This window comes from Hypanus sabinus, chromosome 30 (assembly GCF_030144855.1).
Source record: "Hypanus sabinus isolate sHypSab1 chromosome 30, sHypSab1.hap1, whole genome shotgun sequence".
Classification (NCBI taxonomy): domain Eukaryota; kingdom Metazoa; phylum Chordata; class Chondrichthyes; order Myliobatiformes; family Dasyatidae; genus Hypanus; species Hypanus sabinus.
Window position 1 is genome coordinate 20488053 of NC_082735.1, and position 1153433 is coordinate 21641485.

A 1153433-nucleotide genomic window follows, 5' to 3' on the forward strand; every position below is an offset into this window, starting at 1 on the left:
TGGAAGAAATGGGAAGATGGCATGTCCCAAAATACTGGAGGAACTCAGCAAGTCAGGCAGCATCTATGGACATGAATTGATAGTTGAGATTTCATGCCAAGACTCTTCTTCAGGACCTGGAGAAAGGACTCAGGCCAAAACATCGGCTGTCCATTCATTTCCACAGATGCAGCATGACCAGCTGTGTTCTTCCACCACTTTGTGTATGTTTGTTTGGATTTCCTGCATCTGCAGAGTTTCTCATGTTTATGAGCAGGCAAGTCCCGGGTGGTAAGGGAACTGCCTCTTAAGGATGTCCTTGATGGTGGGGAGTATTGTGTTGTTGAGTCAACAATTCTCTATATCCTCTTTTGATCCTATGCATTGGAGCCTCCATACCAGGCAGTGTCGAACCTGTAGAAATTTGCTGGTCTTGGTGGCATACCAAATCTCTTCAGACTTTTTCTCCTGTTCTCCCTCACTAGTTCATTTGCTCTGGATAGTTTGTTATTTGTATTAGCTGAGTAAATATTTCATTATATACCCATAACATCCTCTTTCCTCATCCATTCAGCTATTGTCATAGATTTATGGCAACAATCAGACATCTCCTCCATTTCAAGTTACCCTGTCATCCTTATATCTACTGTTATATACAGTCTTCAATTAACTGAAGTAAGCTGGAAGCAGACTATAATGAATGTGCAGACTATAATTGAAGAGGTCATTTTTTTGAGTAACTGTAGGCATTTGTCTTCAATTATATAAATATCACAATATAACATTTTCAATTACCATCATAGCAAAGCAATACTTGAATAATTTATGAATTATCAATATTATCAATTACTTTCATTCACGCTATACATAACACATATTATGTATTGTTTTCCATGTATGCGACAGCATTGTCTCGTCAGTTATGAACTTGTAAATCAATTCTTCCTAAATGTGTGTTCTCTCCTTGAAACATTCAGAATATTCATCAGTTGGGGGAATGGTATTTGCAGAAGTAATTAACTTCCATTCTTGTGGTTATAAACAGCTCACTTAACTTTTAGAGTGAACTTCTATAATACGATTGAACTATATAAACTAATTAGATGCATACTTATCAGCTCCACAGGGTTATATTTGCTGTTCTAAATTTCAACACCCTATTACTATCAATTTCACTGTGTGCCATTTACTCAGCAGCCGCCGATATCTCAATCTGGTCATGTTGATAGGGAAGTATGGAAGAAACATTATCTTGTATAATTTAAAGAGTAGTTATTCAACGACATTTGATTTTCTTATCAGAAATGCACATTTTGTTTTCTGCTGTCAGTGCACACTTCATTTTCTTATGGAATAACTTCCTGGGTTTCTACTTGTTTTGTGCAGTTATTTTCCATTGTCAACGGCAACAATGGAAGAGTTATGCGCATAACAGGCCGGGTGCAGTTGGTTAGGGCTGGGACAAGTGTTATTTGTAGGGGTTAACAATGCCTTATTGCTGGAAATCTAACATGATTACATAAGATACAGGAAATACACAACAGGTCAGGCACTGATGAGCGGAGAAACAGGGTTGAGATTCAGGGTTAGAGTTCCTTCATCAACAATGGAAAAGTGAGAAAGCAAGCAGGTTTCACATTTGCCACTCAGTTATTGTTTTATTTGACCTTCCTAGCATGCCTTGACTACTATGCCATAGGATGAATCTAAAATATTCAGGAGGTCTAAGTAAATTTTATTATCCAAGCACATAAATGTCACCATATGCAACCCTGAGATTCATTTTCTTTCGGGCATGCTCAGCAAATCTGGAGAATGGTAGCTACAACAGGGTCAGTGGAAGATCAAACAGAGTGCAGAAGACAACAAAATATGCAAATTCAAATATAAATAAATAGCAATAAGTAAAGGGGACATGAGATAAAGAGTCCATAAAAATGAGATCATTGGTTGTTGGAACATTTCTGTGATAACCATATAACCTGATAACAATTACAGCACGGAAGCTGGCCTCGGCCCTTCTAGTCTGTGCTGAATGCTTACTTTCACCTAGTCCCACTGACCTGCACTCAGCCCATAACCCTCCATTCCTTTCCTGTCCATATACCTATCCAATTTTACTTTAAATAACAATACCAATCCTGCCACTACCACTTCCACTGGAAGCTTGTTCCACACAGCTACTACTCTCTGAGTAAAGAAATTCCCCCTCGTGTTCCCCTTAAACTTTAGCCCCCTAACTCTCAACTCATGTCCTCTTGTTTGAATTTCCTCTACTCTTAACGGAAAAAGCCTATCCACGTCAACTCTATCTATCCCCCTCATAATTTTAAATACCTCTATCAAGTCCCCCCTCAACCTCCTATGCTCCAAAGAATAAAGACCTAACTTGTTCAACCTTTCCCAGTAACTTAGGTGCTGAAACCCAGGTAACATTCTAGCAAATCTTCTCTGTACTCTATCTCTATGATGGGGCAAGTGAGTGTAGCTATCCCCTTTTAATTAAAGCCTGATGGTTTAAGGGTAGCAACTGTTCTTGAATCTGGTTGTGTGAGTCCTGAGACTTGTGTTTTTTCTACCTGGGGGCAGAAGCAAGAAAAGAGCATGACCTGAGTGATGGGGATCTCTGATGATGGATGCTGCTTTCCAAAGACAGAGTTTCGTGTAGATGTGCTCAATGGTTTGTGGGGGGGGGGGGGTGCTTCATCCTTGATGTATTGGCTGAATCAACAACTTCTTGTAGGATTCAAAGGCATTGTCTCTTCCATACCAGCTGTGAAGCAGTCAGTCAATGTATTCTCCACACACATCTATAGAAGTGTATCAGCACAGTTAGGCCATTCAGCTCATCGAGTCTGTTCCACTATTTCATCATATCTAATCCCATACACCTGCCTTCTTGCCATGACCTTTGACCGCCTGATCAATCAGGAAACTATCAACTTTCATTTTAAATATACCCATGTTCTTGGCTTCCACAGCTGTCTGTGGCACAGCATTCCACGAATTCACTGCCTCTGGCTCAAAAAGTTCCTCCTTATCTCTGTTCTATAGGGTCGCTTCTCAAATTTGAGCCTGTGCCCTCTAGTTCTGGACACCCCCACCGTAGAAAACATCCTCTTCACATCTACCTTATCTAGTCCTTTCAACAGCTGATAGATTTCAATGAGATTCCCAGGCATTCTTCTAAATTCCAGTGAGTCCAAGCCCAAAGCTGCCAAACATTCCCTTCATTCCCAGCATCATCCTTGTAATATTCCTCTAGACTTTCTCCAATGACAACTCATCCCTTCTGAGTTACGGGGGCCAAAACTATTGGCAATACTCCAAGTGCAGCCTGACTAGTGTCTTATAAAGCCTTAGCATTATCTCCTTGTTTTTATATCCTATTCTCCTTGGAATGAATGCCGACACTGTAGTTGCTTTCTTTACCACACATTGAACCTGTAATTCAACCTTCTGTGAGTCTTGCACGACGACTTCTAAGTCCTTTGCACCTCTGATGTTTGAATTCTCTCCCTATTTAGATAATAGTTTGCACTTTTTTTCTTTCACCAAAATGCATTATCATACATTTTCTAGCACTGTATTCCATCTGCCACTTTTTTACCCATTCTTCCAATTTGTCGAAGTCTTTCTGCAATCATATTGCTTCCTCAGCACTAACTACCCCTCCACCTATCTTCATATAATCTGAAAACCACCACAAAGCCATCAATAATATTATCTAAATCAATGGCAAACAATGTGATAAGTAGCAATCCCAAGACTGACCCATGAGGAACACCATTTGTCACTGGCAACATCGTGGAAAGGAAAGCCTTTAGTGTGGGGAAAATAGGAGAGGGAGAGCAGCAATAATGACATGTTATGAAATAGATAGGGGATCAGAGAGACATTTCCATGGTTTGAGTCACATTTCTGGGTTTGCCTCCTTAGTTCCAGGTTTAAGAATATCATTGAATGCTGATCAGTTTTCTGAAAGGTGTGGGTGAAAAGCTAAAGTTTGAGGTCTTCATAGGTAGAAAGAGAGATGATTTGAAGCAGGTGGAGTTTAGGAAGATTTGAAGAGGCCAGCAGGTAGGGTCTCAGAGAGAATATCTCTGGATGATCAATGCCACATACTGACAAATGCAGAATGAAGAAAAGTTAAACAGGCAGGGCCTAAAATCATTAGAATTTAGGATTTAGAGATGATCTTATAAATACATGTACTTTTGAGGGGGATTGACAGGGTAACTGATAAGATGATGGTTTTCTTTGAGTGGTACAGGAAATCTAGGATACATAATGTCAGAATGAGTAACTTTTTTCAGATGGAGCTGAGAGATTATTTTTCCCTCTCAAAAAGACATGAATCTTTGGAAATTTCTACCCTGGTGATCTGTAAGCTAGATTCAATAAATATATTGAAGGTGGGAATTGGCAGTTAGTTGAACTCTGAGGGAGTCAAGGAATAAGTGGAAAGAGTGGGAGAATGATGCTGAGGACACATGATCATGCCGAATTAGCCATGATCTTTATTCAGTGGAAAAGTAGGCTTGACACACTGATTCTCATGCTGTTATACCTGTTTTTTAAGCTCTTATGTTCCAAATGCACTCTTATGTACACTTTATTTTAAACTCAAACGATTCAACAGATGCTGGAAATCCAGAGTAACACACACAAAATGCTGGAGGAGCTCAGTAGGTCAGGCAGCATCTATGGAGAGGAATGAAGAGTCGATGATTTGGGCTGAGACCCTTCATCAGTATATGTAATGAAGGGGTAGACAGAGTAAGAAAGTGAGGGGAGGGGAAGAAACACAATTTAGATGGTGATGGGTGAAACCAGATGAGGGGAAAGTTAGGTAGGTGGGGAGGCGGTTGAAGCGGGAAGCTGGGAGGTGATAGGTGGAAAAAGTTGTTGTTGGTGATTTTCTCTTCACACATCTAATTTGTTTTTGTTAAGCCACTCCTCCAGCTTTCGGCTACATTGATGGATTGCAGCAAAGCTGTCTGGGATATAGGTGAGAGGGCATGTTTGGACCAGGTAGAGGATCTCCTGTGTTGGGACACCACAGGGACTAGCTGAGGTTAATATCTTGAAAAGTTGGCTTGATTTATGATGAAGTGTGGCCTAGGAGGGGCAGACATGAATTCGTCTGTTCAGGAGCCGGGGTTGGACCAATCTTTGTCTGGCATCTCGTCCACAGCTGCTCCAACACAGGTTACCCTGAGTTGGCATTGCCAAATGGAATCCTTGAAACACACAAGCCTCCACACGACATCAACATTTTGATCCGGGTCGTGGAGAATGAAAAGGTATAGAGCTGAATAAAAAGGAATTTGATACAAGAGGAGAGTAGACTATGGGAGAAAGAGAAGGAGTGAGATGGAAGGCAGGAGATGAGAAGGGGTAAGAGGGGAGCCAGAATAGTGTATGGTAAAAGAGAGAAGGAAAAAGGAAGGAGAAATTATTGCAAGTTAGAGAAACTGATGTTAATGCCATCAGATTGGAGGTTACACAGATGGAAGATGGGGTATTGGTCCTTCAGTCTTAAGGTGGCCTCATTGTTCATTTGTTGTGCTTGTGTGATTTAATAATTGTTGCTGTGCTGATGTTGTTGTTTAACACATATGAGAGTGTGAAAGGAGATAAAGAAATGATGGCTGGCCTATTTTTTGAGCAATGTAAAATAGATTCAAATTAAATCAATAGATTCTAAATACAGATCCTGTAATTTTTTAAGTGTACTCTGTCGTGTCCAGTGCAGCACGCTCTTTTGAAAAAATGATTAGGGTACATTTATTATGATATCTAAGCAAAGAGATGTGGTGTTCAAATAGGAAATAAAACATTCAGCAAGTCAGAATGAACTTGCACAAGAGAAACAGAGTTAACATTTCTGGTTGAAGACCATTTTATTTTGAAGCAGTTCACAGATTGTTGTTATGATATTGGTTCAGTCAACAATCCTTACATTTTTTCTGGTGTTTAAAAGAATTTTGTACATAATAGATATTTCATCTATTAGTGGGAAAAGATCATGTCCTCATTAACCTACCAGTACCACACAGTCCTTGTGGAACCTCATCTTCACAACAAGGATACCCACTAGCCTGTTGTGTGGCATAGAATCCTACTAAAATGGGTTGGTGTAATAACAGAGCTTGGAACTTAAAGCTGAATTTCTGTCAGGCACTGTGGGTGATTAACAGCAGGAAAAAAAGTAACCATGAAGTCCACCTATTAATAGCCAAACAATCATCTCAGGTTCAGTGAGGAGTGGAGAACTATATGCTGAATGCAGCAGCAGGTGAAGCTGCAACTCATTTAAACAGCATGCACTAGGCATACCTAGGTCACATGACAACTCTCCGCAGTCCTGCCACATATTAAAGTAAGTCCCATTGTGACAAACGTGAAAGTTGAGATTTGATATTCACCGTCAGGCCTTCACAGGCAGGCACCTCCCAGCCTCAACCCAGCTAACAAGAATCACTTGCCACTCATTCACAATTCGTCACCTGCAACCTATTTGAACCCACCTGTCATCTACACTCCTTGTTCACCCATCAAACCAGCCAGCCTCAACCAGTTGCCCCGAGTCAACAGTTACTTTTTGCCTTGTTGTGTTCCCTCTTGCTTTCTGGTCCCTTGTGGCTTGTTTTTTTTTTGCAGTTTATTATTAAAGTGATTGTTCACTGCTAAATTGACTTTGCTGCTCTGTGTCTATCCTGATAATCACAATGATAATTAAGAAAAAACACTAATCTGCAGTTTACTACTTCTGAAAGCTATATTTTTGGAGGTCTGCACCTATGTGGTTGTTGTGATGTTAAACCAATTTTCAGAATATTAACTATTGATAAATTCCCTGTGTTCAGTTTTGATCATCAAACTGAATATGGTCTGTAGTTAAAACTCTGCAGAAGAAACCATAAATCTACAGTTCCCAAAATTGGCCAAATCAAAACAATACACAGAGACATTTCAAAAGCAATGGTAACCTAACACAAATGCCCCTGTGAATGTATTGGTTGCAAATTATTTTTATTGAAAACTGAAATTTGTCACTCTTGTGGGTTTTCCAAGTAACGCCTTTCACATTAAATCAAACTTTTTTTGAGTATGTGCAGAAATACCTGTAAAGATGGTTTATAAATATTAAGTGTGTTAACAAAGTGACTCCAGTAACATCCTGTGCATAGATATTCAAAATCAGGTTGCTCACTTTTGATGGATGGGACAGTAATGAAAGTTTATTCTTATTTACAAGGTGATCAGAGGCATTGATCGTGTGGATAGTCAGGGGCTTTTTCTCAGGGCTGAAAAGGTTGCCACAAGAGGACACAGGTTTATGGTGCTGGGGAGTAGGGACAGAGGAGATGTCAGGGGTAAGTTTTTTACTCAGAGAGTGGTGAGTGCGTGGAATGGGCTACCTGCAATGGTGGTGTAGGCGGATACGATAGGGTATTTTAAGAAGATTTTAGATAGGTACATGGAGTTTAGTAAAATAGAGGTCTATAGGTAAGCCTAGTAATTTCTAAGGTAGGGACATGTTCCGCACAACTTTGTGGGCCGAAGGGCCTGTATTGTGCTGTAGGTTTTCTCTGTTTCTATGTTTGTTTATTTATCTATCTAAAATAAATTTCTATCTACCTGTCTATTTATTTATGTAACTACAGCGGAGAATAGGCCTGTTTCAGTCCTTTGAGCCACACCGCCCAACAATCCCCCAATTTAACCCTAGTCTAATCATGGGAAAATTTACAATGACCAATTAAGCTACTAATCGGTACATCTTTGAACTGTGGGAGGAAACCGGAGCACCCAGAGGAAACCCACGCAGTCACGGGGAAAACATACAAACTCCTTACAGGCAGCAGCTGAAATCGAACCCGCATCACCAGTATTCTAAAGTGTCTTGCTAACCACTACACTACCATGTTGCCCCAAAGATGTTCACAATACAGTTTTATGACTAACTGCATTAATAAAAATTTACTGTATGAAATGTATCATCGGTCTTTTTCAAAATTTATGTCCCAAACTACTGCCTAATCACACTACGATATTACATTTGGTGACGTGCAAATGAAATTGAATGGAAATAAGCAAAGTTAATCGCTTGGGGAATACAGTGCAATTTGAACATTATATGAAACTGCATTTCCAAATGCACCAAAAGCAAAGAGTCTAAGAGATAATGTATTAAATCCAAGACCTTGATCTCTAAGAATTATGTTTTAGACTGTAGTTTAATGCTGTATGCTCCAAATTTGATTGGTCTTAGCCTCTGGACCTCAACTGCTTAATGAAGGATAACACTGAACTGAAAAAAGACAAATAATCTTTGTGAGAAGATAATTAAGCAGATTATAATGTGCTTTCATTCTACCAACAAGTTATTAGATTGTGATTCATTTCGACAAACTGAAATCAAAATTTCAAAACAAGTCACTAAAATGTAATTTGTCATCTGTAAAGATTAGTGAATCAGATTTTCATTATACACTCTGTCAGTTGGAGGCTGAAGGCTGAAATTCATTAGCAGTTAACCCATGCTTCAGTAGTCATGAAAGTTCGCTTTGGTATACATTACCTCGAAGATAATTGAAGAAAAATCTCATCACACTTATTTCATGTTTGTTACTTGGCTACATTTGGACAAGCTTCTTATGTTTAAGGTTTCACCAGTGCATGAGAGAAAACAAGTCTTATACATTATTGATAAAACACACTGAGAGTTATCCCCAAGTCCAGGCTCTTAATTTCAGCAGCAGATACAGAAGAGGTTTAGATTTTTTCTGTATGGTCTGGAATGCCACATAATTCATTACTTAAGAATGTATGACGAACTGGGGTAGCACAAATATCTACAAGAGTTGAGCTTGAATGAGCAACCTGCATTATGGAACATCTTGGTACGATTCTGAGAAAATATCTCTCTGACCTAAAGCAAATTTGTACATTTCTACTAACTTAGGACAGACTCTGACATTTATATAAAAGATTCCTTTTATATAAATGCCAATTTTTGCTTTCAATACAACCAATTACATTTAGATGACATATTTTAAAGTGATTTCAAAGGGTCAGGAGGGCAAAGCACAGTAAAGCTCTTCCTCGATGGAAGAATATTTTAACAAAGACTAGAAAAAGAAGTATTTCATCAAAGGATTTTTTAACCAAAATTCTTGATTAATTTGATGTCCAATAGAATTTTTACTTCTCTTGGACACCTCCATTAGTAATGAGAGGGTGTATAAAGAGAAAGCTGATGCAAAGTGATCCATTGTATATTGTATTTGAGCAATTTAACCTTACTCACAATGTACCATTACAATGTAGTACTGCTTTGTTTGCCAGAAGCAATCACTTATGAGGGAGATAATCTAGAAGATGGAATATACCTTCGCAGACAGGACACATAAGACTTGTTGAACAAATACCATAGGAAGAGTAAATTGTATCAAAGAAATTAAAAGTTCTAGACTTTTCCTTTCAGACAAAGTTTAGAGACAAACGATGGCAGGTAGTCAGGGGAAGTATGAAGTCAAGCACTTCATTTCCAAAGAAAAAAATGAAATCAGGTTACTTTCCAGATGATGAGAAGTTAAGAACTATGATCCATCAATGTTGTGAACATGACTAAAATCTAATACATACAAACAAAAAGAAATCAAATGGTAAATAGAATATTGGTTTTTATCTCAAGGAAGTTAAAATATACAAAGAATGAATTATAGCTTAAATCAGGTCAAGCTATATTATATCTTGGAATGAGATGCAAAAGAATACAGTGCAGGCTCACCAGAATAATGTCAAGGTCTAAGAGATTAAGCTATATGGACAATTTGTATAAATTAGGTTAATCTTGCTCTGAGTTCAGAAAATTGTAATTAAGTTGATTAAAATCATCAACAGAAGATTGAATGAAATTATTTGTTGGGAAAATGTCGGCAAACCATCTTAAAATCAGAATTGGATTACAGAAGCATAAATCATGTTTTCAAAATTGCCATTGAGAGGAGTTTATTCAGTTAGTGTATTGAGAGGTTATGGATAAGAGGTATGGAAACCAGAATGGAGGAACTCATCAGGAGGCTAAATTCAATGGTGGGCGGGTTGGTGCACTTGAAAGGACTGTTTATGTTCTAAGTAATTTAGTGCCATTTCTTGCCAAAATGTAAGTGACTTTAGAACTATTGTGGTTTGTGTAATGGAGGCAGTTTTGAATTTGTTTAAGTTTCTTCTGAATCAGCAAAATTCAGCTACCCGTTTCAAACTGAATAAGAGCTCAGATTGTGGGGATTTAGCAATGTATAAAAAATATTATCATCACCAACGACAGTGAAAACAGGTGCATATCTGACATAAAATCAACTTTCACTTCCTGGCAACACACACAAAATGCTGGAGGAAATCAATAGGTCAGGCAGCATCTATGGTAAAAGTACAATTGATGTTTTGGGCCCAGACCCTTCAGCAAGAGTGTTCTGCTGAAGGGTCTTGGCCCAAGACGTCAACTGTGCTTTTTTTCCATAGGTGCTGTCTGGCCTGCTGGCTTCCTCCAGTATTTTGTGTATGTTACTTGGATTTCCAATATCTGCAGATTTTCTCTTGTTTGTGATTGGATTTCACTTCTTAGCTCAGCTGTCCTTCTTCAATGAGACTGAATATAAGCGGGGTAGTAAACTTCGGCTGTTAGTTTTCATTCAAAAAGAAAAGAAATAATGCAAACTTGTCCATGAGTCACTTTAACTTGGAGGGCTACTCTCTTGCTGGTTGAAGTACTGTTAATAGTATTGACTGACAATGAAACAGAATATTTCAAAACTGCACAATTAAATTGCGTTTAGTCATTGACACCTTTGCATATATTTTCAGTCATAATAAGCATCAAGACAGAAGGCTTCAAAATGTAATTGCTTCATCTCCTAAAAATTCATAATAACACTATTTAGCAATTTTATTTTGCATTATGAATTAAATATTGATTCATCAGTAAAGTGATGAGATTTGTTGAATTATTTTGCAAGTTAGGAAATCTCAATATACATTTTAATTCTATAAAATACACTTAATATGTGGTTTATAATAATATTTCCATAGCGTCAAGTTTGTTGTAGATAACTTGGTACTATTAGTAAGGCATTCAGTCTTTCCTAATTGGGATTAATGTGATTAACTGACATTAAAAGGAGGTATTAAAAAGAATTAAAAATATTTCTCTTTAAAGACCAGTTAAAGGACAATAAATAGATATTTGGAAAATAGGGTATTAAGAATGCAGAGTATGAGAGGATAATTGAATAGACTGCCAAGTGAAAATGGCACACTGGGCTTAATAGACCAAATGCTTTTTTGTGATGTTGTGACTATCATCAGGAGATTTGAGTTTGATTTACAATACAGCCTTGCTCCAATCTCATCGAGGTTAAACTTATTCTCCATCACTAGGGTAATCTACCTATTTGTTTTACTTGCTTGGGCATCAATGTTCTCAAACTGTTGTTTTTCTTAAAGAATCTGGGTGTATTTTTCACATGGTATGAAATTCAATCATTTTTGGTAACATAAACCACTAATCACAGAATACTCTTCAGCAGCTGCTGATCTCACTCATTCTTTAATTCAGCAGTTTAGCAGCTCAGAGTAAAAATCCCTGCATTGATCAGTTTTTTGCAGTTTGTGCTTAATGAAAGCACATTCAAGGATTCCGTTTGTGTTTGGGAATAGTAGGAAGTGATGTTATATTGCACGTCAGAGTTGTTTCCTTTATCCTCAATTGGGTAGGTGATAACACCAAAGTAGCTAACAAAGAATTATTCTCCTATCGCCCCGAGTTCATCTAAAAGCAACAAATCAAGGTTACAAAAGCAAAATAATATGAATGAATGCCGGAATTCTGAGATTTCATGCTGAAATACTCAGCAGGTGAGGAAGTAACAGTGGGGAAAGAGATGCGTTTAGTAAAAGTGAATTCAGCTCTGGTCACTAGCAGTAAAGGCATTGCCCATTGGTTGTTCCTGTCTCTGCACACCCTGTTACACTGGTCATGAGACTTTGCACAGTTCAAACATGCAAAATGAGCCGGCACTGAAAGACCAGCTGGGTTCTCAGGTACAGCAGCAGGAATATGTTGGCTTGTAATCTTTGGAGGAGACAAAGAGAAGAGGAAGTCCGTAGCCAATAAAGCGAAAAAGTACTCTTGATGATACCTCTCCCACATTCACATCTAGGTTGGTAGAGTAATTTTCCTCAATAAGTTGGTCCTAAGATAGAATTCAGTGGGAGAAGGGAATTTCGGGAGAATAGAGAATTGAGACTAGTGTTGATGGGTGTTTGGCACTCAATGAGGACTTGACAGACTGAAGACCTTGTTTTGTCTGTGTCAACAATCAATACAGTCTGAGGATGTGCTGGGGCACCCCTCAAATTTTGCCACGCTTCTGACACCAACATAGCATGCCCACAGCTGAAGACTTTATATCATCTATAACTCTCAATCAATCAAAGCCAGTCCACAATCAATGAAGTCCTGCATATGTATATATCTACTCTACCTTGAAGTTTATTTATTCATTGCCTTGACAAAATCTGTGTAGTCAAATGTTTCCTCTTGAATATCTCATCATCTCTCCTCGTCTGCACCACATAGAATCACTCTTGTCCTCAACTGGGAGCTTCCTCTCTCATTATTTCTTAGGAGGCGCCTCTAAGCACAACTCACTCCCCTCATTCTCCCTCATTTCCATCCAAGTCCCTCATAAACCTACCAGTACTGAAGATTTCCTCTACTAAAGATAATTTCTTTCTCACTCTCTAAACACTTTCCTTCCCTCTCTGTGGACCTCAATACAGCTGAATCTCTGTTCATCATAAATGAGGGGGCTTATTCTAATTGCAGCAAGGCTACAAAGGGCTAAGTGAGTGGGCAAAGATCTGACAGAAGTATAACAAAAGCAAATATGAAATTCTCCATTAGGCAGGGAAAATTAAAAAGCAAGTGTATTATCTAACCAGCGAGAGAATGTAAAATGATGCAATGTTGATAGAACTTAGGTGTCCTTGTGTATAACTCATATGGCTGGTATCCAGGTACAGCAATCAGTTCGGAAAGCTAATAGAATATTCCCATTCATTGTCATAGAACAGAATAAAGAATGGGAATCATATGCACCATTTATATAAGGCGTTCATGAGATTACACCCAGAGTATTATGTACAATACGGATCACAGTTTTTCAGGAAAGATGCATCCTCTGCCACCTGATTTCTGCATGGACAATTGAACCCATGAACGCTAACTCACTACATTTTATTTCTTTGTTTTTTGCGCTACTTATTTAATTTAACTATTTAATACATACTTTCATGCTTTAATTCGTATTTTTTCTGTATTATTATGTATTGCATTTTACAGCTGCTTCAAAGTTAACAAATTCCTGGACATACGCAGGTGATATTAAACTTGATTCTGATTCTGAAGCAGTTCGGTGATCTGTTGGATTAATACCTGGAGCTGACAGATTTTCTAATGCGGAAATTATGGACAGGCTAAGTTGGTATCCACAGAAGTTCAGAAAAAGTGTAAGAAATCTTCTTTAAAATATAGATTCCTGAAGGATCTTGACAGGTTCAGTATGGGGTGGGTGATTCCTCTTGTGAGTATACCTAGACTTAGTGCAACACAGACAAAATGCTGAAGGAACTCAGCAGGTCAGACAACATCTATGGCGAGGAATAAGCAGTGGACGCTTTGAGCCCAGACCTTCGTTGGGACCAAAAAGGAAGGGGAGAAGAAGCCAGAATAAGAAAGTGGGGAGGGGAAGGAGTACAATCTAGAAGGTGATAGTTGAACTCTGGTGGGAGGAGAAGGGGGAGGGGTGAAGTAAGAAGCTGGAAGGTGATAGATCGAAAAGGTAAAGGGTTAGAGAAGAAGGAATCTGATTGGAGAGGAGAGTGGAGTATGGGAGAAAGGGGAGGAAGAGGGACACCAGTGGGAGGTGATAGGCAGGTGAGGAGAAGAGAAGAGGTAAGAATAAAGCCAGAGTAGGGTAATGAAGAAGAGGGAAGGGGGAGGATGTAAAACTAAGGGAAGCTGAAGAAATCAACGTTCATGCCATCAAGCAGGAAGCTACAGGCACAGAATATTTGGTGGTACCCCTCCAATGTGAGGGTGGCCTCATTGTGGCACTGGAGGAGGCCATAGGCTGATATATCAGAATATAAATGAATACTTGTATTAAAATATTTGGAAAATCCACCTTTGTGCGATGGAGCAAAGTCACTTGACAAAGTGGTTCCCCCAGGTTATGTTGTGTCCCAACAATCTAGAGAAAATCACAGTGGGAGCACCAGATGCAGTAGACGACCCCAACATATTCGCAGGTGAAGTGTTGCCTCACCTGGAAGGACAGTTAGCGGACCTGAATGGAGGTGTAGGAAGAGGTGAATGGCAGGGATTAAGTGCAGGGGAGAAGTTACAAGGGAATCACTGAGTGAACCCTGTGGAAAGCAGAGTGTGTTGGGGGATGGGGAGGTAAAGGTTGTTTGGTAGTAAAGGGTTACTGAAGATGGTGGAAGTTGCAGAGAATGATGTGTTGGATGCAGGCTCATGGTGTGGTAGGTGGAGACGAGAGGAGCTCTATCCCTTTTAAGGTGGGGTGAAGATGGGGTGACAGCAGATGTCCGGGAAATGGGAGAGTTGTGGGTGAAGGCAGCATCAATGGTGGAGGAAGGAGAATGCTGTTCTTTGAAGAAGGATGAGGACATGGAAAGGACAGGTTCATCCTGGGAACAGATGTGGCAGATTTTTGCAGGAGACAGGGTGGGACGAAGTATAGTCAAGATAAACTTAGGAGTTGTTAAGTTTATAAAAGATATCGGTATACAGAGATGGAGACAAAGAGGTCAAGAAAGGGGAGGGTGATGTCAGAAATTGACCAAATGAATTTAAGGGCAGGGTGGACGATGAAATTAAAATTGAAGAAATTGATGAGCTCAGCATGGGTGTATGAAGCGGCACCAGTGGTTTGGGGAACATTACCAGGGACGGCTTAGAACATGGACTACTCAACATAGCCAACAAAGAGGCAGGCATTGCTTGGGCTCACGCAGGTGCACATGGCATATTGAGTTTGGAGAATGTGTGAGGAGCCAAAAGAAAAAATATTGACTGTGAGGAGCAGTTCTGCCAAACAGAAAGGGGTGGTGGTGGAAGGGAAATGGTTGGGTCTGTTGTAGAGAGGGAAATGGAGAGCTTTACGGCCTTCTTGATAGGATAGGAGTATACATAATCTAAAGTTAGTGGTATTTGTAAAATAATGGTGGCCCAATTACAGTAGAGAGTGGACAATAATATTTCCCTTGGAGGGGTATGAAGATTTGAAACTTCCTGTTACAAGAAAGTGATGGAAGCAGGGTTTTTTTTAAATTACAATGGATTCCAGTTAATAAGACCACCAGTTAATCTGGCAGCTGCTTATTTGGGTAATCTCTTAAAAATTGCTCAATTCCTCTCACTGTCTGTAAAGAGATTGTATGTCCTTCCTGTGACTGGATAGATTTCCCTCAGGTGCTCCAGTTAACTCCCACATTCTGGAGACAGATGGGTTAAGTTAATAAGTTGTGAGCCTGCTATGTTGGCGATGCTTGTGGGCTGACCCCAGCACATTCTTGGACTGTGTTCATTGTTGATGCAAAACAAGCATTTCACTGCATGTTTCAAAGTTAAGGGTAAATTCACTATTGAAGTATATGTTATGTTATGTTATGTATATGTATATGTTACCATACACAACCCTGAGATTCAAGTTTTTGGGGGCATTCACAGTAAATACAGGAAACACAGTAGTATCAATGAAAGACTGTCCCCAACAGGACAAACTATCAATCTGCAAATGACAACAAACCGTGCAAAGGCTAAAAGAAAACAATACTAATAGTAACAATAATAATAATAATAATAATACTAAAGGCTAAACACAACAAGAATAGTCTGAAAGTTCCTAGCAATTGAGAAATGAGTGTACTTGGCTCTGCCCGTACCTCAGGTTTTACCAGCTTGATGCTGAAAACAAAATTAAATAATCATAATAACTATTGAGAGCATGAGATGAAAAGTACTTGAATGTGTGTCCATGAGCTGTAAGAACAGTTCAGAGTGGGGACAAGTGAAGTTATCGCTCCTGATGGTTGAATGGTCGAGGGGAAATAACTGTTCCTGAACCTGGTGGTGTGGGTCCTGAGGCTCTGGTACCAACTTCCTGATGGCAGCAATGTACATGTAACTAACAAAACTAACCTTGCTGTTGCAGTTAGGTTAACGGTAGTCATATTAAATGGCAGAGCTGGGTGGAACAAGGAGATGGCCTGTTCCTGTGCATAATTCATTTGCTCATAACTCATTACGTGGTTCATGTATGGTCTTTCTCTTCCTTCATTTCAAATACAGTGTACCTCACTCACTTCCTCTCTTCAATTTTTTCCCATCCAAGTTGCTGTTATTTTCATTTACATTTTACCTCTGCCTTTTATCTTACTAAATTTCAATCCTTTACTCCCAGAGAGGACTTTTGAGTCTCTGACAAATGGCATTTAAGCCAATGGTAGGATCACATGTGCATTTGGGAAAATCCAACATAGATATTGCAGGAAAGAGGCAAGAAGTAAACGATAAATTACATTTCCAATCAATTCCATTTTTTTTTGGTTCTAGCTAATTGCACAAAATTAACAGTGATATGATTGTAACTAATTAAGACAAACTTCCGAACTGGAAGTCTCACTAACGAACAGTTCAATGATTTATCTTATTGATTTCCCACCTCCATCAGGAGGCATGAGTCGAAGCCCCATTTAAAGGACAAGATCCAGACTGACACGTTAAGGAAGATGGGAATGAGTTCTGCAGAGCCCATGGTCTATCTTTCAGATGAGGTGTTAAAGGAAGGCCATGCCTGTCAGTGAGGTGAATCCAAATTATTCTATGCCAGTCATGAAGAAAGTTTGAGCTGATGTCCTGACCAATAGAAGTCTCTCAACCACATCCCAACAAGTCTTCCTGATGAAGATTTCTCTGAATCTGTGGTATCAGGTGATTAGATTTTCTAAACTATTAATTATTACTCCTTTTATTAAAAAAAACATAGAATGCTCATTTTAAGCTGCTGCACAGTAGTGTTATAAACTTGGTAAGTTTAAAAGAAGCATAGTGATTTGGGCCCCAGTGAATTTAAAGACAGCATGAGATAGGAGTCCCCGTTAAGTTTTAATTCAGTATGGGTATCAGGCTTTCAGTGAGTCAGGAGCAAGGTAAATTGGTCCCAAGCTATCAGGATTTTGAAACAATGAAATTTTGGATTATCACAATATTAGACTACATGGTCAGTTATCTTGTGGCTTTGCTGTGCTGATTTTTTTCTTTGCATAAAATTGCAATCGCACTAAATCATTGTCTTTAAGGAATGATTCTTCATCCTTTCCCATCATTAGTGTGTGTACAGTTTGCAAATTTTCCCTGTGATTGCATGATTTTCCACAAATGCTCTGTGTCAATTGATAAGTTGCCCTAAATTGCATGAGAGTGGTAGAATGTAGCAGATGCTGATGGGGAAGGTGGGGGAATAGCTTAAGTGAATGGGTGAATGAGACTAATCTTATAAGAGCTGGCATTGTTTTGATGAGCCAAAAATCTTATGTCAAGGATGCAAGAAAATGTGAGATATGATATAGGAAATTCCTAGGTCTAGTCAGTCACAAACATGAGAAAGTCTGCAGATGCTGGAAATCCAAAGGCACACGCACAAGTGCTGGAAGAACTCAGCAGATCTGACAGCACCTATGCAGAAGAATAAACAGTCGACATTTTGGGATGAGATCCTTCTTCAGGACTGAGAAGGAAGGGGGAAGACCAAAGTCTAGTAACGTGTTATTATTACCGCAGTAAGTTCTTCCCTTGGTAAGTCAATGGTTTGCTCTCAGAATGACCCAACTCTCTCCTAATTTCAATTCAAATGGCAAAATTTATTCTGGTATTTTCTTCTGATTTTTGCAATCCCATTGTCCGTTATGAATGAATTAATAGGGGTAAATGTTATCACTGTTAAACACACACGTTGAAAATTTTCAGTTTTCCATGAAATCCTTTTCACAGGCAAGAAATTCTGAAAAATAATCATTTTCTGTGCCTCCTCGTGCATCATCGCTTTGCTAAAAATACTCAATATTCCAAACCTCCAGGTATTTCTATCATATTTTAGCATTTTAAGCATTCAAGGATTGCTTTAGGCTATCAATTCTTGTCTTAAGTACCTTGAACCATGTAATAGGTGCCACAAATTTTAAGTCAACACATGATATTCAGTCGGACTCAGCATCACAGGTCTCTGTCATAATCGAACATCTACTGGCTGGATTTCAAAATTTTAGCATACTTAATAGGAATTGAGGTGGGTGAATTGGGCTTGATGAGAAATGTGAGTAGATTGGCATTGAATGCTGCACAGTACTGCTTGGAAATTGAAGGTTCTGCTGCTTTTAAGCCAGCCACGATGTTAGTGTATTATTTCCACGTGCCTGTTTGCCACATCTCATAATTTGGTTCTCAATGCTGCATTATGTTCTTCATGGTATATCATTTTGTCAGGTTTATCAGGTTTTCTTCCAATCTAGAGGAGCAAGCAGAATAGGCACGAGAATCTCCTCCAGTGCACAATCAAAATCTGCCTAACATATTTCACTTTCCTGGAGACCTCCCTAGCATACTCCTGCTAGGAACACCTCACTGTAGGTCTGGAGGTTTCTGTAGTTCCATTATAAGAGCAACATGCCACCTTTAAGCAATATCCTAAACTGACTAATCCCTCTAAAAGCTTGAAAGCATTCTCCCACCTGCCCTCTGCTTTCACTGAAACATTCATTCATTCAAATGTAGGAACTCTTCCCAGTAACTAGAAGAACGTTGCACACATTGTAGAAGACTGAAGATTAGCTTTATTCATCAGATGTGCATTGAACTGTAGAGTGACATCCTTTGTTTGCCTCAAGCAAAATCAGCGAGAACTGTGCTGAACAGCCTGTAAGTGTTAGCACAGTTCTGGCACCAACATAGTCCACCCACAACTCACTGACTCTAACCCGTACATTTCAAGAATGTGCGAGGAAACTGGAGCACCCAGAGAAAATGCACACAGTCACAGGGAGAACAAGAAAACTCCTTAGACTGGGTATTTGAATTCCAATCTTAGAGTTGGCACTGTAAACCTTTGCGCTAACTATTACACCACCATGCCACCCTAGATGTCTCTTTCAGAGTTGGCTGTAGAGATTCTGTCTATTAGGTACAATATTCATAACAGGAAAAGCTTACAATCTCTCAGTGGAATAAACCTCACTAAAATTGATTCAGTTCTGCTAACCTCACAATTGAAGGTCTCAACGGGACCTTCACAGACAATCTGATAGAGACGCCAAAGCTACGTTAACGTGACTAAGTGGCAGTAGATAAATTTCCAGGCTGATTTCTCTTTCTCATACACATTTCTTAATTTGGCCTGCAGTATCAAAAAGTGTGATATGTAAGCTAAAAAAAAAACCTTGTGTATATTTAATATTTAAGTAATACATGAGTAATCTTGTATGTGTGTGTGTGTGTATATATATATATATATATATATATATATATATATATATAGAGAGAGAGAGAGAGAGAGACATACACATATGATTCTTGTTCATTAGTGTTATATGTAAAAAAGTATTAATTGCACACAGTTTCACTCTGCCAGGTGACAAAACTTAAAAGAGAAAGAGGAGGGCACAAAGAGAGCAGGAGGTCATTTTAAGAAAAATCCCATGAGGTTCTATAATTGTATTTCACGTGCCCCCGCAGAAGCATTTGAACCATGCTTAGCCTGGAGGGAGGCACTGGAGACTGGAAGATGGCTAATGTTATGCTTTTGTTTAAGAAGGGCTGCAAGGGCGAGCCAGAGAGAGACAGGTCAATGGTGGGAAAGTTACTGGAGGGGTTCACAGGGACAGAATCTACCAGCACTTAAAAGGCAAGGATAGTCACTATGACTTTGTGTGTGACAATTCATGCCTCAAAAGTTTGATTGAATTTTTTGAAGAGGTAATAACGTATTTAGACAATATTAGGAAAGTTGGCATTATTCTGGGTCCATTTTGTTTGTTATCTATATTAATACATTTGTTATCAAAATTGTTAGTCGAGTTAGTAAATTTGTAGATGACACTATAAATAGTGGTGTAGTGGACTGTGAAAGTTACCTAGATCCAGATCAATGGGCCAATGAATGCAGCTGTGTGGAATTTATTTTGGACAGCTACAAGGTATTGCATTTTGAACAGTTAACTGAACATAGCACTTGTGCAATAAATGTCAGGATTCAGAAAGTGCTGTTGAACAGAGATACCCAGGGATACAGGCATTTTGTTCCCCGAAATTGGTGACAGAGGTAGGGTGGAGAAGAAGGTATTAGGTGTAAATGGACAATGCCCCTCATTGAGCGGGGCGCTGAGTACGGGAAATGGCCAGTGTATATATTATTGGTGAAACCACAACTGGAGTATTGACCGCACTTCTGGTTGCCCTGCTGTAAGAAAGACGTCATCAAACTGGAAAGGTGTAGAAGAGACTCACGGGGCTGTTGGATTTGTGTGTGTGTGTCTGGATTGAAAAAAAAGAGAGGAATGTGGGGCAAACACAGCAAAATGGGAATTAGCTCAAACAAACATCTTGCCAGCTTGAGACAAGTTGGTCCATGATACCTGATTCTGTGCTATATAGCACCGTTATTCTTTTGGATAACTTATGAAGAGTAATGACATTAGTTCATAGAATTTGTACCCTTCATTTCTGTAGGCTTTATTTGAAGAAAGCTGGTGACAAATGTGTTCTACTCAGTAATTAAGTAATCTATTATTATTTTTTTAATTGAGTTACGATGGTTTTGGCCCTTCAAGCCACACCAGCCAGCAACCTGATTTAATCCTAGCCTGATCACTGGAAAGTTTACAATGACCAATTAAGCCACCAACCAGCATGTGTGGAGGAAATCCACACTGAGAAGGTACAAACTCCTTAACAGACAGCATCGGGAATTGAACCCGGATCGTGGGGACTGTAAAGAGTTGTGCTAAGCACTATGCTATCATGCCGCCACAATAATGTGAATTCCAATTGTTTCAACAAGAGCAGAGCAATGTTTAGACTAGAGGCGCTGGTGAATGGGTAATAATCTAAATGTTACTAAAGAGCACATGCACTGTGTCCTCCCAGTAGAACGTGTCAGGAAAGGACAACAGGCTGCATACTGTCAACCTATTGCTTCAGTGGTGCTCCAAACCATCTCTAAGATCCTGGTTTGAGAATCCTGAATATTGAACAATCAGAGCAGATATATTATGTTGTAACTCTACAGCAAGACTTCAGTTTGAAGGCTGAAAACCAATTCTGTATTCCTAAGCAAAAGATATCTGCGGATGCTGGAAATCAAAGTAACACACACCAAATGCTTGGAGGAACTCAGCAGGCCCGGCAGCATCTATGAAAAAGAGTAAAAAATAGACGTTTTGGACCAAGACCCTTCATCAGGACAACTCAGCTTAACCATGAAGGTTCTTGGCTTGAAACATCGACTGTCTATTCTTTACCTGCTGCCTGGACTGCTGATCTCCTCCACCATTGTGTGTGTATTACTTCTGTTTATCCAGCTCATTTGCCTGTTATATGAAAGGCCCTATTATTACTAAGAGTTTTTCAGATGGAAATGAACTCATTCTGTGTAATTTGATCTCAAGAGTATGTCAGTGTATCTGACATAACTGTAAACGTAGTTTAGATGCAGATAACTTGGAAAGTGTATAGCTCAGGTAGTTGAGGGTGGGGTTGACTTGTTCTCTGATCTTGGCAATTTATTTGCAAATGTTTCATCACTATACAAAGTTACATCATCAGTGCGCTGTTAATTTGTGGTGTTTCCTCCAAATGTCTGTCCTTTATATATTTACCAGTCAGCTGATTGGTTGTCATTACAGAAACTCAGTTGTAATGCAGGGAAGGGGTCTCATCACAAATTGGTTGTGCGACAAACTCTTTGCGTTGTGCTCTGGAACTTAGCCCGCATTGGCTTGTAAATAGGATTGAGGTCTACATGCCTGTTTACAGAATTTTTTGCAGAAAACCACTTGTCTAGGAATTCTCTTGCATGCCGCGTGTTCGTTTGTGCCAAGACTGAGCATCAGGGATGAAATGTTTGCAAATCAATTACCAAGATTGGGGGACAACTCAACCCAGCCATAGTTTTAGATGTCTATTCTTCAGACTGTAACAAAACTTCATTCTTCCAAGCAACACGCACTCTTTTCCATAGATGCTGCCTGGCCTGTGGAGTTCCTCCTGCACTTTATGTGTGTTGCTCAGATTTCCAGCATCTGCAGCTTTTCTCTTGTTCGTTCTTCCAAATTCCATTTGTGTGCTTGTCTGCAACTTTTTCTACGGACTGGTATTTTATAAGTTTCTGTTTGAAGTGGTACTCTAAATAGATTTGGAAAGTTGTTTCAACAACTCAATCCCATTTCCTTCCTTGAAAAATATAATTGGTTAATGCATAATCATTCTCAAATCAGATTAGTGGTTCTGTCAGTCCCTAACTGGAGCTCTTACCTTGGATCAACTAATGCATTTTTAATTACGCAACAAGTCATGACTAAATATTCTTTTTATTTTGCTTTAAAATAACTGTTGGGGAACTGAGCCTTTGAAGGATTTTTGCTTGTCTTCTTTCTCCATTTCTACTCACTGCCAAACAATAACAAATCAAAACTGAAATATAATCACAGAAATGTTGTCCTCTCTTTCATTAATATATTTACTTATGAATAAAATATAATAGCATTGACTCTGAATTGGAAGGGCTATTGGCCAAATTGGGTGTAGGACTAGAATACTAATGCACTGAAATAATTCCTCTAGGTAGAGAGTGCAGAGGCACAAACAGTTGGAAAGTTTATGTCATTATCTATAAAAAGCACAGGTCCTTGCTGTGGTATGTCGAATGAGGGGGTGAACAAGTAGTTTTAGGAGTTTTGCAAGTCTGTGTCTTTATTGATGTTTTGCTGCATGCTTGAGTGCTCGGTGGAGGGTGCTGATGCTTTTTTTTGCTGGTGGGGGTTGGGGGGGGTTGTTGCCTTGCTCCTACTTGTGTGTGAGATGAGGTAGCTCTGGGGGACTTCAGAGTTATAACGTTTTAAATGTCATTCATGCTCTGGGCACTCCTCTGTTTTCGTGGATGTTTGCTAAGAAAATGAATTTCAGTATGTGTAGTGTATGCATTTCTCTGACAGTAAATATACCTATTGACCTACAGAGGGAAAGAAAGGTAATTTCATTTACATCTCTTTGAAGAAGCTGAGCAATAATTGGGTGTGTTTGATCACATGTATACTGATAAAGGTCAAGGGTTAAAAATAAACAAGGCATTAGCAGAAATAATACTAATTAAATCATTCTATTTGTGTTCCCAGTTGAAACAGTAAAACCAGAAATAACATTTATAATGAAGAAATAAATTGAAAATATTGCATTATTCTGTAAACAATGTAATTTTTTATTGAAGACTCTTTGCGAGTTTTCTTCATGCGATTCTTCTGCTGTAGCTGTAATAAAGATACTACATCAGCTACAGGTTTCAATGCCAAAATGCTAGGAGTATGCAGTATTAAAAATTATTCTAGTGCTGCAACTTTGTTTATCTGACAACTAAATGTATACCGATTGCATTTTTTAATAGGATAGAGCTCCAGGTATTAAATGGAATCACACTAAATCTTGCAAAGGTTACAAAACCATTCACCCCAATGCACCCCTTTTCATTTTACTCCATTCACCTCTCTTCGTGCTGTTAGGCAATTCCCCCTTAAATGCAGTTGGGTCTCTTTTTGTTGCCACATGTCTAAAACAGTATCACCTGATCCATCTGAAAAATGTCCTGGGAGACCTGCCGCATTTTAGGCAGCGCACATGAAAACTTTTATAAATGCAAAATATCAAACTCTAATGTTAAATTTTCCCCTTCCCCTAACATTAGGATTTGGAAAGAACTCGTTGCATTCAAGTGGCCTGCCAAGGGACAGGCTCCTATTAAAATCACTCGCCTCTCATGATCTTCAGTAGGTTTAGATACTGTGCACTGGCAGGTATCATGCTTTTGCCCTTCAAATCAGGATATCATTTGTGCAGCATGGAAGCTTAGCTAAATTGTTACAAGGAGAAGTGACAACCCAATGCACACTCCCGTACAGCCACGCACGAATGATAACCAACAGATGTCCAGCTCCTTTTTCCCTCTCGCTTACCCAGCTGTGCTAAAAGTGCTAAAACTTATTCAAATACATTGAAATACATTCAGCTCACTCAGCAGAGTATGGACTCACTGTCGGGGACTTCTGAATGCAATTGTTCCACACAGGGTGATGCCACTAATCACTCATTAAATAACAGATGGAGTTCAGTACTCCCTTTAAATAGTGACCCGGGATCATTATTAAAATCTTTGCAAACTCAGTTATTCCAAACATTGTTGTCAAAAAGAAAGTGAAGATATAGCCGTAAGCATAATGAGGCCTGCATTGATCAGTGAACAAGCATGGGTGATGCAGACATCCCACCTCTCCCGGAAGTTCCGGGGTCTCCTGCATATTGATAGCAGCTCCCTGACACCCGCAAATTATATAGAATATCCCGGAAATCTATTTTTTTGAGAGCGAGCGAGTGAGAGAGAAAGAGAGAGAGAGAGTGTGAGAGAGAACAAGAGAGAGCGAGAGAGAGGGAGACAGAGAGTGAGAGAGTGTGAGAAAGAGCAAGAGAGAAATAGCATGAGAGAGCGCAAGAGAGAGAACGAGAGAGAAAGCGAGAGAGCGCGCCATGGCAGCGTGTTCCAAAAAAGAAAATATAAAACGTACCTCACCCCAGACTACCCTAAAGTGTACCCCTGCCTAATAGGGGTCAAAAATAATGAGAGTGTTGCTCACTGCACTGTTTGCAACAGTGACTTTTCCATTGCCCATGGTGGGTTAAATGACTGTTGAGGTGAGTTTAACAGGTGTCATTCATTCAATAGCATAGCTAACGTTATTTAAACTAGCTGGCTAGCTGCTCAGGAGCTACTCTATTACAGACATCCCACTTCTCCCGGAAGTTCTGGGAGTCTCCAGCAAAATGATGGTGCTACCTCCCTGAATTGAGTTTTTGCAGGGCGGGATGTCTGGTGATGCGTCAAAGCTGTTTACATGCACCCGATACCCAAGCCAGAGCATTACGATATGGTGAACGACCGGTTAACCATGAAGCAGGTTCCCCTTCTCCGTGCAGCTGAATGGCAGAAGACCGACACAGTTTGGCACCAGTGGCGCTGTTGCAGTTGCCAGTCAGGATTGAACTCAAAGTAGGACTGCCTTCGGGACTCCAGCTCTGGATTTTCCCTTGGCATTTACTCGCAAAGCCTTTCCCACAAGTGGGTATAGCCACAGGACAGCAGACGTTTGAAATCAGAGTTTACCTTCTAGATGAGCTCTGACCGCCGCTGGCGAGTCCCATCTGACTGAAGCAACTGGTTTTAAGGCACCAGTAACCTGCCTTTGCCACTTCTTCTGACAGCAGAAACAGTTCCACTGGGCTTAGTAGCTAAGCTACATTGAAGACTAGGAGGTGGACTTGGTTGACAGAAGCTAATTGAGTTGCATGTCATTGGCAGCGTTTAGTAGAAAGTGAGAGTCTACCACCACTACTCCCCCCACCTGGCTATGACAACCTATCATAACTATACATACTTTAAATTAAATTTTATTTTTGTTTTTATGAACGTGTGGGACAGAATGAATAAGTCACAATGATGGAAACAAGGTGGTGTTTCTATATTGTTGCCAGTTACAATTACCACTAGGCCTGCATCCTTGCAATCTACAAATTGTAGAGATCTAAACCTTAAATCAATAGCCTTAACTTTTTCTGTAATCCTTCCTCTTTTATGAAGCATCAAAAGCATAATATGGAGGGAGGAAGTTAGTGTTCTTAGCACAGGGAAGAAGATTAAATAAAAGCTAGGAAAGGTGAGTGTTATAGATTGGAAAGTACTGCAGAGTTAACTGAATTTTAGTAGATGCACGTTACCTAAATCAACAATACCCTTTCTGTTGAAGTTTGCTTGGAACAATAACAAAATTAAAAGTTTTGTCTGTGAAGCATATCATTTAATTCACAATTGGCACTATGTAGTGTAATCGAAGATACAATGATGTAATCGAAGATGTAATATCTAGACACCCATGATTTCTAAAGCAGGATGAACAATAATAAATTTCATATTTTTTTAGTTTAGTAGTTTTTGTAAGAAATGCTACTAGTTTTGTACCTGATTTGATACTATTGATCTTTCTTTTTTCTCTGTCATCTATATTGGTGCTTGATCTCCATCCCCATATATAAACTGGAATCTAGTGTAATTCTACAATAATCTACTCATGTGGAAATGAAAGAGCTTAACTATCAAATGATAACTCTTCAGCTGTGGATTCAGTGAATTTGCTTATCTGTCATGGAGTCATAGAAAAGTACAGCACAGAAACAGGCTGTTCAGCCCATCTAATCCATGCTGAACCATTTTGACTGCCTACTCCTATCAACCTGCACCAGCACCGTAGCCCTCCATACCCCACCATCCGTGTGCCCATCCAAATGCCTCTTAAATGTCGAAATCGAGCTCACATGCACCGCTTGTGCTAGCAGCCCATTCCATACTCTCACGAACCACTAAGTGAAGAAGTTTCCGCTCATGTTCCCCTTAAACTTTACACCTTTCACCTTAACCCATGATTTCTAGTCTCACCCAACCTCAATGGAAAAAATCCTGCTTGCATATACCCTGTCAATACACCTCATGATTTTGTATACCTCCATCAAATTTCCTCTCAATCTTCTACATTCCAAGGAATAAAGTCCTAACCTAATCATTCTTTCCTTATAAGTCAGGCCTTCAAGTGCCAGCAACAGCCTTGAAAATTTTCTTTATACTCTTTCAATCTTATTTATATCTTTCCTGTAGGCAATTGAGCAAAACTGCACACAATTCTCCAAATTAGGCCTTACCAATGTCGAGTACAACTTCAACATAACATACCGTTCAGTACTTTGATTTGTGAAGGCCAATGCACTAAAAGCATTTTTTACAACCTTATCTAATTGTGCCACCACTTTCAATGAATTATGGACCTGTATTCCCAGATCCCTTTGTTCTACCACACTCCTCAGTGCCTACCGTTCACTGTGGAAGACCTACCCTGGTTGATTCTGCTGAAGTGCAACACCATGCACTTCTCTGCATTAAATTCCACCTGCTATTTTTCAGCTAATTTTTCCAGCTGGTCCCGATGCCACTGTAAGTCGTGATAGCCTTCCTCACTGTCCACTACACCCATAATTTTGGTGTCATCTGCAGATTTGTCCATGCAGACACCATTCTTGCCTTCAACGACTTGCCTGCTAACTTCCTCGAAAAACTCTATGAGATTGGTTAGACGTGACCTACAATCCACAAAGCCATGCTGACTATCCTTATTCCATTCATGTGTATCCAAATATTCATATAGCTGTCTCTTGGAATACCTTCTAATAAATTTCCTATTACTGATGTCAGGCTCTCCAGCCTACAACTTCCTGGTTTATTTTTAGAGTATTTCTTAAACAGCAGAAGAACATTGGATATCCTCCAATCCCCTGGTACCAGTCGGTAAGGATGATTTAAATATCTCTTTAAGGGCCCTGGCAATTTCTGCACTTGCCTCCCCCTGGGTCTGAGGGAACACCTGATCAGTCAAAGAAAAGACTTTGATTTATGAATCCAAATTCTAACTTGGAAATTAGATTCTCACCTTTATTTTATCACAATGACTGACATGGACATTTAGTTTCCTTAAGCAAGGAACCTGGTCCGTGCATTGTTCTGTGACAAAAGATATTCCTTTCATTAACTCAAAATTAGAGAAAGCGATATTGAAAATGTTCAGAGCTGGGCAATTTAAGAAGTAATTAGTAGTCAGTTACACATGGTAGTTAGGTAGGACAGACAGAAGGAAGATTAAGAAGAGACTGGCTGGCATTTTTAAAACCTGTAGCTAAGTTAGAGGCCAACTCTGTCGGCCTCACTGTTGCAAAATAATATGTGGCCAAAGCAAATTAATCATAAATTCGTATCTGCAACACGTGCAGCATTTTAAAGTGATCCACTGCAGTTTATTGTGTTCAGTTTGAAGTTCAACTTCAATTATCATTCAACCATACACGCGAATACAGCCAAATGAAACACACTTCCCCTGGGGCCAAGGTGCAGAAGCACAATGTCAACAATTACACACAGCACATATAAAGGACGAACAATCACACCTTTTTGTTTGGACCCAGAAGGGCTGCTGCAACAAAGCACGCCACAATCAAACTCTCCAATCAAACTTTAATTTTCTGAGGTTAAGTCGACAGAGTCATGTGCTAAGCACTCCTGTATGCTTCTTTTTGAAGGAAAACTGGAATCTGAGATCTGACTTTAGATCCTCTCTCTATTGTGGTTCTGCAAAAGGTCTTGCAAAGGGATTTTAATAATCTAGTTAACCAATTCCATAGTTACAGCAACAGGGAATTTACCCATAAATTAGCTTGGATATGTTCAACAAACTTATTTAATTTCCCTGGAATGAAAAGCTGTACTAACAGCTTCAGTGAAGCCAAATGGACTGAGCTAGATACTTGAATTATTTATTTATGTATTTATTGAGGTACAGCACAATATAAGCTCTACTGGCTGCCGATGTATGCTGCCCAGCAACCCCCAATTTAACCTAATCATGAGACAACTAACAATGACCAATTAACTTACCAAAAGCTTTTGGACTGTGGGAGGAAACTAGAGGGCCTGGTGTGGGAAACCCAAGCTGTCACGGGGAGACCGTACAAACTCCTTATAGACAGCAGTGGGAATTGAACCTGGGTCGCTGGAACTGACTCAACCCACTGATTTCCTGCACCAACATGCATGTTCCACCAAATTAGAACATGGAACTTGGAACAATACAGCATAGTGCAGGCCTTTTGGCCCGTGATGCTGTGCTAACCTATATACAAGACAGCATGGTATTGTTGTGACTAGCATAATGCTTTACAGTGCTAGTGATTGAGATTGGGGTTCAATTTGCATTGCTGTCTCTAAGGACTTTGCAGGTTCCCCCCTTGACAGTGTGGGTTTCCTCCAGGTCCTCCTCACAATCCAAAGATCTGCTGGTTAGGGTAAGTAAATTGTGTGCATGCTGTGTTGGCACTGGAAGCAAGATGACATTTGTGGGCTGCCCCCAGTATATATTCAGACAGTGTTGGTCTCTTACATAAATGGCACATTTCACTGTATGCTTTGATGTTTCAATGTACATGTGACAAATAAAGGTAATCTTTATCTTTATAAACCTACTCAATGATCAATCTAACCCTTTCCTCCTACACAGCAGATAATTCTCCAATTTTCTTACATCCATGCCTATCTAATAATCTTCTAAAAGCTCCTATTTTATCAGCTTCTGCCACCACCACCCACAGTGCACTCCAGACATCTATAATCTGACATCTCCCATAAACTCTTCTCCACCTTCTCTGGTATTATCCACTTCCACCCAGGGATAAAGGTGTTGGTTGGCCATTCTATGCCTTTCATGATCTTAAGCACCTCACAGTCAGGTCACTTCTCATCCTCTGTCCCTGCAAGGGGAAAGCCCTAACTCACTCAACTTTTCCTCCTGAGGCAGGTTCTCTAATCCAGGCAGCACCTGGTAAATCTCCTCTGCACCCTCTCTAAAGTTTCCACATCTTTAATGAGGTTACCAGGAATGACTGCAATACTCGTGATCTAACTAGTTCTTTACAGCTGCTGAAGTTCTCTCAGTCATATGAAATCATTCTCTTTAAATGAGTCAATGTGAACAATGTATTGAAAGGAATCCATCATCTTCAGTCCATGTCCAAATATTGATTGGTGTGCAGCTGCTTATTTTGAAGACATGCAAAGGTCATTCAAAAGCGTATGGAGTAAAACCAACAAGAAAGGGACAGTGGTTATTGCCTAAGCAGCTGCTACCTTTTAATGAAATGATTTTGTCATATCAGTGAAATATTCTTACTTAGCCATTTTTAAATACTTTGGCTCCTCAGAAGGAATTGACCATTGAAGAATGGAAAATAATTCTGTGTGCCAAAAAAATTGTTCAGTCTACACTGAGTTTCATTTGTCAAATTCTTCTGACAAGTACAGCACAGTAACAGGCCAGTTGGCCGGTCAAGTTTGTGCCAAACCATTTAAATTGCCTACTTCCATCCACCTGCACATGGAATATCGACCTCCATACCATCCATGTACGTATTGAAACATCTCTTAAACATTGAAATTGAGTTTGTATGCAGCACTTATGTTGGCAGATCATCCCACACTCTCACCACCTTCTGAGAAAAGAATTTTCCCCTCATATTCCCCTTGAACTTTTCACCTTACATGCTTAATCCATGACCTCTGGTTGTTGTCCCTCCCAACCTCAGTGGGAAAAGACTGCTTGCATTTACCCTATCTATACCCCTCTGAATTTTGTGAATCAAATCTCCTCTCAATCTTCTGTGTTCCAAGGAACAAAGTCCTAACCTATTTAATCTTTCCATGTACCTCAGGTCCTTCCAACCCGGCAAAATCCTTGTAAATTTTCTATGAAAAAGAGAACATTTAAATGCTCCTTATGTATTCACTTCAAAGACTGGTCCAGACTTTTGCTTTGTTTTTTGTTCCCTGTGGTTTCATTGAGGGTCTCACTACAAATGTAATAACTGTTTCTGAACCTGCTACTGGAGAACCAAAGGTACTGTACCTCCTGCCTGATGGTAATAGCCAGAAGAGGGCATGGCCTGGATGGTGGGGATCTTTGATGATGGATGTTGCTTTCTTGTGGTAGCATTCCATTTAAATGTATTCATTTATCAGTAGGGCTTTGCCTGTGTGTGCACCGGGCTGTATCCGTCACTTTCTGTAACCTTTCCCATTTCTGGGCAAATGTGTTTTAACATCAGGTCTGAGTCAACCAGGATACTCTCTACTGTTTATCCAACTCTTTGTAGACACACAAAATCTACCCATTATTTTGAATGAGCTGGAAGAGCATAAAGTGATCAATTTAAAATCATGTTTGACGTACTTGCTCAAGTCCATGTTTTGTAGAATAGATAAGGAAGTGTGATGCATTTTGGTTTTTGCAATGTGTTCATTAGGTACTGTGTGGGAGGTTAATCATCAGGGTTATAACATGTGGATTTGGGGTAATATACTAACCAGTAGTGAGTGTTTTTATTTGGACATAAGGAAGAGTGAAGTAAACATATCCTTCTGCAACAAATGATATGCTGTATGGATCCCTGCTTTGGTCATAGTTTTTATGATTATATTGGTGATTGACTTGAGGGGACTAATGTCACATTTGTGCTCTTGCTGTTGATGGGATTTGTGAGGATCCCATATGGATATATGGAGAAGATATCTCCAAGAGATATGGAGAAGATGTGATAGTCAGGTGAATGCCTGGCAAGTGGAAAAAGTATAAGGTGCTCCACTTTGAACAGGAAAGCAAAGCCTTTGTTAAATCCAGATTCAGATTCAGATTCAGTTTATTGTCATTTAGAAACCACAAATGCAATGCAGTTAAAAAATGAGACAACGTTCCCCCAGAATGATATCACAAAAGCATATGACAAAACAGACTACACCAGAAAATCCACGTAACATTTGGCAATCTCCAGTCCAGAGTCCGGAGAGGCTGCTGCGCATTAATATCGTGCTACCATCTTAGCGCATTTCCCGGAAAGGAGCTCCAAATCCACCAGACAAAAACAAGACCAAAAACTAAAACTACAAGACCTGCACAAAACCACATAATTACAACATATAGTTACAACAGTGTAAACAATAGCATAAATGGTTAAAAAAAAAGCACCAGTCTATGGGCACAGTAAAAAATAGTCCAAGATTTTAAAGAACTGTAAGTTCAAAAGAAATCACCACAGTTTCTACAAGTCCCCAGGATCCCGACAGACTTGCCATCCCACGCTGGCGGCAGAAGGGAGTAACCCCGCTAAGGATTTCCAAAGTGTTGCCCGACTCAGTCTCGCAGACGCAGCACACAATGGAAGCTTCGTTGAAACTATCCTCACAGATGCAGCACACACCGAAAGCAACCTGAGTCCGTCGAAACTCTGAGCCGACGACCATCCCCTCCAGCACAGCTTCTCTGAGAGTATCAAGACGGCCCCGCCAACGGCCATCAGCAACGCGACCCCAAGGACTGGGGCCCTGTTCCTCCTAGCAGAGTCCCGGACCTCACAGCAGCAGCAGCAACGAAGAAGGTCTTCCTGGAGATTTCCAGATGTTCCTCCATGCTCCCACGTCCATTTTCAATCGATTATGAATGCGCACGGCACCCCACTTCACAAATAACAGATAATCAGTTCCGGAGTGGCCTCTGCAAGCTGCGTCGCGCCGCCATCTTGGATCAATACAAATGGTGAAAGATGTGAAAGACAAGGTAGTGTTGATATTTCATGGGTCTTAGGTATATTTGTGTGTAAATCACTGAAAGCCAAAATGCAGATGCAACAGATGATTAATAGGGCAAATGATAAGGCATTTATTAGGAGATGATTTGAATATGGGATGAAGAAAGTCTTATTGTAAATTTGAAATGTGCGCTTCTACTCAAAGGGCTTTTTAATGTGCTGATGCCAATATTTTTGGTGCTGTTGATAGGCACAAAACATAAAAAATAAAATAGCTCTTTGGAATGCATATCATCTATGCTACTTAAATATTATCTGCATGATAAAGAACGTGTGCAGGCAGAGATCAGAGCCATTTGACCCAATACAGCCACACTCACATTCTGATAGAATTGTTTACTTTGTTCTCAAGCTCTTCCATCATGCAATGATATTCCACCATTTGTATTATCTGGAAAGTAAGAAAGCAACTGGTTGTAGTGTGGGGTGATGTTGTTTAGAGGGGGAATTACACACACACACACACTCTCTCTCTCTCTCTCTCTCTCTCAACTGAATACCAATCCACTCCCTTTGCAATTTTTGCTCATTTCTTCCTCAATTCCTGATAAAACATTATTTACATTTACATCATTTATTATTATATTGTAATTTGCCCTTTATTGTGTCTATTGTCTTGTTTATTAATTATTATACCATCTTGCACTGGTTTGTGCACTTTACGTAGTCTCGTGTAGGTCTGAAGTTGAATGTAGTTTTGTGTTGTTTCATGTAGCACCATGATCCTGGAGGAATGTTGTTTCGCTTTTACTGTGTACTGTACCAGCAGTTATGGTTGAAGTGACAATAGAAGCGACTTGACTTGAATAGTTAGAAGTTTATACACTGAAATATTAAAACCTACTCCCGGTGTACAGTGCTCTGCTCAATTCATTTCCTCCACGTCTTGCTTTCAAAATATCAAATCTTCTGTGGAAATGTCCTGCCTCAGGCAGAACTCTGATTTAATACTTAGTGGAATTCTCAATTTCCAATAAAATGATAAATATTAAGAGTCAAATCACAAACATTACAGGAAACTCTAGATCTAGATTCGAAAGACCTCCGCCTAATCAGAAATCTGTACTGGGAACATACTGCGACTATAAGAATAGATGGAGAAGTGAGTCAGTTTATAGAAATCAAGACAGGCTTTAGACAAGAGTGTGTTTTCTCCCCTGACTTGTTTAATGTGTACAGTGAAACAATATTACAAAAAATAAGAGACATCTTGGGAATCAAAGTTGGTGGTGAAAACATCAATAATTTCAGATATCCGGCTGATACTTGAAGAACAACAAAACTTAGTTGATATAGTTGTTGAAGAAAGTGCAAAAATAGGTCTATCTATCAATTGCAAAAAGACAGAATGTGTTGTGATATCCAAAAAGAAGGAGAATCCTATCTGCAGGCTGAGAATAAACAGGGAAGACATAAAACAAATACAGAACTTTTGCTACTGAGGAAGCTGGGTGACGTCAGATGGCAGGTGTGACATGGACATCAAAAGAAGAATAGGGATGGCAAAAGACACCTTTACGAGAATGAAGAGTATACTGACCAACACTAAACTAGGCATGACAGCCCACCTCAGACTACTGAAATGTTATGTTTATCCAGTTATGGTTCAGAATGTTGGACAATATCTAGTAACATGAGGAAACGAATTGAAGCAGCAGAGACGTGGTTTTTGAGGAGGATGCAACGAATATCATGGGTGAAATGAATATTTAGTGAGGATGTCATGAACAGAGCAAGCACAAAAAGAGAAATAATGTATGAAATCATGAAAAGGCAATGTGACTTCATTGGGCATGTGATTAGGAAAGAGGAGTTAGAATGCACGGTAATTATGGGAAAGATTGAAGCGACGAAAGCAAGAGGAAGGCAAAGACAAATGATGATGGAGACAGCAGCCAGAGAACTGGAAATGAATACCAATGAATTGATCCACTTGACCCGAAACAGGAGTGTGTGGGCCATGGCACTCAAAGCTCATACTGGGCACGGCACCTGATGATGATGATGAATCACAAACAAGAGAATATCTGCAGAAACTGGAATCCCGAACAGCACACACAAAATGCTGGAGGAACTCAGCCAGCCAGGCAGCATCTGTGGAAAAGAGTACAGTCGACTTTTCAAGCCAAAACCCTTCAGTAGGAATTTTAAGAGTCATATTTTGGTGGTATTCTTCATTGATGTAATGAGCTTTTCATTACTTTGAGTCTTCAACAGGCAGAACTTTTTTTTGAATTTTGATATTAACAGGGTTGAAGGTCATGAATCTAGTTTCCTTATCACACAGATGATAATTGGCATGAATCTGAGTTTCATTTTTGGAAGAGCTAAATAACATATCAAGCCATTGTTATGGTCCCTTGCCAACATAACCTGAGAGTTACTTTCAGATTCGTTCAGCAAGAAACAAAGACATTGCACATTAATGTGATGTTGTTTCATTGAGTTTTTTTTCAAAAAATGCCTCAGGCTCCAGGATCAAGGTTTGTTGTAGGCCTTGATTTGCTCTCTGCATAGAGTTTACAACTTCTGCCCATGACTGTGTGGGTTTTATTGTGTAATCTGGTTTCACTTGACATCCCATATATGGGCTGGTTGGTAGAATAGTTGGCTACCATAAAATGCACCTTGAAAAGGCTTCAAATGAATCAAAGGGGGATGAAAGAGTGTGATTTATAGGGGTACAGGTAAAATAAGAATAGGAGTGAGATTAATGAGAATGCTCCTTAAGAGCGAAGATGATTCCAATAGGTTAAATGGCCTTCTTCGTCATTGTAATAAATGAGAAAGATCTCAATGGTTAGGCAGAGCTACAGATTTGTATTCATTATTACTTTCCACATAAGTAAATGGCCTAAAATGCTTTCATGACAAATAAATCTCACAGAATTTAGTATAGACTTGAGATAATTCAGTTGACTGCATTGAACTATTTGTGGCCTAAAGTCTGGGTTAAATGGGATCACAAGTGAAGTACCCATCAATAACGTTGTGGGAAATTGTTATCCTCTGATGAGTTGTCAAGAGGCCGGGGGGGCGGGGGGGGAGTGAGCTACCACTGGAACAAGATGCAAGATAGGACACAGCTAGCTGCTCAGATGAAAAGTGGGATTAATAGTTTGGATAAGTGCACAACTTTGAAAATATCATTGGCTTATCGAGAAAGAGCCTCATGTTAATTGAGCTGTGTTCAAAGAAATTTCAAAGATTACTGCCTCAGGCATACCACCTCTCTAGATGCAATCTATTTAGTACCATCTTTGTCCATTACTCTGCTCTGTATACTTTCTGCTGCCCCCATCAAGTATTTACCATCATGTATTAAAGTTCATTTATTATCAAAGGATATATGCAGTCTACAATCCTGAGATTAGTCTTTTCCAGACAGCCACGAAAGAAAGAAAACCATGGAACCCATTCAAGAAAAATATTAGCCCCCACCGCCCCCACACATGCAAACCGCAACGAGAACATCAACCCCCGTGCGCACAAAAAAACAAAGGAATCACGAAAATGGCTACAAGAAAGTATAAGAGACAAAAGAGAATATAAAACGCAAAGTCGAAAGAGTCCAATCAGACGACAGTCCTGTCCAAAAACCGCAGGGCCGGTACTATTCTCCGACATCATCGAGCGAGAGAGTGGGAGAGATCATTCAAATGTAGGGGCAATGAATGAGAGGGAGAGAGAGATCATCTCACGAGGAAGAGGGAAATACTAAACTGCAATTGTGTTTATTAAACATGGTGATCAATTGGGAATAGTTACTTGCTAAACTCCTGATAGATGTTTGTAATGGTTTCCTTCTCATTTTCAGTTTTGCTGTTGTTATTCGTGTGAAGTTCACTGCTGGGCAAGTTCTATAGTCGTTTTGATATTGCACATGTAACACCCTGGTTCACAATTTTACTGCTAGGCTGTAGGTATTTCATTTTAGCAGTTCTGTAAGAGCAATCTGTTCTGCTTTCAGCATGGCTGGGTTACTGTTAAAGATAAGAGATGCTTAGGAATCTGTGCCATCCAATTAGGATGGTGGAACTGCGAGAAAGTTCTAGAGAATGCTGGGGAGAGAGGTTTTGTGAGGAACACTAACGTTGGTCGTTGTCTTTGTTTGGCGGGAGATGGGGAGGGAAGATGATGGAGAGAACCAGCCAGTAAGGTTTGATCTGGTGGGAAACGCAATTTGCAGGAGCAGAGGCCTACAGAAGATTGGTGAATATGGCTTTTGGAAGATTTGAGCTGCAACCTGTGTGCACTTGACTGTTGAATTATAATGGGGCCTTTTTTTTTCTTTTCTTTACTAACTCTTCGGTTAAGTTAACATTCATAAATATACTTTATAATTGTATCCATCATACGATCTGTTATTTCATGTCAGGTGGTTGCAAGGGGCAGTAAATCACACTGCATTCACACAAACCGGGGTTTGGGTGGGCGAGATCCCCCAACCTCATGGATCACAATTGTCTACACCCTAGATGTACAAAGCCTGAGAAAGGTGGATATCACAGCTCAGAGTCCAGAGGCTGTTAGTGAGGGGCTAATGAGTCACATTTCCAGAGACATTCGATAAAAAAGGGTTTCACACAGAAGCAGATTACCTTCCTCCAGGCTTCTGCCTAGGCCCAGAAGCCCTGAAGTTAACTGGCCTGTGCAATTGACAAAATCTCAAGAGCACAGTTGACAGGATCTGTAACAGTCAGAAAGAGCAATTTAATCACAAACTGGTTGGGTTACAGGAATAGCATTCAGACTGTTGACCTGGTAACAAATTAAAATCTGACCATGCCAGCTGAAGAATTCAGCAATTAGATAACTCTGGAATAGAAAAGCAAGGACTAAAAATTTGTTTGCAAAGTTCTAAACTAAGTTATGCTGAGTTGGAAACTGGCTTAAACCAGAGTAATACAACTTTGGATATGTTTTTGAATATTTTTTTAAATTATTTGGAAATTAATCTTATTATTGTGGGCAGTATTTTGGTTTTTGAATGAACACTCAACTTTTGGGCTGAGACCCTTCATCAGAATTGAAAAGGAAGGATGGAGGAGGCAGGGGAAGAAGGAAGATGTAAGTGAAGGAGTATAAACTGACAGGTAATAGGTGAAACCAGGAGAAAGGGATAATAGGTGCGTGAGGGAGGGGGAATAAAGTGGGAAGCTGGGAGGTGAAAGGACAAGGGTTCCTAACCTTGGTTATGCCATGGATCCTTACCGTTACCAAGCGGGTCCATGGGAACCTCTGTGATCGATGGAAGAAGTAATTTTCTGGAAAAGAAGAAATCCGATAGGAAAGGCCAATGGACCATGGGAGAAAGGGGAGGATGAAGGGTACCAAAGAGAGGTGATGGGAAGGTGAGAAGAGAAGTGCTAAGAGGAGAGCTAGAATGGCAGCAGAATCTCTTGTGTTTAAGAAAATGCAAAGTTTATTTTTCAGTATGATTTTCATTTATGCTGGTGTGAAACATGAGAGTTCTCACTGTTACACAGAACATCTCTGCTTTCCTTGCCCACTTCTGAAACTATGCAGGATAAAGATTCAGCTACGTTCTTTGTCCTGACCAAGATCTGTGAATTGTTATGACCTTGTCCCAATGCACCATCAGTCGTGTGCCTTGACTGCTTTGCCCCACGGAGGTCAGGGTTACAGGTGCCATCTCCTTCTAAATATCAGGATCATTTCAGGCCACCACATCAACACAATGTGTTGATTTCTGCCACAGCTATCAGTCTACTGCGTAGGGAGTTCAGGGAGTTAGGTGTGAAACTGAAGAGCAGGACCTAGAGGGTAACAATCTCAGGATTGCTCCCTGTGCCACGTGCGAGTGAGGCAAGGAACAAAAAGATTATACAGATTAATACGTGGCTGAGAGGATGGTGCAGGAGGGAGGGCTTCAGATTTTTAGATAATTGGGCTTTGTTCCAGGGAAAGTGGGATCTGTTCCAAAGGGACGGTTTACACCTGAACTGGAGCGGTACTAACATTCTTGCAGGGAAGTTTGCTAGTGCTTCTTGTGGGGGGTTAAACTAAATTTGCAGGGGGCGGGGATCCAGAATGCGAGAGAGGATAGCGAGAGGAAGAATAAAGGACAGGTGGGGAGTACACGGTTCCGGAATATTAAGTGAAAGGTGAGGCAGAACAAGTGATAAGGAGGACACATGTACAGAGGGATGGTCTGACGGAACATGGAGTTAAATGTGCAGAAAGAATAAGTAAATTTAGGAAGGACAAACAAAATTTAAGGGGCGTATAGCCCGATGGGAGTTCCGGGAGCTGGGTTAAGCACAATGGGCAGTGATTCAAACAGAGAGCGGAGAAATGGGCTAAAAATTCTATATCTAAATGCACGAAGTGTCAGAAATAAGGCAGATGAGCTTGAAGCTCAGGTGCGAATGGGTAACTATGATGTTGTTGGGATAACGGAGACATGGCTGCAGGGAGATCAGACCTGGGAAATGAATGTACAAGGGTATACGTGCTATCATAGGGCCAGAAATGTGGGCACAGGGGGTGGGGTGGCCCTGTTGGTGAGGAATGAGATTCAGTCCTTTGCAAGGGCGGACATAAGATCAGGAGAAGTAGAGTCTGTGTGGATAGAACTGAGGAACAGTAAGGGCAAAAGGACCCTAATGGGTGTTGTCTACAGGCCACCAAACAGTAGCATGGATATTGGGTGCAAGTTGAATAGGGATTTAACATTGGCACGTGGCAAAGGTAATGTTGCAGTAATTATGGGGGATTTCAGCATGCAGGTGAACTGGGAGAATCAGGTTGGTGCTGGACCCCAGGATAGGGAGTTTATAGAGTGCCTACGGGATGCATTCTTGGAACAGCTTGTATGAGAGCCGACCAGGGACAAGGCTATTCAGGATTTAGTGTTATGTAATGAACAGGATTTGATAAGCGATCTTGAGGTAAAGGAGCCATTAGGAGGTAGTGACCATAATGTGATAAGTTTTTATTTGCAATTTGAGAAGGATAAGGGCAGCTCGGAGGTGTCAGTGTTGCAGTTGAACAGGTGAAACTATGGAGCCATGAGGGAGGAGCTGGCCAAAGTTAACTGGACGGATATCCTAGCAGAACAGGCAGTAGAACAGCAATGGCAGGTATTCTTGGGAATAATGCACAAGGTGCAAAATCAGTTCATCCCCCAGAGAAGGAAGGATTCAAAGGGGGGAAAGGGGCCACAGTGGTTGACAAAGGAAGTCAGAGATTGCATAGCATTAAAAAAAAGGAATTATGACAGAGCTAAGGTGAGTGGGAGGACAGATGATTGGGAAGTTTTTAAGGAACAACAGAACTTAACTAAAAAGGCAATACAGGGAGAAAAAATGAGGTACAAACGCAAGCTGGCCAGGAATATAAAGGAGGATAGCAAAAGCTTTTTTAGGTATGTGAAGAGAAAGAAGATAGTTAAGAACAATGTTGGGCCCTTGAAGAATGAATTGGGTGAAACTGTTATGGGAAACAGAGAAATGGCAGAAGAATTTAATAAGTACTTTAGATCTATCTTCACTAAGGAAGACACAAGCAATCTCCCAGATGTATGGATGGGCCAAGGACATAAGGTAACATTGGAAATGAAACAGGTTGACGCTAGGAAGGAAATGGTGATGAGTAGACTGATGGGACTGAAGGCTGACAAATCCCCAGGTCCAGATGGTCTGCATCCTAGGGTACTAAAGGAGGTGGCCCTGGAAATTGTGGATGCATTGGTAATCATTTTCTAATGTTCCTTAGATTCAGGATCAGTTCCTGAGGATTGGAGAATGGCTACTGTTATCCCACCTTTTAAGAAAGGAGGGAGGGAGAAAACAGAGAACTATCGACCTGTCAGCCTGACATCGGTGGTGGGGAAGATGCTAGAGTCCATTATTAAAGATGAAATAGTGGCATATCTAGATAGCAGTGATAGGATTGGGCTGAGCCAGCATGGATTTACCAAGGGTAAATCATGCTTGACTAATCTGTTGGAGTTTTTCGAGGATGTAACCAGGAAGTTAGACATGGGAGATCCAGTGGATGTAGTGTACCTCGATTTTCAGAAGGCATCAGAAGGTCCCACGTAGGAGATTGGTGGGTAAAATCAAAGCTCATGGCATTGGGGGGAAGACATTGACATGGATAGAAAACTGGTTGGCAGATAGAAAGCAAAGGGTAGCGGTGAATGGGTGTTTCTCGAAATGGCAGGTGGTGACTAGTGGGGTGCCACAGGGTTCAGTATTGGGACCACAGTTGTTTACAATTTACATCAACGATTTAGATGAAGGCATTGAGAATAACATCAGCAAATTTGCTGATGATACTAAGCTGGGTGGCAGTGTGACATGTGATGAGGATGTTTGGAGAATTCAAGGTGACTTGGATAGGCTGGGTGAGTGGGTAGATACTTGGCAGATGACGTTTAATGTTAATAAGTGTGAGGTTATCCACTTTGGGAGTAAAAACAGGAAGGCAGATTATTATCTGAACGGTGTAGAGTTAGGTAAGGGAGAAATACAAAGAGATCTAGGAGTCCTTGTTCATCAGTCACTGAAGGTGAATGAGCAAGTGCAGCAGGCAGTGAAGAAGGCTAATGGAATGTTGGCCTTTATTACAAAGGGAACTGAGTACAAGAGCAAGGAAATCCTCTTGCATTTGTACAGAGCCCTGGTGAAACCACACCTGGAGTATTGTGTACAGTTTTGGTCTCCAGGGTTAAGGAAGGACATCCTGGCTGTAGAGGAAGTGCAGCGTAGATTCACAAGGTTAATTCCTGGGATGTCTGGACTGTCTTACGCAGAGAGGTTAGAAAGACTGGGCATGTACACACTGGAATTAAGGAGATTGAGAGAGGATCTGATTGAAACATAAGATTATTAAGGGATTGGACAAGATAGAGGCAGGAAATATGTTCCAGATGCTGGGAGAGTCCAGTACCAGAGGGCATGGTTTGAGAATAAGGGGTAGGTCATTTAGGACAGAGTTAAGGAAAACCTTCTTCTCCCAGAGGGTTGTGGGGGTCTGGAGTGCACTGCCTCGGAAGGTAGTGGAGGCCAATTCTCTGGATGCTTTCAAGAAGGAGCTAGATAGGTATCTTATGGATAGGGGAATCAAGGGATATGGGGACAAGGCCGGAACCGGGTATTGATAGTAGATGATCAGCCGTGATCTCAAAATGGCAGTGCAGGCTCGAAGGGCCGAATGGTCTACTTCTGCACTTATTGTCTATTGTCTACTGCTCTCCACTGTGTTAGGTAGATCATCCAGGGTGGTAGAGGTTTCACGTACCTTTTCTCTGGCCTATGGGAGCAAGCAAGGTAGGCAGGGGATTTTCCTGCCATAAATCTCTCCAAATTGTTTATTTCCCTCCATAGATGCTTCCTGACTGTTGAGTCCCTCCAGCATTTTGTGCCTGTTGTCTCAATTTTCATCATCTACAGAATCTCTTGTGTTCATGTAGCATTTAACTTGCCATATCTGAAAAGTTGCCAGACAAGAGAATCTTCATGCTGCCTATCATCCTTCCTCATTCCTCCCCACCCACTACTACAACCACTCCGACTGACAGAGAGACATACTTTATTGATCCCGAGGGAAACTAGGTTTCGTTACAGCCGCACCAACCAAGAATAGTGTAGAAATATAGCAATATAAAAACATAAATAATTAAATAATAATAAGTTAATCATGCCAAGTGGAAATAAGTCCAGGACCAGCCTGTTGGCTCAGGGTGTCTGACACACCGAGGGAGGAGTTGTGAAGTTTGATGGCCACAGGCAGGAATGACTTCCTATGACGCTCAGTGTTACATCTCAGTGGAATGAGTCTCTGGCTGAATGTACTCCTGTGCCTAACCAGCACATTATGGAGTGGATGGGTCTAAGATAGCATGCAACTTGGACAGCATCCTCTTTTCAGACACCACCGTCAGAGAGTCCAGTTCCACCCCAACAACATCACTGGCCTTACGAATGAGTTTGTTGATTCTGTTGGTGTCTGCTACCCTCAGCCTGCTGCCCCAGCACACAACAGCAAACATGATAGCACTGGCCACCACAGACTCATAGAACATCCTCAGCATCATCCAGCAGATGTTAAAGGCCCTCAGGAAATAGAGATGGCTCTGACCCTTCTTGTAAACAGCCTCAGTGTTCTTTGACCAGTCCAGTTTATTGTCAATTCGTATCTGGAGGTATTTGTAATCCTCCACCATGTCCACACTGGACCCTTGGATGGAAACAGAGGTCACCGGTGCCTTAGCCCTCCTCAGGTCCACCACCAGCTCCTTAGTCTTTTTCACATTAAGCTGCAGATGATTCTGCTTGCACCATGTGACAAAGTTTCCCACCGTAGCCCTGTACTCAGCCTCATCTCCCTTGCTGATGCATCCAACTATGTCAGAGTCATATGAAAACTTCTGAAGATGGCAAGACTCTGTGCAGTAGTTGAAGTCCTAGGTGTAGATGGTGATGAGAAAGGGAGACAGGACAGTCCGCTGTGAAGCCCCCGTGCTGCTGACCAGTCTGTCTGACACACAGTATTACAAGCGCACGTACTGTGGTCTGCCAGTCAGGTAATCAATAATCCATGACACCAGGGAAGCATCCACCTGCATCACTGTCAGCTTCTCACCCAGCAGAGCAGGGCAGATGGTTTTGAACGCACTGGAGAAGTCAAAAAACATGACCCTCGCAGTGCTCGCCGGCTTGTCCAGGTGGGCGTAGACACGTTTCAGCAGGTAGACGATGGCATCCTCAACTCCCAGTCGGGGCTGATAGGCGATCTGGAGGGGGTCTAATTGTGGCCTAACCATAGGCCGGAGCTGCTCTAGAACAAGTCTCTCCTGGCTCTCCTCTCTCTTTCCTCACAATCCTTCTGCCTCCACTCTTCCACCTCCCTTTTCAGCCCTTTTCCAGGTTCCAGTGATTCCCACAATATCCCTCCTACCCTACTCGCATCACTTCAGCATAAATTCATTTAGTAACAGCACTCTTTTGCAGCTGGAGGAGTTCTCTGTACAAAACTAAGATGAAAAACAGCAAACACTAGAAATTTGAGATATAAAAAGAATAAATTCTGAGAAAACTTGCAGACAAGGCACATCTGTGGAAAATGAACAGAGAAACTTTTGAGTCTGTCTTATCTTGTCGGAATTTCTAATAAAGGGTCGCAGACCTGAAATATTGACTCTTTCATTTTCCACAGATGCTCTCTGATTTGGTAAGCGTTTTGAGCATTTTCTGTTTATATTTCAGTGTGTCATCTGTACGGTGGTGCCTATTTGAGAGTTGTTCACAAAGATGTCATGTCCAGAAATTTGTTGTTTTTCAAAGGCAGTACTTTGCATTACGTAATACTAACAAATAAACTATAAATTACAGCACGAAATACATTTTTTTAAATAAATTAATTAATTAAAAAAGAGAGCAAAAATGTATTAAGATTGCGTACACAGGTTCATTGCCTGCACAGAAATCTGACGGTAGAAGGGAAGAAGTTGTTCCTAAACTGTTGGGCGTGGGTCATCAGGTTGATCTACCTCCTCCTTGATGGTAGCAAAGAGAAGAAAGCATATCCTGAATGATAGAGGTCTTTAATGTTGGGTGAACAGAAATCTGATGGTAGAAGGGAAGAAGCTGTTCCTAAAATGTTGAGTGTGATTTATCAGGTTGATAAAGCTGGGGAGGCTAGCGACTATAATGGAGCTAGCTAAGTTCGCTATTTTCTGTAGTTTTTTTTTCCAATCCTGCACATTCACCCCCTCCATGTCAGTTAGAACGCTCTCCATGGATTATCTGTCAAATTATGTGACAGTCTCTGGTGTCATACCAAGTTTCCTCAAGCACTTAATGAAATATAGCTGTGCTGTTGTGCCGTCTTTGTAAATGTGTCAACATGTTCAGCCCAGGATACGTGTTCCAATATGTTAACGCTCAGAAACACAAACACACACACCAGTTATGCTCTCACACACTATGCACTATGTTTGCCACTGAATGAATTGGATGCCTCACATGAGTAGCTGTTCTGTAATTTAATCTGTTTGACTTCGCTGTAAACTTTTGAACAAATTTTTGCAAAGGATGCATTAATTTAATTACAAGTGCACTGCAGTGTTTTTTGTTGGCTGAAATACCATCCTTGCTAATGATTAGATATTGGCCTGTGATATTAGCAATGATGCTTTTGTCCACTTCCAAAGGAACTGAATAAGATGGTTATTAAATAAGCAATGGGGAAGTTGGACAGCTCCCTTTTCAAAATAGACCTAATTGACCATGACCAGAAATAGTTCTGTCAATTAATTAGCAATATCTCAGTAATTTATTTTTTGTTTCAGATGCCAGAGGATTGCACACAGTTGTATTGTTTTCTACAGGCAATCTGACACAAAAAAAAACATAGTTTAATTTTGTGTAAAAATCACCATCTTACACTTGACTAAAAAGAAATGTGATGGAACAGTACTATTCCCCTCTGACTCCTGTTCTACTCCTACAATACTGTTGTGATTACTGTTGTAATCACCACTGGCAAATATCTGCTGAATGTATTCCTATGCAGATCAATACAGATACTTCAAAATAAAAGAGAAATCTGCTTTTGATTGCTGGTTCTAAATGTATAAAAATGTAAAGGCCATAAGCTGTAGAGCATTCAGTTTATTGAAGTCAGCGAAACATGGATGAATATTACCACAGGACTAAATTGAATTGGCATTTACCCCAAAGGATAGGAACAAGTTCCCGCTCTCTCCTCCAGACATTTTAATTTGGCCACATAGATGCCAATATACTCATTTTAAAACCTTTTTAAACGTAATTTTCTTCTTAATTTGTGAAGGAACAGACCACAGTTCTACTACTATTCTGTGTAAAAAGTAAATCTCAGGTGAGCTGGAGCACTAATGGAAATAAAGTTCAAAGTAAATTTATTATTAAAGTACATATATTCCAAGTACATTCATTAACAAAGAATGCATAAATTATACAACCTTGAGATTTGTTTGCTTACAGGCAGCTACAAAAGCAAGAAATGTGAAAGAACCCATCTAAAAAAAAAGACTAATCCCCACCCCCCAAATGCAAACAGAGAAAGAGAAAAAACAGCTCAAATCATTCAAACAATGGAAGCGAGCGACAACAACAGCATTCTAAACCAAATTAACTCCTCATACCTAAATCTCTGGAGCAGCCCGGAGTAGGCCCAAAGCGTTGGTTCAACATATTAGCGGGAAAAATCACCACAAAGTTCGCAGTCACCAGCCAGGGGCAGTCCCACAGCCTCAGCATCGCAGGGAGGGAGGACACACTGCAGTTCAGGTCCTAATTTCACTTACAGGCTGGGCCCAGGACAGGTCCTCTGAAATAATAACACCAAGGACTTTAAAGTTGTTGTACCTCTCTAACTCTGATCCTCCAATGAAGACAGGGTCACAGACCTCTGGTTTCCTTCTCCAGAGGTCAATAATCAGCTCCTTGGTCTTGCTGACATTGAGAAAGAGGTTGTTGTTATCGAATTACTCAGTCAGATTTTCAATCTCCCTCCTATATATTGATTCATCAGCACTGATTTGGCCAAAGACAGTGGCGTCATCAGCAAACTTGAATATGGCATTGGAGCTCTGCTTGGTCACACAGTCTTAAGTGTAAAGCGAGTAGGGCAGGGAGCTAAGCACAAAGCCTTGTGGCGCACCTGTGCTGATGGAGATTGTGGAGGAGATGTTGTTGCCAACCCAAACTGACTGGGGTCTGCAAGTGAGGAAATCAAGGATCCAGTTGCAGAAGGAGTTACTGAAGCCATGGCATTGGAGATTATTAATTAGTTCTGATGGGATGATGATATTGAATGCTGTAGTCAATAAAGAACATCCTGATATATCCATATTTGATATTCAGGTGTTCCAAGGTTGAGTGAAGAGCCAATGAGATGATATCTGCTGCGAACCTGTGGTCCAGAGCAGGTTCACATGGATGATTTCTGGAATGAAGGGGTTAACATATGAGGAGTGTTTGGCAGCTTTGGGCCTGCACTCACTGAAACTTAAAAAGAATATGAGGGGATCTTAATGAAACATACGGAATGTTGAAAGGACTAGATAGGGTGGATGTGGAGAAGATGTTTCCTATGATGTTTAATGTGGATAAATATGAGGTTATCCACTTTAGTGGCAAGAACAGGAAGGCAGATTACTATCTAAATGAAGTCAAGTTAGGAAAAGGGGAAGTACAACGAGATCTAGGTGTTCTTGTACATCAGTCAATGAAAGCAAGCATGCAGGTACAGCAGGCAGTAAAGAAAGCTAATGGCATGCTGGCTTTTATAACAAGAGGAATTGAGTATAGGAGTAAAGAGGTCCTTCTGCGGCTGTACAGGGCCCTGGTGAGACCCCACCTGGAGTATTGTGTGCAGTTTTGGTCTCCAAATTTGAGGAAGGACATTCTTGCTATTGAGGGAGTACAACGTAGGTTCACAAGATTAATTCCCAGAATGGCGGGACTCTCATATGTTGAAAGATTGAAGTGACTGGGCTTGTATACACTGGAATTTAGAAGGATGAGAGGGGATCTGATTGAAACATATAAGATTATTAAGGGATTGGACACACTGGAGGCAGGAAGCATGTTCCCGCTGATGGATGAGTCCAGAACTAGAGGCCACAGTTTAAGAATAAGTGGTAGGCCAATTAGAACAGAGATGCGGACAAACTTTTTCACCCAGAGAGTGGTGGATATGTGGAATGCTCTGCCCCAGAAGGCAGTGGAGGCCAAGTCTCTGCATACATTCAAGAGAGAGTTAGATAGAGCTCTTATAGATAGTGGGGTCAAGGGATATGGGGAGAGGGCAGGAACGGGGTACTGATTGTATATGATCAGCCATTATCACAGTGAATGGTGGTGCTGGCTAGAAGGGCCAAATGGCCTACTCCTGTACCTACTGTCTATTGTCTATTGTCTATGGTGAGGGTGTCCAGGACTACAGAACAGGCTGAAAATTGAGGGGCGACCTTTTAGAAGAGAGGTAAGGAGGATTTTATTTTAGGCCAGAGAGTAGTGAATCTGTGGAATGCTCTGCCACAGACTGTGGTGGAGGCCAAATCCGTGGGTGTATTTAAGGCAGAAGTTGATTTTTTCCTGACCGGTCAGGGCATCAAAAGATATGGAGAGAAGGCAGGTGTATCAGGTTGAGCGGGATCCGGGTTCAGCCATAATGGAATGGTAAAGAAGATGATGGGTTGAATGGCCTAATTCTGCTCCTATGTCTTATGGTCTTATGGTTCCATGGACCTGTTGCTCCAGTAGCCAAATTGGAATGGATCTAAGTCACTTCTCAGGCAGAGTTACTATGTTACAACACTAAACTCTCAAATCACTTCATCACTGTGGATGTAAGTGCTACCTTGTGATTGTTATTAAGGCAGATCACCACACTCTTCTTAGGCACTGGTATAACTGAAGCCTGCTTGAAGTAAGTGGACACCTCTGACTACCAAAGTGAGAGGTTAACTGTCAAGCAGCCTTAGTTGATTTAAGTTTAATCTGGAATTGCCACTTGGCCAGTGAGATGGATTTCCAGAGATTTTACCTGGATCTTTTGCGGCTTCCTTGGTCACCAGACTTGAATGCCTTTGATCTGGCTCTCAGCAGATTGTGGATCTCATGGTTCATCCATGGCACCTAGCTGGGGAAAACGCTGAATGATTTTGTAGGGACACATGTATCTACAACAGTCTTCATGAAGTCCATGTCGACCATGGTGTATTTATTCAGATCCACAAATGAGTCTTCGAATATGGCCCAATCCAGAGATTCAAAGCAACCCATATGAGCTTCTCTGCCTCCTGCAACCCTCTCTTTGTTTTCCTAATCTCTAGAGCTTTGCTCTTTAGCCTGTGCCTGTATGCAGGCAGGAGAAGGACTGCCAAGTGATCCAGTTTACTGAAATGAAGTCTGGGCAAGGAAAGCCAGGCATTCCTTATATTAATATAATATTGGTCTAATGCATTGGGACCTCCAGTGCTACAGGTTATACGCTGATGGGAACTAGGCTGGGTACTCCTCAAACAAGCCCAGGTGAAGGCTCTGACTATGATTTGAAATGTGTCAGGATGAACCGTTTCTTGTTCGTAGATGGCATCATGTAGTATCTCAAGCACTTGATTGTAGTCAGCTGCTGGTGGTATATAACATTCATTAGTTTGGAAAATCTGTCGAAGTTGTTAGAGAAGTCTTGAAATTCCTGAACATCCTGCTGCATCCACTTTAAAGGTACTTCAGTTAAAATCTTAGAGCTGGAGTATGATGCACTGACACAACTATTTTGTGGATTTGCATAGTGACTATGGATGAATTTCTTAGCACATGCTTTTTATAAGTTAGTTCTGATCTGTTGCACACAATACTGCATGCTCTGACCCAAATGCATTTCTGTACTAAACCAATTTAAAATTGCACTAAGCATACAGCACTTCACTTTGGAATCATGAAGAATACTTTAAAATACAAAACACTTTATTTGATTAGCAAGACTAAATGTTGCTTCACTGAATCAGTACATTTTGAATCTACCAATATCCAGATGAGCTGCGGAGTCTTGAGAGGAAAGAATGGACTTCTCAAGATTTGTGCAGTACGCACATGGCTTGTCAATCTTCCGAGCAGAAATTTGACCTCAGGACTTTCCTAAATATAACTTTGTGCTGGTTGTAGTCTGAGGTAACAGAGGCAACAAGAGCATGAAAGAAGCAACGGTTTTGAACCTAGCTTTGTGTGAGATGAGAACCTTTCTAAAATGCTGGCTATAGTGGGCCTAATAGAAGTGAATTTGAAGCAGAGTATATCATATATGTATGCAGCATCCAAAAAATGTATTCATTATGCAAAATCTCCATGATATATTTTAGTATAGGCAAAAACTTTCAGACGTCTGAAAATACATTAAACACCATTTATTGTGTTTTTGTTTCCAAAGATCTGACATTCAAAATTCTTCTCTTTTATGTTAGGAAGTAGGCCTTATACTGATCTTCCAATATTCAAGTGAGTTTGAGTGGAGAATTCTTTCTCTTCTTCCAGTTAATGGTCATGAGCTTTGTATTTCAAGCTGAGGAAGGTAGAGTTCTCATAGTGATTGAGGGAGGATAATGATGGGAAAATATGGAGAATGAGGACCTCCAGAGTTGGGTTGGAGCCATAAGCAAGGAAATTGCAATGAGCTGTTGGTGGTCATGATCATGCTTGAAGGGCAGTGATGGTCTTGTGAGGTTCAAGCTTATGATTTGGTTCGAATTCATTATTGAGGAGATGGTTGAGATCAGGTAAACTGAAGAGTTCCTAATTGATGTTGGTTCCTATTGTCAGACATGATGACCTGACTCCTGCTGATGGAGTTTTCTTTTAATTCAGAATGAAACAGACCTCATACTACTGAAGACAAGTGAATGTACTGCACATGTATGGGCTCTCCTGTATGATAACAATTTGGACTGACACGGCATCCTGATTTAAAATCGCAGATTCTGTCATTCCTGCCAGCAGCGCTCTAATTTCCTGTAGCAAACAAATTTTTCACAAAAGTTTAGTTGCAAGTCGAATTGATGTTAAGAGGGGAAGGGGACTTAACCCACTTCTAAAGTATAGATCAAATTAACATCAAACTGAAAGGTTAAAAAAATGCTGCTAATGTTGATAAACAGAGTAAGTCTCTGATAATCCAGAGTCCAACAGTTTGACATCTCACTTACCAAGTGCTGATGCCCGAGTATCGTCTAAAATGCCAGGACCCTAGTCCCAGTACTCCCACAAGCCTTGCCTTCTCCTGTTTCTTTCTTTCCCTTCAAAGTTAACAAGCTCACTGAAAAGGTCATTATCATTATTCTGTGTACTGTCTTAAAAGAAGTGAATTCAATGTGTGTAGGTGTGTTAATTAGATTAACATCCAGTACTCTGGTAAACCTGTAAGTCTGGCAGCACTTAAGTCCCGTGTGTGCTGGATTAATGGAGTTCTGCTCATTCTGCCGTTAATCTACTCCTGATAGTTAATAACCAGATTTGACGCTGCCTGCTTATTGTTTTTTCATGATTTGTTTCTACCTGATCTTTTATGAATGTCTCAACTTCATCCCCAACAGGTCATCAGGCTTACTTTTGATGAATTTGAATTGGAAAGAGGTTATGATACACTAACCATCGGCGATGGCGGGCAGCCTGGAGAACCAAAAACAGTGCTCCATGTGTAAGTATGGGTCCATCCTCTCCGAGAGTGTCTTCAGATGTGGTGTTTTTATTATGCAGTATTCCCATCACATAACACAGAACAAATTGGCCGAAACAGCATGAAGTAGGGAGGAATTTCAAACTAAGTTGGACTCAAGTGTTTCTTTACTGTACATAATTCAAAACGTTGCATTAGAAATCCACCCTGCTCTGAAAGAGGTGGTCTTTCCCTGCTCAGGTGAATCATCATGAGATTCTGCTAAGTTGCTGCTGCACCCTTTCATTGGAGACATTTAAGGGAAGAGTTGTTTGAGGAATACTTATTACAAGTAGATTTTTCAGATTTTTTTTTGTATTTGATTGTGCTTGTTCATTTAAAATTTAATGCAAGGCAATATACAAATAGGTTCAATTGAAAATGAGGAAAAATGTACTGCCAGGTACAAAAAGAAATGGGTTGTTACCTCCTTCTGGATCATTACTTTCTGCTTAATTAGAAAATTGGAACTTTATGTGTAGATGTGTTTCCAACATCAATTATATAGTAACAGATGTCAAATAATATTTGTGAGGTCACAATAGCAACACTCTGAGACCAAAATAACTGCAGGCTGAAGTTGTTAAACTTTATTCTACCAAGTGCATTAATGTGAAAATAACACCAAATCAACTTTAGTAATTATGGAGATAATTCTAGCTAGTTATCTGGGGGAACACATGGGCAAATCAGTGCAAGCTCAGTCCAGTTGAAAGGAACTGCGTCAATTGGCCATCCAGAGCTGAGAATGTTCTGAGTGTGTTATAGGGATGAGGAGGGATTGGGCAAGATCATAGGGCTAGTGGAGAGTGGACAGATTACTGAAGTGACCAAACTACTTTTATGAAGTATTTTTCCACACATGAAAATGCCTTCCTGGAAATTATTGGGTGCATTTAAAGTGCATGAAGGAGTGGTACAGGAAGACTGTGTTGGCAAACGTTTCACGATTGACCCACCCAGGACAAGTTGCATAATTCCAGACTGAAGGATGGACTCAAGGTGACTGACCACATTGGACCAGTGCCATGGTGTGTGTCAGATGGAGGGTGGATATCAGAGCTTAGCATGGGGAAGGGGATTGGTTTGGTTGTGTTGATGACAGTCACATGTGTGAAGGACGTCAAGGACAGAACACTGAAGTTTGTGAAGGAGATCATTGGGGTAGAGTTGCAGTTATGACCAACATTTTGAGGTGTTATGTGGTGGGAAGAGCTGTCACGTATTTAGAATTCAATGGGGAAGACCGAAGGCAACAGGGGTGGAAAAATTGGAACCAGGAACGGTAGCATGGTAACATAGTAGCACAATGCTTTTCAATACCAGCGACCTGGGTTCAATTCTCACCACAGCCTATAAGGAGCTTGTAGGTCCCCACCCATGACCACATGGATTTCTTCCAGGTGCTCTGGATTCCTCCCACTGTCCAAAGATGTACTGTTGGGTAGGTTATTGGCTTATTGTAAATTGTTCTGTGATTGGGCGAGAGTTGCCGGGCAGCACAGCTTGAAGAACTGGAAGGGCCTATTCCATGCTTTATCTCAATAAATAAAATAACTAGCTGATTGGGAGGGTGTGGAGGGAGCCTGCTAAGCAGATAGTTATGAGAGGAGCAAAGATGTTGTTAAGTCAATTAGGTACAGAGCTGGCAGCCTAGTCAGTAAGTCCAATATTTTTCTGGCACTCCTCCATGACAATGTAATCTAGGTTCACCCACCATCCTCCAATAAGAAAGCTGCACAAAACATAATACCGTCCCTTGGGGGCCTGACCTAGAAACCACATCAGGTTTACCAGAACGTGCCCAGCTAAATTTTTGAAGTGTTGTGAAATTAACCAAAAATCATCATTATCATGTTTCAGTTTGCAAAAAAAAAAATCAATTTCTTCACATTGGAAAAAGAAATGCAACTGAATTTCTAGTTTCTGCATTTTGATTTACATCGAGGGGCCTTTGTGTCTGTTCCAGCGTCTCCTGCAGAGTGGCGTGTTCACTGTCAGCAAGCAGTCAGTTAGCTGTAAAAATTACTTTTATTTAATGCAGCTCCAATTAGTGGAAGAGAATGAGGCTCCCGTTGCTTGCCCAGCTGTCTGGTTCTGAGATCACCATTGAAGTGAAATTGATTGTTTTGGTTTCCAGTTTTCATAGTGTGTCACTGGAGCAGCAAGTTGTACTGAAGATAATGTGCACATAACATTCTCAGTTATGTCACACATCCTCAAGATTAATGTTGTTATTTTTATACTGGTGAACTCAGGAGGTGTACTGAGCACTAATTTTATGTAAAGCAACATACACAAGACACCAGTTTATTCTCTCATCGCTTTTTAGTATCTCAGCTGCACCATTTTCAGAATCAGAATCAGGTTTAATATCACTGGCAAATGTTGTGGAATTTGTCAGCAGTACATGGTAAATACAGAAAAATAAACTATACATGTGTAAGTATCTTAAATAGTTAAGTTAAAATAAGTAGTGCAAAAACAGAAATAAGTAAAAATTAGTGAGGTTATGTTCATGGGTTTGATGTCCATTTAGAAACCAGATGGCAAAGGGGAAGAAGCTGTTTGTGAATTGCTGAGAGTGTGCCTTCAGGGTCCTGTATCTCCTTCCTGATGGTAACAAGGAGGAGAGGGCATGTCCTGAGTGGACTGTTGGGGGTGGGGGCTCCTTAATGATGGATGCTGCCTTCCTGAGGTACCACTCCTTGGATACACCATTTCCAATACAGGGCCATGTGCAATTCCATGTCACTGAAATTCATTCACTTACTTTTCTTTAAGATGCTGAGGTAGGCCAAGCCAACATGAACAAAATTCGAAAGAAAAGAAACTGCAGAAATTCCCCTCAGCCGTTGAAATCTTCTGCTTTGTAACTGTGAATATTTGGTTGAGAACTTTGGGGACATTGCATTCAGAGGCAACTAAAGGCAGCTGCTGAATTATTCACCTTTGGATAATTGGATTAATTAATTCTTCACATCATCATCAGCTTCACTTTTCAATTATACTTCACTTTCTGTGACATCTGAGAGTCTTTCATCATGTGAATTCTGTTTAATTTTCTGACATTTGAAATGAAGTCAGATTGTACTAATCAGGTTTTCTGATTTTCTGCCTGGCAGGTTGACAGGCACAAATGTTCCTGACCTCATTGTGAGTACGAGCAATCAGATGTGGCTGAAATTCCAGACTGATGAGACCAACAGTATGTTAGGATTCAAGGCTATCTTCACAGGTATTGTGCACAACGGCAGAAAATAAGAAAGAGTATTGCAAGGGTAGAAAATTGTACCTTCTGCTGCCAGTTATTTCAAGAGTCTCTAATATAGATTTACCTGTGTCATTGGAAAGCTCACTAACTGGGTGTTCTTCTGTGCTCCTTTATAGAACTGATGTTAGGAGGGGATTAGTGTGATCAATTGTTTTGGTCCTTCCAACCAGGACGCACGCAGCGCTAATCTGTGTGCTTTCAGATGAGTTCAATTATCGCAATCCACCTGATCCGTCAAATTCTTGCTGCTCGTAAACACTTCCTGCAGTTTATTGGGGATTGAGTTATAAATCTGGTGAAGTTATAGAGACATTTATATAAACATGCCTGGCCTAGGTCGTGGTTATCCTTATAAAACTGATAAATTACCAAGAATGTGAAGAATAAATAAATAAGCAAATTTTTAAAAATTGCTTTCAGAGTTTCATGGATTACCCAAAACTAAAGAAGGGTTTTGGGAAATAATTAGCTGTTGAGCCTCAAGTGTTTACCAAAAGACAATACAACAATTAATAGTAGATTCTGAGTCATTTACTTGGGGCAAGTCTTAAAGAACAAAAGGCAGTTCAACAATTGATAGTAGAATCTGAGCTGTTGGAGGAAGTCAGTGGGTCGAGCAGATTCTGCAAAGGGAAATGGATTGTCAATGTTTCGGGTCGAGAACTTTCCTCTGGGCTGAAAGAATAGAGGCGAGATAGCCAGTATAAAGGGAAGATAGGGAAGGCTGGAGCAAGAACTGGCAAGTGATAGGTGGAAGGGTGACAGGAGGGAAGAGTGGAGATAACAACAGACTGGGAGGTGAAAGACAAAAGTTACAAAGGGCTGCAGGTGATGGAATCTAGTAGGAAAAGAAAGTGCTACATGGAACCAAATAAAGGAAGTTGTTGCTGCGAACAGAATAAGGGGAGGATCCAGTGGTAGTGTTTTGGCTGATGACCAGATGGAGCAGGTGAGGGAGGAGAAAGAAATTGTGTGGTGGGGGTGGGGTGGGGGTTGTGTTATCTCAATTGCATTGTGACACAGAAATTGGTGGTTACCCCCCCAGTGAAAATCCAATGTCCAAAGTGGTGCCCATTGCAGAATAATCATATTTCATATGGTCTAAAGTTCTGAAACAGTGAATGCAAAGGAAAGTTGGTACATAATTTCAAGAGCACTGACTTCAAAGAATTGGGAATTGCTTAACCAAATTGATTTAAACGTCTAAGATTATTGTAAGACTTTTTAATGGAAGGCACATAGGAACTCTTTAAAGAAGTATCAGTGAATTTTCAGGATCAGAGAGTGTGACCCCATATTGCTCAATGTATTCATTAAAAAAACATAAAGTGAAAGTAAGTCCCTGCTTAAGCATGAAGATGAAGGCTGCAGGAGGGCAGTGATATTTTGAAAAATGTATCAAAGGGAGGGGCAGAGGCAAAGAGACTGGGATTTGTATCACACCTTCCATTTTAAGGACTTTTTTAAAGTCTTTGGAGCAATGAAATATTGTTGCTGTTAGAAAGGAATCACTGTGAGCTTCATTGCACACTGCAAACTCCCACAAATAACACACCTATTTTTGTTTTGGTAATTGTGTGAGAGAAAAGAATTTGACTGAAATCAAGAATTTTTGCTTCACTACAGTCTCATAAGAACTAGGAGAACAGATAGTTTATGACATTCTGTTTACGATGTCATCTGAAAGAGAACGTCTCTGAAAGGCTGTTGTGATCGAGTCTCTACGGTAACATTTGAGTTTGAAATATCCTGCCTTAGAGTATGAGCAACCAACTAGACCATCGTTGCCAATGTATCCCTTTGGATAATACAGAGCTATTTGTTTTCTGGATGATGACAGGAACGGACAGTGGGGGAAAAGGTTAAGCTTTTAAAGTATGCAAATTAAGCCGAAGTTGAAAACCAATATTCTAGTTTATTCTTTATTTCTTCTAACAAATATACTAGTTTAATTTTTCTTCCAGTCCAGTTATTCAGTACAGAAAATTTAAAAAATGTTTATTTGTTTTGATGTTGTGATAGTCCACTATTACAAGAAGAGAGTTATTTTTTCAGTTTGCAAGATTATGTCCTCCTTTGCCTCAAAGACCAAAATATTAGTTTACCCAGCTGTTCATCTCGGATTTCACTCAGTGTAATTGACTGTCATGTTTGTCTGCATGACAATTATTCTGCTTTAGAACTAAAGACATGCATGTCAGAAAAAATCTGATGTTTTCAAGAGATGTGAAAATGCAACTTCTTCTTTCTTTTATGATTCTTCACGCTAACGCACTCTCATAAGGACCAGCTCCTGTTTTGTTTTAACTCTTCAGTTGGTTTTCATGACTTCAAGAATATGCCAGTTCTACTTGCAAAATTTACATTGTGCATCTTACAAAGGAAAATTAAGTCGTTTTTTTTAAAAGCAAGAATTGAAATTGTGCTTGTTTTACTTATGCTTGGTAGTTTGTCCTTAGTATTTTGTACTGCTTGCTAGATGGAAGTTAATATTGATGACTTATTTGTCCCACTATTGTTGTGATATTATGATAAGATACTTTAATACCTTGAAGTCACAAACTAGATACCAGGGGAAAACAATGGAATAAAATTCTCATATATGCTTTGCCAAACTGATCACTAAAGATGCAAATTCCAATTTTGCATTATTTCCATGGGAAATTGACATTTTATTTGCAAGTTATAGTACCAAAGTTATTTTAGTGACCCATAGAGAGAGGAAATGCTTTTGGTCAAATAATGTATTAAATTCTCATTTAACATTTGTTTATTCATTGTATTTTCCACTGAGGTTGAATGGGGCAACAGCTCGAGGTCAAAGGTTAAGGGTGAAGGGTGAAAAGTTTAAGGAGAACATGAAGGGAGATTGCCTCAGAGGGTCGTGAGATTGTGGAACGAGCTGCCAGCACAAATGGTGCATGGAAGCTTAATTTCATGGCCTAGGAGGAGTTTGGATAGATAATGGATGGTAAGGGTATGGAAGGCTGTGGTCCTAGTGCAGGTCGATGGGAGTAGGCAGTTTAAATGCCTCTGCACAAACCAGATGGGCTGAAAGGCCTGTTTCTATGTTGCACTTTTCTATGACTCTATGACAAAGGTCCTTTTATATCAACTGCCTCTATTTATTCAAATTCTTGTCTTATTCTTCAGACTGCAGAATTAAAATCAGTTTTATTATAATTGGTATATGGGTTCTGGTTTATTAGTGAAGATATTTTTAAAACGTTACCATTTTTCTCCCTTGATCCATAATAAATATGTCATAAAATATCTGACTGATGGGAAATTAAAGACATCTTAAAATGTCATTGGGGTTGGATCCTGGTCTTGAACCTGCATTCCAAGCTTATTGGCCACACTGACTGCCCATTTCCACTAACCTGATATGGAGGTCTGGCTGAGCTGAGCTTTCAAAACCAGGAATTATACTGCAAAGCAGAGTGAGTGACAAGTGGCAACTAGGCCTCAAGTACCATATCCTGAGCCCTGCCTCCAGATACCTAGCAACATTTTCGACAGCTCACAGCACACAAAATAGTGAACTAGTTTTAAATGTCCCCAGTGGAAGCTGATTAACAGCACAATGTAAAGTAAAATTGGAGACCAAATCCATCAGCACCTAGTCTCCAGTTTGTCACCACCTTAGACATTCCACTCTGATAGAGAAATTGAAGAGTCAATAACAGATATCCTGATGGCTCTCCCCGGCAATGTCAGTTACAGGTAAACTCAACCAGGCCCATCTTTCCTTCTGACACCAATTTTCATTTGTTCTGCCTAATTTTTAGGTATTGAATTTTTCATGAGAATGGCATATTTGAAAAGCCCTTTAGCTGGGATTTCATCCTTTCTCCTTGGGCATTTAAAGGGCAGATTAAAAAAAATAGTTTACCAAAGCAACACACAAAATGATAGGGGAGCTCAGCAGGCCAGGCAGTAGCAATGGAGATGAATAAACAGTCGACGTTTTAGGCTGAGACCTTTCTACAGGACTGGAAAGTAAGGGAAAAGAAGTCAGAATGGAAAGGTGGGGGAAGGGAAGGAGGATAGCTAGAAGGTAATAGGTGAAGCCAGTTGAATAGGACGAGTAAAAGGCTGAAAAGAAAGAAATCTGAAATGAGAGGTAAGTGGACCATGGGAGAAAAGAGAGTTATGGATCTAGAGGAGGTGATAGGCAGGTAAAGAGAAGAGGTAAGAGGCCAGAGAGCTGAATAGAAAATGAGGGGAGAGGGAAGGAATTTTTCTACTGAAAGGAGAAATTGACGTTCCTACCATCAGGTTGGAGGCTACCAGATAGGATATAATATGCTGCTCTTCCACCCTGAGGGTGACCTCATCGTGGCACAAAAGGTGGCCATGGACTGACGTGTCGGAACAGAAATGAGAATCGGAATTAAGATGTTTTGCCGCTAGGAAGTTGCGCTTTTGGCAGATGGAGTGGAAGTGCTCAACAAAATGGTCGCCCAGTGTGGAGGAGGCCACATCGGGAACACTGGACACAATAGATAACCCCAGGAGATTAGCAGGTAAGATGTTGCCTCACCTGGAAGGACTGACTGGGGCCCTGCGTGATGGTAAGGGTGAAGGTGAAAGGGCAGGTGTAGCTCTTTGGCCACATGCAGGGATAGATAGTTGAATGGGCAAGAGTAGCACGTCAGCTGCTTGCAGGGGTAAGTGCTGGAAGGGATGAATGGACAAGGGAATCACAGAGGGAGTGATTCCATGGAAAGTTTGCTAAGCGTGAATAACAATAGTGGACGATGCCTAAGACCACCTTGTAAACAGGTAGCCTTCCAACAATGAAGGCTTCTGAAAGTTAAATACAGAACAGGAGAGACAAAACGGCATATCACATTGTTTCAAAGTATTTACAGGTCTTCTGCTCTTGGTAATTAATACATTAATTTGCAAGTTTCTTAGTTATCAAACATCAAATGGTTTTTTTGTTTGATTGACATTATTTGACACGATTTGCTGGAATAAATCCTCCTTGCTTTAACACTGATTTGCTCAGTTACTCTGCTTATGAATCCCTAAATCAAATAAACATTCCTAAAGCAACGTGAAGAAGTGAAGAAATTCAAGAGAACCAATTAATGCTTCGATAATTTTGCATGAACAAGATTTCACCACTAACAGCCTTCAGCAGGATTTGACTTTGTGCAACATTAATCTGCTCATACTAAGATCCAGAACTCAAGCTGCTGCCTAGGTTTACCAGCTGAAGCAAGTCTGTGCTCTTCCAGGCTGACTGCTTCCAAATTTTAAGGTCTCTGTCCACTGAGCCCCAATCCCTCATTGAACAGGTTAGGTGAACAAGTCTCAAACCCTTTCAGGTTGATTTAAAGGGCATAAAACTATAGATAAAAGCAGTTAAACAAAATAAATTTCATTTACCGCACATTAACAACCTTTACATAATTACAAGCATTAAAGAGGCTGTGATCCCTGGTTCGAGTTCACTATCATTAGAACAACAATGAGCAGGGTGGGTGTTGTACCATTAACAAAGTCGCCAAAAAGATGCTGAAACTAATGGATATAGAAATGTTTCATTCAACAAAAACAAGCAGCAGGAATCATATTGAGACACTTCCAGAGGAAGAGGCCTGCCTGCTCCAATATTACATTCCATTTTATGTGCAAAAAAATCAAAGGAAATATCTATATTTAGAATGTATCTACAATGCTTCCTTTGAATTACATATAATGTTCACACCCTTCTCACCCATATTCCAGACACACAAAATGTACGTTAATCAGCATTGTCTGTTTTTTTTTTCAATTTACTCCCATCCACAGCACCAGGGAGCAGGGCTGCATTTTAAATTTAATCTACAATCCACGTTCAGGTCTAAAGATTGGCTGCTGAAGTTAGTGGCAGAAGTTACTATTTGCTATTTACCCTAATTCCGGAATATGCCCTAACAGCTGGAACTGTTAGAACAATGGTTAGATAGATGCTGGCATGGCAGGAGGTGATCAAAATATATTTTAAGGGGGGGCATGTCATTGGACGAGAGACCTGGATCATCGATATGAGATGTGGAGACTTGGTATGCACAAGCTCAGTTAGGTTGGGTTGGTGCATTTGCATAGCCCTAGAGGACATGGATGCTTGTAGAGCTTTGATAAGAAGGCTGCTGGTTAGATTGTCTTTAGGTCCATGCTTTCTATGACATGAAATCACATGGAGAAGGGTGATTCTGTGAGCTCTCATATGAAGCAATGTGGAGACCATGACCACTATTCTGGTGTTTGCATGGATTTCATTTCCAGGACACTGGGGCAGTTCTGTCATCAATCACCAAATGGTTCAGGCAGTGGTTTCACAGAGATGCCACACAATGTGCTTCAACTTCTGCACAGTTAGTGCCAGGTGGGACCAGTTTGAGCTTCTTGACATCTCCACTTCAGCAGAGAGATACTGACAGTGAGCAGATAAATGCTGTCATTTGGTATAGGGCTGTTATGCACAAACAACTAATGCCTGCATATTCAAGATACCAAATGTTAGCAGGTTCTGTCAGTAGGAGGATAACTCATATTAGCTGATCAATTTGGCATGAGTGAACTTATTACTCTGCTGTATAAGGGAGGTCCTGACCATCCCCCTAGTCCTCACATCCTTATCCCTACCTAAGTCTTAGTTGCAAGCAAACTCCAACTCAGGTTAGGCAAAGAGCTGACTGAGAGGAGATAAATGAAAATGTCACCTGTGTACAGGCAGGGTGCTGGAGGAACTCAATATGTCTAAAAGCATCATTGGGGTGAAACGGGAAGTTGATGCTTTGTGACGAGACTCTTCATCTGAACTGAAAGATAGTGGTGAGGTCACCAGTTTAAAATGTGAAAAGGGTAGAGGGTGGGTCGGAGGGGGAGGGTAGATCAAGAGCCTGCAAGCAACAGGTTGATCCAAGTGAAGGAAGTCAATGCTTCATGCAGAAGGTCTTCATCTGGACTGAAAGAGAACGGTGAGTTCACCAGTCTGAATGCTGAAGGGAAGAGGGTGGGTGGGAGATCAAGAGCTAGCAAGCAATAGGTTGATTCAAGTGAAGGGATGGAGGAGACGAGAATGGGAATAGCAAAAGAAACTGGGAGGTGACAAAGGGCTGCAGGTAATGGAATCTCTTAGGAGAGGAAAGTGAAGTATGTTTCAAATAAGGGAAGATGAAGCCTATTACTCATGTCTGGCTCAGGAGGCTGAAACCAAGTAGCAATACTTGCCTGCCAATGGCATCTTGTCCCCTGAGAGGTCATCCTATGTGCTGGTTTCAGGACACTGAGGGCATCATCACAAAGGCATTAATTCACTTTCCACCATGGCTCTGGGGTCAGAATGGTAGTATAGCAGTTACTACAACATACAGTGTAGTACTACCTTTTTTGTTGAGGCATTGGAAGTGTTGTTACTTCGATGTACCTGTGTTATTTTTGAATAATTATAATAAAAAGATTTGAAAAAGTTGGGCTCAATTCCCACCACTCTCTGTAAGGAGTTGGTATTTTCTCCCGGTGACCATGTTGATTTTTTTCCAGTGCTCTGTTTTCCTCCCACATTCCAGAGGTGTACGGTTAGGGTTAGTGAGTTGTGGATATGTTGCACTGGTGCTGAAAATGCAGCAACACTTGTGGGCACAATCTTTGCTGATTCGATTTGAAGAAAACAAATTAAATTTCCCTGACTGTTTTGATGCACATGTGACAAATAAAGCTAATCCTTAAATCTTTGGTTTATTTTTAACCTGTACCTCAGTGCCAGTTAGAACAGTGGTTCTTCATTTGGCCCTGGGCAGCTGTCTGAAGCTAGTACGTCAAAAGCAAGAACTTTTCCCAGGCAACCAAGGATGTGCAAAAGGGCTGAAAGTAAAAGAAGACTCACAGTCAGACTGGGCTGATTGAGAGATACTCCACATAATGGTGCTCAGACATTAATAATCACTTACGAGGTTTCCAGACAGGGCATCCAAGAAGATATCAAAAATTGCTCAGTATATCAGTATATCTTGTTTACGTCTGTACAAATTGTACATATGATTTCTCTTCGTTATAATATTCAGATATTGAGAACGTTCATGCAAATTGATGGTGTTGTTGACGCTGAGGAGAATAGTCAGGCTCTGGATTGACATTGTTCAGCTGGGAAGTTAGTGGAGCAGTGGCGGATGGAACTTCCAAAAACTCCCTGAAGGTGGCAGCACAGGGGAATGGGATGGTAAATACATATGGGAGACAACATGAAAACTCTGAGGTCTTGGGACAACATCTTAAAACATCAAACAACACACACAAAATAATATGTTTATAGATATTACTACACAGGTTTAGCATTGAGGATATTTTCAAGGAGCAACAGCTCAAAAAGGCAGATTCCGTCATTAAGGACCCCATCAACCAGGACATACCATCTTCTGATTGCTACCATCAGGAAGGAGATACAAGAGCCTAAAAGCACACACTTACTGATTCAGGAATAACTTCTTCCTCTCTGTCTGAGTGGACATTGAACCCTATGTCCCTATGTCATATTACCTCGTTTTTCTCTTTTTGCACTTTTTATTTAATTTCATTCATTTATTTGGTGCTGTGTTGTATGACATAGGTGATCATGGTCTTTCCATGACCATGATAGTTCTTGGGAAACTTTTCTACAGAAATGGTTTGCCATTGCCTTCTTCTGGGCAGTGTCTTTACAAGGTGGGTGACTCCAGCCATTTTCAGTACACTTCAGAGATCGTCTGCCTGACCTCAGTGGTGGCGGAACCAGGACTTGTGATGTGCGCCAGCTGCTCTACGGCCGTGCACCACCTGCTCCCAAGGATTCATGTGACTTTGATTGGAGAGGTTAAGCAAGTGCTACACCTTCCCCAAGGGTGACCTGCAGGCCAGTAGAGGGAAGAAGCGCCTTACACCTCCGTTGGTAGAGATATACCTCCACCCACCACCCATTATTTAATGTAACTTTTAATACTCATGTCCTTCCAGTGAACAAAATTCCCCTCTTCCTCTATCACCCACTCTGACCTTTTACTTCTTCTCACCTGGCTATTACTTCCCTCTGGGTCCCCTCCATCTTCCCTTCCTCCTATTGTCCACTCTGCTCTGCTATTAGATTCTTTCATTCTCCAGTCCTTGTCCTTTCCCACCCTCCTGTCTTCACCAATCATCTTCCAGCTAGCCTCCTTACCCCATCCCCACACCTTTTTATTCTGGCATCTTCCCCCTACCCTCTCATTGCTGAGGAAGGATCTCAGCCCAAAAGGTCGCCCGCCTACTATTTTCCAGTGACAAAGCCATATCAAGCAGCAAATGGGAAATGCAGCCCAAACCTCTAAACTCATGCCTGCCTTTGCTCTTCGAGCAGATACATTAAGTATACGGTGTCTCTGAAGACATTCTGGGAACTGACACTCAAATGGAAATGTTTGTCCCATTTTGCGCCAGTACTCCCTGTGTATTGTCAGTCATCCCTACCATCAAAAAGCTGCCAGTCACGTCTCTGCTGACTCATTTCTTCAGGTAGTAGCTCAGCAGCTCACTGCTGAAAGAAAGAAGCCAACACTCCATGTCATCTTAAGCAACTGAAGGGTACTGGAGAAACCTGCAAGCAGTTCTGGGGCATCCCAGTTAGGACTCTCAATAAATATCCATTCATAAAGCGAGAAACAAAATAATGCATGTCAACGTGCTCCAGATGTTTATGTAGCTGTACCGCAAGAGACATTTTGTGGATCTTTGAGATCCAAGTTCCAAAATTAGTTGCCTTTGGGAGAAATTCATACAGGCTGCCATCATCACCTTAACGTTGCAGACTGAACATACCATATATAAGTCGCGTGCCAAAATTAGGTAAAGGTTAAATATGCTGGGCCCCCTCCCCCTCCCCCCCCCCCCCATCTTCTCATCTGGCTCTTTCCGCTTCCAGTCATGGTGAAGGGTCTCAGCCAGAAATGCCAACTGTTTGTTCATTTCCGTAGATGCTGTCTGACCTGCTGAGTTCCTCCAGCATTTTGCGTGTGTTGCTCTAGATATGCTAAAGCAACATTTGACAGAACATAGACAATCCAGTTCTATAATCGTCATGATTCTGCCTGTAGGTCTCACTAATGAAGAGATTCTACTCTGGGAAAAATCAATTTTTGATCATGTAAGGTTAAAAATAAAGCAGTGTTACACAATGCAAAATGTCCAGCTTAATCATTGCCTGCAATTACAACCTATCATCTTTTTAAATGTCCGGAGAACATTAGTATTATCAAAATCAAATTGAGCTAGATGTAACATAGAACTTTTCAAAAAATGTTTTTCATGAAAAGCTGTAATATTACATTAACCTGGCTGTATTTATCATATGGACAAAAAGCATAATGAAGTGTATTGTGGCCAATAAGCCATACCTGAGGAAACCAGCATGACTTGATGTAGATACTCAGAAGATGAAGGCTGGATGTTACTCAGTGATTTGTTTCTTACTGAGCATGACTATCTATGAGTTTTCACTGGGGATATTAATTAACCAGATAATTCCAGGGCAGTGCATTCTTAGAAGTAAATATGGCTGGCAAGGAGTATCATATTTGGGCTGCTGTAAAGTAACTGAAGCTCTAATCTGCATTATCTCAATGCAGGATTTCCAAATCAACCAAATGCTTTGAAGCCATCGAATTATGTTTGAGCAGCAGAGGGAAACGTGACAAGAGTTTTAACTTCTTGAAAGATTCCCCCTGTGGCTATTAATCTCTTTCCTGAAATTAAATAAATTTAAAGGTCATATCCCATTGTTAACCAACAATTGAGCTCTGGTTTAGTAAGGCTATGATTTTAACAGTAAAACAAAAGGAAGATTTGAAATAATAAAACAAGAATGCTGGGAATCTGCAGCAGACCAGATAATATGCATGTGAGAGAGAAGTTAACTTTTTAAGCCAATCACCATTGATTTTTTTTAATGATTGCGCTCTAACTGTTGGAAGAAAATAAAATCTGTGGAAGCTAAATGAATGATAAAGCTCTAATTTTACAGACAAATTCGGGTAACGTTTAAACACCAAGAAATAAGTCTTACTGGCTTTATGAGCATTCTTTAAACTCTTCATTTGAAATACAGCCTTTGATGTCCATTCTACAATTTTTCATGCAAATTTTATAGGAAAGTTCCTTCAGCTGGGGACAGGGAGAGGTTATAGTGTAGATGTACTGTAATTGCAGAATAAAAATACAGTATATGAAGTACATAGCTACATAATAAGAGAATTATTTGCACTTCTATGATATTTTAAAGGTATTAAAAGCTTAGTGTTAATTGATGATTTCAATTAAAGATACAGAGTGAAAAGGAGAATTGATCTTATCTTTGAAATTGAAAAGAATCTGATATTTTGTAAAGGACTATTGCCTTTGTATAATTACTTAAAATACATCCTTATTCTGATATTGCTTTGCTGCCTGATGTATGCCATTTAGTTTTACAATTTGCAGAGTTTAATGGAATCACATTACAAAAACATTTATTGCTGCATGAACAGAGTTAGCTGGCATTACAAAAAAAACAGCCATTATTTTTCTGGAAAAGATAATTTAATTTGGAAATATTTTCTGTTTTGATGTCTGTAATGGGATGGAGAAATATTTTCGCACTGAGTTAGTGCTATGGAAAAAATATCAAAGGAGGGAGCAATATAATTCCTAGAATAGACTGCTTTTGATCCCCCTGTGGTGGCACTAGCTTTTTACAGATCCCAGATATGATGGTACTCCAAAAATAGCTGCTTTTATTTACGTCAAGGTGTAGCCTGTATGTGAATTAATGTGAGAAGAACAGCTAAAATTCTAAATTGTTGTCTGTTAGTTGATATCTGAGAGGTACTTGTTTCAATAGTATGGTGAAGAATTGAGGATAAAGTTCAGTTCTTTATTCTGAATATAATTTTGCACTGTGGCCAATGGTTTCTAATTGTGCAAAATGAAACATAATAATCAGATCACGAGACCTTGAAATTGTAAGATCAGTTCAGGTTTGCAGTTTAGCAAAGTTTCCATGCCCATACAGGAGCCAGTTGGATGAAGGGTATTAACTACTCCTGAACATATTGGTCTGGACCTTAGTCTTCTGTAATTCCTGCCACTACTAAGAGCTTTTAGAGTGCATTGGCCAGATGGTAGCGGTACCCAATGGCGGATGCTGCTTTCCTGTGTTAGCACTCACTGGTAGGGAGGGTTTTGCCTGTGATGGACTAGGCTGTATCCACCACTTCCTGCCTTTTCCATTCCTAGGCATTGGTGTTTCCACACCAGGTCGTGATGTAGCCTGTTAGGATACACTCCACTCCACTGTGTATCTATGGAAGTTTGTCAAAGTCTTTGGTGACATGCTCAGTCTACACAAACTTCTGAGTGAGTGGAGGCTCTGCCGTGCCTTCTTTGTGATGATGCTTGTGTGTTGGGTCTAGGACAGAAACTGTGATAGGTTGCTGTCAAGGAACGTAAACCAACAGTGTTTTCTTAAAATCATTAAAGACCCATCCCATTGTAGATACTGTCTGTTCAATTTCCTGCCATCTGGTAGGAGAACAGGAACATCTCAGCCAAGACAATAAGGCTGAAAAACAGATTCTTCCCAAGGGCTGTTGTACAGTCAAATAATGCTATACCCCAGCTTGCCAATGGCCTTTGCATTTTATGGACTATTGAAGTCACTTATTGCATGTAAATATGGGTTTAAAAAAAATTAACCCATATCACATGCATTGTAAATATTGGTTTCACATGGACTGGAGTAGTGCTGTAATCTCGTTGTCTTGAGCAATGACACTAAAATTCTACTCTATTCTACTGATCCTCTCCACTTCTGTTCTCCTAACGAAAACTGGCTGATGAACCTCCAGTTTCTTCCTCTGGTGGTTAAAATCTATAATGTTGAGTGAGAGGCTTTTATTGTGGCATAACTCGACCAGATTTTCACTCTCCTTCCTATATGCCAGCTCATCATCACCCTTGATTTAACCAAGAACAGTGGCGTCAGCCACACAGTCATAAGAGTAAACAGTCGAGCAGGGGGCTCAGCACACAGCCTTGTGGCCAGTGAAGAAACTGAAAATCCATTTTTACAGGGATGTACCGAGGCCCAAGTCTTCAAGCATATAGTTTGGTTGAACCCTTCTGCAACAATGGAAACAATTGTGTATTATACACTGGGCAGTGCAGGAAAATACTAAGAAGAAATTATTGAACTTTGTTCAAAATAAGTCCACCTTTGTAAATCTTTTACATTTTGAGAAGGTTAATTTAAATACGAAAGAACGCATAATTGTCAGTGTATCAGTTCAATGCCTTTTCATTCTTTGGATAAAGCACTTCAGACCAGTTGGTGACCAAGCAGCATGTACATTTGACATAGATTCACATTGAAAACATAATTCAAATAGTGATATTTTTTTTCCTGGATATTTAAACATGACATTTAAACCCATCGTGATTTTGCTTTTACAACAGCCTTTGCAATCAATTATGTCCTCTATTCCTACATCACTTTTTGAATCTTTGTTCACATCAGTACTTTGCTATAATAATCAAAGCTATCTCCTAGATGTTGTATATCATCTTGGTCCATTTTCCAATAGCTTACTTAAAATATAAGTCAAGCTCTTGTGACTGTTGCTCATGAACCATAATGTTATTATGAATTCAGTTCCATTGTAGTAATATTTTTCTTCAGTGTATTAAGCATAAGACTTCTTTCAACCAGCGGTTTCTCCAAATAGATGTATCCTTAGACACATTTGCAAAATAGGTTAGAATTTTCACGGTGCAAAAATGTAACCAGAACAAACTAATGTGCTCAGGCAATAACAGCTCTGAAATTGTTACAATGCAAATATCAACCCAGGATGATCCAGAAAAGGCAAAATAATATCACTGTGTTATTTGATCTAATTCTCCAGGTTATTTTGCGAATGCACCTTCTGCTGGCATTATAATGCAGTGCACAACCAGTGTGTGTCAATGTTCTTTGCATCTCTCGTTAAGTGGTTGAAAATAATTAAGTATTCAAAATTCAAAGTAAATTTTATAATCCAAGTACATATATGTTGTCATGTACAACCCTAAGTTACATTTTTGTGTGGTCATACTCAACAAATCTAGAGAATAATAACTATAACAGATTCAATGAAAGACCTCCCAACTAGGGTGTTCAACTGGAGTGCAGATGACAACAACCTGTGCAAGGGCAAAAAGAAGAAACAACAATAATAAATAAATAAGCAATAAATATTGAAAACATGAGATGAAGAGACCTTGAAAGTGAGTCCATTGGTTGGAGGAACATTTCAATGAAGGGGCAACAGAAGTTAAATACATCATCCCCTTTTGTTCAAGAGTCTGATTGTTGAAGGGTACAGTAACCTCATCATCAGGTTCAGGAAAAGTTATTACCTCTCAACCATCAGATTCCCTCAGTAAATGATCCCTCAGTGCAGGTAAGCAGCAAAATTGTCATGTTATGAGTGATGAACAGACCTGATGGAAATGGGGTGTGGAGTTAACCATTCCCCCCCCCCCAAGAACTATGAACTATTGCTTTTGCTATGCTGCTAATGAGAGAGAGAGATGAAGCACAGATGCAGGAACATCTGCTACAGATAAGAGGGAGAGAGAGACTGTTGATTTATTGTATTTTGACTCTTCCTGGATTATTTACCTTCCACTACAAGGACTTTACTTTGATTGTTAACATTCCTTAAGAGACAGCAGGAGTGGCCTGATTTGATGGACATTGCCATTTAGAGTTGATGGATAGCTGAGACCCAGTTTGTAGGGATAAAAGACAGGTCTGGGGAGACACCCCTCAGACACACCAGTGGACACTAACTGAGTGTTGTGAACCCACAGGAAGGAGGGGGCTTCGAGGACCGAATCAGGAGATCGGTCAGTAAAGCTCACAGTGTGACAGCAGGGCTGGTGGGGACTTGTGTGTGTGTCCACTCATGCCAGAGTGATGAGTCCTCCACAGGAGAACAGTCTAGCTGAAGAACAGAGGGGTCATAGCTGAATGACCACAACGATACGACGGAATAAGAAAGCAACAGAAGGTTTGCCTGCTGCAGCTGCCTAACCTCTTACGCGCTCTCTCGCTCTCTCCAACGATTACAACACAACAACCATAACTACCTCAGCACGTATGAACTGAACTTTATACTCTTCTATAACAATTCATTTACCCTAGACATCGATAGAGCTTGTTTATTATTGCTTATTATTATTCCTACACTTTTAGGTTTATTATTGCTAATCTGTTTTATATGTATATTTGCATTTTTGATACTGTATTGTGTAGTTTGCTAATAAACACCTTTAGTTTTGGTACCACTAGACTCCAACGGATACTTCTATCTTTGCTGGTCTGTAAACCCAGTTATGGGGTACGTAACAGTCAAAAGAATTTGATGGACATTTGGGGTAAAGATATGCTGCTAGAAGAAAAGACAAGAATGGGACTGATGGGATTGCTATTCTGGGAGGCAGCACAGGCTTAATAGGTTGCATTCTCCTTCTTGGAAAATTCTAAATAATATACTCAGCAGATCAGACAGCATTTGTGGAGAGAGATATAGAGTTAATTTTTCAGTTCAGCAACCTTTCTCCATTGTTTGTTCATTATGTGCCATGCTGTATGATGGAGATTATCAGAGTCTTCCATCTGTCTTTCTTCTCTTATTCTTTTCTTCGTCTATGACAATGATTGTTTTGGCAATTTTTTTTATGAAAGTGGTTTGCCATTGCCTTCTTCTGGGCAGTGTATTTACAAGACGGGTGACCGCAGCCTTTATCAGTACTTTTCAGAGATCGTCTGCTTTGCGCTAGTGGTCACAAAACCAGGACTTGTAATATGCACCAGTTGCAGATAATGACCATCCACAACTTGCTCCCACAGCTTCAAGTAACCCTGATTGGGGGTTGGGTGAAGCAGGCGCTACACCTTGCTCAATGGTGACCTACAGGCTAGCAGAGGGAAGGGGCTTTTTACATTTCCTTTGGTAGAGACATGTCACCACCCCGTCACCAACCCATTGTTAGTATCAGTCGTTACAATGATAAGAAGAAAATGCCAGTTCGGCAAGGTAAATATGAATAAAATAAACCTCTAGAACTTTACCATTGTACTTTTCAAAGCTAGAAGAGAGTGGAATGAGTTCAGGAATAGTTTTGAACTAATGCATGTGTGCAGTTTTGGCCTCCTTATTTTAGAAAGGATGTACTGACATTGGAAAGGGTTCAGACAAGATTCACAAGAATGATTCCAGGAACGAAAAGCTTACCGTATGAGGAACATCTGGCAGCTCTTGGACTGTATTTCCTGGAGTTCAGGAGGATGAGAGGGGGGCCTCATAGAAACATACCGAATGTTAAAAGGTCTGAATGGATAAGAAATGGCAAAGTTCTTTCCCATGGTAGGGGATTCCACAACAACAGGGCACAACTTCAGGATTGAAGAATGTCCATTTAGAACTGAGATGTGGAGAAATTACTTTAGTCAGCGGGTGGTAAATCTGTGGAATTTGTTGCCAAGAGTGGCTGTGGAGGTCAAATCATTGGGTGTATTTAAAGCAGAGTAAGTTCTTGATTAGCCAGGACATCAAAGGGAATGGGGAGAAGGCAGGAGAGTGGGGATGACTGGAAGATTTGGATTAGCCCATGATTGAATGGCGGAGCCAAATGGATGGGCCAGATTGCCTACTTCTGCTCCTATATCTTATAGTCTTAAGGTTTTATTTAAGGATAAGAGTTGGTGAACTAATAATCCAATCCATACCTGATTAACAAAAAATGAGATTTTAGAAGTTTATTTTATTGAGATACAGCATTGAGTGGGCATTTTGGTTGTTCGAGCCATTCTATCCAGCAAACCACAATTTAGTCCTAGCCTAATCATGAGACACTTTACAATGACCAATTAACCTACCAAACGGTACATCTTTGGACAGTGGGAGGAAACCGGAGTACCCAGAGCAAAGCCATGCACTCACAGGGAGAATGTACAAATTCCTTCCAGGCAGTGGTATGAATTGATCCCGGGTTGCTAGTACTGTAAAGCACTGTGATCTCCACTATGCTACTGTGTCACCCCAACAAGCAAATTGTGCGCCACAGCATACAATTGGTATTTAAAAAATAAATATTCAACAGTTATGGGCTTTGCAAGTGAGCCAGCATCTAATTCCCTTTTCCTCTTCTTTCTCTCATGTCACTCCCATTGCCCCTCCTCCTCCTTCCTACCTTCCTGCCTCACCTGGATTCAAGTGTTACACACCACCAGCTCATGCTTTCCCCCTCCCTCCACTTTTTTAATCTGGCTTTTGCCCTCTTCCTTTACAGTCCTTATAAAGGGTCTCAGCTGAAAATATCAACCCTTCATTTCCCGCACCCCCCGCCCTCCATAGATGCTGTCTAATCTGCTGAGTACCTCCAGCATTTTGTGTGTCATATTTAGTTCCTTATCCTGAATTGTGAAGGTGGAGGATGCCTGCCTCCTTGAACCTTTGAAGTCCTTGAAGTTGGGTTTACCCACAATGTTGTTAAAGGAGAAATGTTCCAGGATATTGATTCAGTGATGGTGAAAGAATAGCGACTCTTTCCAAATCAATATGATGTGTGGGTTGCAGGGCAAATTCCATGTGGTGGTGTTCCATTGCTTTTCCTGTCCTTGTCCTTCTAGAGCTGGGTTTGGAAGGTGCTATCTAAGGGAGCTTGTTTATTTGCTGCAGTGCAGACTGCAGCTACCTTGTGTGAGTGATGGAGTAAATGAATAGTTATGGATAGGATACCTATCAAGTAGGCGACTATGCCCTATATGGTGTTGACTTCTGCAACTTCTGGAAGAAGGTGGTGCCAACGAACAAGGCGGCCAAGGGCGACATCCTCCAGGCGGTTCACAAAGCCAGTTCTTTCACTTCTTTTATGCCTTCCTTCTTTTTCAAGCGTGGTTCTGCTACTGTTGTTGCCTGTGATCTATATTTTTGGGCCGTTTGCTGTCTCTGAGGGTGCTCTGTGAGGCTTGGAGATGAGTGTGATCCCACGATCAAATCCATTTCTTGCTGACCTCACCAATTAAAGCGCCGAGGAAGACTGACATCATCGAGACAAGTACAGAGGATGGGCAAGTGTTCAGTGCCATCCACCAGCCTCTCGCTCGCTGCTGCCAGAGGAAGGTGTTTGCATGTGGCAGTGTCTGTTTCCCTCTCGCTTGCTGCTCCAGTAAGAAGGCCCCTGCATCCAAATGGTTCCTCTCTCACTTGGTGCTGTTGGAGGATGGCACCAGAGTCCTGGGTGTTGAGCAAAGTTTGTGGATTGGACGCTGCAGTTCACCTTATGATGTGCTTCTGGTTTCAAGTCACTCCTTTTCTTGTTGCCATTTTGGGTGATTTTGAATTGAGGCAGCCTGCAGATACAAACTCTCAGCTTAACCGAAAAAGCCTGGACTCTTACATTTTTGTGTTTTCTACTCTGTGTTTTGCGCTCAGCTTTTTGTTTCCGTTTGCACAAGTTGTTTCTTTCCACCAGTGGGGAGACTTGATGATTTCCTTTGAACAGGTTCCACGGTTTTCGTTGTTTCATGGCTGTCTGTGGGGAAGTCGAATCTCAGGGTTGTACATTGCATCCATGCTTTGATAATAAATGTACTTTGAAACTTTGTAACTTTGACTTTCTTGAGAGTTGAAGCTGAATTTACCAATGTTGAGTTTGAAATGAAGTATCTGCCTTTTGAGTGATGAGTGCAGGAAATTCCCATTTTCTGGCAGTCCTGGCGAAGGGTCTCGGCCCGAAACGTCAACAGTGCTTCTCCTTATAGATGCTGCCTGGCCTGCTGTGTTCCACCAGCATTTTGTGTGTGTTGTTTGAATTCCCATTTTCATTGGGTTTTTTTTATGATGCATTTGTGAGATTGCCCAGAATTTAATGAAATATAAAAGGCAAAAACTGCAGAAAAGTGAAATCTGAAGGAAGACCAGAAAATGCTAGAAATATTCAGCAGGACAGTTCATGAGGAGTAGTTGTTAGTTGAAAATAAATTTATTGTCGAAGTACAATCTTGAGATGTATTTTTCTTGTGTGCGTACTCAGAAAATCTAAAAAAACATAATAGAATCAATGAAAGATAGCACCCAACAGGACAAACAATCAATGTGAAAAAGACAGTACAAATATGCAAGAAATAATAATACAAATAAATAAGCACTAAATAGTGAGAACATGATATGAAGAGTCCTTAAAAGCGAGTCCATAAATTGCGGGAACAGTTTAGCGATAGGGTGAGTGAAGCTATCCCCATTGGTTCAAGAGTTGATGGGTAATAGCTGTTGCAGAACCTGATGGTGTGGGTCCTGAGGCTCCTGGACATTCTTCCTGATGGTAGCAGTGAGAAGAGAGCACAGCCAGAGTGGAAGGAGTCCTTGATGATGGATGTTGCTTTCCTGTGTCCGCAATCTGCATGGTAGGGAGGGCTTTACCCAAGATGGACTGGGCCGTATCCACTACTTTTTGCAGGATTTTCTATTCAAGGGCATTGATGGCTCCATAGCAGGCTATAATGCTTCTAGTCATCAATACGCTCTCCACCACACATCTATAGAAGTTTGTCAGTGTTTTTGATGTCGTACCAAATCTTTGCAAACTTCTAAGGAAGTAGAGATTCTGCCGTGCTTTCTTCATAATTGTACTTCCACGCTAGGCCCTCAGAAATGATAAACTGAAGAACTTAACCTTTCTAATCCTCTCTACCTCTGATCTCCTGATGAGGACTGTTTCATGGACCTCCAGTTTTCTGCTCCTGAATTCAATAATCAGCTCCTTGGTCTTGCTGACATTAAGAGAGAGGTTATTGTTGTGGCACCACTCAGCCAGTTTGTCAGTCTCCTGATTCCTCCTTTGGTTCGGCCAACCACAGTGGTGACATCAGCAAACTTAAATTTGGCATTGGAGCTGTGCTTAGCCTTACAGTCATAAGTGTAAAGGGTAACATAGAAACATAGAAAATAGGTGCAGGAGTAGGCCATTTGGCCCTTTGAGCCTGCACCGCCATTCAGTATGATCATGGCTGATCATCCGACTCAGAACATTGTACCTGCTTTCTCTCCATACCCCCTGATCCCTTTAGCCACAAGGGCCATATCTAACTTCCTCTTAAATATAGCCAATGAACCGACCTCAACTGTTTCCTGTGGCAGGGAATTCCACAGATTCACCACTCTCTGTGTGAAGAAGTAGTTTCTCATCTCGATCCTAAAAGGCTTCCTCTTTATCCTTAAACTGTGACCCCTCGTTCTGGACTTCCCCAACATAGGAAACAATCTTCCTGCATCTAGCCTGTCCAATCCCTTTAGAATTTTATACATTTCAATAAGATCCCCCCTCAATCTTCTAAATTCCAGTGAGTATAAGCCTAGTCGATCCAGTCTTTCTTCATATGAAAGTCCTGCCATCCCAGGAATCAATCTGGTGAACCTTCTTTGTACTCCCTCTATGGCAAGAATGTCTTTCCTCAGATTAGGGGACCAAAACTGCACACATTACTCTCGGTGTTGTCTCACCACGGCCTTGTACAACTGTAGTAGAACCTCCCTGCTCCTGTACTCGAATCCTTTTGCTATGAATGCCAACATACCATTTACCTTTTTCACTGCCTGCTGTACCTGCATGCCCACTTTCAATGACTGGTGTACAATGAAACCCAGGTCTCGTTGCACCTCCCCTTTTCCTAATCGGCCACCATTCAGATAATAATCTGTTTTCCTGTTCTTGCAACCAAAGTGGATAACCTCACAATTATCCACATTAAATTGCATCTGCCATGAATTTGCCCACTCACCTAACCCATCCAAGTCCCCCTACATCCTCTTAGCATCCTCCTCACAGCTAACACTGCCACCCAGCTTGGTGTCATCTGCAAACTTGGAGATGCTGCATTTAATTCCCTCGTCTAAATCATTAATATATATTGTAAACAACTGGGGTCCCAGCATGAGTAAGGGTTAATGTTTCTTGTCAGTAATCTTTAATCAAAATGGGTATTAGGTCATTGACCTGAAACATTAATTGATGTTCTCTGTCCACAGATCCTGCCTGCGTTAAAAAGTATTTCCAGCATCTTTATTGTTTAAACAGAGCTCAAAGCCTTCCCATTAATTGTCCCTTCCCAGTTTTGGATTCAGAAAATATAGTTATTGGTATCCAGACCAGTGTCCCTTCAGCCTACCAGACTAAGCCAGATTAACTACTTGAACTTTGTGTTCCTTTTGTGGTCCACCTAACTGCTGTGCCACTCAAATGACAGTGTGTTCACTTGAAAAGTAATCTGTGGTCCTTTTAAGTATATCGAGCATAGCATGAAATGCATTTTATAACGGTAAGATCATTCCCTTGAGACCAGTAAAAGAAGCCAGGTCACATTTCTTTTCAAATCACAACACAAAATAATAAAAATTTAGGGTATTAATTCGACTTTCAAATGTGAATAGATTCTATCAAATAACGTATTGATTGAATTACTACTTACGGATTAACAGGCAGAGATGTTCGTAAATTTGCTGACAGCCAGCTGCCTAGTTAGTAACAACTCTTGCTAAAATTCACTCAGCCTTGTTCTTCCTTACATAGCATATCCCTGGTCCCATCAGTGTCTGATTAACATAGTCCTATTATGCATTTGAGTTCCTGTTCAGTTTATTTTCTTTTACAGCCCTTAATAGAAAGGTTTAAGAATAAGTTAAAGCAATTCAATGAGCCATAATTTGCTTCTCAGTATTATAAGGTGTGGGTTTCCTCATTTCCTCATTTTGCTGGTTTGAGAATTATATCAAAATATAGAAGAAAGAATGTCTCCCCTAATATTTCTGCCTTAATGGTCCATTGTCCCACTTTAGGCTGATGGAATGTTGGGGAAACGGTAAAAAAATATCTTACCGCGTGCAGCTTCCTAAAGCAGGTGAGGTATGGCGACATCACTGACCTGCATGGTAGCTGACACTCAATACATTGGAGAAGTCACCAGAGGATTTATGAGGATGGAGAATTATCGAAATCTTAGCACAGCTGAAGAAATACTCCAATCCAGTTAAATTAAACTTCTTTGCCCCTCTGATCTTTCTTAGGTGGTGTCCAATCATATCAGACTATCTCTGATGTCTGCATCTCCCATCATGCCCTGGAGATTCACTCAAAAGAACCCCCCGCTCACTGGAGACTAAAGTTCCTTTTGATATCTGCTGTAAATTTATTTTTAGTCAATTCATCCATCTGGCTGCTTGTTCAGAGTTGATCTTTTTTTATGTTCTTTGATATTTTATGTATCTTCGTGAGATACACTTTAAACGTCTTGTGTGTCTGAGGCACTACTTTACTTACACACCGGAGTTTACAATTGGAAATATTTCTGGTTCTCTCCTCTGCCGCTTGTCAGTATCTGCTCCTTCTGTTAACCTTTGCTCTGCACACCGACCGTGCCTGTGCAGGATGCGTGGGTGAGGATTGAAGGGGGAGCTTTTTGATCTTCCATCCTACTTGATTTCAGATTTTTCATTCATGTCCTTACATAACAAGAAGTTTGCAAATGTTTTACCCAGCCACTTGGTAAATAGCAGTGTCGACCAAACTGGTCAAAATGGATGAAGAAAAGAAATTTGGAACATATTTTAAGAACGGTTTATTCAGATACAAAACAGAAATACTGCAGATACCGTGAGTCTAAGTTGAAAGCAGTAAATATTGGAAATGCTCTATAAGTCATGTTGGAAGAACAGAGAGTTAAAGTATTTTTATCATTTTGGATTGCTAATTGTTCATTAGAACTATTAGAACAATAATGGATCCAAAAGAGTCAGGGTCATCCATGTGTATCACAATCAGGTTAATTATCACCAGCTTATGTGTGAAATTTGTTGTCATTGTAACAGCAGTGCAATGCAATACATAATAATCAAAGTATGAGTGCAGAAAAGGTTTACTGGGAAATTGCCTAGATTAGAGGACATGCAATTTGAACATAAGAACCAGGAGCAGGAGTAGGCCATCTGGCCTGTCGCGCCTCCTCCACCATTCAATAAGATCTTGGCTGATCTGACCGTGGACTCATCTCCACCTACCTGCCTTTTCCCCATAACCCCAACTATGCAAAAATCTCTCCAACCTTATCTTACATATATTTACTGGGGTAGCTTCCACTGCTTCACTGGGCAGAGAATTCCACAGATTCACCACTCTTTGGGAAAAGCAGTTCCTCCTCATCTCCATCCTAAATTTACTCCCCCAAATCTTCATGCTATGTCCCCTAGTTCTAATCTCACCTACCAGTAGAAACAACTTTCCTGCCTCTATCGTATCAATCCCTTGCATAATTTTAAATGCTTCTGTAAGACCTTCTCTCATCCTTCTGAATTCCAGCAAGCACAGTCCCAGGCGACTCAACCTTTTCTCAGAGACTAACCCCCTCATCTCTGGAATTAACCTGGTGAACCTCCTCTGCACCACCGCCAAAGCCAGCATATCCTTCCTCAGTAAGGAGATCAGAACCACATGCTGTACACCATTTGCGGCCTGACCAGTACCCTGTTAAGTTGAAGCATAAACTCCCTGCTCTTAAATGTTACCCCTCTAACAATGAGGAGAGGTTGGAAAAACTTGGAGAGGCAGAGGCTGAGGAAAACCTGATAGAAGTTTATAAGATTATGAGGAGCTTAGATAGACAGCCAGTATCTTTTTCCCCTAGGATTAACACTAGAGGGCATGCACTTAAGGTGAAATAGTAAATTGTATTATTGTCACAAGTGAAAACTTTGTTTTGCATGCCACTATACAGATCATTTAATGACATCAGTGATTTGAAGCAGGTAGATAGGGAAAGTTCAACAGTGGCATGTAAGGTTATTACAGGGAGTGGTGAGAGCCCAGAGCTCGCGGTATTGGAAGATAATACAACAGGTGTACAATAGATGTGAAAACACAGTAACTACTTTCTAAGCACCAGGTTCACACAGATTCCAGCATGGTAGTCACCAAGAAGTCTGATTTTACATTTGTGTGTTGGTGAAGGGCTTTTTGCACATTATGTAGTCTGAGAGGAACAAAGAACAATACAGCACAGTACAGGCCATTCCGCCCACAATGTTGTGCCGACCCTTATATCCTGCCCACCCCACCCCCCCCCCCCATATAAACCTCCACCTTAAATTCCTCCATATATCTGTCTAGTAGTCTCTTAAATTTCACTGGTGTATCTAAAAGCAAGGATGCCCCTGCTTTTCTTTAATGACCACCTGAGAAGGCAGAAAGGGCATCAGGTTAACCAAGCAGCTCCAAAATTGTATTGTTCCCTCTGTTTGACTGTGCAACCTCTACCCAGATGATGTACTTCTCAGCAGTCTCAACTCACAGTCAGGGGATCCAGTTACACTGGTTTAATGCAGTTGAAGGATACTCTGTTCCTGCTGTTGATGGGGAGTTAATTGTCAGGATATTGCAAATTACACTTAAGTGATTTCCCCATCTTCTTGTAAACTTAACCTTGAATCTGTTTCTTAGTGTATTGCACATTAATTCTTAGACAGGGAAAAAAAGCAATGAGTCATTTTTAAATCAATTTATTTATTAGCAATAATTAACCAACATTCCTGAAGAGTTTGTATTTTATGAACATGTTGCATTATAAAATAATTTGCATATTTCAATACAGGCACCTCAGTGGATATTTCAATGTCTCTATTGCAAGAGCGAGAGGCCATTAAATCCAAGCATCGGTCCTAATCTGATTGTCACGTTGATGTGTTCAGCTTCCTGATCTCAACAGCTCTCCCGAGCCTGTCTTCAATAATTATGCCTTTGCTGAAACTTGACGAGTGAAGACAAAAACTGATTTTAAGATTTCCAAGACATTAAAACAGTGAGAAAGAAACAAGGGTTTTCAGAATGATTCTTTAATCTTGAAACAGAGTATTGAGGACAGTGATTTTTAATAGAAAATGTAATGAGTTAGAGGTGTGCCCTTTCTGGCTATTCTACTGAAGAAATCTTTTGTAGAACAGGTATTCCTGTGAGGTAAATTTAATATGTGTGCACTTTTTGAACGGTCATTTGATAACAGATAATTTTATTTGTTTAATTTCTGATTATGAGATGGTAGGGATCAATGAAGAAAATAATGTAAATTCAATGTTCAAAATACACTTATTATCAAAGTACATCTATATCACTATATACAACCGTAAGATTAGTTTTCTTGCGGGCATACTCAAAAAATCCGTAATGGATAATAACCATAATAGAATCAATTAAAGACCACAACAATTATGCATAAATAGTATTTTTTCTATTCACTTATGGGATGTGGGTATTGGTAGCTAAGCCAGCATTTATTGCCCATTCCAAGTTGCCCTTAAGAAGGTGGTGATGAGCTGCCTTCTTGAACCACTGCAGTCCTTGAGGTGTCGGTATACCCACAGTGCTGTTAGGAAGGGAATTCCATGATTTTGACTCAGCAGCAATGAAATTAATAAACAATAAATATTGAGAACATGAAATGAAGAGTCCTTGAGAACGAATCTATAGGTTCTGAGAACATTTCAGTGATGGGGCAAGTGAAGTTGACTGAAGTTATCCCCTTCGGTTCAAGACCCTGATAGTTGAGGGGTAATAATTGGTTCTGAAGCTAGTAGCGTGAACTCTGAGACTCCCCCCGATGGCGGTAGTGAGAAGAGAGCATGACCCGGGTGACGGGGGTCCCAGATGATTTCCTGCAACAACACTCTGTGTAGATGTGCTCGATAATAGGGAGGACTTTACCCATGATAGACTGGGCCATATCCACTGCTTTTTGTAGGATTTTCCATTCAGGGGCATTGGGATTTCCATACCAGGCTGTGATGCAGCCATTCAATATACTATCCACTTCACATCTATGGAAGTTGGTCTAAGTTTTTAAGTGTCATGCCAGATCTTTGTAAACTCCTGAGAAAGTAAGGGTGTTGCAGTGCTTTCTTCACAATTGCAATTATATGCTGAGCCCAGGACAGGTCCTCTAAAATGATAACACTGAGGAATTTAAATTTGCTGAGTCTCTTCACCGCTGACCCTCTGTTAAGAACTGGCTCATGGACCTCTGGTTTTCTCCTCCTAAGGTCAATAATCAGCTCCTTGGTCTTGCTGCCATTGAGTGAGAGGTTGCTGTTGTGTTATCTACTGTTGCGATGAGGCCACATTTGGGTTGGAGGAGCAACACCTTATATTCTGTCTGGGTAGCCTCCAACCCAATGATATGAAAATCGATTTCTCAAACTTCCGGTAATCCCCCCCCCCCCCACCTTCACAATTCCCCATTCCCGTTTCCCTCTCTCACCTTATCTCCTTAACTGCCCATCATATCCATCTGGTGCTCCTCCCCTTTCTCTTTCTTTTTACTTCACCACTCTGCCATTCTCAGTTTCACAAATCACCTTGTGTTTCTTTCTCCCCTCCCCGACCTTCTTACTCTGACTCCTCATCCTTTTCTCCTGAAGTCGCGATGAAGGCCTGAAACATCGGCTGTACTCTTTTCCATTGATGCTGCCTGGCCTGCTGAGTTCCTCCAGCATTTTGTGTGTGTGTGTTGTTGTGGTATCATTCAGCCCGATTTTCAATTTCCCTCCTATGTTTTTGTTCCATTAAATATGTTGGGACGGAGTCCCCACTTTCTCCATTATCAGTGACTTTGGTACAAACTGTGGGCAAAGTCACCATTTTGAAAAGTATTTCATTTTTCAAGTTTCTGCTTTGTATTCCACCAATCTTTGACATACCTCAAAAGGGAAGTTTTATAAGTTGATTTTTTTTTCTTTTTGTCTTTAAGACATTTTTATTTTGGATTGGGGTCAAAGAAGCTTCAGAATCAGGCATGTATAGACCATCCAATGAGGAATGGATCCAATCTAGTCCACGTATCGGGGGAATCAATCTGGCCAGGTGATAGAAATTTCAGCAGGGAAGTATTTCAGGAACTGAAACCACAATTCAATAAGGTTTTAGATAGTTATGGACAAGGATATGACTGGTCCTTGGGAGAAAATGCAAGATTAGGGGAAGGTTAATTGCAGAACTATTACTGATGATGTGGATAGGAGCAGCTATTTGAAGGCAAGACCACCTCTGACGTGTGGGACCCTTTTAAAGTTCAGTTTCTCGGAGTTCTAGACCAGCATGTTCCTGTGAAAAATAATGATAGCTAAACTTAGGAATCTTGGCTGATGAGATACAGGTCCACAATCCCTTATCCGAAATTCTGAAATCCTAAAACCTCCGAAAACCGAAGTTTTTTCACCAATAGTTGACGTCACTCAGGTGTGACACGGTAGCACTAGCAGAGGCCGCCAGACGTCAGTTGTGGCTCAGCACTCGTACTGGTTACACGTACATTTGCTGTTCGCTGGTATTTTGTGTTCACTGTTGACTTTGAGTTTAACTTCACTGTGAAAATGTCAAAAAGAGCTGCAGATACCCCTATGGATAACAATGAGAAAAAGAGGAGGAAGCATCTATCATTATCAATAACACAGAAAGTGGAGTTATTGCAGAAACTTGATTGTGGTATGTCTGTGCGGCATCTTACTGAAGAATATGGTGTCAGAACTACCACTGTAAATGATTTAAAGAAACAGAAAAACAAGTTACTGAAGTTTTATAGTGACAGTGACGTTCTACATTTATTCCAATGAGTCATTTACCATGTGTTTGATTCGGTTCGTTTGAAGCTGTATATTTTTATTTTTTATTGAATGTTTTTGTTGGAAATAAAATATTTATCTTGTCATTATTCCCTAAACAATACAGTATAACAACAGCTTACATAGTATTTACATTGTATTGGGTATTATAAGTAATCTAGAGATGATTTAAAGTATACGGGAGGATGTGCGTAGGTCTGGAGCTCCACCGGGTCCTAAAGTCCACCCGCACTGAGATAGGTTATATAAGAGACCTGAGCATACATGTTTTTTGGTATCCACCGGGGGGTCCCGGAACCAATAAGGAAGGATTCTGAAATCTGAAAAATTCCAAGTTCCAAAATGCAACGGGCTCCAAGGATTTCGGATGAGGGACTGTGGACCTGTATTTTAAATTTAGCCATAAAGAAGAAAGGAAGCTGGTATCAGGCACTACCCTACAAGAATATAAGGAAGCAAAAAAGAACTTGAGCTAAAGATTGGGAAGGCAAAAAGTGGCCGTGAAATATCTTTGACAGGTAGGATTAAGGAGAATTACAAAGCATGTTTAATCTCTATTGGGAATGAAAATAGAGCTGGCGAAAGGGTCGGTCTACCCATTAACAATGGAAGGAATTTATGTGTGGAGCCAGAGGAAGTAGTTGAGTTTCTTAATGGGTAGTTTCATTTAAAAGGGACCAGAGAGAGGAAGTTCAGAGAGTGGCAAGAACATGCATGATCTGCCAAAGGAAGTGGTTGAGGCAGGCACAATAGTATCATTTATGAAAGTGTTGGATAGGTACATAGAAGGGCAGAGTTTAGACTCCAAGCCTTAGAGGGAAACAGGCCGAATAAAGGAAAATGGGCCTGGCAGGATGGGTACTGTGGTCGGCACGGACTTATTGGTTGAAGAACCTGCATCTATATCCATACTGTATTGATCTAAGTCTCCATAACTATGAAGGATGAGACTGTTTTGGAAAGAGAGCAGAAATGTTCACCAGCATACCGCCTGGACTGTGATATCTTAGCAATAAAGAGAAGTTGACCTCCCTTTCTTCAAAAGGAAGCTTGGATTGTTTTCTCAGGAGTGCTGGAGGTTGAAGAATGATCGGTTAGTAGGTGGAGACGGGGTAGAGAGTCAGCGTTTTTTCCCGTGGTGGAAATACAGAATACGGGAGGGCATAGGTTTAAGACACGTGTGGGGAGGGGGAGTCTGGAGTAGATTTGCAAAGTTATTTTGTTTTTGCACAAGGAATGGTAAGTGCCTGGAATACATTGCCAAGGAATGTTGTAGAAGCAGATATAATGGCAATGATCAGGAGGCATTTAGGCTAGTGGTCACCAACCTTTTTAAGCCCAAGATCCCCTACCTTAGCCTTGGTGAAAGGCAAGATCGACCCCAGATCGATTAGTTACACGCATTCGCACCGGGGCAGAAAAGACCGGAAGTAAAACCTCACAACCCGGAATTAGAAATAATGTATGAACACCAGGGGTACCCACCCTTTTTTGCATCGCAGACTGGTTTAATATTGACAATATTCTTGCAGACCAGCCGGTGGGGTGTTAAACACGATGGGAATACAGCGATACTCGAAGCAAGTTCCTTATGTCCAGTCTATTCTGCAATTTCGTTTTCGCGGCTCTCAGCGCTTAGCTTCTTTCCCGCTTGCTGACGTTTTTTCTGCTCAGAAAGCTCAATGGGTTTGTCTTTAAGTGCAGGGTGCTTGGACTCAGGGTACCGAAGCGGCTTTGAGGGCTTCATTGCCTCGTTAGACAGCCTCCCGACCCGAACTGCAGCTCCCTGCCTGCCCACCATCAGCTGCTTTGGCCAGGTGCAGCTGGTCGTGGGTGGGGTGAGAGGACGAGATAAGGGCCAGAGGTCTCTGGGCCGGTGCCGTGGCGGTTGCAGTCCGGAGAGAGCGACTGACCGAGCGAGGAGTGCAACAGGGCGTGGTCATGCCCCCCCCCCCAGGATCTATCGGCTGACAAAAGTTTGTTTCAGAAGATCGCAGCGAGGTAGCTGCTCTGCTACTTAAAAATTGAGCCCGAATTAGGTCGTCTGCAGATATTTTAGCACTGGGTTCCCCACGAACATTCAGTGTGCTAAACAGGTTCTGAGGTGGCATCCATCCGTCCGCGCTCCAGACTGGTAGCAACTGCACTTCCCGCCGGCCCCACGAGGCCAACCAGTGATCCCTGGCGTGAGGATATCACTGCGCTTAGGTGACTGATGACCTCACGTGCATTCAAGTTCAACAGTGGGCGTGACAGCGAATGAGGAAAGGTGCAGCTGACTCATATAGTTTCCTCACGGCCCAGTGGGTGGGGACCACTGAATTACACTGTGTAGTGCTGGGGAGCTACACGCATGCGCACTGGGCAGAAAGAACGGAACTAAAACCTAAAACCCCACAACCTGAAAACAATCTCTCAACAGTATTTGTGTATGTATTTTTCTTTTTTTATTGAGATCTACTGGGAAAGTCTCAAAGATCGAGCAATTGATCACGATCGAAGGGTTGGTGTTCACTAGTTTAGACGAACACATGGACATACAGGGAATATGGAGTTCAGGCCATATTGCTAGAAGACGGGACTAAATTATTTTTTCATCATGGGTGGTGCAGAAATGGTGGCTGAACACTTCTCCCTGTACTTTTCAACATTCTATGAGTGGACTCTCATCGATTGATCCAGTTTGAAATTGCCCATTACTGATAAGAAATTTAAATTCAAGTAATTAAGTAAATCCAGAAATTAAAATGTTTAAAACTACTGAAAATTTGATTGTAGGAAAAAACTGTTAGATTCACTAATGTTCTTCAGGGAAGAAAATATATCTGTTCTTAGACAGTTTTAATCTAATATGAGATCTTTACTGCTCAGTAGCAATTAGGGATGAATGATAAATGCCTGTATTGTTAGTGTAGGAAGAGACGACAGTTCTACTGGCTTTAACAAATGTAATTGAACATTACTTTACACGTTGTCAACAAATGTAAGGATGAAAGGCCATTGCATAATTTATTCTTGTGAATATTTTTTATTCTGAATAAAGTAAACTTTATTTAAAATAATTAGGTGAACAAGTAAATTTTTGAAAATAGTTACGAGAAATTAATTTAATAGTCTATTTTCTGAATGGTAGAGGTAGCATAGTCAGGTCCTAAATAAAGTATATTTAACAAAATAATTTGTGGATAGCAATCAGCAACTTTGTCGAGGTTAATTTTCATAAATTCCTTGATGGTTTGCAAAACATTGTAATTAGCAGAATGTCTCAATCTGGCTGGGGCTGTGACATTCTGTCCTGGTAATTATTTTAAAGCCAATGCAGATGATCACAAGCACTTGAACTGTATAGAATGTCATTTGAGCTTGAAATTCTGCAATCATTAACATTAGTTATGTTGACGATATTATGGAAAACTTGAACTAAAATAAATCAGAGTCACAGAGAGGTTTCTTACCACCAACTTTCACAACAGGTTGTACTATCAGAAGTATCATCCTCCCGATATGTGGTAGGTGGTGCAAGGGGAACACTGAGGGGAGAAATAAGTCACTTGCCAGTTCTGTACATTTGAAGAGCTGGAAACCAGAGATGAATTTCTCCATAGGAAGCTGCTAGATCACTAAATAGTGATCTTAATTACACAGGCTTCACTCTTCTGAAATTTTCTTTAGGAAGGATACACAAATCTGACAGCAAGCCTCAGAGGATTTCTGTTACTGATGTTGTGCCAGGCGTAGGAATCTTCTTTTAACCTCCAGTGTTGTCTCAGACTACATTTGTAGTACATCAAAGAATGCTCTGTTTGGTTTCTCCTTCAAATGCAAATAATGTGACTGCATTACTCAAGCAGAAAGAAGGGATTGCCTTGCACTCGATGTGCAGGATACGTTACCCAAGTAATTAACATTAAACCATTGAGACTGCAGGCCAGTGAAAAAATTGCAGGACTGGGAAGATTTTATTCATTGTAGTGTTTAGTGATTCTTGATGTTGCAGATGGAATTTTAGTTATGGTCTTTATGTAGGTATCCAATCAATTCATAACATCATTAACATATTTACCATTAATACAATAGTTTAATTAACTGTTATCCAGCAAGTAAAATATTGAACAGTGACTGCATGTGTCTAATTTGGATACCATAGTAAATCTGTACACTGTAACCCGATTACCCTCTACAATTCTGTTCACAAAGATATAATGAGAACAGTGATATCATCAAGTTAGAGGAGAATGACACTAGCATCAAATGAGGAAACGAGGTAATCTAAAAGGAAAGCATGGGAGAGGGCCTTGGTGAAATACACAAGATTTTTGTGGCATTGGTAACATTAATAATCAATACTACATTAAGAGATGACAGACCAAGGAAGTGTAAATCTTTAGAACAAGACACACAAAATGCTGGAGGAACTCAGTAGGTCAGGCAGCATCTATGGAAATAAATAAACAGTTGAGACCCTTCTTTAAAACTGGAACGTCTTCATTTGCAAACCATAGTAACCCAATGAAATAGTTGAAGCACTGCACCTGATAGTTTAACATAATATCCAAAGGGAGCTTCTCTGGCATATCCCAGTACGATAAGATAGCATGAGATGATTGGTCTTCCTCACTTGTGGAATTATGCATTTGAAAAATGTGGAACAAAGTCACGTAAAAAGGTGTTGAGTAGTGATTGCAAGGTTTTGTTCTTTATTATTCAAATAGCAAAAGTTTACAGTGCAGGGGTTCCCAATCTGGGGTCCAAAGATCCCTTGGTTAATGGAAAGACTCCATGCACGAAAAAGTTTGGAAGCCCCTGCTACAGTGCCTAGTGGATGCCTGAATCCAATTTGACTTGCTATTTTATGATAAATACACATGAGCCTGAAGTGGGCAAGTGATAACTAAGTATAAAATTACTTCAGTGTCAGAAGCAACTTGGGGGACTGCAGGGGCAAGCTCATTAAATGTAATGTATTTTACAAATGATAAGCATTAATTATCATTTTGTGACCCAGAAGCAAAGGAATGTGTGGAATTCCTGTTCATGCACTTCACCTTTCTCACCTTCGGCTTGCAGAGTCCATAAATAGAATTCCTAATTCCACTTAATTATAACTGATCTGCAGTCACTGATGTCATTGTCTCCCCAATGAACTGGAGTACATTAAGTGAGATTGTTCACCACTCATAGTTTGCACACTGGGCTTGAGGTACATGATCTTCTGTCAGCAAACTTTTGAAGCATCTCATTAAAACTTCACAAACTATGCACTCTGCATCATTTAAGTATCTTACTTTTGCTGATTCTTTAAATTTATTTTGTAAGTAATTTCAGTGGCTGGAAATATTTAAAAATATATTTATAAATAGTAAATAATCATATTACAAACCTCAAAATATCTTCATCACACAGCAATTTGATTTTGCAAAAAAAGTAATGACGGATATATTTTATGATTTCATCAATTAACTCAGATAGGTAAGACACTAAAATATACATACTAATGGCTTTTAAAGTTCTACTTATTGACTGTTTGAAGTCTTGTTATTTTTTCCTCTTAAAATTTGCCTTGTGAAGTTAGCATTAAATCAGTACTTCAATTAGCAACTGGAGAGCAAAGTTTTTAGATAAAATGGTAAAAGAACCTGTGATAAGATGGGATAAAGCATTTATGATATGGAAATAGAGGCCTCAAAAAGCAGGGAGAGCAAGTTGGATCTTAACAATGACTATTGGGTATACTGAACCTTCGGTCAAGGAAGCTGAATTTGGAAAGGACTTTAGAGGAACATGAAAGAAGTTAAAGAGAACTTAAATGGGGAATTAGGTGTGCTAAAAAGTAAAATTAAAGAGTATCTCAAAACATTTACATACATTAAACTAAGAGCATTAACTAGGGAGAGAGTAGGACACTCAAAGCCAAAAGAAGGAACTTCTGACTGAAACTAGAGGAAATTAGCATTCAGAATCACTAAGGGGAAAGACATGGTTGGTAGCGAGATCAGACAGGGGTATGCTGATATTAAATTGATATTGTGAAGGAGGTTGTATTGAGTCTCTTTAAAAACATTATAACAAATAGGTCCCCAAACCCTGATGCAATCTATTACACGTCATTGAGATAGGCAAAAGAGGGGATTACTGGGGTCCTGACAGAACCTTTGTATCTTCTTCAGCCGCAGATGTGATCCCAGAGGTTTGAAGAATATCAAATGCCTTAGAAGGGCAGTAGACAGACCAGGGAATTATCGGCTGGTGAGTCTAAAGGGACCAGGAGGATGAGAGACCTCATGACCATGGGTTGGGTTGGTCCTTCAGTTAGGAACTTGGGGTTAACTCAATACCAGTTGGAGTTCAAGAGCTGAGCCAAGGTTAGGACAAGTATCAGGGGTCAGTGTTGGGGCCATTCAAAGAGTTGAGCATGGAGTTGAGGGAAGTGCTATTGTGAGATTAGTGGGCGGAATAAATAGAAAGTTTAAAATGGTAGTGCTTAGACGACAGGGAATAAGGAAAGGAACCTCCCAGACTAGGGTTCCTGGTTCTTCGAAAAGAGCAGCTCAGAGAGCAGATAATAGAAAAAGCATTGTTCTGAAAGTACCTAATTAAAGATACAATTGCAAATACATTCCTGGAAAATACTCTAAAGCAGTATAATAAGGAAAATTATAACATTATTTGTTGCAGAAACAGCACCATCCTTAAAAGCTCAATATATGATCTGATGTTCATAGTCAGATTTGAGAAGAGGGACATTTCAGTTTCGAAGCTACAGGAACCCTAATCTATTCTGAATAATCAGCATTCAAACAGAGGGCTATTAAAAATAACAATACACAAGTTATTTATTAGATAGTTAGCCAGTTAGTTTTCATTGTTGTCATACATATGTATGCACGTGAATTCCATTGTTTTGAGTTTATATGAATTGCCCAATTGTTTTTCAGTAGTCACTCTGTTCACTCAAAAAGCCAGGCAAAGTAATTATAGCATTTGAAAGCTGACATGTTCAATTTGAGAAACGCTTACTGCTAATGTAGGTCATTGAAAAATTAGTGTATGAATATGCTTTAAAATATAGCCAGAAAACAACCAATATCGCAATTGCTGCAGCCAAATTAGTTAATACATAATAAACTACAAAGATGTCAATTCTCCTAAATCAGCTTCAGAATCAAACGCCTGCAAAGCCAAAGTCACTTAGTGTGAGAGCGCAAGGAAATCTGCACAGCTATCTCCTGTTGTGCTGTGTTCACATATTGCAGGTCACAGGGGTTGACTGATTTAGACTCTGTTGCCAGAGAACACACTGAAGAATTATTTAAATAAGCATTAAATTGAACCTCATAGCAGTGTGCGCTATCAAGAATCACGTCCTTCATTCTGATTTGCCTTTTCCACCAATTGGAAGATTATGTATGAAATACTCTTTACACAGCCATCTTTCCCCTATTTTCATAATTTCCACTCAGATTTTTTCCATGTAAGATCTACTTAGGAACTGAGTGTTCATGATATCAAGACTGGCTTTGACATCAGACCAGTGCATTGCCTGACAGCAGCAATAATCAGGAGTCAAATTGCAAGGAACTGAGTTATTAATCCAATGTTCCATCTGGTTCAGCTCTTGCTGTTAATTTTGCTGCCTTAGTATTATCCAAAAGCTAGTGTAACAACTGAACAAGAAATTCATGGGCGCCGAGGAAGGTACATATAACAAGCTATGCACAATGCTCTAAATCACTGTAAGCAATAGAACAATCATTGCACACTTTGTGGTTATGGAGGCTTTTCATATCTTTTGAAAGCAGGTAAGATACAGATTGTGGAAGTTGACTGAGTTGGGTCCACTGGTTGTGAAAAATGGGCAGGTAGATCAGAACGTAAGGTATTGACCCTTACCTAGGTCAACTTACTTAGGTTTGGCGAATGACCCAAAAAATCCTAATTAATTCAAAATACTCTCAACTTTATTGTATCAACTTATTATGTCAAAAGCAAATATCCACATAATTCTTGAATTCTCTGGTACTTCCAAACTGCATGTCAAATGGTTCAAATGGTTCCGTTTATTGTTAGAGAATGTATGCAGATTACAACATCTGAGTTACAATAGTGAAATAGGGGATTTCCTGTTGGCCAAACAAATGATCCTGCTTCTCCCTATCTCACAAATTGGGGTCTTCCTTCAAGTAGATTGTCTCCCTGGAGTTCCTGTTCAACAGTCTCCTGAATTCTCACTGGTCGACTTCCAAAAGCCTTCATTATTGTTAATTTTCCCTTATCACTTCTGCAGCACTATGCCTTCATTCTTATGGGCTCTGACTCATTGGGCCATCTAAAGAACAGTCCTTGGTTCTGGCCCACCTCACCACATGTGTAGAATATCACTCCCGTGTTTTGTTTTTGCTGAACCATTTCACACCAGTTGTAGCCAGTTCAAGTCCATCACTGGTCTCAGGCCACTCCAGTTCCCAGACATAGACCACTCCTCATATACCCCATCTCTAATCTTCTGCCTTATCAAAGAGCGTCCTACAAGTGGCTTCTTAATTGTAAATTAACTTAAATTAGCCTATTATCAGTGGGGCATTTCAATTACTTCAAACCAGAAAGAGTCAATTCTGAAAATGAGAGCATCCACTTCCACAACTTGTCAAGAACTAAGACACCAAATATTCTGCAGGAAATGCAGAGGAACAAAAACAGAATGCTGGAGGGACTCACATGGGAGAGGAATGAACAGTAGACATTTCAGCCATGATCCTTCGTCAAGTTCAAAGACATTGGTTTTGTCTACTCCTAACGTGTTCCAGCTAGCTTTTCCACAGATCTTAAATTTTTTCAGGCCACACAGATACTGATGGGGGATTAAGACCTTGGGTCAGGCTGAGGTCATGATCATGGTGTTATACAGTGGAGGAAACCTCAGAAGAAAGCTGCAGTGTCTTAAAGGGTACCTACCTGTAGCTGATCTCCACAGCGCTGAACCTGGTTCGATGGGTCACCTTCAAGTTTCATTCAGATAAACTTCACATTCACTGTGATGGTCTATTTGTGCATGAACATCCTTGTCCATACATAGGGCACACTTGTTGAAATCAGTTTCATGGGAATCACAACCAAACTTGCATGTCATAGATAAACTGCTTGAAATTTGTTGCTGTTGCTTGAAATGCAAAGTAAGCATCAAGACAATAAGTTTTCCATTACATTTTATCTCATTGTGGACATAAATATGGTGTTGTATGGTAGAACTTCTAAACTGACATCTTTTCACCAAATCATTCAGTCAGAAACAACTAGATCCTGGTGGTCGCTTTTGGGTTTTTCAAAGACCATTCCATAGGTAAAAAAGGAATAAAAGTAGATGTAGGACATTCAGACCTAAACTTGTTCTGTCATTAGATGAGTTCATGGCTGATTATTTACTTTAGCATCATTTGCATACTACAACCGACATTTCTCAATTCCCTAATTATCCAAAACTCTGCTAGGCTTAATCATTTTCAGATGCTTTATCATGGACATCCCCTCAGCAGATTCTGACTTTTGAGAAGTACCAAGACAACCAGTTGAATCCTAAGTTTTAGAAGGCTATAGATCAAATACAGGTAAATAGGATTAAAAACAACACTAACAAAAAACTGGAGGAACTCAACAAACAGCTCAGGCAGCATGTATGGAAATGAATAAACGGCCGACGTTTCAGGCAGAGATCCTTCCTCAGCACTGGAAAGGAAGGGGAAAGATGTCAAAATAAAAAGGAAGGAGGAGGGGAAGGAGGCTAGCTGGAAGGTGATGGGTAAAGCCAGGTGGGTAGGAAATATAAAGGGCTGGAGAGGAAGGAATCTGATAGGGGAGGAGAGTGGACCAAAGGAAACAAGGGATGGAGGCAGACACCCAGGGAGAGGTGATAGGCCAGTGAGAAGAGGTAAGAGGCCAGAGAGGGGAATAGAAGAAGAGGGGAGGGATTAATACAGATAACTGCAGTGGTCAACAGAGACATGGTGGGCCAGAAGACTGGCTTCTATGCTGTGTAACTCCATGCTGCCTCGAGAAATTGTGATACCTGCAGGATGTTCAGTTAATCTATGAACATCTAGTGATAAGGCAGTCCAAATTCACCCACAGAGCCAAACCTGACCAAAGTTAGCTATGGGCAAACAGGTAAACTTAAACAAAAATGCATACCCTCACTGACAGCCTAACTCGCTTGCTCAGAGAGAACAGCAGTCCAAAGGACTCTGTGTGTGTTTATATTCAGGCAGACTTTATCTTGCATAGAGCACATGGTAGCATCAAGGTTAGCACAACGCTTTACATTACCAGTGACCCAGGTTCATTTCCCACCACTATCAGTTGGGAATTTCTACGTTCTTGCTGTGACCACATGGTTTTCTTCTGGGTGCTCTGGTTTCTTCCAAAGACGTACCGATTGATAGGTTAATTGGTCATTGTAAATGGTCCTGTGGTTAGGATTAATTAGATCCCTAGGATTAAATCGAGGGTTGTTGAGCGGCGTGGCTCACGGGGCTTATTCTATGCTGTAGCTGAATCTCAGTAAGTAAAAATACTTTATCTTGTGTGTTTAGAAACTCATTGCTGGGGTCCCCACTCTCTATACATTGGTGCTTTACTGTATCTTTTCAGGTGCTTCCTGTGTATGTGTGCTTTGGTATTTCTTTTTATTTTTTACAACTGTCCTAAATAAACATTAGGATTTTTCCTAATTCCCATCATTTGGGAAGCTTCTGATGCAATGGATCTGAACCAGTTATTGCCGTAAACAGAAAACAATGATACAGGTGAAAAAAAAGTGTATGGAATAATGCATCAATATTTCATTGGATCAGTGCGACGGCTTTGCCTGGTGATCATAGGAACTGAGAAAGTTATTGTTCTACAGAACCTGATTTGCATTGGATAGTTCATTCATTTGTACACAGCATGAGGCTTTCTTTCCAATAGTAAACAAGGTAATCAGTGCACAGCTTGGTGCATGGCCTGTGAAATATATACCAATCAGTGTTACGTGCCTGCTCTTCAACATCTGACAGCTTGGTATAAATCTTTATTAAAGAGAACCTTCTGTACCAGGAAATTATTAGTTTCAGGCGACATCTCTATCACTGTGCATATATGTCATACTCTATTTGGAATTCAGTGGAGATCATGCTATCACAATGGACCTAAACTACAAAGCAGGAGGGTTATGTTTCTTTGTGGTAAAGTAGCAAGAATTGAATATTTCAATGCTCTCATGTTTTTTTTTTACATCGTGCAGTTGTGGCTGCCTCTTTTCACTTGGAACACACCAGTTGGGTGGGAAGATTGATGGAAGTTACTGTGGATGGATGTCTGTTTGCTGCTGTTGGATGATCCCGCCACCAACTACTTGCATTTAGGTCTACTTGTTTTCTCCAGTAACTGAGGCTAACCAGTGGGCTCATTTTCACCATCAAACTCATCCCAGATCCCCATTCCAAACATGGCACAGAGCCCAGGACTCTTACAGTACGGACACTGTAAGCTGTTAGTTTCAATGAGGCACTGCTAATGAAGAAATTGTGCCTGACACTGAGATCTATGGACACAAGGATTTCTCAAAACACAGAGGCCAAATTGAAATCACAGCAAACAAACAAAAGCTAATCAAGAAAATAGCTGAGATTCCCTTCAATTATATGGGACACTATGCCATTTAATTGTGGCAGCAGACTGTTCCTAACTAGCATCAGTTGCGGCACATGTGTAGCCATTAGACAGTACACCATGCTTAGAGCAATCAGTTTTAAAATAGCATCTATTACGCGTGCTTGTGCTTAGAAAGAAGTGATTTTTGTCACTGATAGTTGGCAAAAAAAAGCAGTATTTCAAAATAAGTCATTTCGGAACTGTTTTGCTGGTTACAATTTCAAGCATTCAGGCTTCGGAATGCCAGAACCAGCTGGGAGTGAAAATAAAATGATTTTACTACTTCCACAAGTTAGGAATTACAAAGAGCTTGAAGGTATCAGCAATCATTTTGAATGTTACAATGAAAGTTAAGATTTGGAGGATGCTGCTGAAGCATTGTATGAAGGCAGTTCATTATCTGCACTAGGTGTTTGCGCTGATCTTGTTAATTTACAGTCAGTCAAAAGAACACAATACACTAATTCCCCCATCAATAACTATCAGGAACAAAGCCACAATTTTATAGTACTGTAGAGGTATCGATAATATTCTAATTTGTTCTGCATTGCATTTAAATACATAAACTGTTGCTGAGTTAAACGGTAGTTTCGTAGCGGTGTGCTACACACCGTGTTAAAATAACGACACGGAGTCGGTAAACTGCAGTTAAAGAAGATTTTATTCGAACTTCACAGCCTTGCTTTAAAGCCTCCCTGATCCCGCCCTCCCCGGGCGCGGATGCTGTAGGGGGCACGGACTCACAATCCCGCGCAGGCTTTTCCCTTTGGTGGTGAAGCAGACCTGGCGCCCTTTTGGGACTGGCTTTTATGCCGGCGCGCTGGCTACTTGTGAGCAGGTTCGAGTGCGCTAGGAAGTGGGTCGCCACAGTTCATCTTTTATCATACTTTGTATTTCCATGAGACTTCAGCTAATTGTGGCAGCTGCTCGAGTGGGCAAAAATGTATTGGTCCTGGTGTGTCGCGGTTAACCTGAATCCATTCTGTCTGCAATGCCATGCTAGCATTATGGGTAAGGTAGAAATTAAATCCTCTGGACCAGTTTTCTGTTGCTGAGCTGAACTGACCCAATGCCATGAGTAAGGAGAACTTCTGCCCTTCAACATTTCGACTTGTTTTAGGTCAGAATTGTGAATGTTGTAGCTCAGAGGAGGTCATCCACATTTGCATTGTTGCCTTTCTCCCCCGCTTGCTACATTCTGACATTCAAGAGAACCTTGTTCCTTTCAGGATATGCGATACAAATGCTCTCTCTCATTGGATTGCAACTTAGTGGCAGGTAGAGTTCACCACTCAGCTTGCAAGTATTGCCCTCTTTGTCTTCAGAAGATTGAATAATCGTCCAAACTTTAAAAACTTTATTTCTTTTTCTGCAGCCAATATTGTTGCAACAGCTTTAGTCGTAGGAGAAAAAAAAATAGAAATAGAGTTGCATTTGAGGGAATTTCCTGGAATAGTTACTTGGCCAGTTGGAATAGATTATTCCTCTTGATTCTTGAGGACAAGTAGCATTTCTATTCAGTTCTTATAAAACCAATTGGTTTGTCGGCTTATCTCATATGCTTATATTTATTATTTATTGCCATATTTTTATGTTCCGTAGAGTGAACTAATCACAAGGCGCCACATTAAATTCATTTATTCGGAGCAGTTTGATCCATTTTCTTGTATGCCAATAGTATCACAACACATCATTTTAATGCACTCTCCAGCAATGTACAAATGATCTCAGATATTAAACTGGTGTTTATTCTTATTTATGGCATGTTTTATTAATAGCTGCTCTTCGACAGCATTAAACCAGTCACAGCCAAAGTCAAAAACCATTAAGTTCTCTCTAGCCGTGTCCAGGATGCATGATTCTCATCTCTTTTCTGTCAGCTCTGTGCAGAGTCTGACATGGTCATCTTACTCTCTTTAGATTTATTACCATGAGGCTAAGTGCCGCAACAAGCCCATATTTCAGTTTTCTAACGACACCGCTGTTATTAGTCAAATCAAAGGTGGTGACAAATCAACATATATAGGAGAGAGATTGAAAATCTGGCTGAGTGGTGCCACAATAACAAGCTGACACTCAATATCAGCAAAACCAAACAGCTGATTATTGACTACATGCGGAAGAAACTGAGGGGAAACCAGTCTTCATCAGGCGATCAGAGGTGGAGAGTTTCAGCAACTTGAAACCTATCAGCATTATCATTTCAGGGGATCTGTCCTGGATCCAGCATATAAGTACCATTTTAACAATGCATGGCAACCACTCAACTTTCTTAGAAGTATGCGAAGATTCGGCATGTCATCTAAAACTTTGAGAAACTTCTATAGATACGCAGTGGAGAGTACACTTACTGGTTGACTACAGACTAGTAGGGAAATACCAATGCCTTTGAATGGTAAAGGCTACAAAAATTAGTTGTTGGTAGCCCAGTCCATCACAGGTAAAGTGTTCCCCACTATTGAGTACATCTACAAGGAGAGCTGTCGCAGGAAAACAGCATCAATCATCAAGGACCCCACTTCCCCCACTGCCCCACCATCCAGCCCATGCTGTCTTCTCACTGATGCCATAAAGAGGGAGGTACAGGAGCCTCAGGCTATGGTGAAAACCCTTGGAACTGAAACCACCTCTCAGTCATAACAACAATTACTAAACAAAAGTATCATCAGAGTCATCAAGTCAAATTAAGTCACTTCTTATTGTCATTTCGACCATAACTGCTGGTACAGTACACAGTAAAAATGAGACAACATTTTTCAGGACCATGGTGCTACATGAAACAGTACAAAAACTACACTGAACTACGTAAAAACTACACTAAAAACTGCCCAGGACTGCATAAGGTGCACAAAACAGTGCAGGCATTACAATAAATAATAAACAAGACAATACGCATGGGAGAGGGCAGTAAGTTGGTGTCAGTCCAGGCTCTGGGTATTGAGAAGTCTGATGGCTTGGGGGAAGAAACTGTTACATAGTCTGGTCATGAGACCCTGAATGCTCCGGAGCCTTTTCCCAGATGGCAGGAGGGAGAAGAGTTTGAATGAGGGGTGCATGGGGTCCTCCGTAATGCTGTTTGCTTTGTGGATGCAGCGTGTGGTGTAAATGTCTGTAATGGCGGGAAGAGAGAATGATCTTCTCAGCTGACCTCACTATCCACTGCAGGGTCTTGCGATCCGAGATGGTGCAATTTCTGAACCAGGCAGTGATACAGCTGCTCAGGCTACTCTCAGTACAACCCCTGTAGAATGTGATAAGCATGGAGGGTGGGAGATGGATTTTCCTTAGCCTTCACAGAAAGTAGAGACGCCACTGGGCTTTCTTTGTTATGGAGCTGGTGTTGAGGGACCAGGTGATATTCTCCGCCAGGTGAACACCAAGAAATTTGATGCTCTTAACAATCTCTACTGAGGAGCCCAACACAGAAACAGACCCTTCGGCCCAACTGGTCCATCCTGACCAAGATTTCTATCCAGGCTAGTCCCATTTGCCTCATAACCCTTTAAACCTTACACATCCATGTGCCCATCCAAGTAAATATTGTTAGAGTACCTATTGCCTGTATTTTATAAAATCAGATAAACTGTTGGATATTGTGACACATTTTGTTTTGAGAAAAAATATGACGCTCAATGGAAAAACATTGAGGAGCGGGTACTTCCCATCCCCATACAAGTAATTTTGGCTGATAACAACCTGCAAAGGTACATAAATACCATTGATAACCCATGGGTGAAATTGACTCTTAATACATGGAAAACTACTATAAAAGAATATAATCTCGAGGGAGATATTGCAATTCTTAAATGGTGTGCATATGACTCTGATTTTACATCAAATAAATTGGATGCTAGATTTAAGGACTGGACAGCTAAAGGAATAACAGTTATTTGCAACATAATGAAAGAAAGAACACTGTTCAGTTTTGAAATGCTTAAAGAGAAACACTTATTAGAAAAACAAGATTTTTATCGGTATTTATGGATGCGACAATATGTTAATAAGATGCTTAAAAATGTAAACAAGGCAAATACGTGCTTGATAGAGCTCTTTAGAAAAGCATATAGCTCAGATAATGGTAGTAGAATAATTTCAAGCATCTATAAGGGGTTATCAAATCTTAAAACACATTCGACTTCATACATTAAAACAAAATGGGAGAAGGAAGGAGGGATAATTATATCTGAGGAAGAATGGACAACAATATGGAGATATAAATGGAAGTGTACCAATTCACAGAAAAGGAAGGAGTTTGGATGGAAAAGATATTTTATTGCACCCTCTCAGAAATCCCATTATGATAGTAACCTCCCTGTTTGCTGGAGAAATCGTGGAAATCAAAATGCAAATCATTATCATATTTTTTGGGACTCCTGTTATCAAAAACTATTGGATTGGGATACACAATGCCCTACAAAACATCCTTAAATGTGAAATACCCTTGGAGAGTAAGACCATATATTTTGGATATATACCTCAAGAATGGTTGAAAAGAGATAAATATTTAATGAATATACTGTTGGTAAAAAGACTCTTACTAGGAAATGGTTATCACAGGAGAGCTCTACTTTAAATACATGGATAGAAATTACAATGGACGTTTACAAAATGGAGAAGATAACAGCATCTGTTAATCATAAGCTGGAACAATTTGATTCATACTGGGAAAAATGGTTTAACTACATAATGCCTCATAGGCCTGATTTTATTCTCACAAATCAATGAATCTGTTGTAAAAAAAAGATCCCTCCCTGCTTGTACATAGTCCTTTTCTTTTGCTTGTTTTTTTTTCTTTCCACTCTTTTCTACAAGTGTATGCTCCAGATAAATACTTTGTGGAGATTTTGTGATATATATGATCATATGATATATATGTACAATGTCTGAAATACATCTTATGGAAATGTTTGTCTGATGAACTTCAATAAAAAAATAAATTACAGAGAAAAAACACACGGCAAGAGAAATTAGCAAAGGCGATGATATTAAGTATACCTTGAAGTTTAAAATTTACTAAACATTGACCAAACTTAGTAGCCATAAATGCCAACTTTTTTTTTGTTATGCTTCAAAAGAATTTGATTGATAAATGGCAAGGGAATTTGGAAAACAAGGACCGAGTAGAAAATGGCTAATAAATTTCTTGAAAAAAATTACAATGATTAGGCCACCTGATGCTCTTTGCAGAAATTTTTCTTGCAGTGTAATTTCTATTCTGCTCAGACATGAGGTGATGACAATATAACTAGCTCTGTGAATAACTGAACAATGTGAACAGGATCTTACTCTAGGTCTAAATCTTTTATTTCTGCATGAACCCTCAATCCCTTCATCAATAGTAGTGCACTGGATTGGGACGAGAGGGAAAACACCTTTTAGGTTGCTGCCTGAGGAATGGTGTACTTTAATGCTCAGATTCAAGCATTGTTTGTTTCTTCAGTAATTTTTCTCTCTATTAGTGACAGCTCATTATTTGCTGCATTATTGTTTACTTCTAATGTCTGCCTAATCTCAGTACATCTGCATTCAATATTAATGTTAAGCAATTGCCCAGTTTAACCTCACGGCTATTTATCATTAGAAATCTTAATATATGCTCAGCCAACTGGCTGCCTTCTGTGCTGTAAGATTCTAAACTTAAATCCATACATATTTGCAGAAGTAAAGTGCAAATTTATCTCTCAAGGTTTTGTCATTGCACTCACGATTTCTGTTTATTGTCTATTGAGGGACAGTATTCATTATGGGATGATCTGTTTTTTTTAATCAATCACTGAAGCCATTTTCTGTACTCAAATTATTTTGTTCAATTCACTAATTAGTTACTGTACTTGAATATATCAACACCGGCATTAATTATTCTTTTCAGCATTATCAACCAAAGCAAATACTAAATGACTGATAAAAGGCTTCGGGTTTTAATCCTGATCACAATAAGACAAAACTGCAGAAATGTAAGCTTTTTATGGATGGTCCCAAGAATATTAATGTATTTTATATGAGAAATGAAGAAAATAGGACTAGGGTTATGTACAGTGGTATGCAAAAGTTTGGGCACCCCTGGTAAAAATTTCTGTTATCGTGAATAGTTAAGTGAGTAGAAGATGAACTGATCTCCAAAAGTCATAAAGTTAAAGATGAAACATACGTTTCAATATTTTAAGCAAGATTAGTGTGTTATTTTTATTTTATACGATTTAGAGTGTAAAAAAAGGAAAGGAGCACCAAGCAAAAGTTTGGGCACCCCAAGAGATTTGAGCTCTCAGATAACTTTTACCAAGGTCTCAAACCTTAATTAACTTGTTAGGGCTATGGCTTGTTCACATTCATTGCTAGGAAAGTCCAGGTGATGCAAAATTCAAAGCTTTATAAATACCCTGACTCCTCAAACCTTGTCCCAACAACCAGCAGCCATGGGCTCCTCTAAGCAGCTGCCTAGCACTCTGAAAGTTAAAATAAATGATGCCAACAAAGCAGGAGAAGGCTATAAGAAGATAGCAAAGTGTTTTCAGGCAGCGGTTTCCTCAGTTTGTAATGTAATTAAGAAATGGCAGTTAACAGGAATGGTGGAGGTCAAGTTGAGATCTGGAAGATCAAGAAAACTTTCCGAGAGAACTGCTCATAGGATTGCTAGAACGGCAAAGCAAAACCCTCATTTGACTGCAAAAGACCTTCAGGAAGATTTAGCTGACTCTGGAGTGGTGGTGCACTGTTCTACTGTGCAGTGACACCTGCACAAATATGACCTTCAAGTAAGAGTCATCAGAAGAAAACCTTTCCTGTTTCCGCACCACAAAATTCAGCGTCATAAGTTTGCAAAGGAACATCTAAACAAGCCTGATGCAATTTGGAAACAAATCCTGTGGACCGATGAAGTTAAAATAGAACTTATTGCGCAATGAGCAAAGGTATGTTTGGAGAAAAAAGGGTGCAGAATTTAATGAAAAGAACACCTCTCCACCAGTTAAACACGGGGGTGGATCGATCATGCTTTGGGCTTGTGTTGCAGCCAGTGGCATGGGGAACATTTCACTGGTAGAGGGAAGAAAAAATTCAATTAAATACCAGCAAATTCTGGAAGCTATCATCACACCATCTGTAAAAAAGATGAAGATGTAAACAGGATTCCTTCTGCAACAGGATAATGATCCTAAACACACCTCAAAATCCACAATGGACTACCTCAAGATGTGCAAGCTGAAGGTTTTGCCATGGCCCTCACAGTTGCCCTGACCTAAACGTCATTGAAAATCTTTGGATAGACCTCAAAAGAGCAATGCATGCAAGACGGCCCAAGAACCTCACAGAACTAGAAGCCTTTTGCAAGGAAGAATCCCCAAACAAGAATTGAAATACTCTTAGCTGGCTACAGAAAGCATTTACAAGCTGTGATACTTGCCAAAGGGGGTGTTACTAAGTACTGACCATGCAGGGTGCTCAAATTTTGCTTTAGACACTTTTCCTTTTTTGTTATTTTGAAACTGTAAAAGATGGAAATTTTTTTAAAAAGTTATCTTGCTTAAAATATTCAGGAAATGTGACATCTTTAACTTTATGCCTTTTGGAAATCAGGTCATCTTTTACTCACTTAGCTATTCACAATAACAGAAATTTTGACCAGGGGTGCCCAAACTTTTGCTGTATATAGAGATTTTGAGGTCCAGTTATACAGGAAGATATTAACTCACACAAAATCAAAATGATGACTATTGCGCCAAAGTTACGTAGTGTGTGCTGCCGAAAGGTTTTGGCCCGAAACGTCGACTGTACTCTTTTTCCCTAGGTGCTGCCTAACCTGCTGAGTTCCTCCAACATTTTGTGTGTGTTGCTTGGATTTCCAGCATCTGCAGATTTTCTCTTGTTGGTATGTCAACTGTTATTTGGGGTACTGTTATTGTACCTACCTCCTTTGAACTGTAAGCTTTTTCACTATGATCAACTACTATTAAATTGGTGCCTTCAATGCACCATTATGGCCCAAGGTGCTTCACAGGAAAATTATCAAACAGAACGGAACTAATGCTTTCCTGGTGTATATGATGAATAAACTCTTCTCAGGCTTCCTGCTGGGTATAGCCGAAGTTTCAATGACAAACTCTGTCATCCTCATCAGGATGATGCCTGGGCAAGCTTCGTCCGGTCGTATTTATAACCCTGTAGTCCATCCCTCCTGATTGGTTAGTCCTCATCCAATCAGGTTTCCACACTCCCACCTTGTTTACATTCAAATTGCAGTTCATTAAAATTCTGTTCCTCTAGTTTTATCTCAATGGTGCCTATTGGAAACACACTCACATGGACTTATACCTCAATAACAACAGCCACCATCATGCTTTCCAATACGGAACAGTGCTTTCTACTTCGGTTAACCGTGCAAAAACTATTTCAGACCCAGAGATCCTCCCTGAGGAAATAAGATGATTACGCATGGCATTCCTACACAATTGCTACAAGGTGAGGGAAATCAATCGGGCCCTTAAAAAGGCTAACAGAATAACCAGGAAAACCTAACAACAAGGTGGAACCTGTTGCTACAGTCTGTTCTCATGGTTTTTGAAAGGATTGCCAGGATCCTGAAGAAATAGCAGATTAAAACCATCTACAAACCCATAGGGAAGCTCAAATCACAGATTATGTAGATCAAAGATGACCTGGGACTCAGGTCGCCTGCCAATTACAGGATTCCCCTTGAATGCAGAGCAACATATATCGGCCAGACAAACCCACATCAAGGAGCACAGGAAGTGTATCTGTTTGGATTACCTGGAGAAATCAGTGGTTGCAGAACACTGGATTCGCAATGGCTATAGCATTGGCTTCGATGGCACAAAACTACTGTGCCAAGCCAATGACTTTTGAGACCGTCTGGTAAAGAAGCCATTAAATTAAAACTAGAGGAAAAGAATTCTAACAAAGATGAAGGTTCGCTCTAAGAAAGAACTAGAATTTGATTGTAAACAAGGTGGGAGGGCAGAAATTTGATTGGATGAGTACTAACCAATCGGGGGGATGGCCTTCGGGGATATAAATAGCACTGTACTAGACATGTCCTGACATCATCCCTGATGAAGATAGCAGAGTTTGTCATTGAATCATCAGTTATAATCAATACCTGTATCAAGCTGGAAGCCTGAGAAGAGTTTCTTCATTATCCAACAAAATTTAACATAAAGTCACATGAGGTTATAATTGTTTAGGTGATAAAGTGTGAATTAAAGGAAACTGGTGAAGAGAATAAAGAGCCAGAAGTGAATGGACTAAAATGGGAGATGATCAAAAAGCTAAGAGTGAAGGTTGGAATTAATAAAGGCATAGAGTGGTACAGTACAGAAACAGACCCTTCAGCCCATTTTGTTTGTGCTGTTGGCTGTGTTTGACCTATATCCCTCTAAACCAATGGTTCTCAACCTGGGGTCCATGGTGCCCTTGCTTAACAGTATTGGTCCATAGCATAAAAAAGGTTGGGAACCCCTGCTCTAAACCTTTCCAATCCAAGTACTTGTCCAAATGTCTTTTAACTATTGTTATCATAGGTGCCTGAACCACTCTCTCTGGCGCATGTTCCATGTATGTACTAGCGTCTATGAAAAAGTTGCCTATCACATCCCCATTAATTCTTTCTTCTCCCACCCTTTAGTTCTTGATTCCCCAGCCCAGGGAAAAACATTGTGTGCATTCATCCTATTTATGTCCTCCACTATTTTATGTGCCTCTGTAAGATTGCCCATCTGTCTCCTAGGCATCAGGAAAGAAAGTCCTAGCCTGTCTAATCTCTTCTTATGACAGTCCCTTGAGTCCTGGCAACATCCTTATATTTTTTTCTGCACTCTTTCCAGCTTAATGACATTGTTCCTATAACAGCATGACTAAAACTGAAACACACAAAATGCTGGTGAAACACAGCAGGCCAGGCAGCATCTATAAGGAGAAGAACTGTTGACGGTTCAGGCCAAGACCCTTCGTCAGGACCTCCACTCTTAGCTTTTTGATCATCTCCCATTTTAGTCCGTTCACTTCGTCAGTCCTGACGATGGGTCTCAGCCTGAAACGTCAACAGTGCTTCTCTTTATAGATGCTGCCTGGCCTGCTGTGTTCCACCAGCATTTTGTGTGTGTTGTTTGAATTTCCAGCATCTGCAGATTTCCTTGTGTTGACTAAAACTGAGCAGGATATTCCAAGTACAGCCTCACCAACATCTTATGTAACATCCTAACTTCTATACTCAGTGCCCTTTGACGAAGGCCAATGTACCAATAGCCTTCTTCATTACCCTGCCTACTAGTGCATCGTGCTGCATCAAGGAACTATGAACAACACATTCTGAGGTTCTTGTGTTCTATGAAATGCTCCAGGGCCCTACAGTTCACTGTGAAAGTCCTTCCCTGAGTTCATTATAGAGTCAAAGGATATAAGAGGGGTGGGAAAGTGAAGACCATGAATAGGCTTGAAAGTTGAAATGGAGATTTTCAAACTAAAGTGTTGTTTAGCTAAGGGCCAGTGTTAGTCAGTAGCCAAAGGATGAATCCAGGTCACTTTAATGTGGGAAATTTGCACAGAATAAACTTCTAACTTAATGTGAGAAAAACAATGCAAGAAAAACAATAGAATCAGTGAACAACCACACCCAACAGGGCAGACAACAACCAATGTGAAAAAAACCAACATATGCAAATACAAAAAGAAAGAGAAAAAAAAGTAATACTAATTAATAAGTCAGCATTAGTATCAAGTGTCCTTGAAAGTGAGTCCAGAGGTTGTGAGAAGAGTTCAGTGATGGGGTGCATGAAGATGAATGAAGTTATCCTCTTTGGTTCAAGAGCCACCAGACTGAAGGGTAATAACTGTTCCTAATCCTGATGGTACATGTCCTGAGGCTCAAGTACCTTCTTCCTGGCCTGGATAATGGGGGTTCATGATGGATGCTGCTTTCCTGTGATAGCACTCCATGTAAATGTGCTCAATGCTATGGAGGGCTTTACTCATGATGGACTGGGCCATATCCAGTACTTTTTGTAAGCTTTTCCATACAAGGGCTTTGGTGTTTCCATACGAGGCCATAATGCTATGGCATATTAGATTTTGTAAAGCAATAAATGAATGCCTGTCAGGTCAAATGACAACTTTACTCTTTCTGATCTCGTAGCATGTCGGGTCTGTTTATGTATGTAGAGTAAACACCGTAGGCCTGTTAATGACTAAATGCCTGTTGGATTATTTCTTGTGCTTATAACTTATATGTGTGAACATTATTACCCTTTGTAAGTCCAAGGAATGTTGAGTCTGGACATTGGGGTCTAAAACATGAGGAGTGACCATTAAAATATCTCATTGATTTATGAGGGAATGGATGTGTGTGTTGCTTGAATGAAAGAAACCAAACTGAGTTAAAGGCATGAGAACAAAAAACTCAGACATTGTTTCTTGGTTGTTCAACATTTGCAAGGCTCATGCATATATTAGGCTACCTTTTGGATTTTATTTGGACTTCAACTAGGGCTGAAAATCATGATTTGTACCTCTAACCAGGGGATAGTTTCATGAGTGAGTCAGAAATTGGAGTTCCCCTGACAACAGTGATAATCAAGTGGTGTCTGAGAATCGCAAGCCCAGAAATCTTTGTGCTTTGCTGGTAGTAATTTGTGTGGGTTATTTGTGTTTTCTGTTTTATGAAAATAAGCTGGGCTTTCATTACTTTGTTTTGCTTATACATTTATTACCACATCACCTGGAAATTTGAAACGGTGGGTTTTATCAACCTAACCTGTTACAGATACCACAGATCCACCACACACCTAAAGAAGTCTGTCAAATTTTAGATGACTAGCTGAATCTCAGCAAACTTCTAAGAAAGTGGAGGTGTTCTCATGCTCTCTTCATAATGGCACTTACATGCTGAACCAAGAAGAGATAGTTTGAAATGATAATGCTGAGGAATTTAACCCTCTGCTCCTCTGATCCCCCAATGACGACTGGCTCAGTGACCTCTTGCTTCCTTCTCCTGAAATTAGTCATCATCTCCTTGGTCTTGTTGACACTGACTGAGAGGTTGTCGTGGCACCAGTCAGCCAGAGTTTCAATCTCCCTCCTATATTGCTGAAAAAATAATATGAAAGAACATGGCCAGATAGCAGTAGAATCAGTGGAATGACTTGGGTACATATTCGGTGAACTAAAAAGTGGTGTCAGTGCTGCAGCTTTATCGTAGCAAACCAGTACCTTTCACAACTAACAGATTTAAGACTGAAAAGTCAGATTACTTGAATTGGATAATTTCTTAGATTCATCCCACCAAATTTCTAGTCATCAGGATAGTGTGTCAATGTGTCAGTTAGTTGGAAACCCAGCCAGAAATTTTGTCATCTCAATATTTTTTACTCACTAAGCCCATACTGACTCATTTAAAAAAATAAAACATTCTTATTAAATGGCAAAGATACAAATGTGCATTCAGATTTTCTCTTAAGAACAGAGTTGGATTATTTTTCTATTATTCAATGGTGGGATACCTCTAGTGATCACATAAGAACTGAGGAAATTAATTGAAAGGATGATAGACAGTATTCAAGATTTTTCAGTGCTCCATTAAAACTAATATTCTGGTGTCAGCTTAGCATTCCCTTTTGATCCTGATTCTGACTTCAAAGTAAATTTATTATCAAAGTACCTATGTGTTACCATACACTACCTTGAGATTTTCTTGCATATGTTTACAGGAAAAAAGAAATACAATAGAATGTTTTGAAAAATTGTGCACACATTCATAATGTATATACAATACTTATAATTTATAATATTTAATAAAAATTTAATAGTAATATCAATAATACTTAGTGAGTTATAATATTTATAATGGAACCATTCAATTCGATGTTCAATCCCTCACCTATTCCCCAATCCATCAATACCTTTGTTTCAGTCAACTTAAATTAATTCTTGAATTGCTGAATTTTCAGCAGCCAACTCTTAAATACAAAATCAAAAAATACAAGCAATGCTAATGTAATTTCTTGAATCTCATGCTATTACATGAAATGCTGCTGCAGAGCTTGAGGGGCAATGAGTGGGAGAGTGCTCTCAAGATCATTAATGATCTGGACGATGGGGTGGTAAATTGGATTAGTAAGTATGCAGATGATACTAAGGTAGGTGGCATTGTGGATAATGAAGTAGGTTTTCAAAGTTTGCAGAGAGAAGAGTGTTAGAAGAGTGGGCTGAATGATGGCAGATGGAGTTTAATGCTGATACATGTGAGGTGCTACATTTTGGTAGGAATAATCCAAATAGGACATACATGGTAGGGCATTGAAGAATGCAGTAGAACAGAGTGATCTAGGAATAATGGTGCATAGTTCCCTGAAGGTGGAATCTCATGTGGATAGGGTGGTGAAGAAAGCTTTTGGTATGCTGGCCTTTATAAATCAGAGCATTGAGTATAGGAGTTGGGATGTAATGTTAAAATTGTACAAGGCATTGGTAAGGCCAAATTTGGAGTATTGTGTACAGTTCTGGTCACCGAATTATAGGAAAGATGTCAACAAAATAGAGAGAGTACAGAGGACATTTACTAGAATGTTACCTGGCTTTCAGCACTTAAGTTACAGAGAAAGGCTGAACAAGTTAGGTCTTTATTCCTAGGGGGGACTTGATAGAGATATTTAAAATTATGAAGGGGATAGATAGAGTTGACATGGATAGGCTTTTTCCATTGAGAGTAGGGGAGATTCAAACAAGAGGACATGAGTTGAGAGTTAGGGGGCAAAAGTTTAAGGGTAACACGAGGGGGAATTTCTTTACTCAGAAAGTGGTAGCTGTGTGGAACGAGCTTCCAGTAGAAGTGGTAGAGGCAGGTTCGCTATTGTCATTTGAAGTAAAATTGGATAGGTATATGGACAGGAAAGGAATTGAGGGTTATGGGCTGAGTGCGTGCCGGTGGGACTAGATGAGAACAAGCGCTCGGCACGGACTAGAACGGCCGAGATGGCCTGTCTCCATGCTGTAATTGTTATATGGTTATAAGCAGTTATAAAGACCTGGAAAGTTGATGGAAGGACAGTGTTTTCAGAAGCCATGCTCTTTGCAGAAGGTAAACAGGGAAACTGTCCAGGGAAAGAAACAGGTAACGTAGCAGGATGCTGCCAGAGATGTGAGCTCAATCCCTGAATGCTTGCATTAGGTGGGGACCACAATCCCAGGCAAGGCTGTACCTTTTCTGTTCCTCTGTAAAAAGGATGTATTCTATACTTAATCAGAGTTTGGTTGCTTCCCTAGAATGGTAATAAATAGCAAATTCCGAAGCATAGGAGCAATGAAAAAGAACAGTTCGGAATATGTCCGTGGCAAAAGAATCCTCAGAATGCCCTTGACTTTTTTTCTCCATAGGCACTGCAGTATTGTCACATTTCAGAAACTTGAGCTTGGCCACAGATTGCAATAAGGGTTGTGTAGGAGTCATGCATCTGTTTTCTATCTGTATTGTATTCTGTGTTGCTATTTATTATGTTTATTGCAGTAACTAATTGTGTGAGTGAGGGCATGGTAAAAGTGAAGGGAATAAGTTATGTATCCATGCTTTGCTCTGGGCAGTTTAATTTGGCTCTGGGGCCGCTGGGTGTCATATCTTTTATTGACCACTTAAGCTCTGCTTAAGTCTCATTAATTTAGGCTTAATTATGATTAACTGCATTGCTTCAAAATTGTTTGTTTTTCTAGTTTGTAATAAAGAATTGAATACATTAACTCGACTTTTGGAACATTATTTCTGGAGTGATGGGGGGGGGGAGGTGGCGAGTCATGCAAGTATCACATTCCACAGCAGCCTCCAGCAGTGGCATTGGCTTGTTAGAAAAGCCACTAGAAATAGCAAGTGCAAGTTTTTTAACGTAACATAGTTTAAGTGGAGGTGAACATAGTAAAACTTTTTTTTTCTGTCAGCAATTAAGAATTATTTTGTTTCAGAGTGTGAGATTAAAAATTCCACAGCAGGTGAATTCTGTGTTATACCACTTGTAATGCCATTTCAGGGAGTCTTATACTGGAAAAAAAGATGCTGGCACAAAGAACTAAATTGCTGACGATCAGGTGTCTAATTTTCCAATGGATAATAAAAAAATCTAGCAATGTGGAAATGTATGCCAAATTGCTCAGCCTCCTACTATGGCAGCTCAGCTCCATGATACTCTAATTCATTGAGTTGTACAAATGAAATTCTAGCCCTGGATCCATGGGACTGAGTAATATTGAAGTATAAAAGCTTATTGTAATTGACATGTTGTTTCACATCTTTTCATCAACGAATTGAAATCAGGCCAATTCTTTATGAAGGCAGATGTAATATATTCAGATGGACAGACGTTTTGGGTAATAAGGACAAACCAGATGTAAAAGTTTCATTTTAGTGTTCTGACCAAATGTTTCTGCTCCATTGAGAATGTTTGTTTGCAAAACAAAGTAAAGACTCTTATCCTAACAGATTGTAATCACATTTTGCTTTTAGAGATTGCATTTTTATCAATAGAAAGCTGATAAGATTTTGAAAAATCTCTGTTTTGTATTGAACTTAAGTGAAGGTGCAAAGTTCAGGCCATCTTAAGTCTGAGTGATTCTATTTCTTGTATATAAATTTATATACATATCCTTTCCCAAAAATTTTCTTTCAGAGATTGAACAGGGGACCTGCAGTGATCCTGGAACACCTGCCTACGGAAAGCGACAGGGAAACAGCTTCCTTCATGGTGACACTCTGAGATTTGAATGTTTGCCTGCTTTTGAACTTGTTGGTCAAAAATCTATTACATGCCAGAAGAATAACCAATGGTCATCTAAGAAGCCAAGCTGTGTCTGTAAGTAGTTTAAAACCATCATTCTATCTTTATAAATATTATAGCTTTTCTATTTTTCCCCAACTAAAACTGCAAAATATAGTCCTCTCCTACTGCTTTACAAAATTTAATCTTGCAATCGAATTGAATTGACTTTATTTTATACATCCTTCACATACATGAGGAGTAACAATTTTACGTTATGTCGCCATCTAAATGTGCAATTGTAGTAATTTATTATAATTTATAATCTTGAATTTGTCAGAGGGAACAGAGAAGTCGGTCCTATACGATTGAAAGATGGCAACGAATTGAATTGGCAGCTAAGTAATTGACAGTTTCTTCAACAATGTATGCTACTGTTTCCAATGATCATCTTGAAGCTCTGCATAGTTTGAGTGTAGCTTTCTTTACTGTCCTTGTTGAGATGCTGTAACTTCAATTAGACAGTCAGCCAAACTCCTTTCAAAAATTATTTAAGAGTCAGTGTGTAGCCTCCTAGCTCCCGGGTTTATTGCAGACTCAATGGCATGATATAGTGAATGCTTCTACTGGGGAAACAGGATGGCTTTAGATAGAAACTTCTGTCGCTCCTAATAGAAATCTCTTTCCTTCTGACCTTCTGCTAGCCAATGTGCTTTTATACTTATTTCTTCCTGGTTGTACAGGAAGTGACCTAATACAGAGCAGAAACTACTCAAAAGAGCTGAAAGAGTTTTACATAAATTAATTGCCTGAAAGGCGAACACCTACCTAGAAGGATTACTCTGCTGCTTTTCTTTAAAGATAAAACTGATATATTTGACAATGTATCTTTTTCAGTTTGAAACAGACCCCAAAATGTCATTGATGTTCAATGGATTTTAATGAACTTTGGTGTACAGTTATTGATGTGGGATAATAGGAAATATTGACACAACAAGAAATTAATATTTCAGAGGAACAATGATAAGACAATTCAATAATTAGACTAAGTGGTAAATGGTAGGGAGTGGAACTGGCTGATGTGAGCTGACAATAGTTACTGAGGGATAATCAAGAGGCCTTACACTAAGAGTCGATCAAGGCCTTCCAAAGGGAACTAACTGAAAGTTCAACCAGTCATAATTGTTCAAATATTGCTTTACCATTGAGTGCATGATTTTGAGGCTGTTGTGTCAATGTGTAAGACTGAGTAGGGTAAATGTGTTATGAGTTGTTGTCAACGCTCTCACTAAACAGATCAACGAATTGAAAAAGTAGTTTAAGATCAGTCAGTAGGGGAGCAATCCAGTTACTGCTGGCACTTATAAAGTCACAGAACAAATGGACATTTAGGCAGTTTATCCTGTGTAGTGGGCTCTGGTGCAACTAAATAAAGCTATAATTGTCATGACACATTTACTTTTATTTTCTTTGTTCAAACATGACTGACTGCAAGCTGTCAACTCATTTCAGCTGACTGAACATGCTGGTGTACATGACAATAATAATTTTAGACCACTGGATTGTTATCTTAGTAATTTTCTGGTTAGCCAAGGCAGCTGAGATCCTTGACTGTTGAATGAAAGTATGTGTGCATTCTCTAAAGTGACATTATAATTCTTTTAGGTGACTTCTGCAATTCACTGTCAAATTACTGCAATATATTATTCTATTTTCAGTTTCGTGCTTCTTCAATTTTACAACTCCATCTGGTGTTCTGCTATCCCCCAACTACCCGGATGATTATGGCAACCATATGCATTGTGTATGGCTGATTATTGCAAAGCCAGAAAGCAGGATTCACCTGGCCTTTAACGATTTTGACGTTGAGCCACAATTTGACTTTGTGTCTGTGAAGGACGGGTTAAATCCTGAATCACCTGTCTTGGGAACGTTCTCTGGAAACAAAATTCCTTCTCCTTTGACCAGCAGTGGGCACGTAGCACGCCTGGAGTTCCTGACGGACCACTCCACAGCTGCCCGAGGATTTAACATCACATTTACCAGTAAGTAGCAGTGAATCTATTCTTCTCTTGCAGAAAGGAGGTTTTAACATATCACGTGAAACTCTTGTTTGAGAAATCCATCATGGCAAATAACAGAGTTCATCAAAATAAAACAATTGCTGCTTTTGTATTTTGGATGTTGACAGGACTCACTACAGTTTGCCTTGCAAGCACATGCCAATGCTACAGCAGAGAGATGGGGAGAGAGAGGAATGCCCAAATCCTGGTGAATTTGAAGACACAAACTCACTCTTAAGTTTTGGACATTTCGATGAGATTATCACTCGGGACGATTTGGAAATTGGTCCTAATGATCAGGAAGCATTCAGAATATAAATTAGAGGCGTGTTGGGGGAAGAGTTAAGGTTGGAAATCTCAGTGGAAAGTAGTGACAGGCTATTGCAGCACACGGGATGCCATGAGCATGCGTGAGGGTCAGGGAAAGCTTAAAATGCTCAAATACACAATTAAGAGGATAAAAGAAAATGAATATGTGGCTGCACACATGATGCAGGATTTGACCCTTTATGACTATTCATAGGACAGGAGTGCCCAGTTCTATTTGGACAGATCATATCTCATCTGGAACGAGACCAATTGGTCAGGCAGTTTAAAATAGTTGGACATCGGCGTAGAAACCTGAGATAAACGTCAAGAGAGAGAGAACAAAGCTGTGAAAAGTAGAAATATTACAATCAAAATGTGTCCATGTATTCCATCTGTTCACAATCATATCAACAACTTAGCTGAGGGATCAAATTCTGAGTTTGTAGACAACATAAAACTTGGTGGAAATGTTAGTTCTGATGAAAACACAAGAAGTAGCTATAGATTACTGTGTGCATGTATATAAGCTGTGTTAAAGGGTTACACCATGACAGAGTACAATATGGAAAAATCATAAGGTTATGTGGTCTTGATGTTCAAAGGGATTTGAAATTGAATGGGAGAAAATAAATAAAGAGTTATTGGAAAGGTCAAACATTTGGATGAAGAAGGTTGGTCAGCGTTGATCTTATTGAATCAAATCTTACTGATTTGGTGGAACAGAATCAGGGGGATAAATTGCCCTCTTCTCTTTTTGCTGCTTGTCTCCCCTAGCATGGACTGGTCAGGATGATTGATCTGATTCTGGACAATGTATTGGTATTGATTTTATCATTGTCACATGTACCAAAATACTGTATAGTAAAAAGCTTGCCTTGCATGCTGTTTACACAGATCAAATCATTACACCATGTGTTGAGCTTGAATAAAGTAAAACAAGAATACTATAGAATAAAGTGTAATAGCTACCATAAAGATACAATGCAGGTAAACGATAAAGTGCAAGATCATAAGAAGATAGATTGTAAGGCCATGAGCCCATCTTATCATACAAAAGTTCTATTCAAGAGTCTGTTAACAATAGGATAGAAGCTCTTTTTCAACATGTTAATATATGTGTTCAGGCTTTTGATTTTCTGCCTGATGAGAGAGGGAAGAAGAGAAAATGCCTGTGGTGAGTAGTGTCTTTGATTATGCTGGCTGCTTTACTAAGACAGAAGTAGAGACAGAGTCCAAAGGGTGACTTTTCTTTGCTCTGTAATAAATGCATTATTTGTGTAGGGGAAATTCAAGTGATGGGCAAAAACCTTTCAGTTTCAGATTATCTCTTTCTGATTCCATAAACGATCAATGTGAAGATGAAAATGAAAAACGAAAATGTGAAACAGTGGTGGGATTTTTGCTACAGATGTTGCCACCTGCAGAGAAATGGCAAATAAGACAAAAAACCTCTTCTTCAGTATGTGCTCCTTGTTAAATATTAAGCTGATGTGATCCTTCCAGTATTGAATGGGCCAAATTTTCCTTTGAGTGAAAAATTTAAATTTCAGCGGAATTCAATATCCTGTTATTACAGGAAGATACTTACTGCATGTGTAATTTTTGCATTGAATAAGAATAAAAAGTGAAATGACACAGAAAGAACTCATCAGAGGAGGAGTTTATAGCACTGCCAAATCTATCGTTGAGGGTTCTTCTGGGAAAAAAAATCTATACCATAATTTGAATATAAAATTGCAAGGCTTGACAATGAAATTATTTGTTTTTTGCTTTGGAAGATTGTGCAGAGCTTGATTAACCAAAGTTGAACACTTTTGTAATTTGTTGAATGTCTCCTTGCCACGTATCGGTCTGGATATTGTGGTGACTTGCCATAGTTGCTATAAATTTACCTTGGAAAGCACTTAAAATTGCAATCACTGAATGTGGTACTTGCTTCTTAATAGTCCGCGACTGGAACACAACACATGATGTTTGCTTGTTTGCTGCTTTTGTTGGAAGTTGTTCACTTGCTAAAAGTTAACCTTAGAGATCGAAGGCAATCTGTTGAATTTATGCTCATAAATAGCACGGAATGAGGCTCTTCAGCCCTTTGGACTATGCCACCAATCAATTGAGGGAAACACAGTCCCATTCATTTCTTGCTTCTTCTGTCAATTCTCCTTTGATTCTTTTATTTTTCATTAATCTATAGTAGGTGATAATTTACAGTAACCATTTAACATATCAGTGTGACGAGGTGGGGGCAAGGGTGCTGAGAGAGGACCCATACACAGGACACAAATACGTCTTTCTTAGGTATGATAAAATAGCGTTTATTACTCGCTACACAGAAGATCGGGAAATCAAGGAGGACAAAGAGGAACACGAACCTCAGACTAGGGGGCTAAGGACTAGGATCGCCGCGGACGTGGGACTTGGAAACAGGGAACTGGGATTGCCGCGGCCATGACTGGACAGCGGGAACATGGACAGTTGCGGACCTTAGACTTGGACCCTGGGACTGGGACCGCCACAACCCTTGGACTTGGAGACTGGGACCTTGATTCACCTCTGCCAAACACTTGGATACCATGGATCGCTGCAGCCAGAAACGTGGACACCAAAACACAGGACAAGGAATCTTGAACTAGGACTCCTGCAGATCAGGCACCAAGCAGGGACTCTTCTTCGGGGGTAGACACAAACAATGGTCATGACATTGAGCAGGAACTCCACCTTCAACTCAGGCACTGAGCTGGGACTCTTATTCGGGGGTAGACACAGACACTGGGCATGACATCGAGCCAGAACCCCGCCATCAACTCAGGCACCGAGCCGGGACGCTTCGGGGGGTAGACACAGACAAGGGGCATAAACGTCGAGTCAGGACACCACCCTCAACTCATCCCTGGCAGATTGACCTTGCCCGAACCCACTCTGGTGACGGAAGGTGAATTGCTGGTACTCTGATGTGGGCTGGATCACTCTGGCTTGTCATAGCTGCGGTGGTGACTTGCGAAGGCTTCTTAACACTCTCACCATGAATGGCTAAAGCCAGGGGCTTATAGGCTGCCGGTTTGGGTCGAGGGTAAATTACCTTGATTGCCAAGCTCAAGGGACGTGTGAAATAGAATTAGAAGGGAACAAGGAGTCAATGGTCCGGATCATAACGCAGGCTAACTAAATTTAAAGGGGAACCGATCCAGACCATGACTATGAGTATGTCTTTTTTTTAACTTTATTTTATTGCATTTTTAAGTAATTACAGAGTGAAATATGAAAAAAAGATATGTATATAACCCTTCCCCTTCCCCTTAACCCCTCCCCCCAACTATCCTATAGAAAAAAAGAGATAAAAAAAGAAAGAAAGAAAGAGTGCCTGGTTGTTGGTAGATCTCCACATGCTCCATGGAGTTCGTAATAACTTTAATATATATATATTTATTTCTTTCCCCAAATAACCAATTGTTTCACCTTCAGAGCATCTATATATTTAGTCCTGTCTTTTGTAAATAAGGGCTCCAAATTTTCAGAAATGTTTCATATTTATCTCTTAAATTATAAGTAGTTTTTTCTAATGGTATACAGTCATAGATTTCTTTCTTCCAAGAGTCTATACTTAAATATGTATCCGATTTCCAAGTAACTGCAATAGCTTTTTTGGCTACTGCCAGTGCAATTTTTATGAATTCTTTCTGGTATTTATTTAGTTTGAGTTTCGGTTTTATCCCTTCAATATCACCTAATAAGAGTAGTATTGGATTATGAGGAAGTTGTGTTCCTGTAATTTGTTCCAGAAATCTAATGAAATAGAAATTTTAATTCAAAAAGGAAATATTAAAAAATTTATATCTTGTATGTATAATTTGATTCAAAAACAGGCAATTAAACAAGGAGTCCATAAGTCAAGACAAAAATGGGAAAGTGATTTGAATATTAAAATCGAAGAAATAAATTGGTCAAGATTATGTCTTGATAGTATGACAAATACAATAAATATTTGGTTAAGATTAGTGCAGTATAATTTTCTACATCAATTATATATTACCCCACAAAAAATAAATAAATTAAATCCAAATTTATCGGACCAGTGTTTCCGATGTAACCAAGAAACTGGTACTTTTTTACATTCTACATGGTCTTGTTCTAAAATTCAACCTTTTTGGACAAATTTAAGACTTTTATGAGTATGTCTTTGAGATATGAAATGAAGCCCACAGGATCGCATATGGAATATGCTCAGGGACCAGCAGCGAACCTGGGTCTCGAGACCTGTGAGCCAGCATTGGAGGCTGTACTGCCCCAATCATCAACCATTATATCTAAAACCGACCAAAATTGGTGAAGTTTGATGATAGTGAAACTCCCTGGATGGTAATAGATAGATATTCTATGCTAACTGATACTGTGTTAGGCAGAGCAGAGGAACAGTTGTCTACAAAAAGGTGACTAAATTCAGGGAGGCCTTTGCAACCATTCTACCTGGGCCATATTTCCATTTCTGGGTTTCAGTATCTTCTGTGAGAGACACTTTAAAACACATATATTAGTTGCAAGTGATTTTGTTCCATGTGCAAATGATGCAAGGGTGATTGATAACCAGAAGAGCTTTTAGAGTAAGAATGTTCTGCTGGAAAATTATCGCAATTGCTTTCTACTCCAGAAGCTATATTTAGATATGTAGGATTATAAAATACAGATCAAAATACTCGACCATAGCTTGGAAGATTAAATTTATGCAACACACACAAAATACTGAAGGAACTCAGCAAGTGAGGCAGCATCTATGGAGGGGAATAAATAGTCAATGCTTTGAGCTGAGACCCTTCTTCAGGACTGAGAAAGAATGGAGAAGATGCTGGAATTAAAAGGTGGGAACAAGGCAAGCTGAAAGATGATAGGTGAAGCCATGTGGGTGGGAAAGATAAAGGGCTGGAGAAGAAAAAATCTAATTGGAGAGGAGAGTGGATCATAGGAGAAATGGGAAGAGGAGGGGGCCCAGGGGAAAGTAATAGGCAGGTGAGAAGAAATAAAAAGTCATTGTGGGAGATAGAGGAAAGATGGGGGAAAATTTGAATACCAGAAGGAGAAATCAGGATTCATGCCATTGGGTTGTAGTGCACCCAGATGGAATATTAGGAGTCTTCTTGAGTCTTTATGCCTATCTGCTGTTGCATTTACAGGAACAGTGTGCTCCACTTTGTATGCATCTTCATGTGCGGCAATAGCTGTGCAATAACAAACCATTGATTCTTTTCAATATTGTAGGTTGTATTACATATAGTCATCCTGTCGTCATGAAAGCAAAAAAAAGTGCCTGTTCAATTTTGTATATGATTGAAATAAATCACACACTACCCTTTTATAACTGAGAACACAGAGTAAACATAGCTGTGACAAATGGATTCTGCAAATAAGCGAGAAAGGAAATAAAACCCCAAATTGAACAAAATTGGCCAAAGTCACCAAAATTATTTTGTAGTCCTTCCTACAGAAATATTTTCAAAAGGAAATGCAGGCTTTTGTTGAGTTGACTTATTTCAGAAAATCCTTTAATAATTCTGTCAATATAAACCTGTGATGTGTAATCAAGTGGCTGTCAGCTTCAAATCAGAGGTGTTGTTATTATATTACATTATATACACAGAGTTGGAACTGGGTAATGGAAGCACTAGTTTCAGGAGACTATTTTTGCAATGACACCTCCATCGACTCTTAATTTTTGTTAAGTCCTGATGTAGGCCTTTGACATGGAATGTCAAAAATTCCTTCCCTCCCATAGATACTGCTCAACTTGCTGAGTCCGTCCAGCAAATTGTACATACTTCAGCAACTGCAGTCTGTTGTGTCTCTTAAAAATTCTCGTCAATATTTTGTCTGAGAAATAATAACTGCTGGTCCTCAAAAGACAACACTTTTTTTCTAGGCAGCTTGCATATCGTTCTATGTTATTTGAAACAAGGCCTTAAAGCCTCCATGAGGCACGCTCAGACTTTGCAACCTTACACTATAAACTCCATTTCCTTGCTGTATTTCTCTATGAATCAATCATTTTATAATTGTATAGGGAAGAAAGGAATGATCAGGCTAGCTACAGAACTGTAAGAGGAAGCATTTTAGAATGAAAGCTCCAGAACGATGCTGTAACACTTCATAATATGGTGCAGATTTTCCCCACTATCTATTTTCAGTTCTACACACTTTTCACACCTACCACGCTACTTCCTCAGAAGGCTAAGGAAATTTGGCCCATGCCTGTCGGCGCTCTCCAATTTTATTGATCTGCCATCGAAAGCATCCTATCTAGATACAGCACAGCTCAGTATGTTAACTGCTCTGCACATGACCACAAAACATTGCAGAGTGTTGTGTGCACAGCTCAGCCTATAACAAAATCAAAATGGCCGCCCCTTCGTAGGCTCATACCATCTTGGAAAAGCAGGCAGGATAATCAAAAATCTCTCTCACCCCAGACATTCTCTCTCCTCCCTTCTTTCATTAGGCAAGAGATACATAAACTTAAAAACACGTACTCCAAGATTCAAGGACTGCTTTTACCCCATTGTTAGGAGACACTTGATTGGACCTCTTATACGGTGAAGGTGAAACCTTGACCTCACAATTTACCTTATCATGGCCCTTGCACCACCTTGTCTACCTACAGTGTACTTTCTCTGTGACTGTAATTGTTATATTCTCTATTCTGTGATTGCTTATCCCAAGTTCTACTTGAATGTATTTGTTTTGATATGCTCAATATGGATGGCTTGCAAACCAGGTTTTTCACTGCTTTCGGTACATTTGCATTAATAAACCAAATTAGTCACTTTTCTCTCTTCCTCCCTCTCTATTACTCAACTTCTCCCTCCCCCATCTTCTCTTCTCCCTCCTTCCCCTTCCTCTGTTTACCTCCTGAGATCCTCAAGTAGCCCATTACGACTAGAAGATTTTTTTGTAAACCAAAGGAACCAATTTTGGCTCTTTTTGAAATTTAAAATACACTCTAAAAGCTTTTGTGGAGGAATAATGTTAACTTTAAATGATCCAGAGGGAAAAATGAATGACATTGTATGGATATAGCTTTTCTTTTCATACAAAGTACCAGATCTCCATTATTAGTATGTTGGGCAAGAGGAAGAAGTTAATAATGGAAAAATTGTAATGTAATGGTTATGAAATTCAAGTAAGAAACGATAAAATTATAAAAGTAGGAACCGTAGCATGAATAATTCAAGGCAAAATAGAAAATGAGGTGAATGGATATAGTTTAAGAAATTGCCCCGAGCCACCGCTGAAGTTATCTACTTCTGGGAATATCCTTTCCTTGAACTGAAATTATAAAAAGACAAATGTAACTGAATATGTGTTTATTTAGAACACCTGGAACTTAGGGAAAAAAAAACATTGATAAAAATCACTGGAGAACTTTGTAAACACATAAATTGGATTTGATGGATCTAAAGAACTTTTGTTGTTTATTCATGGCAATTGACAATTAAGGGTTGATTACAGAATCATTGATAGTGGCGATTTTGTGCAAAATCAAGAATAAATCGGCAGAAATGATTGAATTTTTTTGGACTTTGAATAATCCTAAACTTCGGGAGTTTGGGAAATTCATGTTAGGCAGTGCACAGGTGAAATGTCGTATTCTTGTTATTTTCTGTCATTAATAATGGGGTGTGTGGTACAGTAAATGTAGGCTTTTTCCACTGAGATTGGGTGAGATTAGAACTGCTGGTCATGGGTGAAAGGTGAAATGATTAAAAGGAACTCTTTCACTCACAGGGTGGTGAGAGTGTGGAATGAGCTGCCAGAGAGAGTGGTGGATATGGGTTCAATTTCAATGCTTAAGAGAAGTTTCTCTTAACATACTTGTTCCAGAGCAGCTCCGGCCTAAGGTTAGTCCACACTTAGACCCCCTCCAGTTCGCCTACCAGCCCCGACTAGGAGTTGAGGATGCCATCGTCTACCTGCTGAACCGTGTCTACGCCCACCTGGACAAGCCAGCGAGCACTGTGAGGGTCATGATTTTTGACTTCTCCAGTGCGTTCAACACCATCTGCCCTGCTCTGCTGGGTGAGAAGCTGACAGTGATGCAGGTGGATGCTTCCCTGGTGTCATGGATTATTGATTACCTGACTGGCAGACCACAGCACGTGCGCTTGCAACACTGTGTGTCAGACAGAGTGGTCAGCAGCACTGGGGCTCCACAGGGGACTGTCCTGTCTCCCTTTCTCTTCACCATCTACACCTCGGACTTCAACTACTGCACAGAGTCTTGCCATCTTCAGAAGTTTTCTGATGACTCTGCCATAGTTGGATGCATCAGCAAGGGAGATGAGGCGGAGTATAGGGCTATGGTGAGAAACTTTGTCACATGGTGCAAGCAGAATCATCTGCAGCTTAATGTGAAAAAGACTAAGGAGCTGGTGGTGGACCTGAGGAGGGCTAAGGCATCGATGACCCCTGTTTCCATCCAAGGGGTCAGTGTGGACATGATGGAGGATTACAAATACCTGGGGATACGAATTGACAATAAACTGGACTGGTCAAAGAACACTGAGGTTGTCTACAAGAAGGGTCAGAGCCGTCTCTATCTCCTGAGAAGACTGAGGTCCTTTAACATCTGCTGGATGATGCTGAGGATGTTCTACGAGGCTGTGGTGGCCAGTGCTATCATGTTTGCTGTTGTGTGCTGGGGCAGCAGGCTGAGGGTAGCAGACACCAAAAGAATCAGCAAACTCATTCATAAGGCCAGTGATGTTGTGGGGGTGGAACTGGACTTCCTGACAGTGATGTCTGAAAAGAGGATGCTGTCCAAGTTGCATGCCATCTTGGACAATGTCTCACATCCACTCCATAATGTACTGGTTAGGCACAGGAGTACATTCAGCCAGAGACTCATTCCACTGAGATAAAACACTGAGCGTCATAGGAAGTCATTCCTACCTGTGGCCATCAAACTTTACAACTCCTCCCTCAGAGTGTCAGACACCCTGAGCCAATAGGCTGGTCCTGGACTTATTTCCACTTGGCATTATTTACTTATTATTATTTAATTATTTATGGTTTTATATTGCTATATTTCTACACTATTCTTGGTTGGTGCAACTGTAACGAAACCCAGTTTCCTTCGGGATGAATAAAGTATGTCTGTCTGTCTGATACGTACATGGATAACAGGGGTATGGAGGGTGATGGTCCAGTGCAGGTCAGTGGGACTAAGCAGAATAATAGTTCAGCATGGACTAGATGGTCCAAAACATCTGCATATGTGTTGTAGCATTTTATGACTCTATTACTACGGCCTTGGTAATGATACATTTAAAATGAGGCCGTACTCACTCATGTTGACTTAATGTTTACAATTTCAAGGTAATTGCTTAGGATGAATCTTTCAGCTGGACATTTTGAGGGCAACAAACGGGGTTGTGATTCTCAGCATTTGTAGCGGAGAGGGTGGGGATTAGTGGGGTAAGCTCTCACTACCTATTAAATGTTCCTAATCCCGTGAATTCCAAATAACCTCTGACAACCAAGTCCAGCTCCTGGCCTTCTCATACAGCTTAGCTACTGAGCCCGGCAGAATGGTTTCTACTGACAGGATGAGGGGCAAAGGTGGCTTAGAGGCTCCTTAAAACCAGTTGCTTTGGGCAGATTTAGTTTGCCAGTCGTAGTTAGCAGCTCATTACGAAGAAAGAAAACGCAGATTTCCAAACTCTCCTGTTTTCTGGCAATAATCACTCATGGGGAATACTTTAGAAATAAACCCCAAGGTAAATATCGAGAACTGGAGTCCCTAAGGCAGTCCTATGGAGAGCTCAACACTGGCTGGCAACTCCTGTGACGCCACTGGTGCTAAACTCCATTGGTCTATGCTGTTCCTTTGGATTCATCAGCTGCATGGAGAGGGACAACCTGCTACACCGGCAGCAGCTTGCTCTTCATATCATACTATCCTGGCTTGGGGACTGGCTTGTGTATCAAATGTACGAGGGGTGATGGATAAGTTTGTGGCCTAAGCTAGAAGGAGCCAACTGTAGAAAACCTAGCACATTCATTTTTCAACATAGTCCCCTCCTACATTTACACACTTAGTCCAGCAGTTATGGAGCATATGGATCTTGCACCTCCAGAACGTCCACAGCAGGGGTGATCAATAAGTTTATGGCCTAAAGTGGAAGGAGATGAGCTACACAGCTCTCGTTACATCCACGTGCAGTTCAACTCTTTGAATGATTATGCAGAAAGTTTGAAGTTAATAACTCATCAGGGTGATTGATAAGGTCGTGGACTAAGGTAGAAGGAGATGAGTTATTGACTTCAAACTTTCTGCCAAATCACTCAGAGATTTGACCTGCATGTACATGTAATGAGAGCTGTATAACTCATCTCCTTCTACCTTAGACCATGAACTTAGCAATCCCCCATCTGTGAACACTTTCTGGAGGTCCAAGATCCACTGCCAAGAAGGCCCGCCAGCACCTTTACTTCCTGAGAAAGCTGAAGAAATTTGACCTGTCCCCTAAAACCCTCACCAATTTTTGTAGATGCACCGTAGAAAGCATTCTTCTCGGGTGCATCACAACCTGGTATGGAAGTTGTCCTGTCTAAGACTGGAAGAAGCTGCAGAAGACAGTGAACATAGCCCAGCACATCACACAAACCAATCTTCCATCCTTGTACTCACTTTACACCGCACGCTGTCAGAGCAGTGCTGCCAGGATAAGCAAGGGCACGACCCACCCAGCCAACACACTTTTTGTCCCTCTTCCCTCCGGGAGAAGGTTCAGGAGCATGAAGATATGTACAGCCAGATTTGGGAACAGCTTCTTTCCAACTGTAATAAGACTGCTGAATGGATCCTGACCAGGATCTGGGCCGTTCCTTCCATATATAACCATATAACAATTACAGCACGGAAACAGGCCATCTCGGCCCTTCTAGTCCGTCTTGATGCTTACACTCACCTAGTCCCCCCGGCCTGCACTCAGCCCATAACGTTCCATTCCTTTCCTGTCCATATACCAATCCAATTTTACTTTAAATGACAATACCGAACCTGCCTCTACCGCTTCTACTGGAAGCTCGTTCCACACAGCTACCACTGTCTGAGTAAAGAAATACCCCCTCGTGTTACCCTTAAACTTTTGCCCCCTAATTCTCAAATCATGTCTTGAAATCTGGACCTGACTTACACTACCTTACTTTCCCTTTTCTATTTTCAAATTATGATTTATAATTTTTTATTATATTTACTTGCATTTGTACTTCAGGGAGCGCGAAGCGCAGAATCAAATATCGCTGTGATGATTTACGCTCTAGTATCAATTGTTTGGTGACAATAAAGTAAAATATGCTCCATGGCCACTGGACTAAGTGTGTAAATGTAGGAGTGGACTAGGTTGAAAAATAAATGTGCTAGGTTTTCTAAAATTGACTCCTTCTTTCTTAGGCCATGAACTTATCAATCACCCCGCGTACAGCTAGGATGTGACACCCATAATCAACCCAGGCCAATGGAGAATATCCAAAGGTCCAATTGATGTCTTGTGCTTGAAAACGTTTAGAGGGATGACATTCGTAATAAGTTATCAAAGATGGCTTTGTAAAGACAAAGAAAATGCCAGATTATGCACAGAAGATGTTGAGGAACTCTGCAGGTCTGGTAGCATCCAAAGAAATGAATAAACAGTTAGCATTTCAGGCTGAGACCCTTCATCAGGACGGGTCTTTCTGATATGTCAGACTGATTTGAATAAAATTTTGAATGGATATTTTGCATGGACTTCAATAAGGCCTCTGAGAAAAACCCACATGGAATATGGGTCAATGGCAATTTGGGTCAAATTGTCAGATTGGTACCTGAAATTGGTTGGGTTATAGAAAACAAAGGGTGAGATTTGAAGGTGGTCTTTTATATTTGGATCCTGCACTAGTTGTGTACTGTGGGGGACAGTTGTTGTTTATTAGCTACATGAATGATCCATAATATAGTATGTTTTAAAAAATATGGTTTTGTTGATATGAGGAAGATAATTTTTATCTATAGAATTATATTGATGAGGTAATATGATGTGCAGATGGAAAAATATGAGGTGTTACATTTTGGAAGATGTAGCAAAGCCACTACAGACATAATAGATCATAGGACTCAAGGAAGTGTTGAAAAATAGAGAGACCTTTTCATGTGTAGCAAAGGATACCTGAAAACATTAGTACAGGCAATTTTATGGCATACTAGATACATCATCAGAGATCCCCACCATCCAGATCTTGCTCTCTTCCTGCTGCTACTATCATCCAGATGTTAGAAGAGCCTCAGGACTCACACCACCAGGTTCAAGGAAAGTTACCACCTCTCAACCATCAGGCTCTTGAGTAAAAGGGGAAACTTACACTCATTTGCCCCATCATTGGAATGTTCTTACAACTAATGATCTCACTTTAAGGACTCTTTATCTCACTATCTCGTGTCCTCATTATTTATTGCTACTTAGCTATATTTGCATTTGCACAGTTGTCTTCTGCACTGTGGTTGACTGTTCCCTGATCTTGCTAAGGTTACTATTTTCCAGATTTTCTGACTATCTCCAGAAGAAAATGGAATCTCAGGGTTGTATATAGAGACATATATGTCCTTCGATAATAAAATTTTCTTGAAACTTTTGATCCTTGAACTTGCTTCATTGGCTTGGAGAGCAAATATAGCAAAAAGAATGTTCAGGCAACTTGGCACTCTGGATTCTAAAGTATATCATTTATGCTTAATCAGATACTGTGATGAGCCAGGTTGTCACTAAAGTAGGATTAAACACATGGAAAAAAAAATGACCAAAGGTTTGTAAATAATTTTCAGACACATGCAGTTAAAATGCATTTTTTTTCTGTTAGGATGTTAAGATCAGGACTTCAGTGAATAAAAGTAAGATAAGCAATAATCTAAACCAAAGGGTAAACATTTTTCTAAATGGTGAAGAATAAAGCACTAAGACTCAGAATCGTGTTAGTTTCAATTGAGTATGACTTAAATAGGTCTTAGGAGTTATTAAAAGATAAATGGAAGGTAGATTACCATCTGTAAAGACTATTGAGAAATGGGTATTATATCATTGAATTCAGATATGATATTATGTATACAGTTGAAAAGAGTCAGGTGCCCTGAAAATAGTACTATAAAAATATTAAGATTGTATGGATTAAATGTAAAGCAGAATACACCTTGCCCAATATTTTTAATGTTTCCTTAAATACAGGAGTTCATAGCAGGAAGGAAGTTAATACAAATCAGGGAATGTGTGCCTCACAAGCAGAACCAGTGTTCATTTTCCCATCCTTAATTGCCTGTTGACTGGTAGTGAACTATCTTTTTGAATCACTGCAATCCTTGATGTGTGGGTGTGGGCACGATGCTCTTAAGGAGGGAGTTCTTGGATTTTGACCCAATGACTGTGAAGAAATAGCGTTATTTCCAAATCATGAAGGTGTGTGGCTCGGAGGGCAACTTCCCAGAGATGGTTGTTCCATGTCTTTGCTGCTCTTGCCATTCCAGTTGGTAAAGCTTCGAAAGTGTTACTAAGTGAGCTGCTGCAATGCATACCATAGATGCTCAAGCGCTGCTCCAGTGCATCAGTGGTGTTGTGAGTGATTGGTTCTGGATCTAGTATTAAGCAAAAGGATATGATTCAAATAATTATAAGCCAATTATTTTTATGCTAGGAGTTAGAAAATACTCATGGATATTTACAGAATGCTATCAATTTTCATCTAAGCAGCAAAGAAGCTACAAGGAACATACTTTAATTTTTCAAACCAATTGGATATGTCCAATTAGTTTGCTGAAACTCTTTGAGAGGGTTATTACATTACAAGACAAATGACTACTTGGTGATCATCGTGAGGAGATAGAATGGTGCTCAAGTGAAATGAAATCTTGACTGTCACTAGAACACTTGAATAAATGGTGAAGCTGCTCAGACTTTGGAACTGTTCATGTCTCTTTTGGTATGTACTGTTCATAAATCTTTGGTCAAGATATTTCCAATGATCTCTTATTTGAAAAAAAAAGTACCAAGTGGAATTTAATGCAGAAAACCTTCATGCAGAAAAACTCAACAGATAATTATTTACTGGAGAACCTGTACTTCCAGTGTTTAATCTTGATGTTTTTTTTTGTAAATTTTCAGCATTCAGGCACAATGAATGCCCAGATCCAGGAGTACCAGTGAATGGAAGAAGATTTGGGGAAAGTCTTCAGCTCGGCAGTACTGTATCTTTTTTATGCGAGGAAGGATTTCTTAAGACCCATGGATCAGAAACTATTTCTTGTATCTTCAAAGATGGAAACGTGGTCTGGAACAATGCTGTACCACGATGTGAAGGTATTCACTTCAGGAAAAAATTATTTAGAAAGCCAAGGACTGTGGAGCTGTGGGATTTTGACTTATTTTGTTGTATTTTGTTCATGAGATATAAACTCCATAGTAAAGTCATACAGCACTCATTTCAATAAAGGAAACATAGAATTTTTGTACAGGCATGCTCAAGTATAAATTGTGGTAATCCATGCTAGTTTATAAAGGAGGTTATAGACTAGCAATAAAATATGTAAAATTAAAGCTTTGTTTCAGTTAGTTCAATCCTTGGTAAAATATTTTAAACAAATGAGCTAAGAACAGGAAAAAATGGAGATTTACAATTTGTCCAACTTTCTAATCTAACCATTTCTTTTCTCACAAGAAATAAAGGCATTAGGTAAATTCAGTTTCGTAAGAATTCCTAAGGAAATATCTTTACAGCTTGCAAAATGTAATGTGGAGAGAATGCCATTATCTTTGATGTAGAAGTCAACTATGAATTCTAGATTTGTACCCCTAACATCATAATACCTATTATAAGTCTGCATAGTGGTGAATCGGTTAACGGGGTACTATGACAGTTCTGGGCATCTGAGTTCAAAGTTCAATTCTGGCACTGTCTGTAAGAAGCCAGTACGTTTTCCCTGTGAACCATGTGGGCATTGTAAATTGTCCTGTGATTAGGCTAGTGTTACATAGATGGGTTGCTAGGCAGTCAGCTCGCTTTGGACAGAAGGTCCTGCTCTATGCTGTACCTCAAAATAATAAGTTTTAAAAAAATATTATGAATAACCAGTTCAGATGCACAGTTGTTCTTGGCCTGTTGTCAGGCTGATAATGTATAAAAATTGTGGGACGGGTAAGGAACAATGTGTTCATGGAGTGGAATCCTTTTTATGTTTAAGTCTTTAAAGGATGTAAGTACATCAGGAGGAGTTGACTAATTGAATAATAAAGGACTGTTTGATTGAATGGAGGATAGGCTGATGTATAAGTAACCATGCTATGGTGCACGTGCTTTGACCAAAAGATCGCGATCATAGAATAGTTTTCAGAGCTGTGCTGAAGCCTAATGTCAGGACCATGAGGGTAACTTGAGACTGCATGCACAAAAAATACTTGGCAGACTTGACACAGCTTGCTTCCTGTGGATAAACTTCAATGGTTTTTTTTTATATAAGCTAAATTAATGCACTGAACAATATTAAGCAAATGAGATAAACACATTTCAAAGTGACACAACGCTGTTCTTTTTGAGATGAATAGCAGAAAATAAGAATTCAGATTTTCACGGCAGGATTTATCTTTTCATAAGCACAGTAAACTTGAGATAATGAAAGACTGTGATTAGTGGGATTCACTGTAAATGAGATTTATTTCTACCAATGAGTAGTTGCAGCTCATGAAGGAATTTGTGAAGGTGGCTTACACAAACTTGAGTTCAATATTCTGCTGAAAAATGGTCCCTATGTGGTTTATGCACAAAAGAGTGACCCTAAAACTGATTTGATTCAAAAATAATAATCTGACCATTGTGTTATGTTGCTGAGAAACACAACCATCTCAACAAGTTCCAAGTTAATGGTTAAATGCTGTCCATCTGCACTTCCTGTTGGGTCGAATGGATCAATGGTATTTACAGTTTGCATATCTAGAACTGGAACTCAGTAGTTCAATGGTTGATGTCATTGGGAAATGTGGAATCTACAAATGTTCCTTGAGAGCTCATTGGGTTCAGATAGTTATTTCAGTTCAATTATAATCAGGGTCAGAGCTACCAGCCATTTGGGCAAGCGTAGCTTGATTAGTGAAATACAAAGCCTTGTTAAAGGAAGATCATGTTTGACCAATGTTAGAAGTTTTTTAATGACATAACAGAAAAGGTTGAGGAGGGAAATTCAGTTTGTGTGTATATACATCTTCAATAGATGTTTTATAAAGTGATTGTATTAAAAATTTTTGTTCATGAAAATTGGATTAGTGACAGGATAGTGTTCTATCCATGAGGAAACTGTACAGTGGAATTTCCTGGGGGATAGTACCTGGACCATTCAAACTTGAATATACAAAGAGAAACTGGGTAATGGTTAGAATGCAGATAAGGGTTCAGGGTTCTGGGGTAAAGTTGGGTGAGTGGAAGAAGCTAACCTCTTCTTGGGATTGAAATAATGAGCCTAATATAGCCCTTTCTCATATTAAACTTCCTCTAACTCAATGAGAAAATGCTCTGGTTTATTCAAATCAGTTTAATAAAACAGTGATGGACAAATGCATCAGTAAAAGAAACCAATGTATATGTTTAGTCTTTTTGGTATGAAAATGGCTGCAAACACGATATATACTAAAGACTGACAGTGTACAAGAGAGCTGGTGTGAATGTGTTTACTTATTAAATATGCTCAGTGGAGTTTCAATTGCATGTGTGCATTTGTCTATGAATTTAAATAGCCTGTCAGAGCTCATTTTAAAGTGAGATTTCATGCTCCAGCATTGCTCATATATTAGTTCCATGTATAATATTACAATTATATTTATTACTATGGTTTCTACAGATTGTATAACTCCAGATTATGAAATATTATTAGAGCATAGAGTACGAATGTAAGGTTTTTGTAATCTACATATTAGAAAGACTTAATGGTTGCATCAGTGTCAGCACCTCATTTTACCATTTATCCCTACTCATTGCCAATGATAGAAAGAAGTAGAAGATTGCTACTTAGCAGTCAGGCATATGTTGCAGACTGTTTTGGGAAGACTGGTTAGGGAATTGCTCTGTTCATTTAAGATTTTTTTGTGCACTATACAGAGTAGTAAATTATTTTGGAGCTGAACGAGACCACTAGGCCTATTATATCCAGTCTGTTCAATGGTTCAGCTTAATATCAAAGAATAAATACTGTATCCGACCTAAAATCCCTAAACAAAGAAAAAAGAAACAAAGAAGGGATGACAGAAAAACAGAACCCCAAAGCCCCACTCCCCCCTCCGACATGCCAAGCAGTAGCAAAAGTATCAACCTTCCCCCCCACCTCCGCTTGCTTCAGCAGAATCATCAGCCACCCACCATCCGCCAGATAGCAAGGCCACAGAGACCATGATCTACAGTCCTTCAAAAATTAGTGTCCATCCCAACACTTCGACATCTCAACAGGCCCTCTCCCTTGCTAACGTGGGAAAGAGAGATATCGCTCCTGGCATAGCAAGAGAGGAGCCCAACAGCTCACTGTTGCGATGTTACAATGCGCAGTGTCGCTTACTTATTCCCCAACTCGAGAATCAGCAAGTTCTCTCTCACCATCGAGGGAGAGAGAGAGACAGAGATCGGCTGAGTACAGAGGCCTCCAACAGCTGTGCCTGCTGTTGCGATGTTTCGATCTCCTGCAACATTCAGTTTAAGCTTATACCACAGTCTACTTTGTCGCGATGTTTCGATCTCCTGCAACATTCAGTTTAAGCTTATACCACAGTCTACTTTGACTTTATGGTTGAATATATTGCCTGGAACAAATTCAAACATGGTTTGCACTTGTTCCTTTGTTCAACGTGCAACTTGCTCTGTATTGTCTTTTGAACCGTAAAACAAAATAAAAATGAAATCCAATCCCTACTGAGTGACTATGCTGCCTCATCCTGACTTCACTTTGTCTGTATTCTTCCACAGCACCTTGTGGAGGTCACCTGACTGCTCCAAGTGGAATGATATTATCTCCAGGCTGGCCAGGGTTTTACAAGGATTCCTTGAACTGTGTGTGGGTTATTGAAGCCGAACCAGGATACCCAATCAAAATAACCTTTGACAGGTAGTTTTTCAGCAATTATCTAACAACAGCACTTCTATGCAACAAGTTATCCACAGGAGGAACTCAAGAGGTCTTGTGTGAAAGAATTGTTGACACCTTGGATCAAAATCTGCATCAGGACTCAGAGTGGAGGAGGTTCACATGCACCTCCTTCAACCTTCTCCACTGCAACTAGTGCTCCCGATGCGGCCAACTGTACATCAGCAAGACCAGGTGCAGGCCGGGCAAATGTTCCACAAAACTCCGTGGTCCATTCTTGGATTTCTCAACTGCAAAGATGAAGCCCAACACAAATTAGTCTCGACCTCCAGTCCTGATTCAGGATTTTGACCCGAAATGTCAACAATTCCTTTCACCCACAGATGCAGCGTGACCTGCTGAGGTCAACTAGCAGACTGTTTCACCAGATTCCACATCTGCAGTCGCTTGTGTCTCTTAACAGTTCATCTGAATATGTGGCTATGTTATGGGCTATAACAGTCACAAGATTACTAGGCCATTTTTAAAGCATGTCACTGTATGAATCTTGGACTCCCACCTAGTGAAGCATTTCAGTCTCTCGAACTACTCCCCCCATGTTTTGTCTTTGTCCGTGTCCTTTGCATTACTTTATTGAAAAACTGTTCAAGGTGGCTCACCTCCACTTTCTGAGGATGATTTGGGATGGACATTAAGTGCCAACAATACCCAGGTATCAACAATGAAGTTAAAATAAAAGCTGAGACATGAGATTTGTTTCAATATCAAAGCTATAGGGAGATTAGAACATTAGGTCATGTTTTCTCCCTGATTATTACCAGTTCGTGCAAATGACAAAGATGTTGAAATATTTAGATATTACTGTGTCAAAGTCAGCCTGTAAAAGGAAATACTTAATTTAATTGTATTATTAATTCTATACAATGAATTGGGAAAAAAAATCTCAGCAAAAGTAGCCTGTATCTGCAAGTGATTGTGCAACTCGTTTCCAAATCTACAGGCAGAAGATTTATTTTGCTCCCACTAAATTTCCTAGATAACTGAAAGATAAAAGACTCTTTTAATAGGACTTGCAGACAAGTTATCAATTGAGTTTGATAGGATTCAGAACCAGCACCTAATTAGTCCTGCACTGTCATGTTCAACGTGCATCAGTCTTTTCTGCCCTCCGTTTTTATGCAGTGAGAATCCTAACATCCAAATTCAGCACTGTGATATTCCCAGCAAAAGTATGTTAACTTGCACTCCAGTGTGTCCTACAGGTATTTCTAAAAAAAAACTTTTATTTATTTTTACCTTTTCAATAATTTGAACATGCCCCTGAATGTTAAGTGCATTATGCCCCTGCCATATTGTTAACAAATATAGAGTGGAGTTTTGGATGCTGTCAAAGCATTTTTGCCAGCATTTGGGGATTTGCTTTCCAAATCACTACCAGATTCTGTTGCCATCCAGAGCCGTGTTGTGGGAATTAGGGGAAGTTTTGATCTGTGAGATTGTCCCTCTACGTCCAGACCGTGGAACAGAAGCATAGTGAGTAGAGTTTCCCTGACTGTGTGGGTTTCTTCCAACTGCTGCAGTTCCTTCTCACATCTCAAAGGCATTCCATTTGGTGTGCTAATTGGACTCAATAAATTGCTTCCAATTTGTAGGTAAGTGGTAGAATTGAGACTAGCTGATCAGAATGTGGGGAGAATAATTTAAAAGGTGAGATTAATGTTGGGTTAGTCTAAATGGGTAGCTAATGGTTGGCATGGTCTGAAAGGCCATTTTCCGAACTGGATTTCTCCATGACTAGGAGGACCATGGTTGGATATTTCATGCAGGGAGACCATATCAGCAAGACCTTTGTCTTGCTAATATTTATTTACAAATGTTTGTAGATGCAATTAATAAATAGATTTGAACAACCAGTATGATGATTGAGAAACAATGAAAGAAACAGGTGTTATTTAATTAGAAGTAGGCATATCTGATTGATATTAATTTCGAGTTAAAGTTTATTACTCTGAGAAATTTGTTTATTTGTTATGTATGATGTGAATGGTCATGTTCTATCCATGACCGTGATTGTTCTTGGCAAATTTTTCTGCAGAAGTGGCTTGTCATTGCCTTCTTCTGGACAGTGTTTTTACGGGATGGGCGACCCCAGCCATTATCAGTATTCTTCAGAGATTGTCTACCTGGCAACAGTGGCCACATAACCAGGACTAGTGAAATGCACCAGCTGCTCGTACAACCATCCACCACATGCTCCTATGGCTTTAAGTGACCCTGGACAGGAAGGGCTAAGCAGGTTCTACACCTTGCTCAATGGTGACCTGCAGGCTTGGAGAGGGAAGGAGCTCCTCTGTTAGAGACATATCTCTGTCCTACCACCCAACTAAGAAATAAGAGATTGCTATTGATGGATCCTTCAGAGGATGCCAAATATTGATGTATTCAAAAAGGAAGAGAAAACATTTCATGCACTCCCTTGATCTACCTGAATTGTTGATGAAAGGGGAGAAACATTTAGAGATTAATGAATGATGAAAAGGTTCTTTTAATATGCAAGTCTCTCATTCTTCCCATGTAACACCATAAACCATTGGAAATGCTCTGGGAATGAGTTACAAGTACCTGGGGATACGAATTTACAATAAACTGGACTGGTCAAAGAACACTGAGGCTGTCTACAAGAAGGGTCAGAGCCGTCTCTATTTCCTGAGGAGACTGAAGTCCTTTAACATCTGCCGGATGATGCGGGGATGTTCTATGAGTCTGTGCTGGCCAGTGCTATCATCTTTGCTGTTGTGTACTGGGGCAGCAGGCTGAGGGTAGCAGACACCAACAGAATTAACAAACTCATTCGCAAGGCCAGTGATGTTGTGGGGTTGGAATTGGACTCTCTGACGGTGGTGTCTGAAAAGAGGATGCTGTCCAAGTTGCATAATGTACTGGTTAGGCACAGGAGTACTTTCAGCCAGAGACTCATTCCACCGAGATGCAACACTGAGCGTCATTGGAACACATGTCATTGGACATGTCATTCCTGACATGTGGCTGTTGTGTTTTACTGTTTATTGTTATGTTTATTATTTAGTGTTGCATTTGTTATGTTATGATTGCACTGCTCCTGGGAAATGCTGTCTCATTCTGCCCTGCAGAGCTGGTGTATGGTTAGAATGACAATAAAGTTTTTGAATCTTGAATCTTGAATCTTGAAACTCTACAACTCCTCCCTCGGAGTGTCAGACACTCTGAGCCAATAGGCTCACTTGGCATAATTTACTTATTATTTAATTAGTTCAGGTTTTATTTTGCTATATTTCTACTCTATTCTTAGTTGATTCAACTGAAACGAGACCCAATTTCCCTCGGGATCAATAATATGTCTAATCTAATCTAATCTAGAACCAGCCAGCATCAGTGGAAAGAGAAACAGTTTCAGGATGAGGACCTTCTATTAGTATTGTGTAATGTTGTTGGCAAATGATGCTGCCGTGCCTGAGGTTTCAGACAGGCTGAGGAAGATAAGGAGGGATATATTTTTTTTGGAACATTGTGCAATTTGTGTAATTGCCTCTCTCACCCTATCTCCTTGCCCACCAAACACCCAGAAAGAATATAAGGTGTTGTTCCTTCCAACTTAAGAGTGCCCTCATCACAGACTTCAGCTGTGAGTCATTTGGGGTCACATACTTTGTCCGGTGCTCCTAGTCCTCCTCTAACTGGTGAGACTTGACGTAGATTGGAAGACCACTTTGCCGAGCACCTATGCTCTGTTCACCAGAAAGAGCAGGATCTCCCAGTCGCCACACTTCTTAATTCTGCTTCCCATTCCCATTCAGATATTTCTATCACACTTATGTTGGAGGAAAAACACCTTATATTCTTTCTGGGCAGCCTCCAACCTGATGGCATGAACATTGATTTCTCAAACTTCTGGTAATGCCTCCCTGACAGTTCACCTTTCCCGATCCACTTTTCACTTCTCTCAGCTTATCTCCTTGCCCACCTATCACCTCCCTCTGGTGCTCCTTCCCCTTGGCTTTCTTCCATGGCTCTCTGACCTCTTCTATCAGACTTGCTGTTCTCCAGCCCTGTATCTCTTTCAGCAATCAACTTCCCAGTTATATACTTTATTCCTCCCCCTTCAGGTTTCACCTGTCACCTGTTGTTTCTCTCTCCCCTCCCTCCCAAACTTTTAAATCTACTCCTTAGGTTTTTATTTTCTCCTGTCCTGCCGAGTCTCGGCCCAAAACGTCAACTGTACCTTTTTCCATAGATGCTGCCTATTCTGCTGAATTCCTCCAGCATTTTGTGTGTGTGCTGCCCAGCTTCTACCACTTGCCTGCATGTTATGGGCAACTTTCAAGAGTCAGTTAACCTAACAGCCAGCGTATCCTATCAATGGAAGTTGGAGGACCCAGAGGAACCAATGTACACAAAAAGAGAGCGCTAAAAGCTGCAGCAATATACTACTTGAAAAGTTGTCTTTGAAGAACAAATCAATGATGCATTATCCAGCATCAGTATGTTGCTTGAAGTGGTGATTAGTTAACAAGCTGCATTTCTGATTTATCTCAGAAGAAGGGAATATATTTCTTGACCAATTATTAAGAAGACATAAAACTTTATAGGTCATAAAACTCTTCTCATATACCTATCTGCTTCCAGTAGCCACAGTGGAGTCAATTTCAGTACTGGACTCAAATTCCAGGTTGCCTTACCTATCTCCTCTTACCAGGATATTAACAGTCAAGTCCACACACCTTTATCAATTCCAAAACACATTCCCACACATTATTCCTTATCTCAACCATTGAACCCGACCTTAACCTGACACCTTCTCCCCAACTGTTCTTCGATTTCATCCCTAATACCATGTGGCTCTTCACTGCCTTGATACAACCCATTCAAGGCTTTAACAAGTTGTTCACGGCTACACTATTGATTCCCATGTATTAATGCTGGGTTTCACTGAGACTTTCCATTGAATGCCCTGCATGCAATAGGTACAGCACAAGAGCCATTCAGTACAGCTGTTGAATGTTGCAGTGATAGACCTGTAATCACAATGATCACCCTTCTATGGAGTCTCTTCCTACGCCAGTGAATCTCCGGCCCAAAGTTTGTTTCAAATACAAAGTGTTACCTTCAGTAAATGTGTGAGAGCCGATAAACAGAACTGCACAGGAACGATAAAGCCTTTAATTCATCAGTCCTGCTTATGCCCATTTTGATTTTGTATACTGTGTAGATCACACACTGTTCTAAAAGCACTGGTGGTTTGAAATTTCACAGTAGTGTTGCTATTATAGAATACCAACTTCATCGCTGAATGTTTCTCTGCTCAGTATGATATACCTACTCTTCTTCCAGATTTAAAACTGAAGTAAACTATGACACCTTAGAGGTACGCGATGGAAGATCGTACTCTTCACCACTCATAGGAGTATACCACGGTACACAGGTACCTCAGTTTCTGATCAGCACCAGCAACTATCTTTACCTCCTATTCTCTACTGACAAGAGCCACGCGGATGTTGGGTTCCAGATCCGGTTTGAAAGTAAGTTGGTTATCACTGATAGATGGATGTGGGACCTGGATGAAGGAATGATGACATACAGCAGTACTTCATTAAAAGATGGTGTTCTCAGGTGTAGTCCCAGCAGTCAATAATGCCTTAATGATCAACTGATGCTTTGCTTTAATTGCTGTAGCTTGATAGTATCCCATGGTTATCCACCCTGGTGTGATTTGCAAACTTACAATATGATCTGTAGGTTTCTTTATTTTTCTGAATACAGACAAAATATTCAGCTGTCCCTGTCCAGATGCTCTATAATTGCTTGGCTGTGGGCACTGATTATAATAATCCTTGTTAAATCCTTTCACACACAGTTCTGATGAAAGGGAAATAACTGTTGAGAATCAAGAGCCTATTAAAAGGAAGACGCTACAGATTTGGAAGGATTTCTGGTGCATTCAGTTCCTGGCAGAACTTGGAATTCTGAGGGAAAATCACTGAATTGGATTCGAGAAGGTGGTGGGGGAGGGGAGCAGGATGGTGCCAAAAATTATCTCATTCTGATTATAATACATTGAAGCATTACATATTGAAAGCTATTCAACCTGAGCAATGAGGCAAACTTAGTATCCTATGAGCTAAATCTTAAGTTTGTTAACCGTGGTGGAATCATGCCACAGGACCTTTGTATTATAAATTCCTGCTGAAAGTGTCCTATTAAATCCCCCTGTGTTTCTCCCAACACTATTGAGATTTAGCAATTAGTATAAGATTAACAGGTCTTGTTAGCTTAAACTTCAATTATAACAGACTAATTATTTGAAATGGTATCGTGCAAGTAGATTGTTATTAAATGTATTAATTGCACCATAATAAAAAGTCAGCTTGATTGTAGACAAATCAGCCTGCTGAAATTTTAATCTAATGACAATTGTGCACAATTATTATTGTCTGATCTGAGGCAACACTGTTGGTGTCATATTTACACTCTCCGTGTGCCCTGAGAAAAGATGGCTGGCTGTCTAGTAACAACTGGTTTTTACAGCTTAAAATGACTTGAAAAGTCAATACTGTGTTGGGGCGGTCACTGTTAAGCCAGCCGAGCAAAGTTTAAATGGTGAGCTGAATTCCCTGATGGTTTTCAGTGAAGCAGTTTAGCTCTTACAATTGTCTCACTGGTATCGCTCATGACCATTTATTTCTGGTGCTTCTTGCACCTCACAAAATTTAAAACGTATCATTTAGCCATTTGCAATGGTGAGAATTAATGTTGGCAATTTGTGACTGTGGGTTATGTGTCAAACTCAGCTTCAGTAACAACCTTTATGTACATTTTCAAACTGCCACTCAAAGCCACCTCTCGGGTGAATGTTGTCAATCTGAGACAGTGACCTCTCACCCGTATACTGAGTGAGCTGTAGAGATGATCAAATTGTCTGTTCCTCAGTCAGTGTACTCCAACGTACCGAGATTTCAGAATGAGCCTCCGCATCATCAGGGAATCTAGACTCCGTGTACAAGCCACAGTATGTAACCTGCCAAACTCAGTGGAAGTATGGATAGGGCCATAAGACCATAAGAGATGGGAGCAGAATTAGGCCATTCAGCCCACTGAGTCTGCACTGTCAATTAATCAAGGCTGATCCATTTTCTCTCTGAACCTCATTCTCTTACCTTCTTCCCGTAACCTTTCATGCCCTGACTAATCAAGAACCTAGCAAACTCTACCTTAAGTGCACCCAATGACCTGGCCTCCACACCTTCCTGTGCCAATGAATTCCACAGATGCACCACCCTCTGGCTAAATAAATTCCTCTTTATCTCTGTTCTAAATGGACATCCCTCTATTCTGAGTCTGTCCTCTCTGGTCCTAGACCCTCCACATCCGCTTCACATCCACTCTATCTAGGCCTTTCAGCATTTGATAGATTTCAATGAGATCCCCTTCATTCTTCTAAACTCCATCAAGTACAGGCCCAGAGCCATCAAACGCTCCTCATATGTTAACCTTTTCATTACCAAAATCATTCTTGTGAACTGCCTCTGAACTCTGTCCAATGTCAGCACAACCTTTTTTAAATAAGGGGCCCAAAGCTGCTCACAGTACTTCAAGTGAAGCCTCACTAACACCTTATAAAGCTGCTTGTTATATTCTAACTTTTATATTCTAGTCCTCACAAAATCAACTCTAACATTGCATTTGCCCACCTCTCTACTGACTCAACCTGCAAGTTAACCTTTAGGGAATCCTGCACAAGGACTCCCAAGTCCCTTTGCACTTCAGATTTATGAATTTTCTCTCCATTTTGAAAACAGTCTACCCTTCTATTTCTTCTACAAAGTGCATGACCATACACTTCCCAACATTGTATTCCATCAGCCACTCCTTTGTCTATTATTCTGATCTATCTGAGTCCTTCTTCAGCCTCTCTGCTTCCTCAACACTACCTGCCCCTCCACCTATCTTGGTATCATTCGCAAACTTGGTCACAAAGCTATCAATTTCATCATACAAATCTCTTTCACTTCTGGACTCTCCTCTGGACAATATCCTAAGGCATTTTGAAGACCTGGCTATCCACTATATATAAGAAGTGCAACACACAGTACTTTTTATTTGATGCAACACGATGAAGGTTATTTTTTGCAGTATCTGATTATACCCCCCAGCACCCTACCATCCCCGCAGCTCTCTCCCCACTATTCCACCAGTTATAATATACAAGAGAGAACGAATGGCAGCTTCTTGCCTCAGTGAACCCTCCTTGCTCACTGTCAAATCACTTTTGTTCATTTAAGCTGCTACCTGAGACATGAATCAACTTCCCTGTCATGGTGTCTCTGCAGCTGTCTCCTTTGTTACCTGGTATCTGTAGTGAACTTCATATGCAGCATGACAAGAGATGAGCGTCATTTGATCTCTGCCTATCCTTCAGAGGAACTGCTTCAGTAAAACAAAAATATAATGGACAGAAGCAGATTTCATAACCTCATATCAATCATTCGGATTCCCTTTGCTATCACGACAATCCCACAATGTTTGAGAAGCCAATTTCAATCCTGGATTCAACATACATTTTTTAAATGACTCATATTAATGAAACAATTCACTTCAAGCCCAAAACACATCTTTCAGTGTTGTGAATTCTGTACTTGTTCTCTTTGAAATAAGGATGCTAATCGCTGTTTCCTAGTCACTATGAAAATTTGACTGGGTGCATAATAGTTTCCAGGTATCAATCACGGTTACCATTCTAACACTATTGTAAAACCTGTCAGGCACAAGATGATGTTTTTCCTCATGCAATGCTCCCTGTCAAGGAAAAGGGAATGTACTGAGGGCACCCGTGGTGGATGATACACGTGTCATTTTGGCCCTCCCAATGCAGTGCCAGGCTGGGAGTGATGTTGATTAATAATCACTTACCTTTATCCTGTTTCCAAATCATAATCAACCAGCTGTCCCCTTCATTAATCCAGTCCTAGCCTGCAACAAGCCCGGTCAATGGTCCTGGGCCCCACATCTCAACTTCGGAATCAGAGTCAGGTTTAATATTGCTGCCATATGCCGTGAAATTTGTTAACTTCTTGTCCAGACCCGAGGTAATTCTAATCCTAATTCTGTATCCAATCTGAGAAGCAACAGATTTTGTTTCTTTGCCCGTTACTCCTAAACCCCAGGAAACACTGAGTGCCAACCTTCCTGTGCTTGATCCTGCTTCAAACCAAATATAGGGCACTGATGCCACTACTCACCACCTTAACACTGGTTCTAATCAGGTCCGTGATTCCCAATGTCTGGAGCTTGGCCCGAGGAAAAGACTATTGGGCAGGATAATCTTGGTGATAAGAAGTGTAACCTAAGCTTTCCACCAAACTGTAAAATCCAGTATTTGCCAGCAACATGTAAATTCTGACTCATCCTTTGATAATGGTTGTTCTGCAAATTCTAGGCAGCAACTTCCATCCATTAGTAAGAAACAACAATTTTGTTTAATGTACAAAATGTAATGTCGCAGTGCAGAAGCCATCTCCTGCACAATTTTGCCTGAACGATCAGGGAAGACCAATTTTTGGATCAAAAATTGTGTTTTAATAAAGAAATCTATTTTTTTTTTAAATTTAAAAAAGCGAAGATTTAAAGAATATTTATTATTGAAGTAGTGTATGTATGCAGGATACAACCCTAAGATTCATCTTCCCACAGACAGCCATGAAACAGAGAAAACCATAAAATCTGTTCAAAGAGAAATGTCAAACCCCTGATGCACGTAAAAGAGAACAAATCATGCATATGTTCTCCTAACCTGGCAGCATCCTGATATACCTGCATAATGAGGTGATCAGAATTGAATGTTGTTAGTCAATAGTTTGATGTCCTTCTTATTGAAATAATCTTTAAATAGTTTAATTCAACAATTGTGTTTGTTGATAATAAAACCACTTTTAATGATAGAAACATCAAATTAATTGGACAGTTTGCTTATATTATACCTCCTCCAATCATTACATTTTCAGGTGTTAAACTGCAATCTGATTCTTGTTTGGATCCTGGAATTCCCGTAAATGGCCTGCGCTATGGAAATAGATTTTATATTGGATCTTCTGTGACCTTTGGCTGCGACCCAGGGTATACCCTAAGTGATGACGAAGCCCTTGTTTGTGAACCCAATTACCAATGGAGTCGTGCTTTACCCAGCTGCGAAGGTATTCCTTCAATTTTTAGAGCTGTAGTGGACAATGTGGGTTCAGATCGCAGCAAACGCTTCCAGACAGGGCAGGGTCTCATTGTCATTTTTGGCTGGTTGCTTTGGAAAAGAAAAGGAAGTGAACTGAGGAGAGAGTTCTTGAGCTGTAAATCTCACCATCTACAAAAAAAGTCATGAAGTTGATGGCGTGAACATCACTACTTGATCTTTTTTGGCTGGTCAAATATTTGCAGGTAACACTCCTCCTTCTACGTATTGGATGAGATCTGTAGTCACCTGGGGACATAAGTTTGAGAGGGGGTAAAGAGTGGGTGGGGTAGAGAATGGAAGGTGTGAATATCGGAATTCAGGTGACTCTAAAAAACAAACTTTGTATTTTCTAGTTAAAAGTTCTATCGTATAGTGTAACCAAAAATATGTAAAGTGAACATGCCGCAATGTCATTTAGAACTTATGTTCTGTATTTTTTTCAACTGATATGCAGACTTATCCCAAAGTAAGGAGAGGACTTTCTTTGAAAGACATTTTCCACATCTCTGGTGCATCCTCTGGGAGTTATTTATGACTCTGGCATTATCAGAGACATTGCATTCATTTTTGGTTTTAGTGAAGTAGCTTTCCTAGCGAGTGGGGGGGGGGGGGGATTGCATAACTTTGTTCTGTGCACTATTGAGATTGTTACATTGAAATCGGTTCCATTCAAACTAAGCACTCTTCATAAATTATTCATCAGTGACTGCATTGATTCTTCTATTAGTTTTATTACCACAAAGTTCTGAAAAGAGCCTTTTAAATAATATATGAAGATTAACTATGAACAGAAGAGCGGGTGAGCTGGTAATGTCAAAAATATTAAGTATGTTTTGAATGTTTGTTATTGAACAAATAATTTATGCTCATTGGCTCAGTCATTTTACTCACTTTATGTCTTTATACCCAAAGTAGCAATAACTTAGGTTTGATCCACCAACAAGCCTTTCTCTCAGAAAAACCTTTCCCATCACAAGTGTTAATTTGCACATAATTGAAGATCTGATCAGTTTTAAACTGACAAATTAGTCCACTGAAGTTATTGTATAAATGCATTAAAGCATAGCCTGCTGGATATCATTTCCATAGTTCAAAGCATCTGCGAAGAAGTAAGTTGTTAATTAAGGAGCTCTGTGAACTCTGTGTTTCTCTGTATGGTTTAGCTTTGTGTGGAGGCTACATTCGTGGACCAAGTGGAACCATCCTGTCTCCTGGCTTTCCCGATTTTTATAGGAATTCTCTGAATTGTACCTGGACAATAGAGACATCACATGGCAAAGGTAACATTTATACACTTAAGTTTCCTCAGAAAAATGTTAGGGTGTTGAGACCTTTGTCCATTTTTAAAAGCATCATTCTGCAGGATACTAGAAATGACCATTGTTGTTACTTCATTTTAAATGATAACTTTGTTTCAATATCTTTGCTGTTTTATTTTATCAGAATGATTATTGACAATATTATTATGGAGTCTGGTCGTTACGAAACAGTCTATAAGGTAGTAAAGTATGCTAAAAAACCACCACACCTGAGACTTTGATGTTACTAGACTAGCAGATTTACCAGGGCATTGGACACATGTCTTTTTATCGATTCGTCACACAGTATGAAATTTTTATTTTCCAGCAAATCAAGTAAGTTGAAAGGGAGCGTGAGGTGATTTGGGAAATGGGGCTTGGTGGGAGTGTGGATAGCAGGGCCCGATTAACGTGAAATAGCCATAGAAACAGCAGTCCTGCTGAGCAAAGAGGAGCATAGGAATCTGAAACCCAGCTAGTCGGAAGAACTGTGAGAACCATGGGCCCAATGAGTCAGCAGGGAAGGCAGCGACCATTTCCTGACGACCCCGATGTTGAGCAGTAGGGATTGCTCAATAGGGTTCATCAAGAATCAGTGCTGCGACCTCAGTTCTAAATGGACGGAAATGTAGGTGGGCTAAGTGGTATATCTGCAGATGACAGGGGAATTGGTGGAGTTGTGGATAGTGAAGAAGGTTATCAAAGGGTTCACCGGGATAGAGAGCAGTGAGAAATGTGGGAAGAGAGATAGCAGATGGAGTTTAATCCATAGAACTATGAGATGTTACACTTTAGGAAGTCAAATGCAAGAAGAAAATATAGAGTAAAAACTTGTAAGTTTTATCAGTGAAAGAGATAAAGGGTTGGATGAGGGGATATCTAATAAGAGGGGGTAGAAGACCAGGGAAGAAAGGAGATAGGGAGGAGCATCAGTGGGAGGTGATGGACAGGTAGGGAGATGAGGTGAGAGAGGGAATCAAGAATGCCTCTCATACACCTCTCCTCAGATTATCTCTCATCCTCCACCGCTCCAAGTAGGCCAAGTATGCATAGATGGGACAGAGAGAGAGAGAGAGAGAGAGAGATTCTTTTTCATAGGGTGGAAATTTCAAATGCTATTAGAGATTAAATTAATGTATACATTTGTTCCTCTGACGGAGCTGTAGTTGATTTCTTTACTTTTCCCATGAATGCTGTCAAGTGCATATCTGCAAAGTAAATGTGGCCTTAGATCCTGCTCTGATAGAGTGCAAGAACAAGTCCTGTGAGGTTCGCAGTACATTTTAGCAATCAATAATATTCAGTTACATTGGTTTGCAGTGGAGAATTTCTTGACTTGATCCTATTTTTAAATCCTCTCCATTTGCATCAGAACTTCAGCCTTAGGGAAAGGATGTTTTTTACATTTTAGAGTTGCTCTTCATGAATATGTTAATTGACAAGGAGACTACTTAAATTAGTTTGCTTCTGTCTCAAAGCCCTTCGCAGCCAATGATGTTCCTTTAAAATCACTGCTCTAATGCAGGAAACAAGTTCAAAAGTTCAAAGTAAATTTATTGCGAAGTGTGTATGCCATATACAACCTCGAGATTCGTTTTCTTCAAGGCACTCTCAGTAAAATAAAGAAATACAATTGAATCCATGAAAAAACATACAAAACAAAAACAGAGTTCCTGAAATTGAGTCTTCAGGCTGCCTATTACTTTCCTCTGGGTACCCTCCTCCTTCCTTTTCATCTATTGTTGTGGTGAACTATGTGCCTGTCTGGACACGCCCCCTGCTGAATGCTCCTGTGGCTCCTCCCACAGGCCCCTGTATAAAGGTGATCTGAGGCCTGACGCTCGGCCTCAGTCTCCAGGACATAGTATGATGGACACTCACTCCTGGTTCCTTATTCCAGTCAATAAAAGCCAATATCTCGCCTTACGTCTCAGTGTGAGTTATTGATGGTGCATCAATTGTGCACTCTCCTCTCCTATTAGATTCTTTATTCTCCAGCCCTTGACCTTTCCCACCCACTTGGCTTCATATATCGTCTTCCTGCTAGCCTCCTTCCCTTCTTTTAATTCAGGTATCTTCCATCTTCCTTCTCAGTCCTGAAGAAGGGTCTCGGCCCAAAACATCGACTGTTCACTCCTTTCCAAAGATGCTGTCTGACCGTGTGGTGCTGGAGGCTGTATGGTCAGTTCAGTGCTGAGGCGAAGGTAACCATCCACGCTGGTCCAGGAGGCCGCTTACGTTAGGGCAACAACTGTTCCTGAACCAGGAGGCATGAGACCCAAGACTCTTGCATCTCTTGCCCAATGGTGGGAGCGAGAAGAGAGGGAGTTGGGTCAAATGCAGGCAGGCGAGATGGGCTCAGACAGACAATGCCAAGATTTTTCAACACAGTCAAGTTCTTCAAATTAATATTGCTTAACAACCATGTAATCTTTCTTAAACATGAGGATAAATACTGCAAGGCACCATAGAGAATCTGCTTGCTCTTTTTCACAATTCTGTACACATCAGGCATACAGGAATGTCTTTTCACGCTGGTGCACACCCTTAATCACTTTAAGCTGCCTTCTTATATTGCACAGGCAAATCAGTTGTCAATAAAACAGTAAATTTAGGTAGTTTAGAAAGGACCATTAAAAATTAACCTGATGCTCTTAGTCATGATTGAATTGCTGCTGGCAATGCAAAACCCATGCATCACTCACGTAAATCATCGTGCAGATTCAAACTGCAATCCTGATCCAACTGGTAGAGCTTGGTTGAATAATGTGTTCTTATCTGAGATTTAAACTTAAGCCCTTTGAATGAGAATCTAACACTTGACTGCTGGGGTCACTGGACCATTCAGATTTATTGACATTGAGGTCTATTGTTCTGCACCTAGAGATAAAAACAGAAGTTCTATCAATGTTACCATCTGTGCCAGCTGTCATAAAGAATATCACATGTACATGCTCAAAGGCCCATTTTACAGAGTGCTGCCTTCTTCTTAAGAGTCCCTGATGCTCAGCAACAGCTATTACAGCACAATCACTTCTCATAATGCCTCTGGGTGAGCAAAGCATATAATTAAGAATTTATTTTGTTGTTAAATGAATACGTTATAAAGCTCCCTTGTGCTGCCCGGGAATTTGTGCATAAGAGTCAAATGTCTCAGAAATGTCCCAGAAAGAAGCTACAACACCTTAAGATGAACACCGCAGACTGATCCACTAATGGTACCACATCAGAATCTAGTTTCTACAAAGAGGGAAATACGTCAATGTGACTAAAATTGTACTCAATGGCCACTTTATTAGATACACCCATACACCTGCTCATTAATACACATATCTAATTAGCCAATCATGTGGCAGCAACTCAATGTATAAAAGAATGTCAAGAGGTCCAGTTGTTTAGACCAAACATCAGAATCAGGAAGAAATGTGGTCTTAGTGTCATTGACAGTGGAATGATTGTTGGTGCCAGAAGGGGTGTTTTGAATATCTCAGAAACTCTTGATCTCTTGGGATTTCCATACACAACAGTCTTTAGAATTGCATCCAGTGAGTGGCAGTTCTGTGGGCAAAAGCACCTTGTTAATGAGAGAGGTCAGAGGAGAAAGGCCAGATTTGTTCAAGCTGACAGGAAGATGACAGTAACTCAAGCAACTATGTGTTGCAGTAGTGGTATGCTGAACAGCATCTCTGAATGCAGAACATGTCAAACCTTGAAACGGCAGACCTCAAATGTAATCTCAGTGGCCTCTTTATTAGGTACAGCAGGTATTAATAAATCAGCCACTGAGTTTATACTGTGCATTTTCATTAGTTAGGCATTAAAGGTCAGCACAGAACCAAAAATATATAGCATCAGTTGTAGAATCTTTTCAATTCTTTGAACCTATTCCACATTTAATTGGATCATAACTGATACTTGATACCTGTTCTGTCTCTTGGGTCAACACTTCTAAAAACTTGCCAAGCAAATGATCATCCTTGAAATAAGGAAATAGAGGAAGTGAATTGACTGATCTTGTCAAACTTGGTTCATTTTAGTGAGGGGAAAGATCCAGTGACTAGCAATGGAATTATTTGCATTGCCCAAGGGTAAAATGCAATTGTAGTCACATTAAAACTTTCTCCTTCTCTCTCAGTTCTGAAGAAGAGTCTCAGCCCAAAACATTGACTGTTTATTATTTTCAATAGACGCTGCCTGACTTGCCGAGTTCCTCCAGCATTCTGAGTGTGTTGCTTTTGATACAAAGATGATATGCTTCATATTCATATTTCGTTCTGACATTGGAGGACATTCAACCCTGCAGATCTACACCAGCTCTCCAAGTAATCCTGTCAATGTAATTGCCCCACTTATTTCCCAGTAACTAACTTTCTTTTATACTGTATCTCCATAAAGACTCTCCAGATACTCTTTACACCCACCTCTTCCTGGGATAATTTACAATCTGTCACTCTTTTGCAGAATCTTCTCCTGATTTAATAATAATTCGGCTCTGGCTTCCACTAACATTTGTGATCTGCTTCAAATTTCCTCTTGTGAATACTGGTGGAATTAAAGATATTCCATCAAAGTAATAGCTTTGGTTCAAAGGGAAGGAGCTGCCTGGTCCGTCGATACTGGGTTTGCATCCTGTCAGAGGTGCACAATTGTAAACTTTCAAAGGCTGCTTCAGGGTGCATCATAGCAGCAGAGCAGTTAGCACAATACTTTACCGTGGTTCAATTAAAATCAAATGATCTCTGTAGTTTATTTTCCTGGTCTCACAATCGAATTGCAGAGTAAAGCAACTAATTGAGTTGCTGCCTCATATCTTCAGCAACTCGATTCAGATTTAGACTTATTGGTCACATTTACATTGAAACACACAGTGAAATGTGCCATTTGTGTTAACAGCCAACACAGCCTAGGGATGCTCTGAAGGCAGCCCGCAAATGTTGCCTCACATTCTGGCGTCTCCTTAGCATGACCACAACGCTCAGCAGAGTAACACGGAACACAACAATCAATAAAGGAACAAAACAAGCCCCTGTTCCTCCATCCCACCCTATCACATAGTCAGTCCCCCAATTCCAGGATGGGCCTCCAGCTTTCAGTACAGAGCCTGGATTATGTAGATATACAGTCAGTATAAACCCTCATCATAGGGATCAATCATGATCTCTGGCGTTCTCTGTTTGGGGTTTGCTTGCTTGTCCTATGAATGTATTAGTTTCTTCCCACTTCACAAAGATGTGCTCATCTTTTTCCTTAGCGCTTGTCCACTGGTCACGGTACCCTCTGCTCTGACATGGACCCATGCTGGGATGCTGACCTCTGCCAGGAATTCTGCCGACTCTGCCCAGTGTACATTAAGTAGCAGTTCACCTGTGTGCAACATGGCTGGTGGTAGAATTGGGAGGAATTGATGGATATAAGCAGAGAATCAGGAGTTTCTGGGGCATGTATTGAGGAAAGAGAAGCTCAAACATCTTGCAGTGACAGGAAAAACTAATGAAGAGAACATCGCAGTCGACAGTGCATGAGTTACATCAAGCAACGGACAAGCAAAAGTTTTGCAGAGTTTATTAGAACTTCTCAGCCTAAAGACTGCACAACACATAATGGTGATGATGATGATGTGGATGATTTGTGTAAAAGAGAATGGAGAAAATTTCCAAGATTGTTGGCAGGATTTGAGTTATAGGGAAAGGTTGAATGGGCTAGGGCTTTATTCCCTGCAGTGTAGGAGAACGAGGGGAGAGTTGAGAGATGTATACAAAATTATGAGGGGTGTAAATGGGGTAAATGCAAGCAGGCCTTTTCCAATGAGGTTAGTTGAGATTAGAGCCACAGGTCATAGGTTAAAGGTGAAAGATGAAAAGTTTAAAGGGAACATGAGGGGGAACTTCACTTAGAGCATGGTGTTGGTGGAATGAGCTGCCAGTGGAAATGGTGGATTTGGGCTCAATTTCAACATTTAAGAGAAGTTTGGACAGGTACATGGATGGGAGGTGAATGGAGAGCTATGATCTGGCTGCAGGATGATGGGTCTAGACAGCTTAGTACTTTGGCAAGGACTAGATGGGTCAAAGGCCTATTTCTGTGCTATAGTGTTCTATGACTCTATGATGTTCAGGGCAGGTTTAGTAGATCAATGAACCTGTCCCAAGCTGTATCACTCTGTAAATAATATATCAGTGTCCAGGGGTTACATTCCAGAAAAAGGTTAATTATTGATTCCTGATTTACAGTGCAAATAATTACAGGTTAGCACAGGCACTAAAAATACAAAGCTAATTAATTCCAATGATTTAGCTGCCGTATTATTACAGACTAATAGTCTAATTTACATTTTCCCAAAATAGCACAATTAGTTTTTTGTGAACCAAATAACAATATTAACTTGCAAGCACGAGGAAATCTGCAGATGCTGGAAATTCAAGCAACACACACAAAATGCTGGTGGAACGCAGCAGGCCAGGTAGCATCTATCGGGAGAAGCGCTGTCAACATCTCGGCCCGAGACCCTTCATCAGGATTAACTGAAAGGAAAGATAGTAAGAGATTTGCAAGTAGGAGGGGGAGGGGAAAATGCGAAATGATAGGAGAAGACCGGAGGGGGTGGGGTGAAGCTGAGAGCCAGACAGGTGATTGGCAAAAGGGATACAGAGCTGGAGAAGGGAAAGGATCTTGGGACGAGAGGCCTAGGGAGAAAGAAAGGGGGAGGGGAGCACCAGAGGGAGATGGAGACCTGGCAGAGTGATGGGCAGAGAGAGAGAAAAAAAAGGAGGGGGAAAATCTAAATATATTGGGGATGGGGTAAGAAGAGGAGGGGCATTAACGGAAGTTAGAGAAGTCAATCTTCATGCCATCAGGTTGGAGGCTATCCAGCCGGTATATAAGATGTAGTTCCTCCAACCTGAATGTGGCTTCATCTTGACAGTAGAGGAGACCATGGATAGACATATCAGAATGGGAATGGGACGTGGAATTAAAATGTGTGGGCACTGGAAGATCCTGTTTTCTCTGGCGGACAGAGTGTAGGTGTTCAGCAAAACGGTCTCCCAGTCTGCATTGGGTCTCACCAATATATAAAAGGCCACACCGGGAGCACCGGACGCAGTATACCACACCAGCCGACTCACAGGTGAAGTGTTGCCTCACCTGGAAGGACTGTCTGGGGCCCTGAATGGTGGTGAAGGAGGAGGTGTAAGGGCAGGTGTAACACTTGTTCCGCTTGCAAGAATAAGTGCTTGGAGGGAGATCGATGGGAAGATCCTTTACCTCCCCCCCCCCTTTATGCTTTCCACAGGGATCGCTCCCTACGCGACTCCCTTGTTCATTCATTCCCCCCATCCCTTCCCACCGATCTCCCTCCAGGCACTTATCCTTGCAAGCAGAACAAGTGCTACACCTGCCCTTACACTTCCTCCCTCACCACCATTCAGGGCCCCAGACAGTCCTTCCAGGTGAGGCGACACTTCACCTGTGAGTCGGCTGGTGTGGTATACTGCGCCCGGTGCTCCCGGTGTGGCCTTTTATATATTGGTGAGACCCGACGCAGACTGGGAGACCGTTTTGCTGAACACCTACACTCTGTCCACCAGAGAAAGCAGGATCTCCCAGTGGCCACACATTTTAATTCCACGTCCCATTCCCATTCTGATATGTCTATCCATGGCCTCCTCTACTGTCAAGATGAAGCCACACTCAGGTTGGAGAAACAACACCTTATATACCGGCTGGATAGCCTCCAACCTGATGGCATGAACATTGACTTCTCTAACTTCCGTTAATGCCCCTCCCCTTCTTACCACATCCCTGACATATTTAGTTTTCTTTTTCTCTCTCTGCCCATCACGCTGCCTGTTCTCCATCTCCCTCTGGTGCTCCCCTCCACCTTTCTTTCTCCCTAGGCCTCCCGTCCCATGATCCTTTCCCTTCTCCAGCTCTGTATCCCTTTTGCCAATCACCTATCCGGCTCTCAGCGTCACCCCACCCCCTCCGGTCTTCTCCTATCATTTCGCATTTCTCCTCCCCCTCCTACTTTCAAATCTCTTATTATCTTTCCTTTCAGTTAGTCCTGACGAAGGGTCTCGGCCCGAAACATCGACAACACTTCTCCCTATAGATGCTGCCTGGCCTACTGTGTCCACCAGCATTTTGTGTGTGTTGTAGCAATATTAACTTTTTGATTATTTGGTGTCCATTGCAAGCACCTTCCCTGTGAATCATAAGTCAGCTGAGAGAAGATAAAAGCATGATAAAACACAACTGCAAAGGGACTATTTGTCACCATAATGTCTTTGCTTCATTAGACTATTCACAGCATAGGCTGCTATTGATCTCTTTTGAGCTAACATGCTGCTTGTTTCATTCTGATCCCCAAGGGTCAGGAAAAGGTCCTGCATTTTATCCGTCTCACATCTTTTCTATCTGAACCCTTTGCCAGCTATTCTCTATAGACACGGTTCTCTCATTGCTGGAACCATTTGTGTCTTGTGAACTCTTTGATTAACTGACGGTATGTCCTCATAATCTCTTGTCTCATTCACAGTCTGGTATCGATCCAGCTCCTTTCCAAAAGAACAGGATGTTTAGCTTTTTGTTCGTGAGACTCCTCTCTGTGCTTAATCTTCCTATCAACATGCTCATCGTCCTTCTCCTACTGAATGGTAGGAACGAGCGCTGCACTGACCAAACCCCCCTGCACCATTTTCCAATCTTTAATATAGGTATGCTATTTTAGCTGCGCTGACATGAAGACAGGTGATTTTATCTATATGCTATCTTTGTATTTCTGGATATACTCTACCTGATATCATTATGGTACTGGTCTGTAGTCCTGGGGATAAGAGATCAGTCATGCAGTCTTACTGTCGCATGGGACTGGCCCCTATTTACAGATTTCTTGGCAGAGGTACTGGCTTTCTTACATTCAATCTTTAAGGCTGCCTTTTTAATAGTTATCAAAAGTCCTGGTTATACAACCACTGACACCAGGAAGATAATCTCTGTAGAATATTGATTATGGCTGGGGACACCCGGTTTGTAAAGACACTGCCCAGAAGAAGGCAATGGCAAACCACTTCTGTAGAAAAATTTGCCAAAAGCATTCATGGTCAAGATCAGGGGCGCCCACGACACACAGCATGGCACATGAACAATGAATGAATGAATTTGTAACAGTGTGGCATTTTCTTCACTGCTCTGCTTCTCCTTGATAGATCTGTTAACTGTTCGGGTAAAGATAACCAAAACTAGTCAAACAACTTACAGTTAAGTGGCAGAGCCATGCATTGACCTTTGTTCCTCTAGGTAATTGTTTACAGCCTTCAGACGGAGTCTACTTCTCTGAGACTATATAGTAAGGATTACTATTCACTCCAGCAACATACTCCCTGGTGACATGGAGTCGGTATTAATCACCACTCTGATAGGTATGCCAATGAATTGACCATATCTATTCTTCTGGACTCAACTTCTCACACCTTGTGCTGTGGTGGTGAGTTTTGTTGGCCAATCCACATTTGTTTGTTCATTCATTATGTGCCATATCATATGACATAGGTGATCATGGTCTTTCCATGACCATGATAGTTCTTGGCATAATTTTTCTACAGAAGTGGTTTGCCATTGCCTTTTTCTTAGCATTGTCTTTACAAAGGTGGGTGAACCTAGCCATTATCAATACTCTCGATGTTCGCCTGGCATCGATGGTCGGATAACCAGGACTTTTGATATGCACCAGCTGCTTGTACAACCATCCACCACTTGCTTCCATCACTTCGCTTGACCCTAATCAGGAGGTTAAGCCGATGCTACACCTTGCCCAAGGGTGACCTGCAGGCTAGCAGAGGGAAGGAGTGCCTTATACTTCCTTTGGTACAGACATATCTCCACCTTGCCACCAGCAATACATATTATTTAAAGAAGATTGGATAGTCTAAAAAGTACATTGCTTATGCCACCCTTGACCGCAGTCAGTGAAATTACTTCTATTTAACAGGTGTATAGAGATGTACACCATACAGAATACATTAAAAATTAAGCGCTTCAACGATCTGCTAACGATTATGTTTATTATTTTGACACATCAGCTAAGAAAAATGGCAAAAATAACTGTTATTGCCAAGTAATCCCTGATTGAAGCATAGCTTCTTTTCTGATTGACAATCTAGTTAATGAGGAAATCAAGGACAGCAGAGTAACAGTTACGGGCTCCATAAACAACTCATTGTATATTTTGCATGTACATTTATTATAATTCAAAACATTTTACAGACAGAAACAATTTGCTTCAACAGCCTCCAGTTCTGGTAAATCTCTAGGATATCAATAACATCCAAATATGTGGAGATACAATTCTCTGCTGTGGGGAAATCATGTTTATTTTCCAACTTATATGCAAAGCTTTGAAATAAAGCAAGTACTTTTAAATGACTTCCAAAGAATTAAATGACTCTGTACATTAGATTATCTTTAGATAGTTCCCGATCATCTTTAAAACAAAACTTGCCCAAATCTTGCATCTTAAAGTGACTTACTTCATTTTATATTGCACTTTAGCAACTGGATAAATATTTTAAAGTAAGTTGCATTCAGTTCTGGCATTTAGGTGTTACAGAAGTATCTTTGGGAAAGGGCTGAGGAAGATCGATGCGATTGCATTTGAAGGGATACAGAGCAGATTCAAAGGATGTTGGCTAGTTTTGGGTATGTCAGTTATAAGGGGTAATTAGACGTTTTATTTAGTGACATTCTGCGCGGAATAGGCCTTCCAGCCTTTCCAGCCACACTACTCCAGCAACCACTGACAAACCCGGTTAACCCTGACCTAATCCAGGGATAATTTATAGAGATCATTTAACCTACCCTTTGTAGGAGGAAACCGGAGCACCCAGGGAAAACCCATACAGTCCACAGGGAGGATGTACAAACTACTTACAGAACTCTGAATCATCCCAAGCTGTAACAGCGTCACACAAAGCCAATGAAGGAGCATAATTAGGCCAGTCAGCTCATCCAGTCTACACTGCCATTCGATCACTGCCCTTTCAATCCGTTCCTCCTGCATTCTCCCAGAAAGCCTTTATGAATCAAGAACCTATCAAACTACACTAAATATACCCAGTGAAATATTCAAGCTCACCAGCACAGAAATGCCAGGGATCGAACCCAGGACTTCTTACATGCAAAGCGTGCAATTTTCCACTGAGCTACAACCCCATTGTGTAAGGTTGCGGTTGTTTTCCTGGAGTGAAAGAGATTGAAGCGTGACTAGTACAATTATCCAAAATCATGAGGGGGTAAGATTTTTTCCTTGGTGAGTATGCCTAAAGCAAAGGCTAGAAGATGAAAGTTAGAAGGATTCGAGGGAGTCTGAGTGAATTTTTTCCACACGAGAGTGGGTGGAATCTAGAATGTGCTGAGGTAGGTACTTTCACAGCATTTTGGAAGTTTCTAGCCAAGCATTAGAAATGTTAAGACTTGGAATGCTATGAATGAATTGAAGGTAAGTGGGATGATTATAGATAGGTACAATGGTCAGCTATATGATAACATGATAAACTGAAGAGCCTGTTTCTGTGTTGAATTGCCTATAAACCTATGACAATATGGCCGTATACTAAGGCCTGGCTGTTCCATCCTTTACACTCTGCTAGATAAAAGATGCCAATCTAGGACAAATTATTTTAAAATATGATCCAGTAAACTGGCATTGAAATATTCTCCACAAGTTCATTTATAGTGTAATGCAAACAGGGATAGAACTGACCCTATTAACTAAAATGCAATTGTAGCTTATTGATGTGTTGGCTGCATATCAGGACTTCATCACTCATCCACTGTCGGGAATGAATTAAATTAATAAATAAGATGAATGTCCTTTGTACCAGCACACAATGAGAAATAATTAAAAATATTTGCAAGAGCCTGAAATATATCAGCGGCCTCATCCAATATCGCAAGCATTCAGGAATGTGATCATTTTTTCATAGTACAGATAACTTGTAAAGGTCCCCTGATTAGATGATGCTTAGAAAGCATGAACCCAAAGTCCACAATCCTTATTCACTTCTGCTTTCTGAGCTGTGCTGCATAATTTACTTTGATTAAGTTGTTTATTCATTGAACTGTTTATCAGTTGAGGAAAATGGATTCTAAGTTATGACTTTAATTGCCTGGCAGTTGAGAAAAGAGTCAGGAAAGAGATCTGCATTTTGTTATGGACAGGATCATTGTCACCATTTGGGTGTCATTTTGACCATCAGCCTTCTCGTGTTTGTGAGAATCTCTGTTATTTTTGAACGTCAACCCGTCTGAAACAGTTTGAGGCTGTGATTATTTTAGAAAGGAAGCTGCCTGCCGCCATTGATAACACCCAAAGGAGTGTGCTTGGTTAACATTTAAAAATTCTTTGAATGGCTTATTAATCATCCTGGATGGTGCTGCACTGTGTGTGATAATACAGGATTCATACATCAGTAAACTTCAGCATTATAACTATATATGAGTGTATCAAATATATTCACATGTTTAATATTTCTCACACTCATTATTATCTACTAATTCAGCTTTGAACATTGAAAAGCAATTCTCATTATTCTCATCTTCTGTCGGCATTATTTCATATTAATTGGCTATCATAATTTGACAGACGATGTGTTAATCATTACACCTTCAGTGCAACTAAAAGGCATTGTACATCAGTGATGTGAAGGAGTAATCGATATCTGCCAGTTGCAAAAGATCAAAGAAATTGCTTCAAAACAGACTAAATGCACAGACTATGAGATTGAGAGTAATTTTAAGGATTTTCTCATGAATTTCGGGTTCTATGATCCCTTCTACCTGATGATGTAGCCTTATAATCAGTTCACCTTTAATATTCTGCAACAAATGCTCTGGTAAATTTCAGTCAACCAATGTATTATCAGTATTCATCGTAATTGTTAGAATTAAACTCCCTTTTTTAATACACTGTGACTGAGAACCAAATTCTAAAATGGCTGACTGTTTGTCACATGGGTTCTGATCTCCATTGTGTGAAGATTTATTAGCCATTTTCATTCATACTTCTGTAGGATTTGGTGGAAAGTAAGCATTTTAATATTCAAATCTGATCTTATATTTGACTACCAGTCTATCAGTGTTTGCCACTGCATATTTTGTTCAATATTTTATGTGAATTAAATGCCTAACATGACCTTTGCTTTTAACTGGGAAATATGTTTCCAGGAATCCAGTTCACATTCCATACATTTCACTTGGAGAGTCCACATGATTATTTGCTGATCACTGAGAATGGAAGTTTTGCCCAACCTTTGAAAAGAATCTCGGGATCTAACCTGCCAACGTCAGTCAGTGCTGGACTCTTTGGGAATTACACAACACAGATCCGATTCATTTCAGATTTCTCCATGTCGTACGAGGGGTTCAACATAACCTTTACAGGTACAATGTACTTTTCTTTCCTTCATGTGAATACGTTGAAGTTTGCTGGGACAAACCAATGCAAAGTTCAAAGTAATTTATTATCAAAGTACGTATATGTCACCATTGACAACCATGGGACTTGTTTTCTTGTGGGCATACACAGTAAACCTAAGAAACACAATAGAATAAATGAAAGACTGCACCCAACAGGACAGGCGAACAACCAATGTGCAAAAGACAACAAACTGTGCAGATACAAAAGAAAAAAATAATAAATAAGCAATAAATATTGAGGAAATGAGAAGAAGAGTCCTTGAAAGTGAGTCCATCGGTTGTGAGAACAGTTCAGTGATGGGCCAAGTGAAGCTGAGTGAAGTTTTCCACTCTGGTTCAAGAGCCTGATGGCTGAGAGGGAATAACTGTTCCTGAACCTGGGGGTGAGGTTCCTGTACCTTGTTTTCATGGCAGTATCAAGAAGAGAGCATGACTGGAAGCTGTCAGTCCTTTGTGACAAATGCTGTTTTCCTGTGACTGCACTCCAAGTAGATGTGCTCAAAGGTGGGAAGGACTTTATCCGTAATGGACTGGGCTGTATGCACTACTAATTGTAGGATTTCCCATTGAAGGGCATTGGTGTTTCCATAGCAGGCATACTAGTTTTTTCAGAAGTTCAGGCAGTGCCTGTTTATTGAATCCCACTACTTGTTGGACTCATACCTATAAATTGAAACTGTTTGCATTTATTTTGAATGTGCAAATTATGGAAAAAATTAATATGATAGGTATCATTCCTCTGACGTACGAAAGGTACATGAAAAATATATAAGAACATTGTAAGTCCTGCTCCTCAGGAAACTCGACAGATTATTTCATGGTACGATTCACCTCAACACAGCTAACGTTTTTTCTAGTTCCATTTGTACAAATGATAGAATCTTCTTCTCACATGGCCTTCAATGTCTTACTGACAGAAATTGAAAGAATAGCAAGCTATGCCTGTAAATCCAAGTGAAGCATGTGAGTTGTAGTTTTCCAAATGGATATCATTGTGTTCCTGTCTGCACCTGAATTCCTGAGCTTTCATTGCTGTATACACTGTGTAGCGGCAAAACTAATCCAAAATCAAAACAAGACAATTGCCACTAGCCTGTGACTGTATGGACTGTTACACTTGCGTGATGCACCCATATCTCCAATGATTGCTCCAAAAGTCAAGCCCTTTATTTGATCCTTTATTACAATTAGCAAACATTATTAAGCATTATCTCAGCAATCAGCAGAAGATGTAACCTCCACTTGCCCCAAGCTACAAAATGCAATGAAATAAGCAAGAATATGTAACATTCCCGTTACGTGATTAGTTACCGTAGTAAATACACTACACAGAATACAATGCAGATGGAGAACAGATACATGGTGGCTCTTACACATTGACAACATTATTGTTAGAGCTCTGCTGTTCATTGAAGAATAGCTGTATCATGCTTGAACAATGCAATTATGCTTGGTGTCAGGAGGAGCCACTCAGTTTATAAGCTTGATCATGGGTGTGTCACCACTCTTGATAAAAATGTATGACCCCTTCTCTGTGTTTCACTTCTCTTCTGCTGAAGGCTTTTAAAGCTGTAGTACTCTTTCTGCTGTGGAGAAAGTTCTTTAGGAGCAGGATTTGCTTTCCATCACTGCAGATGAGTGGTGCAATAGCAGAAATTGTTTTGACACAGCTGTGGTAAATGGGATTTGGTTCTGCCATTGGATACGCTCGGTGTGCATTTTGCTCACTCTCCCTGAGACCAGTCGGGCATCCCTTCTATGCTGCACTCTCTTCCCGCTTCCCAAAGATGTGCCAGTAGGTTGGTTAGTTGCCCATTATAGATTGCCCTTGGGGCAGATGGGTTGCAAAAGAAGTGGGAAAGTTGATGGGTATATAAAAGAAAACAGACTGCAGGGGAAATGAGTGGGATCATGAAACTACTTGAGAATGCTGTGTGTGCTGCTATAGACTCAATGAGTAGATGGCTTCCTTTCATGTCATAAAAAAAATATGAGAAATAGGAGGGTGACACTATCTGTAATCTCTGTAGACAGCTAGCAACAGGAAACTTGCAGTCCCCATATGAATGCAGTGATCAAGATGAAAAAACAAATGCAACAGTTTTTAACATTAACTTGGTAGTTTTGTGATATTTTTAGGGATTCTTAAATTGCAGCACTCATTAGGAACATGATATAAGTGAGAATATCTACATACATTTTCTGCATTTATGACAACATTTCTGTGCATTATTTTAATTATAAGTGAACAAATTTTGGAGATATCTATTTTCAAGAACCCTTCAGGAGCCTTTCTTTTAAAACATCATTGCAGTCAGATCTGTGCCCAGCCACAGAACAAAGCTCTCTCTGGCTTTTCAAAAATGTTTTCAAAACCAATGTCAGAAGAACTTTCAAACTTGCTCCAGAATGTGCTGTTACTCCTGCCCTGTTTCTCTGAACATTTTAAGCATTCAGTCTTCAGAGTAAGATTGTGTCATGGTCCTTTCTGGCAATCGCCCACCTGGTTATTTTCATCAGGAATTGGGCCTCAATCATCTCGGTTAGTTCCAATTGTTCTCAGGTTCCACTAACTACAAACACCTGCTTTCCATCAGCAAGTGCAGTATAAGAACCCCATGACCACAAAAAGGAGCTGCCAGTTTGTTTGGTTGACTCGTGTATGAGTAACCTTGTTCCATGATTCTTAGGACTATGAGTTCTAAATCTAGCATCATTCCTGAATTCTCCATTAAGACCAAGACTCTGGGTAAAGACTCCCTTGGCACCAATTCCACACTCGCTACTACCGTAATACCTCCAGACTCAGCCTCTGTGCCCGTGTTCAGCACTTGGGTTCGTTCCACTGTCACGTCCCTGTGACAGATTGCTAATCTGGACTAAGTTATGCAGCTCTGTTTTAGGGTTAGCGATCCATAGAACACTATAACATAGAACCAGACATTTTGGCCCACCTAGTCCATGCTGATCTGTTAATCTGTCTGGTCCCATCATCCGCACCTGAACCGTACCTCACTCACTCATGTATTTACCCAAACTTCTCTTCTATATTACAGTCTAACCCACACCCACCACTTCTGCTGGCAGCTCATTTCACACTTGCACTGCCCTCTGAGTGAAGAAGCTCCTCCCCTCAGGTTCCCCTTAAAGTTTTACCTTTGACCCTTAGCCTATGACCTTTAGTTCTAGTCTTCTCCCACCTCAGTGCAAAAAGTTTGCTTGCATTTTCTAAACCCTATCCTATTTAAACCTCTCATTTAATTTTGTATACCTCTATCAGATTTCCCTCCGTGTCCTGTGCATCAGGTTAAAACAAAATGTCCAGAATTACTCATCCTTTCCTTGTAACTCAAGTCCTTCTGTTCCAGGAACAGCCTTGTAAATTTTCTCTGTACTCTTTCAAGCTGATTTTGTGGGCCCTTTGCCAAAGGGTTCAACTGATACTCATTTCATGCAGTATTCTTTGAAGATCCTGAATGCAAATACTAAAAGTGGAAAGATAAGATGAGAATTTCCTGTTAATGTCAGCTTTCTTTTGTAAACATAGAACATAGAATAGTAGAGCACATTACAGGTCCTTCAGCCCACAATGCTGTGCCGATCCTCAAACCCTGCCTCCCATATAACCCCCACCTTAAATTCCTCCACATACCTGTCTAGTAGTCTCTTAAATTTCACTAGTGTATCTGCCTCCACCACTGACTCAGGCAGTGCATTCCACACACCAACCACTCTCTGAGTGAAAAACCTTCCTCTAAGATCCCCCTTGAACTTCCCTCCCCTTACCTTAAAGCCATGTCCTCTTGTACTGAGCAGTTTTGCCCTGGGGAAGAGGCGCTGGCTGTCCACTTTGTCTATTCCTCTTAATATCTTGTACACCTCTATCATGTCTCCTCTCATCCTCCTTCTCTCCAAAGAGTAAAACCTCAGCTCCCTTAATCTCTGATCAAACATGTTGAACTCTGTTTTTTTCTTTCTTCCCTAGAATAACTTGATGTTAAAATTAAAGGATAACACTTACCCATGTATAACCTCCCATTATTGTTCCCATTTCTAGTTTATTAATGAGCATTCGCCATTAGCAATAGAGTCAGAAGTGGTTTGCCATCGCTTTCTTCTGGGCAGTGTCTTTACAAGATGGGTGACCCCAGCCATGATCAGCTCTTCAAAGGTTGTCTGCCTGGGATCACTGGTCGCATAACCAGGACTTATGATATAAACCAGAAGGGTAAGACGAAGGAACACATACCAATCCTCATAGAAGGATCAGAAGTAGAGAGAGTGAGCAGCTTCAAGTCTCTGGGAGTCGAGATCGCTGAGGATCTATCCTGGTCCCAACATATCCATGTAGTAATAAAGAAGGCAAGACAACAGCTATACTTTATTAGGAGTTTGAAGAGATTTGGCATTTTAACTAACACACTCAAAAACTTCTATAGTTGTACCATGGAGAGCATTCTGACAGGCTGCATCACAGTTTAGTATGGGGGGGTGGGGAGCTGCTACTGCACGGGACTGAAAGAAGCTGCAGAAGGTTGTAAATTGAGTCAGCTCCATCTTGGGTGCTAGCTACAAAGTACCCAGGACATCTTCAGGGAGTGGTGTCTCAGAAAGTCAGCATCTATTATTAAGGACCGCCAGCACCCAGGGCATGCCCCTTTCTCACTGTTACCATCAGGTAGGAGGTACAGAAGCCTGAAGGCACACACTCAGTGATTCAGGAACAGCTTCTTCCCCTCTGCCATCTGATTCCTAAATGGAGATTGAACCCTTGGACACTACCTCACTTTTTAAAATTTACAGTATTTCTGTTTTTTTTTTGCACATTTTTAAATCTATTCAATATACATAATTGATTTACTTGTTTGTTTATTATGGGTTTTTTTTCTCTCTCTGCTAAATTATGTTTTGCATTGAATTACTGCTGCTAAGTTAACAAATTTCACGTCACATGCCGGTGATAATAAACCTGATTCTGATCATATGTCCATCCACCACCTGATCCCATGGCTACACAGGGCTAAGCAGGTGCTTACACCTTGCCCAAGGGTGACCTGCAGACTAGCACAGGGAAGGAACATCTTACACATCCTTTGATAGAGATATAGCTCCACCCTGCCACTCACTGTCCGACATCAATCCCACTTTTATTCTTCCCAATTCTCACCAACTCTCTCCCAGAACCCAACACTACGTACTTGGCAGTTTACAGCAGTAAAATTGCTGCCTAACCTATATGTCCACGGGGTGAAGTTTTTCAGCTAGTGGATCTGTGGAATGCTCTGCCACAGACAGCTGCGGAGGCAGAGACCGTGAGTACACATAAAGCGAGAGCTGATAGTTTCCTGATCGGTCAGGGCTTCAAAGGTTATGGTGAGAAGGCAGGTATATGGGGTTGAGTGGGATTCGGGAACAGCCATGATGGAATGGCAGAGCAGACTCAATGGGCTGAATGGCCTAATTAAGCTCCTATATCTTATGGTTTTCTGATGAAGGAATATGGTCAAAGAGAAACAGTAAATTTCATGCAGATAGTACCCAGAGCTGGGTTTGCTCTGGTGCTATGCGATAGTATCTATGCCAGCTGTGATATTGTGCCAACCAATGTTTTACTTTGCTCACTCTCTTTCATGCGCTATAAGACCAGCATTCTTGCTCTTCCTTAACACAATCACTATGCTCTGTTTTATCTAGAACATGATTTGGAGCCTTGCGATGATCCTGGTATCCCACCTTTCAGCAGCAGAAGCGGTCTTCGGTTTGGTGTTGGAGATACTCTTGCTTTCTCCTGCTTCCCAGGATACAGACTGGAAGGCGTATCTCGGATTACCTGCCTTGGAGGTAGACGGCGTGTCTGGAGTTCGCCTCTTCCAAGGTGTGTTGGTAGGTGGTCGTGTGCTTTCATTTCACTTGGGTTGGAACTATTTTTTAGTGATATACAGTGCGGAATAGACCTTTATAGCACTTCGTGCCACGGCATCCTGTAATCCCCCAATTTAATCTGAGCCTAATCACGGGACAATTTACAATGATCAATTAACCTACCATTCGGTACACCTTTGGACTGTGGAGTACCTGGAGGAGTACAGGGAGAAAGTACAAGCTCCTTACAGGCAGCGGTGGGAATTGAACCGGGGTCTCCTGTATGGTAAGGTGTTGTGCTAACTACTACGCTACCGTGCCACCCCACTTCTACGTGGGTTATGAGCTGTGCAAAGACTTGACATAATGGATGTTGGCCAATTTGCCTTTCAGAGGAAGGGAAGTTAAAATTTGTTATAAGTTAAATTAATAGCCTGTGCAATTGATTATAATATGTGGCTCTTTATTCTACAACTGATTACTGAAATTGACCCTAATGGTGATATCTTGTTGCACCATGAACATAGATTACTAGAACACAGTTGTTAGCCCCTAACTCCCTCACGTTTGTCTGGGCTTGCCATCCATTTCTGGCTGTGAAGGAGCTGGTAGAGTTGAGGAAGAGACATCAAATGAATGGTAGTTATCAAATTATTGTGACTAAAAGTGGAAAATAATCCAAATGGCAGTTCATGAACACAGTGGCCTCATAATTAAGCCAAGCAGCTAGAATTGTTGAATGTTGCTCCAAGAACATGAGATTGAATCAACCATGTCTGCTGGGGAATTTAAGTTCAAGTAATTAAACAAAAGTCGAGTTGGAAAAAAAGGTTTTGGTAACAAGTCGTGAAACATGTTGCACAAACTCATTTGGTTCACTATTGCCCTTCAGGGAAGGAAATCTTCTCCCCTCATCTGGTCTGAACTGTCACTGAAAGCAGATTACTATGGTTGACCCCGACATGTCTCCTTAGTTCTAGGGGAATTAGCGATAGTAGTAAATGCTGGTGTTAGTGCTGACATTCACATTTTGTGAACAGATTTAGCTTTTGATGCCAATGCTTACTATTGTTAGAATCGGAACTAGGGATTATGATCATGAAGCTTGTATTTTTGGCAGCAGTCCAGTGCAATGCATAAAAAAAGTTACTGTAAGTTACAATGGAAATACATATTTAAAAAATAAATAAATAAGCAGTGCTAAAATAGAGCATGTTCATGTGTTCAGCATCATTTATCTGCTTTGTCTCAAGCTAGGATTGCATTGCTTAGAAAGATATGAAAATGAGGGAGAAAGATTGTGGAAAGAGTTAAAATAATTTGAGGTTAGTTTCATCTTTGCGTATTCCGATTTGAAGCTAATCTTTGTGTAGTTTTTATTTGGGATGATAGTGAGAGCAAAATAATCATCAAAATGGAAGCTGTGAGATTGTAATGAATGTTTATTGCCATAAATAGCAATCCCGCTGACTCTCTGGTTAGTAATTAAATTTGGATAAAAGAAACTCATTAAGACCCAATTGACGATTTTGAGGACTGAGTTAAGAATTATGGTCAATTTTAACTGGAGAACACTAAAGCAAAAATATAGGGTGAATTAAGAGTGAGAGAAGGAAAAATAAATGGACATGTGCAACAGTAATCAAAATATTTCAGGAGCTGAAAAAAACAATGAAAAGAAGTGCTGCAATCATTCAGCAAGCAAGACCTAGATCAGTTTTACTGAAGTACAATATGAATTGTTGAGATCCATTTAATCTCCATTATAATAAGTCATTGGTTCACAAGTATTTTAAAATTGTTGGATAGTGCTTGCAAAGGATGCCCAACCAAAATGAGGGAAAATTAAAACCTCTAACATAAGGGTTCCAACCCAAGGTCCAAGGACCCCTCGGTTAATGGTGGGAGAGTGGTAGCATTAAAAAAGTTGGAAACCTTTGCTCTGACATAGCCTTTTGTCACAGATTGGACAAAAATGTGAAAAAATAACTTTACCAATATATTTGCAGGGATGAGCAGATTTAGCAAAAAGGTTAGAAGATATGTTCAAAGTTTAAGAGGTGTGAGGGAGATTACATCTGCTTTAGAAATGTTGCATTGAGAGCAGCTGTCAGAATACTTTGATAGCTTGATGGTTCAAGGACCAGGAGACACCAGTTCCCAATTTTAATTAAGAAATGCAAGGGGGATGAAAGCAAATTTTTGTGCCCAGATTGTTCTGTTCAGAAATGTACTGCCTGAAGGGGTAATAGAAATAACTAATGTTATCAAAAGGAATTTGAATAGCCAATAAGAAAGAATAGCTTGCAAGGCTATGGAGAAAAAGGAAGTGGAAAACAGTAAACACAAAAGATTCTGCAGATCAACACACACACAAATTGCTGGAGGAACTTCACAGGTCAGCCAAGATCCCTAGAAATAAGTAAGTAGTCAAAACGTCAGGGTGATTCCTTTCATCAGGACTGGATGTGATTATTCTACCAAGATACACCATAGACTAGATGGATCAAATTGTCTCCTCTGGTGCTTTAATGGCTTTGATGTTCAGAATAGATAAGATGTTTCAGATTTTCAGTTTGGATTATACAGGAGACGTTGATTTTCAACAAGATGAATGGAAAAGGATAATGTTGGAAGTAGAATTTGAGGCTTAAGTTTATTCCCATTGAAAGTAATTGCAATAGCATCAAGGGAAGCAATAAACAAAGGCAAGTGGAAATAAAAAATAATAAATAATAAGATTGAACAATATGATCTGTCAAGGAGAGAGATAAAGGAAATATTAATGAGGCTATGGGAAGGATCACTGACAAATGAATAAACTGATTCACATTAATCTAACAAATCAGTGTTGGTTACCCAAGCTTGAAGCTTCATATTGGAAGAAACCCACAATGAGGATATGCTTAAAGGCTGAGATCAGGGTGCTACTTCAAGGTTCAAAGGTTCAAAGTACATTTATTATCAAAGTATGTATGCAGTACACATGCCAGAGATTTGTCTACCCCACAGACAACCACGAAACAAAGAATGAAAACCGTGAAACACTTTCAAAGAAAGACATCAAACCTCGAGCACAGAAAAGAAGGAACAAATCAGGCAGGTGGCAAAAAAAGAGCGAAAATCACCGAATATAAAATACCAGACCACGAGTCATTGAGACGGTGCAGTCATGTTCAGTTAACATTGATAGATACAAGATATTTAAATTAAATTCATAATTGTTACTAAAAGATAGTAAAATAAAATATTTAAAAGGAGCAGGGCTGAGGATTAACTGCTGTTCCTTGAAAATTAGCTCTCAGTAAATATTATTGGTGAGAGAACAAACAAAATGAAACTCTGCATTTCAGTAGAAACATTAAAAGATCTATCCTTCATCAATAATTCACTATTCAAACACAACACAGGGTGTAAAAGCAAATAATCTTTCCATTGCTTAATAATGACAGCCTTGCAGAAGTGGAATACAGTGGAACATGGTCAAAATAATCCATGTTGTGAGCAGCCCCCAGCACATGCTTGGGTGTGTTGCACGTTAGCACAAGTGATACATTTCACTGTATGTTTTGTTGTAGACATGATAAATAAATATAAATTTGAATCTGAATCTGAGATATTAAATTGGACTGCTTTACTGTAAGTTAAAGTCTGTCCTGAGCATTATAGGCTCATCAGGCCAGTACTTAAGCCAGTTTCCGTGGCATGAAGCCACTGAAAATACGAGACCCCCCCACCCCCAATAGGATACCAGTCTATCACGAGGTTAACCCGTGGCATTTTGCCAGTACCCGTTTTCAGCTGGGTGGACTGGAGCAATGTGTAGTTAAGTGCCTGGCTCAAGGACACTACATACTGCCTTGGCTGGGGCTCAAACTCACAACCTTCAGGTCGCTAGTCCAACACCTTAACCACTTGGCCAGCTGCCACAGTATGAGTAGGAAATTAAGATCTTTGGCTTGAACAGCAGATGTGCTGATTTTTAATGATGAATTCATAGGCTGGACAGATCATTGGTGTTCTTTATGTGGTTATTGATCATTGAGAAAATGATGAGCCACCTTCTCGAACTTCTACAGTCTTTTTGTTGAAAGTACTGCAAAGGGAGTTCCATGGAAGACAATAGACAGTAGGTGCAGGAGTAGGCCATTTGGCCTTTCGAGCCAGCACCGCCATTCAATGTGATCATGGCTGATCATCCACAATTAGTACCCCATTCCTGTCTCCTCCCCGTATCCCTCGACTCTGCTATCTTTAAGAGCTCTATCTAACAATTTCTGAAAAGTATCCAGAGAATTGTCCTCCACTGCATTCTGAGGCAGAAGAGGCAGGTGATCCATTTCCAGGTCTAGTTTGTCTGACTTTGAAAGGAACCTGGAGCTGGTCAGATTCTCTTGTGCCTTCTGCTCCTGACAGACCAGGTAGCACAGACTCAATATCTGGGAGGTCCATTTGGAACACTCATGATGTGTAATTGCAGTGCATTTTATGAGCTCTCAATACTATTGCAATGGTGCACAGGTTATAGGAGGATGCATAATTTCACTTGAAATGTGCGCATCTGCTGCATGAAATGGACATTGGTACAGATTCCACTGAATGCTGCAAAACCACTTGCCAGTTCAGGATGACCAGTATGTGGCAAAGCTGATCATTAAGTCACTCTGCTGGAGGATCTGATTGGGCTGAACAGCATCTGTGGAAGGAAAGGAATTGTCATTTGCATTAGTGCTGTGCCAGACTCCAACTACAGCAGAATCTGTTGTCTCTAGTACACAAATCACACTGGAGATGGCCAGGAGGTCTGTGGGCATTCAACACTGTTCATCTATCTAGTTTTAATTCATGTACTTCCTTACACTCACTGAGAGATTGGGGCCTCTGTGTGATGGTGCTACTCCTCTCACAGGGGGCACATGAAGCCCATTGGTAGAGCTCAGTCTGGTTGGGATCCCTTAACATTGCAATGGGGGAATTGCCTCTCAGATCCTAAAACCAGCCAGACTGGTTCTGGCACTGAGATCCGAACGATTTTCTTAAGAATTTTCGATCTGAAAGTTAAGAAGCAAAGCAGAAGACAAATTTAAGATATTTTTACATTGTATTTTCATTTTATTTTTTTTGTGTTTCAATTAATTTTGAGGATTTTTTCCTTAATTCAAATTTTGAAAATTATTATTCAAACTTTGATACATGTTGAATGCCTCGAGATACTGGGGAAACTTGAAAGCAGGTGACAGCACTGACTGCTCTCAAGGATGTTTTAAATGTGAAGCCATTGTCATGTAAGGACAAACACCAATTGAATCTTTATGTTTTACTTGGTGCACAGGTTCAGTGAGTGTTCTTTTCATGCGCAGTCTAACTCAGAACCATGGACAGTGATCCAGCAAATCAGGAACTGAAAAATTAAGACTAATATTTTGCTTCAAATTCCATAAATGCCAATCTATTCCAGCTTTCTTCATAGCACTGAAGGTTGTTTGTTATTCTACTTTCAAGGTAATAAATAAATTCAATTCTAACTGAATTGATCCATTAGTAAGCAACGTCAGTAGCCTGTGTGAGTCTTACATAAACTTGTCTCTAAGCTACAATTGATATATCCTACAAAGAGAATAGGTCTATTTTGACTGATAGCAATTAAGGTGTTGCATTTTCTTTTAAATTCTGAAAGCTATTTCTTCTTGCTAAAGTTGTTTGGAGGAAGAATTGTATTCTGTTTGACTGACAATCACAGTTACATGTCTCTCAATGTAGATCAGAATGTTGATGCATATTACATTCAATAACCCTACCAATCAGCAATTACCAGTTAGGGTAGGAATGGGATGACATGGCAGATGAATGTGTGCCTGAAAAATCGGTAGAGCAGGCAATGTTTCAGATTTGTGGATCATTGGGAGCACTTGTGGGGAAGGTATGATGTTGAACAAAAAGAATGAGTTACATCTGAACTCGAGAGGGACCAATATCCTCACTGTGAAGTTTGTGATAACTGTTGGGGAGGGTTTAAATCAGGTTGGCAAGGGAATGGAAACCAGAGTGATTGATAAGAAGATGGAACGATTTGTGTATCGTTAATGCAATATGTAGAGCGACTGTGAGGCAGTGGAGAAGGCATAAATGCAGTCAGTTGAATAGATTGCAATGTGTCTACTTTAATGTGAGAAGTATTAGGAATAATGGTAATGAATCTAGAGCATAGATCAGTACGTGGAACTGTAATGTTGTGATCATTACAGAGACTTGGCTGTCACAAGGGTAGAAATGGCTGCTGGGTGTTCTGGGGTTTAAATGTTTCTAAAGTGGCAGTGAAAAATTTGGGGTGGATTAGTGAATCAGGACAGTATCACAGCTGCAGAAAGGGAGGATGTCATGGAGGGATCATCTACTGAGCCAATATGGGTGGAAGTCAGAAACAGGAAGTGAACAATCACTCTATTGGATTAATCTATAAACACCCTCCCCACAGCAGCAAAAGCACTAAGGAGCAGATTGGTTGGCAGATTTTCAAAATTGTTTGAAAACTATTCTCATGCGTGACTTCAACTTGAGTGGAAAAATACATATGATTTACATATAGCTCGCAATCATGTGATAAGTGCACGCCTGGCTTGTAGTAACAAAACAAAGTTAGACCTACATTTTGGTCTCCTGTCATTTCCTTTCAATTAGTGTAATGCTTTGGAGATACAAAACTTAAGAGGAGGGGTACTGAGTTTGCAGATGACATGAAGATTGTTGGCATTGTACATGGTGTAGAAGGTTGTCATAGGTGATAATGAGACATTGACAGAATGCAGGCCAGGGCTGAGGAGTAGCAGATGGAGCTCAATGTGGGAAAAATGTAATGTTGTACACCTTAGAAGATCAAACCTGAAGGCAGAGTAAAGAGTTAAAGGCAAGATTCCTAGTGTGGAAGAGCAGAAGGATTTTGTGGTCTATGTCCATAGATCCTTCAGTGTTGCTGCATAAGTTGATTGGGTTGTTAAGGCATATGGTTTATAGGTCTTCATTAGTCAGGAGGTTGAGTTCAAGAGCCACAAGGTAATGATGCAGCTCTGTAAAACTCTCATTAGACCGTAATTGGAACATTGTGTCTAGTTCTAGTGGCCTAATTTTTGGAGAGGTGTAGAAGCTTTAATGAGGGTGCAGAGGTGACTTACAGGATGCTGCCTAGTTTATACAGCATGTATCATGATGAAAAAATGTGTTGGCGCATGCCCTAGTGGGCAAGGCATCAGACTTGTAACCTGAAGGTCACTGGTTCGAGCCTCAGGTGAGGCAGCGTGTTTGTGTCCTTGAGCAAGGCACTTAACAACACATTGCTCTGCGACGACACCGGTGCCAAGCTGCATGGGTCCTAGTGCCCTCCCCTTGGACAACATCGGTGGTGTGGAGAGGGGAAGGCCTGCAGCTTGTGCAACTGCCAGTCTCCCATACAACCCTGCCCAGGCCTGCGCCCTAGAAACTCCAGGCGCAGATCAATGGTCTCTCGTGACCGACGGATGCCACCACCACCATGATGCTAGATGGAGCAAGCTAGGGTTTTTCTCTTTAGATTGAAGGAGGATGAGAGGAGACTTGATAGAAGTTTATAAGATGATAAGAGGCATAGACGAAGAAGGCAACCAGTGCCATTTTTCAGGGCAGAAATGAGTAATATGAGGGAGCATATGAGGGTGATTGGAGGAATGTTAAGGGGACAATGTCAAAGGTGGGCTTTCTATGCAGAGAATGGTGTGTGCAACGTGCTCTTAAGGGTGGGAGTAGAGGTAGATACATTAAGGACATTTAAGAGATTCTGAGATGAGCATATGGATGAAACAATATGGAAGGCTATGTGAGAAAAGCATTGATTTTAAGATAAATGTCTGGCACAATGTTATGGGTTGAAGGGCCTTTACTGTGCTGTAGTGTTCTATGTTCCATTTTATTTCCATTTCCAATTTATTTTTTAATGACAATTTTGTATAAATTAGCATCTACCTAATTGTGAAAGTAAGACATAGAGTCATAGAACACAACAGTACAGAAACACGCCCTTCGGTCCATCTAGTCCATGTTGAACTATAAGTGTAATGAAAATATCTATGTCTTTTTCTGCAAGGAACCTTAATACATTGCACATACTTATTTCTTTAGCTTGTGGTATTTTCCAGTGTGAAATTTAGAAGATTCCTTCAAAGAATAGAAATTTATATTTGTCTTCAGAGACTTGAGGTAGCTTTTTTCCAACATTATTTGTTTTAATCATCTTTAGTAGTAAAATGGCTGAAATGTCATGATTATGTCAATAGCAGAGAGAAACAGGTGTTGAGATGTAATCTGCTCTAATTTATTAGAATTCAAGATATTCAGAATCAGAATCAGAATCAGACTTTAGTCGCCAAGTACCTGTACACATACAAGGAATTTACTTCTGGCAGATGTTGTCTCTCTGCTCATAACAGATGATAAATATAAATGAAAATATAGATTATACATACAAATTGTGCAATCCAAGTAATAGTTGGCCGACAGTTAACCGGCAGTTAACTGTTCAGCAAAGTGACCGCAGTAGGGAAAAAACTTCTCCAGTGCCTATTAGTCTTAGTCTGGAGGGATCTGAAGCGCCTACCAGTCGGAAGCATTTCAAACAGTCCGTGCGCAGGATGGGAGGAGTCCTTTATGATGTTCCCCGCCCTCTTCTTCAACCTGGAAGAGTACAGGTCCACAATCGAGGGCAGGGAGGCTCCAATGATGCACTCGGCAGTCCTCACTGTGCGCTGTAGTCTGGTTCTATCCTGCTTGGTGGCGGCTCCAAACCACACAGTGATGGAGGTGCACAGGACAGACTCAAAACTGCCATTCAGTATGCCCCATATCCAGAAACTTGCAAAAATCTAAGTGTTACTCTATGTTCATCCAACCTTCCCTTCAAGGCAGAACCTTAAACCAGATTAATTTTTGTTTTCAATGTGGTTTTCTGTGTCAACTGTCAATGTGGATAATTATCAAGCATGTGGTTTGGAATCACCCTAGGCGGAATCATACATTAAATATTACTGGACTTCAATAACATTATTTTCTAATTGATTAATTAGATGCCCTGTGATTCTAATTATTTACACATAGTAGAAGAAATAAGTTTGTTAGCATTACAGATGTCCAATAAATTGAAAATCCTTAATATATTTTAAATTAATGTATTTCTTCAAAGTCATACTCCCCATTTTTAGGTGCATTTCATGCTTTTGTTTTTGTGATTCCCATTTGAAATTCCTAAATGGACATTTATAATGAAAGTAGACTGATAAACTCATTAGACATTCACATCAGTAATGTCCCTGTAGCAATTCCATTATGCATTATCCAGCTCTTTGGCCCAAATCAGAACAATACTTCAGTGCTCTAAGCAGTTCTTTTTTTTTGTTTTCAAAACTGGCTTGTGTTTTGTTTCTTAACAACAAAGAAGTCATAAAAATGAGACTATTACACAAGTATGTATATTGAATGTACTGAGCAAAAATTAATCTTTTGTTGCCAGTGCTGAACATGTATGTGGATGCTGTCTGTGAGCTGTATTCATCTTCTAATGATTGGTCATTTGAAGTCAAATGAATTTAATTATTTTTGAGTACCTCAGTAAAATTATTACCAACTGCATCTTGACTGAAGACTAATGTCCTTCTTAATTTACAAGGTAACATTCCAGTAACCTATCGAACAATTCTGTTGTGTTGTTCACAAAGGCTTGCTTCATCTCAGAAATCTAAAAAGTTTTAAGTTCTTTTTGAGGCTTCTTCTGTTATGTGTGTGTTATGTTCACTTTATCATGAAATAGATAAATGATCATTATGCTCCTTGAATTTTTTATTCTCTTTCCAAAATAAGTGTTTAAAATTACCTAATAAAACATGGAGTCACTGGGAGGTAGGAAGCAAGGTAGGTAATGGCAGTTGTGGGGGGCAGGGAGCCTCTTAAAGCATTTTGTCATCTGGAACGTATCTTTAAAGCTAAGTGAAATGTTGAACAACAAACCAATATTTCTGAAATAGTTTGAGGCTTTCAGGCAAAAGCAGTAATGAAGATAAGGGACAAAGATAAACAAACTTGAGGTACTGACTTTTCAACATAAATGTGATTATTTCCCTTTTGACAAATTGATTTTTTTTTCATTTTGGAAAATTTTAATTGCTGAAATAATTACAGGCAGAATTATATTACAATAATTTGATTGGTCTGCCATGATTGGTGATTCAGGAGATGTTGTTCATATTATTCACTGTTTTATCATAATTTTCCAAGTGCTCTGCATTCTTTCATTGGCATAGTTCTCATAATATGACCTCAGTTTACTGTTCTGTTACTTCTGAATAAAGCAACAAAAACAAAACCAGATCGGAAGTCAATGCTGTATAAGTAACTTTGGTCTGGAAATTAGACATTAGTTATTTATTGTGCATGGAAGCACATACCTTTCAAACGAATTGAGATATTGGTTATTTCAAACCCTTTTACAATTTACATTCAGAAGCAATTAGAGTCTCGAGGGGACCAAGTTAAAATAAATGTAGGTTAACAATACTTATTGAAGGGTGTCAGTTCTTGAATCAATATTTCCCACAGCAGCCAGACAATGATCATGTATAATAGCAGCTATGGAGGAGAAGGCGAATTCCCACATTCATAACTGTGACCCCAAAGTGCTAGCTCAGGATTTACATGTCAGAAGGGTCTTCTGCACTGACAAACTAATATTCCTAACAAAGTCATCAGAAGTATTTGCAATCATAAACAAGAGAAAATCTGCTGATGCTGGAAACACAAAATACTGGAGGAGCTCAGCAGGCCAGGCAGCATCTATGAAAAAGAGTACAGTCGACGTTTCAAGCCGACACCCTTCTTCAGGATTGGGAAAAAAATTGATGAGGAGTCAGAGTAAGAAAGTGGGGAGGGGGGAAGGGGAGGGAGATCCACGAAGTGATAGGTGAAACTGGGAGGGGTGAAGTAAAGAGCTGGGAAGTTGATTGGTGAAAAAGATACAGAGCTGGAAAAGGGGGAATCTGATAGGAGAGGGCAGAAGGCCATGGAAGAAAGAAAGAAAGAGGGGAGGAGCACCAGAGGGAGGTGATAGGCAGGTAAGGAGATAGGGTGAGAGGGAGAAATGGGAATGGTGAATGGTGAAGGCGGGGTGGGGGGGGGAGTGGGCATTACCAGAAGTTTGAGAAGTCAATGTTCATGCCTTCAGGTTGGAGGCTACCCAGGTTGCTTCTCCAACCTGAGTATGTCTCATTGCGACAGTAGAGGAGGCCATGGACTGACAAGGTGGAATGGGAATGGGAAGTGGAATTAAAATGGGTGACCACTGGGAGATCCTGCTTTTTTCTGGTGGAATGTGCACACGCACACACAGCAATACACGTTACTCCATCCACAGGTTATTAATGTAACATGTTACTCCAACCATCTGCTTCCATCTATCCTCCTCTGTCACATACCAAACTTTATCTACAGGCCACCATAGATAGCCCACCTCCTTATTCACCCCACTCAGATCCTAAGCTTCCAATTGTTGGTAATTGGTATTACAGTGTGCTGAGTGAAGCTTCAGTGAACAGCTAGATGCTCCCACTGTGGCATGTTCTATGATCATTGCAGCTGATATTATGCATTTCTGGTCGCAAGGTCAGATTTGTTTGATCCTGAAGAACGAGGATAAAAAAGGTTGCCTTGCTACAGCGGAATGAATGAATGACAGTGATGCTGGAATTACCATACTGATCTTCCATTTTGAATTTGATTCCTTAGTCAGGAATGTTCCGTCCTGTTTGTTCTGCTCTTAAAACGGCATGGAATTAGCTAGTTCTGTAAGAATTGGCCCCCATGTATGACTGAGGGACTGCTAGATTTTGTCCATCTTCTGGGAGCACCCTTTTGCACAAGCGATTGAAACAGGCAGGTGTAAATGATGGTGCATTAGCAGCAGGGATTGCTTGACTGGGAAATCATAACACCATCGGAATCAGAGTAATTAAAACACAAAAGGATTCCTGCAGATTCTGGAAATCAGAATAACAAAGCCAGGCCAGTGTTCTCCCACTATAAATGATGAAAATACTGCGCAGGTCACATCACATTTATAGAAAGTGAACAAGAGTCAACATTCCAGATCTATGCATGCTGAACATTCAATATGCATGCAATATAGTTAATAATTTAGTATTGCCACAAGTGCTAAGATTCAGTGAGAAGCCTTTCTGTTTCCTTGACATTGGGGAACCAGATACAGATAGGGTGGCCACTTGGCAGAGCACCATCATTCAGTTGTCAAGGACAAGCCTGAGCTTTCAGTTACTGGTCAGTTTAATTATACAGTACACCCCATTCTCATCCATTTGTGGTCGCCTACACTCTTCTGACAGGCCCAGTGTAAACCTGTGTATTTCATCTGGGGAAGTTGTATCCCCCTGGACTTGATATCAGATTCAGCAATTTCCGATCACATACCTTCTGTGGATAGACCGATTCTGCTGTACTATTTGAAATATTAACTCAGTTTTTCTCTCTCCACAGATACTGCCTGATCTGCTGGGCAGTTCTAGCATTCTCTGATTTGTTTTAGTGCCCAAAATCATCTTTGACATTCATTTCACGTGTTTCACATGCTCCTTTGTTTTTTTTTGCTCTATTAACCCTTATTAATCTACTAAATGTCTTTTTAAACTGCTTATCACCATAGCCTTACGTAATCAGAGATAGAGATTTTCTCTTTGTAGTTTCTATCTGTTCTCTGTTATGTTTTGTAACTCCAAAGCATAAAACTAATTGTTTAACACGGGAGCCCGGATGAATGTGTACGCATCATTAACAATTTAGTGAGGTATGCACTTATGGCGTGGTGTTGTAATGACATATACCATTCACATACATTTACATTCTGTACAATCCATACTGGACAATGTAAACATCAAACAACAAATGCTTAATCAAGCAATATGTTTACAATACTACTCAAATATAAGTGAAATATTAAATACACAACACTCCTCCCTGCTTAGTCATACACACACATACACAGTATGCAGTATTATACAACTATTATATTGACTGTTCCATTCAGGCCAAAGATTTAATCACCATTGATTGCTTGTCTAGGAGAGAAGCATTCTTTCGCCACCTCCGTCTCCAAGCCTCTTTCTTCGGCAAGGACCCTCCACCCAACACTGATGACCCCTTCTCCCTTCTTCAGCCCTGCTCCTCTTTCTGGATGCCCCTTCCTGGTCTTCTGCCTGCTCTAGGCCTTTTCATTGCCAACTTCTGACAGGAACTTAACCATCCAGAATTTAACACTCCTCTCTCCTATTCCAACCTCACTCCTTCCAAACTTGGCTCTCCATTCTCTCTGCACTAATCCTAACTTCAAGTCAAGTCAAGTCGCTTTTTATTGTCATTTCAACCATAAACTGCTGATACAGTACACAATAAAAATGAAACAATGTTCCTCCAGGACCATGGTGCTTCATGAAACAACACAAAACTACACTAGACCAAGTGAGACAACTCAAGGCTACACTAGACTACGTAAAACAGCACAAAAACTACATTAGACTACAGACCTACATAGGACTACATAAAGTACTCAAAACAGTGCAGGGCAGTACAATAATTAATTCATAAATAAATAAATAAATAATAAACAAGGCAATAGGCACAGTAGAGGACAAGTTTCAATATAATAATAAATGATGTAGATGTCAGTCTAGACTTTGGGTATTGTACCCACTATCAAACCCACAAATAAGGGAGGTACTATAGCAGTCTGGCGTACTGACCTCTACCTTGTGCCCAGCGCCTCTTACTTACTCCTCAAACAGGACCCCACTGAGGAACACCAGGCCATTGCCTCCCACACTATCGCTAAACTTTTTGAATTTGTGGATTTCCCACCTGCCGCCACCAACCTCATAGTTCCCGCACTCCGAACCTCCCGCTTCTACCTCCTACCCAAGATTCGCAAACTGACTTGTCCAGGTAGACCCATTTTTCTCAGCTTGTTGCTGCCAATCTGAACTCATATTGTCATAACTGGTATGTTTTTATCCCCTCTAGTTCAGTCCTTTCCTATTTACATCCATGCCACCTCACACACTTCTGATCTTTTCAAGGATTTCAAGTTCCCTGACCCCCATCAACTCATTTTTGCTATGGTTGTCCAGTCCCTAAACACCTCCATCCCCCACCAGGAAGGCCTCAATGCTCTTTGTTTTTTTCTAGACAGGTGACCCAACCAGTTGCCTTTCAACACCGCTCTCCTCTGCCTAGTGGAACTTGTCTTCACTCTCAGTAATTTCCCCTTTGGCTCCTCCCACTTCCTTCAAACAAAAGAGCTAGCCATGGGCACTCATGGGTCCCAGCTATGCCTGCCTGTTTGTCGGCTATGTGGAGCAGTCTATGTTTCAAGCCTACACTGGGGACCATCCTGCACCGTTCCTATGCTACATCAACGATTGCATTGGTGCTGCTTCCTGCACCCGTGCTGAACTTGTCAATTTCATCCACTTTGTCTCCAACTTCCACCGTCCTCAAATTCACCTGGTCCACTTCCGGCACCTCCCTTCCCTTTCTCGATTGCACTGCCTCTTAGAATCAGCTTATCCATTGATGTCTATTACAAACCCACGGATTCTCACAGCGACCTGGTCGACACCTCATCCCACCCTGCTATTTGTAAAAACGCAATCCCCTTTTCCCTATTCCTCCATTTCTGCTACATCTGCTCTCAGGATGAGGCTTTCCATTCCAGAATGAAAGAGATGTCCAGCTCTTTCAAAGAAAGGTGCTTCCCTTCCTCCACCATCAACACTGCCCTCAACTGCATCTCTTCCATTTCACGCACATCCGCTGTTACCTCATCCTCCCACCATCCTACCAGGGATAGGGTTCCTCTTGTCCTCACCTACCACCCCGCCAGCCTCCGCGTCCAGCACATAATTCTCTGAAACCTCCATCACCTCTAATCTGATCCCACCACTAAGCACATCTTTCTCTCTCCGCCCCCCTCCCCCGCCCCAGCTTTCTGGGATCACTCCCTACACAACTCCTTGTCCATCTGTCCTTCCCCACTTATCTCCCTCCTGGCACTTATTCTTGTAAGAGGAACAATTGCTACACCTGCCCCTACAACTCCTCCCTCACTACCATTCAGGAGCCTTAACAGTCCCTCCAGGTGAGGCGACACTTCATCTGCGAGTCTTTTGGGATCATTTACTGTGCTTTGTGCTCCCTGTACATCAGTTGGACCCAGCGTAGATTGGGTGACTGCTGCGCCGAGCATCTATGCTCCATCCGCCTTAACAAGTGGGATCTCCAGTGGCCACCCATTTTAATTCCACTTCCCATTCCCATTCTGCTTTGTCACTCCATGGCCTCCTCCACTGTCACAATGAGGCCATACTCATCTTGGAGGACCAACACCTTATGTTCCATTTGGGCAGCCTCCAACCTGATGGCGTGAACATTGTTCTTTCAAACTTCTGGTAATGCCCCCCCCAACCCCACCCTTCTCCATTTCCCATCTCCTATTCCCTCTCTCACCTTATCTCCTTGCCCACCCATCGCCTCCCTCTGGTGCTCCTCCCCCTTTTTTCTTTCTTCCCTGGCCTTCTGTCTCTTTCAACAATCAACTTCTCAGTTCTCTACTTCATCTCTCCTCCTTCAGGTTTCGCCTACTACCTGGTGGTTCTCTCTCCCCTCCCCCCACCTTTGAAATCTTCTCCTCAGCCTTTTTTATTCCAGTCCTGCCAAAGGGTTTCAACCCAAAATATCAACTGTATTTTCCCGTAGATGCTGCCTGGTCTCCTGAGTTCCTCCAGCATTTTGTGTGTGTTGCTTGAATTTCCAGTAGCTGCAGATTTTCTCTTGTTTTTGAAACATTAAGCCTTCTTTGTTTGAGAAACCCTCAATTTGTCTCAGCTGTTTGTCCTGCATACCCTTTCCAAGATTGGGCTTGAGGAGTTCCAAGTATAGGCTCAAGGGCTGACCCAGGAACAGCATAGCCGGTGAGTTGTTGATTGTGGAGTGTGCTGCATTGGATTACGCAAGGAGGAAATTGGCAAGCTTCTGATTCAGTGTTCTCACAGTGAATTCTTTAGTCTGAATAAACCTACCATGTGGAACCTTATCAAATGCCTTACTAAAACCCATATAGATCACATCCACTGCACTACCCTCATCTATATGCCTGGTCACCTCCTCAAAGAACTCTAACAGGCTTGTTAGACACGATCTGCCCTTCACAAAGCCATGCTGACTGTCCCTGATCAGACCATGATTCTCTAATTACCCATAGATCCTATCTCTAAGAATCTTTTCCAACAGCTTTCCCACCACAGACATAAGGCTTCAGTGTTCTTTACCAGTTCTGAGAAAGAATCTTCAAACTGAAACGTTCGTTCTGTTTCTCCTCCACAGATACTTCTTCACTTGCTGAATTTTTCTGGCATTTTGTGTTCTTTTATGATAATCATATCCAAGTATTGCGCACAGAGTAGAACTTCAGCAGCTCCTCGCTAGTACAGACCTTACAATGGTCATTTGTTTACCATAGATTAAAATAAACTCTCTCCTTTAAGTTTCATGAGAATTGTCTCATTACTGAATGAATGGTGTTTATTAGCTTGAAACATTAGCCCTTCAATGGATCTGCCTCTTACTGCATGCCAAGCCACTTAATGTAATGTGTTGTGCATCACTTATGTGATAATGTTTATACAACTGTTACTGGGCTGCATCTAAAGCTCTCAAGTTTTCCACTGTTCACATTTGCAGAGTGGAGATCCCTGAAGGAACGTGTGCCTAGTATAGAAATCTGAGTTCCTTACATGAGGTGCCACTCATCAGGTAACACAGATGTTGCGGCAAGCTATTTCAGATCGTGAATCAGGGATTCACATTCATGTGTTCTAATCAGTCCAGGTTGACTTCCCAATGAGGATGTGCAAGTATAATATGTCACCTGCACTCCCTGCTTGACTACTGGAGTATTAGGTTGGTAGTGATGATTAGAGTGTAGAAAGAAATGCTTAGATTGCATTGGGGAAGATAATTCTGCATGTTCCTGTTGAAAACTTTCTTTACCAATAGTCTCTTTTTTTTCCTGACTGACCAATGCCTGTCTCCAGGGCTCAGCTGGGAGCTGTAGTTGTGAATGCTGAACAGAAACATCTCTCTTCTAAACCTTCCCAAGCTGCACTAAAGATTGTATCCTTGATCTCCTCATCTTCTTGCTTCTTTCCTTGTCTTGCCACATGCCCTCATGCTCCAGGTTTCTTTATGCCCCATACAAGCAGCACACAATCACAAAATCTTAAGAACTTTTTGGCACTACTATGAGATGATCCTCCAACATATTAAAACAACTGAACCTTAAGATCAGAAAATTGTTTTTGTTTTCCAATACTTCTCTGATGTCCTTGTGGCTTCTGTGTTCTGAAACAGAGGTTGGGTAGTGCAATGCTGTGGGAAGCCACAGAAGTTGGGGATAACCAAGTACAGAGCTCAACTGACTGAGGGAAGCAAGTGTACTTCCCTGAAACGTGCTATTTACCACCTTGAAATTCTTAAACTCGGCAACCACGTATACGCTGTGACTAGAATCTTTCTGTTCATGTAAAGGTGCAGATTATTGAGAACAATTGATGGTTGTCTACACTTGTGGAGAGAAGCTGACAAATCCAATATCTAAGATGGCATCTCACTGAAATCTCAATGGCTAAAATCATGTTTTGCGCAGATGTATGGGTGATGTCTGTAGTGTGTAGTGACCAGGAAAGTAGGAGACATAACAGAGGTCACCTTTTCGCATTTGGAAAAATCATGTGTCAGGGAAACTGGTACCACCTCCTCCCCCATACCAGACAGTGATGCAGCCAGTAAGGATGCTCTCTACAGTGTGATTGTAAGCTTTGGAGTGTTTTAGTTGACAAAGCAAATCTCTTCAAACTTCTCATGAAATATAGCCACTGTCTTGCCTTCCTTAAGGCTGCATCAATATGTTGCGTCCAGGTTAGGTCCTCAGAGATATTGACATGCATGAACTTGAAATGTGTCACTCTCTCTGCTTCTGATCCCTCTATGAAGTTTGGTTTGTGTTCCCTTGTATTATCCTTTCTGAAATACACAATCAGCTCTTTGGTTTTGCTGACATTGAGTGCAAGATTGCTGTTGTTACACCGCTCAACTAACTGGTACATCTCGCTTCTGTACACCTTTTCACCACCATCTGAAATTCTGCCAGGAACAGTTGATTAATCAGCAAATTTATAGATGGCATTTAAACTATACCTAGTCACACAGTCATGGGTGTACAGAGAGTAGAACAGTGGGCTATGTTCACATCTCTGAGGTGCGCCAATGTTGATCCTTATCAAGGAGATATTAAAACTGTCTGCACAGATTGTGGTCTTCTGGTTAGGAACTCAAGGATCCAGTTGCAGAGGAAGGTACAGAGGCCAAGGTTCTGTAGCTGTTCAAACGGGACTGTGGGAATGATGGTGTTAAATGCTGAGCTATAGTCAATAAACAGCGTCCTGACATAGATAATTGCATTGTACAGGTGGTCCAAGGATGTGTGGAGAGCCATTGAGAGCCGTTTGCTGTAGACATATTGTGGCGATAGGCAAATTGCAGTGGGTCCAGCTCATTCCTGAGACAGGTGTTGATTCTAGCCATGATCAACAACTCAAAGCATTCCATCACAGTAGATGTGAGTGCTGCTGGACCATTATTACTGGGGCAGCTCATGCTGCTCTTCTTGGGTACCGGTATAATTGTTGCTCTTTTGAAGCAAGTGGGAACTTCCAACTGTAGCAATGACAGATTGGAAATGTCTTTAAATACTCCCGCCAGTTGGTTGGCATAGGTTTTTAGAGCCTTACCAGGTATTCCATCAGGTCATGTTGTCTTGTGAGTGTTCACCCTCTTGAAAGACGGCGCAACTTTGTTTGAAATATGCAATATGTCTTATTCTATTCATTTTCAGGAATGACTGAATTTGTTCCAGAACAAGCTGTAGTCCATTATCAATGACTAAGTGTTCTGGAACACCAGTCCTTGAGAAGAGACTTCTCCACATCAACAGTGTACATGGCTATGTGGGGGCTATTAGGAAAAACTCTGGCCACTTTTTTAAATTTGCTTCTGCTACCAAGTCATTTCTGCCCATGAGTGGTCTGATGGAATTCACATAAACCCTCTGCCAGGCCAATGCAAGCTATTCCCAGGGATTGAGAGGTGCTGCTCTTGACATCTTCTGGATGTGCTGGCATCCCAAGCAGTTCATGGCAAACTTCTTGATCTGCTGATTTATCCAGTGCCACCAGATAAGGCTTTGAGCCAGTGCTTTCATTTTGACAACACCTACATGACAGGCATGTCACTCCTCCAACACTTTAGCTGTCAGCTTGGATGATACAGAATCCCCACGTAAGGCAAACCCTGTCAAGGGGAAATACATCCGCTGGTACAAATGGGGTAACTGGAATTTCTGCTGCACATTCCAGCTATTTTGATTTGCCATGTCAACCTGAGACAGTGTGGGATCTTTTCTGGTTTCCTTTGGATCATCTTTGCTGTAACAGGGAGACTTTTGATTTGCATTAAGGAGAGTATGTCACGAGGAGTGTTCTCTGTTGTAGATTTTTCTGGTATTTCTTTTTCCAAAGGCAAACAAGACAATCCATCACCGTTTCCATGATTAGTTCTGCTCTTGAATTCAATCTTGTTTGGTATGTCTGCCAATAAACAGAGCCCATTTCTGTATTTGTGCTGCTACTGTTCGTGGAACACACTTCTGTAGATTGAAAATGGACGCTAGTGGTCGATGATCGGTAATGAGAGTAAAGTCTCTTCCATACAGGTACTGGTTGAAATATTTTACAGTCCAAACCAGACCCAAGGCCTCTCTGTCAATCTGTGCACTATTTTTCTCTGCAACGCTAAGGGAAGGTAATGCAAAGGCAATGGGTGTTCACTTCCATTGCTTATAACGTGTGATGTGATTGCACCTCTATCATAAGGCGACCATCACAGGCAAGCTTCATTGGAGTGATGTGGATCATAACGTCTGAGTGCAGTGTCTGACGTCACCATATACTTTGTCTTTTGGAAAACCACCTTACACTGCTTTGTCCATTGGCCTTTCTTCCTGATCTGTAGTAATGAGTTCAAGGGGTAAAGCACAGTAGCCAGGTTTGGCGGGAACCAGTTAGAGTAATTGACAATTACTAAAAAGGTCTGTCACTGTGACTTGTCCTTTGGCCTTGGGGCATGCACTATTGCTTTCTCTTCTCAGCACATTTGTGTAAACCTTGTGCACCAAGTGATCCTTGTTTCAAAGAATTGCATCATGCTCAGAGCACATAATCTTCTAAATTTTTTAACACTGTCTTGAAGTTTCAGAGATACTTGTTACTGTCATCCTCACCAGTAACAATGATGACATCTAAGTACTATTGAGTGACCTGGTCTGTAGCTTTCTGCTAGGGTACAGGTGCAGATTGTTATCCAAATATAAGCAATTTTGCCATTTAAAGCTCTTTGCGAGTGTTTATAGTGAGAAGCACTATGGACTCCTTTTTCCATTTCTATCTGTAAGTAAGCCTCAGCTAAGTCCTCTTTGCTGAAGTGTTATCCTCAAGAAAGGTTTGGAAATATATCCTGGTCTAAGGTTATTGATCTCCTTTCAGTACTGGATTGATGGTGATTTTAAAATAATTGCTGTTCCTGACGTACCCTCCTTCTCGAATACTGAGGCAATTAGCATTGTCCATGGGTTCCACTCAACACTGGAAAGAATTCCTTCAGCTTCCATTTGATCTAACTCAATGGATATTTTACCATGGATGTAATACTTGGGGTTGGCATTTTTATTTAACACCATTTTACCCTTGATATGTTTGAGTTTCCAAAGCCATCATTGAATGTGGTACTTTCCTTATTCACTTCCATTTGGCTCCATTCCAGGGGACGTGTCATGAAAATGATGGCTGGATCTCCAATCAAGTTGTAGTTGTCTCAGCCAGTCAAGCTCCACAATGCTTGCCCTCATGTTTTTACCACTTACAAGCCCAATGTGGCTTATTGGTTGTTGTATGTCACTTACAAATGTCACTCCCACAGGATCTATCCTTTCTCCAGTATACATTCTTAGCTGGATATCTGTGGGCTTCAGTTCTTCATTTCAGTGTCTTTGGAATGCTGCTCAAACTCATTTTGCAGAATGGCTGTATAGCCGATCCAGTGTCCAAGTCCATTTTAATTAATTTGCCATTCACTTCTGGTGTAAGCCATATTGCTTGTCTCATGTTAGTTTTCACTCTGTAAATCTCAAGGCTACCCATTCCAGTGTCACTTTCATCATTATACAGATGAGTGCTCTTATTCAGACTGCAACTTTACTTCTTCTCTTTTTCTCTTACCTGTCCAATCCATTTATTTTTATCTGTCCAACATGCTCTTTGTATATGTCCTATTTTGTTGCATTTTCTGTTGCAAGTTTTACCCTTAAACCTGCTTTGATATGATGTATGTGACCCTCTGACATAATGGTGCCACAGTTTGTTCGGCCAGCCAGTTTTCTGTTAGGACCTCACAATTTTGTTCACGTTCACTTTCATTGCTGACCGCAACTCAATGGTGTCTCTGGCTGCTGCTTCTATTGATACAGTGATTTCAACTGTTCTTAGATATGAGGTGTGGTTCAATTAGGACCCATTTCTGAATGTTTTCTTGTAAGATTCCACAAGTTAAACTCTCTTCCAGTGTCTCATTAAACCCATCATTGAATTAACAATGCTCAGACAATTTCTTCAAAACTGAGCCATATAAGCTGAAATAGACTCCTCTTCATTTTGTTTCCACTTATGAAACCTAAAGTGTTCTACAATTAACAATGGTTTTAGTTCTGAATGTCCAATATTATGTTCATGATATAAGCAAAGCTCATTTCAGCTGGTTTGATTGGAGCAGTTAAAGTTCTAAGTAAACTGGATGTTTTTCTCCTTCTTACACTCCATAACATTGTCTCTCCCTTTTCATTGGCTATTTCAATTAATTTAAAATATTGCTCAATTTGTTCAGTATACATCGTCCAGTTATCTGTTATGCACTTGAATACCTCTTTTTTTTCTGATGTAGCCAGCATTTCATCATTTTTTTAAAAAATTGTTTATTATTATCAACTGGTACTCAGTTTTTCTGAACCTGTTAATTTTGTACATTTTCTGCCGTTTTTTTAAACTGGACTATCTCTCACCTCTTGCGAAGAAAAAAAATGTTGTGCTTCAACATGTAGGTAGCCATTTTGGGTTTGTTTTAAAATATCCTTATTGACACTGTTGCATTTTATAACTTCAGAAACTAATCAAAAGTAGAACACAAAATCTCAGGATAACGTGTGAGCCCAGGATCACTTTTCTTTAGTGAGGTATGCACAGACAGTATATGAGGGGTGACTGATAAGTTCATGGCCTAGGGCAGGGGTCAGCAACCTTTACCACTGAAAGAGCCATATGGACCCATTTCCCACAGAAAAGGAAACACTGGGAGCCACAAAACCCGTTTGACATTTAAAATGAAATAACACTGCATACAACGGTTTTTTTGCTTTTATGCTATGTATAAACAAACTATAATGTGTTGCATTTATGAAATTGATGAACTCCTGCAGAGAAAACGAAATTACATTTCTGCATGCAACAAAAACATTTTGAACTCCGAGGAAAAGACATTGGGTTGAAGGTTACTCCATAGTTAGCCTACCTTGGATCGAAAAATTAAAAGAAATCACGCACTGGCGGGTGTCAGGCATTGGCAGTGGTGACGTATATTAATAGCGATAAAAAACACATCACGGTGTGCTACACGCAGCACTAAAATAACGACACTGCAGTCAAAGATAACTTTATTCGAACTAAACAGCCTTGCTTTAAAGCCTCCCTCAACCCGTCCCCGTGGGCGCGGATGCTCCAAAAGACACGTGCTCACAAACCCCCGTAGGCTATCTCCCTTAGCCGGAACGGTGGCTAATTGTGAGCCGGTTCGGATGTGCCAGGAAATGGGGTCGCCACAACGTTTTATTTAGATTGTACAAGATCACCATAATCTTCAAATTTCGAATTACATTTCAAAATCTAACAAACCACGGGGAGCCGCAGCACAGAGATGAAAGAGTCGCATGCAGCTCTGGAGCCGCGGATTGCCAACCCCTGGCCTAGGATAAAAGGAGTCAATTTTAGAAAACCTAGCACATTTATTTTTCAACATAGTCCCCTCCTACATGTACATACTTAGTCCAGCGGTCGTGGAGCATACGGACCCCTTCTTTGTCGAAGTTGGCATCTTGGACCTCCAGAAGTGTTCCACAGCAGGGGTGATTCATTAGTTCCTGTCCTAATGTAGAAGGAGATGAGTTTTACAGCTCTCGTTACATGCATGTGCAGTTCAACCCTTTGAGTGATTATGCTGAAAGTTTCAATTTAATAACTCATCTGATGTGATGGCGTTATGGTCTAAGCCATTCAGGTAAACTGATAACCTGAAATGAATTATGTAAACAAACTCTATTGCTTACTGGAACAATATATTTACAATATTACAATATTACTGAAAGTTCACTGAAGTATTAAATACACTGCTTTATGATTATTGAGCTCTCATCAAATATATATTGCCACAACTAAATACTAAAGAAAGTGCTCACTTCATAAACTTTGGAATATGTTTAAGTAGCCTGTAGCCACATCTGAAGTCCCTAGTTTAGACAGCTAGTATTGGCACCATGGTTCTATAAACAATGAAAATGTAATAAGGTGGCATGGTGCATCTTGTTTGACTTAGATGGCCCATGTGAGCAAAGGCATAGGACATTTCTAATCTTATTAAGAAGAAATGTGGGGCCCATGATATGCTGCATGGACAATTGCATAATTTGATCCACTCCAGATGCAAAGAAAATGTCATGCACTCCAGTATGAATTATATTTGGAACGGTCTGAATTAGTTTTGTAATTTGCATAATTTCACTCAGAATTCATCTCTGGAATGACCTCATTCAAGTAAAATTATTTTGTGAGTGAATATCTCCTTTAAAAACAGTGATAAGCAATTTAATTTTGCAGCTTCGTACCATTAATGTTTTTCATGCTTTTGATAGACTAACATTAACAAAAATCTGAGTTAACTTATTAAAAAGGAATAATTATCTTGACAAAACAATGTGTGTCAAAATCACATAAGGGTCAATTTACTGTAAATAGAATTACGGATTGAAAGCAGGATGGTGAAGCAATAGGTGGTGTCTCCTTAAATTAACACTCATTATGTTGATGTCCTAATAATAATGTAAAGTTCTACAAAGGCTGCTCACTTTTCTCTTTGCTTCAATTTTTCTGCTCTTAATCTATGCAGTTCATCCATTGACTTTAGATGTAGCCTTAAACAGCAGATGTTTATCCTGAATCGGTTGAAAGAATCAATGTCCCTTGCTTTAGATGACAAATTATTCTACAAGTCAGCTAACCCTGTGAGAGGAGAACCCCTTCTAAAGTTGAAAGCATCTCCTATGAATATCCTGTCCTCTTTTAGATCAGAGATTTACAGCATAATCTATTCACTCATTATTTTGAATTGAATAAATCACATCTCCACTCATGTTTTATAAATTTATTTCCATCCCCTCAGTCTCTAAGGAACAAGATATTAAACTCTTTGATACAAAAGTGATTTTATTAAATTTACACAAAGAATTTTTATATGATTACTGTACATAATGTTCTCTGTATATCGTAAGTATCTTCTTAAATGGAACAGCTCCAGAAAGAATTCACATTAAAGATAAGTAGACGCTATCTGTAAATGTTTGGTTGAATTGAAAGGATTTTCTAAGACAAAGTAATACAAAGTATGTCGGCAACATTTAACTTATTGAAGGGAAAGAGATTTTTAATTAGTATGAACACATAACTCTATTAATGAAGCCTTGAATTGCCTAAATGATGGGCAATAATATAACAAATTTTCTTGTGTCAGTAATTTAGACTGCACCACTCTTTGGTGTTAACTATTTTGTCCAATTATAAGTAAGCATTCTGCTGCACTACTAGACATTTTTGGAAAAAAAGTGCCTATTTAATGTTTACCATAATTGCAGAATTAAGTGTTCAGACCATTATTATTAAATGCATTTAATTTCTCACAAAATGTTATCATCCTTAAACTCTTAACCGTATTTCTGTCTCCACATACATACCTGAGCTACTGAGTATTTCTTAGATTGTTTATTCATACTTCATATTTCCAATTTAAGACCATAAGATATAGGAGCAAAAGTAGACCATGTGGCCCATTGAGTCTGTTCCACCATTTCATCATGGCCAATTCTGTTTCCCTCTCAGCCTCCATCTGCTGCCTTCTCCTTGTATCCCTTCATGCCCCGACTGATCAAAAATCTATCAACCTCTGCCTCAAGTATACCAAATGATTTGTCCTCCACAGCTGCTTGTGGCAACAGATTCCACAGATTCACTACTCTCTGGCTGAAGAAATTCCTCCTCGTCTATAATATTCTATATGCTGTAGTAACTCTGTTGTGCTGGAACTGAAATGAGATTACTGCCAATAGTTAGCTACTAGGTTTTGGCGGAAACGAAAGCCAGCCATGGCCACTCAGACTTAAACTCCTGCAATTGCTTCATCATTTAATATGTATGTGACATTTTGTTAAACTGGCACCATATCCCTTGATTTTCTTGATATCCAAAAATTTATCCGTCACAGTCACAGCTTGTTGAGTTTGTGTCCATAGTCCTCTGGAGTAGAAGGGTACTAAAAGTTCATGACCCTTGAGTGAATAAATCTCTTCTCATCTCTATCCTAAATAGTCAACTTGTTTTTCTTTTTGAAGGTTTGATTGCTGGTTCCAGACACTCCAGCCTGGGGAAATATCTTCCCTGCATCTACCCTGTCAAGCCCTATTATAAAATTGCTGGAAATGTTTATAGCACATTAAAGTTTTGATGAAAGGAAAGTAAATTTACTGCTCTCTCCGGTGCTCAAAAAATTTTGTACTGCTTGGAATATAATCACTGTAGGGTTGCAGTCCAGTCAACTTAAACTAAATGCAGTGTTCTGCTGTTGAATATATGTTTAACCTGGCAAAGAGCAATTTCTGATACTCCTGGTGCCTGTTCAGAAACTTTTGCTCTATTTTGGTTAGGACATTCATTCTCCCAAGATGATCTTCTCCAGCATAAAACTGTCCAAATGTAGCACAGCATGCAAACTTTATCTGGATGGGAAACTTCAAACCCACTAATCTACACAACGACTGTTGTTATTTCCCATTTTTTCCAATGACCAGATCTGCTAACCTGCTTACCCCGAACGTCAGCAATCAAACCTCGTTATTTTACTTACGTGAGCTCTGTAAGCTCGAATGAAGCATAATAAACGCCTTTGAAAGGGAATAAACAGTCAACGTTTTAGGCTGAGATACTTCATCAGGACTGGAAGGGAAGGAAAGCAGAGCCAGGATAAGAAGGTTGGGGTGGAGGGAGTGGAGGAAATTCAAGCCGGTAGCTGACAGGTGAGACCCTGTGAGTGGGAAGCTGGGTGGGGGGGGGAAGGGTGACAAAATAAAAAGCTGGGAGGGATAGGTAGAAGAGATAAAGGACTAAAGGAGGAATCTGATATAAGAGGACAGTGATCCATGGGAAAAACAGACGGAGAAGGGAACCAGACAGAAGTGACGGGCAGGTAAGGAGAAGAGAAGGGGTGAGAGGATAACCAGAATGGTTATTTGAAGAAATTGATGTCCATACCATCAAAGTGGAGGCTGCCCAGATGGAATATGAGGTGTTTATTCCCCTCCACAGATGCTGCCTGGCTTGCTGAGTTCCTCCAGCATTCCGTGTGTGTCTGTGTGTTGCTTTGAATTTTTTGCAGCTGTTGAATCTCTTGTGCTCGTGTTTGAGTGTCTTGACTCTGTTTAAGCATAGAGATTAGGGTCATATGACTTAGCTTCAGGTAAATATATGCTACCTCCTTTGATCTCTGCCATATCACGCAGTTGGCCGGGGGGGGGGGGGGGGGGGTCACATAAATTCTATTCTCAAGAAGAGGAGTCAATATGTACTATTTCAGACAACAGGAGCAAGTGGAGTGGTCATGGGCATTTTCCTGCAATGCAGTTCCTAAATAACTTGCCATCAGGAGGTTACACTTACGTATCACTGGCAGCTTTCCGACAAGAGTATCTACATGTAGTCTTGCAAGTTTTTTCTAACACTCTTGAACAAAATATATTCCTCTTTCAGGCACTGTTCTTCACCAGCATGCTTTAGCTCCCTGGGAGAACAGTCCCACCTCTTCCCGAGCCTTCTTATAAAAAGGAAGGACTCCACTTAGCCCATCATGTCTCTGTTGTTTTGCACAGCAACCCTGTTCACACACTAATATCCCCTAATTCTGCCAGCTAAATACAACTGGCAGTGGTCAATTAAACTACCAACCCACATGTCTATAGTATTTAGGTAGAATCCAGAGCACTCAAAAGAAACCCATGTGGTGACAGAGAGAGAAAGTGAAAACTCCACATAGAGAACACTGCACCTCAGGACTGAACCCAGCTCTACTGGCTGCACCACCATAATGCCCATCATTGTGGGTTCCAACAATACAGTAGGAATACGCCCCTCTCCCTAAAGAGTGTCACTTGTGTCATAGTATTGCCTTTTGGGGCTGCTGTTGCTGCTTGTAACAGCTTAACATTATACTGAAAACTGACAATATGCATTTTAATACGGCAAACTCAATGATGCTCATCTGTAGACTTCACCATTGAACAGTTTTTTTTTGCCGATAATGCCACTTGCATAACCTATGTCAGGATGACCAGCAGTTTATTGTCATACCTAAGAATAGCACAAAACAATTCAAGTTCTTCTCCGGACAGCCACAAATCAAAAAAAACCTGGGAAACCATTCAATGAAAAAGATCAACCCCCCCCCCCCCGTGCAAAAAAACTAATTGCGTGAAAGGCAACAAGAACATCAACCCCCTCCACGCGCAAAAGAACAATTTGTGCAAATGGCAGCAAGAACAGTAACACCCCATGCAAAAAACAAACAAATCAGCAACAAGAAAGAATGAGCGAAAAGACAGAATATAAAAAAACATCAAATTGAAAGAGTCCAATTGAACTACAGTCCAGTCATAAACCGCAGACCCAGAAATTCAGTACCATCCTCTGAAAGCAGCAAGCGAGAGGCTGGTAGATGGTGCTGAACTCTCGCCTGCCTTATGCACGTGCCTCAATATTTCAATCTTCCTGTATGCTTTAATTGCCAAGGTCAGAGAGAAATGGAGTCGATAATGGGCTTGTGCCCTATCTCTAGTCTTCTTGGACTCGAGGCCACTCGCCGCTGGGAATCGTCTCCAAAGGAATAGAACACTCATTCGGCCTGAAAGCACAACTTCAAACTGTAGATTTCAGGCTATAACAGTAGCAGAGCCACATTTAAAAGAAAAAGCAGATATTGGAGAAGTGAACAAAGCATTTCCATAGACCATCAGGAAGATATCACCTGAGGTAACATTGTTCGCTGTTGCCATTGTGACATCTCAAAGATGATGACTTTTGGGTTATGCTTCAATGCAAAGTGTATTAATAGAAGTTTTGTATGGACTGCTCATTTACGGTATTTGCAGCTCTCTGCTCTTCTAAATATGTACGTTGATGGAAGCCAGTCAGTCCACCTGTCAATGCGTTATCATTAACGGAACAGTCAATGGCACTTTAAGTCACTGTAGGTTAGCAGTGGAAAGGATGACGAGCTTCAGGTTCCTGTATGACAACACCTCAGAGGGTCGATCCTGTGTTCAGCACTTTGACGTTTGTGAAGAAGGCACACCAGTGGCTCTACTTCGTCAGGAGTTTGAGTAGATTTGGTAGGTCACCAAAGATCCTTGCAAAACTTCCGGAGACCGTTCCGACTGGTATGAAGGCTCCAGTGTGCAGATGGTTGTAGACTCAGCCATATCCATCCCAGGTAAATCTTCCCCACTATTGAGGACAACATTAAGAGAAGCTGCTTCAGGAAGGTAGCATCTTCCATTAAGGATCTTCATCATTCAGGACATACTTCTTCTTGTTACTAAGATCAGGGAGGAGGTGCAGGTGCCTGATGACCCACACTCAACATTTTAGGAACAGTTTTTTCCTTTCAACCATCAAAGTTTTGAATGGCGCATGAACATTTTATTGTTTTGTATAATTTATTTATGTTTGTAACTTAAAGTAATTTTTAAGTCTTGCAGTTGCCACGGAAAAACAAATTTCACAACACATGTCAGCTATAATAAACCTGATTCTAATTTGTATTCATGATCTAATGCATAGAGTCCAATATCATTTTGGGAAATCTGAACTGCAAGCAAAAACACTCGAAAACCTCTTGATGTACTGTGGAGAGCATTCTGACAGGCTGTATCACTGTCTGGTATGGAGGGGACCGAAAGAAGCTGCAGAGAGTCGTAAATTTAGTCGGCTTCATCTTGGATACCAGCCTACAAAGTACCCTGGATATCTTTAAGGAGCAGTGTCTGAGAAAGGCAGCGTCCATGATTAAGGACCCCCAGCACCCAGGGCATACTCTTTTCTCACTGTTTCTCAAATAGGAGGCACAGAGTCCTGAAGGCACACACTTGGCAATTCAGGAACAGCTTCTTCCCCTCTGCTATCTGATTCCCAAATGGACATTGAACCCATGAACATGGCCTCACTTTTTTAAAACTGTTTGTGCACAATTTTTAATCTATTCAATATACATATACTGTAATTGATTTACTTATTTAGTTTTACTTTTTTTCTTATATATTATGCATTGCATTGAACTCCTCCTGCTAAGTTAACGCATTTCATGACACATGCCAGTGATAATAGCTCTTTTTGATTCAAGTGCTCCAAGCCAATCTATGCTTCTTAAGGTACAAAGACTGGAACTGAGTTATTAAGTACAGGGTATTATTGAATCAGGGTTTTGTACACCTCTGGCATGAATTTTACTGTTTGTATTTTACATATAAAGGCCATAATTCTATTAGCTTATTTGATTACCTGACATTAGCATTTCAAAGATCTTTGTACCTGGGCTTTCAAGTTCTAACTTCTCACTATCTAAAGGCTGATTTATACTTGTGTGTATGGGCCACGTCACACCCTACCCCGTAACCCTGATTTTCACTTCTGCGTCGCTCTTTGCTGTAACGTTGGTGGGTGTCAGAACGCTAGTTGGCAGTGGGGGCGTTGAGTTTCTTCATGAGAGACGAGGACAAGGAAATGCATTTCAAACATTTTTTGCAGATAGATTTGACGATTTGGTTTATCTATTTCGCATCGGTGTACACACAGCCTACAGACATGGCGGAGAAAAAGCAATCGGAAATGCGATGCTAACTAGCGGACCTATCACAGTTGTTGTGGTTTGTGTCGCCACGACGCATGAGTTAATTTTCTGGGGAGGTGCACGTCACCCTACTGCGTAGGGTACAGTGTAGGTACAGCATATGGTATACAATACCTATGGCGTTGATGTGATGTACAAGTATAAATCAGCCTTAAGATGGTTCACTGATATTCTTTTAAGATAACCTCTTAGTTAATTAGTCTAAAACCAAGTTGTCAGACTTTCAACATTATCATGCCCTTGAAACTCATCACTAAGCTCTAAGACCAGGGTGGTATCTCCCTGTGTAAGTGAATTCTCAATTTCCTCACTGGCAAATCCCATTTCGTATGGAATAGCCACAACATCAACACAGGTCCACCACAGGGCTGTATGCTTAAAAGAAGCTCTACTCAATTTATGCTTATGGTTACGTGTCCAGCAATAGCTCCAATGCCACATTTACTGCTGACGACACCACTGTTGTTGGCCGAACCAAATGCGGGGATAAATTGGCAGAAGTGGTGAATGCAGGATTGATTTCAACAGTTAAGAGAAATTGGTATTAATAAATGGATGGACAGGGTATGGAATGCTATGGTCCAGCTGTAGGTTAATGAGACTAGGCAGAATAGTAGTTCAACATAGACTAGATGGGCTGAAAGGCCTGGTTCTCTGTGTAGTGGTCTATGACTATGACTGCTTACAACTAATGTTCTCAGTATTATTTTTATTTCCGCAATATGCCTTGCACCTTGGTTATTTATCAAGTTTTGACAGTTTCTGCATAGCTTTTCCTAAAATTCTATTGTATTTCTTTTCTCATGTAAAGGCCTGCAAGAAAATGAATCTCAAAGTAGCATAGTAATTTGATAATAAATTTATATTGAACTTTGAACCTTTAGACATTAATCTTCTGAACATCTTTTAGTTTCATGTTTAAGCTACACTGACTAAAATATGTCCTAATGTTCCATTCATGAATTTGTATACTTGAAATTTTATCTGGTCAGCTGTGGCTTTATAAAAAACCTGCAACCGAACACAAATCTTTCACTACCTGTCCATTACCTCTCCTCTGTTTCTCCTACCTATTGGTCAATTTGCTGCACAGTTCAATAATTTGTTCATTAACCTATAAGGCTCAGCCCTTGCAAATATTCTCGGATGAGGGACTTCACCAAATGCTCCTTAGCTTCCCTTTAACTAGCAGTCATAGTTGTTCCTGCGTCCTTGACATTGGATGTCTCTTTAAAAGAAGTTGTCAGTTTTGTTGTGCATTAAAAGTTGGCTGTCACTAAATAACAGCACATTTTTAAGATGCTCGATCACTCATTCCTTTCCTATAGACTCCAGCAATTTCTAGACAAACAGTTCATTATTCATTTTCTTACTTAAATGGATGAGTTCCGTGTAAAATTTTATAATGTAAATGCTAGTATTCAGTGCAAGTTCACTATTGGACAAATGTAATGCTTGCAACAATGATGGATGAAAATCTAAGATCCTTGATATTTGTTACTCTTTTGGTGGCCTTATAGTTTTCTTTGATTCAATCTGCTTGCATTGATTTGGAGGAGACCTTATTGAAGGTGCAAAATTTGACTTTGAAACCAAATTCTTAGAACCATAGAACGTTACAGCACAGAAACAGGCCTTTTGGCCTTAGATGTGCCGAACCATTTTTCTGCCTAGTCCCACTGACCTGCCCCTGGACCATATCCCTCCATACACCTCTCATCCATGTACCTGCCCAAGTTTTTCTTAAATGTAAAAGCAATTACCCCTTCATCTGTCAGCTCATTCCACACTCCCACCACTCTCTGTGTGAAGAAGCCCCCACTAATGTTCCCTTTAAACTTTTCCCCCTTCACTCTTAACCCATGTCCGCTTTGTTCCTTTCTGAGGTGAAAGGGTGAACAGGCTTTATACCACAGGCTACTTGGAAGGATGGCTTGTGTTGATGTCCCCATGGAAAGGAAGGAATCATTTTGAATGGGGAACAATAATGAGTCTTGATTCCAACACAATGTAGTCTGAAAAGCTGCTGATGGCTGCTAATTATTCATTCATTACAGTACTGTCAGAGCCACTCAATCGAATTACTGCTTTGTATTCTCTAGAATCTGTTATCTTATATTCAGTGTTAGAAAACAGTTGAGATTAAAAGTGCAAGCTAAAGCAAAGATAAAACAGGAAATAGATTTGCCTTTTGCTAATATAGGTTTCACAAACAGTCGGTGAGGCCCCAGTCAGTCAGCGGTGACAATAGATGTTGTGTCCCAGATATGCAAGCCTGGGCAATACAATATGGAGAGCAAGATGTTACCCACATAGCAAGCCGTCCCTCTCCATGCATGTGATGAACCCAAAGGAGCGGTAGAGCCTTGATACCATTTGACACCGGTGGCGACGCAGGAGTTGCCAGTCGGCGTGGAACTCAATGCAGGACTGCTGTGGAGACTCCAGCTCTGGATTTTTCCCTCGGAGTTTATTCCCGAAGACTACCCTCTGAGTGGGTGTAGCCACAAGGCAGCTGAAGATTGGCGGTCAGAGTTCTCCTTATCCTGCATGAGCTGCCAACCACAGCTGATGAGCTCCATCTGCCCGAAGCGGCAAGTCACCAGTAACCCGCCTTTGCCCCTTACCCAGTCAGTGGAAATGGTTCTGCCAGGCTTAGTAGCTGAGCCACACATGAAGGCCAGGAGCTGGACTTAGTTGTCAGAGGTTACTTGAGGCACACGGCATTGGGAGCATTTAACAGGAGTTTGTCCCCATTACCACTCCTGGTTGTAACAACAGACACCAGGTACAGGTTCTGTGCGCCATTTCAATGGAATCTTGCATTCAGCCCTGACCATCCTGCGGTTGATTCAAAGATGAGACAGGAGTCAGTGGAGCCAATTGCGGCCAGTGGATCCAGGGAAATTTCAGATTCTGGTGTGCTTTCAAATAATTGCAGTCAGGAAGTACAGCACAGTTCTAGGCTGTGTTTAACTTGTTAGCCATTTAATACCATATCCATATTCCAAAAACAAGGGGAGCGAAATCGAGGCAGTATATGCTAGATTGTTTCTAGCATTCAAATGTTCTGTAGGAAATAGATAACAGCAATGATTTTGCTTCTTAATTGATAAGAAGCACATGAAAAATAGTGGTGATATCAAATTATTTATTAAAGAGTTCAACCCTTACTCAACTTTTACAACATCAAGAGCTGTATGTATGTCAAATTTATGAGGTCTCATGGTGACACATGCCACAATGTAGATGGATATGGCACACTACTAAACTATGGAGAAATTTCTGACAATTTTCTTTTAGGGCCTTAGAAGTAAATTGACTTTTCAAATCTGTGATAGCCATTTACTCTAAAGTGGTGGTCACTAATATTTTGATTCTTCATTAGGTGTACTAATGTTTTATTACATACTTAAATAGCTCATATTGTCATAGTTTCCTTTCAATATTGGTTAACCCATTTGGCATATTTGGAATTTATTTATTTAATTATCTATCTATCTATTTATTTATGTATGTATTAATTAATTGATTGATTGATTCATTATTCAGATACAGCATGAAATAGGCCTTTCCGGTCCCTCAAGCTGCAATGCCCAGCAATCCTCCAATTTAATCGTAACTAATCACGGTGCAATTTACAATAACCAATTAACCTACCAAATGGTACATCTTTGGATTGTGGGAGGAAACTTGAGCACCTGCAGGAAACCCACGTAGTCACAAGGAGCAAGTACAAACTCCTTCCAGTGGCAGGAATTGAACTCGGTTTGCTGGTATCGTAAAGCATTGTGCTCGCCGCTACGCGAGCCAGGTATTGACGTGGAATTAAAGATTTAGGCCACCAAGAATGTATCAGGGAAATGCTGCTTGATCCAAGCTTGATAGTGCGCACTATCCCCAAGAAATAAAAATAAAAATCTTTAAAAGTCCACCAATCTTTGTGTCATCTGCAAACGTACTCACCCACTTCTCTGGTATCTTATCCAAGTCGAGTTGGATAAAAAGGTCAGCATTACATGGTGGATGTTTCAGTGCTCCAGAACTGTACACCTTTGAGAGTTCATGAGGAGGGTTGAGGTGTACTAATACAGGAAACATGCAAGGGGAACTTACTTACTGCCCATAATGCCACTGGCATTTAGGAAAGCAATTAAGGTCCTCCATCGCAGGCGGTGCTCAGGGCTTCCTTCACCATGTCAGAAGCTTCCTCTAAATTCTCGCTACAGTCAGTCATGCAAGACCCAGCTGGGGAACCATAGAACACTATGGCACAGTACAGGCCCTTCAGCCCTCCTTGTTGTGCCGACCCATATAACCCTTAAAAAAAGTACGAAACCCACACTACCCCATAACCCTCCATTTTTCTTTCATCCATCTGCCTGTCCAAGGGGCTCTTAAATACCCCTAAAGTTTTAGCCTCCACCACCATCCCTGGCAAGTCATTCCAGGCACTCACAACCCTCTGTGTAAAAAAACTTACCCCTGATGTCTCCCCGAAACCTCCCTCCCTTAATTTTGTACCCATGCTCTCTGGTGTTTGCTATTGGTGCCCTGGGAAACAGGTACTGACTATCCACCCTATCTATGCCTCTTATAATCTTGTAGACCTCTATCAAGTCCCCTCAGATTCTTCTACGCTCCAAAGAGAAAAGTCCCAGCTCTGCTAACCTTGCTTCATATGACTTGTTCTCCAAACCAGGCAACATCCTGGTAAATCTCCTCTGCACCCTCTCCATAGCTTCCACATCCTTTGTATAATGAGGTGACCAGTATTGAACACAATATTCTAAGTGTGGTCTTACCAAAGATTTGTAGAGTTACTAATTCAGGAATACCGTTACACTCAGATGTGGAAGTATTCGTCAATGCTGTTTCTGTAATAATTTTATTTTGCTAGTCAAGGTTGTTAGCCCTGAGCTGAACCTTCAAACCTGGACAGCTGGTGGATGACTCTTCGTCTGGCCTCTACCCTTTGATCTGATTGGCATAGGTGATTCTACCAAGAGCCAAAGCATAAAAGTTTGACTCCAGACAGCATAGCTCTCTGGGTCATTGAGGCATGAGGCTGTGGTCCTCTTGGAGGATGCAAGAAGGATATTAGCATATATTAGCATATATTTTAAATGCATGAAGATGCTCATCAACTAGCATATTAGGTTCAATCCTTGGCAGGGAATATATTAAAATATGCATTGATGTGGTTAGTGTAGAAGGTATATCTGAGCTTCTTGATTGCAATACCATTTGCAAAATCCTGTCAGCAGCTTGTGGCTTTGCTCTATCTTCACCACTGTCAGTTCTCATATACCTCTTTCACTAATGCAGACTGCCTCACTGTGAAATATAATCTCTGACTGCCTGAAGACAGATTGCTGAATTAGACCAGCTCCTGCACTCCCAAAATTGTCTTTGCCATTATAACATTTCACCCCTTTCATCAACGGGCAGCACAGCACTATCAAATTATTTTATTCCTGACTGTTGTCAAACTTATTCTTCTCCCACTTCACTATCATCTATCTTCCCGCCAGCTAGCTTCTCCTCTATCAATCAGCTGACACTTTCAGTTACTGTCTCTTCCATCTTCAAGATGACCTGTTTCCACCATTACCTACCATATGTCCCATCAGTAAATACAGCCTTCTGCGCACACGCACATCTATTCTCACTTCATACCCAGAGGTAATCAATACACAAACTCAACACAGCCAAAACGCTGGAAACTCAGACAAGTCATGAAATAGATGTAACCAAATTGCACACAGTTGAAGATTGCTAACTGTTGTTTGACACATGTTAAGTATCTCTCTCCATTTTTCATTCATGTCAAACAACTCTCCTGCAGAGAATGAAGTTATAGATCACAGAACAGAATAAATAGCCGCACTACTGAAGGCATATTGATAACCCCTTTGAATGTTGTGAGATACTGCATCACGGTTTTTTAGTCCCAATCTCTCAATTCGCTTTGTTCCTTTTGACTGGCTCACTTGTCATAAAACAAGACATTTTAAAACTTTGTTAAAAGAGTTACTACTTATAAACTATAATAATAACATTGAATAAAAACAGAAAATTCTGGAAGTATGCATGAGTTAGTATTTCAGCTGGCAGATTTTCACTGGAAGGAAATTAAGGTGATTACAAACTGTGCAACCATATCTATGTACAGTAATTTTACACTTGGTAGGAACGGTAGTCATTAACTTGAATTGATTGAAAATATCATATTCCTTGTTGCTTCCAACTGGTTTTCTTAGCTATTTTACATGCTTGAATTTCAATACAGCCTTCACAGAGCATGGCAAAACAGTCAATGTGCAACCTTAAACATAGCCTGACAGAATCTCTTATGACGACAGGGCAGTTAAGTAGTCACGTTGTGGGTCTGGTTTCTGACTTTTCTCACAGAACTTTGCAGTAATGCATCTTACTTAGATTTATTTAAAGTTAACATCAGTTAGACTCAAGAAATAGATAAAGTGGCTGGAACCTAGTTACTGACACATATACTGTACTTACATCAGAGATGCATTTGAGAATCCACTCAAGAAGCATTTCATGTAGGTTAATTCTGTTTTTCCGTTAAGTAGGCCAAGTCAAGTTAATTCTAAGTTCCACAATCAACCCTGATGTTGTACTTTCCTTTAATGGATTCTACTTTTCTGACAACTTCATAAATGCAATGGTGGCATTTCAGGTTATCGACCTGCAGTGCAATGTAAAAGTCTTAGGCAGATATATATGTAGCTAGGGTGCCTAAGAGTTTTGCACAGTACTGTAGTAATTTTATTTATTGCACTGTACTGCTGTTGTAATAAAAATCAAATTGCATGACATGTGTGAGTGACGATAAACCTGATCCTGATATGGGTCTCTATTGTGGGCTGAGAGTGGGAAGGGGATAGGGAGAAGTGAATCATGGTTGGGAAAAGGGAAAGGGAGCTGGAAGCGCAAGAGAGACATTCTGTAATGATCAACAAAGCAATTGCTTAGATTCAAATGACCTTGCCTGGTGTCTCAGGTCTGGGTGTGTCTGCACCCACACCACAATCCCTAATCACCCGCAACCCTGGCACTCCTCCTCTGCCACCTGTCAGACATCCCTTCCGTAGCACTCTACCTTCGCAATTCCCGTCATCCTTTCTCCCCGCCAGATTGGCAAACACATTCTCCACTCCACGTTGATGTCTTAGATGACCTAGCTGTATATACATATGCCTAAGGCTTTTGCATATTACTGCAGATAAGGGAAAAAGGTATCTTAATAATAGTGGAATAGTTACTCATTGTTTTCCTGTTTCTTTCGTATCAATTCAAAGATAATAGATTAAAATCTCAGATCTTAAGTTCCAAAATTGCTTCTTTTGATTTTTTGTTTTAGCTGAATGTGGAGCCACTGTGACTGGAAATGAAGGCATTCTTCTTTCACCCAATTACCCAGCTAATTACAGCAACAACCACGAATGTATTTATTCCATCCAAACACAACCAGGTAAAGGAATACGATTGAAAGCCCGGACATTCAAGCTCCAGCAGGGAGATGTTCTAAAAGTAAGTGCAACACCGTGCTCCAGAATGTTACAACCTCAGCACTCTCTATAAAGTTCCAAAATAACAGTTCAGAGCTTCATTTCATTATTGTGTTTATGTACAGAGACAGCTGATATTTTTTGCTGGCTATTGTCATTTATTGCTTTGTAGTCTGACATTCCCTGTGAAGAATGGACCTTTTTTGAGGAGACACACTAAGATTACCAGCTTATGTCGGAGTTTTTATTTCAGAATGACTTGACTCCTTTAAACTGGGATTGTCTGAAGCATTTAGACCGAAACATGTGGAGTTCATATTAAAATGTTATCAGATTTCAAGTTGAATCAAAATATCAGGGAGCCCAATGGAGAAAAGCCTTATGATTCTTAAGTTGCCAAATGTAAGGAAACTATATGGAGGTAGGAGTGATGTACTTCAATAAGTAGCAGCTGGGCAATGGGTTGCAGAGAACCAGCTGGTAGTAATTTGGGGAAAAAAATTCAACTTGTTATGTTCAGCCACAGAAGAAGAAAAAAAACAGTGGGTGATTTGGCAGAAACCAGAGGCAGTGAGCAAACATTTTTACTAATTATGAACTAGATTCTCTTGAAACCTTGCAGATGGGGAAGATCGTAAGGAATTAGCTCAGGCTTCTCAATGGTAGGGACAACAAAAAAAAAAGTCAGCAATCACCTTCACTTTACATATCTGACAACACTTACTGCATCTGCTCTTGTGAAGTGAAGGTGGGAATCTGGACCATGCCTGTTAATGAATCTCTCCCTTCCCATTAGCTGTACTCTTGAAGGCTTGAAAGTGCAAACAACAGCAGCAGAAACTTGGCATGAACTCCTAACTTTTACACATTATTCTTTGAAAGTGGTTAAATGATGCATAGTTGAATTTTTAAGTCTTCAGAGATAGAATTACACCTGAACAACATCAAAAGTTATGAAGTATAATTGTATATGTTTGAATTGTCATTTCCTTAAAGATGCATTTACAAATTATTTAAAATAGTAAAAATAATCAATCTATATGATCTTGACTTTTTAGTTGTTCTTAATGGGCTGTGACCATTCAATCTGACAGTCTGTTCAGTAATTGTGTTACCATCGCTATTCTCAGATACACAAATTTCCAATTGCCTCCTTAAACACTTCAGAAGAGGGGAGATTCATCCCACACAGTCCTTTCATTATTTTAAACAGATTTCTTCTGAAGTCTGGACTGATTACAATCCTGTCACTAAGGGCTAGGAAATCTAGATCATTATATCTTAAAACATATTTTTCCTGGGTTATTATGGTTACCTGTTAGGGTAACGTACAGTGCATTTTGCATTAAAGGTTCCAGTTGACAACGGATGTAAGTTGTTTACACAGTGGATGCAAGTGCACTGAAGCTGTGGAAAGTGTTAACCCCAATTAAAGTTCATGGGTTACTGAAGTGCGGGTATTTTTTGTTTTTAATTCAAGGGGTCATTGGAAACTGATAATGCATGTATTTTGTATTCTGGGTTGATAGCAAACATTTTATTTATGAGAAGGAAAGGTTAACAGTCATTTTGCACCCGGTCTTAGAAGGTATATGTCTTTCACAGGTTATGTCCAATACAAAATTCCAACTGTTCCATTCCAACAGCGTGACATAGAACATAAGAACCCAAAAATATAAGAACAGGTTAGGCCATCTGGTCCTTTAAGCTTGCCTTGCCATTCAATATGATAATGGCTAACCTATGGAAGGTCTCATCTCCTCTTTGATGCCAGAAAATGCTCTAGATCTTTTATTTTGGAGGATCTTCCCGCTTTGAAATATAATGAACAGCAACTTGGGATTACTGGGCAAAGGCTGAAACCTAGACTTCCACTAAGTACTGCAACAACTGTGGATATCTCAGAGTCTAATGGTACTGTGCAGATTTCTACCCAATTCCCAGCTCTCAGGTTGAGATATCCCTGGACTAAGGTTACAGAAATCTGTTATAAATAGATTGGCTGTATTACAATCCAATGGGTTAAAACAAAAAAAAACTAGTCAGGGTACTATGTTATATGACTTAAAGCAACAAACACCAAACACTGGAGAAACTCAGCAAGTCAGTTATCTATGGAGAGGAATAAACAGTTGCTGTTTCAGGCCAAGACTCTTCATCAAGGCTGGAAAGGAAGATGGAAGAAGCTACAAAGAGAAGGAGGGAAGAGGGGATGGAGAACAAGCTGGCAGGTGATAGGTGAAACCAGGTGAGGGGGGGGAAGGTGGGTGAGTGGGCAAGGGGTGGTGAAGTAAAAGGCTGGGAAGTGATAGATGTAAGAGATGAAGGGCTGAAGAAGGAATCTGATAGAAGAGGACAGTGGACCATGCCGGAAAGGAAAGGAGGAGGGACATCAGAGGGAGGTGATGATGAGAAGAGAAGGCGAGAAGAGGGAAAACAGAATGGGGATGGACAAAGTGAAAAGGGTACGGGAGAGAAGTTACTGGAGCTTGGAGAAATCAGTTCATGCCATCGGGTTGGAAGTTACTCAAATGGAACATGAGATGTTTCTCCTGCAACTTGAGAGTAGCTCCATCAAGACAGTAGAGGAAGCTATGGCCTGACATGTCGGAATAGGAAGGCAAATTGAAATGGGTGGATATCAGGAAATCCTGCTGTTAGTGCGGATGGAACAAAAGTTTTCAACAAAGTGGTCGCCTTATCAATGTTGGGTCGACATCATCTAACACATGCCAGATTCCAATCCCCCCACCTTCTTATTCTAGTTTCTTCCCAATTTGGTTGCAGTACTGATGAAGGGGTTTGACCTGAAATGTCTATTTATTTCCATCCATAGTTGCTGCCATCTTGCTGAGTTCCTCCAGCACTTAAGTGTGTGTAGCTCAAGATTTTGAGCATCTCCAGAATCTCTAAGATTGATGTCAGTTGGTTTGAATAAATGTGTCGCTTTAATGTTTTATTTTATAAACGTCAATTTTTATGCTTTAATCTCTCTTTTACTTTTTTTTACATGTCCTAGGTTTTGTGACTGAGTGCAAATAACTTAATAGTTGGTACAATGATAGGATAGAGATTAAATTGCCACATTGGTAATCCTGATGTGGAATTTGAATTCAGCTATTTATCTGGATTTCTTTTAAAGAGTGCTCATTGGATTGATAGATACTTTATTTATCCTAAAGGAAATTACAGTGTCACAGTAGCATTACAAGTACACAGATATATTAATATACAAATATTAGAAGAGAAGTAAGAAAAGAATTTAAAAAAATGTTACCTCAAACAGTCTAACAGGAGGAGATCATCACTTCACCGGCAAAAGATTGACTCATTATGGAGCCTAATGGTGATGAAGAGAGTAATGCTAATCAAACAATTGTGTGTTCACCTATTTCATCTACCAACATACTTAAGAAGAAGTCTGTGTCATAACCCTGCATGTTAAAACACATATGTCAGTTGTCAAGGTTTCTTTTTATTTCCATAGTAGCTTGTTGTCTAATTCAGGGGGAAGAAATCTGTTCTTTATGTCAAAGCAAACATTAGAAATGTTCAGTTAGCTATTTATCCAATTCTGTGATCAAAGAAAAAAAATATTTCAACCTAAAGAAGTGTAATATTTTCATCCTTTTATTATCACCAATAGTATTCAAAATATTTTTTTCACAAACTGTCTGTCATTTGATCGGTTCATGGCCAGAAACAGTTCGTTGAAAAAGTCAAAATCAAATTAATTGATCTGATTTTTGTAATGAATGAAGTAATTCAGAAAGGTGTAGCATTAAAATTGATGGAAACTATAACGTGAAATGAAGTTTCTTTTCTTTTAATCAATATTTTTAGAAATTTTGTATTGCCCAGAAATTGGATGCATTTGCAACTTTTCATTTCTAAAACGTGCACATAAATTGTAGTCCATATTTTTAAGACAACTTTGCCCACATCCAGCTCAATTCCCATAAGTGAGTATATTGGACAAGCCACATATGATTGTTTTTCACCTTAGTGTGCATGTGTGAGATGCTCATTTTTTTTTTCATTTATGACTGAAATTGGTAGAAAAAGGTGAAGCTATTACCTGCATTTTTCAACTTACTGTCAACCAAGGCCAATCTTCACGTAAAGTTGTCAACCACAAGTGAATTAAAATGTGCCTGCCAGCGAAGCAACGTTTCACTCTGTCATTGTGCTTGCTGGAATGATCACTGATCAACTTGAACAAGGGAAAGTTCTGTGTGTCAGACAAATGACAGCAGTTTTGCATCCCCGTCAGAATTAAGTTTAATGTCACTGGCATATGCCGTGAAATTTATTTATGTAGGGCAAAAAGGGAGCAAAATATGAAAACAAAAGAAGTAGTGTTCATGGGTTGGTTGTCCATGCAGAAATCTGATGGTGGAGGGAAGAAGCTATTCATGAAACGGAGTTTCTGTCTTCAAGCTCCTTAGTCATCCTTAGTGGCAGAGTGAGAAGAGGGCATGCCCTGGGTGAGGGGGGGGGGTCTTTAAAGATGGATACCGCCTTTTTGAGGCATCGCCTTTTGAAGATGTTCTCAGTGCTGGGGAGGCAGGGTGGAGCACAGTGGCCACAGTGATTACAATTTCAATCTTTTACCACATTGTCACCAGTGCTTCACTGCTTGTGGCCTCTCGGGGCACGGGAGTGATTACCTTGGTGTGATCATGGAGAGGACAACTGAGGTTTGTGGAATGTATGTCAATCCCCCCCCTGCAGAATTCTCCCCACTCTTCGCAGCCGACATTTGCATGGGTGCAATGGTTGGCATGGAGAGTGCCCAAGTTTCTGACACACCTGCCATGATCCCGAGTGGCAAGGACAAGACGGCTGCAATCTCTGCACGTAACATTGTCAGGATTGCCCACAATGTGCTGAAGGGTCCAGCTGTTCAATTCTGGGAATCACACTGGTCCCAAAAGTGCAACAAAATGGGGAAAAAAGTTAAAGGTAGATTTTTCCAATTTACTGATTTCCTGGGGCCCTCTGGTCAGCTTAGGGCTTGTTCAGTTTACTTATACAGACACCGATATTACATCTGCAGCATACAGTAGCAAAGTACCTAATCATAATAATAAGGAATTTATTATTAATCCAAATAGGAACTGCTTTTGTTACATTAGCAACGTTTAAAAACACACTTGGCAGTGTGCCGACTTAACTAATAATAATGTACAGAATAATAATATACACAATAGTAGTGTACCAATGTACAAAATAACAAAACAGACTATTGTAATATGATGTGTGTTCTCCTGTCGCACAGAAATGAACTGTGGTATATGCTCATTGCATTTGGTAGGAAAGATTTTCTGTAACGATCCTTGTGACAGTGGAGCTGAATGAGCCTGTTTGAAGGGTGCTCTGCTGTTTATTCAGTAGGTCGTAGAGAGGATGTGCCAGATTGTCAGTAATGAATACAGTTTGTTTTGTGACCTCCTCTCCAGCACTAACTCCAAAGAGTCCAGATTGTGGTCAAGGATGGATCCGGACTTTTTGATGAGTTTGTTTAGTCTTTTTGCATCAGCACCAATGTTGCCACCCCTCCCCCCCCCCCCCCCCAACATGAAGTAGCGAGGAAGACTGCACTCACTACAACAGACTGGTAAAAGATCTCCTGCTGCACACATTGAAGGATCTCAGCTTCCTTAGAAAACAGAGGCTGCCTATCCCCATCTTGTAAACAGCCATGATGATGGCTTTCTAATCAAGTTACTGTCGAGGTGAACACCCAAGTACTTGCACTTCTCCACCTATCTCCTCTCCTGAAATGTATACAGGACACACCTGGAATGATGGGAGGTTGATGAGTCATTTCTCTGTCAGCTGATATCAGCAGTAAATGGGAAACTGCAGGCATACAGTGATATTACTACAGGTGTTGTCTTCTCAAAGTGGTCAAAGCTCATTTTTATGAGACTATCTTTTGTTTTCTTACCTCTTCTTCTGCCCATTTTACAACATCAAAGTGCAAAGTAAATTTATTATCAACATATATTATGTCACCATATATAACCCTGAGATTCATTTTCTTGTGGTCCTACTCAATAAATCTATAGAATAATAACCATAACATAATCAATGAAAGACCGCCCCAATTTGAATATCCAACCAATGTTTAAGAGGCAACAGACTATGCAAATACAAAATATTAATAATAAATAGATAGATAGATAGATAAATAGATAGATAGATAGATAAATAAGCAAGCAAGCAATAAGTATTGAGAACACAAAAACCGGAATCAGAATTATAATCAGGTTTATTATCACCAGAATGTGTTGTGAAATTTGTTAACTTAGTAGCAGCAATTCAATGCAATATATAATATAGAAGTAAATAAATAAACAACAGTATATACAGTGTGTGTGTGTGTGTGTATATATATATATACATATACGTATACACACACACACACACACATATATATATATATATATATATATATATATATATAAATATAGAATAGATTAAAAATCATGCAAAACCCAGAAATAATGTATGTTTTAAAAGTGAGGTACTGTTCACGGGTTCAATGTTCATTTACGAATCGGATGGCAGAGGAGAACAAGCTGTTCCTGAATCACTCAGTGTGTGCCTTTAGGGCTCTGTACCACCTACCTGACGGCAACAAAGAGAAACGGCATGCCCTAGGTATTGGGGGCTGGGAGTACTTAATAATGGACACTGCCTTTTAGAGACACTGCTCCTTGAAGATATCCTAGGTACTTTGTAGGATAGTGCCCAAGATGGAGCTGACTAAATTTATGAACCTCTGCAGACCCTTTTGGTCCTATACAGCAGCCACCCCCTCCCCTGTACCAAACAGTGATGCAGCTTGTCAGAATGCTCTCCACAGTATATCTGTAGAAGTTTTTGAGTGTTTTTGTTGACATATCAAATGTCTTCAAACTCCTAATGAAATATAGTCACTGACTTGCCTTCTTTATGGCTACATCAATATGTTGGGAGATCTTGACACCCAGGAACTTGAAATTACTCTCTCTCTCCACTTCTCATTCATCTATGAGGATTGGTATGTGTTCCTTCATCTTACCCTTCCTCTTTAGTCAGCTCTTTTGTCTTACTGACGTTGAGTGCGATGCTCTTGCTGCGACCCCACTCTACTAGTTCGTAAATCTCACTCCTGTAAATCTCTTCTCCATCTGAGATTCTACCAACAATGTTGAATCATCAGCAAAATTAATGGATGTTATTTGAGCTATACCTAAGTGCACAGTCATGGATATAGAGATAGTAGAGCAGTGGGCTAACCACACACCCCTGAGGTGCACCAGTGTTGATCGTTAGTGAGGAGGAGTTATTATCACCAATCCGCACAGATAGTGGTCTTCTGGTTAGTAAGTCGAGGATCCAATTGAGGTATAGAGGCCCAGGTTCTGCAACTTATCAAACAGGATTGTGGGAATGATGGTGTTAATGCTGAGCTATAGTTGATGAACAGCGCCTTGACATAGGTCTTTGTATTGCCCAGGAGTTCTTTAAATGAAGAGTCCTTGAAAGTGAGTCAATTGGTTGTAGGAACATTTCAGTAAAGGGGCAAGTGAAGTTATCACCTTTGTTTCAAGAGTCTAATGGTTGAGGGGCAGTGACTGTCACATAAAATTAACAAAAAAACATTTTAGTCTTCAATATGAGATCTTCTTTAAGCTGCCCCAAAAAATTGGTGCTCAAAGTTTAATAGTTTGGTTTCCAGTATTCATAATCATCAAAGTTAAAATAAGTCTTTTCTGAAGATGTTAAAATACCCAGACTGGGGAATAAACACCAATATGTTGTTTTACTAAGGTAAATAGAAAATCAGATGTCAAATATCATTATTAAAGCATTGTTACTCAAAATGCACTTGACAAAGATCTAATTTGTAATCTTGAAGCATAAGTTTTGGTTTAAATTTTAGTTTCAAGGATTATTTTATTTTATTATTAATGTAACAGTTTATGTGCTGTTTCCATGAATCATGAATCATTGTGGCATTTACCACTGTGACATCAGAGCCACTGCAGAATACAGTATGTGTACCACAGAATACAATTTATGAGGTTGCAGTAAAACTTCCATCAGTTAATACCAATTGGCTTTTAATTTCTGCATTTTTAATAAGGAGTTTGATAATGCAAGAGGAAGATTTGTTCCATGTATTATCTGTAATAAAATGACAAACCCATTTTAAAATAATAGGTTCACAGCTTGCAGTCAGGACTAAATTATGCCAGTGATCTACTCTTTGCAATGTTTAATAATATTTTATTTCTTTTTCATAGATTTTTGATGGCAAGGATAGCTCCTCCCGGGTACTTGGTATTTTCACAGGGTCAGAGATGCTTGGAATCATTTTGAACAGTACATCAAGCAGCCTGTGGCTTGAGTTCATCACAAATGCGGAGAATACAAGCAAAGGATTTGAGCTCCTCTTTTCAAGTAAGTGTCTGATTACGATAGATCATAAAGTACATTAGATTACTCCAGTGTACTAAAGTGAATTTCAGGATACTTTGTCTGTTTCACTCTGATAATGGTATGCTCACATTTCTCAAATGCTGTTGGTTCTCCGATGCAACACACCAAATCTTCAGGGTTTTCTTCTTCTGCTGATTTTCAAGATGAAGATTATTGCTGTTAACACATGTTTCCTTACACTTTCCAATCACATAATATGTGTGGAGTGAGGGCATTTTTGTTGCACTTCAACAGAATCCTCCACATATTTCTAATACGCATGTCAACATTAATAGAAATGTATTATGGAACATGAGGGGTGCTTATAAAGTTAATATAAGGTGGCTGCTGCATGTTGTTCCCACGTGACTGAGCAGAGACTTGATCCAGTATCGTAGAGGCCACAGGTGACTGGAAACAGGATTCGTTCTCAGGCACAATCTGATCGCACCTATTACATATTCCTGATCCCACTGTCTTGATCAGTTGCTTTACCTCCATCTTTGTTCTGTTTCCATCTTCTAACCCTCAGCCGCATTTCTTCCTAACCCCCATGACTTGCTCATCCACTCTTTACACAAAGTCCTTCTCCCATTTCCTCTCTTTTCCTCTCCATTGTCTGCAGTCCTTCTGAAGTCCACCCCAATCTGCCGCTACTCATTCAAATCCAAGCCACTTCCATCTCTGGTCCCAGTCACAGCAGCAGCAAGACTTTCAGTCAGGTGAGCAAAAATGTCCACTTCTCTCAATCTGAAGATCAGACAATTTCATAACCATGCTACCACTGAACCTTTTGTTCCAGGGTCTTCAAATTTGCCACAATCCTGGTTGCTTAACCGTTAACTTGCTGCTGCTCTGCTGAGACCAACACCACAATGAGAAAATTTGTGGTACATCACACCAAAGAACAAGAAAGAAAAGGGCTCTACAATTGGTTGTCATGCCTTTAGCTACATTGAGTAACAGTAAAGTGATGGAAGAAGGTAGAAGTACTCACAAATACCTTGCCCATCCAGATTCCACAATGCTTAATTGACTCATGACCTTTCCTAACCAACGGTTTGCACTCAGACATGAGTCAAATTTTATAGGAAAGCAACAGTGAATGCCTTTATCATCAAAGCAACAGCTGCCAGAGTGGGATTCACTGATATCTTTGTTAAATTGAAGACAATGAAGATAGGAAGGAAATCTCTTCACTAAACACGCATTGCAAGTTAGATCGGTGGTCTGCACTTGTCCAGATTAAACATTCAAGATATTTGACAAAATATAGGAGAGCACAGTTCATTGATTGCACCTCATTCACCAGTTCAAACCTCCATGCCGCTACTTCAAATGTACGATGGTGATTGTGATGTCATCAAGGATCCCTTGGCACCATATCTCAAGCAAGATCGGAAGCCCCCAAGAAGGGCAATGGCAGCTGATGAATAGCAACACAGTCATTCGCAAGTTTCCCCCAATGTAGTGTTTGCCAAATGGCTAAGATAGACTTCCATATTGGTTATTCAAATCACTTAATTTTCTTTAACTCCCTTTCTTTTTGGATGCTTGGATTCCCAGTGTTAAGTAAAAATTAGCTCAACTAGACTCCCATCATTAAATACTTTGCATATTGTGTAAAATTGATTTAAAATTGTGAGGAATACACCAAAATATGAAATATGTATTGGTAAGGTCAATACCTTCTGCTGCTGAAGGACTCGATGTTATTTAAGCTTGTGAGATCCTACTGTCCATGTCAGGACAATATTAAACACCTACTGGAAATGAGAACCTCGGGAGAAAACAAGGCTCTGTCCATTTTGCAAGCAGCTTTGTGGTCTGTAGTTTCTTGAACTCTATACATCTGAATACGGAATCTAGTTTAGCAAAGCTAATTCATAGTCCAGTGAAGAATTTCAAAAGAATCAGAACCGGATTCAGGTTTTATATCATTGGCATATGGCATGAAATGTGTTATTTTGCGGCAGCAGTACATTGTAATATGTAAAAATAAAAACACTATAAATTTCAATAAGATAAATATATAAAATTAAGTAGAGCAAAATGAGAACAAATTAAATAGTGATATTGTAGCGATGTGCTACACACAGCGCTGAAATAATGACACGCAGTCGGTAAGTCATTTCGAGATTAGTTTATTCAAACTTCGCGGCGCTGGCATTTAATCCCTAGCGCCCACCCTCTCCGGGCAGAAATAACGTCAGAGGTGCATTACCAAAGTCACCCCAGCACACTGGCTATTTGTCAGCCGGTTCATCTGCGCAGAAAGTGGGTCGCCACATTATATTGCTTATGGGTTCATTGTCCATTCAGAAATCTGATGATGGAAGGGGGAAAGATGGTTCTGAAATGTTAAGTGTGAATCATCAAGATCCTGTACCTCCTCTTTGATGGTAGCAATGAGAAAATGGTATGCTCTGGTTGATGGGAGTCCTTAATAATGGATGCCTCCTTTTTGAGGCATTGCCTTTTGGAGGTGTCGCTGATGCTGAGCAGACTAGTGCCCATGGTGGAGCTGGCTGAGTTTACAACTTTCTGTAGCTGTTTCTAATCGTGTGCAGTGGCGCCTTCATACCAGGCAGTGATGCAACTGGTTAGGATGCTCTCCGCGGTACCTCTGTAGAAATTAATGAGTCTTTTGGTGACGTACCAAGTCTCCTCTAACTCCGAATGAAATTTAGCAACTGTTATGCCTTCTTTGTAATTGCATCAATGTGTTGGACCTAGGATAAATCTTCAGAGATGCTGACCCCAGCAACCTGAAGCTGCACCCTCTTTCCACTGCAGATCCCTCGATGAGGATTGATATGTGTTCTATCAACTTCCTCTTCCAGAAGTCCATACTGAATTTCAATATATACAAGCTTTCAATATATTTATATATAAAGTGCACAATCTCTTCTGGGTCCTGTGAAACTCTAATTGAACACATTGGGTGATGTTAAACAGGTGATTTTTAGGATTATTTTTATGCACTCCTTTTGATGCCCAGTGCACTTTTACTTCACATGTTACATAGTTCTGCAGTAAATTTCCCAGTGAACCAAATAGTTCTAGAGGGAGTGTAGGAAACAGAACTCAGAGTTTAAAGAGAATGTGAGAATGTGGTCCATTTGAATTTAAAAGGAGTGTGAGAAAATGGTGTATGTGAACTAGATGCTGAAGAATGAGTTTTTCAAACTATTGGTTAGCAGGTTTACTGTGTTTTATTTGTAACCATGTTACAAATGTAACATGTAACCATGTTCCTATCAGTTCTTATGGAAGTACTTCTTTGAAACCCTTGAAATTTAATCCTTCCTTTTAAGATTTGGTGTCAAATTTTATTTGATGATAGACCAGTGAAGTGCCTTGCAATGTTTTGCTTCAGTACAGATTTGGTATAAGTTCAAGTAGTTGTTGGTAGAAATAACACAAGATGACTTATAATGGAATGGGTTTGATCTGGCTCAACTTTTCTCCAAACAAGCCATATTACGAAAAACTATTCACCAACAGCAGTTTTGATTCATTAACTGATGCTCAATTGACATTCTGACCCTACCTCTCTGTAATTATGACTGTTGTGCAAATGAGAGGATTAAACTAGACGTGGGTGCTTCTTGGAGACCAACGTCAAAGCTCTTGATTGTGGGGAAACTGGCTTCAATGAACACTTGACATTCTGATTGGAACAACATGTTATTGATACCAGCAACAAGAGTATTTTAAGAAAGCTACAAGTTCCTTCCAGTGGCACTTCATTCACATTAGCAGTCAATTCCCAGTTAGTTGTTGTGTAACCAGAAAACCTACATATTCGTTGACATGTTTTGATATTAGAAGTTGAGATATAATCAATAGATGTTATTGTAGTCATATTACAAACTTTGCATTTTTCGTTGCTCTTGATATTTTTTAATTATTTATTTTCAGTGGTCACCTTATTTTGTACAACTATACACTTGCTCACTAAGGCAAATATCTAATCAGCCAATCATGTGGCAACAACTCAATGCGTAAAAGCATGCAGACATGGTCAGGAGTTTAATTTGTTGTTCAGACCAAACATCAGAATGTGGAAGAAATGTAATCTAAACGACTTAATGATTGTTGGTGCCAGTCGGAGTGGTTTAAATACCTCAAGAGCTGCTGATCTCCTGGGATTCTCTCACACATCTGTCCCTAGAGTTAACAGGGAATGGTGTTAAAAAAAAAATCAGTTCTGTGAGCAAAAGTACCTTGTTAATGAGAGTGATCAGAGGAAAATGGACAGTCTGATTCAAGTTAACAGGAAGGTGACAGTAACTTAAATATCCATGAGTTACAACAATAGTACCCAATAAAGTCACCACTGAGTTTATGCTGTGCAGGACACCAGGTATTATAGCTAATGCAGTAGCTAGAAGCATCATGTTGCTTAAACAATTCTACGAAACTGGCTGATCATTTTGTGGAGCACTTGCACTTAATTTACAGGAATGGTCCTGAACTTCCAGTTGCCTGCCACTTTAATTCCCCATTGCACTCCACTCTCCGTTCACAGTCTCCAGCACCGTTTCTACATGGCCTAATATATGCCTGAGGAACAACATCTTATCTTTCATCCTGGCATGTGGCAGCCTGCAGAATTCAATAATGTATTTCCCAACTTTAGATAGCTTGCTGTCTCTTTCTCTTTGTATCAGCCCTGGCCATGTTTGCTCGTTCTGAATCTCTTACTTACGTTTTAATTTGTGCAGTCTGACCTGCAAGCCATATCCCAAGAGACCACATGATGTTACTCAAACTTTAGAACGTCAGCAGCACACCACACAGACAAAAGAGCTTCATGCTCCCTTCACTCTAGCTCAGAAATACCTCATCTTCTCATTTTTCAGAAGTTTTTCTCAACCTTTAAATTCTGATGAAGCATATTTGACTTAGAAGATTAATTGTTTCTCTTTCCGCAGTACCACTGAGCTTTTATCCAGAATTTTCAGTTTTTATTTATGATGTTTAATCCATTTTCCCTGTTTCTTCCAGAATATTATATAATGCATATACATGTGAAATTATATATTATATAATAGCATTCATTATTAAGGACCTCCAGCACCCAGGGCATGCCCTTTTCTCACTGCTACCATCAGGTATGATGTACTGAAGCCTGAAGTCTGAAGGCATAAACTCAGTGATTCAGGAACAGCTTCTTCCCCTCTGCCATCCGATTCCTAAATGGCCATTGAACCTGTGAATACTACCTCACTTTTTAAACATATATCATTTCTGATTTTTGCATGATTTTTAATCTATTCACTATACATTAATATACTGTAATTTGATTATTTTTGTTGTTCTTCTTCTATATTATGTTTTGCACTGAACTGCTGCTGCAAAGGTAACAAATTTCACGACACGTGCCGGTGATAATAAACCTGATTCATGTTTCTGATTCTGACATACAGTGGCATGCAAAAGTTTGGGCATCCTGGTCAAAATTTCTGTTACTGTGAATAGTTAAGTGAGTAGAAGGTGAACTGATCTCCAAAAGTCATAAAGTTAAAGATGAAACAGTCTTTTCAACATTTTAAGCAAGATCAGTGTTTTTTTTTGTTTTGTACAATTTTAGAGTGAAAGAAAAGAAAGGAGCACCATGCAAAAGTTTGGGCACCCCAAGAGATTTGAGCTCTCAGATAACTTTTACCAAGGTCTCAGACCTTAATTAGCTTTTTAGGGCTATGGCTTGTGGACAATCATCATTAGGAAAGGCCTGGTGATGCAAATTTCAAAGCTTTATAAATACCCTGACTCCTCAAACCTTCTCCCAACAATCAGCAGCCATGGGCTCCTCTAAGCTGCTGCCTATCACTCTGAAAATTAAAATAAATGATGCCCACAAAGCAGGGGAAGGCTATGAGAAGATAGCAAAGCATTTTCAGGTAGCCGTTTCCTCAGTTTGTAATGTAATTAAGAAATGGCAGTTAACAGGAATGGTGGAGGTCAGGTTGAGATCTGGAAGACCAAGAAAATTTTCCGGGAGAACCGCTCATAGGGTTGCTAGAAAGGCAAATCAAAATCCCAGTTTGAGTGCAAAAGACCTTCAGGAAGATTTAACAGACTCTGGAGTGGTGGTGCACTGTTCTACTTCCATGACCTTCATGAAGGAGTCATCAGAAGAAAACCTTTCCTGCGTCCTCACCACAAAATTTAGCATCAGAAGTTTGCCAAGGAACATCTGAACAAGCCTGATGCATTTTGAAAACAATTCCTGTGGACTGATGAAATTAAAATAGAACTTTTTGGCCACAATGAGCAAGGGTATGTTTGGAGAAAAAAGGTGCAGAATTTCATGAAAAGAACACATCTCCAACTGTTAAACACGGGGTTGGATTGATCATGTTTTGGGCTTGTGTTGCAGCCAGTGGCATGGGGAACATTTCACTGGTAGAGGGAAGAATGAATTCAATTAAATATCAGCAAATTCTGGAAGCAAACATCACACTGTCTGTAAAAAAGCTGAAGATGAAAAGAGATATCGATCTACAACAGGATAATGATCCTAAACACACTTCAAAATCCACAATGGACTACCTCAAGAGGTGCAAGCTGAAGGTTTTGCCATGGCCCTCACAGTCCCACGACCTAAAGCATCATCGAAAATCTTTGGATCTCAAAAGAGCAGTGCATGCAAGACGGCCCAAGAATCTCACAGAACTAGAAGCCTTTTGCAAGGAATAATGGATGAAAATCCCCCAAACAAGAATTGAAAGACTCTTAGCTGGCTACAGAAAGCATTTATAAGCTGTGATACTTGCCAAAGAGGGTGTTACTAAGTACTGACCATACAGGGTGCCCAAACTGTTGCTTCAGGCCCTTTTCCTTTTTTGTTATTTTGAAACTGTATAAGATGGAAATAAAGTAATCTTGATTAAAATCTTAAAGAAATGTGTCATCTTTAACTTTATGCCTTTTTGAAATCAGGCCATCTTTTACTTACTTAGCTATTCACAGTAACAGAATTTTTGACCAGGGGTGTCCAAACTTTTGCATGCCACTGTATGGATATTGAAAAACATCTCCTAATTATTTGTTGTACTACATTATATAGCAAACTCAGTTTCTTTTGATCACCCTGAAAATAAACAATTTATGTATCCACTTATTTTAAAAAATGAATAATTTAAGCAAAAGCTGAATAATTAGGTTTTTTAACTAATGGTGTGTTTTTAATTCAATGCCTTTGGATCTTCTTTGGCAGGCTTTGAACTGATAAAGTGTGAAGATCCAGGTACTCCACAGTACGGTCATCGGTATAAGAATGAAGAGCATTTTGCAGGGACGACTGTTGTTTTTCGTTGTGATCAAGGATACACTTTGCGTGGGATGCCAGTTCTTACCTGTTTAACTGGTGATCGTAGAGCCTGGGATAACCCATTGCCTTCCTGCGTAGGTAGGAAATCAGATATTCACAATACATTTGCTAAAAATAAGAAATGTTTCAAAATATTGCTTGATTCTTTTGCTTTTCCCTTCACCAACCTGGTATTTTATCACCTTGCAAGTAGCAAATTCTATTTGGACAATCAAACATGTTTTTTAAAATACCAGTATATTGGCCTAAATGTAATTACCTTTTGCCAGCAGATTCACTGAGACTGCACAATAACATTTTGCCAGAAAAAATACAAAGCAATAGGGATACCCGCAAGTGTAAGGGCAATAGGAAAAAAAATGCAGGAGGAACTCAGCAGGTCAGGCAGCATCTATGGAAAGGAATATTCCTTTCTGTCTATTTTTCTCCATAGATGCCACCTGACTTTCTGAGTTCCTCCAGCATTTTGTACATGCAACTCTGGATTTCCAGCATCAGCATAATCTCTTTTTACGAAATACAGTATAACGGCAGCAGTTAATGTGATTGAACTTGGAATTCATTGCCTCACTCAACATCAAGTTAGCTAAATGACTAGAAACATTAAATGAAATGCTATCAAGTTCTATCAAATTGTGATACTACTACAGGCTTTTCAACGAATTGAATCCTTGCCAACTAGAAGACCAACTTTATCAGTTCATGCTCCAGATTCTCTCCAGAGGCCTGGGGAAGACTGTTCTTAACCATCAATGCAATTCCCATTTGCAGATGATTATTTCTTTTTCTATTATTCCCCTGGAAGTGATAACTTTACTGAAGAAAGGCAGTGCTAATTATGGGCCTATGAGTCTGATGTCAGAGTTACAGAGGTTTAAAGAAAATTTCTGAGGAAACGGCCTGATCTGCAGTCAGAAGAGCAGGGATTAATCAAAGGCAGCTGGTCTGGTATCATGAGAGATATATCCTGACTGACCAAGTTTAAATCGTCAAAAGCCTGTAGCACAGTTATTAGCACAACGCTTTACAGTACCAGTGACATGGGTCACTGCTTGTAGGGAGTTTGTACATTCTCCCCATGAACGTGTGTGTTTCCTGCAGGAGCTCCAGTTTCCTCCCACAGTCCAAAGACATACCAGTTGGTAGGTTAATTGGTTATTGTCAATTGTCCCGTGACTTGTCTGTAGACCTACCCAGGATTGCATAAAGTACATAGAACAGTACAAGCATTACAATAAATAATAAAGAAGACAACAGGCACAGCAGAGGGCAGTAGGTTGGTAGTCCGATGGCTTGGGGGAAAATCTGTTCCATAAATAATCAGCTGAATGGCAGCGTCCGGGATTCCAGCCGTTACTGTACTCCCACCGAGTATTTTGTTGCCACAGATGTAGTCCAATTTAATGTCCATTGGAGAGCAGAATGGACGGGAGAGGCGTCCGGCTAGGGCTTGCATTTTTCTTGGCATGGACCCCTGCCCGCCCGCCTCACTGCTTCTGCTTCCTCGCACACCTCTTACGACGTCCCTACCTCCGACTGCTGGCATCACGCAACTCCGAGGACTGCAGGCCTGATTCCCTCAGCAAGCAGACATTGAAGGGCGGAATGGACGGGAGAGCCAGCTGGTTGGGGCTTGCTTTTTCCCTGGCACGGACTCCTGCCCGCTCGCCTCGCTTCCGCTTCCTCGCACACTGCTTATGATGTCCTCAACTCCGGCCACCGGCATCAGGCGACTCTGAGGACTGCAGGCCTGATTCCCTCAGCAAGCTAAGGTCGCACAATCTAACCAGCAGATTTTCATGAAGATTTGTTTTTGGGCGATCTCTGTATTGTAGTAGTATCTGGTGACGGTAGATAGTTGCTCTGTTATCCATTGCCCTACACCTTAACTGTGCCTTAAAATTAAATTAAAAAACTAAATTAAATTAGCACCAGATCCGAAAGGCCACTGCTGCTGTGTGCCATGCCACCTGTACTTATCCAAATTTCTCTTAAATGTTGAAATCAAACCTGTGTCCACCACTTCTGTTAACAGCTCATTCGGCACTCTCACCACCTTCTGATTTAAGAAGACCCCCCTCATATTCTGCTTAAACACTTCACCTTCCACTCTTCATCCGAGGGTGTAGGCTGGCCATTGTAAATACTGTCAAGTTGTATGGTAGAATCTGAAGAAATTTGAGGAGAATCTGGGGAGAATAAACTTGACATTAGTTATGGTAAATGGAATTAGTTTAGATTTCTAGTTGATGGTCAGCATCATCATGGTGGGCTAAATATCTACGTTGATTTGCTCCATGACTTTCAGATTGTAACTACCCTTTGCATTAAAAAGGATTGTCCAAAGTTTTACATCGCTATCCCCTGGCACTTGTACCATCCACAAATGGTATGACTTTCCCTCTGTTCTCTTGTAAATCTGTGTTCAAACTCCTTTGCTCCAAGGAGGCTTGCCCTAGTTTTTCCAGGTTGGCATAGCTGAATTCCCTTTTTCCCAAAACTGCTCTTGTAAATCTATTCTGCACCCTCTACTGGACATCTATGCCCTTCTTAAAAATTAAGTGTTCTGAAATGAACCAGTTCGAGCAGGGAGCATAATAATCAAATATGATCTGCTCTACAAAAGTGTTTCATTATTTATTTATTTATTGCATGAAACCATTCAGAGCAGCTTCAGCTTATTATTGAACTAGTCATTAACCAAGGTACCTGGTATTGTTTTAGGCCCAAATAGTTACTGAATTTCAGTATTAAAAATCTGAATTTAGTTGGCGATATCCACGGCTTAGGATGTTTTGCTCTCTTGGTTCAAATAAGTTATCTCTCCAAAGGAATTCCATCCCATATTATAAAGAGGAGACATAGTGTCCCTCTTGTTTAATTTTTTGACTACAGTCTCCTATCTTGTATAGAAAGCCTGGTTTGCAGCCTTTCAGAAATCAAAAATTTCTTTCAGAAGTTTGATGAAATGACCCAGCATTGCATAGGTGATGAGAGCTTGGTGAACAATTTGTGAAGACCGGATCTTTCTATCATTTAAGGAAATCGAGTACTTTGGAGGTTGCTAAGTTTTGATATGGAGGCTGAAATGAAGGGTCTTCCATCCTGTAAAATAGTTTCAGGTCTTCCATGCCTTCCTATTTTTTATTGAATCGGTCATTGTTCTCACCTTTTTTTGAATTTTCTGCATGAATGTGTCAACGTAATATACAGTGTGAAATTGGAATAAAGGAACAGATTACTCTCACTGGCTAATTTTTCCTTTGACTTTGCATTCCACTTCTCCCCTTAGTTTATAAACTCAAATTGTGAAAAAAATTTTGAGCCTTGTGGAATGATTAGACTGGGACTGTTTGCTTTGGAGCAAGAGAGCCTGGAAGAAGACTTAAATAAAGAATATAAATTCATGTCAGGCATGAGGCCTAGATATTGTAAATCAGAAGTACCTAAGGAGTAGAGACCAGGGGTTTAAAGTAATTGATAGAAAGGTTAGGAAGAAGTTGAGGAGAACCATGTTCACATCGAGGAAGGCTGAGAGGGATCTGAATACCACCCACATTTTAAAATGCCTTGATATTCCTTTGACCTGTGACTTGCAGAGTTATGCACAAAATGGAAAATGGGAACAGGCCGGGCATCTGGTCTTGACCAGCAAGAGCATAATTTATTAAACATACTCCTGTGTCAATGAATCCAACATTATTTCATGGCTTTCTGTATTTTAGAAACAAATAGTGCTCTCAAGCTGAGTTTGAAGACTAACTTATCATAACTATCATAAGACTAATAATGATCTATCATAATTAGAGGCTACAATACCAACATGTAAATTCTTTATAATTAGTTCATGATGGTTTTATGTCAAAAAGCAGAATTTTAAGAGGTTAGAAACTGTATTGCATAAGATCCTAAGGTCATAGATGGACAATCATCAAAAAAGATGGAGAGCATATCTTCATTTTGTGAAGTCATCTTAACATGATTTAAAAATGCAGGTTATATTTTAACAAAACATCACCCTCTGACATAAACAGACTGCCTATCAAATCAATGGAAAAGAGAAATCTTATTTGATCCAATGAATGTTAAAGTACAAGCCAGGGTAACTGCCTGGGAAATCCAATTAATTTCTTCCTTTGTAGTTTAAAAATTATAAATGTGGTGTTATTAATTTAGTCTAACATCTCTCTATAGAGCATTGTTTTACATTGACATTTCAATTTGACCAAATCAATAGAAACTGTTTTTTGTAATAGTGCCTCCTGCAGCCCCAGGTAATATCATTAATTACTAGATTTTTCTTTTGTGTGGAACATTCAAATGTTGCTTTCTTGTTTCATAAACGTCTTCAGCTGAGTGTGGAGGTCGTATCGTTGGTGAGACTTTGGGACTGATCTTATCACCTGGGTACCCAGCACCATATGATCACAATCTCCACTGCACTTGGACTGTTGAAGCAGATCCCGGCAGCATGATCAGGTAAAAGAAATACTGTTCTATCTGGTGACAAATAAATTATAATTAATAACTACTTTTTGGGTACACGATTAAGAGGTTTTGTCTGTGTTCTGCATATTTCACCTTTTAAAGCTACAATTGGGAGAAAATTAAACCATGAGCCCTCGTTTTGATGATATTAAATGAGATTTGCATGTAAATTATAATTAAACAGATGTGATTTTATTGGACATTTTTGATTAATTAAGTTGAGACCCTCGGAGAAAACTCATTTAAAAGGCATCTCTAGGAATAGCGTTGGGAATGTGTTCCTTCACTACACTTCCCTCCTGCCCATTCACACCACACAGTATTTTTTTTATAAATTTGATGTATACCTGCAATACATATTCTATCCACATCATGAATATATGTAAAATCACAAACAAGGGAATATCTGCAGATGCTGGAAATCAAAATAATACATAAGAAGTACTGGAGGAACTCAGCAGGCCAGGCAGAACCAATGGAAAAATGTGAACAGCCAATATTTTTGGGCTGAGAAATGAAGGTGTCATCAGGTCTCAGCCTGAAAGGTCAACTCTTTACCCTTTTCCGCAGACGCTGCCTGGCCATTTGAGATCCTCCAACATTTTATGTGCATTGCAATATCTGTAAAGTAGTCAGTTTCAGATTATATATTTCTAGAACTTCAAGAGGTAATAGAGGCATAGTTGAGTGGGCAGCCAGAGACATTTTTCACAGGTTGGAAATGGTTAATCCACAGGGGTTTAATTTTAAGAATCCCCACCATCTAGGACATGCTCTTTTCTCACTGCTGCCATCAGGAAGGAGGTATAGGAGCCTTACGGCCCATGTAGTAAGGTTCAGGAACAGATGTTCAAAATTCAAACATCAAAGTAAATTTATTATCAAAGTACATATCACCATATACAACCCTGAGATTCATTTCTTGTGGGCATTCGCTGTAACCACAAGAAGCACAATAGAGACCGTACCCAACAAGATGGAAGCAAACCAATGTACAAAAAGATGACAACTGTGCAAATACAGAAAGAAAAATAAAAGAAATAATATTAAGTTAATTATAAGTACATAAATAAGCAATAATTATCAAGAACGTGATATGAAGAGGCATTGAAAGCGAGTCCATAGGTTATGGGAACAGGTCAGTGTTGGGACGAGTGAAGTTATCCTGATTGGTTCAAGAGGAGATCATAATGATTGAGGGGTAATAATATTCCTGAACCTGGTAGTGAGGATCCTGAGGCTCCTATACTTTCTTCCTAATGGCAGCAGAGGGAAGTGAGCATAGCCTGGATGGTGGGGCCCTTGATAACGGATGCTGCTTTCCTGCGATAACGCTCTGTGTGCTCAATGGTGGGGTACAGGGTTCAATACCCTTTAAGCATGGGGCTCCTGAGCCATCGTGGACAATTGTACTCACTCACCTCAGTTTTGAACTGATTCCACAATCTATGGACTCGCTTTAGGATTCTACTATTATTAATTTCCTTATTTATTTATTATCTTTTTTTTTGCATTTTTCACAGATTGTCTTCTATTGCACATTGGTCATTTGTCAGTCTTTGAATGTGTGTAGTTTCTCATTGAATCTATTGTATTTTCTTGTTCCACTGTGAATGCCTGCAAGAAAATGAATCTCAGGTTAGTATTTGGTGACATATACATACTTTAATGATAAGTTTACATTGATCTTTTAAGGTGATTATATGAAAGTATTGGAGGATCTTAGAGGTAAGTTTTTTACACAAAGTAAATGCCTCTACCACCACTGCCAGGTGTGGTGCTAGAGGCATATACATTAGGATATTTCAAGTCAAGTCAAGTCACTTTTTATTGTCATTTCAACCATAACTGCTGGTACAGTACACAGTAAAAATGAGACAATGTTTTTCAGGACCATGGTGCTACATGAAACAGTACAAAAACTACACTGAACTACGTAAAAACAACATGGAAAAAAAACTACACTAGACTACAGACCTACCCAGGACTGCATAAAGTGCAGAAAACAGTGCAGGCATTGCAATAAATAATAAACAAGACACTAGGCACAGTAGAGGGTAGTAAGTTGGTGTCAGTCCATTCCCTGGGTATTGAGGAGTCTGATAGCTTGGGGGAAGAAACTGTTACATAGACTGGTCATGAGAGCACAAATGCTTCAGTGCCTTTTCCCAGACGGCAGGAGGGAAAAGAGTTTGTATGAGGGGTGCGTGGGATCCTTCATAATGCTGTTTGCTTTGCGGATGCAGTGTGTGGTGTAAATGTCTGTAATGGCAAGAAGAGAGACCCCAGTGATCTTCTCAGCTGACCTCCCTATCTGCTGCAGGGCCTTGTGATCCGAGACCGTGCAATTTCCGAACCAGGCAGTGATGCAGCTGCTCAGGGTGCTCTCGATACAACCCCTGTAGAATGTGATGAGGATATCCAAGAAACTCTTGGGTAGGAACATGGACGAAGGAGAAACAGAGGGCTATTTGGGAAGGAATGGCTATTTTTCCTGAAGAGCCTTCATGGTCTGAGGCAGTCAGACATAAAGACAGGACATAGCTTACATGCTCTCAGTCCAGTGAAGACCTCATTGTCCCAGGAATACAGAACACAGAGCATGTCCACTCCCTTGACAGTGGTCTAATTTAATCTCAAATGTTTGAAACAGATTATTGACCAAGAATAACTTCCCACAGAGTGCAGCTGATGAGGAGATCTGGCAGGTACATGCAGGCCAATCTTAGGAAGAAGCTCTTGGCTGGATTTCTGCGGCTCAGTCCGTGTAAAAGTTATTTTTAGGCATATAACCCTGAGAAGAACATTGCTTCACACTTCAATTTCTCAGTCCATATGTTTTTTTTTTCTGTACTTTGATAGGCTGAGCAATGTCATCTTGTTTTAGTGGACCGCAGAACAGGGGTGACGGATTGGGAAATGGCAGAGAAGGGGTGATTGCAAATTATGAAAGCAATCTCTGTCAACTCTGTGGAAAACTTTTGGAGAAGGTTGCTTCCATTTCAAAGGGCAGAATGATGCCGCTAATCCTAATGGCAGAGAGCCAATAAAGTAACTTCTAAATCTTTGTTTGCTCATATTAGTTTGCAGAGCTGGCTAGGTTTTGCTGTCCAAGGAATTAATGTTCTTTGAACTGAACAAGGACAAAACTTCAGCTTATTTTTGTAACACAGTCTGGAATTCTTCGGCATGTTGCAACATTTTTATGTGAGTGAGTTTTATATTAAATATGTGTACATTCACACTTGGCAAATTCTGTCTGGTTCCTTTATGCCCTATGAGGTGTAGGCACATGGCATCAGTGGGGGAACGTGCAATAATGTCATGTAATGTGGGATTCTACTGTGTGTGCAAAGGTCTTTTCTCTCTTATAGGGAAGTCCTTTGCATAATTCATCACTCTCCCATCCTATCTACCATGATCATCTATCTGGCTGAATCTTGGGTAGAGTATGAGAGAGTTGAAAGCTGCATGGTCATTAATCCAAGATGACTCTACCTTTCCTTCCTTCCTTCTAGAATATAAAGACTTCAAAGCATCTTGCTTGGAAGTCCTCTGCATAGTCCAACTTGCTCCCATTATATGTCTGGCTGAAGTCAACCCTCCCTCCCTTGGGCCCAGCCAAATTACACCTTTGCCTTAGTGACTCAACTTATTTATTCCTGATCTGATTGACTCAACCGGTTGACAGTCTCTCCTACTTGCAACGCTACTAACACTCCTACAAACAAAGGTCCATTCTTCCCCTCCCCACTGCTGTTGGCAATTTACTCAATTTCCAATGTTTGTTCTGTAATGGTCGAGATCTTTATGAGGCCCAAGTAGTGACTTGCAACGTGTTGAGCTCTACACTACCCAAGTTCATTGCTTTGTGATAGGGTGAAGCTACTTAGGATGTGTTGCAGAGGTGCGTGATAACATCATTGCTAAAGAATGCTGAAAAATGAACTTTAGTGTGAAAAAAATATTTTTAAAAATATGTAGAACAAGTATACTGGCATTAGGGAGGAACAGTTGTTCGATAGCGATTAATTATTGTGAGGAAAATTGAGAGCAGGAGAAGCCAACTGACTCGAGAGCAAATAGCAACAAACAATCTACTAGAGGAACTGATGTACACTTCAAATCCTTTCCTCCCTTTTAACTAAATATCTCTCAATGCACAGTCACGTGACTCTTTATTCCTCTCCAGGAATGCTGCCTGACTTGCTGAGTTACTCCAGCCTTTACTGTACATAACTCTGGATTAGCAGCATTTGCAGAATCTCTTGTGTTTATCACTTGGTGGGTGGTAGGGTGGAGATACATCTCCACTTAAGGTGGTATAAGACGCTCGTTCCCTCCACTTGCTTGCAGGTTACCCTTGGGCAAAACGTAGCACCTGATTAGCCCCCCCATTCATGGTCATGAGGGGCCATGGGAGCAGGTGGTGGATGGACATTTGAGCTGCTGGTGCATATCCCAAGTCCTTGTTATGCAACCACTAATGCCAGGCAGACAATCTCTGATGAGTGTTGACAATGGCTGGTGTCATTGTAAAGACACTGCCCTGCAGAAGGCAATGGCAAACCACTTCTATAGAAAAAATTGTCAAGAATTGTCATAGAAAGACCACGATCACCAGCATTATATGTCACAGCACATAATGAAAGAACAATCTCGTGATGCACTTTCCATTTTGAAAGCTTCAGATGTTCCACCATCTTTTGGTGAGCACACTGTGAAATTCTACTGACAGAAGAAAGGATTTATTTAAGGGAAAATAACTTGTAAATAGAAAAAAAAACTATCAAGAAGGTAAGAGAGTTCTGAAATAAATTAAAATCAAGAATGTGTGCAGTCTTTCCATTAAATATAAATTGAATTTTAGACCGAGAGGCTCAAATGTTACTTTGCAGCATACATGATATGGGTAATGAATAATCTGGTTATATTAGCCACCTGATATCTCAATTGATCAATTTGTTTTTCTGAATGTGAATGAATATAATTTTTATCATTTTGTCCTCTAACATAGTAAATGTCCCAAGGCACCACACTAGAGTGTGTCAGGTCAAAATGTAATAACATAACAGCATAGGAATTTAATAAATAGGAACTAGTGTGCCATGTGGCCCCCTGAGCCTGCCATGACATTAAGTAAGGAAATGATTTATCTGGCCATAGATTTCCATCATCTTGACTCCCTTACAGAACAGATATCAAAGTCTGTGTCCTTGAGCAGTCTTAAAGCTGTGCAAAGTTATTCTATTCTTTGCTTGTTCCATGTACGAATCCTACAAAATCAGCCAACAATGTCTCCTCCTTTGGCTGTAGGAGAAAAGTAAAATCAGCAAAACATTAACGTGCGTTCAGGAACATGTTAGTGTAAAATTAATTTTGCTCAATACAACGTTAAAGGAAATGGCCTTTTTGGAAAACCAGCTCTTAGAAACATACATTTGAGCCAAATGACTTAAAATTTCATGCTTATAAGTTTACAAGCCAAATTGTTTTGCAGCTGACTTCATATTGGAGTGACAATTATAATTTTCAACTTACATGTTTTGAGTTCTTGTCTGTTACTTACACAAAAACATCAAAATTTCTCTGTACAATAGTGCTCTGTCCTCTCCTCTTTCAATATTTTTATTAATTTCTACATAGAATACAGAGTACAAGATATATTATAAGTCAAAAAAGATAAAATGATACCAAATATATTATATTTGAATCGCATTTGCAATCTCATTACCCTATATTCATGTAAATTAAATTGAATTGTAATATTGAAATGTGATAATTTATTATACAAAAACGAAGAATCTAATCCCACTACCAAGATCAAAGCTGTTTGGTAATGAAAGAAAAAAGGAAAAAAAAATTCTTATCATATAGTGAAATATATTATTAGCCAATATCTGTACTTTAAGAGCAAATGGAAGGCTTTGAAAATAGTTAAAAAATGGTCCCCAAAATGTTTGAAAGTCTTGACTAGATTCAGAAATTGAACAACGGATCTTCTCTAAATTTAAGCATGACGTAACATTATGTAACCATTGGGCGTGAGTAGGTGGAACAACATCGTTCCATTTAAGCAAGAGCACTCTCCTAGCTATAAGAGAAATAAAAGCCAAAATGTGCAAATCAGATGTCTCCAAAACAAAATCTTTTCCTCCAACAATACCGAATAAGACAGTCAAAGGGTTTGGCTTAAAATTTACTTTGAAAAGTACAGAGAAAGTTTAGAATACTTCCTTCCAGTATTTTTTAAGACTCGGGCATATCCGAAACATATGAATTAGTGAAGCTTCGCCATTGTTACATCTATCACAATAGGGAGATATATCTGAATAAAAACAAGATAGCTTATCCTTGGTCATGTGAGCCCTATGGTGTCTCTCCTTCTAATCAAAATTATTTTCTAATCTTCCTCACATTTCTCGATATTTTACACTATCTAAGAAATATATGATCACACTCTTAACTATGTATATCCCATTCTAGATACATATAGGTTGTATCCATCTGTAGACTCATTGCATCCTTCTTAATGCAGCTTTCCCACATAGCTTTCAGTTATCAGAAAGACTACATAATAGTATATCTTGAGGCCCTCTGTTGGACAGGGTTGACCATGGATGTTGTGTTCCAGCTGTCCATATGATACATGAACTAGGACTGTATGATGTGAAGAGCAAGCTGTTGTCCATATAGCAGGCTACACCCCCCCCCCCCCCCATATAGCTGATGAACCCAAAGGAATGGCAGAGACCGATGGACTTTGGCACTAGCAGTGTCGCAGGAGTTGCCGGTCAGCGTTAAACTCAACGTGGGACTGTCTTAGGGACTCAGTCTCTGGAACTTACCAGGGTTTACTCTTGAAACCTTCGCCATGAGAGGGTATAGCCACAAGGCAGCAGAGGTTCAAGATCAGAGTTTTCCTTCTAGATAGGAGCCACCCTGGGCCGATGAGCCCCATCTACCCAATGCAACTGGTTTTATAAGGCACCTTTGCTCCTTCTTCTGTTAGTAGAAATGGTTCCGCCAGACTTAGTAGCTAAACTACACGTGAAGGCCAGGAGCTGGATTTGGTTGTCAGAAGCTATTCGAGATTCATACCATTGGGAGCCTTTAATGAGTAGTGGGTAGCTATCCCCGCTACCACTCTTGGTCATAACAAACTTAAGGAACTAACAGTATACCCAGTACTATGAATTCTTACCTTGTGCAGTGAGCATTTAGGTTCCACCACGTAAGGCCGTGTCGGGAGAATAATGGTGGATAACTGATCTAAGAGTAGATTTTAATGAAGGGGAAATGTAGTAAGTTCAATTGATTGGAAAGGCAATTCCATAGAAGTTATTTGCGGGGGGGGGGGGGGCATGAGAGAAAGGGAGTTTGAGAGGCAGAGGCAGACACCATGGCTGAAATCGATGGTTGACAGTATTGTGACTGTGAACAAAGCTGAGAGAGAGAGAGGGGGAAGAGGGAGGGAGCGGGGGGGGGGGGGAGAGAGAGAAAACATTTTTAAATGTTAAAGAAGAGAACAATTTCTATAGGTACAAGGCCTCTATAATGCTTCCTTTGAAGCTACATGTAATTTTTGAAATACCTGATTCTTCCCACCAACACAACCAAAATGAGTGTTTATTATCATTGTCTTCAAGGCATATTTCATGTCTATGTAGAATCTTAGGTTAGTGGGGTGTTAATTGCATTCATGCAAATACAGACATACCAGTCATTTTACTCTTAAAATGCAGTTTCAGGAAGACCATTATTCTGAACTGCATTTAAAATTCAACCTACAATCCATATTCAGATCTGAAGGCTGGTTGATGTTGAAATTAATATTTGCTATGTCATCTAACTCCAGAAAATGCCCTAACAGCAGGACTTGACTCAGATGATGGGCAGTAGCATTTTGGGTAACCTCAATTTTACAAAGGATGAACAAAGGTATTAGCTAGAAGCTGTTGCATTGTCAAGTGGATGTGTAGGTTCCTAGTAAAATATTGCCTATTTTTGTTCTGGCTTTGTATATGTTTCTCTCCCTTCCAGAAATATCAAAGATTTGGATAGGGAGTTCTGCATAGGAAGAGCAGAGGCAGGGGCAGAGCTAGGCTGAGGTGAAAATAGTGGTCTTAATTGTTTAAGTTAATTGCTCCAAACTTAATCTTTGCAAAAAAGTAACACTAAGGCTCCAAATAACCTGGCTCAGCCCCACACATTGCCTGCAAAAAAAGATGGAGTTAGTTGCTAGGGAACAGAGTTCCCGTGGGGACTGAAGATCTGGTTTTTGTTTTTCGGTACTTAATGGCAGAAAACTTCTGTACATTTAGTACGGGGCATCAGACAAGTATGCTGGCAGTTTGGAGATGGTGGAATGATGACAGAAGTGATAGCTTATTGAGGTACCAGATGTGGTGCCATGAGACTAGGAGTAAGCAGGGTGTATGATTCTGTGGGTAATCCATAGATGTGCCAGGAGCATGGCATAGTCAACCATACTGATGACTGGTGCCCTGAGTTTGTAAGTCCTCTGAGGAAATCGAAGGCTCAGTGTCTGTGAGTTCTGGAGTCTGGGATTGGGGAGCTATGTAAGTTTTTTGGGGGATAGAAAGGAAAGAGGAATGGGGCTTGTTTTGCTGTTGTTGTTTTGTCCCTTGTTCTGCGTTGATCTGCCAACCAAGCATGGGGGGCATATTATGTTGACACCGGAATGTGTGGCTCAACTTGTGGGTGACACCCAGCACATCCTTGGGTGTACAGTACTGGTTGCTAATGCAAATGGTGCATTTCACTGTATATTGCAATGTACTGTACATATGATAAATAAATCTGAGTCCGACACCTGAAATGAAGAAAGAATAAGAGATTGCTATTCATTAACCATAATTAATCAGGATTTATTTGTGATTTTAGCAAAAGCAGTTGATGCACAGATGTGCAGAGACAAAAGCCTGATTAGACATGTTACTCCAGGAAAGGTGGGCACTGGGTTGGGCCGTGGAAAAAACAGTCAAGGCCTCTGAAGAGAAGAGAAAATCAAACATGGGGCAACTATTAATAAGGAGGTCACCGGGTCATGGAACGCCCTGCCAGGTATGTTGGTACAGGCAGATATATTAGGGGCATTTAGGAAACTCTTAGATAGGTATGTGGATCGAAAAATGGAGGATATGTAGGAGGGAAGGGTTAGATTGAAATTAGTATAGTTTAAAAGCTCGCACAACATCATGGGCCTGACAGTTTGTACTGTGCTGCAGTGTTACATGTTTATTTTCTAAGGAGGAGCAGATAACACCAGCTTTGGGGAAAAGTACAGTAGCTGAGGAGAGAGAACTGTTTATAATGTCGCCCAATATGGGAGCTAAAAAGAGAAGCGACCAGCTGTTTAAGGGAAAAGGGTTGTAGGCCTGGAGTAGATAATAGAGGAGCTAGGAAGAAACATTGGAGCATATAGGTTCAAGCAGAAAATGTGGTTGCTCTTGGAAAAAATTGGGAGGATTGGCTGGATGATAACAAGGAATTTTGACAGTTGCAGTTTCTTTCAAAGTAACACAGGCGTTGGTGAGTTCCTTGCTATGACTGTTGGAGTTGAGGAAGGAAGAAGGAAGAATGTTTGGAGTAGCAAAAAGAATTTGGGTTTGGTAATGCATTATAGAAGGCATCAGGATCGCGGAGAGTTGGCAGGTGAGATTAAACCGAGAATTGCTTTATTTTGGCCTGCAGTTCCATCAAAAATGATAACAGATTAAGAGCGTGTGGGAGGAAGGGAGAATGTGATGGTTTCAACGGGAGCCAATGTAGTCAAAATGACATTTTGGATATGGTTGAATAGATCAACAGTTATAGAAAAGTTATTGTGAATAGCCATGCAAGACCAATTGAGATTTTGAGATTTCTTTTCAAAGAATAATCCCTTCACACAAAGAATGGATGAAATGATTCATTTTATTGTCTGTTAATATTCTGTGATGTACACCAGAAAGGTTGATCACGGCCATTGCAAATCACTGGATAAACGTGATGCGCAGATAAATAATCCTGTGGAGGGTAAGTCTGAGATTGGTCCTCTGAAAGGGATTAATTAAAGCAATTTTCTCTTCGCACATGTACATTGAAAGTCTTTGTGGGCTTAGTGCAGTGAAAATTAATTTAAAAAATTAATGAGGAACATACAACTGAGTCTGCAGACATGCTTAGAAGCAGATTGCAAATCCTGACGCAGACACAATGAAACTCTTCTCGACAAGTGTGGTCCTTTTCAAAGCTGAGATGTAGATTTATTTAAAAAAATAATGGTAGCAGAATGTCTCCAAGATACAAATGGGAGTGGGATCATTAGTAAGGCTGCTCGTACACAAATACGATTTTTCCCAGAGTTTAAATAATTTCTATTTTCCTCTTTTACGTCAATCAGCCCAAGAAAACAGACTCCATGTTCCAGCTCAGAGAGTTAAGAATTGAGCATGCGACTGAAAAAACTTTGAGGCCACCAACTAATTTCCATTGATAAGCTACTGCACACACTGAAAACAGGCTTCAGCCAGTCAGTCTCTCAAATCCATTTGCCAACCTTTATCTCCAGCCTTAGTTATCCTTACAATAAAAAATAATGATAAATTACCACAATGTAAGCTAATCATTCAGGCTGGAGGTTTTGGATTGAAAGTGCCTGCAGATATATTGAATACAACATTGGCTAAATAACAGGACATAAAGAGAATATTGTTTCTTTGGACTGGAGGACATTATGGAAAGGATTTCTTCAGGGACTAAAATTAGGGCCAAGGCCTTTTAAATATATAACAATGATTTAGGCAAAGGCACAATTTTGGTATTTGCAGATGATGCAAAGCTTGGAGGTGCCGTTAACAGTGGGCAAGGTAAAAAGAGACTTCAAGGGTGCGTAACGGAATGGTGAAGAAGGCTGATGAGTGAGAGATGAAATATTACTATTTTTCGAAGGAAGTAAGAAAAGAGGCAATGTAAACTAATGGGCAAAATTTTATAAGTGATTCGAAAGTGGAGAGATTTAGCAGGAGAGACTGATGGTGAGTGGAATATACGTGCCATAATGGTGAGCTTGTAAATTGATTAAAACATATATGAGATGCTGGGTTTTACAAACAGAGACACAGAGTACAAGAGAAAAGGAGGCACAATGAACCGTTATCAAACTTCTGCAGCTGGACTATAGCGTCCATTCAGGTACCACCCACCAGGAAGGATATAAAGACTTTGGTGAAACAATTTCTAAGGGTGAGGTATTTCAGTTACATGAACAGAAAGAAGGTGGACTTATTCAACTTTGAACAACAGAGGTTATAAGCAGAGCTGATAGAGATGTTTAAGATCATAAAGGGTACATGTTGAACAGATAGAGGGAACTGTTTCCATCGATAAAAGATTAAGAACTTAGGAACAAACACAAGTTAATGAAGACCAACATGTAGATGCAGCAAATGGCTCACGGCAAATTGTGCACCTACTTGTATCACAAGAGAATATGTGCAGGAAATGAAAGATGACTGACTGAAATTCTGCAGGGATCCTTCTGACTTTAAGTATAGTGCATAATTTTGCTTTCCTAACCTAAAAAAAAGGCATCCATTTGCCATAAAGGGAGCGCAGCAACAATTCAGCAGCTTTATGAGTTGAGATTGAGTCAACTCAGTCTATATTCTCTGGATTTTTGAAGAAAGGGTGTAGTATTTACTGAAACATAAAGGGTTGGCAGGATACTTACCCAGCGGAAAACTTTAGAAGTGAGAATCACAGAATCCGGAAATGATAGGTCACTGAGGACTGAAATTTAGGGAGAGGGTGGTGTATTTTTGGATTTTTGTACCTGGATGCATATTTATTGAGTTCCTTTAAAATATGGACTGATAATTAGTGGGTAATATCATAGTCAGAGATAGGGACATGGTAGACTGAAATAGCACTGCAGTACAGCATATCATCAGTGAGTTTTATCAATGGTAGAACATACTCAAGAGGTCAAATGGTCTAATCCTACTCTTACTGGGTAAAATTTCCAGTTTAAGATAGCACTGGTGAAGCATAGCATTGACTTGCTGGTGGCAAATAAAACAAATTACTGCATTAATCTTACTTTTTCTTGGATATGGTCGTCGCAATCAATACCCTGTAACTTCCCGTTTTGGAGTCGAGCTTTGGAACCGCATCGTACAACCTGCCATTTTTGCGAGACAACTGTGGCGTGGCACGTATGGGCCAAATTGACGCAGTGGGGCCCAGGTCTGAGAGTGGGGAATGAGCCAGTGCTCGCCATTGCTGGAGCAGACTTGGTTGTGATTCGATGCAGCAAAACTGAGGCAGAGCTTGACAGAGTCGAGGTGGTGGGGCCATGACTCGAGAGTGTAACTATAGTCAATCTTCTTCACTGTGCACTAAACCCACCAATTTAGGTCTCGTATGCTACCTACATTTTAATCTAAATTATTACTCTATAAAACAACAGAACACCACCCCCAAAAAGCACCTTCATCACAACCTTTTTTCTCCTACCAGAAGGCCCATTTTGCACACATTTGGTGGGCTCACCTTGAATTCTATGTCCTTCTACCTTTCAGAGCAGACTACCAATTGACTTGTCAAATTTTTTTCTAACAACACTGTTGACAACACTGACTATGCCTAAATAGACCTTCTCCTTACAAATGCACAAACCCTGTCTCTCAGAATCCCTTCCAATCATTTTACTACCACTGACATAATGCTAACTTGCCTGTTGTTTCTTGACTATTTGCGGATAAACGCTTTAAACTAAAGTACATTTGTTATCCATGAGTCTTCTGGTGTGTCAACTGCGGATATTGAAGTTGGAAAAATCCCTGCCAGTACTCAAGCAATCTCCTTAATTTCTTCCCTTCACATCCTAGGAAACAGCTGGTCAGCCCCCAAAGATTTATCAACCATTAGTGCATTATCGAGCCTCCTTCACCTCCTCCTTGGTAATGCTGATGTCCTGCAGGGTATCATTGTTTCTGCCTCTGAGCTCACTTACTTCAGGTTCTTTCCATGGTGAAAGCAACTAGGAAGAATTAATTTAAAAGCAGAGCTCCTCACAGAAACAGAGTAAACATTTCAAGTCAGTCTGACGCATGTTTTTTGACCTGAAAATTTTAACTCCGTTTCACTTCCTATAAATGCTGACTTGCTGAATATTTCCAAAGTTTCCTGCATTTGTTTGCGGTGCAATGAATTTATAGGTGCAGAGGTTTGGAAGTGCATTGCAAGCACTTTTTCCGCAGTGAGCATAACTAATATACTTGGTTCACCATACTGCATGCTTCATGGTTAAGTGCATTAAGGCAGAGACTGAGTAGTGTACCTAAGAAAAGTGCTAAACCAGCAAACTTTACACACCCATCCCACACCTCCCCTTCACCCTTATATTGGCTGCCTGGGAAAAAACTTGACAACCTCCCTGCGCACTTTGAGCTGTGAGGTGCTATGAAGCACAGGGAGATTGAAAATAGACCAGACTCAAATTGAAGGATTAGTGAATTAATCCTCACAGATGATTTCTGCTTTGAATATGCCTGAGAGCATCAGAGGAACGATGCAAAATATGAAATGGATTTAGAATTATAAAGATGTATTGAACTTTCTTAACACTTCAGACAGTTCCACTGACAGACATGGGAGCCTGCGCGTAGGTAGAAAACTAATGACTGGAGAGTACGGTGACCCCATTTCATGAAAGTCACAGTACAGCAAGGTAAGGTAGTGATTAGCACATCTCTTTATGGTGTCAGTTGTGAGATTGGGGTTCAATTCCAATCATTATATGTAAGGAGTTAGTACATTCAACCTGTGGCTACTCGGGTTTCCTCTGGGTGATCTGGTTTCCTCCCACATTCTAAAGATGTATGGTTAGGGCATGCTATGTTGGCAGCAAAAGTGTGGCAATGTCTGTGGGCAGCACAGCACAACCCTTGCATGCCAAAGTGAAAACAGATCCAAAGAGTTTTCAAATTAATTGAAAAGTGTACCAAATTAATTACAAATATAAAACGCAAAATACTTGATTGCATAAGTATTCACCGCCTTCAAATCGGTATTTTGTCGATCCACCTTTGGCAGCAATTACAGACTGCCCCCCCCCCCCCCCCCCATGTGGATAGGTCTCTGTCACGTTTGCATATCTGGACACTGGAATGTTTCCCCATTCTTCTTTACAGAACTGCTCAAGCTCTGTCAGATTGCATTGTGATTGTGAGTGAACAGCCCCCTTCAAGTCTAGCCACAAATTCTCAATTGGATTTTGGTCTGAACTTTGACTTGGTCACTCCAGGACATTAACTTTGTTGTTTTTAATGACTATTTGTGTCGGTCTTCACAGTGGAGGACATGTCTAATATGCCAAAGAATGATGTTATCGATGAAATGGGAGGTGAGGTCACTGTCACTAAAGAGATAGTGATGAGAAAACTAGAAGGCCTGCAGGAACAAGTCCCCTCGTACTGATGGGATGCATCCCTGGGTGCTGAGGGAATTGGCGGAGGTTATAGTAGACATGTTGGTAATCATTCACCAACATTCTGCAGACTCTGGGCAGGTCCCAGAGAATTGGAAGACAGCAAATGTCATGCCACTTTTTAAAAAAGGATTTATGCAAAAGACAGGCAACTATAGGCAAGTTAGTTTAACATCTGTAGACGGGAAAATGTTTGAAGCTGTCATTAAGGAAGAAATAGTGAAACATTTTGAAAGGAGTGGTTCCATTAGACATACGCAGCATGGACTCAGAAAGGGCGGGTCCTGTTTGACAAACTTACTGAAGTTCTTTGAGGACAGAATTAGTGCAGTGGATGGAGGGGAACAGGTGGATGTCATATACTTGGTTTTCCAGAAGGTATTCGATAAGGTGCCGCACAAGAGACTTATAAATAAGATATGGATGTATGGAGTCAGAGGAAGTGTATTGGCATGGATAGTGGATTGGTTAACCAGTAGAAGGCAGAGAGTTGCTATTAATGGGTGATTCTCCAGTTGGCAGTTGGTGGTGAGTGGGGTGCCGCAGAGGTCGGTGCTGGGCCGTAGCTGTTTACCATTTACATTGATGATTTGGAAGAGGGGACTGAGTGTAGCATAGCAAAATTTGCTGATGACACTAAACTGACTGGAAAAACAAATTGTACAGAGGATGTGGAGAGGGATATAGACAGGTTAATTGAGAGGCCAAGGTCTGGCAGATGGAATGCAACATTGGTAAGTGTGAGATCATCCACTTCAGAAGGAATAAGAGAAGAGCAGATTATTATTTAAATGGTGAAAGATTGCAGCATGCTGTTGTGCAGAGGGACTTGTGAGTGCTTGTTCATGAATCGCAAAAAGTTGGCTTGCAGGTACAACAGGATATTAAGAAGGCAAATGGAATGTTGACCTTCATTGCTAGAGGGATTGAGTTCAAGAGCAGGGAGGTCATGCTGCCAATATGCAGGGTGCTGGTGAGGCCACACCTGGAGTACTGTGTGCAGTTCTGGTCTTCATACTTGAGGAAGAGTATACTGGCTTTGGAGGCAGTGCAGAGGAGGTTCACCAGGTTGATTCCAGAGATGAAGGGGTTAACCTATGAGGACTATACTTAAGAGTGTGGATGAACAAAGGGGCCTTGGGGTTCAAATCCACACATCCCTCAGGTCGCTGCACAGGTTGATAGGGTAGTTAAGAAGGCCTATGGGATGCTAGCCTTCATTAATAGGGGGATTGAGTTCAAGAGTAGAGAGGTCATGTTGTAACTCTACAAATCTCTGGTGAGACCGCACTTAGAGTATTGTGTTCAATTCTGGTCACCTCATTATACAAAGGATGTGGAAGCTATGGAGAGAGTGTAGAGGAGATTTACCAGGTTTGGAGAACAAGTGTTATGAAGCAAGGTTAGCAGAGCTGGGACTTTTCTCTTTGGAGCATAGAAGAATGAGAGGGAACTTGATAGAGGTCTACAAGATTATGAGAGGCATAGATAGGGTGGATAGTCAGTACCCGTTTCCCAGGGCACCAATAGCAAACACCAGAGGGCATATGTACAAAATTAAGGGAGGGATTTTAGGGGAGACATCAGGGGTAATTTTTTTTACACTGACGGTTGTGAGTGCCTGGAATGACTTGCCAGGGATGGTGCTGGAGGCTAAAACATTAGGGGTATTTAAGAGCCTCTTGGACAGGTACATGGATGAAAGAAAACTGGAGGGTTATGGGGTAGTGTGGGTTTAGTACTTTTTTAAGGATTATATGGGTTAGCACAGCACAGAGGGCTGGTAGTGTTCTATTGTTCTATGGTTATACTCTCTGGAATTCAGAGGAATGAAGGGGGATCTTATAGAAACATACAAAATTTTGAAAGGGATGGATAAGACAGAAGGAGGAAAGTTGTTTCCATTGGTGGGTGAGACTAGAACTAGGGGACATTGCCTCAAGATTCAGGGGAAAAGATTTAGGATGGAGATGAGGAGAAACTGTTTTTCCCAGAGAGTGGTGAATCTGTGGAATTCTCTGCCCAGAGAAGCAGTTGAGGCTTCTTCACTAAATATATTTAAGATACAGTTAGGTAGGTTTTTACATAATATGGGAATTGAGGATTATGGGGAAAAGGCAGGTAGATGGAGCTGAGCTTACGGACAGATCAGCCACGATCTTGTTGTATGGTGGAGCAGGCTTGATGGTCTGGATGGCATACTCCTGTTTCTATTTCTTATGTTCTTTAAGACATTCCTGTGTAGATTTGGCTTTATGCTTGAGATAATTGTCTTGCTGGAAAACAAATCTTCTCTCGAGTTGCATTTCTCGTGCAGACTGCATCAAGTTTTCCTCCTGGATTATCCAGAATGTTGCTGCATTTATTCTACCTTCTATCCTTACAAGCCCTCCAGGTCCTGCTGCAGTGAAGCATCCCCACAGCCACCACCACGTGTCATGGTAGGGATGGTGTGTTTTTGATGATGTGTGGTGTTTGGCCTACATCAGATGTAATGTTTAGTCTGATGTCCAAAAAGCTCAATTTTGGTTTCATCAGACCATAGTGCCTTCTTCCAGCTGACTTCAGAGTCTCCCACATGCCTTCTGGCAAATTCTAGCCAAGATTTTGTGTGTGATTTTTTTTTTCCAACAGTGGCTTTCTCTTTGCCACTCTTCCATAAAGCTGCGACTGGTGAAGCGCCCGGCCAACCTTTGTTGTATGCGCAGTCTCTCCCATCTCAGCCACTGAAGCTTGTAACTCCTTCAGAGTTGTCATGGGTCTCATGGTGGCCTCCCTCACTAGTCCCCTTCTTGCACGGTCACTCAGTTTTTGAGGACAGACTGCTGTGGGTTGACTTATAGCTGTGCCATATTCTTTCTATTTTTTGATGATTGACTTAAGTGTACTCCAAGGGATATACAGTGACTTAGAAATTTTCTCATATCCATCTCCTGGCTTGTGGTTTTCAATAACTTTTTTTGCATAGTTAGTTGCTTATTCATTTTCTTTTGTCTTCATGGTGTAGTTTTTGCCAGGATACTGACTCACAGCAGTTGGGAATTCCAGTTACAGGTGTATTTTTACTGCAATCTGTTGAAACACCTTCACTGCACATACGTGATCTCCATTCAACTAATTATGTGACTTCTAAAATCAATTGGCTGCAGCAGTGATGATTTGATGTGTCATATTAAAGGGGTGAATACTTGTGTAATCAATTATTTTGTGTCTTATCTTTGTAATTAATGTTGATCACATTATAGAAATTTGTTTTCACCCTGACACAAAAGAGTATTTTTCTGTTGATCAGTGTCAAAAATGCCACATTAAATCCACTGAGATTCAATGTTGTAGAACAATAAAGCATGAAAACTTCCGGGGGGGGGGGGGGGGGTGAGGAGGGTGAATGCTTTTTATAGGCACTGTAGATGTGACAAATAATATTGATCTAATCTATTCCATTCATAACAGTATGCAAACCCATGTCACATGTGATGACATGCAGTGCTTTAATGCTCCACTGCTTCATAGGAAAATAGGAGCAAGAATAGGCCACTCGACCCCTCAATTCTGCTCTTCCTTTTTAATATGCTCATGCTGATTCAGCTTTCATCTTCTCCTTTGTGTCAGTTCACATAGTGTTCCCCCACTCTCAAATATTTATCAACTTTCTCTGGAAATGTCCTCAGTGTTCCAATCTTCCCAGCCCTCCAGAGTAAAAGAATTCAATTAAGTGCAGAAGGGGCATCGATAGCAGTCACTTGTTTCCTCAGTGTAAGGACATCAGAGACATCTTCAGCATAACTAGCTTTGGAGCATGATTTCCAATGCAAAATATTAACCACTAAGATCAAGACACTTTCTTGCATTATCTTAATGGTGTGCGGCTGACGATTCTTTTAACATAATAATGGATAATCACAGCCACTGCCGACAGCTCCCGTAATCCAGTCTTTCTTTTCCATTATTTCTCTCTGCGCTCAATATCACTCTGAAGTTATTCACTCAAACATACATTTCCTTCTCACCCCCCGTGCTGTTTGCTTTACAGGGCTGAAATCTGATTGCTGAGATTCCCAGTTTGTTTTTTTTTATTTTTCATTTAAAGCCCAGATGCCCGTTCTCACTCTCAGCTCCCACTTCCAGCAACTTGCCATACAAAATATGTAAAACCCACTAAACTGAAGAGCAAGTCCTCCAGTTAGAAAATTATGACCTATTGTGTTTTATGCTTGAGGTGTGCTGAGTCATGGCAAGGAAACAAAGTGATGTGGAAGAACAGCTTAGGTGCTTGATTGGCCAGGGAAAGGGATGGGGAGGAGGCAGGGGAGTGAGGATGACTGGAAGAATTAGATCAGTTTATGATTGAATAGCGGGACAGACCCAATGGGCCAAATGGCCTACTTCTGCTCCAAAGCCTTATGGTCGCATAGTCTAAATGAGGTGATAAATCAGAGGACGTAACATGCAGAAAATGCTGGAGGAACTTAGTGTTACGAACCCCGTAACTGGGTCACTTACCAGCAAAGATAGAGAGGCCCGTTGAAGTCTGATGGTACTATTTTTAAAAGTCTTTATTTATAAAGGGGCACAAAAATAAGATTAATACAGACATTCAGATAAAATACGTCGTCAATACTCAATCGAAAAAACGCGGGTATAATAATAATCATCAATTAAGCAATAGCTCTATCGTTTGTCTAGGGGATATTGTATTGTCCGATGGAAAGATAAAAGTCACTGTCCTTTCAAGCTGCAGCTTTTGGGTTTAAGAGAGAGACGGTTTTAAACTTGCCCGGGACTTTTATGAGGCCGATCCGTTACGTCGGGGGAGTTGGTTCCCCGTTGTTAGTTCCAAGTCGTTTTCTGTGGTACCAGCCACCAGCCCCCAGGCAAGGGAACCGAATGCACATGGCTTCCTTCAAATGGCTTCCCGCTATTGCGGGATCGCTAGCGTTTCTTCTGGTGCGTCTGAGGGGCTGTCCCTACAACCCCCCCTTTTATCTTTTATCAGGTTGGGGTGATGCAATCTCTCTCTCAACCAGCCCATTTTGCCCGAGGGCTTGCACGTAGCATAGTCCCCAATCCACAAACGTTGTCTCCAGGAGACAATGGCCAGGTCCCTCTCATTTCCTGGGTCCTCTGAACCAACCCAATAATGCTCTTGCAATTCTCACAAAGGAGGGGGCTCCCCCACCCCTTCGGCCCCTCAGAGCTGTGGTGCATTCGTAACATTAGTATCTATGGAAATAAATATAGTTGACATTTCGGGGCGAGGCCCTTCTTCAGGACCAAAAAGGAAGGGGGAAGATGCCAGAATTAAAAAGCTGGGTGGAGAGTGATGCACCATCAATAACTCTCTCTGAGACGTGAAGGCGAGATATTGGCTTTTATTGACTGGAAGAAGGAACAAGCAGTAGTTGACCACCATACTACATCCTGGAGACTGAGGTCCGGGCTCAGGCATCAATCGCCTTTAGACCGGGGTTTGTGGGAGGAGCCATGGTCAGTGGGCGGGGCCACAGGAGCAGTCAGCAGGGGGGCGTGTCCAGATATGTATATGTAGTTCACCACAGAGGGGAATGAGGCTTGGTGGAAGGTGATAGGTGAAGCCATGTGGGTGGGAAAGGTCTGGGGCTGGAGAAGAAGGAATCTGATAGGAGAGGAGAATGGACCATGGGAGAAAGGGAAGGAGGAGAGGAACCCAGTGGAAGTAATAGGCGAGTAAGAAGAGGTAAAAGGTCAGGGTGGAAAATAAAGGAAGAGGGGAGGAAAATTTGTTCACCGGTTGGAGAAATTGATATTCATGCTATCAGATTGGAGTCTACCCAGATGCAATATAAGGTGGTGCTCCTCCACTCTGAGGGTGGCTTCATCTTAGCACAAACAGAGACCATGGACTGACACATCAAAATGGGAATAGGAATCAGAAATAAACTGTTTGGCCACCAGGAAGTTCCGCTTGTGGCTGATGGTGCAGAGGTATCAGAGGAGGTATTTCCCTTTTAAAATCAGCTTAAGGAAAAGAATGTTTCCTAAAACTGATATTAGCAACATACAAGTTTGGCAAAAGACATTATCAATCCGATGTGAGCAATGAGCTTGTTGAAAATAATATTCCAGACTTTTAAATAGCTTGCCACTTGGTTGTGTTTAATTCTATTCCCAGGTGGGAGCAGAACTAGTCAGGAAACCACTACCTTTTCTGGGTTCATCTTAGAAATGTGGTTAATACTTTTGCAAGATGGTCCTCAGAGGGGTAGTTTGCAAGTAAATCTAGATGTGATCCTGCTAGAGCCAACTCATCTCCACCCATGCAATTCCAATGAAGCTGCACTAATCTTTTGCAAAACGGACACGTCGCATCAAGTTCAAGTTGTCACTACTGTAGTTGTCTATCGAAGTGAAGTGTTCACAAGGGCTGATCAATGAAACAGCCAGTGGAGATGCTGCTTCACAGCTCCAATGCCTAACCTTGACTGATGCCTGTTCAATTCCCGCCTTCTCCCTATGACTACGTGTGTTTCCTCTGGCTCCTCCCACGTTCCAAACAGATCCAGATCGGTGAACTAATTTGCCATTATAAACTGCTCTATATGTGCATTTAAGTGATAGAATCTGTGAGACTGGGAGTAAGTATAATAGAAATAGTGCAGGATTAGGATTAGTGTAAATGTGTGCTTGGTAATGCTGGATTCAACAGGTTAGCTTTAATTATCTGCTAGTATTTTAAGTAGCCTTTGCATGCCTCTAGTGGCTATACATAGTATAATTCTGGAAGCTTCTTTGTTCTAAATAAGTATTTTCTCATTGGCTGATTTTATTATTGTATTTTTAAAGTATTTTCTAATTGGATTAATCTTGTCTCTGGAATTTTCTTAGTTTTGGATATAAAAGTAGCTGTATTGTTAGGCTCCAGCTTTTTCTTTAGCTTTTATTCAAATAGTAAGACTCCTTTCTGTTTTCATTGTTCTATTAATTAATTAATGATCATTAAGTGATAAGTTTTAAGCCTCATCCCTGACTCATAAAAGAACCTGGGATTTAAAATACATCAGCATTTTGTGGTAGTCAGAAAGGACTTGGAGGAGCATCTGTGAATGAGCATCAAATGGTGCCCAGGTCACTTGTAGTAGACCACCCCGATAGTCCAAGGTTGTTAAGCCTAAACACCTCTGATAATTAGAAATATTTATAAATAGTTGCAATAGGAATAAACGTTTTCTGGAACACTAAATAATAAATTTGAATTTGAGGGCAGAATACGGGTTTAATGGCTGGGTTCTTAGCAGTATGGAGGAACAGGTGGATCTTGTGGTCAACGTCCATAGTTCCCTCAGTGTTACCATGCAGGTTGATGAGGTTGTTAAGAAGACTTTCAACGTTGTCCTTCATTTAGTTTGGAGATTGAGTTCAAGGTCATGTTGCAGCTCCATAAAATCTTTAGAATGTTGTGCTCGGTGCCGGCCACAAGGAAGGAAGTGGGAGTTTTAGGGAAGCACAGAGGAGGTTTACCAGTGTGCTTCCTGCATGAGAGCATGCCTTATGAGGAGAGGTTGAGCGAGCTAGGACTTTTCTCTTTGGAACAAAAGAGCGTGAGCGGTGAATTGATAGAGGTGCACAAGATGATATTTCAAGCATAACCAGAGATGTTTTCTGAGGACCCAAGTCACTAATTTTAAGACGATTGGAAGAAAGTGTTGGGGGGACGTCAGAGCTAAGTTTTTTTTAAAATGCAGAGAGCAGTGGGTGTATGAAACGCTCGGCCAGAGGTGGTAGTAGAGGCAGATAAATGAGGGACACTTAAAAAAATTAGATAAGCACATGGATGATGGAAAAATGTGGGGCTGTGTAGGAGGGAAGGGTTAGTTTGATCTTGGGATAGTTTATAAACTCTGTACTATTCTATGTTCTATTTAATAAATTGCATAAACATGTTTCTGTTTTGAAATTAATTGAGAAATTAATCAACAGAAATTCATTAAAATGCTAAGATTGAGAAAAATAAAGAATAAACTGAAAGCAAAACTTAAACTGCTTCATTCTGGTTTGTGAGTGCTTAGAAATTTTAGTTTGAAGCTGAGAGTGTGCACACTTAGGATAACCTCACTATGTCTGAGGTCTGGCCCTGGAGATGTCACAGATTGCAATGGTGGAACAGGAGGAATGATGTACCAACTCTTGATCTTCAGGGCATTCCTGAAATGCACAGTCTATTGCTTGGTTGCAGAATTTAGCCAGGCTCAGCTGCCATCCGGTACTCTCTGTGGGACCAAGAGCTCACGAGCATCAAAATCCACGCTCTTCCTTCCAGTGGAAAGGTAGTTCTCTTTCTTTGGATCATCCCTAAGGATTGCACCAATGCACGACCTTCACTACAGCATCTCCTGAGAGCTAACTTTGAGCCATGGTAGCGTAATGGTTAATGCAATGCTATTCCTGCTCGGGGCATCAGAGTTCGGAGTTCAAATCCAGAGTTTCCTGTAAGGAGTACATGCTCCCCATGGAACGCATGGGTTTCCTCCGAGTGCTCAGGTTTCCTCCCACATTCTAAAGAACTGCCAGTCAGTAGAATAATTGATCATTGTAAATTCTTCCATGATTAGGCTAGGGTTAAATCAGGGGAAGCTGGGCGACATCCCCTGATTTAACCCTAGTATCTTTAGCAAGGATGTAATGCTGAAGCTTTATAAGGCACTGGTGAGGCCTCACCTTGAGTATTGTGAACAGTTTTGGGCCCCTCATCTTAGAAAAGATGTGCTGGCATTGGAGAGGGTCCAGAGGAGGTTCATAAGGATGATTCCAGGAATGAAAGGGTTTGATGGCTCTGGGTCTGTACTTGCTGGACTTCAGAAGGATGAGGGAGGATGTCATTGAAACCTTTCGAATGTTGAAAGGCCTAGACCGGGGGTCGGCAACCCGCGGCTCCGGAGCCACATGTGGCTCTTTTACGTCTGTGCTGTGGCTCCCTGTTGCTTTGGGAAATAATTGGTTGTGGCGACCCTTTTCCTGGCACATCCGAACCGACTCACAATAAGATAGCCTACGGGGGTTTGCGAGCACAGAGCTTTGGAGCCTCTGCGCCATGGGGGGGGGGGGGGGGCAGGTTGAGGGAGGCTTAAAAGTGAGGCTGAAGATTTCGAATAAAGTTTTTTTCCTTCGACTGCAGTTACCGACTCCGTGTCGTAATTTTAGCGCTGTGTGTAGCACACCGCTACATGGTCAGTATTTAATTAATATGTATTTTATGTTAGTTTGTTAGTTTTTGAAATGTAAATCTAAATTTGAAGATTATGGTGATCTTGTACAATCTAAATAAGACGTTGTGGCGACCCATTTCCTGACACATCCGAACCGGCTCACAATTAGCCAGCGTTCAGGCTAAGGGAGATAGCCTACGGGGGTTTGTGAGTACGTGTCTTTTGCAGCATCCGCGCCCATGGGGGGCGGGTTGAGGGAGGCTTAAAAGCAAGGCTGTTTAGTTCGAATAAAGCTATCTTTGACTGCAGTTTACTGACTGCGTGTAGCAACCGCTACAACGTGTTTTTATCGCTGGCTGTCCAGAGGGGAGGTGCTGAAACGCTTTGTCGCGCGTCTGGAAGAAGTGAAAACTTTCCTGGGCAGCAAAGGGCTCAACTTTCCTGAGCTGGAACAGCCAGAGTGGCTGGAAAAGCTACACTTCATGGTAGACATGACAGCGCACCTGAACACGCTGAACACAGCTCTTCAACGGGGTAAGGACGTACAGCCCTGCACATGTTGGAGGATGTTTTGCATTCGAGCGCAAGTTGACGTTGCTTGCCAGGGATTTACAGAAAGGCACATTGTCTCACTTCCCCAATTTGAGAGAGTTCAAACAATGTCACGACATGATAAATTCGGAGTATTTACATTCTGCAATCATCGCAATGCAAACATCATTTGAGAAACGCTTCTGTGAGTTCAGAGAGGAAAAAAACACATTATCCTTCCCGGTCACTCCCCTAAGCATCGATCCATCCCTACTGAATACGACTGCATTGTCAGGTGTGAGTCAACCTGAAGAAGTATGATAAATATTTTAATTGCGTATTATTTTACGTATATTCATATGTTTTCATTGTTCAGTGAAATAGTCCTTTTATTTTTCAGGTTGACAGCTGGCTGACGTTATTTTTGGTTTGCTGCTGGCGGCAAATTTAAGTTTGGCGTTTTTCATAAATACAAGAAGGACTCAAATAGACGTTGAGTATTTTACTTAAAAGTAACCTTCAACCCAACGTCTTTTTTTCGGAGTTCAAAATGTTTTTGTTGCATGCAGAAATGTAATTTCGTTTTCTCTGCAGGAGTTCATCAATTTCATAAATGCAAGACATTATAGTTTATTTATACATAGCATAAAGGCAAAACAAAACGTTGTATGCAGTGTTATTTCATTTTAAATGTCAAACGGGTTTTGCGGCTCCCAGTGTTTTCTTTTCTGTGGGAAACGGGTCCAAGTGGCTCTTTCAGTGGTAAAGGTTGCTGACCCCTGGCCTAGACAGATGTGGAAAGGATGTCTCCCATGGTGGGAGATTCCAGGTCAAGAGGGCACAGCCTCAGAATACAGGAGCACCCTTTCAAAACAGAGATGCAGAGAAATTTCTTTAGCCAAATGGTGGAGAATTTGTGGAATTTGTTGTCACATGCAGCTGTGGAGGTCAGGTCGTTGGGTGTATTTTAAGGCAGAGATTAATAGGTTCCTAATTGGACATGGTATCAAAGATTACAGGGAGAAGGCTGGGAACTGGGGTTGAGGAGGAGAAAAAAAAGGATCAGCCATGGTTAAATGGTGGAGCAGACTCGGTGGGCCAGATGGCCTAATTTTGCTCCTATGTCTTCAGGCACGGCTCAAAGGGCCAGAAAGGCATACTCTGCTTTCTTTGTAAATGAGTACAAAATAGTGAGAAACTCAAATAATAGCTGGCAGTGCTTCACAGGTAGACAGCGTTACATCCCATGAAACACAGCTTCTTCCTCACGTTTCAATTCATGATATACCAAGTATTTAAGAAGCACATCAGCGTGAGTGAAAGTGTGTTTTGTTTTTGAAACTACTTAATGAATAGCGACTAAAAGGGAAGGTCGCCTGTGGTTGCCTTGTCATGCTAATAGTCTTTTCAGTAGTTCACGAATTCTAATTCAGAGCACCAAAAATAAAAGGTCGTTAAAACAAATTATTAGTTGAATCTCGTTCTGCTGGCAACTCAGTTTATCACCATGTCCGTGATTTCCATGCAAATTCCCAACCTGATGAATCATAAATAACCAGTGTTTTTTTAATGAAATTTTCAGGACAGCATAAAGTGGTAGTGGGCATGAACTTAATTAAGTGAATACTGTAATAGGCTGAAGGAAGCATCTCCTGATCATTGTTTCCTGTAGCTGACAGCAAAACATATTGCCACCACCTATCCAAATTGCTTTTTAAAGTTGCTGCGATGGTGTGCTGGGATTCAGCTCACACATCTTCTTTCAGTCATTCTGCTTTGCAGGTCTGTTTCTTCTTGTCCATGTGTCATTGTGTTCTCCTGCCTTTTCAGCTGGTGCTCTATTAATGTGGCTGGGTTCCCCAATCCAGCACTGAATGCTACAATGACAAAGGTCATAGTTAGAAACAGTGTCATATTGCATGTTGTTATATTTGTGTTGTAGTTTGCCCCATTCTTACAGAGTAGGTCTAATGATATAACTAAACGTGTTTAAGTTTATATAATAGATACAACAGTGTGAGAGATTGTTTAATAGAATATGCCCTGTACAAGGAATGAACTTAGATGGGAAACTACTTCTTGACTTTTGGCTTTACGTTGAACTTTAAGAAAGGACCAGGGACATTCCAGTTGAAAGCTGTGATTGACCTTTACTCCTTCCTAGTATTTATTGGTGAGGCAAATAACTGAAAATTCAATTATCCTATAGAGGCATGACAGGTACTGGCTAATCAACCGGAATACTCTGACGAACCTGAATCCAGATGCTGGCTAGCCTTAGACCCAGTTGTCCAGGATTTGAAATCAAATCCCTCCCAGCCCTCCCTCACAAGACACATATGTAACAATTGCATTTACGGATTATTTTTTGCAAATGAACTTCATTTATCACTTTGCATTAATATGGATGTTGTGCATTAATCTTTGATCGAACTCTGGTAAGCACAGCTGTTCGAAAGGTCAGGGTTGTCCTTGTGCACAAAACACTGAAAGCTTCCAGTCTTGCTGAAGGGTCACGGTCCAAAACGTCGACTACTTTTTTCCACAGATGCTGCCTGGCCTGCTGAGTTCCTCCAGCATTTTGTGTGTGTCACTTGGATTTCCAGCATCTGCAGATTGTCTTTTGTTTTGACTGAAAGCTACCGTGCAGGTGCACTGGCAGTTAGGAAGTTAAAAGATATATTGGCTGTTATCATTCGAGGATATAGCACAGTATATTGCATCTTTTCCTTGGAGAACACCCCAGGAGGACCTGCTTCTACTCCAGTTTTGTAGGTTCTGAGATGCAAAATGTTGGAACCACAAATTCTTCTACTTGGAGGGCGAAGGTGACTGATAGGTGCGAGGTTGTGAGGTGGTCCATGCTTTCTGCCATTTGCAATGATGCAGGACCATGGTAAAACTGAACTTTAATGTGTTGTATGCAATTACATTTGCCATAATTAAAGAAGGGTACGCTTGCTACAGAGTGGGAGTAGCAAAGATTCATCAGGCTGATTCTTGGTCTGTTAGATCAAAGTTCAAAGTAAATTTTATTATTAAAATACATTTATATGTCAGCTCATTCAACCCTGAGATGTATTTTCTTGTAGGAATACTCAGTAAATCTATAGAATAGTAACTACAATGGAATCAATGAATGAACTGGCTTTCAACCAGAGTGCAGAAGACAACAAACTATGCAAATACAAAAAGAAAAAAAAATAACATAAATAAATAAACAATAAATATAGAGAACATTAGATAAAGAGTCTTGAAAGTAAGTCTTTAGGTTGATGGGAACATTTCAATGATGAGACAAGTGAAGTCAAGTGACGTTATCCCCTTTGTTCAAGTGTCTGATGGTCGAGGGGTAGTAACAGTTTCTGAAACTGGAGGTGTGAATCCTTTGGCTCTTGTACCTTCTTCCTGATGGCAGCAGCAAAGAGGAGAGCATATCCTGGGTGGTGGGAGTCCCTGATGGTAGATGCTGCTTTCCTGTGATAGCATTCCATGTAGATGTGCTCAGTGGTTGGGAGGGCTCTATTCATGATGGACTGGGCCATATCACTACTTTTTGTAGAATTTTCCTGTCAATCTATGAGGGGATATTAGAATTCAAAGGAAGTAGAGGTGCAGTACAAAATCCTAGAGCAGTTTGATAGTCAGTTCTGGGATGGTATTTCCCTTAGCCAAGGAATCTAGAACTGAAGATCAAAACAGAGGGGAGGCCATAGAAGACTGAAATGAAGAGAAGCTTCTTCAAGAAATAATTGGTGAACCTTTGTAATTCTGGACCCCCGAGTGTAAAGGAAGCTCCATTATCAATTGCAGTCAAAACAGAAGTAGTAGAGTCCATGTACCAAAGGATTAATTGATACAGGGAAAGAGCAGAAAAGTGGAAATGGGAAAGGTCAGCTGTGATTTTGTAGAGGGAAGAGCAGACTTGGGGGGAAGAGGTTAGGATGTCTAATGGCCAACTTGTGCTCTTAGTGGTTGCATTCATAAATACTATTACTTATTTTCTGTAGTTAGCATTTTAATCAAAAAAACTTAACATACACTCCAAATCAATGTTGAGTCTAGTTCACTGCAATCATCCCCTCTTTACCCTGAATATTTTCAGGAGTATGTAACACAGAACTGTTTTTTAAGGAATTACGAAAGCAATCACTGTTTGAAAATGTGATTTTTGAGGGTAATTGCAATTTTTGCAGCTACTAAAGCAGATATTTGCAGGCTTAGTTTACAGATTCAGTTTAGGATAAAATTTCAAGCATAGTTGGGGGGAAGCAGATAGGGAATTACAGTGGGGGGTGAGTCTGAAGGCGAATTAATAAACTACAATGGATGCACCTTGTGTCATTTGTAACGGAAGTCTTGGTGACTTGCTGACTTCTCCTCTAAGCCAGTCAGAAGCCAGCTTTGTAGGTACATTGAAGACTGCTGGCCGTTCCTGCCTGACAGCCAAATTCGGACAACTAGTATGTCACTGAACAAACATTGCAGTGATGAACAAGTGTGCACTGCGTATGACAAGGCATCACCGCTCATGGCCAGGATCCGCTGTGCATTACAAGTGGTGGACCGTGGAATGCAAAATGAAATTTGACTGCTTGATTCAGTGTAATATAATCCCTGTCATTCAGGAACACTCTTTGTGGGGTAATTGTCTATCTTCCTTTAGTGGAAAAGTTTGATTTTGATTTGTACAGTTTGTTGGATTACAGCTTCCATGAGAAAAGTAATCGTGCATACATTTTGAAGCATTCAAGGACACTTGACATAGCTGATATATTCGAGGTACCATTGAGATTAGAATCTCACAGTGGAAGCACGTTACTATTTACCCACTTAATTGTGTGAGGGAGCCATGGTAATTATGAAGTCCATTGCAATTGTGCATAAGCAGAATCCATTGAAAGCCTTCTATTTCTGTGTGCCGCACTCATGTTTAATGGATAGACTTAGAGTGTGCTTGATGGGCCTTTCATGGTCCAATAGAAATGGTCTTTTCAAGTGAATAGACATGAGAGTAGTGTGAGAACATTTAATGCAGTCATGATTAGAATTAATTTGTCATATTTTTGATGGCAGTATGCTGTAATGTAAGTCATATTTAGAGTCATAGAGAAGGATAGCTCAGAATCAGGCCCTTTGGTCCATCTAATCCATGCTGAAACCATTTAAACGACCTACTCCCATTGACCTGCGCCAGGACCGTAGCCCTCCATATCCCTACTCTCCATGCACTATCCAAACTTCTCTTAAATGTTGAAATCAAGCTTGAATGGACCATTTGTCCGAGCAGCTCCTTCCACTCACTCATGACCATCTGAGTGAAAAAGTTTCCCTTCATGTTCCTCGTAAACTTCTCACCTTTCACCCTTAACCCATGACCTCTGGTTGTAGTCCCACCTAACCTCTGTGGAAGAAGCTTACTTCAATTTACTCTATCTATACCCCTCATAGTTTTGAATACCTCTATCAAATCTACTCTCAATCTTCTAAATTCTAAAGGATATGGTACTAACCTATTCAATCTTTCCTTATAACTCAGGTCCTGCAGACCTGGCACTTTGTTGTATCTTTCCTGTAGTTAGGTGACCAAAACTGCACACAATACTTCAAATTAGGTCTCAGCAGCATCTCATACAACTTCAACATAACATTTCCATTATTTAGTCAGCAGCAGTTAATTGCTGGTGGAAACAATAACAGTGTTGTTTGTGAATTGCTGGAAATATGTTCATATTTATTGTATATTTGATATGTCAATAAATTAATTGTATTCTAGTTTCTTCATGTTAACTTTGTGTTTTTCACTCACAACTCTCTTGTGCTTAAAATCTAATGCACCATCTCTCTTTTGAAGGATATTGTGCAACAATAGATAAGGTTAGAAGTTCTGTGGAAGAAACACTGAAAGTTTAAAGGATCTGAAGACTGTCAAGATTATAATTTTTAATTAAATAAAGAATGCAAATGAGCATAATAGGAATGAACATGAATCCATGTTACAGTAAAACAAAAGAGATGGTGTAATTATCTTTGCAATGCAGTGAAGCAAATTATTAAAATTATGATTTCTATTAGATGTATGATTTGATATCCATGCATCCAATTTCACGATTCAAGATTGTTTATTTTCATTCTTCAATACATGAGAATAAAGATCAAAATTACTGATACTCTGGGTCCAGTACAGCATAAAAAAATAATAAGAATAACATAATTTTTTAAAAACACAGAAAAATCTTCTCTCCCTCCCCTCCCCTATCCCTTCTCCCCCTCTCTCCCTCCCCCTCTCTCCCTCTCCCCCTCCCCCTCTCCCCCTCTCTCCCTCTCTCCCCCTCTCCTCCCCTCTCTCTCTCTCCCTCCCCCTCTCTCTCTCCTCCTCCCCCCTCTCTCCCTCTCCCCCTCTCTCCCTCTCTCCCCCTCTCCTCCCCTCTCTCTCTCTCCCTCCCCCTCTCTCTCTCCTCCTCCCCCTCTCTCCCTCTCCCCCTCTCTCCCCTCTCCTCCCCTCTCTTTCTCCCTCTCTCCCTCTCTCATATATATATATATATATATATATATATATATATATATATATATATAAAATATATGTATATATTATCCAATGAACACATAACTGTATGAATATGGCTGAAGGAGCTGCCAGAAGGATATTCAATGATCTCCAGCCGCCGCCTGAGGGGCTCCACACCGGACTTGCTGTCTGGGTTTCTCCTGTAGCCTTCGTCTCTTCCGAGACTGCCCACAAGGTAGTGGGGCTGTTTACCCATATCTGGGGATATAAAAGATCAGCTTCTATGCATAGTCCAATTGTATGTACATGAAGGTGTAGGAGTATCTGTACACAACTGACAAGAAATGATAAAGTGACTTGTGGGAAGAGGAACTCTACTAAGTTGCAGCAAGGCATATGATTGACCGTCGGTGTAGGTATGAGGTGCGGAGTGTGTGATTTGAGGTGCCTGGAGGGAGAAATCAAAGGTGCTGAGGGGCTGTGGACAGGAATAGCTGATGTGTACTGGTGGTGGGTGGAGCGGGTTAATGGGCATGGCGGTGTTGATCAGCTTGACAGTTTGAGCTTTAATTTGGGTTTTATATGAAATTTATGAATTAAAAAATTTTAACTATAGATATAAAAAGTAATCACAGCTGAGATATCTATGAGTCCTGAATGTCTTGAAAGAAGCCAGACAGGGGGGGAAAAAAGCCACCTCAGAGGTCTAATTGGGAAAGTGAAAATACTTCTCGCAGAGGTGGAGAGCCAATCTCAAATGCTGTAAAGATTAATGCTTTTGAGGGAAAAGAAAATGCAATATAATGATTTGGAGTATTATGAAAGAATAAAATTTTATTGATAGTTTCCATATGGGATTTTGCACTAGAATAATCTTAACATGAAAATGTATGGTAGAATAACAAAGTGTGAAGAATATGAATATTACAAGTGAAAATGGACTTTGGAAAGAAGCAGAGAAGATTTCAGTTTGCTTTGGTGAGATTGAACCTCAAAGGCAACTGTGAAGGAAATATTATCTCAATGGGGATATTTTCATATTATCTGGATTGTGAGCATATACTGCATATAGCAAATTATTGATTAAAGCTATTCTAATTACATAATTAAAATGCAGTCTTAATTAATTAGCCATATACAACATGTTGATAGGCATGCCATGTAAAGTTAATTCATCTTTGGACCTGTGAAGGTTAATGGATGGGAAACTGCAGTTGCAGGTCTAACAGCCAGAACCTACTCAGTTGAAAATAGGGGCTTCTACCAGTAATAATGAGCGATGATGCCTAAATAAGTAATGTGTGATACACTTGACAAAGTCGATGCATTGCCAATTTGACACAGTACTGTATGTACCCTGGAAGTTGAAATGGAATGCATTCTTAAGATGAAGTGGGGTAAGATTTTTGATTTGCCAAGGTATTTCAAACTATTTTAGTCATGTATAATGCTTTTTTTTATTTGCAGACAGTATTATTGCACATTTTTATTATTTTCTAAATAGTGAAATATTCATTGGTTCTGGAAACAAGGAGGTTGAATTGGTTGAGGGGTTACATTTTCTCTGAAGCACGACCTACAATGGTAGAGCATCATCACTGACTATGGAAGCATTGACTGGGGACAGTAATTACAATGTGACAAGGTTGAAGAAGGAATTTCCAGCAGAAACATGAAATTTTAAGTAAATGGTGACAGCAGGAGGTTTGTTCAGGAGTGACATTTCTAATATATTTCAGAAGTAATCCATATTTAGCCATATAACATTATAGGCTTTATCAAGGCATACACATAGAAAATGGCAGATTTCTCATATCTACAGATGTCACAGATAAGCTAATCATCACTTCTTGCAGTGGGAAATATTATAGGCGAGAAATCATACGAAACAACAATTAAGCTGGATTGAGTAATCTATTGGAAACCACACTGAATGCAGAGTTTCATTTCAATAGCCCTGGAAAATATTAATGTAACATTCTTTCTTCTCTATTTGTACTGGGGTTGTCTTTTGTTAGCTATATCACTGGGCAAGAAGTACCCAATACGTCCGCTGTAAAGCAGCTTCAATAAACTCCTAAAGAGCAAGAGATTCTTCTGTACCGGTGAAGTTGCCCTGCAATATTTCATGTAAATGAAGAAGACTTTTGCATAGAAAGCCTATCTCCTGTTCCGGCTATCTAAGTAGTGAGCAGAACTATCATTTAACTAGGGAGTGTTGTTGTGGAGAAAGCAGAAGAAACTCAGTGTTGGGGAGACATTATTCATAGAGTTAGATCAAGGCATTAAGAGCTGGCACTGAGTCACAATCGGCCACTCTACAAACTTTGAAAAGTGATTATTTTCCCAGTGAAATGTTATTGTATAGTAGACGCAAAGATAGTTCTGTGAGGTAGAATATCAATGCCCAAATATAATAGAGTAAAAAAACAGCTATGATCAAAGTGAAATCAATTATAAATCAGGAGGAATAGAATCTTTGCTGCCAATGAAAGTGGGCATTGGTAAGCAGGAATGCAAGTTCAAAGTCTGAACAAGTAGCTGGCAGTAGAAATGTGCTACCATACCAGAAAGTTATTTGCATAAAGCATCACTCAGTGGGAAGGCACTTCAAGAGCAAACAGAGCATTAGACAAAACATCAGACAAGACGATGGGCTAGCGTTGGCAGTCAGGGTAGGTCCTTCAAAGGAACCTGGACTCCAACAGTGAGCTATGAGTGGTGGCAGGATCTTGAACATACACAGGAGAAGTTATGCACCCAAAGCACCTTTGAAGGAGTTTGCTGTCAGCGGAATCAGAAATCATCCACTTAGTGTGGAGAAATGCATAAAGCTGTAAAAGCAGGCAGTTCTTAGCAAGATGGAGTTTATTGAAACGTGTAGGATAATGACTATTTCCAAGTATAGAATGTTAATTTTGACTGCTGATGGAGTTCCCATACTTACTGCTAAGTAAACTGGTCGTGTTGCATGTTCAGTACAGACCTACTAGCAGTTGCAGGTAAAAGCCGGATTATTATGTAATCCTCCAGTGATGCAACCCTCCTCCTCCGCACCCACGTACTCCCACCATGGTAGGGAAATAACTCCAGAACAAATCCTGCATGAATTTAACAGAAGTGATGGCTCATTTTCCTCAGGAATTAAAGGGCTACTACCTGAATAGACTGTTAAAATAAATATTGAGCTGATAAATAAGTTTTTTTATTCAAACAAATAAACAGAACAATAGTCCTTCCAAAGCAGTTCTTCAAAGAAATAAAAAGGCTGTAAAAATGCAGGATGCACTGACCAGGAGTGTGATTGCAATGTTTGAAGAAGGTGAATATGTTTGAAAAGTAAGAGGCTGAAAAAAGATAACAGCTGGTGCAGCTGGAAGACTGACAGAGCAGCCTTGATGATCCAAGTGACCTCATTCTGTTCCTTTGATTAACTAACCGAGTTAATAATTAAGCCTTACGACCCATTTTAAACAAAAGATTGAATTTGGGTCCATTTATAAGATGAAGTCGGTGTAGTGCTCCAAATCAAAGGGAAGCTTCTTCATTAAAATCTCCTTTATGTATGAGAGAGCGCAATTATTTTGGCAGCATCATTTTTGGAATTGTCACAGAACAGTATTTATTAAGAGATGTGCATTGCTCTCTTAATTTAACATATAATCCACATCACTTGTACTGTCACACCTCGTTGCCAGTATTTTAAGTGTCTGTTATCAAATGCCTGCAAGAAAATGAATCTCAAGTGGTATATGGTGACTTCGATAATAAATTTGCTTTGAACCTTTAAGCTTTGAAGTAAAAACTTTACTTCACCAATGCTCCCCCCAATTCCTTTCATATATTTCTGCACCCCATGTTCATTCCATCCCCTTAAGCTGCAGTATCACAGACTCTCCACTATCCCTTCCAATCTGTTTGTGCAGGTATCCCAACCTTCTTTACCCAACTGCTCCCTCACAATACGCAGCTGGTCTCGCAGTTCACCCCACCACTCCTGATGAAGGGTTTCATCCCAAAATATCGACTGCCTACTCCCTTCTATAGATGCTGCATGGCCAGCAGAGTTTCTCCAGTATTTTATGTGTATTACTCAAAACTTCCAACATTTGCTGAATCTAAATATGTGTTTACCATATCCCTTGTGTTGGTCCAATCCTTTCACCTCTTCCCATGATCCAACTCTTACACCTACACTCAATGACTGTCCTACTTCATTACCATTGGTGCCAGTGAGCCCCATCCAAAAACCCTTTCCACCTACACATCCCCATTGCAAGCGAAGGCCAAATTGGACCAGTCTGGGGATGAAGGACCAGACAGTGTATTTTTTTAGTGCGAACCATTCCAGATCTTGAACTTGCTCTGAACTGAACACAATGAACATTTCAGCACACTCTTTAAGTAGAGTTGGATTTGTATGCCAGGATTTCTTTAAAAAAACTGATGACCCATATGTTTTAATGAAGTCAGATTTCCAGCATCTTGTCCAGCAATCTTATTTTTACAATCAGGAAATTGGTGGTGTATAAATGCAATTGAAGGTATCAAATGATTGCTGCTGGGAGAAAGTAGATGATACCATCCACTGGAGATGGAAATACTCCAAGAATATCTTGATACTATTTTTGTTTATCAGTATAAAGGAAACAAACTTTGTCATTCAATCAAGTTTGTAGATTAAGATAAAATTTTAGCAGATAACTTGTTATTTCCAGCAGGTGGAATTCCTTTAAAATCTCACATCCATTTTTTGTACCTCAATGACCAGCATTATTTTGGAATCAAAAGATAAATTATTATTGTGGTATGTTGCTAACTTGGATAAAAATATAGTGGAGCCTGCATAATAGTACAAAACGAAGCCAACAATTTTCACCCTGAAAATTGTGCACCATATTCAAATCAAAAGTCAGTGACTTCCCTCATTAGGATCTTGTTTTTTTGTTTGCTTCCTCTCTTAGCATCCACTTTAAAGTTTTCCACACTGAAGCTGTCCATGATGTTCTGAAGGTTTGGGATGGACCGCTGGAGAGTGGCATTCTTCTGCGGGAGATGAGTGGATCCGCAATGCCTCCAGACATCCAAAGCACGTTCAATTCCATCACGCTGCAGTTTGACACAGACTTCTTCACCAGCAAGCAGGGCTTTTCCATTGCTTTTCAAGGTATGTGAGAATTAGAATGAAGTTATCAATCTAAGCTGCTGTATGACTTTATGACCATCAGTGTCCCCAGTGGTGGATACTTACTGACCGGTACACCACTGGTGTTTATGACAGCAATGAAGGCCCCCTATCTTTGGTGTCTAGGGCTTCCTGCATCATGTCAGTTGCTTCCTCTTGATTTTCACTACTGTCAGTCATCCAAGTCCTGATCGAGACTCAGGAATACTGTTGCATTCAGTTGTACTGTCTTCATTGCAGTTTCTGTAACAATTTTATTTTACCTGCCAGAGTTGTTAGTTCTGAGCTGAATCCCCCGAACCTGGAGGACTCTCAGTCTGGCTTCTGCCCTTTGACCTGTTTGGCATGGATGACCCTAACAAGACTCGAAGCCTAAATCTCTGAATCCAGCCAACACAGCTCTATAGGTCATTGAGGTACACAATCCTCCAAATCCAATGACAAGGTTGTGGTCCTCTTGTCAACAGTGTTTACTTTATTTTAAATGTATTAATCTCTCTAGTTATGTACACCATGGTTGAGAGGCAGCATTTCTTTTGTGTTCCTAAGCTGTTCTTGGGAAGGTACTGGTGAGCTGCCTTTTGAACTATTTCAAAACTTTTATTCCTCCAATGGCTTTGAGGTAGGATCCTCCAAGATTTAGATCTATTTGGTGCCAGTGAATTTAAGGCTACCTCTCTTTGAAGTGGTGGTCGTCCGCCGTGTCCATCAATGACAGGAAACCTGTGTGGGTGAGTTTTTAAAATGGAAGAACTGTTTCACTGTGGCAATGCCACTCTCTCAACCTCAGAAGTCCTGGTCCAGTGGTATGAACAAAGGTTACAAGCCAGGATCTTCCTCGGTTGCAGAGGATAACCATGATGTCTTCTGTGCCTGGTCATGACCTCCTTTCTCCATGCCTTCAGAGCCATTGAATCTCACTGTAGATCTCATCCACCAAGTCTGCTGGAGATAACTTCACATGCTAGTACAGGCATGTCTCTATCTCACCAGGGTATGATGCCCACCAGCTACCCCCACCTGGTTTAGCCCGCCTGTCAAACGGTGTACTAGGGTGTGGTTGCTGTCACATGCAAACAACTCCTTGAAGCTACAGTTGAGAACTGAGCATCTGGTCAGTGAAGTACATCCTGTCAAAACATTGATTCCCATCTTGTTGACTGACTATATTTGGAATTTCTTTGCACTGCTAACATACAAATCTGAATCTTGAAGATATTTAAGATGTCTTTTTGAATGTTCTCTTTGATTTTTGTTTTACATTAATAAGCCTGATGAAGGCAGTGATGGTACTGTGATCAAGTTTGCAGATGATACAAAGAGAGGTAAAGGGACAGGTAGAGTTGGCGGAGGGAAGAAGTCTACACGACAGACTTGAGCAGGTTATGAAAATGGGCAAAGTGGTGGTAGATGGAATGCAGTAAGGTGAAGTGTGGACTTTACAGTTAGGTAGAAAGTGTTGTTGTGGAGAGAGCAGAAGGACTCAGCGTTGAGGAGACATTCTTCATAGAATTAGATCAAAGCGTTAAGAGCTGGCACTGAGTCACAATCAGCCACTCTACAAAATTTGAGAAGTGATTATTTTCCAAATAAAATGTTATTATATAGTAGACACAAAGATAGTTCTGTGAGGTAGAACGTCTGGGCCCAAATATAATAGAGTGTAAAATGTGAAATCAATTATAAGTTAGGAGGAATGGAATCTTTGCTGCCAATAAAAGAAGTAAAGATGGGCATTGGTAAGCAGGAATGGAAGTTCATAGTCTGAACGAGTAGCTGACAGTAGAAATGTGCTACCATACCAGAAAATTATTTGCATAAAGCATCACCCAGTGGGAAGGCTCTGCAAGAGCAAATGGAGCCCTAGCCAAGACATCAGACAAGACTAGATGGACTTACACAGATTGGGAGAGAGAATAAACGTGAGATTTATAAATGGGGATAAGATACAGAAATCAGAGATACAAAGGGATTTGGAAGTCATAATTCAGGATTCCCTTAAGGTTAATTTGTAGGTTGACAAATGACAAAGCAGATAATGGGTTTATTCTTTTTTATGGTGGGAATATATTCTCCATTAAAGTATAAAATAAAGGTCTTAGCGGCAATGTAGAAAACATAAACATATTTGTATAATATGAAATACTGTATGTGATTTTGATTTTAACACAGTCTTGAAAACCGAATGATGAATTTGTGACCTTAAATTAGTAAACATTGGGTTGAATTGCAATCTCTCAGAACTGAGGAACAGAAGCAATTTGGGAATCAAAGTTTATGATCAAGACAGCTCATTTTGTCAAATTTCACAGTAATTTCAAATCTCAGTTAATCTTCATTACAGTAATACTCATTAACAAAATGGGAAAATGATTGGATGTGAAATCTTTATTCAGTTTGTGTCAGCAGGTTGGGTGAATGGTAAACTGCTAATGCTGCTCTGTTCAAGTTTGAAACAAAATCTGCTAAAATGCTTACTGGTCAACCATTGTTTTTTACTTTATGGAGCATTGAAAGAATCAGACATAGACAGAGGTATTTATTATTTGGTTTCAATATTGTTTCAAAATGGAAGTTTTTGTTTTACAGTGATGTGTCTCCCTTCGAGCCAGACTGTAAACTTAGAATCTTTCATTGCTCCATACGTCAACTGTGATGTTATCAATTGCATGCTTTTTTTTCCAATTTGGTGACCATGTCCTAGAGATACCTGTGTCCTTAATACATGTGAGATCTTGAATCATTTGTGTCCCCCGGTATTCAGTTCTCAAATTGTTCAGAGTTATAGGAAATTCCGAGGCTTAAGCCTACCTCAGTACCCTTAACCTTGCGCAATCCATTCCTCTATTCTTGGGTCGCCCCCCCCCCCCCAAACTTCGGGGTTCCATACTTTCTAGATTACTGCAGCTGTTCCAACAACATGAGGCGGCACAATAGAGTAGCAATTACAGCACTAGCAGCCTGGGTTCAGTTCTCGTCACTGCCCATAAGGAGCTTGTATATTCTCCTTATGACTGCTGGGTTTCCTCTGGGTTCTCCAGTTTCCTCCCACGTTCCAAAGATGTATGCATTATTAGGTTAATTGGTTACAAAGGTGTATTAGGGCAGCATGCATTTCCTGAACCAATCATTCCTCCATATTCATTGAAGTATTTCTCGCATCCTTACATATATTGTGTTTATCTAGGCAAATATATTATATTGTATTTCAAACTATGACTTGTTCTCTCATGGCTTCCTCAGTCATTAGTACCTACAGCACTAAGCTTTGCATGTGCACAAAGAATGTTCTTTGACAGCTGCCAAATCCAAGAAAATGCCGAGACAAGAAATAAACTGCAGATGTTGAAACCGAGAGCAACAGACAAGCTTCTGCAGGAATTCAATGGATTAGGCAGTATCTGTGGCGAGAAAGAGACACCTAATGTTTTGAGTCAAAATCTTTCATCTGAACTTGTCTTTCACCAATACAGATAAAGGCTCTTGACCTGAAATGTTGACTGTCTATTTACCTCCACAATATAAACTGAGTTTCTCTAACATATATTTTGCTCTGAATACCAGTCTCACTGGGTCAGCTCGTTCTTTACAAATCCTCAACTGACCATTTATCAGCAGTTCAGGCTATAGTGATTTAAGAAATCAGTCAATCATTAATTTCTCAAGAGCAATCAATTTTAGATTTCCCAGCCAATACTACTTATGATTTTCTTCTTGAAATGCAAGCTTTAGCGTCGCGACTACATACGCAAGTAGCCACTTGCTGCTCACCAACTATGTCTAAAATTAAAATTCAAAATGCAGACTTTCTGAAGTGGAGTTGCAATGAATATATGATTATTATTTTATTCAGTGTTTTGCAAGTCCTCATGGAAGAACTGATAATTATGGTAATGTCCTTGTGCTTGAGCTGGATAACCTAATTTTACAGTGTAGCAATAATTTAATATTCTGAGAAATATTAACTTGCTAGTGCAGTGGATTAGAATATAGGTAGGTGGAATGCATTAACAAATACTTGCGTTTGTCAGAAGTACTTAATTTATATGATTACCAAAAGAATAAATTAATTACTGCACTTTCAAAGAAAGCTTTTTTTTTCCTATTTGTATCTGAACCTGTAGTTAGAATCTATATAATTATTTAAAAGTTGTAGCTCATGCCCGGGCACAGAAAGGATTATGAAATCAAAAGAATGACAGAAAATTTAAGAGGATTTAATTTTCCTCACCTATTCTATTACAGATTTCATTCAGCACAATTGTGTCTATTCATTTCAACCTGAATTTGCCTAAGTAAGTCACAAGGGAAATACAAAATGAATAACTTTTAAATTGAAACATGAGAAATGAAATACAGTTTAATCTGAATTGATGCACCTTTTTATGAAAGAGCACATATCTGTATTCCAGGGATTCACTGATGCTGAAAGAACGTCCCATTTTTGAGTATATCGAAAGAGAGTATTGTGATATTGTAAAAGGTGCTCCATTCTGCCATTTGAGAGCACAGTGCACCTTTCTGTTTCTTTGGAGCTGAAGTATTACTTTTGCAGCAGCAATATCTATAATCAAGGGAGTCTGCTTGGCAAAAATGATTTTTTACTGAGGTATCACCCACAATAGAAGGTCCAATAAAGCACAGATCAGGGCGGGGAAGTTCTTTCATCTCGCTTGTTTTCTTTATGCTACACAAAGGAATATATTCACAGACCTTTTGTGCATAAGTGACCAAGATCATTGGGATTGTTCGGATCCTCTGAGCATATAAATTGCTAACACACAAAGGTAGCTATAGTTCTGCAGAGACAGCAAACAGGGTATGATGCATATTTTGACCATGTGTAAAATGAATTTGCTGGTAAATGGGAGTAGAGCAGATGGAAAATAGATGGCCAGCATGAATGGGCCTGTTTCGGTTTTGTAGGGCTCTATGACAGCGTTTTGCAGGATGAGGTTCTGTAAGACTAAGTTTCTCTGCCAGTTAAAGTAGATTAACCTTTGTTTCTTCGTTTGTCATGTGCCATGTCATATGATGTAGGCAATCATGATTGTTCTTACCAAATTTTTCTACAGAAGTGGCTCACCATTGAATTGACATTATTTCATACATCCTTCACATACATGAGGAGTAAAAATTTTCACATTATGTTTCTGTCTGAATGTGCAATGTCTAAATTATAGTAATTTGTAATAAATAGTATGTACAGTAAGATGTACAACAGAACTGTTAATATAGCTTAGAAATACAATTGTGCCAGTGTGAATTAATCAGTCTGATGGCCTGGTGGAAGAAGCTGTCCCAGAGCCTGTTGGTCCTGGCTTTAATGCTGCAGTACCATTTCCTGATTGGCAGTAGCTGGAACAGTTTGTGGTCGGGGTGACTTGAGTCCCCAGTGATTCTTTGGGCCCTTTTTATGCACCTGTTGCTGCAGAAGTCCTGAGGAGTGGGAAGTTCACATCCACAGCTGCATTGGACCGTCCGCACCACTCTCTGCAGAGCCCTGTGTTTGAGGGAAGTACAGATCCCATACCAGGCAGTGATACAGCCAGTCAGGATGCTCTCAATTGTGCCCCTGTAGGATTTGCATCTGGGGACTCATGCTGAACTTCTTCAACCGTCTGAGGTGAAAGAGACTCTGTTGTGTTTTTTTCACCACACAGCCGGTATGTACAGACCAAGTTAGGTCCTCAGCAATGTGTATACCAAGGAACTTAAAGCTGTTCATCCTCACAACCCCAGATCCATTGACGTCAATAGGGGTAAACCTGTCTCTATTCCTCCTGTAGTCCACAACCAGCTCCTTTGTTTTTATGACATTGAGGGAGAGGTTGTTTTCTTGACGTAACGGTATCAGGGTGATGACTTCTTCTCTGAAGGCTGCCTAGTTATTATTTGAGATTAGGCCAATCAATGTAGCAACATCTGCAAATTTAGTTAGCAGATTGGAGCGGTGTGGCGACACAGTCATGGGTGTACAGAGAGTAAAGGAGGGGGCTTAAAACACAGATGAGGGGGAGCCTCCTGTGTTGAGGGGCAGAGGTGAGGGAGGCCACTCTTACCACCTGTCGGCGATCTGACAGGAAGTCCAGGATCTAGCTGCACAAGGCAGGGCGAAAGCTGAGGTCTCTGAGCTTCTTGTCGAGTCTGGAGGGATCTGTGGTGTTGAATGCGGAACTGTAGTCCACGAACAGCATTCTCGCATGTATCCCTTCTCTCCAGGTGCATTAGGACTGTGCGTAGAGCTGTGGCAGTGTCTTTACTAGATGGGTGACCCCCAACCATTACCAATACTTCTCAGATTGTCTACCTGGCGTCAGTAGTTGCATAGCTTAGATTTGTGATATGCACCAGTTGCTTATACAACCATCCACCACCTACTCCCATGGCTCTGATCAGGGGACTAAGCAGGGGCTCCACCTTGCCCAATGGTGACTTGCAGGCTAGCAGAGCTTTACACCTCCTTTGGTAAAGACGTATCTCCATCCTGCCACCCAAGACCAATCTTACTTGGATTAAAATATGATGCATGTATCCGCAGGTAGAAGATCTTTTGAGTCCCACTCCATCTGACTAAAGGCTGATCATCTTCCAAACAAACCTCTCACTCAACCTTAACCTCAATGCCTCACTGCAAACTTCTTACCCATGCAAACGCCTGCAGCAAAAATCTGCTGCGCACACATCACAAAGCATTGTCCTTGCAGAGTATTATTTCAATGGACTGAACTCAGAACTTGTTTAGGATACCTGAGGGACTTCAGTTGAGTATGTCTCCAGAGACCAATTTCTCGGCACATGTCTCTGCATCATTAGGAGACGTTAGAGTGTGCATAGTGAGAGGGAGATTTCAAAAGACGTGTGCTGGGCGCTCAGGACATCCTGTAAGCCACAGTTCTGGAGAGGACATTGGATTGCATAACAGCAGAGAGAGTTCAAAAAAAGCAAGTGGGGAGGGTGGGGTGGTCAGGGCATTCTGTGTGCCGCAGTTCCTGAGGAAATGTTTGATTGCATTCTGTGCATCACAATGACATTGGATTATGCATAATTAAGTACTTGTCAAGTACCAATAAAAAGGAGTTAATTTTAAGCAAAGTGGCCATTGTGTTAGAGAGGTGAGCTCAGGCTTTAACTCATTAAGACTTCAGTGAGGAGAGACAAAGGTCCAGGTAGATTTATTTGACAATAGACAGTTGGTGCAGGAGTAGGCCATTCGGCCCTTCTAGCCAGCACCACCATTCACTGTGATCATGGCTGATCATACACAATCAGTACCCCGTTCCTGCCCTCTCCCCATATCCCTTGACCCCGCTATCTATAAGAGCTCTATCTAACTCTCTCTTGAATGCATCCAGAGACTTGGCCTCCACTGCCTTCTGGGGCAGAACATTCCACATATCCACCACTCTCTGGGTGAAAAAGTTTTTCCGCATCTCTGTTCTAAATGGCCTACCCCTTAATCTTAAACTGTGGCCTCTAGTTCTGGATTCACCCATCAGCGGGAACATGCTTCCTGCCTCCAGCGTGTCCAATCCCTTAATAATCTTATATGTTTCAATCAGATCCCCTCTCATCCTTCTAAATTCCAGTGCATACAAGCCTAGTCGCTCCAAGTCGGTCATTTGTTCTTTCTTGGCAGAATAATGGAATGCTGCTGTTGCGGGATGTGGGAAGGCAGGGGGACATCCAGTATCCCTGACAACTACCACTGTAAGAAGCACTTCCAGCTGCAGCTTCTTTCAGATCATGTTAAGGAATTGGAGCTGGAATGGATGAAGTCCGGATCATTCAGGAGGCTGTGGGTTTGATCAACAGGACATACAAGGAGGTAGTTACACCCAAGGTGTAGGGCACAGGTAAACTGGGTGATTGTCAGGTAACGGAAAGAGGATAGGCAGCCAGTGCAGAGTACCCTTGTGGTCATTCCCCTTAACAACAGGTATACCACTTTGATACTGCTGGGGGCAATGAACTAACAGAGGAAAGCAACAGCAGTCAGGTCTCTGGCACTGAGATTCTGAAGGAGAGGAGGGAGAAGACGAGCGCAGTACTGACAGGGGACTGCATAGTTCAAAGAGCAGACAGGAGATTCTGTGAATGTGAAGGAGACACCCAGATAGTATGTTGCCAGGGTCAGGGATGTCTCAGATCAGGTCCACAGCATTCAAAGGGGGGAGGGTGAGCAGTTGGAAGTTGTGGTACATATTGGTATCAACAACGTAGATAGAAAAAGGGAGGCAATCCTGAAGAGGCAATATAGGGAGTTCGGTAGAAAGCTGAAAAGCTGGGCTTTCAGGGTAGTAGTCTGGGTAACAATGAGAATAAGAATAGCATGCTTTGGCAGATGACTGTGTGGCTGAGGAATTGGTGCAGTGGGTAGGGTTTCAGATTTCTAGATCATTGGGATCTCTTCTGGGAAACGTATAACCCAAACAAAAAAGGAAGGGTTATGCTTGAGCCCAAAGGGCACCAATATCCTTGTGGGCAGATTTGTTGGAACTGTTAGGGTGACTATAAACTGATTTGGCAGGGGGATGGGAACCAGAGTGATAGGGCTGAGGATAGGGCAGTTGCAGTATCTAGTGAGATTGTGAGGAAGGACTGGCAGATGACAGGCCAAAATTGAAGAGCAACATGAGGGCAAAATTAAAAATCGTCTTACAGGGACTGAAGGCGTTATGTATTAATACACATGGTATACAGAATGTGGTAGATTATCATGTTGGGCAGTCCGAAATTGACAGATATGTGGGCACCTCTGATTTGTGTCTGAAAGAAGATCATAGTTGAGAGCTTAACATCCAAATCTACACATTGTATCAAAAGTACAGGCAAGTAGGCAAAATGGGTTGGGTGGCACTGTTGGCAAAAAATTAAATCAAAACTTTGGAAGGGGGTGACATAGAATAGTAAGGTATAGAATCCTGTAGGTAGAGCTGAAAAACTGCAAGGGTAAGAAGAGCCTGATGGGAGTTATTTTCAGGCCTCCAAAGAGGAGCCAGGATATGGAGTACAAATTACAATATGAGATAGAAACGGCAAGTAAAAAGGGCAATGTTACGATAGTCATGGGGGATTTTGATATGCAGGTAGATCGAGAAAATCAGGTTGGTGCTGGATCCCAAGTGACAGAACTTGTAGAATGTCTATGGATACTTGTATATGGCTTTTTAGAGCAGCTTGTGGTTGAGCCCACGAGGAGAAAGGCAATTCTGAGTTACGTGTTGTGCAATGACCCTGATTTTATTATGGAGATAAAGGTAAGGGAATTCTGAGGAACAGTGGCCATAATATGATTAATTTAACCCTGCAGTTGGAGAAAGAGAAGATAAAGTCAGATGCATCAGTATTACAGTGGAGTAAAGGGTATTGCTGGCTGATGGTGTAGTGGTATCAGCACGGGACTTCAAGGCAGATGGTCCTGAGTTCAAACCCAGCTGGGTCCCAACCTGGGCAACAGCAGTATCTGTACTGAAGAAAGGCCTAGTGATCTACTTCCGTATCTCGCCATGAAAATCCTATGGTTCATGAGGTCATGAAGAGTCATGACCTGTTGACTGAACAACAAAAGGGAATTACAGAGGCATGAGAGAGGAGCTGACCAAAGTTGATTGGAAGCAGACACTAGCATTGACGATCAATAATATGAAAGAGGATGTAGGGTGATAGCAGGAGAATGGGATTGAAAGGGATAATAAATCAACCGTGATTGAATGCAGAGCAGATACGACATGCTGAATAGTCTAATGCTCCAATACCTTTTGGTCTTAGGGTCTTATTTATTTGTGTGAGCAATTTCAATGCAAAAAAAAACCTTTAAAAGAGACTAAAAGAACATAGAATTGGGATGTCCTTTTGCATTTTGCATTGAAGTCCCTTAATTTTCTTTCTTCTAAAATGTATTAGACCGCCCCATCTTCTTTCAAAAATTGATATCTATATTTTAAGAAGTAACGCACCATAAAATAGCATTGGCTCAGAATTTCTGCTGACCAACAAGATGTCCAACCTGACTATTCATCAGACCACAAAGCCTATCTGTTACAAATTCAGGTACGGTTTTTCTCCAGGACGCTCGATGTGGCAGGAACTTGTGTAGCACAGGCTCCCTAAGTGACACTAGGAAGCCTGGCTATAGATACGCCTTGAGAGTTTGTTGGCCTGCAATCTTGTTTTATTGGCTGTCAATGATTTTTGAAAATCACAAGAGCTAGGCAATGACCATCTCCAACAAGAGAGGCTCTAACCATCACACGTTGATGTTCAGTACCATCACCATCACTGAATCCTCTATTATAATATCCTGGGGGACATCATTACCATTGACAGGAAACTGAACTGGTCTAACCATATAAACATAGTGGCTGCTGCCAGAGCAGTTAAAAAGGCTGGGAATTCTGTGGTGTGTAACTCACCTCCTGACTCCCCAAAGCCTGTCCATCATCTACAAGGCTCAGGTCAGGAGTGTAATGGAATACTCACCACTCGCCTGGATGAGTGCAACTCCATCAACACACAAGAAGATTGACACCATCCAGTACAAGGCAGCCCACTTAATTAATACCCCTTCCACAAGTATAATCCCTCCACCGTCACCGAACAGCAATGTACTATCCACAAGATGTACTGCAATAACACATCAAAGTTCCTAAAGCAGCAGCTTCCAGACCCATGGCCACTGCCATCTAGAAGGACATGAACAGCAGATACCCGGGAACACCACTACTTGGAAATCCCCTTCTCAGTTACTCACCATCCTGACTTGGAAAAATATTGCTGTTCCTTCATTGTCACTGGGTCAAACTCATGGAATTCCCTCCCTAACAGCACTGCGTGTACCTATACCTCAGGAACTGCAGAAGTTCAAGAAGGCAGTTCATCACTACCTTCTCAATGGCAACCACTGATTGAGCAATAACTGCTAGCTTAGCTGGCGACACCCACATCCCGTAAAGGAATGAATAAAAAAAACATGACATCGACAGAGCTTGGGAGAATGTTATTTTACTATTGTCACAGAGAGTGTTAGTAGGCAATAGGAAGAGAAATCAAGGTTAAGTTTTATGGTGAAAAATGGAGATTATTAAATAAAGGGATAATTTGGCTATAAGAGTCATTCACCAAGAAATTCCATTTCATTGTAAAAGGACTCATGGATCATTGTTCCTGACGTAAGAAGTTGTGACCAATAATGATGAACGCTGATCTGCTTGATCCTCCTGTCCACAGACTCCCAGGTGGTTGGCCTTAGGCCTAGTCAGGCTTTGCAGTGAGTTACCTACCAGAGGAGTAAGGAAAGGAACCTCTCTTTCCTGCTGTAATGGAAAGATTTGAAGAGATTGCCTGTGATTAGGAGGAAAGAAAGAGTCTGGAAGGTAACACCATTTGTGGTTGGAAGTGGGAGGAAAGCAGTTCAGAATTTAGAGGAGGAACTAATTGCACAGATGGAGAGGATGTTTAGCACATGGAGGTATCATGTTTGGCTCGAGTTTCAGAGGGCCTTGGGGAAAAGAAGAGGGTGGTGGCTATTGGCCTGAGGGTTTGGGTAATTTTCTCACCGAACTGCAAATCTTTGAAGGCCGGAATAAAGCCGATTTGGCTTGAGAGTGTCAAATAACCATGCTTGTCTTGGCAGCATGGTTCAAAATACCGAGATGCTAAATATGACTGGTTCAAGGGGAATGACATTCTTAAATTTTCCTGTGATGCAGAAAACATGTCAAGGTCACATACTGGAATAACTGGTATAATATAATCTTTAAATAATTATGAACATGATTTATTCTTGGCCAAGTCAGTTTAAGATCACAGAACTGAAGGAAACATCTATGCAGAGGTACATTGAATGCTATTCATTTATCCTGTTTTTACAGTTCATTTGGTGTTTAGCATCTACACTCCTATTGCCTGTCTTATTTCCCTGTGATACTTTCTCCCTCACATGCTCATTAACTGCCCTGATTCTTCTCCAATCCACCTACAACAGAGGTTATTTTATGCTACCTAATTAACCTTCCAATCTTTCAACCAGCACATCTTTGGGATGTGGAAGGAAATAGAAATGCCCAGATGAAACCCATGTAGTCACCAAGAGACTGTGAAAACAATGCAGTCAGAATTGAATCAGACATTCTGGAACTGAGAGGCAGCTTTCTGCCATGCCATTATTCTGCAGGGAAATCTGAAGGAAGTTTCTGAGGTCGATTCATCAGGAGCACTAACTTGGAGAGGTACTACATCAGATTCTGCAGTAATGAAACCAAAAGTTAAAGTTAGCTGTCTGAATATTCTTTAAATTGCTTTCTCGCTGCAAACTCAGTCTTGCTTCAAGCTGGAGAAAGCAAAGGAAAGCAGTAATTAAGCTCACAGCAGGATGATGAGTAGGACACCATCCTGACCAAAAAAATTGTGTACAAAATCAGTTGTATTGTGTTCTCAACAATGGTGTGCTTGCAGAAGGTATGCCAGATGTAGCTGATTAACTGGAAGTTGGACCATCCCTGGTTCTGGGATTTATCTCCCCATGAGGCCTCCTTATAAAAACAAGCTTAAACATCCACCAGGGATTCTGGCAAAAACAGACTTGGAAGGAACCAACAACTGTGCTAAACTGTGCATGCAGTGTAGCAAAAACAGAATTCATGCAGGGAAAGAATAAATCCAATTAAAGGAATTGTATCAAATTTCAGTCAAAACTTACCTTTTGAGAACAGATGTATATTTTTTCCCCAAAGAATTCTATTCTTGACCATCTTGACCCAACAGCATTGCCATGCAAATTCAGGAAATATATTATTGCAGATTAAAAAGTTGAAATCACCAATAGCCCGGAAATTTAATTGTTTCATTTGTTATAAATCCTACATGACAGGAAATTGGCCTAATTGTCCAATGATTCAATGGTTCCATTTAATATCAGAGGATGCATACAGTATACATCCTGAAATTCTTACTCTTTGAAGACATCCTCGAAAAACAAGAGTACCCCAAAGAATAAATGACAGCAAAATGTTAGAATTCCAAAGTTCCCTCTTCCCCTCCCATGCACAAGTAGCAGCAAAGATTCAACACTTACCCCACACCCAATTATTTCAAAAGAAAGCTTTAGCACCAACCACCCACCAAGCAAGCAATAGCAAAGCACCCCAAAGAGAGACCATGATCTGCAGTCCAACAAAAACTAATTCTTCACCCGACAAGTCAAAATTCCACAGGCTCTCTCTCTCACTAGCAAGGGACAGGGAGGTGTTACCCTTCCCACAACAGGAGGGGAGACCAACAAAATGAAACAACTCACAGATTACGATGTTAAAGTCTGCCATGTCATTTTTATCCTGAGCTCTCTGACTAAGCGTCAGCAGCAAACTCTCCCCTACCATCAAGAGGAAGAGTGATTGCCTGAGTGCAGAAACCCACAACAGCCAATTAGCTGTTTGCAATGTTCCATTTCTCCCACTGTATCTCAGTTGGTGACACTGGCACGATAGCCACCCGTCCGCAGGGCCTCGCCTCGATTGTGCGTGTGTCTTCCAAGCTGCATTTTTGGGATATCGAAAAACAACTGAGCAGTGAGCTGTCTATCTCTGTAAGGAACCGTAGTTTTAGCGTAGCTGTGGATCATGGACTTCGACAGAACCCCATCCACCTTGAAAAGCAAATAAGAGACATTAAAAAACTTAAGCTGTTTTTGCAGTTGAGCCCGAAGAAGTCACCTTGTGGCGACATCTCAGCTCTGCTGGAATAATCCAGAATAAACTTTTTTTTTGTAACCATCTCCTTGTTGAATTATATCAATTGAAATTCAACTGGACATGTCCTGTTGTGAGCTCAACTCAGGTTTCATTTGAGATATACTTGAGAAAAAGCTTTTCTGATACATTATTCCTTTTAGAAGATTGCAGAGCAATCTGACATTTAGAAATGCCCACCAGTAGCTGTTCATCGGGTCCATTGATAACAACATGTTCTTACCAGTATAATATGAGACTAGACACTATTCAGTGGGTAAAAATCTTATGGATTGAATTGAAATGGAGAAAAATGTACTGGAACTGGTTATCACATAGAAGAAAATGAAAAATTGGTATAACTGGGTCCTATTTCGGGTAGAAAAGAATACACTGGGGATTAGTTCTTGGCCATTAGTTATAGACTATATTAATGACCTGGCTAGAAAGTAAAGGGTGTCTAAGTAGAAATATCTAAGTTTGTTCAGACAACATGAAAATAGGTGGGTCAAGTTGCCATGAGTATTGTGGTTGCAATAGAACATAAATGGACTGAGTAAGTTGTCAAAAATGTGAGAAATGAAATTTAATGTGGGAAGATGGTGTTCTTTGGTAAGAAGAATCACAAGGCAAATTGACATCTGGATGGAAAAACACTGTCGATGAGCGAAATACAGGGGAAGGGTTCTGTGTGTGTTTCTGTGTATAAGTTAAAGAAGCTCATAGACAAGAAATTAAGAAGATAAATGGCATATTGGTCTTTATTGCAAATGGGTTGGAGCTTAAAAATATATAAGTTTTATTATAACTGTACATAATTTTGGTTTCTTACCAAAGCAAGAATACAGTGGTATCAGAGGCAGTCCAAATCAGATCTACCAGGCTAATTCCTGGGCTGAAAGATTTATCGTCTCAGGAGAGGTTACAGAGTTAGGGTTTGTGATCTTGTTGAAGCATGTATATTATTAAGTGTCATGACATGATAGATGCTCAGATGTGTTCACGAGTGCAAGAGTCTTGAAGAAAGGTATTAGTTACAAAATTGGAGACAGCTCACAAAATAGATACATAGAAATTTCTTTTCACAGAGAATGGTGACTCTCTGTAATTCTCCATTCCAGAAGCATTGTGGAGGTTAGATTATTAGAAGTATTTAAAGTGGAGTTAGATGTGTTCTTGAATGTGAGATATAAAGTTCTAGTGCAGAGGAGTAGTTCAGATCTGAGGTAGATCACTGATCATCTTAATATATGGCAGGGTGGGCTTGAGGTGCCAGGTGGCCCAATCCTACTCTTATGTTCTTGTGGTCTGATGCACCATCAATAACTCTCAGAGATGTGAGTTGAGTTAAGGTAGGCTTTTATTGGCTGGAAGAAAGCACAAGCAGCAAGTGACCACCACACAACATCCTGGAGACTGAGGGAGGAGCAGTGCCTCCAATCGCCTTTATACCGGGGTCTGTGGGAGGAGCCACAGGAGCAGTCAGCAGGGGGTGTGTCCAGACAGGTATATGTAGTTCACCACATGGTCTTCTAGATATAAATTTAAATATCAAGCCACGCCTCCCCAACCCACCAAATGTTTAACCCTCAATGTGCACCAACCCTCACCTCAGTATTCTAATACCTTTGTTGCCAGCATTCTGGTTCCTAATTCCATCCAGAGTCTCTGCACTTTAATCATGATACTGGCATCCCAAATGCTCCACTCTGGATGTTGGTGCCCAGCACCTCTGAATCTCAGTGCCAGGCTGATCTCATCATAAGTGCCAGCATCAATACAGCAATCCGTTATCACCTCATCGCCATTGAATTCTGGGTCAAGTAATCCCCCTCCCCTCCACCCCAGAAGTACACAGTATTGTCAACCTTGGAAAGTAAATCCAGAATCTCTTGCCTCCAGTTTCAGGCCTGAATAGACTGTGGCTGAATTTTGAAGAAGGAGAGTCAGGAATGTCAACTTTAAATGTTAAAATGTGCAATGCCTGCACAATTGCAACCAAGGCATCAGAACCCTGTCACCAATCAATTTCGTGGTGAGGCAATAAGCAATGAAATCAGGGTTCATTGGAATTTATAGCCACATGTTAAGAACTACAGGATAAAGTACACAGGAAAAACTGCTTTAAGGTATATTTCAAATATAAAACATTACAGTAACCTGTTAGAAATTTCCAAACCCCAATTAGAAAAAGCCTGCAAGCTCATCATCTCTCACCATATGATTTGTGCGTCTTACGTATTTTTCTCCTTCCTACTGATTCAATATTCTGAAACAATGAAGTCCCTGGTTGCACAAACTTATCAATTCAAGAAAGCAGATCTACACCATCTTCTTCATGGAAATTACTGATGGGTAAGACAATGGACTTCCGAGTGGCATCCAAATGAGTGTACAAACAATTACATATGACAACTGCTTTGAAAAATGCTCATGTTCCTAATTTTAAATGCTGTTTCACATTAATTTCAATATTTAATAAATTGCATTCCAGAGCAATGGTAACCACAGAGGATATAAGTGCTTCAGCCTACCTCAGAATAGTTGAAACTACCTGCACCACAGTTGTCAAGTTCAACAAGTTGTGGTGTAACTTTGCTATAATTAATAGCTATGTGTGTTAAGCATTATTTACAATAAGTTTGTTGTTATTTTGGCTTGAAATCTTTAACCAGTGCAATCTGTTGTAGTTTCCACAGCTACGTCATGTAATGACCCTGGATCTCCTCAAAATGGCAGTCGAAGTGGAGACAGCAGGGAGCCTAGAGATTCCATTGTATTTCAGTGTGATCCTGGCTACGTGTTGCAAGGAGAGGCAGCCATCATGTGCGTGCAGATTGACAATAGATTCTTCTGGCAGCCTGATCCTCCAACATGTATAGGTATTGATTTTTATCAGTCTGTTCATGGAATCTTTTTTTATTGCTAACAGATTTTTTCCAATAGGCCTGAAATTGAAAACTAAGGATTGCAACATTAAAGTGTTTTATTCTCAACTACTGCTGCTTCTTTTTTAAGAAGATCAACCTAATAATAAAATTAACGAGTTGGAATAATTGATAAAAATTCAGCACGAATGCCTTGAAGGAAACCAGCTGAAAAAAAATGTGCCTATTAGCTAATTGTTAATGCTAAGGAAGCTGAGTAATATACATAATGAGAAAATCAAGTGTTTGATCTCTTTTAGTGAAGTTCGTTGTTAATAGCATCCTAATTAAATGGCATGTATCAAATCATGAATCAAACATGAATGAAACCAAAAATAGCCTAACCCTTTCTACTTTAATTATTTCCTGTCTTTATTACTGCTCTGAACTAAGTGTAGGCTATATGTCCAATCCACCCTACGTCCAGATCTGTGCAATGCAAAGTCATACATTGCCCGTTCCCTGTTAGACTAATCTCAGAGTTATATGCTGCATACTTACCTTGATAATCAATGTTCCTTGGACCTTGAATTAGAAGGGAATAGTTCCTTCACCCAGGAAATTTGTTTTCCAATCCTCCATGCTTTGGATATGTTAATTTGTTTAGTTGTATCCATAAGGTCATGAAGTTGCATTCTTAAATCCGGAACTCTGAATTTTATAATCTTTTAGATGCACAAAGATTGATTCATTGAATATATTCTTCCATCTAAGTTCGCTATTCCTTGCCAGTTGCATAAATGTATGTATGTCAGTATTTATTTATTGAGAACCGGCCCTTTTGTGCCACACCACCCAGCAATTCCCCAACCTAACCCTAGTCTAATCTCAGGGCATTTTTGGACAAGGGAGGAAGCCCTTGCGGTCACAGAGATAACATACTAACTCCTTATGGGCACAGGCGGGAACTGAACCTGGGTCACCTGTCCTATAGAGTGTTGTGCTAACTACTAAGCTACCGTACGCTCCACGTCTTGAGTTCATCTTCCGAAACATACCTGGAATATTGTCCTAGGCATTAGTCACACTTTTTTGGCATTGAGTACTACTGATAATTTTTAGCTACTTCAGAATGATCGCACTGTGTGCCATAGGTTTAAATAAACACCATTAGCTGGTTATCCACTAATTGGTCAAGTATCAGAGTGGTTCAGCTAGCAGAGCTGCTGCCTCGTATTTTTGGTTTTGATCCTAAAGACGTGCAGGTTAATAGGTTAATTGGCCATTCTAAATTTCAACAAGTATGTATGTGGGCAGAATGGGATTCAGGGAAGAATAAAAATGCAGTTACTGTAGGATTAATGTAAATAGCTGTTTAATGATTGGCCTGATCGAAGGGCTTATATCCACAATGTTGGACTCTACTTAGAGGCCAATTTGAAGGCCTATTTCCAACAGTCACACTTGAAATAATGCATAACATGCCTGCAACAGATGGAGGTGTTATCTCTCACTGCATCAAGACCCAATGTGCCAGGCAATGCCACTTGGGTGTGCTGCTTCTCCCCTTAAACCATTTATTGGTTACTTGACAGAATCTGATTCAAGTGCCCTGTCAGATTCACTATCCAGCTTTTTCTTTTGTTCTGAATGAGATGTAGACGGCACTGGCAGTTCCAGCATTTATTATCCGTTTCTGACTGCTCCGGACCAAGGTGGCAGCCTATTCAAACATTTTGGTAGTGCTGCTGACACATTTAGAGCAGTCTGGGTAATAATAGTAGATGTGTATTTGTTATAATAACAGAATAGAAAGTAAGACCAGACAGATTTCTTAGCTGGTATTAAATTATCTTCTCACCAGCTGTGTAAGGATATTTCAAGTCCAAAAGAAGAGGTGTTTGGATTTGCACTAGTTCTGCTAATTTATTAAGTAGGCAAAATGTGTACATTTAAACATAAAGTTCTCATCTGATGAGAAATTCATCAATTCACACTTCTTTTCAAATATATCATCCCATTATGCAAGGCTGTACAACCTAGACAGTCCAACATTCAATTGATCATAAAGTCAGTTGAATGAGAATTTGGCCCATGATATACATTGTATAAGTTCAAGCCTGTGCTCTCTTTTAGATTCTGCTTTTAAATAAAATGTGAAACACCATTTATCTCTAATTCCTTTGTACAGATTGTCCTACTATTTGGATGTAGAATCTCCTTCATCATGCAGCTAATAATTTACGAAGAATGCAAATATTGAAGCTGGAATTTTTTCATAAAAGTTTTAACCTTTTTTCCTGGAAATACCTATATTGTTTAACAAGCTCTCAAGTTTGTCTTTGGTAATCAAAAGAGTAAAGGTTTAATTAAAGAAGCACACAAAAGATTTCCAAAATTATTTGCATAAGACCATGGTTTCCTTTTCATTAAATCAGGGAAATCGAGGTTTTTTCCTCAGAATGAAGGCAGTTTCAAATGGAGCTTCTAGGACCTTCCGAGATAACAGTCAGGATGTTTGTGGCTCTTGGGTGAAATTGGTCGTCTTTTTAGTGTATTGCCATGGCAAAATGGAAATGCTTTGGTAATCTTAATGCTCTCACCAGGATCTCAACACATCAAACCTTAGAAACCATGTAATAGTTAAACTAATAGTAGAGAAATACAGAAATTTTCAAAGATTTTCACCCTGTTAACTAGGGTTTGGATTAAATGACTATTAAAGATGTCTTAAGCATTTCTGTGGGCATGGCTAGTTGTGGCTATATGGCTATATCACATAGTAGGATTCACCTCTGAAAAGCCCTGTTCTATGCACACATTTGTACGATTAAGGTAGCTCCACAAGTAAGTGCAAACTGAACTGATCCCTATCAAAGTGACAATGTGGAATTAGTTGGCATGAATAGGCTGATGACGCCTTGGCTAACCTCAGTTCCCTACTAACACAAGTTTAGGCCTTTTTAATACACAATGACCATTTTTGGAGGAGGAACTCATTTTCAAGAATGAATTAACCTGCCTGAAAGTATTATTACACAGTGTCATACAACACATAGACAGGGCTTTTGGCAAACTGAGTCCACACTGACCATTAATAACCCATTTTGCATTCATACTGCATTAATTCCATTTTTTTAAATCTCTTCTCATTCTCAGCAAATCTCCCTTCACATATTAAGTGGCATGGTAGCCTAGTGGTTAGCAAAGCATTGCAGTACCGGTGACCTTGGTTCAATCCCCAGAGCTGCCTGTAAGGAATTTGTATGTTCTCCCCATAATTGCACAGGTTTCTTCTGCATGCTCTAATTTCCTCCCATAGTCCAAAGTCATACCTTAGGCTCAGATTAAGGGATCTAGGGCTTTACTGTCTGGAGAGAAGAGGATGAGAGGAGACATGATAGAGGTATACAATATATTAAGAGGAATAGATAGAGTGGACAGCCAACGCCTCTTCCCCAGGGCACCACTGCTCAGTACAAGAGGACATGGCTAGAAAGTCCAAGGGGAATATTAGAGGAAGGTTTTTACTCAGAGAGTGGTTGGTGTGTGGAATGCACTGCCTGAGTCAGTGGCGGAGGCAGATACACTAGTGAAAATTAAGAGACTATGTATGTGGAGGAATTTAAGGTGGAGGGGGAGGCAGGGTTTAAAGGTCGGCACAGCATTGTGGGCTGAAGGGCCTGTACTGTGCTGTATTGTTCTATGTTCTAAATCAGGGAGGTTGCTGGGTGGTGTGGCATTGAAATGCCAGAAGAACTTACTCCGTGCTGTATCTCAATAAATAAAGGAACATTAGTGGCCAGTTAACTTTTCAGTCCCTATACTGTTGAGATGTGGGAAAACATGGAGCACTCATAAGAAACACACGTCATCACAGAGAAAATGTGCAAACTCCTCACAGACAACAGACAAGGTCAGGATCAAACCCAGGTCACTGGAACTGTGAGGCAACAGCTCTATCAGCAGCACCAGTGTGCTGGAGGTTGTTTGATATTTGACTAGCTTCAAATCATCATAAGTACTTTGGTGACTGAGTCACAAGCTTTACCTCAAGATTCAAGATAGATTAGTCATGTTCTTCCATCTAGCTTGTTGAAGGTGCATTTTCTTCTGATCTGAGCCACTGTGAGTAAATTGCTTGTTCGAAATTCTGGACAATAGTTCGTCAAAACCAAACAACGATTATAAACATGCGAAATTTTGCAGTTGCAGCAAATCTAAAACAACTCACACAAAATGCTGGAGGAACTCAGCAGGTGCACAATTTGCTAACTGCTAAGTTAACAAATTTCACATCACATGCCAGTGATAATAAACCTGATTCTGAGGTCAGGTAGCAGATGACATCGTGGGCTGAGACCCTTCTTCAGATCAACAATTATATTTTTATGTTAGGCCTTGATTCCAAATGCATCATTGTTTTGGTGAGTGACTACAAATACTATCTAATAATTTTACTACTCTGTGGATTGCCCAAGCATAATGAAGTATTAAAGGGAATTTAGGGTAGTGCTATTATGAAGTACAAAATACAAAGAACAAAGTAAATTTAATATCGGAGTACATATTTGTCACCATATTACTACCATAAGATTCACTTCCAGCAGGCATTTACAGTAAATACAAAGAAGCACATTTGAACCAAAGAAAAACTGCACTCAACAAAAACAGACAAACAACCAATGTGTTACATGGTTACCACGGTTGACAGAGTGATTAGCGCAATGATAATACACCTCGTCATTCCAATGCTGTTCTGTCAGGAGTTTCTGTATGTCCTCCCTGTGGAATGCATGAGATTTCCCTGGGTAATGCCGTTTCCTCGATCCAAAGTCATGCAGGTTAGGTTAGTTGATCATTGTAAAATTGTCCCATGATTAGGTTAATATTAATCAGGGTTGTAGGCTTACTTAGGAGTATTTAGCTCGAAGGGCTTATTCTGTGCTGTATCGCTAAATATAAATAAACAAAACACAAGTAATTAGTGAAAATACAAAATCAAAAAGAAACAAAATAATAAAAATAAATAAATCATAAATATTGAGAGTATGATTCGTAGGATCCTTGAAAGTGAGTCCATAAGTTGTGAAGTCTGTTGACGAGAGTGAAGTTATTCCTTCTGGTTCAAGAGCCTGGTGGTTGAGGGATAATAACAGTTCCTGAACCTGGTGATTTGGAACCTGAGGCTCTTTTACCTCCTTCCTGACAGCAGCAGCAAAAAGAGAGCAAGACCTGGATGGTAGTGACACATTCGGAACGAATTGTTTCTGCTGAGGTGGTGCTTGCATGGATCAGTTATTGCTCAGCAGGTTATAGCAGGACAGAACTTTTTTGGTTAGTGATATAAACCTACTTATGAAAATGATCGTTTACAAATCATCCTCTTTGAGAATAATCACCTGTCATTTAATGGGCTTGATCTTATTATTATTGGTGTAATCTGTAACATATAACTAAATTGTTCTGTTTTCCATAATTTTGACTTTCATGAAGGTATTTTAGGGGAATTTTAAGCAACGTCCTGCCCCATCTGCCCTTTCTATTTCTAGTCACTCTGTCCACACTGTTGCCAGCAAGTAAGACAAGAAGGCTTCTGGTGTTAAACTGCAATTTTTCTTCATCATCTTCTACACTATAATTTGTATAAGAGTAGGGTTTCTACAATTCTAGAACAATCTTTAAGTATTCACTTCTTTTGAAGATGTTTTCCTAAATGTCTCAGGAATCTAATTCTAAACACGATCACATCTGAGCTGAGGCTGAAAGTTGTCCATTGTTAGCGGATTAAAAAAAAAATCACCATACCGGTTGCTGTTATTAGCTAACGGTGTTCAGCGGAAAAAGGTAATGATTAGCAAGCACAACAAATGCTCCCTTTAAAAACATTCTGAGAGAGAAAAAAAACTGGTGCTCGAAAGTCCAAGGGTGCTGAGTTTGTTAGATTACCTTACATCCGTATGTCAAGGGTATGGGTCATGACTGGTAAGTAAAGTGAACAAGCAGATTATCCATGATCTGTCTGAGTTCTGGAACAAGCTATGATGAGGTTGGGGGAGCTGAGCTTGCTTAATCTCTGTTCCTCTCCTGTTCTTCTGTCTCCATTTCCATGACAAACTTCTATAGATGTGTAGTGGAGAGTGTACTGATGGGCTGCATCATGGCCTGGTAGGGAAACACCAAAGCCTTTGAACAGAAAATCCCACAAAAGGTAGTGGATTCAGCTCAGTACATCATGGGTAAACCCCTCCCGGCCACTGAGCACAATCTACATGAAATACTGCCATAGGAAGGCAGCATCGATCATCAGCGATTCTCATCACCTAGACCAAGCTCTTTTCTTGCTGCTGCCATCAGGTAGAAAGTACACGAGCTTCAGGACTCGCACCACCAGCTTCAAGAACAGTTACTACCGCTCAATAATCAGGCACTTGAACAAAGGGGGATAACTACACTCACTTGCCCCATCCGTTGAGATGATCCCACAATCAATGTTCTCACTTTAAGATCTCTTTGTCTTGTTATCTCATGTTCTTATTATTTATTGCTATTTATTTATATTTGCATTTGCACAGTTTGCTGTCTTCTGCACTCTGGTTGATCGTTCATTAATGTAGATAAAGTTACTATTCTATAGATTTGCTGAGTATGCCCACAAGAAAAAAGATTCTCAGGATTGTATGTGGTGACGTATTTTATTCTGATAATAAAATTTATTTTGATCTTTGAACTTTGATAAGAAACTGTGAAGGTTATAATTTGACCGTCTATACTAGATGCAATTCAAATTTAAAGAAACAAGGTTTATTTATTTTCTCAACCTCACTTACTATTCCGCATAAAATTTTGCTTCTAGGCCTGTGAAAAAGCATTTGTTTGAATTCTCATCACTCTTGCGCTTTCACCTACTCTGTTGCTGCACTGTTCTGCTACTTATAATGCTCTTCACAATCTGCTTTTTAATTCCACTAGACATCAGAGATATTTCAGAAGTAATACTAGTCACAGCTTTCAGACTTGAAAGCAAAATTTCTTTACTTCACGTCAATTTCATGTCTTACTATTTAGTTTTTTTTATACATCAGATTTTCCGTAGTACCTGATTCTTTTTATACTCAAGGAAAAGCTTGATTTTGTGTTTTAAAATGAGACATTTTGAAGAGATTTGCTGCCATGAGCATTGCTATCAAGCTCTCCCAATGATTACTGTTATACACATGCCTGGATACATTCAGTTTTGACATCCAAACTGTTGGACTAGCAGCAACTGTTAGATTAGCCATTTGCAAAATCTGACTTTTTACTATACGTGAAACCCAAGGTTGGGCGGTCTTTCAGTGATTCTATCACAGTTTCTATTCTATAGATTTCTTAAATATGGCCACAAGGGTACATGGTAGCATATATGTACTTTACTTTGAACTTCGAACTTTGAAAGTCGTGCATGAGATAGAATAAGCATTCTACTACAATCCTGTGATTGCAAAGATAAGAAGGGAGTTGGAAGGAGGATCAAACAGGGTGGGTAATTTTGGAGGTAGCATTGTGCATGGATGATCCAGAAAAGGATTGTATGAAGGGTGGGAAGAGCGTGAATCTGCCAGAGTTGGGAGTACCTGACCTGTGTAGGCAAAGGTTTGTCGTGGAGTAGACGTTGCGGTGGTTCCACCAGATGAATAGGGGGTTTGAGTTAATGATCAGTGGTTCAGGCTGACGTTTATGGGGAAGGATTCAGGACATCAGCAGGGATGGAGGTAATCTCTAACTGTTGGGAAGTTAAGGAATGCAGAGACAAAAAAGATTCTGCCTCAAAATCTCATGCAATAGTGTCCAATCAGGCATCAAGCTTCCAGTGCTTCAGGACTCTCATTGGATCCCATCAAGATCTATAATCAGATACAAATGACTTCAAATGAGTTCTGTGTTCTACTTTTTCTAAAAGCTGTGTATAGGTGTTCTGGCAGCACTGTTAACTCATGATGATTATCTCCTCTAACTTGAAAGTATTCCTGAAAACTGGACAATGTAGTCTCTTTTGTTATATCATATGGCCCTCTTTTAAAGTCAGTGAAATGGAGACTCGTCTTTCTCCCTGATTAGGGAGAGAGAGAGCCTGTGATATGTCAAATGCCGGGTGAACAAGTAGTCTTTGCAGCACTGCAAGTCTGTGACTTTGCTGTTGCCTTGTTCACGCTTGAGTGATTGGTGGTGGGTTGCCAGTGCTTTTCTTTCCAGTGGGGGAGAGAGGATCCTTGCTTGCTGCTGCTTACGCACAGGAGGGAGGGGAGCTGGGGGGGGGGGTACTTTGGAGTTCTAATATTTAACTGTCGGTCACTCTTTGGGAGCACTCCTCTGTTTTCGTGAATGGTTGCAAAGAAAAAGCATTTCAGGATGTATATTGTATACATTTCTCTGACGTTAAGTGTACCTTTAAAACCTTTGAGAATAGTTATCAGAGTCATAGCAAAGTACAGTACAGAAACAGCCCTTCAGCCCATCTAGTCCATGCCAAAACCATTTAAACTGCCGGCTCCCATCGACCAGTACCATATCCCTCCATACCCCTACCATCCTTGTATCTATTCAAACTTGGCTTCAACATCAAAATTGAGCTTGCATGCACCATTTGTTCTCGCAGCTTGTTTCACATTCTCAAGACCCTCTGAGTGAAGAAGTTTCCCTTCCTGTTCCCTTAAACTTTTCACCGTTCATCCTTAACTCATGACCTCTGGTTGCAGTCCAAATCAACCTCAGTGAAAAGAGCCGCCTTGTATTTACCCTGTCTATACCCCACCTAATTTTAATACCTCCATCAAATCTCCTCTCAATCTTCAACATTTTAAGAATGAAGTCCTAACCTTTTCAGCCTTTCGTTTTTGTCTTTTCATGCCCTCCAGACCCAGCAACATCCTTGTAAATTTTCTTTATACTCTTTCAACCTTATCAGTTGCTTTAATGCAACAATTTATTCAACAATGTGGGTGCTATAGAGGGAGTGCAGAAGAGATTTACAAGGATGTTGCCTGGATTGGAAAGTATGCCTTATGAGAACAGGTGACTGAATTTGGCCTTTTCTCCTTGGAGTGATGGAGGAAGAGAGGTTACCTGATAGAGCTGTATAAGATGACGAGAGGCAGCATTGATCGTGTGAATAGCCAGAGGCTTTTCCCCAAGGCTAAAATAGCTAACATGAGGGGGCATAGTTTTAAGGTCCTTAGAAGTCGGTACAAGGGGGATGTCGGAGGTAAGTTTTTCACATAGTGAGTGGTGGGTGCATGGAATACACTGCAAGTGATGGCAGATATAATAGGGTCTTTTAAGAGACTCTTAGATAGGTACATGGAGCTTAGAAAAATAAAGGGCTATGCAGTAGGGAGATTCTAGGCATTAGGTTAAATGGTTGGCACAACATTGTGGGTTGAAGGATCTGTAATGTGCTGCAGATTTCTATGTTCTATGTAGTGGTCGGAATTAAGCTCAGCTCAGTGACTTTCAGCCCTTTGTGACATTCTAACTCTCCGGCCCACAACGTTGTGAGATACCTTAAGTACACATCAAAACTGTCTTTACCCTGCCAGCCAGCTTTAAGGAGCTCTTCATGTGATATGGAGTGCTCGGTGGCATTTAGAGAAAAATTTATGAGTGGGTCTGTGCCACAGACTCAAATCATATATTCACAGATTGGAGTTGCTTGCTAACATTTACGGTCTCTGGGCATAGATTTCTATCCAATAAATATCTGGGCTGGAATTGAAACCAGCAATCAATTACAAAGTGGACAGTAACTCTATTTGAATCTGTAATCTTCAGTGCAGATGGTTGTCAACTTGTCTATGTGGTCATGTCAGACTGAATTGCAGAACATCATAAATTTGAACACGTTGATTGAAATTGAATGATGATTGCACAGGCATATGTGCAGTAGATGATCTTTCTGAGTAATTTGGCAAGTGAAATTATCATTGGGAGATATCTTAATGTAATTTTGAGTGTTGGTAAAGTAATTTACAATGATGCCTGTATTCACTGATTATATTTTGTAATATCTTACTGGAATGATTTCAAGATAAACAGGATTGAAAGAATTATTTTACTCTCCAAACACACAGAATGCTGTTATATTTAAAATGTACCTTAAATAACTTAAAATTAATTTTAATTTTTAAGTTTCAATTTGGAAAACTTAATGATTATTTAATTTAAACTGAAGTATGTCAAGCATTTAAATTTATACAGATGTTGCAGATATACTTGTTCTGTACTTCAGTCAATAGTAGGTCAAATGTACTTTTGTAATGCAAGTTAACTAGTTTAGGCGAAACTTTAGGGAGACTTCAGTTCTAAACTGATTTTGAGCACTTCATTTATTGGTAAATTGGTTTATTATTGCCATATGTACTAAAGTGCAGTGAAGATCTGTTTTGCATGTCGCTTATACAGATCATTTCATTAAGGTGTACCGAATAAAAAAAGGAAAAAGAGGAGCAGAATGCAGAATGAAGTGTTACAGTTATAGAAAAGTGCAGTGCAGGCAGACAATAAGGTTCAATGCCAATTATGAGATCAAAAGTCTATCTAATCATACTAGGGAATCATTCATTAGTCATATAACAGTGGAACAGAAGCTGTCTGAGCCTGGAGGAGCATCCTTTCAGACTTTTGTAATTTCTGGAATTATTTTGGGTGACAGAGTAATCATTAGCATTGCTCCCTCACAACTTCAGCAACATGGCTTTGATCCTGACCTTGGGTGCTGTCTGAGCGAAGTTGCCAATGACCATATATGTTTCTGCTCTGGATTCCTCTCACATCCCATGGATAAGCTTATAGATTAACCTGCTGTGGTAGACAGGAGACAAAATACTAAAAGCAGAGTTGAGAGACATTGGATATCATGCTAAAGGGGAGGATGCTTCGAAGCTCTGTGAGGAGCTAGCACGGTCTCAGTGGGTTGAATGGCTTCCAACTGTATAAATCTGCTCAACTGTTCCTCAAATGCTTTTGGCTCAATTTCATCCATCCCTATGAATTTGTTCATAAATCTGCAATTCGACCATGTTGATTTTGTATTTTTGTTAATAATTTACCATGCATTGTGCTTGATTGACTTGGCCTTGACTGTTGGCCATATGGTGAGTAGATCGCAATTCCACCATATTTAGGTTAGCCGCTAGAAAAGAGGTTAATTTTATTTTAATAGAAGCCATTTGTAACAACTGGTGTCACCCAGGTGTCAATCCATTGTCCTTAATGTGGATTAACTTGACCTAGAGCCCTCTTTATAGCTTAAGAGACTGTAGTACACAGCTTGATAGGCACTCTATCAACAACAATTCACTCACTCCACCATTGACAAAGTAGCAGCAGTTTGTAACATCTACAGGATGCACTATAACGAGCCAGTCTTTAGACAACTCCTTTAAAACTCACAACCACTTCCTGCAAGAAATATAAGGGCAGCAAATTGAATGGGAAGACCCGACCATCTGGAAGTTGTCCTCCAAGCCAAGTGCCATCCTGATTTGAAACATATTGCAGCTCCTCCACCATTGCTGGTTCAAAATCCATGAACACTCTCCCAAAAGTCATTGTGGGTCGACCCATGCCTCAAGGCAAGGTGGCTCACCTCCACAGCAACTTGACATGGTCAACTAAGTGCTGGCTCCGCTTGCAAATCCCATATCCCTTGAATGGATGAAAAGAAATGAGCTGCAGAGACACACTGAGCAGAAAGGCCACCATAATAGTTCCATCCTGTGCTGACAGTCAAACACCCACGGGTTCAGGAAGCTGAAAGAAAAGAGAAACTGCCTCACTATTCAGGCAGCATCTGTAGAAGGAGAAACTGGGTTAACATTTCAGGCTGAAGACTCTTAATGTTTTATCCTCGACTTGAAATGTGAACCCTATTACCCTATTTCTCCTGCAAATGATTCTGCCTGACCTGCTTTGTGCTTCCAGCATTTTTCGTCTTTATCTCAGTGAGTAAAAGAGACATTTCTATTCTGTGTGACTCTCTGTCTTTATCTGATTTCAGATGTACTGGTGGTACAGGTTTTATCATCACTGAAGAATTAACTAAGGTTTCTCCCTTAAGTCTGATTTTGCCTAGGCCACAAAAATCAATTAACCAGGCAACACTATCTGCACTCTTTTAAAAAGAATACTTACTATCTTTGAGACTGAAAGGCAATAAGGATATTAGAGATTCAATATAGAAAAGGGAGGGTAAAAAATGTATTGAATAGTGCATGCAACACATACAAAATGCTGGTGGAAGGCAGCAGGCCAGGCAGCATCAACAGGAAGACGCACTGTTATTCCTGACGAAGGGTCTCGGCCTGAAATGTCGACAGTGCTTCTTCCTGTAGATGCTGCCTGGCCTGCTGAGTTCCACCAGCATTTTGTGTGTGTGTTGCTTGAATTTCCAGCATCTGCAGATTTCCTCGTGATTGAATAGTCCATGATCAGTTTGGGTGCTAGTGTACTGGATAATCTCTCTATATTTTAGTTGAGATACTGAAAGCTTAGAATGCATCTTTGCATTCTTTGAATGCAAGTTTAGAATGACTTTTGAGTTGGAATATAAACTAAGGTGAAAGAGTGGGTTTAAAGCGAAAATATTTCAAGAGTACAACTTTGTTAGCATCATTTTGTATACCATTGTCCTCCGCTGCTCTTCATTTTCAGTGAAGCATTACACTTCTGTTCTTTGATTCTTTCTGACAGACCCGAAGAATCACAGAAGATTATGTTTACTCTTACACAGTGGTAATCTATGCTAGTTGTCTTCTTTTTGTGTAACTGTTGCTATAGTTTTCTTAGAATCAGAGAGCAATACAGCATGGATCCAGGCCCTTCAGTCTGAGTCCCAATTTGCTCAGCATGTGTCCATGGCAACCACTGTTTCCACCCAGCTAGGTCCAAATTCCTCAGCCGTATCCATATTGACCACGCTCCCCACCCAACTAGTCCCAATTTTCTCCGTCTGTGCCCATGTCAACCACGCTGCCCATCCAGCTAGTCCAAATTCCTCAGCTTGTGTGCAGTCGAACACTGTGCCCACCCAGCTAGGCCCAAATTTCTCAGGCCATGTCCATATCAACAACATTGCCCACCCAATTAGTCCCAGTTTCCTCAGTGCGTATCCATGTTGACCACAGTGCCCACCACCTAGTCCCAATTTCCTGTGTTTGGCCCATATCACTTTCAGCTGCGGTCCTCCTGTACCTATCCAAGTGCTTCTTAAATGGCGCCAGAGGCATCGCAACAACTATGGGATGTCCCAGCACATCCTTGGACTGTGTCAGTCATTGATGTAAACAATGCATTTCACTGTATATTCTCATGTACGCATGAAAATAAAACTGATCCTCTTTTACCTTCAATTGATACTATAGTACCTGGTTCAACTCCTTCTTCCGGCACCCCTTTCCATATACTCACCACCCTCTGTGTGGAAAAAGGTCCCTTTAAAATCTTTTCCCTCTCTCCCTAAATCTGTGTCTCCCAGTTGTGATCTCCTCTACCCTGAGGAAAAGCTGTCACTTCCCACCTTATCGATTCCTCTCATGATTTTAAACATTTTGTCCTCATAAAACCCAGGTTTAACACCAATTTATTTTAAAGAGCTATTGTTCTGACTAGAGTATTTCTAACAAAGGCATGGACATGAAACAAAACCTCTTCAAGTTCCATATGCCACTTCTTTCTCCCATATTTCTTACCTGTAACTGTTTACCAAGGAATTCTTGGAAGGAAACAGATGTGCAAAGAGATTCAGATTCATTAATCACATGTTCATCAAAACATACAGTGAAACGCATCATTTAAATTAGCAAACAATACAACCACATAGTGTCGCCACACATTCCGTTACCAAATGATGGATGTCTTCGTGTAAACGGCATGGCGATGTCTGACATATACCAACACACAGCAGATGGTTGTTGAGCTGACTGCTGAGATTCGTAGCGGGAGCATTATTTTAGAACCTGTGAACTGTGGGAAATGCATCTGTACCATCATGCAATGTAAATATTGAAAGCTATGATTGAACGAGAGAGGTAGAGACAGAGAGATATGTAAAAGGCATCATTAAATATAAGGTTCTACCAACCAATACACACTACTCTGGGAGGCCAATGAAATGTAATAGCTGTGGTGGGCACCTACTTCTTATGGCCTATCAGTGCTTTCAAGAGGCTAGTTCTTTAACACCTCCCTGCAAGTGCATGTTGTCAAAGGGATTCCTCACTTGTGTGCATTTGACAAATCTTTATACACTAGTGAGTAAGAGGGGTTGAAGTGTGTAAGTGGATCAAAATGGCCTGCAGATATTGGGACCAAATCTTGTTGGACATCCAGAATCTTCTCCAAAAAAGAAGTTTTTTTTTTGACAAAACAACTTATGTGACTGACACCCTGAAGAGCTGGTGGACAATATCTCCAGAGTTGACATACTGAGGTTGCTCAACAATTCTGGGAAGCAGTCTTCAATAGTCGCAGGCCCTACATTTACATATAATGTGCCAGATGTTGCTAGATGCCTTAAACAATACAGTTTGTTGTCCATGCTCGTCTCAGAGTGCATAAAGTGCACACACAGACTCCTGCAATGTGCTGAAGGTAATTAGTGCCTGTGGAATTAATTGTGGCAAGCATAGAGAATTTGCCTTTAAGAATTGTTGGAGAAGCAGTTGACAAAGGAAAGTAATCCTGGCAAAGGCCTTGCAAACTGCTGAACAAACCTACATGAACATCATTTGCCCTAAAAGGGGGAGCTCCCTGACGTAAAAGATTGAGATGAAACATTGCTTGAAACAACTTACTTTTCATACAGCACATCTATTATATTTTTATACTTCCTTATTAACTAAGTTAAGGTCGATCTAATTCATACTTACTTTTCATTTTCCCAGCTCCTTGTGGAGGGAATCTAACTGGGCCCTCAGGAATTATCCTCTCTCCATTTTATCCAGAACCCTATCCTCACAGCAAGGAGTGCGATTGGAAAGTGACGGTTTCACCTGATTATGTTATTGCCCTGACATTTCAGAGGTAAGTTTTTCGTCAATGTGAGGTAACTAAAAGTGAATTGTTCGAGGTGTACCAAACGATGAGATGTCAATAGAATGGACAGCCAAAGACATTTGTCCCAGGCAGAAATGTCTACTACATGGAGGCTAATGAAGGTATTGGGATGAAAATGTAGTGGCGATGTCAAAGGCAATTCTTTTTACAAAGAGAGTAGGAGGTGAATGGGGTTGTGATAGATAAGATACTGTACATTAGGGACATTTAAAAGCTCTTAGATAGGATAACAGGAAAATGGAGGGCTATGTGGGGTGGAAGGTTTAGACTGGTCTCAGAGTAGGTTAAAGGTTAGCGCAAGATCTTGGGCTGAAGACCCTGTACTGTGCTGTACCGTTCTATGTTCTAAATGAGAATTGGACAAGTGATTGAAATTGAGGAACTTACAGGAAAATGGAGACCAAGCCATTCCTTTTCCAAAGACCTGTGTGAACACAATGAACCAAATAACCGTTTTTTTTTTGCAATAATTTCTATTATTATTGAAACATTAGTCTTGTGTTGTGACAAGTCCATAAGATGAAATTCTAAATATTAGACGGTACACCATTATTTTTCTTCAGAACTAGAAAGCGAGCAAGCCATTGCAGGAATTACATGATGCACTTTAGCTCCGGAGCTCAAATTGCCATGGTAGTGTTTTGTCTGTTCTGTTCAAGTTAAGCAAATCAGATTTTAGATGCAGAGTTCATGCACGTACATCAGTTCAATATAAGTGCACAACCTATCATTTGTTTCACATGTATAACAGAGGAGAGGTTTCTTTTTCACTGTGTATACAGTCAATATAGAAGGCAAAAATGAATAATTCTAAGATCTGCTGAATGTCACGTTTTACCCATTTAAAAAAAATTATAATGAATTCAAATGTAAAGGTGTAAATTGCACATACAATTTCTAAATCTGTAAATTCCTCAGAAATACAGAAGTGTGTTTCTATTTTTAATGATTACAGTTTTATCACGCTGGTTTTGCAACATACTAATTAGGAAGTGCCAGAGTAATAGTTCGATAGGCAGCTGGAGGATGGCATTGTGACCTTTCCTCAACAGGAGTTTGCATCCTGGAATGATGTAGATGTCACAGGCATTATCTCCTGCTGAAACCTTGATAAACAACTGTGGTCTGTTGACTTGAACAGTATTGCGTAACGCCAATTATTACTGTCTTGTTAGACCTGGGCAAAGTGGAAAAATATCAGGTGCGAATAATCAATATTTTACTTCTGTTCCACAAAAATCATTGAAATTGAAATACTAGTGAATTTGCATACTTCACTTCATTGAATTCCTTGTGGATTGAAAATAGGACTTCATTTCAAGTGAAGAAAAAAATCTTTGATTGTAGTCAGATATTCTCATGTTGAATGGGTCCTTTCTAATTATTCCTTGTTATATACTTTGCTCAACAAAAATGCTTACTGAGAGGTAGTAAAGACTTCCCTGCAACAAAGTTATAAAAATCAAGACAAATGTGTAAATGTTTCCTGCATAAGCTCAATTCATATAATCTATTCTTAAAGACAAAGAACATAAGTAAAAGTTTTAGATTTTATTTTCAAAACTTTTGACATACCCAGTTCCTCCATAATTATCGCTTAATAATGTGGCTAGGCAGAACTTTCCACCTTCTTTCTTTACTTTTCTTCTTTTTTCTTCTTTCTCTCTCTTCTGAATTCTTTTGCACACCTATTTTGTTTCCGAACACTCCTTGTTTCTTTCCCTTAACTTCATTTTTTTTCATTTCTCCTTTCAGTTGTTTATTCCTTTGATACACCCTCACGCTGTAGTATTTCAGGGCTCTCCATATTCTACAACAACAGCAGCCAATTGGCCTCTATCATTTTAGAGTTCCTTGATAACTTGAAGAAACAATGCAGCACTGAAGGAGAGGATTCAGCCCATCAAGTCTGCACTGGCTCTTTTGTAAGCTGACATTTATATTAGATAGCCATATTATCCATTTCAGGAGTACCATGTTCAAGCTATAATCAATGTCATATGCTAATATCACTCCAGATTTTGCTCCAAAATGGAGGAGGATTTAGGAATACGCCTCTGAATGTGAAAAAAAAAAGATTCAGAGCCTCCCTTATCATATAAAAAATACTTAGAGAATGTAACTTTCCTTTCTATTCTTCACACATACTTTTACATTTTTACTGAGTGTCAATATCTCTGAGGATCTACCCTAGGTCAAACATATTGATGCAGTTCACAAAGAAACTGCTATATTTCATTTTTAGTTTGAGGAGGTCTGTTATGTCACCAAAGTCATGTGCAAATTTCTACATTTGTACTGTGGAGAGCATTCCAACTGGCTGCACCACCGTCTGGTATTGGGGGAGGGAGGTGCTACTGCACCGGATTGAAATAAACTGCAGAGAGTTATAAACGTAATCACCCTCCATCATGGGCAATAACCTCCTTGGTCTCCAGGATATCTTCAGGAGAAATGCTTTAAAAAGGTAGTATCCATCACAAAGGACCCTCTTCACCCGGGACATGCCCTGTTCTCACTAGTACCATCAGGAAGGAGGTACATCAACATAAAGGCATATACTCAACGATTCAAGAGCAACTTCTTCACCTCTGCCATCAGACTTCTGAATGGACATTGAACCCATGAACACTACATCACTACTTTTTGATTTCGATTTTTGCATTACTTACTAAATTTAACTATATAGTACTTATATACAAACAGTAATTCACAGTTTTCTCTTTTATTATGTATTGCATTGTATTGCTTCCTCAAAGACAACAAATTTCATGACATTTGCCAGTGATATTAAACCTGTCTCCAATTCTGATTCTGTATGTCAATGTAAAAAGGCTAGGTTTTTTTTGCAATGGAGGCAAAATAGTTCAACCATGGTGAGTGGAAGAATTAATAAAGACAAACATAAAAATTGTTTTTTGCAAAATAATAAAAGTAACTTATTTGTGGTAATCCTGACAATTAAACAAGGCAAAATATTTCTTTTAATGTGATTTCTTTCAGAAGTATTTCTTTTAATGTGTTTTGATACCTAAGCACTAAGACCTCTGCTGCTCTTGGTAAATAGAAACTGGGTCGTGAAGCATACTTCAAAAATATCCCAGCAACACACACAAAATGCTGGAGGAACTCATCAAGCCAGCCAGGATCTATGGAAAAGAGTAAACAGTCAACATTTTAGGCTGAGACCCTTCATCAGGGCTGATGCTGGCCTGCAGAGTTCCTCCAGCAGTTTTGGTGTGTTGCTTGGATTTCCAGTGTCTGCAAATGTTCTCGTCATCAAAAGTATCCCCATTGTACTTGACAAAGTCTTCAACATTATGTTGAATCTAATTCCTTCTCTTTTCTTTCAGCTTCAATGTAGAACCAGGCTATGACTTCCTTCATATCTATGATGGACCAGACTCTCTCAGTCCACTGATTGGTAGCTTCCAAGGCTTGCAGGTGCCTGACAGAATAGAAAGCAGCAGCAACAGCCTCTTTCTGGCCTTTCGGAGTGATGCCTCTGTCAGCATGATGGGATTTGTCCTTAAATATAAGGGTAACACATTTTCCTTTAAACAGTAAAATAATTAATTTGTACTACTTTTACCAATACCCAAGGTAGAGTGCTAATGGACAAACCTTGCATGCAAAAATATATTGACACACCTAAACTCATTATTTTCTTTAAATTTTGTGCAGAGTTTTAAAGAATAATTACTTTTTTTCTGGGCTGTGGATAGTACCAGTTAATTAGCTCCAAAAGAAAGGTGGTGGTGGTGAATGCTTCTGATGTGCTCCTAAAAAAGAAGCTAGTCAGTATCATCTATGAATGGAATTGGGGAGATTGTTGGGCAGGTATTGGATGCCAATCTGCAGTGGACAGGGGGAAAGGAAAGAATCTAAGAAAGTTGATGATACTACTTTAAAATATAAAATATAATCAAATATGATTGAAACATTGCTATTCTTGCAATTTCTTAGTAAGTTAAACATACATCTGATAGTAATGCCTCCTACTACAAGGAAAAGAGGCAAAAGGGAACAATACAGATGCTGAGCTGTGATGTCCATATTTTCACAAGAATGTTTCAGAAGTGGGATTGGTCCATTTATACCATCCTGGTCCACATGCTTTGCTTCAAATTTCTGGATTAGTGGAGTCAAGAGTTTTATGAATGATATAGTATGTTTTCCATTTGGAAGGCAAAGGCTTGAATGACATTGGACAAGATTGCAGTGAACCCATCCTGCACCTTGCACTCACCTGTCTTGTGATGCCCACAGCTGCATTTCCCAGTTTAGGCCATGTGGTTCCCAGCACACTGATAGCCTCATAACTGTGGTCATTCTGAGAGAGATTAGTGAGCGGCAACAAGATTTCAGACAGAAGAAACTAAGACCCCTTTCACTGTTCATAGGAGTTAGAACCAAAACTGAACCTCTTGACCATATCTGCATGCATTGAGTTGCTGTCACATGATTGGCTGATTAGATACTTGCATTATCAAGCAGGTGTATAGGTGAACTTAATAATGTTGCCATTAAATGTATGTATATATCTACATACCTTAATATATTTATCTATATTGATATCTTTCTATCTATGCATGTATATATCTACATAAATAAGTAACATATATGCATAAATTTTTATAGATATATACATGTATAGATAGATACTGTATACATTGATAGATCTAGATACATATGTCTTACATATACAGTATATATTTTTTAATTAAACCTCCAATTTAGTGAAGGGAGGTAATTTCACTGAAATGAATGAGACAGTGCTGGATTAGTATAAATAGGAGGGATCAGCTGCGAAGTATTACAAACTCTTTAGCACAGTTTGTTACTGGATTGTGCCTGAATACCATGATCACTTTGGGAATAAGTGGGAGGTCAGCTCTTTGTCAACTAACCCCCATTGTGCTCCACACTTCAGTCGCACTGTGCCCAGGTTCAGAAAGGTGGAACACACTGAAATGCACTGTGCAGTCACTGTAGTCGTCGGAGCCCCCAGGCTAACTGTCAGAGAGACTGAGCTCATTTAAAGAGAAATTAACTTGACACTGAAACCAACTGATACCCGTGAGACATAGCAGAGGCCAATTAAAAGACAGCAAAGTCAATTCTTATTTCAGATTAATGCACATCTATTGTAACTGATTCAGGCATCACACAAAACCTTACCCTGCCAGCTTATTAACATGATAGTAACAGGCTGTGCTGGTTGGCTGGAGATATACGCCACACCTTGAATTTATGAATGGCAAGCGTGAAGTAAAATATATCCAGTGGTGCTTTAATCCATTCAACATCCCAGAGAGCAGGTGACTGCAGCAGACACAAAAACTCATTGTACAATTGCATCTCAAATTTGACTTCTCAATGGTGTGAAGGGAATTGCTCTTTGAAATTATGACCGTCAATATACCTTGGCCAAAGATTTTATCACTGTGTAAACCTTCCTGCCCTATCTTCATCATCACCATCTAATACTTTCTTCTGATTGGTGTGGCATCTTGCTCAGTTTCTGAGTTGTACAAATATCCTAAAATGTATGCCCATCCGTGCAAGCATGTGTACAATTGTCATACAGTCATAGAATACTTAAGCACAGAAACAGACCCTTCAATCCATCTAGTCCATGATGAACCATTAGTCTGCACCAGGACCATAGCCCTCTATAACCCTCCCATCCATATAACCCTCCCATCCATATAACCCTCCCATCCATCTTATCTAAATTTCTCTTAAATGATTAAATTAGACCCATAAGAGAGTCAATAAGGCACAGGAACAGAATTAGATCATTTGGCATATCAAGTCTGCTCCACCATTTCATCACGGCTTATCCAATCTTTCTCTCAGCCCCAATCTCCTGCCTTCTCCCCGTATCCCTTCATGCCCTGAGCAATCAAGAAACTATCAACTTCTGTCTTAAATATACACAAAGACTTGACCTCTACAGCTGCTTGTGGCAAAGAATTCTACAGATTCACCACTCTGGTGAAAGAAATTCCTCCCCATCTCTGTACTAAAAGGACACTTCTCTATTCTGTGGCTATGTTCTCTGATCTTAGACTCTCCCACCATAAGAAACATCTTCTCCACATCCACTCTATCAAGATCTTTTACCATTCGATAGGATTCAATGACGCCATCACTCATTTTTCTGAATTCTAGTGAATACAGTCCTAGAACCATCTGGCACTCTTTATATGACAAGCCATTCAAACCTGGAATCATTTTTGTGAACTTCCTTTGAACCCTGTAACACCATTGTCTCATAACTTGTTAAGCTGCTTCGTGTGGCAACTTTTCAAAGGTCTTCTGAAAATCTATGTACACAACATCAACTGACTTTTCTTTGTCTATCCTGCTTGCTATTTCTTCAAAGAATTTTAACATATTTGTCAAGTAAAATTTTCCCTTGAGTAAATCATGCTGATTATGGCCTATTTTATTACTGCCTCCAAGTACACTGAGGCCTCATCCTTAATAATCAACTCCAACAACTTCCCAACCACTGAGGTCAGACTAACTGGCCTATAATTTCTTCTCTTTGCTTCTCTCCCTTCCTGAAGAGTGGAGTGACATTTGCAAATTTCCAGTCTTCTGGAACGATTACAGAATGTAGTGATTCTTGAAAGATCATTAGTGATGCCTCCACAATCGCTTCAGCCACCTTTTTCAGAACTCTGGGGTGTGCACCATCTAGTCCAGGTGAGTTATCTACCTTCAGATCTTTCAATTTCCCAAGAACCTTCTCTCTAGTAATCGTAACTTCATACACTTTATGCCCCGTAACACCTGGAACTTCCACGATTCTGCTAGTATCTTTAGTAATGGACTAGGACAACTGTGCCTCTCCAAAGAGTGCTATAACAGGTCATACTTACCCTTACCCATTAGGTTCTATATTGAGTCAACCTATAGCTCTCTCATGCCTCTGTAATTCCCTTTACTGCACTGCAGCACTGATACATATGATTTTAGCTTCTCCTTTTCAAATTTCAGAATGAAATCGATCATATTATGATTACTTTCCCCTAGGGGCTCTTTTACCTTAAACTCTCTGTTTTATTACATATCTACCATTTGCACTTTCTTTTCATTCTATACACTCAGCACACTCTGACTGAAGAAGTTTCCCTCATTTTCCTGTTAAGCATTTCACCTTTCACTCTTAACCCTTGACATCTAGCTGTTGTTTCACCCAATTTCAGTGGAACAAAACTTGCTCGTATTTACCCTATCTATGCCCCTCATAATTTTGTATACCTCTATCAAATCTCTCCTCAATCTTCTACATTCTAGGGAATACAGTCCTAACCTATTCAACCTTTCCCTGTAACTCTGATCCTCAAGTTCCAGGAAAATTTTCTAAATTTTCTCTACATTTTTTCAGTCTTATTTATATCTTTCCTGTAGGTAGGTAACCAAAATTGCACACAATATTCCAAACTAGGCCTCACCAACATCTTATACAATTTCAACATAATATCTCAACTCCTGTACTCATTACTTTGATTTCTGAAGGTCAATGTGCCGAAAACTTTCTTTACCACCCTATCTATCTGTAATGCCACTTTCAAGTAATTACAGATCTGTATTCCCAGAAACTCCACCACTCTCCTCAATGCCCTACTGCTCACTGTGTAATACCTTCGCTATTTTGACCTTCCAAGTTGTAACACCTCATAATTGTGTGTGTATGTGTGTGTGCGCGTGCGCCCTTAACTCCCACCATCATGACAAGCTTTTTGGTTGACTGCTCATCATACTCATCTTGGGCATCTGAAACCTGGCGGAGCCCATGCCCCGCCAGGTATTTTTTGAGGTCGAGTTGCTAGCTCAACAGTCAACCCAGGCACGGATGGAGAGCGTGCAAGGGAGCCAGCCGGATTCGAACTCGGGACCTCTCAACTCAAAGTCCAGTGCTGATGCCACTATGCCACCAGCCGGCATAAACACCTCATAATTATCTGCATTAAATTCCATCTACCATTTTTCAGCCCAGTTTTCTAGCTGGTCCATATCCTACGGCAATAGTAGGATAGTCTTCCAGTCTTCCTTGCTGTCCACTGCAACTTAATCTTGGTGTCATTAACAAATTTGTTGATCATCATCCAGATCATTGATATAGATGACAAGTAACAATGGACCCAGCGCTGATCCCTGTGGCACACCACTAATAATACACCTCCAGTCAGAGAGGCAACCATCTATGACCACTCTCTAACTTCTCCTACAAAGCCACTGTCTAATCCAATTACCTCATCTTGAATTCAAAGTGTCTGAACCTTCTTGACCAACTTCCTATGCCGGATCATTTCAAAGGCCCTGCGAAAGTCCTTGTAGACTACATCCACTGCTTTTACCTTCATTAATTTTTCTGGTAACATCCTTGAAAAACTATAGAATTGATTAGACACAGCCTAACACACATAAAGACATGTCGACTATCCTCAACCAGTCCTTGTCTATCCAGATACTTACATATCCCGTCCCTTAGACACCTTCCAATAGCGTTCCCACTGCTGATGTCAAGCTCACTAGCCTGTAATTTCCTGGCTTACTCTTAGAGCCTATCTTAAACAATGGAACAACATTACTAATCCTCCAATCCCCTGGCACTTCACCCGTGGCGAAGGATGCTTTAAATATCTCTGCTAGGGCCCCTGCTATTTCTGCACTTATCTCCCACAGAGTCTGACAGAGCAACGTGTCAGGCCCTGAGGATTTATCCACCCTAATTTCCCCCAAGACAGAAAACACCTCCTCCTCTGTAGTCTGAATAGGGTCCATGACCTCGCTGTTGTTTGGCCTCAATTCTATAGACTCTGTGTCTGTCTCCTAAGTAAATACAGATGCAAAAAAAATCCATTTCAGATCTCCGCCAACTCCTTCAGCTCCATGCATAGATTACCTTTCTGATCTTCCAGAGGACCAATTTTTTTCTCTTTCTTTTTATCCTTTTGCTCTTAGTATATCTGTAAATGTCCTTAGGATTCTCCTTCACCTTGTCTGCGAGAGCTATCTCATCTTTAATTAGCCCTCTTGATTTCCTTCATAAGTGTTCTCTTGCCTTTCTTATACTTCAAGTACTTCAGTTGTTTTTACTTGCCTATACCTGCTATTCACCTCCTTCTTTTTCTTAATCAGTGCCTCAATATCTCTTGGCAACAGGGTTCTCTACACCTTGTGCATTGCAACCAGAATATTGTCCCTAAGCTTCTGTGGTGTTGTCCATCTTCATTGTCCATGTACTTGTTACCTGACAATATCAGCTGAAGAAAGACAATGGACAACTAACCAGAAAGAAAGGTGATCCAGTTGAGGAGAGGGGTTTTGCAGATGGAGACATGTTATTGGCTGTACATTCTTTGACCTCTTTTGATCAGGGTTGACAACGGATATTGCATCCTAGCTGCCTAGCTACACAAACAGTATAATGTTGAAAGTAAGCTGTTACCCATTTGAAAGCTCCCCCACCATGCATCTGATGACCCAAAAAGAACGGCCAGTGAAGAGACTGATACAATTTGGCACCAGCAATGTCACAGGAGTTGCCAGTCAGCAATGAACTCAATGAAGGACTGCGTTAGGGAATCCAGCTCTAGATTTTTCCCTGCAAACACGAGGAAACCTGCAGATGCTGGAAATTCGAACAACACACAAAAGATGCTGGCGGAACACAGCAGGCCAGGCAGCATCTATAGGGAGAAGCGCTGTTGACGTTTCGGGCCAAGACCCTTCGTCCTGATGAAGGGTCTTGGCCCGAAACATCGACAGCGCTTCTCCCTATAAATGCTGCCTGGCCTGCTGTGTTCCACCAGCATTTTGTGTGTGTTGTTCTAGACTTTTCCCTCAAAGTTTACTCCCAAAGCCTTCTCCATGTGTGGATATAGCTGCAAGGCAGCGGAGGTTTGAGATCAGGGTTTTCCTCCTCCTAAATGAGTTGACCAAAGCTGACGAATCCCTTCTGCCTGAAAGAACTGGTTTTAAGGTGTCAGTAACCACAGTAGGAACAATTCCACTGGGCTTAATAGCTAAGCCATACGTGAAGACTTGGAGCTGAACTTGGTTGTCAGTGGCTATTTGAGGCGCACAACATTGGGATCATTTAATAGGTGGTGGGAGCTTATCCCTATTACCACCCCTGGATAATTGTACATTAAGAAAGGGATTTGGCCAGTTCCAAATTGATAGTATAATGCTGATGGTGTGAATGATCTGCTATTTCTGGTAGGCATCAGATATGCACGTGCCAATGCCCTACTGGACACAGGATCAAGTGAGCTATATCTAAAGCAGTTATTGGAACTGTTGGGATAAATAATGGAGATGAAGTGACTTAGGTGGAGTTAAAAGGACACTGATCTGACCAAGGTGAAGCTTTCCTCTGATTCTATATTGCAACTTCGAAGAACAGCAGGAGACTGATTATCGTTGGCACCTTGGTCAAATTAATACTCCAACTGAGCTCAACAAACTAATTAGCATAATTAATCTGTTTTTTTATCGAATTTGATTTACACAAATTAGTTACCACGTTTTCATTTGTAGAAGTAGTTGTATTTCAAAAATCATTTAGTTGATGGTAAAGAGTTTTGAGCAGTCCCGAGGTTATCTACAGTTGAAGTCAGAAGTTTACACACACCTTAGCCAAATACATTTAAACTCAGTTTTTCACAATTCCTGACATTTAATCCTAGAAAACATTCCCTGTTTTAGGTCAGTTAGGATCACTACTTTATTTTAAGAATGTGAAATGTCAAAATAATAGTAGAGAGAATAGTTTTTCAGCTTTTATTTCTTTTATCACATTCCCAGTAGGTTAGAAGTTTACAAATACTTTGTTAGTATTCGGTAGCATTGCCTTTAAATTGTTTAACTTGAGTCAAACGTTTTGGGTAGCCTTCCACAAGCTTCTCACAATAAGCTGCTGAAATTTTGTTCCATTCCTCCAGACAGAACTGGTATAACTGAGTCAGGGTTGTAGACCACCTTGCTAGCACAGCTCTGTCCACAAATTTTCCATCGGATTGAGGTCAGGGCTTTGTGATGGCCACTCCAATACCTTGTCTTTGTTGTCTTTAAGCAATTTTGCTACAACTTTGGAGGTATGCTTGGGGTCATTGTCCATTTGGAAGACCCATTTGAGACCAAGCTTTGACTTCCTGACTGATGTCTTGAGATGTTGCTTCAATATGTCCACATAATTTTCCTTCCTCATGATGCCATATATTTTGTAAAGTGCACCAGTCCCCCCTGCAGCAAAGCACCCCCACAGCATGATGCTGCCGACCCCATGCTTCACGGCTGGGATGGTATTCTTTGGCTTGCAAGTCTCATCCTTTTTCCTCCAAACATTACGATGGCCATAATGGCCAAACAGTTCAATTTTTGTTTCATCAGACCAGAGGACATCTCCCCAAAAAGTAAGATCTTTGTCCCCATGTGCACTTGCAATCTGTAGTCTGGCTTTTTTAGGCAGTTTTGGAGCAGTGGCTTCTTCCTTGCTGAGCAGCCTTTCAGGTTATGTTGATATAGGACTTGCTTTACTGTAGACAAGTACCTGTTTCCTCCAGCATCTTCACAAGGTCCTTTTGTCTTGTTCTGGGATTGATTTGCACTTTTTGCACCAAAGTACGTTCATCTGTAGGAGGCAGAATGCGTCTCCTTCCTGAGCAGTATAGTCCCATGGTCCCATGGTGTTTGTACTTGTGTATTATTGTTTGTACAGATTAACATGGTACCTTCAGGCATTTGGACATTGCTCCCAAGAATGAACCAAACTTGTGGAGGTCCACAAATTTTTTCTTTGAGGTCTTGGCTGATTTCTTTTGATTTTGTTTGTAAACTTCTGACCCACTGGAATTGTGATATAGTCAATTAAAAGTGAAATAATCTGTCTGTAAATAATTGTTGGAAAAATTACTCATGTCATGCACAAAGTAGATGTCCTCAACGTATTGCCAAAACTATAGTTTCCTAATATGAAATCTGTGGAGTGGTTAAACAATGAGTTTTAATGACTTCAACCTAAATGTATGTAAACTTCTGACTTCAAATGTAAATATCTAAATAAATGCTACTCTTTTTATCTCTCTAATGTGGAGGAGGTAGCTGAGATAAAGGGAAGTTGTTGGAACTGTAGGGGATGTTTCTAAAATTGCTCTGAGCTTTGCTTTAATTGTCACGCAAGTAAGTGCCACAGTAGTGAATACTAGAGGAACTCTTGAAATGTAGGAATATACGTGAAGATTTTTTTATAAAGCAATTTGATTGAACTCTCGTACTGTTTCATGCTTGCATTGATTACCCTAAAATTGCCCTGCAGATGATCTCTGCCTTCACATAGGTCGTGTCTGTAGTTTTAAATTGGTAGCTGCCCCAGATTTTAGGCTTTGTATGAAGAGAGAAAGAGAAAGAGAAGGAGGGAATGAGTTGGGAGGAAATATGGGATTGATTAAAATGAAAGTAGGATGAGATTTGAACTAGGTAGCTTCTGGGATTAAATTTGTGTATTACAATCTAGTTCTGAATAAATGAGAGATTCTTATTTTTGGCAGCATCTTTGCCATCATATGAAAGCAAAATTCAGCAGCTGCCGAAAATCTGAAATAAAACTAAGAAATACTGAAGTAAATACTTTGTAGGACAGGTATGATCATAGGGCAGTGTGCAAACATAGTGTTCTGGGCCATAAACCTTTGTCCGAGTGATAGAAGATCAATACTAAGCATTAACACTGGCCTGCTGAACATTTCCAGCATTTTCTGTTATCCTGTCTGGGGAAGTCTCAAACTCTTGAATTATTCCAAATGTAAGATTTTCTAGTGTTCTGTACCCAGAAATAGTTAATAACAAAAGAGGTCATTTCAGTAGAATCAAATTTGATGTATTCTGCTTCATCAAATTGGCACTAGTCTGGCACTTTCCCTCAAAGGGTGGAAATATCTGCAGTAGGTCAAAGACAGGTATGTTGGGAGTAACTATCTTGTTCTCAATATCCAGTGAGAAAATTACACTTTTTTTCATAAATCCTTCCAGTCAATTTCAGATTGAATGAAACAGGCAATACCTGTGGTTTTAACATAATAATTGATATCTAGTTACTTTTAAGTTTTAGATTGAAGCATCAATTTCCTTCCTTGCTGTCCTAATTCATTTTAGAGATGTTCTCTTAGTATTATGTAATGTTATAGAACACAAACTGTCAGCAATGATATTACGTCCTTCAAAGTGGGTGATTTTTCATCTCTGCTTTGGGTTAGTTCAGCTCTCTATGCTTCATCTACAAGAGCAGTAAAACTCTGAATGTCGCCCCTTTTGTTGCAGTCCTCTGGTATTATATGCCGCCTGTGTATCAGGTTGATAATTAGCATCTCAAAAGTTCAGAGTCATTTCAATAAGTAAACATAGAGACTGTTTGCATGCTTCCAAATATAACTTGAACTATTCTTGCATTACTGGCAGTAAACAGTTTTAGTTGGGCATATTACTCACATACAATAAACAATTGAACAAGTTTGTTAGAGAGCAGCATTCCACAGGGACAAAAAGCTCTCAGCTGCAGTACCCAACTACCTTGGCTGGAATTCAGGAATAATCAAAATACACTATTGGAGAGTAGATTAAGTGGCTGCATCATGGCCTGGTTTGGAAACGCCAATGCCCTTGACTTGAAAATCCTATAAAAAATAATGGATAATGCCCTGTCCATCACAAATAAAGCCCTCCCCACCACAGAGCACATCCCCACCATTAAGGCAGCACAGTAGCATAATGGTTAGCACAATGCTTGACCCAGGTTCAATTCCCGCTGCTGTCTCTAAAGAATTTGTATGTGCTCCTCGCGTGGGTTTCCCCTGAAGCTCTGATTTCCTCCCACAGTCCAAAGACGTACTAGTTGATAAGTCATTTGGTCATTGTAAACTGTCCTATGATTAGGTTAAGGTTAAATCGGGGGTTGTTAGGCCACATAGTTCAAAGGGCCGGTCTGCACAGTATCTCAATAAATAAGTAAATAGAAATAAATCCTCACGGAATGCTGTGATGGGAAAGCAACATCCATCATTGGGGTATCCCACTACATAGGACATTCTTGCTTCTCAATGCTGCCATCAGGAAGAAGGTACAGGAACCTCAGGCCTCATACCACCAAGTTCAGGAACAGTTATTACCTCTTCAACCAAAGAGGATTCTAAGGTCACTTAATCTCATATTCTCAATATTTATTTATTTATTTATTATTTTTTTTTTCTTTCTATTTGTATTTGCAATTTGTTGTCTTTTGCACTCTGGTTGATTGCGCACTGGTTGAATGCCCAGGTTGGTATGATCTTTCATTGTTTCTGTTTTGATTATTCTTTTATTATGGATTTATTGAGTACGCCCTGAAGAAAATGATTCTCGAGGTTGTACATGATACAGATGGGTACAGTACTTTGATAATATATTTACTTTGAGCTGGTAATCAGAGTGGTGGAGCAAATGAACAAAGTAACAAGCTTAGACTGCAGTGTGCCTAAGGATTTTTGCATAGGGCATTCTTAAAACATTGAGTTTCCTATTTTTTATTGATTATTTAAATAAATTAAATGATAGTCACATTTTGGAGATGCTCCTTATGGCTTGAACTTCCAACATAGAGCAACTTCAGTTTTGAGGTCTTTGTTCAACTCTGAGCATCCCAGGTTCCAGATAAAATGGATAAGTCACAAAGCAGTGTCGCAGCAGAAATAATGTCTAGGATAATGCTGAAACAATTGAGGTTTTTTTTTAGTCAACGTCAAGGCTGAGTTTACAGACATATTCACAGCTGTAGTGAAAAATGTACTTGCAGTAACATCACAGGTACATAGCATCATATATGCAGTATTTACAAGAAAAGCATAAATATAAATTATATCCAAGTTTTACAAGAAATTGAAGTTTTTATTCACATTTAGCTGCATACAATTTAAGTCTATTAATACACTCAACTTTTCTGAAAAAAATTGAAGTCAAAAAGAGGGCACTAATTTCTGACCTCAATGACTAAATTCATATAAACCACTTAAAAATGTAGCCTGCCACCTCCACCTCCACCACCGCCACAAACAACCATAAGCCTGAACCCTATAGTACCCTGCATCATGAAGTACACAATTTTGATGCTAAGGACATCGTTACAGAGTCCAGAAATGTGTTTCTGGACTGAACTTTAAAAGAAAACCACAAAACAATGTAATGGATTTTAGGATAATCTCAGAGCTACACATAGATTTAAATAGTATCCCGTTTCCAGACTAGGATCTCAAAAGTTCAAAGTAAAATTTATTATCAGAGTACATACATGTCACCACATACAACCCTGAGATTCTTTGTCCTGCAGGCATATTCAGCAAATCTATAGAATAGCAACTGTAACCATTGTCAATGAAAAAGCGGGAGAAGAGAAACAACAAATTGTGCAAATGCAAATATAAATAAATAGCAATACATAATGACAGCAGGAAGTAACAAGATCGGGAGTCCTTAAGGTGAGAAAATTGGTTGTGGGAACAACTCAATAGATGAGCATCATTATCCTCCTTTGTTCAAGAGCTTGTTGGTTGAGAGTAGTAAGTAACTGTTCTTGAATCTGGTGGTGCAAGTCGTGAGGCGCTTGTACCTTCTATCAGATGGCAGCAGTGAGAAAAGAGCATGGCCTGGGTGGTGAGGATCTTTAAGGATGGATGCTGCGTTTCTACAACGTTTCACGTAGATGTGCTCAATGTTTGGGAAAACGTCACTTTTGATATGCTGTGCCAAATCCACAATCTTTTGTAGGATATTCTGTTCAAAGTCATTGGTGTTCCCATAATACCAGGCAATAATGCAGCCGGCCTGTACACTTTCCACTTTTCATTTATAGAAGTATGTCAAGGTTTTTGATGTCATGCCGAATCTCCGCAGACTCCTACGGAAAACAACAGTATATTACAGTCTTTCTCAGAGCTCTCACTGTGAGAGCCTCTTATGAGCTTAATTGTCAAAAATCCTGCAAAGGAACAAATCTATTTGCCAGAATTCCATTTTACAAATCAACTGGAAATAAAAATTGAGATTTACATCAATCATCCTTTCCAATTTCTATTTACTCTTCATTACCTAGAATTTTTTTCACAGAAAGGTGAGAATGATTGACAGTGAAAATTTCTAACAGCATTTACATTATATAAAATAAAGACAGAAACTAATGGGAAATATTCCCAGTGACACATTAGTTGTCAGGCTCTCTGCAATCCAGTATTCAGTTCTTCCTCCTCAATGACAACAGTGACTCAGAATTTTGTAACATTTTTATTGTAGAAAAATCATCTAAGTTCTTTAGAGCAATGAGGCACATGCCATTTGGTGGTGGAAGAATTAGGGAAAATGGCCCAGTTTTGGATTTTAGGGGAAGTTCTTTTCTCCTGGGAAAGAGAAATAGAGTGTCTTAATCAAGCGGCTCTAGAGAGTAGGTTTTAAACATATGAATGCTCTACCTTATGTTGTAGATCAGAAAAAGGATCAAAAGTTCATAGTAGGAAGCCTGTAAACACAGGTGAGTAACAAGAAAAAGATGGAGGAAGTTGAACGTAAAGACTGAGAGAATTGATTGATAATAAAAGCAATATTTGAATTGGTGAATCTTATATTACCTATATATCTAATATTTATACGCAGTCCAAAATGTATTTTGCAATCTATAAAGTACTTGAGACTTCCTAAAGTCATAAACAGAGTAAATAATAAATACTAATATTTCTTTTGCTGCTCTTTCTGAAGGCCTTCTTTTCTCTCTAATTAGTCCCTACCGCTATTTCTCTATATCTGACCTGGTGATGTTTTAGTAAACTACATTTCCTTGCAGTTCAGAATATTGACAAGTTGTACTGTATTTTCTAGAGCTATGGGTCGTACGATATAACAAATTGCTTTTGTCATTGCAGTTACACATTCTACATATTAATATAAAATCCTGTCATCATTCAAACTAGCAAATAAATAGCATGGTGATTCATAATTATTTTGTTTTTAAAGAGAACCCCAGAGAATCTTGTTTCGATCCTGGAACAATCAAGAATGGCACACGGGTGGGTACGAACATGAAGCTTGGATCTACAGTGACCTTTTACTGCGACAGTGGCTATGAGATAGTTGGTTATTCGACTCTTACCTGCATCATGGGAGGAGATGGGAATCCAACCTGGAATAAGCCTGTTCCATCTTGTTCAGGTAATGACCACTCAAATAGAAAAGTCATGCCCAGCTATGTTTGCATACACCGTAACCTCTTTTGCAATGACCTTCATGTCCATAACAAAAAGTATCAAAACTTCCATCCTCTGGTCTCTGTACCTCCAATGTTTAATTTAACAATATATTTTGAACACTTTAACATATTGTTGACCATTAAGTGTCCAAGAAATAGGGTAGCTTATTTATTCGAAGGTCTTTCAGGATATATACTAGATGGCACAATGGAATTTCGTCAGAGCTAGGCTATTGCTTTTGAGACCATTTCACCATGTGTACCTCCCTGTTCCCTCTCCCTATTCCTGCCCCCATACCAATGAAATTATTTGAGATATGAACCGTATTGTAATGATTCATAGAATAATCTTGTGCTATAATTTTGTCTTCACCATATCAGTGGAAAATGTGTTGATACAAGGATTTGCACAAGTTTGCACAACCTCTTGGATTGTATTTTGGGCAGGAGATTGATCCTGCCAGACTCCTGCCATTTGATGGACAAAAAGCCTTATCATCCATCTGTACCTCATCAGAGAACCAGGTCGAGTTCACTCATGAATGATATGTAGTTATAGTACTTCTCAGCTGCAAAGTTTAGAAGTTGAAAACATGCTCGGAAAGCACATCAGATAACAGTCAAAATATCAGAAATGTTTCTTAGTATGTAAATAATATTGATCAGCAACTTTAGGCATGAGGAATTAACAGTGAGCCCTGAGGCAAAAAAACCCAGGAAACCCACCTATTACTATTTCCTTTGGTGAAAAAGAAATCATGCTGTAAGTGTGGCCAGTAAGTCAATAGAACAGGCAGGCAATCATTCAGAATTACAAAATTGATTACAAACTGCAATCGACTATCTCCTGTTTTCTCAGTACTTAATTAGGGATGTGGATAAGAATTTCAATTTGACTCTTTTTGAAAGGGCACTTACACACCATAATACAGGTACAAATTCACCCTTAATGTACATTGATTTTTGAGTAATGAGGGTGCTTTAAAATCCTCTAATATCCCTGCTATCCTCTATACCACTGTGCTTTTCTTTATAAGATCATAAAATATAAAAGTTATCAGATTGATTAAGTCTGTTTGTCTCTATGGGATTAAATGCCTTGGTAATGTAGTCCATCTGAGGCTGACTAATTGCTTTGCAAAGCACAACTTCATTTCAATGAACTCCAGTTTTCAGTTAAGATGTTGTGGTCTCCTTTTCTTTCTCAAGAGATTTAATGTTCATGTGCAAAGAAAAAAGTTTTGCTTTGAGTTATTTGCCTTTTGTTTCAACTTTGCTGGAAATTTTATTAAGTATTTTCTTTTTTTCAAACTGAGTTGCAAGAACTCTCCTCTTCTAAGTAGGCATTATTTTGACCCGCAGTTATGTAATGTACATTTTAGAACGTTTGTAAGGATAAAACATTTTGACTCATTACATAAAGCATTATATAAAAGTCAGTTATTACACCATCCCCAGACTAAAATAAGTTGGAAATATTAATAGTACAAGAATGAACATGATACATCACTCTTTAATAATTTTAACCTGTCACAACCCTTGTTTATTATACAATGATTAATTTGAAGGTTTAAGTAATTAGAATTTTACACTGTGCACTCTGCACTCTGCCTTATTGGAAGATAAATATTCAATGTTGCTTTCTTGTCCAATATTTTTATTAGTTTCTACATAGAAGAATACAGAGTACAAGAAAATGTATATAAAAGGTCAAAAAAGATTAAAAACACTACCAGTTAAATTATACCTGTTCATAATAACAATTATATTACCCAGTATTCTTATAAGTTAGTCAATAGTTATATTGAACTATACTAATTTATTACCAAAAAAAGAATCTAACACTTACCAAGACTGAAGCTGTTCATTAAGGAGAAAAGAAGGTAAAATACATTCTCATATAATAAAAATTAATAATATCCAACATCTGAGTTGCTTAATAATGTTATATTTTGATGCGTAATTGTCATAAAGATTGGGAGTCCTAGACAATTATGTTTGATTATGGATATCTCAAACTTCCTGTGAGGTTTTTGCTATTGTGATTTCTGGCTAAACTTCAGGAGTGGGCACCCTGTGGCAGCCCGCAGTGAGCGCCAAGTTCTTGCACTTTCTTTGCAGTGACATTGTCCAGCTTTAAACTGAGAGTAGTATGCCAACTCCATTCTTCTTAAAGGAAATGATGGGGAGCAATGGAGGTAATACACTCTCCAGTAATTCATATGATTTTTGATTCATTAGATTAGCCATATTTCATTGATGTTATGTGCCTCTGGTGTATTAAGTTATTTCCTTTTTAAAAATATATGAAATAAGAGCAGAGTAGACTATGTGGCCATTCAACTTTTGTGCTTTTTTTGAGACTATCACATATCTATTGATTACCTAGATATCCAGAAATCCAACATGAATGAACACAGTAATTGAGTTTTTACATCCCTCTGGGGTGTGTTATTCTGAAGGTTCATCACACTCTGATAGAAGAAGCTTTACCTCATCCCAATACTAAACAGATAAACATCATTCTCCTGCCCCTAGCTTCCTCAGTCAAGGAAAGCCCTTCCACTTTACAAGTTAAAATTTTTTTAACAAACTTGAAAAGTTTCAGTTAAGTTCCTTCTCATTCTTCTGAACTCCTCAGAGTACAATCCGAACCCAAGCTTCTCAATCTCTCCTGTAATCACAACCCCACTGCTGCTGGAACAAGTCCACTGAACTGTTGTACCACTCCCACTGTGACAACCTGCTGTAGCTGAAGAGATTGAAACTTCACTTCTGTATCACACATCCATAATGCTGGAAGAACTCAGCAGGTCAGACAGCATCTGCAGAGAGGAATAAGGGGCTGACCCTTCCTCAGAACTTACCTCGGCCTGAAACGTCGGCTGTATTCCTCTCCATAGATGTTGACTCACCTCCTGACTTCCTCCATCTTTCTACATGGGTTGCTCTGGATTCCCAGCATCTGCAAAAATTTCTTGAACGGTACTTCTGGTTTGGTCTCAATAAAACCCAATAAAATTGCATCAAGTCTTCCTTTCTCTTGAAAGCAAAATATGTTGTCATAAAGGTACCTCTTGTTATTTGTCCCACCTTGATATTGGTCTTCAGTACCTGTGTTCAAGCACGCCCAGGTCCCTTTGTCCATGAGCACCACCCATACATTTTTAAGATAATTTTTAAGCATGCTCATCGGTCCTTTTTTTAAAGTATTTTCTTTAACAGATGTTTCAGACTTGAGTTTTCTTAGCTGGTTATCAAAGTGTTTCAGAGATCAGTTTTATCATGTAAGATCAGAAGGTCTCACACCATACAGGGCTCACCAATCAGATGAGAGCAATCTTCAGGGATCAGTTTGCTGCTAGAAAATCTGCTTCTAGCAAACATGAACCTGGCAAGTAGCACAACGGTGATGATATTCTAAACCATTACTTAAATGTGCTTTGTCATCCGCACATTTGTGTTAACGAGAATTGTAAAGTTATTATGACACATTTTAAAAATTGTGACAATTAATGATTGATAACAATAATTTGAGGAAAATTGTTATCTTTTCGTGTATTATTTTGTCTTCTGTTTTAGCATCAGGTTAAACAGCACCTATCTTCAAAAGAGAAACCAACGAATATTGGGCTAACATTTTGAGAAATTAGCACAAATGCCTCTTGTCCTGGAGGGATAAACATTCTCCATTTACTCTCTGCTGTAACGCACTATGAAATAAAGGGGTAGGAAGAATTAGGGGTATCAGACTTGAGACAAGAGAGTGAACTTTCCATTAGCCTTTCCTTGTTATGGTTTTGAGTGTGAATGAATAATTTTTCATTCCTGTATGTCCAGGAATATTGTAGAGTTGAGTAGATAACACTACATAAGAGTAGAGTTGTAGCTAAAGTGCTTTGTTTAAAACAAGTTTGGTATTGATTTTATGCAACATTTTGTATAACGAAAGACAAGTGCTGGCTGCATTTTATATATATACTGTAGTTATTAATGAGGTACTTTTCTTTCTTTCTTTTTCAATCTTTTTATTAAATTTCATATATAAAAAAAAACAGCACATAATAATGAATAGATTACAGATTCAATAAACTTGAGATTACATTAGTAATAGGATAATAATATCCTATTAAAACATCCATCAACAAAAGGTACATAAATCAATCAAGTCTATATAAATATGTATGAAAAAAAAACAAAAATAATCGTCGAAAAAAGAAGAAAAAAAAATTGAAATTATATATGAGAAAAAATATATATTGAAAAAAAATACTAAACTAAAACTAACATGGGCAATAATAGCACTTTATAAATATATAAAGGTGTCAAGAAAAGAACTCCGGAACTCCATACCTGAACAAGTATAAGTAGAGAAAAGGATCTGAAATAGGCCAAATTAATTCATATGAAAGTGTCGAATAAATGGTCCCCAGGTTTCTTCAAATTTAATTGAAGAATCAAAGATAGTGCTTCTGATTTTTTCCAAACTCAAATAAGAAATAGTTTGGGAGAACCACTGAAATGTAGTAGGAGGATTTACTTCTTTCCAGTTTTGTAATATAGACCTTCTGGCAATTAATGTTACAAAGGCAATCATTCGTCTGATTGAAGGGGAAAGCTGATTGCCATCTTCATTTGGTATACCGAAAATTGCAGTAATAAAATGGGGTTGTAAATCGATATTCCATACTGAGGAAATGACATCAAAAATGTCCTTCCAATAGTTATGTAAAGTGGGACATGTCCAAAACATGTGAGTCAATGAAGCCACTTCTAAGTGACATCTGTCACATTGAGGATTAATATGCGAATAAAATCGGGCAAGCTTATCTTTAGACATATAAGCTCTATGTACAATTTTAAATTGTATTAAAGCATGTTTAGCACAAATAGAGGAGGAATTAACCATTTGTAAAATTTTTTCCCATTTATCTATTGATATATTACATCGAAGTTCTTTTTCCCATTCTTGTCTAATTCTATCCGATATTTCTGGCTGTATCTTCATAATCATGTTATAAATAAAAGCTACTAATCCCTTCTGACAAGGATTAAAAGTAAAAATCAAATCTGAAAAATCCGATGGAGTTGAGTTAGGAAAAGATGGAAGAATTTTATGTAAGAAATTTCTAATTTGTAAGTATCTAAAAAAATTAGATTTAGGTAATTCAAATTTGTTGGATAGTTGATCAAAAGACATCAAAGTACCTTCAAAAAAAAGATCACGAAAACATTTTATACCTTTCCTTTTCCATATACTAAAAGCTTGATCTGTCAATGAAGGTTTAAAAAAAAAATTACATAAAATAGGGCTGTCCAGAGCAAAGTTTTTCAGATTAAAGAATTTGCGAAATTGAAACCAAATTCGTAGTGTATGTTTAACAACAGGGTTAGATATCTGTTTATTGAATTTGGCTAAATCAATAGGAAGAAAAGAACCAAGAACGGAAAATATAGAATATCCCTTAACCTCACTACATTCTAAATTTACCCACTGTGGGCACACAGGTGAATCCAAATCTAGTTTCCAGTACATTAGGTTACGAATATTATTCGCCCAATAATAAAATCTAAAGTTAGGTAAAGCTAGACCACCATCTTTTTTAGACTTTTGTAATTGCCTTTTGCTTAACCTAGGATTTTTATTTTGCCACACAAATGAGGAAATTTTTGAATCAATATTATCAAAAAAAGATTTAGGAATAAAAATTGGTAAAGCTTGGAATAAATATAAAAATTTCGGTAAAATCATCATTTTAATAGCATTAATCCGACCAACTAATGATAAAAATAAGGGAGACCATCTAGTAGTAAGTTGCTGAATTTGATGAAGCATAGGTAAAAAATTCAGTCCAAATAAATCTTTATATTTCTTGGTGATATTTATACCTAAATAGATAAAGTTATCAGTAACAACTTTAAATGGCATCCTATCACTCAATAAAGTTTGCGCGTTTAAAGGGAATAACTCACTCTTATCTAAGTTTAACTTATAACCAGAAAAGCTACCAAATTGAGCCAACAAGGATAAAATAGCAGGAATAGACCTACTAGGATTAGAAATATATAACAACAAATCATCAGCATAAAGCGATAATTTGTATAACTTCTCATTACGGGTAATACCAAAAATATTAGGAGACTCACGAATAGCAATAGCTAAAGGTTCTAATGCAATATTAAATAATAAAGGACTTAAAGGACAATCTTGTCTCGTACCACGAGATAATTGAAAAAAAGAGGATCTATAATTATTTGTAAGAACAGAAGCAACAGGTTTATAATATATTAATTTAATCCATGATATAAAATTAGGACTAAAATTAAAGTTTCTCAATGCATTAAATAAATATGTCCATTCAACTCTATCAAAGGCTTTTTCAGCATCTAATGAGATAACACATTCTGGGGTTGTAGGTGATGAAGTATAAATTATGTTAATCAATTTTCTAATATTAAAAAAGGAATATCGATTCCTAATAAAACCAGTTTGATCTTCTGAAATAATCTGTGGTAATACCTTTTCTAATCTAATGGCTAAAATTTTTGTAAGAATCTTAGAGTCTACATTTAATAATGATATAGGGCGATAAGATGCACATAAAGTAGGATCTTTATCTTTTTTAAGAATTAAAGAGATAGTAGCTTCATAAAACGATTGAGGTAGTCTCTTCTTAACAAACGCATCATTAAAGATTTCACATAGCCAAGGAGAAAGCAATAAAGAAAAAGTTTTAAAAAATTCTACAATAAAACCATCAGGACCAGGAGCTTTCCCTGAATTCATTGATGAGATAGCCTCTCTTATTTCATCCATAGAAATAGGAGCATCAAGCAAGCTACAATCTTCATCTATCAGTTTAGGAATATTCAAATTATTAAAAAAATTATCCATCGTAAACCGGTCACCGTCAAATTCTGATTGATATAAAGATTTATAAAAATCTTGAAAAGTGTTATTGATTTCTTTATAATCAGTAGTTAAATTACCGTCTTGTTTACGAATTTTAATAATTTGTCGCTTAGTCGAAATAGCTTTTAATTGATTAGCTAACAATTTACCAGTTCGATCACTATGAATATAAAATTGAGCCCTAGTCTTAATTAATTGATTCTCAATTGAAGAAGATAATAATAAACTATGTTCCATTTGAAGCTCAACTCTCTTCTTATAAAGTTCTTTGGTAGGAGTAACGGAATAAATCTTATCAATTTCTTTAATTTTATCCACCAATAAAGCTATATCTGAATATCTTTGTTTTCTTTTACCAGCGGAATATGAAATAATTTGTCCACGAATAAAAGCCTTGAAAGAGTCCCAAAGTATTCCTTTATCAATCTCTTCATTATAGTTTGTTGAAAAAAATAAGTCAATTTGTTGCTTAATGAAGGTAATAAATTCTGGATCTTGAAGTAAAGTAGCATTAAGTCTCCAGGATCTAGTATTGATAGAAGAGTCCGAAATCTTGATAGATAACTTCAAAGGCGCATGATCCGAAATAGCAATAGAATCGTATTTACAATCAATAACATCTGTTAATAAACGATGATCAATAAGAAAGTAATCAATTCTAGAATAACTATGATATACATGTGAAAAAAATGAAAATTCTTTATCTTTAGGGTTCAAAAACCGCCATATTTCAGTAATTCCAGAATCAACCATAAAAGAATTAATAAGTAAAGCTGATCTATTCGGAAGAGTTCGAATAGGTTTAGATCTATCCATCGAAGGATTCAAACAACAATTAAAGTCTCCACCCATAATCAACATATATTCATTCAAATTAGGAAGAGAAGTAAATAAACGTTTAAAAAATTCAGGACAATCAAAGTTTGGAGCATAAATATTAACTAAAACAACTTTCCGATTAAAAAGTGAACCAGTTATCAACAAAAATCTACCCTGTGGATCAGAAATAATTTCATAATGTGTAAACTAAATTGAGGCGTCTATAAAAATAGACACACCCCTAATTTTAGCGGTACAATTTGAGTGAAATTGTTGACCTTTCCAGAACCTAAAAAAACGTTGATTATCCTCCCTCCTAATATGGGTCTCCTGTGCAAAAATAATATTAGCGTTCAATCTATGGAATACTTTAAATATTTTTTTACGTTTAATCGGATGATTTAAACCATTAGTATTCCACGAGATAAAGTTAATAGATTTATCCATCATACCAATATTAATTGTGTGTATCATAAAAGGTTAAAAAGACACATAACCCACAATTTAGGAAGAAGGAAAATTGATTCAGGAGCAAACGGAGATCCTGACACCTCAACAATATTAACAATTTAAAGTCAGCCCATAAACTAAAAGCAAAAAAATAATAAGCAAAAGCATGAAAAAAGATCCCTCCCCCCTCCCCCCACCCTTTGAAAGAAAGCCAAGCGGCAGGCGCATAAACTAATACTAATATTACCCCCATTTCAAGATGGCAGCTCCATAAGAAAATTTTTTAAGAAAAAACTATATAACACCCTAATTAAAATATAGAGTTGCAAAAAAAAAATATATATATATATATATACCTACATATATATATATACACATACACATACACACACATATCAGACAAATCAAAAAAAAACTAAAATAGTAAAACCAGAAAAATCATTAATAAAAAAAAATGAACATTAAAGTTTAAAAATGTAATACATCTTTAAAAAAGAAATTCCATATTCAGATACAAAGATGACGTTTCACAAGCCAAGACTTATGGGAAGAAGAAACGACATTTTGAGAAAGCCATATTACAAAATATGAATATAAATTCAGCAATCTAATAAGAAAATTTAGTAAAAAAGTTATCAAAATAGAATTTTTAAAAAAAAAGATTTAATAGACACTACAACATATATTAAAAAAAACTAAAAAAAAAGAATTCAAAACCTTTGTTCCATTTCTAAATACAGGCAAGCAAATAAACGCTTATAAAAAGTAAAGACTTATGGGAAGAAGAAACGACATTTTGAAAAAATAATTCATTATTACAAAATACAAACGTGTATAAAAAAGGATATTATAAAAATTAAAACAGCATCTATAAGCAATAATAATAGTAGTAAAAAAAAAAGACCCAGACCCATAGTTCAAAATAAAAAGTTATAACCCAACTTCCAGGGTTAAAACTTAAAATGAAATGACATCCTCTCTCCAAAAAAAAATCTTCAATGTAACTCATAGTTCAAGTTGCACTAGAGGATCGATATTCTTCAACAAATTTCTTCGCTTCTTCAGGAGTATTAAAAAAGTGTAGACTGTTGTCGGGCAGCACCATTCTAAGCTTCGCTGGATACATTAAAGCTTGTTTAAATCCAATCGAATGAATCTCTGCCATCACTGGTTTAAAAGCGATCCTGGCTTTCATTACTTCATACGAATAGTCCTCAACTATTCGAAATGAGTAATTTCTGTAGGAGATCATACCTTTTTTACGAGCTAATCGAATTAGAAGCTCTTTCTCACGAGGATAATGAAGGCGAACAATCACTGCTCGTGGTTTATCAGGCACAGACGAAAGCCTCGCAACTCTATGAGCACGGTCAATAACAGGTTCATTTTTCAAACCTTCACCACCGAAAATTTCCCACAGTAATTTAGAGAAAAATTCAGTTAAATCACCGGACTCAACTTTTTCGGGAATTCCGATGATGCGCAAATTCTGTCTGCGAGAACGATTTTCAAGATCAGTAATTTTAAACTTGTACTGATCTAAAGTTTTAGCAGTCGACTCTATCTTCTTCTCTAACACTTCAATTGTACGTGCTTTTTCACAAATTGATTGTTCAAGAGTCGTGATCTTATTTCCATGCTGTTGAACCTCTAACGCCTGCGACTGAAACTTAGTTTCAAGCGATTTAACAACTCCTTCAAGATCGGATATTTTCGAAGTAATCCTCCTTTCCAAACTTAACAGTTTACTGTCCAATTTACCTTCGAGTCTGCCTTCCAGACCCGCAAATTTAGCATCCAGTTTATTGTCCAATTTACCTTCCATACCCGCAAATTTAACATCCAGTTTAATGTCCAAAAGACCAGAAATTGCGTCGATGGATACAGGATCCTTAGCCGATTTCTTACTTGTAGCCATTTTAAGTTTGACAAGATTAGATCAACTATTATTTTAGGAAAAAAGGGTCAATCAAAGGTAGCAACTCATATGATTAAGTTCGAAAAGATCTAATTAAAGGGTGATTATAGTTAAAAAAATAAAGAGCGCCTAAAAGGCAGATGCTTACGTCGCCATCTTGAAACTCCACCCCCTATTAATGAGGTACTTTTGAAGTAAATAATACATGATTGGGTTGAGTGCTTGGTGGAGGGCGCTAATGCTTTTTTGCTGGTGGGTGAGGGGGATCATTGCTTTGCTGCTGCTTACATGTGGGGGGGGGGGGACCTGGCGGGGTCTTTAGGGTTCTAACATTTAACTGTCATTCATTCTTTGGGACACTCCTTTGTTTTCGTGGATGTCTGCAAAGAAAAAGAATTTCGGGATGTACATTGTATACATTTCTCTGACATTAAATGTAATTTTGAAACCTTTAAAATTAAATATACCATAATACAGTACAGCACAGTACAAGCCATTTAGCCCATGGAATTGAGCTAAACATTTAACCTACTCCAAGAGTAATGTAACCCTTCCCTTCCACAAAGCCCTTCATTTTTCTCTCATTCATGTGCCTATCTAAGAGTCTCTTAAAAGTCCCTAATGTTACTGCCTCTACCACCTCTCATGGCATTGTGTTCTAAGCACTCTGTAAAGAAACCTCTGATATCCCATCTATACTTTCTTCCAATCACCTTTAAAGAATGTCCTCTTGATTTGTCTTGCCACCCAGGGAAAAAGGTGTTGGCTATTCACTCTGTCTATGCCTCTTGTCAAGATGTCTCTCATCCTTATTTGATCGAAAGGGAAAGCCCTAGCTCTCTTAAATTTTCCTCATAAAACATGCTCTCTAGTCCAGGCAACATCCTAATAAATACCCTCTGGAACCTCTCAAAAGCTTTCTCATACTTCCTATAATGAGGCAACCAGAACTGAACACAATATTCCAATTCTAACCAGAGTATCGTAGAGCTGGTTCTTGATCTCTTGGTACTTGATCTCAATTCCTGCCCCAACTAATGGCCAGCACACTAACACACCAGCAATTTATGCGGCAACTTTGAGGGATCTATGGACATGGATTTGAAGATCCCTCCACATTGCTAAGAATCCTATTATTGACTTTGTAGTCCTGCCTTCAAATTTAGCCTTCCAAGGTGAAACATTTCACTATTTTCCTGGTATAACTTCATCTGCCACTTCTCAGCCCAGCTCTTCATTCTATCAATCTCCTGGTGTAACCTATGACAACTTTCTACACTCTAAACACCACCACCAACCTTTGTGCCATCTGCAAACTTACTAACTCACCCTTACACACCCTCATCTAAGTAGTTTATGAAAATAACACAAACAGATCCCTGAAAAGATTTACTTCCTTGATAATGTCAATCAGGCTCATGAGGCCTGGCCTAACCCTCATAAAGCAATGTTGTCTCTGTTCAGAGCACACTTCCCCAAATGCTCCTAAATCTTGTCTCTAAGAATCCTCCCCAATTGTTCGCCCATCACTGATGTAAGACTCACTGGTCCACAATCCCCAGGATTAACTCCATTACTTTTTGTGAACAAAGGAATAACATTTGCATCCCTCCAGTTTTCTGGTACCACTCTAGCTGCCAGTGAGGATAAAGAGATCATCATCAGCAAAACAGCAATATCTTCTCTGGATTCCCACAGTAGCCTGGGGTATATCTGGTATACATCATAATTTAACTTTCAAGCATTGTTGGTGCTTTTTGAAAATCTCCAGGGAAGGTCTGGAGGTCAAGCAGACTCAAAGATATTAGTTAGGCAGAGACACATTGGGCAAGAGTGTGAATGACCTCACAAGGAATAACACGATCAATTCCTTTGCTATCATGGTGATGAGTCTAAGGCGAGACGTACAGAAAGCAACATATTGTGACTGTGAGTTACCCCGCTGAAAGTATGAATGTTTACTGACTAATACAGAGTGGTAAATTTTACATTAGGTAAAGAAACAGCATTAGGATGTTCTAAATTTACTATATGCTGCCAATTAAAAAGGAGCTCTCCTGCCCTTCATCAGACAACATGAGTGTTGCATTAACTTTCCAAAAAATGCTTTTTGCTTTATTTTCCAGCACCATGTGGAGGCCAGTACATGGGATCCGAAGGTGTAATTTTGTCTCCAAACTACCCTAAGAACTACACTGGTGGACAGACCTGTTTATATTCCATTATTGTGGCTAAAGATTACGGTATGGAACTCTGAATGAAACAATAATACCTGCAGCAATTGACTTCTGACCATGTTTGTTGGAATACAATTTGATTTCTTATTTCCAATTCAACTGGATAAATAAATTGATCAAAGGCTATATTTTTAGACCGGTAGTTCTGTTATTTGTGGTTGCAAAGAACAGGAAGTATTTGCAGGTCCCTTTTTCCTCAGTGTTATGAATTATTAAGTTAATTTGTGGTTATGAAAAGCTCATCCATAGCTCAGTAACATATTCTAATCCTATCAATTATGTATTTCAGACCACTACATCTGTCTTTTCTTAGTTCTTGCACAGAACCCAGTCACAAGATGATTTTCCATTTGAATTATTTGTTGGTTGATTTATTTCTAAATCAGTCTGATTATGAAATATCACTAAGAAGTCTATTTGTGTATTGGACATAAAACTGCTAATTAATTTTCAAAGTTCATTCCACTGATGTCTTTCTAACGAATGGATATTTTATGTCTCCCTCATGCAGTGGTATTTGGCCAATTTACATACTTTCAGACGGCACTGAATGATGTGGTGGAAGTGCATGACGGCCCAACCCAACATTCAAGGCTTCTCAGCTCACTGTCTGGTTCCCACACAGGTACTGTCAAACTATGTACTAACCAAGTGTTCTCTGGTCATCATTTGGGGCCTACCATACACCAGACCGCTTTGAAGAGTTTAACGTGGATTGTGACGAGTGTGATTTGTCCAGTGGAATGAAATATTTACAAGTGAGTTATTGAGAGTGTGTCAGTCCAGTATGAGTGGCAGGAAAAATATTGGAGAATTTTATTTTACATTATATAATGTGAATAATGGGATGAACCATGCTGATGGTCAACAATCAGTTCGTCTGTAATGATTGCACTTCAGAATTAAGCCACCTCAATCTTGATAGTCAAACTGCAGTATTTAGACAATACTTGCATTTAGACATGTTTGAAGAACAAAGTCTGAGCCATCATAGTCACTAAAGAAAAGAGAGGATTGTCCTTCTTCTTAACACCGTCAGGACAAATGTCTTCTGCCAACCTGGCTCAGCTTCACTGTCCTGCCATTTGATCGTGAAGGTTCATGGTGAAATACCAGTCATGTGGACCAATCACCTATGCATAGCTTATGGTCAACTGACGTAAAGGTATTTAAAATGAAGATCTCAGATCTGGTGTTATTATTTTATCAATATAAGACATAGGAGTAGAATTAGGCGATTCAGCCCATCGACTCTGCTCTGCCATTCTACCACGGTTGACTTATTATCCCTCTCAAACCCATTCTACCGTCTTTGATTCCCCATAACTTTTGTTGTCCTGGCTAAAAGTATCGATCAACCTCTGATTTAAATGTGCTCAACGTCTTGATCTCCACAGCCTTCCATGGCAAAGAATTCCATAGATTCACCAACCTCTGGTAAGAAATTCATCCCCATCTCTATTTTAAATGGATGTCCCACTATCTGAGGTTGTGCCCTCTTCTATACATGCTGTTATCTTTCCTGTAATACCATAATCTCTTAACTTGTTATGCAGCCTCATATCTGGCACCTTGTCAAAGGCCTTCTGAAAATCCAATTAAACACCATACACTGACTCTACTTTGTCTATGCTGCCTGTTATTTCATCGAAGACTTCCACCTGATCTGTCAGGCAAGATTTTCCCCTAAAGAAATAGCCTATTTTAGCAAGTACCCTGAAACCACAATCTTAGTAATGGACCTTACAGATTCTCAAACAACTTCTCTTTAGTGATCACAGCTACACACTTCTGGCCCTGACACTCTCAAATTTCTGGCATACTGCTGGAGTCTTCCACACTGAAGGATGACACAACATACTTATTAAGTTAATCCATCATTTCTTTGTACCCCAATACCTCCTCTCCATTATCATTTTCAAGCAGTCTGGTATCCATTTTCACCTCTCTTTTACTTTCTATATATCTGGAAAATATTTTGATATCCTCTTTGATATTATTGACTATCTTACCTTCATATTTCATCTTTTCTGTCCTTCTGGCTTTCTTAGTTCCCTTCTTTTGGTTTTTAAAAGCTTCCAAATCCTCTACCTTCCCATTAACTTTTACTATATTGTATGCCCGCTTTTTTGATTTTATGCTATCGTTGACTTCCCTTGTCAGCTTTGGTGTGCATTATCCCCCATTTAGAATACTTATTCATCTTTGGAATGTATCTATCCTGTGCTTTTCAAACTGCCCCCAGAAACTCCACCCAATGCTGTTCTTCCATAGTCTCTGATAGCGACATCTTGCAGTTAACTTTGCCAGATTCTCTCTCATGTCTCTGTGATTCCCTTTACTCCACCGTAATATTGATATATCTGACTTTCTCTTCTCCTTCTCAAACTGCAAGGTGAATCCTATCATATTATGATCATTACCTCCAAAGGGCTCCTTCACCTTAAATTGCCTAATCAAATCTTCTTAATTGCACAACATCCAATCCAGAATTGGCTTCCCCTATTGGGATCAACCACAATCTGTCCTAAAAAGCCATTTTATAGGTATTCTTGGTATCCAGCACCAACCCAAATTTCTCAAAGTACCTGCATATTGAAATGCCCCCCATATTATCATAACATTGCTCTGTTACATGCCTTTTCAATTTCCCATTGTAATTTATATCCCACATCCAGACTACTGTTTAGGGCTCTGTTGAGCCCAAGCCTTACCACTCTGACACTGGCTTATTCCAACCATGGCCTCTCTGACAGTGGCTGTTCCACTTCATTCATTAATGCATTGGGTTTGTAACTCTTTTCCTTAAATGCTTCCATGGTATCACCACTATTTTAATGATCTTTCCTTGAATGGCACACACACATTACACAGTCAAGGCAAGTCCCAGATTAACAGCAAAACAGTAAAATGATCTTTTCCTTATTTATCAGATCAATCTACAGTACTTGGCAGTTTCCTCACATATTGAGATTGAAATAGCTCAAGTTGTGTTGGATTGTCATTGATAGATGGTAACATCTTATCTTGTGGCATGTCTTGAATGTGTCCTCATGCGCTATCTTGGTTTGAGAAAGATTCAAATGGTGACCATGAGTTCTGGTATTATCTTATTGCTTTTGCTTCACATGGAGAGTATTACATGCATGGAATAAGCTGCCAGAATTAGTTGAAGCAGGTACCAAACAAAATTTAGAAGCTATTTGGACAAGTATATAAACAGGAAAGACTTACAGGGATATAATGTCAAATGGTACTAGTGTAGATGAGCATCTGGTTGGCATGGATGAGTTGGGCTGAAAGGCTTGTTTCCATGCTGTACTGTTCTATGATTTCACTGCACAGATGGATGGAGCCAGGTATATGAAAATCGTGCCATACCATCCAATCTTCAATGGTTGGATGAAAGGACATTTAAAACTGTTAAAGAGAAACAATAAAAACAATACGATGTCCTAAAGTTGAGATGAAAACACAACTTTCCTATCTGACCGCCAGATACACTAACCTCAATGTTCGATGGATACCTGTTAAGACAGGGGTAAAGAAGATTACTTTGGATTTGCCATAGCCTGAGCTTAACAGTGATTCAATGTTTATTTTATGTGGCCAGTTCAGCTGCTTCGAATTGCCTGGGTGAATCTAAGCTTTAGATCACTCATCTGCTGACTTATTGTGTGGACAATGACCCAAATCAGGGCAACCGGAAAGGACAGATTCTGTGCTCCAAGGACACAGATGCTGGCAGCTTTGTTGGAAGGCTTGCTTTGAATGGGAACTGACAATGACATGGTGGAAAGCTACTAAAGCCAGCAAATAGCAAAAACAAATGAGATTAATGATCATAAGATCATTTTGCAAAGGTAATAATCAGTGTACTGAAGTATAGGGAAAAGTTAAGTGATCAGTTTAGTAGGATAGACATTTTTGCCGGAATTCAACAAAATTTGGCCCAAAACATCCTCCGTTCATTCCCCCCATAGGTGCTGTCTGACTTTCTGAGTTCCTCCAGCATTTTGCGTATATTGCTCATTATGTGAAGCCTTTGTGAAATGTTTTGACATGGTGGGCTTGGCCTGTCTGTTTATTTTGTCCATATCAAAAGTGACCTAGCATACAAGCAAAAGTTCAGATTTTAGGATTGATGCCAGAAAGCTAACTGCTAGCAAAGGTAGAAAAACAGGAGCTCGTAGTGTCTGAAAGGCAATATGGGTGCTGAGATTCTTCTTCTGTGACCTCCCAAACCAGAATACTTGACCACCTGATCTGATGTACAATACCGTGCAAAAGCCTTAGGCAAATATAAAAGAAAAATCTGTAAAGTGAAGATGTATTCAAAAATAATAAAATGGAAAGTTTCTAAGTATCAAAAAAAAACATAGAGAGCAGTAATAAGTTAAAACAACCTAAATCAAATCAATATTTGTTGTGACCACCCTCTACCTTTAAAATGAGATCAATCCTCTTAGATACACTGTTGTGCAGCTTTATAAAAATATTCAGCTGGTATTTTTTCAATCATCTTGGAGAACTTGCCACAGTTGCAAACATGCAGACTTTGGCTGACTCACTTCTGTCTCCTAGTAATCCCAGTGTTCTGGAGGCTATACTATCTGAAACAACATTAAAATAATCTAGGGTGCCTAAAACTTTTGCACAATACTTTAAACCACAGGATACTGTATTTATCTGTATGACACAGTATGTGTATTCTTTCATTAAATGTCCATCATTTCAATTTTACAAATTAATTTCATGACTGTACTAATTCATCAAAGGCAGAGAGCAGAATTATCAAAACAAGCCAATTAATGAACTTTCATTAATCCTATTTAATAGCAACTGGCAAGTCTTTTTGGAGAATGTAAGGCACAATTTGCTTTTATATTTTCCTGCCTCATTGTGTGCACAAAAGAAACAAAAAGAAAAAGTGCCATTTGATTGATTTATATTCTGCCTTTCAACTAACATGGTGTCAGACTTTGGTTCTGCTATCAAATAATCTCATTGCTTGATGCTGACATCAAATCCCAGTAGAACAAAGCTGATGTTTTATGTGAAATGCTGGCAGGCAGACACACTTGTTAATGATTGGCAAGTCCACCTCATTGGATAATTGATGCATTATTTCAATTTTCTCAAATAACATTGGAAGCACTTACCTACAAATGGAAAACTCCTTTACCCCTACTAGCAGAATATTAATATTTGTCTGAGCCAGTGTAGCACTACTGTCCTGGAAATAAAAGATGCCAAGTTTCATATAAAATCTAAAAAAATGTTTAATTCAATTGCAATAACATCCTTCATCTTGATGAATGCAAATTCCCAGGGCATCTACAAAAATAAACTTGTCACTCAAACATTAATAAATTCCAGAAGAATTCTCATAAGAGTGTCAAAGAGTAATTACATTTCTGAACAATATCCAAAATAACGTGTGTGAAATGCAAAGGTCAGGAAAGGTGAAGTGAGTGGTCTTTATGGTCATTGAGTAGCCAATGCTAATTGCATCCAATTTCACAATAACATGAGTAGCATTCAAACAGGTGATAACACTTAAAGTGATTACTTTGTCCTGACCTTGGTGTGTCAATGTTTAAAATCATAGAGTCACAATGAAATGCAAAAAAAGGTCCTTCAGCACACTGAACCTGTTCTGACCACTTACAATAATTCTACATTAACTCCTTTTATTATTCTTTGCTTACAGGCCAGCCCTGGATTAGGAATGCCTTCCATTTTTATAGCTGCCTATAAATAGATTTTGTCCATTTATCTGAAAATGCACAAAAATGCTTGTTATTATACCTCCACAGTATTATAATCAATGGCATCCAAAATACATGACAAAAAATAAAAAAAACAATTACTGGAGAGGGAGAGGGAAACATATATGGAGTTTTAAATTAATATTATGGGAGTTTATTCATATGTAAGGATATCCATGAATCATAACCCACAGACAGTCTGTATTCTCATCAAAGTCTCCCAGATTCTACCACTCTCTGATTACTAAGGACAAAGTACAGTGGCCAACTAGCCTACCAAAGTGCACTCGCAAGTTCACTAAGAGAACATGCAAACTCCACATGGACAGTGTCCAAGGTTATGGATCCACCTGAACATCTGGCACTGTGAACAATTCCAGCTGTTCCACTCCACCACATGTCACACGCTAGTGTGAGGAACAGTGTTAACTTTGCTAATCAAGTAGTCAATCACAGTGAAGTGAGTGGCTGAAAAAGATTTAAATTAAGTTTCCAAGCTGCTTGTAATGCTCTCAGGAAAAAAAAGGAAATTGGCTGCATCAAGTAAGTTAGTAGTGGCAGTTAGGAGGAAAAATATGAATGCAGGGATCTAATAAATTTGAAAAGATGCAGGTCAGAAAGCAGCTATGACTCCTTCATATGCCAGATAATTGTTAGACAGGTGAAGCTGCCATGGCAAGTTATAGCAGGTGACGTTATTTAATGACTAAAGGAAGTTTACACAACCAGGGACTCTGGAAGATACCATGCAATGACAGAAAGAAGATGAATCTACATTCACCAAGGGAGGGGAGCTACGAAGGATCCTTTGGCTTTAGAATGTCTGATATAGTTTGCATGAGACAATTCCAACCAGCAGTTGGCAGATATATCTTTCAAAGGGCTAATAGAGCTTGCCACTCCCTAATTACATGTGAATGGGAAAAAAATGTAGAACTACTGATTGTTTCACCTCTCTTAACCTTTCCATCTTACATATTTTACGTCAGTGAATGTTCAGCAAAGTAATTGACCTCTGACATTCATGAAAAAATGCCATTAATCATTTGAACGTGAGAAACAAACTGGTTTCCAAGTGGGAAATTGTCAACATTCGCCTCACAAAACTGTTTTAAGGTTTTGCATTATGCCATTTAACTGCTAAGACTCAGGTGCCTCTCCTCTGTAGTTTATTATAAAGTTTAACAGAACATTTGGTAATAAAAGTTGTTTTTCTACGCAATTACTTTTTTTTATCTGTTCCTCAATCTACTTTTATATTCAAAAAATGGTTGAAACAGGGGAAAACAGAAATAAAATTTGGTTTGATGAATACTGTTTCCTCCTGTGTCAGGATTCACACCTGCTGTGTTGATCTTAGTACTTAGCAAATTATTTTCTCTCTTATTACAGGGGAATCGTTGCCCCTGGCCACCTCCAATCAAGTGCTGATGAAGTTCAGTGCTAAGAGTCATGCCAGTGCCAGAGGGTTTCATTTTGTCTATCAAGGTAGGCGATCAGTTTGATTATATGGAACATAGAAATCTACAGCACATTACAGGCCCTTTGGCCCACAATGTTGTGCCAGCTGTGTAACCTACTCTAGAAACTGCCTAGAATTTCCCTAACGCATAGCCCTCTATTTTTCTACGCTCCATGTACCTATCTAAGAGTCTCTTAAAAGACCCTTTGGTATCTGCCTCTACCACCATCATTGCATTACATGCACCCACCACTCTCTGTGTGAAAAATTTACATCTGACATCCTCCCTGTACCTACCTCTAAGCACCTTAAAACTACGTCCCCTCATGTTAGCCATTTCAGCCCCGGGAAATGTATCCAAATAATCAATGCCTCTCATCATCGTCTTATACACTTCTGTCAGGTCACCTTTCATCCTATATTGCTCCAAGGAGAAAAGGCCAAGTTCACTTAGCCTATTCTCATAAGACATACTCTCCAATCTAGGCAACATCCTTGTAGATCTCCTCTGAACTCTCTCCATAGTACAGTACCTACCTCCTTCCTGTACTGTGGTAAACAGAACTGAACACAATACTCCAAGTGGGGTCTAAGGTCTTTTTATAGCTGTACCATTACATTATAACTCTTGAACAATCCCATGGTTGATGAAGGCCATCACACCATACACCTTCTTAACAACAATGTCAACCTGCACAGCAGCTTTGACTATCCTATGGACACAGACCCCAGGATCTCGCTGAGCCTCCACACTGACATAGTCTTACCATTAATACAATATTCTGTCTTATTTCAGGTACAATTTTGTTTCTAAAACTGTATGATTGCAGCAGAACTTCAAATATTCTTTGTGGTTACCTTGGTGAATCATTTCCGGGTGGAGAGGGCCAGGGCGGAATTTGTCTGGGTGGAGAAGTAGAGCCGAGGTTGGTGTCAGGATGGAGGCCACTTTAAGAAGGCAGGAAAGATAACATAACATGGGATTGATGAGGGTCCCAATAAACAATAGCAGGGAGATTAATCAGTGGTCTTCTTGATGACCTGGATTGCTTGGTCAGGGAGATGTTTGGGATGGTTAAGACAGGATCTGGGAATGTTAATGTTGGTATATGGGATCAGGAAGCTGGGATCTAGTGACTACTTTGGAGATGAGGGGGAAAGTACGAAAAATTAATGTGATATATTCCAAGTCCACATTGCTGAATGGAAGCCTAGTTATCCCAGCTATGGTTGCTCCCAAGACATGATCAGATTTCTCTCTTAATGCTGCAAAAGGAGTCTTATAAGGGGGAATGATATGATTTGGTGCATGCTTGATGTAGAAGCAATACTGGATGCGCAAGTGATGCTGGCAGACCCCAGATAAATGATCTGAAGATATTTGAGAGCAGTGTTTTCAATCACTTGCCTTAACTGAGGCATTAGACAGATAGAATTTATTTTGACCTATTAAAAATTTGCAGATCAGCTCATCTCGTGTAGGACGGGTATCAGCACATGAGAGCGCAGGAAACCAAGAAAGAAAATTTATGGGCACCAAGAAACGAGTTTTAAAAACAGTCTTTTTAAGTTGAGCTACTTTCTGTTTGGGCATTAATTGAAATACTTAAGTGTGGGGATATGAATCAGTAAATGTTCAGGGGTTTGGAACACCCAAAGAATAGAGGGCAAAACTTCAAAAACATGGGTAGTAAAGTAGGGTGAGTGTCTTTGACTCTAGTATAGTTACAGAGTAATTTATAACAAAATGCCTTTGAAAAAGGTACAATATGAACTCTTGAGGCAATTAAGACAGTGGATTCAGGAGCAAAGTTGGAAAAAGGGAAAATGTGTTTAATCTAAGATCCAGCAATTCTGAATAAAAAATTCTTTTTATCAAGATATTTTGAATTATTGGCCTAAATTCAATTTCTATTCAGTTGTAAATTATGCCAATTCTTTCACTGCTGTGTTGTGCTGTGTTTTAACATTGAACCAGTCTCCAGCTATCAGAGAGGAAGAAATGCATTGTCTGTCCAGCTGCTGATCACTCACTAATATCTTTGTGTTACCCAAAAAAACAAAGAACATTTGACATTAATTTGTCCACTGAAGGGTCACATTCATTTGAATAAATCTGATGATATCATGTGCTCCACCAGTCAGGCCCATTTCCAACCTGAGTTTGATGTTTCTTGCCCTCATACTAAGGTCTCTGAACCTGGAGTGGACCTAGATTTGGACAAGCCCGGAAGATTGGACCCAGATATTCTGTCCTTCGTCCCTTGTACTAGTGTCACTCAGATTTCTGCTTGGAGAGCCCCAGCTTCAGATCCTCTCCAAAATCTGTAACCGGTATTAAGGAGGGCCCAAGACAAGTGTTGGTTTCATGTCAGGTAGGCAGGCATGACTGAGTAGCTCTGGTGACAGACTCTTGAGGGCTCACCCAGTGCCAGGCCTTCCCAGAACTTACTCATTGTTATGCAAGGACTTCCCACCATTCTTTGCAGATGCTTCAGGCCGGTCTGTTGTGTACATGCCTAGGTGAGGTGGGATTACAGAATGTGGGCCAGATTTGTTGATCATGAGGTCACTCAATTTTGTGTATCACATATTCCTTTGCTGCATTCACACATGTTGCTGTTTCACCACACTTTTCATCTTGTTGTGCTCCCGAGTGCATTCCTGTTGTCATTCTTAAACCAAGGGTTGATAGAAATAGAAGCATAAGGATGTGTGAGATTATGACATTAAAGCTTATGAAGGTGAACCTTTCTGTTGATACTGATGTGCCTCGTGGTTGCCCATGTCAGCACTAATATGGTGCCACACAATATAATGGAGTGTTTCCTTTGGGTGAACCAGAGTCTCCACAAGGATGGAGCAGCAGTTGCTTCCACCAATATAATCATCAAATGATATGCCAAGAAGTTTTTAGGTTTGTGAGGATAAGAGCAAAGGGGTTTTTCTTTCCTCTTGGTTCAATTCAAGGTTTCCCAGGGCTACTCCCTCTCACCTCTGCTGGGTTTAACCTATTGCTGTGATGGGATGGAGCCAGGGATTGTGATGGAGAAGTCTGGAACATTATGCCAGGCTTCCATTGGGCGAGACTGAAACCAGGAGTCATAGTTTTATGGAGAAATGCGAAGTATTTAAAGAGAATCTGCGGGGGAGCTTCTTCACTCAGAGGCTGGCATGAGTGTGGAATAAGCTGTCAGCAGAAGTGGTAGATCTGGGTTCAACCCTAACATTAAAGGGAAGTTTGGATAGGTACATGTTTGAAAGGGGTATGGAGGAGGTAGGTAGATGGGACCAGACAGAAGAGCAGGTCAGCCCAGACCAGATGGGCCAAAGGGCCTCCTTTTCTGTAGTCTTTATGATTTCATGACTATTGTTCATAAGTAAGGCCACTTTGGTCTGTTGTTCGTCTGGTCTGTGGAACAACCCTTCCAATTTAAACACTAGCCCTCTGATGTTTGCAAGGAAAACTTATATTAGTGACTGGCCTGGGAGCAAATTTACTATGTCCATATTTGATGCCAGGTAGTTCATTGATTTTAGAATCATGCTATAAATCAGATAGCCTCTTTGTGACTCTGACAAGGCTGTCGACTCCTCAGTGTTCTTTCACATGACTTAGAAAGTAGCTTACGGTGACAGATGTCCTCGACCAAAAGACACAAGAAACCAGGTAGATTTTTACAACCACCCAGTAACTTTGCATTCATCATTACTCATGATCAGTATTTTTTTTAATACAGTTCCAGATAATGACTGAATTTGAATTCCTTAGCCGCCAGAGGGAATTGTTAATTCAAAGCCTCTGAACTACTCGCCACTAAATTAATTGCTGCTCCACAGCCCTCTAAAAGCCATTCGAATTCCAGGCACATTCCTCGCTGTGACCCAGCACGAATTCTTCCATGTCCTATACGGTCATCCTGTCGGAAGGTTCGCTTTCAGGTTGAGCTTCTCCCACAGTGTTAATTTGTGCTGAGTTGCATGTCCTCTCCTTTAGCAATTTGATTCTTAAAATGAATTCCTGCCAGGCTTGGCCCAAGCTTTACTCAGACAAAATCCCCAGAGGTGACAAAGGGCAAGATCATGAACCTAGAATGGCCAGCTGCAGGCTCCAGAGGGATAACAGCAATTTTCTCAACTGACTGTGATTTCTTTTACCTGCTTGAGCACAGTGTCTGTATCGGGCTGCAGAAACATCCACATATACTTTTTGTGTTGTGGGCTGAAGCTATGAGCAATGAAATACATAATTTGCACAGTGTATGTGTGATTTTTGTGTAAAATTCAAAAATGATTTATTGATTACATTCAGTGTTTGGGTTGCTTATTTGCATATAAATAGCTTGTCAGGTTATTTGAAAGATTTTTCTTTGTTACTTCTGGATTCTGCTGAAATCCTTTCTATTTGTTGATGAAATTGGGAACTGAATTTGAGTTATTTCATTCAATCATCTTCAGCTGTGCCCCGCACAAGTGCCACTCAATGCAGCTCTGTGCCAGAACCAAGGTTTGGCAGAAGAATTGGAAATGACTTTGCCGTGGGGGCCATTATCCGCTTTGAATGCAACCCAGGTTATGCCCTTCAGGGCTCTGAGAACATAAGATGCCTGGCTGTGCCTGATGCCTTAGCACAGTGGAATGACTCTGCACCAAGTTGTTCGGGTAAGTGAACCAAAACCGGACAATTCCTTAACGTTCACTTGTGATAGCCAGTGATTAAACATAGAGATCCTGTCATAAGCCAACCAAATAAATTTTTGCTAGAATTTAAAAATTGATTAATATAAAGTCATTAGAGAATAGTTGGCAGATTATTAACTGATGCATTTAATCAGTGCAACCAAAGGCTCTGAAATGTTTAATACAGTTTGAAACTGAATGAAGTTTTGCTATTCACCAATTCTGACTCCATCAGCTGTGGCTAAATCTGTCCAAAGCTATACAGTATAGGTTTGATCCTCAGTCACTCATGAAGATATATGTGCTTCTCTGGACCCAAGTGCTCTTGCTTTTACTGTTTGTGCACATCAGTGGAAGCTGCATTTTGACGTGGCTGTGGCATCCTGTGTTATTAACCAGTCTGCCAATGCTCATGATCCAGCTTCCTACAATTATTGTCGGTGATTGGAATTGGATATCAGACAGTGGTCAGTTGCTGTGGAATTAACTACCTACAGTATATCTGAGGAATTGCATTTAAGCAGCATGTGACGATTCGCAGAAGAGTGTAAAATATACTAAGAAGAAAAACACTCCTTTAATTCAATTCAAGTTTAATTGTCATTCAACCATGCACGAATATTCATGAATACAGCCAAATGAGGCAGCGTTACTCCGAAGCCAAGGTGTAAGACACATTGCCAACAGACACGCACAACACAAATGGCATGTTTAGGTTAGAAAAATGCAGCCACTCAATAAAAGAGACCAAATTCAAGCCATCCAATACCGCTAAAATCTGCAGGGCTTGTTTTCTGCTGAGCAAACACTGGGGGGGGGGGGAGACGACAGCGCCAACTCCACCCTGGACACCTTATCCCACCGTTCCTGGTGCAGTAATTTGTATTAAATGAAGAATAGTACTTACTTTCTGGTTTTTTTTTTATGAGACACTGAAAAAGGTTGTCAAAGTTTACAACAGGATATTGACCAACTTGGAAAGAGGCGGAGGTGGGGAATTTCATTTGGAAAAGTATGAAGTGATGCATTTTGCAAGTTAGACCAAGCCAGGATATACTCAGTGAATGGCAAGGCCCAGAATATGTTATTGAACAGAGAGAGCCAGAGGTACCAGTACATAGCTCCTGAAAGAGGCGGCACAGATAGCCAGGGTGGTAAAGGGGTCGTATGGGATACCTGCTTTCATTTGCCTTAGCATTGAATAAAAGATTTGGGGACATCATGTTGCAGTTATGCAAAACAATAATTTGGCCACAGTTGGAGAATTGTGTGTAGCTCTGGTCACCATACACTAGGAAGGGTGTAATTGAATGAAAGATGGACAATGATGTTGTTTGGACTCAGGGGCTTAAATTATAAAGAGAGATTAGTTAGATTGTTTTCTCTGGAATGAAAGGGATTGAGGGTTATAATATAACGAGGGGCATTGATTGGGCAGATAGTCGCAATATTTCACCCTTAATAGAACATAGCGCAGTCCAGCACAGGTACAGATCCTTTGACCCACATTATTGTGCTGAACTAGCTAAAAACCAAATCAAAAGCACCCAGACATTAATTCCTCCTACCTGCACCATGTCTGTATCCCTCCATCTTCCTTACATCCTTGTGCCTATCCAAACATCTCTTAAAAGTCTCTATTTGTCTCTACCAGCATACCAGGTGGTGCACACCAGGCATCCATGACTCTGGGTCAAAAACTTACCCCTTGCATCCCACTTGAACCTACCCCCTCTCAACTTCAATGCATGCCCTCTGGTATTAGATATTTCATTCCTGGTAAACACATACTCTCTGTCCACTCTGGTCTATGCCTCTCATAATCTGGTAAACAACAGATCTCCCCTCGCCTCCAACTCTCCAGAAAAAGCATCTCAAGTATATCCAGCCTCCCGTGATAGCACGTACCCTCTAATATCATGGTAAACATCTACTACACATTCTCCAACGCCTCAACATTCCTCCTGTAGTGGGCAAACAAATCTGTAAGCAATACTTCAGATGAGGCCTAGCCAGAACCTTATAAAGTTGCAACACGACCCCTTGACTTTTGATCTTGCCCTTAACAGTGCACTGCCTCCTTGCATTTGTGGAGTTCAAAATCAGAGGGCATACAGTCGGTTTAAGGTGAAAAGGGAAAGATTTCAAGGGGATTTGAGGAGGATGTTTTTCGCACGGAATCTGGTGGGCATATGGAATAAGCTGCCAAAAGGGGCTTGTTGAAAACAACTTTAAAAAAAACATTTGGGCAGGTATCTGGGGAAAAAAAAGATTCAGAATGATATGTACTAACTGCTGTCACTTGGGATGAGCTTAGATAGGCATCTTGTTTGCTATGGACAGGTTGGGTTGACAGGTTTTCATGCTGTATAATTCTATGATTTTTTTCTCTTGATTCTGCAATGTGCCAATCTCAATCATGTGTCAATATTTTCACGAAATCTCCTTTCCCTCCCAACAGGTCTTTTTAAGGTTCTCATCGTCCTGTGAGCCATTGCAATATTCCCTGCTCCCTGCATTACAGGGCTGTAATTATGCCCCCAGCAGCTGGCATCCCAGGTTTTCCCTGAACCCACCTCTACATTTCCCTTTGTGTATTCTGCACTGCGTGAAGGAAAATGGGCAATGCCAACTGAAGAGCTCCCAGTGTTATAGACATTTTGCTCACTGAAGCAAAATGATCATTCACACATTGTGCATAAATGGCTTAGCTGGATGTAGAGTATATACCTGCTTTGGAGTCAGTGAAATGTTAGATTGATTCCAGCAATAGGGAGTTTGTCCAATGAGGAATGAATAATCTAAAGTCACTGAAGTTCAAAGAATGAGAAGTGATCTCATTTAAATATACATACTTCTGAGAGAGACAGACAGAATTGAAAGGAAATCCCCGTCTTCTCAGGACAGAAAATCTCAACTGGTGAATGTATTCGTGGGAGAAAGGACTAACTATTTAGAAATGAGATGAGGAGAAGATTCTTTATGTAGAGGAGTGTACTATAAATCTTTGAAAATCTACTCCACAGAGTTGTGAATTCTTAAATGTTCAATACATTCATTGATGTGATTTGCCAGATGTTTTGTCACTGAGGGAATTGTTGAATGTGGGGATCAGGCAAGAAAGTGCATTTGAGATAAAGACATGTTTTGAATTAGACTGTGGAAAAGATACCAGGAGTTGAATAGACTGTTGCTACTTTGTATGTTTTTAAATGGAAATAAATCATAAAGCACAAAATCATATGAGAATCCTGCCTTTCAAGGTGACATGTTTGAAGTCCTGTTTAAAATGCAAAAATATTGTCATTATTATTGTTTCACACTAGTCGTATGGAATGTTTCCATTCCCTAAGAAATACCAAAATAAGAGCCAAGAGATTCTGTTGAATACTGCAACATCAGGACGGGATTATCTACTTCCTGATATGAGGTTTTGCTTCTCCTAGCATTTGTACAAAAGCACCTGAAGAACATTGTACTGAGCACATGGCACCCATAAACAATGTAGAGTCATGCACATTGGAGCAGGTCTGTACCGGAGACTTAGAACACCCTTCAATGGCATTTAAAGAGACCAATACTTTCTGTGCTGCTGTCAGGAAGTCTAAGGCACACACCTTCCTTTTTCAGGTATCCACCTTAGTGACTGCACTTCAACCCTTGACAGTGATCTAGTTAGCCCATCTCCCCAAACTGTTGACCTTTTCATTGAAACCCACACTCTTCGACTACCTACTTAAGCATCTTCTCTCCATTTCACTAATGTAGAACCTAATATAGTAGGAAGTATTTCAGATGAAGGACTCACCCAACAGAACATTTATAGAACTATAGTGACATGAAGTATGACTGCACTTTGGAAGAAAATTGTATAATCTTGTGAATGCTGTTTTCTCATCTGGTGTTAATTTATTAAACTAGGTTTCTTGTTCTTGACACAGACTTGCAAAACATTATTTGTCCAGTAGTTGGACAGACCTGATCTATAAATAATTCTTATTATCTCAGTAGGTATTATCTGCAATGAAAGGGCTTATTGCTCAGCTCTGACAGATTATTTTGTGTAAAATGTCATGGGGAGTGTAGGCTGTTCTTTACATGGAAACAAAAACATAATTGAAGGCCACTCAGTGAAAAAAGGTAATTATATATTAATATATATACTTGTAACAATATGATCTCATTATTTTGGATCTTTGATTTGATAAGCCGTAAAACACTTAATAGCAATATCACCTGGTTCTGGGATTTATGATCAAAACTGAATTACGTCTATATAAAAACACATTAACTGTCTGTGCATGAGAGACATATTTGACTTCATTGTCAATCCTAATAAAAACTGTTAATCTTCTTCTTTCCAGTTCCCTGTGGAGGAAACCTCACTGAACGAAAGGGCACAATTCTATCACCAGGGTTTCCTGCTCCTTATAATAACAGCCTGAACTGCCTTTGGAAAATCACAGTCCCCGAAGGAGCTGGCATACAGGTATTTATTAATATTGTATGAAGGACAAATGACAATTGATTTGAAATGCATGAGCATGAATCTGTCCACTGTTTATAAATCAGCACACTTTGGGTTCTGTCCTAACATGTTCACTAAAATGTTTACAACTCTTTACAGCCTCCAAAAAAAATACTGCTTGCCCTTAACAAGATATTCCATACTTAAGTACTGCAAGGATTTTACGTCCATTTTTATCCATCAGTCCTATCTTGTGCCGGCTTTATTTTTGAATGTCTCCATGCACGTTGCCACTGTTATACTTGCAACAGTTTTCAGATTCTACCACGTTAAATGTTACATTCCTCTTAAATTTTTTTGCTTGTTTTATTAATGGCTAATATAGTCTCTAGTTTTAATAGCATCTAAATTGCAACTTAAAAACTTTATGCTCACCCTATCAACTCTTTTCAGAAACTTAAAGACTTTTATCTGTCCATCCCTCAGGTCTTACACTTTCACAGCATATTTGTTATGTCTCAGTTCTTTAATCATTCTAGCAAAACTGTTTTATATCTTCTTCAGAGCATCAGGCCTCCTATTCATATACTGTAAACCTGAACTATCCTCAGAGTCCAACAGCGAGCTAGTTTCAGGTACTCAAAGCTTCCAATTTGTATCAGCAATCCCCAAGATAAGCTCAATGTTTTTTTTTGTTTCTGCCAATGTTGACTGCATACTGAATATATTCCAATGTTATCCTTTGTCCCATATTTCTAGCAAATGTAACATTTTATACCTCTTTTTTCTCTCTCTCTCTCTTTTGTTTACACCTTCTCCAGACACCTCACTATGGTGACAAGTCTTCAGCATTCTTTTTCAGCTGGATATCTGCGAAAGAAAAAGAATATCTCTTGCTTCAGTTTCTCTTGCCATCTGTTCACCACAATCATTTCTTTCATCCTTTCCACTATTCGGTAGGTTTTTACAAATTAAAATGGTGGAGTCATTTTACAAATTAAAAACTGGACCCCAACTCACTTGAAGATTTTTACTCCTCCTCTATCTGAGGGATGTAAGAAATAAAGTTAATTCAATTCAATGTTGGTGGCTGTGAATTATGTACATTTCCACCACTTACATTACCCTACAATTCCTCCTCCTCTGCAACTTAAGATACACTTGATATTTAAGCTCTCTGAGTAGAAATGAAGTACAATCTACTTGAAGTAGTTAGTTTCTCTTTGTCTTTCAACAATGTCACACCAACTGAGTATTTTCACGTATTCCTATTATTATTGTTCAGATTTCTGGCATTTGCAGGCTTTTATTCTTTGATTACTATGCATTGTGTGCCAAGAAGAGTCTAACCAAATGATTTCTATATGTTCATCATTTCTTCTGCTTTTCAGTTCTACTCTTCAAGAAATAAATTCCACTATTTTTCCTGGCCATTGATCTTTTTTTTATTATTCACTTCTAGATTGACACTTGTATATATAGGTTACCAAGATCTCTTTGTTCCTCGATTTCTATTTAGCCCTTATATGTTTGCTTGTTAATGTTTCCCTAACATTCCTCAGAGTACTACCCTAACTTGGCATTTTTCACTGATTTCACAATTTTATTTTTAATTTCTCCCAGCGTGACTGGTCACTGACTGATCCCAGCCCTATCACCATTTCTCAGACTATGAAAACATTTATCCATTTGATCAATTTTACAATTTGTTTCTATGCGTTGTTGTGCACTATTATGTTTGTCTTGTGACTAAATATATTGACAAGGGACATTATTGAAATAAGTAGTAACCCAGGAGGCATTTTTTGAAAATCCTGAAATGAGTCCCAATGCATTATCCCATTCTGCCACTTGTCTGAAGAACTCATTGGCCAACATGACATTCCTGGAAATTGTCCTTTCTCGTCTTTTCAATTATATCCTTTCTATGTTTTTTTTTTGTGTATTATCCTTGTCCTTTCTAAATCTTTTCAATTCCTGATTTTTGTGTTCTATTAGGATATATTTAACAACCTTAAATTTTTACTTTAAAAAATCGAAATTATATTTTGTAACAAGTATGAGAAAAAAAATCTAAAAAAGTGTAAACAAAGAAAACATTAAATTAAACTGAAATAATTTTAAAACTCCCTTCCTCTTATTCTCTGATTTGTACACCTCAGTCCCCATTGACATGAGTGGTGGGATGAATAAATTTACCCAGAGACCTTATCACTAAAATCTCTGTTGTACTTCATACCTCTGAACTCACCGTAGAGGCTCAGAGCATTGTGTAGGTTGTTGAGCCCAAGTATCTTGATGCTCTTTGTATCTGGCTCCTCCTCTTCCCCAGCCAGAATGGAAGCATTTAATGTAACTCTCTTCATTTGATTGGACTATCAATTTTCATAAAAAAGTTTGATAGATTTGTTGCTTATTTTTCATCAGTTTAGAGTAAATTTCTATTTTAATTAATATATAATTATTTATTTTTTAAATAAAAATGCTTATTTTTCATAGATATATTTTGTTTCATTATTTTCCACTGCATCCAAATTTCTTTGATCATTAGAGATGTTTACTGTGTTTTCTCCTCAAGAGTTGCACAGTAGCATAGCAATTAGCATAACATTATTACAGTGCCAGTGACCTGGGTTCACTTCCCACTGCTCTCTGTAAAGAGCTTGTTCATTGTCCCTGTGACCACATGGGTTTCTTTTGGGTGCTCTGGATTTCTTTCACATTCTGAAAATCTACAGGTTAGCAGGTTAGTTGGTCATATGGGTGTAATTGTAAATGGGCCTATTACTTTGAAGTTCCTCTGAATAAAAATAATAAAAGAACCCAGAAATAGAACAGTATAGCACAGTAAAAGGCCCTTCAGTCCTCATTATCTATGCTGACTGTGATGCCAATTTATCAAGTTCACACCCAATATGGTGCTGAATTAAACTAAATCTCTTCTGCCTGTTCGTGATCCACATCACTCCGTTCCTGTACAATCATGTTTCTAATAGCCTGCCGAATATCTCTCCGCGAAGTCTCACAAAACACTGTACATATACCGAATGGATCTTTATCAAATGGATCTTTATCAAACATCTTTATTGCTTGCCAAAGGACTTCCAACACACTCATTACAAAGCATTCTTTTTACACATAAGAACGAGACAAGGTTATGGAGCCTCCGTGCCCCCAGTTGACCCCCGTTCCCCTAGGGTGAACTGCCATTGCCCCACCAGTAGTGCAATACTTCGGTGTAAATACGGTGTAATACCCTCCCCCAGTACACGCTCACAATACAAATACCAGACAATACCCAAAAGTGAGTAAATAATTGCAACTTTATAGTGATGGGTTAGTAGAAACAGATAACCTAAAGGCACCAAAGTAATAATAAGTTTGTCAGTATATGCACATATTTTAATATGTTGGAGCTCACGCCTTCGGTTCCTTCCACAACAACCTTCCGAACCTTCAACCACCATCCGAACCGCCGACGTCCAGTATCCGTTGCTCTGGAACTGCTGCCCGCTCCACACACGTCCGTCCTCCTCACTCTCCTCACGAAAAAGACCACAAACTCCGGCTCAGCTTACACAGACAAGATAGCATAACAATTCTCCATTGGTTATTTTCCCACTTATCAATGCCCATAACCCAAACATACCAGACACAGGATCCCATTACACCATTACAGAGAAGCCATCTCATCATAACAATACAGAGAAGCCATTTTGTTAGCTTGAACAGTTAACACCATGGTTACTGGTACTGAGAATCCTACAGTTACTATTTCCAATGAGCTCAGTCCTTCCAACACATTTGTTGTAGTCTAGCATCTGCAGTTGACTCGTCTCTGCTACTTCCTTATTCTTGCCCAATGTTCAGTACATTACTTGCTTGCAGTCAACGTATTCCTTTATTAAGCACATTTCTGGATGTTTCTTGTTACTTTAGTCACAGACACATATTGCAACATATTAGCTTAGCTTAGCACTCTGGAACTTGTACAACTCCATTTTGTCACATCAAATGGTTACAAAAACCCCCCCCCCCCACAAAATTCAATACAAATTACCACAAGTTGTGGTGACCCACTTTCTGTGCAGGTGAACCGGCTCACAAATAGCCAGCGCACGGGGGGAGACTTTGGTAATGCACCCCTGATGTCATTTCCACCTGGAGAGGGCGGGTACTAGGGATTAAATGCCAGCGCTGCCAAGTTTGAATAAACTAGTCTCGAAACGACTTACCAACTGCGTGTCGTTATTTCAGTGCTGTGTGTAGCACATTGCAACATTGGTGACCCCGACGGTCCAAACGTGATTTGGACCAAAGATGACCGACTCTTCATCTGTTCACGCAGTCTCGCTCAAACTGCTGACTTTCTAGACACTGCGACCACGTGTGTGGTTTAGCCAAGCAGAAGCCCAGTTCCAGATTCAGCAGATATCTTCTGATTCCATGTGTTACTACCACGTGGTGAGCGCCCTTGACCAGGATACGGCCGCCCAGGATGCGGATTTCATACAGTCACCCCCGGAAGTAGGCAAATATGAAGGATTCAAAGTGCTGCTCATTGAGACCTTTGGCCTATCATGGCATGAGCAGGGTGCCCGCCTGCTTCACCTGGACGGTTTGAGAGACAAACTGCCATCAGTGTTGTTGAACGAGATGCTGGGCCTGGCTGACAGACACAAGCCCTGCCTCATGTTCGAGCAAGCACTCCTAGAGCAACTGCCCGAGGACATACATCTGCTGCTGGCCGACGCAGATTTCAGCAACCCCCGGAAGGTGGCGGCCCGGGTAGACGTGCTGTGGAAAGCCAAGAGGGAGAGCGTGGCGTCCGTTGGTCAGATTACCAGGCCACGCGCCCAACAGCGGACCAGACCAGGCCCAGCAGGGGGCGCACACAACACAGAGGCAGGAGTGAGGAGGCCAGTGAACAGTGGTGTTTCTACCACTAGCGGCGGGGCACAAAAGCCCGCCGTTGTCGCCCGCCCTGCAAGGGCCAGCTGCCACTAATGACTATGGCGGCTGGCCACAAGGACAGCCTCTTGTTCATCTGGGACAAACAGTCGGGACGCTGCTTCTTAGTCGACAATGGAGCGGAAATCAGCGTCTTGCCCCCGACAGGGTACGACACCCGCAACAGGAAGCCAGGACCCACCCTGAGGGCCGCAAACAGCAGCACGATACGGACCTACGGCACCCGCACAGTGCAGCTGCAATTCAGCGCCAGCCAGTTCATGTGGGGCTTCACACTGGCCGCCGTGGCCCAACCACTCCTGGGGGCAGACATCTTGCGTGCTCACAGCCTGCTGGTCGACTTGCACGGGAAAAGACTGGTACATGCCGAGACTTTCCAGATGTTCTCCCTGGATGAAGCCAAGTTGCCGGCCCCACACCTGGACTCCATCACGCTCTTGCACAGCGAATTCACCAGAATCCTGGTGGACTTTCCATCGATTCTGGCACCGCAGTTCATGGCAGCCATGCCGAGACACGGGGTTCAGCACCACATCCCGACCAAGGGACCACCCCTCCACGCGCGCACGAAGTCTCCCCCCCGGAAAAGATCCACCTGGCGAAGGAGGAGTTCAAGAAGATGGAGGAATTGGGGATCATATGGAGGTCCGACAGTCCATGGGCCTCCCCCCTGCACATAGTGTCCAAAGCAGCAGAGGGTTGAAGACCATGCGGCAACTACCGCAGACTGAACGGGGCTACCACTCCAGACCGCTACCCCGTGCTGCACATACAGGACTTCGCAGCAAACCTGCACGGGGCAAGAATATTTTCCAAAGTAGACCTCGTCCGGGGATACCGTCAAATCCCGGTGCACTCTGAAGACATCCCCAAAACAGCACTTATCACCCCGTTCGGCCTGTTCGAGTTCCAGTGAATGCCATTCAGCCTGAAGAATGCTGCACAGACATTCCAGCGGCTAATGGACAAACCTGGACTTTGCGTTCACCTATTGGGACGGCATCCTTATAGCCAGTAGTTGTCGTCAGGAGCATCTGCCCCACCTCCGCCAGCTCTACTCCCGCCTGAGTGATTTCGGCCTCACATCAACCCGGCCAAATGCCAGTTCGGTCTCGATACCATCGACTTCCTGGGCCACAGGATTACCAAAGACGGAGCAACACCTCTGCCCACCAAGGTAGACGCGATCTGCCACTTTGCCCGGCCCAACACGGTCAAAGGCCTACAGGAGTTCGTTTGTATGGTGAACTTCTACCACCGTTTCCTCCCCTCAGCAGCCCGTATCATGCACCCTTTGTACACCCTGATGTCGGGTAAAGGCAAGGACATTACTTGGGATGAGGAGGCCGCAGCCGCTTTCGTCAAAGCCAAGGAAGCCTTGGCAGATGTCATGATGCTGGTGCACCCCAGAACGGACATTCCGACCGCACTCACGGTGGACACATCCGACACTGCAGTCGGTGGGGTGCTGGAGCAGCTCATCGAGGGGCGCTGGCATCCCCTGGCGTTCTTCAGCAAACACCTACGACCACCCGAACTTAAGTACAGTGCTTTCGACCGGGAGCTGTTGACACTGTATCTGGCAATCCGGCATTTCAGGTACTTCTTAGAAGGAGGGCCATTCACCGCATTCACAGACCACAAACCATTGCCCTTTGCGTTCACAAAGGTGTCCGATCCCCGGTCGGCTCACCAGCAGCGACATCTGTCCTACATCTCCGAGTACACAACGGACATCCAGCATGTCTCGGGAAAGGACAACGTCGTGGGGGACGCACTCTCCAGACCAGCTGTCCAGGCCCTGTCCCTGGGGGTGGACTATGCAGCAGTGGCGGAGGCACAGCAGGCAAACAATGAGATGCCCAGCGACAGGACCGCAGTCTCGGGTTTGCAGCTGCAGGACTTTCTCGTAGGCCCAGGTGAGAGGACCCTCCTGTGCGACGTGACTACCGGCCAACCTCGCCCCAGCAGCCTGGAGGCGGTGAATTTTCGACTCCATACATGGTTTGGCACACCCATCTTTCAGGACAACTGTCCAGCTGGTCTCCAGCAGGTTTGCGTGGTACGGACTTCGCAAGCAGGTCAGTGAATGGGCCAGGACATGTGCGCAGTGCCAAACAGCCAAGGTGCAGCGGCACACTAAAGCCACCGGAGGTTCGACCACATTCATGTGGATATCGTGGGCCCCCTACCAGTGTCCCGAGGAGCGTGGTACCTCCTAACTATGGTAGACCGTTTCACGAGGTGGCCAGAGGCGGTCCCACTCACTGACACATCTGCCGATTCCTGTGCCCGAGCACTGATTGCAACCTGGCTAGCACACTTAAGGGTACCGGCCCACATTACCTCCGACAGAGAGCCCAGTTCACCGCCAACCTGTTGGGAACGCAACTACACCATACAACTGTCTACCACCCACAGTCAAGCGGACTAGTGGAACGCTTCCTCCGTCACTTGAAGTCGGCTCTCATGGCTTGCCTGAGGACCTAACTGGGTGGACGAGCTTCCCTGGGTCCTGCTTGGAATTCACTCACACAGCGCCCAAAGAGGATCTGCACGCCTCGTTGGCCGAGTTGGTGTACGGCGCACCCCTGGCTGTCCCAGGAGTGTTCTTACCAGCCCCAAGGGGGCAAGAGGAGGAACCCGCAGCAGTCCTGGACAGACTATGCAAAAGGCTCAGCAACCTGGCCCCCATATGGACTTCACAGCACAGACGAGCCCCGACCCATGTACCCAAAGACCTGCAGAACTGTAGGTTTGTGTTTGTACGAAGGGGTGGACACCGGGCACCACTACACCGGCTGTACGAGGGGCCGTTCAAGGTGATCAACAACAATGGGTCCATGTACGTTCTGGACATTGGGGGAAAGAGAAGGTTTTCATGGTGGACCGACTCAAACCAGCCCATGTGGACTTGGCGCAGCCGGTCGAGGTTCAGGCACCACAGCGCAGAGGCAGACCTCCCAAATAGGGGCTGATCCAGACTGTGGACATTGGGGGGTGTATCGCCTGTTCTGGGGGAGGGGGTTTATGTGGTGACTCACTTTCTGCACAGGCGAACCAGCTCACAAACAGCCAGCGTGCGGGGAGAGACTTTGGTAATGCATCCCTGATGTCATTTCCGCCTGGAGAGGGCGGGCGCTGGGGATTAAATGCCAGCGCCGCGAAGTTTGAATAAACTAGTCTCGAAACGACTTACTGACTGCGTGTCGTTATTTCAGCGCTGTGTGTAGCACATCGCTGCAAAATTTCTGAAACACTACTATTGACCATCAGGTGGGCATCTTTCACTCTCTGTGTATGTAAAAAAAAAACTTGCCCTGAACATTTCCTTTGAATCTACCCCTCTCACCTTCAATACATGTCCTCCTGGTTTTGACATACCTTCCTTGAGAAATGTCAGTAAGAGGTGGTGAGGTGGAGATAGGTCTCTACCAAAGGAGATGTTTGGCACTCCTTCCCTCTGCTCATCTGCTGGTCACCCTTAGGCATTGTGTAGCACCTGCTTAGCCCCTCAATCAATGTCACATGACATCACGAGTGCACAAGAGCAGATAGTGCATATTACAAGTCCTGGTTGTGCAACCACTGATGCCAGACAATTTCTGAAGAGTATTGATAAAGGCTGGAGTCACCCGCTTTGTAAATGCACTGCCCAGAAGGGAATGGGAAAACTCTTCTGTATACGAATTTGCGTAGAAAGATCATGATCACCTAGGTCATATGACATGGCATAATATTATAAACTTCTATCAGGTCATCACCTCATCTTTCAATATTCCAGACTAAGTGACTCATGATCTGCTTTATCCTATTAGTGTTGATATTTAGTGATTTGTATCTCTGTATCCAAGATCCCCTGGTTCTTCCTCAGTGTGTGTTATACCACCCGTGCCATCAATGTCCACTCAGAACAGTCTTTAGGCACTTTGATTCCTGTCTCTCACAGCTCTATGATTAATCATAACCTTCTGCACATACAACGCAACTGACCAACAAAAGCAAGTATGTGTTACACCTTCTTTGCCACCAAGTACACTTGTGCTTGCACCTTCAAAGAGCTATGGACTTGCACCCGAAGATCCCTCATAGGCACCCTCCCACTTACTATGCACTTTCCTCTTGTATTTCATCTCCAATATGAAACATCTCACACTTGTCTGGTTTAAATTTCATCTACCACTTCTTGCCCATATTTCCAATTGATCTACATTGCGCTGTATCCTTTGGCAGCCTTCTTTACTGTCCACATCTTCACCAAATCTTGATGTTTTCTGCAAACTTTCCTTTGTTGCTCCTTTATGCTTTGCAAGAAGAGCACATTTTTCGAGGATTATTAGAGAATAGCAACGAGTCAAGAATGTTCTCGTCAGCTATAAACCGATTGTTGAACATTGCGCTAACCTATAACGTCTTCAGCTAAGCATCTGCCACAAAAAGCAAGGAATTTGCAATATTTTTAACAAAGGTAATACTTCCATTAGTGATAGTATAGCTTCAGATACTGATAACCTCAATAGCCAAATTGTAGAAAAAGGTCAAACATGTCAAGATTTACAAGCTTTTCTAATTCAGAAGTCAGTAAGATTGAAACAAATGTTTATTTGCTGTCTCATCACTGTCCCTATCACACTTCTTAAAAATATTGCAAAGGTATTGTACATCTGTTTCTGTCATGTAATGATTATGAAAAATTAATTCACTCCTTTATATCAAATAGACTAGATTATTGCAATGCACTTTTTAACCGGTCTTCCAAAGCAATCTATTTACACACATCACTTCATATCACTTCCACTGCTACTACATTTTTTAACAGTAACCAGGATGAAGGAGCATTTTCCTCATGTCCAAACTACTCTGCATTGACTTGCTGTATCTTTTGGGATTGTTTTTAAAGTTCCCTTACTTGTTTTTAAATCTCTCAGGGTCTCAGACCAGTGAACATCACAGTCCCATTTATGTTTTATGAGCTCTCAGGTCTTCTTAAATTTAAACTGGTCTCTTAAATTTGAGCTATCTCCCTGAACGATAATTGGCAGGTCAGCTTTTTTTTTAAACTATGTTCCTAAATTGTGGAAGTCAGTGCCTAAAACTATAAACACAAAACCTATTTAAACTTGCATTTAAGTAACATCTGTTTGTTTATCAAGCAATAGTAAATCAAGGCAACTGGATTTATTGTGTTGTCCTGAAGTCGTTTCACCACTCATCCAAGAGGCTTCATCTGATCCATGGTGGGCAGTTTTCCAGATTATAAACTCTGTGAGTTGCTTAAAGATGTAGCAATCACATGAGTGTCATTAAGAGTCATAGAGGTAATGAAGGGACATTAGTCTTACCTTTGCATGAATGGAGGTGTGAACTGTTATGGAGATGCCAGGGTAGAGATGTTAGGACTGGATTGTAAGTATGCGATTAACCATATAACCATATAGCAATCACAGCACGGAAACAGGCCATCTTGGCCCTCCTAGTCCGTGCCGAACCCTTAATCTCACCTAGTCCCACCTACCCGCACTCAGCCCATAACCCTCCACTCCTTTCCTGTCCATATACCTATCCAATTTTACCTTAAATGACACAACTGAACTGGCCTCCACTACTTCTACAGGAAGCACATTCCACTGTTACGTATTCAGGCAACAATAAATATATGAGATCGGCAAGGGTTTCTTATAACAAACAACACGTTTATTAAAAACAGAAAACAAACCCCCCAAAAGTAAACAAACACTACCGTAACCGGAAACAGCTGCTGAGCGGCTGTTCAAACAGTTCGTAAAGTGATATTCCAAAACAGTTCTTTAAAGTGGTATTGCCAAAAGTTCAATATGCTCACAGTCCATTTAAAAGGAGAGACTTTATAGGACGATTTAGGTTCTCTTTCACGTCGCTTGCTTCGATCCCCGACGTCGAACTTCCCACGAAGAATTTACGAAACAGAACGGCTTAAAGGCACTGACCTTTCCTTCCACACTACCTTCAATCCTTTCTAGGTAAACCTAGGGATTAGCACGAAGATAGTCAACGAAATCCTTCCAAATAAGGATCAAACAAAGGTCGCCCCTGTTTCACCGTAGAAAGCGATTCTCCTCGATCTTTAACTTCCAACTTTGAATCTTCACTCTCCTCTAATTCTCAAACTAACAGAATCATAAAGAACCTGCTGGCAATGACCTTTTAAACTTTAGGCATTAAATAAAAACTTCATCCTTCAACTAAACTGCGTCATCACTTCAAACACGCAGTGGCATGAAGTCAACTTGGCAAATCCAGCCACGAACTGCCCCTCCTCACAGGGTGGGGTCTACCTTTTATAACCTGTTAAAAAAACCCGTCACATGATCTCTACTGGCGGGAAAATGACGTCATTCCACCATCACAAGACCATAACCTCATGTCCAGTATAGCTTCAACCCCAGTCACATGACAAGGGCTCCACTGTCATGTATCACGAGTACGTAACACCTCCCTCCAAAAAAAACATTTTTGGTCTGACAAGAACAAAAATTTTTAACAATTGCTTACAAGAAAAACAAAGGTATAAATTTTATAACATATACAATACACAACACCATCATATAACAGCTTATAAGTCACAATACAGTAGGAGTGTTACAATTGAAAAAAAACCACTCCAAAAAAAAATTACAGTGTACATTCAATATCGATAGACAATCAGCAACCACATTATCTTTACCTTTAATATGAGTCATCACAATAACATCAAACTCCAATCTAATAACCTTCTGTTTTTGTTTTTCATCTTACTCAGAAAAACTAACGGATTATGATCAGTGTAAACAATAAGTGGTTTCTGATTTGTACTAACATATACCTCAAAATATTCCAAAGCTAAAACAAGAGATAACAATTCTTTCTCTATTGTCAAATAATTTCTTTGATGCTTATTAAATTTCTTAGAAAAGTAAGCTACTGGATGATCAACCTCATCACCCTCATTCCTTTGCATTAATACTGCTCCTGCAGCCTCATCACTAGCATCCACAGCCAATGAAAAAGGTTTTCCAAAGTCAGGTGCCTTAAGCACAGGTTGTTGACATATCATTGTTTTCAATTTTTCAAATGCTTCTTGACAAGGCACCGTCCATACAAACTTCTCATTCTTCCGCAGAAGGTTAGTTAATGGAAGGGCAACATTAGCAAAATTCTTACAAAATTTCCGATAATATCCTACCATTCCCAAAACCTTCTGAGAGTTTTTTTTCCCCGTTGGAGTGGGAATCTCTAAAATTGCCTGAACTTTTGCCTGAACAGGAGCTACCTTACCTTGACCCACAACATAACCAAGGTAAGTCACAGTGGCATGTCCAAATTCACTCTTAGCTAAATTAATAGTTAAGTTAGCTTTTGAAAGCCTTTCAAACAATTTTTCCATTGCAATAATGTGTGCTTCCCAAGTATCATTTCCTGTCACTAAATCATCAATATAAGCATCAGTATCTTTCAATCCCTGCATCACAAAGTTTATCATCCTCTGGAAAGTACCTGGGGCATTCTTCATCCCAAATGGAAGAACATTATACTCATATAACCCAGATGGAGTTACAAATGCAGAAATCTCTCTACCTCTGTCCGTTAATGGAACACACCAATACCCTTTCAATAAATCAATCTTTGTAAGGAACTTTGCCTTTCCAACTTTATCTACACAATCATTTACTCTAGGAATTGGATATGCATCTGTTTTCGTTGCAGCATTCACCTTCCTATAATCCGTACAAAACCTAATACTACCATCTGGCTTTGGCACCATAACACATGGCGAACTCCAATTCGAGTTAGAATGTCTAATGATATTATTCTCTAACATATATTCAATTTCTTTCTCAGCAAGTTCACATTTTTCCATGTTCATCCTATATGGATGTTGTTTAATAGGTTTGGCATCCCCAACATCTACATCATGTGAAGCTATAGTAGTCCTTCTCGGAACATCTGGAAACAACTCCCTATATTTAAAAATCAACTCCTTCATCTGTTGTCTCTGCTCTAACTGTAAATGTGCTAATTTTTCATCAATATTTTCCAGAATGGTTGAATTTGGTAACTTAACAGAAACAATGTTGGATTTAGAATGAAAGTCAGATGAATCATCTATCATGTTCCTAGTTAAATCAAACTCATTCTCACTAACCACAACAGTCACAGAATCAGATTGTTTCTCAAAATATGGTTTCAACATATTTATATGGCAAAGTTGTGTTGACCTTCTACGATCTGGAGTTTTTACCACGTAATCCACATCATTGATTTTAGACACAATTTCATAAGGACCATGAAATCTAGCTTGTAAAGGATTTGTCTGCACTGGGAAAAGAACCAACACCTTATCTCCAGGCTTAAACATCCTCATCCTAGCGTCTTTATCATACCAAGTCTTCATTTTCTCCTGAGCCAACTTTAAATTTTCCTTAGCTAAGCTACAAGCTTTATGTAACCTGTCCTTAAATTTCAACACATAGTCCAACAAATTAGTGTGTACTTCCTTATTAATCCACTGTTCTTTCAACAAAGCTAAAGGTCCTCTAACTCTATGCCCAAACACAAGTTCAAATGGACTAAAACCTAAAGATTCCTGTACCGATTCCCTTACTACAAATAAAAGTAAGTTTATACCCTCATTCCAGTCACTTTCATTTTCCACACAAAATGTCCTAATCATATTCTTGAGGGTAGAATGAAACCTCTCCAAGGCACCCTACGATTCTGGATGGTATGCAGACGAAGTGATTTGCTTAGCTCCCAATTTATAAACTATCTGTTGAAACAATCCAGACATAAAATTACTGCCTTGATCAGTTTGCATCTCCTTAGGTAATCCAAAATAAGTAAAAAAATTTATAAGGGCCTTTGTCACAGTCTTAGCTTTTATATTCCTAAGTGGTACTGCCTCTGGAAACCTAGAAGAAGTACACATGATAGTCAACAAATACTGATAACCAGTTTTTGTCTTTGGTAATGGACCAACACAATCTACAATAACTTTCGAAAATGGTTCACCAAATGCTGGGATAGGTTGTAATGGAGCTACTGGTGTAACCTGATTTGGTTTACCCACAATTTGACAAGTATGGCACGTTTTACAAAACATCGCCACATCTTTTCTTAGACCAGGCCAGTAAAAATGTTTTAAAATCTGGTCCACAGTTTTCCTTACCCCTTGATGTCCACCTAAAGGCACACTATGAGCTAAAGTCAAAATCTCATTTTGATAAGCTTTTGGAACAACTACCTGATAAACAACATTCCAATCCTCACTTGCAGGAATTGTAGGCAATCTCCACTTCCTCATCAACACTCCTTTTTCCAAGTAATATCCTACTGGCACCTTATCAATTTCACTATCTAATAAAACCTGCTCTCTTAATTTTATAATCTCAGAGTCTCTATTCTGCTCTGCTATCATCTCCTTCCTAGACAAAGATAAATCTTTATAGTCAGACTTACTCCCAGAATCTTGTTCAAACAACGAAGATAAGAAAGTCTCTGACACATCCTCAAAACTCGAATCCTGAGTTGAACAGTCCTGAATAACAACCTCATTCTGCGCATCAATCTTTTTAGCCATAGCTCTAGTCACAACACAGGAAGAATCTGTGTTAGAATTCAACTCTGGTTCCTCTGACTCCATTGTCAAATGCACTTCAGGAAAAACTTGTCCACCTGCCAAGTCATTACCTAACAATAAAGAAATACCCTTCACAAGTAAGCTATGCTGTATTCCTACTTTAACAAATCCTGTAACTAACCCTGACTTTAAATTTACTTTATGTAAATGTACAAGCATAAAATCACTTCCAACACCTCTTATGTAATTTACCACACCAGTATCAGACTCTTCATCAAACTTCAACACACTGTCTAACATCAATGACTGAGAAGCACCAGTATCCCTAAGGATTTTTATTGGCACCAGAGTAGATCCTTCCTTCAAGGATACAAACCCTTCAGTTACAAAATGATCATATCCCTTTCTAACTTGGTCAGACTCTAACAAAGCCTCATTTGTTTTTATCAAACCCTGTAACTTTACAAGTGCTTCAGTATGTTGCACACAAGCATCTGGAACTGCTTCCTTCTCTTTCTTTTTCAATTTGTAACAGTTAGCTATTACATGGCCAGGCTTCTTACAATAGATACAAGTAAGACCAAACTGTCTTTCCTTCACAGGCTTTCCTTTCTCATCAACTTTCTCATTAACATCCGATTTAATTTCAAATTTACCTGGAGTCTCTGTGTTATTTTTCCTCTTAAAAATTCTGCCCTGAGGAAATTTGTTCTTATGGATCAAAACATACTCATCAGCTAATTTAGCACAGTCCTGCAATTTATCAGTATCCTTCTCATTTAAGTAGGTCCTTACTTCAACAGGAATGCTTCTTTTAAATTCCTCCATTAAAATCATAGTCCCCATTTACATTTTTAGAAGAAACCCATCTCACAAAACACATAGCTTTATCATAGGCAAATTCCACATAAGTTTTTTCCACAGACTTTTTCAAACTTCTGAATCTTTCCCTATATGCTTCTGGGACTAACTCATATGCGTTTAAAATATGCCTCTTTACAATATCATAATCAAGAGCTTGCGCAGCTGTTAAATCTGTGTAAACTTGTTGTGCTTTGCCTTTAATTACACTCTGTAACAACACTGACCATTTATCTTTCGGCCACTCTGACATCCGAGCAATAGTTTCAAAATGTTGAAAATACCTTTCCACTTCTGTTTCACTAAATGGAGGGACCAATTTAATTTCTTGACTAGCAACAAACGTTTTTTTAGAACCAGAAGACTGATTCCCAGACTTTAATTCCTCATTGCATATGCAAATTCTCTCTGCTTTTGTTCCATCTCCAATTTACACCTCTCCAAATCAGCTTTACTTTGTTCCAATTTCATTTGTTCGATTTGCAACTGCATCTCCAGATTACTTATTGGAAACGACTCTAAAATCGATTCATCAAAAACACCCGAATCCACATAGTGTGACGCGATTTTCCTCTGTATTACAGCCTTAGAAGTAGTCTGCAAAATACCTTTAAGACGCAATCTACTAGCTATCTCAAACACCTCAGTTTTTCTCGCCTTCGCCAACACCTCCGCAGCTGGCGAAGCCAGAAACTCATCAATATTCATTGCTGCCGAATACCACAACAAGCCAAACAAAAGAACCGAGTAATCCCCGTTTCCAAAACACCGATTTAAAAGTCAGCAAGCATTCAAACTCAAAAGTTTCAATCCAGACGCAGCCCCCATATTTAATGTTACGTATTCAGGCAACAATAAATATATGAGATCGGCAAGGGTTTCTTATAACAAACAACACGTTTATTAAACACAGAAAACAAACCCCCCAAAAGTAAACAAACACTACCGTAACCAGAAACAGCTGCTGAGCGGCTGTTCAAACAGTTCGTAAAGTGATATTCCAAAACAGTTCATAAAGTGGTATTGCCAAAAGTTCGATATGCTCACAGTCCATTTAAAAGGAGAGACTTTACAGGACGATTTAGGTTCTCTTTCACGTCGCTTGCTTCGATCCCCGACGTCGAACTTCCCACGAAGAATTTACGAAACAGAATAGCTTAAAGGCACTGACCTTTCCTTCTCCACGACCTTCAATCCTTTCTAGGTAAACCCAGGGATTAGCACGAAGATAGTCAACGAAATCCTTCCAAATAAGGATCAAACAAAGGTCGCCCCCGTTTCACCGTAGAAAGCGATTCTCCTCGATCTTTAACTTCCAACCTTGAATCTTCACTCTCCTCTAATTCTCAAACTAACAGAATCATAAAGAACCTGCTGGCAATGACCTTTTAAACTTTAGGCATTAAATAAAAACTTCATCCTTCAGCTAAACTGCGTCATCACTTCAAACACGCAGTGGCATGAAGTCAACTTGGCAAATCCAGCCACGAACTGCCCCTCCTCACAGGGTGGGGTCTACCTTTTATAACCTGTTAAAAAAACCGTCACATGATCTCTACTGGCGGGAAAATGACGTCATTCCACCATCACAAGACCATCACCTCAAGTCCAGTACAGCTTCAACCCCAGTCACGTGACAAGGGCTCCACTGTCATGTGTCACGAGTAGGTAACACCACAGATTGCTTTACCTTTAAACAACTCAGTGTTTATAAACCGGAAAACTACCTACCATGGATTAGAACTGAAGAAGCCTCTCAGCTGAGTGGAGAATTGTCTTCCAGACAATGCAACAAGTCCAGTTAAATTGATTTACTACTGCTTGATATACAATGACCTGGATGACTGAGAACCTTCATAGAAACATCTGCTTGTCTTTTATTTTTGTATTTGCACATAATCATTTTGTAAAGGACTTTGAACTACATTGCTTGTATGAAAAGTGTTCTATAAATATGTTTTTGATATTATTATTAAATTTACTTATCAGCATGTCGACATTTTTGTTCAAATCATTTATGTACATCACTAACAATAGAGACCTTAGCACTGAAATCCGTAGAATATCACTGGCTATAGACCAAGAATCAAATTAACATTCTCTACAACTACACTGTTCCCAAGAAGCTCTCCCACTGGAACTCACATCAGCTAACCAGGTTCATTCCCGATACAAGGTCTTGAATGCCCCTTTGGTTGGATCATCCACACATTCTTTCAAGAAACCATCCTGGTTCTACCTAATACATCCTGCCTAGACATCCTCTGGCACTGTCATTATTGGGGAAGTTAAAGTGGTCGTATGAGCACCTGGTGCTTATCCTAAATCCTGAATATGTGACCACTGATGTCAAGCAGACAATCTCAAAAGAGTATTGATAATGGTTGTGATCACTCATCTAGTAAAGGCACTGCTCAGAAAAAGGCAATGGCAACCCACTTCTGGAGAAAAATTTGTCAAGACAATCATGGTCATGGAAAGACCAGGATTGCCTATGTGATGACATGGTACATACTGATAATGATGAAAATAACCCACTGTGTAAACACTGTTGCTTTTACATCTTTCCATGATCTACCGACCCTCTAAACTTATCTGTTCCTCTCTCTCTGCTGGTTACCAGGACACCTGTAGTACAACCCATCCTAGTAATTGCTGATTGTGCTGGAAGGATTATTCTGTAATTTGTTTTACTTGGCAGTTTGCTGCAGATTTTATATTAGCTGAAATTTCATAGATTATTGAAACAGTACAATTTACATACTGCTGTTTCAACTCATTGAACAAGCATGACCAGAATTGGATTGTGATTTCCATTGGCTGAAGCATCCAACATCATTTTGATCCTTTTCAAGGATGGCGTATCATTGAAACTGTCAGCACGTTTTTGTTAGATTTTCTCTGTCACAAACACTAAAACTGCAGTGAAACAAGCCTCATCATAAACATGTTGAAAGAGGAATTTTTCATTTTAAAATCGGTAGGAACTAAATTTGGCACCTTTGAAAATGGACTGTGGATTCTGATCCACAGTTAACTGCCAGTATTGACTAGGAGTGATGCCTATTCATCAGTGTATACAGTGATTGATTTCATGATCTGCCTGCTTTGTGTACTTACTGGAAATGATCAGTGCATCCATAGCCACATGAGACATCTAACTTGATAGTTTCTCACCAATCATTTCCTCTCATTTGTTCTCACTTTTGGAGTAGAAATTCATCCTTAGTGTCCTGCTGCAAACGTGCAATGTGGTGCGGCTATTCGATGTACTCTTTGCTGTTGGTCTGTCTACCATGCAAGCTTAGGGTTCAGTTTAGCCTTGTGTCAATAGCCTTGTTGCTTGCTTTTGGGCACTGTGCCATTTAATCCCACTGTGGGGTTAATCTGCTGGTGGGACTTTGAGGACAAAAATTCTAGAGAAGTCAAATGCCTTGATGAAGGTGTAACTGCTTCTTTATCATAGGGTCATAGAATGTAGATGGGTAGTCAAGTTGCGACATCAATTTTCCTTATTAAATGTGGGACCTGAGTCAATGGTATGCTCTTCTGCTATTGGAATTGAAACTTCTGTGAGCAGTAAAGTACTTTACAAGCCTTTGAATATATTGTACAGCGACCATTGAGCCCTAACAGTCTGTGACAGCATTTATCTCTACACGTGACCATGCTAACTTTCCTTCACTAAATTCATCAACATAGCTCTCTACTGCATCTCCCTCCTGTGGTGTTCAGCACCTTGTCAATCACATTGCTACAATTTGTCTCTAATATCCCATATGGTTGTGTGTTCCACATTCTTACCAGTCCTCTGGGGAAGAGATTTTATTTGAAGTCCCTATTCACTTGTTTGGTGGGTTATATTAAAATAATGACATTGTTGTCACTTATCATGGCTCTTCCTCACAAGTGGGAACATTCTTCTTGTACCTGCTCTGACAAAATCTTTTGTCAATTTAAAGACATTTTTATCAGATCATGCTCAGCTGCCTTTCCTCAATCGAAAGGAGGTAGTTGGCTTAATTTTTCCTGATAAATATACTCCTATCATCATCCTTGTTAATTTCTTCATCCTATCTCTCAGCTCTACATTTTTATAATATGGTGACTTGAAATTCACTCTCTCCGACATTGACAGACAGAAGACAGAAGAGCATCCTTATTTTAGTTCTAACACCCTAGGCCTCTGTTAGTCTTGATAGACCATGGATTTGCCCCTTGGAAAGTTTCCAGGGTGCAAGCCTGGGCAAGGTTTTATTTATGGAAGACCAGCAGTTACCCAAGCTGCAAGTCTCCCCTGTCCATGCCACCAAAGTTGTCCAAGGGAAGGGCATTAGGACCCATACAGCTCGGCACCGGTGTCAGAGCAATGTGTGGTTAAGTGCCTTGCTCAAGGACGCACACACAAGCCTCAGCCAAGGCTCGAACTAGCGACCTTCAGATCACTAGACGAACGCCTTAACCACTTGGCCACGCACCAACACAACCCCCCCAGTAATAATGGTAGCAGAGCATATGTGTGTTTATAAACAGAAAATTAGCAAAAACTTCATTTCAGCTTCTCTATTCATTCATCAAGGAATTAGTTGAAAAAATTAATTAGATTTTGCGCTTTCAGCGGTATTCTTTCATAGAACTTCAACATCAATTGACATCTGAGGTTCTCCAAACCTGTCAGATTTACCCTTCACCCTAACAGGAACATGATCCTCCTGGACACTTGCTATGTCACACTTAAAAGCCCCCCATTAGCATTTCTTCCTTTCCTTTCAAACGGGCTCGCCCAATCAACCTTAGGTAGATCCTGTCTAATTTCCAAAAATTTAGTCCTGCTCTTGTTTAGGCCCATAACCTGTGGATCTGACTATCTTCTCCTGTCACTGTCTCAAAGCTAATAGAATTATGGTCTCTTGAGCCAAAATGCTCCTTGACTACCACATCAGTTACTCACCCTACCTCAATCCCTAAGACCTATATTGTACCCTCCTGATAAGGACCATTAATATATAGACTCAGAAACCTTTCTCAAATCCCATCTTGCCTAGATCCTAAACTCTTTGGGTAGCTGGGCCAATAATGGGACAATTAAGTTCTTCTACTAATACAACCCTATTATAAAATGACCAGTTTATTTACACACCTGCTGATTCCTGCTGATTATTAGGTGTCTATAATACAGCCCCACTGGAGTGACCCTCCCTTCTTGTTTCTAGGTTTTATCCAAATGACCTCAGTCATTTTTTTTATTGCTATTTTATATGATTTTGATCAGGACAGACTAGCTTTGCAGCCTGCAGTTAAAGAATTGAAATGAACTGAACTTAACTGAACATTTTTGGACTGTTTCAATGACTCTGGTTTGATGTTTAACATTTTGTGTTGTGGTTGGTCACTAGTTCGAGCCTTGGCTGAGGCTTGCGTGTGTGTCCTTGAGCAAGGCCCTTAACCACACATCGCCCTTCCCTTGGACAACATTGGTGATGTGGAGAGGGGAGGCTTGGGCAACTGCCTGTCTTCCATTAAAAAAACCTTGCCCTGGAAACTTTCCAAATCCATGGTCTATCGAGACTAACGGAGGCCCACCTATCATGCCTGTAGCGTCTGTGTTCTAGAATATTGGGCTGCCAGTCCTGCCTTTCTCTCAACCATGTTTCTGTTATAGCTATTGTATAACATCCAAAGTCACAGGGCCAATACACTTTCTGAGTTCATCTACTTTACCTGTCAAACCTTGAGCTTTGAAATAAATGCAGTTTAATTAATTACTCTTTTCCCTATCTTTACTGTATCCCTGGTTATCCTGATTGCTAGAATTGCTCTTGGTGCCTATTGCTTTATCCCATGACTTCCTTCTGTTCAGTTCCAACCTCACTTTCCCCACTCCCGCCAATCTAATTTAACCCCCTCCCCCTTCCCTATGTAGCACTAGCAAACTTCCCAACAAGGATATGGCTCCCTCTCTAGTTCAAGTGCAAAACATCCCTTTTTGCAGGTCACCTCAACCCCAAAAGAGATCCTAATGATCAAGAACCTGTATCCCTGAATCCTACACATGGCCAAGTGGTTAAGGCTTTGGGCTGGCGAACTGAAGGTCGTTAGTTCGAGCCTCACCCAAGGCAGTGTGTGTGTCCTTGAGCGAGGCACTTAACCACACACTGCTCTTGCACGTTTATAGCCCAGTGGCGGTGGTTGGTGCAGTATGGACAAGACAAGACACCAGCTCCTCTGGTCTGTTCTTCTAGTTCTTCTCATTAACACATGGCACCAGGAGTAATGTCAAGATCACTACTTCTGAGGCTTTGCTTCTAAACTTCTGTCCTTGTTATAGACCCTATACTCATTCTGTGGGACCTTATCCTCATGCTGCCTGTGTCAATAATATACCAATATGTACCAATATTTACAATGACCTCTGGGAGTTCTCCATCTGTCTCAGGTATTTTCTACACCCTGGCAACTGGAATGTCATGCACCCATCATGGCATCTATCCTATTGCCAATTGCCCTGTCTGACTGTACCCTCCGATCCATAGTGCCAGTCACAGTGCCAATGAGTTGGCTACTGCTGCTAGACCCTGGAAGACCATCTCTCCCAACAGCATCCAAGAGAGTATACCTGCAGCTGAGGGAAATGGTCACAGGGGAATCCTATTCGGATGGCCCGCTCCGTTTACATTTCCTACTGTTCGTGTTGAAGTTAAAAAAGTACGTTCATTGTAATCCAGCTGAAAGTATAACCCACAGTGTGATGGTGCACAACAATAGGCCATGTGCATGTGAGTGCACTGCAGAGAATGTTTTGATGAAAGGCTGTTGTAAGGGTGATTGCTGTGCTATGTGAAAATATTGCTCAGGACTGGCAGGTCACCAGTCCCACTCATGTGCTATGTTGAAGAGTTGGTGTAATGGGCTGGGTTGATCAGCCCCAAACAATTTGAGTGGCCCAGAAGAAGTGGTAATAAGTGTACAAGCACACCAAAGTAGCTTAAGCCTAATTTATTATCATAAAATAGAAAGCATGAATAAACCACACAATATACCATGTAGCAGGTCACAAAGATTTCCATTAAAATTTTCAGGGCTCTCCATTCTTAGTCACTGTGCGATTGTCACTGTTATTTGGGGGGGGGGGCTCCAAATTTTGACTCACTCATGAAACCACCTCTGGATCCTGGGCATCCATCATGATTTCCAGCCCAGGTGAAGTCCTAAGAATCCAGGGAAAGGTACCCCAATAAATAAGAGTTCCACAAGGGTAAAGAGACACGCAGAGAAAGACAAACTCTTTGATCTTTTGTTCTCATGCCATTAACTCAGCCTGGTTTCTTTCATTCAAACAATACATATGTTCATTAACACAGTGTTCAGCATACACTGACTGTAAAATTAATTAGACACTTTAACGGTCACTCCTTATCCATCAATCCACCAATGTTTTTGATTTAACATTCCAAAAAGACATGAATATTACATATAAGTGATCGGCCCAAATGCAAAAAAGAAACTATTGAGCCAAATTGACAAACACTAAGAAAGAATCCATCGATCCAGCTCACAAAGTGACTGACAGACATTTAATCATTAATGGATATCCTCATGTCTATGGTGCCTGAGACTTAGAAAGAATACAGCTGCTTTCAACAAACATTAGACATTAACAAATTTAGTATTTATCTTATACAGACACTTCACAAAGAGTTAAATTGTCATTTTGAACTGTTCAAACATTCATTGAATGCTTTACAAAATTTAATACAAACAGTTGGCTACAGTTAATGGCCACTTCCAGAATAATATTGAGCAACTGTAGCAGAACATAAGAGATTCTTCCCTGATACTGTAGAGAATTACACTTAGGCTGTTGATGTTTTATAAACATCTGGTTGCTCAGGAATCTGGCATTTAACTGTTAATGATATTAATGAAAGAATAAGATAAGGTGTTAAAATACACTAATCTGTTTGCAATTATTCTGGTAATATATTGTATCTAATTTTAATAATCGTTGGCCTCTCTCCTCTTGAGAAGTTTGTGAGGTAATTGCAGATTCATTATGTGCTGCAGAATTTTTAAGTATGCTGAATTTTTAATGACATAATGTAGGCAGACAGATTATATTATCATTTTATTTACTTGTGTGGAGGCCAAATACAGTTGCTTCACCTAAATTAATTATTCACTATTCATAAGATAAATGAATTAATTTAAATAAAGAACTATCAAATGCCGTCGTCTCAAGCACAGCATGGTGCATCCTCAACACGACAAAGTAGAAGTTGTTTTGTTTATAGAAGTGACTTACTTACATCTGAATTATGATCTAGTTATCTACCTTTTCTAAAAATAAATGCAAGTCGGCTCATGTTTTATCTCTTTGGTAATACCCTGACAGTATAGCTGAAGGCATTCTCTTCCTTGCAGAGGAGAGAAGTAATCCACTTTGCTCCAGCAGTCCACTGAAGCAAATGAACTCTGCTTTTTAAACTCCATAGGCATTCATGAATGCACAGAGTAACTGGGCCTGTGTAACAGACTCTCAAATACTTCACAACTGCATTGTATAAAGAGAAAACACAGACATCTTTGACACATAGTAAGAAAGTGTATTGAATGACAGAATGATGTTGAGAAACATGCGCCAATAGCATTTACTGAATAAGTTATAAATAAAGCATATTTTGATATATAAAAAGGTCCCCCCACAACTTTTCCATGAATACATACAGATACGATATGTGTTTGATCTGTGAATAAGTGATGGCAAAATATTTATCCTCATAGCCATCGTTTTTAGACTGTTCACGTTCTTTCCTAGTTTCTGCTTCCTAAGGGAAAATATTGGATAGTAAATGGATCATACACTTGGTTGACCTTCCCCCTGCTATATTCCCAACCAGAGTATAATAGTTAAATGCACCTTGTAACAACATTTGTGCACCTGAAACTGAATACTTAACTCTGCCTTGTCCCTTATTGTGACTTCAGCATTTCTTTTCTCACTATCTCACCCTCACCGCTATTCTTTGCATTATTCTGTTGTGATTGCAGTCATCGTTGTATTTAATGTTGTCTTTGCTATTTCCATCTTCACTCTACAAGCTTCACGCATGCAAGGAATTTCATTCCACCCTGTTGTATAGAACAATAAATTCAACCGATCTGGCCGCTAACTCACCTCAGAACTTGAGATTTCCAATATCTCTGGAGCTTAAGGAGACTGCCTGAAGAAAACACACTCAGCTCACCTGGCCCTCTTTGCTTAAAATCCAAAGTAATGAGAATTCATCAACTGAACATGATTGTGCTGATTCAGACCTACTACCCAGAGTTCTCACCTCATTTACTGCATCTAAGTTGGGAATGAATAAATGAATATATATGTTACTTAATCAGGAAGCAAAATCAAAATAATTTAATAAAATTTTATTCTTTGCCTCATAATCCATGTCTATGATGTAATGACTGATTCTGGAAAATTCCACAGCTGGAAACCCAACGGTGAGCCAAGTAACAGATGCAACGCCATCTGCCACTAATTCAGTTCTGGAATTCAGCATTGGAAACCCACGTGTGGAATTCCAGGATTTAGTGCCATTCGAACAGCTGAGCACAATCAGCTCCAGCCAGAATTGCTGGCAAAACTGAATGAGATTTTGTCTGCTCTATCGCTTAACCCCTAGGAAACAAGGCAAGGTTACTGTTGGAAACTCACTTCTCTGGTCAGGAAGTCTGAAGTCAAATCAATCTGAGTTTATTGTCTTGTGAACAAGTGCAGTGTGATACTGTACAATTAAAAAAAACGCAGCATCATCACAGGCAAGTAGCTATTGAAAATACTGAATATTCACTTAGTGGCCACTTTATTAGGTACACCTGTTTGTTAATGCAAATACCTTATCAGTCAATCATGTGGCAGCAACTCAGTGCTTAAAAGCATGCAGCCATGATCAAAAGGTTCAGTTATTGTTGAGACCAAGCATCAGAATGGAGAAGAAATGTGATCTAAGTGGCTTTGGTCGTGGAATGATTGATGGTGTCAGACAAGGAGGTTTGGGTATCTCAGAAGCTGCTGATCTCCTGCGATTTTCACACTTAACAGTCTCTAGATTTTCCAGAGAATGGTGAGAAAGTACAACTTTGTAAAAATACATCTAGTAAGTGGCAGTTCTGTGGGTGAAAATGCCTTGTTGATGAGAGAGACCAGAGGAGAATGGGTAGACTGGTTCAAGGTGACTGTAACTCAATTGACCATGCATTACAACAGTGAAGAGCATTTCTGAACGTACAACACATTGAACTTTGAAATGCATGGTCTACAGCAGCAGAAGACCACATACATAAGCTCAGTGACCACTTTATTACATACAGGAGGTACCTAATAAAGTGGACATTGAGTGGAAGTTATACATAATATTCTATCATACAGTAGGAAAAAAATTGTAAAAGCAAGAACTCAGAGCAAAGTAAAACCAGCTGACACTGAAGGCATGTGACAGGTAGTGTAAGAGCTGGTCCACAGTGTCCAACTTTTGAGGTTGGGAGAGGGTTCTGCAGGTAGAGGTAGGGTTCTAGAAGAACCTGATGGTGTCAGGAAAGTAGCTGTTCATGAACATAGTGGTGTGGAGCATAAGGTGTCTGTATCTTGGATCTTTGGCATAGTTTGAGAATAATGATTATAGTTTCAGGAATGAAATAAGATCAGATTCCTTAATTCAAAAGGATATGAAATTCTCTAACCCAGGTACAGATGCTCAATTACAGTATATCTGAGTGAAAGTTCAGAAAATATTTTGAGATAAAGGCCCTCCGGGGAAACAATGGGAGTCTGAGAAGCTGAGTACACCTGACCTGATCTAACTGAATGGTGGAACAGGATCTACAAACCAAATCATGTTCTGCTGTTACAATTCATCTGGTCTGCTTCCAGCCTAAGAGAACAAATAAAATGACAATGAAACATTACCTGCAACTGAAGGTTGATGAGGTGGGTTCGTAGTCTGAAAGGCAAGGCATGAACAATAAGGAATTGTCAGTTCTAGAATGAGCCTCCTGTTGGAGATATTGGGCCAGAATTGTGATTATTATCACTGGCTTCTTTGTCATGACATCTGTCATTTTGGAACAACAGTACAGTGCAAAGAAGAGCAAAGCGCTAGTTCACTCATTATAAGAATTACACTAAATTGCAAAATAAATATATATTGCAAAGAAGGAATAATAAGATAGTTCCCATAGACCATTCAAGCGGCAGAGGGGAAAAAGTTGTTCCTATATTATTGAGAATGGGTCTGTGGGTTGCTGTACCTCTCCCTAATGGTGGTAATGAAAAGAGGACATGTCGCAGATGGTGAGGGTCCTTAGTTATGGATGCTGCCTTCTTGAGGTCGTGCCTCTTGAAGATATAGGTGAATCTATTGATTTGTAATTATCCTTTATTTAAGTATTGGTGGGACCTAAGGAAATCACATTAAGTAATAGTAATTGAATGGAGTTTCTTTTCATTTCCTCCGTATTAGACATTTATTATTTAGTAGTCTACTATTCGGGAGATAAGTGGATCATAAAGGCTGTGGATCAGTTTTCTGAAAACTTCATTAAAATATGTCACATGAAGGGTCTGTCCATTGAACCAAGGCAAATTCAAAGAAAATACTGCAGCTTATAGTGTTCTAAAGGATATGCATTGATTTAAACTAAATGGTGTTACTTAGTCATTCATTGTTTGAATTTCTACCTGCAGGAGCCACCTTTTCCCTCCAATAAGCTTTCTTTAAAAAATATTTGTTGGCTTTCTTTGTGTCAATAACACAAGATTAAGAGTCAATCAGACTCTAAGCACGACTTAAAAAATGACTTTTACATTTTGTGTGCTTTTCGCAGCCTCAGGATGTCCTACAGAACTTTATAGCCAACATTGTACCTCCATTGGGATGTGGCCTCATCCTCATTTGCTCCAAAGAGTTAAGCGCTAGTTCACTCGTTATCCCTTCATAAAACATGTATCCTGGTACATCTCCTCTGTGACATCTAAAACTTCCATATCCTTCCTATAATTAGATGACCAGAACTAGACACAATATTCCAAGTGTGGTTGAATCACTTACATAAAGCTGCAACATTACCTTGCCCATTTTGAACTCAGTCTTCCGAATAATGAAGGTAAAAACACCATATGCCTTCTTAACCACCCGATCAACTTGCATGGCAAAATTAAAGGATCTATAGATGTGGGTCCCCAAGATCATGTTGTTCCTTCATACTGCCAAGAATCTTGCCATTAACTTTATATTCTGCCTTTTTAAGTTCAACCTTCCAGAGTGAATCACTTCATATTTTTTCCTGATTTAACTCCATCTGTCACTCCTTATCCCATCATTGCATCTAATCAATGTCCCAGTGTAACATGACAATCTTCCACTCTGTTCACAACACCACCAACCTTGGTGTCATTGCAGCCTTACTAAGCCGCCGTTCTTCATCTTCATCCAAGTCATTTATAAAAACCATAAAGTGCAGGAGTCCCAGAATAGGTAGATCCTTGTGGAGCATCACTGGTTACTTATGATGTTCCATATGGTCACCAAACTGTGAAACCTCCTTGCGGTCACCAACCTCAAGGCAAAATCTGCTTGATTTATTGTTGCCCTCTGCCTTCTGTGGGAAAGCCGATTCTGAGTCCACATAACCATGTTTCCCTGTATCCCATGCCTCCTGACTTTCTGGATGATCTTACTGTGGGGAACCTTTTCAAATGCCTTACTAAAATCTATGTTCACCAAAACCACTGCTCTATTGCCATCAGTTTGGTTTGTCACTACCACGAAAAACTCAGTCAGACTTCTGAGGCATGACCTGCCCTTTACAAAGCCGGGTTGACTATTTGTGTTATGACTATGGTTCTCCGGAAGTTCATAAACCCTATCTCTAAGAATCCTCTCCACTGGTTTTACCACCACAGATGTAAGACTCACTGGTGCATGATTCCGGGGATAATCAATATTACCTTTGAAAATTCAAGATTCAAGATTGTTTAATGCTATTTCCAGTAAACAAGTGTAAGGGCGAATGAAATAATTGTTACTCCCGATCTGATGCAGCACCACAAAACCACAATAATAATAATAAGAGGTATGATAGCTTAAATTCATTGACGGATTATATGTACATGAAGTGACGCCAGGCACAGGAGTATCTGCACAAAATTTGACATTGACAGGAATTTGATAAAGTATTGCTGGAAGGGATGTGGTGGGATGGGTTAGTAGTAGGAGGTGTCTTACTGCTTGAGAAAAGTAACTGTCCTTGAGTCTGGAAGTCCTGGCATAGATACTATGTAGCCTCTTCCCTGATAGGAGTGGGACAAATAGTTCATGAGCAGGGTGGATGGGATCCTTTATGACATTGCTGGCCTTTTTTCAAAACCTCTCTGTATAAATAATTCCTTGATGGCGGGTAGGCTTTGGGAAGTTTTGACTGCCTTTCTGTTGAGCCTTTCTGTTCACCAGAGTGCAATTTCCATGCCATGCAGTGATGCAGCATGTTAGGATGCTCTCTTCAGCATATCAGTAGCTCCTTTTTTCGGCCTCCTCAGAAAATAGAGGTGTTTATGATCTTTTTTTGATTGTGTATAATGCGTGCTGTGACCATGAGAGGCTGTGTGAGATGTGCACTGCCAGGAGTTTGAAAGTGCTTGAGGTTCCACCGCTGAGAGGGCTGAGATTGCTGTGAGTTCTTGAACAAAGGGATAACCTTTACCATCCTCCAATCTTCTGGTGCTTTTTCTGTGGCCAGTGAAGATGCAAGATCATTGCATAAGTGCAGCAATTTCTTCCCTCGTTTACCAATATAACCTACGGTATACCCCTCCATACCCAGAGACTTATTCTAATGTTTTACAAATTTCCAGCACATCCTTTTTCTTACTGTTGACATATTCCAGTGTATTAGTCTGTTCTATGCTGTCTCTGAGTCCAGACTTGTTTCCTCTTTTGGCCATGATTGGTCTCACCCTCAATCTAGTCATCATCCTGCTCTTCATATGCATATAGAATATTTTCCTTAATCTTGCTTGCCAATAAGACCTCCTCTGGTCCCCTTATAGCCCTCCTACATCCCTTATAACATATAACAATTACAGCACAGAAAAAGGCCATCTCGATCTTTCCAGTCCATGCCGAAAGATCTTCTTAAGATCCTTCCTGGCTACTTATCATTCTCAAAAGCTCTGTCTGATTCTTATTTTCTGAACCTTGGGTATATATCCTTCCTCCTCTTAACTAGAAGTTCCACTTCTCTATCCACTGTGATTCCTTCACCCTACCATTCTTTCCCTGTCTCAATGTGACAGATCTATCCTGAACCCCTTACATGTACTCCCTAAGCACCAGATGGAAAATCATTCCCACATCTGCACAAATGCATTACCATCTGTCTTGTAAATGTGAATGAACGGCTACTTTCCAGCACATGCTTCTCATCAAGTGTAGCTGGGAAACTGGTGGTGACTCACTCTACTTGTTATTTTGGTGTATGTCCTACTCCTTGAGTGAAGTTAGCAGGCAGTTAAGTGCTGAGCTAAATTACTCCCACAATTACCTGTTTAAGTTCAACTTCAAAGTTCAAGTTTATTATCAAAGTACATGTACATCAACCCTGAGATTCATTTTCATTTATTGAATATCACCTATATGAAGAATGTTTGGCCATTCTAAATTCTACCAGGTGTCTAACTGGATCACTTGGTGAGTTTGTGGTAAGGAAATCTTTTTTATTGGATTAGCGTAAATGTATGCCTGATGATTGATCCAGACCCATTAGTGCAAAGGACCTTTGACTTACGATATGACTCTGGAAAGAATCTCACAGTGGAAACTGATTGTGCATGGTTACGAAAACGAATGAACCTTCCATTGCCCTAAAACGCCCTAAAATGTTTACAGCCAATGAAATACACCGGAAATGCAATCACTGTTCTTAATTCAATAAGCCATGCAGCTAATCCTTGCAAGTACCTACAAGCAACAATGTGATAATGACGATAGAATCTGTTGTTGTGTGTAGTTTAAGGGACGTATAGAATCAGATACTAGGTATATCACCTCTACTCTTCCAACTATTTCTGGCCAGCAGTGCAATGGAATCTGCACTGGACTTCAAAGCGAGTGGCATCGGGTTTGAATCTCGCCGGCTCCTTGCATACTCCATGCTGGGTTGAGCATCGAGCTAGCAACTCAGCCTAGTAAAAAACAGACAAATGCTGAAGAAACGGCAATGTTGCCACCCGATGCACCACAAGGCACAGAGAGAAACTCAATTCTTCAAATTAGTTCAGTTTATACTCTAAATCCATCTAATAATATGAATGTGACCTTGGTTTAACATTCAATCTAAAAGGCAGTATCTTCAACCACAATGCATTTTCACATCATTGCACTGGAATGTCACTAGAGATATTCATATTCAAGTCCCTCAAGCAATCTTGGACCCCAAATCTTCTGATTCACATGCAATGGTTTGCATAGACATATATCAGGACTGGCTCTGGTCGAGTCACATGGTACTTCCTACCAGAATTGTTCCCATTATTCCATGCTGTAATCAGCCAAGGTATTCCAATGTCAGTCTCAACCATGCTATACTTTGTTATTTTAATTTATCGTAAGTAATATTTTAGAAGCCCTTCTATTAATTTAGGAATTCTTTTCATGTCACATTCATCCCGTGGTTCTTTTGAAAGAGGCAATTTAATACCATTTAGTAGAGAGTATTGATCAGCTTTATTCTGTGGCTTTCTATATGCTGAGGGCACAAGTTGCAATTGTCCAAATCCCTCTGCACAATTCACTTTCCTTCATTGTATACATTGTCTGACAGACTGATGTGCTTAATGTACTTATAGTAATCAAATATTGAAGGGCAGTTTTTAATTAGCTTTTAATTGTGGTTTCAGATTCAAGTTATCAGATTTGCCACAGAACATAACTGGGACTCCCTGGAGGTCTTTGATGGAGGTGATATTACTGCAACAATGCTTGGCAGTTTTTCAGGTAATATGGTCTTATCATTCAAGTTAACGTATTAGCAGCAAATTTGTTTGAATTTTGAAACAGATCTAATATACTTTATTTTTTTGGATGATATAATCAGGAATGCTAAAATATGGAAACCAATTCTTTATGTCCACCACCTTTTCTACTGGGCCAATTTTCTATTTCCTTGCCCAGTATACTAGCTCCTCACTGTAACAGTGGGTAAAGAGAATAGAACTAGAAGTCACTGTCTAAAATGAATAGTAAGCCTTTTAGGACTGAAAAAAGAAGAAATTTCTTCCCTCAAAGAGCAGGGCATCTTTGGAATTCTCTACTCCTAGTGGGCTAGGGAGGCACAGTAATTGATTACACTCTCAACACTGGATTTCTTTGACATAAAGGAATAAGGACAGGGCTGGAAAATGTTATTGAACCTCAGCTATGATCTTGTAAAAGACTGAAGTGGGGTAGAATTACCTTTTCTTGCTCTTATTGCTTATATTTTTAATTCATTTAAAGTTACTCTACTATTTTTATGTTCCTGTAGTTCTCAGTTCTGGAAGGCTCAGGGTGACGTATTTAGATTCAGCTTAGGTTGACTGTCCTCATAATACGTTTGAGATTCCTCATTAACAAAGAACAATGAGGTTCCTTTGCAGCACTACAATTGATTACAGTCTCTTCCTTTGTGAGATACAGAGAAAACTGTTCAACATACTTGTAAGGTGAAAATGTGAGATTCCACCAGCATTTTGTGTGTGTTAATGTGAGATTCCACTCTTCTTTCCCTCATTGTCTGTATTTTGCTGAGGAACTGACATTATCCAGCTACAAAGCAAAATATCTATGCTAATTTTGGGCTGATCACAAATTCACATAGGTGGAAATTTGCATATTCTGCTTGGAAAGCGACATTTGAAAGAACTCGATGGAGAACAGCAAATTGTAATTGGAGACACATAGGTCTAAAGTGGTTTTCAAAGGACACAAGAATATTTTTATGATCAACGATGTCAAATTACTATTACAAATATAAATAGTTTGGGTGTTTACACAATATTTAATCCAGACCATGACCATTGATGAGAAGATTAATCTGGATCATTTTAGGCTGTGAAATTTACTATCCTGAATAGGCCTGTTTATGACTCTGATTCTAGCAATGTGGTTGACACTTTACTTCTCAGTCCAGGATAACTTAGGATTGGTCGGTAAATGTCAGTATAGCTGGCAAAGTTTAGTTGATGATGTCCAACTAGTGTTGATAAATATCCAATTGATTATGGAGTTAGAAAACATTTTATAAAATATTGAGCAGAAGGGACAATGGCGTCAGAACAGATGAAACACCCATAGAACTATTATTTAAGAATCATAAAGATTAAAAATGCTTTCCAGAGTGCAATTAAGGCTAATTTTAACTGCTCTGGTGAAGGATAAATGGGCTGGATATGGATTGTACAAGCCGCTGTACTTTTGCTAAGTATTCTGCTCCAGTGTTTTGGGTTCTAATGTGCAAACCTTCTGTTTTGCTGTCATACTTACGGTTGATTCCACTTACAATTTTTTCTCCACTGGTGGTGGTGTAAGTCAAACTTCATCTCTCTGTCTCATATTATGTGTTTTAAAGCAGTAATGCTACTACTATGCTGTTGTGAGAGACATTAGCTCCTGAGATTACAAAAATGCCTGTGATAGTCTTTGACATTGAGTGCTTTAAGTATTCAAAGCATTCTGAAAATCCACAAATACAGTTTTAGCGCATTCAGTGTTGTAGTGTTACTCCAGACCCATATGAAATAAACGCATTCGGTTGCACATAAATTATTGATTATTTGAAGAATATGTTTTCATTTTTGCATGGAAATGTACAAAACTAACTAATTTTTGCCCGAGAGAATAATCTGCAGCTCAGTACAAACTTAAGATAACTTTAAAGATGACTCTTGTAGATATCCTGTAATAGAAAATGTTTACAAAGCTAACTGCTCGGAATTTTAATGTTCTTTGGACCAATAATGCACATCAGCATACAGCAAGGAAAACAAACCACTGCAAATATTTAAAAGTGAAAATCCAATCACTTTGTGAAATCAATGTTTTTGCTATTATAAGATTAAGGAAGATGCTTTTTGAACATGTGCTGTTTAGTTATTAGTTCAATTCGTCCATACAGGCAGTTGTTAGCTTCCTTCTGATGTGAATACAGGATCATGGCAAATGTTTTTCGAGGGGATAACGTTAAGGAGATGTTTGCTTCTCCCACTCCATAAAAAGAAGTGCATTTAAGCAAACATTTCATAAAAACTGAACAGATTTGTTCTAACTAACAGTATCAAGGGTGATAGCAGAAATCATCCTGGATACCAGGTTGATACTGGGGAACATCTTCTTTCCTGTTGAATAAAAAACAGAAATAAATTGTAAGAACAAGGCATGTAAATTTATAAAAGAATATGCTTAAAGTTAAATAATTATATCCTTTTAATTTAGTTGTCTATTCCTGGCTAAATTTTTTTATATATTTAACTGTCTTATGCTCTCAATATTTATTACATATATATTTATTTTTTCTTTTTGTTGATCTTTGCGCATTAGTGTTGGTCTGTCTTTGTTGTGTACATTTTTATTGATTCTATTGTGTTTCTATTCTGAGTGTATTTACTGTAAACCACAACAAGGAAATGAATCTCAGAGTTGTAAATGGTATACGTGTTCTTTGATAATAAATTTACTTTGAGCTTTGAGAAATGAACAAACCCTTCTTTTAGAACCTGCATTAGTAAATTCTGAATATATTTGGTTCTAATTTTTGCGTATTTAATATTTTGGTTCTATTTGAGTAATATTGTAAATATATTTTTTGATTAAGCATTCTTGTTCATTTAAATAATTCATTTTGGATTATCTGTAAATATTAGTGAATTGCATACGCCATGATACTACCACTTGATACATGCGCATGTCACATGAAGTAAAACTGAAGTTAGACTAATATCCCTATTTCTGGTTCTTCCTTTAAATTAGCTTAATATTTCAGAGTTACAAAACATAACAGTGGTGATGAGGAAGTTTTAAACAAGTCCAAGATGTCTATCTACCCGTTGAAGCACAGTGATATATTCAAGTTAACAAAAAAAAGCAAGAAACATTCAAGTAACAAGAAAAGACAGTACAACGCATGCTTCTATCGAGAAGGAAATATGACCTAGTAAAAAAAAGGCAGTAAATGGACAAATTCACAGGTTATAAACAGCGTGCACCTGGTGATAATAATCATAACTGTAAAAAAGTACAGAAATGGTTGGCTACATCAGAAAGGTAGATGCATTCAGTTGTATAAAAGATAATGGGGTCACGTACACAGAATGAATTGAGATGTTATTTTGAATCAAATGGAATTGGCAATGAGAAATGAGTATCAGTTTTGCTGAGTGTATTGGGTTTGAAGACCTACAGTTTATTTAAGCCTATAATTGCTCCAACCAAACTAATTGAAATGACTTTCTGAACATAATGGAGGTACATTTAGAAACTATGGTTGATTGTAGAATACTTTAAGTTTCATGCGCAGAATCAAAAGGAAGGGGAGACCATTTCAGCATACCTGGCCGAATTGAAGAGATTATCTAAGCATTGCCTGCTCAGTGATGGGCTTAATAGCACTGAAAGATTGTTTCACTTGTGGAATCTTACCAGAAAGCATTCAGAAACAGTTGCTAACTGAAGCACAACTTATATTTAGAAGAGCAGTTGAAATAGGTGTATCAAAGGAAACAGCAGACAAAGATGCAATTGAGTTGCAGTCAATTGAAAGTGACCATGATCAAAATTGCACCAGAAAGCAGCCTGGCTGAACAACATGTGTTACTATTGAGTCAGGGTCTCACATACACTGGACCAAAGCAGATTTAAAGGCAAAGCTTACAGAATATGCAGCAAAGTAGGACACGTTCAAAAAGCATGTTGGGCGGACAAAAATAAATGGACTACACAGCAAAGAGCAAAAGATAGAGCAGTCAAAATGCAGTTTCCAAAAGAGCATGCTGTTGGTGGAAAATATGAACATGATGAGAGTGACGAATGACTATGTAGCCTTGAAATTTACAATGTGAAAACTAACAATAGACAAGCAATACAGCTTACACCAGACTTGAATAATTCAATTAATTAAAATGGAACTGGTCACTCACTCGGCTGTTTCAGTCACTTCACAAAGTGAGTTTGAATGGCATTTAAAAGATACTAATCTGAAGCCTGCAGATATCCAGCTAAGAACTTATACTGGAGGAAAGATAATTCCTGTCAGAATGACATTCGTAACAGTGAAATACAGCAACTAACAGGCCACATTGACCTTGTGTGTGGTAAAAATAGGAGGACCTGCATTGTGGGGTTGTGATTGGCTGAGAAAGCTACAACTTGATTGGAGATCCATCCATCATTTGCATACCACATCCCCTGCAAAGAGTAAACTGAAAATGAATTAAGGAAGGTACTGGATGATGCCACAGCAGTGCTCATGGATGGCATTGGAAAACTCAAACATATCAAGAGTAAATTATAGTAAATAAAATAAAATGGCATGCCCAAGTTTTACAAAGCCTATCCAGTGTCTTATACCATTTGTGATAAAGCAGCCAGTCAGCTAGATCACATGAAGGCTAAAGGATTACTTTCCAAGGTTGAGTGGAGCCCATGGACATGCCAGTGGTCCCAGTAGCCAAGAAGAATGGGTCTGTCAGGCATTGTGTTAATTGAAAGTTACCGTCAACCCAGTACAGAAAGTAGATCCTTTGCCCAGGATAGAGGAAATATCTGCAAACCTTTCTGGAGGAAAACTCTTCAGCAAAGTGGACTTAGCTGAAGCGTCCCTAAACATGAAGATGGAAGAAGAGTCCAAAATGTTTCTGACCATCAACACTCACAAAATGCTTTATCACTATAATAGGCATATTTTTGGAGTAGCATCCACACCTGTACTCTGGCAGAATGCTATGGTTCTGGTGCTGCAAGGCTGTCCAGGTATTCAGTGTTACCTGTATGATGTCATTTTTAACAGTAATGATGACGAGGAACATCTCTAAGATCTCAATACAATGTTAAAAAGATTAGAAGATTATGATCTCAGAGCACATTGCAACAAGCATGAATTCTTGAAATCAAGCATCATTTACTGTGATCGCACCATCTGTGCACAAGAATTTCACAAGTATGCTGAGATTTCAAGCAGTCTTAGATGCCCTCAAGGCCGAAGGATGTATCACAGTTGTGGTCCTTTTTAGCATTTGCCAACTAATATAACGAAGTTCCTGCTAAACCTGCCTACTGCGCTCCACCCCTTGAACTCATTGCTACAGATTGTGAAGAAATGGCAATGGACAAAGCTGTGGGAGGTGACTTCTAATAAGGTAAAGGATGTGGTGATGTCAGACACTGTACTTGCACAGCATCCAACGAAGCTTGTCATGCACTGTTTGGGGCACCTACGTGTCCAGACAAAATGAATCCAGGGCTGTCAGAACCACTTTGTGCATTCCCAGAGTCAACTCCTACAACCACCACAGAGGAGGCTCCAGACCATGAAATTGTTTTACAGCCACAAGCCTCACCTGCCAAACAGAGTGAGCCCCCTTGTCAGGAAAGATGGTGTCCCACAAGATAAAGAAAGCCTCCACAGCAATTAAATCTTTAAGCCTGAATTGGACAATTTAAAAATTACTCTGCTGTATACATTATACTTTATAATACAGCTACTAAGGAGTGTTATGTATTTAATATTTGAGTAATATTGTGAATGTTTTATTTGATCAAATATTCTTGTTCATTTAAATAATATATGATGAGTTATACATAAAAATACGTGTATTGCATAGGTCATTATGCTACCACGTGGTATGTGCAGACCTCGCTTAAAGTAAAAATTAAGTTAAACTTGCAGCTCTAGTCCTGTGCCTTTTTTTAAATTAGTTTAATGTTTTTGAGTTACAAAACATAACACTAATCAATTGTGATGTGTTTTTGCATCCTTCTCCTCTATCAAGGCTCTAAGCTGAATTCATTTATTTCAAGTCAATTTGAAACAGCAGATCATTTATTCAAAAGAATCTGAAGCTGAGGCAATACAGGTTGGCTTGGGATCTGTTATCCTTTTTATCCCAGCACCTCTGCCCAGCGAACATGATCTATGACTGATGCACAAAGTTTAATCGATGCAAACCTTTGCTGCATTGGAGTGCAATGGCTTTCTGCCAAAATATTATTCTATGCTTCCTGAAAGTGACCATAATTTTTACAGTGAAAGCCTTTATTCTTTTAATTGAATGTTCAGGCTGCTTTGTGCTGCTGCTTACAAAGGAAAATAAGGGGCAGAGCTTCAAAAATAAAACATCCTTTATTTGAAGGTAGTAAACTCAACTGACGATAATATATGGAACAATGTGTAGATGTCAAGCAGTACACTCAGTTCTTATCATCTAGTAACACATACTGACATTGCTTTCTCTTATAATACAAAACTAATAAAAACTTACAGAATATTAAATTATTGCCATCTTAAATTAACTATTTCCAGACAATATATGCAGTTTATAATTTGACCAATTATAACATAACTCAATCTCTTCTTCTGGTCTGCAGAATTCTTTACTGCAAGCTATACTTAACATGTCTAAATCTTGTGCTCATCTAGTCCAGCATTCTGTTCTGCAGTTGTTGCTTCAACATTATTGTCTTCATGTTGTGAATACAGTATTATCCATAATATTATCCTCCTGCTTCTTGGTGCTGCCTGAGTGCATGAAAATGTTCATTTAAAATATAACACTGTGGGAACTATTCATATCCAGAATTACTTGGGATCAAAAGAATTGAATTCAAATCTGACTGAAAGGCAGGAAGTATAGGTAATGATTGTTCAATGGTTCCATTTAATCTGAGAATGTTTACAGAATACAACCTGAAATTCTTACTCTTCGCAGACATCCACAAAAATAGAAGAGAACTCCAAAGAATGAATGGCAGAAAGACGTTAGAACGCCAAAGCACAGCACTCCCCCTCCTACGCACAAGCATCAGCTCTTCCCCTGCCCCCCCCCACTTATTTTAGCAGAAAGCATCAGCACCTACCACCCACCAAACAAGTAATAGCAAACCTCCCAATGAGAGATCATGATTTGCAGTCTAACAAAAACTATTGTTCACCTGACAAATTCCAGTTGCTACAAGCTCGCTCTCTCACGAACAAGGGACACCCTTTCACAGCGAGAGGGCAGACCAACAAAGCAACAGATGGCTGAATATGACGTTACAGTCTGCCACGCCACCTTTAATCTGAGTTTCTCCAACTTGTAAATCAGTAGCAAACTCTCCCCCCCCCACCGCCATCGAGAGAAAAAGAGAGGGCAAGCACAATACTGGAGCACAGAGGCCTCCAACACCGTCATCTGCTGTCACCAGGCAATATTCCATTCTCCTGTGACACCTTGGTCAGCGAGATCGACATGGAATCAATTAGTCCACAGGGCCCTGAAGACACACAACTTCCAAATGGCTTCCTAGGGATATCAAAATCAGCTGGTTGGTGTTCTCTAGAAGCAGGGACCATTGCCATAAAGAATATACAGCCTGAGATGGATCCAGGCTCTAAAGGAATTCCATCCACCTCGTAAAAGAGAAGAGAGACATTAAGGAAGAGAAATTAAGCTGCGTTTGATACTTCAGCCTTTCATACTTGCACCTGAGGCAAGAGATCATGGTTTTCACCAACAGTTACTTTTTGTTAGAGAAGTTTATCCCAAAATAAATATCCCTAGTCCTAATAAAGTCCATCTGGAATGAACACTCTGAACTCAGGTTCCGATGGGATATTCATGGAAAGGCTTTTTCACCTTTTGCATCTGCATGACTATCAGTTTTGTTACGTCTTGCGCTCTAACTATCCACTAGTTTTCTGTCTGCCACATCTGGGATAAAGTAGACCATAGTCTCATTGCAATTTCTGTGGACTTTACTTTTGCACCTCGAAATAATGTTCTGAGGGAAATTGCCTTTTACTAATGCTTATGGCTCTGAATGAATTCTGCGAGGTCCAGATTAAAATGTCCATTCTGGATTTTCATCACGTCCACTAATCAGATCTCTTCAGTAGCTCACAGTCATACAGTGTCATGAATGTAACGTACATCTCCATCCCAACCAACAGTAATACAATCATCCTGATCTTACACAATCCCTGTGCTTCTCTCTTCTCTGTCCTCTCCATGGTTTTCCCAATGCTGTTTGACCTCAACAACGTTTCTACTCATTCCCTGTACAATATGAATAGCTGTGACCAATCAGATCACTCAATCTCACTAAACTATCCACCACATCCACGCCTACTATCGTTACTATTTCACCTCATGAACAGGATCACTGGTCTTGGTCAAGCAACAAATATAAAATGCCAATTTGCTGCCATTGGCACTTTGGGTTGCTGACAGAGATGGAGCTTTTTATAAAACATCTTTTTATTGAAGTCTGTAAACTCACAGCTGATGGTAGTGTTTGGAACAATAACATAACAAAATTCATACTGCAGTATACACACAGTTCTCAAAAGCACACATATACCTGGAAACTGCAGACTCCATAGGTTTTTAAATGTTGGGACCTGATTGCTCAATCTTTACAGTAGAGTGCAAACTTCGTAGTTATTTAGTTACTGCCTGTTATGCCACTGGTGTTTAGGCAGGAATGAAGGGCCTCCATCTCTCACTGTCCTTGGCCATCTTCTCTACTGTGACCCTGCTGTGGTTCATGATCCTCATTTCTGCCTCCATGGTACAACGCTAAATTGTCTTTTGTCCCCTACGTTTCCGCTGGCATTCAGGGGTCCAATGAAGGGCTGTCTTGATGGTGGAGTTGGCCCCTCTCCTCATCATATGCCCAATCCATCTCCAATGTATCCTCATGATGATTTTGGCCACGTCCTCTTGGTGACACTGAAGGAGCAGGGCGTGTCTGGGGATCTTTCCTGGAGATCTTTCTAGGTCAGGAGCTATGGAGGATCATCCGGAGGCTCATGGTATGGAATGCTGACAACCTGGCAAGGTTGTCCTCTGTCATGCCTCAACATTCTGACCCATATAAGAATGTGGACAGAATACAACGCTGGTACAGCTTCACCTTGGTGTGGACATCCTAAACACATGTATATAGTTCGGGTGCCTAAAACTTTTGCACAGTATATATTATATCTTTCCAGTTACCAAAAAATGCTTAATACTACTGACTAATACAAAACTAAGTATTTATTCCTTTTCCCAGCCACCTTTCTATTTTAACCAATATACAGGACTGTGCAAAAGTCCTAGGTGCCTTATATGTCTGTATGTCCTTAAGACCTTGACACAGCACAGTACATGTAGCAGAAGCCTATTAAATCATAAATATAAAAGCATGACTTATGCCCTTACATAATGCTGAAGGAAGGATATTAAATGTATTCATTAATTCCAGGTAAATTACAAGTAACCAACAAATTAACTCTGCAGCAGAGCCATTGCATTTACTACAGTGTTGGTTATTTTTTTTAGAGTTCACTGTGGGTTGTATAAGTGAAGGAGGTGCTGTATGTACTGTTTTGGCGATTTCTTGCAATTATTTTTTGTTTGATGTCTTACAGGTACTACAGTACCCGCATTGTTGAACAGTAGCTCCAATCAACTTTATTTACATTTTTACTCTGACATCAGCGTTTCTGCAAATGGATTTCATTTGGAATATAAAAGTAAGAACTTTCAGTGGATGTTAAAAGCCAAGCAAAAAAAAAAATATACACACACATATAGACAAGACAAGTTCGATACAGTAGATTCTGGGTAATTGGGACACATTGAGACCAGTAAATTATTGACTCATTTAAGTGGCTATCCCAATTATCTGAAGTTTTGTGGAAACAGTTAAAAAGGTATAAAAAGGCAAACTGTAGAGTAACAAATTCTTCATTTAAATGAAAAACAGAACAAATTACAATACTACTACAGTACTATAAAATTGTGCATTAGTTCCTCATAGTTGTAGATGGAAAAATTAATCCAGCATAAGCTGCCTTGTTCGTATGATTGACTGTAAATAAACAAAATCAGTGCACAAACCTGATACAGATAACGGACTGCCTTAATATAAGGCATTGAGTATAGGAGTTGGGATGTAATGTTAAAATTGTACAAGGCATTGGTGAAGCCAAATTTGGAGTATCGTGTACAGTTCTGGTCACCAAATTTTAGGAATGATGTCAACAAATTAGAGGGAGTACAGAGGAGATTTATTTGAAATCTACCTGGGTTTCAGCACCTAAGTTACAGAGAAAGGTTGAACAAGTTAAGTCTTTATTCTTTGGAGCATAGAATGTTGGGGGGGGGGGACTTGATAGAGATATTTAAAATTATGAGGGAGATAGATAGATTTGATGTGGATAGGCTTTTTCTATTGAGAGTAGGGGAGATTCAAACAAGAGGACATGAGTTGAGAGTTAAGGGGCAAAAGTTTAGGGGTAACACGAAGGGGAACTTCTTTACTCAGAGAGTGTTAGCTGTGTGGAATGAGCTTCCAGTAGAAGTGGTAGAGGCAGGTTCGATTTTGTCATTTAAAACAAATTGGATAGGTATATGGACAGGAAAGGAATGAAGGGTTATGGGCTGAGTGCAGGTAGGTGGGACTAGGTGAGAGTAAGCATTTGGCATGGACTAGAAGGGCCAAGATAGCCTGTTTCTGTGCTGTCATTGTTATATGGTTATATGACCTTTTTAATGATTGCATCTTCCATATCTTCATTTTCATTGCAACATTCAAGATGATTGTTGATACCTTCAAATTCTTTATTGTTCCTGACTTGTTGAGGTAGTGAAATCATTTCATTTTCCCTTCCTGCCATTTCTGGCATCTCAAAGCTTGATGCTTGAAACCACAGGACTGGCACTAGTTAGAAACTGTTCAGCAACAGTATGTCCCAAATAAACAAATAGAATACCAACTATTTTCCAGAAACGTTTTTGATATTTAAGAGTTGTCCCAAATAAGCAGCTTCCCTGATAAACCTGTCCAATTAATAGAATCTGCTGTGCTTACTTTTTGTTTTGACCTTAAATGTTTTGTCTCTTCTTTTGTAATTCTTTATCTACTTTATGAGGTGACCATTAATTTATCCCATGCAACAGTAACATTCTATGCCTTCACACCTTGGAATTACCTTTCATCTTCTTGGTAAATTGTGCCTTGAGGCCATCTGACACCTGGCTTGGTGGGTTTATGCTATCTGATTGTGAGATTATGCTAATATAACAAACACTGGCTCATGGACCAAACATGGACTTTCAGGGATACTGGCCTTAAAGTGCTTCATTTGAGAAAATGTCTGTTAAGTAGTGTTTGCACTATCTCTGCATTGTTTTGGAGCAAGGGCACAGGAATCTTTTATTTTAATGCATATGTTATGTAAAGTGTCAAGAGCATTAGGATTAGCAGCTGTGTGTACTAATCATGTAGTAAGTTCTAAGTCACATGCAAAAGTACAGACCAGTCCTCATTGAGGTGTCAGCAGTGGAAAGAGTCAGCAGCTTCAAGTTCCAGGGTGCCAGCATCTCTGAAGATCTATCCTGGGTCCAACACATTGATGCAATTACAAAGAAGGCACGTCAGCAGCTACATTTCATTATGAGTCTGAGGAGACTTCTACAAATTTCTACAGATGCACTGTGCAGGGCATTCAAACTGGCTGCGTCACCATCTGATATCGAGGGCCCACTGTAAGGGATCAGAAAAATGAGCAGGAAGTTGTAAGCTCAACCAGTCCCATCATGGGCTTGAGGTTCCCCAGCTTCGAGGACACCATCAATAGGCAGTAGCATCCATCATTAAGGACCCCATCACCCAGCTCATGCCCTCTTTTCATTGCTGCCATCAAGGAGTAGGTACAGGAGCCTGAAGGCACACACTAAACATTTCAGGGTCTGTTTTTTCCCCTCTGTAATCAGATTTTTGAATGGAAATGAACACAAGAACACTACCTCACTATTTTTTTAATACATTTTTGCTCTCTTTCTGCACTAATGTACTGCTGCTGCAAAACAACAAATTTCATGACATATGCCAGTGATGTTTAATCTGATTCTGATTCACAGCAGAATCTTCTAAAATGGTGGCTCCTGTCGAAAGTCAGAACTTGAATTTATAGGACTGCATTGGGAAAGACTAACACTTGAGTGGTCGGCTTGGAGGAAATGATGGGATATGTTATGTTCAATACCTCTGATAGCAATGAAACAGCATTCTATCCAAAGGTGGTCACAGCTGCCAGGAATGAGAGGGAGAAAAATGAAAACAGGAATTTAAGGAAAATGGCCTCTTGGTTCACTGCCAGCTTCTTAGGCAATAAACCAGATTGGTTCAGGCCTGTAATTAATGCAGGAAATTAGTTTTTATCTTCTGGACAAAACCTAGTCATACAGACAATGCATAAGTAATATATCATTCTATATATATATATATATATATATATATATATATAGATATGTATTTATTTGTATAATACATTAAGCCGCAGACTATCCACTGGGATATCTAACCCATTATTACCCGCAATTGTTTGTGAGCTTGTCAGATTTATTGTGCTGCCTTTGGTTTTTCCTTATTGAGTCCGATGCCAAAAATCTTGAAACTGTCTTAAGACCGGATTGCATTCAGAAAAAAAATAAAAATAGATATCTTCAATACATTTTACTCAGACAAATTTGAAAGCCCAGGTTCCTTTGCGATTACTGGCAGTAGTATTTATTATGCACATAAAATAAATCGAATGGCTTTGTTGACAATTGTAGGAGATTGTCATCCTTATTCACAAATTATGGGATCACATTGGATTTAAATGACCTTTAAATAAGTATTCAGGAATTATTGCTGACTGGTGTAAACATCTTATAATCAATGTACTGTTGGAGTTTCATTACCATTCATATTTGAATCGGACAGCTTTTATAAGTGTGTTATCTTTATTATTCAATAGTGATGAAAATGGTTTTGGAAATGCAGAGGCTTTAAATTGCTCAAGTTGTTAAAGGGAGAACTGGCAAAGACTGGGATGGATATGACAGATGCTGCTTCAGTTCTCTCATAGATCAATGGTTAAGCGCAAATTATTGAAGTTCAGGTTTGCATTAATGTCTGAATCCGAGTTGACACAGTTTTTGATACCCCAAATTGAAAAATGGATACAGGCAGTCCCCGAGTTACGTATGAGTTCAGTTCCTGAGTCCGTATTTAAGTCGGATTTGTACATACGTCGGAACAAATACATCCGGTATTATTTGGCGTCAGTCAAACGTTTGTCTTAGTATATAGTATATATTTTACCTCTCTATGCATATAAAACACTTAAGAAATGTATGTATTCCAATAATTAAACCACTGCATTGCTTAGTAATAATTGTAGCTTTCATCGGGGCAGGGCCTTTCAAATGCTCCATTATTCTCACTTTATCCGTTATCCTTTAAAATTGTTCCGATCGTTGACTGACTGTGCCCTAACGCTTTTCTAATGACCAATGGCGTTTCACCTCTTTCCAAACGCTTTATTATTTCCACTTTATTTTTAATCGCGATCGCTTCCCATCAATGGAACAGAAACACCACGGGCAATGGGTACCGACCTCCGCCGGTTCTCGAGGTCCGCTGGGTCCTAAGGACCACCGCACTGAGACAGGCTGAATGGCACAAGTGGGGGCTGTGCTGGGTTTGCGTATTTGATCATCCACAATATTCCATGTGGGAATTTAAACTGGAGGTGGCAGTGTTTTTTTTTATGAGGTTGAGTTGCGAGCTCAATATCAACCCGACACGGATGGTACGGGAGTCACTGGATTGCCATCAACCTGGCACAGAAGAACTTCGTTCTCCAGCCCGGCGCTGATCTCACTGCGTGACCAGCTGACCGGAATGGGGGGGTGGGGTGGGGGCGGGGACGGGGTCAGGCTGAATCTTACTAAGAAAATTTTAAGCCAAATACAAAGTTAAACACTTAACACAGTGTCAATGGCAACAACTTAAAATGGCGGACGGTGTTCTCCTTCCTCGGTTCGTAAGTACGAATTGTCCATAAGTCGGACGTTCGTAACTCAGGGACTACCTGTAATTCAAAAATTGATTGAATTCTTAAATTAGCATAAGTTATTCAGCTTCACAAACAGAAACAACACAAATAAGACAATAATTAGTTCGGTTTTTGAAATAACCCTATCAATAACTTCATGGAGGAACCAGCCAGTATGTTTAGAACATCATCCCATTTTAGAGTTTGTACTGCAATGGAATGAACATTTATGAATGAAAATTCTTATCACTGATGAGGGCTTTAATAACTAAGTATTCATTAATACTCAGTTTAATGTATGAAAATTATAAAAAAATAAGCTACAGTTAAAACCAGAAGAATTTGCTGGGGTAAATACTTAATTACTTAACTATAAACAGCCAACAGCAAATCAAAATGACAAAATGTGTGTTTTTTTATTGAGTAATTAGCAGAAAGCATTCAATATGCCTCTGGCCCTTTATTTGCCTCGTTGTCCTAAAATGACAGCTAGGCAAATAAAACTGGCTCAAAATCCAAATTTAAACCCTTGATAAATAGCTGAATACAGGACTTTAAAACCCAAGAAATGATTATTATGTACCTTTCCACCTTAGCCATTTTGGAGTGGGATGGAAGCTGAATTGGAAATATTATTATTGATGTGGGCATGAAAGGAGGGTTGAATATATTCACTGTGAGGAGGAAAAGTTGTTCTACTCCAGGTTGTGGTGGTCAGGATCAATGTGTCTGCAATTGTTCAGTTTACCTATTGGAGGCACCATTGCATCATTCTTGACAATAGATGCTGACATACGTTTATTGGTCTGTAGGTTTTCTGCTGGATATGGGAACAGATGTAGGAAATAACAGCTCTTTCAAGAATTTATCAGACAAAGACTGACACAGTGCCATGCAGTAGATAGACAGTCACAGATCACAAAGTGATCCATGCCCATTTTACAACTTGTTGTTTACTTACTTTTCCCCCATTGCATATGACATATACATGCACAGGAGGAGATTATATTTTCAAAGAGGTGGTGTATTGTTCCAAACCATGCTTTCCAACATCTGCATAGGCCATTATGCTCTTTATTGTAATAGAGCCCAGCTTGAACGTGACTGCAGATGCTGGGCAAAGTGAAAGAGCTGAAAACAGGTAGTAGGGCAGTCTAAGTGGTAATAGGGATAAGATAATCTCAAAATATCTCATTGTTAAAGTGGCACTGAGGTTACAGACATCCTAGTCTGTCCATCAGTTGTTAGGGAGAGGCTTGGCTTTGTGACTAAGGTTGGTTGCTTAAGGTGCTTGTAATCTTGCTATCATTTTGTCACTGAGGTAAGCTTTGGACCATATCACCCAGACTGCCTGACTGCCAGTTTCCAGTGTTGTAACATAGTCCAGTTTTGTCTGACTTTACTGATCTACAGTCCAATTCCTTACCCATGCTTTTATCTTTGTCGCCAGACTGATCTCCCCACCTATCTCCTGTCTGCAAAAAAGTGATCAGTTCTGCTGTCTGCACCTTATCCTGTACCAAATCCTACCCATTCATCATGTACAAAAAGCTGGTGGAACACAGCAGGCTAGGCAGCATCTATAGGGCGAAGCGCTGTCGACTTTTCGGGCCAAGACCCGAAGGGTCGACAGCGCTTCTCTCTATAGATGCTGCCTGGCCTGCTGTGTTCCACCAGCATTTTGTGTGTGTTGCTGTTTGAATCTCCAGCATCTGCAGATTTCCTCATGTTTGTCATTCATCATGGCATGGCTTAGAGCTCCCTTTTGTGTTCTTGAAAGAAATCTTTATTCATTCTTTATTAATAGTTGCTACATAACAATTCAGAAGTTTAAGGTGATGTGCAGGTGTCGAGGTAGAGATTAGTCTCTACCAAAGGAGGCATAAGGTGCTCCTTCACTCCACTAGCCTCCGGGTCACCCTTGGGCAAGGTGTAGCACCTACTCAGCCCCATGATCAGGGTCACATGAAGCCACGGGAGCAGGTAGTGGATGGTCGTATGAGCAGCTGGTGCGTATTACATGTCCTGGTTGTGTGCCAACTGACACCAAGCAGACAATCTCTGAAGAGTATTGATAATGCGGGGTCACCTGTCTGGCGAAGGCAATGACAGACACCCCTGTATCAAAATCTGCCAAAAACAATCATGGTGATGGGACCATGATCGCCCACATCATAAAACACGGCACAAAAGGACGATGATGATTCTTGGCTTTTGCACATATTAAGAAGCTGGTAGTGTGACTCCCGATGATGTCACAGAGAGGCTGCAGATGGAGGGATCCCTGAGGGGCAGGGAAGAGAGCACATGAGGTTCCCTGCAAGTGAATGAATCCATGGTGAATATCACATTAAAAAGCACGGAACCTGTTGAGTTCTGTCCACCCACATGAACAACAGTAGCCAACATTGAAAGCAAAGTGGGAGGAAGGAAAGGTGAGTGCTCAGCAGTTTCATGAGGAGCATAAAATAAGCTTCATGGATGAGGTGAACACAAAGTGAGCATAAGGTCAGAGAGAAGAGGGACATAAAAAAGATGTTGGCTAGCAATAAGTGCACTCAGCCTGCTCAGATTCCCTTTTGGCCCGGTATTTTGTTTTCCTCCGCATCATCAACTTTGGCTGCTCTCCATTTTTGTTCCATGCTGATTATAGTTTCTGTATCCTTAAAGGGGCCAGTGCAAATATTCTGTTAAACATTAAGCCAGGTTCCCATGCATTATTAAAATAGACAAGGTTTTGAATTACAATAGGACCAAAATCAAGGAAGTTTTGTACAAAATGAAGAAAGAGAAATGTTTTCCATTAGTGTAAGGATGTGGATATTGATTGGAATTTTGATGCAGGGTTTCAAACCAAAACATCGATAATTCTGTCCCTACCCTCTCAGATGCTGCTTGAGTTCCTCCAGCAGATTGTTTGTTGATCCAGATTCCTGTATCTGCAGTATCTGTTGTTTGACTCGATCCAGTTCCAGTATTGCATTTTATTTTTGTCACTGAGCATGGGAAATCAATGAAAGAAAATCTGAAACCTCCTCTTCCTTACATTTACCAAAAACGTTATCTGTCAGTGGGACTCGCGGCTTCTTGTTATTCTTTACGTGCAATGTATGCCATCTGCTATGCCCATATCTTATTCAAGAAATGATTTGTACCCTAATTCCAAATGGAGAAGCTGTCTCTGATCCAGCTCTTTCCCCTAACAACATGAGGTGGAGGATGAGGGGGAACAAATTAAGTAAGACTTTTTTTGAAAATGTTGTGCCGTTTTATTACATTATTCTGCTCGACATTATTCTTTTGCTGAGTGTGTGTTTGTTCTGACACTTCATTCTTTCCTTTGAAGGTTATTCTTCGTAAATTTCACTCTGTCATTCTCTAAAGATCTACATGAGGAAAAGCATGCCTGTGAAGTACATATTTTCATTGGGAGAGTAAAAGCAAGACATGTTAGTTTCTGATGTTTTGAATCAAGGTTCTTTTGGAAGTCAAGGAAGAGTCATTAAACTTGTTGCTTTTCAAACGTTTTATTAAGCGCTAATGAGAATAAAGAGAATTGGAAACAGCATTAATAAAGGTCTAGTACAGAAGGGAAAGGGGAAGCAAAGACTAAAAGAATAAAGCTGGTGAGTTTAAGTGTTCAGCTCTTTGCATATCATAAGAAACATTCCTTTCAAATTTGTAGATAAGGATTAACCAATCCGATTGCCCCTATCCAAATAATGTGATACCAGAGAACTTTCTGGAACTTTCCAGGATGATTCCAAGAACTGTAAGTACCAGGGTCACATTGAACAATTGTGTACACATGCTGTCACCACTAGGAAGCATACTGAACAGTTATATACATGTAAGTATATAAAATACAAGCATGCAATAAAAGTTAAAACTATAAAGAAAATAAAAATTAAATGGTCTAATTTAACTTTCACTCTAACTGGGAGAAGATATTGCTGCTGCTTTGTAGGGTAGATTTTAGGTGATGGTCACTCACTGGCATCATGTTTTGCCCCCATTTGTTTGCAATATAAGTCACTCATAAGCACAACTTCCACAGAAATTACAAATCCTTTCAAAAAGGATTGATGTTTTCATAGTTGCTTTCTAAGTATGTATTGTCAACATGGGTAAATAGCCCCACTGCCTAGTGTGCAGCCTCGGGAGAGATGAAGGCTACGGGAGTAAATCCAGACAGCAAATCCGGAGTGGAGCTCCTGAGGCGCTTGGATGTCATTGATCATCCTTCCGGCAGCTCCTGCAGCCAAGCTGGTGCCAAAAATGTTGCTTCATAAACTTTCCTTTGGGCTACACTGGTGAGGCGAAGAGGGGGATCTTGATGACTAGGCATCTCAGGACCTCCATACCTTCCACCCAGGCTTGTGATGATGTTCATCATCACCCATTGTCCTTTGAGACAGACGGACGCCAACCATTGTGGAACAAGAATTGAAGATACAGGAAAATAGTGCAGAAGAATTTAATGACCTCCACCCAAAACATTGTGGCATTTCTATAGATGCTGCCTGACCTGCCGAATTCCTCCAGCATTTTGTGTGTTTTCAAGTAAGTTATTTTAACATGGATCAAACACATTTCCCTAAACTGAGGGCCTGCATTTAAGACAAGCCTTTTATTTTTCCCAGTGTTATTCCACTCCGGTCTGTCAGCTGAATTGTATTTTTTCTTATAAATTCATCAAACTTATTTATGTTTGTATTAATCTAAGACAGAGGTTCCAAACCTGAGGTCCCTGGACTCCTCAGTTAATGGCAAGGCTCCATGGCATAATAAGGTTGGGGAACCCCTGATAAATGAGTAGTGGGAACCAAATTGATTTCCACGTGCTTCCTGAAAATAATTCCACACTAGCAGGGTGAAACAAGGTGCAAATGATGGGAATGGCAATAATGGCCAAATGCATCTTGTCAATATGCTAACATTAAAGAGTGCATCACCCTGAACATCATGCTTGTTACACTACCAAAATGCTTCAGGGGCTGCAGCAATCACAATGACGAGGAATCCCTGTATTTTAGTTGGAGTTATGGTTCTGAAAATGCACAGGAACCTCGCGAATGTCAGCACTTAGTAACTGCTTTCATATTCTCCTTCTTGTAGCTGTGGGGCTGACAAGCTGTCCAGAGCCATTGATCCCTGCCAACAGTGTGAAGATTGGTGAGAGATACTTAATCAATGATGTTGTGACTTTTCAGTGTGAACCAGGATACCAACTGCAGGTAACTAAGTAATGTAATAATGCATTAAAATGTAGACCATTACAGAACTTTGCTTTTGGATATCTCAGATGAAAATTGATGATGGTAGATCAATCATTCCTGTTTATTCCCCCAGGGGCACTCCCATATATCTTGTATGCCTGGAACTGTCCGCCGGTGGAACTACCCTCCTCCCCTTTGTATTGGTATGTATACAAAAACAAGTGTACCTTGAGTACGGTCCAACGAGTGGAAAGCAGGGTTTATGTTTATTATTTGCACTCTGCCTCTTTTAATCCATTTGTTCGCATAAAAACACCTTTGGTACAAGTGTTAGATCGAATTATTTGAAAGCACCTTTGCCCCTAGTTCAGTACGTTGAGGGTTAAACTCAAATAGGCAAATGAGTGCACAGTTGATGCTGGATTTCAAGTATTGTAATCACAGAGGCATTTGATATTGGTGAAGCACAGATTACTTTTTTATATTTACGTTTTTCTCATAGTGACTTGCTTTGTCTACTTATCCCTCCCCACTGCCCCTCCTTGCACCTATCCCTTTAGGCATGCCTAGTGCCATACCTACCCCTATACCTCCTCCCTCAGTACCTCTCAGAGTCCCAAACTGTCCTTCCAAGTGAAGCAACATTTCATCTGAGACTGTTGGGGTCATATATTGTATCCAGTGATTCTGATGCTGCCTCCTCCATATTGATGAAATCTGACATAGATTGGGTGATTGCTTTGTCGAGGACTTTGCCACCAACCTGATGGCATGAATATCAGTTTATCCAATATTTGGCAATTTCTTCCACCGCACTCCTTCCTACTTATTCCCTTCCCCATTCTGTTTATCCTCTCATCCTTCTCTTCTGGCCTTTACTCTCTTCCTTTCCAGTCCTGATACAGGGTCTTGACTGAAGACATTGATTGTTTATTTCCCTCTATAGATGATACCTGACCTGCAGAGTTCCGGCTGCCTTTTCTGTCATATTCCCTTTGAGGTTTTTGAATTGAATGCTGCCTATTCACAGAAGTGGACTTAATTGGAGCCAAGAGAGGGATTGTGAGGTTAGGAATAAGCTGGAAAGCTCCAGAGCATTTTAGATCATGGTTATAAGCTCAAACTTAATTGCTTTGAAGAAGTCACCAATATTTAATTTATTTTTGCAATGCCAGTTTCATTGGCAGAGTAAAACAAGCAGTTGGCAGCAGTCACCTAAGGAAAGCTAGCAGGGCATGTCCAGGAAATATGAGAGTGCTGCTTTTCAGCAGAAAACAATGAGTAGCAACCCAAGACAGATAGAGAAAGTGAGATGTTTTAGAGCACACTGTATACATTCTATGTACATAGTCTTATGAAATAGATGGCATACGACTAATGCATCAGAACTATGTCAATAGCACATAACTTTCATTGTCGAAACAATCCTGCTTGGTACTCAAATTCTGAAGTTTGGTCAATTGATTTTAGTGGAATGGGTTTATAGACATGAAATATGATCTGCAATCATTTGGTATTAAATCTTATCCTTCTCCATAATTACAGTGTCTTGAAATTATTGGAATTATGATCATTAATTCTGAAATGCCCCCTACACAAACACCTTTTTCTTTCCCTAATAGGAGATCCAGTACCAGGCTCACTCTAGTTGGGACCTCTATATATTGATTAATGAAACCTTCCTAACACATTTGACAAACTGAATTCCACCCAGCCCCTTTCCAATAAGGGAGTCTCAGTCAATAGACAGAAATTTAAAATAACGTACTATCACAACCCTATTTCTCCTGCAACTGTCTTCTGCCTCTCTTCAAATTTGCTCCCGTAAATCACACAAACAATTAGGATTTCTTGACTTTATTCTTGATTCCCATATCCTGGGAACAAAAGGCGTGTGCAATCTCCCTATCAATTCCCCTCCTTATTTTTTACACCCTTCAGTCTCCTGCACTGAAATTGATTTAGTTGAACCATTTGACAGCAATGCTGGAGCACAGTAGTGAATGAAAGGTATTAGGCCATTAAGCTCATTGATTCTGCTCCACTATTGTATCAGGGCTGATTTTTTAAATCAACCCTTTCTCCAGCTTTATCCCCAAAACCTTTGATACCCTTACCTGAGCTCCCCAATGCTACACCACCAGAATCTCAATCTTTAGCTTTTTTACCCAACCTGCCCACTTCCTAAGCCTGGTAGGCACCTCAAAAACTAGCCCCCTCTCACGCTTGGACTTGGCACCAGTCCCAGGCAATGCATTTCCTTTTTATGCTTTGTTGCACGAGGGAAAGTGTGTAGCTGTGAACCAATGGCCCGCAGTGTGCTTTCCCAGGTGCACTTTATGTTCTAAGATCAACGATCATTAACTTTGTTTCTCCCTGTATAGATGGCCCCTGACCCGTGGAGTGTTTCTTGCAGATCCACGTTCTTATTTCAGCTTAACTGCTCTTTCCCAGAGGAATCAGACTGATTTAGTAGTCCGTTGATAGAATTGCTTCATGTAACTACACCTGTTTAAATACAGAGCAGACATAAGGGACAAAATGGCCTGCTTCTATTTCATATGTTGAAATGTAACATCATTGCAAGATTAACGGGTGACTGAGGAGTTATCCTGAATCCCTCCATGTGGTTTGCTGCTTCATCCACTGAGATTGTGGATCAAAGACTCATGGCAATGGCACAACTTGGACAGCAACTGCAAGACAAAATTCTCTTGTTTGCTTATGCAGTTTGTATTGGACTACACGTGTTATTTGCAGCAGATGGTCTGACCGCATTAAGGAGCAGCCACCTTGTCCCAGTGGGCACTGTCAGCCTGATTGTGTTCATGTGTATCCAGGGCAGAAACTCCTGAAATTCTTATTGGACATTTAATTCTAGCTCATGGCTTATGTAATGAATTCCGGATACCCCAAAATGCATTTCGCATTGCTATTTGCTTACTGATGCCAAAGGGAAAAAAAAATCCTAGGTGTCGTGAATAGCACTTCATTATATTGACTTTGATGTTTCGATAAAAATCAGCCAGGACACCAGAGGTACCTCCCTTTCTTTTCAACATGGTGTCATGAGATCGGTTGCAGCCATTATTTATTTAGTCCTGTGTTTTCTTTTAGGACTTTCTCCCCACTTTATTTAATTCACACACTCTGCCAAATTCAGGTCTGGTTAAGAAGAAAACAGACAATGGTTTTGGTTTATTGGGTGAAAGTAAACGGATGAAAATCATTTTCCACTTGCACTGATCTCCATTCATTTGGTTCCTTTGAAGGCAGTAGAACCATAGTTCAGTAGGTGCTTATAACTGGTGGCCAGTGCTGTAGATGAGAATATTCACAGACAGATCTCTCCCTCAGAGCTTCTCCCGACAGCTCTCTACAATCCGTTAGCGTTAACACTCGGTATATGTTTTATCCATAAAACGGTGCAAGGTGCAGGATTAAGCAGCAGAAGGACAACCATTTCAAAGGATGTGATGGTATTAGGTTTGCTGACTGCAAAAGACTTAAACTTAAATGAAGACCTTAAGCCCTACTGGATATAAATAGTCACAAGTACTCTCACTAAAGGAAGGCTATACTGTAACTATCCAATCTTCAAAGACTAGTTCATTTAATAAGCTGGTTCTGTTTATTCACCAAAGTGAGCTTAGCTTCCAATACCCACTATTTGAGTTGTGATTTTACCTCAGCAATAGAAAATCAAAATTTCTTATTTGTAATACGATATACTCACTGCAGGAGTGAAGGATTGAATCTAAAATAAGTTGAAAGATGTCAATACAAAACAAGGCAGAATTTCCCTCCCTTTTAGAAACTTGTTCAGAAAAGAATGAGAATAATGCAGAAAAGATGCCATTGTTTCATGAGCGTCTTCTTCTGAAGATGAGGTTAATGGGTGTAGTTGAATTGGAGAGCGAGGAACCTTTACTGTCACTTAACTAAAACCAGAACTGATCTGGTTACCAGAAGGCAACAAATCACACTGCAGACGTGAAATGCACAATAGCTGTGAGACTAAATCTGTAGGCGATGGAATTTTGTTTGGACTGAGGAAATTGTGAATGGCAGAACATTCTCTCTTTCTCACTGAAGCAATATGTTATGCATCTGAACTGAGGTCAAGCTGGCAATCTAAAATGTCAACCACAATCTGTCCACCATAACAATGATAAAGAACTGTGTCTTGCAGTCAATGCACTCTTCAGCCCCAATTCATATTCATGCTATAGATTTCCTTCGCAGCCCTGACGCTCTGTATAAATTTTTAACAATGTTTCTCTTTGGAGCAAATGCAACAGCTGAGGAGGGTGGTGTGCTTCTCTTTCCCCCCTCACCACCAACCCCTCCCCGAAGGCAAACTGTACTGTTGCTGATGTAAACAACACAACCAACAGTTACTGCATACACTGCAGATACATTTATATATGCTACAGCTGGGCAGAAAGATACAGAATCTGTCTTCCTGTTTCAAATACACACAAATACCGTGATTTTCTACAAATAATTATGTTTCTGGTTTCTGTAAGGCGCTGCAGGGGCTATGTTTGCAGAAACCTTATCAACCAAATATAATGACTTGCAGATTAATATTTGCTGCTGTAAAATTGATTTTCTAACTCAATTGTGAAGTCTGGCATATTTTAAATACATTTTTGATTCCTGCAGTGAAATGCCTGAATTCCACTCACTGTCTCCTCACACCCTGTTCCACCTTCCTGTTTCAAAGCAAATTCTGCAAACATTTAAGTGAAGAAACCAGGGACAATAAGTTATGAATTTGATATATTAAAATCATAAAACTACAATTATGGGCATTTGGAATTTTACAGCAATGTCAATAATTACAACAAGTTTTGTACCCATTCACTTACTTAACTCAAATTGAAGGACTAATTCACAAAGCCTAATTGTTGTATTTATTGTATTGATTAGTTTCACAGGCTTTCTCACCAGATGGGTAAGTTTCATTTGTCAGTTGACCCACTCAACCACTCAGTGAAGACAAAAGTGCCCTGAAGAAGGTCCTCAGCCCAGAATATTGACCGTTTGCTCATTTCCATGGATGCAGTCTGACCTACTGAGTTACTCCAGCATTTTGTGTGTGTTGCATTCAGCGAAGAATCATTCAAGAATAAAGCATTAACACTGTCTGGCTAAAAAGAAAACTCTCTCCTTTGTTGTTTACCATGGTTTATAACTATTTGTCTGCAGTTCATTGTTCACAATGGAAAGAATTTGACGATTTGGTCTTTTCAATCTTTACACACCTGCTCTACAAGGCACTGTTGACAATTGTAATATATTGGAATATTTCATTTGACTGATTTTGGGGACTAATGTTTTAAATTGGACAGTGATGCATGACAAAGTCCTCTGACTAAATCATGGTGGTATTGAATTTATATATAAAAAGAGAACTGAATAAACTTTGTTTAAGGAATGCAAAACATGGAGAGGTTCACATTTTGTAAAGAGAATTGCTGAAATATTCTCTGCTCTTTGAATTTAATGCAGAGATCAGAATGATTACTTGTGTAAAATAAATTGACCGATTGTATCAAAAGGTGGCTTTGAGTTCCTGAAAAGTACTTTTCAGTCCATTGACAAGCCTGAGATCTCGATTAAATGTGCGGAGAATTGAAACGCTGGTATAATTATTCTAATAAATTATTATACACTGGTCTCCGGCCTGAAAATGGAACAATAATTCCACCTGCCCAAGGCCTCGAGAATTTTCTTAAAATGGAAAGTAGATATGTAATAACTTACTTCCTTCGCGGATGTGTCTGATAAAAAGCAGGACAGGATATAAATGTGGAAAGGGTCCATTTAGAGTCTGCTAATCAGTTGTGCATTCAATGTAGGTTAGTACCCAAGCTGGTGTAATGATCAATTTCAGTTTATCCAAAGAAGCAAATGCCTAATATCACACACAAAGTGCTGGTGGAACACAGCAGGCCAGGCAGCATCTATAAGGAGAAGCACTGTCGACGTTTCGGGCCGAGACCCTTCATCAGGACTAACTGAAGGGAAAGATAGTAAGAGTTTTGAAAGTAGTGGGGGGAGGGGGAAATGCAAAATGATAGGAGAAAACTGGAGGGGGTGGGATGAAGCTGAGAGCTGGAAAGGCGATTGGCAAAAGAGATACCAAGCTGGAGAAGGGAAAGGATCATGGGACGGGAGGCCTAGGGGGAAAGAAAGGGGGGGGAAGCACCAGAGGGAGGTGGAGAACAGGCAAACAACTAAATATGTCAGGGATGGGGTAAGAAGGGGAGGAGGGGCATTAACAGAAGTTAGAGAAGTCAATGTTCATGCCATCAGGTTGGAGGCTACCCAGCCAGTATATAAGGTGTTGTTCCTCCAACCTGAGTGTGGCTTCATCTTGATAGTAGAGGAGGCCATGGATAGACATATCAGAATGGGAATGGGATGTGGAATTAAAATGTGTGGCCACTGGGAGATCCTGCTTTCTCTGGCGGACCGAGCGTAGGTGTTCAGCGAAATGGTCTCCCAGTCTGCGTCAGGTCTCACCAATATATAAAAGACCACTCTGGGAGCACCGGACGCAGTATACCACACCAGCTGACTCACAGGTGAAGTGTCGCCTCACTTGGAAGGACTGTCTGGGGCCCTGAATGGTGGTGAGGGAGGAAGTGTAAAGGCAGGTGTAGCACTTGTTCCGCTTACAAGGATAAGTGCCAGGAGGGAGATCGGTGGGAAGGGATGGGGGGACGAGTGGACAAGGGAGTCGCATAGGGAGCAATCCCTGCGGAAAGCAGAAAGATGCCTAATATTTTCATTTTGTTTGTACACCGTTATTTTTTTTCAACATTTAAGCTATTTGAAAAGTGCAGAGTGCTTCTCATGTTAAGTTGTGTATTTTGTACTGTGTTATCTCTCTGTTTAATATTACAATGAAATTACAGTGAAATTTATATACATACTCCCAACATATTGGGAAGTATAGGTACAAGCTGCCAATCATTTGACCCTGGGTGAAAAATAGGAGGTAAATCCTACCATTGTTAATTTTAGTTGATGGAAGAAACTTGCTCAAAAATGAAACTTGTGCTGCCACTTAGAATGACCAGAAATAAGATTCTTTGTACTTCTTCTGATTATTTCTTTTGAACTTATTAATTGAATATAAATTCAATAACTTTCTAGATATCAGTTAACTAGTTTCTGGTGTGAAGGTGTTGATGAAAAAAAAATGTTTGATCTGCAGCCTTAGGACCATTCTGAAATTAAGCCCCAATCCTCACAAGAAATAGGCCCCTGGCTTGAAGTTAAGATTTGCAAAGAAGACTGGTGTGGCATCAGCATAAAGGGAATAGAATGATGTCAGTGAACATTGGCAATCCTGTAACATTACATCTGCACTTTTGTATAACCTGTTTTGAAGTGTTAAGGAAATGTTCCTGTTTGTGATGCAGTTCTTCAAGAATCTTGTGCAGAGTACATCGTCATGATATCTTTGATGGTGAATTTAAAAGACTCCTAATCTAAGGGCATATTTACAGAGATTAGAAGACTTCATTTTAACATAACCTTAAAGCCTGTTGCACCACTTGATTCAACTTCTGGGATATTGTACTATCTAGGAACACCAATCCTGAAAATTAATCTTTCTTTCAAGTTGGCGAGATGAATGTAATAAGATCAACTTTTGCCCTTACCTTTCCTCATTCTAAAGTTTAAGCAAACGTTTCTTAATTCCTGATCTGCAGAAATAAATACTTTTCTTCTTTTCTCATTCAAGCAAAATGCGGAGGGACGTCCATGGATTCCAGTGATGTCATCCTGAGTCCAGGTTTCCCAGGAAATTATCCTAGTAACATGGATTGTGTTTGGAGGATTTCACTTGAAGTTGGATATGGTAAGTTGAGAAAGGTAGAAACTATGCTCATCTGTAGTTATTTGCCATCTTTTTTAGTGAACACTACAGCTTTGAGCAAAGTGCCACTTCAACCAACAAGGTTATGTCTTGCTATGGTTTTTCAAACCAGTCCAACGTGAAAACCAAAACTGTACATTGACATTCTGCTACTTTATCTTTATATTTCTAGATCACAGGTAACTTTCTTTCTCTGCAAATAATGGGTTCAGAAAAAAACAAAAGAAATACAGTTTGATTTTTAAATGAAAACCTTCCGGCAATCAAACAATTTGTCAAATTGTCAACAGGACAGCTCAATATTCTACTATCAATGCTGGCAGAAACTGATGCACTCTTCATAGTGCTTGAGGATATTTATTTAGCAAAATCATAGTTGTGCATAAGTTAGGGAAGTCATGATATTACTCTGTCAATCATTATATCAATTTTATGAAAATTTGCATTATAGCGATTCAAAAACAGTCAATGCAATTTACTTTTTCGTGCAAAGTATTAGTAATATTTATACATCTTTGATAGAGTTAGATGGATTACTGGACATTCCATGGATAAGAATTTGCATTTGTGATTATGTTCTCTACAAGAGTATAAAATTAACACATTCCTTTAGGGAACATGATCCTGTTGTGGAACACAGTCGGTTAAATAAATTTCCTGCTGTTTACATTGAATTCCTGTGAGAGTTCAGAGGGCATTTAGTCCACATGAATTACTTGATGCTACTGGAAGATTAAATTGAATAATAGAATGTTACAGCATAACGATAGGCCCTTTGGCCAATCTAGTCAATACCAAACTGTTGTTCTGCCATTTTTCATCAGCCAACTCCTGGACCATAGTCTTCCAGATCCATCCTATCCATATACTTATCCAAACTGCTCTAAATGGTGCATTCAAACCCACATTCCCTACTTCTGCTTGCAGCTTATTCCACACTTGCACCACCCACTGTCTGGAAGTTCCCCTTAATTATTTCATCTTTTCCCTTTAACCTCTGACCTATAGATCTAGTCTCCCCTCAGAAGACAAGCCCTCTAGTCTGTCCTGTCTGAGCACAGCTGTGACATTTTCCCTGACGAGCAATGCCACATGTCCTTTTTTAATACTCCTCTTCCTGTCATGTCTAAAACAGCGGAACAATGGAACACTGACCTCCCAGTCCTGCCCCTCCAGCAACCAGGTGTTTCTGCTTGACCTCAACAGTTAATTGGTGAAGCACAAGTTGATAGATGGTGATGATGTGCATTTGTTAGGCTAAGTTAATGATATCTATTGACACAGCTTCTCTTTAAGCTCATATCACCACTGTTTATGGTGTAGACACACACCCAGCTCTTTATACAATGGCATGTTCCAATAATGCTCTGATTTCAGATGAAGAAAGCGAGCCACTTGTGGCCTTTGCTGTAGTTGATGTTTCTCTCTCAGTCAGTATACCGGCAATAGAACAATTACAAAACCTAATCATCAAATAGAGATGGGCTCAAATTTTATTTTTGCTAACTTTGAAACAGGTAATGGCCACTTGTACTAGGGCACAGAATCAACACATTCTGTGTTGATTCTACCCCCAACCCCAGACAACATGAACAGTTTTGTTTTACATAGTATCCCTAATCTGAAGACCATTTGCCCACTGTGGATGTTGTTCTTATATTTATAGATCATCTTTTATAATACAGAACCTCACATCACAGCATTTAATGGCTATGTACTCCTACACAAATAATCAAAATATTTTGATTTAACTGCTTCATGGAGTATATGTTTTCTTTAATATGCAGTTGGGTGTTTCATAAATGAATGTCCTGATATCAATTGTTTATATTTTATTACCATATTGGGTGCTCTTGTAAAGTTTCAAATTTTCAATTTCTTAACCCCAATCATATGGCAGAGCACTGTCTCCGTCAACAATGTATACTACACATACATGTTAATTAACCTAATCTATCACTATTGGTTTACTGCCTATAGATTGAAATGAGATTATTTACAGTTTATTGTTTTGATCCGGATTATTTAGTCCAATTGTACTTATATTTCAACAATAGTGATTGCATGAAAATTAATTCCACTCATCTTTCCTATTTGGAAAAAAAGTAGCACCTTAAATGTGCATTGAATTAACTGAATCAGTACAAACATTATCTCTGACAGGCTAACACACTAATTGGTTTGTGGGAACTGTCAAAAAACCACATGTTACTGATTCAAGGATGAAATAGTCAGATTCAGAATTTTATTCCATTTTTGAGATGACGAACTGGCCACAGTGGATTTTTTCTTCTTATGTTCTAAGGTTAAATTTATATCTCTGACCTGACTTATAAGTTGATTTTAACTGTGAGTAACACGTGTGACATGTAAATGGATATAATCTATTTGTGTATATTGGCAAGCCAATTCTCACTCCAAGCAGCCATGCTTCCCTGAACCCCATGCCTCCTGAGTTTCTGAATGAACCTATCACGAGGAACCTCGTCAAATGTCTTACTGTCTTTCTGCACCACATCCACTTCTCTACCTTTATCAATTTGTTTTTTCACTTCCTCAAGCGATTCAATCACACTTATAAAAAATGACATGCCCTCACAAGGTCATGCTGACTATTCCTAATCAGGTTATGCTCTTAGAATCTTCTCCAAAAGTTTGCTCGCCATTGACCAAAGACTCACTAGTCACCACTCACTAAGACCATCCCTACTACATTTCTTGAACAAAGGAAGAACATTTATCACCCTCCAATCTTTTGGTATTATTCCTGTGACCAGACAGGATGCAAAGATCATTGCCAAAAGTGTAAAACTCATTTCTCATGCCTCCTGCAGTAGCCTGGGGTATATCCCATTTGACCCTGGGGACTTATCTATCCTAACCATTAGGAGAAGCTGAAGTGTTTGTCATTAAGCACTTGGCAAGGTCTAATAAAAAGGAAGTTAGGTTTAAGCAGAACAGCTACTGTGCAAATGGCCATTGTCTGGTGGGCCAATGTTAGATCAGTGAGCTCAGTCTTTGACTTGTAGAAGTTTCAGTGAAGACAGGAAGAGGCTGTAGGTAGATTGCTTCTTTTCTTTCTTTCTTCAGTATTACACAGAACAGTGAGGATGCCAGGAAGGATAGTGGGATGCTCCTGTTGCGGGATGCAGGAAGCCAAGGAGAGCTCTTGTGTCCCTAATGACTACACCTGCAAGAAGTGCATCTAGCTGCAGCTCCTTACAAACCGTGTAAAGCCATTGGAGCTGGAGCTGGATGAACTCCAGATCATTTGCAAGGCTGAGCGGTTGATTGGCAAGTGATACAGGGAGGTAGTTACAGGTAAGTTGCGGGATTTAAGTAACTGGGTGACCTTCAAGGGTGGGAAGGAGATAGGCAGCCAGTGCAGAGTATCACTATAGCCATTCCAGCCAAACATGGGTATACCACTTTGGAAACTTATGCGGGGAGAGACTTAGAGGAAAGCCTTCTCTCACACTGAGTCTGGTTCTACAGCTCAGAAGGGCAAGAGGAAAAAGAGGTGAACTGTGGTGATAGGAGTTCAATAGGGACAAGAACAAAATTCCCGGATGGTATGTTGTCTGCCAGGTACCAGGGTCCAGGACATCTCGGATTGTATCCACAGCATTCTTCAGAGGGAGGGTGAGCAGCCAAAGGTCATGGTCCACGTCAGTACCAATGGCATAGATAGAAAAGATGACAAGGTCCTGCAAAATAAGTTCAGGGATTTCAGTTCAAAAACATAGAAAAGCATAGAAAACATAAAGCACAATACAGGCCCTTCGGCCCACAAAGCTGTGCCGAACATGTCCTTACCTTAGAAATTACCTAGGTTACCCATAGCCCTCTATTTTTCTAAGCTCCATGTTCCTATCCAGGAGTCTCTTAAAAGACCCTATCGTATTCACCTCCACCACCATTGCTGGCAGCCCATTCCATGCACTCACCACTCTCTGAGTAAAAAAAACTTATCCCTGACATCTCCTCTGTGCCTACTTCCAAGCACCTTAAAACTGTGCCCCCTCGTGTTAGCCATTTCAGCCCTAGGAAAATGCCTCTGACTATCCACATAATCATTATCTTATACACCTCTATCAGGTCACCTCTCATTCTGTGTCGCTCCAAGTAGAAAAGGCCGAGTTCACTCGTAGGACATGCTCCCCAACCCAGGCAACATCCTTGTAAATCTCCTCTGCATCCTTTCTATGGTTTCCACATCCTTCCTGTAGTGAGACGACCAGACTGAGCACAGTACTCCAAGTGGGGACTGCAACATTACCTCTTGGCTCCTAAACTCAATCCCATAATTGATGAAGGTCAATGCACCGTATGCCTTCTTAACCACAAAGTTAAAAGACAAGATCTCCAAGGTGGTGATCTCAGGATAGCTACTTGTACCACATGCTAGTGAGCTGAGAAATAGGAAATAATACAGATTAACATGTGGTTAAGGAGATGGTGCAGGAGGGTGGATTTCAGATTTTTGGATCAATGGGCTCTCTTCGAGGGAAGGTGAGACCTGTCCAAGCATAATGGGTAGCAACTGAACTACAAGGGAACTAATATCCTCATAGAAAGTTTTGCTGGTGCTGTACGAGTGGCAGGTGTTGTGGAGGGAGATGGTTGTTAAAAAGTAGAGTAATAGGGAGATGGGAGCCAAAGTGCCATAGAAGATTGTACAGTGGTTGATGGAAAAGATGTTCTTTAGCCTACATATAAGGCCAGGAATTGAAAGGTTAAACATAGTGGAACCCTGTACTTGCTGAGGAGATGGACACAGAGAATATAGAAGTGAGGCAAAGAAGCAGTGAGGTGATGGGTTGTATGCAGATTACAGAGGAGGAGGTGTTTGTTATTTTGAGGCACATCAGGATGGATAAATGCCTAGGGCCTGACTAGGTGTTCCTCGAACAATAAGACTATGAGATAAGATTATAAGATATAGGAGCAGAATTAGGCCATTTGGCCCATCGAGTCCACTTCATCATTTCGTCATGGCTGATCCAATTTTCCTCTCAACCCCAATGACCTGCCTTCTCCCCACATCACTTCATGCCCTGACCAATCAAGAATCTATCAACCTCTGCCTTAAATATGCATAAAGACTTGGACTCCACAAGTGCCTGTGGCAAAGAATTCCACAGATTCACCACTCTCTGGCTATTAAAATTCCTCCTGATCTCCATTCTAAAAGGACACTCCTCCATTTTGAGGCAGTGTCCTTTCCTCTTAGACTCTCTCACTACAGGACCTTGTGGTAGGCGAGTGTAGAAATTGCAAGGCCCCAGCAGAGATATTTAAAACATCCTTAGCAATGTGTGAGGTTCTGCAGGAGTGGAGAATAGCTAGGTTGATCCATTTTTTAACAAAAGCTTTATAAGTAAACTTGGAAATTATAGGCCAGTGAGCCTGACATCAGTTGTGGTAAATAAAGATCCATAGTTCCTTGAAAGTGGTGTAACAAGTAGATAGGATCATAACGAGAACTTTTGGCACATTGACCTTCATAAATCAAAGTATCAAATACATGTTGAAGTTTATAAGATATTTGTGACTCCTAGTTTGGAGTATTATGTGCAGTTCTGGTCACCATCCCGGAGGAAAGATATCAGTAAGATTGAGAAAATACAGAAAAAATTAACAAAGATTCTGCCCAGACTTGAGGACCTGAGTTATGGGGAAAGATTGAATAGGTTCAGAGTTTATTCCCTCAAATGTAGACGATTAAGGGGAGATTTGACTGTGGTATACAAGATTAAGAGGGATATAGATAGGGTAAGTGCAAGCAAGCTTTTTTCTAGACTAGAACAAGAGGTCATGGGTTGAGGGTGAAAGGTTAAGTGGGTAAGGAGAACATGAGGGGGAACTTCTTCGCTCAGAGGATTGTGATAGTATGGAATAAACTGCCAGAAAAGTTTTAAGAGAAATTTGAATTGGTATATAGATGGGAGTGATATGGAGGGCTATGATCCGGGTGCAGGATAATGAAACTAGATAGGTTAATATTTTGGTGTGAACTAAATGGGCTGAAGGGCCTGTTTCTATGTTGTTTTATGACTCTATGACTATACTCTTATGTTTTACATCTGCTGCAGCACCTCTTGTTTCTGGTTCTTATTGTCGACAGGTTTTAGCATATCAGTTTGTTTTATGCTGTCTGAAAAGTCATCGCTATCCCTCTCACTGGTGAATACTCATTCATTAAGGAGCTCCACTAACTCCTCAATCACCATGAATATGTTTCCTCAACTATCACTGTTTAGTCCTGTCCTCACTTGACTCATCCTTCTATTCTTCATGTACATGTAGAATGTCTTAGCCTTTTCCATATCCAATTCACCAAGACATTCTCATGTTCCATTCTATCTCTCCTAAGACCATTCATAAACTCTTTCCAGGCTACCTGATAACTCTGTAGAGCCCTGTCTGAGTTTGACTTCCTAAATGTTAAATATACTTCTTTCTTCCTCTGTACTAGATGTTCCACATTTGTTGTCAACTATGGATGACAAAGGATGTGGAACCATTCTTTCCCTGCCTCAGAGAATCAAACCTATCCAGCAGCCCACACGATTGCTCTCCAAACAACCTCTACAATTCCATTGTGTACAATTCCGAATACAATTGTTCCCAATTTACATTCACATGTCCCAACTTAATAGCATCATAATTCACTTGCTTATTCATTAAAGTATTCTTCATCCAATGGTATGAAGTCTTCTCTGCCTCTACTATATCAACAGAGCTGAAACATTAATTGAATGCTCAATGCTGCCTTTTTGATGGGTCCATTAAACCTAACTCCCATCCTACCCCTGTGGACAAAAACATCTTTAAAGCACCGATAATATATGAACAGAAATATTTTCTAGTTTATTCTTCAATATTCTTAGAACAGCCAGCAACATTAACGTAAACTAATTGCTTGTTTGCCTTATTTATTATTTGTAGAATGTTGCCGTAGAAATTCACTCTCCTCCTCAGGTTTGTTGGGCTTTGATGAATAGGCATAGTTTCACATCCTGCACATTTCTGCAGATAACAGCTTGCAAATATTTAAGTCTCAGGGTAAATCTCGCTTTGGTTGTACTTGGTTTAATTGCTCTCAGATCCAACAGCTTAACGTCCAACAAAAAAAAAAAATCACTGATGGACTAATAGGGGGACAATCACTATAGTGTCACGGCCCTGACTGAACAGTGGCAGGCATGCAAGTTCCAGCATTCCAAACTCCCCAGATTATGCTTAGCGGCTGTTGTCCCTTTAATACTCAGACTGTCAATTATTTCCTGCCATATTCCTTCATGAAAAGACTATTTAATGAGCTTGTGCTGAGCACTCAGAGCTCATTCATAGGAGTTTTGTTTCTTACTATGATTTATGATTTTACCTTTGGATTTTATTTGTGTTCATTTGTTTATTTTGACTCTGAGTTAATTCTGTATCTTAGTCTGCACCTGGGTTTATCACCAACCATAGCTCTCTCATTATACTATAGTATAGGGTTTAGCTGTTTATACAGTGAGATAATATATGGGGAATAAAAAACTAGCCGGCTGGTTGATGTGATTGATTTGACTGTGGAATTCCCTGTCTTAATTCCAGCTCACTGTGAGGACAGATTTTCCTTTTAATTAAAATTTAGTTACCGGAGCAAAGCTTAGGCTGCTTGTTTCTTTTTCCGTGATGAAGTGATGATTGTTACATTTTACATGAAATGAGAAAAAAGAACATAAAGTCATTAACAGTGCAGTGAACAGTCATCAAAGAGTGGCCAAGTGGGAGTATAGCAAAGTGAATTGCAAAGCTAATGCAGTACAGAATCTTAAAACAATGCTTCCTAGAGTATTAACTGGTATAAAGTATGAATCTGTAATATCTGGTCTTCAAAGAACAAAGGGGAAACAGGAGGCCAGCAAAGAAGTAAGTAATGACTTGGATGAGCTATAGAGATGTACAGTATGTACACAGGCCCTTCAACCCATCTCATAATTGTTGATCAAGATGACAGTCCAAACTAGTTACATTTGCCTGCATTTGACCCCATCGCTCTAAACCTTTCCTGTCCCTGTACCCGTCTAAGTGTTTTTGATACATCATAATTGTATTTACCTCCATAGCTCACACTGGTAGCTTGCTCCATTTATCCAACACTCTCATATGAACAAGTTTCTCCACTGTTCCCCTTAAAAGTTTCCACTCTCACTAAAATCTGTGCCTTTAGCTTTAATATCCTCTTCATTTGGAAGGACTGTGACCATCTACAACGTTTGTATTTTATCTACACCCCTCACGATTTTATATGCATTCAGAAATTTACCCCCCCACACTTACTGCATTCCAGCGACCTGTATAGTTGCAGCATGTTATAACATATATAACCATATAACAATCACAGCACGGAAACAGGCCATCTCGGTCCTCCTAGTCCATGCCAAACTCTTAATCTCACCTAGTCCCACCTACCCGCACTCAGCCCATAACCCTCTACTCCTTTCCTGTCCATATACCTATCCAATTTTACCTTAAATGACACAACTGAACTGGCCTCTACTACTTCTACAGGAAGCTCATTCCACACAGCTATCACTCTGAGTAAAGAAATACCCCCTGGTGTTTCCCTTAAACTTCTGCCCCCTAACTCTCAAATCATGTCCTCTCGTTTGAATCTCCCCTACTCTCAATGGAAACAGCCTATTCACGGCAACTCTATCTATCCCTCTCAAAATTTTAAATACCTCGATCAAATCCCCCCTCAACCTTCTACGCTCCAATGAATAGAGACCTAACTTGTTCAACCTTTCTCTGTAACTTAAGCGCTGAAACCCAGGTAACATCCTAGTAAATCGTCTCTGCAGTCTCTCTAATTTATTGATATCTTTCCTATAATTCGGTGACCAGAACTGCACACAATATTCTAAATTTGGCCTTACCAATGCCTTGTACAATTTTAACATTACATTCCAACTTCTGTACTCAATGCTTTGATTTATAAAGGCCAGCATTCCAAAAGCCTTCTTCAACACCCTATCTACATGAGACTCCACCTTCAGGGAACTATATACACTGTTATTCCTATATCTCTCTGTTCCTCTGCATTCCTCAATGCCCTACCATTTACCCTGTATGTTCTATTTGCCAACTCTATGCCCTGTTGTTCCAACTCTATACTCAATGCCCTGACCAATGAAGGCAAACACGCCTAATACCTTTTCCACTACCCTGTCTACATTTGTCACCACTTTCAGGGAACAAAATGCCCATATTCCCAGGCCTCTTTGTTCTACAACACTCCCCAAGGCTCTGTCATTTATTGTGTAAAGCCCTGCCTTGCCCTATCTTTCCAAAATGCAATACCTCATACTTGTCCAAGTTAATCCAATCTATCATTTTTGGCCTACTTTTGCAGTTCACCTAGATCCTGTTGTAATCTTAGATAACCATTTTCATTCTCCAATACACCTCCAGTGTTGGTGTCATCCATAAACTCACTATCCATATTAGCAACATTTTCATCTAAATTGCTAATATAGATGACCAAGAGCAGTGGACCCAGTGCTGATCCCTGTGGCACACCACTGGTCACAGGTTTCCAGTATGAATAACCACAAGCCAATTCCACCCATTGTTTCCTTCCACCAAGCCAATTTTGTTTCCAGTTAAACTCACCCTGCACCCCTCGTGACCTAGATCCCCTTACCATGCAAATGGATGTTAAAAAAATGATAACAATTAGCTCATGACCTCTCAATCTACTTCACAATGGTCTAGATTTTATTTGTCTATGTGCACCAAACTTACTCTGTGACTGTAATCTTATATTCTGAATTCATTTTATTTTTCCTGAGTCATACCTTAATGTTAGACCCTAGCCAGCTAGAATGCAAACAAAAACTTTTCACTGTGTAATTGCTTTTCATGTGTATAAAATCATAATGTCCATGGACAAGGTGAATGTACTCAGTATATTTCCAAAGCAGTGGGGTATCAAGAACTAGAGGGTATAGGTTTAATGTGAGAGGGCTAAGATTTAGTAGGAACTTGAGGAGCAACTATTTGTCACAGAGAGAGTGTAGTGTTTATGGAATAAGCTGGCAGAGGAAATGGTTAAGTCAGGTAGAATAAAAGTAATTGAACAGATACAATACATAGATAGGAAAAGTTTAGAATGACATGGATCATTTGAGGGACCAGCTCAGATGGGTATCTTGTTGGTATTGACCTGAAGAACTAGTTTCTGTGCTGGATTACTCTCTGATACTTTATCACAGTACCTGTGACAGTAATAAACCAATTAGCTCATTAGAGGCCTTGCTAAAGACCATGTAGACAACATCTACTCACTGACTTCATCAATTTTCTTTGTTACCTCCTTAAAAGACTCAGTAAAATTTGGGAGACAGGATTTTCCATTTTGACTGCCCCTAATCGGTCCCTGCCTTTCCAAAGGCAGATAGATCTTGTTTCACAGAATTCGTTCAGCTACTTCCCCACCACTGATGTTTGGCTGACAGGCCTACAATTCCATGGCTTGTCCTTGCACCCCTTCTTAAACAAAAACCCATTAGCCATCCTCCAGTCTCTGGTATCTCAGCCATAGCTTAAGATGATGCAAATACGTATCTCTGTCAGGACCTCTGCAATTTCTTCCGTAGATTCCCACAATTTTTTAAGGTTGCATTTGGATAGGACCCATAGATTACACAACAAATTTCATGACATATGCCAGTGATATTAAACCTGATGCTGATTCTTCTGACTTATCCACCTCAGAGTACCCGAAGAACATCAGCACCTCCCTCTCTAGAAATATGAATGCATTCCAGTATATTACCATTCATTTCCCTAAATTCCTCTTAACTTATATGACCTTCACCACAATAATTACTTATTTATAAGGTATTAATTTGCATCTCACCCATCCCCTATGACTCCGCACGTTAATGACCGTATTGACTTATAGGATCGTAACTTTATTTATTTATTTATTAAATTTTAGAAATTACAAAGAATAAATGTAATAGTGTGGCGACCCATTTCCTGGCACATCCGAACCGGCTCACAGTTAGATAGCCTACGGGGGTTTGCGAGCATAGAGCTTTGGAGCCTCTGCGCCACGGGGGGCAGGTTGAGGGAGGCTTAAAAGTGAGGCTGAGGATTTCGAATAAAGTTTTTTCCTTCGACTGCAGTTACCGACTCCGTGTCGTAATTTTAGCGCTGCGTGTAGCACACCGCTACAATTGGTGACCCCGACGGTCCAAACGATTTTTGGACCAGAAATGACAGACGCCGCCCCTGTTCATGCAGTTTCATTGAAACTGCCGGGTTTCTGGACACAGCGACCGAACCTATGGTTCCAGCAAGCCGAAGCCCAATTCCACGTTCGCCAGATCACCTCAGAAGACACCCGCTATTACTACGTGGTGAGCTCCCTCGACCGGGACACAGCAGCCCAGGTCACGGAGTTCATACAGTCGCCCCCGGCAGACAGCAAGTACACGGAATTCAAAGCCCTGCTCCTCAGGACTTTCGGACTCTCACGGCGTGAGCGGGCTGCCCGTTTACTGCACCTGGATGGCTTGGGCGACAGACCTCCATCGGCTTTAATGAATGAGATGTTGTCTCTAGCTGACGGACACACACCCTGCCTCATGTTTGAGCAGGCATTCCTGGAGCAGCTGCCCGAGGACATACGCCTGCTGCTGTCCGACGCGGATTTCAGTGACCCCTGGAAGGTGGCAGCCCGGGCGGATTTGCTGTGGAATGCCAAAAAGGTGAGCACGGATCTCCCAGCCACGCTCCCGGCGGCAAACCAGTCCAGGCCCTGCTGCAGAGCCCGCCAACCCCCGGCCCAATGAACACTGGTGCTTCTACCACCAGTGGTGGGGCGCAGAAGCCCGCCGTTGTCGCCCGCCCTGCAAGTTCCTGGGAAACACCAGGGCCAGCCGCTGCTGATGGCTACGGCGGCTGGCCATCGGGATAGCCTCCTGTACGTGTGGGATAGAAGGTCGGGACGCCGGTTTTTGGTCGATACTGGTGCTGAGATCAGCTTTTTACCTCCAACGAGTTACGACACCCGCAGAAGGGCACCGGGGCCCCCCCTGAGGGCCGTGAATGGCAGCACAGTAAGGACCTATGGCACCCGTCAGGTGCAGCTACAGTTCGGCTCCAGCCAGTTCACGTGGGACTTTACACTGGCCGCCGTAGCCCAACCGCTTCTGGGTGCGGATTTTCTGGGGGCTCACAGCCTACTGGTCGACCTGCCCAGGAAGAGACTGGTACACACCGAGACCTTTCAGACGTTCTCTCTGGGTGCAGCCCAGTTGCCAGCCCCTCACCTCGGCTCCATCACGCTGTCCGACAACAACTTCACCAGGGTCCTGGTGGATTTCCCATCGGTCCTGGCACCGCAGTTCACAGCGGCCATGCCCCGACACGGGGTACAGCACCACATCCCGACCCAGGGACCACCCCTCCACGCCTGCGCTCGGCGGCTTCCCCCGGACAAGCTCCGACTGGCGAAGGAGGTGTTCCAGAGGATGGAGGAATTGGGGATCATCCGGTGGTCCGACAGCCCATGGGCCTCCCCCCCTGCACATGGTGCCCAAAGCGACGGGAGGCTGGAGACCGTGCGGCGACTACCGCGGGCTGAAAGAGGCTACCACACCGGAGCGCTACCCTGTGCCGCACATTCAGGACTTTGCAACAAACCTGCACGGCACACGGATCTTCCTCAAGGTAGACCTCATCCGAGGGTACCATCAAATCCCGATGCATCCTGACGACGTCCCCAAAACGGCTCTCATCACCCCGTTTGGCCTTTTCGAGTTCCTCCGCATGCCGTTCGGCCTGAAGAATGCTGCACAGACGTTCCAGCGGTTAATGGACGCGGTGGGACGGGACCTGGACTTCGCGTTCATCTATTTGGATGACATCCTCATAGCCAGCAGCAGTCGTCAGGAGCATCTGTCCCACCTCCGTCAACTCTGCACCCGACTGAGTGAGTACGGTCTTACAATCAACCCCGCCAAATGCCAGTTTGGACTCGATACCATTGACTTCCTGGGCCACAGGATTACTAAAGACGGGGCAACCCCTCTGCCCGCTAAGGTAGATGCGGTCCGCCACTTCCCCCGACCCACCACGATCAAAGGCCTTCAGGAATCCGTAGGTATGGTCAATTTCTACCACCGCTTCCTCCCTTCAGTTGCCTGGATCATGCGCCCCCTGTTCGCCCTGATGTCGAGTCCGAGCAAGGACATTACCTGGGACGAGGAGTCCGCCGCCGCTTTCGTTCAAACGAAGGAAGCTTTGGCTGACGCCGCAATGCTAGTACATCCCAGAATGGACACCCCTACCGCCCTCACAGTGGACGTATCTAACACGGCAGTCAGTGGGGTGCTGGAGCAACTCATCGCAGGTCGCTGGCAACCCCTGGCGTTGTTCAGCAAACACCTGCGGCCACCCGAGCTCAAGTACAGTGCTTTCGACCGGGAACTGTTGGCGCTCTACCTGGCAATCCGGCATTTCAGGTACTTCCTAGAAGGTAGGCCCTTCACCGCGTTCACGGACCACAAACCGCTTATCTTTGCATTTATGAAAGCGTCCGACCCCTGGTCGTCCCGCCAGCAATGCCACCTGTCCTACATCTCTGAATACACGACGGATGTCTGGCACGTCTCGGGTAAGGACAGTGTCGTGACGGATGCGCTCTCTCGCCCTACCGTTTATGCCCTTTCCCAAGGGGTAGACTTTGAGGCACTCGCAGAGGCGCAGCAGGCGGATGAGGAGATTCCGAGTTATCTACTGTCTTTTTTTTAATCCTCCTCATCTCCTAAGTGAACTCTTTCATCAAGGGATCCATCTGACCCCAGCTGCCGATACCTGACATATACCTTTTCCTTTATCATTATCAGTGCCTCAACAACCCTCATCAACTACGATTCCTCAAGACTTCCACTTTGCCCATTGCTCTAATAAGAACATGCTGTCTCTGAAATCTCCCTATCGTATTTCTAGATCCTCCTCCCTTACCAGACATTCCTCTAACTGCAAACAGCCTCTCCCAATCAACCTTTGCAAGTGCCTGTCTAATGTCTTCAAAATTCACCCTCCCAAATTTAGAATTTTAATTTCTTGCCTTTCATTTTCCATAATTCTGTTACGATCACTGGCCCCAAAATGCTTTTCCACTAATGCAGCAGTACGACATGTCTGTCCATGGCTTCCGCTACTTCTGTGATGAGGCCTTGCTCAGGTTGGAGGAGCAACACTTTATTTTGTCTGGGTAGCCTCCAATCTGATGGCATAAGCATTGATTTATCTAACTTCTGGTAATTACTCCCCCTCCCCACACTGTCACCATTCCCATTCCCTCTCTCACCTTATCTCCTTACCTGCTGTTCACCTCCTTCTGGTGCTCCTTTCCCCCTTTTTCCATGGTCTTTCATCCCCTCGTATCAGATTTCCCCTTCTCAAAACCTTTATCTCTTTCACCAATCAACTTCTCTGCTCTTTACTTCACTCCTCCCCCTCTCCAGTTTCACCTACCACCTATAACCTACCACCTTGGACTTCTTCCTCCCCCCCCCCCCCCACCTTCTTGCTCTAACTTCTCATTCTTTTTTCCAGTCTTGATGAAGGATCTTGGCCTGAAATATTAACTGTTTACTCTTTTCCATAAATGCAGCCTGGCCTGCTGAGTTGCTCCAGAATTTTGAGTGCGTATTGCTTCGATTTCCAGCATCTTCAGATTTTCATGTCTTTGTCCCACTGACTTTCAGTCCCTTGCCCACCTTCATATATTAACAGGAGATCAAGTGTTGCCCCTTCTGTTGTAAGGTCATCTATGTATTGTTTGAGAAAACATCTGTCAACACATTTAACGAATTCTGCACTAATAAGTCCTTTGTATTGTGGTAGTCCCAGCCAACATAAGATAAGCTGAAATCACCTACTATTACAACTTTATTATTCTTGTAGCTATTTGCATCTTCCTATATATTTGTTCCTGTAATTCCTGGTGACTATTGGGAGACATAGACACATAGAAAACCTACAGCACAATACAGGCCCTTTGGCCTACAAAGTTGTGCCAAACATTTCCCCACCTTAGAAATTACTAGGCTTACACGTAGCCCTCTATTTTTCTATGCTCCATGTACCTATCCAAAAGTCTCTTAAAAGACCCTACCATATTCGCCTCCACCGCCGTTACTGGCAGCCCATTCCACATGCTCACCACTCTGTGTAAAAAAACCTGCCCCTGATGCCTCCTCTGTACCTACTCCCCAGCACCTTAAACCTGTGCCCTCTTGCGGCAGCCATTTCAGCCCTGGGAAAAAGCCTCTGACTTTCCACATGATCAATGCCTCTCAGCATCATATACACTTCTATCAGGTCACCTCTCATCCTCCGTTGCTCCAAGGAGAAAAGACCAAGTTCATTCAACCTGTTTTTATAAGGCATGCTCTTCAATCCAGGCAACACCCTTGTAAATCTCCTCTGCACCCTTTCTATGGTTTCCACATCCTATAGTAAAATTCTATCAAAATTCCCTTCTTATATCTAAGTTCCATTCACGCAGCCTCAGAGGACGATGCCCCAAAAATATATTCTCTAAGTTTTCCCTAATGGAAAGTGTAACTCCCTCTTCTCTCTTACCTCCATCTTTGTCATTGCCTCCACTTCTAAAATTCTGCAGCACTTGTTCAACGTTCAAAATAAATTCATTATCAAAGTATGTACATATATATCACCATATAGTACATGAGATTAAATTTTTCTGGGCATTCACTGTATGTAGATCCCAAAAAATACAAAAAATTAATAAAAAACTACACACAAACAAAGAGAGACAGATAGCCAATGTACAAAAGAAGACAAACTGCACAAATACAGAAATAAGCTGAATGATACTAATAAAAGAAATAATTGAATATTATTAGCATATATTGTATAGTCTTTGAAAGTGAGTCTATGGGTTGTGGAATCAGATCAGTGTTGAGGTGAGTGAAGTTATCCATGCTGGCTCAGGAGCCTGATGGTTAAAGGGTAATAACTTTTCCTGTACCTAGTGGAGTGGGGCCTATGGCTCCTGTACCTCCCTCCTGATAGTAGCAGTGAGAAGAGAGCATGGCCTGGATGGTGAGGCTTCTTGTAAGGTGTGCTCAGAGCTTGCAGGGCTTTTTACTGATGATGGACTGGACCATGTCTACTACCTTTTGTAGGCATGTCTTTTCCTGGGTATCGGAGTTTCCACTCCACACCATGATGCAACCAGACATGATACTCTGTACTAGGCATGTATAGAAGTTTGTCGAAGTTTTATATGGCATGATAAATCTGACCAAACTTCTCAGGAAGAAGAGGCCCTGCCATGCCTTCTTTGTAATGGCACTTACTGCATGTGCTGTTTCCATGACAGATCCTCTGAAATGTTGACACTGAGGAATTTAAAGTAACTGACCCTCTCCACCTCCGATTCCAAATGAGGACTGGCTCACGGACCTCAGGTTTCCCCCTCCTATAATCAACCATATTTTCAGTCTCCCTCTTATATGCTGGTTCATCACCACCTTTGTTTTAACCAGAAATAGTGGTATTGTCAGCAATCATAAATGTGGCATGGGAGCTCTACTTAGCCTCTCAATCATAAGTACAAAGCAAGCAGATACGGGGGCTGAGCACACAGCTTTGTGGTGCATCTGTGTCGATGATGATTGTGGAGGAGATGTTATTGCCAATCTAAACTGATGGGGCTCTGTGAATGAGGAAATTGGGATTCCTTTACATAGGAATTAATTGAGGCATAGGTCTTTGAGTGCATTGATTAGTTTTGAGGGGATTCATAATAAAATATGGTGAAGTCAGCACAGTTTCATTAAGAAGAAATCTTGGCTGACAAATCTGTTGGAATTCTTTGAGGTGGTTGCAAGCAGGTTAGACAAATACGAGTCAGTGGCAATCCTCCTGAGTCAATGCCTCAGCCACACATTCACCTGCTTTCTCCTCCTACCTGTAAACTCACTCGTGCACAGTAATGATCCAGAGATTGCAGTCCTCGACAATCTTATGCCTAACTCCCTATATTCATTTTGCATCCATTTTGTTACCATTGTTCAACTCTGTAAACTTCCCTTTTTATTTGATATTTTTGGTAAAATATTTTAATAATAATTTGAAAATCAATTACTTATGTAAGTTATTTCTTTAATTTTTGCATTTTGAAGAGGGAATGTGTGATTAGATAGATAGATAAATAGATGATACTTTATTGATCCCAAAGGAAATTCACAGTGTCACAGGAGCCTTATAAGGGCACTGATTTAAGTATTAGAAGAGAAGTAGAAAGAATAAAAAATAAGTTACCACAGACAGTCTAACAGGATGGAGGTCATTACTTCCCCAGCTATAGTTTGCCTCAGTATAGAGCCTAAAAACCAAGGGTAAGAATTAGCTCATGTAGTGCTCTTTGGAGCAGTGCAGTTATCTTAGTCTATTCCTAAAAGTGCTCCTCTGTTCAACCAAGGTGGCATACAGAGGGTGAGAAACATTGTCCAGAATTGCCAGGATTTTCTGTAGGGTCCTTTGTTTTGCCACGGCCTCCAGTGTGTCCAGTTTGACTCCTCAGAATCTGAAGATGATCTTCTCAAATCAACATGTTCATTCTTTGGACCATTACTTTGTTTAATCCATGGATGGATAAGTTACAGACAGAACTATATTTGAGTTACAAAGTTAATCAAACAAAATGTAGAAGTTTAGAACTTATCTCTCCCAACACTCCCCCCATCCAAAAAAAAGTACTTTCTTGGGAAATATAAGCATCACTTGCTCGATTGATTTTTGAGAAATTAGAGTACTGAATCATGATGAACAAATACAGGAGAGTAGATAGAATGCAGATCTGCTGTCAGCTGATAACAGCTGAGCGGACCATTCCTGTTCCTAAAATAGTGATGTTACCTCTGTATAGAATATTGTTCTATTATTTAATTGCTATGTAATGCCACAAACAAATCTTTAATTTGCTTTGCATTGTATTTTGTGAAATTCTCTCAGTAAAATATAAATTTGTGTTGTCCAAAAACACATTTTCTATATACAAAGCAAGGAAATTCAACTGTTGCCCAAAGTTACTGATTTTTGTAGTGTACCAACAACCAGTGAAAAAGGAAAAAAAAATGATTTTAACAGCAAATTAAATGCTGGGGAGCTTTTAGGAATGGTGATTTGACAAGCCTCTTCGTCACGGGTAAGTCACATACATTGCAACATCACCAGTAGATAATGCGGTCAGTCAGTTTGATCTCATTTCTAGCATTTTATTTTGTGTTTGTGGGCTGTGAATGGAAGTTTATCAGACAGCTTTTCAGAAATGGTAACTTGTCAGTGTGCAGCGAGGTGATTCATTTTCACCAGAGAACTATGTTGCAATAGCTATTTCTGTTGAATTCTGACTATTCCTCAGTGTGGCAAAGAAACATTGTTCTAAAAAAAAAACAGGTTAAATATCTTTCATTTGTTCAGTTCATTTGGTTTAACCATTGAAAAATAATTATGATCCTGCTAGAAATTATAAACTGAGTTAAAACTCTTCTCCTTTGTGCTTTCTTAGAATCATTGACTCCTTAGAACTTACTGTAGTTCAGACACCCACCAAAAATCCCTATAGCTGTTATTTTTAAATGAACTTAGCAGCATCTGAAGGTTATTCTACTATGAAAGGTTTCTTAATGTAGCCCAAGAGTGCTCCAGCTAGCTAATACCCAGGCTGATGCATATGGTCTGCTGAGATTAATTCTACCATGTTTAAGTTTTCCTGATAAATCAGCCAATTCAACACTGTCTGACAATTGTGCTTGGAAAACCTGTTGATGATATGCCAAATGATCTAATGCTAAGCTCATTGCACCATTATACATAGCTCAATATATTATATATATGATTTCAAATCTACCCACATCGAATACTGTTATAAAGTTGAGGTGATTTTATCTTTCTGTCATCTCTATGGTATAATTAGTTGGCAATTAATGTGCAAACCCAGCAGATTGTTAAGAATGATGGGAAAGTTAAGGGTAGGATTTTGTTTCCCAGATTTAAATGTGGAGCAAGATAAATCAACCATTAAATTTCATCAGATCTCTTAATTTTCTGAACTTGATGACCAACTTGTGCATTGATTATATTTGTGCAATTAACATACTCTCCCTACCATCTGTCGGGGACCATTATCAGGAGCGCTGCCTTTGCAGGGCCCTTAGTATTATCAGGGATCCCACCCATCCATCCAGCATCCTCTTTGACTTTCTACCATCAGGCAGGAGACTCCGATGCATAAAGGCAAAAACAGTCATGTTGGGAAACAGTTTCTTCTCTCAGGCCATTAGGCTTCTGAAATCCCTGCCACATTGCATTTAATTAATTTGTTCTGTACCCAACAATATTGAATTTATGCACTTTAATTATTTATGCATAAATCATTTGTAAATTTGATTCTTACTTTCCTAAATTATTGTGTGATATATGTATGTTATGTGTACTATTGTGCTTTACACCCTGGTCCAGGTAAATATTGTCTCATTTGACAGTATGCATGTATACGGTTAAATGACAATAAATTTGACTTGACTTGACCTTGATATTCTAGTATAATTCAGCTCATTATGGTTCTTGTGGAAAACCGCCAGGTAACTTTGAGCTAGTGGACTGACAAGGAAGTCTATTTTCTTTGTTGCATGTTCCACTCGTGTTTTACTTAACAGGAACATGTCATCCTACATCATTTGATCAAGAACCAATGGGGATATCAAATTATTCATCCTGAAATGTTCCACCATCGAATGAGAAAATACTCGAGTATTAACTCATCATGTGTTAATCACACTGTAGGACATTGTGGATGTGAAATGTTGCTTCTGAAATTACCTAGCATTTTAAGTCTATGATATTGAATTTCAGAAGTATATCCAACACACACATTAAAATAATATGCATTTAGCGCAAGTGGTATTAAGTTTTTTACATAAATTATATTTGACATTTTGTCTGGAAAGGAAATAGCTGACAAAATTATGAAATTTATGTCAATGTTTTAATCAAGGCAAACTTTTAATTTGAAATTTTAGTTTTTTATTTGCTTTTCTGAGTGTAATGCCATGAAAAGAAAATGTGACGACTCGACAATATCAAAAAGGGAGTAATTACAAGGCTGTAAATGATAAAGAAATGTAGATCAAGGGAACAAAACTGAAGTGTCTTGCAACCAGCACTTAAACATTTAAAATAACACCCTGACAACTCATCACATTATATTATGTATAATGATCACATTTTATTGTGCTTTTGCGAAGTCAGTGCTGATCATGATACATGCAGTCTGGTCAGTAAGTATGCACTTAGCAAATGATGCCAGTCAGATGACAGAATTAAAATAATGATTTAAGTATTGCACATTTATTAAGAAATAATGTGAAAGAGATCACTGGGAATTCTATGCTTCATTTGCATTGCATCTCATTAATATTCAGCAATATGCGATGTTTTCTTCAGATACATTGATGGTACTTGCCTTATCCATTTCTGAAGTAGTGTTTGAATAAACATGAGGGAGCGCAGTAATATTCTAGGTAGTTATAAAAGAGAATCACTTCTGTGAATTTTGAACTAATTTCATTTTCTTGCATTGAAATTATTACAGCAAGAGCTAATTAAATTATTCTGCATTTCCATCATATTTGCTTTGTTTCCAGTCAATACTGTGTAATATCTTTTTGCTCTGCCACTCCTTACAGAAGCTAGATGATGAAGTTCTCAGCATAGTTGTTGCAAGGAAGTAATTACCCAATATATACCAGGCTTATTGATTCATTGAGTACTGCACCCCATCCGTGCTTCAATAATGTTAACAGATGCTTTAGTTTACTGATTTAGTATGCTGGGGGCACCTAGGAAATCTGAATTGGGAAGTTTGCTTTAATCTTCATTGGAAAAACTGTTGTAGGAGATTAAATTGTTGCCATTTAATTGTGGCACTGAAACACATTTTTATCAAGTTTCCTTCCATGTTCTATATTGTAGAATCATTGACACAGCGTCTGGGTGTACAACATTTGAAAATTCGCAATATTGGTTTTGGGTTCTGCCAAAGTGAGGAAAACCAATCCTCATGAGAAGCACAAATACCCAGTGCCTGTTTGTTCAGAGTGATAAAGTAACTCCACATAACTCTGGGAAATACACTCATGGCTTTCATTGCATATGTCGTTTTTAGGGGCTTATATTGAATTTCTGAACTTTTCCACTGAACCTAACCACGATTTCATTGAAGTTCGGAATGGACCACATGACACTAGTTCTGTGATTGGCAGGTTCAGTGGAGCTGAACTTCCACCTTCTCTAATGTCTACTTCTCACGTGACAACCATATACTTCCACAGTGATCATTCAGAAAACAAACCAGGCTTCAAACTCATGTACCAAGGTAAGACCTCTGCAGTTGATAATTGGTAAGTACGTCTTTGCAATTTCAAATCTGATTCACAGGAACGAGTGTGAGCCTCTGCAGTTCTTAACCCAAGTTTCTACCTGAAGTGAGCTTGAGGGAAAAAAGTGCCCTTTCACATCTCACACTCGTGAGTTGATCAAAGAGGGTGAATGAGAGAAAACTAGAGATGCTGGAGGTGAATAAAATAGCCCTTGTTTCAAAGTCGGGTACTGGTAGGTTGGGCAAACAAAGAATAAAAAGAAAGACTACTTTTGACAATAGTACAAGACATAATGATGGACAACATCAGGTGTCAGTATAGCAATGAAAATATCTGTATCAATTTTAGCAAAAAGAACCTGCTGGAGGAACTCAGTGTCAAGTAGTATTCATAGGTAGAAAGGAATGGTTGATGTTTTGACCAAGTTTCCTCACCAAGTTCTTTCTTTTCCTTCCCCATACCAATGCTGCTCAACTTGCTGAGTTCCTTCAGCAATTATTCTGGCATCTGCAGTCTCTAGTGTCTCTCTGTCTATGTCAGTTGTACCTTTGACAAATACAACATGTAAATTCAGTGAAAACCAGGAGATGGAAGGAAGAATACTCCAGTGGATTACATGAGCAATCTAAAAATCAAGTGATAAACTTCCAGTAACTGCTCCCCCTCTGTCCCTTTTCCACTATTTTCCTCTTTCTTGCCTTTCTTTCTCCCCTCCTGATTCAACTTGCCCCCCCATTACCCAATATCTTCCCTCTCCCTATTCTTTCCCTTTCTACCTGAGCATCACCTCTCCTATCACTCCATGTCTTTCCTCTGCCCACCTCCTATCCTCTATTCCATGCTCCACTATCCTGTCCTATCAAATTCCATCATCTTCAGCCCTTTGTCACTTCCACCTATCACCTCCCAGTTTCAGGCATCATTCCTACCTTCATCTACTGACCACTCCCCTCACATAGATCCACCTCTCTCCTACCAGCTTTTGTTTAACCCTTTCCCTACATCTTCTTATACTGGCTATCTCCCCCTTTCCTTCCGGTCCAAATGGAGGGTCTTGATCCAAGGCATCAACTGTCCATTTCCATCCACAGATGCTGCCTGTCTGGCTGAACTTCTCCAGCATCTTTCTGTCACACAAGCTTTATTTTGGTTCAGGGAAGGTCTGTAATCCGACAGTATAAAATATCCCAAAAATGCCCTCCTACTGATTCACCAAGCTTCAAGTGACAATAGACAATAGACAATAGACAATAGGTGCAGAAGTAGACCATTCGGCCCCTCGAGTCTGCACTGCCATTCTGAGATCACGGCTGATCATTCACTATCAATACCGAGTCCCTGCCTTGTCCCCATATCCCTTGATTCCCCTATGCATCAGATATCTATCTAGCTCCACATCTAGCTCTAGATGTTACACCATCTCCACAATGTAATGAACTCATTGCTAATCAGTTTCATTTCCTTCAGTTCTGTGTTTTGTCTCTATCCCTTCAAATCCTGGCATGGACCTTTGTCAATGGTCGTTTGAAATTGGCTGCTTAGAAGTACAAAGCATTCCATGCTGGGATCAGGAAATTGCTTCAACAGAGATTTACAAATTTGATCTGCATTCAAATTTAATGCATTAGTATGCTGGCCTGCTGCAGTGTTTCTTATTATGTCACTGCTGACTTTCTCAGTACATTGCAATGTTAGAAAAAAATCTGAAACAATAACTTAATTTTCCAAGACACTTTTCCAGTCAAAAGTTTCAAAGTCGTAACAAGTGACTTTAAAGGTTGATTGTCCAGGAATATTATTTTGTAGGTAACTTCTTATTTTATTAGGTAACTTTTTTTGAATTCAAATACTTAATAGTAAACTCCTGCATCTAAGGATTAATGACATTCACAGTGGGAACAGTAATGATTGTGGTATAATCTCAACAAATTTATTCAGAGTTAATTTGCCTCTGATTATTAAATATCCATCACCCAATATATATTCAGTTATTTTATCCAGAAAACACTTCCCAAACTTCAAGTGAACTGAAGTGAAACCTAGGTTACTTTATTTTGGATCAGAAGCCTCACAGAACATCCCCAGTTATAGTGAGGACAATGTATTGAGGTGATGGAAACAAACTATCTCATTAACTTTGGTTAATTCAACTGACCCACAAGAATTTATCCAGCAGTTGACATTAGCCAGACTTAGTGAACACAAATGGGATGCTTGACAGCAGCATGAACAGGGAATACATGTCACAGCAGCTGACACACACTTCTCCAAAGCTATTTTGTTTCGCTTGTGAGTTGAGTTCTAATATACTGGAGGCTTCTGTCTGGTTTATGAACCTCTCTAGATAGAGAGTCTTGTAAAAGACTATGTGTGTTTGTATTGTTCTAATATTGTGCGATAGCTTACAGTACATACACACACCTCACAGGGACTGTTTTTAATCCATTAAAATATCATATGAGTCTCTAGTCCAGTGCACCTTAGTCTTATAATGTCTGATAGCAATCTAGATCCAATCTTCATAGCCTGACATGGCTTCTTTTAAGGTTTGGATATGAATAACTAAAATTAAATAACTTTAAGTGTGTTATATAAGTTGATGGAGTCAAAAATCACCAGGTGCTAGAAATCTGAAATAAGAGCAGGATATACTAGAAACACTCAGCCAGTCAGACACCATCTGTCTCAAAACAGAGCTCAGGTTTATTTTCATTCCTCTTGAGTGACTGAGTGGGTAATGAAAGGCACAGTTTCTCAAATAGTTTGATTACGGTAAGTAACTTTAATTTACTTAATTAAAAGAACAAATAATTAGTAACTCAAGGAATTGTGTTTAGTGCTTTAACTGCAGCGATAAATCTCATTCAATTCAACTAAAAGAACAAAACTCAAACTTCTTTATTTGATCCTTCACTAATAAATCAAGCTGAAGATTGCATGCAATTCAGAGTAATACTTAGCAACAATTAATAAGTAGCAGTGCTGCTTGTATAATCTTTGGCTTTTGATGAGACATGAAGGGGCTACAAAGTTGCCAGGCACTGGTTATGTTCAAGCCCATGGAAAAGCTCCAAAAATCCCTGCTATTATACTGTACAGGTTCTCCCTTATGTCCCATACTAATGATAAAAGCTCCACATAAGTCAAGAGCACTGAAGGCAATTTGCTGGAAATAACGACGTGACTTCCAGTATATCTCCTGAGAAAAGGCCTACCTGCAGAACCAAAGCCTACAACTAAACATGAGTCAGACATCTTGTCAACATATTCCCCCATTTCACAGCTGTTGCAGCAGGGAAATCCCTAATTCTGTTCCATTTTACCACACTGATGCACCATCAATAACTCACACTGAGACGTAAGGCGAGATATCGGCTTTTATTGACTGGAAGAAGGAACCAGGAGTGAGTGTCTATCATACAATGTCTTGGAGACTGAGGCCGAGCGTCAGGCCTCAGATCTCCTTTATACAGGGGCCTGTGGGAGGAGCCACAGGAGCAGTCAGCAGGGGGCGTGTCCAGACAGGCACATAGTTCACCACACACACCCTCTGTGGAAAGAGGAACAAATAACAGTTTCAATCTGAGACCAACCATCAGAACTGAGAAAGAGAGAAGAGTTAGTCTAAGTAGAAGAGAAGGTAAGGGGGAGAGGGAGATGGGTAGAAAAAAGGTAATTTCTCTATTACAGTGTGGTGAACTACATATACCTGTCTGGACACGCCCCCCCACCCCCCCACTGACTGCTCCTGTGGCTCTTCCCATGGACCCCGGTATAAAGGCGATTGGAGACACAGCCCTGGTCTCAGTCTCCAGGATGTAGTGTGGTGGTCAATTGCTGCTTGTTCTTTCTTCCAGCCAATAAAAGCCTATATCTCGCCTCACGTCTCCAAGAGTTATTGATGGTGCATCATACAGTGAAATAGAGTTACAGTTACAATAAGATTAAGTTTTTTTGCCTGTGTAATGCATTGTTAATGTTGCATAGTTTCCATGATTTTGTATAGTCTAGCTATACAAAAAAAGAAAGAAAAATGGTGGCAGTCAAAAATGGCCAGTTCGCATGCAAACATGAAGAAAAATAAAACTTTCTTAGAAGATGGTCAATCAATATTGAGTCCCACAGCCTGCAATGTGCCAAGACCAATATTGAAATGTTATTCCTTGAGCTTTTCTTGGTCCCATAGCAATGGTACAGGAGGTCATAGAGAGAGAAAGAGAGGACAGTGAGTGGGATGATGAATTAAAATAGCAGCAAACAAGTAGCTTAGGTTACTCCTGGAGACTTGGTACAGGTGCTCTCCAAAGTGATGACCCAAACCATCTTTGGTTTCTCCAATGTAGAGAAAGCCACATTGGGAATACTGAATGCAGTACATTAGAATGGAAGAAGTGAAATGATGTGGATAAATATGCATGAACCTTAAAAATGAATCATTAAAACTTTTGAGACCAACACCACCTTTCTGCTTCTTCGTGTGTCATGCTACTTTGGTCTACTTCTAATGGATTATGGTCACCCTACTTGCCCACAGAGCTGAGGCAGCTTTCTGACTCAGTTAATGAGGTTTCTCATTAACTAATTTACAGAAAAGTTAATTTACTTGTAAGAGGAAAAATTCTGGTATCAATTAATGCATGATTTGTAAATGCATATTGTAAGTTTAATTAGATGACCAGCACCAACTTTCCTTAGACATGTAGGCCTAAGCAGGTCTTTTAAATGTTCGGTGTTACAGCATGAATTTAATCAATTCGAGCATTTTTTTCCCGTCACCATTTGAAAGATTTATATAGTTTAGAGATGGTATTATAAAATGAAACTTAATCACTTACAGAACATTTAAGAAAGCTAACTCATTCTTCTGTATTGATTTCACCAAGGCTGTATTATGCTTAACCATTAGGCAACATGACAGTCTAAAATTAGAAGTTTCATAAACATACCAGGCTAATTTGGGGCTAGGTTACCATGGCAGTGTAATAGTTAACACCACACTACTTTAGCTGGGGTGTCAGAGTTCAGAGTTTAATCCCGAAGCTGTCTAAAAAGCTTGTATGTCTTTCCTGTGGGTGTTTTGGTTTCCTCCCATAACCCAAAGTCGTACTGGTTAGTGCGTTAGTTGATCACTGTAAATTGCCCTATGATTAGGCTAAGGTTAGGTAGATGGTTTGCTGTGTAGTGTGTCTTGTTGAGCCGGAAAGGCTATGCTGTATTTCTAAATAAATAAATAGTACAATAAATTGTACCATTTTTCTTTCAGCTTACGAATTGCACGAATGCCCTAACCCTCAGCCATTTCCTCATGGCTTTGTCACAGAATCTGGTTACAATGTTGGACAGTCCATTTCGTTTGAATGCCTCCCTGGATATCACCTTGTTGGCCATTCCATCTTAAACTGCCGACATGGGGTTGACAGAAACTGGGATTATCCCATTCCGAGATGTGAAGGTAGTAACTTCATTATTGTCAATGGTCATTTAGTAAATTCGTGAAATATCAAATGGCTGGTGCAAGATGGTAAAAAGATGATAATTTACACTTTGCATATCCAAAAATAATAACTTGGTGAATCATATCATCAAATTAATATAGGTTAGCTGGTTATGAGTTAGAGTATTTTATTGGCAGGCATTTTTGACATGCTTAATAAATATTTGCATATTAATTTCATCATTTTCACCCACAATCTGGTAAATCTGATGTGGATATTCCAGTAGAGTGAGGCAATAATGAAGATAATTGTGCAGGTATATGGAATCAAGCACAGTGTTAATATGAGTAGGTCTTGGCAATGAACAGCTTCAACTTCAATACATCCATAAATTAATTCAAATTAGCAAAAAAGCTGTACACGATTCATGTAATATGGTCTATTGCTAGTGTGCTGAATAAATATTTTGATGTAATAATCTCATTCTATGTACAAAATATCAATAAATATATTGAACCTGAAGATTATAATAAATTAGACTAATAATTTTACAATATACAGTATATTGTATGTTAAATATAAGAATGACTGGGATGAAGAGTATTTATAAATCCTGCCCTCAAAGCAACTATTGCATATTTTAATACATTGATTTCAATCATTCTAACATTGTTTGCCTATTTGATTTTTCTTATGCCCCCAAAATTATGAAGATAGAGTTTTTCAATTAGGATTTCTGCAAATAGTCATGTTAGTTGTGATCACCACTTCCTACTACTGCTAATTTACTGAAGGTTTAATGTCAGTATTTATGGCTAATCTTGATTCCTTTGTACATTGTTCAGCAACGTGGTTGTCTGTACAGTTAAAATCCATCTTTACTAGTCGGCTGTCTCAAATGCCATATGAATACATGTGGTTTCTTCTCTGGAAGCATTCAACAACTGTGTTTTTTCCTAATTAGATCACCCTTGCTAGTGGCCCTAAAGAGAGCTGTTCTCTCATTTCAGTTCCCTGTGGAGGTAATATTACTACTCACAATGGCACCATCTACTCTCCTGGCTATCCAAATGAATATCCAAACTCGCAGGATTGTACTTGGCTGGTGACAGTGCCTGTAGGCTATGGGATTTATGTCAACCTAACTCTACTACAGCTAGAACCTGGCAATGACTTCATTACTATCTGGTACAAATTTCTGTTCAATCATGACTCAACTCTTGCTGTGCTTTTGATTGTTCGCCTTCCACTCAATAACACTGCTTGTACAAAATTTGTGTTTGATGAGATGGCAGCAAACCATTTGACAGTATTAGCTAATTGAGTTGAACCTTGAGGTTTGTACACAGGTCTCCTCTGCAGAAGTTCAAAGCAAAAACACTCTGTCAACATGGAAAAGGCTCTAGTAACTTGACAGTGTGATGAAAGAAAAGGGCAAGTGGCACCAGAAGTCCAGCCACATCATCCACCCTGCAATGCATCTATTTAGGGCAACGGCCAGGGCTTATCCCGTTTCTAGAAGAAATGCTGTGGTTAATGCATTTTTCCTTTTTTCTTAATCTCTGCAATTCATCCCTCCTCTGGTTGATTTGTCTTTACTTCTTGTTTTTGCTTTTTTATTGACACACAGATTTTTTTTGTTGCCATATAGCTTAATCACAACCTGACTGCCTTCCAATTAGAGATTTTTAAAGAAATGTCTCAATGCCCCATTACCTTTTCCCTCCACCTATTTCTTGCAACACCTCCTGAGGTGACCATTAACCCTGCCTTGCTCTCCTCGAGGATGATGCTTGAGAATTTTCAGCTTTTTTTTTTCACTTTTAGCACCCTTCACTGGGCTTGCTTTGAACTGATCAGCCAAAGTATTGAAGTTATAGTTTGAAAGATCAGCCAAAACTAATGCTGTCAACTGAGTTTAAACTATAGATTGAAAGTCAGTGTAAATTGTGCAGAGATCATTTAATCTAGTAACATCAGCATGTTCTCCAGGAACGCTCCTGTCACATTACATTGACAGAATGGGCACATGGACTTCATGTCATCTGGACTAAATTTAACCTCTGAGATTGAGGAAGGACATTCCCCATTGGAAATAGGTATATTAAGAGAAGGGAAGCAAGCAGATTTGCTACTAAAATGAGGCACCATATAATTCAGTCTAGGGAGTACCTCATCTGAACATTGTTAGGCCACTGGCACACAGTACTTTATTACAATGTGTAAGGTTTTTATATATAAAAATAAAATTATGATGCATAGAGTGAATGCAAACAGGCTTTTTCCACTGAGGCTAGGGGAGAAAAAAAAATAGAGGACATGGGTTAAGGGTATGCAGTGAACTACATATACCTGACTGGACACGCCCCCCCCCCCCCCCCCGCTGACTGCTCCTGTGGCCCCTCCCACAGACCCCGGTATAAAGGCGATTGGAGGCACTGCTCCCTCCTCAGTCTCCAGGATGTTGTATGGTGGTCGCTTGCTGCTGACGGTGCTTTCTTCCAGCCAATAAAAGCCTACCTTAACTCATGTCTCCGAGAGTTATTGATGGTGCATCGGGGTGAAAAGGAAAAAGTTTAAAGGGAACATTGGGGTGGGGGCTTCTTCACATAGAGAGTGCTGGGAGTGTGGAATGAGCTGCCAGAAGAAGTAGTAAATGTGGACTCACTTTTAATATTTAAGAAAAAGCTTGGACAGGTACATGGATGAGAGGTGTATGGAGGGATATGACCCAGTTGCAGATCAGTGGGACTAGGCAGAAAAATAGTTCGACACAACCAAGAAGGGCCAGAAGACCTGATTCTGTGCTGTGATGTTCTATGGTTCTATATAAGAATAACTATAAAGATATAAAAGAATTGAATGATCATGCAAAGGTAAATTCCTTTCAATATTTTTGCCAGTAGCAAGTCCTGTGATGTGCTAAAGTACACAGAATGGAAGAGCTCAAATGAAAATTAAATTCATTTTGGGGTATAATATTTAAGTGATATTGTGAGAAGATGAATTTGACTTTGATGTATCAGAGTATTGAGCTCATTTGGCTTCTTTCAAAATCCTGAGCATGAGGTTGCCTCTCCTCAATAGGTTGTTCAATCCGAACAGGAAAAAAATCACTTTGCAAACTGGCTATTTATGTAACGAAAGCTACTTCTTGATATACTGAACATTCATCTATCTATATTTTCTTTATCTGCTCTACTTCTCAGTTAGCTAATTTGATGTTTGATAATCTCCTTTAGGGATGGAGCTCAACAAAGTGCACCCCAGCTAGGAGTATTTAGTGGAAGTTCCATAAAAGAATCAACATACAGCACTTCAAATCAGGTTCTCTTCAAGTTCCACAGTGATATGGCGAATGGAGGTCGATTTATTATAAAATTTTACGGTCAGTTCTTATCTCTTTTTTTTTACAATTTTATTCTCAACATTTTAGATTCAAGCAATTTTTGTAATAATAATTGGAGATTTTTGATCACCCCAGATTACCTATGTCTTCTCTCACTCCTATCCCTCTCTTTCTCTCTCCCTCTCTCTTTCTATACCCACTTCACACTTATCACACCACAGCATCACCATATGTACACATACACCCCTGCTTTCTCTCTTCCTTAACTTCATTGCCACTCTTTCTTTCTCTCTGTTGCCTCTCTTGTTTTCTGCCTCTTATTTCAGACTTGTGATAGAACTCTACTTGCAGAACAGCAATTGAACTCTCAATTTTTCATCGAAGTGGCAGAATCCCAGCTCCTGAAATGTATGATCTAGCTCTTCCATGAATACCTTGAACTACGTCACAAAATATTGTTCAAAATCGATTTCTCTTAACATCACACAGGATGTTTCATCTTTAACATCAGTTGCAAAAAAAAATCAATTCCATATGTTGTCCTGTCAGATCACAGTAATCTAAATACAAACACAGTGATAGAAATGAGAAAAACAGCTACTGTAAGGCTAAATCGTGGAAGGGTTCTCGCTGTAAAGTAAGCTGCAATTCATATTCTTGTTCACCAAGATTCATGAGTCTAATTCTAATTCTGAGCCAGCACAAGATGGACAAATATTGGGCCAGGTGACGAACTTCCTTCTTGTCCAAGAATAGAATTGACAACAGGACATCACTTGTCTAATAGCCTTGGATGGTGGGCATGTGCTACCCAAAAATTCTGGACCATGAATTTGTCCTATTTATGTGAACGATTTGGATTCAAAAGCCCAAACAAAGTTGCTCGTATTACTGAAGCTACAAAAATAGAAGATTTGAATTCAGTTGAGGTACCCTACTAGACAAGCACTGAATTGGATTAAGTGTGCAACTGGGAAGAACATTAGCATGAAACTTAAGACAGTCAAATGTACTGCGAACAAGGAACAAATATGATGACACACATTACAACACATGGTGTTGTAATAGCTAAGTATCCCAAATGAGAATGATGCTCAATATGTCATATCAATGCAACCCAGTAATATTTTAAAGAGGCAAAATGCACACTTTTATCCCTAAAACAATCACATGGTGTGAATCAGAATCAGGTTTAATATCACTGGCAAATATTGTGAAATTTCTTGTCTTTGCGACAGCAGTATAATGCAATACATAATAACAGAAAAAACATGAATTACAGTAAATATATATTATAATACAATTAAATAAGTAATGGAAAAATACAAGTAAAAAACTAGTGAGGTAACGTTCATGGGTTCAATGTCCATTCAGAGATCATATGGCAGAGGGAAAGAAGCTGTTCCTGAGTCGAGTGTGCTCCTTCAGGCTTCTGTACCTCCACCTAGATAGTAGCAATGAAAACAAGACAAGACTCAGGTGATGGGGTACTTAATGATGGATGCCGCCTTTTTGAGGCATCGCTCCTTGAATGTGTCCAGGGTACGACGGTGGCTAGTGCCCCTGAGGGAGCTGACTAAGTTTACAACTGTCTGCAGTTTATTTTGCAGTAGTCCCTTCCTGCCCTTTCCATAGCAGATGGTGATGCAGCCATTTAGAATGCTCTCCACAAAACAGTGAGCCCATATTTTGAGCAATGGATCTATCCCCTGATTTCTTGGTATTACATGCGTTTGAATGTTCTTGGTCTATTTAGGTTGTCATTTTCTTAGTGAAGTCATAGAGATTTTAACACACTTAGATCAGCATTGACTAAATCCAAACTTCGGAATACTCTGATCAGTCAGTATGGGTAGATTGAGATAATTGTTTTAATACAATTCTGCATAGAGTGTTATATTGACTCTGATAATACTACTTACTGCTGTTCCATTTTGATGACTATGTCTATGGACATGTTTTGAGGTTCTCACTGGAAATGTCCATTTTCTGCCTCACTCCCATCTTCTTGCAGACTTGTGCACGATGTTACGCAGAATACAAGACAAGAAAATAAATCCTGGAACATGAAATGGTCATTTAGCCAATATGACCAGATTTTTTTGTGCAGAGCACAATATATCTATTTCAATATAGCATTGGGCATTCCGGTTCATCCGAAAGGGAAGTCTGAAACTAAGGGGTGTAGATTGAATGTGAGAGCGGAAAGAGGGGAAACATCTAAAAGAGATTTGAGGGGAAACTTTTCACACAGAGGCTGGTGGGAATATCGAATGAGCTGCATAGAAAGTGGTAAAGCTGGTTGCAGTTAGTAATCTAAAAGACACTTAGGCAGGTACATGGATGGGAAAGGTTTAGAGCAATGGTTACCAACCCTTTTATAACATGGATCAATACTATTAAGCAGGGGGTCAGTGGACACTAGGTTCTGAACAACCTGGTTTAGAGGTGATATTTGCTAAGAACTGTAGAAATGTTCCTAACTCATGTATAAAACTTGATCGGCATGGATGTGTAGAGGCAAAGAGTCTGGTTCCATGCTATTTAAGTCTATGACTCTGACAGGATTATCATTAATGTTTTAAAACCTTCATTTGAATTGCTAATTATAATATCATTGGTAAGTGTTTAAGTTACACAGTCATTGCAACTGACACCTTCCGTTCCTCAGTCTGGGAGTCTGGTGACTTCAGTTGTGAGCCTCGGCAACAAGCATTTCCTTACTGAAGTTTTTGGACAATATTCCTGAGCTCTGTTAAAATATAATTGTGTTGGATACGTCAAGTACATTAAAAGGGCAGCTTTGCCTAAGCACATATCATTTGAAATATGAATGCTAATTTATTTCAGCTTTTCCACTGAGAGAAATGTTCAAACTTTGAAAGCTGCTTTGAAAACTGAGAGCAATAATATGACGCTAATGCACTCTGTACCGCGCCCTCATAAAAAATTCACTTTTTACTCTTTATACCATCTCTCGTTTACCTGCACAACATGGAAATTATGCAGTTTGCGATAAGTATACAACTCATTAAAGGTTATGTAATTATGAGGAGAAAAATACTATTAATTTCCCAACTAGGATCCGGAGCCACACTCACACACACTAATAAGCTTCATTCATCTTCATCTTTTGACACTATTCGAAGACTACGTTATTAGGACCAAATACCATACAACGACACAAGTCCTCATTTTCCTTGTTGGATTAATTGCTATACTAAGTGAATTTTGTTTAACCCGCAGAGATAATTTGGAACACTGGAATGTAAAATATTACTTTGTCTCCAGGTTTCTTCAATCTTTCTATAATAGATTTTTCCCACAAAATAGTTTTCAAATTACGTTTTCTTTTGCCTTAGGGTTATGTCACCTGCACCCAATTGGCTATCTCTCTCTTGAATCCCCATGAACAGCAGCACATTATAGTTATTTATTTTAGTGTTCTAGACATGCAGGTAATAGCCAGAGACTAATTTGAACAGGGCAGGAAGCTTCATTTCAGTGTTGGGTTCGATGGCGAACTGGCTGCCTCAGGTGTGTCAATAAAAAAGGCTTTAGTGATTGAAATGTCAGAGAAACTAAAAAAGACAAAATAAATTTTCATTTGATGTTAAGCTTCTGGCTGTTAAATTTGACCAGCAGTAGCTCAAAGATTTGGATGTGTGGTAGAGAGTACATTGACTGTGTTGCATCACAAGCTGGTATGGAAACACCAATGCCCTTGAATGGAAAAGCCTACATGAAGTAGTGGATACAACCCAGTACACCACAGGCAAAGCTTTCCCCTCCGTTGAAAACACAGCTACATAGATCGCTCGCACAGGAAAACAGCATCCATCATCAGAGACCCCCACCATCCAGGTCATGCTGTCTTCTTGCTGCTGCCATCAGGAAGATGGTACAGGAGCCTCAGGACCTACCGTACCAGGTTCAGGAAACAGTTCTTACCAGACAACCATGAGGCTCTTAAACCAGAGGAGACAACTTCACTCAACTTCACATGGCCCCATCACTGAAATATTCCCTCAACTTATAGACTCACTTTCAAGGACTCTGCAACTCACTTCCTCAATATTTATTGCTTATTTATTTGTTATTACATTTTTTCTTGCTTTATATTTACCCGGTTGTTGTCCATCCTTTTTGGAGGTGGTCTTTTATTGATTCTATTGTGTTTCTTGTATTTAGTATACATGCCCACAAGAAAATGAATCTCAGAGATGCACATAGTGACATATATGTACATCGATAATAAATTTACCTTAAACTTTGAAATAGATGATAGTAATCAAAAGTGTATCATATAATCGAGGTTTTTATTCAGTTTTACAATGTCCTCTCTCTCTCTCTCTCTCTCTCTCTCTCTCTCTCTCTCTCTCTCTCTCTCTCCCTCTCCCTCCCTCTCTCTCCCTCTCCCTCTCCCTCCCTCTCTCTCCCTCTCTCTCCCTCTCTCTCTCCCATTTAGAGATACCTGAAAGCGTAACAGATCAGAAAGTATTAGTTGCAGTCCTGATGTCCGTTATGACATTAAGCTCCTGGGAAGCTATAATTGCAAATTGAATATTGTTATTTGGCCAAAAAAAAATCAGTGACTGCAAGCAGAGAAAACTGGTCCATTTGCTGAGACATTGTGTATAAAGTGAATCATGCTGTTCTTCTACATTCTGCTGGTGTCATGGTGTATTTAAAGAGGGTGAAGATACCCGCATAATGCTTAGATGTAATTAAGTTTGCCACTACGAAACTGTGTGTCTGTTCTTTTCCCAAAATTGGCTCCGTCTCGTCTCCCTCACGCCTGAGCTGTCTTTGAAAAGTGTAGCTATGCAACTGTGTTGTTCATTGAAATTCAGCGCTGGGAGGAAGAGAAATCCTTTAAAGGTTAAAGTTAGTTTTATTGGTCACATGTACATCATAATTGAGTGAAATGCATCAAAGACTAACATAGTTTGAGGATTGTGCCCATGAGTGTTGCTTACAACTCATTAAACTGAACCATACATTCTTTGGAATGTGAGAGGAAATCAGAACACCCAGAGGAAGCCCACATGATTACAAGAAGAGCCTATAAATTCCTTACAAACAATAGTGGAGATCAAACCTTGATCAATGACCACTGGCACTGTGAAGTGACTACCCAAACCAATACATAGCATGCTAATTAAGCAGAAGTTGTAATCCTTTTAATATCTACTTCGGACTGCTTTGAATGCTCAGCAATTGAATAGATCCAAGGCTATTGACTGATTGATTTTTGGATATTAAAGACATCCAAGTCCATGTGACTGGTTTGGTAAAGAGAACTTGATCATAAAATTCAATTGTGATCTTACTGAATGAGGGCACTGTATTGAATGGTTATGTGGTACTCCTGCCTCTATGTCTTATATTGTTATAACTAGAGGATTATATGAGAGAGGAAGTGAGAAATGGAAAAGGCAACACTTAACAGTTCAAGAAAATCAGTGAGCAAAAAACAGTGTTAATGTTTTAAATCAAAGACCGTTCCTCAGAGCACAGAAGTGAGAAATTGTATACAGTATGTAGTTGCAGAAAGGGGAAGTAATTTAGAAATGTAAGAGTCATTGGCTAACAATGGATATGAAAAATCAGAATCAGGTTTATTATTACTGGCATGTGACGTGAAATTTGTTAACTTAGCAGCAGCAGTTCAATGCAAATGCAATATATAATCTAGGAGAGAGAGAGAAAAGTAATAATAATAAATAAAATAAAACAATAAATAAACAAGTAAATCAATTATGTATATTGAATACGTAAATAGGAGGCATGCTGAATGGAAGTACCTGAAATTATTTTTCTCAAACCTTATAGCTTTAGTAAAAGCGTTACCCAACATGGTAGATTTCCTTCTTTAAACTTCTCATGGTATTTGCTTAGCAACTGCAAAATGCTTTAAAATAGTACACCCATTTCATCAAGATATCTTTCTTGTGGCTTAAGAATAGATTTTGATTTAGTGGATGGTGTGATGCTGCAATTAAAACTCCAGTGATCAATAGTCATTTTTATTGCTTTTCAGCCTATCAGCTGAGGAAGTGCCGACCTCCTGTCTCTGTGGCAAATGCAGAGATTTTTTCTGAAGATGAAGAGTTTGAGATCGGTAAATGTGCTAACTGTTTTTTGTCACTACTTTATAAAAGAGTCCTGTTACTAATCATGTCAAAGTCAAAAATGTTACCAAGACCCACCTCAGGTTTTATCCTTCACTGGTTAATGGCTAACATTTATCCCTTAATTACTATAATTCACACAAAGCAAACAATATCAAATTGTTAGCAGTGAAATGGAATATAGACTTGTACAACACAGTAAACCCCTTTTGGCCACAATATTTTGTCAACCTATATGAAGGTACTTTATGATCAATCTAGCCCTTCCCTCCTACACAGCCCATAATCCGCTACCTTTTTTTTACATCCATGTGCCCACCTAAGAGTCATTTAAGTATCCCTATTATTTGAGACTCAGCACACAGGCAGTGTGTGCCCCCACATTCTGCTGATAATGAGATGAACAGAACTGAACCTAATACTCCACGAGAAGTCTAAACAAGTTTTATAGAACTGCAACAGTACTTCACCGCTATTGAGTTCCATCCCCAAGAAATGAAGGCCAGCAAACTGTATGTCTTCTTATCCGCTGTATCAAATGTGGTACCCTTGAGGAATCTATTGACTTTGGCTAAGAATTCTGCCATTAACCCTGTACTCCACCTTCACTTTTAGCCTTTCAAAGAGTTAAATTTCACTCTTTTCCAGCTTGAAGTCCATCTGCCACTTCTCCATTGTTTTAAACAGGCAAAAGCATGTGCATTGAATCAAAGACAACACTTTAAACAGCATTTCAGTGCCCTGACTCGTAAAAGTACAAACACACACAAAACACAGGAGGAATCCAGGCTGTATCTATGGATAGAAATAAACAGAGGACGTTTTGGACCAAGACTCTTCATCGGGACTGGAAAGGAAGAGAGTCATTAGATTCATTCATCGCTATCCTAAAATTAACACTGAGTTTGCAATAAATCTTCTTGGGCTATGACCAACATGCAGAAATGGCAGACCACTTGGGTTTCACATAACGTTCTAGTACAAACACTCCAAGCCTGAGTCAGTCTCCATGGCTTTGAAATGGTTCCATTGACTACAGCTGTTTGATTTAAGTTGTGCTTTTGTCTCGGATTGCTCTCCACTGCACCACAGGCATTAAAGGAGCACAGTTTATGACAAAGCATGATTTGATGATTTAGGCATTCAGGCATTCATCAGAATTGCCCCAGAGCTAGGTATACACCTCTGTCAAATAAGTTTTTCTGCCTCTGTCTGCCCTCCCCTCTCATTCATAGTCTCTCCTCACTGGTTCATTGATTCCATTCTTCCCAGATATATTGAAAGGAACATGTCTCTCTTGAGAACTTGGTACTCTCGAAAGGAGATGAATGGGAATTGATCCATCATTACAGGAAAACAAATGTTGTATAGTCATCCCTGATCTCAAGAGACATAGTAGAAAAAACGGGAGGAGAAATTACCTGATCAGTTAAAAGTGCACAATGATCCTTTGAAGAGAATTAGACTGAAATTAGTAAAAATGAACAAGAATATGTGGTATGTTTCTTGGTTTGAAACACTTTGCCATAACTCTCTTATTTTTTTTCATTTTCCAAGGTGATATTATCAAGTATCAATGCCTTCCTGGATTTACACTGATTGGAAATGAAATATTAACGTGTCGCCTGGGAACACATCTCCAGTTTGAAGGTCCACCTCCATCCTGTGAAGGTACGTAAAGAAATGACAGTGAAGACTGCAGCAGTGTGTAATTGCCGATGTAGCTGAATTCTCCGTCCTATGTGGTTGTAGAAGTGGTGTCTTTTCTTTCATATTTTATGTTTTATTATGTTGTAGAAGGAGGTCGTTTGACCCCCAAAGTTAACAGAGCACTCCAAACAATTCCATTGATATTCTCTGTCACACATCAAATAACTGCCTCATTACTTCTGCTGCCCCATATGCAGGTGCAGTTTAGAATAGTCAGTCAATTTACCAGTGAGTCATTGAGATGTAGGAGGAAACCAGAACAACCATGAAAATTCCCCATTAGTTTTTTCTTAATTTATTGAGACACAGAGCAGTGTAGGCCCTTCTGGCCTTTTGAACTGCACCACACAGCATACCCAAGCCTATCATGGGACAAGTAACTTACCAACCAGTACATCTTTGGACTGTGGGAGGAAATTCGAGCACTCGAAGATATCCTATGCAGCCACAGGGAGAACATATAAACTCCTTACAGGCAGCAGTGGGAATGGAACCTGGGTCACTGTTACTGTTAAACGTTGTGCTACCATGTTACAGGAAGTCAAGGATAAACTGCTTCATCCTCATCCATGTTGATGACTTTCCACTTAATTTTTATCTTTCTTGTTATTCATAAATGTTGCCTCAGGTGAGCAATCTGACATCTCACACCCAAGACATTGCAAAATAATTCTTCCTTTTCACATTAATTTTTCATCCTTTGAATTAAATTTGCTTAATTTACTTACTGAAATCTGTTCTGGGTTGGGGGCTGGCCCCTGCTGTCGGTACTGCCTTCCAGTGTTCGCCCACTGGATGAACCAGCTCTCCATCAGTCTACAGTCATGCCACGCACGGACTTGGGTTATATTATTATCTTTATTCTTTGTGACTATGTTTTCTTTCTTCAAATTATAACCCCACATGCTATTTGCGCTATGTGCAGTGTGCAATGCACTGTCGGCAGTGTGTTTTGTACCTTGGCCCAGGAGGAACGCTGTTTTGTTTGGCTATATTCATATATAGTTGAATGATAATTGAAATTGAACTTGTAACAAAAGTTGTGCTTGATTATCGAACAATGTAAAATCTTGAAATGGATGAAATAGACAATGTAACAAGATTGATGGCTTTGTTAATGGCAATCTAACAAAGGTATGCAGGCAAAGACAAAGCATGGATGATTACCTTTGCTGATTGTGAGGAGCATGACTATGTAAAATTGGACTAGATATGGGATAGTGAACAAAACTGATCTTCCAACAAGCAAACCAAACTTGCTAGCCACACCTCATTTGAGTATACTGGTTTACAAGTGTGATCTCAGCCTTTCCAACAGTATGTGGCCCCACTCAAAAGTTCCACTGGGGTGACTCTGGGCACCGAGGATGTTAGACAAAAGACTGGAGGTTGAAGGTGCTGGGTAAGGCAAAATCCAGGTGAGTGAGGAGAAGCCTCAGGTCAGAAGGGCTGAAGTTGTTGGGACTGGGATAAAAAGGCAGATGGCAGGAGGAGCAAGGACAGAGTGGGGCAATGGGGGCTTATGGTCAGGAAGACTGAAGTGAGAGCCTTGGGTCTGTAAGGAATGATGGCTTGGTAGGACGAGGGGAGACCAGACCTATGATTCAACTAAGTAAGACATCTGTTGGTCAGGGATGCTCCTGAATCTCTCCACTTGGACCTCATTGCAGTATTTGCTCCATAGATGCCCAGTCATCAAAGTCGAAGACAGAGTAAATTCATCATCTTAAGTATGTGTATGTCCCCATGTACAACCTTCAGATTCATTTCCTTGCAGGCATTTACAGGAAAATGAAGAAATACAATGGAATTTATGAAAAACAAAGACTGGCAAACAACCAAGGTGCAAAAGCAATGTGCCGACTTCCATGTCATTCTCCTCTTCCAGCTGGTAATTGCTCAGTACTGGTGCCACACCTCACTGCTGACACTGAGAGTCCTGGAAGCCAACAGTGTGGAGCCCGGTCATTGGTATTATTGGGTTCAGATTTGCCCCATTCGTTCATACACATTATGTGTGCCGATTTGGATTGGCGTGGCCTGGACTGACATCGGTGGGGGCCATCTGACACAGTAACAGGCAGAAATCCTCCACAGCAAAGCAGCACTCTGTCAGTGCTCTGTTCCACCAGATCCTTCAGAGGCAGGTAGGAAAATAGACAAGTGAGTTTAGGTGGACTCCTCAGGTGGGGCACTGAGCTTTCCAAAAGTAGAACTCAATTGTTAGCAGTTATGGCAAGGCATAAGTTGTTCTGGGCAACATAATAGGCTTGTGGTTTGTAAATCACGGATGACCAACAGAGTTGTATAACTGAATTCATACTTAACTGGTCTGACTGTGTGAAGTATGTATGTAGGGTTCTAATTGTCAGCGCTAACCATGTGAGGAATGCAACTGGTCTGTATGTACGACCATAATACAAAGGAGTAGACTTAGGCCACTTGGCCCATCGAGTCTGCTCTGCCGTGTCACCATGATTTATTATTTCCCTCAAACTCCATTCTCTACTTTCTCCTTATAATCTTTGATACCCTTACAAATCTCAATGAATTGTCCTCCACGACTGTCCATGGCAATGAACTCAAGAGATCCTCCTAACATAGACAGGACTGACGGTGAGGAGTGTAGCTCGTATGTTCAGAGAACATCAGGGAGCTACCATGTTATGATTTTTCATTATAGATATCATTCTAGAGTATGCAAGAGTTATGCCTTGCTGAACAAGACTGTGTTTCTGAGATTGGTCATGAACTTATATCGTCAGATTGCAATGTTGAATTAAGGTGGTGTTTGGTAAAGAACCATTGTCTCATAGATAATGAGTGTAAGACCCATCCTTCCAAATATTTAGATGAATGAGTTGATTTTGCCTGTATTTAACACAAAAACTGTACATTGAATATGTTTTGTTTATACTTTAGGTAGGATCAACTATGGGTGCTTGATGGCTGGCATAAAGTCAGTGGGTCAAAGCTCCTGTTTCTGTACGGTATCTCCCAAAGACTCATTAAAGACTGCGACCTTTTCAGATGGAAGTTGGACCAGGCACCACCCAGTGTAGTTGGCATTTCCTCAGCATTAATTTCACATACAACATCAGCACTGTGCAGGGGTGCCATGGTAGTGTCACGGTTACTGTGATTCTGACCCAGCTTGGGGCATTCCGGAGTTTGGAGTTGAATTCTGGCACAGTCTGTAAGGAGTACAAATGCCCTTTCCATGATCGTGTTGCTTTCCTCTGGGTGCTCTGGTTTCCTCCCATAGTCCAAAGATGTACCCACTAGTAGCTGAATTGGTCATTGTAAGTTGTCCTGTGGTTAGGCTAGTGTAAATAGGTGGGTTTCTAGGCAGTACAGCTCATTAGGCTGGAAGCATCTGTTTCACACTGTATTGCGAAGCGAAATAAATAAATAATTGCAGTGCTACCAACACAATTTAACCGGCTGTGGAAGAAAAGGGTAGATGCCCTAAATTTGCCAACAAGAACTAAGAACTGAGACACTGCTATTTTACTTTCTGGTTGTGCCTCTCTGTCTCCTCGTCACTCTGCTTCAATTGGATCCTTTCCAAGTGACAGAACCTTTTCACTTCAGTGCTCCGATCTCTGCTCAAGTTATGAGCCTATGTTTCACACTAGCTTGAGGCCAATCGTGGAAGGAGAATCGATCTACACACATGTTCACGGAATAGATGAGGTTATTTTGTATCTGTACCCACTTCACCATCTCTACTTCCGCCATAATCCCCTGACCTCCTCCACCACCCCCGACCACCCACTGAGCATTGAGACCAGAACAAAGCCACTGCTAAATTCATGGGCATGAGGTCATCATTAATTGCACAACATTGCCACCTCCTGCCGAATCTTGGAAGTGCATGAAGACAAGTATCCTACTACTTGCACTGATGAAGGGTCTTGCTGTGAAACATCAATTGTTTATTCCACTCCATAGATGCTGCCTGACGTGCTGAGTTCTTCCAGCCTTTTGTGTGTGTTTATTCTTGCAAAAGATGCATAGTCATTAGATAAGGTCTTACAACTTCTTTTTTTCAATCCAGTCAATGTATTTGTGAGTTCTTTGCCACTAAAGCATCAAGAAAATGAAGAAACTAAAAGAAGGTAAATTGGTTCTTTATGCCTGGGTAAGAAAGAAGTGAGTATTATTTCATATAGTTATCCTTTGAATGACATAATTGTGGAGTGGCATGGTATTGTAGCAGAAAGCATCATCAGTTAGCAGTTAGCTGCAGCTGTCAGATTGGATTTCAATTCCTGCCGCTGTTGGCAAGTGGTTTATATCTTCTCCTCATGATTGTCTGGATTTCTCCCAGAGCTCTGGCTTACTTTCACCATTCCAAAGTTATAGTGACTTGTACACGTGTTATGTTGGCGCCAGAAGTATGCGACACTTGTGGACTGCCCAACTCAATCTTCGCTGATATAATCAGGGCAAGATTGTCATAGTCATAGGGGGTTTCAATATGCAGGAAGATTGGGATAATCAGGTTAGTGCTGGATCCCAAGAGAGGGAATTTGTGGAATGCCTATTAGATGGCTTGTTAGAGCAATCTATGGTTGGGCCCACTAGGGGATTGATAATTCTAGATTGGGTATTGAGTAATGAACCAGATTTGATCAGGAAGCTTAAGGAAGAGAAACCCTTAGGAGGCAGTGATCATAATATGATAGAAGTCACCCTGCAGTTTGAGAGCAAGAAGATGAAGTCTGATGTATCAGTATTACAATTGATAAAGGGAATTATAAAGGCATGAGAGAAGAGCAGATTAAAGATGACTGGAAAGGGACATCAGCAGGGTTGACAGCAGAATGTCTGGGGGGCATTTCAGATGGTGCAGAATTGATACATCTCAAAGACGAAGAAGTATTCTAAGGGGAGAGAATGGGTAACTGCAACTGACAAGGGAAGTCAAAGATAGCATAAAAGAAAAAGAGAGAGCATATAATAGTGCAAAAGTTAGTGGGAATGTAAAGGATTGAAAAGCTTTAAAAGACCAACAGAAGGCCATAAAGGGAGAAAAGAAGAAATATTAATGTAAGCTAGTCAATCACATAAAAGAGGATACCAAAAGTGTTTTTTTTCCCAAATATATACAGTAAAGAGCAAAAGAGAAGTGAGAATGGATATCAAACTGCTGGAATATGATGCTGGAGAGGTTATAATAGGGGATAAAGAAACAGTAGAGAAAGAAGAATGGACAAAGTGGCAGATGGAATATAGTGAAGTGAAGTGTATGGTCATGTATTTTGGTAGAAGGATTAAAGGCATAGATTATTTTCTAAACAAAGAGAAAATTCAGAAACCAGAGGTGTAAAAAGACTTGGGATTCCTTGTGCAGGATTCCCTAAAGGTTAACTTCAATTTAATTCAAATACAATTTCAATTCAAGTTTAATTGTCATTCAACCATACATGAATACCCGTGAGTATAGCTGAAGGAGACAGCATTACACCAAGGCCAAGGCACAAATCACAGTACCAGCAGTCACATATAGCACAAAGCACACATAACACAGCAAGCACATGCAAGATATCACTAAGACACAGCCACGCAAAAAAATAGTCCAGACTGAGTCCATGAATGCAGCAGAAATCTGCAGTCAACCACAACACAGCTTGTCTTCTGCCAAGCGAACACAGGGGGTGGCGACTGCACTGAGTCCAGCTTGGATGATGCTGTGCTGCACCGAACCTGGCAGAGCACGCCAGCTCTGACACCTCTCTGCTGGCGGCTGTAAACAGGTGACACCACGGCTTCAGGCTCCGGGTCTGTGAATGCTGCAAAAATCTGCAGTCAACCACAATACAGCCGAGCGAATACGGGGGGCAGCACTGACTCCCGACCGAACACCGTCCCACACAGCTCCTGGTGGAGCACACTGGCTTCAGCATCACTCTCCTGCCAGCTGTAAACCTGCTTGTTAAGTTGGTAGTAAGGGAGGTTACTTTTCAGGTCTGAATTCAGAATTTTCTCCCCTTTATTCCTTCTGCCTAAGTGCATGACCATACACTTCTCTACTTTGTATTCCATATGCCAATTCTTTGCCTATTCTCCTAATCTGTCAAATCCATCTGCAGACTCCCTACTTCCCCTTGAAGTCTTTGACATCATATCTTAAATCTATTTCCTATAGTTTAATTTCTTGTACCCTGGGAAAAATACTGTCAATGTTCACCTTATCTGTGCCCCTCATGATTTTATATAACTCAATATGGTCATCCCTTAGCTCTTTCATTCCAGGGAGAACAGACCTAACCTATCCAGTCTCTCTTTACCCTCCTGTATTGCAAACAGCCTTGTTAAGCTTCCCTCCACTATCTCCAGTTCAGTCACAAACTTCCAATGGCTGGGTAACTGGAACTGGTTACAATACTCTAGGTGAGGTCTTACCAACGTCTTGTACAGCTGTAACATGATAAGAGTCCCAACTATTAGTCTCAATGTACCTTCATCCATGTTTTAATGTCTCAAGACAGCCACTGCTTCGTCTTTTGCAATATCAATATCATTGCATAGTGCCGTGGTGAAGAGTGAGGGAAGTAGGAGAGATATGTTGGCCCTACTAGGTTCCAGGAGGCTATGCTTAGAAGATCATAGGACCATAAAAAAAGAAGCTCCAGAAAAGCATGAAATGCTTGTAGAATTATACCAAATGGTTCAATCCCCATTTGGTCTTCTCACAGCTGATCTTTAAAGAGTTGCGGTGACATCTTCTGTAGTATGCTGGTGGTGAAAATCAAAAGTCAAGCTCCGAAGTCTGTGTTTTAACACCTCAGATGCTGCATTATTGATTGATCATTCACCTAACAACTAGCTCTGTCATTCAGATTCACACCTTGCAACATGTTCCAGCATGCTTGATGTACCGGACATCCATATTTCCCAGCCTTCACATAACCAACGATGATAGTCGCATGTTCAAAATAGATTGTATGACCATAAGTAATTTCTGGCTGTTTACCTGTGGCAGGAGAGGGTTGCTAATTCTCTCTGAATGTAAGGCATTAGTTATATTCTCTCTGAATATAAGCCCTTGTACAACACTGAACTGCCAGATGTTGCAATTATCTACACACCAAAAAGAACCAACATGATGTGTTGACCATGGAAGTCATTGTGGGTTAGTCACCAGCAATGCATGTTGCTGTGGGATTGCCTTTGTAATTGGAGCAAATGATACATTTCAGATGTCACCATTGAAGCAGAAATTTCCTTCACTACATCTCATGTTGGAGAATAGGAGATTAACACTTAAGTATTATTGCTCTCCTAAGAATCTACAATAGCCCCGTCAAATTCTGCATTCTTCCTCTTGCTTGTTTTACTCCTTATCCACTAGTTTATTCTTCCAGTTGTATTCCAAGGGAAATGCCTGGAAATAGAGTCATATCCAAGAGCTTCTGGTCTGTGCAAGGAGGTTGGTTTTTCAGCAATGTTAACACAAGAAGCTCCAGAAATGCGTGTAGAACTACACCAAAGGATTCAATTCCCAGTTGGTCTTCTCACAGCTGATCTTTAAAGAGTTGTGGTGAGATCCTCTCTAGTATGTAATCTGCATTCAGCCATGTGAAGTTATGCAGCAGGGTTAGCTGGAGCATTGAATTCCACTATATAATCAGCAGTGTGCGTTAATTAGTGTTTTAAATAATTTGTTCTGTATTCAGCCATATTTGTACTGATGATCTCATAAATCTGCAGAAGCTCTCTGGATGCTCTCTTTTGGAGCATTAAGGATAATAGACCAAACTAAACCCAGTTTTCTTTTTGTTCATCCTCTTCTCCGTTCCTCACTTTCAGTGTAAGTACATAGAGGTGAACCATAATTGGATTTTATTGATTCCCTATCCAAAATGTTAAGTGGTCATTGTCTCACTGAATACTTAACCACAAAGAAAAACTGACTACACTGAGGAAAAATCATGGCGAGTTATTGTTTTCCATAGATCAACGGTCAAGTATGTGTGTTGTTTCTTCTCATTTTTCTACTGGATGTTTTCAACATATGTCACTTTATAAATACAAAGTACCTTAAGGTAATTAAAGTGCCAGAATTTCTTGATGATAATTGCTGAATGACTATCGCCCAGTAGCATTCACGTCTACAGTGAAGAAGTACTTTAAGAGGTTGGTCACATCTGGAATTAACTCCTGCCTGAGCAAGGATACGGATCCACTGTAGTTTGCCTTCCCTCACAGCAGCTCTGCAGTGGACACATTCGCAGTAGCTCTCCACTTGCCCTTGGACCATCCAGATAAAAGCAATATGTACATCACCCAATGCTGTTTGTCGATTACAGCTCGGTGTTCAATACCCCTCTGAATGTGTGTGCTTAGCTTACCATTCTACTCTCTGAGCACTCATGACAGTAGAGCAATGCACAGCTATAAATTGACCAATGACACCATTGCTGTTGGCGGAATCTCAGATGGTGACGAGGAAGCATCCAGGAGTGGGATGCATCGGCTTGTTGTGTGGCGTTGCAACGACAACCTCACACACAGTGTGAGCAAGACCAGGGAATTGATTGTGGACTTCAAGAAGGGGAAGTCGGGAGCACAAACAGTTTTCATTGAGGAGTCTGCAGTGGAAAGAGTGAGCAGCTTTAACTTCTCAATCTGTCATGCAATGCCCCTCCCCCAAAAAAGGCTATATTACATTTGAAGTTTGAGGAGATTTGGTATGTCACGAAACACTTGTGAAAATTTCTACTGAAAAACACTGAAGGGAATTCTGACTGGTTGCATCACTGCCTGGTATCACTCCCAGACATAGGTTCACAAGAGGCTGCAAAGAGCTGTGAGCTTATCCAGCTCCATCAAAGGTACAACCTTCCTCACCATCAAGGGCAGCTTCAAAACAAGATGGCACCCTACTCTAAAGACCCTGATAATCTGGGATGTGTCCTTTTCTCATTACAACCATTATGAAGGAGGTACAGGAGCCTGAAGACCACCTCCCTGACTCATCAGTTTAGGAACAGCTTCATCCCCCCCCACCCACAAACTCCTGTATGGTCCATAAACCATACCTTATATTCCTCTGTTTCATATTTGTTCATTTTTGTTACCTATAATCATTTTTATGTCTTGCACTGTACTTTTGCCACAGAAGAAGAAACTCTGTGATATATGTCAGTGATAATTAACCTGATTCTGCTTTTATCTATTGTTTGATGACAAAACAACTCAATTGTATGGAAATAGCATATCAAGAACATTTGTACTGAGTGAGATACTTGCATGCAAGGAGAACATAATCAGAAACTCATATACATTTCTGAGGTCCCTTCAAAGTGCATTACAACTAATATGCTTCCAATGTGCAGAAGGAAATTCAGGACATTAAGTGCACTTGAGTGACCTTGGCAATACACCAGCCATTTGAATATTGCATTGCACAAGCTAACTTTATAATAGACACATATTTAATAGCGTTGTAAGGATTTATAATGAGAATAATCATGAGGTAAAGAGAATGAAAACTTTTTTTTAATTCTCAAAATAGATCTGACTTCTGGGATTTGTGACATTTACTGATGACCCTGGCACTTCATTGAAGGGGCAGATTATTAACTGTTGAGATCACTGAAGTAATTTATGAACATATAAATTGAACAATATCAATAGTACAGACACTTCTATTCAATGAATTTACTGTCTACTTTTTATGCAATTATTACGATCCCTTTAATTGGCTCCGATTTCCCTCTGTGATTCATTCTCTTTCTCTCCCCCCCCCTCGCTCTCTCCTTCCCTCCCTCCCTCCTTTACAGTACAGGTGACTCAGTTTCAACTCCCACCCTTGTACTTTCTTCCCATGACTCCATGGTTTTTTTCCCGATGCTCCAGTTTCCTCTCACAGTCCAAAGATGTTGCAGTTGGTAGGTTAATTGGTCTATGTAAATTTCCTTGTGATTAGGCTAGGATAAAATCAGGGGTTGCTGGGCAGCATGGCTCGACGGACTGGAAAGGCTTCTATCTGAGTAAATAAAAAAATATAAAATAAAATTTCCATTACCTTCAGCTGACACCTCTTTTCTCTCCCTTTCTTTCCTTTTCCAGTGTGTGGTCTACATTCTCTGATGCTCCCTCCTGTCTTTTCCTCCTCTCTTTGTGTCTATTTTTAAGTGTGCATGCACAACTCTCTCTTTCTCCCTCAATCCCATATCCACCTCACCCCCTCTCACTGCTTTTTCAATTTTATTCCCCTCCAATGCAACGCCATTCATATTAAAAGCAACACACACAAGATGCTGGAGGAGCTCAGCAGGTCAGGTAGCACCTATGGAAATGAATAAACAGTTAACATTTCAGGCCGAGATTCTGCCTCAGGACCCATTCATGTTAAGTTCAGCCTTTACTATTATCTATCATTGACTTTATTTAAAATTAACAATGATTTACTTGTTTAGTTTTCTCTTCTTATTTCTTTCTCTGTTATTTTCTACACTGCATCTTCCCCGCCGCCCCCCCCCCCCAGTGTTGCCAGTGTTTTTCTCCTCCCTCAGCCTCCCAGTGAAAGACATGGTAGAGGTCATCTGGATATCCAATAAATAGAAACCAAACATCTGGGCAAGTACACTGTAAGCTTCTTTTTTTGAAGTTGCAACATTTCCTCTCAAGGTTTAGGGGGGATGCACGTTGTCTATTCAGATCCTCGCTAATGTTCTCAACAATTATCGCACAGTTGATTCAACAAGGTCTGTCACTTTGGTATATTAAGCAGGAGACACAAGTCGATGTACATGATGTAGACCTCACACAAGCAAGTAGACATAATCATGACCACATTCATACCACTAGTTCCCTTTGAAAAAGAAAATGCATCAGGGCAGAAGACGAATGCAGCGTTCCAAATCTTTCCAAGGTCTGGCTGACCTTCTAAAGGCTAAAATTCCATTTCTCCATGAAGACACAAACTTTCAACATCACTTCAGATTCTGGACTGAAACAAGGCAAAATAAGGGGCAGGACTCATCAAGCTCATTGGACTCCATTTCACAATTAGCCTTTGGGGAGACTTCAAGTAAAGCAAAAGTGATTCGTGACTTATTTTCTGGGAAGCAGAGAGTTGGAGGGAGAGGGGGAATGAACAAGTTATTTGTGAACTATTCAAATTGTTGCTGTGAATAATTGATCAGGGCCACCAGTTCCATGGAGTACTCAGTCCAAGTGTCCAGTGATAGCTGTCAATGCTGTGACTTAGTTGAACAGACCACTTGCTTTGGACCGCAACTTTTTTTGAAAGTGTTGCTTCCTCAGAAGTCCTTTTTTTGTTAATGATAGATCACTTGAAGCTAAACACAAATATAATTTCAGGATGCTTTTATCACATAGGACTTTGGAGAAATAAGAAATTAACTTTTATTGAATATATTTCATTTAATTGCTGACACTTTGCAATAGTTCAACTAAGTTAGAAGTGTTTTCTTGACGATTTTCATTTCTACTCAGTGTCGGAGGTTTCTCACTTAAGTGTCCGGCAATAATCAGCCAAGATTGATGGGTTCCAGTTGCCCTGATACTGCCTCTCCATGATCCCAAAGTCCTGGGGAAACCTTTCACCATGCTTGTCGCTGACAGCGCCAAGATTTGTAGGGAGAAATTCTAAATGGGAATGCAGAAAATGAATGTTTAGTGCCATGTTACACTTTGTGGTTTTTGTATGCTTGAACCATGTTGTCAAACAGCTGCATGTAGCTTGGAGCTCCGTAGTTGCCAAGAAAATCTTCAGCATCCTTGAATGTCTTCCATGCGATTTTCTCCAGTTCCATTTGTAGTTCTTCTAATTGCCTGCCATGGATGGCCTGTTTGATTTGTGGACCAACAAAAATACCTTCCTTCATCTTGGCATCAGTTATTCTGACTTGAATTATGAATTGAAATAACAAGTGTAGCTGATTTTTTTTTTAAATGGATGAGTCATCGGGAAACTTTATGGTGATTTTCATAATCAGCAGCCCAAAATCCATAAGATACACACAGAAGTATTCAGGAAAGAAAGTCTTTGTAATCCAGTGTTATCAGTACTGCAGTGTGCACTTTCTGTAGCTACTGCTATATAGCCATATAACAATTACTGCACGGAAACAGGCCATCTCTGCCCTTCTAGTCCATGCCGAACACTTACTCTCACCTAGTCCCACCGACCTGCACTCAGCCCATAACTCTCCATTCCTTTCCTGTCCACATACCTATCCAATTTTTTTTTAATAATAAAATCTAACCTGCCTCTACCACTTCTACTGGAAGCTCGTTCCACACAGCTACCACTCTCTGAGTAAAGAGATTCCCCCTCATGTTACCCTTAAACTTTTGCCCCCGAACTTGCAACTCGTGTCCTCTTGTTTGAATCTCCCCTACTCTCAATGGAAAAAACCTATCCATGTCAACTCTATCTATCCCCCTCATAATTTTAAATAGCTCTATCAAGTCCCCCCTCAACCTTCTACTTTCCAAAGAATAAAGACCTAACTTGTTCAACCTTTCTCCATAACTTAGGTGCTGAAACCCAGGTAACATTCTAGTAAATCTCTTCTGTACTCTCTCTATTTTGTTGACATCTTTCCTATAATTTGCTGACCAGAACTGTATACAATACTCCAAATTTGGCTTCACCAATGCCCTGTACAATTTTAACATTACATCCCAACTCCTATACTCAATGCTCTGACTTATAAAGGCCAGAATACCAAAAGTTTTCTTCACCACCCTATCCACATGAGATTCCACCTTCAGCGAACTATGCACCATTATTCCTAGATCACTCTGTTCTACTGCATTCCTCAATGCCCTACCATTTACTGCTGACTGTGGTGTATTTTCAAACTATAGAGAAGATGACTGGAACATGGGTTGATCTGTGCTGCAGAATGAATCTGAATTAAATGCCTCAAGTAATATCAGGCCTAGAAATTGAATGTGTTTCACTGTTATAGCAGCAGTGGTAACTGTGAAAGATGATTGCATCTGATCTGAAATTTAACTGAGAACTAATGTGCGAATAGCAGAAATAAATGATGGCAGAGTATGTTTAATAGATAAAGATAATGTGGGAATATTAATGTTGTGGCTCTGTTACCAGACAAGTAAACTGGTAATGAACAGTGTGAGGTAATAACCCAAAGGCATGAGTTCACATCTTATAACTGCAACTGTGGAATTTCAAAGTAATAATTAAATCTGCCATATGAAAAGCTAGTATTACTGACAGTGGTCATGAAACTGTGAATTATAGCAACAATAAAAGAAACATTTTGTCTATCTCTAAAGGAAGGATATATGCCTTTATCTGGTCTCACCTGTATGTGTTTCCAGACCAATATCAATGTTCATTTCATTTTTCAATCTTTTTATTGATTTTCAAATAAAGAACATTCAAATTGGAGGAGGAGTTCAGCAAGTAGGTAATATAAAAGACATATAAACAGCAATAATGAAAACAGAAAGTATATAATATCAAAATCAAATAGGTAAAATATTATGCTGTTATTATTACAATGGTAAAAAAAAAACTCCAACTCCTCATAGCAATCATAAAAATAAGATTGGAAATTTTATCGATTTAAAAAAACCCATTAACTAAACTGAAACAAAAAAAAGAAAGAGAAAAAAGGAAAGAAAAGAAAGATTGGGCAGTCCAATTGAGGATAAAATTAGAAAAAAAAGAGAGAGAAAAAAAACACATTCTTCCCGTCATCTCCGAACCTTCATGGATAAGGATTTTCCCCAAAGAGAATAAAGAAAAATAAATAAATAAAAATAAATTAAATCATGTGAAAATATTGAACAAAGGGTCACCAGACTTGTTCAAAATTAAAGGATGAATCAAATGTCCGGCTTCTAATTTTCTCCAAGCTTAGACATGACATAATGGAGGAGAGCCAATAGAAAACAGTAGGCGGGTTAGATTCTTTCCAATGTAGCAAAATAGCTCTCCTAGCCAGTAAAGTTGAAAAAGCTATCACATGTTGGGCAGATGCAATCAATGTTGAAGACAGCTAATTGTCTTCTGAAATAGACCAGCAAGTCAGATGTGATACAGCTTACAAGTGATCAAGAGATAGCTTCTTTACAAATTTCTCAAAGCAACTTAGTAACGTTTCATTAATGCTGATCCTGCCCACAAACCTACATTACTTGAATGAATAAACAAACACTTCAGACTGTAATTATTCACAATTCTACTTACTTCATTGATACTGAATTCAAAAGGAGCAAACAATATGTCTATTTATTCATCTTTTTTAGTCATACAACACTGAGTAGGTCCCCCACTGTCACAGCAAGCCCAATAAACCCAATTAACACTAACCTAATCCCAGGAGAATTTAAAATGACCAATTAATCCACCCGCATCTGATTTGAAACTGGACTGAGAACTAACTGTTGTACAAATAGGAAAAATGAAATATGGCTGAGTGTGCTTAACTAGATAATTATAATGTGGGAATATTAATGTAGTCTACAATCTTTGGACTGTGGTAGGAAAACAGAGCACCCAAGGAAAGCCCATGCATTCCAAAGGGAAGAACTCCTTAAAGATGGCGCCAGAATTGAACGCTGGGCACCAGAATGCCCCAAGCTGTAATAGTGTGGCGGTAAATGCTACGTTACCATGGCGCCATTGGTATTATACTGGCAACTCTTTGCGGTGGCAGAAACTATCCTTCTCCTCCATGAGTTTTAATTTCTACAGAATTAAGCCAAAGTCAGTGCAGAAAAGCATCAGGATAGCTCACGTTATTCATGCTAAGAAGAAGACAGAGTAAGTGACGCTTGGGCCATCTCCCAGGAGGTTTTCAGAACTGTATAAAATCACTTGTCCTGTGAGATTTTAGCTCTGCCACCTGGATTGATATCCTGACAGTTCAGAGTTAGGCAACAGCAAAATGAATCTGTCTGGTCAAATCAATGCCAGGGCTCCTCCTGTGAATTGTATGTCACCCACCAGTTAATTTTGTGATTTAGGGCCTACTGTTCTTGAGTAGTTCTTCAGGTACGTTCAGTTCCTCAGTTCCCCAGACAAATGAGAAAAAGGCTTTTGAAGATGTTTCTTTGCAACTGATTTTCAAAGCAAAGTGATGTGATATAATTTGACATTTGTTTATGTTGACGCAGCACATTGCCCAGTGAACGAGATCCTCATGGATTCCTCAGGAGTCATCTTAAATCAAGGCTTCCTCGGAAATTACCGGCATTTCCAGACCTGTTCATGGATTATTAAAGTAGATCCAGGCTACAATGTTACTCTTCAGATTGAGTTCTTTCAAAGTGAACGACAGTTTGATGAACTGGAAATATATGATGGTAAATTAATAATATTTAATATTCATAATTCTGATATTAGCATGCTGTAGATATATTGCTCACAATCATTTTATAATTGTGCCTTAATTGGATGTCACTCTTTCTTCTGCTGTGGAGAATAATGCCTTTCTAAACTTTAGTTTCATGGGCCTTGTTAATCCTCCATTACATAAGCTCAGATGTTGTTCAGCTGTTCAATTACCCAAACAAACAGAGAAACTTTCAATCTTGATGCTATCGGAAGTCTTTATGTACTTACTCAGATGTGTGAGGACCCTGGCATTTCCTCCATATCCCCTTAGAGAGAGGGCAAATATAATATAGTTGCCACCACTCCCAGTTAGATACTTATCCCAATCAGAATAGTTGAGAAGTCTGTTTTTCTCTCTGCAGATACTACCTGCTGAACGTTTCCTGTACATTCTGTTTTTACTTCAGATTTTCAGTATCTGCGTTTTTTTTTAAAGTTTGTTCTGCAGGATTTAACTCAGCAGAGAGTTCCAGAGCATGTTCTTTCCCTCCCCCAGTTCCTCCCCTGCCCTTTGAACTCCCCACATCTCCACCTGCCGAACAGGCTAGCATGGTGAAGGATGTAGTAAGACAGATTCCTTATGCTATTGACAGTATGGCAGGCAAAATCAGAGTCTGATTAGCGCAAGAATAATTTTTGCAAGTGAATTATCTTTGGTCAGTTATCTGATTATGCAATTTATTCATGTATGTGATTTGAGTTTGCATTGTGGGCAAGTTGACAGTATTATTCTTTTTGAGTGTTAATTGGGCTACTCAAAGCGAATCTGTACACATTTCAAGTCAGATTTTAGACACTACTTTTAATTGTGAACAAAATTAAAGAGCTATCAATAGTAGGCCAGAAATATATTGTATGATAGTCCTTATAAACAGATTGATGTTGACTGAAATATCTAATGGATATCGAAATAAGGGAAGAAGGCCATCCTCTCATGTTTGAGCTTAATTTACCCAGCCAGTTTCATAGTTATCTGGCACCACTCAAACTGTTTGCTTCCAAGTCAGCTTCCTTCACTCCACTCCTATCATTCAGACATTGTAAAGGAACGTGACTGTTGGCATCGCAGCCAAAGTCTGGGCTGTCCTTAACAAGGTCCCAGCTACGATTTAGTCTTCATATTTTCTGAAGTCAATTACTTGAAAATTAAGGTTATGGAGATTAATATTCAGGTGGTTGAAATTTGCATATAGATTATTCTTTTAAATCTACATAGTTCTGGCATAACAAATTGGAATCTTGAGAAAGACATGCATTACCTTTCAAAACATTTTTTTTCCATGTCTCCACTTTGAGATCTTCTAATTTAGACACAGCATTTTCACAGTGCCTTTGATAAATTCTGAGAATGGCACTTGGAACAGCATGGTGGAAAATTAATCTGTCATTTGAGTGCAAATGGAGGGTGCTGTTTCATTGCATAAAAAATCAGATAACATCTATATGCCTAACTCAAATGCTATTGTTATCCACAGGTCCCTCAAGTCAAAACCCCCTGCTTATCTCTCTCAGTGGCAATTATACATCTCCAATTACAGTTATCAGCTCAAGCAACAAGGTTTACCTCCGCTGGTCGTCTGACCATGCCACCAACTGGAAAGGATTTAAGATAAATTACTCAGGTTAGTAGCGGGATGGCTGAAGTCTTTCCACTGATGAGAATGTTACCTTGGGCTTCAGTGTTAACCACAGAACATAATAAAAGGATACCTCCAAGAGAAGTTAATTAAACATAGTTAAATAGAAATGGTGTATCTTCATGGGTCTTGAATTCTCTTTCACAGTGTACTACTGCTCTGCTCTAATTTCATTGCCATTGAGTCATACCTGTGCATTTCTGTTTATATCACCATTGAAAGTGTTCCTGCATAAGTGAAGAAAATTGGAGAAAGAATCCTCTATTTGCTTTCTAATCTGCAGTCAGTGTAGCCATTTGCCACACGATTAGGGGTGGCACGGTGCCATAGTGGTTAGCAACAGCACTTTACATTACCAGCGACCCAGGTTCAATTCCCGTCCACGGCCTGTGAGGAGTTTGTATGTTCTCCTTTTGGCCATGTGGGTGCTCCAGTTTCCATAGACATACCTGTTAATAGGTTAATTGAGCATTGTAAATTGTCCCGTGATTAGGCCAGGAGTAAGTTGGGGGTTGCTGGGCTGAGCAGCTCAAAGGGCTGGATGGGCTTATTCTGCGCTGCATCTCAATTAAAAAAAAACAATATTTGACACAAAAAGAATACTCAAACAGAAAATACATTAAATGGGTCAGGTGTGATATCTTGATGATGTTGGGTAAAAATTGGGTTCAGTTCAATATCTAGCATCATTACACTGCCCATAGTTTTGCACTGAACTAAAGGCCAAATTCCTAGAGTGAGACTTCCGATTCAGAAACAGTGGGTTATTTCACAACCAAAGCCACCAGCAAAAATAGCTGGAATGAAAACCTCACTGACAAAATTAAATCATTGGGAACGCTCAGTACCCAGTCTCTTTGGTTTTCAGTTGATATCAGGAAATGTGCCACAATTTCACAGTATTTGATCAGAAACTACCACTATCAGAACATGGCATTAGGCGTTGTGTGAAACGAGGCCATTCTTTTTGCAATTGAGGTATTTCATCAGCAGGGAATGGTGGGTGCTGTTGTCTTGACTGAACCCATTTAATAGCAAATTGAGGTACTTGTGGGAACCTCGTAGTCATGCAGAATCAATACTTTTCCATTGATTATCACAAGGATACTAGGCTGTGCCTCAATCCTCACACTTTAAGTAAATGGATGTTTGAGGTGTGTTCCTTTCCAATAATTTCTCTTTTTGCTGATATGGTGTAGGCAGATATTGTACCCAGAATACAGAAGTACCGCAGTCATCAAATCCAAATAAAAGAGGGTATAACCCAACCAGATTCAACTTAATTTACAGCCTACATGCAGCATTTTAATAAAAAATATTGTCACCTCTTCAACTTTATTTTATGACATTCTGAACAGGAGAGCTGGAAGCACTGGTTCCTGTCCATCTCTTCACTTGGATAACCTACCAACTTAAAAAATCCCAGTTCTGTACATGAAAGTGCCCCATAAATCTGCCTGTCAATTCAACCAAAATGTAGTCAATGTAATTACTATTCATAAAAAAAATCACCATTCCATTGAAATTAATTTATTTTTTCTTACCTTTTATGTGTGCCCATAATATTCTTTCATAGGAACATCAGAGATAAAAGTTAAAGGAGTCACGTAGCCTGTTCATCCTGCCTGTCATTCAATCGTGGTATTCTGATCTTGGCTGCAGCTCTAATCTCCTGGCTATCCCTATAGCCGTTGGTTTCCTTCTAGACAAAAGATCTCTTTCTTGCAGCATTGAATGTATTTAATCTCTGTCTCCACAGTTGACTGTAATAAAAAAAAACCTTGTGAGAGAAGAAACTCCTCTCAGCCTTCTTTCTCCATCATGCCTCCTTTCACCTGATTCTCTGATAAGGGGAATTATGCTCTCAGCATCTTCCTTCTCCAGCACTCTCAAGACTTTGAATGATTTGAGTAGAATCACCTCCCGTTTTTCCGAACTTGATGGAATTTTTACCAACTTTATATATCAGGAGCCACTTTCATCCCAATAATTAGCCTAATAAACTGTCACTGAGCTATTTCCAATTAAAGTCTATCTTAAATAGGGAGAGCAGAATAAAAAGCTTTCCCTCTCATATGCTCCAACCAGCACCCATACAGGCATAATGAGACTTCTGTCTTCCTTACGTTTATATTTCATTTGTTTGTGAACCAGCCATTTGCCTTCTGAATTATCTGACACACCTGCATTCTGGATGGAATTACACAACAGACTGCAGATGCTAGAAATCTGGGTCAACACGCACAAAATACTGAAGAACTCAATAGGTCAGGCAGCATCTATGGAGCAAAATGAACATTGAGATTTTACTCCATACTATATAGAAAATTCTAAATGAGAATGCAATCCAAAGCTCCAAATGCAATCCAAATGTCATCTAAAAACTGTAGAAGGCCAGCTCCATACATCATCTGATAGTACGGCTGCAATAGGAGGTTAAAACATTCAAGATCACAGGTATAATTTGCTTTTGTGCAAATCTATTTTGAACATAACCTGCCTGTGTAGAGAGTGCAACTTTCCTAATTAAAGCAAGAACGTTCCAAAAATGTTTGCATTTTCCTCAAAAACTTAACAAGCTGAAAGAACGTGCACATAAAAAGCTTGTTCAAACATTTCTTTAGGTTCAAAGCCTGGACTCTAATGCAGATGAGGTTGCTCTGGTGGCAAGATTAAGTTGCCGTATTGGAAACAATTTGCCCCTGTGGCTCCATTCTTCAGTTCATCTAAGCTCCAATCTTCTTACAGCAACAGTGACTTTTTTTTAGATTCTGAGCCAAATCTTGTGCTTCTACTCAGAGTTTCCACCCATTGGTGACGCCATGGTTTCAAGTAGCATGAACAGGAACAAATACTAGTGTGTTTTCCTTCATTCTTTACTGTCAAAAAATTAGTCTTTGCACTGGGGGATGTATTGAAGTCAAGGACATCATCAATCTGCCTTATAAACAACAAGGTAGAAATGGCAGGTTGTGAAATAAGGTTGGCTTGATTCAGGCAGTAAGAATCTGGAAGGTTTACTTACTTGACTTTAATACTGTTATGTATGAGCAGAGCAAAACCAACAGCAGAGTAGTACAATTAAATGTTTTTACCGAGTCATATTAGTAATGGTACACACTGGACAACTCTATAGTGTGGGAGCGACTAAATGGACCCACTGAGAGGAAAACATGCACTTGAAAACCCACAAACAAAAATGAGAAAGGGAAAGAGAGGAAACCCTCTGCATGTAGGAGGTCCAATCAATTCCTTGCATGATTAATCAGTTACAGGTAGTCCTCGAGTTACAAACATCCAACTTACGGACAACTCATACTTACGAACCAAGGAAGGAGAATGCCGTCTGCCATTTAAAGTCGTTGCCATTGACACCGTGCTGAGTGTTTAATTTTGTATTTGGCTTAAATTTTTCTTAGTAAGATTCACCCTGTTCCAGTCGTCTGGTGGCGCAGTGAGATTAGTGCCAGGCTGGAGAATGGAGGTTCCCGAGTTCGATTTAGTGACACACTGCTCCTGTGATGGGTTGATGTCGATCCAATGACTCCTGTACCATCCGTGCCGGGTTAATGTCGAGCTCGCGACTTCAAATCGTAAAAAAGACACTGCCACCTCCAGTTTAAATTCCCACGCAGAATATTGTGGAGGATCAAATACTCAAACCCAACACAGCCCCCACTTGTCCCATTTAACCTGTCTCAATGCGGTGGAGTTTAGGACCCAGGGAATTCAGTGTGGTGGTCCTTAAGACCCAGTGGACCCCGGGAGCCGGCGCAGCTCGGGACCCGCCGCCCGCAGTGTTTCTGTTCCATTGACGGGAAGCGATTGCGATTGAAAATAAAGAATCAGAATCAGAATCAGACTTTAATCGCCAAGTACCTGTGCACATACAAGGAATTTACTTCCGGCAGATGTTGTCTCTCTGCTCATAACAATAATAATGATAAATATAAATGAAAATATAGATTATACATACAGGTAGTGCAATCCAAGTAATAGTTAGCTGACAGTTAACCGGCAGTTAAAAAAGTAGAAATAATAAAGCAATCGGAAAGAGGTGAAACACCATGGGGCATTGGAAAAGCGTTAGACTGCAGTCGGTCAACGATCGGAACAATTTTAAAGGATAACAGATAAAGTGAGAATAACGGAGCATGTGAAAGGCCCTGCCCCGATGAAAGCTACAATTATTACTAATCAATGTAGTGGTTTAATTATTGGGATACATATATTTCTTAAGTATTTTATATGCATACAAAGGTAAAATATACACTATATGCTAAGACAAACGTTTAACTAACTGACGCTAAACTAGATGTACTTGTTCTGACTTACTTACAAATCCGTCTTAAAGACAGACTCAGGAATGGAACTCGTACGTAACCCGGAGACTGCCTGTACACAACACATTGTCTCAACAAGGTGTGAGATTGCAGTAGAATGGCTGAGGAGGGATTTAAAGCAATGATTTTTCATGCCTGAAACTTGATCTGGAGAATTATTAACACTGAGCCACCATCACGACAGCAACACCACACAGCAATACCTGTTTTAATTTCTTAATAAATCTATTCTGTCCTGAAACAGAGAACTGTACAAGATGAAAGAATGGGCAGATATTTTGTTACACACGCATTTGTAATTTCTTCTTCTAAGCCCAACAAGGCTTGAAGATTTTGTTTAGAAAACTTGAAATATAAAGAGAGAACTGAAAACTGATTACGAAATTAGCAAAAAAATCAATTAAAATAGATTATTAGGCTGTATAAAGATATTCCAACTTTGATTTATGTTCCTAGCTGAAATAGCTATGTCAGTGGATTGCCTTTATTTGAACAGGGATTGGTTTATAACTTTACAACTAAATCTTTTATTTATTTATTAGCATTTTTGAGGCCAAGTCATTCACCTTAGTTTTTCCATATATTTGCACCCTAAAGTATTATTTGGGTAAGAGGCCTGTATAGATAAATGAATACGTCTCCTTTTCCACACATCACCCCAGCTACATATTCCTGCAGTCTTATCCGTGTTTTAAATATCAATGTAATTGTTCTATGCTGATATCTAAAGCTGACATAAGCACAAGGACAAAGCCATTAATCTACAGTATTAGTGTAAGCAGCAGTGTGAGATGAGGCTGGGAGAAAGTCTATCACTGGTCGATAGCAATTTCACATTACAATGTCACAGCTACGATTAACTACCTTTTTAAACACAATGTGATGATCAGACCAGTGCTGAAACAATGTTTGCTGATGCACAAAGCTATAGAGGCCAAAAGAGATGATAAACAATTTCAAAAGCAGGTGTGCATCAGACTCTGCTGAATCCCTTTCAGAACCACAGAATTGAAGGACAATGTAAGTTTGCCAGTAAAACTCCAGCTTGCATTTATAATTTATTTGTTAATATTTGTTAATATCCCAAAGAATTTCACAACAGACAAGCAGATTCCAAACCCTCAGAACAGGACTAATCATAATGGCTGAGAACATGATGAAAAATCTGCTTCAAAAGGATGATTTCACATCATTAATTGCCTTTAAGGAGGTGGAAATTGTTTACATTTTTGAACTATTGAGATCTTTCTGCAAGGGATGGAGGGTCCACCAGTGTCTAGACCCAACAATGCTAAAGCAATAGTGATCTGTTCCTGAGGCAGGTTAATGGGGAGTGGAGAGCAATGAGGTTTCAGTACAGCATTACAAAAGTTAATTAACATGTTAAACTCTAACACGATCATTGGAATAGAGGGAGATTGACACTGGTATTCCTGAGGACAGGAATAAAAGAAAATTAGAATTATTGTCTCTACAGCAAACAAATCCAGCTCTCTCCTGACTCTCCCATTCCAACTTCAGCAAAAATTGCAAGGACTTCCTTGCCACTAGAACTTTAAGCATCTAGGGAGATGGTTGTCTTCTTCCTTTCATGTTCTTTGTCTAAACTTACCCTTAATAGTTCCTTCTGAGATTATCCTGAACTTGCATCATGTTTGATATTCCCTAATTTCTTCCCTCATACTGTTTACAATCTTACCTTATCCTTGAGGTCCATCTCCTGCTCCACGATGCCATTCTTACAAACTTGCTGCCCACTCACCCGATTTTCCTGATTTTTTGAGGTTGCTAACCACTGTCTCTCATTTCAAAGAATTTTTCATTACCCATTCTCTTAACATAGCATTCACTGAACAATGCATTGTTGCAAATATTGGTCATTCTCAGCTTCTTCCCTAAAAGGCATTAAAGATGCTGTTGCCTCTGAAATCCATAAGCATCCATCTCAATGGGCTTCAAACATAAAATCAGTTGAACATTCCTGCCATTGTACAACTTCAAAAAGTCATTGGTGACCACACATCCAATCAAAATAACAAAAGAGTCTGACGTATCTTCTCCTGACTACAGCACTCGATAAGCTTGGCTACACATTCATGCTCTGGTGCTTCTCCTCTGTTGTCCAGTTTAAAAGGACTAGGTTTCTTTCTCATCCAGTTAGTTATGGCCAAAGAATGATCTGCACTGTCTTCTGTCAATGCTCTTACACTCTTACCTCTGATAGCCTCCCGGTATATTGCACTTGTCTTCTCGCGCTTATGTTCTTACACTTTGTCTCTCGGGAATATAATTGAATGTTCAATGTCAGGTCTTGGCTGTGCTCTTTTAACATCGAAGTCCACCTCATCATCACAGCAATTGACGCTTCTGGTATCTAAGTTGCCAGTTAACTCATCCTGCATCCAGTACTGAATAAGCAGAAACTTCCTCAGACATTACTTTCAATCCCTATTAAAATCTTCCTTCTGTAACCATCATCTTATCCCACTCCCTGATAACTATATGAGACAGTTTGTGTCATTTTTGACTTTGAGGTGACTTTCAAGGTCTGAGTAGACACAGCCATAACATAATCAATTCTATCCATGCATGAGCCTCATCTAAGACTTTGTTTCTTCCAGTTTTGACTATATCTGAATCTGGAACCCTATTAGACTTCTAATTTATGTCATGTGTCATTCACTAATTTGCTGCCAATTTGTGATTTTCTATTTAGTCATTAATCATTGAAAGTGGCAGGAGATTTACCTAAAAAAAAAATTTTGCAGCATGCAAGAGCTGTTAAACCGAGGCACAAAGCACAAAAGTATTCAGGATAAACCTTCACGACCTGTTGGTTTGGTCACAACTTGAACACTGCAATCAATTCTGGTCACTGGAGATACATGAAGGCCTTGCAAAGATGCAGGGAAAGATTGTCCATGGATGAGAGCTGATGAAGATGTCGTTCTCTTTGGAACAATGTTAGTTAAAAGGAAATGTTCAAAATGAAAGGGATGATTGAAATGAAGAAGGATCCAGACAGAATCAATGGAAGTCCTTGATGACAAAGGGTTTAAGGTGATTGACTAACTATTCAACGATGTCAACTGAATTTTGTTATGATGAATAAAACATCTGGAATGATCAATATTTAAATGAAACAAGGTACAGGGTGAGATTAGCTGCATTTATACTTGCTGAGGACTTGCTTGATCGGAGTAGTCTCCTCTGGTGTTGCAAAATGCTTCTCCTTTCCATCATTCACCCCAATACCCACTGAAGTACTCTAATTCCCATGTAAGCCTTATCACAATTATCAATGTCTCACTCTTGTTTTCAAACCTTCCCATGGCAGTTCTTTCTTTATCTATATATATCCCAGCAGGTGTAGAGTCCTCTGTTTATCGGTGTTCGTCTAATTTCTGAAATAATCATTCCATTACTAGCAGTTGTGCCTTGGACTTCAAATTTCCATGGCACAATTCTGTAATGGCCACTATTCTCCTTTTTCTTCCTTTAAGTCGCTCTTTAAAACTTGCCTCTATGCCCAAGCACACTTTTGTTTTATCTTTTCAGAAAGACTATTAGACACAGGAGTAGAACTAGGCCATTCAATCCTGGCTGTTTTTTCCTTCCTTCTCAACACCATTCTTCCACCTTCTCGCTGTGACCTTTGGTGCCCTTACACGTCAAGGATCTATCAACCACCTCTTTAGGTATATCCATTGACTTGGCCTCCGCAGCCATCTGTGGCATGAATTCCACTGAGTTACCACTCTCTGGCTAAAGAAATTACTCCCTCCTCATCTCTGTTCTAAATGGATGTCCCTATGTTCTGAGGCTGTCCTCTAGTCTTAGACTCCCCCACTATAGAAAATATCTTTGTATGATTCTATCCCTAGCTTTGTTTACTAACATTCTAGTGAATCAGAATGTCTTACTGCATCAAAAGTGTTACATGAATACAAGTAGTTGTTGAGACTTATGTAGGATCAAATATATTTTTGTTGATTGATCTAGGAAGACTGCTAGCAAAGTTTGAACTCATACTGCACTGTATTCTGCGCCCAGCACGTCTGATATCATTGAGGACACATACCAAGATCTGGGTCACCGAGTCAGTGCACTGAAATAAAATTACTGAATCAAGAGAAGAAGGAGTCAATTTAAAAAAATAGTCTCTGGGCCATTTGAAGTTGGCTTGGAGGGCAATATAAAAGCAAATCTCATGAAATAAGCCAATCTCAGGTTTGGATGAACAAATTCAGGTAATGCAGGAAACGCTAAACAGGTTTGCAAGTATCTGTTGAAGGAGAAACAGAACATTCATCTTAGATTAGATAAGAAGAAAGATCTAGATTAGAAGAAACGGTAATTAAGAATCACTTCCAGAAACCTTAATATTCCATTGGGGTTGCAAAAATCATCCAAGGGAGTGTGTGTAATTTAAACTTAATTACAAAACTTGCACCGCTGCCTCATTTTAGGTCCTTTGGGCAACAGTTCTGGCTGGTGATGGTGTCAATTTCATTCATTCCAATTGGATATTAATAACCAGCAAGGGATTGACTGCAATGCCTTCCTGAAATAATTAAATTTCAGTATGAGGGTAAAGTTTTTCAATCATCCTTTTGATAGGATCTGATGGCAGAAGATGAAAAAGACATGCCAGGAAGACCAGTTGGCTCTATAAGTAAATTGATTGAACCACACATTATTCTACTAAATAGAATTGACTGCAGAGTTTGAGTATGGCAACATGGCAGTACTTGAAAGGATCTGCCTTCTGTTATTCTGCAGGGAAGCAATGCATATTATTGCCATCTGTTGCAAGGAAATCTCTTGCCAACTCTAACTAATGTGATGGCAGTGCCAAGGAACTATATCTTCAACGTTTCTTCTTTAGCCTCATTCAAGATTACTCATGGGTCTTTTGCAAAGTTAGTTTTCATTGCTGTCCCCCAAGGTGTCAAATGTGTAATTGATTCCTTGTTGAGTATTATTAAGGCCTTCATCTCTTTGCCATTAAATATCAATAGAAATGTTGCCCACCTGATCAAACTCTTTGGATTCTCCAGAAATGTTGTCCTACCATCACTTCATGTTTAATTCTAATTTTAAGAAGGTGCATTGAAATCCAAGCTTGTGATCTGAAGATCTTGCTTTGTTCTTAAAGTGAGCTTCCATCATGTTCCTACAAGGGCTTAATTAGATGTGATGTGATTTTGGATTAAGCTTGCCAGCTTTGATCAGTAATTTAACAGTGCTGATAGTACTGGTAAAGGTATAGGTTTCTCCTCAATGCTACAGTCAGGCAGGACATACAGGAGGCTTAGGTCCCACACAACCAAGTTCAAGAACTGTTATCACCAGGCTCCTGAACCAGTATAAATAACTTCACTTGCCTTAATGCTGAACCAACTCCACAAGCTAAAGACTCACTTTCAATGACTCTACAACCTATATTCTCAGTATTATATATTTACATTTTTATTATTTGTAAAATTTTCTTTTGCACATTGGCTGTTTGTCAGTCTTTATTATTTATAGTGTTTTTATTCCCAAATTATATTGCATTTCTTTATTTTCCTTTAAATGCCTGCAAGGTCAACTGGTGGCACAGTGAGATCAGAGCCAGGCTCGAGAACGGAGGTTGCTGAGTTCGATCCAGTGACAGACCGCTCCTGAGCGCGCTCTCCATCTGTGCCGGGTTGATGTTGAGCTCGCAACTCGAACCTCGTAATGAAAACACTGCCATCTCCTGTTTAAATTCCCTGGCGGAATATTGTGGAGGATCAAATACCCAAAACCCAAACCCCAAGAAAGTGAATCTCAAGGTAGTGTGTTGTAATGTATATGTACTTTGATATTACATTTACTTGAACTTTGAGGAGGCGAGCTTGATTCTATTTCTTGCAAAAGATCACTCATCAAACCCCAGGTGAAAGCTGCAAATGTGCAAGTTCCAGGTGATTATTTAGAATATTTAGAAATTCAGAATATTTATAAAGTGCAATGAAACCTTAAGATTTGTCAGAAGTGTAGGCAAACTCCATCATTGCATTTCCACTTGAGTATCACATGTTGTCTCAAACTGTTTTCTTATATAGTGCTGAGAGAGTAGCCATGTAGTCTTCATGCCTTCAACGCAGCTAATTTTGCAGAAATAATACCAGGAAATTGTATCATGGCTGAAGAATTGAGCAATAAACAGCAACATGGTGGGCTAAGAAACTGCGCAAGGTCATCATGCTTGACAGGGAAAAACTGTTACTGCAAATGTCCATGAAAAATTGTTGTCAGGTGCACTGATATAAACTTGTTTTATATAAGTGGATAATGTGTGGTTGGAGCTTTGCTCAAATTCAGAATTCAATATACTGTAGATGTTGAATTTGCAATTTTCAGTGGCATCTTTGGCTTTCTGATGACAAGGGAATTTAACTTATGTCAAAATCACTCGCAAGCTCTGCTATATTGGCATACGAGACTGGTGTGAGGATGCTGATCACTTGCATTCATTAGTATTGAGGAACTTCATTTCCACTGGGGCGTTTGAAAATCACCTCTGTTGCATTGAGGAGGAAAAAAATCTAAAGCCTATTTAAGAATGCCAAATGAAATTATGTATCAACTTAATATTATCCCCACCTGACATAAAAATATGTATACGTAAGAAATAGTCTCTTTCATTCTTGTAGTTTATTCGTGCTGACTATTGCAAAAGAAAATAACAGACTATAAGACCATTACATATAGGAGCAGAATTAGACCATTTGGCCCATCGAGTTTTCTCCACCATTTCATCATGGCTGATTCAATTTTCCTCTCAGACTCAATCTCCTGCTTTCTCCATGTATCCCTTCACACCCTGACTAATCAAGAATCTAACAACCTTTTTATGCCTTAAAAATACATAAAGACTTGGTCTCTAGAGCTATCTGTGGCAAAAAATTTCACAGATTCACCACTCTCTGGCTATAGAAATTCCTCCTTATCTCTGTTCTGAAAGGACACCCGTCTATTCTGAGGCTGTGCACTCTGTCTCAGACTCTACTGTAATCATAGGAAACATCCTCTCCACATCCACTCTATCAAGGCCTTTCACCTTTCAATAGGTTTCAATGAGGTCACACTTCATTCTTCTAAATCCTAATGAATACAGGCCCAGAGGCATCAAATGGTCCTCATATGACAAGCCATTCAATCCTAGAGTAATTTTTGTGAGCCTCTTTTGAACCCTTTCCATTTTCTGCACATCCTTTCTAAGAAAAGTGAAACAAAACTGCTTACAATACTCCAAGTGTGGCCTCACCAGTGCTAGGTAAAGTCTCGACATTACATCCTTGCTTTTATATTTAGTGCAGAAACAATGACTGATCTATTGATTTCCGAAAGTGATAATTGATAAGCAGGTTGGCAGATATAGCATCTTCACCTGAAGGGTGTTGGAAGGGTGACGGTGACATTGCCATGGAGAATGACGTAAGTATTTTATTGCCATGATCGGGCATTTGTACAACCATGAGCTTGTTTGCCAGAGATGTCTTCTACATCTTTCTTTGGATTTGAAGATACCCAGTCTCAGATCAGCTTCAGTAGTGCGCATGTGTACGTATTATGTGTTCGTGTCTGTCTGAATTAAGAACAACTCCAGAAGCATCTTCTAACGTCTATTAAAAATAGATTAACAGGTCATTCATCTGATTGTTTGTGAGATCATGGCTGGTGGCAATATTGCTGCCTACATAATAGCAACTAACCCATTCAAAGGTAATTCATTGTAAATTAAGAACTTTAGATATCTTTCAAAGCTACATTAATGATGGCCAAGATGAAAATTATCACTAGAACAGCAGGAGAAAGGAAAGATGTTAATCAAAACTTATTCCACAGTTTCAAAATGACTCCTGACCATAAGCTTATTTTTTTGACAAGGAATTTTTTTGACAATACGTTGTATTGTTAATGTGTATAATGCTGCTGTAGTAATTGAATTTTAATTGGATAAGAATCAATTTTTCTTCCAAATGCAATTCCTTTTGCTGGGACACACACAGTTTCTGCTTGATTTACCTTTGACTGTACAGAGTGAATGTAATTACCTCAGTATTCTCAGTGTGATTTAATTGCATTATTGTATTTAATCAGTGGTGCTGATTATTGCAAAGAAAACATACACTGCAGAAAAGTGACTTATTTATTGATCATTCAAAGTGATAGAAAATGATGAACAAGTTGTCAGGTACAACAGTTTTACTTGAAATAGGGCAATGTTGCCATGGTGAGTGGCATATCAATGCTATTGCACGATGAAGCATGCATATAAACACATAATTTTGCTCTGCCAGAGACTCTCTGATTTAGGGAAAAGATAAGAGATCAAATACCACCAATGAATTAATGTAAAGTGCATACAGCAGACTCATTTTCTCACCCTGTTATCTCCAGAGTTAAATAATGACAAAAACTTACTTCAGTAAATTTTCCATTTCTTATTCTGGTTACACAATTACCACTTCTCCTCTTCACCCGCCTATCACCTCCCTTTGGTTCCCTTCCTCCTTCCTTTACTTCCACAGTCCAATGTCCTATCCTATTAGATTCCTTTGTTTTTAGCTCTTTACCTCTTCCACTTATTCCTCCCACTTACTTTTCTTCCACTTTCTTATTTCATCTGCACTCTCCAACCCACCCCATCTTCCCCCTCACCTGGCTTCACCTACTGCTACCAGATTGTCCGTCTCCCCCTCTGTGATGGCACTGGATTTGTTGACTGCGAAGTTTTGACTCGAATGAAGATTGTAAGACCCATCCGATATAGATAGCAATAGGTACCCTCACTAAAGGAAGGTCATAATGTAGCCACCTACTCTTCAAAGATGAAATCACGACCCTGTATATCCTCCATGCCAAAATTAGCTGCCAATGGCCACTATTTGAGCGACAGACCTGCTCCCTACCAATGAGGAGATACTTCCAGTAAATTAAGTAGTTTAAGCACATTTAAACTAATACATGTTCAAATTTAGATAAAATTCTTAAAACACGTTTAAATTTCACAGAGGTTTTCTATCTTACAAAAGTTTTCCAAATTACAAACTATTTCTAAAACACAAAGGGTTTCCAGAACACCGATGCAATTCCTGCTAAAAAGACATAACCAACACATGACAAATAAAAGAGTTGTTTACTGCGAAATCAAAGGCAGAAGAATATATTCTAGTCACTGCACCTTTCCGTTATTCTTCTTGCGGTTTCTTGACCATTCCTAACTAAACTGACCTCTGTCTTTCATTTATACTGTTTATTGCTACTTGCTAACTTCATACGCAGGTGATATTTTGTCAGGTACCTTTTCACACAGGTGTTCTAAAAGCATCTGGAGACAGTTTGTAAACACCTAAAGTAAATGCTATGAATGCTGACTAAATGAGTACACAAATCTTCTAACTATTGATAGATCAGCTACTTGACATGCTAAGGGACATGTATCAATCTGGCCTGCAAGTTTACTTGAACTAAATAAGTCAGCCAATGTTGTCTGGTTTGTTGCAGGCTCAATTAACATAACAAATGAGAGAAAATATGCAGATTCTGGAAAACTGAGTAACACTCACAAAATGCTGGAGGAATTCAGCATCTATTGAAAGAGTACAGTTAACGTTTCGGACTGAAACCCCTCAGCAGGACAGTTAACATAACCTCATTGTCTCACACTGCATCTCTTGAGCAGCCAGTCCTATGCTGTGGACCAGCATGTCAATAATCTATGTTTGCAAAGCCACCCTTTGAACTTCAAACTGATTATTGCTTTCCATTTACATTAAGAACTGGAGACTGGCTCTTGTTTATGATAGGAAGCTGAGTAAAGAATATTGATAGGGAATTTAACTTATTGAAAAACAACTCTTTGATCTCTAAAAGTGTCAGCTGCTGTGTTAGAAAGCTGAGTTTGGCAAGCAAGCTCCCTGACCCTGGACAATGAATATCTATCTCATTTCTCCTTACCTTCTTATTCTGGTTTCTGCCCCTTCCTATCCAGCTCTGATGAAGGGTCTTGGCCTGAAATGTTGACAGATTTTTGTATTCCACAGATGTTCTTCCAGCACTTTCTCTGTGTTACTTACTTCAGTACATTTGTAATTTTGTTTTGTCATTAGCTCCGTACTGCAGCCCACCAAGTCCCCCAAGACACGGCAGAGTCCACACACCAACAGGAGGGCTACCTGGCAGCACAGTGCAGTTCACCTGTGATCCAGGCTATCGACTGATTGGACAAGGTACTGCGACATGCACAAAGTTCCCCCAAGGATTTTACAATTGGAATACCATTCCCCCTCTTTGTCAAGGTAAGAAAAATGTTATCTGTCATGCATCATTAATGCGTTATCTGCGTTATCTGTAATGCTCTCTTATAGAATTGATTTAACAATTGTAATAATAAAAGAAAAAAATCTGACCTGATCTGAACTTGGCATTTGCCAACTCTTCAATTCTTAGCAAAATGTTGTTCTGCTTTCAATAGATGCTTTATTATTTGCTGCCAATATTCAATGAAAATTGCTCCACAGTGGGCAGGAATTTCCAATAGGGGTATAATCAGTGAAATAAGTCCAAAGTACGTTGAAAGCTGAAATGAGGCCCAGGTTCTGCACAAGCTCTGTTGCAAACTCTTCTATTCTTAAACTCTCCTACTTATCAGTACAATTAAGAGGCATACAGGCTGAAAGCTCCTGAGAACTGTCAATAAGCTCATGTTCCGTGAGTCAAAAATAAACAATTTCCCCTGTATTGGTCCATCAAGTATTTTCTATGTTCATCTAAACACTACCCATAATTAAATCAATGGAACATATACCATGCCCAGTTGTTAATAAATGCTACAAAAATTAATATTACTTGTTGGTGTTCTTTAAAATATTATGGGTGAACTTGCATAAAATTATATTTCAATAAGGCAGTTTTTCCCTAACCTGCTGTACAAGATTTTGAAAACTTTATGACTTTGTGAGATCAAAAAGGTCCTGGAATCCAAAGAGGCACACTATGAAAAATTAAGGTGAAGAAAATTTTGCCTCTATGGTAAAGATGGAAACTACAAGGTTTCCTGAAAGCCTTTTAAAAACTTCAAGCAATACCTGATTTATATCATTCAGGACATTGGACTGACTTAATTATTTCCCAGCTGAATCTGGTGTGGGACCAGTTTTATGAACAGGAAATGCTACCGATGAAGGGATATGGGTTCACAGAAAACACTGACAAATAAATGAACATAAAGAAGTTATAGCCAACAGTAGTAGATTGTATTCTAAACAGGAGAAAATCTGCAGATGCTGGAAATCCAAAGCAAACACACAAAATGCCAAAGGAACTCAGCAGGCCAAGCAGCATTTATGGAAAAGAGTAAATGGTCAATGTTGCAGGTCATAACCTTCCTCCGGACCTGATGAAGGGTCTCGGCCTGAAACATTGACTGTTTACTCTTTTCAGAAGATACTGCCTGATCTGCTGAGTTCCTCCAGCATTGTGTGTGCCTAGTCTGTATTCTGTTGGAATCCACTTGTATTAGGTGGAAATCATAAACTTCATTTCAAATTATTGTCAGCATTTTGTTAACCAATGATAGCTCAATTTTCTATGTTTTTTTTTAAATTTCTTATATTACTCATTCTTTAAGAAACGATGTTACAGCTTTGTGGTACATTATGATCAACTGATTGAAGTAATATATTTCCCCTGTTGTTCTTATCTGCAATGCTTTCTGTAAGCAGAGTTTAGTGATTTTCATGCCAGATGTTGGTCACAGCCAGTCTTGTTCAAATTCCAAAATTTGTTGCACAGAGCTAGCCCCAACCCCACCAAAGTGACCTACCTTAATCCTACACCTCCTCTAACCATATCAAATTGAGTCATCAACTTGTCTAAAATAGTAAATATATGTCCCTTCCTTTAAACCGAGGTGACCCACTAGATCAACGATGTGCTGTACTCCCACACAATGTTATACAGTAATTGTGCGTCTATTTATACCACAGCAGCAATGTAAATATTAGCGAAGTTGGTCATACTGGTGCACACTGTCTCTCAGATAAAGCTGACAGATGTTCATTTTCAGCCATTTCTTGTGGCGTCCCAAAAGCTCCGGCAAATGGAACGGTCTTTGGGAGAGAGTACACCCTCGGAACGCGGGCCATCTATCAGTGCAATGAAGGATACCGACTGCAGTCTGGAGAACTGTCAACGGCCGTCTGCCAGGAAAACGGAAAGTGGAGCAATAACGGCAATCCACCACTTTGCGTGGGTGAGTGTACCAAAGCAAGTTACGTTTCATTGCCTAGGATAAGGAGTCACTACGTGAAAGAAGAAAAACAGGTTGGTGGGCATTCCAGAGGCCCACAGATCCAGTTAGTTGGGATTCTTGTTTATTACAACTTAATTTTTTCTGGATTTTTCTGCCTTTTTTTTTCCTGTTTGTCTCTTGCCCTGATTACACCAAGGTCATAACAGATAAAATGGCTCTAGTTATTGGAAATCAATCATTCCAGCCCCACTTTATCATGACAGGAATTCTATAGAGGCACAGGAGATTGCAGATGCTGGATTCCAGACCAACAGTCTGCTGGAGGGACTCAGCAGGTTGAGCAGCATCTGTAGGGGGAGAAGGAATTATCAGCATTTTGGATCAAAATTCCCTGTCAGGATCTGCACACGCATCCAGGTTTCAAGCAACACACACAAAATGCTAACACGAGGAAATCTGCAGATGCTGGAAATTCAAACAGCACACAGAATGCTGGAGGAACTCAGCAGGACAGGCAGCATCGATGGTAAAGAGTAAACTGTCGATATTTTGGGGCAATACCCTTCATCAGGACTAGAAAAAAAAGATGAGGAGCTAGAGTAAGAAAGTGTGGGTGGGGGGGGGGGGGGTAGGGAAAGAAACACGGTGGTAGGAGAAACCAGGAGGGGAGGGGATGAGTGAAGCAAAGAGCTGGGAAGTTGACTGGTGAAAGAGATAAAGGGCTGGAGAAAGGGAATCCTGATAGGACAGGACAGAAAGTCATGGAAGAAAGAAAAGGGGGAAGAGCACCAGAGGGAGGTCATGGGCAGATAAGCAGATAAGTGGGGGGTGGGACACAACCGGAAGTTCAAGAAATCAATGTTCATGCCTTCTGGTTGGAGGCTACCCAGATGGAATATAAGGTGTTGCTCTTCCAGCCTGAGTGGGGCCCCACCATGACAGTAGAGGAGACCACAGACACAATGAAAATCGGAAGTGGAATTAAAATGGGTGGCCACTGGGAGATTTCAAATTTGGTTATCATCAAAATAGACAGTGAAATGTGTCATTTGCATTAGCAATGAACACACCCAAGGGTGTGCTGGAGGTAGCCCTCAAGTATTGCCACACACTTCAGCGCCAAGATAGCATACCCACAATGCTCAGCAGAACTGAGATGCTGGGCTAACAGCTGACTCCCACCAGCATATTGTTTGTTGCACACAAAGACGTTTCCATAGACCAATCAAATAATCAAACATAGACTTTTTTTGTAATTTATTTTTTATTGAAGTTCATCATCAAGCAAACATTTCCATAAGATGTATTTCAGATATTGTACAGATATATCATATAGTCATATTTGCCACAGATCACCACATATTATTTATCTGAGGTATACACTTACAGAAAAGAGAAAAGAACAAGCTAAAGGCAAAAACTATGTACAAGTAGGGAGTGAAAAGATGCCCATCCAGTGAACTTAATAAAGATGGAATAAAAAGAATTGTTATATTGGTGAAATCGATGGAGTGCTGAGGTTTGGGGCTCCAGGTGTACTCATTACAATAAGGCAGAGGAAGGGAATAGGGTAGGAGACTAAACAAATTGCTTCTCTGAGAGTGTACACATACAACAGGTGAAATAGCTTTGTTCAGTATTATTTCCAAAATAAGTAAGGAGGCCAATGTTGACTTCTAAGTCTATGAGGCAAGGTGTAATGTTATAGATCTAACATACTGTGGTTATGTAAATTATGAGTTCAGCTCTGTGGTCATTTCTTACCACTGTAAGTCAGGAAGGATTTATTCAAGTTTGGAATGCAAATTCAATGGAAAAAGTCCGAATCTGAGAGAGATGAAACTTCGGATATGTTGCACGGACTTGGCTTATATTTCAAAGATGAAGTGATGATCTGATTTTTGATGAACGGGGATGACAACAGATCAATGGAGCTGTATTTATGAATTAATTCAATTTGAATCAACAAATACAGAGATGTTCCGGTCAATGAGTAAGTAAGTGCAGGAAAATAACCATTAAAGTGAAAACTTCTCTTGCAGCGGCCTTTCTTCACCACGTGTTTTGCATTTATGTTTCCTTATGATCACCATAATATTTAACAACCATGCAAGACATCCATGGTTCTCTGAAGTAATGTTAGAGTATCTCATCATTTTGGCTCAATTTGATATGGCTTGGTGAGATTTGTTCTGACCTACTTATCAAAGTGAAACACGACAATGGAACCATTTGCCACACTGATGTCTTCGTCATTCACTTCCAGACTGGTGCGGCATTCTTTGCAAAACTTTGCTCTTCTATGTGGATTGGCTGCATCAGAACATCAAATCTATGGTTTAACTTTCCACCTTTCACAGCTTATCCTTGTGATTCCACCAAAAATCAATTTGGCTCTTAGCTATCACCAAGAGAGCTGCTATGGGTTTGACCTTAGCAGGAGCTAAACTGCGTCTGCCCAGATGTATCAAAGTTCTGAAAGCTGGAGACTGTCTTCATTCTTTATAGGGATTGGAAACACACTCAAATAGTAGAGTTTAAAAGATTTTATTTATCACATCGGCTCCTATAATACAGAAGCAAGCATCACTGAGTTCCAAGAAGCTTGTGCACAAGTGTCTGGCAGGTAGACCAGTTGGATGGTGCAAAAGTGAGAACTTTAATTTGCTAAGGTATTGGAACCGTTTCAGAGGCAGTCAGGATCTGTTTAATTGAATGGGTTGCAAGTCAGCAGAGCTGGAGCCAATGTCCTTGCAGAAGGATTTGCTAATGTTATTGAGAGCTTAGCAGGGAAAGTGGGGAGAAACAAAGCAGGAAGAGAAATCAGAAAGATAGCAAAAACATGGTCAAGTTGCAAGATGGGCCAATGCACAGAAAAATGTTAAAATGCTGAAATGTAATACTTACAGAAGTTGCATTATTTGCAGTGGTACATGGCACAAACAGAAGATGATAATGATATAATTGATATAATGGAAACATGATAGGAAGATGACCAAGATCGGGAAGGGGGGGGCATGGTATTGTAATGGTTAACATTATCACTTTGATCAGGATCTGATTCCCGCTGCTGTCTGTAAGGAGTTTGTATGTTCTCCCTGTGACCACTTGGGTTTGTTCTGCATGCTCTGGTTTCCACTCTCATTCGAAAACAAATGTATCCAAAAGATCCTTGGACTCACTTTACACCGCACGCTCTTGGTGCAGTGCTGCCAGGATAATCAAGGACACGGCCCATCCAGCCAACACACTTTTTGTCCCTCTTCCCTCCGGGAGAAGGTTCAGGAGCTTGAAGATTCGTACAGCCAGATTTGGGAACAGCTTCTTTCCAACTGTGATAAGACTGCTGAACAGATCCTGACCCGGATCTGGGCCGTACCGTCCAAATATCTGGACCTGACTTCCATACCGTACTTTCCCTTTTCTATTTTCTAATTATGATTTAGTATTTAAAAAATTTATTATATTTACTTTGATTTGTACTTCAGGGAGCGCAAAGCACAGAAACAAATATCACTGTGCTGATTGTAAGCTCTAGTATCAATTGTTTGGTGACAGGAAAATAAAGTATGGATATGGTTAGAAGAAAGACGAGAAAGTCTGTAGGTACTGGAAATCCAAAGCAACACACAAAAAATGCTGGGGGAGCTCAGAAGGTCAGGCAGCATCTATGGAAAAGAGTAAACAGTCAACTTTTCAGGTTAAGACCCTTTATCAGGACTCCTGGACAGGGTTAGTAAGTTTTGGGCATGCTTTTTTGGCACTGGAAGAATGGTGACAGCTACAGGCTCCCCTCAGCTCAATTTTTGCTGATTTGGTTTGACACAAATGACACATTTCATTGTACATTTTGATGTACATGTGACAAATAAAACTAATCTGTGCTTTTGATCTCTAAGTATCCCGATGCAGTCGATGTTTAGAAAGGCAGACAAATAAAGTGATTGCCTTGCAGTTATTTTAATCTAGTGTACTGAATCTGATGTTAGCAATGTGGCCTTTATGTTGAGAAACTAAATGCAGATCGAGTGCTCTCTTTAAAGAGTATCTGCACTCTGTGTTCACGGGTAACCTTCAGCTTCCAGTTCCCTGCTACAGTAATTCATCATTCTGCTTCCACTCTGTTATTTCTCTCTGTATCCTCATGTGCTGTTACACATGGCCCAGGGCAAGCTAGGGAGAAATGTATTTCATTTTCCATCTGAACACCTGCAGGAGTCAATATTAAAATTCCCCAACTTTAGAGAGCCACATTTTCATTCGGTTTGAACCAAAGTTGAGCATTCTATTGTGCATTTCATCATTTTGATCATGTTTTTTTTTCTTTTTATCTTATTTCTATGTCATCTGGCCTGTTGGCCATGTCCCACAACTTTACCATTAGCAAAACATTGCACAGGCAAAAAAGTTTTTTTCTTATAATAACTGCATCAAATCATCCGATCTCACCAATTTACAGATCTTCCTTAGTTCAACTTATCTGCTTTCCTAACCTTATCTGCTAACTATAAACAACATGCACAAAATGCCGGAGGAACTCAGCAAGTCAGGCAACATCAATAGAGGGGGATAACATTCTGTGTTTAAGGTTGAGACCCTTCTTCAGGACCGGATAGGAAAGGACAGAAGGCAGAGGGATGGGGGAGGGGAAGGAGTACAGGCTTGCCAGTGATAGGGAAGATAGTGGGTGGAAGAGCGAAGAATGTAGTAAGAAGCTGGGAGGTGATCAGTGGAAGAGATAAAGGACTGAATAAGAAGACATCTAATTGGAGAGGACAGCAGACCAAGGAAGAAAGAGGAGGAGGAGAGAAAACAGATGAGTTTGTCCTCATCATGGAGGTTGAAGAGGCTATAGACTGAAATGGGAATGGAAAGTTGAATTGATTTGCTGCTACTAAACCTCACCACTGATGCTGACCTCATCCATGTCTCCTCCATTTCTCGGACATCCAAACTCACCCCATGCCCCTCCACCTTAACAGGGATAGAGTTTCCCTTGTCCTAACCTACCACCCCAAGAGCCTCCACATCCAACGCATCATTCTCCACACTTTCCACCATCTCCAAAGGGATTCCACCACCAAATACATCTTGCCTCTCCCCCACTCTCTGCTTTCGACAGGGATTGAACCTTCCATGTTTCCCATATCCATTCATCCCTCCCCATTAATTTCACTCTGGCACTTATCTCTGCAAGCAGCCAATGTGCTGCATCTGCCCACTCACATCCTCTCTCACCTTCATTCAGAGCCCTAACCAATCCTATCAGGTGAGGCAAAACTTCACCTGTGAATCTGTTGGGGTTGTCTATAGTATCCAATGCTCCCAATGAGGCCTCCCCTACTTTGGTGAGACCCTGTCATAAACTGGGGGACTGCTTTGTCAAGCGTATTCATTCCACCTACCAAAAGTGAAATTTCCCAGTGGCCAACCATTTTAATTCCTATTTGCATTCCCATCCTGACATGTTGGTCCATGGCCTTCTCTTGTGCTACAATGAAGCCATTCTCAGAATGGAGGAGCAATACCTCATATTTCTTCTGGGTAGCCTCCAACCTGATGGCAAGAACATCAATTTCTCCTTCCTGTATTTTTTTCCCTTCTTCTATTCCCTGCTCTAGCCTGTTATCTCTTCTCACCTGCCTATCCTTCTTCGCTTTCTCCCATGGTCCACTCTCCTTTCCTATCATTTCTTCTCTTTACCTTTCCCACCCACCTGGCGTCGCCTATTACTTCTAGCTACAGTTCTCCTTTCCACTCTCAATTTTTATTCTGGCATCTTCCCCCTTCCTTTCCAGTCGTGAAGAACGTTCTCGACCTGAAAGGTGAACTGTTTATTCATTTTCATAGATGCTGCCTGACCTGCTGAGTTCCTCCAGCATCTTGTATGTGTTGTACCTAAAACATGCATTTCTCTTTCTGAATTTTGATAAATGTTCTAGGACCCAAAACATAAACTGTTTCTTGTTCGATAACATTCTGACTGACTCAATGTGTGTTTCCAGCAATTTATTATTATTCTTTTTATTTTTTCTCAGCTCAAACTGGTAAAACCTGAGGTATAGGCATGAACAACCACACTCAGTTGTCAATTGCTAGGAACTTATGGACTATTCCAGTGGTGTTTAGTTTTCTGGCTTTCTGAAGAATTACATAGATATTACTATGTAGCCCTTATTGTTTAATGCTGTTGTGTAGTGCCTTTAAGGATGATAGCAGCTGAAAATATTACTATCGGGACAATGTATACCTTGTTTATGTTCCAATGTTTTTCAAACTCCTCTTTTAATTCAGCATATTTCCAGTGTCTTTCACTTCTTGATTTTTATAAGTTATATGTGTTTGGAATGGCTATGTCTATTCAATGTTTATCCTGTATTAATATAACCAGACAGTGGTTATGGATTGTCCTATCTGTAATAACTGATCACTCATACTATTATTATTAATAATAATAATAATAATGATAATAATGTTATTACTTTAAATGTCAAGCATCTGCTTTATTTTCAAAAAAGAAAAGAGGTTGGTGCAGTACTATAGAGAAGGGAGCAGATTAGCACAGTGGTAAGAAATAATTTTGGCTTGACAGGCTCTGATGTGAAGCTAAAATTAATTTGAGTTGAGCTAAGAAATGGTAAAGAGCAGAAAGCAGCTGTGAGTTATTTATACATCATCAAAATGTAATTGTAATTGTGCATGCACTATAAATACATAGAGAATGGACAAATCAAATTTATTGTGATAAGATGGAAGAAGAGTTCATTGTATGTGTATGAGATGCTGGCTCAGTAAGCAGGATGAAGAACCAACAGGGAAAAGACTAATTCAGTTCCGGTTTTGTGCAGTAACATAATGGATGCGGTATAATGGGATTTTCAGAAGGTGTTCAATAAGGTTCCACACAGGAGCTTGGTCCACAAGGTTAGACAGTATAATGAAATGGATTAAGAATTGGTTATAGGCAGAATGCAAATGTTAGGAATGAATGGATTAATAAATACATCATTCTCAGGCAGGCAGGTGTAGCATAAATACAGATTGTAAATAGCTGGGGATACTGCAGGTGTTGGTGCTATTAGGCCGCCATAGGTCCCCAGTAATTTACAGTCTATGTTAAGAAACATATACAACACGCTGAGAACTGAAGAAAGGTCTGAGCTCAAAACATTGACTGCTCATTTCCATAGATGCTGCCTGACCTGCTGATATCCTCCAGCAATTTGTGTGTGTTGCTTTGGATTTCCAGCATCTGCAGAATTTCTTGGGTTAATCTGTATTAAGTATTTGGCCAAAGGCATCATAGGTTTACTGATGATACTGAACTAGGAGAGTTTAGCAGGTGGATTAAAAAAGGCTTAACAGTAATATGGACAAGCTGAATATGTGAATGAGAATAAATAACATGAAAAATTGTAAGGTCATTTACTTTAGTAGCTGTAGCAGAAAATGGAGTATTTATTAAAAGTCAAAAGATTGAGTAGAGCTGATGTTGGAAGGGACCCAAGTACACTTGTACACAAGTTAATGAAACTCAACATCCAGGTACAGCAACAAAATAAGAGGGCGTATCAATTTTTACTCTGAGGGGATTTGTATCAGGGATGACTGAAGTTTTATTGTATTTGAATAGATTCTTAGAAAGATGCTGCCTGGTATATTTTGTGCAGTTTGGTCTCTTTACCAAGAAGTGATATACTTGCCATTGACCAAGTGCAGCAGAGATTCATTAGGTGGCTCCGAGGATGAAGAAGTTACCATATAAGAATTGCATTGGATTGACAGTTCAGAAGAATGATGGGATATCTCAATGAGATTTACAAAATTCTTAAGGAGCTTGACAGGCTAGATGCAGGAAAAATGTTTCCTTTGACGAAGGTCATTTTTTTCAGAATAATTGATAGGACTGCTTAGGACTGAAATGAGCAGAGATTTCTTCAATCAGAGGGCAGTGAACCTTCAGAATTTTCTACTCTGAAGGACTGTGGAGGCTTATCTACTGAGTTCATTCCATAGATTACTGGGCTTGAAGGTAAACAACATGGAAATAGCACTGGAAAATGGCTGATTGATGAAGAGACACCTCATATTCTGGGTAGTTTCCAACCTGATGGCATAAACATTTATTTCTCTTACTTTAGGTAGTTTATCTCCTCTCCCTCTCCTCTCATTTTCAATTCCCCATTCTGGTTACCCTTTCACCCCTCCTATTCTCCGCACCTGCCCATCACCTCCCTGGGGTTCCACTCCTCCTTCCTTTTCACCCATGGTCAGTTTGTACTACTTCCCCTCTCCCCACCTTCTAATTCTGGTTTCTTCCCCCTTCCTTTTCAGTCCTGATGAAAAGTCCCAGCCTGGAACATTGACTCCTTATTCCTTTCCATAGATGATGCTTGACCTGCTGAGTTCTTCCAGCATTTTCTTTGTGATAATTGAGCTTGAGGTAGAAGGTCACTCCTATTTCTTATTTTTTTTACCATAGATACAAGAACTGGCAGTCAGAGAACAGTGTACACTCCTAAATAATTAATCAGAAAAATTAAAATTAAAAGAGCATTTGCAATGTTTTGCTGGAAAATGAAACTGGTGAAACTGCCCAATGTACTAAACTTCAGGCCATATGTATAAATGCAAGGAATAAACAATGAGATGTTGTTTTACCTACTTTCCTCAATTTAAGAACCAATTTTTTTTACCTTATCTAACATAGTTAGAAAATTAAAAGAAAAGGAACTATGGATTGGTCTTGAAATGATCTGAAGAAACAATGCAAATTAGGTGGTTTTGATTTAAATAAGACAAGGACAGATCAATAGACTACAATATTCCTTTTATTTATCGTACATTACTACAAAACATTGTGATTAAATTTAAGAATGTAAAACTAGGAAATTAGTTCTAATCCTTGATTGATCAAAATGATAACCAATCAGAAAACTGCAACTCAGCAAGTAATGAAGTGAGAATCTGCTATTGATTGCAACTTGATGTGCATTTTTACAGCTGTGACATGCCCTGAAGTTAATAGTCTTCGTGTAGATCATGGGAACTGGAAGCTGTTAAATGGAGATCCAAATCAATATGGAGCTCAGATGATTATCACTTGTGACCCAGGATATTATCTACAGGGACTGAGGGTCATCAGCTGTCAAACTAATGGGACTTGGAGTGTTGGACACCAGAAGCCCAGCTGTAACAGTAAGTAAAAAGTAGTGTTTGTAAGTTAATAATTAGCTCAAAACTAGTTAACCATCTTGATGTGAGCCTGAGCATACCCTCTTCTGTTCGCTAGTTTGTTTATGGACAGGAAATATATATTTTTTTTAACTGACCATTTAAGTGTTTTGAGCTGTGTTAGAAATTTCATTTTGGGTTCCTACTGACTCAAGTTCATAAATTTGTTTCTTGTATATAAAGTTGATCTCAGATGGATTTAATACTTAATTTTAATCTGCAGTGTGTGCTGTAGTGACCTCAGCTGGATAACTGTTGGCCTAAGCACTCAAAGCTTAGAAAGAGGGAAGACAACTAGCTTTCTGTTTCCAGCCTCCAGTCCGGAAACACATCATGCATCAATGTCTCATAAATGATTCTGTCTCCTTACACAAAAAAACTTGGATATGGACAAGTGACCCAATACTTACTGACACAAATTAGAGTACACGTCTGCAACACCGAAACTCAGAAGTGGAGAGGCCAGTGAAGTCTCTCTCCCACTCATCAATCAAAGGCCAGGAACAGTCCTCAAAACTGGAGACTCGCCTGTAGATACTGATGTGCAGTAATGGGGAAGGATTTCTGTGGACCAAAATAGCTTTTAGAAGGGGTTAAACAGGATTCTGTTCTTCAATCCCCACTGAAAATTTTGTAGAAATTGTCAGTAGAACGCTATATTTTCCTTCTATGATGGAATTCTGTCAGAACAGATGTGGCACTGTCAGTTGAATCGCTGTCTCACAGTTCTAGGTTCTATCTTGCTGTCCACGTGGAATTAATATTGTCATATGATCAAGAAAGTTGACTCCAGGTGCTCTGCCTTCTCCTACACTCCAAAGACAATCAGCAAGTTTCAAAGCCTGGGTCTCTGTATCTCCTTCTGCTGCTAGTTCTTCAGCTTCCCTACTGGAAGATGATAGTGTTATGGATCAGTAATAACCACTTCTTGCTGATATTAATACAGGTGCACTGCTCTACTCTCTCTACTCTCCTGATAGTGTGGTAGGCGCTGATCAAACATCATCTGTTGTTGGTAGAATCTCCAATGGTGAAGTGGAGGCAGGCAAAAGTGAGACAGATCGGCTGGTTGAGTGGTGCCATGACAACAGCCTTGCACTCTGTGTTAGCAAGACCAAGGAATTGATACTGGACTACAGGAAGGGGAGTTGGGAGAGCACACACCAGTTCTCATGAGAGGTCAGCGGTGAAAAGGGTGAGGAGCTTCAGGTTCCTGGAAGTCAACAACTCAGAGAATCACTCTTGGTCCTAACATGTTGATACAATCAAAAAGAAGCCAAGCCAGTGACCTTACTTTTTTAGGAGCTTGAGAAGATTTGTACATTATCAATGACTCTTGCAAATTTTGATATATACTTGGTGGAGAGCTTTCTGACTGGTTACATTACAGCTTGATATGGGCGGTCCAATGTGCAGAATTGCAAGAGGATGCAAACAGTTGTATAGCCAGCTCCGTCACATGCTCTTCTTCTAGAGGGGGGTCCCTCAATGAGGTGGTGTCCATCACTAAGGACTCTTAACATCAGACACACACCCGCTTCTCATCACTACAACAGGAGCTTGAAGACCCACTTTCAACAATTCAGAAACAGCTTCTTCCCATTCACCATCAAATTTCTGAATGGTCCATGAACATAACCTTGCTGTTTCATTTATTTGCACTATTTACTTATTTACTATAAATTACAGAAATAAGTACTGCAAAAAATTAAATAATTTATATTAATAAATGTCTTTGCCCTGTACTGCTGCAAAACAACAAACTTCATGTAATTTAAGTGAGTGATAATAAATTGTATTCTGATTCTGGATTGGTAAGTAAAGTGGTCACTGTAAATTGCCCCTACTGTGTAGGGTGATGAGTCAAAGGGCCTATTTCTGTGCCCAATCTCCCTATGACTTACAATAGTAATTCATCATATTTAAAAGAACAATTTGGTGCCATTGATTTTAATTGATTTATGAAGTCTCTTCTTTGGCTATTTATCTTTTTGTAGTTTTTTCCCCAAATATTGACTGTTGATCATGTTCGAGGGTACTCTGAGAAGGAGTTACTGATACTGACTGTTCAAGAGAACCCTGAGAAGGATTTCAAGTCAAGTCAAGTCACCTTTCATTGTCATTTCGACCATAACTGCTGGTACAGCACACAGTAAAAATGAGACAACATTTTTCAGGACCATGGTGCTATGTAAAACACCACAAAACTACACTGAACTACATAAAAACAACATAGAAAAAACTACACTAGACTACAGACCTACCCAGGACTGCATAAAGTTTACAAAACAGTGCAGGCATCACAATAAATAATAAACAAGACAATAGGCACAGTAGAGGGCAGTACGTTGGTGTCAGTCCTGACTCTGGGTATTGAGGAGTCTGATGGCTTCTGGGAAGAAAGTGTTACATAGTCTGGTCCTGAGAGCCTGAATGCTTTGGTGCCTTTTCCCAGATGGCAGGAGGGAGAAAAGTTTATATGAGGGGTGTGTGGGGTCCTTCATAATGCTGTTTGTTTTGCGGATGCAGCATGTAGTGAAAATGTCTGTAATGGCAGGAAGAGAGACCCGGATGATCTTCTCAGTTGACCTCACTATCCGCTGCAGGGTCTTGCGATCCGAGATGGTGCAATTTCCATACCAGGCAGTGATGCAGCTGCTCAGGATGCTCTCAATACAACCTCTGTAGAAAGTGACGAGGATGGGGGGGAGTGGGGAGGTGGGAGATGGATTTTCTTTAGCCTTCGCAGAAAGTAGAGATGCTGCTGGGTTTTCCTTGCTATGGAGCTGGTGTTGAGGGACCAGGTGAGATTCTCCGCCAGGTGAACACCAAGAAATTGGTGTATTTCCTAATGCTGACTGTGTAAGAGTACCCTGAGAAGGAATTACTGATGCTGAGAATACAATAGTGCCCTGAAGTGGAATTACTAATGCTGCTAACTGCACAATAGAGCATATTGATTTGTTCTTTTCTGCAGCATCATTTGTTATTGACCATACCTCTACCGATGTTAATCTAATTATCTTACAGGGTCAATCTTATTTCTGTCTTCTGCACATTTTTTAATCTATTCAATATACATCTATTGTAATTGATTTACTTATTTTTTTATTTTATTGATTTGTTTCTCTTCTATATTATGTATTGCATTGAACTGCTGCTGCAAAGGTAACAAATTTCACGTCACATGCCGGTGATAATAAACCTGATTCCGATTCTAATTCCATCATCATGTCACTTTATACTTTCTTCAAGCCGCACAATGGTGAAGCAGTTTGCACTGTTGCATCACATCTTTGCAGATCCGTGTTCGGTTCTAGACTCCTCTGCCATCTATGGAGTTCACAATTTTCCCAGTGCTGACCTTTGTTTCCTCTAAGGGTTCCAGCCTCCTCTCATGTTCTTTAAACGTGTAGGTTAGTTAGAAAATTAGCTCCCAGCAACAGGCAAGCAAATGGTGGAGTAGGATGGTGGCGAAGAAGTAAATTCAAATAATATGAGAGATAATCAATTATGGGAAATAAGTGATGGAAAAGACAGTGTGAACATTCTGAAGAGACACCATAGACTTTTTGAGTCGAACAGCTTCCTCCTCTGCCGTAAGTAAATAGGAGAATAATGCAAGAGAAGTATTTCAGGGATTATAGCTAAAGAGAGTAAAAAGAGAGAGAATTTGTAAATTAACTTACATTTTTTATCAGTTAAATCTCCCAAGTTGATATTCATTATCTACTACACTGCTCCTTGAGAAAATTCTGTTATTGGTGGTGTAGGTGAATCCAATTAATTTATAACTACCTTACAATTGTTTTGAAATTCTTCAAATACTTTGCTTACTTTAAATACTTAAAATGACCATCTTTTGATGTGTTAAACAGCAGGAAAAATTAGGCATCTATGTGCTGGACAATTAAGTAATATTTGAAATAAGTCGTGCATTGCATCAGAACATTTGCAGAGAGTTGACATTTACTGAGAGAAAGACCTATAAGTTCCCACAAGTATCACGGCCAAACCCATGTTTTCTTTCATGTACACATACGTATCACTTCAGTACAACGATGTTTGTACCTTCTCTGTCTGGACAGTAATCACTCTTGCTCACTGTTCAACCCTCCAGAAATTAACGGGATGAAAATTGCACAGCTTGTCTCCTTTATTAAGTTGCTAGCTGGTTTGTTGACATGAAAAGTTACCCTCGTGTGTAAATTTGAACGTTATCTCATTGGTACTTTGTTATCTCTGGGCTTGACTTGCGCAGTCACCCTTGGCTGACCTTCGGTTTGTTGTCTATAAGACTGATCTCAACCAAAATGTTCATGTTTGTGTTCAAACCAATAAATCACCGAATACCAATTCATCCACCATTAAAAGAGGAAAGCTGGAAGTACTGTACATAGCTAACAAGGCAGCACCAGATCAGATAATGTCTATGCTTGAGAGTCTTTCATCAGAAATGCAGGTTTCAGGATAGAGCGTAGAAGATTATATTATACTACACATCCTTCACTGACCTTATAACCTACTCTAAGATCAATCTACGTAGCCCTCCAATTTTCTATCATCCAGGTACCCATTGAGGAGTCTCTTAAATGTCCCAAATGTATTTGCTTCTACCAGCAACGTGTTGCAAGGACCTACCACACTTGCAAAAAAGAAAAATTGTACCTCTGACATCCCCCTATACTTACCTTCAATCACCTTAAAATTTTATGCCCCCTTGTATTATCCACTTCCACCCTGAGAAACAGCCTTTGGTTATCCACTCATTGTCTCATATCATCTTCGACAGATCTATTAAGTGTAACACTCGCTTCGCCCAGTGGCATAATATTGGGGGTGATAACCCCCTGCCCGGCCAAACTTAAGAAGTCTTGTTTGGCTGGATGTGTGTAATGTGTCCCGTTACAAATCAGTACCCTGAAATAACAAACAGTACAAAATGTGTGATTAAATGTTTAAGCTTTATAACTCTTCCTTTGACTATATGGTTAGTAGAGAAACAAAATATAAAATAAAAAGGGCCAAATCATAAGATTTAGTAATAAACAGTCTGTGCACAAAGTTGGAGCTCACTCAGCTGGTCCTTCTTCCATCATCAGTCTCCTCCAAGCGGACCCCCCCGATCCGAGTCCACCCCATCCGGTGGTCTACCAAATCTCTCCATTCCCGTCTTCTCTCTTCATCTCTCTCTCTCCCTCTCCCAAAAGCCCGCAAAATCATCTGCTTCCAGAATCGCAAGACAGGGCAACAAGATCCTGATTGGCTAATGTGCATCCACAGTTCTGTTATCTCCAGCCATAACCCAAATATTACTGCTACAGAGAAACCATTACCTCAGCAGTGGAACATTACAGAGAAGCTATTACATTAGCCTTAGCAGTGAAACATTACATAAGCAGCTTTTCCTCCTCCTTTGCTGCAAAGCAACCTATCCTCATAAGACAGGTTCTTCAAACAAGACATCATCCTGGTCAATCTCGGCGCTCTCTCTGAAGCTCCCACATCCTTCCTATAATGAAGGCAACCAGAAACGAACCCAAAATTCCAAGTGTGGTCTAAGCAGATGGAAGAAAATGGAGGAAAGAAGAGAACAGAGGAAATATAGTGATTGATTATACATGGTTAATTGAAAGTGGATGTAGGACAGCCAGTTAAACTGCTTCCCTCATGTCTTTATTACCTGGGGTTCAATCCTGACCTCAGACACTGTGTGTATGAAGTTTGCACGCTATTGAGCTATGTGGGTTTACTTCATTTGCTTTGATTTCCTCCCACATCCCAAAGTTGTACAGGTTAACTGGTGGCTATAAATTTCCCCAAGCGTATAGTTGAGTGGTGCAATTTGGGAGAATTGAATGAGATTATTATATAATCGATATAAATGAATGCTAACATCCAGTATGATTTTGGTGGGCTAAACATCTTGTTTCTATGCGATATGATGCTAAGAACTGTTAAAACTAATCATTTAATTTTCTAAATTTACAGTAATCTCATGTGCAGAACTAGGATATCCAGCACACGGTAATAAGATTGGGACATTAAATACGTATGGGGCAACAGCTATCTTTTCCTGTAACACTGGATACACAATGGTAGGATCCCGAGTACGGGAATGCCAGGCCAACGGACTGTGGAGTGGAATGGAAGTGAATTGCCTTGGTTAGTATTTGGAGATCTATGCATAAATGCTTGGTTCATGAACAGTTCCGCAAACTATAAAATTGTATTGTATTATTTGTTTGTTTTAATTTCATTAAAGTTTAAGTAAATACCACTGAAATGCAACTTACACTTGATTTTGCAATTCTGCAATTAAGTACTTGCTTTAAATGATAGGCTAAGGCAACCAGTTTCAAGATCAAGTTGATAAGTTGCCTTCGATAGTTCATGAAACTTTGAGCTGTTACCTCACTGAATTTTTGAAATGTGTATGATCTGGTGCAGTGCCTAGGATATGTTGTTCCGTCTCTGTATCAGCTTGACTTATGTTGTAGCTTTAATGACTTCTTGCTAAATTAACTGACCTGAAATAATTTGCATTACAAAATGTTATCACAAAATTAAAATGCCATGATTTGAATGCACTGAAAGTAACCAAATTGCTTGTAAAGAATATAAAATCTGTTCATATAAATAAGTATAGGAGCCACTAATATTTCTTGTCCTTTCCAAATTATTCCTGTAAGTTGTTATTAATTGAGCCATTAATCACACTGAATGAAGCTTCTTTGGTTTTAGCTGGTCACTGTGGGATGCCCAAGTCCATTGTCAATGGTCAGGTAATTGGTGAAAACTTCAGCTACCGTGGAACAGTGGTATACCAGTGTAACCCAGGATTTCGCCTCATTGGAACGTCAGTTCGAATTTGCCAGCAGGATCACAAGTGGTCAGGGAAATCGCCTGTATGTGTGCGTAAGTATCACTTGATTTAGATTTCAATTGTTGTTCCTCTCCACGCTGTGTGGTGCATTGGGCAGCAATCTTGCCATTTGTTTAGCATTTGTCTGTTTTTTATGAGGCCAAGTCGCTAGCTCAATGCTCAACCCAGCGTGGAAGGAAAGCGTGCAAAGAGCTGGCCGGATTCGAACCCAGGACCACTCACCTCAAAGTTCAGTGCAGATGTCACCACACCACCGGCCGGCTAATTTAGTTATCAATAAGGGAGAGAAAATGATGAAGATCATGGTTCATTTGTTTTAATTTTAGTCAATATATCTCAAATATTTATTACTTATTTCATTAGGTACTTGTTTTCAATTCTTGGTTAACAATATTTTTTTCATAAAATGGGTCAATGGATAGTGTGGTGATTGGTAACTGAAATCGTCGTGCAACGTTTGGTAGATGGCTAAATATGCTTCTGGAGATTTGATGCTTCTACCTGCAAGATTCTCTGTCCATCACTCATCCCAAGAATTTCTGGTTCACCCTTGCATGTATGCATCAAAGAACATTTTGGGCATTACCCCTTCAGTGAAAATTTTTGTTGTACTTTGTGCATAACATCTCATGTGTTGCATGTTTTTCTAGCCAAAACTGCCTGTACTTTTCCTGACAGTGGACTTGGTAGATTGTTAGCCATTCACCCAATCTCCGAGAGTGTTGTTGAGACGTTGAAGCCCAGTGCTTATTCGCGAAGAGATTGTGGTGCGTGCGTATTTTTTAAGGACGAGCTGTGATTTGTGTTGGGTGTGAAGAGGTATCGGGGTAGGACTGTCCATTTGTGAGGTAAAGAAACAACACTCGCGCATTGTGGAGGATCAGAATGGGGTGTTGTGGGAGGGGATTTGGGAGGAATGGCAGTCAGTCTGTGGCACAATGATCGAGGGAAGCTCCTGATGCTTGCATTTGGAACTAGGCAGGACAAGTTGTTTGTTTGGGCGTTGAGTAACACATTAAGTCTTCCAGTTCACAAGTGTATAAGCAAAGTGATGTTGTATCAGAAATATCTGTTCACATCTTCCCACAAGGAAACTTGGTTCACAATCCCCTGCTGCAATGCTTTAACATCTCCTGTCTCCCTAATGTGGAAATGGGTGACTCTTGCCAGGATATGTGTAGACAAATGTCACCAGTGATATAAAACAAGTAGCTTTAATTGCATAAAACTGAAATAAACAGGGATTATTCATGCATGTGAAACAGATTTTGGTTCTTAATGGTTAAAATTTAATCCCAAAGATAGCCATTCATCTTTCCACATATTATAAGCTTCACTCTGCTGCCCAATATCACTGTGCATTAATACTGAGTGAGGGAAAGTGCTATTTGCTATCCGTCAGCTGCCTCTTGGATTGATTAAGCACTGGCATCCTTGCGGCAGCAGTGAAGCAAAGCCTGTTTTACCTTCTATGTTCCCCTCCTCTCTGGCATTCCCATTCTGTATTATTTCCCAATAATGACACAGCTGGCCTCGCATTGTGAATCGCAGTCAAGATGTCATGCTCTTTGGTTCAACAATGTACTTGCTTCAACTTAAACTTTTAATAATTGATGATGCTGTTTCTTGTACCGTCTGAAACAGAATATATTTGGCAGTTTATTTTGGACAATATGAAATTTCTTCAGTGTGTATTGCGTTTGCAATGCCCAGTGGAACAATAATTCTTAAAATTAAAAAAAAAAAGCAGGTGTGATAGCACATCTTTGCTACAGCTACCCGAAAAAGCTGGACAGCCGCAAATAGACTCAGAAGTCGACATGCAAAAACAGTGCAAGCACTACACCAATGGGACGCCTGACAAGTTCCAGCTTGCCCCTGTGGTTGCCAACCCAGGATGTCCTCTGCCTGGTCCAAACATGCCCTCTCACCAAGATCCAAGATGGCTTTGCTGCGGTCCACCGATGGGGCCATGAGCTGGCGGATTGGCTTGATACAAAACAATTGGAACTGTGAAGAGAAAAACACCTGCCATAAGAAACAACAACAACAACACAAAGGTTTGAATTTTTCTTTTAATGTCTGGCAAGTCGAATGCAGATCCCTAGAATCTTGTCAACAGCATTCCTTGTTTTAAGGCATAGCTCAATCCTTTGCAATAAGCAGAATAATACTTCATTGGTTTTGGTAAGATTATACATATTTTTAATTCATTCTGAGCAGAGACATAACATATATTGTTGGAGCTTGGGTTATGAACCTTTTATTGCATTGGTAGCACATGGAAGTAGTTTTCTCTTCCAAATGAGACTGGGAATAACCAATGATTCTCTACCAGCTGCTTTTGTACTCTTTGGACTGAATTAATGGTGATATTCACTTTCTGTCGGTTCTAACCAATCTGTTTCTTTATATATTAACTCTATGTAAAGCTATATTGATCTTAAGGTGTTGTGTACATCAAGCATTTTATTGTGTCCATCACTGGGATTATTTTATAATATCGTATTACTCATAATGCAAAAACTGGGGCATTGCACCCAATTTCAATATCAGGTGAAACCTGGTGTCAGAAGTACAGTTCCTTACAGCAGAATATAAGTTAATTGCTGATCATTTCCTAGTATCAGAGACAACTTCTTGTGCACGGTGAAAATAGTAGTTCCACATTAAGTAGTGTTTGTCTGTTTATCCACCATATCTGTATAGCATTGTATGAAATCGGTAGCCTTTCAGCAAATTGATTCAGTTGTACATTCCTGAATTCAGTGGAGTCAGTATCATCAATAACTGGGATAACCACAAGCATTTTATATAGGTATACTGTATCAACAATATATGCAGTCTGCAAGAGTTTGACCATTTGGTAGTCATCTCTCTGGAACCTATATGAATGTCCTAAATATCATTTAGACATTAAATTTCCAGTGATGTATATTGGGTTCCTTACATGAGATCGATTCATTGTTGATTTCACAGATGAGCCATAATTTTTATGCACTGATTGAATTTCACAATACAGTGGATTCCAGTCAATTGGGACAGCTGCTTATTTGGGACAACTCTTAAAGAACAAAACAAATCAAGAAAATTGTCGGATTCCCTTTTGCTTATTTGGGACATTATCCCACTTAATTGGGATGGGAGACTGTTTCAAACTAGCATCAGTCATGTGAATTTGTGTAGCCATTAGACACAGCACTTAAGACACACACATTAGGTGGAAAGTTTTAAAATAATATCAGTTGCACGTGCTTGTGTTCAAAAAGTAGTGATTTTGTCACTAATAGTTGGTGAGAAATAATAGCTGGCGAGCAGTAAGTCATCTTAGAACTCATTTGCCTACTGCGGTTTTAAGTATTCAGGCTTGGAGATTCCAGGAGCGAAAATGAAATGATTCCACTCCTTCAAGTTAGGAACTACAAAGAATTTGAAGGCATCAACAATCATCTTGAATGTTACAATGAAAGTGAAGATTTGGTGGATGAGAACATTGAAAGCAATGGTTGAAGACAGTTCACTATCTGTAATAGGTGATGTGCTGATTTTATTCATTTACAGCCAATCCAAAAAATGCAGTATTCTCCATCAAGAGCTATTAGGAACTAATATACACCTTTATAGTACTGTAGTAGTACTAATGGTGTTCTAATTTATTCTAATTTCACTTAGATACATAATTTGTTACTCAGTTAAATGGTAGTTTGTCCTTTTTATACCATTTTAACTACTTACATGAAACTTTGGATAATTGAGGTCCAAAATGTACTGGTCCCAATTTGTCCCGATTAAACTGGAATGCACTACATTGGAGTTCTTTTGTAGAACGTTCAGATGTTATTGAATAACTGTTATACTGTTTACCTTTTCCAGCTCTTTCATGTGGTCACCCTGGTAATCCAGTGAATGGAGTAACTCATGGAACTCAGTTTAACCTGAATGATGTGGTTAGATTTACCTGTAACGCAGGGTACTTACTGCATGGATCTGTTAGCTCCCAGTGCCAATCTAATGGGCAGTGGAGCAATTCCTTTCCTGCATGTAAAGGTACAAGCTCTTAACTACAAAGCAGTTGCAAAGATTTTAGCATGCAGAAAAATGCTCCATAGAGTTTGAATATATCTTTGTTTTCTTGTAGTTGTTAACTGTTCAGATCCTGCGCATGTAGAAAATGGAATTCGCCGAGTACAGTTGAACATTGCCCAGAGATTTAGTTATGGCAGTACGGTCTCATATGAGTGCAATGCTGGATACTACCTGCTGGGATCAGATGTGCTGACATGTCAAGGTGATGGCTCCTGGGACAAGTCACTCCCAAAATGCCTCTGTAAGTGAACTTGCCACCTTTGAATGAATGTATTATTCTGCAAAAGAGAATAATTTAATCCTATTGTGTAGTTTGTTTCAGTAGAAATTAATAATAAATTCAGGTATTGATGTCATTTCATTGAGCATTAAAGAAATAAAATTGTAAATTCAATTGTTAACTGACCTAGTCAGACATACAGTGTGCTCAGAATATAAGAATTTCCATTTAGAAAGGAGTTGAAGAATTTCTTTCACCAGAGGATGGTGAATCAGTGAAAGTTATTGGCACAGATGGCTGTGGAGGTCAAGTCATTGGGTATATTTAAAGTGGAAGCTGATAGGTACTTAATTAGTATGGGGGTTAAAGGCCCAAAGCAGAAAAAAAGGCGCTAAGAGGGAAATAAATCTGTGATCATTTGGTGAAGAAGAGTTGATGGGCCAAATAGCCCAATTTTACTTCTGTGTCCTATGGTCTGATGGAATGCTGTGGGGAGCAAGTTAAAATGTTAATCTGATCACTCAGTGGAATTTATTGAATGCATTTCTACTTAATGACCTGAAGAATCTCTATAATTCACAAGAGGAAAGTCAAAAATGAAATGATTTTTCTTTCAGTCGACAAAACGTGAAAATACAAGAGATGCCGGGCATCAATCAGTTTCAGCTATTGTATTTTGAGGATTTAAAATACGAAGCAAGGCACGTCCTTTTTAATGATAGGGCTCAGATCCAGTCCACTTTTGGTGACAGGAGAGGAGTACTTTCAAGCAGTGATTGTACTATTAGTGACAAGTGACTGACAACTGAGCTAAAAGGGTTTAATTGTTGCTCTAATGCTGTTATTATGGTCAACCCTGAAAGAACAATAGTCATCCATTTCCCAAAGGGAAGGCTGATACTGCTGATTCTAGCTTCCCCATTTTTTCATTTAGCCATGTCAGTGCAGTCACTGTCAGTCATACAGTGTAATGACGGAGAGCACTGGCAATTTGGTCATTGGAATTGGCATTGGCGTATTATTGTCCTGTAGTAAAAAGATTGTTTTGCATACCGTTTACAGACCAGATCACTATACAGTGCATTAAGCTAGAATAAAGTAAAACAGTAACACTGCAGAATATAAGTGTAAAAGAATGGAGTCAACAAGGAAGTACAAGATGATAATGATTGAGAAACCAAGAGTCCATTTATCATACTCGAGTTCCAATCAAGACTCAAGATAATAGTGGGTTAGAAGCTGTCCTTGAGCCTAGTGTTTTATGCATCTTCTACTTGATGAAAGAGGGTAGAAGAGCGAACGTATGAGGTGGGTAGAGTTTTTGATTATGCTATCGGCTTTACTGATGCAGCGAGAAATATAGACAGATTCTAAAGAGGGGAGTCTGGTTCCTGTGATGTACTGATCTGTGTTCACAACTCTCTGCAATTTTTTGTGATCACACCGTGATCACTTCCTGGGCCAGGGGGCCTCTTCTTTTTTGCCAAGCTCAGCTTTCTAAACACAGCAGCAGACATTTGTGGAGATCAAAGAGTTGATTTTGAATAAGATAGACTTCCAAGTAATATTCTATGCTTAGCTGCTGGTCATAGACAGGAGCCAGTCTTCAGCTTTTAATGTTGCTTGAAGTTGAAAGGACCACTTTGCAAACAGAGGCATTCTCTACAGAAAGTAGAATCTTGGATCACAGCAGCTAGACTGAATTCTCAAGAGGTGTACTTTAAGACAACAGAGATGCTAATTTGTCATGTTTCAAAACAGACAATGCTGGCTAAGTTATTTAGTTCAAAGAAGCCAGTAGGCCAGGTGAATGATATCATTTAGCACAGCAAATGGCTGATGTGGTAATAAATTGAAAGGATTGTGTACTCACAGAGTCAGCTTTGCAGCGTTAATTGTGAGAGTCAGGAAACTGTGTCTCCAAGAAGCTTTTAGACCGTGTGTGTTGAAAGGGTATATAAGGAAATAACATATAAACGTGTAGTCATCCAAATGGGAAAGAAACAAGATGAATGTAAAGATCAGTCTAGGCTTTTTTGGAACAGTTAAGGAACATCAAGAAGAATGACAGAAATCAGAAGAAGAAGAATCCTCTGGTTTCAATTTCTGTGATAGATGATTCATTCATCTGCATCTTTAGTATGTCTTTTTAGCTTATAGGAATTGTAGTTGTGTTTTGAAAATCCTTTGTGTTTTAGAAATGGTTTGTAATTTGGATGTCTTTTATAAGATTGAAATCCTCTGCGGGTTTTTAATGTTTGTTTGGATTTAAACGTGTATCACTGAAAATAAGTGGACTGTGTTTGAATAGCTTTGTTACCTGGAAGCATCTTCTCCATGATAGGGAAGGGGGACCCACCACTCTAATAGTGGGTATAGACAGTTAAACTTGCCATGGGGAATAAACAGGGAAGTGAACTAGTCTTTGAAGATTTGATTGTTACAGTATTACCTCCATTTAGTGAGGGGACCCATGGCTATTTATATCGGATAGGGCTTAAGATCTCCATTTGAGTTTAAAACTTTGCATTCAGCAAACCCAATACCATCACAACATGCAGAGCAGTTGCTTTATCAAGCTGTTATGCATCCTGACAGAATGCTTACTATGGGGAATCAATAAAACTTATTACAATCACAAATCCCAGCCCACTCTGATTGCTGTTCTGAGCATACCTTGATCATTGTATGACTGAAATAAAACCTTATACTGTTGTTACTGAGTACAAGTTGCTATGGAAACTGCCACTGGAGCATTGCTCCTGGAATTTTCTGACAATTATGGTTGCTAGCAAACGTTTGTAGTTGGTATGTTACCTTACACACATGAATCAACTTCTGTAAATTATTTGAAATAAGTTTTTATCTGACTCTGTTAGGTAATGTACTTTGCCAGTGTGTGTCATATTGTAAACATTTACTGGACAGTCTTTGGTGGCAATGAGGTACACACAGTCGTTGAGTGAAACTCACCCTCCAGGACAAGGGAATATCTTAGTTCATTATCCATTGCACAGACCTTGTTGTCTTCTGTTCTACAACTGAATGAAATGGCAGCAATTATCTCCAAATCCATGGGTTATAAGGGAAGATCTGCATTGCGGCTTACCTTTAAAAATTTAATGACAGATGGTCAAAAGTGATAATTTTCTTGGAGACTCTCTTCGGCTGTTCATCAAATTGTCCAATGGTGTCATCACGTAATGGACACCAAAGAGATTATGCATCCTATGAACCAGTCGTGTTTAACAAAAATTGGTAGTAGAGCAGCTGTCTCACAGCCTCAGACACATGTTCCATTTTGATCTCAGGTATTGTCTATTGATGTTTTCCTTGTGACCCCATGGATAATTTTCAGGTACTCCATTCCCTCCCCCCACATTATGTGGCTTGTTAAGTTAACTGACCATTAATAAACGTCATTTGTTTGAAGGTGAATTTTAGAGTCTCCAGGATGATGGGAATGCGTAGCTTAATAGAAACTGCTGCTTAATTGTAGCCATAATCTCTGTAGATACTATATCACTCTATAACACTAACAACCAAAAACAATTATCTTTTGAAGCCACTCAGTGGTCATAACAGATTATTTAAATAATACATAAATTTAAATAATTGTGACCATATCCATAACAGCCACCATTCATTTCTTTGTAAATATCTTTGGGTATTTACCCCAGTACACTGTATATGCTGAGTTCAAGGTCAAAGATTCAAAGTACATTTATTATGAAAGTAGATATGTAGTATACAACCCTGAAATTCATCTTCCCCACAGACAATGATGAAACAAAGAAAAACCATGGAACTAGCCCTTTCAAAGAAAATCATAAAATATCAACCACCCCCCCCCCCCCCAACTGCACATCACACACAAAAAATATCACACAACAAAACAAATAGCAAAGACACAGAATATAAAACACAAAATCGAAAGGGATAGTTCAGGTCATCACTTTGTAAATACATGAAAAATGTTGGATATTTGAATTAGATCAGACATTTTCTACAGAGAAAGACATGAATTTGACATGGTTCATTGACCATTTTTCAGGACAGGAAAGCATCATGGATGTACTAGGCTTTTACTAAGTACAGCTACAGGGGAGAAAGTTGAAGAAGGAAGCTCTGTGATCTTCTACTGTTTATTTCCCTCCACAGACACTGCCTGACTTGCTGAGCTCCTGCAGCATTTGATAGTGTTGTTCTTTGTGCTGGAGGAGGGAAGGGTAATTCATTTCAAAAACCTGACATTGCAAGGTAAAAGAGGAGGGATACTAAGATTGGTAAAGAAACAAATCATATCAAGTTAAATTATCATTCAACCACACATGGATACAGGCAAATGAAACAGAGTGGTTCTGGGGCCAAGGTGCAAAACATTGACAGCACACTCAAAATAGTGAGCAAGAAAAGAAACATAATCACACAAAAGAATAACACTTATAGCCCAAACCCCTGAGCGACATGTCCTACAGATTGATGATACAATTCCCAGAAATCCAGCCTGTCATTCCACTGATCAAGCACTGGAGGGCAGCACCAATGGGAGAGACCAGCACCTAACTGGTCACAGACGCCACACAGCACAGCCTCCGGCATCTCCTCACTTGGACTGCAGCAGCAGACAAGCCCGTGGCTGGAGGCTTAGTCCTCGCTGCGACCGAGGCTATGCAGCTCCCACACCACCTGTCCATCCACTAAACAAGGGAAGCAGGGATGTGGTATCTTTCATTGTCAATGTCCGACAGGGTTTTGGAGTCACCAGGGAAACATCCAAGACAACCACCTGAAGCATTTTGTTTTACAGTAACTTATGCCTCTCTCTATTTCATTACCAGCACAATATATGGCCTGGAGGCAGAATGCATTGGTCTAATTTGTAAATATGGGGCCCTGCAGTCTCTGCTTCCTTACCTTTCCTTACCTGTAGTCGCAACTTGGTCCCTTAAGCCAGTAAGTCCGACAGAACATTAGGTTTTCCTGCTGAAGTGTATGCCACCTTTAGTAGACCCAACACATCAAATTATACCATGACTCAAAATTAGCAAAACTCCTTTCAAAATACTTTATACACCTTTGATTTAACGAACACTATGAAAGTGTTAAATTTAAACACAAGTCTAATATTTTAAGAATATAATAGTTAACAAACAGTAAAAAATACTTAAAGTGATAGAAGACATTTCAGTATGATTACATTGAGAATTAGATGCAACAGTTAATTTAATGAAAAATCCCAAAAAAAAACACCTCAGGAGAGGTTCGTTCCACGAGAGTGAATTATGTTGTTTAATCTGTGCCATGTTCAAGTTCAGCTGGGAAACAGGAGCAAAATCAGAGTGTGGTTGGAAAGGCAGCAAAATCTTTGCAACATCCGTCTTCACGCGCCTTGTCCTCAGAAGTGAATGGGAATCCCGGAGTTATACAGCATGGGGCTTCGCCCTTTGGCTCAGCACGTCATTGCTAACCAACGTGCCTTCCTAAGCTCATCCCATTTGTCGGCATCAGGCCTATACCCTTCTGAAACTTTCCCATCCAGATTGTCAGTTACCATAATTGTCAACTCTTTTTTGTCTAATCGTGATCCATTTTAAATGCTGATCTCACCTGTTCATTGTGCTGTTTATGGATTTACTTTAAAAGATGTTTTTTATACCACTTTTTTTTCTGTCCTAGTGGTGCTCTGTGGTCATCCTGGATTCCCCCCAGGAGCAGAATTGCATGGTGACCAGTTTACAGTTGGCTCCACGGTGCGATACCAGTGCAGCCAAAGAAGGCATCTGATTGGAAACAGCACTCGTGTTTGCCATCTGGATGGGCACTGGAGTGGATCATTGCCACACTGCTCAGGTAAGCCCTCCCTCTCAGCACATGGGGTTCTGAAAGGGCTCACTGTCTGTCAACCATAAATTTGACACAATGTTCATAAACTCCTCTATTGATGCATGAGCTATCTGGCATAAAGTAGGTTTTGCATTCATATCTTGTGTAGGTAGTCATTGACGTAAGCTCTATTGCACCCTAAAGGACAAACAGCTATCGTGTTGATGCAGCCCAACTACAACCATACTGATTGCTTGAGCAGTCACTTGTAACCAAGGCCTGAGGCCTCTGTGGCAAGTTAATGGCAGGTGCATTCTCATGCAGCTGGCTGGTAGTATAGTGACATTCACACCAGACTTTGAAGTGAGTGGTCCCAGGTTCAAATCTGGCTCCTTGCGCGCTTTCCATCCGTGCTGGGTTGAGCGCCGAGCTAGCAGCTCAGCCTCATCAAAAACGGACGAGGGCTAAAGGAACGGTAAGGTTGCCACCTGACGTGCCGCAGGGCACGGAGAGGAACGACATTCTCACAAAATAGCTGTCTGGCGTTGTCTACTCCTGTTGGCGGTTGGGAGAGTACTGACGGTGCTCGTTTTTGACTGTGGGTTGTGTGTGGAAGATGTCATTGCTGTGGGTGTGAGCGGTTGGCTTTGCATGATGTTCGGGGAGGCTGGTGGGTATGATTAAATGCAGGGGAGCTGGCGGTGGGACTGGTGTACCCTGGATGGCCACCAACATAACAATCTGTGATGCCATGTATCAGATGGAGTGAGGGACTCCTGCAAAGCAGGCGAATCACAAGATACTTTATTGTCCCCAAACAATTGATACTAGAGCGTACAATCATCAAGGTGATATTTGTTTCTGCGCCTCGCGCTCCCTGAAGTACAAATCGAAGTAAGTATTATAAAAAATTTAAATTATAAATCATAATTAGAAAATAGAAAAAGGAAAATAAGGTAGTGCAAGTCAGGTCCAGATATTTGGAAGTTTGGAAGAGACCTAGAGTCAGGGCTTTATGCTTTGGCTCTGGGAGGTTTGTAGGTCAAAGAGTAGAGGTCAGACTAAGAGTAGTTCACCAGTTCTCCAGGTCTGGGGTTCATCCCAGGGCTAAGAACCCTGACTGGTCAAACAGAACTGTTATGGAAATAGTAATGAAGAATCCTGCTATAGATAAGTGTGTGATCAAAGAAAGACAGAGATGGAGGACGTTCATTGCTTTCCTAAGTGGTAGCATTGTAATGGGCAGTAAGTAAGTAAGGATGAGTGAGAGAGTATGAGATAGGGGAAGAGGGAGAGAACGTAAAGAGCTGGTTTATATTTTTTAAAAATCACTGCTTGGAGCTTAATCAGCTGTAGGTCTGGTTGCAAGGGTCCCAAGGTAGAAGAACACTAAAATTGGAAAGGCTGGTGCAGGTGACAGAGAAGCCTTCCTTAGCTGCTCTGGTTAAGTGAAAAAAGAGTGTGTCTCCATATCAGGAAGTAATGATAAATGAGTAGTATTAATCTTCCCAGAGATAATATCTGATGTATGGAGACTCTGCCTTCTAGAAATAGGAATCAATGCTGTGCCATATTGATATAATATAGTTCATTCCTATTTATCTGACTGATGCTTAAATTATTAGGAGTGCACCAACATGACAAACTATTTACTTAAATATGGTAAGAACTGGAAGGGATGTTTTTCAGTGATCGTAAGAGAAACATTAGCCCATGTGAGGATAATGGGCTCACATGAGGACTACCAGCCTCAGGATAATGACCCTTCCCTTTGTTTTAACAAGGAGATGGGTAATCGTCCAAGGAACCTCGAGAGTAATGGAGAGATGTGATATTATTATACCTGTACAAGTACCATATTGATAGCAGAGGACTTGTGCCTACAGAAGAAAATCAGACCTTAGTGACCTCGTCCCTCTATGATCCATAGCTTCTACATGCCTGCTCTTAACTGCTCTGAAAGTGGGGTGGGGGGGTGTCTCTCTAGCCGGAAGCATCTTAGATTGTGGGGAGATGCTGGGCTCTGACAGCATGTTAAGAAATCTCTGTGCCAAAATACACTTGAGAGCTGGCAAAGCCCTCATAAAGCTGCTTGCAGGCTGTACAGTTAAGAGCGATTTGGAATGATGTATTAAACATCCCTGCCTTTGGCTCCTAATCATTAGCTCAAAAAAACCCAGAAATCAATGGGTTCTCAATTCCCCCACCAGGTCGGACTCTGCAATGATGTGATTACCTGGTGCAAATATTGTAGAGTCTTAGCAAGGCAGTTGAACACTTTGGGAAGTCAAACAGCCAAGAGATCTGAATAGGTTTTAATATCTTGAATCTGTCCTGGACTTGTTGGGAATTCTGGATTAATGGCTAAACCCAAGCAATTCCATTTGGCATTAGTGAGCGAGAGATCCGACCCATGGTGAATAAATGTCAGGGACTAGAATAAATCAGAAATTCTGCTCCAGTGTGAATCTATGAATCTCTCACTCTAACACCAGCAGTGCACAATTGTCCAGACAGCAGAACAAATAAAGACACTATAGCACTAAACATACCCAGAGTAAATCATGGAAATATATCTATTAAAAACACAATGCATTCTGCAACAATGCATCAGAAAAATAAAAAAATACTTTGAATGAAGGAAATAAAATCTGAATATTTTGGCTGTCTTTCCTAATTTATAAACAATCTGCTCTTTATTAACTGAATTGCTTCAGGTATTGCTATAATATATATCATAGTTTAAACGACAAATGTGAATTAAATTATTTAGTCAGCAAGTGCAGAAGAAGAAAATTATCAACATATATGGCGTGCCTGCACTTATTTTCTTGCTTATAACAATTATTCCTAAGTACCCTGGAGAGAATACAATCAAAACAAACAAAATACATGAATTTTCCATGAGCTCTGATCACAAATATTAAAATGTATTATCCTGATTTTGTTTTGTAAGTGTTTCACCAAGAACAACACAAACTCTTCCAACAAAAAACATATTGTTACTAGTTATTTTTTGTTCTGTTCATGTATTTCAGATTGGGGAAGGGGGAGCTTGACAGAAGGGCCACCATTTTTAAAATGGAGATGTTCTAATTGCAAGTTTATAATCAGAGAATGGATGGGATATCACATGGTAGAAGCCAATATTAGAATACTGTCTCTGACTGAAACACAGCAAAAGATATTTGGAGATCTTTAAGTCACTTACATATTCATTACATCAAACTCTTTTATTAAAGATCCTGACAAAATGCAGAAATTCATCCTTTCTTCTCTGTGCATACACCATGACATTGTGAATGTATGTACAGTATATCATTCGGCAGAGATTGAATTTCTACCCCAATGGATAAGAATTTTGACTCTTCAATCTTGGTTCAAATCTAACTCAGTTTCCATTCTATTATGAAGACTTCACAATAGATTTGGACCATTAAAAACCTGCACCCACAATATGGTTAGTTGGTTGCCATTCAGCTGTCTCAAAGGACTATGGGTGATGATGATCATCATCACAAATGTGGGTGGAGGGTATGGAGATCCTGAGATGCTCAGCCATCAAGATCCCCCTCTCAGCCTCACCAGCATGCATTCCAAAGGAAAGCTTATAAAGCAATATGTTTGGCACCAGCTTGGTTGCAGGAACTGTCAGAAGGATGGTCAATGACTTCCAGCCACCTTAGGGGCTCCAATCCGGATTTGCTGTCTGGGTTTACCTCCATAGCCTGCGCCTCTTCCGAGGCTGCCCACAGGCAGTGTGGCTATTTACCCGTCCCTGGGGATCAGCTTCATGAGCTCTCGGGTGTGACCACACACTGATGGGCTTGCGTGCTGTGTGTGAAGGAGCCAGACCTCTAATCTGTAGTTGGGCCTGAGTCCGAAAGGAGTTCCGTTTCTGTGTGTCACCAGTAATGAGGCACGGCATGAGGCTTGCCGTTGGAGAGGCTATGTGCTGACAAGAAGAGACTTACACATACAGCTCTCCTTTTCGTGAGGCTGCTCACCAGCTGTGGAAGCTGAAAGTGAGAGCGACAAGCACGACCCACTACAAAACAAAACCAGACGCGTCATAGCAACGATTTTGACACCAAAATATATGGTGCAAAATAATACCTTTGATTAATCTCGAATTCCTCCTGCATATTTCCTTGTAAGAAATAAACAGGAATGACAATTCCTGGGTCAAGGGACAAAGTTATGTTACTGGTAGTGTGAAAGGAGTTTTAACTTGTCTCTTGGGAATTCAAACTGAGTGCTTAATGTTCCTAATATCATTGGAATAGTAATTTTAGTTGAGGACAAATTCTATTCTCAAACAGGTCTGTACCAGAATTACTTTGGAGTAATTATTAATTAGTGTAGATTTTAAACAGTATAAAGAATAGAGACAGAATATATACACAAAATTAATAACTTATGGGAAAAGCGTTTTGAAGGAAATTTTGGTTCCCTGCACGGTTTATTTAATGATATTTGTTTTAAACAGCTGGGCATAATGACTCCAGAAGTGCAATCTTTAACATTCCGATACCAAAAGATAAAGAGATTTTTAGCATTTTTCATGAACTCAAGAACCATCAGAAAAGTACAGAGTAAAGAGTTGCAGTTCCGACTCTTTGCAAACCTGCCTACCCGTTACTAGAAATTCAGAGGAAGCTGCTGAGCCAATAGAGTGACAGAACTAATGGAGCAACGTATGAAAACCCCAAGGTATTCTACAAGTACATGAAGAGCAAGAGGATAAGATACGAAAGGATAGGACCTATCAAGTATGACAGAGGGAATGTGTGTGTGGAACCGGAGGAAATAGCAGAGGTACTTAATGAATACTTCAGTATTCACTATGGAAAAGGAGCTTGGTGATTGTTGTTATGACTTGCAGCAGACTGAAAAGCTTGAGCATGTAGATATTAAGAAAGAGGATGTGCTGGAGCTTTTGGAAAACATCAAGTTGGATAAGTCACCGGGACCGGACGAAATGTACCCCAGGCCACTGTGGGAGGCGAGGGAGGAGATTGCTGAGCCTCTGGCGATGATCTTTGCATCATCAATGGGGACGGGAGAGGTTCCGGAGGATTAGAGGATTGCGGATGTTGTTCTTTTATTCAAGAAAGGAAGTAGGGATAGCCCAAGAAATTATAGACCAGTGAGTCTTACCTCTGTGGTTGGTAAGTTGATGGAGAAGATCCTGAGAGGCAGGATTTATGAACATTTGGAGAGGTATAATATGATTAGGAGCAGTCAGCATGACTTTGTAAAGGGCAGGTCATGCCTTACAAGGCTGATTGAATTTTTTGAAGATGTGACTAAACATATTGATGAAGGAAGAACAGTAGATGTAGCGTATATGGATTTCAGCAAGGCATTTGATAAGGTACCCCATCAAAGGCTTATTGAGAAAGTAAGGAGGTATGGGATCCAAGGGGACTTTGCTTTGTGGATCCAGAATTGGCTTGCCCACAGAAGGCAAAGAGTGGTTGTAGACGGGTCATATCCTGCATGGAAGTTGGTCACCAGTGGAGTGCCTCAGGGACCCTTAATCTTCATGATTTTTATCAATGACCTGGATGAGGAGTGGGGGGATTGGTTTGGGTTTGGATTTGGGTATTTGATCCTCCACAATATTCCGCATGGGAACATAAACTGGAGGAGGCAGTTTTATTTTTACAAGGTTGGGTTGCAACATCAACATCAACCCGGCACGGATGGAGAGCGCGCTCAGGAGCGGTCTGTAACTGGATCGAACTCGGGAACCTCCGTTCTCAAGCCCGGAGCTGATCTCACTGTGACACCAGCTGACCATAAGTAAGTAAGTAAGTTTGCTGATGACAAAAAGGTTGGAGATGCTGTTGATAGTGAGAAGGGCTGTCAGAGGTTACAGTGGGACATTGACAGGATGCAAAACTGGGCTGAGAAGTGGCAGATGGAGTTCAACTGACGTAAGTGTGAAGTGGCTCATTTTGGTATGTCAAATATGATAGCACAATGTAGTATTAATGGTAAGACTCTTGGCAGTGTGGAGGATCAGAGGAATCTTGGGGTCTGAGTCCATAAGACGCTCAAAGCAGCTGCGCAGGTTAACTCTGTGGTTAAGAAGGCTGACAGCATATTGGCCTTCATCAACTGTGGAATTGAATTTAGGAGATGAGAGGTAATGTTGCAGCTATACAGGTTCCTGGTCAGACCCCACTTGGAGTATTGTGCTCAGTTCTGGTTGCCTCATTACAGGAAGGATGTGGAAACCATAGAAAGGGTGCAGAGGAGATTTACAAGGATGTTGCCTGGATTGGGGAGCTTGCCTTATGAGAATAGGTTGAGTGAACTTGGCCTTTTCTCCTTGGAGTGGAAGAGGATAAGAGGTGACCTCATTGAGGTGTACAAGATGATGAGGGGCATTGATCGTGTGGATGGTCAGAGGCTTTTTCCCAGGGTTGAAATGGTTGCCACAAGAGGACACAGGTTTAAGGTGCTGGGGAGTAGGTACAGAGGAGGTGTCAGGGGTAAGTTTTTTACTCAGAGTTGTGAGTGTGTGGAATGGACTGCCAGCAATGGTGGTGGAGGCGGATATGATACGATCTTTTAAGAAGCTTTTAGATAGGTACATGGAGCTTAGTAAAATAGAAGGCTATCTGTAAGCCAAGTAATTTCTAAGGTAGGGACATGTTCGGCACAACTTAGTGGGCCAAAGAGCCTGTAATGTGTTGTAGGTTTTCTATGTTTATATGTATGTGAATCAACCAAGTACAGCATCCACACCAAGGTGAAGCTGTACCAGAGCTGTGTTCTTGTCCACACCATTGTACGGGTCAGAATGCTGTTGCTGGTGCTGGCAGAGAATGACCTTCCCAAACTGTCATCATTCCACACCATGAGCCTGGGAAGACCAGTCCTGCTGAAGTATTCTGACACAAAACATTGACCGTACTTTTTTACAAAGTTGCTGCCTGGCCTGCTGAGGTTCTCCAGCATTTTCTGTGTGTTGTTCGGATTTCCAGTATCTGCAGGTTTTCTCTTGTTTGTGCAAAGATCCTCTGCATATTCTGGCCAAGAAAGATCTCCAACCATGTCCTACTCCTTCAGTGTCACCACGAGGGCATGACCAGAATCATCTTGAGGAGACTTTGGAGATGGAGTGGGCACTTGATGAGACCAACACCATCTTCAAGACCGCACTTCACTGGACTCCTGAAGGGCGGAGGAAATGCAGGAGACCAAAGATACATCGTAGAGGTAGAAATGAGGACACTGAACCACACCTGGGGCACAGAAGAGAAGACAGCCAAGGACAGACAAAGATGGAGGACCTTCATTGCTGCCCTAAATGCCGCAGCACAACAGGCAGTAGCTATCTAATGGAGCAGATATACCTATCCTGGATTAATCAAAATATTCAAATTCTCCAAAGATGTACTGATCGATCCAGATTTTATTGGAGAACCTAATTTACCCTGTTCACTCATTCTCGATTCCTGGGTTCCCTCAATGAAATATTTATTCTTCACTCTTTTAGCCACATACCATTCAAAAGGAAAAATAAAATTTATGTAAGGAAATATTTGCCAAGGATTCATCACCATCCATTTAGCGGTGATTAGGGATGGGCAATAAATACAGGACTTGTCACTGGCACCCATATCCTGAAAATTAATTAAGATGATGGCCTGCCAGCAAGTTGTTACCCAGCTGGTATTGATGGATATTTCTGCAGCATAATTAGTGGAACTGCTGGGAAAAAAAATCTTGAATATAATATGTAGGTGAATTATGTCTCAAAACTTGTACACTGTATTGTTTTTTCCATTGAGTTAAACTTAATCTACTTGCATGAGGCAAAACTACCATTCTCTGATTGGTTCAGTTTGAAGTCAATTTCAGCCACAAGTTACTGATTGCACCCAAAGTGCTAATGCAAGCCACAATTTCTAAATTTGCTGATGATACCAAACTTGGCCGGGTTGTGAATTGAGGAGAAGATATTAATGCATTGTAAAAGGAGTGCTGAAGTCCTTCGTAGAGGTCTGGCCAGCAAGATCATGTGATCCACGGGGACTTGATGGTTTGGAGTCAGAAGTGGGGTTGCACATTAGTGATATTGGAGTTGGGAGCAACATCCTCCATAAAGAGTTGATATGGGGGTTGCAGGCAAAGGGCCAGAAGAGTCAATTCTGTGTTTTATCTCAAAATAAAATAAATAAGAAGACAGAGGTAGTGGCAGCAAGTACTATTCTAGGTGGAAGTCTGTGATCTGTAGTGCTCGGCAGGACCACATGCCCCTCCTGGATAAGATATTTAGGAAGTTTATAGATGACACAAAATTGGTGAAGTTGGGGACAGTGAAGAAGGCCATTGAAGGATATAGATCATTTACAGTAATGGCAGAGTAATGTCAGAAGGAGTTTAATGTGGGTAATTATGAGGGGTTACACTTTGGGACAATAGCTATATGGTGAGAGTATGCAGTTAATGGCATGGACCTTAACAAATCTATAGCTTCCTGAAAGCTACTGCGTGGATTCTCTGATGACTCAGCAATAGTTGGGCGTATAAAGGGAGGACGGGAGGATGAATACAGGCCCCTGGTGGAGGACTTTGTCAAATGGTGCAAGCTGAATCATCTGCAGCTCAGCATCAGTAAGACAAAGAAGATGCTGATGGACTTTAGGAAGACTAAGTCTGAACTGCTCCCTGCTATAGTTCGTGAGGACGTGGATGTGGTGAGTACCTACAAGTGGCAGGGGGTGCACCTGGATGACAGAGTTGAGTGGACCACCAACACAGAGACTGTGTAAAAGAAGGGCCAGGGCTGCCTTTACTTCCTGAGGAGACTGAGGCCCTTTGGAGTATGCAGGGCTCTCCTTCACATGTTCTGCCAGTCTGTTGTCACCAGTACAATCTTCTATGTGGTGGTGTGATGGGGGCAATGGTAACAACATGGGTGATGCCAACAGGCTCAACAAATTGAATAGAAAGGCTGGTTCTGTTATAGGAGTTAAACTGGACACACTGGAGGCTGTGGTAGAACAAAAGACCCTACAGAAAATCCAGGGAATTCTGGACAATATTTCTCACCCTCTGCATGCCACATTGGCTGAACACAGGAGCACTTTTAGTAATAGACAAAGACCCTTGGCCATTTGGCTCTATAATGAGTCAACCTATAGCCAGGAAAGGTGATGGCCCCCTCCTGTAAGATTGTTTGAGGTAACTTTTTAAAATTATTTTTTACTTCTCTTCTAATATTCATATACCTGTGTATTTATAATGCTACTGTGACACTGTAATTTCCTTTGGGATCAATAAAGTATCTATCTGTTTTCTATTTGTCTGTCTAGAGGGCATAAGTTATAAGGAGAGGTTGGACAACCTTGGATAGTTTTCTCAGTGGTTGAGGGGAGATATGAAAGAAATTTACAAAAATGTTTTGAGACGCATCAATAAGAAAGAAAGGCAGAATCTTTTTTTCTCAGAACAGGAAATTTAAATACTATAAGGCATAGTTTTAAGGGGGAGTGAGTTTAAAGAGGATGAGCAGATAAAAGATGCAGGTTCCTGGAATATGTCTCCATGGGTGGCAGTGGAGCAGATATAATAGTAGATATTAAGTGTATTTTAAATAGGTGCATGAATATTAAAGTGTGGAGGAATATGGGTCATTTGTAGGCAAAAGGCATTATTTTGATTTGGCATCATGCTTACCACAGACATTATGGGCTAAAGGGCTTATTCCCCTACTGCACTGTTCTATGATCTTTGAAACAAACACGCTGGTAGGATTAGCAAACATGTGACAGATGAAATTTAATGTGGAAAATGAGGAAAGGCAGTATAGAATTCAATATTTTTTTTAAAAGAAGGATGCAAAAGCACAAGGACTTCAGAAGCATGGGTGCAAAATTCTTTAAAAGTGGCAGGGCAGGTTAGAAGACAGGGTATGCATATGTTCGTGCTCTATCAAAAAAGGCACATCATTTAAGAGCAGGGAAGTTGTGCTATAAAACTCTGGCATAGCTTTGGATGAAGTATTGTGCTCAATTCTGGCTACCTAATTATCAGAGGAATGCGAAGGCTTTAGAGAAAATCCAGAAAAGGTTTATGGAAAGGATTATAGTAACAAGAATAGATTAGAGGTTGGATCTGTTTTCCTTCGAGAACAATGAGGCGAGATTTAAGGGAAGTACGTGGAAGATGATAAAAGATTTGGATAAAGTTGATAGTCGGAAGTTGTTCCTGTTGATCAAGGTGTCAATTATTTTGGATCACACATATAACTTAAAAGAGAAATAAAATTAAGGGTGACTTTAGGGGGAAAGAAGTCGTTATGCAGTGTGTGATTTGAATCTGGAATGGACAGCCTGTAGGTATGATGGTGGCAGATTCCATTATGATCTTCAGAACAGAATTGTGTTGATATATGGGGAGGGAAAAGATTGCAATGATATCATGAAGGTGGAACTTTAAGTTGCTCTGGGAAGAGAGTGGTATCAACTCAAAGAGCTAAATAGCCACCTTCTTTATTGCAAAGACGCCACTAAGGAATTTGTTTTTCCTAGTAAGTAGTGATTATATTTTGTCATGGATCCTTTATTATTAATACATCCAGTTAGACAACCATTCTAAACACTGGAAAAGCAAAATCAAATTGAAAAATCCATCAGCATTTATTGAGCATATTTTATGTTTATATTCTTCTGTAAATCTAGAGTAAGCCACATATTATATTGAAAGCTTTTATTTCCAATGGGGAATTTAAAAATCAAATGTCAAAATATCCCTGTTTTGTACACACTTGCTGCTTTTAATCTCCAGACTACTAGGCAGCTTCTGAAAGCATTTCAATATGATGTGTTGATACCAGCTTGCATTGTTTTAGAACACTGGATTATTGTTTTCTATCAATTAATGAAGTTACTTTCCAGTCACAGCATCTTACAGCACAGAAACGGGCCATTTGGCCCAACCGGTCTGTGCTGACCAGGACGCCCAGGCAAGCTAGTCCCATTTGCCTGCATTTGGCCCATAGTCTTATAAATGTTTCCTCTCTATGTACCTCTCCAAATGTCTTTGAACAGGATTTTCTCAAAATAGATATTACTTAGCATTTTTTGTCAGTAATTCAGCATTTTAATAAACAAAACAGAGCAGATTTTTTTCCGCATCCTCAAAAATGTAGTTAAACTCTATCCTTTCGGTCTGTGTTTTACTACCAAAGTTGATGTTTTATTTCAAGATTTATATGTATATATTCCAAGAATGATATTGTTGAATTGTCAATGCATTGCATTTGTGCAATAACAACCATGTGGTGACAAAAGGCTGTATCTGAGAGGTTTTGAGACAAAAATTGTCCTTTCAAAAGACATGGAAGGCAACAGCAGGTGAAGCTTTCAAAGTGTTGCTTTTGGACACTTGATAAATTCAATACGTTGCCAATTGTGCTTCTCTGTAGTTGACAACAGTGTGTCTGAAGAGCATTCATATGAATAGCTCCAACCCTTTTTGTTTCTTTTCTGTATTGATATAAAAATGCTGGAAAAATGTGTTCACAATGAACTGTTTCATTGCTTTATATTGTATTGTGAGTTGAAAGTTCCATTTTAAAGTCCTTCCATTTCAAGGGGTGGCACAGTAGTTAGCATGTTGCTTTACAGTACCTGTGATCCAGGTTCAGTTCCCACCGCTGTCTGTAAGAAGTTTGTACATTCTCCCTGTGACTGCGTAAGTTTCTTCTGCTTTCCTCCCATTGTCCAAAGACATGCCAGTTGATAGGCTAATCGGTCATCGTAAATTGTCATGTGATTAGCCTCAGGTTAAATCAAGGGTTGTTGTACGGTGCAGCTTAAAAGGTGAGAAAGGCCTCTTTCACACTGCATCTCGATAAATAAAAGCTCAGAGTTCAAAGTACATTCATGATCAAAGTGTGCATACCATCTACAACCTTGAGATTTGTCTTCTTTCAAGCAGCAACAAAACAAAGAAACACAATATAATCCACAAATGAAACCTGCACAACAACAAAATTTATAAAAATGCAAGAGACAGCAAATATATCAATAAACACAGGAGATTCTGCAGCTGCTGAAAATCCACAGCAACATACACAAAATTCTGGAGGGACTCAGCAGGTCTGGCAGCATGCATGGAAATGAATAAATAGTCAATATTTTGGGCAGAGAACATTCTTTAGGACTGGAAAGGAAGGAGTAAGATGCCAGAATTAAAAAGGAAGGGGAAGGGAGGGAGGATTAGCTAGAAGGGGTTAGGTGAAGCAAGGTGGGTGAGAAAGGTAAAGCGCTGGAGAAAAAGGAATCTGATCAGAGAGATCTGATCTGATCTGATCAGAGGGCACTGTGGGAGAAAAGGAAGGAGATGCACCAGGGAGAGGTGATAGGTAGTGAGGAGAAGAAGTAAGAGGCTAGAGTGGGAAATAGAAGAGGAAGGATGGGAGCATCCTCAACACTATGAGGTTCACGCATGCTGCCTCTGCCTCTTGGAATCCTCTCGGAGTCTGCACAGCGCTGGGGCACGCAAACGATCTCCAAACAGTAAATCACAGGCTCCAACAGTTCCAGAATCACATTCAAGACAAAAAAAACAAATGTAAAAGACACAAAAGAAGTGAAATATATGGTTTTGTAATCTATCCAGAAGATGTCGACAGAAGGAGTGTTATACACAGGTGCTATCTTGACCAGTAGTCTGGAAGTTATGATCAGAAGTCCAGAAGTTAGGAATTTGTTCTCCAATTTATTAGATTCTAGCAACCCCAAATTTGTCACACACAAGGGAGTCATGGAGAGAGCAATGACTGCAGAAATTGAAGAGTACGGGGTGGCGGGGAGGGGGGGGGGTGCATATTTAAAGATGTACAGGATAAGTGCCAGGAGGGAGACACTTCTTTGTCCGATCATCACTCAGCTCCCTTCTGGCACTTACTCCTCTAAGCAGCACAGCTTCTACACTTGCCCAATCACTCCTTTCATCACTGCCTCTCAAGGCTCCAAATAGTCCTAAGGGTGACAAAGCTTCACCTGGAGTCTGTTGGTGCTGTCCACTGCATCTCGTGCTCCTGTTGCAATCTCTGCTGCATTAGTTTGACCTGATGTATTTAGGGGGACTGCTTTATTGAGTACCTTTTCTCCCTCCCATTACAAGCGAGACTTACCGGCAGCCAGCCATTTTAATTTCACTCCCCATTCTTATTACAGCATGTCAGCCCATGGTCTCCTCTACAGCAATAATTAGGTTGGAGGAGCAACATCTCACACTCTGTCTGGCTAGTCTCCAACCTGATAGCATGAACATCGATTTCTCTAACTTTCCGGGTAATTTCTCCCCTCGCCCCTTCTCTCTTTTTCCATTTCCCATTCCGGCTTTCCTCTAACCTCTTTTCTTCTCTTCACCAGGCTTTCACCCCTCTGGTGCCTCTCCTCCTTCCCTTTCTCCCATGGTCCACTCTCCTCACCCATCAGATTGCCTCTTCTACCTATCAACTCTCGCCTTCCCCCTCACTCGGTTTAAACTATCATCTGACAGATTTACTCCTTCCCCTTCCCTTACTCCCTTATTCTGGATTCCCCCCACCCTTCCTTTGCCATCCTGATGAAAGGTCTCGGCCCGAAATGTCAGCGGTCTTTGGATGCTGTCTGCCCTGTTGAATTCCTCCAGTATTCTGTGTGCATGTGTGTGTTACTCTGAATTTCCAGCATCTGCATAATCACTTTTATTTACGAGCCTGGGATTGTTCCTTGAGAAATGTCAGCAGGAGTGCTTTGGTGCTGGAATTATTGGTTTTCATTAACTATAACCGCTGCTCTCAGTGCCCTCACAGCTCTAGCCAGTAACCTTTATTGACTTGTAAGGGCTCGTCAATGCATCCATTGCCTTGATGCCAAGGGCAGGTAGTTTCATCTCAGGGAGTAATGAACTTGGCAGTACAATGGTCCAAGCAAAGCCTAAAGCAACACACACAAAATGCTGGAGGAATTCAGTAGGTCAGGCGACATCTATGGAAAGGAATAAACAAGCAACGTTCTGGGCCAAGATCCATCTTCAGAGCTGAAAAGGAAGGGCAAAGAGGCCAGAATAAGAAGGTGGGGGTAATGAGTAAGAGTGCAAGCAGGAAGGTGATAGGTGAAGCCAGGTAGTGGGGAGGGGTGGGGGGGAGGATCAAGTGAGAAGCTGAGAGGTGATAGGTGAAAAGGGTAAAGGGCAGAAGAAGAAGGAATCTCATAGTAGAGTAGAGTGGACCATGGGGGAAAGGGAAGGAGGAGATTCACCAGTGGGAGATGATGGGCAGGTGAGAAGAGAAGAGGTAAGGGTGGGGAATGGGAGAAGAGGGAATAGAAGGGGGATAAATTACTAGAAATTAGAGAAATCAATATTTATGCCTTCAGGTTAGAAGCTAACCCAGGCTCAATATGTGTTGTTCCTCCAATCTGAGAGTAGCTCATCGTGGCAATTGAGGAGGCCATGGATTAACATGTCAGAATGGGAAGAGAATCGTCAAGCAAAACCTAAGCTATGCATCTGCAGCCAAGACACTGGGAAGTGTGTTGGTTAACATATCGTCCAAGATACCTCCATCACTTGGTTTGATGAAGGGTCAACTGAAACCGTAATCTTTGGCCAGCTGGATATGTTGTGGATTTTCTGGGCAGGACGTACTTGAAAATGTTCTGCATTGTCAGATAGATGCTAATGTAGTTGAATCATTTGGAGCAGCATCGGCTAGAAGGTACAGGTTAAGCCAAACTTCCATCAGACAGGAAACAGAGAGGAAGAAACGGAAAACTTTCAAGATGGTCAAAGCTTCACCAGTTGAAAGCACAGCCACCAAAGGCAGAAGATTGAAAGTTGTTAATGCAACAGAGTACAAAGTGTAACAATCTGAAAGCACTGTAGACAACATAACATAAAAGATTGTTTGGAGCAGTTTTAGTGCTAAAAAAAGAAAGGATGCTGTTTTTTATTTAGAATCAGAATCAAGTTTATTATCATTGGCATGTGTCATGAAATATGTTAACTTGACAGCAGCAGTGCAATGCAATACATAATATAGAAGAGATAATAATAAGTAAATCAATTATAGTATATGCATATTGAATACATTAAAAACTGTGTAAAAACAGAAATAATATATATTTAAATTTGAGGTAGTGTTCACTGGTTCAATGTCCATTTAGGAATCAGATGGGAGAGGGGAGGAAGCTGTTCCTGAATCACTGAGTGTGTGCCTTCAGGCTTCTGTACCTCCTACCTGATGGTAACAGTGAGAAAGGGGCATGCCCTGGGTGCTGGCGGTCCTTAATAATGGACGCTGCCTTCCTGAGACACTGCTGCTTGAGGATGTGCTGGGTACTTTGTAGGCTAGTACCCAAGATAGAGCTAACTAAACTTACAACCCTCTACAGCTTCCTTCAGTCCTGTACAGCAGCCGCCACACCCCCCCCCCCCCCCTCCATACCAGATAACGATGCAGCCTGTCAGAACACTCTCTATGGTACATCTATACAAGTTTCTGTGTGTATTTGCTGACATACCAAATCTCTTCAAACTCCTAATGAAGTATAGCCACAGTCTTACCTTTTTTATAACTGCATTGATATGTTGGGACCATTTTAGAGCCTCAGAGATCTTGACACCAAGGAACTAGAAGCTCTCACTCTCTCCACTTCTGATCCCTCTATGAGGATTGGTATGTGTTCCTTCGTCTTACCCTTCCTGAAGTCAACAAGCAGCTCTTTCATCTTACTGATATTGAGTGCCAGGTTGTTTCTGCGACACCACTCCACTAATTGGCATATCTTGCTCCAGTATGCTCTCTTGTCACCATCTGAGATTCTACCAACAATGGTGGTATCATCAGCAAATTTATAGATGGTATTTGAGCTATGCCTAGCCACACAGTCATGGATATAGAGAGAGCAGAACAGTGGGCTAAGCACACATCCCTGAAGTGCAGCAGTGTTGATCGTTAGCGAGGAGGAAATGTTATCACCAATCCACATAGATTGGGGTCTTCCGGTTAGAAAGTTGAGGATCCAATTGCAGAGGGAGGTACAGAGGCCCAGGTTCTGCAACTTCTCAATCAGGATTGTGGGAATGATGGTATTAAATGCTGAGCTATAGTCGATGAATGGCATCTTGACATAGGTGTTTGTGTTGTCCAGGTGGTTTAAAGCCATGTGGAGAGCCATTGAGATTGCATCGGCCATTGACCTATTGTGGCAAAAGGCAAATTGCAATGGGTTCAGGTCCTTGCTGAAGCAAGAGTTCAGTCTAGTCATGAACAACCTCTCAAAGCATTTCATCAGTGTCGATGTGAGTGCTACTGGACGATAGTCATTAAGGCAGCTCACATTATTTTTCTTAGGCACTTTTTCTTTTGAAGCAAGTGCAAACTTCCACCCATAGCAGTGAGAGGTTTAAAATGTCCGTGAATACTCCTGCCAGTTGGTTGGCACAGGTTTTCAGAGCCTTACCAGGTACTTCTTCTGCCTTGCGAGGGTTTACTCTCTTTAACGACAGCCTAACAGTGGCCTCTGAGACAGAGATCACAAGATCATCGGTGCAGCAGGGATCTGCACAGCTGTAGTTGTGTTCTCCCTTTCAATGCGGGCATAGAAGGTGTTCAGTTCATCTGGTAGTGAAGCATTGCTGCCATTGGGTTTCGCTTTGTAGGAAGTAATATCTTGCAAACTTTGCCAGAGTTGTCATACATCCAATGTCGCCTCCAACCTCATTGGAAATTGTCTCTTTGCTCTTGAAGTAGACCTCTGCAAATCATACCTGGTACATGCCTGGGTCGCCAGACTTGAATGTCACAGATCTAGCCTTCAGCAGATGATGTACTTCCTGGTTCATCCATGGTTTTTGGTTTGGGAATGTACAGTAAAGTCTTTGTAGGCACACACTCATCCGCACATGTTTTAATAAAGTCAGAAACAACTGCAGTATACTCATTCAGGTTTGAAGATGCATCCTTGAATACAGTCCAGTCCACCGATTCAGGAGACCTCCTGTGCCTCCTTTGTCCATACCTTCTTTGTCCTCACTACTGTTGCTGCAGTCTCTGCCTATACTCAGGGAGTGGAATACAACCAGGTGATCAGACTTCCTGAAGTGAGGGCATGGAATAACACGGTGGGCATTCTTGATGGTGGTGTAACAGTGGTCTAGTGTGTTGTTTCCTCTAGTATTGCAAATGATCTGTTGATAGTAATTGCTTAGTGATTTTTTTTCAGACTGGCTTGGTTAAAATCCCCCAAAATAATGTGAAGGCATTAGTGTGCACTGTTTCGTGCATGTTAATCCCATTGCTCAGATCATCTAAAGCCTGATTGACATTAGCCTGATGTGGAATGTATACTATTACCAAAATGATCCTGGAGATCTCCAGCGATAGGTGAAAAGGACGACACTCAACTTCTAGATATTCCAGGTCTGGTAAGCAGATTTGGGACAGCACTGATATATTTATGCACCGAGAAGAGTTGATCATGAGGAATACTCCTCCATCTCTGCTTTTGAGAGACTTTGTAGATCTATCCTGATTGTGTATAGTAAACCCATCGATCTGAATTGCTGCATCTGGTACAGAAGGGGTTAACTCATATTCCGTGAAACAAAGGAACACTCAGTCCTAATGTCTCTCTGATTCAGCACCCTAGCACTGAGATTATCGCTTTAATTCACCAGAGACTGCACATTTGCCAGCAAGATAGTCAGTATTGGAAGTCTAAAACCCCATTTCCTTAAATGCACTTTATCCCTGACACACTTCCTGCGTGGAATCCTCCGAGGATGATTCCGTCCACAATCAGCATTGTTTCCATCAGTGTTAAGCAGCAATAGTTGGTTTAAATACTTCAAGACATCTTTGTTGACTGTACTGACCTTGCAAGCGGTTGTGCTTTTTTAGCTGTACCAGACTGAAATGAGAATATTTAATAAAATCATTGAGAGTTCTGGAGACCGTTTATTCGACATTTTCATATGAATTAATTTGGCCTTTTCCAGACCTTCTTTCTGCTTATTCATGTTCAGGTATGGAGTTCTGGAGTTCTTTGACACTATCTTATACTTGTAAACTGTTATTATTGCCCATGTTAGTTTAGTTTAGTGTTTTATTTTTTTTAATATATATTTTTTTTCACATATTTTTAATATTTTTTTTCTTTTTTAATAGTTATTTTTGTTTTTTTTTCATATAATCATGTGGACTTGATTGATTAAGGTATTTTCTTTTGCTGATGTTTAGTAGGATATTATTATCTTATCAATGTGATTTCAAGTCTATTGTATTCATAATTTACTTATTACTATGTTATTTTTTTTTGTGTATATATGAAAATCAATAAAAAGATTGAAAAAGAAAAGAAAGAAAGAGAGTTCTGTTGCTACACGAGTCACCCCTAGGCACCCCAGAAGTAATCTTTATTGAGATACAGTACAGAATAGGCCCTTCTGGACCTTCAAACTGTGCTGCTTGGAATAAACCACAGCACTTGGAGGATACGCAGATAGTCATGAGGAAAACATACAATCAAACCCTTTACAGAGAGCGGCAGAAATTGAACCCAGGTCTCTGGTACTGTAAAGCATTGTGGTAATCACTGTGCTACCGTGAAGCGCCTCCCCCCTCCCCACTTGTCCAACTACAAGTCTCCTCTATTCAGTCGTAGAGCCATACAGCATGGAAATTGATCCAACAGATCCATGCCAAAGAAGATTCCCATCCTAGCTTGTCCTATTTTCCCACATTTGGCCCACATCCCTCTAACCGTTCCCCATCCATGTCTCTGTCCATGTTCCTTTTACCTGCTGTTATTGTACCTGCCTCAACCATTTCCTCTAGCAGCTCATTCCATATACTGACCACACTCCAGGTGGAAAAGTTGCCCCTCAAGTTCCTAATAAAACTTGCCCCTCTCACCCTAAACCTATGACCTCTGGTTGTTGATACCCCAACTCTGGGGAAAACCACTGTTCATATTCACCCTATCAGTGCATTTATGTAGTGTGAAACTGGACCACAGGGGAAAGGTTCAACTACAATGAAAAATCACATTACATGCAACAATTTATTTTCCAATTTCAATTAAGTTTACCATTTTTACAGTGTGTATAACTGATGCCCTTTCATATGCTGGCTTAGCAATGAGAATGTGTTAACATCACTGAAGCCTAAATAAGGTATTATTTGGAGAAATAATATTTTGAAGGTAGTTCTGATTTTAGATTTGTAAAAATAGTAAATTATGCTATTTAAAAGTTCAATTCTGCTGTCTTGTGAGATAGGATGACTCTGTTTATTTCGCCAAAATCTGTAGTTCCACACAAGAGCATCTACATTGTACTGAAACTAAACTTGGCACACCCATCAGCTTCAGTCCATCTTTTGCATTAGATAGCCATCTTGCCACTGACCTGGGCTCCTCCTGTTCCTCAACACAAGAAAAAAATAATTGTTTCCATTATTGCCTCGGTTTATGTACATCAGATCAGTTCAGTTGTCAATTCAGCCAAGTGCTCTGCCAACTGAACCAATTTGATGACGTAAATTCACTCCCAAGCACGTGCCTTCAATATCTCTGAACATCTCTACTTTTTAGAGTTTTAAAATTGCTTTCAAACATATAATCCCATTGTGTAGCGCTGCCTTTATCTATTATCACTGTCCAAAACTATAGAACATAAGCCCTTTAGCCCATTTTATTGTGCTGAGCTTTTAACCTACTCCAAGATCAATCTAATCCTTTCCTCCAATGTAACCAATAATCCTCCATTTTTCTTCTATCCATCTAAGAGTCTCTTAAATGTTCTGAATATATCAGTCTCTACCAATATCCCGGCAATGTATTCTAAACATGAACCACTCTCTATGTAAAAAACCTACTTCTATCGCAGTATATATTTTAAAAATATCTTATTACTACTTTGAGCTATGATTATATTTTTTTTAATTTTGCACTGACGGTAGAATTTGATCATTCTATACAGGAGAATTAATTCTGGATTATGATGTTTGTACATTGGTTTGCAGGGGATAGCCTTGGATTTTGTGGTGATCCAGGAATCCCAGCACATGGCATTCGGCTTGGCAAAGACTTTCAAGTGAAGAACATGGTCCGATTCACCTGTGAAGCTGGATATGTGCTTAGGGGATCTTCAGAACGTATTTGTCAGCCCGATGGGACCTGGAGCGGGAGCCAGCCCGAGTGTCGAGGTATTTGATTTACTGGGCATTCAAACACACCAGCTGGGACAAGATCATTCCACTGCAACTTGTAACATGTCAGAAAAAGTAGACTTATCCAACTCTTGAGTAAACACTAAGCATTTAGAAATTAGTTGAGTTACATAAGAAATAGCTTGATTTTCTTTTGTAATTTAACATTTTATAAAGACGTCTGCAAGTTTTTTTGGGTTTCTCTCAAGCAGTATTTTACCAATTAATCTCTTTAACCATACTGCATATATAATTTGTTCACTATGTGCCATAACATGTGACATAGGTGACCATGGTCTTTCTATGACCATGGTTGTTCTTGGCAAATGTTTCTACAGAAGTGGTTTGCCATTGCCTTGTTCTGTATGGTGTCTATGAGATGGGTGACCCCAGCCATTATCAGTACTCTTCAGAGATTGTCTGCCTGGCAACAGTGGTCACATAACCAAGACTTGGGAAATGCACCAGCTCCCCAAGTTGTGAATATGACTATCCACCACCGGCTCCCGTTTGACCCTGAAACGTGCTATATTTTCCCCAAGGGTGACCTATAGGCTAGTGGAGAGAAGGAGCACCTTACACCTCTTTAGGTAGAGACGTATCTCCACCCAATTTACTTATATATATAAACATAAAGTAAACAGAAAAACAACAGAACGATTATACTCTAGGGGTACTAATTTACACATTTTTAGCTGTGTATTCATTATTAAATATGTGAAGCATTCACCTTTCTCTTTAATACAGAATATTAACAAAATAACACGTTTTAGACATACAGTTTTTATGTCAACTGTAGTTGATCTGTGCCAAGCTTTATAAATTTGTTCAATGATATTTTAGAGTATTCCATCCCAAAAAAAGGTCGTTTTGTTTTAAGGTTCTACTTTATCTTGTTTCTTTCAAATATACCTTATGTTTGAGTAATTTATTGAGATTAATGTCTTTATCATTATTGAGAGGTTTGTAAAAAGTTGGTTAAAAAGTAAAGGACAGCAACTAAAGATATGGCTAAAAGGAATAATTAATTATTCCTTTAATCAGGCCCATCTGTCAGAAAACTATGGCTGAAGTCAAAATAACTACCAGCCTATGAATAAAGAGCAATGAGTTACTGATGAGAAGGATGGGAAAAGAGAGGCTGATTAAAGAGACAACTTTAGTATGATGAATTAATATGAATACTAGTCCCATAATCTAGGCATTAATTGTACTGTACATTACAGGTTTCATTAGAGGAGCTAAATTGAAAACAAGCTTACAATAAGTTTGACACTAAGTTTGATGAATGTGTTCAATTTCATCACGTATATGTTTTAAATTATGAGATATAATGGACACTAGACATCACCTGAAATAAATAGTTCATATCAGAATTGGTAGAGATTATGTTATTGAAAGAGTATTTTAGATTGCATACTTTACTGTATTTCTCTTTGTCACCTAATCCAAGGAAAGAATCATCATTACCTCCCATCAGTTTATCCCTCATGAAAGCTTTATTACTGAATTAGGAAGGGCATAATGCTTCAGAGATGGTTCCAATATACTGTAAGATAAATTGGAACTAAAGCAACATGAAGTAATGAATTGATGAACTGACCATTTTTGTTGATGAAATCAAAGTAAGATATATTATTTCTATTGAAATTAGTACAGGCAAACGTTTCCCTCATCTATCAGTGTTAAGCTCAGTGTCTAGCTCAGTGTCTCAATGGTGTGTGGAGATGAACTGATTTGCATATCACCATATCCTTCCGTATACCAATAGGGAGAGAACATGGAATGGGAGAGGACTACATAAACTGAATCTGTAAAGTACCACAAGGAATATAGGTCTAACTGCTTTATAAGCAGTCAGAAGGACCAGTTGTGTTAAACTGTTCACATTGTGATATCGAAGATTTATAGTCAGAATTCAGAATTGCTGAGAATCGTTTGTTGAAGCATCAGCCCTCAGATCCTGCACAGGGCCTCAAACCACAGTGGGGAACTAATCCAACACACACAGAATGCTGGAGGACCTCAACAGGAGGTCCAGATGAAGGCTTTCGGCACAAAAAGTCAGCTGTTTATTTCCCTCCATAGATGCTGCTTGACTTGCTGAATTCCTCCAGCATTCTGTGTGTGTTGAACAAGATTTACAGCATCTGCAGAACCTTCTGTGTCTCTGGGAAGACAAGCGACTGTCGATACTGGAAAGCTGAAACATAAAAATGCCAAACGTTGATCAGCCCAGCAAAATCTGTGTGAGCATCATTGTTCTGCTTTAGTTATTTATTTTTGGTGGAGCTTGTTATTTCCCAACTGGATGATCTCCTGAAATGTTATTGCATAATGTCATTTAGACAAACACTTGAAATGACATGGTATAGAATGGGTATGGATCAAGAGCTGGGAAATTGGGTAATTATTGATAGGTACGGTGATCAGTATAGACTGAATGGGCTGAAGGGCTACTTTTCATGTTGTACGATGCTATGACAATGACACTGGGGCCCTGTGGCCATCAGAAAGCTCATCATTTTGGATCAGGGTGGCCTTGGGCAGCAATTTACACTAGCAGAGCTGTAAAGTGAAGTCTATGCTTCATGCATATTTGAGTAGCAAGAGAACGCAGTTCTGAATTGGGAGCACCTCATGACTTATTAACTTAATTACTAACACTGCAGATCCTTCCTGACCTGATGAATATATCCAGCAACATATTTCTGTTTATTTTTCTATCTGAAGAGCAGTAAAATATTTAAATAGCAGCCTACCCTTTCAACCTTGCAACCAATGTTAAATACCATCCAGACAGCTACAGAACTGTGCAATAGTTTTAGGCACCCTGGAATGTTTATATAATTTTTTTTAAGATGCTTATTCTTTGACTTCTGCATTTCAGGAGAAAAGAGTAGAATTTATATTTCCAAACTTTTCATTTCTTCACAATCAGAAACTTCTCATTTGATTATTTTTGAATGCATCCTTGCTTTACAGGCAATGAACACAAGCTGCTGAAGGAACTCAGAAGGCCAGGCAACATCTATGGAAAAGTGTACAGTCGACATTTCAGACCGAGACCCTTCATCAGGACTAGATTCGCTTTGCAGAGTTTTTTTATATGTGCCTAGGACTTTTGCACAGTACTCTATAATTAAAGATCCCCAATGTGGCAGGGTCTGTCTGGCCAGAAGTAAACTCTCATGTCCCAAGCTAATCTTATCAGCTCAGTGTCAAATAAATAAATCCATAACTTATCAGTCAGATATGTATGTGCTAACAAGCTTGTAAAATTAAAATTGAATCTGTATAAATCTCATAATCATCTTGAAAGTATTCAATTATTTATCACTTATCTATCTGAATACCACACAAATCTTGCTTGACTTCACAATTAAAAATACATTTGTATTGTTCTCAGTGTCTTGACACCATGGCATTGCTGATGGAGGGAGATAGTGTTGAGTTGAATAATAAATGAAGTTGTAAATTGATGTAGTTTATTCTCAACCAAAATGTGAAACGTGAAAAATTTGATTAAATATATGACTATTTAAATATAAATGACAAGTAAATTAATCAACTAAAGAGTAATTAAATGTTATCAATAAATTCACTTCACCAAGCACACACCTCCCTCCCCTCCCCCCATCTTTTAATTCTCCTCCTCGTCTTTTTACCTCTAGACCTGTTGAAGGGTCCCAGCCCAAAATGTCAACTGTACTCACTTCCATAGATTCTGCCGGGCCTGCTGAGTTCCTCCAGCAGTTTGTGTGAGTGTGTTGGATTTCCAGCATCTGCGGATCTTCTCCTGTTTGTGATTGGAACCCTTCACCAAACTATGATTTTTTTTAATGGAATATATTTAAGCTGGAAGCACAGTCATCTCAATGTTCTCTTTCAAGTCACACAGAGACAAGTGGAATTCAATGACGCAGAGACCAAAACTTGTTTCGTACTTATTTGAACTGGATTGAGAACTCGAAAATCAGTGTTACATAATTAGTTTCATTTCTTGGCCAGAATGGACACAAGAAACTGTACTGTACTCTGAAATGGATTTCTATAATACTCAAAGCATCTTAGTTTAAGTATATGTCACTGTCTATTAGCTGAGCATTGACTAAATATAGCTACCTAACCACATTGTTGAATCACAGCACGAATGAAGCTATTATTATGGGTCATCTTTTTTCTTGACTGCAAGATGATACCCATTAACTACTTGTGTGAATATTCATTTGAATTTGATGAAAATACCTAAAAAAAAAGCTGAGGCCATTGAAAATTGGATATAATGTATAAAATGCTGGAATCTCTGAGGTCATAAATGACACAACATTACGAGAATTCCACAACGGCTTCCTGCATCTGCAAGTAATAGAAAGCTCCTTCCCATCACTTAGTAACTTCAAAAATGTTCCAGAAATTTATTTATAAATCACTAATCTATATTTAAACAATTATTTAGAGCATTAAACATTTTTAAAAAGTAAGAATGAGCCATTTACACCCGCCCTCCTTCCATTTACTTCCTGCTCCTACATTCAATAAGATTTAACTCAGTTCTCAGCCTTAGTTCTACTTCCTTATCCTATTCCTCTGCCCTTGAATGCATTTGGAATTTAAAATTCCATTGGGATTCTCTAACTCAAAGCTGAATGCAAAGGTTCCTAGTGCTTTGGATAAAAAAAGCGACTGCTCATTTTTATCCTATGTTATCAAAATCTTATGCTGAGATAATGACACCCAACTTTCAGACTCTAGAGCCAAGGGATGCAGTTTCTAAGTGCCTATCCCATTAAACTTGAAAGAATCTTAAATGTGCAAAACCTGTATTGTCAGGACTGTAAAGAGCATATCCATCTTGCAAAGTCATTGTTCCTATAGGGGAATTTCTTCATCTCAGAAATCAATCCAGTGCACTATGGTAGCAGCAATATATTCCTCCCTGCATATAGAAACCATTTATGGCATACAGTGCTCTGCGTGTTATCCCAACAAAATTCTATTATCTTGCACTAGTATCAGCCAACAAACCTTGTTCGAAAATTGTATTCACTCTAAATGGCTGCGGTGAGGAGCTTGGACTGATTGTTGTCTGAAGGACTAAAGCAATCATGAAGGGGATCCATCAACATCTTGTATAAGGAAACCAGTGACATTACTATTAATGTCCATACACCAAACGTGTCACAGCTACCTTGAAAGAACCAAGACAAAATGAGGTGAGGTATGTTTGCTCCCTCCTCTTTACAATCAGAACAACTCCGGACTATTTGTCAAACTGGTGGTTTAACCCTGGGCTTATGTATGCACTAATCCTCCTGTATCCTGTGATAAGCAATGTGACATCGTAGCAGGTATTGAACTGGAAATCTACTGATGAGTAATCTTTAGAAAGTGACCTTTCCGAGCAATTGATTCTCCTTCTATGCTTCTTATAGCATCAGTTTGAATTGTTTTGATCGGCCATCCCATGCATTCCTTCTCCTCCAGCCTACATTTATCAACTGCAGCTGATTCTCAGCAGATGAATGCTCTATAAAACTCTATCCATGTGTGACATTGAAATTCCATAAAAGCTTTGATCTAATTTTGGAACTCCCTAAGTTAGAGCTTATGACAATGCCTTCTCGTATTATTTTTCTTTAAATTTACAAAATTATGTGGGCAGAAAATCTGGAATCTTTCAAAGGTGTGCAGTTTTCAGATATAATTCACAAGAACTGTTGAAGTGAAGAGAGAAGTGAATGGTTTATAATCCATGTGAATAAAAGAAAATCCCGCGGAGAAACTTGTGAATATTTTCACCTCCCCTTTGCCAAAACTTACTTTTCTACTTCATTCCCCTCTGCCCCAACCGCTCACCTTCCCCCTCACTAGATTTCTGCTGAAAAATTGTGCTCATTCCCCTTGTTCCACCTTCTGATTTCTACCCCATTCCTATCCAATCCAGATGAATGGCCTCAGCCCAGCCCCTCCCTCGATGCTGTCCGAACTGCTGAGTTCCTCCATCATTTTCTGTGTTACTTTTCTACATGAGTGCACTTTACAGCTGTGATAAAGCCCATTGAATATGTTTCTCCAAGACACATATTTAGGAGAGAAATACTCTGAACATACCAAGATACTCTGAATTTCTTCCTAAATGTGCCTCAACATCCCCAGGAAAAATCAAATGCCTTCCTTCCCTGTAATGGGGGAAAAAACCCAATGTGCATTACCTCTAGATGTGATCCCACCAAAGCCACACATCATTGTGTCCAAGGTCGCATCCTGAACCAGGACATGCAGTAGAATTCAGGACTGCATTAAAACAGAGCAACTGTTGAAAATACAACATTTTCAGAGAAGGCAACAAAGTTAGCACAGGTTTCCAAATAATTCCCAGCATTTACTTATTTGGAAACCTGTCTGCTTTGTTTATGTAAACTCCTGACACTGTGCTTGAGATTTTAGGGTTAATTCCCTCTCAATACATTCACATTTGTTTAACCTAAGCACACATGTTGTAGTCAGTAAGTTAATTTTGAAGCATTCACTTATATAATGGGATGGCATGGTAGCATAGTACAGTACCAGCAAACGGGTCTAATTCTGCGCTGTCTGTAAGGAGTTTGCAGGTTCTCCCCATGACGGCATGAGTTTGCTCTGAGTGCTCCATTTTCCTCCCACAGTTCGAAGATGTACCGTTTGGTAGGTTAATTGATCATTGTACATTTTTCTCCCAGTATTCTCCTTTCATAACAAGAAGTGTGAAATGACTCGAAGATTAACAAGAATGTTCCCAAGCATATCTTTGTAAAGGTGTCCCAAGGAAGTGTCTTGGCCCAGAACATTGACTGTTTAATAATTTCCATCGATGCTGCCAGACCTGCTGAGTTCCTCCAGCATTTTGTGTGTGGTCCTTCTAAAGACAATATTGTGAACTGTAATGACAGAATTATATTATAACCCAGTGGCTGCTCCCTCTTTCCCATAGCAAACAAGAATCACATGGATCATGTCGAAGTTCAGATACGTTTGTTATCAAAGTGTGTATACATTATACAAGCTTTAGATCCATCAATACAGGCAGCCACAAGACAAGAAACCCAAAGAACCCATTGCAAAATCCCCCCCCCCTCCAAAATGTGTTTAGCATCTTCCGTAAAATGTAAATCAACATAATTATCTGTAAAAAGAAATCCATAATAACTTAAATTAGATTTTTTTTAATCCCTCCCATAGATCGATTACCTACTCCACTGTAGTTACAAACAATATACTTCCCTTAAGCTACATGCAGCTGGTTGTCCAACCTCCGGGGCCCTGTTTAACAACACAATCTACCAATACCTCTCGTGTAAGTTCATTAGTACTGTGCTGGAAATATGAATATTTGAATATTTTTGAGGGCAGCAGCAGTCTGGAGTTATGGGAACACCTCCAAGAAATGTGTGAAGACTGAGGTAATATGGTAGTAGGGGGAATCTGTCAAAAGCTGCAATGTTTGTAAAGAGATTAGAAACATCACCCACTCCATGAAAGTGCACTTTTAGCTTTGGAGGGAGTTAACAAGTTTACAGTATGAAATCAGAGACTGGAGGTGATTTATTTTGAAGCTGTTACTGAAGAAGTCAATTTATAATTTCTTCTTATTTCTCAGTTCTTCCTCTCCCTTCGCTCTTGGCAATGATTCCCTAGACACCTTCTCCATGGCAACAGTCTGAAACTGAACCAAACTGCTTGGTAACTTGGTGTAATATCTTTCCTGAGATTAGTCTTGAACTAAATCATCATCATCATTACGTGCCATGTTATATGACATGGTCATTCATGTTTTTGACCATGATTGTTCTTGGCAAATTTTTCTACAGAAGTGGTTTGCTATTGCCGCCTTCTGGGCCGTGCTTTTACAGGACGGTTGACCCCCGGCATTATTAATACTCTTCATGTATTGTTGGCTTGGTGTCAGTTGGCACATAACCAAGACATGTACAGCTGTTCATTGGACCATCCACCACCTGCTCCCAAGGCTTCATGTCACCCTGATTTTGGTGGGGGGTTGCTTAGCAGGTGCTACACCTTTCTCAAGGTGGACCTGCAGGCTAGTAGAAGAAAGGAGAACCTTACACCTCCTTTGGTAGAGACGTATCCCTACCCCGCCACTCTAAATAATTTCTAAACAACTAAATGACCTGTTTCTGCCTTTGGAAGGGTTGGGATGGGTGTGGTAATTAGGGAACACAGAATGGGAATGACCGCTAGTATGAACTAATGTGGAAAAATCAAGGATCTGTAAGGTTGATTAAGTAATGAGTGGAAATAAGGAAAGGAACCTTTTTCTGTGTCCTGATATACACAAAATCAGATCACAATTTTAAAGTTTTGTAGAAGTTGCAAACTCATCAAGCAAAATTAGAAGGTAGATATAAGAAGAATTAATATACAGGCTCAGAAGTTAATAAAAATTTTACCCTGATTCGGGCTGGTGATCACCATGCTTATTGAGGAGCCCTTGAAATTAATTTTCCATCTGGAAAATGGAATATTCACATTACAATAGCACACACAAAATGCTAGAGGGACTCAACAAGTCAGGCAGGATCTGTGAAGAGGAATAAAGAGTCGGCATTTCAGACGGAGACCAAAATGTTACTCTGGATTTCCAGCATCTGTAGAATCTCTAAAGTTTATCAGCATTACTGAGGTCCCATATCCTGAACTACACAAAAGAACACTGGAACAGAAGGACTATACCATTTTATTTATTTTAATATTCTGACATTATTTCATATAAAATAATTACTATAACAGAATAATTTGCATGTTGTAGTGCAAGAGTTCTGAAACTATAATGTACTCCCTGCATCTCTGTGGATGATCATATTTAAAGATGACCACTGCACTACGGCTGTTTGGTAATAGAATTTTGCTTTTACAAAATTCATAAGCGACTATCCAAAATTGTGTGATACAGAATAGGCTTCTTTCTTGTAGGACTGGTATGGGGAAAAAGTTAATAAATCAACACAAATTATTCTTTTTCAACTCGCCTTCCTTGAAGCATTTGCAGATTTCTGACTGAAAATTACAATACGAATCACTTTCTAGGAACACAACCATCTTATAATGTGTGGTTCAGCTGCAGTTCTTCAAACTCAAGAGGAAATTTTAAAAGGCAATTTGTAAAAGTAACATTGTGTTTCTCACTGCCCAACTCCTGTATTGAGCCTAGTCCGCACTGTACTTGTGTCTCTTTGACTTTACTCTTCATCGACTGTACTGCACATTGTCACTACCCTTGCTTTCCTTGCTTTCTGTCAAGGACCCTGTTGCTTTACTTATCCTTCACATTTGTTACCCACTGATCTCGTCGTTGTATTGTATTAACCATCACTGTGACATTCCTCTATGTCTTACATTTTAATTCACCCCTGTCATTGTTCCCATTCCCTTTCTGTGTTATTGTGCCCCACTCTGTCATCTCCTCACTGCGCCCATCCCTCACAGAAATTTCTCTTCATTTGTCTGGCAATAGATATGTTTACCCCTCCTGTCTTTATATATGATTGTTCCTACACAATCACCCCATCTCCGCCAGCTGATTCCACAGTTGGCCATTGTAAGATCTGCTATCTTGACTCCTCTCTCAGGCCCTTCATCATCTTCATTCATCATTAAGTTCCATTGTTGAATTTCATCCTTTTACCCTTTGTTGCCTTGACTTCCCACATTAGTTATCATGTATGACCATATCCTACCTCATCTACCTTCCTATTTAGCATGCTACCTGTGGTGAACTATGTGCCTGTCGGGACACGCCCCTGCTGACTGCTCCTGTGGCTCCTCCCACAGGCCCCGGTATAAAGGAGACCTGCGGCCTGAAGCTCGGCCTCAGTCTCCAAGACCTTGTATGATAGACACTCACTCCTGGTTCCTTCTTCCAGTCAATAAAAGCCGATATCTCGCCTACGTCTCAGTGTGAGTTATTGATGGTGCATCACTACCACAATATCATCTAACAGTTTGTACATAGTAAGGTTGTTTTACTCTATTTCTTCACCTACACCTCTACGATATTTATTGTTGTGTGCTCTTTAAATACTGACTTTTATGTTACCAACTTCTCTTTTAGTAAGACTGGTTTTCTTTCCAAACCTTACGACTTCAAATCTTACCATTCGTTGATGGGTCAACTTTTGGGAGCTTGCAGGAATATAACACACATTGGCGTTTAGAGCTAAATTATTTTCCAGCTCTGTATTCCTTTTGGTTAGGCTTGAGATCTCTAATAAGCTGGAAGTGCCTTGATTGTGACACAGAGCTCTCTGTGCATCAGAGTTATATCTGACTGAGCAATAAGTCCAAATATCACTGATAGGCAAATATACCAAATGGCAGCCCTGCACTGCATCTGTGTATTCTTATATAGATGGACTATCAGAAATGCAGTTAGGATAAAATTATTATTACAATGAACATATGAAAATTATCTGTTGCAACTACAGCAGCATTTCCCAATAGGAATAACGTTTAAAAATACTAGTGTGATAGGGTGGAATTCATTCAGAAAGATATAAAGATTGTCTTTATTTGCCACATATACATCAAAACATACAGTGAAGTGTGATGTTTTAGTCAAATCAAATCAGTAAGGACTGTGTTGAGCAGCTTACAAGAGTCACCACATTTCCCGTGTCGCCATAGCAGGCTCAGAATTCTCTAACCCTAAAATATGCATCTTTGGGACACGGGAGGAAACCGGAGCACCCAGAGGAAACCCATGCGGTCACAGGGAGAACGTAGAGAGCCCTTGCAGGCAGCAGGCAGAGCTGAATCCCAATCTAAAAGATGGCGCTGTAAATCGCTGTGCTAATCGCTAAGTCCCTGAGTAATAACAAGACAGTACTGATAAAACAGAAGAACAGATGAAACAGGAGCGGAGGAGACCAACTGGCTCTCTGATCCTCCTCACTCTTTAACAAGATCATGGCTGATCTAATCTTGACCTCAACATTTTCCCATTCTGTTTCCTCATCTCTCAACCTTTTTGTATTTGAAGTGTTTCACTATCAGACTTGGATGTTTTTAATGACTCTGTCTCCACCAGAGATTCATAATTCTTTTAATGAAGACACTCCTTCTTACCTCCAGCTGGAATGGGGAGACTTTTGGAAAATTCCTAATTCGAGTCATCCTTACCAATGGGAAACATCCACCAAGTCAATCCCCCTCATCACATTATATATTTCTGATTGCAATTAGACTGAAATTGAGGAATGAGGAAAGGCTGCATTTTAAAAAGTAGCAGGTATGGCGATATTGACAGAGCAGCTTGAAACACTTTCTCTGTTATAACACATTGTGCCTGCTCACAGGAAAAGGCAATGGAAACATTACAGCACAAGGTATGTTTTCAGTTCACTTTCTTTAATCCAGACATCTCAATTCCAAGATACTTCATCATACTTTAACTTCAATTTGCTTATTGCAACACAAGAAGTATCAGTCTTATTCCGTGGGAAATGCTGCGGTTGGGAACGAGAGCCGCATCCTACTTCAACATGATAAGTTTGCAGATGCTGGCAATCCAAAGCAACCCACACAAAATGCTGGAGGAACTCAGCAGGTCAGGCAGCATCTATGGAAATGAATAGATAGTCGACATTTTGGTCTGAAATCCTTCTTCAAGAATGAGAATGAAGGGAGGAGAATAAAATGATGGGGGGGGGGAGGGAAAGGAAGCAGGCTTGAAGGGTGGTAGGTGAAGCCAAGTGGGTGGGAAAGGTCAAGGGCTCGAGAAGAAAGAATCTGACAGGAGAGGAGAGTGGATACTGTAATATCTTACTCTGAATGAAGAAAACCATTCGATAAGCAAAAATTATGATTAGAAGACGAGATAATGAAGCATGTTATGCTGAGGTGGACATAAATATAAATCAGTCAGCTGAGAAAAGGGAAATAGGTACAAACAATGTATCAGACAGAATGTATCAAACAGAAGTAAGTAGCTTTAGCTGTCCTTTCCACATATCCTTTAGACAAATCATTTGAACTTTCAGAACAATACTAAGAGTTTGTCAGCTGGCCTATGATTGTCAATGGATAATATTTGGCATCCATTCCTGTGCTGTAACTTGCTTCTTACCATTCACAGCTGTCTCCTGTGGAAACCCTGGAACACCAAGCAACGCCAGGATAGTGTACAGCAACAGGCTGGATTTCTCGAGTTCTATTACCTATGCCTGTCGGGAAGGCTACTACTCAACCGGTTTGTTGACCAGACACTGTACGATGAATGGGACCTGGACCAGTGTCCCCCCACAATGCATAGGTCAGTTTCTTTTCTATGTCTATTTCACATCCAGTAGCAGTTGCTATGGTACAAAATTAATTTTGCTGGGTGACATTTAGATAGATAGATAAATAGATACTTTATTCATCCCCAAGGGGAAATTCAACATTTTTTCCAGTGTCCCATACACTTATTGTAGCAAAACTAATTACATACAATATTGTACATACTGTATAAAAACTGATTTTTCATACTGTATGTAACAAGTTGCATTTATAAGCATGTTGTCAGAGTTAAAGCACGGACAGGGTATATGACGTTCAGCAGAGAAAGCTTCTGTTCTAGCCGCCATCTTGGAAGGAATGATGTCATGGCTGAAAACTTTTATAGCATCTGGGAAATAAAAAATAGATTCTTAAATGATTATAATCTTCAACCCAGGAGGAAGAAATCGTTGGTCAAACAGATTATTTTTGTCTGTGCAGGATGGTAAATATTTACAGGAAAGCTTCAGAAATTCTAACACTGAAGCTTCTCAAATCTCAGCACAATATTGTCCAACAAGCTTTGGTTTAATTTATTTTCCTGATTTGTTTAATCATAGTACTTCTTATTTTTCCTTTTCCCAATATGTAATTTTTACTTCTTGTAAGGCATAAGAAGAAAACACTGGAAATACATTTCTCATTTATCATTTTCTGAAGGAGTTTGCTGAAAGCACTGAGCATTTTCTCTTCCGATTGATTTTCTGGGTCTTCTCATCACGTTTTTAACATTTTAAATGCTTGTCTAATTTTTCCTTTTTTTTCAATTACTAGCATAGTGCTGGCAGAGGCGAGGGTATGTAGAATGAAATAGATTCTGAAGGTTTTGAATAATCTCATTAAGATCGCTGGTCTTCCACAAGCTCTGTGATTAGGAAACAGATCAAGTTGCGACTCTCAGTTGTAATATGCAAAAATTCTTTAAGGGTATGGTAGCTCAGTAGTTAGCACAGCACTTTACAGTACAGGCAACCTGGGTTCAATTCCTGCAACCGCCTGTAAGGAGTTTATATGTTCTCTCCGTGACTGAGTGGCCTTCCTCTCACAGTCTTAAGACGTACCAGTTAGCAGTTAATCGGTCATTATAAATTGTCCTGTGATTCGGCTAGGATTAAATCGGGGGACTGCTGAGTGGTGCGGCTGGAAGGGCCTAGTCCGTGCTGTAACTCAATAAATAAATAAATAAGGTATCTCTACCTCAGGCCTCACTATTCCTCTGCAGAGGTATTATTGTTTGTTTTTCTGTCATAACTCATAGTACATTTGTGTCTTGCACTGTACTGCTGCAGCAAAACAAGTACCATGACATATGCCAGTGATAATATTCCTGATTCTCTTTCTCATTCCGATAAGGACTTCACTGTGTGACAATACATGTGAAAGACATTGGTATGTGGCAGCTAGAAGAATACTACTTTAATACAGTGTAAAACGGCATAGATATGAAGAACATATTGGGTATTATTGGATCTTTCCCTTACAGTGATTAATTGTGGTGATCCCGGATTGCCAGCGAATGGGATCAGACTGGGCAATGACTTCACCTACAATAAAACAGTAGTATTTCAGTGCGTGCCTGGCTTCACAATGGATTCCATGAGTCATTCCGCCCTCACATGCACTAAAGACAGAAGCTGGAATGGAAGTAGGCCAATCTGCAGACGTAAGTCAATTAGGATGATCTGCAAGATAGATTTGGTGTTAAGTGATTTGTGATTCTTTTTCTGTGTTTTAATAAAATCATCCATTATATATTTTGCTTCTACACTGAACTGTCCCTTTTAATTGTCTTAAGCTTTTTTTTTAATATTATATGTTGCATGCAATTGTTTCAGCTCTAAGTCCAATTAACAAACTGTTGTCATTTTGGGTTTTTGACTAAGGGACTTGAGTTGGACAACGAGGATTATTTTCCATTGTTAAAGGAGAGAGAATCTGAATGATCATCGTGAATCTACCTGCTTCATTCATTATTTTAATTATGTTGAAAAGTGAATACCATGAACAGAAGAGGCAGAAACAGAATTGGAGAAAACTGTTCAAATAAAAAAAGACTGGTTTTAAGTTCCACAGAAGGAAAATGTGAGATGTTTCGATTGATCCTAGTCTGGTGTTAGTTACAGAGCACAAGAATCACTTTGTCATGTGCCCATTCAACATATCTAGGTGCTATTATTTCACGCCAGACCCCGACATTACTCTCACAGCTGCTTCAGTCTCACACTTAACTCACATAACAACCAATATACAAACGTGTAGATACACCTGTTAAAACTGATCTATTGTGAATAAATATGAAGTACGTGATCTTAATCAGAATTTTCATTATAGAAGAACCTTTTTTAATTTGAAGTAAAGGATATTTTTGGAAATTTTGAGTGGTGATGACAGAAGACTATTGCCTAATATTTTTAATTTACAAACGTACCATTGTGAGTCATGTCAACTTAGCAGTCCATCATAGGAAAAGACCTCCCCTCCATTGAGCATATTTACAAGGAAGGATGCCACAAGGATGCAATAACCATCATCAAGGAGCCCACTCAGCAGGCCATGCTCTCCACTCATTGATGCCACCGGAAAGGGGATACAGGAGCCTGAGGCCCTGCACCACCAGGTTCAGGAATATCACTCGCCTCAGTTCTGAACTGATTCCACAACCTATGAACTTACTTTCATGAACTCATGTTCTCAGTATTATTTACTTTACTTACTTGATTGTTATTATTTTGCTTTTGTATTTGCACTGTTTGTCTTCTTCTGTACATAGGTTGATTGTCAGTCTTTGTGTGTAGTTTTTCATTGACTCTAATGTATTTCTTTGTTCTACTGTGAATGCCTGGAAGGAAATGACTGATGACACATACATACTTTGATAATAAATTTACTTTGAACTTAACATCCCCTTTCCAAAGCTATTGATTCAATTTCCATTAAAGTGGAGGGGAGGGATATTTAATTACAGTTAAAATTTAAAATAGTAGTGTAAGAATTGAGGAGCAGGAAAGCGTAGAACATTTTTATATAAATCATCCTCTTGTCTTGGGGAGGAAAGCTGCTAACCCTGCTCAGTCAGCTTTTTATGTGTCTCACAACCTACAAAGTTCAATGATTCAAGTTAATGTCAGAGAATATATGTAACATACAACCTGAAATTCTTACTCTTCACAGACATCCATTAAACAGAGAAAAACTGAAAACCCCAAAGAATGAATGACAAAAGAATGTTAAAACTCCAAAGCCCCACTCCCCCACCCCATCCACACAAACAGCAGCAAAGCATCAACCATCCACTCCCCCTTCCCACACTTGTTCCAGCAAAAATGCATCAGCATCCCCCCCACCTCCCTCCACCCACCATGAAAGCAATAGCAAGCCCCCAGAGGCATTGATTTAGAGTCTTTCATAAACTACTGTCCTTCCCAACGTTTCAACATCTCAACAGGCCCCCTCTCTTAATAATGAGGGAGAGATATCACTTCTGCTCACTATTTCAATGTTACAGTTTGTAGCACTGCTTACTTCAAATTTCTCCTGACTCAAGAATCAGCAGACTCTCGTTCACCATCGGGAAAGAGGTCGCTTAAGTGCAGAGGCCTCTGACTGTTACTCCTGCTGTCTCAATGTTTCAATCTCCCATTGAAATGGCCAGTTAGCAACTCAGCTCAATGGAGGTTACAGGGGGATATTAAGAGCTATCTTTGCCTACAATGCACACATTCTTAATTTATTTAATAATAAATACAATTTATACAGTTCTTAATTTATTTAATACAATTTATTTATTTATTTAATAATAAATACAATTCACATTCTGCCACTTTTGGCCTATTTTTCTTATTTGTCCACAGGATATGGATGTGGAGATCATGCTGAAACCACAAAGAAAAATAATTAGGCCACAGCTAGTATATTAGTTACCAATCCAGTCACTATATGACAGGAAGTATGTGATAGCATGAGAGGGAATGAAATAAAGATCTAAGAAGATATTCAGAGAGTTTCAGGTGTAGCAATGAAGAAACAACCATCAGTGTGAGGTAGATTCTTTCAATAGATTCCTTCAAAACAAAACATACATAAGGGGAGGTTTATTTGAATCATATAAAATCACAAGATTCTACAGAACGAAGGGAGAAGGTATCTATTTCCCTTGGAAGAAATATCAGTAACTAGGGGAAACGGTAGAATGACTGGAGTGTAGTTGAGAAAATTGCTGAGTACATAAGCAAGTTCGAAGTTGAAAGTAAATTTATTATCTAAATACACATTCTACCTTGAGATTCATTTTCTTGCAGCCGTTTACAGTATCATCATTATGTGCCATGTCATTTGTCTTGAGCAAACATAGACTTTCCATGACCATGATTATTCGTGGCAATTTTTTTGTACTGAAGGTGTTCATTGATGCCTTCTTCTGGGCAGTGTCTTCACAAGAGGGGTGACCCCAGCCATTATCAATACTCTTCAGAGATTGTCTGCCTGGCGTCAGTGGTCACATAACCAGGACTTGCGATATGTACCAGATGCTCATACGACCATCTGCCACCTGCACCCATGCCTTCACATGACCCTGATCAGGGGGCTAAGCAGGTGCTACACCTTGCCCAAGGGTGACCTGCAGGCTAGCAGAGGGAAGGAGAGCATTATATTTCCTTTGGTGAAGATAATATTTTATGGAAAACTATAAAGAATGGCTAACTCCACATGGGCAAAAGAGGGGAAATCATGCCAATAATATATACTTTTAAAAGAAGTAATGAGTAATGCTGAGAACATGAGTTTGTTGGATCCTTGAAAGCGAGTCTATAGGTTGTGCGGTCAGTTCAACGTGGAGGTGAATGAGGTCAGAGTGAGGGTGAATAAGGTAAGAAGTAGTTAGGATCCAAAACTAACTGCTTGGAAGGATGGTGGAGCCGAAAACTAGTCCATGGTTTGAGAAATAGACAGTAGGAATAACCTAAATCACCCCATCTATGGCCAGTGTGAGCATTATCGGCAGACTGACCTCCTGTGTTATTATTTATTTAATGAATTATTGAATTTTAAATTCCTCCTCTTCTTTGGTGTAATTCATATTTGTGCATTTGGTGATGTGTTAACTGTTTTTCTGCTACCCAAGTTTTGAACTTCAGAAATACCTCCACAGATTTTCTCTTTCCTTTCCTATAGGACCCTCTTAAAACCTACCTTTGACCAATTATCCAGTTCTCTTACCCAGATGGAGTTTCTGTGGCTCAGTGTCAAATATTGTTGGCTCGCGCTCATATGACATGTTTTTACTTTGCAAAAAGTACAATAAAAATGCATACTCTTTTTCTTAGAGACAACACTTCTGGGAGGCTTAAGTTCAGAATGCTGCTGTGAAATATAAACAGACGTGGTTTAATCCACTGTTTGATCATTGCTTTGCTATTGGCAAGAAATCCAACAAACGTGGCCAACTGATTGATAACCAGGATTTGGCTTATTGAATCGCATTGAACTATTTGGTGTTCTTTTAATTATCTTTGAGCATGTGCTGCAGTCAAATGAAATTTACATTTTAATGGATTCACTTCATCAGCAAATGCTACATCAAATCATTTTGCCCTGAGCAATTTTATGATCAACATCTGTTGTGCTTTTGCAGAGCCTTTTTTTAAAATCCATTTTCTGTATTGATGAGGACGTTGCACAAGAACGAAAATTGTCTGGTACTTTTATTCAGTTGTAACCTTTGGTTTTCTATATGTTCCATCCTCTGATTATTTGTGGGAAAGAATCAACACCGTTTTCCAATTTATGTTGACAGTGACCAGGTCTGTTTCCAACCAATAATTTATAATGCTGAGTGGCCAAGTGGCCAGATTAATTGGTCATTGAGAATATTAAGTCAGACATGACAATTAGGTAGATAGGCTAAGGAATAAGATTCCCTTTAATGCATATCCATTAGCAAGCTTTGAAAAATTAAATGATGCGGGTGGGACAGGTAGTCATCTTGCAAGTTTTCAGTAAATGTGATTTATTTTTCTAAGCCAGAGCAATGATCACCCTTAACAGCATCTCACTATCAGGCAAAAGACCAAGTATAAGAGTGAAGTTTAATTTTGTGTAGTTCAGTATGCTTTATCCTCCACGGGAAATCAATGCACTAAAGGAGGATTCAGTGCTAAGATGCTGGGGTAGGGGACTGTCTTCGATGCAAAGAACAAAATAATTGCTGGTGAAAGGATTGTTGTCTCTTCTCAATATTCTGTTCCACCATATATGTTTAACACTAGAAATGAAGATTGAACTTCGACCACAGTTAGTCATAGAAATTCTAACAAAAAATAAGAGTAAATTAAAGAACATAGAACATAGGAAAATACAGCACAGGGGCAGGCTCTTTGGCTCATGATGATCTCATTGTATGTGATGCCAAATGAAACTAGTCTCTTCCGCCCTGTACATGATCCCTCTATTCCCTTACATGTTTTTGTACCTCTCTATAAACCTCATCATAGCCACTAACATATCAACTTTGATTGCCACCGCTGGCATGAACCACTCTCTGTGTAATAAAACTTCCTCTGCACATCTGCTTTATACTTTCCCCTCTCACCTTAAAGCTAGGCCCTCTCATACTCAAAATTTCTATCTGAGGGAAAACATACTTGGTTGCCTTACCTAACTACACCACTCATAGTTTTATGAACTTCCATTAGTAGTTCCAACTTTTAAAACTTAAGTTATCAACACAATTCCTATTTTTGTCCATTTGCTAAATTGAATAGCATAATTTAAATTAAAATAGCCCATCTAAAAGTCCATGATTCTTTCCTTTTTGTGCCAGGGTTAAGTTCGCAACCAAAGTGCACCATCTCTTGGAAATCATTCTCCTTCACTGCTGTTTTTACTGTGAAGTGAATGGCTGGCAGTGGAGTGAGGTAGGCTGCAATTGTTGTACTGACGCTGTTGGATTTCTCATTGTCTCTGTCCTTTTGCAGCTATCAAATGCCAACCTCCCCCGAGAGTCCTCAATGGAAGGGCTGTGGGATCAGACTTCAGCTGGGGAGCCAGCATCAGCTATGCCTGCTCTGAAGGATACCAGCTCTCTCTACCAGCTGTGCTTACCTGTGAAGGGAATGGGACATGGAATGGGGAAGTTCCGCAGTGCTTTCGTAAGTATGTCCAGGCACGTGGAGCCTCACTCATGTGTCATATCAAAGAACTCAACACAATAAATAGATGGATGAACTGATAAAAGAAATTGGCTCATTTTGATGAATGTTTATTGCTTATTATATGAAAAATCTCTACCATGAAAAATTTATTTTAGTACTTGGAACCTCTTTTAATCAGGCAAATAAATAAAGAAGATGAATTAATATTTTGAAAATAACCAGGGATCACAGAGCAGCTTACAACCTAAAATCTGTAGTTAATGCTCTAATGTAGGAATTATAATAACCAGTTTGCTTGTGCCAAGGTAACACAAGTAGAAAGGTCCCATAAAAAGATTACACAAAAAGGTGAATTACCAGTTTGATATGTTAAGATGAAAGATCGCGGGAATGAATCTCTAGGTTAAATCATCAGATTTTATTTCCTTGATGTTGGGTGAGGAATTAATGTTGGTTAGTTTTCAAATCTTTGGTGATGATGTGAAAAAACACGGAGACACACAGCTTAATGGCTGATCCGTAACACTTCCAACATAAACACTTTCAGAACAGCACTAATACATTAAAAAATATTTATTCAAATCCATGAGTGAGATTTGAACCCACAACTTTATCCTTCAAAGAAATAAATCCTTCTATTGAAGCACGTGCTTCTCCGATTTTCACATTACTCTTTCTCAATTGTGCTTGGTGGGGTCTAATCATTAATGTTGCCACAATTTTCCCTCCTCCCCCCAAACTTACTCTTTGAAATCTTAATTTCTGAGCCACTCAGCTCCTTGGGTCCTTCCAGCATCGTTACCTTGATCACTGTTAAAACAAAACGTATCATAAGTGGTGACTAGGCTGTATTCAGAATAAAGTGAAGCCCTGTACATAAGGTCTCGAGTGGGCTTCTGACGGATCATGCTATCAAAGGTGTGTAAGTCTAACTTCTGAAATGTGCAGTGGAGAGTATATTAACTGGTGGCATCAAAGTTTGGTATGGAAATACCAATGCCCTTGAATAGAAAAGCCGACAAAAGGTCATGGCTACAGCCCAGTCCATCATAGGCAAAGTCCACCCCACCACTGAGAACACCTACACGGAGCACTATCATAGCAAAGCAGCATCCATCATCAAGGATTCCCACTATCCAGTTCATATCCTCTCCTTGCTGCTGCCATCAGGAAGAAGTACAGGAGCCTCAGGACTCGCACCACCAGTTTCGGGAACTGTAACTACCCCTCAACCATTAGGGTTTTGAACCAAAGGGGATAACTTCACTCAACTTCACTTGCCCCATCATTGAAATGTTCCCATAACCTTTGGACCTTCTCTCGAGGATGCTGCAACTCACTTTCTTGATATTTATTGCTTACTTATTATTTATATTTTGAGCTCTTTTTCTCATTTTATATTTGCAAGTTTGTTGTCTTTTGTACATTTGTTGTTTATCCGTCCTGTTGGAGGTGGTCTTTCATTGATTCTACTGTGTTTCTTGTTTCTAATGTGAATGCCTATAAGAAAAGGTCTCTCAGGATAGTATTGTGACATCAAATCAAATTGTTAAACCATACCTAGATACAGCTGAATTAGACAGTGTTACTCTGAGGCCAAGGTGCAAAACATTCAAAATAGCAAGTAACATAATTCAAAACAGCGAGCAAAGAAACGTATTCACTCGAAATAAAATATATATATCGTCCAAAATCCTGAGCGACAATGTCAGCAATCAATGGTACTGTCTGCTGGCATTGTGCAGGCTATGCAATCCAGCCTGTCATTCCTCCGCTCGAACACAGGAGGGCAGCACTGATGGGAGCGGCCAGGCTATTGTGCTATAGCAGGCAAGCCTGAGGCTTGAGGCCTAGTTCTCATTGCAACAGCTCCAATGTCATCTGTCCCATCATCAGACAAGGCCTCCTGAAACTTGCATTAGCACCATTCAACAAAGTCTTGCGACTAAGTGAAATGTCTGAGACAATCTCCCACGGTTACACTGCACGAACTTCAATGCTTCTGAAAAGAGGCAGCAACACATTCTGCAGCCTGGTCAGCTCCTCTGTACCCAAACTGGCTTCTCCGTCATCCCAGCGAGCTCCCCTGACATTCTGATTTCCTGACAGGCTCCTCTGATATCCTGACCAGCTCCTTCTCTAACATTTCAGCTGGCCCCTTGGACACCTAAGCCAGCTCTGCTGCTGACACCAGTCGAGCTACTCCGATCAGCGAGCAGCTCACTGATGGAGTAGCCCTGCAGTACCTAAAGTTCTTGGAGTAGAGTTGTCTTTGGATTGTAAAAAACACATTCTACAAAGAAAGTTAGCATCTCTGGTCCACACACACCGCCATCTTACCAGAAGATCAAAAACATGTACATACTTTGATAATAATTTTACTTTCAAGTTTGATCTTTGAATCGTGCTTTGATATTTAAGTATAAAACACTTAAGTATTCATGGTAATAAGGCTATTAACATGTTCCAATTTAGAAATTAAAATGTGATCAGTTTTCAACTTAAATTTTTTCACCTTCAGGAATATCTGATAAGTTTACCGTCCGATAACAATAGTTGAATAATGAAGTGCAAAATAAGATGATATATAAATGATGCAGTATTGTATAATTTCTTGCAAGTTGAGTAAGGTTTCTTTTCTTTGTTAAATCAATGTTTTTTTCCCTCATCTCAAGAGTAACATTAACATTGTTGGACAGCAACATTATGCATTCACATCACAGAAGGAAACATCTGTGCACCAGAACAAAGTTTCCAAGCAGTGAATTCCAAAGTGGCTGGATGCTTTGAAATGCTCAGAAGTCATCCAGAATGGCTAATGATTAATTAACCAAAATCTTAAAAGAAAGCATACCCTTCAATCAAGCTTCTCGTTTCCCCTTTTGCTTTTTATGTTCCCTGTCATGTGGTAGATCACATTTAAGCACTGAGTACATTTTCACTCATTGACGTCGGATTATTATTCAGAGATCCAACGTTAATGCTGTTACACTGGTTGCCTCTGACCTGCTCCCACTCCCCTTGCACATCAGTCGCCAAGCCTCAAGTCATGAGCCCAACTGAATTACATTTCAACCAAGCGACTTTTGATGGAAAGAAATTAACTTCTGTCACAGGAGATAAAGATAACGAAGCTACCTCATCTAATGGTGCCCAGCTTTCTCATGAGGCACGACAAACTGATTCTTGGCTCCCCCTCTTTGTATCACCTCTAACCCTGGTCTCAGTGATGATTTGTGTTACGAACCCCATAACTGGGTATCTTACCAGCAAAGATAGGAGTAGCCGTTAAAGTCTGATGATACTATTTTTAACAGTATTTATTAGTAAAAATACACAAAAATAATATCAATGCAAATATACAGATAATATACATCATCAATACTAAACCTAAAAGTGCGGGTATAATAATAATCAATAAGAAATAAGCTCTATCGTTGTCTAGGGGATAATGAATTGTCCGATGGAAATATAAAGTCCAGTTCAGTTCATGCGGGCTGCAGTAGTTGCTGATCACTGTGTTGCAATGTTTTTTGGGGGGAGGGAGGGAGAGAGAGAGCGAGAGACTGAGACTTTCCTTTTACGATCTTGATCCGTCGATGCGTTGTTTTTGTGGCCATTCACGTATGACCCCTCCGTCCTTGAGCTAGACCATTCTGTGGAGAACTCGTCCCAGGCAAGGGTGGACACACACACAAGCCCCCACCGGTCTCGTAGCGTCTTTCCTGGTGCGTCTGAGGGGTGTTCCCCAGACCCTACTTTTATCCCCACTCACGGGGTCTCAGCTGTCAATCAGGTTGGGATGATGCAATCCCTCAACCAGACCACTCTGGTTGCCCCCTGAGGGGTTTCAATGAATAGAACATTGAGGACTGACAAAATCATAATCTGAAAAGCAACATACAAAAACAAAGTCAGAGAGTCAAAGAAGTCAAGTTTATTGTGATATCTGTAATTACATTGGCAGTGCTACAACCAGAAGCAAATAGCAGCATCACCAGTACATAGTATCTTAGAGACATAGAAAAGTACATCATAGAAACAGGCCCTTTGGTCCATCTGGTCTGTGCCAAGCCATTTAAACTGTCTACTCCCATCGACCTGCTCCGGGACCACTGACCTCCATAGCTCTACTATCCATGTACCTATCCAAACTTCTCTTAAATTTTCTTTGCATCATTCACAAGAGAAGTACAAATTAAACATAAGTATTATGTTCACAAGTAAGAGCACAATTGGAACAGAATAAAACAGTCATAAGACGATAGATGATTAAAGTCTGAAAGAAAAACGTGTGCTGGAAGCAGTCAGCAAGTCAGACAGCACCTATTGAGCATGCATGTGAATTAATATCAGCAATTTCACTCAGAATCTAGAGCAACATTAATGACATAGGTAAACCAAAACCTCGTTTAAGACACAATGGTGGCTCTGATAGAAGGCTTTTTTGCTGGGGTGGATAATTATACCTCAATCTTTTCCATTATTCACTCTTGGAGGTATGGGCAGCTGCTGAACTTCTAAATATCAGCGCAGTTACTTCAAGCATGAGTTGAAAAGTTCAAAATAGATTTATTATCAAAGTACTGAGTTGGACAATCCACACCAGCGGTGCGTGAAAAAGAGCTACTTTTTAGTCACGGCAGCAATCGAGATTTCTAAAGCAGAGTTTTGCAGCTCTTTTTCTGATTTGAGGAGTGACCAATCAGCAAAAGGGATTCATTAGAAAAGGCCAATAAGAATGATTCAAGTTCAAACTGAGTGTCCATTCATTTACTGTGCCAGTCTTTACAGTGGCTTAGGAAATGGCAGATGAACTGAATAAGTATTTTGCATCATTCTTCACCGTGGAAGACATTAGCAGTATGATGGAAGTTTCAGGTATCAGTGGACGTGAAGTGTGTGAAGCTACCATTACTAGGGGGAGAAGGTTCTTGGGAAAATGAAAGGTCTGAAGATAAATAAGCCACCTGGGGTGTACACCCCCGCAATTCTGAATGAGGTAGCTGAAGAGATTGTGGAGGCATCAGTAATGATCGTTCAAGAATCACTAGATTCTGGAATGCTTCCAGAAGACTGGAAAATTGCAAATGTCACTCCACTCTTCAATAAGAAAGGAAATTATAGGCCAGTTAGTCTGACCTCAGTGGGTGGAAAGATTGTTAAAGTCGATTGTTAAGGGTGTGGTTTCAGTATACTTGGAGGCACATGATAAAAAAGGCCAGTCAGTATGGTTTCCTCAAGGGAAAATCTTGCCTAACAAATCTGTTAGAATACTTTGAAGAAACAGCAAGTAGGATAGACAAAGGAAATTTGGTTGATGTTGTGTACTTGGATTTTCAAAAGCCTTTTGACAAGGTGCCACATGAGGCTGCTTAACAAGATACAAGCCCATGGTATTACAGGAAATACTCTAGCATAGATGAAGAAGTAGCTTATTGGTAGGAGACAAAAGAGTGGAGATAAAGGGAGCCTTTTCTGGTTGGTTGCTGGTGACTAGTGGTGTTCCACAGGGATCTGTGTTGGGACCAATTCTTTTTACGTTATCTATCAGTGATTTAGGTGATGGAATTGAAGGCTTTGTTGCAAATTTGCAGATGATAAGAAGATAGGTGGAGATGAAGGTAGTTTTAAGGAAGTACGGAGACCACAGAAGGACTTAGATTAGGAGAAAGTGCAAAGAAATGGCAGATGGAATACAGAGTCAGGAAGTGTATGGTCATGCACTTTGATAGAAGAAATGAAAGGGTTGACTATTTTCTACATGGACAGAAAATACTAAAATTTGTGATGCAAAGGCATTTGGGAGGCTTTGTGCAGGATTCCCTAAAGGTTAATTTGAAGGTTGAATCTGTGGTGAGGAAGGCAAATACGAGGTTAGCATTCATTTCAAGAGGGCTAGAACATAAAAGTGAAGATTTAATATCGAGACTTTATAAAGCACTGCTGAAGCATCACTTAGAGTATGTGAGTAATGATGGGCTGCTCATCTTAGAAAGGATGTGATTTAACTGGAGAGGGTTCAAAAGAGGTTCACGAAAATGATTCCATGATTAAACAGCTTATCGTATGAAGGCTGTGTGATGGCTCTAGGCCTGTATTCACTAGAATTCAGAAGAATGAGGGGTGACCTGATTGAAACCTATCAAATAATGAAAGGCTGTGTGGATGTGGAGAGGGTGTTTCCTATGATGGGAGTGTCTAAGACCAGTGGACACAGCCTCAGAATAGAGGGCCACCCTTTTAAAATGGAGATGAGGAGGAATTTCTTCAGGCAGAGAGTGGAGAATCTGTGAAATTCATTGCCACAGGCATCTGTGGAGGCCATCTTTAAGTATATTTAAATCAGAGGTTGATAGATTCTTGATTGGTCTGGGTATGAAGGGAATGGGGGGTGGGGGGGGGAGTAGACAAGCGATTGTGGTTGAGAGGTAAAATGGCTGATCAGACTCAATGGGCCAAATGGCCTAATTTTCCTATATCTTACGGTTTTACAGTCTTACATATGTGGCACCATATACAACCCACAGATTAATTTTCTTGTGGGCATCCGTAGTAAATACAAAGAGAAAAAAGTAATAACTATAATGATAATAATTAATCTCAAGAACATGAGATGATTCCTTGAAAGTGAGTCCATAGGTTGTGGGAACAGTTCAGTATTGGGGTGAGTGAAATTGAGTGAAGTTATCCCCTTTGGTCAAAAGCCTGATGGTTGAGGGGTAACAACTGTTCCTGAACCTGGGTGATTTGGGTCTTGAGGTTCCTGTACCTCCTCCCTGATAGAAGCAGCTAGAAAATAACATGGGGTTGTTAACGATGGATGCTGCTTTTCTGCGACAGTACTCCCCGCAGACGTGCTCAATCGTGGTTAAGTCTTTACCCATGATGAACTGGACTGTGTTCAATACTTCTTGTAGGCTTTTCATTCAAGGGCATTGGTGTATTCATAGCAGGCCGAGATGCAACCAGTCAATATACTCGTAGAAGTTTAACAATGTTTTAAATGACATGTCAAATCTTTGCAAACTTCTAAGAAAGTAGAGACATCACCATGCTATCTTTATGGTGCTATCTTTCTATCTATGTTTTTGCGACGTTAACAGAGAGGTTGTTTTCTTGACACCACTGAAGTCTGAATGATGACTTCTTCCCTATAGGCCACCTCATTATTGTTTGAGATAAGGTCAATCAATGTCGTGTTGTCGGCAAATTTAATTAGCAGATTAGAGCTATGACTGGCAACACTACCTTGAGTATACAGGGAGTAAAGGAGGGGACTTAGTACTAAGCCCTCTCAGTACACAGTCAGAAGGGTGGAGGTGAGGGAGCCCTCTCTTACCACCTGTCAGATATCTGACCGTAAGTCCAGGATCCAGCTTCACAAGGCAGGGTGAAGGCAAACCTGTTGAGATGGTAGGCAGATTGGAGCAGATCAAAGTTACTCATGAAGCCGGAGTTGGTATGTTTCGTCACCAATTTCTCAAAGTGCTTTATCACAGTGGAAGTAAATGCTACTGGATGATAGTTATTGAGGAAGCTTGCCACATTCTTCTTAGGCACTGGTAAAATTGAAGCCTGCTTGAAGTAGGTGGGTACCTCAGACTGTTGAAGTGAAGAGATTTGACACTGCCAGCTGTTACCTTTCTTCCTTCTGGAATGTTCTGTCCCTCAACACTCCACACTTCCTCTCAATGTTGTGTCGCAAAACTAGAATAAAAAATGGAGTCCAAGAACAAATATTGTCCGTGGATCAATATTACATATGTCACATTTTACAGGTTAAGGTAAAATGAATTGAATGTCTATTGTCAAATGCTTCACACATTTAACTTGTGATGATGCAACACAATCACTACACTGCCTCAGGCACCAAAAATAGAATACCGAAGGATATGTTTGACAAATCCTTACAATGGGATTAGTATAAACGGCAGTTCTGTGCATTGGTAGAAGCTCCTTATCTGAAGTGCAATGTGTGCGTCTTATTTCGGAGGCTTGCACAAAGCCTTTATTGATCCTGAATGAGCCCAACTAAATTAATACTTTAGACTGATCTTTACAAGCCCAACTAAGAACAAAATAGTGGCCCAATGTACAGTCTAAAAATTGAACACGTAAGTTCTAGTTTCCTTTTTCTGTGCATTGACATCTGTGTCTCATCCAATGCTATGCTGTTCTAGCTGTGTTCTGTGGCGATCCTGGGACCCCAGCTCAAGGAAGACGTGAAGAACAAGGATTTACATATAAATCTGCTGTCTTCTTCATCTGTAATCCACCACTGGTATTAGTGGGCTCATCCCAAAGATTTTGCCAGTCTGACGGCATGTGGAGTGGAACCCAGCCAACCTGTATAGGTAACTGATGGAAAATGTTTCCTTGCAAAAATATCATTTTGTGAAAGATTCACCTTGAGGATCAAGAGCATTGATGTTGAAATTGTGATACCAGCAAAAACAGATGTTTAATAAATCTACAAGCTTTCTTTCCCTTCTCACCTATAAATCCCTTCAACTCTTTTGCTCAAGGCAGTGAAATGAAAGCATGTCCCAATTATTTCCACTGTCAACCGGCCATGTGGCTGCCACCAATCTCCAGTATTATGATTTACTTTATGCTTTCCTCTGTCCAACTTCCATGGCCATTACTGATTCACTAGAATGACCAATTCCTCATCTGATTCTTGAAATGCTCTTCCTTCTCAACAGAGAGCTGTTTCACCTTCATTGGGTGCTCTGAGGAATTATGCCAAAAACTAGTTTTCAGTGAGCCAGTATGTTGGCACAGAACTGCCCTGAATCCGTTTTAGGCCACACCACCCACAGTAGCCCTCAGCTTTATAGTCGCTAAACCAGTATGTCCGTCAATATTTTAATTTACCAGACATGGGGATAATTTGCTGTGCTGTGCTTGACCCCTTATGTGCTTAATTTACTAACGTGTTGCCCTAAAGTTCAGTGCAGTATTAAAATTACATTTATTTTTCTTCAGATTCAACACATACCACTTGCGTTGATCCAGGTGTGCCCTTTTTTGGAATACAGAATAATTCCCAAGGTTACCAGGTGAGTTACCTGCTACATTGATATCATTACACCAACGATATCTCCCATGCATGATCCTTCATGAAATAGTCAACAAGAATATGGTGGCCAGATAAGCCCACCGATCTCACTTGTAAGACCCAATATATTGGGAGGTTCATCAAGGGATCAGAAAAGGCTGTAAATTTTCAACATTGCAGCTTAATGAAGACACATCAGCTTCTTTGTTTAATGGTTGAAAGGAAAGTAACTGGCTTCAATATTGAAGAGTAGGACCCACCACTAACAGTCATTGCCCTGATTTGCTACTGGCTGCAGTTACCAGATTGGCTCAGATCCTGCAGCTTATGCTTGCTTACTGAGAAGATTATGAATCAATTAGTGAGGATGTGCATGGAGACAGGGTTTCGTGCATCAAAACAGGACCAGACTAAGCACTGTCCAAAATATTACAGAAGAAACCCTAAACAACAGCAAATCCATGCCCCTAATTTACTACTTCTTTAAATGTATAAGATTTTGAAAAACTTCTCAAAGTTTTTCATGCAGAGGTGTTCAGAAATGATTGCACCAGCAATTAACAATGTTTAAAAACTATTTTTTAAAAAATCACCTGAAAACACTTAACAGAATCAGAATCAGGTTTAATACTACTGGCGTATTGTCATGAAATGTGTTAACTTTGCAGCAACAGTACAACGCAATACATGACAAATATTTTAAAAAACTGAATTACAGTAAATATTTTCAAATTAATTTAAATAAGTAGTACAAAAAACTGAAATAATGGATTCAGTGTTCATTGAGAAATTGGACAGCAGAGGGGAAGAAGTTGTTCCTGAATCACTGAGTATGTGCCTTCAGGCTACTGTTTATAATTAAAAGGATTATTTATAAACTTTACTGCAGAAAAAGCAAAAAAAAATAGGTTATCTTAACTTTCTTCCTCACATCTGTAAAATCTTCATTGAAGTGAATGAGACTCTGGGTCCTGTGCCACCTTACTCTTGCCTCAGGCCAATCTCAGGAAGCCTATTCTCCAATGTTGGGCAGCAGTGGAACTTTAATATTTGGATTCATCAAACTTACCTGAATTCACTAGCAAGATTAATTGGCGGTGTCTCATATTGATATAATAACTTGAAATTAAATAACTTGTGGTATTTAACAGAGGAGTGTACTTCACAGCTGAAGCTTTCAGTTTGTTTTGTCTTTGAATCATGGACCTAAATTCCAAAGATTTTCAGCTGTCATTGTATCATTGGATATCACCAAGTGACTTTTTTTTCAAATTGATCTTTTCTGGGATGTAGATGTCATTTGCATGCTTGTGATTCATTTCCCATGCAAGTCAAAGAAAAATTGTAGATTCTAGAAACCTGAAATACAAACAGAAACTGCTAGAAATGCTCAAAAGACCAAACAGCTTCATGCACTGTGGGATTGTCATCTAAGATACTGTGGGATTGCCTTTAGTTGGTGACAAGAAGTAGAGAATTTTTGGGATAGGTGATATTTTTATGCATCCATTTCTTGTATCTTAGCATCAGCTTCATGCTGCCTCATTTGCTGAGGATTTCCAGTTTTTTTTTATTGTAGTTCTGACGTGAATTACCCATCTCCAATTATCATTAAGAAGATGGCTGTGGGACACATGTTTTAACCTTTGCAGTGCGTGTGCATCAGTTGATGTTCTTTTAGCTGCTTTAGTAGACATCAGGGTTCTGCTGTGACATTTCCAAGGCTACTTGAGAGTGCTCATGTTGGTGTGTGATATGAGTCAATTAATAGGTCAGAATGGTTAAAGACATGGGATTTTTATTCCCGAGCGATATTAATGGAACATATGGGTTTACTTGGCATTCAAACAGCATTATGGAATCTGCCAGAATTTCTTTGTCTTTTTGACAGTGTCAAGCTCTCAGAACATGCATTATTTTTCCAGGCATAAGAATGAGCATGCCGGCAGAACCAGACCATAGACAGCACACTGCCATTCCTTGATTTATGAAAGAAGTGCTTCTAGAAAATATTTTGTTAGGCAAAATTTTGTTAAGCTAAAAGGCTGCATCAAGTTCATAATGAAACTTTTAACTTGATTGTACCTGTGCCTAAAGAGTGGTACATTCTTCATAAATCAAATACATCTACCTCAAAGGACCAATAACACTGGAGTTAAAAATATCAAGGGTTTTTTTTTATTCAGGATGTGAGAAATAGATAAGACAATTATAACCAAAATAGAGTGGGGAAAATGTCAGAAACATTTTGGCTATTCTACGACATTCTCTTTGTCACATGTGAAGTTGTTCTGATCACTAAGCCATAAGAACATGTTTGGACTGGAAATTCACAGCTTGGGATGTTTCACTTATGAGGAGAAGACAGGGTTTGTTTTCCTTCTGATCAGTTTTGGACCCCTTATCTAAGCAAGGATGCAGCAGCATTGAAGGGGGTCCAGAGCAAGTTCATGGGAATGATTGCAGAAATGAAAGGGTTAATATATGAGAAGCTTTACCTGGCTCTTTACTCCCTGGAATTTAGAAGAATGATGTGATAGAGTAGGACATGGCAAGGATGATTCCTATAGTGGTGGAGCCTAGGATCGGAGGGCACAGCCTCAGAATAGAACAAAGATGAGGAGGAATTTCTTTAGCCAGTGATGATGAATCTGTGGAATTATTTGCCACAGATGGCTATGGAGGCCAAGTCATTGAATATATTTAAAACAGAGGTTGATAGGTCCTTAATTAATCAGGGTGTCAAAGGTTATTGGAAGAAGACAGGAGGATGAGGTTGAGAGGGATAATAAATCAGCCACGATGGAATGGAGGAGCAAACTCAGTGGGCTGAAGGGGTTAATTCTGCTTCTGTGTCTTATGGTCTTGGAGCAGAAGTGGCTGACGGTGGACCTGACTGATGTGCCAAGGTCATCAATAAACAGAGTAGAAAGACAGAAACAATTAGAAGACATAAGGTTAGGAAAAGGGAAGGTTATAAGGCTGAATACTTTCACCCAGAATGTGGTTATAATCCCTGAGGGGTTGGTGGAACAACATATAAGAACCATCTAAATGAGCACTTGAAATACCAAGATATAAAATGTTATGAACAAAGTACTTGTAATTGGGATTGATGTGGATAGTCAGCATTGAAATGCTGGCAGAAGATCTTGTTCCTATACAATGTGACATTATTGTCCAATGTGCTGTTTTTCATTTCATCCTTTCGGAGTTATGCTCCTGACATCACCACATCTTTTCACTCTTTGGTGATTATTGTTTTTGCTAGCCTTTGAATATTCATCATACCTCCCATGCTTCCTCTCCACTTCTTCCATGTAGCATAAATGAATGAGCTTCCCTTTGGAGTAATTGGAGCTGTCTGTCATAATATGAATACGCCAAATGGCAAACAGTCTCACATCTGTGACACTTATGACCAAAGTCATATTTCTGGCTTGATTCAGATGCCTGATGACAGAAAACCTTCCGGGCAGGTGGTCAATATATACATTTTTGCTTCCAAATGATAAATATGCATCATTATTTCTTTGGCAGATAAGGTTTAAAAGACCCCAATGAGATGATTGATCTGATGCAGATTCTTACCGATGTAAGAACACCGACTCTTCTAGGTTTTACCAGATCTTTGAAATACATTCTCAATAATGCAGCAACAGAGTTTGATTCCATAATCTCTCTGTCACTTTGTTATATCCTCATTTCTTTTAAGATAGAGGTGAAAACAATGTAGTCCATTGAGTGTCTGCTTTCTCTCAGGGTGTTTGCATCAGCCTCTGGCCCCTATTAATTTCCCTGCAGTTCGTTCTCTCTCATATGGCCTACATTTCTCACTAGATTCCACCTACCTGTATTACAGGGAATTTATGTAACTAGTTAACCTATCAGCAAGGTTTTTGGATGTGGGAGGAAACTAGAGCACCTGGGGAAATGTATGTGGCCACAGGGAGAACATGCAAGTTCGATACAAAAAGGGCTGGAGCTTGGGATTGACCCATGCATTGCTGGAGATGAGAGACAGCAGCCTTTCATGCAGTGACACTTGTCTACCTTTAAACCAAACCACAGTTGTACCTACCTGAAACATCTTATAACATTCCTTACCAAAAGCTACTTCCCCATCACTCAGTCTTTTACACTGTTATTTTAATATTTATGATTTTAACTTGTATTTTCCCTTCTCCTGTGCTCTCTATTTTATTCATAAATTGTTATTATCGCTAAGTACTTCCAGTCAGTCCCACATTTCTTTTCCTTTGTATATTCTCAATCCATCTCTTTCATGTGTCTCCAGAAAATATTTATTTTGAATCCTTTGTTGATAATCTTTCAAACTCCCTAGTGCCACTATCTACATAAATATCAATGCAAACAAATCCAGGGCAGAGCTCAGATTTCTCTCTTCCCCTTCATTCTTCATGGAATCATAGAATTGTTATGCAACAAAAGTGGCTTTATAAGGCATTGGTCAGACTGCTGTCTGAATATTGTTGTTCTGGGTCTCTTATTTAAGAAAGGATGTTGGAGAGGATCGAGAAGAGGTTAACAGGAATGATCTTGGGAATGAAAGGGTTAATGTGTGAAGAGCGTTTGATGGCTTTGGGCCTGTACTCACTGAAGATTATAAGAATGAGGTGGGGGGGGGGGGGATCTCATTGAAATCATTGAAAATTGAAAAGACTCGATCGAGTGGATGAGGACGGGATGTTTTCTCAAGTGGTCGAGTCAAAGACAAAGAGTTAAAAACAGAGATGAAGAGGTATTTCTTTAGCTAGAGGGTGATGCACCTATGGAATTCATTGTGACAGACGATTGTGGAGACCAAGTCATTGGGTATATCTAAAGCAGAGGCTGATAGTTTCTTGATTAGTCAGGGTGTCTAAGGTTATGGGGAAAAATAGAAGGGGCTGAGAGGGATAATAAGTCAGCCATGATGGAATGGTGGAGCAGACTCAATGGACCAAATGTCTCCTATGTCTTATGGTCTAATGCTGGCCCAAAAAGTCCATGCTGATTTGAATAGAGTGCTTCTGTTAAGTTCATTCATGTACTCATTGTCCAGAAATATCTCTCATTTAGGTACGCAGAATAATTCTCTTTTGAAACCCCGGGATGATTCTGTTTCCATAATTCCCATAGGTATTGAATGTTATACTTTAACTACAAAGTTGTTTGGCCAAATAGGTAACCTCATTAAGTACGTTCAACCCCCCAGTTAGAACGAGTTCCTTCTATCTCCCCTATCTAAACTAGTCACGATCTTAGTCGCTTTGCTCTTCGGAGAAGAGCAAGGGCTTCTTTAGTCTCATCATGGATCTAAAATCTATCATCTTAATAATCCCCCAAAGTTATCACCTCAGCTTCATTGCTGTGTAGCTGAAGGAAATCCATTAACCACCCTGAATGCTGTATCAACTTGGCAGTCCATTGCATATTCAGCTGGACCTTTTACCTAGATTTGCCACTGGTAACTGCACTCTTAGATCTCCTGATAAACTGTGTTCCCACAGGCCAGGTTGAAGTTTATTCCCTGACCCCTTCTCTGGACAATAGGAGACATAATTCTGTTGTCACGTCCTTGTCTTCTGAAATTTCATTCATTCAGTTCGGCCATAAGACCATAGGGTATGGAAGGAGAATTAAGCCATTAGGCTCATTTCATCATGACTGAAACTAAAACTGGGACGTTTATACAGTTTAATACGTGGCTAACGAGTTGATGTTGGAGGGAAGGCATAAGATTTTTGGATTTTTGGGCGCTCTTCCAGGAAAGGTCGGAGATGTACAGATGTGCTTTGCTTTGAGGCTGCTTAGAGGCTACCGCCTACACTTAGCAGTTGAAACCTAAATGTTCTGCTATTTTGTTGAGCATGACCTAAAAGAGGATGAACTTGCTGTCAACAACACCTTGACTTCCATCAGTGAAGACCTGAGTGGTGTAAGGGCCTCAGTTGATATAATCAGGTTTTGTGGGCAGGACCTGTCCATGAAAATGATGGAAAAGCACAGACAAGAAGAAAAATTACATAATTATCCTATAAATTTTCCAAAGCTGTCCAAATTCTTATGTATTTCTGAAAGCCTCTGGCACATATTTTAAAGAAAATAATAACACTTAAAACAATGAAAAATCATCTCAAACTTTAAAAGATGAATTTAATGTTTAAAACTTGGTTAATTAATATATTAATAATGTATCTGATCCTTCCATTTCTTCCCTGCAGCCATAAAATCACCATCTGGATGAATCAACTTGCAGATCCTGTCTCAGTTTTAAACTGGTTCGGGTTCTGTGAGGAGAAACTTTAAGAAAAACTTGGACAGGTATATGGATGAGAGGGGTTTGGAGGGATATGGCCCAGGTGCAGGTCAGGGGGACTAGGCATAAAAATGGTTCAGCACAGCCAAGAAGGGCCAAAAGGCCTGTTTCTGTGCTGTAATGTTTTACGGTTCTATGGTTCTATGAGATGTTTCAGATTAATCACTGCAGAATTACAGCAAGTTTGTGTCCATCCAGAGATTCCAGGAGGTTCAGATTTGGTACTTGAATATGCACATGCTGCAGCCCCATGCATGCTAGAAATAATAAGTTCTTGCATTGCCACAGAAAGTCAGTAAAACCCAAACCATTGCATCACTAACTGAAAAAGAATTTTGCTTTGGACCACTCAATCTCAAATGAAAACCAGCAGAATTATTTTGACATGTGTGGAACTTCAATTATATGGTTACTTTACATATCTACACAGAGATAGAACATTTAAGGTACAGTTGCATCTCCTTATCCGCGGGTTCCGCGTGCACGGATTCAACCAACAGCGGAGCAGGAAAACCCGGAAGTTCTCTCTCCAGCACTCATTGTTTGAGCATGTGCAGACTATTTTTTCTTGTCATTCCCTAAACAATACAGTATAACAACTATTTACATTGTATTACGTATTATAAGTAATCTAGAAATGACTTAAAAGTACAGTTAGTCCCTGGGTTATGAATGAGTTCCATTCCTGAGTCTGTCTTTAAGTTGGATTTGAAGTCAAAACAGGTACATCCGGTATAATTTAGCGTCAGTTAGTCAAACGTTTTTCTTAGTATATAGTACATATTTTACTTTTCTATGCATATAAAACACTTAAGAAACATACGTATTGCAATTATTAAACCACTGCGTTGCTTAGTAATAATTGTAGCTTTCATCGGGGCAGGGCCTTTCACATGCTCCATTAAAATTATTCCAATCGTTGGCCGACTGTAGCCTAATGCTTTTCCAATGACCGATGGTGTTTCACCTCTTTCCGATCACTTTATTACTTGTGCCTTACTTTCAATCATGATCGTGATTATTTCTGTGAACAGAAACACTGCGGATTCAGAGCTCTGCCGTCGGGTGCTAACGTCCACCGGACTGAAACAGGTTAAATAAAGTTTGGGGTTCCACTGGGTCCTAAAGACCACCACATGAGACAGGTTAAATAAGGGACTTGAGCATCTGCATTTTTTGGTATCCGCAGGGGTTCTCGGAACCAATCCCCCATGGATACTGTGGTATTGTCATTAACAGGTTACCAGAGTAGAATATTTCTGGCACAGATGATCTTTATTGTGGGGAATTGCATGTATTTTTAGTGGGGAATTAGCTTGGCACTAATTTCTGACCAAATAAGATTTAAGCAGTGACAGAATAAAAAAGCACTGAATGCTCTTCGGCAGAGAAAATCCTCTTTAGAACCAGATTAATTCCAAGTGAGGTTTTAGAATTATTTCCTTGAACAATTCTTTTTGTGATAAAATTGAAGCACCCCCTTAGAAACAAATCTTTTTCTCTGGTCCCAAGATAAGTGGAATAAAATATCATGCCTATTGACTTTTACTCTTATCTAAGGAGCCTCTTGAGATTAATAGTAACACTGGTCTGCAAGGTGCACTCACAATAACAAATGTATTGTTTTGACATTTAGTGGAGGTTTTAAATGTTTATCATCTGTACATCAATGTTAAAATAACTGTTTCCACTTTTTGGCAGGTTGGAAGTACGGTGGGCTTCAAGTGCCTGAAAGGCTATCTTCTCCTTGGATCAAGTACACGCACTTGCCTTGCCAACCTTACCTGGAGTGGCACTCAGCCTGAATGCATTCGTATGTCCAATTTTTGTGTCTTGTCTTCACTTGAAAACTCACTGGAATTTGTTGTTACTGTGTCTACACACTTGCAAATTAATTATTTATTAACATAAAATGAAATACATGCAAGTTGGCCTGTGTCATTAGTTTGTGATTGAAACTCCATTTTCAGCTTGTGATATCAATTTCATCTTTGGAAAGACAATCATACATCTCCTGTAAGGAGTTTGTATGTTCTCCCCATGACTGCGTAAATCAATAATTAAACAAGTAAATCACTTTGTTACTCCTCTGTTTCCGAGGAAGGATTTTATTTGCAGTTGAAGCTACCAATAATGTACATGACTTTTGTTAATGTAATAATTCCCAGTGCAGAGGAAGACATGGAGGTGCATATTGTGCTCAGTCAGTTGTGTATGGTGAGTATAAGTTAAGTTACTGAAGAGGAAACAATTCTCCATGAACTGCCTTGTTTTCAGTTTACTTGTTCTCTCCATTACACCTTATGACCTGAAACCAGTGTGTGATTACTGACCATTACACCATATGCCCTGACATCCTTGACATCATACCTGACCCCATTACACGCGGACACATGACTCCAGAATCTGTTCTGTGAAGCCATTACACTCTGAGTCAAAATCGTGAAATATAGTATTTCTGGACATTACAAGAGTACCTTCACCATGCACAACAGTGATATAACTACAAGTATTGTTGCAAGGCTGAACTTTCTGCAATCATCTTTAGTCAGAAGCCCTTAATGAATGAGCAATCTCAGTTTTCTTCTCTGGTTTCTACCATCTCAGAAGCCAATCTTCATCCAGTTCAAATTGCTCCATATTATAGAAGATCTGGCTTACTGTACTGGATGTGGTGACGACTGTTGCTGAATTGTGACTCTGTTACTGAAGTTCTATGCAACAGATCCAGCTGCTCCAACAAGCTAGTTGGTCCAGTGTAATTATATCTCTAGAATCCAAGGACAGAATGATAAATCGCCCAGCAATGTCCTAACCTGAAAAAGTAGCTAACCAGCCAAATATAATCCCATCATTTTGCACTCAAACATCAGGAAAATGACATAAATTGTGATTGACAGTGCAATGAAGTGCCTAACCAGCACTCAATTTGTACATACGATGATATTTTTTTAATAGCAGTTCCCAAATCCACAAAATACAAAAAAAGGAAAAGGGGAGAATGAAATTAAGGAGCTAATTGCTGTAAGATCCTCCCCAATTCCTCTGATATCCAACCTGGAAATAAATTGCAATATTTGGTCTTTTCTGAGACAAAATCATAAAATATAATGGTCAAGAGCATTACGGAGTAGCTTAAACATAGATAACAGTAGTTCAGAACACTTCTCTTTCTTGTGTAGTTAAAAATACACATTGCCCACTATCTTTCACTTCTGCTGTTGCTTAAATTCCTGGTTGCACTCATAATTTCATAGCAACTTGGAATAAAGTTAAAGGCCCCTGCAATCTTCACACATAAGCGGCAGACTGCAAATCGGAAAGGGTAGTCCAAGTGTCCCTGCATACTGGACCTCAATTTAACTCCTGTGTAGCACCAGTCCTAGCATGGGTGACCACTCATCACACTCTTCTAAGAAAAATCTAATTACACTAGTTGTTAATAGACCATCAGAAGAACCCAGGTATCAGAAGAAGACAGTGAATAGAAACCAAACACTTCCGGGGATTAGGTTTTATTTATAAGAAAAATAAACAATATGTACAGAAGTTTTACATGAGCAAGAACAATTCAAAATTCAAACATTCTACTTAGGTTCCAAATCTTTGATATCAAATTACAATAAATTGCTTTTTAATTAGAATCAGTGATATTCATTAGAGTAACCTTTGTTACTCTAATTTCTCTAACTAATTAGATTCAGTACTACTTTGTATTTAAAAGTTTACAGATTAAACTTTCCTTTTTACTTATCCCTAGTTAGAAAACCAAATATAATTCCTATCTTCAAGTATTATAGTTAACTTCAGTTTCAGTTCCAGGCAGTATATCTACAAGTATAAATTCAAATTCAAAAAATTGCATATCTATACAACTTAACTCCTTTCACGACAATCTCTCCCACATCACAACTCTTAAACAAAGTAAGTCTCATTCAGTAACTTCTCCAAGTCTTTGCAAAAATAATCAGTTCTTGCAGAAAATCAAATTCAGTTTCTTTGAAAGAAAATAAGCTTATACATCCAACCTTATTAAATCATCTGCATCATTACACATTTCGTTCCCACACTGGTTCTTAGACTCTTGGGTGGCTCGCATTCTTGGTTCGTGATTTCGTTGAAATGAAATAGTTCATGATCCACAGAAATTTGATTCACAAACTTGAACAAAACTTGACCAAAACCTTCGGTATGATTTTGCAGAACTAATTCCGGACTACACAGTAGGGATTTTGGATACTTGCCTCTGCAGATATTGTCAAATTATAGTTGCTGCATGTTATAGCTGCAGCTTCAATAAATCTTTAATCATTGTTGTCTCTCCTCCAGGGATTTCACCCTGAGGGTTTCAAGTTAGTAGGGTAAAGATTCTCATTACTAATTCCACTCTTCAGCTTCTAGTTGTTGCTGCGATTCTCTCCTTGTCCGTTCTGTGTCCAGACTACCCTGCTCTCGGATAACGTTTTTTTCCCCAAAATTCTTTTTTTTAAATCGGTAAACCTCATTTTCATCCCTCCGCAGGTAGAATTTCCTTAACATTAAAATATTGGGTTTAATTAATCTGGGTTACATAAAAAGACATGAGGGAGTGGAGTTGCTGTTGTTTTTTCTTGTGTTGTGGGGCTTGGGGAGGACACTAAGCTTACTTGTCTTTAATTCAGGTGCTTTTTTTTTGCTAAATTCTCTTCCTTTGTAGCATATTGTTATTGTATGCTTAATTTTGCACTGTTTTAATGTTCCTCATTGGGATTTGGGGTTTTTAATTTGTAAAATGTTCTGAAAAACTAATAAAAAAATTAAAAAAAAAAGACATGAGGGAATATAGAGCATTTGCCCCTGGAGAGAGTACTGGAAAGGCTGTGCTCAGAAAAGACCAAATGATGCACAAAGCATATAATGACATAAGAGGTTCTGCAGATGATAAAACTCTTGAGCAACACACATAAAATGCTGGAGGAACTTAGCGGGTCAGACCACATCTATGTAGTGGAATAAATAGTCCATGTTTTGGGCAGGCCATTCATTACAACTCTTCATTAGAACTCTTCATCAGGTCTTTTTCAGTCTTGACCCAAAACATTGACTGTTTATTTCCCTCCATAGAAGCCGCCTGACCTGCTGAGTTCCTGCAGCATTTTGTGTGTATTGCTCAAAGGTATCTAAAGACTTATTTTGCCTGATCAGCATGCTAGATGCCCACCTTATAAAGGGTAAAGGAAAGTAATTTCTAGCATCCCGAAACTCAAAGAACTTTGGAAGCAACAGGCCGCAAAATTTGGAATTGTGAAAAGTTTTTCCAGCTACCAAGCAACACCTTTGGTGCTGAAGGGTTTCTAAGTAATTTTTTTTAGATAGAAGTAAAAAGTCCTCAGGATTGTGACCATATCCTGTCCTCATTTACTGGAATCATCAAGAGATGGTCTATTTAAATATCCTGATTTCAGAAACATAAGTGGGTACAAGTCATCTTTAGGCAAATCAGAGTGTGAATGGGCTTGACCAGACTAAGACCAAATGGACATGATTGAGGAGCCAAATTTCTTGTCAAATGGCAAATCAATTAAACTGTCTTCAAAAATCTCTGTCTTTACAGAAATGCCAATCGCAATTAATGTTCACTGAAAATAAAATGTAAGGCATTTGATCTAGTATTCACTAAGCCTGTTCATTATCATCTGTATGGAGCCTTCCCTGTTCTGCTTCATTAAAATGGTTGATAAAAAGATATATATTTAAGACTCTTGAGTGTGATTATTTTTATCTTTTCTGAATCGTAACAAAATCCAACTTTTCTTTAAAGCACATCACTGCAGACAACCTGAAACTCCTCCTCATGTGAATGTGGGATCTATTGATTTGCCTTCTCTTGGATACACCTTAATATACACATGCCAGTCTGATTTCTATCTTGCTGGAGGGTCAGAGCATCGGACATGCAGACCTGATGGAAGCTGGTCAGGAAAGCAGCCGCTCTGTTACGGTAAGCCCTTAAGAAAACATATTTATTATGCTAGCAACTTTTTGTACAAATACTGTACAACCAGAAAGCTATACTAATCACAAGAGAAAATCTGCAGATGCTGCAAATTCAAGCAACACACACAAAATGCTGAAGGAACTCAGCAGGTCAGGCAGAATCTATGGAAAAGAGTGAAAGTTATACTTGTGCCTTCAAGATCTGTATGTCACTTGATCTAAAATACAACTGTAAAGTAAAAAGTACTTCACATTGTTTCTGTTATTCTGTATAATTGTATCAATTGTATGTAAATTATAAAGTACTTCAGTAATTCTTAGTTGTCATTGTACAGAAATGATCTTATCATGTTGTACACTGTCAAGTGGTACCTTGAGAATTCTTTCAAGTGAAGCCTCAGTGATTATGTCGCATGTTACTACTGTGCTCTATATTTATTCTGTTCTCTCTCAAGTTGTAGATGTACTTGCATGATAGCTAGTGCTAGGACAAAGTAGTTAGGTATTGTCATGTTGCTTCCAAATAATGTCACCATAACCTAAATCCATAGTCAGAGCTAGCTCTCTGCTTATGGAAGGTCATCTTTTTCCATTTATTCCAACATGAATGATTCCTTATTAAGGTTTGTACAATCAGCTCTGTAATAATGCAGCTGCCTTCCCCCCAACTACCAATACCTTAAGTTCATTAATACTTAGTGCTAAATAGAAAATAGTCAATAAAGATTTTTTTTTAAATGATGCATTATCGCAAGTCAGTGTGATTGAGATTTCAAATAAATTAAACTTGCAGACAGCTGTCGTCTCCAGTGAAAGTGAAATTTGAAGTGTTTTCCATCCTTAAACCTGATTGGAACTGATACTTTGTTCTAAGTTCTTTTGGCATTGATAATCAATCAGAAGCAGATCCAGAATAAGAATCAGTTCTAATATAGTGAAATGTGTTTTCTTTGTGTCAGCAGTACAATGCAATGCATGATAATACAAAAAAAACAATTACTATATGTATATATATATTTTTTTCATTTATATAATAAGACCATAAGATATAGAAGCAGAAGTAGGCCATTAGGCCCATCGAGTCTGCTCCACCATTCAATCATGGGCTGATCCAATTCCTCGGGTCATCCCCACTCCTCTGCCTTCTCCCCTTACCCTTTGATACCCTGGCTAATCAAGAACCTATTTATCTCTACCTTAAATACACCCAATGTCCTGGGATGTCTGGACTGTCTTACGCAGAGAGGTTAGAGAGACTGGGCTTGTACACGCTGGAATTAAGGAGATTGAGAGGGGATCTGATTGAAACATATAAGATTATTAAGGGATTGGACAAGATAGAGGCAGGAAATATGTTCCAGATGCTGGGAGAGTCCAGTACCAGAGGGCATGGTTTGAGAATAAGGGGTAGGTCATTTAGGACAGAGTTAAGGAAAAACTACTTCTCCCAGAGAGTTGTGGGGGTCTGGAATGCACTGCCTCGGAAGGTAGTGGAGGCCAATTCTCTGGAAGCTTTCAAGAAGGAGCTAGATAGGTACCTTATGGATAGGGGAATCAAGGGATATGAGGGTATTGATAGTAGTTGATCAGCCATGATCTCAAAATGGCGGTGCAGGCTCAAAGGGCCGAATGGTCTACTTCTGCACCTATTGTCTATTGTCTATAATACAACAATAATAGTTAAATTAAATAAGCAGTGCAAAAGAAAAATATAGAAAGGCAGGGAGGTAGTGTTCATGGTTTAATGTCCATTCAGAACTCCGATGGCAGAGGCAAAGAAGCTGTCCCTGGATCGCTGAGTGTGTACTTTAGTTTCTTCTACTTCCTTCCTGATGGTAGCAATGAGAACAAGGCATGGCCTAAGTGATGTGGGTCCTTAAAGATGGAATGCCACCTTTTTGAGGCAGTGCTCCTTAAGACTAGCAATATGCAAAGCAATAGAGTGGATTCTGAGTGATTTTATTAATGGATTTATTTTTTGCAAAAAGTTAAGAAATACTTTTGCTGGTTACTGCAAATAGTGCAAAATGCTGAAGCTGATTGGGTTAGGGGTTGGAAGCAGAGCATTGGACCTATGGAAGGTGCTTTTAGTTCTCGTTTAAATTGAGCCTGGAGCCCAGCAGAGCAAGTGGTTTCTTGCTGCTGTTCTTTAAGTGAATTGGGTTTGAGTTATTTCAATGTGACACTCGTGCGCTTGCAGCATTAGATAGCCAGTGACCCAGTGCATATTAGCTCCAAATGACAATTTCACTCTAACAAGAACACGAGGATGGCTGGCAGCAAAATTATACTCATAGGAAGATGGTCCAATGAGAATGAGGGATTAGCTTTGGAAGATTTAAGCTTCACTGATAACACCAAGGAAGGGGTGATTCACCATCCATCTGGAAGTGCTTAGCAGTGACAAATAATATACTCTACAGAAATTCATATTAATTTTATTTGAAAGCTTAACAGTTTTTGCAGTGCTAAGTAAAAGTAACCCAAGTGCAACGTTGCCAGCAAATGTAATCAGCAAATTGAGAATGGTGTCAAGCTGCTTAGCTGCCTTCACAGCCATTAACGTTTTTGAATGCAGCACTGAAATGTAAACATATTGGACAGTTCTTATACAACACACTGCACCATGTCAAAAATGGTGTTGATCTCCTAAGTTCCATAAGAGAAAAAGCCTTTCATCTCATCAAAACTATAATGCTTCCCAAAAGGAGTTTTGAATCTGAGGAGAAAAGTTCTGAGGAAATTCTCCCTGATGCCCTCCTCTGCCTGTCAGACAGCCCCAGCAAAAATAGTTCAATGGAACTCCAGATTGCATTTTTATGCCTCTATCTCCATAACTCAGCCATTTGCCATTTGCTTCGTAGGTAATAATTCTATGGTTTCAGTAACTGCAATGCCACAATGTTGCTCTGTGTATTTGATCTTTCTTCTCTATTTTAATCTTTGTAACTGTCAATGTCATGCTTTTCATATCATTATGCAGCTCCTTGTAACGAAGGTAATTTGCATGACATTATTTTTGATGAAAATCTATTCCACATATCCATTATTCTATCAGGATATTTCTTATCTTTTCATCTTGCTTGAGGCTTATTAATTTTCATTTTGGCTCAAGCATCATTTGTTAGAAGTGAAGGCAGAAGTGAATATATGAAGCTCTTATTTTTTACATCGTGCTTCAGGATTAGGAAGAGATGCAATTTACTGAGGACTGATTGCTGTTACTGAAATAATTTTTCAAGTATTTTTTTAATCTAATTGTGCCTTTCCCACTGAAAAAGCAAGTTAAAACAATCAAATATGCTCTATTATAATCGACAATCTTTACATTGTGTCTGAAGTGGAAAATGTATTGATTCTGCCAGTAGCTTGAAGTTGGGAACAGGGGATACCATGCATATCATAAGTTTGATCTTCTTCATTAGATCAAAAGCGAAGGAAGTAGAGAAAAAGCAATCTGTTGATAAACTGAATCATATTTGCATCTATGCAATACATATGCTTCATCGCAACAACATACAAAGGTAAAATTTTGGATTAGTATTGTTTTAAGGTATTTGTGAAGGTAACATAAGAAAGCAGCTTGTGTCTGGATAGGTGCATGATTCTTCTGATTGGAAATATTTCATTAGAAGTTTGAAGAGATTTGGCATGTCGCCAAAAACACACACAAATTTCTACAGATGTACGGTGGAGAGCATTTGAACTGGTTGCATCACCATCTGCTATGGATGGTGGAGGGGGTGTAGTGAGCTACTGTGCAGGATCGAAGCTAGCTGCAGAGAGTTGCTAAATTAGTCAGCTCGATTATATCTACTAGCCTTTGTAGTATTCAAGACATCTTCAAGGAGCAATGCCTCAAAAAGGTAGCACCCAGCATTAAGGACTACCATCACTCAGGACATGCTCTCTTCTCATTTCTACTATCAGGAAAGAGGTACAGGAGCCTGAAGGCACACACTCAATGATTCAGGAACAGCTTCTTTTTCTCTGTCATCGGATTTCTGAATGGACTTTGAACCTATGAACTCTACATCATTACTTTTTTAAATTTCTATTTTATGTATGACTTATTTAACGTATTTAGCTGTACAGATGGATATTGGATAAAGTAATTGTTTTTTTCTCTCTATTATCATGTACTACGTTTTACCTCTGCCGCAAAGTTAACAAATTTCACAACATATGCCAGTGAAATATTAAACATTCTGATTCTGATGAGTAGGGAAATTAGGGAACCAGCAAGCTCAGCAACTTAAACCATGGTATAAGAACAAATCCCTGGACCACAAGAGAAAAAAGTCAGGTTACTGTTGCATAAGAACATAAGAAATAGGAGCAGGAGTCGGCAATCTGGCCCGTTGAGCCAGCTCTGCCATTCAATAAGATCATGGCTGATCTGGCCATGGACTCATCTCCTGCCTTCTTGCCATAACCCTTAATTCCCCTACTATGCACAAATCTATCCAACCTTGTCTTAAATATATTTACCGAGAGAGCCTCCACTGCTTCATTGGACAGAGAATTCCACAGATTCACCATCCTCTGGGAAAAGTAGTTCCTCTTCATCTCCATCCTAAATCTACTCACTGAATCTTGAGGCTATGTCCCCTAGTTCTAGTTCTCATCATTTTCTGAAAGTATGCAGATGAATAATGTGTTAACAAATACACTCAAAATTTCTATAGTCGTACCGTGGAGAGCATTCTGGCAGGCTGCATCATTGTCACTGCACAGGACCGAAAGAAACTGCAGAAGATTCTAAATCTAGTCAGCTCCATCTTGGGTACTAGCCTACAAAGTACCCAGGACATCTTTAGGGAGCAGTGCCTCAGAAAGGCAGCCTCCATTATTAAGGACCTTCAGCACCCAGGGCATGCCCTTTTCTCACTGTTACCATCAGCTAGGAAATACAGAAGCTTGAAGGCACACACTCAGCAATTCAGGAACAGCTTCTATCCTTCTGCCATCTGTTTCCTAAATGGACGTTGAAGCTTTGGGCACTACCTCACTTTTTTAATATATAGTATCTCTGTTTTTCCACATTTTTAAAAATCTATTCAATATACGTAACTTATTTATTAATTAATTTATTTGTTTGTTTATTATTATTATTATGCTTTATTTTAATTATTATTATTTTTTCCCCTCTTTCTGCTAGATGATGTATTGCATTGAACTGCTGCTGCTAGGTTAACAAATTTCAAGTCACATGCTGGTGATAATAAACCTGATTCTGATTCTGAAATATTCAGGTATTAGCGTAACTCCTCCACTTTGCTTCACTTACTTTGGGCGGAAGCAAAAGAGAGTGAATTTCCCAGAAACGTGGAATAACAAAAAGTTTTGATATTGCACAGAATATTGTGGATGAGCTATGCATATTTATATTCCAGTGCAGTATGATCCAACTTTAATGGTTGTGAAGATAATTAACATTTTAATGTCATTCTCATTTTACCACTTCTATTGGCCTGCAATGATGAGCTACTTTACTTAAAACTGAAAACTTTATTAAGCTTTCTTAAAAAAAAATGTTTGTGGTATACACTACAAATTGACTGAATCCAGTACTTCAAACATTTTCTTCAGTACTTGATGCACCATCAATGACTCTCGGAGACGGGAGGTGAACGATAGGCTTTTATTAGTAGCAAAATAGAGCACAACATCTCGGAGACTGAGGAGGGAGCAGTGCCTCCAATCGCCTTTATACAGGGCTCTGTGGAAGGAGCCACAGGAACAGTCAGCAAAGGGTTGTGTCCAGACAGGTATACATAGTTTACCACAGTACTATATTCCTTCAATTAATGCACAGAGAAGGCAGCTTATGTTGTGAACTATAAATTGCAGACTATTTTCTAAACGGGGAGAAAACCCAAAAATCTGAGATGCAAAGGATCTTGGGGGTCCTTGTACAAAACACCCCAAAGGTTAACATACTGGTAGAGTCAGTGATGAGGAAGGCAAATGTAATGTTAGCATTCGTTTCAAGAGCAGGGATGTGAGGCTGAAGCTTTATAAGGAGCTAATGAGGCTTCACATTGAGTATTTTGAACAATTTTGGGCTCTTCATCTAAGAAAGGATGTACTGGCATTGGAGAGGGCTCAGAGGAGATTCACAAGGATGATTCCAGGAATGAAAGGGTTATCATACAAGGAACATTTGATAGCTCTGCATCTGTACTCACAAGAAATTAGAAGGATGAGGGGGATCTCATTGAATCCTTTCGAATGTTGAAAGGCCTAGACAGAGATGTGGAAAGGATGCTTCCCAAGGTGCGGGAGTCTAGGACAAGACTGCACCGCATTAGGATAGAGAGGCGTCCATTTAAAAGAGATGCAGAGAAATTTCTTTCGCCAGAGTGGTGAATTTGTGGAATTTGTTGCCACAGGTGGCTCTGGAGGCCTGGTTGTTCTGAATATTTAAGGCAGAGCTTGATAAGTTCTTGATTGGATATGACATCAAAGGTTATGGGGAGAAGGCCAAGGAGTGCGGCTGAGGAGGGCAGAAAATGATCAGCCATGATTGAATTGTGAAGCAGACTTGGTGGGCTGAATGGCCTAATTCTGTTCCTATGTCTTATTGTCTTATAACCATAATCAAGATGTTTACTGTGTTGCTTCTTTGATCCCATCCTTACATAACACAATGTAAAATTGCTTCCATTCCCTTTATTATGTTATAAATTACATAAGTAATCTTGAAAACCATTTTGTTCTGAAAACATAAGTGAAAGATATGAGCTTCACATTCATGATGTCTGTGCTGCTTTCCTTCACTGATCATCGTAATACACCAAGAAACAAATTACCCCATGAGTTTATTCTACATTCAGTCCTCTCCTCTCCTGACCTCTCAAAAATGAAATATTCCTTTATGATCAAAACATTTCCTTTCCAAAACATTTCCCAGCTTGCTAATAATTTGTCCACCCACAGGAAGAAAGCAGTCTGAGACACTTAACCTTCACCTCCCTTTATAAATTGAGTTTCTCCTTTGAAACTTTCAAAATTGATAACATCAACACCTCAGCTTCCCCATAGCCATGAAGATATTGTTGGCCATTTGCTAGATATAATTTAGGTGGATTTTTGTGTACTCTAGGAATTCAGTGGACCTGAGATTAGTACAGGAGAGCAGACTGAAGGTAAAAGATGAACCATGATGTTATTCATTCCCAGGGCATGCACAAATGAATGAATGGCCTTCAACTGCTTCTATTTCTTATGCTTTTAAGTTATCCAGTATGCTGTTACCGGCCAGGCAAGTCTGAGGATTCTGGAAAATATTTAAGTGCTAATTCATGGAAACAGCAATCACGATATTGTTGATATCTGTAGGCAATCTGTAGCCATTTGAAGTGCAATCATATTACATTAAAGCTGCACTCTGTGGTAGAGAAAGAACTTGACTCAATATAGCTCCTTGGAATACGTTCCGAAGTACTTCATGAATAGTGTAGTAATTCTGAAGCATTGTCATTCTAACAATGTAGGAAAATAGACCAACCAAATTGTGAAGAGTAGCATCCAACAATGTGTCTAGTGCACAGTAAGTCTTTCTTAATTATGTTGATTGAGAGATAAATATTAGCATGAATTCAACAGATGACCTCTTCCCTTGAAAGATAGACCCGACTACATCCACTAGCAGGATAGGCAGGGCTTGGTTTAGCATATGGGGTGGCATAGAGGCATAGTGATTAGCACAATGCTTTACAATACCAGCAACCCGGGTTCAATTCTTCCTACTGCCTGTGAGGAGTTTGTGTGTTTTCCCTGTGATTGTGGGGGTTTCCCCCAGGTATTCCAATTTCCTCCCACAGTTCAAAAACATACCAGTTGGTAGTTTAATTGGTCATTGTAAAGCCCTCCGTGATTTGGCTTTGATTAATTCGGGAGATTGCTTTTTTTATCTTTGAAAGGATACATTGTTGATTGGTGCACCATTACCACATAAGGTTCCACGACAGATTAATTCTTTCTCGTTAGAAAAGGTCTGAGCGATATTCTCAGTTGCTGTGAATGGGCACTTTGCATTATTTGATCTAAAGTTTCTAAACATCCGTGATGTCTCCATCTGTAGCCACTTTGTTGGATACCACATGCACATAGAGCAGCCTGTGTTGACGCATGCCAAGTGGTTAAGGCGTTCGTCTAGTGATCTGAAGCTGTGTGTGTTCCCTTGAACAAGGCACTTAAACACACATTGCTCTGCGACAACATCGGTGCCAAGCTGCATGGGTCCTAATGCCCTTCCATTCCCTTGGACAACATTGGTGGTGTGGAGAGGGGAGACTTGCAGCTTGGGCAACTGCCGGTCTTCCACACTACCTTGCCCAGGCCTGCGTCCTGGAAACTTTCCAAGGTGCAAATCCTCACTAACGGAGGTGACAGACATTACAGAGCAGCCTGCAGAAAAACATTGTCATATTTCTCCCTGCAGAGGAGTGGGCCTTAGAGTTTGTGACCTCCTCATAATTTCAGGATTAAATTATTTATTGGCAGACTCATTGCCCGCAGTCTTGTCTTTATGACCTGTATCCAAAATATTATTGTTACCAACTATTTTATTGCTTGTGTTGGTTTAGCAGACACAAGGCCCAGTGGAAGTCCAATGGGGACAGTGAAGGAAATAACAAGTAGTAAACTTTCAGGTAAGTTTACATCCGAAATAGAAACAAAGCCTTAAAACATTTAAAGACTTTGTGTGATCAATTGTTTCTAAATCTATTTTTTTCATTGTTGGCAGTTCCAGCCAATGTCTTTGCCCACAATTCTCTCTGGAAAGGTTCATATGAATATCTGGGGAAGAGGCAGCCAGTCATGTTAACAATTAACAGCTTTAATCTGTCCACCAGTAAAGTCATGGCGACTCTTTTAGATCAGAGTGGAGTCGAGCTTAAATTGACAGGTAAGTGGAAAAATAATACTGACTGTGGTTCTGGTTATTTTTGAGTTCTTTGCACTAAAAAGGAGACTTTACATTCATTCCTATCAAATGAAGAAAACCTCTTTGAATTATTTCTAATGGGATGTAATCTAACTGAGTCAAAATTGCATCTTGTAAAACAGGTAAAATTGATTTTCTGTTCAAGTAAATTCTAAAGGTTTCTGACATTAACATTCATCTCCTGTTGAATGCACAGGGAGGTATATAATGAAGTCTATCTGATAATCCCCAGGTTTTGAATTTCATTAAGAGCGAATATCATAACCAATGACGTTCAGAACTGGAGTTTGGTGTTTGCACAAACAACAGACAATAAATTTATGCCAACCTCATCTTGAGATTGAATAAGCCATTTATTTTGTAATAACTCCAATTTACTCAGAACTTATCTTCAACTTCATTTGTAGTTTATGGAAATGTGTACTCCCCAAGTTAAACTGGAATTAAGAGATCTTTTCTAAGTTGGTGTTAACAGAATGAATTTTGATGCAGAATAACTTCTCACCACATTTTGCAAGCATTTTGCATCACATATTTTATAGCATCAGCTGAAGCAGAGGTCAAGTTGTCTTAGACAGTTGGGATTGGTAAAGGAGGGGTATGGAGTAGAGGACAGCATAGGGGGATGAAGGAGAAATGTTGCCCTTAGGTGTTAGAAAGAGGATAAAAATCCATGTTTAGGAGTAAAGAAAAACCTTTCCATATTTCATTACCCATTCATTTGTCCAAACACATATGTTTTTAATTGTTGCATATTAATTAGGTGCCTCAGTGATATCCTTTGGTACTGAAATGAATGGGTTCACTGTTCCTGCAGAAGTTCTAGCCAGTGGAGCTTCACTAGGGACATTGCTAGTGTAACTGCCAACAGACTGTGGAAATGTGTTCTCCACTACTGGAGTCCACATGAGTCTAAGGAAGAATTCCTTGTCAATAGGTCAGAACTTTTTCATTCATACAGCAAATCTGAACTTCTGCATAGCTGTGTAAGTCAAGATGTGGGGAGCTCTGTCTTGACCTGCCAGTACTTCTGCAGAAAACTGAGCACATGCAGTCATTATTTTCCATGTTGATCATCTTCTCTAAGATTCTTATTAAGCCTTGTACCATCCTGCACAATTGGTGTTGAGGTTTTTCCCTAGCAGTGTAAATTAGGAACTATTACTTGAGTGACTTCCTCCCAAGTCAACTTTCCCAGAAAGCAAAAGCTTCAGGAATGACAATGATAAACTGAAATACTACATTTGTTTAATTTTTAGTGTAATTACTTCTTTCAGGATTCTACAAAAAGGGAGAACATCATCTTCTTCTTGAACTTTATAAAATCCGAGGTCCTGTTGAAATATTTGTACAGAAATTTAAAAGTGACAACCTGGCACTGGATGGATATGTAAGTATTGATGAGCCACCTCGATCTTTCATGGTTAAAATGCTATGGAGACAGTTTGGACAGGAAAATGCCTGTCATTCTCGCTGCTAAGTAGTAGTCCTAGATCTCCAACAGTTTGTCAGCACTATGTACTCTGCTGGCCTTGAGAACGTGACAGATTGGGATTGAAAAGTGGCATGTTTCAACTCACAGTACAGACTTGGAGCTGAGATGGGTGTGAAAATATTTGATGGCACTGTGCAATTTTTTTGCTAAACCATTCTAAAGACAATTGATTACCAAACTATAACAAAAGTTAATAATTGTTTATTTTATCAGTAAGCACATGTAAGAGAATTTAACCATCTCAGGGCAGAGCCCAGTATTGAAAATCCATCTCAACCTCTCAATGTTTCTTCACATAGATGAAGATGCATTAGAATTAATTCATTCATTTGATAGAAAGATATGAAGCTACACTTGTCATGTATACTAAGAGATGATTGGTTTATCAGTATATAACATAAAGATAATCACTACTTTCCATATTTAATTTTTATGTGCTTTAGATGTTTTATTATGCTTTTACACATTTTATGCCTATTCTCCGTTTTTATTTCATCAACTTTCAAATGGAAGCCCTAAAGGAACTCAACTTCGCACATGGATATTATTTTTCATGTGATTATACCTGTAAAGTAGTATATATTTCTCTCATATTACTACCCCTGTGGAGGTAGCAATCAAGGCTTTACAGTGAGATGCCTGCAATTAACTGTGAAAATATTTATAGCCATATGTCCCAGTATATCTCTGTCAATGCCAGGTATTCCACTAGAGACTTCTGCATGAATCCCATTTACAGAATCTTTCTCCGTGTCCTTTTAGCCACACTTTTAAAGTATTTTTTCCAGTCACACTTAAGTTATACTTAAGTCGCTGCTTCAGTAGTAGCAGGTAAAAACACTTTATATGAAGTAACCCCTAATATGAAAGGATTTCTTCTAACCTAGCTCAGGGGAATGGAACAAATAGGATTTTTCTTTGGCAGCTGGTTCAGACTTTGATGGACCTGATGACATAAGATGAGAAACTTCCTATTTCATCTACTAGAGATACAAGTGAAATCTTCTTGAAACAAATTTGCTAAACCTTTAAAATTAATTTAACCTTTTTTTTAATATTTGAAGTTTCTGCATAGACTTCTTTGCAAGTAAAGAAAAAGGCACATTTATCACTTTCGCAATTCTGAGTACTTTTCTAATCCTAGTGAATATTTAGATCAAGAGGTCTTACCACAGACTCCTCAGGAAATTGTAGGGATCCATAGCATAAATAGAAGTTGGAAGCCATTGAATAATCTGGTATTTTCATCATTATGGTATGCCCAAAACAGTACCAGAGAAGCTTTGTATAAACTGAGCAACAGTCATTTCATTGAATAGTCAATGCCTTCTGTGCAAACCTCTCATCTCATTTGCTTGGTTGTGGTTAATTCCATCTATAAAATCTTGCAACTACAGATGCCCAAATGCAATCAAAATTCAAGGGCACAACAGCAATCAAAGTTCTGTTGGTTTTCCAGATCACATATTTGCCCTGTTTTGTTCAACTTAGTGGCCAAGCATAAAATCTTATTTGAACAAGTCCAACTGGGTAATTTAGAATGTTGTTTCTTCCAGCAACAACAACAAATATTCTAGTTTGGAGTAATAGCAGCTGAGGTTTCAAAAACATAGCTGGAACACATTTATCATAGAAATAACCATTATTATTAAACATTCTTTCAAATCCCCTGTGAATGGCCTTCTGTCAAAAGCAGAAAATGTCTTTAAAATCCTTAAGGTTTTGTATTAGTTCTATCGTTATAATTTAATTAAACAATTTAGGGAATTGAGTACAAGAGCAAGGAAATCCTTTTGCATTTGTACAGGACTCTGGTGAGACCACACCTGGAGTATTGTGTACAGTTTTGGTCTCCAGGGTTAAGGAAGGACATCCTGGCTGTAGAGGAAGTGCAGCGAAGATTCACAAGGTTAATTCCTGGGATGTCTGGACTGACTTACGCAGAGAGGTTAGAGAGACTGGGCTTGTACACGCTGGAATTAAGGAGATTGAGAGGGGATATGATTGCAAAATATAAGATTATTAAGGGATTGGACAAGATAGATGCAGGAAATATATTCCAGATGCTGGGAGAGTCCAGTACCAGAGGGCGTGGTTTGAGAATAAGGGTTAGGTCATTTAGGACAGAGTTAAGGAAAAACTTCTTCTCCCAGAGAGTTGTGAGGGTCTGGAATGCACTGCCTCGGAAGGCAGTGGAGACCAATTCTCTGGATGCGTTCAAGAAGGAGCTAGATAGATATCTTATGGATAGGGGAATCAAGGGATATGGGAACAGGGCGGGAACTGGGTATTGATAGTAGATGATCAGCCATGATCTCAAAATGGCGGTGCAGGCTCGAAGGGCTGAATGGTCTACTTCTGCACTTATTGTCTATTGTTTATAACTATTTTCATATATATATATATTTTTAAGATTTTAAGAATTCAGTATTTTTTTGTTTTGTGTGCCATACTCTGCCAGAGCCTCGGCAACCACTTTTCTCAAGTGGTCGTCTTGAAGGAAAGATTCTGTGAGTGGTCCCCAACGTCCTTCTCACAGCACAGTGTTTTCTTTATGAGGTCAAGTTGCAAGCTCAACACTCAACCCGGCATGGATGGAAAGCGTGTCCGGGTGCGCCACACCTAAAAATTTATACTAGCACCCAAAAAGGCTTAAATTTATGAATACCAAAAGTAACTACCATGATGGTTAATGTAGGTGGGTTGTGATCTGGTTTGTCAGCATAATCATATTCCATCAAGGTGCAGAGAAATTGACTATCTCCTGTCATGTTGCTTTACAAGATTGGAGCATACAGAAACACACAGAAATCTGGATGAGTTGTGGCTCCTTTGTCTCTGAATAGAGTGGGAGAGTCACGGGTGAGGAGAGGTGGAATCATACAAAAGATCGGTGGGAATGGGGTCAGATGAAGGATTGAACAAAGACTCAGTACAAGAACACGCGCACAATGCCATGTGCTTCAAACTCCTCAAATGATTGTGGTGACCATCTTGCTGTCGCAATGTAGATATCTTTCCTAAATGAAAATGGGACAAGACGCAACAAGCTCATTGGACACAACAAACAGTCAGTGCAATGCACCACTAACGTGCAGAGTGGCTAACAATTTTTCTGGTGGGTGTTGCATTTAAGTCTAAAATGATAATTTTCCTTCTTCATTCATTGTCACTGGTAAATCAATGAATTAGAAATCAGAACTCCATTATATTTGTTAAGCAACTTTGCCACCTAACTTACCGCACAGTACATTTGTAAGACATTCCCTCTCACCTGATGATCTTGCTGTAGTTGCATTGTATGTAGTACAACAAAGCTCACAACACCGGAGAGTTGCACATAATAGGCACATGTTCTGCTCCACAATAGATCCATCTAAGGTAGAAAAAAAATTCAGGGCCGTGTTCTGCAAATACCCTTGAAATGTTGATTACTGATAGAGTGACTGACCTCATTTATTATCATTCAGGTTTCTGCTGAGCCTTCGGGTAACACATTTGTGTACCAGGGATATGTTCGAGGAAAGGACTTTGGGCAATTTGGTCTCCAAAGAATAGGTAATGTGATTTTCTTCATACTTCTTAACTAAGCTAACAAGTGCATTAGTTCAATTTATTTTGTGTTGAACCTCTTAAGTGCCTATAATGATTTTGGATCCATTACCCATGTTCATAAAGACAAAGGCCTCCTCATTCTATAGTGCTTCTTCTGCATTTCATATCTTCACTAAAAGACTAACAGGAGTACCAAGGGGTGTTTGCAACTATTTCCTTCTGTCCTGCATTGCATTTTGAGGGTGGTTCAGGCACTGGGCAAAGAATATCAGACTGAAAATTACCCGGGGAATTTCAAGGTTGGATTGGATATTTTATGACCTCATTCTTGCCTATATCCTTAAGAACCAAAATTTATCAAAAATAGAGCACATGAATTTCTCATGATTCATCGATGGTCCATTCTGAATAGTTGCAAAATTGTTTGCATCAATTGACTTGTATTCCCAAAAGGATGGCACTTGCTGTGAAGAATTTAAAATGAGAAAATATCCCAATAGAGTGAATACTTAAATAGACCATTCTAGTTGGTTGGGAGAGACAAGCTGATTGCTTCCTAAAGAAAAGTCCTGAAGTTGGACATTCTGTCCTGTAAAGTTGTAATTCTGCATATTTGAGGCCACGTTGACATAAGAAGTAATTCTGAAATCTGACAGAATCCATCTCAAAACCCATGGGATTAAATCTTCTAGATCTTGCAAGCAAGCTTGTTGTATAGTAGTTCACAATAAGACCATTCTCCTGTTAAGTAATCCCAGTGAGAAAATCTGAAGCACGAAACAGAGTTAGTAAAACATGGCCTGAGAGATCCCTAAAGACGTTGCTACAGAAATGAGTTGGCAATGAAGGCGTACACCAAGTTAAACTGTTTTTATTTCCCACAAACTTGAAATTATCTGCACAGGAGGTAAACAAACTTAATTTCTGTAAGGTGTGATCTAGGAAAAATCTATTGAGACCCAATTCATTGAAAATGGAAGATTCTTATAAGAAGCAGTGATTTGATGTCACAAAATAAGTAAAATTCTGTATTTCATTTCTAATTTTCAGTTGCATTAACACCCTGGAAACTAGTGAACAGAAGTTCATTTCACATCTTGCCTGATTTGCTTTCAAAGGAATTCTGCTTGTTAACATTTTTTTGTGATGTTGCCCAGAATGAATTGATTCCTCGCCAAAAATTGTACTTCACAAGTCAGCCATCATTGCATCAGATAAGGATTTGCTTTGAGAAAAATTCTAATAAATATTCAGCAGCAGCATTATTCCTTTTATCACAAGCATTACTGGCCCACAACAAGCAACTAAAAACATATTAGCTATTTAATGTTACACAGCTGCATCTGGAATCATTCTGTGTATAAATTTGCTGCCAATTTTCTTGTATTATAATAATGTTTGCACTTCAAATGAACCTAATTGGTTGCAAAACATCTTGGATCATTCAAAGTTTATAAATGGTGTGATATCACGCAAGTCTCCTATTATTTCCTTTGTCATGTATTTACAGTATATTGGTGTAGGTGCTGCTATACAAATAACAATAAGGCTAATGGTGTTCTCTGATATTTGTGTTTAACTTATAAAGAAACTGCCAGCAAGGGCTGATATCCTATTAAATGCAAACATCTGCAGTTGTTACCATTGCCTCTTTCCACCATTGACTTGAGAGACAGTCCAAGGTTTACTGAGTGACAGATACAACTGAATCAGTCACTCTGCTCCATCTCTGGAATCCATATGGGCTTCAGCAGTGGAACCCAGTTTTGCATTGCATTGGGAATGACCAGCCATTTTAGCTCAACACCCAATCATCTGAATGGAATTCCTTAACTGGCACTTTAGGAAGCTGAGAATAAGATCAGGTGTTCTTTTTCATTGTTTTCCATTCCAGTGGATTTCTCTCAACTGTTTTTCTTTGCTATGGGAATGAATGAGTGAGTGGCTTCACTGTTGCTCACCTCCTTACTCACTTACTCATTCAGTTCCTTCCTCACTCTTACTTGGAAGTTTCCTTTCTCTTTTACTTCCCCAATCCTTTTCCCCAACACTCACTGATTGACTCCTTATGCATTTCATCACTCACTTCCAATCTCGTATTCACTCATTTTCTCAGTTACTTACAGTTGCTATACCAAACAGTGATGTATACAGACAGGATGTTTTGTCTGGTGTGTCTGTATCACCAATGAGAGTCTTTGGAAGCATACCAGACTTCCTTGGCATTCTGAGAAAGCAGAGGGATTGGTGTGCTTTCTTCTCTTCTGTGTCTACAAGGCTGGACCAGGACAAGTTAATGGTGATATTTACAGCTGAGAACTTTTTATGCTCTCATCTATTTACACCTTAGCACCATTGATACAGTCAGAGGCATTTACTCTGCCTTGCCTCCTGAAGTTCCATCTTTTTGCTGACATTGAATATCCCTTACAACTGCAAAATAATTTATCTTTTTTTCCAGTAAAAGCCCTGTACAACTGTGTGAAACATCTCTTGCTTAATGTATAATCATATTCAGTGTGATCGATATAAATCCCATTGCACAAACCCGGTATTGCATTATATTTTACTGTTACTTTTCTAAGACTGATTCTTGCACGTGCAAATAACTTGATGTGATTTACTCAGATCTCCACATGCTGGAAGCTGGCGCCGACTCCATTGGGCACCACCTGAGCACCAGCAGCAGCTCGGTAGCTGTTGCCATCCTTGTGCCTTTCTTTGCCCTGATAACGGCAGGATTTATATTGTATCTCTACAAACACAGGTGAGTGCTTTAAAGGTGACTTTGGGAGAATTGTTACTGGCTTGACCAGGGTCATATTGATTTGGGAGTTCTTAGTTCAATTTGACCTTGATGCTATTAGTCATACATGTGTGTTTTTACAGTATCTGGATGGGATTGGAAATGGCATATTCTTGCAATGGGTGATTTCTTCTTGAGATTGGGATGGAGAAAGATCACCAGTTTGGAAATGGAGCATGCATTTGATTTAGGAGGACTTGCTGCTGACTCTATCAATAAACTGGGCAAAGACCAATTCAGGAATGACATTGTGTAACAGGAGAAGTATTGTCTGTTTTAAATAATATGCTTTCCACAGATGAGGTTATTATTAGCAGACAGTTTGTTGACTTTTCCATGCTGGGCACAGCAAGAGTGCCTTGTTAAAGGAGCTTAGACAGTAGCATTGAGATAAGGGATGGAAATTATTATACAAAAGTAGAACTTAGCACTTGAAGTAAAAGTGGTCACACTCGGCTATTTATTATTAAATTAAGGCATTAGTTCATTTAAAATAAGTAAGTCAAAATGGCTCTATTAATGTAATGAGCAGGTGAATGCCATGAAGTGTATTAAGCTTCTATCAGTCTCATGTGTGGTCATTTCCACCTAATGATAATTTACTTTGCCCTTATTACATTATGCAGTAAGTAGGAATGGATCTTTATCCTTTCGGTACAATTTTATCTGCTGATGTATCTGTGATGCCATCCATTTTGTTCTATTTTTCTGTGGAAAGATTTTCTGAATAAGGCGGATTCAAAATTTCCCACAAACATACTCAATCCATTGAAACAGAACAGGAATTAATCTTGTTTGTCCATTATCCCTTGAGTATTTGTAAAATAACTTAGGGGGATCATCAATTTATTATCTCATATGAGGCTACCACTGCACCATGCACTCTTGGGAATACTGTAATATGATTTGTTTTTGGCAGTTTGTTATTGTAACATGTACTGAAAAAGCATTTGTTTGCACGCCCTCCAGGTAGATCATTCCATAAATAAGTAAATCAAGGTAAAAAAAAGAGAAAAGAGAAAAAACAAACAGTATATAAAATATAGTGTTGTGGTTACAGAGAATGTGTAGTACAGCAAGACAAATAACCAGCAAAAGTCATGACAAGCTAGTTTGAGAAATCAGGTTCATGTTCGGTGTTTGAGTCCTATAGAAGAATCTTATAGCAGTGGGATTGAAACTGCCGTTGAGCCTCATGATACCTTCTCTCAAACTTTTTTATTTTCAGCCATGGAAAGGGGAGTGGAGAGGATGAACTGGGATAGGAAGGACCTTTGATTACGTTGGCTGCTTTCGCTGAGGCAGCAGGAATTGTTGGCAGGGGAGGCTGGGTTTCCTAACAAAGTGGGCTGAATTCAAAACTTCCTGCAATTTCTTTAGGTCTTCTGAAGAGTAGTTGCTGTGATGTATACAGATAGGATGTTTTGTATGATGTGTCTGTATCAATCATTGAAAGTGTCTGGGGGCATACCAGACTTCCTTGGTATTCTGAGAAGGCAGAGGGATTGGTGTGCTTTCTTCTCTACTGTGTCTACAAGGCTGGACCAGGACAAATTGTTGATATTTACACCTGGGAATTTCTTATGCTCTCATCTATTTACAGCTTTGCACCATTGATACAGTCAGGGGCATTTACTCTGCCTTGCCTCCTGAAGTCCTTGACCAGTTCTTTCCTTTTGCTGACATTGAAGGAAAGTTATGGAGGGTACAACCAGTCTGATTAACAGGCCCAGCTGTAAATACTTGAACATGGAAGTAGTTAGGGAATGGACCTTCTTAAAACACAAGGTGAAAGGAGAAAGGACAAGCTGATACAGATAAAAATGATTGTTTCCATTAGATCTGGTTTAATGGGAGAAAACTCAATTTATTAGAAACAGAGTGAAATGGATCAGAAGGTTGATCTTGAAATCATGAAGCTGGACAAGGCATTTAAAATTTGTTTTTTAGTTTCATAATGTCCTGTTCGGGTGTGCCTTATTCTGATTGTTGAAAACTGCTTCCAGTGTCCTGACGAAGGGTCTCGGACCGAAATGTCGACAGCGCTTCTCCCTGTAGATGCTGCCTGGTCTGCGGTGTTCCACCAGCACTTTGTGTGTGTTGTTGTTTGAATTTCCAGCATCTGCAGATTTCCTCGTGTCCAGTGTGATTGGTTAGTTTAGAAAGATGCTACCGCTTAGCTGCCTGGTGTTCAGTTTCATATATCCTGGGTATATAAAATAGCTCGTGGAAGGGGTTTGCTCTCACTACCTTTGTTTAAGGCAAGGGTGCACATGACAATTGGGAAGTTATGCTCTGCACGCACTTTTAACTAAGTATGTTTGCTGAATGTACATATATTTGTTGAATATTCAGCTTTGTAGTGTCTGCAACTTGGAGAACATGAATGGTCGAATTTTTACTGTTTGTAAATAAATGATTAATATACCTATTCAAAGTCAGTGCATTTCCTGTCTCATTTTCAGACCTGTGAACTTGATGCAACATTACACATAGTTTATTTAGGTATGTAGAGATGATTTTGTGGACAGAGAGGGAAAGCATGTGTCAGTTTAATGTTCAGAGACAGGGACATGCAGGAATTAGAGGTCAAGATGGAGTCTAAGCCTCTACTCCATGCTTGAAAGTCAACAATGTTGGACATGAAATGTCCATGGTCTGATGTTGGGCTGGCAGAGCAGCATAGATTTGGGCTAATGGATCATACACCCCACCACCCCCCCAGGGTAAGCAAGTTGTCGATAGGTTCCTGAATCAGTGTTCCATAAGGTCAGGAGGAATGAGGGCCAGCGATCCCCTGTGTACGTGAAGCAGTAAGACTGAAGTTCAAGGCATAGTGTTCGGGTCCGCTGTTTTGTTGTTTGTTGTTTCAGTTTTATGGTGTTCTGTGTTGTTCTACTGAACATTATGGCAATACTTGTGAGCTTCCCCCAGCACATCCCTGGATGTTTTTGTTGTTAAATATGGCATTTTTGCTCAATGTAGCCTCATAGACATAAGTATAAAGCAAGTAAGATGCAATATCCAGTGTACATCACCAGACATCAGTGCTGGTCACGCAATGCTACTAAATCATTAGATTTAGCGTGGCTTCTTGAATATAAAATATGGGCACCACACATTGCAACGACCTTGAGATGGATCAGAGAGAATACATAAGACAGGACCACATATTCTGACTGATGGATTGGAAGAAGTTCATAACTGGGCAAAACATCAGAATAAAATGGAATGGTACTGAATCATTTAGAATCTTCGAACAATGTAATTACTGAGCTCAAAACTTCACAATTGGGTAATTTTTGACTGAAATGTGAAAGTCCCTACATCTTCGTGTTCTAATTAGCTCAGATCAACTCTGAATTCCAACTGTGCTCAATCTGTTCTGCAATAACCATTCTGCAGTTCTATTTGACTTTTACTTTTAAAAGATAAATGTCTGTATCAAAATAATTATACCTGCAAAAGGTCCTCTTATGCACCTTACTACGAGCACACCTATCTTAACCAATTCATAAAACAACTCAGAATAATTCACGGCTAGACGTAAAGATCAAAAGCATTCTATCCTCCACTTGTGAAATGTGCTTAACAAGAGAAAAATACAATTTGAAAATAAATTGTCAATACGGCAGTTAAACTAAGTTGAATTATTTTCTTTTAATTGAACTGGTGGAGGTATACTAATCTTTATCTCCTGGTATTCCTCAAGAGAACTCCTGCAATTCCTGAGGAGAAGCTGAGCTTCTTTATAGGCAAAGAGGTACAGTACTCCCAAAAGTCTTAGACATATACATGGATAGCTAGGGGGCTTAAACCTTTGCATGGTTATGTAGTAATTCTATGTATTGCACTCTACTGCTGCCAAAAAAGTCAAATTTCATGACATACGTGAGTGATGGTAAGCCATTCTAGTATGGGTCTATATTGTGGACTGAGAGTGGGAAGGGAGAAGGGAATGATAGTTGGGAAAAGGGGAAGGGAGAGAGGAGGGAAGAGGAAGCACAAGAGAGATATTCGAAATGATCAAAAAACCAATTGTTTGGAATCAAATGACCCTGCCTGGTGTCTCAGTGATGAGTGTGTCTACTCTCACGCCACCCCCACCCCTGGTACCCCTTCTCTGCCATCTGTCCCATGACCCACACCACCCCCCCCCCGCCATGGCGCATCACTGTCACCTTTCCCAACATTCTTTGCTCCAACCAGATTTACAAACTCGTGCTCCATTCCGCGTTTACAATTTTACAATTACCGTATTGAGCTAAAGTCTTATGCATCCTAGCTATATATATATATATATATATATATATACACACACGTGTGTATGTGTGTGTGTGTGCTTGAGATTTTTGCACAGTACTGTGTCATACAGCATAGAAACAGACCCTTTAATCCAACCATCATGCACCCTTCACACTATTATTACACTAATGCCATTTTATTCAACCCATATTCCATCAACCCCCTCCCCAGATTGTATCCCTCACTCAAACACATTAGGGGCAATTTACAGAGGCTAATATATCTGCCAAATTTCCAATACTTGGGATGTGAGGGATGCCGGAGCAGCTGGAAGAAACCCACCCGGTCACTGAGTTTAAAAATAGCACACAGACAGCAGTGGAGTTCAGATTGAACCCAAGAGGCTGAAAATGTGAGGCAGCTTCTCAACCAGTTATACCTTACTGACAAGAATTTTGATTGACCCATCTGCAACACTTTATTTATTGTTTGATTGGTTGATTTATTAAGATACAGTGTGGAATAGGCTCTTCTGGTCCTTTGAGCTGCACCGCTGCACAATCCCTTGATTTAATCTTCACCTAATCACAGGAGAATTTACAATTAACCTACCAACCACTACATCTTTGGAATGTGGAAGGAAACCAGAGCACGCAGTCACGGAGAGAACCTACAAACTCTTTACGAGCAGCAGCAAGAACTGAACCTGGGTCACCTGTACTGTAAAATGTTGTGCTGACCACTAGGCCCCTGGCAGATATTTCACTTCCATTTTTTAAGAAGTTTTAGTCTAAAATCCTGTCCTGACAAATGATGTTCAAGCCCCACTCCACTGATTACCACCTTATCACCTTCCTTCCAAGAGAGGGAATTCCTACACCTGAGCTGGCCCTGAAATTTTTATCAGAGTTTCCCTAGAGTTCTTAAGGACCAAAGTCATGATTTTGTTCAACCAAAAAAAGTTATGTTAGCTTGCATAACACTTTCACAGGATAAGGAAGGCAGAATTCTGGTTGTACACTATATGGATTTAATAAGGTGTTCAATAAGGTACCCCAGGGTAGGCACATTCAAAAAGTCAGGAGTCCTGGGATCCAGGGAAACTTGTCTGTGTGGATCCAGTACTAGCTTACCCACAGAAGGCAGAGGGTGGTAGTGAATGGAACGTATTCTGACTGGAGATCGGTGAACAATGGGGTTCAGGGATTCCTGTTCTTTGTGATTTTTATAAATGACTTGGATGAGGAAGGTGAAGGGTGGGTTAGTAAGTTTGCAGATGACACAAAGGTCGACAGTGTTGTGGATAATGTAAAAGATTGTCGTAAGTCACAGTAGATCATTGATAAGTTACAGAGCTGGGGTGAGAAGTAGCAAATGAAAATCCAAATATGGAAAAGCAAAAAAGCAGAAAGACCAGTAATGTGTTCTGTGGTGAACTGATATCCACTGAGCCTGGTGCAGGGAATACTGATGCAGAAAATGAGACTCACAGTTCCAGGGAAGAGCTCACCATCTCCAAAATGTTTATTGTTTACAGAATTGCTGAGTGACTTGACAAGTGCAGATTAAGTTGGATGTTTTAAGGAAGGACTGCATTGTGAGGAAAGCAGTTTAGAATATAGAAAAAGAATGAATTAACTATATTGTATGACTTTCTGATATGCAGGCAATCCTGTATTATGGGAGTAGGAGTGCATTACTAGAAAATGGTCTGTGCCATGATTTTCCATAATTTAAATCTGCATCATCTGCACGTGCTTCTAGAAACATGAGTCAGAAAAATATTGTGTATAATTAAGTGAACTCATAAATTCCATGAGAGAAAATTTTATTCTGTATCTCAATTTTTCTGTGATTCTTTAAGAGTGAATTTCTATTATCCAAAAAGCTGTAATGTGGGGTTTTCCTATATTGTTACACAAGACACTGCCATTAATGCAGGAGTTCCCAAAATTTTCATGCCATGGACCCCTATCATTAGCCACGGGGTTCGTGGACCACTGGTTGGGAACTCCTGCATTAATGGAAAGTTATCTGCCTTTAATAAAGTAGCTCTACCCCTGTTACTTAACTTAATGAGTAACAACACTAATCAGTTACTAGTGCTCCAGAGAGTAAAAGAAGCAAAAGTAGAATACTGCATATATTAAGCATGCGATGTACAGTATAGAGCAGGGGTCGGCAACCCGCAGCTCCGGAGCCGCATGCGTCTCTTTCATCTCTGTGCTGCGGCTCCCTATGGCTTTAGAAAATAAATGATGAGTATTTAATTAAAATGTATTTTATGTTCGTTTTTGAAATGTAATTCTGAATTTGAAGATTATGGTGATCTTGTACAATCTAAATAAAACGTGTTTTTTGTCGCTATTAATATACGTCACCACGGCCAATGCCTGACACCTGCCAGTGCGCGATTTCTTTAATTTTTCAATCCAAGGTAGGCTAACTATGGAGAATTCTAAAAAATGAAAAGTGACTGAAGAAAACAGAATGTTTAATGATACGTGGGCAGATTCATTTGCTTTCACTGCTGACGAAACTGGTTTACCGGTATGCTTAATATGCAATGAGAAACTAGCAAACAACAAAAAGTCAAATGTCGCAAGACATTTCCAGAATAAACACACAGCCTTTGCTCAAAAATATCCGGTTGGAGATGAGAGAAAAAAATGCCGTTTCGGAACTGATGCGGAAGGTTGATCTGAGCAAAAATCATTTCAAGAAGTGGATGAAGTCTGGAAAATCAACTACATATGCTAGTTTTGTTGCCGCTCAGGAAATAGTCAGGCACGGGAAGCAGTTTACAGATGGTGAATATATAAAAGAATCTTTCATTAAGATTTCAGAACATCTATTCACCGACTTTAAAAACAAGAGTGAAATTGTGCCCTAATGCCCCTCTCTGCAAAGATTGTCAAAGACAGAACCATAAAAATGGCAGAAGACATCACAAGACAGCAAATTAAAGACATTAATTCAGCTGTGGCCTACTCGATTACCTGTGATGAGTCTAAAGACAAAGGTGATATTGAACAAATAGCACTGTTCTGCCAGTAAGTAAACTCTGCCAGGCCACAGGAAGAAATGATTGAGTTGATACTTCTAAAAGGCCAAACACAGGGGGAGTACATCTGTGAGGCTGTTTTGAATTGTTTAAGAGCCAAAGGAATAAAGACTACCCACCTGGTTTCAGTAGCTATTGATGGGGCACCAAGTATGACAGGAGCGCACAAGCGATTTGTGGCTTTACTGCAGAAGTCGCTGGACAGAAAGCTGCTGACTTTTCACTGCATCTTGCACCAAGAGGCACTGTGCGCTCAAACATTTCCTCCAGAATGCACAGAAGTAATGGATGTTGTCATTCAGATTGTCAATAAAATAATGGCAAAAAGTTTAAATCACCGTCAATTCCGTTTGTTACTGGACGAGTTGGAAAGCGCATATTCTGATCTCCTGCTGCACAACAAAGTCCCGTGGCTGTCCAGAGGGGAGGTGCGGAAACGCTTTGTCGCGTGTCTGGAAGAAGTGAAAACTTTCCTGGGCAGCTAAGGGCTCACCTTTCCTGAGCTGGAACAGCCAGAGTGGCTGGAAAAGCTACACTTCATGGTAGACATGACAGCGCACCTGAACAGGCTGAATACAGCTCTTCAGGGGAATGGATGCACAGCCATTAACCAAGTATGATAAATATTTTAATTGCCTATTATTTTACGTATATTCATATTTTTTCATTGTTCAGTGAAATAATCCTTTTATTTTTCAGGTTGACAGCTGGCTGACGTTATTTTTGGTTTGCCGCTGGCGGACAATTTATGTTTGGCGTTTTTCATAAGTACAAGAAGGACTCAAATAGAGATTGAGTATTTTACTTAAAAGTAACCTTCAACCCAACGTCTTTTTTTCGGAGTTCAACAGGTTTTTGTTGCATGCAGAAATGTAATTTCATTTTCTCTGCAGGAGTTCATCGATTTCATAAATGCAACACATTATAGTTTGTTTATACATAGCATAAAGGCAAAAAAAACTTTGTATGCAGTGTTATTGCATTTTTCATTTTAAATGTCAAACGGGTTTTGTGGCTCCCAGTGTTTTCTTTTCTGTGGGAAACGGGTCCAAATGGCTCTTTCAATGGTAAAGGTTGCCAAACCCTGGTATAGAGGATTCATTTAAATATTCAGGTGGAATCAAGGCAGTGTATTTTGTATTAAATAATATTGTCTTTTTTAGTCCTGTATGTATGCCAGTTCATTTTAAACACATGCAGCCAGATATCAAATTAGTTTAATTAGGTTTAGGATAGAAAGCTGCATAAAAGGCTACAGTCCAAGTGCTGGTAAATGAAATTAGCACAGATGTGTCCTTGATGGTTAGTATAGACCTGATGGGAAGAAAGGCCTGTTTCTGTACTATATGGTTCTATGATTCTCTGACTATAAAAAGCCTGGTGACAGATTGCCAAATTACTCCAAACTCTTTGAAAAAGTTTGGAAAGACAGTTGAATTACAAGACATTTAAGTATACAAAAAGCAGGAGGCTTCAATTGTTTTTTTTTGCTGAGTGTTCTGACTTAAGCTGTCACTCACAATCGACCATGCAGGGAAGTGACAAACACCAGAGTTGACCTAATTGTAAGTATCATATCTTTTAATGGGGCAGAATCCCTGACGTGCAATTTTGTTTTGATAACGGGGTGAGTGGCGGTGCCAATTTCAACATCAATCCATTTCAATGATGTAAGACTTCAGACCACAAGCCATAGGAGCAGAACTGGGCCATTCACCTCATGGAATCTGCTCTGCCATTCCATCATGGCAGATTTATTATCCCTCTCAATCATACTCACTTATCTTCTCCCTGAAAATTTGTTGTCGTTAATAATCAACCTCTACTTTAAATATACCCAATGATTTGGCCCCCACTGCCATCTGTGACAATGATCACCACCATCTGACTTAAGGAAATTCCTATTTAATATGAAGTCCAATATTAGTTTTGGAGATAACAATGAATTTTTTTTAAATCATAAGATGAATTAATGTTATTGCTAACAGTTACTTCCAAACAACCTGTAGAAGCACTGGATGAATGCTAGAATAATCAAGTCATCCTTTGAATTACATTGCACCCTTTCAAGTTCCATTTATCGTACATGTATGAGTCTCATGTAGTCAAACTAGACTTACAGTTAGCTCAGTCACGTAGAAAAACAGGTTCCCTCCCTAAGACTGATAGGGTTTTGTGCCAACATATCAGATTTAAGGTTCATCTTTGTTCATGGAATCACTCTATGAAATTTATTGAATTCATTTTTGTAGTTTGTTATGTTATGATTGCAGTGTGTGGTTTCTGAGCTGTACAGGAGTATTAGACACTGCAGACAACAAGCTAATGAACTTGCACAGCATGCCTGAAAGGATATACAATAGATTAATTCCACCGGAGCACATGAATAGAAGGCAAGCTTCATATAAACGGAACCGTCTCTGCTGTTTCTGACTGTACATGGAGTATATCCCACTTGTTTATGAAGATTGACTGCAGTATATCTGACTCATCAGTATGCCATGATTGGGTGCATATGTAGTTGCAGGAGACAGCAAAACAAAGATTATTTGAATGGAAGTTCTGACATTGAGGAGTCCATCCATTCTAGATATAAAGTGTGTAGATTATGGAAATTATATGCAATGGAAACGGCCAGTACCTCCTTTGAATACTGAATGATGAGAATAAATAGGAATTGGACTGATCTGTAATGAGATACGCTTTACCATTCCTGCTGTGTGACAAATACAGTTGATTCCTTGTATCCAGCGGGAGTGATTTATTCTGCTTAGGTATGCTGCAGAATATTAAGTAACAGTTTTAAATGTTTGTTTTCAGACTCCTTTTAAACAGTTCCATTAATACTGCACTCTGAACTGAATGAAAATGAAAAGAATTGGCGGGATTTTAACCCTTATTACCCTGGAACAGCCGAGAACCAACATCAACATTTTAACTGAACTGAACTGAATAATGCTGGTGGGAGTTTTTATTGCCAAATTCAGATGAACAGAATGCAGTTGTATCTTGGCAGAAAGTGCCTACTTTGATTACTTATTCAAACACAGAATAAGTTCCTTTAGCCGATGAGATCTACGCTACTCACAAACACAGCAGAGGCCTCATTTTAATCTACTGTACATCTCTGATCTATTCTCTCTCATTTGCCTATCAGCTTTCCTTGATTTGATTTGCTACCCACCTACACTGAGAGCTAATTCACAGTAATCCATTAACCGACCAGCACTGCTTCGAAGTATGAAAAGAAACCGGGCAACCTGACAGACACCCGCAGGGTAACTGGGTAACAAGGAGGACATACAAATCTGAGATCAGGATCAGAACATGGTCCTTGGAGATGTGGTCAGGAGCTAACATGTCATCCACCCAATGTAATAAATAAAAAGGTAGAGGCCTCATGCTCCCTCTCTGACTTGGAAGGAAAGATTTGTCCTTTCCCAGTTGCGTGGCTTCTGCAGATCAACCATGAAAGCCGGTGCTTCATTTTTTCTCATTCTGACATGCACTTCCCTCTATGTCCAGCCAGCTTCCCATCCAGAAGAGCTGAGGAGTCACTGGTTGGATTTAAGTGGGAGTTAAAGTTTTTTGGCCTCCAGTTTCATGCTTTTACCAATTCCCAACCAACCAGAATAGATCTGGTTAAAAATGAGGTCCATAGAGTCCATCTACTTCCTGTACATATGGATGGTCGGTCCTCGGTGGAGTAATTGGAATTAGGTTGCCATTGGTCTAGTTATATATTTCTGTTTTATAACCACATCATGAATGATGTATTGTGAGCAAGAGTTTGTTACACTGGAATCACATTTATGAAAAGTGACAGATAATGGGAACTGATTTATCTGTTTAATTCAAAACTCCAATGATCTGGCTCCTGCAGGACACAGATTATGCTGGATTGGTAGATATTCCAAACATCTATTACATCTATTAATCCCCAACACATTTTTAATTCACCATTCTTTTTTAGCCAATACAGAGCAGTATAATAATTTCCCACTGAAAGAGGACCTGGGAAGCAGGGTTCGGGTTGGTTTAAAGGGAAAGCAGGAAACGGGGCCCTGGCGAATGTGAGAAGCAAGGCCTTGGTGAGGTAAAAGAAGCTGTACTTGGGGTGGGGGAGGCAGGTTCCTGTTGAGTTCAAAAGGAGAGCTCATAGAGGGGTCCCACTGAGTTTAAGAGGAGTGTAGGAAACAGCATCCAGACAGCCAGTTGCCAAACCTTTAGAATTTCCAAATAATCAAATGGTGACCATCAGAGCTTTAGCACTCCAGTGGGAAAGGTTGCACTGAAATTCAGTCTACTGCCACCTGAGCAGCTTGCATAAAACTTTACTGATGTATAAAATCATAAAATTACTTGTGTTATCTTAGTTAGTTTAGCATTTGACTATGTTCTAAATTTCTTTCAGGAAAAGGCCCAAAGTACCATTCAACGGTTTTGCAGGCCATGAAAACACTAATGGTCGAGCAACTTTTGAAAACCCTATGTATGATCGAAATGTCCAGCCCTCTGACATTGTGACCAATGAGATTGAGGTGACAGTGAGCACTGTATGCACGGCCGTATAGCACCAACTCTTGACAAATGCATCGGTGAGTAGCAGCATTTTATAAAGTACATAGACGAACTGTTTCAAGTTCAATAAGTCATCAAATTTTGGCATGTTTTCTAGCTTCTAACTGCAATGTCACGTGTCCTTCCTGTTGATGATCTCAACCTTTTGTTGGTTATGTGGGCCTGCGTATTGCAATTTCTTATTTTCAAAGGTGTTTCATTGACACAGTCACACATTGTCAACTATGTATCATGATTGTGTCCGCTTTCCAATTGTTCAGATATAATTAATTTCTGATTCCAGCTTTGCTATTGCAATATGTTCCATAGGGAATCAAAGTATGCCTTCCTCTATTTGAATAATAAAGCGTATTTTATATAGTTTTTGAACCAGTTGTCAGGGACTAGGAAGATGGCCAAGGCAGATGGTTTACTTAATAAAAAGAAATTTCTACTTCTTAGAACAGTATTCAAATCTAATTTTATAAACTGCAGATGCAAAGAATCTGAAAGTAAAAAGAAAATGCTGGAAGCACTCAGCAGGTCAGGCAACATCTGTGAAAAGACAAACACCACTAATGTTTCAGGTTGAAGACCCATTGTCGGAACTGATGCAGCTAGAGAAACAAGTTTTAATTTGCAGAAAAGGTGGTAGGATGTGAAGCAGGGGATATCTGTGATAGGGTGAGTGTGTATCAGATCAGGCTATTTCCACAGTAACCATTACTCTACTTGCTCCATTTGACCAGCTCAGCATGACCCACTAATATGCATTTTACAACAGGTTACATTTCTTTTCTATATTATCACACGTCAACTATCACCATGAACCTATAAAACATTACTTCTCCTCTCAACAACCCTGACCAGACCTAGCCTCACCCTATCGCTGTTATTCCCATCGTCTGTAGCATCCCTTCCCATCTTCTCTCTAAATTTTAGCTAACTTGCTCTTCTCTCTTTCACAGTTGCATGAAAGCTTTTTGACCTGAACTGTTAACTTTCTTTTTCCACAGAAGCTGTCTCATGGGCTGAGTGATTTCAGCATTGATACTTTTTATTTCAAATCTAAGTACTGTTGCTGGATTAAAAGTTTCATCAGCAACTTGTTTTGAAGACATTAAACTAAATGAGTTTGCTGCGCCTCAACCCAATTTCTAATGACTGCAAATGCAGACAAAATTGCCCATATTTCAACACAGATTACCTTAAATGTGCCATCATATTTGAAAAAGCCAGAATAATGGTTGCTGCAAGTATTTACAATGGGAAAACAATCTTCTGTAGCTGCAGTTAAAAGAAATTGCCAGAAGAGCTTTACATCTGACTTGTACTATTTATGACTTCAATATCAGTGCTGAATATAAAAATGGAAAAGTATTTAGCTGCAACCTCCAATATTAGCATTCCTGATCTTGATGAGTACAAAGTATTCCACCAAAACTGTCCTGATTGGTATTTCAGGAAGGAATCTTTGTAAGCTGTCAGAGGAATTTTTAATAGCTTTTTAGTGTATCTGATATTTGAAGATGTTTTATAAAATTAAATTTGATGTTTAAAAAATAAAATTGGCAAAAATGATTAAGCAGGATGTTAGTTTAACCTTGGTGGTGGAGAGAAAACACAGGAGATGCTCCTTCCCTCCGCTAGACTGTAGGTCTCCCTTGAGCAAGGTCTAACACCTCCTTAGCCCCCGATCAGGGTCATGTGAAGACATGGGAGCAGGTGGTGGATGAGTAGCTGGGGCATATCACAATTCCTGGTTGTATGACCACTGATGCCATGCAGACAATCTCTGAAGATTATTGAAAATGGCAGGGATCACTGCCTTGTAATGACACCGCCCAGAAGAAGGAAATGTCAAACCACTTCTGGAGAAAAATTTGCCAAGAGCAGTCATGATCATGAATAAGACCATAATCATCCACGTCAATATGACATGGCACATAATGATGATGCTGCTTGTTTAGCCCTGACATCCTGATTGAAATCAATGGGTCTGATCATGTACTTGGCAAGCTAATCTGTAGTAGCATCTGCAAGGCAATTTCACAGGGGAACCTCAGAAGTCCGAACTTCATCAATGGACTTAATACAGAGTCTTGTCACAGTGTAAAATGACACAGTCAGCCTTCTGAACCTGGGAATATATCCCAGGCATCTGCATTTGACAGCATAAGCACAGAAGTCCTAGATAATTGCTTTTTAAATAGTTAAATGGTGGTTCATTTCTGAACTATAGTCACATTACACAGCTAATTTCAGCCCAATGTCTTCAACAACAACAGCTTATCAATCTCTGTCCTGAACATTGCAATTCCATTCAGTTTTGATCTTTCCAAACAACGTGGTTATTATAGTGTTTTGATGAATAAATAGCAGTACTGTCCTATAAAGGTAAGTTCTCACCTTAAGGTTATGCCTTGTTACGTTAGATTACGAGCCTATCAAGTCAGTGCTGTTCTTAAAATGAATTCTATATTGTAATCCAAAGTTTTTTCACAAGCCATTGGGCTGATCATGGTTGATGCAGTTTCCTTCTTGCCTCCAAGCCTCCAAGCCACTCCTGTAACTGCACTTACAGTTTGCAAACCTCCTCGAGTCACTGAGGAAAAGTCAACAATTCATTTCCTCCCACAGAGGCTGCTTCACCACTGAGTTCTTCCAGCAGATTGTGTGTTTATATGTTTTATAATATCCCTGATATTACATTTCAGTAATCAATAACATAAAGATATTTTAAGAATGCTCAGAACTCATTTTAGTGATGGAAATTAAAAGAATAATTATATTAAATGTAGATGAAAATAAACTTTCACTTACCTTCAGCTTCACCTCAGCACAATTGTGCTCTGCCCTGGAATTAGTGCTGAATCAATCGGTGAAGAGGGAGGTGTTGTCACCTGACACCAGACTCATTCCTGCTCCGTGTACAGTATGCTCGAGCAAGTTGATCTTCACCCTGGAACCAGTAGGCAGATCTCTAAGGGACTAGTGGCCAATGGAAATCAGAATCCGGATCATGCTTGTTATTGTTTTCAGATGTCATGAAATTTGTTGCATGTGGCAGCAATATAGAGCAATATACAAAAATTGCTATGTGTTACCAGAAGAAATAAAATAATTAAATAGCCCAAAAGAGGAATAGTGAGATAGTGTTCATGGGTTCATGGACCATTCAAAAATCTGTTGGCAGATGGGAAGAAGTTGTTCCTAAAATGCTGAGTGTATACCCTGAAACTACTAAACCTCCTCCCTGATTGTAGAAATGAGAAGAGGACATGCCCTGGATGGTGAGGATGATGGGTGCGACCTTCTTGAGGCAAAATCCAGCTTTGGTGTTCTGTTAGTTAATGTTCTCAGTATAAATAGTGCGGTGGTTTGCCTTGATTTAACAGTGGCATGTATCATGTAAAATGTAATGTTCCCATATGATTTTACACCAGACTGATTTGGACTACATGACTCAGCAATTGCTTGTTCATCGCCTGTGGCCTAATGGCCTAAAATAACTGATCCCACAGTTGTTTGGGCATGGGGTCTTTTGCCATTTAGCTCAATCTAGAACACAGTGAGCATCCTTCTATTGTATCCCACTGTGAAAATTTCAACTGCAGGGCTAGCCCTGACTCTGATTTGCTTGGCCATCATAGCAACTCCTTGGTGATAATTAACTTTACGCAAAATTGCATATGTTTTAGCACTACCATACCACATCTCACTAAGAAAATGTTTGGGTTTCATTTGCATGTGTTGAATATATGAATAAAATATATCAGATGAAAGCCAGAGTTTGATTGTCCTCAGGCAAAAATGCCTGTCGGTAACATTATGTCTTCTACAGTGTCAAATATCTTAATTTGTTTGGAGGTCTTAAGGGAGTACAGGGATCATTGTTTCCTTGGCAACTCTTTCATAAACAAGGCAATTTACTTCAGAATCAGAACTAGGTTTAATATTACAGGCATATGTCATGAAACTTGTTGTTTTATGGCAGCAGTACAGTGCAGTACATAATCATAAAAAACTAGGAATTATAATAAGAAATATATATATACAATACTGTGCAAAAGTCTTAGGTACATGTATTGCTCTGCACTGTTGCAGCAAAGTAAAAACAAATTGCATGACCTATGTGAGCGTTGATAAGCCTGACTCTGATGTGGGACTCTATTGTGGACTGAGAGTGGACTGAAGGGGGGCAAGAAGAAGTGAATCATGGTTGGGAAAAGGGGAAGGGAGAGGGAGAGGGGAGTGGGAAGCACCAGCGAGAAATTCAGTAATGATCAATAACCCAGTTGTTTGGAATCAATTGACCTTGCCTGGTGTCTCTTGGCTGGGTGTGTCTGCAGCTATGCCACTCCACTACCCCTGATGTTCCTTGCCATTCCCAATATCTTTTGCCCCCACCGCGTTTACAAACTTGCTCTCCATTATACGTTGACAACTACAGCACTGTGCAATGATCTGAGGCACCCTAACTATATATATATGTGTGTTTTAAGACTTTTGCTCAGTACTGTGTATGTATATAAATTGAATAAGTTATGCAAAAAGAGAACAACAATTACTGAGGTAGTGTTCATGGGTCTATTGCCCATTCAAGAATCTGATGGTGAAGGGGAAAAAGCTGTTCCTGAAACTTAGAGTGTGTGTCTTCTGGCTCCTGTATCTCCTCCTTGATGGTAGCAATGAGAAGAGAATATGTCCTGGGTGATGGGGGATCTTCATGATGGATGCCACCTTTTTGAGAGAGTGTTCATGGGTTCGTGGTCCATTGGCAGAGGGGAAGAAGTTGTTCCTAAGTTTGCACAACTTTTCCTTGATGCTGGGGAGGTTAGTGCCCATGATAGAGCTGGCTCAGTTTACAATTTTCTGTAGCTTTTTCAATTCTGTGCAGTGGCCCCTCCGTACCAGATATGCTCTCTGTGGTACATCATTGATTTATTGAAAATTACATAAGTTGTACAAGTTGGTACAACTTGGGCTCAAGGAGTTCAAGAGGCTTGGCTTGTTTTGTTCTGATAAGAAAATCATTGCCTTAAGTAAAAGAAAGCTTTAATTCCAAAATCTACTTGTAATCAATAATGTATCTGTAGATTCTGTTGGCTTGCTGAGTTTTCTAATACAAAGTTTATTTATTTTTTGAAACAGAATGCTAAAGTTCAGAATCACCTCATCAGATTCGACTTGGCTGCTTTTCTTCAAACACGTACAAACTGTGGAGAAGCTGCTGGGCTGTTGCCCTATTACTTCTATTACGAAGACCCGGGGTGAGGGGAGGCCAAGGATTAGACTTGTCCTGAAATGACTGCGGTTAAAAATAAACATTTCCCATGGTGACAACCAAGAGGGTACGTGCGATGGTGAATTGAACGTGTCACTGAGTTCAAACCCTCAAAAAGTCCCTGACTCCAGGAAAGAATCTTCAAGCTGGATAAGACTTGGGCAGGGAAGAAGAGAAACAGTGGTGCCCTTCGTCCATCAAGGAACTTAAGATTGGACCCGGTTCACACAGGGATCCATTTCAACTGCAAGTCTAATTATTTAATAACATCCAAAAAGGAAAAAAAATGTGTTAAAAGCCTTTGAGTAAAATATTTCTATCTGGTTCTCTGGCAAAGAACCTGGCCCATCTCTTGGTTCTATTTGTTGCCTTTATCAGAATATGAGAGAAGTTTGCTTAAATCTTTTCTGTAATTTCAGATTGTTGAGTATTATTTTGTATCATACGTTATCCCACCACATGACAAGTAATGATACGTTAATCCAAGTACTGAAAGGAAACATCAGTGCACATCCAAATTAGATATTGTTTTAATTTCAGTGTTGGTGTTTGAAATTCTTTAAGATTTATAATAATATCCTCATGATTGCAGCACCATTCATTTTTAACAAAGGCAAATTCACTATCAGATTCTGTGAGTATATGGGCAAATATACAACTCTTAAATGTTTAATTAAGGGCAGTTTAAAAAAAATCATATTGAGACAGCTTTTGATAGGGGTCCAATTTCTGTTCAGATGTTGAAGATCCCAGCTTCCCATTTATTTTTCATCATCATCAGTTTCAAACCCAGGACTCTTGATCCAGTCTCAAAAACTCCTCCCTTAAAATATAGCTTAAATCCTTTTTTCTATCCACTACTATAGCCTTATCAGTTATGAAAAATCCTCTCATGGTCAACACTGCCAGAACATTAAAGTTAATCTCACAGTGTAGAATATGAGAGAGAATAGATTTCTGGTTAATAAGTGCAGGAATGGGACCAGTGGGAATGCTAGTACGAGCTGGCAGGAATTCAATGGATTTCTGTTTCATTAAAAAATATGAGAACTTAGTAGATTAAATATGATAAACTCACCACAGAGTGATATGAGGAATCTCAGTAGAGTGGGAATGTAGTATATTAAGTTCTATTCAAGCAGGAATATATTGGAGTTTCTTTTGCAGTGAGAAGTAATTAAAAGTCACTTTAAAGTGCCAAAATAAGAGTAATCATGTTTAAACAGAACAATAATGATAGTAACATCTTGAATTTATGTAGTCTCTAACATAATAACCATTGAAAAGCTCTTTAAGGTGCTTTCAAATTAAATCTAACAATCAGACATTGTTCACAACATTGGGTCAAGGTGTAAAGGAGCATTTACTGAGAGAAAAATGAGTTTGCCATGTATCTCCAGAGTTTATAGCTGGGAGCAAGTTGACCCATGATGGAGTGATTCCAAAGGAGATGCACAAGAGGAGTGCAAAGATTTCAGGCTGCAAGCTTGGGAGAATTAGAATGGGTTTCTTTTGGAGTTTGTGGATATTCAGCATATGTTGGTTTACCCCAGCACCGAGAAACTTGCCGCTATTAAAGGGTCTGAATTGAACTCATGCCAGGTTTAACAATATCCATGTGTTTTTTTATATAGGAACATGGATGTAATTGAAATGACCAATTTTTAAAAGTATTATGCCTTTCTGGATTTCTTTCAAAAATGAATCACTGTAAGTGGATTTAACACATACAATGCCTAAACTTGCATTTAATAAATAAAAAAAGTCAGTGTATAAGACACCTTGGGCCAGATCATGCTGATGGTTAGCAGGTGGTTTTGTAGAAACCTACAAGCCAGCTGTAGTTTGCACATCAAAATGCTCTGGACTTCCATAAGTGTGCACTCTAACATTGAAATGCAAAATGTGCTGTGTAATTCTTTGATCTGTGGTGTCACTTTGGCAAGTTTTGAGGAATTATACTTTTAAAAATTCCATATAATCTCATGAATAATCTAGTAAAGTAGCAAGTATAAAAAATACTACTTACCTTCCTCTATGTATGCAACAGAGTATACCAAATGACAAAGTATACCAGGATGAATTATTTTAATCATCAAGTTTACTGTGATGTGATCTGTTACCAGCACCAGTTTTGCCTTAGTCTGGCAACTTGTCTGGAGAATATCACCTCCATTGCTACACCAGAGCTTCACACACTGCACTTAGATCTCAGGACTGGGACTTGAACTCATAAGCTCCTGAGTCAAAGGTGAGAGTATCATTACTCAGCCAAGGCTGAAGCCTCAAAAGGGGTACTTTCTAAGAAAGTTTTGTGCTGCTAAAGAAAACCTGGCTACTTACTCTGTGACTAACTGTAAATTATGAGAAAAGGGCAACGTTAAATTTGACAGTGCCTGGGAAAATTGGAAGTTGAGCAATCCTGGGAAAAACCAACAAAATATCATTGTTAATCAAAAGAAAAACTGCAGATGCTGGAAATATGAAATAAGAATAGAAAATGATAGAAAATCTCAGGGGTCAGACAGTCTCTGCGAAAAGTGAATTCATATTTCAGGTCAAGATCCTTTTATCAGAACTCTTGAAAGGTTTGTGAGTTGAAATACTAACTATTCCTCTTCCCAAGCTGCCTCAACTGCTGAGTATTCTCAGAATGTTCTGTTTTTATTAAAGCTGCTGTTAGGTGTACCAGCTTTAAAATGTTAGAAACCATTATTGAAGTGAAATGTACATTCCATTGAATTGTGTGTTGTACCAGTTGCTGAGTCATGAAGTTAAGCATCAGAGAGACTGATTCTGTTACTAATCTACAAGACAATTGAATTTGTATCAGAAGCTGTTAACTGCCTGAAGGACATAGATCCATTCAGCAACTTTGTCCAATTTGAGAACATTAGAATGTTACTGCGGTCAAGAGTGGCGAACAGTGATTGTAAGATCCCTTCAGCAAACCTCAGTTGAATTTGGTCTGGAGGTTTAACAGTCCACGCCTTGCACACTTGAATCAGAAGCATGCTGGCTGTCTTCTTCTCCTTTCCTGGAGTTCACTAGCTTCAGGTCCAGCGAGGTGAGGACTTTGAAAGGAGAGGAGTATTAAGACCTTACATGTATTGGTTGGGAGCTGTTTGAGACCATGAGTGAAAAACTATCCATTCTGTTTAGAGGTGAATTGAGACCAGGAGACTAACAGTCAAAAGGAAGAGGAAAAGAAACTGGAAGTGCAAGACCGGTATTTTGGATGAGGATCAGAGGGTTGTTGGGTTGGACATCTGACTCTTGTTAGGATTGCAGCAGTGGTTGATTAAATTTGAACAGATTTGCAGAATCTTTTACATTGTATATGATGCTCAAAGGATAAGGTCAAATAATTTTTGGTCTCGGAGTTGTTCTTAGAGTCCTCAATGGTGCTTAATGTTCCTTCAACAATATAGTCCATGCTTTCCTGCTGTACTTCCAAAAAATGGTCCATGAGAAACGTCACCATCCCATGCACCCAAATGTAGAAAATTGTTCAGGTCTCTCAGTGAAATTTTGTCAAGTGGCAACACCCAGAACTTTTCACAATCACAATGTATATTGAATGAACACAATTTTCAATCACAACGGTAAGAAAATCATCCAATTTATTCTTAGAAATCCTGAAACACGTCAAAAACTTAACAGATCTATACAAAGGAATTTTCGGAAGCATTAACTAGATCTGATCTACAAACTTTCTTGTTCACCTGAAAGATGTTGTCCTACTGATGCTCCATCAATGACTCTCGGAGACAGGAGGTGAACGATAGGCTTTTATTAGCTGCAAGAGACCACGATTAGCAGCAAGAGACCACCACACAACATCCTGGAGACTGAGGGAGGAGCAGTGCCTCCAATCGCCTTTATACAGGGGTCTGTGGGAGGAGCCACAGGAGCAGTCAGCAGGGGGCATGTCCAGACAGGTATATGTAGTTCACCACACCTACCTTGAAGGCTTCAAGGATTACCCATTGCCAGAATCATGTCCCTTTTTATCTATCTGAGAGGTTTCCTCCTTGGGTCAATACGTTGGAAAGTAAAGTGTTCAAAGAAAGTTGATTGAGTCTATAAAAGAGTGAGAAATCTTTACACCTGCAACCTGCTAAATCTGTGCAGCAAAGAAACATTTGTTTGTACAGTTAACTAAAAAGATGAATGTATAATTGATGAGTTAATCACTCAGTGCTAAATAATCACATGGGACTGAGGTTTGATTCCTTCCACTAAACACACTGCAGAGGGGCATGTGCAGTTTGACCTCTCTTTGCATTGATTCTGGTAAAGGGAACAACACATATCCTCTATGCTATTGTGCTTTCAACCAAAGACAAATTTCTACCTTGTGATTTTCTGCTTATTTCACTCATACTGTAAAAATATGCAGTGCATTGTCCCAATCCTTCCAGAAACCATTGAAAATGGAATGGTGGCACTATTCCTATCAGAGTAAAGATTGCAGTAAAGTATTGTGAGTGAATGCTATGTAGAATGATGATCCTCCGCAAATAATTTTTCCATAAATGATATACAAGAAAATAATTGTAAATTCACAGTTATTTTGTAAGCCAGGGGATCTGTAAGGAAAAATATTAGGTTAGTGTTCTCCAAAAAATATTTAGTTTACTGAAGTTTATTTTCTGTTACAAGAGTCATATTTTGAAGGAATGTGGCTTGGAACAAAATTTAAATTTGCTTTAAAATTATGCCTTTCTGTTGTTTTTGTATGAGGCACAACCCCAGAGTTTTCCATTTTCAGCTTTGCTTGTCACAGTCTTTCTGATGTTCAGTTCAATGGATTGTAAATTGAAAACATGGATAAAGAAGTTCATGGTTAATTTTCTTCATTCACTGAATTTGAAAATGTTACATTACAATATGATAATTGAACCATTGGGATCAAAAAGAATGTTTGATCCTTTGTACAAAACCTTATAAATGAATGCCAAGATACACCCAAAGAGTTATAGTGCAAAATACATTGCTAAATTTTTAATTGTACCGACATATAATTACAAATCTTTCTAGATTTTTTTCCACAATTGTTTCAATTCTTTCATATATGTAAAGTTGATTCATTAAGATATAACATGCTGCCCAATGTGTGAAGACTCTAAGCAAGGGGATAAATGGATTTAGGACAGCTATTTTTTCAAATTGCAGATTATTTCACCAAAAGAGAAAGAAAACAGTATAACAAGCTGGAGGAAATCAGCTGGTCGGGCAGCATCCATGGAAATGAGCCACATTTCCACAGATGCTGCCTGACCTGCTGAGTTCCTCCAGCTTGTTGTACATGTTGCTTTGATCACAGCATCTGCAGTGTTCTTTGTGTTTAAGAATACAGTATAGAGTCCATAAACGTTATTGAATTTCCAATTGCTTTTATAATTACTAATTGAAGACAATATGTAACAATATGTAGCAAGAGTTCATACAAGGTTGTACCTAGATCATTGGAGCAACAAAAAAACAATGGATATATTAGAGTGGTGATTAAACTCAAAAGTTCACCTTAGAAAGGTTTAAAAATAATTATGCTGATATCCCACAACTTTTGCAACATTACTACTCGTGTTAAGTTGTCCAGATGTTTCTGAGATGCTGACAACTCTAGTACTGCAGGTCTTTAGAGCAGAAGGTATGGCACTTACCAGGAGAAAAAGAGAATGAAAGAGTTAGTGACAAGGGTGACCTACAATCTCCAGCAGTCCATTAATAAAAAGCATGGTCAAATTTAAGCAAAATTGTCTGGTGGTCCTCTCAGACAACTTTGATTCTATATTCAATGAAGGAGAAGTAAGTAATGTTTACCATTGATCATAGAAAGCCAAAAGCAACATGTATAGAAGCAAGACATAGCTAGATATCATTGCTACTATACAAAACCTTCTTTTCATTTTTTTCTGAAAAGACTAGTTTCAGAATTCTAAATGAATAATTGCCTTTGAACTCTGTAACAATGGTATGAGATTTTAACATAGAGATATATTTTGAAATCCAGCAGACCTACTTGCGTTTAACTTCAGAGTGAACAACTGTTTTGCAATTAATTTCATAATACTTGAACTCAATCTTAAAGTATTCAAGTTAAAACCATAATTTAAAACCATAATTTTGCAAACTACTTTTAGTTTCAGATTTTACATTTGGTTTCTGTTTTTACAGAAGTGGCATCCTCATTTAAGATATGGTCAAGTAAAGGTCAGGTTAACTTTGTTAATTAACCTGAAAAATTAATCATTCCATATACTGTACATGGCACTCACAAATTCCACACTGATTAAGCATTCCAAACTAAAGAAGTTAATGTCATCATTTAGTAATGCACCAGACAAAGAAATGAATAAAATATAATTGGCCTTTCAGTTTTAAATTGCAGAGGATTGTATGTGTCATATAATGGATGTTTTGTTTTCCCCTTTTGTAGTATGGTAGCTGAGATTCTGCAGATGCTAGAAATCCAGACAAGCACATACAAAAGGCTGGAGGAACTCAGCAGATCAGGCAGCATCTATGGAAAGGAATAGACAGTTGACATTCAGGCCCCCACCCCTTATGAATCCTGAAGAAGGGTCTGAAGAAAAACTGACTGTTTATTCCTTTCCATAAATGTTGTCTGATCTGCTGAGCTCCTCCAGCACTTTTAATGTGTTAACAGCACAGGTGCTGCTTTCTTCTCTACACTGAAGCACATGTTGGTTGAGTTGACAAAATTAAATCAGACTGAGTAGGCTACCTGATTTATGTTACTAGGCACAGGTCATTTCAGGAATATTCTAAAATAGATAGGATGGCAATTTTAAGGTATTCTTTCTTTCTTTCTTTCTTTCTTTATTTTATTTTTTAAAATTCAGTTTCCATTCTTTCTTTGACTTCTGATCTTTTTATCCCTATCAGAGTTCAGTGATGTGGGTGAGCATCTACCTTCACTGTGAGATTCCCAATGTTTGTTCGATTGCGGTAGTGAGGTCATATAAATGGATTAGATAACTATTTCAGACTTGCTGTGATTTTCAGCTTTGTTAATCCAAGAAATTTTCGGTTCGTATGGAATGTTTGAGGAATAGGAATTTATCTTTAAGTTTGTGCAGCCCCAAATTAGTAGAGTAACTTAAATTATTAATGTTCTAATAATTGGCCTCCATGGAGAAACAGGCATGTCTAATTTCTACACCACCTGTATATCAGTTATGTCCAAATTGTATGTCAGGAAGTTGCATATGGAAAAACACCGGTAACTTTCAAGAACCAAGAATGGGTGCTATCACAATTCTGCCACAATTTTTAAAACAGTAAAATAAACTTCTTTTTAATCCATAGTAATCATTTGCTTGATATTCAAAAAAAAATGTCTCTTGGAAAAAAAATTACATTATTGTAAGAAATACTGTTCCTGTTTACCCTGATGCTCCAAGCATGCAGGTAACCTGGTAAGACTAGTGACAATGGCCCCTTACAGAGCAGCCAAAGCAGCTTCTCCTCATGATACACATCTGTATACCTTGACTTGCTTCAACACAAGCTATTTATTTATATCAGATTTATTCTGCAAGAGACCTTTTCTTCCACTGAGTCACATGCATCAAGTTTGCATCACGTGGAGAGAATCCTTTTTTTTGTACAGAGATATATTTTTATGCAAAAAGAAGAAACAAAATTTGTACAGCAAATCGAGGACAAGTTCTAAATGTTTTTCATTATTGTAGTGAATGGGTGTTGAAATCGGCTTTTTTAAAAAAACAAAAGATAAGCAGTATACAAATTGTAATATACACAATTTATGTAGAGGTGTGTAAATATGTATTATATTATCAATGTGTCGTCTTTATGACCTCTCTGCTATATAAATATATATATATATGTACTTTATCTGTCTGTATATGATGCTTTGCATTGTGTTTCATCTTAGTATACTTTACTGAATTTGAAAACAATTTTAACTTTTTGAATAAAAGTTTTGACAATGAGCCCCTGTACTTTTTATATAAACGCTGGTTGAATTGAATTTGCAGTGATCATTTACAAAATGTCAGTTTAAACTGACCAAAAGATTTTTTTGCTTAGAAGCTAATCACTCTAAGCATGTCCATGAAGAAAGCTGTTTTATTTTAAATGCAAAGTTTACAGCAATATGGTTCTACATCAATATCTAATTATCTCTAAATTGACACTTAAAATCTGACTAGCAGCAAGTAGTAAACAGAGTTTACTAGAAAATCTTTTGCGTTATGGATTTTTTTTTTGTGCTGCACAATGTGATTGAGTCTACAGCCAAATCACTGAGCTAACATTGCTGGCTTTCAGAATTCTAGTGTGATCCTTAGTGTCAACAGCAGGAACTAATGGGCCTATTGGCACTATACTGATCAGCATGTAATGCATAATTGACATACTTCTCACATCTTCCTAATGCAAATCCACAGCTTGTGGGTAGTGTGGTCCTTGATTGTCAAAAGCTTACTGCTGAACGGGGACAGTTTCTGACCATCTCTACCATCGCCATCCTTCATGATTGATTGATTTATTTATTGAGATATAATAGGCTGTTCTGGCCCTTTGAGCCATACTGCCCAGCAATCCCCAATTTAATCCTAGCCTAATCACGGGAGAGTTTACAATGACCAATTAACCTACCAACTGGTACGTCTTTGGACTGTGGGAGGAAACCTATGCAGTCATGAGGAAAAATGTACAAAATCCTGACAGGCAGTGGTGGAATTGAGCCCAGGTCACTGGTACTGTAAAGCATTGTGCAACCACTATGTTACCATGCCACCGTCTTAAATACCTTCATCATATCCCTTCTTAGCTTCACTCTTTAAAGGAGAACAACACCAACCTCTGTTGCTGTCTACATAATTAAATTTTGTCTATCCTGGAATCATATTGTGTCTGCACCTTCTCTGAAGCCTAGGCATCTCTTTCCAGCTGTGTCTACTGTAATGGTTACAATCCTCTGGTTATGACTGAACCAAGGTCATTATTACTTCCTCGTTTTTTGTACTCTGCTTCTATCTATAAAGGCCAAGATCCTATTTAATTTTTTAAATCACTTTCTTAATGTATCTTCCACTTTCATCAAACAATACCCTGATACACCTACTGTAGATGTCTCTATTCTTATATATCTTCTACAACTGTGCCCCTGGTTTCCATTGCCTTTTCTCATTCTTCAGTCTAAAGTGTAACACTTCAATTTCCCAACATTAAACTTCAACGGCCACTGAGCTTCTCATTCTATTAGACTGTTTTGTGCTCCTTGAAGTCGACTACAGCCTTCTTTGCATTTTCTAAGCCTCCAGGTTTTATTTTAGTTAACTGAAAATTTCAAATCATGAACAACTATTAATGAAAACAGTGATCCTGGTTCTAACATAGAGACTGAACAAAATACTCAACAGATCTGGCAGCAACTGTGAAGATTAAAATATAAATCAGATCCAATGTTTCAAGTCAATGACCCATCATCAGACAGATCAAAATATAGAAATTAAAGCATATTTTAATTTGCAGACGTATTTATGTTCTGCAACATGCTCTCATTTCATCCTCGTCAGAAAGCTTTGGCTTTACAGCTGAAATATTGTTCATTTCTAATGTGCCGTCCCATATGACGTAGGTGATCGTGGTCTCAGCCATAATTCTGCTTGGTAAAATTTCCTACAGCAGTGATTTGCCATTGCCCTCTTCTAGGCAGCATCTTTACAAGATGGGTGACTCCAGCCAATATCAACACTCTTCAGAGGTTGTCTGCCTGGCGCCAGTGGTCTCATAACCAGGACTTGTAATATACATCAGCTGCTCATACGACCATCCACCACCTGCTCCCATGGATTCACGTGGCCCTGATCAGGGGACTAAGCAGGTGCTACACCTTGCCCAAGGGTGACCTGCAGACTAGTGGAGGGGAGGAGCGCCTTACACCTCCTTTGGTAGAGTCATATCCGAACCTTCCACCCAAGTTGAAATATATCTTCCTTAAAGTCCTCCCATTATTCAATTACAGTTTTCGTTGAAAAGGTTTCAATCCAGTCCAAGCTTTCCAGTGAAGTTCTTTACTCACTTAAAGATGAATTGTTGATTCTAATATGCAAATTACACCTCACGTCTTGTGTGATGGACTTTTCTTCCACTGAGATGTCAGAGTCACTATAATGTCCTTGCCAGCCATCAGCCCCTATCTATATCAATTTATATTTTCTTGCACTCAATGTGCAATGCTAAGGCTTTTAATTTAGATACTTATATGTTATGAAAGAATGTGCTTTCACCACCCTATCAGCCAGTGGGTTCCAGATGTTATCCATTTTTGGAGTTCTTCCTCAAGCTTCCAGCAAATCACCTACCCATTACTTAAATTTATACCGCTCTCAGGTCCTCTTTCAGCCTCATCTGCTGATGGAAAATAGACCCATTCTATTTGCTCACTCCTGGTAGCTGAAATACTCCATCCCATTTCTGGTAAATCTCCATTGCAGCCTCTCTAGAGCTATCACATCTTTCTTATGCTGTAATAATTAGAATTGTACATGATACATCAACTGTGGCCTTACTAATGCCTTATATAGTTCTCTGTTCTTGCATTTTATACAGTAAATAATGAAGTTATGTATCTCATATCTTTGACCCCCCCCCCCCAACCTCCCTGTGCTGCTGCCTTCAGGGGACCAGAGACCTGGATACCACGATTCTTCTGACCCTCAGTACATCCTTAGGTTCTATCATTTACTGGGCTTAGTCTACAAAAAATGCTTAATTTTAATTAATTACTGAGTAAAGATTGCATTTTATGCATTTCATAGGCATTGAATTTCCATAACAAGTACAGTATATTATATGGATCAATCCAGCACTTAATTGGGCTGAATTCATAAAATTTACTTGGTCCTACCTTAGCTAATTCATTCCATTAATACCAAGTGATTCTCAATTAATATGAAGTGATGCTCCAGTAATGATGGGAGTAACATGGTGTGACAATTCAAAACAAAACCATGAATTAAACACCAAAATATTCACAGGCCTTGACTTTATATAAACAGAAAAATAAATGGATGAACTAATTTGAGTAAATTCACAGTAAGATTAAAACTCTTAATAATCCACTTCAGATACCACACCCAATGAAGATACCAATGAAGCAGAACTCTTAAGTGTTTCTTTGGAGGCCAATGTAACAGATCAAGAGTTGACTTTTATTTACTTCAGTGGGGAGACAACTCTGCTATAGTAGTTATGACATCATCCTGATAAGATTTACTGTGTACCTAGAGTAATTGAATGTAGGCTATAGCTTGTCAAGTATATGTTAGCCCATGGAATCCTACCAGAGAAAAAACAAGTGATCAATGTTGAAATTACTGTGAATCCTGATTCAAATTTTGCAAAATTACAGCCTTGTTTTACAGTGTTGTCCAATTCAGCCCAGCCGAATAAAAGGGTGAAGTTAAAATTTAAGAAGGAATCTGTTTTGTTTCTTCTCATTCACATTATTTGGGAATTTAAGGTTAGGATCAGAAGTAACCTCATGCCTATTGCTCCAGTACTCTTGAATACTAACGTAGATTTTACTTTTTCGAATCTCTGGCATGAAGAGCAAAATTCTAATAATATGCAAACACGGAATTCGATGCCGGTTACCAAAGACCCAGTTCAATGAGGATTAAACACTACTTGAGGTAAAGCCCAATTTTGTACAATTGCTGCCCTTTTCATTTTTATAAGATTGCAAACATCCATTTTCAGTGTCAAATTCTCATCAGTGGCCAAAGGTTAAGATACAATTATAGGGAGAATGTATGCACATCAGACAAGAGTCAACATTCTCCCTTTAATTGAATCTTAATATGATGCATTAATAGAAAAAACTTACGTAAATAAAGCACAACAATAATCAGGTAGCCTTTATAAACATAAATTAGTCACTCTTTTCAGAAAACTAACCTATGCAGTTATATTGCAGATTTCTTGAACTCTGGATATGACTGAAAGAAAGAATATGCATATTAAATTTTTAAGATGTTATGAAATAGTTCTGTTGTGAAAATTAACGTAAGGAATAGCTTTTGGGAGATTTGCTCTTAATGGATGGGTGAGTTTAATTATGGTGCTTTAGTTTTAATTTAATATAAAAGAAACAAACAGAACATAGCTTTTAACCATGCAGTGAACTATTGAAAATCAGTAGAAATCTAGAACATTGAAGCTAATGGATCCAATTAAATAATGTTAGGCTGCTGACTGAAAATGGAACAGATTGTTCACTGTCATTTGTACAGGATGTAAGTAATTTTCTGATACTCTTTTTGATGTCAGTTAATGTAGCAATCAACCATTACAATTTTCTACTGTTTGGTGTTGAGTTCTAAGTGCTATTATCACCATAGTCCCAGGCCGAAAATTTTTTTAAGAACTTTGAAAAGTAAATTAAAGGAAAAGTACGTGCAATGGACCAAATAATAACTTCTTCAATAACCTGCTCTCAGACAATAAAGACAAAGCACTAGAAAGGTCAGATGCACCTAAAATAGATACATAACCTGGTCCAGTGAGGTGCTGAGGAAAATAGAGGAAATTCCAGAAGCCTTGAAAATGAGCGGCCAAATATCTATAGATTCAGGAAGCTGGAAACTTGCAGGTGGTACATCCCTGTTCATGAAAAGATATGGGGATACACCCAATAACTGCAGAACAATGAATTTAGGTTCCTGGTGTAGTCTTGACCTTAAGTCACTAACCATCTCTTTTCCTCAATGGGTGCTGCTTGACGCATTGAGTTTTTTGTTTAAATTTATTGAGATACAACATAGAATAGGATTTTACGGACCTTAGAGTCATGCTGCCCAACACCCCTAGCCTGATCATGGGACAATTTCCCATGACCAATTAACCTACCAATTGGTAAGTGTTTGAAATGTGGGAGGAAACCAGTGCACCTAAAGAGAACCCATGTGGTCATAGGGAGAATGCACAAACTTCTTTCAGACAGCGGTGGGAATCGAGCCTGGGTCATTGGGCTGTAAAGCATTGTGCCACCTCTTAAAATGGAAATGCTTTGTCCTTTAATCAATTTAACCTTGATGGTGAGATAAATTCTAAAAGCACTATACAGCCATAAAATTAGCAATCACTTGTGCAGCTTGACTTAGTTAAAGGTAAGTTAATTTGATAAAGTTCTTTGATGAAAGATTTGTGGTTCTTGTAGTTTACTTAGATTTGCAAAATGTGTCGAATAATGTAGTGCACAGTAGTTTGTCACGAGATTAAAGCCCATGGAATAAAAGTAGCCGGACAAAATTCTGGACAACAGGATAGAGAAAAATAGTGAAAGCTTGTTTCAGTAACAGGAATTGAATTTCTTAGTGTCTATATTAATGACTTGGACTATGCTGAATGATATCCTGCTATGCTATTCACTGATTCTGTGAAACTTGTAATGACGCAGACTTCATTAGTATAGAATTGGCCTTAAATCTAAAACATGATTCAAGCCTTATGCTCTAAATTAGACTTTTCTAGACAGCATATGACTATTAATTCTACTATGTATTAATGTATTTTTTTCTCTCCGCTGCTAGAATTAGTGAACAGAAACCCAAAATATTTGATTGAGGGCACCTTTAAGTAACTTCAAAGTTACAATGTTTTCAACTTAACTGCTTAATTCAGCTTACTTGCCTCCACGTCACTCTTCCTCTTCCTGCCTCTGTGTCTGTATACTCAAACAAACAAAATCCATTCCCAAATTTCCATATTTCACCACAGCTCCACAACCCAGGGACTAATATCTGTTTCTTGCAGATTCTAACTGTGTAGCTAAACGCCGACGTTTCCTTCAGTACCCTCCCCTAATGCCCCACCCAATGAAGCTTTAGTCATTCCAGAGTGTTTCCAGCTGGGAGAACTGAGGCTGTTTCTCTCTCCATGGATGCTGTCTGTCCTGCACACATTTCCTATTGAGCTCTTGCTGTAAGAACATGAAGTGAATTGCATCTTCAGAGTCAACAACTCGTAGTCATAAAGCACAGTAACAGGCCTTGGGCCTAGCATGACCACACCAACCAACAAGTGCCTGCCTATGCTAAACAACCAATCTATTTTTAAAAGAGAATATCTTATCATGATTTAACTTCGCATTGCTTAATTTTTCAAAATATTTGCTATAGTCTATTTAGGTACATCTTACTTTGTGAACTTTGCAGCTCCCTCTCAGTGTATGATACTCTGGGAAATTTAAGTGAATCTTAAATTTCAAATTGTCAAATAGATGACTGACATCATGACAGGGGCCATTCTAAAGCATATCAAGCACTGAGAAGAAAATAAAACTTAATTAAAATACTTTTTATTTGATCCTTTCTAAAGGCACAGGACTTTATAAATTGCTGAGATCAGGAACATAGAATTCTTATCAGAATTTTTGCGGAGTTTGATTCCCGGGGTAGTTCATCAAATAAGAAATGGTGCTGATAAATCATCTTGACATTATGACTGATGACTGTCTACAGAGAAAAAAAAGGGGGAAAATGCCTTTCTCTTTTCCTCTTCTGCCTGAAAAGTTATGAGAAGGGTGGGTTGAGTTTTCCGATCTTGGCAATTTACTTATCATCATGCGAGGAGATGGCATCAGTGCACTGTTGATTGTGGTGTGCCAGTGCATTGATGATGTCTCTTCACATTGGGGTGAAGCATTTCCAAATAAATACCAAGATCAGAGAAAAACTCAACCCAACCTGACCATTTATCTTCCAAATAATTTCGTGTTTTTGAAAGAGTGAGTTTTCGTCAGTATCAGAGGTATAGATAATTGTGCTTTTACTTGTGCATCAGCCTTTCTTGTTTGCTACAGGGTTGTGAATTTGTTTAGTTACCAACATTGTGGTTCATGGACATTCTTGTTTGCTGCCTGGATTTTGACAAATGAAGCACAGTTGAAACAATGTCTAATGTCAGAAAAAGTCACATATACAGTCCAGTGGTTTGTGTAGTCATAAACACAGAAAGTTAAAGTGCATATGAAAAAATATTTAGGTCATCACATCTGCACAGCTGTATTACTCTGCATGGACTGTCCAATCAAATTATTGACTTGAATGTTCATTTGTTTCGCATGCACTTTAAAAGCCTCTTTCAAGTAATTGCTTTTCTATAAGCATAAACAAGAGAAAATCTGCAGACATTAGAAATCTGAGCAACACACCCAAAATGCTGGAGGAACTCAGTGGGCCAGGCAGCATCAATGGAAAAATGTACAGTTGACTTTTCGGGCTGAAATCCTTTGGCAGGACTGGGGAAAAAAAAGTGGAGGAGTAGATTTAAAAGGTGAAAGGAGGGGAGAGAGAAATGCCAGGAGATAGGTGAAACTTTGAGGAGGAATCATCAACTCAAATACTGTAGATCAAAGTTGCTGCTTAATATTTGCATTTTTAGCAAAATATGCATTGGTTCTGTATCTTCATTATTCATCCCAGCATGTACCGATAAGGATGCTTAAATGTGAGACTGAGCTGTGTCATTGCCAAGTGGGATATCATTCTTGAAGGAGTATCACTATTTCAATATTAGCTGAACTTAATAAATTATGAGTGGACATAATAGTTATATATGCCATTGATTAGGTTATATTCCTAAATATTTTAAGAAATACTTTATGATATTTTTGATCCGATGAAATTCAATATTATAATTTATTTTCCTAATACACTAATAACATTTAATTTTCAGGAATGTACTGTTAATGTGCCCCATTAATATTCTGTCTCCTTAAATCCAACATTTTGCTGGTAAACACAGAAATCGCTGTGAAACCATGGAGTGAATCTTTTTAATTTTTCAGAAGTACATCAGGAAATGCACCACGCCATGTTATTTATTTTGAAATAGTCCTAGCTCCCCACAGTTAGTAACACCTCCAAAAACATGAAATGCAAAGATATGAATGGCTGACTACTTGAAGTTTGCTTAATTCAATGCGGAATGAAAAGACTGTGATGGGCTTAATTTTTAAGAACAGTGATGTGTGTAATGTTGGAACAGCACAGTAGACCAAGGAAACAGGGTGATAGAGAGAGTTGCTAATCTTAGGGATATGCAAAGGTATGTTGAGATCTTAAAGAATTGCACAAGAGGAAGATGGTACGAATTCAAGAGGCCAAAGGAGTGTTCTGAATTGAAATGTGAGCACTCTGAAATCCATAATGTGCCTGTACAGGGAGAGGTGATGCTGTATTGGACTTCCTATCAGTTGAAGTGAAAAGCTCACGGAAAGTGTAATCTGAATGGTCTGGCAGGAGTTTTGCCACATCTAGAGATAACAAAGGCATGGATAAAATCAATCATGATAAGAAAAGGACATTTAATGGCATGCAATCAATGGGATTAAAGAACAGTGGTTGTTTGCAGTACTCATAAATGCGGGAGATTTTGCAGATACTGGGAATCTGAGTAACACACACAAAAATGCTGGAGGAGCTCAACAGTTCAGGCAGAGTCAATGGAAAGGAATAAAGGGTTCACGTTTTGGGCCGAGACCCTTCATCAAGACAGCCTACCCTGCTGAATTCCTCCAGCAGTTTGTGTGTGTATGTAGTTCTCCACTTCTAATACTTTTCCAATTCAATTCAATGAGACTGACATCCAGTGGCTGGCTATCATGTTGCTTAACACCAACAACAGAGAAGATACTTGCCTCTCTTTAAATATCTTTGATCTTCCAAATTTTTTCTAATGATATTATTGGTTTATTATCCTGGATGATGAACAAGCAAAAGAGTTATTCAGTAGGAAGGGTAAGAGATGTATGGGAGAACTTGGCTTGTACTCCTAGAATGTGTTTGCATTTAGTACTAGTCATTTATATATTTACATGAAGTACTTCCTGCTGGATGTGAGCTTGGAATGCACCTGGATGTTCTTTCTCGGTGTCCCTTAATTGGACATATTTTATAATATCACATCCACAAGTATTTAAGTGGGAGATCCGTCAACATGGGAAAACCTGACCTAAATTCAGAAACAAGATGGAAATGTAATAAAAAGATAATGAACTCGTCCTTCTATTATTACCTTTACAGAAATCTTTACAGCTTTGAGGAATGTAATTTAATTCTGGATTCAGACTGAGGTCTTACGGCTAATTCAGTTTTTCTCTGTCACACCAGCAATAGGGAAGAGTGTGATGGTGCAGCTGACATCACAGTCAGAAAATGCCGAGCATTAATTTCAGCAAGGTGACTGGGAATGAGCTTGGACAATGAACATCAATTCATTTGATGGCTTAGGTCTTAAATGGCTAGACTTTGCTGGCAACTACCATGTCAGACCACTGTCTTTGGGAAGATAAGTGGCCATTCATATTAGTGATAAAAGGGGAGGAATGTGTTCATTGTAGAATCTGCAACTTCACAACCTTTCCTTCTCATTGAAGAATTAAGATATCTGCCTCTTTTTTTTACAAACCATATTTGTTGCTACTGTTCCTTTCCATCGCCCTGTGGCACATCGGGCGGTAACCTTGCATTTGTCTGTATTTTTAACAAGACTGAGTGCCAGCTCGACCCAGAGCAGATAGAAAGCATGCAAGGAGCCAGCTGGATTCGAACCCAGGACCGTTCGCCTCGAAGTCCAGTGCTGATGCCACTAAACCACCATAACCATAACACTGAACCATATTCAGTGTGAGGCAAATCAAGCTAATAAGTAAGGAAAATCAAACAGATATAAAACATGCGGCTGTACATTCTCACCTATCCTACATGAAGCCCAGTTTTACCACCTGATCTGAAATCCCATGAGCAACATCAAACTGATCCATTGGTTATTTGAGAGACTCACTGTGACAAAATTAATACATATTTTGCCATCGAATCAAGATACATCTTGTAACTCATGTTAAAAAGAACCTGAAGGAAAAAAAAACATTGTGTACCTGGTGAAGGATTTTATAATAAGATGCTCGACCTACCATGGCTTAATATGATAAAGTCTCATTACATTGTGTTTTAGTGCCTATTGGCACTTCTTATTCATTAGACACAATATTCAATCCCCCATTATTAATAGCTGGTCAAATAAAACAGTCAAGAACTCCAGCGTGGAGAGCACGCTCTGCAGCTGACAATTAATTTACTGAAGTACAACGTTAAAAGCTTTTTGTGATTAACAGGAAATATTAAACATTAACGCAAAGTAGCACTGGAGCAATTAGAAATGTAAAGTGAACACACTGATCTGAAGTGTCTTGAATAATCTTGGGACAGATGGATGACATTCCATTCAATTTGAACAAGCAACCTAGAAGCTCTCTCACACTGAAAACACCGAGCAGCTACTAGAAGCTTCTTATTAATATTTACAAGGAAGAGGAGTAATTTTTTTTTCAAGCTAATAAGATTGCGGAGTATGCCTGGGAGCAAGGATGCTCTCAGGATGTTGCCCATCATAATGGAGCTCAGTGAAAAGTGACATTGTTTTAGAATGAAGCTGAAATGAGAAAGAATGAGATGTGGGTACATAAAGCTGACATTAAATGCCTTGCAATGCAAAGAATGTCCCTGCTGTTACTGTGGTCCACGTCTGAACTACAAGAAACTAAATAGGCCATTCTGGCCCTTAGAAGCGTGCTGCCAAGCAATCCCCAGATTTAATCCTAGCCTAATCACAAGGCAATTTATAACGAACAATTAACCTACCAACCAATAGGTCTTTGGGCTGTGGGAGGAAATTGGAGCTCATGCAGGAGACCCACATGGTCATGGGGAGAACGTACAAACTCTTTACTGGCAGCAGAGGGAATTGAACCTGAGTTGCCGGTATTGTAAAGCGTTGTGCTAACCATTGCGCTACCATGCCATGCCAATATTCTCCATAAATGCAAGTATGCCAGACAATATTGTCGTTAAAGGGATGCAGATCTGTGGAGAGTTAAATGAAATAAACACCTGTAGGGGTGACTTGACTACAATGGTGAACCACATAGCTACTCACGATTCAGGTGAGAGCTTCCTTTATTTTGGGGGGCTGTGGGGGGGATGGGTGTTGAAGAGAATGGCAACATGTGAGAGCCTGACAACAACACACACAAAATGTTGGTGGAACACAGCAGGCCAGGCAGCATCTATAGGGAGAAGCACCATCGACGTTTCGGGCCAAGACCCTTCGTCAGGACTAAGTGAAAGGAAAGGTAGTAAGAGATTTGAAAGTAGTGGGGGTAGGGGGAAATGCGAAATGATAGGAGAAGACCAGAGGGGGAGGGATGAAGCTAAGAGCTGAAGAGGTGATTGGCGAAAGTGATACAGAGCTGGAGAAGGGAAAGGATCATGGGACGGGAGGCCTCGGGAGAAAGAAAGGGGGAGGGGAGGAACAGAGGGAGATGGAGAACAGGCAGAGTGATGGGCAGAGAGAGAAAAAAAACAAACAACTAAATATGCCAGGGATGGGGTTAGAAGGGAAGAAGGGCATTAGCAGAAGTTAGAGAAGTCAATGTTCATGCCATCAGGTTGGAGGCTACCCAGCCGGTATATAAAGTGTGTTTCCTCCAACCTGAGTTTGGATTCATTTTGACAGTAGAGGAGGCCATGGATAGACATATCAGAATGGGAATGGGACGTGGAATTAAAACGTGTGGCCACTGGGAGATCCTGCTTTTTCTGGCGGACCGAGAGTAGGTGTTCAGCGAAGCGGTTTCCCAGTCTGCATTGGGTCTCACCAATATATAAAAGGCCACACCGGGAGCACCGGACGCAGTATACCACACCAGCCGACTCACAGGTGAAGTGTTGCCTCACCTGGAAGGACTGTCTGGGGCCCTGAATGGTGGTGAGGGAGGAAGTGTAAGGGCAGTTGTAGCACTTGTTCCATTTACAAGGATAAGTGCCAGGAGGGAGATCAGTGGGAAGGGATGGGGGGGGGACGAGTGGACAAGGGAGTTGAGTAGGGAGCAATCCTTGCGAAAAGCAGAAAGGGGGGGAGGGAAAGATGTGCTTGGTAGTGGGATCCCATTGGAGGTGGCGGAAGTTATGGAGAATTTGTGTTGGACCTGGAGGCTGGTAGGGTGGTATGTGAGGACAAGGGGAACCCTATCCTGAGTGGGGTGGTGGGTGGATGGGGTGAGGGCAGATGTGCGGGAAATGGGAGAGATGTGTTTGAGAGCAGAGTTGATGGTGGACGAAGGGAAGCCCCTTTGTTTAAAAAAGGAAGACATCTCCTTCGTCCTGGAATGAAAAGCTTCATCCTGAGAGCAGATGCGGCAGAGATGGAGGAATTGTGAGAAGGGGATAGCATTTTTGCAAGAGACAGGGTGGGAAGAGGAATAGTCCAGGTAGCTGTGAGAGGCTGTAGGCTTACAGTAGATATCAGTAGATAGGCCGTCTCCAGAGATGGAGACAGAAAGATCAAGAAAGAGGAGGGAGGTGTCAGAAATGGACCAGGTAAATTTGAGGGCAGGGTGAAAGTTGGAGGCAAAGTTAATGAAGTTGGCGAGCTCAGCTTGCGTGCAGGAGGCAGTGCCAATGCAGTCATCGATGTAGCAAAGGAAAAGAGGGGGACGGATACCCGTATAGACTTGGAACATGGACTGTTCCACAAAGCCAACAAAAAGGCAGGCATAACTGGGACCCATACGGGTGCCCATGGCTCCACCCTTGGTTTGGAGGAAGTGGGAGGAGCTAAAGGAAAAATTATTGAGAGTAGGAACTAATTCCGCTAGACGGAGGAGAGTGGTGGTAGAGGGGAATTGGTTAGGTCTGGAATCCAAAAAAAAGCGAAGAGCTTTGAGACCATCTCGGTGGGGGATGGAGGTATGTAGGGACTGGACGTCCGTGGTGAAAATAAAACGGTGGGGGCCAGAGAGCTTAAAATCATTGAAAAAATTCAAAGCATGAGAAGGGTCACGAACATAGGTGGGAAGAGATTGAACAAGGGGGGAATAAGACAGTGTCAAGGTATGCAGAAATGGGTTCAGTGGGGCAGGAGCAAGCTGAGACAATAGGTCTACCTGGACAGGCAGGTTTGTGGATCTTGGGTAGGAGGTAGAAACGGGAAGTGCGGGGTGTGGGAACTATGAGGTTGGTGGCAGTGGATGGGAGATCCCCCGAGCTGATAAGGTTGGTGATGGTATAGGAGACAATGGCCTGGTGCTCCTTAGTGGGGTCATGATCAAGGGGTAAATAAGAGGAGGTATCAGAGAGTTGTCGCTGTGTCTCGGCCAGGTAGAGGTCAGTACGCCAGACAACAACAGCTCCCCACTTATCAGCAGGTTTTATAGTGAGGTTGGGATTGGTGCGGAGGGAGCGGAGAGCAGAGCATTCAGGAGTGGGGTTGGAATTAGAATAGGGTGTGGTGAAGTCGAGACGGTTGATGTCCCGTCGGCAATTAGCAATAAAGAGATCCAGAGCAGGCAGAAGACCAGAGTGGGATGTCCATGAAGAGGAGGAGGGTTGAAGACGGGAGAAGGGGTCATCGGTGGCGGTAGGAGAGTCCGTCAAAGAAGTAAGCTCGAAGACGGAGCCGGCGGAAGAAGAGTTTAGCGTCATGGTGTACGCGGAACTCCCTGAAGTGTGGGTGAAGGGGGACAAAGGTGAGGCCCTTACTGAGGACAGAGCACTCTGCCTCAGAGAGTTGAAGGTTGGAGGGAATGGTAAAGACCCGGCACGGATGAGAGATGGGAGCGGGGGGGGGGGGGGGGAGGTTGGTAGTGTCAGTGGAGAGGGAAGGGTCGGGGTGAGAGGAAGATGGAGCCTCTGAGGGCCCAGGAGTTGACGATGGGATCTGAGGGAGAGGGGATTGCAGAGTGGTGGTGGGGGAAGGGGAGACGGGAGTCACAATCGCAGCACATGAAGACCTGGCCTGGAGTTCGAGGCTGGAGTCGCAGTTGGTGGTTGCGCAGTCGCTTTGAAGCTGTCCCCTGTCGTTGGAACCCGTGTTGATGGTGCTGGAGTCCGGATTTTCAATATGCCCTAGGTCATTGGGGCAGCCAAGATCGACAGCCGGGGCAAATACATGGCCGTTGGAACATGCGGTGATGGTGCTGGAGTTCGGGTTTTCAATATGCCCTGGGACGCTGGGGCAGCCGAGATCGACAGCGATTGCACGCATGTATCCGACCGAGGATGAAATAACGGACAGGTCCATTGCAAACGGAGAGAAAGGTGTCCCGGAGGCGTGGAACGCCAAGTACCTTCTCATGGTGGAGAGTGTCACCCTCAGAGCTCGACAGGAGAAACAACGGGAGGCAGAGTCAATTAATTGTGAGTACCTGAGATCCTCAGAAGGTCCAAATTGAGAAGCTCGAAAACGGATCCTGAAGCCAACTGGAGTCAGTTGGCGGCGGAGACACGTTCCAAGGAAGGATATATGGCTGTAATAGCGGGTCTGGGTCAAAATATGATCGAAAAGTTGAAGGGCCGAAGGAATTATAGATGGGGAGCAGCGAGAGAGGGTTTCACTAAACTCCCGTCGAAGAGAAGATTTAAACTTCTTCAGTGTAGGCATCACTGGCAGAGGCTTCGCAGTAGAGAATTTAAAGAGCAAACACGAAGAAATCTACAGATGCTGGAAATTCAATCAACACACACAAAATGCTGGTAGAACACAGCAGGCTAGGCAGCTAGGGAGAAACACTGTCGACATTTCGGGCTGAGACCCTTCATCAGGACTAACCGAAAGGGAAGATGATAGTAAGAGATTTGAAAATAGTGGGTGGAGGGGGAAATACGAAATGATAAGAGAAGACTGGAGAACCGAAAGGAAAGATAGAAAGAGATTAACCGAATGGAAAGATAGTAAGAGAGCCTGAGTCATTTGCCACTGTATTTTCTTTTCCCCAAATGATCAATAGAGCAACTTCATACCATTTATTCACACAATACCTAGCATGGCGTGTGTTAATCAAAAACATTCTCAATCAACTTCGGAGCAATAAGGTGCGCATCCCCTGTAACTTAGACCTTCTGGGTCATTGTTCAATGCCACATAGATGATAAATTTGCATTAGAATCAAAACCCATCCCCCTGCCCCACAACCTTTAGATAAACTTTTGAACAGGAGATGGGTAAAATTTCACTAAGCAGCACATACAAAATGCTGGAAGAACTCGCTAGGTCAGACAGCATCTACAGAAAAGAATACAGCCGACGTTTCTGGCCGAGACTCTTCATCCAAACAGGAACACTTCATTAAGTCTAAGTAGATTCTGATGTTATTTACATCATTACCTCTGTGACAGATACACAAGTATACTCTTTTTCAGAGAATGAAAATTTCATTTTTCTTCCAAAGGTATGTTGAATAATTTTATTGTTTCACTTTTTCACTTTTTATCATTTGGTGAGTTTTGCTGATTTGTCGTTCAAGATTTATTGTTTATAGATAATATGCAGCATGTTTTCATTAAAATATACTATACATATCCCCATTTCATATTTCACTGCTATTCTGCCTGATGATTTAGTGGTAATTTATCACTTGTTCCATGACTAAATGAAATTCAAGTCAATCAAATAGAAATTACTTCAAAATCTGCATGCAGGAAGTGATATACTGAAGAGAGATATATAACTTTGAAACCAAAACAAGTCTGCCTAATACATAAAGCTATTACAAGTCCTCACCTGTTTACGAAACTTGGAAATGGAAGGTTATTTGCATGACATTGATTCAATCGGGCAGCCAACTTTTTTTAAGTGTGCAGGGAAATTTACTGCAGACAGTATTTATTGTGATACAGTTCCTTTATATTATTATGGCAGAGAAACTAATCAGCATATTTTTACTATTGAATATATTTTGAAATGAAAAAGCATGAATGTATTCATCATTTGCCATAAACCTTGTTCATGCAAGGGGCATCCTTAATTAGATTTTACTGAGTAAGAAAATCCTGTATTTGTTATAGAAGACTTATCAAACCACGTCTGTGTTGATACAAAATGAATTCTGCCAACATGGATAGTGTAAGCTTTTTCTAACTAATTCATGAGATGCAGGTGGTGCTAGATGTTGCATCATTTATTCTCTATCCTTAATTGAGGAGAGAGTTCAAGGTCATCATGGCTTGATGTCAACATAGCATACCCACAATGCTTGGCAGAACAACACAGAACACAACAAACAACAAACAGAAGATCAAAAAAAATGTTCTTCTTTCCCTTCCACATACATACACAGTTGTCTAACCCCAGAACAGGCCTCCAGTCTCCAGCGGACACGAGCCTGCAGACATTGGTTTTATGGGCTTGACATCACAGATGGGCCAATAGAATTTTCTTCAGAAGGATTTTGGTGAACTGGATGGATAGTTTTCACAGTTTTCATTAAGACTAGCTTTAAGTTCCTGTTTGTTTAATGACCTCGATATAAACTTCCCAGCCATTATTGTGGTACTTGAAGTCAAGTCTCTGTAAGAATGATCCAAAATTCTGGCCATTGTTTCAATGAGACAACCCTTACTTTGCTGTTCACTGTACCTCGTTTGCAAATTCTACAGTTCAACAGACCGAGTGTTAAAACATTCAACTGCATTGAAGTTAACTCATTTTATGTGCTTCCTTTTGAAACACCATGATTATTCAACATTATTAAAGATCAATAAGATTAGTGTGACATGCTGAATGAATATATATATTAAAAAATCTCTCTCTCTCTCTCTCTCAAACACATATACTCTCCGTCTCTCTCAACCCCCTCCCTTCCCCCACCTCTCTCCCCCATTTCTCTCCCTCACCCTCATGATTTCTAATGGCAGTCACATCAGTCCTGCCAATTCTTTTTAATACAGAGGAAATGATTAGAATGATAAAAGTAAGGCTCTGACAGGGCTTTTGCAATGGATTGACAGTCAATCACAGCCCTAACATTGATTTCCCAGTAATTTAATACTTCAATATACTTAGAGAGTTTCAGCACTCATATAAGATAATATTGTATCAATAGATTGAGCAATGCACATCTGTTCTTTTTGCAATCTATACATCCCTGGAATATATGAATTTTTTTTCCCCAGGATTGTGTCTGTGAAATGCCAGAGAGTATAAAAGAGGGAACATCAGAAAAGCAATGATATTTTCACGAATTGAAGACATCACTGAAGACTGATGGCTTACGTGAGAGCTCACAGGTACAAAGGGATGAAGCTGTAAGATAAATAATACATGATCCAAAGTCAGAGACACTTTGGGGTGGTTCCCACTAACAATGGCTGTAACTAGTGAACCATGGAGTTGAAATTATTACGCTGTGAAGACTAGTAATGTACTGAGTGCCAATGGAATAAAGGGTCACAGAATGGGAAGAAATACCATCCAGGTATTTTGTATGGTGAAGGAAATCAGTAGATTAATTATGGAACTGTTCCCTGGATTGAAACATGAAGAGAGCATCATACTGCATGGACAGAGGACCTTGTGAACTTTGGTTATTTAATCCCAGCTCTCACTTGTTCCCCAGAGCACCGTTTTTTTTTTCATATATTTACCCAGTTCTGTTTTAAATATTACTGTTGAATCAGCCTCTAGCAATAAACAACAGATCACAGCTCAGCGTATCATCAGGTCCCCTCTTTTGTCAGCTCCTCCCAGGGGCAACACAATGGAACTGAATGAAGCTTTGAGGTTGCCCCTCCTGAATGACACTTAATATGTGTTTTCCTGCATTTGAGCTCATTGATCTTATACTTCTCCCAGTTTCTATTTTGAAACAGAGCTTTTTGTGCAACATGAGCAGTGTCCTGGAATCTCTTCTTCAATAATGTTATGCCAGGGGTTCCCAAACTGAGGTCCACGGACCCTCTCGGTTAATGGTAGCCATTAAAGAAAGGGTGGGCACCCCTACAGCACTGATATCACCATGCATTGAAACATAGAAAAACAATGAGATTAGAGCAGGGGTAGGCCACTTGACCATTTCAGCTTTTTCCATTATTCAATATCTTCTGTCACAATGTCCTGTTCCCACACTCCTCAACTCAGTCCTAAATGCATTACCCCATTTTATAAAACAATTACCTTTCACTCCACATAACCTCGGTCTATACAACTGAGGCCCAAATCATGTCCACTGGAGGCTAGAGACCTAACCTGGGTTAAAGACCTGTGTATGTGGGTGGACATGATAGACGAACACGATAGGGCTTGCTTTTGCTGTTGCTGTTTGTGACTTGTCGCATTCTGTGTAGTTCTGCTGAGCATTGTGGGCATGCTATGTTGGCACCAGAATGTGTGGCCACGCTTATGAGCTGCCTATGGCACGTTCTTGGATGTGTTGGTTTTTAATGTAAATGACCCATTTCTCTGTCTATTTCGATGTACAAGTGACAAATAAACTTGAACCTGAAATCTTGAAGCTCCTGAATTTATTGAGTCATGTCAGGATCTTCTAAGTTTCAATGAGATCTCTTCCCATTTTTCTGAACTTAAGTCAACACGGTCTCCTCTCATATGCTAATTCTACCATCCCGAGAACAGTCTTGTCCTTCACAATACAGTGATAAGCGTACACTTTATTTTTCTTAAAAAGATAAAAAACACACATTAATCTCCAGTTGTGGTCTTACCAAATCCTTGTAAATTGTAGTAAGACAATCTGTGCACAATATCATTTACAACAGAAGTCAAAATAGCCTTTTTAAATGTTTGCTACAGCTGTATGTTTACTCATAGTGACTGGTTTACAAGGACCCCATGTACACTTGCATTATAGCCTAGGATGCTCTCTTCAGTTACCTGATGAGGTAACTGTAGCCTTTGGCCAGGAGCAGACGTTGCCAGGTGGTGCCCAAACTCCACAGAGTGTTTCAACCCTTAACCACTACACTCTCCAGTAGGTAGGTCAGTGGTGGTGGCCAAGTCACTGCCCGTCCACTCCTGGTTCCCTGCTCAACTCCTCTCACCTGCTCTATCTGCTCCCTTCCCCCATCCTGCGAGCTGCTTAGTTGTGGCTCTTATCATGAAGGCCCAGCACAAGCAGCAACCTACGTGCCAACCTTGCAGGGAACCCTCTACAGCCGACTTCCATGGGGAGGAGCCACATCTGCCATCCTTTGTCCCTGAACTCCTGGACGAAGGACTGGTACGTCAGGGCCTTCCTCTTGTGAGCCTCCTCGCATCCTTCCTCCCATGGTACTCTGCGCTCCATCAGGATGATTTTCTTGTCTTTTAAGAACCTCAGTACAATGTCTGGTCGAAGTGTGGTCTGCTGCACCTCCAGGATCTGTAGCTTCCTCCCCATATTGACCCTCATCTCCCATGATTTGGCAGTTTGCTGCAGATTGCATTTAGACCTCCTTGGTATGACTGGTGTGGGCCTCTTCTGACTGAGAAATGACTGCCCTGTTTGCCTCTCTGCAAGCTGGTCTCTACTTACACCTCTCCCACTCCAGTGTGTCAGCAAGGGACAGTAGGACCTTGTTGTGGTGCCACCTCTACCGTCCTTGTGTTAAAGCTGTTTTGCATCCTGACAGTATGTATGCCGGTGAACCCACTGATCACAAAGCTTGCAGTCAGGGCCCTCTCTCAGCCCCCATGTGTGCTGCTGTGACGGTGTAAGGAGCGTGTCATACACAAACTGCAGGAGGAAAGAAATGCAGAAGGGTTCCAGTCTCCATGCTTTGCCCAAGTGATCTTGCATCCAGGCGTCCTGTAACCCCAACACCAATGCTTTCGATGACTGTCTTTTGTCCTCGCAATCTATCCCCATTGAAATAGCATTCGTTCTTTCAGTGTTTCCCACTGATCTGGATAACTTCACATTTACCTACTTTGTGCTGCATCTGCCATGTTTTTGCCCACCCGTTCAAATTGCTCAAATTATCTTGAAGCCTCAAGGGCATTGGTGTTCTCATAGGAGGTGGTAATGCAGCCAATCAACACGTTTTCCACCATAGATCAATAGAAATTCTCCAAGGTTTTTGATGACATGCTGAATCTCTGCAGGCTCCTGAGGAAGCAGAGCTGTTCTCATTCTCTCTTTACAATTATAATTATATTTATGTGATGAATCCTTGCTCAGCCAGGAGATAATTCCAGCCATCACCAACTTCACAAAGCACTTCGTTACAGCAGATGTGAGTGCTACCAGGTGATTGTCATTACACGGGTCGGTGGGGTAAGAATCTGAGTCTTGGGTTATTTTTGTTAGGCGGAGACATCTATGATAATTGCAGAACAGAGGGTTCTCCAGCATTCCTGCCAAAAGCACCTCTATAACTCCGCATCACAGGATCTGATTCTGATGCAGGTGAAGCCTGCAGAAGGAGCAAAGAAGCTACTTCCCTCTGGTTGTTGATCAATTTATGATGAACTTAACTTTTAAAGTAATGTTCCATTAACTGGTAGTAATGAAGATGTTGGGAATGACTCAGTGGTCTGAAACACGCAACAAAAAACATTCAGAAGAACATTTCACTGCCAGAATTGGAATCTAACTGTCACCTGACAAACTGAATTTGAACTTAGTTGAAGCAATCAAAAACAAAATGGAAAGATTCAGCTCAACTGAGTTATGACTTGTGTGAAGATAAGGACAAAAATTGCTTTATACTTGTATCTAATATTAACTGTTATGATGGGGTTAGTTTTGAGCAGTAAACCTGTCAATATCGTTCAATAAGCAAAAGTCAGCTGTTTTTGTACAACTGATCTTTAACTTTCAAACTGCCTGATGTATCAGAGTAGAGGTATGAACATTAACACAAGAAATTTTGCAGATGTTGGAAATCTTGAGTAAGACACAAAATGCTAGAGGGATTCAGCAAGTCGGGCAGCATTTACAGAAGGGGATAGACTAGGTATAAAATCATGCACTAATTCTCTGCACGATACTTCAAACTTTTTTAATTCCCATACTTATTCCGTTCTGATATGTGGGTCCATGGCCTTCTCTTGTGCTAAGATGAGACCACTCTCAGGGAGGAGGAGCAATACCTTATATTCCATCTGGGTAGCCTCCATCCTGATGGCGTGAATAATAATTTCTACTTTCAGAAAAAAATTCCCACCCCCTCCCTTCTTCATCTATTCCTCACTCTGGCCTCTTATCTCTTCCAACCTGCCTAATACTTTCCCCCGGGTCCCCTCATCCTTCTCTTTCTCCTGTGCTCTACTCGCCTCTCTTATCAGATTTCTTTTTTGCCATCCCTTTATCTTTTCAACCTGCCTGGCTTCACCTATCACCTTCTAGCTATCCTCCTTCCCCTCCACCACCTTTTTATTCTAGAATCTTCCCCCTTCCTTTTCAGTCCTGAAGACAGCTTTTGGCCCAGATCGTCAACTGTTTATTCATTTCCATAGGTGCCTACTGACCTGCTGAGTTCCTCCAGTAAATTGTAGGTGTTTGCTCTGGATTTCCAGGATCTACAGAATATCTCGTGTTTGTAATATTTTCAATGCAAGTTAAATTATTTCAATTATCATGTAACAGTACATTAAAATTCTGCTTTGTGTCTCATTCTGAGCTGCAGCTTGGTCAAACGATGGCTTGACATTGTAATCCAACCTATTGATCTCCCTGGAAGCGAAAATGTAAGGATTCATCACTTTCCTTGTTAAAAGTCTAGCTAAAATGTGGAATTCACCACTTGTGTGATGAAAACCCTGCAGTGTTCAGGCAGATGCACCCTCGTGGTCAGCAGCCTCGTAGCAGAGAGAGATGCTGTTCCAGCATTTAGTAATGTGCTACCACATCACACAAGCTGTTAGCAAAGAATCAATGGTTTATTGAAAAATAAACCCCTCAGTATCTTGGGGCCAAATCTCAGTTATCTCTGGAGGCCACTGCTTTACAAAGTTTGTGAGCTTTTGATTTTAGGGTCACTTTGCAATTAAATGTCAAATTCGGTTATATTTGATCACTGGTAAATTCTGAATGACTAAATTTTTCATAATGTCTCTACGCTCCATTGGAATCATGTCATCCTTGCCTCTGTCTGATCTGTTTCAAGTTTCTTCAAATGCTATTTAGTGTCCAAGGACAGTAAATTCCTGTGATTAAATTAGTTTGCCTGTTGGTATTTTCCAGCAGACATACTCTTTCATTTGTTAAGCTTTTGGTCTGATAATAGAAATAGAAGCTTTGTTATTGATACAGTGTCCTTGATCTACATTGGCCAATCTCCTGATCACACAGTTGAGTTTGGAAGGCTCATGAAAAGCTAAATATGAATATGAGATTAAAATCCACCAGTTTATCTGCTTCTCTGGTCAGCCTTTATTGACCTTTGCAACTTCACTAATAGCAATGTATGTCTGAATTCTTCTGAAATATTGACAGACTTGTGTCCAATATGTTCGTCAGTTAAACCACTGAGCTGCTGAAGGAGACAGTTTGCATCTTTGCCTTTCAGAAACTATGGTCAGGCTTTCATATTTCATCAGATTCTCTGGTGCACAATTATTTTTAGAATTTGTTTTGGTGATTGTATGTGCCTTTGAATTTATGTGGACAGTGAGAGATTTTGATGAATTTCTGATGGCCCTGTGTGAGTGCAAAAGTGAAAAGCCTCTTTTGATACAGGTGGTGAGAACACAGTAATAACAACCATAGATTTTAAAATTTGAGTTCTAAAATATATGCAATATTGGGTGTGAGATATAATTGTTGTTCTAAGGCTTGCTTTGCATAAAAGATTGCCTTTATATAATTAATTACTCCCTGGACTGCTACCTTCTGTGAAGAATTTTCAAATGGACATACAACTTACACAATGAAAAATTTTGTGGAAGGTTCAGTGGGTGAACTCGCATCCGTGGTGGAAAAGAATTGTCAAAAGACAAAACTGCCAATAGATTCTGTGCCTGCATCGGTACTGTTTGTTTTAGCTCTAGATTGCCACTTCTGTAATCTCTTGTGTTACCGCACAATTTACTTAACCCCGTTATTTCTCGTGTCCGATTATGTACACTCTGCAGTTGATTATTTGGAGGTCAGGAGCCTGCTGACCATATATACTTTACACTGGTAATGAGGATAGAATAGCAAGCAACATCAGCCATCAAAAGTGACAAAGTCGTCATGGGTTGTGCTGTTCCAGTGAGTTTGAGAAGCTCATGATTGTAGTGATTGTGAAGGGCAGATGGTTCAAAAGGCAGCACTGACATTGGTTATGAGTTAAAAGGCAAACCAGGCTCACGAAAGAAGGGACAGGATGGCTGTCCAATCTCTGACTGATTGTATTAGAAACCTCAATTGATGTGACAACGTTCATGAGTCCTTCCATTTCTTTATTAAGCAGAATTACATTGTGGATGTAAAGGGGAAGGATAAAAATCCTGAAGATCAGAATATCTGCAAGCACAAGAAAGTGATCCTATTGGTAGAAATAGGATCCAGAATCTTGATGACAAATCTACTTGACCCTCCAGTATGCCACTTCAAGAGGTAATAGAGAAGGTGCAAAACAATTTCAATTCATCGTGGGTAGAGATTGTGGAAAGTTATAGGCATAGAAACCGATATCAAGAGAGATACTGTGAGGATAGAATTCCTCTAATGAGGTGATTCCAAATGGGAGTGGTTACATGTCCTTAGGGGGTGATAGGGGAAATAGAAGTCATAGAGGGGTGTTCAAAGTTCTTGGGGGGGGGGGCAGTAAGCGGCACCCTAACTTGAGGCATGAGACCTGACCGACCATGTCAACTCGTTGCCATCATCAGCACCTGATCGGCATTCCCAGCTTGTGTTAATTTTTTATTTTAATTTAGCTCCATGAATGATGGATAAATACATACAGTGCGATCTGAGCTTAAAGGCGGTGAAGCCTTGAATTCTAATCCTGCTAAGAAACAGAAACTACAGAAAGTGCATCAATACAGTGTAACATACCTGGAGTATGGTTTTATTCCATTCCCTTCAGATTAATGACACCACATGTGTTTGATTTGTAATACTGTACAATCTAATGAAACTATCAAGATCGCAGGAACAATTCTGGAAAAGACACCCTGAAAAGGCTTTTTATGGCATTACTCAGTTGCAGGAGGTAAAAGAAGCATTTTGAAAAGATTTGCACACTCGAGTCATTTGTCAAGAAAGCTAAAATGACCTTGATAGTGGTTTTGTTGCTTCTTACAGCATTTCCAAAATGATAGTAAAGTGTGAAAAATTGCATAAAATTGTTGAAAGATTCACAATGCCTGATGTATCAGAAATGCTCACCACTGTTGTCGAAGTGGATACCGGTATCTTAAAATCAGTTCCTCTGAGTAATAACGAAATGAGTGAAGTATTGAGTATCAACTATGCACAGAGGTACAAAAAACAACTTGGGATACAATTGGATGAGTCAACTGTGAGAGACAATAAGGCATTACTAATGGCATATGTATGGTTTATCAAAAATGGTAAAAGTTTATGAAAACATTCTTTTTTGTAAAAAGTTAAAAACACTTATCAACGGAGAATCAATCTATGATTAGCTCAAAGTTCACAGTATATTGAAGATAAAATTACTCCAACTAGGAACATGATTCCTTGTACAGATGGAGATGGAGCACCATATATGACAAGTCACCATGCTGGTTTAGCGGCATTTATGAAAAAAAATTCAAGTCTGTTTGCGATCCATTGTATAATTCATCATCGACATCTCGCAGCCAAAATCCTCAGCCAATGACTGTTTTTCAAATGTGACTCTTGTAATATCTGCTATCAAGAAAATAAAGCTCATCCATTAAATAGCAGAATATTTTTCCAGTTACACCAAGATGATGATGAAGAGCTTGACTGCTTGCTTCTTCACACCACAAAAGGCTGTGGCTTAAAATGTTTCTTTGAAACTGTGGTTGAATTTTTGCTCAAAGTCAACACAAGCTTGGAAATAAGATCAACCTTCTATGTGGCGATGTGGCATACATAGCTGATCTGTATGACAAAGTGAACATTCTAAATATGAAACTGCAAGGTGAGAATTTCAATTTAAAAACAGTGCCCGCTTATATCAGAAGATTGGAAATATATAAACAAAACACTGGGAGAAGAATGTTCTCACTGTTTCCGTGCATGAAAAGTGTGGCCTTCTCTTTCGCAGATGGTGTTTTGCAAGAGTACTGCTTACACCTGTAATTACTGAAGAAGGAATTTTCAGAATCAATTCAAGGATTTGAATGATCTGGAAATCCCAGACTGGGTAATTAACTCATTTCTTTGCAAGGTGGGAGAATAGGAAGAAAGCTTACAAGATTATTGAAATTCAGAATAATGATGAAGCAAACGTGATTTTCAAAACTGTCAGCGTTTGTGGTATGTGGCTACACTGTCATACAAAGTTTCCTGGTCTTTAGAGATGAACCAAACTGCTCTTCATTCCCTTTCAATCTTCCTACCTTGTTGATAGAGTCTTCAGTGCAATGAACCAGATACTAAGAAAAAACAGAAAATGCTTGGCCATTGTTATGCACGAAGACTTAAGGCTTTTGCTGTCACAACTTGAACCAAACATTTCAACTCTTGCTATAAACCATCAAGCTCAAGCATCGTATTGATATCAAAGCTGCTGTACAGAGCACAGGTACTGTATAAGCGAGGTTTAAAGACAAAAATTTAAAGCAGTATCATTATTCTCATGCTGGCCCATGGTAGACATGTTTTTACATGATAGGGGTACTGGAAAAAATATTGAACTTAAGAGGGGCATTGACAAGTATGAAAGTGCTTTGGGGGATATTGGGCGAAAAATGGTTGGGAAATACTGCTCTAATACATCTATCGCAGTATTACAAAGTCTATGTACTGCATGTATTCTTGAATTATGAACTGACTGAAGAGAATATCCAGCTGACACTAATGCAAAATAGCACCATCTGTGAAAAATAACCTCAAAAATGTGACCGTTTTGACCTGCATAGTAATTAGTTAACTAAGTTCAGGAGCATTGGTGGGAACTCTCAAATCCTGTTTCGCCATATGAATGTGAGTACTGGGCAAGGCGAGTCTGGCTCAACGCCACTCACATTACAATGGGAATCATTGAAAACAAGGGCATCAGCTGAGAGTGGGAAGATGAAAAGTGTAAGAATGCAGATCCTCCTTATGCTGGACTGGAATCTCACAAGTAAAGTTGTCTCAATGAGTGCTCCAACACGAGAGAAACAAGAGCAATAGAGAGCCATAGAAAGGAGGTTAATAACATTGGCGTGAATAAACAATATAAATAGTATCTATTAAATTGTTTATATGCCTTTCGTGATGATAAGACCATAAGACATAGGAGCAGAATTAGACCATTCAGCCCATTGAGTCTGCTCTGCCATTCTATCATGGCTGATCCCAGATCCTACTCAATCCCATACATCTGCCTTCTTGCCATATCCCTTGCAGCCCTGACTGATCAGGAAACAATCAACTTATGCCTCAAATATGCCCACGGACTTCACCTCCACCACTGTCTGTGGCAGAGCATTCCACGGATTCACTACACTCTGGCTAAAAAACTTCCTCCTTACCTCTGATCTAAAAGGTTGCCCCTCAATTTTGAGGCTGTGCCCTCTAGTTCTGGATACCCCCACCACAGGAAATATCCTCTCCACATCCACCCTATCTAGTCCTTTCATCGTTTGATAGGCTTTAATGAGATCCCTATGTATTCTTCTAAATCCCAATGAATTACAGGCCCAATGCCGCCTTACGCTCCTCATATGTTAACCCTTTCATTCCTGGAATCATCCTCGTGAGCCTCCTCAGGACTCTCTCAAATGACAGCGCATCCTTTCTGAGATGTGGGGCCCAAAACCGTTGACAATACTCCAGGTGCGGCCTGACTACTGTCTTATAAAGCCTCAGCATAAATACACTCACTGGCCACTTTATTAGGCAATTACATGCACTTGTTCATTAATGCAAATATCTAATCAGTAAATCACGTGGCAGCAACTCAGTGCATGATAGCATGCAGACATGGTCAAGCCCAAACATTTGAATGGGGAAGAAGTGTGCTGTCAGTGACTTTGACCATGGAATTATTGTTGGTGCTAGACGGGGTGGTTTTCATGTCTCAGAAACTGCTGATCTCTTGGGCTTTTTATGCAAACTGTCTCTCAAGTTTATAGAAAATAGTGCAATAAACAAAAAACATCCAGTGAGCAGCAATGCCTTATTAGTGAGAGAGGTCAGTGGAGAATGGGCAGATTGCTTCAAACTGCCAGGAAGGTAACAGCAACACAAGTAACTGGGCATGTTTACAAACAAGAGAAAATCTGCAGATGCTGGAAACCCAAGCAACACACACAAAATGCTGGAGGAACTCAGCAGGTCTGGCAACATCAACGGAAACCCTTGGGTCTTGGTGCAAGATGTCGACTGTACTCTTTTCCATAGATGCTGCCTGGCCTGCTGAGTTCCTCCAGCATTTTGTGCGTGATGTTTGTCTACAGTAGCGTACAGAATTTTATCACTGTAAGTATAGCACATCAAGCCTTGAAGTGGATGGGCTACAGCAGCAGAAGACCATGAACATATACTCAGTGGCCACTTTATTAGGTGTATGAGGCACCTAACAAAGTGAACACTGAGTGTAAAAGCGAAATCAATATTAAAGAACTGATTAATCATTAAGGAAGAGAGTAAATATTAACCCAGCACCTGTTGCAGTAAGTGCCCATCTGACCTGTCATCAAAAGCCACTCTGCTGTGCTGGCTAGAGATTGGCCCATTTATAGAAAATGGCAGCCTCTCCCAGCTGTCATTTAGTTGTTGATGTCACGGCAACAGTAGAGTATAAAACTCGTGTGCTGAGAGCATGTGGACACTTTACTCTGCGTCACCACAGACTGGGGGGTGGGGGGGGGGGTTCATGATCAGTGAGATGGAAACAGTCAACAGTGGAAATGTGTTACAGCAAGAGAGCCCAGGCGCACACTTTAGATAAATATCAGACATGGTGTTTAACTTGAATGGGTTACTGAATGTTTACTGTTTATCTCATCCTGTAGATAAATGGTTAACTTACTTTCCATTTATAGTGCATGTTTTCTATCCCTGTAAACCTGATTTCAATGGCGTCGTGAGCAGGACTTGGTGATTAAATATAAGAATCAAAGATCAAAAATCAGAGACAAAGGAGTGTAAAGTCCCGAGATGGACTGACAGCAGTGTAGAACTAGGAACCTACTGATGGGATGCCAGTATCCTGAGCAGATACACTGGACTCCCAGCGGAGTGAAAATAAGACACCACGTCATGGCTGTACTTAACGAGCTAGGGTTCCCTGAGCACAAGGGGAGCCAGATAAGTGCTTTCTGGCTGCTGGCAGCCACAGTAAAGCAGGAGTATGAGACAATCTCACAGAAGGCGAAAGAGATAGCTAGCTCGAGAAGATGAAGTGGAAGTGCCAAACCAGTAAAGTGCTACCTGGTCAGCGCAGACTCAGGCTGCAGAGTCAGAGGATGGGAGTCGGCTAGTAAATGTACAGGAACTAGGAGTTAGAGGCAGGGATAATTGGATTCCGAAAAGGTCTAAGCCCTGAAATTGTGGGGAGGTGACCCAATATGGGGTTTGGGGGATGGGGACATTTGGTTAGATAGTGAGGATGGGGAAGAGAGGTTATAGGAGACCCATGGGTATCCCCCGGTAAGTGAGCAAGCCTCTCTCTATGCAGCCATGCCAGTACCGGCCGGATCAGTGACCATGCCTTCCCAAACCTGGCAAACCATAGCCCCTCCAGCCTCCATGGAACAGGCTGGGGAAGAGGGACGGCATGAGAGAGGGGGACCTAGGGAGGGAAAAACATGTACTCTAATTCCTCCAGTAATCTAATGTCAGCATCTATGGTACCCCTTATTACTAGTCTCAATAAGAGCAGCACATTGGGGAGCTGGTGCTTTAACTAAATACCCCACCTGAGTTGAGGTTAACCCATGACCTACTGGATCATTGTACACACCAGTGAGTAAGGACCCCTGGTGAAGGGCTTTAGTCCCTTCCTCCTCTGTGCTCCGCTCCTCCCAGGGCTGTGAATGGAAAGGATCGGGATTGGGAATGCAGAAGACACAGGGAGAGCGTGACAGCAAGCCATGAATAACATGTTAAAATGTAATGGTGAATGTATTTTGTATTGAAGGCTGGTTCTGGAGGGTAGATGATTAGTTTTATCGATCAGGAGAGAAATATACTGGGAAAATAGATGGGAGGGATCTGGGTGATGGTGGATACATCAGATTCTACCCCTCGTTCATTCCACTGCCTCAAGGGCAAGGCAGACTGAGAGCGAGAAGGAATTGCACACAGTCTAAAGGCAGCCACTCCAGCCTGAATGGGGAGTGAACAGAAATGAGCTGGACCCTTTCATTGGTTAAGCCCACAGCTGAAAGGGCAATCTAGAGGAAATGGCACTGGGGTGAGGTCCTTGCAGCTAGTCAAATCAAAGCCACCCCAAACCCTCTTGCAGATCGATCAAAGGGACTGAGGCTCTGGTTGTCACATCACTCTGATAATCTCCTGTTATGGCATGGGATGTGAACTGCTGCCTGTGAACAGTATCCTGCCCGCAGAGGAACTACAAACAGATAAAGATGTGACCGATGACCACTAGGAAAGAAGATAACAAGCATGCGAATGACAAAGCTACACTGGTTGAAATTGAGAAGCCTAGTGTGTCCAAGAAGAGGAGGTGATTCCGTTTCCAGAGCATTCTATGGTCACCTCTGCTCAGTTGTGTAAAGAGCCAATCTCGGGGATGTTGAATAGTGTAGATGTAGGTATATATGGGGACATGGTAGGCTAGTAATTAGGTAGGGGATCCAAAGTGAAGAGCATTTTCGCTGCCCTACTTAATTAGATCCTTCTTAAAGTTTGGCCTTCCTGGGCCAGATTTCTGTCTAGGGGCCAAGAGTAGATTACATTAGGAAGCATGCTGGAGTTATATGAACTAGTCTTCAGCTCTTAATGTAAATTACAAGCAGTAAATTGAAGTTAAAGGCACACCTTTGCAAAATAGTGGCCTTGAGACGTTCTTATATGCATTAGCCAAACTTCAAGGCAAAAGGCGTCGGGAGCTGGTGGACCACTGCAGTACACTGGATAGCAGCTGGTGGACTGATATCTGTGTGTATCTTAGTGTTAATAGTTTGCATGTAACATAGTAGGGCAACCACGGGGATTATACTAGCCTGCAGACTGGGTATCACGTCCTTTGAGGGGTCGTTTGTTGCAGTAAGCGCCCACCTTACCTGTACATTGAAAAACAATTCCACTCTGCAAGCCCACGAGAGGATCCTTGCAGCCCCTCCCACTAGCTGACATTTAGCTGATGATGACACAATGCCGTTAGAGTATAAATCTTGAGCGCTGAAAGCAAGCAGACTCTTTTCAGTCTCTGGGTCACCATGAACTGGGGGTTGAAACCAGTGCCATGGAAACAGTGGAAATGTGCTGCAGTAAGAGGGCCCAGGCGCACGCTTTAGATAAGTATCTGCCACTATGAGTGTCTTGAATGAGTTACTGAAGGCTTAGTGTTTGTCCTGAACTAAATAAATTGTTAACTTACTTACCAGTAGTGAATGTCTTCTGTCCCCACTCACTGAATCTGCAAACCTGATATCACACAACAGCTACAAACGTAGCCAGGATTTTGTAAAGATGCCTTTAGTAAAATGCACCATAAAATTGAGAACATAATCCCTGTGAATGCTTGGACCAATTGAAAATGTGGGCAAAAAGGATAACCTACCGATCGTAATAGTTATGTGAACAAATTCTATCTCCTTGGGAGTGATTGACTTACAAAACTGAGGAAATGAGGTTAGGGTCTGAAACAACACACACAAAATGCTGGTGGAACACAGCAGGCCAGACAGCATCTATAAGGAGAAGCACTGTTGACGTTTTGGACCGAGACCCTTTGTCAGGACTCAAAAAGGTTCTGAAAGACTATGCAGCCTAGTTAACTGAGGTCTTCTGGAACAGTCCATCATCCCTTTAGGTTTTAAAAGCAGTGCCAGTGCCGAAGAAGGTGACAGGTGGTCTGCCTAAATGACTATTGTCCTGTGACACTAACATCAACCATTATGAAATGCTTAGAGCAGCTGGTCATGGAGTGCATTAAAGCCTTTCTCCCAGCTATGTTGGATCCTTTCCAGTTTGCTTATCACTCAAATCAATCCCATGATGATACCATAGTCTCTGCCCTCCGCTCTGTCCTATTCCACCTGGAAAATGGAGTCACATAAGCCAGGTTGCTGCTTATCGGCTTCAATTCAGTGTTTGACATCCAGAAACTGTCCTTGCCGGGTGTCAGCACCTCCCTCTGTAAATGGATCCTGGACTTCTCAACAGAAAGGCCACAGTCAGTCAGTGGGGACAGCAACTTTAGGCCCATTATGCTGAGCTCTGGCTCTCCCCAGGCACTGTGCTTAGCCCACTACTGTTCACACAGCTGACTGCATCACAGGATTCAGCTCAAACTGTGTCATCAAGTTTGCAGATGACACAACAGCGGCTGACCTGGAAGTGGAGTAGCTGGTGGATTGGTGTGAGAACAGCAGCCTAAGTCTGAACATGAAGAAGACCAAGGAAATGACTGTGGACTTTTGGAAGGTGCAGATATGGCTCTTCCGTTGGAGAGAAGTTCACATCACGGATGACCTCACCTGGTCCCACAATATCACCTCCCTGAATAAGGAGGCACATCAGCACCTCCACTTCCTGAGGACATTGAGGCAGCCCCATCTTAACCGCATTTTACAGGTTCACCATTGAGAGCATCCTGCATCTGGTATGGGAGCAGCAGAGCAGCGGACCAGAATTTCCTACAAAGAACACTGGGAATGGCTGAGAGGATCATAGGTGTCTTCCTACCATCCACTGGGGATATTTATCAGGAGTGTTGTGTACACAGGGCCCTTCATATTATTAATGATCCGACCCCATCCATCCAGCATCCTCTTTGCCTTTCTACCATCAGGCAGGAGGCTCCGGTGCTTAGAGACAAGAACGGTCAGGATAGGAAACAGCTTCTTCCCTCAAACTATTAGGCTTCTGAACTTCCTGCCGCATCACATTCCAAGTATCACTGGATAATTTGTACATAAACATCAGATTTGTACTCTACGTAACAATATTTAATTTATGCTCTTTATTTATTCTTGCATAATTTATTTATAGATTTATTCTCTTACTTTCCTTAGTTATTTTGTGTTATTCGTACTACTGTGCTTTACACCCTGGTCCAGAAAAACTTCGTCTCACTTGATGGTATGCGGTATATGTATGTAATTAAATGAAAATAAACTTGACTTGCCTCGACTTGACTTGAAATTAGAAAAAAATGTTGTCTGTGTTTACAGCAGATTCTGGATGTAATATGGAAATATGTTTAGGAATCCATCGGCATTAAACAGCACCAAGATTGTAGGTGTCAATCAAATGTTAAACTGATCTAGTTAAAGCCAAGACTGGTACCATAGCTGTTGAAAGTTCAGTGGAAGAATAGCTAAGCAGATAGTAACAACACTTGTTGTCAGTGAAAATATTTGAGTGATTAGACAATACTAAGAGTAGATAATATCATCCAGTTCTGTAGCGATTATTATGTGACCTTTTGCAGAACAATGGATGTCAAGCAATGACCTCCGACTACATTTCAATATTTGTATGACAAATCGGCTCAAGTGAAGCTAAATTAACATTGTTTCATGCATATGCCTAGCACAGTGTAGATGAAAGGAGCAAGACTGACTTAGTAATTAATACCATCAATATTTGCATTCAATCTCCATGTTAGTGTATGAGGTAAAGTTATTGCTAAGTATTGCCACAGGTAACAATGGGTAAAGCAATATTTGTGCAGTGAGAATGATGGTTTAATTGTAACCGCCACAGATACTTATGCAAGTGTTCAAAAGACTTTTTCAGTAAAACATCAGGTTTAATAATAGCAGGTATGCCTGTATGCAGAAAAGAGTGATTTAGTTACTCTGTAAACAGAAAAAAATGTTCAGAAACAGTGAAAGAGAAAGTTTAGGCCATTGTCAGAGTCAGTAAATACATCTTCAGTCATTTCTAGATATAATTTAATACTGCAGCTGACTTCTAAAGTTCAAAGTAAATGTTATTATTAAAGGTTTCAAAGGTTTTAAAGGTACATTTAATGTCAGAGAAATGTATACAATATACATCTTGAAATTCTTTCCCCTCACAACCATCCACAAAAACAGGAGAGTGCCCTAAAGAATGAATGACAATTAAATGTTAGAACCCCAAAGCCCCCACTAGCTTCCCCCAACCATGCCTAAGTAAAGCAACAATTCCCCCTCCCCCACGGGCAGCAAAAGCATCGTCATCCTCCCCCGAGCTCTCAAGTGTGCAGCAAAGCATCAATAAAGACACAGACTTGCAGTACCCCAAAGACTACTCGTTCACCCGGTAATTCAACATATCCCAGGCTCCTTCTCCTCTTAATAAGGGAAAAAGAGATGTTCCCATTTCACAGCGAGAGGGGAGACATAACAAAGTGCATATATATCACCATATGCAACCCTGAGATTAATTTTCCTGTGGATATACTTAGCAAATAGTAACCATTACAGGAGCTACTGGAGTGCAGAAGACAACAAATTGTGCAAATGCAAATATAAATACACAGGAGTACATAACGAGAACATGAAATAACAGGATGAAGAATCCTTGAAGCAGATATTTCCCCGGGTGTTGGTGTAGCCATTACTTAGTAATGACATGGCAGCACAACTAGTAGAATTACGCGCAGTTGCTTCCAGTTCCAGCCACTTGGTATCAATCTGTGACCATATGCATTTTCTCTGGTTTCCTCCCATATGCTGACAACATGCTAATTAATAGGTTAATTGGCACTGTAAATTTACCCATGTTTGTAGGTATGTGGTAGAATCTAATAAAGATGATGAAAATATAGGGAGAATGAAAAAATGTGATTTGAGTAAATGGGTGTTTGATAGTCTATGCCCGCTCAGGAGCTGTTTCCAATGTTGTTTCACTCTTCTATACGTATGACATCTGAGTATTCAGTAGTGAGTCCATTTTGACACAGCAGGACACTGACACGTCTTCAGTTCTTCAGACTGTGGAGTCGTAGTCATGGTTATTCAGGCAATGGACAGTGGCTCTGAGAGCCCTTTTGAGTACAAATCACAGCACCAGTGGAAGATCTAATTCTCAGATACAGAAGTATTGTTGGCAATTATGTTTACAATTACTACTATTACTCAGGAAACCAATGATTTTAGCCACTGACCACATTTGTCTCTGACATCTGCAATTCCCATGATGGTAGCATCAAGGATGTAGAGAGTGACTATCCCACATAAAAGACTATGAATTCTGAGCATCAAGCCAAAATATTGTGGTGGATGTACTGTCAAGATTTCCTTATGAACCAGCAGGACCAAACACAGAAAACAGCATTCATGCTCTGCAGATCACCAGACATGATTACCCTGTCACAGCAAAGAAAATAACTGAACTTCCACAAAAATACAATGTTATACAACAATAAAGTGGATAAATCAATTCAGGCACAGATTCTATTGAAGGCATGGGGCCATTTTATTGTCATTGCTATTGATTATCTGCAAATTAAGGTTTGTACTACAGATAATCAAAATAATGATTGACACAAAAGGAACTGAAAGACACAATTATAGAAGAACAACACACGTGTTGTGATTATGAAAGCTGTTGCTGGAGGATATCCTATTGGCTGAGCATTGCTAAAGGTATAGTAGACCTATTCAGCTGATGTACAGTGTCTGAGCATTGTACAACACAACCTCCTAAAGCGTCACTCTAGTTGTGCATGTGGCCTACAAAAAGTTCCTCTGGATTCCTGTAGTCTCTGTGAAAAAGATGTACACCGAGGAAAGAAGGAGGTACAGGAGTCTTAGGTCCCACACCTCCAAGTTCATAAACAGCTATTACCCCTCAATCATTAGGCTCCTGAAGAAGAGTGGATAACTTCACACACCCCAACAATGAACTGTTTCCATAGCTTACGTACTCACTTTCAAAGACTCTACAACTCATATTCACAACATTAACAACTTTTTTTTGTTTTTGTTTTTTACTTTTTTATATTTGCACAATTTGTTGTATTTTGTGCATTGGTTGGTTGCCGTCCTTGTTTGTGTGCTGTTTTTCATTGATTCTAGTGTGTTTTTTTGTACTTACCAATACAAAACCCTACTGGACATTGGTAATGGAGAACATTGCGGGTTCAGTTCATTGCTTTATTGGCAAGATCGATGGCGGGCAGCTGCTTGGTCTCAATTGTGGCCTGTACTAGGCTTCGTGCTGTGGCATCATCTGTCGCAGTCACCCAAGGGAAGAGACGCTGGAGCCGGTGTGGTTGGGCGCACCATCCAGGCTGGATTGAGGGCTGGCCCCTCCAAGTATTCGCTTGGCAAAAGGCAACATGGATTCTGTTTATCTGCAGACTGCTGCCAACAAAGTCCATACACCATCAATCTACAGGACATGACACAGGAATTTCGGCAATATGTTATTTTTCATTTATGTTTACTGCTATCTGATAGACAAGGGGTGATTGATAAGTTCGTGGTCTAAGGTAGAAGGAGTCAATTTTAGAAAACATAGCACATTTATTTTTCTTACATTTACACACTTAGTCCAGCAGTCATGGAGCATCCAGATCCCTTCTTTGTAAAAGTCGGCGGCTTGGACCTCCAAAAGTGATCCACAGCAGGGGGTGATTGATAAGTTTGTGGCCTATGCTAGAAGGAGATGAGTTATTAACTTCAAACTTTCTGCATTTTCACTTGAAGAGTTGAACTGCACATGCATGTAACAAGAGCTGTATAACAAAGAAGGGTTCCATAACTGCTGGACTAAGTGTGTAAATGTAGGAGGGGACTATGTTGAAAAATAAATGTGCTAGATTTTCTAAAGCTGACTCCTTCTACCTTAGGCCACAAACTTATCAATCACCCCCCCCCCCCACCCCCGTATGTGTCTTGTGCTGTGTATGACTGTATGTCTGTTGGTCCTGTGCTGTGCACCTTGGCCCAGAGGAACACTTTCAGTTGGCTGTATTCATGGATATTCACATGTAGGGAATGACAATTAAAGTTGAACTTGAACTTGAATGCCAACAAGAAAGTGAATCTCAGGGTAGTGTATAATGACATAAACGTACTTGGATAATAAATTTACTTTGAGCTTTTAGTTTTAACTAACAGTTATTCAAACTTATTAGAAGTAAAGCATGTGAAGTTATGCATTCATGAGCCTTTTAAAAGGGTCACATTAAGAGTGCAGAGACAGCATGTTCTGGTTACGATGATGTGTAGACAACACAAGATCAGAGAATCCTGGCTGATGAGAAATGTTGAGGACCTGGTCAGAAAAAGAAGAAATTGTATATTGTCCTGACAAAGGGTCTCAGCCCAAAACGTCGACAGTACTTCTCCCTGTAGATGCTGCCTGGCCTGCTGTGTTCCACCAGCATTTTGTGTGTGTTGTTTGAATTGTATATTGTGTTTAGGCAGATGAATCCCTTGATATTAAATGTTTAAGACCAGGTTTAAGAGGGAAATCAGAAGGGCAAGCAGCGAGTATGAGATAGACTAGGTAAACAGGATTAAAGATAATCCCAAGGATTTTCAATTGTGTTAACAGTAAAAGGGTATCAAGAGAGAGATTACACCCTAAAACCAATATGTAGTGGCACAGGAGATCCTGTAGCAGACGTTTTTAGCATCTGTTTCTATTCAGCCATAGGAGAGTATCATGCCAAAGAAATGAGCATAATGAGATGCAGTGCACCAGACTTCAGTTGTACAGAGGTTACTAGAGGTAATTCTGAGTGACAAGATCTACCATCACTTGGATAGTGAAGACCTGATCAGAAATAGTCAGCTAGGTTTTGTTTGTGTGAGATCATATCTGATGAATTTTTTTGGAATTTTTCGAAGCGGTAACTAATGGGATAGGTGAAGGTAGAGAAGAGAATGCTGTCTGAATGGACTTTATTAAGGCTTTTGACAAGATCATCCAGGCAGAATGAACTGAAAAACCAGGTTGTAATGGGATTCAGGGGGAGTGAGTAAGGTGAATTCAGAATTGGCTGGATAAGACCCAATCTCTGCAAGTTAATCAGCGCAGAGTGTGATGGTTGAAAGTTGATTTTCTAACTGGGTTCTGTAGCTGGTGAAGTGCCCTAGGGGTCAGTGTTATTCATTATTTATGTAAATTACTTGGATATGAATGTACGTGGCATGATCTGTAAATTTGCTGATGATATTAAATTAGAGGGTCTTGTTAATAGTGAATCGGGTTACAATAAATTGCAAAGAGATCTTGATCAGTTAGGGAGATTGACATTGCAATGGCAAATGGATTTCAAGTTTCATGAATGTGAGTTGATGCATTTTAGGCGGTCAAACCAGAGTAGGAATTGCACAGTGAATGGCAGAGCACTGTTGAGTGTTATGGTGTGACAACAAGCGCACAATTCACTGAAGGTGGCTGCGCATGTAAGCAGGGAGATAAAGGAGGCACTTGTCATGAAGGCTTTCTTCAGTCAGATCATTGAGTATAAAAGTTAAGACATTACGTTGCAGTTATATAAGTCATTGGTGACACTCCTCTGTGGAGTATTATGTAGAGTTTTGGTCACCCTGTTATAACAATGACAACGTCAAGCTGGGGAGGATGTAGACGAGATTTACAAGGATGATGCCTGGACTGGAGGGTCCAAGTAATAGGGAGAGGCTAGCCATCCTTGATCTTTATAGTCCCCAGGGAGCAGGAGAATGAGGGATGGCCCTCATAGGTGTTTATAACATCATGAGGGCTATGGATAAGGAGGACTATCATCATCTTTTCCCCAGAGCAGAGGAGTCCACAAACAGAGGACATAGATACAAGCTAAGAAAAGTGGGTTTAAAAGTGACCTGAGAGCTGTCTTTACACAGAGGACAGTGAGTACCTGGAATGAGGTGCCAAAGGAGGGTACAATTGCAACATTTCAGACCTGTTTGGAAAGGTAAATAGAGAGAAGGGGCTTGCACCAGCTGAAAGGGCCTGTTTCCATGCTGTGTGACACTGATATTACCATAGAATACAAAATAGAAAAATGCAGATCTAACTTGGCCAAACAGTTTTCTGGTGAAAAAAATGTATCAACTGATTATCCACTTCTTAGGATTACATTGGACAACTCCTAAAGTGCTTTGGAATGGAGGATCCTTTCACTTATCCTTGCTTCTCAACTTCAAATGGAAAAAGGCAAAAAGCTGAGCTCAGATGAAAATGGGGACATCAAAGCAACAGGTCATGGAAGGACATTTCTTGACAAGGAAGGTTTCCTCAGGCAACTTAGCATTGACTATGGCAATAGTTTCACCCATGATAATTCTACATTCTGTCCTATACAGGTATTACGATGGATGAAAACCGAGTCTAAAGGTAATTCCTTCGGTCCCAATTCTGCAGCATTGCAAAACATTAGTACCTCAATTGGACTTCTAGTGCAAACTCCAGGAGGATTATAACATGGGTAATGTAGAATACTGCAGGTTCAGTTCATTGGTTTATTGGTGACATCGATGGTGGGGGAGCTGTGTGGTCATGGTTGTGGCCCGTACTAGGCTTCGTGCCATGGTTTTTTCTGTTGCAGCCACCCAGGACTGGAGACACTGGAGGCAGTATGCTGTTGCACACCAGCCAGGCTGGATTGGGAGCTCTTGGTTTGGAAGGAAATACAGAATGATTTAAAGCATAGAAGTAAAACTGAGGCAATAACAATTGTTCAAGGCCTAATAGTTCTAAGCTGGAACAGAATTTGAGTGTAGTATTAGTGAACTGCATGGAAGTGCATTTGTTTTTCTGAAGTGCACAAGGTTTTCACAGTATTGCTTTGTTCCGCAACATTTTCATCTTTAAAGACTGTGGATTCCTGACCCACTTGGTAACTTGCTTGTGTAGTTTGGATTGGCAGTTCATACTGTATTGGGGGAGTAACTGCTGCTTTGGATGTGTTACCTTTCAGATATGAATTACAGCAAGGCTTCTTTTGCCTTCTCTGAAAAATGTAAAAATATCCCATGGCATTTTCCAAAGATAAACAAAGGAGTTTTTCCCCATGTCTCGGCCAATATTTCATCATCGGTCAAGAACATGAAACAAAACACAAGAGATTCTGCAGATGCTGGAATTCCAGAGAAACATGCAAAATGCTGGAGGAATTCAGCAGGTCAGGTATTTCGGACAAGCCCCCTCTTCGGGACAGGAAAGGAAGGAAGAAGGTGCCAGAATAAAATGGTGGGAGAGGAGAAGGAGGACTAGGTCGAAGGTGATAGTTGAAGCCAGGTGGGTGGGAAAGGAAATGGGCTGGAGAAGAAGGAATCTGATAGGAGAGGAGAGTGGACCATGGGAGAAAGAGGAGCACCAGGGGGAGCTGAGAGGACGTTGAGAAGACATAAGAGGCCAGACTGGAGAATAGAAGACGAGGAAAGGGGAGGGAAAAATTACCAGAAGGAGAATTTGCTGTTTATACCATCAGATTGAAAGCTATCTAGATGGAATATGAGGAGTTGCTCCTGAGAATGCTGGCAATGTGGCAAGAGAAGAGGTCACGGACAGATAGGTTGGAATGGGAATGGTAAAGGACTTAAAATGGTTGGTCACTGGGAAGTTCTGCTATTGGCAGATGGAGTGGAGGTGCTTGACAAACACAATTATTTGGTTACATCTTCTTGCCATACATTAAGCCTGTCTTACAAAGACAGCTTCCTCTATTCAAATGTGCCTTTACTTTAAGAGTATTGAATTGGCTGTGAAGAAACTTGGAGTACTCAAAGGTTATAGAAACATTTCGCAAATGATAGGTCTATTTTTTTCCATTGCAGATGTAATCAAATTCAACTCCAAATTTGACAATGATACCCTTTTAATGGTTCTTAGTGGTGAGAACAAACATCTTTAATGTATTACAGTCTATGTTAGCTTATAAGTCCAATTTTAATTGACAGTGTTAAACATTAACGTAACTGAGAAAAAGATAAATATTGTGATGTCCCTGATTAGGAGCCAAACTGATTAATAAGGAAATAAGTAGTTTCGCTGGTATAGGTTCATGTTTTCTTCAATTACATAATTGTTTGATTGTTAAGTAAATATACATGGGAGATTCTTTCAGCTTCCACTTGTCATTCCCTGCCTATTATCTCGCCATAATGATATAAGACTGAAATTTGACAAGGATAGATTGCAGTTATGCAGAAAATGACTTGCTAAATAAAAATTGTTTGATTGACAGTTTCTGGAGAAATGATTATTTTGTTGAAATCCCCTGCTTCAATTGCCAAAAGAGAACTAAGTCACAAGTAGTGGGTATGAGATGATTGATGATAGTTTGCAAGGACTTAGAATTATTGAAATGTCAGATCAAATCAATATGTGAATCTATGTAAGTCATTAAAGTAGATGAGACATTGTGTGTCCCACTCTGTTGGATAATTCCTTTACTATGACCTCCACGGAATTACACCAGTTGCTTCTCAAAATCTTCAGTTCAATGTAATTTTGACACCACATCAAATATTATTTTGATATTATTGCAAGACCAGTATATATTATGAGCACATAATAGACAGGCATTCAGTTTGTTCCCCTTGTATCCTAAAGTCAATAAGAATATATTGATTACACAGTGACAATGCTTGTTTCTATATGCCCCCCTTATCCTGTGTTCTATTGAGTTATAGACAAAAATTAATTGGTTCTCAAACTTCTCTGGAATCTAATGTCAAATGCTGGCAATCTGTCTACAATTTGTACTGTAGTCAAGAAAGCCTACAACAAATAACAAGATTTTCAAATGAAGAATGACTCTTTTTGCAAGGTATTAGAGAGGACTTGGCACCAGTACAGTGAGAGCTCATCGTAAGTTATTGTCTATAGGAGTCAAGGGGAAAGTACTCTAGAACAGTCTTTTAAGTGTTTTTCTCTAGTGTTGTCATCAATCCTTTGTACTCTGGAGAACGTTCTGCATATGTGTGGTCCCACCGAACTGCTGTATCAATGTAACATTATTTCCCTGCTAGATGTGAATTCTAATAACTTATTCAGACTCTTCATGGTTTTATCAACTTACATCAATGTACAAGATTTATGTACCTGTCTTTCCAAATCTTTTCTACTTCATTTAATTTCTTACCTTCTGAGGAATATGTGACCTCCTTATTTCCTTGACTTAAAAGAAGAATAAAGATGTAACATGCCTTCTTATTGAATTTGATTTTATCATTGCTTGCTCTTTCTGAAAGTCTTGCTCTACCTTTACATATTTTAGTACAGTATTTCACATTACCTCTGAGGCTGGTATAATCAGTAATTTTCAAAATGATATGTCCAATTTTGAAATATTTGTGTAGGTGTGGATAAACCCCTCTATGCTTTGTCTCACTGGTGCTCACTAGTTTGGACAACTTCTTTATCCTGTTTCCTATTTAACAGCCACCTTTCAATCTACCCTGATGCATATCATGAAATTCCGAATGGTCCATCTAATATATGCAACATCCATTGCTTTTGTCCTGATCAATATTTTCTGTTTCTTCGTCAGAGGTTGGCTGTAAATTATGACTTCCGTATTTCATTTTAATATCTTCCCTAACACAACATTAAGTGAACAAGTCAACAGTTCTTATGGTTAGTTACATCAGTTGTTTCGAAGACAGAGGTTATGTTGTGATTTCCATTATTTCCTTCACAGTTTTCAAATGAGCACATCCAGGAATCTGGAGCCATATTCATAAAATAATGAAGTGACGTGACATTGAAGCAGGCCTCAGTTGTTAATCCCCATTTCTAGCACTTGAGTTGTGGACATCGATGTCGCAGCACTTCAAAATGTTTTTTAAATATTTTGAGAGCACCTGTCTCCATCACCTCTTTAGACAATGCCTTCCAGATTTCAATCATCCTCTGAGTGAAAACAGAGTTTCCTAACCTTAACCCTGTTGTGATTGTGAACAAAGCACTGGAAAGGCACAGCTGGTAGATATAAAAGTCTTTATTCAGAACACGCAGGAGCTGACAACCAAGAGGCTCCCGGACCCAACATTGCAGACAATTTTAATATGTTAAAGAGCAAAGGTAACAGGACAATTTCTATAGTTACGATTCCCTCAAGATGCTTCTTTTGAGTTACATGTAATTCTTCAAATGCCCGGATCTTCCCGCCAATGCACCTAAAAATGACTGTTAATTTCTGTGGTCTCTGAGTAATATTCATGCAATGTGGTGTTGATTGCATTCATGCATATGCAGACATGTCAAGTCAATTGGATCTTTCCAGATCTGCAAATTATTTTAAAATGCCGCTCTGGGAAGACCAATATTCTGAGCTGCATTTTAAATTCTATCTACAATTCATATTCAGATTTAAAGACTGGCTGCAGTTGAAATTAGTAGTTTTATATAACATAACTCCAGAATGCCCCCCTAGCAAAGCCTATATACCCTTTGGTTATAGATGTTTCTGCTGAGAGAAGATTTCTTACCCTTCATAATTCTGCATTAGCTGCTCCCTCAGTCCTCTCAGCTCCAAGGAAAACAAACTCAGTCTGTCCATCTCGCTTCTTAGTTGGAATATTCCATTCCCAGCGACATCCAGTGAACCTCCTCTCCATTCTCCAGTGCAATAACATCCTTCCCGATGTATCGTAATCAGAACTGTGCACGATTTTCCAGCTGTGGCCTAACTAGTGTTTTACGTTGTTGTCATATTACTTCCTTCCATTTATATTCTGCACACCACCTAATGAAAGTAAGAATTCCATATGCCTTCTGCGGCGGAGTATCAACCTGTGCTGCAGACTCTGAGGGATATTAATCTATAACTCTGAAGTCTCTCTGTGCCTCCATACATCCATCATTCATTGAATATTTCCAATTCCTTTCAGTCCTCTCAAAAGCCATCATCTCACACTTTTCAATTTCATCGTCCAATCTTGTCATTTTATATTCCTGGATTTTCTCAATATTCCTGGATTATATTCCTGGATTTCAGTGCTTTAAAAGGGATGGAAGGGGGGGTGGAGAAGGGAGGAGGGGTGTCATTACTGGCCAGGGATACTGTTACAGCTACAGAAAGGGTGGGTATTGTAGCATGATCCTCTTTTGAGTCAGTAAGGGTAGAAGTTAGGAAGAGGAATGGAGCAGTTACACTATTAGGAGGATTCTATAGGCCCCCTGGTAGCAACAGAGATACCGAGGAGCAGATTGGGAGGCAGATTTTGGAAAGGTGCAAAAATAGCAGGGTTGTTATCATCGGTGACTTTAACTTCCCTAATATTGCTTGGCACCTCATTAGTTCCAAGGGTTTAGATGGGGCAGAGTTTGTTAAGTGTGTCCAGGATGGATTCCTGTCACAGTATGTTAACAGGCCGACTGGTGGAATGCCATACTAGATCTAATATTAGGTAACGAACCAGGTCAGGTCACAGATCTCTCAGTGGGAGAGCATCTGTAGGGACCTTGACCACCGCTCCCTGGCCTTTAACATTATCATGGAAAGGATAGAATCAGAGAGGACAGGAAAATTTTTAATTAGGGAAGGGCAAATTATGAGGCTATAAGGCTAGAACTTGCGGGTGTGAATTGGGATGACTTCTTGCAGGGAAATGTACTATGGACATGTGGTTGATGTTTAGGGATCTCTTGCAGGATGGTAGGGATAAATTTGTCCCGGTGAGGAAGATAAAGGATGGTAGGGTGAAGGAACCATGGGTGACAAGTGAGGTGGAGAATCTAGTCAGATGGAAGAAGGCAGCATATGTGAGGTTTAGGAAGCTTAAGAAGGGCTGAGGAGAGCAAGAAGGGGGCAAGAGAAGGCCTTGGCGAGTAGGGTAAAGGAAAACCCCAAAGCATTCTTCAATTGTGTGAAGAACAAAAGGTTGACAGGAGTGAAGAGAGGACTGATTACAGATAAAGGTGGGAAGATGTGCCTGGAGGCTGTGGAAGTGAGCGAGGTCCTCAAGGAATACTTCTCTTTGGTATTCACCAATGAGAGGAAACTTGATGACAGTGAGCACAATATGAGTGAGGTTGATGTTCTGGAGCATGTTGATATTAAGGGAGAAGAGGTGTTGGAGTTGCTAAAATACATTAGGACAGTTAAGTCCCCGGGGCCTGACGGAATATTCCCCAGGCTGCTCCACGAGGTGAGGGAAGTGATTGCTGAGCCTCTGGATGGGATCTTTATCTCCTCGTTGTCCACGGGAATGGTACCGGAGGATTGGAGGGAGGCAAATGTTGTCCCCTTGTTCAAAAAAGGTAGTAGGGATAGTCCAGGTAATTATAGACCAGTGAGCCTTACGTCTGTGGTGGGAAAGCTGTTGGAAAAGATTCTTAGAAATAGGATTTATGGGCATTTAGAGAATCATGGTCTGATCAGGGACAGTCAGCATGGCTTTGTGAAGGGCAGATCATGTCTAACAAGCCTGATAGAGTTCTGTGAGGAGGTAGTGCAGTGGATGTGATCTACATGGATTTTAGTAAGGCATTTGACAAGGTACCAAATGGTAGGCTTATTCAGAAAGACAGAAGGCATGGGATCCAGGGAAGTTTGGTTAGATGGATTCAGAATCGGCTTGCCTGCAGAAAGCAGAGTGTTGTGGTGGAGGGAGTACATTCAGATTGTAGGGTTGTGACTAGTGGTGTCCCACAAGGATCGGTTCTGGGACCTCTACTTTTTGTGATTTTTATTAATGACCTGGATGTGGGGGTAGAAGGGTGGGTTGGCAAGTTTACAGACAACACAAAGGTTGGTGGTGTTGTAGATAGTGTAGAGGATTGTCGAAGATTGCAGAGAGACATTGATAGAATGTAGAAGTGGGCTGAGAAGTGGCAGATGGAGTTCAACCCGGAGAAGTGTGAGGTGGTACTCTTTGGAAGGGCAAACTCCAAAGAGTACAAAGTAAATGGCAGGATACTTGGAAATGTGGAAGAGCAGAGGGATCTGGGGGTACATGTCCACGGATCCCTGAAAGTTGCCTCATAGGTAGATAAGGTAGTTAAGAAGGCTTATGAAGTGTTAGCTTTCAGAAGTCAAGGGATAGAGTTTAAGAGTCACAGGGTAATGATGCAGCTCTATAAAACTCTGGTTAGGCCACACTTGGAGTACTGTGTCCAGTTCTGGTCACCTCACTATAGGAAGGATGTGGAAGCATTGGAAAGGGTACAAAGGAGATTTACCAGGATGCTGCCTGGTTTAGAGAGTATGAATTATGATCAGAGATTAAAGGAGCTAGGGCTTTACTCTTTGGAGAGAAGGAGGATGAGAGGAGACATGATAGAGGAATACAAGATATTAAGAGGAATAGATAGAGTGGACAGCCAGCACCTCTTCCCCACAACACCACTGCTCAATACAAAAGAATATGGCTTTAAGGTTAGGGGTGGATAGCTCAAAAAACTTGAGAGTTAGGGGGCAAAAGTTTAAAGGTAACACGAGGGGGAATTTCTTTACTCAGAGAGTGGTAGCTGTGTGGAACGAGCTTCCAGTAGAAGTGGTAGAGGCAGGTTTGGTATTGTCATTTAAAGTAAAATTGGATAGGTATATGGACAGGAAAGGAATCGAGGGTTATGGGCTGAGTGCAGGTCGGTGGGACTAGGTGAGAGTAAGCATTCGGCATGAACTAGAAGGGCCGAGAGGGCCTGTTTCCGTGCTGTAATTGTTATATGGTTATGTGGTTATATGGGGGATATTAGAGGAAGGTTTTATACTCAGAGAGTGGTTGGTGCGTGGAATGCACTGCCTGAGTCAGATACACTAGTGAAATTTAAGAGACTACTAGACAGGTATATGGAATAATTTAAGGTGGGGGGTTATGTGGGAGGCAGGGTAATGGTCAGCACAACATTGTGGGCTGAAGGGCCTGTACTGTGCTGTATTGTTTTATGTTCTATGTTATCTGTATTATTCTAGCTCCCTAACAGCAGGGTTACTAAACTTCCATGTGATCTGTAAACTTACTTATTACACCTCCTGTAGTGATATCCAGATTTCACATACAGAATACTGGAGGAACTCAGCAGGTCAGGCAGCATCTATGGAAACGAGTAAACAGTCGACGTTCCAGGTCGAGACCTTCATCCGGACTAGAAAAAAGAAAATGAGAAGTCAGAGTAAGAAAGTGGTGGGGGGAAGGAAGAAGAATTACAGGTTTTGGCCCAGAATGTCAACTGTACTCTTTTCCTAGATACTGCCTTGCCTGCTGAGTTCCTCCAACATTTTGTGTGTGTTGCAAAGTAGTAGGTGTAGGTGAAACCAGGAGAGGGCAAAGGCTGAAGCAGAGAGCTGGGAAGTCGATTAATGAAAGAAATAAAAAGCTGGAGAAGGGGGAATTTGATAGGAGAGGCCATGCGAGAAAGTGAAAGAGGAGGAGAACCATTCACCTCTCCCCGCTGATATCTCTCCTGGCACTGGTCCTTGCAAGCAGAACAAATGCTACACCTACCCCTACACCTCCTCCCTCACTACCATTCAGGGCCCCAAACAGACCTTCCAGGTGAGGCGACTCTTCACCTGTGAGTCTGTTGGGGTCACCTACTGTATCTGGTGCTCCCGGTGTGGCCTCCAGTATATCGGTGAGACCCGAGCACTGATACCTGTGGTCCACCACTGACCATGGTCCTTCCACTGCAAAATCACACTGCAGTATTCAGCCTCTGCTGCCCATCGCCAAACCAGTTTCACATCCCATTTGCCAAATTGCCTTGGAAACCAATGGGCTCTTATCACGAGGAGTAGTCTCCCATGTGGATCCCTGTAAAAGGCCTTACTGAGTTCACCACAAGTATATCAACTGCACTATTCTCATCAACACACTTGGTCTCCTTCCTGAAAACTACAGACAAATTAACTAACAGAATGTCAACTGACCAAAACTAATGTGACCGTCCTTGATTAATTTCTTTCTCTCCAAATGCAGAATCATCCTGACCTTCAGAAATGTTTCCAGTAATTTTCCTGCCACTGATGTCAGACTCACTGACCTCAATGACTTGCTTTTTCCCCTGCTGTTTTCCCAATCAATTATTAGATTCTTTAAATATACATGTGTGTGCATTTCACCAAGCCACTTTACCCTCTTTAAATAGAGCTTAGCAGTTCTTCTAGCTTAAGATTCTCCTGTACCTTCTCTCTTGCTATCTTTGTGTGTCCTTTTTAAGTCTCTAGCTCCCTTATAAATTTATCATGTTCTCTTTCAAAAGATTGCATGGTTCATTTAATCAGTTTGTTACAGAGGGCATGACTCATTATGCGATAGTGCCTTTCACCGCCTAACCTAAGAATCCTGTTTCAAATAAACTTTTGATCATGTTATTCAGCTGCATTACAAGCCGAACTTTCCTAAGTGAATGACATTTACTGATGTCACAAAACGAAGAGCTCAAACACTTGCAGAAATATATCTCCCATCACTTGTGCTTATGGTCAGTGGCTTGTTGTGTTCCACTTCTGAAATTTAATTCCACTGACCTCACTGGACAATGTGAAGCCATTACTGTCTAGATGAACATCTACCACCCAATTTCAGACTCTTCCCTATCCAATAAGCCTCAATATTCTCCAGCATGTGGGGTCATTACATTCTAAATATGAAGGGATCAGATCCTTATTTGACCTGTGGAATATCTTATCATGTGGTAGTCAACAGTATTGTTCAAATGCAAAGCCCAGCATTATTTGATTTTCCTGTGGACCTTCCTCCATTTGACAATTTCTACTATCAGCTATGAACTGCAAAAGTGCATCCTTTAAATAAGACCATAAGACATAGGAGCAGAATTGGGCCTTTCAGCTTTTTGATCATCCTCTGCCATTCTATTATGGCCAATTTATTATCCCTCTCAACCCCATTCTCCTGCCTCTCCTGGAACCTTTGATGCCCTGATTAAAAAGGGACTTATCAACCTCCACATCAAATATACCCCAATGACTCTGTGGCAATGAATTCTACATATTCATTATGCTCTGGCTAAATAAATTCCTCCTCACCTCTGGTCGAAATGGACATGCCTCTATTCTGAGGCAGTGCCCTCTGGTCCTGGATTTCCCCACTATAGGAAACATTTTTTCCACATCCATACCATCCAAGTCTTCAAGTATTCAATAGGTTTCAATAAGAACCCCCCTCATTCTTCTAAACTCCGATGACTACAGGTCCAGAGCCATCAAACACTCCTCATATGTTAACCTTTTCATTCCCAAAATCATTCTCATGAATCTCCTCTGGAGCTCTCCAATGCCAGCACATCTTTTCTTAAATAAGGAGCTCAAAGTACAAGTCTGACAAATGTCTTATAAAGCCTCTGCATTGCATTCTTGCTTTATATCCTTGCCCTTTCTAAATAAATGTCAGCATATTATTTCCTTTCCTTGCCACCAACACAACCTGTTTAGAAAATAGTTTAAATGGAGAAAATTGAATAATGAAGGGTGCAAAGGGATTTGAGAGTCCTCGTGCAGAGTTCCTTAAGGGTTAACTTGCAGGTTGAGTTGGTGGTAAGGAAGGTAAGGTGGTAGATAGTATGTTAACTCTCCTTCTACCAAGGCGCATGACCATACATTTCCCTACATTACATTCTATCTGGCACATCTTTGCTCAATCCCTTAATTTGTCTAAGTCATTCTGCATATTCCCTGCTTCCTCAACACTATCTGCCCCTCTACCTATCTTCGTATCATCTGAAAACTTGGCCATAAAGCCATCAATTCTGTCATCCAAATCACTGACGTATAACGTGAAAAGAAACGGTCCCAACATTGACCACTGGGGAACGCCACTAGTTACTGGCAGTCAGACAGAAAAGGCTTCCGTTATTCCCATTCTTTGCCTCCTGCCAGTCAACCAATACTCTATCCATGCTACACACACACACGCTGGAAGAACTTTCCTGTAATATCATAGGCTCTTATCTTATTCAGCAGGTGACTGTGCACCTTGTCAAAGTCTTTCAGAAAGTCCAAGTAAAAACATCTACTGACTCTCCTTTGTCTAACCTGCTTGTTATTTCCTCAAATAATGATGATGATGATGATAATAATCATAATAAAGGCATTACTTTTACTGGACTTCTTGGATTAATATCTAGAACTTTGGTGTGAGATAAAAATGTCTTAATAATATGCTACTCAACTAAATTACCTTAGTTTCTAACATTCTACTGATAACCTCTTGCTCTTCATGATTTTATATTATCTGTGAATTTAAGAATGGTCCCATTTGAGTCCTACTTTCATTCCATACTGAAAATAGTGATGAGCCATGACCTCCAACAGATTTGTATTGAACCCACTATCATGAGATGATGGCATTCTGACAATCCCTCCAGAGACCGCATTCAAATTATTGGTAAAAATGCAAAAATGTATGTTTAATCTAGACATCATAACAGCTCTTTGTTGATATTGTGATTAAGAGAAGAAAATATCCCATTTAAAGTAAATGGGATTAATTTTTTTTATCAAAAATTAGAATTTTCAACATCCCCATCCTTTATCTCAACAATAATAATTCTTCGCTTGTGTTAATTGAAAGAGAAAATACAACTGCTTAAAATAATTTATTGGATATTGTTGAAAAATATAAATCCATATAAATGTTTCTAGTACCAGCATAAGAAAGCTATTCCACAGAGATGTACAACAGTTCTTTCCGGAATTGGTGTGTGTGAAATGCTATTCTTTTCCATAGCAGAGGTACCAACATATTAAATAATAAGCAATTCTTTTGTCTTCAGCATAAAGATCAGAAGAAGCACTTGCTTTATTAACAACTGAAATGGCCTCTGGTCCAGTGCTTACACCTTCTCGTTTTACAGATATTTATATTTCAGATGCAGTGACCCAGATTTCATTTTGTTCTGGCTCCACGTATACCTATCAGATACTGCCGTTGGTCCATTTTAAGCTTTCAGGGGCAGCTGAAGTCAAAATAGTTATGCAGTGATCGCAATGATTAAAGCAGTTTTTACTCAAATTTGACCTTATGCATTGCACTCCTGGTCTCCAAAGTAACTACAATTTCTTATTTCATTTAAAGAAACATTGTATGTTAAAGCTTTCCTTTTAAAACTAAGCATTTAAGTTGTCAATTGCATCCATTGAACTTTTTTATCGTGTGGCGTTTAAAAATTGCAGATTGGGAGATTTCTGGATTACGTACAACTTAATTCAATAAATAACATTTGAGCCCTGCGTCGGTCAAGGTCCATAATGGATATTGTATCCTGGCTGTCGAAATACACAAGCTTGGGCAGTAAAATTCTGGAAAGTAAGCTGGTGCCCATATAGCAAGCTGCCCCTCTCCAAGCTCGATACCATTTGGCACCAGCAGTGTTGCAGGAGTTGCCAGTCAACATTCAGCCTTAGAGACCCCACCTCCAGATCTTCCCCTCAGGGTTTACTCCCAAAGCCTTCCCCATGAGTAGGTATAACCACATGGCAGCAGAGGTCTGAGATCAAATATTTTCTTTTCTGAGGTGAGCTGCCAGCCACGGCTGACGAACCACATTTGCCTGAAGCGACTGAGATTAAGGCACCAGTAACTCGTTTCTGCCCCTCATCCTGTCACTGGAACAGTTCCGCTGGGCTTAGTAGCTGAAGGCCAGGAGCTGGACTTGGTTGTCAGAGGCTATTTGAGGTGCACGCCACTGGGAGCATTTAATAGGTGGTGAGAGCTTATCTCCATTTCCTTCACACGACTATAACAAACTTAAGGAACTATAAATAACACTTACAATCAGTATATATGTGGACATAGCTACAGATACTGATAATAAGTTCATGCTTTACCATGCAGACTCTATGCAGGAACAGTATGGGATAGGAAAGGGCCAATATAGATCATTAATCAACCTGAAGCTGTTTTACTGCTTTACGTTGCCCACTTCATGTCCATAAGACCATAAGACAAGGGAGCAGAATTAAACCATCTGACCCATCGAGTCTGCTCCACTATTCAATCATGGCTGATCCTTTTTTTTATCTCCTCCTCAACCCCAGTTCTTGGCCTTCTCCCCGTAACCTTTGATGCCATGTTCAATCAAGAACCTATCAATCTCTGCCTTAAATACACCCAACGACCTGGCCTCCACAGCTGCATGTGGCAACAATTCCACAAGTTCACCACCCTTTGGCTAAAGAAATTTCTCTGCATCTCTGTTTTGAAAGAGCGCCCTTCTATCCTGAGGCTGTGTCCTCTTATCCTAGACTCTCCCACCATGGGAAACATCCTTACCACATATACTCTGTCTAGCCCTTTCAACATTCAAAAGGTTTCAATGAGATCACCCCCTCATCCTTCTGAATTCCAGCAAGTACAGACCCAGAGCCATCAAACCCTTTCATTCCTGGAATCATCCTTGTGAGCCTCCTCTGGACCCTCTCCAATACCAGCACATCTTTTCTAAGATGAGGAGCCCAAAACTGTTCACAATACTCAAGCTGAGGCCTCACCAGTGCCTGGTAAAGCCTCAGCATCTATAGCTTTTAAAATTATAATTTTAAAAATGATCGAACCGGTCTTGCTTTATTGAAAACATAGCTGGATTTGCTTGCTGAAATGGACTTAAAAAATCTTGTGTGTCATCAAGTATGATTCCATCATGGCATTCAACTTATTTCTATTGATTGATAACCTGCCTTTCCATCATTCCACTAGCCTCATTTGTTCATCTAGCCTTGTGAGCCAATCCCTTTCAGAAGAAGGACATTAGGGCTAAAGTGAGACTTAATAAGAGGGGCCACTGAGGTTTCTAGTGTACAATGAACCATTATTTCTGGGTTCAGGGCACAGTGAGAAAAGTTTGTGAACTGAAGGAAATCTCCAATGTCCCAAAAAATGTGGGATTTGGTAGGTTAATCATCATTTTCCCCTAGTGTGAAGGTAAGCAGTAGAATCTAGGGTATTGCTGGGAAAGAGGTGCAATCAATTAAGCTCAGGTAGATTAGTGTATGCTTGATGGTTGGTGCAAATTTGGTAGGCTGAAGGGCCGTTTCTACGCTCTATCTCTCTAAGCATCTATACCAAGCCTCACAAAAGGCTTAAGCCATAAGGCATAAACAAACAAGGAAACTTCCTGTTGACTAACACCTAACATTTTTGCTCAGCTGGTGAATGTTGAAACTCCAAAATTGTCGAATGGCACTTGGACATCACACTGAGAGTTATAAGGCCATAAACTGTACTCAGGAGTCTATCATTGTATTCAGTGTCTATCTGCAAGGGTGACTAAGTAACAATATCAATGACTGAGTTGTTTGATCCCTGGAAGCTAAAGGACTCACAGAGCTACTTAACCAGCCAAATTCATTCTACAGCAGGCAGTATCTTACTTGTCATCTTCTTCACCAGTCTATCTGTTACAAGTTCATCTGTTCAATACAACAGTGGGAGCACTGATCAGTTTTGATGAAGACTGAGTTGGGCTTTGTCATGCGTTGGTGTTAAATGGGATGGATTCCACAACTTAAAGTTGAATGCCCTTTTATTTTGTGGGAAATTAGTAACAGTAGGTCTGTGTCGCTGGAAGCCTGACTTGTACCACACTTATAATTATCATCAACCGGGGCCATTGTTTCTTCAAATGTGAGCAAGGCCTCTGTTGGTCAGGGTCAACTTTGGATGTTGCATCCTAGATGTTTAGATGCAAAAGCCAGGGCAGTACAGTATGGAGAACAAGATGTTGCCCATGTAGCAAGCTCCCCCTCTCCACGTAACTGATGAAGCCAAAGGAAAAGCAGACGTTGATATAGTTTGGCACCAGCAGTGTCACACGAGTTGCCAGTCAACATTGAACTCAACATAGGGATTCCAGCTCCAGATTTTCCCCTTGGGATTTACTCCAGTAGGCTTTCCCATGAGTGAGTATAGCCACAAGGCAGTGGAGGTTTAAGATCAGAGTTTTCTTTTTCCTAAATGAAAACTGAACTGCCATCCATGGCTGATGAGTCCCATCTGCCCAAAGCGACTAGCTTTAAGGTACCCCTTCTCCTGCCAATAGAAACAGTTCCACTGGGCTGAGAAGCTAAGCTACACATGAAGGCAGGGCTTGGTTGTAAGAGGCTGTTTGAGGTGCATTCCATTGAGAGCATTTAATAAGTAGTGGAAGCTTGTCCCCACTACCTCCCCCAGCTATAACAATGCATTCTTCATTGAAGAAACAACCTGATTCCATAAGGTTGATTCTTTAATGAGGAATGAATATTGGGAGATGATAACTAGCTGAAACTACAACAGCAAGCTAATTGCACTATAAGTAAGGTGGTGGGGGTATTGTTAACATAGGTAAATTATCCTAGACTGTCAAGTCACAAGAAAAGCTCTGAAATCTGTCACATTTATTCATGATTCATAGAGGATAACTAAACAACTAATGATGGGGGAAGCTTCATTAAAAGAACTTCATAAAGAAAAGCTCCAGCAGTGATGAGAACACAAGAGACTGCAAATGCTGGGATCTGGAGCAACAACCAGACTGCTGGAAGAACTTAGCGGATCATGCAGCATCGGTGGGAGGAAAATAATTGCCACCGCTTCAGGTTGAAACCTTGCATCAGAGCTGAGAGTTGGGAGGTGGGATGGCCCACATAAAGAGAAAAAGAATGGCAAGAAAGGATTCTGAACTGATTGGTGGCCCGAGGAGATGGCAGGCAGAAAAGGCGGTGAAGAGGATGAAGATGGAAGATTTCTGCAGGAGAATGCTAGATGGTCAAATCAACACATACAAACAAACTGGATGAACTCAGCAGGTCGGGCAGCATCCGTTGAAAGGAGCAGTCAATGTTTCGGGTCGAGACCCTTCATCAGGACTAAAGAAGGAGGGGGCAGGGGCCCTATAAAGAAGGTGGGGGAGGGTGGAAAACCAATCAGAGGAAAGATCAAGGTGTGGGGGAGGGGAAGCAGGGAGGGGATAGGCAGGAGAGGTGAAGAAGGAATCTAAGGGGAAAGCACTATGGGCAGTAGAAGAAGGCAGAGTCATGAGAGGTGATAGGCAGCTAGAAGAAGAGACAGAATGAAAATGGGATGGGGAAGGCATCTGCAGTGTACTTTCTGAATGCTAGATGGTGGCTGACAGAGAAATAAGAGAGAGCAAAAACAACAGATGGAGCAATTTTGAGGGCAGGGGGTGTCAAGATGAGTAACAGCTACTGCAGGGAGATATGCAGGGACATGAAGTATTGCCTGTGCTGGTTTTGAATAAGTAAAGGAGGTGAGAAAGGGAATCATTAGGGGAGCAGTGGGAGGTGAATGACAATTGGAACAGGATTGGGGGATGGAGAGAACCTTATGTGAAATGGGTAGATGAAGCTACAATGAGGAAGCGGACAAAGGTGGATGGAAGAGGGCCAAGGGGAGGGTGGGAAGGGGGAGAGAAATGAAGGGACCAGAAGGGGGAGAAAGAGGGAAAATAAAAAGAGGGCGGTAGTTACCTGAAATTAGAAATGTCATATTCATGCCATTGGTTTGTAGACTACCCAGGAGGAATATATAAGGTGTTGCTCCTCTAGTTTGTGCTTGGCTTCATTCTGGCAGTAGAGAAGGCCAAGGATGGACAGTTTAGTGTGGAAATGGAGAAGGAACTTGAAATGGTCAACACCTAGGAGCTCAGGGCAGCCACTGCAGACTGAGCATGAGTGTTCTGCAAAGTATTGAGGAAGGAAGTGTAAGAACATGTTACACCTACTGCAGGAGAAGAGGTTAATGGATGGATGGATTGGAGGGATGAGCAGACCAAGAAGCTGTGGAGGCAGTGGTCCATTCGGAGTGAGAAAAGGGGAGTGGCTGGTGGCGGATCTCTTTGCAGCTGGCAGAAATGTCCCTTCTGTTTAATTTACTTCTGCTCACACGCAGTCTCGTCTCAAATGGAAAAGAGATAGTGTTCCCCTGACTCTCAGCTTTCGCCCTGCCAACAACTGAATCATGCAGTTGAGGGAAGAGTAGCAAGGTCCAAGTCAAGTCACATTCTGTCCTGACTTGGAAGTTCTTTCCTCCCCACTCCTCCATCATCATGGACCTTAATATTCAAAGTTCCCTCTGAGTTAGCAAAATGCACCATTAAGGAGGACCATTCATAATTAAGTCTCAGAACACAACACCTGAAAAACATTTAGCTTTTGTCTGGTAAGTGCAAAATATTTTTTCTTCTCCATACCAGTATAGGCTATGACACAGTTCAATCAAGTAACTTAAACTGCAATAAGATGGGGGCAGGTATGGTCACAGCAAAGGTGCAATGGAATGTTCTTTATGTTTAAAATGGTGTTACTGAAGGCATGCAATAGCTTACTGGTAGTTCAAAAGGTGAGGGATTTGACCAAAAACATTACTTGTAACATATTTTTGAAAGCAATTGTGGTGAGCTATCATTGCAGACAGTGATGAGGCAGGCAGAGGTGAGGCTGGTTCCGGGGATTAGCCATGCTGGGACATTGTGAGGCATTACATTTCGAGCCAGGGTCACAGTTAGAATTGGTATCAGTACCAGAGATGGAGTGAGAGATTTGGAGAGGAGTTGATGTGGAAGAGTTTTGATGCCCACCCACCTAACCCAGGTGCGATGTTCAATTCCTCCAATCACCGAGTCAATTTAGTGACATCAGGACTTGATGACCCAAGTATATCATGATGTCAGGCTCTGGGTCTTAGAGCAACGTAGTATCTGGTGCTTGGACAATTTAAATGCTGACACAGGTAGACTGGAAGCCCAAGAGTCGGGAACGGAAGTGAGGGTTGAGCTGATTTCGCTCACTCTCCCGCCAATGTTCATTCCTTTCTCCGTGGCACCGAGGCTATGATCCGATCCAGCAACTGTGCATTTTTGTCCTGCTGGTGCGATGAACTGGGACCGAGGCTTAGGCCTACTCCAGCTGTTCCGGGAGTAGATCTGGGGATTCAATCTGGTTTGGAATGCTGTTGGCTAGCTCCTATTGTTCGCATGATTTGCGTTTCTTTCTCTCTCTCTCTTTCTCTCCAGAGTGGTTTTTTGGTCTTTTTTTCAATTGGGTTATTTGGGTTTCTTGCTTTGTGGCTGCCTGTAAGCAGACAACTCTCAAGGTTGTATAATTTATACATTCTTTGATAATAAGTCTGCTTTGAATCTTTATATTTCTTTTTTTATGATTACAAGACACCACTGGTTACCAAGAACATCAAGTACATCAGTCTACCCCATCAGCAAGTTGCTCGATAGTGATGGAGCTGAACTCGATGTGGATCATGTTGCCACCTGCTACAGGAAGGCATTGGAGCCAGTGCAAGAAGGTGGTGTGCAGACTAACAAATGGAGTGAGTAACTGTCTTGGACACTTCACTAGTGATCTCAAGACCCTGTTGGACATTGGTGATATAAAATACTACAACTCTGGGTCACTGGTTCTTTAGTGAGACCAGCCGCAGGTGAACTGCGTGGCCTCGGTGGTAGGGTGGACCGGGGCCCAAGCTGTGGGGTTGCCTCTTGCAGCTGCCCAGGTGAGAGATGCTGAAGGCGGTGCGGGAGAGGGCAGAGGAGCAGTGGGCTCACTGGAGTTTGTGCTGGTTGGGGTCTGGTCGGCACTACCTCCAATATTCACGCTGTGGGAACAAGCTGGATTGTGTCCATCTGCGGAAGCCTGCGGGCTCATTCTTGCCAACACCATCAGGCACCATCCATCTGCAGGACATGACACTCAGGAACTTGGGCAATATTATATTTTTTTGTGTGACTCTATGTTTCCTGCTATCTTATATGTGCCATATGTGTGTTGTCCTGTGTATGACTATTGGTCCTGCATTTTGCACCTTGGCCCCGGAGTAATGTTGCTTCATTTGGCTGTATTCATAAGTGTTCATGTATGTTTGAATGACAAACTTGAACTCGAAAGTGAGTCATCATCTTGACACTTGACATGCTTTAAATTTTCATGAGTATCTCATGGGTCATTATCAGCAAGGAATATGATTGGATTGAATATATGAATATTCAAATTACAAGGATAAATCAGTGGTTAAGCTATATCAACTAACTTAACCCTTAACTTCACAGAGCATTATAATTATTTGCAAGGTGTGTGATGAAATACTCTCTACCTTCAATGATAAGTGTAAAAGAAGCTCAATTGATCAGCTGATTATCCACAATTACAAATGTTTGAAGTCAATTTATTATCAACGTGCATATTGGTCACCATATACTACCTTGAGATTCATTTTCTTGCAGTCATTCACAGCAGAACAAAGAAATACAACTGAATCAATGAAAACCAGCACACAAACAAAAGCTGACAAACAACCAACATGCAAAAGAAGACAACTCTGTAAATAATAAATTCACAAAACAACAAACAAGCAAACAAAATGGAGGCAACATCTGCCACCACTAGCACATTTGGTTGCAGATCTACAGAAAGCACTGCTGTCTCTGGTCAATGTCTCATCACTTTCATTTCTTTAATAAAGAAGTCAGCGTCAAAATTAATTTGCCACCCAGAACTGGAAGGACAACACCAAACCCACACAAGAGTCACACAGTTCCCTATTGGCTCACTGATAAGTATAATTTGTTTTCGGATGTGAAAGGAATTCCATTTCCAATCTTCATAACTGAATGCAAATTCATTATCTTTTTGTGGAGTCCTTTTGGTTCCACCTCTGATCCATGAACAGCAAGCTCCTAGTCAGCAACGTTGATTTGGAAGCGCAAACACGAGGAAATCTGCAGATGCGGGAAATTCAAACAACAACACACACAAAATGCTGGTGGAACACAGCAGGCCAGGCAGCATCTGTAGGGAGAAACTCTGTCGACGTTTCGGACTGAGACCCTTCATTAGGACTAACCGAAAGGAAAGATAGTAAGAGATTTGAAAGTTCTCCCTATAGATGCTGCCTGGCCTGCTGTGTTCCACCAGCATTTTGTGTGGGTTGTTGTTTGATTTGGAAGCTCTTGGTCTTTATTACTAATAGATCTAAATACTCATATTTGCCATCTAATTTGACATGTCTTACTGGGGGACATAGCCTCAAGATGTGGGGGAGTAGATTTAGGACAGAGATGGGGGGGATCTTCTGTTCCCAGAGAGTGATGAATCTGTAGAATTCTCTGCCCAATGAAGCAGTACTTAATAAATATATTTTTGACAAGGTTAGATAGAATTTTGCATAGTAGGGGAATTAAGGGTTATAGGGGAAAGGCAGGTAGGGGAAGATGAGCCTATTGGCCAGATCAGCCTTGATCTTATTGAATGGCGGAGCAGGCTCGATGGGCCATATGGCTGATTCCTGCTCCTATTTCTTATGTTCTTATTCCGTTCCAAAAAGCAAATAGAAAATGGAAATAAATTATGTTCTTGGCAGATCCAGGCAAAGAAAAATAAGTAAATAAAAATTATGACGTTAGGATTATAGCCCTAATTAGTTATTTGAAAGAAAATCAGGCGGTGCTTTTCAGTAAATTTAATTTTATAAAGGCATCTTCAATATTATTTTCTTAAGTCAGTTTCATGGGATAATGGAAATTATTGGCAGTGCTGTGGTTTATCCTCAAAAGAAATATAAGCCTACTTCACTACTGTTCAAATAATCACACTCAATTAATTTTAAGTTTGTTTTATGAGAACTATCTCAGAGTGTGGCATTGCTGTTTTGGCAATGAGAATGTTCAGAGTGACATTTATGAATAACAATCATTTAAGAGTGTGGATTTGCATTCAGTTATGAAGTGTGAACATGGAATTGTTTTTAGAAGCTTGAAAAAAATTGGTACTTATCAGGGAACCAGCAGATGGAACCATACGGACTTCCTTCAAAACCAAAATGTCTCCTGGACAAGATTGATACCCACATCCCGATTCTTTACATAGGATGGCAAATTGAATTTGGTACTGACTTCTTAATTTGTCTGGCAGAAAGAAGTGAAATGCAACGGATGAGACAATTACCAATGACAAAATGCAGAGCAGCTGAAAGAGCTCTGAATTAATAGTGTTGAATTGGAAATTAAGCCAAAGAGAAATGGACAACAAAAGAAAAGAGATCTTGCAGAGTAAAAGCAAAGTGTGTGCAGAAATTAGGAAGTAAAGACAAGACAAGCAGAGGAAAAGAAGTATGGGAATCTGGACAGTGCAGGTGCAATTAAAAAAAAGCAACTTGTAGCAGTCAACAATACGTAGAAAATGACTGCAGTAAGAAACAGTAAACAAGGCTGATAGAAAAATAGAAACAATTGGAGGGAAAGTTCATTTAAATATAAAAAACAGATAAAATTATTGCTAATTACCTAAAAGAAGGAGAGGAGTTACAAGAATTATAATTTCAAAATGTGGAAAGAAATATGTCTAAAAATGAAAGCTTGGGGTGAAAAGGTAAATGTATAAATGGATAAATGTGGGACGCTAAGTGGAAAAAATGTAAAACAAAATTGTTAAGAAATAGGAGAAATCTTGAATAAGGAATTGAAAGAGAATAAGGAATCAATTAGAGTATTAGGGTGTACACGAAGAGACTTAAGAGGTACAGATAATGGGTGCAGTCAAAGCATTTCACCATTGCATAAAAGTAGATGAGCACAAATTGTCATCACAGATGTAGGGGGTTGGTGGCATTGTCTCTGGGCCATATGAATATGACTTTGTAACCAGGATTGCAGAGGGATCACCTTGGCCGAAATCAGAGCATTGCCAATTGAGCACCTCAGCCAAAGCGGAGCAGTGCTGTAAGGACACCCAGAATTACAGGAGCACCCAATACTGTTGGAGCATCCTGATTGACGTTGCAGCAGCACTGATGCCCAGGTTAATGTTGGTATAGCATTAAGAGAACCCTTGGGTTAACATCAAGTGGTGCCATGGAGATTCTACGTTGTCATCGAGGCAGCACTGAGAGAGTGTCCGAAACCGGGGCAGAACTGCAGGAGCATCAGTCTGACAGCGGGATAGCACTGATGGGATGCCCAGACTAATACTAGGAGAGTGCCCATTCTGACATCAGGGCAGTATTAAGGGAATCCACTAATGTTAGATCAATTTTGAGATTCCATGTTCATTGTAACCCCCTGTGCAGCTCTAAGTGAGTGGGCAGGCCAACTTTGTTAGATAATTATTTTGTTTATGTTTTGATATTTTTGTTCTTGTCTTTTGGGTAATGCTCATTGCCAGTCTTGGGCGATTTCTATAGAAAATTGATTCATTTGTTCTATAACATTAATATCGATGATTATGCGAAAACCATAATTAACCCTTGACTTACCAGTATATTTGATTAACTGGCTGCCCACCATTTTTAAAAGGATGTCAAATAGTAAATCTTTTACTGTCTTATCTTGATGAGGAGCAGAAATAAAATTGAACAAAAAAAAACACAGAGAAAGGTGCAAAAATGTTAATTATAAACATATGAAGACTGAAAAGTGAAATGGAAGTAGATTAAAAAAATAAAATCATTTTGTGCTGGTAGGTTAACAGCAGAGTTCTGGTAATTATAACAATCAGATTGAACATTCAGAAGAGAAAAGGAGAGAGAAGAGAGATGAAGCAAAGCACATGACAAGTGACAGAGGAAGCAAAAATGAGAAGAATGGAACCGGTTGTCTATTGTCTATTGTCTAATATAGGTTATGGGCTCACCTCACTAAGTTACCAGGAGTTTAGGTTTGACAGGATGGTATTTTTATTGTAAACGTCCAACCTTTCTAAATGTACTTGCACTCCAGCTTGTAATTCCAATAGCATATTTTGCACAGTCAAGCAATTAATAACTGCTATGACTTAATAATCCTGATGCACAACATCTTCTAACTCTGCCTTCTCATCTAACAAGGCCCTTGGATTTCTTCCTGTGATAATGAAGAGGACATAACTCTTCCTTAAGCACTACTTTATGTTGGGTCATTGAGGTGGTTGGTATGATGTCTGAAAAGGCCTTCAAACTATCTCTGTATTCTTTCATAATAAAGAACCAATGAAGCTTCCGTACAAGCTTTCTGCATTCTTGGTGCAACTGATTATACAGACTAGAAAGAGCTGTGTTGAGTCAGATAGCAGTCAAAATTTAAGGAAGAAATGCTTTAATTGGAAGGCTGGGGAGGTGCAGAGTAACCAAAGCTTCTGTCACCGATAGACATCCAGTGACACCTACAGGACACACATTGATATTACCAATTAATGTTTCGTTGAAAATGACCACACAAACTATTACTCTTGAGGATTAATATTGTGGTAAGGAAGATGAGGTCAATGCCCTCATGGAACTTAACATGAATTACTAACTTCACTGTTGAAACAGAATAAAAATAATAGCTGATCTTTGAATATTTTTATTTAAGCAGTGAGTGGTTTTGATTCCTTCAGGAAACTGGTCAATCAATACAGCCAGTGATTCTTCTTACTGCACACACACAATCAGTGCAACCCACCAAGCATATCTCAATAAATGTTAATTATCTGCCTGTTAATGTTAAACTCTGTAATCCAGTTGGTACTCACTACACAAACAGAAATGAATAAAGGAGACACAAATATTCATCAGTATTCTTTCTTTGTTTAAATTAATAGGAAAATGAAATTACAAAGGGTGGTGGTGTTGTAGATAGTGTAGAGGATTGTCGAAGATTGCAGAGAGACATTGATAGGTTGCAGAAGTGGGCTGAGAAGTGGCAGATGGAATTCAATCCGGAGAATTGTGAGGTGGTACACTTTGGAAGGACAAACTCCAAGGCAGAGTACAAAGTAAATAGCAGGATACTTGGAAGTGTGGAGGAGCAGAGGGATCTGGGGGTACATGTTCACAGATCCCTGAAAGTTGCCTCACAGGTAGATAAGGTAGTTAAGAAAGCTTATGGGGTGCTAGCTTTCATAAATTGAGGGATAGAGTTTAAGAGTTGCGATGTAATGATGCAACTCTATAAAACTCTGGTTAGGCCACACTTCGAGTACTGTGTCCAGTTCTGGTTTCCTCACTATAGGAAGGATGTGGAAGCAATGGAAAGGGTAGAGAGGAGATTTACCAGGATGCTGCCTGGTTTAGAGAGTATGGATTATAATCAGAGATTAAGGGAGTTAAGGCTTTACTCTTTGGAGAGGAGGATGAGAGGAGATATGATAGAGGTGTATAAGATATTAAGAGGAATAGACAGAGTGGATAGCCAGCGCCTCTTCCCCAGGGCACCACTGCTCAGTACAAGAGGACATGGCTTTAAGGTAAGGGGAGGGAAGTTCAAGGGGGATATTAGAGTAAGGTTTTTTACTTAGAGAGTGGTTGGTGCATGGAATGCACTGCCTGAGTCAGTGGTGGAGGCAGATACACTAGTGAGGTTTAAGAGACTACTAGACCAGTTTATGGAGGAATTTAAGGTGGGGTTTTATATGGGGGGCAGAGTTTGACGGTTGGCACAACGTTGTGGGCCGAAGGGCCTGTAATGTGCTGTACTATTCTATGTTCTATGTACTTTTTAAAAGAGAGTTTTCATGCAGTCCATGATATGTCGACAATAAGCTGTTTTGAGACACAGGTAGTTTTATTTGCAAACCAAGCTTTAACATTGAATATCAAAGTATCAGAATTAATTTAATACATGATCCTCTGGGGCAGTAAATTTAGGTTTTACAATGCAATCACTCAGTCAGGTGAGCTTTGGAATGCTTTTAGCCTTCCCCCTCTGTAAATCAATGATTATTCACACCGCTTTAAATGAAACTCTGCCACCACCACTGTGGGCTCAGGGGAAGTAGTCTGCTTCCAATGACTTATTTAGCCACTTATTACAAAGTGGAGCCAACGAGTGGTTTGGTCACTTTCCTTGCTGATATTTATATGATTAATTGGCAGCTGGCATTGAAAATACTCAGGGTTCTCAGGCGCATGCAGCTTTTTAAAACCTTGCTCAGACATTTCACTAATGCTACTACAGATGTGTTTTATTGAGAAACCCAAATGACCCCTCGTTTCAGCTGTAGGTGCAAACTGAAAGATCACATGGAGTTGGCGCTTGAAATAATGAGTGATTTATTAAAAACTGCTACACACCATGAGACCAGGCAAAGTAGATCCACCTGAGCACGGATCGGTACAGCTTTTACATTCTCAGCTGACGTGATTAGCTGTAAAACTACATTTTGATAACATAATGATAGCAACATAATGATAAAACTTAATTAAGTAGCAGACTAGGTTTTGATTAGCAGAAGAAAATGATTAACCACAGGTTTAACAGTAAATCCAATTTTCTATTACAGCAATGGGTGCACACTAAAACATAATTAGTGTGGTTCCTGAAACTTTGGTGTCGCTGTTGCTGCATTTCATGTCTCTGCTTTAGTCTGTGCTTCCCTGTTATCTCATTAGCACAATCCATATCACTAGTTACTAGTTATTAGCTCTCACTATTCTTGTTCCTACAAAATGAGCCTAAAACACACTTTTCTTCCTTTGTGCTGCATCCTATTCTCATCCCATTCTTTGTTGAAAGGAAGGGACCCTCGTCAGCATGGTCAGCACGAATGGAAAGAGGAGGAGAATTTGTGCTTCGGGCTGAAGACCCATTCGAAATGTTAATGCCTTTTTTCTTTCCACACATGCAATGATACTTAGAGGACTACAAGCTCAGAAGCAGGCTCGTCAGCCAATCTGGTCTGTGGCAAACCATTATTCTTCCTAGTTCGACCTGGATCATAGCCCTCCATCCCATCCCATCCATGTACCTATCCAAAGTGCTATTAAGAGTTGCAATCAAGTCTGCATTGACCATCTCCTCTGGCAGATTGCTCCACACTCTGAGTGGAGAAGATCCTCCTTAAATATTTCACCTTTCACCTCTTTTCAGTATCCTTCCAGGCTGAGATCAGTGGCACGTCTGGGTCAGGTAGTATGTTGTGGGATGGGGTCAGAGTAACTTATGGACAGGATTGAGGGGATCTTTGAAGTGCTACTTCCAGTTGGCACACACAGGCAAAGACACATGAGCACTCAGAGAAGGCGCAAGGGTAATTAGTCAATGTCAATGTCAATGTTTCTAAATTACTTCTTTGATGGTTGGAAGTCTCATTTAGAGTGTCAGTTTAGAGTGTTTTGTAGTTCTGGTCAAAGAGAAATTGGGATGATCAACAACCAGAGGATGTCAGTATTAGAACAATGGGCAATTGGAATGTTCTTTATGATTCACAGAACTTTAGAGTTTTCCTTATCGCCTACACAGAAAGAAGTTTTTTTCTATTTCTGCTACTGCTTCTTCTCTGAATACTTTTCCTTCTCTTCATCCTCCTCCTCTCTACAGCAACAGGCAAGATCTAAGCTTGTTTTATTGCCAGGTTGTGCAGGATATAGAAATTCACAACACGGACTAGCTTTGAGTGTTCTGTTGAAGACTTTAAAGCAATGCACTCTAGGCCATACCTTTCTTTCATCTCAGAGAAGCCCATAGTCCTGGTGAAGCCTAACACAGAAGTTGCTGGCTGTTCCCCTTCAATAGAGAAAGAGATAAAAAGCAAAAAGAAATCAGAGGTACGAGAAGACTGAATTAAGAAAGGTGCTAGAAACTTTCAGGCAATATCAATGCGGATAAAAGCAGCAACATTTCAGGCTGATGATCTCCCCAGTGTCCTGAAGCATCAACTTTGTTTTTCCTTCCACAGATGCTGTTTGACCTCCAGAGTACTTGGCTTCCAATTGAGAAAGCAAAGCAGTTGGCACTATTTGCTTCTAAAAAAAATTGTGACCTCCTCAAAGCATTGTGCACAGAGTCTCCAGATTAGGACCATTGTTCCACTTGCCTCCTCTTGTATGTTTTTGACAGACTCAGAGGGAGCAATTATTGGTGCACCCATGTCTGCCAGCGGAGACATTTGTCTGAAGGCAGGAATTTAAATCTGAGTCACTACATTCTCGTTTAATTCTGATCATTTCTGCAAACATCATATAGCACTCTCATGTGCAATTAGCATTCTTTCCGTTGATTCACAACCACACCTGCAAGTTATTGATGATCCCTTTAAATAGCAGAGCTGGGAGATAACATTTTCTCTTGTTGCTAAGCACAAAGCTCTTTGTGTATGGTTGATATAAGCCATTAATTAGATCATAATGGCCCTAAATGACAGTGCTGACATAAAACAGTTTTGCTCCGGATTGCTGGTAGGATCAAGCTACACGGCAAATTTCCAATCTGTGTGACTATTACATTTCAAATCAATCTGTACAATTCACACCAAAAATAACTTCTCCTGACCCACAGAGGAAATTGGAAGGAAATCACTAAGTTGTTGCATTAGGTTCTGACCCTTAAATTTTAGTTTAAGATTGATCACACTCATATGATGACGAGGAGGCATACAGGAAAGCAATAGATTGCTGGTTGAGTGGTGTCACAATAATGACCTTGCACTCAGTGTCAGTAAAACCAAGCAATTGATTGTGGAATTCAGGAAGGCGAACTCGAGGAAACACACACATTTATCGAGGGTTGAGAAGTTCCAAGTTCCTAGGTATCAGCTTCTCTGAAGATCTATCCTGGGCCCAACATATTAATGCATTACCAAGAAGGCATGCCAGCTACTGTAGGAGTCATTAGGAGCTTGAGGAGATTTAATAAGCACTAAAGACTCTGGCAGATTTCTATTGTGGAGAGCATAGTGTGTAGGCGTCCGTTAGTCTCGATAGGCCATGGATTTGCACCTTGGAAAGTTTCCACCTGGGCAAGGTTTTTTTAATGGAAGACCGGTAGTTGATCAAACTGCAAGTCTCCCCTCTCCACTCCACCAATGTTGTCCAAGGGAAGGGCATTAGGACCCATACAGCTTGGCACCAGTGTCATTGCAGAGCAATGTGTGGTTAAGTGCCTTGCTCGAGGACACAACATGCTGCCTCAGCTAAGGGTTGAACTAGTAACTTTCAGATAACTAGACGAATGCCTTAACTACTTGGCCATGCGCCAACACTGGAGGCATCATTGGCTGGTATGGATCAGAAAATTTGCAGAGGGGTGCAAACTCAGCCAGTTCCATCACGGGCAATAGCCTCCCCAGAATTGAGGACATCTTCAAAATGCCATGTCTCCAAAAGGAAACATTCATCATTAAAAACCCCATCACCAGGACATGCTTTTTTTCTCATTACTGCCATCAGAGAGGAGGTACAGGAGGCTGAAGACACACACGTAATGTTTGAGGAATAGTTTCTTTCCCTTTCCCATCAGATTTCTCAGTGCACATATAACCCAGGTATGCTACCTCACTACCTTTGCTCTCTTCTTGCATGACTTAATTAAATGATTTAAAGTTAATTTTATAGTTTGTACTATAAATACAAATAATTTGTATTATTTTGTAATTTGTATTATATATAATACAATACACAGTTTTATAGTACTGCTCTAATATTGGTAATGTATTTCACTTAAATACAAAATATGTTACTCAGTTTGTGTATTTAAAACCTTTTTTAACTATTTCCATAAAATCTCAGCTAATTGGAGCATCCCCTTAATTGGGCCAAAATGTCCTGCTGTGTCCCAATTAACCAGAATCCAATGTATATGTATACTGAATCCAATGTATACTGTATACATTGTAATTTATAGCATTTTTGTTTCACTGGACTGTACTGTTGCCACAAATATCACAAGATACAGATATGTCACTGATATTAAACCTGATTCTGGTTCTTTCACTCGTAGAACAAAACAAAGCTGAAGAACAACCTACACAGTATAAAAGCCCAATAAGATACCAGAGATTTGAATAAACTTAGACATTCAACTTTTGTAAAATTTGTATCAAGACACCTGCCACCAAGACTATAATCAGAACCATCAGTCAGACTTATCCCATGCAGCTGAGTATCTGTGACATATAACACTGTGCACACGTACATATAATTTAAAACTACTCCTTTCCACGCATTTTATGGAAATATCTGCAAGTTTGTTTAATCACCTTCAGTTCATGGGCCTTTCTGCTGCTTTCCAACCTGGGATCTAATTGAAACTAATTATGTGTTTAAGCAGCCATGCTGTGAACCTCAGTCTTCCCAGAAGCACAAAGTCCAAATCACGTTGCATATTAGTTTCTGAAAGCAACACTTCCATATTCATTGCTCATTCAGAAAGTCAGATCTGCTGTCTTTGCAAATATCGGACCGATTATATTTCAAATCCTCACGTCTGATGATGTTTAGTGCCATTTTCAGTCCAGTTAACGGAGCAGCATGTAATGACACAGACCAAAATATTGCATTTTAATTATGTCCTGGCCATTGCTGTGTCAGAAGATTTTTACATTTTTGCATGGTAAGCACTTATTTCTCAACCCCAATCACCATCAAAATTAGGACTGAACTCTCGCCTTGACCCACTTACTGGGAGATGCTGTTGTTCATTTTGGAAGCAGAGGCCATGAACACAGAACAGAGAACTTGAGGGCAGCACAGTATAGCCTTTCAGCCCACGATGTTATGCCAACCTTTTAACCTTACTTAAGATCAATCCAACCCTTCCCTAACATACATCCCTCAATTTTACTTTCATGCCTGTGCCAATCTAAAGAGTCATTTAAATGTCCCTAACATATTTGACTCTACCGCCACCCCTAACAGTGTGTTCCACACATGCACCATTCTGGTTAAGAAAGAACCCTACCTCTGTCACCCCCCTCCCTCCATATACTTCTCTTCCAAAACCTTAAAAGTTATGCCCCCTTGTACTAACTTTTTCTGTCCTGGGGAAAAAGCATTGTCTGCCCACTCTGTTTATGCCTCTTATCATCTTCTACCCCTCTCAACCTCTTTCTGAGTTTGGGAAATGCTACTGATGTAACTGAGATGCGTCTTTTAGTGAATATTACATGACGTTCTGTCCTGGGGAAAAAGCATTATCTGCCCACTCTGTTTATGCCTCTTATCATCTTGTACCCCTCTCAACCTTTTTCTCTATAAGTTTGGGAAATGCTACTGGTGTAACTGAGATGCGTCTTTTAGTGAATATTACATGACGCAGTCTGGTACTTTGGAAGTAAATGTTTAGGAAGAGGGATTTAATGTCGATTAAGTAAGCAGCTTTTTCAGGATGGCATCAAAACGTTTGAGCATTTTTGAAAACAATTGGAGAACATTCCATGCTCCTGACATTCTTAAGGGTTAATGGACAGGTTTGGAAGAACAGTGGGGAAATCACATAGTGGAATTACTCTCACTTGTACTTACTCTTGTAGCCATGGTGCAGTTGTCGATCCAATTAAGTTTTCTGACTAGAGTGACAACTCCTCCGCCCCAGGATGTTGGTTATCGGAGAAGTCGAGAAGCTGTTGTTATTTAATGTCAAGAGGAGACTGTTAAATTTTCTTTAGCTGAGGATGATCATTATCTGGCGTTTGTATGGCAAAAATGTTATTTTACACATCAGCTTATACCTGAGGTCGTCCAATTGCGCCTGCATGATACGCAAGCCAAGGCAGTATGATATGGAGAGCAAGCTGTTGCCCGTTCCCCCAGCCTCCCTGTCTCCACACAGCTGGTGATTCAAAAGGAGCGGCAGAGGCTGATGCTGTTTGGCTTCAGCATCGCAGGAGCTGCCAGCCTGCATTGAACTCAATGTAGGGCTTCCATCTCCAGACTTTTCCCTGTGAGTTTACTCCCAAAGCCTTCCCTGTGAGTGGGTATAGCTGCAAGGCAGTGGAGGCTTGAGATCTGAGTCTTCGTTCTCCTAGGTGAGCTGCCAACCACAGCTGATGAGCCCTGTCTGCCTGAAGTGCCCATCTGCCCCTTCTCCTGTCAGTAGAAACAGTTCCACTGGGCTTAGTAGCTAAACCAGGAGCTGGATTTGGGTGTCAAAAGCTATTTAAGATACATTCCATTGGAAATATTTAATAAGTAGTGGGAGCTTATCCCCACTATCTCCCCCAACTGTGACTACCTTAAGAAACCAAGCCTATACCTGAACATTGTATAGATTCTCTGCATGCAACCACGGGCTGTTTTATTAGCTGCGTAGTCACAAGCTTAAATAAGCAATGTGTAGTCTCTGCTTCTGAATTTGTGATTTATAATTCATAGTGAATTGATTTTTTTTCTTTGTAGCTTCAATCATGGTTGTGAGGATAGGGTAAACCATTCAATCAGCATTTTTAGTGATAAATCCTTCAATTTTATTTTTTGCTTTTACAAACTAGATTGCCACCATTGTTACTGAGAGGGTTCATGAAACATCCATCTCTGTTTGCCGTTTAATTTTCCATTCTCATTCAAAAGGGGTTTGATCAGATAATTTGTTAGTGCGTATTGCAAGCTCCGCCCACTATTTCTCCAGTTTGTTTTTTACGAGGTCGAGTTGCTAGCTCAGATGGAGAGCGTGCAAGGGATCCGGCCAGATTCGAACTCAGGACCTTTTGCCCCGAAGTCCAGCACTAATGCCAGTACGCCACCAGTCAGCCAAGTTGTATCATGGGAATGAAACTGTTGCTCCCCTTTTTGCAGACTGTGAGTTTGCAAGGAACGTGTGGAGGGCAGTGAAATGGTCCATGTCTTGATTCATCCACGTGACAGGGGGTTCTCTGATCTGTGGACTATTCCCAAAGACGCACACACACACAAACACACATATGAATGTGCATCAAGTGCTGCTGGCACATCATCAACCCCTTGGTCTGCCCAAAACTTGTTGGCCTGGTTGCACATCGAGACGTGTGTTGAGGTCTGCTACCATCTGGTTCATTCCAGGCTGCAGGTGTACGTACTGAAGTGCAAACTGAAATTTGCTACTGGCACCTCAGGAGCCCAGAGGGGGAGCATCACAGTATAGAGTTCTTCTGCAACCGGACAGGGAGGGGTCAGGTTGGGTGAGGGAGCCCCTCCATTATTGTAATGTGTCACCCCATGAGGCCACAGAAGCGACAACAGTGCTATTGTTTTAAGAAATGTACTAGAACACAACTTAAAGCATTGACTATAAATGTACGAATGAAAAGGCATTGCAGGTGGGAGGTATTATTCTTGTAAATATATATTTTATTATGAATAAGGTTCACGTTGATAAAAGAAACTTCAAGTTGGAACTTCAGTTTGGTTATTCATTGAGTTGCTCTTCACATTCCCTTCTCTAATTACCATTGCAGCAGAATTATACTATTCCCAAATTTAACCTCGGCAATATATTTACTGCGATATTTCACACAGGCAGATGCTTCCTTTTTGTTAAAAAAAACATAAGCTGGAAGTGGGAAATAGAGGAAGAAAAATCACAAAATCAAAAAATCATCAGAGCCAAGAGCTGTACAATTCAATCTTATATTGAAATGACAGAAAATTGGTGGGATAAAAATAATTTGAAAGGAGAATTATACTAAATTAAATGCTTCATTGCAAATTATTAATCTCCAGTATTACATTTTCTTTTTCAAAAGAAATTAACTATGCCAGGGTTTCTGAGAGAGAAACTTTTTTGGGGGAGAAAAGACTTCTTTTATAAAGGTAATAAAAAAAAAATTTGTATTAAAAATCAAAACTGAAAACCAACGTTAGAAACCTGAACGTAAGACAGAAAGATATGGAAATGCTCAGCAGATCGTAAAAACAGTGAAACCAGAAATAAAATTAACCATTCAAGTTGATGATATTTTATCAGTTCTGACTTTCTCTCCATAGATACTTCCTGATAATAGACAATAGGTGCAGAAGTAGACCATTCGGCCCTTCGAGCCTGCACCGCCATTTTGAGATCATGGTTGATCATCTACTATCAATACCCGGTTCCTGCCTTGTCCCCATATCCCTTGATTCCCCTATCCATAAGATACCTATCTAGCTCATTCATGAAAGCATCCAAAGAATTGGCCTCCACTACCTTCGGAGATCTCTGAGAGTCTCTAGTACTTTCTGTTTCATTGACCAAATAAACAATACTGCACGTTTGTCACCTTCAGAAAATTGCACTGTGGTTTGGCGTGTGACAGGATGAATTAACTTCTGAACTTGATATTTGAACAGCCTCGACTGATACTTAAAATAGTTCTTGATCCATTGTGACAGAGTTTATTTTTCCCTTACTGAATGTGGTACAAAATATTAGCTAGATGCAGGAGATGTAGGAAAATCATTCAGTAATTTTATAAAACCTAGATTGTACCATTAAACTTCTTTGACATCCAGGTATTTGAAGAGTAATTTACCCCACTTAGGTAGAGCAGGTTCCATTTTATTTCTAATTGGCATCAGTCCACGACATACAAGTCTAAATGTTGGTCCAAATTTTATTTCCATGTGTGTATTAATTAAAAGCAGCCCAATCAATATATGATACAGGCAACTATTATGATGTTACATAATGCATCTAATTGGAGAAACAATCAGTAATACTTAGACATTTGGTGATCCTGAGATTTAATAAAATTGCATTCGAGGAGTAGGAGATGAACTTACTGTTCTAGCAAAGGAATTCATCTGCCACTTACTTTGCACATCTGAGTAATTCAACATGATTAATGTGGCAGATAACACTGGTATTATCTTGGAATGGTGCAGGGATATAAATGTTAACAGACATTGTGGACTTTATAGCAATGGACAGAACTGAGTCTAAGAATAAGTTTGACTGCAGGTCATTTTGCAGAAGGTGATACACATCAGATGCATTTTCCATCATGTATTCTGTGTCTGTTCAAGCACCAATGTCCTGCCTTATTGAGGTATGTGTATCTCATTTTACATATTGTGACAGTGTGTTGCAGGAATGCTAAATGCTTCATTTCCCATTTCATATCTGCTTTAATCAACCTCTATTGGCCTCATATAATCATTTCTACATCTTTAAATGGCTTCCACTCTCAGTCTCAAAACAACCTCAAAGTCATAAAAACAAAGGAGCTAGTTGAGGATCACAGCAGGAATGGAGATGGGCTAACTCCTATTGACATCAATGGATCTGGAGATGAGAGGGTGAACTGCTTTAAGTTCCTCAGCATCCACATCACCGAGGAGCTCCTGTAGTCTGTACACACCAGCTGTGTGGTGAAAAAGGCACAATAGCGTCCCTTCCACCTCAGATGGTTGAGTAAGTTTGGTATGGGCCCATAAATCCTAAGAACTTTCTACAGGGGTACAATTGAGAACATCCTGACTGGCTGCATCCCTGCCTGGTATGGGAACTGTACCTTCCTTAATTGCAGGATTCTGCAGAGAGTGGTGCGGACTGCCCAGCACATCTGCAGATGTGAACTTCCCATGATTCAGGACATTTACAAAGACAGGTGTGAAAAAGGGCCCAAAGGATCACTGGGGACCCAAGTCACCCCAACCACAGCCTGTTCCAGCTGCTACCATCTGGGAAATGGTACCACAGCATAAAAGCCAGGACCAACAGGCTCCAGGACAGCTTCTTTCACCAGGCCATCAGACTGATTAACTCATGCTGATTTGAGTGTATTTCTATGTTACATTGTAATTTATATTATAAATTACAATGATTTCACATTGCACATTTAGACAGAGATGTATCGTAAAGATTTTTACACGTATATGAAGAACGTAACAAATAAAGGTAATTTAATTCATTTCAACTCAATTAATCTTGACAATAACAATGATTCATTTCTGCTTCTTCTTCCACCAAGCAGTGTGGTGTGTGTGTGTGTGTGTGTCCTTTCCCATTTACTCTGTTCCTTAAGTTAGATATACAGTTTTCTCATTTGTCTTTTTCATGGATTTCAGGTGGAGATATCTACACTTGAAAATGTTAATTATAATTTGTTAACGGAGATAAGTTCATCCAGATGCTTAGAATTAACTTCCATGATTTACGGTTTTTTTTGCTCCATATTTCTGAAATACTTTCTAATTTTGAAGAGTTTAGCTTTCTTTATACTGATGGGAAGACATTTTCCTTCAAAATTTTGAACATCAAGAATCTAATTATGATTGAACTGTTACTAATGTATGCACAGTACCGAATGCATCGACTTCGTTTGAATATGATGTGGAATCTAGTGCAAAGGAAATCGTGAATTAGTTTGTGGTGTTCGAAAATGAACCATGATAAGCTCATTTTAACCAGAATCTTGGGGGCCTGTGAAATGTCAGCTACATTACATTTCTTAGTGCTGGGGTGGTAACTTACAAAGAAAAAATATCTTGGCTTGGAGCTTTTCCCAATTGACTTCAATAATATCCACCAATCTAGCTCTCTGCACAGAATATATTGAATTGCCACTTACACATGAAACGAGGTCACACACAGGAGTCATTTATTAAACATGCATGTATGTCATAACCTAAAATTTTATTTCTGATTTACTTCTTTTTAATGCAGCCCTCAGATATCCAGAAATGAATGACAGCATCTTAAATTCTTTGCATCATTAAGCCAGTATTAAGAAGGAGAGTATGCAGAGTAATGAAGCATTAAAATCAATCCATTATTGAATCTGATGAACAATTTTAAATGTATCAAAAGTTCCATAATACTTTGTTACATTACTAACAAAATTTCTCTATCAGTTATTTTAGTCAATCCCCGTGGCACTAAATGCTGTTAGATTTCTGAATGCACATTTCATCAAAGTGATTTGCCCATTTGAAACTATTTTAAAGTATTTTAGTTTCACTAGACCCAGAATAGGCCTTTCTGGCTGAGTGGTGAGCCAGAAGCATCCCCGTCAAGGCAGCTCATTAGTCAAATAATAAGGTGGATTATAACCTACAGAAGATTTATCTCATTTTTTCTAACCTTGATTCCTGCAGATGATTTATCATGCATTCCACTCTCAAATCATTCAATAGTTTCCCACCAAGTTACTTAAGACAATTTATTGAGGCCTTTCTTCAAATTAAAAACAAAGATCAGCTTTTAGATCCAACTACAAAATTGCTTCTTTAAATGGTAGGAAGCCTTATTGATGTCTTAGGTAAAGAGATATTGAAAAAAAAATGCTGTTACACCGTAAATGGAAAATCTTTTTTTAAATGTAATCAGATGTGCTGCATGAACCAAGAGATCCACAAAGAGCTGAGGACCAGCTCAGTGGTGATCAGGTCTGGAGACCAAGTAAAATGCAAGAGGACCAGGTACAAGCTCCAGAAAGTCAACTCAGATGCAATTTGGGACTAAACCTGAATCGCGGAAAGATAATCAACAGCTGTTTCAGGGCTTGAATGCTATTGTCTCCTACAAAGAAAAACTAAATGTCATGTGGCAATGAGGTTTCACTCCCAGGTGAGTTTGATGCTTTTAATGCCCTCTTACACTCACAAAATATTGAGGCAATTTCATGATCTCCCACAGCCCCTGACAACCCTGTGATTTCTATCTCTGGGGCTGACTTGGGAGCATCCTTCAGTAGCATTCAAATCCATTGCCCCATAGCACTTAGATCTACTGTGATGAAGTGCTTTAAGAAGTTGGTGATGCACGAGCCTGAGAGTGACTTGGATCCATTCCAATTTGCCTACCATTGTAATGGGTCAGCAACAAATTCCATTTCATTGGCACTCAACCTTGGAAGATTTAGACAATGATGTTGCACTCATCAGGATGCTCTTCATTGACTACGCTATCATCCCCTCCAATCTAATCAATAAGCTCTAACACCAAAGTCTCAGAGCCCCCTCGTGCAACTGGATCCTCGAATTTCTCACTTGCCGAGCCCAGTCAGTCAGATTGACAACAACATCTCCTCCACAATCGCCATCAGCACAGGTGTACCACAAGGCTGCGTGCTTCGCTCCCTGCTCTACTCACTTTACACTTGTGACTGTAAGGCTAAGCACAGCTCCAATGCCATATTTCAATTTCCTGACAATGCCATTGTTATATAAAAAAACCAAAGGTGGTCCAGAATCAGCATATGGTGCAATGGTTCTATTTAAGATCAGAGAATGCATGCAGTACACGACCCGAAATTCTTACTCTTTGCAGACACCCAAAAAAGAGAAGAAAACCCCAAAGAATAAATGACAGAAAAATGTTAGAACCCCAAAGCCCCCTCCCCCATGCACAAACAACAACAAAGCATCACCCCTGCCCCTCTCTCTTCTTCCACTTGTTCCAGCAGCACCCTCCACCACCGAGCAAGCAGTAGCAAAGAACCCAATGACTCCATGAACTGCAGTCCAACAAAAGCCACTGTTCACCCAACAATTCAACATGCAACAGGCTCTCTCTTACTACCAAGGGTCAGGGAGCCCTTCCACAGCGAGAGAAGTGACCAACAAAACAACTTGCTCTTTCGATGTGACGCTCTGCGGCGTTGCATTATTATTCCGAGTTTTCCCAACTCGAGAATCAGCATTGAGAGGGGGGAGCGAGAAAGAGGGAAGAGAAAGAGGGGGAGAGAGAGAGAGAGAGAGAGAAACCTCTGAAAGCTGCACCCCCTGTCTTGATGTTTCAATTTCCCATGATGCCTCAATTACCAACACCGGCATGGAATTGAGTCCACAGGGCGACGCTAGGCCACACCCCAAGGCATCCATCTTCCAATCTGCCCCGGGACGTATCGAAAAGGCCCGTCGTCGTGCTCCAGGAACGGGAACCCACCACCGTGAAGAACTGCAGTTTGAGTGCAGCTGTAGATTACGGACTTTGACAGAACACCAACCACCTGAAAAGGATAAAAAAGACATGAAATCGAGGAACTTAAGCTGTTTTTCAAATGAGCTCAAAGAAGTCACCCTCTTGCTCCACCTTAGCTCTGCCCATACAGGAAGGAGATCAAAAATCCGGTTGAATGGTACCACACAACAATCTCTCACTCAATTCCAGAAAAACCAAAGAGCAAACTGTTAACTACAGGAGGAGGAAACTGGAAGTCCATGAACCAGTCTTCATCAGGGGGTCAGAGTTGGAGAGGGTCAGCAGCTTTAAATTCCTCAGCACTAGCATTTTAGGAGAAACTGTCCTAGGCCCAGGATGTAAGTGCCATAATAAAGAAGACACAGCAGCGCATCTACTTTCTTAGAAGTTTGCAAAGATTTGTCATCATCTCAAACTTTGACAAACTTCTGTACAGGTGTGGTGAAGAGTATATTCACTGGCTGCATTACTGTCCAGTATGGAAGCACCTATACCTCTTGAATGGAATATCCTACAAAGAGCAGTGGACATGGCCCAGTCCATCACAGGTAAAGCACTTCCCACCATTAGGCGCATCTACATGGAGAGCTGTCACAGGAAAACAGCATCCATTATCAGGGATCCCCACCACCCATACCAGGCTCCCTTTTCACTGCTGCCGTCAAGAGAGGGTCAGAAGGTACCAAAACGTCAAGACCCACACCACCAGGTTCAAGAACAGTTATTACCCCTCAACCATCAAGCTTTTGAGACAGAGGGGATAACTTCACTCACCCCATCACTCAATCACGGACTCACTTATAACGACTCTACTTTTGTTCTTGATATTTATTGCTTTATTATTATTATTATTATTATTATTATTTATTTTTTGTATTTGTACATTCTGTTGTCTTTTGCACATTGTTTGCCTGTCTTTGTTATGTATGTGTTTTTTCATTGATTCTATTGTATTTCTTTGAAAGCACACAGGAAAATGAATCTCAGTATAGTATATATACGAGGGGTGACTGATAAGTTTGTGGCCCAAGGTAGAAGAGTCAATTTTAGAAAACCTAGCACATTTATTTTTCAACATAGTCCCCTCCTACATTTACACACTTAGTCCAGCGGTCGTGGAGCATACAGATCTTGGACCTCCAGAAAGTGTCCACAGCATGGGTGATTGTTAAGTTCGTGGCCTAGCGTAGAAGGAGATGAGTTATACAGCTCTTGTTACATGCCCGTGCAGTTCAACTCTTTGAGTGATTATGCAGAAAGTTTGAAGTTAATAACTGATCTGCTTCTACCTTAGGCCACAAACTGATCAGTCACCCCAATGAGCCATTAACTCATCAGTTAATAACTAGATAAGCCAGAGAGAGGTTTGGATGCATCTCTGACTGGAGGCTTGTGACTCAGAGTGTCCCACAGGGATCAGTGCTGGGTCAATTGTTGCGTGTCATCTATATCAATATCTGGATATTTCTGTGGTAAACTGAATCAGCAAATTTATGGATTACACTAGGATTGGGGGTGTAGTGGACAGTGAGGAAGTCTATCAAAGCTTGCAGTGAAACTTGGACCATTTGGAAAATTGGGCTGGAAAAAAAAAGGCAGGTTGAATTTAATGCATGTAAGTGTGAAGTTTTGCACTTTGGGAGGGCAAACCTGGGTAGGACACTGAGGGGTACGGTAACTCAAGAGGATCAGGGAATACCAATCCATAATTCTTTGAAAGTGGCATAATACGTAGATAGGTTTTGGATAGGTAAAGAGCTTTTGGCATGTTGCCTTTCATAAATCAGAGTATTGAGTACAAGAATTGGGATGTTATGTTGAAGTTGGATAAAATGTATGTGAGACCAAATTCTATGGAGTTCTGGTCATCTACTTACAGGAAAATTAGCAATAGAATTGAATAGATCTAGGAGTCCTTGTTCATCAGTCACTGAAGGTGAATGAGCAAGTGTAGCAGGCAGTGAAGAAGGCTAATGGAGTGTTGGCCTTTATTACAAAGGGAATTGAGTACAAGAGCAAGGAAATATAAATAAAGAGCAATGGCAGGTATTCCTGGGAATAATGCACAAGATGCAAAATCAGTTCATCCCCCGGAGAAGGAAGGATTCAAAGGGGGGAAGAGGCCACCATGGTTGACAAAGGAAGTCAGAGATTGCATAGCATTAAAAAAAAAGGAAGTATGACAGAGCTAAGGTGAGTGGGGGGACAGATGATAGGGAAGTTTTTAAGGAACAACAGAACTTAACTAAAAAGGCAATATGGGGAGCAAAAATGAGGTACGAATGCAAGCTAGCCAGGAATATAAAGCTTTTTTAGGTATGTGAAGAGAAAGAAGATAGTTAAGAACAATGTTGGGCCCTTGAAGAATGAATTGGGTGAAATTGTTATGGGAAACAGAGAAATGGCAGAAGAATTTAATAAGTACTTCAGATCTGTCTTCACTAAGGAAGACACAAGCAATCTCCCAGATGTATGGATGGGCCAAGGACACAGGGTAACAGAGGAAATGAAACAGATCGACATTAGGAAGGAAACGGTGATAAGTAGACTGATGGAACTGAAGGCTGACAAATCCAGAGGTCCAGATGGTCTGCATCCTAGGGTACTAAAGGAGGTGGCCCTGGAAATTGCGGATGCATTGGTAATCATTTTTCAATGTTCCTTAGATTCGGGATCAGTTCCTGAGGATTGGAGAATGGCTAATGTTATCCTACTTTTTAGGAAAGGAGGGAGGGAGAAAACAGAGAACTATCGACCTGTCAGCCTGACTTCTGTGGTGGGGAAGATGCTAGAGTCCATTATTAAAGATGAAATAGTGGCATATCTAGCTAGCAGTGATAGGATTGGGCCGAGCCAGCATGGATTTACCAAGGGTAAATCATGCTTGACTAATCTGTTGGAGTTTTTCGAGGATGTAACCAGGAAGCTAGACAAGGGAGATCCAGTGGATGTAGTGTACCTTGATTTTCAGAAGGGATTTGATAAGGTCCTACATAGGAAATTGGTGGGTAAAATCAAAGCTCATGGCATCTGGGGGAAGACATTGACATGGATAGAAAACTGGTTGGCAGATAGAAAGCAAAGGGTAGCGGTGAATGGGTGTTTCTCGGAATGGCAGGTGGTGACTAGTGGGGTGTCACAGGGCTCGGTATTGGGACCACAGCTGTTTACGATCTACGTCAACGATTTAGATGAAGGCATTGAGAATAACATCAGCAAATTTGCTGATGATACTAAGGTGGGTGGCAGTGTGACATGTGATGAGGATGTTAGGAGAATTCAGGGTGACTTGGATAGGCTGGGTGAGTGGGCAGATACTTGGCAGATGACGTTTGATGTGAATAAGTGTGAGGTTATCCACTATGGGAGTAAGAACAGAAAGGCGGATTATTATCTGAATGGTGTAGAGTTAGGTAAGGGAGAAATACAAAGAGATCTAGGAGTCCTTATTCATCAGTCACTGAAGGTGAATGAGCAAGTGCAGCAGGCAGTGAAGAAGGCTATGTTGGCCTTTATTACCAAGGGAATTGAGTACAAGAGCAAGGAAATCCTTTTGCATTTGTACAGAGCCCTGGTGAGACCACACCTGGAGTATTGTGTACAGTTTTGGTCTCCAGGGTTAAGGAAGGACATCCTGGCTGTAGAGGAAGTGCAGCATAGATTCACGAGGTTAATTCCTGGGATGTCTGGACTGTCCTATGCAGAGAGGTTAGAGAGACTGGGCTTGTACACACTGGAATTAAGGAGATTGAGAGGGGATCTGATTGAAACATATAAGATTATTAAGGGATTGGACAAGATAGAGGCAGGAAATATGTTCCAGATGCTGGGAGAGCCCAGTACCAGAGGGCATGGTTTGAGAATAAGGGGTAGGTCATTTAGGACAGAGTTAAGGAAAAACTTCTTCTCCCAGAGAGTTATGGGGGTCTGGAATGCACTGCCTCGGAAGGTAGTGGAGGCCATTTCTCTAGATGCTTTCAAGAAGGAGCTAGATAGGTATCTAATGGATAGGGGGAATCAAGGGATATGGGAACAAGGCAGGAACCGGGTATTGATAGTAGATGTTCAGCCATGATCTCAAAATGGCGGTGCAGGTTCGAAGGGCTGAATGGTCTACTTCTGCACCTATTGTCTATTGTCTATTGAATGAGTACAGAAAAAATTTGCAAGGATGGTGCCAGGACTTGAGGAACTGAGTTATAGAGAAAAATTGAATGTTAGGACCTTAATTCCTTAGAGTGAAGGAGAATGAGGGGAGATTTTATAGGGGTATACAAAATTATATGGGGTATAGATAGGATAAATGCAAGCAGGTTTGTTTTTCCACTGAAGTTGGATGAGACTAATGGTCATAGGGTAAAGGTGAAATAATTAAGGGAAACCTGAAGGGAACTTTTTTATTCAGAATATGGTGCTAACCTGGAAAGAGCTGCCAGCAGTGGTGGATGTGGGGTTTAATTCCAATATTTGGACAGGTACATGGGACTAGGCAGAGCAACAGATCAGCATGGACTAGATGGGCCAAAGGGCCTGTTTCTGTTCTGTAACACTCTATGACTCCACTATAATTATATTCACATCTGGAATCTACTATACATTCTTTTAGAAGTCATTCATGATAACTGCTGCCAGCACGAACATTTAACTAAATAAAAATCAAACAACATTCACAGTAAGACTCCAAATCAGAATAGAAGCTGAGATCCTGCTATTGTTCAGTGAGAAATTTATTTGACATAGGGAACTATGCAAGAGAAATTGAGGTTATATGTTTCATCAGAATCGCACAGGACATATTTTACTCGAACAAAGAAATTAAAAGGAATGAAATTGCAAACAGGTAAAATTTGTAATTGAGAGTAATACTGACTCAGATATAATAATCGATTCTTTTTGAAATGAACAGCAAGAAATCATTTCCATTTATAGCCTTAATTGCTCAGCAGAAAGGCATTTTGTTTAGCAGAGCTGTACCAGAGACATGTTGCATTTTGCTCTGGAGTGAGTGTTGGACGCAGTCTCCTCATCCTGTTAATGCTGCCAGCTGAAGACATGGTTGGCATCAGAATGAGATGGCACCCAGATGTAGGAAGGAAACCAATGTCCTTGGGAACTGTTAGAACCCATTAGCTGTTTGTGTTTTTGCATTCTTTCATGTGAAACCATGCTGCAGTGCTTATGGGGAAATGCCCAGTGTCTACAGGGCAGCAAATTAAAGAATGACTAATCGCCATTTCTATTTTGGATGCCTCCATGTACTCTGATCAGCAGAGCATTGCCTGCCATTTTAGAACTTGGGACTTAGGAGTCCTGCATTAGGAATGAAGTTGAGGTCCCATACAGGCCTCATAAAAGGCATTAACTTTACTTGCAACACTTTGATACAACTTGAGTACATTATTTCTGATTCCCTTTATCTTGAGACTGTCAGCTGAACCTGTTTAAAGACATGCATTTGTTGTTAATTTCTCCTGCCTGACAGCCAGATACTTAATGCACAAGCTTTAAAATTGCAGAGCTTCCTTTCAAAAGAACATCACAAATTCATCTCAGAGGGAGGTTCTGTCTCAGATATTGAAAAGTTCGAGAGACTCATTTATTTGGTAGGTGAGCAAATGCTTAGTATAATTTCATGAGGCTACATGACCTATCTTGTTCTAACCATTAAATGGAAAAGCAATCAACAGTGTTCTAAATTCTGTCACATTTAATTTTCTAACTATAATAATTGAATTGAGAAAATAGAAACAATTCAAGAGTGGGTTCATTTTCACTCATAACAAGTGGCTACTCTAGGGAGCTGTAGGAGGAACTTATGACTTGTCAACAGTTTGTATGATCCCTTTGAAAACTCCCTCTTGATGTTTCTTATTCCACTCTGGATGCAGCTGAATTTAATAAAACTTAACCAAAAACAAAAGTAGAATTGTTACCTCAGCCGTTTTTATTGATACCATTTGTTTCATTAACGTCTTTTCTTGACTGAGCAGGATCATGGGTGACTTGCAGGACATTGCAACCAAGAATCAGAGTCCAGTTTATTATCACTGACAGACATCGTGAAATTTGTTGTTTTGTGCTAGCACTATAGTGCAGTAAAAATACACTATAAGTATGACAAGAAATATGTATATTTTTCAGTGTAATTTAGAGTAATGTTTATATATTGCATAAAATTACAGATTTTATATATATAACATACAGTATATTTATGAGAGTAAAAATAGTGATGTAGTGCTCATGGGTTCATTGTCCGTTCAGAAATGGCGGAGGGGAAGAAACTACCTAAAAAGGCTCTTGCCAAGTCAAGTCAAGTTAATTTTATGGTCATTTAACTATGAGGGGTGATTCATAAGTTTGTGGCCTAAGGTAGAAGGACTCAATTTTAGAAAATCTAGCACATTTATTTTTCAACATAGTCCCCTCCTACATTTACACACTTAGTCCAGCGGTTGTGGAGCATACGGACCCCTTCTTTATAGAAGTGGTCCACAGAAGGGTGATTGATAAGCGTGGCCTGGGGTAGAAGGAGATCAGTTATTAACTTCAAACTTTCTGCATTATCACTCAAAGAGTTGAACTGCACGTGCATGTAACGAGAGTGTCTTGGACCTCCGGGTGGTCCACAGCAGGGGTGATTGATAGGTTCATGGCCAAGGGGAGAAGGAGATGAGCTACACAGCTCTCGTTACATGCACGTGCAGTTCAACTCTTTGAGTGATTATGCAGAAAGTTTGAAGTTAATAACTCATCTCCTTCTACCTTAGGCCACAAACTTATCAATCACCCCTGCTGTGGACTGCTTCTGGAGGTCTAAGACGCTGACTTCTACAAAGAAGGGATCCGTATGCTCCAAGACTGCTGGACTAAGTGTGTAAATGTAGGAAAAAAAAATGTGCTAGTTTTTCTAAAATTGACTGCTTCTACCTTAGGCCACAAACTTATCAATCACCCCTCGTATACATGCGTACCGTCAAACGAGACAATATTTCCCCAGACCAGGGTGTAAACCATCGTAGTTCACAATACATTCAGTAACTTGGGAAAGTAAGGGTTAAATCTACAAATGGATGATGCATGGATAAACAAAGTAAAGTGCGTAAATTAAATATTTTAGGGTACAGCACAAAAGTGATGTTTATGTACAGATTATCTGGTAACACTTCGAATGCGATGAGGCAGGAAGTTCTGAAGCTTAATGGCCTGAGGGAAGAAGCTGCTTTGCATCCTGACCATGCTTAATTTTGTACATCAGAATCACCTGCCTCATAGTGGAAAGTCAAGGAGGATGCCGGATGGAGGAATGAGATCCTAGATAATACTAAGGGCCCTGTGTACGCAGCACTTCTGATAAATGTCCCTGATGGATGGTAGATGGACCCCCTATGATCCCCTTGGATATTTCCACAGCCCTTTGTGGGTTCATCCAGTCCATGCTTTGTTGCTCCCATACCAGATGAGGATGCAGCTTGTCAGGATGCTCTCCATCGTGTACCTGTGAAATGCAGTTATGATGGTGGTGGGGGAGGAGCTCACTTGCTTCAATCTCCTCAGGAACTGGAGGTGCTGCGGTGCTTCCTTATTCAAGGAGGTGATACGGAGGGGCTAGGTGAGATCATCCATGCTGTGAACTCGCAGGAACTTGGTGCACTTTACTCTCTCTATGGAGGAGCCATGGGGGTGATGATTCATCTCCACCTTCCTAAACCTCCTCTCTGATGGTAGTAATGAGACTAGGACATGTCCTGGGCAATGGGTGTCCTTAATTAACGGACAAGAGTATATTGGCTATATACTATTGGCTGGAAGTTGAAATAATTACAATATGAGCATTAAATATGAAAGTATTTGAGTTATAAACTTTACTTCTTCAGCTGAAGCATGGTCAGATTCCAGGAAGTAAAGATATATAATAAACTCCTGTCAGCTATACAAAAAATATTATTTTCTGTGCAGTACTTTTACAGCTATTCATGTTTCTAGTTCTCTGCGAGCCAGGTAGAGTGAGTGGCTCTTGAAGAACTGTTAATGGTGCATGTTTCTGGATGAGAAATAGAGACAGGATGTTGATTGTGTGATTTGTTTTTCTCTCAGTAAAGCTATTATTTAACTTTAACCGGAGGAACTGAGTGCTTAACATTAATGAAATGCAGTTAGTTGAGGCTTCAGGCAGTAAATTCTAGCGGGTGACAAGGGCACAGAAGAACAAACAAGCAGAAGAATACAATTGTAGACGAAAGGAAGAGATGCATTGATGTCACACAGAAGGTGGTGCATCAGATTGCTTCGCAGATCAGGAGAATTGATGTTACATTCAGGGCTGTCATCAGAATCAAAATCAGGTTTACTAACACCGGCATATGTCATGAAATCTGTTGTCTTTGTGGCAGTAGTACAATGTAATACATTGTAATAGAGAAGAAAACATAAATTGCAGTAATCAGAAGCAGGTCTAATATCTTTGGCATATGTCATGAAATTTGCTGACTTTGTGGCAGCAATATAATGCAATACTTGATAAATACAGAAAAAATTGGATACAGTGAGTATTATATATGTATATTAAATGGTTAAGAAAGTAGTTCAAAATAAAAGTAGCATAAAATAAATAGCATATATATATATATACATAAAATATTTAAATAAGCAGTGCAAAAAAAGTAGTGAGGTACAATGTTTCAATAGGTTTCAATAGCTACATTTAATGTCACAGAAATATATACAATATACATCCTGAAATCCTTTTTCATGGAATACACTTGAAGCAGATAGCAGTGAAAACCTAAATCTGCAATAGATTTTTTTTAATGTGATTAAGACCTTATCTATCTGCGACTATCTGCACCATCCCCAGGGTCCCATTCCTCTCCAGCCTACATCTTCCACTTTTTGTTAGCTTTTATCTATCTCCCGTTTACTCCCTCTCCCAACTTTGCCGCACCACCCCTCGACCCTAGCTGATTCCGGCTTCCCTTCATCCTTCACTCTTCCCTTGGTGCACCAATCACCTCAGGCCACGGTTGCAACACAATGTTGTTCTCCTTTTTATATTGACTATCATCCATGTCCACTCTTGGTCCTGATGCTGAAATATGACCCAGTATGTTGAAAAGTTATTTCTCCTCGGAGATGTTCCTCAGTCACTGAGATCATCCAGCAGACAGTTTGCTCCTCTACAAATTAGCTCCATCTAAAAATATGCAAATGCAGTGAGAACAGCAGCACAAAGTCACTTCATTGCTAGCTGAAGTGATATTAGAATTCTTAGTTCCTCTCTCCCAGATTGAAAATTGCATATGATACAAATGATATGTAGCTAAAAATGATAACAAAGCCATCTGCAAACACTGGAAATCTGAAATAAAAATGAAGTATTGGAAGCACACAGCCCCTGTGGAAAGAAAAATTAATGTTCTAGAATATTGAACTTGAAGTGTTAACTCTGTTTTGCTTTTTACAGATGCTCCCTGAGACAGTGAATGTTTCAAGTGGTTTCTTTATTCAATATCAAAATGTTTCTGTATCTGTTTCTGCTGGTCCATGCTCAGATAATGATACAAGGAGAAAAGTTCTGACCGTGTTTTTCAACATTGTCCATTCCACCTTCACGTGCCTACAGTAACTGCCAGGGAGAGTCTGGGCAATTCGGTAGCATAGCGGTTAGAACAACGTTAATACAGCTTGGGATGTTGGAGTTCAAAGTTCAACTCCGATGTTCTTCCTGTGGAATGTGCAGGTTTCCCCTGGGCGCTTCAGTTTCCTCCCACTGTCAAAAGACGTACTGGGTAGGTTAACAGGCCATTGTAATTTGTACTATGATTAGGGTTAAATCAGAGTTGCTGGGGCAGCGCAGCTCAAAGGGCCTAATCCATGTTTTATAAATAAATGATGGTTGTGGTTGTGTTCCTGTGTGTGATAGCAATGTTATTCACTGGAGATCAGTGGACATTAGAGCATAATGGCAAATAACAAGCTGTCAACCCTGGAATGCTATTTAAATATTTTCAGGACTAGATCAGAATATGCAATTGATATCCATTTTAACAACCAACTGTAATAAAATAGTTATAAGTATAACAAACTATATAAGCTGTACCAACTATAACTATAGAGGCCTGAAGGTCGAGACTCAGATTTCACGGCCCAAAATCTGCAAGTCCAGGGCCAAGAACTGGAAGCCCTTGCTTCCAAGCCTGGGCTTGGAGATCTGCATGTGTTAGGGGGTGTGAGGGCGGAAAAGGGGCTTGTTTTGCTGCCGTTGTCTTGTTTTGTTCTGTTGTCCTTTTAGTTCTTCTGTGCTGCGTGTTGTGCTGAACATTGTTATGGTTACAGCCACTTGCAGACTGCCCCCCCAGCACATCCTTGGACATGTTGGTTGTTAACACCAACAATGTACTCAATGAACATGTAATAAATATATCTGAATCTGAAGAAAGCAAGCAGACAAAAAGAGAGATAAAACATTTTTCCATTGAGAGTAGGGGAATTCAAACAACAGGACATGAGTTGAGAGTTAAGGGGCAAAAATTTAAGGGTAACACTAGGGGGAACTTCTTTACTCAGAGAGTGGTAGCTGTGTGGAACGAGCTTCCAGTAGAATTGGTAGAGGCAGGTTTGATTTTGTCATTTTAAAAAAAAATTGGATAGTTATATGGACAGGAAAGGAATGGAGGGTTATGGGCTGAGTGCAGGTCGGTGGGACTACGTGAGAGTAAGCGTTTGGCACGGACTAGAAGGGCCGAGATGGCCTGATTCCGTGCTGTAATTGTTAAATGGTTAACTAAAGCACATTCTTTTCATGGTCCGAATTGAGATTATTTATGAAGATTTTTTTTAAATTAGGTTAGAACTATCTGGCAAACAAAAACACCAAAAAGATGGTACAAGTGGATAGCAAATCAAAACTTTTCTTTTGTTAATTTATTGTGCTGTTATTGCCTACAGGCACCAACACCTGTTGTAAGTAGTTGGAGATGTTGTAATAAACATACCTAATACTTACTCGCAGTCTGCATAAGACTTTGCAATAACGTATGTTGGGCATAAAAAATAGTGCATGGTTTGACTCTGAAATAAAGGACAGAAAATATAATTATCTTTGTACAGTGGAAGCTGAGTTAATAAATTGGATGTCACACCTCAAACTCCAACAGACCCCAGAGGTCATAGGCAAGTTTTATGCTGATATCCCAAGGTTGGAGGTGTTGTGGCTAGTGCGGAGGGCTGTCAGAGGTTACAACAGGACATTGTTAGCATGTAAAACTGTGCTGAGAAGTGGCAGAATTTAACCCAGATAAGTGTGAGGTGGTTCATTTTGGTAGGTCAAATATGATGGCAGAATTCATGGTAAGTATCTTGGCAGCGTGTAGGATCAGAGGGATCTTGGGGTCTGAGTCCTTGACACTCAAAGCTGCTACGCATGTTGACTCTGTGGTTAAGAAGGCATACATCAAACATGAGATTGGCCTTCATCAATCATGAGATTGAGCTTAAGAGCTGAGAGATAATGTTGCAGCTATATGGAATCCTGGTCAGACCCCACTTGGAGTACAGTGCTCAATTCCGGTCGCCTCACTATAAGAAGGATGTGGAAACCATAGAAAGGTTGCAGAGGAGGTTTACAAGGATGTTGCTTGGATTGGGGAGAATGCAGGTTGAGTGAACTCGGCCTTTTCTCCTTGGAGCGATGGAGGATGAGAGGTGACTTGATAGAAGTGTACAAGATAATGAGAGGCATTGATCGTGTGGATAATCAAATGCTTTTCCCCAGGGCTGAAATGGCTAGCACAAGAGGGCATAGTTTTAAGGTGTTTGGAAGTCGGTACAGAGGAGATGTCAGGGTAAGTTTTTTATGTAGAGAGTGGTGAGTGTGTGGAATGGGCTGCCAGCAGCAGTGGTGGAGGTGGGAACAACAGGGTTTTTTAAGAGACTCCTGGATGGCTACATGAAGCTTAAAAAAATAGAGAGCTTTGGGTAAAGCCTAGGTAGTTCTAATGTAGGGACATGTTCGGCACAGCTTTGTGGGCCAAAGGGCCTGTATTGTGCTATATGTTTTCTATGTTTCTATGTTTATTTTGATGCCAGATTGCATCAAGATAAACATTGGAATGAACCATAATTGCACTAGAGTTCTATATAAGTTAGTCTGATTTAAAATATCCATGTAAAAATAATTATGTACGGCCTGGTTCATTATGGCAGCAGGGGTTCATTTCAATGTTGCCTGAAACAATACTTCAACACTTAGTTCATTTATTAAGATTGCTGATTAGACAAGATGGCCAAAAATAACTGCCTTGTTTCACGGTTAAAATTATGCTTAATTCCTGTGAATCGCTTCAAAAAACAGGAGAAAGTTGACTCAATAGTTTGTCCAGTAATTCTCAACATTTAAATCTGGACGACATAAAAGACTGGAGATTCTGGATTCTGGAACAAAGAAACATTAGAAGGATAGATGCTGATAGGCACTAAGTGAAACAAGATTTGGGGACTGGGAGGGTTGTTGATGGACAAATGCCTTTAGGTGGGGAAGGAGGGGTTGGGAAGGGTGAATGAAGAATGAAGAAAACTAAGTGGAGAGGACAGTAGAACACCAACCAAGACATGACACTGAAAATTAGTACCTTTCAGTTGTAAGGTACCCAAGGGGAAAATGAGATACTAGCCTTCCAATTTGCATTTGGACCCTGTGTATCATTAGAGAAGGAGTAGCATGCAGAGTTTAAATGCCATGTAAGCAGAAGCTCAATGTGACTTTTGCGGGCAGAGGGTAGGTGTTTTGCAAAATGGTTTTTTAGTCTAGACTTGAGGTCCTGTCACCAGCATCAAATATGGAGAACAACATTGGATGACATGCAGGTTAAAATCTGTCTCTCTTAAAATGGCTGCTTAGATCACTGGATGGTAGTGAGGGAAAGGGGTGAAGGGCCAGGGCAAATTACAAGAGGTTGAGGAGGGTTGAGCAAACTAAAGAGCCCTGTGGAGAGTGGACCCTGTGGAAAACAAGGGGTGGGGAAAAGTTAGAAGAGAGGGGGAGAATGGAACTGGTGGTGGGTTCAAATTGGAAATGGATAAAATGGCAGCGAGTGAATCTGATGCAGAGGTTGGTGATTTGAAATCTTCTACAGGTTTAATATAAGTTCAGGTTTGGGAGGAGTTTTACTGCAAGTGCGATCAGATTCCAAATATGCATTGTGCTTCCAAAGAATTGCCAACAGGGAATAGCTAATTGAAGACATGTAAGGAGCTACATCATTACTAGGATTGACATCCAAGAGCTATTCCTGCTGCACATTACCATTACCACGATCTTCACAGAGTCTGGTCTTTGAAAGTAACAAAGCCACAATGCACTTTGTAAGGAAAAAGTGCTTTGGCTTTCCATGAGGTAGTGGGCATCAGTCCAGAAGACTTAGCAACTTCCAAGAAGATGCTAAATGCAGATGTCATCTTGGACATTTTGTCTAAAATGTAATAAGAATATTTATGTACCTTAAGCAATCATTCCTTATGTTCTCTCACTATGTACTTGTTCCCATTCACATTGTAATCCCAAATGGATAGGAAAGCTTTGTGGTTTGTACATTGTAAACATTTTACAGACAGTGTGGAACATTCAGTCTGGCTCATGTCTTAAAAACTGAATGTGTGAACAATTTTAAGTACACTGTCTATTAAGGCAACATTAGTGCTTTGGATAAATGCTGTATTAATGGATTTTTGAAGACACTGCATTTATGACTGTTAGTCTTACTAGATTGAGCAAACTGCCACTCACCAAATCTTGACAGATAACCCAACAATCTCCTTTAAACATCAAGGGAAAAATATGTGAAATTTACCTTGCAATACTTCTTCAAATAAAAAGGAGTAGCAATGGCAAAACTCAAAGCACAAAGCTCAAAGTAAATTTATTATAAAAGTACACGTGTGTCATTTTCTTGTGAGCATACTCAACAAAGCTATGGAATAATAGCAGTAACTGAATCAATGAAAGACTCCCTAATTAGGATTTTCCCAGAGTGCAGAAAACAATAAGCTCTGCAAATGAAAAAAGGAAATAAATAAACAAACAAATAGATAGATAAACAATAATTATCAAGAAGATGAAGAGGAGTCCTTGAAAGTGAATCCATTGTTTGTGGGAACATGTCAATGATGGAGCAAGTGAAGTTGAATGAAGTTATGTCCTCTGATACAATAGCCTAATGGTTGAGTGTAACTGTTCCTGAACCTTAAGTTGTGAGTCTTGTACCTACTTCCTGATGGCAGCAGTGAGAAGAGAAGATATCCTGGATGAGAAGAGCTTCTGATGATGGATGCTGCTTTCCTGCAACAGCACCTCATGTAGATGTGCTCAATGGTGGGGAGGGCTTTATCCATGATCATCTGGGCTGTATCCACTAATTTTCCATTCAAGGGCATTGGTGTTTCCATACCAAGCTGTGATGCAAGCATTCAATCTACTCTCCACTATAGAAGTTTGTCAAAGTTTTAGATGTCATGCCAAATCTCTGCAAACTCCTAAGGCAGAAGAGGTGCTGCTGTGTTTTCTTAGTAATTGCACTTAAATGCTGGGCCCAGGACAGAGCCTCCAAAATAATAACACATGGGAATTTAAAGTTGCTAACCATCTCCAACTCTGATCCTCCGCTGAGGACTGGCTCATTGCCTCTTGAAGGATTGTTAAGTACATCAGAACCCTAGTGGTCTGATCTTAGATGTCAACTCCATGGAAAAGTAGGGAGAAAAATAATAATTTCCTGTTCTCAAAGGTCATTTGAAACAGGCTCACATTCAGAATAAAGTTTTGCCCAATTCAAATCTGCAATAATACAAAATTACTGGAAACATCAGCAGATCAGGGAGCATCTCCAGAGGGAGAAAGAGGGTCAGAGCTTCAGAATAATGATCTTACATCAGGTTAGGAAATTATAGAAATCTCTCAAAGAAAAAGGGGTGGAGAGAACAAATGGATAGGGTGCAGACTATGGCAAGAGAAGATGATGGTGCTGGCTGAAAGAGGGCAGTGAAAACTTGGTAGCTGATATATCTGAAGGAGATGTGAATGGAAAGAGATGAAAGAGGAGGGAGAAAAAGAATTGCGGAAATTGGGATATAAAACACCAGTTAGAGTAACTCGGAAAAAAAGTGGATGTTGGTACAGCTCAGCGGGTTGGATATTATCTGTGAAGAAACAAGAACCGAGTTAAAGTTGCATGCTGATTATCTTGCATCAGAACAGGCCAATTCCAATATAAACAGGAATGGCAGGTTATCTGAAATCATTGAATTTAGTGATGATCCTTGAAGGTGATAACATCCTAGTTAGTGGATAAGGTGTTGCTCCTTGGGCTTGATTTGAGCTTTATTGGAATAGTTTAAGCGGTTAAAGATAAGCTTTCAGAATAGGCATGTGTTAAAGAATTAACAGGGATAGGATCATCTGTGGGGATCAGTCACCCAATTTGTATTTTTCTTTGGAGAATAGATTGTTTAGTAGACAAGGACACATATAAAAATCAAGAAAATAAATTGAGCTTCTGGATTAAATTGGATATGGATTTTTTTTTGCACTGAAATCACAAAGTCAAATTAGATTATGCCCATCTGATCCATGGTGGACTGCAGCAAAATTCACTCTGAATGATCACAATCAAGATTCTATCAATAACCTTCACTGATCGGCTGCTGATGCTTAAAGCTCATCAAACTAGGACTCAATTTCAATGGGGAGATGTCCCAGCTGTAGCACAACCACTAAACATGTCCTTACCTCCACCCCTCTCTGCTTTCCACAGGGATCGCTCTCTCCGCAATTCCCTTGTCCAGTCATTCCTCACCACTAATCTCTCTCCTGGCACTTACCCTTACAAGCAGGCTAAGTACAACGGCTGACCATACACCTCCTCCCTCACTTCCATTCGGGGCCTCCCAGGCAGTCTTTCCGGGTGAGGCAACACTCTGCCTGAGAATCAGCTGGGGTTGTCTATTGTGTCTGCAGCTCCTGATGTGGCCTCCTCTACATTGGTGAGACCCATTGTAAATCAAGGGACCACTTCATCAGACACCTCCACACCATTTGCCACAAGCAAGACTTTCCAATGGCCAAACTTTTTAATTCCAATTCTCATTCATGTTGGTCCATGGCTTCCTCTTGTGCCAAGATGAGATCATCCTCTGGGTGGAGAAGCAGCACCTTAAGTTTCGTCTGGGTACCCTCCAACCTGAAGGCATGTATGTTCATTTCTCCTATCGGTAAACAAAAATTCTCTACCCCCCTTACCTCCTCAACTTCCCTCTGGGTCCCTTCCTCCTTCTTTTTCTCCTTTGGTCCACTCTCCACTCCAATCAGATTCTTTCTTTTCCAGCCCTTGACCTTACTCACTCACCTGGCTTTCAGGTATCACCTTCCAGCCAGCCTCTTTCTCCTCCTTCCGCCTCTTCATTCTGGTATCTTTCTCCTTCCTTCTCAGTCCTGAAGAAGGGCCTCGGACCAGAATGTCGACAGTCTATTCATTTCCATAGATGCTGTCTGACCTGCTGAATTACTTCAACATTCCATGTATTTTGCTTTTGATTTCCAGCATCTGCAGACTTTCTCCTGTTTACAATAAATGTACTTTGAACTTTGAATTATGCCTGAAGATTAAAAATGCATGTTATAAGGAGACAACACTCTTGACATAATGACTACTACTTGCCTTTATAATTTATTGCTAAGCATACATTTTAACTTGCTGCAATTCTAAGCATTTCAAATATTAACATTTCCAACTTTCAACTTTCATAAAATCAGCTTTTATATATTTTCTAGCAAAGTGTATAATTGTGTTTTTGTAGATCATATTCTGTATTCTTGTCCGCTTACTTAACCTGTACAGTCCTCTTTGTAACAACCTTGCTTTCTCATCACAACTTAGCATTCAACCTAATTTGGTATCATCAGCAAAACTGGATATGCGAACACCTAATTTCAGTCATTGAAACAGATTGTAAGTAGTCAATTTGATTCTCGCAGTACCCTTTTAGTTGCTGCCCACTAGTCTGAAAAGGATCCAATTATTTTTATTGCGTTTGATCTGTTATTTGCTGATATTAAATTGTCCCCAGTTTTGCAAGCTCTAATTTTGTTCAGTAACCTTACCAAATATTTCATAAAATTCCACATACTCAACATACATGTTTTCTCCACAACAGGTCATGAAAATCAACCCTATCTTCCTCTCACAAATTTTTGTTGATTTTGTCTCTTCATGTGATTCGTATTCTAGTTTCCTTGTCAACATGTTCCTAGTGTCTCTTAGGGACTTGAAAGTGCTTACCCTTTCCACTGCTTATCTCTCGATGAGAACGGTGTGTCCTCCCCCGACTTCCCCTTCCTAAAAGTCCACAATCAGTTCCTTGGAACACGCACAAACTGCTTGAGGAACTCAACAGGCCAGGCAACATCCTGATGAAGTGTCTTGGCCCAAAACATCGACTGTTCACCCTTTCCCATAACCTGCTGAGTTCCTCCAGCATTTTGTGTGTGCTGCTTAGATTTCCAGCTTCTGCAGATTTCCTCATGTTTATCATTTCCTTGGTTTTACTGACATTAAGGGCATGGTTGCTGTTGCTGATCTATGTCACTCCCCTGAATGCCTCCTTATCACCATCTGAAATTCTGCCAATAGTTGTGTCATCAGAAAACTGATGGATGGTGTTTGATCTGTGCCTATCCACAGAGTCATGTTCATATAGAGCAGTGGGCTAAGCATGCATCTTTGAGGTGCACCAACCTTGATGGTCAGCCAGGAGGAGATGTTATTTCTGATCTGCACTCATTGTGGTCCCCTGGTGAGGAAGTCGAGGATCCAATTGCAGAGAGAGGTACAGATGCCCAGGTTTTGGAAGTTGGCTGATTAGAGCTGAGGGTATGATTGTGTTGAATGCTGATCTTTAATCAATAAACAGCAGACTGATTTAATTATTGCTATTGTTCAGGTGATGCAAGGCCAAGTGGAGAGCCAGTGAGATTGAATTTGCTGTAGACCTATTATGCTGATAGACACATTGCAGCAGTTCGAGGTCCCACCTTAGGCAAGAGTTAAGTTGATCCTGGCCAACCTCTCAAAGCATTTCAGCACAGTAGATGTAAGTACAACTGGGTGATAGTCATTGAGTCAACTCGCCCTGATCTTCTTGAGAAGTGGTAAAGTTATCGCCCTTTTGAAGCAGTCATGGCTCTGACTGCAGCCATGAGTGATTGAAGCTGTCCTTGAGTATTCCCACCAGTTTGTTGGCACAGGTTTTCAATGCCCCATCAGGTAGAATATCAGGGTCTGATGCCCTTCATAGGTTCACCCTCTCGAAAGATGTTCTGACATTAATCTCCACGACAGAGGTCACAGTGTCACCAGATGTAGTGGTGATTTGCACAAGTGGAGTTTTATTTTCCCTTTCCAAGCATGCATAAAATGCATTGAGTATCACCATCCATTTATGATGTTAGGTTTTGCCTTGTAAGAAATAATAGCCCGCAAACCCTGCCGGAGCTGGTTTGCATCTGATTCCTTCTCTAACTTCACTCAGAATTGTTTATCCCCTCTTAAAATAGCTTCCTATAAGTCATATCTGGCCTTCTTGTAGAGCTTTGGATCACCAGTCCAATGCTACAGATCTAGCCCTCACAAGATTTCCAACTCCTGGATCATCCACGTCTTTTGATGTAGGTATGTCCAGTACGTTCTCAAAGGCACTCACTCACCTGCACAGGTCTTGATGAAGTCAGTGACAAGTGTGGTGTATTCGTTCAGAACCGAATATGAGTCCCTAAATATTGTCCAGTCCACTGACTCAAAGCAGTCCTGTGATCAATCACTCGTCCAATTCCTTGACCATAACTTCCTGGTCCTCACCACTAGTATTTATTCTCTGCCTGTACGCCCGGAGTGGAAGTACAGCCACATGATTGAACTTCCAAAGTGTGAGCGTGGGATGGCACAGTGAGGGTTCTTGATGGTGGTATAACAGTGGTCAAATGTGTTGTCACCTCTGGTTCCACAGGTGATATGCTGGTGGTAGTAGTTCAAAGGCTCCTTCAAGCTGGCCTGCTTGAAATTCCCCCCACAACTATAGGAAAGGCATCAATAGACAATAGACAATAGGTGCAGAAGCAGACCATTCGGCCACTCGAGTCTGCACTGCCATTCTGAGATCATGGCAGATCATTCACTATCAATACCCAGTCTCTGTCTTGTCCCCAAATCCCTTGATTCCCCTATCCATCAGATATCTATCCAGCTCCTTCTTGAAAGCATCCAGAGAATTGGCCTCCACCGTCTTCCGAGGCAATGCATTCCACACCTCCACAACTCTCTGGGAGAAGAAGCTCTTCCTCAACTCTGTTTTAAATAACTGACCTCTTATTCTCAATCCATGCCCTCTGGTACTGGACTCTCCCAACATCTGGAACATATTTCCTGCCTCAATCCTATCAAATCCTTTAATTATCTTAAACGTTTCAATCAGATCCCCTCTCAATCTCCTCAATTCCAGCGTGTACAAGCCCAATCTCTCCAATCTCTCTGCGTAAGACAGCCCTGCCATCCCAGGAATCAACCTAGTGAATCTACGCTGCACTTCCTCAATTGCCAGAATTGTCCTTCCTTAAACCTGGAGACCAAAACTGTACACAATATTCCAGGTGTGGTCTCACCAGGGCCCTGTACAAATGCAAAAGTGTCTTTTGATTATGGTGCACAACTCCTTCTGAAACTGTCTGACACTGGCCTGAGGTGGAATGTGCACTGCTACCAGGAAGATGTTGGAAAACTCCCTCAGCAGATAAAATGGACGACACTTGACCGCTAAATGTTTGAGGTTAAGTGAGCAGGACTGAAACAGAACTGCCACATATGTACACCACAATGAGTTCGTAATAAACCGTACACCGCCACGTCTACCTTTAAAGGACTGAGCTATACTGCCTTTGCAGAGAATGATGAAGCCATCAAGCTGCAGCAATGCATCCAAAATAGAAGGGAATACCATGTTTCCGTGAAGCAAAGTACATAGCAGTCCCTGATGTCCCTCTGTACAGCAATCTTGCTCTGAGATCTTCAATTTTATTTTCCAGAGACTGTACATTCACCGGTAGAATTGCCGGGAGTGGGCGCCTAACGCTCTTGCGTTTCAATCGTACCTGCAGACTGGCTTGGCTTCTGTGCTTCTGTTTTCTTAAAGGGGAATTGCACTCACAACCCAAGTCTGCCATCTGGGTCTGCATACACCGCTAGTTTTGAGTATCAACAGATTTTTTTTAAATGTCTTAAAACTATGTTGCTTACTGAAGTGCACTTGGCTGTGTCTAGGCTTCAGCTAAACAGGAACATTTGACGGTTCCTATCGGAGTTGCCATTTACTGGCGTCATCTTGAGGCCGTGCTGACATTTAATGGCTTGAACATGATGAATGTCAAGGTGTTCACAATCTTCCTAGCACTCACCTCTAAAACCCTTGGATGTCACCACCAGGTCCAAAGGAAATTAATTTTCTGCCCCTATCACTTTTGTAGTATTATTTGATAACAGATATGTGTACAATCGGTCCTCATTGCCACCAGAACACCGGTTCCTCATTTGTTCCAGTATGCCTTTCATGTCTGGTACAGAGAAGACAATAAAGTCTTATACCAACCATCTCCTTATTGCCCATTTTAATTCCTTCTCTATGTCCCATCATGGGATCTGTGATAGTTTCCCCCTAATATCTCCTAATTTGCATGCCACAAAGATTTTATAATTCAATTTTACAAGCTGCTTCAATGGCTATGGTTTGTGAGTAAAATGCTTACACTTCTCAATCATACTTCCCCCTCCACCCGCCTCCCGGACAAACACACGCAAGCACGCGCACACACACACACACACTCACATTTAATAACAGCAAACTTAAGAATGCTCATGTTCAAAGTCCATTTAAAGTTGTGCTCAGTGATTTGCTGCTGTTGTTTGAAACAAAATCTCTGAAGGGATCATGAAATGTGAAAATACAGATTCAGGCCCTTTATCTTAAATCTTTGAAGTTAAATCTTATATTCAATGTATTTACAGAAGTGTATTATACCCTCAAATCTCAAGATTACCATAGTTTTGATCGTATTATAAGTAATTTCATTTAATCCAGAATGAAATATCATTTCTTTTATTGGTCATGGTCCAACACTTTTTCCCATGCAGTTTCAGTTCTTAGGACAATGTATATTTGTTGAGAGCTTTAGAAATATTTTGTGTATGTATGTATTTATTTATTTATTTATTTAACTTTTTAAGATACAGCACAGAATAGGCCCTTCTAGCCCTTTGAGCAGTGCCTCCCAGCTACCCCTGATTTAACCCTAGCCAAATCACAGGAGAATTTACCTACTGTAACATCCTGGTTAAGATTTTTACTGCTATGCTGTAGGTATTTCATTTTAGCAGTTCTGTAAGAGCAGTCAGTTGTACTTTAGCATGTTTCAGTTTGAGATAAAGATAAGAGGCTATGTTCAATTTAGGAATGTTGTGTCAGCCAATCAGGATGATGAAATTGGGAGAAGGTTCTAGAGAATGCTTGGTCGAGGTCCTTTTGGAAAAATCTGAGAGAGGACAGGAGGAAAAGTGGCTGAGGATGCTGTCCCTGTTGCACAAGGCGCTTGGTGAATAGAAACATAGAAATCCTGCAGCGCAATACAGGCCCTTCGGCCCACAAAGCTGTGTCGAACATGTCCTTACCTGAAAAATACCTATGGTTACCCATAGCCCTCTATTTTTCTGAGCTTCATATACCTGTCCAGGAGTCTCTTAAAAGACCCTATTGTATCCGCCTCCACCACCTTCGCTGGCAGCCCATTCCACGCACTCACCACTCTCTACATAAAAAACTTACCCCTAACATCTCCTTTGTACCTACTTCCAAGTACCTTAAAACTGTGCCCTCTCATGCTAGCCATCTCAGTGCTGAGAAAGATGAATGGCTTCAAGGAGAAAAGACTAAGACCCCCGAATGGGAGCCCGTTGGTTTGAGGTGGATTTCGAGCGACATTTGGAAGGTGGGGTGCACTTTCACATAGACTGTGGGTCCAGAGCATGAGTTAAAAACAACTTCAAGCTGATCTCCAACTTCTGTGCACACTTGGGCTGGGTCAGCTGTAATGGGCCGTTTTAATTTTTTCCTTTTCTTTTTCTTGCTAGCTGTTCGATAAAGCTGGCATTTGTAAATATACTTTTTTTAAAATATAATTGTATGCAACGTACAATCTGTTATTTCTTGCCCATGGCTAATTGCATTGTGGCAGTACTTCCACGGTATTTGCACAGATCGGGGTATGAATGGTCAAGACATCCCAACTTCCCAGTTTTGATGGAACCCAAGTCATCCTGGCCCTAAGTGTATGTGGCTTGAGAAAGGTCCAGTGGGTGCTAACGAGGGGCTAATGAGCTGCATCTCTATAGTCGCCAGTAAAAAGGAGTTCCACCTCAAACTAATACTTCTTTGGACTGTGGGAGGAAACTGGAGCATCTAGCAGAAATCCATGCATTCATGAAGAAGACATACAAAGTCCTTACAGACAGCAGCAGAAAAAGAACACCGATCACTGGTACTGTAAAGCATTGTGCAAACCACTACGCTATCAAGCAGTCTTCCAGCAGATCAGATTTTACTATCATTACATTATAAGATTATTGCAAAATTGAAGAAGGGCATTTGATCCATTAAGTCTGTGTAGGCTCTCTACAAGCATAATGCAGTAAATACCATATCTCAGCTCTTCGTGTACAAATTCTATTTCCACAATTCGTTCTTGAAACATGTAATTGAATCTTCCATCATCCTTCATTTATGAAACCCAGATTATATCTCCTTGCTGTGTGAAGATGTTATCCCTCTACAGCTTCCTCTGTTGGTGTTGTGTCATTCACAATGTGTTAATCTTAGAGGGTTTGCTGACGTATTTGGAGGAATGTGTAAAATGGAACCTATCAGTTCACCCTGCAATTGATCTCCAAAGGAGGGGCCCAATTTTGCTGGGAGTCCCTAGTATTATGCTGAGGAATGAAAACTCAGATATAATTAGCTAGCAAAATCGGCAAAGAAATTAGATAATGACTTTTTTATTTTAACATTTTAATTATTTCTGTTAATTAACATTTTAAGTGAATAACTGAATGACTCTAAATGTCAGAAGCAATTAAAATAACTTACAAGATCAGGTTGCTGTTAATGCCTTTTGGACGAGGTGCTGGACTTTATGTTACCTGTGGCTCATTTGCTACTGGACCACACTACTGTTCTCAAGGATATCAGTAGCTAATGGGAGAGACCTACTGTGTCCAACCCAGATAAGCATTGAAGTGAGGGGTTTGTGATGCACTCATTTCAGGCAGGGAGGCAGGTGCACCATAATTCAGCCTACTGTGGAACATTTGATAATCTTGACCTTGACTTGTAGACCGCTTGTTCCTGACACCCTCCCTGTACTGAGGCATTCTTGTTCTGTGCCACCACGGTCATGGACTGCTGTTTCGTACTGTTCTCCTCTTGACCTTGTTCTTTCCATCCAAAGTAGACATGACTGTGTTGACTGAATTAGAGCAGTCAGTAATCTGAGCCCAAGAGATTCTATAAATGCTGGAAATCCAGAGCAACGAATACAAATGCTGGACTCAGAAGGACAAGCACCATTAATGGAGAGGAATAAACAGTCAATATCTGAAGCTGAGACCTTTCATCAGGAACATCATTCAACAGGATGATTGGTCCAAGGAAGATATCTAGCGTAGACCCAGAAAAGCTAGAAACGTCTTCAGTTCAATGAGCAACATAGGGGATCAACCAAACCAAGCTGTACCAGAGCTGCGTTCTGTCTACACCCTTGTACAGGTCGGAATGCTGGCAGAGAATGACCTTGCCAAGCTGTTGTCGTTCCACACCATGAGCCTCCGGAAGCTCCTCAACCCCACTCTTTCAGTGTCACCAAGAGCACATGGCCACAATCATCATGAGGAAATGTTGGAGATGGATTGGGCATGTGATGAGAAGAGAGGACAACCCCATCATCAAGGACAGCACTTCTACCCCTGAAGGGTAGAAGAAATGCAGCAGACCAAAGGCAACCTGGCACCATACCATTAAGGCAGGAATGAGGACCCTGAACCACATCTGGGACACAGTAGAGAAGATGGCGAGAAGGAGGATCTTCATTACTGCCCTAAATGACAACAGGCTAACAGGCAGTAACAAACTTCATCAGGACTTAATCATCCCTATGTGCTTTCCTTTGACTAATCATCCAGACCAATGTTCCTTCTAATTTGCAATTACTAGTATGCACAAAAATCTTATGCTGTGCAATTTTTTGCCCAGTGACAACAAAATGTATGCACTGAATTTCATATATAGAGGTATTCATTTTAACAGCTAACAAAACACTGTCAATAAGAACTTTAATCTCCTCCTGGTTTGATCATTTTCACTCTCATTCATCTGCACTCTCACATTAATGTAGCTGGTTAATGGAGGATTTCCTCACTGGAAATCATATATTTGTTTGCTAATTGACACTTTAAAAAGTCAGGTTTCCAAATATCATTCCACTTCTTCCCACTTGTAGATTCTCCAGCAACTTTTGCATCATGACAATACACAAAGGAAACATCGGTTTATGTATTGTACATGAATATTTCTCGTAGCTGCTCATTCTTGATCTTATGAGCTTTCAGTGTAGCAGTTTCTACTGTTTTATTAAGCCATTCCACTTTAAAAGAACTAGCAGTACTTTTGTGCTTCATATCCTTTGCTTCTTTAGAATTTGACAGAGCGAATCAATACTTTTTTCAATAAAAACAGTATAAATAAGCTAGTTCTAAAATCTGTCGAGAAATCTTGGTAAACTCCATTTGTCAACACCGTCCACATCAGAAACCACAAAAGGAAATATTGATGTGTATGATCATGAAATATACTTAACATGACAATGACTTAGAGGGTGGCAACCGTTTGTGCTCAGTTTAAATTCCTTTGTGCACTAGTAGCAAAAGATGTGTGTACGCACACACAACTTAGAGGGTACATTGATTCTGATGTGCCTTCCTTGCAGGATAACCTGTAAGGAAGTCAAGTTGAAAATGTAGTGGTTCCCTCCGTCAGCAAGGAAAACTGAAAATACTTTCTGAACTCCTGGAGATGGAGTCATTGACGTATCTTTTCCAAGGTACAACAGTTCCCCGCTAATTAATTGCAGAGGGGAAGCCATCAGAGAAGATCATAAAACCTCAAACATGAGAAGATTTGCAGATGATAGAAATTCAAAGCAACACCCCAAATACTGGAGGAACTCAGCAAGCTAGCCAGAATCTATGGGAAAGAGTAAACAGTCAATGTTTCAGGCCAGGATCCTTTGTCAAGACTGGAAACAAAGGGGGAAGGAGTCAGACTAAGAAGATGCGGAGGGGTGTGGAAGGGGAGGAAGAAGTACAAAGTGGCAAGTGACAAGGGAAACTTGGAGAGGGGAAAGGAGGAAGTAAAGAGCTGGGAATTTGATTGGCAAAATAAATAAAGGGCATAAGACCTCTGTAGGACCGATTAACTCATTCCATCAATAGTCAGAATTTTTGAGAAGCCACAGATAAATATCCACACTCTGAACTGGCATGCTTATTTCTCAGGCCTTTCAATAACATTTCAACAGGGATTTCCCAGGGAGACAAAAAAAAACTCAAATCTACTTAGTCTCAATAAAAATATCCCCAGCTGTGACATGGATTTAAAATTTGGACGAAAGAGGGAATATCCCAGTTGGGTAAACGGATGCTGTATCTTCATGGCCTGTCATTAAGTCTTGTTTATCTAAGCAGTTAAGAAAGAAGATTTAAAACTTAAAACATGAAACTGTGGATTCCCATCAAAGTGAATTAGAAATCAATGCACCAAAGTACTGTGAGTTAAGTTAGGAATACAATCCAAGCATATAATGGCACCGTGACATATAATAAAGAATGACGATAATGGGTATACAGAGAAAATCTTATTTTCTGAATGAACTGTACAAATGAAGCACATTTAATGCAATCAGAATAATTACATCAGGGTTCATCAATAACAATTCAGGCAGTCCCCTCCAGCTGGTTAGTAAAATCCAGTCCTCTGTGCCCTGTTGTAGGAATTTACTTCATGACCTAGGCCTTTCTGTACCTTCAGCCTGTCTGTCTTTACATCCATTATGAACAAATCATGCTACAATGAGAAACTGAAATTGGTTTCCATCTCAGAGCACATCAATGGGTTGGAATCTTGATGGTCAAATCTCATTTGCATCGAACTGGTAGGCTCACTAACTTTAGTTGTAGTTGGGCGGGAATTCCAGAAGATGCTCCTTAGGGCATGGGCTTGCAAAGAAAGCTGAATGGTGTAGATTTGTACCAATCAGGGGATGAACGGAATGAAGAATAAATGGGTCGTGATTGAATGAGAAATAGATGTTGAGATATCCAAATCATTGAAATGAATGTTTAACAAAAAAAAACATTAAGGAGCATTGAGAACAATTATGTACATATTCAAGCCTGAACTGTATCAGGAAATGTGGTTGCAGGTTCCCTTAAGAGTTCTCCAAAGCTTCAGGTTGGGGCATCAGAATTCCTCAACCCCTGTGACAATAATAGCATACTGGAGTCATAAGTAAATGTGGTGACTCCACAAGGACCACTTAAGAGTCACAACCATGTACAGTTGGCACTTTGGCCATCTAATTAAACATCCGAATGTGGATGACAGGAAAGAAAATAGTTTTTGTCATTTTTAATCTCTCTATCATGCCATTCCTTCTGAAAAATGGGACAAAGCTGTAGCTGTGATAGCTTTCATCTTTCTGCTGGCTATAGATAACATGTTCTGCTGCAGGGTGCAGACAGATGAATATTTCTTACAGTTTTTTGATCTTGAAGCCATTTCTCTCCACCTCTGCTCATGATAGTCCCATGCAGGCTGGCAATGTTGCCTTGGGAAAATGCATGAGAGTTTTTATTTTATCAATGACTGGTTGGTGGTGATATCAAGCATCTTCTCTTATAGCCATATTGGCCTTTGTGACAACAGTTTCTCTATGTGTGGCAGGTGGATTTGATGTTAGTGATATGCATTCAATAAACTACCTTTACAACCAACTATTCTCAGGCTCAAAATCATGGAAAACTCATTTTAATCCCTTTTTCTCACCCAGTGGTTGTCTGTTATGTCCAATGATGACAGGAGACCTGTGCGGGAAAGTTTTAAAAGCTGATACACTGGGGCAATTCAACTCTCTCAACCTCAGGAGTCTGTGTCCAGTGGTACAAATAAGAATCACAAACTGGGGTCTTCCTTTGTTGCAGTGGACAATCATGACATCTTCTGAACCTTGTAACGCCCCTTGCTCTCCTCAGAGAGTTGCAGTCCTGCCTTCCTGGTCTTTGCATCTCACTGTAGATCTATTCTACCCAGTATGTTGGAGCTAACTTCACATGCCTATCTCACTGGGGTTTGAGGCTGTTGGCTACCCTCACCTGGCTTAGCCCACCTGGCGAAGCGGTGTAGCGGGGCATGCCTCCTGTAACATCCAAACAGCTGCTTGGAGCCTCAGGTGAGTGCTGTGTGACCAAAAATGCGAGAGCTGGGTTCAATTCCCGCTGCTGCCTGTAAGGAGTTTGTACGTTCTCCCCGTGACCACATGTATTTTCTCTCAGTGCTCTGGTTTCTTCCACAATGCAGAAGAATTAGGGTTAGTTAGCTGTGGGCACACTATGTTGGTGGCAGAAACGTGACAACACTTCACCAGCACAGCATTTACTGATTTGATTTGACACAAACAATACATTTTACTGTATATTTAAATGTTTCAGTATGACAAATAAAGTTGATCTTTAACCTTTAAATAGTTAAGTTTCAAAGATTCAAATATTCAAATGACATTTATTATCAAAGTATGTATGCAGTATACAGCCCTGAGATTCATCTTTATCATCATGGCTATCCCTCGAGGTCAAGGATGACAGTCTTCACTCCATTTCCACAGAGCGAAGATGCCTGTGCATGCATTTGTTTAATGTGTACTTGATGTTGCACTCCAAGAAGCACACGATACTTCACAAATCAACCAACTGATTCCAGTGGCATGGAAACCACGACGAGTGGAGCTGATGGATTTGTTGCAGCCTTCATCCGTCTTCACAGCCATTGAATTCGAAGGAACTTTGTCCGCCTGTTCCACCATTGAGGTCTTGGTCGGATTGTTCTTTGTCAGGGACCTCACCCTCAACCTTACTGCCCTGGGTGACCCTACCAGGAGCATAGGTCCAGATGGCATCACTCTCGGGATCTCAGGACCACACAAGCTTCTCCACCATGACAAGGTGACAATCCACGGAGAAGTCAGTTTTATACAAACAGCCTTGAAACAAAGAAACACCATGGAACCTGTTCAAAGAAAACATCAAACACCCAACGCACAAAATAAAAGTCCAAGTCACACAAGACAGTAAAAAAAGTGTGAGAAACACAAAATAGAAAACATCAAACCTCATGCCCTGTCTCCAGGCCACTCACTCTGCCCAAAAACTCACCAAACTCCCTTGGAGATAGCAGAGCGCCAGATCACTCGATTGGTCCGAAAACATACCATCAAAACGTAAATCATGGGATCCAAGCTTAGTAGCAGAATAATATTTGAAGTAGTAAAAGAAGTAACTTCATGAACTGTTTGAAGGAGGTTGCCTTTGGTCACGTTGTTCGCTGGTGCCATGTTCTCCAGTTACTTGAATAGTTCAAATTATCACCCAGTAGCTGCACTATGTAACAGATCAAAATCTATTAGGTGCCCTCTTAGGTATGCTATTAAATAAGAGTTGGTGATCACTGAAGGAAGATGCAGATTCCATTTAGAACAGTCAATGAAATATGCATCAAGATATATAGGCAAGTTCAGACAGGCACTTGCTGAGATATTGCCAGAAATGGCTAAGAAGTTCCTTAAGGAAATTATTATTTTAGCTTCATTGCCTGTTCACCTCATTTCACTACTTCACTTTCAATTGGTGTCTACCCTCCTTCCCACTACTCCTCACTCCGAGGAACACCACCACTAGCCTCCCTCAACTATGATGCTCTGTCCAACAACAGGAGGAACAAAATTTATCTTATACATTGCTGTCTTTTCAACCTATATTTTCACAAGTTAAAGTGAATAGGCTCTGCTTTTTAAATCATTTAACATATGACAATACACTCAACTTTGACTTTGATGATCTAACAAAGGACCCAGCACAATGAGAAAAAAAAAGAAGAGATTTTTATATTAAATAAAGTCCAACACTTTGGTCATTTCTGATGTGTGGTCAGTCAGTGCTCATTTTACCAGAAAGAACTGGATCCTGAAAGTTAAGTGAGAAGATAATGTGTCCCATAAATCCTACCTAAACAATCATGGGGAGATACATCCCCTCACCCAGCCCATCCCCTGTCCCTTCTCCAATCTCGGAGGACTTTGCAAATGTGTAGCAGTGGGTTCTTGAGGTGGATCTACACAGATTTTATTTGTTGCATATTGTGGAGTAAAATTAAGATTAGCTCTATTTGTCACATGCACGTCAAAACAGAGTGAAATGCGTTGTTTGCATCCATGACCAATACAGTCTGAAGATTGTGCTGGGGGCAGCCCGCAAGAGGCACCACGTTTCCTGTGCCAACGTTGGATGCCTACAACTTATTTAACCATAATCATATGTCTTTGGGATGTGGGAAGAAACTCACACAGTCGCAGGGTAAACGTACAATCTCCTTTACAGACAGTGGCAGGAATTGAACCCAGATTGGTGATCACTGATGCTATAGAGCATTGTGCTAACGACTACACCACCATGCTGTGCAGTATTCTTGCACGCTTAGATTTCACAAAGATATGTTTTACATCCGTGGACCTCATTACTGAACGTAACACTTGAAGAGGGCACCCATTCAGCGAGTAGATACAGTCGAGCTTGTATCACAGGAAAACAAAATGGCCAGAGTTTGAACTGTATTCTGAGGCTACCCAAGGAGATGACAAGTGTTGAGATTGAGCTGTGTGTTTATTGATTGCATTTTGACTCAGTTTTTGCCAGGGCAAGGGAGTTAAAATTCCCCTTTCAATTTGAGCATTCACACCATTAATCTCCAAGTATTGTCCCTTCTTTCTCTCATTATACTGAGGCACAGCACTTCAATTTACAGGTTGTGGGATTCTGAAAGTAAATCAATTTCTGCCTGTCTGCTAATTAAAAGAGCCACAGAAACTAAGAAGGATTCTCATCTGTCCAGAGCTATGGCTGGAGAGAATTAAGCTGTTACTGTGACAAGAGCAAGACTATCCGTACAGTTCTCATCTCTGCAATCACAAAACTAGTTAACAATTTTCAAGGGTACAAGAATGCTCTCTCTGTGCTGAACGAGTATGTAATCAGGTTTTTGACAGGAATGTGAACTGGTTCAGCTGCAATCCAACATTTTGACTCAGATTTTTCAGTGAAGATAAAATATTGAGCACCAGACTTGTCATTGGTCACAAAACCCTCATAATTTTGTGGTTGGGAAGTGATAAAGCATGAAATGCAAATTGCCGCAAGTTACTGGACAATTTCCTCCATTAGCTCTGCAAAATGAGGGCCGCACTGTGAATCTTCCCAAGAGAATCAAGAAACAGTTACACTTCCACAAAGACCAAGAATTTAACTTGCCACAGAAAATGGGAAGGGTGATTTCACAGCTTAAGGATTTTGTGATGATTGATGCTTTCGAACTTGAGATCCCAAAAAGGGAGTAATTTATACACTAGTGTCTCTCTTCTGCAATCCTAAATTGTTCCTAGATATTTTAGAAATTTTAATTATAAAAATCGCATTTTTCTTTCAGTCCCTTTCAACTATTCCTCTTATTCCAGCCTTTCTTCCCTTTCCTTAATTTCTCTTTCCACTTCTAACTTGACCATAATTCAGCCCATTTTCTCCATCATTCGCACAATGTTCTTTACCACAGTTACATTCCAGTTAAGAGACAGGCTAACATAATGCTCTCCGAAGAATTGTTAGTTCTCATTTCCAGAAATGTAAGAGAACTGAAGCTGAATGGTAGGATATTTTTTAGGAAAGACTGAGGTCATTCAACTCATTGTGACCACAAAATGGCCAATGTGGGACCCCTTTTCTCAGCTCTTGATCCTTGGCATTGTGGGCCATGGCACTTCAGATGTTCTTCTGGATATTTTTGTTTAAATATGATGAGCGTTTCTGACTTCAACTCCCTTTCAGGCAATGAATGTCAGACCCCATCGCCTTAGCTTAGTTCTTTTATTTAAGTCCCTTCCAATCATTTTATCAATTACTTCAAATCTTTTTGCTTAAGGAAATATTACTTTCTATCAAATCTTTTGGCTTCTCATAAACAAAAATCCATCTATTTATCTTCATCAAGCGCACTCCCCATTCCCGACAACATCCCCATAAATCTCCTCCTCACCTCTGGTATGTTACGTAGGTCCCAGAAATGTAGACAATAATTTGTAGTTCCAACCTGACCTCTGTGCTCTTAAACAAAATACCTCAGCCTTCAAAGACAAGGGATTATGCATTTAAGACATTTTTCTTCAAAATCTGCTATTCTGAGGGATCTGTAGAGATACATCCTAAGGTCTCCCTCTTCCTTTTCACTTGTTATTTTATTTATTCATCTTTCTGCCTTTGTCAGTTCTATTACTTCGCTCATCTTGAGGCTGCAGTAAATTTACATTTGGCATTTTTTTGGTTGTTGATATTATCCTGTGGTTGAAAATTTTATCCTTTAATTTAAAGTTTTGCAAACTTCTTAACTTCTGTACTCAAGTCCAAGTCAATGAAGTCTACCATGAGAAGCAAGTGCAGAGTCCCAAGGGACCTCGCCTCACATAACCTTGCAATTATTCTTTGCCCTCAGCCACTTAACCACTTTTAGTTCAGCATGCCAACTTCCCTGGAATCCCTTGGGTACCTACCTAATCAGTATGGCAAGTGGGGTTTTGTCAAGCACATTGTAAAAATGCTAATGGATGAGATCAAATATTTTGCCTTCATCAATGTCCTTATAACTTCCTCAAAAATGCAGTCAATTTAGTTATATTTAATCCTGCCTTAACAAATCCGTGCTGCCTGCTTGTGATTAAGCCATGTTTTTTCTAAAAGAAGATTTCATACTCTTCCTCAATTTGTTCACCACTTCAGTGTTAGACTTTCTGAAGGCTGAGGAAAGAAATCTCACTCACAGTACACGTTAAAGAGATCATCTCCAGTAAGTTTCACTAACCTACAGTACTGTGTAAAAGTCTCAAGCACACATGCAGTACATAGCTAGGGCGTCTAATACTTTTGCCAAGGTCTCTCTCCGGCTATCCATCCCATAGGATGATGATGGTTCCTTCCAGTCAGTTAGTGGTGTTTGATATGTGCGTCCTGGAGTGGCTGTACAGGCTGATCCTTGACAGGCACTGCTTGCCACATACTTGGCAGGTGAGGCCTGGAGGGGCAGCGGGGCAGAAGCTCTGTTGTGGTGCTTCCTGTGCCTTTCCTCTGTTTTCTCTATGAGCTTGTTCTCAGCAGCGTCCACACCTTTTCTGATGGTGTCCCTCCGCTGTGAGCGACCTTGAGCCAGATTGTCCCATGTTGATGGGGCAACGTCAGCTTTCTTGAGGCTCCTGTGCAGAACATCCTTGTACCGTAGTCGCTGGCCTCCTCGTCTTCAGGTACTACTGGACAGTTGGCCGTACAAGTTTGTAAATCCGGCGGGAGCAAAGGATGTTGGGAATGGCAAGGGTGGAGTGCTGCAGAAGGGGAGTGAGACAGGTGGCAGAGGAGTGCCAGGGGTGCGGGGTGGTGCAAATGCAGACCCACCCAGCTCTGAGACACTGGGCAAGGTAATTTGATTCCAAACAATCGGCCTTTTGCTCATTCCAGAACGTCTCTCTGGTGCTTCCTTCTCCCTCTCTGCTCTTTTCCCAACCATGATTCCCCTCTCCCTGCCTTCTTCCCACTCTCAGCCCACAATAGAGACATATCAGAATCTGATGGAGACACATACAAATCCATCAGGGGAGAATGACACGCAGCGAGCAAGGCCAATATTGAACAGGCACTGCTGCAACAGGTCAGACAAGTGAGACCCAAAGCCAGATAGAAAAATCACAGAGCTGAAGGACCCAGTTGCTGGAGGTGATTTGTTGGTAGGGGAAGAAGGCTCAACAAAGAAGTGTGAGGACACAAAGACAAACAGTCCTGACATCCCCCAACTGTGGAGCCGCACCACAAAGCTGAGAAGAAACGAAGAAGCAGGAACAAGATCGAGTGGCCAGGTGGCAGAGGCTGGACATGGACCTCAGCACAATCCTAGATCACGTGTCACGTGGCTGAGTAGAAGACAAGCTCAACTCATTTGGAGACTTCCTCTATGAGGTGTGGAGAGATAGACCTGGTGTGGTGAACTACATATACAAGTCTGGACACGCCCCTTGCTGACTGCTCCTGTGGCTCCTCCCACAGACCCCAGTATAAAGGCGATTGAGGCCTGAGCCCGGCCTCTCTGTCTCCAGGATGCAGTATGGTGGTCAACCACTGCTTGTTCCTTCTTCCAGTCAATAAAAGCTGATATCTCGCCTTTACATCTCAGAGAGAATTATTGATGGTGCATCAATTTTATTGACTGGAAGTTATAAAACATGGAAAGCGTTTTACGTCTGGAAAGATTGGATTTGGGCCCCCAAGACCCTGAAACAGCTCTTGCCTTTGAACTCTGGCTTGCATGCTTCCAATCATACTTGGAGGAGGTTAGTGCAACTGAACCTGCTGTTATGCATCGAATTCTCCTCTTGAGGGTCACCCCGAAAGTTTACTCACTTATCAGAGGCCTGCTGACCTACGAAGGGGCACTGGACGACCTCAAAAGACAGTACCAGCGGCCGGTGAACACTGTCTATGCAAGACATCGCTCAGCTACGCGACAACAGCGGCCTGGAGAATCGAGCGCCCAATTTCTCTGAGCCCTACAGACACTCGTCCGAACTTGTAACTGCAAAACTCTCACGGCGGAACAGCATGCGGAACTCTTGGTACAAGACGCCTTTGTTACAGGAATCAGGTCAGTGTATGTGCGCCAGCGGCTGCTGGAAAATGCCGATCTTACCTTACGCTTGGCGATTGAGATGGCCGACATGCTGGAAGCTGCACTGCACAACGCTGATGCTGTTCAGCCACGCAATCCCCTGCCGGTACCGTGGACACCTCAGACCCTGCTGCCGCCGGTTCCCGCAAGCAAATTCGCCAATGCCAATGCCAGTCGCGATTCCACGAACTCCCCGAAACTGACCACAGCTGCAGCCAGTCGAAAGCCCGCGCAGTGTTACTTCTGGGGACTCAAAAAGCACCCCCGAAAACGCGGCCTGACCTGAGAAGCGACTTGCTCCAGCTGCGGGAAGAAGGGCCATTTTGCCAAGGTCTGTAAGTCTAAACCACGAGCGGGGTCGGGCAGCACTGCTTGTGAGGCATGGGGGCCACCATCTTACATGCCTGGATGGAGGCGGCCATCTTTGTTGGCGTCAACATGCCCCGCCCCCTACCCACCGGTGCTTACCGGGCACCAAGACGGCAGTTCAACTCTGGCCACCGTAACCCTCGACTAAAGCACCCCACACCAGCTTGCAAGGTCAATGATGGACATACTGGTGGAGGGGCACAGGACTAGCTGCCTGTTTGACATGGGCAGCACTGAGAGTTTTATTGACCCAGACACAGTGCAACGCTGTGGACTCGTGACATGGCCGGTAAACCAGAGGGTCACCTTGGCTTCTGGGTCGTATTCCACAGACATCCGGGTGGGTTGTGTAGCGACATTGGTGGTGCAGGGCACAGAATATCGGAACTTTACGCTACTGGTCATGCCTCAACTGCGCACACCTGTGCTATTGGGGCTGGACTTCCAGAGCCACCTTGAAAGTGTGACTATGGCATATGACGGGCCCTCCCACCACTCACTGTCAGGAATCCTCAGTTTTGTGGGACTTCACCATATACCCCGCTACTGACCACACACACACACACACACACACACACACACCGAACCACACGTCCCACCCAGCACCATGCCGACAGCTGCGCTACTGACACCACTTGCAGCCTCTCCACCCTCAAGATCCCTCCCCCACCGCTGTTCGCCAACCTGACCCCCGACTGTAAACCTGTGGCAACTAAAAGCAGGAGGTACAGCGTGGGGGACAGGGCCTTCATTCAGTCAGAGGTGCAGCGGCTGCTCGGGGAGGGGAATATTGAGCCAAGCACAAGCCCTTGGAGGGCCCAGGTGGTTGTTGTTCGGACCGGGCAGAAAAATAGGATGGTCGTGGACTATAGTCAAACCATCAATAGGTTCACGCAGCTTGACGCGTACCCCCTACCCCGCATCGCGGATATGGTCAACCAGATAGCTCAGTACAAGGTGTACTCGACCATAGACCTGAAATCCGCTTACCACCAGCTCCCCATCCGCCCGGAGGACCGCCCCTACACCGCCTTCGAGGCGGGCGGCAGGCTCTATCACTTCCTGCGCGCCCCCTTCGGTGTCATGAATGGTGTCTCGGTCTTCCAGAGGGAAATGGACTGGATGGTGGACCAGTGCCAACTGAAGGCCACATTTCCCTATCTGGATAACATCACCATCTGTGGTCACGACTGGCCGGATCACAACGCCAACCTCCAACGATTTTTCCAAGTGGCCAAAGCCCTGAACCTTACTTATAATAGGGACAAGTGTGTGTTCGGAACTATCCGACTTGCTAACCTTGGGTACGTCGTGGAGAACGGGGTCATTGGCCCTGATCCTGACCGTATGCACCCCCTGTTAGAACTCCCCACCACTCTCATAGCCCTCAGACGGTGCCTGGGCTTCTTGTCCTATTATGCCCAATGGGTCCCCCACAATGCAGACAAGGCCCGCCCCCTGGTCAAGTCCACCACATTTCTCCTCTCTGCCGAGGCCTGCGCGGTCTTCAGCTGCATTAAAGGGGACATTGCCAAAGCAACGATGCATGTGGTGGATGAGACCATTCCCTTCCAAGTAGAGAGTGACGCATCCGACTTTGCGCTTGCTGCTACCCTCAATCAGCTAGGCAGGCCAGTAGCATTCTTTTTTCGTACCCTTCAAGGCCCAGAAATTCGGCACTCTGCGGTGGAGAAAGAAGCCCAGGCCATAGTGGAAGCTATTAGGCACTGGAGGCACTATCTCGCCGGCAAAAGGTTCACCTTGCTGACCGACCAGTGCTCAGTTGCGTTCATGTTCAGCAACCAATAGCAGGGCAAAATCAAAAATGATAAAATTTTGCGGTGGAGAATAGAATTCTCCGCCGACAACTATGATATCCTGTACCGGCCTGGAAGGCTCAATGAGCCCCCTGATGCCCTATCCTGGGGAGCGTGTGCTAGCACACAGCTCAACCAGCTATACGCCCTCCATGCAGATCTTTGCCATCCAGGGGTCACCCGATTTTACCATTTCGTGAAAGCCCAGAACCTGTCGTACTCCCTGGAGGACATCAGGACGATGACCAGGGACTGCCAAGTCTGCGCTGAGTGCAAACCGCACTTCTACCGTCCTGAAAAGGCACAACTTGTCAAGGCCACCCGCCACTTTGAGCGACTGAGTGTTGACTTTAAGGGCCCCCTTCCCTCCACCGACCGTAATGTCTACTTTCTCAACATTTTCGACGAGTACTCACGGTTCCCCTTTGCCATCCCCTGCCCCGACACCACTGCCACGTCCATCATAAAAGCCCTGCGCCAGCTCTTCACTCTGTTCGGATATCCCTGCTATATCCACAGTGATAGGGGATCCTCCTTTATGAGTGATGAACTGCACCGGTACCTGCTAGCTAGGGGTATTGCTACTAGTCAGACCACGAGTTATAATCCCCAAGGAAATGGACAGGTGGAGAGGGAGAATGCCACTGTGTGGAAGGCCACACTTTTAGCCCTTAAGTCAAAAGGGTTGCCGGTCTCTCGATGGCAGGAGGTCCTCCCTGAGGCACTCCACTCTATCCGCTCCCTGTTATGTACGTCCACCAATGCCACCCCTCACGAGCGCCTATTCTCTTTTCCCAGGAAGTCTGTCACTGGAACCACCCTACCAGCTTGGCTGACGTCCCCAGTGCCAGTGCTGCTCCAGAAACATGTGAGGAGTAATAAATACTCCCCGCTGGTCGACAGGGTTCACCTTCTACATGCGAACCCCCAGTATGCCGACGTGTTCTTACCTGATGGGCGGGAGGACACGGTCTCCGTCCGCGACCTGGCACCTGCAGGAGCAGCAGACCACTACCCCGAACACTCCACGCTCAGCCGGTGCTACGTAGATCGCAGCAACTGATTTGACTTGTAAGAAACTTCGCCACGTGGAGACTCTTTTTAAAACAAAGTGGGGATGAATGTGGTGAACTACATATACCTGTCTGGACATGCCCCCAGCTGACTGTTCCTGTGGCTCCTCCCACAGACCCCTGTATAAAGGCAATTGAGGTCTGAGCCCGGCCTCTCAGTCTCCAGGATGTAGTATGGTGGTCACTCACTGCTTGTTCCTTCTTCCAGTCAATAAAAGCCGATATCTCACCTTTACGTCTCAGAGTGAGTTATTGATGGTGCATCACCTGGCAAAGGTGATATGAAGCGAGTCACTACTCCAAGCAAAAAGGGGAGAAGGAAGAAGGACATAGAGCAACTCGTATAAATGCAGTGCCAGCTGCAGAAGAACTGGAAGACCCATCGCAGGAGGAGAACATGGGCTTGATGTTGTTGTGGAACGAACTGAAGCAGAAGCTGGCCAGGTTGGGAAGGGCAGAGCGCATTTATAAGGGCAGGTGAAAGAAGGAAAAAGGGCCAGCTTCTTCAAGAATCCCTTCCTATACACCCAACAGCCGTTGAAGGATGAAAAGGGCATCTGGAAGCCACCAAAGAGGAGCTAGAGCAGTACATATTGGGCCAACACAGTGATCCAGCAAAGAACACTTCTCTTGGATCACCAGGGTATGTTCTTCATCCTGCTCCACCAACCATCCAGTTTGACACCACACCTTCCCTCCAAGTTAACTGAAGTCAGCAAAGTCATCAAAAAGGCAAGGTCAGCATCAGTGCCAGGTCCAAACGCAATTCCTTATAAGCTCTACTAAACCTGCTCTCATGTGTTAAAAAACACCTAATGAGAACTGCCTGGAAAAACCAGCATATGTACCAGAGTGACAAAGCACTGTGGTGGTGTTCACCTTCAAAGACCAGAACTCCAGTGCCATCAATCAGTTCAGGAGCATTGCACTGCTGAACGTCAAGGAGAAATCTCCTTCTCGGTCATGGCTAAGAGGATGACCAGCTACCTCATGGGCAATGGATACATTGACCCCAGCTGCCAGAAGGCAAGAGTTCCAGTCTTCCCAGGATGTGTGGAGCATGCATCATTGATGAGAGATCAGATGCAATGAACCGAGCTTGAGAAAGGTGACCGTGTGGCTGGATCTTCTGAATACCTGTGGATCTCTGCAGAATCAGCTCATCAACTTTGCGGTGGAGTTCCCTTACGTTCCTGATTGTGTTAGAGTCCTGGTTTCCGATTATTTCAGTGTCCTCCAGATGGGCTTCTCGTTTCAAGACTTTACAATGGAGGGGCAGCAGCTCGAAGTAGCTATCACACTAGGATGTTCCATCGCTCCCTTCCTGTTTGTGGCATCCTTCAAGATCATCCTTATTGGAGCAAGGCAGGTGGTTAGAGGGATAAAGGTACAGTCAGGACAGAGGCTTCCTCCTCTGAGAGGCTATGCAGATGATGTCACAAGCATTCTTCAGATGGCTGAATGCACAAGAAGGCTGCTGTAGATACTAGATGAGCTAGTGATGTGGGCAAGGAGTCAGAAGCAACAACATCACCTTTGTTGTAGGGGGCGAGGAAATCCCACTGTTGTCCAGGCAGCCCATCCGAAACCTTGGGAGGCAGTACATCGCAGAGCTCTCTGACAGGAAGATGGGAAAAGGAGCACAGAAACAGTTCTCAGAGGGCCTGGTCAGAATCGACCAGAGCCAGCCCCCTGAAAAGTATAAAGCGTGGGGCTACAGGTTCAGTCTGTACCGAAGGATGCTGAGGCCCCTGGAAAGATGGAAAAACCACTTATCAAATGCCAGTAGGATGGATAGGATAGCCTGCTCACACATCAGGAAATGGCTGGGGCTGCCTCAGCTTTTCTCGGACACCGGCCTCTTTGGGAAGAACATGTTGCAGCCACTGAGCACCATCACTCTGGAGTACAAGCAGGAGAAAATCCGACTGGGCGTTGAGCTGAGGGACCCCACTGACCCACTGGTGAGGAGCAGCAATGCCCCAATCCATTCTGGCTGTAAACGGAGAACTCAGGCTGAAGCAGACCATGCCATCAGCAGGCTGAAATGCCAAGGGGTTGTTGGCAGAGTCCAGAATGGACACGTGGGACTTGGCAGGGGGAGGGCAGCACGTTCCTGGTCCAAGGCATCAAAGAAAGAGAGAGAAGCCCTGCCAGTGGAGGAAGTGACAAAGACAGAGCAGGAGAGCTACAGGGTGAAGGCAGTGGCACAGGGCCACCAAGGAAACTGGACAACATGGGAAGACATCTTCTTCAGGTCATTCAGCTGGTATAAACTGTGGAAGGTCCCTCAAGCCAGACTCAGCTTCCTCATGAGGGCAAGCTGTGACACCTTGCCCTGCCCCCGAAGTCTTCGCCAGTGGCTTGGCAGTGCGAATAGCCGCCTGCTTGATACCATCAATGCCAACCTCCAACACGTTCAGGCAGGATGCAAGATTGTGCACTCCAAAGGGCATGGCAGATTGCAGCACAATCATGTCCTAAAGAAGCTGGAGGAGATTCCAGAGACTTGTAGGCGGGGTGCGAGAATCAGCCCTTCTCCAGCGGGACGACGACTCATCCCATTTGTTAAGGCTGGTAAGCGTGCTGAAAGCAGCTGCCCAAGAGCTCCTTCAGGACTCCTCTCCATTAGCAAAGAGTGGAACATGACAGCAGATCTTAGCAGACAGCTACAGTTCCCCATCTCTCCACCAAGACATTTCTCTTCATTGAGTTAACCATCCCCGGGAGGAAGGAGTGAAGGCTGCCCATGAGCGGAAGAGGCTGAAGTACTCAGACCTGGCAGCTGAGTGTACGGAAGCTGGTTGGAGGACCATCATCCTATGTCCCTGTGGAGATAGGACACTGGGACTTCGTCGGCATCGACAAGGTTACTCTGTGTTTGGAGCGAGGCAGAGAGCTGGCTGAAGAGGCAGAAAGGGGCAGCTTTTGACTTTGGCTGAGGAGGAAGGTCAGAAATGGGGGCACCGACTAACCCCATTGGAAGTTGCGGGGTGTGCAGGGAACCGTCCCTGCACTGCACCACCATCAGGAGATGTACCAGGGCTGAGCAAGCGAATTACCAATGAGCGGTGGTCCCCAGTTGATGACCTTGCAGCTGACCAAAGGACACTGCAGCGGGTAACGATGGCAAGCAGGAAGCGACATCTTCCCATAAATCTCATTAATTACACCTAATCTCTTCTGCCTGCACATGGTTATATCCCTCTATTCTCTGCATATCTAAGAGCCTCTTAAACACCTCTATTGTATCTGCCCCCACCATCGCTCCTGCCAGTGCATTCTATCCATATCTGTGACAAAAATATAGCCTCACATGTATCCTCCGAACTTTAGCCTTTTACCATAAATGCATGCACTCCAAAACATCTGAAGATAGAAAAGTCAGTATTGAATCCTTCAGGCTGCAACATACCCAGATGTCAAGTCAAGTCAAGTCACTTTCATTGTCATTTCAACCATGACTGCTGGTACAGTACACAGTAAAAATGAGACAACGCTTTTCAGGACCATGGTGTTACATGACACAGTACAAAAACTAGACTGAACTACGTTAAAAACAACACACAGAGAGAAAAAAAAACACACAACAACTACACTGGACTACCCAGGACTGCATAAAGTGCACAAAACAGTGCAGGCATTACAATAAATAATAAATATGGTTTCAGTCCAGGCTCTGGGTATTGAGAAGTCTGATAGCTTGGGGGAAGAAGCTGTTACATAGTCTGGTCGTGAGAGTCCGATTGCTTCGGTGCCTTTTCCCAGACGGCAGGAGGGAGAAGAGTTTGTGTGAGGGGTTCGTGAGGTCCTTCATAATGCTGTTTGCTTTGCAGATGCAGCGTGTAGTGTAAATATCTGTGATGGCGGGAAGAGATCTTCTCAGCTGACCTCACTATCCGCTGCAGTCTTGCGATCCGAGATGGTGCTACTTCTGAACCAGGCAGTGATGCAGCTGCTCAGGATGCTCTCAATACAACCCCTGTAGAATGTGATGAGGATAGAAGGGGTGGGAGATGGACTTTCCTCAGCCTTTGCAGAAAGTAGAGACGCTGCAGGGCTTTCTTTGCTAAGGAGCTGGTGTTCATTGTAAATGCAATGTAAAATGTTCATTGCATTTGTGGTGTGCCTGTAACAAGGCAGCCAACTACAGACAGAGAGTTTAGAGTGGGAATGGGATGGTGAATTCAAGTGGTAGACTCTTGATAGATCAGAGTCACTCCTGCAGACTAAACGTAGGAGCTCAGTAAAACGATCAGCCCATCTGCCAATGTAGAGGAGGCTATTTTGTGAGCACTGAATACAATGGACAGGATTGAAACAGTGCAAGTGAATCACTGACTCACAGAGAATGAATGAGTCCCTGGATTTATTGCCAGTGGCTTAAATCAACCTGAATAATGCCCTTTCTTTGTCATTTATTAAAGCCTCTAAGGTTATTTGAGGTAGAAACTGGACAAAGCTGGCAGTACTAAGTGTTATTAATGTGTCTGTTTGACCAGTGCATCCCAACAGAAAATTAATGCTTTGGCCAACTTGCGATTAATTTGTGCCAACTTCAGTCTTTATTGCCAGGAGGCACGTTGAGAAGATTAACTGCTGCAACAACCACGCAAAACCTGAAGCTGATGTGGACTGAAGCAATCACTTCCCCTATTTGTCTGCAACCAGTGGTGAAGGTCATCCCAATGGACTTGATAATGAGATAGAGGCAGGGCAGACCACAATTAAGAGGAGGTCATCTTTATTTTCAGATATAGTTCTGGAGATTTTGTTCAGTCCAGTGGACAGAAGGATAAGGGTCCTCTACCCAAGGGTTACTAATGGTCAGGCAGCAGTTAAAAGATGTTCCCAGTGAAGTCAACAGCAAGACTGAAGCACTTCTCCCATAATTCAACACTGTTTATGCAAACAGCCTGACAATTAAGTTCATGCAGACAAGGTCAGTGAATATTTATCAAATCTCATCTACCTTGGACTGTCACTAACCATACACATTGCTCAATATATTATATTGTCCTCATTCGAATATTATATATCATTCTCAGCTTCTGCCTAATTTTCATACACAGCACAGCACAACCGGACAATTACAGCCACCCTTTTCCACAGCAAGGCTTCAGCCCCACCGCATATTACCTAGTATCCAGGCCTAGTGGGACAGACTGTGACACATTCACTCACAGATTTGTATCTTCTTTCATGAGGCCTTTTACAATGGAGGTTATAAAGAACATGTAGATTGTGAGCCACCGGAAGCAGCGGCCCTTGGCCAAGGCAATGAAAATGGTAACGCAGGTGAAAGGTGACCCTTGGCCTTGAGTTCTGCTTTAGAATAATGGTTATAACATGCACAATGAGATGACAAGGGTGCTGGCCAGCCTGCCCAGCAGCCTGCATCAAATGTTGACCAACATCTGTGTGCCCAAACATAAAGCCTGAAAACCATTCACTATGTACGTTTTAGGCGTGCTGTGCTGGTGCCAGAATATGTAGCAAGGTTTGTGGGCTGCCCCGAGCACATCCTTGCACGAGCTGGTTGCAAATGATGCATTTCTCTGCAAGGATTGATGTACCTGTGAGAAATTAATCTGAATCCGAATTCCAATCCTAGCATAGGAATGGTGGCTTTGACCCATGTAGGTTGCAATGAAGGGCCTCCAACCCAAAACATCGACTGCTTCTCTTTCACAGATGCTGCCGACATTTTCCTCTTCATACAACAATTTCCCATCATCAGGAATATTTTTTTTTAAAGATGTTCATGCAGATACAATCCTGGCGGAACAAGTGATGCCATTTTCTCAGCTTTCACTGAACCAGCGTTCTAGGTCAACGTTGCCAAGCAGACTCAGGCTCCAAGGATGCCTTGGCTCTGTCGCAGTGTTTCTTCCAGCTGTTTATAATGAATGTTGATGTCTTTCCTGGGGAAATTCCTGGATTTGGTGGAACAAGCCTCATCAGTAGTCCAGATAGAAAAGCTACAGACATTCAGTAGAAGTGCCTGTGGATGGCCTGAGGCAATTTTGATCAAATCTGAAGGTTAACACTGAGCCTCAGACCCACCTTGGGAAACAGAGGAGTGGTCTAACTTGCCGACCAGCTGCAGAAGGTGGTACCGGTAGTGTCAGGAATGCTATCGTCCTGGGAAACATAACCACTACAATTCCCTCAGCAATCCTAGTTCCCTTTTACTGGACTGCTGTTACAGCCTACAAGCCCTCTTTAATCAACAGCAATGACGACATCAGCATATGAATGTACGGCAGAAATCAAATCTCTTTTTGCAAAGCCCAAACACTATATTGTTCCTTCCTGACCTGCAAAGAACACAGAAAATACCCCACTAGATGTTACCCTGTAGGTGTAGGTTCAATCAGGTTTGTGAGTCTGGCAAGTGATACAGAAAGCACTCTCTTCAAACAGGTATATTAATCATTTATCTATAGACAGTATAATTTCAACCAAACATTCATGTTCTCCAAGCTACAGACACTACAAAGCTGAGTATTCAACAAAAATACATGCATTCAACAACATACTTAGTTAAAAGTGCATGTACTGGATGAGGCCTAAGGTAGAAGCAGTCAATTTTAGAAAACCTAGCACATTTGTTTTTCTTACATTTACACACTCAGTCCAGCAGTCATGGAGCATACGGATCCCTTCTTTGTAGAAGCCAGCATCTTGGACCTCCAGAAGTGGTCCACAACATGAGGTGATTGATAAGTTTGTGTCCTAAGGTAGAAGGAGATGAGTTATTAACTTCAAGCTTTCTGCATAATCACTCAAAGAGTTGAACTGCACGTGCATGTAACGAGAGCTGTATAACTCATCTCATTCTACCTTAGGCCATGAAATTATCAATCACCCCTGCTGTGGACCACCTGGAGGTCCAAGACGCTCTCGTTACATGCACATGCAGTTCAACTCTTTGAGTGATTATGCAGAGAGTTTGAAGTTAATAACTCATCTCCTTCTACCTCAGGCCAGAACTTATGAATCACCTCATGTTGTGGACCACTTCTGGAGGTCCAAGACGCTGGCTTCTACAAAGAAGGGATCCGTATGCTCCACGACCGCTGGACTAAGTGTGTAAATGTAGGAGGGGATTCGGTTGAAAAATAAATAATGTGCTAGGTTTTCTAAAATTGACTCCTTCTACTTTAGGCCACAAACTTATCAATCACCCCTCATATACCTTCCCAATCATTATGTGCATCTTGCCTTAAACAAAGGAAGAAGAGAATAAGCCCCTTCCACATGCTATTTTATATAGCCAGGGTATTTGAAACTGGACCACAAGACAGCCATCCAATGGGAAAAGCAGCTGCGGTTTCTAAACTAACCAATCACAAAAGAAGCGACTTGACAATCAAATAAGCCACGCTCCCACAGGACAGAAGGTTGGTCAGTGAGTAATTAATCAACTTACCCACCATGTCCAGAGGTCCAGGATGTGCACACAGTCATACAGTTGAGAAATTCTGCATGGATACTGTCTCTTTGGCACATCCAGTTCATGCTGACCATATTGTCCACTGTGCTTGTCCCAATTTCCTGCATCAGCCCAAGTCACTTCATGCACTTCCTCTCCATGTATCCATGCAAGTGCTTCTTTAATGATACTATTATACTTAATGTAACCTCTTCCTCTGGCAGCTCATTTCATATACTTACCACCCTCTGCCTGAAAAAGTTACCCTTCAGCTCCCTTTTAAATTTTTCCCCTCTCATCCTTAATCACTGTCCCCTCTTGTGGATACCTGTAACTTGGTGGAAAAAAAGTAGACTGTCACCTTCTCTATCCCTCTCATAATTTTAAACTCATCCTCCCACGTTCCGAGGAATAAAGACCAAGCCCTGGCTACAACCTTATAAATGTTTTCTGTGCTCTTCCTTGTTTAAACATGTCTTTCCAGTAACAAGGTGAACCAAAACTGTACACAATACTCCAGGCACTGCCATACCAACAGCTAAAAGTAATACAATTGCAACAGGACAACTAGAGTTTTACTGAATGCCTCCAAGCTTTTCCACATGGAGGGTTTTTATCAGGTATTCCCCTGTACACCCATTAGCTTTCCTCTGTAGGTCCACCATTGTCTACTGCAGGAGAAATTATATATAAACCCTTCTTGGAGTCTTCACCCAGCATCAGCCTTTCCCCTCTCATGGCAGCAGCCTTTCATGTCCAATCTACATCGTGCGCACTGTCTGTCTCTGAGGTGTCAATCTAGTGGTTACAATCAGCTTATTATATGTATTTGTCCTCACTCTCCACTCCCTAATCCATCTCATCTTGCGGTTCTGTGCTCTCAATAGACAATAGACAGTAGGTGCAGGAGTAGGCCATTCAGCCCCTCTAGGAAGCACCGCCATTCACTATGATCATGGCTGATCATGTACAATCAGTACTCCGTTCCTGCCCTCTCCCCATATCCCTTGACCCCGCTATCTATAAGAGCTCTATCTAACTCTCTCTTGAATGCATCCAAAGACTTGGCCTCCACTGCCTTCTGGGGCAGAACATTCCACATATCCACCACTCTCTGGGTGAAAAAGTTTTTCCGCATCTCAGTTCTATATGGCCTATCCCTTATTCTTAAACTGTGGCCTCTAGTTCTGGACTCACTCATCAGCGGGAACATGCTTCTTGCCTCCAGCGTGTCCAATCCCTTAATAATCTTATATATCTCAATCAGATCCCCTCTCATCCTTCTAAATTCCAGGGTATACAAGCCCAGTCGCTCCAATCTTTCAACATATGACAGTCCCGCCATTCCGGGAATTAACTTTGTGAACCTACGTTGCACTCCCTCAATAGCAAGAATGTCCTTCCTCAAATTTGGAGACCAAAACTGCGCACAATACTCCAGGTGGGGTCTCACCAGGGCCCTGTACAGCTGCAAAAGGACCTCTTTACTCTCTGAGTGAACAAGGACCCAAGGGCAGTGTTGTGTTGACAGGAGGTTAGGGATAGCAGGTCATCTGCTGCTGAAAAATCACAACCATTGGAAGAGAGAGAAGCAAGAAGTGAGGAAGACAATGAGGTGCAAATGGTTTTAGCCTCAGTCCTGGTAGTAGAGGGCATAATGGGCACTTCTATGGCTGGCCTCATGCTTCCGAATATGTGCAGTGTTGTGTGGTAGTGTGTGAGTGCCATCATATATTGAAAGCTTGCTGAGCTTGTATGATGTCTGTGTGAAACTTACAGCAGTAAAAAAATGTGCAACACACACAAATGACAGTGATTGTCAGGAGATGAGTGAGGGGATGCTGAGAGTGGAAAAGCAAATTGTGCAGAAGATACGACAGTCTGCAGAGACATATAGATAGGTTAAGCGAGTGGGCAAGGGTTCTGGTAGGTGGAGTATGATGTTGGTAAATGTGAGGTCATCCATCTTGGAAGGAAAAAAAATGGAAGATCAGATTATTATTTAAATGGTAAAAGACTGCTGCCGTGCAGAAGGACTTGGGAGTGCTTGTGCATGAATCACAAAAGGTTGGTTTGCAGGTGCTGCAGGCTATCAAGAAGTCAAATGGAGTTGGCCCTTTTGTCCGGACCTGTTCACCGTGTACACATCAGACTTCCAATATAACTCGGAGTCCTGCCATGTGCAGAAGTTCGCTGATGACACGGCCATAGTGGGGTGTGTCAGGAATGGTCAGGAGGAAGAGTATAGGAAACTGATACAGGACTTTGTGATATGGTGCAACTCAAACTACCTGCGTCTCAATATCACCAAGACCAAGGAGATGGTGGTGGACTTTAGGAGACCTCAGCCTCATATGGAGCCAGTGATCATTAATGGAGAATGTGTGGAGCAGGTTAAGACATACAAGTATCTGGGAGTGCAGTTAGACGAGAAGCTAGACTGGACTGCCAACACAGATGCCCTGTGCAGGAAAGCACAGAGTCGACTGTACTTCCTCAGAAGGCTGGCATCATTCAATGTTTGTAGTGAGATGCTGAAGATGTTCTATCAGTCAGTTGTGGAGAGTGCCCTCTTCTTTGTGGTGGCGTGCTGGGGAGGCAGCATTAAGAAGAGGGACGCCTCACGTCTTAATAAGCTGGTAAGGAAGGCGGGCTCTGTCGTGGGCACAGAACTGGAGAGTATGACATCGGTGGCAGAGGGCGCTGAGTAGGCTACGGTCAATCATGGAAAACCCTGAACATCCTCTGCATAGCACCATCCAGAGACAGAGAAGCAGCTTCAGTGGCAGGTTGCTGTCAATGCAATGCTCCTCAGACAGGATGAAGAGATCATTACTCCCCAACGCCATTCGGCTCTACAATTCAACCACCGGGGCAAGACATGTTAAAGTGCCGGGGTTAGGACTAAGCTTAAGTTACCACTCAATGCACTTTAGTAACTATTTAAGAACTTTTTAAAAGCTATTTATTAAAGCTTTTTGGGAGGGTGATTTTAGATGCATATCATATTTATATTGAGTTAAATACTTATGTATTAGTTTTGCTACAATAAGTGTATGGGACACTGGAAAAATGTTGAATTTCCCCTTGGGGATGAATAAAGTATCTATCTATCTATCTATCTATCTATCTTTTTGCCAGAGGGATTGAATTTAAAAGCAGAGATTTTATGTTGCAACTGTACAGGGTACTGATGAAGCTGTACCTGGAGTACTGCGTGCAGTTCTGGTCTCCTTACTTGAAGAAGGATATACTGGCTTTAGAGGCAGTGCAGAGGAGGTTCACCAGATTGATTCCAGCGATGAAGGGGTTAGACTTTGAGGAGAGATTGAGTCGCCTGGGACTGTACTCGCTGGAATTCAGAAGAATGAGAGGAGATCTTATTAGAAATATAAAATTATGAAAGGGATAGATAAGATAGAGACAGGAAAGTTGTCTCCACTGATAGGTAAGACTAGAAGTAGGGGACATAGCCTCAAGATTTGTGGGAGTAGATTTAGGACAGAGATGAGGATCGACTACTTTTCCCAGAGTGTGGTGAATCTATGGAATTCTCTGCCCACTGAATCAGTGGAGGCTACCACTGTAACTATACTTAAAACAGGTTGGATAGATTTTTGCATAGTAGGGGAATTAAAGGTTATTGAGAAAAGCCAGATAGGTGGCGATGAGTCCATGGCCAGGTCAGCCATGACCTTATTAAATGGCAGAGCAGGCTCAACGGGCCAGATGGCCTACTCCTGTTGCTATTTCTTATGGTCTTATGTTCTTATACATTAAGCAATCTCTATGGCTGATGCCAAAGTGGGTAGGATATGGCATGTGAGAATGCATTCAAGATTTGCAGGAGTTGATTTAGGACAGAGATGAGGATCGACTACTTTTGAGTTTGGCCAAGGGTGTAAGATCTCTGAATTTGTGGTAGTGCATCCAGTTCCTCCCACTGCTTCTTGAGAGAGTGGCTGAGGGACTCAGTCAGGGTCAAGAGAGTTCTACATATCTCCACCTCCTTCAGCTAGTCTTCAAAGGAAGAGTCTAAAAAGCCTGCTCTCTTATGCCTTCCTGGGTGGGAGAATGTTATGAAGGACTGCCATCCCCTACTACAGTCATTTAAGAGGGCTAGGTTGGAATAAAGTTGTGTGAGTGGTAATTACAGACATAATTCAGCCCCCCCCCATCTTCTCCCCCACTCCCAGCCAGAGAACAACATAACTTGCACTAATCATGTGCAGAAATTGTTTTAAAAAATAAGCAGTACAAAGTTGGCACACTACTTGCATTGGAAACAATTGGTGTGGGATAATCACATTACAAAACGTGCCCATTTTCAAAAGCTATCTATTAATGTGTTCTGACTGCACTATTCAATATGCCTGCTAAATACTAATGCTGATTATTAGTTATTATTTAGAGTTATAGAGGATTTGGTTTTATTAATTTATGATATTATACTAATATCTATACATTTCTGGATGTCAATGTATCATAAAAATAATAATTAAAGTAATACTGAGATTTTCCAATGGGAATTAATAGAAGATTACCTTGGTTACGTTTTTTCAGATTGAATAGATTTTAACCAACAAAATTGCTGCTGGTATCAAGAAATTGATATTGATATTTTGTACTTCCAAAAGATTCCGGAGATGCTGCAGAAATGTTTCACCATTATCTACTAAATTAGCCATTGTGGGTAATCTGTGTTTCTGAGAAAACATTGAGGTTAATTAATCTGTGGGAGCACCTTCGATAAATGACTCACTTATAATTAGATAAGAAGGATAATGCGAAAATTGAGATTTTGGCTATTCAACATGAGAGGTGATGTGGTTGGAATGAATGTAATTTGCCATAAGGCAGTCTTCTGAACAAAGAAAAGGCTTTTCACGGTGACAGCTGCGAAAAAAGAAAGCTCATTTCCACCTCAGATGTGGCCTGACATCTCTGATTTCTGAAAATCTGCATTCCTGTAAATGTGATAAGAACATGTGCCTTCGGCTTTACTTCAGCAAATGTTCCAAACCTTACCAATCAGCTGGTGAAAGAAAGAAAAAAATCCCAACTTCCCCTTAATTCCCTAACCAATTATCTCAAATTTACACTCCCTAATTACTGACATCTTTCCTTAGGGAAATAGACTTCCTTGTTGACCCTTTTGCATAATTTCATGAATCAAAATTTATCTACATGTACCTTCAAACTGTATATTATTTTAATACCAGTCAAATTTCTACTTATTAATGGGAGGTCACCAATGTTTAAAATACATTAGATCTGGACCTTTACATAGCTTTTGAATAGTCACATTTTAAAATTTATTAAACTGCCAGGATCTTAATAAACTAAAACAGCCAGTATATGTGCATACACTCTGTGGCTATTTTAATAGGTAAACTTATACACCTGCTTGTTAATGCAAATATCTAATCAGCCAATCATGTGGCAGCAACTCAATGCATAACAGCGTGCAGACTTGTTCAAGAAGTTCAGTTATAGTCCGGACCAAACATCAGAATGAGGAAAACATGTGATCTAAGTGATTTTGATTGTTTTGTGCCAGATGGGGTGGTTTGAGTACCTTATCTTGGAATTTTCACACGCAATACTCTTTACAATTGCGGAAAATAAATAAAGCAAAAACTAGTAAGCATCAGTTCTGTGGGCAAAAACATCTTTTTAATGAGACAGTGCAGAGGGAAATGGCCAGACTGGTTCAAGCTGACATCAACTCAGATAACCACATACTACAGCAATGCAGAACAGCATCTCTGAATGCACAAGATGTCGAACTTTGAAGTGGATGGGAAGACTGCAAAAATCCACTAGCGTCCACTTTATTAGGTACAGGGGGTACCTAATAAAGTAGCCACTGAGTGTATATTTCTATATAAGGTCATTGAAGTAGTTGGCGCCAGCAAACAACACGACCAAAGGGGACGTCCTTCAGAGAGGTCACAAAACGACTTCAGTTACTGCTTCTTCTTTTTTCAAATATGACTCTTCTACCTGTGGAACCTGTGGTTTACATTTTGATGGTATGTTTTTGGGCCAAGTGAGCAATCTGTTGCTTTGCCATCTCCGAGGGAGTTTGGTGAGGTTTGCAGCAGAGTGTGCAGTCCGAAGACCAAAAAGCCCGTAGACTGGTCAAGAACCCATGATAACTGCATTTCTCACCGATCTCGCCAATTAAAGCATCAAGAAAGATTGAAATCAACGAGGATGAGAATGGAAGGTGAGCGGGTGTTCAATGTCTTCTGCCTGCATTGGACCAGTCTCTCTTGCTGCTGCTGGAGCATACATTTAACTGCTCTTTCTCTCCCTGTTGCTCAATACTGCAGGAGTATGGTGGCAGAGTCTTGTGTCTTTGGCAAGGTTTAATCAACACAGCTTTTGGATTTGACTCTAGTTCATCTTATGTGTTTCTGGTTTCTGGCTACTCTTTTTTTTAACTGCTATTTTGTGCAATTTTGATCTGACTCTGCAGGTTGCATTCAACAAATGACACCACGCTAAATTGAACTGGACTGAACTAAACCAAACATTCTGAAACTGCTTCAGTGACTCTGTGGTTTGATGTTTTATATTGTGTTTTTCGCTCAGATTTTGCCATTTGCGAAATTCGTTCTTTTTTTTACATCGAGTGTTTGATGTTTTCGTTGAATAGGTTCCATGAAGTTCCTTTGTTTCGTGACTGTCTGTGGGAAGAATAAATCTCAGAGTTGTATACTGCATGCATACTTTGATGACAAATGTTCTTTGATTCTTTAAATCTATGCAAATGTTCAGTTCCTCACTGAAACAAGTTTCTCTCCTATGTAAGTAATAACATGCAATAATGTAATATATCTGTTAATAAGAATTGCTTCTTTGCAGAGTTAATGAATTATTAGTTACAGCACACAGTAATTAATATATTGTGATGTTCATACCAGAAATGCACAATAAGTAACAAATGTTCCACTGCAACACACTGCATCCCAGTCTGTTGATCACCGCAGGATAATGCAGCTGGCTGTGAGTTATTGGTGGGAACTTAATTGATGTGGTTCTGATTACGCCATTAACAATTAAAGTGATGTTGCTCAGTGCCACTGACAGAATCCAGTCATAGAATTGCCTTCCTGCATTTGTTAGCTGCTTGTAGTACATAACCTCCCAAATGATGTCCATCGTTACACTAGCCTGGCCTAAAGAGCTGTGTCTTATATTCTCCTGCGTCCCTGTAGAAGCTTGCATCACTACAGAGAATTCCTAATCTCTGTCTTCATCATCGCTTTGGTGATTTTGCATCAATGCCTGTCTCCCAGACCAATAGCCATATCGCACTAACGTGAAGAAAATCTTTATTACAAGCAGCTAAGTATTTTCCTCAATTTTCACCTATGCAAAGTTTCCGACAGATTAATCCAGCGATTTCATGCACACTTGCAATACCTGGAGGACTGTGGTGCCTTTGAACTTTAAAAACCCTGAAAAAAAATACCCTGCTGAAGATTGAAGGTGTTTGTTGCTTGATGGCACAGAATTTTACCTAGAAGAGAGATTAGCACAAAATTCAAAATGCTTCCATAGAACCATAGAACACTATGGCACAGTACAGGCCCTTCAGCCCTCCATGTTGTGCCGACTCATATAATCCTTAAAAAAAAGTACTAAACCCATACTACCCCATAACCCTCCATTTTTTTCATCCATGTGCCTGTCCAAGAGGCTCTTAAATACCCCTAATGTTTTAGCCTCCACCACCATCCCTGGCAAGTCATTTCAGGCACTCACAACCCTCTGTGTAAAAAACTTACCCCTGATGTCTCCCCTAAGCTTCCCTCCCTTAATTTTGTACCTATGCCCTCTAGTGTTTGCTATTGGTGTCCTGGGAAACAGGTACTGACTATCCACCCTATCTATGCCTCTCATAATCTTGTAGACCTCTATCAAGTCCTCTCTCATTCTTCTACGCTCCAAAGAGAAAAGTCCCAGCTCTGCTAACCTTGCTTCATATGACTTGTTCTCCAGTCCAGGCAACATCCTGGTAAATCTCCTCTGCACCCTCTCCATAGCTTCCACATCCTTCCTACAATGAGGTGACCAGAATTGAACACTATACTCTAAGTGCGGTCTCACCAGAGATTCCTCTGGTGGTAAACTAATAGAACGTGTCATTTGGAGTTCATTGATTCATTCTCATGGCACAATATCACAAACCAGACTATGCACTGCAGTAACCTGCTAGCAACGGCTGCTTGGAAGAAACAGGGAGGCTATGTAGCATCCGCTCCAGGGCCACCAGACTTGAAAACATTTACTTTCCCCTGTCAGTAAGAATGATCAACACCTCCACCCACTAACCCACCCTCAATCACCAATACTGTATCTTTTCCTGTTGTTACATGCTCACAGTTTGAACACAAGACAGTGGGATGATGAAATGGTCTTGTGAGTGGGATGATGTAATTTTTTCATGACCGTGGGGTGATGTAATGGCACGTGATGGCAGGTTCCAAAAGTATTTAAACCAAAACCACGGTTTGTGACGCAGTTCTCGTTTTTATTTTTGATGCAGTGTTATTGTTACCAGGCGGGGGTGTGGAGGCTCCACCAGTTTTGTTTGTTGCATGTTTATTTTTTACCTTGCTGTCCCATCTCGGAGAGTGAAGGCATTATCCGAGTTCAAAGGATTGGATAAAGTTAATGTCGTTCAGCATCTTGGGAATGAATGAGCTTTTTGTTTTGACTTCGTTCAGGAATTGTGCCAGGCACATTTGAGTTGAACCCCTGCAAGGTCAGTAAGGTTTGTGCAGTGACCACCCTCCAGTCAAAAGGTCAGTTCCTTTTATTTCCTCATGATTTCTGCAAACAAGGCACCTCCCCGCTGTGGGATTGTTGTTACTTCGAAGGAATTGTTTGCTTCGGGGAAGTCTCTCCTTACTGACTGTATAAATCACATGGACTTTTGAATTTATCACTTTAAGTCTGTGCTTTGATGAGAACTCATTAAGAACAGTTTCTAAGTTTGACTGTTAGATACTGCTGCCTAACTGTTAACTTCCGGTTAACTTCGTCATTTGTTTACTTTTCTAAGTTTGAGCAGAGGTTAATAAATCTCGGGATTTGTTTTAAACCCTATCTCAGTTTCATATTTATTGCTGCTGTATTCATAACACTGTCAATCATCTTCTATGCAGACATTCCTGTTCCTAACGGCACTTTATGGATAGACAATGAATGTATATTAATGATCTTAAGTATTTATATTCATTGTGTTTTGGTTACTATTTGTGTTTTTTTTCTGCATTGGATCAAGAGTAACAATTATTTTATTTTCCTTTATACTTGTATACTGAAAAAACATTAAACACATTAAACAATCTTCAATCTTGAAGTTCTGTGATGTTTTATCCGTCAAGAACTTAAAGCAAGTTACATTTAATGTATATTGAACGCAACCAGTAAAATGGTCAGTAAAACACGAGAAATTCTGCGGAAGCTGAAAATCTAATGCGTTTTGTGCGTGTTGCTTGGGAAATAGATTTAGCTTGTGTATAGGCTGCACTCACAAGATCTAGGAAGTGCACACTCGCAGTTCTTTTGAAGATGTGCTGTTCCAGATGCTCACACAGAGCCATGCCTTTCACCTGTACCTTTAATGTATCTAGCACTATCTATGATTAACGTTAGTCTGTTGGAGTCATCCTCTTTACTGTCATTGTCTGAAGAAATACTGCAACAAATATTATTAGCACAAAATCTCTTCAATCTCTGTCATTTTGTTGGATGAAATTGCTCCATTTTGAATCATTGTATTGTTGTGCTTTGCAACTCCAAAACATAAAGCTAATTGAAAGAAAACATGGAGCTGGGAATGCATGTCTTAGTTTCCTTTTTACTTTAAACAAGGCTCACACTGATGATGTGGTGGTGTGATGGCATGTACTATTCATGTACGTTTACATATAACCAGTAATGCACTGTGTAAACAACAAATAATGCTTAATCAAGCACAAAACACACAAAAATACTGGAGGAACTCAGCAGGCCAGGCAGCATCTATGAAAAAAAGTAAATAGTCAATATTTTGGGCTGAGACCCTTCATCAGGACTGGAAAGAAAGAGAAGTCAGTATAAGAAGGTGAGGAGATAGAAGAAAGAAGTACAAGTTGATAGTGAAATCCAGACAGGGGGATGGGTGGAGTAAAGAGCTGGGAAGTTGTTTAGTGAAAGAGATAAAGGACTGGATAAGGGGGAATCTGACGGGAGAGGACAGAAGGCCATGGAAGAAAGGGAAGGAGGAGGAGTGCCAGAGAGAGCTGATGGGCAGGAAAGGAGATAAGCTGGGAGAGGGATAAAGGAATAGGGAATGGTGAAGGAGTGGGGGACAATTACAGGAACTTCAAGAAATTGATGTTCATGCCATCAAGTTGGAGGCTACATAGATGGAATATAAGGTGTTGCTCCCTCAACCTGTGTGTGGCCTCATTGCGACAGTAGAGGAGACAATGGACTAACATGCAGGAATGGGAAAGGGGATTAGAATTGAAATGGGTAACTACCGGGAGATACCGCTTTTTACATTTGGGTCACACCAACATACAAGAGGTCACACCAGGAGCACCGGATACAACAGATGACACCAACAGACTCACAGATGAAGTGTCGCCTCATCTGGAAGAACTGTTTGGGGCCCTGAATGGTAGTGAGGGAGGAGCTGCAGGGATGGGCGTGGCTCTTGTTCTGCTGTATATATATTTACAATTTTACTCAAACACAAAACTCTTCCCTACTGAGCTATAAACAATTCAATATAGAATGCAATACAACAACTACAACACACATCCACAGCATAGTAAATTTTAAATTGTCCCATTCAAGCCTAAAGACTCAATCACTGTGGAAGATTTCTTACTCTTGTGGGATAATGTCTTTCATGACCAGGTGTGGTTGGGGATTCACTCTGCTTGGCAGGTGAGAATTGCAACTGTGAATCAATCTCAGATTTTGGGACCTCCTCCATGAGTCTAGGACTGCAAGAAGTGGTTCTGACAGCAGTAGCCATCTTCCTTCTCTAACAATTGATTCTGCTCTCCTCAACTGAACGATGGGACGTCTCCAGATGACATCAAACACAATCTTCACTCTGTAAGAGAGTAGTCCGGTTCTGACCTTAATCCTTCCAAGTGTCACTGTGTAGTCCCTCACCAGGAATGAAACATCAAACCTCCTTGTTTGAGGAGCTCCCTGCATACTCCTTCTGAAATTGGGTTTGAAGAGATCCAAGCATAAGACCGTAAGACCATAAGATATAGAAACAGAATTAGGCCATTTGGTCCATCTAGTCTGCTCCACCATTTCATCATGGCTGATCTAATTTTCCTCTCAGCCCAAATCTCCTGCATTCCCTCTGTCCAATTAGGAATCTAGCAACCTCTGACTTAAATATGCATAAAGACTTGACTTCCACAGATGCCTGTCACAAAGAATTCCAGATTCACCTCTCTCAGGCTAAAGAAATTCATCCTCATCTTTCTAACAGGACGCTCCTCTATTCTCAGGCTGTGTCTTCTGGTCATAGGCTCTCCCACCATAGGAAACATCCACTCTATCAAGGCCCTTCACCATTAAATAGGTCTCAATAAGCTTACCCCCTTATTCTTCTGGATTCTAGTCAATACAGGCCCAGAGCCATCAAATGCTCTTCAAATGACAAGCCATTCAATCCAAGAATCTTTTTTGTGAACTTCCTTTGAACCGTCTCTAATTTCAGCACATCCTTCTTAAGATAAGGGGGCCAAACCGGCTCACAATACTCCAAGTGAGGCCTCACCTGTGCTTTATAAAGTCTAAACATTGTATCCTTATGTTTATATTCTAGTCCTCTTGAAATGAATGGTAACATTGCATTTGCCTTCCTCACTACAGACTCAACCTGCAAATTAACCTTTAGGGTATCTGCATAAGGACTCCCAAGTCCAGACAGGTATATGTAGTTCACCACATTCACCCCCCCCCCTTTGTTTTAAAAGAGAGTCCCCATGTGGCGAAGTTTCTTACAAGTATATTTACAGGTTAAGCCTATCAGGTGGCCAAATCTGTCGCTGCGATCGTGATAACATGAAAAGAATCGGTCCCAACACAGACCCCTGTGGAACATCACTAGTCACCGGCAGCCAATGAGAAAAGGCCCCCTTTATTCCCACTCTTTGCCCCCTGCCAGTCAGTCACTGTTCTATCCATCCTAGAATCTTTCCTGTAATACCATGGACTTGTAGCTTGTGGTCATGTGTGGCATCTTGTCAACAGCCTTCTAAAGATCCAAGTACACAACATCAACTGATTTTCCTTTGTCTGTCCTACTTGTTATTTCTTCAAAGATTTCCAACAGATTTGTCAGGCAAGAATTTTCTTTGAGAAAACCATGCTGTCTAAGGCCAATTTTATCATGTGCCTCCAAATACCCTGAGACTTCACTTCTTAATAATCAACTCCAGCATCTTCCCTACCACTGAGATCAGACTATCTGACCAATAGTTTCCTTTCTTCTGCCTCCCTCCCTGCTGGAAGAGTGGAGTGACATTTGCAATTTTCCAGTCTACTGGACCAATTCCAGAACCTAGTGATTCTTGAAAGATCATTACTAATACCTCCATAATCTCTTCAGCCACTGCTTTCAGAACTCTGGGGTGCATACCATATGGTCTAGATGACTTACCTACCTTCAGCCCTTTCAGTTTCCCAAGAAGCTTCTCCGTAGTTATGGTCACTTCACACACTTCATGACTCCTGACAACTGGAACTTCCACTGTACTGCAAGTGTCTTCCACCGTGAAGACTGATGCAAAATACTTACTCAGTTCATCTATCATTTCATTGACCCCTATTACTCCCTTTCCAGCATCATTTTCCTGTGATCTGATACCTACTCTCACCTCTTTTACACATTATGTCCAAAAAAACTTCCAGTATCATTTTTAGTGAACGCAAGGGACAAGCCAGTAACAGCAGAGCTGAGCTAGTGAGTTGTTGGTTGTGGAGTGTGCTGTATTGCAATATGCAAGAAGGAATTGGCAAACTTCTGATTCATTTTCAGTGCAGTGTGTACTGCTGACATTGCTGGAGGTGAACGTTTTGCTGAACACCTATGCTCTGTCCGCCAGAGAAAGCAGGATCCCCCAGTGGCCTCACATTTTAATTCCACGTCCCATTCCCATTCTGATAATGTCTATCCATGGCCTCCTCTACTGTCAAGATGAGCCTATATACTGTCTGGGTAGCCTCCAACCTGATGGCATGAACATTGACTTCTCTAAGTTCTGTTAATGCCCCCCTCCCCTTCTTACCCCATCTCTGATTTATTTATTTTTCCCCCTTCCCCTTTTATTCTCTCTCTGCCAATCACTCTTCCTGTTCTCCATCTCCCTCTGGTGCTCCCCTCCCTGTTTCTTTCTCCCTAGGTCTCCTGTCCCATGACCCTTTCCCTTCTCTAGCTCTGTATCCCTTTTGCCAATCACCTTTCCAGCTCTTAGCTTCATCCCACCCCCTCTGGTCTTCTCCTATCATTTCGCATTTCCCCCTCCCCCTCCTACTTTCAAATCTCTTACTATCTTTTCTTTCAATTCGTCCTGACGAAGGGTCTCGGCCCGAAGTGTCGACAGTGCTTCTACCTATAGATGCTGCCTGGCCTGCTGTGTTCCCCCAGCATTTTGTGTGTGTTGCGTAACTCCTGTACACTTAGTGGTACTAGTGAGATGCGCGTTTATGACATATATTTACATAAAACCCGCATTGCATTAAGTAAACAAAAAACTATATTTACAGAATTACTCAACTATCACTTAAATATTATATACACAACACATATTGCCACTTCTTATTGCAATTTGTGTTGCTATGGAGTACAGCAAGTAGTATCTTAGCATCGAGGTAAAAGCAGGCTTGCTTTGAAGCAGGTTCTCTCATATGCAAGAATTTTTCAACAAAATCCTTTCCTATTTCATTATCAACAGAGTAAGTGAAATACAGGATTTTATTAATTCCCTTTTATTTACACAAACAAACACAGGGAACAATCTCTCATCTATGGAATTGACCCAGTATAATTTTGACAATATTTCTCTGTTTTTAAATTCCAATTCCCCCTTTCAAAAAGGCAAACATGCAATCTGTCTTCTTGGTTACTCGCTGCAGTTACACACTAACTAGTCTTTCATGCAGAAGAATGCTGAAATCTATTTACTTGCATTCTCTCTCCCTTTAATAGTCTCCCTTTTGAGTTTTCCTAATCACAGTGCCGGACTCCACTTGCAAAACTTCTGATAACTCACTCAACCCACCTACCTCTTGTTGCAAATTCAAAGTGAGCTCATCACAACTGATCATGATCTGTTAGCTCTCAACGTGGACTCTAATAAAAGGAAGCATTGAATCTTTTTCTCGGTAAACTTTTCTGGAGAGCAAGGTTACCTTCCTTTTCTGCCATATTCCCAACCACAGTGCTGGAATTTCCAACCAGGTGTCTGCGGACCGCTCTGTTAATGCTAGAGGTGCGTCGCATAAGAAAGGTTGGGAGTCCCAGTCCTGGAACCTAGATTAGATTCAACTTCTTTGGCTTTGTATCTGTACTCAGCACAATGACAATGAAATGCAATTAGCATCTAACCAGAAGTGCAAGTGAATAGTGTTATTAACAAAATAACTGCGAATAAAAAGTACTACAGCATATGGATATAAAAGTACTGAGACTGTACAATATGGGTGCAATACTGTTTAGCGCTGTGATGTGAGGTTCAGCAGGGTCACAGCCTCAGGGAAGAAGCTCTTCCTGAGCCTGCTGGTGCAGGAGTGGAGGCTTCTGTAGCGCCTATCAGATGGGAGGAGAGTAAAAAGTCCACGGTTAGGGTGAGATGCATCCTTGATAATGCTTATCGCCCTGCCCAGGCAGCGTTTATGGTAGATGTGTGGTGAACTACATATACCTGTCTGGACACGCCCCCTGCTGACTGCTCCTGTGGCTCCTCCCACAGACCCCTGTACAAAGGCGATTGAGGCCTCAGCCCGGCCTCAGTCTCCAGGATGTAGTATGGTGGTCGACTACTACTTGTTCCTTCTTCCAGTCAATAAAAGCTGATATCTCGCCCTTTACATCTCAAAGAGAGTTATTGATGGTGCATTTTATTGACTGAAAGTTTGAAAACATGGAAAGCGTTTTACGTCCAGAAAGATTGGATTTGGACCCCCAAGACCCAGAAGCAGCTCTTGCCTTTGAACTCTGGCTTGCATGCTTCCAATCATACTTGGAGGAGGTTAGTGCAACTGAACCCGCTGTCATGCACCGAATTCTCCTCTCGAGGGTCACCCCAAAAGTTTACTCACTTATCAAAGGCCTGCTGACCTACAAGTGGGCACTGGACACCCTCAAAAGACAGTACCTGCAGCCGGTGAACACCGTGTACGCGAGACATCACTTAGCTACGCGACAACAGCGGCCTGCAGGATCAAGCGCTGAGTTTCTCCAAGCCCTACAATCACTCGTACGGACTTGTGACTGCAAAACTCTCACGGCGGAACAACATGTGCAGCTCCTCGTACGAGACACCTTTGTTACAGGAATCAGGTCAGTGTACGTGCGCCAGCGGCTGCTGGAAAATGTCGATCTTACCTTACGCTCGGCGATCAAGACGGCTGACATGCTGGAGGCTGTACTGCACAACACTGACGCTGTCCAGCCGCGCAATTCCCCGCCGGTTCCGTGGACACCTCAGACCCCGCCGCCGCCGGTTCCCGCGAGCAAATTCGCCAATGCCGCTGCCAGTCGTGATTCCACGAACTCCCTGAACCTGACCACAGCTGCAGCCAGTCGAAAGCCCGCGCTGACTCGAAAAGCACCCCCAAAAACGCTGCCCGGCTCGAGAAGCGACCTGTTCCAGCTGCGGGAAGAAGGGCCATTTCACCAAGGTCTGTAAGTCTAAACCACGAGCGGGGTCGGTCAGCGCTGTGTGTGAGGCATGGGGGCCGACATCTTGCCTGCTCGCCTCGTGCGAGGCATGGGGGTCGCCATCTTGCCTGCCCGCCTCGTGCGAGACGTGGGGGCCGCCATCTTGCATGCCCGGACGTGGGCGGCCATCTTGTCGGCGCCAACATGCCCCGCCCCCTACCCACCGGTGCTTACCGGGCACCAAGACAGCAGTTCAATTCTGGCCTCCATAACCCTCGACCAAAGCGTCCCACACCAGCTTGCAAGGTCAATGATGGACATCCTGGTGGAGGGACACAGGACTAGCTGCCTGTTTGACATGGGCAGCACTGAGAGTTTTATTGACCTGGACACAGTGCAACGCTGCGGACTCGTGACATGGCCGGTAAGCCAGAGAGTCACCGTGGCTTCTGGGTCGTATTCCACAGACATCCGGGTGGGTTGTGTAGCGACATTGGTGGTGCAGGGCATAGAATATCGGAACTTTGCGCTACTGGTCATGCCTCAACTGTGCGCGCCTGTGCTATTGGGGCTGGACTTCCAGAGCCACCTCAAAAGTGTGACTATGGCATATGACGGGCCCCTCCCACCACTCACTGTCAGGAATCCTCAGTTTTGTGGGACTTCACCATATACCCCGCTACTGACCGCACACACACAGAGAAACAAACGTCCCATCCAGCACGATGCCGACAGCTGCGCTACCGACACCACTTGCAGCCTCTCCACCCTCAAGATCCCTCCCCCATCGCTGTTCACCAACCTGACCCCCGACTGTAAACCTGTGGCAACTAAAAGCAGGAGGTACAGCGTGGGGGACAGGGCCTTCATTCAGTCAGAGGTGCAGCGGCTGCTCAGGGAGGGGATCATTGAGCCAAGCACAAGCCCTTGGAGGGCCCAGGTGGTCGTTGTTTGGACCGGGCAGAAAAATAGGATGGTCGTGGACTATAGTCAAACCATCAATAGGTTCACTCAGCTTGACGCGTACCCCCTACCCCGCATCACGGATATGGTCAACCAGATAGCTCAGTACAAGGTGTACTCAACAATAGACCTGAAATCCGCTTATCACCAGCTCCCCATCCACCCAGAGGACCGCCCCTACACCGCCTTCGAGGCGGGCGGCAGGCTCTATCACTTCCTGCGCATCCCATTCGGTGTCACAAATGGTGTCTTGGTTTTCCAGAGGGAAATGGACTGGATGGTGGACCAGTACCAACTGAAGGCCACATTTCCCTATCTGGATAACATCACCATCTGTGGTCGCAACTGGCCGGATCACAACGCCAACCTCTAATGATTTTTCCGAGTGGCCGAAGTCCTGAACCTTATTTATAATAGGGACAAGTGTGTGTTCAGAACCACCCGACTCACTATCCTTGGGTATGTCATGGAAAACGGGGTCATTGGCCCTGATCCCGACCGTATGCGCCCCTGTTAGAACTCCCTCTTCCCACGACTCTCAAAGCCTTCAGACAGTGCCTGGGCTTCTTTTCCTATTACGCCCAATGGGTCCCCTACAATGCAGACAAGGCCCGCCCCCTGGTCAAGTCTACCACTTTTCCCCTCTCTGCCGAGGCCTGCGCGGCCTTCAGCTGCATTAAAGGGGACATTGCCAAAGCAACAATGCATACGGTGGACGAGACCATTCCCTTCCAAGTAGAGAGTGACGCCTCCGATTTTGCGCTTGCTGCTACCCTCAATCAGGCAGGCAGGCCAGTAGCATTCTTTTCACGTACCCTTCAAGGCTCCGAAATTCGGCACTCTGCGGTGGAGAAAGAAGCCCAGGCCATAATGGAAGCTATTAGGCACTGGAGGCACTATCTCGCTGGCAAAAGGTTCACCTTGCTGACCGACCAGTGCTCGGTTGCGTTCATGTTCAGCAAAATCAAAAATGATAAAATTTTGCGGTGGAGTTTGCTCAATGTTGATGTAAAGATCTTGGCTAAAGTTTTGGCTTATAGATTAGAAACCGTTAATCCCTCTATTATTTCTGATGACCAATCAGGTTTTATTAAAAACCGTCTCCCTTTTTTCAACATTCGGCGTTTATTTAATATTTTATATTCACCTCCAACTGGGATTCCTAAATGTGTTATTTCCCTCGGTGCGGAGAAAGCATTTGATTGTATAGAGTGGAACTACCTTTTAGCAGTCTTAGAAAAATTTGACCTCGGTCAAAGTTTTATCTCTTAGATCAAATTGCTGTACTTGTGTCCTACTGCCTCTGTTTTAACTAACTTTCAGAAGTCCCAGGTATTTAATCTCAAACGTGGCACCCATCAGGGATGCCCCTTAAGTCCCTTTCTCTTTGATTTGGCTATAGAGCCTTTGGCGATAGCATTTCAAAATTGTCCTGAATTGACCGGGATTTGGAGAAGCGGTGTTGAGCATAAAGTTTCTCTTTATGCTGATGACTTATTACTCTTTCTCTCAAATCTGTCTACATCCTTACCTCCAATGTTTTCACTTCTTGACCAGTTTAGCCAGATCTCAGGCTATAAACTTAATTTACATAAGAGCGAACTTTTCCCAATTAATAAAGAAGCACAAGAATTAACGTTTCGTGATCTCCTTTTTAAAGTAGTCCATAATCAATTTACTTACCTTGGGATTACAGTCACAAGGAAGTTTAAAGATCTCTTTCGTGAAAACTTTGCCAATCTTTCATATACTATAAAACAGAGTCTGGTACAATGGTCACCTCTATCTATGTCTTTGGTAGGTCGTATTAATGTTGTTAAAATGTTTGTTCTCCTTAAGTTTTTATACTTATTTCAATCTATCCCAATTTTTATTCCTAAATCTTTCTTTGATTCCTTAGACTATTATTTTGTCATATCTGTGGAAGAATAAGCGCCCTAGAATTAATAAAATCCATCTCCAAAAACCTAAAAAAGAGGGTGGCATGGCTTTACCTAACTTTCGTTTATATTATTGGGTAGCTAATATACATTGTGCTACCTTTTGGTCTTTCTTCCATGGCCAACCCGAGTGCGCTAATTGAGTGGCAATGGAGTTGAGCTCCACTAAAGAATTATCTATCTCTGCACTTATTGGCTCTGCACTCCCTAGTAGTTTGTCCAGATTAATAGTTAATCCTCTTGTTAGACACACTTTGCGTACATGGGCTCAGTTTAGGAAATGCTATGGTTTCCATGGTTTTTCCGTTTCCAGCCCTGTCGTACATAATCACCTTTTTTTACCTACTACGTATGATTCAGCATTCCATGTTTGGTATAGGAAGGGCATTAAACATTTTGAAGATCTTTTCATTGATAATCGCTTCGCTTCTTTTCAACAGCTCTCTGTTAAGTTCAATCTGCCCAATGCTCATTTTTTTAGATATCTCCAAATTTGACATTTTATTGCTCCTTTAATTCCTAACTTCCCTGAAATGCCTGTGAAAAATGCTATGGACTTATTTCTTTCCATTAATCCACTAGGTAAAGGTTTAATATCAATTATTCAAGATAAATTAGCAGCCTTACGACGGGCCCCTGTGGATAAAATTAAAATGGCATGGGAGCAGGATTTAAATACTTCCTTATCTGATGAGAGTTGGGACTCGATTCTCAAATCGGTTAACTCAACCTCTCTTTGTGCTCGCCATTGCCTTTTACAGTTTAAGATTGTTCATAGAGCCCATATGTCTAAATCTAAACTATCTTGATTCTACCCTAACATTAGTCCGCTTTGTGCTAAATGCAAGAGGGGCGTGGCCTCTCTCATTCATATGTACTGGTTCTGTCCTAGCTTGGAGAAATTTTGGAAAGATGTCTTCACTACGTTATTGTATATTCTGACTCACCACCTAGAACCAAACCCTTTAATTGCTTTGTTTGGTTTCTGCGGTGAGACAGACTTACATCTGAGTCCGAGCAAACGCCGAATATTATCCTTTGCCTCTCTCCTGGCTAGACGCTTGATCCTCCTTAGATGGAGAGATGTTGCCCCGCCCACTCATGCTCAATGGCTTAACGACATCATGGCCTGCTTGGACCTCAAAAAAATTCATTATTCAGATCTTAATTCGGATTTAAAGTTCCATAAGTTCTGGGGACCTTTTATCGAGTATTTTCATAACCTTCCTGGTGACTAGGGTTTTTTTTTCTTTTTTTGCTTTCACAGCTCCCTTTTTTTTCTAGTAGTAGGCATTATTATCCTCTGTTGCTAAGTGTATTCACAGTCTGGGAGTTTGATTGTCCTGATTTATATTCTCTATAATGTGTTGTGGTTGGTCTGGAGTGTTTTTTTGTGTTGTGGGGTTGGGGGAGGATACTAAGTTTACTTGTCTTCAATTTAGGTGCTTTTTTTAAATTCTCTTTCTTTGTATCATATTGTCATTGTATGCTTAATTTTGCACTGTATTAATGTTCCTCATTTTGATCTGGGGCTTTTTAATTTGTAGTTATGTAGAAAATGTATAAAAAAACTAATAATAAAAAAAAAATTTGCGGTGGAGAATAGAACTCTCCACCTACAACTATAATATCCTGTACTGGCCTGGAAAGCTCAATGAGCCCCCTGATGCCCTATCCTGGGGAGCGTGTGCCAGTGCACAGCTCGACCAGCTATACGCCCTCCATGCAGATCTTTGCCATCCGGGGGTCACCCGATATTACCATTTCGTGAAAGCCCGGAACCTGCTGTACTCCCTTGAGGACATCAGGACGATGACCAGGGACTGCCAAGTCTGCGCTGAGTGCAAACCACACTTCTACCGTCCTGAAAAGGCACAACTTATCAAGGCCACCCGCCCCTTTGAGCGACTTTAAGGGCCCCCTTCCCTCCACCGACTGCAATGTCTACTTTCTCAATATTATTGACGAGTACTCACGGTTCCCCTTTGCCATCCCCTGCCCCGACACCACTACCACATCTGTCATAAAAGCCCTGCGCCAGCTCTTCACTCTGTTCGGATATCCCTGCTATATCCACAGTGATAGAGGGTCCTCCTTTATGAGTGACGAGCTGCGCCAGTACTTGCTGGATAGGGGCATTGCTACTAGTCGGACCACGAGTTATAATCCCCGGGGAAATAGACAGGTGGAGAGGGAGAATGCCACGGTGTGGAAGGTCATACTTTTAGCCCTTAAGTCAAAAGGGTTGCCGGTCTCTCGATGGTAGGAGGTCCTCCCTGAGGCACTCCACTCTATCCGCTCCCTGTTATGTGCATCCACCAATGCCACCCCTCACGAGCGCCTATTCTCTTTTCCCAGGAAGTCTGTCACTGGAACCACCCTACCAGCTTGGCTGACATCCCCAGTGCCAGTGCTGCTCCGGAAACATGTGAGGAGTAATAAATACTCTCAGCTGGTTGAGAGGGTTCATCTTCTACATGCGAACCCCCAGTATGCCTACGTGGTCTTACCTGATGGGTGGGAGGACACGGTCTCCGTCCGCGACCTGGCGCCCACAGGAGCAGCAGACCACTACCCCGAACACTCCACGGTAACTATGAACCCTGTACCCGAGGTGACACCGCGCACACCGAGCCCTACACAGACTCCTCACGACACTCCTATACCGGGCGTCTCGTATGCGCATATACCAGGCGCCCCGCACACGAGTGAGGGATAACTGACGCCTAGTGGGCTGACACCTCCAGTTAGGCCGGAACCAGCACAACCACCGTCTCCGGTGTAATCACAGCCGGAGCTACGTAGATCGCAGCGACAAATTCGACCACCTGATAGACTTAACCTGTAAATATACTTGTAAGTAACTTCGCCCCATGGGGACTCTCTTTTAAAATAAAGTGGGGGGGTGAATGTGATGAACTACATATACCTGTCTGGACACGCCCCTCCACCCCCCCCCCCCCCGGCTAACTGCTCCTGTGGCTCCTCCCACAGACCCCGGTATAAAGGCAATTGAGGCCACAGCCTGGCCTCAGTCTCCAGGATGTAGTATGGTGGTCTACTACTGCTTGTTCTTTCTTCCAGTCAATGAAAGCCGATATCTCACCTTTACGTCTCAGAGAGAGTTATTGATGGTGCATCAAGATGTTCTCAATAGTGGGCAATTGGGTGTCGATAACCTCCCACCATATCTAATATCTAAGCAGTACCTATTTTTTTCCAGGAACAGGAACAAGCTGAATGATTCTACTAGTGAGAGCTTCTATGTATGCACTTACGAGATAAATAGACAGTCATTTGAGACTCAGATTTGCAGGAATTTATTTTTGCAGATGCTGGGTAATAGTTAGGATTTTATATCCGGGGAGTTGAGAAAGCAAGATCACAGGAGCTATTTAAAGAGAAGGGATACATATTTGAACAGTTAAGAAATTGAGGGCTATATGAAACTGGTACTGAAGTGGAGAAAAAATCTGGGGCAGATCAGCCATGATCTTATTCAATGATGGAACAAGCCAGTGGTCAACTCCTGTCCAATTTTCTTAGGTTCTTGAAGGGAAGAAAGTAGATAGTATTGTTTGTAGAAACAGAGCAAAAAGCATGGACAATTAATTAAAGTTGGATGATCATAGGCATATCAGTAACAGGTCAATGATGCAGAAGAGGGTTATGGATACCTCAGTAAATGAAATGAGCAGAGAGGAGAAAGCTGGAAAAGAATTAATGGTCAATGACTTTTGATTAAGTTTGTCAGTTTTTTTTTCTCAATCTTTCAATGGTCTGAGCAATATTTTTACTCAAAAAATGAATAAGGAGAATTATTCCATAAAATTATTTAATATACAAGTGAAAAAAGTACTGCCCAAATACCATGATAATTTAGCAAAATCACCATGCTCTAAGAGCTAGCAAAATTGAAAATGATGGCCTAAATAAAGTTTTAATTGTATTGTTGAAAAACTGAGCCAGAAATTGTGATTTTTTAATGCTTTGTTTTTCCACTCCTGTGAAAATGATCTACATTTATGTTTCAACTCCCATGGCTACAGATATACTTAAAGAGCTTCATAGACAATCAAGCACTTTTAAGTGTACTCATTTAGGCAAAATAGAAAATATAGCTGTTAATTTGAACGAAGCATTGAATAGATAACAATCTCATCTTCTGTGTTCTGTGACCTTGGTTGAGGTGAACCTGTTGTTGAAATCAGAGTGCACACTTTTGCTCTTCTCCTAGTCATACTAGTGGATTTTAATGTCTGTGAGTTCAGATAACCCACTTAATATCTCTCTGAAAGACAACAACCTGGAACCTCTGATGGTAATAATGGTTAGGCTGTCACCTACCTTTATTACTTAATAAAACTTCCAGCAACTTCTAACATCACATATGTATGGCTAAATATAGACATATCTAGTGTTTGTTGTTAGCGATCACCTGATCCTCCATATGCTACAGTCTCAACAATTGGAATTAATTGGAAATTGCTTATTTACTATGAATAATTCAATTTATTCCAAATGATTCTCACTGTAAGAATATTAAAGGTTACCACTATTGAGATAGAAGTGTCATATGGTAAATAGATAACCTCTTTAGCACTTTAATGCAAGTATTTCAATTAGCAGAGCTTTATGAATCCATAAACAATACCTTACTTTTTGATCTCTTTTTACACTATTTATGTTTCTTATTCTAACTTATGACTTTTTTGCATATTGCACTGTACTGCTGCCACAAAACAACACCTTTCATGACACATGACAGTGATAGTAAACTTGATTCTGACATTGCTCCAAGAATTGAAAAACCTGAGAGTTGCAAGCATATTAGTAAAGTCCTGTAAATTAGTCTGTTGCTATCAATGCCGATTATGTTACCAGGAACTTCCATTTTATAGAGATCCTTGGTGATCCCTGTCAGGCAGTATTCTAGAGTAATGTGAATATAGCAGATATTAATTCAAGCAAGAACTGGTCATCAGTTCTTAATGTAAATTGTATATTGCAAGTAGAGAATTGAAGTTAAACGGACACATTTGGAAATAAACAATACTGTCTGTGGAGTACAGGCTGGCCCCCAGAGATATGGTTTGAAAAATGGTAACTATGAGATGGGTGCATATGCATCAGGCAAACATTAAAACAATGCATTTGTGTAAATTGGCTTGCATCAATCCATGAACTATGGGTTTAAGTAATTTGCACCAATGTAAACAAGTTCAAGGAAGCTTGCAAACCACACTGATACTATCACATAGCACATCAAATAGCTGATCTACTAATGTTTGGGAGATTTCTATACTTGGAGAGTCAGCTTTCACAACACTAATCTTGGTTTGAACCTTCAGAGGTGTCTTATCAATTACAATATGCTTCTACTGTAAATATGTACCACAAAGGAACCTTTTGTCAACTAAAGTATTGAAGTAAACATTGTCATTATAAATATTGAAATTGTATTGAATCACCTACTGTTATCTTTGATCTTAAGAGTATAAAATGTAATGTACTTCTAACTTTGTGAGACTCTACCAAGAGGACCTCCAGAAGAATAGCTATCTTCATGATGAATAAGGAATTCCTTTTCCACACCTTCTCCAGTGACATTCACAACAGTCCCTTAAATCTGTAATGTTTATGATAACATTATTTCTGAAACTTGAGCACAAAGAAGCATAAAATTCATTGGAGGAAGCTTTATAGTCAAGATAGTCTGAAACAATTATGTGCCACTAAGAACACACAGTGGCTTAATTCATAGGAACATTGAAAGACAAAAAAAAATCAAAGCAGAAATGAGTCATTCTGTTCTTAATGCCTATTCCATGACTCAGTAGGATCATGGCTGAACTTCAAACTTAGCCCCAGTTTCCTGCCTACATGCTCCACATCCTATATTATTGAAATATTGCTTGATATCTGTGTTGAAAATATGCAGCAATAGAGCCTCTCTGTCCTCTTAGGTGGAGAGCTCCATTGCCCTGTGAATGAAGAAACATATTTGCATTTTTGTGCTGAATGGCTGATTTCTTATTCCAAGACACCAGATTGTAAATTCCCTAGACAGAAGATGGATCACCTATCCATCAAGTCCCCATATGAATTGTATACCCTACAATGAGTTAACATTTTATTCTTACAGACTCTAGGTAGCATAAGACTTGTGACATATCAAATCTGCTCTCACAGGAACCAAATGTAATAAACCTTCTAATGCAAGAATATGCTAGTAATGTATAAAGACCAGGCTCAGATAAAATACTTCAAGTGCAGTCTAACAATTGGATGAATGCATCTTTATTCTTTTATTTAATGAGGCCAATATAAAATTGCCTTCCAAGCTGCTTACTGAACCTATACGTTAAATTTCAGTGGTTTGTGTACAAGAACAACCAGATCAAAGTCAAAATCGAAGTCAAAGTACATATATTATCAAAGTATGTATGCAGCATATGAGCCTGAGATTCATCTTCTCCACAGTCAACCATGAAAAAAAAAGAAAATGTTGAAATCCATTTAAATAAAAATGTCAACACTCCTCACACAAAAAAACAACACATTGTGCAAATGGCAAACAAGAAAGAACCAGTGAAAACACAGAATATTAAAAAAATCAAAATAAACAAAATCAGAAGAGTCCACATTCAGTTCAGCTCAGTATTCATTAGCCCCAATGTGAATGGCAGTCCAATCTACAAACCACAGACCCAGAACTTCGGTACTATCGCGTGACAGCATCGAGGGAGAGAGTGAGAGATCATTCGAAAGCCGGGGCTCTCCCTTGAGAGCAGTGAGTGAAAGGGAGAATGAGACCGTCACACACAGACACCTTCCTCTGGCAGCAGCCAGCGAGACGCTGGTAGACAATGCTGAACACTCACTCACCTTCCGCACTCACTACAATGTTTCAATCTTCCTCGATGCTTTAATCAATGTGATCTCAATGAACTCTGATGCCATTAAAACATTTAAAACATCCCGAATTTCAAACTTGTATGACCAGAATAAACATTTTCCCACATTAAATACTTTGTCACTTGACCTGAATCTATCCCCTCTACCTCTTTCCTACAATCTTGCTGTCATCAATCCTCAGCAAACTTGGACACATCACATCCACATTCCCTCATCCAAGTTATTAATATAGATTGCAGACACCTGGGGATCAGCACTAACCCCACTGCTAGCCCACTAATCATACCCACGTAACCCAAAAAATGGATTCCACTTATTCATCTCTTTCAAAATAGTTAATCAATACTCAATCTACACTTATATATTACCCCTAATACAATGCTCTCTAATTTTGTTCAATAAAATATGGCACTTACTCAAGGCCTTCCTAAAGTTCAAGTACAGCACTTAATTTGGTTTCACTTCATCTTGTCTCCTAGTTAAAACTTCAAACACCAACACATTTATCAAAAATTATTTTCCTTTTACAAATTCATGTCGACCTTCCCTAAACCTATTAATACTTTTAATATGACATGCTCACATTTCCTTCTTATTGTCTTAATTTGATCTAATCATTTATTTAGCTTCTGTCCATTACACATTTCTTGATTGACTTTTTGTTGCCTATTACCTGTAGAGAAAAAGAAGCCCTATGTCAGTCATTGATTATTCAGTATTGTAGCTTGCTATTGCTATATTTTTATTTTGACTTAATTCAGTTAATTCATTTGTGATATTTTTTCCAGCTCTTCCAATTAGCAAGTTTACTCAGGTGTTACAATTGTCTGGATAGGACCTTCGCTTGCAGGCTTGGACTATTGATCAGGACACACATTTAAATCTCATGACAGCAACCAAGGAATTTAAAAGCAGTTAATTTTTTTTTTAAGCTGGAATACTGATAGCATTAGCAGTTCCCATGAAACTAATATATTATCATAAAAACACATCTGGTTCATTAATTTCCTTTCAGATAAGAAATCTGTGGCTCCCACAATCTCAATCAAATGGCTGAATTCTTAACCGCCCTCCAAAGTGGCCATTACAAGCCTCGACATTCAAATTGCAATTCTAACGAATAATAAATATGGTCCTGTCAATAACATTTATGTGCAATGAGCAAATAAAAGATTTCAAAGCTAAAAGGTTCACCCAGGCTAACGCTCCAGTAGAGTACTGAAGGATACTGAAGCCATTTGAATCATAGTTTGGAAGTGGGATATAATGTACTAGCAATTGATCTTTGAGTTTTTACACAATATAATGCTTCAGTTTAATGTCTCATCTCTTCTCAGTATCTCAGCAAAATGTAATCTATACATTATGTGCTCAAATTTTGAAACAGAGAAAGAATACAGAACCTATTGGAAAAGTCTTCACATGCTAGATCTTGTCATCATTGAGTTCCTTTTAGCCTCAGCTTCCTGTTTGCCTCTCAGTAATTCATCACCTTTCCCTTCACTCCGATCCCTTTGGGCTCACCCATCAATTACACTCACCATTCTCTTGCTCAAATTCCCTTGATCTACCGCTTCTCTTCCTTTCATCTGCTTGACACAAATTTCTCCACTAGTTCGAATTCATTAAAGCTTTGGCGATATATTTAACATTACCTGATCCTCATTCAAGACTACGGTCTCAATAGACAATAGGTGCAGAAGTAGACCATTCGGCCCTTTGAGCCTGCACTGCCATTCTGAGATCATGGCTGATCATCTATTATCAATACCCGGTTCCTGTCTTGTCTCCATATCCCTTGATTCCCCTATCCATAAGATACCTATCTAGCTCCTTCTTGAATGTATCCAGAGAATTGGCCTCCACTACCTTCCGAGGCAGTGCATTCCAGACCCCCACAACTCTCTGGGAGAAGAAGTTTTTCCTTAACTCTGTCCTAAATGACCTACCCCTTATTCTCAAACCATGCCCTCTGGTACTGGACTCTCCCAGCATCTGGAACATATTTCCTACCTCTATCTTGTCCAATCCCTTAATAATCTTACATGTTGCAATCAGGTTCCCTCTCAATCGCCTTAATTCCAGCGTGTACAAGCCCAGTCTCTCTAATCTCTCTGCATAAGACAGTCCAGACGTCCCAGGAATTAACCTCGTGAATCTACGCTGAACTTCCTCTATAGCCAGGATGTCCTTCCTTAACTCTGGAGACCAAAACTGTACACAAGTGTGGTCTCACCAGGGCCCTTTATGAATGCAAAAGAATTTCCTTGCTCTTGTACTCAATTCCCTTTGTAATGAAGGCCAACATTCCATTAGCCTTCTTCACTGCCTGCTGCATTTGCTCATTCACCTTCAGTGACTGATGACCAAGGACTCCTAGATCTCTTTGTATTTCACCCTTACCTAATTCTACACCATTCAGATAATAATCTGCCTTCCTGTTCTTACTCCCAAAGTGGATAACCTCACACTTATTCACATTAAACATCACCTGCCAAGTATCTGCCCACTCACTCAGCCTATCCAAGTCACCCTGAATTCTCCTAACACCCTCATCACATGTCACACTGCCACCCAGCTTAGTATCATCAGCAAACTTGCTGATGTTATTCTCAATGCCTTCATCTAAATTGTTTATGTAAATCGTAAACAGCTGTGGTCCCAATACCGAGCCCTGTGGCACCCCACTAGACACCACCTGCCATTCCGAGAAACACCCATTCATCGTTACCCTTTGCTTTCTATCGGCCAACCAGTTTTCTATCCATGTCAATATCTTCCCTCCAATGCCATGAGCTCTGATTTTACACACCAGTCTCCTATGTGGGACCTTATCAAATGCCTTCTGAAAATCGAGGTACACTACATCCACTGGATCTCCCTTGTCTAACTTCCTGGTTACATCCTCAAAAAACTCCATTAGATTAGTCAAGCATGATTTGCCCTTGGTAAATCCATGTTGGCTCGGCCCAATCCTATCAAGATATGCCACTATTTCATCTTTAATAATGGACTTTAGCATCTTCCCCACTACTGATGTTAGGCTGACAGGACGATAGTTCTCTGTTTTTTCCCTCCCTCCTGTCTTAAAAAATGGGATAACATTAGCCATTCTCCAATCCTCAGGAACTGATTCCGAATCTAAGGAACATTGGAAAATGATTACCAATGCATTCGCAATTTCCAGGGCCACCTCCTTTAGTATCCTAGGATGCAGACCATCTGGACCTCTGGATTTGTCAGCCTTCAGTTCCATCAGTCTACTCATCACCGTTTCCTTCCTAAGGTCAATCTGTTTCATTTCCTCTGTTACCCTATGTCCTTGGCCCATCCATACATCTGGGAGATTGCTTGTGTCTTCCTGAGTGAAGACAGATCTAAAGTACTTATTAAATTCATCTGCCATTTCTCTGTTTCCAATAACAATTTCACCCAATTCATTCTTCAAGGGCCCAACATTGTTCTTAACTATCTTCTTTCTCTTCACATACCTCAAAAAGCTTTTGCTATCCCTCTTTATATTCCTGGTTAGCTTGCGTTCGTACCTCATTTTTTCTCCCTGTATTGCCTTTTTAGTTAAGTTCTGTTCCTTAAAAATTTCCCAATCATCTGTCCTTCCACTCAACTTAGCTCTGTCATACTTCCTATTTTTTAAGTGCTATGCAATCTCTGACTTACTTTGTCAACCACTGTGGCCCCTTTCCCCCCCTTTGAATCCTTCCTTCTCCAGGGGATGAACTGATTTTGCACCTTGTGCATTATTCCCAAGAATACCTGCTATTGCTGTTCCACTGTCTTTTCTGCTAGGATATCCATCCAGTTAATTTTGGCCAGCTCCTCCCTCATGGCTCCATAGTCTCCTTTGTTCAACTGCAACACTGAGACCTCCGATCTGCCCTTATCCTTCTCAAATTGCAGATCAAAACTTATCACATTATGGTCACCACCTCCTAATGGCTCCTTTACTTCAAGATCTCTTATCAAATGCTGTTTATTACACAAGACTAAATCCAGAATAGCCTTGTCCCTGGTCGGCTCTCGTACAAGTTGTTCCAAGAATGCATCCCATAGGCACTCTACAAACTCCCTATCCTGGGGTCCAGCACCAACCTGATTCTCCCAATTCACCTGCATGTTGAAATCCCCCATAACTACTGTGACATTACCTTTGCCACATGCCAATGTTAACTCCCTATTCAACTTGCACCCAATATCCATGCTATTGTTTGGTGGCCTGTAGATAACACCCATTAGGGTCTTTTTGCCCTTACTGTCCTTCAGTTCTATCCACACAGACTCTACTTCTCCTGATCCTCTGTCCCCCCCTTGCAAAGGACTGAATCTCATTCCTTACCAACAGGGCCACCCCAAGCCCTCTGCCCTACGATAGCACGTATACCCTTGTACATTCATTTCCCAGGTCTGATCTCCTTGCAGCCATGTCTCCGTTACCCCAACAACATCATAGTTACCCATTCGCACCTGAGCTTCAAGCTCATCTGCCTTATTTCTGACACTTCGTGCATTCAGATATGGAATTTGTAGCCCATTTCTTCTCTCTCTGTTTAAATTGCTGCCTATTGTGCTTAACCCAGCTCCCCAAACTCCCATCGGGCTATACGCCCCTTGAATTTTTTTGTCCTTTTTAAATTTACTTATTCTTTCTACACATTTAACTCCATGTTCCCTCAGACCATCCCTCTGTATATGTGTCCTCCTTATCACTTGTTCCGCCTCACCTTTCTCTACTACACACTTAATATTCCAGAACCGTATAGTCCCCACCTGTCCTTTATTCTTCATCTCGCTATCCTCTCTCGCATTCTGGATCCCTGCCGTCTGCAAATTTAGTTTAAACACGCCCCCCCCCCCCCCCGAGGAGCACTAGCGAACTTTCCTGCAAGAATGTTAGTACCACTCCAGTTCAAGTGTAAACCGTCCCGTCGGAACAGATCCCACCTTCCCTGGAACAAAACCCAAGTATCTAAAAACCTGAAGCCCTCCCTCCAGCACCATCCTCTCAGCCACATATTAATCTGTATAATCCTTCTGTTCCTTGCCTCACTCGCACGTGGCACAGGTAGCAATCCTGAGATTGTTACCCTGGAGGTCCTGCCCTTCAGCTTCGCACCTAACTCCCTGAACTCACTATGCAGGACCCCGTCACTCATCCTACCCACGTCACGGGTCCCTACATGGACCACAACATCTGGGTTCTTGCCCTCCCTCTTGAGAATGACCTGCACCCGATCTGAGATGTCTCAGACCCCGGCACCAGGGAGGCAACATACCATCCGAGACTCCCGATCTTCCCCACAAAATCTCCTATCCACCCCCCTGACTATAGAATCCCCTATCACTACCACTCTCTTCACTTCCCTCCTTCCTTTCCTAGTCGAGAGTCCAACCTCAGTGCCAGAGATAGGACCACTGCAACTTGCTCCTGGTAGGTCATCCCCACCAACAGTATCCAAAACGGTATACTTATTGTTGATGGGAGCAGCCACAGGGGTGCTCTGGTCTCTCTGTCTGCTCCCCCTGCCTCCCTTGACTGTCACCCATTTGCCTACCTCCTGTCTTTTCAGTGTGACTGCCTCCCGATAACTCTTATCTATCTCTGCCTCTGCCTCCCGAATGATCCGTAGTTCATCCAGCTTCGGCTCCAACTCCCTAACTCGGGCTGATAGGAGCTGCAGCTGGATGCACCTTTTGCAGGTGTGGTCATCAGGGACAACTGTGTTGATCCTAACCTCCCACATACTGCATACGGAGCACACCACTGCTCTGACTGTCTCCCCCATTACCTGATCCCAGATGAGTCAGAATAAATGAAAAAAAGAACTTACTGACCTTACCTTTTTACCTCAGCAAGCACGTACTCAAGCTCACCGAAGTCCCCTTGCGCCGAAGCCCGCTGAGCCAAAGCCCAGCACTCTGCTGCCCGCACCGATACTGCCCGCTCCTAAAAGTGGGCCTCTTTTTAAACCCCGTGCTCACCGCTGACGTCACCCGCACCTGTGCAGTTTTACCTTCCTCCTCAGGTACTGTCCAGGTAGGTCCGACGGTCTCGGCCTGCCTACAACGGCTGACCCTCCGATCTCCAGTCCTCTGTCGACCTCGAGCTCTCCTTACTCCCACTCTGCTGCCCGCACCGACATTGCCCGCTCCTGAAAGTGAGCCTCTTTTTAAACCCCTTGTTTTACAAGTTCCCTTCATCTGTCACTTAATACCATTGCTCACAATCTCATATGTAAAAAAAAGAGAAAGATGGGGGGAAAAGAGGAAGAAGTAGGTCGTAGTCCCAAACATTGACTGATCATTTCATTCCATTGATGCTGCCTGACCTGCTGAATTCTTCTGGCATTTTGTATGTGATTGTCAAGATTTCCAGGATCTTTAGAATCTCTTGTGTTTAGAGAAGCAGGTGTTCGCCATCAACCGAGGTAGCAACACAGCAAGGGCAACATCCTAAAAGCTCCTTTAGTCTTAATTGAAAAAAAATGTTCAAAATAAACAGGATCTGCCCTGTAAGGCTAAGCAATCCATTAAATACTTCAATATCTGAAAAATGAGCTGTCATTCTTTCTGCCACCCCACCCTGAACCCTCACCAACCATACCCAATCTTTCCCTTATTCCTACCCAACCTCCACTGGATGAACCATTAATCAGAATTTGTAAATGTTACAAAATGCCTTTTATGGTCTGTGGGGATTGTCAGACAAAACATTAACCAATAAAACTATGATGACAGGGTTGGAGTCACTGTCTGCCTGTTCCCTGAACCAATGCCATTCAAGCCTGTCACCATTACATTACTGGGCAGCCCAACTCAGCCCTCGTATCTAATTGTTTCTCTGTTCCTCAAGTGCAATAATCAGTCCTGGAAATTTGTGCACCCTTTATCCTTGTTTAACATTAAGGACTTGTTGATGCACAGAGCTACACGTGAGCATCAATCATTTTTAATACAAGAAAGTACACTTGCATGGCAAGAATTTTAATCAACGTACTTACTTTCATTCACCAGGTTAAACCTGTCAATTACTGTATAACACAGACTCTCCAGTGCTCGGTTTATGCAAAGACAAGAGTCCTTGCCTCACAAGACTGAGGCCAGAGCTGATTTCACTCGCACTCCCACAATGTTCACTCCTCCCTCCATGGCACTGAGGTTATGAAGGCTGCCCTGGCTACTGCTCTCCATGCCCACTGATATGATGGGCTGAGAAAATTAGTTTAGGACTGCTCCAGGATACTCTAGGGTCCAGTTCGAAGGAGAGATTTTGATTCAGAATGTTGTTGATCTCTTCCATTGTTTGCGTAATCTGTGCTCCCCTCCGCCGCCCCACCTTTCTCTGCACAGCAGGCATTGGTCTTTATTTTATTTTTTAAATTGGGTTCTTTTGGGTTCCTTGCTTTATGGCTGTCTGCAAGCAAACAAATCTCAAGGTTATATGATTCATACAATCTTTGATAATAAATGCACTTTGAATCCTTATCCCATCAAGGCACAGTAATATACAATAGATGGTTTATTATGTACAAAAATGTACACATAATGTTCACATCTGTCCCTGGACCTCTAATGTATGTCAGTTGTGGCTATTTATTGTATTTATTTATTTAACAATCTTTATTTATTTACTGAATCAGGCTCAATGGTGTCAAAATGGTGGTTGTGACGCATCTAGTGTCGTGGGTAGCACTTGTCACTCTGACTTTCCGGTTCCACCACTGGCAAACGGCCTCAGAAAAAGGAGAGCTGAATGTGTAAGTCTCTCCCTGTCAGTACACAGCCTCTCCAACAGCAAGCCTCATGCAGTGCCTCCTCACTGGTAACACACGGAAACTGAACCCCTTTCGGACTCGGACTGAACTACAGAGGACGGGGAGGTGGTCTGGCCCCTGCACACGCGGCACGAAGGCCCGCCGGTGTGCGGACACGCCCGGGTGCTCGCGAACCAGATCCCTGGCTATGGATATATAGCCCCACTGCCTTGTGGGCAGCCTCAGGTGAGACAAAGGCTACAGGAGGAAGCTCAGACAGGAAATCCAAAGTGGAGCCCCTAGGGCAGCTGGACATCATTGAACATCCTTCCGGCAGCTTCCTTAGCCAAGCTGGTGCCAAACCTATTGCTTCATAAGCTTTCCTTTGGACTACACTGGTGAGGCCGAGAGGAGGATTTTGATAACTGGGCATCTCAAGATCTCCATACCTTCTGCCCAGGCTTGTGATGATGATCATCACCCATCGTCCTTTGAGATGGACAGGTGCAGGCCCTTCTGGCCCAGTGAGCCCGTGCTGTCTAATTACACCCACGTGACCAATTAACCCCAACATCTTTTTGTAATGTGGGAGGAAAATGGAGCACCTGGAGGAAACCTACGAGGTCACAGGGAACCCCAGCTAAAAATGTCCAACACAGCTCAAAACCTGTGAAGTCAGAGAACACAAAATCTCTAGATTTTGCTACGTAACACCACGCAGTGCTCAAGTGCACTTAAGGGGTCAGGACATTGGAGAATGAGAGATTTTAGTTTTAAGTCTATTCTGAACCATTTATCAAGATTTAAATAGATTAAATACATCATTATACACCATGCCATTTGACACAGGCGGATCCATGATCTCCATGACCATGATTGTTCTTGGCAAATTTTCCATGGAGTAGGGGGAGAAAGGTACTGTCACTGGAGTTTGTGGAAATCAATGATACACAGGTGAAAAGGAAGAATTTGTGTTGAGTATAAACAACTAGGGTTCAAATTACAAGGCAGACCTGCAAAACGGTTACTCTCTGGAGTATTACCCGAGTCACCTGCAAATTGGCATGAGGACAGTAAAGTCTAAGAGTTGAAAGTGTGACTGAAAGATCAATGTGGGACATTGGACCAATAACAGAGAAAGAGGAAACTGTTCCATTGGGGCGGGCTTTACTTGAATTGCTCTGGGAGTAAAAAACAGGCAAACAACAAGGGCTAATGGTAATACTCTAAACTGAATCATCATAGGAAGGCTTTGGAGAAGGAAAACTTAAAGTTAAAGAGGAAGGACAAACAAAGTGAATATTGATAGACCAGAGTCTGCCAGGATGGGGGAGCAGGGAAGCAATGAGAGTCAGAACAAGAAAAATTATGAGACTTAATTAAAAGTTCATTATGTGAATACATCCAGCATTGATAATGAGACATCAATCCATTGCAAAAATAGAAATAAATGGACATAATCCAAAAGCTATTACAGTAACAGTGAACAAGAATTGGGAATCATGTATTCCAGGAAGAGATACACAAAATGGAAAAGGAAAGATTATCCTCCTGCCAGAAAAAGGAATTCAAGCAGCAGAGATAAAGTGCCATGCCTTTGAAACTCCATTGGTGGAATCAGTCTGTGTGGAGCCAACTAAGAGTGATCAAGAGTAAAGGGGAATGTTGGTTGGAATCCTGTAAAGATCCCCAAACAGTAATGCTATGATAGGCCATAGTTTAAATCTGCAGGACAAAGACAAATATAACAAGTGCAAAATCATGATCTTCATGTGAACTAGGAAAGCTAAATGTACTGTTTTAGTATGGAAAATGAATTTGTGAAGCAAAGAAGAAACAGCTTTCTAGATCAATTTGTTGAGACCCAGTACTGGGAAAAGAGTACAGATACATCAATAATAGTGAAGTTAACAGGCCTTAAAGGAAAGCATATCATAATAAGGTGAGAGGATGAAGAGTACAGGCTGGTGAAACCAGGTGAGGGGGATGGTGGGTGGGTGATGAAGTATGAAGCTGGGAGGCAATAGGTGGAAGAGGCAAAGCACTAAAGAAGAAATCCAACATGTCATATTCCTCCTGGGAAGCCTCAAACCTGACAGCTGGTGCAAGGACCAGGCTGAGGACAAACCCAAGTGCAGGACACAGGTGCAGAGTCAGTCATGACGCCTTAGCACCACTACACATGGAGAGTCTTCACACAGAGGTAAGGTTTGCATAGAGTATCCAGGAAATGATGTGGAGCTTAGAACTGCCAGTCCTGAGGAATCCAGAAACAAGGTTTACTCACACTAGAGTCAACCAACAAACTGGCAAACCATGGCTGTGGCACCCGAGTTTTATCTTACGTTCGCTAATGAGAACTAGTTGTGCTGTGATTAGTGGAATTGGGAATGACTGGAAATCAGACAAGGGGATTAAGGCCCAATTAAGGAGGTAACAGCAAGATGGGGAATTGCCAGATGGGGCCATGACAACAACATAATTATCAATGTCTCTAACCTCGTAATTTCTCCTCTCTCCCTCCTCTATTTTCCATTCCCCATTTTGGTTAACCTCTCTCCCCTTCTCTTCTGCTCCTCTCTCTCTCTGGTTTCACTACTCCTTCCTTCCCTTTCTTCTATGGGCAACTGTCCTTACTATCTCTCTCAAACCCATTTTCCATCCTCTTTCCATAATCTTTGATACCCTCACTAATTAAGAACCTATCAATCTCCACTTTAAATATACCCAATATCTTGGCAGCCTCAGCTGTTCGTGACAATTAATTCAACAGATTCACCATGGTCTGTTCTGACGGGACATGCTTCTATTCTGAGGCTGTGTCCTCTGGTTCTAGACTCCCCCATTATATGAAATGTTCCCTCTATCTAGGTCTTCCAAAATTTGATAAGTTTCAATGAAATCACCCCTCATTTTGCTAAAATCCTGTGAGTACAGGCCCAGAACCATCAAAAGTTCCTCTGTTCATTCCTAGGATCATTTTCGTAATGACACCATTAATTACACCAGACTCTCTCCAATGCTAGCATATACTTTCTTAGAAAAGGGGCCCAAAACTGCTTACAATGCTCCAAGAGTGAGCTGGCCTTAGAAAGCCTCAGCTCTACATCCTTCCTTTTATGTTCTGGTCTTCTCAAAATTAACGCTAGCATTGCATTTGCCTTCATCAACCCCAGCTCAACCTACAAGTTAACCTTTAGGGAATCTTGCACAAGGACTCCCAAATCCCTTGAACTAATTTCTGAATTTGCTCCCCATTTAGAAAATAGTCCACACCTTTATTCCTGCTACCAAAGGACATAACCATGCACTTCTCTACACTATATTCCATTTGCCACTTCTCCTAATCTAAGTCCTTCTGCAGACTCTGGGCTTCCTCTACACCACCTGCCCTTTCAGCTATCTTTATATTGTCCACAAAAGTGGCCCAAAGCCTATAATTTCCATCATTAAATCATTGACATAACATGAAAAGAAGCGGCCTTAATACTGACTCTTGTGGAACACCACCAGTCACCAACATCCTCCCAGAAAAGGCCTCCTGCCTGTCAACCAATTTTGTATCTATGCAAGTATCTGTCTGGTAATATCATGGCCTCTTATCTTGTTTAGCAGCCTCAGGTGCAGCACTTTGTCAATGGCTTTCTGAAACTCTAACAAAGCAACATCCATGATTTCCCCCCCACCCCTGCCACCTTGTCTATCCTGTCTGTTTTTCCTCAAAAAAATTCAATCAGATTTGTCAGGCAACCGTGTTGACTTTAGCTTATTTTATCATGCGCCTCTAAGTACCTGAAAAGTCATCCTTAATAATGGACTCCTACTGGACTGAAAGTTTTGTATTTGAATGCACGCAGCATAAGAAATAAAATGGATAACCTTGCATTTCAGCGACAGATTGACAAGTATGACGCAGTGGCCATCTGTGAAACTTGACTAAAGGATGGTTACCAACGGAAGCTGAACATCCAAGGATATACGGGGTATTGGAAAGAAAGGTTAATAGGCAAGAGGGGGTGATGTGGCCCTGTGTGTAAGAAATAATATTAAATCATTAGAAAGGGATGACATAGGATCGGAAGGTGTAGAGTCTCTATGGGTTGAGTTAAGAAATGGCAAGGGTAAACTGACCCGAATGGCAGTTGTATCCAGGCCTCCAAACAGCAGCCGCTGTGGATTACAAATTACAGCAGGAGATAGAAAAGGCATGTCAGAAGGGCAATGTCATGATAATCAATGGAGATTTTAACATGAAAGTGGATTAGGAAAATAAGGCCAGGACTGGACCTCAAGAGAGAGAATTTGTAGAAAGTCGAAGGGAATGACTCAGCTTGTTGTTGAGCCCAATAGAGGATCGGCTATGCTGGATTGGGTGTTGTGCAATGATCCAGAGGTGATAAGAGAGCTTAATGTTAAGGAACCCTTAGGGAACAATGATCACAATATGATAGACACAAAATGCTGGTGGAACACAGCAGGCCAGGCAGCATCAAAAGGAAAAAGCACTGTTGACATTTTGGGCTGAGACCTTTTGTCAGGACTAACTGAAAGAAAAGATAGTAAGAGATTTGAAAGTGGGGGTGGAGGGGGAATCCAAAATGACAGGAGAAGACAGGAGGGGGGTGGAGTGAAGCTAAGAGCTGGAAAGGTGATTGGCAATTTCTAACATCTGCAGATTTCCTCGTGTTTGTGTTTTTAAAAATGTTCCCCCTCAGGTCTCCTTAAATGATTGATGTTTCACCTTTAATTTACGACCTAGTCTCGCCCAAGTTCAGTGGAAAAATCCTGCATGGATCTAGCCAGTCTGAACACCTCGAATTTGTATAATGAAACCGAATTCGGTTGCAGCGGCCAGGAACATCCATTGCATGGTTATGGAAATGTGGCAGTGGCAGCAAAGTTTTAGTTATTGTAACATGCAGAAAAGGAAAACAAATAAAAAGATGGTGGAATCCATAATATCTTGGATCCCTCGGAGAGAAATGCCTCCTGTTTGTGGCCATTAACCGGATTAGTACTGAAGAGTATCGGGTGTACCTTTTCAGCCCGTGTCTGCTTTTAACTACAGAAATGGATGCTGAATGCCACTAATGAATACCATTTTCGAAACGTAACTACCTGCCCAAATGCGATCTTGCCAGAGCTTTGCAAGGTTCCTCAGAGCGAAGCCAGCACTTTCTCTGCTGCCACTTGCTCTATTTTTAAATCAATGTTGTCGCCTTGTGGTTTGACGAAGTATCGGTCTTCTTCTTCAAAGTAAAACCTGACCGTGTTCAGGAAGCACCTCAATTTTTCTTTGAGCTATAATTATCTCCCTCTGAAAGAATATTGATACACAGCAAGCCACGGGAACAAAGTAATTGTTATTTTACTGCAATGTGAATAATGTACAGTGTAGAAGGGAAGGCATCACGATTAATTGATCCCCAACTCCTTTACTCTGCTTCTAAGGCCTTTTGGGGGTACTTAGAATTCTGCATTCAAGTGATTTCCAGAAAGAAAGTTCTAGGAACCCTGAAGATAATTTACTGTTTCCCACAGTGAATGTGCTGCACTGTCAGCAGGAGGATATTCGGGGGGGGGAAAAATTCCAACATTTACCAGGTTATTAATCTACATCGCCCTGAATAACTGTCTGCAATTTCAGGATCTCTCTGAGGGCTCTGACGCCTTGACGTTGCAGTCAATTCCCCATGATTCCTTCCCTCCTGAACGTGTGCCAGTTCCCTATGCTTCATATTGATGCGTTTGTGGGAAGTCGCGACCACTAATGGTGGAGATTCCCTCTGCGAATAACAAAAGCCCCAGACTGCTTCTCCATGGTTTTCAAAGGAGGGAGGTATTTCAAGGATGTCGGTGCATTTTGATGACTTTGTCTTTTTATAAGTGTGGGTTGTTCTGTATTCCCCTTCCCCTGATTCCGCCACAAAGTAATCGCACTGAAGATTTTGAGCTCTATTTGAACCAGTAAAAAAGGGTATTTGTGCAGAAATAAATAACTCTTGCACACACGTGCTCCCAAAAATTAAAAAAAATGCACTGTATTATGGAGGCCTAGCAGACATATATGATACAAATAGCAAACTTTGATTTTACACAGAATATTCATGTGCTTTTGAGACCACTGAGTACACAGTGGGCAAACACTAAACCTGGGCTTAAGGATCCAGGGCCACATCAGCATTCTTAAAGGGGCCATACATTTCCTGATTCTTACTGGAGGTTGCAAGGCATTTTTCTTCTTCCAGATAGGTTCCCTATGTTAGTGGCTCACTCTCACTGTATAATCAATGACCTGAGACAGCCATCCCAATGAGGCCATATGACACCATTCAACCATACAGCCCATTGAGTCTGCTCTACCGTTTCATCATGGCTCATCCATTTCTCTCTCAACCCCATTCTCCTGCTTTCTCCCCATAGCCTTTCACACCCTGACTAATCAACCCAAAGACCTGGCCTCCACTGTCACCTGTGGCAACACATTGCACAGATTCACCAGCACCGGCTAAAGAAATTCCTCCTCATCTCCATTCCTAATGGACGTCCCTCTAGTCTGAGGCTATGCCCTCTGGTCCTAGACCCCCCTGCCACAGGAATCATCCTCTTCACATCCACTCTTTCTCTGCCTTTCAACATTAGATAGGCTTCAGTGAGATCCCCTTCCATTCTTCTAAATGCCAGCAAATGAAGGCCCAGGGGCATCAATCGCTCCTCATATGATAAGCTTTTAATTCCTGGAATCATTCTTGTGAACCTCAGCTGAACTGCCATCAATGTCAGCACATTGTTTCGTAAATAAGGGGTCCAAAACTGTTCACAATACTCCGTGAGGCCTCAGCAGTACTTCATAAATCTCAGCTTTACATTCTTGCTTGACCATACACTTTCCAACACTGTATTCCATCTGTACACTTCTTTGTCCATTCCCCTAATCTGTCTAAGTCCTTCTGCAGACTCCCTGCTTCCTCGACACTACCTGCCCTTCCACCTACCTTTGTATTGTCTGCACACTTGCCCACAAAGCCATCAATTCCAACATCCAGATTACTGCGTACAATATAAAAAGAAGAGGTCCAAGCACCGACCACTGTGGAACACCAGTATTCATGAGCAGCCAGTCAGAAAAGGCTCCCTTTATTCCCACTCTTTGCCTCCTGCTAATCAGCCAATGCTCTATATATGCTCGTAGCTTTCCTTTAATACCACGGGCTCTGATCTTGTTAAGCAGCCTCATGTGCAGAACCTTGTCAACAGCCTTCTGAAAATCTGAGTGCACAACATTCGTCAGTTCTCCTTTGTCGATCCTATTTGTTACTTCCTCAAAGAATTCCAACAGATTTGTCAGGCAAGGCTTTCTCTTAAAGTAACCATGCTGACTATGGCCTATTTTATCATATACCAGAAACTACATTCTTAATAATTTGCTCCAACATCTTCCCAACCATTGAGGTCAGGCTAACTAACCATTGTCCATCTGGTCTAGGTGACTTGTCCACCTTCAAACCTTTCAGTTTCCCAAGCACCTTCTCCCTAGTAATAGCACCTGCACTCACTTCTGTCCCCTGGCATTCCTGAACTTCTGGTGCACTGCTCCACCAAAGTCCACCAAAATGAAGACTGATGCAAAATACTTACTCAGTTCATCCGGCATTTCTCTGTCTCTCATTTATACCTCTACAGCGGTCCAGTACCTATTCTTGCCTCTCTTTTATCTTTATATATCTGAAAAAAGTTTTAGGTACCCTCTTTGATATTATCGGCTAGCTCACATTCATGTTTCATCTTTTCCCTCCTTATGGCTTTTTCAGTTGCCTTCTGTTGGTTTTTAAAAGTTTCCCAATCTTCTAATTTACCACTAATTTTTGCTCCATTATATGCCCTGTCTTTCGCTTTTATGCTGGCTTTGACTTCTCTTGTCAGCTGCAATTGCATCATTGTGAATATATCTTTAGAATACATCTCCTTTTTGGGATGTACAGTATCTATCATGTGCCTTCCGAAATGCTCCCAGAAACTCCAGCCATTGTTGCTCTGCTGTCATCCCTGCTGGTACCTTCTTCCAATCAACTTTGTCCAACTCCTCTCTCATGCCTCTCTAACTCCTTTTACTCCTTTCTGAAACTGATACATCTGACTTTAGCTTCTCCATCTCAAATTGCAGGGTGAATTCTACCATATTATGGTCACAGTCTCCAAAGGGTTCCTTTACCTTAAGCAACCTAATCAAATCTGGTTCATTACACAACACCCAATCCAGAATACTTGATCCCCTAGTGTTCCCAATTGCCTCAATTATCAAGCAACTCAACACCATTAAGACAAAGAACATCCATTTGATTAACACCACTAAGACATCCTAAGCATGCATTCTCTATGTGCAGTAGAAAAACATCTGTAAGATACACTTCAGCTACTTTTACAGCTATTTTCCAAACCTCCGACCGACCTCTACCACCAAGAAGAAGGCAAGCATTCACATAAGAATATTGCTTCTTGCAGGTATCTCTCTTTCCTGACTCGGAAGTGTTTCTGATTCCCTCCCAGAAACACTAAAAGTACTTCCACCAATAAAGCTATAGTGGTTGAAGAAGACAGTTTACCACTTCCTTCTCAGGGCAGTTAGTGCTAGCCAATAGACACTAGGTCTTTCAGGTAATGCCTGGCTACTAGCAAGTGAACAAAAGTCTCTCCTAAATCAAAAAAAAAAGATTTGTGATCAGCTTTTAATTAAGGTCCATATTTCTCTTTGCAAGTTGAGATATTTCCTCCAGAATCGATTGCTTTTCTGCAGTAAGTTCTGGAACCATTTGAGGACCCCTTCTGAGACCAGTATTATCCCAGGCAATTACAGACACACTGACAATGATGGTATCCCCTCTTCAATGAAAACAGTGGGAAAGTATATCAGGAAATAGTGTAGTCTCTTCAGATCCTCTGCTGTGAAAGAATGGAGGGAGAATATTATAATTACTTGTAGTATTACCATTTCTAACATATAATTGAAACAATAATGTCCAAGTTATTTATCAATGATTTCTAGGATGAAGGTTTTGCTTTGATCAGCTTGGTGAGTTAGAATGGGCAAAATCTCTTTCTTTGATTACATCAGACTCCTGGGATGCTGCCATACTTCAATATAGTGACCACTGGCAGAACACTCGCTACAAATTGAGTGGTCGCGATTGGACTCACACTCCAATTTCACAGCCCAATCAGTCTGACAAAAGCACAGAAGAAATAAAATCAATCTTTGGAGTGGGCAGATTACAAACCTGTTGTGAATTCATAATTTCCTGAAAACAAATCTTTTAAATAACTCATTGGGAGATGGTAATTAAGCATGCTGAAAGCAGGAAGCTACTTTTACTTTGATTATTTTTTAATTAGTGGCAATTTTCAGGAACTTGTTTTAAAAAGGCACAGTATACGGTATAAGAGAAAAGTAACAGGGAGTTCTGGCAATATAAAAGAATTAGCAATCTACTGTCAGATACATAAAATGCAAATCTTGATAATTTATTATGACTTTGCTGCAGATGCCAATCACCCTGGTTCTTCAGACTTAGTATTAAACTCTCAGATAACCTGCTAAAATCATTTGTATTGGAAGTATTGCTGGCTTTCAATCTCTCCTGTTCATAACAGCAGGTTTGTGCATCCTACGAGGTAAGCAATAGTGTGGATAAATATTTCTCTGTATGTGGTTCTGTGCTGTGATCTTGCTCAGATCAACTTGGATGAAGTTAGACAAGATAATTCCTTACTTAACGGAGGAAAACTAAGAGGGGTAGTTTTAGATTCTGCAGTTTCTTTCGAATATTTTTATTAAATTTCATATACACAAATACAGAATTCATAAGGATACTTATTATAAATCAAAATAAGATACTATAGCAATGTACTACATACAGAGCTAGAAACAATGACACGCAGTCGGTAAGTCGTTTTGAGGCTATTTTATTTAAACTTCGTGGCGCTGGCTTTTAATCCCTAGTTCCCGCCCTCTCCGGGCAGAAAGGACTTCAGAGGTGCATTACCAAAGTCTCTCCCCGCGCGCAGGCTATTTGTGAGCCGGATCGCCTGCGCAGAAAGTGGGTCGCCACAATAGCACAAAATGCACTATATATAAATCACGCTAATACAATCACAGTATCCCATATTTACAATCAATCAAATAAAATAAATTGAATTATGAAATACAATAATATGTTTAATTATATTATTAAAACAATCTACACCCACTGCCAAGACAAAGCTGGTTGTTAAAAAAAAGAGAGAAAATAAGGGCGTGTGGCGACCCACTTCCCAGCGCACTCGAACCGGCTCACAAATCGACACGTGCCGGCATTAAAGTTGGTCCCAAAAAGGGCGCCAAGTCTGCTTCAGGAGCAAGGGGAAAAGCCCGCGCGCGGGACAGGACTGCGAATACGCGCCCCCTACAGCATTCCCGCCCAGGGAGGGCGGGATCAGGAAGGCTTTAAAGCGAAGCCGCGAAGTTCAAATAAATTTCTTTTGCAACTGCAGCTCATCAACTACGTGTCGTTATTTCAGTGCTGTGTGTAGCACACCGCTACAATTGGTGACCCCGACGGCCCAAACGATATTTGAGCCGAAGATGAACGATGCCGCATCTGTTCATGCAGTTTTGTTAAAACTGCCAAGCTTCTGGACGCTGCGACCTCACCTATGGTTCCAGCAAGCAGAAGCCCAATTCCACATTCGGCAGATAACCTTGGAAGACACACGTTACTACTACGTGGTGAGCTCCCTCGACCAGGAAACAGTGGCCCAGGTTGAGGAGTTCATACAGTCTCCCCCAGCAAATGGCAAATACACGGAATTCAAAGCCCTGCTCCTAAGGACTTTCGGACTCTCATGGCGTGAGCGAGCTGTCCGCTTACTGCACCTGGATGGTTTGGGAGACAGACCGCCATTGGTTTTGATGAGCAAGATGCTGTCTCTGACCAGAGGTCACAAGCCCTGCCTCATGTTTGAGCAGGCATTCCTGGAGCAGCTGCCCGAGGACATACACCTGCTGCTGTCCAACGCAGATTTCAGAGACCCCCGGAAGGTGGCGGCCCGAGCGGATGTGCTATGGAAAGCCAAGAAGGAGAGTGGGGCTTCCGTTGTACAGATCACCCAGCCCCGCTCCCAGCAGCAGACCAGACCAGGCCCGGCAGCAGAGCCCGCTAACTCCAGAGGCAGGGGTGAGGAGATCAACGAACAATGGTGCTTCTACCACCAGCGGTGGGGTGCAGAAGCCCGCCATTGTCGCCCGCCCTGCAAGTTCCTGGGAAACGCCAGGGCCAGCCGCCGCTGATGGCCACAGCAGCTGGCCATTGGGATAGCCTCCTGTATGTGTGGGACAAGCGGTCGGGACGCCGTTTTTTGGTCGACACCAGAGCCGAGATCAGCGTCTTACCTCCAATGAGTTACAACACCCACAACAGGGCACCGGGTCCCACCCTGAGGGCCATGAACGGCAGCACAGTAAGGACCTACAGCACCCGTACAGTGCGGCTACAGTTCAGCTCCAGCCGGTTCACGTGGGACTTCACTCTGGCCGCCGTAGCCCAACCGCTCTTGGGCGCAGAATTTTTGCGGGCTCACAGCCTACTAGTTGACCTGCCAAGGAAGAGACTGGTCCATGCCGAGACCTTTCAAACATTCTCCCTGGGTGAAGCCCAGTTGCCAGCCCCTCACCTCGGCTCCATCACGCTGTGCGACAACGACTTCACCAGGTTCCTGGCGGATTTCCCATCGGTTCTGGCACCGCAGTTCACAGCGGCCATGCCCAGACACGGCGTACAGCACCACATCCCAACCCAGGGACCACCCCTCCACGCCCGTGCTTTAAGGCTTCCCCCGGACAAGCTCCGACTGGCTAAGGAGGAGTTCAAGAGAATGGAGGAATTGGGGATCCTACGGAGGTCCGACAGCCCATGGGCCTCCCCCCTGCACATGATGCCCAAAGCGACGGGAGGCTGGAGACCATGCGGCGACTACCGCAGGCTGAATGAGGCTACAACACCGGACCGCTACCCTGTGCCGCACATTCAGGACTTTGCAGCAAACCTGCATGGCGCACGGATCTTCTCCAAGGTGGACCTCGTCCGGGGATACCATCAAATCCCGATGCATCCGGACGACGTCCACAAAACGGCACTCATCACCCCTTTCAGTCTTTTCGAGTTCCTCCGCATGCCATTCAGCCTGAAGAATGCCGCACAGACGTTTCAGCGGTTAATGGACGCAGTGGGACACGACCTGGACTTCGCGTTCATCTATTTGGACGACATCCTCATAGCCAGCAGCAATCGTCAGGAGCATCTGTCCCACCTCCGTCAACTCTACGCCCGACTGAGTGAATATGGCCAGACAATCAACCCAGCCAAATGCCAGTTCGGGCTCGACACCATCGACTTCCTGGGCCACAGGATTGCTAAGGCAGGGCAACCCCTCTGCCCGCTAAGGTAGACACAGTCCGCCATTTCCCCCGACTCAACACAATCAAAGGCCTTCAGGAATTCGTAGGTATGGTCAATTTCTACCACTGCTTCCTCCCTTCACCTGCCCGAATCATGCACCCCCTGTTCGCCCTGATGTCGGGTAAGGGCAAGGACATTACCTGGGATGAGGAGTCCGCTGCCGCTTTCATTAAAACGAAAGAAGCCTTGGCAAACACCGCGATGCTAGTGCACCCCAGAATGGACGTCCCTACCGCCCTCACAGTGGACGCATCTAACACGGCAGTCAGTGGGGTGCTGGAACAACTCATCGCGGGTCGCTGGCAACCCCTGGCGTTTTTCAGCAAACACCTGCAACCACCCGAGCTCAAATACAGTGCTTTCGACTGGGAACTGTTGGTGCTATACCTGGCAATCCGGCATTTCAGGTACTTCTTGGAAGGTAGGCCCTTCACCGCGTTCACGGACCACAAACTGCTTACCTTTGTGTTCACGAAGGTGTCCGATCCCTGGTCGTCCCGCCAGCAGCACCATCTGTCTTACATCTCTGAATACACAATGGATGTCCAGCATGTCTCGGGAAAGGACAATGTTGTGGCGGACGCTCTCTCGCACCCTACCATTCAGGCCCTGTCCCAAGGGGTAGAACGAGGAGATCCCAAGTACAGAACTACAGTCTCCGGTGGCCCAGGTGAGAGGACCCTCCTCTGTGACGTCACCACCGGCCAACCCCGCCCCGTCGTCCCGGCAGCCTGGCGGCGGCGCATTTTCAACTCCATTCATAACTTAGCGCACCCCTCCATCAGAACAACCGTCCTGATGGTCTCCAACAGGTTCATTTGGCACGGACTCCACAAGCAGGTCAGTGAATGGGCCAAAACGTGCATGCACTGCCAAACTGCCAAGGTGCAGTGGCACACCAAAGCTCTGCCGCAGCAGTTCCACCCCACCCACCGGCATTTCAACCACATTCATGTGGATATTGTGGGCCCCCTGCCAGTGTCGCGCTCCGCGCCGCACCTCCTCACTATCGTGGACCGGTTCACAAGATGGCCGGAGGCGATCCCGCTCACCGACACCACCTCCGAATCTTGCGCCCGGGCACTGATCGCCACCTGGGTATCTCGCTTTGGTGTACCGGCCCACATTACCTCCGACAGAGGCACCCAGTTCACCTCCAGCCTGTGGTCAGCTATGGCCAGCCTTTTGGGGACACAGCAGCACCACACAACTGTCTACCACCCACATTTGAACGGACTTGTGGAGTGTTTCCACCGTCACCTGAAGTCAGCTCTCATGGCCCGCCTGAGAGGACCTAACTGGGTGGACGAGCTTCCCTGGGTCCTGCTCGAAATCCACACAGCGCCCAAAGAAGATCTGCACACCTCATAGGCCGAGTTGGTGTACGGCACACCCCTGGTCATGCCAGGAGAGTTTATACCAGCCCCAAGGGGGCAAGAGGAAGAACCCGCAGCAGTCCTGGGCAGACTATGCGAGAGGCTCGGTAACCTGGCCCCCGTACCGACTTCACAGCATGGGCAGAACCCGACCTGTGTACCCAAAGACCTGCAAAACTGTAAGTTCGTTTTTGTTCGACGGGGCAGACATCGGGCACCGCTACAGTGGCCCTACGAGGGGCCGTTTACGGTGATCAGAAACAACAGGTCCACATTCGTGCTGGACATTGGGGGGAGAGAGGAGGTTTTCACGGTGGACCGACTCAAACCAGCCCATGTGGTGAACTACGTGTGCCTGTCTGGACACGCCCCCTGCTGACTGCTCCTGTGGCTCCTCCCACAGCGGCGCGGAGGCAGACCTCTCAAACAGAGTCCGGCCCAGACTGTGGACATTGGGGAGTGGATCGCTGGTTCTGGGGGGGGTTATGTGGCGACCCACTTCCTAGCGCACTCGAACCGGCTCACAAATCAGCGCGGGCCGGCATTGAGGCCAGTCCCTAAAAGGGCGCCAAGTCTGCTTCACCAGCAGGGGGAGAAGCCCACGCGCGGGACGGGACTGTGAATACATGCCCCCTACAGCATTCCCGCCCGGGGAGGGCGGGATTAGGAAGGCTTTAAAGCAAGGCCGCGAAGTGCGAATAAATCTCTTTTGCAACTGCAGCTCATCGACTATGTGTTGTTATTTCAGCGCTGCGTGTAGCACACCGCTACAGGAGTACAATATAGTGTTTTATAATAATAGCCCAGATCTATATTTTAATAATAACAATTCAAAGATTTTTAAAATAGTTCAGAAAGGGTCCCCATATCATTTGAAAATGTTGGTTAGAATCAGAAATCAAACAACGAAACTTCTCTAAATGTAAACATGACATAACAGCGCATAACCATTGAACATGTGTAGGGGGGGCAACCTCCTTCTATTTAAGCAAAATTGCCCTCCTAGCCATAAGAAATTCTGCAGTTTAAATGACATTGTGCTAACTTTTATGCTTATTCCAGTTTTCAAAGCCAAAATTAAAAGCTAATTTGCCATGTTGCTGTGATGTGATTTTTAAAAAGAAATAGGCTACGTTGGCTGTTGTCATATACTTCCATTTGGCAGGAAATATAATATAGAGACAGATTAGATATGCTAACTCAATGCTTGTGGCTGCCACTCTTTGTAGAGTGCTTTTCTATTTTAAAAGAACACTGATTGAAGTTGTGAGTTGAGGTCCAATTATTTTCACCAGAAGAGGATTAAGAAAAATGTGGGTGAAGCCCCAGATCTCTGACAGAGAACTGGACAGTATGATGGTGGCTGTGGACAGCTCATGAAAGCATCAGAACAACTGGAGGACCCCTCACAACGATGACTTAGGTGAGGATGACCATTCAACCTAATTAAAGGACACTCATGCTGCTGTTTGTTCCTGTTTTTATATTCAATGTCTACAATAACTGAAACAGCTTCCATGTTTATTATATTAATTTTATTTTTCATTACAGAATCTTGACATGGCTGAGAAGGCAGTCATTTATTGCCCATCCTTGGTTCCCTTTGAAAAGTTGGTTGGGTCCCAGCTTTTTGAATCACTGCGGTCCATCTCGGGCAGGTACCTCACAGAGCTGTTGGGTAGGGAATTTCTGTATTTAGACAATGTAGAATTGGCAATATATTTCTGGTTCATGATGGTTCTGTTCCTCCATCATTGGAGAACCTGCAGGAGGTGGAACCGCATTATACCTGATGCCCTTGTGGTGAACTACATGTGTGCCTGTCTGGACACGCCCCCTGCTGACTGCTCCTGTGGCTCTTCCCACAGGCCCCTGTATAAAGGCGATCTGAGGCCTACGCTCGGCCTCAGTCTCCAGGACGTAGTATGATGGTCACTCACTTCTGGTTCCTTCTTCCAGTCAATAAAAGCTGATATCTCGCCTAACGTCTCAGAGTGAGTTATTGATGGTGCATCAATTTTATTGACAGGGAGTTTTAAAACATGGAACCCGTTTTGCGTCCGGACCGGTTGGATTTGGACCCTCAAGACCCTGAAGCAGCTCTTGCTTTTGAACACTGGCTTGCATGCTTCCAATCATACTTGGAGGAGGTTCGTGCAACTGAACTCGCCGTTATGCACAGAATTCTCCTCTCGAGGGTCACCCCAAAAGTTTACTCCATTAACCGGGACCTGCCGACCTACGATGGGGCACTGGACGCCCTCAAAAGACAGTACCTGTGGCCGGTGAACACCGCCTACGCAAGACATCGTTTAGCTACCCGGCGACAGCGGCCTGGCGAATCGTGCGCTGAGTTTCTCCGAGCACTACAGACACTCGTCCGAGCTTGTGACTCATGGCAGAACAGCATGTGGAGCTGCTGGTGCGAGACGCCTTTGTGACTGGACTGAGGTCAGTGTACATGCGCCAGCGGCTGCTGGAAAACGCCGATCTGACCTTACACTCGGCGATGGAGACGGCCAACGCTCTGGAAGCTGCTCTGCACAATGCTGACGCTGTCCAGTCGCGCGATTCCCCGCCGGTTCCGTGGACACCTCAGACCCCGCCACCGGCGGCTCCCGGGAGCGAATTCGCCAACGCCACTGCCAGTCATGATTGCACGAGCTCCCCGAACCCGACCACGGCTGTGGTCCGTCAGAAGCCTGTGCTTTGTTATTTCTGTGGACTCAAAAAGCACTCCCGACAATGCTGTCCAGCGCGAGAAGCGACCTGCTCTAGCTGCGGAAAGCAGGGCCATTTCACCAAGGTCTGTAAGTCTAAACTACGAGCGGAGTGCAGCGCTGCGGGTGAGACGTGGGGGCCGCCATCTTGCATGCCCGGATGTGGGCGGCCATCTTTGTCGGCGTCAGCATGCCCCGCCCCCAACCCTCCGATGCTTACCGGGCACCAAGACGGCGATTCAACTCTGGCCACTGTAACTCTCGCCCCATACCAGCTTGCAAGGTCCATGATGGACATCCGGGTGGAGGGGCACAGGACTAGATGCCTGTTTGACACGGGCAGCACTGAGAGTTTTATTCACCCGGACACAGTGCAACGCTGCGGACTCGCGACACGGCGGGTAAGTCAGAGGATCAATTTGGCTTCTGGGTCGCATTCCACAGACATCCGGGTGGGTTGTGTAGCGACATTGGTGGTGCAAGGCACAGAATATCGGAACTTTGCGCTACTGGTCATGCCTAATCTGTGCGCACCTGTGCTATTGGGGCTGGACTTCCAGAGCCATCTTGAAAGTGTGACTATGGTATATGACGGGCCCCTCCCACCACTCACTGTCCGGAATCCTCAGTTTTGTGGGACTTCATCACTACTGACCACACACACACACACGGGCCCACACGTCCCATCCAGCACGATGCCGACAGCTGCGCTACCGACACCACTTGCAGTCTCTCCACCCTCAAGATCCCTCCCCCACTGCTGTTCGCCAACCTGACCTCCGACTGTAAACCTGTGGCAACTAAAAGCAGGAGGTACAGCGCGGGGGACAGGGCCTTCATTCAGTCGGAGGTGCAGTGACTGCTCAGGGAGGGGATCATTGAGCCAAGCACAAGTCATTGGAGGGCCCAGGTGGTTGTTGTTCGGACCGGGCAGAAAAATAGGATGGTGGTGGACTATAGTCAAACCAGCAATAGGTTCACGCAGCTTGACACGTACCCCCTACCCCGTATCGCGGATATGGTCAACCAGATAGCTCAGTACAAGGTGTACTCGACAATAGATCTGAAATCCGCTTATCACCAGCTCCCCATCTGCCCAGAGGACGGCCCCTACACCGCCTTCAAGGCGGGCGGCAGGCTCTATCACTTCCTGCGCGTCCCATTCGGTGTCACAAATGGTGTCTCGGTCTTCCAGAGGGAAATGGACTGGATAGTGGACCAGTACCAGCTGCAGGCCACATTTCCCTATCTGGATAACATCACCATCTGTGGTCACGACTGGCCAGATCATGACGCCAACCTCCAATGATTTTTCCAAGTGGCCGCAGCTCTGAACATTACTTATAACAGGGACAAGTGTGTGTTCGGAACCACCCGACTCGCTATCCTTGGGTATGTCGTGGAGAACGGGGTCATTGGCCCTGATCCTGACGGTATGCGCCCCCTGTTAGAACTCCCTCTTCCCACCACTCTCAAAGCCCTCAGACGGTGCCTGGGTTTTTTTTTCCTATTATGCCCAATGGGTCCCCCATTACGCAGACAAGGCCCGCCCTCTGGTCAAGTCTACCACGTTTCCCCTCTCTGCTGAAGCCTGCGCGGCCTTCAGCTGCATTAAAGGGGACATTGCCAAAGCAATGATGCATGCGGTGGACGAGACCGCTCCCTTCCAAGTGGAGTGTGACGCCTCCAATTTCGCTCTGGCTACTACTCTCAATCAGGAAGGCAGGCCAGTAGCATTCTTTTCTCGCACCCTCCAAGGCTCTGAAATTCGGCACTCCGCGGTGGAGAAAGAAGCCCAGGCCATAGTGGAGGCTGTTAGGCACTGGAGGCACTATCTTGCTGGCAAAAGGTTCACCTTGCTGACCGACCAGCGCTCGGTTGCATTCCTGTTCAGCAACCAACAGCGGGGCAAAATCAAAAATGATAAGATTTTGCGGTGGAGAATAGAACTCTCCACCTACACCTATGATATCCTGTACCGGCCTGGCAGACTCAATGAGCCCCCTGATGCCCTATCCCGGGGAACATGTGCTAGCACACAGCTCGACCAGCTGTACGCCCTTCATGCACAACTTTGCCATCCGGGGGTCACCCGATTTTACCGTTTTGTGAAAGCTCGGAACCTGCCTTACTCCCTGGAGGACATCAGGACGATGACCAGGGACTGCCAAATTTGCGCTGAGTGCAAACCACACTTCTACCATCCTGAAACGGCACAACTTGTCAAGGCCACCCGCCCTTTTGAGCGACTGAGTGTTGACTTTAAGGGCCCCTTCCCTCCACCGACCGCAATGTCTACTTTCTCAACATTTTCGACGAGTACTCACGGTTCCCCTTTGCCATCCCCTGCCCCGACACCACTGCCACGTCCGTCATAAAAGCCCTGCACCAGCTCTTCACTCTGTTCGGGTATCCACAGTGATAGAGGGTACTCCTTTATGAGTGATGAGCTGCGCCAGTACCTGCTGGCTAGGGGTATTGCTACTAGTCGGACCATGAGTTATAATCCCCGGGGTAATGGACAGGTGGAGAGGGAGAATGCCACGGTGTGGAAGGCCACACTTTTAGCCCTTAAGTCAAAAGGGTTGCCGGTCTCTCGATGGCAGGAGGTCCTCCCTGAGGCACTGCACTCTATCCGCTCTCTGTTATGTACGTCCACCAATGCCACCCCTGACGAACGCCTATGCTCTTTTCCCAGGAAGTCTATCACTGGGACCACCCTACCAGTTTGGCTGACGTCCCCAGGGCCAGTGCTGCTCCGGAAACATGTGAGGAGCTATAAATAAACCCTGCTGGTCGAGAGGGTTCACCTTCTACAGCGAACCCCCAGTATGCCTACGTGGTCTTACCTGATAGGCGGGAGGACACGGTCTCCATCCGCGACCTGGCACCCACAGGTGCAGCAGACCACTACCCTGAAAACTCTCCGGTAACTATGAACCCTGCACCTGAGGTGACACCGTGCTCACCAGGCCCTACACAGACTCCTCACAACACTTTTATACCAGTCATTTCGTATGCATTTATACCAGGCGCCTCGCACATGCGTGAGGGATCACTGGTGCCTAGTGGGCTGGAACCAGCACAACCTCCGTCTCCTGTGCAATCACCAATGTTGCCGGCATTGGTGCAATCACAGCCGGTGCTACGTAGATCGCAGCGACAGATTCGACCACCTGATAGACTTGACTTGTAAGAAACTTTGCCACATGGGGACTCTTTTAAACAAAGGAGGGATTGATGCACCATCAATAACTCACTCTGAAACGTAAGGCGAGATATCGGCTTTTATTGACTGGAAGAAGGAACCAGAAGTGAGTGACCATCATACTACGTCCTGGAGACTGAGGCCAAGCATAGGCCTCAGATCACCTTTATACAGGGGTCTGCGGGAGGAGCCACAGGAGCAGTCAGCAGGGGGCATGTCCAGACAGGCACACGTAGTTCACCACATTCCTCAACCTCCTTGATGATGGAGATCTCCGGTTTTGAAGGTGCTGATGGATGAGATGGAACAGACCGTGTGCCAGCGATGGAGGAAATTAATGTGTTGGATTGTCGATGAATCAACTGAACTACTTTGTCCTGGATACATGTTCTCCCTGTAACTATATGGGGGTGTTTCCTCAGGGTGCGTCAATTTCCATGCCATCCCAAATACAGGTGTGTTGGTAAGTTAATTGCCCTTTGTAAATCACCCCAATATTTGGAAGTGAGTGTAAAAATCTAGAGGAAGCTATTGGGAATGCAGAAAGAGCAAGTGATGAATTCATATAAATAGGTACTTGATGGTTGGTGCAGATTCTGGGTGTTTCCATGCAATATCTATCCATCGTCCATCTAGACATGGTAGCGCCCTTCTCATCTCCATACAATCCAAGTAAAAGTGTCAATAGGCTAAGAGGGCTTGGTGACTGGTACAACGAAGCAGATTCAATCTCACACCCAGATTCCAAATTTGCTATGGCAACATCAGGCTCACGGCACTGCTGCATGTACAATGGGAAACACAGGAGCAACAAGCACAGGGACGCATGCCCTGCCGGTTCCCAATGTGTGTTATTGACAATAGACAGTCCTGCAGCTACTTCTACAACTTCAGTCACTTCATCACTTCTACACTTCATCCTTTGTCATAGCAGAATGATTTTCGTAAATTCCAAATATGCAGCCAATTGAATGTTCCTCATGATTCCTAGGTAACAAGCAAAGTTCTGCATAAAAGCATTTCCTGCTTAATTTGTAGACCTAGAAAACTGTCCACTAATCTTTGTAGCAGTTGGTTCTTATACTTCCGGTAGTCTGCTTATCCATGCCCATAAAAAAATCCTGTTATGTCTGTTTTGTGTTTGCTATACGTTTCTCTGATGTCCACATTTATACATTCCCCCATTACATTGAATGTTGCAAATTCTGAATGTGATATTCCCTAGACTTTTAGTCTTAGAGTTACAGAACACTACAGCACAGAATCAGGCCCTTTGCACCATCTAGTACATACTGAACTATTAATCTGCCTAGTCCCATCGACCTGCACACAGTTCATAAATTTCGATACCCCTCCTATCCGTGCACCTATCCAAATTTCTCTTTTGCAGTGAGGTATCAGAATCTGCATTATTTGCAGTTCTACCCATTGCTTCTCCAATATCTTTAGCATTACTGAAAACCATTACTCTTTTCTGTGCATTTTATCTTTGTTATTACTCATAACCCTTGCCAAATTGCCTTGCTGTTACTGTAAAGATTCTATAGCTTTTGAATATTTCATAGAACTGCCCAGCACAGCAGCAGCCTGTGCACCTGGTCTGGTCTTTCACTGAGACACCCAATTAATTTCACTAGCCTTTGCCTATGGCCTTGCAGACATTTCCTTTTCAAGTACTCCTTTAATTCCCTTCTGTGACTTACAACTGAACCGGTTTCATGAATCGACCTTTCATGCAGTATCCAGATCCTACCAAAAAATCTCCCACCTCCCTGATTCTGTACTAATTGCTATCAATCTGGACACTGACCCTTCTATCAATGTAAATGGTTGCTTCATATCTGTGGTATCAAAAGACCTTGTTAATGTAGATTACCCCAGCTCTAGGGAGAATAATCCCAGTCTCTCTCCTATGCACTCAGTGACGAAAGTGATGTCTGTTAATAGTGCAGCATTAAAATCCTTAACATTTCAATCCGTCTTGTCATCTTCAAAGAGTGAAAAAATTAAAAGGATACTTTGGCAAAAGCATTAACACTCTCTCTTCTTCTCCATCTCCATCTTCCTCCTTCTCCTCCTCCCCTCCTCCCCTCCCCTCCTCCTCCTCCCTCCTCTTGGTCAATATCTCCAGTATTTTCTGCTTTAATTTGCATTTGAACCAAATGTATTAAATTAATTCCTTCCTGACCTTGCAAACCCTCAGTTTAAAACTGTAGCATTCGCTTTATTCTCCTTCCGTCGATTATCCAAAATTCACCACATTGCTCTGGGATATTTAATTTGATGCTACAGCACAGACAACATTCAGTTGAGAAGTGCTGCCCACAAACAAGAGAAAAAATCTGCAGATGCTGGAAATCCAAGCTACACACACAAAATGCTGCAGGAACTCAACAGGCCAGGCAACATCTATGGAAAAGAGTACAGTCGACAATTCAGGCCAAGTCCCTTCATCAGGACTGGAGAAAAAATAAGAGAGAAGTCTGCAAAGTCTCTACCAGGGACGCTTATCCTGAAGAAGTTTAAATATTTCCTTCGATGGGAGTTCAGTGAAACCCTTTCCCATTGCTCCCTCGCTGTGTCTCATTGTTTTTTCCTCCAGTCTTGATGAAGGGTCTCAGCCTGAAACATCAACGGTACTCTTTTCCATAGATGCTGCCTGGCCTGTTGATTTCCACCAGTATTTTGTGTGTGTGGAATGCTGCTGACTGACATTTTGCAGGAGTGTGCGCCAAGGGAAGTACTGAAATTTGGTGCAGGCACTGCAGGGGCTCGAGGGGAAAGAACTACAGTCGAGAGTTCTGGATGGAAGGGGAAGCCCCTTAAGTATTGTATCAGCACATCACCACAGGGTTTTTAAAAATGTAAGTTAATACTAATTATTGCATTGTCCACAACTGAAAATTTTTTGCACGGTTTATTCTTGTATATATTTTTATTGAGAATAAAGCTTATTTTGAATAACGGAAAGACAAAGACAATTCATTCGATGGGATCTAAGTCAGCAGGTGAAACCATTTTCCCTTACTTCATTTCCCATTGAACCATAGAAATTACAGCACAGAAACAGGCCTTTTGGCCCTTCTTGGCTATGCCAAACTATTTTTCTGCCTAGTCCCACTGACCTGCACCTGGACTATATCCCACCATACAACTCTCATCCATGTATCTGTCCAAGTTTTTCTTAAATATTAAAAGTGAGCCCAGTAGCCCAGTCATTATTCTTTGATTCTTTAACCGCTCATCCACACTAAGGGATATTTAACAGTATCCAATTAAACATCATATCCCTGAAATGTGTGAGGAAACCTACACAATCTCAGAGAACATTTAAACGTCGTACAGAGAACATCAGAAGTCAGGATTGAACCCAGGAATTCTGAGGCAGTCACACTCACTGCTGCCCTGATAATATTTCAGCTGGTATCCATTTAGATACTTAATCAGTTTGTCCCTGGAATTGAATTTTCATTTTTTACTGCATTTGCAAGGTTTGTGTCGTCAAATTATGCTTCCTACACCCTATTTCAGATCTTTAATAATTTTAAAAAATCATCTGGTCCTAATACAAGCCTTTGAAGGACTTGGCATACTTCCCTCCAGTTTGAAGTAAATACAATGTGCCATTTTTGTCTACTCGGCATTTTCCGATGTACTTTTCCATTGACCTTTAATCACAAAAGCCATTTCATTTCATCAGACTTTAATCCATGGTCAATATGCACAATACCAACTTCACAATAGCCAAAGGTGGACTATGTTAGTTCACCTATTGGACTTATGCCCATTGCCTGACCATTGTTAAAGGGGAGGTCTATGTTAGACCTCTGACTTTAGGCTTACATGAAAAGGTTGTTTATTTTAGACCTCTGAATTTAGCCTTAATCTTGCCCTAAGGTACAGAAACTTCCAACATCTTTGAGTGTACAAACCACTGTGTCTGTCTGTACCCTCCAGCTATGGCAGATCACTTTCCAGATATGGAAATTGTCAATAATAACTAAACTCCCAGGAGGCGGAGTTCCCGAGCTCAGCCCTGCTGACCACTAACATAAGGTAGTTCTATTACAGCCAAGGCAACCACAAAATGACAGAGAATGGAGAGGACCTTATCAAATCAAGTCTTTTCTAGATTTCCCTAGATAATTTGCTCTTCTCTGGAGTCCCAATGAGTCAGTGATTAGCACTTTCAGAATCAGAATTAGGCTACGTCCACACTACACTGGATAAATCCGTAACCGAAGCTTTTTCTCTTCGTTTTTACCCTTCGTCCACACTAAAATGACGTTTTCATCCCCCAAAACCTGAGCTTTTCAGAAACGCTGTCTAAGGCGTGTATTTTTGAAAACACTACTTGGGCAGATCAGTGTGGACGGGGTCACCAGAGAAATCTGAAAACGCTGTCAGACAGCAGCGTGCTATTTCATTGTTTTCCTGAACGCAACCTAACAATTTCAGAACAGCCGGCAACAAGACTGAAGCCAGAAGAGTTAGAAATGTACTCACCAAATACTTCGACCCATAACTTACTGAATAAATAAGTATACTCACTTTGCCCTGTTTTCTGTCCTTGCTCGTATGAAGGTGGTTTACCTATTCGTGCAAGTACTTCTCCGACAATAGATGTGTAACAGCCTAATGTAACATTGTATGGAAATACAAGATAACACTGATGTTTAACACATTTAACAAGGTGCTTTATTAATGCAACAGAGTTAGTCAGTTTTTCGATGTTTGTCGTCACCTGGGTCAATCTGTCCGTGAACTCCGTCAGTTGCCTCCGTACGCTCCAGTATTTGTTTTTTTTTACTTTTAAGTCCTCCTGCGTGAGAGCCAACAGCTGTCTGTCGTTTAAGTTTTCCTAGTCTGTAACTGCACAAACACGCACCGTCTTTCACAGCGAGATTCGACACCAAACATGTCACTTGTTTTCGGTAGATGTGTCCTGCACATGCGCAGTAGGAGGTGATTTGTCGAAATCTCTGTTTCAATGTGGACAGAGATAATTTTTAAAACGCATATTGTGGACGCCTATCGTTTTTACCAGCATTTTCAAAATTATCCGGTGTAGTGAGGATGTAGCCTTAGATTTATTATCACTGATATATGTTGTGAAATGTGCTGTTTTGCAGCAGCAGTATGGAGCAATACCTGAGTAATCACTAAAGTTACAATAAGAAATATTTTAATATCATAAATAGTGCAAACAAGGGCAAAATAATGAGATAGTGCTCATGGGTTTATGGGCAACTCAGAAATATGACAGCAGAGGGGAAGAAGCTGTTCCTAAAATGGTGAGAGTGTATCTTCAGGCTCCTGTACCTCCTCTCTGATGGTAGTAATGAAATGAGAGGACGTCCTGGATGGTGAAGTTCTTTCAAGTTTGCTGCTGTCTTTCTGAGGCACCATCTTTTGAAAATGTCCTCGCTGATGGAGTGGCTAATGCCCATGATGGAGCTGGCCAAGTCTACAGCACTCCGCAATTTTTCTCGATCCTGTGTATTGGAGCCTCCCTAGCAGATGGCTGTGCAAACAGTCAAAATGGTCTCCACGATGCAGCTTATATAAATTTTGAATTCCTGAGGCACACTGCTTGAGGACAGCGTGCACCATCAGTACAGTGATTATTTTTAGAATCAAAAGAACTTTGCTTTCAGTCGACATAATATCAACACGCAATGAAAGATTAATTTCTGACAAATTAATCTCCTTCATGTAGAGTACCTTCTTCATTTGGCACATCAGATAAGTCTCTAAATGATGAATGTGTCAACATCAAAGAAAAATGCCAGGGTGTCTTCTCCTGGTGGATCTGAAGTCCATTAGCCCTGTCTTAGTGGCGAGCCATTCAAACTACTGTCAAGTGTGGGAGCTGACAGATCTTATGTCCTTCTTGTTCTTATATGAGACAATCTATCTTTGGCAAGAACATGGAATGATGACAACCAAATGATCAATTCATTCCTGGATGCAAATAACTCGTAAATAAAAATACTACTCCGCAATTTTAAGTGCACAGTTTTATGACAAGTATCTTGCATAACAATTCTTCTTTTTCTTGTATTTTGTAGAATATAATTTGATGTTTTAAAGACTACTTTACCCAGGTTCCAGGCCAATGAAATATGTGGAAAGAAACATGACTATGTTCCAATTTCAGAATCTGTAAATAAGGAATGACACAATATTTCCTGATGCAAAAGTGTCTCAAAGTTCACCTTTATATGTCTCAACAAATGCAAACATCATTAGTTATTCATATTTTTATATAAATCACCCATTTTCTTGCTGCTGACATCTGCCATAATCACTGTAAAATATTTAAGAATTCATGAGAACTCTCCATTCAATTTGTGACCAAAGCTCTTTCTGACATTAAACTATCTTGAATTGCAAGGTCAGATTAGACCAGTTAGTTTTTATTTAATGTGTATGACCCATTTGAGGCTTTGTCAAGTGTTGCTTGGTGTTTGACTGCCAAGTGATTTATGCTAACTTCCTTGGAGAGTACTTTGATTGACCCAATGTGCAATTCTTATCAATCTACTTTCACTTTGGCTGTTGTTTAGCAGCTGTCTGGTGCTGGGCGATAACGTGATCTCCAGTTTGAAAGCATATGAAAGAGTACGTCTCAGCCAGAAGGTCACTGGTATTGGATCTCAGCTGCTTCATGGCACTCACATTAATACTGTCAGTTTACTTATGGACAATAGTTCCCTGGTCAATAAAGGAACTGGCAAAAGATGCAAAATCATTTCAGAATGATGATTACTGTTGCTGACACGCGTAGCATCTTTTGACATCTGCAATCAGGCACTTTACTTTTGCCTCTCTAATTAAACCAAGTACGCTATTTTTCCTAATGTTTATGTGTGCCAACAAATAACTAAGTCTATTTCTCATTGCTTATACTCCATGCCCAACAATCATAATGAATAGCCAATCATCCCTAATGGCCTGGGATGCTAAAACTGTGTTCTGGTCTTAAATCTGTCTTCAAGAGTTGAGCCAGTTTTAAATTATCACGTCACCTTTGAGCCTGCATCAAAACACCGAAATAACCTTAAGCCATTAAAATGGGATTCCCACATCTTCATCATGACCTATTCCCAACAGAAAGCTCCCAAGTATTGAATTTGGTCACTTTAGATTGCAAATGTAATGGCGCTCACTACTCCAGGACAGGGAAGGTGTAGAAGTTACCTCCCCGAGGCTGTTTGTATCAATACATCTATGCTCCTAAATGTGTTTTGTATTTAATATTTAAGTAATACTTGAGGAAATAGTAAATGTATTATTTGATTAAGCATTCTTTGTTGTTCACATAATTCATTGGGTGTTTTATGTAAAAGTACATGAATGGCATATGTCATTACGCTATGTGTGTGCCCTGCTAAAATAAAAACTGAAGTACACACACATCTCCCAGCTCTGTGTATTTCTTTCAATTAGTTTTACGTTTTGGAGTTACAATACATAACAGCAGTGACAAAAAAGTTTTCAAATGAAACCGAGACAACTATCAACCTGTTGAAGTGCAGCGAGATGTTCAAATTCCCGGGTTCATAAACAACGAGTACTAGGTGATAATAAGAAAAAGTAGAAGTGGCTGGCTACATTGGAAAGATAGATACATTCTATTGCAAAACAGATAACCAGCTGATGATTACTGAGCAAATTAAAAGAAAATGAAGTAGCCAATGTAAAGGAAGTGTCAGTTTTGCTGAGTATAATTGATGAAAAGCATATATTTGCTTAGAAGTTTAACTGGTCCTACCAAGCCAGCTGAAATAAGTGATATCATGAAAGCAATATGGGAACATTTAGAACTGAAACCATTGTTGATTACAAAATACCTTAGGTTTCATTAGTGGAATCAAAAGTACAGCGTCCATTTCAGCATGCATGGCTGAATTGAAGAGCATTGTCGGTTTAGAAATGGTCTAGTTTGTCGAATCTTACAGGGGAGCATTCAAAAACAACTCATAACTGAAGCGCAACTTATATTTTTAAAAAGTCAGTTTAAATCACTGTATCAATGAGAATAGCAGAGAGAGACACAATCTGGTTGCAGTCAGGAATGAAAGCCACCTCACATCCTGTGGTCACTGAATAATATATGTGTGCTGAGAAAATTCAAGCAGTGGTGGGTGGCCCAAGGCCAAAGGACATATCACAGTTGTGGTCCTTTTTTAGGATTTGTCAATTACTATAACAGGTTTCTGGCAAACCTGGCTACTGTGCTCCACCCCTTGAACTCATTACTGCAGGAAGAAATGGCCATGGACAAAGCAGTACAAGGTTTGTCCAAAAGACAAAGGAAGTGGTGACATCAGGCATTGTACTCACACACCATATGACACTTCACCTTTGGTCTAGGTGCAGTCATGTCAGATGTTATGATTGATGGAAATGAATGTCTTATAACCTTTGCATTCATGTTCCCTTACTGCTGCAGAGAAAAATTATGCACAGATCAGCTGAGAGGACTTGAGTCTGGTTTGGAACGTAAAGCATTTCAAACAGCACTTGAATGGGAGAGAGTTTACCCTCATTACTGATCATCAACCACTAGTACCCATTTTCAATGCACAGAAGGGTGTTCTACTAACAGCAAAGGTACACTTAATGTCAGAGAAATGTATACAATATACATCCTGAAGTGCTTTTTCTTCACAACCATCCATGAAGACAGAGGAGTGCCCACAAAGAATGGATGACAGTTAAATGTTAGAACCCCAAAGTCCCTCCGCCCAGCTCCCCTCTTTCCCACGAATAAGTGGCAGCAAGCAACAATCCCCCCTCTCCCCACTGGCCAAAAAAGAGCATCGGTACACCACTGAGCACTCAAGTGTGAGCAAAGCAATAGCAAAGACACAGACTTGCAGTTACCCTAAAGAGTTCGCCCGGTATTCGACATACCACAGGCTTTCTCTCTAGAGAAAGGGAGAAAGAGATGTCTCCTTTCACAGAGAGAGGGGAGACATAACAAACAACTCACTGGCTTGTGAGTTTAAAAGTTTGTTGCATTGCTTTTTTAGAGCTCTGTGCCCAAAGATCTCTGGTCTCTGGGCACAGAGCCATAGATCTTCTGACTCCCACGACGCACTGATCTCCTGCCATGACACCGACCTTCGATCCGCCCTTCCCCAGAGCCACGAGACCTTGGCCCCCTGAAGACAAGTGAAGCTCTTAGGCCGAGCCCTTGGCATGCTGAACGACACCTATTCATGAAACCCCAAGAACAGGTCCCATTCCTACAAAGAACCAAAGTCAGCATGTAACTCTAGGTCAGGGTCTTCCAAAGAACCCTGAAAGTGAAAAATAGAGATATTAAAGATGGAAGTAGAGCTGTCTCCGAAGATGCAAGCAAAAGAGTTGCTGTTAGGTGCCATTAATCCTCCTAAGCTCCTCCCAGAATGAATGCAGAGATGTGCTCTGTTTCTTGGAGTACGCAGTTACAAGACTGAGTTCAAGAGGACGACTAATCATGGAAATGCTGATGGATTGTCCTGTTTACCCTTGGAAAAGGAAATACACTTGAAAAATTTACAAAAGATGACCATCCTCTTGACATATTCTCCCTAATGCAAATCAAAGGTCTTCTTATTATGTCAGGTGTGATGCAAAGGGAAACTAGAAAAGACACCACACTGTCTCAAGTCTACGTGGCCACCCAAGTGGCTGGAATGTGCAGCAGAAATCCCAGGTCCCCTACTTTCAACAGTCAAATGAACTTGCCTTTGAGTGGGTTCATCTTCTGTGGGGATTGCGAGTGCTTGGGTTAGTGCTGGAGGAGCTACAGGCTGGTCATCTTGGCATGGTGTAAGTGAAAGTGTTAGCTCAAAGCTTTGTCTGGTGTCCTGGGATAGATCCGCAGATCAAGAGGCTTGCCATGCACTGCTCGGGAAATCAGCGCGTCCAAAAGACGCCAAGAACAGTACTCCTCCATCCCTGGGAATAGCCTGCAATGCCCTGGCAGAGGGTCTATGTTGATTTTACCAGACCATTTATGTGCACAGATTTCTTGGTAGTAGTGAATGCAGCTACAAAGTGGCCTGAAGTGTTACAATGCAGTTATAAAGAAGGCTATACTTCATCAGGAGTTTGAAGAGATTTGGCATGTCAACAAATTATACTCAAAAACTTCCATAGATGTACGGTGGAGAGCATTCTGACAGGTTGCATCACTGTCTGGTATTGGGGGGGAAGCTACTGCACAAGACCGAAAGCTGTAGAGGGTTGTAAATTTAGTCGGCTCCGACATTGGCTACTGCGCTCACCCCTGCCTTTGTTTAATTTGCTCTTAGTAATCGATCCCAAACACCAACTGGTCACTGATCAAAGCTGTATTATGCTGCTGTGAACTGCTCCTGCTTTTTATCCTCAGATAGTGGGCCTGATTGAAGTCTCCTGCTCTCCAAACTTCCAATGTACGGACTGGCCACTGGTCAAAGCTCTATTACCAGTCTACTAAAGAAGACCAACTGCGCTAGTACAAAAAAATAATAATAATTAAACAAATAGATAGATAGTACTGAGAAAATGATTTGTAGAATCCTTGAAAGTGAATCCATAGGCTTAGTATTGAGGTGAGTGATGTGATCTACGCAGGTTCAGGAGACTAATAATGGAAGGCTAGTTGAGTTCCTGAAGCTGGAGGTGTGGGACCTAAGGCTCCTGTACCTCTTTCACAATCGCAGCAGTAAGAAGAGAGCTGACCTGGATAGTGGAAGTCCTTTCATGACGGTTGCTGCTTTCCCATGGGCGCACTCCTTGTGGGTGTGCTCAGTGATGGTGGGGGGGTGGGGGGCAGTGAATCTACTGAATTGTACTTTGCCTTCAAAACAAGGAAGGTTGAAGCTGCAGATAAGAACTCAGGAGATGCACGATTGTGTATGAACCCCCCCCCCCCCCCCGGTTTCTTTGGCTGCAGAAGCCTGGAGAAAACACTCTCTGATCCCACCAAACTCGTGAGATGGAGATGGCTCTCCCACTCCAAACCCCGGTTTGTGTGGATGCTGTGTAATTCGCTGCCCTGTTACAAATTAGTGCCTCGAAATAACAGACTGTATGCTGCATATGATTAAAGGGATTATATTTATGAATCTTAACTAAAGGGTTAGTAAGAAAAACAAAAAGAAAAGGGCCCATTTTAATTAAACAGTCAAATATGCACAAGTTGGAGCTCATCCTGAACTTCTCTGTCACTGGACCCTCGGTCAAAGTGAAAGCACACGCCACCTTCTGAACATCGCTTGCAATCCATCTCGAACGAAACGGGTCTCCCACCGGGTCGTATCCTATCACCAGTTCTCCCCAGCATCTTCCTTTTCTTTCTCAATCCTTTTTATTAAGTTTTGAATAGATAGCCATAACAATGATAATGATACAAAGAGATCGGGGTTACATTCATAACGGCTAACGTGTACAGAAACAGAGTCCAAGTAACGTATGTCATCTAAGACCTGCAATCTCTTAATAACTGAACATGAAAAAGATTTTTAAAAATTATACAGAAAAAAAAACACCCAAACTAAAAACAACAAAATAAAAACAAAACAAAACAAAAGCTGGGCTGCCACCCTCTCTCTTCATCTCCTGCCGAACCACAAGACCAACCTTAGCGTCCCTCACCAAGAAAACTTCCCCTCATTCTACCATCCTAATTTGACGGTAGACATTCTGCATTATTCCTTACCTTCATTGTTAACCCATACAGGCTGACAGCAGAACAGCCTGCTCTTACAGTACTGCTAAATGAAATACATACAGCATAACAGTGAAAATATGAACCAATATGAACCAGATCATTACATGTAAGCTATTGAAACTTATAATAAAAAAATTCTATGTTTAACGTAAGAAATAAATTCCTTACAATATAAAATGAACGATGATGGGCTGTGAATGGGGGTAAACGTCCAGGCTTTTGATCTGATCTAGTACACAGTGTCTGTTAATTCAGTGGGCTGCCCATTTTCTTTCCTTCACTCTTCCTGCAGCTGCGCTTTCCAGTTACAGTCTTGTATGTCAAAATATTCTGTGGGCTTTGCTGCGACATGTTCAGTGGGGTGGGTAGAGTGCAGAGAGCAGATTTCAATGAGGCACCCTGATACCTTGCCCCCCGGACTGGGCTGATCGGCTTTCAACAGCAGGCAGGTGATGGAATATATGCTGACCATCCCTTTTGCAATGTCAGAGGTTGAGGTGCAATTTATTTGTGCTTTAACCTGGGCCTACTGTGGAAGGAGGTCATGGGCACCGTCCCCTGATCTCTAGCTCTTTGCCAAATTCCACCTTATAGTGTGCAGGCACAGAACTTAGAATCAAGTTTACCCATACATCGTACAGAAGTCCATTGTCCCTGATGGGCCACATTCATTGTTCTGGAGAATTCTGTGGCCCTTTATTATTGTGCATGGTTGCACTCAGAATATTCAATATATTCTGTGAGTAACTGTCTAAATAATACTTTTTTAACTATTTGGAAATGTCTAAGGAAATGAGGTGCATGTGGTCTAAGCTCAATCAAATATGGCTTGAGCCTGGTGCGATTATTCATATCAATCCACAAGTTAACAGGGAAATTGTTCCTTCTACAGACTTTACTATCACAGCACCAGTCTGATGAAATAAAGAACATTAATTCTTTCTGGGTGTATGAAGTGATTTCCTGTTTGCTTTTAATTTGATGATTTTTGGTTACTGAACACAATAGTACTGATCAAACTTTGAGGACTTTGCATTCATGCTGTTTGATCTTTTGCACCAATGTACCAATTTTCTAACATTTGGATTGCTTGAGAATGTGTTCAACCTAGAATCAAGTTTGTGCAAACAGTGCCTTTAAGACAGCAAAATATTCTTTTGTGTAGTTAAGTATCTTTTTCTTATGCAGCCCTGGACATCAATTCCAAATATAATCTTCACAACAACAGCCGCTGTCACTGTTTGTGAGTTTTGGGAATAATAGAAGAAAAAGCCAGCAATTCCTAAGGAACACTTAATAAGTGCAAAAGAATGAAAATTAATCCAGGTCGTGAGATTCTTGTTCAATCCAAATCACACAACATTCCCAACAACCAATGAGACTATACTCTGATAACAATATAAAACAGATCTCTATAGAAAATTTGTTAGAACAGCATTAAAGAGAAATAACACTATGTAATGCAACGTAAAAGCAATGTATGACTTAGTTAATTCAAACACAGCATCTGATGAGTAAGGTTGTGGAAGGTCACAACAAATTGTGATATAATTTTTAATTAAATATTACAGAGAACTGAGTGGAATTATTTTTAATTGAACAGTGTAACATGAACAAAATATTTAAGTGGTCCACTGCAGATGAAAATCAGGATGGGTGGATAATGGATGAATGCTCCAATAATGGCCCTTTTACATGCTCCTGAGGGATTTGAGAGAAGATCTTTCTGAGACATATCTAGCTTGTAATAACAAACACCCTGCAAAGGAACAATTATTGTGTTTGTTTGTAACTCGGAGTTTTACCATCTCCTTGTTCCAGAAAACAAACAACTCATGAACACAAGCATAGAATTAATCAAGCTTTCTCTGCAATATACTGCTTTCGATTTCATTATATTGTGTCATAATGTGAAAGAGTATATTCAGACATAGTTGACATAAATTTTTAGATTAAACATGTAATATTATTAAATTTAGGGGTGGATGGATCAGTGATGAAACCTTACCCCTCAGGTCATTTTAAAATCTTTCCCCTCTCACCTTAAACTTACATTCTCTTCTTTAGGAGCTCTCTACACTGGGAAATCGAAGCAAGAGGCTGAGAGTGAAGGAGTAAAGTCATCTTGGAGAGAAGTCATTTTTTTTACTACTCGGGGAAAAGAGGCTAGACTGCGCAGGTGCATGACGTAGGGCGCCAAAGGTTTAAAAAAATACAGCGGCCATCGTCAGAGTGGACTGAGTCAGAGTGGGACGGCTTTGGCTCAACAGGCTTTGACGTGAACAGGCAGAGGCGAGGGTAGGTTCCAGTAAGTTTCTGTTTGTTTAGAGTAGAGAGAATGCCAGGCGGGATGTTGGAATGCTGCTCCTGCAATATGTGAGAAGTCAGGGAGACATCCGGTGTCCCTGACAACGACACCTGCAAAAAATGCATTCTGCTTCAGCTCCTAACAAATCGCGATAGGGAACTGGAGCAGGAGCTGGATGACCTCTGGATCATTCGGGAGAATGAGGAGTTTATAGGTAGTAGCTTCATGGAGATAGTTACGCCAAAGGAGGAGTGCACAGGTAATTGGGTTACCGTCAGGCCAGGGAAGGGGAAAAGGCAGGCAGAGCAGGGCTCCCCTGTGGCCATTTCCTCAACAACAGGTATACCGATTTGGATACTGTTGGTGGGGGGGGGGGGGGGGGGTATGACTTACCTGGGGCAAGCTGCGGCAGCCGGATCTCTGGCACTGAGTCTGGTTCTGCAGTGCAGAAGGGAGGGTGGATATGGGACTCGATAGTTAGAGGTACAGACAGGAGGTTCTGTGGTCACGACAGAGACTCCCGGATGGTTTGTTGCCTCCTGGATGCCAAGGTCAGAGATGTCTCTGATCGCGTGCACAGCATTCTGAGGTGGGAGGGTGATCAGCCAGATGTCATGGTACACGTTGGTACCAATAATGTAGAAAGAAAGAGTGAGGAGGTTCTAAAGAGTGAGTATAGAGAGCTTGGTAGGAATTTAGAAAGTGGGACCTCGAGGCTGGTAATCTCAGGATTGCTACCTGTGCCACGTGCCAGTGAGGGCAAGAGTAGGATGCTCTGGCAGATGAACACGTGGCTGAGGAACTAGTGTAGGGGGCAGGGTTTCAGATTTCTGGATCATTGGGACCTCTTCTGGGGCAGGTGGGACCTTTACAAGAGAAATGAGTTACACCTGAACTACAGGGGGACCAATATCCTTGCAGGGAGGTTTGTTAGTGCTGTTGGTGGGGGGGGGTTAAACTAGATTTACCGGTGGATGGGAACCAGAGTGCCAGCACAGATAGTGGAGCGGGGGTGAAAATAAATGATGTTAAAGTTTCATGCAAAGTCACAAACAGAAGGGTTGTGTGTGGTGGTAATAATCTTCTGAGGTGTGTCTATTTCAATGCGAGGAGTATTGTGGGGAAGGCTGACAAGCTAAGGGTGTGGGTTGACATGTGGAATTATGACCTTGTAGCCATTAGTGAAACTTGGCTACAGGAGGGGCAAGACTGGCAGCTTAATGTTCCAGGGTTCCAATGTTTCAGACGTGAAGCAGGGGTGGGGGGTGGCATTGCTAGTCAGCAAAAATGTTACAGCAGTGCTCAGGAAAGACAGATTAGAGGGCTTGTCTACCAAGGCCATATGGGTGGAGCTGAGAAACAGGAAAGGTATGACCACATTAATGGGGTTGTATTATAGACCACCCAATAGTCAGCGAGAATTGGAGGAGCAAATCTGCAGAGAGATAGCAGACAACAGCAAGAAACAGAAAGTTGTGATAGTAGGGGAATTTAATTTTCCACATATTGATTGGGACTCCCATACTGTTAAAGGTCTAGACAGGTGTAAAATGTGTTCAGGAAAGTTTTCTAAATCAATATATAGAGGTACCTACTAAAGAGGATGCAATATTAGATCTCATATTAGGAAATGAGTTAGGGCAGGTGACGGAAGTGTGTGTAGGGGAAAACTTTGGTTCCAGTGATCATAACACCATTAGTTTCAACTTGATCATGGATAAGTATAGATCTGGTCCTCGGGTTGAGGTTCTAAACTGGAAAAAAGCTGTATTTGAAGAAATGAGAAAAGATCTAAAATATTACCCTAAAGTGCATAACAAAAGGTTATTAAACAGTATGAAGGTGGAAAACCAGTGAATGCTATTGCTCGGGATTTAGGCATGTCGCACTGGACAATCATGACAATCCTGAAAAACAAAGAAAAAATTCTCGAAGCTGTTAAAGGATCAGCTTCACTGAAAACTACAAGGCTCCCGAAAATGCAAGAGGGATCTATATCAGATATGGAGAAATTGCTGTGTATATAATATGGTGTTCACACAACATCCAAATAACATAACGTCCGATTTCACAGAACATATCGTGGACGTTAAGCAATGCATAACTGCAATTATCCTACAACCATCAGGCTACTGAACTGGTGTGAATGACTTCATTCACCACTACTCTGAACTGTTTCTACAACCTACAGACTCAGGCTGCATCCACACTACACCAGGTAATTTTGTAAACGCCGGTTTCGCATAAAAACGATAGGCGTCCACACTATGCATTTTTGAAAATATCTCTTTCCACACTGAAACGGAGCTTTCGGCGAATCTCCTCCTCCTGCGCACGCACAGGACACATCTACCGAAAACAAGCGACATGCTTGGTGTTGAATCTCACTGTAAAAGTGCGCATTTGTGTAGTTACAGACTAGAAAAACTTAAAACGACAGACAGCTGTTGGCTCTCACGCAGGAGAACTTAAAACTAAAAAAAAACAAATACTGGAGCGTATGGTGGCAACCGACAGGGAGTTCATGGACAGATTGACCCAGCTGATGACGAACATTGAAAAACTGACTAACTCTGTTGCATTAATAAAGCAATAAAGCACCTTGTTAAATGTATAAAACATGTCTGCATCAGTGTTATCTTGTATTTCCATACAAAATAATACCATACCATGTTATATGGTTATATGTTATATATGTTACATTAGGCAGTTACACATCTATTGTCAGAGAAGTTCTTGCATAAATAGGTAAACCACCTTCATACGAGCAGGGACAGAAAACAGGGCAAAGTGAGTACAGTATACTTATTTATTCAGTGAGTTATGGGTCAAAGTATTTGGTGAGTACATTTCTAACTCTTCCAGCTTCAGTCTCTTTGCCATCTGTTCTGAAATTGTTAGGTTGCATTCAAGAAAACAATGAAATAGCACACTGCTATCTGACAGTGTTTTCAAAAGTCTCCGGTTACCCCATCCACACTGATCTACCCGAGCAGCATTTTCAAAATTATCCACCCTGGAAAGCGTTTCTGAAAAGCTCCAATTTCGGGGGACGAAAATGCCATTTTAGTGTGAACAGAGGGTAAAAACGAAGAGAAAAAGCTTCGGTTATGGCTTTATCTAGCATAGTGTGGATGTAGCCTCACTTTGTCCTGAGCTCCTCCGGCCTTGCGCCTGCATTTGTTAATGTTTATCTTACATAGAGCCGTTAAGCCCTCCTGCTTTCCATTTAATCTTGTCAAGTTTATTTTGATTGCCACAAGTTGTTAGCCTAATGTGATTGTTTAAAGTGGACTCAAATTAGCACTTATCGTGGGGCCCTTGTGTGTTTCAAGAAAGATTCAGCTTGTGGTGTCATTCAATGTTTAGCTGGAATTCTGAAATAAATAAACTCTTGCTTCTCGTTCAACATGGGCTTTTGTCGTTCTTCCATGCCTGGATTCAGTTTTCTGTTCTCCCACACGATAACACACTTTTAAGGACTTTACGACTCATGTTCCCAGTATTACTTTTATTTGGACAGTTTGTCTCCTTTTCCATATTGGTGTTTTTAAGTTTTTTATCTGTTTATGTGTAGTTTTTTGTAAAATTCTGTTGTATTTCTTCTTGCTTGGCGGCCGGTGCCGGGGTCAAAGTGCTCGGCAGAGATGGTGCTCGGTGTCGGAGGGCTGGTTGGAGGCTCAAAGTTTTCGGACGGACTCGGAGTTGGCTGTGGTCGGGGCTCCCAGAGTGCTGTATCGGCAAGCTGCGGCGCTGGAGGTTCATGGCAGGAAGAGTTTTTCTTCCTTCTGCCGACTGCGTGAGATGATGGGCTGTCGGGACTTTGAGACTTTCTTTTAAACCGTGCCATGGACTGCTCTTTATCAGATTACGGTATTGCTTTGCACTGTTGAAACTATGTGTTATAATTATGTGGTCTTTGTCAGTTAGTCTTTTATCAACTATGGTATTGTCGGCACTCTTGAAACTATATGTTAACTATATCTACATGTAACTATGAGGTTTTGTGCAGGTCTTGTAGCTTTAGTTTTGTCTGATGGGTTTGTAGTTCCTTTCCGGGGAACGTGCTAAGACGGTGGCGCGATATCGATACGCAGCAGCCTCTCCGGACTCTGGATTGGGGATTAACAATCATTATGTGGTTTTTCTTCTGTGTTCTGTTTTGTGCTTTTTCGTGATATCATTCCGGAGAACATTGTCTCATTTTTTAACTGCATTGTATTTGTGGTTTATAAATGACAATAAACTGAATCTGAATCTGAAATGCCTGCAAATTTCATGACATATTGTGGTGATACTGGTTCTGAAAATGGCTCTCAAGGTAGTGTATGTTAACATATACTTTCTTTGATAATATATTTACTTTGAAAAATGCAGTCCCAAAGGCGGCTCTATTGACTCCCTTCCTATTACCCCTATATATCTTGGACTTTAGATACAACACTAGGTCTTGTTCTCTGCAGAAATTCTCTGATGACTTAGCATTAGTTGGGTGCATAAAGGGAGGACAGAAGGATGAATACAGGGCCCTGGTGGAGGACTTGGTCAAATGGTGCAAGCTAAATTATCTGCAGCTCAACATCAGTAAAACAAAGGAGATGGTGATGGACTTTAGGAAGACTAAGCCTACACCGCTCCCTGTTACTACTGATGGTGAGGATGTGGATGTGACGAGGACCTATAAGTAGTTGGGGTGCACCTGGATGACAGTCTTTAGTGGAGCACCGACACAGAGGCTGTGTACGAGAAGGGCCAGAGTCACCTCTACTTCCCGAGGAGACTGAGGTCCTTTGGAGTATGCTGGCCTCTCCTTCACATGTTCTACCCCATTGTTGCCAGTACAATCTTCTATGCAGTGGTGTGCTGGGGCATTGGCATCAGCACGGGTGATGCCAACAGGCTCAATGATTAGAAGGTCAAACTGGACGCACTGGAGGCTGTGGTAGTACAAAGGACCCTATGGAAAACCCTAGCCATTCTGGACATTTCTCACCCTCTGCTTGCCACCTTGGCAGAAAAGAGGTGAACTTTTAGTAATAGACTAAGACAACTGCACTGCTCCAAAGAGCGCTACATGATGTCATTCTTAACCTCAGCCATATGGCTCTATCATGAGTCAACCTATAGCCAGGTTATAGGTTAGACGGTTCCAGATACCTTTTTTTTTATTCATTCTTACTTCTTTACTTCTATATATTTGTATATCAGTGCACTTGTAATGCTACTGTGACACTGTAATTTCCTTTGGGATCAATAATGTATTTATCTATCTATCTAGTCTAGGTTTAACACAATTGAAAGCCTTATCTTAAGGACAGTTTTATTTCACGCCTGATAATGTGATAGATTTTGTATGAATAATACCAGGAAGAACCTGGGATATTTGAAGCTCTGAGCCCAGAATTTGACTGCTACATTGAGTAGCAGTAAATGCAATAAGTGGGGGAGTAATCTGATCAAATATAGTGGAACAGTTGCTGCGCTTCCTGATCGAACCTGATGCAGCCCGCTCCCACTCCTGCCTTGGTATAATGAGGCTCAATATATGCTTGAGGAATGGCATCATTCACAAGGGCACATCACAGCTTTCCAGATTCAATAGTGAGATGAATGAGATGTCTGTAAGGGTATGTTGCAGCCAGGCATGGACCAGGCTGAGGGAGTACATGGGAAAGGATACAGTCAATGGAAGTGTATTGGGTTTATTATTGTCATATGTACTTAAATACCATGTAAAACTGGTCTTGCATACCATTCATACAGATCAAATCATTACATATTAAGGTAAAACAATAACTAAATGCAAAATAAAGTCTGACAGCTACAAAGAAAGTGCAGTACAGGCGAACAATATCATTACGAGAAAGACTGTGTAGTCTCGAGTCCATCTTATCGTGCAGGGGAACTGTTCATAACAATGAGTTAAAAACTGTCCTTGAGTCTGGTGGCATATGCTTTCAGGCTTTTGTATCTTCAGCCCGATGGAAGAGGAGTGAAGAAAGAACCTTCGTAAGGTTTTTGATTATGCAAGCTGCTTTACTGAGGCAGCAAGAAGTATGGAAGGGGGTCTGGCTTTCCTGATGTGCTGAGCTTCTGGCAGCTTCCCGTGGTCACGGGCAGAGAAGTTGCCACAGCAGGCTGTGATGCATCCAGATAGGATGCTAACGCTCTCTGAGGAAGGATCACAGTCTGGGCTCCAGCCACAACAGCATATGGAGGGAAAGAGTTGTGTGGGGGTAACCCCTCAAACAATGTAAGGGACATCATCTCAGGGAGCCACTCTGGAGCAATGTTTATTTGTGGATTTTTTAGGTGTATACTACTGAATGACCATGAATGTAAAATATTTCTGCACTATTTCTTCCTTTTATGTTTTTAGTATGATTAAAGTTTGTATCTGTGTTGCAAGAACGTGGCTGGGGTCAAACCCAAGTGCAGGACACAGGCGTGGAGACAGAGTTGGGAAGCATTAGCACCGTAGCGAGCGTGGAATAGGTGTCCAGGAGAGTCTTTACGCGGAGACCAGGTTCACGTAGAGAATCCAGGAAATGGTGCGGAACTTAGAGCTGACAGTCCTAAAGAACCATGAAACGAGGTTACTCATACAAGAGCCGACCAACGAACTGGCAGTTCCTTGTTGTGATTCCAGGGTTGTTATCCCGCATTTACTGATGGGTGTGTGTAATTAGTGTGAACTGGGAATGATTGGGAATTAGACGAGGGGATGGAGGCCCAATTACTGAGGTAAAAGCAAGGTGGGGCATTGCCCAATGGGACCATGACAATCTGAAATAATAAAAACAATTCCACACCTTCAGGTAACACTTTTCCTCTACAGTAGGATAGACAACTCATCCAACATGGTTGTCTCAGCTCTACTAATGGTAGAAAAAAACTTCATCTCGATATTTTAAATATGGTTAAGACTCCTTTGTCTGTATTTTCAGTTAACAGTCTTCATAGCTTTTATGACCAAAGGATCACATTATCTCCCCCAAACTGCCATGATTAATCCATCGAGCAAATAGTCTCATCTACAGCTTATCCCCATCACAAGCCTCACCCTTCTCACCCCACCATCTCTACAACTTGATAATAAACTATTTTTATTCTGTCAGCTCTGACAAGGGATACTTAACCTGAAATATTAGCTCCAGAATCAGAATCAGGTTTAATATCACCGGGATGTGTTGTGAAATTTATTATGCAACAGCAGTACATGGCAATATATAACAATAAAAACCGTGAGTTACAGGAAATATATATATATATATATAATAGAATATAATGTACTGGCTCTCCCAGGAGACTCTGGCTTTCTCCTTGCGAAAGCTGACAAATGGCTACCTGGATGTTGTGTCTCTCCAGGCTCTGTCTGAAAATTTTACCATGGCAGGTCACACCAGACAAAAGATTCTGATAACCCATACTGGCTCAATCATCCTTGACAAGGGCGGCGTAGACCCAAATGCTGGAGTATCCAAAGCCAGGATCGAGACACGGTATTGAGAACTAAGGACAAAACAAATTCTAGGTAATATCATTAGTATGGCATATGATTGGGCACTGAGGGTCTGTTCATGTGCTCTTTAAATACTCAATTCTCGGCACCCAAAACATGATTGTTAATTAGTGGGACAGTCCAGAGTATTTAAAGGGGCTATGCCAGCTAGCCATATTCCAAAAATGTCCAAACCCCCCAGAAGCTGGTGCTGTTGGATGCATCTTATAACTATATATATATATATATATATATATATATATATATATATATATATATATATATATATATATATATATATATAATTGTTAAATTAAATAAGTAGTGAAAAAGTGTTCATAGGTTCAATTGTCCTTTCAGCAATCTGATGACAGAGCTGTTCCTGAATCATTGACTGTGTGCCTTCAGGCTCCTGTACCTCCTCCTTGATGGTAGCAATGAGCAGAGGGCATGTTCTGGGTGTTGGGGATGAAGGATTTTTTTGAGGCATCACTTCTTGAAGATGTATACACAAAGTACACTGCAGATGCTGTGGTCAAATCAAGACGTACAAAAAAGCTGGATGAACTCAGCAGGTCGGGCAGCATCCGTTGAAAGAAGCAGTCAACGTTCAGGGTCTTGACCCGAAACGTTGACTGCTTCTTTCAATGGATGCTGCCCGACCTGCTGAGTTCATCCAGCTTTTTTGGACTTCTTGAAGATGTCCTGGATGCTGCGGAGGTTAGTGCCCATGATGGAGCTGATTGAGTTTACAACTCACTGCAGCTTTCCACTCCAGCTCTGCCCTCATTCTACAGATACTGCCTGACCCATTGATTTAGTTCCAGGAATTACTGTACCTATTTCAAATATCCAGCATTTACATTATTTTTGATTTTCATTTTGAGTTCTTCATTGTGTATGTACATTTGCAATGCTGTTAAATGTCACTTGATGCTCAACTGTCAAGTAACTTAAAAATGAAAGACAGGAAATTAATTGATTAGAAGGTCTGACCTTGCCTGGAGATTAGTTTGGTTGACCTAATATTCAGTTCTTATCAGCCTGATTTCAATTTGATGATAATATGGCTTGTAGTTCCAAAGTACATGAAACCTTGAGACCTAGCGAAAAAGTCTTATGTAGATATGACTCAACATGAAAGGTTACGGGGAGGAGGGCAGAGAGGGGAGAAAAGGATCAACCATAATTGAATGTCAGAGCAGACTTGTTAGGCAAAATGGCATAATTGTGCTCCTATGTCTCATGGTCTTATCACAATGGCATTTTAAACCAAAGGAAAGAGCTGACAAAAGCAGACACATTTTAGAATAACGGTCACAATTATGACATGGAATTCAGTGGTATGAAGATGCCCTACTAATCACTTCTGTGAAGATTTATCTAACCAGTACTTTTTTCCATCAGCCTACCAAATGGCGGGGTAGCGTAGCGGTAAGCGCAATCTGTTTACAGCAATCACTGATTGGGGTCGGGTTCCCTCCACTCTCTGTAAGGACTGTATACATTCGCTCCATGTCTGTGTGGGTTTCTTTTGGCTTCCTCCCAAATTCCAAAGACTTATGGGTTAGGGTTAGCAAGTTGTGAGCATGCAGTGTTGACGCTGGAAGCGGTCTGCCCCCAGAATAATCATCGCTAAATTGGTTTGACACAAACAATACATTGCACTGTATGTTTCAATGTATATGTACTAAATAAAACTGATCCACATACACTCTTTCTTCAATATACTGTCTCCTCTGGCTGCATGAAAGGTTCCTTTCAAGATTTTCATGCCTATGCACCCCATTATACAGCCTCAAAATTGAGGGGCAACTTTTTAAAACAGAGGCAAGGAGGAATTTTTTAGCCAGAGAGTAGTAAATCTGTGGAATGCTCTCTCCCACAGACTGTGGTGGATGCCAAGTCCATGGGTATTCTTAAGGTAGAAGTTTCCTGATCAGTCAGGGCATCAAAGGATTTGATAAGAATGCAGGTGTATGGGGTTGGGTGGGATCTGGGATCAGCTATAATGAAATGGCAGAGCGGACTCAATGGGTTGAATGGCCTAATGCTGCCCCTATGTCTTATGGCTATAAGGTTATAAAACATAGAAAAGTACAGCACAGTAGCAAATCATTTAGTCCATAATGTCTGTGCCAAGCATAGTGCTGAATTAAACTAAATGTCTTCTGCCTGCATATGATTCACATCCCTCCTGACATTTCTATCTTGGGTAAAAGATTCTGTTTTTCTACGCATCCCTTAATTCTATAAATTTCTGTCAGGTCTCCTCTCAGCTTCTGCCACTCCAGAGAAAACTGCTATGTGTTTAATATTGCAGTAATATTTGCGTAATATTGTAAATATATTGTTTGGTTAAGGATGCTTTGCTGTTTACATAATTCATTCTGGGTTATATGTAAAAGTACGTGAATAATGTACATCATTATGCCCCCACGTCATACTGGAGCACGTCACTGAAGTAAAGCAAAGTAGACACACATTTCCCGGCTCCCGTTTTTTCCTTTCAGTTAGTTTTTGCAGTCACAAAGCATAACAGTGGCGATGAGTAAGTTTTAAAATGAATCTGAGATAGCTATCTACCTGCTGAAATGCAGCAAGATGTTTGAGTTCAAGAAAAATCTGAGTACATTTTTTTCTTCCGAAGGAGGAAAAAAATTAGTCAAGTTTAAAAAGTGGCAGAAAACGGAAAAAAAAAATCATGGGTTCATAAACAATGAGTACAGAGTGATAATACAAATAAATACCTGTAAAAAAAAAGCAGAACTGGCTGGCTACATCAGAAAGATAAAGATGTTCAATTGCACAAAAGATAACTGGGTGTTGTATACTGAATGAATTAAGTAGTATTTTGAAGCAAATGAAATAGCAAATGAAAAGCATGTGCCAGCTTTACTGAGAATAATTGGTGGAAAGGCTTAGAAGTTTAACTGTTCCAACCAAATCAGCTAAAATGAGCTTCATTGATATTATGAAGGTAATGCAGGAACATTTAGAACCAAACTATTGTTGATTGCACAGTGTTTTACGTTTCATAAGCAGAATTTAAAAGAACGATAGTCTATTTCAGTGTATGTGGTTGAATTGTAGAAATTGTCTAGAGCATTGCCAGTTCAGTGATGGCCTTAATGATGCACTGAGAGTTTGTTTAGTTTGTGGAATTTTACAAGAAAGCATTCAAAAATGGCTAACAGAAGCTCAACTCACATTTAAACGAGCAGTTGAAATCGCTTTATCAATGGAAATCGCAGCCAGAGATGTTATTGAGTTTCAGTCAGGAATGAAAGTGAGTGTGAACAAAATTATAAAGTCTGAATAGAAACCTGTCTAGCTGAACAAATTGTGTCACGATTGTGCCAGGGATTTGCATACACCAAAACAATGCAGGTTTAATGGTGGAACTTGGAGGAAATGCAGCGAAATAGGACACATACAAGAAGCATGTCTGGCGGACAAAAAGTAAATGGACTTCATAGGGAACAGAAAAAGATAAGTCAAGTCACATTTTCACAAAGAACACCAATCTGCAAGCTGTTGATGAAAAATCTGATAATGATGACAGTGGTACAGGACTGGGTAGTCTTGAGATTTACAGTGTGAACAGGAGACAAGCAACTTGCACAAATGCTGGGGAACTCGACAGGTCAGGCAACATCCATGAAATGGACAAACAGTGGATGTTTCAGGCCAGGACCGTTCTTCAGGACTGGGAAAAAAAGCAGGAAGTCACCCGATTAAAAAGATGGAGGAAGGGGAAGAAAGATAGCTACAGGGTGATAGGTGAAGCCAGGTGAGTGGGGAAGGTAAAGGGCTGGAGATGAAGGAACCGGATAGGATAGGAGTGGACGGTAGGACAAAGAGAAGGGCACTGAGGGGAGATGCAATAGGGAAGTGAGAGGTAATAGGCCACATTGGGGAATAGGGAAGGGGGAAGGTAATTTTATATTTACCAGAAGGGGAAATCTATTTTCATTTCATCAGGTTGGAGGCTACCCAGATGGAACATAAGGTGTTGTTCCTCCACCTGAGGGTGGCCTCATTGAGGCACAAGAGGAGGCCGTGGATTGACACATCACAGTGGGAATGGGAATGGGAATTAAAATGTTGGACCACTGGGAATTTCTGTAGTTGTCAGCTGGAGCAGGGGTGCTTGATGAAGCGGTCCCCCAGTTTATGAGTCTCACCAGTGTTGAGGAGGCTGCATCAGAGCACTGGATACAACAGGCGACCCATGCAGATTCACTGGTGAAATGTTGCCTCCCTCACCTGCATGGGCTGGCTGGGGCACTGAATGGAGGTGAATGGGTATCGCATTTTGGCCGCTTATAGGGGTAAGTGCCAGGAAGGTAGAGACAAGCAGAATGGTTTACACCAGAAGTGAACAGCAAGTTAATTAAAATGGAATTGGACACTGGCTCAGCTGTTTCAGTCATTCCACACAATAAGTTTGTATGCACTTCAGATTGAACTGAAGCTGGCAGATATCCAACTAAGAACTTATACTGAAGAAAAGGTAACCCCTGTGGGAATAACATTTGTAACAGTGAAATGCTTGCATGCGGTAAAAACAGGAGGGCCAGTATTGTGTGGCCTTGATTGGCTAAGAAAACTATAAATTAATGGGAGATCCGTCCACCATTTACATGCGAAATCCTCTGCAATAGCATCAACAGAAAGTGAATTAAGAAGAGTGCTGGGTAATGCAAAGCAGTGTTCAGGGATGGCACTGGAAAACTCAAACATATCGAGGGTCAAATAGCGTTAAAGGAAAATTCACACCTAGGTATTACAAAGCCCACCCAGTTCCTTATACCATCCATGATAAAGTACCCTTGAGCTATATAGCACAGAGGCTGAAGGAATTCTTTACAAGGACCATTGGAGCCAATGAGCAACACCAGTGATCCCAATAGCCAAGAAGGGTGGGTCTGTTGGGGTCTAAGGTCATTAACCCAGTACTGAAAGTAGATCAAAACCCTTTGCACAGGCTTAATGGTGTCTTTGCAAACCTTTCTAGAGGAAAACACTTTAGCAAATTGGACTTAACTGAGGCCTACCTACAGGTGGAGATGGAAGAAGAGTCCAAAAGGTTTCTCACCATAAACATTCACAAAGAGGTTTCTCACTATAGTAAGTTTATTCTTGGAGTAGCATCTGCACCTTCATTCTGGCAGAAGGCTGTGGACTAGGTACTATAAGACTACCCAGGCACTCAGTACTACATGCATGACAACATTACTACCAGTAAGAATGACAACGAACATCTTCAAAATCTCAAGACAGTGATAGAAAAGGATTAGAAGATATGGGCTCGGAGCACAATGCAACAAGAGTGAATTATTTAAACCAAGCATTAATTTCTGTGGCCAAATCATTGATGCAAATGTATTTACACAAGTGTGCTTAGAAAGCCCGACTATTGGTGGATGGCCCAAGGCTAAAGGACATTTCACAGTTGTGGTCCTCTTTAGGCTTTGTCAATTATCATAACGGGTTGCTGCCAAACCTGGCTACTGTGCTCCACCCCTGGAACTTGTTATTACCCATTTGAAAGAATTAGCAATGGGCAAAGCAGTGTAAGGTAGCTTTCCAAAAGACAAAGGAAATGGTGAAGTCAGACACTATGCTGACACATTATAATCCACACAGTCCAGTGAAGCTTGCTTGCAAGGCATCACCTTATGGTATTAGTCCTATTGTGTCATATGTTATGAGTGATGTAAGTGAATGCTCCATAAGCTTTGCATTACATTCCCTAGCAGATGAAAATTGCACACAGATGATAGACATTGAGTCTTCATTGGGCTGTAAAATGCTTCAACCAGTGCTCGTATGGGAGAATCATCAGCCACTAGTGTCTGTTTTCAATCCACGGAAGGGAGTTCCACTAACAGCAGCAGATAAAATGCAAATATGTGCTCTGCTTCTTAGAGGACACCATTACAAAATCAAATTCAAGAGGGTGACTAATCATGGAGATGCTGATGGATTGTTCTGTTTACTCTAGAAATGGAAATACCTGAAAAACTTACAAGCTAGGACACTCCTCTTGCCATATTTTCCCTCATGCAAACTGAAAGTCTCCTTATTATAACAGAGGTGATCCAAAGGGAAATCAGAAAATACCATTGTCTCAGGTCCACATAGCCACACAAAATGGCTGGAATCTGTAGCAGAAATTCTAGTTTCGCTATTTTTACTGGCACCAGAATGAACTTGCCTTGGACTGGTTGCCTTTATGTGAGAATTGAGAGTGGTTGTGTCATCCAATCTGGGAGCTAAAGTGTTGAAGGAGCTACATACTAGATGTCTCGGCATGGTGAAAATGAAAGCATTGGCCTAGGATAGATAACTCAGCAGATTGAGCAGCTTGCCATGCACTGTTCACGACTTCAATGTCCAGAAGATGCCAAGAGCAGTGCCTCTCCATTCCTGGGAAAGGCCTGTATTGACCTGTATTGATTCATATGGACTTCACCAAACCATTCATTGGCACAAAGTTCTTGGTAGTAGTGGATGCAGCTGCCAAGTGGCCAGAAATGTTCCCAATAGCTTCCACTACAGCCTCGCACACTGTTGATTTGTTGAGATGCCTCTTCTCAAGGACTGGTGTTCCAGAACACCTAGTCAGTGACAGTAGAGCACAGTTTGTTGCGGGACAATTACAATCTTTCCTGAAAATTACTGGAATAAGGCATATTATATCTGAACCAGACCACCCAACAATAAATGGGTTGTCCAGAGTATACAGGACACACTGCGAGCAAAGGCAGCAGAACACATTACGCTGACACTGATTCCAAACCTCGCTTATTTCCTCCTTGCCTACCTCATCATCTGCGCTGCTCCAGGATCATCCCTTGCATTTACACTTGGATCGCCTCAAACCCAATCTCTGACGGAGCATGCAGGACAAACAGTTCAAACAAAATGAAGGTTTGATGTCTCACTCCTGGACCAGCAGTCATGGTGAGGGATTATACAGTTGAACAGAAGTGGGTACTTGGAAAAATTAACGACAGAAATGGACCAATCTCCTATACAGCAGAGATTACCCCTGATGTTAATCTCCAACACAGAGAAGGAGAGCAGTCATTTGTTACAGAAGAAAGATGACTAGTTTATTCAAGATTCTAACACTAACCCTCAAAATCAAGCCCGCACTATGAAGACTGTACCTTAAGTATAATTTCACGTTTTTTCTGTGTCGTCCAATTCTAAAGTTACACATCATAGATGAGCACTTCCTTGAACAAAGTAAAATAATTTAGCTGTTGTTTCTCAAATAACCCAAGATAAGATCAGAATCCAGTCATAAAAAAGTGTCCTTTTTATAAACTGTTCAGTCAGTAGTACATCTTTCTAAGCATCATTTGTACTCAATAGACCAGTTAGTAGTACAGGTGTCCCCCGCTTTAGGAATGCCCACTTTACACCTCTTCTCTTTTACAAAAGACCTACATTAGTAACCTGTTTTTGCATTACAAAGAGGATTTTTGCTTTTACGAAAACGTTTCCCATATAAATTAATGGTCCTTCGTTTTATGCCATTTCGGCTTAAGAAAGGTTTCATAGGAACACTCTACCTTTGTAAAATGGGGGACACTTGTAGCCACATTTCTAGTTGGTTATTTGCTAATTCACCTTTCCCCATTTGCTAATTGCTTTAGGAACAAGCCAGAGACCCTTCTGTCACTCCTACATACTGTACCAATCTGGTCATCAATGACAGCAGTGAAGGCTTACCTATATGACTGTATCTTTAATGTCCAACTTGACATGGCCTTGTGTCATTGTCATGGTCCCACTGTGACTTACCTTCACGTGAATGTTCAAGAAGATAAGTTTTTTTTCTTTTTACTATCAATTCTGGCAAATATACTAGGTATGACTTGCTTATTAGTTGAGGGACATTTCTATTGCTATAATATGTTATATACCAACCAAACAAGAGGCATATTATTGGAAGACATTCTCAGGGTCAGCATAGCATAAGCTTTAATTTAGAAAAGCATAGATTAATTAGGGACAAAATGATTTATTAAGGAGAGCAAATCACGAACGAAAGAAAAACAGCAGATGCTGGAAATCCAAGCAACACACGCAAAGTAGGCATAGAAACATAGAAAACCTACAGCAGAATATAGGCCCTTTGGCCCACAATGTTATGGCGAATATGTTTTACTTTAGAAAATACCTAGGGATACCCATAACCCTCTATTTTTCTAAGCTCCATGTACCTATCCAGAAGTCTCTGAAAAGACCCCATTGTATCTGCCTCCACTGGCAGCCCATTCCACATACTCATCACTCTTTGTGTAAAAAAAACTTACCCCTGACATCCCCTCTGTACCTTCCTCCAAGCACCTTAAAACTGTGCCCTGCCTTGTTAGCCATTTCAGCCCTGGGAAAAAACCTCTTAACTATCCACACGATCAATGCCTCTCACCATCTTATATACATGCTGGAGGAACTCAGCAGGCCAGGCAGCATCTATGGAAAAAAAGTACAGTCTACGTTTCAGGCTGAAATCCTTTGGCAGGATCTTCTAGCTGGTTATTTGCTAAAGTTGTGCTGACAAACAATAGACCTTGGAATTTTTGTGCATGGATCTTTAATACTGGTAGGGCAAGAGTCAAAGGGCGTGTTTATTAAGTCAGTTGAATCACTGAATCGCCAGCGTTTTTTTAAAACTAGAACTGTGTTCAACACTAATTAAGGAGAGGTTGTGTAACTTGAGGAGATAGGGTGGAAGACTGATGAAGTGTGTTTGGTATACTCTTTGGGGATCTTAGCAAGACTTTTGATAAGATGCATTATAATAGGCTGGTCATAAACGTAAAAGAGAAGCTTGGATAAGTACATAGTGGGGAGGGTTATGTCAGAATGCCAAATTTGAAAACTGTAGTCTGAATATACTAGCATTGCTTTCAGAAAAAGGAGGTGATTAAGTTCTAACTTAATATAGGTGTCAAACAATGTATGAAGAGCTTGGCTGGAGCTAACAGAAGAAAGCATTTATTTTGGTGGATTCCAAAATAGGGAGACAAGTTTAAAATAACTGGTAGAAATATTTTTGTTTGTCGTAGGGTCTTGGAAAGTTGGAGAGACAGAAATTCTAATCAATTTTTTTACAAAAGTACTTGGATGAGTGTTTCAAAAGGCAAGACCTAAAGGGTTCCAATTAAGTTTCCATGGGTGGGATTAGACTGGGTAACTTTTTAACTGGGATTAGACAAAGTGGACAGAATGACCTTCTTCAGTGTCACAATTTTTTCTAGGGTTCTGTGAACTCAAAAGGATTCACCTCGTGTGTAAATGTAATACGTTTAGAATTAATTACTGCTTTATTTAATTAATTAAATACATGATGTGTAGTGTATAGAATATCTAGCCTTTCAAAGTGAACAGGGTGCATGAAGTTAGTTATTTGTTGGTCATAGCCTGGTTTTGTTAAGTTACTTTGATGATATCCCACTGTCAATCCTCCTTTCTGCATTTTGCTATGTTCATTTTTTGGGGGGTGGGCATGTAAAGTAGTTTACCTCAAGGTTGGAAATTCATTTATTGTTATAAAGTAACAAACTAACTTGAAAATTGTGTGTCGATATTCCAGGTTCATTTAAGTGCAGTATGTCAGGTGTCTGGGGAGATTACTATGATCATTACGGGAACTAGTAGTGAAATGATTTTGCAGACTTTAAATGCAACATTCTAAGCCTTATGAAATAATCAGTAAATCATTTAGGATATAGTGAATGATTTCTTGTGTGCTTCTGAAGCAGAAGATAGAGATCTGATTTGATAGTAGGAATTCAGTATAGTTATTGCAATAGACTCTGGAGAAATTTGAGATCACCCCTGTTCTAACCTTACATTCAGTGATTTGATCACATTTAGGTTTTCAGAATAAAAACTTCCCATCCAGAAGTAATTTTTGAGCAAATCACACTTGACAGCCTCCTCATACCTTGGTCAAGCACACAGAAGTCAGGCGCTCCTGACCTTCCATGGTATCTTCTCTTGCCATTGGTTGCCATGGAGAGCTATCTTTAAATGTTCTAACAGCCTTTGAAAGCAGCAATGACATTGCAATTGTGAGCATCACAGGCAGCTTCTGTCAGGAATCTTGTATGAATCAGAGTGAAAAATGCCCCCAAAATTTTACTTTAACCAGGAATTTTGCTTGTTTTCATTTCATTTGTGTCTGATTGTCCACTTGGGTGCAAATGTTTGGCATATCCTGAAATAATATTTCTAGGCAACTGCGCCTTTCAGACAATAAGAACAAACTGTTTCACATAATTATAGGTCATTTTCTAATGTAGCCCAAGACAGTAGCTTCATACATAATCTCTGAACAACAGATGGTTTCACGACTTAACTGGGCATTTGGAAAAATAATGGAAGAAAAACAAACCATTCCTTAAGAAATGAACATAAAAGAAACAAGTCTATGCCATCAGGATCCTTTCCAAAAATAATATAAATCTGTTTAGGAGTTTTTGGATTGAAGGTGATATTGTGGGTTACCCAAGTAGTGTTTGTGAAAATTATGTAGACTGCACCATCTTCGGTTGTGAAGTGCAAAGTGCTCACAGTACACAGTGTTACTGAGTTCCTCTTTGTAACAATTGGCTCACATTGACTTTGTGGGTTTTACATAGCATACCCTATTTAATTATTGCAAATACTTATAGTTGCTAAAACCTTTGCAGTCAAGAAGCTCTTAAAGGGACATGCCACTGTTCCCACAGCTACAAAGGAGTGTTGCCTATGAATAAATGGATGCTGCAGTAACAAGGATATTAGGGACTTCTTGAAGGTTAAAGGACCTTGAACAAGCAAGCAAGTAAAGATCGAGTGTTGGGAATACTCAGTAGATTAGGCAGGACCTGTGGAAAGAGAAATAAAGTTCATACTTCAAGATTAGACCTTCTCTCAGAGAGACATGAGGCATGGTCCTTGTGTGGAGGGCAAGGGTGAACCACCGCCAAGCTCTGCTGCCAGGGGGTTACCAGGGAGCCTCCGAATGTCGGCATTTTGTGAAGTCCTGCAATGCAAGCAGAGCACGTGTGCCCACTCTGTCTGTTCCACTAGGATGAAACAAAGTTGGACAAACTTTGTTTAATATGGAGTTTGAATCAGAATTAGAATCAAAATCAAATTTTAAAATCTGTTGTAGTAGCAATAAAGTGCAAGACATAAACTATAATAAGTTATAAAAATAAATAGTGCAGAAGAGGAATAACAAGATAGTGTTCAATGTGACTATAAAGCAGATGGGACAGCAATCAGGAGTAATTTCCCAAAAGGTCCAAAGGATGGGAAGTTAAAAGTCACCATGACCTTCACCTCATGGTAAAGCAGTCAAGCTACACCTAAGAGATTACATTCAAGGCTGTACTGTAGGTCGACAATTTCACTGTAAGTTCAAAGAGTGCATTTTGTGCCTTGGCTCTTCAAAATGTGCAGTTTCAGGTGAAATATAAACAGGAATATATAAACATATAAAGATAAACTCTGCTCCCCTGGTCAAGATGATTGTGGCTGATCCAATCTTGGCCTCAACAACATTTTCCCCAGTCTCCCTCCATATCTCTTGTACTCTGGCAATCCCCACCTTGAATATTTTCAGTGAATCTGCCTCTATAACTCTCTGTGTTAAAGAATAGTAAAAGTTTCATCAATACACCTCTACTTTTGCACCCTATGGCCCCTTCAATAAAGGCAACATTCCATTACCCTCCTCAAGTATTTGTTGCACCTGTATGCTAACTTCTTGTGAGGATGCCAGATCACTTTGTACTGCATTTTGTTTTCTCACTCCGTTAAAATAATAATTTTCTTCTTAGATTTTCCTTCCAAACTGGATAAATCCACATTTTCCAGGATTATACTCTATCTGCCAAGTTCTTTAACCTCTCTATAACTTTACTGGCTCTTTGTATCCTCACAAATTAATGACTTGTTTCTGTTTCTATCATCACCAAATTTATCCAGCATACACTCAAGATTCAAGATTCATTTATTATCAAAGAATGTAGAAGTTATACAAGCTTGAGATTTGCTTGCTCACAGGTAGCAAGTAACCCAATTAAAAGAAAAAAAGAGAATAAAAAAATAAATAAAAGATTAACAGTCAATGTGCAAGAGAAAGGAAAAAAATACAAATCAAGCAAACAACTGAAGCAATCAACAGCATTCCGAAACAAAATTGAGTCTTCAAGGTGCTTGCAGGCACATGAAAAAATAGGCCATAGTCAGCACGGTTTCCTCAAGGGGAAATTCTTGCCTGATAAATTTGTTGGAATTCTTTGAAGAAGTAACAAGCAGGATAGACACAGGAGAATCCGTTGATGTTGTGCATTTGGATTTTCAGAAGGCCTTTGACAAGGTGCCACACATGAGGCTGCTTAACAAGCTACGAGCTCATGGTATTACAGGAAAGGCTCGAGCATGGATAAAATGGTGGTTGACTGACAGGAGGCAAAGAGTGGGAATAAATGGAGCCTTTTCTGGTTGGCTGCTGGTGACTAGTCCTGTTCCACAGAGGTCTATGGTGGGACTGATTCTTTTTACGTTATATGTCAATGATTTTGATGGTGGACTTGATGGCTTTGTTGCAATCAACTTCCCAGCTCTTTACTTCACCCCTCCCCCTCTCCTGCTTTCACCTATCACCTGCCACCTTGTACTTCTTCCTCCCCACCCCTACCTTCTTACTCTGACTCCTTCCCCCTTAGTATCCAGTCCTAATGAAAGCCTGAAACATCGACTGATTACCCTTTTCCTTGGATGCTGCCTGATCTGCTGCATTCCTCTAGCATTTTACTGTGTGTTGCCTTGACATTAATTATTCTCTTTTATAATATAACTGTAGAAGCTCTTGCTGTCTTCTTTATTACTTGATGGTTTACTTTCATACTCCCTTTTCTGCAATTTTATAATTCACTTAGTCAAAGAAACAGTGCATTTGTCCTGTAATTAAATAAGAACTGCTTTTTTTCAGATTCCACAAACACTTCCAACAATCCACATGGCAATGCACACAGCTAACAAACTACATGGATTTCTATAATTACCCATTAGTGTTCATGAAAGGGAAATAAAGTTGAAACAATGTACGAAACACTGTTACTTGGCAGTGAACAACCTACTCAGATAAGAACGTTTGCAGATGTGCAGCAAATTGTTAAACAGGGATCTTACACAGACAATAAGGGAAACACAAGGCAATTGAAAAGTTTATAGCCGAACTATAAAACTGGCTAAAATTGCATAAGCTCCTTATTGTGCAATTTTTCCAGTGAAAGAGGAGTTTAATGAGTGACTGTTCTGACATTGTCTATTTGGCACAATTACTCAGTCTCCATTATCAAGAAGTAGTTACAATATCCATGTATACTAAGTGCAGAGATAACAAATCAGAGAAAATCAGCTTGTCGTTAAAGGTCATTGCTGCATGGATCATCTAGGTAGCTAATCTTTCCAGTGGTATTTGTTCTGTTGTAAGTATTTTATTAGTGCCTTTTGCATTGGTGTGACTATCAAGTTCAAGTTTATTGTCATCTGACTGTGCATATATACAATCAAACAAAAGTTTCTTCTGGACCGTGGTGCACTTACAAAACTTATATCACACACAGCACACAAAGCAAAATATTACCACAAATAAGTTAATAAAATATACTTCATAGTGCATGTAACGCACAGCATGGGTAAACAGTGAACAGTAACAGTAAATAGCCCATGACTCTAGTGATGAGACCTTGGTGGAGGCAGAGTGTTCATTACACTCACAGCCTGAGGGAAGAAGTTGTCACCCAGTCTGGCTGTCCTGGTGTACCTCTTTCCTGATTGTGAGAGACCCCAGTGAGCTTCTCGGTGCTTTTTACTATCCTCTGTAGAGCCTTGCAGTTTGATGCCTTGCAGCTTCCATACCACACAATGATGCTGCCAGGCAGGATGCTCTCTTTGGTGCTCCTGGAGGAAGTTGTTGGACTGGGGGCAGAGAGATTTGCAGCTCTCGATCTCCTCAGAAAATGTCGATGCTGCTGTGCTTACTGAGTAATGAGTTGTTGTGGGTCTTGGTTAGATCAAAAAACTTGGTGCACTTCACTCTCTCCATGACAGAGCCATTGATATGCAATAGAGGCTGGTTGGCCTGTGCTTTCCTAAAGTGCACACTCATCTCTTTTGTCTTGTCCACATTGACACTCAGGCTGTTGTTCTCACATCATTGAGAAGACTCATCATTTTTGCCGATGTGGCCGACCGCTGTTGTATCATCAGCGGATCTGGTTTGAGCTGGATCTGGCAGTGCAGTTGTAAGTCAGAGCGTAAACAGCAGTGAAGCTGAGCACACAGCCCTGGGGGGCACCAGTGCCCAGCGTGATGGAGCTTGAGGTGTTACTGCCAACTCGGGACTGGCTGGGATCTTTCTGTCATGAAGCCCAGGATCCAGTTACAGAGTGGGGTGTTGAGTCCCAAACAAGGACAGTTCACCCACCAGCCCCTGAGGGATGATCGTGTTAAACTGAAGTTGATGAACAACATCCTGGCTCATGAAACATTGTTTACTGAATGGGACAGGGCGGAGTAGAGGGTGGAAGCTATGGCGTTATCAGTGCACTGGTTTGGGCGATAGGCAACAAGGAAAGCGTCCAATATAGCTGGAAGGTGGGACTTAATACGATCCGTTACCAGCCACTCAAAGTATTTCATGATTGTTGATCTTGAGATGCTTTGCCATCTTGTTCAGATCTGAATATAGAAAACAGAATTGTACAGAACAGTGCTAGTCCTTCAGCCCACTATGGTGTGCCACCTTTTAACCTATTCCACGATCAAATTCTTTCGCACAGAGCACTCCACTTTTCTTTTATCCATGTGCCTATCAAAGTGTGTCTTAAAAATTCCTAATGCATTTGCCTCTACCACCACCCTTGACAGGGCATTCCATCCACTTACCACTCCTCTGAACTACCCCTGATATCCCCCTTATACTTTTCCCCAATCACCTTAAAAGTATGTCCTCTTGTATTAGCCATTGCCACCCTAGGAAAAAGGTACTTGCTGTCAATCTTTTCTATGTCTGTTATCATCTTACACACCTCTATCAAGACTCTTGTCATCCTCCTTTGTTCCAAAGAGAAAAGCCTTAGCTTGCTCAATCTTTCCTCACAAGACATGTTCTCTAATCCAGGTAGCATCCTAGTAAATCTTCTCTGCATCCTCTCTAAAGTTTCCACATCCTTCTGATAATGAAGAGACCAGAACTGAACACAACACTCCAAGTGTGGTCTAACCAGGGCTTTATAGAGCTGCAATATTACCTTGTAGCTCTTGAAATCAGTCCTCTGACTAATCAAGACCAGCACACTATACACCTTCGTATTTACCCTATCAACTTGAGTGGAAACTTTGACAGTTCTGTAGACCTGAACCCCAAGATCTCTTTGATCTTCCACACTGCTAAGAATCCGATCATTAACCTTGTACTCTGTCTTCAAGTTTGACCTTTCATAATGTATCACCTCATATTTTTCCAAATTGACCTTCATCTACCACTTCTCAGCTCAGCTCCGCATCTTATGAATGCTCCATTGTAATGCATATCATCCTTCTACACTCTCCACAACACCACCAATCTTCACGTCATCTGCAAACTACCAACCTACCTATCCACTTCCTTGATTATGCTGACGTTGAGTGAGAGATTGTAGCTTTGGCACCACCATATTAGATATTCAATTTCCAGCCTATAAGTCAATTATAAAAATCACAAAGAGCAAAGGTATCTGAACAGATTCTTGCAGAACATCACTAATCACGAACCTCCTGGCAGAATATACTCCATCTACAACTGCCTTCTGCCTTCTGTGGGCCATTTCCAAATCCATGTGGCCAAGTTTCACTGGATCCCATGCCTCCTGACTTTCTGAATAAAACTAAATTGGAGAACCTTGTCAAACACCTTATGAAAATCCATAAACACCATGTCCACTACTCTACCTTCCTCAATGTGTTTTCTCACATCCTCAAAGCATTCAATTCGGCTTGTGAACCAGGACCTGACCCTCAAACCCTTGCTGACTACCCCTAATCAGACTGTTTCTCCAAATACTCAAAAGTCCTCTTTCTAATTGGCTTGCCTGCAGAAGGCAGAGTGTCGTGGTGGAGGGAGTACATTCAGATTGGAGGGTTGTGACTAGTGGTGTCCCACAAGGATCTGTTCTGGGACCTCTACTTTTTGTGATTTTTATTAACGACCTGGATGCGGGGGTAGAAGGGTGGGTTGGCAAGTTTGCAGATGACACAAAGGTCGGTGGTGTTGTAGATAGTGTAGAGGATTGCTGAAGATTGCAGAGAGACATTGATAGTATGCAGAAGTGGGCTGAGAAGTGGCAGATGGTGTTCAACCTGGAGAAGTGTGAGGTGGTACACTTTGGAAGGACAAGTTCCAAGGCAGAGTACAAAGTAAATGGCAGGATATTTGGCAGGGTGGAGGAGCAGAGGGATCTGGGGGTACATGTCCACAGAGCCCTGAAAGTTGCCTCACAGGTAGATAGGGTAGTTAAGAAAGCTTATGGGGTGTTAGCTTTCATAAGTCGAGGGACAGAGTTTAAGAGACGCAATGTAATGGTGCAGCTCTATAAAACTCTAGTTAGGCCACACTTGGAGTACTGTGTCCAGTTCTGGTCGCCTCAGTATAGGAAGGATGTGGAAGCATTGGAAAGGGTACAGAGGAGATTTACCAGGATGCTACCTGGTTTAGAAAGTATGGATTGTGATCAGAGATTAAGGGAGCTAGGGCTTTACTCTTTGGAGAGGAAGAGGATGAGAGGAGACATGATAGAGGTGTACAAGATATTAAGAGGAATAGACAGAGTGGACAGCCCCAGGGCACCACTGCTCAGTACAAGAGGACATGGCTTTAAGGTAAGGGGAGGGAAGTTCAAAGGAGATATTAGAGGAAGGTTTTTACTCAGAGAGTGGTTGGTGTGTGGAATGCACTGCCTGAGTCAGTGGTGGAGGCAGATATACTAGTGAAGTTTAAGAGACTACTAGACTGGTAAATGGAGGAATTTAAGGTGGGGGGTTATATGGGAGGCAGAGTTTGAGGGTCGGCACAATATTATGGGCCAAAGTGCCTGTAATGTGCTGTACTATTTTCTATGTTCTAAGGAACCTCTTGTCCACTATCGATGCAAGACTCATTGACCTATAATTTCCATGGTTATCCATATTGCTTCTCTTGAACAAATAAATATAATTTGTCTTCTTCCAACTTACTGCTCCTGTGGCCTGTGAAGACACAATGATCATTACCAAAGGCACAGCAATCTTCTATTGCTTCCTGTAGTTACACAACATATATCCCCTCTTGCCTCAGGATCTTACCTATCCTAAAGTTTTACAAAAGTTCCAACACTGCCTCTTTCTTAAATTTGGCATGTCCCAGCACATTAGCCTGTTCTGCACTGATCTCACATTCATTAAGCTCCCTCTCAAAGGTGAATACTGAAGCAAAAGTATGCATCAAGGGCCTCCCCTACCCCTTCCAACTTCAGGAATATGTTTGCTCTTTTATCCTTAATCAGTCCATCTCTCACTCTTGTCCTTCTTGAGTTTTTTTTATGTACATGTTCCTTTGGGCTTTCCTTAATCTTATTCACCAAGGCCATCTCATGACTCTCCTAACCCATCTCATGACCCTTCTGACTCTCCTAAGTCTCTTTTTAAGCTCCTTTCCAGCTACCTTATACCTCTCAAGAGCCCTGCCTAATCTTTGCTTCTTAAATCTTACGTGTGCTCCATTCTTCCACTTGACTTGACGTTCCACATCTCTTACCATCCTACCATCCTTTCCCTTTCTCAATGGGACAAGCCCATACAGAACCTCATGCAATTGCAGGGGAGTTCCGGTCACTGTCTCCAAAATGCTTGCCCATCGACAGATCCGTCACTTGACCAAGTTGATTGCATAGTACCAGGTCCATACTGTCCTCTCCTCTAGTTGACCTGTCCCTATATTGTGTCAGAATCCCAAAATCTGCCCCATCTAATCCTTTTGCATTAAACAGGTACCAATCAATATTAGGAAAGATGAAGTCCCCCATGACAAGAACCCTGCTATTTTTTTGCACCTTTCTGTATTTTGATCTGCTCCTCAATGTCCCTGTCACTATTGGGGGTCTCCCTTCCTGTTTCTGACTTCCACTCACACTGATCTATCTACAATGTCCTCCCTTTCTGCAGCACTGATGCAATTTCTGATTAGCAATGCCACTCCCACTCCCCTCTTTTACCTCTCTCCCTGTCCCTTCTGAAACATTTAAACCTCAGATATCCATGAGTCAATCCTGCTCTTGTGACAGCCAATTCTCTGTAATGGCTACAACATCATAGTTCCATGTACTGATTCATGATCTGAGTTCATTACCCTTTACCTGATACTTCCCACATCAAAATAAACACCTCTCAACCTATCTGACTGATTTATGCCCTATTCACAGCCTAACCTTTTTCAGGGTGTCTACACATTCCATCTACCTTTTCATCTACTATTCCATCATCTGACCTATCACGTAGGTTCAGATCACCCTACCAAACTAGTTTAAACCCTCCCCAGCATCTCGAACAAACCTGTCTGCAAGGATATTGTTCCTTCTCAAGTTCAGGTGTAACCTATTATTTTAGTACAGTCATACCTTCCCCAAAAGGGATCTCAATCTGAAACCCTGCCCACTGCACCAATTCTTCAGCCTCATTTTCATCAGCAATATCATCATCCTATTCCTATCCTTGCCAGTATGTAGCACTGACAGCAATCCAGAGATTACTGCCCTTGAAGTCCTGGTTTTTAGTTTCCTTCCTAGCTTCCTACATTCCCTCTTCAAGACCTTGCCCCTTTTCCTAGCTATCTTGTTGATATCCCTATGTACCACAACTTCTTGCTGCTCATCCTCACCCTTTAGAAATGCTGTGGACCTGATCCAAGACCTCCCTAACCCAGACATTCGGGAGTTAATATACTATCCTGGTGTCTCTTCCATGTTCACAGAATCTCCTGTCCATTCCCTTAACTATTAAATCTTCTATAACCACCAGCCTCCTCTTCTGTCCTCTTCCCTTCTCGGCCATAGAGCCAGATACAGTACCAGAGGTCTGGTCACTGTGGATTTGTTCCCATAGGACACTCCCCCCCCTCCCAACACCCCTCCAAATGTATCCAAAGCTATTCATTTGTTATTGTGCAAACACGAGGAAATCTGCAGATGCTGGAAATTCAAACAACACACACAAAATGCTGGCGAAACACAGCAGGCCAGGCAACATCTATAGGGAGAAACATTGTCGATGCTATAGGGAGAAGTGACACTCCTGATGAAGGGTCTTGGCCCGAAATGTCGACAGCGCTTCTCCCTATAGATGCTGCCTGGCGTGTTGTGTCCACCAGCATTTTGTGTGTATCATTTGTTATTGTGGTTAATTTGTAATAATGATTCTCTTGTTTATGCACAACAAACTAAAGATCTAGAAACTTGAAGAACCTGTTCATTCAAGTTTTATCTGAAGAAAATTGTCTTTACTTGAGTAAATTACAAGGTATTTTTGCCCACATTTCAGGGTGTCTCAGGGTAGTCTGTCAGAAACCTTTTCACTTTTTTGTGGTATTTTTATTTGCCTTACCACCGAAAGTAAAGCAATTCCAAATTGTGCAATGTGCAAAATTTGTCCCAGAGTAATATTCAACTATGTTTGTCTGAAAAAGTTGACGTGTTTATTTGGTGTCAGAGCAAGTAACGATGTGCAACCCTGTGTTTTCAGAAAAAGCTATAACTCAAGTTCAGTCTTTTAAGTTTTTACTGATATTCATACCCTGTGATCTCAATTGCTGTCTCTTATGTATGTTTGAGCTTTGATTTAATGCCATAAGTTGTCCTGGAAGTAACTTCATGGTCTTCATATTTGTTGTCATAACCTATTATTATTGTATTGGATTGACATACAAGAAACTGTGAAAATGCAGAGTGTATGTTCATGGAGACTGCAGATGCTGGAATCTGAAGCAGGAAACAAACTATTTGAGGAATTCAAAAGTTCAGGTAGCACCTGCAGAGGGAAATAAACACATAATGCTTCACGACTCAACAACCCTTCATCCAAACTAGGCGGCCCCCGTTTTTCAAACATTCGCTTTACGACAAGCTCGCTGTTACGAAAGACCTACATTAGTAATCTATTTTCGCTAGCCGAAGAGTGTTTTTGCTTTTACAAAAAAAAGGCAGCGCGCGCCCCGAGCAGCCAAGCTCCTCCCCCGGAACTGCATTCTAGCTGCCATAGCTTAAACACGTGCCTGTAAGCTTGTGCATCTGTTAGCAAGGTGAGTTCTAAAGTATCAGAAAAGCCTAAAAGAGCTCGTAAGGGTGTTACACCTAGCGTAAAACTAGACACAATTAAGCATTTCAATTGTGGTGAACGAAGTAAGGACATTGTCTGCGCTTTGATCTTGCCTGCATCCACCATTTGTACTATTTACATGCAGAGAGAAAGAACCTTACAAGCCGCCAATGTTACAATTGGTTCTGCTCATAGTAAAGTGGTCTCTTTTGGTTGGCATCCAATATTGGATAAAATGGAAAGTCTATTGCTTGAGTGGATTGACGGGTGTATACAGTGTGGTGTTCCATTATCTTATACTTAAGGAGAAATCGGTCAGTGTTTTTAATAAGCTGAAACAGAAAGCACTGGACGATGGTGATGAAAGTGTTGTGAAAATGGAATTTAAAGGTAGTCATGGGTAACACACCATCATCAGTGTGCTCGCTGTCTTCCCGATTCCAGTAAGTGAAACTACACTCTACATACATTATTTCTACTTTATATAGGCTGTGTATTTATCATATCATTCCTGCTTTTACTATATGTTACTATTATTTTGGGTTTTATGTGTTATTTGGCATAATTTTGTAGGTTATTTTTAGGGTCTGGGACGCTCGCAAATTTTTCCCATATAGATAAATGGTAATTGCTTATTCACTTTACAACCGTTTCATAGGAACATTCTACCTTCGGATAGCGGGGGAAACCTGGGTACTCCTTCATTCTCAACCCAAAACATTGACTATCCATTTTCCCTCTACAGATACTGCCTGACCCACTGAGTATATTCATATAAAACTGATAAAGTTTTCTCTGAAATACAACCTTTGTTGAGTTTATCACAGTTTTTTTTCCATTCCATCAAAAGCAACTGTCCAAGGATGATGAACATGAATTGAAAGGTCAAATAAACTTAATTGATTAAACTTTACAAAATGAAGTGCTGGAAATGTGCAACATGTCAGAAAGCATCTGGAAAGTGAAAAGCAGTTGACATTTTGCATTAACAGTCTGCTGTAAGAAGTGAGAAAATGTAGGAATTCGGCATATTTTGTACTGCAGAGACGGGTGGGGTAAGGACTAGAGAGGAAGAGTCTGTGCTAGGTTAGGGATCAAAGGACAATGGATGGTACAGGTTTATCTCAACTGAGCCTTCTATTTACTGGGTCATGTACATGAATCTCTTAATTGCAAAAAGTAATTGTTCAAGCCCAAATTAATCCAGTTCTCCGTAACATGATTTGCAGCATTGCCAGAGCTCAGATTGTTTTCTTTTCAAAAATGCTCATCTAATTCCTATTTAATGTTCTCTTTTCCACAGTTTTAATATTTGCTGATAATGCTCACCCTTTGTTGTTGTCTACCAGCCTATTTAAAGATTTTTAATGAATGTTGTCCTGCTTCAAACTGCCACATCTGACTGCACAATACCACTGCACTTACACGGCAACTGATCCTCTCGCTGCTAATAAAGCTTCTAAAAGAAGCAATTAGAAAACAGGGAGATGTGAAATTATTCCTGTCATGTTATGCAAATTTCTGTTTAGATTTTACATTGCAGGTGCAGAATGAATTTAAAGTCACAGAGGTGGGGAAGGTTCAGCTTTCATTCAAAAAAGTAAACTAGGCAGGGGATTGATCTCTTGACAATACTTGCAAAAATGTGAACTACTTCCTGATACGTGCCTCATTTCAATCTTTATGAGCAAACAGTCAGCACTAGTTATGGCATACCTGTTCCCAGGATCAAAGTCTGTAGCGCATAATGTGACGCCTCACTCAACAGGACGTTGTCTGGATAGCAATAAAGGGGAACGCCCGAGTGAACTTTGTTTCCTGACTATGCACTAGAAGTACTTGTGGAATGATGAGGTCAAAGGCAAGAAAAGCGTAAAAATGGGATGAGGATATGGTGCAAAGCACCCAGAAAGCAATAGACCATCCCTTATCCTGAACACTCAAATTTCTCTGTCCTGGACTTCGTCATATTTTCATATCATGTTTACAGTCGTGATTCAGACTGATGAAGATCACAGCAACTCATTACTTTGCTGTAACAATAGTAATGAAGAATGCTTCCCTACATGCATTTCTTCCAACCATTTGCAGTGATGTTATGTTAATGCTCTTCCTTCTGCCTACGCTTGCCACAGAGTTAGAGTGATGTACTGCATGGGATCAAGCCCTGCAGACCACCGAACAGCATAGAATAGTACCGGCCTTTCGGCCCACAACGTTTATGCTGACTTCCTCACCTACTCCAAGATCAATCTAACCCACCCCTTCCAGATAGCCCTCCATTTTTCATTCATCCATGTGCTTAAATGTCCCTAACGTATCTGCCTCTACCACCATCCACCATTCTGCGTAAAAAGCCTCGCTCTGAATCCCGCCTTTACTTTCCTCCCAACGTGTCAAGGTTATGTCAAGAAAATGCTCACCAATTTGCCCATCTACCCTAAGCCCACTGGCCCACATTTGGTATATATCCTTCTTGTCTTTGACTATTCCAGTGCCATGCCTAACTGCCTCTTAAAGGTAAGTGTATCTGACTACACAACCTCCTCTGGCAACACTTTCCAGATATCAACTGTTACCTGTATATATATAAGAAAGAATCGTATGTACATTGAAACATCAAAACATACAGTGAAATGCATTGTATGCATCAAATCAAATCTGTGAGGATTTTGTTGTGCAGCCAGTAAGAGTCGCCACACTTCCAGTGCGAACACAGCACACTCACTATCCTAAGCTGTACACTTTCAGAACGTGGGAGGAAACCAGAACTCCCAGAGAAAACCCACATGGTCACAGGGAGAAAACATTCACCTTACTTATCCTTTACAACTCCTTCCTCTCACCTTTAACCTATGCCCTCTTGTTTTTTCAGAATTTCACCATGAGAGAAAGATTCTGACCATCTACCCTATGTTTGTCTCTCATAATTTCAGATAGTTCTATCAGGTGGCCCCGCAGCCTCCTTCACCTCTGGGAAAACAAGCCCATCTTGTACGAACTCTTTCCATGGCTAATGTGATCCAATCTGGGCAATATCCCGATGAATCTGCTCTACACTCTCTTCCTACAGCATGGCTAGCCAGAACTGCATGCTATACTCCGAATGAACAGTCAGCTAAGTTTTATGGCTGGCAACATAACATCCCAACTTTACATTCTATGACCTGATCACCTATCAATAGGTTTTGTCATTTTCAGGGAACTGTGGACTTAAAAATGCTAAAGTGTCTCTGTTCAACATTCCACAGTGCCCTGTCATTTACTCTGTATATCAGTCTTTTTTGCCTTCTCAAAATACATGATTTTGCATTTGTTGGGATTAAGGGTCATCTACTAAATATTCCGCCCAACTTTCCAAATGACCTATATCCTGCTGTAGCTTCAGATAATGTTCCTCACCACCAATTTTCATACCATCCACAAATTTACTAACATTCACATCCAACCCATTTATATACATCACAAACAAAGGCCCCAGCATTGATCCTTGCATTACACCACTGGTCACAGACTTCCAATTGGAAAAGCATTCCTCCACCATTATCCTCTGCATCCTATCACAAAGCCAACTATGGATCCAATTAGCCAGCTCATGTGGGTCCTATATGCCTTAACCTTCTGAATAAGCACACCCTGTGGGACCTAGCCAAAGATCATACCAAAGCCCATATAGACAATGTCTACCTACCTGTCTTCATTAATCATTTTATTCACTTTCTCAGAAAGCACATTATTGTCTATTTGTCTGGATGTGTGTACAATCAGCAATATTCAGAATGCTTGCTATTGTCCAACATAAAGCAGTACGCTTTACAGCCATCGATATTAACTTTCTACATCACTGACACATCGCCAACAAAATGCACTGCAGTTACAATCTGAGGATATTTTATACAGAATAGAATTTAGGGAAAATTGTGCATATGCTAGGCTTGTGTTTCTTGTTCTGTTACGTACCCGTGACACGTGACAGTGGTACCCTTGTCCCGTGACTGGGGTTGAAGTTATACTGGACTTGAGGTAATGGTCTTGTGATGGTGGAGTGACGTCATTTCCCCACCAATAGAGGTCATGTGACAGGTTTTTTTTACAGGGTATAAAAGGAGAACGCCTCCCTGTGAGCAGGGGCAGTTCGTGGCTGTATTTGCCATGTTGACTTCATGCCACTGCGTGATTTAATGTTATGATGCAGTCTAGTTGAAAGATGAAGTTTTATCTAAAGTTTAAAAGGTCATTGCCAGCAGTTTCTTTATAATACTGCTAGTTGAGATTCAGCAGAGAGTGAAGATCTGAGTTCGGGAGTTAAAAGATCGAGGAGAATCAATTTCGACGGTGAAACAGGTTCGACCTTGTTTGATCCTCATTTGGAAGGAATTCGTTGACTGTTCTCGTGTTAATCCCTGTGAAATAGCAGAAAGGATTGGGAACAGTTTTGTAAAGGAAGGGTCAGTGCATTTAAGTCGTTCCATTTCCATCTTCGTGGGAAAAGTAGTTCGCCTGGGAATTGCAACATCACGACGTGAAAGAGAATTTAAATCGTCTTAAAAAGTCTCTCCCTTAAATGGCCTGTGAGCATTTTGAACTTTTGCAATACTACTTTGAAGAACTGTTTTTGCAACATCGCTTTAAGAACTGTTTAAGCTGTCGCACAGCAGCTGATTTCCGGTTACATTAGTGATTTGTTTACTTTTGGGGGGTTTGTTTTCAGTGTTTAATAAACGTGTTATTTGTTATAAAAACCCCTGCCTAACTCATATATTTATTGTTGCTTGAATCCGTAACAGTTCTAATATCTATGAAGTCTTGGAAGAAAAAATAATGCCAATTTTCTCCCAGAGCTCTGTGTTAAGTAAACAGTTCGTAGTCTTGTTCAATGAGTTTATAATTTAAATGACTGGAATTTTCATTTGCTTATTATATCAAATTTTTATTCAGGTTTAAGGTAAATAAGGATATTTGTTAGACTGAGCAGAACAATCCTAGAGAGAACACATTCAGATAACTGTAAGATTCATCATTAATGACCCTAAAGGGAATATTTATTTATGGGCATAATGGAGTATGCTGGTTCATTAAACTCAGGAAATATATATGCAGTCACAACAATTGATTCGCAAGGTTAAATGGCATGTTGGAATTTAATGCTGCGTATTTGGACTACAAAAGTGAGGTCATTTGGGAAGTTTATCTATGGATTACTGCATGTAATTCGAAACTTAGCGCTTGATCAAACACATGGTGGCTTTGGCATCAGGTCAGCGATAAATTTACAAAGTACTGTATATTTTTGGAGGAGTTTATCCAACAAAGAGCTGCTAGAAAATGGAGGCTTGCTATCAGTGAAGGTTAGATGAATAAGGGGCCCCCAATCAGCTCAAACAGGATTCTGAGAGGGACTAGAGGTTCATTCCCAGTAGAGAATCCAGAGCTACAGAGGGGCAAAGTGTGAACATAAGGATTTAACAATCAATGATTGGGATGGGAAGAAATTCCTTGTATTTTGTGTGTCTTTGAAAGTATCTACCTCATAAGTGAGTGAATGTTTTTAGTTTGGTTATTTTTGTGGATAAGATCAATGGAGTTTGGTTAGTGAGACAATGATGTGATTTAGAGAGTTGACAGTAAAGTGAAGTAGTATAGTCATAATCTGACTGAAAGACAGTCCAGATTTTAAGGGCAGAATGGCCTACTGTTACATTAACTGCAAAAGTAATACAAATTTTGAAACATTTTCCCTTTATCTTTCTTGAGGCCCACTTATAACAGACTTGCAACAAATTGAAGTGGTGAGAGAAATTGAACGAAAATATTCTCAGCAGGATTGAGAGGTGTTGTGTCTGTACAACCTCATATCAATTAAAATAAAAGCAAGGATGCAGAGGTGGCTTTAACTAGTGTATTCAAATTGCAGGGAGAGAGAGAGCAGATCATTGCACATGTGTAGACAATAGATCAATGCACGTGAGTAAGTTATCAGTCCATATGTAGTGCTAAGGAGAGTCATTGCTCTAAGAGAAATAGATCCATACATTACACTTTCTCCCCCTTTAGATTTATGTAACACACGTGGTAACAAAACATTCTATTTTCCTTTAACAACCATATTCAAGTTAACATGCTTTCACAGTAACAGTCCATAACTAACTTCACTATACAAGTGATTCATTCTTTTGGGTGGTGCTCTGTTTCTTTCAGGATAGTACATTTGGACCTGTGGAGTACCATTAGGTTTGGCAGGAGACTTGTCAAAGACAACGTTCTCTGTTGCAGGTGTCATATTGCTACTAATGACATGATCATCACTGAGAGGTAAGTATGCTGGCTGTAGTGTGTCCATCTTGTTGAATGCAGCCAATCCAGGTGTGTACTTTGGCTGAGTATCCAGTATCTGGTTCACATTCACTGTGTGCATCAGTGGTCCAGTTCTTGTCCGTATCCTACCATGTGTTCACTTGTCTTAGAACCACGGAACCATAGAACATTACCACACAGAAACAGGCTCTTCTTAGTAATCATGCACTAGGACTTCCTGTCTAACCTTGAAGCTTCTTGCTGATTCACGTAACAACTAGTTGAATTGTTTATTTTGCACTTCACTCTCAAGATCTGGTTTCAGGAGGTCTATGCAAGATCTCAGATTCTGTTCACGAAGAGCATTGTGGGTGCTTGATTTGTCATTGCATGAACAGATTTCCAATACACAAAAAGGAAATAATCCACCTTGTGCTGTAGAAAAATGTCCTCTTTGTTCATTACTTCATTGGAATTCTTGAAGGTTTGGATCAACCTTTCAGCCTGAAAAGCCAGCAAGCATGACATTTGATGAAATTATTATAGTTCTACGAAATCACTTGCGTCCTAAAGCACTGGTAATAGCTAAGAGATTTAAATTTTACAAAAGAAACCAGTCAAAGGATGAAAGCAATTCTGAATACCTTGCAGAACTGCACCAATTTTCCCAATACTGTGACTTTAGAGATGGACTTTCTGATGCATTAAAGGATAGGCTTGTATGTGACTTGCACAGTCAAGCATTCATAAGAGGCTATTGGCAGAAAGATGCCTATCCATAGAATGAGCATTGACCATTGCTATATTGTTAGAGACTGAAGCAAAGGATGAAGCAGAACTACAGAAAAAGAGCTTAGAATGTGAAATGCACAAAATGTCCCTGAATGGTGCAAAAAAAACAAAAGTGTCATTGATGTGGTAAATCGCCCCACAATGCAAATGACTGTTGGATCAAAGAAAAAGGTTGCAGAAAGTGTCACAGACAAGGTCACACAGAGAGAGAGAGAGAGAGAGAGAGAGAGTGTAATTCAGACAAGAAGCACAACCAAAGAGAAAAACCACTCGAGTGAAAAGGTTCGAACACAAAACTAACCAAAAGCATAAGGTGACAAAATGTGACACAGTGCCTGAAAAAAGGTGAGCTGTCATGTCTAGAATTGCATAACATTACAGAAGAAGATCACAAAATCTTAAGGATCACAATAGATGTGTCTGGTGTAAATCTGAAAATAGAGCTGGATACAGGGTCAGCTTTGTCAATAATTTCAGAGGCTGACTACAGCAGACTGTTTTCTAAGCCACCATTAGAAAAAAACCCAAGTAATGCTAATAACCTACACTGGTAAAAAAAAAGTGCCTCGCAAAGGCAAACTAATGGTGAATGTGATGTATGGAGGCCAAGTACAGCATTTAGAGCTTTATGGTTGAAAAGTGGAATGCCAGCTGCCAGCACTTTTTGGACTTGAATGGTTGAGAAAAGATTGACTTGTTACAAGCCAATCTGCAAATGGAGTCAAGCAGGAAGTTCTTCACAATCAACACACACAAGGGACTACTCCAGTATAATTGTCTTCTCTTTGATGTCTCATCAGCTCCAGCAATTTGACAAAGAGCACTGGACCAAGTGCTCCATGATATCCTAGCAAGATAATGTTACCTTGATGACATCATTGTAACTGGCGAGAATGATGGAGAGCATTTCCAGAGCCTTGGTAAGGTGCTTACAAGGCTGAGTGAATATGGTCTGCGCACATAGAGAGAGAAATGTGAGTTTTTCAAGAATGAAGTCTCTTATTGTGGACATGCCATTGACAAGCAGTGTTTACATAAGTCACAAGAGAAGACTGAAGCAGTGCAGCAGGCATCCAAACTGGACAATGTCTCACAACTCAGGTCACACTTGGGCCTGGCAAACTACTACCACCAGTTTCTCCCAAACATTCCTACAGTGCTGCATCCATTAAATGTACTGTTACAGGCAGAAGCAAAGTAGAAATGGTCGGAAGATGTGAAAGAGCATTCAAGGAAACAAAGAGACTAATAACGTCCAATGAATTGCTTACCCATTATGACCCATACCTGGCCTTCTAACTGGCATGCATTGTGTCCCCTTATGACATTTAAGCCATTTTGTCACATATTATGAAAGACAGATCTGAACACCTGATTGCATTTGCTTCAAGATCACTGATGAGCGCAGAGCGCAACTACGCACAGATCGACCAAGAGGTCTTTAGTCTAGTATGGAGAATAAGGAAGTTCCACCACTTCTCCTACAGACAGAATTTTACTCTAGTGATAGACCACCAGCCCCTATGTGTCCATTTTCAATCCTAGTAAGGAAATCCCTGTGATGACTGCTACCCAGCTACAATGTTGGGCACTTTTCCGAGGAGCCCACTCTAACAACACAGAATTCAAGGTTAACAAACAACACAGCACTGCTGACGGCTTGTCACATCTTCCACTGATGGCAACTGAAGAAGAAAAGTCTTCATACAGTGACCTAACAGAAGTGTTTCACACAGCGTTGGTGGACCAGTTGCCGGTAACAAATTCTGAAATACAAAGAGAAGCAAGGAATGACCCAATATTGTCAAAAGTCTGTGACATCACCATGCAGAGATGGCCAGCTCACGAGAATCCTAAATTTCCAGATTTCTTAGTGAGATGAGACAAACTGTCTGTATGCTCACGGACACTGATGTGTGGATCTCGTGTTGTGGTTCCCTCTAAACTGTGCAACAGACAGACAGAGAATTTGCGTGAAGGACACCGGGATACAGTCAAGATGAAGAGTCATACCAGAGCTACGTGTGGTGGCAGGGAATAGACGGATTGAAGACTTGACCAAAAGCTGTTCAGGATGCCACAAAGTGCAAAATGCGTCCCCATAGGCACCGTTACACCCATCTTCACCATGGAAAAGAGTGCATATTGACTTCGCTGGGCCATTCATAGACTCCATGTTTCTGACTGCTGTGGATGCTCATTTGAAGTGGCTGGAGGTTATACCAATGAAGTCAACCAGATCAGAAAAGACTGTTTCTGAGTCTTTGAGGGTTACCTTCACCAGAAATGGCTCTCCTGAACAAATTATGAGTAACAATGGACCACAATGGACCACAGTAGAAGAGTTCAGAATTTTCATGAAGTTGCGGAGGGAGATATTAAATCTAGGGCCCAGAGACCCATCTCCAACATTGACAAAATTTTGCATTATAAAGTGTTCTGCAGAAGTGATTGATTGATGTAACCACTGAATAAAGTTAGACAGAGTCACTTGGCCCGCTTTAAGTTCTATTGATCTGATTGAACATATCTATGAGGAATATCCTCATGGTGAAGTTTCCACTATTCCGCCCTTTGTACAATGCATTCACTGCAGCTTCATTTGCTGAAGGTAACTGAAGATTGTCATTATAGGTGATCATACAATGGTGAAAACCAAACATGTAGGAAGAGGTCTCCCTTAAGTCAGGCCAAAGGAAATTATTTGAAAACATGCCTTGATGTCTTCATCCCAGTGGCACTAACATCTAGCATCATGCAGTGCTTCGAGAGGCTACTCATGGTATGCATCTGCTCCAGATTTCCAAACACCTCAACCCACCGCAATCTGCCTACTGCTGAAACAGGTCTATGGTAGACACCCTCTCCCTGGTCCTACATTTATCTCTAGAACATCTGGACAGTAAAACACTGATATCGGACTATTGGTTTATTGACTGCCTTTAGTAATATTATCCCAAACAAATGCATCTTCATACTCTGAGCCTTGAGAGTTAATGCTTCCCTCTGCAAATGGATCCTCGACTTTCTGTCCAAGTGACTGCAATCAGTAAGACAGGCAGCAACATATTCGCAACGATTATTCTAAACACTGGCGATCCACAAGTTGCATCCCCAGCCCCTTAATCATCTAACTGAACACTCTTGACTTCATGGCTAAATTCTGCATCTACAAGTCCACTTACAAAGTTGGAGATGATATCACTGTAGTGGATCTCAGATAATGATGAGTCACAGTACAGGAAGGAGATAAAGGGATTAGTGAGATAGTCTAATGACAGTGACCTTTCCCTCACTGTCAACAAAAGAGTTGGTCATTGACTTCAAAAAGGGGAGTCAGTGCAAATCAATGGTCTTAAATCAAGATTAAGAGCTTCAGTTTCCAAGATGTGAACATCATCAATAGCCTGTCCTGGTCCAACTTTGTTGATGTCATGGTTAAGAAAGCTTATCAATACCTCTACCTCCTCAGGAGGCTAAAGAAATTCAGCATTTTCCCATTGACTCTTACCAAATTTTACTAACGTGTCATAGAAAGCACTCTATCACCTCTTACATTGAATGCTATCTCCTCTTAAAAAGGTGAAACCAAATGATATAGGTAACAAAAAGGTTTCACTCCTAGATGAGCTCAATGCTTTTTATACTTGTCTTGACCATCAAAATATGGAGGTACCTTCGAAACCTTCCACAGCCCGGCCGATGACTATGTGATTTCAGTCTCTGACACTGACCTGAGAGCAGCCTTCAGGAGGGTGAACTAACCGAAAGCATCCAGTCCAGACGGGGTACCTGGCCAAATACTAAAGACTATTGATGACCTGGGTGGGGGGTGGGTCCATGTTTGGCTGGTCTGTTCTGTTACAAGGGGGCGTTGAGAGCGGACCCAAATGCAAGACACAGACACAGAACATTGTTTATTGATAGTTACTAGGGAGGCCAGGGAGCGAGGACAAAATGTCAATATGGACATAATTGTTGGATAACAAACTGGTAAAACCTAGAGTAGGACTAGCACTTAGATCCTGAACTTGAACTTGCCTTGGACTAGGAATCTGGACTTGGGCTCGACTTGGACTCGGATCCTGGACCTCTGGAACTGGAACAGGGCTTGGAGCCTGGACTTGGACTGGAACCATGAGCCTGGAATTGGACTAGGACCATGAGCCTGGAATTGGTCTAGGACCATGAGCCTAGACTTGGACTAGGACTTGGGCAACGAGGAGACAGAATACCCAACTTGGAGTAGCGGCAAACGGCCGGACCTACTCAGCTGGCAGGGCTAGGACAACGAGGAGACAGAAACCCAATCTGGAGTAGCGGCAATCAGCCAGACCTACTCAGCTGGAAGGACTTGGACAACGAAGAGACAGAATCACAAAACTACAGTCCATTTGTATCTAGGCTCAGAGTGGTGGCAAAACGGCCTGCAACACTCAGCTGGACATCAGGCTCTCGACTCGACCTCAGGAACTCGACTCGGGCTCAGAACTTGACATGACTAGACTGGACCCAGGAATAGCAGACGACAGGCTCTCGACTCGACCCAGGAACTGCAAACAGCAGGCTCCAGACTCGACCCAGTCTCCGCTGGCCACGAAAATGACAGAATTTGTACCTTACTCAGAGCAGCGGCAAAAATGGCCTGCAAGTCAGCTGGACATGAAAACAACCGAATTCGCTAAGCAGCCACAGGCACCGAAGCAACTGGAGTCCACGATTCTCTGCGGTTCCGAGATGAGCACAGCCACAGTGGCTACGGTGAGATGACTGGCTTCCAGTGACGGTCCAGCAGTAACCGTTGTAACCCAATGTTGCTGGTACGAAATGAAGATCAGGTGCCTTAACCAAGGTGCCCAATGGAGCACGGGGAAAAGGAAATAACTGGAATGAGGAATCCACGGACCGGACTGTGACATCCCTTCCACAATCACCATCAGCACAGGGACACCACAAGGCTGTGTCCTTGCCCCCCTGCTCTATTTGATTTCTACTTATGACTGTGGGGCTAAGCACAGCTCCAAAGCCATAGTTAAGCTTGCTGATGACACCACTGTCATTGGATGAATCAAAGGTCATGATGAATCAACATATAGGAGGGAGATTGTAAATCTGGCTGAATGGTGCCACAGCAGAACCTCACACTCAATGTCAGCAAGACCAAGGATCTGATTTTTGACTTAAGGAGAAAAAAAACTGGAGATCCATGATCCAGTCCTCACTGGGGGATCAGAGGTGGAGAGGGTCAACAACTTTATATTCCTCAATGTTATCATTTCAGAGAATTTGTCCCGGGTAAATGCTATTACAAAGAAAGCACAGCAGTGCCTCTGCTTTCTCAGATGTTTGCAAAAATTCAACATGTCATCTGTGTTACGAATTCCCGTAACTGGATCACTTACCAGCAAAGATAGAGAGGTCCGTTGAAGTCTGATGGTACTATTTTCAGAAGCATTTATTGATAAAGGGCACAAAAATAAGATGAATGCAAACATACAGATAATATACGTCGTCAATACTAAATGTAGCGCGCGGGTGTAATAGTAATCAATAAGAAATCGTTCTATCGTTGTCTAGGGGATAATGTATTGTCCTATGGAAAGATAACAGTCACTATCAGTTCGCTCAAGCTGCAGCATTGTTGGGTTTAAAAACGATGTGGTTTAACTTGCCCCATGTCTTTTATGATGTCATTCCGTTGAGTCAGGGGAGCCGGCTTCCCTGTTGTTAGCTAAAAGCTGTTTTCCATTGGTTCCAGCCATGGAATCGAACAGACGTGGCTTCCTTCAGATGACGTCCTGCTGTTACGTGGTCAGGGTTTCTTCTGGTGCGTCTGAAAGAGTTGTTCCCCAGACCCTCTTTTATACTTCCTCACGGGGTCTCAGAAGTCAATCAGGTTGGGATGATGCAATCCCTCAACCAGCCCACTCTGGTCATCCCCTGAGGGGCTTCAATGAATAGTACAGTACTCAATACACAACTTGGTCTTCCGGAGACAATGGCCATGTCCCGTAGCTTTACATCGCCGGGGAAAACGAGCCAGCCTGCATGTCTCTTTTCCCCTTTCCTGGGCCCCTTTGCCCAACCCAACAGTGATCTTGCGATTCTCACAAAGGAGGGGGCTAGGGGCGTAACATCTGAAACTCCAACAAAATTCTATAGATGTCGAGGAGAGTATATTGATTGGTTACATGACAGACTGGTATGGAAATACCAAATGCCCTTGAATGGAAAAGCCTACAAAAAGTAGTGGATACGGCCCAGTCCATCAGAGATAAAGCCCCTCCCACCTTTGAGCACATTGCAGGAAAGCAGCATCCATCATCAAGGACCTTTACTATCTAAGCTATGCTCCCTTCTCACTGTTGCCATGAGAAAGGAGGTACAGGAACCTTAAGACCTACACCATCAGATTCTGGAACAGGAATTACCCCTCAAATGTCCCAGAGAGGATAGTACCCTTTCGCTGAACTCTTCTCACAACCTATTGACTTACTTTTAAGGACTCTTCATCTCATGTTCTTGGTATTTATTGTTTATTTATTATTGTTATTATTTTTTTCATTCTTTTTATATTTGCACAGTTTGTTGTCTTTTCCACATTGGTTGGTTGTCCATCCTGTTTTGTACAGTCTTTCATTGATTCTATTGTATATCTTGTATTTACAGTGAATGCCCACAAGAAAATAAATCTCAGGGTTGTATATGGTGACATATATGTACTTTGATAATAAACTCACTTTGAACTTTGAACTTTCTATACAGTATTGTTACAGTTTTACTTCATTCTAGCCCTGTGTAATGATTTGATCCTTGTAAACAGTATGTAAGATGAGCTTTTCACTGTATCTCAGTACATGCGACAATAATAAACCAATACCAATATTTGTAAATGTTTCCTTCTCCAACCTGTACACCGCAGGGCACTTTCCATGTTAATGCAACCAACTCGGTTTGGCTAACAACTGAAATCACAAATTTGCCAAAGAAATATTTTAAACATTTGCAGATTGCAGAGCTGTTTGGATTCATTATTATTCACCTTAATGGAATCAAAGAATCTGACCTGCATTACAAGATGAACAAAACATCATGCTGAGATGAAAACAAGACAGAAAATTTTCAGAAGAGTAATCTTGGCTTTTTAGTAACGGCAGCAGTTTGCAAATGTCACAGGTATATTGGTTTCTGGAAGGGAAAACAGCTTAATTTACATATGCATGTTCTCTCTGAGTTTTTAAGAAAATGTTATACTTCACAATAAGAGTGTTTTCTTGTGGTGCCTGCTGAGAATCAAAGCCAGTAGTCAACAGCCTCCAGTAATGACTGGGGAGAGAGCAGGGCAGAGCTTAGCACTGTTGGCTCAGAAGTGATGGTGTGGGTGAAGGGAAGGTGTTTCACTCTCTTTCTGCCTGGTCTGATGGAGTCAAGCGGACAACACCCTGTGCAGTCCAGCTCGGCCACCACTCCACTAGTCTCCCCTATCTACAGATCAATGAGGTTCATCAAAACATTGTGGACAGGCCACCAACACCATTAATCTCTCCTTCATCCCTATCTTCATCCCAATTCTGTGGGAGGGGGGTGTTTGTGTGTGTGTGCGCGCATGCGCGCAAGAGAAGAGCGTTTATATTTCTTACTCTATGAAAAAGGCTGCATGAGTCAATAGGTTGGTAAAGATGACATATGCCATGCTTGCCTTTACCAATCAAGCTATTGACTTCAAGAGTCAGGAAGAAATGTTGCAGTTTTATACAACACTAGTTTGGCTATTGCATCCAGTTCTTGTTATGCCATTATAGGAAGAATTGGATTGAATGGGGAGGGTGCAGAAGAGGTTTACTAGAATGCTGCCTCGATTAGAGACAAGGTACTCTAGGGAGCGGTTGCATAAACTAGGGTTATTTTCTCTGAAGTGCAAAGGCTGTGAGTCCTGATAGAAGTATATAAAATTATTAAAGGTGCATACAGAGTAGACAGCTGGTGTCTTCTTCCTGGAGTTGAAATGTCTAATCCAGAAGAGCATGCATTTAACATGAGAGTGGGAATGTTCAAAGGAGATGTGCAAGCTTTTTACACAGAAGGTTGTGGGTGCCTGGAATGTACTGCCAGGGGTTGTAGTGGAGGAGATCCTCTCAGATAGGCACATTAATATACAAAGAATGGAGGAATATGGACCTTATGCAGGTAGAAGAGATAAGATATCATCATCCTAAGCAGTTTGACACAAGCACCATGGTGATACAATGGTAACATTACATTAACATAACATAACATAACATAACTAGTGACCCCAGTTCAATTCCAGATGCTGTCTGTAATGAGGTTGTACATTTTCCTCATCACTGTGTGGGTTTCCTCTTGGTCTTCTGGTTTCCTCTCATAGTCCAAAGTCAAACCAGTTAGTAAGTTATTTGGTCATTGTTAATTGTCCCATCATTAGGCTATGGATAAATCACTGGTTGCCGGCAGTGTGGCTCGAAGGGCCAGAATGGCCTATTCCATGCTGTATCTCAATAGATAAGGTTCAAAGGTTCATTTATTATTGAAGTATGTATACAATATGCAACTCTGAGATTTGACTTCTCCAGATAGCCATGAAACAAAGAAAACCATGTACACAAAAAAAACATCGACACCCCTGCACAACAGAACTAAACAATCATGCCAAATGACAACAGAAGCATCAAACTCCAAACTCCCAACCTCCCCATCTACACAAAAAACCTAGCAACCAGCAGCAAATGGCAATAAGAAAGGATGACGAAAACACAGAATGTAAAAAACATTGAACTGACAGAGTTCATAATTTTTCCAGAAATAGCAGAACTTTGGCTACATCCTTCAACAGCTTTGAGGAGGACTGAGAGAGAGAAAACACTCATACACAGAGGTCTTCCAAGATCCAACACACGCAGACACCTTACTCAGCAGCAGCAGAAGATCCATCACAGCAGTGAGCAAGAGGCAGGTAGTCAGCGCGGAACACTCGCTCGCTTCCCCACTCGCCTCGAAGTTTCAATCTTCCTCTACACTTAAACAGGCGAGAAATAGTCTATCGTGGGCTCACATACCATCTGAAACGCCTGTTCCTGTGCCGCACTGACCTACATTTATGGAGAAACAGCAAGACGTGTACAGTATGCATCACATTATTAACCCTAAACACTCAGCAACAAACTTAAAAGGAACAGAATGTGCACAGAGCAAGCAGAGCCATGACCTCACAGTTTCAGCAACTCGGGTTCAGTCCTGGCTTCTGATGTCAACTCTGTGAAGTTTTCACATTCACCACTTGACGAGGCAGGATTACCTTGGATGTGTCAGTATCATCGCAAATAGAGAAGACCTGGGCTCGGTAGCTTTATTGGCCACTGTCAATTGTCGCCAGAGTGTGGATAATTGATAGAATTGGGGAAATTGGGAAAAAAGGGAAGGATAAGTGTAAATGAGTGCCAGATTGCTGCAGTGTCTTACTGAGCCAAAGGGCTTGTTTCTCTGCTGTATCACACTATGACTCGAATTTGAAAGTTAGATCCCTCTTTCTTCCACCCGCACCTCCTTGTGGTTTACCGAAGGTGGCTTAGCTCTCTAATTTACTTCTAGTCATCTGTATCAGAGCACATAAAAGTCCGTTGCACTTCCCCATAAACAACTACAAAATCTTGAATGGTTGCAGTGATAATCCAGCAATCTGTTAAAATTCTCTTTGCAAACCAAATGACAATTTACTCACTTGCAAAGTGTGACTTTATTTTTTATGAACTAGATGGGAAAAGGAAGCATCTGTAGAAATGAAACAGCAAAACCACAGAGGGTGCAGAAAGTGAAAGTCCAAATGTCGTAATGGGATGACCGATTGAAGAGTGATTTAAAATCGCTCTGAGAAAAAAGCTGGGAAATGGGATGTGCTGAAACAGTCAGAGTGGATATATTGAGCCTCTGAAGCTCCTCTAGTGTGATCTATTCTGTCTCTGTGGTAATCTATAAACCTGCTTCTGAGAATTGTCTTTCTCCTACTCACTCCTCTTCCCCACAACACATCCTAGAAACCTGATGATGGTGCATTGGCCCTGTATGCCATGATAAGCTTGTGTGGATGCCAAGTGAAAGCTCTGAAGCTCAGCTCCTCACCGTTAACACCTCTGCTGAAACTCTACATTAAGAATAACGTATGATCACTATACAAACAGCCAAGGTTCAGGAATGAGTGCCTCAACATTCTTGATCAATCACCTCACTGGTGTTCTAACTAGAAGGCAATAAAATCACAGCAACACCTCATACTTTGTCTGGGTAGCCTCCAAGTCTGATGACATGAACATCAATTTCTCAAACTATGGGTAATTACACCCTTCTCCCCTTTCTCTCTTTTCTTCTCCCCATTCTGGCTCCCCCTTTACCCTTTCTCATCCCCAGCTGGTCATCACCTCCCTCTGGTTCCCCTCCTCCTTCCTTTTCTTCCATGGTGTATTCCTCTCTTTTTTTCTTCAGCCTTTTACCTTCACCACCTTCTCGCTTCATGTCCCTCCCCCACCCACCTATTTTGCCCCTCACTTGGTTTCACCTGTCACCTGTCAGCTTGTACTCCTTGCCCTCCTCCCACCTTCCCATTCTGGCTTCTTCTCTTTTCTTTTCCAGTCCTGATGAAGGATCTCAGCCCAAAACATCAACAATCTTTTCTTCTTTATGGATGCTGCCTGACCTGCTGATCTCCCCCAGCATTTTCTGCTCGTTGCTCTGGATTTCCAGCATCTGTATAATCTCTTCTGTTTCGAAAAAAAAGTCCTCATCGGTCAATAATGACTAAGTTACAACTTCATGTAACTGTTCCATTCAGTAAATGAAGTAAACCACCAGTTAGTAGTAAAATCAGTACAGTTGGCCTTCCTTATCCGTGAGGGATTGGTTCCGAGATCCCCCGCGGATACCGAAAAACGCGGATGCTCAAGTCCCTTATTTAACCTGTCTCATGTGGTGGTCTTTAGGACCCAGCAGAACCCCAGACTTTATTAAACCTGTCTCTGTGCGGTGGACATTAGGACCTGGCTCAGCTCTGAATCCGCAGTGTTTCTGTTCACAAAAATAATCACGATCGAAAACATGGTGGAAGTAATAAAGCAATTGGAAAGCGGTGAAGTGCCATCGGTCATTAGAAAAGCATTAGGCTACAGTCCGTCAACAATCGGAACAATTTTAATGGAGCATGTGAAAGGCCCTGCCCCAATGAAAGCTACAATTATTACTAAACAATGCAGTGGTTTAATTATTGAAATACGTATGTTTCTTAAGTGTTTTATATGCATAGAAAGGTAAAATATGTACTATATACTAAGAAAGATGTTTGACTAACTGACGCTAAGTAATACCGGATGTACCTGTTCTGACTTCAAATCCAACTTAAAGATGGACTCAGGAACGGAACTCATTCATAACCCGGGGACTGCCTTCATCAGGAACGTCTCGGCCCGAAACGTTGGCTACTCTTTTCTCACGGATGCTGCCTGACCTGTTGAGTTCTTCCAGCGTTGTGTACGTATTCTTTGATCCACAGCATCTGCAGTTGTATTTTTCTGTATTTTTAAGTCATTTCTAGATTACTTATCGTACTTAATACAATGTAAATGCTATGTAAATATTTGTTATACTGTATTGTTTAGGGAATAAGGACAAGAAAAAATAGTCAGTACATGCTCAAAAAACGAGTGCTGGAGAGAGAACTTCCGGGATTTCCCGATCCACGGTTGGTTGAATCCGCGGATAAGGAGGGCCAACTGTACTCCACAAATTTCATTCCACAACACCATAAGACCATAAGTTATAGGGCAAAGATTAGGCCTTTTAGCCCATTAGGTCTGCTCTGCCATTCGATCATGGCTGATTTATTATCCCTCTTAAACCTATTCTTCGCCCTTCTTCTCATAATCTTTGACACCCTTACTAATCAAGAGCCTATCAACATCCACTTTATATATACACCCAATGACTTGGTTTCCACAGCCACCTTTGACAATAAATTCCACAATTCACCATCCTCTGGCTAAAAAAAAATCTTCCTCATCTCCATTCTAAAGGGACATCCTTGTACTCTGAGGTTGTGCTCTCTGGTCCTAGACTCCCCCACTGTAGGAATCTTTCCCTCCATGTCCACTCTATCTAGCTCAATATTCCTATACTAATGTAATATATTTGACCCTGTAGCAAGACTTTTCACCAAAAGGGAAATTAATTTTTCTGCATTTTAGCATGAATTCTCACTTTGACTTGGAAAGTCAAGGAAACATTTCTTTGATAAATGGAGTGGTGTTAATGAGCTGACATACTGTAAGTGTTTCTTCTCTATGCAGCAAGTTCTCTTTAAAACATTCTCTCAAGTTGACTTCTATCAAACAATCTTCACTGTTAAATAATGGGACTACTTTGCAGCTGGCCATGCTTGCTTCATGTTTCTTGTATAACTCCCATGGCAACATCAATGTTTAGAGCCTAGAATTTGTTTGATGTCTATTTGTGATGCATAACCAGGGTGTTTGTATTATCAATCACGTTCTTGTCATTCTTTGCTTGCTTTGTAAGGAGCAGCACATTCAGGAACAGAGGGTGCATAATTGATTAAAATGCTGTCTTTTCATCATTTTGGCTTTTGACTGGGAACTTAGACTCAGGCCAAATGCAAGCTGATAAAATAATTCTCTCCATTTCATAAAACAAAGGGAATCTCTTCAGATAAATCAAACCAATACTGTTCCGAGAAGACATGTCTGCTCTACAATATTATACATAATTGTTGGCCCCAGTTAGAGAGTCAGCAGCATGTTAAAAAATGGGAAATGGGATGCAATGGGATAAAGATAGCGGGTTTGGTGGAGACATGTGGATATTTTATCCGGAATTTATCATTATCTATCCTAGGAAAATAATTGTTCCTCATATCACCTCAGCAGTGATATGATGTTGCTTTGGGTGACATGCCTGCTTCTCATTACTACCATCAGGGAGGAGGTACAGCAGCCTGAAGGTCTGTACTCATTGATTCAGGAACAGCTTCTTCTCCTCCTCCATCCTCAGATCTTTGAATGGTCCCTGAACTCGTCAATACTAGCTCATTATTCCCTGATCCGCACTATTTATTTATTTTGGAATTTATAATAATTTTATGTCTTTGTACTGCACTCCTGCCACAAAACAGCAAGTTTTACATCATATAGGTAGCAATAATAAACCTGATTCTGAATCTGATTCATAGAACGTGAAACTGTACAGCTCAGGAGAAGGCTCTTCGGCTAACAATGGTTGTGCCAACAATGATGCCAAATGCAACTAATCCCATCAGCATCTACATGGTCTGTATCCCTCCATTTCCTGCCTGTTCATGTGTCTCTCTACCTCTTAAATGCTGTGATCCACCACCTCCTCTGGCAGTGAGTTCCAGGACCTACCATTCTATATTAAAAATTAACTTCCTCCACAAATCACTTTAAAACCTTTTCCTTCTCACCATAAAGCTATATAATTTAATATTTAGTATTTCTGCACTGGGGAAAAAAGATCTGAAAATAGATTTAATTTTATCATTTTATTTTTAAAGTATATTTTAAAAATTATTTTCAGAGATCATATACAAATTTCACTTCTCTACCCTTCAATTTGTGCAAGGTTCTATTAATTGTGTCATATGTTTGGAGCCACTTTAGCAATGTTTTTTTGCAAACTTAAGATCCTGAGGCCAAATTCTGTTGACTGTATTACTGACAGTCAGGCTTTTAGAAACTATGTGTTGGCATAAAGTCTCTGCTCATTTGCACAACTTCAGGGGAGCTATCATTGTGAATTAAACCATTATTTCTGCTGCATATTGGTGCACGCACAAGAGCATGGAACGTCTGGTAAGAGCAACAATAACTTGGCAAATAAACTGATGTGCTTCATTATCATTCAGTGACTAATTTATATCTTACCTTCCCGGAAGAATAATGAGAATATGCCAGAACAAATACAGTAGGGACTTGCAACTCTAATACGCATGTAAGGTATTGAAGTATAACATCGAATGGGACAACTGTGTATTTTGCAGAGACAGGTTAAAACACAAATGGTTCCAAACTGAAAACACGGGGTCAAATTACAATCTCTATCCACTGATCATCTGAGTTAATTTTAATTTGATTGATGAGCTTATAGTAAAACAACTGGTCCTCGAATTTTTTAAGTTTCTGGAAACCCATAGACTATGTGCAGGAACATGTACCAGGGGAAAGAGTTTCCAAGGTAGTCAAATAGCAATAGTGGTGTTCTTGCACAGGAACATTCAGTAATCTTGTATTGTTTTCAAAATGCTATGAGTAATGTATTTGCTCATGAGCTTTGTATCCCAGATGGAGAATAAGATATTATCTATTGAGACAAAGAACCAAGATGAGTAGATATCTCCTCAACAACACCACGCACCTGCACAAAAAAGGTGGCCAAACCTGCAGCATCAGAATCATCACTAATGGTTTGCTGCTTGAGTCCAGTGGTAGGTAACACGTCAATGGCTTAAGCAATGAGTCACCTCTCAATTCATTTTCAAGCAAGCCTTCTGTTCCTGTTAGAGCCTGTTTATGAGCTCAGCCTCATGTGGCTTCTGAAATCTATCTGTGTTTTCCTGACATAAAACTAAAGGGGTCGGATGCACTTCACATCCCACCCTCTGTAGAAATATACCTGTAACCATAAAGAACAGTCTTTATGAATTTATAACTTTTTAAAACTGTAATGTGACAAGATGGAACCTGTGTGATCCGAGGATGATCATAAAAGAACCTATTGTATCCACCTCCACCACTGTCACCGACAGCCCATTCCATGCACTCACTACTCTCTGCGTAAAATACTTACCCTTGACACTTCTATACTTACTTCCAAGCACCTTAAAACTGTGCCCCCTTGTGTTCGCCATTTCAGCCCTGGGAAAAAAGCCTCTGACTATCCACACGATTGGTTTGGATGGAACCTTACAGGAAGCCGTGTGATTTTTATGGCAGGGAGGGTATAGTTATGATAAGGAATGTTTTGACAGCTGAGAAAAACAGAACACACTGTCCTGGGGAAGACGCCTTTAAAGATCCTGAGAGGCAGGATTTTTGGACATTTGGAGAGGCATATGATTAGTAATAGTCAGCATGGCTTTGTCAAAGGCAGATCATAATTTTTTGAGAATGTGACTAAACACATTGATGAAGGTAGGCCAGTAGATGTAGTGTATATGGATTTTAGCAAGGCATTTGATAAGGTCCCTTATGCAAGGCTTTTTGAGTAAGTAAGAAGGCATGGGATCCAAGGGGACATTGCTCTGTGGATCCAGGACTGGCTTGCACACAGAAGGCAAAAAGTGGTTGTGGACGGGTCATATTCTGCATGGAGGTTGGTGACCAGTGGTGTGCCTCAGGGATCTATTCTGGGACACCTTCTCTTCATGATTTTTTATAAATGACCTGGATGAGGAAGAGGAGGGATGGGTTAGTAAAAGGTTGGGGTGTTGTGGATAGTGTGGAGGGCTGTCAGAGGTTACAGCAGGACATCAATAGGATGCTGAACTGGGCTGAGAAGTGACAGATGGAGTTCAATCTAAATAAGTGTGAGGTGGTTCATTTTGGTAGGTCAAATATGATGGCAGAATACAGTATTAATGGTAAGACTCTTGGCAGTGTGGAGGATAAGAGGGATCTTGGGGTCTGAGCCCTTAGGACACTCAAAGCTGCTGTGCAAGTTGACTGTGTGGTTAAGACGGTGTATGGTGTATTGGCCTTCATCAATTTTGGGATTGAATTCTAGAGCCAAGAGGTAATGTTACAGTTATACAGGACCCTGGTCAGAACCCAATTGGAGTACTGTGCTCAGTTCTGGTCACCTCACTATAGGAAGGATGTGGAAACTATAGAAATGGTGCAGAGGAGATTTACAAAAATGTTGTCTAGATTGGGGGGGGGGGCATGCCTTACGGAGAATAGGTTGAGTGAACTCGGCCTTTTGTCCTTGGAGTGGCGTAGGAGGTGACCTGATAGAGGTGTACAAGATGATGAGAGGCATTGATCGTGTGGATAGTCAGAGGCTTTTTTCCCAGGGCTGAAATGGCGAACACAAGGGGGCAAAGCTTTAAGGTGCTTAGAAGTAAGTATAGAAGTGTCAAGGGTAAGTATTTTACGCAGAGAGTAGTGAGTGCATGGAATGGGCTGTCGGTGACAGTGGTGGAGGTGGATACAATAGGTTCTTTTATGAGGCTCCTGGATAGATACATGGAGCTTAGAAAACCTAGAGGGCTAAGGGCAACTCGAAGTAATTTCTAAAATAAGTACATGTTTGGCACAGCATTGTGGGCCGAAGAGCTTGTATTGTGCTGTAAGTTTTCTATGTTTCTAAAGACAAGTGGACTGATTGAAGAATACATACCAAGAACCAGATATTGAAGGAATGCCATTATGGAATGGAACAACCCAATGACTGGTCTCTGTAATTTTGAGCCATAAAATTGAAGCTACCTGCCTACTTAACACATGGAGGTAGACGTTCTTTGCAAGTGAATAGAAAGTGCCTATAATTTGATCCACCCTGAATTTGTTGCTAATTGTTAACGTGTATTTAAAGACTTAGCTGAATTGCACATGACACCTCTTTTCAGCTCATTTGTGCTCTGCTGATACCTGAGCTCCAGCTGATCTTGAAGTTCATCACAAGTACCCATCAGATGGAGGTGAGATGCAGATAAAACTGTGGCCAAACACACAAGTGAGTTGGCCCATTGAATCTCCTTCACTGATGTAGACTAGTGGTCACCAACCTTTTTAAGCCCAAGATCCCTTACCTCAGCCTTAGTGCAAGGCTAGATCAACTCCAAATTGATTAGTTCCATGCATGCACATTGGGGCAGAAAAGACTGGAAGTAAAACCCTGCAACCTGGAAGTAGAAATAATGCATAAACACCAGGGGTACGCACAGTTTTTTGCACCGCGGATCAGTTTAACATTGACAATATTCTTGCGGACCGGCCGGTGGGGTGTTAAACACGATGGGAATACAGCGATACTCGAAGCAGGTTCCTTATGCCCAGTCTATTCCGCTATTTAGTTTTTGCGGCTCTCAGCACTTACGTGCTGTCCCACGCTGCTCACGTTTCTTCTGCTGAAAAAGCTCAGTGGGTTTGTATTTAAATGCTGGGTGCCTGGACTCAGGGTACCGAAGCAGTTTTGAGGGCTTCATTGCCTCATTGGACAGCCTCCGGGCCCGAACTCCAGCCTCTGCACGCCCGCCGCCAGACGCCCTGGCCAGGTGTGGCTGGGGTGAGAGGACAAGGTCAGGGCCGGAGGTCCCCATGCCAGGGTCACGGCGGTCTCAGTCCGGAGAGAGTGACAGGCCTGTGCCCGCCCCCCTTGTAGGATCTATTGGCCGACAAAAGTTTGTTTCAACAGATCACAGCAAGATAGCTGCTCTGATACTTACGAAACCTTGAGCCCAAATTAGGTTGTCAGTGAATATTTTAGCACCGGGTTTCCCACAAACATTTGGTGTGCTAAACAGGTTCAGAGGCAGCGCTCATCTGTCCACACTCTGGGCCAGTAGCATCGGCGGTTCCCACCGGCCGTGCTCCCGGCCAGTAGCATCGGCGGTTCCCACCGGCCGTGCTCCCGGCCAGTAGCATCGGCACTTCCCGCCGGCTGCGCTCCGGGCCAGTAGCATCGGCACTTCCCGCCGGCCGTGCTCCTGGCTAGTAGCATCGGCACTTCCCGCCAGCCGCGCTCCGGGCCAGTAGTATCAGCGGTTCCCACCGGCAGCACTCCAGGCCAGTAGCATCGGCGGTTCCCACCGGCCGTGCTCCCGGCCAGTAGCATCGGCACTTCCCGCCGGCTGCGCTCCGGGCCAGTAGCATCGGCACTTCCCGCCGGCCGTGCTCCTGGCTAGTAGCATCGGCACTTCCCGCCAGCCGCGCTCCGGGCCAGTAGTATCAGCGGTTCCCACCGGCAGCACTCCAGGCCAGTAGCATCGGCGGTTCCCACCGGCCGTGCTCCCGGCCAGTAGCATCGGCACTTCCCGCCGGCCGTGCTCCTGGCTAGTAGCATCGGCACTTCCCGCCAGCCGCGCTCCGGGCCAGTAGTATCAGCGGTTCCCACCGGCAGCACTCCAGGCCAGTAGCATCGGCACTTCCCGCCGGCCGTGCTCCTGGCCAGTAGCATCAGCGGTTCTCGCAAGCCACACTCCAGGCCAGTAGCATCGGCTCTTCCCGCCTGCTGCACAAGGCCAACACTGGCACAAGGGTATCACTGCGTTTAGGCAACTCATGACCTCACGTGGGTTCAAGTTCAACAGTGGCTGTGACTGGAAATGAAGAAAGGTGCAGCAGACTCATTGTTTCCTCGCGGCCCGGTGGTTGGGGACCACTGAAGTACACGGTGTCGTGTGGGGGAGCTATGCACAGTGCACTGGGCAGAAAGAATGGAACGAAAACCCTGCAACCCGGAAACAATCTCTCAACAGCATTTGTGTATTTTTTTTAATTTGTTTTTTGGATCTACTGGGAAAGTCTCAAAGATCAACCAGTCAACACAAGGAAATCTGCAGATGCTGGAAATTCAAACAACACACACAAAATACTGGTGGAACACAGCAGGCCAGGCAGCATCTATAGGAAGAAGCACTGTCGACGTTTCTGGCCAAGACCCTTCATCAGGACTAACTGAAAGGAAAGATAGTAAGAGACTTGAAAGTAGTTGGGGGGAGGGGGAAATGCGAAATGATAGGAGACCGGAGGGGGTGGAATGAAGCTAAGAGCTGGAAAGGTGATTGGCAAAAGTGATACAGAGCTGGAGAAGGGAAAGGATCATGGGACGGGAGGCCTCGGGAGAAAGAAAGGAGGAGGAGAGGAGCACCAGAGGGAGATGGAGAACAGGCAGAGTGATGGGCAGAGAGAGAGAGAGAAAAAAACAAACAATTAAATATGTCAGGGATGGGGTAAGAAGGGGAGGAGGAGCATTAATGGAAGTTAGAGAAGTCAATGTTCATGTCATCAGGTTGGAGGCTACCCAGCCAGTATATAAGGTGTTGTTCCTCCAACCTGAGTTTGGATTCATTTTGTCAGTAGAGGAGGCCATGGATAGACATATCAGAATGGGAATGGGACGTGGAATTAAAATGTGTGGCCACTGGGAGATCCTGCTTTCTCTGGCGGACCGAGCGTAGGTGTTCAGTGAAATGGTTTCCCAGTCTGCGTCGGGTCTCACCAATATATAAAAGGCCACACCTGGAGCACCAGATGCAGTATACCACACCAGCTGACTCACAGGTCACAGGACAGCCTCCAGCCCACCATACCACCCCACCAGCCTTCAGGTCTAACGTATAATTCTCCGTAACTTCCGCCATCTCCAACGGGATCCCACTACCAAGCACATCTTTCCCTCCCCCCCCCACTTTCTGCTTTCCACAGGGATCGCCCCCTATGCAACTCCCTTGTCCACTCGTCCACCCCATCCCTTTCCACTGATCTCCCTCCTGGCACTTATCCTTGTAAGCAGAACAAGTGCTACACCTGCCCTTACACTTCCTCCCTCATCACCATTCAGGGCCCGAGACAGTCCTTCCAGGTGAGGCGACACTTCACCTGTGAGTCGGCTGGTGTGGTATGTTCTCCATCTCCCTCTGATGCTCCTCTCCTCCTCCTTTCTTTCTCCCGAGGCTTCCTGTCCCATGATCCTTTCCCTTCTCCAGCTCTGTATCCCTTTTGCCAATCACCTTTCCAGCTCTTAGCTTCATCCCACCCCCTCCAGTCTTCTCCTATCATTTTGCATTTCCCCCTCCCCCCACTACTTTCAAGTCTCTTACTATCTTTCCTTTCAGTTAGTCCTGATGAAGGGTCTCGGCCCGAAACGTTGACCGTGCTTCTCCCTATAGATGCTGCCTGGTCTGCTGTGTTCTACCAGCATTTTGTGTGTGAAGATCAACCAGTCGATCACAATCGATGGGTTGGCGACCACTAATGAAGATAGATGAGGAAGAATATGCTAAGTGGACTCTCCACATTTTTGTTGGCAGAGTCTGTGGAGAAGTGCAGGAAACATGCTAAGGTAATAGCATAATTCACTTGTTATAATTTCTTGGAATTTCTGTACCATACTTATAGTGAGTTTTTGGCAAAGTTCAGTTCATATGACCCAAAAGCAAAACACTATGGATAAAGCAAATCTAAAAGCAATGATTTCTGGAAATGAACAGCAGGTTAGCAAATGGACAGAGTTAAAATTTCTAAAATGTGAGTTATGCCTAAAGGCTAATTTTCACTAGTGCGTCGCATCGACACCATAGGTACCGCGTACCCTACGCCGTACCCTCCGCCATAGGGTGACGTGCATCTCTGCAGAAAAATGATCACGTGTTGCGGCAACACAGACCACAACAACTGTGATTGGTCCGCTTGGTAGCATCGCATTTCCTCCTACACATTTCCAGTTGCTTCTTCTCCGCCATGTCTGTAGGTTGTGCGTACACCGATGCGGAATAGATGAAGCAAATCGTCAAATCTACCTGCCAACATGCAAAAATGTTTGAAATGCATTTCCTCGTCCATGTCTCTCACAAAGAAACTCAACACAGTGGCATAAAAACCCCACCGCCAACTAGCTTTTTGGCGCACACCAACACATGTTTGCTATGGCATAGAGCAACGCAGAAGTGAAAATCAGGGTTACGGCATAGGCTGCGGCGTAGCCCATACACACAAGTATAAATCAGCCTTAAAGGTCATTATGTACTGCTCCTCTCTCCACAGATCTTGCATGACTCCATGAGTATTTCCAGCATTTCCTATTTTTACTTCGAGCTCAAATGATTTCCTTCTTGCTAGTGATCTGCTGCAAAAGACAGCCTTTTAAAAAGCTTTTCATCCATTTGCAATGCGTGCCAAGAAGTTTGAGTAATATATTAATGTGGTTTGAGTTTCCAAACACTTAAATGCCTTTCTGTTGCTCGTTAAAGCAAAAGTGAGGTTGACACAACTGAATACATCACTTCAGAAAACAGGCTCCATTTAAACAGGAGATTTAAAGTAGGAAATTCTGGAGGTAAAATATATGTTTCTGGAGGTAAATGATACTAACATGCAGTTTGTACAAGGTTTTCTATTCCATTATCCAGCTCTGTTTCAGATTGCTTCAAATAATTTAAACTGGATGAGTACAAAATGTTTATTTTTTTCCCCAAATAAAATGAGCTCTGCTGACTGTTGTATGTATATTAGATATCACTTAAGGGAAAGATAAATAATGTTAGATATTGTCTAATTAGGCAAATATTCACATATCCTGCAATCTATGTGTGTGCCCACCTTTTCCTTACATGTCATTGGTTGATGCAGAGGCATAGGTAAACAAGTTCCCACTTTTTTTTCTCTCCGCGTCTTCCCTCTTCCTTCTCAGTCCCGAAGAAGGGTTTCAGCCTGAAACGTCGACTGTTTATTCAGTTTCATATACGGTGTCAGACCTGCTGGGTTCCTCCAGCATTTTGTGTGTGTTGCTGAGTAAACAAGTACATTGATCTGGTATGCTTGTGCCACCGACAATTTCTTCCACTTGGTTAGACCTTCGCTGAGCAGATCTTGGGCACTGAAGCAGGTAAAGGTCAGAAGTAACATTATCAAGGCAAATTCCAAGAGGATGGTAGCTTTCTCCAGGATGAGACTTGTGACAGAAAAGTATAGGCTTTATTGATTACAGCGGGATCAGATCTTTTGTTTCACTTTATACCAAATGATTTATTGTTATAAAACAATAGGGACTAATTATCTTTTTGTAGTTTATAGATTACACGTTGTAATGACGTGGGAACAGCCTTGACAATGCAGAAAATTGACTGTGGTCCCAATAAAGTATCATAATTTTAGGCCAAGTAAAAGTAAGAGAATCCAATGGTGATTTCAATATCCAGGCAGTGGAGCTACACTAATCTGTCAAAAGATAAATTAAGCCTCTTATCAATTGATAAATCAACTTTAATCCACAACATGGAAGAAGCAATTAAAAAAACAAAGCTATTATATATAAATGGAATAAAAGTTCTTGAAAACTGACATGGAGATTGGGAAGGTATTACAGTAAAACTCAAGATAATCCAGCAACTGATTCTATTTAGAAATCCTCGTGAACTGCTACCTGACTCACGCTTCATCTGGAAATTTTAGCCATGTGTGCAGAATGTGTGCAGAGCTGACTACAGCTTGTGCTTTTTTTTCCCCCCTGCTCCCTTTAAACTCAATGAGTTCAGTGGAAAATCCACTGGACACTGAAGAGGAGAATCAAGAGTGATCACGAGGGAATGACATCCATGGAGCAGGGAAAAAGTCAAAAGTTGGCTGGTGAGAAGCATAGTAGAGAGGGGTCAGTAATTGCACAGTTAATAGTTTTGAAAGAAAGGGGTGGTCATTTCATAGAGACAGGCAAGTTATTAGAGTGGATCTATGTAGGAAGAATTATATAGATATAATTATATAGAATATTGGTAAATTATGCAAGTGAGATCCAGGTAGGCTGTTCTTCTGATTTGATGCTACTGTAAATGCCTGTCCACACTCTTGCATAGGTCAAAATGTTCGTGCATGACAGAAAATGACCTTGCCAAGGTGTTGTCACCATGAACCTTCGGAAGATCCCCCATATTTTCTGGCCAAGAAAGATCTCCAGCCACGCCTTACTCCTTCTGAGTCACCAAAAGAACATGGGCACAATCCTAATGAGGAAGTAATGGAGATGGACTGGGCGCATGATGAGAAGAGAGGCCACCTCCATCAGCAAAACAGCACTTCATTGAACCTCTGAAGGGCTGAGGAAACACAGGAGACTAAAGACAACTTGGCGGTGTACCATGGAGACAGAAATGAGGACCCTGCCTGGGATACAATTGAGAAGATGGCCAAGGACAGAGATAGAAGACCTTCATTGCTGCATGCCAGCAGCATAACAGGCAGTAATTGCATAAAAAGCATGAAGGTGTCACAAGGAAAATCATGAAAGGCCTCTGATTTCACATTGTTCATGTTTTTATCAAGCAGCATAGATGTAAGAAAAGGCACGATCTGATCAAAATTATCTAAGAGTAACATGGATCAGTCAGTCTGAAGGAGTGAATTTACCAAGGTGCAGAATATATTGAACTCACCTGCAGGTTTCCTACCAGTGATATAAACATGCTGATTCTGCATTCCCAAGAACACTTTGCTCCCCCAGGTCCAGCAGTAGAGAATCTGATACATCACACTCAGTTTGGCAATTGTTTTAAAGAGTTGCAAATAACCAACTTGCTGCTTTCAAGCAACAAGTACATTAAGAGGAAAGGTCTTGGACTTCCAGAGAGGGAAACCAAAGGTCCGTGAGTTACTTCTCAATGGAGGATCAGAGATGGAGAGGGTTAGCAACTTTAAATTCCTGGGTGTTACTATTACAGTGGACCTGTCCTTGTCCTTGCGTGTAGATGCAATTGCGAAGGAAGTACAGTAGTGCCTCTACTTCGTTAGGAGTCTGCAGAGGTTTGGCATGTCATCAAAAACTTTGACGAACTTCTATAGGTGTGTAGTGGAGGGTGTAATGACTGGCTGCATTACAGCCTGGTATGGAAGCACTAATGCCTTTGAATGGAAAATCTTACAAAAGCTAGTGGATATGGCCAAGTACATTACAGTTAAAGCTCTCCCAACCATTGAGCACATCTTCATGAAATGCTGTCCTAGGAGAACAACGCCCATCATCAGAGCTCCTCACCACCAAGGCCATGCTCTTTTCTCGCTGCTCCCATCAGGTAGAAAGTGCAAGAGCCTCAGGACTCACACCACCAGGTTCAAGAACAGTTACCACCCCTCAACCATCAGGTTCTTAAACAAACTACACTCACTTGCCCATCCATTGAGATGTTTCCAGAACCAATTGTTTCACCTTAAGGACTCTTTATCTTGTTATTTCATGTTCTCATTATTTATTGCTATTTAGTTATATTTGCATCTTTACAGCTTGTTCTCTTCTGGTTGATCTTTTATTGATCCTGTTATAGTTACTATTCTATAGATTTGCTGAGTATGCCCACAGAAAAATAAATCTCGGGGTTGTATGTGGTGACATCTATGTGCTCTGATAATAAGATTTACTTTAAACTTTATTTTAGTTTGTTGTTCTCCATTGACAGCTCTGTTTAAAAAAGTTGATTTTATACATACGGTGCTGTTGATTTTGGCTAGAATGCCCTTCATCATCCTTGCTAAGGGGGAAATTGACAGGGCAATCAAACCACTGAAACATTGCTTTTATTAAACGTATGTGAAGCCTCCTCACTCTGAAACACTCGGTGTCACTTCGAACCAAGATCAATGAGTAAAGAAAAACAAATGACAAGCTGTTTTTTTGAATCGATGAGCTTGAGACCCAATTGAAAGTTGAGAAGTAAATTATGTACCAAATCAATGGTAGGCTGTCTGGTTCAAAACTGAACTGATATTAAGTTGGTGTCCCTATGCCCTAACTTGAAAGCATCTTAATAGGAAAAGGACAACACATAAACAGTCCATTACAGACAAAACTGGATATGTGCATAGATGCTGAGGGCAGTATTGTGTTCTAAATGAGCATTTTGCATCAGTCTTCATCAGGGAAGTGGGTGCTTCCAAAGTACTAATGAAGGGCGAGATAGTTGGGAGCCTGGTTGTGCTAAAAATTCATAGAAGTAGATCAGTCACCAGAACTAGTTGGAATTCCTCCAAGGATTTTGAGGAGAGTACAGAAGAAACTGCAAAGCCATAAGATCCAGTTCATTGGATTAGAGGAATGGTGAAAATCTTCAAAGGAGTAAGGATAAGCCTAGCAACTACAAGCCAATCAGTTTAATCTCAGTAGTGGGGAAGCTTAGAAATATTGATCTGGGGTAGGATGAACAGGGTGATAGAAGACTTGGATTAAATAAGGCGAGCCATACAGATTTGTTAAAGCCAAATTGTGTTTGAATAATTGATAGATTTTTTTTATTGGGACAACACTTAATGAGGGCAATGCATTCAATCTGTTGTGCAAAGACATCAAGAAGGCTGGAAAGAAGGCATATAACAGGATTATCTGCAAAGTTGAAACGTGCACAAAAAGGATATTGATAGCTTGGGTACAAAGTTGGCAAAGTAACAGACAACTGACAGTTATGGTGAAGAACTTCTTTTTATGCAACTTCCTCCGACTGGAGGAAGGTTCATAGTGATTTCTCCATAGTTTAATATTGGGACAATTGTTTTTTTTTAAATTCTATTAATTAGGTTATACTAGGGAGTGCAACACATCATTTCTAAATTTGTAGATGACACAAAATTTGGCAATATTGTAGATGAATTTTTATGTGAAGAAATGTGAAGTGATGTGAAATAATATTCTAAAAGGGGTGTCAGAGATAAGGAACATGGGGTATGTGTGCACAAATTATTGAAAGCGGCAGAGCAGGTTGAGAAACCAGTCAACTCTTCAGATAATAAGTATCTTCTAAATGGAACATTAAATACATTAAATGACAATAGGATTAAGTATTAACTGTAATCTTCAACATATATATTGCTTGATAATACTGCCTGAATCAGTGCAGTATAGAATCCTTAGTGAAGTACTGGAAGACTTGGCTTCTCCGTGTTAACATTAGCCAATGAATAGAGAAGGAAATTGGAAATATGGAAGTTTATTCTGTGGGGAAATGAAGTGCAGAAATGTAATGGCATCTAGTTTTATTTGCTTACAGAGATTCTTGTTTTCATTTGGAAAACTATGTATTAATAAATATCAGGCAGCACTTGGTTATGCTTTTTGAAAGTATACAGAGTGTTGATGAAGATAATGTAGCTGATAACACCATCTCTAGCAACAAATGACGTATCATACACGTTTTATCAAAACCATCTTCACACTTGCCGCACAGTTTATTAAAACAGAATTTCACACAATAAATTTGTGGAGTTTATTTGCACCAAATATTCTGAAATAAAGAGCATCGCAGGAAGAATGCACAGGCTCTGGAGAGGGTATAGGAGGAGTTCATCAGGTTGTAACATGGATTGGAGAGCTGGGCAAACTTGTTTTCTCTGGAGTGTCAGAGAGTGAGGGCGACCTGATAGACGTTTATAAAATTATGAGAGGCGTGTGTGCGTGTGTGTTAAGCATGTTAGGTGCCCGGAATGCACTGCAAGGGAAGTACTGAAAGCAGATATGACAGTAACATTGAAGAGACATTTAGTCAGGCACATGAACAGTCAGGAGAATGTGCAGGCAGATGGGATTAGTTTAAACTGGCAATTATAGTCAGCACAGACATCAGGGGCTGATAAGGCCTGCTCCAGTTGTGGACTGCCCTACGCTATAATAAAGGGACGAAGTGCTGTAGGGCATCTCATTATGTTAAACAAACAAGTAATTGTTTGCTTTGTAATAATAACAGCAAAAATTACAAGTAATTACACTACAGATAAAAGCCCTGCCTTATATCTTGACCAGAAAAATAGGTTCTTGGCAAAAAGCTACAAATTGTTGAACAAAAACCTTAGTCTTCTTTATCTACCAACAACAGGGAGACTAAATGCAGTTACAGTAAAGAAGATTTTGTGAATTTGTAAATCACAAATTAAGTGAAAATCCATTCTAATCCATGAAAGACACATTGCAGAAAGCCAAGTAAAGGGATTTGTACTGTAGATAGTGGATTAGTAGGATTTGGCCCAATGATAAAATCTTATTAGTTTGCCTCTTGAGATGGAGGACGATTTATTTCCACATTATTCTAAGGAGGAGAAGATGACTGTGTGTGAATTATTTTAGTCAGGGATGGCCATTGCTCAGTGGCTTCTAATGGAGCTGGCAGACGGTTGTTACCTCCCATCTAAAGCTTTCATTCTCAAGTACTCATTTAAGCATAGTAACATTTTATTTTAGAGTTTATATCTTTATTTTCCTCTTCGCTCAGATTACGCAGTGAATTCTTATCTCCTATGATTTCAGCCACCATTTCAATTCTCCTAGTCCTTCATTGTCAGAGTTCCTTTCCTCCTGTCCTCCCCTGACCTCTCCTTCCATGGAAACTCTCCAACTAATATTTTTAGTTGCTTCAACTTGCTCCACTACTTCCATTGTCTCAGTCCAGAGTCCATAAACACCTTCATTATATCTCTTCGTCCACATACCCCAACCCTTCCTCACCTTCTGTGCCTGCCTCTGGGGCAAAATCATTTCCCACTTCAGTTACCACTGTACTTTTAAAGTCTTATTGTTGGCCCTCCATTCGGCACAGAAATTGATCTCCTCAACCAATCCCCTGGTTTCATCTTTAATGTGCAGTCTCCTTTAAACTTTGTTACCTTCACTGTTCCTCTCATACAGAACTCACTTGCACTCAGTTAAGCGTTAGGGCTGCAAACTTGAATCATGATGGATAGTCATTCATTTCCAAATGTGTATGGAACACCATCAGGCCATAGGGTCACTTGCCAAAACTGTTCACTATACTTACCAAACTAGTACTGAGCCATTGTTTACACATTCCTGTCTTCTCCTCACCATTCTCTCCCTTCAAGAGCAAGAGCTCATGGTCTGCTTCAAAGTTCAAAGTACACGTAATATCAACGCGTGTATACGTTATACAATCTTGTGACTCGTCTCCTTACAGGCAGCCACAAAACAAAGAAACCCCAAAAGAGCGCGTAAAAAAACTGTCCAATATCCAATGCGCAAAGAAGGGAAAAGCGAGCAAATAATAAAAGTAAGCAAATTGCGTTCAGAACAGAGTTTTTACGGAAGACACTAGCCAGGCACCACTGCAGCTGGAGAAGGCCATGGCCTCAGCTCAAAGCAGAGTGGAGTAAATGTTGCGGACCAGAGACGCCAAGTCAGGCTTCACTGCGGCCGGAGCAGGTCATAGCCTTGGTACAGTGCAGTACTGAGTAAACAACGTGGAGAAGCAAGCTCAACAAGGCAGAATCAACACATTCCTCTTCATCATGAAGGCTAAGATGGCCTGGACTGCTTTCCTGCCCTTACCTTTCACTGGCCTAAAAATCTAAATTACTGATAAATTAATATGTATGAAGGGAGGATTCAGAAGAGGATCTATGGTTGCCCAAAGGATCATGTACAAGTGCATCAGCTATTGGAACTCTATTTCTATTTCCTGAGGAGACTGAGCTCCTTTAACATCTGCTGGATGATGCTGAGGATGTTCTACGAGTCTGTTGTGGCCAGTGCTATCATGTTTGCTGTTGTGTGCTGTGGGCAGCAGACACCAACAGAATCAACAAACTCATTCGTAATGCCAGTGATGTTGTGGGGGTGGAACTGGACTCTCTGATGGTGGTGTCTGAAAAGAGGATGCTGTCCAAGTTGCATGCCATCTTGGACAATGTCTCCCATCCACTCGATAATGTACTGGTTAGGCACAGGAGTACGTTCAGCCGGAGACTCATTCTACCGAGCGTCAGAGGAAGTCATTCCTACCTGTGACCATCAAACTTTACAACTCCTCCCTCAGAGTGTCAGGCACCCTGAGCCAATAGGCTGGTCCTGGACTAACTTCCACTTGGAATAATTTACTTATTATTTAATTATTTATTGTTTTATATTGCTATATTTCTACACTATTCTTGGTTGGTGCGACTGTAACGAAACCCATTTTCCCTTGGGATCAATAAAGTATGTCTGTCTGTCTGTCTGTACAGTAAGTGGCTAGCCATTCATTGTACCTTCTCTCTTTCGGAAATGCTGTAAGTAATTTGGAAGCAGTTTCATTACCAAGTCTGTCAATCAGCACAATGCCAGTGTCTATGATGCCTCCACCTAACGCCCCCGGCTGGGAGGCTGCATCCTTCTGGGTGGCAGACATGCTGGTTGACTTCCAGGAACTGTGTGGCATACACTCACAAAGATCTGTGCATACAGGAATTCCAGCCAAATCCAGGTATTCCCAACTATTGTTCCACATGTCGAAGACTGGCTATCTTTAGCGGATAAATACAGTGCCTTGACAAAGTATTCATCCCTCAACTACAGCACTGTGTAAAGGTTTTAGGCACACGTATATATAGTTAGGGTGTCTAAGACTTTTGCATGGTGCAGTAAGATTCTTTTTATATCATTTCCTGCGTGAGTTAATTTTGATCTGATTTGAAGCACACGATGGAAAGACATCCATCTCCATTCTCTCTTTATTTGCCCTTGAAACAGCAATATCTATGAGTCTTTACATTAATATTGGTAAATATTTAGTTGATACAGTACTATGTAAAATTCTGAGGCACCCTAGCTATATATATGTGCTTAAGACCTTCGCACAGCACTGTATTTTCATATTTTACTATCTCATTTTCTAAATTTAAATATATTGAAGTAGGATTTTTGAGCTAGTCTACAAAATATTGTGCATTCTGTCAAATCAAAAGAAAAATTCCAAAGCCTATCAACAATTTAATTAATTAAAAACCAAAATTGTGAGGCTGAAAAATTATTCATCCGCTTTGTAATTACCATGCTAATTTTCCTCAGGTACAAAGTAAATTTTAAACTTACCAACTAGCCCAACTCATTGACATAGGAAGTTGGAGGATCACAGGTTTTCAATGAGAATAAATACCCCCACCCCTCTCAGCAATGTCCAACAGTGTGGTAGATTTTCAACAAACCAAACAAAATTAAGACAAAAGAGTATTCAAGGCAAGTCAAACAAATGATAGAGAAGCACAAATCTGTGGAAGGGTACAATACCATCTCAAAGGCACTGAACAAACCTTGGAGCTCAGTGCAACCAATTGTGAAACTACAGCCACACTGCTTTTTTCAAGATGCCCCACTAAACAGCTGCCAGAGCAAAATGGCCCTTGTAAGAGAAGCTACTGTGATGCCAACAGTCTCTGCAATTGAGGTACAGAAGTCAATGGCTGCAACTGGAGATAAAGTTCATGACTCCACAAAAGCCTTGCACAAAAGGGGTGCTTCTGGAAGAGTGGCAAGGAAGAAGCCCTGGCTTAAAAAAAGCATACTCTTGACCATAAAGTCTTTGCAAAGTGTCACTTAGAAGATACTGTGAAGATGTGAAAGAAGGTCTTGTAGTCAGATGGGACTAAAGTGGGATATTCTGGCCTCAACATTAAGTCGTAAATGTGACGCAAATCTAATACCATGCATCAGCCAGGTAATGCCATTGCTACTGAAAAGAGTGGCGGAGGTAGCATCATGCTATTGGTATTCTTTTCAGCAGCAGGGACTGGAAATCTGGTCAGGATTGAAGGGAAGGTGAACACTGCTAAATACAAAGAGATCCTGGATAAAAGCCTGCATGCCTCTGCTTGAAAGCTTAAACTGGGAAGGAAGTTTGTCTTTGTGGAACACAGCCAGAGCAACCATGGAGTGGCTTCAAATGAAGAAAATTGATGTCCTTGAGTGGCCCTGATCTTTACCCAATCAAACACCTCTGGCAAGACCTCAAAACTGCTGTCCACTGCTGTTCCCCAAATAACCTGTCACAGCTGGAGCAATTTTGCAAGGAGGAATGGGCAATCTGGCTCCATGACATTGTGCAAAGCTGATAGAAAATTATCCAAACAGACTATTTGCTGTCATAGCTGCGAGAGGTAGTTCAGCTAATAGTCTGCAAAGGTGAATAATTTTGAACTGCTGACAGTTCAGATTTTGAAATTTTAGTTTTTCTTGCTTTACAATTTTCCCTGCTTTTTGCTCTACTGTGAAAAAGAGCATGTGATTCACAAATAAAAATTCCCAGCTAAATTGATCAAAATCTCTGGTTGTAATACTCGTTTATGTGAACAAAGGGTTGGGGCTGAATACTTTTTCAAGACACTGTATGTCAATAACATGATGGATCTACATTGCATTTAAATTAGGAGACTGGCTTTAGAATCATTTTCATTCAAAAGCCTGACCAAATTTGAGCTGAAAGGAAGCTTTGCCCCACACTCCCTCTTTCATAGATCAGTTTTTTTTAAAAGCAGTATTTTTCTGCCTGTTCCCCATTTATTTGATACAAAAGTCCATGTGAATCAGAACATTACTGTCAGTGCATGGTGAGAATGAGAGATTAGGCACATTCTTAAAAAACCTTTTTATTGATTTTTTTTGTCATATTTGATCTCTACAGCTTAGAGGTTAGCACAACACTTTACAGTACCAGTGACCTGGAAATCAATCCTGCGGCTCTCTGTAAGGGGTTTGTACATTCTCCCTGTGGCCACATAGATTTCCTCCAGGTGCTCCACTTTCCTCCCACAGGCCAAAGACACACCAGTTGGTAAGGCAAGGCAAGTTTATTTGTATAGCACTTTTTAAACACAAGGCAGTTCAAATCGCTTTACATAGAAGATATAAAAATCAAACGTCAGATTTCATACAATATAAAAGAATAAAATCATACTAAAAATAGATATAAGTAGATTAAAAAAGGAATAAAAGTTACAGTGTTAGAGATTTCACTTAAAAGCTAGAGTGAAAAAAGGTCCCAAGTCTCGATTTAAGAGAGCTTAAATTTGGGGCAGACTTCAGACCCTTCAGGTCCTCTGGAAGGTTATTCTAGATATGTGGAGCATAGTAACTAAAAGCTGCTTCACCATGTTGTTTTGTCCCTGGGGATGGTAAGCAGACCCACCCCAGATGACAGAGCTTGGGAAGGTTAATTGGTCATTGTAAGTTGCCATGATTAGGCTAGGTTTACTAGGGGAATTGCAGGGCAGATGTGCTTATTCTGAGCTGTAGTTCAATCAATCAATAAATAGATAGATAAAGCAAAAAGAGTAAGGGGAACAAGAGAAATACACAAGGGATGACTGGGCATTAAAGCCCTATTTAATGTTTTTAAGTGGAATTTGATTTTAGTTCCTGCCACCCAATTGCATTTACTACTGGAAAATATCTGTCAAATTCCCACCATCATTCAGAAGTGTTTGTTATCACATTTCACTCAAGGAAAAGTCCATTTTCAATTTCAAAGCGTGAAGCAAACTTTATCCCACACACATGAAATTCAAGACTAACACTGTCAAATGAATGTGTCACTGTGGATACAGGATTCATTAATTACTTGGTTTCTTTCTTTTTGGAACATGCAGGTGAACAATGTTTTCTGCGAAATGGTGTGCTGTGCATATTTTATTGTGGTGCACTTCACAGAGGAATAAGTCATTATGGAAATTAGCCATTGACTTGTTAGAACGCTACTTCCACTTGTCTGCCCCCACACAAGCAAGCCTTTCATGGGGTCTACAGGAAAAGCCTGTATAAATCTGAGCATGATTGATGTATGTTAGGCGAGTGAGGGGACTCGGGAGAAAACTGTCAGGATTCAAGCAGTCTAATGGGATTCAATAGGTTGAGATCTTGAATAAAATGTCAAAATATGAAATTGCTGTCAAGTATTGGAAACCGATGTTTTCAGAATATAAAATAATTTCTCACTTTTACCTTGCTGAAGTTCATTGATGCTGGGAAGTTTTCACATAAGCTATCAGCTTATTCTAACTAAATTCTAACTTTTGAGAGCAGATATTCTACTTCGACACTTGGAGCGGATATGAACAAATTACTACCACACCAGGCAATGCTCCTTCATTAGTTCTTTTTAGTTGGCATCCACAATTTACTTGTCATCTTTTGCAGAGCTATTTTGGTGCTGACTGAAGTGATACAGAATAATTTCTGTTTATATCTTATGTCTTTTCTGCCCTGTAGAAAATTTTCAAAGATTTGGGCAGAAGATTGCTGAAGAAGTTCCAATAAATGAACCATTTTCATAACTACTTTTCAAAAGTGGAATATTGAGAAACCCTGCTGAATACTGACATCAAAATCTGCCTCTGTGGAGCTCTCCCTAATGCTCAGTATTTTTCCCCCACATTCCAGTGACATGCAAATTCAGATTTAGTTATCACAGGTACCTTTGCATTAACAACCAATGCCAGGGGCACCCTGCAAGTGTCTTTCCCATATTCTGGCCCCAACATAGCATGTGCACAATATTTGGCAAACAACAGTACAACAAATCAGAACACAACAAGCAACAAAACAACAGCAAAACAAGAACCACGCACACACATGCAGTCATCCCTTCAAAGATAGGCTTCCAGACCTCCACTCCCCAGTCGCCTGACTTTGGCCATCGGGCTTCAACTTTTGGACTTCCAATCAACCTTTGGGCTTTGATTAGTTCATGTCAGAGCCCCAAACTTGAGGCTCAAACTCCATGCCGGCCAACTGACCAGCTGTCAAAGATCAGGATGCCTCCTGCTTGCACAGCCATCCAATCCCGGCACCTACTGATGTGAGACACAACAATGTCTGTAGATATCTTTCATCACACGTCCATGTTGCTGGCCTTTGAGTGTGGACCACAGAGTGGGGAATGAAACAGAAAACCTACAGCATGGTACAGGCCCTTTGGCCCACAAAGTTGTGCCAAACATGCCCCTACCTTAGGAATTACTAGGCTCACCTAAAGCCCCGTTTTACTAAGCTCCATGTACCCATCCAAAAGCCTCTTAGAAGACCCTATCGTATCCACCTCCACCACCGTTGCCGGCAGCCCATTCCACACACTCACTACTCTGAGTAAAAAACTTACCCCTGACATCTCCTCTGTACCTACTCCCCAGAACCTTAAACCTGCGTCTTCTTGTGGCAACCATTTCAGCCCTGGGAAAAGCCTCTGACTATCCACACGATCAATGCCTCTCATTATCTTATACACCTCTATCAAGTCACCTCTAATCCTCCATCACTCCGAGAAAAAGCCAAGTTCACTCAACCTATTCTCATAAGGCATGTTCCCCAATCCAGGCAACATCCTTGTAAATTTCCTCTGCATCCTTTCTATGGCTTCCACATCCTTCCTGTAGTGAAGCGACCAGAACTGAGCACAGTACTCCAAGTGGGGTCCGACCAGGGTCCTACATAGCCTCTAACTCATCCACATTTCTGTCCTTAAATTCTAATCTGACCTCTAACTTCCCTACCTCCCCTTGCTGTTCCTGTAACCATCCTTAGAAACTTAAAAAAACTCCCAAGTTTGAGCCACAATCTCAACAGAGCCTGCAGCTAAGAGCAATCTTAACTTGTTTGAGATTGGTCACTGTAAATGATCCTTTGTGTAGAAACTGGAGGGAGTTGATAAAGTTTTAATAAAACTTATCAAAGCAGGTCTCTGTCACCAGATACTAACCTGAGATTCATTTCCTTGCAGGAATTCACAATAGAAAGAAGAAATACAGTAGAATCAATGAGAAAACTACCCACTGAGAGTGACAAACTAACGTGCAAAGGAAGACAAACTGCAAATACAAATACTGAGAGCACGAGTTGTAAATTCCTTGAAAGTGAATCCATACGTTGTGGAATCAGTTCAGAGTTGAGATTATACAAATTAGTTGAATGGTAATAGCTGTTCCTGAACTTGGTGGTGTGGGACCCAAGACTCCTGTGCAGCAGCAAGAAGAGAGCACGACTTGTGTTATGTTTTGTAACTCCCAAAGCATTAAACTAATTAAAGGAAAGACATGGGAGTCAGAAGTCAGAGTCTAATTTCATGTTTCCTTTAAGTGAGCTGTGTACTTATCACATGGTTGCATCTCAACGTATGCAGTTCATCTATTTTTACATATATTACAACCCATAATGAAATAATTAAACAAGTCTACTTACTTACTCAAATATTAAATACACAACACTTCTCCCTGCTTAATTCCAACTTAATAGAGAATGCATCTCAACTTACACAAAATATACTAAATAATGCAGCTACCATACAGAGATTCACAGCACAGTTAATTTTAAATTGTCTCATTCAGGCCTGAAGATTTAGTTGCTGTGCAGACTTTCTTATTCTTGTGAGATAACATCTTTTCTGATGGGGGGTCGTCACTCTGCTCGGCAGTGGAGACTTATGACTTCGAAAACAATTTCAGGTTTGGGGCTTTTCTGTGGTGATTGTACAAGTTGACTGAGTCTGCAGGAAGTGGTCCTGACAGCTCTGAACACTTCACTTCTCTTTCCTTTTTCTTCTAGCTTAGACCACAAGACCATCAGATATAGGAGCAGAAGTAGGCCATTCAGCCCATCAAGTCTGCTCTGCCATTCAAACATGGGCTGATCCAATTCGTCCAGTCATCCCCACTCCCTTGCCTTCTCCCCATACCCTTTGATGCTCTGGCCAATCAAGAACCTATCTCTGCCTTAAATGCTCCCAATGACTTGGCCTCCACAGCTGCTCGTGGCAACAAATTCCACAGATTTACCACTCTCTGACTGAAGCATCTTCTCCACATCTCTGTTATAAATGGATGTCCTTCAATCCTGAAGCCGTGCCCTCTTGTCCTAGATTCCCCTGCCATGGGAAATAACTTTGCCATATTTAATCTATTCAGGCCTTTTAAACATTCAGAATGTTTCTATGAGATTCTCCACCACCCCCCCCCCCCCCCCCGCCATTCTCCTGAATGCTTGTGCATCATGATCTTGGGAAGGTGCATTTAGTTCACTGGAGTATTTTCTTATTAATCCTTCCATTGATCCCTTTACAACCTGATCTCTTCCCTTAGTTGCCTCATCCAAAACATCATCTGACGAAGCCTTTGATTTTGTCTCTCCATTGACACGTTTTTCCTTCCTCTCATCCAGCTGAGTTTTGTTCTTTGCATATACTATTACAAGCAGCTTCTTCCCTCCCTCAAGAAGTTCATGCAATAACCTTAATGCACAGAGTAAATGTTGTCCTTTATACCCACAGAAGCCAAATGCTTACAAATTCCCTGAAGATCCTTGAACTTTTCCAGCATAGAACCAAGCCACATTTCACAAGTAACTGCCCAGTTAACGTATCAGAATCAGAATCAGACTTTAATCGCCAAGTACCTGTACACATACAAGGAATTTACTTCCGGCAGATGTTGTCTCTCTGCTCATAACAATAATAATGATAAATATAAATGAAAATATAGATTATACATACAAGTAGTGCAATCCAAGTAATAGTTAGCCGACAATTAACCGGCAGTTAACTGTTCAGCAAAGTGACCGCAGTAGGGAAAAAACTTCTCCAGTGCCTATTAGTCTTAGTCTGGAGGGATCTGAAGCGCCTACCAGACGGAAGCAGTTTAAACAGTCCGTGCGCAGGATGGAAGGAATTCTTTATGATGTTCCCCATCCTCTTCTTCAACCTGGAAGAGTACAGGTCCACAATAGAGGGCAGGGAGGCTCCAATGATGCGCTCGGCAGTCCTCACTGTGCGTTGTAGTCTGGTTCTATCCTGCTTTCAGATATCAGATATCTGCTATCAGATGCTTTCTCAGATATATTACCTACAAAATCAGCTGTAGTTAGACTAGTGCTTTTGTCATTTTCATGTTTCCTCTGAGCAGCATAACCCTTCCTTGGCCCAATATGCTTTCCAACCAGAAGTACAGAGGTTGGCACCAACACTGGCTTTCTCTCGGTTCATGATGTACAGCGTGGAGACAATTGCAGCATCATCCAGTCGATTTCTTAATTCACTTTCATTTGGTTTTGTTGTAGCATGCAAATGGTGGATGGGTCTCCAATCAATGTTGTAGTTGTCACAGCCAATCACATCTCCAGAACGCTTGCTCTCCTGTTTTTACCACATGCAAGCCTAATGCAGCTTGTTTGTTTTTGTATTTCACTGTTAAGAATGTCATTCCTACATAAATTATATTTGTCCGTTATAAGTTGGATATCCACAGACTTCAATTCAGTATCTTGAAAATGATGTTCAACCTCATTGTGGAATTACTGAAACAGCCAAGCCAGTGTTCAATTCCATTTTAACTAATTTGCCATTCACTTCTGCTACTAACCCATTTCAATCATGTGGACTCATATACTCACAAACAAGAGAAAATCTGCAGATGCTGGAAATCTGAGCAACACACACAAAATGCTGGAGGAATTCAGCAGGCCAGGAAGCATCTATGGAAAAGAGTACAGTCGACGTTTCGGGCCAAGACCCTTCAGCAGGACTCAAGCAGTACATCTCAACTGTCTTGCCGAAGGGTCTTGTCCCAAAATGTCGACTGTACCTTTTTCCCCCATAGATACTGTCTGGCCTGCCAAGTTCCTCCAGCATTTTGTGTGTGATGCTTGTCTGTTGTTAGTTTTCACTCTGTAAATCGTAAGGCTACCATGTCCAGTGTCATTCTCATCATTACCAGATTTTTCATCAACAGCAGGCAGATTAATGCTCCTTTTTAAAACGGCAACTTGACTTTTTAAAACTTTCTTTTCTTTGTGCAGACATTTATTTTTGTCTGCCTAACATGCTCTTTGCCTGTATCCTACCATGTTGCACTTTCAGTAAGTTTCACCCTTAAACCTGCATTGGTCAGGTGTATGAGCTGCATGCTACAAAACACATGTAATCTCCTTGGTAAGATTTCTACTGCTATGCTGAGGTAATTTTTATTTTAGCAGTTTTCTGTAAAGCAGCTTGTCCTGTTAGTAAGAATGCTTTGGCTAAAGATAAGGAGCCATGTTGCCCAACTTAGGAATGCTGTGTCAGCCAATCAGGACTGTCTAAGTACATATTGTAACTTTCTGCCCCGTGAGGTGCAATAGAAGGTTCTAGGACAGATCTGGTTTGGGGTCTTTTGGCAGGAGGTGCGTAGAGAAGAGCACCAAGAAAGACATCTGGAGTGTCCCTTCCAAAGGGGAGATCCTAATTCAAGGAGTGCTTTGCGACACAAAGGACCCTAAGGGACATTCTAACTGTGGTTGGTAGTGGAGGCTCAGCACTGTGTACAGAGATTTACCCAGCTACTACAGAAATGAAGTCCAATATTTATGTGCAGACTGGTTTAACTGTATTGGGTCTTTTTAAACTTACTTTTCTTCTCCTTTAACTGTTTGAAAACGTTGAAAAATCAGTAAATATACTTTATTTATAATTATATGCTGGTGTGCAATCTGTCATTTCTTGGCAACTGAATTCTGTGTGGCAGTATTTACACAACATTTGTTACAATCAATGTCACTTAATCGGAACATCCTAACATCCCCATTTAATTGAACCCCAAATCATACCAACCTAAATGTATATTGTTGATGAAAGGTGGCCTTCTCACCACTGTGACATGTGGCTGTTAGCAGAGTTAACTAACAAACCAAGTTTGTATATGCGCCCCAGTGAAAGGGTTATACTCATGGGGTGCTCTTCCAAGAATCAGATGCTGTGTGAATGCTGTTTAAGGATTGATTAACGTGATTATTTTTGTGTGTTTAAGCCAGTGGTTAAAACTAGTGTTTGTGGAAAGTGAGGTGCATTATAATTAAGGTACTTTATTATTCATGCCGTGGCAATTAAGACTTGGTGCGGTTCAAAGAGAATAGCCATAAGCAATTATCCTGACGAAGGGTCTCGGCCCGAAACGTCGACAGCGCTCCTCCCTATAGATGCTGCCTGGCCTGCTGTGTTCTACCAGCATTTTGTGTGTATTGTTGTTTGAATTTCCAGTATCTGCAGATTTCCTCGTGTTTGAGCCATAAGCAATGCTTGTTTTCTGAGCAGGGTGGTTATTAGAATTCCTGACGAAATGATACTTGGTGTACCAGGTTTTGTAGAAGTATTAAGGGAAGTTTTGCTATGATTGAATGGTGGTTTGACCAATCCGCTGGGAAGGATGTTGTGTTAGTCCAGGCTACCAGTGACTGAAGTCATGTTGCTCAAAAAGGTAGGGGAGCCTGGAGGTCTGTAGGCAGTCGGTAGTTTTAGAGAAGTGGGGGAATGTAGCTGAAGGTAAATTGTAAGCAGCTGAGGGTGAGGACATCAAAAACCAGCTGTTCTCGTTTCTGCGAAGTGAGGGAAAGGAGTTGTCTGATGTGAAAGCTCAGCAGTTTGTCTAAATACTGAGCTGGTTTTGGCTATTACATCAGTGCTGACCTGTGGAGAACTCTCATAGGCTGGGAGTGTTCTCTAGAGTCAAGCCCAGCCCCAATGAGGGAAGAACAACATGAGGCGTGAGTGAAGCAGACATCTCAGTTTCCGGATGAGTGGCAATGCTCCAATGATATGAAAAACACAGCGACTGGTAGAGAGTTCAAAAGGTCTGGCTTCTGAGGTCCTTAAAGGCAGAAAACCCATCAGTCATGCCTGCAAACTACATGCAAGCACTAGAAAACATTTTTGGCATGACAGACAGCCCAGTTAATCTTATGATGAGTCATGAGAAAGGGAAGAAACATTCTGCCCACATTTTCAGTCGTACTGGTTGTGCCATAAAGGGGCCATTCAGCTAGCTGAGATTTATCGATTAAGGAAGGAGCACGTTGTAAAGGGTATTGCTCACAAGACTCACAACTCACAAGACTCGTCCCCCTCCCTCATTTTTTTGAGCTGCTCAAAGTAGTGAGAGAGGAGGAAGATACGACGGAGGAGCAGGAGGTCTCGGTAGTAGCCCCTGTTGCTGGAGGGACCACTGATGGCAAACAAGTTGGGGTTTTGCAAGATGAAGTGAAAAACGTGCAAGCCGGGGTATCCTGGTTGAAGTCAGCTAGCACTGCAACAAGTGTGACAAGTCTGCAAAGAAACTGGACCCACCTGTAGGATGTCCTAAGCAGAGGAATGCTGCTGAAGGGAGCCTTTTGATAAGGCAATTGACCGGTATCTTCTCTTACACTTCAAGTGGGAGTGTGAAGGACAGGAAAACCTTCAGAGTCTAACAGTGGTTGCTTAAACAAAAAAAGTGGGGGGAAAAGGGAGCCTGGTGTCTCAGAAAACACATTCAGTGTATCAAGGGAAATACAAAATTATAAAACCCTATTTCTGAAGGTTTAGCTGGACTAAACTTGGATGTATCCATACGGATTGAGAGCATTTATGCCTGCGTCATGGTTAGCACAGTTTCTCAAGTTATTTTACTTCAGATAATTTTACAACCAGTACTTGACAAATTTGCCATTGACACCACTCAGTGCCCTAGAAATTTAGAGCCTTAGTACTGATGATTACCCGTATGATGGTTACTTGTCATTGAAACCGGAATTTTCAGAAGCAGCATTGGAGTAGCTAAGCCCCTCGATACACTAAGTGCTGGTCTGTCCAGATGTGGTTGAAAAGGGGAAAGCTTCCATTCTTGTGGGACCAAATACTCTCATTGTGAGAAAGCTCATGGGAGCCTGCAAGGAGGAAAATGGAGAGAATGTCTGAAAACTTTGCCCATTCACCCAGTGTTCAGAGCTGTTTTTGAGAAGGTGCAAGTTCCTCCTAAGCAGAATGATGAGCTTAAATGAGGAACTGTGTGGTAGAGTATTTTCTGATCGAGGAGCATATTCAGAAATCAGAGGTGTAGAGGGACTTGGGAGATCTCATACAGGACTCCCTGACGTTTAACTTGCAGGCCGAGTTAAAGGAAGACAAACCCAATGTTAGCATTCATTTCAAGAGGACTAGAATATAAAAGCAAGGTTGTAATGCTGAGGTTTTATAAGGCTTTGGTCAGACTATACTTCTTGTGAGAGTTTCTGGCCCCCATCTGTGAAAGGATGTGCTGGCATTGCAGACGGTCCAGAGGAGGTTCATAAGAATGATCCCAGGAATGAAAGGGTTAACATGAGGAATGCTTGACATCTCTGGCCTGTAGTCGCTGAAGTTTAGAAGAATAAGGGGTGATTTCATTGAAACCTAATGAATACTGAAAGGCTAGATAGAGTGAACATGGAGAAGATGTTTCCTATAGTGGGGTGTCTTATAGTCAGAAATGCCTCATAGTTCTTGGCCTACTAGATACAGTCCATAAGACAATAAGGCACAGTAGCAGAATTAGGCCATTCAAACATGGCTGATTTTTTTTTTTCCCTCAGCCCCATTCTCCTGCTTTTTCTTCATAACCTATTACACCTTTACTAAGTAAGAATATCTAATGACATGGCGTCTACACCATTCGTGGTAATGAATTCCACAGACTTACCATCCTCTGTCTAAAGAAATTACTCTTCATCTCTGTCCTAAAAGGACATCCTTTTATTCTGAGGATGTATCTGCTGTACTTAGACTCTCCCACTCCCGGAAAAATCCTCTCCACACCCATACTATTCATCCTTTTCAATATTTGAAAGGTTTCAATGAGGTCCCCACTCATTCTTCGAAACTCGGTAGAGCCAAACAATATGCCACATATGTTAACTCTTTCCATCCTGGGATTATTTTTGTAAACCTCCTTCTACCTATGGCATTGGTAACCACATGGACCATAACAATTACATCTTTCCCTTCCCTCTCAAAATTCCTCTGCAGGTCAGATGAGCTGTCCCAAACTCAGGCACCAGGCAGGCAACACAGCTAATTTAACTCTTAATCGTTGCAACAGGGACTGGTGTCTATTCCCTTGACTATACTATCCCCATTACTACTACAGTTCTCTCCTCTCCTGACCATCTCCCTGAACCAGGGTGCAATGGTTAGGTTGTTCATCTTTCCCCAATTCTCACCTGCACAAGGAGCAAGAATCTTAAAGACTGAGGCTCTATCAACACTACCTCTTGGATCCTCTAGAAGCCTCATTCAGAGTCACACCCTCCTGACCCTGACCACAGACCGCATTTGAAGTGGTTAGTCTAATTGTTGAGACTGCATCCCCCTCCCTGATATCTTGCAATGTTTGTAGCTCAGATTCAAGGTCACCAACATTGAGATCAAGTTCACTGAGCAACCAACACTTGTTGCAGATGTTGTCAGCAGGAACATCACCTGATCCTCAGTCCTTGCTTTGTTTAATTCCTGGCTAATCAAAATAACACTGTAGTGCAATGCAAGAGATACAAATTTAATTCTATTTTGCCATGAAGAAGAGAAGCAAAATCTTTGGTTGCAAAGAAACTAATTTGAATTTCCCCCAGCTTTCTCATGATAAATCAATGATCTATTGGTGGCATTTAGCCAGAACCTCTGTGATAGTCAGAATTATATCAATGCTAATTTTAAAAAGGGTTCTTGAATGGCAATAATTATAGGCAGCATTGCATCACACCAAGTTATACAACATTACCAGTTATAAAACGAGCAGATTATTTAAATAGCACCACTAGCAGCAGCTGATGCCTTACTGTGCATCAACTGCAGCCAAGAAAGTTCAATCCAAGTTCATTTTATGACTGAAATAGTGCACTTACTTCTGGGATGTTGAGTGCCTTGACTTCAAGGTACTAGTTGTCTGATTCCTTTGCACAAGATTACTGTACTTGAAGACAACCTGCTGTGAATCACATTCTACATTGGTGTCTTACTCCTTTATCCTTCTCTTTTCCTTGCCCAGCTTCTTCGCAGAATTTGTCAAATATATTGTCATTCCTCAGCTCTTCTACAGGGTCAAGGGCTGAAATTCAAATGCAAATGTTAATTCCATTCATTGCTTATAGGGTCCTCTTTGGTTGCTATATTCCTATAAATAGGAAAAATAATCGGCAGTAAAGTGTTTTGAGACACTCAGAGGTCATAACATATGCTACATAGAAGCAAGGTCTAGATCTTTGGTTTAGTATGTCTCTCCTAGCTGAAATACGACTTGTTTAATTACTCTGAAGAAAGCTGATCTCTGATTGATTAATCTGTGGAGAAAGTTCATCTTTTGTAAATTTTGACCCTAGATCCAGAATTAAGTGTTGCTATTCAAAAAAAGCAGAGTGAATGTAATCCTTAAGCTGTACATTTGTGGATGCCAATTTTTTTTTTACATTCTTGAAATTTAACATTTCTTAACCATTGCTTATGATCCTTAATATCTGTAGTCATTGAAATACAACCAAAATTGTAAAACAATTATCAGAATCCATTAATGAATCATCTGCTGGATCTTTTTTAAATTCTGAACAAACATAGGTCATCTGCCTATTTCTGAACCTGGGCAAGGAGATGCGATGATCTACTTTGGCTCTTTGGTAGCTTATTCATCCAATAACCACACATATGCATTGAGCCAAATGCATGTTCTTTAATGTCCTTAAAGATTTCCAGGATGAAGTTCACCTAGCAGTTCTATTAGGCTTCCATAATTTAATTCAATAAAAAGTTCACCTTGTTAATAGCTTTCTAGGAATTGCTACAGCCATTGAATTTGTACCAAAATGCAGCATACAACTTATAGTAGAATATAATTTAACTCACAATATTTAATCTGTAGAGTAGTAAGTAAAATCCCTCTCTGACTTGTACCAACCTACCTTACTTACACTTCTAAACACAAGGGATTCTGTAGGTGCTCAAAATCCAGAGTCACACACAGACACACAAAATGCTGGAGGAACTCAGCAGGTCACGAAGCATCTTACCTTTGCTTAGCACCTTCTGGCTAGTCTTCCTTCTCTCCCCCCACAATATTATCCTCCATTTCCAGCCCTGAAGAACATTGACCATTTAGTTATTTCTATAGATGCTGCCTGACCTACTGAGTTCCTCCAGCATTTTGTGTGGGTTGCTTATAATCGTGCTCTGACCTATGTAAACAGAATTGCGAGCTGCCATTAATTTCCCCAACAAGTCTTCCCCCCCCCCCAAACATATCTTTGGTTATCAACCCATTGGTCTCTTAATGATCTAATCTAATGCTAGGTACCTTTGCATCTTAGCCAGCTGTGATAGAGCTAAAACAATTATAGTGACTCCCTAGAGTTAAATAAACCATAATGATGGTTATTTTTTTTTTTAATCCCAGTAATCAACAGATGCTATTAATTCTGAAAATGAAGTCTGGAACATAAAGCCAATGAAAATCTGTGCATACCCTCAAGTCTGCTCTACTATTCAAAAGATAAATACCTCACATATGAGCAATTCCCATATTCGCTTCATCAGAATCGTGAAGGGTCTCAGCCTAAAACATTGACTGTTCAGTCCACTCATTAACTACTGCCTCACTTTCTGATTTCCTCCAATATTATGTGTGTCCTATATTCATTTGTCTTACTTAGTAACCTAAAGACTATCATCCTTACTTTTCAAAGCATTTATCAACAGAGTACGCAGTTTTAACAGTTAAGCATTTTCAAAAAAATCACGGTCCTTGAAGAAAATACATTTCTACTTTTAATCTGAAAAAGCTGATATTTCATACTTAGGGCCTTGGCACCTAACTTGTAAATCTTTGGAATGCTCTACTGTCAGTCAGGGTTCAGATTCAAGGCTGAGGCCTGCTACTGCTCCAACCCAACAAAAGGATAAAATGGAGTTGGTTTCTAAGAGCAATTGGAGAGACATTTGCCAGGGTTTTACTAAAGGACATTGAGAGGAATGAACTGGAGGAAAAAGAGAAAACTGGCAGCTTAAAGCATCTTTATGGTGCGTAAGAGACAACAGGCGTGTTTAGAAGGCAGAGATGCTCCAAAGGAGCAATAGAGTTGTGATCTGAATTAATCTGCACCATCTGGTAAATTTGTAAGTCTAATTCATCATTTACAGGAGCTGTACACCTCAAAGGGAAAGGAAAGTGCTTTCATTTTGATAGGCTTCAGTTTTATTGTTTCTATTAATTCAAAAAGATTTGCTAAAATCATCATGTTTCAAGGACTTTGGTGAAGTCATAGAAATTCTTTATCACTGCGATAGAAAAGCAGTCACACCCTCAACGCAGTTATGAGAATACATATCCTATTAACTCAGAGATCAAGTTTTCTTCAAAACCCATTATCTACTAGTAGGACCTTTTAAATAATAAGCTTAGCAATCTCATATCCAGCTAAGAGAGAAATTACTTTAAGACTATCTACAATATAAACCCCTCAGCTTAATATCCTGCAAAATGCAGGGTTATGATATATATTCATTAATGCAGAAAGCTAATGAAATATATATCTATTGTGATGATATTCTGATAAAAACATATATTGATGTCTCCATTTGATGGAGACTGTATTAAAAGGTAAAAGAAATTTTCAGCCAGCCTGTTAAATATCAACCATCTAACACTTTGGGACTCTCTCAACTGTTGTCAATAGTTTAACGCAATTTGAATGAATTGTGAATATTAGATACGATTCCTATGAATAATAATAACTTTACAAAGGAAGGAGTCTGTTAAATAATAACACCATGAGGCAAATATCCAGTATTGAAACCATTTGATAGCAGTTTTCTGTAATATACATGTTCAGGAAGATTTTAAGATGTATAAAGTCTACAAATTGGCATATATCTACTCGATATATTTGTGACATTACTTTGACAGCAATTTTATTGCAGGTACTAACCCATTTCAATTACGTGGGCTCATAATTCCCTGCCTGAGTTGACATTGATCTGAAAGATTTAGACCTAAAAGGTGAACGTTTACTTTTAAAGACTTTCTAATGGCCATAGCTTTTTTAAAAAATGCACCAATATTGCTACTCAGTTTAGATACATATTTCTGTACACTGATTGTCATTTTCAAATTATGCACATTTCCAATTAAAGAAGAAATTAATAGAAACAGAGACAAGATGATAATGGTGACTTTCAGATGTAATACATGCCTGGTTATTCTTGTTTATCACATTAATCCAAAAGTAAGGCAAAAAGTAGCAAAATTGAATTTAAGAATCATTAGACGATTGAAACATTCGCCCCCCACCCCCCCCCCCCCACCTCTCGCACTGCATGTTTGTGATAAGGGAATGCCAATATGTAAGAGTGCAGTGAAACACATTAATTAGGAATGAGAGACTGCAATGACAGATAGAGGTTGTATAAATATGACTGAAGATAAAACTACTACCCTTCCTTCTCTTTTGAAATAAGCAGTCCATTTGAAACTATCCATAATTGAGGCTTATGATTATGTGCCATTTATACAGTATGACAGTTTAAAGAGGAAGGCACTGTGGGTAGCTGCTGGGCGTCTATATTCCAGAATATAAATGCTGGCATCTATGTATAAAATATACAGTAAATGTTTATTAACTTGTAAAGGACATGTGTTGCATAAAATGTTTAATTATCATTTTATGTACAATATGCATAAGATTAGTCTATAAATAGAACAAGTTCATGGGCAGAAATGATCTTTGTAGGCAGCATACCTTAAATGTCTGCACACATTCAAACACACTGGATATGTTTGAATAGAGCAGAGATCTGTATAGTGTCTGTGAGGAATGCAATGAATATATGTAAAGAGCACATACTGTTGGCAGATATTTAATATGTTTGTGTGACATTACTCTGACAGCAATTTTATTGCAGGTATTAACCTATTTCAATTATATCTTCTGATCTGAGCATGGGTAAACTAGCACCTGTTTAAAGCATATGCAACATTTTTGCATGAGATGTAATGCCCATGTTCCTGTGACTCTCTTCCCCCCCTCCCTCTCTCTCTCTGTCTCCCTTCCCCTCCAGAAATGCTTGTTTTCTGTGATTCTGAGGAAGGATACCTTAAAGCCTTACTATTATCAAACACCAGTTCCTCTTCAAACCCAATGTACATCATAATAATGGTGCCAGCATAGGATGGACTGGTTACTGAGTTAAGCAATGAAGGAAAATTCAATTCACTACCAGACAGCCGGCGCAATTTGTTTTCAATAGCCCCGAGTGCATGTTTAATACCAACAAAAGTTGGTTCAGGGAGACCTGAAATAATGAAGCCCGAATTTGGCAGGGAACATCCAAAATCTGACACGTCGTTTCTGCTGGCAAATGTGAGGGCAGCATGTTGGCTTTGGTAATGCAGCAGGATCCATCCACCTGGGGTTTTCAGTAACTTTTATTGAGGTGTGTATGGAATTTGTATGTTCTCCCTCGATTTTCATCCTGGAATGCTCTGATTTCCCCCTAGATCCCAAATGTCATGCTGGTTTTAGATGAAACTGCCAATGTAATTTACCCCTAGTGTAGGTAGGCGATAGGGCATTCATTGTGGGGGTAGGTATTAATAGACACAAGTGAGAAAATGGGTCAGAAGAATCCTCTCCATTGATTATTCTTGACCTATTTAGTTCCTCCAGCATTTTGTATGTGATGCACCATCAATAACCTTCTGAGACGTGAGGTGAGATATCAGCTTTTATTGACTGGAAGAAAGCAAAAGCAGCAATTGACCACCATGCTACATCCTGGAGACTGAGAGGCAGGGCTCAGGCCCCAATCGACTTTATACCGGGGTCTGTGGGAGGAGCCATGGTCTGTGGAAGGAGCCACAGGAGCAGTCAGCGGGGGGGGGGGCATGTCCAGACAGGTATATGTCATTCACCACAGTACTTTACTCTAAATAAGTAGGGGAATGGGTTTGTTTTGAGTGTTAACACATACTCAGTAGGTCAAGTGTCCTCCTTTATGTCAAAGAAATATAGACAATGTACAAATGATATTACCTTTACCCTAACCACTTCATCTGGCTGCAGCACTTAACCATTTTGTCCTCTACTTGAAGACTCTCCATCTGTTGTATCAAATATTGGAAGCAAATTGACTGTGAAGAAAATAATATCTTGGTTCCCCCTCACACCATCAAGCTCATTAAATCCTTCACATCAGTAAACACAATGATTTTATCAGCACTTCCACTTTAATCAAAATGTAGTCAAAGAATGCAGTGATGACTAAACACAATATTCTGCAGTAGTCTGATTTTCAAATGAACTCCTGGTGGTGAGGCCAAGTCTTTATGTTGAACTCTTCAGATGACATAGCAAATGGATATTTTTTACGAGGTTACTAATCTAGCAAGAATTCAATTCTTGAGCAATAAATGGGTGATGTACAGCTCTTATGAATAGCCATTTGCTGTAGTTTGGGCAGATACAAGATGAAACTGCTGGAGAAATGGAATTTTCCTTGAAAAGGTAGAATTTCATCTCGACATACTTCTATGTTATTAATATGGGCTATTATAGGTTACTAATAAGGATGATATGTATACAATTGCTTCCAGTAACACATGATTGATGTAGGGAGCAGAGATGGGATAGGGAAAGTTTTCCCAATCATTTCCTTTCTGGACAGGGTTTGTATTATCTCTATTCAGCACCATGGTAGCGTAGCAGTTCGTGCAACGCTAATACAGCTCAGGGCATTGGAGTTTGGAGTTCAGTTCCGGCACTGGTCTGTAAGGAGTCTTGTGTGCATCCTCTCCGTGGAAGGTGGGGATTTTCCTTGGCTACTCTGGAATTCCAACCAGTGTCCAAAGACATACCCAGTAGGTTAATTGGTCATTGATAATTGTCCTGCAATTAGGTTAGGGTTAATCAGGTTTGTTGGGTGCTGCTGGGATGGCATGCCTTGAAAGGTTGGAATGGTCTTCTGTGCATGGTATCATTAATAACTAGAATGTTTTTAATTTCCCCTACTCATCCTCCTCTAAACAGAGCATAGGACATAGAACTGTACAGTACAACCCCTTTGGCCCACGATGTTGTGCCAGCTCTAACATTGCTGGGAGGCACATAGCCCCCTATTTTTCTTTCAGCCATGTGCCTTCTGATAAAACTGGGTTATAAGATAGAAACAGTGAGTAAGAGTTTCATCCTCACTGCTGGGCATGGGACAATGATAATGCAATAATAATGACAGGACCAATGTTTAAAAAAGTGATCACCATCATTTTGAAATAAATACCCCAGGAACAACATGATAGATTAGATACAAGAGAACGCAGATGCTGAAATCTGGGGCGACAATCGATCTGCTGGAGGAACTGAGTTCAGCTGTGTCTGTGGGAGGAAAGAGATCATCAACAATTCAGGTGGAAGCCAATTCTGATGCAGGATTTTTAAAAAAGGTCAATAGTTCCACCCTGTTGAGTTCCTCCCAGATTATTTGCTACTACAGGAAATAGGTTGGTCCCATAGTAGCCATATAAACCTGGACACAATGATGCTTAGATTGAAGAAATGCAATTCTGACAGACATGAGCAATCACAAGCCTGTTATTTATTTTAACTAAAAATCATATCAGTCATCTTCCTGCAGATTAAAGAAACGAACCAATTTAGAGCTGTCGATTGAGTATTTTCAATGAAGTACTGAGTACTCTTCTGGGGGAGATATGGCCTGTTCAAAAGTGACAGATTGCACCTGAATGCGGGGGTGGGGGAGGTAGCCAATATTCTCGTGGGCAGGCTTGTTATATCTGTTGGGGAGGTTTTAAACTAATTTTGCAGGGGAGTTGGATCCAGATTGAAGGGATTCAGGATAGGATGGATGGTATAAAAGCAAAGATGGTGTGCATTCAGACCATCAGGAGAGGCAGGCAGATGATAGGACATAACTGCAGACAGCATGATAGCAAATGGAGTATTCAAAGTGTTACATCTCAATGCACAGAGTAAAAGAAATAATGTGGATGATCTTATTGTACTATTGCAAATTGTCAGGTATGATTTTGTAGCCTTCATTGGATCATGGCTGAAGAATGGTTGTAGTTGGGAGTTGAATACCCAAGGCTATATTGTATTGGAGAGATAAGAAGGTAGGCAGAGGGGGTGGTGTGGCTCTGCTGGTAAAGAATGGCATCACATCAGTTAATAGATGTGCCATAGGGTCAGAAGATGTTAAATTTTTGTGGGTTGATTTAAGAAACTGCAAGAGTAAAAGGACCCTGATGGCAGTTATATACAGATCTCCGAACAGTACCTGGGATGTGGACCACAGATTACAACAGGAAATAGAAAAGGCAAGTCAAAGGGGCAATGTTATGATAGCCATGGGATATTTCAACGTGTGGGTCAATTGAGAAAATTAGGTTGGAAATGGATCTCAAGAGAGTGAGTTTGTTGAATGCCTATGAGATAGTTTTGTAGAGCAGTTTGTCATTGAACCTACTAGGGGATGAGATACTGGAATGGGTGCTGTGTAATGAACTGGAGGTGATTAGGGAGCTTAAGGTAAAAGAGCCCTGAGAAGCCAGTGATATGATTGAGTTCAACTTGAAATTTGATAGGGAGAAAGTAAGGTCTGAGGTAGCAGTATTTCAGTGGAGTAAAGGTAATTAGTGGTATGAGAAAGGAGTTTGTCAAAGTAGATTGGAAGGATGACAGCAGAGCAGCAGCAGCACAAGCTTCTTGGAAGAATGAGGATGATGCAGGACAGATGTATTCCAAAAATAAAGTAATACTCAAATGGCAAAATTTTACAACTGTGGCTGACAAGGGAAGTCAAAGCTAATGGAAAACCAAAAGAAAGGGCATACAACAAAGCAAAAATTAGTGGGAAGGCAGAGGACTGGGAAGCTTTGAAAACCCTACAGACAGCAAATAAATGAACCATTAGGAAGGAAAAGATGAACTATGAAAGCAAGCTAGCAAACAATATCAAAGTGGATAGCAAACGCTCTTTCAAGTCTGTTAAAAAAAAGATGAGAGTGGATATAGGATCACTAGAAAATGAGGCCAGAGAAATAATCATGGGGACAAGGAGATGGCAGATGAACCAAATCAGCATCTTGCATCAGTCTTCACTGTGGAAGACTCTAGCAGTGTGCCAGATATTGAAGGGTGCGAGGAAAGAGAAGTGTGGTTACTATTACAAAGGAGAAGGTGCTCAAAAAGCTGAAAGACCTTAGGGTACATAAATCATCCAGACCAGATGAACTGCACCCTAGGGTTCTGAAAGAGATAATGATAGAGATAGTAGAGGCATTAGATCTTTCAAAAATCATTGGACTCTGGCATGGTGCCAGAGGCCTGGAAACTTACAAATGTCACCCCACTCTTTGAGGGAGGCAGCAGAAAGGAAATTATAGACCAGCTAGCCTGACCTCAGTGGTTGGGAAGATGTTGGAGCCAGTTGCTAAGAATGAGGTGATGGAGTACTTGGTGGCACAGGACAAGGTAAGACAAAGCCAGCATGGTTTCCTTTAGGGAAAATCTTGCCTGCTGAACCTGTTGAAATTCTTTGAGGAGATTACATGCAGGATAGATAAAGGGGATGTAGTGGATATTATATATTTGGACTTGTAGCTCTTTGACAAGATGCCACACATGAGGCTGCTTACCAGGTTAAGAACCCATGGTATTACAGGAAAGTTACTGGCATGGTTAGAGCATTGGCTGATTGTTAGGAGGCAGTGAGCAGGAATAAAATGATCCTTGTCTGGTTGGTTGCAAGTGACTAGGTGTTCTACTGGGGTCAGTGTTGGGACTGCTTCTTTTTATGCTATATATCAATGATTTAGACAATGGAATAGATGGCTTTGTTACTAAGTTTGCAGGTCATATGAAGATTTGGGGAGGACAGGTAGTGTTGAGGAAACAGGTAGGCTGCAGAAGGACTTAGATTAGGAAAATGGGCAAGAGAGTGGCAAATGAAATACAATGGTGGAATATGCATGGTCATGCACTTTGGTAGCTGAAATAAACGTGCAAGATATTTTCTAAACAGGGAGAAAATTCAAAAATCTGAGATGCAAAGGGACTTGGGAGTTCTTGTGCACAACACTCTAAAGGTTTATTTGCAGGTGGAGTTGGTGGTGAGGAAAGCAAATGTAGTGTTAGCATTCATCTCAAGAGGTCTAGGATACAAGAGCAGGGATGTGGGTCTGAGGCTTTATAAGGCACAGTGGGTCCTCACATTGAGTATTGTGAACAATTTCGGGCTCCTCCGAAGAAAAGATGTGCTGGCACTGGAGAGGGTTCAGAGGAGGTTCACAAGGATGATTGCAGGAAAGATAAGGGGATCATACAAGGAGCATTCGATAGATCTGGTTGTTTGAGTCTTTTAACCCTAGAATTTAGAAGGATGGTGGGGGGTGGGGGGTGGGGAGAATCTCATTGAAACCTTTTGAATGTTGGAAGGCCTAGACAGAGTAAATGTGGAAAGGATGTTTCCCATGATGGGGGAGTCTTGGACAAAAGGGCACAGCCTTAGGCTAGAGGGGCATCCATTTAAAACAGTGATGTGGAGAAATTTCTTTAGGCAGCTGGTGGTGAACTTGTGGAATTTATTGCTACAGGCAGCTGCAGAGGCCTGCTTGTTGGGTGTATTTAAGGCAGAGCTCGATAGGCTCTCAATTGGACATGGCATCAAAAGGTTACTGGAAGATGTCTGGGGTGTGGGGCTGAGGGGGAAAGAAGATCAGCCATTACTTGATGGGCCAAATGGCCCATTTCTGCTGCTATGTCTAACAGTCTTATGGAGAACTCATGTCACTGAGAATACTGATGACATCATTGGGAATGCTTATAATGTCACAGGGAGGACAGATTACAGGATCAGGAAATGCAAGGAAATTGAAAGGAATATTATGAGGTTGTAAAGAAATTTAATGCAGTTCTGGTCCTGAAAGATACTGATCCCTAGGATATTTAATGCTTGTGGGTAGTTCTCCATTGACAACACCTCCCATCCATTTCCCAGTAACCTATGACTTCTGAGCTCTTTGGCAGAGCAACTTGATTTCTCATTCCTTCATGATACTGGTTTGGATCAATTGCTTGAGCAAGTCTGTGCCAATATTTAATGATGCCCCCAGCCATGCACAACACTTTGCACATTTTCATCAGGAAGGAAGTCAGTTCACATCAAATGAAACAGCAACAGGAACGTTGGCAATCCCTTAACACAAGAGGACCATTTGTGGCTCTGGGCCTGTACTCACTGGAGTTTAGAAGAATGAGGGAGGATCTCACTGAAACCTATTGAATATTGAAAAGCCTGGATAGAGAAGATGTGTTCCTATAGTGGGGGTGCGTAGCACCAATGAGCACAGCCTCAGAATAAAAGGGTGCCTCTTTAGAACACAGACAAGGAAGAATTTCTTTAACTAGAGGGTGGCAAATCTGTGTAATTCATTGCCACAGATGGACGTGAAGACAAATCCATGAAAATATTTAATGCATAGTTTGATGCACTCTTGATTAAGGGCATCAAACATTACAGGGCAGAGGCAGGTGAATGGGGTTGAGAGGGAGATAGATAAGTATACCATGATTTTAGGTGGAACCAACAATGGGCTAAATAGCTTAATTCTCCTCCTATGTCTTACAGTCGGCCCAAAGGGGCAAACATAAGGAACTTGTTTAAAGAATCATAGGATTAGACAGAAATTGGAAAGAGGGGGTGAGAAGGTTGGAAGTTTTATTAATGCATTTAAAATGCTGTTATGTGATTAGATTAAAATGAAAGGATTAAAATTACTCCTAGCAATGTTTCATTCAGTGTTGCAGAAGGGAGCTAAAAGCTTCCAATACCATCTGGTGCAGAGCACTTATTTTTGTGGACTTGTTCACAGTCTGAGGATAAAGTAGAATGAATTATTGCCAACACTATCCGAGTACAAATAGGTTAGGTGTATAATCTATTTGGATGCAACATTAAGTTTTTACTGTCTGATTTGTAAGACTGCCAGACAGGAAGGAAATACACAAAAAATGTCTATATTTTTCTATATTATATTTCTGAAGGTGCACTTTGATCAATCAATAGAGATTCACCTTTGTATTAAAGCTTAATGTCTTGTTGAAAATATTTTAATCTACAGATAAAATAGATCCAATGATTTAATAAAACATGAAAATACTTCTAATGCATACCCAAGTGGCAATAGATATTCATGAGCATTGAACACGAGAGATATTGGATCACTCTTGTATTAAGAATTACTAGAACAAAGTAGAAATTACAGGTTTTTACAGTGATACATTATCATAGATTAGAATGTTTTTATCCCAATCAGATTACTTTACTAAAAATGATATTGGCTGTCAGAGCTTTTACAAAAGTCAGTGAGCCAGACTGCATTTGCTGTTAGCTGGAACTTCCACCAGCTATGATCTGTTTGCTGTTTAGTTTTCACCAGCTATGTGTTAAAAAGGAACATCTGACCTCTTCTTTGACTCAGAATGGAGTCCAGCCCTGGTGTAGAGTTGTGCTGAGCAGAAGGGGAAGATACAAGATGTTGCACTTCAGTCCAAAATTTAGTTCCAATAAGCTGTTACATTTTAGTCCCATGAGGATCATTGTGGGTGGGCCTTCTGGGGATCCACCTCCAGATGCTTAGTCACCTCTCATGGATGGTTCCACTACTAGAAGACCTTCGAATATAGAGAGGCCACCCAGTCCGCTTTTCACATCCAATACCATCTATTACATATTACAAATGCTCTGCAAATGGTGAGTTCAGACAGTGGGTCTGAATCTAGACAAAGCTCACCAACCTAAACCAAGCAAAAATAGCAGACAATTTACCAGTTTAAGATCTACTATACATCAAAACATTTGTTCATTGTCGTTGTGTTGATGGCAGTCAGTGCTTCATCTCGTGTTCGCTTATTAATGTTGGATAAAAAATATCAGCTTGTTGCCATTGGATCTAATGTTGTCAGGATTAACATTTCATGTCACTCGAGAGCAAGACTGGAGTCTGTCAGAACCAGTCAAATAGATATTAATTTCTCCCACTGATGTGCAAATATCTTTGAAGCAAAAATATATTAAGATGAGATGATAGCTTCTAAAAATAAATGTTACTGTCTGTTTATTTAACATTTTCACCAAAGCGAGTTCTACCTAATAATAGCCTGGCTGTTCAGCTGTTAGAAACCTTTTCTTAAAGAATGTGTAATTATTGTTCATAGATTAATCTCCCTAAGACTGTATACGTTCCTGTTTAATGACAAGTCATTTAACTGAGCATCCCCAATAGATGCTCAGGTATTTGATCATTTTGAAAGTGGGACCAGGGCATCGCTGGAACTGACAGCCTTTATAATTGACCCCTAATTGGCTTTCAGAAAATGCTGATGAGCTGCTGCTTTGAAGTGCTTAGTCCTTCTGGTGAAGGTCCTCCTGCAGCACTATTCAGCAGGGAGTTCCTTGATCAAGGGTCTCAGCCCAAAATGCTAACAATTTATTCACCTCAATGGATGATGCCTGACCGGTTGAGTCCCTCAGCAGTTTTTTTTATGTTACACAAGGTTTCAATAACAGTTCTCACACTAAAGCAGTCCAGGGTTTACCTTCTGAACTAATTCACCCTTCGTTACAACTGACATCAACTTGTTCATGGACTAATGTTCCCTGATTCAAAGTTTTTATTATTCCTGTACTATTTCAACTACTTTTCTTTTCACTAGCTCTACCTAGTATTTGTTGTCTATACATAGAGTGAATGAATAGACCTTCTGCAGTATCAAGCATCAGTGTGTGAGAGAATTCAAGCTTGAATGCCTTATACGTGAGCTGTGTGCAGTACCACATTGATCATATACAGCATGTACAATGGAATTTATGGGATGTTTGTTAGGCTGGTAACCATGTATGAATTTACTATAGTTCACTTTAGTAGACTGCAGTTTATGGTTCAGTCAGGTTTGAACCTGTTGCAAACTTTCTCTGCTTGGTACCAATGTAGGGCGGCATGATAGCATAGATGTTAGCATAATGCTATTACAGCACGAGCAACATGGGTTCGATTCCACTGCTGTCTGTACAGAGTTTGTACATTCTCCCTGTGACCATTGGCTTCCCTTTGTTTGCATTGGTGTTATTGGGCAGCGTAGGCTCGCTGAGCCAGGAGAGCCTGTTGCTGTTCTGTATCACTAACTAAATAAACCCATCAAGTCCTCTTTTATCACTCAGTTATATGTTTGCTACCTCTGTGCTATAGAAGAATGAATTCAGTACTCTCTACTACAGAGAGTGTTGGAGCAAGGAGGACATCTTCAATGTAGGCAATCCTGAAAGAAATGGAAGCCAATACAAAACAAACCACAGGAATAGAAAATCTGCAATAGACAGTGATGGAAATACTCAGGAGGCCAGACAGCATCACTGGAGAAAGGAATGAAGACATCTTCCAGAGCTGATGGAAGATTACTGAGCCAAAGGGTTAATTATCTGTCTTCTTGATTACTGCCTGGTCTGCTGAAAATTTCAAGGTTTCTGTTCTTATTTCATATTTCCTTCATCTGCAGCCTTTTGGCTTAGTGGAAAAACTCCTGTTATACAAAAGCAGAGAAAGATACTTGTGAAATACCATCTTCAACTAACGACTGCATAGGAACAATTTTGAATGGGAAGCTTTGAAAAGGATATTAAACTCTCAAAAAGAGCAACTGATGTAAGACGACCACAAGATACTATTGTGATACTATCCTCCTTTAAAGGACAGAAGTAATATCGGCAGAAATGTTCGCATAAAATTGTTAATGCAAATCAATCACCATCGTCAGTGTGATAAACAGACGCATGTGGCACCTACCAACCTCCTTGCCTCAAAAATAAAATGTTATTTGAATGGAAAAAGTATTTCATGTGGAAAACTCAACCATTTTGCAGAAGTTTGTCATTGAGCAATCTCAGTGCATCAAAAATTATCCCAGCAGGTTGGAGTCAATGCATAGATCAATAAGAATTTTAATATTTCTATGTATGCATTTGTTAGTAACCATACACATTAGAAGTGAACATTTGCACTTCATGAATCGTAGTCATAGACCACTACAGTACAAATGTGAGCCCTTCAGCCCATCTAGACCGTACTGAATTATTCTGCCTAGCCCCTTTGACCTGTACCTGAACTATAGCTTTCTAAACACCACCCATTTGTGCTTATCCAAATTTTTCATAAATGTTGAAATTGAATCTGCATCATCTTTGCTAGCAGATTGTTCTATACTTTGAGTACCCTCTGAGTGAGGAACTTCCCCTTCATATTCCCCTTAAATCATTTACATTTTACTGTGATCTCTACTTCTAGTCTCACCCAACCTCAGTGGCAAAAGCCTACATGCATTTACCCTACCTATTATCCTCACAAGTTTGCATTTCTCTTCAGATTTCCCCTCATTCTCCTACACTCCAGAGAATAGTCTTAACCTTTTCAATCTTTCTGTAACTCAGTACCTCGAGTTTCAGCAACATCCTTATAAATTTTTGGTGAACTCTTTCAATCTTATTGATGTATTTCCTGTAAGTAGGTGACCATAACTACACACATATTCCATGTTAGGCCTCACCAACACTTTATACAATTTCAACACAGCATCCCAAATCAGGAGGCAGTTCCATCTGTCAGATGAGTGAGCAACCCTCGACTAATCTTACAGTTGCCCAGATGATTTCCAAATCCAAGTGAGTCACTCAGATATTCTATATAATCTTAATTACTGCGATATCTTTCCAAATCTTGACAGTGCCATCTCTTCACATTATAGGTGCTGTGTACACCAACCACATTCATTGTATGAAAAGTTTGCAAGAATATATCAGGTAGTGCAAATGAATGTAGTGTCCAATCTATTACACTTGCAATGAAGCAAGTTCCTGTTTTATCCTTGTGCTCCACAACAATCCCAGCACCAAAACGGAAACAGGTCATGGAAGCTGCTCCCTCTTGAGATATTGCACAAATATTTGTACAAAGTTAATAATGAATTCAGATCTGTACTACAAGTTAATCACATTATCATTCCACAGTCATTACGGAACACAAACAAGAACTGAACAGGCAATCAAGGAGAATAAATAACTCTGAAAATCTATCATTTCCCTTCAACAGATTATTTTGAAAACAGAATCAACAAATATCTCATGTACTGACCAACCACACTGTCAGACCTGCAAAAACCAATGGAAGGTCTGGAGTTGTTGAAAGGACCACGAGCTAACAGATCTACACTCTGGTAATCATTTGCATGTCAATGGCTGCAGTATGGTGCTTGCTATTGAAATTGCTGCATTTGTTAAAGTCACTGTTGAAAAGACAATTGCACAGCCACTTTCCACTACTCAATGTCACATCAGGAAGACAAACAATGGGCCCCTGTTCAACAGTAAAGACTTCAAGGAAGTTTGCAATCTACTTCAGTTTCAGTCATCGCAAAAATTGCACTTCATCTGCCACCTGCAAATCATAAAATGAAAAGATCCATGCAAAAAAAATTGAATTAGTTTGTCCATTCTATGCATATTAAAGGGAAATCAGGGAAGTCAGAATTTTATTTTGTGTGCATATATGAGAGAGAGAGAACTACAGGGCAATGCCACAATCACTGACAGGGGCATTAACAGCATTACTCACTTTGTACAACCGCTAAGGATGCAGTGATACCCTGCAAGACAAATGATAACACCTGGGTGAGCATGAAAAAAGGTCAAATAAAACACCATGAAATCAGCAGAGATACATGAGATTTAGCTCTGCACCACTACAGCCCAGGTGTACAATGCATGTAAATCACAATATCCACAGAAGCATTCAGGACAATACATTACACACGCAGCCATTTGAAGTGATTGCCATAAAAAGATCCTTTGATCATTTGGTTCTCAAAGTATTCCAATAAGCAGAACATTTTTCAAAACACCAGATATGTAACATGTTGCCAGAGAATCTGCAATGTATACCGTAATGATCAACAAAGGGACTGAGCAATCTAAAGTGATAGAGCAGATATATCATGAAATCACCAAGTACTATTCATTCCCAAGCAAGGATCATTATCGTGTCTGAAAAACCTTGAAAAACTGATGTAAACGATAATAAACAGATCACTTCTTTTCATTCACATGGCGGGGGGGAATGTAGTGATGATATAATTGTTATGCTTTGCTAATGTATTTGCTTCTATGAACGTTTCCCTTTTAGGATTGAGAATTGTTGTGCAGGGGACTATAAAGACGGCCATTGCTTTGCATCTTTGCTCAGCAGCAGGTCTGATAATTAATCACAGGTACAAAATCTAAAGTCTGCTGCTTACAACAAGCAGATGGACCAGCTGGGGATGAGGGACCTTAGCTCTAGCATTCCAAGAGCTGATCTGGAGGCAATTCCTCCAGGACATGCAATCTGACAACACATAAATACAAGAGGAGGGTAGATTGATGATGTAGAAAGGGGGCTGGTGGCATTAGGAAAGGTGTAAAACCAAAGCATAGTATATAACAGAAAAGCAGAATATTCTTGATGTTCAGTGCGTCGTTTGAAGTAAAGCTGTGGGCCAAAGAGATATTGCTAAGTGGCAGGCACTGCCACTTCCACAATGCTTTCAGCGAGACAATGTTACAAAGCAGCTATCAGTCAATATCCATACCATAATGATGCTTGCTCTGTACAAGGTTTGATGCTGCAATGCAAGATAACCCATTTAATTTAGATCCCCTACAATGCTGCTGCAGAAATGGCCTGAAAATTCTCCTTCAAAGTAGTTTGCACATTTGTTTTCAAATTAGAATCTCAAGTTCAAGTTTATTGTCATTCAATGGTACACATGAATACTACTAAATAAAATAGCATTCCTCAGGGACCAAGGTACAATATACAGTACATATATCACAACCAGCACCTACATTAACATTAACACAAAAATATTAGCAGATAAAGTATTCTGTAGATGTGCAAGTTGAAATAAAGTGCATATACTGTTGAATATACAACTCCAAATCTAAATAGTAATAAGTCTTCTCTAATGATTATTTATAAGCTCAACCCAGCTCCTTTTTGCATTCTATTTAAAAGGTTCAAGGTTCAAAGATTCAATTTAATATCAGAGAATGTATTCAGTATACAGCCTGAAATTCTTACTCTTCAGACATCCATGAAGCAAGAATCCCATAGAATAAATGATAGAAACATTGAATCTCCCAAGCCCTTCTCCCCACCTCCCTTCACACAATTTACAGCAAAAGCCTTAACCTCCACCCCCACTTGGTGTTCAGATTTCTTTTGTTATCTGGTTATTTGTATTTTCAGGAATTGTAAGCTTATCAATATTGGTTTGTCATATGCTTTCCATTATGCTGAAATATTAGGTAATAAACCACTTAATGTGGTTAACAACAATCAGCACAATCTAACCCACTGAGAGTTAGCAAGTGTAGTTGTGATCTTGATTAGAGAGAGGCTGAGCTTTACACTCAGACTGCAGGCAGATCAGTCACTAATGGTGAATCTTTGGCTTCTATCTACAACCATCAAGATAACTTCATTCACCTCAACTCCAAACTGCCTCCACAACCTAGTGGCTCACTTTCAAAGACTCTACAACTCATTCTCAATATTATATCCTTTTTAAAAATGTTATTATTTTCATAATTTGTCCTCCTTTGCATATTGGATGTTTGTTATGTATAGCTTTCCATAAATTCTATGGCATTTATTTTCCTCTAAATGCCTGCAAAATAAATTTCAGGGTAATATATGGTAACATATACACACTTTGATAATGAATTTACTTTGAACTTTGAAACCTGTCTGCTTTCGCTGCCTAAGGAAGTGTTTGTAATAGAGTGAGCACAGCAAATGTTTACCATATTGGTTCCGAGGAATGACAGTTTGATGAATAGTTCAGCAGTTTTGATCTGAGAATTAGTATTGAGCAAATACTGGACTGAAGGTGTTATATTTGAATGCGCACAGTACGCAGAATAAGGTAGATGAACTTGTAGCACAGTTACAGATTGGCATGTACGATGTTGAAGGCATCACTGAATCACGGCTGAAAGATTATAGCTGGGATCTTAATGTCTAAGGAGACACATTGTATTGAAAGGACAGCCGAGAAGGCAGAAGGGGTGGCATGGCTCTGTTGGAAAAAATGAACTCAAATCAAACCATTAGAAAGAGATGAATAGGGTCAGAAGGTGTTGAATCATTCTGGATATAGCCAAGGTATTGCAAGGGTAAAAAGACCCTGGCGCAAGTTGTATACAGACCCCTAAACAGTAGTAAGGATGTTGGCTACAAATTACGACAGGAGATAGGAAATGCATACCAAAAGGGCAATGTTACAATGGTTATGGGGGACTTCAATAGGCAGGTAGATTTGGAAAATCAGGTTGGTGCTGGATTCCAGGAGGGGGGTTTCCAGTTCCTATCAGATGGCTCTTCAAAGCAGCTCATGGTTGAACACATCAGAGGATCAGCTATTGTAAACTGGGTGCTATGCAGTCAACCAGAATTGATTAGCAAGCTTGAGGTAAAAGAACCCTAAAGGGAAAGTAATCATAATATGATTAATTTCACCCTGAAATTTGAGGAGAAGCCAAGGTCAGATTTACAGTATTACAGTGGAGTAAAGCGAATTACAGAGCCGTAAGAGAGGAGTTAGTCAGGATTGATTGTTACCTGGGTTTCAGCACCCAAGTTACAGGGAAAGGTTGAACAAGTTAGGTCTTTATTCTTTGGAGCATAGAAGGTTGAGGGGGGGACTTGATAGAGATATTTAAAATTATGAGGGGGATAGATAGAGTTGATGTGGATAGGCTTTTTCCATTGAGAGTGGGGAGATTCAAACGGAGGACATGAGTTGAGAGTTAGGGGGCATGTGTTTAGGGGTAACACGAGGGGAAATTTCTTTACACAGAGTGATAGCTGTGTGGAATGAGCTTCCAGTAGAAGTGGTAGAGGCAGGTTCGGTATTGTCATTTAAAGTAAAATTGCATTGGTATATGGACAGGAAAGGAATGGAGGGTTATGGGCTGAGTGCAGGTCAGTGGGACTAGATGAGAGTAAGCATTCGGCATGGACTAGAAGGGCGGATATGGCCTGTTTCCATGCTGTAATTGTTATATGATTATATATGGTTTATATGATTGGAAAAGAACACTAGCAGCAATGACAGCAGAATAGCAATTTCTGGAAGCAATTCATAAGGCACAGGATACATACATCCAAGTATTGCAAAGGCAAGATGACACAACCATGGCAAACAAGGGAAGTCAAAGCCAACATGAAAGCTAAAGGGTATATAAAAGAGCAAAAATTAGTGGGAAGTTAGAGGATTGGGAAGCTTTTAAAAACCAAACAAAGACTTTAGTTGCCTTCTGAGTAAAGATGGAATACAAAAGTAAGCTAGCCAATAGTATTAAAGAGGATACCAGAAGTTTCTTCAGACACATAAAGTATAAAAGAAAAGAGAGTGGATATTGGACCTCTGGAAAATGATGCTGGAGATGGAGTAATGGGGACAAGGAAATTGTGGACAACCTGAATAAGTACTTTGCATCAATCTTCACTGTAGAAGATACCGATAAGCTGGAAGTTCCAGGTGTCAGGAACCACGAAGTGTGTGAAGCTACCATTAATAGGGAGAAGGTTCTTCGGAAACAAAGCTCTGAAGGTAGTTAAGTCACTTGGAGCAGATAGTGTACACCCCAGATTCGTGAAAGAGGCGACTGAAAAAGTTATAGAAATATTAGTAATGAGCTTTCAAGAATCACTAGATTCTGGAATGGTTCCAGTAGGCTGGAAAATTGCAGATCTCACTCCACTCTTCAAGGAGGAAAGAGGTAGAAGAAAGGAAACTATAGGCCAGTTAGTCTGACCTCAGTGGTTGGGAAAACGTCAGAGTCAATTATTAAGGAAGCAGTTTCAGGGTACTTGGAGGCACATGTTAAAATAGGCAATATTCAGTATGGTTCTTCCAAGGGAAAATTCTTGCCTGACAAACCTGTTGGAATTCTTTGAAAAAATAACAAGCAGGATAGACAAAGATGATGTTGTGCACTTGCATTTTCAGAAGGCCTTTGACAAGGTGCCACACATGAGGCTGCCTAACAAGCCACCAGCCTGTGGTATTACAAAAAAGATTCAAGCATGGAGAAAGCAGTGGCTGATTGGCAGGAGACAAAGGAAGCCTTTTCTGGTTGGCTACCAGCTACTAGTGGTGTTCCACAGGGGTCTGTGTTAGGACCAATTTGGATGATGCAATTGATGGCTTTTTTGCAAAGTTTGCAGACAATAAGATAGGTGGTGGGGCAAGTAGTTTTGAGGAACTCAAGAGCCTACTGAAGGATTTAAACAGATTAGGAGAATGGGCAAAGAAGTGGCAGTGTCATAAGGTGCCACCAAATGCAAGACACAGACACTGAAGTACTGGGAACAGGACTAGGTGTGCCAAGAAACCAAGGGAAGTGGGGAAGAAACTATGCTGAACAAGACAGACCCTGGACAAGACTAGGATATAGGGCCTGGGCTCAGACTAGACTAGGAAAGCAGGACCTGGACAAGGAACTAGGAACCTGGACAAGGACTCCAAGCCAGAGACTGGACAGGGACCCAGAACCTGGGTCTTGACTCACACTCCAGATCTAGGCAAAGACAAGATATGGCAAGGCAACAGGACTGGACATGGGGGCAGGACACAGGACTCCTGGGCTGGACAAGGACATGAAGCTCAGACTTGATTTTGGGAGACAGGAACACAGAACACAGAGCAAGGACCCCTCCTTGGGAACAGAGCATAGGGCTGGGACTCATACATAGAAAGCTGAACACAACAAGATAGGTCTCAACACCAGGTAGCAGCAAGTAGCCTGACCTACCTAGAAAAGGCATGGACACAGACAGTTCCAAACAACAAAAGACAATTCCTTACCTGAACACAACAAGGCTCCAGTCTTGCTGCAGCAGTAGAACTTGACAGCAAGAATAGGCAAGGCTTCAGCCAAGGGCTACAGAAAGAAGGCAAAGGGAACAGTCCAGCCTCAGGGCAACAACCTGACTTACCCCACAAGGACAAGACAAACCAGCACCTACACTCAAACCCAGGGTCACTTATATTCCAGCCCAAGACAAGAATCAGGTGCCTATGATTAAGCCCAAGGGACAGCCGGAAGACCCGGAGTCCAGAGTCCATGAACCAGGCTGTGAACCGGAACATGGACTTTACGGACCGGACCATGACAGGCAGACAGAATACAGTAAACACAAAGTACACTGAGCAGTCAGTGCTTCGTCAGGACTGAAGAAGGAGGGGGCAGGGGCACTATAAAGAAGGTGGCGGGAGGGGGGAAGGTGCCAGCTGAAAAACCAATCAGAGGAAAGATCAAGGGGTGGGAGAGGGGAAGCAGGGAGGGGATAGGCAGGAGAGGTGAAGAAGGAATGTAAGGGGAAACATAACTTATTGACTTTAGTACTCAATGCCCTTTATAGAAGCAAGCATTCCATAAGTATCGGTTGTCACCCACTTCAACTCTTTTTCACATTCCCATTCGGATATGTCCATACATGGCCTCCTCTACTGCCATGATGAGGCCAAACTCATGTTGGAGGAGCAACACCTCATATACCGTCTGGGTAGTCTCCAGCCCCTTGGAATGAACATCAAATTCTCCAACTACCAGTAATTTCCCTCCTCTCCCTTCCCTCATCCCCCTTTCACGCTGCTTCCTCTTCCAGCTGCCTTCTCTATAGAGGTGATAACCTCTCTCGTGATTCTGCCTTCTTCTACTACCCAAAGTGCTTTACCCTTACATTCATTCCTTCTTCACCTCTCCTGACTATCCCCTCCCTGCTTCCCCTCCCCCACCCCTTGATCTTTCCTCTGATTGGTTTTTCACCTGGCACCTTCTCCCCTCTCCCCACCTTCTTTATAGGACCCCTGCTCCTTCCTTTTTCAGTCCTGATGAAAGGTCTCAGCCCGAAACGTTGACTGCTCGTTTCAACGGATGCTGCCCGACCTGTTGAGTTCATCCAGCTTGTTTGTACATGTTGAGATAGAATACGGTATTCGGAAGTGTATGGTCATGCACTTTGCTAGAAGAAATGAAAGGATTAATCCTTTTCTAAGTAGAGAGAAAATATGAAAAAGGACTTGGGAGTCCTTGTGCAGGATTCTCTGGAAGAAAATTTGCAGGTTCAGGCTGTGGTGAGGAAGGCAAATGCAATGTTAACATTCATTTCAAGAGGACTAGAATATAAACGTAAGGTTGTATTGTTTTGACTTTATAAATCACTGGTGAGGCCTCACTTGGAGTATTATAAGCATTTTTAGCCCCTTATCTTAGAAAGGATGTGCTGAAACTGGAGAAGGTTCAAAGGATGTTCACAAAAATGATTTCCGAATTGAATGACTTGTTATATGAAGAGCATTTGATGGCTCCAGGTCTGTATTGAGAAGAATAAGGGGTGACCGAATTGAAACCTATCAAATGTTGTAAAGCCTTGATAAAGTGGATGTAGAGAGGATGTTTCCAGTGGTGGCAGACTGTCAGACTAGAGAATGCAGCCTCAGAATAGAAGGGTGTTCTTTCAGAATGGAGATGAGGAGGAATTTCTTTTGCCAGAGAGTGGAGTATCTGTGGATTTCATTGCCACAGACAGCTGTGGAGGCCAAGTTTTTATCTATATTTAAGGCAGGGGTTGATAGATTGGTTGATTGGTCAGGGTATGAAGTGATCTGGGTGAAAGGCAAGAGATTGTGGCTAAGAGGAAAAAATGATGAAATGGCAGAGCGGAATTGATGGGTCAAATTGCCTAATTCTGCTCCTATGTCTTATGGTCTAATAAAAGATCATCTCATTGAATGTATAAAGTGGTTTAGGATCTTAATGTTTCCTTGACCCATTGGATGGAACCACACTCAAAGTAAGAGGTCAATCAATAAAGGGGCAATATTTTACCTCTAAGACCAGTGTATCTTTGGAGAGGGTTGTGGCATCTCCAATACTAAATATATTCTGAATGGATGTAGATAGATCATTGGATATTAATGGAAAAACTATTTAACAATTGAATGGCACAAGAGCCAACTAACTGATTCTTGCTTCGGTTTTCAATACCCTTATGTTCTTTATATTGTGATTGACAAATCTCCTTCCCACTGTCTCAGCTACCTCCTAGAAACTTTTCATTTGAACGAGCATCAGCTGAACTCTACTGTGGCTAACTGGTTTGCATGCGTGTTTAAAGAAACTGCACAAGATTAATTTTCAATCTAAAATATTATATGTTGTGTTATAATTGTGTAGAAAAAGCAATGTCTTAAATGATAACCCAGATTATCAAATAGTAGTGGGAAATTGGGAAGTTAAATCCATTGATGAATGAATTTCTGCATTATGCAGTTTTTGGGTGAAATTGTCCCTTTAAGTGAAATTTTAAAACTTCTTAAGAAACAGCTTTTTTCCTCTGGTTATTTGCACTCTGGGGATCAGAATTAAAAGCAGATACAAAATGCATTTTGTGCTTTTTACAGCATAAATTGTAGCAAGTGAATCACAAACGTAGAACCGACTCTAGCTGCCTTTTTGAATGATTCAGATCCTAGAGATGTCCCTCTGCCCAAAGGAAGTAATGATTACTGTAATTGTAACGATTGTGCCTTCACTTACTGTCTCACAATAAAGAAAAAAAACAGCCACACACTGCCATCTAGAGAACCAAATTCATGTTTCTCCAGCAATACTGCCAGGATTTAAGCACAAGCAAAGAATAAACCTCCCAGAAAAAAATCATGATGGGATATTCTGAATATCTTTGGCAGAATTACATCACTCACAATGGAGACTGGGTAAACTCTGAAGTTCATTGGATATTGAATGCTCTTAATACTTAGGAAGAGTTTATTCACATAAGTCACCAGAATTGGTTTTAGTAAACTGAATTAATTTTGAAAATTGCTTGACATTGATTTTTGATATGCAAAAGAAGTCAAAACTTCATCCTGTAGTGTAGAGGTCAGTGTGATGCTGTTACAGCATTAAGATTGGGGTTTAATTCCCATTGCCGTCTGAAAGAATTTTGTACATTCTTCCCATGACTGTTTGGGTATCTCCCAGGAGCTCTGGTTTCCTCCCACATTCCAGACACAGGGTTAGGGTTAGTAAATTGCGGCCATGCTACGCGGGTGCAGAAAGCGTGGACCCTCTTGCAGGCTGCCCAGCACAATCTTCGCTCATTTGATTTGATACAAATGACACATTACACTGCATACTTCAAAGTACATGTGACAAATGAAACTAATCTTTAGATGCAGCATTGTAAAATAGGTGCAAACCCCGTCAGATGAGGACACTGGGGCATGAATTCATATCTGGCTTGTACATTCTGATTTGGACCTTGGGGGTACGGTCTGTGCAAAGTCTACATATTCTCCCTGTACTGTGTGGGTTTCCTCTCATATTCCAAAGAAAAGCTGATTGGTTGGTTAATTGCCCATTGACCACTGTAAATTGCTACACTGGCACAGGAAGGAGTGGCAGAATCTTAGTATAAAGGGGGAGTTTGTTAGAAAACGAGGGAGAATGAAACAGACAAAATACTGGAGGAACTCAGCAGGCCAGGCAACATCAGTGGAAAAAAGTGCAGTCGACATTTCCGGCCAAGTTCTGCCGAACGACATTTTGTGTGTATTGCTTGGATGTCAAGCACCTGCAGATTTTCTCTCGTTGGAGAATGAAACAGGTTAAGTTGTGGTATGAAAACTGTGTTTGATGCTCAGCAGAATTGGTTGGCCTAAGGGCCAGTTTCCATGCTATATCTCTTCATAATTTAATGACGTTAGGACTATAGTTGTGAGGTTAATTCACCTGCAAGTTATTGATGACGTAGATGTATGGTGGGGTGAATCGGATGGGTGGTGGAGTGGGATGTTGATAGGCAAGTGTGAAAGAATAGGTTATTAGGAAAGGGTATCCTATGGTGTTACAGGAAATATACTGGCATTCGCAAGAAGTGTTTGGCAGCTTTGCGTCTGTACTCACTGTAATTTAGATGAATGTATGGGGATCTCATTGAAACATACCGAATGTTGAAAGGACTAGATAGGGTGGCTGTGGAGAGGATGTTTCCTTTGGAGGGGGTATCCAGAACTAAAGGGCACTGTTTTAAGAATGAGGGGCAACCTTTTAGAACAGAAGCAAGGAGGAATTTTTTTAGCCAAAGTGAAGTGAATTTGTGGAATGTTCTGCCACAGGCTGCAGTGGAGGTCAAGTCCGTGGGTATATTCAAAGCGGAAGTTGATAGATTCCTGACTGGTCAGGGCATCAAGCAATACGGTGAGAGGGCAGGTGTATGGAGTTGAATGGGATCCTGTATCAGCCAAGATGAAATGGCAGACCAGACTCAGTTAGCTGAATGGCCTAATTCTGCACCTATGTCTAATGGTCTTATGGGTCTGATGCGGGTATTGGAGAATGTATTGATTGGCTGCATCATGGACTGCATGGAAACACCAATGCCTTTCAACAAAAATCCTACAAGAGGTAGTGGATTCTGCCCCGCACATCTCCCAACCATTGAGTACATCCTTCTGAAATGTTGTCATAGAAAAACAGAAACGCACACAAAATGCTGGAGGAACTCAGCAGGCCAGGCAGCAGGTACAGAAAAGAATATTGTCGAGGTTTTGGGCCGAAACCCTTTGGCAGGATGGAAGGCTCCTACCGAAGGGTTTCAGCCCAAAACGTTAACAATATTCTTTACCATCGATGCTGCCTGGCCTGCTGAGTTCCTCCAGCATTTTGTGAGTTGCTTGGATTTCCAGGATCTGCAGATTTTCTCTTGTTTGTGGTAGGAAAGCAGCATCCATCATCAGAGAACCCCATCACCCAGCCCATGCTCTCTTCTTGCTGCTTCCATCAGGTAGAAGGTCCAGGAGCCTCAGGACTCACACCACCAGCTTCAAGAACAGCTACTACCCCTCAACCATCAGGCTCTTGAACTAAAGAAGATAACTACACTCACTTGCCCATCTGTTGAGCTGTTTCCCATAGCCAATTATCTCAGTTTAGGGGCTCTTATCTTGTTATCCATTTATTTATATTTGCATTGGCACAGTTTGTTGTATTCTGCACTCTGGTTGATATTTCATTGATCCAGTTATAGTTACTATTCTATAGAATTGCTGAGTATGCCACAGGAAAATAAATCTCAGTGTTGAATGTGGTGACATATATATATACTCCGATGATAAAATTTACTTTGACTTTGATGAGAGTGCTGTGAGAATAGGCATAGATCAGAGGAGCCAAATGGCTTCCTATGCGACAAATGTTAATGTCGTCCCTCAAGTCTAATATCAAGTTGACACAATCGAGAGTCAATTCCATTCAGAGGGAACAGGAAATTTCATTGGGTGAGAGGCACTGGTGAGAACCTCTATCCACCAGGCAGCTCAGTTGATTTAGAGGTAAGTTAGGTTGGTGCTTTAGGGCCTGGTGTTCCAGGGAATCAACTGTTTAGACATTTGTTTTATTTCAAAAATGGAAACAATAAAACCTAAAGCAGCTGCAAATAAGAACACAATCTAAAGTATAGGAACATCCAAGAGTCTATTGCAGTGTCTTTAATAGCCATAGATACAGGGCCATTCTTTTACCACCCTCTCCAGAGTTCTTCAGTGATAGCATTGCTTCAATTTAACTTTTCAAGTATTTAATATACACCTGTGGCCCATATCAAACAAGTAAGTATTCTTTTCCTTCAATTTATGACAGGTTCCACTACATAGTGAAGTCACATTACCACTTCTCTGTAAATGAAATAATTCTCTAAAACTTTGGATAGCAGCATTTCATTACCTCCATCTCAATCAGTCACTAAGATATCAGTTATTTGAAATAAATGAATAAAACTACTTTATTTAAACTGGAGCATAATTATGTTCAATCATATGTTTGTACCCTGCACCTAGTACTGTGACAAGTTAAAGGATAAGACACTAAAGATCTGTTAAGTTCAAAAATTGTTTAAAAACAGGGAAAACACATGTTAAAAAGGGCTAAAATACTAACAGGTATTTAATTAATTTCATTGTTTCTTTCATTCTTTATTGTGTAAAGTTAAGCTCTGATAGTATTATCAGTAATCTGCAGAGTAGCCTTGATCTGCTAGCCAGAGGTCGATTGCTTCTGTCTCCACCCACATACCCAGGGGATATCGCAATACTTTCTTCACTTGAGTAAATTCTCAATGAGGAAATCACACCACGTCTTTGTCGTGATTATCTCTTCCCGTTTTTCAGGGCGTAACAGTACCACTCAAGAGGGCTTCTCTACTGGCTTCATCTCCATGGACAATTCTTGGACAGGCTCAAGTTCATTCTTATTCCATGGTAGGATGATTGGCAAGAATGGGAGTGGGTGGAAATCAGAGGCTTGGAAAGTGCAGATGATCAGAACATTGGCCTAGCAGACAGATTAATTCCAGGTCTTTCCATTCTCCTGACAATTGGAATCCTTGATTTGATGGTAGCTATCTGATCCCAAAGCTCAAAGAGGCAGCCAGCATGTCCCTGCTTTTATTTTTTCCCCTCGAGTCTTCTGCACAAATGGAGGCATCATATTGCTGATGAGTGCCTCGAAGGTGAGGCTTTGCTAAATGTTCCAGTGGACCTGCTGCATACTTTAGTGGTACAATAACAAAACAAAAACAACCTAAAACTGAGAATTCCAAGCATTTTCTATTTCTTTCTTTTTAAATCAATAGTAGAAAAGAAATAAAGTTATAGATACAAAATGCATTTGTATATTCTCCATTTCATTTATTTCTTCATATATTTTGACACCTTCTCCAGAATGATTTTCTGCTATTCAGGATCCTTTTACTAAATATTCTTACACTGAACCATCAGTACTTTAATCCTTCCTGACATCCAAAGTATCACTGATCTTCCTTTGCCTTCTCTCCCTTTCTCCCACTTTCCCTGCATCTTAACACTTGTTTTATGTCTAGCTTTCCCGGTTCTAAAGAAACATCATCTTCTCTGTACAGATGCTACCAGGTCGGTCAAGAAATTCCAGCATGTTCATTTTAATTACAATTATGTCACACTTCCAGATGCCAAACAGACCTGGAAACTTGAAGCAAAGCCTAATTACAGGTCTGATGCTCCACAAATATGCTTTCTTCTCAGGTGGTTGCCCCTGAATTTTGGTTCAACTCCAATACCTTGGGACCTATCGTTCTCACTTTCCATTGCTCTAGCTCCCTGAATCACTTTGTCAAACATCCTGGTAGAGTACCTTTGGATGTGAGGTGTTGCACCTTTGGGAGGGCAAATGTAAGGAGACAGTACAATGTTAAGGGCAAGATCCTTAACAGTGTTGCTGAGCAGAGAGATCTTGGGGTCCAAATTCATAGCTCCTTGAAAGTGGCTACATAAGTCAATAAGGTGGTTAAGAAGGCTTATGGAATGCTTGCTTCTATAAGGGCATTGAGTACTAAAGTCAAGAAGTTATGTTGCAACTTTATAAAAGTCTAGTTAGGCCACATCTGGAATATTGCACACAGTTCTGGTCATCCCACTATAGGTAGGATGTTCAGGCTCTGGAGAGGGAGCAGAAGAGGTTTATCAGGATACTACCTGGTTTAGAGGGAATGTGTTATCACGAGAGGCTGGGTAAACTTGGGCTGCCTTCCCTGGAGTGTGGAAGGCTGGAGGGAGATCTGATAGAGGTTTACAGGATTATGAGAGTCATACATAGAGTGTACAGAGAGTATCTGTTTCCCAGAGTTGAAACAGGCCTTGAGGGTGAGAGGAGTTAGGTTTAAAGGGGAGGTGAGGGGTAAGCTTTTCATTCAAAGAGTCATGGATGCCTGGTATGGTAGTAGATGTAAATAAATCAGAGTCTTCTAAGGAACATTTGGATAGGCACGTGGATATAAGGAAGGTGGAGGGATATGGACATTATGTAGGTTTCTTTTAGGCCAACTGCTGGCGCAATGGTATCAGCGCCGGACTCCAGAGCGAAGGTACCCGAGTTCGAATCCAAGTCGGGCCACTCCGAGTGCACGCTCCATCCATGCTGGGATGAGCCACTCGGTCTCGTAAAAAAAAAAGTTCGAGTCAGGAGCGCTTATATTGTGACCCAGTTAATCCGAAAGGAGACCAATCCTGACACCACACGCCAGACAAGAATGGCTAACTGTCTGGTGCAACACACTTAAAATAAAAAAGAATTGTTTTTTAGCTGGATCAGTATAACATTGTGGGCCAAACGGCCTTTTCCTGTGCTGTACTGTTCTTTGTTCTACGTCTATGTCTTGGCTGAGTTGGTAAAATCCACAGCGAATGTTGGCGATATAGCCATGGCACAATAGGCACCTGAAGGAAGGGGTGGATCACCTTCAGGCCATCGTCAGCTGTCTCATCATGTGCTGATTATTTATCCCCCTCCTGATCATTATGGTCATTCCCGTCAGTCTCAAACTGTATGGTGGGTCTGCAGAAAAGAGGGGTGGTTATGGAGCAGGAGTAGTGGGATGCTGTTTTACTAAGAATGGGTGGTTATTATCCCTGTCAGATTCACGAGGGTGAAAATGAAGTGGTTGGTTATGTCATGGTGCTCCATGGTACCATAGATCAACGGTTGGTGACCTAGGCTTTCAGAACCATTTGACCTTTCACCTCTCTATGAAATGGCTTCTACTCTAACAGGCAAAATGTATCATTCCATACCTGAATAGACTTTAGCAAATGAGATAAAAGTTAAAGCTCAGGTGACTTCCAAGTGATGTGGTAAATCTCATCTAAGGAGAAACCAATTTAAAGTGAAATGTGCGTATGTTAATCAAAATGGCTTCTTTTTTAAGTTAAAAGTAAGAATGCTTCTTTGTTATGGTAACTGGTGAGAGAGTGCTTTCTCTCGCAGCTTGTTTGGGTTATAATTACTGATAACGAGAATTGTATTCATTTTTTAACCAATTGGGATAGATGCTATTCTTTCTTCTGCATCTGTAAGCTAGTGATGCGCGGACTTTTGGGGAGGTCAGGGGGAGATCGCAAGTAAGGAGGATGTGCAGGATGCGCTCTGGTCGACCACCGAGGTTGGTCCCAGGCGGTGGGTTGAGGAGGTTGGAGAAGATCGAATAGTGGACTGAAGACTTCGATAGTTGAGCTCCAACGCTTGTGCACGAATTGACTGAACTCTGATAAGTTTGGCGCCTTTTCTTTCTTTTCTTTTCTTTCATATATACTGTTTTGCTATTAATTACCTAGTTCTAGTAAGATTTATGAAGTGTATTTTGTAACTACATGGTGTGCGGTCTGATAATGTGTGCCAGTTGGTACCAGTGTGCATTTCACAGCATCCGCGTATATGGGAGATACGGTTTGGCTGGTGGGCGGATTTTCCCCTAGACATACATCAGCCGATAGACAAACAGACAGACAGACATACTTTATTGATCCCAAGGGAAACAGGGTTTTGTTACAGCCTTGCCAACCAAGAGTAGTGTAGAAATTGAACAAGTTGAACAAGTTAGGTCTCTATTCATTGGAGCGTAGAAGGTTGAACAAGTTAGGTCTCTATTCATTGGAGCGTAGAAGGTTGAACAAGTTAGGTCTCTATTCATTGGAGCGTAGAAGGTTGAACAAGTTAGGTCTCTATTCATTGGAGTGTAGAAGGTTGAGGGGGGATTTGATCGAGGTATTTAAAATTTTGAGAGGGATAGATAGAGTTGACGTGAATAGGCTGTTTCCATTGAGAGTAGGGGAGATTCAAACGAGAGGACATGATTTGAGAGTTGGGGGGAAGAAGTTTAAGGGAAACACGAGGGGGTATTTCTTTACTCAGAGAGTGATAGCTGTGTGGAATGAGCTTCCTGTAGAAGTAGTAGAGGCCAGTTCAGTTGTGTCATTTAAGGTAAAATTGGATAGGTATATGGACAGGAAAGGAGTGGAGGGTTATGGGCTGAGTGCGAGTAGGTGGGACTAGGTGAGATTAAGAGTTCGGCACGGACTAGGAGTGCCGAGATGGCCTGTTTCCGTGCTGTGATTGTTATATGGTTATATAGCAATATAAAACCATAAATAATTAAATAATAATGTTAATCATGACCAGTGGAAATAAGTCCAGGACCAGCCTATTGGTTCAAGTGTCTGTCACTCCGAGGGAGGAGTTGTAAAGTTTGATGGCCACAGGTAGGAATGACTTCCTATGACACTCAGTGTTGCATCTCGGTAGAATGAGTCTCTGGCTGAATGTACTCCTGTGCCTAACCAGTACATTATCGAGTGGATGGGAGACATTGTCCAAGATGGCATGCAACTTGGACAGCATCCTCTTTTCAGACACCACCGTCAGAGAGTCCAATTCCACCCCCACAACATCACTGGCCTTACGAATGAGTTTGTTGATTCTGTTGGTGTCTGCTACCCCAGCACACAACAACAAGCACCGGCCACCACAGCCTCAAAGAACATCCTCAGCATCGTCCAGCAGATGTTAAAGGATCTCAGTCTCCTCAGGAAATAGAGACGGCTCTGTCCCTTCTTGTAGACAGCCTCGGTGTTCTTTGACCAGTCCAGTTTATTGTCAATTCGTATCCCCAGGTATTTGTAATCCTCCATCATGACCACACTGACCCCTTGGATAGAAACAGGGGCCACTGGTGCCTTAGCCCTCCTCAGGTCCACCACCAGCTCCTTAGTCTTTTTCACAAAAAGCTGCAGATGATTCTGCTCACACCATGTGACAAAGTTTCCCACCGTAGCCCTGTACTCAGCCTCATCTCCCTTGCTGATGCATCCCACTATGGCAGTCATCAGAAAACTTCTGTACGTATAAAGTACATATATGTCACCACATATAACCCTAAGATTCATTTCCCTTGGGCATGCTCAGCAAATCTATTGAATAGTAACCATAACTGGATCAATGAAAGTTCAACCAGAATGGAGAAGAAAACAGACAAGTATAAATAATTAACAATAAATAACGGAAGATGAGATAATAAGATAAAGAGTCCTTAAATTGAGATCATCAGTTGTGGGAACGTCTCAATGGATGGGCAAATGAGTGTAGTTATCCCCTTTTTATTCAAGAGCCTGATGGTTGAGGAGTAGTAACTGTTCTTGAAGCCGGTGGTGCAAGTCCTAAGGCTCTTGTAGCTTCTACCTGATGGCAGCAGTGAGAAAAGAGCTCAAGTTTGTGACCAGTGAAGAGAAATAATCAATTAATACCCAAAGTGTAATAGAAAGTAAGGATGTGATTCTCCTGACTCTTCACCTCATTCTTGGTCCCATTCTGAGATCTAGACTGGGTATGATGTTTGCTGGCTTCTCCATGTAAAGTAGACCAGGAATGTAATAATAGTATCAAAATTTAAAACAATATTTCCACTATCAAGAATGATTATTCTATCATAGCCATCATGCTGATTGTACCTGAGTTGTAAAGCAATGTATATGTGGACTTCATTTGATGGTGTTTCAACCTGTCTCTGAATGTGAACAAAACAAAAGAGATGGTTGTTGACTTCAGGAGGGCACGGAGCGACCACTTCCCACCGAACATCGACATCTCCTCGGTAGAGATCATTAACAGCACCAAATTTCTTGCAGTTCACCTGGTGGAGAATCTCACCTGGTCCCTCAACACCAGCTCCACAGCAAAGAAAGCCTGGCAGCATCTCCACTTTCTGCGAAGGCTGAGAAAAGTCCATCTCCCAACATACCCCCACCCCCATCCTCATCACATTCTACAGGGGTTGTATAGAGAGCATCCTGAGCAGCTGCATCACTGCCTGGTTCGGAAATTGTACCGTCTCGGATCGCAAGATCCTGCAGTGGATAGTGAGGTCAGCTGAGAAGATCATCGGGGTCTCTCTTCCCGCCATCACAGACATTTACACTACACGTTGTATCCATAAAGCAAACAGCATTATGAAGGACCCCACGCACCCCTCATACAAACTCTTCTCCCTCCTGCCGTCTGGAAAAAGGCACCAAAGCATTTGGGCTCTTACGACCAGACTATGTAACAGTTTCTTCCTCCAAGCTATCAGACTCCTCAATACCCGAAGCCTGGACTGACACCTTACTGCCCTATTGACCTGTTTATTATTTATTGTAATGCCTGCACTGTTTTGTGCAATTTATGCAGTCCTGGGTGGGTCTGTAGTCTAGTGTAGTTGTTGTGTGTTTTTTTTTCTTTGTTTTTTACGTAGTTCAGTCTAGTTTTTGTACAGTGTCATGTAACACCACGGTCCTGAAAAACGTTGTCTCATTTTTACTATGTACTGTACCAGCAGTTATGGTTGAAATGACAATGAAAGTGACTTGACCTGACTTGGCCAGTCTGATTTAGGCTGGTCTACATTTGCTAATAGGTTTTATCTGCTTCTACTCCCCTTATTTATTGTACTTGCCAATTAATATGCCACTAGGTATGTTAGGATTAATGATAGAAAGATCAATGCAATTTCAGAATGTAATTGTGTATTTCTACTTGCATTTAGTTTATGTTATGAACAAAACTGATAATGGAGAAGAAGGAAATGGAAATGAGTTTGCTGCTTGAAACATGACAGATCAGTAATTTCAATTAGGGCAATAGAGAATTTCTGGTCGGAGATAAAGAGATGTGAAAGAATCATCTTGCCCAATTTACATGTATTTGTTCAAAGTTCATTTATTATCAAAGTATGTAAGAGGTACAAAATCCTGAAAATAGACTTTCCACAGACAGCCACAAAACAGAAAAACTATGGAACCCGTTCAAAGAAAAGCATCAGACTATGCCCCCCACCCCCAGTTCACAAATAAAAAACAAATCATGGAAGTGGCAAAAAAAGAGCAAAAAACACTGAATATTAGACACCAACTCACAAAATTCCAGGTATATTCTGTTTCAGCTCAGTTCTAGTTTAATCTAGCACTGTGTTGTTTGTTACCTGGAACCGTCCCAATCAAAAATTGCGCAAAATAGCAACAGAAGGAGAAATAGGGTCAGAAACTGATTTCAAAGCTTTTAGCTCATCTGTGGATTGGCTTTCTCTCTGCTTCAGAGAAACAGAGAATTATATCTTTTCTAAAGGGAGAAAGAATGTCCTTTCTTAGATTAACTCAAAAAACACATTTACGTTTTTGAAAATATTTATTTTATTTCATTATTAATTTGTTAAACTGTACACAATATAAATAAGGAATAATACACAGTGCATAACAATTAAAGAAAACTGCAGAAAATTTGGCAAGTGCTTTCTTTAAATGACATTATTTCCATGGGAAAGTTTTGACATAAGTAATGCATTCAGCTCCACAGATAAAATATTTGATCCCTGTAACGGCAAAGAGGGGATGCAAGCACAGGATGCTTTTAACAGATTATTTTTTCTTGGAGTGTGAAAAATTGAACGGTATTTCCATACCACCGACTTTTTCCAAATATAATTTCCATCATAGTTAACATGAAAACAACTAATATCTTTATAAATAACATTAAATTTTCAGCTGAAATGTGAAATGGGCAGTGATCGGTAATCTGCACAGTGTATACTCTTTAGCTTTCCATTTACATTCAGCTCAACAACTTGTCCAGTTTATTGAGTCTAACAGGTGATGCTTTCATTGCAACTACTTTTTTAAAAATAAATTAATTCTATGTACAAATATTGCGATATCCCAAACATATGAAAACCCCTTTCTAAACTAAAGCCTTCAAATGTTTCCAAAGCTGATAGTTCTGTCCAAAATAAGGCTTTTATTCAATAAATGAAAAGTGGTTTTTTAAACTTAGTCCTCAGGTTACAATTGACGTTGACTGGGAATTAAGATCAAAAGGCCTGATTTGCATCTCCAGTTTCATACCTGATTGCAAATTGAAAATTAACCCACAATAGAATAACGTATTTTTGCTTTTATCAATTTAAATTTAAAATATGACTTAAATAACATTTTCTGTTTCAACATTCAACTATAGTATTGGACAGTACAAACAACAATCTTTCATCAACCAGTTTTCCTGTATCGAAACAGAAGGACAATTTAAAACTCATTGACATATCTCAAGTAACTATTAAGGACAAGTTTTCATTCTAGTTTTTACCTTCTATTGAAATAGGCAAAAAAATTTATGAGACGTACTATTTTTAGTCACTTTGTAAATTCTGGCAGTATAAATTTAACAATTAATGAAGTAACCTCATAGAAAAATGCACGGAAAGATTTGATGAAGTACACAATATTAACATAAACTATGAAATGTTCATTTGCTCTGCAGCAGGCATTGTCAATGTTATACAATTGATGGCAAAAGCATTGATGCATATTGTTGCTATGTAAACAGTTGAATTGTAAACATCATTCTTACTTTGATTCAAACAATGTTAAAGTGAATTAAGCCAGTGGAATTTATAAGTTTGTATAGGTGCCTTCATTGGCTCATAATTATCTACAAGTGGAGTGGCTGTATTCGATTATCATGTGCTACAACGTCATACTTGAAGAAATTAAAATGGACAAAAGATACATGAAGCCCATACTTCAGCTTGTCAACAAAATACTTTAAGAATGCATGAAATCTATAAGATTTTAGATTTATTATCTGATTATCCATTAAAACGTTTGCTGTCAAAGGATGAAATTTTATCATCAGAGATAAAGAAATTGAACTGTTTCAGAGCGTGGAATTATGATAATGGTACAAATCTATCTCTCCTATGCATTGATATTTCAATTGCTCCTGTCCTTGCATTCATTACTTTAAAGGATCTGCAGTACAATATACTACTGTTTAATTCTCTTTCATATATTGAGAAATTATTCATTTCTAAAAAAAATGTTTCAAGTATCAGTTTAGACAGTGAACGTACGATAAAAAATCCAGGTAGCATTATTTCTATGAGTAAGAGGATTATTATAAGATTTAATTGATCCAAAAAGGCTTTTGGATACAGGACACAAGAGATTCTGCAGCTGCAGATTCTAGAGTATCACATGCAAAATACTGGAAGAACTCAGGCAGCATCTATGGAGAGGAATAAACAGTGCATATTTCAGGCTGAGACCTTTCATCAAGCCTGATCAGTCTTTGCATATCAGAAGCTCCTGATAAAAGAAACTTTATTCTCAGCCAGTTAAGCAAATATATTCTGCACACTTCCTTCTGCTTAACTCTCTTCCAAATACAAATATCTTGCAATTTTAGCAATAAAGGTTTTATATGCGGTGATAACAGTAGAGGTGGTCACAGTTAAATTCTATTCAACCAGAAGCCAGAACTTTAACTATTTTGTACTTTATAGCCTCATCTTTGTTTATTGTTCTAATAGGCTGCTTGTAAATAAAATTATAGTAGATAATGATGTAACAGATCCTTAGCCAAGAGATAGCAACTGTTGTTTTAAAAAATTGTCTATTGTTGATTCCTTTTAATATATATCAGTACAATAAAAGGTTGGATTTAAAGCGTTGACTCAAATAATTGAGCTCGTGATGATCTTGCTTTTAAGAAATGACTCCTGATGATTTTGTCAGAGCTATTGACTAGTATTGTGTAATTTTGGCAGATTTGAAATAAGACCAATTGAAATGGAAACAAAGTACTTTAGCCATCACATTATTTCAACATGAATGAACTTATTTTTCTGTTTTGGTTTCAGTAACCATCTTCATAAATTCTTCTACCAGTGTTATCCACAAGGTTTGGAATTTTCAGGAATAAATGAAAAAAAGAAGTTTAAAAGTAAACGTAATAATTATTTGTCTAATTTCAAAATTTTATGCCCATGATAAACTTTTCTTTTAGCACTATTTTGGTAAATTTTCAATTTGCCCTTTGTTTATGAAAAAGAAATGACAAATTATAAATAAGAAATCAAAAATATACATTTGTTGGCTGACGTATGTTGCTGATGCTGAGATGGTAAGGGCAATACACACCTAGCTGCTGTAAGCACTCCCTGAGTGTGAAGGTGGAAGATCCTACCACATGAAGGCATCCATAATGCCCCATCAATGCTTCATCTTTAATTGTCCATTAAGAATGCCAAATGACAGGTATGAGGAAGATCCCTTTCTCTGAGAATCCAATCCTTCGGAAAGAAATCTGTACTATCTCATTCAAGGAAGCTTCAATGTAAATGGTAGCTGATGGCCAATTGATCAAGTGTGTCAGTTGTATAATGTTTGCTATTACCATGTTACTCACAGATTTAAAAAAAACAAATTACATTGAATATATTCTTATTGCACTGTATTATGTAATACATTTTACAAATGACACATCTGATCAATTGAAGCTTCCTTGGATGAGTGGTTAGGGATTTCTTTTAAACGACATTAGATTCTCTAAATATTCAGTTACATAGTAGAAAGATCTGGGGCTGAAGCACGAATGCAGTCCATTGACTTTTCATTATGCAGGTGATTTGTATGAGTGAGGCTGTGGCCAAGATAGTCTGGATTTCTTTTGGTCAATACTGATTCTCTTTTCCCGCAATGCAACATACAAAACCTGAAGCACCTTTTAGAGATCAAGTAGATCATTTCGGTCACGCTTATTACAACGCAAAGAGCTGACGCCCCTACCATGAAATATGTGAAGATTTTTTTCTCAGTTGGTCTGGCAATATAGCAGTCTACAACATTGGGACAAGGTAAAACTTCACATTTGACTAGGCGAGGCATATCAAAACTGTCATAGATTCTGTGGAGGATATACAAGAATGCAACTTCTATCACGGTTTTAAAAAATAGACTTATTACGTAGGTCCACCAAAGCCCACCATGCTTTCTGCCAGCATCCTCATATAGCTTAGTATTGGAGTCTGGATGCTTCATATGGTACTTTCTCTCTTTGTCTTTTCTGTAGGCTACATGCATGACAACCAATAGAGACGGTGTAGAGATGAAAATCAATTGCAAGGCCCAGAGTCGGATGTGGGAGATGGGGAAATAGTGGTCGAAGCAGACATTGGTACAACCTGGTTGCTTGGTGTTGCAGTCAAAATCTTTTTGATCATCACCCCATACTTTTTCTGCTGCTACGACATAAACCAGCACTCGGAAGATGAAGACAACCGATAGCCAAATCCGACCAAATCCTGTAGAGTATTTGTTTACGCCACTGAGGACACCTTGCAACGTCTTCCAGTCCATGATATCTGGAAGTATTAATCTTCAACCTATAACAAAAAAAAAACAAAGTCCATACAATGATTCATCCCATGCAGATGCAGCAAACTAGTTCAATTTCAAAAAATGTACTCCATGTATATTTTCTGTGTGGACTCTATGAAGTGATTTGGATTGCTGTGTGAAAATAGAAAGAACACTTCTATTGTCTTTTACAGACTTTGCAAAATAAAATTAATTTCCTTGCGCAAATTGTTTTATTTGTTGAATTGCACATCGTACTGTCTACAAATGGCACATCAGATGGTGAAAATTACATCAAATATACTATTAGAATTTGATTTACCCAGTTTTGGTACACCTTACTACCATTTTAGTCTAAGATCAGCACCCAGTTTATGGCAGGACAACTGGGAGCTTCATAAAGATAAACAAGCTGGCCACAATTTTGTTCTAATTCGAATTGGTGCTGCAGCCACTCATTAGTACCAAGTCACGCACAAGATTGTATTGAAGAGCTAAAGGAACTTAGATTTGAATATATCTGGACTAACTTTCTTCCTTTTTGGAATTTTTATAGGTTGTTAGAACCATAACTACTTTTCTTCACTGAAGGTTTTTGGTTGCCTTATTACTGGCTGTCTGGACAGGACCACCAGCAACAACCTGGTGAAAGGATATTTATGGAGCAAATTTGGCCATCTGGACTCTTGTAAGGGGTTGACTTTCTGCAGCGGAGACATGTGGAAAATCTGCAGGGTATTGCAGAAGCATTTGGAGTCCATTGCCTCAGCTGATACTGCATTGAATCATACAGTGAGCAAGATCACAATTCTTCTTGTCTTTCAGTGCACTGAATCAGTTTAAGGTGCCAGGATGAGTTATATAAAATGTACATTAGGCCAGAGTACATCCCTGCATAATCAAAGCTTCTATCGAGGAAATAAATTGATCTCAGTTCCTTGCAGTCAGTAGAAAAAGACTGAGCTCTGCAGCAATCCTGCAATTGGTCCCTTCTAATGAAAGTCTACCTGTGGAATCTTGATAGGGTTGTTTATTATATTAATAACTTTCATTTACATTGCAACCTTAACCTGGGTGGCAGGGTGGAGATACATCTCTACCAAAGGAGGAGTAAGTTGTTCTTCCCTCCACTAGCCTGCAGGTCACCTTTGGGAAAGGTGTAGCACCTGCTTAGCCCCCCTAATCAGGGTCATGTGAAGCCACGGGAGCAGGTAGTTGGCAGCCGTATGAGCAGCTGGTGCATATCACAAATCCTAGTTATGCGACCACTGGTGCCAGATAGACAATCTCCAAAAAGTATTGAGGGCTGGGGTCAACCATCTCATAAAGACACTGCCCAGAAGAATGCATTGGCAAACTACTTCTGTACAAAAATTTGCTAAAGACAATCATGGTCATGGAAAGACCATATTGACCACACTATATGACAAGGCACATAACAAGTGAACCAGGAAAACTCACAGGGCCATAATTAAGCAAAATTTTTGAATCTACCACTGAGGAAGCATTAAGGCTGCTGAACAAACCTAGAATAAAACAGTACATCTAAGGAAACAAACCAAATGAATAAATTCTATGACTTTTTTTGAAGGAAGTTCTAGAGACCAGAGTCCAGGCAGATGAAGCCATGTCATTAAAACTTGAATGAAGGAGATCATGGATTTAGAAGCTGCTTTTCTCAGCACTGTTTGTTGTCAGCAGACACTCGTTTTTTTTTAATTGTTGTGAAATAACTTACAATGTTTTCTCTACTTTTTTCTCATAATTTGTAATTACGTGGCTGAGAAAACAGACATGATAGGGATATTGCTGAGGATCATTTTCTTCATACTTGAAGAAAAATTACTGTCACCCAGCAGCTGCCAACTGTGCACATGCCTGAACTAAAAGGCTCCAACGTGCAGTGTTATGGAAGTGAGCCTGGGTCAGCTCAACAGGTAACAACTTGTCTACACATCCAAACATTAATTTTAAAATGATAAAATAAAAAATACACTGACTAGGTTGCTTGTTTGCATCACTCTATATCGAGATAATTGTATAGCCAGCTAGATACTTATTTAATAAAATTCCTCAAACTGTATCATGTGATTAGGATTTTACGAGAGTTGATTTAGAGTAGAGCTGGAAATGTTCTCATTAGCTCTCCAGAAGAATAGAAGATGTATTTTTATACTGATTCTATTGAATTCCCATCCAGTTAACTGAAATGACATCATCACATTGTGAATTTCTGGTGAGATATTGATATGATTAATACAATTTTTATGATTTATAGAAGTATGTTGAATTATTCCATGACACATCAGATCAAAATGGCTACAAACAATTAAATGCACTCAGCAGTATTTAGGTGTGCTTCCGTGAAAAAGAATGCTAGAGATAATTATTGGGAAATTTCAAGGTGCATGCAATAAGCACCCTGTAGAACATTTCCTGACAGATATCCTTGCCTTTAAATTTTGTTGGAGAAACATATTTCTAACTAAATCTTTCTCAACTCGCAAGAGATGACACCCATTGCAGGGATGATATTGCTAAAAATACTTCATTACAAAATAAATTACATCAGAAAAATACGAACGCCAAAGGAGGGTATGCTTTAATTAAGGTATTTTATGAAGCTCCCCAGTTTTGGCAGAGAAACAGTGGAAAATAAATATCATACTTCTTATTCTCATTCCAGTATAGAAGATATCTACCAATTTTAACTGCACAGTCTATTCCAAACAGTGAGGGATGGTGAAGAATATGCCTTGGCTGCCATATGAGACTATCAGCTGCCAGAATTATGAAGAGGAGAAAGATCAATAATATGTCAGTAGGTTACACAATCTGACCCCAGTGATGCTTAGTCCTCCAGCAGGTAGCCTTACCCTTTATCTTATGGACAGCTGAACAAAGGTTAAGCAGGAGGAAGACCTCTTCTCCAGCAATATTGTCTAAAGGTATTTTCAGACACTTGATATTGATAGAGTTTTCCTGGCTGCTACTACAACTAAACAAATACCTGTGTGTCTTTGTAAAGTCCTTCAGTGTTGACTAAGTCAACAGGTTGTGGTGTGGTACTTTTGCCCAAATCAGTTGCTCCCAGATGTGGGTGTATGAGTGTCCACTTGGAATAAACCATGACTGAGAGAATGAACAAATGCAGAGGTAGTCATTAGAAGAAGCAGGATGTAGGGGAAAGGTATTATTGCCCCTTATTCTACAAGAATGTTAAGTGCATAGTTCAGTGGTGGGCATGAGTTTAGAAGATGTGCTTGTTCTATTTGTACCTTCAGAGACTTGTGAACGCTTTGAGATGCAGTTTGAGGCTTTCATCAGTGCTGAGTATTTGAGGGTGTGATAGAACTTAGGAACATTAGGCATGAGCCTTCTTAATAGTGATCATTGATAGGTGATTGATTGCAAACATTGAGCATCCTTTCTATACACTTAATAGGATTCTCTGTACTGGATCACAAGGTCAAAGCCATTAAACCTTTTGCAGTATTACAGCTACATTTTTGAGGACATGACTTTTGACATTAATTTTCCAACTATTTCCTCATGGAACATTCCTCCTTCACCTCTTAAGCTAAGACCTTTGGTGCAAAAATCAAAATAATGCATAACCCACTCTATCCCATGATGTGCTATGAGCTGTCTGGTAAATCTCACCAATAAACATCTGCTTTAGGCTGACTTTGAGTAGTCAAAGGTAGCTTGCACTGGTACTGGCCACTTAGGACACGAGGACCCTACAGAGGCAATTGGCACTCAGGAATCTTGTTAGCTTGTACTGAACAACCATTGGTATTGGTTATTGAGCTCTTAGTGTATCAGAAGGAGACCAGTTCATCCAAGATTAATACCCACGTTTCCAAGCACTTTCTTCTTCAGCCCTAAAGCAAGCGTTCTGAGTTAGCTTGAACTCCAGCACAAAATTAATATCTGAGACTTAGTCTTCCTGCAATACTATCCAACATTCTTCTCAAGAGGTATTTCCCCTGCCTTCCATTGATTACGCTCTGAAATAAAGACAGGGGCCCTGACAAATAGAATATAGATTGGGAGTACATATTGGTATACATTTATAACTGGAGGAAAGCATGAAGTAACATTGTAGGGACAAAGGTCAGCTATTAGCCTTGTTCTGCCAATGACTGATTTAAACTTCAGCCGTTTTCATTCCATGTCTCTTAAACACAAGTTCATATGACCAGGTGACATTGCTACACTGCTGGTCATTCCAATAACTATGATTAAGAACAATTTGATATCTTGCCAATCAAACATATTAGAAATGACTGCTGCCGCGTTTTGAGTAAATATTATATATTACTAAGATTAACAATCTTCTTAAATGACACAAGTTAAATACCAGATAAACATTCTTCCTTCTTAGTGGTCTCCATTGAGAAAATACTTCACTAATTATTTATCCTTTGCTTTCTAAACTGTTAGTAGCGGCTCTAACAACTTGATCCTGACAAGCTTTACTTTCTTGACAGTCTGTTGATATATTCAACTAATAAACCAATGAAGTTTGTAGTCAGTTAGAGTAACTGATAAACATTAGGCAATAAATGTATAAATTAATTAATTATTAACCAACAAACTAAAATCTCAGTTTCAAAAATCTGTTAATCTGAAGGGTTTAACTTGCAGGCTTCATTTAATTGCAAGTATATTTAAATATTTATCATTCCTTTCATCCATTTACTGTAGGGAAAGAGTGTATTAATTATAATTGTGGGGGAGGAAAGACTTTAACCTAAATCTCACTCCAGTTATTGTCATATAAAATGGGCTTTTTAAGAATTTTATTTCCAAAAACTGAATTAAAATTTGGCAAAGATTCATTGATACCAGGCTGTATGTATGTGGCCCTGTTTCCATTTTCCAGCTTTTAGGGTATATTATCTTCTTTCCTTTCTGAGCCACAATCTATTGAATACATTCAATCCATCTTCAAACCCTTTTCAAATGATATATAAAAGCACTTCCTGTAAAGTGACCTCAATCTCCCCAAGCTTTTGTCTTAACTTTGTAGAACCATTGACTGAGCATACAAAGAAGCCATTCTACTTTGTATATCCAAGCTAGGTGTTAATGCTCTTCTCCTGATGTTTTTTCCCTTGCTTGTTTATAACCAAACATGTCTACTTCCCTTGGAACGATTTATTTTAGCTGCTTCTTAATCCTCAAGGTGGCCTTGACAACATCTACAAAAATGGAAGCAGGTTCCTTGTGAACATTTAAAATGGCCAAGTTAGTCTCTCCTCCATTTTTCATTACCTTTACCAGCTCTGTCACTTCACTTGTCCAAGAGATAGCGTGGGAGTGACTTATCTTTCTCCAGCATGTGAGGTGAAAGTTCATCAACTCTTCAATTTAGCTGCCAATTCATCTCTCTTTTTTTTCCCAATCCTGAGACAGATTGGTTAGTGTTCGATGTCAGATGCCATAATCAAACATGAATTGAGCTTTTGACCATGGTCACCTTAATCACAAAAACTACATACTCCTACCTCATTGAGATTGCCTGCTGCAGCCTTTATGTCTAGCCACCTGCAAGTGAAGCCATCATAGGCTGCACAGTTGCATAGTGCACAACGCTTTACAAAACAGGCAACCTGGGTTCAATTCCTGTCACTGCCTTTAAGGAGATTGTACTTTTGCGGTGCTCCGACAGTCTAAAGGTGTACTGGATGGTAGGTTAATTGGTCATTGTAAATTGTCCTGTGTTTAGGCTAGGATTGCATCAAGGGCTGTATGGTTTGAAGGGCTGGGGGGCTTATTCCGCACAGTATGCCAAACAATCAATCAATAAATAAATAAAGTTATCTCCAAACTAAAATGCTTTAATCTTCTCCCTTTCAGTTTTTCCTCTTCCACACAAAGTTTCAATTAAATAAAAATATGCAACCAATGCCATATTTTGGACCAAGACCTGCCCTAGAATTATACCATAATCATCAGTGAATGTTAGCTGCTATACCATATTGAAAGCTTTGACATTGTTCTTAAACCCTTCAGAAGCATTACTGTTCTTAATATCTGTAGCTTTTCTACTCTCTGCTTCTCCATTTCCAGACTCTTAGCAGTTTCCTCCCTTTGGCTTACCATTAGTGGTAGCATCTTCAAATGCCAATTTACATGGTCTGGATTATTTTCCCTCAGTTTCTACCAGTAACCAATATACTGTAGGTAATGTCAACAGGGCTAAGACCAGTATGATTCAGGCTTTTAGGAAACTGGAAAGGTTAGTATTGCTTTAATCTATTGTACAATTCTCCACCACTTTCCCACATTCCATTCCCCTGACTGTATCTTCTTATGTAAGTCTACTCCCTTTAGCTCATTTTTCTGAGAGATGTGGTTTGAAATTCCTTTCTGAGACCTTACTAAGGCAACCGCCAATCTACTTTGAAGCAACGTTTATTTATTGTGATAAAGTGGGGAATGGGCCCTTCTGGCCCTTTGAACCATGCTGCCCAGCAATTCCCCAATGTAATTCTAGCCAAATCATGGGGTCCTGCTTGGTGGCGCAATGATATCTGCGCCAGACTCCGGAGCAAAGGTTCCCGAGTTTGAATCCAAGTCCGGATTAGCGTCAAGCTAGCAACTTGGCCTTGTAAAAACAAGAATAGTTTGCTACGGAAGCACCGTCCTGACGGTGCCCCGATAACTCCACTGCCGAGTTAAGGGCTATTCTTTTTCTCTTCTTCAAATTATGGGGCGGTTTACCAACCAGTATATCTTTGGACTGTGGGAGGAAACTAGAGCACCTGGAGGAAACCCATGTGGTCACAGGGAGAACGTACAAACTCCTTACAGGCCACAGCTGGAATAGTACCTGGGTCACCAGTACTAAAAAGTGCTGGGCTAACCACTACACTACTGTGCCATGCCAGATGACCAACTCTTTGTTGGCATAGCATCCATTTTATCTAGTGGGTCAGAAAAATGTAATAGAATATTTTAATGAGTAATGGCATCAGTAATGATGTTGTGATAATTGAAAATGCCTATTATGTTGCAGATCCTTATTGACATCAAAGTGCATGAAGATTAAGCCTGAATGGAACTGAAGAGCACTCCAGATCAGTGGCAATCGCAGAAAATCACCATGCAATGATTTTATGAACAGTATTAATTCAAATGTTGCAAATTCCATTTCCAAAATAATTTTGCAACAGTCCTTCCATTGTTTAAACTTCAACTTCCTTGACATGTACTACCAAATTCCTTCTTAATGTGTTTGATTGTCAAGGTGGATTATAGACTTGGCAGTTAACAAATCTTTTCAAATTCTATGCCTCCAGTTGAAATAATTTCACAGTACAAATATTCCGAAGTGAGAACACAAATAGAATTAAGAATAAACATAGGGCCCTTAAAAGGTAATTCAATTTAAAAAGTAAACTGTGATATCACTACTTCACATTGATTGTCAAGGTACAGCATTCACTAAAACAGTCAGCCAGAGGACAATGTTGCAATATATAGTTGGAATGGCAGGGAGAGGCCCCTTTGCAAAAGCGAGAATACATGGTTGTCATACAAATCATACCTAACACCGACCGCTCTCCACTTTCCCTGTGATTCAGTGTGTCGTTTTAAAGAATCATAGTTAACCTTGTTTGAAGTAAATTAATTTCTATAGAGAAATACAGTATTTCTTACCAGAATTAACTGTGCCTTTAATTTAAGGATTCTTTATATAACAGGCTTGCCTGAAAAATAAAGTAAAATTACTTTTAATTACATTAATAATTGAACACATAATGTAATCAACAACTGTATGAAAAAGAAATAGTGAGTTTGTTTTCTTTTGAACATATGGCCTTATTAGAAGTATAAATTCAAGACGTAAATTATACTTCCAAGTTCAAGCTGTGATATTCTTTCCAATTGTAAATTGTTAACTTATAAATTTCCTGAAACGCTCTGATGAGTATTTTTTTTAAAGTTCAGATAAAATGAAAGACTTACAAGTAAACAAATCTTTACAAGTTTAATATCCACAGGCAGAAGAAACAAGCAGTCTGGAAGTTCCAACTCAATGGAATCTGTGGTTAACTCTCCCAAGAAAGTTGTTCAACTAAGCTTTGCACAAAGTGATCTGACACTGCAGTTTCTTCTTGTTTTCTTTCAGTATTCTGGGGCGGGACTAAGCTATGCTGCCTTTATACAGAATCAGGTGACATCAGCAACTCTTAAAGCGACGTCAACACTTAGTTGGTAAGTGATGAATAATACATTGTTTCCGCTGGGTATGGCACCTCCCACCACTCACACCCCCCATGTGTAAAATATGGCTGTTAGCATTCCATTCGTAAGCATCTCTGATTATTTTATTTCCAAGTCCTTTGGCATACTAAATACTGCAGAGTCATATTGAAATGTGGTTGATGACTTTCTCAAGTTTGAACTGAGCAGTCATCATAATTTTATCTGCCTTCCGCTCTTAAGCTTGTTTTGAGTGGTTGTGGACTTAAAAGCAACAAGAGGTGAGTCTGTACATATTATTGTGCTGTGATTGCAAATGCTTTGGACATTTCTGTCATATGCAAACATTGAAACCTTTTGCGGTGCAGGTGGTTGGAGAATTGCTTGTGAACTAGAAAGTAACGCTTCGTGCTTATTGTAAAATTGCAAAAATGAATGCACCAACACACAAAGGTGACTTGTCTGAGACCACAGGCCCACTCCAGCTGCTCCCAGCTTCAGGTTTATGGACTCAATTTCATTCCAAGTGCTGATGCTTGCTTTATTATTTGCATGATTTGATATGATTCATTTTTTTCTCTCTCTGTACATAGGTTGTTGGACTTCTTAAAAATTGGGTTCTTTTGGATTTCTTGTTTTGTGGCTGCCTGATAAGCAGAAGGATCTCAAGGTTATATAACTTATTCATGCTTTGATAATAAATGTACTTTGAACTAATTCAGCCAACACTGAATTTAGGCTTGAATTGCTTGCCTATCCCAGTGTCACTCCATAGACCTTGATCCAGTTCTCAGTCCAATCCACGTTGGTGCTACAGTAATGCCTGAATCTCATTCTTGGACCAAGTTGCTTTGTCTAGGACCTCTCAGCCTAAACCATGATCCCGATCCTTTGCTAAAGTTAATTCCATGTCCCATTCCCATTCTGGTACGTCTATCCATGGCCTCCACTACTGTCAAGATGAAGCCACACTCATGTTGGTGGAACAACACCTTATATACCGTCTGAGTAGCCTCCAAACTGATGGCATGAACATTGGCTTCTCTAACTTCCGTTAATGCCCCTCCTCTTCTTCTTACCCCATCCCTGATTTATTTATTTTTCCCCCTCCCCTTTTTGTTCTCTCTCTGCCCATCACTCTGCCTGTTTTCCATCTCCCTCTGGTGCTCCCTTCCCCCTTTCTTTCTCCCTAAGCCTCCCGTCCCATGATCCTTTCCCTTCTCCAGCTCTGTATCCCTTTTGCCAATTACCTTTCCAGCTCTTAGCTTCACCCTCTGGTCTTCTCCTATCATTTTGCATTTCCCCCTCCCCCTCTTACTTTCAAATCTCTTACTATCTTTTCTTTCAGTTAGTCCTGACGAAGGGTCTCGGCCCAAAATGTCGACAGTGCTTCTTCCTATAGAAGCTGCCTGGCTTGCTGCGTTCCACCAGCATTTTGTGTGTGTTGCTTAAATTTTCTCAATCTTAATTCTATCCTTTTGTACATATTTCATAATTTTAATGACATTCCATTAGTAATCTTCAAATACTGATTTCAGTTTTTGATCAATCCCTAAATATTTCCCAACTGGCCCGAAATCTACTCACAAATGATATATTATCCCTCTCCGCTTTTCACAGGGATCATTCCCTCTGCAACTGCCTGGTCCACACGTCCCTCCCCACAGATCTCCCACCAGGTCCCTGCAAGCATAAATGCTACACCTGTCCCTACCCCTTATCTCTTACCACCATTCAGGGCCCCAAACAGTCCTTCCAGGTGAGGCAACACTTCATTCGTGAGTCTGTTGTGGTCATCTATTGCATCCGGTGCTCCCGGTGCGGCCTCCTCTACATCAGTGAGACCCGATGCAGATTGGGGGACCACTTTGTCGAGCACCTCCGCAACAGACAGGATCTCCCGGTTACCACCTACTTCAACTCTGCTTCACATTCCCATTCGGATATGTCCATACATGGCCTCCTCTACTGCCATGATGAGGCCAAACTCATGTTGGAGGAGCAACACTTCATATACCGTCTGGGTAGTCTCCAGCCCCTTGGCATGAACATCGAATTCTCCAACTTTCGGTAATTCCCTCCCTCTCCCTTCCTCCATCCCAGTTTCACTCTGCCTCCTCTTCCAGTTGCCTATCACCTCTCTCATGATTCTTCCCTCTTCTACTACCCATAGTGCTTTCCCCTTACATTCCTTCTTCATCTTTTCTGCCTATTCCCTCCCTGCTTCCCTTCCTCCACCCCTTGATCTTTCCTCTGATTGGTTTTTCACCTGGCACCTACCAGCCTTGTCCTTCCCACCCTCCCCCCACCTTCTTTATGGAGCCCCTGCTCCCTTCCTCTTCAGTCCTGACGAAGGGTCTCGGCCCAAAACGTTGACTGCTCGTTTCCACAGATGCTGCCTGACCTGCTGTGTTCCTCCTACTTGTTGTACGTGTTGCTTTGACCCCAGCATCTGCAGTGTATTTTGTGTTTATATACTGTTTAATCTATTCCTTTAGACTAACTGGGAAGTTGTTATGGTCTTGGTGGCTAAGGAGATTAGACCTGAGGAGGTGGGTTACTGAATTGTGTTTGTCCTTTGGCAGTGGGAATGTAAAGGGACAGCTTTTCCATTGGATCAGCCAATGGAAAGCATGAAACAGAATGAAGATTGTGATTGGCTAGCTGGTTGTCATGACGGCAGGTTGCTTTTGCCCATCCTCAGTCCAACAATCACTTCAGACTGCTTCCCCCCTCCTCTTTTCTCCACTCTGAGTCCTGATGCAGGGTTTTCTGTCAAAATCAAAAAATGATTTTGGCAACACATTAATCATTGTATTTCTTTCTGTAATCTGTCCACTTCCTACAAATTCACATTCTGGCTTGGAAGGTGGACTGTCCCTTGCATATGCAGAATGCCTCTTTCCTGTTCCATCTCCCCCAGTATGGTGTATGAATATTTTATACATGAAATAAATGAATACTGATCCAAATGTCTGAGCTCAAATTCACCTGCCCAACGACTTTCATTTGTTCTTACAGTCCCATTGGGCTTCCCTTTGAAGAGATGCAGCTCAAGTTTGAGTAGTGTTTATCACTCCAGGCACTGGCATTAGCTGAGGTGAGCATCCAATCATAAACAAGGGGAATATTGAAACCATCTTCGTTAGAATATGAGGCAGCACACATTTAACAGACCAACATTTCTGAGGGAACTGGAGAAGGGAAAAACAGATAATTTGTATAGTGACTGGAACTTTGTGTCATGGGCATAAGGTATGGGAAGGGTAAGGAAAGGATTGGGAGAACGGGGAATGTGCTTGCTTGATGTAGTACTCACATCCAAATTGATGGTTATCACACCAGGAAGTTCCTGGGGGTCTATCCAGAATGACATGAAATTGTCATTATTGTGCTTTATTTCTGAATAGAGAAAAACTATTGTCTTTTTTATAAAAATTAAACAAGAAAGTGAAATAGAAATTCTCATCTTAAATATTTAGATCTTGCCTTTCATATGTGAATTTATCAAAGGTTCTGGGGAAACGTAAATCTATTACATCAATTACATTACCATCTGACCATCAAGTTAATACTTCATGGAGTTTGGAGAGCTATAAATTTTGTTTTGGAGCCTATTCTGGTTATACTTCTTGCATTTTCAGGTTCTGAGTGTTATTCTTTAAGGAATAATCCTATCATCTTTCTATCATCTCTAGCTGTGCTGCTAGAGGCAAGATTTATTTTTCTAGCACCTCAGAGAGACTGAATCAAACACATTTACCAAAAACCTTTCAATTAGTTTGGGCAATAACTTTAGATAGATGTTTGCACCACAAGGTTTTGGGGATCAGACCATGAAATGGAGAAGAAGCCAATGATGAGGTCAGTTATAAATTTGTTGAATGGTGGATCAGACTTGAGAATCTCTATGGCTGACTCATGCTCCCCCTTAAGTTCTTGCACAATAGTCTTATTCACTGTCTGGATGTCAGTTTCCTCTATTCTCTGTAATTATTACATCCATCTGCTATCTATTCCATTTATTTTAATTTTTGTTGAACTAATTCATCCAACCAAGAAACTGGAGGTTATGGGAGACTATTATACTTCACTGTTCACAGAGAAACTAGGAGCCCCTGTCTTGGACTTTGAGAATGAAACAGTGATACAAGGCATTCACTGTGTCTTTTCTTAGTATCAGCATAATTTTGTTAGCGGTAAAGAGAATAAATCAGTGCTACTCATGTTGTTCATTGCAGTCCTTAAAAATAATGGTGAGTTGGACGCTATAGTCACTGAGCCATTGATTAATCTGCAGTTCCTTGGATATTTGTTGTATGGGATTCAGTTGGACTGTTCATCTATATAGGTTTATATATAGATATACTGAAAATCACAATGTCTCCCCTCCCCATGTGATTCCCATCTCTTTGTGACAGCCCTGTCTGCAGTTAAAACAGAGAGAAATAGAAAGGGTTCTTTAAGTGCTGACCTGCTTCTTAGCAGTCAGCATGACCCTGCTTCATAAACTGAACTCTGCACCTACTGGGAATTCTACAGGTTCTGGTTAGTCCATGACTCTTTGTGTCAATCGTCACACTGTTGCCTTAAATGAGTTTTGCCCAATTTCTCAAATGTTCCCAGATCATAGTGAGGTTTTGTTTTGTAAATATAACAAGACTGTGAGATCAATTTGTAGTGAAAACTAATTTAGTTTTGTCATTTATGAGTGATGCACCATCAATAACTCTCGGAGACGTGAGGCAAGATACAGGCTTTTATTGACTGGAAGAAAGAACAAGCAGCAATTGACCACCATACTACATCCTGGAGACTGAGGGCCGGGCTCTGGCCCCAATCGCCTTTATACAGGGGTCTGTGGGAGGAGCCACAGGAGCAGTCAGCAGGGGGCGCGCGTCCAGACAGGTATATGTAGTTCACCACAATGAGCATGTTGAATGCCTGGATATATCCATGAAACTTCAATTGTGTAGTTTGTCCTGTCTTTCTTCACTTATTAATTTGGCCTTTGTTGCTCTCTATTTGGTATCTATATTGTGCATTTTTGATATAGTACATTACACAAACTTTTTTCTTTATATTCAGTTTTATTCTTATTTCCTCACACACACTAGACGTGCCATTATCACCTAGATTTCCCTTGCTCTTTGTGTTTTCCTGGATTCCATTAATCATTGTTTTCCAATATTCTGTTTCGAAGTCTGTCATTAAAAAATACTTCCCATAGTTTTCTCAATAAAGTCACAATATTTTATGGTTGCTATTGTCCAGATGTTACAAGACGCTTATGACCCTTAATTGATCTATTATGCAACTTTCAGGTAGGGCTCCCTCTAGTGCAGGACCAACACCATTAAGCCAAGTGTCCGTAGACTCCAGGTTGGGAAACCCTGCTCTAAAGCTGTATGTAATTTATACTGTATTCCACTCCGGGTAGACAGGAAACCTTGCACACAGAGTTAAGATTCTACTCCAGTCCAGGTGAAGGATCCTGACCTGAAATACCATCTGCTGGCTTGCCTCCACAGATGCTGCCCAACCTGCCGAATTCCTCCAGCAGTTTGATTTTTGCTGCAGGTTCCAGCAGTCACAGTTTCTTGTGACTCTGAACGTCCTCCTTCCTTTCTATCAGCTCGACCTGTCTACATGATGTAATTGAATCATCCGAGGTTATCATTCCATTATTTATGCTCTATTCATGCTTTTATGTAATTTCCTCCCAATTTTTCCAGCATGAGGTGAACTGTGCTAAACCTCTATCAGTCTGACTAATCTTCTATTTTCTAAACTCATTTATTTATTCCTCAATGTCATCCAATCCATTTATTCTTATTTAATATAAGATATCTTTTCATCTTTCCCATTAGTTAAGATTATATCCATTTCCCCTCTATAGACTATTGTTTCTAGTTTTCCAGTCTTATTTGGATGTTAAGTACAAAGTTCTGGAGGCTATTTATGGTTAACAGGTATTCATATTTTTTAAAATAGTATCTTTTATGCTTCTTTTTTGTCTGCTAACTGTTCATTCTATTCTCATTCTATAGTTTGACATAATCTTTTCAGGTTTTAACTATAAACTTCCCCTCTTATTGGTTCTGAGTATTGTTCCTAACCCTATTTAACCCTTCTGCTCAGACACAAATGCAATTTCAGCTCTGAAGGGGTCTGCCTGTTGGTGTGGCTCCCTTGCATCCCATTTTATGTGTCTGTGTATTGTAAATTGGAACTTTTTCTTATGACCCAAGCCATCCAGACATACAAGCTGTGCAAAAGTCTTAGGCACATGTATGTATAGCTAGGGTGACTAAGACTTTTGCCAGAACTGTAGTAATTTTATGTCGTCAAGTCAAGTCAAGTCACTTTTATTGTCATTTCGATCATAACTGCTACAGTACATGGTAAAAATGAGACAACATTTTTCAGGACCATGGTGTTACATGACACAGTACAAAAACTAGACTGAACTACGTAAAAAAAAACAAAACAGAGAAAGCTATGCTAGACTACAGACCTACACAGGACTACATAAAGTGCACAAAAACAGTGCAGACACTACAATAAATAATAAACAGGACAATAGGGCAAGGTGTCAGTCCAGGCTTCGGGTATTGAGGAGTCTGATGGCTTGGGGGAAGAAACTGTTACATAGTCTGGCCGTGAGAGCCCGAATGCTTCAGAGCCTTTTCCCAGATGGCAGGAGGGAGAAGAGACTGTATGAGGGGTGCGTGGGGTCCTTCATAACGCTGTTTGCTTTGCGGATACAGCATGTAGTGTAAATGTCCGTGATGGCAATAAGAGAGACCCCGATGATCTTCTCAGCTGACCTCACTATCCGCTGTAGGGTCTTGCGATCCGAGATGGTGCAATTTCCGAACCAGGCAGTGATGCAGCTGCTCAGGATGCTCTCAATACAACCCTTGTAGAATGTGATGAGGATGAGGGGTGGGAGATGGACTTGCGCTTTTTAGATGCCACCAAAAAAAACCAAAATTTCATGACATATGTGAGTGATGATAAACCTGATTCTGCTATAGGTCACTATTGTGGACTGAGAGTGGAAAGGGAGCAGGGACAGGAGAATCATGGTTGGGAAAAGGGGAAGGGAGAGGGGAGCAAGTGGGAAGCATTAGAGAGACATCTTGTACTGATCAATAAACCAATTGCTTTGCATCAAATGACCTTGTCTGGTGACTTGGGGCTGGGTGTGTCTACACCCATGTCACCCTCCCCACCCTGACACCCTCCCTTCTCTGTCACCAGTCCCACACCCCTCCCGCAGCACTTCACCCTCGCCATTCCCAACATCCCATGCTCCCGCCAGATTTACAAACTTGCTTTCTGCTCCAAATCGGCAAATACTGTACTGTGCAAAAGTTTTACCCAGTATATATATGCGTCCAAGACTTTCGTACAGTACTCTAGTTTTACACTAATAATATTTAAATTTTTAACTTCTTTAGACTGATGTGCTGTTGGTAAGAACATATGCAGGCAAAAGGAAGTGAGAAAGTGCTGATTAATCATGCTTTAAAGATTCTTCCAGTGAAATGAAATCTTAAGCTGATTCATGACCCAGTGACACCAAAACAATTTGTTTCCGTATTCTGCCAAACTTAGATTTTTCAGCATTACTCAGTCAAGTAATACGTGTTATTTTACAGTAGTCCAGATTACCTGATGACAACAAGAATATTGCATCATTCACTAAGGAGCAGTCTTTCAAGGGGTGGCAGATTATCAGCCAAGAAATCAAAGCACGTAACAGCAGATAATAATAAATTAGGTTTGGTCTAATTTAAATATTTTGAGCTTTGTATTGCTTAATCTATCATTCCAAAGCTTTTGTGATACTTCTTGTATTCTAAACTTTGCCATAATCTCAGTTATAGCTGGAAAAGATGTAACATTTTGGGTGAGTTATGTTTGATTAATTTTGCCAATGCTACACACTGGCATGGACATAGCCAGGTATGCATGTGAACTGCATACTATAAAATATCCTAATCAACTGATATTGATTGTCTTTGCTTTGGTTTCATTTGATTACTTTTCATAAATAAGTGGCACAATAAAACCTTTAGAGCATATTTTCCCCAGATTCATTTGCTCCCTTCATCGTGTGCCTCTTTCTACTTGGACCCATCACCGTCATTAATTGCAACACGTGGATGAACTTTCATTCCCACACCAAGCAGAACAGATCATTTGCTTCCGTTTAGCGTCAATCGACTACGCAAATGGGTGTAGGCAATTGCACCTTTCATTGGTGTTATAAAGCATGGCATTTATAAAAAGTCAAATGTGATTCATTAACAACTGCAGTTGTTATGAAAATAATTAGTGCAATATAAATAAATATGAATTGGCAAGCCATCAGAGATGCTATCATCAGGAAGGGTACAATAAATGTCTCACTGCTCTTAATGATACTTGGAACCTGACTGAGGCATGATGCATGAAGCTTAAAAGTACTTATTAAAAAAGGAATTTTTCTTGTCCCACAGCAGGTATAAATTCTTAGATTACAGAGCTGGAGTGGCATCCGTGGCCGAGCAGAAAGGTTAAGTAGGGTATTAACAGATCTCAAAACCAATAAGATGGGGATGCTTATAGTGACAATCTAAAGAGCGTAGGGAAAACTACAAAATAAGAGCAGTACAAACAGTCAGCAGTCAAAAAGAAGCATAATGTTGAAAAAGGAGGATAATAAAGCCTCACCTACTGCCATAGGGTGGTATTATGCAGGCTCTGTTCTCCCCCTTCAGCGGCAATGACCTTCTTCTTCTTGAAGCTGCCAAAGCTCAAACTCTCAGGTTCCCAGAACCCATCCTCCGCAGACCAGAAAACTCACCAACACCTCAACTTTCTGAAGAAGCTGAGGAGAGCTGGACTACGCACATCGATACTAACGACCTTCCACGGATGTGCAGTTCAGAGCATCCAAACATGCTGCTTGTGTGGTACGGAAGCTGCACTGTGGCAGACAGGAGGGATTTACAATGGGTAGTTAATACTACCCGACGCAACACTTGCATCAGCCGAGCCACCATCAAGGGCATATATACATGGTTAATATATGCACCATGTACAAACCCCAGATTCATTTTCTTGCAGGCATGAAGGATGCAACCCACCCCTTGCATAAACAATTTGTCCCACACCCATCTGGGAAGAAGCTTTGCAGTATCCATGCCAGGACCACCTGACACAAAAAAAGTTACTTCCCCTAAACCAGGGGTGTCAAACTCATTTTAGGTCACGAGCCAGATTGGGCAAAACGCAGCTTCAGGCGGGCCGGATCAGTCGGGCGCGTGCGAACGCAGCTTCCTTTGCCTCCGTTTTTTCAGCCTGTTCTCATGTGTTTCACTTCACAAATTCCGTTTCTTATGAAGAAGACTGCTGAGCAAGCATTATTTTTATGATTGGTATTAACTTACAATCATAGGCTTCATATCGCCGGGCCATTAACAATTAAAATAATAGATCTATCTAAAATGATCTCGTGGGCCGGATATAATTGTACGCCGGGCCGGATATGGCCCGTGGGCCTTGAGTTTGACACCTATGCCCTAAACTGTCATGTATTAGGTTGTATCACTGCTTTATCTTTTCCTCTCAGAGTTACCTTACATACGGGTACTCCCATGCTGAGCATCACTTCATGTACATATAGCCATGCCTATGTAATAAGCTGATCTTATTTGTTTATATTTATTTTTAAAAATTGTGTTGTTTATGCTTGTTGTGTATTTTTATGCTGCATTTGAGCTGGAGTAATATTTCATACCATAAGTCATAAGAGTGGAATTGGACTATTTAGCCCATCAAGTCAAGTCCAGTCAAGTCACTTTTTATTGTCATTTCGACCATAATCTGTTGGTACAGTACACAGTAAAAGCAAAACAATGTTCCTCCAGGACCATGGTGCTACATGAAACAACATAAAACTACACTAGACTATGTGAGACAACTCAAGGCTACACTAGACTACGTAAAAACAACACAAAAACTGCACTAGACTACTGAGCTGCACAGGACTACATAAAGTGCACAAAACAGTGCAGGGCAGTACAATAATTAATAAACAAGACAATAGGCACAGTAGAGGACAAATTTCAATATAATAATAAATGATGTAGATGTCAGTCCAGGCTCTGGGTATTGAGGAGTCTGATGGCTTGGGGGAAGGAACTGTTGCACAGTCTAGTCGTGAGAGCGCGAATGCTTCAGTATCTTTTGCCAGATGGCAGGAGGGAGAAGAGTTTGTATGAGGGGTGCGTGGGGTCCTTCACAATGCTGTTAGCTTTATGGATGCAGCGTGTGGTGTAAATGTTTGTAATGGCAGGAAGAGAAACCCCTATGTTCTTCTCAGCTGACCTCACTACCCATGGCAGAGTCTTGCAATCCGAGAGTGCAATTTCCGAACCAGGCAGTGATGCAGCTGCTCAGGATGCTCTCAATACAACCTCTGTAGAATGTGGTGAGGATGGGGGGTGGGAGACGGACTTTTCTCAGCTTTCACAGAAAGTAGAGATGTTGCTGTGCTTTCTTGGCTATGGAGCTGGTGTTGAGGGACCAGGTGAGATCCTCTGCCAGGTGGACACCAAGAAATTTGATGCTCTTAACGATCTCAATAGAGGAGCCATCAATGTTCAGCAGAGAGTGATCAGTCTGTGCTCTCCTGAAGTCAACAACCCATCTCTTTTGCTTTGTTCACATCCAGAGACAGGTTGTTAGCTCTACACCTGTCGGTTACCCACTGCACTTCCTTTCTGTATGCTGACTCATCATTCTTGCTGATGAGACCCACCACGGTTGTGTTATCGGCGACCTTGATGATGTGATTCGAGCTGTGTATTGCTGCACAGTCATGGGTCAGCAGAGTGAACAGCAGTGGACTGAAATTACAGCCCTGCTGTACGATTTCATCATGACTGATCCTAGATCTCACTCAACTCCATACACCTGCCTTCTCACCATAACCTTCGATGCTCTGACTGATCAGGAAACTATCAAATTTCGCTTTGAATATACCCATGGTCTTATCCTCCACAGCTAACTGTGGCAGAATATTTCACAGATTCACTGCTCTCTGGTTAAAAAAAAATCCTCCTTACCTCTGTCCTAAAGGGTAGCCTCTCAATTCTGAGGCACTTTCTCCTTTACATCTGTGTTTGGGAGGTGGGGTGGAGCTATGTCTCTACCAAAAGACGTGTAAGGTGTATCTTCCCTCCACTAGCCTGCAGGTCATCCTTGGACAAGGTGTAGCACCTGCTTAGCCCCCGATCAGTGTCACGTGAAGCCATGGGAGTGGGGGAGTTGGGATTGATGTATTGAGATTGGGATTGATGGGATTGAGTAGCTGGTGCACATCACAAGCCCTGGTTATGAGACTACAGACGCCAGGTAGATGACTTCTGAAGAGTACTGACAATGGCTGGGGTCACCTATCTTGTAAAGACACTGCCCATAAGAAGGTAATGGCAAACCACTTCTGTAGAAAATTTGCCAAGAGCAATCATGATCATAGACCATGATCACCCACATCATATGACACGACACATAATGATGATGACGATAATGATTACATTTGTGTCCTTACAAATGACAAGAAACTATCTTTAATTTTGGCCCATAGGTCCACCTCACTTGCGGCAAATCATATTTTAACAGAATGCTTCTTTCCTTTTTCTCATATGCTAAGGAGCCCCAACTCTTAAATTCAAACACACCTCAATATCCTTTATTTCTGTCACTTGATCTTGAGCCCATCAATCTCCCAATCTCAACCCCTATTGTGATCTTTCCTTCTCCCTTCAGGAACCTCAATTTCCTTTCAATATATCACTATCTCATGAATTTAGACCCCGATATGATGTCAAGCTCCTCTTCTGACTCCCATGCTTGTGCTGCTTTCTTTGACTGTGGGTCTTTATCCAGTATAGTTGATCCTTTCTCTTGTCTTCAGATTTCCCAAACTATCCCAATCCCTCCCTTTGGTCTGTTACCTTTCCAGATCTATTCATCACTAAACTGTCGATAATACATTGATCATCTCAATTTTTCCAAAACCAAGGAGCTGTGGGTGTCTTAGAAATGAAAATATGAAAATGTTTGGAATAGTCTGCAGGTCAGGCGGCATCTCAAGTTAAAATTTCAAATTGATGTTATTTCATCACTACAGTTCTAATGGAAGTTTGATAACCTGAAGCATTAAAACTCTGTTATAGTCTCCCTGTAGTTGTTCCCTGACCATCATTTTCTGTTTGCATTTAAAGTTTCATTTCAGATTCTCTTCATAACCATCTCTCATCTAAGAGCAATGACAGGCAATAAAGGTTGACTATTTGCTTTCTGTCACTGATGACTGCTGCTTACATTGTGATACTAAGGATCCCAACCTGTCCCCACTAAGCTTTGAGCACCCTGCTTACTAGTTCCAAAATTATCATTAAAATTGCTGACACATTTTTGTAGCTTGGTGCATCATTTTTGCATTGCACATTTTTGTTGCACGGTGTACCATCAAGAGGAAGGTAACTCACATACTTAAATAAACCTCAACCCCAACACAACACATCACAGATCCTTGTTTCCCCAACCCGTCACGGGCCCCATCTTTCTCTATCGGCTCCAATCTCACAGTCATCAATTCATTCAGTCTGTTTTCATGTCCTTCATGAAGTAATTGCAGAGTAACAGAGTAATTGCAGCAGATTCGAGGTATTAGCCTCTTCTCACTCCAAGGAATTTTCTTTCTCCTATTTGAACTGCTTTCTTTCTCCTTTGTCAAGTCTCAAACCACCCGTGCTTCTGAGGCACCACTTTAAAAGCTTTCCATTCCCTTGGGCCACCCAGGTGCAAGATGGAGGTGAAGATGCTGACCCAGTGGTTTCACCAGGAACGTTTCTGAACCCTCCAGCTAATTCCCTTGATCAGATCCCGATCAGGACACATTCTCACCCACTCTAAACAATCCCAAGACACCGACTGTTCATTCCTCACCATAGATACTGCCTGACCTGTTGAATTCCTTCAGCATTTTGTTTGTGTTGTTCTGGATTTCCAGCATCTGCTGAATCTCTTGTGCTTGTGATACATTAAAGGCTCCACACTCTGCTGCCTGGCTTACCTTATTATCATTGACAAATTCCTCGAATAAAAATGAAAAATCCTGGGGATGACTGGATGCTTACATACCCATGCTTTCTAGGCTCAGCCTATTTCCTTCCCTGTATCATCAATAAATCTAAGCACTTACTGTTCAAATCTCTTACTATCTTTCCTTTCAGTTAGTCCTGACGAAGGGTCTCAGCCCGAAACATCGACAGTGCTTCTCCCTATCGATGCTGCCTGGCCTGCTGTGTTCCACCAGCATTTTGTGTGTGTTGTTGTTTGAATTTCCAGCATCTGCAGATTTCCTCATGTTTACACATTGTTCCTGCTCATTTTCTGCTAAAATGCACATCAATGTTTCAGCTACCTCTAGACCTGATTATTCTTGACCAGCCACACACAAAATGCTGGAGGAACTCAGCAGGCCAGGCAGCATCTATGGAAAAGGGTAAGCAGTTGACGTTTCAGGCTGAGACACTTCATCAGGACTGGAAAAAAGATATGAGAACTTGGAGCAAGAAGGTGTGGGGGGAGGAAGAAGTGGAAGGTGATAGGTGAAACTGGTAGAGGGGATGGATGAAGTAAAGAGTTGGGAAGTTGATAGGTGAAAGAGATTAAGGGCTGGGAAAGGGAAAATCTGACAGGGGAGGGTAGAAGACCTTGGGGAAGGGCACCAGAAGGAGGTAATGGACAGGTCAGGAGATCATCTGAGAGAGGGAAATGGGAATGTGGGAATGGTGAAGGCGGGGGGGGGGGGATGTTCAAAAAATTGATGTTCATGCCATCAGTTTGAAGGCTAACCAGACAGAATATAAGGTGTTACTCCTCTCAGCCTTAGTGTGGTCTCATCACAGCAGTAGAGGACTGACATGTTGGAATGGGAAAGGGAAGTAGTGCTGAAATGGGTGGCCACCGGGAAATCCCACTTTTTCCGGCTGACGGAGTGTATTATAACATCCTGCTTGCCTGCAGCCTGTCTCGCTCCTCATCAGCATGCTGTGCTTTGATTTTCAACTTCTCTCTCCCTACCTATTCACCACCTGACATGTCTACAGCCTTCGGGCTTCATGCTAACCGGATGGCTTGCATCCTGGGGTCCTAAGGGAAGTGGCGGTCGGGATTGTGGATGCATTAGTGATAATTTTTCAAAACTGGCTGGACTCGGCAATGGTCCTGGCAGATTGGAAAAATGCTAATGTAACTCCTTTATTTGAAAAGGGCAATAGACAGAAGGCTGGGAATTATAGGCCAGTTAGCCTAACATCTGTGGTTGGCAAAATGTTGGAGTCGATAATTAAGGAAACAGTAACAGGGTATTTGGATAAACATAGCTTAATAGGACAAAGTCAGCATGGCTTTACAAAAGGGAAGTCATGTTTGACAAATTTGTTGGAGTTCTTTGAGGACATAACATATAGGGTAGATAAAGGGGAACCAGTGGATGTGGTGTATTTGGACTTCCAAAAGGCATTTGACAAGGTGCCACACCAAAGATTATTACTTAAAGTAAAAAATCATGGGATTGGGGATAATATTCTGGCATGGGTGGAGGATTGGCTTTCTAACAGAAAACAGAGAGTTGGGATAAATGGTTTATTCTCAGACTGGCAGTTGGTGACTAGTGGTGTTCCGCAGGGGTCAGTGTTGGGACCCCAACTCCTTACAATCTATATTAATGATTTGGAGAAAGGGACTAAGTGCAACGTATCGAAGTTTGCTGATGACACAAAGATGGAAGGGAGTGTAATGAGTGCGGAGGACATTGAAACCCTGCAGGGGGACATAGATAGGCAGAGTGATTGGGCAGACATTTGGCAGATGAAATATAATACTGACAAGTGTGAGGTCTTGCACTTTGGCAGGAAAAATAATAGAGCAAGTTATTATCTAAATGGAGAGAAACTGGAAAGTGCTTCTGTGCAAAGGGATCTGCGGGTCCTGGTGCAGGAAACACAAAAAGTTAGTATGCAAGTGCAGCAGGTGGTCAAGAAGGCCAATGGAATACTGGCTTTTATTGCTAGGGGGATGGAGTATAAGAACAGGGAGGTCTTACTGCAGTTGTACCGGGTATTGGTGAGACCACACCTGGAGTACTGCGTGCAGTTCTGGTGTCCATATTTAAGAAAGGACATACTGGCTCTCGAGGCAGTGCAGAGAAGGTTCACTAGGTTAATTCCGGGGATGGGTGGGTTGATGTATGATGAGAGGTTGAGTAGATTGGGACTCTACTCATTGGAGTTCTGAAGAATGAGAGGCGATCTTATTGAAACATATAAGATTGTGAAGGGGCTTGATCGGGTGGATGCAGGGAGAATGTTCCCAATGATAGGTGAAACTAGGACTAGGGAGCATAATCTTAAAATAATGGGATGCCATTCCAGGACTGAGATGAGGAGAAATTTCTTCACTCAGAGGGTAGTGGGGCTGTGGAATTTACTGCCCCAGAGAGCTGTGGAAGCTACTACACTCAATAAATTCAAAACGGAGATAGACATTTTCCTGGATAAAAATGACATTAGGGGATATGGTGAGCGAGCAGGTAAGTGGACATGAGGCTAGGTTTAGATCAGCCATGTGATCTCCTCGGCCAGTTTTTGATAGCCTGGATGGGTCGGAGAGGAATTTTCCAGATTTTTTCTCCTCAATTGGCAAATCGTTTTTTTTTCCCCGGGTGATCACATGGGTTTGGGCTGAATGAATAATAAAATAAAATGGGCGGCATGGTGCCCTGTTGGTTGGCACTGTTGCCTTGTGGGATTCGGTGATAACTAGAGTTAAGATTGGATCAGCCATGATCTTGTTGAATGGCGGAGCAGGATTGAGGGGCCGATTGGCCTACTCCTGCTCCTATCTCTTATGTTCTTATGTAAGACTTCATTAGTGCATATGTCAACACCTTTCAAAATACCAACTTTGAAATTCACCACTTAAAATTTTCTACCACTCATTCTTACTTTAAGATTTTACTTCAATTCAAAGTTAGGGTCGTCACCTCCAATCTTCCTTTGTGTGATTTCTGATTTGTAGAAAAATTATGAGACAGAAGGCGGTCTTTGTTTGATAGTGCAATTTCGTAACAATTTCTGGCACAAGGCCCGTAGTCCAACAGGTCACAACTGTTAAAAGGCCTTTCCAAATTTTATTTTTAACTAAACATAAGTATTTATCATGATCTGACCCTGACCTGCTGAGTTCCTCCTCCAACATTTTGTGTGTGTTGCTTTGAGTATTTCTTCTTCTAAACCCTTTCAACCTTTGAGTGAGAAAGGTATTTTTTTATTTTCCTATAATTCTGCTATATATCTATGCCCTCTGCTTTTTTTTATCAAATACGTTCTTGATATTTAATCTGTCTAGGTCTCTTATTTTACCCAGTTTAATTAAGTCTTCCGTTAGCCTCTTTGTTCCAAAGAGAACAACCCCACCTTAAACAAAGCCACACAAGCAAAGTGCTGAGGAACCTTGCAAGTCTAATGCTGTTCCTTTCTACACTTCATGGTGCATCTGGCGGCAACCTTGATGATTCATTTGTCCGTTTTTTTTAATGAGGTCTCATTGCTAGCTGGATGCTCAACCAAGCACAAACGGAAAGGATTTGCACCTGGAAGCACTCACCTCGAAGTCCATTGCTGATCCCACTATACCACCAGCGGGCTAGACAGCATTTATGGAGCGAATAATGTTTATCATAAACAGATTGTGTTTCAGGCCAAGGTCCTGAAATATTATCCAGTATTTCCTTATAGATAAGATCTTTCTGGTCTGAGTACTTCCTCTCCAATACAATTAGATCTTTCTTTATGTGATAAAGAAAACTATGCCCTGTATTGTTGGTACCAGTTTGTGCGTGTGAATTCCCCTGTGAGGAACCTTTTCAATATTTGCCATGTTAAAAAGCCATTGACTTGAAGTTGTTAATAACATGGAACACTTTATCTGGCTTTTCAGACAAAAGGTGACTTGCCTGAAAATGAGAACCAATGTGCGAAATGCAAAGTTTTAAAGATAGAGATTGAACATAGACCATAAAACATAGAAATCTACAGTACATTACAGGCCCTTCGGCCCACAATGTTGTCCCGACCATGTTACCTGCTCTAGAAACTACCTAGGATTTCCCTAGCGCATAGCCCTCTATGTTTCTAAGCTCTATGTACCTATCTAAGAGGCTCTTAAAAGACCCTATTGTATCTGCTTCCACCACCACTGCTGGCAGTGCATTCCATGCACCCATCACTCTCTGTGTGAAAAACTTACCCCAGACATCCCCTCAGTACCTATTTCCAAGCACCTTAAAACTATGCCCCCTTGTGTTAGCCATTTCAGCCCTGGGAAAAAGCCTCTGGCTATCCACATGATCAATGCCCCTTATCATCTTATACACCACTATTAGGTCACCTTACATCCTCCAGAACTCCGAGGAGAAAAGGCTAAGTACACACAACCTATTCTCATAAGGTACGCTCTCCAATCCAGGCAACATCCTTGTAAATCTCCTCTGCACTCTCTCTAAAGTATTCACATCCTTCCTGTAGTGAGGTGACCAGAACTGAACACAGTACTCAGTGGGGTCTGACCAAGGCCTTATATAGCTGTAACATTACCTCCTGGCTCTTGGGGACTCAGTCCCATGGTTAATGAATACCAACACACCATGTGCCTTCTTAACAACACCATCAACCTGCACAGCAGCTTTGAGTGTCCTATCAACACGGACCCCAAGATCTCTTAGATCCTCCACACTGCCAACAGTCTTACCACTTACATTATATTCTGTCTTCAGATTGGACCTAATAAATGAACCACTTCACACTTATCTGATTTGAAGTCCATCTGCCACTTCTCAGCCCAGTTCTGCATCCTATCGATGTCCTGCTGTAACCTCTGACAACCCTCCAGTCTATCCACAACACCCCTAACCTTTGTGTCATCAGCAAACTTACCCACCCTTATGCTTCTTCATCGAGGTCATTTATAAAAATCACAAAGAGGAAGGGTTCCAGAACAGATCCCCATGGAACACCACTGGTCACCAACCTCCATGCAGAATACGAACCATCTACAACCACCCTTTGCCTTCTGTGGGCAAGCCAATTCTGGATCCACAAGGCAAGGTCTCCTTGGATCCCATGCCTCCTTACTTTCTGAAGGAGCCTTACATGGGGAACCTTATCAAATGGCTTACTGAAATTCTTAGACACTACATCCACTGCTCTACCTTCATCAATGTGTTTTGTTACTTCCTCAAAAAATTCAATCAGGCTTGTAAGGCACGACCTGCCCTTGACAAAGCCATGCCAACTAACCCTAGTCAGATTCTGTCTCTCCAAATGCTCATAAATCCTTCCTCTCAGGATCTTCTCCAATAACTTGCCCACCACTAAAGTCAGACTCATAGGTCTGTAATTTCCTGGGTTACCTCTACTCCTTTGTTGAGCAAGGAACAACATTTGCAAACCTCTAATCCTCCGGTACTTATCCCATCCCAACTGATGTTGCAAAGATCATTTTGCAAGAGGCTCAGCAATTTCCTCCCTCACTTTCCACAGTAGACTGGGGTATATCTCATTTGGTCCCGGTGACTTATCCAACTTAATGCTTTTCAAAAGCTCCAGCACGTCCTCTTTCTTAATGTCTATATGCTCAAGCATTTCAGTCCTCTGTAAGTCATCTACACAATTGCCAAGGTTTTTTTCCTTGGTGAACACTGAAACAAAGTATTCATTAAGTATCTCTGCCACCTCCTCTGACTCCATGCATATATTTCCACTATCGCACCTAATTGGTCCTATTCTCACTTGGCTCATCTTCTTGCTCTTCACATACTTGTAGAATGTCTTGGGGTTTTCCTTAATCCTGCTCACCAAGGCCTTCTCATGGCCCCTTCTGGCTCTCCTAATTCCATTCTTAAGATCTTTCCTAGCAACCTTGTAATTTTCTAGAGCTCTAACAGTACCTAGTTTCTTGAACCTTTCATAAGCTTTTCTTTTCCTTTTAACTAAATTTTCTACATACTTTGTACACCATGGTTCTTTAACTCTTACCATCCTTTCCCTGCCTCAGTGGAACATACTTATGCAGAATTCCATGCAAATGATCCCTGAACATTTGCCACATTTCTGCTGTGCATTTCCCTGAGAACATCTGCTCCCAAGTTCTTACCAAATAGCATTATATTTCCCCTAACCCAATTAAATGTTTTCCCAAATTGTCTGCTCCTATCCCTCTCCAGTGCTGTGGTGAAGGAGAGAGTTGTGGTCACTACCTCCAAAATGATCTGTCAGATCTGACACCTGACCTGGTTCATTTCACAATACCAGATCTAGTACAGCCTCTCCTTTAGTAGACTTATCTACATATTATGTCAGGAAACCTTCCTGAACACTCCTAACAAACTCAACCCCATCTTCTAGTGCTAAGAAGATGCCAATCAATATTAGGAAAATTAAAATTTCCCATCGCAACAACCCTATTAGTTCTTCACTGTTCCAGAATCTGTCTTCCTATCTGCTAGTGGATATCCCTGTTACTATTGGAGAGTCTATATAAAAACACCAGTAGAGTTATTGCCCCTTTCCTAATCTGACTTCTATCCGTACTGACTCAGTAGACAATCCCTCCACGACTTCCTTCTTTTCTGCAGCCGTGACAGTTTCCCTAATAAGCAAAGCCATGCCCCCATCTCTATTGCTTCCCTCTCTGTTCTTTTGGAAACATTTAAAGCCTGGGACACTCAGCAGCCATTCCTGTTCCTGAGTCATTTAGGTCTCTGTAATAGCCACAACATCACAGTTCCAAGTATTGATCCACGCTCTAAGTTCATTTGCTTTGTTTAAAGCAAATTAGGTAGTTACCAAGTAGATTCTAAGACAGTTTTTCCCAGCCTGTTTTACCCAACACACCCTTAAAGCTCTTTATACTTGCCAATACTCCTCTTAGGCACAATATACTTTCCTGCCCCCCACCCATAGTGTAGACCTGTCTACCGTGTGCTAACATGAGAAAAATAATTCTGCTTTAAGTTTTTATTTGTCTTAAAACCTCGCTTACCTAGTACCTGTACAGCTTCGCTATCAATGTGATCCTTGAGTTTGATGGTTTTTAGCAAGAGTTGAAATACCTGGATCAAGTTGTGTAAGCAGAAGCCTTAAGCCCCCATGTATAAAAATGCCCAAGTTGTTTCTGTTTTTTTTGTGAGTACATGATTCACTGCATTGAAGCCTCTTTCAACAAGGTAGGAGTATGGAAATACAAAGAAGAGCTGTTTGGCTCTTCTCCAAAGACAATGTGTTCCGGTGACTGTTCCTTGTTTTATGGGAAGTGCCTGTTCCACTAATGGTCAGTCACGTCTCCCGACTCAAATTAGGATGCCACTTATCAGCCCACCCAAGAATCTTGAATGCCCCCCGATGACTTCTATTTCCCCTAATACTCCCTCAGGACATGTAACTGCTCCCGTTGGGAATCACTTGTTCTGAGATTATTCACAGTAACTAAGACTGTATAACATAACCAAAACAAAGAGGAGGTTCAAAGTAGATGAAACTGAGATGACAGGGCATCAGGCAGAAACCTCACACTACAGAATGAATCAGCCTGAAATGATTCAGTAGTCTGAATATGTCTTTTATTGAGATGACTTTGCACACTAATGAAAGGCGACAATAAAATGGAACACCTATTGTTACGAACCCTGTAACTGGGTGTCTTACCAGTGTTACGAACCCCGTAACTGGGTCACTTAACAGCAAAGTTAGAGAGGTCCGTTGAAGTCTGATGGTACTATTTTTAACAGTATTTATTGATAAAGGGGCATGAAATAAGATCAATGCAAACGTACAGATAATATATGTCGTCAATATTAAATCTAAAAGCGCGGGTATAATAATAATCAATAAAAATAGCTCTATCGTTGTCTAGGGGATAATGTATTGTCCAATAGAAATATAAAAGTCACTGTTAGTTCGTTCAAGCTGCAGCGTTTTGGGTTTGAGAGAGAGACGGGTTAAACTTGCCCAGTTCTTGGATGATGCCAGTCCTTCGAGTCTTTTGTGAGTTGGTTTCCCCGTTGTTAGCTAAAAGCCATTTTTCCATGGTAAGGGCACCGGTTTCCGGGGCAAAATGGAACCAAATGCACGTGGCCTCACACCGGCTTCCGCTATCATGGGATCGCTAGTGTTCCTTCTGGTGCACCTGAGGGGCTGTTCCCACAGACCCTCTTTTATCCTGACTCCCAGGGTCTCAGATGTCAATCAGGTTGGGGTGATGCAATCCCTCCCTCAACCAGCCCACTTTGCCTGACGGCTTCCACGTAGCACAGGATTGCAATACACAAGTTCGTCTTCAAGAGACAATGGCCGTGTCCCATAGCTTTATATCGCCGGGGGAACGAGACATTCCGCACGTCTCTCTCTCATTTCCTGGGTCTCCTGACCCAAATCAATAGTGATCTTGCGATTCTCACAAAGGAGGGGGCTGCAGGCGTAACACCAGCAGAGATAGGAGTATCCATTGAAGTCTGATGATATTATTTTTAACAGTATTTATTAGTAAAAATACACAAAAATAATATTAATGCAAATATACAGATAATATACGTCATCAATACTAAACCTAAAAGTGTGGGTATTATAATAATCAATAAGAAATAAGCTCTATCGTTGTCTAGGGGATAATGAATTGTCCGATGGAAATATAAAGTTCAGTTCAGTTCATACAGGCTGCAGTAGTTGTTGTTCACTGTTTTGCAATTGTTGGAGAGAGAGAGAGAGAAAAGCAGTAACAGCTATTAACTTGCCGACTTTCCTTTTACGATCTTGATCCTTCAATGCATTACTGTTGTGGCCATTTACGTATGACCCCTCTGTCCTTGAGCTAGACCTTTCCGTGGAGGACTCGTCACCCAGGCAAGGGTGGACACACACACAAGCCCCCTCCGGTCTCGTGGAGTCTCTCCTGGTGAGTCTGAGGGGTGTTTCCCAGATCCTACTTTTATCCCCACTCACAGGGTCTCAGGTGTCAATCAGGTTGGGATGATGCAATCCCTCAACCAGACCACTCTGGTTGCCCCCTGAGGGGTTTCAATGAATAGAACAGTACTCAATACACAATTCCTTTTTCAAGAGACAATAGCAGTAATCTCTTTCTTTGTCAATAGGAGACATTCCTCCTTTGTGTATCCCTGTGTTGTCTCTCTCTCTCTCATTACTGACATGCTGTGTATCTCTCTCATTTCCTGGGTATCAGACCCAAAATAATAGCGATTTTGTGATTCTCAAAAAGGGGGGGGTGACTTTGCACCCTTTTGCCCATCAGAGTTGCTCCTCATTCGTAAAACCCCCATACTTCTAAGAATTTTCACCACAGGGAAAATTAACTAATACAGAGTCTTACAGAATTTCAGAATCTAACACAATACAAAAGAGTTTTTCACTACAGTGTAATACAGTTATACATTCAATTTAGCATCTAAACATTTAGCGATTACATTGTCACTTCCTTTAATAGCTTAATATCTTGTACCTTAATAAATTCCTGTAGCATCAGACTCCAATTTAATAACCACTTATTTTTATTCCTTTTCTTCAGCAAAACAAAACTAAAGAGTTGTGATCTCAGCTTACGTGTATATTACAAAAGTTTATGCAAATACTAATCTTTATTTTACTTTCAAAATTAACAGTCAATCTTCCATGGTGTTGTCTTTATTATTTACATGCTTTGTCGAAATCCCTTAAAACCAGATCCAGTTATCCAAAGTGGCATCCCGTCAACCCTCGCCCCTTTTCCAGTTAACTCCCACGTGGTTAGCTTGTGCACCAGTGTGGAATAGGCTTTTGCATACTCCTTTCATAGGAGTTATTTTATCAACAATGTTTTCCAAACTTAGCCCATCTTCTGAACTTCCACATACTTCTTTATTTTTAAGCAAGTGGTTAATTTTATCTTCAGGACCCTTCATTCTATTAGTTTTCAGTTTAATATCTGCAAGCAATCCCTCTTTGTCCAAACAACATTTCAAATTCTGCCTCTTCACAGCACACCCTTGAATAACATTAGCGAGTGAGGTACCTTTACATTTCAAATCAACCTGTAATTGATTTGCAGGCACCTTGTTAACAAGCCATTGTTCCTTCAGCCTGGTTACTGCCTCTGACACCAATCCAGACTTTAAATTTTCTTCATTCAATTTAGGAACTACACTTTTCCCTTCTCCTTCAATAATAATATCCACATCATCACCTTTTATCTCCTCACTAACTTTTAACACACCTTCTAACACAAACAACTGGGAATTCTCACTTCCTACTAGTACCCTTTCTTCACTGAACCAATTCCATCTGACTCACAAGGACTGCATTCCTTTTTAACTGAATCAGATACCTCAGACTTTTCCTGAGTTTCATTACTTGGTTCAGTACCACGTGCATCCACATCTTGAACACACTCAAACAGGACATCTGCCTCTTCTAAGCTTTCAATACCCTTCCCCTTTTCGAATTCTAAGTTCCCCTGATCCTCCCAGTTACTCTCTGGGTAACTCCCTTCCGGAGTAAACTCAACCCTGCGGGCTGAAACAACCTCATCTGCCAACCCAGCAGACTCCTTCAAGGTAATTGCATCCTTTTCATCTAGGACTGCCCTTATTTCATTATCAGGAACACATTTAAATTCTTCAACTTCTTCAAACAGTTCTATCAAGCCAGACAGATCATCCATGTCCAACCCTGGACCTTCTAACAGCCTTATCTGTTTCTCTTTTTTACTCCGTGCCTCTATAAATTTCCTCCTGGCTAAGGGTAGGTCTACCTCCTCTCCTTTACTCTCTTTCACCTCCCTATTCTCCATTTTATCACCCTCTAACCCCTCTTGGTACAGGGTCGGTAAAAACGTCTCAGCCAAATTGATACTGGACTCATTTAAACTGGTCTCTGTCTCAGCTGCCTTTCTCGACATGCTGCGAGTGATCGCGCATGCGGGATAGATCTTGGAACCTAGGGGCGGGTCCTCAACACTTACAGGCTGGCTCGTCAGCTTCATTGCTGACCGAACCTCACCCACTGGCTAAATTGTTACCAAGAAGGACGTCCATGCTTTCTCTCGGGAATTCTGATCGCATCCCTATTTCAACTGGTCTAGATACCAGATCACAATTTATAATGATCCTATGCAATGGTACAGCTTCTGTCCCTTTTCCTATGCCTCTCAAAGCTACCTCTCCAGTCTCAGGACCAAAATCTAGTACCTTACCGAGAATCAATGACTGCTCAGCTCCAGTATCTCTCCAGATCCACACTGGAACTGGTGTTTCTCCCTCTTTCAAGATACGGTCCCTTCTGAAATAAATTTCTCATGCCCCTCTCATATTCTATCTACCTGGGGCTTTCTCGTCGATTTGCTGATCGACACAATACATCCTGTAGGGACTGCTGCGTTCCCTTTTCCTGTCTCCTTCCTCGGAGCAAAGCACTTAGATGCAATATGACCCACCTTTCTACAATTAAAACAGGTCAAGCCAGGAACCCTCCTGCCAGCTTGCCTTTCTTCCTCCTTACTTTTACCACTAGCTCCTGGCTGAATTTCTGCCTCAGCCAGCGGGCTTTCTCTACCGTTCCTACGGTCTTTCTGGTAACTTTTATTCGAGGAAAACTTTGTCTTGTGGGTTAGGGCATATTCATCTGCGAACCTAGCAAATTCGGATATGGGCTTATTCGGCTTCTCATTCAAATACATCCGGATGTCATCCGAAGCACAACCTTTAAATTCCTCAATCAGAATTAACTCCCTGAAATGCCAAAAATCCTCTTCCACCCTTTCTGCCGCACACCAACGATCCAAGAGCACACCCTTCTCATAGGCAAACTCTGCATATGTCTGATTCCACACTTCCTTTAAACCTCTGAACTTTTGTCTATAGGCCTCAGATACCAATTCATAGGCCCGAAGAATGGCCTGTTTTACTTCCTCGTAATTCTCATACTCCTCCTCCTCCACAGACAACGCCGCATATGCCCGTTGCGGCTTCCCTTTTAACACACTTTGTAACAACGCCACCCACTGACCTCTGGGCCACTTCTGATTCACTGCCACCTTTTCAAAATGCAAGAAATAACTATCAACATCTGTCTCCTCAAATGGAGGTACTAACCTAAACTCCCTACTAACATTAAACCTCTCCTCTCAGTCTGCCCCTTGAGCTCTTCACTCTTGCCTTAACTTCTCCATGTCCAGCTCATGCTACCTCTGTTTCTCCTTCTCCCTTTCAGCTCTTTCACGCTCCCTCTGCTTTTCAGCTCTTTCCTTCTCCTTTTCAGCTGCTTCCAGCTGTTTTAACCTAATTTCATGCTCCCTCTTCACCTCTAACTCATTTAGCTGGAGCTCATACTCCCTTTTCTTCTGTTCCAACCTTAATTTTTCCAACTTTAACTGAACCGTCCCACTAGCTGGTACCTTTTCAGGGATATTGTCCAATACCTCAGCCGAAAACACATTTGTCTCAATATAATACTGAGTTATGGCCCTCCGCATCTCCCACTTTTTCATTGATGACCTCACCTCTGTGAGATTTAGTCCTTTCGCAATATTTACCAAGTCCGTCTTTGTGGCCTCCTCTAGCACCTTCAAAGTCGGGTTTTGTGTAAATTCGTCTACATCCATCTTTGCTGGTTTCCCGTCTGGTTACCCACGCAACCAGATCCAAGTCTGGACTTAAAAGCCCGATTTACTGGCCCTCCAATTTGGTATCAAATCTCGAGATGAGGCCCCAAGTTGTTATGAACCCCGTAACTGGGTGTCTTACCAGCAAAGATAGGAGTATCCATTGAAGTCTGATGATGCTATTTTTAACAGTATTTATTAGTAAAAATACACAAAAATAATATCAATGCAAATATACAGATAATATACGTCATCAATACTAAACCTAAAAGTGCGGGTATAATAATAATCAATAAAAAATAAGCTCTATCATTGTCTGGGGGATAATGAATTGTCCGATGGGAATATAAAGTTCAGTTCATTTCATACAGGCTGCAATAGTTGTTGTTCACTGTTTTGCAATTGTTGGAGAGAGAGAGAGACAGAAAAAGCAGTAACAGATATTAACTTGCCGACTTTCCTTTTACGATCTTGATCCTTCAATGCATTACTGTTGTGGCCATTTACGTATGACCCCTCCGTCCTTGAGCTAGACCGTTCCGTGGAGGACTCATCACCCAGGCAAGGGTGGACACACACACAAGCCCCCACTGGTCTAGTAGCGTCTCTCCTGTTGCATCTGAGGGGTGTTCCCCAGACCCTACTTTTATCCCCACTCACGGGGTCTCAGGTGTCAGTCAGGTTGGGATGATGCAATCCCTCAACCAGACCACTCTGGTTGCCCCCTGAGGGGTTTCAATGAATAGAACAGTACTCAATACACAATTCCTTCTTCAAGAGACAATAGCATTCATCTCTCTCTCTTTGTCAATAGGAGACATTCCACCTTTGTGTATCCCTGCGTTGTCTCTCTCTCATTTCCTGGGTATCAGACCCAAAATAATAGCGATTTTGCAATTCTCAAAAGGGGGGGGGGTGACTTTGCACCCTTCTGCCTATCAGAGTTGCTCCTCATTCATAACTCTATTAACAATAAAACACCTTTGCACCATTGAATAATTTTCAGGGTGCATAAGGTTTTCCTTCCTGAGAACTGTCTGTAGGCCAATTTCTCTGTCTTCCCTTTCTATAGCAAACCATATTGTATTGCTCCACATTTGTTACAAATCTTTAATTTCTTTGAATATTCACCTGAAATGCTACCCATATTTAAACTGATAGAAGATGTATGGGCTGGCACAGTAATGTAACGATTAGCAATACATACAAACAAGAGAAAATCTTCAGATGCTGGAAATCCAAGCAACACACACCAAAATGCTGGAAGAACTCAGCAGGCCAGGCAGCATCTATGGGAAAGAGTAGTCAACGTTCTGGCTGAAACCCTTCGGCAGGACTGGAGAGAAAAAGATGATGAGCCAGTGTTAGATGGTGGAGGGAGGGGAGGGAGAAACACAAGTAGAAACCAGGGTGGGGGGGGGGGGGAAAGTAAAGATTTGGGAAGTTGATTGGTGAAAGAGATGCAGGGCTGGAGAAGGGAGAATCAAATAGGAGAGGCCATAGAAGAAAGAAAAGGGCGAGGAGCACCAGATGAGGGGCAATGTGCAGTCCAGGAGATAAGGTGAGAGAGGGAAAGCGAGATGGGGAGTGGTGAAAGAATTGGTTGGGAGGCTATTACTGGAAATTCAGGCTTTACATTGCCAGTATTCACTGATCAGGGTTCAATTCCCACTACTGCCCTGTAAAGGAGCTTGTAGGTTCACCCCATGACTGTGTGGGTTTCCTCTGGGTGCTCTAGTTTCCAACCAACATTCCAAACGATATGTAAACACTATTTCTCTTTCCACAGATGTGACCTAACTGCTGAATGCATCCACCATTTCCTGTGTTTATTTTAGATTTCCAGCACTTTCTGTTTATTTCATTTTCTTTTCATATTTGCTGATGATGGGTTTACGATTATAGAGGAGCATTTCCCAACCCAGGCTCCATGGACCCCTCGGTACATGGTAAACCTTCATAGCATAATGTATGGCATCCATTAGTCTTGCAGGACCATGGATCTGTGTCTGGAAAGTCTTCTCCAGGGTGCAGGCCTCGGCAAGGTTGTCTGGAAGACTGGCTGTTGCCCATGCAGCCAGTCTCCCTCTCCATTTCACCAATGTTGTCCAAGGGAAGGGCCAGGGCCGATACAGCTTGGCACCAGTGTCGTTGCAGGAGTTGCCGGAATGAGGTTGAAGGCAACGTCAGACTGCCTTAGGGACTCCAGTTCCGGATTTGTCCTCAGGGTTTACTCCCGAAGCCTTTCCTGGGAGTGGGTTTGACCGCAAGGCAGCGGAGGTTTGAAATCAGAGTTTTCCCTCTCTTAGATGGACTGCCTTCCCAGGCTGATGGGCTCCACCTACCCGAATTCATGGCATAAACAAGGTTAGGAACCCCTGCTACAGAGGAAGAAGAAAATAGATTTCAAGGTAAGTTAGACAAGCTGTGTAAATGAAAAAGGTGGGATGCCTAATGTGTAAAAATGTGAGGTCATTCACTGTAGTTCACATAAATGGTGAAAGATAGAGTAGTTTTGAATCCCCTGTGCTCAATACATTGATGGTTAACATGTAGACACTACAAGCAATTATGTGCATAATAAGCCTTTATAATGAGAAGATCTGATTACAAGATGAGGGAAGTCATTTTACGATTGGACATTGACTAGATAAGAATGCACTTGTGCACAGATTTATTAGACCAATTCCATGAATGGGGGATATGCTGTATGAGTGGAAATTGAAACAACTGGGTCAGGAATGAGTTCAAAGGAATTAAAGGAGATCCTTTTGTAATTTACAAGATTTATAATGGGCTAGGCAGGCCAGAACTAGAAAGAAGTTTTCCTCAGTGGAAACTGTGGGATCAGGAGGTACTGCTCAAGAATAGGGGTATGTACTGTATATCATAAAGAACTGGAGAGAGGAGAAATAACTCAGAAAATAATGAAACTTTGCAAGTTATTGTCTTGGACAGGTGTGGAAGATCAGTAGTTGCATTTATTCAAAACAGAAATTGATAGATCTCTGTGATTTAAGGGAATCAAGGGATTAGGGGATAGTGCTGGAAAATGGAACTGGGGTAGAAGTTTGACTAAGACATTGATGGATTTGATGACAGTTTGAAGATCTGTGTAGCTTTCTTATTATTCTATTTCTTATGTTAACATTGCAGCCAGAAAGATTAAGAGAATCTTTCTCTGGAGCAATCTTCTCTGTAAATAATGTTGTTGTAGATTCAGTAGTTAACATCATGACTTGCATGGCATTGTGGAGCAGTTGTAAGATAGAGGTGAATAATGGAATTTGAGGCTGGTGTTCCTCAGTTCTCCCTGATAGAAGGCAAAGGCCCTGGTGAAGTCAGAAAAGGCCAAGTACGTGGCTGGTGCAGCTTCTTGTGTTAATCTTGAAGTTGGTTTGTAATGAACGGAAACACCCCTTGACCCTCTGGGTGGAAGAAATCCATGCTGTGAATCAAGGGGTGCTTTTTCACCACCAGGAAAAAAAAACAGTTAAGGAGGATCTCAGTGGCTTCCCTCTCATGGCTTGAGAGGTCAGAATTGACATTGACGTGACATTGATCTTGCTGCACAGACTTAAATACAAAAGGCAGGAGGGGGCCAGTTTAAAGGGGAAAGCCATAGACACTCAGTGGCCACTTTATTTGGTACTGACTGGACCTAATAAAATTGTCAGTGAGTCCATGTTCATTATCCACTGCTGTTCTAGCCCATCCGCTTCAAGGTTTGGTGTGTTGCGCATTCAGAGATACTCTTCTGCACACCACTGTTGTAACAGCTGGTTAAATGAGTTATTGTTGCCTTCCTGTCAGTTTGACTGAGCTTGTTATTTGCACCATTCTCTGTAAACTCTAGAGACTGTTGAGAGTGAAAATCTCAGGAGATCAGCAGGTTCAGAGATGCTCAAACCACTCTTTCCGGTACCAGCAAACCTTCCACAGTCAGTCACTTAGGTCTCATCCCTTTGCCATTCTAATGCTCAGTCCGAAGAACAACTGAACTACTTGCCAATCTCCGTATGCTTCTATGCATTGAGTTGCTGCCACATGATTGGCTGATTAGACAGCTGCATTAATGAGCAAGTGTACTTAGTGTACCTAATAATGTGGCCACTGAGTCTTTCTGGAAGGGCAAACTGGAAAAGGAATGTTGGCTTCATGGAGTGGATGCATCCATCAAGAAAATTGGATTCTTAGCATCTCAGCCTAGTGAACACCAGATGACTCTTTATTCTGACATAGGACCAACATGTGATAGTCATTTGGTGTAAACATCCAATCCTGGAAGCCTTGGACAAAGCCAAATACTTCTATTGAAACCTTAAGAACATTTGGATCCACATTCCACAGGGAGACAGAATGCTTTTTTATGGGTGACTTCACTGCCTGAGTGAGAAGCGATGAATCCATTGACAAGATCTTTTCTTCCACTATAAAAGGATAAATATTTTAAACACAGGTCATAATATTTGAAAGTTGAATCACAGGCTTTATATCGCCATCTAACAAATGGAAATTATCAGTGGAAATGATATGAAAAAAACACAAAATGCTGGCAGAACTCAGCAGGCCAGACAGCATCTATGTGATGATGTTCCGGGCCGAAACCCTTCATCAGGAGTGAAGTAACATGGGATGGTCAAGGGGGGAATGGAAGTAATGGATTAATTCTTGTTCTTTTCCCTATAATGTCCCTTTTTTATTTCATCCCTCTCAACCAACCAGAAAATTCATCGGCAACACGAGTGAATCTGCAGATGCTGGAAATAAATTAAAAAAACAAAATGCTGGCAGAACTCAGCAGGCCAGACAGCATCTATGAGAGGAGGTAGTGACGACGTTTCAGGCCAAAACCATTTTGTGTTTTTTTTATTTATTTCCAGAATCTGCAGATTTACTGGTGTTGCAGTGGAAATGATATATTTATTTTAAAAATAATTATCATGCCTTGCCCATTAAGCACCAATTATGGATACTCATTTGGATTGGGTAATGAACGTGACTAACTTCTGTTCAGTGTTTATCATGTCACATCGAGGCCAAGCGTAAAATTTCTGATGTACAGCTTATACAGAACATCTACAGCCTGGTGATTTCCATGTTCAACGACGTCAGAATGAGAATCAGATTTAATACATCTGGCATATGTTGTAAAATTTGTTGTCTTTGTGGCAGCAGTATATTGCAATACATTCTAATAAGACCTGTAAGTTACTGCAAGAAGCATACACGTATATTAAAAAAGTTAAATATGTCGTGCAAAAACAGAAAAAAGAAGTAGTGAGGTAGTGTTCATGGGATCAATGTCCATTCAAGAATCTGATGGCAGAGGGGAAGAAGCTATTCCTGAATCATTGAGAATATTATCAATGAATTATATTAAAATATTTCCTAACACAAACAGCTGAATGACTCTGAAACCTAACCCACAGCTCAGCATCACCTGCTGCAGTCTCCTTAAGGCTTCACATTTCAGGGGTTGATTTCTCTGACTCAATCCATGCTGACTATTGAAATTGAAGTACATAATTAAAAATAATTAGAAAGCAGAAACCAGTGGGTCCACCAGATTCACAGGTATGGAACTTAGAAGTTCGTTTACTAACACCATTTCAGAAACCAATGTTGTCAGGAGAGCCCAGTGCTGTGACAGCTTAACCAATCAGAAGATCATCCTTGCCCTGTTTATGGAGATGGGTTGTGCCAAGTCCTCTTCTAGCACTGGACAGAAAGGGATGATTTTAACCTAATTCATTTTTAAGAAACTGACAGGTTTAATGAGCGCATGTTAATTGGCTGCAGTTCTCGTCACTCATTCAGTGAGGTGAATTGAGAGTGACATCGGATGGGGTGAAAAATAGAGATTTGGCGCATTTCTGTTGGTTTCTTGCCAAATGATTTGAGCTACGATGGGTGATTTCAGCAAACTGTGCAAAACACCTGCAGGGATTGACAGATTATGTGCGGGATTGGCACTTCCCCTTGCTTAGGAATTTAAAACTAGGGATCACAGTCTTAAAATAATTAATTAATCACTCAGGACGGAGAGTAGAAGAGATTTCTTCACCAAGAGGGAATTCTGTATTCAGAAGAGTTGTGGGGGCTTGGAACTGAATACGTTCTGTGCAAGGATTAATAGACCTTTGGTTATTAAAGGATTAATGCAGGAAAATGACACCGAGGTAAAAGATTAGTTGTGATCTTATTGAATGGCTGATATGAGGGGTTGATTCTATTTCTTATGCACTTGGTATAATATTGTCACATACCAACCTGTTCAGTTCTTTCAAGTGTTTCAGGAAAGTTTACGTTCTTTGGCTATTTGGTAGTTCACTTCAGTTTTGAATCTGTGGAGAGGCTCCACACTTACACATGTATGATGTATAGCACTAAAACAGGCTATTTGGCCCATTCAATCCTTTCTGGTATTTGCACACCAATCACTTTCTTCCATGTTAACCTTTCAGTTCAGAGCTAATTGTAGTCATATCAGTATTTAGTCTGAACCACTGGACTAGACTTAGTCTCCTTCCTTAGCTATTTTTATGACAAGAGACGCTTCAGTTCTTTGTCCCCAGAAAAATACTTTAATGGGGTTAAATATCATAACTCTTGCCATGCCAAGCTCCATATATCACCACATTGGTTTTAGTGCTGGCCTTTTCATGGTCTGTTTTTTGACTCTCCGTTTGCTGTGCAAGTCAATGGGTTTTAGCAGATATTGTTCAAACATTAAACAGCTCTTAAAAGGATGATATATACAGCATCTTTATTTCTTATTGATTCCGATTGGTTCTATTTGGCCATGTTCTTTCAACTTATAGTCAGAAACAGCACATACTTTCCTGTCTTCTAATTGTATGGCTGGAACCACCAAACAATGCACAGTGATAGATTGCTTTTCATATATCTCACTGCTTAGTTGGAGAGTATTTGGCCTATCAATTCCCCACTTATTTCCCTGTAACCCAATCTCTCTCATGTGCCAATCAAATCTACCCTGAATTCCCCTACATTAGGGAAATTTACAGTTGCTCCTTAACCTTCTAACCACCAGATGTGTGAGAGGAAGTGAATGCAGCTAGTGGGAATCTGTTAACTTTGGATAACACCACTGTAGTGGACTGAATTTGAAACAACAGTGAGACAGAGTGTAAGAAGACAATAGAGAGCCTAGTCAGATGGTGTCCAGGCAACAGCCAGTACCTTATTATCAGAAAAATGAATGAGTTGATTATTGACTTCAGGAATTGGGTTGGAATACATGACTCTGTCTGTATTAATGACACTGAGGTGGAGAGCTTCAAATATCACCAACAATTTGTCTGGTCCATCTAAGTCCAGGACACTATGGCTAAGGAAGCTTACCAGTACTTCTAATTCCTCAGAAAGCTGAGGAAATTCAGTGCATCCTTGATGATTGGTCCTTGGAGCTTACGCAGGCACCATAGAAAGTATCATATCCACGTGCATTACTGCTTCATGTGGCAATTGCTTTACCCATGACCTCAAAAATTGCTGCCGGTTGTGAACACAGCCTCCCTTCTGTCTCAGGAAAGCTGCCAACATAACCCAGGAGCCACCTACCATGATCACTTTCTTTTCCTCTTTGAATATGCAGAAGATACAAACGTTTTAGAGAGCACGAACCATCAGGTTCAAGGACAGCTACTATTCTGCTGTGAGAAGACTCTTGAATAGCTGTCTCATATGATGAAAGATGAACTCTTAGCAACACATGCAAATAATGGAGGAACTCAGCAGGTCAGGCATCATCAATGGAAATGAATAAATAGCTAACGTTTTGGACTGAGACCCTTTGTCAAGACTGTGGAGAGGAGGGCTGGAGAGGAGGCTAGCTGGAAGGTGATAGATGAAGACAGTTGGGTGGGAAAGGTCGAGGGCTGGGGGAGAAAGAATCTAGTAGGAGAAATAGAAGGAAGAGGGGACTCAAGGGGAAATTATAGGTGAGAAGGTCAGAGTGGGGAATGGGGGGGGGGAGGAATTTGTTTACTGGAAGGAGAAATCAATATTCATGACATCTGGTTGGAGGGTACTCAGATGGAATATAAGGAGTTGATCCTTAAAGTTGATCCTTAAGGTGGCCTCAAAGTGGAGGAGCAGACCACAGACCGACACATTGGAAAGGAATGGGACATGGAATTAAAATGTTCGGCTACTGGAAAGTCCCGTTTGTGGTGAATGGTGTGGCGGTGTTCTTGATCTCCCAGTCAACCTTATCTTGGTCCCTGCACTTTATTTGTCTACCTGCATTGCAATTTCTTTGTAAATGGAACATTTTATTCTGCATTCTTTTTCTTTCTACCACCTCGGTGTAATTATGTACAATTATCTGGATGGCATGCGAACGAAAACTTTATGCTGTATCTCAGTGAAGGACCAAACCTGTATCACTGGAGATTTGAAGGGGAGTGCTTCTGTGCATCAATGACAGACAGTAATTAGCAACCCTGAAAAACAAAGGAATGATGCATGGTGAATTAAAATGGCTTCAGTGACTAATGGTGGAACTTCCTTATAGTTGTTTTCCATTGAAAAATGGAGTATCCTACATTACATTGAAATGAGTGGATAGAATATACACACCATGCATTTAAATGAAGTTTTAGCTTTTAAGTAATGCTGTTTTAAACCAATTTAAGCCAATCTGCAGATAAAGCATACAAAATAGCAAAACTGTGCTGATGTAATCATTTTGATCTTTTGTACTTCAAGCATTTGCTCCTCTCTTTCACCGCTGGTCCCAATGTCTATGATTAAAAGAACTGGTCCAAATCAATCAAAATATCTCTCTCTCTCTCTCTCTCTCTCTCTCTCTCTCTCTCTCTCTCTCTCTCTCTCTCTCTCTCTCTTCCCCCTCTCTCTCTTTTTCTCTTTTTTTTTGTGGGAGGCATTAAAATATGAAGAATATCCTTCCTGGCTCCTAATGGCAGTCTTCCAGATCCTTCACATATCAACTTTGCCGATCGTCAAAGAGATTTCTGCAGAAGATCAGGAGTTCAAGAACACTTTAAAAAAAACTGCCAGCTGATAATGTGTTGAATAATACTTCGAGAATTCTTCCTTGGTTTGAGATGTCAGGAATGCTCAACTCAGAAGTCCAGAGATCTCCAGTGACCACTCTTTGATCCTGTTGAACCTTCCTCCTCATGACTGGGGTCCACTACATCAAGTGTCCAGCTACAGACTTCTGCCCAGACAGAAGTTAGGATTACATGAGAAGTAACCTGAGTGCTTAAAACCACAGTGAGCACAGTAGTTCTAAATTGTCTTACTGCTTATTTCTCGGCAAACTGTTAGTGGCAGAAATCATTGATTTTTGAACTGAAGCACACACAACTGATGCTCTTTAAAACTGTTTGCTCAAAGCACAATGTAGTGTCAAACGGCTACACAAGTGCACGTGAGTGACTCTCGTTAAAACTGCTCGGCAACAGCCTCCTGTCCCAATTAAGCAGGGTCGTGTCCCAAGTAAACAAAAGGAATCCTGGCCATTTTCTTGATTAGTTTTTATTATTTAAAAGCTGTCCCAACTAAGCAGCTGCCCCAATTAACCAATGGTCTATTTAATCAGAATCCACTGTACAAGATTACAACATGACCGAGGCTGGGAATTAAATATTAAATATTCGTAACTTTTTAAAGAGACAGGCAAAGCAGAGAAGAAGGAAGACTAGTCTTGTTAATAAAGCCACTAGAGCAAAAGGAACTTAGATAAGAAAATCAAGAAATAGAATTAATTTTAATGTAACCAGGAACCAACAAGAATAGCAGTAAAAGCCCCCAAACAGTAATGATTAAGCTGCTTATTCTGTATATCAGGATATAAGAAGCCTAGTTACTAATAGAATAATCATCATAGATTTGACACTGTAGCATAGTGGATAGAACAACGCTTTACAGTACAGACAAACCCGGTTCAATTCCTGCTGCCTGTAAAGAGATTGTACATTCTTCCCATGACTCTGAGTGATCCAGTTTCCTTCCACAGTCTAAAGCCCTACCGGTTGTTAGGTTAATTGGTCATTGTAAATAATCCCATAATTGGGCTCGAATTAAATTGGAGGATTTCTGGGCAGCTTGGCTCAAAGGGCCAAAAGGGCCTATTCCACTCTGTATCACCACAAAAAAAAAGATTCAATCTACATTTAGACTGAACTAATCAAAATCTCATTAGTAGCCTGGAGGGTGAAATCACAGAACATATGAAAGATGGGTTTCCATATCAATGCACTGAAAGGCAGTGGAATGAATACTGTGCAATAGTGTTTGAGGGTAACATCTTCACTCTCTGAATGGAGGGGAGTGAACTGTGGAATGAACTGTCAGCAGAAATGGTAGATGTGTGGGTTTGACTACGGGATTTGAGAGAAGTTTGGCTAAGTACATGGTTGGGATGGACATGGAGGGCTAGAGTCCAGGCAGATGGGACTGGGCAGAATTAAAATTGGGCATGGACCAGATGCTTTCTATGCAGTGTGCTCTAAGACTATCATTGTCATAGAGCACACTGCATAGAAAGCATCTGGCCAATAATGGTTCAATGAGAAAGCATCTATTATTAATATGAATATAAAATATGCTTTTAATGGATGTCAGAAACAGAATCAAAGAAAAGATGGAAATACTCAGTGATCAGCAGCATCTGGGGAAAGTGAAAAAGAATTCATGGAAATAATTCGGAAAATGTGTAGCTTGGGTGGTTGCTGGTTAGGGAGAGTTGTTCTCCGACCTTGGCGATTTACCTGCAAGCATTTTCTCCCTTCGTATGGTGATGAAACATTTGCAAGTACATTGCCAAGATCAGAGAACAACTCAACCCAACCAAAAGAGTTAATATTTCAGATTAAAAATACTTTGCCTGAACCGCACAAGGGAGAAAGTGGTTTACTATTGAAAATTAGTATGTTGTCCCTTTTCCTAGTTCTGATGAAGTGCCTTGGATCCAAAACGTTAACTATTTCTTTTTCCACAGATTATTTCTGATTAGATGAATGTTTCCAGCATTTCATGTTTTTGTTTTGTTTTAGTTTTTCTTTATCTGTAGATTTTTGATTTTCATTAGGAATTCTGAGGTCTCCGTTGGACGGAGTCAACCATGGATGTTGCATCAGAGCTGTCTGGATATGCAAATATCCAGACAGGCAATACAATATGGAGACCAAGCTGTTGCCCATGTAGCAAGCTTCCTCTTTCCATGCACCCCCGATGAACCCAAAGGAACATCAGAGTCTAGTACAGTTTGGCTGCCAGCAGCATTGCAGGAGTTGTCGATCAACATAGGACTGCCTTAGGGATCCAGCTCCATATTTTTCCCTTGGGGTTTACTCATGAAACCTTCCCCATGAGTGGGTATAGCCGCAAGGTAGCGGAGGTTTGAGATCAGACTTAGCCCTCTCCTAGATGAGCTGCCGACCATGGCTGATGAAGCCTATCTGCCAATTTAGGAATAAGTGAGTTATTTTCAGATTTCGAAGCCGTAAGTGCAAGGAGCACAAGGATTAGCTCTAGGGCTGCTCACAATCTTTGTCTATGATTTGGATCAATGAATCATGTGAAATATAGACTTGTTTGCCAACAATACAAAACTGAGCCTCAGTGTAAGACCAATGTAGACAGGCTTCAGGTGGAAGTGATGAGTTAAGTGAAAGGGCAACTAAAGTGCAGGTTGCAAGATATGAGGTCATCCCCTTTGGAAGGAGAAAACAGAAGAATGGAGTACTATTTCAAACTTGAGAGGCTGAAAATTGTTAGTATTCATTGGGGCTTAAATGTAATAAATGAATTGCTTAAGGTTAATGGAGAGGTGCAGCAGATTTTATAAAGGCAAATGGTACCCTGGCTTTTACTACAAGAGGAGCTAGGTGATGACTTCATAATTGCATAAGGCATTGGGAAAAGCAGTCCAGGAAATCTCTAAATCAAAATCAAAGGCCCTGCAGATGCTAAAGATCTATAATAAAAAAGAAAATAAAGAAATACTCATCAGGTCAGGCTGCACCTGTAGGAAAAGAAACAAAGTTAATGTTTCAAGAATATTGTCTACTGTCTGGTTTCCATATCGAAGGAAAGGCATACCATGTAACTGATAAAGTTAGAACAACAACACTCACCAGGTTGATTCCTGAGATATATATTCTATGCCAGCTGATGGTGTAGTGGCATCAGCACTGGACTTCAAGGCGAGTGGTCACAGGTTCGAATCTGGCCGGCTCCTTGCACACTTTCCATCTGTGCTGGATTGAGCATAGGGCTAGCCTCATTAAAAAACAAAAATGCCAAAATAAATGGCAAGGTTGCTGCCTGATGTGCCACAAGGTGTGGAAAAGAATAACATAACATATTCTATAAGGGGACATAAAGCAAACTGACCTTATACTGTCTTCAGTTTAGAAGACCCCCAAGAGGACCGCAACCTTGTCATGGTTTGGAGACCCAGAGAGTTCAGAGCCTTATGCTTCGGTTCTTGATGGCGTCACCAATGCCAAACTGGTTAAAGAGTAGAGGCCACAATTAGAGTGGTCCATCAGTCCTCCAGGCTTGGAGGTTCAGACCAGGGCTAACACTCCTGACTGGTAAAACAAGTCTGTTACAGAAACAGCAATGAAGAATCTTTCTACGTTTCTGTGCAACAGTATTCCTGAGTCTTGACCCAGAACTTGCACGACTGTCAGTAGTGAAAACCGAGGAGAAGCCACTGGCATGGTGAAGGAAACCCTGAACACCACCAGAGATGGAGGACCTTCATTGTTACCCTAAACGGCAGCAGCATTACAGGAAATAAGTAAGTAAAAAATCAAAAGAGATGTCCCACTGCAGCAGACAAAATTCTTAAGGATTTGCCTGGGCAAACCCGAGATTGATGTTTCCTGTGGTAGGGATGTCTAGAACCCAGATTTGTAATCTCAAAATATGGAGTCAACCAATATTACTGGAGCGACAAGAGAACTTCAGAAGGTAGTGAGTCTTTGGAATTTTCCACCCAAGTCGCCGTGAAGGTTCAGTCATATTTATCTATTCTTGATATTGAGAAAATCAATCAATTGCTAACTGATAAACTAGTTTACTAATTGGTAACTGGTAAATTAGTTTATTACTGTCACGTGAATTGAGGTACAGTAAATATTCTGTAAGTCATTCATACAGATCTTTTCACAATATCAGTACATTGAGGTGGTGCAAGAGAAAAAGCAAATAACAGAAAACAGAACATATTGTTACATTTGCAGAGAAAGTGCAGTGCAGGCAGACAAGAGTTCATCCTATTGTACAAGAGGTCCATTCAACAATGGGTTAAAAGCTGTCCATGAACCTGTTGGGATGCGCTTTCAAGCGTTTGCACCTTTTACCTGACGGGAACAGGGAGAAAAGAGAATGCCCAGGGTGAGAAGGGTCCTTGATAAAGTTGGCTGCTTTTCCAGGGCAGCAAGAAGTGTAAACAAGGTTTATGAGGAAAAGTTGTTTTCATGATGCACTGAGCAGTGTCCATAGCCGTCCACAGCTGCCACAGCAAGATCTATTGCATCTGGAAAGCTCACTTTCGATGATGGACCTATAAAAACTTGTGAGAGTCAACAGGGACACTTTGAGTTTCTTTAACCTCCAGAGGAACTAGAAATGCTGCCATGCTTTCTTGGCCATTGGATCCACAAAGTTGTATCAGGACAGGTTATTAATGATGTTTATACCTAGGAATTCAAAGCTCTGGACTAAGCTGAAAAATGGAAAATATTGCATACAAGTGTGAGGTATTGTAATTTGGGAGGATAAGCCAAGGTGGACTTACACAGTGAATGGTAGGCCACTGAGGTGAGCAGTTGGACAGACTGTTATGAGAGTACAGATTTAGAATTCCTTCAAAATGGCATCACAGATAGACAGGGTTGTAAAGAGGGCTTTTGGCACATTTACATTCATAAGTCAGAGTACTGAGTACAGGAGTTAGAATGTTATGCTGAAATTGTACAAGACTTTGTTGAGGTCAAATTTAGAGTATTGCATGCAGTTCCAATCACCTACCTGCAGGATTGATATCAATAAGATTAAAAGAGTACTTAGAAAATTTACAAGGGCATTACAGGAACTTGTGGGCCTGAGTTCCAGGGAGTGGTTGAATATGTTAGGATTTTTTTTTTCCCCCTGGTCCGTAGGAGAATGAGGGGAGATTTGATCAAGGTATCCAAAATTATGAGGGTCACAGATAGGTTGTGTGAAAGCAGGCTTTTTCCACTGAGACTGGAACTAGAGGCCATGGGTTAAAGTGAAGGGTGAAATATTTAAGGGGAACCTGAGGAGAATCTTCCTCACTCAGAGGTGGTGAGAGTGCGGAACGAGCTGCCAGCAGAAGTGATGGATGCAGGTTTGATTGCAACTCTTCAGAGAAGTCTGGGTAAGAGGGGTATGCTCTGGGAGCAGGTCAATGGGACTAGGCAATATAACAGTTTGACTTGGACACCATTGGCTGCAGGGCCTGTTTCTTTGCTGTTGTGCTCTATAACACTATGACTATGACTCTGTGTTGCAGGAAAATGGTGCTGAGATAGAACTCAGCCATGAGCATAAATGGATAGCAGGGTAGGCACAAGGCATCAGGAGTCAAATGGTTTACTTCTCTTCTGTTACATTCTTATTCTCATATGTTTATGCACAGTACTGTGCAGAAGCCTTAGGCCTACATATAATTAGACTTTTGTACAGTACTGTAGTAATTTTATGTATTGCACATGTTATGTACCTGTGACACATGACAGTGGTGTTGAAGCTATACTGGATTTAAGGTAGTGGTCTTGTGATTGTGGAGTGACATCATTTTCCTGCCAGTAGAGATCATGTGACAGGTTTTTTTTACAGGGTATAAAAGGAGGACCCCTCCCTGTGAGGAGGGGCAGTTCATGACTGGATTTGCCATGTTCACTTCATGCCACAGCATGGTCCAATATTATGATGCAGTTTGGTTGAAAGATGGAGTTTTATTTAATGCCTAAAGTTTAAAAGGTCCTTGCCGGCAGTTTCTTTATAATACTGCCAGTTGAAAATCAGTGGAGAGTGAAGATCAGAGTTCGGGAGTTAAAGGATCGAGGAAATTCGATTTCGACAGTGAAAAAGGTTTGACCTTGTTTGATCCTCATTCAGAAGGAATTCGTTGGCTGTCCCCGTGTTAATCCCTGCAAAATAGCAGAAAGGATTGGGAACAGTTTTGTCAAGGAAAGGTCAGTGCCTTTAAGCCGTTTCATTTCCATCTTCATAAATTCTTTGGTGAAAAGTATAGTTCGACTGGGAACCGCAGCAACACGACGTGAAAGAGAATTTAAATCGTCTAAAAAGTCTCTCCTTTAATGGACTGTAAGCATTTTGAACTTTTGCAGTACTACTTTGAAGAACTGTTTAAGCTTCATTGCTTTAAGAACTGTTTAAGCTGCCGCACAGCAGCTGATTTCTGGTAACGTTAGTGGTTTGTTTACTTTTGGAGGTTTGTTTTTCAGTGTTTAATAAATGTTTTATTTGTTATAAAAACCCCTGCCTCACTCATATATTTATTGTTGCTGAATCCGTAACACACTGTACTGGTGACGCAAAAAAACCTAATTGAGCAATGATAAACCTGATTCTGATATGGGTCTCTATTGTGGACTGAGAGTGGGAAAGGAGCAGGGAGAGTGGAATCATCATTGGGAAAAGGGGAGGGGAGAAGGGAGGGAGTTGGAGGCAACAGAGAGACATTTTGTAATGATCAATAAACCATTTGTTTGGAATCAAATGACCTTGCCTGGTCTCTCAGTGTTGGTTGTGCCTGTACCTGTGCCACACCCCCACCATTGGCACTCCTTTGCCACATGTCCAACACCCCTCCCACCGCACACCACCCTTGCCATTCCTAACATCCTTTGCTCCCCTCAGATTTACAAAGTTGCTCTCTGCTCCATGTTGACAAATGCCATACTGCGCAAACATCTTAGGCAACCTAGCTACATATAGTAATGTTGTATTAAAACTAAATTTAAGTTTACTTAATTTGTGCCACTGATGCAAACTGATAAAATAGCGATAATGTTACAGGATCACCACATAGCAATGAAACAGAGACAAAATTAGGAAATTAATGGCGGCTTGATGTAATCCATCATAATGTCATAAAATCAGAGTTATTCTCAGCAAGTTACAAAATGCCTTGGTTAATCATTTATCTTTCAACCATTGATTCCAATCATATCATGGTCATTTGTGACAGGTGATTATACTTTCAAGTTAAGTCAAACAATTTAGTCAGTTAACCAGGTAAATGAAAAGAGCTGAGGGAAAATGTCACGTTTTGTTTGACTTGACGTGAATCTGGCAGGATTTTAATTCTGTGTTACTCTTACTGCTTCTTTGCTTGAATCAGTTCGTCCTTGTTGTGTTCTATGAAGGAAGTAGAAGTCTTTTTGTTTCTTTACACTCCACCACAATCCAGGAGATATTTAACTTCCCTACAGACAGCACAAATATAAAGTATTCCAGTCTGGCAAAAAACTCAGCTTGAACAGTTTACAAATTGTGAAAGGAAGTCAATGTATAGTTATAATTAAATGAAGGCATAATGAATTATATTATGCATGTTTGTAATATTAATTATAAAGTGGAACTTAAAACCTTCAGAAAGTGATACAGGCAATTCTCATTTAATGTAGGATTATGAGTAAGAGGTTTCACACATCCATACTCATTGAGACAATTGCTTAGCATTCTCAGTATCACTGGAGTGAAACAAAACCAGATTCAGCTTTGGATCTCATGAAGTGTAGCAGAAGAGCTGCAAGGGACAAAGGGAGCTATTGTTACACTTAGCAGTCAGGGAAAGCTGGAATATCAGGTGGCCTTTCTGGGTTAGTTGGGGGGGGGGGTTGACGTATAGCTTGGCACAAACAGTATACTGTATGAGAAGTAAACTTGACATCCTAACTGAGTGTGTGATTTATTGATATATTACTCCTTTCGGTGCATTGGATAACGCATTTCCAGTGCATGAGCTAGTTTTTTGACAGACCAAACAATGAACAGAACAACACTTTTATCTTCACTGATTGTCAAAGAAAACCACCTAGCTTGTAAAACAGGTTCTTAATTCTGCAACATCCATGTAATTCCTGCCACGAAGGGGCTTTGTTTTTACAGCAAAATATTGTTTAGTGATGTTGGTGACAGCTTACAATAGAATCTCTGCTCTAAGGCTGAGACTTGGTAATGACAACATGCAAATGCACGCTTGCTGCAATATCACATTTATTTCCAACACATACACTATATGCTACCAATTTTCTTATCCTTTAACAGTGAAAGACATTACTGGTGACAATACATCCACAATCATTTTGCATGCTCAGATCCGTTTACAAATATGACAATGTGTGCATCCATTAAGGTAGTAAATTGCATTTGAAAATTTATTGCCATCTTGGTTTCTCTTCTGCAAAATGAATTTCTGCCTGTATTTGTAACTTATTCAGAAAGCTAATGTGTTTGCTTTGTAATGTGGAACTTCAAATCAGATTTTATAAAAGAAGCCAAGAATGGGATTCAAGAAGCAAAATCTGATTCAAGAAGCAAAATCTGGGATTCAAGAAGCAAAATCACTTGTAGGCCCCAGTCATATATATATATATATGTATTTTGATAATAAAATTACTTTGAAGTAATGCAAAAGCAGAGACACAAAGATGGAGAGCCTTAAGACTCAGTAAGATTGTTGTGACTTAGTTCATGATATCCAGTAATGTACCAAATATGATTTATAATTCTAACTATTGTAAGAATTACACCTCAATAAAGTAACAACAAATGCCTTTGGTACTTGCCCACCCTGCAGCATTCCTTTGACATTCTTTTGTGAAATTCTGGAGATATGAAGGCCATGGACAAATTCAATTTCCTTTACTTTCCTTCTGGATATAGCTGGATAAATCATGGAAGTCAGGTTCCAAACAGCAGATGAAGAATGAGTTGTAAAAGCATTGGAGAATATTCATTATGTCTTCATTCATTTAAGCGTTTGGTCTTTTACAAGCGTCCCGTGTTTCTAAAGCTCAAAACCTTTCCACTCCTTGCCCCCAAGCCAGCCATAATAGTTAAAAGCAAATGCAAATTCAAATTCATTTCAAAGATTTCTCATTATTTTGACTATTGCTTGACTTACTATTCATTTAGACTTGAAACAACACACATTACTGATCAACTAGTACAATAAATATTAATCAGCTAATGTAAACTGCTGAAGTCAGATGCGTAAGTACTTTTACTTTAAAATGATCTTTTTATTAAAGAAGTGCATCATTCAGTTAAAGATTTAATGGAAGGTTACTATGTACATAGAGCTATTTTCTATCTTAAGACATCACAAAATGAATTATCTTGAATGAAACCCTTTTTAAAAGTAGCCACTCTTTTACTATAGCAGACAAAGCACCAAGGACCCTCACCGAACAAAATAACAATGATTAGTTAACCTATGATTTAAGCAATATTAGGTGAGGGTTAAATTTTAGCCAGGACACCAGGGATAATAACCTTAGTCTTCTTTCATGTAGTATAATTGGAAAAAATACTTCCACCTGTTCTGACAACCTACTATTGTACCTGTAAGGCAACAATATCAATGGCACAGCATTCCCCCCAGGCCTATGCTGGGAATGAAGACACCAATGAATCAGCTTCTGGTGCATAGTAATAAGAACATAATAAAAGGTAGAAGATTGAGTGGCCTATTTGATCATTCACATCTGCTGTACCACTAGCTGATTCTTGTCCCCAGTGCTACTTCCCTGCATTGAAACTCTGTCCCTTGATGCCCACTTTCTCTTGATTGAGAACCTCATTCAGTGACTATGATGCAAAGTTATGAAAAGGGCAAAAGGCATTGTTGGAAAGCACAGAGACCACACGGGAAAGGAGAGACAGAAACAAATGGAGATTAGAAAGTAAAGGAAAGACACAGGGGCAACACACAGAGGAAGTGGAGGAACTCAACGGGTCAGGTATGGAGGGAACTGGGCAGTTGACATTTCAGTTTGGGAAAGGAAGAAGGGAGACAGCCCAAATAAAAAAAAGTGGGGCGAACGGGTGGAACAATAGCAGGTGGGTTGATCCAGAATAGGGGTGAAATCAAATGAGGGAGGGAGGAGAGTGGAAAGTGATGGGTGGAAGTGACAAGGGGCTGAAAAAGACGTAATCTGATCGGAGAGGGCAGTGGAACATGGAAAAGAAAAGGAAGTAGGAGGAGAACCACTGAGAAGAACGGGTAAGTGATAGGTTCCTGATTTCCAGCACCTGTGGTCTCTTGCATCTCCAAAAAAAAAAATAGGAATATGCTTGATTCAATCCAGCCTCTTTCACGTCTTCTTTCTTCTTCTCTTAAGTGCTAAATGTCATCAGTGTTGATCAAAATATTACTTGGAAAATGTTATAGAAATACTTTTGATCTTACACAATGAAGAGGAGTGCAAAAGACTGGATGATATTCTTGGTTTGCATTGCACTGTTTCAGCATTTCTAGACCAGCAATGTTTCTTGTACCTCACTAATCAGGATCATAATTTTTACAGTGATAATTGACAATATTCAATATCATTAGTTATACACATGATGTAGCAGTAAATGGCACCACATAATCAGTAAACATATATTGTACGGCAATAGTAGAACGATAAGAATTAGCTCTATATACTGTGTAGTATGAAAAGCCTGTTTTATATATATAATTTAAACAGGAAGACATTATGCAACACCCCATATTAAGGCAATTCTGTAAATCAACTGTTGAGGAAGTACTATGGGAGTGCTCTGGATAACTATCAATTATAAATAACCCATTTTGTTCAAGCATGTCTGTACTGGCCGTTTCAATGTTTTGGAATCTTGTTTATGCTGCTGGCAAGTTTGCTAATGGCTTTTGCAACAGCTGTCTTTGTAAACAGCTGTTTGCACAATTGCCGCAGAGGGTGGGGAAAACCTCTTGCACCATTTTTCGTGAAGCATGCATCTGCCAATAGTGTAGGCATATTTCTGTGGCAGTCACCCAAGCATAAACAGCAATTATGTTAGCTCACAATCCTAACTCATTGTTTGCTGGGTCTTGTCCCATGCTTTACCTGACAAAGGTCGAGGCAGTTAACATTAGGCAACAGCTCTGACTTGCTGTTTTTCCACTGTTACTGCATGTCACAGACTGAAGCAGCATGACCTCCATCAGGACAAGACAAAAGAAAATAATTCCTGAGGGTGAGAGTGCTGGACCTACATTGGAGCAGTCAATGGGTGGCGCTCCCATAGGGCAGACCACAGACTGAGGAATCCATTTCCATTGTGTCCCTTTGTCTATCCATGGTGCCACAACCAGATCTGCTTGCTCTTGATTGCAAATAAACACTTACTTTCAAATGACTTTTCACTCTACAATGTCCAACGACTACTGAGGTAGGAATTGAAATGCCCAAGCAGTTAGGTGGCATTTGTGAAGATAGAAAGAAGTGAATAATCTTTCTTTAGAGCAGTTCTAATGCAAGGTCACCTGCTGGAAACATTGACTTTCTCCTTAATGATTGCTTCAAGGATTTTCCCAACTACAGGCATTAAGCTAATTGATCTATAGTCATCCGTCATTTGCCAAAATCCTTTTTTAAACAGGGCCATGACTTTTGCTGTTTTCCAATCTGCCAGGATCTGCCTCAGTTCAGAGAGTCTTAGTAGAATATCACAAATGTATTGACTATAACTTCTGTCATTTCTTTCAGTACCCTCTGCTGGATCCCATCAGGACAAAGGGACATGACTACTTTTAGGCCTATTAATTTGCTCTTTAGTTCAATACACTCACTGAACTTCTTTAGCTACAGAGAGTGCATTGAGATCCTCAACTTAATTGTATCCATCTCTTTGAAATGTAGATGTGTCCTTCACTGTGAAAACCAACACAAAAATAATCATTCAATACCCCGTTCATTTCCACATTATCTAATATTGATTGCCCTTTCTCATCTTCTTAGGGACCTATGTTCACTTTTTCTATTCTTTTCTGCTTTATGTATTTACAGACACCATTACTATTTGTTTTTATATTTTGTACTAGTTTATATTCATAGTCTATCTTCAGTTTATTTATTACTTGCTTAGTGGCTCTTAGTTGCTTTTTAAGATTTTCCCAATCTTCCAGATTCCCACTACATTTGACAACGTTTTTTGCATGAACTTTTATTTAGATTTTTTCTGTTATTTTCTCAGTTTAATCCAAGGCCGGTTTTCCCCACTCTTACCATCCTTGATTTTAATTGGAATATATATATACTGTGAAAAAAAATCTCTTTGAAAATCTTCCACTGTTCCTCAACTGTCCCACCATATAGCCTATACGTTATCATTTTATTAACTTGCACCTGAATAATGTGTGATTATTGCCTTCCTTTCCTATGTGGGGCCCTCTCCAAAGTGTGTACAAAACTGCCACATTTTGTACAATTAGAAGGAGGTGTGCACCCAACACTTAAGGGAATCAGACCTATCTCCTTCCTACTGGGGAAACTTTGATGAAACTGGGGATATCTGCATCTGACCTTAGGATGGGCACTATGAGTGAATCGTTCACTGCAAAATATTCTGCATGTTTGGTGGGATCTTTCCTTTGTTGGTCTTTGTTAGAGCAGGGATTCCCAACCTATTTTCTGGCCTGGACCAACAAGCAAGGGGTCCATGGACCTCAGGTTGGGAACCCCTATTTCAGAGTATTGCTTAGGCAATATAGTTTTAAATACCAACCATATATTCATTGTGAACTGGCCAATCTATACCTGCCCAATGGGAGATCCAAAACTTGAGAGTTCTGAGTTTTGCATTTACCTGGTAGTAAAAGAAACTCATATGTATTACAAGTGTCATGCTCACAGGTACCACAAAGTTCTCTAAAGGATTTGAGGTTCCTCTAATATAAATGTTCAGTGAAAAACACAATAAGTTAATAAACTGATTGTAAAATAATTAGTGAAGTGATCTGTGATCCTAAAGACCAGAGGAAATTGTATTTCAGTGAAATAAAAGAGAGAATCAAGAATTATATTAGAATGATGGAACTTTCCCAGGCACCAGCTTTGTAATGTTTAGTACCCGTGTCAAGTTATTTGGTGTGTGCTTGTGAATGTGTGAAAGAGAGAGTGAGAAAGAGGAAAGATACAGAAGTAGAGAGATGGAGAGATGGAGAGTTAATGAGAGATCAAGAGAGAGCATCTATTCTACGCTGTAGTCTGCCGGGGCAGCAGGGTGAGAGCAGGTAATGCCATGAAGATTGATAAACTTGACAGGGTGGCTGGTTCTGGTCAGTGGATAGAGCTGGATTCACTGGTGTTTGTGTCTGAAAGGAGTATGCTGCGGAAGCTATGGAGCACTATGGACAATCCCTCTCACTCTTTCCATGACATACTGGACAAACATAGGAGCATCTTTAGTAGCTGACTGATTCAACAGAACTGCACCACTGAACACCACAGGAGATCCTTTCTCCCTGGGGCTATAGGTCTTCTATAACTCCTCCTCCTTAAGTATATAAGTATATGGTTTCATTGAACAGCTGTGTTTTGCACTATTAACTTTTAATGCACATTTTATATTTTTTTTCCTGTCTCAATGCTTACATTGAGGTGGATGGGGGCGGGGGGAGGAGAGAGCAGTGTTTTTTTACAGATTGGACAGGGTGTGAAAAAGGATTGTGAAATTCAGCTTAATTGCAAGAAGTCTTGTTTTGCCTGGTCAATTCTGTGTGTGAGAGCACGTCTTTAAAAGTTAACTTTCTGAGTCATCCAAAGTTATCAGAGTTATGCAGAGAGCTAGAAGCAGTAACCCCCTTAATACCTTATTTATTGTGTTCATTTTTGTACATCTCATTGTTTTTGCAATTGTGTCATGCTTTTGGGATTATTCGATTTACATTATATAAATATTTTGCGGACTCTCAAATTAATATATTCTTTAATATATTCTCAAATTAATATATTCTTTACAGTTGGCTATTCTGGAGCATCTTACTCATCAAGTAGATCACTGTTTATAAGTTTCCTGAAATTTGGTTTTGCTTAGTTAGCTAATTTCTTTGTTGTAAACCTCACCCAACAAGAATTTAGGAAGTTGAGGTTTTATTTGTAGACATTGGCATGATTTGTAAGCAATTAACCAATTATTGTTTGATCACTGGAGAGAATTACAAATAAGATACGACTTTGAGGTTGAAGTTATTATGTTGTGCTGACCTTTAAGTCAACAGAGTTTTGAAAAAGTGATTTTATTTGGTTACAGAAGTAAATTGTTTTATTTCATCTAAACTAAAATGAGCTGTAGTCTACCTGGTGGTGGTTTACATGGAGATGTTGTCAAGTAAGAAAGAAACATAAGAAGGTTTAATTAAGGATGCTACTGGTTGATTTTAGTGTTAAATTCTATTTTGTATCCTAAAGGTAGGCTTTGTGTGAGTGTTTAAGAGTGAATAGGAATTATTTATTACAGTATGAGCTGTGCACTCTGCAGCTTGAAATGATGTTGATGTAGATACATCCAGAGCAGCTAACTTCTCCCATGACAGTGCTTTCTTTCTGCATTCTAGAGAATAGTATGTTAAGTGCATAATTAGGGATTACCTTTGACAACACCTATGAGTTCAACATTAGCATTTAATTTAATGTTTAGAAATGGAGAAACTGCAGACCTAGGATGAAATTTACTGATTGAGTTTGGAAAAATGTAGTTAAGAATAGAAGGTTAAATACTTTCTCTTGGAGAAGTTTCTACCTTGACCAATGAAAGTTGAAGAATGATTGCAATGGATGCTACAGCCAGTATCCAGGTATGTTTGCCTGTGCAGGGGGAAACAAGCTGTGGAAGTATACAGTATGCCTATATTGAGGAACATGCCTTGGACATGCACAGTTACTTAATACAGTGAACTGGTTAATGTTAGTACAGGGAGCAGTATTTTATACTGCCATACCTTCTGACTTCCAAAACCTTCAGACTGTTGTGCGCTTTATCATCAAATGGGATGTTTGACTAACCTTTGGTGTGGATCTTCTGCAGATTCTATTGAACTTTGATATTTGATACTTTGATATTTGAAAGGAGGAGAAATCCATGATACTTCAGCAAAGTCCAGATGTAAACACACCACTCACAAATGTTTGGTTACAGCACATCCTCAGAGATCGAATTCTGAGCCTTGCTTTGAAAGTGGTACTCCACCAAATCCCGGTTTTGGATTTCACAGCTTCAAACCACACCTCTGCTAGAAAGTTGACATGTCCCTTCCAACCTCTCTGGCTCTCTTGTGCTTTGCAAAGTCTTCATTACCCTAATCTCAAAATCATGACCTGATGTGTCAAGATGGTGCCCGTGGACAACGTGACCAATGGCGACACCCTATAGACAGTTCACAAAACTACTTCTTTTACTTCTTTCAAACAAGAGAAAATCTGCAGATGCTGGAAATCCAAGCAACATACTAAAATGCTGGAGGAACTCGGCAGGCCAGGCAGCACTGAGGAAAAAAGTACAGTCGACGTTTTGAGCCAAGACCCTATTTGGTGTGTGTTGTCTTTTATTTCTTCTTTCTAATACAATTGCTGCATGCAATTGGAACCTGTCATTTATATTTTGATGGTGTGTTTTTTGGCTGATTGAGGATATGGTGCTTTGCTTTCTCCAATGGGGGTTTGGGAGTGGAGAGTGTGGCCTGGAAGCCTGCAGATGGGTTACAAGCCTATGGTCAACTCTATTACTTCTCTCTGATTGAGGTATCAAGCGAAGTTGAAATCGACAAAGATGAAGGTGAAGGAATAAGAGGGTTTGGCACCGTTTGAATGCTTATAACTAGTTCTCCTCCCCCTCTTGCTAGCTGCTGTCAGAGGAAAGTGCAGGAGTCTGAGGTTCCATGTTGCAAAGACTGATCGGCGAGGCTCATGGCTGTGGATTCACTTTGGGGGAGCTTTGAGGTTCATACTTCATGTGTTACTGGATTCTGTTTACTTTCTTTAACCTGTTTTTGAGTGAGCAGTTTGATCAAGGCAATCGGTGAGGAGCAGGGCGCTTCAGAGAAGACCAGCTCCGCAGCCTGCAGTCAGCTAGTGGCACAGAACTGAATGGAATTGAACATCCTGGACTGCTGGTTTGATGTTGATATTCTATGTGATATTTGCTCTCTTTTTTTGCCATTTCGCAATTTGTGCGTTTCTTTGTGCATTGGGTGTTTGATGTTTCTCTAGGAATGGGTTCCAAGGTGGCTGCCTGCAGGATCAGATTTGGATTCTTTACTGATACTTTGATAATAAATATACGTTGAACTTTGATTTGTCTATCTCTGCTTTCTCCAGTGAATGATTCTTAGATAGTGCCTACGACATGGGAAGTCAGTGCAGCGGGCGATGAATCAAAGAAGGCTTTGAACAGAGAAAAAAGGCTCAGAAAGGATGAGACCTAGTCCTCCTCCTTCTTATCATCATTAAATTAATATACCTCCAATGGTATAGAAGGTACTTAATGAAGTGGCTACTGATTGGATTTCTGTACATTCATGGGTTTCTGCTGCTATAGCCCATCCACTTCAAGGTTCGATATGTTGTGTGTCCAGAGATTGTCTTCTAAACACCACTGTTGTAACACATGGTTATTGTCCGCTTGAAAGTCTGTCCATTCTCCTCTGATTTCTCTGATCAGCAAGGCGTTCTTGCCCACGTGACTGCCACTCACCAGATGTTCTTGTGGTTTCTCGCTCAGTCCTCTGGAGACTCTAGAGACTCTCGTGTGCCAAAATCAGAGGAGATCAGCAGTACTCAAACCACCCTGAGAGGCACCAGCAATCAAAGCCTGTTAAGGAAACACCAATTCCCTTGAACTGAATATCCTACAAAAAGTAATGGATGTGGTATGACTAGCTGTTCCCACCATTGAGTATACCTACACAAATGTTGTCGGACAAAAGCAGCATCCACCATCAAGGACCCCAACCATCCAGGACACACTCTCTTCTCAGTGTTGACATCAGAAAGAAGGTATAGGAGCCTCAAAACTTATATCACTAAGATCAGGAAAAGTTATTACCTCACAACCATCAGGCTCCTGAACCAAAAGGTATAACTCCATTCAATTTCACTTCCTCATTGTTGAAGTAATCCCACAGTCTATGGATTTGTGTTCCATGTCACTCCATCTCATGGTCTCGATGATTACTGCTTACTTATTTTGTTATTATTTCTTTTTGTATTTGCATGGTTTGTTTTCTGTTGCATGCTGAAAGCCCGGGTGTGGTCTTGCATTCATTCTATTATTGTTACTATCCTATTGTGGATTTATTGAGTACACCCACAAGAAAATGGATCTTGGGACTGCATGTGGTGACATATATGTACTTTGATAAAAAATTTACTTTTAACTTTTGAACTTGAAACTTGAGCTGAGGAACCATATGATTCACTCAGATTTCTAAAAGAAGTTGAAGACTGTAGCAACACACTTCTGCCCTTGACCGGCGTTGGTTCTTTCAAGATGAAAAAAAAGAATATTAGACAAGGAAACTGCTTTTTGCCACAAGAAACCAAATAGGGTATGAAGTTGCTCGTTGACCTCTGTTTGGGACTGGTGGGGAAGATCTACAACAGAAGGCTTATCTGAAGTATGTGTCTGATATGAGAAGGAAGCTGAAAAAGCTTTATGAACTAGCTGAGGTCTCCGCTACCAAGCAGAATTAAGGAAATAGAGGAGGTATGATCAAAAGGTTAGGGTCTCCCATCTAATGCCTGGAGACCAAGTCCCCATAAAGAATTTGGGGCTACCTGGGAAACACAAGTTGCCTGGCCAATGGGCAGTTATGCCTTATGTAGTGGAGAGTCAGATGCCAAACGTACCAGCTTTCCAGGTGAAACCAAACGCTGGGAATGTGCCTGTTAAGGCTCTTCATTGGAACCACTTTCTACCTCTGGGACAAGAGGAATGTGTTGACCCAGAGCCTGACCTGGATCCTACACCTAGTAAGAGGACTACGGCAACATGGGGGAACCGAAGGACCAGCAGTAGGAAGAATTACTCCGGACCCACTCCTGAATTGGTTACGGACTCGGGGGATGAGGAAATCGGGGTGTGTTATATGCTGCTGTTGTAAGTGAGGAAACTGATTCGATAGGTCTCAAGGACAAGGATTCTGGACCCAGCAGCCTTGGCAGTTAAGGATTTTATTTGAAGAAGGCAAACGTGGGAAAATGGCAACAGAAGCAACACGCACACGCGCACAATTTACAGCAGTTTGATGGGCAATAAAACACACGTGGACAATTACTAACAAACGTGGGAACAAAGTACATGCACGCACACAACCAAGGGAAAAGTCAATACGAATATCTGCCCCCCTTGACTCTGTGCAGGCACGGTTCTTATGCTACTAGGGACAATTATCAACGCTCTCAACCTATTTTATGCGCAACTCACCAACAGTTTCTCCAGTGCCACTACGGTTCTTGGTCTGGAGTGAAGCAGGGTGGTCCCTCAGGGATTGCAAAAAAGGGAGAGGGTCCAGCACTCATGGCACCCTTTATAGTGCAGCAGGGCTGGAGGGTCCCAACCAGGTGATTCACAGGAAGGGATATTCTCAGGAGTCAAGGTACATGGGGAGAAGGCAGGAACGTGGTACTGATTGTGGATGATCAGCCATGATCATAGTGAATGGCAGTGCTGGCTTGAAGGGCCAAATGGCTTGGTGCCAGCAGAGTTAAACTAATTACAAAGGCCAATTGCCCGAGGCCAAGGACAAGGCTAATTAAAGGGGCCAATGGTTATGTGTGTATTGATGGATGAGGAGGGGTCAAACCTTGATTGGCAGGTGGCGTGCCTTCTGACCAGCTAATGGGCAGTGCTGTCATGTGACAGTCACAACCCCTCTGATACCTTTCTAAAATGGCGCCGCAGATGGCGGCCTTGGTGCCGAGCTCTCTAGCTTTTTGTGTGTTTTTGTGTCTTTTTATTGTTTTTGTTCAAACGGATTCATTATCATTGTTATGAGCAGAGAGACAACATCTGTCGGAAGTAAATTCCTTGTATGTGTACAGGTACTTACCGATTAAATTCTGATTCTGATACAGCTGCCCTTCGCAAACTCCGCAATAGTTGATGAAGAGATTCCCAATCCTTCTCTCGCTGAGATGGGTGAAGTGGGAGGTACTAGCAGTGGACAGGCAGATTTGTGGTTAGAAAATAATGGGAGGCTGGACTCTAAAGTAACCGGGCATGAGGGTGAGCTTATGTGATGAGGGGATCTGAGTTGTCAGAAGGCATGATTAATGGACAGGCAGGAGCCTCCCCAGGTAGACAGGAAGTGTCTGAAGCAGAAGAAGTAGATAATGGGGTAAGGAGGTCCCAAAGAGTCCGGACATCCCCAGACAGACTGGCCTATGTCATACCCAGTGAACAGAGAGTGGCACCTATCCCTTTGGTGAGCTATGTTACTGCATTTTGCACTTGGGTTGGACTTTGTGCTTTGTATGAAGGGGTGACAAATTATCTCAATGTCATGAGGACATGACTAATTTTGGTGGTGGTTGGAGAGTATAACAGCCCGGGAAAGGCTTCACTGCTAACGTAATGGACTTTCTGTGGAAGCAGTGCTTGGATTATGGTTAGAGATAGCGGGTGCTTTGGAATGTGCGCCGGGTCCTTTGTTCGGCAGGAGCTGAAGGAGAAGATGCTGGAGAGAACCAGTCATAGTATATGAACCAGAGGGGAAATTGGGATTTGATGGAGCCAGGCGGCAAAATTGACTGAGGATGGGTGAATTGGGCTCCAACTGGTGCACATTTGACTGTTCAATTATAATGAGCCCTTTTTGTTTTTACTTCCTTTTCTTTACTAACCCCTTAGTTAAGATTCATGAACATAATTCCTTTAATTGTATGCAGTGTGCTGTCCGTTGCTTCTTGGCGCGGAGTTGTAACAGGGTTGCAAATTACACAGCAGCCACACAAACTGGGGTTTGGGGTGGGAGAGTCACCTCAATGTCACGGGTTTGGCAGGACTGGAATGTGTGTTCCCTATAACTACGCAGCCAAGGAAACCAGTGGGGTTTCATTTAGTGGATGGGAGTTTATTTTTAACAATTAAAGATGAGCATAATAAACTTCAGCAGATAAATAGCTGAGCAGAAGGTCATTGCTTGGAGTATCTGCTGAACCTTCAGCCTTCTTATTATAATTAGTATTAAACTTGGCTAAGCTATCTAAAAAATTACCGTGCTATTTGGAAAATCAGGACTGAGTAACACAAGTTATAACAGGTGAGGCACATTTGTCTTGAGTGAATTGGTCTCAGATATCACAGTCTGTACTGATCATGACACACGTAGTCAAACACATGGTGTACGTGCTTTAAATGTTTGCTGGTTTGAATGGAAGTAATGATTCTCAACTTTATTTGGTGATACATCACAGTAACACGTCCTTCCGGCCCAATGAGCCCATGCCACATAATTACCTCCATGCGACCATTATTCTACTAAACTGCACGTCTTCGAATTGCGAGACAATGGTGGAGCACCTGGAGGAAATCCACATAGTCATGGGAAAAATGTTTAAACTTCTTGTGGACAATAGTGGAATGGAATCTGGATCACTTGCACAGTTATGGCACTATGCTAATTGCTACACTACTGTGCTACCCCAATACTTATAGAAAAGTTTGATGGGCTCTTGATCAGTAAGTTTGTCAAAGCTTACAGAGAGAAGGCTGGAGAATGGAATTGAATCTGCCGTGATTAATTGGCGGAGCAGACTTGATGTGCTAAATAGCCGAATCCTGCTCCTATGCCTTCCGAGCTTGTGGTCTTCTGATTATGCAAGCTATTAAATGAAACAAATTTTCACTGTATCTGGAACTCAGTGCTTCAAGAAGGCTTTCCACTTGAAATGAATTGTCGAACTTCATATAAATGAATGTGAACTGTTGACTGAAAACCTGTTTCTATCCACTTTATTAATAATGATATTGGCATCCGTTATCTGGGCTAAGCACACAGATTATTAAGACAATATACCCTAACTGTAAAAGTTGCTAAAAAAGTGTTATTTATTTATTTGTTGATTGACATACAGTGCGGAGTAAACCCTTCTGTCCCTTTGAGCTGATCTCGCTAGCAACCTCCAATTTAATCGTAGCTTAATCATGCAACAACTTACAATGACCAATTAACATACCAACTGCTATGTCTTTAGACCGTGGGAGGAGTCCCACATGGTCATGGGGAGATCATATAATCTCCTTACTGGCAGTGGCGGGAGTTGAACCTGGGTCTCTGATACTGTAAAGCATTGTGCTAACCAGTACATCACTGTGATTGTCTGTATGCTAATAGAAATGTTCTTTTATTATATAAGCATCGTTAAACTCTTTACTATGAAGGACAGTCAAAAATGGGTGTAAATTGCTCAACCTAGTCATTACAATGGACTCAGCAATGGTTAAGTCATAGAAACAACTTCTCTTTTAAAGTGCAAACTCCAGACCAGGGATCCATAAAACTTGGTTCTGCATTGATTTTACAAGGAAAGCTTCGGGTGTTGAATCAATTCTATTTTGGCATCTGACATGAAGACAAACATTATGCAGATTCGGTTTTATTGGATGCCATGCAATCTCAGCTAATATCCACTCTAGAGGAGGTCGTGGTCGTGGTCGAGGATGATGGTCTTCGTTCCATTTCCAGAGAGCGAAGATGCCTGTGTGTGTATTTGTTTAACATGTACTTGATGTTGCACTCCAAGAAGCACATGCTACTTCACAAATCAACCAACTGATGCCAGTGGCATGGAAACCATGACAATTGGAGCTGATGAATTTGTTGCATCCACCTTCACAGCCGTTGAGTTTGAAGTAACCTCATCTGGCTGTTCCACTGTTGAGGTCTTGGTTGGATCTTCTTTGTCAGGGAACTCACCCTTGACATTACCACCAGGGATGACCCTACCAGGAGCATAGGTCCAGACGGCATCGCTCTTGGGATCTCAGGACCACACAAGCTTCTCCACCATGACAAGGTGACAATCCACTGAGAGGAGGTAATAGAGAGATATAGCACAAGAATTGTGACAGAAGACCTTGAGGAAGATGGTTAGGACACAAGTGCTGGAGTATCTGAGGCAAGGATCAAGACATGGTACAAGACTGAAGGGAGAACTGAACACTAAATGAGATGCTAGACAATATCTCTAGTTGAGCTTACATTTGAGCACTAAATCTCTGTTGAGGAGGTCCTTAAATACTGAAATCCTGGCGCCAAAACATGGCAGTCAGTTAGGGGGATTGTCCTGAATACTTAAAGGGGCCACACCAGCTATCCACATTCTGGAAAGTCAGAGCACCAAAATTCCAGTTGGGTACGCATCATAACAGAGATAGACCCTTTGACTCACCACATTAAAGCTGACATCCAACTAACCATCCATATCAATCCCATTTGCCAGCTCTTCCTCCCTGCAGCCTCCTAAGCCTTGGCAATTCAATTGCTCATCATCTTAAATGTTGTGGAGAACTTGGAAATTAATCTGTGGGAATTTTGCATCCATCTTCACCAGGGAAGTTGATGCTTCCAATGTCTTAGTAAAGCAGGAGACAGAGGAGACATTGAAAAGGTGAAATGATGGCTGAACCTAAAGAGACAATTTCTACATTTGTATAAGACTTGGCAGAATTGTGAACAGCTAAGTGGATAGGCCAAGACTGCAGTGTGTTAGAGAACGGACTGGTAAAATGGACAGACCAGTAGCAAGAGTGAGGCGAGACAGTACTGAATGAAGGATCTGTTTTGAAGGGGTGAAGGTGCTGAGTATGTGTGCACATATCATTAAAGATAGCAGGTTGAGAAAGCAGTTAAAGGACATACACAATTTTGTCATGAGCCTTACGCGTTCCAGTGGCTTGCCATAGAGCATTGATTTCCCAACTTTCTCGAGCACCTTTGCTTACTAGTTGCTACCTTAAGTAGAAGCTTTAAGCCCTTGTGTTTTCACTTTAATTATGTCATGTTAATTGTGATTGGCACAGCATTTCCCACATTCTATGACTATTTAAGGAGGACTTTCATTTGGTGCCTCAGCGGAGCCATTGTGCAGGAGAGAATGATTTCTCCCACAGTGTCACTCCTCCAAGGCTCTGTTGGTATTCCTTCGTCTAACCTCTTGTTTCTGTCTGTTTAGAGGGAATCAGCTGCCTTCCACTCCTGGCTTTGAGTCATCTTCAGCTCTTCCCATAACTGAGACTGCCTTCTGACACACCCTGGGTGAGTAGGTGTCAGAAACCATGTGCCAAAAGAGCCTGATGTTCCTCTGCACATGGGCCCAATCCAGTGAATGCACACTGTGATACAAATCTGATGTTTTTCAATAGGAACATCGAGTATGAAAGTAGGGAAGTTATGCAGAATCTTTATAAAATACTACTCCAGCCTGAACAATTTGTTCAATTCTGATTGCCACTTCAAAGGCAGATTATAGGAGTGTTAGCAAATGTCCAGAATTGTAAGCTTCGGGATAAAGGACTTTGGTTATAAGGGCAGATTAGAGAGATCAGACCATTTTCTTAGGAGAAGAGAAGGTGAAGGATATTTGATAGAATTTTAATATTTGATAAAAATGATGAGGGACTTGGACAGAGTGGATGGTAGGAAGCTGATGGAGTGGAAGAGAGTTAGGAGTGAATAGAGGAAAGCCTCTTTTTAACAGTGTGTTGCAGGAATCTGTGGCTGCAGATATGGTGGAGGCAAGTTTCATTTTAGCTTTCAAGAGGGAATTGGATGAATATGTTTTGGAGAAAAGGCTAGAGAGAAAAAAGCTGGTTGGTGGCTTTACTGGGTAGATTTTGGTGGAAAGCTTGTGTGGTGAACTACATATTCCTGTCTGGACACGCCCCCTGCTGACTGCTCCTGTGGCCACGCCCACAGACCCCGGTATAAAGGCGATTGAGGTCTGAGCCCGGCCTCTCTGTCTCCAGGATGTGGTATGGTGGTCAACCACTGCTTGTTCCTTCTTCCAGTGAATAAAAGCTGATATCTCGCCTTTACATCTGAGAGTTATTGATGGTGCATCAGCTTGCATGCACATGATGTGCAGAATGTCACTATTCTGTGACCAAGTGAAATGAACACATCTGCAATAATTCTTCCTAATGGTGGCTGGTCTAGTTTATCTTGCTTCCTGCATTCCACTCAGTGTGAAACAATGGTTAAACAAAGCCAAGTATGGTTGGAGAGAATTATGATGGGTGTCCATAGTCTCTGCTGGAACTGGACTTATAGTACTATTAAAGTGATAATTTTGCTCCACTTTTTAAATTCAGAGAACCACTCACAGAGAATATCTCCTTTGTTATACAAGTTGAATGATTTCATTGTATCCTTACTTCCTGTTACGTGACTAGTGTTTAGGGGAGCAGTGAAGGTCCTCCATTTCTGGTGTGTTCAGGGCATCCTTTGTCGTGTCAGTAGCTTGTCAGTTTTCGCGACTGTCAGTCATACAAGTCCCAGGTGGAGACTCAAGAATGCCACTGCATTCAGATGCAGAAAGATTCTTCATTGCTCTTTCCGGAATACCAGTCAGGCTCTGAGCTGAACCCCCAAACCTGGAGGTTGGTGGACCACTCTTAGTCTGTCCTCTACACTTTCACCCGTTTGACATGGGTGACCTTACCAAGAGTCAAGGCATAAAGCCCTGACTCCAGCCAACGTAGTGTTCAGGGTATTGAGGCATGCACGCCTCCAAACCACAAGGTTGTGGTCCATTTGGAGAAGGTTCAATGTATGCATCTGAGAAATTACTGTATATGGTATGTTGTAGGTGAGAAGACCAGAAGCTGATAGTGCAGTAAAATACAGTATACTAGATAAAATCACCCCTTCTCTTCAGTTGAGGGCTCACTAGGCACTGGGAGGGAAAGGCTGAGGAAGACAATAAGCAAATCGGGAATGAGACTTGCAGATAGGTTTATTTTGTAATTAGTAATAGATTCTTGGAGATGCCAAGTCTCTTGGAACAACAGAAGTCGACAACAAAGACATTGTATTAAACCAGGCATAGGACAAATAATAATGACCTCTCGTGACTTGAACAGAATGACTCAGTTAACATGGACCATTAACAAAGGCTGTCCATCAAAATATCAAGTATTATGTATCAGATGTCATGGTTGTGGTTTTCCATTTGATATTATGTAACTAGAAGAATCACAGAGCATAAATGCTGTAAATTGGACTTTGCCACATATTATCACCGCATATGTATCAGCAGGATTTATTTTGTTGCTATGGTGATCATTGGTGTGATTGGTATGAAAAATATTACAGCCAGTTCCTCAAAATGGGGAAAATATTTTCTTGATAGCCTTTGATTTTTTCATTATTTATGGATCCTTTGACATTTTACTTGTGACATTTGACATGTTAACTATTCTTTAGTGATTTCTTTTTGTGCTTAGGGTAAAAATTGACATCGATCAAGATATAATGCACAAATAACTTCACTGCTGCGAAAATATAATGCCATTAAGTGATACAGAAGATACTTGGGCTCATCTAGAGACGCTGAGTGATCATTATTTGTTCTGGGTGTCCACTCACACCTGCTTCAGACAATCTATCTAAACACCACTATAAATAGGGTAAAATAAAACTATTGGAGGTGAGGAAGTTCTGCAATTGATACAGTTGACACAGCAAACCGTTGTACCATTTACAAGCGGTAAATGTTTTAAAGATTAATTGAGGTGATTAATTTAACTTCCCTCTGTTTGATATAAAATGTCAAGCCAAAGCAAAAACAGTTTCTCAGTGAATTCAAACATCCTTCTTATTAAAAAAATGATAAACGTTTGGGAAAGAAAGGTTTAAAGATTACATGGGGCCAGATGGTAGTACCTTCAAAGATCCAACACAAGAATAATGTGGTAATTATTATACACACCTAGAACTGTAGAGTCCCAGCTTACTAAGTGGAGCAGACTTCCATTGTTACGTGGAAGATTTTTGACATTCTCTTGACAAGAATTGTTAAGTGAGGAAAGTCAGAGTCAGGCTTAATATCAAAGGCATATGTCATGAAATTTGTTGCCTTGTGGCGATATATACTGTAATAATAATGGCGTGCGACTCTGACAGCCTCTGACAACCAAGTCCAACTCTTGGCCTTCACATGTGGCTTAGCTACTAGGCGCAGTGGTATTGTTTCTACTGACAAGAGGAGGGGCAAAGGCGGACCTCTGGCACCTCAAAATCAGTTACTTTGGGTGCGTGGGGCTCGTCAGCCTTAATGGCAGCCCGCTTAGGAGAAGGAAAACTCTGATTTTAAACCTCCGCTGCCTTGCAGCCATACCCGCCCATGGGAAAGGCTGAGGAAGAAGTCCAGAGCCGGGGTCCCTAAGTAGTTTGAGGTAGTTTATGACTTCACTCTGGCAAACTCTGCGATGACACTGGTGCCAGGCTGTCTCGGCGCTTGCCCTTCCCTTGGACTACATCAGTGACGTGGAGAGGGGGAACACTGTCCACCAGCGGTGCAAACCCGTGATCTCCTGGGAGAAGATGATCTTCCTGAAACATCAAAATGTTGAAGGTAGGAGGTACAAGTGCCTTAGGACTTGTACCACCTGTCATAAGGTGGGCGTTGAGAGCGAACCCAAATGCAAGACACAGACACTGAAGTACTAGGGACAGGACTAGGTCTGTCAAGAAAGCAAGGGAAGTGGGGAAGAAACTATGCTGGATAAGACACAGGCCCTGGACGAGACTAGGATACAAGGCCTGGGCTAGGAAAGCGGGACCTGGATGAGGAACTAGCAAATTGGAACTAGGGACTTGGAACCTGGACAAGGACTCTGAGCCAAGCCAAGCATCAGGTGTCTATGATTAAGCCCAACTGAAACAAGGGACAGCCGGAAGACCCAGAGTCCATGAACCAGACCGTGAACCGGAACGTGGACTTCACGGACTGAACCATGACACCACCAGGTTCAAGAACAGTTACCACCCCTCAACCATCAGGCTTTTGATCCAAAAGAGATAGCTACACTCTGATGGCTTCAATTTAAGGACTCTCTGTCTTCTTATTTCATGCTTTTGCTATTTATTGCTATTATTTATATCTGCATTTGCACAGTTTGTTGTTAATTGATCCTGTTTACAGTTATTGTTCCATAGATTTGTTCATTACGCCCACAGGAAAAATAATCGCAGGGTTATATGTGGTGACATGTATGTACTCTGATAATAAATTTCACTTTGAATTTTGAATTTTTTGAACTTTGAGTGTGTGTCTTCAGGCTCCTGTATCAACTCCTCGATAGTAGCAATGAGAAGAGGGCATGTCCTGGGTGATGGGGGTCCTTAATGATGGATGCAACCTTTTTGAGGGATTGCTCCTTGAAGATGTCCTGGATGATATGGAATCTAGTGCCCACGATGGAGTTGACAGAGTTCACAACTTTCTGCAACTTTTTAAAATCCTGCACAGAGGACCCTCCATACCAGACAGTGATGCAGCCAATTTGTAACGTCTACCTAGAGTGCAATAGGAGTCTAATTTTACGAGGAACTGGGCTTGGTCTTGTGAAATATATCATGCTGATAATCCCTAATAGTAAGTGTACTATTCTGGCTCAGAGTCATTGCTCTCAATTCTTCTTTTCACTAACAAAAGGAGAAAGTGAAATTCTATAAATGAATTCATAAACCCACAACAATTTCTTAAACAGGCAGTGGATAGCCCAGGAAAAATACAGTAAGTTAGTCAGAGAGAAACAATTAATGTTCCAGGTTGATAACAAGGGTGGTAGAGGAGACAAACTCAATAGAGATAATAGAGGGATGTGGACTTGTGTAGGCAGAAGGGACTAGTTTGGTTAGCTTTTAGTTACCTGGAGGGCCTGTACGTGCTCTAAGTTTAATGTTTTTTTTCTCATCATGCCAATTATCAAAGCAAATTCTTGATTTGCAATGATATTTTTGAAAATCCTGGATGGTTGCATGAACAAGTTCATGAGTCAACTGTGATACATGCTCATGATAATATCCAAATAAATACAGCATAAACAAGAAATAGATTGGATGCGGAAGTTGTAGGCCAGCATTTCTTTCTGTTTGCATTCTTTTACATGGTTGTCTGGTTGATTGATGATAGATCCAAGTAGGAAGCAAGCTCTTGACATGAGCTGTTTCCATGTGTGAACAGCTTCCAGTGAATAATCCAAAACTTCCTTTGTTTGATCTGCCAGAGGGCTTCGGATCATTTTCAGAGAAAATGGTTAATTTAGATTTCTTGCTGAACTTTTTCCCATATCACAGCCATGGCCATGATCTGCAACAATGTTTCATGTAGATGTTCTCAATGGTTGGGAGGGCTTTACCCATGGTGGACTGTTCCATATCCATTGCTTTTTTGTAGGATTTTCCTTTCAAGGGCATTGGTGTTTCCATGCCAGCTGTGATTCAGCCGGTTATTATACTCTCCACTACACATCAATTGAAGCTTGTCAAAGATTTAGATGTCATGCTGAATCTCCAGAAATTCCTAAGGAAGTAGAGGTGCTTCTGTGCTTTCTTCTTAATTGCACTTATCAATCACAATGTGATTCCACTGTAGTTGTGTACTTCAAAGGAAGTACTTGTCAACCTAAAGTATTGAAGTAAACAATGTCATTGCAACTATTGAAATTGTATTGGATCATCAACTAATTGACTTTAAGGCACGTGGCCAAGTGGATAAGGCATCGGTCCAGTGATCTGAAGGTCGCTAGTTCGAGCCCTAGCTGAAGCAGCGTGTTGTGTCCTTGAGCAAGGCACTTAACCACACATTGCTCTGCGACGACACCGGTGCCAAGCTGTATGGGTGCTAATGCACTTCCCTTGGACAACATCGGTGGTGTGGAGAGGGGAGACTTGCAGCATGAGCAACTGCAGGTCTTCCATACAACCTTGCCCAGGCCTCAGTCATCATCGAAAATTGATGGACATCTGATTTGATTTTAAGGGTGTAAAAATGTGATGTACTTTTGGGCTTGTAAGCCTCTACCAAGAGTGTCTCCATGAGAATGGATGTGTGTCATGATGAATAAAGATTATTACATTTACAACTTCTCCAGTTTCTTCTGTGACTGAAGTCAGAGGACAATCTTTTTGGGGGCTCAACCTGTGAAGCAAAGACAATAATGTTTGACACCCATGTACCAGTGCTTTATTTGTTGTGGCTGTGGCATACAACAATCCGAAAAAAAAATGACCAGTAGTCATTTGTCAACTGAATGGAGTAGCAGACTAACCCCAAAACATCATGGGCACATCTCTTCCCATCATTGGCTGTAGCTACGTGAGCCATTACCTCAAGCAGCAAACACCCATCATCAATGATTCCTGTCATTCATGCCATGCGACCTTCTCGCAGCTACTATTGGGCAGAGGATACACAAGCCTGAAATTCCATATGACCATAAGACATAGGAGCAGAGTTAGGCCATTTGCCCCATGGAGTCTGTTTTGCCATTACATCATGGCTGATTTATTGTCCCTCTCAGCCCTATTCTCTTGCCTTATCCCTGTAGGTTTTGGCACCCTGATTAATCAAGAACCTATCAACATCCACCATGAATATACCCAATGACTTGGTCTGCACAAATGTCTGTGTCAATGAATTACACAGATTCACCACCGTCTGGCTAAAGAAATTTTTCCTCATCTCTGCTCTGAATTGATGTTCCTCTATTTTGAGGCTCTGCCTTCTGGTTCTAGACTCCCCCACTATGGGAAACATCCTCTCCACATCCACTCTGTCAACGCCTTTCAATAGCCAATAAATTTCAATGAGATGCCTTCTCATTCTTGTAAACTCCAGCAAGTACAGGCCCAGAGCCATCAAATACTCCTCATATGTTAACCTTTTCATTCGTCTGAACCTCCTCTGGACCCTCTCCAGTGCTAGCATGTCTTTTCTTAGATAAGGGCACAGAACTGCTCACAGTACTCCAAGTGCAGTCTGATCAATATCTTACAAAGGTTCAGCTTTTATATTCTAGTCCTCTCAAAATTAATATGAACATTGCATTTGCCTTCTTTCCCATTGACTCATCCTGCAAGTTAACCTTTAGGAAATTCTGTACAAGAGCTCCCAAGTTCCTTTGAACCTCTGATTTTTGAATTTTCTCCCCATTTAAAAAATAGTCTATGCCTTTGTTCCTTCTGCCAAAGTGCATGACCGTACACTTTCCTACACTATATTCCATCTGTCATTTCTTTGCCCATTCAGACAATCTATCTAAGTCCTACTTCAGACATCCTGCTTCCTCAACACTACCTGCCCCTCCATCTGCCTTTGCATCATCCACAAACTTGGCCACAAAGCCATCAATTCCATCATCCAAATCACTGGCATGTAATGAGAAAAGAAGTGGTTCCAACACTGAGCTCTGTGGCATATCACTGGTCACCGAAAGCCAACCAGAAGAAGTTCCTGTAATTCCCACACTTTGTCTCCTGCAAGTCAGTCAATCCTCTATCTATGATCTTACCTTTCCAGTAATACTGTGTTAAGCACCGTCATGTGTGGCACCTTGTCAAAGGCCTTCTGAAATCCAAATAGCAACATTCACTGATTCTCCTTTGTCTACCCTGCCTGTTGCTCCCTCAGAGGTTCCAATGGATTTGTTAGGCAAGATTCCCCCTTAAGGAAACTACTCTGACTTTGGGATATTTTGTCATGTGCCTCCAAGTACCCTGAAACCTCATCCTTAATAATAGAGTCCAACACCTTCTCAACCATTGAACTCAGGCCTTCTGGCCCTATAATTACCTTTTTACTGCCTCCGTCCCTTCTTAAAGAGTTGAGTAACACTTGCAATTTTTCAGTCCTCTAGGACCATTCCAGGATCTAGTGATTCTTGACAGATCATTACCAATGCTTCTACAATCTCTTCGGCTACCTCTTTCGGAGTCTAGAGTTTGGTCAATCTGGTTCAGGTGACTTATCTACCTTCAGACCTTTCAGCTTCTGCTAAGCAACAACAACTACACTCACTTCCGCAGCATGACACTCTCAGGGGGCAAAGGTGAGACAAATTAAAACAGCGAAGGTTGTGCTGAGCAGCCTGCAAGTTTTGCCACACTTCAGCACCATCGTAGCATGCCCACACTCACTAACCCTAATCATTTTTCTTTGGAATGTGGGAAGAAACCAGAGCACCCAGAGGAAGCCCGTGTGGTCACAGGGAGAAAGTACATTCAATTCTGCCCCCTGACACTCTTGCATTTCTGGCATTCTGCTACAGTCTTCCACAGTGAAGACTGAAGCAAAATACTTAAGCTCATCCGCCATTTCTTTGTCCCCCATTACTACCTCTCCAGTATCATCTTCCAGTGTTTGTATCCACTCTTTTCTCTCTTTTATTCTTTATATATCTGAAAAAACTTTTTAAAATTCTCTTTTATATTACCAGCTAGCTAGTCTATCTTCAAATTTTATCTTTTCACTCTTTATGGCTGTTTATTTTCCTTCTGTTGTTTTTTAAAAGCTTCTAAATCCTCTATCTTCCCACTAATTTTGGGCATATTATATAACCTCTTTTTCTTTTATGTTGTCTTTAATCTCCTTTGGTTGCCTCATTCTCCCTTAAGGATTCTTCTTCAACTTTGGGATGTATCTATCCTGTGCCTGTTGAATTGTTCCCAGAAACTCCAGTCATTGCTGTTGTGCCATCAGTTCTGTGCTTTCTAATCAACTTTGGCCTGCTCCTCTCTCATGATTCTGTAATTCTCATTATTCCACAGTAACACTGATACATCCAATTTTTGCTTCTCTTTCTCTAAATGTGGATGAATTCTATCACATGATCACTGCCTCCTAAGAGTTCCTTTACCTTAAGATCCCTCATCAAATCTGGGCAACAGTGTAACACCCCCCTAAAAAAAAATATCTAAAATTTTACAAACTTCTATACATGTGCAGTGGGGAGTATATTGACTGCATCACAGCCAGGTATAAAAATGGCAGTACCCTTGAATGGAAAATCCTACAAGAAGTAATGGATATAACATAGTCCATCACAGGTAAAGCCCTCAGCACAAATGATCACATCTACACAAAACGCTGTCATAGAAAAGCAACATCCATTATTAGGGAACCCACCACCCAAGTCATGCTCTTTTCTCATGACGGCCATCAGGAAGAAAGTACAAGAGCCTCAGAGCTCACGCTATCAGGTTCAGGAACAGTTATTACCCCTCAACCATGAGGTCTTGATCCAAAGGGGATAACTTCACTCAACTTCACTTGCCCCAGTTTTGAAATGTTCTCACAACCTATAGACTCACTTTCAAGGACTCTACATCTCATGTTCTTGATATCTATTGGTTATTTATTCATTATTATTTATTTTTGTAATTGCAAAGTTTATTGTCCTTTCACACAGATTGAACAGCCAAGATGGTGCCGTGATTCATTGATTCCATTATGGTTATTATTCTATAAGGGATTCATTGTGTTTGTCCACAAGAAAATAAATTTCTGGGTTGTTTATATATTTATATATATATATATATACCGTTAATATAAAGTTACTTTGAACTTTGAACACCCAATCCAGAATTGACGTTCCTCTCGTGGGCTCAACCACAAGTTGCTTTAAAAAGCCATCTCATAGGCATTCAACAGATTCCCTCTCTTGGGATCCAGAACTAACCTGATTTTCCCACTCTACAAGAATATTGAAATCCCCTATAATCATCACAACATTGTCCTTTTTACATGCCTTTTCTTTCTCCCATTGTAATTTGTAGCCCACGTCCTGGCTACTGTTCAGAGGCCTGTATATAACGCCCATCTGGGTCTTTTTACCCCTGCGGTTCTTAACTCTACCCCGCAAGGATTCTACAACTTCTGATCTTATGTCACCTCTTGCCTGTCCTCTCAATATGATGCGTATCCATGGATATTAACACGGCAACTATGACCTTCTTTTGACTGTGACTCAGCAATGCCCACAACATCACACCTAGCAATCTCTAACTGTGCTACAAGGTCATTTATCTTATTCTGAATCCTGTGCACTTTCAGTCTTGCAGTCATGAACTTGTATAGTGCCGTTCAAGACAGTGCCCCTAATTGCATGCTTGAGAGATCAGTAGACATGACCAGAGCATTTGCCAACACCAGACAAGCTTTTTCGAATGAGTTCCTACTGGTGCATCCATTTCCCAACGCACCTCCAACTGTACTGTGGGTGCTGTGCATGGACACTTAGTTGGAGGTGTATGGCACCTGCTTGCCTTCTTCAGCAATCAGCTCTGCTCCCCCTTAGAGGAAGCTCAGCATGTTTGATCACGAGCTTCTCCGTCTCTATCTGGCCACCCACCTTTTTCTTTTTAGACTGGAGGCTGGCATTTCTCAGTGTTCTTTGACCACAAACACCTCATGCATGCGAAAGCATCAGCCCCTTGGTCTGCATGGTAGCAATGCCACCTGGCCTATATTTCAGGATGCATGTCTGACATACAGCATATTGAAGGGAAAAATCATGCTGTGGCACACCGCCTCCCATGGCCCACCGTCGATGCCGTAAACATTGGGGTTGATGGTTCCGGCACGGCAGCTGACTAAGCTACTGACCCAGAGATCCTGGCTTACCGGACAGTCACAGACCTGCAGTCGGCTGACATCAAGTTCAGGGTCGTAGGAGTTTCTCTCCTGTCGCTTTAGCACCACAGTGCCTGCAAACTGGATGCACGCTGATTTTAACTCCGTTCACGGTCTCTCACATCTAGGCAGAAACTGGTTGCTTAAAGGTCTGTGTAGCCTGGCCTTCAGGTGTTGTGTTCACTTTAAGAGATGGTGTAATGTCCTCAGTGTATGGCAACTGTTTTTGGTTTGTTCATAATGGAAATAAAGGGCTGCGGATTTTGGTAACACAGAAAATGACCCACATATTTTCTTAACAAAATCCTACAATCCCACTTACGGCAATGTTGCCCTATCACCTGCTTGTCCCAACTCACAGATTCACTACGCACTGCATCTAGTTGTATGCCAACTGCCCCATCCTCAGCCCTACCACTTTGGTCCCTATGTGCCTGCCAAAGTAGTTTAAACCCTCCCCAAAGGCACTAGCAAACCTGCTCACAAGGAAATTGGTCTCTCTCAGGTTCAGATGTAACCTGTCCTTTTGTACAGGACATGCCTTCCCCAGAAGAGCTCTTGAAGATCCAGAAATCTGTAAGTCTGTCCCCTTCACCAAATATTACCCTCACTGGTCCGTGGCACAAGCAGCACCCAAGAGAATTACTACCCTGGTCCTGCTTTTCAGCTTTCTACCTAACTCCCTATATTCTCTCTTCAGGACCTCCTCCCTTTTCCTATCTACGTCGTTGGCACCAATAAGTACCATGCCTTCCAGCTGTTCACCCTTCTCCTTTAGAATACTGTGGACCCGATTTAAGACATCCCTGACCCTGGCACCTGGGAGGCCACATACCATCTGGGTGTCTCTTCCATATTCACAGAATCCCCTGCTTGCTCCTCTAGTTATAGAGTCACTACTGAACTCCTCTTCTTCCCCTTCCCTTCTGAACCACAGAGACGGACTCAGTGCCAGAGATCAGGACGTTGCAGCTTCCACCTGCCAGGTTGTCTCCTCACCCACCCCCCCACCAACGGTTATCCAAAGTGGTACTCTTATAATTCCCACCACCAGGTTCAAGAACAGCTACTTCTCTTCAATCATTCTGTGGCTGAACTAACTTTCACAATTCAAATTCCCTCCACCATTAGATTTCTGAACGTTCTGTGAACCCATGAACACTACCTTTCAATTTCTCTTCTGTGGTATTTATTTATTTAGTGTAACTTACAATAACTTTTATATCTTTCACTGTGCTACTGGCACAAAAAGGTAATTTTCATGACATATCTGTGATAATAAGCCTGATTCTGAACCCTAATCAGGCCAACTACACTATGAGCGTTTTGACACCTTCCACTTCATTCTAATGTACTCTTTCTGGTATAATTCTGTATAACTTACTACTTACTGCCCATTACGCCACTGGCATTAGGCCAGCAATGAAGGTATTCCATCTCCGGTGGTGTTCAGGGCTTCAATCATCATGTCAGTAGTTTCTTCTTGGTTTTCACCACTGTCAATCATGCAAATCCCAGGTAGAGATACAGGAATACAGTCGCAGTCAAATGTAGAAGGATTCTTTAATGCTGTTTCTGTAACTATTTTGTTCTACCACTCATGGTTGTTAGCTCTGAGCCAAACCCCTAAAACTCTTAGTCTGTTCTCTTCCCTTTGACTTGTTTGGCATTGGTGACCCTACCAAGAGCCAAAGCACTTGGCCCTGACTCCAGCCAACATAACTCTCCAGATCACCGAGACACACAAGCCTCCAAACCATGACACGGTTGTGGTCCTCTTGGAAGAAACTTCTGTTTAATTTATACTTAGTTTATGTTTTTCCTCTGAAATTTGGGCCTCTAATGCTATATTCCTGTGAAGCTGCCTTGAGTAAGCTTTTCATTATATCCGTGTGTGCATAAAGGAAAAAAAGATATATAACTACACACACACACACACTTGAGAAAAAGGTTATAAATTCCACTTTGGTTTTGATACAATTTGACAGAATGAGCTATCTCTGTCTACTCTTTTCCATTAACCTAATTTTCTTAAAATAATCTCTATAATGTGGGGAGAATTTAATGGATGATTAGTATAAATAGCTGGTTGTTGGTTGCCTTGAGCTCAGTGGGGTGGAGGGCCTGATTCTGTGCTGTATAAAGTTCTGACAGGAATACAAGAGTATATTCTAAGCTGTAATGAGTTCTGCCTGACCAGGAACAGTGTGGCCCTGTCAAGGCTTTGCTCAGTTAAGCCTTATACACTTCTACCGAAAAAGTGACAGTAATGGTGGCTGTGGATGGATTTCAAAGGAAGTTTCCAGTTTGGGGGAGCCATTGATGGGCCGAATGGCCTAGTTCTGCCCCCTATGTCATTTATACTGCTGCAGTATTTGAAGGCCTGAGCTGACTTAACAGGACTAAAATTGCAAAGCTACCTTTGGGAGTAAGGCAGAGGATGAGGACAGTGTTTGCACAGAGAGCACAGTAAAACATCAGTACAGGTAAGTCTTTTCTGGGCACTTCGTGCCATTTTAATCCACTCACACGTGTAATTTGATAAGGATTTGCCAACTGAGATTATTGTTTTGGAATATGAATGAGCTAGGGAAAGAATGATGAGAAGAAAATAAATGGATGCAGTTTAACAGATTTAGTACAATGTTTTGTGACCTTTCTAGTATTCTAGATTCTGTATATTGGGGCAACACATATTCTAATGGAAGAATTCAGAAGCATCTGTGCGAGGAAAGGAACTGTCAATTTTCTGCATCAGGATTAAATCTGTATATTGCACCTACTGCTCTTCAATAACTTGTCGAGTTTCCTTTGAAACAGCTTTACTTTGAGGAAGTTGCAAGTTTTGTTGTCATGCAAAAAAAATGTGATTTATTTTTCTCATGCTTTCTTTTCTACCTCCATCCTGTAACAGGTTGCTGGCATTAACTGCAAATGGAGTCAGAGTCATGCAGTCATACAGCACAGAAATAAACTCTCCAGATCCACTGGTCCGTGCTGACCAGGGTTTTCATCCAAGTGGGTCTCACTGGCTCACATTTGGCCCCCATTCTTCTGAAGTTTTCCAGCACAAGTCCATGTACCTCATCTGCTGCTGGATTGCTGGTGGAAATGGTCAGCTCCCCCAGCACAAGTCCAAGTACCTCATCTGCTGCTGGATTGCTGGTGGAAATGGTCAGCTCCCCCAGCACAAGTCCACGTACCTCATCTGCTGCTGGATTGCTGGTGGAAATGGTCAGCTCCCCCAGCACAAGTATTGGATGTGTAGCATTTATGTTTTATTTAAAAAATTAACATTGGCTCCTGGAGGTTGCCAGACAGTGATGAAAACCAGAGTGCTTCCTCAAACAGAACAAATCAATTGGCCTCTTTATATAATGAGATACTTCCTGAGCATTATGCTGTCAAGTGTATTTTGCACATCCTCCTCTACTTTCCATTGTACTGATGTAACACAAATTCTTGGATGTATAGTAAGCCTAATTTCACAGTACTTTCATGCAGAGGGAATTTATTTCACCAGTAACCTAGCATGTGTAAAAGGTCAAATCATATTTGGCAAAGGGAGGACACTTAACTCAACCAAAACTCAACATCCGTAAACCTCTACAGTGCACCCACTGTTGTTTCCAGGTTTACTTCCGTGAATGAATCATCAGTTCTGCCTTTAGCTCACTACCTAGAAATGTATTCCAGGAAAATCTTGGGTAATATTGGTTAATTGGTTAATGTACCTTTATCATTTATAAATTTGAACTTCTTGTTCAGTAATGTAAGAACTAACCTTTGCAATACAATTTCTTTGCTTTCCTTTCAAGCAGCTTACTTCCAAACTGAAAACCCCAAGTGCAAGATGATCTATTGCGCAACACTGTGTTTTTATGTCATATGCAATAAAATTTTATTGAAAACTTAAGCATTAGGTCCAGTTGAGTGTTTAGTGTGACCACAATACACTCCTTCAAATTGGCCTGGAGTCCTATATGTGTCTAAGGAATACTTCTACAAAGTCTTGATCTGCTGGTTCTAAGTTTGCACACAGAGTATTGAGTTCAATATTGAACTAAGTTTGTATAGATAGTTAGAATTTCTAGGTCCAAAACTCTTCATTCTTGCCTCAAAACTCTGACCCATGACATTAGGAAACATTTATGTTTGAATATGTGACTAGTCACATCTTTGGCACTCTGAAATGACTTGAATGACTAAATGGAAGGGTGGATTGGTAAGCTGGCAGATAACATGAAGGTTGGTTTTGTGGATAGTGTAGAAGGTTCTCATAGGTTACAACAGGAGAATGACAAACTGGGCTGAGAAATGGAAGATGGAGTTCAATCTGGAAAAGTATGAAGTGGAACACTTTGTAAGGTCAAACTTGAACACAAAGTATAGGATTAATGGCAGGATTCTTAGCAGTGTGGAGGAACAGAGGGTTCTTGGGGTTCATGTCCACAGATACCTCAATGTTGCTGAGCAAGGTGATAGAGTGGTTAAGAAGAAGGCTTTTATTCATTAGGGGATTTATTTCAAGAGCCAGGAGGTAACATTGCAAGTCTATAAAACTGTGGTTAGACTACACTTGGAGTGGACCTATTCAGCTCTGGTTTCTTCATTGTAGCAAGGGTGTGGAGGATTCAGTGAAAGGGAATTATTAGATTAATCTTAGAACAGGTTAAGTAGTTGGCACAACATCGTGGGCCAAAAGACCTGTGGTGCACTGTACTCTTCTATGTTTTATTTTTTGATGTCTTCAAAGAATCTTTTTATTTCATTCACTAATCCTGCAACAGTCTTATTTGCAGTTGAAGTTCTTTTGTTTCAAGTGCTCTCTCATTGCAACGAGGAACTAATTGCCATACATGACATACCTGCTTGCATCTTAGCATGTTTTACTTTTCACTCCTTTAGAATGATTGTCCTATATATCATGATTCTGAATAGTCCAGGAAATGCCACAGAGGTTGGGATGGAAGCGGAGATGTTTCGAGAGGTCACAATAACTTCTTCGAATTAACCACGTAGAGCTGGAACATTTCAGAGGCCAGCAATGAGGTAATTGGACATAGTTGAATTCACAATGCCAGGATCAGCAGAACATTCAATAAAGGCTCCCTTTGGTCACAAGTTCTAACGAAATTTCTTCTTACTCCACTCAAAATTTTTTGAAGAATTTTATGAATAAGCACAGATTTTAAAAACTTGAATGCCAATTTTTAAGTAAAAGCTGATTTTTGGTAGCATCTAATCAACAACGTTTAACAATATGTTACTCAGCCTTTCCATTTCCCATGATCATTGCAGCTGTATTTTTTCACAGGCCAACACAACAACCAGAACCACGTACGGGCTGCTACTTGTTAAAACCTTTCTGATTTGAACGGTATTGAAACCACTTCAATTCCAGGAACATTCCATTCCTGCTCATTTAGTACTGCTTCAGATCTCTTGCCAAGGTAATATATCAGTAGTTACTCAATTCAAGTTATTTTTCATTAACTTAGCTTTTTACTTGGACACAAAATAAAGCTGTTTTACTTCTAGTTTTGCAGTTGGAGGTGATTAAATTATGCAACAACCCACAACACTTTAAGCAACAAAGCAGGGCATTTGATCCATCTAGTTTCTGTTCATGTTTATATTCCTCCTACCTTATGGCAGATCCTGGAAAATTGAAATAAAAAAAGAGAATGCTGGATATGAACAAAGAGGAAGTATGGTAGAGAGAGGACCAGAACTAACACTTTAAGTTCATAATATTTCTTCACACCTTCCCTCCACATCTACTCCAACTAACATCAGCAGTAGGTTCTTCCATTTCTCTCCCTTTGCACTTATTTACAAACAAAAAGCCAATGTCCAGGAAGTACAATTCATGGTACCAAGGTTTTATGTGAAAGACAATAAAATTTTATCAAAAACTTGTCTGTGAAGTGTGGTAGGGTACTCTGTGCAAGTATAAGTGTATTTCAGAGTTCAAGGTTCAAAGTAAATGTTATTTTCATAGTTGAAAGTAAATGTTATTATCAATGTACATATACTGTATGTCACCAAATATAACCCTGAGATTTAATTTTCCTGTGGGCATACTCAGCAAATCTATAGACTAATAACTATAACACGATCAATCCAGAGTGCAGAAGACAACAATCTGTGCAAATACAAATATAGATAAATAACAGTAAATAACGCGATCAGAATTAGAACCAGAGTCAGGTTTATTATACAACCATATAACAATCACAGGCCATCTTGGCCCTCCTAGTCCGTGCCGAACTCTTAATCTCACCTAGTCCCACTAATATCACTGGCATGTGTTGTGAAATTTGCTAACTTAGCAGCAGCAGTGCAATGCAATTATAATATATAGAGAGAAAAAAAGTAAATAAGTAAATCAATTACTGTATGTATATATATATATATATATATATGTATATTAAATAGTTAGATTAAAAGTAGTGCAAAACAGAGATAATAAAAAAATTAGTAAGATTGTGTTTATGGGTTCAATGTCAATTCAGAAATCGGATGGCAGAGGGGAAGAAGCTGTTCCTGAAAAACTGAGAGTGTGCCTTCAGGTTCCTGTACCTCCTTCCTGATGGTAACAGTGAAAAGAGGGCATATCCTGGGTGTTGAGAGTTCTTATAATGGACACCACCTTTCTAAGACATCGCTCCTTGAAGATGTCTTGGATACTATTGAGGCTAGTACCCAAGATGGAGCTGAGTAATTTTGCAACTTTCTGTAGCTTCTCTGTGTCGTGTGCAGTAGCAGCCCCCCACTCCCCCCCCCCCCCCCGCCATATCAGACAGTGATGCAGCCTGTCAGAATTTTCTCCACAGTATTTCAATAGAAGTTTCATGTGTTTTAGGTGACAAACTGAATCTCTTCAACCTCCCGATGAAATATAGCTGCTGTCTTGCCTTCTTTTTAGCTGCATCGATATGTTGGAACCAAGTTAGATCCTCCAAGATCTTGATACCCAGGAGCTTGAAATTGCTCACTCTTTCCACTTCTGATCCCTCTGTGAGGATTGGTTTGTGTTCCCTCGCCTTAACCTTCCTGAAGTCCACAATCATCTCTTTGAGTTGAGATGCTGAGTGCAAGGTTGCAGCTGGTATATCTCACTCCTATATGGACTCTCATCTCATCTGAGATTCTAGCAACAGCAGCTGGTCATTGCTGAGATCATAGGATAATGACATAAAGAGTCCTCAAAGTGAGTGAATTGGTTATGGGAACATTTCAAAGATGGGGCAAGTGAGTGTAGTTATCCATTTTCCATCAAGAGCCTAATGGTTGAGGGGTAGTACATATTCTTGAATCTGGTGGGTGAATTCTGAGGCTCTTGTACCTTTCCCCTGATGGTAGCAGTGAGAAGAGAGCATATTCTGGGTGGTAGGAACCTCTGACGATGCATGCTGTTTTCCTGCAGCAGCATTTCATGTAGATGTGCTCAATGGTATTTTCTTAATACAAGTAAATTATGTGCAGTCTTCCACATGCATGAATGTTGCTTATAGAGGTCCATTCATTTTCTTTACTCCTTTTGGTGGCAAGTTAGAAGCTTCTCTTAAATTCCTTACCAGATAGAATTTTTAATCAGTTTTGAGTAAGTAATTTTTTTGATCTTAAGTTTAGGACTCCCATCACAGATTCAATGTTTCTACATCTGATTGCGTTTGAGTGTAAAGACATACGTAACTATGAATTAAAGCAATAAAGATACAAAACTATTGGTGTGCAAGACAGAAGAAATAAACTATGGCTTTGTTCACAGGGAACGTGAAAAATAACAAGGTGTGCTAAGTGGGAAGGAAAGTTGTTGAGATGTGAGTAAGGGCTACATGAATGCTGTCCAATTATGTTTGCTGCTCAGCTGATTGGACACCCCAAGGAAACTGAGATACTGGCAGGACGCTGGCACATATTGGTGCTCCAGTTGCTGTTTTTATGTGGACAGAGAGTGAGAGAATTTTCCTATTGTCTTTAAATTGAGCAGGTAGTTTATGGTGAGCTGAGTTCAAATATACAGTGAATACCTTGTTACGGTACCCATACAGGAGTTGTTCTAAATGCGTTACAAACTCAGGAAGATCTACAGAGGCTGGAAATCCAAGCAACACACACAGATCGCTGGAGGAACTCAGCAGACCAGGCAGCATCTATGGAAAAGGGTAAACAGTTTAGGGCAGAGACCTTTCATCAGGACTGATAAAGGGTCTTGGCCCGAAATGTCCACTGTTTACTCTTTTCCATAGGTGCTGCCTGGCCTGCTGAGTTCCTCCAGCATTTTGTCTGTGTTAAATGCATTAGCGATGGATACTCACTTCATATTGGTTTGTCCTTTTACTATGCTCCAACAATCCCTGTGTATTTTTCAAGTGAAATGAGTTTCAAAAGACACATTGTCTTGGTTTGCAATGGACACAATCCGCAATGAGAGTGTCATTATAACACAATGAGGAGCATCAGACACAATATGGGGCCAGTATGATATATGATATATGAGGATGAGCCAGTAGGTTTACAAGTAGATGATGTAATATGTAATATGAATGTAAGAATGGACAAGCCAATGATTAGATACAACTGCAGACAGAGCAAAGAGTTAAGTTGCATCACAGAGGCAAAATTCATAAGGATGAAGGACGCAGGATTGAAGGTGCTGTATTTAAATGCACTTAGCATTCAGAATAAAGTGAACAAACTCGTGGCACAGTTAGAGATTGGTTGGTATGACGTTGTGGGCATCACTAAGTCATAGCTGAAAGAAGGTCATGGTTGGGAACTTAACATCAAAGGTACTATGTATAAAATGGACAGGCAGGATGGCCCAGGCAGTGGTGTGGCTCTATTGGTAAGAGATGGAATTACATCTTTAGAAAGAGGTGACATAGGGTCAGAGAATGTCAAATCTTTGTGGGTGGAGTTAAGAAACAGTGAGAGTAAAAAAAATCCATTATGGGATTCATATATAGGCCTCCAAATATTAGCCAAGATGTGAGGTTGAGATTGCAAGGGGAGCTGGAAAGGGCATGTAATAAGGGTAATAGACAATAGACAATAGGTGCAGGAGTAGGCCACTCAGCCCTTCGAGCCAGCTCCGCCATTCAATGTGATCATGGCTGATCATCCACAATCAGTACCCTGTTCCTGCCTCCTCCCCATATCCCTTGACTCTGCTGTCTTTAAAAGCTCTATCTAACTCTTTCTTGAAAGCATCCAGAGAAGTTGCCTCCACTGCCTTCTGAGGCAGAGCATTCCATAGATCCACAACTGGGTGAAAAAGTTTTTGCTGAACTCCATTCTAAATAGCCTACCCCTTATTCTTAAACTGTGCCCTCTGGTTCTGTACTCCCCCAACATCGGGAACGTGTTTCCTGCCTCTAGCATGTCCAATCCCTTAATAATCTTATATGTTTCAGTCAGATCGCCTCTCATCCTTCTGAATTCCAGTGTTTACAAGCCCAGTCGCTCCAATCTTTCAACATATGACAGTCCCACCATCCCGGGAATTAACCTTGTGAACCTACGCTGCATTCCCTCAATAGCAAGAATGTCCTTCCTCAAATTTGGAGACCAAAACTGAACACAATACTCCAGGTGTGGTCTCACCAGGGCCCTGTACAACTGCAGAAGGACCTCTTTGCTCCTATACTCAACTCCCCTTGTTATGAAGGCCAACAATGTCTTCAATGTGACAACAGTATCACAACTGTTTTGGGGGACTTCAGTATGCAAGGGGATTGGGAAAAATAGGTTGGTGTTGGATTGTAATAGAGTAAGTTTGTTCAATGCCTACAATATGGCATTTTAGAGCAGCTTGTGCTTGAGCCTACTCAGGGAAATGTTATCTTAGACTGGGCGTTGTGTAATAACCCAACTTAATGTAATTAGGAGGCAGTGATCATTATATGATTGAATTCCTACTGTAATTTGGGAGGAAGAAGCATAAGTCACATGTATCAGTACTTTAATGGAATAAAGGGAATCAAAGAGGCAAAAGAGAGGAGCTTGCCCAGGTGGATTGGAGGTGATACTGGTGGGGATGATGGCAGAACAGAGGTGGCTGAAATTTCTGGGAATAGTTCACTAGGTGCAGGATAGATATATCCCTCAGAAGAAGTTCTCAAATGGCAGGGGTAGACAACTGAGCTTGATAAGGGAAAAGGGCTGCATAAAAGCCCAGGAAAGGGCAGATAAGGCAGCAAAATTGAGTGGGAAGTTGGATGATTGGGAAGCTTTTAAAATCCAACAAAAGGCAACTAAAAAAGCTATAAGAAGAGAAAAGATGAAATCTGAGGGGAAACTAGCCCATAATATAAAGCAAGATACTAAAAGTTTTTTCAGTTATATAAAGAGTAAAAGGGAGGTGAAGAGTTGATATTGGATTACTGGAAAAATATGCTGGCGTAGTAGTAATGGGGACAAAGAAATGTCAGATGAACTTAATGGGAACTTTGCATCACTAGCAGTGTGCCAGAGGTCTGTGAGTGTCAGGGAGCAGAAGTGAGTGCCATTTTTATTACAAAGGAAAAAGTGCTAGGCAAACTCAAATGTCTTTGAGTAAAGGTCTGGATAAATCTGACGTTCCGGAGTCCTGAGAGAGGTTGTTAAAGAGATAACAGATGCATTGGTCATGATCTTTCAAGAATCGCTTGATTCTGGCATGGTCCCAGAGGACTAGATGATTGCAAATGTTACTCCACTCATTAAGAAGGGAGGAAGGCAAAAGAAAGGAAATTATAGGGCAGTTAGCCTAACCTCAGTAACCGGGAAAGTGTTGGGAGTCTATTATTAAGGTTGAGCTTTCCGAGAACTTGGAGACTAAGGATAAAATAAGCCAAAGTCAGCATGGTTCCTGTAAAGGGAAATATTGCCTAACAAATCTGTTAGAGTTCTTCGAGGCAGAAACAATAAGGTGGACAAAGGAGAGGTAGTGAATGCCATTTACTTGGATTTTCAGAAGGCATTTGATAAGGTGCCACACATGAGGCTGCTTAACAACATAAAATCCTATGGCATTACAGGAAAGATACTGGCATGGATAGAGGAATGGCTGACAAGCAGGAGGCAGCAAATGGGAATAAAGGGGGCCTTTTCTGGTTGGCTGCCAGTGACTATTGGTGTTCCTCTGTGGTCAATATTGGGACTGCTACTTTTCATATTGTTTGTCAATAATTTGGATAATGGAATCGATGGCACTGTGGCAAAGTTTGTGAATGGTACGAAGATAGGTGGAGGGGTAGGTAGTGCTGAGGAAGCAATGCACTTGTGGCAGGTCCTAGTCAAACTGGAAGAATGGGCAAAAAAGTGGCAGATGGAATACAGTTTTGGGAAATGTATGATAATCCATTTTGGTAAAAGGAACAATAGTGCGGACTATTATTTCAATAGGAAGAAGGTTCAAACATCAGAGGTGCAGAGGGACTTAGAAGTCTTTATGCAAGACTCCCAGAAGATTAATTTATAGCTTGAGTCTGTGGTGAAGAAGGTAACTGCAATGTTGGCATTTATTTCAAGGGGAATAGAATATAAAAGCAAGGAGGTAATGCTGAATCTTTACAAGATACTAATCAGGCTGCACTTGGAGCATTGTTGACAATTTTGGGCCCCATATCTCAAAAGGGATGTTTTGTTATTGGAGAGAGTCCAGAAGAGGGTCACAAGGATGATCTGGGGAATGAAGGGGTCAATGTATGAATGCATGGGGATCTCATTGAAACCTACCGAATGTTGAAAGGACTAAATAGGGTGGACGTGGAAGGATGTTTCCCTTGGTGGGGGTATCCAGAACTAGAGGATACAGCCCTCAAAATTGAAGGGCGACCTTCTAGAACAGAAGTAAGGAGTTTTTCTTTTAGCTGAAGAGTGGTGAATATATGGAATGCTCTGCCACAGACTGTGGTGAAGGCCAAGTCCGTGGGTATACTTAAAGTGGGAGTTGATAGATTCCTGATTGGTCAGGGCATCAAGGGATATGGTGAGAGGGCAGGTGTATGGGGTTGAATGGGATCCAGGATCAACCGTGATTAGATGGCAGAATGGACTCGATGGGCTTAATGGCCTAATACTGCTCCTTTGTTATATGCTGTTATGGTCTCAATAATTGCTCTAAGGTGTGCGCATGTGCACATGCTCACATCTTGTGCTACTAGCGCACAAAGGAATTTAAGCTGTGCACAAAATGTTGTTACCCTCTACCTCGCTGGTACGTTAAGTATATTTTATGATTATACACAATCCTTTTCCAGCTTCTGATGTGGACAGTGTTGACAATGTGGAGTTTGTGATGATTTCTTTGAAAATTCTAGAAGTGGCTTATTTGGACTGTTTTATTGAATGGATTATTCAGTGTGCACATGTTGTTGTCACTGGGCAAACAATTGTACAGCACACAATCTTTGCGCACACTGGCCATTACAAATTGGAGCAAACATTGTTCAGGCTATTGAAACATTTGTATCTTTTGCAAATTTATAGATGCATTGCAATATTCCTGAGATGATTTTAAATTAGAATCCTATTTCCAGAAAGTGTACTTTTCCCACAGACCTATAGAAAAAGTAACATCATAAAATATACTATTCATGCCCTGTCCCACAAATATTTATTATTCTGTGACCTTGATCGAAAAAGACAAATAGAAATTGCCAGTGTTGTCTAAATTTGAACTATATATACAGAACACTTTGCAAACTCTATTATTTACAATCAGGTCTGCAAAGTTGTATGTAATGCCTTCAGTCCAAGGTTATTCGTACACGATATATTACTAATTCTTGTTTAAATATTCACATCACCCAGTGTCATTAAAAATTAAAAATCCAGTGGAGGTACTTGTGGTATTTAACGTAGTACTTCTGTCTTTTTGTCATAAGTTTAGAGATTTACATCTCATATCACAGATATGCTACTCACAGAAAAGCAATACAGTCAGCCCTCTGTATCCGTGGGTTCCACATCTGCGGATTCAACCAACAGCTGATTGAGATCGATAAAATAAACCCAGATGTTCTCTCTCCAGCACTCGTTCGTTGAGCATGTACAGTCTTTTTTTTTCTTGTCATTATTCTCTAAACAATACAGTATAACAACTATTTACATAGCATTTACATTGTATTAGGTATTATAAGTAATCTAGAGATGATTTAAAGTATACGGGAAGATGTGCGTAGGTTATATGCAAATACTACGCCATTTTATATAAGGGACTTGAGCATCAGTGGAATTTGGTATCCATGGGGGGGTCCCGGAACCAAACCCTCGTGGAATTGGAGGGCTGACTGTACAGTTAAAGCTGACATCTTTCCAGAGGAGATTTTAAACTAAACCACTGTTCATATTTCTAAGTATACATGAAAGATCCCATGGCATTACCTGAAAAAGTAGAGTTCTCTTGCAACACATCCTTCAAGCATCCATATTGAAATAAATTGACTTTCTATTAATTTAGTTGCTGTTTGTAAGAACCAGCAATGTGAAAAATACTTGCTAGATTGGTGTCATTATATTATAACAGCATAACATTTTCAAATAAAAGACATCCATTGCTCATCTAGCCTACCTGCCCACAATATCCATTTGGTAAATTTTCAAAAAACTGAATTTCACATATTGTCAAAAGCATGAGAAAATATTCCATTAAATGTCTTTAAGTTGTTTGAGAAACAGGATTAGTTATATTTAAATGCTGAATCTTTGCAGAACAGACATCGTATTACTCCTAAATTTGTAGAAAAGCTAGTAGTTGCCTTATTTGTAAAGAAACGAAGTTGGCAGATCTTTGCCAGCTGTGATTAATGAGCACAAATAGTTTTTTTTTAAATTTTGGTTTATAGTGAAGAAATTATTGCAGGAACATCGAGGAAAGGAAAAATTAATAAACCAACAATACAGTTTAGTAATATAGTCAATTCACGCCCATCTTTCCAGCTTATTGTCTGATGAAACATTCTTTGTTATTAGGGTGAAAATAAATCAGAGAGGATCACAACATTGCAAATCCATGTCACCCTTACTTAGGTGGCTATTCTGCACATATGGAGGGAAATGGATAACACTTCTGTTGAAATTGATAGGTCTCAGTCCAAGGCTCACTTGTGTATTGATCAGCAAGAGTTGCTAAATACCTAACAGAGGGGGCACTGAGTCATTCTATATGACGGATGAGGTTTCAGGTAATTGAATGGGGCTTTCAATGATAATACTAATATGAAAAATAGAAGTTTCAGATGTCCTGTATTCCTAGAATTTGAATTGAGAAATAATGTTACTGTCTTACTAAAGGAAATGAGACTGCGACTTTCAGATGAGAATCATTTGCAATTAAATGTGGAAATCCAGGGCTGATGTTTTGCAACCAAGGGCAATGTGGTTTGCAGAAGTCAATGAACTGACAAAAACAAACAACTATACCCCTGAAAATGATATACTGGGTGCATGGTTTTAGAAGTACTTTTATTTCTGAATATTTTTTTGGAGTGTAAACATTTAAGAAAGGTTAGTATTAATTCACTATACAGCATTGTACCAGTGGACATTTTCTTGAACCACTCTCAGTAATAAGGTGTAATTAAGTACCAGGGTTGGGTCATGAAATGCTAACCATACTAATGTGATCCTGTTGTCAGTATTGAGACTATAAGAGGCCATTTTCATGACAAAGTTGAAGTGTGGCTTTGAGCATTGCTCAATTAGCAAAATGTGGCAAGAGATTACTTATTATCAAACTCTGCTTTATTATCACTACCATGAATAAAGATTGAAAGTTGTGTAACAGGCTTAAGTCCACCGGGCTGAGAGTAGGGTGTAAACTGCTGACAAAAAATGACCAAGTAGTTACCTTGCAGTAAAACAAGAATCGTGGCACATAAATTCACTTCTCTTAAACTGAAAAGATACTGAGAGTAGTTACTATTCTCAACAGAGCATGCACAGATTGCAAAATGTAGCTTATTTACTACAATGACTAAAGGGGTTTTTGTAAAAGTTCATTTGAAGTATCTGCTTTGTCATGTGAATGCAAAAGAGGTCAAAATGCAACTTTGAATCTTAACCAATGTGATTAAGATAAGGTAAATGACCATTATTCCATTATTATCTGAGTGACCTTTCAGGTGCCAAATGAGTTGCTAAGTTCTAACAGAATCAGATTTCAAAAGTAACTTTTGTATTGTTGACTCAATGAAAAATGGAAAAATATATTAGAACAATTTACTTCTGTAGATGAGCTTTCGATGCACGGGGATAACTGCCAGCCATGACTTGATAAATGTGACCGGAAAGTACCATTGGGAATGCCCATGTGCCTTACGAAGATATTAAGAACAAACTAATGAGCCACATGAAAATGAGCAAAAAAGAGTTCTGTAATAGGTTGAGTTTACCTTTTTCTTAAACTCTTGGTGTACACTCATTTGATATGTGAGTCCTTTTTGTTGACTTTAGCAGGCTCAGAAGTCAGATTATGGCAACAAATCAAAAATCGAAGTCAATCAAAGTAAATTTATTAACAATATACATATATGTCACTATATACTGCCTTGAGATCCATTTTCCTGCAGGCATACTCAGCAAATCTATAGAATAGTTACTATAAGAGTTGGAATGTGATGGTGAGGTTTATTAGGCATTGGTGAGGCCGCATTTGGAGTATTGTGTATAGTTTTGGTCTGTACACAGGATTCAAATTACAGGAAGGATATTAATAAGGTTGAAAAAGTGCAGAGAAGGTTTACAAGGATGTTGTTGGGACTTGAGAAACTGAGTTACAGAGAAAGGTTGAATAGGATAGGGCTTTATTCCCTGGAGCGTAGAAGAATGAGGGGAGACTTGATAGAGGTATAGAAAATTATCATGGGTATAGATAGAGTGAATGCAAGCAGGCTTTTTCCACTGAGGCTAGGGGAGAAAAAGACCAGAGGACATGGGTTAAGGGTGAAGGGGGAAAAGTTTAAAGGGAACATTAGGGGGGCTTCTTCACACAGAGAGTGGAATGAGCTGCCAGATGAAGTTGCAAATGTGGGCTCACTTTTAACTTTTAAGAAAAGCTTGGACAGGTACATGGATGAGAGGTGTATGGAAGGATATGGTCCAGGTGCAGGTCAGTGGGACTAGGCAGAAAAATGGTTTGGCACAGCCAAGAAGGGCAAAAAGGCCTGTTTCTGTGATGTAGTGTTCTATGGTTCTGTAACAGGATCAATGAAAGATCAAGGAGAGTGCAGAAGACAATAAAATGTGCAAAAGCAAATATAAATTAAATACCAATAAATAACAAGACATGAAATAAAAAAACATAGAGTCCTTAAACTGAGATTATTGTTGTGGGAACATCTCAATGGATGGGCAAGAGAGTGTAGTTCTCCCCTGATGGTGCAAGTCCTGAGGCTTTTTGTAACTTGTACCTGATGGCAGCAGTGAGAAAAGAGCATGGCTTGGGTGGTGAGGATCTCTGATGGTGGATGTTGCTTTTCTATGACAGTGTTTCATGTAGCTGTACTCAGTGATTGGGTGGGTTTTACCCATGATTTTCTTCCCCAAATCCAATATCTTTTGTAGGATTTTCCAGTCAAAGATATTGGTGTTTCCATACCAGGCCCTGATGCAGCCAGTCAATACACACAAGACACACAATGGACTGAAATTCTAGCATGTCAGCTTGATTGCGTCTACTCAATGGTGTCATTGTTTGAGTCTGCTGCACTTTTGGGCTAATTCTTCATTACTTGTCACTTATAAATCCTCTGTAGACTTTCTGCTTCCTCAGCACTACCTGCTCCTCCATCTATCGTTGTGTTGTCTGCAAACCTGGTCACAACGCCATCAATTTCTTCATCCAAATCATTGATGTATAATGTTAAAAGTAGTGGTCCAAATACTGATCCCTGCAGAGCACCACTAGGCACGGGCAGCCAACCAGAAAGTGCCCCCTTTATTCCCACTCTTTGTCTCCTCCCAGTCAGCCAATCTTCTATCCATACCAGTAATTTTCCTGTAATGCCACGTGCTCTTATCATGTTTAGCAGCCCCATGTACAGCACCTTGTCAAAGGCCTTCTGAAAGTCCAAGAGAACAACGTCCACTGACTCATCTTCTGTAGTCTGCCTGTTCTTTCTTCAAACAATTCCACCAGATTTGTCAGGCAAAGTTTCCCCTTAGGGAAACTATGCTGACTTAGGCTAATTATTTGCATTTTATGATGCATACACACTGTGATGCATACACACTGCAACTTTGCAAAGTTTTTTCTAAAAGAACTAAAAGTCAATCAGTGTGTGGACAATACCCAATATACACAGTTGTTGTGCAAAAATCTTAGGCACATATTTTTACGTAGTTAGGGCACCTAAGACTTCTGCACAATACTGTATTTGTTAATGTGGAGGAGAGAGCAAATTTTTAAATCTGGTGGGAGCAAAAAATGTTGGGAATGGTGAGAGTGTGTAACAGGTAGCTGAGGAGTGTCAGGGATGGGGGTGTGTGGAGTGGATACAGATATGCCATCCCTGAGACATCAGGCAAGGTCATTTGATTCTAAACAACTGGTTTATTGATCATAACAGAATATCTCTCTGGTGTTTTCCATTCTTTCCTTTCTCCTTTTCCCTTTTCACAACCATGATTCCCCTCTCCTTGCCTCAGACTCACACTCAGTCCACAATAAAGACCTATATCATAATCAGATTTATCATCACTCACATGTCATGAAATTTGTTTTTTTAAAGGCAGCAGTACAGAGTAAAATTACTGCAGTATTGTGCAAAAGTCTTAGGCACACGAGGTGTGTGTGTGTGTGTGTGTGTGTGTGTGTGTGTGTGAAAGTTTTTGTGCAGTACTGTGTATTTTAATCTTATGGAATATTCTTGTTAAGAAATGCGATGTTTCTGTTCACTCCTCAAGTGTTCTAATTTCTCTCCAATATTCCCAGTTTGAGGAGACAACAATCACCAATTTCCCAAAATGCCAATTTCTTTCTAGAATATAGAAATCTGATCTTTGGAATGGAGGCACTCACTTTTCCATCAGCTTAACCTGGATTCCATTTGGCCAGTGTGAAATTGGAGTATCTCTCTCTTTCTCTCTCTCTCTCCAATCCAAATTAAATTCTGAAGTAAAAATGTAATGTAAAAAAATAAACACAAGCTTAAAATGTAGATATGACAAAACAACAATATCTGGATTGCAACTTTACTCCTTCTGAAGCTTCACAGATTGAACTAAAAAAGCTGGGATCAAATATTTAATACATGATAAGCTCATATTTCAAAAAGCAAAGGAACAGAAAAGATGGATAGATGCCCCCCCCACACACACACATACATTCACATTACTTCTTAAAGAGACTGTTTGTTAAGATAAGACATTCTGCAAATTCATTTCATATCAAGTAACGAAGAATCTTCCTCACAAACACCCTTCCGATACAGATTTAACAAATATATGGCAGACTTCCCACTCATTCACTCACGCAGACTCTCCCTTTTGCTCTCTCAAATGAAATAATCTGTGACCACATGTCACACAACATGTTTTGAACTTAAGCCTTAATACAGGGGTGCAGGGTGAATGACTATCCCCTCCCTATAGGGGGTGGGGCAGGAAGGCACACCAATCGCCTAACCTCCCACTGCCGTTGAAGGTCCGCCAGAGCCTTCTGCGGAGCCTCCTTCGAGGGGTATAGGGAACGCTGAGCAGAATGCGAGGAGTCCTGCAGAGGACAGAAGGAGCCATTATTGGGGGAGGGCTTGGGGAATGATCCTCCTCCCTTTCCCCTTTCCCCCTGGCAGGGCTACCTCCGCAGAGCACAGAGGGGTGGAAGTGAGAGGCCCCTTTAGCTGATCCCTTGGGATCCGGGCTCTGAGCAATGCCAGAAGCATTTCCCTCTGGGATACACAGGGCCCTCCAACCCCAGGCTGCTTGACTAATTTGCACACTCAACCACAGGGACCTTTCCCCGTGTTCTCTAATCCCTCTAATATTCTGATGGCAGTGTCTACGGTAACCCAGGTCACTGGTCCCAATAAGGACAGCACGCTCCCTTTAAATGGGAGCTGCTGCTTTAACTAAATACTCTATCATGGTGGAGGTTCACCTATGACCTTGCAGAAGGTTGTTCGTGTTGTGATAGATCCTTGCGATCGGAGCCTTCAAACCTCACTCGAAGAGTAAGGGATGCTTGACCTTAAATGGCTATCACTCTGTGCCATGGTGCTTCGTCACCCCTGTGGGAAGGAGGTGGCTTTGTTAATTGTGTGGTGGGACAACAGCCCCTGCAGGACACCCATCTCCCTGTTTGATAAGCCCAGGCCAGCACTCTCTGCGTCCCAGACCCTCAGCAACTACGTTGCAGAAGCTTGCTGGCTCCAGCCTATACCTGCCTCCCAGCTCCGCCAGTTCCTTAGTGGAGAACTCGCTGATGGCGCTCATTTCTGTGAGGCCCAGTGTGTTAGCCTCCTCAGGTCCCTCTCACTCACACTGCTCCTCAAGAGCTCTCTTGCCATGCCTGGGACCGTACAGCCACCAGTCTGATGTGGATGCATAGGAGAGAAGGATTTTGCTTCTCTAAGGGAACCCCAAGACTTTTTTCTAATCTCTATTCCCCACCCTCACTACCTAACCAAATTCCACTCTTCCATTCTTCAACATCTTCCATTCATACGTCAGTGTCACCTCCTTGGGATTTCAGGACTGGAAATTTAACGGGGCCCCATTGTCAGTAGGTCCTGTTGGGAGCCTTTAACTCCTGGCCCTTTATTAGCTGACTGGCCACTTCTGTACTCCTATCCTCTAACTTGGTGGCACAAGCTGTGCACAGGAGGTGGCTTCCCCCATGGTGACACTGTGCTGGTTTAGCACTTCCACTGTGTTTCTCTTTCTCCTTCTGTGAGATTGTCTTGTACTGCTGCTTTGCTATGGCTACCAGCAGCCAGCAAGCACACGTCTGTTCACCCCTCCACCCCACTCTTGGGGATCCCTACCTCGTTAAATACGGACGGAATGTGGTGTCTCACTTTCACCCCGCGGGTGTCCAATTTGTCTGATCAACTCCTGCTGGAGTTTGGTGAGATTCCCAAATCCTACATTATGGTTGGGCCACCCCAGGACTCAGTAATCCTGGCACAGGGGTAGCAGTGGGGCTTACTCTTATCTTCTGTTCAATCGCCAAGTCCTGCTTGCAGTGCCAATGGCGTGGAATCAGGTTCAGTGAGTGGGGATAGAAAATACTACTGGTAAATAAATTAACTGTTTAACTTATTGAGACAAACACTAAGCATTCAGTAAACACTTCAAGTTACACTCATTTACAAATACTCATCCATACTGTGTGCCTGAAGTGGTAGGACATAACAGATACTAAACATACAGACAGTTGCTCACAAATTAGCTCACAATTTGCACCAAATCCTTTTTTTTTTTAGCTGTGTTTGTGTTTCGATGTTACTTTAAAATGTACCTGTAACCTGACCAATTGGACATTTGATCAGATTAGAGTTACTTTTGGCTTTTGCTTGCAAACCTATTATTTTACCGCATGCTTTGCCTCTCTCCATATCAGCACCTCTATGAGCTTTTTGCAAATTCCCTTAGATGGCGGGATGGAAATACATCTCTACCAAAGGAGGCGTAAGGTGCTCCTTCTCTCCACTAGTCCGCAGGTCACCCTTGGGCAAGGTGTAGCACCTGCTTAGTTCCCCCGGTCAGGGTCATTTGAAGCCATGGGGGCAGATGGTGGATGGTTGTATCAGCAGCTGGTCCATATACAAGTCCTGGTTATGCAACCACTGAGTGATGAGACACAGAGACAATCTCTGAAAAGAATTGATAATGTCTGGGGTCACCCATCTGATAAAGACACTGCCCAGAAGAAGGCAATAGAAAACCACTCCAAGAACATGATTATCCATGATTGCCAATATCATATGGCTTGGCACATAATGATAATGAAGATGATGACGACCATATTCCCAGTGAGAATAGGGATGGACTACAAATGCTAGTATCCCAAAGTTCCTCATAAATGATAACTGAATAAAAATCCAGTTGTACAAGATTTGCACGCAAGCTTGTATTCAATTATAACAAAGGAAAAGCAAATTAAGGAAGAATATATTTTCCCACTGCGATCCAATTGGACTAACTCAACCAATTGTAGCGTACAGTGGGATAATTTATTTGCAATATTGCTTTCCTCGTTACCATGTCTTGAGCAAGATAAGTGACAGTGAATCATTAAGTGCAAATTAATCGCAGTAAAATTTGAAGCCAGGGTTAAACTTCATGGAACAGTAAGTGCAAAACATTTTGATAGCAAAATCAATATGCCCCGGAAAGGGTGGAATGAGAGAAGGGTGTGGAATAAATATTTTCAAACAGTTTGGCTGTACTTCAGCAACCTTTACTCAGAATTGCCCTGAAGGCTCCTGGAATTGATTGACAAAGTACTGGCATACAAACTAGGGGTAAAAAAAACAAGCACTATCAGAGCAAATTTCTATTTTTAGTCTCCAGAACATCGGAGGCTGAGGAGAGACCTGATGGAAGTTTATAAGATCATGAGAGGCATAGGATATTTTTCTCAGGGTAGAAATGTCCAGTAGTTCAAAGGTTAAAGTAAATTCATTCTCAAAGTACATATATATCACCATATACAACACTGAGATTCATTTTCTTGTGTGCATACTCAATAAATCCAAAGAACAATAACCATAACAGAATCAATTAAAGACCACACCAACTGAGGCATTCAACCAGTGTGCAAAAGACAAGCTGTGTAAACACAAAAAAAAAACAATAAACCGAGAACATGAGATGAGGAGTTCTCGGAAGAGAGTCCATTGGTTGTGAGAACATTTCAAAGATTGGGCAACTGAAGGTGAGTGAAGTTGACCCTTTGGTTCAAGAGTCTGGTGGTTGTTGGGTAATAACTGTTTCTGAACCTGCAGGCGTGAGTACTGAATACGCATTTCAGATGAGAGGGGGAACATTTAGAATATAGAACATAGAAAACCTTTAGCACAATACAAGTCTTTCAGCCCACAATGCTGTGCCTAACATATACTTACTTTAGAAATTAAAGGAGATGTGTGGGCATATGCGTTACACAGAAAGCAGGAGGTGCCTGAAACATGCTGCCCTGTGCAGTGGTGGAAGCAGATATGATAGTGGCTTGTTAAGAAGCTTTTGGCTTGTCACATAAATATGCAGGGAATGGATGGTAATGGATTAAGTTTGGCATCGTAATTGGCACAGACATGCTGGGCTGATGCTGTGCTGTATTGTTCTATGTCTGTGTAAGTTAACTGTTTCTTTATTTTCTTTAAACGTGTAAATGTTGGAGATGGAATTGACCTGATATCTAAAGGTTGATGAAGTTAGCCTGAATGAGAATGAAACCTTAAGCCCCACACCACCAGATTCAGAAAATGTTGTCATCCCACAATTATCACGCTCCAGAACCAGAGGAGATAACTTCATTTACCATCAATCTGAACTGATTTGATGACTTACAATCTCACTTTCAAAGACCCTTTACAACTCATGAGCTCAGTAATATCTTTTATTTGCACAGCTTTGGTTGTTTGTCAGTCTTTGTCTGTTTATGTATAGTCTTTTATAAATTCCATTGTATTTCTCTTTTTCTTGTAAACGCCTGCAAGAAAATGAATTTTGAAGTAATATATGGTAACATATGCGTACTTTGCTAAAAAAAAGATTACTTTGAACTTTGAAGTTGCTTCTCAATGGAATTAACCCATGAGATTCAGCAGAGAGCAGAAATATTGTAGCAGATGAGGCAGGGGTGAGATTGGGAGTATGTAAAGAGAAGAGTGAGGAATATTTCCCAGCATAAGTAATCAGAGCTCTGGAGTAGATTTAAGTGTTTAAACATTACACCTGCAACCTCCAGACAAATTAGACCAATATTTGTACCCTTCAACCTGAAATTCCTTTACTCTATAAACTGGACATATGAGGCATTAACAAGGATGAAGTGTTATCTATTTTGCTCTTTAACCAATGGTATTTAAAGATTGTGAGATTATAAGAGACTTGGCCAAGTAAAAGGGCACATTAGACTGGATCAATAAATGATAAATCAGGAGAAATAAAGTGAAAAGAGGTCAGAGATGGAGGAACCAGTGAAAATCTGAGAGACAACCATGGACCAGGATTCAGGAAAGAGATCCTCTCTCCTTTGAAGTGTCAAATAATCATTTACATGCTGTTAATTGGCTTTTAAGAATGTTTAAAAATTCCTTTTGTTGAAATTGAATTTACTTAAATTGTTTGCAAAATGTTACTCAAACTTAATTTTATATTTGAAACTACAGAGGATTTGCAGACTGAAGCAGAGTATTGATGATAATTGAATAAGAACAGAAAGTGCTAGAAAAACTCTCTAGGTCGATCAGCATCTGTGGAAACAAAAAATAAATAACCATTTCCTTCGCCAAACAGCAGTTCAATTACTGTAATAGAAATAATAGAATAAAAGGTAAAGTTGACCGGTGTAAGGAACCTTGGTTTTCAAGAGATATTGAGGCTCTGGTTAAGAAAAAAAATGAGGTACATAGCAGGTAGGAAATGAGTTACTTAAAGAGTACAATATAAGAAAGGCAAGTGAACACTTAAGAAAGAAATCAGGAAGGTTAAAAGAATTCATGAGTTTTCCCCAGAAGCCAAGGTAAAGGAGAATTTTAAAGGGTTCTTCAAGAATGGTAAGAACAATAGGATTGCAAGGGACAAAATTGGTCTTCTGGAAGATCAGAAATGTAATCTATGTATGAAGCCAAAGAGATGGGGGAGATCTGAAATTCTTTTTTTGCATCTGTATTTAATCAGGAGATGGACACAGAGTCTATAGAAGTGAGGCAAAGTGGCATCAACTTCATGGACTCCATACAGATAACAGAGGAGGTGTTTGCTGTCCTGAGGCAAATCAGGGTGGATAAATCCCTAGGACCTGACTAGGTTTTCCCTCAAACTCTGCAGGAGGCAAGTGCAGAAATTGCCAGGGCTCGAGACATTTAAATCATCCTTAGCTAGAGGTGAGGTACCAGAGGATTGGAGGATAGCCAATGTTGTTTTCCTGTTTAAAAAGGCTCTAAAAAAAACCAAGAAAATATAGGTCGGTGGGCCTGACATCAGTAGTAGAAAAGGTATTGGAAGGTATTCTAAGGGACCAGATATTTAAGTATTTGGATATACATGGATGATTCAGGATAGTCAGCATTGGCTTGTGTGTGGTAGGTCATATTTCAACAATCTTATAGAGTATTTTTTGAGGATGTTACCAGGAAAGTTGATGAAGGCAAAGCAGTGGATGTTGTTTACATGGAAGGTTCAGTTGCTCGGCATTCAAGATGGGGTAGTAAATTGCATTAGACATTAGTTTTGTGGGAGAAGCCGGAGAGTGGTGCTAGATGATTGCCTCTCTGACTGGAGGCCTGTGACTAGTGGTGGGCCACAAAGATCGGTACTGGGTCCGTTGTTGTTTGTCATCTGTATCAACAATCTGGATGATAGTGTGGTTGACTGGATCAGCACAGTGGCAGATGACACCGAGATTGGGGGTGTAGTGGACAGAAAGGAAGGCTTTCTTGGTTTGCAGTGGGATCTGTCTTTACTTCAGATTTCCGTTGTCAACAATTTTTGATTGATTTTCAAAGTTCCTAGCCAACTTGCATGGACAACAACAACAGTTATAAACAGCTAATGTAATAATGCTTCTTAGACAGTGCTTAAGGCATAAACAAGGAGGCTTTCCTGCTCTTCAAAGTTTTTCTAATATAGAGGTCAGTAGATCTGTTACTGCTACAATGGTGCTTAATTGTCCAGAAACTTGGGGTCTGATATTTTAACGTTGGTGCTTCATGCTTCTGCAGGAATGGATCATTTATCATCGGTCTGTTTCATAAGAACACAAGAAATTGGAGTAGCCCTTTGGGTCTGTTCTGCATTGACCAACAACATGGCTGATTCCCTAACTCAATGCCAGTTTCCTCTACTGTCCCCCTTACCCATAATATTAATCAAACTCTATTTTGAGTTTTCTAACCGGCTGAATCCCTGTATGGTATGGGGGGGGGGGGGAGAGAGATGGGGCATGAGTACTGGTCAGGGTCAAAAAAGTTGCAGAAAGTTGTGAACTCAGTCAGCTCCACATGGGTGCTAGCCTCCCTGGCATCAAGGAATCTTCAAGGAGCAAAGCCTTAAAAAAGGGGCATCCATCATTAAGGACCCCCATCAACCAGAACATGCCCTCTGCTCATTGATACCATCAGGAAGGAGGTTTAGAAGCCTGAAGGCACACACTTAACAATTCAGGAACAGCTTCTTCCCCTCTGCTATCAGATTTCAGAATGGACATTAAACCCATGAACACTACTTCACTACCTTTATTGCACTACTTATTAATTTAACTAATTTATATACATATATATATATATATATATGTATGTATGTATATATATACATTTTAACTGTAATTCATGGTTTTCATTATTATCATTGATCATTGTTTGGCTGCCATAAAATCAAATGATTTCATGACATATGCTGGTGATATTAAAACGGATTGTGATTCTGATTCTTAATGGTTGAGCAGAATTAGGTCATTTGGTCCATTGAGTCTGCTTCACCTTTCCATCATGGCTGATTTATTATCCCTCTGAACTCCATTCTTCTGCCTTCTCCCCATAACTGTTGACACCCTCACTAATGAAGAACCTGTTAATTTCTGCTTTAAATATACCCAAAGACTTGGCCTCCACAGCCATCTGTGTCAATGAATTCCACAGAGTCATTACCTTCTGATTGAAGAAATTCCTCCTCAGTTGTGTTTGAAGGGGTGTATGGGGTGTCTAGGAAGGGGTAGCACCTCTGGTGGGGGGGCCTGCCATGCCCTTTTTCATGGCAGCTCATCCGCCTTTGGTCCCCACCAGGCGCTCAGCTCTCACCTGTGGCTCCAAGTAGCTGTATCACGCGCAGCGGCCGCACCCTGGTAAACCGTCTCGCCTCGGGCCAAACCAGGTGAGGGTTGCTGATGGGTCTTCGACTCTCGGTGAGGTAGGTGATTTGTCTGTCCCAGTGTGTGAAGTATGGTCCTGGCGGATTGAGCAGAGGAGACCGATTAATGGTCCAACGGTCAAGAAGGCAGTCCAGCGGGCATTGTGGAGTGCTAAGAGCACGACAAGGCACTTAGATGTCTTGGTCATCCACTGCAAGAGGTAGTGATCTCTTTAAACTCACCTGGCAGAAGGCAATGGCAAACCACTACTGTAACCTGCCAATATGTTAGAGCACCGTGGAGGGAAGAGGTCTGCCAACTGGAAATTCCAAATGCAACCTAACAAAGACTCTGTTTGAAGGGAAAGTCCTTCTATTCTGAGGCTGTGCCCATTGGTCCTCGACTCCTTCACTACAGGAAACAACCTCTCTGGATCCAGTCTATCTTGGCCTTTCTATATTCAAAGCTTTCAATGAGATCCCCCCTCATTGTTCTAAACTCCAGCAAGGAGAGGCTCAGAGTCATCAATAGTCCTAAAAAACCTTTCCCCTTATTCTGATGCCTGATTCTCAACGTCAAACCAAGATGCAACCAGCTAAACCCAGTGAGCGTTCCATAGGACTCAATGAGAATCTCACCTCTTTCTACTAAACTCTAAACTACAGCCTGGTCTACTCAATCTCTCATTATATAGGAAGCTCACCATTCTTGGCACTAGACTAGTGAAACTTCACTGCACTACATCCACAGCAAGTACTTTCTTTCTTTGATAGTAGAACAAAACTGCACCTTACTCCGAGTACAGTCTTATTAAAGTTCTACACAATAGCTGTAGGACTTCAATAAGCCGCAGTGGCTCCTGAGATGGATTTATTACATTTAGACAATGACAAACACTCTGCTTTTCCTACAACTGATTTATAGGCCCAGTTTGGTCAATTTAAAAACACTAAATGTGTTTCGTTTCCAACACGTCATAAGGAAGACAGATGCTCCTCTCTCTCCAGCATTACTGTTTTTTCACTTGAGCTTCTCTGGAAAAACCTTTGGGGCAAAAGGCAATGGGCCAAGGTGTTGAAGGTGGGATGAGTACAGATGACCTCTCACAAGTTGGAGTGGATGTAGTTGACCTGTTTCTGAGCATTATGAACAAATGCTGACTCATAAACTTCTCAATACTTTAAAAATATCAGCCTTCCAATCTTTTTGACTTTGATTAATACCATCTGTAAAGTTGCCTCTACTATCTTCCTTGAACATTGACTTCTCTAACTACTGTTAATGCCCCTCCTCCCCTTCTTACCTATCCCTGACAAATTTAGTTTGTTTTTTTCTCTCTCTCTCTGCCCATCACTCTGCCTGTTCTCCATCTCCCTCTGGTGCTCCCCCCAACTTTCTTTCTCCCGAGGCCTCCCGTCCCATGATCCTTTCCCTTCTCCTGCTCTGTATCACTTTCGCCAATCACCTTTCCAGCTCTTAGCTTCATCCCACCCCCTCCGGTCTTCTCCTATCATTTCACATTTCCCCCTCCCCCCACTACTTTCAAATTTCTTAGTATCTCTCCTTTCAGTTAGTCCTGACGAAGGGTCTCGGCTCGAAACATCAACAGTGCTTCTTCCTATAGATGCTGCCTGGCCTGCTGCGTTCCACCAGCATTTTGTGTGTGTTGTTTGAATTTCCAGCATCTGCAGATTTCCTCGTGTTTGCTCTACTATCTTCCTCTTTCCTTTAGACTGCAGGTCCAAACTTCGAATGGATTCCCCACCCACTCACTGTAGTCCAGTATCAAACTCCTATCTTTCCCTTGCTTCTCTCTTATTGCCCTCCCCCATGCCCTTTGAAAAATCTCCTGGCTCATGAGATCACCTCCTGCCTCCATTATCCTATTAACATTGAAAAACGTACCAGTCGACTTTCCTTCCTTTCCACTTCCCCGTTGGTTGATTTCATTAATGTCTCTTGATTTTGATCACTTCTTTTCTTTTCTAACATTTGTTAGTGTTGCTACGCAAATGAAATCACTGGAAAAAAGTACTGGTAGATATGAAGCAGCTTCTTTATTCAACAACACAAGCATCTCACTCTAACCATGGACTTCTTACTCTCCTCCCATCCGGTAGGTGCTACAGGAGCCTCCGCTCCCACACCAACAGGCTCAGGAAGAGCTTCTTCCCTGAGGCTGTGACCCTGCTGAACCTCACATCACAGCGCTAAGCAGTATTGCACCCATATTGTACCTGTATCAGTACTTATACATCTAATGCTGTAGTACTTTTTATTCACAGTTATTTTGCAAATAACACTATTCTTTTGCACTTCTGGTTAGATGCTAACTGCATTTCATTGGCTTTGTATCTGTACTCGGCACAACGACAATAAAGTTGAATCTAATCTATCCTACAGGAGGCATCATATGGAGATCAGTTGAAAGATCTTACCGGCCCAATGTGGGGCTTGATATTTTATTTGCTAACATAAAAGGACAATTTCTGTATATATAAAGCCAGAAATCCTAATAAGATTCTGTTTAAAAGCCCTCTAATCTTGTCCTCTAATTTATCTGCTTTATACAATTATCTGCATTAAACAATTATCTGCAGTGTGGAAGAAAAACCTTATTTTTTGGAACTTGTGTTTCAAGTTGGCAATCGGGTATAATGTCATGTAACAATGTAATAACCGATTTATCAGAAATTCAGGATTGCTTCTTTCCTTTTCCATCTGAATTCTGAATGTATGTTGAACACATGAACGCTACCTCACTACTTTTTAATAAATTTTGCACTGCTTATGTGATTTAACTATTTTTATTCAAATATCATGACATATACCAGTCATATTATACCTGATTCTGATATTTTATATATATATATATATATATATATCTCCCGTGAGCACGTGTGTGTGTATTTGTATATTTTCTATAATTCTTTTAATTCAGTTTTTCTCTATTACTATTAATTAGCAAAGACAACAAATTTCACAACATATACCAGTGATACTAAACCTGATTCTGGTTCTGATTAGAGAACTGTTCAAGGAGCTAATATAGTTCTAAGTGCTTTACAAGGAATAAAGTACAAATTTGAAAATAAAAAAAACATGAAAATAAATGACAAAAATATCTAGTTAAAGGCCAAATTCAATAAATAATTTTTGAGCTGGCATTTAGAAGTGTCAGCTGAGTTTGTGTCCCTTATAGTAATCCAAGAAAGTGTTGCAAAGAGTAACATGCCTATTCAAAGATAGAGTGTGTTGTATTCTAGCTGTGAGATTGATAGAAAACCAATGGCTAGCCACCATGTGGAGCCAATTTGATCTGGACATTGTAACATGGAAGTGAGGAAAAGTGTGGTGGTGGGGGGGGAGGTGTTGATGGTCAAATTGCAACACACCTGACATCTCTCTAGGCTCAGCAATAAAATCAGGGGCAGAACTTCCTTGGAAAGGCAAGCACTGGTGAATGTATGTGCACTTTTCATTATGTTATTCAATTTTAATGTTCTAAATTAATTTCTATAAGTCAAACATATCTTTAAGAACATAAGAAACAGGAGCAGGTCTAGTTATCACTTGAAGACTGTTTGACTTCAAAGCATGGCTGTCATATTGAGATAGAGGAACCTGCAGGAAAGGGAAAAAAACTTAAGACCGTCTCTTGGAAAAATACTAATCACTTCAATTCACACCTTTAAATCCAAGCTGGTTTAATATACATAATTTGCAGCATTGATGTCTGAGAATAAAAATCCAATTAAACCACACACTTACAAAAATCTTAAATCTTTAATGTGGCACATTGCAATATAAATCAGTTAAAATACACTGGTTTACTTTTACAATAAATGAAGAACAAATGCATTCCTTAAAGAAGTATTATTGACACGAATGAAGTTCCTGGTACAAGCAGGAACATGAAATAAACCCTCTAAGCATTCTTTTGGAAAATTCTTCTATCTCCTTGTAATCCGTCATTAAGACAGTTGTTCATTTGTTGATAAGTTTATCTCAATAGTTTTCTCCAAGTGACTGAGCCTTGTTAATGGTTGGTTAGTACAGTTTATCAGATTATCCAAAGAATTTAACCATATCCATTTCTTCCCCATGTTGCAATGAATTTAAGCCAAGCATGTGGCCCAGGGCAAGGCCTCAATAACATTTCAATAGCTCAGAACTTTGATGTTATTGTGCAATTCATGTGGATATTTAGTATAAGCCAGCAACTTTTCAGCATCTTCTCTGGACATGAAATTGAAAACCAGTTTTTAAGACCCTAAATGAAGCTAATATATACTCTCCTCAGTAAAATGAGTGGCAGTGTAAAATGAAGAAAGTATCTATCACTGTGTATGTGCACATAAAGCATATAAAATATGCATATCCCAGGTTACATATTAAGTTATGTTGAATTATTTCTGCAGTAAATAATGCATTATCGAGCACCACAAATCACTGACAATATTGCAGTGACTAGAGACCCAGAGCTATTGAATGCTCCTCATATGACAAGCTTTTCAATCCCAGAATCTTGCTGAGGCTGTACTCATTCAGCCTGCTGCAGAGTATTCCATAAGACACCTGATAGGTGCCTTGAAGTGGATGAAATGGTTCTGTGCTATCAGAATAACTAGCCTCTACCTTGCTCCAGTCATCATAGCAGTGATGTGTTTGGTAAAACTGAGTTCTTTGTCACAGTAACTCCCATCATTCTGATGATGAGGGACTGGAAATGCAACACCAGTTAGCAATGATAGGGAATAACCCTTGTTTGACAAGATGATTGTTTAGCATTTACTTTCCGGTTTGCTTATATTGTTTATCAAAATGTTCTTTGGTAGTAAGTTATTCCTGAAATGTATTATCCTTTACTATAATTTAATTTTCCTAATTACTTTGCCCATTTTCTACATTATTGTTAATAATGTACTCTCCATTTTGGGAGTCCAGAAGTTCTTAATACTGGCCTACTGTCTCAAATATAGCCAAACAAATTTAAACAGACATTGAACAGTCATTTGCTCATTTAAAATGCTCAGACAAAGTGCTTTAGTTTGACTGACAGCAGAGGCTAGGGGTAAGATTTGCAGATCCACTGAATGTGATGAAACTTCATAGCAAAATGATATGACCTTCATTATTGGAGCTTGAGAGCCAATGGTAAAGCATAGTTTGTTAAGCTCTGTGAAGTATAAGACAAAGAAAAATACAATGTATACCACTATTGCTATTGCCAATGTTTAAAAAGTTCTGCATATTCAAATGAGGATAATTGTGGACCTGATTTCTGGCTTATGAATTCAAGTGAAGGATCGCATTTGAATTTTGGTTTGCACGGTAAGCCTTGCTCTCTAAATTGTAAGCTGCTTCAGATGATTTGTCAAACAAGGTCATTGAATTTTTTGTGCTGTAGTTTGTGTGTCTTCGTCACCCTGTCCTACAGCACTCAGTTATGATTCTCTTGGTTACAAGGTACAGAAATTCAGAAACGTTTAAGAGAACACAGATGCCTGAAGTGACAACCATAAATAAAGTGAAGATTCGTTTCTCAGTGGGTCTGGCAATGAAGCAGTCAACGGTGTTGGGGCAGGGATCCTGTTTACACTTAACCAGACGAGGCAAGTCAAAGTTTTTATATATGTTATGAAGTATGTACAGGAACCCTATGTCAATTGCTGCTTTACACACAAGGCTGATTATGTAAGTCCACCACAGTCCTCCTTTCTTCTTCCCTGTGTCTTGGTAAAGAGTATGACAGTTCTCACCATATTTCTTCTTGTTCTTCCTCTCCCTCTCTTCTCTGTAAGCTACGTGCATGACCACCAGCAGGGATGGAGTGGAGACGAATATGAGCTGGAGCGCCCAAAGCCGAATGTGCGAGATCGGGAAGAAGTGGTCAAAGCAAACATTTTTACAGCCAGGCTGCTTGGTGTTGCACTCAAAGTCTTTTTGGTCATCACCCCAGACTTTTTCTGCTGCCACCACATACACCAGCACTCGGAAGAGGAAGACGACAGACAGCCATATCCGGCCGAACCCTGTCGAGTATCTATTCACCCCGCTGAGGAGGCCTTGAAGAAAAGACCAATTCATTGTGCCTGAAAATCTTCAATAATACATAAAAGGAAACAAAATACAACAGAAGATTAATAAATAGAAACAAAAGCAAAAAAACATTCTAGAAAATAAAAGGTTTAAACTATTTTTTAAAAAGCGATATATCAAAATATTCCTATGTTTCCCAAGGATCACATTACTAAATGATTGATTGAGAGTTCAGTTGAAAAGCAATGATAAAACTAGGTTTCATTTTGAAATGGCTTTCACTTCCAAGACATTTTCTCTATTTGTAAGGAACCATGTGAAAAGCTTCTTCTATCTAGGTTTCAGTAGTGACTCCAGAAGTTAAATGATATCCAGAAACAACAATATCCAATCAATCAGTTAATCACCCTTGACAGAACCTCCAAATTATAACATTGAGTGGAGCTCTGACCCAGTTACCATCTCCAACCTCATCAGCTGAGGTTTACCGTTAAGTTTCACTGCCTCTTTGGATGAGGAATTGGCAAAAGAGACAATTGTGAGAAATGCTGAAAATTCGGCAACGTACGATTGATTCCTGGAAAAGTTAATAGAAAAATATATAGAACGTGTATAGAAAAATATGTAGAAAAACATAGACAGCACGCAGAAAAATACAGGGAAGCAAAATGGTGAAAAAGCCAAGTTTGGACTATATGCACACATTCTCAGATGTACACACACACACATGCGCACACACTCACACAAATACACACATACACATTTATACAAGATATCAATTAGCATGCAGAGGTGGCATAAAAGACATGTGTTTAGCTCCAGGTGTATTCTTTATATTTGTCTTCTATTCTAAGAAACTATGTATGAAAAGACATTAAGAAGGAAGATAGTTAAGTATCACAAGAAAGAGAAAACCTGCTTATGCTGGAAATCCAAGTAACACACAGAAATGATAAATAGATAGAGAGTGATGCATATTAAGAGATTAAAGAGTAACTCATCAGAATTGAGTAAAATGTATCTGAAATTCTTTAAAAAAGCAAGGAAATCGTTTAAACAGGGCTCAACGATCACTTTCTATTCTTCACTCACTGCCATTATTATACCAGAAGATAGGATGACAGACAATTGTTCAAAAAGGCAGAAAGAAACAATTCAGTCTCCTCTGTGTAACAGTGGTCATTAGGAAATAGTTGGAAAAATTCTGGGAGTAGCATAAATTAGCACTTAGTTAGGACCAATGGACTGTCAGCATGGGTTTGGTGAGGGAAAGTTGCAAGTACCTCAATTCTATTGGACAACTACAGGGACTGAGGCTCTTGCCGTACTACCTCATGGTTCATTTTACTTGGTAACTCACAGTCACACCTCCTGTCCCAGACAATGTGTCAATTCTTGATGCACCATCAATAACTCACTCTGAAATGTAAAGGCGAGATATCAGCTTTTATTGACTGGAAGAAGGAACAAGCAGTGAGTGACCACCATACTACATCCTGGAGACTGAGAGGCCAGGCTCAGGCCTCAACCTGCTTTATACAGGCGTCTGTGGAAGGAGCCACAGGAGCAGTCAGCAGCGGGCTTGTCCAGACAGGTATATGTAGTTCACCACAATTCTAAAGTCCGTGGCTGCCTTATGAAGCAAACAACGCAGTTAATGTACTCTCTACTCGATGACTTACAATGCATGCAGTTTGAGTGCCAGTGTCTTAGCATGGAACAACATCACTGATAATTACTAAGGGCATTGTCATTTTGCTTGTTAGCTCCCAATGAAACTTCTTTCCTCCCATCATTTCATCTATTTAATTAGCTCAGTGTTAATCAAATTATTAACTTCAGTTGGTTAATTAAATGAAGTTCAGCTGCTGAAGTTTAGTTAAATGCTGCAGGTTAACTTCAAACTTCATCCACTGCCTTGACCAACACTGTCTGCTCTATGATGCTATACTACACATTTTTTTTTGTTTTCAGCTCTAGCCCTGTTTTAAACATATTGAGCCTGTTCTCGCTGATGAGGCAGAAAGCTATCCATGGATTGGTGAGATGGATACAGAAGTGATAAAAATAGTGGAAAGAATTTAGTCCTGGGAAATATGAACATCTGGGGAGAGCAAGGTAAATGACGGGATACTAAAAAATTCTGAAGAAGCAATGAGACCTCTAAGTGCATGCTCACAAACACTGAAGGTAATTGAAAAAATCCATAAAAATTCAGTAAGATATAGGCGAAGAACTAGGCCATTTGGCCCATTGAGCCCACCCCACCATTTCATCGTGGCTGATCTGCTCCCCCTCTCAATCCCAATCTCCTGCCCTCTCCCTGTACCCCTTTGTGCCCTTACTAATGAAGAATTTATCAGCCTCTAACTGAAGAGGTAAATAAGGTGGATATCAGTTGAAATTTTATCGCTTGAGGCATAGAAGATAAGAATAGGGTGGTCTGGGGTGGAGGTCACAATACTAATAGTGTATAGTTCTGGTTAGCCTACTGCAGAAAAGATGTCACTGAGTAGATAGGTGAAGAGGAGGCATACAGGAATGATGCCAGAACTGGAGAATTATAGTTACGAGGAGAGTCTGATGTGGCTGGATGGGGTTCTTCTGACAGAGGAGTCTAGCAGAATATGTACAAAGTCATGAGAGATATGACCAAGATGAATAGAAGGATCTAGCTCCTGTGGCAGAGTGCTTTATAAATCAGGCTTATAAATGTATTAATTAGAGGAATTTGCACAGTACTGCATTTGACATTGTAAAGAGATTTTGTAAATCTGATGTTGGAAAGGCGAAGGTGGAGCACCACGGGAGGGGTGTGGGACAGGTGGCAAAGAAGGAGTGCCGTAGGTGTGTTTTGACACGGGTGCAAACACACCCAGCTCTGAGACAATAGGCAATATTCCATTCCCAATAATTGGTTTATTGACCATTACAGAATGTCTCTCTGGTTTGCCCCTCTCCCTTCCTCCGTTCCCAACCACTATTGCCCTCTGCCTGCCCTCTTCCAACTCTGTCCACAATAGAGACCCATATCAGAATCAGGTTTATCATCACTCACATAAGTAATGAAATTTGTTTTTTTTTTGTGACAGCAGTACAGTGCAGTTCATAAAATTACTACAGTACTGTGCAGAAGTCTTAGGCACCCTAACTATGTATATGTGCCTAAGACTATTGCAGAGGACTGCATTTGATATGTAGAATGATGTCAACCTTGCTGTGAAGGTGTTTTTAGAATACTTAATATAACAGACTGTTTTACTCATATATTGTAATTCTTTCACAAATACCCAATCAGAAAGGAAGTTCAGAAGGCATTTACTGAGCTTCTGAAATTTGAAAGATTAAAGCTTTTGGAATGAATATTTTGATTAAAAAGCTAAGTTAATCATTGGAAGCAGAATTAACTAAGGTTTGGCTAGGAGCAAAGATTTCTGAAGTTCTAAGTAGAATAATGAGCAAAGAATTTAGAAAAAATAAATTAATGATTGTATGAAAAGTAAATTTAATCCTTGAAATGATTGGCAGTTTAATTCTAGTGCATCCTTGTTTTATAATGTAATATTGACTGCTTAAATCAGATGACTGTAATAGTTAATAACAGTGTAAAGTTAAAAAAATAACCAGATTAGTTGTGTAAGCTTTGTCCTTACATTTGTATTGCAAAAATTTATATTATACCAATATAATGCAATTCTTGTAATAATTGAACTTACTAGTACTAATAACTCTAATAGAGTCTCCCTCTACTAGAGAGGGAAAACTCTGATTTCAAACCTCTGCTGCCTTGCGGCCACATCCACTCACAGGAAAGGCTTCGGGAGTAAACCCTGAGGACAAACCCGGAGCTGGAGTCCCTAAGGCAGTCCGATGTTGCCTTCAACCTCGCTCTGGCAACTCCTGCGACGACACTGGTGCCAAGCTGTATCGACCCTTGCCCTTCCCTTGGACAACATCGGTGTCGTGGAGAGGGGAGACTTGCAGCATGGGCAACTGCCGGTCTTCCATACAACCTTGCCCAGGCCTGCGCCCTGGAGAGGACACTCCAATAGACTTTCCAAGCGCAGATCCATGGTCTCGCGAGACTAACGGATGACACAAAAATCTTATACTAAAGACAATAATTTAGAAATATACTGAAAATGCAAACTTTACAAATAAGGAATGTTTCTAGGAATAAAAACAAAATTATTCACAAAATTCTCCCCAGAATATCCACCTGGTTGGTGGCGGTAGTGGGCAGGGCAAGGGTGGGTGCAAAGAGGGATTCTTCCAGCTGCCAAATCTGTTTCAGCTCTGAGATGGTCAGGAAGCAGTTTGTTAGTGCTGAGCCCCAAAGTATCTGCATTGCCTCTCAGTCAATGTCTAATAGCGTGAATAATGTCCTGTCAGATCTGACATAGGTAACAAATGCTTGGCCTCTAGTATCCCTAAGATATGCACTAACTTATACATAATTTCTCACTACAACTGTTCTGCAATTGAATTCAAGGTGGTGATAATGAATGAGGTTGAGCATACATCAACAAATCCAGAGCAGTGGGACAGAGAAACTGGGGTGCATAGATACAAGCACCAGAGTTGGTAGTGGAAACATCTCAATTTCAATCTTAGCCTCTCAGAATCTGAACTGTAATTCTTCCAATATAAAAGTAGGTTAGACACTTCTGTTGTCCCAACATGTTGTAGATTCTTGGCTGCATTAAACAGGTTATATCAGCGCATGAATATTTTCTTGGTTCTGCAGAGCATATCATATCTTGTTGGGCATTAGCAAGTCGTGTTCCTGAAATGTATGGCAATCTAGTTGATCTATCACAACAATCACTGCCTTTCTTTCCAAAATTTCTATTCGTCAAATTGGTTTACAGCTCAACGCCCTGCGGTTTAAAACTATGGCAACACAAGTTTCAGCAAGTCATCTTGCTCAACCAAAATGGAAGCAAATACCGCTGGGATTTCTACTTGGCACAGAGAAATGGCACTTTGTATTTATATTCACTCAGTGGCCACATTATTAGGTACCTCATGTGGTTACTGAGTGTATGTTTATGGTCTTCTGCTACTGTTGTCTAATCACTTCGAGGTTTAACATGTTGTGTGTTCACAGATGCTTTTCTGCACATCGCTGTTGTAATGTGTGGTTAATTGAGTTACTATTGCTTCCTGTCAGCTTGAGTCAGTCTGACCACTCTCCTTTAACCTCTCATTAACCCAAAGAAAGGTCTCAGGCCGAAACATAAACTGTTTACCTTTTTCCCTAGATGCTGCCTGATCTGCTGAGATCCCCCATCATTTGGTGTGCATTGTTTGCGATTAACAAGGCGTTTTCACCTACAGAACTGCCACTCACTGGGTGTTTTAGTTTATCGCACCATTCTCTGTAAACCCTAGAGGCAGTTGTGCATGAAAATCCCAAGAGATCAGCAGTTTGAGTGATATTCAGACCACATCATCTAACATCAACAATTATTCCATGGTCAAAATCAATTGGATCACATTTCTTCCCTATTCTGATGTTTGGTCTGAACATTTGAATCTCTTGACCATGCCTACATGCTCAAGAACACAAGAAAATAGGGAAGTTTTAGGCCACTGGCCCCTTGATCCTGTCTTTCATTCAATGTGATCATGGCTGATTTGTGCTGACATCAACTCCTTTTCTGCGCCAGTTCCCCATAGCCTTTAATTTCTTGATCTTTCAAATATTTACCGTGTCAAATTTAAAGGGTCTCCACCACCCTTTAGGGCAAAGAATTCCAGAGATTCATTCTCTGACAGAAGAAGTTTCTGAGAAGGATCGGTTTCAAATGTTTCTCTCCCACTAGTGAAAACACCTCAAGCAAGGCTATCAAACAGTTCTTGAAAGGACAATCAGAAAGTGGTGGAAAATCAATTATAAATTGTTGAGGTGATTTTCCACTCAAATCATGTGTAAAGACTTTATTTGTGTATTTCTAACAGCAGCTGAGAACTGAGCTTGCATCTATCATGTCTTTTCTGCACAGACTGCTGGGAAGTTGGTCAAGTAGCCACAGCTTCCAGGGCAGGTACAGAATAGCAGACGTGAAGGTGAGGGAAAGTATGGGAACAAAGAAGGATCACATGATGGATCAATCCAATTGACTCTTCTACCATTGCAACGTGAGAGCTAATCAAGGATCCAATGCTGGCAGCATTGTGGACTTAGATGCTACCATCTTTGTCCATGATGTGAGTGGACAAGCATGCAACACTAAAGAACAAGTCTGGCAGTGTTGTGAGCCAAGCAAAGTGCGGCAGGAAACCAACTACAAGAGGGGCAGCATCCAGATGAAGGGTCTCAACCCAAAACGATGACTGTCTATTTCCTGACTCGCTGAATTCCTCCAGCAGTTTGCTTTCTGTTCCATTTTCCAGCATTTGAAGTCTCTTGTCTCCAACCCTAGTGGGGGTCTGTTTATTCTTATCTTTTTGCTGATGTGCTGTGAGGTTTGTTCCTTATTGCAATTGAAGATCGCGGTTTGTGGTTTGGAGCTATGACTGACAATTTCGATAGACTAACTTCAATGTGGTCTCTTTCCTCACCAAGAGATGTGCTGCAAATGAGAAACTGGCAGATATGTTCAGGTGCGCTACACCCAGGAGCGTCCAGGCCAATCTTCCTGCAGTCAGGAATTGACCTGGAAATCAATGGTATCACCAATTATTTGATGGAGACTGGTTTTTGTGCAAATATAACACAGAAAAAGGTGTCAAATAGGTCCAAATTTTTGGGTAGTAAATTTCCCTCAAGTATTATCAAAAATAAACTGCATAAAGGGGTATTATGTGAGATTAAGGAAAAGCTTTATCAAAAAGACTGGCTTTAAATATACCTTTAGAGGAGTAAATAGAGGATGAAAGGCTTAATACTGAACTGCAGAGTGCTGGGCCTTGGCAGGTCGACACATCACTAAAAAGGGGAGGGGGATGATTAGACTATGGGGTACTCAGGAAGCAACTGAAAAGTGACAGTATCTCAAAGGGTCAAATGGCTTGAAGAAATTATAGACATAAAATGATACATTCATACAGCTTAGAAACAGGTCATTACAACTACTGGTGCAGATCAACCCTTCTAAGACTTGGCATGTGCCCTTCTATGCCTGGGCAATTTACAGGTTTCTCTAGACATTTCTTAAATGCTGTCAGTGACTCTCCCTCTCCCTCTCCCGAGAAGTTTCCTGCACTCTACCCTGTCTATTGTGATGATGAGACAATAAGATTAAGGAAGGACGTTTTAGAATGAAGATATCTGTCAATGTTCTGACAATACAGAGCAGCTAGTACATTGGTGATGTTGAAAGGGACCTAGTTACCAAAGAACTGAGTCTGGCAGATCCATGTTGGCCACTTAGAAATTAACTCAGTATCTCTTGTGTGGTCCAATTGTTATCAGTTTTCAACTCGTTACTGCCTCAGAACATATTTTAATAAAGTATGGTTTGCAATATGCATTTGATTCATTCTACATCAGATTCATTCAGTCAGACTTCATTTCTGCTCTTCACCCAATGATTTAACAGCCTGAGGATGACATTACTGGACACCGAGGTCCATTAGTCTGCCTGAGTAGTGCAATGAGCTGTTTGAGCAGCTCGTGCAAAGCAGAAAGACTCCACATGCATCTCTTTTTCTTTGTCTTCTAGAGCACAAAGGGCACAAATATTTGATGAGGCTTTCTTGGATGGTACCATGTTTCTGAACCAACTCAAAACAAGCAACAGCCCAGTTACAGCTTATGGGGTGTATAAAGATAGTTGTACAGAGTGTGAAATTTGACAAATCTATCTGACCAGCTGTAGATAAGGAGCTGAAAACCCTACTTTAAGAGAAAGAGATCTGTGAATCTCGATCAAGGACAGATGCAGAGTTCATACATCAAAGATAGATAAGGCTTTCTATTTCATAACAATATGATGAAATTACATTCATCTTTTTTATTAAATCAATGCAGGGCAATCTATAGATCAAATATTTCTGAAGCTAATCATCTGTTGCCATGCAGTTGTCATTGTTGATATTAAACATAAGCAGTAGATTTGCTCTGACTTGTGCAGTAAATAAAGAGTTACAGAGTAAGGGAAATATTCAGCAGAGAGACATCTTGTCTGTGCTGATTGCATTGCCAAACTAACCTTGTCCCACAGAATGCTGGAGAAACTCAGCAGGTCAGGCAGCATCTATGGAGAAGAATGAAGAGTCAACCCTTCAGGCCAAGACCTTTCATCAGATCAAGCAGCATCTATGGAGAGGAATAAAGAGTTGACACTGGGCTGAGTCCCTTCATAAGCTAGTCCATTTACATACATTTGACCTATGTGTCTGTAAACCAGGGGTTGACAACCTAGGGTCCACAGACCCCATACTGGTGGTATTAGTCCATGGCATAAAAAAGGATGGGAACCCCTGCTTCAAACCTTTCCTATCTATGGAACTGTCCAAATGCCCTTGACATGTAATTGATACTTCCTATACCACTTTCTCTGGTAGCTCGTTCCATAATTGCGCCACCCCTCAGTGAAAAGGAACCCCTCGGGACCCATTGAAATCTTTCCATTCTCTCTTTAAACCTATGTCTTCCAGTTTCAAAAACCCTTGCCCTGGGGTGGGGGGGGGGGGTACATTAGCTATTCATCCTATCTCTACCCCTCATGATTTTGCACACCTCTTATTAGGTTCCCCTCACTTTCTGATACTGCAGGAGAAGAAAGTGCCATAGCCTTTCTAGCCTCTCCTTATAACTAAGCTTTCCAGTCCTGGTAATGTCCTTGTAAATCTGGCTTTTTTTTGCACCATTTCCAGTTTAATGACATTGTTCCCATAACAAGGGATCCAGAACTGTATGAAGTGGTCCAAACGTTGCTTTCCTAGTAGTTTGTACCTGTACGTCAGAGAGAGTAAGAGTGAAACTTGAGCCAACTACCTATTTATATCAGTATGTATTGTGAGCAATTTTAGGATATATCATATCCAATGCTAAAATACTTTCACATACTCATTATAAATACATAAACCTTTCAATTCATGGAAACCCATGAATTAGCTACCAGAGGGCTGGAGGATAGCTAACATTTTTTCCACTGTTTAAGAAAAGCTCTAAAGATAAACCAGGAAATTATAGGCTGGTGAGCCGGACATCAGTAGTGGGAAAGTTATTGTAAGGTACTCTAAGGCACTGGATAGATGAGTATTTGGATAAACATAGACTGATTAGGGATAGTCAGCATGATTTTGTGCACGGTACGTCATGTCTAACAAACCTCTCAGAGTTTTCTTTTGAGGATATTGCCAGGAAAGTTGACGATGGATGTTGTCTAGATGGACTTTAACAAGGTACTTGACAAGGTCTCACATGGAAGCTTGATAAAGAAGGTTCAGTCACTAGGCATTCGAGATAAAGTAGTAAATTGGATAGACATTGCCTTTGTGGGAGAAGCCAGAGAGCGGTAGTAGATGGTTGTCTCTCTGACTGGAGGCCTGTGACTAATGGAGTGCCGCAGGGATTGTTGCTGGGTTCATTGCTGTTTGTCATCTATATCAATTATCTGGAAAATAATATAATTAACTGGATCAGCAAATTTATCGATGACACCAAGATTGGTGGTGTAGTTGACAGCGAGAAAGACTATCATGGTTTGCAGCAGGATTCGGACCAGCTGGCAAAATAGTCTGAAAAATGGCAGATGTAACTTAAGGCAGATAAATGCAAGTTGTTGGACTTTGGTAGAACCAACCAAGGTAGGGTGCACACAGTGAACGGGAGCGCACTGAGGAGTGTAGTAGAACAAAGGGATCTGGGAATACAGGTCCATAGTTCATTGAAAGTGGCAGCACGGGTAGATAGGGTCATAAAGAAAGCTTTTGGCACATTGTATTGAGTACAGGAGATGGGATGTTATGTTGAAGTTGCATAACACTTTATTGAGGCCTAATTTTGAGTATTATGTGGAATTTTTGTTACCTACCTACAGGAAAGAAGTAAATAAGTTTGAAAGAGTACAGAGAAAACTTACAAGGATATTGCCAGGTCTGGAGGACCTGAGTTATAAGGAAATATTGAATAGGTTAGAATTTTATTTGCTTGGAAAGTTGAAGATTGGGGGGAGATTTGGCAGAAGTATACAAAATTATGACGTGTATAGATAGGATAAATGCAAGCAGGCATTTTCCACTAAGGTTGGCTGGATCTACAATCAGAGATCATGGGTTAAGGGTGAAAGGTGAAAAGTTTAAGGGGAAATATTTTCACTCAGAGCGTCATGAGAGTGTGGTAAGTTCTGCCAGTGTAACTGGTGAATGTGAGCTCGATTTCAACGTTTATGAGACCATTGGATAGGTAAGGGTATGGACGACTATGGTCTGGGTACAGGTCATTGGGAGTAGGAAGTTTAAATGTTTTGGCACGAACTAGATCATCTAAAGGGCTTGTTTCAGTGCCAGCTTTTTCTATGACTCTATATTTCAAACAAAATAGATTTGGAATAAATTTAATGTTGTACTTTGACTGATTCTGGAGTTTTTTAGAACCTCGGAGTCCCTTCTACCAAGAGAATGTGTATGTGCATGTGGCAACAAACTCCTGATTAGAGAATTGGTCAGCATAAGAAAGCAGATCTGGGACAGAAAACTGGACAGAAGTGGAAAGGACATCCAATCTTAGTTAGCAAGATCCGCCTTAACTATGTTGTTCTATCTCTGATGTGATGTGCAGAGAAGGAATGAGCTTTTTTTTACACCAGGCCATAGGGTAAATAAGTTTTCTTTTTAGATGTACACCAAGGGGAAAAGTGGTGCAGCCCAAGGCTCAGAAAGAGACCTTGGGCTTGCTTGTCCTGTAACTTTCCAAAGATATGAAAGACCCTTTCTCCTTAACAGTCACTAGAAATATCTGCTTCCATCCCAAGCAGTGATTTCTCTGTTAGCTTTGGGTGGGAATTGGAGGCTGAACATGAGAAAGTACCAGGAGTTAAATTCCTTTCAGAGCTTGACAAATGCACATTCTGCATTCTCAAGTCCCACTCATGTCGAACACAGGAGTTTCTGCTGATGCTGGGGATCTTGGGCAACATGCACAAAATGCTGGAGGATCTCAGCAAGTCAGGAAGTAAATATGGAAGGGAATTAACAGTCAACGTTTTGGGCCAAGACCTGAAATGTCAATTCTTTATTCCTCTCCATAGTTCTGGCCTTGCTGAGGTCTTCCAGAATTCTGTGCATGTGGCAACTCAATTTATGTCATAGATTCCAGACAGAGTTTATATCTTTACAAGTAAGTGGTTTCGGCCCACTTAGAATCATGTAAAACCATCAGTAATATTCTTTCAGCATCAAGCTTTATTTTACTGCCTGTGGTATTATCTTTTTATTAAAGAATTAATGCACTCTGTTCAGTGAGTTTACTTATTGTAGCAGTATTCCTGAACTTACCTTGTAGACCAACAAAATAGAGGAATACTATGGACACACACACAAACACACACAAACACACACACACACACACACACACACACACACACACACACACACACACACACACACACACACACACACACACACACACACACACACACACACACACATATTTCATATTATCTGACATGATCTGGAATGGAAAGGAAATGCATTCAAGGCAGACATTCCCCAATGACAAGGCTTAATTTAAATGCAGTCAGCAATGTGTCTTGTTCATTTTCAGACTGACATGGTCACAAAAGGAAGCAATCATCACTCAAATTGCCAAGAGCAGCTGGCAAAATAGATAAAACTATCTTAAAATGTGATAAAATTAGGAAGGAAGTCAGGTGCTTGCTTTTTTTGTTCAATCTCCTGATATATGAAAGTCCTGAAGCACAATTGCTCCTTTTATGAATGCTTCACCTTTGAAAAGTCTGCTTTATTCTATCCTTGAGAAATTTTGGGGTCAGACAGGAAGATGGATGAGGTGGGGCATTAAGCATGATACTGAATAGCAGAACAGGTTTCAGATGTTTATTTCTGTCTTGTTACTTATGTTCTCTGTCCCTCTTTTTTTGATATAGTTTCATTTCATGTTCTTTTTGTCAAAATGGACTGCATCACCTACTGAACTCAACTGCTATGTATCTGTTTACTTAACTGGCTTGCTCATAACTTCTTAATCATGCATCCCAGTTTGGAATAGCTTTCAGCAAAGGACAAAGCAAAATTTGCTTTGAAACCATATTCTTTAAAACTCTTGACTACCTTTTCAGTAAACTGGCTTAATTCCCAACCTTATTGAATATTATAGGGAGAAAGCATTTATTAGCTAGAACAGGGCCTGGAGAAGAGATAGATCATAAATTATGTGCTGGTTGGACACATGGCTGACCTGTTATCCTGCAGAGAAATCTTTTAAAATCAAAAACAGGTTACCACAAAAATATATGACAGAAAAAAAAACTTTGAGCAATTTAATCAGTTATTCAATTGACATGATTTCATATTCAATCTATGAAAACTTTGACTGAAGGCTATTCATTCCTAAAGCTGTATAAAATTAGAAAGGCTGTGCATCAAAAATGCTTAACATTTACATTCTAATGTGGGAATTCCCAACCTGTTTTATGCCATGGATCCTCATCATTAACTGAGGAGTCTGTGGACCCCATGTTGGGAACCCCCTGTTAGAAAAGGATTAACAATTTAAAATATCTGGCTTTTATCATTCCATCTCTTTCTGAGACTTCATTTAGACATTAATTATGTATCAGCGATTGTCATAATCCTACTTAATCTATGAGATGCGGAAAGGAATAGCATGAAGAAATTTGTAGCACCAGCTTCCATGAAATCCAGTTTTCCACAATGTCCAGTAAAACAAATAGTATTAAGTTATAAATTTTTATGCTGAATGCCCAGTTCATAATTAATTCCTATACTGCCCTCAGAATGAATAATTAAAGTTTAATCAGTTCGTACCTATTTGGATGAAGACCAATTCTCAACAAAGTTTCTTTTTGCTGTTCCTTGATATTTCAAAGTTCTACTTTGACTGGAAGGTTCAGATTTCAACGTTTACCCTGGCATTCTTTGCATTCTGTTTTTGTTAAGTTTAATACATTTAAGTACAGATTTTCACATACCTGCAATGGTAAAATCAGCAGATGTTTTCCCAGCGATTCAGTGTACCTTCCTGGGTGTTCGTCACAACCTTAAACTTATCTGCCTGTGTAATTTTATCTGAGGAATCTATCATGCGTTGTGCCCTGGCTTGAAGCTCAGGGGTGGGGCAACCTTTCAAATCGACAGAATTTCTTTGTGAACAGGAAGAAGGAAGACATTCAGGCTACTTTGCCTCTCGAGAAACCAAGGTCAATCCAATGTTATTCACTTCTACTGCGAGACACAGATTAGAATTCTGTGTCTTTTTTGAAGCTGAGTTTTGAGTCACTATCAGCTCCTTCAGCAAAGCTTTCAGCTGAATGGTCCTTATATTAAACATCTGCAAAAACGAGGCCATTTTCCAACCTATCCCAGGTGTGCAACACTGCTCTTGAGCATGAAACGTTCGCAGTGGAAGTGTGGAAAATGAGACCCACTTCCCATGTCTTGCAAATAGGCAGACATTACCGTTACAGTGCGGCAACACAACTGAAAGAAGTGGTTGGAAACTTGAGTTATGGAGAAAGATAAGACAGGCTGTACATTTTTGCAGGAGGCCAAGAGCCAACTTCATTGAAATATCTTGGATCATAAGAAACTATAAGGTACCTAGGCAAAGCAGTCACAATGATAAATTAAACACTAATTTTCCGTCCCTCCCTTCCTTCTATTTTCCACTTTACTTCTTCTTACCTGCCTATCACTTCCCCCTGGGACCCCTCCTGCTTCCCTTTCTCCTATGTTCCACTCTCGACTCCTACTAGATTCCTTCTTCTCCAGCCCTTTATGATTTCCACCCACTTGACTTCACCTAACACCTTGTAGCTAGCCTCCTTCCCCGCCCCCACATTTTTATTCTGGCGTCTTCTCCCTTCCATTTTGGTCCTGAAGAAAGCTCTTGGCCAGAAACGTTGACTGTTTATTCATTTGGATAGATGCTGCCTGGCCTGCTGAGTTCCTCCAGCATTTTGTGTGTGTTGCTTTGGATTTCCAGCATCTAGAAACATTCTCATTTTTAAGCTAAATCTCTTCTGCCTGTGCATGACCCAAATCCCTCCATACCTTATACATTCAAAGTCTCTTAAACACCACCATTATATCTACTTCTGTAGCGGTGTGCTACATGCAGCGCTGAAATAACGACACGTAGTTGATGAGCTGTGGTTGCAAAAAGAGATTTATTCAAACTTCGCGGCCTCGCTTTAAAGCCTTCCTGATCCCGCCCTCCCCGGGCGGGAATGCTGTAGAGGGCGCATATTCACAGTCCCGTCCCGCGCGTGGGCTTTTCCCCTTGCTGGTGAAGCACGCTTGGCGCCCTCTTTGGGACCAGCCTCAATGCCGGCGCGTGCCGGTTTGTGAGCCGGTTCGAGTACGCTGGGAAGTGGGTCACCACACTTCCACCACTATTCCTGCCTGCCCATTCCTAGCACCTACAATTCTCCATGTAAACTTGCCTTGTATATATTGTTTTAACATCTTCCCTCTCACCTGCAAAGCATGCCCAGTTGTACATGACATTTCTATCCTTGGGGAAAAAACATTCAGAATATCTACGCCCATCGTAGTTCTTATAGACTTCTGCCAGGTCTGCCGTCGGCCTCTACGGCTCCAGAGAGCACGACTCAAGTTGCCCAATCAGTTCTTGTAACAGATGCCCTCTAATCGAGGCAGCATCCTGATAAACATCTCTGCACCCTTTCCAAAACCCTCACATCCTTCCTGTAATAGGGCAGCCACAATTGAACAATGACCTAACCAATGATTTATAACCAAAGCTGCAATATGGTCTCCTTTCTCTTATAGTCATGTCCTAACCAACGAAAATAAACAGGCCATATGCAGTGCCACCTGCTTACTTGCATGGCTTCCTTCAGAGAGGTATTGACTTTGGCCCAAAAGCCCTCTGAACATCAATGTTGTTAAGATACTCCCTTACTCCCTTTAATTATATACTTTCCCTTTACATTTGATCAAAGAGTTAGAGAAAAGTACAGCATAGAAACAGGCCCTTTGGCCCATCTAATCCACACTGAAAACTATTTAAACTGCCCACTCCATTGACCTGCACTGGGACCGTGGTGCTCCATGCTCCCAACATCCATGTACCTATCCAAACTTCTCATAAACTTTGAATTTGAGCTCACGTGCACGCTGGCAGTTCGTCCCACACTTTCACCAGCTTCTGAGTGAAGAAGTTTCCCCTCATGTTCCATTAAACTTTTCACCTTTCTCCCATAACCCATGATCTCTGGCTGTAGTCCCACCCAACCTCAGTGGAAAAAGCCTACTTGTATTTATACCCCTCATAATCTTTTATACCTTTATGAAATCTCCTCTTAATATTCCACACTTCAAGGAGTAAATTCCTAACCTATTTGAACTTTCGTCTTAACTCAGGTCCTCCAGAGATCACAACATCCTTGTAAATTTTCTGTCCAACTTGGAGGAACTTCAAAGAAGATTTGAGGAATTTTTTTTTACAGAGTGGCTCATATCTGGAATGTGCTGTTGGAATGGGTGGTGGAAAGAGATGCAGTTGTTGCTTCTAAGGGGTACTTAAACTGATATTTAAATAGCAGAGGCATAGAAGGCAATTGCCCTGATGTGGGCAAACAGAGTTGGTGTAGATGGGCAAAAAGATTGGCATGGATGTTGGGATCTGAAGGGCCTATTTCTATGCTGTATGACCCAATTCTGTGGCACCACCTAGTAGTTCTTATGGACAAGCGGTTGCAGTATGACTGAGACTGATAGGTCATTATTTCAGGATATTCAAAAGAGAAAGGGGAGAAATGGTTTTGTTAGATTAGATTATGAAGTCACTCAGTCCTCGTTTATTGTCATTTAGAAATGCATGCATACATTAAGAAATGATACAATGTTCCTCCAGAGCGATATCACAAAAAAAAGGACAAACCAAAGGCTGACAAAACCATATAATTACAACACAGTTACAGCAGTGCAAAGCAATACCGTAATTCGATAAACGCAGACCATGGACACGGTTTAACAAGTCTCTAGTCCCGATCGACTCCGATCGTCCCCGATCTCAGGCAGCAGAAAGGGAGAAACTCGCCCTGCCATAAACAGCTGATGCCTCGGAAGCGCCCGACGACAGCAGACTCTGAGTCCGTCCGAAAGCCTCGAGCCTCCGACCAGCCCCTCCAATACAGCCTCCCGAGCACCATCCTCTGCCGAGCGCCTTCGACCTCGTCCCGGCCGCCGAAAAAAGCTAAGCCGAGGTCTCGGAGACCTTCTCCTCCGGAGATTCCGGACCGCACAGCAGCAGCGGCAGCGAAGTGGGCATTTCAGAAGTTTCTCCAGATGTTCCTCCACGCCCTCACATCTGTCTCCATCAAATCAGGGTTGTGCACGGATCCCTACTTAACACGTAATGGGTCTCCATTCTCCAGAGAGGCCGCGTGCTGCGTCGTGCCGCCATCTTCTCCTCCTCCTCTGTTAATCAAAGAAGATATCAATGTGGTGATGAGAAGCGATATTGATGCACTAGATGGTGGTGTAGTATCTGTTTGATAAATAGCAGCGGAAAGAAACAACTGGTGGGAGTTGCTTTACAATTCCAAAGTGTTATTTCTCAGTAGGGCACCAGATAATGAGGAAATGTCAAGGCCATGTAAGAAGGAAACTATAATTATCATGATCGTATTTGATTTGCCGCATTGTTTGTCTGCCAGTTCGGTGGGAGAGGTGAGATACGCAGAAGGGAGATCGTGAACCCTGTGACATAGTGTCAGAGTGGCAAGCTAGACCTTAACATTAGCATGGCTGATGGCTTGGTTGTCGATCTGAGGAAGTTGGGGGTAGGGGCAGGATGGTAGGTGGAGGTGGGGTGGAGGGTGCAAATACAGCCCTGTCCTCATCATGAAGCTGCTGTAGAGATGGTCAGCAGCTTCACGTTCCCTTGGCATCCATTTCACCAGCAGTCTCTCCTGGTCTCTCCACTCTGATGCAGTGAACAAGGGTGATCAATAGAAGTCCAGCAGTGAATTTGCTCACTTGCACGTATGAAAAGATTTGCCATGTCTTTGAGGATTGTGTATTGATTCTCAGAAGAAGTTGTAGCTACAAATTCCTTTGAAAGAACTGATACAACATAGTAGGATTGGAGAAAATTTTTGCTGCAAGATCACAGTCATGTTTGTCTAATACTTTGTTTGATTTTCATATTATTCCACACGGTAGTCCCCAATTCAGTTTCTCAGCTATCCTCTGCTGTATGACAAAAAATGAACATAAGTCATCAAGAACAGATGGTATCCCAGCTGTAAATTTAAAACTCAGCAAAGAGCAATTTCTGATACAGATTCATCTTCCTCTCTTGGAAGAAAAGGACAAATCAGTGGATTGAGGGAGCTAGGGCTTTACTCTCTGGAGAGAAGGAGGATGAGAGGAGACATGATAGAGGTGTACAAGATATTAAGAGGAATAGACAGAGTGGACAGCCAGCACCTCTTCCCCAGGGCACCACTGCTCAGTACAAGAGGACATGGCTTTAAGGTAAGGGGGGAAGTTCAAAGGGGATATTAAAGGTTTTTTACTCAGAGAGTGGTTGGTGAGTGGAATGCACTGTCTGAGTCTGTGGTGGAGGCAGATACACTAGCGAAATTTAAGAGACTACTAGACAGGTATATGGAGGAATTTAAAGTGGGGGGTTATATGGGAGGCAGGGTTTGAGGGTTGGCACAACATTGAGGGCCAAAGGGCCTGTAATGTGCTGTACTATTCTATGTTCTATGTTCTATCTTAGTCATGTGACCATTTTAAAGAAAGTGAACAAATCCAATTCCATGCTTGCAAAGGTATCACCTCAATGTCTTTCACATGGAAAGCCATTGTAATGGTGACTTGTAAAATTGAGCATTTAATGGTGACTTGCAAAATTGAGCATTTAGTGCTCATCTTTCACTGACCGGATTTCATACGACTTCAAAGGGTGATCATAAATAACCAGAAACACAAAGAGATTCTGCAGATGCTGGAAATCCAGAGCAACACACACAAAATGCTGGAGGAATTCAGCAGATCAGACAGCATCTGGTGAAGCCACCCTTAGGGTGGAGGGGCAATACCTCCAATGGTTATTCTGTTTGGATATCCTCCCCCCCCCCCCAACCTGATGGCATGAATATCGATCTCTCCCTTGGATGAACAAAACTTCACCCCCGCCCCCCTCATTCCTGACTCTGACCTTTCACTTCTTCTCACCTGCCTATTACTTCCCACTGGGTCCCCTCCTCCTTCCCTTCCTCCTATTGTCCACTCTTGTCTCCTACGAGAATCTCTCTTCTCCAGCCATTGACCTTTCCCACTCACGCAGCTTCATCTATCACCTTCCAGCTAACCGCCTTCACCAGCCGCCACCTTTTAATTCAGGTATTTTTCCCCCTTCCCTCTCAGTCCTGAAGAATGGTCTCAGCCTGGAAGGTGAACTGTCTATTCATTTCCATAGATGCTGCCTGGCCTGCTGAGTTCCTCTGGCATTTAGTGTGTGTTGCTTTGGAGCAAGGTCCTGATGAATGGTCACAGTCAGAAACATCGACTGTTTACTCTTTTCCAGTGATGCTGCCTGGCCTGCTGAGTTCCTCCAGCATTTTGTGTGTATTATACTGTAAGTAAGCATGTTGGATTTGGGACAGGAATGACAGATTAAATTGTTGACATTTAATCCTCCCTGGATGGCATTGGCGAGCCAAGGTTTAACCTTTCTGTTTTCAGTGCCTTGGTGTTGCCTGGCATGAGGGCACATTGAAGTTCTGAGTGAGTGATTTATTTTGTGGAATTTTGCACTGAAACGAGGCTTCACGAGCCTCACTCAATCTAATCAGAGATTGCTCTGTATTACAGAGAATTTTTGGACCATAAATGAGGTTGAAGATTTGTCTGACAAGGAACAAATAAGCTTCAGTTTTGCCTTTCAGGACGTAGAGTATTTTCTAAACGCGAGAGAGTCTGCAGATGCTGGAAATACAAAGAAACATATACACAATATGTTGGAGGAACTCAGCAGATCGGGCAGCCTCTATGGACAACTATAGACAGTTGATGGTTCGGATCGAGACCCTTCTTCAGGACTGAGAGAGAAGTGGGGGAGATGCCTGAATAAAAAGGTGAGGGATGGGAAGGAGGCCAGCTAGAAGGTGATAGGTGAAGCCAGGTGGGTGGGAAAGGATAAGACTGGAGAAGAAGGAATCTAATTGGAGATGAGAGTGGATCATAAGAGAAAAGGAAGGAGGAGGGAACCCTGGGGTTAGAAATGGGCAGGTGAAAAGAAGCAAAATGTGAGAATGGGGAATACAGAAAGGAAGGGGGTTCAGAGTGGGAAATAGAGAAAGGAAGGGGGTTCAGAGTGGGCAATAAAGAAAGGAAGAGGGTTCAGAGTGTGGAATAGAAGAAGACGGTGGAGTATTTTACAGTTTGTGAAATAAAGGCACTTTTTTATTCAGAGGCCAATCTATAAGCAGCAATAGTTTGATGTATTGTTAGCCTAAATAAACCTCCCCCTCACAATTTCTCACTAAACTATTTTAAAATTTAACTTCGCATTTTTCAGAATGGCATCTGGATAAAAAAATGTGGTTTAACAGTCACCAAGTAACTGACATGGTTTTTAATGGCCAGACCTTAAGGATACGCCATTGTCTGACATCCTGATTAACACCCTCCAGTGGAGAGAGAAAATAAAACTGAGTAACCACTGCAATACAGTTGCAGGTGGGCTCTGGCAGAAGTTACAAGGGAGCAGAGGATATTCTGTGCTTCTCTGGTAGAGAGTGATAAGGTAGGGTTAGAGACAGGAAGCATTAAATGCAGATAATTACTGTCAGTGAAAAAGGAAGGATGCCCTGAGAAAGAGAGATCCCCCATCTCCAGGGAAACTGTAAATAAATACAACACTCCTACCTCATGAATGGGGCTCTTCCCAAATTCTATGTCAGACTGGTTTGTCCTGGAGTGGAAGTCAGAGAATTTGACTATTTGGGATTTCGACAATTTGTTTCAAGATGTAACAAGCAACGGGCATATGGGCCCATTGTCTTTGCTGTCTGAAATCTAACATTGACACTGATAGAATAAAGATAGGAGTCCAACTTCTAAATCTCCAGCTTTAATTGAGCCTTTCAGGATGTTGAGCATCTTCAGAATGATTTGTACATATCAAAGGCAAACTTAAATGTACATAAAATAAAAATGAGTGTTACAATCTGCCTACCTGTCCAGCAGCAGACACCAAGCAACCAACTTGGTTTTTAATGGCAATGCATCAAGAACATACTTCTAGTTGATAAACTGAGTGACATACTCCAGTGTTCTGGAAAAAAATTTCACTCTACGGTATACATAAATATTGATTTTTTTTTAGATAACTCCTTGTTTTATTAAAATTGCAAAGCAATACTGCACTAACATGGGTTAATTTTTGTAATGGGCAATATACAGATGGGACGGGCTATATCTCAATGACAATCAGCGGATTGAAGAAGTTTTTGTTGAGGAATGTACTGAAGGGAGAAGTTAAAGAAAGGTCAGCTGAGTGCTAACTCGTGGCAGGTGTAATTTAATGTTGAGGAACTTGAGGTAATGCATCTTGAAAAGAGAAACAATGGTTGATAACATGGAAAAATAATGAAATGCAGTGTCATGAGCCATACTGTAGAATGCAGAAACTAGGCATGGTTGATGATTTGATAAAGCAATTCTCTCTGACAAAGGAATGCAGATGATAGACTGTGGCTGAAAACAAAGACTGTGATTATATAACTTAAAACTTAAAAGACCGGATAGTCAAGGCAATGTATCCTATTGCCTCATCTTCATGTCTGCACTTGTCCATGCAGCACATATGTAAAGTTTCATTTCACAAAGAATGCGTTCATAAATTTGAGGCAAGGAGTCAAAACAAATGATCTTATTTTTTTAATTAAATATTGACTATGCAAAGAAATGTTTTAAAACTTCAGAGGTTTGTGAGATTCCGTTCAAACTTGATTTTGTTCTGAATAGCTTGTATAGCGAAACGCAAAGCAACATTCTTCATTAATCTGGTGTATGTAGTTTTTAAGCGTCTACTTTTTAGCACACTAAAGTGGCTTTTGCAGAGTGATTTGTGGAATTAAGTTAACGAGCATGTATAGTTTCCGTCCTGTGGTATTGTTCTTTTCACTGGAAGGGAGGACCATTAATCATTAATCAATTTGGCACAGTTTTCCATTAATTCTTCCATGCATGGGATGTGAGTATCCAATATTAGAGGGCATGCATTTAAGGTAACTTTAAAGGAAATGCACGGGCAAGTTTTTTACGCAGAGTGTGGTGGATGACTGGGATAAGCTGCCAGGAGCTGATGTTGGAAGCAGATACATTACAGGTGTTAAAGCCACTTTTAGATAAGCACATGAATATGCAGACTGCGGACGGATATGGTCCATGTGCAGACAGAAATGATTAGGCGTCATTAACAATTTGTTCAGCACAGCATCATGGGCCAAGATGACTGTTCCTGTGCTGTACTATTCTGTGTTCTATGTAATCATTCTACCTTGCCTGTCACCTTCCCAGCGTTCACAGCTTCTTGCTTCTTCAGATTTCAGATTGCATTTTCAATCTCCAATTTACACGTCCACAGACGTACAGTACTTTTAGCTGTTAACTTACTTGCTACCTGTTACGCGGCTGACGCTTGGACAGCAGTGAAGGTCCTTCATTTCTGGCGGTGCTCAACACTTCCCTCATCGAGTCAGTAGCTTCCTCTCAGATTTTGCTACCGTCAATCGAGCAGGTCCCGCTGAGACTTAGGAATACCATTACAGTCAGATGCGGAAGGATTCTTCATTACTTTTTCTGTAACAGTTTTGTTTTACCAGTCAGGGTTGTCAGCTCTAAGCTGAACCCTTGAACCTGGAGGACCGGTGGACTGCTCTTAGACTGTCCTCTATCCTTTGACCTGCTTGGTATAGATGACCCTACCAAGACCCAAAGCATAAAGCCTTGACTCCAGCCGACATAGCTCTCCAGGTCGTTGAGACATGCAAGCCTCCAAGCCATGGTAAGGTTTTCATCCTCCTGGAGGCTTAGATGTTGAACAAACACTTGTATCACCAAAACCCTCTCTGGCCTTCCACCTTATCATATCACCCTTTGATGCTTTCTGCTCCTCTCACATACCTCTTCACTGTACAGCATGTTTTATCTCTAACTTTCCCTCCTTTCCTAACACCTCACACTTATCTGTGCTCGCAGCAACTTTTTGTGGACATCCGGCTCCCACTGACCTTAAAGAACTACTCCTGCAGCCGACCCGATGGCAGAGTGGATCATGGCTGCTGATTGATTCTCAAGGTCTTGCATCCTGGGGAGCTACCCCCAGCTCCACCCTGATGACCATTCACAACTTGAGCTGCCAGGGCCAGTGTTGATAGTCATTGAAATTAAAATTAATTAAAAAAATAAAAGTACCTTTAAACTTCCTTTTGAATTATTTGAAAAATGACTTTGACTGCAGTACATTTATTTTGAAACATAATAAACTGTGGTTAATTTGTGAAATAAACAAAATCAGCTGAGTCTATCTTTTTAATTACAGCCCAAGTCACAATCTTTGGGTTGATGGAGCTCGTCAGCCTGGGAAGGCAGTCCATCTAAGAGAGGGAAAACTCTGATTTCAAACCTCCGCTCCCTTGCGGCCATACCCACTCATGGGAAAGGCTTCGGGAGTAAACCCTGAGGACAAATCCGGAACTGGAGTCCCTAAGGCAGTCCGAAGTTGCCTTCAACCTCGCTCTGGCAACTCCTGCGACGACACTGATGCCAAGCTGTATCGGTCCTTGCCCTTCCCTTGGACAACATCGGTGGCACGGAGAGGGGAGAGTCGCTGCTTGGGCAACTGCCGGTCTTCCATACAACCTTGCCCAGGCCTGTGCCCTGGAGAGGACACTCCAAGACTTCCCAGGCGCAGATCCATGGTCTCATGAGACTAACGGATGCCTCAAGTCACATTCAGTGGATGGACTGGGCTAGATGTACCACTTGTGACCGGAGTCATGTAAAAGTGGTCGTGTGAGAAGTAAACATGGTTCTTCAGCTCACGACATTATGGAAGTCTGGACTCAATGAGGAACCTGGGGTTGAAAATAAGGCTGGTTTCACTTGCATTTGACCTCCAGCACGTTGCATGCTTCCATGTTACAGCAAGAAGTCAGTGTGCAAGATGGAACTATCTCCTTGGTGTCCATGTGATCCATCCAATGTAACAAGCTTGTGAAGAATGTGAAGAGCTTGTCAATTGCCAAGGTACTAGGGGCTTTCAGAATGATCGCGTGCACAAGTTAAAATTCTGCTTCTAAAAATGTTTACTTCTTTTAATATCCATTGAGTCCATTTATAGGTGTTAGCCCACTCCCAAGAGATTTTTTATCATTAACTTTGTTTCTTCCTTTGCAGAAGCTACTTGACTTATTATTAGGCATTTCTAGAATTTTATTGACATAAAAACGTTCACTCTAATAGAACATTCCAGAGTTGCAGTGCCGCCAGTGTAGTAGTCTACTGCACAAAATCAGAAAATGGTGGAAGTGGACAGGTCAGTAACATCTGCAGAAAGAGAAACAAAGTCAGTGTTTCAGCTTGAAGAGAATTCATGAAAATAGAATGGACATTATTTTGGTATAAGAAGCCATTTTGACTCTATTCAAGATGATTTATCTTGTTATTAAGCCAGAAGGCTTCAATGTGTATTTTGGTTTTGTCTGACATTGAATAATTTTGCGCAAATAATCTCTCTCCAAATCTCAATCAATCAGAACTCTTGGCCCTGCCTCACAGCCTTGGTTCAATGGACACCTAACTGGTGTCTTCTTTCAGAAGTATTCCTGAAGTTCTTGGGGTCACCTTGGGAATAAAAATGGACTAGATGCAGTTAATGAAATGGTGTAAATTGTATGCATATTTCCCAAAAGCTAAAGAGAGTTGAATGCAATGAATTCTAACAATGGTTAAGAATTGAACTGCAGCAATGTGTGCTGAATCACAGACCAGTGCTTAAAAATAGATAGCTCACTACTGCCTTTATTTCTCAGTAATAGTGTGGCGTCAGCTGTCATCAAATACTTGGAAATGTGAGTAATGTCGATAATTTCTTTAATTCCAAACTGCTCAGTTTATCCGCATTCTCGTGTTTTTGAGTCACTGAAAATTAGGGGTCATATTTTGTTGTGCACTTCCTTTAGTGAGAAGCCTCAAGTCCATAAAGAAAAAAATCAGGCTCACTGACCAAACATTTTAGCATGTTCATGTCTGAGGTAAGTTTGTGGTGGGTTTTAGCAAGTAAAATGAAACACTCTGATTCTGTCAGTTTTCCAATAATTTACACATTAATGAACAGTGAGTATGGTGTCCATATGTGATAGCGGTTGGCTGAGTTTAGAAGAGATTCATTAGGATGTAGCCTGAATTGGAGAATAGTAATTATAATGAGAGATTGTTTCCTCTAAAGCAAAGAAGGCTACATGTGACTAGATAGATTTATATAACGTTATGAGAGATTTGATGGGGTAGATAATCAAAACATTTTTCCAAGTTAGGGGTGTCAAGAGCACAGCTGTCATGATGAAATGTCTTGGCCCAAAATGTAGGTTCTTTATTCCTCTTCATAGATGCTGCCTGGCCTGCTGATTTCCTTCAGCTTTCCACGTGTGTTGCTCTGGATTTCCAGCATCTGCAGAACCTCTTGTGATTATCCAAAAGCCTGCCAGTAATGTCTTCAGTTGAGATATAGATGTTTTAAGGAAGATCTGAGAGGGGTGTGGGTGCTCTTTGAAGCAACTTGGCTGAGGAATCAGATACAATTACTACAAATACTTGGCCAGACATTTGACTAAGCAAGGCATAGAAGGAATCAGCCCTAATACAAGGAATGGGATGAGTCTAGATGGCAAAAAGGTTGGCATGCAAAAGGTCCATTACTGTACTGTACAAAACTCTGACTCCATATCTGTTCAAGTCACAATTCAATCTCTTTCTCCATCTTCTCCGATTCATTATGGTTAGCTTATAGCAGGATTGGAACAGTGAATTTCTCTAGCTCATAAAATGCAGGAAAGTGTATTTTCCAGAGCTTATGCCTAAAATACCATTGAGACCAGTTTCCTGTTTTGTTAGTTCTGGGACAGGACAATATTATATACCAAAAATGTTTGTGAAACTTGACAGATCTCCTGAGCCTCGTATTTTACCAAATGTCATACAGACCAGAGGGAATTTCTGTAGCATTTCTATGTAATGCTTAAGCATTATCTATTTATATATGAACTCTCTCACAATAATCAAGGCAAAACACAATTCTTCAGAAAAGCATCTATGGATTTTACATAAAAATTACAGTGCTATTACCTAACTCTAAAGATATAAAATAGAAATATGTTCTAATATGCTGTAATGGAGCTTGCATTATTCAGAGTGGTTTCTATATACTATTAATCTTTTACATTATTTCCGTGACTGAATTCATGTAATGCAGTTGCTGTTGCTATTACCTTGTTCAGGAACTTTTCACATGCCTATTTAGGTAGCAAACTGAAGTAAAATATATTCTTATATCAAATTTGTTGTGTAAAGAAATCCAGGGGGAAGTCAGTGAGTCAAGTCAATAAATTAGATACATTATTGCTGTCACTGCATCCTGTAGTTTTAGTCTTCTGTGAAATGTATAAAATTCATGGTCGAGTGATTTCATATACATAAACCACCAGTCACTAATCTACATTCTTCATACTCTTTTGCTAAGTATTCAAAGAAAGTGTTTTCTGAAGTTTTTTGGAAATATGAAATGTTGCACGGCAAGAGTAGTCTTGCATTTACCAAGTCAAAGACAGTGGTTTTTGCCTCATGAGTCAATTAGTATTCCTACAAATTTTTATTGCTTTGTGGTGGCCCGCACACGTGGGATTCAAACCGCCATCGGGAGCCGCGGGCAGACACGTGGTAGTGCATTTGGAACTACCTGCTCGGGGCGGACCTTCTGGGGACAGTCTGACGTCACGGGTCGCAGGGGCCCATGGGAGGGGAGATTGAAGCGCGCGATTTTGAATCAGTAAAGGCATTCTGAGTTCAGCTCTCTCTGCCTCTGTATTTCTTTAGTAGCGTGTTGCACGTGACTTCAGCTTTTCAATTACTGAAAGTCTGGAATGTGCTAGAAGTTTGAAGTATAAGTAGAAATCTTCAAAGATGCTTAACAAGTGAGGCAATATCTGTGGAGAGAAAATTAAGCGTTAATACTTCAGTTTGATGTTTTGAAAAAAACTTGTCCAGCTCTGATGAAGGAAAACATGGATAAAGACTCCAGTGAATGCCATGTTAAATCAAACTGAACTAAACTAGACTGTTTCAATTACTTTGTGGTTTGATGTTTTAAATTCTGTGTTTTTCACTTGTTTTTGGGATGTGCATGATTTGTTATTTTTTTGCGTGTAGAGTGTTCGATGTTTTCTTTGAACGGGTTCCATGGTGTTTCTTTGTTTTGTGGCTGTCTGTGGGAAGATGAATCTCAAGGTTGTGTACTGCATACATACTTTAACAATAAATGTGCTTTGAATCTTTTGAAAGTTTGATAAACTGAAATGTTAGCACTGTTTCTCTCCATGGGTGCTGCCTGACTTGCTGAATATTTTGATTATTTTATTACTATTGTAATTTTTTACATTCTTTAATATTGTTTGTAAGAATTTTGTAATCATCTTTCAGAAGAACTGGTGGACTTTGTCCAAACAGTAGACTGTGTCAGAAAATTCCAATGTTTAGAGATATCTGTAGAGACACAACAGAGACTGCAGATGCTGGAAACCTCAAGCAGTATCTATGGAGGGAAATGAGCAGAAGATGTTTCAGGCCAAAACCTTTCATCAGGAGTAGAAATCCAGCTTCTGATGCAAAGGAGTATTCTGAAAGTTAGTGTGCCAAGGGTCTGGATACAATTTGTTATCAGGCACTCAGTTTTATATCAACTATAGCTGGTGCATCCAGAACAAGCCATTTTATTCAAATGTGATTTGCTAAACTTCATATTATGAGTAAGTCTATGTAACTTTTTTGTTTAGATCTCATTATTTCTCTTTATCTTTTATTTTTAATTAATCTATGAAAATATAATATTATTTTAAGTAAATTTATTTCTGTTCTTTTTATTAACAGCCAAGATTGTAATGAAGTCAAGACCTTCAGAGTTGAAAGAGGTCGATGAAAGCACAATTGCGAGAGGAGCGGGCAGCATAACATTGCAGGTCAGTTCAGCACGATCTAGCTCACCCTTTCCTATCATACATGAAACATTAGATGACGAGGATGTGTTTTAATGCAGTCAATTCTTAAGATATGGAATGCATTGCCTGCGGGCATCATAGAGGTAGTTTTAGTTATGGCTTAAAGTTGAATGTGTTTAGAACGTCAGGAAGTACAAGAAATTTCAGATGCTGGAATCTGGAGCAAAACGGAGCCTCTGAAGGAAAAGTGGGATCGTTTCCATAAGGTACATTGATCAACTTGGACTCAGTGAGACAAATGGCCTCCTTCCTGGCTGCAAGATTTCAGTGAATCTGTACAAGCTAATAATAAGACTATGTAAAGAGTAATGCAGTGAAGCTTCAGAGTATTTAACCACACATTTGAAATGTGGGCAAAAAAAAAAGGTACTAGGTCTTCTTTATAGAAGAATAACTGAGCAAGAGGCTACCCTTTATCTTTATGACCATTCTGCTTTCATTGCATGTCTGATTACAGAGTAGTATTTGTCTAATGGTCCCAAAATGGGGCGGCTTACCCATGGACCTCACAACTGCATGGCGGCATAGTGAGCAATGGAAAATAAGACAAAGTATTAGAGTTGTTTCCTTGATCGGTGCCAAGCGGTGCTCCATGTTCTATGATAAGTATCGGTCCTTGATTTGCTTCATCTCATGTTCTGCTTGCTCCTTAAATACATGAATGAACGGCGTGGAGTAAAATTCCTTGCTGAACTGTTGAGTTGTTCCTGTGCTTAGAGCCTTTGCGTTTCCCACACCTCCCCTCCCCCACTGCATGCTCTGATGCTCTGTATCAATGAAAGGATTGTTAGAGAAATGCAGAGGAAACAAGGGTGTGGAATGACTCATTTAGAATATAATCATAAATCTGGTATAAAACCAAACGAGATATTCAATTTGTTTTACCACTGAACTATGTTCAATTTTGCATGTAATTTAAATCCTGACCATAATACAGGATCAGAATTAAGTCATTTGGCCCATTGAGTCTGCACTGCCATTGGATTGAGGCTGATATAATTTTCCTCTCAACCCCATTCACATGGCTTCACTCCAGAACCTTTGATTCCCTCACTAAACAAGAAGATATCGATCTCTGCTTTAAATATACCTGGCAACGGGCATACGCTGCATTCTGTGACGATGATTTCCATGCATTCACCAACCTCTGACAAAAGAAATTCCTTCTCATGTTTGTTCTACAGGTACACCCTCTGGTCCTAGACACTCCCAGAAATGTCCTCTCAAACTCCACTCAGACTGAGCCTTTCAATAACCAGCAGGTTTCAATGAGATCCCCTTTCGTTCATCTGCACTCCATCGAGTGCAGGCCCGATCCTTCAAACGCGCCTCATACATTAACCCTTTCATTCCCAGAATCCCACTCCATTAACTTGATATAAATGTGCAAAGAAATAACTGGAGTAAACAGAATAGTTCGATTTAGGGTGACTTCAAAATATTTAATAATCCATCTCCAAAATAAAATCTATATTTCAACCATTTGTATTATTAGAAATAAACAATAAATAGCAATAAATAAGTAATGAATGATAATGACTAGAAGTGCTATGTTCTGGAGCAATAAACAATCTGCTGGAAGAACTCAGTTCATCAAGAAAAAGCTGTGGAGGTTCGATGGAAATTTTGTCATCTCTTGGTAAAACCAGCATTAGGACCTCAGTGTGCTGACACTGTTGTGTGCCGAATTTTTTGTGGAAGGTTTGAGATGGTTGCAGATTCTCGGGTCTGCTGAAAGTAGCTTTGCCTTGATACGGTTTTTGAAGTGTATTTCAAGCTGGAGATAATAATTCAAAGTACAGTTATTATGAAAGAATGTATAAATTATACAACCTTGAGAATAGTTTGCTTACAGTAGCCACAAAGCAAGTAACCTGAAAGACCCCAATTAAAGAAAAAAATAAAAATAAAAGACCAACACCCAATGCGCAAGAGAAAGGAAAAATAAATCACAACCCATGCAAATACCATTCCAAACCAAATTGAGCCTTCAGATCCAAACCCTGGAGCAGCCCAGAGTAGGCCAAAGCCATGTCTATCAGTTCATCATATTAGTGGGCACAGAGCACAGCAGCTGGGGCAGTTTTCTTAGCCTCAGCACCTGTAGAGAGAAGTGAACAATGCAGAGAGCAAGGATTTTTAGAAGCATTAGACAATAAAAGGGTTTAATGACCCTAAGCCTTTCAAAAGAATAGTTGGTCCATGAAGTTTATTGCTTTTAAGTTTTTGGGTAGCTTCTGATAATCCTTCATTATTGCAAAAACATAGAGGACGAATTTTGGAACCTCAATGTATTCTTAGGGACAATGTAGATACTGGGTTGTTTATGATATTATAGTATTGCTCCTGATGGATATCTAAAAGACTTTAAGGCATAGGAGCAGAGTTAGTCAATTTGCTCCATCGAGTCTGTTCCACAGTTCAACCATGGCTGATTTATTTTTCCTCTCCATCCATTCTCCTGAACTCACCCCCTAAACCTTTGATGTTCTCACTAATCAAGACCTATCAACCACTGTTTTAAATGCATCCGATGAATTGGCCTCCACAGAATTTCACCCATTTAAATCCGCAGATTCACAAGCCTCTGGCAAAAGAAATTCTTCCTCATCTTTGTTCCAAAGGAATATCCTTGTATTCTGAGGCTGTGCCCTTTGTTCCTGGGCCCCCACCCCCCGTCGTGTGTTTAATATTTCAGTAATATTTGAGTGATATTGTGAACATATTGTTTGATTAAGCATTATTTCTTTGTGTAAACATTATGGGTTATATCCAAGAAGTACAACATGTCTTTATGCCTCCATGTCATATGTGAGCACCTCAGGTAAAAACAAGGGGAGGAAAAAGACTAATTAGATCAGTGTCTGTGGTGAACTATGTGCCTGTCGGGACACGCCCCCTGCTGACTGCTCCTGTGGCTCCTCCCACAGGCCCCTGTATAAAGGAGATCTGAGGCCTGACGCTCGGCCTCAGTCTCCAGGACATTGTATGATAGACACTCACTCCTGGTTCCTTCTTCCAGTCAATAAAAGCCGATATCTCGCCTTACGTCTCAGTGTGAGTTATTGATGGTGCATCAGTGTCCCATCTCCTATGCTTTTCTTTCAATTAGTTTCTGGAGTTATAAAACATAGCAGTGGTGACAAGAATTTCTAAAACAAACCTGAGGTGACAAGTGCAGCAAATTTGAGTTAAAAAGAAGTAACACAGATGAAACAAACAGGCAACGAGAACAGCCACAGGATCATAAGCGGTGAGTACCATTAAATAAATTACAATGAATTAAATTGGAAAAAAAAAGCAGCATTGACTGGCTACATCAGAAAGTTAGACAGATTTGGTGGCACAACAAATAACTGGATGATGTATACTGAATGAATTGAACAATATGAAATAGCCAATGACAAACAAGTGGCAGTGTTGTTGAGTGCAGTGGGTGGAGAAGCATGCAGTTTGCTTAGAAGTTTAACTGCTCCAACCAAACCAGCCAAAGTGAGCTTTGTTGATATTCCGAACATAATACAGGAGTATTTAGAACTGAAACCATTGTTAATTGCAGATTGCTTTAGGTTTCATAAGTGAAATTGGAAGGAAGGAACATCCATCCTGCTTTATGTGGTTAAAATGAAGAAGTTATCTAAGCATTATCAGTTCAGTGATGGCTTAATGATGCACTGAGAGATCAGTTAGTTAGTGGCATCTTACAAGAAAGTGTACAACAACAGCTCCTAACTTGAAGCACAACTCACATTTAAAAGAACAGTTGTAATCACTGTATCAATGGAAACAGCAGACCAACGCAATTGAGTTGCAGTCAGGAATGAAAATGAGACTGAACAAAATTGCTTGGCTGAAAAAATTGTGTAGCCATTGTGGCAGCAGCTCATATCCACCAGACCAATGCAGGTTTAGGGATAAAATTTGCAGAATATGCAACAGACTACGACACAAACAAAGAGCTTGTCAGGCAGGCAAAAATTAAATGGACTGCACAGACTGAAAAGAAAAAGATAAAAAGACAGACAAGTTGCAGTTTCGAAAAGAGCACTAATCTGCACACTATTGATGAAAAATCTGATAATAATGAGAGAGATACAGGACCTGGTAACTTTGAGATTTACAACATGAAAACTAACAATAGACAACCAATATGGCTTAAGCCAGAAGTGAACAGCAAATTAATTAAAATGGAATTGAACACTGGCTTGGCTTTTCCAGTCCTTCCCCAAAATAAGTTTGAACAGCATTTAAAAGATGCGGAGCTGAAGATATCCAACTAACAACTTATAATGGAGAAAAATTAACTCCTGTGGGAATGACATTCATAACAGTGAAATACAACAATCAACAAGTCATGTTAGGCCTGCATGTGGTAAAAACAGGAGGCCCAGAATTGTGGGGCCATGATTGGCTGAGATAACTATAACTTGATTGGAGATCCATCATTCTTTGCATGCCACATCCGCTGCAATGGAGGCAACTGAAAGCAAATGAAAAAAGATACTTGATGATGACACAGCAGTATTCAAGACTGGCGTTGGACAACTCAAACATATTAAGGGTATAATAGTGTTAATTGAAAATGCCACAAACAAGTGTCATGGTTCCAGTTGGCTATTCCCTTTTAATGCTCCTTTCTCCCTGATTATGCTCTAATTTCAGTCATTAGATCTCCAATTGCTGCTAGTTTACTCAATTACAGTACACCTGGTTTTCATCAGAGTCTGTGAAATAAGTACGGTGGCATCACTATCACAGGTTGTCAGTTTGTTGGTCTATTCCCATGTGATAACTTTGTTTCTCGACTTCTTAGAACTGTTTGTTCTCAGTTCAGCTCTAGTTTCAAGATATTCCATGAAAACCCCATCTCTGTGTCAAGATTCCTCCTGTTCGCTGTTCAACGTTCACGTCTACGCCAGCGTCACCAACTCAGTCTCCGTGCCTGTGTCCTGCACTTGGGTTCTGCTCAGTCGCTCCGTGCAACACCAAGTTTTTCAAGGTGATCAAATGTTTGTACTTGGAAAAATTAAGAACAGAACTGGCTAACTCTCCTACACAGTGGAGATTTTGTCTGATGTTATCTGGAGATGACACAGTTAAGGAGAGCAGGCATTTGTTCGAGAAGAAAGGTGTGCAGAATGGTCAGAGTCACTTCCTTCTGTCACAGAGTCAACTCCTACAACCAACCAGAACCTGAGATTGCTCCAGCAGAGTGACCCATAGCTTTCCTACCCCCTTGTCAGGAAAGACGATATCCTACAAGAGTAAGAAATCTTCCACGGCAGTTAAGTCTTTAGGCCTGAATTGGACAATTTAAAATTTAGTAAGCTGTAGCTGCTTATATAGTAGTTGTAATCTTTAGTATACTGTGTGTGTGAAAGAATACTGATTAGAGAGCAAAACTTTACATATTTGAGTTGTGACGCATCCTGTATTGAATTGGAGTTTAGAACTAAGCAGGGTGGGTTATAGTGTATTTAATATATTAGTAATATTTGAGTAATATTGTAAATAGTTTTTTGTTCACATTATCAATTAGGGGTTATATGTAAGATGTATGCTAATAGCATATATCATTATGCTGCCACTTCATAAGTGAGTGCCTCACAAAAGAAAAAAGAAAACCAATATCCCAACTCCTGAATTTTTCTTTCTATTAATTTCTGAAGTTGCAAACATAATATCCCCCTGTGGGAAAAAAACCAGAGGACATGGGTTAAGGATGAAGGGGGAAAAGTTTAAAGGGAACATTGCAGGGGGGGCTTCTTCACACAGAGAGTGGTGGGAGTGTGGAATGAGCTGCCAGACAAAGTGGTGAATGCCGGCTCACTTTTAACATTTAAGAAAAACTTGGACAGGTACATGGATGAGAGGTGTATGGAAGGATATGGTCCAGATGCAAGTCAGTGGGACTAGGCAGAAAAATGGTTCGGTACAGCCAAGAAGGGCCAAAAGGCCTGTTTCTGTGCTGTGATGTTCTATGGTTCTATAAACCTCTGCCTTCCATCCTTGCTTTTTTCTTCTTGTCTTCTCAAGGTGAATGCTTGAGAAGACGAGCATTTGTCTTCCTTACTTCTGACTGCACTAGGACTCCCAAGTCCCTTTGCAGTTCTGATGTCTGAATTTGCTCCCCATTTAGAAAATCATCTATGCTTTTATTCCTTCTACACCTAAGTGTATGACCATGTGTTTTCTTACATAGTATTCCATCTGCCACTTCTTTGCCCATTCTTCAAATCTATCCATCCTTTTGCAGACTTCCTGCTTCCTCAATAATACTTGCCCTCCACCTATCTTGGTGTCATCCACACAAGCTATCAGTTCCGTCACATGACGTGAAATAAAGAAGTCCCCCTGTGGGACTCACTCGTCACCGGTAGCCAACCAGAAAATGTCTCCTTCATTTCTACTCTTTGTCTCCTTCCTGCCAGTGAATCCCCTGACCTTTATTACAGAAAATACCATCGGCTCTAATCTTGTTCAGCAGCCTCATATGCCCCTGGGGCACCTTTACAGCTCAGGGTGTCCGAGTTTGGTGTTCGGTTCCAATGTAATCTGTAAGGGGTTTGTATGTCCTTGTGGGATGCATCGGCTTTCTCTGGGTGCTTCGATTTATTCCCACAGTCCAAAGACTAGTAGGCTGATTGGTCACTGCAAATTCTCCTGTGATTAGGCAAGGGTTACATTGGGGATTACTGGGTGCTTGGAGAACCAGAAAGGCATACTCTGCACTGTATCTCAATAAATAAATAAACTTTCAGTATCTTGTCAAATGCCTTCTGAAAATCCGAGTAAATGTCATCCAGTGACTCCGTCTATCCTGTCCATTTCATTCTCAAAGATTTCCATCAGATCTGTCAGGCAAGATTTCCCTTTTCAGAAACAACGCTGACCTCGTCCTATTTCTTCGTTTGCATGCCTCCAAGATCCCTGAAACCTCAGCCATAACAATAAACTCTAACATCTTGTCAACCATTGAAGTCAGACTAACCGGCCTATATTTTCCTGTCCTTTGCCTCCCTCCCATCCTACAGATTGGAGTGACATTTGGAATGTTCCAGTCCTCTGGATCCATTCTAGAATCTAGTGATTCTTGAAAGGTCATTACTAATGCCTCCATAACCTCTTCAGCCCCCCCCTTCAAGACCCAGAGGTGTAGTCCTTACAGTTTTCCAAGTACCTTTCCCCTTAGTAACAACAACTACACTCACTTTTGCCCCCTGATACTCTGGCACACTTTTGGCGTCTTCCACAGTGAAGACCGATGCAATATACTGTGGTGAACTATGTGCCTGTCGGGACATGCCCCTGCTGACTGCTCCTGTGGCTCCTCCCACAGGCCCCTGTATAAAGGAGACCTGCGGCCTGACGCTCGGCCTCAGTCTCCAAGACCTTGTATGATAGACACTCACTCCTGGTTCCTTCTTCCAGTCAATAAAAGCCGATATCTCGCCTACGTCTCAGTGTGAGTTATTGATGGTGCATCATATACTTATTGAGTTTGTCCACCATTCCTTTGTTTCACATTTCTACCTCTCTGGTGTTATTTTAGAGCAGTCCATTATCCACTCTCACCTCTGTTTTAACTTTTTAACCTCTGAAAACATTTTGGTAACCTCTTTTACATTATCGGCTTGCCTACCTTCATATTTTATCTTATCTCTCATCACTTTTTTTTAGTTTTTTAGTTGGTTATTAAAAGCATCCCAATCCCTCAGCTTCCTCTATTTTTTGCTATGTTGTATGTCCCTTCTTAAGCTTTTATGCTGTCTTTAACTTTCCTTGTCAGCCACATTTGTATCATCCTCCCTTTAGAATATTTCTTCATATTTGGGGTGTATCTATTCTGTGTCTTCCAAATTGTTCCCAGGCGTGTCGGCCATTGCTGCTTTGCCATCATCCCCAGCTCCTCTTCCAATCGGTTTGGCCATTTCCTTTCTCAAGTCTCTGTAGTTCCCATTGCTCCACTGCAAAGCTAACACATCCGACTTCTGCTTCCCCCTGTCTGTGGGGTGAATTCTCTCATATTATGACAAAATCTGTGAGTAAGCAATATCACACTTATATTGATGATACCTTGTTTGACATCAACACTCAAACTTTGGAGGCTCATGCACTAGTTAATGTTTCCTGTCTGGACCACTATTTATTCACCCTCAATTAGCATTATGTAAACAGTGATTTATATCTCAATTCATGTAGAAGATGGATTGGTACAATCTAATTTATTTCTGTGGCCACTTATGTGAAACACATTGTTTTGGCCATACTTGAACGGATCAATGAAGGCATGAAGTTTAATAACAGCCTTGTTTATCCACAACTTGCTACCCAACAATAGGCCAATAATAGTCGTATTTAAAATTTAGTGAAATATGTCTTTAGTGAAGTATGTTCAACAGTAAATTTGGCTTGAAATAAGTTTTAACATCTCTCTGGTCCTGTAGACTTCTGAATCCAATCTGCATCTTATTAAAACATTTAAAATATTTATTGTTTTATAAATTAAGCACTCATTTAATACGTATTATTTTTCGGTGTTTATTTCTGTTTTTAAAGTGTCTCTTGATTTTGTCTCCATGCCTTACTTGTAAATTGTGATTAATCACTTGTATCTAAGTTCATTTCTTCATATATAATCAGTCTACACTTCTAATAATACATGCTAAAGTGGTTGTGAGCAATTTTTAGCTTTAAGGCTGCCACTCCCTTTAAGGATCTTGTCATGTGACTGCAGCAATGTATGTAAGTGATTTTCAGAGGTCATCCATATATAATAGCAGATGTCTTTAGGGAGTGATATTATCACTCACTGCCTCCAGGACAGATGTTTGTTTTAGAATGACGCTCATCACCTGCTACCACCAGAATTAAATTCTCTTTTTAGAGGCACAAGGTAGTTTTTGGATAATATTCTCAAGCTATGGAGAAAGACAGCACTGATTTGGACAGATCCATGGACAGGAAAGGTTGAGAGGGATGTAGGCCAAACGCAGGTTGATGGGACTAGCTCAAAAATGTATCTTGGTTGGCATGGATGAGTTGGGCTGAAGGGTCCATTTCTGTGTTATATAACTTGACTATGATTAGCACTGGATTTGTAGAACAACTGTGTAATTTACAGGTAAGCCAGTTTCTTTAAGGCCTCATTAGGCGCATACTTTCTTCAGTGCCAACCTTCAGCCAGCATATTGTTCCGGGAAAGTAACATGATGAGCAATGCTTCTGTGTAAGGGAATTAAAAATGACGTGAGGAAGTCTTGTACAGAAAGTTGGGAAACGATTGCTGGACTGAAGGAAATGACGGAGGAAAGGGCATGAATCTCACTTCCGTTTCTGATTTCTGAACTTTGAATTGGAAAACAAGATAGGTTATGGATCAGGTATTGGAGCCACAGTGGGTATCTTGGGTGCCTCATTGCTAGACTGAGTACAGCGACTGGCTCAGAACTTCCTCCACCCGAGTTCAGTCCTGACCCCCAGTGGCGTCCCTGTGCGGTTTGCACACTCTTCCTGTGACCACAGGGGTTTGCTCCAGGTCCTCTGGTTCCCCAAAAGTATGTGGATTGGTATGTTTCAATTGACCACAGTAAATTGCTCTGGTGCATGGGTGAATGTTAGAATGTGGGAGGAAATTGATGGGATTGTGGGAAGAATAAATCGTGATTAGTGGGGGATAAATAGACATAGGGTTGGCACAGTGAGCCATAGGTCCTATTTCTAGGTTGTGTGACGCTACGAGACTCTATTATGCACTCACTGGCCACTTTATTAGGTATACCTGTTCACCTCGTCAGAATAAATCTAATCTAAATCTAAATCTAATTAGCCAATCATCTGGCAGCATCTTAATGCCTAAAAGCAGGTTCAGTTGTCATTCCGACCAAATATCAGAGAATACTTGAGAAGAAATGTGCTCTAAACGAGTTTGACTGTGGAATGATTGTTCGTACTGAATGGGTTGATTTGAGTATCTCAGAAACTGTTGATCTCCTTGGATTTTCACGCAGTACATTCTCTAGTGTTTACAGAGAAAGGTGCAAAAAAACAAACAAAAGAAAATCCAGTGAGCAGCAGTTCTGTGGGCAAAAATGCCTTGTTAGTGAGAGATGTCAGAGGAAAATGGCCAGACTGGTTCAAATTGAAATAACCACATGTTACATTGGGTAGAACAGCATCTTTCAATACACAACATGTCAAACTTGAAGTGGATGGGCTACAACAACAGAAGATCATGAATATACATTCAGTGGTCACTTTATTAGGTATGGGAGGTACTGAATGATGTGACCAATATACATATAATCACAAGAAAATTTGCTGGAGGAATTTTATAAAGGGAAATTAAATAAAATGTGGAAGAATGGTTGAAAATAGTGTTATCATGGCTCAAAGATGAGGCAGAATGAATAAAAACACAAAATGCTGGCAGAACTCAGCAGGCCAGGCAGCATCTATGGGAGGAGGTAGTGACGATGTTTCGGGTCGAAACATGTGCTCCTGATGAAGGGTTTTGGCCTGAAACATCGTCACTACCCCTTTTCATAGATGCTGTCTGGCCTGCTGAGTCCTGCCAGCATTTTGTGTTTTTATTTATTTCCAGCATCTGCAGATTCACTCGTGAGGCAGAATGAATAGTTGGTAAGCAACAATACAACAAAGAAGCCACCGCTTCATCGAGCACCTACGCTCCATCCGTCAGAACAGACAGGACCTCTCGGTTGCCACCCACTTCAACTCTGCCTCTCATTCCCATCTAGATATGTCCATACATGGCCTCCTCTACTGCCATGATGAGGCAAAACTCAGGTTGGAGGAGCAACACCTCATCTACCGTCTGGGTAGCCTCCAGCCTTGTGGTATGAACATTGAATTCTCCAATTTCCAGTAATTCCCCCCCCTCCCCCTTCCCCTATCCCAGGTCCCTCTCTGCCTCTCTCCCCTTTCAACTTTCTGCTTCTTTATCTCTACAGTTCTTTCATGCTTATCCCCTCCCCCTCCCCCCTTTATCTTTCCTCTGATTGGTTTTCCACCCGGCACCTCTAGGCCCTACCCCCCTCCCCTATCTCTATTACTGGGCTTCGGTCCTCTCTTCCCCCCTCATTCCTGATGAAGGGTCTCGGCCTGAAACTTTGGCTACTCTTTTCTCATGAATGCTGCATGACCTGCTGAGTTCTTCCAGCGTTGTGTACGTATTCTTTGATCCACAGCATCTGCAGTTGTATTTTTGTGTATCAGGCATTTCAAAAAGGAAGGTGATGCCTGACCAAACTGACAGAATTTATTGAAGGGAAGTTTGGGTTGTGTCATATTAGATTCAGTAAAATATTGGATGAATGACATTTGGATCCTTCCGATCTTGTAGTATGTGGGTTCTGTATGTCCGTTAGTGAATAGTAAATTTTCATGAGTAAACACTGAATGTCTATAGAATGTTTGTTGATAGTAGCTGTATTCTTTCCTAGTCTCAGGCACTATTAAAATGCAAATGTCTGTGAAGTGGTTTGATAGCTTGATGGAATCTTTTTGGATTCAGGCTTATCCACTTGTATGTAAACATTCATGCACTGTTGTCAGTCCAAGGGAATGTTGTGCATCTGGATAGGAGTGACTGAGGAAATGTCTGATTGATTTATGAGAGCTACGTTAATGACAGGGATATGCTTAGGACAAAAAACAGTTTATGATGAGACAAAAGATCAAAGAGTTTATTTGTCTCTGTGCTTGTGAAATTTGCATTTATTTGGGTGCATTGCCAGCTTTGTTGAATCTCATCTGGGACTGGAGATTGACATCGGACCAAGGTGTGGTTTCATGAGCGAGTCAGAATTCAGAGTTCCCCTGACAAAAACAACAATTAAGCGGTGACTAAGAATTGTGAGCCCTGAAATCTTTGTGCTTTGCAGAAATCCTTGTGGAATCTTTGCGATTTGTTATGTAGTATTTCGTGTGGTTTATTTGTGCTTTTTATTTTATGATAATAAATTAGGCTCAACTTATATTGTTCTGCTTGTTCACTTATTACCACATTGCCTGGACACTCAAATTATTGCGACTAATTAATCTAGCCCATTATACTTCGGCGCTGGGAGCGGGATCCAGGGGAAATGTGCAGGTAGACAAGCAATTCGAGTGATACCATACCCAAGACTTATCAGGTCCCAAACTGGATGGATATCTCTGAGGGTTTTAGATCACTGGCTAATACAGTATTCTGAGTAAAGTCCTCCCAAATGTTGGGAGAAGGTATTTGCTGAATTTTCTGATGTTAAGCTACTGCGTGTAGTATCACAGTGCCTTAAGCTTTTCCCTCTAAAGGGATTCTCTAACTCAGGTAGGGTGGATTTTAATGACTATATTGTGGCAGTTGTGTAACAAAACTGAGCTTTCTGAGGAAATCAAACCATTACAGCAGGAGTTAGCCTCTTTGAGTTCTGTCACCATTTTAAGTGATGTAGCATGAGCGGTACAGGAGTGGGCTGAATGCTCTGGAGTTAAACGAGTGGCCGTGGCTACCTTAATGAAAAAGTGCTGGATGACTGTGAATCCAGTAAAGGTCCTGCAGGAGGATTGGGACCCAGATGCTTAGGACAGGGATGTCTGGTATGATTATGACAGAAATAATGTAATCAAGACACACACCCTCCAACATGTAAAAGGTAAAGAGGAGCGCGGAAATGCTAAAATGAACAAAATCAAGCTGTAGTGGCTGAACATACTACCACTTAGACCACAATCCATAATTCCGCTACTGCTGAGTTGCAGGACTTGGGTCAAAGACTGCGTCAGAGGCCAGGGGAATCCTTGCCCAGCTGGTTCACCTACCTATGGGATTCAGGAGCCTCCCAGCTGCTTTTCAATAAGCATGAATTAACGTTAAGGTTGTTCATGACGGATCCATTGGTCCTGGCTGAATTGTGGGCTGGTCAGGCTAACTGAGCTGAACACTTCATGTGGGCACTGGTCATACTGACTGTCCATACTCGCTACCTTTCCCCTTTTGAATTGGGATTGGGGACACCCCCCACCCCCCACTCCTAACCCAGAGGCTATTTCATGCCTCAGTGATATAGCAACACAATCTGTCATTTATTACAATAATGCTTTAACAGCCCTGAGGGTGTCCCCTTTTCCTTGTATGCACACCCAATGGATGGAATGGGGACTCTCATGGTAGATAGATGTCTTGCTGGCTCTGTCAGGGCCATTCTCAGGATCATACTGTTGCAGAGACTAGCAGACTGTTGGCCCAACTTGAAGGGTCAGGAGGTAGATTAGGAATGGGTGCAGGTTAATACTGGCTTTTAAATCCTGGCAGTAGCAGGGGCAAGCTGGGAGCATGATGAATGGAACTAGGAATGCTCCGAAGCAGTTGATGGCTGTGTCTCTGCAATCCGTATCAAAGAGCCCCTCTTTAGTCGAAAGGAAATGTTTCTGTCCCTCCTGAAGGCAAGCAGTGCCGAGTAAAGAAAGAAAATCACAGTGTACCTGTTGGTATTCTTTATGCGTTATATTGTGAGCATTATGACCCAGGTGGCCCATCTGGCTTCTACACTGGAATGTAACGTTAATTCCAAAAAGCAGGACATTCCCTGGTTAGATTGGGACTTGGGTAGCGAGTTACCCTTTAGTGGTCACAGGGCAATAAACAGCAGTGAATTGCCCTGGTGGATACCGAGTAGAGGTTACCTTATTACATTGGAATTCATTATCTATATATAGGGGAGCTAGTGTGTATTCAGGATTATGGGGGATCAGTTATGGATGCCATATGAACAAAGGTCCACTTTGCCATTGGTGAAGGAACTCCCTGACCTGTTCCCGTGCTTATCTCCCTGGTACCTGAAAACATTTTGGGAATTAATTTGTTAACAGAAACCTCTACCACAATATCCTTTGGCAAACTTACTTTTGGCATTAAGAAGGTGTTTATTCAAGTTGGAAGGACAGGATGGGAACCTGCCTTTGTACTCTTGCCATTGCAAATAGCTGTTGCTGAACAATAGCGTCTCCAGGGAGGGTATAAGGAAATCGATGAGACGGTCGGGTCCCTCTAAAACCTGCGAGATCTCCATCCTGCCTCACTCCCTCATAATGACCCTGTTTGGCCAGTTCAGACAACTGGTGGTTAACGGCTTATGACCATTGATTATTGTCAGTTAAACTGGGCTCCTCCCCCGCTGTCCAAAGATGCTCCACACATTGTGACCCTGACTGAGGATCTTTCCAGTGGGACTGACAGTCACTACGCTGTTATTGATTTGGTGAATGCTGTCTTCTCCTTCCCTACTGCTCAGCAGACCCAGGATCAGTTTGCTTTTACACGGAATGGCCTTCACTACACCTTTAAACAGCAACCACAGGTTGCCACCATTTGCCATAATATGTTGGCATGGGATTTTCACGAATGTGGCCTTTTCCCCAGCATTGAAGTAGCTCACCATATAGACAATGTCTTATTGCAGGGGTCCCATGGAGGAGGCTTCTAAAGCCCTTAATACTTAGATTGATCACATGCGATCAACAGGATGGAAAATTAACCTCAATAGTGAGTACAGCGTCCAACTATGACTGTTTCATTTTTTGGGAATGTAATAGACTGAGGACGATAGGACAATGCCCAATGAGATCCTAGACATAGCATCCCTTACAACAAAACAAGAAGCCCAATGCTTTGTTGGCTTTTTGGGATTCTGACAGCACCACATTCCCCATTTGACTATGCTCCTCTCACCACTGTACGTTGTGATCAGAAAGAAATTTGGTTTTGAGTGTGGGACCTTGAGCGACAATCAGCTTTTGAGGATGCAAAGGAGGCCGTTACCACAGCCCTACCCCTGTTTCCTTGTCTCCCCTTTGAACTGCAAGTTTCTGTTAAAGACAATGTCGCTGTCTGGAGCTTGTAGCAGAAGTATGGAGGAAGGAATATGCCTCTGGGTTTCTGGTTCTGAAAGTTTCCTGATGCTGCCACCAGAAACACTGTGTTTCTTGCCTGTTTTTGGGTTTTGATAGAGACTGGAACACAGCTGGGAAAGTCTTTCATAAAAAAAACACAAAATGCTGGAGAACTCAGCAGACCAGACAGCACCTATGGAAGGTGGTAATAACGATGTCTCGGGTTCATCAACCCTCCTGATGAAGGGTTTCGGCTGAAACGCCGTTATTACCTGCTCCCAAAGATGCTGTCTGGCCTGCTGAGTTTGCCAGCAATTTTGTGTTTTTTATTTATTTCCAGCATCTGCAGATACACTCGTGTTGCCTGGGAAAGTCTTTCCTTTCTTTCTGCCTTTGCTTTCCCATTATAGGATGGGTACCCTCTGTCACACTCACCCATAAGCTAGGGTGTGAACAACGATGTTGAGCAGTCAAGTAGAAGTGTTATATTTGTGAACAAACATTAAAAGAATGAATCAACTACATAAACTGGCTGCGGAGTCCCCTCAGGCTATGCCACCCACGTCTGAATTTTCTCCTTTCGAAGATTCAACCATTGCATGGGGTCTTTGATCTTCTGACTCCAGCTCAGCAGCAGCTCAACTGGCTTACCAATAGCTCTGCGATATCGAAGAATGTGTGTTGTTGTTCGAGGGCTGCTGCCTTTAACCCTCTCATCCACCAAGTTCTGAAGAACTTGTTGATAATGGACTTGTTCCCTGGATGCCCCGGTGAAACCAGCAGTCTTCTACTGTTACGGCATGGGGAGTGGAGTTATGGAAGGACATTCGGAGCCGATCAATGCATGTTACCATTAAAGTTTACCATGTTGACTCCCATTTCAAAGTTTCAAAGGTTCATTTTATTATTGAAGGACGCAACTCTGAAATTGTTCAATTCTCTGAGTAGCCATGAAACCAAGAGAAAAAGAAAGGCAGCTTGATCGTCAACCCCCAAGTCCCACTTCTCTGCAAACAAAAATGGAACAGGCACATCAACCCCCAAATCCCTCCTTCTGCACAAAAGTTGAACAAAACAGACCAGGTACGTTGGCTCCAAATCCTCTCCCCACACAAAAAAAAAGAGAAGATTAAGCAAAAAAAAACACAGGATATAAAAACTGTAAGACTGAAAAAATGATTTTATAATCCAAGTCCACATCCAAAATGCAGAAAAAAACCTCGGCTATACTCTCCACAGCAGCAGGCTCTCCCCTCTCTGGTAGCGTAGCAGGGCGGTCAAAAGACAGGCAGCTGGTTCTCACCCTCTACATTCACTTCAATCGCCCTCGTTGCTTGAGTTGGCAAACAATGGAAGCTTTAACTGGTGAAATGGAGCCAAGTATCGGCTTGCATCTCGTCCCGCAGCCTTCTCACTACAAGGTTTGTGCACGCTGCCTCTGCCTCTTGGAATCCTCTCGGAGACTGCAGCGTGCTGGAGTACCCAACTGATCTCCAAACGTATGCACTCACCTTGGTGTTTGAACCACCCTCATAGCTTTAATTGGTAAACAATGGGACCTAAAATTGGTGAAATGGGATCAAAGATCGGCTCGTGTGCCAACCCGCAGCCTTCTCGCCATGAGGTTCTCTCCCGCTGCCTCTGCCTCCCAGAATCTCAGAGACAGCAGAGCACTGAAGCACCCAAATGATCTCCAAACAGCAAAACACAGGCTCCAGCAGATCCAGAATCACATCCAAGATGAGAAACAAATGTAAAAGGCATATACTAAGTGATGTCATTTGAAAGATGATACGTCAATGATAAGTTCTAACATTATTGCTGATGAACTTGCTTGCATTGACATGGTGACCTCTAGCCCCCGACCTTAATTACCATCATTGCCACTTGCTTTGTGGGCTGATGAGTCTTTTGATCATTTGAGGTACATGGTACCATAGTCAGTGGGGATTATTCCTTCTCACCCGTACAGTGGTAGGGAGTTGTGGGCTATGTTTAGAAATTAAGGACTGAGAGCTATTTAAAAAGTCCCTTGGCTGCCATTCGCCATGGGTGTTTCTCTGCTCAAATTTAGCAAATACATTACATCAGCCTCCTTCCTTTACAGAAGTGATTCCAGTACTTTCTCACTTAGCTGGACACTTATCCTGGCCTTCTGATGGCAGTCCTTGCTGTTAAATCTGATCAGGGTGGTACCCTTTGGGGATTACAACATTTTATTTCTACATACAGCGGTCCCTTGAAATTCAATCCAATAATGGTTTGCACTTTTCGGTTACCTGGGTCCAAGAGTGGGTCTTCCATGTCCCCTAATATCCTCAGGCCAGTGAATGGCCTATTAAAACAGAAAAATTGTTTACCTACAACTGCTCGTACCTTATCTGGATGGTCACCTGTGCTTTGTGTAATTTAAACAACCGCTCCTTGAAAGGAAGTACCCACTCTTCTGCTAATGATAGGACCTTGAGGAAACCACTTTAGAGTTTAATGAAAATCAAGAAATTAGGGCATTGGGAAAGATGAAAAAAAAATCACAGGCTTTATTGCTTTGAGATTCCCAGTGGTGTCATACTTTATAAATATAAGCTCATACTTACTTCCATAAATTGCGACCCTTCAGCCCACTTCTTCTTTGCCAACTATCAACCACCCACTTCTACATATCCCACATCAATCCCATTTTATTCTGCCCACATTCCCACCAATTTCCTCCCAAATTCTACCACACAGCTACCCACTAGAAGCAATTTACAGCAGCCAATTAACCTACTAGCATTCCACATTTTTTTTGGTGGGGGGGGAACCTGAATGCCTAGAGCAAACCCATATGGTCACAGGAAGAGTCTGTATCGACACAATCGGGGGTCAGGACTGAACTCGGTGAATGGAATGTTGAGCTCTCAGCTGGATTCACCACACCACTGTTGCACATGTGATACCCACTGATTCAAAAGTGAGCAGCGCAGGTTTGAACATTTACCATGAGACTGACAAGATTAAACTTGACAAGATTAAACAGATAACCCAAGGGTTTAACGATTCTAAGTAAGACAATGATTAACAAATACAGGTGCAAGGCTGGCAGGGTATGTAAAATACTTTTACATACAAAGCTCTGTTGCTGACCTTTCTCAACTGCATATTCTGCTGTTATTTCAGCTTTTACTCAAGTCAACCCCACTGAAATTTCAGTAGTCAATCTCTGTTGACTCCCTGTCATATGTAATAACATCAACTCAATGGGAATGAATGATTTCCAAGCATAAGCACAGAACTTAATACTACTTGAATGTGCTGGTAAAGACTTACTGTAGATCTAATGCTTGAATTACTAATGGATTAGCAAAGAATAGATTCTTGCAGACAAAACATTCCTTGGTCAGGTGAAAAGTCTAAAACGTAGGCATTAAGATTAACATGCTGGCATATTTCATTTCATCTTAACGGTGGATTTAGAGTCTCTGCAATAACGAACATCCACGGTGTTGAGTTACATGTGACTTGCTGGTATCTTGTTAACAACTCTTTTGTTGTTAGCTTATCCAATAGAAAGAATAGCTTTGAAATGGGGCAGAATTACAGCCTTCATTATGTTGACCTGGACTATTATGAAAATAATGAGTTCAACAGGAGTTATTACATATGCTGGAAACTGATGTGAGTTTGGCATAGAGTTTCAAGCCTCTTTATTAAATTTGATCTATTTTAATGTTGCTCATTACTTTGCATTTACAGTAACCTTCAACCTTCCATCTCACTGTTTCTTGACAATGACAACAGAGTTCAGGGTTTCTTTTGTTACTTAATATACTTAAAAAAAACAAAGCTATTTTAACAAACTTGATCACAGTTTCTTTGTACTTTAAAAAAAGTACTCAAAAAGAGTACTTCATCTAGCACTTCTGATAGTGTTTTTCATTATTTATTGAATAATTTGGAATGGTGTGCACTCAGATGATTGAACCCAGGTGCGGAGGAACGACCGACTCCCATGTTGAACAGAAACGAGTTTATTCATATGAATTCCAACTGAACCGAGTGACACCATGCGACGAGACATGCTCGAAGCGCACACAAGGACCCCGTGATATGCACTAATTGGGAATCCGCTTAAAATAAGTGTAATTCACTGAAAACATGTGCCAGTCAAAATAAACTTGACAAGATTAAACAGATAACCCAAGGGTTTAACGATTCTAAGTAAGACAATGATTAACAAATACAGGTGCAAGGCTGGCAGGGTTAATGACAATTCCTCACTCCCTAAGGCTGGCAGTTAAAGGCCCAGGCCAAGGGAGTTCAGGGGAACTTGAGTCAGGGCTGGTAAATTTGAAACAGACCTGATGCTCTCGAGAGTGAACTGGAAAACTTGGGAACGTTGCATATAACTCGGCAATATTGCACATAACTCAGGAACATTGCATATGACTTGGAAACATGGAATCAAACTCAAACATGGAATAGTCCTCGGAAACCTGGAGGGCCATGAGAGACTCAGGAAACCCAGAAAAACTTGAATTTAGAGTACAGATGCTCAGAACATGGACTCAAGAACCTCGGAAGGTAGTCTCACGTTAAGCACTGAGAATAGATGGCACTGTCGCCTCTAGCTGACTGACATCCAAGCCGCTGTTGAAACTCTTCTGGGTCCATTTATGACACAGGGCCCTTCTGTTATGGTGTGAGCTAACTAATCAGTGCACCCAGGTGTGGAGGAACGACTGACTCTCATACTGACACAGAAACAAGAGTCTGTTCGTAGGAATTCCGACTGAGTGGCACTGTGAGATGAATTATGCTTGAATCACACACAATCTGTGCTAACTGGGAGTCCGCTTTAAATAAGAGCACTAGACTGAAAACTTGTGCCAGTCAAAATAATCTTGACAAGATTAAACAGAAAGCACAAGGGCTTAACGACTCTAGATAAGACAGCCATGAACAACTACAGGTGCACAGTCCCACAGGGTTCATGGCGATGTCCTATTTTTGTCTATGACACCTTGATACCATCAAGGACTCTGTGACTGGCTAAAACATCCCTGCTGATTTCAAAGTTCAAAGTAAATTTATTATCGTACGTATATGTCATCATATTCAACACTGAGATTCATTTTCTTGCAGACCTACTCAATAAATCCAATAACCATAGTAGAGTCAATGAAAATCCGCTCCCAAAAATCCAGACAACCAGTGTACAAAAGACAACAGGCTGTGCAAATACCAAAGGAAAAGAAATAAATAATAATAGTAATAAATAAAAAGCAGTAACTATTGAGAACATGAGGTGAAGAGTCCTTGAAAGTGAATCCATAGGTTTTGGGAACATTTCAATGATGGGGGCAGTGAAATTGAGTGAAGCTATCCCCTTTGGTACATGAGGCTGATAGTTGAAGGGTAATAACTGTTCCTGAACCTGGTGGTGTGTGCCCTGAGCCTCTGGTATCTTAGTGGGAAGTTAAACAAACTGCAAGGGTAACAAGACCATGAGAGGGGTTAATGTAAGACTCTGAACAGTAAGCAGGATTGCAACAGAAGAGAGACAAACCATGTATAAAGGGTAATGTTACAATAGCCATGGGGGAATTGCAATATGCAGGTAGATTGGAAAACTAGGTTGTTGCTGGATCCTAAGAGAGGGAATTTGTAGAATGCCTATGAGATGGCTTTTTTAGAGCAGCTTGTCATTGAGCCCACTAAGGAAAAGGCAATTCTACACTTCTCTTCCCTCCCTACCCTTTGGAGTCACAGAGCTGGACTCAATGCCAGAGATCCAGTCACCTGTGGCTTTCCCCTGGTAGGTCATCCCCACCCCCTGCTAGTGTCAGTGATATACTCATAATGGAGGGGAACGGCCTCAGGAGTATTCTGCACTGCCTGCCTATTCCCTTTATCTCTCTTGACAGTCACTCAGCTTCCTGCCTTCTTTCCCTCTCTTGACAGTCCAGGGTGATGTATCTGAGAACAAAAATTCTCCCTCTTCATTAACTCCACCTTTGAAGGTGGCCATTTGAGATCCTTAGCAGCACAATAGTACAGCAAATCTCCTAATCATCAAGGAACCTCACCCTCCAGGTTATGCCCTTGTCCTCTTGCTGCTGAGCAGGAGGTACAGGAGCTTGAAACCCCACACCACCGAGCCCATGTTTGGCCTCTTTCTAACAGCGATTAGAAGAACAGAAGATAACAGGTGCTGAAACTGTCTGACTGGTTCAGGAACAATAACCCATCAATAAAACTTCTCAATTCCTTCACTTGTGCTTTCACTTCTTCATTTGGATCCTGATTCTTGTCACTCTTTGGCTTCAGATCAGTATTGTATTGTACCAGCAAGTTTTGTTTTGGTGGCAATATTTTATCAGATGCTGGTAACAAAGGGATGGGTCTGGAAGCTTTCTTTATGACTTCCTTTACTTTTGCCGCATTGGAATCAAATTCCGTTCTCTCTTGCTCTTTCATCAAGCCACTGTATTCTGACTCTGTGTCACTGTCCAGGACTAATACCCTTTTCACCAAATTCAGTCTCTCACAGGCAGATAAACTCAGTATTGTCTCTACATTTTTTGGCATGACCACAAATGAAAGCATGTGTACACCATTTTTGTCTGATACTTTCGCCACACATGTTCTTTTAACTGGAATATCTGCACCTGAATACCCAGTCACTTTTATATTTGTCAGATGTAACCTTGATCTTGGCTTTAATGCATTAAACTCAGATTCTGCAAGAACAGTTACTTGTGCTCCAGTATCCAGTTTAAACAGAATAATGTTTTGGTTCACTTGCAATGGCATATCCAGTCATTCTTACTTTGTTTATTTTCACAAAGCACATCAATATAAAACTCCTCACATTCATTTTCAAGCACTGCATTTATGTGTTTTATTTCCTTTCTACTTCTGCAACAGCATGATAAAAGATTAATCTTACCACAGTTGTTGCACATTTTCCATAGGCTGGACATTTTTTTAGGCCACAGCATTCGTGGTTTTTTTTTTCTTTCAGATGACGTCTTGCTCTCTGTTGGTTTTGTTGACGTTTTATTATTTTTTTCTAATATGTTCATGCTTCACAGCATCTGTGCTGCCATTCTCGACAAAAAGCTCTTTAGCCTGCGACATCATAGTCTCCAAAGCTTTGCAAAGTGCCACAGCTTTTTCCAAATTCAAATCTTGTTCTAACAGTCTTTCTCTCAGACCATCATCCAGAATGCTGCAAACAATTCTGTCGTTAATGAGAGATTCTGTGAGTTCTGCAAACTCACATGTTTTACTGCAGTTTCTCAATTCCGTAACAAATCGATCAATCGTTTGCCCAGCTCTCTGCTGACAGGCAAAGAATTGGTACCTCTCATACATCACATTGCGCTTCGGTATACCAAATGCTGCAAATTTGTCCATTATCGCTTTTAGATTCAAATTGTCTCCATTCTCAAAAGTAAAATGGCTAAACAGTATACCTCAATTGCATCGTCACCAATCACGCGGAGTAAAATGGCAGCTTGTGTTTTTTTCCGAATTATTTTCTGCTCTGATCGCTGATAAATAAATTTCAAAGCACTGTTTAAGTTTTTTCCCATTTTCAACTAGGTTTCCAGTCAGCTGTAGTGTTTTCAGAAGTTGCAACCCTTCCATTTGTAAAGCTATTAGCGATCACTAAAAAAGTTCACACTTTTTCTTGATTGTCTTCGCTTCTCCTGTGTTTAGCGAAAGTATTATTCTTCCAGACCGACTTCTGACACCATGTTGTGTTTTTTATATGTACCGTGGGTTTCTAATAACAAAACATATTCTGGAAGAGTATAACTAGAACTTTTATTTAACAGCAAACAGCAACCATGTTTAACACTGCCATGCTTCTAGATCATTCTTTCATTTCAGCGCATGCTCCGAACTTCATCCAATCATGTTCTTACACATGACACGTGATGTCACCACAGGGATTAGGCCACACTTAGGTTGGAGGAACAACACCCTATATTCTGTTTGGGTAGCCCCCAACCTGATGGCATGAACATTGATTTCTCAAACTTCCAGTAATGCCTCCCCCTCTTCACCATTTCCCATCCTCTTGTCCCTCTCTCATGTTATCTCCCTGCCCATCCATCACCTCCCCTTGTTGTTTCTCCCTTTCCTTTTTTCTTTCTTCCATGGTCTTCTATCTCTTTCACCAATCAACTTTCTAGCTCTTTGCTTCATCCCTCCTTCCCACCTTTCAAATCTACACCTGAGCTTTTTTTCTCCAGTCCTGCTGAAGGGTTCCAGCCTGAAATATTGACTGTATTTTTTTTTCCATAGATGCTGTCTGGCCTGCTGAGTTCCTCCAGCATTTTGTGTGTGTGTGTGTTGCTCAGATTTCCAGCATCTGCAGATTTTCTCTTATTTGTGTATTGTAAATATCTGTTTTGCACAGACTGTTATACAGCATCGCAATCTCGTTGTCTTGAACAACGACAATAAAGGACTTTTCTATCATGTTCGTGAACTGACTTGCACAAAACAATCCCCTAGATGTGTAATGGAACACTATTGACCACCTTTTGTACTACCATGGACATGTCTATGAATATGTTTTTGTGCTAAGGTCTTGTTTTTGCATTGTATATTTTAATCCCTTGCTTCACTGTAACTTAACACTGCACATCTTAAGTATAATTTATATTCTCTCTGTGTTCTTTTGTACCGACTTGCCCGTGAAACTGCTGCAAGCATGTTTTTCTTGTACCTGCACCTTGTCGTGTATGATAATGAATATAATAATAAACTTGGCTCAACTTATATAGTATTTTTCACACAGAGAGTGGTGGGTGCATGGAATGCACTGCCAGCGAAGTTGGTAAAGGAGGGTGCAATAGGGTCTTTTAAGAGACTCTTAGATAGGTACTTGGAGCTTAGAAAAACAGAGGGCTATGTGTTAGGAAAATTCTATGCAGTCTCTAGAGTAGGTTACATGGTTGGCACAAGATTGTGGGCTGAAGGGCCTGTAATGTGCTGTAGATTTCTATGTTTTATGTTCTATGTTCTAATTCAAAAGAATTTGACACCAGATTACAAACACAGATATTGTAAGAAGCATCAAACAACACACACAAAATGCTGCCTGGCCTGCTGTGTTCCATCAGTAGTTTGTGTGTGTTGCTTGAATTTCCAGCATCTGCAGATTTCCTCGTGTTTGCTATTGTAAGAAGCATTATGATTTTCGATGTACGCAGTGGTGTTATGGTGGAGCTGAAATTGATAGAAGTTCAGGATGGGAGACTAACCATGAAGCATTGTAATGATCAAGATGAGAACTAACAAAAGCATGAAGCAAGTGGTCTGGTATGTAAAACATATCTAATTTTATACTGTGTCCTCGCATTTATAGTGGGTGTGTTGAATCATCTCAATAGGAAGGTGGGAAGATCAGGTGGAAAGGAATGCAGACTAGGTGGGAAACTTGATTGCTTATTGTTCAGCTGAAGGAACAGGACTACCTGCTCCAAAATGTTTATTTCATTTAGTTCCTTGATGCAAAATCAGGCAATGTTCTCTTTGACACTACTCCTCACCTAAAGAAATTGCCTGAAAGGTATGATTACTCATTGAAAACAAACACACCCAGTGTCCTACTCAGTGTCAAAGTTGCAGCGCAGGACTGACATTGGAGGGGTAGAGCAGGTCAATGCACTTTCTGAGGCTGCTCCTATAGATTCATGATAAACCTTGACTCATTGCTACAGCAACCAGCCTCTCCATCCCAATAATATTATGGTGTGGAGTAGAGGTATTTATTACTTAGATTTCTAAGTAAATTTATTATCAAAGTGCGTATCTACTACCACAAGATTAATTATCTTGGTATTCAAAGTAGAAATCAATGAAAAACCTTACACAAAGATGAACAAGTAACCAACATTCCAAGGAAATCAAACCGTGCAAATAAATAATTAACTACTTTTAAGAACACGAGTTGTAGAGTCCTTGAAAGTGAGTCTATAGGCTGTGGAATCAATTCAATGTTGAGGTGAATGAAGTTATGCACACTGGTTCAGGATCCTGAATATTGACTGGTCTTGAACCCGGTGGTGTGGGACCTAAGGCTCCTGTACCTTCTTCCCGATGTTAATAGCGAGAAAAAGACATGGGCTGGATGGTGGGGCATCAAGACCCCCTTGAGCTATGCCTTCTTGAGGCAGAACTCCTTGTAGATATCTTCAATGGTAGGGAGGGCTTTTCCTGTGCTTGACTGGGCTGTATCCACTATTTTTCTGTAGGCTTTCACTCTCAGTCAGTGAGAGTGCTTTAAACTTGATTTACTGAAAGTAACATTTACTTTATTGCTACCTGGAACTGTTTACCTGTGCAAATTTATATATGGCTAGGATTTTAATGGGCCAGTCTTGGGTGTGCTAATCTGACGGTGTGCAGTGAGCAAATAAACAATTAAACTGAAGGACTGTCACTCTAGAATTCAATAGCTTTCAGGGCCCAAGTTTGGATTCGAGGGAGGAGAAATGGAGAGAAATTTGAGAGTACTTGAAAGGGTCAAGGTTTGAGGAGCTGCGGCATGATGTAGAGAAATGGATCAGGGTGAAGGTTGGGGTTAAAAATTGGTACAGAAGATGGATAAATGGGTAAGATTATAAGGTTTGATGAGAAGCAAAGTAAATGGTAGGTGAGTGAATTGTTTGTTGATGGGATACATATCGAGCCAGCTTCTATATCCTTGCAGATGAGTGACAAGCTTTGCAGAGATAGGAGATGAGTTGCTTGCTGAGGATTCCTGACCCCTAACCTGGTCTTTAAAATTAGGTGGATGGTCATATGGGTAAATTAACAGTTGTAAGGGAGTTGGGTGAGGCTCTGAGTTGCTGGTGTGGTGGGAGGCAGGTCACTATCAGCAAGGGGAGGTGGGTTGCTGTAAGTCTAGTGCAGTAATCAAAAAAAGTTACCTTTGACAATTTTTAAAGTTTTTTGTGGCTGTAATCAGCAAAATAAATAAGGAGGAACATATGAGGGATATTAGAAAGCTTTTGATTGTGCAGAAGCTTAATGTATAAACTTTATATAGTATACAAAATTAGAATTCACAGAGCATTGTGAAGTGAAGATTAATGGACGGGAAATGGAGAATGGGATGAAACAAGCCATTTTCATATTGGTACACTGTGACTTTCAGGACCACCAAGATCAATACTAGATCTTCAGCTGCTCATGCAGTAGTTGGTATTGCTGCGTCACAGCAACCCGATGGTCTGGGTTTTATTCTAACCTCAAGTGATGCCTGCGTGGAATATGCACCTTCTCGCTGTGCCTTCTCTGGGTGCTCTCAGTTTTCTCTAGGCTGTTTGGCTTTCTCCTACTTCCCAAGGACTCACTGTTGGATTAACTAATTAAAGTTAATTGCCCCCTCAGTATAGATGAATGCCAAACAAATCAAAAGGCAATTGTGATGGGCATATAAGGAAGGGTAAGTTTAGGATGGTAGAAGATTACAGAATTAGAATCTGGCTTAATTTCACTGGTATATGTTGAGAAATTTGTTAAGTTTATGGAAAGGGTACAATGAAATACATGATAAATAATTATAGAGAAAAATAACTGAATTACATTAAGTATACTGTGTGTATATGTGTGTGTATGTATATATAAATATATATATAATAGTTAATTTAAAATAAATAATGCAAAAGAAAACAAATAAAAAGGTAGTGAGGGGGTTCATGGGTTCAATGTTCATTTAGAAATCAGTTGTCAGAGGGGACGAAGCTGTTCCTGAATTGCTGAGTGTGTGCCTTCAGGCTTCTGTATGAGAAGAAGGCATGACCTGGGTGGTGGGGGTCCTTAATGATGAACACTGCAATCCTAAGGCACTGCTCTTTGTAGGAAGTTGGACCAATGGGATTGCTCTGCCTGCAGCTGGAATAGATTCAACGGGATAAATGGCTTCCTCCTGCAGTGTAATAACTATGTGATATACTGGAGATTTTGATAAGGAGCCCAAGTGTTACATATCTGAGTTTGGTGAAGATGCAAAGCTGGGTGCTCTCGTGGGTTCTGAAAGGAATCCAGACAAGCTGCAGGAACATAAGTTAGGCTAAGTATAACTTGTATCAGAAAGTAGTGATCCAATCACAAGAACAAAGGCACCAGTAATGTAATCCTAATTCTCTTTCGTATTGTTTATGTATGATTATTTCTAATTTTATGATGCAGGCTTCCAGTGAAGGGTTCCAAACCCAAGCCTGCGATTTCCCTTTACATATCCTTCCATTTAAATTGAATCTACACTCAGTGGCTTCTTTATTAGATGCCCCCATACCTAATAAGGTAGCCACTGAGTGTAAGCGGCCCATCCACCTCAAGGTTCAATGTGTTGTGCATTGAGAGGTGCTCTTCTCCTCTGACCTCTCTCATTAACAGGGCATTTTCATCCACAGAACTGCTGCCGACTGGGTGTTCCTTGATTTTCGCACCATTCTCTGGAAACAATGGAGACCGCTATGTGTGAAAATCCTGGGAGATCAGCAGTTTCTGAGACCCTCAGAGCACCCATTTTGGTACCGACAACCACTCCACGGTCAAAGCCACTCAGGTCAGATTTCTTCCCCCTTCGGATATTCAGTCTGAGCAATGCTGAACTTCTTGGCCATGCCTGCATGCTTTATGCATTGAATTACTGCCACATGGCTGGCTGATTAGATATTTGCATAAACGATCAGGTGTGAGGGTGCAGCTAATAAAAATGGCCACCGGGCGCCATTGGGCATTTAAAAACTATGCGATCCATTTTTCTGAGAACCAGGTTGTAGTGGGGTGGGAACTGTTTCTGTCATAAAATTGAGCAATACAAAACATTCACCATGTGGGAAGGGAGGGGTTGCTGTGATGAGTAGTTGATGCAATTTCTTCAAAACCTCCATCCTAATCACTACTCTTATTGTTATGAAGTATTTAAAAAGGTCTGTGGCAGTATAATTGATGTGTGTGCACAAATCACAGTGGTTCATCAAGATATTCCTGTGGAATGCCTCACCCTGTGTAAACTATAACTCATTAGCCCAGTCATTAAAGGTGGAGAACATATCCTGTCTTAACATGCAGGAATGAATTGACATTTCTTTTGATATTTAGGTACTTGCTGTTGGAGTTGGAGGCCTGTTGTTTTCGCTCGACTGCAGTAATAACCCTCATACACCACCTGAAGAGTTCTTCCTCAAATCCTTCTCAAAATTGCACCTGATAAGTGGGGTGGGAGCTGTTTAATAGTAACACTAGAGTACTGCCAACGGAGTCTCTGTAAGGGCAAAGGGCAAAATTAGAGACCTTTGATGTTAACAACAGAATTTGCAGGTTTGATCAGATTTAAGGAAGCATGTAGTCGTAAGAGCAATACTGCACTGATACAGGTTCTTCAGCCTGACCAGTCCACACTGGCCACGTTGTGCACTCAGTTAGTCCCAATTTCCTGTGTACGGCCCATGTCCCTCCATGTCCACCACTCCACGTACCTATCCCAATGCTTCTTAAATGATGTTACTGTACTTACCTGCGTCAATCACTTCCTCTGGCAGCTCATTCCATTTACTCACCACCTTTGCATGAGAAAGTTGCCCCTCAAGTCCTTTGTAAATCTTTCCCCTCTCACCCTAAATTTATACCACCTCCCCCACCCCCGGTTTGGGACTTCCTATCCATGGAAATATGGAAACTTCAGCACGCTATTCACGGGTTTCTGTCACACTCTCGCTGTCTTCTGTCTTCACACTTCCTGTGGCTGTGTTTTCATCAGCTCTGGTCAGATCTGGTGTGGCTTTCTCTGGTGTGGTTCATCTCTTAGATTCTCTGTAACTAAACAGTACTGGGTACTCCTGATCTCCCACTCTGAACTAGAATCCGTTCAGCGGTGCTGGTGGTGCAGTCACTTGTTGGGAAAGCCTCTACCCATCTGGTGAAGTGATCCATAGTTGCTAGACTGTAGCTTTTGCCCCTGCTTTTCTGGCAGGGGCACTGTGAAGTTCACCTGGATGTCAACCCAGGGTCTGCTCAGCTGTGGCTGGTTTGCCAACCATAGCTGTATGCACTTATCGGGGTTGTGCCGGGCACAAATGATACAGCAGTGGCAGAATGTGATCATGCTCTGCCTTGCCTGATGCATCACCCCATGATATAACTTCAGTAGTATCTGACTAATACTTGGTGGTGCCACCACGATTCCTTCTTCCCCATGTGTCCAGCTCTCATCTGCTCTCTCCTTTGCTCCCTTTCTCCTCCATTTCTCCCTCTCTCCTGCCTCCACCTCTTCATGTACTTTCACTAAACTGACTTCCGTCATTTCTTCCTGCACATTTGCAATTACAGTTGCCTCTTGTTCCACTGCTGCCTTCTTTACAGTGATGTCTGCTCACTCACTTCCTTTCTCCTCCTTACTCTCCCCTTTCTGGTGAGTCTTTACTTTAATCAGTGCCACCTCTTGCAGGCAGACACACTGCTTCCAGCCGTTGTCGATTTAGGTGCCCGTGCTGAATACCTGCAGCTGCTGAGGTTACAAATCCTCATCGTGCCCATGCCATCTGATAATCATTCAGCACCCCGAAGGCGTACCAGCTGTCTGTGTATATATATATATATTTAATCACCCTCTTTGTTGTGCTCCCATCAGGGCCACCAGTTCAGCCAGCTAAGCTGAGCAACCTCCTGTCAGTGCTTCTGGAGCAAATTCTTCACCCGTTTCCTTCACCACAGCTCACCCTGTCCATGGCTTTCCATCTATGTACCTCCATGACCCAATAATAAAAACTTCCTCTGCTTCCCCTTCCAGAGGTGTTTACTTCACACCAATATCTTCTTCCACTCTATTTCCATCTGGCACTTGTGTGCCTCCCACTCTATTTGGATGGTGCTTGCGGGATTCATTCCAGTGTCCCTAACTATTGTCACTGAGTTGTCTTTGGGGATGAGAACTGCCCCCCAAGCTGCCCTTCTGCTGTCAGTGGCTGCTCTCATCCTCCCTGTGTTCAGGAGCTCTACAATGGTATGGGGTGAGTGTAGCATGAGTTGACCCATCATTACAACTGGTTCACTTACCCGCATTGCCCAACCAGCGCAGTCTAAATCTGCTACACAGCAGGGAATTCAGACTGCAACGGGTGTCTGTTTCCTTGAATAATATGCTACTGGCCTTCTTGGGTCCCCACGGTCCTGCACCACTACTGTATTGTGGTACCCTCCCTCATTGCTGCAATGTCAAAAGGGCATCTGGTCATCGTAGTGTGGGCGCAGGGACCAGGGCTTTCTTGGTGTCAGTGAAAGCCTTTTCCTCATCTGCTCCCCATCTTACTTCCTCCAAAGGGGGCTTCCCTCTTTAATCAAGACCTGTATCAGGGCCACTAGTGCTGAGAACCCTGGTGTGAAATTATGGCAATAATTGAATAGACCCATTATCTTCCTCTCTCCGCTTACGTTTACTGGGTGGGGCATGAAGCTGATTGCCAGAAGTCTGTCATCTGATACGTCCTTCATCCCCTGGGGGATGTTGTAGTCGAGGTACTGCATGCTTTCCTTTCCTATCTGAGCCTTGTGTGGACTGATCTTAGACCCCTCTTCTTGCACTATCTCTAAAGCTCTGGCTGTCAACCCTAAATGACCTGCTTCATCTTCCAAAGCAAAGCCTTGGCCATCTACATATTGTAAGCTGGTCGACTAGCAGGACATTAGACTGAGCTTTTCCAAAGTCCGCGCCATGACCTTAAGAAAAATGGCCGGGCTATTGTGGAATCCCTGGGGGAGTCTGTCCCATGTATACTGCTGCCCACCCAGGGTGAAGGCAAATCGGTTTTGGGACTCAGGTGCTAAGGGGAGCCCCTAAAATCCATTAGCCATATCCAGGACTCAAAGATCTTTATGTTCTGAAGACAGGCCATTCAGGATTGTTGCAGGGCTTGCCACAATGGTATGAAATCTCGGTGTGGTCTTATTAAGGGCAGTATTCTCTGTTGTTAACTGATATGATCCATTGTGCTTCTTTACTGGCCATATAGGCAAGTGAGAAGTTGACATCATCTCTTTGAGTATCCCCTAGTGTTTTAATTCCTTCACTACATCCTGAATAGCTGTCAGTGCATCAGTTTTTATAGGATACTGTTTTTTGGGGTTTATGCAGCCCCCTCCACTATTTTAACCGGGTTCATCTTTACTCGATCACAATCTTGCTTAAGTCTAGTCCACACGGCTGACAAAGTAACCCATAGACACCATTGTGGCTCTAGTCTCTGATGATCGGGACAGCTGCAACTTTTTTTTAGCTGGGTTATGTATTCCATTGGTGGTACGTGTTCACCGCCCCAGACTTGCCCATGTTATTTCTCACTTTCTCATCTATAATAACTCCTGCTTCCCCTAGAACGTCCATTCCAAGGATAGTATGCTCATTGCTTAGACAGACCCAGAAGTCCACTGGAAGCTGCACTCTGCCGATTTCAAGTATCTGCCACTCTCTCTGCTCTCACTGTTTCCCCACCTACACCTGTTACATAAATAGCCTTTCCAGTTTTTCAGCAAGGGTAAGTCAGTTATCGATGCTGACGCCCCCGTGTCCACTAACATACTGCATTGCCAGTTTTAACAAAGCTGCAGCAAATCAACTCCTTTACTGTTTTATGCCTGGTCTGGTAGTCCTTTACCAGATGCACTGATTGTAGGTACGCAAAGCAAATATTCTGTGGTGTCACAGCAGCTGCATCCACTGTAGCCACTTTACGATTTCTCTTGTACTTTCTTTGGTTTATTTTACTGGCCCATGAAAAAACTCATAGAATAAGTCAATCCCACTGTTAACCCAAAATCTAAAACTTCCTGGTAGCTGAGCTCAAGCATTTCTTCATCATTTTCAGGAAGACTGGGTGGTCCCTCCCTGAATATTCCCATAAGCTCGATAATTACGTGAGGCATATTTCATGGCTGCCTCATCAGCTCTTTGAATCACTGCCATAATCATTCTCCAGTCACACTCACCTCTCCCCAGTTGCTGCCTCACTTTCCCTTTTAAAAAGGAAGTGAATTTTTCCTCATTACTGGCATTCTCATGTACCATCTTGCACCCCCGGGCCATACTGTTCCACCATTTCCTCGAGCACTCCGCTTTAACCAACACGTGTTTATCTTCAGGGTGACTCTGTTGAATTTCAACCATTTCCTCGAGCTTGCGCCAGAATTCCGAATTCTGACACGCGACTCTAAGTGAGGACAATTCTCCCCCAGGGTGAAGGGCTTCTGAATGGTTGTAAGCAGAGTCGAGGGCTGGCTCGGATCAGCACGGTTCTCGAGCTGACGTTGTCTGACCTCAGCTGGTGCCATCCTGACAGATATATCTGTGTAGAACCTCTCCCTGAGATATCTCCACACTAAACAAAACACAAATGACAGATACCAGTTAAATAGTACATACTTAACATTGCGGAGTATGTGTCTGCCTTTTTGAGCACCTGAACGCATGATGCCTGCTGCATTCCTTTGCATCACACTGCACAACGTGTACACCAAACGTGTAACCACCCTTCGCAACTGGTGGCTCTGCCTCACCAAATTAATACAAAGTTTCATCTCTTACATAAACACACATGCACGCACGGCTTTTAACTCTAACAGTCCAGCTCTTCATGTTCGTGATACCTCGTCTTCCCGTGTATGACCGATGTGAACAGATCCAAGTGGGAGTGCTAATTTTAAAAAATACTCACCCATGTAGACTGCTGGCCACAGAACGATCGCACGAAGGCATCCCACTTTTGACACCGAAAGTTGCTATGTGAATGAAGTCACTGGTAGATATGAAGCAGCTTCTTTATTTGACAACGCAAGGTACAACGGGCATCATATGGCGATCCTTTGGGTCGAAAGGTCTGCCTGGCCCAGCATGGGGCTCGATATTTAATGTGCTAAACATCAAAGGATAATTCCATACTTACAACGTATCAATAGTGCTTTCTTTGAAACTACACACAAACTTCACACCTCCTGATTTGCACCCACACCACAAACATCCAAGTGAATTTTAATCAGCATCGTCTGGTCTGTGATTCACGGCTTTACGGAACCCATTGTTCAGAGCTGCACTCCAAATTAAATCCACAATTTATATTCAGGTGGGAAGACTGGCAGCCAAAGTCATTTGCCGGATATAAATGTGCAAAGCCCCAAAAACGCTCTAACCCAACACACACAAAATGTTGCAGTAACTCAGCAGGTCAGGCAGCATCTCTGGAAATGATGGTCAATGTTTTGGGCCAAGACCCTTCTTCAGGACTCAGATGGAAGGGGGAAGATGCCAGAATAATAAGGTGGGAGTAGGGACACCTTTCTAATGACAGGAACCTCAGGAATGCTGATGTCCAGGCTGAACTTGGGTGCATTCATAGCTCCCCAAAAATGGTGACATAATGGAAAAAGTAGTGATGAAGGCATTCAATTTGCTTGTCTACCTAAGCTGAAGCACTGAGTTTCAAAGTTGGGATGTCTTGTTGCAGCTGTACAAAACATTGGTCAAGGTGCAATTGAACTTTTTAAAATAGTTTTGATTGCCACTCTTCAGTATTAGAAAAAGTGGACAAGAGATTTAGGAGCTTGCTGTTTGGAGCAGGGGATTTTATTTATATGGACTGAATATATAGGCTGGATTTATCCTGCTCTTTGCGGGAATGGGACTCAGGACTGGCCAACGGTTCGACCTGAGAGTCTGGCTTGGATTTGGAAGCCCAAGATCTCGAGGCTCTGGAGATAGGTGGATCGAGTGTCGGTGTCATGGCAGGAGACCCGTGTGTCGTCGGGGGTGTTGGAAAATCTACTGCTGTGTGCCTGAAGACCCAGAATCCTTGAGATCTTCAGGCACAGAGCTCGAAAAAAGCGATGTAACAGACTCTTAACATCGCAAACCAACGGGTTGTTTGTGACGTCTCCTCGCTTGCTGGGAAAATGGAGGCACCTCCCTCTTTCTTATAGGGAGAGAGAGTACCTGTGGTATGTTGAATGCCGGGTGAAACGCAAAGTCTTTGGGGTAACTGCAAGTCTGTGTCTTTGCTATCGCTTTGCTCACACTTGAGTGCTGAGTGGTGGGTGCTGATGCTTTTTTTTTGTTGGTTGAGGGGAGAGGGGGGATTGTTGCTTGCTGCCGCTTAAGTGCAGGAGGGAGGGGAGCTGGGGGGGACTTTGGGGTTCTAACATTTAACTGTTGCTCATTCTTTGAGGCAGTACTCTGTTTTCATGGATGTTTGTGAAGAAAAAGCATTTTGGGATGTATATTGTATACATTTCTGACATTAAATTGGACCTTTGAACCTTTGAACTTGAAATGTAAGAGGCCGAGACATTTTATTGATATTTACTGCATAAAAATAATAAGGGCAGAGAGGCATGTACAGAGTAGATAGTCAGAGATGATTTTCCTAAGGCAAGGGAGTCCAAAACTAGAGTGCACTGATTTAAGGTGAGAGGGGAAAAATTTAATGGCAATCTCAGTTGTGAGTTTTTCACATTGAAGATTTTTGAAAAGAGCTGACAGATGAGGTGTTGGAGGCAGATACAATGTTTAAAAGGCACTGGGACAGGTATGTAATGGGAAAGAAGAGGAATTTAAGTCTAATTAGCGTAAGTAGGCACCATTGGTGATATGGGCATCAGGCCAAAAGGGCCTATTTTGTGCTGCACAATACTATGACACTTACAATCGCACCAAGCTTCTTTTTATTTTGTTAATTGTACAATAAAAAGCAACTAAGAGTTTTTTTTTAAATTAAAGTTCTGATGATGTTTCTCTATTCAGAAAAATAATGCACCTTGGATTGTTTAGAAACTTTGGCCAAAATAGATTGAGGTCAGAGCAGCATGAAACGACGTGCAGATCAGCAAAGCGAGCGTCGACACACGCACACCCAAGGAGCTTCAAACATCAGTGAAATCAAATGCATGCTGGTCCATAACAGAAGTGAATCACAGTCAAGTGCTGGAAAAAATTTGCTAATAGAATTAAAACATTTTGTTGAAGATTCATATGTAAGTTCTTGTTTTTGTTTCAGACAGTTTGAACATGAGTCATGTTTCAATAATACTAAAGGAGACATAGCAAGAAGCATGCTTCACTCCTGATGAAGGGTTTCGGCCCGAAACGTCTTCACTACCTCCTCCCATAGATGTTGTCTGGCCTGCTGACTTCTGCCAGCATTTTGTGTTTTTATTTATTTCCAGCATCTGTAGATTCACTCGTGTTGCCTTTGAATTCACTACTGTGAAGCCTCTTCCAGTGTTGCCTACACTGAAGAAGTTCAGATCTTTTCTCCGACGGGAGTTCAGCGAGAGCCTCTCTCTCTGCTCCCAACCTACTATTTCTTCGGCCCTGAAATTTTTGGACCACATGCTAACTCAGACCCAGTATTATAGTCACATATCCTCCTTGGTGCATGTCTCCACAACCAACTGACTCCAACGGGCTTCAGGATTCATTTCCAAGCCTTCCAATTTGGACCTTCGGAGGATCACAGGTACTCACATGTAATTGACTCTGCCTCCCGCCGGGCTGTGACAGCGACCATCTCTGCGATGAGGAGATACCTGGCCTCCCTCTCCTCGTACCTTCTGCACTTTCCGGGACACCTTTTTCACCGTGTGTCATGGACCTACCCGCTATTTCATCCTTCAACGGATTCATGCATGCAATTGTCGTTTTTTTGACTTTGTTTCATCCGTCAAACACTGCAAAGTTGCCCATCTGTGGACCCCAGAGCCCGTCGACTCCGACGCTAACACGCACGAATCTCGGATCGCGACCCCCGCTGCCAATCACGGCACTGGACAGTCTCCGATCCCTGACTCCAGTACCACCAACGCGGGTTCCTACGGCCATGGACACCCCCTCAGAGACTCCAGCCTTGAACTTCCAGTCGGACCTCCTCGTGCTGCCATCTCCCCCTCCCCCCACCACCACGCTGCCATCTGATCTTTCCGAGCCTGAGGTTCAAACACCGGTTCCCGGGCCCTCGGGGGCTTCAGCTTCCTCCCACCCCCCACCCCTTCCCCGCTGACTCCACCAGCCTCTCACCCCCCTCGGACCAGAGCTCTCAACCCTGCTGGGTTTTCACCATCCCCTCCGACCTTCCTCTCTCTGAGGCTGAGCGCTCTGTCCTCAGTAAGTGCCTCACCTTTGTCCCCCTTCGCCCTCACCTCAGTGAGTTCTGCGTGCACCAGGATGTGGAACTCTTCTTTCGCCGGCCCCGTCTTCGAGCCCACTTCTTCGGTAGGGACTCTCCCACCCCCACTGATGACCCGTTCTCCCATCTCCAACCCTTCTCCTCCTCATGGACTCCCCGCCCTGGATCTGTTCATCTCTGACTCCTGATGAAGGGTTTCAGCCTGAAACGTCGTCACTACCTCCTCCCATAGATGCTGCCTGGCCTGCTGAGTTCTGCCAGCATTTTGTGTTATTATTATGCTTTATTCTTAATTAGTGATGCAGTGGGGAGCAGGACTTTCTGGTTTTTCCAGCCTTTCGATCCATGCCTCCTACTTACATAATTTTTGTTTCACGGTCTAATAAATTTCTCAGCATACTTATACGCATTTTTACAATACTGCTATTGTGCATACAATAGGTTCCCAGAAAAAAATAACAAAATGTACCTGACCAATCAGCTATGCTTTTGCTGATGTTGATTGAAGGATAAATATTGGTCAAGCTATTGGTCAGAGAAGATGAGAGCAAAGCTACCAATAATTAGAATTTGTGAGAGCATGGATTTGCTCCCAGAATGGGACAAAATATAAGTTAGGGGTAGACTTAGATTTCCACACTACAGAATATAAGGCATTTTACAGGATGCAGAGGAGATTTCTGAGGAATGTGGTATGGTTGGAGAATTTTGGTCATGACAATATGGGAGTACCTTCTTTGGATGAAAGACCTGGGCGGGGTGGGGGAGATTAAACTGAAGTGCATAAAACTCTGTAAAGTCCAGTCCAGATGAGTAGCAGACTCATTGTGCATCCACAGTTCTAATTCTGTATCAGTGAACAGGAATCAGCCGCTCCCAGAGAAAAAAAAGAACTGAAAAATGAGAGTGATTACCAAAGTTCACTTACTCAACTCAGTGCTTAGAGAAACATTGCAGTGACCAGCTGGTGTCCCAGTGACGTTCTTAGTCACAGACTGTGTCGGAATCATACAATGCAGTCAAAGAAACCTACGGCACAAAATGTACCTAAATATCAATCCTCTGTAATAATGCCAGGCAGAAATGGAAGTCTTTATTCTCAGCAGAGAGTAAGTTCAAGTTGCTTGGTTGGAGGGGATTTGATGATATATTTTTTTCACCCAAGCTTTAATCCAGAACTCAATACCTGAAAAGATTGTAGCAGCAGAAACCCTTTTAACAGAGAATACACATATGAGTACTTGAAAGATTTAACTTAAAAGATGAGAATTGAAAAATAGGAACAGTGTGTAACCTTCTCTATCTGGTATTGTTACAGAGGGTTGATGTAGAGTATAAGTATACTTTGAACATTATAGGTGCATCAAAGGTCTTTTCAAATTTCATTGTACGATTCCAACACAGATTGCAGCTAAGAAGGTCACTGGGACACCTAATGGTGATTGCAATGTTACTGAGTTGCACAAGAGAGTTTTCAAAATGAATTGCCTTATTTTTGTTCCTCTTCCTATGGGAGAAGCTGTCTCCTATTCTTCGATGTGAAGGTTCATTGTGGTTTCGAAAAGGGTCAGCTGAAGTGAAATATCAGAATCAGCATCCTCTGTTTAAATATAAAGAAAATCTTCGCTTCTTTCCATTGGGTTCTCTTGTGACCCTTCAGAAAATAGCACAAGACCTTTCTCCCATCCTTAATGTGCTAATCCTTTCACCAATTTCCTAGTTTATTGGTCTATCAATGCAACATATTAGTTTGGAAGTGGGACTTACTAAATGCCTCAAAGGCCTGCTGGAGCACAGTGATCTGGTTGCCCACCTGTGTTAATAAATCAATGTAAACTCTCTCATTGAGCTTTACGAGACTGGCAGTTCTGTTCCAAAGCATCTAATCGCATTCTTAAATGAACTGTAATAGATTAAAACACAATATTCAATTCACTCAATGTGCCAGATCAGTACTGGAAGATGGACTACAGTTGCTGCCAGGGTGTGAGTCACAGAGAGGGTGTTGGAACCATGTAAGGCCCGGATCTCAAGGCTGCAGTCCCTGTTATTATGATCTGCTCTTCAGATTAATTCTTGCCTCCTTGAGACCCATAAAAGTAGATCAACATTTAAAGTTGTTAGTGCTCTCCCCTTCTAAGTGCTACTCACTTTTCAGGGTTTGATTTTTGAAGTAAAATGTTCTATTTATACCATTGGACCTGGAATGTTGCCTGAAGCAGCCAAGGATCTTAGATAGAAAACCTGTCTGGCTTTGACAGAAAAATAATATTTGACTAAAAATGAGGGAACCCCATCAGGACTGGGAGTCACACCAATCTTGCAGCTGGATATAATGATGCTCAACTGTCTGCTGTTAGGAACATGGATGGAAGGAAGAAACACTTTTTAGGAGTGCACTATGTGAGGCAAACATTAGTAGCATTGGCAATTAAATTAACAGACTGCACCTCCTATACCTAATAAAGAAGCCACCGAGTGTATGGTTCTCTGCCCGTCTACTTCAAGGCTCGACTTGCTGTGTGCTCAGAGATGCTTTCCTGTACACCACTGGTGTAAAGCATGGTTATTTGAGTTGCTATTGTCTTCCTGTCACTTTGAACCAGTCTGGCCATTCCCCTTTGACTTCCTTCATTAACAAGGTGTTTTCACACACACAACTGCCGCTTACTGAATGGTTTTTGTTTATCACACACTTTTTTTGTGCATGCAACTCCCAGGCGATCAATTTTGAGATACTCAAACCAGCAATCATTCACTGTCAAAGCCACTTAGATCACATTTCTTCCCCATTCTGATATTTGATCTGAACAACAAATGAAACTCATGATCATGTCCGCATGCTTTTATGCAATGAGTTTCTGCCACATGTTTGGCTGATCAGATATTTGCATTAATGAGCAGGTGCACGGGTGTACCTAATGAAGTGGCCACTGATTGTATCTTAAAGTATGGATAAGCTCCGCAGAGTTCCTCCTCAAATCAACTTTCCTGTGAGAAATTCAGGATTTAGACAAACCTGTGACATGTGAACTACCGGTTGAAGAGCAAGAAGATCATAATGTGAAAATACCTAGGAAAAAGTTGCCCTTAATGCAGAAATACTTCCAAAGTTGAGTAAGAACAATGGAAAGAGAAACAGAATGGGGAATTAATAGAAAATGTTTATAAAGCTGAAGTTGAATTGCATGATCAGAAATTGAATTGTAATATTTTGATAATGTGATACACAATAGAACATAGAAATCGACCCACTTTGCAGGCTATGCGGGCCACAATGATGTACCGACCGCGTAATCTACTCTAGAAACAGTCTAATTTTCCCTATTGCATAGCCCTCTATTTTTATAAGCTCCATGTACCTATCGAAGATTCTCTTAAAAGACCTTATTGTATCCAACTCCACCACCATCACAGGCAGCGCATTCCATGCACCCACCACTCTCTGTGTGAAAAAACTTACTTCTAAACAACCCCTTGTACCTACATCCAAGCACTTTAAAACTATGCCCCCTCATGTTAGCCATTTCAGCCCTGGGAAAAAGCCTCTGGCTATCCACATGATCAATACCTCTCAGAAAAGATAAGAAAACGGAAAGCGAGGTAGCAACAACCAAAGCCTGATCTGCCATCTGGAACTACCTGTGCTGAATGCGGAAGAACTTTCAAAGCCAAGATTGGACTCATCAGCTACTTGAGAATCCATAAATAGATAAACAGAACGAAGACCATTATCCTCGACCATGAGGGATAGCCATGAAGACGACCTCTCATCATCTTATACACCTCTATCAGATCTCCTCTCATCCTCTGTCATTCCAAGGAGAAAAGGCCAAGTTCAATCAACCTATTCTCATAAGGCATGTTCTTCAATCCAGGCAACATCCTTGTAAATCTCTTCTGTACTCTCTATAGCATCCACATCCTTCCTGTAGTGAGGTGACCAGAACTGAACGCAGTACTCCAAGTGGGGTCTAACTAAGGTCTTATATAGCTGTAACATTACCTCATGGCTCTTGAACTCAATCCCATGGTTGATAAAGGCCAACACGCTATACGCCTTCTTAACAACACTGTCAACCTGCACAGCAGCTTTAAGTGTCCTGTGAGCATGAACCCCAAGATCCCTCTGATCCTCCACACTGCCAATTAATTACCATTAATATTATATTCTGACTTCAAATTTGACCTACTGAAATGAACCATTTCACATTTATCTGGGTTGAACTCCATCTGTCACTTTTCAGCCCAGTTTTGCATCCTATCGATGCTGTACTCTGACTTCTGACAACCCTCCTGACTAGCCACAACACCCCCAACTTCTGTATCATCAGCAGACTTACTAACCCACCATTCTACTTCCTCATCCAAGTCATCTATAAAAATCGTGAAGAGGACGGGTCTCAGAACAGATCCCTGTGGAGCACCACAGGTCACTGTCCTCCATGCAATATACCAGCCATCTAAAACAACCGTTTGCTCTCAGTGGGCTAGCCAATTCTGGATCCACAAAGCAAGGTCTCCTTGAATTCCATGTCTCATTGCTTTCTGAATGAGCCTTGCGTGGGGAACATTATCAAATGCCTTATTGAAATCCACGTACATAACATACACTGCTCTACTTTCATCAATATCACAGGAACAGAAATATTCAGAAGCACAACAAGCCATGTAGAGGAAAAAGATCAAGAAGGTGAAGATGCATCTCCAGCACTCTACAGGGATAATGATCTAAATGGAAACATAGAACAACTGCAATGGTCTATAGTTACTTTCCTTGGAAATTTCCTTCAATTGCATTAAGGTCTTCACCATCAAAGTGTTCCTGTACTTTCCCGCTGACTTGTGTACCTTAATCACTGTGCTCAAGGATGACCATGGACTCTTACCTTCATCACAGCTCCACTAGACACATTTTATTCTTGCGTGTGTAATTGTCTGTGGCCCCTCTCTCTATTGGCTGGGGAAATCTTCTTGTAACATTGAAAGTTAAGTTTCAGAAGGCACAACTTTCTCTTTCCCCCCTTTATTCCAGACATGAGTAACCTCTAAATGGCTGACGCTCTGCAGAAAAAGGTCTCTCAGGACTCAGGATCTCAATATCCTGTATATAGTCTTTACATACTCCTTTAATTAATTTACTAAACATTGATTTAATGCCACTTATGACCTTCAGAGCTATATTTGATTGTGCCTTGGGAGGGCTTGGTAAAATTCATATTGACAGCATCCATTGGCCTAACCTCATCAATTATCTTCATTATGTCCTTAATAAGCTCAATCAAATTTGTAAGACATGGTCCGCAATGCATGATAAGGCCATGCCAGTACACTTGGAAGAATATTGCAATCCCATAATGCATCCACATAATCTCACATGTTCTACTAACTCTATAACTGCTCGATATTGTTTAGTTGCTTAATGTATAAAAGCTATACTAACTAATATATGAATAAAAAGTCAGAATTTCAAAAATGGGCCTCTGAGATGGCTAAATAATCACAATATGCCCACTCAGAATATGAATGGAGACTGAAGACTTGAGTTACCCATGAGGACATGTTGTAACAATATTTGAAAAAACAGTGGAATAAATAAAGGGCTTGTAGGACTCAGGAGACAAAATTAATTAAAAGTTTCTAAAAAGAGATAATTCCTTTAGGATTGTGAGCTGCACTGATACTGAAGCAGCACCCAGCATTGCCAGCTGTCCACAGCCTGGTCAGAATACCTGAAACAATTGAAACCTGCTGAGAGAAACACAGAGCAGCCCTGTCAAATAAGTTAGCAGGCAAGGTGCCGATAAGATCAAAGTAACATTTCGGCAAGAATTGTTTACAGGACTAATTGGTGAACCCTCCACAGACATTGTCTGAAGAGATTGCTTGTAAAACAAGATGAAACCAGGGGTAGGCCTGTGGGTGTCAAGCAGTGGACTCCTGAAATAGCAGAGGTTTGGAGCAAAACAGTTTAATTTTATTATCAAAGTACATATGTGTCAGCACATGCAACCCTGAGATTCATTTTCTTATGGGCATTCCCAGTAAATACAAGAAACAAATAGAATCAAAGACATCCCCAGCCAATGTGCAAAAGATAACAAACTGTGCAAATACATAAAAGGAAAAAAAAAATAATAATAATAATAATAATAAAATTGAAAACCTATGAAACATGAAAATGAACATTGTCCCAATAGTAATATCTTCAAATAGTATCATCCCAAAGTCACCACACAATAGTTTCGAGCAATTAGGCCTACAGAGCAATACCTATTTAAACCTCCAAAAAGTCACTATACTAAACACCACTAGAATTGTCCAAAAGTTCCTAGCAATAGAGAAATGAGTGTGTCTGGCTATCTCCATACCTCAGGCTTTAATGGCTTGAGTTGAGAGAAAAGAATAATAAAGGACCTTACATACCAAATCAAAACAAGTTATCAAAATTTGCAAAAAATATTAATACTCTCAACAATATTATATTACCATATTATTTAGGAAAACTTGATACATTTGAAGAACTACGCAAATAACATACTACACCGCATTACCAGCTGTGTTGTGCAATAGGTCCTAAATGGAGGCACTCATTAATAGAAACTCAAAACTGAGGAATGAAATGAGAACATCGAAATGGCAGTTGAGATTAAAAAACAAAATTGAAACCTTAAGAGCTGAAATAGCCTGCCGAATGGAGTATAAAATGGGTAACCTGAGCAAGCAAGTTAAGAGGAAAGCTCAGGAAATACCAAGAAAATATAGCGTCCATTCAAGATATGATGAACCTAATAAAAGCACTGTAGAATTTATACATACACTAAAGCAAAAGCTTGGTGCATACAAAGCCAAACTAAACAGATGTATGAAATGTGCTAGATGAAGAAAACAAAATTATTAGTTCAGGAACAATGAAAAAGGTTTACACAGGACATCGAATCTAAATTCAACACACCAAAATGTCACCAACACTAGCACAGAATTACCAACAGACACTGAGATAATGAAATCTTGGTCTAATATCTGGTCAAACAGGATGACAGACAATCGAAGAAGTAAGCTGGATTAGTGAGGAAAAAGAGCACACTCACATAACTGAAGACATGCAAACAGCTGAAGTTACAATGGATATGCTAAAAGCGATTGCAAAAAATACCCACAACTGGAAAATTACTGGCATTTTATTCAGTCATACTTATTGATATAAAAATTTTAATAGCCTTCATCCATACTTATTAATACATATCAGCTATTTGCCTGAGCATATGACAGAAAGTAAACTTACCTCTTACCTAAAGGAGAAACCACAAATGACCAATCAAAATATCATCCTGTTAATTGTCTACAAACTTTCTGCATCTTACAACTAATCACCTTTCACTTAACCACAATATTCTTACAGAAGAGCAGAAAGGATACTGTAAGGGTATGAAAGGATGTAATGGACAGCTGATAATCGATCCTCTAATTTAAAACATGCCTGGAGGAAAAGCAGGAATATTTCATGTTTCTATATTGACTACCAAAGAGCATTTGATTCTGTCCCACACTCATGGCTAAAAGAAGTTCTTTATATATTAACTACACCCAATACTTGTGGAATTCATACAAAATCTGCTGAAGCATTGTTGTACTGTAATCACCCTATCTATTAACAACCAAAAAAAGAAAAATCACCATTATCAAAATAAACCGAGGCATTTTTCAGGGTGACTCTATAAGCTCACAATGGTTTTGCCTCTCTTTAAATTTACTAATTTACTGAAATACCAGCTTGATCTGAGCAAAAAAAACAATAATAATTAAAGAATAAATATCAAGAACGTGATATGAAGAGTCTTTGAAAGTGAGTCCATTATCTGTGGGAACATTTCAGTGATGAAGTGAGTGAGGCTGAGCCAAGTTATCCCCTCCTGCTTCAAGAACCTGATGGTTAAGGGTAATAACACACACAAAATGCTGGTGGAACAAAGCAGGCCAGGCAGCATCTATAGGAAGAAGTACAGTTGACATTTCGGGCTGAGACCCTTTGTCAGGACTAATTCAAAGAAGAGATAGTAAGAGATTTGAAAGTGGGAGGGGGAGGGGGAAATGCAAAATGATATGAGAAGACAGGAGGGGGAGGAATGAAGCTAAGAGCTGGAAAGGTAATTGGTAAAAAGGATACAGAGCTGGAGAGGGAGAGGATCATGGGATGGGAGGTCTAGGGAGAAAGAAAGTGGGGGGGAGCACCAGAGGGAGATGGAGAGCAGGCAAGGAGTGATTGTGAGAGAGGCAGAGAGAGAAAAGAAAAAAAGGGGGGGGGGGAGGTAACAAACAAACAAACAAATAAATAAATAAATAAATAAATAAATAGATAGATAAATAAAGAATGTGGTAAGAAAGGAAGGGGGACGTTAATGGAAGTTAGAGAAATCAATGTTCATACCATCAAGTTGGAGTCTACCCAGATGGTATATAAGGTGTTGTTCCTCCAGCCTGTGTGTGGTTTCATCTTGACAGCAGAGGAGGTCATGGATAGACATATCAGAATGGGAATGGGACGTGGATTTAAAATGTGTAGCCACTGGGAGATCCTGCTTTCTCTGGCCACTCAGGTAGGAAGAACAACACCTTATATTCTGTCTGGGTACCCTCCAACCTGATGGCATGAACATTGATTTCTCTAACTCCTGTTTATGCTCCCTCCCCTTCTTACCCCATATTTATTTATTATTCCCCCCTTTTTCTCTTTTCTCTCTCTCTTTTTTCTCTCTCTGCCCCTCTCACAATCACTCCTTGCTTGCTCTCCATCTCCCTCTGGTGCTCCCCTCCTCCTTTCTTTCTCCCTAGGCCTCCAGTCCCATGATCCTCTCCCTTCTCCAGCTGTGTATCACTTTTGCCAATTAACTTTCCGGCTCTTAGCTTCACCACTCCCCTTCCGGTCTTCTCCTATCATTTCCAATTTCCTCCTCCCCCTCCCACTTTCAAATCTCTTACTATCTTTTCTTTCAGACAAAGTCTCGGCCCGCAACTTCAACTGTACTTCTTCCTGGAGATGCTGCCTGACCTACTGCATTCCACCAGCATTTTGTGTGTGTTGCTTGAATTTCCAGCATCTGCAGATTTCCTTGTGTTTGCAGTTAAGTGTAATAACTGTTCCTAGTGGTGTGAGTATTGAAGGTCCTGTACCTTCTTCCTGATAGCAGCAGTGAGCAATGAGCTTGGGCTGGATGGTGGTGGTCCTTGCTGCTTCCTTTGACCGTGCTCTGTGTAGGTGTGCACAATGGTGAAGAGAGCTTTGCCAGTGATGGTCCATGCTTACCATGATGAAGAGTGGAATGGTGAAGAGAGCTTTGCCCATGATGACCCATGCTTTACCGTGATGAAGAGCGGAATGGTGAAGAGAGTTTTTCCAGTGATGGCCCATGCTTTACCGTGATGAAGAGTGGAATGGTGAAGAGAATTTTTCCCGTGATGGCCCATGCTTTACCATGATGAAGAGCAGAATGAAAACAAGAACTGCAAGGAGCAACAGTCCCTTCAGAGCCAAGCGAGGGAGAAGAGAATGAATGGTCACCACTTCCGCATTTGCTGACCAATCACAGATAACAGTGAAATCAAAAACAACCTGAGTGATGCTCTTGGTATTAAATCATACAGTTCAGTAAGGGGTTAAAACACAACTTCTTTTGTCCATGCCTTTTGACATTTACTTGCAATTCTAGTGTCATGAATTTAAGATAATGGGTGAAAGGGAAAGCCGACAAGCCCTTAAAAAAATCATTTTTGGCACCTTGTTCTGCAAAGTGTTAGCTGCTGACTATTAATGATGGAATGCATAGCTATTGGTGATAAAAAGATAGAACCACCCAGTGACAGAATTAAATATCATCCACCCACATTGCAAGCAATACCTATTCATATTGAAATGAAGTCTGAAGCAAGTGAAAAATAATCATGTGCATAATAATAACCCCAATTATTCTTACCTTGACAGTTCTAATTCACGTATTTAATCTCCCACAGTGACTTTGATTACCATGCAAGAAGTGAAGAAGGCTGATGACCAGACCACACAGGAGGTCACTAGCACAGGTTTCACGTAGCAGCTCAGGCACGTTGATGGGATGTTTTAAACAGCTAATTGGATCTACACAGGTGACCTATCCTGTGTAGAAAATGGCTAACTGTTGGAAGAACCTGTTTTCCCACTCCTGATTCCAGCATCTACAATCTTTTGTGTTTCCATCCAACTTGTCCATCATAATTCAACAAACATCATGACAAAAGACTCAGAAAACACAAACACAAGAGATAGGAGCTGAAATAGGCCACTCAGTCCCTCAAGCCTGTCATCATGGCTGATATGCATTTGGCCTCAATATCTCTTATGTGGCAGTTTCCTATAATCAATGTTATTTTTCTCAGCAATATTTTTATTGTTCTTTTAAATCAAGAAAGCATAGTACAAGGGAGGTTTATGCAGTACATAGTAAATGTACAATTCACATCTATGAAAGAGACGTACCCATAGTACAATCATGCTTTGGTTGCCTCCCTGCCCTGACCTACCCCTCCCAATTCCCATCTCCAAGCCACCATTGCATTAGCAAAAAGGGTTAAACACAACCTTTATCCCCACGGAGCTGCATTGGTGTAGAGAAGGTGTATTCTCCTAACAGACAAACTGTTGTATGTTTACACGTCTGAGTTTGTAGAATTTTACTAGAGAATGCTGAAAGTCAGGGAGTTCTGCGCAGAGGAAAGGAAGAAGGGATGAACCTTTAGTTTGGCTGGAAATCCAGAAGATATTCAAGAAAGGGTTCTCACACCTTTTGGAACTTTATGTCCAAATCGAGAGTTGAATAATGGATGTTCTCAAGGTATAGACAGGACATGATGTCCCCAAGCCACTGAGCATGGGTGGGCGGGGCAGCATCCCTCCACCTGAGCAAGACTGTGCACCTGGCCAAAAGAGAGGAAAAGACAGTATGCAATGTTTGGTCGGACTTAGGTGCGTGTCCCCCTCTCTGGAGGTAATTTACTGTCTTTTATTTACTTGCAGTGATGTGGCCTCCACAATCCTCTGGGGGAGAGAACTCCAGTGATCCCCCCACTCTCTGTGAGAAGCAATTCCTCAGAAGCTCAGTTTTAAATGACCATCCCCTTACTTGAGCTGAGCTTGGACTCTGCTCAGCTTCAGTCCTATGTACTGGAGAAGCAGCAAGCAATGTGTGGTGCAGTGCAGCAGGAGGTACCGCTGTTGCCTGCAGAGAGATTGCGTGAGTCTCAAAAGTATGGGAAGCACAGTGTCAGGGTTCATTTTGATGGTACCTTTAACCTTCAGATGGGTGTTCTCTTAGAGGGAAAAACAAATGTGGCTATTCCTGGGGGATTTCCGTCTTTGCCATGGGTTATTGATAATGAATGCAAGCATATTTAAGATTCAGTTTAGCTGTGCCTTCAACTCGCTGTGCCTAAAATGCCCTGATTAAAATTCAGCAAATTGTACACCAAATCTTGTGGCACACCATGAGAGTGGTGAAGGAGGTGTGGAAGTGGGATGTCTAATTAATGGTCTTCCACTTCTTACCCACTGCTCCTCATATCACCATCAGTACCCTCAAGTATTGCTTCCTATCTTAGTGACCAAGTTGGCCTTTTCACTAATGGTGATTCCACTGGAACTCCAGGACTTCAATACCAGAGAGCATCTTGGTCTGAACAAGCTGTGGTTACTTCCATCAAAGCCAAAAGGATCGTGTCTAAAACCGGCAGGAGGATAAAGTATTTTACTTTCACAAATGTTTCTTCTTAGGTGCGTTCATTGAAGTTAGATTGTTCAATTTGTATTGTAACTTGGACTCACATAATACACAACGTATGACCATTTTCTTCTATTACCAGTGGCAGTAAATAATGACTTGACACTCTACGGGATCACAGTAAAGCAGTCATGGCTGTTTACAAGACCAGTTTGTTTTGGAATCATTGGGAAGGAAGAAGCTGACTTTGCCATCTCAAAGACCATATGGGAACATAAAAGCCCTCTGGCAAACAACGTGTACCCCTCTGGACAGACCGATCAGAATCAGAATCAGAATTAGGTTTAATATCACTGGCAAATGTTGGAAAATTTGTTAACTTTACAGCAGCAGCACAATGAAATACATGATAAATAAATACTGAGGAAAAAAACCTGAATTATAGTGAGTATGTATATGAATATTAAATAGTTAAGTTAAGGAGTGTAAAAAAACAAATAAAAAGGTAGAGGTGGTGTTCATGGTAGATGGCAGAGGGGGAGAAGCTGCTCTCCAATCCCTGAGTGTGTGCCTTCAGGCTTCTGTATCTCCTGATGGTAACAATAAGAAGAGGACATGTCCTGGGTGGCGGGGGCCCTTAATGATGGACACCACCTTCCTAAGGCACTGCTCCTTGCAGATGTCTTGGATACTTTGGAGGCTAGACCCCGTGATGGAGCTGACTAATTTTACAAGTTTCTGCAACTTACTTCAATCTTGTGCAGAAGGTCCTCACTTTCCCCCACCCCCACCCCATACCAGACAGTGATGCAGGCAGTCAGAATGCTCTCCACAGTACATTTATATAAGTTTTTGAGTGTTTCAGTTGACAGATCAAATCTCCTCAAATTCCTAATGAAATATAGCCTCTGCCTTGCCTTCTTTACAACTGCATCAGTATGTTGCATTGGGGTTAGGTCCTCAGAGATATTGACACCCAGGATCTTGAAATTTCTCACTCACTCCACTTCTGATCCCTTTATGAGGAATGGGTTGTGTTCCCTCCTCTTGCCCTTGCTGAAGTCCACAATCACCTCTATGGTTTTGCTACATCGAGTGCAAGGTTGTTGCTGAAACACCACTCAACTGACTGGTTTATCTCACTCCTGTATGCTCTTTCATCACCATCTGAAATTCTGCCAACAATGATTGTATCATCAGCAAATTTATAGTTGGCATTTGAGCTATGCCTAGCTACACACCCATGGGTGAAGAGAGAGTAGAGCAGTGGGCTAAGCACACATCCATGAGGTGCAGCAGTGCTGACTGCCAGTCACGTGGAGGTGTTATTTCCATTCCTCACAGATTGTGGTCTTCTGGTTAGGAAGTTGAAGGTCCAATTGCAGAGGGAGGTACAGAAGCCTAGTTTATGTAGCTTTCAATCAGGATTGTAGGAATGGTGATGTTAAATGCTGAGCTATAGTCAATAAGCAGCATTCTGACGCAGATACTTGCATTGTCTCGGTGACCCAAGGCCACGTGGAGAGCCATTGAGATCACACCTGCTGTTGACCTTCTGTGGCGATAGGCAAACTGCAGTGGTTTCAGGTCCTCCCTGAGACAGGTATTGATTCCAGTCACGACCAATCTCGCAAAGCATTTCATCGCCGTAGATGTGATTTCTACTAGATTTCACTCTTCGCTTCTTGGGTCCAGGTGTAGTTGCTGCCCTTTTGAAGCAGCTGGGGACTACTGACAGTAGCAATGAGAGATTGAAGATGTCTTTGAATACCCCAGCCAGCTGATTGGCACATTCTATTCCTCCCTGTCCTCATCTATACCTTGTGCCTCCTTTCAGTATCTTTGCTGCTGTTCATTAATGTGCAGAGTGTTGCACCCCATTACCATCCTGAAAATCTGGTCAAGTGAGGACAGAAGGATGGTGTAGTAAGAGATCATAAACTCAAAGAAGGGAACAGTGAATTCTTGTCTCTGTAACACGGCAGAGAGAGCTAGAGAGATAAACACGGAGTAGTGAGGTAAAGAGTGACTGTACAGTGTTGTTATCAGGCAGTGAAAGTTTGTAACACACTCCAAACAAACTGTAGGCTAAAGTATACTATGGTAATTTCATGCCTGGCTACTAGCCCAGCAACAGCTTCATAAAACTCCAGGATGGAAGCTAGCCATTGTACATATAAGGTAAAAGCGGAACTTCACACTGTTTATATAGCATGTAGTGACTAAAGTGTGACACTGCAAAAGGCTCACTCTATGTATACAAGTCATATGCAGAATAGAGGTGGTGGGGGAAAAGATAGATAAGAAAAAGTTTAAGAATAATTAAAACTTTAGATCGGGGATCAATTGCTTTAGGATGAGTGAGCGCTCTGTGGATGTCAGTTTGTTCTGAACGTAAACCCCGGACTCTGTGAATCCTTTCTTTTTACAACAGGGAGTAGAAGGATATGATTCGTGCGCAGGCAGAACGGAGTAGTTTAATTTGGAATCATGTTCAGCACAGGCATTGTCATTATAGATCGACTTCTTGGAGTGAAAAGACGCCCTCTTCCCCCAGCACTATCTGTTGTCTGCGCGTGTGCAGTCTTCCCACTCTCTTACTTGCGATGCGAATACACCAGTTAAAGTCATGCCCAGCGTGCTTGCTTTTATTTAATATATATGTAGTTGTGCACAGCCACAGCAGACATTGAGGACAGAAGGGGCTTCTCCTGTGCTGCACTCTTCTATGTTCTGTAGTGTGTATTCGGTCAACAGATCCATCACAGAACCTAATGGCGTGAACATTGACTTCTCTAACTACTGTTAATGCCCCTCCTCCCCTTCTTACCCCATCCCTGATATATTTAGTTTTTTTCCCCCGTCCCTTTTTTTACTCTCTCTGCCCATCACTGCCTGTTCTCCATCTCCTTCTGGTGCTCCCCTCCCCCTTTCTTTCTCCCGAGGCCTCCCGTTCCATGATCCTTTCCCTTCTCTAGCTCTGTATCCCTTTCGCCAATCACCTTTCTGTTTGTCAGCTTCACCTCACCCCTCCGAATTTCTACTATCATTTTGCATTTTGTCCTCCCCCTCCTACTTTTAAATCTCTTAGTATCTTTCCTTTCAGTTAGTCCTGACAAAGGGTCTCGGCCTGAAACGTCGACAGAGCTTCTTCCTATAGATGCTGCCTGGCCTGCTGTGTTCCACCAGCATTTTGTGTGTGTTGCGTGTACCTTAAGCATGCTGATTGGTACAGCTGGTTCTCATATGACCTCTTCTTGTACTGTTCATTCTGCTCCCGCACCTCACTGGTTTGATCCTTTATGGTTTCTATCAACTAGGTTTTTGACAGGTATTCCAGACGTGCCAGATTTCTCCTGTTAAGTTTGCTTTCAGGAGCAAAGAGATCAGGGAACTTTTGCAAGTTTTGCAACTCAGGCTTTGCAGGAGCTGTTCAGCGCACTTACAACTGACAATAAACCTGATCGGTCAGAAGTGCTCGAGTTGAAACCATGGCAGTGGTTGAACATTTCTGAGTACAGATTTGGTCAGCACATCCAGTAGTCGGTGTCCTGTGCCGATGAGAAGCCAGGCAAAGGAGCCAAGTCAAGCTGTTTCTGACTGATCTCATCACAGGCAACAACAATGCAATTGCTTGGTGGCAATCGTATCAGAATCAGGTTTACTATCACTGACATAAGTTGTGAAATTTGTTGTCTTGAGGCAGCAGTGCAATGCCAGACATAAAATATGTTAAAATTACAATAACATAATATAAATAAATAGTGAAAAAAAAGGAATAGCAATAATCCGGCTCTTTGCCACTTTGTTCTCCATGCCCTTTCCCCACCTTATTCCAGCTTCTTCCCACATCCTTTCCAGTCCTGATGAAGGGCTTCAGCCCGAAGTGACTGTTTATTCCTCTCATGAGTGCTGCCTGACCTTCTGAGTTCCTCCAGCATTTTGTATGTGTTGCTCTGGATTTCCAGCATCGGCAGAAACTCTTGTATTTATAGCAAGGTGGTGTAGGGGACTCTGGCTAGTGGTTGTGGTGGACGGGCATCACTGGTCCTCGTCCATCTCCTAAATTTTGCATGTCTGCCTCCATGTGGTATGCCCCTGTACATCGGCTGCTGAGGCAGTGGTGTTAACTGGGCAAAGGACCTCTCGATGAAGTCACCGGCCAGGGCAGATGAGTTCCCTGAAGAACATAAGAACATAGGAAATAGGAGCAGGGGTCAGCCATCTGGCCCATTGAGCCTGCTCCAACAGTCAATAAGATCATGGCTGATCTGGCCATGGACTCATCTCCACCTACCTGTCTTTTCCCCATAATTCTTAATTCCCCCACTATGCAAAAATTTATCCAACCTTGTCTTAAATATATTAACTGAGGTAGCCTCCACTCCTTGTAGAAGAGCTACAACGGCCGCATGTTCAAGACCAGGGTGAGCCACAGAGTTGGAGGACGTTGGCTGTGGTCTGGCCTGGAGAGAGATGAGTGCCACTAGGCTTCTCCAGCCCAAGACATGTGACACGATGGACACAACAACAGTCCCCGTACCGGATCAGTCGCCACCCAGGTCACCAAGGACCACGCCACCTGTTGCACTCCAGAGTGGAGGTGTTAACATTACCACAGAAGATCTGTCGGAGAGCCATTTGGAAGTTGAGAACACTTGCCCAAGCGGCGAGACCGCAGGAGCTCGCATATGAGCTAGAGATGTACACATGCTGATCATGAGACTCTGTACAGTCAGGTGGAAAAACCTTGGTGAATATTTTACTGATGAAGGCTATTTACTATACTACAGTGGAGAATTTGACAAACATGCCAATGGCATAGGATTTCTTGTCAACAGGAGCATCGAGAACTCTGTACTTGGGTGCTGCCCAGTACTTATTTGGCTTATTTCCATCCACGTTAGAGCAGCACCTTTCAGCATCGCAGCGGTACAGGCTTACGCAACAACAAATGACTATGAAGATGACCAAGTGGAGGAATTCTACACCCAACTCCAGGACATCATTGGCAAGGTGGACAAAAAGAACATTCTCATCACCCAGGGGGACTGGAATGCCAAGGTGAGTGCAGACGCACTGAAAGACCGGAAGGAGCACTGCGGCCCCTCCTGTAATGCCATAACCAATGATGGAGGATTACATCTAATTGACTTCACCAGCTACAACATCATGGTGCTTGCAAACACCCTTGGAGAGCACAAGGCTTTATGATGCTGGACATGGCATGCACCCAATGGAATATATCGTAGCCAGGTTGATTACATACTGGTGCAGAACTGGTTTTGGTCTGGGATCAGGAAAGTCACAACAAGGATGTTCCCAGTTTTTGATATTGGAAGTGAGCATGACCTGGTGATAATGAACTTTAGAATCAGGCTAAAGAAAGTCAAGAAGCCCAAGAATATCAGAATGAAATTCAACTTGGACAGACTGAAGGACCCCTCCATCAGCAAATCCTTCAAAGGTACAGCTGGTGGAAAATCTGCATCATGCCGACGCTTGACAAAGATGCTGAAACATTGTCAGCTATGTTCACTGAAATGATGACAGAAACAGCCAATGAGATACTTGGAAAACACCGCCAGAAAACCCTACCCTGAGGAACAGAGGACATCCTGGAAATGTGTGACTCTAGAAGACACTCGAAGAAAACTAGTAACGTAACAGGAGCTGTAGCATACAAGGAGATCAGCAAGATCAGGATAAACATGATCAAGGCAAAGGAAGAATGAATTGAGAGACAGTGCAGAGATAGAAGATAGCCTGAACAAGAACAGCAGGCAAGCGTTTCAAACTGTGAAGGATCTCACTAAACAGAAACAGTCACAACTCAGCACCATCCAAGGCAAAAAAGGAAACTGTCTCACAGAAGATGTTCTCAACAGATGGACTAAGTATTGCTCAGACCTTTACAACCATCAGGCACAAGGAGACCTCAGTGTAGTTGCAAGCTAGGACTCATCAAATGATGTTGACTTTCCAGTTCTGTGGGAAGAAGTAGAAGCCGCCATCAGATTTCTGAAGAATGGGAAAGCTGCAGGAATGGACAACATCCCGGCTGAGCTGAGGAGAGACAGTGATCGACATCCTCACCAATATCTGCAACAAAATCTGGCAGGCTGGTGAATGGACAACACAATGGATAAAATCACACATCATCACGTTCCCCCAAAAAGGCAACTTACAGTAGTGCCAGAATTATAGACCCATAGGTCTTATCAGCAATGTGATGTTGAAAAGTACCTTGAACAGACTGAAAACACAAGCAGAAGAAATAATCGCCAAAGAGCAAGCTGGATCCAGAAGTGGAAGAAGTACAACAGAACAGATATTCAACCTCCGAGTACTTTGAGAGAAATACAATCAACATCAACAGGGCATCTTCCACATGTTCATAGACTTTAAGAAAGCATTCGATAGGGTGTGGCATGATGCACTCTGGGCCACAATGAAGAGATACAACACGGGCCAGAAGCTGACTCAAACCATCAAGCAGCTCTACACCAAAGCTAGCAATGTGGTACTTGTTCAAGGCACAGTTGGAAAGTGGTTCCATACATCATTTGGAGCTTTTCACCCATGTTGTTCAACATTTTCTTGGAGCAAATATTGACAGATGCCCTGGAAGATCATATTGGCACAGATGGAATTGGAAGCCAGATCTTAGCCAACCTCAGGTTCACCCATGACATTGATAGCTGGCAGGAAGTGAGTTTGAATTGGTCTGCCTTGTGAACCATCTGGATAATACATCTACCAGATATGGCATGAAGATCAGCACAGAGAAAACCAAGCTGATGAGAAACAGTAATGAGCCAATGACAACTAAAATCGCAGTCAGTGGACAAGAACTAGAGACTGTCAGATGGTTCAAGTATCTTTACATTATCATCGACCAAGAAGGATCAAAGCCTGAAGTCCTTGCAAGAACAGCCCAAATAACAGCAATGCTGGCTAAACTAAAACCAATCTGGAGAGGCAATAACATTGCTCTCTAAGTCCAAGTTGAAGTTCCTGCATGTACTTGTGCTCTCCACCTTCTTGTATGCATGTGAATCATGGACTTTGACAGCAGAACTGCAAAAGAAGATCTAGGCAGTAGAAATGTGATGCTTCACAAGGCTTCTCAGCATCTTCTATACAGACCATGTCTCAAATGGTGAAATACAAAGAACCATCACCCAGCACGAGACACTGTGAAGATCTATTGTCCACAGTAAAGAAAAGGAAACTGAGATGGTATGGACATATAACAAGATCAAGTGGACTCTCAAAGATTATTCTTCAGGGAACGGTGCAAGGGAAAGCAAAAAGGGGCGGACCGAGGAAGAAATGGACAGACAACTTTGCAGAGAGGATTGGAGAGAACTTTGCCACAACCCAGGCACTTGCCCACAACCATGAGAGATCGAGACTGGTGCAGCACTCATCTGCACAGCACCCCTATGACCTAGGCTGGTTGAGGGATTCATAACCGTAACGTGGTATTCATGGATCATTTAGAAATCTGATGGCAGAGAGATAGAAACTGTGCCTAAATTTTTGAGTGTCCAACTTCAGCCTCCTGTACCTCCTTCCTGATGGTAGCAATGAGAAGAGAGCATGTGCCAGATGTCAAGGGTGGAGATGTCCAGGTGGAGAGCACAAGTACATGCAGGAATTTCAACTTGGACTTAGAAAGCAATGTTATTGCCTCTCCAGATTGGTTTTAGTTTAGCCAGCATTGCTGTTATTTGGGCTGTTCTTGCAAGGACTTCAGCTTTGACAAAGTCCATGATGGTACTGACTTCTTGAAACCTGCAGCCTCTTTTGATCCTGTGCATGGTTGCTTTCCTATGAGGTGGCAATGTGACCACTCAGAATGCCCTCTGAAGTATATTTTCTAATCTTTGGTGAGATACCAATATCCTCATACACCTAATGAAGAATAGCTGCTGTTACACCTTCTCCGTAATTGGATCAATATGTTGGTGAGTCACTTGAATTTGCTTACGGTCAAATCCAGGTCATGGAAACGGCTTCAGAAGAGAGTTGGAGATCACTGGTGACAAAAGGATGAGGGTGGTGATGAACTTCTGCAACAAGTGAAGCTCTTCTTTCTACTGCAGCCCAGGCCCTTTCTTGTGGAACTTGATGATCAATGTAGAATGGTAGGATGTCTTGTGAACGGATGGTCCACTTCCAGCAGGTTCCAAGTGCATGCCATCGGGTGATGCTGAGCTTGCAGCCTTTGGAGGCATCTCTGTGCAGGTACATCAAAGAAGTTTACCTGCCGGCTGTGCATTCTGTGGGATGGATAAGCATCCAGCGATCTCCCCCTTTCTGTTGATACCTCCCCTTTACATGGAGAAGTGGGCTTGTAAAAAATCTGTCGCTGTTCCGCCATCAAGTGGGCCTCATGATGAATGAACAGTTCGGAACTCAAAAGAACAGATCACAAGGAGTGCATAATGCGAGATCTTTGGACAAGCCATTTGATTATTTGACTGAGTCTCTTCAAAGCAGGTATGGGTTTCAGTATACATAGATGGATTTTCCCACTGTTTCTTCTGCTCCATTCAACACTGCTGTGTTCTTCCTCACTGACGTGTTCCAGGCAGCTAACAATCTAATGAGCACACTGCTAACTTGCAAATCCAGGCACTTACTTCTTTAATTGAGGGATTAACAATTAGCCTCTCTGATTGCTCAAGTGAGTTCTGATGGGTTTGAGTCAAATCTGAATATCAACTACTTGAAAATAGCCTCCTAACATGTGATTGTTTTCTTCAGATTTAACCCTCTTCTCACTGCCAACCCCATGCTATCACGAATTTAAACAGAGCTCTATGATTTCGGCTTTGCCGGTTGTACATGCATTGAAAGTTCGCTGAATGATATCACAGCTACAAAATGAAGGATTGGGAGATTAGTGATCTAGACTGTTGGGGCTCACCATTAAAGAGACCATAAGGTCAAGGAAAAGAATTAGGCCATTCAGCCCATCGAATCTGCTCTTCAATTCCATCATGGCTGATTTATTATCACTCTCAACCTCATTCTCCTGCCTTCTTCCCGTAGCCTTTAACAACACTCTTACAAATCAAGAACCTATCAACCTCCATTTTAAATATATGCAATAACTTGGCCTCTAGAGCACTATGTGGCACTGAATTCCACAGCTTCAACACCCTCTGACTAAAGAAATTTCTCCAACCATAGAGGGTATGTGTTTCAGAGAAATGAGAAGAATAAGTGGAGTTCAGGTGAAGCACAGAGATAGCAATGGTCCCCTTGTACTCCATTCTATTTCCCTTGAAATTCAATTTGCAAAAATCAGCAGATAAAAGGCTCTTCTTCCTGTTGAAATACAGGTCAAACAAGGAACTACTGTAAGCACAATGAGAGACTATGACAATGAGAACAATGAACAATGGCAGACAATAAGCAACAAGAGGCAGTCAGAACTATTCATGCACCTGAACCTCAATACCAACATCCTATTAGTTTGCTAAGTGACACACTTTGTAGTGGCTGGGCTGTTGGATGTGTTTTTCTTAGGTATTGCTGTTTGCAGAACTGGCTTATGTTAGAGTAATAGTTTAATTTTTTTGGATAAAGATCAGTTTTATTTGTCACAAGTACATCGAAAATACAGTAAAATACCATCATGCCCTCAAAATAGTCATTAAGCTTCAAGGCCTTGTCCTCATGCCTCCTTGTGCAATTGGATCTTTGATTTCCTCACTTGCAAATCTCTGTTAGTGCAGATTGTCAACAACATCTCCTCTACAATCTCCATCAGCACAAATGAATCACAAGAGGATAACATCCCTCAACTTCACTTGGCCCATCATTGAAATGTTTCCACAACTTATGGACTCACTTTCAAGCACTCTTCATCTCTTGTTCTTGATATTTATTACTTATTTACTTATTATTATTATTATTACTTATTTACTTATTATTATTATTATTATTATTATTATTACTTTCTTTTTGGATTTGCACAGTTTGTTGTCTTCTGCACTTTGATTTAACACCCAAGTTCCGTGAGGCTATTCAATGATTCTATTGTGGATTTATTGAGTATGCTTGCAAGAAAATTAATCTCAGGGTTGTATATGGTGACAGAAATATACATTGAGAATAATTTGACTTTGAACTTTGAAACAAATCATTTGCATCAAATCAACCTATGATTCACACCACTGTCTCTAAGGAGGTCATGGGGGGAATATAGAAACTCTTTACAGACAGTGGTGTGAATCATAGCCTGATCTTATACAGCTGGCACTACAAAACGTGTACTAACGGCTATGGTTCCGTGCAGGGGGTAGAGAAATGGACTTTGCCACGTAGATCTCAAATGCTTTGACTGATGGAGCCTAAGTGACACCTTACAGTGATGAAGATATCCAGGCAAACAACACATTTCTCTCCCCGGACACATTATCTTCACATTACATTCTTCCAAAATCTGTTCAGCTGGTCAGGGAAAAAGTTACCTGCCTGATGCACTCGAGCACGACTGACTGATGTCAACTACATTGCCTTGAAAAAATTCAAAATTGCTGGGATGTCAACCATAATAAGGAGCGGGCAGAATCTTCAGCTCAAGTAAGATGACAGGCTGGAGCAGTGCAGAAGATACTAGAATATCTTCAATTGAAAGTGCAGTGTCAGAATAGAGGGATGTCTCTTTAAAACTGAGAAGAGGAGGAATATCTTCAGCCAAATTATATTAAATATGTAGAATAAGTTGCCACAGAGGTCTGTGGATGCTGTATTAAGGCAGAGATTGATGGGTTCTTGACTGGTAAGGGGATTAAGGCTTATGGGGAGAAGATGGGAGAAAGGTGTTTTTTTTAAGATTGTTTATTATCACTTTTCCATGCATGAGTGTAAAGGAGACAAAATGATTGTTACTCCAGATCCAATGCAGCATAAAAAAACACAATAGTGTAAATAACATAATAAAAAAGACACAATAAATGTAAATATTAAAGCAATGTTATAAAAACAAGGTACAACTTGCTAACTGTGACTGTAGATGCACAAGATTATCTTGTGTAGATAGACTAATTGCATATACATAAAGTACATAAGGTGCAGGAATATCTATACATAAGGTATAGATATGATAAAGAATGATAAAGTGATAAAGTGACTTTTGGCAAAAGGACCTCCTTTAGGTAGCAGCAGGGCCTATGAAAACACAATGGGACTGTGAATGTGTCAGCGTAGATATGAGGTGTGGAGTTTAAGTGTAAAGGGACAGTGCAAAGGGGGACAAAGGGTGCTGATGTGTATGTAGAGGCGGTGGGGGTTGGTGGAGGGTCAGCTGGACAGCTTGGGGGAAGTAACTGTTTTTGAGTCAAGTGGTCCTGGTGTGGTCACAGAGCAGCCATTGTCTGATGGGAGTGGGACAAACAATTCATAAATAGTGTGGGTAGGATATTATGGACCTTTTTCCAGCACCTCCCTGTATACGTACTTGATGGTGTTTAGGGTGGTGCTGATGATGCTTTGGGCAGTTTTAACTACCTGTTGCAGAACCCTCCTGTCCACTGCAGTGCTGTTTACATACAACACAGTGATGCAGCATGTTAGGATGTTCTCAACTGTGCATCTGTAGAAGGTCACGTGGATTGATGTGCATTGTCCAGCTTCCTTCATCTTCCTCAGAAAGAAGAGGCATTGGTGAGCTTTCTTGACTCTGGGGGATCATGAGAGGTTGTGCGAGATATGCACTCCCAGAACGCCTGCAGTTACAACCGCTGAGCTGCCGATGTAAAGGCGGGTGTGAGTCGTACAAGTTCTCCTGAAGTCGATTAACATCTCCTTTGTCTTGTTGACATTGAGGAAGGGATCACTTGCCTAGCACCAGGCCTCAAGCTCTTCCATTTTCTCTCTCTAGCTGGAAGAGCCCAAGGCCTAGTGCCATGATTGAAAAGTAGATTGAACACGGTGGAATTAATTGTCTAATTCTGGTCCTGTATCTTTTTGGCTTATGGTCATTGTAGCTTCCTGAAGAGTAAACTCAAATTTGTGTGTGAACCCCTTCTGTGGCCAAATACATTTCGATACCATTGGGATTAATAAAAGTTTGTCATAATCTGCCTTGTATATATTTATTTCTCCATCCTCTGGGCAAGTAAATCAACACAGCAAAATTGATTCGGTTTTCAACACTTCTAAGAGGGACCTGCTGGTTTGCCTTAGGGAATAGTTTACTTGACTAATGTTCTTGAGCATTACTGACACTGACATCCACACTGGCCCTAAGGCTGAGGGTTGTGGCCATTGTCTTTGATACAGCATCATTACATTAAATCAGAAGGGAGCAGAGTAGGTAGACAAATAACTAGACTGTATCAACCCCCTGACAGAATTCACTTCAGAGTGGTGTTCTTGTAAAGTTAGTGGGGCCTTCTAGGAGCAGGCCTTTGACCTGTTGTCATTTGAGGTCAGCCTCACACTCTTGCATCCTGGACAGTAATTTTGATCCCCCCACTCCGGTTTTCAGGACATTTCAGCTGTAGCAGCGCCCAACTGTCAGAGCAATGGAGAAGAATGGCACAGAAATCCATCAAAATCTACAAGGACAGCAGGCTTGCAATCTAAAGGTGTCAACATCTCAGGCCAACTTCCTCAGTCCTGATGAACTGACTTGGCCTGAAACGTGGGCTATTTTTCCCTCTCCATAGATGCTCACTGACCTGCAGAGTTCCTCCATCACTTTTTTTTGTGTGTGTTACTCTGGACTTCCAACATCTGCAGAACCTGCTGTGCTTATTCAATCTAAAACTGCAGGAAATGTGCCCATGCACGGGGATGTGTTGCTCCACATTTACGAGGCTTCAACTGGTCTGCAGCAATATGCAAGTGCGTAAAGAACTTGTCAGCTATTAAAATGTTAGCTGGCAGAAACAGAGCAACTCTGACCTGGTAAGTACACCCAGCCCATTTTAACCTTGCACCCCCCTCTCTTGCCCAGTGGAGGAAAGAATGGCGATGAAGAAAGAATTAAACCTGGGCTGAATGGATTACTATACTACTTCATATTTGTTAGATATGTGGGTTATGACCAAAAGAAAAGCGGCCGGAGCCACTTAGCACTTTAGTGCAAGAGTGTTTATTAGGTGCATCAAAAATCAAACTTACGAACATTAGCAAAATTAGTAAAAGGAAAACTGGCAATAGTTACAAAAAGGTATCTACCTGAAGACACAGAGATACTCCATACTTATGGTTGCCCAGTGTGAACTCCCAGCAATGTCTATCTCTCTCCCCTACTGAGGACAGACAGCCCTGTTTATTAGGCACCAGGACTTGCCATCTTTAATTACCTACTAAGTTAACTTATGACTGCACGTGAATTAGAATATGATGCACCCCACAACGTAGTTACAATCATATTACAAAATAAACAAAAGTATCTACCTTAAATACAGTATACAAACAGCATATACACATTTGCACTTCCCCATTACAAAAAGAAATGGAATATTCTGCCGTATATAATGGGTCAGGCTCTGTAAGGCCAACCAAAGTACATCAGCCCGGTTTTGAACCCATTGTGAGAATATACTGACAAAGACACTGAAGGGCGTAGAGCCAGTGCAATGACAGCAGAATGACAAGGCAGTGTTTGTGTGTATATCTGATTGCGTGTGCGTAAGCACTGTGCTCTCTATCTTAATAAAAAAATAACATTTCTAGCATATTGCCTTCTCAGTCCAAATAAAAAGTCTACGATAAATAAAGTATTTCTGCAACTAGAAGAGTGATACTTGATTTTGTGGAACATTTACAAGGATGATGTTATTTGTTTTGTGAAAAAGATTGAGAATGCATCAGCTAAGAAAATGCATGCGACAAGTGTATTATTAAGAGGCACAGATCTAACACAGTAAGTCCTGTCACTTTCGTTTTACCACTCTGCTGGGATGCTGTTCCTTTATACAAACCTGCTTGGTATTCAGTACATTTTGTAGTAGATTTAGCTCTGCAGGAAAACAAGATTGAGGCAAATTACAGTCACCAAGGTTATAATTTTTAATGAGCATTTGCTGTATGCATCAACTGATATGATTTGCATCTGTTCCCTTGGAACTCAGTGTCCATATGTGATTAAATATTCTACTGGTGTTTATTTCAAGACACCATTACTTCTTTTTGAAACGTTGCCTTTCTTATCACCTTTTAATTCTTGTACTCAGTTCTATAATGGCTCAGCTCGAAGACATCGCACATGAAGAAAATGGATTTTTTTCCTCATTAAGCCCCTCAGTGGCTGATAGACCAAATAGGAATACTCAGACATGGTAACAAAGGCACTTAGTTTAAACAAGTGTGCTGCCTGAGCATAACTTTTCGTCCCATACATTATAATTTATTTTTCTTAAGGCAAATACAGACCCAAATTGTTTTCAAATAGCAAACTAAAAATAGGGACCAGCTCTCACAGAGGGATCAGAAGAGGAAAGAGTGAGCAATTTCAAGTTTCTGAGTGTCAATAACTCTCAGGCTCTATCCTGAGCATATCAATGCAGCTATAAAGAAGACAGCAGCTATATTTTATTCAGAGTTTGAGGAGATTTGGTATGCCACTAAAGACACTTGTAAATTTCCACACGTACCACGGAAAGCAATCTAACTGGCTGCATCACCATCTGGTTTTGGGGTGGGGAGGGGGGCTACTGCACAGGATAGAAATAAGCTGCAGAGACTTGTAAACATAGCCAGTTCCATCATGGGCACTGGCCTCCACAGTATTGAGGACATCCTCAAGGAGCGATGCCTCAAAAAGGCAGAATCCAGCATTAAGTATCCCCATCACCCAGAACGTGCCCTGTTCTCCTTGCTACCTTCAGGAAGGAGGTACAGGAGCCTGAAAGCACACACTCAATGATTTAGGAACAGCTTCTTCCCCCTGTCAACCGACTTAGATAGATAGATAGATACTTTATTGATCCCAAAGGAAATTAGAGTGTCACAAGTGCACAGATATAAATATTAGAAGAGAGGTAGAAAGAATAAAAAATAAGTTACCTTAAACAGTCTGACAGGAGGGGTCATCACTTCCCTGGATGCAGATTGATTCATTACAGAGCCTATTGGCCGAGGATTGGAATGGCCTCATATGGCACTCTTTGGAGCAGCACAGTTGTCTTAGTCAATTACTAAAAGTGCCCCTTTGTTCAGCCAAGGTGGCATGCAGAGGGTGAGAAATATTGTCCAGAATTGTCAGGATTTTCCGTAGTGACTTTGTTCTACCACAACCTTCCAGTGTGTCCAGTTTGACTCCTATAACAGAGACAGCCTTTCTAATCAGTTTATTGAACCCATTGGCATCACCTGTGTTAATGCTATTGCCACAGAACACCACTGCGTAGAAGATTGTACTGTTGACAACAGACTGGGAGAACATATGAAGGAGAGGCCTGCATACTCCAAAGGACCTCAGTCATTTCAGGAAGTAAAGGCAACTCTGACCATTCTTGTACATGGCCTCTGTGTTGGTGCTCTACTCGGGTCCGTCTTCCAGGTGCACCCCCAGGTACTGTAGGTCTTCATCACTTCCACATCCTCACCATCAATAGTTACAGGGAGCAATGCAGGCTTAGTCTTCCTAAAGTCCATCACCATCTCCTTTGTCTTACTGATGTTGAGCTGCAGATGATTCAGCTTGCACCATTCAACAAAGTCCTCTACCAGGGCCCTGTATTCATCCTCCCATCCTCCCTTTATACACCCAATTATTGCTGAGTCATCAGAGAATCCACGCAGAGAACATGACTTAGTGTTCTATTAGGATGATTTGATTCCAGGAATGAAAGGGTTATCATAGGAGGAATGTTTGATGGCTCTGCGTCTGCATTCGCTGGAATTCAGAAGAATGAGGGGGGAACCTCATTGAAATCTTTCAAATGTGAAAGGCCTAGACAGAGTAGTTGTGGTAAGGATGTTTCCCATGGTGGGAGAGTTCAGGACAAGAGGGCACAGCTTCAGGATAGAAGGACACCCTTTCAAAGCGGAGATGCAGAGTAACTTATTTAGCCAAAGAGTAGTGAACTTGTGGAATTTGTTGCCACGTGCAGCTGTGGAGGCCAGGTTGTTGGGTGTATTTAAGGCAGAGATTGATAGGTTCGCGTTTGGACATGGCACCAAAGGTGTAAGGGCAGAAGGCCGGGAACTGGGGTTGAGGAGGAGATAGGAAAAAGGATCAGCCCTGATTGAATGGCAGAGCAGACTGGATGGGCCAGATGGCCTAATTCTGCTCCTATGTCTTATGCTCTAAAGTCTGAGGTATACAGGCTAAACAGGAAAGATGCCAATACAGTCCCCTGTGGGGCCCCAGTGCTGCTTATAACCATGTCTGACACACAGCTCTGAATCTGAACAAACTGTGGTCTGCTAGTCAGATTATGATGCCTGTGGTCACGGAACCTTCAGATGGCATATTGAGATTTTACATGTGGCACTGTGGCACAGTTCGTGCAGTTGTTGTCTCACAGTGCCCAGCAGAGACTCAGCATCAGTCCTGACCTTCAATGGTGTCTATATGGAGCATGCACATTCTCACAGGAACTGTATATTTTCCTCTGGATGCTCCGGTTTCCTCCCATATCCCAAAGGCATGTGTTTAGGTCACTGTGGGTTGCTCCTCATGTGCAAGGGAGTGGTAGAATTCCGGGAGAATTGATAAGAATGTGGGGAGAACAAAAGATGCCATTAATGTAGGATTCATGTAAATGGGTGGTTTAAGTTCAAATTCAGTTTATTGTCTTTCATCTGTACACATGTATACTGCCAAATGAAACAATGTTCCTCTGGACCAAAGAGCATAACACAGTTCGTATAACATACAGACACAAGACATAAAGTAATATTACTACAAGTAAATTAACAAATTATAAGGTGCATTTACAACATAAGTTGAAAAGTAAATTCTACTGGCACTTCATGCTTGATGAAACCTGGGTGGTGGGAGGGAATTCAGTAGTCTTACAGCCTGGTGGAAGAAGCGGTTTCCCATTGGAACAGTTTTTGTCCTGTCCCATCTGAACAAGTTTTGTCCTAATGCTATTGTACCTCCTGCCTGATGGTAGGGCATCAAAGAAATTGATGGACAGATGGGAGGGATCATTAATAATGCTAGGTGCCCTGTGTATGCAGCGCTCCTGATAGACATTTCTGATGGGTGGAAGAGAGACCCTGATGTTTCTCTCTCAGCTGTCCTCATAATCCTTTGTGAAGACTTGAGGTCAGATGCCTTGCAATTTTCATCCCTGCAACTGTTAAAGACACTCTCAGCGGTGTCCCATAAAAATTCATCAGAGTAGAGTTGATGGACATCATGGACTATATGTTCAAAGGACCGGTTTCCATGATGAATATCTCTTATGATGTATTTGAAAACAGTCAATGGTACCGTGCACTCTGGAGAAGCATGCAATCTCCGACAAACCAAAGCCTGACTTGTTTGTTGCTCTCTGCCAAAAAATAATTTGGATAAATGGTACAAAAGACTTTTCTCATGCACCATGCCTTGTGCCTAAATATGTACAGTACTAAATATAGTGCCTGTAAGATTTAAAGTGATAGCTTGTTTTCAATAAAGAGCCCAAGATTTCTACACAGTTCTTCAATCTTCCTCCATGATGTTGATTGAAACACGCTGGACCCCAGAGAATATTGAAGATTATGAAACAGATAACTGTGTCATTTTATAGATGTCCAATTGCCTTCACCAAAGTTACAACAGAGCTTCAGATCAACATCAAGATATTGCTTCAATCTAATTGTCAACTCTGCACGACTCTTTTCTTTTGCAATCACCCATCAGCTGGTCTTATCAAAACCTGATTTTCAATGTTTTGTTGTAGACCAGACAGTCTATGTAGGTAAAGTTCATCTGTACTGTACACCAGATGATCAACAAGGCATTTAGAAAGAACAAGCTCATAATTTCTCTTACCTCTTCCCTGAGATCATCAGATTATTTTAGATCATGGATCATCTGCGTTTGCAATCTCAGGACTGTGAAATGAAAAGGTAACCACTCTGAGTGATCTCAGTTTAACTAAATAGCCAGCAGCTTCTATGAAATCACTCCATTACTATCTGAGTAATTTGAAGACTTAAGATTTGCACATAAATGAAAAATATAATCAGTAAAACATGCAAAAGTTTAAATATTTTGCACATAGATTTTGTTGACTATCGCATAAAGTACAATGCTATTAAGAGTGAAGTTCTAACAAATAATTCACATTGACCAGAACTCACTTTTTGGCCCAGATGTAATGCAGCAAATACTATATTAAACGGCAGCTGTCTGTGAAACTACCTAGCCTTTTATTGATAAAGTAATATAAAGAATGGCATGGTGGGGTGGAGATATGTCTCTACCAAAGGAGGTGTAAGGTGACCCTTCCTTCTGCTAGCGTGCAGGTCACCCTTGAGCAAGGTGTAGTACATGCTTAGCCCTTCCTCCCCTATCAGGGTCACACAAAGCGCATGGGAGCAGGTGCTGAAAGGTCATAGGAGCAGCTGGTGCATATCACATGTCCTGGTAATGTGGCCACTGGTGCCGGGCAGACTATCTCTGAGGAGTATTGATCATGGCTGGGGTCAGCCCTTTTGTTAAGATGCTGGCCAGAGGAAGGCAATGGCAAACCACTTCTGTAGCAAAAATTTGCCAAGAACAGTCATGGTCATGGAAAGAGAACAGAATAAGAGCTTATGAGCAGATTAAAGACAGATGGAAAACCCTGACTGCCCATGACGTACAGCACGGCACGTCATGATGATGATGAATGGAAGGAATATTAGTGGTAAACCAAATTAGTAGGAAGCACAATTGTGAGTAAAGCAAGAGTGAGAAATAAAGAGAGAGTTAATACATGTTCAGATTCTCTAGTCTGGCACCCTTGGGACATGACTGGTGCCAGACTACAGAAATTGCCACCAATCATCTTTCTCTCAGCAAGGGAACTGTCCCTTTTATGTATAGACACATCAGGTCATGTAAACATTCCGAGTACTCATCTTTATTCAAAGTTTGCGTTAATCTATTTATATCTTCATTTGATCTTCATTAGAATTAGTTTGTCAGTACAGATCTGTACTACAGGTTCTAAACAGGCCAGACCACTGAAGTTGCTGGATCACAGAATGTCTGACTAGAAGGTTTTGACATGTGCTTCCTTTGTACACCTATCCTTTGTTTCTTCATTTCTCCAATTTTCACCATTTGTTGGCAAACCTTTTCTCAAATAACTATTCCTGATTTCTTTCTGAAGCCATCCTTTTCATCTCATTCCTTCCACTGGACATTTCAGACAGTTTTAAACTTTTAAACTTTTGCTAGTTCTGAAGAACAGTTATTAGCATGAAACAGTTTATATGCATTACTCTCCACAGAAGCTGCCTGAGCTATTAAATATCTCCATTACTTTATATTCCATTAATTATTTCTATAAGCAATGTGAAATCACTTGGACACTGTACTAGGTTGATCCCCATACGTTGCTCATTCCGGTTCATTGCACCACACCCAATCAGGACCAGACATTATACAGAACCAGAATCAGGTTTATTATCACCAGCATGTGTCATAATATTTGTTAACTTAGCAGCAGTAGTGCTATGACAATATAGAAAGAAAAAAATTAATAAATTTATTACAGTAAGTATATATATATATATATATATATATATATATAGCAGAAATTATAATTTAATATGAAACAGAAATTATATAGAGGGGAGGTAGTGTTCATGGGTTCAACGTCTATTTAGGAATCAGATGGCAGAGGGGAATAAGCTGTTACTGAATCACTGAGTGTGTGCCTTTAGGCTTCTGTACCTCCTTCCTGACAGTAACAATGAGAAGAGGGCATGTTCTGGGTGATGGGGGTCCTTAATAATGGATGCTGACTTTCTGAGGCATTGCTCCTTGAAGATGTCTTGGATATTATGGAGGCTAGTACCCAAGATGGAGCTAACTGATTCTACAACTTTCTGTAGCTTCTTTCAGTCCTGTGCAGTAGCCCCCTCCCCATATTTATATTACAAATTGGTGATGAAAATTAAAGAGTAAGACATACCAGACAGTAATACAGCTTGTCAGAATGTTCTTCTTGGTCCATTTATAAATTTTTTGAGTGTTTTAGATGACAAAACAAATCTCTTCAAACTCCAAATGAAATGCAGCTACTGTCTTGCCTTCTTTGTAGCTGCATTGATATGTTGGAATCAGGTTACATCTTCAGAGATACTGACACCCAGGAATTTTAAATTGCTCACTCTCTCCAATTCTGATCCCTCTAAAAGGATTGGTTCGCATTCTCTTGTCGTACCCTTCCTGAAGTTCCACAATCGGCTCTTATGTCTTAATGACATTAAGTGCAAGGTTGTCACTGTGACACCACTCTGCTAGCTGGTGTACCCCCTCTCATCTCCTGTTCACATTCTTCTTCTTCTTCTTCAATGCACATGATTGTCTGCATTATATTCTGCATTCTGTTATAGCTTTTCATTGTAATACCTCAATACGTCATTCTAATGAAGAGATGATTTGTACGAATGGCATACAAAACAAACTTTTTCACTGTACCTCAGTACACTTGACAATCATAAACCAATTTCCTAGTTTGCCAATAACCAGCTGGGAGAACTCCATTGTTGCAAAATATAATTTTACATCCTGCCTTGTACTTCTACTCATTGTAATATACGAATAAGTGAATCCTTTTTCCTACTATCAACATGCCTTGCTAATACATTTAGTATTTCCTGATGAGTGAGCCAAGTTCAAATGACGCCATGGTAGTGTAGCGGTTAGCATGACACTATGACAGCTCGGGGCATTGGAGTTCGGAGTTCAATTCCAGCGCCACCTGCGAGAAGTTTTGTATGTCCTTCTCGTGAGTACGTGGGCTTCCTTCAGATGCTGTGGTTCTCCCCCCCTCCCCCCCCACAGGTTAGTAGATTAATTGCTCAGGGTAAATTGCCCTGTGATTAGGCAAGGGTTAAATAGGGTGGTGCTTGGGTGGTGTTGCATGTTAGGCTGGAAGGACCTGTTCCACGCTGTATTTCTAAATAAAATAAATAAAGATTCTGCCTTCCACTGAAAATATGCCAGCAGATACCACTTAACAGATAGAAACTGCAATCAAGAGCTGCACAGCATCAACAGCGCCTACTTACCATTGTATCTTTTGCAATGGGCAACACAATATTTTGATCGGATTAGCTTAAAATAGGGTGATGTACTGACAATGTAAGTTTTTAGGACACGCATGTTCACCATCATCGAGTAATGTAAAGTGTCCCACGAATTCTAAATTTTAAGCTATTTTACTAGCTGACCATTGTAAGGTGGATAACAGACCAATGTCAAGTCAAGCCAAGTTTATTGTCATTTTGACCATAAACTGCTGGTACAGTAAACAGTAAAAATGAAATAATGTTCCTCCAGGGCCCTGGTGCTACATGAAACAACACAAAACTACACTATACTACGTGAGATAACACAAGGCTACACTAGACTACATAAAACAACATAAAAACTGCACTAGACTACTAACCTGCACAGGACTACATAAAGTGCACAAAACAGTGCAGGGCAGTACAATAATTAATAAACAAGACAACAGGCACAGTAGAGGACAAATTACAATATGATAATAAATGATGTAGATGTCAGTCTAGACTCTGGGTATTGAGGAGTCTGATGGCTTGGGGGAAGAAACTGTTGCACAGTCTGGTCATGAGAGCCCGAACGCTTCGGTATCTTTTGCCAAATGGCAGGAGGGAGAGGAGTTTGTGTGAGGGGTGCGTGGGGTCCTTCACAATGCTGACCACTGTAAGGTGGCTAACAGACCAACGGATGCAGGTTGGCACTGCAGCACAAGTGATAGGGTTGTTGCCTCACTGTTTTAGCAACCTGCTCACCAGAGTTTAAATATTCTCCTGTGACCATGGGGGCGGGGGTGCAATCCTCCCATTGCCCTAGCTTCCCCGATGTCCCAAAAATGTGCCTGCTGTTAGTTTAATTGGCAGCTGTCAATTGCACTTTCTGTGTAGAATCCACACGTAGACGTGGGGAGAATATGATCAGTTAGGGTAGGTTTCTTAGAATATAGAAGAGTACAGCACAATGACAGGCCCTTCAGCCCACAACATTATGCTGTACCAACTGAAAAGCAAATCAAAAACAATAACTCGTCCCACCAACTTCACGTCCTTATCCCTCCATCTTCCTTACATATATTTGCTTATCCAAACTTTTCTTAAAAGCCTCTACCACCACACCAGGCAGCACATTCCAGGCACCCACGACTCTGAGTAAAAAACTCTTATCTCTCACTTTGAACCCGACCACCTCTCACCTTGAAAGCACGCCCTCTGGTATTAGACATTTCAACCCTGGGAAACAGATACTCTCTGTCCACTCTATCTATGCCTCTCATAACCTTGAAAACCTCTCCTTAGCCTCCAGCACTCCAGAGAAAACAGCCCAAGTTTATCCAGCCTCTCATGATAGCAGGTGCCCTCTGAACCAGGCAACATCCTGGTAAACCTCTTCTGCACCCTCTCCAGAGCCTCAACACCCTTCCTATATTGGGGCAACCAGAACAGTAAGCAATACTTCATGTTTGATGTTTAGTGCAGACACAGTGAGTCAAAGGGCAGGTTTCCATGCTCTATCACTCCGCTAGTCTTTCTGCTGCTGTTTTTGATCCAATCTCAATGAGGGTTCCTGGAAAATTAGTGATGCTTTGTCTATATTTCATAGCCTTTACATCAGAACTTGCTCCACTTCTCCATGGATGTTGGCAGAAGTATTGCACAAGCACTCCAAACAGGAAGGACATAAAAAGCAGATTCAGTTTCTAACTGGAAGTCAGATTCATACTTTACCCAAAATAGTAGGCAGCACTGACTTCTGTCAAACCATGTCATTACCACACACAGCAGTGTGGTGAAGCAATCACTTTCATGGAAAAGTATCACTCACTGGCTAGTAACCACATTTCCTTAGTTGTTAAGTAAGGGCTAAAGATAGGGTAAATGCAAGCAGGCTTTTTCAACTGAGGCTGGGTGAGTCTAGAACTGGAGGTCATGGGTTAAAGATGAAAGGGAAATGAGGGGAAAGCTCTTCGCTCGAAGGGTGACAAGAGTGTGGAACAAGCTGCCTGTGCGACCGGTGGATGTGGGTTCGGTTTCAACATTTAAGAAAAATTTGGATACGTACGTGGATGGATGGAATTTGAAGGGCTATGGTCCAGATGAGGCAGATTAATAGTTTGACATGGACTAGATGGGCTGAAGGGCCTGTTTTGTGCTGTTGTGCTCCATGACTCTATGCAATAGCAAACATATCTGGTGAGATATTGTGAGATACACATTGCCAGCAGTGGCCGCAACAAGATGAACTGTGAACTCAATGAGAATATATTTAAATGTCATATTGCATTGAGAACCATTTATGCAAAGCAGAATCAAAGAATGCATGTACAGTCAGGGGTGCCAAGGGTGATGCTAGAAGCAGATACATTAGGTACATTGAAACCTCTTAGATTGGCAAATAGATTATAGAAAAATGAAGTGGGATCTGGGATCAGCCATGATGGAATGGCAGAGCAGATTCAATGGGCTGAATGGCCTAGTTCTCCTCCTATGTCTATCGTCTTACGGTCTAAGGCAGTGGTCCTCAACCTCCGGGCCGCAAAGCATGTGCTACAGGGCCGCGAGGAATTGATATGATTTGGCAATATGAAACTATATGAGTCAGCTGCTCCTTCCCTCATTCCCTGTCAAGCCCACTGTTGAACACATGTGAGATCATTACCCACGCGAGGTCATCAATAGACAATAGACAGTAGGTGCAGGAGTAGGCCATTCGGCCCTTCTAGCCAGCACTGCCATTCACTGTGATCATGGCTGATCATACACAATCAGTACCCCGTTCCTGCCCTCTCCCCATATCCCTTGACCCCGCTATCAATAAGAGCTCTATCTAACTCTCTCTTGAATGCATCCAGAGACTTGGCCTCCACTGCCTTCTGGGGCAGAGCATTCCACATATCCACCACTCTCTGGGTGAAAGTCAGTCATTAACCTACAACTACTCAATGAGTAAAAAACAAATGTCGCTTGAGAGTTTCTTTGGAAGAGGTGTTAGGGGACATAAAAGGCCTGACGATGTTGATAACGCAGACACAGCTGAGGCCGAGATTGGAAAAGAAAGCTTCCTTCAGCAGAAAGTACGACAAGACATACATAAAATATGGCTTTAATGCGACCGGTGACTCACACGCTCCAAGCCCCCTGTGCATGATATGTGGAGACAAGCTGTCTAATGAGGCTATGAAGCCCTCAAAACTGCTTCGGCACCCTGAGTCCAAGCACCCTGCACTTGAACACAAACCCGCTGAGATTTTTGAGTGGAAAAAACGTGAGCAAGCGTGACAGAAGCAAGTGCTGAGAGCTACCACCTCCACAAATGCTGCTGCTCTGAGAGCGTCGTACTCAGTGGCTGGCCGTATTGCTGAGGCTAAGAAGCCTTTCACTGTTGGTGAAGAATTGATTCTGCCTGCTGCCAAGGACGTGCTGTGAGATGTTGGGGGAAGCTGAAGCTAACAAGATGGCACAGGCTTCTCTTTCAGCTACCACGGTTTCAAGGGGAATCAATGACATAGCGGAGGACATCGAAGCACAGCTGTTGGAACAGCTTAACGAGTCACCATGGTATGCTATCCAGGTCGACGAGTCTACCGATGTCAATAACAAGGAAATACGCATGGTTTATGTGCGATATATATTTCAAGACGATGTGCACGAGGATATGTTGTGTGCATAGCCGCTGCTAACTAACACAACTGGGGAGGAACTATTCAAGTTTTTGAATGACTACATGTCAGGCAAACTGGACTGATCATTCTGTGTTGGAATATGCACAGACGGGGCTGCAGCAATGACTGGACGGCTGTCTGAGTCAAAGAGGTTGCTCCTGAATGCCAGTCTACACACTGCGCCATATACAGGGAAATGCTGGCTATCCGAAAACTGTCATCTGATCTTAACAGCGTATCGAATAACGTTGTTGAAGTTATCAATCACGTCAAAGCAAAAGCTCTTAACTCACGTCTGTTTGAGCAGCTTTGCGAGGAAATGGATGCAGAGCACAAACACCTTCTCTTACACACTGAAGTCAGGTGGCTATCAAGGGGGAGAGCCCTGGCCAGGGCTTTTGAGTTAAGAGAGCCGCTACAGAGATCTCTTTCAGGAAAAAAGTCACCACTGGCAGCACACTTCAGTGACGAGGAGTGGATAGCTAAACTGACTTATCTGTGTGACATCTTCAACCTGCTCAGTTAACTCAATTTGTCACTTCAGGGGAGAATGACAACTGTCTTCAAGTTGGATTCTGGATCAAAGTCAAGGCTGAATATCCTGAGATAGCCACGAAAGCATTGTAAACTTGCTTGCATTTGCTTCCATTTCCAACATCATATCTCTGCAAAGCAGGGTTTTCTGCAATGAATGCAACGAAAACCAAATTGCAGAATAGACTGGACAGAACGAACCACTTTCAAGTATCACTGTCTCCCATCACCCCTCGATGGGACCATCTTGTTGCAGGGAAACAAGTCCAGGGCTCCCACTGATTCAGCGATATTGGTGTGTTGCAATGATTTTATATGTTCATACAAGGAAAATATGCACTGTGTTTTTAATACCCAAACGTTACTTAAAATGTTATGATACTAATGACTTATAAGTGACTTATAATTGACTTATCACTATATTCAAGGAAATATGCACTGTGTAGTTAATATTAAATTTGTTAGATAAACCCTCTTAGAAATGAAATTGACCGTATTAGCCACTCATAAGTGACTTATAGTTGACTTACCACCTATATTCCAGTCGTGATTAACACTTCCCCCCACCCACCATCAGCCAATCTGCAAGAATATTGTCAATATTAAACCGGTCCGCGGTGCAAAAAAGGTTGATGACCCCTGGTCTAAGGGCTATATGGGAGGGAAGGGTTAGATTGATCTGAAAAGGTGAAAAGGTCGGTACAACATCACAAGCCAACGGGCCTGTACAGTGCTCTAATATTCTATGTCCTATGTTCCATCCACCATAACATTTTTCTACAAGGTTAGATGCCCTGCTGCCTTTTTCTTTTCGGAATCTTTTTGGTGGATTTTACCATCCTGCAGTTGCCCCTATGGCAACAGTATAACAATGGGAAGCACTTGCTTTGGATGAGTTGACTTCAACCTGCTCTGTGGGGGCAATTGATGGAACAGTGTGAATGAGTGACTGGGGAGCACAGGTGAGTGTCCTGAAAGGCTGTGGAAGAAGGTTAACTGGCATTCTCATTTATTGGATCAACAATATCCTGAACTTGCACATCAGGCAAACTCTCCAGTGGAGACAAGACACTGCAGATACTGGAATCTGGAGAAAAAAAAATAAGATGCTGAAGGAATTCAGGGAATCATCTACAGTATAGAAGGAAATGAGCAGTCAACATTTTGGTCGAGACCCTTCATCTGGAAGACAAGAGATCAAATTAATTGTTGTGGCCAAATCATCATTTCAACCTCCAGACCTGGGCACTACCCTGAATCACAGGTCTCTGTTCCCTACTGTTCAAGCACTCTGCAAATCTGTGCCCGCCACGGTAGCATAGTGGTCAATGCAACTACGCTATTACAGCTCAGGGTGATGGATTTCGGAGTTCAATCCCGGTGTTCTCAGTAAAGAGTTTGTTGTCCCCATGATGTTAGAGTGTTTTTGAGGTTAGGACATATAGCAAACATTGACTTCAGTGACCAAATCTTCAGATCTGAATATGCATTGAAAATTAAATTTAAAATGCAGTAAAATGCAAACAAACAGACCAGGAAACAGGCACTTAACTGTCACCAGGTTCAGACATGGCCCAAATGCAGAGTGAGAGACAGTGATGCGGGTCAATAGTTCACAGACTTTAACATGAACAGTGTTACGGGGAAAGAAAACAATAAACATTAGGCCAAACAGGGCCGTGAACTGAAACTCTCAAATGGAAAATGAAGCCTACACTGCGACTGAAAAGAACAACTAAGAATTCAATGAATACCGCTAGTCTTCAGATTCAGTTGGCTCAACAGTCCAATTTCTGAGGCAAGGCCGAAAGCAGGAAGCAAAGTGTTGCTGTGTCCATGTCCAACTCTTGATGAAAACTATGACGGAATGAATGGAGTTAAATATTATCAGAATGAAACAATAATTAGCTGACACGAGCATATTCATGAGTGCAATTGTCGAATCTGACGCGCTGCCATATCTCTGGTTGTGACATTAACTGATTGTCTACATATGCATGAATCCAATCAACATCCCATTGCATGCATACAGCAGTAATTAAAACTTATTATGGGCATGATGGTGAGAAGATGCAGGCATTTGAGACTGTTACATGTATTTCAAAGGAAGCATTGTAAATATGGATTTGTTTGAATTGTCCTGAATTTTCTTTGATTTTTATCACATAAGATGTCATGTAATCTTGAGTCAAGGTGACCTCTTGCACCAAAAGGGTCTCCCTCTGCCTCAACTCCAACGTTCTAGTTATGTGACCTATTATGCCAGGCAGACAATCTCTGAAGAGTATTGTCCTGTAAGTCACCCATCTTGTAAAGATACAGAATCAGAATCAGGTTTATTATCACCGGCATGTGACCTGAAATTTGTTAACTTAGCAGCAGCAGCTCAATGTAATATATAATCTAGCAGAGAAAAAAAATAAAATAAAAAGCATAATAATAATAATAATAATAATAACAAATAAACAAATAAATCAATTATGTATACTGAATAGATTTTTTAAAAACTTGCAAAAACAGAAATACTGTATATTAAAAAAAAGTGAGGTAGTGTCCAAAGATTCAATGTCCATTTTAGGAATCGGATGGCAGAGGGAATGAAGCTGTTCCTGAATCGCTGAATGTGTGCCTTCAGGCTTCTACCTGATGGTAACTAAGAAAAGGACATGCTCTGGGTGCTGGAGGTCCTTAATAATAGACACTGCCTTTCTGAGACACTGCTCCCTAAAGATGCCCAGAAGACATCTGTGCAGAAGAAGGAAGTGGTAAACCACTTCTGTAGAAAAATTTGCCAAAATCAATCATGGTCATGAGACCATGATCTCCAATGTCATATGACATGGCACATAATGATGGTCATGTTGAATTTGTATCATCCTGTGTATATTGATCCTTCCTATTTGAGTTGCTCCATATTATCTTTTGCTCCAGCGACCCACTAATTTTAAAATTCTCATCCCTGTTTTCAAATACCTTCAACCACTTGCCTCTTCTTATCTGTGTGGGCTGCCCAGACCAGTTCAGACTGCCTGACAGCTCCGTAGTCTTTGCTCTTTCAATTCTGGCTTCTTACCAGAAGGAAGCCAGAGAGATTTAGTTCTTAGTGTACATAGGTCAATCAAAAGTGCACACAAATCACTCAGAGTCAAAGTACATTTATTATCAAAGCATATATGCTATATATAACCTTGAAATTCGTCTTCTTACAGGCAGCCACAAAAATAAAAACTAAACAATAGAACCCATTAAAAAATCACTATTGAACACCCAGTGTGAAAAAAGAACAAATCGCGCAAACAATAAAAAGTAAACAAGTAACACTAAAGTTCACAAAAGTGAGTCCACAGCCACAAAGCTGGTTCATCACCATAGCTGGCTCAGGAGCACATTACCTACAGGCCACAGACTCAGTTCAGCACAGAGATGAGGAAACCTCACAGAGGAGTGAGCTGAACACTGGACCATCCCTTGCCTCTGGTCCCGACACCCTGACATTTTCAATCTAGTCCTGCGCTTAAATCAGCTTGTTCATTGCTCTCAGGCCCAGGCTCCACCTCCCTGATTCAGCTCATTCTGGCCCAGCACTTAAATCGGCTAAACATCAGCTCTTGCCCCCATTCTCGGGTCCACTTCGATTCGGCTCCGTCCACACCAGCAATGGCCTAACATCAGCTCATTCCTCGCTCGCAGTCCCACCTTGATTCAGCGTGTACCCGCCGCACTTTCATGCCTGTACCTGCACCTTCAATACTCCAATTCACCAAATCTTCCAGAGCATGCCAAGGATGCCGGCCTGTACAGGTAGTTCAAAAGCACAACTCCAAAAGGGAAGTTACAGGCTAGTGATCACTGTCCTGAGAAAGTGTGATTAGTTGAGCAGTTCGTACATCTGTTTGCTGCCAGTAAAGAATTGCTATGTCTCACTAGCCGCATCATAAAGCAGATGGCATAGTGCAGGCCCTATGGCCAACAATGTTGTGTTGATCTGCATAAATCACAATAAATCAAACCCCTCCTGCATAGTCCATAACTCTCCATTTTTCCATCACACTGCCTACTTAAGAGTTTCCTAAAAGCCCCTATTGTTGTAGCTTCTACCACCATCCCGGCACCTTGCCCCTCTTTGTGTAAGAACATCTCGAAGTGTTCCTCAACTCACTTCAACTGGTGGCCTCTGACTTGGCCATCGCCTCCCTGTGAAAGAGGCCTTGATCGTCACTCTACCTCTGCCATCTCATATTATTCATCTCTATTAAGTTGCCTCTTGTTCTCCATCTCTTCAGAGAAAAGCCCTAGTTTACTCAACCGTTCTTCATGTTATATTCTCTGATCCAGGCAACATCCTGCTAAATCTCCCCTGCACTCTCTCTCTCTGAAGTTTCCACATCTTTCCTAGAATGAGGCAACCTTAACTGAACACAATACTCTGAGTCTGGTCTAATCAGAGTTTTATATGGCTGCAACATAATCTCACTGCTCCTTAATTCACCATCAAGACTAATGAAGGCCAACACACCATTAGCCTTCTTAACGAACATATTGACTTTCAAGATAACTTCAAAGGATTTATGAACTTGGATCCTATATACCTGTGTTCCTCCACACTGTTAAGGATCCTGCCACTAACTTTGTACTCCCCATCAAGTTCAATCTTTCAAGGTGTGTCACTTAACTTTTTTTCCAGATTGACACATAGGACATCCTGTCTAATACCCCTTTTAACCTAAGCCAACTCCACACTATCTTCAAAACCACAAAACATTGTGTCATCTGCAGAAGTACCAACCCACCCTCCTATTTCCTCTTACAAGTCATTTTTAAAAATCACAAAGACCAGAGGTCTCAGAACAGATCCCTGAGGAGTATCACCATCATTAACCTCCAGGTATAATACACACCATCTACCACCACCATCTGCCTTTTGTGGGCAACCCAATTCTAAATCCACAGATTCATGTTTCCATGGATCCCATTTCTCATGACTTTCTGGATAAAATTACCATGGGGAACCTTGTCAAATCATAAAGTATAAGACCATAATATATAGTAGAAGAACTAGACCATTTGGCTCATCAAGTCTGCTCCACCATTTCCTCACAGCTGATTCATTTCCCTCTCAGCCTCAGTGCCCTGCCTTCGCCCCATATCCGTTTATGCCCTGACCAATCAGGAATCTATCAACCTCTACCTTAAATGTACTCAATGCCTTGGCTTCTACAGCCGTCCATGGCAAAGAATTCCACTGATTCTTCAGTCTCTGGCTAAAGAAATTCCTCCTCATCTGCCTTCAAAATGGACATCCCACTATCTTGAGGCCATGTCCTCTCGTCTTCAACACCCCATCATAAGAAAAATCCTCTCCACATCCACTCTATCAAGATGGGTTTCGATTAGATCCTCTCCTTATTCCTCTGAACTCCAGTGAGTACAGGCCCAGTGCCATCAAACACTCCTCATATGGTAACACTCTCAATCTCGGGATCATTATTATGAACCTACTTTGAACCCTCTCGAATGTCAGCACATCCTCTCTTAGATAAGGGGCCCAAAACAGCTTATAATGTGAGGTCTCACCAGTGCCCTATAAAACCTCAACAGTACATCTTTGCTTTTATGTTCTGGTCCTCCGGAAATGAATGCTAACATTGCATTTGCCTTTCTCACCACTGACTCAGCCTGCAAGTGAACTTTTATGGAATCTCACACGAGGATTCCCAATTCCAGCTGCACTTCAGTATTTTGAATTTTCTCTTCATTTTGAAAATAACCTACGCTTTTAGTTCTTCTACCAAAATGCATGACTATACATTTCCCAATGCTGCATTCCATCTGCCACTTCTTTGTCCATTCTCCTAATTTGTCTAAGTCCTTCTGTAGCCTCCTTGCTTTCTCAACACTACCTGCCCCTCCACCCATCTTCATATCACCTGTAAATTTTGCCTTAATGCCATCAATCTCATCATTCAAACCACTGCTATATGAAGTAAAAAGAAGCAGTCCCAAAACAGACCACTGTGGAAAACCACTAGCCAACGTCTTATTAAAATCCGTATACACCATATCCACCACTCTAACTTCATCAATTTGTTTTGGCACCTCCTCAAAAATTGCGATCAGGTTCCTGAGGCATGACCTGCCCTCGCAAAGCCATGCTGACATTCCCTAATCCCTAATTAAACTACGTATACTTCTCAAATGCTCATAAATCTGGTCACTAAGAATCTTCTCCATGAGCTTACCCATCACTGACTTGATTCACTGATGCACAACTCCCAGAATTATCCCCATCACCTCTCTTTTACAACAAAACAACATTTGCCATCCTCCCCTCTTCTGGTACTACTCTTGTGGATAGAACAACACTAAAATCATCATCAATCTCTTCCTTCACTTCCCACAGTAAACTGGGATATATCCTGACTAGCCCCAGAGAGTTATCTATCTTATTGTTTTTGTGGAGTTCCAACATTGCTACTTTCTGAACTTCAACATCATCTAGCATTTTAGTCTGTTCTATACTAAAGATCAGGGAGTTGTGGAAGTTATCTCCAAAATGCTCTCCCACCAAGATTTATGACACCTGATCAGATTTATTACCTATTACCAGACCTAGTATGGCCTTTCCTTTAGATGACATGTCCACATACTGTGTTCTGAATCCTTTCTAGACGCACCCAACAAATTCTGCCCCATCTTAACACTTTGCATTGAGGAAGTACCAATTAATATTAGAGAAGTTGAGGTTACCCATGACAACAATCCTATTATTGGGAAATAATTACGACATTATTCCCCAAATCTGCCTGCTCCGCTTCCTGTCAGTGCCCTTGTTACAATTTGGTGGCCTAGAGAACACAGTCACTGATCCCTTCCTGTTCCTGGCTTCCACACACACTGACTCAGTATGTAATCCTTCCGCACCCATCCTTCCCTTCTGCAGCTGTGATAATACCCCTAATCAGCACTGCCACTCCCTCACCTTTTTTAACTCTTTCCCTATCCCTTTTGAAACATCGGAATCCCAGAGCACCAAGTAGCCAATCCTGCCTTTGTGTACAACAAGGAAATCAGACCAGGAGTATGAAACTGACTTGAAAGGATACTTAATAATTATCCATAATGAGAAAGCCTAGTAAGCTTAATTACCTATTGATTACACACTCACCCACGAATGAAAAGCATTTCTGTCAGGAAGTATTCAGTCATATTATTTTCAAAACATAGGTGTCAGAAACAATGATATCCACAGTGTAACTGATTCATGCAAGAATTGTGAAATACCACTCTGCTCCATTGCCAGAATTGTACACTGAACATGAAATTGGATTCAACCAATGAAAGAAATCCATCAATTACCATTTTTGTCAGCTTTTCAGCATTGGTAATTATATTTATTACCAATGAAATCACAAGGCAACAGGTAATCATTGTCGCCTAATGATCTCACAGTGCACATCTGATGTTCATGTCTGCTGGAAATTGACAGGCTGACCTCAAGAAGGGATCCTCATCATGAATAACATACACACAAAATGCCGAAGGAACTGTACAGATCCAGCACAATCTATGGAGAGAAACAAACGGTTGACGTTTCTAGCTGAGACCCTTCACTAGGGCAACTTGACGTGCCAAATTTCTCCAGCATTTTGTGCTTGTTACTCTGGATTTTCAGCATCTGCAGAATCTCTTGTGTTTATGATTTTCTGCTCCTCATTATGATGTATCGTTGGTAAGAGGAAGCCAAAGATACCTTTGTGTTTTATTTGCACAAACAAGCAAAATGACAGACGACAATTAAAATAATCAGGTTCAGAAATCTGGCGACTCTTGTCTTGCACTGAGGAATGTGGCCTGTGGCAAACTAGGCAGGTTGGCGACATGCCCTTCAAGCCAAGTTGCATGTCTTTCTTTCTTTCTTTCTTTCTTTTTCAATCTTTTTATTAAATTTCATATATAAAAAAAAAACAACACAAAATAATGAATAGATTACAGATTCAATAAACTTGAGATTACATTAGTAATAGGATAATAATATCCTATTAAAACATCCATCAACAAAAGGTACATAAATCAATCAAGTCTATATAGATATATATGAAAAACAAAAATAATCGTCGAAAAAAGAAAAAAAAATTGAAATTATATATGAGAAAAAATATATAATGAAAAAAAAATACTAAACTAAAACTAACATGGGCAATAATAGCACTTTATAAATATATAAAGGTGTCAAGAAAAGAACTCCAGAACTCCATACCTGAACAAGTATAAGTAGAGAAAAGGATCTGAAATAAGCCAAATTAATTCATATGAAAGTGTCGAATAAATGGTCCCCAGGTTTTTTCAAATTTAATTGAAGAATCAAAGATAGTGCTTCTGATTTTTTCCAAACTCAGATAAGAAATAGTTTGGGAGAACCACTGAAATGTAGTAGGAGGATTTACTTCTTTCCAGTTTTGTAATATAGACCTTCTGGCAATTAATGTTACAAAGGCAATCATTCGTCTGATTGAAGGGGAAAGCTGATTGCCATCTTCATTTGGTATACCGAAAATTGCAGTAATAAAATGGGGTTGTAAATCGATATTCCATACTGAGGAAATGACATCAAAAATGTCCTTCCAATAGTTATGTAAAGTGGGACATGTCCAAAACATGTGAGTCAATGAAGCCACTTCTAAGTGACATCTGTCACATTGAGGATTAATATGCGAATAAAATCGGGCAAGTTTATCTTTAGACATATAAGCTCTATGTACAATTTTAAATTGTATTAAAGCATGTTTAGCACAAATAGAGGAGGAATTAACCATTTGTAAAATTTTTTCCCATTTATCTGTTGATATATTACATCGAAGTTCTTTTTCCCATTCTTGTCTAATTCTATCCGATATTTCTGGCTGTATCTTCATAATCATGTTATAAATAAAAGCTACTAATCCCTTCTGACAAGGATTAAAAGTAAAAATCAAATCTGAAAAATCCGATGGAGTTGAATTAGGAAAAGATGGAAGAATTTTATGTAAGAAATTTCTAATTTGTAAGTATCTAAAAAAATTAGATTTAGGTAATTCAAATTTGTTGGATAGTTGATCAAAAGACATCAAAGTACCTTCAAAAAAAAGATCACGAAAACATTTTATACCTTTCCTTTTCCATATACTAAAAGCTTGATCTGTCAATGAAGGTTTGAAAAAAAAATTACATAAAATAGGGCTGTCCAGAGCAAAGTTTTTCAGATTAAAGAATTTGCGAAATTGAAACCAAATTCGTAGTGTATGTTTAACAACAGGGTTAGATATCTGTTTATTGAATTTGGCTAAATCAATAGGAAGAAAAGAACCAAGAACGGAAAATATAGAATATCCCTTAACCTCACTACATTCCAAATTTACCCACTGTGGGCACACAGGTGAATCCAAATCTAGTTTCCAGTACATTAGGTAAGTTGCATGTCATTAATTGGTGTTGTTCTATTCGAGCCCAACAGCTTTATACCAAAGATCAGGCCAAATCCATTGAAGTGGAATACAGGTTATAGGTAGATGTGACAAAGAGGCTCAGTAAACACACTCCTTGCACAAGCGCATTTACATACACACAAACATTGCCTTGTCATTGCGCCGAGCGCACGCACTTCAATGTCTTCCCCAGTATATTCTTATAATGAGTTTTGTATCAAGTTGCTGTGCTCGGGCTGACTTTGAGGTATCTTTCTCGTCACACACAGCAGAATAATTCATTTCTTTAGTAATAGGGCATGTATAAATGTGTATATGTTGTTTGTACACTACACTTAAGGTAGATACTTCTGATTATTTTGTAATATGATTGTACCTACATTGTGGGGTGCATCATATTCTAATTCATGTGCAGTCATAAGTTAACTTTATATCTGAGTAAAGATGATATGTTCTGGTCCCTGATAAACAAGGCTCATTGCTGTCAAGTGGGAGAGAGAGATTAGGGCTACCAGGAGTTCACACTAGACAAAGTGTGGTGCTATTATTGCGTTTTCTGGTAGATGCTTTTTTGTAAATATTGGCAATTTTCTTTTCACTATTTTTGCTCATTTACTAAGTTTGATTTTTGACGCACACAATAAGTACACTTGCGCTGAAGTGCTAAGTGACTCCAGCCACTTTTCCTTTGCTCAAAACCCAGGTATCTAACATATGGCCAGTCACAAAGAGGGGCATATAAACTGAAGAAGCGTGGGACTGTGGTCCCAAGTCTGGAAAGTCTCTGAGGCGAAAAATGAAGCAGATGTCAGGGAAACAGTGAAGACCTCAGAGGGGTAGGGACCTCAGGCCAGAAGCAGAAGGACTCTCTGAACCCTTCCTGGAATATCTCTTCAGAGACATTTTGCCTGTCCAGCAGAGGAGAGATGGTGCTTTTAGAAAGGAGCTTCACAGCCTGCTGAAAAGTCCTAATGTGCCCTCTTAGTGATACAGTGGTTTGGTGGTTAGCGCAACGATTTACAGTACCGATGATACATGTTCTGCTCCTGCTTGGTACTGGGCAAGCACTGCCGGACGGCTGTTATAACATGCAGTCGATGTGAGCGGCTTGAGAGTTAAATTGTAAAGTGACCTTTTTTGACTAGATCCCCTAAATTGATTTGATTGAGTCTGTATTTAAAAATATTAATGTCAGAAATACTACGCAGGTTTGGCGGCAGAAGATTCCACTCTCTTGTTAATCTTGGATAGAGGGAGCACTGGTAGCAAATCTTGTTGAATGAAGGGGTTTCCAGTACGTAAAGTCCAGTTTGCTGTCGAGTTGAACTGACCCTGTGACGACTTTGGATGTTTGATGGAGTGATGCTGTGAACTTCTTTGAAAATGGAGATTAAACGTAGTTTAGTACGTCGGTTTTCAAGTGGTTCCCATTGAAGGTTAGAGAGCATATTGGTGACACTGGATTTCCTGCTGTAATCATTTAGCACAAAGCGGTTCAGCACAGTGCTGGGTTTTCTCAATGGACTTCTTATTGTTAGCTTGATGGGGATCCCATATGGCCGCGCAAAACTCAAGCTTTGGACAGACGAGTGTCAATTCCTGCTGCAGTCTGTAAGGAGTTTGTACATTCTTCCTGTGACCTCTTGTGTTTCCTCCTGGTGCTCTGGTTTCCTCCCACAGTCCAAAACCATAGCAGTTGATAGGTTAATTGGTCATCATCAGTTGTTCCATGATTACGCAAGGGTTAAGTCAGGGTTTGCTGAGCAGCACAGCTCAAAGGGCCAGAAGGGCCTATTCTGCACTGTATCTCAGTAAAAGAATTAAAGGTGCCTTCTTATCAACAAAGTGACAACATTGTGAACTGTCTCCTCAGGTTCAGGAGGATGGCCCGGATATGACAATGGCCAGAAGAGGAATGGGCCTGCCAGTTAGTGCCACTACTGACAGGTAAAGCTCTCAAAACCTACACAGCAATAGATGAAGAGGATAGTCCAACAACTATCCTCACCTGAAGGAGGCACTGCTGGCTAAATCTGATATCTCAGCAGAATACTTTCAGTCCAGTACGCTACCACCAGGAGAGTCGCCCATTGGGATGTACCATCACCTGAGGGGCCTCTACTAGTGACAGCTTCGACCAGAGCAGAAGTCCGAGGAGGAGGTTGGTGAGGCCGTTGTTCTGGAGCAGCTGCTGCGGGTTCTTGCTCCAGACATTAGAACACAGATCCAAGAGCACGAGCCAGCAGAAGGATTCACTGTGGCCTGTATTCCCCTGCAGTACCTCAATGCCCACAAGGGTGTGCCACAATGGCCATCATTCCAAAGCAATGGAGACTCTAACATTCCATGAGACTCTCAGAACTGCAGAACTGGGCAGTGAGAGAAATGAGGATAATGAACCTTTAGTAGATTCTTCTAAGACTTTACTTGCTACCATTGTCAGCAGCCAGGTCATAAGTCCTCTGTGTGTCCTCTCAAGAAGCTTTAATTGTCAGGTATGCACTATGTACCAAGAAAGGGAGAATGTAATGATTATGAATATAGTAATGACAAACAAGCAGAATGTGAGTGGAAAGAACCTATGTTTATAATAGTTAAATTTAATGGAAAACCTGTTAAAGCTCTTTGATATTCTGGTAGCTCACCGTCATTAATAAAAACTACACCACTGCATTTGGTTTTGACTTCATCCAAAGTATCCATGGAGATTGGAAGTCTAAGCTGAACTCACTATCGAGCTGGATGAAAGTGGGGGGTGCTGGAAAACTACCAGTTGATATGATTCTGGGGAGAGAGTTTCCTGTGTTACACGAGTTACTGAGGAAGGGAAATAGCCAATCACATCCCTTGGTTAATCCAGGAGTAGAGAGTGCTGCTTCGTATTTTAGCAGGACCCATGTTAACACCAAAGCAATGTCCAGGTTACAATCTCTGCCTAACTTGAATGCTAGCCTATGCAAGCGAGGAACCAAAAGGCCTAGAAAATTACCCTAGCAACAGTGCCTTGAGGAACATGCCGGTTCTCCTGCCTCTAGTTTTATTTGTGAAGGTGATGTAGGGTGCATTATATTCTAATTCATGTGTAGTCCTAAGTAATGGGGCTCATCAATCTCAGTGGGCGAGAGAGATCGAGGCCGCCAGGAGTTCCCACTGAACGAAGTATGGAGCTATTATTGTGTTGTCTGATAGATATCTGCTTGTAAATATTAGCAGTTTTCTTTTTGTTATTTTTGCTAATTTTTGTAAGTTTTATTTTTACATGCCTAATAAACATCTTGCATTAAAGTTCCAGGTGACTCCAGCCACTTTTTCCATTGGCCAAAACCTCTGTATCTAGCAGTAGGATCTCTGAAAAACCAAGCATGATTTTTGATTAATTGGCTTTTGTGCTTCAGAGCCTGAAATGTATTTGAGCACATGCAAAAGTTTCAAGATTCAATTGGGCAGTGAAATGTTTTTAGATAGATTTTGCCCTTTCTTATCTAAGAAAGGGTCTGCTGATATTAGAGTGAGTCCTGAGGAGGGTCACAAGAATGAAAGTGTTAACATATGAGAAATACTTGTCTCTGAGTCTGTATGCGGTGGAGTTTAGAAGAATGAGGAGGGACTTCATTGAAATCTATCGAATATTGAAAGGGTACTATAGGTAGAGTGGCTGCACAGAAGATATTTCCTATAGTGGGTAAGTCTAGGACCAGAGGGCACAGGCTCAGGATAAAAGGGCATCCCATTAGAACAGAGATGAGGAGGAATTTCTTTTAGCCAGGGGTAGTGAATCTGTGAAATTCATTGCCACAGACGGCTGTGGAGGCCAAGTCATTAGGTATAGTTAAAGGAGGAGTTTGATACGTCTTATTTAGTAAAGGCATCAAATGTTAAGGGAAGAAGGCAGGAGAATGGATTTGAGGAGGCTTATAAATCAGCTGTGATAGAATGACAGAGCAGGCATGACGGGTTGAATGGCCTAATTCTGCCCCCATGCCTTATGGTCAAGTGGTTAAGGCGTTCGCCTAGTGATCTGAAGGTCGCTAGTTCGAGCCTTGACTGAGGCTGCGTGTGTGTCCTTAAGCAAGGCACTTAACCACACATTGCACTGCGACGACACCGGTGCCAAGCTGTATGGGTCCTAATACCCTTCCCTTGGACAACATCAGTGGCAGTGAGAGGGAGGACTTGCAGCTTGGCCAACTGCCAGTCTTCCATACAACCTTGCCCAGGCTTGCACCCTGGAAACTTTCCAAGACACAAATCCATGGCCTCACGAGACTAACAAAGGTTTACTACCTACTGAGAGGCAAAGACACCTGTTGTCTTGGTGAACACCCCTCCTGAGAATGAGAACAGCTGGCTCCCACAGCCACCACCACCACCCATTTGCCTGCCATCACATGTATTAAAAGCAATGATGCTTGACCAGAATTGCTAATGTACTGTCTGTCAAAATGCATGACAAAGTGATAAAACATGGGTCACCCATGATGGTCTTGTAAGAGGCTCCTAGGCTGTCATATTTTTACTGCACACAAGGTTAAAGTTGTCCAAAGAACAGGACCAAACAAAAGTGCAAAATGAGTTTTCCTCCAGGATCTCCCACCATTACAGAGAGCAAAGTTCATGGACAAAGTGTTCCAGGAGGCTGAATGGAGCATGAGCTGTGTCATTGTTTCTTCAGCCTGAAATTTTAATTCTGTTTTTCTTTCCACAGATGTCACCTGTCTTGCTGAGATTTTCCCTCAGACATCCAATACCTACAGCTTTTGATTAACGTACAAAATATTACATTAAACAATATAATTTCAATGCCTTTAACTTTCACACAGATAAAACAAAGTAGAGTAACACATGTCATATTGGTAATGAATTTCTTAAGACCTAGAATCAGTGAATTTACCAATGTGCAGTCGATTTAATATAATTACAGCCCAATGATGTATGAACATTTATCTAACTGCAATTAGAATGTGATTGAGCATAAGAAAGAAATACAAAGACCTTATTGAGATTATAAAGGATGATTATAATGCAATAGAGACGAAGGATACTTGCATTATACTGGATAGATTTACAATTACAAATCCCTGATAAGCTGCTGTGTGTATCAGCCCATGTTAATCCATAGAGATAGCATTAATCTCTCAATAACACCTCATAATATTAGCATTCAAGAGTAGCACCCACCCTCTTGCAGATTAATCATTATTTTTTTACTCATTATAAGCTTCCATTTACAAAGTTATCCATTTGATGATTCTCTCAATGAGTCAGTATGTGGGTTGTGTACACTGAGGAAATTGGGCTCAAACCAAGTCGGGCTCAGTTTCTCAAATCTCTGGAAGACTTATATCTCAACCAGGCATGAGGAATACCCAGACATTATCTCACCAGGGAGTTTTGTAATTACATGTATACAGCATATAGGTGGAGATAACCTTCTGCAGTATTACAGAGGCATTTTTGGACGTATTCCCAGCCCCTTTTATCAAAGGTACATCATGACGAGGAGCAGAAAATCATGAACGCAAAAGACGCTGGAAAGCTAGACTAGCAAACACAAATTGCTGGAGGGATTCAGAAGGTCAGGCAGTCTCAGCCAGAAAGTCAACAGTTATTCCTCTCTATAGATGCTGCTGAACCTGTTGAGTTCCTCATGATGAGGATCTTGTTTAGAGGTGTTTCAGCTGGTCACTTTCCAGTGGATTTGGCCCAGTACATCTCAGGTAAAACTCTCCCAACCGCTGAGCACATCTGCATGAAACATTGTCATAGAGAAACAGCATCCATCATCAAAGATCCTCACCACCCAGGCCGTGCTCTTTACTTGCAGATAGAAAGTACAGGTGCCTTAGGACTCACACCAACAGCTTCAAGAACAGTTACTACCCTTCAACCATCAGGCACTTGAACAAAAGGGATAACTACACCATTTAAGTTCTCTTGTTATTTCACACTTGTTATTTATTGCTATTTATTTATTATCTGCATTTGCAGTTTGTTTACAGTTACTGTCCTATAGATTTGCAAGGAATGCCAGCACAAAAAGAAACCCCAGGGTTGTATTTGGTCACATGTATTTACTTTGATAATAAATTTTACTTTGACTTTAGACATGGGCATCAATTGTACTAGACGTGTACCTTGAAATCACTAGGCAACAAGGAAAATCCATGGATTCTGGAATACTAAATAAATTTATGCTCCTGTTTGAAAACTAGAATTTGTATTTCTTCACCTACAAACTGGGGAATGGCTACTTGCACTAATGTCAGCGACAAAAGTATGCTTTGTAAGTCCAATGTCAGCCAAAGAAGTGTAAGAACAGACAGACAGACATACTTTATATGACGCTCAGTGTTACATCTCGGTGGAATGAGTCTCTGGCTGAATGTACTCCTGTGTCAAATCAGTACATTATGGAGTGGATTGGAGTCATTGTCCAAGATGGCATGCAACTTGGACAGCATCCTCTTTTCAGACACCACCGTCAGAGAGTCCAGTTCCACCCCCACAACATCACTGGCCTTACGAATGAGTTCGTTGATTCTGTTGGTGTCTGCTACCCTCAGCCTGCTGCCCCAGCACACAACAGCAAACATGATAGCACTGGCCACCACAGCCTCATAGAACATCCTCAGCATCATCCGGCAGATGTTAAAGGACCTTAGTCTCCTCAGGAAATAGAGACAGCTCTGACCCTTCTTGTAGGCAGCCTCAGTGTTCTTTGACCAAAGGAAGCCAAGGTTCCCAATCAATAAAATTGATAAAACTAGCAAATAAAAATGTTGTGACACCACATCTTTCCCCCTTACATGACCCATGTGTGCCAAGAATTTAGAATCATTTGCACTGGGACCACTTTCCATGTGTTGATTCTGTTGGTGTCTGCTGCCCCAGCACACAACAACAAGCACCGGCCACCACAGCCTCATAGAACATCCTCAGCATCATCCAGCAGATGTTAAAGGACCTCAGTCTCCTCAGGAAATAGAGACGGCTCTGTCCCTTCTTGTAGACAGCCTCGGTGTTCTTTGACCAGTCCAGTTTATTTTCAATTTATATCCCCAGGTATTTGTAATCCTCCACCGTGTCCACACTGACCCCTTGGATGGAAACAGGGGTCACCGGTGCCTTAGCCCTCCTCAGGTCCACCACCAGCTCCTTAGTCTTTTTCACATTAAGCTGCAGATGATTCTGCTCACACCATGTGACAAAGTTTCCCACCGTGGCCCTGTACACAGTAAAATGAATACTAACTCAAAATGGAAGTAGAAAATTAACATCTCCACCTTCCTCCTTAACCACATACGCGTAGGAAAATTATTTTTATTTTTGAAATGGGAACCTGTTCCATTTTTAATATAGGAAGTTAGTCAGCGCTGGCAGCTGCCTGTAATGATTGAAGAGACTGTAAGCAGATAAGCGCAGTTCCTAAGCCCAAAATTTATTATCTTTTATACCCTGGGTATCTATGAACATGGAGTCCCATCAGCTCCCTATCTCACTCCTGTTCTCCCTTTCCATTTTCCATGATGCAATCAGAGACCTGTCCCCACCATTCTCTCTCACCCTCATGACAAATAAGGCAGCTTAAGGAGATCTCCTGGTTTGCAGAAATCCACTTACCAAGGGGTGCAGGTGAAAGCTGGTGCTGCTGCGAGTCTGGCCAGCAGCTGCCATCTGCAAAATGCATCGGCTGGGGTTTACTGCAGGGGAGAAGAAGAGGAAGCCCCAGGATGGAGAACAGGTCTGTCTTCAGCTTGGGATCTGGCACCAGTCACGAGCCAACTAGAAAACCCCCCCAAAAAATGATGTGAAGTTCAATTTCCAGGAAGTGATGGTTAGCAGTAATATATTTCAGAGAAAAGTGTCTGATTAAAGTAATCATCTGTGAAGGTGACGTATTCTGAGACCGCCCACAGTAATGTCAAGACATTCTCTCCTTTCCCCTTTTCCAGTGGGCAGAAGATAGCAAAGTATGAAAGCATGTATGACCAGGCTCAAGGACAAATTCTACTCTACTGTTATAAGACTATTCACGGATATCTTCAACCTCTCGTTCTAGTAATGTGTGGTGCCCAACAGTTTCAAGCAGGCTTCAATCGTACCGATGCCCAAGAAGGGCGTGGTAACCCGTCTAAATGACTATCACCCAGTGGCACTTACATCCACAGTGATGACGTGTTTTGAGAGGCTGGTGTTGAAGCATATCAGCTCCTGTCTGAATGGTTACTTGGATCCACACTAGTTCATCCCCAAAGCAATAGGTCTACAGCAGATGCTATCTCGTTGGCTCTCCAAACAACCCTGGAACATCTGAAGAGCAAAGATGCATAGCTCTTTATTGATTACAGCTCAGCATTTAACACCATCATCCCCAGTAAACTCCAAGACCTGGGCTTCAATACCCCCTTGTAAACTTGGATCCTGGGTTTCTGCCCTTATAGACCCCAGTCAGTTTGGATTGGCAAAAACATCTCCTGCACAATCTCCAGCAGCACAGGAGCACTGTAAGGATGTGTACTTAGCTCCCTGCTCTACTCACTTTACACCCAAGTGTGGCTAAGTACAGTTCCAACATCATAATCGTTTGCTGACGACACCACGGTTTGTGGGCTGTATCAAAGGGGTGATGAATCAACATTCAAGAAGGAGATTGAAAACTTGGCTGAGTGGTGTAATAGCAACAACTTCTCACTCAATGTCAGTAAGACAAAGGAACTGATTTGCAGTCTTCAGTAGAGGGAAGCCAGAGGTCCATGAGCCAGTACTCATCAAAGGATGAGAGGTGGAAAGGATCAGTAACTTTAAATTCCTGAGTGTCATTCTCCCAGAGTAGCTGCTCTGTATTCATCAAATAAATATTATTGTGAAGAAAGCACAGCAATGCCATTTCCTCAGGAGTCTGCAGAGGTTTGGCATGTCATTGAAAATCCTAGCAAACTTCTACAGATGTGTGGTGGAAAGTACCTGACTGCATTACAGCCTGGTATGGGAACACCAAAGCCTTTGACTGGAAAATCCTACAAAATATAGTGGATTTGGTCCAGTACATCACGGGTAAAATCCTCTATGAGCACATCTACGTGAAACGTTGCTGTAGAAAAGTAACGTCCATCATCACCACCCAGGCCATGCTCTTTTCTCGCTGCTGCCATCAAGCAGAAGGTACAAATGCCTCAGGACTCACACCACCAGGTTCAAAAACAGTTCTGGCCCTCATCTATCAGGCTCTTGAACAAAAGGGGTTGACTACACTCATTTAAGGATTCTTTTATATTGTTATTTCATGCTCATTATTTATTGCTATTTAGTTATACCTATGTTTGCACAGTTTGTTTACAGAATGTGGAATAAAGTGCAACAGAAAGTACTGTTATGGTCTTCCCTCAATACACAGAGTAACGAATTGTTCTGTATGAATAGTATGCAAGACGAGCTTGTCTCTCTGCCTTTGTACATGTGACAATAATAAACCAATTCCAACTCTAGATCCAAGTAGCAGTCTTCATAAGAACTGGCAACAAAAGTTCAGGATTAGGAGGGGGAATTGGCAAACACAATTGAGAAATAGATGGTGCTCGGACATCTTTTGGAAACACCAAGTCAAGTCAGGTCAAGTCAAGTCACTTTTTAATTGTCATTTCGACTGGACTTTCCTCAGCCTTCGCAGAGAGTAGAGACGCTGCTGGGCTTTCTTTGCTATGGAGCTGGTGTTGAGGGACCAGATGAGATTCTCTGCCAGGTGAACACCAAGAAATTAGGAGAAAGGCAAAAGTGAGTGTTCAGTACATTGACACTAAGTCTGGCACTATGGCTCAGAAGGAACAGGGTGAAGAGGACTGTAGTGGTGATAGAAGAGTCTATAGTCAGAGTAAATAAGGTAAGATTCTGCAGGTGTGATAGAGACCCGGATAGTATGTTTCCTCCCAGGTGCCAGGGTCAGAGATGACTCAGATCCGGTCCATAGCATTCTAAAGGGGGAGGTGAGCAGCCAGATGTCTTGCTATATATTGGTACCAATAGCATACTGTAGGTAGAAAAGGTGAGGAGATCCTGAAGAGAGACTTCAGGGAGCTAGGCATGAAAGCTGAATAACTTGGCTTCCAGGGTAGTAATCTCTGGATTGCTGCCTATGCCATGTGCTAGTGAGGGCAAAAATAGGATGATTTGGCTGAGGAACTGGAGCAGTGGACAGGGTTCCAGAGTTATGAATACTTGGGATCTCTTCTAGGGAAGGTACGAAAGAAACGGATTACACCTGAACCTGAGGGGGCACAGTTACAGATTGGCATGTTTGACATTGTGGGCATCACAGAATCGTGGCTGAAAAAAGATTATAGCTGGGAGCTTAATGTCCAAAGAGATGTATTTCTAGAGAATTTCTAGAATGCCTACGATTTGGCTTTTTAGAGCAGCTTGTGGTTGAGCCCACTAGGGGATCAGCTTTTCTGGACTGGGTATTGTGCAAAGAACTGGAATTGATTAGAGAGCTTGTATAGGAAAACTGCGGAGACAGTGATCATAATATGCAAGAATTCATCTTGCAATTTGAGAAGCAGCTAAGGTCAGGTATATCAGTATTACAGTGGAGTAAAGGGAATTACAGAGGCATGAGAGAGGAGCTGGCCAAAATTGATTGGAAGGGAACTGTGCCTTCCAAATTGTTCCAAGAGATTTCAATCATTGTTGCTGTGCCATCATCCCTGCTCGTGTTCCCTTCCAATCAATTTTGGTCAGCTCCTCTCTCATGCCTCTGTAATTCCCTTTACTCCACTGTAATACTGATACATCTGACCTTAGCTTCTTCTCAAATTGCGAGATGATATATCCCAAAGAAGAAGTATTCTAAAGGTAGGATAATGAACAAAGAGAGGATATATAATTGAGCAAAAATTAGTGGGAAATTATAGGATTGGAAAGCTTTTTAAAAATCAATATAAGACAACTATAAAAGTCATAATGAAAGAACAAATGGAATACAAAGATAAGCTAGCCAATAATATTAAAGAGGATACCAAATGTTTCTACAGATATATACAGAGTAAAAGGGAAGGAAAAGTATATATTGAACCATTGGAAAATTATGCTGGAGAGGTAGCAATGGAAGACAAGCAAAATGACAGATGAACTGAATAAGCATTTTGCATCAGTCTTTACTGTGGAAGGCACTAGCAGTATGTCAGAAACTTATGAGTGTCTGGGCATGGGAGTGTGTGAAGTTGCCATTACCAGAGAAAAGGTAACTGAAAGGTCTAAGTCACACCAGGCTTCTGAAAGAGGTGGGTGGAAAGATTATGGAGGCACTAGTAATGATCTTTCAAGAACCAATTGATTCTGGAATGGTTCCAGAGGACTCAAAAATTGCAAATGTCACTCCACTCTTCAAGAAGGCAAAGAGACAGAGAGAGGAAATTATGAGTCATGTCATCTGACTTTGGTGTTTGGGAAGATGTGGAACCAATTGTTAAGGAAGTGGTCCTGAGATACTTGAATGCTTATGATGAAATAAACCATAGTCAGTGTGGGGAAAAATCTCGTCTGACAGATTTGTTGGAATTCTTTGAAGAAATAACAAACAGAATATACAAAGGAGAATCAGTAGATGTTGTGTACTTGGCTTTACAGAAGGACTTTTACAAGGTGATGCTGCTTAACAAGCTATGAGCCCATGGTATTACAGTAAAGATTTTAGCATGGATAGAGCATTGGCAGAAAGCGAAGAGTGGGAATAAATGGAGACTTTCCTAGTTGGCTGCTAGCAACTAGTAATTTTCTAGCAGAGTTTGTGTTAGGACTGCTTCTTTTTACATTATATCCCAGTGATTTGAATGGAGGAATTGACGGTTTTGTGGCCACGCTTGCAGACAATACGAAGGTAGACAGAGGGGCAGTTACTTCTGTGGGAGCAGAGAGGCTACGGAAAGACATAAACCGATTAGGAGAATGGGAAAAAGAGGTGGCAGGTGGCATACAGTTTTGGGAAGTGTATGATCATGCACTTTGGTAGAAGAAATAAAAGAGTAGACTATTTTATAAATGGTGAAAAGAAAACAAAAATCTGAGATAGAAAGGATTTGAGAGTCCTCATGCTGGGTGGGTGGTGAGGAAGGTTAATGCAATGTTAGCATTCATTTTTAGAGAAATAGAGTATAAAAGCAAGGATGCAATGTTGAGACTTTAAAAAGCACCAGTGCAGCCTCAAGGAGTATTGTGAGCAGTATTGAGCCCCTTTTCTAAGAAAGGGTGTGCTGTCATTTGAGACGTTTCAAAAGAAGTTGCTGGGAATGTTTCCTGATTGAAAGGCTTGCTGTAAGAGGAGCGTTTAGTGGCTCAGAGCCTCTAATAACTGGAATTTAGAAGGAGGAGTGACCTCATTGAAACTTACCAAATGTTGAAAGGCCTCAATAGAGTAGATGTGGAGAAGATGTTTTCTATAGTGGGGGAGTCTAAAACCAGAGGACACAGCCTCAGGATAGAGGAATAGCTTTTAGAAAGGAGATGAGGAGGAATTTCTTTAGAGAGTGGTGAACCTGTGGAATTTGTTGTCATAAGCGGCTGCGGAGGCCAAGGCAATGATGTATATTTGAGGCAGAGGTTAATAGATTCTTGATTAGTCTGGGTTTGAAGGGATATTGGAGGAGGCAGGAGATTGGGGCTGAGAGGGAAAATAGATCATCCATAGTGAAATAGAAGGGCAGTCTTGATTGTCCCAGCGGCCTAATTCTGCTCCTATATCTTATGGTCTTATCTCTAGAAAGGGAGTCAATCAGTACTTGTGCCTTGATAGCAAATGATCAGAAATGAGATTTTGCTAGTGTTCATTTTGAATAGAGAATCTGACATACAGTGGCATGTAAAAGTTTGGGCACCCCTGGTCAAAACTTCTGTTACTGTGAATAGTTAAGTGAGCAAAATGAATAGTTAAATGAACTGATCTCCAAAACTGATAAAGTTAAAGATGGAACATTCTTTTCAACTTTTTAGGCAAGATTAGTGTATTATTTTTGCTTTGTACAATTTTAGAGTAAAAAAATTGAAAGGAGCACCACGCAAAAATTCAGGCAGCCCAAGAGATTTGAGTTCTCAGATAACTTTTCCCAAGATCTCAATTAGCTTGTTAGGGCTATGGCTTGTTCACAGTCATCGTTAGGAAAGGCCAGGTGATGTAAATTTCAAAGCTTTATAAATACCCTGATTCCTCAAACATTGCCCCAACAATCAGCAGCCATGGGCTTCTCTAAGCAGATGCCGAGCATTCCGAAAATTAAAATTAACAATGACCACAAAGCAGGAGAATGATATAAGAAGATAGCAAAACATTTTCAGGTAGCCGTTTCCTCAGTTCGTAATGTAATTAAGAAATGGCAGTTAACAGGAATGGTAGAAGTCAACTTGAGGTCGGGAAGACCAAGAAAACTTTCCGAGAGAACTGCTCATAGGATTGCTAGAAAGGCAAATCAAAACACCTTCAGGAAGGTTCTGCAGACTCTGGAGTGGTGGTGCACTGTTCTACTGTGCAGCGGCACCTGCACAAATGTGACCTTCATGGAAGAGTCATCAGAGGAAAATCTTTCCTGCGTCCTCATTTTGGAAATAAGTCCTGTGGACTGATGAAGTTAAAATAGAACTTTTTGGCCACAGTGAGCAAAGGTAGATTTGGAGAAAAAAGGGTGCAGAATTTCATGAAAAGAACACCTCTCCAACTGTTAAGCACAGGGATGGATTGGACATGCTTTGGGCTTGTGTTGCAGCCAGTGACACGAGGAACATTTCACTGGTAGAGGGAAGAATGAATTCAATTAAATACCAGCAAATTCTGGAAGCAAACATCACACCGTCTGTGAAAAAAAAGCTGAAGATGAAAAGAGGATGGCTTCTACAACAGGATAATGATCCTAAACACACCTCAAAATTCACAATGGACTACCTCAAGAGGCACAAGCTGAAGCTATTATCATGGCCCTCACAGTCCTCTGACCTAAACATTGAAAAACTGTGGATAGACCTCAAAAGAGCAGTGCATGCAAAATGACCCAAGAATCTCACAGAACTAGAAGCCTTTTGCAAGGAAGAATGGGCGAAAATTCCCCAAACAAGAATTGAAATACTGTTAGGTGGCTACAGAAAGCACTTACAAGCTGTGGTACTTGCCAAAGGGGGTGTTACTAAGTACTGACCATGCAGGGTGCCCAAACTTTTACTTCAGGCCCTTTTCCTTTTTTGTTACTTTGAAACTGGAAAAGATGGAAATAAAAAAGTAATCTTGTTTAAAATATTAAAGAAATTGTGTCATCTTTAACTTTATGCTTTTTAGAAATCAGGTCATCGTTTACTCGCTTAGCTATTCACAGTAACGGAAATTTTGACCGGGGGTGCCTAAACTTTTGCATGCCACTGTATATGTATCTACGGAAAGAAGAGCAAAGAATGTATTACAACCATCCTATGGCCATTCCATACGTAAGAACAGGCTCCCGGAATATTGTTAAGTCCAACTTTAGTATTTCTTTCTTATCAGTCTTATTTACTTTTAAAGGCATTTCTTTACAATATCATTTAATCATGGCTACCTTATCTGGTGATTTTATATATTTTCTGACAAATGTTCAGAATTGGCTCAAGGACCTCTGTGGGAATGGAACTGATTTCTAATCAGAGACTGGCCTATATCTGGTCCAACAAGTAAGCCTGAACTCTTGCTGCTGCAGGCTGAAGTACCTTGTATATTTACCCCAGATCCATCCAGCATTTAACTTCTGAGGAAGACAAAGACAAAGATGTTTTCTATCCCAATATTAGTAGACTCTTTAATGGACCTCTTGCCCCAGTATAATAAAATGGACTCTTGACCTCAAAATATACATTACATGATCTTGCAGTTTGTTGTTTCCCTGCACTGCCCATTCGCTGCAGATTTTACACTTTATTCTGCATCATTATTGTGTTGTGATGTATTAAATTTTGTAAAAATATTGATGAAAGTCTGACCAATTCCTAGAGTCACTTTAACTCTTTGTGAGTTTACAGCATGCAAGCTGTCTACACAAGTTAAACACTGCAGGTTGATGCTAATGTCTAATGTTTACCGATAGCAGATGGGTCCTTTCCTTGGCCTCAAGGCACAAGTGGCATGAGGATGTCTGTTGATGAACACCAGTTGTTTGAATGAAAGAAGCCATGCTGAGTTAGTAGTGTTAGAACAAAAGTCCGAAGAGTTCATCTGTCTCTGCTCTCAACACTTGAGGATTGAACCCTAGCTCTTGGGACTTCACCTGGACCAAAGAATTGTGATCGGTAGGTGCTTAGGATGGGCCCAGGGTGATTTCACAAGTCGGAATTTGGAGTTTCCTCAACAACAGCGGAAATCAAGTCCCCCAACAACAGCGATGATTAAGTAGCAGCTGAGAATCGGGAGCCCTGAATTCTTTGTAACTTACTACGTAGTACTTAGTGTGGTTTATTTGTGCTTTCTGTTTTATAATAATAAATAGGGCTTAAGTTACTTTGTTGTGCTTGTATGCTTATAATCACATTTCCTGGACACTCAATTAGATTTGTGTCTTCTGGGTCTGATCAACTCACCACATTACACATGTTCTACCTCAATGCCCTGTGTAATGATTTAATCTGTACGAACAGTATGAAAGACAAGTTTTTCACTGTGCCTTGGTACAAGTGACAATAATAAACCAATTCCAATTCCAATTTAATTACGTAGCTATAAGCTCTCCCAGACACCCTGGTGAGATTCAAATTCATGGCTCAAGATCAACTGTCCTGGCCTCTGGAAAGGATTTTCGGTAAACATGTCACCACTTAATACTTGTTCCCACTGTTCAGATGTGGCATGGTGGCACAGTTTCAAAGGCTGCATGCCCTCCTTTCCTAAACTATCACTAGGCATCACCTTTTCATATATGACATCTTTATCATAGGAGACTTTTCCATGGTGACATGTTACCAACAGCAGCAAGCATTTTTACTTATCTTGGGTATTCAAAGGGAAACTGTGTGGTTAACAAAGCTCATTTGTAATTGACAGTTCACTAATCTTCGTGATTACAACCACTAGAACACAGGACCAAATTGAGATATTAGAAACTGCGAGTGGGACAAGTTAAATTGAGTTTACTGTCATATTGCTGAAGTAGAGTGAGGGAGGCATTATAATAATACTGTAACTTGATTTATAGACCATTTTTCACACAGATGATATAGTTCAAAGTGCTTTGCAATGGGATAAAAGTACAAATATGAAAATAAAATAAAAATCAAAAATAAACATGAAAATAAGAGACAAAAAATGCTTGTTAAGGTTAAGTTTAAATAAATAAGTTTTGTGTGGCATTTAAAAATGTAACTGAGTCTGCATCCCTTACAGTTTTAGGTACCGAGTGTCACAGTTTAGAAGCATAGTTCAAAAAAGTTGAGCTGCTAATTATCTTTTAACAGAGATTGTTTAAATTTAAGAGACTGGTGGAAGAAGACCTGTGAGCTTGAGCAGAATTATAAACTGGAAGTGATTCCATGATGTTCTCCGGTCCCAGGCCATTGACAGCTTTAAAAACAAGTAAGGGGACTTTAAGATTGATTCTAAAAGGTACAGGAAGCCAATGTAGAGTGGCTAGTACAGGAGTGATATATTCCTGCATCCTAGTTTTGGGTAGAAGTCTAACAGCGGCATTCTGCATGAGTTGAATCCGTGTAATGAAAAACTTGCATGCTAGCGCATCACAGACAAACACAAAATCCAAATCGTATGTGACTTTTATAAGACAGTGAAGAAATAGACAAACGATCAGTTTTAGTTTTATTGGACAAACGTACATTGAAGCATGCAGTGAAATGCATCACTTACACCAAGTCAAATCAACAAGGATTCTTCTGGGCAGTCTGCAAGAATTGCTACTCAACAAGGAATGCCCTCAACTCACCAGTCCTGGCCCGACTGTCTTTGGAATGTAGGAGGAAACCAAAGCACTTGGAGAAAATCCACGCAGTCATGGGGAGAATGTAAAAGCTCCTTACAGGCAGTTGCAGGGACTAAACTCCAATGCTGGTACTGTACAGCACTGAATGCTATGGTAACATGCCTCCCACTCACACTACAAAGGTGTCCACATTTGATGGTGCAAAGCAATACATTGTGGGAAAAAAATCAGACGGTACTGGAAGTGATTGCAGTGTATCATTCCTGAGATTTGGTGAGGGTTTTGCAGGTCACTTCGAGAGCCAGATAGCTACAAGAAAGCAGCTGCTCCTGAACCTGGTGGAGTGCCACTTCAGGCTCAGCACTACCCATCCAGTGGTAACAGCAAGGCGAGGGTGTGACCCAAATGGCAAGGGATCCTTTATGATAGATGCCACCTTCTTGAGGTAATGCCTCCTACAGATGCTGTCAATGGGGGGGTTAGGGGGAGAAGTGATGAACGGGGCTGCTCTCTGCTGTCTCTTGCATCTGGGCATTGGAATTCCCTTACTAGGCCATGATGCAACCAATCAGGATCATTTCATATATTTGTAGAAATTTGCCAGTGTGTTTGGTAGCGTGCTGAATCTCCTTAATCTTCTAGGAAAATAGAGGCACTGGCGCATCATTTTCTCACTCCATCCGTGTACTAGGTTGAGAACAGGTCATCCAAGATGTTACCACTCAGTATCTAAGCCTATTTTTGCAATGGAAATGGCATGAGAGCGTTGTGCTGTCTTTACGACAGTTATTTAGTTTATAATATTTCCGCTTAGTAATTCATTCAATAGTATTTTCTAGTTAGAATTAGAAGTGTTTAAAGTATATTCATTGCATGTAAAATATATCGGCATGCGATGACGTCATATCCGGTTTTGCCGCGTCTTGTGGGAAAATACCGGTTCGAAATTAGCGCGAGGGTGGGGGCTCTCCACGAGGCACACCTGAGCAGAAGTTGTTTTGCAGGCATGAGAAATCACAGTGAGAGCAACGCTGTAAGTTAATAGATAATCGATATATTGAACTAAGATGTTAATGCCAATCCTGTTAGAAGTAACGACGGTAGATAATGTTTATGCTTTCGTTAGTTAAAGAGTCGCGGATAGTTTGCATGGAAGTGTATTTAAAGTAGTCAATGGAGCAGGTAAACTCTGCCTGTATACTGCACCTTAGTGTAATGTGGTTATAGTCACCTTTGCAAGTACTTACAATTGAAATGTGATATTAAGGAAGGAACAAATACTGTATCAATCTTGTATTGTTTTATCAATAGTTTTCACCATATGTTAATGTGAAGAGTGAACAGTAAATGGTTAATCTTACTGCGATCTGGTTCTTATTAACTGTGGTTTATCTCGACGTTTAATTCGGTGTTTCGTTACACGCGAAGGAGAACGTTACAAGCGTAATAGGTACAAACTTTAAAAAGCTAACCATTGTTTAACCACGTTTAATGACCTCAATCCTTCCAATCCAATCTATTACTTCTGAAGGTTACTCACTTTAAGATCAGAAAACTTAAACTAAGATGTTGTCTACTTGCTCAGGCATTTGTGAGTGATCTCGTGGAACAATAGGAATTAAATTCTTTGTGAGTGATATTGATTTCTCATCAGTGTAATTAGAATAGATTTTTCAGTCATTGTGACATTTTCCATACTGTTGTGCAAACTTTGGCTGCAGTTTTTGTGGACTATGACCACTTAACTTGAACATTTCTAATTGTACAAGTTTGTAGATTGCCTCCATAGTCTTCGGCAAAGTCTGGGACATACACTCAGTGGCCACTTTATTAGGGACAGGAGTGGAAGCTGGTGTAGCCTATCCACTTCAAGCTTTGATGGTCTGTGCACTCAGAGATGCTCTTCTACACACCACTGTTGCAACACGTGATTATTGAAGTTACTGCCACCATCCAATCAGTTTGAAACTGTCTGGCCATTCTACTATGACCTCGCTCATTAACAAGGTGCTTTTGCCACAGAACAGCCATCCAACAGACTTTTTTTGCACCATTCTCTGTAAACACTAGAGACAGCTAAGTGTGAAATTCCCAGGAGATTAGCAGCATCTCAAATACTCAACCCCCCCCCCCACCACCCCACCTGGCACCAACAATCATTCCACAGTCAAAGCCACTTAGATCACATTTCCCCCATTCTAATGTTTGTTCTGAACAACTGAACCTCTTGAACATGTCTGCATGATTTTACACATTGAGTTGCTAATATATGATGGGCTGATTAGATACGTATGAGCAGGTGTACCGGAGTACCTAGTAAACTGTCCTCTGAGTATAGTTCCTTGCTCAGGCTAGGATGACTAGATCTGGCTCTGTACCTAGTGGTCCTTCATTCTATGCAGTGCATCTGGTGCTGCTCCTGATGTCTAAAGAACTTGAATTTACACTTTGCAAGAGCCATGTGGTCCTTTCGTTCCACCTAGATTTAACCTTCACACCCCAAAGGCATCAGCTCTAATGCCGCTGCTCCTCTCCTTAGGCAGCACCTGTGGAGGAAAACGGACAACAGACGCTTCAAGTTAAGACCCTCCATTTCGGCTGCTTTTTGGCATCTGTTATCACTCGTATCTTCAAGATGAGGGACAACTGGTCTGATGCAACTTCTCTGCTCGAGTCTGGATATTGGGCAACTTTACTTCAAAATTGGCAGGCGCTGATGATGCCGAACTAAGAAGCTGCAGGGTGAGATGACTCTGATCTCATTTACATTTTCCCGCAACCCTAAACAAGATCCATCCACAAAGTACTACTCTACCTTTAACAGTTCTCTAATCCGGCTGACAGGTTTTTTGCCCGTAGCCGGTCCATCAGAGCAGAAAATCTCTTCACTCCCAACACAATTTGATTTTCTGTGGGTGGCATTGCTGATCAGCTGGAAGTCACGGTATGCAACAGCACCACCGGCAGGAGGAATGCAAACTTTGCAGCGGATTCATGAGACTTAAGTGACATTGACTTAAGTCATATCTTTCTCAACCTTAGAATGATCCGGACTGTTTAACCGCATTTTTATAATATTTTATCTAGAAGATCTTAAACATAGGTACATCTGCTTTTCAACTGTAGTTGCTGTTGGAGAACAGACAACTTTGCTCAGAAGGCATTTAATTGATTGCCCTGTTTCTCCTGTTGTTTCGGCGACATTCCTCAAAGAAACAGCATGCTGGCTATTTGAATCTGTGCTGGCCAGTTCACCTGCTTACAGCAATCCTACATCAATCCCACCTGTCAACTTCCCCCTGATTCTACCGCTCACCTGCGCTCTAGAGCAGGGGTTCCAAACTTTTTAAATGCCATGGACTAATACCATTAAGAAAGGAATCTATGGACCCCAGGCTGGGAACCCCTGCTCTAGAATTAATATACATTGACATTCAAGGGGTAATTGATAAGTTCGTGGCCTAAGCTAGAAGGAGTCAATTTTAGAAAAATCTAGCAATTTATTTTTCAACATATTTCCCTCCTACAGTTACACACTTAGTTCAGCAGTCGTGGAGCAAACGGATCTTGGACCTCCAGGAAGTGTCCACAATGGGGTGATTGATAAGTTCATGGCTTAAGGTAGAAGGAGATGAGTTATTAACTTCAAACTTCCTGCATAATCACTCAAAGATTTGACCTACATGTGCATGTAACGTGAGCTGTATAACTCATCTCCTTCTAACTTAGGCCAAATTTGGAATGTGGGAGAAAACTGGAGCACATGCAGGATATTTACATGTTACAGAGTGTATCCAAGGTTAGGATTAACTCCGAGTCTTTGGTGCCACAAGGCAATAGCACTATTGATGTACAACTGTGCAGCAAGGGGTGGGGAAGAGGTGGTAGATGTTAATCTTAATTGACTCTCAAGAGGACTGCAACATTTTTGTTTGAAATGAAAAGGCCATGAAACTCTCAGTTTACAAGATAATTGAAGAATGTTCATCGACTAATACTGTTTTCCCACTGCACACAGAAATGTGAATTTCGATCATGGGTTTAACTCGCTAGTGTGGCTTTGTGCATGTGATCTTCTGACAGAACAGGAAGTGGTAAAGGATACTTGAGGTCTTCAGCTCCACAAGGTTTCTCAGAACAGGAGGAGGCAAACAGTGATGAACATCAAAGAAGCACAGTAGAAACCACTTGTAGAATCCGACTATTTATCTCACAACTTTGCTGTAGTTCAGTGAGGTAAAAATGTCATAGCCCTCTTAATACCACTGTTCTGCAAGTAGAAATTAAAGTTCTCTTAAAGTCTCTAAAGTTTTACTTTTTCTAATTCATTAACCAACTACAGATAAGACTTTTTCATGCTGTATTAAGAAGGGAATATTTTTGAAATAGAGGTGCTATTCTTGCAATAGTTTGAAAATGTGGAGATAAACAAATGCCCTTTAAAAATTAGGACACTGCAATGCTTTCACTCCTTATCCTCTGCTTGTAGCAAACTTAAATTATATTGGCAGTCTCAACCAAAGTGGAAATATCCAAAGCAACAAATAAACGCCACCTACCAGCCTACACTCCGTGGTCACTTTACAGATGCACCTGCACACCAGATCATTATTGCAAATATCTAATCTGCCAATGATCTGGCAGCAACCCAATACATAAGAGCACACAGACATGGTCAAGAGGTCCAGTTGTTGTTCAGACCAGACATCAGAATAGGAAATAAATGTGATTTATTTTATTCTATTGAGATACGACAGGAAATAGGCCCTTCCAGCCCTTCGAGTCGTGCCACCCAGCGATGCGCCGATTTAACCCTAGCTCAATCATGGGACAATTTACTAGCTGGTATGCCTTTGGATTAACCATAACCATACAACAATTACAGCACAGAAACAGGCCATCTGGGTCCTTCTAGTCCGTGCCAAACGCTTACTCTCACTGAGTCTCACCAACCAGCATTCAGCCCATAACCCTCCACTCCTTTCATGTCCATAAACCTATCCATTTTTTTTTATAAATGACAATATCAAACCTGCCTCTACCACTTCTACCAGAAGCTCGTTCCACACAGCTACCACTCTGAGTAAAGAAGATCCCCCTCGTGTTACCCCTAAACTTTTGCCCCTAACTCTCAACTCATATCCTCTTGTTTGAATCTCCCCTACTCTCGATGGAAAAAGCCTATCCATGTCAACTCTATCTATCCCCCTCATAATTTTAAATACCTCTATCAAGTCCCCCCTCAACCTTCAACGCTCCAAAGAATAAAGACCTAACTTGTTCAATCTTTCTCTGTAACTTAGGTGCTGAAACCCAGGTAACTTTCTAGTATATCTCCTCTGTACTGTCTCTATTTTGTTGACATTTTCCTATAATTTGGTGATCAGAACTGTACACAATACTCCAAATTTGGCCTCACCAATGCCTTATACAGTTTTAACATTATTGTACTCTTGTGAGAGGAAACCAGACCACCCAGAGGAAACTCCTTACAGGCAGGGACAGGAATTGAACCAGGGTCACCCACTGTAAAGCATTGTACTAACCTCTACACTGTAGTGCCACCCCATTTAAGTGACTGACTGTGGAATGGTGCCAGGTAGGGTGTTTTGTGTACCTCAGGAAATGCTGATCTGCTCAGATTTTCATGCACAATGGTCTCTAGGGGTAACAAATAATGATGCAACTAACAAAAAGAAAACATCTAGTGAGCAGTAGTTCTTTGAACCAAAATGCCTTGTTAAAGAGGTCATAGGAGAATAGTTAGACTGGTTCAAGCTGACAGAAAGGTAACAGTAACTCAAATAACCACACTTTACAACAGTAGTGTTCAGAAGACCATCTCTGAACACACAACATGTCGAACCTTGAACTGCATGGGCTACAGCAGCAGAAGACCACGAAGATACTCTCAGCAGCCACTTCATAATGTACAGGAAGTACCTTATAAAGCGGCTATTGAGATTATGCTTTGCCATTTCCAAATTTTAACGATAAATACAGAGGGACAGGGTATAAAAGGATAAAAACCACCTCATTTGAATAGGAGATGAGAACTGTGGATTGATTGTAACAGAAGCCCATCCCAAAAGGATTGCAGGTTCCGGAAATAAAGATGGTAAACTGACTTTAAGGACAGCCTCCTTCTGAAAGTGGATTTTCTGCATTTATCAACAGGGAGAAGGGAAATTCGTCAAGTATTGAATTACACTATAATTGAACTGGGTGTGCTTGGAATTTCTGCTCAATAGAAAGTGTTAAACATGAAGATCAAGTACTGAAACTGATAAGCCCTTAAATTGTCCCATAAAATATATATATTTACAAGTTAATCCCACTGTCAGCAGAATCAATCATTCACCTCTGTAATATGCAGCAAAGAAGCAATTTATGTGACTTTGGCTGGCTTTCAAAAAGCTCATCACCCATTCTATGCGGAGCACATTTTACATTATAGATGTCTGGGAGATGATTCATGCTGGTGATGATATACGTTCCTCAAAGTAATGCCCTCAAAAACATCCTCCATTCTCTGACCCAACCCAAGCCGAACAAAAATCCAGGCACACCCCGTTGCAGGGTAACATGAATAAAACTGAACGTCAGCCAAAACATTCATAGGTAGTGAAGAAAATCAGAATGCACTCAGGTTTCTGCTAATCTGATTTGGTGCTTCTACATGGTTGAGGACCTGGAAGCCTGTAGTTCCTAAACTCTCTGGTAAGTATCTCTGAACTTCCTTACTTTTGTGTCCTTCAAGCTTCCTTCATTTTCCAGGAGCAAATAAAAAGGAACTCTTCTGTTTTTATTTAATCTAGATGTATGTTTAGCTGATACACTAAATCCTTCATTACTGACAAAAGCAGTCGCCGGAGAATAGGAGGCTGATGTTTCACTGGGCACATGGCATCCAATTAGTATTTTTTAAATATCTACACACTCACTTTTAAAATCAAACTCTACAGTGACTCCAGTATCATATCAAGGGGATTTGTAGGTGCTAGAATTCAGAAAGGATTTTCAATTAAAACTGTGTCTGTTCTCTCTGACAAACAACTGCTTTGAGAAGGAATTATAAATGTATAAATACTTGTCAGTAATTGGATCTCCCCAATTACAATGATACCAGAAATAATTTATCAGTGAAATGTGGGGTGACTCATTTTACAAACAAGTCCCTTTAGCTGTCTTGTTACTTTTATATCTGCACCTCATTAGAGACATCCCTGGAAGCCAATGGAGGAAGAGACTGATTAATAAAGGACATGGGTAAAGAATAAAGGGTATGTACATTAGCCATTACTGTTGAATAATGGCCCAATTTTGCAAACTCTTGAGTATTCTGTTTTAGTGATTTAAAGTTACACCTTAAACCCGAGTATTCATTAACCTTCACTGGGATTATTTTAAATCTGATTGACTGTGAGTGTGACCCAATGAACCAGGAGTAAGCTCAAAAATCAATATCTTGGATTTAACGTTTTAGCTAAAACAGAAAATTTGCCAGAATTCAACATCTTGAGGGAACTTTCTCTCAATAACCTCATCATATTGGTGATGCTTGAAACTCTTTTCTCAAAGGTTTATTGATAATGTTTGAAAAGAATCTCCTAATTCTTTTGTCCTCTCTTCCCTCAACTTGCAACCATTCTGCATTCATTGAGAGGGCTTTGATTTATCATTTTGATAGTTAAAATCAGACAGAGTCACTATCTGTCTCATCTTGAGGAAATTATATTTTCCTTCTGCACCTTCTTTACTCCTGTGTTACCACACTGGCATGTCGGCTGAGATATGTATGACTAAAATGTCGGAAAGGGATTTGAACCCATAAGTTTTTCCACACAGATGCAAGAGTCCAACCAACAAAACTACAGATGACAGGCAAAAACAGTGTTAAACTCTGCATACGAAGAAAAGAACTTCCTTTTTTCCCCCATAGTGAACATCTATGTACTCTATTGTAACAGTTCTTGATATCTTATGGTGGCTGGATTTTAGGGACGAGCTGGTAAAATGACAATAAGATAATACTTGCCCTTATGTATAAAGCAAAAAAAAAACTACATTGGCAAGAAAAAGACAAAAATGAATGGAAAGACAGCACTATAATTGGGACCAGAGAAAGTTAAAGTGGAAAGGAACGTAGCTTGAGTATAACTGAGAAAGCTAGTGAGTGAAAATACAACCCATTTCTTGCGAACATTTTGTTCAACTTCAGCATACTGCAGCACTTCGACAATGCTAATCTTTTCGTTGTTGGGTAGGGCTAGACTTGAAGGCACGCTGCAAGTAGCTTAGGAAAAAGCGTGGCTGCGTTTTGTTCAATTCTCCCAGCTCCACTTAAATAAATCACAAGATGCTTCATTCTACTTCTTGTTAATTTTTTGAGCAACGTAGGGAGTAGGGAGAGGAACGGACTATTCACTTTCTGAAGCCTGCTCATTATCCAATTAGATCGTGGTTCAGCTGTATCCTTCTATTCATCATGGTCTGTAATCCAAAATGTTTTTGCCGATCAAACTTCCACCAGTTTCAGCTTTGAAACTTTCATTTGATGTAACCTCCAAAGTTTTATGGAGAAAGAGAGCTTCAGAGAATCTTAACCTGAAGCCTTTATTTCCAATGACTTCACATAATAACTTTAAGTTTTAATACATTATCACACAATGCCCATATCCAATCTAACCAGTCTAGGCATTGGAACGAATCCATATTTCAGTCAGATGTTATATTTATTGTAAACATCACATTTACATAGAAGCCAGCAGAGGACGTTTTTTTTTGTGTGCCCACAGCTGGTTCTCAAATTGTTCAGGCTTGTCTGTGATTATCTGTCATGGTCTTCTCTGATGGAAAATTTCAGTCAATGTCATAATTGGTCACACTAGTCAGGTTAACTAATTCTGTTGCTGCCTAAGCATATGGGTTTCCAGAACGTTCCATTGTGATGGATATTCATTTCAGGGTTGATTGCTAATCTTACTTTCTAAACACAGAGGCTGCCACTTAAAACATCAAAATTATGTAAATAAACTTCCAATTAACAGTTTGCTCATTTTCTGGTCATAAATAGAAGCCAGTCTTCAGTTCTGTAGGGGTAAGTGGCAAGCAGAAATCAGTCTGAAGTTAACACAGCTTTGCAAACAAACTCTGTATTTAGAAGATGCTTAGTGAGAAGTAGGATGTAGCTCACTGCACCTAGTTTAATGCTGCTTGAGAATGCAGCGTAGGACAATGTAATTTAATTTGAGTTGTTTCAAATGGACAAGCTGACTCCAAGTTGTTTAGTTCAAAGAAGCTTGCAGACCAGATGGATAAAATCACTTATCATATCAAGCAACTGATCTATTAAGTTGGGAGTTTTCTGTCCTCTGGAAATTAGATTTACAGCATTAATTGCAAACTCTGAACATTAAGCTGAGATCTACAGTGAGTCTCCAAGATGCTTTTAGACCATTTGCGTTAAAAAGATAGCTGCGGAATTATTGTACACGGGTGAAGTCACTCAAGTGGAAGGAAAAGAGTACAGATATAGAGAGCAGTTCAGGCATTTTAGAAATGGGGTAAGGAACGTCAAGAAATATGGAAGTACGGAGTGAACTAGAATCCTTTCCTCTGGCGTCAATTTTTGTGATGGACGACTGATTCTTCTGCAACGTGAGAATATGTCTTTTTAGTTTATGGGAATTATATCTGTGTTTTGGAACTCCATTGTGCTGTCTTTTTTTTAAGAAATGCTTTGTGTTTTAGAAATGGTTTATAATTTGGCAATGTTTAAAATAGAAATCTTCTGTGAATTGTAATTGTGTTTTAAGAGTGCTGTTTGGATTTAAACTGAAAATTAATGAATTGTGTTTTAAACCTCTTTGTTAGAAGTATCTTCTCCTTGGTAGGGAGAGGCTACCAACTGCGCAAGTAATGGATATTGGCAGCTAGACTTGCCATGGAGAATAAACAGGGAAACGAACAAGTCTTGGAAGATTAGGTAGTTAGAGTATAATCTACCTTCAGTGAGAGTAACTGTGGCTATTTATACCCAATAGGTCTTCACATCCTCATTAGTTATCAGTTAAGAACTTTAGCAGCTTTCCCTGAATCTAGGCATTGTGCCCAAGAAAAGTGTTAAACTCTGTCACATATCGCATTTTGTTTAAAACAAAGGGCAGAATGTGTACAGGTGTATGTGTACAAGCTGAACAGTTTGACTCAGTTAGCTGCCAGGTATGATACAAATTCTGGAGTATGACAACTTATGGGGTTGTCATTGATGTTGCCCTCATCTGCACCACCTCCATTTCCCAAGTATCTGCTCTCACCCCATCCTCCTGCCACTTCACTCCATCCTCCTGCCACTTGCAGGCCAGATGGATGAAATTACATCATGTCAAATATCTGATCTATTAAGTTGGGAGTTCCTCTTGTCCTTACCTATTGCCCAAGAGCCTTCACATCCAAACATCATTCTCTGCACCTTCCACTATCTCCAAAGGGTTCCTACCACCAACACATCTCAACTGGGATCTCTCCCTCCTTGATTCCCTGGTTTATTCATCTCCCTCATGTCACTTATCCCCACAAGCAGTTAAAGTGCTACACCTGTCTATCTACCTCCTCCTGCACCTCCATTCAGGGCCCCAAAAAAAGTCCTTCTAGGTGAGGTAAAACTTCACCTGTGATTCAGGTCTATTGTGTCTCATGCTCCTGATGCTGTCTCCTCTACATTGGCCAGAATCGTCGTAAATTGGAGGACCACTTCATCGAGGCCCTCTGCTCCATCTGCCAAAAGCAGAACTTCCCGGTTGCCAAACATTTTAATTCTTGTTCCCATTCCTACACATTGGTCCACAGCCTCGTGTGCCATATTGAGGCCACCTCGGGTGGAGGAGAAGCACCTTAAGTTCTGTCAGGGTAGCTCCCAAACTTATGGCATGATGGCAAAAATATTGATTTCTCTTTCCAGTTTAAAAAATGTCCCTCCCCCTCACCTCTTCTTCTCTTCCCCACTCTTGCCTCTGACCTCTTCTCACCTGCCTATCACCTCCCCCTGGATCCCCTCCTAGTTCCCTTTCTCCTACTGTCCACTTTCTTCTCGAATCCGATTCCTTCCTCTCCAGCCCTCTTCTTTTTCTACCCACCTGGCTTCACCTATCACCTTCTAGCTATCCTCTTTCCCCTGCCCCCATCTTTTTACTCAAGTGTCTTCTCCCTTCCTTCCCAGTCCTGAAGAAGGTGTCCTGGCCCAATATGTTCACTTCCATAGATGCTGCCTGACCTGCTCGGTTCCTCCAGCATTTTGTGTTTAGTTTTGGGGTTTATGCTCATTGTAGTTGCGGCTGCTCGAAGCACCTCACCAAGTCGATCAGAGGCAGGTGTGGAGGCAGTACAGAGGAGGTTCATCAGGTTGATTCCAGAGATTAGGGTGTTAGACTACGTGGAGAGATTGAGTCGCCTGGGACTGTACTCACTGGAACTCCGAAGAATGAGAGGAAATCTTATATAAAGATATACAATTATGAAAGGAATAGTTAAGATAGGAACAGGAAAGCTGTTTCCACGGGAAGGTGAGACTAGACATAGCTTCAAGATTCGGGGAGTAGATTTAGGACGGAGATGAGGAGGAACTGCTTTCCCCAGAGAGTGGTGGATCTGTGGAATTCTCTGCCCAACGAAGCAGTGGAATACCTCAGTAAATATATTTAAGCCAAGGTTGGATAGATTTTTGCACAGTAGGGGAATTAAGGGTTATGGGGAAAAGGCAGGTGGGTGGAGATGAATTCATGGTCGGATCAGCCATTATCTTATTGAATGCTGAAGCAGGATCGATGGGCCAGATGGCCGATTCCTGCTCCTAGTTCTTATGTTGTTCTCACTAGATCTCTTCACCTCTAGGCACTGGTTTATCTTTCCTTCAAATACTACTAAAAGCCACTCGGTATATTCAAAATAAAGATCCTGGGGCAATACCTGGTTCTCCTTGGGACATCTTGTTTTCATTCGCTTAGGTTGGGCTCGAAGTCAAATTTCAGAGGTGAAGGAATGTACAAAGAGAAAACTGAAATTTGTTTGCCCAATAACAGTCAGCTCAGATCTGCCATTTGCAGCTTACTCCCTGTTGGTGCTTTTCATTGACATCAGCACAAAATAAAATTGGGATACAAGTAAAATGAAATACATTCTCAACATAATATTTTTAACCAGAGTGAAAACTCAAGTACAGTGTCATATACGGTTATATGAAAGCATGGATGCCATGAAAGGGTTACAACAGCATCACAGGCACGTGGCGTTTATTCACAAGGAAAGCATAAAATAAATACTGTATAAATTTTGCAAAATTAAACAAGAAAGAACTCATTTAGAACTGAGAAAAGCATTTCAATTGTAGTGCAAAACAGTCGAAGATGTCATTGTATTGCTATGTTAAGGCAGTGATGACAGTTGTGCAGGGCAGCTCAAGAATCGAGAGGTTGAAGGGAAATGCTGTTCTTGAAGCACTACGTGTTTCTGTGTCTCCTATCCAATGGAAGTTCATAGGTCTTGATAGGCAGGAACATGGCACCGGTGCCCCGCAAGGCTGTGTACTCAGCCCCCTGTTGTACTCACTGTACACCCATGATTGTGTCGCCAAGTTTCCATCGAACTCAATATATAAGTTTGCTGATGACACCACAATTGTAGGCTGTATCTTGGATAATGATGAGTCTGAGTACAGAGAGGAAATTAAGAACCTGGTTGCATGGTGCAAAGACAATAACCTACCCCTCAATGTCAGCAAGTCGAAGGAATTGGTTGTTGACTTCAGAAGGAGTAGCAGACCACACAACCCCATCTACATCGGTGGTGCGCAGGTGGAACAGGTCAAAAGCTTTAAGTTCCTTGGGTGAATATCACAAATGACCTGACTTGGTCTAACCAAGCAAAGTCCGCTGCCAAGAAGGCCCACCAGCGCTTTTACTTCCTGAGAAAGCTGAAGAAATGTGGCCTGTCCCCTAAAACCCTCACTAATTTTTAATAGGTGCACCGTAGAAAGCATTCTTCTAGGGTGAATCACAACCTGGTATGGAAGTTGTCTTGTCCTGTCCTGTCCTTAATGATGGATGCTGACGTTCTGAGACATCATTCCTTGAAGATGGGTTGGATTCTGTGGAGACTAGGACCCGAGAGGAGCTGACTAATTTTACAACTTTCTGTTGGTTCTTTCAGTCCAGTGCCATAGCTGCCCCTCCCCACCCTCATACCAGGCAGCAATGCACCGTCAGAATGCTCTCCACAGTACATCTGTAGTAATTGTCAAGTATCTTACATGACAAACCAAATCTTCTGAAAGTCCTAATGAAATATAGCCCTGTCTTGCCTTCTTTATAGCTGCATCAATATGTTGGGACCAGGTTATATCCTCAGAGGTCTTGATTGGCAGGAACATGAATTTGCTCACTCTCTCCACTCCTGAACTCTGAGGACTGGTTCATGATCCCTTGTCCTATACTTTCTGAAGTCCACAGTCAGCTCTTTAGTCTTACCTATGTTGAGTGCAAGGCTGTTGCTGTAACACCATTCACCTAGTTGGTATACATTGTTCCTGTACACCATCTTATTTCCATCTGAGATTGTGCCAACAATGGCTGTATCCTCAGCAAATTTGTAGATGCCATTTGAGCTACTGTATACCTAGCCACACAGTCATGGGTATAGAGAGAGTAGAGCAAAGGGCTAAGCACACATTCCTGAGGTGCGCCTATGTTGATCACTCAAAGTTTCAGGCCTTAACTGCTTATCGGGCATCAGGTTACCACAGGAAACAAGGGAGGAAATTGCTGTGCCCTTAGAGATGTTCTTTACATCCTCAATGGCCACAGGAATAGTAAAAGATAATTGGAAAGTTGTAAATTTTATTCCTTACTTCAAGAAAGAGTAGCGATAACCCTGGGAATTATAAACCCAGTCAGTTTTACTTCTGTGACAGGCAGATTATTAAAGAGAATTCCTGGAGACAGGATTTACAAGTATTTGGAAAAGCATAGTTTGATTAGCAATAGCCACCATGGCATTATGAGACGAAGGTCATGCTTCATGAGCATGATTGAATTCAAATGTTCAAAGGTTCTTTTTTAAAGTATGAATGCTAAATACAACTGAGATTTGTCTTCTCCAGATAGCCACAAAATACAAAAAAAGTAATTGAAAGAAAAGACATCAGTCTAACCCCCCCACACAAAAAAAAAGAAAACCACAAACCCCAAACCCCTCCTTCAAACAAAAATTAATATATTGCCACATGGAGAAACAGCAACGAGAGCATAGAACTCCAAACCCCAGCTTGCCAGTCAGCAACAAGAAAGAAGGAGTGAGTACCCAGTAAAAACACAGAACCGAAAGAGGCCAATATGATCTACAGTTACCTTGAACTATGGTCCAATGCATAAATTTCCCAATTCCAATAACATCTCCAAAAGCATCAGGGAAAGCAACTGGTCAAACCCAGCAGCCTTTCAGAGGAGAGCGACTCAAACCCTTTGAGGATTTGAAAAGCACATTGTTGAAAGTAGAGTAGTAGATATGGTTTATATGAGTTTTAGCAAGGTGTTTGCTAAGGTTCCCAATAGTAAGATCATTCAGAAAGTCAGGAGTCATGGGATCGAGAGAAACCTGGCCCCATGGATACAGAATTGGCATGCAGAAGGTGACAGTAGATGGAGCATATTCTGCCTGGATGTCAATGACCAGTCATGTTCCACAAAGATCAGTTCTTGGACCCCTGCTCTTTGGATGTTGTGGCGTGTTGATCAAGATTTCCAGCACCTGCAGGATTTTTTGTACCTACAATTAAGATTGATTTCTGTTCTTAAGGTGCCACTGTGATACTCATTTCTGATTATTAGTTTTTTTTATCGTTAATAGACCCTGCTTATCTGATAGTCACATGAGAAAATGAAAAGCAGAAATAAAGTGGTCTATTGTTTGTATTTTAGGTCAACAAGTTAATACTTTCCACGTGCCATGGACTGGGGCACGTTACAAGGTGTGCTCAGTGGAGTGAATAAATACTCAACTGGATTTGGGCGGATCTGGCTGTCCGTGGTCTTCATCTTCAGAGTTCTGGTCTATGTGGTGGCAGCAGAGAGCGTGTGGGGCGATGAACAGAGTGACTTTGTCTGCAATACCTTACAGCCTGGCTGTTCAAACACTTGCTATGACCACTACTTCCCCATATCCCACATTAGGCTGTGGGCCTTACAGCTGATCTGCATCACCACACCTTCGTTGTTGGTGGTTTTGCATGTGGCTTATCGGAAAGAAAGGGAGAGGAAACACAAGTTGAAGTATGGAGAAAATTGTAGCCAGCTGTACAAAAACATGGGGAAAAAGCACGGTGGGCTCTGGTGGACATATTTGCTGAGTCTGATATTTAAAACAGCTTTTGAAATTGGTTCTTTGTATATACTTCATTGTATTTATGATCGTTTTTACCTGCCTCGATTAGTCAAGTGTCCTATGTTCCCTTGTCCAAATATAGTAGATTGTTTTATTGCCAAGCCTACTGAGAAACGGATCTTCACATACTTCATGGTTGGAGGGTCCAGTATTTGCATTCTCCTCAACATTTCTGAAACACTTTATCTAATTTTCAAACGATGCTTTAAATCTTGTAACAAAAAGCTCAAAAAAGAGGTAAGTGTGTCAAAGAGGAACCAAAACCTACTTTTCAGAGAGAGTATTGAGAAGCAAAGTGGATAAGCACAGAACCTCAAAATCTAATAATGTCTAAAGCTAATATGAAACTAATTTTCTATTTCATACCTCGAAGAATTAACATGATCCGATCAAACATGACATTATTGAAAACTAGGCAGGTTTGAGTTCTCAATGACCTGTTCCTGCTCCTGTTATTAATGTTCATGAAGAATATTTCTACTAAACCATTTCAAATCTTTCTGCCATATCGACCAAATATTACTTGTATCTATAACAGCTTTCTCCAACCTTTGATGTATCCTTCATTTTGATTCCACCATTTTCATCCTGTTGCATGTTAAAGGACCAGTAGACGATTGCTTGAGGACCAAACAATTGTGCAAAGATGTTGATGGAGAAAAGAACTGAGTTTTTTCTGATCCCCTAACACTCTAAATCTTGTTGGGGGTTGGACCAGATACACCAGAGCAAATGCGCTTTTTATAGATGATTTGTAACTTTTGGTATCTAAAACAATGCAGGAGGTTCCAGTGAAATGTTTGCACATGAACAAACAAGTATTTCAAGATTTCCTTTCAGCTTACAGCCTGGTTGGAAAGGTCAGTGCTGACGCTCAGGGACCCATGGAGAATGCTTGAATGCAGTTTTCAGTCAATTTACATTGCCCATTGTGTTAATTATTTATTTCTAAAAGTATCTGACTGCCATGCAAAGAGCATGCACCACCACTGTACAAGCAGAGTGATCACCACTGCAAACATTTAAGTTTTTAGAACAAATTGCATTAAAATCCCTGAATTATTACAAGGAAATGGAAAGGTACCAAAAGCAATGTCAATCAAAACCATTGCTGTAGTGTCTAATACCAGAAGGCATGCATTGAAGTTGAGAGGGGGTAGGCTTAGGAGGGAATGTGAGGGTGAGAGAGCGGTGGATGCCAGGAATTCACTGCCTGTTGTGGGGGTAGAGGCAAATACATTAGAGGCTTTTAAGAGACATTTGGATAGGCACATGGATCTGAGGAAGCAGGGAAATGTGCATGATGTAGGTAGGAGGGATTAGTGTTTGATTGTTTTTGATTTGCTATTCAGCCGGTTGGGCACAACATTGTGGGCCGAATGGCCTGCTCTTGTGCTGTACTCCTCTGTGCTCTATGTTCTAATGGACAGAACCACCAAAAAGTCTTTAATTTCATGTTTGCTTCTGGATGCTTTTAATGACAAACGATACTATCTCTTGAAATATATTCCTTTTCATGCTTTGAGAAACTAATATGATCTGATTAAACATGATGTTATCAAAACCTATGCATTTTTTTATGTTTTATATAAAATTTTTATTTTTATTATTTTAAAAACTATATGCTATGTTCATACTGGCAGTTGTTAACTCTCTGAAAAAGGTAATACTAAAAGACAAGACAGCAGGGAAGGGTGATCCTGGCTAAAGGAAATGGATGTCATTAACTGCTGCAACATCCCTAGGCTTGTTGAGCAGGGTTAATACCCTCAGCCAGGAAAGTGTAGGAAGATGAGCACACATCATTGTCACATCAGCATCATTTATTTTTAGTTCAGAGTGATATAAAATAGCTGTTGATTTGCTTTGCTGTTAAATCAACCTTAATATCATTTTTTATTGCTGTCTTTTTTCTGAAGTTCCATAGTTCTTAAGACAAAGCATGATAGTACAATGCAGCCAATCTATTGGAAGTAGATATAAATCAAGTTGCTACCTTTAATAACAGATGTTTAACTGTACCATTAGCTTTTTACTCTGAACTCACTGACCGCTGCAAATTCACCAGAAATTAAACAATACCTTTACATTTTATACAGAGCTACTTCCTTTTCTCTCATGCTTGAGAACTTGTAACACTGTAAGGCTGTCTCTGCCGTTGTGCGATAAACTCATGCAGTGAAATTTCAGAGAAGCTTGCTGAATATGAGTGCACAATATTAGTATCATCTCTTGCAGCAAATCCTGGCAAACATTACATAAGGTATAAGCCATTCTCAGAAGCATAGCTTCATCACAAAACTTATTTACTATTGATGGATTGTATAAATTGTAAGATGTACAGACTCTGCTGTGAGCATAAAATGATAGTATCAATAACTCAAAGGCAAGAAAAATGTAAAAAGAAATTTAACTTTACAGCATGGACTAGATTCAAAAAAAGTGCAACTGCTTAGAATTGAGGGAAGTATCTCTGCCCACTATCATTCCTTTCTTCCAATTGAAGTGCTTATGTCTGTGTCCAAGAATGTCCTTTCAAAAGCAACTAGACAGTCTGCTGTAAGAGCTCAGCAGGTTGAGCAGCATTTGTGGGAGAAAGGAACAGTCAACATTTCAGGTCAAAACCCTGCACCTGAAGTCTCCTGTGTCTCCTGTGTCCTTTCAAAGTTTGCATGAAAGGAATCCAGAGATTGTGATGTCTACTATAAATATGAAGTCAGTTTCTTTATTTATTTGTATTTTAATGCTGTTACATTTGTATTGTTATGTTTGTATAAATGTTATGAAAATCTTAAAATAAATGCATTAATTTGAAATATATAAGTCTTACTTTTATAATAACTATCTAGGATTCTGTGATGAACATTGCTGCTTCAATAAAATGGACATTTGGATTCTTAATTCTCCTTCTTTCTCTATTTCATTAACACAATCCTGGAGTATGTAATATACATTATTGTTTGCCCCAGGCTACTTGTACTGCCACACATGACACAGTTCCACAGTCTAAATTGGCACTGTGTCCAACACACCAACTGAATGTTTTGAACATAACTGTTTCGGAACAGAGTAGCTAGCATTACTTTTGACTAAACCACCTGTGATGTGATAAATAATATTTGAAGTTTCACTAGGAAAAATGGACACAGTTTTTTTTAGTTATCTTTTCAACCCACCTCATAGATGATAACATATTATCACTCCTTTGTTTTCATAGAAACATAGAAAACCTACAGTACAATACAGGCCCTTCAGCCCACAAAGTTGTGCCAAATATGTCTCTTCTTTAGAAATTACTAGGCTTAAATATAGCCCTCTATTTTTCTAAGCTTCATGTACCTATCTAAAAGTCTCTTAAAAGGCCCTATCGTATCCGCCTCCACCACTGTTGCCAGCAGCCCATTCCACACACACACACCACTGAGTAAATGACTTACCCCTGACATCTCCTCTGTACCTACAGTACTTTAAACCTGTGTCCTCTTGTGGCAACCATTTCAGCCTTGGGAAAAAGCCTCTGACTATCCACACAATCAATGCCTCTTATCATCTTGTACACCTCTCAGGTCAGCTCTCATCCTCTGTCGCCCCAAGGAGAAAAGGCAGAGTTCACTCAACCTATTCTCATGACATGCTCCCCAGTCCAGGTGATATCCTTGTAAATCTCCTCTGCAATCTTTGTGGCTTCCGCATCCTTCCTGTAGTGAGGCGACCAGAACTGAGCACAGTGTACAGTACTTTATCTTTATCACCTTTGACTCCCAATAATAATCTTTCTTTAAAATATTCAAACACGAGGAAATATGCAAATGCTGGGAATTCAAACACAAAATGCTGGTGGAACACAGCAGGCCAGGCAGCATTTATAGGGAGAAGTGCTGTCGACATTTTGAGCTGAGACCCTTTAAAATATCAAATGTTAAATAACTTAAAGTCAAATTGGCCTTTGACTTGGTTTTTATTACTGTCTTGATAGTATCAGCAATTATTTTTCCTTTGAGCCACATTAAACATTAACTCAGGAAACGTTCACATCTTGCTGCAGATTCAATCTTCAACTTCACTCACAACCAGTTTCAGTAAATCAACATTATTTTATCATGCCAGGTGTAAACCAACCTTTGGTTTTAGTTGATCTTCAAAAGAATTCTGGAGATCTCGGTTTGTCCCTCCAAGCTTCAGGCAGGTTACCAATATATTTCTCTTAAAGTGGTCACAAACAAGCAAAGAAACTTCAAGAAGGTGTTGCACAGAGCCTAACCTTTAGGAACGTACCTGGGCAAGTGGTTGCAGTAGCATTTGGGGGAATAGGACCTCAAATTTGTAGTTTTGAAGCTAGTTGTGGCAAAAGGAAGATGGTCCAGAAACTAAGATCCTAAATTGAACAGGATGAAACTTTTTTCATTGCAGCTTAGGAAAATGAAGGGTGAACTTATGGAGGTATGTGAACTCTTGAGGGGCATGGATAGAATCAATGTGCAGAGTCTATTTCCCAGGGTTCTGGAATCAAGAACTGAAAGGCAAAAATTTCAGGAGAGAGAAGAGATATAATAGGAATCTGAGGAGCAGTTTTTACTCCCAGACAGTGATCATTATATGGAATGAACTGGTTGAGATGGGTACATGACAATATTTAAAAAGTAAGTAATATCACAATATTTAATAACGATCTAATGGGTACTTGAGTTTTCAGGGCTTTGAAGGCTGTGTAAAATGCATGTAAATAGAATTAGTGTATGTAGGTGCTTGATTATCACTGAAAATGTTGGCACAAAGGGCCTCTGTCTGTGCAATATAACTGGTACATGACTCTATGCCTCTTGTAATTAGCCATATTTAGCTATACCGTTAATGATCTAAGAAAAATTAGTTCAAGAATTCAGTCAATTAACCACATGCAAAATCACGTAGAAATTTTCCAAATCGTTTATTAATTTATTTATTGAGATGCAGAGCAGAATAGACCCTCCTGGCCCTTCAACCCATGCCTCCCATTAACCCCAGACTAACCCTAGCCTATTCACGGGACAATTTACAATGACCAATTAACCTACCAACTGGTAAATCTTGGGGGCTGAGGGAGGAAAGTGGACCACCCGGAGGAAACCCACACAGTACCAGAGAGAATGCACAAACTCCTTACAGGCAGCCATAGGAATTATGGAGTTAGCTCTCTTTTATGATCTGCAACGTGCAATTGAATACACCATTCAGTTTTATTCAGGAACTGTGGAACAACTACCATCCAATCCAACCTTTCTATAAATTTTTTTTAAAACATTTGGTTACTAGAATAGATTTTTTTGTTTATTGCTTAAATCTGCAAAACACAAAAATGTCCCAATTTGCAGTAGAAATTAATTTGAGTTCATTTTTCTCTTCCTAAAATAATCAACTTTTCATTGGACTGAGAAGGTTTTGTCAAAGTTCACCTCTAGTCAAAACTTTATCCCGTGATCCCACAAGGCACTTAAACTATAATCAATGTTTGATCATTCCCTTCAATAAAACAAAATCCTCTTTGTATGGGTGGCATTAGAAAAGAGCACAAATCCCAGAATGTATTGGGCCCAAGAGTCTGATGGATGAAGTGTCACATTGCTGTACGTTTGCAGAGAAGTATTTGGATTTGTAAAGTCGCTGGAAGCTGCCAGATCTCTTGCAGCTCAAAAGTCATCATTGCTTGTTTAAAAAGATCAGCACAATCTATTGTGGCTCAATTTAAGAGTTCAGAGCATTAACTTATCACCTTTACTATTATGCAATTTGAACAAAAGAGCTGTCAGTAGATTAAAATCTGTTCATTCACTGGCAGCATTTCAATTTATTATTCAGAAGCAGAAGATAATTACAATAAAACTAGTCCTTCACAATGACTTTTGATTTTCTGGAATTAGGCGTCTACGTTAAAGATTCAAGTCAAGTAGAACATCAGAAACAATAACCAACATCTTTGTTCATCTTAAAGAAGAAAACATCCTCATTACGGTTACACCGCAATTGTTCGCAAGCTATTTTTCAAAATACCAGGTCAACTTACTCACTAATTGCTGACATTTAATATATGGAGATCCCATATCCAGAATTAAAGATTCTCAGCAATCCTCAGCAACAAGAATTGCAATAGGTTAATTCTTTTAATGAGAAGGTCATCTATCATAAGCAGATAAAGAAGTTAGATTGAGATTACTTAGAAGTCAGAAGAATAATGAGTGGTCTTTTAGAAACATATTAGATAATGAGGGGAGATAGAAGGGTGGAAGTCAAAGTTCTTCTATGTATGAGAGAATCTTGAACAGTGGAGGCATGGTTACATGATTAGGGGGTGGCCATTTTAAACCCAAGTGCATAGAAACTCTTTCTTACAGAGGGTAGTGAATCTCTGGAATTCTCTAGCCCAGAAGATTGTGGAAACGAGATCATGGAGGTCATTTAAAAAGGAAG

General features: G+C 40.8%; 5 protein-coding genes across 7 annotated transcripts; 3 read left to right on the top strand and 2 right to left on the bottom strand.

The window, feature by feature from the left end:
• Window positions 1-36798: 36798 nt before the first annotated feature.
• Window positions 36799-109460, top strand: LOC132383330 (CUB and sushi domain-containing protein 2-like). Its single transcript, XM_059954232.1, has 4 exons — window positions 36799-36831; window positions 50790-50893; window positions 54037-54149; window positions 109270-109460. Exons 1-4 carry the CDS (start codon window positions 36799-36801, stop codon window positions 109458-109460), a joined length of 441 nt encoding a protein of 146 aa, XP_059810215.1.
• A 1691-nt stretch (window positions 109461-111151) lies between these two features.
• LOC132383331 (CUB and sushi domain-containing protein 1-like) lies at window positions 111152-586145 on the top strand. Its single transcript, XM_059954233.1, has 58 exons — window positions 111152-111401; window positions 125900-126094; window positions 129735-129873; window positions 135220-135407; window positions 139887-140075; window positions 141271-141387; window positions 154627-154842; window positions 160573-160761; window positions 198638-198807; window positions 207086-207242; window positions 214489-214680; window positions 218955-219081; window positions 254773-254975; window positions 271411-271602; window positions 286509-286647; window positions 290034-290221; window positions 303733-303927; window positions 316191-316307; window positions 316813-316926; window positions 323465-323560; window positions 327993-328196; window positions 332579-332703; window positions 364059-364155; window positions 373805-373909; window positions 383384-383502; window positions 383618-383687; window positions 391250-391366; window positions 412662-412871; window positions 418139-418327; window positions 419321-419498; window positions 421553-421698; window positions 427703-427783; window positions 429351-429464; window positions 444645-444833; window positions 446340-446486; window positions 460990-461178; window positions 462948-463133; window positions 472137-472331; window positions 478359-478532; window positions 479112-479285; window positions 483127-483300; window positions 483392-483580; window positions 489239-489412; window positions 509433-509615; window positions 521752-521928; window positions 523417-523596; window positions 528908-529081; window positions 537268-537441; window positions 538076-538149; window positions 546172-546283; window positions 550271-550450; window positions 559041-559106; window positions 559202-559363; window positions 560680-560792; window positions 564368-564455; window positions 567081-567219; window positions 578982-579165; window positions 584282-586145. Exons 1-57 carry the CDS (start codon window positions 111152-111154, stop codon window positions 579139-579141), a joined length of 8901 nt encoding a protein of 2966 aa, XP_059810216.1. The 3' UTR covers window positions 579142-579165; window positions 584282-586145.
• A 305547-nt stretch (window positions 586146-891692) lies between these two features.
• On the bottom strand, window positions 891693-903848 carry LOC132383430 (gap junction beta-3 protein-like). Its single transcript, XM_059954379.1, has 3 exons — window positions 903699-903848; window positions 903390-903439; window positions 891693-895741 (listed from the first exon to the last, which is right to left on the bottom strand). Exon 3 carries the CDS (start codon window positions 895713-895715, stop codon window positions 894918-894920), a length of 798 nt encoding a protein of 265 aa, XP_059810362.1. The 5' UTR covers window positions 895716-895741; window positions 903390-903439; window positions 903699-903848; the 3' UTR covers window positions 891693-894917.
• A 98276-nt stretch (window positions 903849-1002124) lies between these two features.
• Window positions 1002125-1017714, bottom strand: LOC132383431 (gap junction beta-4 protein-like). 2 transcript variants are annotated; one of them, XM_059954381.1, is made up of 3 exons: window positions 1017608-1017714; window positions 1012640-1012746; window positions 1002125-1004541 (listed from the first exon to the last, which is right to left on the bottom strand). In XM_059954381.1, the coding sequence occupies exon 3, from the start codon at window positions 1004526-1004528 to the stop codon at window positions 1003863-1003865; it is 666 nt and encodes a 221-aa protein (XP_059810364.1). In that variant the 5' UTR covers window positions 1004529-1004541; window positions 1012640-1012746; window positions 1017608-1017714; the 3' UTR covers window positions 1002125-1003862. The 2 variants fall into 2 exon arrangements, with proteins under 2 accessions (XP_059810364.1, XP_059810365.1); XM_059954382.1 differs by lacking the exons at window positions 1012640-1012746; window positions 1017608-1017714 and adding an exon at window positions 1008288-1009303.
• Window positions 1017715-1138200: 120486 nt separating this feature from the next.
• Window positions 1138201-1147372, top strand: LOC132383433 (gap junction beta-4 protein-like). 2 transcript variants are annotated; one of them, XM_059954384.1, is made up of 3 exons: window positions 1138227-1138274; window positions 1138775-1138837; window positions 1146527-1147372. In XM_059954384.1, exon 3 carries the CDS (start codon window positions 1146555-1146557, stop codon window positions 1147290-1147292), a length of 738 nt encoding a protein of 245 aa, XP_059810367.1. In that variant the 5' UTR covers window positions 1138227-1138274; window positions 1138775-1138837; window positions 1146527-1146554; the 3' UTR covers window positions 1147293-1147372. The 2 variants fall into 2 exon arrangements, with proteins under 2 accessions (XP_059810368.1, XP_059810367.1); XM_059954385.1 differs by lacking the exon at window positions 1138775-1138837 and having other exon boundaries at window positions 1138201-1138274.
• The last annotated feature ends 6061 nt before the right edge of the window (window positions 1147373-1153433 follow it).

Coding starts and splice junctions, on each gene's coding strand:
- LOC132383330 (XM_059954232.1), top strand. CDS start 36,799: ATGGGGAGGGAAGATGATGGAGAGAACCAGCCA. Junction 36,832..50,789: donor ATGATGGAGAGAACCAGCCA/GTAAGGTTTGAT, acceptor CATCCCCAACAG/GTCATCAGGCTTACTTTTGA. Junction 50,894..54,036: donor CCAAAAACAGTGCTCCATGT/GTAAGTATGGGT, acceptor TCTGCCTGGCAG/GTTGACAGGCACAAATGTTC.
- LOC132383430 (XM_059954379.1), bottom strand. CDS start 895,715: ATGGACTGGAAGACGTTGCAAGGTGTCCTCAGTGGCGTAAACAAATAC.
- LOC132383433 (XM_059954385.1), top strand. CDS start 1,146,555: ATGGACTGGGGCACGTTACAAGGTGTGCTCAGTGGAGTGAATAAATAC.
- LOC132383331 (XM_059954233.1), top strand. CDS start 111,152: ATGCATTGTGTATGGCTGATTATTGCAAAGCCAGAAAGCAGGATTCAC. Junction 129,874..135,219: donor ATCAAAATAACCTTTGACAG/GTAGTTTTTCAG, acceptor CTCTTCTTCCAG/ATTTAAAACTGAAGTAAACT. Junction 559,107..559,201: donor AACAAGTAGTAAACTTTCAG/GTAAGTTTACAT, acceptor CATTGTTGGCAG/TTCCAGCCAATGTCTTTGCC.
- LOC132383431 (XM_059954381.1), bottom strand. CDS start 1,004,528: ATGAATTGGTCTTTTCTTCAAGGCCTCCTCAGCGGGGTGAATAGATAC.